At 36.9% G+C, this 1063433-nt stretch overlaps 1 long non-coding RNA gene and 2 pseudogenes across 3 annotated transcripts; all 3 read left to right on the top strand.

The window, feature by feature from the left end:
* Nucleotides 1-392530: 392530 nt before the first annotated feature.
* LOC309620717 (ferritin heavy chain pseudogene) lies at nt 392531-893670 on the top strand (annotated as a pseudogene). Its single transcript, XR_014249902.1, has 2 exons — nt 392531-399185; nt 861794-893670. The product of XR_014249902.1 is annotated as a ferritin heavy chain pseudogene (transcript).
* On the top strand, nt 508378-517857 carry LOC309620776 (heat shock factor-binding protein 1 pseudogene; annotated as a pseudogene). The gene is made up of 2 exons (XR_014249903.1): nt 508378-509335; nt 509645-517857. The product of XR_014249903.1 is annotated as a heat shock factor-binding protein 1 pseudogene (transcript).
* Nucleotides 893671-900693: 7023 nt separating the features above from the next.
* LOC309620841 lies at nt 900694-943131 on the top strand. The gene is made up of 2 exons (XR_014239689.1): nt 900694-905598; nt 930201-943131. It is a non-coding gene; the product is annotated as an uncharacterized lncRNA (long non-coding RNA).
* The last annotated feature ends 120302 nt before the right edge of the window (nt 943132-1063433 follow it).

The following is a 1063433-nucleotide window of genomic DNA, read 5'->3' as shown; positions in this document are numbered from 1 at the left end:
CAGACTATATTCATTGTTGAAAATTTGGAAGAGAGATAAAAATATGAAAATGAAAATCACCCGTTTGTTATTATTTTCATCTATAACTAGACTTCCTCCTTGCCTCCTTTGCCCCTCTTTCTCCACCCCCTCCACACACACACACACACACACACACACACACACACACACACACACACACACACACGTACGAGCAACAATGGACTAGGCTATGTTGTGATAACAAACAACCCCAAATCTCAGTGGCTTTATACAATAAAAGCTTTTTATATCCAATACATGTGGGCAAGGATCCTCTGCACATCATAGTTATTTAGAGACAAGGCTGATAGAAGACCCTTTCAACATGTGCTTCCATGGTTTTCAAGGCAGAAAAAGGGGCATGTGGCAAATTGATCACTGGCTCTCAAATGTTCCACTCGCATTTCACTTGTCCCGTTGCGTCACATGCCATGCCTCAAATCAAAGGGATTGGGAACCACAGTCATACCATGTGCCTTAAAGGAGAGCATGAAAATATTTATGAATAACCTTAATGATTTATATATACATATATATATCCCATCACTCTACATACTTTAAAAAAAAATTTATTTATTTATTTGGCTGCACCGGGTCTTAGTTGCAGCATGCGGGCTCTTGGTTGTGCACGCGGGATCTAGTTCCCTGACCAGGGATCGAACCCGGGCCCCCTGCATTGGGAGCGCAGAGTCTCAACCACTGGACCACCAAGGAAGTCCTCTACATACTGTTTTGCAACCAGCTTTTTAGCTCAATATATTTAAAAATTAGCATATTTAAACATTTTCCCATGCTATTAAGTCTTCTCATATAATGTGCTCTTTAATAGCTGCATATATAGGTATACAACAATTTAATCAATCCCTTATTATTGGCTATTTAAGCTGTTTCCAATATTTCACTATGGTAAATTATGCTGCAGTGAAGCCCAATTATTGCCACGTGGCTTGTGGGATCTTAGTTCCCCGACCAAAGATTGAACCCGGGTCCTTGGCAGTGAAAGCTTGGAGTCCTAACCACTGGACCACCAGGGAATTCCCACAATTAACGTGTATCTTTGTTCTCATTCATGATTCTTTCTACAGGATAAATTCCTAGATATAATGTTTCAGAGTCAAAAGACATGCAAAACGTTAAGTCTTTGGGTATTTATTGTTAAATTTTCCTCCAGAAAAGTTTTATCAATTTATGTTCCTATAAGCAATGTGCAAGAGTGTACATTTCCCTGGCTCTCACCAATTCTGGCTATTATCCATTTTTTTTTAACATTTGCTAATTTTCTCAATCAAAAAATCACGTTGATTTTATTTATGATTTTTCATGGATTGATGGTGAGATTGAGCATTTTCATATGCTTTTTGGCCATTCTTATTTTGTGAGTTGCCTATTTGTGTCTTCTGCACTTGTTTTTGGGGTGACACACCAATGTCAACACTTCCCTCCTGCACAGCCCCTACTCATAGACATACTCCTTTTCCCTCTTTCCTTCTGAGCTTAAAATGCTTAATAGTAACTAAGGCAACAAAACATGCTAGGTGGTTGGACTCCAAAATAGTAGCAGTAATCATCCTGAAACCTTCAACAATAGCTTTTATTAACTGTGTGTAGTCTAAACAATATTGTATTGTACATTCTGAGTGTCTATCAGGGATTCGGAGACATTTTTCCTGAGTGATTTTCTAGGCATATGGAGTCTCTATCTTGAGGGCAGGGCTGTTACATTCTATGTGAATGGCACCACCTGGAGTTGTGCAATGTGCTTGCCTGATGGTCTGAGGACATGGGTTCTGTTCCTAACTACTAGTTCTGATTCTAATACTGTCATTTTCTACTTCCTTTCCCCTCCTTCACATCAATTCTAACCATCAAGCAAATAATATTTTTCACCGTAAAGGACATTATATGTTACTATGGGTAAATGACTGCTTATTCTTTTTTTTTTTAATTTCCTTCTGGGTTTATATATTTACTTTCACTTAACAAAAGCAAATGACTGCTTATTCTTAAGAAAAAAATAGTAGCACAATAATTGATTCAAGTAAAGTCTGACACCAAACCTCAATATGTAAAATGGGTGAAGGTAAAGATGCTCTGATTGGAGCAGTTGTGTGTTTTTTACTTGGCCCTCTCATCATGCTCCCTGCACAATTCAAGATTTCCATGGAATACAGTTTGAAAACTATTGGTCTAATGGAATGGGCACTGGCCCTGGAATGAGGAGTGGAACTAACTGGATTTAGGACCTTGATATGTTGCTTAATGTCTCTGAGCCTTACTTTCTGAATCTATAAAATGGGGAAAATATAAAACTGATAGTTGCATATTGAGTACTTTGTATAAAATCACCCTACTGGATATTAGGGAGGATTCAAATATAAAAGATATTCCTTGTCCTTAAGAGGTTTATAATTCACTTAATACCCACTCTACTGACCATCTAAGATGCCAATGAGATCACAATAAACATATTGCTATTGTCAAAACAGCAGGTGCAAAAAAGAATGACAATGTAAAAATGTTTGGAAGAAGTGAAAAATCATAGAAATGAAAAATAATATTATACACACTTCTGAGTGCATCAGAAGGTCAGAGATTCCTTAAAGTTTGAATGAGGCTGTTTTACAGAGCTTGATCCAGTCAATTGAGAAGTGTTAGCTGCCATCTTGTCTCCTGCCCACTTCCCCAGAGCTTACCAGTATTTCAAAGAGTTATGAGAAGTGTTGCCCATTTGGAAACTACTGTCAAGTCCTGAGACCTGGCATGAAACCCACCCACTGGGAGAGGGTAGTCGCTGAGGAAATTTTCCAGGATTCAGAGGCCGGGTTTTGCTTGGAGGTACAACTATCTCAATAGGATTCAAGCAACAGTCAACACCAGGGTATATGTTATGTCAGTGTAATAGAAAGGTAGGGCGCAACACATGGTGGTAGGTCTTGAAACCAAATCCAGCCTCTGTATCCCAACAGCGAATTAAATTTCGGAGACAGAGTTTTGGGTGAAGTAAAAAAGAATAGCTTTATTGCTTTGCCAGGCAAAGGGGGCCACAGTGGGCTAATGTCCTCAAAACTATGTGTCCCGACCTGGAGGGGGTAGTGGGGAGTTTTATAGTAATGGTTCAAAGAGTGTGTGATCAGCTCATGGACATTCTTCTGATGGGTTGGTGGTGAGGTAATCGGGAGCCAGCATCATCAACCTTCTGGTTCCAACCGGTCTGGGGGTCTCCGTGCTTGTGGGCAACATACAGTTAACTTCTCCCACCTGGTGGGAGTTTCAGTATCTGCAAAACAGCTCAAAGATATTGTTATGTGTATCCCTTGAGGGGTAAACAGGACCCTGCCCCAAGGCTGTACTATTGTTTCTTGACTATTCCTCCCTTGTCTCCACATCCCCTCCCTTCCCTAATTAGCATCTGTTTGAGCCTGCCCATTGGAACTCAGGGAAGGTCATGGAGGCTGAATGAAGCCTATGTCCTGTAATCAAGAAGTGGGGGACACAGAAAGGTTTTTGTGCCCAGGAACCCCACAGGGTCCTGCTCGGTATTAGTCTCCGAGCTCAGCAAGCAGGCAGGTGAATTTGGGAGATATGTCTCTTGGTAGCAGAATCCTAACCAATGGGTGAAGATCCAGGGGAGGGAACTGAGCCTAGCAGGAGTATTGGGGCCCTAGTCAGGAGAACCTGTAAGAATTAAGAAGTAGGAATCAGGTCAGAAGCCCAGGTAGTTGGAAGAGACCTTTGGGTTCTTAGGGTCTTTCAGGCTATAAATTTACACAAGCTGAACGGAATGCAAGAAGAATTTTTTTTCTACCGTGATACTTCTGAGGTGGTAGCCAAAGTGGAGAGAGAATACAGGGGGCATGGTTGCTAGAGGAACTCCCTAGAAAGAAACTCTTTCAACCCCCCCTCCCCCCAAGGATATCTCTTTGGGAAGAATTTAAAGTGCATTTTATTGTTACATTTCCTCTGCTCAGTGAAACAAGATACAATGTATTAGGGGAAGGGGATTTATGACTCAAAATGTGTCCCAGTTACTAAAGCTGTTGTTACTTTTAACAATAAAGAGCAATCGAATTCTTTAGACTGTGATTATGATAATGCTGCATTGTTTTCTGTCTGATCAAGAGCGATTAAGGCAAAAGCTTTCCAAATTGACAACCCTTTTTGCTTTCACAGTGCAGGGCAGAGGATGAATTACCATGGGCTAGAATTGAGTTGGAGAAACTAGTCAGGTTAGAGAATATTGTAGCAATCCAAGTGAGATGCTGGTAATTTGCCAGAGAGTAATGGCCATGGATCAATGAAAATAGATAGCCTGGAGATATATTTTGGTTATAAAATCAACAGAACTTGGCGATGGGTTATATATGTGTGTAGTGTGGGAAAGGTGTATGGTGGGAAAACGACATGAGAGAGAGGGAGGTGCCACAGATAAATCCTGGGCTTCTGACTCACATACCTGGATGCACGATGGTGCCATTAACTAGCAAAGGGGACACTGAAAGCAATTAGGTTTGGGGATAGGAAACTCTTAGTTCAGTTTTGGACATACTGAATTTGCAGTGCTTTTGAGTCTTTAAAAGGGAATGATGAGTGGGAAGTCTGAAGTTCAAAATAGAGGTCTATGCTAGAGACATAAATTAGGTGAGTCATTTATGAGTCACACTATACACATTATTCTGTCATTTTTTTTCATCTTTAATATGTCCTGTACATCTTCAATTCAATATATATAGATTAATCTCATTTAATAGCCATATAATATTCTATAGTATGTACAAATGTACTATGATTTATTCAACCATTTTCTTATCAAATGGACAGTTAGATTGGCTCCAGTAGTTTTTAAAGTATTGTAAATGCTGCAATAAACAAACTTACACATATATCTTGATTTACTAGGGCTTTTATGTCTGGTGGATAAATTCTCAGAAGTGGGATTGCTGGATGAAAAGCTACGTACATTTTAATTTTATTAAATATTTCCAGGTTGGCAGTATAGAACGGTGGTTGAGAGCTTGAGTTCCAGAATAAGTGTCAGGTTTCAAATCTTGACTCCACCACTTACTAGCTTTATAACCATGGACAAGTTAGTTAATCTCCTCTGCCTTCCTCAGTTTCCTCTTCTGTAATTAGGAAGTACCTATCTCATAGGGCTGTTGTGAGGATTAAATGACATAGTAGGTTTATGTAAACAGCTTAGAAATTTTGAGACACACAATGAACTCAATAAATGTTATTTGTTGTTATTATTTTAAAAACCTGTAATTTATTTATAGTTCCACCCACAGTGTTGGAGAATACCTATTTCCCTCACAAACTCAACAGCACAGTATATTATCAATTAAAAAAAAATGTTGCTATGACTTCAAGTTCTGATCGTGACAGAGTAGCTGGTATCAGGCTACTCTCCTGCCATGAATGACTCTAAAAACTTGAAAATAATATACAAAACAACTATTTACAGGCATTTGACAGCAATCAAAGGAGGACTGCAATCCTTAAGAGAGAGAGAGGAAGTATATGATTCAAGCCCAACATTTACCTAGGTGTTCTCCCTGGGTATATTTCCCAGGGTGGCAGAACCCAAGCAGAGAGTGGTCGTCTCACTGGGCAGAAGAGGCTGGAATTATATCTAGTTTGGACCTACTAAAGTGGTTGGAATTTGTGAGCAGTTGCCAGAGAGATTGGAGCCATGGAGAGGAAACCCCAGAAGGCTGCATGTTGTCATAATAATTCCTAGCATGTGCCAGGCAATGGGTTTTTGCTTTAATTTAATTCTCACAAAAAACCTATGAACAAGGTTTATTAGAAGTAGGTTTATTGTTATCCCTATTTTACTGACTTATATATATTATTATCCCTTTTTATTGACAAAGGAAAAATGGAGGTACAGAGAGGTTAAGTAATTTACCCAAGTCACATAGCTCATAGTGGTGAGCTTGGATTTGAATCCAGGCAGCTCCTATACCATACTGCCTTTCTGAAGAGCAGGTACTGGCCTAAGTGCCTTACATATATTAACTCATAAAGGAACTATCATTATCACTCCCCCTTCAAAGGTAACTTCCATCTAGAAATTGCTGGAGCTGAGATTCAAACCCAGGTAGTTAGGTTCTAATGTTTTTGCTCTTAAACACCACATCACCTCTATTCTTTTATTCTTTGGAGTTTTCATCTGGAATGCTTGCAGAATTTAATATCTTTTAATTATTATTTGTTGACATGATTATATGGATTTTCTTTTTAATTTTTTAATACAAATTATGTTGTTAGATTTCCTAAAGTCTTTCATAAACTGCTGGAGTTTTTGGTGCCTTATTTAGAATTTTTACATTTGTATGGTAAATGATTTTTATTTTTTGTATGTTTATAATGTTCTGTATTTAAGTTATAAAACTTTGTAAAATAAATTGGGAAGTTTTGCATCTTTTATACACATCCCATTTTTTTTAATGTTCTTTTTTTCCTTTTTTTATTGTGGTAAAATACACATACAATTTATCATTTTAACCATTTTTAAAAAACTTTTTATTGGGGTATAGTTGATTTACAATGTTGTGTTAGCTTCAGGTGTATAGCAAAGTGAATCAGTTATACATACACATATTGCCACTCGTTTTTAGATTCTTTTCCCATGTAGGCCATTACAGAGTACTGAGTAGAGTTCCCTGTGCTATACAGTAGGTCCTTATTAGTTATCTATTTTATATATAGTAGTGTGTATATGTCAATCCCACTCTTCCAATTTATCCCTCCCCCCCTTACCCCCTGGTAACCATAAGTTTGTTTTCTTTTTCCTTTTTTTTTTTTTTGAAGTTGTAAAGATCTCTTTTATTTGTGAGATGGGCTCTATTTTTTTGGTCTCCTGCAACATCTTCAGGGACTCCCTTTTTTCATTTCGTTTTCAGATGAAATGATGGCAGGTAGCACAAGGTCTTTGTTCAGAGTCCTTATATAAGTTGGTTTTCTATATCTATAGGTTTATTGTGAGAACTGTTTTCTATATCTATTTATGTTTTGTAGATAAGTTCATTTGTACCCTTTTTTTAGATTCCACATGTAAGCGATATCTCATGATATTTGTCTTTCTGTGTCTGACTTACTTCACTCAGTATGACAATCTCTAGGTCCATCCATGTTGCTTCAAATGGCATTATTTTGTTCTTTTTTATGGCTGAGTAATATTCCATTATATATATGTGCCACATCTTCTTTATCCATTCCTCTGTCTACGGACATTTAGGTTGCTTCCATGTCCTGGCTATTGTAAATAGTGCTGCAGTGAACATTAGGATGCATGTATCTTTTCGAATTATGGTTTTCTCAGGATATATGCCCAGGAGAGGGATTGCTGGATCATATGGTAGCTCTATTTTTAGTTTTCTAAGGAACCTCCATACTGTTCTCCATAGTGGCTGTTCCAGTTTACATTCCTACCAACAGTGTGGGAGGGTTCCCTTTTCTCCACACCCTCTCCAGCATTTATTGTTTGTAAGTTTTTTTTTTAAATAAATTTATTTATTTATTTATTTATTTTTGGCTGCATTGGGCCTTCATTGCTGCATGCAGGCTTTCTCTAGTTGCGGCGAGTGGGGGCTACACTTCATTGTGGTGCGTGGGCTTCTCATTGTGGTGGCTTCTCTTGTTTGCGGAGCACAGGCTCTAGGCACGGGCTTCAGTCGTTGTAGCACATGGGCTCAGTAGTTATGGCTCACGGGCTCTAGAGCACAGGCTCAATAGTTGTGGCACACGGGCTTAGTTGCTCTGCAGCATGTGGGATCTTCCCAGACCAGGACTCGAACCCGTGTCCCCTGCACTGGCAGGCAGATTCTCAACCACTGTGCCACCAGGGAAGTCCCTATAGGTTTTTTGATGATGCCCATTCTGACTGGTGTGAGGTGATACCTCATTGTAGTTTTGATCTGCATTTCTCTAATAATTAGTGCATCTTTTCATGTGCTTTTTAGCCATCTGTATGTCTTCTTGGGAGAAATGTTTATTTAGATCTTCTGCCCATTTTTTCATTGGGTTGTTTGTTTTTTTGGTATTGAGCTACATTAGCTGTTTGTATATTTTGGAGATTAATCCCTTGTCAGTTGCTTCATTTGCAAATATTTTCTCCCATTCTGAGGGTTGTCTTTTCTTTTTGTTTATGGTTTCCTTTGCTGTGAAAAAGCTTTTGAGTTTCATTAGGTCCCATTTGTTTATTTTTGTTTTTATTTTCATTACTCTAGGAGGTGGAGCTAAAAAGATCTTGCTGCAATTTATGTCAAAGAGTGTTCTGCCTATGTTTTCCTCTAAGAGTTTTATAGTATCTGGCCTTACATTTACGTCTTTAATCCATTTCGAGTTTATTTTTGTGTATGGTGTTAGGGAGTGTTCTTTTTTTTAATTAATTAATTAATTTATTTATTTTTGGCTGCATTGGGTCTTTGGTGCTACGCACAGGCTTTCTCTAGTTGCAGTGAGCGGGGCTGCTCTTCGTTGTGGTACATGGGCTTCTCATTGCGGTGGCTTCTCTTGTTGCAGAGCACAGGCTCTAGGTGCGTGGGCTTCAGTAGTTGCGGCATGTGGGCTCAGGAGTTGTGGCTCGTGGGCTCTAGAGTGCAGGCTCAGTAGTTGTGGCGCACGGGCTTTGTTGCTCCATAGCATGTGGGATCTTCCAGGACCAGGGCTCGAACCCATGTCCCCTGCATTGGCAGGCAGATTCTTAACCACTGCACCACCAGGGAAGTCCCAAGGAGTGTGCTAATTTCATTCTTTTACATGTAGCTGTCCAGTTTTCCCAGCACCACTTATTGAAGAGACTATCTTTTCTCCATTATATATTCTTGCCTCCTTTGTCATAGATTAGGTGACCATAGGTGCGTGGATTTATCTCTGGAGTTTCTATCCTGTTCCATTGATCTATGTTTCTGTTTTTGTGCCAGTACCATACTGTCTTGATTACTGTAGCTTTGTAGTATAGTCTGAAGTCAGGGAGCCTGATTCCTCCAGTTCCATCTTTCTTTCTCAAGATTGCTTTGGCTATTCGTGGTCTTTTGTGTTTCCATACAATTTGTAAAATGTTTTGTTCTAATTCTGTGAAAAATACATTCATACCATTGTGCAACCATGACCACCATCCTTCTCCAGAACTCTTCATCTTGCAAAACTGAAAATTTGTATTCATTTAACAATAACTCTCCATTCACCTCCTCTAGCCCCTGGCCACTACTATTCCACTGTCTGGGTGTGTGTATTTGACTACTCTATGTACCTCATAAAAATGGACTTATACAGTATTTGTCTTTATGACTGGCTTACTTCACTTAGCATAATGTCCTCAACATTAATCTGTGTTGCAGCATGTGTCAGAATTTCCTTCCTTTTTAAGCCTAAATAACGTTCCACTGCATATTTATACTTCATTTTCTTTATCCACTTGTCTGTTGGTAGATACTTGGGTTGTTTCTACTTTTTGGCTATTGTTAATAATGTTGCTGTGAACATGGTTTAGAAATATCTCTTCAAAACCCTGCCTTCAATTCTTTTTGGGTGTATACCCAGAAGTGGATTTGCTGGATCATATGGTAATTCTATTTTTAATTTTTTGAGGAACAACCATACTTCTGTCCACGGTGGCTGTACCATTTTCTATTCCCATCAGTAGTGCACAAGGTTTCCAATCTCTCCACATCCTCACCAACACTTGTTATTTTCTGGTTTTTTAAAAAATTTTTTATAGAAGCCATATCTTTTCATGTGCTTATTGACTGACCATTCTTGTATCTTCTTGGGAGAAATCTATTCAAGTACTTTTCAAGTACTTTGATCATGTTTGAATAGGGCTGGGTTTTTTTGTTTGTCTGTTTGTTTGTTTGTTTGTTCTACTGTTGAGTTTTAGGAGTTCTCTATATATTCTGAATATTAATTCCTTATTAGACACATGATTTACAAATATTTTCTCCCATTTTGTAGGTTGCCTTTTTACTCTGCTGATAGTTTCCTTTGATGCACAAAAATGTTTAATTTTTATGAAATCTAGTTTGTCTATTTTTGCTTTTGTTGCCTGTGCTTTTGGTATCATATCCAAGAAATCACTGCCAAATCCAGTGTCATGAAGCTTTTTCCCCATGTTTTCTCCTAAGAGTTTTGTTTTAGCTCTTACATTTAGGTCATTGATCCATTTTGAAATAATTTTTATATACGGTGTTAAGAGTCCAATTTCATCCATCTTGCACATAGATATCCAGTTTTCCTAGCACCGTTTGTTGAAAAAACTGTCCTTTCCCCATTGAATGGTCTTGGAATCCTTGCCAAAAAATTATTTGACCATATATGTAAAGGTTTATTTCTAGGTGCTCTATTCTATTTCATTGGTTTATACATCTGTCTTTATTCCAATACCATATTGTTTGAATTACCATAGATTTGTAGTTAGTTTTGAAATCAGGAAATGTGAGTCTTCAAGCTTTGTCCAGGTACCTTGAGATTCCATGTAAATTTTAGGGTGGATTTTTCTATTTCTGCAAAAAATATCGTTGGGATTTTGATAGGGATTGCATTGAATCTGTAGATCACTTTGGGTAGTATTGAAATCTTCACAATATTAATTATTCCAATACATGAACATGGGATATCTTTCCATTTATTTATGTCTTCTTTAATTTCTTTCAGCAATGTTTTGTAGTTTTCATTATACAAGTCTTTCACCTCCTTGGTTAAGTTAATTTCTAAGTATTATTTGATGCTATTTTAAATGGAATTGTTTTTTTAATTTCCTTTTCAGAGTGTTCACTGGTAGTGTATAGTTATGCAACTGATTTTTGTGTGTCGACTTTGAATCTGGCAACTTTGCTAAATTCATTTAGTATTGAATAGTTCTAATAGTTTCTTTGTGTGTGGGGGTGTGTGTGTGTGTATAATCTGTAGGATTTTCTACATATATGATCACATCATTTGCAAACATATAATTTTACTTTTTCCTTTCTAATTTGGATGCCTTTTATTTCTTTTTCTAATAAGAAATAATAGTCTAATTAGACTAGTAGCCTAATAATTTCTGATAGCTTAATTGCTCTGTCTAGAACTTCCAGTACTATGTTGAATAGAAGTGGTGAACGTGTGCATTCTTGCCTTATTCCTGATCTTAGAAGAAAAACTTTCAGTCTTTCACAATTGAGTATGATGTTTTCTGTGAGTTTTTCATATATGGCTTTTATTATGTTGAGGTAGTTTCCTTCCATTCCTAGTTTGCCCATAGCTTTTAATATAAAGTAAAAAGTACTTTTTTGTGGAGATATATTTTGGTTAAGTCATGATTTCTATTTTAATTTCTTCTTTAAAATCCAAACATTTATCACTTTCCAGATGGCCAAGATATTGTTATATTTTGTTATTGATTTCTAATTTTTTGTACTATTGTTAGGTAATATGGCTTTTTAAAACTTTATGAATATATTAAAGCTCCTTTGTGTCAAGGACATCATTGATTTTTATAAATTTTCCATAGCCATAAGAGGAAAGTGTATATTCTTTCTTCGAAGGGGACAGAAAATTTTGATTGAATGACTCCCATCCTCCATTTTTTCCTTTTTGCTTTGTCATATTCTGAAAGACATCTATTAATATTCTTCACTATATGTAGTTTTACTGCTTTCTCTTTCTAATTCTGGGAGCTTTTGCTATTATATTGTTTGGTGAATAAATATTTGTGACAGCTATATCTTCTTAGTATCTTTTACCATTATACCAGCTTTCAGTCCTTGCTCAAATGTTACCTTTCTAGATAGACTTCTAAAAGGCACTGCTCACCACTCTTTTGTATACATTTCATCTTCCCTTATTTTGAGTTCTTTTATTTGCTATAATTTTCATTTGGAAATATTCTTTCTTTGAGTAATTTACTTATAAAGAGTACATGAGTGGTATGCTTTCTGAACCCACTCATGTTCACAAATTTTTTTTTACTCTCACATATGAATATTACTTTAAATCATTTTTCTGTATATACTTCTTTCAGTGTTGAAGAAGAGAAATTTCATGCTAGTCTAATTCTCCATTATAAACAACCTGTTTTATCTATCTGGATATCTATAAGATTTTCCTTTTTTTGTAGCTTGGCTCTTTCAATAGGCTTTCTATGTGTGCTTCTTTTTTCATTAGTGGTTCTTGAAATTTGGGATCACTTTTAATCTGAAAACTAAAGTTTTTCTAGTTTAGGGAAGTTTTCTTATATTGTTTCTTTGATTATTGATTTCCATCTATTTTTTTCTCTTCCTGTACAGCTATTGTTTAGTTATTAGTTTTCTGGACCTGCTCTCAATATAGCTTATCTTTTTATTGATAAATCCCATTTCAATGTATTTTTCTCTATGTTTAAAAATATTTAAAAAATATTTTTATTTGATCTTCCAGTTTTCAGCATTGGCCATTCTATTTGCCATTTTCACTACTGAATTTTTAAATTGTGAAAAAATGTTTTTGGTTCCCCCTTTTTTGCATCTCTTTGTGTTTCTTGGGGTTCTCGCTGTTATCATTTTAAGTTTTCCTCTTTCCCTTACAATTAGTTCTGCCCGAATAACAGTCATGCATTCTGGTTGTTCAGCTTAGTTGTTCCCTCAAGTTACTGAGTCTCCTTAGCCAGACTGTGAATTTTCAATGTGTGCTTATTGGGTGGGTTCATTCAGTACACATGTAGTTCAGGTTGTTAGGGGTTTCTCTGGCAATAATGAACTGGAAGGTATTTGAAGATAGAGTAAGGATTTTTATTCCAGTATTCCCTTAGCAAGTCAAAGAAAAAATGGAACCTCTCTATGGTGTGTGTGTGTGCATGTGTATGTGGCCCTTCTGTTCTCAGTCTTCCTTAGCTGCAAGTAGAAAAGTGCATGAGGGAATTCCCTGGTGGTCCAGTGGTTAGGACTCTGCGCTTTCACTGCCAAGGGCCTGGGTTCAATCCCTGGTCAGGGAAATAGGATCCCACAAGCCATGAGGCACAGCCAAAAAAACCCCACAAAAAACCAAAAAACCAAAAATCAGTGCATGAAATGGGAACAGTGGAGCTATTGGCCTCCAAGGATGCCTGGGGTCAGCCTGCATAATGAATTCTCTTCATTGGACTACTCTGGAAAGTGGAAGAACTGGTCAATAACATTCACTTCCTCCTCAACCCCTCCTTTATTATTCTGAAAAATGACATCATGCACTTGTTATGTTTTCTGGAGACGTGGCATTCTCTTATCCAGTTAAAATTCTCCCTAGGTTTTTTCACCATCAAACCACACTTATTTAAGCTAAGTAGCCCTCAAACATGACTAGGTATTAGAATCACCTTGGGGCATTAAGAAAAATCCTATCTGCCTCTCTCCCCTCTCCCAGGACAATTGGATCAGAAGTTTTGGTGGTAGAACCTAGGCACTTGGGCTACCATATTCCAAACTGTTTACTGCATAGTTTCTTCTGCTAGATATCTTGTTTATTACTCTACCCTCAGGTAAGAGGTCACTAAGGGTTTGCTAAATGAATCAATTAATGCAATGTAATTTTAAAAAATTATAATAATTACTCATTTGAATATGTAGTAATTGCACATTATATAAAACCCTAAAGCCCCAAAATATATACAGCAAGTCTCCCTCCCGGCCCTGTTTCTTAGTCATCCAGTTCCTCTCCCTAGTGGAAACCACTGTTGCTACTTTCTTGTATATTCTTGCAGAGACATTCTATGCATATTTGAGCATATAGTACCAAGCAGTCTCCCGTTAATGGACCTTTAGATGGTTTCAATCTGTTGCTATTACAAACAGTGCTGCAATGAATAAATACTTTCCCTACTTAAATCTCTTCGTGTGTGTGTATCGGTATGATTCCTAGAAATGAAGTTATTAGATCAAAAAATATGAAATGTTCTTCTATTCCTGGTATTAGCCTCACTTAGTTATGATAGTTTATTCTTTTATAGGATTCTATCTAATGATATTTAATTTAGGGTTTTTGCATAACTTTTACATAGCCATTCATAAATGAGACCCATGTGTCTTTTACCCCAATTTCCTGTGTTTTTAAAATTTATTATTAGATAAAATTTTGGTAAGGATTGATAAAGTATTAATGCGTTACCTTCTTATAAGTAACATATTTGTATACAAACCAAAGCTTTCTGGAAAATGGTGTTCTAATTCAGTATTATACCTAATACTTTTTGTTTTGCATTTGAATCACTTGTAGAACTTTAAAAAAATACAGGCCTTGCTCGAGAACAAGGGTCAGCAAACTGTGGCCTGTGGGCCAGATCCAAGTTGCCACCTGTTTTTGTAAATAAAAGTTTATTAGAAAATGGACACACTCTTTCATTTATATATAGTTAATGGTTGCTTTCACACTACAATGCAGAATTGGGAAGTTGTGACAGAGTCCATATATGGCCAGGAAATCCTAACACATTTACTATCTGGACATTTACAGAACAAGTGTGCTGACCCTTGCTCTACCCCCGTGGAATCAAAGTCTGGTACTGAGGGCTTGGTGTATATATGATGAAAAAAAATCCATCAAAGCTGATCTTTATTTGCACCAGAGTTTGAGAACCAATATTTTAACACAAAGTTAAGTAACTAGATGATTTTCATTTTCTTCCTATGCCAGAGTTTCCTTCCTATCTCCTTGTCTACCTTGTCCTGCCCTTGAACCTCCAACCCTTTGGTTGGGGCTCTATGAATTTCTACCAGCTCTCCCTGCCATTATGTTCTTCTTACCAGCCCTTAAACCAATGAGTAAATGTTTATAGAATAAATGACTTGCCCATCCTATTTTGACTACTCCTATAGCCTGTATTTTGTTGCACATATGCTTACAGGTATACAGGCACGAATCTCAGTCTATAAACTCATGTGTACAAGAAAGTATCTTTTCTAATAAATTTAAATTCAAAATCTTTATTCCAACAGAGTTTGGAAACTTAATTGTAGTTAGTTTGGGGACTTCACCCTTCTTTCCTTTGACTTGTGTCTAAGTTATTGAGGGGTAGGTGGGGAACTCAAATAGTGCCAAGATATTGGGAGGTGATCTATTATATCTTCAATATCATCTGCCCATGTAGGTAGCTGCCAAGATGCCCATGGCCCCATCTGAGTCTACATCAATGGTCCATAGACATCACCAGAAAAGATGATCCTTGCTCTTATCTTCATGGCTCCATTAGGTTGACCTTTTTTTTTTTTTTTTTTTTTTTTGCTACTTCCATGTCACTCCTGTGCTCACAGAAATCACTTAGCTCTTCTTGCACCATAATGAGGTGTAGTAAAGCTCTTTGAGGCTGTCTAGGTCCCCTTTTGCCTAGATACATTTAAGAGCCATTTGTCCCTGTGTATCTTATACACAGAGGCTATATCTGAAAGTGGGGCCTGAATTCCCTATCTCTTGGAAACAAAAAAATCTTTGTGGCTTTTTATTTCTGGCCCACTCTCTTGGAACACTTGACATCTATATTCTCGTTGCTTCCTCTCCATCATTTCTTAGTTCTCTCATCTTAGGAAATATTTTCCTGGTCTGGTGGGGGATGGTTCAGGTAATTTTTGCTTTCTCACAATAATTATTTGTCTATGTTGTGAGCCCTTTGCTAGATTTTTGAAACTCAAATGCCAAGATGAGATGTCTTTTGCTCCCCACTGCTTCATGCTGTTTCTGCTGTCTGCCAAAGCAAATGAGCACAGAACTGTTTAGCTGCTCGGTGAGGGGAGGGGCAAGAAGAAAAAGGAACTCTCAAGAAGAAATGGTTGATATCTTAAAAATATCCTGCCCCAAAGGTACATCACTATCACTTAATGACCATGAATTAGCATGCAAGTGCCTTGTCATTGTTTTCTCCTTTATAGTATGTTCCTTTGACTCTTACAGTTAAGTCCCTGAAGAACCTAAAGAGGGGACTTCCCTGGTGGTGCAGTGGTTAAGACTCCGCACTCCCAATGCAGGGGACCTGGGTTTGATCCCTGATCAGACATGCCACAACTAAGGAGCCTGTGAGCCACAACTAAGGAGCCCGCCTGCTGAAACTAAGACCCAGTGCAACCAATAAATATTTTAAAATATTTAAAGAAAAGAACCTAAAGAACTCTCTTTCAACTTATCAAGAGCTATTTATTAAACACCTATTCTAGGCTTAGCCATGCTCCCTTGAAGTGACTCAGGCAGTGAATAAATGTGAAATCCCATTTATTTGCTTCTGTGGCTTTCTTAGATACTTATTTTTCTTGGAATGGTCAACGATCATAAAAGGTTGAGTCTCTGGTGGGTGGAAATGTAAATCTGGGTAAGCAGTAGAAGACAAATCAACTGTCCAAAAATAAATAGAAAAGTTAAAAAAATTCACAGCTATTCCTTCAGGTTCCTAGGTTAAGTATCCCATAGAGACAGTAGGTGAGGTTTATATCTTACTTTCAAAATCTAATGTGCTGTATTTCATATTGTATTAGTCTATTTTGTTTATATGCAAAATGTGGTGAGTTAAGGACTGGATAGAAAAGTCTCGCCTCCAGAATTCATGTTTGTTTTTCCTTCTTCCTGAGGCCAGAGCTTTTTGCATTGGTTTGATGTACTGTAGTTACTTGGGGTTTAATCTTGTATAATAATTAACTTCAATTGATCCACTGCACTGTGTTAGCAAAGTGCCTGAGCCTATTAAATCCGACTAGGAATCCTCCATTGCTTTCCTAATTTCCAGCATCATTATGCTGCCGGGAAAGCTGATTAATGTAAAGGCATCCCGAACTGGGGCTTTTGCCTGGTGAAATTTGGAAGAAGATGCACACTATTCCATTTTACAATATTGCATCTAATAAATACCAGCATAAAAGATCACCATTCTTAGGGGAGCCTTGGATCTATGAGTATGGTTTCTATTCTTCTTTACAACAGAACTCTTCTGTTAAAGAGGGAAGCAAGAATCATCAGAGCTTCTTAATGGGGGCACATATGGTTGATTTAAAAACAAGTAGAAAAATGGAGCATTACCGAAAGTGTGCCATGCTCAATAGGCTTCTGGAAAAGAAAACAAAAGGCTGCCAATGAGAAAGAGAGGACAAGAGGAAGAAACTACAAAAAAAAATAGGTTGAGATAGACGAAAATGAAGCTGTTAAACTGAATATTCACAGCAGACATTTTCAGCCTTTGAGGAAATTTTAAATAAAACATCCAAATTGATCTCTTGAAAAGCTCTGGGTAGGGGGTTTCTAGTGAATAATCCATTTGGAAAACTTTACTGAGACTCTACTGTATGTCAGGGTAGACAAAGAAGATTAAGACTTGGTCCTTGTCTTTGAGGATCTTACACTTTCTTTTAAATAGTCTGCCTTGATTGCCTTGGTGAAGTGAAATCCCATTTCATTTTTCCTCATGTTCTTGGAAATGTTTTAGTTCCAGTCTGCTTTCCTGCCTTAGCAAGTAGAATCTAGTGAACATCTTTACTTTTACAGATTCACAGGCTCATCATCTCAAGAATCAGTGATCACTCTGCAAGAATGGATGGAACAGATGTTGCGCATGAGGCTGAGTATCTACCAAGACCAAGACACTCCCTGGAAGGTAATTAAAAATGAAATGAGCCAGCACAAGGGAGATCAGCTCGGTGCTTTGTGTCCACCTAGAGGGGTGGGATAGGGAGGGTGGGAGGGAGACGCAAGAGGGAAGAGATATGGGAACATATGTATATGTATAGCTGATTCACTTTGTTATATGGCAGAAACTAACACACCATTGTAAAGCAATTAGACTCCAATAAAGATGTTAAAGAAATGAAATGAGCTTATTTTTTGGTTTGTTTTGCCTCATTATCTTAAAAGTTGTATGCAAAAAAGAATTCTGCTTAATTAAGGGTTTTGGTTAGTTTGATTTCAAATAGATTTTTCACTGTAAATGATTACATCACTCTCAATTTTATCATCAGAAGGAGATACAGTGAGATTATCTTGATGATTTAATTAAAGTTATTAAGAATATCAGAGGTAGTAAAAGTACCAAAACTTGGACTCCTTAGGAATACATCATTTTCTAACCAATGGATTGCAATCCCATTGATGTTTTCTTTGTTTTTTATCGTGGTGCAATTGGAATCCAAAGGAAATAGAGGCCGCTGAAGTCTGCAATTGTCGGGGAAAGTTCTATGGACAAGGTGGGATTTGAGTTAGGCATTATGGGGAGGTAGATATTCTACTGTGGAGAAAAAGAGGAAGGGTATTTCCAGTTGAGGGAATAGCATGAGCAAAACTGTTGAGGTGGTAGTAAGCATGACAGATAAGGAGGATAATAATGAAACACATTTCCTCATATGGGCAAATAAATTTTGGCTGAGAGTGGGGTGAAAATGAAAGTATTTGATAAAAATTTGAATACTGAGCTTGAGGAGTCTTTCTGAATTTGAACCATTTAGGATGTAAACCCAGGTATTATAAAATTGAACAGAAAGACTGATTAAGAACTAAAGTATTATGGAGAAATCTATAGCAATCATTAGTTGGATATTATAAAAATTAACAACGTTTTTAGGCTTTTGCCCCATTGTCTGTTGCCACATATAGACTAAACTGATTCTTTCAGAACAATTAATTGAATGAGGTTGATGATAGCCAGGGACGCCAGACAATGCTACATCATAGACAAGCTAGAAAAATTCTTTTAAAGTTTTTGTAGAACTTGAAAGCTGCCAAAAATAATTTGGGAAAATGTACTCATAATACAATTTATACAAATGATTTTATGGTAAAGAAGCAGTATTAGGTAATCAGTGAGTGGAATAGGATTTGGAGTTAAAGTTTGGGTTCTGGCTTTACCACTAATTGGCTCTCTGTGACATTAGGTGAGTCATTTAAGTTCTCTGAGTTTTAGTTTCCTTATCTCTAAAATGAGGATAATGGTACTTATTATCATGTTGTAAGAAATAAATGAAAACAATGTGTCTTATGAACTTTAAAGAGCTACTCAAGAATAAATAACGCTGATGATGAATTACCACCAAGTAATTATAGGGAATTATAACCTGAATAATGAAACCATCTAAAATATGTCATAATTATATAGGTTTGGACATGAAGCATATGAGGAGGGTCTCAGTAGAAGACTGTCAGAAGGTAGATAGCAGTAAAGTATGATTTGGAAGTAGGACTGGGTCTAGTGGGCACTGAACCTACTGGACCTGGCCCCAGAAAGTGGTGGCCAGTAGCCTAAGTAGAATATTCCAGGAGAGGTGATGAAATCCTGTTTAGTCTCAGTAGCTACCCATACCAAAAGGCATGATAGGAGAAGTGGAAATTGGAACCCTCATGCATTTCTTGTGGAAATGTAAAATTGTGCAGCCACTTTGGAAAACAGTTTGATAGTTCCTCAAAATATTAAACAAAGAGTTACCATATGACCCAGCAGTTCTACCCTTAGGTATAGATCTAAGAAAAATGAAAACATATGTCCACTCAAAAACTTATACTCAACTATATACAGCAGCATTATTATTTTTTTTAATTTATTTATTTTGACGGTGTTGGGTCTTCGTTTCTGTGAGAGGGCTTTCTTCAGTTGCGGCAAGCGGGGGCCACTCTTCATCGCGGTGCGTGGGCCTCTCACTATTGTGGCCTCTCTTGTTGCGGAGCACAGGCTCCAGACGCGCAGGCTCAGTAGTTGTGGCTCACGGGCGTAGTTGCTCTGCGGCATGTGGGATCTTCCCAGACCAGGGCTCGAACCCGTGTCCCCTGCATTAGCAGGCAGATTCTCAGCCACTGCACCACCAGGGAAGCCCAGCATTATTTATAATAGCCCCAAAGTCATTTAATTTCCCTGAGCCAAAGTGGAACCAACCCAAATGTTCATCAAATGATAAATGAAGGAATAAAATATGGTATATCTATACAATGGACTATTACTTGTCAATAAAAAGGAATGAAGTTCTGGTACGTGCTATAACACATATGAACCTTAAAAACATTATGCTAAATGAAAGAAGACAGACACAAAACACTGCATATTGCTTTATTCCATTTATGTAAAATGTCCAGAATAGGCAAGTCAATACAGACAGAAAATGGATTAGTGGTTGCCAGGGGCTGAGGGTAGGGGGAAGTGGAGAGTGAATGCCAAGGGGAATGGATTTTCTTTTTGGGGTCATGAGAATGTTCTGGAATTAGGTGATGGTGATGGTTGCACAAGTTTGTGAATACACTATAAACCACTGTTTTGTACACTTTAAAAGGGTGAATATTATGGCACATGAATTATACCTCAATTTACAAAATAAACAATAGTAAAAGATCAATATAGAGCTTAACCAAAACCAAATATTACCAAAATAGAGTGAACTTGCAATATACAAGAATAAATGTAAAATTTCTCCTCCCAAATTAATTTTTATAATTTTATTTTGTACATTTGGTAGTCAAGTAAAATGTTTGACATTGCAGTGTAGGAATAATAATTTCTTGGTACTGTCTGATGCTAGATTACCCCTGGGGTCATGCTACTGCACATTGGTGATCCTAAATAGATAATCATTTAAAACTGAGGTTTATGGAAGAGCAAGATAGTCATAGGGTAACACATCTTTGTCTAATACTTTCTTTATTCTTATTCTGTATTCCTTATTCTGTCTGGATCAAAATAATTTATCATGGAGGTTTTGCATGTGATTTGGGAGTTTTTCTCCTCATGAAATTTTGAGATGGCAAAATTGACATTCTGTTTTTAATTCTTTCTCATAAGATATGCATAATGCCTAAATTATGATTTTTTTCTCGGAATAAATGAAATTAAATAACTGTAAATCAAATAGAGGTTTTCAATATTTTATTTAGCTAGCATACCAAATAATTTTATAAAGATTAAAATATAATAAAATATAATATCCATTATTCACTTTTTATAATGACTTATAATTATTATATCATTATTTGCCTTTATAAATATTTATAAACATTTTGTGGCTCAAAAATATATTCTTCCTAAATTTATCTGACTAGGGTACTCTTTTAATATTTGTATTAATTGTCCTGTTTCCCAGTTGATTTAACCATTTGGAAGTCTTTAATATATTTCTTTTGTATGTAAGAAGAATAGTTTCTATAATCTTCACTAATTATTATAACATTCTATTATTGCAACAATACACATATATTTACACTTCAACTGGTTCATGAGAATTTCAATATATAAAGCACAAAGATTTTTACTCCAGGTTTCATCAAGAATGCACACCTATTTTGCAAGTGAATACAGATATTGACAATAAATCCAAATGGTGTGCTTTGTTTCTATTGCTGATATTGGTGTGCCAATTAGAGGTGATGGTAACTTCATGGACTCATGGTTAATGATCTTACACAAGTTCAAGGATGCTAAATATAATGTTGAAGTATGTAGTTGGCTATTTGGCCTTGTGAAGGCTGGGGTTGAAGCTTTAGCAAATAGAATTTGCCTGAATATTGAGACTGAGGCTGGACTTTGCTGCACTTCTAATATCTAGGTTCTTGAGTCTCATCCCAGCTATACTGAATGCTAGGTTTTAGGTGGTAGGCTAAATACCTCATACCTCTGCCCTTTGTATGGTAGGAATTCCCAATTTGTTTATAGGACTGGTTCTCAGTAGAGGTGGGGTAGGTATCCTCCTTGCTTCCATTTCTTCTTTTTCCTTTAGACATCCCAGATTCTTTACATGGCATGCCATCCTAATCTACTAACTGCCACCCTCCTTGTTATCCTCCAAACCAGTCACTTCTTTTACTTTAATAAACATTGTAATACTTAACCCACTTTCTTCCTCTCCCTCCCTAACACTAATAACATTTTTGGTGATTTCAACATTCACATAGAAGACTCATCCAATACTCTGGCTCTTCAGTTCCTTGACCTGCTCATCACCAATGATCTTTTTCTTATCCTGCCTGATCAACCCTATCTCAGGGTCATCTCCTTGAACTGCCCTTACCAAAAACTGAACCATTTCCAAAATCTTGTTTTTAATTATCAAGTCATTTCCTTGCACACCTATTCAACTCTTGCCCATCTCTCACTCAGCTGTCCTTTGCTTGCAAAACACAAACCCTGTTAATATCCTGTTCTCTGCCTATTCCAGGCCTGCACACAAGCAGCCAGACACTACTGGGAAAAATACACATTCTGTGCATGGCAGAAAAATGGCCCCTCAAAGATAGCCATGCCCTAATCCCAGTAACCTGTGAACGTTACATGGCAAAAGGGCTTTGCAGTTGTGATTATGGTTACAGATCCTGGGTGGGGAAATTAACCTGGATTATCCAGGTGTGCCCAATCTAATTCCATGCATGCTTAAACGTAGAGAACACTTCGCAGCTGTGGTTAGAGAGAGACGCAACCATGGAAGAAGGGGAGAGAGATGCAACATAAGAGGGGGTCCTGCCATTGCTTGATTTGAAGATGGAAGAAGAGGGCCATGAACCAAAGAGTGTGGGTGGCCCAAGGAATGCTGGAAAAGGTAAGGAAATGGATTCTCTCCTAGAGCCTCCAGAAAGGAAGGCAGCCTGCTCATATCTTAACTTTAGCCCAGAGAGACCCACGCTAGACTTCTGACTTACAGAGCTGTGAGATAAACTTGTGTTGTTTTCAACCGTTAAGTTCGTGGTAATTTGTTACAGCATCAATAGAAAACTAATCCACATGCTAACGGGTTTCATTTTAAATTCATATCCTCAAATTTCAAACTTAGCAACTGCCTGGGCATTCTATTGTACTATCTTCACACATTTGACTTTCTGCTCTTTGAAACAGTCATTTCATTCATTTTCTTCTGCTGAAACTTCTGAAACACTCCACCCCCATCAAAAATACATTGTTATATGGGAGTTCCCTCACCTTTCTACTATTAAATCTATCTAACTTGAATATTCTTTGTTTCTATCAAAGGCAATCCCTCCACTTTTGCTCTGTATCTGATCTGCTCTTGACTTCTCAAGGACTTTCACCTGATATTGTCTTCTCTCTGTTCTGTATCCTCAATTCTCCTTTAATCGTGGAATATTCCCTCTGTCTATATAAACATGTTCCTGTATTTCCTGTGATTTCACATCTCTCCCTCTCGATACCACCCCATTTTTTCTGATCCCCTTCATTTACAAAACTTTTTTTAAAAGATTTTTTCATAGTTGTTGTCTCTATTTCCTCATGACCCATTCTCTCTCTTCATCCTACCACAATCGAGCTTCTGACTTTAATATTGTAACGACTTTTCTGTTTCCAAATCCAGTGGCCATTTTTTAATCCTCATTTTAATAGACCTCTCATAAACATCTGGCACGATTGACCACTACCTTATTCTTGAAACCACTTCTTTTTTTGGTTTCTAGGACACCATATTTCCTTCATAACTAGTGGCTGCTTTGCTAACTCCTTTCCTCTGCCCTATTTCTAAATGTAGAAATGCCCCCAGGACCCAGTCCTGGCCCACCTTTTTTTCTCTATACTCTCTAAGTGATTTTATCTAGCCTTATGATTTTCAGTACTGTCTATATGCCAATGACCCCCAAATCTGTATCTCCAACGATCCCCAAATTTGCATCTCCAACCCTGACTTCTCTAAATTCAAGATTTGTAACTTAACTTTGAAATCTCCATCTTAATATCTAATAGACATCTCAAACTTCACATATTCAAAATAGTTATTTATCAAGAAAGGGGTGGACTTGCTATGAGCCATCCATAATTTCCCACCCATTGAAATATATTTGCAAGACTCTTGTCCTGGTTAAGAGCTCTAGTCTGTGACTGAAGAGCCAATTTCATAAAGAATCCTTGATTTTTCTTAGTCTCATTAATATTGTGGGTTAAAGCTCTTTTGATTGCTAATTCAAGTAAAGGGAGGATGATTTAAGGGATAAAGGAAGGTGTCACTCAAATCCAAATAAAGAAAATGAAATATAGCCAGGCTTCACTGGAGCTGGTAACTAAACTAAAATACCATCCACAAAGGAGGATTCTTTCTCAGGCATGGATTTTCTCTCATTATTTCTCTGCCTCTCTCTGTGAATCTGCTCTATTCTCTCCTCTCTTCTGGCATCTTCTGCTTACTCATCTTACTAATGACTTTGGTTGGTCCCACCAACCAAATCTCTCTAATGGCCAGAGGTGGAATTCCTATCAAAAAATAATGTAGTGATATACCTGTAGATATTTAATAACTAGCTCTTTGGGTGGGGGAGAGGGAAAATGTCCTGATCTGTCACATTTGCCAATTTATGAGGTTTGAATATTCCCACCATGGCTGATTTCAAGTTACCAATATGACATGAATGAGCTTGCAAAATTCCTGAAAATTTAACATTGGTCTTTTACAAATGGATATGGATTGACCCTAGTACATTACTACTTAAAGAGCTTAAGCTCCATGGCTCCTCACTTGCATGAGTCCCTTCCAAGGCCTTGTGCCTAGTTTTAAATTTCATGGTCTTTTTCTTCAAGTTCTTCTGCCCTGCCCCAATGGTATAAGCTCTACGCTGCACAAAACCTAGATCTGCCTTGTTAATGACCTTTAAGCTCGGTTCCTATAGCTAACTTGCAATTTCCCACCGTGACATTGTTTTGAAAACTACCAAGAAAAGAAATTATTGGCTTAGCTCACCTCTTTTAGGGCTGATCTCTTTATGCCAGGCCGTGCCATAGGTCAGTTATAGGTCTGTGGCTGAACTGCCCTGGTTTAGGTGTCCATCTCTAAACAACTGTAGCTAGGAAGGTGAAATCATGTGTTTCGCTGTCAACTTAACAAGAGTCGTGGGGGGGCCAGTTTCCCTTAGAAGAATCTGTCAGCGGAACATGTTTTACCTAGAAATGTCAAACTTCCTGAGTGTCCTGGTCACCAACGCAAATAAGACCTCTAGCACAATAAAGCACAGTCTGTCTTTTTTATAATAGTTGAAAGCCAGAATGATCAGCCTGCCTTCTAAGTAAAAAACCATGAGGAGAATCTTCTAATCTAGAGACTAGTCACTTAATTACTTTCTGATCTAGACTACTCCAAGAGTTATTGAAATAAATAAGCAGATAGTGATACAAGATTTACAGTGTTGATCAAAATTAACAAATGACCACATGGGAATTCCGAGTGGTGATGGTAGACATGTGAGCTTCTATATAAACTGAGTCTCATTGTATTTGTATTACCCAACTCATGGGATGGGTCAGCAGAAATGAAGACAGATGGTAAGTGATTAACCTTGAGGATTCTTTTATGCCATTACCACTATGATGAGCTCCTCTCTGTAAGGGAGCCCTTTTCACCAGAACATTTCCACTTCCAACTGTCAATAATTTATAATATGCAAATTCCTGAGTTGCCCCAAATCCTCTGAAAAAAGATTCTTGTGGAGTGGGCAGGGGGATGGTCAGGAACCTGTCTTTTTAGCACAGCCCTGGAAGCTATATTTTATTAAACAGTTCTGATGCACACTGAAGTTTGAGAACACTGTGCCAGACTGTCTGGTACTGTTCACCACTGCATCTCCAGCACCTAGAATAAGTCTTGACGTTGAGGAAACACTTACTAAAGATGGTTGAAAGATTGAATAAATATGTCCCTTGGGGTCTGAGAATTTTGTCACCTTACATCTTCTTTAGAAATTACAGGGAAGAGGACATGGAGATATGTACTACATGCTTTTTGATTACTGGAAACACTAGTCTGTTTTGAATGGTATCTAGGACATATATATAGAAAACATAATCATTTTTATTTACTTCCTTCATCCAGGTAATCATCTAAATCTCTGCCTTATTCAGCCCATTTAGCTCTGTACGCTGCCTTGCTCAAGGGATTAGCTCTAATTGCTCTCACCATAAGGGTGACACTTCTCAACTTGTCCTTGTCATCAGGGGTGATAGCCAAAATATTTAACAGCTAATACAGCACAGGCACCAACCAATCAGGATAGATTCTGGCCGTGAACCACTGGTAGGGCCATACCAGTGCATAATGGCTGAAGATCAGCCTTGACCATTAGCCTTGTGTAGAAGACTGTGCTCCTAGGCATTGGGCTTTATGGGTGATCTATATAAGGGTGAGGCTTCCTGGGTTGGGTCATAGCTCAGATTATCCTGTGAGGCCAGAATAATGGCCTCTTAAAGATATCCATACCCTATTCCCTGAAACCTGTAAATGTTACCTAAGATGGCAAAAAGGATTTTGCAGATGTGATTAGGAATCTTGAATTGAGGAGACTATCCTGAATTATGTGGGTAGACCCAACATAATCAAAAGAATTCTAATAAGACAAAGAGGGAGGTATAGAGTCTGAGTCAAAAAAAGATGTGATGATGGAAGGAGAGGAGAGAAGAGGAGAGAGTTGAAGGTGATATGCTGCTGGAAGATGGAAGAAGGGGCTGTGAGCCAAGGACCAAAATTGGTTCTCTAGAAGCTGGAAAAGCCAAGCAAGCAGATTCTCTCCTGGGGCAGCCCTGTTGACACATTGATTTCAGAACGTCTGACCTCCAGATTTATAAGATGATAAATTTGTGTTGTTTTAAGCCAGGAAATTTGTAGTGATTTAATACAGCAGCAATAGAAAACTAATACACCCTGTAGGTATGATTTTCATAGTCCAATTCAAGTTTGTAAAGATGTGATTCTCCTCCCCCAATACTGTTTGAAGCTCACGTTCTGTTCAGTCTCAGAAAAGTTTTTTTTTTGGCCGCACCGTGCGGCATGTGGGATCTTAGTTCCCCGACCAGGGATCCAACCTGGGGCCCCCTGCAGTGGAAGCTTGGAGTCCTAACCACTGGACTGTTAGGGAAGTACCAGTCTCAGAAATCTTAACGTTGACAGTCAAGGTACTTTTAGTCAAATTTGTGATAGTATTTTTTTTTCAAGTAAAAAATCAGTACAAATCAAGGTTTTCCTCTTCTCCCTTCTTATTCTATGGGGTAGTATCTAAGTACCAAAGTGGAAGGCAGGGTATTTTGTCTGTGTTCCTTCTCTGCTTTCTTTTGGTGTCTGAGGAGGGGAATTTAGCTCCTATTACATTTGGGCTGTTGGTCTTTATCCATGCTGCAGTGTTTCCTAATGTCCACAGTTCTACCAGACCTACACATTGCCTGATTGACATGGAATTCATTGTCACTGTTTCCTTGTTAAAATTATGAGGCCTTACACATCTCTCAGCCATTTGTAGCCTTCTTGAAGGCACAGATAACTTTGGCATATCTTCCCATCACCCTCTGGGGTCTTAGGAGAGTTGGAAGACTTTCTGGTCCTCTCTATCTAGATGTGTCTGGTCACCATTTTTGCAAGGCTTGCTGCCTTCTTGAGCTTCCACAGGTCTCTGCTCTCAATATCCCCCAAATATTTCTGGGGTTTCCATCACCCCTCTTCCCAGAAATTAGTCTCAATTCTCTTCCCTTCCTCAGCCAATCTAACTTAATTTCATTTTGGATGTGGAAAATAGGCTCTTCTTTTATCATAAATTCTTCCCAACACTCTTGTTTGTAAGATAACCTTTGTGCTCTAAGTCTCTGCACTAAGTCTTTAAACTTTTGAAACTCAAAACCTTTTTCTCTCTCAAGAATCTTGGGTTTTGTAATCCAAAGCTTTATCTATTCAGACAAGGGCTCTGCCAAGGGTTTCAGAGGTCTAATTCCAAAATAAACTCCAAAAATGTGACTGTTTGTTTTATGCATTGGGCCCTTGCCCGAGGTAATAAGTCTCAGCCTCAAGGTCTGATTTTAATGGGAAATGTTGAGGGGTAATGAGGGGTAAAAAAGAGTGAAAACCCATCTGTTAATACTTCAAGATATTATGCCTCTACATTTTCCTCCGTAGTAAATCATTGCATTTGGACTCCTGGTATTTCCCTCACTGCTTCCCCCCACACACACCAAGTTATACAAGGCCATTGTAAGACTAACTGAAGCTCTGCGGAGGCTCTGCCTTTGGTTGTGGCAGAATTCAGAGGGGAACTAAGTCTCCGACCAGAATCTGTGCATCCAGAATAAATAGCTCCCATTTGTAAAGATTCAGAATTCATAGGGCTAGTTATTAGGATGAGGTCCAAAAATGAAGGTGGTAAATTTTTAGCCCCTGAGCTAAAAAAAGCAGCTGGCTTAAGTACAATTGAGAAAAAGTTAGGAAGAATACAAGATCAATCTGAACAGGGTTTCTCCTGCCTTTTAATACTCTCCTCATGCCCATCGCATGCATAACACACGTGCACATACAAAACAAGACATTTCAAGCAGGGAATGATAAGAGCAGAGGGTTTTGGAGAGGTAGGAAGAGGATGAGACATGTATTTGGAGGTCCTTGTAATCTTCCCCCAATCCTGTTGGGTCAAATCTGAAGAATGGTAAAACATGATGGAAGTTCCACTTAAAGTTTGAGGAAATCAAAGGAGGAAGGATTTAAGCTTTACATCCTGGGTGGGGACCAGTGATCTGGGAAGCCTGGTTGAGCAATCTACTTCCTTTCAATCCAATGCAGCAGTCTTATAGTAGAGCTGTACTGTGTGGCAGGCTAGGCAAGAAAAGGTCAAAGATAAGTCTCCACTACTCTCCCCACCTGCCAACCCTCAACCCCTAAGTTTTCTGAATCCTCCAGGGACACAGGAGACCGTATGAAAAGGTCCTGTGGTTCCCTGAATTGAATGGGGAAGTTATCTGAGGGAAAGTGATCCAATGTGTTTCTAAGATACTTTTATCCAGGATGAGAGGATTCTGTGTATGATATGAACAGTCTCTGCCATGGGTTGGGATGTGTAATACCTCTCACTGGCTTATCAGCACAGGAGAGCCAAGTGGGAGCTAAATATCCATTTAAAAAGCAATTTCCATTTGTGGTGGGTTGATGCAGTAATGACTTCTAACTTATCCATGACTTTCTGTTTCTATACTCTTTGACTTGGCCAATGAGGCAACATAAAATGTGATGTCAAGTAGACACTTGAAGGAGTGCTTACACATTGGGGTATGCCTTCTCTTGCTTCTGTTGGAACTCCTGATCACTCTGTGATCAGGTTGTTGGATTATGAAAGACATGTGGTCCAGTTACCCTCTCATCCCATCTGCCAGCCAGCTAATCTCCAGACTTGTGAATGAAGTCCTTGACTGCCAGCTGACTGTAGATGCGTGAATAAGTCCAGCCCAAATTGCTTACCCACAAGGGTTGTGAGCTAAATAAATGGTTGTTATTTTAAGCTAGTAAGTTTTTTTTTAACATCTTTATTAGAGTATAATTGCTTTACAATGGTGTGTTAGTTTCTGCTGTATAACAAAGTGAATCAGCTATACATATACATATATCCCCATATCTCCTCCCTCTTGCGTCTCCCTCCCACCCTCCCTATCCCACCCCTCTAGGTGGTCACAAAGCACGGAGCTGATCTCCCTGTGCTATGCGGCTGTTAAGCTAGTAAGTTTTGAGGTAGCTTGTTAAACAGCAAACGTTAACTGATACAGAGTTCAGGGGACTATTATGCAGCACGTGTACCCAGGAACAGATGGGATGAGTTATATCTGGAGCAGTAAGGAAGCAAGTCCAACACAGTGGCCTTCCCTGTAGCTGCCGCCTCACTCCCAAACATACCCAGAGCTGATCATTCATCCTGGGGAAGGAATGAAACAGAGGAAAAAATCATGATTATGACTGAGGATACAACTTGAACTGACTGAGAAATTACTGAACTTACCTGGACATAAATTTTCTGCATTAGGCAGAATGGTGGCTCAGAGAAGGATATTTGTTTTTAAAGCATGTCTGAGCCTGTGACCAGGGAAATCCATGCTTGCTATACCTAGTATTTCTGTATTAATGCCCTAGATTGAACCTGATGTATCTGAATGATTAAGCCTAGAGCCATGCATTATACTCATGTACAAATATGAAGACTTGAGTAAAAATCAGTTTTGACTTACTTTCCAAGGCGCAGGAAAGGGGTTGCCTTGCTGTGAGTTGGAGAAACATGACAAAATATGGACACCTGTAATTGGTTCTCATTATTCTTTTAGTTTTGCTATACTGAAGGGCAAGATAGAAAGGAAAAATATAACCTTTTCTATAGGTGAAATGTATTAATATTTTAACACCTAACATTAGGTGAATACTTAACACTGTACATTGCTTCATTTAGTCCTTGCAATAACCTAGGTGGTAAGAGATATTTTTCCCACTTCATAGGTGAAGAAACTGAGATGCAGATTAAATTACTTAAGTTCATGCAGTGAATAAAATGGCTGAAATCCAGAACTACCTGACTCCAAAGAATCTGATTTCATTTTGGCAAAACATTGCTTCTTAAATGCATGGTAGCATTTTGAAATTTATAGCTAGCAATGATTTTCCGTGCAAGAGAAACAAGTATTGTGAAGGACTGGAGAGAAAAATTAAGTGCTGAAGGACCAGTTACAATTTCATTGGGGACTCGGGACATTAGGCAGAACAAAGTTGAGAGAGGGACCACTTTGTTGCTTTTGGATGGATGATCTTCCTCAAGGGGCTTCCCATAGACTAAAGATGATGGCAGTGATTCCTATTGAACTTGGCTTGGGGAAGGAAAAGCCAAGTTTTTCTCTTTAAAGTAGTAGTGCTTTGCAATGAATTATCCTGGTAATAGCTTTCTTGTAAAGAAAATAAAGAAGATATATAATCAGAGAAAGCACAACTGGTCGTCAGGCTTCCCTCAATATCCAGGTAAGTACTGATTCCGAGCATTTGGAATTGATACGTTTGATAAAATGTGTCCTGTTTGTGATTTTCTGCATAGGATCACTAATTTTAAAAATGCGATATTTGCAGGCAAAGAGGATTCTCATCTGAAATAACTTGCTGTGTATCATAGTCATTACAGCTCTCAATCACCACTCCCAGGTTCCAGCAGAGGCTTGAGAAGTTAGAAGGCTCTTTGCTTTCTATCCATTCTATCTTAGGGTATCGTCAGCATGGCACCAGGATTTGGCAGAGCTGTTTGACTCGGTGCTCTTCTGATATTCTTGCCGTCTGTACTTTGCCTTGCAGCAATGACCATTTTGGCCATTAGGTCATTGGAGCTCCAAGTGCACCGACTGCTGCAAAACCTGAATCCATCCTTGAATGCCAATCAAAATGTAGTCACCCAATGGACTGGCTACACTTGACCTCCAGTTTTTTTCTACCAAAGTAAAATGTGTTCGTTAGGAAATGTCTTTCCTGGAGGCAGGAAACAAAATGATTAGGATGAATGTATGGTATGAAAGCAATCTTTAGACTAAAAAGAGATCATGTATGTGGAAGTACCTAGATAGGGGGCACTTACCAAACATTTGTTGCCTTCCCTTTTCACTTTCATTTTCAAATGAATGAATATGATGTGGGAAAAAATAAGGGTACATTTTTCTATGACAAATGGAGCTATTTTGAAGATTGTCAGTTAACAAACTAGTTTTTAAACTTTTTTTCAATGGAATCTCATAATTTTGCGAAATGTGTGCACTTTGATTAGGCTAGAGGTTGTCAACAGTCATAAAAACCACTTTCAATATCTTTTTTCAAGTACATTCGATTTTCTTGTTTAATACTAGACAAAATGCATGATTCTGTATGAGATACTGCATCCTTTTAGAATATAATTTCTGAAATCTTAGAAATTTCATTTTCATTCCAGACAACCAAGTTGTCAGTTCCTCGTTGCTAAGGAAACCATTGTGTATAAATCATCAGTAAATACAGTAGATGGTAGTTAGACTCTTGTTCAGTGGGAGCAAGTGCCTCTCTCCTTTGAGATTAGAAAATTACTACCTTTTGATTGGAAAGAAAAAGTCATGTGGGTTTAGGCTATTTCTTTAGAGAAACACACCTGCAGGACTCTCATTTTTTTCTTTCTATTTTAGTCATGGATGAATAGGCCGGGGACCTAGGGCTAGGTTTTACAGAGAACTGGTAGACAAGCGACACTGTCTTTCTCCTGCCCAGCAGATGTCCCATTCCTAATACTGAGAAGCAGAGATTCTTTGCCAGTGTCTCTCAAATTGATCCTTTCTTTTCCACCTCTATCACTCTGATCCACCCCTAATCATCTTGAACTGAGACTTTACAGTAACCTCCAAATTGGCCACCCTAGTCCAGACTCTTCTTCCTATATTTCTTCCTTCACACTATGTGTCAGATTAATTTCTGAGCCAGACTGCTTGTGTTCAAATCCCAGCTCTGCAACTTACAAATTGTGTGACCTTTGGGCAAATTGCTTAACCTCTCTGTCTCAATTTCTTCCTCTGTAAAATGGAGATAGTAATAATATCTATCTCATAAGGTTGTTGGGATGAATAAATAAGTTAATTCATGTAAAGCCCTTATTACAATGTCTGACACATAATAAGCACTCAGTAAAAGTTAGCTCTTACTAGTTTCCCTAGAACATCACTTTCCTTTCCAGTATTTTCTCTTCCCAGTTCAAATACTTCAATGATTCTCTATCGTACTGCTTGCACTGACATTTAGAGCCTTCTCTGAATCTCAGTATATAGTAATATATAATGCAATAAATGGCAATATATAGTTAATTCTTACATTTCCAAGTGCACCTAAGTAGCCCTGGGAGGTGGCAGTGTGTAGTGGCAAGAATGCTGTAGTGGTGGTAATTCACCGTTGAGGCTGAATTTCAGCTCAATTGCCGTATAATCTTAAGCTATTTGGTCTTCAGTTTCTGCTTCTATAAAATTTAAATAAGAAGTGCTAATCTCATGGGAGTTCTTTTGAGAATTAAACAAGAAAACCTTTACAGAAGCACCTAGCATAGTACCTCCTATAGCAGGTGCTTAACAAACAATGTTTTCTTCCCCCATTCCCTCACCTCCTCTTCAGTCATGCTGATTGTTATGGGCTGAACTGTGTCCCCTCCCCCATATTTATATGGTGAAGCCCTAATCTCCAGTACCTCAGAATATGACTATATTTGGAGATAGTGCCCTTAAAGAGGGAATTAAGTGAAAATGAGGCTGTTAGGGTGGGTACTAATCCAATCTGACTGTTCTTATAAGAAGAGGAAATTTGGACACATGGAGAAAAACCAGGGATGTGCACACACACAGGAAAGACCAAGTGAGGACACAGAGAGAAGGCAGCTATCTGTAAGCCAAGGAGAGGAGTTCGGAAGAAACTAAACTTGCTGACACCTTGATCTTGATCTTCCAGCCTACAGAACTGTGGGAATATAACTATCTGTTGTTTAAGCCACCCAGTCTGTGGTATTTTGTTATGGCAGCCCTAGCAAACCAATACTCATCTACACATTATTTCTCCATTGTCTGTAAATCGCAACCTTATCTCCAGCTCAGTAAGCAGACTATGAAAGATGGGACCAGATATACTACCCCCTGTGAGAAGTCATTCACATGGCTCCTTTTGAGAACTTCCCCATGGATCACCACCATGCTTTATGCCAAAATATCCTATCATCCCAGCCATAACTGATTGGGCCTTACCCAAACTCGGTCATCCAGACAGGTCAGTGATCTGTTGGTGGCTCAGCATAAGAGCTCTCCTACAAGTGGTGCTTGAAACTCAGTAGTGACAGTCCAGCCCGTTTAGACTCTCTGTGTTGTGTCACATGTACGAAAAACACAGAGTATCAGTAGATGGTAGAGTGGGCAAGAAACTAGAGACACACAGGATGTTAGAATAATCAGAAGCTACAAATAAGCAGGGACATAGTTGACAGAGAGACTATCAAGTCATTTTAGGAGAGTAGGAACATGGAAAGATGCAAGTAGAGAGGAAAGCAGAGACAAGGTGAAAGTAGTTGAAGATGTAAAGTCTGATTAGAGTTGAAAGTAATAGATGCCTACTTGTCTGGTTACTTAGATTTTTTAGACTTGCTATTCAATTACTAAGACTGCACATCCTAAAAGATATTTCAGGTTCACACAAAGCTGTGGGGCTGCTGAGACCATTTTCTATATTTCCTACTTACCCATGTAGTCTTACACTGTACAGTTACTTCTCTTCTCTCTGAAGTAATCCGATTGAGCCTTTGTTCCTTGAACTTAAAGGGACTAACTGATACACTTGGAAAATCATCACCTCTTCTCTTTGCTTTTCTAAGTCCTGCCCTTCCCTTGTGACCTAACTCAAGTCCTACTGTTCCAACAAAGCCCACTTCAGCTGCTTCAGGATTGAACAATTCCTATAACACTTATTGGCTTAACTGTGTATTTGGCCCTTAGTAGTTAATTTTAAATATTTATTTCTGCATTAAAGAACCCATGGAAGCATCCCTCGCTTATGGGCTCCTGAATCATTGGATATATTTGAATGTTCTTAAGCTCTGTAGATTCATAAATATGGAATTTAGAGTTATGCTAATGAACAGTAGTCTCCATATTATTCAAATTAGTGCGGTAAGATTGTGTCAGCCCAACCTTACATCCGGTCTTCCTTGTTATCAAGAGAGGTCCTGATAGAGCTTTATTTGGCACCTAACCTTCTAGTGTCTTAACAACTGTGGCACTCAGAAGAGGCCTGATGTCACATGAATTGTATCAAGGCACCAGATTTATCAGCAAGGTCATTCTCTGAAGACCAAAAGGTCAGCATTATGCCCTGGGTTGATTCTATTGTGTGTCTTTAATAAGCAGTCATCAAAAATCTAGTCCATTTCCCCCATGCTGTCCATTGGAATGGGCCTCCCCTGGGGTGGCATGAGGGCACACGGACAACTGTGAGTGCCTGGCTGTCTAGAGTAATAAAGGTGATGGCCACGGCTAGCTCCTTGGCTACTGTCAAAAAATTACAACTTGCTCTTCTGTGAATTAAACCCTGGAGGATTCAACTAGCTGTCCTAGTAATGACCTAATGAGCAAAGGTGTTTCTAAGCTAATGTCTGACCCTTTCTATTCCCTGCCCTTTAGATGTATTAGTGTCCAAAGGTTTGGATGAATTTGCTTGAAAATGTCTGGAGTAGCTATTCTGAGAGGGTGAAGGCCTTCATGCAACATTTGAAGCAAGTAGGAGATGTGCTATTACCACATTGAGGAAGACAGCCCAGATATTTCCTGAGCACTAAAATAAGAATGGATTTGTCTTGGAATGACTTTACTCTAAGCTCAGGACCCTTCCTCTACTGTCCCTTGTTGTCGCAGATCCTTAGATGTTGATTAGCTTCACTAAATGCCTTTGGGAAAGTGTTCCACAAACCAGGAAATGTTGAATTGCCACCTACTCTGGATAAATTGAAGGCATCAAAAGCCAGCAGAACCTCTGGAGTAGGAGATGGGGCCATGTTGCAGTCCAGTTAATAGCCTCCCAGGACATATTTTGTGCCAACATATTGGGCCTTTGTTTCCTTTATCATGATCATTGGTTAATTGCGCAGGTGGAATCAAAACAGAAGACCATTGAGAGCTAGAACAAGTAAGTTGTTTTGGCAAAAAAGAGGAGAAGAGGAAGAGAGGGATAGAGACCAGATACTGAATACCTTCTCTGTACCAGGTAGTCTATTTGATGCTTTATCTCCTATAACAAAAACCCCTGTGGGGTAAGTACTACCCAACTGGTCAGGATGAGGAAACTGAAGCACAGAAGGGTAAAAGGATTTGTTCAGGGTTGCACAGCTTATAAAAGTGGCAGAGCTGCGATCGGAAACAATATTTGTTTTACTCCAGAGCTGACATTTTAAACTACAAAGGCATTATGTCTTAATATATTTTCATGTTACTATTAGGCCTTAAATGCTCACTAACCCACTTGATTGATTTATCAGATTAGCTAGCATTCATCTTGCGTGGACCTGAGTTAATGGTACACAGGGCAAAGGAGTTTTAAAGGGTGGTTAAAAGAAGCAAAGCATAGTCCAAAGCAAGGATCTGAACCTCATCTATCTAACTGGTACACTGGGAAGTTAGGACTATTTCAATAAGGGACTTCTGCAGGGGTAACAGGAATAACCTTAACAGATCACCATCTACTGGAAGATTTTGAAGCCTTACCTGGTAGGTCTCCAAGTTACTTGACACTGTCATTCCCTACTCTTCCATCAAAACTTGCTCTGACAAGATCAGTTAGTTATATCTTAGTGTTTTGTGCTGACAAGTTTCAAACATGGCAAGGATACTAAGTAGTTGTAACACTTAGATTCATTATATTGTATGTATTGTATTTATTATTTTATTTTATTTTATTTTACTGTCTTCACAAAGGCAATTCTGATGCATGGCAGGGCTAACTGGTTGGGAATTGAATAATCCATGTAGACAATGACTATATTTACTAGAGTCAACCTTTGGCTAACCCCAAGGACAAATCTTTGTAAGTCCTTACTGACATTGTCTACCTAGCCTGCTGATTTAAGCCTTTTGTTGACAGAAAGAAGATCATTATTTATTCTAGCTCAGCAGGAATACAAACAGTTCTCTCCTCTCCCCTTACCCACGGCTCCTTTTGCCTTCAGGCTGACTTCCTTATTACATATTAGATTTATAAAATAAAGCTTATGTCAACTGGCCACAGAACCTTAGCATTATTAGAAACTTTAGAAATCATTGGCTAACACCATCATTTATGCACAGATTGAAAACTGAAACCAAGAAGAATGATGAGACGTGCACAAAGTTATTCAGTGAGTTAGTTAGTTAAAGCTAAAATTAAAAATCCTCTGGTCTCTAATCCAATGCTGATATTCTATGAATGTCTACTTGTTCTTCTTTTTTTAAAATTCGCAAGTCATGGTAGAAACTTTATTTCTCCCACCTTTATTATTATTAATGATATTATTATTTATAAAATACCTTCAGCTTTTAAAACCAAATGTCTTCAATTAGTTTTGATCTTTGTTTCCTTAGTGTAACTTCCCTGACTTTGGGAATTTATCCCTCAGCTGGAGAGCTGGAGGCTAGAAGGAGAGGCATGGAGAGGAAGAACAAATAGTTTTAAAAGGTTCTCTGTTGCTGCAAATTGCATTTCCTTCACCGATAGTTTCTGCAGTCCCCATTCCTCTATGTCTAGCTTAAATGTCAATGGCAGCTCAAAATCTCACAGTTTTCGAGTCCCTTAGGACGGAATTTCCTAAGTGGCAGCATAGGCAACTGAGACACAAATTCCCTTTCATGATCAGCATCTCAAATTACAAATAATGCATGAGGCTTAAATATTCCCTGTGTCTCAATCTTTGCATTTTTATTTTCTGGAAAGGCTAGCAAAGGTTTTCCAAAATTCCTTTGCTGAAATATTCATGCCTGGTCTATTAGGCTGAAGGACACATTCATAAGACAGAGACCTCTCTAACATAAACAGGAGGCTTTGGGCCCAGCTGGTGTTTGACACTGGGGATATTTATCTTCAGTTAGCCTTTTGTTGAGGGACTTTCTTCCATCACAAAAGCCCCCTTGTAGTATTCACCAGTAGAATTCATTAACTCCTTTGGATCTGGACCAATGCTATTACAAACTGATATCTTAAGAGAAATCAATTTATCGGGCCATATCAGACATCAAAATCAGGCAAGAAGATAGCTTATTTGGTAAAATAGGACACAGGTCTGGTCTGAAAGTGAAAACTCTGAAATGACCGTATGGGAAGAAATAGTTTTATTCCTTTCAAAGGGAATGCTAAAAATTAGCACAGATGAAAATATAAGCAAAATTTTTCTGCTTCACCTAGTTTTATCTTAGAAACAAAGGGCTCTTTTTTTTTTTTTTGGTAAGTAAGAAGTGGATTTATTTAGAGAGAAACACATTCCGCAGACAAGAGTGTGGGCCATCTCAGAAGGTGAGAAAGGCACCAGGGTATGGGGTTGTCAGTTTTTATAGGAGTGGGTAATTTCATAGGCTAATGAGTGGGAGGAGCATTACAGCTATTTTAGGAAAGGGTGGGGATTTCCAGGAATTGGGCCACTGCCCACTTTTTAATATTTATTTATTTATTTATTTATTTATTTATTTATCTATGGCTGTGTTGGGTCTTCGTTTCTGTGCGAGGGCTTCCTCTAGTTGCGGCAAGCGGGGGCCACTCTTCATCGCGGTGCGCGGGCCTCTCACTGTCGCGGCCTCTCCCGTTGCAGAGCACAAGCTCCAGACGCGCAGGCTCAGTAGTTATGGCTCACGGGCCTAGCCTCTCCGCGGCATGTGGGATCTTCCCAGACCAGGGCTCGAACCCATGTTCCCTGCATTGGCAGGCGGATTCTTAACCACTGCGCCACCAGGGAAGCCCCAAAGGGCTCTTAATATGCAAAAAGTATTTAGTCCTGGGTGGACCCAGGCATTTTTTTAAATTGAATTTCTTGAGTCTTTGGAACTAAGGAGAGAAATGAGCACGTATTGAGTGCTGCTTTGTACTGGGCACTACGTCCGGCACTTTACATATACTCTCTAATTAAATTATCTCAACAACACAGGGAGGTCGGTACTATTGTTCATACTTTATAGAAAGGGAAATGAGTGTGCCAGTTCTGGACCTGTTTGCCCTCAGGTCCATTCCTTGCCTTTCACTTTCCCTGCCAACCCCTGCAGACTATATTTCTCAGGCTCCTGTGATAACTAGCTTCTGGATGTGTTCACCCAAAGGGAGATGCAAGTAAGGGGTTGAAGAGCAGGAGGAAAGAAGAAGCCAGGATTTTTATCACCCTTCTCCACTCTCCAGCCTGAAGGAGCACCTTTAGAAGTGGCTGCCTTTCCTCTGTGGCTCCAGCTCCCATCAGATAGGCCCACTGTGGTTCTAGCTTCTTCTGGGGGACACTGTGGTCCCTGGCCTCTGGAAACACCGTCTCCTCTCCTTGCCTCTCCAGTCCTAAGAGTGGTCCTGGCCTCCTGCTGTTGCTAATCTCTGGGTTGCCTTCCTTTCGTCTATTTGGCTTCTCAGCTCCTCAATCAACTGCGTAATGCATTTCTTATCTTAAATACCCTCTATTTCAAAGACTATATCTAAAATGGTTTTTGATTTCCTGGTTGGGCCCTGACTGATATACTGAGGCTTTACCCCAAATCATGTGGCTAGGAGGTGATTAAGACTCAAAAGTGTATACTCTTTCCTCTTGGTTTGCAAATATCACAGATTTATGACCTCTCTGTCTCTCTTCTCTGTCTCTCTAAGACTTTAAAAGTCTTTGGAGGAAGAAATATTTTTAAAATATTTACTCAACGAAATCATATTTCCACTTCCTCAATTGTCTCCATCCGTACTTTACTAGAATCCAAATTGACAAGAGTTTGTTCTACTATCTTCTAGCTAGCCATTCATTTTACACATTGAGGTTTTTAAAAGGCCTTCATTATATAGTTCGCCCTTTGCTAGCCCAATGGAAACATTTTCTTTAGGTTTCTTAATTCATCAATGTCATCCCACTCTACCCTTAGTCAGAACACTATTCCCTTTCTATTTTTCCAATTTCATTTCTTCTAGTTATGTCAAATCCAGTGCAGCACATTTTTTTGAGGCCTGGACCTCTGCAAAGGGAAAAGTGCCCAAGGTCATGCTGTCAGTCGAGATCTGAACTTCCTTCAAGTCAGTGAGAGAGATGGGAATGGAGGAGAGAAGGGTAGATGCAGGGAGGGAGAGAAGAAGGGGAGAGGGTGGGGGACAGGGAGAGAGAGAAAGGAGAAGGAGGAAGAAGAGAGAAAAGGCAGTGAAGAGTAAAAGGTGGAAGTCACAAGGAAGGAGGGAGAGAATAATAAATTTAATGGATTAAGGCAAATGTTTTGTTGAGTTTTTCAGGTCATATTTAAGAATATGGGGACTTGTAATGATGGAACATGAAGGTAATAATTGTCATTTTTCCTTCATTACCAAAAGTTGTCATTTTTTCCCCCATGGAACTGAGACCATTTTCTAAACAAAGACACCACCTTGTGTAAATGATAGATCTTGCTTTAAAAGAACTTGCCATTATTAAAGAACAAATCAGCAGAAAGCCAACTAGGCCTTCATTCTGGGAATGTCATTGAGATTGGCTTGATTTGTTCAAATTCTTTTTGTCTAAGTTTATGGAAATTAAGTACCACCTCCCTCACTCCCTGTCCATAGTTAGGACATACTTTATTTGGGGGCTGATATTTGGGGTGGGGACAGTGAAGTGTGAAAGTTTCATAAGGCACCTGACTCAGCTGGATACCGCTAGTCTTAGGTTGGAGGCTGTCATTCTCTGTGACTAACACTTGACGTGGCAGAAGCTTGGTTTAAAATATAGCACAAACCCTTTTTCAGTTGGTTTGGAGATATATTACTGACTTTTCCTATAAACAGGCAGCAGGTGAATTGACTGAAATAGCATTTTTAGTGATAGCTTAGTAGAGGGAGCCCTCAAGCCTAAGGAGGGGGCTTTGGGAAGTCTGTCAACACCTCTTTCCTCTACTGGCTGGCACCTGGACCAGAAAGGGTGGGAAGTCAATGACCTTTTTCTTGAATGCCCTCTCCACTTTCAGTGACTCTTTCTTCCTCTCTATCTTCTTTATCCACCCTTCCCAAAGCACATACATCCTCTCCCTCTCTCTCTCTCTCTCTCTCTCTCTCTCTCTCTTCTTGTCCAGAACCCCAGGGACCTCAGGGCACCCTTCCCAGGAAGTAAACAAGATTCTCTTTCCTCATCATGATGTTTAGGTGCTGGACCTTTTCCCTCAGGGATGTCTAGTTTGAGATCTAAAATTGTATTTTAGAAATGTCTATGAGTGTCTTAATGCTGTCCCTTTCTTAGGCATTTGGCATTTGATAGGGGTCTTCAGTTCATAAAGGCAAAGGAGTGGGGAAGCTGGTGATTTGGAGGTCTTGCAGGGAGTTTTGTTTGTCTCTTGTTTTTTCTTTTCAAATTCTTCTTAAATCAAGTCTGCCTTAGGGCTTTGGGGATGGTACAAAAGTCTCTTTCTCACCAGTCCAATGTCTGACATTGCCAGAAGAGTTGAAATCTGTACCCAAACCGAAGCCAGTGTTAGAAAAACCTCATCACTTTTATCAGCAAAAGCGCTTGCTTTGCTCTTTTCTTTGGTGAAGCTTTGGAATGTCAGTAATCTAACGTTAAAATGTGGGAGGGATTCTCAATTAGTGAAGTTAGTGACTATCACTATTTAAACTGCATCTTAGAAACTCAACTCTGAGTCAGTCAATCTCATTGTCTGACATGTCCCCATTAGTGACATTCCTTTGGGCTAAAGCAGAAGAATTTACTAGGTAATATATTCGCTGTATACTGATCACTAAAGCATTGCCATTGCAAAGTGTGTTGGGGGCGAGGGGATTGGACCCATGAGGCAGTTTCAATCCATTGAATGCCCCAGCTCAGGGCACAGTGGGGCTGGTGGGCACTGGAAACCTGAGAGAAGGAGTGCTGGAAGGAGAAGGCTGATTCAAGATGAAAGGGAGTGGCGAGGGCTGACCTTGTCTGGGGGAGAAGCCACAGAGGGAACCGATACCGTATTTGAGTCATTCTGTATTCCACCACAGGAGTCCGTTTGATTTCCTAACCGTTGAACAATCCTTAACTTGTTCTCACTTATTCAGGCTAAGATTTTTTTTTTCTTCTTATGTGGGGTGAATAATTCAGAGAGACAACTGCTTTGACCATTTCTGTTTCTTGAATTTGACTGTCTTTCTCCTTCAAATTGTTTGAAATTACCTATTTCCCCATAATGTGTGTCATTCCAAATTCCTCTTTTCTAGGCAAATCATGCATTTGTCCTGAGGCTTTTGGGGTTATTTTCCTGCAAGCTAACATAGCCTGGTTGATTTCTACAGAGGGAATGGTAACTGGAAGAAAGGAATATTCTGGATATATTAGCTTTGCTACTGTTCAACGTGGATCAAATTCTGAAAGTTATTCGGACTGGTCTGCCAATCCATAGGGAATCCTAGTGTCTCTTCTTAATCCTCATTACTGTACCCACCTCTGGAAGGAAGACAGTTTATTTTCTCATTTGGAGAGAAGGGGATGAAGAAGCCATTCAGAAAGCAAGTGCCGAAGAGCTATAAATATTGATATGATAGCTTAATTTCTCAGAGCATCTTGGTTTTGAGTTTCAGTCCATACTCTGGCAAGTATATTTATAAACATTAATTTTAGATGTAGGTGTAAGGCAATGAGCAACAACTTTCCAGAGGTATTCTTTCCTAGTCCCTTCTACCTGCAGTATGCCTGTAATACAGTTGTCTACCTGTCAGAAGTGTTTCTTTGTAGGTTGGGTCTAGGGTGAGGAGAGTTAACTCCTACACATAAAGCAGCCTAATAAATTTTGTGCTTATTTCAATCTATGTTTACCCAGACCCCATCCTTCTTCAGCAACGCTGGAGGGAACTGAGGCAGCTTAATAGTTTCAAAAGTTGGCACTGTGATTAAATTCCTGTTCTGTACTAGCAAGGACATAGGACTTTGAGGTAGAAGACCTGTGTTTAACTTCTAGCTCTGTTGCTTATTAACCATGTGATGTTTAGGTGAGCTATTCAGCCTTTCTCCACCTACTCCTCATTTTTCAAATAGGAATAATAACACTTGTCTTGTACCACTTCTGGGAAGATTAAATGAGCCAACATTAAAAGCTTAATACAGTGCCTGAAACACAGTAGGGCCTCAACAAATGTTTGCCAGATTAATTCCTTTCTGGAACACAAACAATGAAAGTCGACCAATCTTGTGATGCTAAGAGACCCCAGTCCCTTGGGATATGTTCCCAATTTATGCAAATTCAGCCTCAGCACAACTGGACTGTCATTTACTTCACTTAGCTGTACCTCATATTCCTGTGGATCTCCTTTGAGCCATTTATCCTCCCTTAACTTCTTTCTACATTACAGACTCTTTGACTTTGTGGAATAGCTGTGTGCATATATACTGTTTATTGGCCACTCGAACAGCAAGGTAACTAATTGGCTAGCAAGAATTTGGTACCACACTGATGTTTTGTAAGACAGTTTTCTATACTTTCCTATAGCTTAGGCTAAATAATATACTATTAGCCTTCCAGATGTGAGGAATAAGGAAATTAAGTGCTAGAGTCCAAGCCCCTTTTGATTGGCCCCATTAGAATAGGCAGCAAGTATTCCTGCCCTCCGTTCTTTTGGTCTATTGTTTGTTGTGTGTCCTCTGTGCTTACCCACTAGCAAGTGTGTCTCCTCTGTCATCATTTTTTAGGGTGGGAAGCATAGGAATTTCCATTCCATTCCAGGTGTTCTAAGGATTTTCTCTTCACTTTCTTTTGAGTTCTGAATCTATACTTTGGAGCTGGGTGACCTTGACTAACTGCTTGAATTTTAAGCCTCTGTTTTCCCATCTGCAAGATCTGGCTAATATTAAGTACCTGGCAGGACTATTGTGAGGATTGTTAAAAAGTAATTTAAAAACTTAATGCACTAGAGGGGCTTCCCTGGTGGCACAGTTGTTAAGAATCCACCTGCCAATGCAGGGGACACAGGTTTGAGCCCTGGTCTGGGAAGATCCCACATGCCGCGGAGCAACTAAGCCCGTGCACCACAACTACTGAGCCTGCGCTCTAGAGCCCACATGCCACAACAAGAGAAGCCACCACAATGAGAAGCCCACACACTGCAATGAAGAGTAGCCCCCACTCGCCACAACTAGAGAAAGCCCACGCACAACGAAGACCCAATGCAGTCAAAAATAAAATAAAATAAAATAAATAAATTTTAAAAAAACTTAATGCACTAGAAAACACTGTACGAACATGATACTAGGAGAGAATTGAAGAAAAACTTGGAGATGAGTTGTGATAGGCAAGTTTCAAGACTGGTGAGGGTGGATAGATCTTAGAGCCCCTTGTGTTCCTCTTCTGGGCGTCTTCCCATCTTCTCTTCTCTTCTCTTTTCTTCTCTTCTCTTCCCTTCTTCATTTTTCTTTCTCTTTCTCTCTCTTTCTATTTCTGTTTCTCTCTCTCTCTCTCTTTTTCTCACACCTAAGAGTTGTCCGTGTTGGGGAATATGGGCAGGGTTGGATAGAGGTGAAGGAGAACTGAACCATGCTCACTCAACTCTCACTGCCATCCTGTATCTCTGGCAAGCTTGCCATCCCAGCCCCAAACTGATCCCTTAGTCCTCCAATTTGTCCATGTCATAATCCCCAGAACCTGTGAATGTTATATTATAGGGGCTTTGCAAATTTGATTCAGTTAAGGGTCTCAAGATGGGAAGATTACCCTGGATTATTTGGGTGGGCCCAATGTAAACACCAAGATTTTATAAGAGAGATGCAGGAGGAGTCAGAGGTAGACAGAAGGCAATATGAAGATAGAAGTAGAGACTTGGAGATGCTGTGCTGCTAGCTTTGAAGTTGGAAGATGGGACCACAAGCCAAGGCATGTAAGGAATGCAGCTCTAGAAGCTGGAAAAGGCAAGGAAACAGATTCTTCCTAGAATCTCTGGAGGGAGGAAAGCCCTGTTGCCACCTTGGTTTCAGCCCAGTGATACCCATTTCTGACTTTTGCCTTCCAGAATTGTAAGTTAATAAATTTGTGTTGTTTTAAGCCACTAAGTTGTAGTATTTTGTTATAGCAATTGGAAAGTAATGCACTAGGAGTAGTGATCAAACAGTATTTAGAGATTCTAGGGTTGACTACTTAAAATGCTCTCCACATCTTTAACTCCACCTGGCTTGATAACTACTGCCCAGGACCAGGTGCACCTGGAGTGATCAACCATCCCAGTTTACACTGAAAGTCCTACCTTCCACAAAATCCCTCAATGCCATGCAAACAGGGACAGTTGGTCACCCTGCATTTTCCCAGTTTTCCAGACTTTTATTAGTCTTGGTTATGGTGCTGTGTCTCTAAGACCTCTTCTGTTGTGTATGTTCTTAATTTGTTACCCACTTTTTAGCTCCAGTGCAAGCACTAACTCAGCTTGACATAGGTGGCTTCTGTTAATACTTCCAACACTGGTCCTGGACTTATCCTGAATCACTTATCTTTGCTTCATGTTCTGAACGGATGTTACAGCTGTTTCTCTGACCATATATCCTCCAATTCCCATGCTCCCTGGTTTCAGTCTTTCTGTTGCCCAGTGTTGCTCTGGGTTTGAAAGACCTTGTTTTGCTGTGGAACATCTATTAATTTGTCTGCAAAGTTGTGTCACTCTTGCTTGGACGTTGTTTTTTTTTTAGTTAAAAAAATTTTTTTTTATTGGAGTAGAGTTGATTTACAATGTTGTGTTAGTTTCAGGTGTACAGCAAAGTGAATCAGCTATACATATACATATAACCACTCTTTTTTAGATTCTTTTCCCATATAGGCCGTTACAGACTATTGAGTAGAGTTCCCTGTGCTATACATTATGTTCTTATTAGCTATCTCTTTTATATATAGTAGTGTGTATACGTCAATCCCACTCTCCCAATTTATCTCTCCCCACCCCGGTAGCCATAAGTTTATTTTCTACATCTGTAATTCTATTTCTGTTTTGTAGATAAGTTCATTCGTATCCTTTTTTTAGATTCCACATATATTGCTTGGACTTTGAGGCAATGGAAGTAATCTTGAATCATTGCCCTTCAAATGTCACATCCTGAGCCTGGCAGTGTGGGGCATGTTGAACCCTCATGAACAGTGCCTCAGTTCAACATTACCCCTCATCCTGAAAGGTTCCTGCTTTATGGGGATCTAATATACAAATAGACAAACATAATCAGGGTGAAAATTATTTGCATAACACAAGAGATTCTCAACTTTACAAAAGGTTTAACTTCATGGTTTACTTAAATAGCAAGTCTCCATAGTGGATTTAAAATGATTTGATTTTCTAAAGAGAAATTTATAGTTTTCAAGGACATTTATGGTGATAAATTCTAGAAGCTTGCATCAACTCTGTACATGTTATGACTAAATGAATGTATGATATTTGAATTCTCTTTATTGAGTTGATGACGCATTTCTGAACTTAAAAAGCGCTGTGTTCCAAGGAAATAAGGCATTTTGTAGAGATCTCACCTATTCTTACACCCCTCTGAGAGGTAGGTTGCCATCATCCCAGTCATCAACATGGACCTGATGCTAATTGGTAATCTTTGCATCCCTCTTTTCTTCTCTGTTTCTTACTCCCCCACCCCTTTCATCAGCAGGAAGGGGACAGTTCATTTTGACGCTAGGATGCATCCCTGACAGAGGCTTTCAGCAGTTCCAGACCAATATTCTCTTACTCATCCTCAGTTCCCTTTATTGCCAGGCTAGCCCTGACCTTTCCCTTCCATTTTGATAATTGGCCAGCTGTTTTATTCTGATAGCCAGTCCTTACTTTGTATCTTGGTTCTGATTAATGTCTTGTTTCCTGTGCTGGAGACCTTATCTTGGTAGGCTGCCCAACATTCTCATCCCCCTAGGGCTGACCCTGATCTTGATTTTGTCAGCACTACTGTCCCTCCCACCACATTGTGAAGACTCCCTGAATTCCAGCCTGGTGTCTGGGTCCTGCTAGCTGCTAACATGTCAACAGAAAGCCAGCTTCAAGGAATATCTAATTATCAGCTTGTCTTAGGTTTTCTGTTGCTGCTTTCCATTTTAAAAATCTGAGGAAGAACTGTCTCACTCACCTCAATTTTCTAAGTAAAGTTCAATAGGTGAGAAATTGAATAAATGATGAATGAATAAGTGAATTAATAAATGAAATACTAATCAGGAGACAGCTATCACTTTGGTATTGGGCCCACTTTGGTATTGGTATTGATACCAACTGATTATCTGGACTACTGCCCATTACCGATTGCCCATCCTTTAGATAGCCTGCTCTGCCTGCCATATTGGATTTCCCCCTATAACCAGCACCTGGGTATATCCCCTGAAGTCTCTGCCCAACCGTAACATGAAGATTCATTACCAGATCTTGGTTTTACCCATCCCTTGTCCTTAAGCTGTTTATGTTCTACTGGGGCATTCAAGACAAATGTAAATCAACACAGAGAGATGTGATTAAATGGTGAGGAATTTCTGGATTCATTTGAGAAGACTATGGACGTTAGTCCCCAAAGGATTCATTCATTAATTCGTAAATATTTTTGGAGCATGTGTGAATTTGTCAGGGTCCCATAGAAAGGAGAGAATATACATATATTAGGATAATTTGAGGAGGGTTTATTTGCAAAGGGACTAACTAAAAAGATATGGATGTTGTATATGGAACGATAAGGGCTAGTTCGCAACGTGGGTTTAATAGTTGAAGAAGAGCTACTGCAAGCTGAGGGGGAGAAGTGTATATTGCAACCTGAAGGAGAGAGTGGAGTAGAGGAAGCCATGCTGAGAGAAACAATGACCTTCTGTTGAGGGACACAACCAGGTCAAGATGACCCTGCAGGGAGGGAGCCAGGGGAATCAATGTTGTCCCCTTGCTCCTTGTACTCTTCCAATTTCCTACTGAAGCTCTTCTTTAGCTGAGCCTCTACTGAAAGCCAGAGGGCAAGGAGGCCCTCCTATGGCAGAGAGCAGGGTGGAGAAGTATAGAGAGTGGCTCTGGAGGGGTAAGAAGAAAATATCTAATACAACTTGCTCAGTTGGATAACTTTGAGCTGAGTGCTGAGAGGCTTTTGGGAGGCATTGAGTCTTCATTGGAATGTTAAATCAATTATGTGACAGGAAAGTAGATACATTAATATTGTTTTGTAGAGAGTTTTAATTAACTCAAAATAATACACATACATGAATAAGATAATTCAAGACCACAGCTTCTCTAACACACTTTCAAGCCCAGTACCCTTTTTATTAGTTTAAGGTTCTCCTGATGTGCAGATTCCTTCTCTGAATCTCCTCTGAGGCCCAAATGTGAGTGAAACTTTTGATTTAGTCCCTTTGCCTGACTTTCTGTAGCTGCTAGAGACAAGTAAGTGTCCCAGCCCTCAATGGTTCCTACCTTGACCTTCCCCTCTAAAAGCTGGTGATTGGTTCATACCAGTCTTTCTGGTGTTGCATGACATCTGGGAAGTGACTCTGGCCTGTATGGACATTTAATAATAATATGCTCATTAGTTTCCTTAGGAGATATGGTTCATTCATTCCTTTTTTTCTGCTTACTATGTGTTAAGATATAGGGAGGCAATTAGCAATGAAAATCAATAGCAATAGGAGAATGGAGCCCTCTGGAATGGAATGACTGGGGTTTAGTTAGAAGGTTCTATGATTGCCCTGAGGTCTACAGAAGGAATGAGACTGCTACAAAGCCTGTATGCAGAGGAAACCAACAACAAAAAGTAGCCAACATCAGGGCCTGGTAAAATAAAATACTGGACTAATAGATAATGTGTTGGATGTTGGATGTTGGCTGACTCTACAATGGGAAGTTGTGGCAACTGTGCAAACCAGAGAGCACCCATCCATCTAAGAGCATTCACAAACACAATTTAGAAAAATACTGTGCAAGACAAACACGTCTGAGGGCAGCATCTGGTCTTCATTTTATCAGGTCTACGTTTTATGACTGTTGAATTCTGCCTAACTGATAACTGTGAGGGTGATTAGTGGCCAAGTTTAGGAATTGGGGAAATGTGGTAAGATGGCTATACTGTGGATAGCTGAAAGGTGGGGAGGGGTCATTAATATTCATTTGAAGAAAGACTCAGGAAAATTTTCTCAGAGAAGACATCTGGCATGTTATCAGGGGATTCTGGTGCTACCCTGGGGCCAGCCTATAGTTGCTTGCTTACTGCTGGTCTTCTGGGAAGTTTATTGATGAATAAATATATCCTTCTCTCACTGACTCTCACATGGGAGAGATTTGTGGTCCACTGGGCCTAACCAAGCAGGAGATAGCTTAAGCTATTTTCATGACTATTATTTTTAAAATCCATATAAATTCTCAGAGAATATAATTTGTGAGTTAGGTATTAGTATTACTTTAAAATTTAGTGCAATATTTATTCTTCTAAGCTGCCTTTATGTTAGTAAATCATTATAAGATTAGCATTAATCTGACAGTAATATATTGAGCCATCCAATTCTCTATTAATTCTGTTAGGCCAAATTTTCCACCTCATTCTTTAATATGCTCTCTTTGATGACCAAATGTATAGCTACCCACCCACCCTTACTCCCACAATACAGCTGTGGGGTGTAATCTATTCTGAAAACCCTTGGAATTGTTTTGCAGTAATAGCAGTTTAAGGAATATGAATACAGAAGAAACCAGTATAGGATTGTCAGAATTTAGAACTGGGGCTGACCAAGAGAGACTTAGATGCTGAGTAAAGCCAAATACTGGGGTCTGGCAGATACCATAAGTCAATGCAGAAATTGAATCAAGTCCAGAAAGGCCAACTTAAGCCATGGGGTAGTAGGCAAGGTCCACAGTCTAAGGGGCGTCTATATAAATGGTTGGATGTGTCAATCCTGAGACAGGTGGCACTCTGCTATCTCAAAGCATCTGTGAAACCATATTGCTATTCTGCTGGTGATTGTGTAGTCAAAGATCTATAGATCAAAGGCAGAGGTACTGAGATCATTAGGTATTTTTCACACCTGGTTTCCTACCATATGTCTTAGATGATACCATGTACAACCCAGAATAAAAACCTGGCTATCAAATAACCTATCTTTCCTATAAGACAGTTATTCCGAAATGGACCTGGGATAGCTGTAAATGCAGATGTAAATTGGCTGATGTTGATGTCTTCCCAGAAATGAAGGAAGTTTACCAAATTTAGGCAGTGACATTGAGTGTGCTTCTTATAGGCATTCCAGAACATAATTCTTGGAAATTATCCAGTTGTCATGGCATCTTGCCATTGGTTCTGAAGGAATGGCCAGCATTGAAAGTTCCTGTATATTTTAATAGTTTTCCAGGGGAATGGAAATAAACTTACATATTCTCAGGTTTTATTTTTCCACTGAATTCAGCTGTTTTAATTCTTTTCACTTAGTTTAATCACACAGATTTGATTTTCTTATTTACTTTGTACAAGTATGGAAGGAAGAATAGAATCCTAATGTTTATTTAGCGTTTAGAAGTGCTAGGCATTGTACTGTTTACCTACATCATTGCCTCAGCAACCTAGGTGGGTATGAATGGTTATCTTCACTATAGAAATAAGGCAACTGAGGCTCAGAGAGGTTAAGTAACTTGTCTAAAGTCACACAGCTAGTAAATGGCCGAGCCAATATTAGAATGCAATTGTGTCTGTCTCAAAGGTCCACATTCTTTTGTCATGAGATGCATCCTTGAGCAGATTTGGTTATATGCAGACAATTTAAATCCCACGTAATGACAATAGAAGTGCAACTCATTTTTTATACATGCAATAGACACATGATAAATGTTTGTTGCATTAGTGAAAAGCTGAATACTTGAAAAGACAGTGGTTTAACTGTAATGCTCACATTTGACTTCTTTTGTGTAGAACTATGAGTAAAATAAAACCTTTCTGAATTTTAGTGTGAGATTTCACCTCCTGGATTTTAATTATTGTATTTTTCATTACCCAATGGTGCTTCTGCATTTTAATAATCATCAGCTTTCAGTAACTAATACCAGTCTGTATCAGTAATAAGCTTTGCTTTATGAATGAATTAATGAATGTATCAGCCATCTTTTCCCCAAAGGAGATGTTAATGACATTTCCTGAAATCCAATGAGGCTAGTCCGTCTTCAACACGTAAAATTTAAATCTGCGATTTTAATCTGGAGATTGTGCATTTAATTTCACTCTGCGGGGAACCCCAGTGTTGCTTTATTGTTATTTTCTTAGTTGTTTCTTTTGAATCTCAAGATTCAAGTAATGCTTTGGAAAATATGAGAAGCTAAATGCCACATTTACAATTGTTTTTGAAAGGTTTAACCTTTATTAAAGTAACTGGGTAAATACAATTCAAAAGGGTTTACTTCTCTTGTAAATTAAATAGTATGTTTGTAGACTGAAAGGTCAATTTTCCAGCAGAGTCTGATTTTCAAAAACTATCACTTTTTGTCTATGATAAATCAAGAGAGCTAATTTGTTTTACACGTGTGATACATAAGCCATAATATTGTTTGTCTGATTTCAAGCTCAGTTACTTGTGGCATGAGAGCACTTTTTATGATGAAGTATAAATGTTGGCTTCTGAAGACAAATGTGAAAGAACTTTGGATTGAAGTATTTGGCTTCCTACACTCAAAGAACTGAATTCATCTTCTGAGATTTGTAACCCAATCATGTTCTACATGTCACTTTAGGTCTATTGAGTCATTTCATACCTTGGTACAGACAATGTTATTTCTTCCTCTTTTCATTAGAGAGAAAAATCACCTTTTCCTTTTCATTATCCAAAAAATTCACTAAAAATTATAACCCACTTTAAAAATTCACACACGTATGCAGGCATACAGAGCACGAGTCCTCCTTCTGGTTGCAGATATTTGTTTTGGCTAGGGAGTCAGTGTTAAAATCCTGTTACTTAAAGAAGAAATGCATGAAGGAAATCATGGTTTGAGACTGCTGTCTTTGAGAAGAGCCTGCCCAGAGAAGATTTAATTAAGAGGTGGAGTCTTAGGCCTGATTGATTCTTTGGGTTTTAAGGGTTTTGGCTGGTTTTACACAAATGAACAGGTAGCCATCTCTAAAATGATGGAACTACATGAATAATAATGGCAGAAACTAAATGTTAAGTAAATGCCAAATACAAAGAATAGTAAACACTTGTCCCATCAAGGGTATTTGAACAATTGTTTCTCTTAATATGCTTTATTTTTTGTCAGTATAGGAGTTCAGCTTAGTTATGTGATTGGCTTTGTGCTCTGGACTGGGAGTTCAGAGAAAATACGAATAAGGCACCAGCTGTCCCTTCTTTTTCCTTTCTTCTTAATTCAGTTTTTGTGGCCACAGAAGCTTTTTCTTTTCCTCCCTCCCTTCCCTCCCTCCTTCCCTCTTTTCTTCCTTCCTTCCTTCCCCCCTCCATTTCTCTCTCTCTCCTTTCTTTCTCTTTTTCTCTTTCTTTCTTTCTTTCTTTCTTTCTTTCTTTCTTTCTTTCTTTCTTTCTTTCTTTCTTTCTTTCTTTCCTTCCTTCCTTCCTTCCTTCCTTCCTTCCTTCTTTCTTTCTTTCTTTCTTTCTTTTTCTTTCATCAGCAAAATGTGTGAAAACTTCTGTTCTAGAAGCTTAGGTTGGGAGATTGTTGGCATTTTTTTTTCCAGTGTTTCACACTCACATGCTTACCTTGAGCACAGATAAGTATGTGGCAAGTTCTTATCCAAGCCCTACAGATAACTAAAAGTCAGAGGTGTGACAAATCATTTTACCTCTCTGAACTTGTATTAGATTAGCTTCTTATTTTTTACCGTTCTTACCTTCCCTTTTTGGTCCAAGATATTTGGCTTAGGCTCCTTGTAATTTAGCCAAATAATATGTTTGTAGCAACAGCAATGGATTTAATTTAATTCAACCAAATACTGCTTAATTTTACAAAAGCACTCTGCTTGGCCCTGTGGGCAGTACAACGAGTAAGAGCCAATCCTTTCCTTTGGGTTCTTACAGTATTGGCGGGGGGAAGATAATTATACAAGTAATTATAATAAAATAGGATATGAGAAATGCCACAACAGAAGAATGAACAAAACGCTATAGTGATTTGAAGGAGGGGAGAGAGCACATGTAACTGGAAACATCTGAAAAGGTTTCCCAGAGGTTGTGGCACTTGAGATGAGCTTTGGAGAATAGGTATGATTTAATAAGCAGAAACGCACAGAAGGTCTTCTAAGCAGAAGGCCTAAGAACAAACACCTGTGATGGAAACACACAGGGGCTGTTTGTCTGCAATGCAGGGTTCCTGTAGGGGGTGGTGGGAGATAAGACTGGAAAGAGAATTTGGAATCATATGAGGAGGGATTTGCATGTCACGCTGAGGCATTTGTATGTATATTCTGTAGGCAGTGTTGAGATGGCACTAAAGATTTCAAAAACATTTGTTTATTTATTTACTTATTTCACAGGGAGTGACATGATTTTGCAGGTAAAATAATCTAGCAGTTTGTGTAGACTGGACTGAAAGGGGAAAGCCAATATGAAATAACTAATAAAACCCTTTCCCTCTGATTATAGCAGCAATGCAAGCTCATTATAGAAACTTCAGAGCATAAAGAGAAGCACAAAGAAAAAAAAGTCACCGGCAATTTCAATCACTTAGTCTTACCCATTACTTACGTTTTTTTAAAATAAATTTTATTTATTTTTTTATTTTTGGCTGTGTTGGGTCTTCGTTGCTGCGTGCGGGCTTTCTCTAGTTGTGGAGAGCGGGGGCTGCTCTCTGTTGCGGTGCGCGGGCTTCTCATTGCGGTGGCTTCTCTTGCTGTGGAGCACGAGCTCTAGGTGTGCGGGCTTCAGTAGTTGTGGCACGTGGGCTCAGTAGTTGTGGTTCGTGGGCTCTAGAGCGCAGGTTCAGTAGTTGTGGCACACAGGCTTAGTTGCTCTGTGGCGTGTGGGATCTTCCCGGACCAGGGCTCGAACCTGTGTCCCCTGCATTGGCAGGAGGATTCTTAACCACTGCGCCACCAGCGAAGTCCCCCCATTATTTACATTTTAGTGTATCTATTGTCAGCCCCCACTGCACAACAAAATGAATCAGCCATACATATACAGATATCCCTTCCCATTTAGGTTACCACAGTGCATTAGGTAGGGTTCCCTGAGCTACATGGCATGTTCCCATTAGGTGTCAATTTTATACATAGTATCAATAATGTATATGTGTCATTCCCAGTCTCCCAATTCCTCCCTATAATTTTTATAAGTCAATTCAACATGCTACTCTGTCCTATTTCTTTCCATAGTTAGTTCACTAATATTTTGAAAATATTAGTATAATATCAATATATAACTTTATTTCTGTCCCAACTTTTCAAGAATTCTAAGTTAGTGTATTCCAAATTAATGATGATTTTTCAGTATTAGCAAGTTTATTTAGGAAGAGGTTTTCATCACTCTTTGTGTTTTTTTTTCTAATTGTCACTGGATTGATATTTCTTGTTGGTTTCCCTCTATTGTTAATGCTTCAGTTATTTGGAGGGACTATTCTGCTATTCCAACTGAATTTTAAAACCTTGGACACAATGGCACAATTTTTTTAAAAATGCACTTATTTGCCAAAAAAATGTATCTGTTAAGGGTCCCAGAGCCTTCAGTATTATGGATATCCTGTTTCTTTTTTTTTCAATGAGATTTGTTTTCTAATGTTTTATTATTTGATCAAAGGGTTACAAAAAGTCACTTCACCATCCCTCTTTTGGTCCTTAATCTCTTAAATTCATTTTTAGTGCCCTCCCCCTTACACGTCATGACAATGTCTCAGTTGTATACATTAGTGTCTTATCTGTCATGGACTTTCAAATAATGTGATATTTCAGTGCTGCTTTCTCAGTTTAGCCTGTCAGCAGCCTTCCCCAGACCCCCATCTGCTTTATAGCCCTGTATTTCATAACCAGGATGTGGCTCCACCAGGCTCTTGTGGATGATAGTATAAACTGTGTTGTAATGGCTCATAGGATTAGATAGAGGCTATTATACATCCAGCCTGGATTGCTAATATCTAAAATTAGGCATGGATTTTGTAAACTGTAATGAAATGGAAAGAAATGACTTTCAGATGTATTGCGGGTCTGTGCTATGCAATCACAATCCTAATGCATTAGGGAACCTTGTCATTCTCCCCCCTCATGATTAAATGCTGTACCCTTCCTTAACTAGACTATTGAGTTGTGTGTGTAAATCTTGGTGTCCCTTAAGTATTACTAATGCCATAAAGCTGGGATGCTCTAATTACCAACATTTCTCCCTTCTTGAATTGTTTGCCCTTTCTGGGTTGTCTCTGTGGCTTCAGTACATTAGTGGCTAACCCAATCTCAGGCCTATGGCCTTTCCCCCCTCTTATAGTGTGTTTTTGTTTAAAGAGGTGGTAAGAATGCATTTAGAACATTTCCCTTAAGTGACAGCATTGAGAAAATTGAGTCATTTCTGCTCAAAAGGTCTCTGAAAGAGTCTGTAAATTGTTATACAGGATAACCCTTTATACAGGATTGAAAGAAAGTACAAAACTTGTCCGAACATAGAAATGTATAAACATAGAAAGCATATAAATTAATGATTGATTACTATCCCATAAGAGGAATTTTCATTTTGCAAAGAGACTTACCACAAGGTTCTTAAAATGGGGAGCACTTCTTAGGGCATGTAAGTTTTTATTGACAGAGTATTGCCTATTTAGCCACCACTGTGGACATAAGCTAAGAGAAAGTTAGTATACGCATTGCTGCCTGTGGAAGATCTACATGCACGAGTCATCTTGTTTCTGAAATTGGAATATAAGCCAATAGGAAAAATAGCAAGTCATTACATTTCTATTTCTTGAGCGCTTACTATGTTCCAGGCACTTTACACATGTTATCTCATCTAAATATCACATCAACTCTCTGAATTGTAAACTAGCTTTACAGATAAACAGACCAAAGCTTGCTCAGTGTTGTATAGTAAGTAAGTGGTGAAACTGATTCAAATTCATTTCTGTCTTCAAGGATTGTACTCTTTATACATTATAAGCTAATGGCACTGATTTAGAAAATGTCCATGTATGTGCATTTTTTCTAGACTCAGGAAAAAATACTGTACAGTAAAGGACACATGCATGGATAAATCTGGTTTGAAATCCTTGAACATCATCCAGCAGATAGTCTAAGATTCTTTCCCTTGCTGTTCATTCAGTATGGACTCCAAGGACTTCCTTTAATAGGAAGGTACATCTGCTTTGACAGGGATCTTCAAAAAAAAAAAAAAAAAGACATTCCAAAGGCAAACAGAGAAGGTTTCTGAATTTGTCTCTGACTGGGATGATCTAGGTTGGAGTTCCCTTCCATTAGGGTGACTGATTGTATCATGTATAACTTCAGGTTTTGAGGTTTCTGTTTTTTTTTTTTTTTTTTGCTTCTTCCAGTTTTATTGAGATATTTGACATACAGCACTGTGTAAGTTTAAGGTATACAGCATAATGATTTGATTTAAGTATATCATGATGTGATTATCACGATAAGTTTAGTGAACATTTATCATCTCATATGGGTACAAAATTTAAAAAATAGAAAAACAATTTTTTCCTTGTGATGAGAACTCTTAGGATTTACTGTCTTAACAACTTTCATATAAAACACACAGCAGTGCTAATTATACTTATCATGTTGTACATCACACCCCTAGTACTTATCTCGTAACCGTACGTTTGTACCTTTTGACCACCTTCATCCGATTCCTACTCCTCTGACCCCCACCTCTGGTAACTGCAAATCTGACCTCCTTTTCTATGAGTCTGGTTTTTTTGTTTGTTTTTAAAATATAATTGACCTACAACACTATGTTAGTTCCTGTTATACAACACAGTGATTTGATATTTCAAACTGATCACCGTGATAAGTCTAGTTACAATATGTCACCATACAAAGGTATTACATAGTTATTGACTATATTCCCCATACTGTACATTTCATACCTTTTACTCATTTATTTTATTTTATTTTATTTATTGGGGTATAGTTGTTTTATTTTGCAACCGGAAGTTTGTACCTCTTAATATCCCTCATCTATTTCTTTCCGGTTTTGAGATTTTTTGGCAAGTCCGATTAAGGTGCACTTATTAAGACAGTGTGGTATGGTAAAAGGAACATGGACATTGGTGTTAAGCAAGACTAGGTTCTAATTCCTTTACGAGTCATTGGCTATAAAACCTTGGTGAAATCACTTAACCACTCTGGGCCTCAGTTTCCTCAACTGTTCACCATTTTCTATTAAAAAAACAATGTCAAATTTCCATAGGTGGAATCACTTCCCCTCTGCTTTCACTTCCAGTCATAGAGTTTCAGCCAATCCTACCCCTAGTCACATGGATGGGTTCTTGGATGGATACATAATCAGATTAACGAGAGTCGAGTCCCTGCCTCAAGCTCTGCCTGAAGTTAGCAAGATTCACCCTTGAGGTTTTCATTGATATGAATCATAAGTCCCCCATCCCCTTTTAAAAATGTCTCTCTTTTTTTTTTTAAAAAAAAATACCAGTTTGAGTTAGCTTTTCTATCCATTGAAATCAAGATAGTCCTAATTGTTATACAGCCTACTGAGGCTGTGACTGTGAAGATTAAGTGAAATATTGTTTGAAAAAATGCTTAGTACAGAACCTAACACTTAAGAGTCTATGAAAGTTATCCTTTCTCTTCCTTCAATAGTATCCCTGGACCAAAGAGGAGCCTACTGTTTAATTCCAGTGATATCATTTATGTCTGTGTGACTTAGCAGACCTTTGCACAGGAAGAGATGAGGGTCATTCAGCAGTTATCAGCACCTGAGCTCTACCACTTTCTCTCCCTAATCTTTGTACACGGGCTATAGACCATTTCAATGAATTCTCATGCCCAAGTGCTGAAGAGGACCTTTATTTCTCTTTATACAGAAGCTGCATAAACAGAGGTCCACTTTAAGTCCTGGACATTGATGAAATGATTGATGGCTTATATGTACCAGGATCAGCTAAGTGTAGCTTAGCTCCTGATCACTGCTAGTGAGCTTCTGTAGTCAGACTTGGGTAATTCTATTCTTTATTCGTTTTTAATTTTCAATGTTTTTATATAAAATATTATTATTTTTGGACCATAAGTTAATTGGACTGGTATGACGAGTGGAAGCAGATCATGTCTCTTCTTTACTTAAACCCCTTTAGTTTACCACTACTTTCAGAATAAAATTCAAGCATCTTACTATTACATATCAAGCCCTTCCTAAACTGACTTCTGTCTACTTCTCAAGCTTTATACTTTGCTATTTTCCAGTACAAACCACATGCTTCAGCCAGGCCAAACCACTGGCAATTCCTTGAGCGTCTCTGGCTTTCACACGAGCTATTTCTCCTGCCTGGAATGACTTTTTCTCACCCTTTTCATCCTGCTAACTCCCATGTGCCATTTAAAACAACTCAAGCTACAGTGTCTCTGTGCAATTTTTTAAAATTAATTAATTAATTTATTTATTTTTGGGCTGCGTTGGGTTTTCATTGCTGGGCGCGGGCTTTCTCTAGTTGCAGCAAGTCTGGGCTACTTTTCGTTGTGGTGGGTGCGCAGGCTTCTTTTTGCGGTGGCTTCTCTTGTCGCGGAGCACGGGCTCTAGGCGCGCGGGCTTCAGTAGTTGTGGTGCACGGGCTTAGTTGCTCTGTGGCATGTGGGATCTTCCTGGACCAGGGCTCGAACCCGTGTCCCCTGAGTTGGCAGGCGGATTCTTAACCACTGCGCCACCAGGGAAGTCCTCTGTGCAAGTCTTAATGGCACACTTTTTCCCCATCTGATTTAGATGCACCCTGCACTTACCCCCATCAGCCTGTAGTACCATCATGTCTGACTTATTTCTCTGTCCCCTTCTCTAGAACATGAACTCCTTTGAGGGCTGGGACCACATCTTATTCATTTGTGTTCCTAGCACCTAGTATAGTACCCAGAACAGAGTAGGTATTCAAAATATGTTTAATGCTGCAGCATCATTCAATTTGTAGTAAATAGCAGAATTCTGATGATTGTGCTATAACCCCTCATGGATAGAAATGTTGTTTTATGTTAATATAAAAGTGAGTGACTTGGGGAGGGTGGGAGGGAGGGAGATGCAAGAGGGAAGAGATATGGGAACATATGTATATGTATAACTGATTCACTTTGTTATAAAGCAGAAACTAACACACCATTGTAAAGCAATTATGCTTCAATAAAGATGTTTAAAAAAAAGTGAGTGACTATTATATAGTAAGAAAAATAGGATATTTTAGATGATCTTGAAAAAAAATCTGAGTTGAGATCTTGCTTTGTTTAAAGAAGATATGGTAATTTCAAGACAGAATGGTATCAGTACAGGGATAGTCAGATTGATCAAGGAGAATAATAAAAAGCCAAGAAAGCAGATTATGTAAGAATTTAGTATTTCTTAAAGCTTGCATTAAGAATGCTTATTCAGCAAATGATATTGGGACAATTCACTAACCACTTAGGAAAAAAAGTTTCATAATACACACCAAGGAGCTGCAGGTGGGTTAAAGATCTAAGTGTAAACATTGAATGGTAACATTTTAAAGACAGTATAGATTGAAGTTAAGAATGCCTGAATTCAAACTCTGACTCCATCAGATACTAGCTCTGTGACCTTGGCCAAGTCACCTAATCTCTTCATGCCTTAGGTTCCTCATCTATAAAATGGGGATAATAAAAGTCCTCACTTGGTAGGGTTATTGTGAGGATTAAGTGAGTTAATGCATGTAAAGCAATTAGAAGAGTCTCTGGCACATAGTAAACACTATACAAATGTTGTATATTGTTATTGCTAGAAAAAAACACAGGCAAATAATTATAGCATCTTGCAGTGAGGAAAGGCTGCCAAGGGATAATAAACAGTAAAGGCACACTTGAAAAAGGATAGATAATATCAATATATTTGATTACATAGAAAATAACTTTCCCTCAGTACCTGCTCCAACTTCACTCATTCTCAGGGCTTAATTTATACGTTCTTCCCTCAGAGGGACCTTCCTCAATATTCCAGTTTAAATCATGTGTCCTCCCCCATTTTTCTTTCTCATAGTACCCTATTTTTTGCCTGCAAAGTATTCAGCACAATAAATCATTATATATGTGTGTTTGTTTATATGTTTAATGCTCCCCTAGACACCTCCCTCTAGAAAACTCTAAGTTCCATGAGATAAGGAACCATATTTGTTTTTTCATCATTTTTTTAAGCTAATATCAGGCATAGTGTGTGGTACATAATAAACACTTTATACATTTTGCCGAATTATTGAATTTAATTTAGTAAAATCCTGATTCATGAGTATGCTCAAGGTTGTGTGCCAGAAAGTTCTGATTGATCATACATTTTCCTAGAGAGCTTTTCTTTTTCTTTTTCTTTTTTTTAATTAATTTTTGTTGGAGTAGAGTTGATTTACAATGTTGTGTTAGTTTCTGCTGTACAGCAAAGTGAATCAGTTATACATACACATATATCCACTCTTTTTTAGATTCTTTTTCCATATAGGTCATTACAGACTACTGAGTAGAGTTCCCTGTGCTATACAGTAGGTCCTTATTAGTTATCTATTTTATATATAGTAGTGTGTATATGCCAATCCTAATCTCCCAATTTATCCCTCCCCTCCGTTTCCCCCTTGGTAACCATAAGTTTGTTTTCTACATCTGTGACTCTATTTCTGTTTTGTAAATAAGTTCATTTGTACCATTTTTTTCAGATTCCACATATAAGCAATATTATATGATATTTGTCTTTGTCTGACTTGAGGCAGTATAGTGTAGTGGTAAAGAGTGTAGACAGTAGAGCCAGGTATCTTGAGTTCAAAGCTGGGTTTTGCCCTTTAATAGCTGTATAGCCTTTAGGCATATTACTTCACTCACCCTCAGTTTCCTCATCTATTGATATAAATTGGGGCTAATATTAATGACTTATATCCAGGTCTAGGGATGAACATGGAGGAAGAGAAGGAAAACTGTGTAAGGGGTAGACCTTAATGTCTCTTCAACTCAGAAAATATGCTAGAGCTTATTTTCTTTTTAAACTAAGTCCTGGATTTCTGTTTGTTTTACTCTGAGTGGTATTGCATTAAAGATTAAATGACCAAATGAATGAATGTACGGTTTGGATCCAATAAAACGTCTCATTGATCCTCTTTAAAAAAAAAAATTGGCTAATTTTACCTCTTTATGTTTTCAGATAAACATTATAATCATTCTGTCACAAGTTCCAAACAGAATTTTATTGAAAATTTTGATTTGGAATTTTCCAAATTCCAAAAATTTGATTGGAGTTTTCTTCAGCTTATAGGCTTAATTTGAGAATGAATTGACATCTATATACTATTGAGTCTTTCCATTCAGGAATATGGTATGGATCGCCATTTAATAAAATCTTCTTTTAAGTCACTTAATAATTTTTTAAAGTTGTTTTAAACATTCATTCTGCAAGTTTTACAAAATTTAATGCTATTGTTAATCATATATTTTTTAATAGTGTCTAACTCATCGTTTTGTATTTGTATATAAGGAAGATGCAGATTTTTAAGTAATCATACCGAGCTATCTTACTTTATTATTAGTTCTAATAAAATTTTGGTTGATTTTCCGGGTAAGCAGTAATATCTATAATAAATAAAACTTTTTTTCTTATTTTCTAATACTTCTCTCTCTCTCATTGCAATATCTAGAATTTCTGGAAAGAATATTAAATGATAGTAGTAATATTGTCCATATTGCCTTCATCCTTATTGTTATCGTAATACTTCTAGAGTTTTATGGTCAAGTATATTATTTTTTATCATGTTAAGATAATATATGCATAGTCCTTATTTACTAGGAGTTGCTTTTATTTAGGAATGGATGTTGAATTTCTATCAAATTTTTTTTCCTCTTTGACCTATTGATGGGATAAAATACATTTATCACACATCAGTAAAATGGCACATTATCGATATGAAGTATATGGATATAAATCGTTGATGAATTCTTGGGAAAAGGGAAACTTGGTAATAATTACAACTCTTTTGTAACATTCTTTTAAATACAATTAGTACTTAGTAGTTTTGCATTTATGATGATAAATGAGTTTGGTCTGTCAGTTTTCTTTTCTTGTGTTTTCATTTGACAATCATTTGTTGAGTGTCTATTTTATTTCAGACACTATGCTAGGCATGGGGTGCTTTTTTTTTTTTTTTTCTTTTTTACTTTTCAAGCCACAGACCTCTCATATGTGTTAAGGGAATGTGAAAATACCACATAGTGTTAGGATTATTTTAAGTTTATAAAGTGAGTTAGAACATTTTATATCCTTTTCAATGATGTGTAACAATTTAAAGAACATAGGAATTATCTACACTTTGGATGTATGACATAACATACCTGTAAAATCACCAAGTGTTTTTCTTTTAAGTAAATGTTTAACCTTTTACCTACATTTTTCTTTTTTCTTTTTTTGCTGTAATTAATTTGGGGGGTTATTCTTACATAAAAATTTGGTAGGTCACATTTTACTTGAAAATAAGCTATATGTGAGGTTTATTATGATAATGCAGATCCTGCCATATGGAAGGGAACATTAGGAGTGGGGAAGAACACTCCCTTTCCCAATAATATTGTTCCCTTTTCCTTCTTTCTTTTTAAGTTTTGTTCACATTTTCTGTATTTCCTACAACACAGTTTTAAAATAAAGAAAACTAAAAGACTATTTAAAAATTTAAATAATGACTCAAAATAATATTGACGAAATCAGATATTTTATTCATTCAACCAGATGATAAACTTTGAGAGTACTGGCTAGCAAGATAACTCTAAATACAGCAGCAATTAGATTCATCTGAGAGAAAAAAAATGAATACAGAAAAAGATTCTGTGAAGATTATGCCATGCATTCTGATTTGATAAATGGAAACCCTGAACATTTGACATTTATTATGACTTTTCAAGGGAGAAAAGGGCCAAATAACATGCCTTTGAGGAAAATAGTAACTCAGGAGAAAACATGTCATTTTCAGCTTGAGCTAGAGAGACTGTCATGGCAAAACCTGCTTTTTTAAGTCCTCGAAAGTCCTTGCTGTTTAGCCAACAAGACTAAACAAGGTGTGAGGACTCGGTTGGTGTGTTTTGTTACCAATAGTCATCCTATAGAGTGAAGCATTCAGCTTGGATAATGACATATTGATCATGGAGCAAAGGAAGAGGATCAGAGGACTTGGAGAATTGTAATGTACTTTGCATGTATTTTCTCACATAAGCTATATACCCACGCAGCCTTATGAATCAAGTACTATTATGGTTGTTTCTTTAAAATGAGAAAATAAAATTTCAAAAGGTCAAGTAACTTGCTCAAGATCAGACAGTTAGAAATTGGCAGAGTCAGGTCTTGAACCTAGGTTGTCTGACTTCAGATTTTAAGCACATTAACCTCCAGGTTTCCCTTGGTATGAAGAGGGATCAGGGTAATGTGAATGGACATTGCTAATGTGGCCCCATCTATCTGGCATATTTTCTCTGCATATTTTTGCAGCCCCAAATTAATGTATGGAGGGTATTTCCTCCCTTCTCTAACAGGGTAGATCTTTCCAGTAACTTCTTCCTTCCTCCCCATTGGCAACTGCCACACTGGCAGAATATAGCCAGCTGTAAAGTTCTACCAGCAGAAGCCAAAAGAGGATTTAGCTGGCGGAGCAGTTGTTAGGGAGTATCAGGAGAGACAAATAAATGGTTTTCAAAAATGCCACCAATATTCTGTCCTCTGAGCAGCTGTTTAGAGCATTCACTGCTGGCCATAGCCCTCTGGAGACCCCTGCTCCAAAATGAGGGGACCTTACCCAGGGTAATTAGTGCTTCGTACAATCATTGCAAAATCCACACCAGCTATTGATATTGATGAAGTTGTGACTTGCTTTATAAATATGAACAGAATATGAGAAATTACTAGACATATGGCTAGAATCCACAGTTTGATAGAGGGTGATTAAGCTGAACAATCAGCACATTTGGCCCCGCTAAAACAGAGTTAGCGTAGGAAACAGGAAATAACTTGGAGAAAATTACAATCTAGTTTCTTAATGACATTTGAGAGGTTATTGCATCAATAAAATAAGAGCAAGCTGCCATGGCAAAGAGGAATTGCAGAATAAAACTTACCTTCTCTGGTCTTCCACCTACCCTCTGCTAAACTTGATCTTAGTAACTTATTTGTATTCTTCCTAGCACTTACTAAATTTTGCAACATTTTTTATTTTTCTGTTTACTTTCCCTCTACCTCCATCCCTGTATTCTATTGAAATACATTTCTTGTTTGAAAAAATTTATTTATTTAAAATTTTTTTTTGGCCGTGCCGCATGGCTTGTGGGATCTTAGTCCCCTGACCAGGGATTGAACCGGGCCCCTGGCAGTGAAAGTGCCTAGTCCTAACCACTGGACCGCCAGGGAATTCCCTGAAATACATTTCTATGAGAACAATGATAATATCGGTTTTATTCATAATAACTTTTTTATCCTCATCCCAATTTTATATTGTATAGTGCTTGATATGAAGTAGAAATCAGTAAATATTTGCTGGATGAATTAGAATTAAAAAAAAACATTACTAATATAAAATAAACACAGTGACTCAACAAAGGCAGCAAATAGAAGAAAAGACACTGCTGAAACCCGAAGTACCGAAGTATAGTACCCACCTAACAACTCTCCCCATAAAATTAGGATGGGGAGAAAACAGAACAGAAAAGGTAGTCTTGGAAATTATGGGTTTTAAACAACTCATCAGTTTGTGAGGAGATAATAGATAATGTTTGTGTTGCTATTGATAAAGAGATGTAGGTTAAAATGAGTGTTTTGAAATAAAAAGGGAAACTCAGAAGACATGAAACAAAAGTTTATATGGATTTATATTGTCGGGTACATGAAAATGAAAGCTTCTATATGACTAAAATTATACAGCAAACAAAAGTAAAAATAGAACAATTGAAACCTGGGAAAACATAATTGTAACATATAAGACAGACAAAGGGCTAATTTCCAAAAAGTATTTATGAATCAGTAAGAAAATGATGAACAACCAAATACAAAAATGCATAGAAGATACAAAGAGGCAGTTTACAAAAGAAAAGAAATAAAAACGACCAATAAATATATGTTATAATTCTCAACATTATACATAACCAAAGAAATAAACAAAATCAAGACAATGAGATTTCATTTATCAGATCAGCAAAAACTAAAATATTAGCTAAAACCTAGTGTTGGTAAAGATGTTGGAAAATGAACAATTTTTTCATTGTCGATTAGAGTGTAAATTTATGCAAACTTTCTGGAAAATTACAATATCTTTAACAAACTACTTATAGATTTTGATTCAACAAATCGATTTTTAGCAAAATTTTAAGAAATGTTCTCATAAATGTTAGCCTAGATGTTCATTGTAACAGTTGTGTGCATGTGTGTATGTGTGTGTGCTTGTGCATGTGTGTCAGCACATGATAACAAAAAAGTAAAAACAGCCAAAGTGTCCACTATCAGAGAACTGGTTAAATTAGCTGTGATTGATTGATATAGTAAAATACTATGTATTGTTGAAAGAATTAGGTAGCTCCGGAAGTGAACATATAGAAGAGTTCTGAAATATATTACTAATTTAAAAATGCAAGCAAGGTTTAGTATTACCTCATAAAGTATGTGTAAATAAATACGCATGTGGGCATATAGGTTTTTTTTTGTTGAAGGAATCACAAGAAATTGTAGTTAACCAGGTACAAGATTGAAAGAGAGAGGCTTTCAATACTCATTTTATGCCATTTAAAACTATATGATTTTCAAAACTTAGCATGTATTGCTTTTGTTTTTAAAATATTCATATGAGTTACTGGGATTTCCCTGGTGGTCCAGTGGTTAAGACTCCGCACTTCCAATGCAGGAGGCATGGGTCAGATCCCTGGTCTGGGAACTAAGATCCCACATGCCACATGGTGTGGCCAAAAAAAAATATTCATATGAGTTATTAAGGTGGGGGAGATTCTGAGATTCTTTTTATTGTTGTTTTCTTTTTATTTCTCTGCATTTAAAAATGTTACATAAAAAAATAAGAGAAGTTATTAGTAAAGTGGACCTATAGTAAAGCATTTCTAAATAACTAGAGAGGTACAGAAGCACAAAGTACACTTGATCAATTCAGCAAAGTCAGGAATACATAAAAAATATGCAATTATAATAGGAAATTTTAACATCTGACTTGAAACTTGGTAGTTCAAGTAAATAAAAAATAGCTGTACTTTAGCCATAGATAATTTACAATTTAACATATAACAGGTCACAAAGAATAAATGGAGGGACACCTTCATATTCCTTGGGAGGAATTAGATGGAAAGACTCAATATTTGCAAAATGTCAATTATCCTCATATAATTCCAAATGAATTTCAAATAAAACACTTCAAAGATTTTGGGGAAATTTGACAAATTTGTATCGTAGTTTATCTTGAAAAAGACAATAGGGAAAAAAAAACCTACTTGTGGGGGTGGGGAATTGTCCTACCAAATAAAGTAATTAAAGTGTGAAACTGGCATAGGAAAAACCAGGTATATCAATGCAATTGAATAGAAGGTCCAGAAACTAATAAATATCTATCTATCTAATAGCATACAGATCTAGTATATATTCATGCATTTCGAAAGACTGGATTATTTTGTAAAGGATTTGGGGACAATTAGATGGCAATGTATTAAAAAATTATATATCTATTGACAGTTCACAAAAAAATATTCCAGAAGGATTAAATATTTAAATAATGGTATTAGAAAAAAATGTAAATGAATGTTTACATAATCTTGAAGGTTGATAAAGATTTTCTATGCATGAAATCAAGGCTGGGGGAAAAATGAAAAATGATTTGAATCATTATTGAAACACACACACACACATACACATACACTCCTCCCTACATACATCTTTTTTGTATCAAAGGCCAGCATCATAATGCTGAAAGGGAAACAAATTAGGAAAACTATTCATAATATTTATGACAGATAAAAGGTAATATTCTTAATATATTAAAAAATTATTGCAACTCATGTCAGGCAGAACACTTTCAGTTACAAGAGATAGAAATCAACTCAAATAGAAAAAAAGAAGGAAAAATGAGCAAAAGAAAGAAACAAGAAATTCAGGCCAGTAATCATAGGAAAAGATACTCAGTCTCACCAATAAAAGACAATACAGTGGTTTAAAAGGATTAGGGTAATTTACAGATGCTAATGCGGACGTATGTCCATGTTGTTAAGAGAAAAAAAATTGATGAAGGTATGAATAGTATGTTTCCATTTGTGTGAAGCAACAAATATACAAATAAATATATTTATTATACATACAGAAGTCTAGAAAGATATACTATTAACCTGCCTTGTCCAAAATGGTAGCCACAAGCCACACTGGCCATTGAGCAACTTGTGGGCTAGTCAGAATTGAGATGTGCTGTAAGTGTAAAGTATATTCTAGATTTTGAAGATTCAATACAAAAAGGTATGTAAAATATTTCATTAATAATTGTATATTGATTACATGTTGAAATGGTAATATTTTGGACATATGGGATTAAGTATCAATAAAATATTATTAAATTTACTTTCCTCTTTTTAAAATTGTTTTTGTTTTGTTTTTACATTTCAATGTGGCTACTAGAAAATTTTTAAATTATAATTTAAAATTATATATGATGATGAAGCAGTTGTAAGATGTTTTCTCTAATGACCTATGACAGGAAATCTACGTATTTTCTTAAAAAGGAGAGGCAAATTAATTGTTTCTCAGTTTTAAGTATTGAACACTGGGGTGGGAGAGGGAGCGAGAGCATATCGTTTTGTGACTCCTTTCTTTGTTTCATGAACCTTATGTGACTGTATGCCTTGCTGGTGTGGAAGGGGGAACTGAGTAATGGAGAGCTTAGCAGGAGAAAAGCAACTGCAGCATCTAGTTTACACCCCTTCTCAACATCTGTCCTCATAGACAAGAGTTCTCAAGAGTGGGTGAGACTCCTGTGCTCTAAAAGGTAGGGAAATATGACAGAACAGCTACTGATTAGAGGGTTGGCTGGTAGGGTTGGCATTTGAAGGCAGAAATAGTTTTTACTGTTAACCTAAGAGTTTTGTAAGGGTCCAGCCTACTCAAAATGAAGAAGGTAGTAGATTTGTCTCTAGAACACTTAGCTTCCTATTTATGTACCTTTTCTCCAACCTTGTACCCTGTTCTTCATCCTCCTAAATCCTAGGTATCTCATATTCTCCTGATCTCATTTTATTACCTTGATACTAGAGCACAATTGCTGATAAATTCATTCTCTAAGTTGCAAATGACTGATTACATAATTACCCCCTCCATAATAAAAAAAAAAAGACCATAAGACAGAGGTATAAATCCACAGTAGTAGAATTTTAGGTAGCACTGATTGTATGGAGTGAGTTTCTTGAGGAAGGGACCCAACCTGGTACTCCACTCTACTTAAAAAAGCTCCAAATCCTACTCCTTGTGTAGCCATCTAATCACAGGCCTGAGCTTGTTCTTGCTTTCTTAAATATGTGTTTGTTATGATAATTAGGAAAAGTGCAAAAGTGTAAAAATTAGGTGCTCATTAGCCTTGATGTGACAGCCTCCCAGGGGGCCTAGCAAAGGAAGATCTCTGGAAAAGCAGCCTCTTTCCTTAGGGGTAAAGGGGTTAGGAGATCAAAGACAAACAAACCTGTGAAAGTGATGCAGAGGACCAAAGCAGTTGTTAGGGAGTTAGAAGAAAATTGCACGCAGTCTGTTGCCACTGTTTTGAATGGTAGTCAAGATTTATCAGAGATGTTTAATCTTAGCACAAAAGAGAAGAAGAGTAGTTTAAAAATAAACCAGAAATTTAGAAAAAAAGCTGGTGAATCTAGTTTAATCTCAGGCATAAAGGCACAAATTTTCCAAGTTGGATAGCAGGAAAGGGCTGAGAGTACTGGGAGAGAAGCTTGAACATTACCATCTATGAATTTTTAGGTCTGACTGCTTGTCATTATCATTTCCAAAGGGCTCATATTAGGCTGGATGGTGGAGTGGGTAGGTAGTTCATACAAATGAAATAGAAAACCTATTTCATACCCACTATTAGGGTTTAATTTATGTAGGAAAATTCTTTTCTCTTTCCCCTGTCCTCACTCCAAACACCTATAGAAAAATAGTTACAAAATGAATTGTAGCAGAGTAAGATCAGTTCAGAAAGGCTTTCTACTGAGAGGAAGTATCCTTTGTGAGTGATATTGACATACAGCATGGCAGTGATTTCCAAAGGAAATGTGCGTCAGAATCATTTGGAGTGCTTTAAAAAAATACGAATACTTGGGTTCCACTTCAGAGGTTATGATTCAGTGGTCTGGAGTGGAGTCTGGGAACATGGATTTTTAACAAACTTCCCAATTGATTTGGAAACACAGCCAAGTTAGAGGAACACTGATTTGAGGAAGATGAGAAAGTACGTGATAGAAGGATGACTCCCTCAAGGAAATAAGAAAACTGAGGGCAGAGAAACATGGAGAGAAGAACCATTTATTCATTTGGCAAACGTTCGCTGAATGCTTACTGGCTAGAGCCAAGAATGGTACAGATTTGGCCCCATCCTTAAAAGAAGATACCAGTCTATACCAGTGGTTCTAGGCCCTCATTGTGGGTCAAGTCACTGGGGGGACATTTCACACGCAAGATGTCAGTCCCTTCCCCCAGCATTTTTATTTCAGTTGGTGACTGGGGGGCCCAGTCACCAGTGGTTTTCAAAGTTGTCCAGGTGACTTTAAAGTGCAACCAGGGTTGAGGCAGTTAGACAAGTAGACATGCTATTATAATTCAGGGTCTCTAAGAGGCTGAGCATCTTCCAGGTTTTGAGGTACCTTGTATATTAAAAAAAATGAAGAAATGCCAAAACAGGATTTAACATGTTGATTTAAATTTAACAAATTTTTACATACACAAAGAATACAATGTAATATAATTAAGCTATTCATAAGATAATTACACAGAATTTCTAAATTTATTATTTCATAGTATACCACAGGCAGTATAGTCTGGTAATTAGATACTATTTAAAGTTGCATGAAGAATTTCGTTTTCTCCATTTCTGCAGTCTATGTCTGTGACTACACATCATCTCAAACGAGGTCCCGCCGGGTAGAGTGAACACCGAAGGACAGTTGACCCGGCTTTTGAGGGGCAAGAAAGCCTTCTTAGAATTAGTGCCGACTCTCTTTCTGTGCATGTTTGCTTATTACATGGCTATGGAATTGTTGTATTGTCAAATTGTAATGGGCAAACTTTTACAAGACGACTCTGCCGTGTGAGGGAGGAAGCAACTGCATGGGTCAGCAGAGATGCCCCTTAGGTGATGCTGATGGGAGTCCGGAAGGTAGATCCATCTGGGCTCAGGGATGCCAGTCTCTGCAGCCTTCCTGTCAGCTTGGAATTAGATCATGGCCCTCAGGCTGGAACTCACAGGATTGTGTGTGGGTGAGGCAGGTTTGGAAAAGCTTTAGTTTGAGGATATTTGCTGTTTTTTGGATTTGGTTTTAATTCCTAAATGAGGTGACGCACTCCCCCTGGGGACCAGGATTGGTTCTTAAACAGAATGAAAGTAGTAAAACTTTAGGGAGGAGCAAAAACTCAGTAGGAATGGTTTGGGGTCTATAAGAACAGTTATCCATTACCCACTAGAGATTTTCTTCCAGAACTTCTCCTCTGCTCACTAGAAAATGGTTTGCTTGTTTCTGGGGGCAAATCCTTAAAGAAGGCAAAAGACTTGGTTTGCCTGGAGCACAGAGTCCATTTTGGGAAATATGATAAGACATGGGGCTGAAGGAAGTTGAAGCACTTGGAGTATCCTGAGTTTATTGTCGAAGTTTGCTTTTGAGATGACTGGTAACATGGTAATCCTATGCAAGCCCAACAGACTGGAATGCCTGAAGATTAGTAGGCTTTGCCTAAAGCCAGCTGTATTTATCCCTACCCTGAACTTTCAACCCACGAACAGGCAAAGCCTAGACTGACTTATGCTGCCCTATGTCCTTGGACCCAGCACATTTGGCATGAGTGCTGAGCACATACAACTCTGTGAAATCGCAGCCCTTCTTTCCTCCTGTGATCCTCCACTGGATTTTTCTCTCAGTTTTCTATTTAGTACTATAGTTCCTTGCTGGGACTGGAGCCTTGCCCTGATTTTCAGCCTTCTTTCATGGGCCCCTGACTCTCTCCCTGATTCTTGACACCCCTTCCCTTGAACTTAGTTTTCTCATCTGTAAAACAGGGTTATGTAAAATAGGGATAATGAAAACAGATTTTATATAGGCTTCTTATGATGATTAAAATAAATGTAAAGCGCTGGCATGGAGTAGATGTAGAACAATGGTAGGTGCTTTCATTGTTATTATAATTGTTATTAATACTACTTAAATTTGTACTTTTACCTCCCAGTCACTTAGTGGGGTCTTGGTTCCTAATACACTGATCATCCAGTCCTAAGATGTAACTTTTGGTGCCTATTCTTTCCCCACCCATGGGGCCCAGGAGATGGATATTGGATCACATAAACCCTGAACTGGTCAGGCCCCTTTGGATACTATTTATTAGACCTCTTGTGTTAGTTTCTTATGGCTGCTATACCAAATGCCACCAACTTCATGACTTTAAACAGCACAGATTTATTATCTTAGAGTTCTGGAGGTCATAAGTTTGAAATGGGTCTCTCTGGGCTAAAATCAAAGTGTGAGCAAGGCTGTATTCCTTTTGGAGGCTCTAGGGGAGCACCAATTCCCTTGCCTTTTCCAGTTTCCAGAGGTTGCCTGCATGTTTTGGCTCATGAACACCTTCCATCTTCAAAACCAGCCGTCACATTACTGCAACCTCTGCTGGCATCATCACATCTCCTATGACTCTGACTCTCCCGCCTCCCTCTCACTTATGAGGACCCTTGTGATTACATTGGGTCCATCCAGATAATTCAGGATAATTTCCTCATCTCAGGTGCCTATTAACATGTGAAGTAACATATTCACAGTTATATACTGGGTATTAGGACTCAGAAATCTTTGGGCACCATTATTCTGCCTATCATACTGCCTCAATCAAAATTCACATCCCAGTGACTGAATCAAATGGATATGGAAAGCCAGATCTATGTAAAGGTGTTTTGGAATCTTGGCCTTCTGGAGAAATCTTTACTACAACCATTTGTAGCTCAAAGCCATAGGGATCATCTGCTTCACCTGGCCTGGTTCTATATTCACATGATACTCATATTCTCCTCCAGGCCTTTGCTCACACCTTGAATTCACTGTGTGTTCCTCTCTGCCAATTCAGATTCTACCCATCCCCCATGCTTTAGCTCCAGGCCTGGCTTCTACAAGGAGTCTTCCCTTTATACTCTTCTTTACAGTAACCATCAACCCTGTACATCTTCTTACCTGACATTTTACTTCTTCTGACTCTCTGCTGCCTACTTTTGGGGGGTACATGGAAGACAGACTGGCATTCCCAGAAAGTGGGCATTTCAACCGTCATTTTGAAGTAAGGAAGAGAAAGAGTAGGAGACTATTTTGCCTATAAGTCCCTAAGCATCTTTAACAGCAGAGAAGCTGCCAAATCTAGTCCATTGCTTCAAATCTGATAATCTTCTGAGGCTGAGCATTTGCTCTTGGTTACTATAACTACGGGTTTGTAGGCGGACATTAGAACACAAAAAGATGTGAGTCTTTTGGCTAGTTTAATGAAATCTGGAAATGAAATCTCCCTGAAAGCCAGACCTTAGGACTAATCATGTCAACTGTTTATAATAATTATGCCAGTCTATACCCAGGGTGGGCATCAAAACAACTGAAATTTGTTAGAAGGTGTCTGTCAAAACAGTTGCTTGACTAAACTAACAAGTAAGTTCAGAGTTCCGTCAAGGAGTCTAGAAGTGTCACCTTCTAAATTAATGACTGCCTGATAAATGTCTGATAAATAATTATCAAGTTATATGATAGTATATCTTTAAAAAATATTGAATTTGTTGTTGATTCATCTGCCAGAAATCTCCTGGAGATGTGTCAAGTATCTGTAAGTATTTCTGAACATGCCATAGACAAATTGAATCAAGCCAGACCCAAAGGCAAACATCTACGAGCAGTGGTGGAAACAGCAAACATCTGGATTAAAATGGAAAAAAAAAAATAATGAAGCATCCAAATCTTCTCGATACCACCATGTACAAGTATCTAAATGATTGCTTGGCTTTTCTACTATTCTTCTGGATTTCCCTTGGCTCAGAGATACAGTTTAGGTATCAAAATAGGGGGTGGGCTACATGCGCCAGGTCATCTTCTGGTTCTCTGGATTACTTCTAAATGCCTGGCTTTTGGGGCTCAAATAAGGCAAAGTAAAACCCATTCCAGCAAGGATGAAAATATAACAATGGGAGTTAAATTAATGTATGCAAGAGACTGATTAAAAATATGCTGAGGCATATGCTTCATTGATTCTATTTCTAATTTTTTGTGCACCAGTTTCAGCAGTAAACAAATTTTTACAGGGAGCTTAATGTATCAGTGTTAAAAAAATTCTCTTCTTGGCCAGTTGCCATTTGAGTGGCACTCAATGTGCATCATAGGTAATATTTTCATTTGAGAATATTAATATTTTATAAAAGAAGGTTTTAGATAAAGACACACTGTAGCCTTTCTGCTCTTTGGATTGAATTGTCACTTATATTTATGCTCCCTTTTTCATCACTTTTCTTAGAATTGTTGAGTCTTAGGCTGTATCCACATATCACCGAAAGTATTGAAAAGCAAGAAATCCAGTCTCTAAACCGGGATTTATTTTGGTTGGTGTGTTGAAACAAATACACCAGTTTGACAAAGAAAGCAGCCAAATCAGATGGAACAATTAGGCATTCGCTGTGAACATAAAACCCCAAAGAAAGACATGCCAATTTTACTATCCTCAAAATATAGCTCAAATATAGTCATTTCTATTCCACTCCGCTGCTACCACCCTATTTTAAACCTCTTTCACCTGGACTACTGTAATAGTCTCCCGTTTCCTCTCGTGCTCAATGCAAGACAGGCTGGCATTAGATACTGTGAAACTAGGGATCAGGGCAAGGTCCAGGAAGTATAAATTTTAAGTCTACATGGCTGACTGAGAGTCCGGGAACTCTGTGGGTTAGTTGTAGGAGCCAAGCTTAAAAGGTTGCTGTAGTAGCATTCTATGGAAACTGTCTGAGTAGCAGCCAGGAGAGGTCTAAGGTCATATAAGTAGTCATACCTGTCTTAAAGTTTCTGTAATCCTTTATGCCAGAGCAGCTACACCTCATGGCTGCACCCCTGTTTCTCCTGGCTGACCCCTGTGGGTTTCTCTTGCTGGTTTCTGATGGGGTTCCCTCATTACCAGTCTCCTAAATAACAACATTCTTGATAAACACTTAGCACAGGGCCTGTTACAGAGGAAGTGTGCAGTAAATATTAGCTATAAAATATTATAATAGGAACATAATATACATATTATGTAAATGGTATAAATATTACCTATAGAAATATTATCTGTACATTGTCTTTTCTGGCTAGATAAAGAAGCCCAGGGAGGCATGTGAATGCTCTGGGGCCCAGACCATCAACGTCATTGATTGCTGTCACCCTCTGAGGGCTGATCAGAGAATCTAAAACTGGCTGTATTTCCTTTAGAGCAGAGTGTAGTGAGAATATTCTGGAAATATGAAGTTTGTATTTATAGAGTCCTGGTTAATCAATATTTTACTGGGTATCACTAAAAGCACTGAAAAAAAAAATCTAGCACCCATCTTGTCTCCTGCAAAGTGTTCGGTTCATATTTAATGTAGAAATTTCAACATTTTTTTTCTCCCCCAAACCATTCTTCTGAAATGTGTCTCCAGTTCTCTCCTGCCTAGATTATTAGGAGGCGTTGAATTGTATGGTATTTGAGCGTGTTTCTGAAGGTAACTTCTCTCATCTGCAGTATCAGCATAGGCTCCTTGGAAACAGAGGTTTATTATTGTCATTATTAAATTAAACTCCTTTTCTGGAGTAAAAGGCATTTATCAAGGGTTCTGATTTGTTTTTATTCCTTTTTGAATTTTGGTGAGCATGTTAGTAATCGCTTTACAGTGATGTTATAACAAATCACTCAGGCCCTGGACAAGGGGAGAGCAATAAAAAAGGTAAAGGAGAGAATTTTTTCCATGGCTTTATTTGGAGTTGATTTTGCTAAGAGCGATAGTTGCAGGAATATCAGCTTTTCTGCCCTGTGGCTATTGTAGAATGACTATAATTTTTTTTAGAATGACTATAATTTAAAGTAGAATCCAGAATCTTAGAGCCAACTCCCTCATTTTAAGGATGGAGAATCCTAGACCCAGAGAGGTGAAGTTGCTTGGTCATGGTCACACAGTGGATGAGATTCCAGAGATCCACAGAATATCAGTTTGAAGGGAATTCAGAGGTTATGTTGTTTTTTCCTATACATCCTGCTGACTTCTTTGTTCATTGGAATATACAGCCCTAAAAATGAATGTGGATTCTTACTTTACTGTAGATAGAATAACATCAAATAATTAGTTCAGGTCAATGAGAGAGTCAACACTAGGCTAGGTGTACACTGTAATAACACAATCAGCCAAACAGGAATAATTTCTTCAACAACATTTTTTTTGGTCTGTGCTGCTCAAATATCATTGAGTTGAATGGACAGTTTTGTTTTGCTTTAGTTCATACTGGTTTTACTAAATTGACTTTTATAAAAATCAGATGGCCCAAATCAGCTGTTGAAATAACCCTAGTTTGTTTGTTTGTTTGTTTCTTTGTTTTTGTTTTGTTTTTTGGCTTGGCTGAGGTTTCTGCTTTTGGAATTCAACACAAGTGTATCTCATTATGGAATAAATAATAATGGTAGTTAGAAAAATAATAATGGCTACCATTTATTGAAGATTTTCAACATATCAGGCACTGTGATAAATAGATACTTTACATGTTCCTTCACTCTTCCCAACAACTTTCAGGAGGTAGGTTTTTTACTAAATGCATTTTGTACACAAAGAAGAGAAAGCTCAGTGATGTTGAATAACTTGCCTAATGCAAAACGTTTAGTAGCAGAACTGGGATTTGAATCCAGGGCTGTCTGATGCCAAAGCCCATGTACTCTACACCACCATGCTGATGACAAAATCATTAAGAAATAAAAATATGAATAAAATAAAAATTAATATAAAGTGCCAGTCACAAAAGGTGGAACTCATGGAGAGCCTCACATTTACCAAATACCTTCCCCTTATTATCTCATATAATCCTCCCAGCAGCCCTATGAAGTAGGCATTGATATTACCCCTATTTTATATATGAGGAAACTGAGCCATCTTATTTAAACTTTTTGAACCTCAGGCTTGCACACACATGAGGGGCAGAGAGAGAAGTGGAAGAGTGGGGATTTAAATACCTCATCTTCAAATCCTATGCTCTTTCCATCATCCCAAACAGTATTATTACCAAGAACTTACATTTAGATAGGACAATTGTAAATATAATGCTGTTTTCCAAGCATTAGGGATACTATCTGAGCATTCTATTGTAAATCTGTTTGAAAAACAATTAAAATAGATTTTGTTTTTCTTTTTTAACTTTTTTTGGGAAGCAAATAACCACGCACTTTTAAGTTGGTCTTTGGAATGAATTGAAATATTTTGTGTATTGCCTTAGTTTAATCAGGGCACATCTGTGATATCAAATGGTTTCTCATTTGATGTTAGAGAGCATTGAATCTTTAACAGGAGACTAAAACTGCTAAACAGTATTACTTCTGGTTTGTCTCAGTCACACTGTAGCAATATATCAAATGAGAGGCAACTCAGCTCAGTTTAGCCAAAGATTGAAACCCTATTACCAGAAGCAGATGAGTGTTGTAACATCTGAGTATAAAATAATCAGGTCTTGCAGGAGTGTTGGCTTCTCTTATAAAGACGGGTGCCACAGCCTTCTGTGTAGGTGTGACAACAGCACCTGACTGATCAGTAATATTTGAGAAAGCAAATTTGTGTGTTGGGTTATGTGGTGGAGAGCAGTTATCATGGACTGGGGTTCATTTATTGCCTGAATGTTCATGAAAGAATTTTTCTAGTTTGATCCATCTCTTTGCTGACCACTGATACCGCTGATAAAGCGGGAAATGAAAGTTCTGAATTGCTCTTGGGGCATTGGAGAAAAGAGCAAATGCACAGAATTTTTGCTTGGATTTCTTTTGCTAATTGTAGAGTAACTGGAAGTTTGATTTTCTTGGTTTGGTCCAGCCTGAGGGCCCTGTAAGGGTGGTTTGATTTGTCCCAGTGATATTTGTTTTCACCTGTTAATCTGATAAATTAATTTAAAAATCCACTAATTCATTCAAGAGATGTTTATTGGGCACCTAATATGTGCTAGCCACTCTTCTAGGCACTGCAGCTACAATAGTGAACAGAATATATTGTGACCTAATTGATGTCAGGACTCTATGTAGCAGAAGAGACATACAAACAGATGGTATTTATAGTAGTGTGGTAACTACTATAATGGGGGAAGTACAAAGTGCTCTGGGAAATCAGAGGGACACAGAATACAGAATCTAAGGTTCAGGGAAGGCTTCCTGGAGGAGATCAATTTTAAGAGGAAATTTGAGAGTAAGTAAAAATTAGCCAAGAAGTTGGTAGAGTAGGGAATAGATAGGCAGATGAAAGGCAGGGAGGGGAGAAAGACAGAAAGTATCAACAGTTCAATATAACTGGGGCATAGAGTGCAATGAGGGAGTGGTAACATACATGGTAGAAGAGATAAACTGGGGAAGATCATAAAACACCTTGTAAATTATGTTCAAAAGTTTGAACTTTACCCTAAGGGAAATGGGAAACCACTGAAGAGTTTTTAGTATTTGGTTTGGAACTATCACCTGATGGTTTTGGAGCGTTATAGTGGAGTGTGGGACAATTTTGTGCTTCCAAAGAAGACATTGCACTTACCATTTACTCCCATGTTCCTTGCCTATCCCATATCTCATTGTCTTTCTTGCAATCAAAGGAATGTCTGGTTGCAAAGACTATCACAATTATGATGCCCAGAGGAACCATTTTTGCTCTAAGCATCATTGGTATACTAGTGTTAGTATCCTAATTGCCTCATATAGATCCAATCTTCTCTCACTCTATTTCTCAGCAGTGGTTTCTCTGCAACTGCTGGTCTGTTGCTGTGCTCTGAAGTTGTTCCTTTTCATATCCATTCTTTTGATGATGTTATATAATTCATCTTGAAATGCCATCCCTTTTCCTCTTTGCCAATTCAAATCTTACCCATCCTTCAGGGCACAGCTCTAGTCTCACCTTCTCTGGGAAGCCTTTCCTGATCACTGCTGCCTCATTGATCCTTTTATTCTCTAATTTCCTGAAGCATTTTGATTCTCCCTCCTGTCCCCCATCAAAAAATTATCTAGCACTTTGGGACTTCCCTGGTGGCGCAGTGGTTATGAATCTGCCTGCCAATGCAGGGGACACGGGTTTGATCCCTGGGCCGGGAAGATCCCACATGCCACGGAGCAACTAAGCCCGTGTACCACAAGTACTGAGCCTGTGCTCTAGAGCCCGCGAGCCACAACAACTGAAGCCCACGTGCCTAGAGCCCATGCTCTGCAACAAGAGAAGCCACCGCAATGAGAAGCATGTGCACCACAATGAAGAGTAGCCCCCGCTCGCCGCAACTAGAGAAAGCCCGCGCGCAGCAACGAAGACCCAACACAGCCAAAAATAAATAAATTAATTTAAAAAAATTATCTAGCATTTCTTTATGTACCCTTTTGTGTTGTCTCTCCTTTAGTGGTTCCCAAAATGTGCTGATGATCAGAATTACTGGAAGAGGTGGTTAAAAATACAGACTTCTCATCAACACCACCAGAGATTTTGATTCAGTAAGTTGGTAGTGGGCCTAGGAATCTGAATTTTTATAAGAGCCCAAAATAATTCTGGCAGTTAACTGCTCTACATGTTTCATGTAGACTAGTCTTTCCTCTGGATCTAGATGGAAGTTCCTTGAGAGCAGGGCTCATCTTCAAACTCCTTTGTACTTCCCCCTCCTCTGCCAATCTTTCCAGGAGCTGACAGTAAATACTGGGTTGGCCAAAAAGTTTGTTGGGTTTTCTGTAAGATGTTAATTATGGAAAAACCTGAAAGAACTTTTTGGCCAACCCAATACTTGTTGACGTGATTCCCTCATCTCATTATTTATTCTGTTATTTCTTGATATTCAGTTATAATTTACTCTCTCATCTCTAGATGTAAGAATATAGTGTACATAAATATAAATATTCCAGCAATTTGCATAAGTGTGTATGTGTGTTGTTTGGAGTTGGGGTGACCAAAATTCAATCTCAAAGAGTTCTCAAGCCTTCTTGCCAAAATATATGAGACCATACCTCCCTCACCAGTTTCCCTTTCATTTTGCATAATTTCCAGTAATATTGCAATCATCATTATCCACCTATCCAAAGAATGCTGTGAAATGCCCTTTATATTGGGAGTTTCTTTTTAATGTATTGGGAGTTTCTTTTTAATGTATTGGGAGTTTCTTTTTAATGTATTGGGAGTTTCTTTTTAATGTATTGGGAGTTTCTTTTTAATGTATTGGGAGTTTCTTTTTAATGTATTGGGAGTTTCTTTTTAATGTATTGGGAATTTCTTTTTAATGTATTGGGTTGGCCAAAAAGTTCATTCGGGTTTTTCCGTAACATCTTACGAAAAACCCTAACGAACTTTTTGGTCAACCCAATAATTTAGGAAGAGAAACAGGTAGTCTTTTTTTTTTTTTTAACATCTTTATTGGAGTATAATTGCTTTACAATGCTGTGTTAGTTTCTGCTTTATAACAAAGTGAATCAGTTATACATAGACATATGTTCCCATATCTCTTCTCTCTTGCATATCCCTCCCTCCCACCCTCCCTATCCTACCCCTCTAGGTGGTCACAAAGCACAGAGCTGATCTCCCTGGGCTATGCGGTTGCTTCCCACTAGCTATCTATTTTACGTTTGGTAGTGTATATATGTCCATGCCACTCTCTCACTTTGTCACATCTTACCCTTCCCCCTCCCCATATCCTCAAGTCCATTCTCTAGTAGGTCTGTGTCTTTATTCCCGTCTTGCCCTAGGTTCTTCATGACCTTTTTTTTTTCCTTAGATTCCATATATATGTGTTAGCATACTGTATTTGTTTTTCTCTTTCTGACTTACTTCACTCTGTATGACAGACTCTAACTCCATCCACCTCACTACAAATAACTCAATTTCATTTCTTTTTATGGCTGAGAAACAGGTAGTCTTTGAAGGGAGTTATGTTGTTATAACCCAGGAGGGTTTTCCAAGTGTGAGTTGTCACAAATAAGAATCTCCAAGATTGAAATATGAAACCTGCTGCTTTGTTGCTGAAGATGGTAGGTGTGTGTAACATCAAATGCATCTATCTGAATACTCCTGGAACATCAAACTAAGCCTTTTGAAGATATATCCTTTTTGTGACCAATATTTGTGCATGGAAATTGTGCTTTAGGCTTTTATGAATACTAGGATCTCAGAGTTAAAAGATTTTTAGAGGTTTCTCTCTCTCTCTCACATCTATGTATGTATGTATGCATGCATGTGAGTATCGATGTATCAATTATTATATGTATTGCAGAAGGAGAACGTATCTGTAAAGAAGCAACAAAAACCCCAGTTTTAAAAATGAATTAAAACACATACACACAAAACCACAGTACACAAAGTGGTGAGACTTAGGTTTTGAAATAGAGACTCAATCATTCTAACTGGCTAACTCACTGTATTCTAGCTCAGATGTTTGGCTGGTTACAGTGATGACCTTGGTTTTTCATGAGGTTCTGGATTTTCTCACTCTCCTCTGATGATTTTTTGATAAGTGGCTTGAAGGTGATGGTGCAAGGGCAAGTGCATGTGGGGATATGTGCACATGCACATGTGCCTGTATGTTAGAATGTATTTGAAGAGAGTGGCTGCATAGCCATCCGTGCTAGCAGATGTTTGATGGGCTGGATAAAGGAAATTTCTTGCATCAAATGATGAGTCCTAGCAGAGTTACAGGTATGCAAAATTTTGAACAAAGAGTGGAAACTTTGGCACAATCTATCTCTGATATATGTGCCACAGATATCAGTAGCTTAAACCACACTATTTTTCTCCCCTTCATTATTTTTCTTATTTTTTTATTGCACAAATAACATATGAATGCATACTTATAACAAGTCATCAAAGACTATAGAAATATACAGTAACTGATGAAAGCCCACTTTCAACCCCTCTCCAAATCCCACTCCCCTCTATAAAATAAACATTTTAAGCTAGTGTTTATATTTCCCATTATGTTTTTTGTGAATTTCCAAATACAGGGAAAGGAAGAGGTCAATCCTTTCCAGTTCAACATGTCATGATGTTTGCTTTTGGAATCTGTACCTAGGCTTCTGGAATGAGAAATCCTTTCCCTTTTGTGAGGTTTGTGTGTGTGTGCGTGTCTTTGTGTGTACTCACCTGTGTGTACTTGTGCCTTTTGGGTGAATGTGTGCCTAATAATTTTTTTTAAAAGATGCTTTTACATGCATTTTCCAAACATGTGTTAATTGATGAAGTTAAGTCTTTATGGGGTGGGGGCAGGAATAGGAAGGTTGTTTCTATTTGACTTGTAGTCACTATACACAATCATCTTATAGTCCAGTGGGTTTTATGGCAAGTTCCTGTTGTATTTTGACTTCCCTGGGGATGAAACTTTTAAACAAGATTCCAGAAATCCCAGGGCTACCCTTTGCTCTTCAGGGTCTGTTCAGTGGTTACAGGGTGATCTTTTGAGAGAGAGGCAGTCATCACAACTACAGGTTCATTATAATTTTCTTTTTACCATCCTTGGGCTGAATACCGACTTAGAGTTTTTCCTTTAACAATAGTAGTATATACTTCAAAGCCCCCCTGAAGGTTCTTTTGCGAATATCAATGCAATATGGTGAAATGAAAGTCTCATTGGTTTGACAAGTGTGTTGGTGACTCAATTCATCATGAAATCCATTCTACTTGCAAGAATGTATTTGCCTAAGTAGGGAAGTTTCTAAGTAGTTAGTAGTTAAAAATGGTTGTGTCACTGCTGCCTCTTTTGAAATTAAAATAATTTAAAATGCCAATTGAGTCATGGCAAAGAGCTTTGTGTCTGCCAAATCATCATAAATAACTCTATAAATGGGCGATGGATTAAGAAGCTCAGAAAAAGATCTAAAAAAAGGAAACTAATGAAAATCATGGTTTGTGTTGCAAGAACAAGGAAGCCTGGGGTGGGGAATAATGGCAGTTTGCTTGCATCTAAGTAGATTCTCATATTGAAAAAGTTTGTCCTTGGCGTGGGCTGACATGATTAGTGTACAAGACTAAAGTTATGGCTAAGGAATTCTTTTGCAACTGGGCCAGTCAGCCAAACCATTTGTTTTTTTTTTTGTTTTGTCCATTGTCTATTCCTACTATAGACACACCATCTGGCAAACGTAAGTTATCAGTCACTCACATGGAGGTCCAGGCAAGAGATTCTCTGTACTCAGTTCAAATCCATGTCTACACACAAATATAAATTCCACCATCGTTCTGAATCTTTACTCTTTGCCAGGCGTTTTGCTGGATCCTTGAAAGTATGAAATGCATATGAAATGGGTTCTAGTTCCAAGGATGTGTGTAAGTATGCGTCTGTATGTGCATGTGTATGCACATGGCTGAACTCATAGGTAGGCTCACTAGTGATTGTGACATAAACAGTGTTAGAATATGTTGGAATCTCTATAGAGGTTGGTAAAAAAGGCCAAGAGAATGACTACACCTGGTGATGCTGGGATGGCTTTGCAAGGCTAGGTCTTAAACGATGAGTAGAGAAGGGGGGAAAATTGGGGAAAAAGCAGGTGTGAAGGTGGACAGGGCTGAAAGTACCTGGCATGTCTGAAGGTACCTGGTATGTGGAAGGTATTCAGGGCGTTGGGAGTGAAGTATTTTCGGCCAGGTTTAGGCGAATGGCGGGAGATGAGGCTGTAGAAGTAGGAAGGAGCAAGATTGTGAAGTACATTATATGTTGTAAGAAGGACTACATCCTGAAATATGTTGGGAGCCACAGAAGATTTTTTTTAAGTTAGAGGAGTTATGGTGCATCATTAGTGCCATTTGCTGATATAACAGTAATATATGTTTCAAAATAAAGCTTTTGTTTCAGCCAATAAAAACTTTAAGTGGGGTCAACATTGCCCACAATTTGTCTTCCATTTACTGCTTATTAAACAGAAGGGTTAATTTCAGTTGTTGCTTCTGACACAGATGTTTGCTGTAAGCCTGTTAGAACTTCCAAGAATTTGGGCTTCATTTCCACGATTACTGCAATAGGAAAAGGCTGCTCACAAACGTTTTCCTAGAACCCTTGGACCTTTGGGAAACTAGGATTTTTCACAGTGGTTGCTTTGAATCCTCTCTTTTTTCTCTCTCCATGAGAATAAAAGCAGATAATAATAATAAAAATAAATATTCCAATGTTCTTTCCATCTTTGTACCTCTTCTCTTTTGCATTTTTAATCCTGGCAAGAGAAGATTTTATAAATGATAAAAGGACTTGATTAATACTAATAAAACTTCCTTCAAAATCTTGTGACTAACCACAGAGATTTCACTTATTGTCTCCCTGATCAAAGTTATTGACATAGTCTGTGAACTAAAGGAAAGGACTGTGTTTGCATATTGGCTTGAAATAGTTGTCAATAGATCGTTTATAAAAAACATGCAATCTGGCTGGTACTCTGAGGCTGTGGGTAACCGATCTTAAATCAGCAGGATGCCTACCAAGCAGAAAAGGCAAGAATCTACAGCACTTCATGATGCTGTAGTTTCAGATATTAGAGCTAAAGCCATCAGCAAATCTGGAATTCTCTTGCAAGAGAACCCTAGGCTTGATGGAAAATATTATGTTACAGCCAGACTAATTTCATGGTGGCTTATGATACCCATTAGAACTTAGGTTTGGAAAGGGTCATGACCCAAATCAATTACTTGAGATTGTCTCATTAATGGTAATCATGTGAAATTTCCCAGGATTTAGATGCCTTAGAAGGTTCACATCATCACACTTCCATCACTTACAGCAGTGGAGGGTGTTTAGAAGCCCTATAGCAGTCTCTATTAAATGATACATTAGTAAGAGCTGATGGTGAGAGTTTTCCATGTGAAGAGCTTTTAGTGAGTCTATGTGAGTGTTCAAAGCCTCGGACGTGTCTTAGCAGCTGATTCAAGATTAGCTCAGGTGGGTGTGGAGCTACAGATGCTCAGGGCTCTGAGAGCCAAGATTTTTCTGAATCAAAGCTGGAAATCAGCACAATGTCTCCCCACTCTTTACATGTTCTGCAAAGAGAAGAAATGTGCAGATCTATTCTGGTCACTCAGTCTCATTGAATATTTATGGAAGTTCTGAAGTGAGTGAAATATTCCCAGATATCTCTTGAAGCTGAAACAGGCAGTTTGGAAATAGATAACCAGCAGTACTGGGTTTGTCTGTGTAGGGCAGCATACGTTTTAAAAAATCACACAGGAATTGTCAAATGTGCCATGTCTTGGTGATTTACCATAAAATTAGTGAATTCTTCTGAAATCCAACAGATTAGGAGGAAAGAAAAGCAAAGCAAAATTAAAAAGAAAAGAGATATTTTAAAACAACTGTTGTCAGTACTTAATGATGGAAATACTTGATTTAGTTGACCAAGAAGATAGAAGTTTCTGTTTTAGTCCAACTCGTCATTTTGTACCATGCCATATATTTGGTTTTCCCTAAATTATTTCCACTAAATTTAGGACTCTTTTAATAAAGGATCTCTTGATTGCAAAGAAAAGAAATCCACTCAAGAAAGTTCAAGTGAGGAGGATTTGTTATAAGAAAACTAGAACCAGTGTCACAGACCTAGGAAGCAGAGCACACTCACAACTCTTGGAAAGTGGAGTTGGGAAGGTGCTAAGCCAAGCCATTCTCTTTTTCTCAGGGACTGTGGAAGATTAATTGCATTCTGACTCTAATTAATGGTCTTCCTATATCCTCATCCAGTGCCCTGTAACTTTGAAGCCCACTCCCACTCTGACTCTGGGCCTCAGCCATTTGACTTACTTTGGCCAATGGGATATTAGTATACCTGATGTAAGCAGAGACTTGAAAAGTTTGCATACAATTCCTGTCTTACTCCTCTGGCTTTGCCGAGAGAACGTGCCCAGGATAGCCTGTGGGAAAATGATATACATGGAGCAGAGCCAAGTCAGCTCAATTGTCTCAGCTGAAGCTCTAAATATGTGAGAAAGTCCAGTTAATATTACCAAAGCTACCTAACCAATGCACAGTTGGCCACAGATGTATGAGTGATAACATGGAGCCTAGGTCAGATCAAAAGAATTGCCTAGCCAACACAGAGACTCAAGAGCAAAAATAGATGTTTATTGTTGTATGCTACTAATATTTTCTGGTTATTTATTATACAACAATACTGTGGCAAATAGATAATGGAAACAAGGGCTAAATTGTCTTTCATTTCTGCTTCTCCCTTCCCCCTCCCCCCGCCACCCAGTCCCCAGCTTGTATACTTCCCAGTATCACTGCCAGACCTTTGTCTGCCTAACCTACAAGTCCAGTGCACATCGCCAATTACCATCTTTGTGTCTCTCGGTTCAAATTCTTGCCATAGGGAAAACTCTGATTAGTCTATGGAAAGCCATTGAGTTGGTTTGTTTGGGGCCAGGAGTCCACCCAGTCCAGTCAGCCATGGTTGAGGTGGTGGTAATGGTGAAAGGAGAACAATGTCACATGGGCTGGGGGGGATTCAGAGGTGGTGGTTCTTCTCAGAAGGGGACTGTGGCCAGAAAACCACTGTAATTTATATCTCTAATTGAAGGGCGAGCCTAAAAAGTAGCAAGATACACAGCAAATTTGCTTTGTGGATCAGTACACCATCTTGAAATAAAATGCTAACTAATAAATTCTTTCAAATGTGCCAATAATAATACTCATAGCATACATTAATGAGTCCACAGTGATGAACACTGTGATAAATATCTTATTTAATCTTCATTACAATGTTATGAGTGTGAGACTGTTATTATCATTCTTATTTTATAGGCGGGAACTGTGGCTTAGTTAGGTTGCCCTCTGCCATACAACTAGAGAAAGGTAGATTTAGAAGTAGAATCTAGATTAAGCTGAATCCAGAGCCCATGAACTTTATCCTTCTGCCTTTACCATTTACATAATGACTGGGAGAGTAAAACTGTGTAAATTGATACCTAATGTGAAGCTTACCAGGTGCCTAGTTGGGAAAGTGGAGGTCAATTAACCTATGTATGACTGAGAAGGTGATTAGGAGATAGTGCTGTTGTGTATAAGATTGTTTCTTGATTGCTTCTTTCCTTAGAGATCTACTCAACCCTCATGGGGGATTTATGACAGCTTCCATTTTCTGTGCTCAGACTTCACTATTCAGTAGGAAGGTAGACTTTCACTTAATTTCCCTGTTTTCAGCCTTATGCCTCACCTCCATCTTCCATGATGTCAGGTGTTACCATATTCAAAGTCTCTCAGGTTCAATATCTTTAAACAGTAAACCTCTGGTCTCCTTTGGGAGGAAGTGTGGTGAATTGGCTGCTCAAGGTAGAGGTTTGGGACATAAAGGTCTCAGTAGAGAGACTTTGAATCAATCTCACTGTTTCCTGTGCTGTGCAACATCCTTGTCTTCTGTGGTACCTGGTGCCTCCAAGACATGTCATTTCCTTTGTTCTGCAGGGTAAACTGATTTTTCTCTAAGAAATATCATCTCCCTATGTAGGTTCTTAGATTGTAACATCCTCTACTCTGCTAAATTAATTACCTCATCTTCATCTCCTTTAAATCTTCAAAAATTGTATTAAGATCTTTAGTCCACTGTTTCTTTTATTTGTTGTCCTTGTGAATGTATCTATTTTGAAAGTCTGTTTACCATAATTATAGTTCGGTTTTTAGAGGAGAAGAGACCAATATGTGATTAATCAACTATGTTTCAGAAATTATTTCCCTCCTACCATGAGCTTTTAAATAGAAACCTTTTCATTTGGGTTGTTCCAAGCTTTATCTGAAAATTTTATCAGCAATATTAGTTAATATTAAAGTCTAGCATCACTTCCTTATGAAACATCCAAACTAATAAACCAAATACTTAATAAATTCTGGTCCTAAGTGCAGTGATAAGATTTTTTCCACTGCATAAATTTTAATTTGGTAGTACTCTAATTTTAATAGTACTCTCACTTCCAAATTTTCCTCATATAGGGCTAATATTGTTTGTGAAATAGTTGTTCATCTCATTTTCTTCCGAGTCAGAGGAATACCCCTGGATCTTCACCTTAGGAAAAAGTAAAGGACAGTGCTGGGTTAAGGAGTTGACATTTAAACACCAGATCTTCTGATGTGTTGCTAATTCCTATCACCAATATCATCTCTAGTTCATGATTTGAGATTCATCTAGGTTACTTTGGCCTTATGTGCTTTTGTAGTTTGTATATTGCTATGAGTCGATAACATTTTGAAAGAGTGATTAGTATTGGTTTCCCAGAAATCTATAAGAATGTTGCTTCTAACAATAGCACACTCAGATAACTGGCATTGGAAATGTTTAGTTCTGCCTAGGAACAAAGCTCTCAAGAATGACTGCCATGGTTTTTAAGGGTTGGTATACGCACTCCAGTCTATAGAGGTCTTTTTGGCAAGAATCAACCTACTCCTATTGTTGCTTAAGAACAAGATAGTCCTGAGCAAGGCCTCGTGTTTGTAGCCCCCATGCCAATTATGAGAAAACTAATTAAATATCCATAGAAGTTGTAGGCATGTAGGCATTTAAAATATTATTGTATTATTATAGCTATTTATGGAAAACTCTCAAAAATATACATATATAGAGAGAGAGACCTCCTCCAAATCTCTATAAATTAACAGATGGAATTCTTGCCAAATTCCCTGAAATTTTTAGGGGGTCAGATCATATGGCATTAAATTAGTGCTTTGATAAAAAATTGAACAAGTGGCTCACTTGGCCAGATACATTTCCCCATAAAAGTTGTATCTCATTGAGGGGAATTTTCTAGATCAAAACCAACTTATTGACTTTTAGTAAATTACTCCATCCATTCAACAGATATGTCTTAAAATCCTACCCTATCCTAGACACTTGGTTAGGTCATTATAAGCTCAAAGAACTTATAGCTTAGTGTGGGTGTATTAGATGTGCACTTGTATAGATACAAAACAATGCAGTATAGGATAGATGCCAGGTGAGCAATATAAATGACGTGTCAGGGAAGAGAGCCTGACTACTTCAGGAAGGGGTAATCAGGTAAGATATTCTATTTGAGCTAGACCCTAGAGTTTAGTTAGCAAAGGGGAAAAGCACCTAAGAAGAGAGAATGCCATAATCAAAGTCATAGAAACAAGAAGGCACAAGGCACAAGAAACAAGAAGGCACAAGGTAAACATTAAGTAGGAATTTTTGATTGGAGCTTATGGTTCATATTGGGGATTAATGAAAATAAGATTAAAAAGGTAATCCAGGCTATCCTATAGAGAACTTAAAAGCCAAGTAAAGTAGTTTGTCCTTGGTAGAGAGATATATAAAGTCCTTGGTAGAGAGATATATAAAGTTTGAATGGAGTTATAGTAAGATTAAACAAGTGGACATTTGCTGGATGATCAAGGGAGAAGATTCTAGAGGCAGGCAGTTTCACTAGGAGTCTGAAGCAATCTGGCCATGAGAGGATTGGGGCCTAAACTACAGACATGACATTGAGAATGCCAAGGAAGAAAATGCAAAAAGAAAAATTATACATAAATAGCCAACTTACAGAGTGAGGCAACTGACTGGATATTGGGAGAGAAAAGTCATGAAAAATCCACAATCACTGGGGTTTTAAGTCTAGGTGACAAATGGTACTCGCAACAGAAATAAGAAATCATTAGGTTGGTGGAAGATATAATGAGTTTAATTTGTTTAGTTTGAGGTTTCTGCAGAATCCAGGTAGAGCTGTCCAGTAGATTAGGCAGATATACAATTTTAAAGCTTGGGGAAATGGTTGGACTTAGAAATAAAGATGATACTAATCTTCATAAAAGTGATAACTAAGCCAAGGGAATGGGAAAACTCTTCAAGAAAGAGAGTATACAGAGAGAGATGAACCAAAACTTGGGAAAGGGAAACAGCCAAGGAGACAGAGAAGGAATAGTAATCCAGGTAAGAGTAAAACCAAGAGAATGAACAAGGCAGTGAAGGAGCAAGTGGTTGGTTGAGAGTGCCAAATGCAGAAGAGGAGCAAGTTTTCTAGTTGTTCTGGGATGGAGGATTGATCTGTTACAAACTAGTCCATAATAGCTAGAAGTGGAAGTCTTTTTCTTTTGACTATTGCGAAGTACTTCCTCCTAGGAGTGTGTAGTTTGTACTTAAAAATAAGTTCGTTATGACTGTAAAATAATGCATGCTTTTCGTAAAAATTTGAAAAAATCTAACAGTATAAATGATTTAAATAAAAATTTCCTATAATGCTAACATCAACATATGTGCACTTGCCAGCATTTTTCATGAAGCAGCCACGAGAACACAATTTTCTCAATTATCTGTTTTTATCACTAAAATCGTTTGATTACTTCTTCATGTTTATTTTTGTAGACACTATTTTCATGACAGAATAATATTCCTTTTAGAGCTGTATCAAAATGTATTACCTCATTCATAGACATCGAAATCTTCCCCTTATGAAATAATACTTTCTATCAAATTTATTTGTTGCATTTTGGTTTATATATTTACTGATAAGTTTACTAGGTTAAAGTTAGGAGCATCGGGGGAACCTTCAAGATGGCGGAAGAGTAAGACGCGGAGATCACCTTCCTTCCCACAAATACATCAGAAATACATCTACATGTGGAACAACTCCTACAGAACACCTACTGAACGCTGGCAGAAGACCTCAGACCTCTCAAAAGGCAAGAAACTCCCCACGTACCTGGGTAGGGCAAAAGAAAAAAGAAAAAACAGAGACAAAAGAATGGGGACGGGACCTGCACCAGTGGGAGGGAGCTGTGAAGGAGGAAAGGCTTCCACACACTAGGAAGCCCCTTTGCGGACGGAGACTGTGGGTGGCAGAGGGAGGGAGCTTCGGAGCCACGGAGGAGAGCACAGCCACAAGGGTGCGGAGGGCAAAGCGGAGAGATTCCCACACAGAGGAGCGGTGCCGACCAGCACTCACCAGCCCGAGAGGCTTGTCTGCTCACCCGCCAGGGCGGGCGGGGGCTGGGAGCTGAGGCTCGGGCTTCGGAGGTCAGATCGCAGGGAGAGGACTGGGGTTGGCGGCGTGAACACAGCCTGAAGGGGGCTAGTGCGCCACAGCTAGCCGGGAGGGAGTCCGGGAAAAAGTCTGGAGCTGCCTAAGGGGCAAGAGACCATTGTTTCGCAGTACGCGAGGAGAGGGGATTTACAGCACCGCCTAAACGAGCTCCAGAGACGGGCGCGAGCCACAGCTATCAGTGCGGACCCCAGAGACGGGCATGAGATGCTAAGGCTGCTGCTGCCGCCACCAAGAAGCCTGTGTGCAAGCACAGGTCACTCTCCACACCGCCCCTCCCAGGAGGCTGTGCAGCCCGCCACTGGGAGGGTCCCGTGATCCAGGGGCAACATCTCCAGGAGAACACACGGCACGCCTCACCTCAGGCTGGTGCAACATCACGCCGGCCTCTGCCACCGCAGGCTCACCACGCATCCGTACACCACCCTCCCCCCGCCTGAGTGAGCCAGAACCACCGAATCAGCTGCTCCTTTAACCCCGTCCTGTCTGAGCGAAGAACAGACGCCCTCAGGCAACCTACAGGCAGAGGCAAGGCAAAATCCAAAGCTGAACCCCAGGAGCTGTGCAAACAAAGAGAAAGGGAAATCTCTCCCAGCAGCCTCAGGAGCAGTGGGTTAAAGCTCCACAATCAACTTGATGTACCTGCATCTGTGGAATACCTGAATAGACAAGAGCTCATCCCAAAATTGAGGTGGTGGACTTTGGGAGCAGCAATATATATATATTTTTCCTTTTTCTCTTTTTTCCGTGTGGCTGACAGGGTCTTGGTGTTCCGGCCGGGTGTCAGGCCTGTGCCTCTGAGGTGGGAGAGCCGAGTTCAGGACATTGGTCCACCAGAGACCTCCCGGCTCCACATAATACCAAAGGGCAAAAGCTCTCCCAGAGATCTCCATCTCAACGCTAAGACCCAGCTTCACTCAACGACCAGCAAGGTCCAGTGCTGGACACCCTATGCCAAACAACTAGCAAGACAGGAACACAACCCCATCCATTAGCAGAGAGGCTTCCTAAAATCATAATAAGATCACAGACACCCCAAAACACACCACCGGACGTGGTCCTGCCCACGAGAAAGACAAGATCCAGCCTCATCCACCAGAACATAGGCACCAGCCCCCTCCACCAGGAAGCCTACATAACCCACTGAACCAACCATACCCACTGGGGAAAGACACCAAAGACAATGGGAACAAAGAACCAGCAGCCAGCGAAAAGGAGACCCCAAACACAGTAAGTTAAGCAAAATGAAAAGACAGAGAAACACACAGCAGATGAAGGAGCAAGGTAAAAACCCACCAGACCAAACAAATGAAGAGGAAATAGGCAGTTTACCTGAAAAAGAATTCAGAGTAATGATAGTAAAGATGATCCAGAATCTTGGAAATAGAATAGAGAAAATACAAGAAATGTTTAACAAGGACCTAGAAGAACTAAAGAACAAACAAACAGTGATGAACAACACAATAAATGAAATTAAAAATTCTCTAGAAGGAATCAATAGCAGAATAACTGAGGCAGAAGAATGGATAAGTGACCTGGAAGATAAAATATTGGAAATAACTACTGCAGAGTAGAATAAGGAAAAAAGAATGAAAAGAATTGAGGACAGTCTCAGAGACCTCTGGGACAACATTAAACGCACCAACATTCGAATTATAGGGGTCTCAGAAGAAGAAGAGAAAAAGAAAGGGACTGAGAAAATATTTGAAGAGATTATAGTTGAAAACTTCCGTAATATGGGAAAGGAAATAGTTAATCAAGTCCAGGAAGCACAGAGAGTCCCATACAGGATAAACCAAGGAGAAACATGCCAAGATACATATTAATCAAGCTATCAAAAATTAGATACAAAGAAAAAATACTAAAAGCAGCAAGGGAAAAACAACAAATAACATACAAGGGAATCTCCATAAGGTTAACAGCTGATCTTGCAGCAGAAAATCTGCAAGCTGGAAGGGAATGGCAGGACATATTTAAAGTGATGAAAGGGAAAAACGTACAACCAAGATTACTCTACCCAGCAAGGATCTCATTCAGATTCGATGGAGAAATTAAAACCTTTATGGACAAGCAAAAGCTAAGAGAATTCAGCACCGCCAAACCAGCGTTACAACAAACGCTAAAGAACTTCGCTAGGCAGGAAACACAACACGAGGAAAAGACCTACAATAACAAACCTAAAACAATTAAGAAAATGGTAAAAGGAACATACATATCGATAATTACCTTAAATGTAAAAGGATTAAATGCTCCCACCAAAATACATAGACTGGCTGAATGGATACAAAAACAAGACCCATATATATCCTGTCTACAAGAGACCCACTTCAGACCTAGGGACACATACAGACTGAAAGTGAGGAGATGGAAAAAGATATTCCATGCAAATGGAAATCAAAAGAAAGCTGGAGTAGCAATTCTCATATCAGAAAAATAGACTTTAAAGACTATTGCAAGAGACAAAGAAGGACACTACATAATGATCAATGGATCAATCCAAGAAGAAGATAAAACAGTTGTAAGTATTTATGCACCCAGTATAGGACCACCTCAGTACATAAGGCAAATGCTAACAGCCATTAAAGGGGAAATCAACAGTAACACAATCATAGTAGGGGACGCTAACACTCCACTTTCACCAATGGACAGATCATCCAAAATGAAAATAAATAAGGAAACACACACCTTAAATGATACATTAGACAAGATGCATTTAATTGATATTTATAGGACATTCCATCCAAAAACAACAGAATACACTTTCTTCTCAAGTGCTCATGGAACATTCTCCAGGATGGATCATATCTTGGGTCACAAATCAAGCCTTGGGAAATTTAAGAAAATTGAAATCGTATCAAGTATCTTTTCCGACCACAACGCTATGAGACTAGATATCAATTACAGGATGAAATCTGTAAAAAATACAAACACATGGAGGTTAAACAATACACTACTTAATAACCAAGAAATCACTGAAAAAATCAAAGAGGAAATAAAAAAATACCTAGAAACAAATGACAATGAAAACACGACGACCCAAAACCTATGGGATGCAGCAAAAGCAGTTCTAAGAGGGAAGTTTATAGCAATACAATCCTACTTCAAGAAAGAACAAACATCTCAAATAAACAACCTAACCTTACACCTAAAGCAATTAGAGAAAGAACTAAAAAACCCCGAAGTTAGCAGAAGGAAAGAAATCATAAAGAGAAGATCAGAAATAAATGAAAAACAAATGAAGGAAATGATAGCAAAGATCAGTAAAACTAAAAGCTGGTTCTTTGAGAAGATAAACAAAATTGATAAACCATTAGCCAGACTCATCAAGAAAAAAAGGGAGAAGACTCAAATCAATAGAATTAGAAATGAAAAAGGAGAAGTATCAACTGACACTGCAGAGATACAAAAGATCATGAGAGATTACTACAGGCAACCACATGCCAATACAATGGACAACCTGGAAGAAATGGACAAATTCTTCGAAATGCACAACTTCTGAGATTGAACCAGGAAGAAATAGAAAATATAAACAGACCAATCACAAGCACTGAAATTGAGACTGTGATTAAAAATCTTCCAACAAACAAAAGCCTAGGACCAGATAGCTTCACAGGTGAATTCTATCAAACATTTAGAGAAGAGCTAACACCTATCCTTCTCAAATTCTTCCAGAATATAGCAGAGGGAGGAACATTCCCATACACATGCTACGAGGCCACCATGACCCCGATACCAAAACCAGACAAAGATGTCACAAAGAAAGAAAACTACAGGCCAATATCACTAATGAACATAGATGCAAATACCCTCACCAAAATACTAGTAAACAGAGTCCAACAGCACATTAAAAGAATCATACACCATGATCAAGTCGAGTTTATCACAGGAATGCAAGTATTCTTCAATATAGGCAAATCAATCAATGTGATACACCATTATTAACAAAATTGAAGGATAAAAACCATATGATCATCTCAATAGATGCAGAAAAAGCTTTTGACAAAATTCAACACCCATTTATGATTAAAAACCCTCCAGAAAGTAGGCATAGAGGGAACTTACCTCAACATAATAAAGGCCATATATGACAAACCCACAGCCAACATCGATCTCAGTGGTGAAAAACTGAAACCATTTCCACTAAGATCAGGAAAAAGACAAGGTTGCCCACTCTTACCACTATTATTCAACATAGTTTTGGAAGTCCTAGCAATCAGAGAAGAAAAAGAATGAAAAGGAATCCAAATTGGAAAAGAAGTAAAGCTGTCACTGTTTGCAGATGACATGATACTATACACAGAGAATCCTAAAGACGCTACCAGAAAACTACTAGAGCTAATCAATGTATTTGGTAAAGTAGCAGGATACAAAATTGATGCACAAAATCTCTTCCATTCCTATACACTAATGATGAAAAATCTGAAAGATAAATTAAGGAAACACTCCCATTTACCACTGAAACAAAAAGAATAAAGTACCTAGGAATAAACCTACCTAAGGAGGCAAAAGACCTGTATGCAGAAAACTATAAGACACTGAGGAAAGAAATTAAAGATGATACAAACAGATGGAGAGATATACCATGTTCTTGGATTGGAAGAATCAACATTGTGAAAATGACTATGCTACCCAAAGCAATCTACAGATTCAGTGCAATCCCTATCAAACTACCACTGGCATTTTTCACAGAAGTAGAACCAAAAATTGCACAATTTGTTTGAAACACAAAAGACCCCAAATAGCCAAACTAATCTTGAGAAAGAAAAATGGAGCTGGAGTAATCAGGCTCCCTGACTTCAGACCAAACTGCAAAGCTACAGGAATCAGGACAGTGTGGTACTGGCACAAAAACAGAAATATAGATCAATGGAACAGGATGGAAAGCCCAGAGAGAAACCCACGCACACATGGTCACCTTATTTTTGATAAAGGAGGCAAGAATATACAATGGAGAAAAGACAGCTTCTTTAATAAGTGGTGCTGGGAAAACTGGACAGCTACATGTAAAAGAATGAAATTAGAACACTCCCTAACAGCATACACAAAAATAAACTCAAAATGGATTAAAGACCTAAATGTAAGGCCAGACACTGTAAAACTCTTAGAGGAAAACATAGGCAGAACACTCTATGACATAAATCACAGCAAGATCCTTTTTGACCCACCTCTTAGAGAAATGGAAATAAAAACAAAAATAAAATAGTGTGTGTGTGTGAAAAAAAAATAAACAAATGTGTCCTAATGAAACTTAAAAGGTGTTGCACAGCAAAGGAAACCATAAACAAGACAAAAAGACAACCCTCAGAATGGGAGAAAATATTTGCAAAAGAAGCAACTGACAAAGGATTAATCTCCCAAATTTACAAGCAGCTCATGCAGCTCAATATCGAAAAAACAAACAACCCAATCCAAAAATGGGCAGAAGACCTAAATAGACATTTCTCAAAGCAGTTATACAGATGGCCAACAAACACATGCAAGAATGCTCAACATCACTAATCATTAGAGAAATGGAAATCAAAACTACAATGAGGTATCACCTCACACCAGTCAGAATGGCCATCATCAAAAAATCTACAAACAGTAAATGCTGGAGAGGGTGTGGAGAAAAGGGAACCCTCTTGCACTGTTGGTGGGAGTGTAAATTGGTACAGCCACTCTGGAGAACAGTATGGAGGTCCTTTAAAACTAACAATAGAACTACCATACGACCCAGCAATCCCACTACTGGGCATATACCCTGAGAAAACTATAATTCAAAAAGAGTCATGTACCACAGTGTTCATTGCAGCTCTATTTACAATAGCCAGGACATGGAAGCAACCTAAGTGTCCATTCACAGATGAATGGATAAAGAAGATGTGGCACATATATACAATGGAATATTACTCAGCCATCAAAAGAAACGAAATTGTGTTATTTGTAGTGAGGTGGATGGACCTAGAGTCTGTCATACAGAGTGAAGTAAGTCAGAAAGGGAAAAATAAATACCATATGCTAACACATATATATGGAATCTAATTTAAAAAATGGTGTTGAAGAACCTAGAGGCAGGACAGGAATAAAGACACAGATGTAGAGAATGGACTTGAGGACATGGGGAGGGGGAAGGGTAAGCTGAGATGAAGTGAGAGAGTGCATGGACTTATATATACTACCAAATGTACAATAGATAGCTAGTGGGAAGCAGCCACATAGCACAGGGAGATCAGCTCAGCTCGCTGCTTTGTGACCACCTAGAGGGGTGGGATAGGGAGGGTGGGAGGGAGACACAAGAGGGAGGAGATATGGGGATATATGTATATGTATAGCTGATTTACTTTGTTATAAAGCAGAAACTAACACACCATTGTAAAGTTGTTATACTCCAATAAAGATGTTAAAAAAAATCATATGAGGCAAGAATAACGTCTCAATAAAGAAAAAAATTTTGATTAAAAAAACACAAAAAACTTTAGGAGCATCATTTTAAAGTCTTTTGATACATTTACCAAATGACTTTCCCTAAAAGTTATTGCAGTTTGCTTTTTCCTTTGTAGATAGGATATTCCATAATTAATGAGCAAAGTGACTCCTGCATTAACTGAAGGTTGTCTTTATCTCTCTATCTCCCTGGGCTACCATTTTCTCACAAAACATTTGAACGAGAATAATTAAGAAATATTACCAATCAGTGCACATGGCAGTTGTGTGTAACTTAATGTAGAATGATTTAGGTGGTCCTGCACCACTCATGTTTTTCAATCATAAATTATAGACAACTAACCTAATAAAAATCCCATACATATTCCTATCGAATGCTAAGGTCATTAACTAGTCTGCACCTGAAAAGGTCTGTAAACCCTTTCAGTGTGGATGATAAAAGATATTTAAATTCACTTAACAAGAGCCAGTAAAATTGCCCCAGTCATATCTATCTTTTGTACATTTTTGTTTGCTCATCTCTAGGTTTTCCATTCTCCAGAATCAGCTTCTCATGCTTGACGCATATAAAACTTTGATAATACATTATATGATTAAAATATTAATTTTAACATTAAAAAGAATGCCATCTTTTGTATAGAAAGAGGAAGTAATAAATATCCATATACCTTTTAAAATATGCAGAAACACTCTGGAAGGATACACAAGTACTTACTAAGAGTAGTTATCTGGAATATGGGTGAAATGGTTTCTGGGTGGATGATGGATGGAGTGGGAGGGACTTTTGAGCCATGTCAATATCTTACTTATTCAAAAAACTAAATTAAAAAAAACAAGATCATGACTTTATGACTTTCAAAAAAGCAAAGAAACGTTAAAAGAATGCCTATTGCAGTATCATTTTTATGAACAAAAAATTGGGAAAACCTAAATATTCATTAAGTAGAGGAGGAATAATAAAATTATAATGTAGTCAAAGAATTAATAAGATTTGGTAACCACTTGAATGGAAGATATGACTACCAGATTTCTAGCTTCAGTGGGTGCTGTTGCCATTAGCTAAGAAAGGGAGTAGAGGAGGTGTGGTTGTGATTTCAGTTTTTTTTCAGTTCAGTGGACATGTGTAGGAGGTGTTTGTGGAACATCTAAGTAGATATGTCCAGTAGGCATTTGAATATATGAGCCTGGGACTCAGAAGAGGTTTCAGGATTGAATTTATAGATGTGTGAACCATCAGCATAAAAGTGATAGTTATAGCCACACACATGGGGTGATATTGAGGGAGAGAAGAGGGATTGAAGACATGTTTTATTACCGAAGAAATTACTTCCATGGAGCAAGGAAAATAATCAATATTATTTGGTAAAATCGTGCATGATTTATAAGGTCACTAGCATTTTTAATGTTCTTACTTATTACTATTTTATTTCTTAGGTGTTTTGTGTATTTTCATTATTCTGGGTTTAATATAAAGACAGTGATTTGTGATTAGTTGGTGCTGGATGAGGGTAATACTATACTTTCTTGGGGTCAGAGATCAAGATTTTAAAAGATTTAGCACTTGTAAATGCTAACTGTAAAACCATAGTATCTTTGGGTGATTGGGCCAGTTATTCTAAAGGCAGGCTTCGTTCAAGGCAAAGGAAAAGACATGGGAAAAAAAGGGAACAGACATTTTATCGTGCACCATCAATGTGTCAGAAACCATGTTAGGTGTTTTATATATATTACCCTATTTAATTGTAACAATAGATCTATAATGCTAGTATTTTATCCACAGTTTACAGATGATATAACAGACTCAAAGAGGTTAACTGACTTACCCAAAGTCACTTTTGAAGAAATGTATAACAAACCTAGTGTTTTCTCTGCCCTGGTGTACATAAGAGTCAACTGTGGAACTTTAAAAAAATACACACTCCAGGGCTCCCTAGGAGATTTTGATTTAGTAGCTTCTTGATGTGGCCCTGGGCAGTGCAATTTTACAGTGCTCCACGGGTGATTCTGTTGTGCAGTTGGGGTGGTGGTTAAGAGCTCTGGATTCAGACAGACTCTGGTATGAATCTTGGCTCCAGTTACTGGTATTGGGATCTTGGGCTAATTAATCTCTCTAAACCTCAGTATGTATTCATTGGTTAAATGAAGATTATAGTAGACCTGCCTGTGTCAATGTTGTAGAGATTCAAAACATGTGTGCTGAATACTCTCTCATTTCCCCTCCAAATTCCTGCTCTTCCTTGCTCTGTGTCCTGAGAGGCTGGCTTGTAGTGCCTTCATCAGGGGGCTCCCTTGCTTTCTAGCTTCTGGTTGGTTTAGCCAGCCAGGAAGTCAGAGGTCAGGAGGAGAGTATGTGTATTTATTCCCTCAGTTTCCTCTGCGATTTGTCATGAGTTGGCAGTGGCTGTGTTCTTCTACCTAAAGTCACAGTTCCTGTCAGATGGTCCTCTCCTAGAGCTACAGATACAACCCTAATATTTTCTGGATCCCAGTAAATGCCCTCTCCTCCATGTCTCTTCAGCAAAGGTGGTAAAGGATTTGTGGCTATTGTTATCTCAGAAGCACCTCATCATCCTTTAACCTTGATCACCCTTTTGCAAATAGTCTCTTCATTAAACTCTTAATTATCTCATTTGAGTGTGCCATCTGTTTCCTACTTGGACCCTGACAGGTACTACATACAAAGTGCTTAGCACAGTTCCCAGCACATATTAGATTCTAAATAAATGTTTATCATTAGAGGAAAAAGTCCTATGTAATACATTCTTCAAATGTATGTATGCATTTTGTTATTTCATTTGGAGTTTATGCTTCATTTAGTCCTTAATTTCAGTAAAATTTTGTTTAAACAGAATTCAGGTAACAAAGGCCCTCAGTTAAGCAGATAGTCATTCTCTTTTTTTTTCGTGCTACATTTTACTTTACAGAAAAGGAGATGAATGATTGGAAGATAAACTTATACTTAGGATTTTGTAAAAAGAGGTGCAACTTGTAGAATGTTCTAGAATGAGTGTACATTCAACCAGTGTGAAATATTCCTGGGATTGCATCCTGGCTCTACCTCTACTAAATCACTTAATTTCTCCTAATTCGTACGGTTGCTGTGAGAATCCAATGAGACAAAGTATGTAAAGTGCTTACCACAACCCCTGAAACAAGATACAAATGATCCCTTTCTTTTACTCTCTTAGGCTTTATACTAGGCTTTGGCAGATTGATGGCCCTGAGTCCCTACAAGGTAAGCAGTTATCATTCACATGTTCCAAGCGGTTTCTAGACTGGATTTCTTCAGGCAGGAAAGTGGGCAGCATGTTTTAAAAAGATTTTCAACAATATGCAGAGCCCAAAGTAGGTTTTGGTTATTAGTTTCTGAAAAACCTAAAAATTCTAATAAGAGGATTCCCAAGTTTTTTCAGAATTTTTTCTAAAACAGCTTTGTTTTGTTATTACTACTTAAGCTAATTGATAAACTCCAAGCTCATATATGTATATATATTTTTGCTTAGAATAGCAAAAATTTCAGATATGCCAGCCCTGTGTTCTTCATTGTACTAAACTCTCCCATTAAACAACAAGAATTAGGAGGTTGCTGAGGTCTGATGAAATGGAGATAGGGTCATAACTAGCAAATAACATCACGTATTTTGAATTTTTGTTTCCATTCCACCTACCAGTTACAGGACATTAATTAAAGGCTATTTTAAAGAGAGAGAGCTCTGTCTCTCTTTAGGGAATACATGTTAAAATATGAAAACTCTATTTTATGCCATTGTTTTATGTAAAGGATAGAAATAAAATGGTATCATAAAGTAATATGTGATTTATTCTCCAAATATGATTCTTTCTTTGTACTATATAAAATGAAGCTCAAAGACACTGACCAACGGGCAATGATGGTGATTTTAATTATTTATTTATTTTTCATATTCTTTTCCATTATAGTTTATTATAAGATATTGATTATTGTTCCCTATGCTATACAGTAGGACCTTGTTATCTCTTTTATATATGTTAGTTTGTATCTGCTAATCCCAAACTCCTAATTTATCCCTCCCCTCCCCCTTTCCCCTTTGGTAACCATAAGTTTGTTTTCTATGTCTGTGAGTTTTTCTGTTTTGTAAATAAGTTCATTTGTATTATATTTTAGATTCCACATACAAGTGATATCATATGATATTTGTCTTTCTGTTTCTGAGTTAATTTACTTAGTATAATAAGCTCTAGGTCCATCCATGTTGCTGCAAATGGCACTATTTCATTCTTTTTTATGGCTGAATAATATTCCAGTGTGTGTGTGTGTGTATGTGTGTGTGTGTATACCACATCTTTATCCATTCATCTGTTGATGAACATTTAGTTTGCTTCCATACCTTTCCAATTGTAAATAGTGCTGCTATGAACATTGGGGTGCATGTGTCTTTTCGAATTATGGTTTTCTCTGGATATATGCCCAGGAGTGGGATTGCTGGATCATACAGTAATTTTATTTTTAGTTTTTTAAGGATCCTCCATACTGTTCTCCATAGTAGCTGCACCAATTTGCATTTCCACCAACAGTGTGGGAGACTTTCCTATTTTCCACACCCTCTCCAGAATTTATTATTTGTAGACTTTTTGATGATGACCCTTCTGACCCATGTGAGGTGATACCTCATTGTAATTTTGATTTGCACTTATCTAATAGTTAGAGATGTTGAGCATCTTTTCATTTGTCTATTGGCCATCTGTATGTCTTCTTTGGAGAAATGTCTATTTAGGTCTTCTGCACATTTTTTGATTGGGTTGTTTGTTTTTTTGTTATTGAGTTGTATGAGCTGTTTGTATATCTTGGAAATTAAGCCCTTGTCCATTGCATTGTTTGTGAATATTTTCTCCCAGTCCATAGGTTGTCTTTTCATTTTGTTTATGGTTTCCTTTGCTGTGCAAAAGCTTATAAGTTTGATTAGGTCCCATTTGTTTATTTTGCTTTTATTTCTATTGCTTTGGGAGACTGAACCAAGAAAACATTGCTACGATTCATGTCAGAGAATGTTTTGCCTATGTTCTCTTCTAGGAGTTTTATGGTGTCATGTCTTATACTTAAGTCTTTAAGCTGTTTCGAATTTATTTTTGTTTATGGTGTGAGGGTGCATTCTAACTTCATTGATTTACATGCGGCTGTCCACCTTTCTCAACACCACTTGCTGAAGAGACTGTCTTTTCTCCATTGTATATTCTTGCCTCCATTGTTGAAGATTAATTGACCATAGGTGTGTGGGTTTATTTCTGGCTCTCTATTCTGTTCCATTGATCTATATGTCTGTTTTTGTGCCAATACCATGCTGTTTTGATTACCGTAGCTTTGCAGTATTGTCTGAAGACTGGGAGGGTTATGCCTCCAGCTTTGTTCTTTTTCCTCAGAATTGCTTTGGCGATTCTGGGTCTTTTATGGGTCCACATAAATTTTAGGATTATTTGTTCTAGTTCTGTGAAAAATGTCATGGATAATTTGATAGGGATCACATTAAATCTGTAGAGTGCTTTGGGTAGTATGGCCATTTTAACAGTATTAATTCTTCCAATACAAGAGCATGGGGTATCTACTTTTTTTTTTTATAGAAGCCTCATTACATTATGTTGTATAACTATAGGACATCAACCTTTTTTGATGACTCCAGTCTAAAGAATAGGTCAAATTGTTAGGATGCGTAAATGAGCAAAGCTGACAGTTATAGGCAGTCAGTATTTCTTCCTCTCTAAAATTTTGTATCAGAGTAATTGTTAGTCCTGTAAAATCTGATTTATGGTTTTACATACAAACTGCATGAATTAAGGACAGTTATTTACTTTACAAATTAAAAGGATTATTCATTTTACAAAGTGTTTCAACAACAAAAAAATTCCTCTAAGTCCCTATCTTTCCAAATGCATTTAGGTGTTTGTTAAGGGATTCACTGCTGGAAGTCAAGCTAAAAACCAAAGTGTTGGGAGCCACTAACATTTGAAAGTCCTTCAGAAGAGATTGTGCAGACCAATGAGAAACAGAATTGAATTGACAAAAGTCCCATTCATTTATGCATTTTTGGTAGCACAAGTCTATACATAGACCCTGTCTTCTCTCTTGAGCACAGGATTAGAGTCCAAGGCTCTACCTTCCTCTTCTCTAAACCTGGGTCAGGTTGGTGATTCTGGAGGATCAATCCCTTCATGGCTTATATTCCTGTTTACCTGAATATTCTATCTCCCTTTTAGGCAATTCACATTGCACAATTCCATATTAAGGATTCCACTATGTTCTGCTAAAAAGAAACCTCTTTAACCTTGCTGAGCCTAGCAGTTTCCAAACTTATTTTAGCACATGATCTCTTTTTTTTTTCATTAATACCTTGTTCATCAATGGTAGTTCTGCAAATAGTTGTGATTTTGGTGTGCTTGTGAGAGGAGGTGAGCACAGGGTCTTTTTACTCTGCCATCTTGCACAATTCCCCCCTCACTGTAATACCTTTAAACACCTTAAAGGATTTAAAAGTGGTCCGAAGAGCTCCTGGTATGCTCCTTTCCAACAATGCCACTGAATTTTGTATAGGAGGCCTTTATGAATTCTATAAAATTTATTTTAAAAAGCCCCTGAGGACTTCTGTATTTAAACTAGTCTTTCAAAGCTCCAAAGACTCTTGATAAGACCACTTCATCCTTCCAGAACTGGATTTAAGGGGGGCTCCAGTTTCCTTGTGCTGCATGAAAGCCCACCCCTCTCAAGGTGGCAACATTACCCACTGCAGGACTAAGGGTGATATATATTGTTTCTTGTGCTTAATGTAATAGCCTCCCTCAACACTGTCAGCCTCAATACTAGAAATTCCACAGGAGACCATCCCCTAGAAAAAAGCTATAATTAGATCAAATTACCTACCTTCCCATAAGAGACTTGCTATAGACTGAATATTTGTATCCCCCACCAAAATCATATGTTAAAACCTAATCCCCAATGTGATAGTATGTGGAGGTGGAGCCTTTTGGAGGTGATTAGATCATAAGGTTGAAGCCCTCGTGAAAGGAACGAGTGTCCTTATAAAAAAGACCCACAGACCTCCCTTGCCCTTTCTGCCATGTGAGGACACAGCAAGAAGATGGCTATCTGTGAACTGGGAAACAGGTCCTCACCAGATGCCACATCTGCCGGTGCCTTGATCTTAGACTTCCCATCCTGCAGAACTGTGAGAAATTAATGTTTTTTAAACTACTCAGCCCATGATATTCTGTCATAGCAACTCAGAAGGACTACAACAAGACCCAATCCCAGGACTAATCACTTCATACCTTGTGAATTCGTTTACCTCAGTCGCTCCCAGAAAGCCAAAGCCCAGGTAATACCACATTTCACAGATTCCCTTAATCTGACCCTATATCCCACTCCTCCCTGATCCCCTCAACCATCTTAATGCATTACTTGCATATCATGGTCTGCTAGGAGCAACATCCCGAATGTTTACAACTGTGTCTATGAACACTCTTTTCATTTTTGTCCTAAAGGAAACCTGGCTTTCCTTGAAGGTATTACTTGCCTTGAACCCCTTGCAAGTAGCTGATTTTCTTTTTTTCTCACACACCCCACCCCACATTCCTCAGGTTTCTCCTCCCTCCTTTTTCAAAAACCTAATTTCTGTTGAATCTCCAGCCATCAGATCAACTATTAACAACCCTTCCGAGTTGGGTTCTAATGAGTGTCCTCCTGCCCGGTGTCATTTGAGCCAGTAGAACAAGACTGAGGTCAGTTCAGAAACAAAGGAAAGATTTATTCTCTGATGAAAGAACGGACCAGGTGCGAGCTTGCACTCAAGCGCACATGCTCCCCTCCCCCAGGCTGTGGGCGGGGCTGCTTTATAGGGTTCTCCTGGGGTGGGGGAGGGGCGGGGTGGAGTCCTTGTAAGGCTGAGGCAGCTGTGCTGCATTTGGCTCCAGATCACGGTGTGGGCGCGGCGTCTCTGCGCTTGGCCCGCCGCCGCCATCTTGAACTGAGGTGTCCGGGCAGCCATTCCACACTAGGGACTCTGCTGTGAAGTGCCCGGTGCGAGGCCTCCCCACGTGGCACCCTGTGAGCAAGTGAAACAAGACTAAGCACAGAGGAAGAGAAAAGAAAAAAGGTCAGATTTTATTTTATTACCCACATTCTACTGTTATTCCCCAGGAATTGTTAGTGGGCTTTGCCAGTGACAAATCCCTCCTCTGCCTTTTGTCCTGCTCCTCATTCTTGAGGGGCACCGAGGGGCGCAGATCCTCTTCCGTAACTGCTTCTTGCTGATTTGGGGCATCGTCATAACCCCTGTTAGAGGAGCAGGACTTCTCCCAGCTGCCTTGAGGTATGTTTGGTTGCCGCCAGGCCTCAGCCCTAATTGTTCATATCCTTGAGCAGACACCATTTATCTAACCTTTTGGAGACAAAGTACACCAGACAATTTAAGGTCCGTGGCCCAAATATTAGCAAGAGAATGGTGGTCACATGTCAAGTTTTCCTAAAAACGAAGGTATCTCAGTCTTTTGTATGCTAACACGTATATATGGAATCTAAGGAAAAAAAAAAAAGGTCATGAAGAACCTAGGGGAGGGACAGGAATAACGACGCAGATGTAGAGAATGGACTTGAGGACACGTGGAGGGGGAAGGGTAAGGTGGGACGAAGTGAGAGAGTGGCATGGACATATATACACTACCAAATGTAAAATAGATAGCTAGTGGGAAGCAGCCGCATAGCACAGGGAGATCAGCTCGGTGCTTTGTGACCTCCTAGAGGGGTGGGATAGGGAGGGTGGGAGGGAGGGAGACGCAAGAGGGAAGAGATATGGGAACATATGTATATGTATAACTGATTCACTTTGTTATAAAGCAGAAACTAACACACCATTGTAAGGCAATTATACTTCAATAAAGATGTTAAAAATAATTACAGTGTGGCAGGGATGCTATCGTTGCTCACAGTTCCTTTCTGCAGTACTTCAAGCTCTAGTGCCTTAGCTGGTTACAGAAATAAATCTTTAATATTATTATGGCATTCATATTATTTCTTGTAGAGGTACCTGAAGCTTACCCTTTGCCCAATGATGCAACATTTATTGGAACTCTCAAACCTATACCTATGTTTCTTTCTTTGAAATGAACCAAAAATTCAACAGTATCAAATGTTGACAGCATGGAGCTCAAATCCATCTTCTGTTTTGAACTGTTGTCCTGTCTTGTTTACAGAGTAATTTGTGGCTTGTTACCTGTCAGTCCCAGGCTTGTAGATTGAGTCATAAATTAATGGAAGAGTTACTAAGTCTAGGCTAATGGTAAAGGGTATATATATATATATATATATATATATATATATATATACACACACACACACACACACACACATATCTCAAATATTTTTACTAGATTATTTGTTTCAAATGAAATTTTCTGTGAAACAATATTAAAAAGAGATAAAAATGGAGTTGTGCTTGTTAAAGCTCTTGTTGGTGGGGGTCCCAGAGCCATGTACCCTGAGTCTTCCCCTTATTCTGTAGTGGTCTTGGAGTAACTCTGTAGAACCCCCAAGACTTCTAGTAGTTTGAAAATCACAAGAGTATAGGATTAGTACAAGGCACACAACACTCCAGGTAGGGCTCAGAAACTTATGGTTTAAGAATGGAGCTGGGGGAGAAAATAGTGGGAATACTCTGGAATGGAAACATTTAAGTATTAAGGGAAAGCATGGACATGACTAGGAGTCAGATTCATACAGGCAATTAAATCATAGCTTCCCACAGAGAGGGAAGGTTAAGGTAAGTGGAACCTTCCAGACCAGGCAAACAGAGAGGACAGACATGCTGGAAAGGAGAAAAAGGCAAGTCATTGGAAGGTTAGAAACCAGAAGATTCCCCAAGAGCTAGGAACAGATAGAAAAGTAAGGAGAGGGGAGGGAGGGAGGGAGACAGACAGACGGAGAGAGAGAGAGGGATGCCGATCTCGGGTTGAGAACTTACGTAAATAAATAAGGGGTAGACTACATGAAAGAAATATCCTGCTGGGAAGGATGTTAAATGACTGAGGGTATAAAAAACAAGCTGACCTATTATTTATGAACTTAGAATGCACAATGGTGCCTATTAAAATGTCAAGTTCTACAAGGATCTGGGGAAAATTTGCCTTTAGAGGAAAACTGTTTTCTGTGAGGGACCAGTCAGGATAGGGTTAAATAAATAAAATATGCTGAGAAGAGTCTAATGTGGAGAGGAACCATCTGGCAAAATCTCCACTATGCCCACACTGCCTTCTTTCTCAGTGCCCTTCCCTAGGGGCCTTGCAACAGCTGTGTTGAGATACTAGACCCAGAGTTTTCACATTCATATCAAAAGTGAAACCCAAAATGTCTGCACTGCTGCTGATTAGAGAGAGCGTTTGAGTGGTTCAATATTGAAAAGATTTGTGGCACATTGGACTCCTTTGCTTTGAAACACCCAACTTGTTATGAGTTTGTTTCCCAATGCTACTTGGCTCAGCTTTTATTTTCAAATCTTTTTGCTTTACTGCTGTATTGTTTCTACTGGTGATAAATACAGAATTTCAAGGAAATGCTTGAAATGCTTTTAGACATTCTGTTGAGCCAGTATTTCAGTGCTGCATAGAGTGTTGAAAAGAGAAAAGGCTTTAGGGTCAGTGAGGCTTGTGTGCAAATCTGTCACTTAAATGGGCAAACTGCTTAACCTCTCCAACCCCAGTTTCATCATCTGTAAAATAGGAGTCGTCATAGTTATCTCACATGGTTGCTGTGAACAATAATGATGCACAGAAGGTAAAGCGCTCAATATGGTACCTGACGCATAGACTTTCCCCTATAAATATTAGTTGTTATTATTATTGTTATTATTATTCACTTCTCCTAGTGGAAACATAAGCTTCCTAACTTGATGCACAGATTGTGTGTGTGTGTGTGTGTGTGTGTGTGTATGTGTGTGAAAAATACATGCATGTCTTTGGTTAGTGATAGTCATCTGATTATTGTGACAGAATTTAATTTATCCCTGAGTGATCTAAAATGCAAATACTATACATGTGTATCACCATCACCTAGAATTGTTCTTAGAACATGTTTTCTCATGGTTTGTACTTTCCAAACTTCTAGAGACCTTGGGGATTATATTGATTTACTAGAAAGCCATTATGGGTAAGGGAAGGCAAGTGGGAGGCTCAGGGGGCATGGTTCAGGGACCCTCACTGCTACCTCTGTTTCAGTCAGAGAACTCCATTTTTTTTTTTTTTTTTTTTACCAAAAAAGCATAGAATCCAAGGGAAGAAAGTATTTCAAGGAGTAGGGAGTGATCAACCATTTCAAATCTTAGGAGCATTCAAATAGCCTTCAAGGAAAACGTGGAGGTTTAAAAGTTTATTGGCCTTTGCAGAGAAGGTAGGAATCCTAAGCAGTGGTGATTTTATAGCTATGATTCAGAGTGTTGGGGCAGCAGCCCAAGGGTCTGACCAATGGGATGTCATGAAACCATCTATCAGGAGCCGTAGATAGGATCAAAAAATCAGAGATGGAGGAATAGCCATCCTAGCTCCTGGGACCCTATTCTCCATGAGGATCAAGGCCTTTTACTTTATCTCATTTACCCATAGAAGGAAATTAAACCCTATGGAGTTTCTACAAGGTGTTAGTTAAAAAATCGAGTATAATGTTGTGCCACAGCAACTAGAGGATTAGGCACAGTGGTGTAAAATCAGTGGCTGGTAAATTAGATGGGTCAGTGATCAAGCAAGTTCTTGGACAGCAGCTAAATCACGCTACTGCAAGCCAGGGCTGGAAAGTAGCTAGGGCCGAGGAGGTTATCAAAGGCAGTGATCAAGAAGTGAAATTATCAAAGTGAGACAAAAGGGACCAAATTCTTGGACAAAGGGGAAAGTCAACCAAAGAGCTGCCCAGTGGAGAGTAGGGGTAGAGATCAAAGAATTAGGTTGGATTTCACCATCCCTGAGAACCTCTGTAATTCTGACATGTTATCATTCTGTCTAGTGAACACACTATGAAGCATTGCCTTTGAAAATTTTTTCTTAGATGTGACCATGCCTTCAAGGATCATGTAGTTCATGGGAAAGAATAGGATAGGATCTAAGCAACAAATTAGGAGATTTATAGAGCTTGCCTTCCAGGCATCCAATGCTCCTTTCCCCAAATCTGCTGTCAAATGGAAAGAATCTTACACACTTTGCCATAATGTCTGCTATGTTACTCCAGGAGGATCTGATCTGACATTTTAACTTTCAAATGACAAAATTTCTAGGCTCAGTGATAGGTCAGTGACCTTTTTTCAATACTTTAATTACACACACCATGTTTGCTGGTGTTTCTCAAAGGGTGGCCTACTGACCAACTGTATTGAACTCACTTGAAGGGCCATATTTAAAACGTGGATTAACAGACACTCTACCAAATTAGCTGATTCAGAATATTTGAGGGCAAGACCTGGGAATCTGCATTTTAACATACCTACCAGGTAATATGTATCCACAAGTTTGAAAACTACTGACATGTGAAGTCATCCACTCAGCTTTTTCATTGAGGCTAGTCTTGAGATGAGATGTGATAAACAAGAGCAGCTTAAATAGATTCCTTCCCTAGAGTGGATAGTATACATGTGTGACATATTAAATATAGTTTATTTAACCCACAGTGAGTGTAGGTTTACTGCTATTGGATGACACCCTTGTTTCTGGTTGCTTTTAAACAATTTTCACATATTTCTGAATCCCATTTTTACTTTTGTTTAAATATGTTCTGAGTGCAGAACATATTTAAGTGTGGTGGGATTTTTTAAAGAACTGTTTTTAGTGGATCTAAGATTCATTAACCATAGCTCCTGTGAGCACAGACAGAATACCAGTTTCACCTTATTTTCATGTACCATGCAATGAGGGATAAACTGAGGGAAATGCACTCCAAATTTCTTTTCTTCCATAATTATGTTATCTGAAGTTTGGGGAGATATCTGGAAGAAAGCACTAAACTTAGGGGAAAAGGCATTTAAATCATATCCAAGTACTAAATAATGAAAACATTGACCTCTCGATGGCTAGGATTGATCTTACAATGGTGGGGAAGAACAAAAACTGCCATTATCATGAAGGTGATTTAGGGATAGAAGTCTGACCTTTCTTCATTCTGCGAAAGTTACATTATTAAAGACTCGGTAAATTATGACACTGCTGAAGTGAAATATTATTATTATGTTCCATAGGGATTTTTCTCTAAAGAAAATTCTTGATCCTTTAATTTGCTTCTTCATGAAGTCTAATAGACAGGCTAACAAAAAAGTACAGACATTATGAAATGCTAAACCTAGGCAGAGAAAATAAAATGTTTCTAGAAAAACAAACACTGCCCCCCACCTCCTCGTCAGCAAAGACCCATTTTACTTTGGTTCTATCCTTAGAAATATGACTAAGCCTCCCAATCCCAAAAGCTGCTAGGGTGGGAGTTGGAGGGACTGTGAGAGGTTAGGCTATTGTTTTGAAAAGGTATGCTGGCAGATTACCCAGTCAACAGTTACTTACTGAATGCCTTTAGTATGCCCAATATTGTGGTTAATGCTATATTAAGATCACCTCAGTTTATTCCTTTCTGCATTTTTTTTCTTGAAACAGAAGAAATAATGCAGACATTAGCTTCGCCTATGAGTCACCTGAATCGTGCGTTTGATGGGTTCAACAATTCAGTCAAATTTGACTTTTGGCATTTATTAGAATTACCTCTGCTCCTTTCCAGTCACTGACTTCAGTTAGTTGAAATCAATCAGTCAGCATTCTGAATTTGGTCAGCCTGATTTGTACATGTAGACATAGCCTTTGGTGTTCAAAAAAGTAACGCTTAACAAAATATCCCAAGCTACCCAGCTTCAGTTGAATAGCTTGAGTCACTCTCAACAAGTCAAATTGGAAACAGGAAGAAATCTTGCCTTGGGTCATTCAACTCAAGGATTGAACTCCCAGGCAATATCAACCCTGATAAAATATGAGGCTAGATAAAACACGGTGAAAGAGGATCATTTTGAGGACTGATCAAGTGTCGGAAGGCACTCTTTATTGTCATTGAGATTTCAAGGCAGAACAGAGGCTAATAGTCTCTTTGGTGGTTATCTTGGGGTAGGTGTGACTTCAGGGTCATAGATAAATAAAGATGATTACCATCTGTATACCCAGACACCATACAGTCCCTCCACTCTGCAAATTCCCGATATGCCCATCCAACAAGATTTTATTACAAGTCAATAAATAAGAGGGAAAGAGAGTGATTGTAGCTGACGCTCTGAGGCAGAAGGAAAGGAACACAGCTGCATTTAATTGTGTCCTGACTGTTGTGTTTGACTTCAGGTTTGCATCCAGTTAATCATAATTTGTTTCTCAAGCAAGTTTTAGGTCTCCCTTCATAACTGACTCTTCAATCTACCTTCTCAAATGGCCTTTCAGTGCTTAACGAGCTTACAACAGTGGTCTCCTGTGAGATAATAGCAATAAAGTTAAAAGGAGGGAATCATGAATCACAAGCTTTGTTCACGGGCCATGGTTTTTCCCAGGTGTTAGCCTTAAGCTGCTAATTAATGGTCACCTCATCAATCAGCTAGGTAGATAGACACTTGCCTGCTTGCTCAGCCCAGAGGAGGACCTAGCCTAGTGCATCTGTAGTCCTCTGCCACTTTGGGTTAATATCAATCTAACTACCATGCCTGCCTCTTTATTTATTCTGATGGAATAAGTAGGAGAAATGATAAAATATGAATATAGGATGGTGAAAATGAGGTACAGAAAAGAAGAATAAGGCTGTCCACTGTCAGGTTCAAGGTTATGGTTGGTAGTTAAGATAGGAATACTTGGAGAGCTTGGCAACTTGTGTGAATATGGCAATGAGTCTGTGAAAACATAGACCATTGAAAACACATGGCCTATTATCTTGGAACACTTGGTCCTTAAGAATATAATCCTAAAAGAAAAAAAAAATAAAGGAGTGTGGCATAATGTCTTCAGCACTATATTTTCAACTCAGATCTTGCCCACTACTGCTGGAAATCCCAGAGGGTAGTGGCCCAGTTAGCAGTGGCCTTCTTCTAGTGGGGATAATAAAGTGAGGAAGTAATTATTATGCTCTCATTGTAGACCTAGAACTGTGTTATACACAGTAGGGATCTGGGGAATAAAATAATAATAAAGGCAAGATTCTTCCTCACAATTAGCTTCCAGTGTAATAGGGGGGGGTGCCTTATATCCATACAGAACAATGCACAAATCATTGATTCTTAGAAACTTAAGGGACCTTAAAAAGCATTTAATTCAACCTACATTCTGATGCTTGAATACTCCTTAACCGTATCAGTCAAGAGGTTGCTTGATATCTGTTTGAATACTCAGTAGTAACAGGGATCTAATTAATTCTGGAGGTCATCTACTTGGTATTCAGACAGCTGACTTTTAGAATGTAGTTGCTTGTGTAGGGCTCAACTCTGCTTTCCTGGAGTAGCCACCAAGTTCTTTTCCTTAAGATCACTCATCACAAGTATACTTCTTCTTCCACATGATATTGAAAATTAGCAGCTCTGCATCAGGGAAACTTCTCTTATTATTTTTCAAAGTACATAACTTGTTCCTTCAACAATTCTAAGACAATGAATAAGCAAACACAAAAATTTGTGACACAGTCATTAATATAGGAGTTCAGAGGAAGGAGAGTTGAATTGATCTGGGTTGTCAAGAAAAATGAGGAGGTGGTACTTGAATTATTTGTTTACTTGTTTATTTTCTGTTTCTCCAACTAGAATGTAAGCTGCATGAGGACAAAAACTCTGTCTTATCTATCATTGTGTTTCCAGAACCTAAAATTGTACTTTATAAGTAGTAGGAGTTCGATAAAAATGGCATGATTTAGAGAAAATTACCCAAGGAATGTTTCTTTGGCCTATCTTACCAGAAGATAAACCATAACTTTGAAACCACTGTGTGAAAAGATACTTACTGGGATAGGCTTCCTGCATATAGTGAGTAACTGACGTAAGTACAACAGCTGAAATAGCCAAAGTCCCCTGGAAAGTGGACACTGACTTATACAGTCTATAAACTAATGGCTGGAAAGTTTGCCAAGAGGTCTTATCTGCTGGGAGTCTCCAAGTGAGAATAAACAAAGCATTTATTATAGTTTTGGTATTAATTTCATTTTTTGTAGATTCTTACTGACTGGAAATTACAAAGGGATAAGAGCAAAAGATAGGGAGATCAGAGTTTGTTGCTTTAGCCACCCTACCAAACTTTGCCCCCCACCGAGCTTCCCACTTCTTTTTAAGGGTAGTGTCATGTTGTTCAGCCAAAGATCGCCTGGAACACACCTGTAATGGAGTAAGTTGGGTTTAATACTCCTGGCAAGTAGGGAGAACACAAACCATGGAGAACCATGGGGGTGTCTCAGTGAGAGAGCATTAGAAAGGACTTATTATAGGATTTGGGCTTTGGTTAGGTGATTTGGGGGAGGGTCCAAGGAAGCAAGGATTCTCTCTGGTGGGTGCTGTCAGGAAGTGGGGACAGTTCTTTCAGTGGGTATCTCAATAAATCTTATCTACAGGGAGGACAGATTAGAGTGAGGCTAAAGCTGTAATTGGTAAAGAAGCAGTGGTCACTTATATTAGCCAGGAGAGAAAGATATTAAGTATTTTGTGATTTGGGAAATACTCTTTTTTTTGTTGTTTTTAGATACAATTTATGAACTTTTTTCTCTTTACTGTGGTCACAGAGTGACCTTGTCTAATCTTGGCATTCTGTGAGGTTGTTTATACCCAGCAGGAGAACAGCATGGCCTAGCCATGAGCACCAGGCCAGGTTCTAACAACACTTAAGCCTAAGTGTCAGACCTGTTCCTGGAAATCAGGGCTGTTTTTTCTTAGCAGCAAAAGCATGATGGAAACAGGAGGTGGCTTCTGTCAATATAATGGTGATGTTTCCTCTTCTCCAAATTAACCGTTCACCAGGCACTGACACTGTACTCAACTAAGGGAGGATCTTGCCCAGATGATTTTGCCAATGTAAATTATTGATGGATTTTTGCTTTTCATGAGGTCAGTAGATACCCACAGGTGCTACTACAATATTTTGCCACAGTCTCTCTGGGGTCTCCAAGATGATTTTGAAGTGCATTCACAGAATTGCATTGCTCAATGTGGTCACTCTGTCCCTATTCACTATCCCAATTTTTGCTCTTCTTCTCAATCATTTTTGAATGAAAAAGATACAAATACTTTCCACTCAGCATACTGGGGTCCCTCTCACTAAGCACAAACTAATTGCTGCACTTACCTACACAGCCTCCGCTGCTGCAGTTATAAAGACTATTAGTGCTTGCTGAGAATTCATGCTACGTAATCGATTAGGCTATGTTCTACCTTTAGGTTCATTTAGGGACATCCTCCCCTTTGTTGCAGATAATTAATATCATTTGACCACCTGCAAAACATTCTAAACTGGCCAGTAAAAAGGCAGAAAGAACAATTAATTTTTACTTGTGGTAGGTCTTCTGGGTAGGATTTGCTGCATCTTGTACAGTGCTGGTGTTTGGACAATGATTAATTAAAGAGAACAGAAAATAGATCCGGTGGAACAACCTCCTCCTGCTTCCCTAATGTTCCATGGTTTTAGGAGGTTTGGACAATTTTACTGTGTGCCCCTCCCATCATGAATGAGTTTCCAAAGCTAGGACTCTGTATTAACCATGGGAGTCTTTTGGTTCTTAGGCACAAAGACTGAGATGTTTACATAAAGACCTCACAAACATAACTGAGCCTTAGGGAAATCTGTGACAGTGGAGAGAAGATGGATGAAGTGACAGGGTTGTTGGAAGATGCAGACTGGGTCTAGGAAATAAGAGTTGATTTGCATGTGAGTGGCCAGATTGATTCCATTGGAGCCCCCAAATAGCAAACCGTTTCTCAGTCTTTACCTTTCACCAGACCATAGTAATGAACCATAGGAAATGTTATTGACTGAATTGCTTGGTCATTTTTGATCTACCTAGTCATACAATCAAAACAGGTTCAGAAAAAATGATAAAATAGTACACATCTTTGATTCCTTCCCACTTGTCCTTTGGGTGCTGTTTCCATGTTTTGTGTATCTCTTCCCTGTTGCTGAGTGCCCCCAGTTGCCCCTAAGATGCATCAGGACCAACAACTCCCACACACATGCACATTGTAGCTGTTCTCAGAACCTAGATATTCTGTCTTCAAATTTTCCTTTTCCATTTCCCATTTACAAAGGGACCTCTTTTAAAACACTTGAAAACTTGTACAAACTAATTTATGTCAATACTGATAAGGAGTTACTGTGTTTGCCTTCCATGGGTATTTGCATTTTAGTGCATGTGACCCACTTTGCTTTATCCCAAAAGAATAACTCTAATGGTGAAATTTCAGGAATTCTGTTAGGTTAGAGATGGGGAATATCTTTAGTTTGAGGGGCATCCTGATATTCCATATACCAAAGCATTTAGACTGTCATAGACTCCAGCTATAAGTGAAGCCAACTCATATCATGTAAATAAAACCTTTAAGGAGACAGTATCATGGGACTCCCTTAAAAGTCAGCCAGCAGAGAAACAATCAGGGAGAGTGATGGTTAATTTATGTGTCAACTTGATTGGGCCATGGAATAGCCAGACATTTGGCCAAACATTATTCTGGGTGTCTCTGTGAAGGTCTGGATGTGATTAACATTTGAATGGGTAGACTAAGTAAAGCAGATTGCCCTCCCTGATGTGGGTTAGCCTCATCTAATCAACTGAAGATCTGAATACTACATAAAGGCTGGGTAAGAGGAACTCCTCTAGGCTGACTACTTGAGCTGGGACATTGGTCTTTTCCAGCCTATGAACTCAGGTGAAACACTGGCCATTCTTCAGTCTAGAGCCTGCCAGCTTTTAGACTGGAACTTCTGTCATTGGCTCTCCTGGTTCTCAGGCCTTTGGACTCAGACTGGAACTACACATTGGCTCTTCTGGATCCCCAGCTTATTGACTGTAGATCTTGGGATTTCTCAGCCTCCATAACTGCATGAGTGTGTGTGCATGTGTGTGTGTGTGTGTATAAAATATAATTTTACAATATTCTGTTTCTCTTGAGAATCCTATTGGTTCACGGTTTCTGTTTGGTTCTGTTTCTCTTGAGAACCTTATCTAATACAGAGAGTTTACTCTTTTCTGAAAAATAGTAAGATTGTGTGTAATTAGAAGAATTCAGTAAAAATATTTTTTTCAGGTTTTCCTACCTGCCATAGTTATTTCAACTTCAGATTGAATAGACTAATCAACTTAGGCAAATACTGATTTGGTCAAATTGCTGACTGGTTGTAGTGCAACAACCAAGTAGTTCAGGCAAGCTAGTCATTATAATCAAACCACTATTCATCTTAGTTCTTTTTTTTTAAATTAATCATTTATTAATTTATTTATTTTTGGCTGCGTTGGGTCTTTGTTGCTGCGTGCGGGCTTTCTGTAGTTGCGGCGAGCGGGGGCTACTCTTCATTGTGGTGCGTGGGCTTCTCACTGAGGTGGCTTCTCCTTGCGGAGCACAGGCTGTAGGCGTGCGGGCTTCAGTAGTTGTGGCTTGTGGGCTCTAGAGCGCAGGCTCAGTAGTTCTGGCACACGGGCTTAGTTGCTGCGCGGCATGTGGGATCTTCCTGGACCAGGGCTCGAACCCATGTCCCCTGCATTGGCAGGTGGATTCTCAACCACTGCGCCACCAGGGAAGTCCCTTCATCTTAGTTCTTATTAACTAACTCAAACCTTCTTCAGCTGGTCAAGACAGTTGAAACCAGCCAAAGAAGTAGTTTGAATTAATGTATCCTAGGTAGGAGCTATATAAGCTAGTTAAGAGATATAACAAAACTTCACCGGGGGAACAAAAAGGTAATCTTTGACTGACATGACTGCAAATCAAGCAAAGAAGTCACAATGGTTTGTCAATCTACACCCAAGTTTTATCCAGCCCTGGTTAAGTTTAATCCATCCTTCATTTTGATTCATTTTGAATTATTTGATCATTTTGTCTGAATTAACCAATCAATCTCATAGTTTCATAAAGAAACACACTTAGAATGGGCTACATTTTTCAGCTCTACTTAACGAGGGACCATGGACATAGGTAGCACACGAATAAGGGGGCCTATGAACCTCTAAGATGGTCAAGGGAAACTGTTACATGATTGAACTAAATGGCTATTACAAAACTCTTTAGTAGGGATTATTACTAACTATTACATGATGAACTAAATGAAAGAACCAGATCACAATAAACTTGTTAGTTTCTTGAAACTACCTTGATCTGTTTCCTTCAGCTGTCCATACTAGAAAAGACCCTGCTGAATAGAATCAACTCAGGAAAATGGTATTACACAGTCAGGCTGGTTTGTTGGTCATCCCTCACTGCCAGTATAAAACCAAATATTCAAAGCAACGTATCAGAAAAAGTAATAAAAGAGAAAAATGGTTACAACTTCCTACCTGATCTCAAAAGATTTTATTCATAAGAAAAGAATCCCATATCCTGAAGAAACATTAATTCAATTCATGTTCTACTCCTTTGAGGATTACAGTATAAATTCTTTCCCCATTGCCTGGCTCCTGCCCTGAATAAATTTCAAAGATTTTTTCTTCCTCAAAGAAAAGCAAATTAAGATTTTTGCTTCTCCCTCAAAAGCTGACCATGTCACAGCAGACCAGAATTGTGTCAGAATATAACTTGAATACTATAGGTAGGCTGCAAAAAACCAAACCAAAACAAAAACACCAACTTTTTTCCCCAAGGTTTTGGGGTTAGGTAAATAAAAGCTATTTGAAGCATAATATAATCAAGAAACAATTCAGAGGCAGAGTGTGCAAATTCAGTCCTGCAGTTTTCTACTTTGAGAATTCCTATGGTTAATGCTTAAACCCAGGCTAATATCTTCCTGCCATCCTGCATTCTGTCCACCTGTATCTGGAAGGAAGAACAGTATACTACACTATAGTGCCTTATTTTTCAAACTGTGGGTCACATAATGAGTTGTGAAATTTAGTAGGAAAAGATTCACTTTTTTTTCCCCTTTCCCTTTTTCTTTCTTTCTTTCTTTTTCTTTCTTTCTTTCTTTCTTTCTTTCTTTCTTTCTTTCTTTCTTTCTTTCTTTCTTTCTTTCTTTCTTTCTTTCTTTCTTTCTCTCTCTCTCTCTCTCTCTTTCTTCCTTTCTTTCTTTTCTTTCTTTCTTTCTCTCTCTCTCCTTCTTTTTCTTTTGAAACAGAATAGAGTAGAAAATATTAGAGTGCATTGCTCACAGTAATGGTATTATTTTATGAAATTTTTATGTCAGTTATGTGATCATAGTCTGTGTGTGTGTGTGTGTGTGTGTGTGTGTGTGTGTTTATACTGGGTCATATGTAAAATATATTTCTTACTGAGGCTTGTGGTCAAAAAATTTGAAAGATACAGCTCTAATGGAAGAAACATGAATTTTACAGTCACGCAAATCTGGATTCCAGAAGTGTACCCAGGGTTGGAAGCAGGAGGAAGATTGGTAGGAGTGATTCTCCCATGCAGGAAGAGAAATTATTTAGAATTAAATCATTCTAAATTATTAGAATTGCTAGCTCATATTAATAATAAAAAAGAACTACTAAAGTCAGTCTTATTATTCTTTTAAAGTTCTTTCCTGATGATGTACTTCCTTATTACCCATACTCAGGATACAGTGCCCAATACATGGTAGGTGCACAACGAATATTTTTGAGTAAATAAACCCAAGATTCCTTTGGGCTTTTTACCAGTCATGCCATAATTTGGGCTCATATTGACATTGTGGTCAACATAGACTTCCATTCTTCTTTTTGTGTGTGTGTGTGAATCTCTGGAAAGTCTCCTTTCAGTTTGCCTTTGTTCACTTGATTTTTTTAATATACAGTTGACCCTTGAGCAACGAGGGAGTTAGGAGCACCGACCCTCTGAGCAGTCGAAAATCTGCATATAACTTATAGTTGGCCTTCCCATACATGGTTCCTCTATACCTGTGATTCTACCATATCCACAGTTCTCCATCCATGGATTCAGCCAATAGTAGATCATGTAGTACTGTATTATTTATTGAGAAAAATCCATATATAAGTAGACCCATGCAGTTTAAACCCATGTTGTTCAAGGGTCAACTGTACATCAGAATCTCCTTTAGTTTGGCTCTGTTGATTTGGGATACTTGTTGTATCCTATTGAATAAATTGAATCTTAATTCTGTTTTACCTTTCTTTCCCTGTTTAATGAACCGGGGACAGAAAGTAAAACAAAATAAAAGTGAAGAATTATCAATTAAAAAATTCCAACTAGAGGAACAACAACAAGATGCCCTTCATACCTTTATCTGAACTTGACTCAAAACTATCAAACCAAATAAAATCAAATAATGTGCTGCAAAACTCATATGCATTATAAACCGAATATTCAGACATTATGCATTTAGTTCATTCAGTATGGATTGATAATTCTGTTGGTTGCCTATATGGTAGATTCTCAAGGATTTGAGATGGCACCTTTTGCCCTATCTGGTTGTCCCCCAAATGTGCACCTTCAGTTAAAAAGGACATGCCTGACTTAGCACAGAGTTAACTTTGCTACTAATCAATCACCCCTAAGCACTATTGATGGGGACTGAAAGGGCAAAAACATGGTATGTACATCACAGAGTGAATCAGGAAGTGGCTGACTTAGGAGACAATTGCTGAGAATACTGAAATTTAAGAGTAAACTGTTTTCTAAATACTAAGATTCTGATGTCATATAATTCAGAACTCATACAGCATTCTCTTGTAGATAAGATTATCTTCTAAGCTTGTCGATTTGTGTTCTCTTCAGTCTTTCAGTTTAAAATACCCTAAAGGCCATTGTTCATTCTCCTTTTTTCCTTCCCATCTGACCTGAGGAAAGAGTTCTCTCTTTCTTTGGAGTCAGTCAGAACTAGGTTCAAATTCTGCCTCTGCTTCTTACTTGCTCATTTTGCTCAACAGTAAAATATCATGTATTTAGTACTCCAAAATGTTTCCTATCTATTTTTTTCATCTTCTCTCACAATATCTTTCAAACTTGTTCCTTTCTTTCCATTGCTACTGCTACCATTTATCACCTCATACTCAAAATACTGAAATAAGTTCCTAGATCAATGGGATTTTAACCTTTTTACTGTCTCAACATACTGGGGATATGACAGGCTCCTATCAGCTTATCAGTAAAGTGGTTCCCTATTGTAGTGATCATCATCTGGACATTTATTGGGGGAAAGGAATTTATCAGATTCTAAAGGAGAAAGAGCAAATGAACAAACAAACAACAAGCCCCCAGAAATTCTAATTCACTCCTACAGGCAGTTGCCCACATCTTATATTGAGAATCATTGTCAACTTTCCTGACTAGAAGATTCCCCAAAATTTTGGTCCTATCTACATATAACAACAGCTATACATATAACATTAGCTAATAACAACTGACACTCATACAGAACTTTACAGTATTAAAACTCTTTCATATATACGGTCTCACTTAATTCCCCAATAACACACCATATGGTAGGTATTGTTATCCCTATTCCACTGATGAGAAAGTCGGCTCAGAAGAGTTATATAAGCTGACCTAGATAGTATGTGGCAAAGTAGAATTCAAACCTAGGTAAGTCTGGCCACGGAATACATAGCCTGGGTCCTGGTAGCTGTTGGCACTCTCTGGTTCCCAATACTTGCCTCCATCTCTGGTCTTTGGCTTCTGGGCTCTCTAGTTTGATTAATACCTTTAGTTAACACATTTACTTCTCAGATTGCATTGGTTGATCTGGGGTCCTTATCTGGCATGGCTCTAGTTTCTGTTCAGGTCCCTGTATCATGCCACTGCTGCATAAGGCCTATGTCAGACTGTTCCTTCAGACTAGGAGTGGCCTTGTTCCTCTCCTCTCCCATTACTTCAAGTCCTCAATCCTTCAAGGCCTTGCTAGAGTCTTAGTCTCCATGAAGCCTTCTCTGAACAATTCAACTCAGTTTCACTCCCTTAAGCATTTGTTTGTACTGAATAAGTGAGCATTTTATCATGAATGTCTTTTCTAGTAATTGTTTCATGGGAGTTCATTGTCTATTCACTAGAGTGTAGATTCTTTGTTGCTAAGCACTGTGTCTTATACATTATTCTACTCATAATGTCTGATACAGTGGTAGAGACTCATACATACTTATGGATTGAGTGATTCCAAATGGGACAACATTGATGAAACTAAAATGAACATGACCACCTCTTGAATACATGGTCTGAAATGCTTCTCAAACATGAGAACCTCCATGGGAATCTTAAGGATTTTAGAACCTGTCCAGATATTCTTTTTTGGGCTGCGTTCATTGCATGCCATGTTGACAGACTTTGAGATGATGTCTTGCTGCTGGAGCAGAGCCCAAGGAGGGCTGACTTTATGATACAATAAATGTCATTTTCCAATTTTTCTACGACTTTTTTAGAAACTTGTATTGAGAACATCTTGGAGCCTTTCTAATCTCCAAGATTATCTGGAAACCATTTGCACCCATTCTCCTCAATTCTATGCTGCTGCTTACACTCTCAGTGCTTATCACAGTGGGAGACACATAGCAGGCACTTCATAAAATTTTGGTGAATTATTTTTTAATATTTACTTCTTTTGCTATATGAGGCAGTATAGGAGAGTGGCTAAGAGCGTACTCTGGAGTATAGGTTGAGTTCAAGCATCAGTTTTAGCACTTATTAATCCTATGACCTTAAGAAAGTCACTTTACCATTCTGTATCTCAGTTTCCTCACCTATAAAATGGGAATAGCAATAATAACTACACCCCAGGGTTTTTGTGTCTATTAGCTACAATAAATCTATATAATAAAATTCATATCCAGTGCCTGGAACATAGCAAGTTTTTCTTGATATTAGCATTTTCCTTTTCTCTGCAGCCAATATCTCTGTCTTATTTCACTGATTGTCCGTTTCTTCTGCAAAATGGGACCAGTGTTTATATATGGTACCTTCTAATTGTGTCTCAGGCAGCCCGTCTCTCATTGAGATATTTCCTCAGTGTGCTGACTCCTTAATATCTGTAATTACTATAGAATTAACTGCTGAAATGCACCCTCATATAGTAGTGTGAATGTGCAGCTGAAAGTTGGGCCATTAAGAAAACAGTACGGAAAAAGTAATAAAGTTGAATCGATTTGCATTATTCATGCATCATTCTTAATGTCTTTAAACAGTTCCGTTTATTGGGTTTAGTAAACTCAGAGCAAGGTTGATACGTTGCCTGGATATTTTAGTGATTTTCCAACTTTAAACTAACTGTTCTCTAAATCTTCCTCTGCAGCTGCTAGTTGAAGCCAGTCTAATATATTCATTGATGGGTATCAGACTAAATCATTTTCCTGACTGAAGAACCCAAAAAGAGTCTTATATTAAAAAAACAGATTTTCCTTTTTTTTTTTTGAGTGAGGCATTTGAGTGATAGACACTATATATGTATTCACGCTGCACCTTCCCTCCCAATTTTGAAGAGTTAATATGATACTTTTCCCTTACTTCTCCTTCACTCAATAGAAATCTGAGTCATTCTATATGCTGGAAGGCAAAAAAGTGTACTTTAGCCATTGTTTACACCTCCTCAGTTGCTCTGACAAACCCTATTGTGGCAATGCTGGTGAAAGATGATACTATAGACTGTAACTTCTGGCTTCATGAAAAAAGAATAAAGGGATTTCACCCTATAATTATATTTTACCATTGAGTGTTAAAATTCCTGTTAGAATGGGATAGGGGATGAGACTAGATAATGCAAGTAAACATGGGGCTGCATAGCGTAATTGGTAAGCTCATGTACTTTGGAGCCAATATGCCTGGAGAAACCCTGGCTCTGCCATTTCCTGTGTTGCCTTTGCAAGTTACTTAACCTCTTTGTGCCTCAGTTTCTACATCTGTAAATGAGTTAGTAAATGTAAAGCATTTGCAGGAGTACGTGGCACGTAGTGAGTGTTCAGTAGTTAGATCTATTATCACTCATGGGTAACATATGAAGCTTTGTTGATGACAGAGAGTTGTATCTAGAGAACTTCTAAGGAAACTTCTGGCAAGGTCTTGGTTCGCAGCTGGTGCTGAATTAGAATTTACCTATAGGCAAAATCTGGTTGCACTCTACCTATGCAATTGGAGAATCCAATTTCTTAATAGAATGTGATGGTTAAGATGAGCCTGAAGAAGATTATTTCCCTCTGGCTATAGTTGTCATATGTTGACTTTGGAAACACACTCTGAAAATCTCACTGTAACTGTAAATATAAACGATAGCACAGCACAGTGGAAAGGGCATGGATTTGACTTCCATTTCTAGAAATATCATATACTAGATAATCCGGAAACTCTCACCCCACTCCTAGCTACAAAACACCAGAAATGCTGGCTAAAATTAACTTACTCACTTGCCAAATATTATTGAACACCTTTCCTATGTACCAGGTAGTGTTCTAAGTGCTGTGGAAGTGAACCAAACAGACACAAGTTCCTGACCTTGTGGAGTTTACATTTTGATGAATAGAACAAACATAGTTTTCAAGGTGTAGTTGAGTTTTCAAGACAGAAATACATTTCCAGGGGTTAAACACAAAGAGGAAACTGTAAACTAGAGTGATATCCATGGGTTAGCACTGGTTTCCCTGGGTATGTTGGAAGTTTGGGTATTGGTAACCAAGGTCTGTGTTTTAACACCCATGCATAGTGTCAGAGTTGAGACTGAGACCTCCATGTAAAACTAGGTCTATTAAAGTATTTTACGTGCAGTGAAAGCATGTACTAGGAAAACTCTTCTCCTTAGCAGAAGATGTCAAGGGAGTTTGTCTGTCTCAGGCAAAGAAAAATGTTTTGGCAGAGAAAAATGTCTTTTCTGAGAATTTGTAATCATGGGCTTGCCCTTAGGTGGCCTTGGAATTTGAATTTAAACCCTTTGCATAGTCCAGAAATATAAGGCAAAAAACAATAATACGAGGTGCTGGCATTTGCTGCGAGATGTTCTACGTGAGAAATTCTACCCTCATATCCAAATTCCAGCCTGCAGGAGTAAGGACAGGGAGATAAGGCTGTCAAATCCTCTGTGATGGCTAGAGCTGCCACAGACATTTTGAATCCTGAGGTAGAAGCCCAAAGTTGAGAATTACAGAACAACAAGGTAGATTTGTATCTGGGTTTTTGATAATCATGGAGTTACCGTACTGGCCCTTAATGTCCTACATTAATGTAAGAGAGAAATATGCTTCTATTTTGTTTACACTTTTTTGTTATTTGCAGCTAATTCTAATACTAATTAATAAAAATAGTGTGAATAAAACAAAGGCATTTTCAAATAAACAGGAACTTAGAGGTTACTTTTAAGAGACTATCACTGCAAGAACTACTAAAGGATATACTTCAGGAAGAAGGAAATTGAACTGAGAAGGAAGGAATAAGATGCAAAGCAGATTTTTGAGCAAATAAGTTGGTGTATGTGTAAGTAAATCAAAAGCAGCATTGATGACATAAAACAATTATAATAGTCCTGAAAGAGTATGGATTTTAGAGTTGGAGACAAGGGATCAAATCCAAGCTTGACCATTTACTTTTTGTGGGACCAAAGACAAATTACTTGACCTCTTTGTGCCTCAGTTTCTTCATCTGTAAATTGGAAAAATTATAATAATATCTATATAACATAGTTACTTAAATATTGGAAATAATTTATGTAAGACTCTTGACATGGTGCTCAATGCATGCACTTAAACTATGGAAAATTATAATATGAACAATCATAGAGACTCAACAAAATATTTGCTAGTAAGCACAATGATATTGGAGATGGCTGGTACTTTGCCTGGGTGATGCCATTTGACTGTCTCCCAAAATATCTCACAGGGTAGTATTTAGTAAACTGGGTCTTGTATTTGGTCTGAGACCTAGCCATCAGCCTGTTTGCTTGAACATCTGGTGTTGTCAGCATATTGAGAATGAATCCATCACTCAGAGGCAGATACATACTAACTATTCTCACAAGAGTAGTGCATAAAACTAGGACGTCAGTGTATTAATGAATGATGAACAACATGATTGTTACAGACCAAAATTCTTGTTTTGGCATGACCAGAAATTCTCTGCCTTCAGGACAATTTACATGGGAAGCCAAATCACAATCACAGTACCAACATATTAAATCACAATGAGAAATTTTACAGGAACTGGAATCTATAAAGTCTTTATGGCCCACAAATGGATACGGGAAATCAAATAAAAATTGTGAGACCTTTAGCAAGTCACCTAAACATGAAGTGATGACCTTTGAATCAGGTCAAGGTGAGTTAGATGAAATGAATATTTAATGACATACAACTAAGATAGACTGACATATCTCAAGTAAAGGGAGATCTTGTCAATGGGAATAACATACTTGATTTCAACTTTCTCTATTCATTATCATAACAGAGATGGAGAGTCTTGCTAATGCAATCAGAATGCAAAACCCTTTGTCTAAGGTATTTTATCCCCTGGACAGTGTTTGGATGGGCACTGTCAAAGGTCAAATTTGTTCGATTATCATATTTCCTATTCTGTCTGTTCAATTCCCCTTCTTGTGGACAACTTATTCCTCTATATTAAAAAAGTTAATCAGGTTAAGGTCTAATTCTACTGGCCTGTAAAAATTCAGTTTCTTAAAAATGATTTTGTCTATTATTATTCTAATTCATTAAGTGTTTTCTTATTAATTCTGAAGGCAATCTTTATTGCCCTCATTTCCAAGTTCTTGTGTATGTATGTGAAGGGTGAAGTCTCTCATTGTAGGCTCCTATACGAAGTCTGTATTGCTGATCCACCACTGATTATTCAATTAAGATGCATTTTGGCTTAGCCTCATAAACTGTGGAAAATACAGGTGGCACATATGTTGTTCTTCCAGTAGTGGGGAATGGATTTGCACTGAGTCATCCACACATTTGTTGACAAATTTCTAGTGGCTCAGTTGCTAGGTGTGCATGGTACTTCAGCATCTCAGACTAGTGGGGAAACAGAAGAAGCTTGGGATGTGGCAGTGCCAAGGCCTAAGATGAATGACCCACCTGTAGAACTGCACTCTGGGAGGGGACCCAAGGTCCAAAGTGATCTGGTGCAGTGGAATTTGGCTCCACTGGTGGTCAGCAGAAATACCTAAGGGTGATCTCATTGGTGGAACTTGACAATAGTACAGGAGTTAGTGACACCTAGAGTCAGGAGGCTGGGTTCTAGTTTGAAGCATCTTTCAGGTTTGAAGCATGTCTCCAGGCTGTAGCTGAAAGTACAGAGACAAAATTCAGTCCCTAAGTAAAAAAAGTTGGCAATTGTTCAACAGGGAATCAGGATCCCAGTTACATGGGGCTGAGGTTCACATGGTGTCTGCAAGGTATTATTTAGCACCTACCTGCCCACCCCCAGGAGCAGAGATAGACTAGGTGACTTGAAGGTAACACTTTAAACTTATATGCCATGGTCTTCCTGAGAGTTTAGAGCATAGAGTGAAGGAAGGGGGTTGAGTGTCCCTTTATTCAGCTGCTTCTGATAAGATGAACTCCTTGATATAAATGGAGTTATGGGGAGAACATTGCTACTTTCTGAGAGTATTTTAAAGAAGTTTTTTTGAGACTAAAATAATTTGTAATGGGATTCAAAAAGCATGGATGAGCTTCAGATGACAGTGAGAAGAACAATGTTATATATAATCTGGTAACTTCTCTCATTAGAGATGTTCGGCTTCTGTGATGAGAGGAAATATAGGTTTGCGAGGCCTAAAAGGTTGTGTATGTCTGGAGTTGGTTTAGGGAGCTGTTATCTCCATGGCTACGAGAGTATACAGCAGCAGAAGGCTAATAGTAAAAGGATAGTCTGAGATTTTTTGCTCTTCAAATATATTTTTTGAAATGAATCTAAATTGATCAAAAGCATTTTTGAACAGAATCCTTTTTCAGATATTGACTTTGATTGCTATTTCCCTTTATTTAAAAATCTTGAGTTCAACTATCAGTTCTGTTTTTATGACTACTAAATCATATTTCTAACCTCCCTCTACTTGTTTTAAATCCCCCAAATATCTCTACTCTTCACTGGACATCTCCACTTGGATATCATATGGTACCCTCAAATTTGACAGATATAAAAATGAACTCACTATCTTCCTCCTTTTCCTTGCTGTGTTTCCCATTTTTGTATATTATATCAATGATTCACAGTCTCAGACCATCAGAGTTTAATAGTTTTCCTTAAGTTACATAGCTGACAAATGGCAGAGCTAGAACCAGAATCCCTATCTTCTGATTTCAAATCCTGAGTGTTGTAGTGGATCGGACCAGATGTCAGATGATCAAACCCCTGAGTCTGACAAGCAAGGCCCTTCACACTTCAGCCCTTAACCTACCTTTCCAGTATCACCTCCCACCACTTCCTCTCATGTTCTCTTTGTTTAACCTTTTAGTTTAACAATTTTTAAGTGGAATTTTTCCATTTCCATGCCTTTGTTCACACTGTTCACTTCCCATGGTATGTCTTCCCTCATGCCCACGTCCAATATTGTTTGATCTTCATAGACCGGCACAAAAATAATCCTCTACCAACCCTTCTCTAATTCATCTTGGTTAGAAGTGCCCACTCCCTCCAGTGAATGTCCATAGCAGTTTATCTATATGTCACTCATGATGTTTATTACTTTTTACCTTGTATTGTTTACCTTGTATTGTTAATTCATCATTTATGGAACACCCATTATGTGCCATTTTTATTTGAAATGTGGGGACACCTCAGTGAACAAGTTGACCAATGCCACTGGCTTTATGGTATTCACTGTCTAGGCAGGGAAGAAAGACAAGTTAGAAAACAATGGCCATAGAGTCTAGAGTCACGGAGTCATAAAGAGCAGGTGCTATTGGACGCTAGAGAAGGGTGTCTTACCAGGACTTGGAATGGTAGGGACAATCAGGAAAGGCCTCTTGGAGGACATAATGCTGTAGCTTCTTTAGGGCAGAGTCCTTGCTTGATCAATGTTCTCCTGCAGAACCCTCCGGTCCTGGGCTATGTGCTGAGGAGTCTCTCTATGACATTGTTGTAGTTCCTTTTGGGGGCTACTCCCTTATTTTAATATAGTCAGTTACACTTCATTCTTTTCCTGATATTGGGAGTGCAGTTATAATTAAAACTTGACAGTGCATGTCTAATGATAGATTAAAAATCTGAATTAACGTCTTGCCTAAATAGGTTTTCTGCTTTCACGTGTGTCCTAGTCTTAAATGGCAATGCAGATGACCAGACGCTCACTGCAAACAATTCATATAATAGATGTCTTACAGAGCAGCCTGTTTCCCTTCATAGCACTTATCATGGTTTGTGATTATGACTGTGTATAATTATCTCATAGATATACATCTCCCACACAAGATCAAAAACTCCATGAAGGAAGTTATTATTTCTGTTTTGTTCAGGTTTGTATCCCCAGGGTCTAGCAGAGTGCATGGCACTGAGTAGCTACTCAATAAATATATGTTGAATGAATGAGTGAATTGCCTAAATAGCCAAAATTTGATATAATTTCTTACCATTTACTTTGAAGGATTTGTTTTATTGCTCTGCATTGGAACAAAAAATGATGAGTGATGGGGAAATATATTATGGGTGCTCTTTTTTTTATAAGGGAGAAACATTGTTTTGCCATAAAAAGATAAAAGAGGTACAGATATACATGTGTATTTATAGTCTCCTAATAGGTCTCCCTGCTTCTACTCCTGCCCCTCTAGTCTATTCTCAGCACAGCAGCCAGAGCAATCCTTTTAAAACTGTAAACTAAATCACGTTTCTTACTTCTTAAAGCCCTTGATATACTCAGGGTGAAACCAACCTCCTTACCATGACCTATAGAACCCTCCATAAGCCTGCCCCTTCCTACCTCTCTTCCTTTTGCTCATTCTACTCCAGCCACATTGGCTTTGTTTCTGACCCTTGCACCTGCCACATTATTTTCCTTCTGAGAACCTTAATACTTGCTCTTCCTTCTACCTAGAATGCTCTTCCCCTGGATATTTTGTATGATTTGCTCCCTCCTCAAAGAGCCCTTCTCTGGCCACCTTATCTAAAGTAAACCTCATCACCTCTGCCACTATATCCTGTTGCCTAGTTACATTTTTAATAGCAATTATCATTATCTGAAATAATCTTATTTGTTTACTTTTGAAGGGTCAGTCTCCTCTACTGTAATATATGCTCCATGAGGGTAGAGATTTTTGTCTGTTTTGCTCATTGTTGTATTTTTAGCACTTAGAGTCTGTAATAGAGTACACACTCATTAAGTATATATTGAATTAATGGTTATTTTATTATTATCTACATCAAAAGACTGTACGCTTTTAGCAGCAGGAACCACACCTACTTTCCTTTACCATTTTATCCCCAGTGCCTTGGAAGGTGCTTAGGACATAGTAGATGATACTCAGTAAGCATGTGTTGAATTGAACATAGTTATACCCGTAAATAATAAGGATTAAATGAACTCCCAGTTTCTTTTTAACACTGCTGAGCCCTTTCTGAAATGATAAGCTCTCCAGAGAACCCCCAGAAATTTAAACAAATTTTGTTTACGAATCTTTAATCTCTAACTAATGTGCAAAATATGATTAATTCTTTCTTCCTCCCCAACTTTGGCATCCTGTTCAATTTCTCCAACCTAAAACTAGTCATTTACCTTTCCATGCCCATTGACACTCTCCTAATAAAGGCCCTCATTGTCTTTTGTTTGGACTTTACAGAAACCTAACATTTCTCCCTACTTTCTGTCTTTCTCATCTCCTAGCCATCCAACATACAGGATGACAGATTAAGCTTCTGAGAGTTCATATTTGATCACACCTTTTCTTCATTCAAAAAACTCTCCAACCCTATGTTAAATACCATCTCTACCTTTGCTGTCTTTCCTAAAGGAGACTTAAGACAAGTACTCAAATAAATGACCTTCATGGTAGGTAAACTAAGATGAGCTGAGTCTCACACCAAAATAAATCACAAATATCTGTGGAATGCAAAGCTCCCTGAGGGCAGGGAATGTATCTATCTAGTTCTCCATTAACTGCCCAATTCCTAACAAAGTTTTTGGCATAGTAGATACTAAATAAAAATGTGATAAATACTGAATGACCTAGAGAAGAGGAAGATCATATTCCATCTCATATGCTTCTCAAAGACAAGAATTTCTTTTAAAATTTATGCTCATGTCCCTCATAGCCCTACATAGTAGACGCTCAAGAACTGTTAAATTTAATGGAAAACATAGTGTCCTATAAGCAGTGTCATTACTTGAATACTGATTATCTTTGAACTCAGTTTGTACTGGGCCAGTGTCATTAACAAGATGTAGGCCTGAGGCAAAATGATGTATTGCTATTTTACTGACAGATTCAGCGAGAATGGAGTTAAAAAAGGCCAAACTGAGGGCTTCCTGGAGTCAATTAAAATCTCCACATAAAGAAGATTGACTGGAAAATACTCAAAGGCCAAATAAAATTCTCAGGAAGATGATCAGTCCAATGAAACACTACTTTTTTTACTGTTTATCACCAGTGAATCATTTCAATCAGTTGTTTGTGAAGGGCGTTGGAACAGCTTCGCCTTGTGGCTTCTGAACCCTGTAACTTGGTTCACTGTTGTGAAACAATGAAGTAACAAAAAGAGTCCCATTGTGGAGGAGGTAAAACCTTAAATTTTGTTGACATTGGTGTTATTTGATGCCCTTCTTCAGTTGTCTCTTTTTGTTTCCTGTACTGGCGCACAGGACTTTTGTACTTATTCTTCTGTGATACTCCATGCTAGGCAGCAGACCCTTCATGATCAGGGCCTTTCCTCATATGCTTTCCAAATCCAAACTCACATAGTTCCAGGTCCTTAGAATTCAATGTGGAAAAAAAGTAAGTCAAAGGTATTAAGTGGTTGTTTTTGGCTTCAAGTATGACATACTTGCATTCTAATGGGTTTCTAAAAGCAAAGATTTTACCCAACAGAAAACTGTAATCAGAGGAGTCTCAAGTGCTAAGGCAGGCTAGGACACTTCAGAGTGCCCCATCTGACCCTGAGTGCCCTGAGGACCAAATGCAGTTATATTAGCCAAGACTCTCAGGGGAAGAATCGACATGTTCACTTGTTGGGTTCTCTGGGGATATCTTTAAAGCACTTGGAACTCATCAAAGACAAGTACTATTACTTGGAGCTAGAGGAGGTAGCTTGAAAGCAATAAAGTAGAAATACCACTTTATCCACCAGGTGGTAAACATATGGAACCCATTGCCTTAGGAAATGAGGCAGGCTGAAAATAGAAAAAGGGTCAAGAAGGGCTGAGAAAAAAAAATTGAATTCTAGATCCAAGGAAAAGCTATATATGTAGTGGGCCTAGTCCTCACTTTCTTAAAGGGATGCCATAGGTGACATCTTATAAAGTTACTATTTGACTGGATGATAGAACCAAGAATGGCATTTCTTATATTTGCATCTTAATTCTTTTGGAAGCTTCATTCCTTTGCTTTGTCTCCCCTTTACAATCTACCCTCTTTTTTTTTCTCTTTACTTCTTCCCCTTCCAAATCCAGAGTTGTTTCAAATATTATCTCTTTCCATCAGTCTCAGAATTCTGAGCACCTAGAGCAGCACTGTCCAATATGGTAGCCAGTAGATACACATGGCTACTTAAATTTAATTTTAATTAACTTAAATTAAATGGAACTAATATTTTAGTTCCTCAGTTGCACTAGAAAAATTTCAAATGCTCGATGGTCCCATGTGGCTAGTGGCTAAGCTATTACAGTTCAGATAAGGGATATTTCCATTATTACAGAAACTTCCATCAGATAATATTGAACTGCATTTCCAGTCTCCTCTCTCCAAAAGGCCTAGACATTAATAAATTTGACAACAGAAACATCTTATAATATATACTATAACAGGCACTGCACTCAGCTCTTTACATATATAATCTCATTTAATACCTTCAACATTCTTATGAGCTAGATACAATTATCATCTTCATTTTATAGATGAGGAAGCCAAGTCTCAGAGAGGTTAAATAACTTGTCCAAAGAAACATAGCTAGTAATTGGCAGAGCTTGGTCTGGAAACCGAGCCTGATTTTAAAGAGCATGCTTTTAACCACTTAACTAGACTGTCTCTCATCACTTTCTCATTCTTCCTTCAAGTTCACCTTATTATCATCCTTCGAATGACAAGGAGGAAATGACATTGCTTGTGCAAAAACCCTGGCATCCATCATGTTGTGAGCCCCACAGATTCAACTTGAGCATCCCCTTTCTCTTACCTACTACTCAGCTGTCTCTTCTTACTCACTCCTCTACCTCTCCTTTCCTATCCTGAAAGATGCATATTGTAAGAAATGATGGGCATTACTGATTTATTTCTTAAAGCAAACCACACAAACATTGCTCTAGGTTCAACTGCTTTTCCTGCAGAACCCTCTATGAGCAAAGGTTTGAGAGAAGACAGAATAGAAGTCCTCCTGATAACAGTTTCAGTGTTTGAGAAAAGAAAATATGGTTATTTTGTAAGAATACAAGAACTCTAACCTCCTTCCTCCCAACTCTATGATCTACTCAGTATCCTGTCTAAAACTAGAGCAAAAATGTCTGTATTTGTCCACATCATCTGTCTGCCTGTATTCATCTATATATCTCTATTCTCAGTACATCCTCAAACATTCGTAATACTGCAAAATGGCTATTTCACTCACAGATTTATCTCAAGTGTTTCCTAAACTGGTGTCCTATGGGATACTATTATGCAAGATGTTAAAATGTATTCTATAGGGATAAAAGTCTTCAGTAATCAAATGTGCTTGGGAACTACTGGATTAAAAATTCTAAGCAGATTTCTTTAAGGTGGGACTTCTCAAAGTCTTGATGTAAATTGAGTTAGGCCACTTTTCCTGCTCAAAATCGTTTAATCCCTACCACAGTTCACAAGGCCCTACATGGGCTGGCCCTGCCTTCCTTTTCAGCATCATCTGGTAACCTTGACCTTAACAGTCTGCTGCAGCCACATTGGCTTCTTTGCTGTTTCTTTCTTTCTTTTGTTTTTTAAAATATCTTTATTGGAGTATAATTGCTTTACAATGTTGTATTATTTCTGCTGTATAACAAAGTAAATCAGTTATATGTATACATATAATCCCATATCCCCTCCCTCTTGCGTCTCCCTCCCACCCTCCCTATCCCACCCCTCTAGGTCCTTGAAAAGCACCGAACTGATCTCCATGTGCTATGCAGCTGCTTCACACTAGCTATCTATTTTACATCTGGTAGTGTATATATGTCAATGCTACTCTCTCACTTCGTCCCAGCTTCCCATTCCCCCCCATGTCCTCAAGTCCGTTCTCTACATCTGGGTCTTTATTAACCCTGCCACTAGTTTCATTAGTACCATTTTTTTTAGATTCCATATATATGCATTAGCACACGGTATTTCTTTTTCTCTTTCTGGCTTACTTCACTCTGTATGGCAGACTCTAGGTCCATCCACCTCACTACAAATAACTCAGTTTCGTTTCTTTTTATGACCCAGTAACATTCTATTGTATATATGTGCCACATTTTCTTTATCCATTCATCTGTCGTTGGACACTTAGGTTGCTTTCATGTCCTGGCTATTGTAAATAGAGCTGCAATGAACACTGTGGTACATGACTCTTTGAATTAAGGTTTTCTCAGGGTATATGCCCAGTAGTGGGATTGCTGGGTTGTATGGTAGTTCTATTTTTAGTTTTGTAAGGAACCTCCATACTGTCCTCCATAGTGGCTGTAACAATTTACATTCCCACCAACAGTGCAAGAGGGTTCCCTTTTCTCCACACCCTCTCCAGCATTTGTTGTTTGTAGATTTTCTGATGATGCCCATTCTGACTGGTGTGAGGTGATACCTCATTGTAGTTTTGATTTGCATTTCTCTAATAGTTAGTGATGTTGAGCAGCTTTTCATGTGCTTCTTGGCCATCTGTATGTCTTCTTTGGAGAAATGTCTATTTAGGTCTTCTGCCCATTTTTGGATTGGGTTGTTTTTTTTTGATATTGAGCTGCATCATGAGCTGCTTGTACATTTTGGAGATTAATCCTTTGTCAGTTGCTTCATTTGCAAATATTTTCTCCCATTCTGAGGGTTGTTTTTTGGTCTTATTTATGGTTTCCTTTGCTGTGCAAAAGCTTTTAAGTTTCATTAGGTCCCATTTGTTTATTTTTGTTTTTATTTCCATTTCTCTAGGAGGTGACACAAAAAGGATCTTGCTGTGATTTATGTCATGGAGTGTTCTGCCTATGTTTTCCTCTAAGAGTTTGATAGTGTCTGGCCTTACATTTAGGTCTTTAATCCATTTTGACTTTATTTTTGTGTATGGTGTTACGGAATGTTCTAATTTCATTCTTTTACATGTAGCTGTTCAATTTTCCCAGCACCAGTTATTAAAAAGGCTGTCTTTTCTCCATTGTGTATTCTTGCCTCCTTTGTCAAAGATATGGTGACCATATGTGCGTGGGTTTATCTCTGGGTTTTCTATCCTGTTCCACTGATCTATATTTCTGTTTTTGTGCCAGTACCATACTGTCTTGATTACTGTAGCTTTGTAGTATAGTCTGAAGTCAGGGAGCCTGATTCCTCCAGCTCCGTTTTTCTTTCTCAAGTTTGCTTTGGCTATTTGGGGTCTTTTGTGTTTCCATACAAACTGAGAAATTTTTTTCTAGTTCTGTGAAAAATGCCATTGGTAGTTTGATAGGGATTGCATTGAATCTGTAGATTGCTTTGGGTAGTATAGTCATTTTCACAATGTTGATTCTTCCAATCCAAGAGCATGGTATATCTCTCCATCTGTTTGTATCATCTTTAATTTCTTTCATCAGTGTGCTATAGTTTTCTGCATACAGGTCTTTGGTCTCCTTATGAAGGTTTATTCCTAGGTATTTTATTCTTTTTGTTGCAATGGTAAATGGGATTTTTTCCTTAAGTTCTCTTTCAGATTTTTCATTGTTAGTGTATAGGAATGCAAGAGATTTCTGTGCATTAATTTTGCATCCTGCTACTTTACCAAGTTCATTGATTAGCTCTAGTAGTTTTCTGGTAGCACCTTTAGGATTCTCTATGTATAGTATCATGTCATCTGCAAACAGTGACAGTTTTACTCCTTTTCCAACTTGGATTCCTTTTATATCTTTTTCTTCTCTGATTGCTGTGGCTAAAACCTCCAAAACAATGTTGGATAGTAGTGGTGAGAATGGGCAACGTTGTCTTGCTCCTGATCTTAGAGGAAATGGTTTCAGTTTTTCACCATTGAGAACAATGTTGGCTGTGGGTCTGTTGTATAGGACCTTTATTATGTTGAGGTAGGTTCCCTCTATGCCCAATTTCTGGAAAGTTTCTATCATAAATGGGTGTTGAATTTTGTCAAAAGCTTTCTCTGCATCTATTGAGATTATCATATAGTTTTTATCTTTCAGTTTGTTAATATGGTGTATCACATTGCTTGATTTGCATATATTGAAGAATTCTTGCATTCCTGGGATAAACCCCACTTGATCATGGTGTATGAGCCTTTTAATGTGTTGTTGGATTCTGTTTGCTAGTATTTTGTTTAGGATGTTTGCATCTATGTTCATCAGTGATACTGGCCTGTAGTTTTCTTTCTTTGTGACGTCTTTGTCTGGTTTTGGTATCAGGGTGATGGTGGCCTCATAGAATGAGTTTGGGAGTGTTCCTTCTTCTGCTATATTTTGGCAGAGTTTGAGAAGGGTAGGTGTTAGCTCTTCTCTAAATGTTTGATAGAATTCACCTGTGAAGCCATCTGGTCCTGGGTTTTTGTTTGTTAGAAGATTTTTAATCACAGTTTCAATTTTATTACTTGTGTTTGGTCTGTTCATATTTTCTCCTTCTGCCTGGTTCAGTCTTGGAAGGTTGTACTTTTCGAAGAATTTGTCCGTTTCTTCCAGGTTGTCAATTTTATTGGCATATAGTTTCTTGTAGTAATCTCTCATGATCCTTTGTATCTCTGCAGTGTCAGTTGATACTTCTTTTTCATTTCTAATTCTATTGATTTGAGTCTTCTCCCTTTTTTTCTTGATGAGCCTGCCTAATGGTTTATCAATTTTCTTTCTCTTCTCAAAGAACCAGCTTTTAGTTGTATTGATCTTTGCTATTGTTTTCTTCACTTCTTTGTCATTGATTTCTGATCTGCTCTTAATGATTTCTTTCCTTCTGCTAACTTTGGGTTTTTTTTGTTCTTTCTCTAATTGCTTTAGGTGTAAGGTTAGGTTGTTTATTTGAGATGTTTGTTGTTTCTTGAGGTAGGATTGTATTGCTATAAACTTCCCTCTTAGAACTGCTTTTGCTGCATCCCATAGGTTTTGGGTCATCGTGTTTTCAATGTCATTTGTTTCTAGGTATTTTTTTATTTACTCTTTGATTTTTTCAGTGATTTCTTGGTTATTAAGTAGTGTATTGTTTAGCCTCCATGTGTTTGTATTTTTTACAGATTTCATCCTGTAATTGATATCTAGTCTCATAGCGTTGTGGTCAGAAAAGATACTTGATACGATTTCAATTTTCTTAAATTTCCCAAGGCTTGATTTGTGACCCAAGATATGATCTATCCTGGAGAATGTTCCATGAGCACTTGAGAAGAAAGTATATTCTGTTGTTTTTGGATGGAATGTCCTATAAATATCAATTAAGTCCATCTTGTTTAATGTATCATTTAAAGCATGTGTTTCCTTATTTATTTTCATTTTGGATGATCTGTCCCTTGGTGAAATTGAGGTGTTAAAGTCCCCTACTATGACTGTGTTAGTGCTGATTTCTCCTTTTATGGCTGTTAGCATTTGCCTTCTGTATTGAGGTGCTCCTATGTTGGGTGCATAAATATTTACAATTGTTATATCTTCTTTTTGGATATATCCCTTGATCATTATGTAGTGTCCTTCTTTGTCTCTTGTAATAGTCTAATTTAAAGTCTATTTTGTTTGGTAAGACAATTGCTACTCTAGCTTTTTTTCTGATTTACATTTGCATGGAATATCTTTTTCCATCCCCTCACTTTCAGTCTGTATGTGTCCCTAGGTCTGAAGTGGGTCTCTTGTAGACAGCATATATATGGGTCTTATTTTTGTATCCATTCAGCCAGTCTGTGTCTTTTGCTTGGAGCATTTATTCCATTTACATTTAGGGTAATTAATGATATGTATGTTCCTATTACCATTTTCTTAATTGTTTTGAGTTTGTTATTGGAGGTCTTTTCCTTCTCCACTATTTTATCTTCCAGGTCACTTATCCGTTCTTCTGCCTTAGTTATTCTGCTATTGATTCCTTCTAGAGAATTTTTAATTTCATTTATTGTGTTGTTCATCAGTGTTTGTTTGCTCTTTAGTTCTTCTAGTTCCTTGTTAAACATTTCTTGTATTTTCTTCATTCTGTTCCCAAGATTTTGGATCATCTTACTATCATCACTCTGAATTCTTTTTCAGATAGACTGCCTATTTCTTCTTCATTTGTTTGGTCTGGTGGGTTTTACCTTGCTCCTTCATCTGCTGTGTGTTTTTCTGTCTTCTCATTTTGCTTAACTTACTGTTTTTGGGGTCTTCTTTTCACAGACTGCTGGTTCGTAGTTCCCGTTGTTTTTGGTGTCTGCCCCCAGTGGCTAAGGTTTGTTCAGTGGATTGTGTAGGCTTCCTGGTGGAGGGGACTAGTGCCTGTGTTCTGGTGGATGAGGCTTGATCTTGTCTTTCTGGTGGCAGGACCGTGTCTGGTGGTGTGTTTTAGGGTGTCTGTGACCTTCTTATGATTTTAGGCAGCCTTTCTGCTAATGGGTGGGGTTGTGTTCCTGTCTTGCTAGTTGTTTGGCATAGGGTGTCCAGCACTGTATTTTGCTGGTCGCTAAGTGCAGCTGGGTCTTAGCACTGAGATGGAGATATCTGGGAGAGCTCTCAACATTTGATATTACGTGGAGCTGGGAGGTCTCTGGTGGACCAATGTTTTGAAGTCGGCTCTCCCACCTCAGAGGCGCAGGCCTGACACCCCACCAGACACCAAGACCCTGTCAGCCACACGGCTCAGACGAAAAGGGAGAAAAAAAGAAAGAAAGAAAGAATAAAATAAAATAAGTTATTAAAATAAAAAGTAAAAAAATTATTAAAAATTTTAAAAATCAAAAAGTAATTAAAAAAAGAAAAGAAAAAAAAAAGGACAGACATAACCCTAGGACAAATGGTAAAAGCAAAGCTATACAGACAAAATCACACAAAGAAGCACACACATACACACTCTGAAAAAGAGAAAAAGGAAAAAAAATATATATATCTACATATTAAAAAAAAAAGGAAGAGAGCAACCAAATCAATAAACAAATATACCGATGATCATAAACTCTAAATACTAAACTAAGGTAAACATAAAACCAGAGACAAATTAGATGCAGAAAGCGAACCCCAAGTCTTCAGTTGCTCCCCAAATCCACCGCCTCAATTTTGGGATAATTCATTGTCTATTCAGGTATTCCAGAGATGCAGGGTACATCAAGTTGATTGTGGAGATTTAATCCGCTGCTCCTGAGGCTGCTGGGAGAGATTTCCCGGTCTCTTCTTTGTTCGCACAGCTCCCGGGGTTCAGCTTTGGATTTGGACCCACCTCTGCGTGTAGGTCGCCTGAGGTTGTCTGTTCTTTGCTCATACAGGATGGGGTTAAAGGAGCAGCTGATTAGGGTGCTCTGGCTCACTCAGGCTGGGGAGAGGGAGGGATACGGAATACAGGGCGAGCCTGCGGCGGCAGAGGCCGGTGTGACGTTGCAGCAGCCTGAGGCATGCTGTGTGTTCGCCCAGGGAAGTTGTCCCTGGATCACGGGACCCTCATAGTGGCGGGCTGCACAGGCTCCTGGGAGGGGAGGTGTGGATAGTGACCTGTGATTGCACACAGGCTTCTTGATGGCTGCAGCAGCAGCCTTAGCATTTCATTCCCGTCTCTGGGGTCCGCGCTGATAGCCGAGACTTGCGCCCGTCTCTGGAGCTCGTTTAGGTGGTGCTCTGAATCCCCTCTCCTTGCGCACCCTGAAACAGTGGTCTCTTGCTCTTAGGCAGGTCCAGACTTTTTCCCGGACTCCCTCCTGGCTTGCTGTGGTGCACTAGCCCCCTTCAGGCTGTGTTCATGCAGCCAACCCCAGTCCTCTCCCTGGGATCTGACCTCCGAAGCCCAAGCCTCAGCTCCCAGCCCCCACCCACCCTGGCGGGTGAGCAGACAAGCCTCTCAGGCTCTTGAGTGCTGGTCGGCACTGATCCTCTGTGCGGGAATCTCTCCACTTTGCCCTCTGCACTCCTGTTGCTGCGTTCTCCTCCGTGGCTCCAAAGCTTCCCCCCCACCTACCCCCCATCTCTGCCAGTGAAGGGGCTTCCTAGTGTGTGGAAACCTTTCCTCCTTCAGAGCTCCCTCCCACTGGTGCAGGTCCCATCCCTATTCTTTTATCTCTGTTTTTTCTTTTTTCTTTTGCCCTACCCAGGTACGTGGGGAGTTTCTTGCCTTTTGAGAAGTGTGAGGTCTTCTGCCAACGTTCAGTAGGCGTTCTGTAGGAGTTGTTCCACATGTAGATGTATTTCTGATGTATTTGTGTGGAGGAAGGTGATCTCCATGTCTTACTCCTCCGCCATCTTGAAGGTCTGAGAATCTAGTCTTTATTTTAAAGTTTATTTTGTCTCATATGAGTATTGGTACTCCAGCTTTCTTTTGATTTCCATTTGCATGGAATATCTTTTTCCATCCCCTTACCTTCAGTCTGTATGCGTCCCTATGTCTGAAGTGGGTCTCTTGTAGACAGCATATATACGGGTCTTGTTTTTGTATCCATTCTGCCAGTCTATGTCTTTTGATTGGAGCATTTATTCCATTTACATTAGTGTAATTATCGATATGTATGTTCCTATTACCATTTTCTGAATTGTGTTGGGTTTGTTATTGTAGGTCTTTTCCTTCTCTTGTGTTTCCTGCCTAGAGAAGTTCCTTTAGCATTTGTTGTAAAGCTGGTTTGGTGGTGCTGAATTCTCTTAACTTTTGCTTGTCTGTAAAGTTTTTAATTTCTCTGTTGAATCTGAATGAGATCCTTGTTGGGTAGAGTAATCTTGGTTGTAGGTTTTTCCCTTTCATCACTTTAAATATGTCCTGCCATTCCCTTCTGTCTTGCAGAGTTTCTGCTGAAAGATCAGCTGTTAACCTTATGGCGTTTCCCTTATATGTTTTTTGTTGCTCTTCCCTTTCAGCTTTTAATATTTTTTCTTTGAATTTAATTTTTGATAGTTGGATTAATATGTTTCTTGGCGTGATTCTCCTTGGATTTATCCTGTATGAGACTCTGTGCTTCCTGGACTTGATTGACTGTTTCCTTTCCCATATTAGGGAAGTTTTCAAGTATAATCTCATCAAATATTTTCTCAGTCTCTTTCTTTTTCTCTTCTTCTTCTGGGACCCCTGTTATTCGAATGTTGGTGCATTTAATGTTGCCCCAGAGGTCTCTGATACTGTCCTCAATTCTTTTCATTCTTTTTTCTTTATTCTACTCTGCTGTAGTTATTTCCACTATTTTATCTTCCAGGTCACTTATCCATTCGTCTGCCTCAGTTATTCTGCTATTGGTTCCTTCTAGAGTTTTTAAATTTCATTTATTGTGTTGTTCATCATTGTTTGTTTGCTCTTTAGTTCTAGGTCCTTGTTAAATGTTTCTTTTATTTTCTCCATTGTATTTCTGAGATTTTGGATCATCTTTACTATCATTACTTTGAATTCTTTTTCAGGTAGACTGCCTGTTTCCTCTTCATTTGTTTGGTCTGGTGAATTTTTACCTTTCTCCTTCATCTATTTCATATTTCTCTGTTTCTCATTTTTTTAACGTACTGCATTTGGGGTCTTCTTTTCACAGGCTGCAGGTTCGTAGTTCCCATTATTTGTGGTGTCTGCCCCCAGTGGGTGAGGTTGCTTCAGTGGCTTGTGTAGGCTTCCTGGTGGAGGGGACTGGTCCTGTGTTCTGGTGGTTGGGGCTGTATCTTGTTCTTCTGGTGGTCAGGGCTGCGTCCAGTGGTGTGTTTTGGGGTGCCTGTGTACTTAGTATGACTGTAGGCAGCCTCTCTGCTAATGGGTGGGGTGTGTTCCTGTCTTGCTGGTTGTTTGGCATGGGGTGTCCAGCACTGGAGCTTGCAGACCGTTGGGTGGAGCTGGGTCTTAGTGTTGAGATGGAGATCTCTGGGAGAGCTCTCGCCAATTGATATTATGTGGGCCCAGGAGGTTTCTGGTGGTCTGGTGTCCTGGACTCGGCCCTCCCACCTTGGAGACTCAGGTCCGACAGCCAGCCAGAGCACCAAGAGCCTGCCAGCCCCACAGCTGAGAAGAAAAGGAAGACAGAAAACAAAAACAAAAGCAAAAAGAAGATGAACAGACAGAACCCTAGGACAAATGGTAAGAGCAAACCTAAACACAAAATCACACAAAGAAGCATACACATACATACTCACAAAAAGAGAAAAAAGAAAAAAGTATATATACATATAAGAAAAAGAAAGAGAACAACCAAACCTATAAACAAATCTTCCAATAATAAAAAGCAGTAAATACGAAACTAAGATAAACATAAAACCGGAAACAAATTAGATGCAGACAGCAAACCCCAAGTCTACAGTTGCTCCCAAAGTCCACCACCTCAATTGTGGAAACATTCGTTGTCTATTGAGGTATTCTTCAGATGCAGCATTTATCAAGTTGATTGTGGGGATTTAATCCACTGCTCCTCAGGCTGCTGGGAGAGATTTCCCTTTCTCTTCTTTGTTTGCACAGCTCCTGGGGTTCAGCTTTGGTTTTGGCCCCGCCTCTGCATGTAGGCTGCCCTCAGGATCTGTTCCCCACCCAGACAGGAGGGGGTTAAAGCAGCAGTTGATTAGGGCTCTCTTGCTGACTCAGGCCGGGGGGAGGCAGGGGGTACTGTAGTCATAATTGGAATGCGGGGCCAGCCTGAGGTGGCAGAGGCCGGCGTGACATTGCAATAGCCTGAGGTGTGCCATGTGTTCTCCTGGGGAGTTTGTCCCTGGATCTCGGGATCTTGGAAGTGATGTGCTGCGCAGGGCTCCTGGGGGTGTTGTGGATAATGAGTTGCACTCACACACATGATTCTTGGGGGCAACGGCAGTAGCATTAGTGGTTCATGCCCATCTCTGGGTTCCAGGCTGATAGCCGCAGCTCGTGCCCATCTCTGGAGCTCACTTAGGCAGTGCTCTGCCTTCTGTGGGCACACTGGGAAGGAATCCCCTCTCCTCACACACCCCAAAACAAAGGTCTCTTGCCTCTCCAGCAGGTCCAGACATTTTCCTGGACTCCCTCCTGGCTAGCTGTGGTGCACTAGCCCCCTTCAGGCTGTGTTTACACAGCCAACCCCAGTCCTCTCCCTGGGATCTGAACTCTGAAGCCCGAGCCTCAGCTCCCAGCCCCTGCCCGCCCCAGCGGGTGAGCAGACAAGCCTCTCAGGCTCTTGAGTGCTGGTCGGCACTGATCCTCTGTGTGGGAGTCTCTCCACTTTGCCCTCTGCACTCCTGTTGCTGCGTTCTCCTCTGTAGCTCCAAAGCTTCCCCCCTACCTAACCCCTGTCTCCGCCAGTGAAGGGGCTTCCTAGTGTGTGGAATCTTTACCTTCTTCACACCTCCCTCCCAGAGGTGCGGGTCCCATCCTTATTCTTTTGTCTCTGTTTTTTCTTTTTTCTTTTGCCCTACCCAGGTATGTGGGGATTTTCTTGTCTTTTGAGAAGTCTGAAGTCTTCTGCCAGCATTCAGTAGGTGTTCTGTAGGAGTTTTCCACGTGTAGATGTGTTTTTGATGTATTTATGGGGAGGAAGGTGATCTCCATGTCTTACTCCTCCTCCATCTTGAAGGTCTCACCTTGCTGTTTCTTGAACACACTAAACTCTTTCTAGTCTCAGGGAATTTCCAGTATTCACCATTCTCTATTCCTAACTCTTCCCCTTGCTATTCCAATGGAACAGCCATAAACTTCAGATCAAATATCACCTCCTTGGAGAGCCCTTCCCCCATGGTTCTATCTAAGGTAGGTCCATCACATCTTCCTGCCATGTTCCATCTCATCCCTCTGTTTTATTAAATTCAAAGCATGTATTATTATATAAGATTATCTCATTTATTTATTCATTGAGCTGTATATTTTCTGTCTCTCTGGTATGTTAGCTCCATTAGGGGAGGGACCATATCTGCCTTATTCACCATTCTATATCCAGATCCTGCAAGAGTACCTGAAACACAGTGGGTGCTCAATAAACATTTGCCTGATTGAAATTGTGAATAATGTTTGAAATTGTAAATATTTGAAAAATTAAAATTGATTGAAATTGTAAATAATATTCACTTATATAGAAAATATGTTATAAAAATTTCCCAAAACTAGTTTGAGAATTCAACTTCCTCCTCCCAAACACACTTTAAAAAATTAACTCTGTTTTCATGTTCCATAGTACACAGGTTGAAAAATGATGATCTAAAATTTTTTGAGGATTTAGTTTTACAATTTTGGGGGTTAATAATTTCCCATAAAATTGATAAGAACTTGAACAGTTTGGGCCAAAATGCTGCCACAGTGCATATCCAAGAATAAATGCCAGCAATTTATTTCCTTCTTTCCCACTTTTCCATGCCCCACCCAATTAAGTGCTCAAAGTTTCTCCACAGAAAGTTAGCAGAAATATAAAAAGAAAAGCAATAAAAGAGACAGCAATAAATAGCTTTTTCTGGGGGCGATCTGGTAACAGACCCTATTAGGGACGAGGAAATAAAAACAGAAGGGTCATTCTACTTTCTTAAAATGTCAGTGCAATGAAACAGCATTGCAGAGCATCCCTACCTGCAGGCACGTAAGAGGAGACTGTAACTAACAGGAAGAGGAAGCCAGCACACCAACAGTTTTAATTTCATCTTGTGAACAGAAGGTGGCTAGACAGATGCGTGGTCCAATGTGATAATTACCAGTGTCTGCTTGGAATATAAACTTTCTTGTATTCTGCTTCATTTTCTTTCTCAGTGAATGGGTTTAAAGAGCCATTTTAGTTAGGCTTTCTGCCTTTCTGCCAAGGACACTCATTAAATATTTAATGAAATTCTGGAAGTTGACTTTTAATTATGATATGCAAGCAGGCTGTGTAATCATAGGTCAGAGAAACACCATATTAATCAAATGAGAGGGGTCTCTAACTGAATGCAATTACAAAAGTAATGGTAATCTGATTGTTTTAAAAGGAGGGGTTCAGATTCTAGAAATTTTATTCCAGTGCTGTTGACATCAATCCTTAGTGGAAATCTCTAGTGGATTCATAAAGAAATCAATTGCAAATGCTAAGAAAAGGCAATAGTGATCATGAGGGCTCTCAGTATGGCTTCACTGAGGGTTAAGTTATGCCTAGTTAATTCCATTTCATTTGTTCAACAGCAAGAAGAGGAATATCACAGTGATGGTATGTGGGCTCTAGCACTAGACTTCAGGTTTAAAATCATAGCTCTACCACTTATTAGCTGTGGGTTCTCAGGCATTTGACATTATCTCTCAGTTCCCCAGTTTTCTGATCTATAAAATCAAAATAGAAGTAGCATTTATTTCACAGGATTGTTGTGAGGGTAAGACATGTTTATACATGTAAAATTTTTGGAACAGTATCTAAGGACATTAGAGCAGTATCTAGTAATTGATCAATAAGCATTAGCTACTATTATTTGAATGCCTGGAATGCGAGCTCTATGGAAATCATGTTAGGGGATTCCATACATAGTTGAATAATTCTAATGCAAACATGCTAATGAATTTATGTGAATCAGAAAGGAAATTTCTAATGGTGTTCTGCTCATCATTTTTATCAACGAAATGACTGAATTTATTGACAGCATGCCTATTAACTGTAGATATTAAAGTTTTTATAGTCTAGAAGGATGGGGTGAAAATGATAATAGCTCATTTAATATGTATAAATTTCAAGTCCTAACTCTTGGGTTTACAATCATCTGTACAAATTCAGGGTGGGGAAGATGTGGTCCAACAGGAGTTTTAATGTGTAAATCCTGGAGGATTATTTGACGCTATGCTCAATATGAATGAACACTGATCAGCCATGCTAATGGAGCCTCAGTCTACATTGATAAATATGTATTATACACAATAAGAGAGGTATATTGGCCCAGTCAGTTCTTTGGTAACATTTAGTTCTGATGTTATATTTTAAGAAGCATTTTGACCACTGGACAACATTTTTTGAGGGTAGGAACTGTGTTTCAGTCATTGTTATATCTCCAATACGTAGCACAGTACTTAGAATGTAGTAGGTGTTCAAGAAATGTTTGAGGAATAAAAATAAATGATGAAATATAGTGCATCCATAAAATATGACCAAGATGATGAAGAGGCCATAAAGCTATGTGATATAAGGAATGGTTGAAAACACTGAAGCTATCATGCCTGGGGGTACATGGTAAGCTATCTTCAGATATTGTTATGTAGAATAAGTATTAGACTTATTCTGTGCAGTCTGAAGTTAGTTTTAGAACAGATGCCAACTAAATCTGATAACATTTACATGGCATTTTATAGTTTATTGAGCACTTTATCATACATTATCTCATATGATTTTTATTTTTGCACCAACCATATGAGGTAGTTACTGCAGGAATTTTACCCCGATATATAATATTAGAAAGTAGTAATAGCTAATACTTACTTTGTACTTACTATATGCCAACCCTTTTGCACATATGAACTCATTTACATTTCACCACATGAGTTGGTTATTTTTATTTTCAGGTACACCTTACAGATGACTAATCTGAGGCCTAGAGGGGTTAAGTAACATGTCCATCATCACACATCTAGGAACTCGTTGAGCCAATTTTTGATTCCCCTCAATCTGGGCTCCAGTCCATACTCTTAACTGTTACACTGCACTGAATTTCACATTAGCACTTTCTACAGAAAAGGAAACTGAGCTGAAGATAGATCAAGTGATTTGCTTAAGATCACCCAGCTAAAAAGTGGCAGTCGGGATCTAAATTCTGACTTAAGATCTAGTGCTGTTTCCACTACCCAAAGATGATCCTCATGTTGAACGAAATTTAGACTTTTGTAGAGCCATTCAACAACGTGAGCAAGTGTTGAGGCTGGAGACCTACCTGTGAGACAAGCTGTGGAGGGGATGCCTACATGCAGTGTAAAAGGCACCTCAGTGATCTTTAAGGTTTATTCCAACTCAAGATTTTATCAGTCTATGAGTAAAATATTTCAGGAAGAGCAGAGGAAGTCAGCCAAGGAGGAGAACAAGATGATGAGGGAAGGTCACCACCACAAGAAAGTGATTCTCATAGTGTAGTACTCAGAATATCTGTGTCAGAATAATCTAAGGCATTTGTCCCTTTGCAGATTTCCAGGCTTCTCCTCAGATTTACTGAATCTATTTCTGGGGTAGGACAAAAATACCAAGTGACTCTTGTTGAGATGGATCTTGAGAACCACTCATTTAGAGTTGACCAGGGCCAGATTAGCAAGTCTTCAAAGTCATGGTAAGGATAAAAAACGAACAAATGTGTTTAAGGAAAGGAGTAATATGAAAAGATTTTCTAATTAGGGAGTTTGCTCTAGCTATAATGAGAAGGATGGGCAAGAGAAAAGTGAAAATGGAGGTGGGAGGAACAGAGAGGTGTCTATTTTAGTAATCTAGGCAAGATATATTTCCAATTCCAGAATAGTAGCTATAGATGGGTTTTGATAGTCTCAGATTGGTAATATAGCCCCGGACTCTAAAATCCTTGGTTCCTGCCCTCTCAGTGATCCCTCATTCTTGCAGGGTTCTATATCAAGGAAGCTATGTGCAAAGAACAGTAACCAAATGGGAATCTAATTACTACTTCATTGATAGCTGGCTAGTACTCAGTAATCCTTGCAAAAAAACTGAATGGGATGATGGGGTTTAAGCTGGGGGCTTAATGGAGTCTCTTACTCACCCCCACTCCCTAATCCTAATCTTAGGACCTGTGTACTTAGATATGCCTGCTTGGGACAGGTGGTAAGTGGAGAGTGAGTAGGGATGAGAGAGAGAGAAGCCAGATCTCAAGAAAGGCTCTGAATCCATTGAGCCAACCAGCTACATGGAGTGGTACAGAAAGAAGACAAAAAGAATGCCAAGTTTGTTCCTGAGGCAGGAATGTAAGAAAGAGGAAGATATGGAAGAAGAGAATGATTAAATCTGCACCAACAGTTTAGATCCTTCCTAGAAGTATAAGTGAAAGAGTGCCACGAATGGGTTCTGGAACAATAACTATATCCACTGTTCAAATGTAACATGACCTATGTTTCAAGCTTTGACCAATAAGCATATTAAGTCCTCTTCCCTTGTGAAGGTGCTATTAAGGGGATAGACAGAGGGAAAAGTTTGGAGAGAAAGGTGGAATTTCCCTCTGCAATACTCAAAACAAGGAAGCTTTTGTTATATAGTGATAGTATATTCTCTAGCTCCTGGCCATGGTTCTAGCAGGAGGGATCAGGAAGAAAGCAGGGAGATAATTTGGAGGATGTGGATGGATGCTTTTGAGCCAGTATCTCACTGGAGAAAAAAAGAAGTCTGTCTATTGAGTTCCTCAAGAAGCATTTCAAATCTTTATGCTGGGGAACAAGAATAAGCTAGTAGCTATGCTGTATGACCTATTCAACCAGAGTTCTGCAATCCTTTTTCTAACCAAATTCAACCGCTGTGAAGAAATCAGGATGCAGGTCCGAGTCCCTCAGTGACATTACAAAAAATGTCCCTCTCTGTTCCCTTTCCTCTTTACCATTTGTTGATTAAAACATTTGTTCATGTTCCTTTTGTGAACTTGGCTGCAGTGGTTTGGAGCTGCATCCCAGTCCAAACCACTATCCAAATTCCACCCACAAGTTTTCTTTCTTGAGAGAATATTCTTCACAGGCACGAGCCTGGGAATCAATGCAGCCTAATCAGCTTGTCATCCCTTAGTGCCACATATTCTTGTCTTTGACAAGCATTCATTCTGAGGGGCATCCTGTAAAGCTCATGATGCCATCTTCATCGAGCTCATGCTTATAAGAAGAAAATAAGGGGCTATAGAAAACTTATTTTTAAATTGAATTTAAGTAGTTTTGCCACACTTTAAATGTCAGACGGAACTGTTCCACAAAATCTGCCAAGTCTATGCAGGCGGCTGTTTTCAATAGGACTGTTCATGCCCTATTGTACTAATCTTTTTTTAAACACACACCTTGCTGGAAAAGGCCAAGAACACCCACACAGGAAGTGGGCACTGTTACTTTTTTCTTGCTCCAACTGGATGAATAGGCTCTTATTCCATTTGGTGTGTTGTACTGTGAAGCGTCTCCCAATCGTTTTCTTTCCTTGATGGACATTGAGCCTTCCTGGGACACAGCAGGCAACAGTCCCTGTACTCTCCCACATGGCCATCTACTCCTCCAGCCATCTGCCCATCTATCTGCCTCCTCTTGATCACCCTCCCCTCTTCTCTCACATAGATTGGATCTTCAATTCAAGAATGATCAAGAGTTACAACAGTGGATGAGTGTGGGAATGGTCTGGTGTACTAGAACTCCATTTTTTTCCAATTATGAATGCTAAAAATCTTTCTATTATGTACACTTTTTCACCTTAGCAAAGTACAGTCTGGTTACCAACAGCGAAGTGATCTTCAATAATTTGTAAAAAGTCCTTAGGATAGCATATGTCCTTTAGTAAGGCAATATGTTGGTTCGTTTAGAACTTTTCAGAATCCAGAGTCAAATGATCTAGATCCTGCCTCCTCCACTTACAAGCTATGTAATCCCCCCAAAGTTCCATAACTTCTGTGAGACTCAGTTTTCTCATCTGTAAAATGGAGCTAATAAGACCTATTTCACTGTGCTTTTGCGAGAATGAAATGACATTATCTGTCAAGTGCCTGTATACAGTTTTTAGTAACTATAAGTGTTCAATGAAATATTAGTTGCAAGTGACATTATTTATTATTTAATGTTATTATCTTTCAAGCCCTGTGTCATCATCCTGCCAGTCAGTGCTTACTGACTCTGCATCTATAATCTAAGATAAGCAACAAATATTTTGGGCATTCTACCTCTGTATAAAAGGTTATCTGGGAGAATAGAGAGAAGGTTGACATATTCCTAGACCTAAATGAGCTTTCAGTGTACTTGGCTAGATAAGATATTTGCACCTACGATAAAACTAATAATATTAAAGTACCAGTCATGCGATATAGTTGCAGTAAGATATTAGAGCTCAGAGAAAGTGGATATCCCTGTGGACTTGGCTGGTGGTTGAGCTATGAGTTATGACTTTAAAAATGAAAAAGGATAATAATGATGATGATATATCCTATTTGTTGGAGCCCTAATATGGGCTAGGTGCCTTTCATGCATTATCTCATTTAACCCACATAATATTCCTATAAGGTAGGCAACATTATCATCCTCATTTTTCAGGTTAGGGAACTGAGGTTTAGAGAAACTAAGAAACTTTGCCTAAAGGCATATGACTGTTAAATGGCAAAGCCAGGATCTGAATCCTTGGCTGGTCATACTCCAGAACTCGTTCTCCTTTCAATATACCAGGCTTCCTCCTGTCATTAAAGAGAAGCAGTTTGAGACCATCAGGCAGGGGAGATGACGCAAGCAAAGGCACGTAAGAACTGATGTTCAGGGACCAATGAAGGGGACATCTGGCTGGTATGGAGGATTTATGTGTAGGAAGAAACAGAGAAGACCCTGGAAAGTTAAACTGGAGCCTGATTGTGAAGGGCCATGTAAGCCAGATTAAGGAGATCAGTCTCTGAATTCCAGACACCAAGGAAAGGAAATGGGAATCAGTTTGCATGGTGTTAAGACATCCCCTGTGAGTGATCTCTGACTGAATTTTTAATCTGGGCTTTGGTTTTGTTTCTTCCCTTTTCTTATAAAGGGAATGATATTAATAATGCCTTTTGTTTAAAGTTTTCAGGTAGATTTTGTTTATTTAGGGGTCCTCTGGGAAAGTGTGTACATGTGGGAAGCAAGAGAGATTGAGACAGTTCAATATGCCTTGACCTACCCAGGGTATTTTTGTAACGCACCAAGCGTCCTTATACCCAGTCTGGGAGTTGGTGGTCTATGTCTCTCACTCTATGTTGGTGAGATGAAGAAAATATCACCATGGAAAAGATTTTGATTTCTTTTGATTAGCCAAGAACCACAAGATCTTCTCTAGCATAGTGTTTAAAAACTGGGGAAAATGCCACATACGTAACATAAGCAGTTCCTAACTTGCAAATGAGTTGACTTCCACGAATTCATTTATCAAGAAATTTTTCATAATTTGGAATACACTGCGCCTTGGAAACAATGCCAAATAAAAATGGTGCTTGATTTTTCTCTACAGTGGAGATGATGGAATACTTATGATTCTTTTGGGTAATTTTATGTTCCATAGGAACTAGATAGCTGGCAGTAATTATACTTTCAAAAGTCTAAAAGGGGAACCAGTCAGAAGATGTCAGTCTGGAAAATTGGTAAAGTTGTACACATTTCCATGCAGTATACTATTGTCCATTTATTTTTTCAAAGAAAATTAAGACTTTCAGAGAAACTCTTGGTTTTCTAAGGATACGTCCAAATATTTAGAGGTATGTAGCTTAAAAACAGCTTCATCATCACATTGGTGATGAGATGCCTTTTTAGAGAATTTCTTTCTAGCTTATAAACATTCTATGAGGACTTGCCCTTTGCAAAAGTGGAGCAGGAGGGCACCTGTAGTATAACTTGAAGGGTACCACTATTATTTCATTATATAATGATAATAATTCCACTATTCTGTCAGAGTGCCAGAAATTCTACCGCTATTAACTTTGTGCTCTGGCATTTTTTTCAGTAACTAAAGTGGGAATCCTTCTGTATAGAGTTATTCATCAAGGTATTCCCAATGATCAACAACTCAGCATGAGTTAGTTTATCAGGTAGAGCATGCTGAGGGCACTGGCCAGGAAACAGGTAAATTTGATGGTAGATACAGGGAATTGGAAATAATATTTTCAAGTTTGATATAAAGCCTAGACAGAACAGGCTTGGGTGAGGTTTTAACAAGGAGTCTCTGCCTAAAGGCATCAGTTTCCTGATAGAGGCAGATAATTTGCTCAAGGTGAAAGAGGATAGTTTATACAATATGGAATAGGTGGCAGCAAGATAGAGGATGGCTAGGAGGGACCAGAACTTGTAGTTTGGTCAGATAAAATGGAATCAGCAAAAAGTTGCAGCTTGGAGCAACAAACTAAGGAATATCAGGTTGACTTTGCTGATAGGCAAGCTTAGTTAACCAAAGGCAGCAGTGTCAGACAGCTAAGCAGCTCAGAAGTCAGTAATTGTTAGGCTAGCTAAGACAGGAAGGAAGAGTTAAGGAGATCCATGTAGGCCCAGAGTCCAAACTGGAAATATTGGAAACAATAAGCTAGAAGCACTGAAGTAAGTGCTTACCTTAGGGGAGAACCCACACCACTTTGTTCTTTTTGCCAGTGAGTGTAACCTTGTTTCCGCAAGTATTAATTGCATGTAATAAAAACTTGGAGACTTGTGGGTACCCCTGCTTCTATGTGAGGCAGGGAAAAAGTGTCATCAGCCTTGTCTATTCCAAATTCCACACATAACCTGCTGCTATCTGCCTATATTCATATCTTAGAGGAACTAACTTGGGTCTCAGGCAAAAAAATCCCCTTATGCCAGGCAAGATTCGTTAGGGAAGTTTCCCTGAAGCTGAGTCAAGAGGTGTCTTTTGAAGGATGAAACAGAAAAGGTGACAAGTTAAGGAAGGAACAGTCTAGTTTTATAGCACTTTTTAAAGGCCTGTCTGGCAAAAACTAGAAGTAAGGGCACGAACGAAACTAATGAAGATCATAGAAGTGCAAGTAAAATCTTAATGTAGCTTGTATTATTAGATTTGGTGTCTGATTTTCAGTACAAGGATTTCTTCTGAATTCAGTGGTGCAGGATACTCTAGTACCTGAAGGCAACAAGCCAGACTAATGATCTATTGGGAGAGCTGATGTGGAGCTTCCTGCCTTTGGATGATGTAAAAGACTGTGCTAGACAGCTTCTAAGATGGCCCCCAAAGATCCCCAACTCTTGGTATTCATGTCCTGTGTAATCCTCTCCCTCTCAGTATGAACTGAAATTATTGACTCTCTTCTAACAAAAAGAACATGACAGGGGTAAAGGGATGTCACTTCCTAGACTGGGTTATAAAAAGATGCTAACTTCTGTCTTGGGAGTGTCCTCTCTCTATCTCTCTGTTTACTCACTCTGAGGGAAGCCAGCTGCCATGTTGTGAGTTGCCCTGTGGGAGAGGCCCAGGATGGAACTGAGGTAGACATCCAGTGATGACTTGAGCCATCTGACCAATAGCTTGTGAGAAACTGAATCTTGCCGACAACAACACGAGTGAGCTCAGAAGTAGATCCTCCCTCAGTTGAGCCTTCAGATGAGGTTGCAACCCTAGCTGACAGTTTGACTGTGACCTCATAAAAGACCTTGAGCCAGAGGCACCTAGCTAAGCTATGTACAAATTCCTGACTTACAGAAACTGTGAGATAATAAATATTTATTATTTTAAGCTCCTGAATTTTGGGGTAATTTTTTTTTTTTTTTTTTTTTTTTTTTGCTGCGTTGGTTCTTCATTGCTGTGCATGGGCTTTCTCTAGTTGAGAGCAGGGGGTACTCTTCATTGCAGTGCATGGGCTTCTCATTGTGCTGGCTTCTCTTGTTGTGGAGCACAGGCTCTAGGCATGCAGGCTTCAGTAGTTGTGGTGTGCGGATTCAGTAGTTGTGGCTTGCGGGCTCTAGAGTGCAGCCTCAGTAGTTGTGGCGCATGGGCTTAGTTGCTCCATGGCATGTGGGATCTTCCCGGACCAGGGCTCAAACTCATGTCCCCTGCATTGACAGGCGGATTCTTAATCACTGCACCACGAGGGAAGTCCCTGGGGTAATTATTAATACAGTAAAAGATAACTAATAAAGAGACAACTTCCCATGTTTTTGCCTATTCTATGGGTAGGCACACTAAAATTTATTATTTGATGTTCTGGTTATCCTCTGCTTTGTGATTAGGGAATTTGCCCTGATCAATTTTTAGAGGATATTAAACTGTACTAATCCTCTAGAGTTTCTGGAGCCTTTTGGGGCTCTCCCAGTCATCCCCAGGAGGTGTCCTGATAAGTAAGAAGGAAGTCTTGTTTGAGTACAGTAGTATAGTGTGGTATGTTCAAATTCTGGCTCTGCCATTTATTAACAATGTAACCTTGGATGAGTTACTCTGTGTTGCTATGTCTCAGTTTCCTCATCTATAAAATAAGAATAATAATAATAACTACTTCATTGGGTTAATATAAGACTAATAAGTGGTTAAAAGAGTACCTGGCATAAAATAAGTGTCACATAAGTATTGACTACATAAAATACCCTTGTCTATCTATTTTCACTCTCTCACACCCACGAACCCATTAGACTAGGAGCTGATTGAGAGCAAGATGATGTCTTATTCTTTCCTATAACCCCAATACCTAGCACAGGATCTGACACAGAGTAGGCGCTCACAAAATGAGACTTGATTTGAACTAATGATGGAATGGTGTCTCTTAGTACACAGTACCATAAGTACTGAAATGATGGTCAGAACACATCATTTGTCTTTTCTCTAACTCTGTTTTGGGCCTATTTGGCTTTAAAATACCACTTACTGAGCATAAGATCTTCCCAGTGAATTATGCAGACGTGGCTGTGTTTGTGCGTGAGCAGTTTGTTCCAGTTTGGAGCCCAGTCAGAACTCCCAGGGTGCCTGCTTAGGTGCTCAGCTCAGCTTGGGCCCCCAACAGCCACGGCTGAAGGTTCTGTAATTGGTTGTATATAGCTCACATTTGGTGAGCCTATACTCTGGCCTAATGTTTTCCTCATATTACCTTTCTAATTCTCAAAGCAATCCTGTAGCAATTATTTTCATTTTACAGATGAAGGAACTAAGTTTCAGAAAAGTTACCTGATGTTCTCAAGGTCAGAGATCAGAGATTTGAACCTAAGTGTTCTGACTTCAAAGCTTATTCCATGGAGTCAGAAGACTTGGCCTTTCTATTTCTTAATGCCTCTTTATAAGAGCCATTGACCTCATAAATCGTGCCTAACTAGGACAGGGTCCAGTAATGGTAGCTACTTAATCCAGAGTATAAATGACAGATCCAGTACCTTTAGGGACTGTTCTAGAAATTTAATTGATTCTGGAAGTGGGTCAGGAGCCAAGGACCCTAAGCAAGTAGAGACATGGCCCTATAAAAATAATTAACTGACTTAGTGGGTTAACAATGGCTCCTTCGAATCTAAGGCTGGGCAGTCACTGGTTCTACTCACACTAGTTCAGAAGTCAGGCCAGAGCAATGATATTGAATCCCAACTCTGCCTTCTACTAGCTGTGTGACTGTGGACAAGTTACATAACATCTCTGATCTTCATATTTACCATCTATAAAATGATGGTAATATTAACTACCTTACGCTGTTGTTGTCAGGATTACATAAGATAAACAATGCATACAAAATGCTCATCACAATGCTTGGCATTAAGGAATGACTTGGTAAATGATAGCAATAATAATAACAAGTATATAATAATAATAAGCTATTAATATTCTAATATAATAAGTACACAGACCCTTGAAGTACTATGAGATTTCTCAGGATCAAGCAATGAAAAAAAAATGGACTTAGACATTTTAGAGGAAGCAGGGGATGGGATATTTGGTTTGGAGTCAGTCTACTTGCATCCGATCCCTTACGCTTAGTAGCCATTGTGACCTTGAGCAACTTGCTTAACTGCTTTGAATCTCATTATTCATCTGTCACAATGGTCTATCAGTCAGTGTTCTCCAGAGAAACAGAACCAGTAGGATATATATATTTCAAGGAATCGGTTCACTTGACTGTGGGGGCTGGCACGTCGGAAATCTGTAGAACAGGCTGGAGATTTAGGCAGGAGATGATGCTGCAGTCTTGAGGCGGAATTTTTTCTTCTCTGGAAAAAGTCAGTTTTGCTTTTAAGGTCTTCCAACTGATTGGATGAGGCGCGAACCTCCTTTACTTAAACTGACTGTTAATGTTAGCCACATCTACAAAATACCTTTACAGTAACACCTAGATTAGTGTTTGATTGAAGAACTGGATACTGTAGTCTAGTCAGGTTGACACATAAAACTAACCATCACAAGTGAGTAATATGAGAATCTGTCTCATAGTTTTGTTGAAAGGTTTCAGTGAAATAATCCATGTAGAGAATTCTGCACAGTGCTTTGCTGCATAACAAGCATTCAGAACAGTATTACAATAGTACAGCTTCCTTACTCAGGGCTACTGAAGGAAAGGACACTCATCTGTGCTGTGGGAGTGAGGGTGGCATCTTGAATTTCTGTGGGCCTATCTAAGGTCTCATGGGTTGGTGTCTCTGGTTATGAGGGCAAGTTCGCTTCTAGTTTCCTGGCTAAAGAAGCACCACTGCAGCGTTTTCATCAGTCTCCGGGCACAGAACAGGTACCAATCCTGAAGTGTCGAGAACTGGCCTGAGGCTGCACTGGCCTCAGCTAATCCAGCCTCAGCTAATGACACAGTTAACTGGCTGGGCTGGGAGAGAGCAGCAGAAGTGGATGGGTTCTATAAACCTAAGCAGCAGTAAGGTCGGCAGAGGCAGACTTGGGGATTCTGGTGTGCTAATCAGCAGAGGCAGCGACCTTTGACAACCTTCCTGAAGCTATCTCCCTGGTCTGAGCCACTGTTCCCTCTCACCTGGACTAGAGCGATCATCTCCTTACTGGCCTCCTGGCTTCTCCCCGTGCCCCGTTCAATCTATTATTCACAAAAGAGCCAGAGTGGTGCTGTTAACATATGTCACCTCCGATCACTTCTCTGCTCAAAACCCCATGACTTCCCATCTCACTTTTAGCAAAATCCGAAGTCTTCACAATGGACTATGATTGGGTCTCTAGCTCCTTATCTCATGCCTTTGCTATTCCCCACTTAGTTCACACCATTTCAGCCACAGCAGCCACCTTGCTGTTCCTCAGATACATTAAGCACACACACATATAAGAAGGGTCCAGTTATTGGAGCAAAAAATAAGACAGAACTTGATCATAAAGAACAAAACCAAAAAACCAGTTTTATGTCAGAGGAGGATCTGCAGCAAGGGATACTGATTATGAGTTTCTTAAATTCTCCTTGGCTAGGGTTCTGATTGATTCCAGAGGTTGGAACAGCATTGAGGCTGAAGCATGGGACTAAGTGATCCCAGCAGAGAGGATTGGAAGTCTTTGTGGACAAGGAGTTGGGTTAGTGGTTATGTTGGTCAATTCACATCTTACCCAGTTAGTCTGAGAATTGAGGCATCTTCCACAGGGTGTCCATTTCCTATTTCAGATTGTGTGCTTTAATCTGGGTCCTTAGAATGCAGAGACGGTCTAGAGTATGAGAAGGTCTGTACCTGAGAAAAGTTTATTTTCAGAGTCATTCTCTCCCCCTCCCACCCACCCAGGTCCCATTAGCCTTTTGGATGTGCATTAGAACTAGCATACCCTTAAGTACCAGAGTTTTTTTGCTGACTTTTATAATTATGGCAATGGTGACCCAAACAGTGAAAAAAATAGTCCATTCATTTTGGTAATACATATATGGTGAATTTGTGCTGACGCTGTGGGTAGTCAGCAACTTTATGGCTTCCTGGAAAGGTAGCCTCATTTGGTGATGGGAAATTCCTTTTTCAGATAAAGGACAGCGTGCTATGAAGGTAGTTTGCATCACTACCCATCAAACCATGGCTCTCTGACCTAACCATGTCATTCAGTAGTGTGATATATTTGGGTGTGGGTCCTAACCTCTGGAAACACTATTATAAGAGGATACTTGTATGCTTTGGGCGGAAATGGGCTTCCCATGGCCTCTTCTGTTATTTATGGGCTTTCAGTAGAAGAGGTGAGGATGTTGTTGTGATGTTTTATGAGGCTGGTTAGCTTTATAGTGTGAGAAACTTGAGCTATGCTTTTGGGACCAAAATAATACCCTCGCTTCCTCCTGCCAACCCACACCAGAGGAAAAATGGAAGGAAGGAAGGGAGGGAGGAAGGAAAGGAAGGGAGGAAGGGAAGGGAGGAAGGGAAAAGAAGGAAGGGAAAGGAAGGAAGGAAGGGAAGGAAGGAAGGAATTACTACCCCCAAACCAAACAGAAATTTGTGCCTGTGTTTTGGCCAGAAAGAGAGGATTGTTTCAGCAGAAATGATAATCCCATTACGAAGATAACTGGGAAACTGGCAGCAAAGATCTGGAGAGCAAAGAAATCATCCAGTCGAGACCAAGTAGAATAAGGACCCAAATAGGAAGGAGAGGGAGAGAGATCCTTCCATAGAGCTTCAGTGAGCCTACTAACCACTGACCATGTTAATCTGGTCATTCAACTTGAAGAGCCCCAATAGGCATGGGGCTCTGTCTTTATTGCTACCACCAGATGCTAAAGTTGAACAAACCTTGTCCCAGTTGAAAGACTCTTAGGATTTTATCTCACTTTGGGGATTTTAGATTGGGATAATAACTTTTATACCATTTCCTTTGACATTCATGGAACTCAATTATGTTAAAAGTCAAGGGTTTCCTGACTGGCTCTCTCAGGCTATGAGCAGCATTGTTAACAGACTGTTTTCCCTGGCTCCCTTGACTTGTGACTGGGTAGCTCACTGGCCAAGATGGTGAGTCCAGTGCAAGGTAAGCTGGGATGAAAAGTTGGAAGCTCTTCGGGGCTGAATTTAATACCAACCAAGTAATTCTCGGAGTTCCTTTTCAGATTCCTTACATATAACTAGAACCCTGAGAAGTCCAGAACTCATACTACAAATGGCCCTACTCGGTTCAATTAAAAATTAGAGTTGTAATTCTAAAAGCTTGTTCAGGTTAATTCCTTTATTTTATAGATGTGAAAGCTAAGGTTCAAAGAGAAAGAATGATTTATCTACGATCACCTAACTGGATGTCTCCTGATTCCAAGTGCAGTGCTCAGTATAGTACATCTCAGAAAATGAAATTCTAAGGTCTATACTTGGAAGTTACATTCGGAGACCATTGTATAGGGTAGAGGAACCTGTTCTCTTGGAGCTCTTCTGGCTGAGAGTGAAAGGATTGCTATAGCTCAACCACCATAATACTTTGCCTGGTGATTTGGCCTCCTGGGCATTTGCCTAACCAAATTTAGAGAGTCTTCTACTCTGGAAAATTCTAGGTGCTTCCCTGTGAATGTTTCTGTTTATAGTTGGTGAATTATGAATTGGTATTTAAATTCTGGTACTGACCCCATGTTGTGTGACAGAGTAAGGTGAAGAAATGGGATTCTCTAGAGTGGTTTATAGCGGCTGAGGTAAGATTGAATTAAGAACTAGGAAGGTTAATTTGCTTGAACTGAAGCAAAGGAAAATACATTCCTTATATTGATTGTAGAAAAGATGGTAAACTTGGTCCTGTCCTCCAGGTAGGAAAATTGTGAACATAAATAAGTAGGATCTAATAACCATTTGTTACTTAGGTCTCCTCTATCAACAGGGTACTGAGCTCCTCAGAAATATTCCAACCATATGTAGTTGCTCAATGTGGCTCTGTTGTCCTGACTGCAAACCTTTAGTTGGAATTTGGACTAGACCACTGTTTTCAAAAGTGGTTAATCTTTGGAATCACTGGGCAGAGGTGGGGTGGGGTGTCCTTATTTAATTAAATCTAGAATTGGAATGCTTTTTAGCATACTGATTCTTAGGCCCTACCTCCAGGGATTCAGTAGGTGATGGGCATGGCCTGGAAATCTGTATATTAAACAGCTTTCCACGTGATTCTGATGATTATCTAGACCTGGGAAGTGTTGGAGCAAGCTGTTTCTCTTTTTGTCCAGCTCTGTCTGTAAAACGCTCCTCTGTGAAAAACCCATGGGATGACAGACATGCTCTGCTTAAGAAAGCCAAGGCCTGCAGATGCATAGGGAGGGATAATTGACATAGCCAGAAGAATTCTTGGTTTAAGGGGAAGGACTCACAGTGGCAGACCATTAAATAAGAGGCTTTCCTACTGTTTTTAATTCTTTATTTACAGAATTACATATAACTAGTTGACAGATAAACTAGAGGAGGAGGCAGAGAGATTTGTAACTCGTGTTAGAGGATCTAGGAGATGTGAACATAAAACATTCCTGAAGTGATATTAAACCCAAGGAGAAAACAGCATTTGCTTGATAAAAATTTGATTCTCTCACGCTCATCCCCTGGATATTTTCACAAGCATGTTGATTTGGCTAAGTGAGATTTCACCTATGCTAAGCTGAACCCAGACACAAGTTGGAACATGTCTGGGAGGCAAAGCATCTGACTTTGTATTCAAAGTCAGATGTATGTATTTCCATAATTATCCACTCCCTTAACCATTTCTCTTTAGCCTTCATGTAACTTGTGACAAAATAGGCATTCAAGTGCTGCTGAAATTCCCAATTACCAACTGTGTAGAGTTGTACAGTAATAAATCACCGGGGAGAGCCTGCTTTTAATTTGAGATGTGTGAACTGCTTTGAGAGAGTGCCACTATAAGAAGTACTGTTACACCAAGCTGAGGTCCTTGAGGTAAAAGTCAGCAGGAGCCAGCATATCCTGGTCTCCACATGCTAGTTTGAACTGCTTCAATTTGCCTGTTCACCATATTTTTTTCCGTAGGTTTTCACAAACCCAGGTCCTGGGGCCTCAGGATTGGTAACCCCTGCTGGGGTAGGTACCCTACTCCTTTCTGCCTTCCTGGCCATGCCAGCTCCATAGTAACCCTCCCTTCTCAGTGAGAAGCCTAGTTCCTTCAGTCCCTTCCTTAGTAGCTATAGGAGAGAGAAACACGTCTCAAGCGTTAATCAAGATAGCAGTAGTGCTTAACATGATACCCAGGACTGCTTCCTTTACAAAATAAGAATTAGAGGTGATGGCTCTTTATGGTGGCACTTCAGATTCTATGGTAGTGGGCTGGGGAGATATCCTTTGGGATGAAGTTGCCTTTTTAAAATAACATTTAATAATAAACTTTAATTTTAGAATAGTTTTAGATATACAAAAAAGTTACAAGAATATTACAGAGCGTCCCTGTACTCTGCACCATATTGTTAAATGGTATATTTAAAGGATTCAAAAGTAAATTAATTATTTGTATAGTTGGATTATAGATACCATCTTTGCAACTGTTTTCTATTAGGTTCATATTTGCTCTATTTCCTTTTACCCTCTTTTTCTGCCTTCTCTGGTTTTAATTGAATATTTTATGTGGTTTCATTTTATCTCCTTTCCTAGCATATCATTTATACTTTTTTAAAACATTTAAAATTATATTAATTATTTATTAGTAATTATCAGCCGGGGCCACGAGGAGATCTTTTTCATATCCTCACTGTGAGAATCTGGTAAATTCCTGGAGTGAAAGCCCACAAAGTGTGAGGAGCATTCCTAAGACTGCAGCCCCCATGAGTTTCTCACTTTCAATGTAGTTTACACTTAGCCTTCAGAAATTTGTCAAAATAATCATTTAAGTGTCCCTACAAGCTTATGGATTTCAGTGGGTTTTGTTCCAGGTGAGCAAATTTAAGGATTATGTCACTCTGGATGTGACCGTCTCTCTAGGTTTTGGGGTGGTTTATGCTCTGCGACTTCAGCTCTGTCATGGGTCAAAGAAAGGTTAATGATTTTTTTTTGTCCAGCTTTTTATTATTTCAAGGACAGGAGTGACAATTTCCAAGCTCTTTGCATGACCCGAAACTGGAACCCAAAGCTTGCCTTTTTATGCCCCAAACCATAGCCTCAACCTACCCCCTCACTGCACTACTTCTGCTAACTTTGAGTAGAGCTGATTCTGATGATCATATCTCTATGTGTAGAAATCAATTTAGGCCCGTAATAAAATGAAAATGAAAGATAGGCACAGTGTCTAGTAGAACATTAATTGGCTCATTAACTGTAAGTACATCATTTTATTTTCATTAGCCAGGATCAGGTTAAGAATGGGTAGAGTCCTAGACTCAACCTTTTAGTGACGACTATATGCTTTTTTTTTTTTTTTTGCAATTATTATAAGTAAATAGCTACCAAAAGGGGGAGGTAGTGAAACATATGTTTTCTCTAGGATGATTGCTGAAACATATGTGAGTGGACATAACAGTGGTCATTGAACTTCACTGGTAGATGTGGGTTAGGGGCTGGCCTGGGGAAGGTAGATTTTCAGGACAAGATGTTCCCCTTTATGCTATGGGGTTTCACCCTGTATGGGGTCATCAATGCTTTTGAAAATCTGATAAAAGTTAAGGACCTTTTTTTTCCAGAAAAATGTACATTCTTGTATCATTTTGTACACCAGTCCATATTCTCTAGATAGAATCTTCCTTTAGATTTTGGTTATTTGAAGAACTAATAATGGCCTATGTCATCTTTAACCCACTTAGATGCCCTGTAGAGCAACCTCTCATATTTCTCCTACTTCCACTGACCAGGAACCTTAGCCTTCCTGCTCAAAAAACTTCTGTCTAGGTCAGAGATTGGCAAAATTTGGCTGGCCAATTTTTTTTTTGGTAAATAAAGTTTTATTGGAATACTGCCACACTTGTTTTTTTATAGTGTCTATGGCTGCTTTTTTCCTTATGATTACAGAGTTGAGTAGGCATGGAAAAACCAAAATATTTACTATTTGCTCCTTTACGGGAAAAGTTTGCTGACCCTGTTCTAGATGAAAAAGTCCAGAAAAGTACAGCTGATAAAAGAGTTAACGTATAAAAGAGTTACCCTGCCCAGAGATGTTTACATTTTAACAGGGATCAAAATGCTTTTCAATAGAATGGATTGAATCTTAAGGATACAATTTTGTTTCCAATTTTATGTTTCTGTGAGAAAATGCCTAAAATCAGATCACTTACATGTGTGGTCAGCCGTGCTAGTAAACAGAAAAGACTTTATCTCACCAATTCTTGTAATTCAAGAATTCCCAACCGACACCAAACAGGTTCACACAAAAATTTACAGTAAATTTTATCTTTTGGTATTATCCTGGGCTGCCTTTCCTCCCCACACCCCGAAGCCAGTGCTCTCAAAAAGCATCCCAGATTTCAGAAAAAGAGAAGCTCTATCTGATGCTCTTCTCCTTAGGGTCTCAATATGGTACCTTCCTAATACAAATACTAGTCTTCTAGTGCTCTTTGCTTAGAAGACCAGAGTAAGTAGCTGTAAACAGCTTTTTCTGCAAACATTAATGTTCAGTGGGCCAGCAGAGGAACAAACATAGAGTTCACACAATGGCATTTCTCTGCAGTTTAAAATTTACACAAGCTACTCACTAGTTTGAAAGGCCGAAGAAGCCAGTTGTGCTAATATCTACATGAAGGTCTATCAGGGAAGAGCCTCTGACAGAGAATGCTCTGAATGCAGGGTCCAGGTGGCCAGCCAATGGTGCTGAGCATTGAGGCTTATTTGTCCTATTTGTCCTCTTCAGGGTTTCAGGCCAGTCTCGTTCAGGATTGGTTCTTACCTTGAGGGAGAGACATATAAAGACAAATTATGGTTGTTCTTTTGTTCTTTGTGCTACTTTTTTTTCTAGGTTCTCCTATTTGTTCTCTTGTACCTTCACCTCACCCTACTTCAACCTTTGCTTATTTCCTGTGAACTCACTGTGTACTGTTTGCCTGGCCATTTTCCCAAATATTTTTGTCCCTTTTGTATGGAGATAACATGCTGTGGTAGAAGGACTTTGGATTCAGAGAGAACTAAGCTCAGTTTTATGGCATACTAGCTGGTGTCACCAAGGCAGGTGAATCTCAGTTTCTTTATCTGTACCATGGGACTACAAGACTGTATGTTTCATAAGGTTATTAAGAGGATTACTTGACGTAATTTGTATAAAACTCCTAGCATAGCACCTGATAAATTGTAGACACTCAGTAACACCAGTCCTCTTCCCTTTTGCCTCATTCTTCTCAGTGGAGACTATTTCTGTGACTTACCTCACCTCTGATTCCTCTTTGCCCAGGCCCTTGTGATTTATAGATGCCCTGCCTCCCTGGGTTCACAGTCTTGCTATCCTTTGTTTCTTGATCTGATGGAGCACACCAACTGACCTTTATTGGATGGCTCACCATAATTCTCAGGGACTTGGAAAGCCTGTACCCAATAACACCCCCTCCAGTCATTTAGAAGTGTGGTAGAACAATTATGGGGTGATTTGCACGTAAATGGTGCTGTGTTTTATTTAGCCATGACAGAAAAGAATGTGTAAACAACAGCGTCTGCATGAATATGCATGTTGCTTAATGACACAATTATTTAATTTGCTCCTTTGCCAAGACTCACCTCACCGATGGTTCTAGGAAGGCCCCAGAAATTACACTAAAATCATCGAATACTCATTCTTTTCTTGCCAACTCACTTAGTCTTTCAAGATTTGTTAGGGCATATATAAACAAATAGAGCTACCTCACATTGATTCAGATTCTTCTTTTAAGTAAACAGTTGAAGAGCTCAACTATTCCAAATACTTTGTCCTGGAAATCAGAAACACCCATAATGTAGCCTTGTGTTACATGTCTTATGTGAATTCCTCTCCCTACAATTCTTGTCCCTCTCTCTACCCCCTTGCCCCACGTATACCATTGACCTAGGCTCCAGTTTTCACTGCCCTTTCTTACTTTGTTCCATGTTAGATGGAATTGTTGATCATAATTCTTTACTCCGTTGTAGTGATGTCATACATTCACATCCTTGCAAGGACTTAGAACTTTGACCCTGACAGGTCACCTGGGGATGATTATTTTACTGTTTCTCTTGATGGCCAAAGGAAAGTGGAAGGGCTCTTTGCTTTCCTCAACACTCCACCAAAAATCTTTTTATTGTTCTCTGTCTTTCCTGAACTATCCATTAGTAGTTAGTAAATCTTCTAACTTGAGACAGTAAAAGACTTAAAATGCATGCATGCTATATGGTGGGGAGAACACATAAACATAGCGCTCATTATCATCTGAAGTGACAGAAGTTAATCAGATGGACTTTGAATTCAGTAGGAATTTAACTAAGCATATTTTATGTGCCAGGCACTGAACTAGGTGTTTTCCAGTTGCTTTATTACTTCCTTGAATCCTTATAAGGACTCTGTAAGATAAATTTTATTATTTTTCCCATCTTACATATGAAGCAACTGAAACCCAGAGAGGTTCAAGTTATGTGCTGAAAGTCACAGCTACTTAGTAGTACATCTATGACTGAATGCCAAGCTAAGGAAAGAAGCAAGTCCTTGAAAGGAGATTTAGTGTGGAAATGGGAGACACCCTGAAAATATACTTCCTATATTGCCACACAGTGTCAGGTCTTTCTTTTCCTTTTCTCCCTCAACTTTTGGATTTTATAAGAATTTATATCTTATTTTCTTTCCCTATTGCTTAGCCCCAGGGTAGAGGGAATTCAAATGGTGGTCATATTTTCCAAGCAGTTGTTGAGAAAGGGCCATTCTAGTACGCTGACCTGCCTCCTGTCTCTCTTTTACCTTTACTGTATATCTCTGTAGCTCTGTGAGGAGTGGAACAACTCCCATATGGGAAACCATTGAGAACTACGTCAGTGTAGACTCATCAGGTTTGGCTACTTTTCCAGGAACCTGGGATGGTACTTGGTGTTCTTCTGTATCAGATCTTTCCAGAGAAAAGTCACTCCCAAGGCTGAGTGTGATCGCCTAGTTTCCAAACTGCTCAGAGTAGAGCTCTGCAACAGTCCACCATTTCCTACCCTTTGTAGACTTTGAGCAGTGAGTAGAGACTATTTTAGTGCAAAATGTAGTCTGGGCCCTAGCCCTAAAATAGCCATTTTGGGGGAACTTAAGTCTTGAAAGTACTCTCAAGGTGAAAATTTTGAGGGCTTCATTGTCTTTCACAATTTAGGACCTATGGAATCAGGCCCAAGCCATAACATTTTTCCTTCCCCCAAGCTACAGACCTGAACCAAACTATGAACTTGGTAACTAAAATAAAACATGGTATTCTCTTTAAGACTAAGTTTTACCTCAAAATTGTTTTATACTACAAATAATTTTAAAAAATCTAAGTGCTTTTCAGGATACACTTTATCAACCATTTTTTAAAGTACCAGTTTGGTTCTACTCTCGTGTTCTTCCAACTGAATCTGGGCTGAATGTGAATTGCATGTGCCTCAAAGATCTGCTTCAGCAGAGTGAGATTCTCCTCCTCCTCATCAGTATCATCATCACCACCACCACCACCACCACCACCATTTAACAGAAGTGGAAAGGTAACTGATATTTATTGAAAATCTATGATGCATCAAGAGTTGTGTTAGATACTTTATATACATCATTTCTAATTCTGTATACATGATGTACATTATGTCTAACTCTCAAGATAAACCTGTGAAGTGGAAACTCTTATTCTCATCTAACAAATGAGGAAACTGAAGCTCATAAAAATTAAATATTTTGCCCAAGATCACCTAATTACTAAGTGACAGAGCTGGGGATTTTTAAAAAACAGCATTATGGAGGTACAATTTGCATATTATAAAATGTATGATGTACACATTTAAGCCTACAATTCAATAATTGTTAGTAAGTGTGCAGAATCGTGCATATATTACTACAATCCAACTTGAGAACATTTTCGTCACTCTAAAAAGATCCCTCAAACCCATCTGAAGTCATTCCCCATTCCCACCCACTACTAAGCAACTGCTGATCTACTTTCTGTCTCTATAGAGAAAAGAAAATAATAAAGATTAGATCAGATGTAAATGAACTGGATAATAAAAAACAGTAGAAAGAATCAACAAGCCTCAAAGTTGGTTCTTTAAAAAGATAAACAAAATTGAAAAAAACTTTAGCTAGATTTACCAATAAAAAATAGAGAGGTACTCACATTACTATATCAGGAAAGAAAGTGGGGTCATTATAACTGATCTTGCAGAAATAAAAATGATTATAAGACAATACTAGGACCAATTGTATGCCAACAAATCAGATAACCTTGATGAAATGGAAAAATTTCTTATGACACACAAACTACCAAAACTGACACAAGAAGTAGAAATCTGAATAGCACTATAACAAGTAAAGAGATTGAGTTGGTAATCAAAAACCTCCCAACCATAACAACAACAACAAAACCCAGGACTGGATGGCTTTATTGCTGAATACCACCAAATGTTTAAAGAGTTAACATCAATCATTCACAGACTCTCCAAAAATATAGAAGAGGAAGGAACACTTTCTACCTAATTCTATGAGGCCAGTATTATTCTTATACCAAATCCAGACAAAGATATTATGAGAAAAGAAAACTATAGACCAATATCTCTTCTGAATATGAATGTACAAATTCTCAACAAAATACTAGAAAACTAAATCTAGCAACAAATTAAAATGATTATATACCAAATGGACTTTATATATATACCAAATGACTTTATATATACCAAATGGATTATATACCAAATGACCAAATGGACTTTATCCTAAGTCTCTATACTAAGAGTGCAAAGCTTGTTCAACTTTTAAAGTTCAATCAATGTAATGCACCATATTGACAGAATGAAGGAAAAACACAACATGATTATCTCATTAGATGCAGAAAAATCATTTGACAAAATCCAATACCCTTTGATAATAAAAACACTCAATAAACTAGGAATAGAAGGGAGCTTCCTCAAAATGATAAAAGGAATCTATGAAATACCCACAATTAACATTATACTTAGTGGTGAAAGACTGAAAGCCTTCCCCTTAATTTCTGCTTGCACCACTTCTGTTCAACATTGTACTGGAAGTTCTAGCCAGGGTAGTTAGGCAAGAAAGAGAAATAAAAGGCACCTGAATCAGAAAAGAAGAAGTAAAACTATGTCTGTTTGCAGTTGATATGATCTTTTATATAGAAAATCCTAATGAAACTACAAAAAACTCTTAGAGTTAATAAGTTCAGCTTGGTTGCGTCTAAAAGAATAAAATACTAGGAATAACTTTAATGAAAGATGTGCAAGATTTAAATACCAAAAACTACAAAACATTGTTGAAAAAAATTAAATGGAAAGACATCAATGTTCATGGATAGGAAGATGGCAACACTCTCCAAATTTATCTATGGATTCAGTGTAATCCCTGTTAAATTTCCTACTGCCTTTTTTTGTGCATAAATTGGCAAGCTTATCCTAAAATTCATATGAAATTACAAGGGACACAAAATTGTACGAACAATCAGAAAAAAAGAACAAAGTGAGAGGATTCACATTTCTCAATTTCAATAATTAATACAGTAATCAAAACTCTGGGCTTCCCTGGTGGCGCAGTGGTTGAGAATCTGCCTGTCAATGCAGGGGACACGGGTTCGAGCCCTGGTCTGGGAAGATCCCACATGCCACGGAGCAACTAGGCCCGTGAGCTAAAATTACTGAGCCTGTGCGTCTGGAGCCTGTGCTCCGCAACAAGAGAGGCCACGATAATGAGAGGCCCGCGCACCGCGATGAAGAGGGGCCCCCACTTGCCACAACTAGAGAAAGCCCTCGCACAGAAAATGAAGACCCAACACAGCCATAAATAAATAAATAAACAAACAAACAAACAAATAAATAAAATAAAATAAAAAACAAAAAAAAACTCTGTGGCCCTGGCATAAGGATAAATATAGAGATTAATGGAATAGAATTGAGAATTCAGAAATAAACCCATACATTGATGGTCAGTTGATCTTTGACAAGAGCTCCAAACCATTCAAGGGAGAAAGAATATTCTTTCCAATAAATGATCCTTGGACAACTGGATATCCATATACAAAAGAATGAATTTAGAATCCTATATCATGCCATGTAAAAATTAACTCAAACTGGATCAAAGATCTAAGTGTAAGAGCTAAATTTAAAAAGGCCTTGGAAAGAAATATAGGTATAAATCTCCACGACCTTTTATTAGTCAACATTTTCTTAAATATGGCACCAAAAGCACAAGCAACTAAAGAGAAACATAAATATGACTTCACCAAAACTGAAAAAAAACCCACATTTGTACATCAAAGGACAGTATCAAGATAGTGAAAAGATGACTGAGAGAATGAAAATCATATATCTGATAAGGGTGTAGTATCCAGAATATATAAAGAACTCAACAAAAAGACAAATGATCCGATTTAAAAATGGGGAAAACAATTGAATAAATGAAGGTATACAAACTGCCAACAAGCCCATAAAAAGATGCTTAACATCATTAGTCATCAGGGTAATGTAAATAAAAACCACAATGAGATATGAATTCACACTAACTAAGATGGCTAGAATTAAAAAAAAAAAAAAGGAAAATAATTTTTGGTGAGAATGTGGAGAGATTGGAACCCTCACACACGGCTGGTGGAAATGTAAAATAGTGAGGGCATTGTGGAAAAGTAAGATAGTGAGGGTACTGTGGAAAACAGTATAGCAGTTCCTCAAGATGTTAAACATAAAATTGCCATGCGGCCCAGTAATTCTGCTCCTAGGCATACACTTAGGTAATTGAAAACATATGTTCAAACAAAAACCTGTACATGAATGTTCATAGCAGAATTATTCATAATAACTCAAAGTATAAATGATCCAAATGTTTATACATCTAATGCATTTGATGGACAATTATTCAGCCATAAAAGAATGAAGTCCTAATACATGCTACAACATTAATGAACCTTTGAAAACATGCTGAGTAAAAGAAGCCAGACACAAAAGGTCACATATTATATGTGCTATGGTCTGAATGTCTGTGTCCCCCTAAAATTCATGTGCTGAAATCCTAACCTCCAAAGATGATGCCATTAGGAGTTGGGGCCTTTGGGAGATGCTTAAATCATGAGGGTGGAGCTCTTCTGAATAGAGCTAATGCTTTATAAGAGGCTCCAGAGGGATCCCTGGTCCCTTCCACCATGTGAGGACATAGCCAGAGGTGCTGGCTATGAGCCAGGAAGAGGGATCTCACCAGAATGCGACCATGCTTGCACCTTGATCTTGGACTTTCCAGTCCCAAGAACCATGAGAAGTAAATGTTTGTTGTTTATAAGCCAGCCAGTCTGTTGTACTTTGTTATAGCAGCTCAAATGGACTAAGGCAGTATGATTCCATTTATACATAATATTCAGAATGGATAAATCCATAGAGACAGAAAGCAGGTTAGTGGTTACTAGAGTTTGAGGGAGTGGGGAATTAAAAGTGAGAGCTTAATGGGCACAAAGTTTCTTTATAGGGTGATGAAAATGGTCTGGAATTGGATATTGGTTATGATTGCACAGGATTTTGAATATACTAAACACACTGTATTGTACACTTTAAAATGGTTAAAATGATGAATTTTGTTATGTGAATTTTATCTCAAAATTAAAAATCTTTAAAAAACCCCTTTGGTTTTGGAAACTCCAACCCATTACCCTAGGAACAAGTTCAGCCTGTAGCAGGGAGAGGTTCTGCTAACTATGATGGGGGCTACATGGAGGGAGTTTTTAGTTTACATTACAAGTGCTAGTGGGCCATAAGGAGAGTGAGATGCAGTAGCTCTTGGAATGACCGCATTGTGGCAATCTGTGATTAACTGGTTGTGAAGCCCTACAAGTTGCCCTGTAATCTCAGTCTATTATAATCCTTACCTGACTGAATAGCTATCACAGTTCTCACCCACTGTCTTAGGGCTGCTATAACAAAGTACCATAGACTGGGTGGCTTATAAACAAGAGCAATTTATTTCTCACAGTTCTGGAGGCTGGAAGTCAGAGATCAGAGTGCCGGCATGGTCGAGTTTGGTGAGGACCCTCTTCTAGGTTGCAGACTTCTGACTTATTGTATCAGAGAGCAGAGAGCAGAGGGAGGAAACAAACTTTACTGTGACTCTTAGAAGGACATTAATCCCATCCATGAGGGCTTCACACCTTCATGAGTTCATCTAATCCTAATTACCTCCCAAAGGCCCCACCTCCTAATACCATCACATTGTGGGGTAGGGTTTCAATATGTAAATTTGGGGGGACAGGTTAAGTCCTTAAGACCCACTTATGAATAACTCCACTCTAAGGGAAATACTTACACCTGAATTATTTTGAGTTAAGGTATCTCTATGGACACTTAGATTTATTCAATCTAGTCACCAAATATTGGGTTGGCCAAAAAGTTCCTTTGGTTTTTAAGTAAAAATAAAAGACACATTTTTCATTTTCACCAAGAACTTTATTGAACAACGTATTCACCCTTTTGTTCCACTACTTGCTGCCATTTTTCAGGCAACTTCATAATTCCATCTTCCCAAAACTTTTTATCTTTTTGAGCAAAGAACCGTTCCAGGTGCCTTTTACAGTCTTCCAGGGAATTGAATTTTTTTCCATTAAGAGAATTTTGTAAAGACTGAAATAAATGGAAATCTGAAGGTGCAATGTCTGGTGAATATGGCGGATGAATCAGAACTTCCCAGCCAAGCTATAACAGTTTTTGCCTGGTCATCAAAGAAACATGCGGTCTTGCATTATCCTGATGGAAGATTATGCCTTTTCTGTTGACTAATTCCGGACGCTTTTTGTGAGTGCTGCTTTCAGTTGGTCTAATTGGGAGCAGTACTTGTTGGAGTTAATCGCTTGTGTTCCAGAAGGGGCTCATAATAGAGGACTCCTTTCCAATCCCACCATATACATAACATCACCTTCTTTGGATGAAGACCGGCCTTTGGTGTGGTTGGTGGTGGTTCGTTTCACTTGCCCCACAATCTCTTCCGTTCCACATTATTGTACAGTACCCACTTTTCATCACCCGTCACAACTGTTTTAGAAATGGAATGTTTTTGTTATGTTTAAGTAGAGAATCACATGCAGAAATATGGTCAAGAAGGTTTTTTTCACTTAATTTATGTGTAGTCCAAACATTAAAGCCATTCACATAACCAAGGTGGTGAAAATGATTTTCAGTGCTTGATTTGGATATTTTGAGTATGTCGGCTATCTCCTGTGTGGTATCACATTGATTGTTGTCAATTAATGTCTCGATTTGATCGCTGACAACTTCAACTGGTCTACCTGACCCTGGAGCATCATCCAGCGAGAAATCTCCAGCACGAACCTTCACAAACCACTTTTGACATGTTTGATCAGTCACAGCACCTTCTCCATACACTGCACAAATCTTTTTGTGCGCTTCAGTTGCGTTTTTACCTTTCTTGAAATAATAAAGCATAATATGCCAAAAATGTTGCTTTTCTTCTTCTGTCTTCAATATTAAAATGGCTACACAAAAAATTCTCCAATTCTGCTAAGTTTTTTTAAAATGCACGCTGATATGACAGCTGTCACAATACAATCTAACAAAATTGTTTCGAATGAAGTTGACAACTAAACGCTACCACAGCCATCTTATGGAAAAACCCGAATGAACCTTTTGGCCAACCCACTACTTATCAAGTATCTCATGCTATTTGTTGAGCATTAATTGTGTGTTTGACCACTGTACCTACACATTATATACTTTATATTAACTCAGTCCATTTAACAAACCCATTAAATAGATTTTAATGTTCCCATTTTACAGATGGGGAGACTACAGTGGAGAGGGGTTGAATAACTTGCCTAAGGCCACCCAGTTGCTGTGTGGCAGATCTGGGATATTAACTTAGATCTGTATACACCCATATCCCCTGCTCTTTAACACTATAATATAATGGAAGTTAACTTGGGCTGGGGGAGTGGGGTGTGTGAGGATTGGAGAGAAAGAAGTCTAGCATGAATTCTGGCTGTTATTTCAGACCAACTGATTGAATTTCTCACATTTCAGACAATTGTTTAGGCTTAATGAAGACAGGGACTCAAATAACCTATTTCTCCCTCTTTCAGTGTTACAAAAATAAAGTCTTTATCCTTTATCATTTTCACAAATTCACTGTGCAGTCAATTGGGCCTGTTGAAATCTTATAATATTGTTGGGATGGTGTTAGGCATTTACAGTATGTGTTCCAGTTTATTTGTTAGCTTTGAAAACCTGTTGATCGTGCATTAAATTGAGGTGGATCTATAGCTTCTGACTTAAAAAAGGGACATATTATAAATGCAGCTGTTGACAAGATGACAGGATTTTACGCTTTTACAATGAAAAATATCTACACATTCTGTGTAACATCCAGTAGTTAAATGTCTGGCAAGTGTCATTAAACAAAATTAACATACTTAATGAAACCATCATTTCTCTTATTCTCTTTTCAAAATTCTAAAATATATCTAACTTACTATTTATTCTGTAATAAAGCATTGTATTTGCTGTTCTGCAAATAAATATGAATGCAGACAGATAAATTAGGATTAGATTATTTAACTGCCTATATATAGTGTTAACTGCATTTTTTTTAACCATATAAACCTTAATCCATGTCACCTCTTTCAAGACCCATACCAGAACATGCCTTCTCTTATGTAACTTCCCTTACTAAACTGCCACGCTCAGAACATACTTTTCACACCTATCATGCCATTTATAGAGTGGTATATTGCTTAAACTTATTAATACTGTTTTTAAATGATCTTTCTGGCTGTTTCAGGAATATCCATTTTCTCTCTAACTCACAAGCTCTGCATGTCATTGACATTCTTTTTTAATAATCACAGAATGTTTAAGGATAGTTCTCTACACATAGTGGGTGGTCAATAAATATTCCTGGAATTGCAGTCTGCATTTCCAAGTTGCTAAGCTCATTTAATGTTAAACTATTAAAGGCCATGGTGTCTGGAAATTTTGAGCATAAATCCACTGGTACCTGAGAAGTCTGGGAATTGTTTTTGTTACTGGGAAAGAAATAACAGTTCTTTATTTTTCCCCAAGTGATTGGACAAGTACTTTCAGCACAGCCTTTCTAGCCTAAAAAGAGGCAAATCTCCTCTCCCCAGGAGAGGACCCTCTACCAGGATATTTCTCACATCTTTTTTGTGGAAGGCCTTAATTCTTCTTTGTAGCTTTTTTTGGACTTATGCAAAAAGGAATGTATTTCAGGAGAGAAATCTCAAAAAGTAATACCTAGTTTATCTGGCATCTTTTATCCTGAGACTGCTCCAGGTTGAGTTCGGTCCTCATTATCTGTAGAAAGGGGAGAGGGGTTCCACTTCTGGCACACGAGTGAGGAGCTCTTTGGACCTGCTCCTCAGAGGAACTGGTGGAAATTATTTTTTTTAAATTTAAGGATTCTGGAAATTGTCCTAAGAGCATACTGCAAATGAAGAAACATGTTCTAAAATGTACTGTGGTGATGGTTGCACCACTCTGAATATACTGAAAACCATTGAATGGTACACCTTTAGAAAAGTGAATTGAATTGCATGTGAATTATATGTCAATAAAGTCTTAAAAAATTAAGAAAGAAGGAAACCAAACTTCATATTCTGTCTCCCAGAGTGACCCAGAGTAGTATTAGTGAAACAAAGGAGAAATGTAAAAGTTATCTATTGCTGTATAAGAAATTTCCCCAAACTTAGCTGCTTAAAGCAACAAAGATTTCTTAACTCTCAGATTCTGTGGGGCAGGAATCCTGGGCACAGCTTGGCTGGGTGCTTCTCAATCCAGGCCTCTTATGAGGTTACAGCCAAGTCATTGGTCAAAGCAGTAGTAGTCATAGCAAGTCTTAGCTTGAACTGGAGAATTTGCTTCTAATCTCACTCACATAGCTGTGGACTGGACTGAGAAGATCAGCTTCCATCTCATTCATGTGGTGGCTGACAGGCTTTGGTTCCTCATTACATGGATCTGAGTGTGCTCCAAACATGGCAACTGATGATGATGATGATGATGATGAGAGGGAGAGGGAGGGAGAGAGAGAGAAGAGAGAGAGAGCAAGAGAGACTGAGAGAGACACGAGGGTGAGCTTACTAGAGAGTGTTCAAGATGGAAGCCATAGTCTTTTTGTAGCCTACTTTTGAAAGTAGAATCCCATGACCTCGGCGATATTCTACTGATTACAAAGAGCCAAACATTTCACCCACACTCAAGGGCAGGGAATCACATAAGGGTGTGAATACCAGGAGGTGGGGATTACTGGGGGCCATCTCAGAGGCTGCCTGCCACAGAGAGGATTTCCCAGGCTATAGATATTCTGTCTTTTCTGACTATGTTTGTGGAGGATAATACATTTGTAGAAAAAAAAAAAAGAGAGAGTAAATGTGTGATATGACTGGGATTGCACAGGAAGCTATGGTAGCATTGAGGAGGTACTTTAATCTAGTGCTGGGAGGGACCTTCATATGTAGTCAAAGAATGTCTTCGAAGATGTGATATCTGATGTTTGTTTTGAGGTGAAGAGTTACTCTGGCTAGAAAATGTGGTACAAGAGGGAGAAAGGCATAGAGACACTATATCTTTAAGAACTGCAGGCAGTTGTGTAAAATTGGAAAGGAGGGTGTGTGTGTGTGTATTCAGGAGGATAAATATGTGAAAGGCTGGATCCTGAAGGTCTGTGTATGGAGTTGGGATTTTTAAATTGAAGACACTTGGGAGTCATGTTCTAAAAAGGGAAGTCATTTGGTTCTTATGGGAGCAGAGCAGAGTCAAAATCTGTTGATCATGCATTAAATTAAAGGGAATCTATAACTTCTGACTTTGAAAAAGGAAGAAATATAGACAGGAATTTCTAATAACTATTCTTTAAACATAGCCCATATAGTCCTACATTTGTACCACTGCTTACTCTTTCTACTGCCTTCCTTGCCTCCCCCCACCACCTCCCCTTGCCTCTTCCAAATACCCTGTTTTCAGAGACCAACTTAAGGAACACCTACCTCCAGGAGCACTTGTGTCATTTTAGCCCATAAGATTACCTTCCCCTGAACTTCACAGCACTTGAACACTATACTTCTTCTTTTATCCTTTAAATAGATAACCTGATACATTTAGTTATTTCATGTACATTTATCCATTTTATGAATACCTACTGAGATATCTATTATGTACATAGCATTATATAAAATGCTTCAATTAAATCCAGATGTATATAATATGGAACGAGGTCCCTGGCCTCAAAGAAGTCACGGTCTGGGCATGAACTACCCACACTGGATTACCAGAAGTGCATACTAAAATACCTGTTCTATGGCCCACCCAAGACTCATTGAATAAAACTCTCTGAGAATAAGGTGACCAAATCTAGATTTTAATGCCTACTGTGATTCTAAAGAACACTAAGTTGGGAACTAACGGTCTGGTGAACGAGACAGGAATATACATAAATAATTCCAACACAAGGTAGAATGCGCTAAGTGTGCACCACATGAAACCAGTGCAAAACCCTTTTGGGAGTTGAGATCACTTGTAGCTGGGCAGTTGAGAAATATTTCATGGAAAAAGTAGTATTTTAATTGTCATATCTGAGGGACAGTCACTGATATATCTTCTCTTATTTGTTCATTTATTTTGATTCCCTTGTTTTTGACATATAAGTCTTGGCTTTATTTGAGGATGCTGCCCCTTTAACAGGAATAGCAAACACGGATTTTGTGTTTCCATGAGAAGCTTTTTCAAATTGGTCTTAAGATCTTGATTCTCCATTTGCTAGTCTCTTCTGCCACAGCTTTTTAAATCCAGACTTGAAAAACCCAAACTGCACTTAATTCTTCATCCACTTATATATGCAGTTCACATTCACATTGTGCTTGTGGGAGGATGAGAGCTATATAAATCCAAGGTATTATTATTATTACGTTCTCTCACTGCTGTTCCCTTTTAGCCCTTTATTCTAGGTTTTCAACTTGACTTAGTTTGAATTCTGCTTAATCTTACCTTCAATTTAATTCTATTTTAATAAAGCTGTCTATAAATAATAATAACAATGAAAACTTTTATAAGAAGCAAGTCAGATCTGTTTACTGCAGACCTCAGTAGAAGAAGACCAATTTTCCCCAAGGAGGGTCCTGAAGACACTCAAATTCAACATCTCCATTTAGGTACATGTCTGCTGGGTGAATTTTTTGAAGTTCATAGGGTTGATTAGTGCTAGAAATCTGTTTTTCCTTTGCAGATATTCATACAGAGCTCTTTTACTGAAGCACAGAGGTACTGCTAATGAAGAGCAGTGCAATTCCTTTCAAGAGATTGTGTTGCCTTTGGCATCTCTTAGTAGGCATGTATCACCATCTTCTGATACTAAATCCTGTATCAATCAATGTCCATTCAGAAGAGGTACATAGAGTGATTCGGGGAATTAAAAGCTTTCATAACCATTGGAAAGACCATTGCTTTCATAACCATTGGTAAAGAATGTCAGGAGACAGCTTTCAGGAAACATGGATGTGTGGGGATCCCAGGAAAGCCCCCACCAGTGCTATCAGCTGCTTGCTCACAATGGACATGACCTCAACTGCCTGCATCGTACTAGAAGCACAAGCCTGCTGTATTGAGAAAAGTGGACAGAGCAAGCTTATTTCTTATTTCTGTCTCTGCCTTTTCCATTATCCTCTGTTGGCACAGATGTAGACACTTTTTTTGTTTTTGTACCCTTAGGATGGCATACATTTTAAAATATGTGGACACATGCTCTAAAATGTAAAACATTTTTCACTTAGTAAATTATGAGCATATTCCTACCACTAAATATGATGCACTATGATTTTAATGGCTGTATGGCAGTCTTTCATGTGGATATACCATAATTTATTAACCACTATATTATTTACAACAACAGGAGGATAGTGCAAGAGCTCAGACTGTAGAGGTACACTGTATCTGAATCCTGGATTTGATGCTCACTGGCTTTGTGATTTTGGCAAGTCACTTAACTTCTCTAACCCCCATATTCTTCAATTGTAAAATGGAATTGAAAATATTAACACCCAGTTGGGTTGTCAAGGAAATGTGTCTGTCATATTAAGAATTCTCAATAAATGTTGAGTATTATTACTATTATTATAACATAACAAGAATATCTCATTATTTCATTTTTATAAATTCTTAGTGATTGCACTGCTGGGTCAAAGGTATGTGATTTTTTTTGCATTTTTTATTTTTTGTAGGGAGTGGGTGGGTACATATAACAAATTTATTTTCAGAAATATTGGGCAGTTTATTTTCCTACCAATAGTTCTGTAATTACCTATTTCACTAAACCCTCACAATTATAGGCTATTATAATTTCAACCATTGTGATACGGCTTTTCAACTGTCAAATCGGTCTTGTTTTAATTTGTGTTTTGTTTTATGTGTTTCTACTTTATGAATTGTTTTTTCATTTCCATTTCCCATGTGTTTATTGGTGTACAGTACTCCTTCTCACTAATTGGTCTTTGTCCATCTCAAGATTATATCTTTGCCTCTTGCTTCTTTTCCATTTGTTCCACCTCTTCTTTAGGTATGGCAATTATCTCTATGTTTGCCATCCTTTATATAGAGCAACTTTAATTTATTCTTCTTTTTACATTTCCATTTACCCTGCAATATAGAGAAACTCTGCTTATCATGGTACTTATCCACCTTACTGAGTGCCACTTAATGAACTACTGAAATGTATGTGCATTTTTACTTGTATGCTTTCCTCACTGGGCTCTGCTCTGGGCATTGCAGGGGCCATCTTATCTTGTCTGCTGTTGTATCTCCCGTACTCAGAACGTAGCCATCATCTTTTAAAACTTTTCAGTGGACCAAGCTAAAATAATATATCATGATTTTACTATCATATTTCAGTTCAAATTTATGAGTTTTACTTAACTGCTTTTAATTATATGCTTCGTTCTATCCTATATGAAAAGCTTGGGTCCTTATTACACTAATATAATTGCTTCTTTGGTATTTATACTTTCAAAACAATATAAATATATTACTAATAAAGTGATTACTGAAACCAACTGATACTATTACTAACAAAGTGATTACTGAGAGCAATTTGAGAATCCTCTGCAGATTAAACAAAAATTTTATCCTTAGAGCACATCCCACTAGGGATGTACAAACTGCAGATCTTACTTGACCTATGATGGGGGTTACATCCTGATAAGCCCCTCATAAGTTGAAAACATCATAAGCTGAATATGCATTTAGCCTATTTTAATGTGCCCAGAACACTTCCATTAGGCTACGGTTAGGCAAAATCATTTAACACAAAGCCTATTTTATAATAAGTTATGGAAATATCTCATGTAATTTATTGAATACTGTGCTGAAAGTGAAAAACAGACTGGGTGTGTGGGTACAGACTTGCTGTAAGTGTATCAGTTGTTTACCCTCATGATCACATGGCTGATTGGGAGCTGCAGCTAGCCCAACATTACGAGAGAGTATTATACTGCATATTGCTAGCCTGGGAAAAGATCCAAATTCAAAATTTGAAGTACAGTTTCTACTGAATGCATATTGCTTTAGCACCACCAAAAAGTTGAAAAATCATAATTTGAACCACTGTTGAGTCGGGGACTATCTGCACTGTGTTTTAAAGTCTCTTGAAATAATTATTTTTGTAGTTGTGCCAACAATTTGATAAATAATTAACTTTGTTTCATTTTTTTTTAACAATTGCTTTTTAAATTTAATTTTGTTTTATAGTTATGTAGAACATTTACATTGTTCCAAAGTAAAAACAAAAACAAGGTACATTAAAAGAAATCTAGCTTCTCTCCCTTTCCCTTTCTTGCTAGTCAGGAAAGTATCTCTATCTAGTTTTAGCTTTTTTTTTTTCTTTGCATAGGTCTATGGAAATAACATAAAATGATGTTCAAGAGTAGATTCTTTATTAAATGCCAAAGCAAAATCTTACAGTATCATTAAAAAATCTGTTACAGGATTATTTGCTTCCTTAACGTTCTTTGGCTGAACCAATTTCCTTTTAAAATCTAATTGTTCTGTCTTTTAATTAATCTGCAATGAGTCAAGTTTAAATTTCCTTGAATTTTATTCTGTACAAAGCAGATACTATTTTAAATTAACTTCTGTTTCCTATAGCAAATCTTTTTCAAAAGTATGCTCCTCTTCCACCACTTGCTTCACTTTCTCCCTCTTCCTTTTTGTGCTATAGCAGAATTTCATTGACCTTGTGTTGGTTTCAAGTCCACTTCATTCATTTTTGAATGAGGAGGATTTATCTCATCTTAGTATATGTCACTCAAACATGTGGGTAAATTCCTCTTGCATTCTCTCTTTAGCTGTGTGCTATTTTAATGATCTTATCCTAACTTAACCTGAGTGGCTAACATTTATAAGTTTAAATTAGCACTGTGATACAATCGGCAGAAATCTATGGTAAGGGAACTGAGATTATTGATAATGCCATTAGGCAGACTTGTTTGATCATTTCACTTGGGATTTGTGAAGGGGCATTTTAATGCCTTTGTGCAAGTCATGTCCTTACTTTAAAGGCACTCTGTAAACTTTTTGCTGGCAAATCTTTAGGTGAAGCTAACTAATCAATGTTTGAGTAATCACCTGTGCTCTTTGAGACTGACTTTGACTCTTTTTCCATAATTACCATCAGAACACTTTTCTGAAGCATCTGATTGCTCATGATTCTATACTAGATGGTTGAAAATGAAATGACTGCTGCCATATATTTAAATGGTTAAATACTAAATTTTATTGAATGAGTAAAACTGTTAGACACATTAGGCCTCAAAGTGGTAATACAGGACTCTGATTGACCAAGTTCTTGTATTTCTGATCTCTGACTAATAGTCATTTTCTCTGAAAAGCCCTTCCTGAACTTACCCCATTCAAATCAAAGTATTCCCCCTGTTATATACTCTGTAGTACTCCTTAACAGCAGTCAGAGTTGGTAGTTATCTATATGATGATAATTTCTTTAATGTCTGTGTTGTTCACTAGACTTTAAATGCCAACAGAATTAGAATTCTGTTTTGTCTATTTTATTCTCTAATCTAGGGCCCAGTGCCTAGAACAGTCCTGACACTCAGTATATACTATTTTAAAAAATAGATGAATACAAGATAAAAATATTAAATCTCATTCTACAGACAAATTAGAAGAGTAAAGGGACATATGTGAGGTGGAAGGGTTGGATTTGAGCTAGAGAGGAAGGGAGGTTGTAATAGTGGGTAAACCACCAGATTAAGAGTCAGAAGCCTTCTGGTCTTGACCCTGCTGCTTAGCAGCTATGCGACTTTATTAAAAACACCTTCCCTCTCTGATCCTACTTTATACATTTATACAATGAATAGGGAAAATTAAATAATATAAAATTTTCTTATAATTCTAGTCATCCATGATTTTCTTATCTTCTGTTTCTTCATCTCTAAAGTAATAATAGTACCTATCTCATAGAGTTATTGTGAATTTTAAATAAGATAATGTGTATTATTTGTTTTCCTTCTACCCCTTATTCACTAAGCAGTTTTCCAAACTCCTTGGATCCTCTTTGCATTACTGCAGCAGTTTTATCTTTGGATAGCTCCAACACATCATCAGATTTCCCCAGAAACTTCTAGAACAGTGTCTGTCAGATATGCACTCATTTGCGGCATTCCCCATTCTTTAGTAAGCTCTAACAGTATGTAGGAGCATCACACAGGGAGAAACAAATGCCCTTATTAAATATGCCCTTCCGTTAGTTTGAATATGAATTGTTATCCAGCATTGGTCTAATTCTGAATGGTGCTTTCTAATCTCTAAAGTGGTTTTTTTTTCTTTCTCCATTTAGTATAGATGCACTTGTTTCCCTTCATGGTCCAGATGTATTTCATTGGCTACTAAGTTATTTTTCCAAGTTACATAAAAATGCCTCTTTTTTTTCCCATTAAGGCAACAAATTTTCCTATTTTCATATTGTGAGGTGCTAGGTATTTTAGAGTATTTAGCTGATGAATGTCTGTCTTTTTTTTTTTAAACACCTTTATTGGAGTAAAATTGCTGTATAGTGTGTTAGTTTCTGCTTTATAACAAAGTGAATCAGCTATACATATACATATATCCCCATATCTCCTCCCTCTTGTGTCTCCCTCCCAGCCTCCCTATCCCACCGATCTAGGTGGACACAAAGCACCGAGCTGATCTCCCTGTGCTATGTGGCTGCTTCCCACTAGCTATCTGTTTTACATTTGGTAGTGTATATATGTCCATGCCACTCTCTCACTTTGTCCCAGCTTACCCTTCCCCCTCCCCGTGTCCTCAAGTCCATTCTCTACATCTGTGTCTTTATTCCTGTCCTGCCCCTAGGTTCATCAGAACCATTTTAATTTTTTTTAGATCCCATATATATGTGTTAGCATACGGTATTTGTTTTTTTCTTTCTGACATACTTCACTCTGTATGACAGTCTCTAGGTCCATCCACCTCACTAGAAATAACTCAATTTCGTTTCTTTTTATGGCTGAGTAATATTCCATTTTACATATGTGCCACATTTTCTTTATCCATTCATCTGTCGATGGATGCTTAGGTTGCTTCCATGTCCTGGCTATTGTAAATAGAGCTGCAATGAACATTGTGGTACATGACTCTTCTTGAATTATGGTTTTCTTAGGGTATATGCCCAGTAGTGGGATTGCTGGATCGTATGGTAGTTCTATTTTTAGTTTTTTCAGGAACCTCCATACTGTTCTCCATAGTGACTGTAACAATTTACATTCCCACCAACGGTGCAAGAGGGTTCCCTTTTCTCCACACCCTCTCCAGCATTTATTGTTTGTAGATTTTTTGATGATGGCCATTCTGACTGCTGTGAGGTGATACCTCATTGTGGTTTTGATTTGTATTTCTCTAATGATTAGTGATGTTGAGCATCCTATCATGTGTTTGTTGGCAATCTGTATATCTTCTTTGGAGAAATGTCTATTCAGGTCTTCTGCCCATTTTTGGATTGGGTTGTTTGTAGTTTTGATATTGAGCTGCATGAGCTGCTTGTAAATTTGGGAGATTAATCCTTTGTCTGTTGCTTCGTTTGCAAATATTTCCTCCCATTCTGAGGGTTGTCTTTTCATCTTGTTTATGGTTTCCTTTGCTGTGCAAAAGCTTTTCAGTTTGATTAGGTCCCATTTGTTTATTTTTGTTTTTATTTCCATTTGTCTAGGCGGTGGGTCAAAAAGGGTCTTGCTGTGATTTATGTCATAGAGTGTTATGCCTATGTTTTCCTCTAAGAGTTTTATAGTGTCTGGCCTTACATTTAGGTCTTTAATCCATTTTGAGTTTATTTTTGTGTATGGTGTTAAGGAGTGTTCAAATTCATTCTATTACATGTAGAGGTCCAGTTTTCCCAGCACCAATTATTGAAGAGGCTGTCGTTTTTCAATTGTATATTCTTGCCTCCTTTATCAAAACTAAGGTGACTATATGTGCATGGGTTTATCTCTGGGCTTTCTCTCCTATTCCATTGATCTATATTTCTGTTTTTGTTCCAGTACCATACTGTCTTGATTACTGTAGCTTTGTAGTATAGTCTGAAGGCTGGGAGCCTGAGTCCTCCAGCTCCGTTTTACTTTCTCAAGATTGCTTTGACTATTTGGGGTCTTTTGTGTTCCCATACAAATTGTGCAATTTTTTGTTCTAATTCTGTGAAAAATGGCATTGGTAGTTTGATAGGGATTGCACTGAATTTGTAGATTGCTTTGGGTAGTACAGTCATTTTCACAATACTGATTCTTCCAATCCAAGAACATGGTATATCTCTCCATCTGTTTGTATCATCTTTAATTTCTTTCATCAGTGTCTTATAGTTTTCTGCATACAGGTCTTTTGTCTCCTTAGGTAGGTTTATTCCTTGGTATTTTATTCTTTTTGTTGCAGTGGTAAATGGGAGTGTTTCCTGAATTTCACTTTCAGACTTTTCATCATTAGTGTATAGGAATGCAAGAGATTTCTGTGCATTAATTTTGTATCCTGCTACTCTACCAAATTCATTGATTAGTTCTAGTAGTTTTCTGGTAGCATCTTTAGGATTCTCTACGTATAGTATCATGTCATCTGCAAACAGTGACAGCTTTACTTCTTCTTTTCCGATTTGGATTCCTTTTATTTCTTTTTCTTCTCTGATTGCTGTGGCTAAAACCTCCAAAACTATGTTGAATAATAGTGGTGAGAGTGGACAACCTTGTCTTGTTCCTGATCTTAGAGGAAATGGTTTCAGTTTTTCACCATTGGGAATGATGTTGGCTGTGGGTTTGTCATATATAGCCTTTATTATGTTGAGGTAGGTTCCCTCTATGCCCACTTTCTGGAGGGTTTTTATCATAAATGGGTGTTGAATTTTGTCAAAATCTTTTTCTGCGTCTATTGATATGATCATTTGGTTTTTATCCTTCAGTTTGTTAATATGGTGTATCACATTGATTGATTTCCATATATTGACGAATCCTTGCATTCCTGGGATAAACTCGACTTGATCATAGTGTATGATCCTTTTAATGTGCTGTTGGATTCTGTTTGCTGGTATTTTGTTGAGGATTTTTGCATTTTTGTTCATCAGAGATACTGGTCTGTAGTTTTCTTTTTTTGTGACATCTTTGTCTGGTTTTGGTATCAGGGTGTTGGTGGCCTCGTAGAATGAGTTTGAGAGTGTTCCTCCCTCTGCTATATTTTGGAAGAGTTTGAGAAGGGTAGGTGTTAGCCCTTCTCTAATTATTTGATAGAATTTGCCTGTGAAGCCATCTGGTCCTGGGCTTTTGTTTGTTGGAAGATTTTTAATCACAGTTTCAATTTCAGTGCTTGTGATTGGTCTGTTTATATTTTCTATTTCTTCCTGGTTCAGTCTCAGAACATTGTGCGTTTCTAAGAATTTGTCCATTTCTTCCAGGTTGTCCATTTTATTGGCATACAGTTGCTTGTAGTAATCTCTCATGATCCTTTATATTTCTGCCGTGTCAGTTGTTACTTCTCCTTTTTCATTTCTAATTCTGTTGATTTGAGTCTTCTCCCTCTTTTTCTTGATGAGTCTGGCTAATGGTTTATTAATTGTGTTTCTCTTCTCAAAGAACCAGCTTTTAGTTGTATTGATCTTTGCTATTGTTTCCTTCAGTTCTTTGTCATTTATTTCTGATATGATCTTTATGATTTCTTTCCATCTGCTAACTTTGGGGTTTTTTTTTTGTTCTTCTTTCTCTAATTGCTTTAGGTGTAAGGATAGGTTGCTTATTTGAGATATTTCTTGTTGCTTCAGTTAGGATTGTATTGCTGTAAACGTCCCTCTTAGAACAACTTTTGCCGCATCCCATAGGTTTTGGGTTGTCGTGTTTTCATTGTCATTTGTTTCTAGGTATTTTTTAATTTCCTATTTGAGTTCTTCAGTGATCTCTTGGTTATTTAGTAGTGTATTGTTTAGTCTCCATGTGTGTTTTACAAGTTTTTCCTGTGATTGATATCTAGTCTCATAGCGTTGTGATCAGAAAAGATACCTGATATGATTTCAATTTTCTTAAATTTACCAGTGCTTGATTTGTGACCCAAGATATGGTCTATCCTGGAGAATGTTCCATGAGCACTTGAGAAGAAGGTATATTTTGTTGTTTTGGGGTGGAATGTCCTATAAATATCAATTAAGTCCATCTTGTTTAATGTATCATTTAAAGCTTGTGTTTCCCTATTTATTTTCATTTTGGATGATCTGTCCATTGGTGGAAGTGGGGTGTTTAAGTCCCCTACTATGATTGTGTTACTGTCGATTTCCCCCTTTATGGCTGTTAGCATTTGCCTTATGTACTGAGGTGCTCCTATGTTGGGTGCATAAATCTTTACAATTGTTATATCTTCTTCTTGGCTTGATCCCTTGATCATTATGTAGTGTGCTTCTTTGTCTCCTGTAATAGTCTTTATTTTAAAGTCTATGTTGTCTGATATGAGAATTGCTACTCCAGCTTTCTTTTGATTTCCATTTCATGGAACATCTTTTTCCATCCCCTCACTTTCAGTCTGTATGTGTCCCTAGGTCTGAATTGGGTCTCTTCTAGGCAGCATGTGTACGGGTCTTGTTTTTTTATCCATTCAGCCAGTCTATGTCTTTTGGTTGGGGCATTTAATCCTTTTACACTTAAGGTAGTTATCAATATGTATGTTCCTATTACCATTTTCTTAATTGTTTTCATTTGTTTTTCTAGGTGTTTTCCTTCTCTTGTGTTTCCTGCCTAGAGAAGTTCCTTTAGCATTTGTTGTAGAGCTGGTTTGGTGGTACTGAATTCTCTTAGCTTTTGCTTGTCTGCAAAGATTTTAATTTCTCTCACAAATCTGAATGAGATCCTTGCTGGGTAGAGTGATCTTGGTTGTAGGTTTTCCCCTTTCATCACTTTAAATATGTCCTGCCTCTCCCTTCTGGTTTGCAGAGTTTCTGCTGAAAGATCAGCTGTTAAGCTTATGGGGATTCCCTTGTATGTTATTTGTTGCTTTTCCCTTCCTGCTTTTAGTATTTTTTCTTTGTATTTAATATGTGGTAGTTTGATTAATGTGTGTCTTGGCCTGTTTTTCCTTGGATTTATCATGTGTGGGACTGCGCTTCCTGGAGTTGATTGAGTATTTCCTTTCCCATATTAGGGAAGTTTTCAACTATAATCTCTTCAAATATTTTCTCAGTCCCTTTTTTTTTTCTCTTCTTCTTCTGGGTCCCCTGTAACTCGAATGTTGGTGCATTTTATGTTGTCTCAGAGGTCTCTGAGTCTGTCCTCAGTTCTTTTCATTCTTTTTTCTTTATTCTGCTGTGCAGTAGTTATTTCCACCATTTTATCTTCCAGGTCACTTATCCGTTCTTTTGCCTCAGTTATCCTGCTATTGATTCCTTCTAGAGAATTTTAAATTTCATTTATTGTGTTGTTCATCATTGTTTGTTTGCTCTTTCGTTCTTCTAGGTCCTTGTCAAACATTTCTTGTATTTTCTTCATTCTATTTCCAAGATGTTGGATCATCTTTACTATCATTACTCTGAATTCTTTTTCTGGTAGACTGTCTATTTCCTCTTCATTTGTTTGGTCTAGTGGGTTTTTACGTTGCTCCTTCATCTGCTGTGTATTTCTGTGTCTTCTCATTTTGCTTAACTTAATGTGTTTGGGGTCTCCTTTTCGCAGACTACAGGTTCATAGTTCCTGTTGTTTTTGGTGTTTGCTCCCTATGGGTAAGGCTGGCTCATTGGGTTTTGTAGGCTTCCTGGTGGAGGGGACTGGAGCCTGTGTTCTGGTGTTGTCTTTCTGGTGTGCAGGACCGCATCCAGTGGTGTGTTTTGGGGTGTCTGTGATCTTATTATGATTTTAGGCAGCCTCTCTTCTAATGGGTGGGGTTGTGTTTCAGTCTTACTAGTTGTTTGGCATAGGGTGTCCAGCACTGTAGCTTGCTGGTCTTTGAGTGGAGCTGGGTCTTAGCGTTGAGATGGAGATCTTTGGGAGCGCTTTTGCCGTTTAATATTACATGGAGCTGGGAAGTCTTTGGTGGTTCAATGTCCTGAACTCTGCTCTCCCATCTCAGAGGCTCAGGCCTGACACCCAGCCGGAGCACCAAGACCCTGTCAGCCACACGGCTCAGAAGAAAATGGAGAAAAAAATGAAAGAAGAAAGAAAATAAATAAATAAATAAAGTTATTAAAATAAAAAAATTATTAAAAATAAAAAAATAAAAAAGTAATAAAAAAAAAGAAAGAAGAGAGCAACCACACCAAAAAACTAATCCACCAATGATAACAAGCACTAAAATATATACAAAAAAAAAAGAAAAAAAACGGACAGACAGAACCCTGGGACAAATGGTAAAAGCAAAGCTATACAAACAAAATCACATAAAGAAGCATACACATACACACTCACAAAAAGAGAAAAAGGAAAAAATATATATAAAAAGAAGAGAGCAACCAAACCAATAAGCATATCTACCAACGATAACAAGCTCTAAATACTAAACTAAGATAAACATAAAACTAGAAATAAATTAGATGCAGAAAGCAAACCCCAAGTCTACAGTTGCTCCTACAGTCCACCGCCTCAATTTTGGGATGATTTGTTGTCTATTCAGATATTCCACAGATGCAGGGTACATCAAGTTGATTGTGGAGATTTAATCCACTGCTCCTGAGGCTGCTAGGAGGAATTTCCCTTTCTCTTCTTTGTCCGCATAGCTCCTGGGGTTCAGCTTTGCATTTGGCCCTGCCTCTGCATGTAGGTCATCCTCTGGCCTCTGTTCTTTGCCCAGACAGGAGGTGGTTAAAGGAGCAGCTGATTCGGGGGCTCTGGCTCACTCAGGCCGGAGGGAGGGAGGAGTACGGAGTGTGGGGCGAGCCTGCGGCGGCAGAGGCCGGCATGACGTTGCACCAGCCTGAGACGGGCCATGCGTTCTCCCGGGGGAAGTTGTCCCTGGATCCTGGGACCCTGGCAGTGGCGGGCGGCACAGGCTCCTGGGAGGGGGGGTGTGGATACTGACCTGTGCTTGCACACAAGCTTCTTGGTGGCGGCAGCAGCAGCCTTAGTGTCTCATGCCCGTCTCTGGGGTCTGCGCTGATAGCCGTGGCTCACACTCGTCTCTGGAGCTCGTTTAGTCAGTGCTCTGCCTTCTGCGGGCAGACAGGAGAGGAATAACTTCTCCTCGTGCAATCCAAAACAATGGTCTCTTGCCTCTTTGGCAGCTCCAGACTTTTTCCCAGACTCCCTCCCAGCTAGCTGTGGTGCACTAGCCCCCTTCAGGCTGTGTTCATGCCGCCAACCCCAGTCCTCTCCCTGGGATCCGACCAAAGCCTGAGCCTCAGCTCCCAGCCCCCGCCCGCCCCGGCGGGTAAGCAGACAAGCCTCTCGGGCTGGTGAGTGCTGGTCAGCGCCGAGCCTCTGTGCGGGAATCTCTCCGCTTTGCCCTTCGCACCCCTGTTGCTGCGCTCTCCTCCATGGCTCCGAAGCTCCCCCCTTCGCCACCCGAAGTCTCCGCCCGCGAAGGGGCTTCCTAGGGTGTGGAAACCTTTCCTCCTTCACAGCTCCCTCCCAGTGGTGCGGGTCCCATCCCTATTCTTTTGTCTCTGTTTTTTCTTTTTTCTTTTGCCCTACCCGTGTACATGGGGAATTTCTTGCCTTTTGGGAAGACTGAGGTCTTCTGCCAGCATTCAGTAGGTGTTCTGTAGGAGTTATTCCACATGTAGATGTATTTCTGATGTATTTGTGGGGAGGAAGGTGATCTCCACATCTTACTCCTCCGCCATCTTGAAGTGGACCACAAAAGCCTGTCTTCTGCAGGCAGGAAAACAAGAAATGCCAGAGGTATAGAGCATCTGTTCCCGTGGCTTTCTTGCTGAACTTCCGTATTAGAAAGAACATTGTCTAAGAGAGCCGTATCCTCACAGCTCTCTTTAGGTCTGGTAGAACAGCACTGAGGGTGTTTCCTTGGGCTCAAAGCCACCAGATATGAGGGAAGCAGCTACAGTGGGGATAGACTATAAGGAGAATGGAACCATCCTTACCTGAGCCCCACCATTGCAGGGATTGAACCTAAAGATCATGTGTTCATTCAACGGGGTATAATAAACCCCTGTTTGGTGCCAAGAACTATCCTAAGGCAATATGTTAGTGGAAATTCAAAAGAAGTAGAAGAAAAATGAGCACCTAATCTGAGGAAACTCCCGACATCTCCAAGAAACTATGATATTGGAATCAACGGCTAGGTTGTGGGAGTTGTATAGCAAGCACCAGCAGAGGCCAAGAGGAGGGAAAATAAGTGCAAATTGGTGTTGGCAGGGACAGCTTCATTATGAATTCAGGTGGAGGGGGTATGGTTAGAAGGAACAAGCACATGGTATGCAAGGAAACAATTACTGCATACAGCTTTGTTAAAATAAGCTGTTTTGTTTCAATATGATTTTAAACATTCTTAAGAAAAAATGGAATTCTGGCTCCTTTTAAGACAGGTAAAACTATAATAGATTGTTGAAGACTGCAAAGTCTCTGGTAGGAAGGGCAATGAACTCTTCAAAAGAAAATAAATCATTGGTTAAAAAAGGAGAGGCCCTGGGGAAGGGCTGGACTAAAGTGGATGAATTGGCATTTTATACAATTGTGGTTTGTCTAGTAACCTTCTTTCTGGATTGGAATAACAACAAAAAAGAATCATTTAGAAAGAAATGTGGTATGTGACTGTCTTTTGGATCTTTGAAGATGCACTGAAGAGTGAATTGAAGCGTTAAGACCATTTGATGCCCTCTCACTAAGAGGAGCAGGAAATTAGCTCACTAGCTCACATGTATCATGCATTTACCATGTGCCAAGCACTGTGCTGGGTGCCTTGTATACAACATCTCATTTAAAGTTCTCAATAATCCTGAGGGGATAGCCTTCCTATTGGACCTCTGCTGTCAGATCCAAGGTACTGCCATTCAGCTGCAGATCTGCAGGCTCAGTATCTGGGGAGAATCATTCTTAGTGGGCTTGGCATTGCAAATCAGACCTACAGAAGTATAGCACATTTGCAATGTATGTTCAGGCTGAGGGACATTGAGAGGGGAGGTTATAAAGGTAAAATGGCACACACTAAGGAGTGCGAAGTGTATGCGTTTCAGTTATATCTTTTCTCTTTTTCCTGGTGTTAAAGAATCGACTGTGTATTTGACCGGAGTCAATAAGCACAGTTGGCATATTAGGACTCATCGTAATTAGTTTATTTTTTTCAGGGAGGAGAAAGCTTTATTTCCCCATATTTGATTCTGTACGTTTGGGCAAAGGATTGGGAAGTAGAGGATGAGGCTATGAAGCTCTTGAAGGTCTAGCTGAAAGCATTTCTAAATTGTTCTGCCAACATTCATTCTTTTATTCGTTTATGCTCTCATTTAATAAATATTAGCCAAGCACCTATCATGTGCCAGGCATTATGTAAGTTGCTGTGTTTATGACGAAGTTCAAGACACAGTTCCTGACTCAAAGGATCTCAGAGGTTAATAACAATACAGTAGGGTAGGTACTTAAATGAGATAAGCGAAAGCAGGGCTAGGCGAAAGAAGAGGGGCTCAACTCAGTCTCAGGGTTTATTGGCATCTCAACCTTAAAAATAATAATCCTAATAATGAGAAAATATGAGCTCAATTTAATTTTCTGTCATACCCAACTTCCTTTCTCAGCACTCCATCTCTCCAGGCAATATGATTGGAAAGTCTAAGATATTTCAAGAGCAAGGGCACTTGTCGGCACTTATGTGCCAGAGGGTCAGTTAGTAGCAGCAGAGGGAAGACCTTTAAGAAGGCTAAGTGCTGCATGTGCAAAGATAATGTTAAAAGAATTCTGCTCAGATATCTCATCTTCAGAGATCAATGCCCAAGAGTAGCCGAAAAGAATATTAAGTCCTAGAGGTAACTTCCTATGGATGACAGATGTAGCAGCAGATTGCATCCTGCTGGAAAAACAGGCACTGGCTAGTTGGTAGAGAGAACTTTTAAGATTTGGGATATCGTTTTGGCATACTGCATAGGACATGCAGTTTGGGCCTCAAGTGCTTTCTCTGTATTGTACGTCTTGTGATAGTAATGGTAATATAAGTCCTAATTCAAATATTTTAGTTAAGGAAAGGAAGGAAATCAACATGTATCAATTGCCGACTGTGAAGTAGGCACTGTGCTGTTTTCACATGTGAACAGAGTAATCCTGGGAGGTGGGAATCAATGGTCAGATTTTTACAGATAAGAGCATGAGGCTCAGAGAGGTTAAGTATCCTACTCAGGGTCACACAGCTACTAGGTGACAGAGCCAAGATTCAAATTAAGCTCCAAATTCCAACTGGCAGCAATAAACTCATATTCAAATACAAGCAAATGTGTTTGGAGGGTGGACACATTTACATGAAGAAAATGTTTGACTTCATTCTTCTGCCTTTCTTGGCTCTGAAGAAGTTGTGTTCTGGGTAACAGCTTGTGGGTTCTTAGGGTTAATCACTGTATTACACAGCCATAAATTCCCTTTGCAGAGAGCTGTCTCAGTGGATTTGCCACTCTTGTCAATCTCTTCTAGGCACTAGCTAATCAGGTCATGAACACAGTAGCCGAGACCAGAGCCAAACAGAAACTTGTCAAACTGTTTTGACTGTCTTAACGTGACTGAAGCACATTCGCAGTGAAAACATTTAGAGACTGTTCGCAGCTGTCGGAGTACCAGTTCAGTGTGGTTTCCAACCCTCCTACTCCCATTCCCACACCTACACTTCCAGCGTGTTTTGGGGCTGTTGTAGAGAGGCCGTGTTACTGGAGTGGAAAAGGTTTTAAGGAAAAGGCTCTGCATAAAAGTGACTCACTGACAGCCAATTAGGAGGCTTCTGCTGGGAGTCTGCCCTGGACTGACAGCAGAGCTGCAAATCCAGAGTAACTTGGCTGAAACATTCCCCAAATGGCCCTCAAAATAAGCTTTTGGGGGAAAGAGGTCCAAACCGTGATATGTAGAAAGGTTGACTGGTTGGTTTTTGTTTTGTTTTAAGTAGAAAAGAAAGAGCAGTGAAAAGGGATTTCTTGATTTCTTGCCTCTTCTCCATCATTCTCTTTCCAGACAGAATATTTATTTGCTCTTGTATAAAGAGAGACTACTGCTGCATGATGCCTCCACATACATGCACAGACTTATTTAGAGCTTCTTCATACGGTGACAGATTAATACCCACTTTAAACAAATGCTCATTTTATGGAATTAGTTACAGCCACAATGACTTCTGATTAAGGTTGATTGTCTTCTGTATCTTATAAATCCTATTCTTATGACATTCATCCTGGTCATCATGCTACACTAGGAGTAGAGCAAGATATTTGGGGGAAGCCAAGTGACTCTTTCAGAATAATCGTTTAGTTTTAATAATAGAAATACCACTGGTGGTAGTGGTGGTGGTGGTGGTAGTGATGTTGATGATGATGGTGATGCCCTTAACTCTACTAGCACCAGTATAATTCAGGCTGGCATTGCTTTTGAGAAGTTCCTTTAGAGAAGGAACTCCATAGCAATGTTTCTCCATTATTTTCTTGTCATGGCATACAGAATGATATTATTTTTCACATGGAGTAAAAGGAAAGGACTTCTCACTGCCACAGCTGAAAAGTCCAGGGCTCTGGCTGCCCCAGGCCCCTCCTGGTCCGCTGAGTGTTGGAGATGGTCAGTATCTCAACACACCTGTAACCCCTGCACACAAGTTGAAAAAGCTCTTTGATCTAGACAACAGCTAACAAAGGTCATTCTCTTGATTCTGACCCACATAGTAGTTTTCCTGGGCAGTCCAAATATCCATGTATCTTAAAATCTCTTAGAGCTAATCTTTAATAAGTTGAAAATGTCTTCAATTTACTAAGTCTAGCTAAAGTGGCTTTGCCTTTTTTCCCATTAAGTTCTATGTTTATTGGCCTCTTGAAGGTCTTTGAGAACCTATGTAAGTAATTTGCTATTCTAATTACACAGAAATCATGCCACAAGCTCCCCATTCTGTCAGAAGGGTGAACTGTCTAAGTTGTTCTCCCAGGAACAGCATAGGTTTCCCCTGATCCATCTATTCTCTCTCTCTCTCTCTCTAAGGGAGTCATAAGACACTGAGTGGGATTGGGAGTCCAGTCTGTTATAACAAAAAAAATCAGCTAATCTTTGCTCATGTGTCTCCTCTGGCAAAAGCTTCTGTTTTCTTTTTCTCGATCCTGGAAATAGGTACTCTAAATTTAGGCCCCATCTCTTCCAAGAAACTTTCTCTAAGCTCTACTGTACTACGTATGCACTATCATAGCGTTTATCACACCATGCAGTAGCCAACTTTGGACTTATTTATACCATATACCAACTCAAAATGAGAATGCAGTGAGTGTCCCTCGTATGTCAGGAGCTTTATGCATATTATGTCACATAACCCCCCGCCCCAAACAAGATGAGATGGGTGTACTAGCTCCATCTTACAGGATGCTTAGGACAAGGGGTATTAAGTGATTTGCCAAACGGAAGTGGCCAAACCAAGGTTTCAACTCCAGCTCTGGTAGACTCTAAATGTGTTGTTTTTATCCGCTGAACCTCAGTACTTTTTCTAAATTGTCCATTCCTAAATGATCTATTGGTATAAAGCAGACCCTTTTAACAGGTAAGGTATTGCCATACATTTTTGTTTGGTATTTTGGGGCCAATGACATTTCTGGGGCTCTATGATTTTTAGAAGCTGCTTAGAGTGTGGCCACTCTATGACTACAGCATTATCAAATGAGATCAGCTCATGCCAGTACTTCTGAAAAATGAGATACCATAAATGGTGTTACCCAGAGACTCAAAAAAGAAAAGACACATACAGCCAACTTCAAGCTAGAGCTCTAAACTATTATTACTTTAAACTGTTATTAACAGAATATTTCCATTGCCATCTCTCCTTGGGAGACTGTTTTAAGCACAACATTCAGGATGTGTTATTGAAACATGGGTAACAGTTTTGAAAAACTACCTGCTGTTATCACTGTTATTATGCTGGGAATTATTAATGCTTACCATAATGGTATCACTTTAAATTTGATGGGTGAATTAATGATGGTAAGCCCATGATGACAGGCTGCCCACTGTGCTTTATATACAGATATTGTTAATACATTTGTCTAAGGCTGTAGTGAGCTAGGCCCTTGGAACCCCAAGGTTATCTCAACTGATGGCTTCTCCAAATTGTCAAATTATGTAGCTGACTTACTTGCTGGTTATAGGCTGCTAATAGTGAGGTAGAGGTTTATGGGTTCACTCCCCTGCCCAGGCCATTCACTGGGCTGGGTTCTGGAGCTCAGGTAGGTTTCTAAAGTCTATTCACCCAGAGAGCACATGGGGCTCCATGGGTTTCCTTGATGAGAAGGATTGCAGAGATCATGGAGGTTCAGAGTATGTAAGGCCCAGTTCCACTAAAACCTGCACGCACACACACACACACACACACACACACACACACACACACACACACACACACACACACACAACTCTTCCTGAGTTCATACCATACGTAAAGCTCTATGTTTGATTCTGTGGGCAAGTTATAGATAAAAACATGTAGTATCTTCCTTATCCTCAAATAGTTTACAATCCAGTCCATGAGAAGATCTAAATACTTATAAGTTGGACTATGGAAAGCTCCATAACAAAGGTAAAAAATAGGTACTATTGGATTATAAGGAAAAGAGAGAGAAATTTTCACTGAGGACTTTTAAGATGGCTGTGTGGTTGAGGTGGAATTTTAGGGAAGCTTAAAGGATGAGAGCGCGTTTGAACCATGGATGTCTCTGAAGAAAGGGGGACTTGTGCAGGACAGTCCAAGCAGAGAGAATAACTTAAACGTATAAAATTCTGTGGTAAAGTTAGGTCAGCTTTGGGAAATGCCAAGGGGAATAATATTGTTAAGTATAGAATGGGATTGAATTGGTAAAGGACTTTGAAGACAAGATTGCTGAGTTAAGATGTTTGAAATGTTAAGTTTGTCACTGTTGAGTCCATGCCTTCTCCGAGAACTAGGAGTGGCTTTATTAGGTTTATGAAACTGGGGCCAGCTGAAGGATGGAGTAGAGTAGTCTGAGGATGGAATTAGTGAGGCTTATGTGATAATTACTCTTCTAGTTTGAACAAGAAATAATAAGGGCTACAGATGAAAGAGATTACTAGAGTTTCAAGCTCTGGTGGCTTAGGAGAGTGGTAAGGCCATTAATTTAAAACAAGAAACATAGGAGGAACATAGGAAGTATTGGTTTAAGGAGGAGGAAAGGAGAGATTGCCAAGCTTGATATCCAGCAAGAAATAGAGATTAAGGACTCAAGCTCAGTTGAGATTAAGGTCAGAGTCATAAATCTGGGGCTCATTCACACAGAATGAGCTCTTGTAGCTACAGGAGTAGATGTGATTGCCCAGCAAGAGTGGGCTCAGTGGGAAGTGGAGCGTGCCAGGACTAAAACATTGGCAAGTACCTGTTGAAGGGGTTGGCAGAGAGGAGCTTCTAGTATAAGAGATATGTCTCTATGAAGCAGCAGCAACAGAATGCAATTTTACAGTGAACAAGAGGGGAGAAATTTAAGACAGGAGCGGTCAATAATGAAAAAAATGTAGCAGACACGGCAAGTAGGATGAAACTTGAGAAAACAACATTAGAATTGACATTTTGGAAGTTATAGGTGACCTTTTAAAGAGTAGTTTTAGTACAGTGGTAAGCCTATAACTGGAATCCCAGTGAAGGAAGAGAAAATAGGATAAAGGGGGATGCAATAGCATAAGATAGCCTGTTGCTAGGAATACACTCCCTATCTCCTTTAGTCCTCACAACAATCCCGGGAGATGTGTAGTAGGATTCCCATTTTTTTCAGAGGAAGAAAATGAATCCCACAGATAACATTTGTTGAACATCCCCTCTGTGCCAGGCACTGCACTAAGCATTTTACATAGTTTATCACAATTGGTTCTCAGAACACCCCTTGAGATAGATACTATTAGTATCTCTTTACAGATGAAAAACTGAGATTTAGAGAGTTTGGGTATTTGTTTTAAAAAAAAAAACCCAGTTTTTTCTAGTGCCAGGGCCTAATCTAAGATAACACGATAGTTTGATTCAGCTACAGGTATTCTTGTGAACTTAGCATGGTACTTTTTCAGAACAACCAAAATATACTAGGGCCAGGAGTACAGATCCATGAGACAGGGTTAAGTTTTTCAAGGAATACGCAGTCTAGTCTGATTAGGATTTTGGTGCCTAGACATAGGAAAATACAGTAGCTCTTGAGTTATCAGCACTTTATCTTGGGACAAAAATCAAGAAAGACTTTTATACTTTTATAGTTTACCCAGGTGATTAAGAGCACATACATCAGGTCTACACTGTTTGGGTACAAATCCCAGTTCCAGTACTTCCTAGCTGAATGACCTTGGGTTGGATATTGAACCTCTCTATGTCTCAATTTCTTCAGCTGTTAAATAGGGATAATTATAGCACCTAACTCATAGGATAATTGTGAGGGCTAAATGAATCAATAAATATAAAATCACTTAGAACAGTGCCTGGCACAGAGCAAGTGCTAATTAAGTGTTATGGACATTTTGTGGGTCTATGGGGTCCTGCTTTCTAGCTTCTTAGAATGCTTCAGTCAGACCACTTCTGGGTCTCTTCCTCTAAGAAAGGAGAATGAATTTTTCAGTCCTAATTTCATTTGTATATTCATTAATTTATTGAACAAACACCCATTGAGTACCTATTTTGTACCAGCCACTATGTTAGGCACTGCAAATGTAAGAGTGAAATGACAAGTATGGTCCCTTCTCTTATGGATCTCACAGTTTTGATGGAAGAGACAAGCAGGTAACTAAACAATTACAATACAGTGAGGGTCAGTGTTATGGTAGGGGAAGCACAGGGCTCTGTGAAAGCACACAAGATGGTCAACCAACCTGGGCTTGGGTGGTGAGGGAAGATTTCCCTGAAGAGGTGATATCTAAACTGAGATCTGACCTCCAGGTTCTTCTCAGTGACAACAAGGTTGCTGCTAACTGCTATTCTTTGATCCTCTGGGATTGACTCCATAATGTCATTATTTCCTCTCACCCAGTTTTCCTTGTAGTTGCTGAGTCCAGAGAAGTCCTGTGCATTGAAAAGAGGGTTCAGACATTGCCTATGGCCTCACAGCCAGTTCCACCTTGGCCTTTACCCTTCATTAGAAGACGTTAGGGAAATTTTCTGTGGAAGGATCCTGAACTCAGAGATATATTCCTTAGCTCTCATGACACGAAACCAGACTGGGCAGTGAATCAAGACTTGTGTGCCACGACCTTGTCCTGAGGGAGGCACCATCTATAATGGGCAATGGAACCTCAGCTCAGTCACAATGATTAAAGATTCCTTTGACGTTTTCTTGGCAAAACTCACATCAGCAAATTGCATCCTCTCTGTCTAGCCTGCATATAGTGGCTTGGAATGGGAAACTGTTTTCCTTGTCTAGTTCATGATATTTAAAATTCCTACCATCAGCCATAAGAGGCCTTGGACTAGTGGGGTAAGATCAGGATTTGAATCTTAGGTCAGGCTCTTACTATCAGGCCTTGGGCAGGTCACTGATTTTCGCTGTGGTTCAGTTTCCTTGTTGCTAATTGCAAATAATAACACTCCTCATATCAGAGTACTGTTGTAGAATTAAAAGGAGATAACATCTTTGTGCCTGGAACACATTGGTACTCAATAAATGACAGCTTACTTTCTACTCTCTTTTGGGTCATTGATGATGGCCATGTTACTGTACAAGTATGTTACATACTACAGTGAACATGTTGTCATTTTCAGCCACAGACACATTAGCTCATGGTAGATGTTCAATTAATACTTGTTATTTTCTTACTAACGTTGCTTTAATTGATCAGATTTTCTGACAAAGAGAAGAGGGTTGGAACATAAGGCAGAAGAGGTACCAGTCTTGGCAACTCTGAACCTTCCCTTCTATTTTAAACCCCACTATATAATGTCTAGCAAATCTTAAGTGCTCAGTACATATTTATTGAACTAATGAATGAATGACTGAATGAATAAATGAATGAGTCAGAGTTGACAGGCAAGCTGTGATGAGAATGGGAGCTGGCTAGAGCATGAAGTGGTGACTAGTGATGGTTTGGCTATACTCAGTGAGAGACATCAAATCACTGGGAGCTGCAAGTGCAGAAGGAGCAGTAGAACTTACCAAAGATGAATGTCATGTGCTTCACCATTTTCTCCTGAGACTGGCTGAAATGGGAAGTAGGAGCTTGAAATGATCCATTTGTGTCCCCAAGTGGACCCCAGCTACTCCAGCTGACTGACCTGGGACCACATTGTAAATTCCTTTTTCAGTATTATAAGAACTGAACTAAGAGGTAATATTGGGGCAGAGTCAAGATGGCATACTAGGAGGAGGCAGAATTCGCGTCTCCTCACAACTAGGGTACCTACCAGGCACTGGTGAGGGACCGCGGATAAGTAAGGGGACAGCAGAAACCCCCAGCAACCATTGTTTCAATTATAGTTTTATTTTTCCTAATATATTTTTTATCTTTCTAATATTATTTTGTTTTTTATTCTTTGATATTATACTGCTCCCATCGCTTCTCGGCCTTTTGGCTAAGATCAAGTGATATTATACTGCTCCTTTTTTTCTTTCTTTCTTCCTTTTTTTTTTTTTTTTTTTTTTTACTGTGCCACGAAGCTTGCAGGATCTTGGTTCCCAGGCTGGAGGTTGGGACCGAGTTCCTGAGGTGGGAGCTCTGAGTCCAAACCGCTGGACTAACAGAGAACCTCAGACCCCAGGGAATATCAGTCGGAGTGAGGCCTCCTGGATGCCGTCATCTCAGCACCAAGACCCAGCTCTAACTAACTGCCTGCAAACTCCAGTGCTGGACATCTCAGGCCAAACAACCAGTAAGACAGGAATACAGCACCACCCATCAAAAAAAAAATGAAACAACAAAAAAATATGTTACAGACGAAGGAGCATGGTAAAAACCTACAAGAGCAAATAAATGAAGATGAAATTGGCAAGCTACCTGAAAAAGAATTAAGAGTAATGATAGTAAATATGATCCAAAATTTCAAAAACAGAATGGAGAAAATACAAGAAACATTTAACAAGGATCTAGAAGAACTAAAGAGCAAACAAACAGTGATGAACAATACAGGTACTGAAATTCAAAATACTTTAGAAGGAATCAATAACAGAATAACTGAGGGAGAAGAACGGATAAGTGAGCTGGAAGATAAAATGGTGGAAATAACTGCCAGGGAGCAGAATAAAGAAAAGAGAATGAAAAGAATTGAGGACAGTCTCAGAGACCTCTGGGAAAACATTAAACGCATCAACATTCGAATTATAGGGGTCCCAGAAGAAGAAGAGAGAAAGAAAGGGTCTGAGAAAATATTTGAAGAGATTATAGTCGAAAACTTCCCTAACATGCAAAAGGAAACAGTCGATCAAGTTCAGGAAGCACAGAGAGTACCATACAGGATAAACCCAAAGAGAAACACGCTGAGACACATATTAATCAAACTATCAAAAATTAAGTACAAAGAAAAAGTATTAAAAGCAGCAAGGGAAAAGCAACAAATAACACACAAGGGAATCCCCATAAGGTTAACAACTGATTTTTCAGCAAAAACTCTGCAAGCCAGAAGGGAGTGACAGGACATATTTAAAGTGGTGAAAGGGAAAAACCTACAAGATTACTCTACCCAGCAAGGATCTCATTCAGTGAAGAAATTAAAACCTTCACAGGTAAGCAAAAGTTAAAGAGAATTCAGCACCACCAAACCAGCTCTACAACAAATGCTAAAGGAACTGCTCTAGGCAGGAAACACAAGAGAAGGAAAAGACCTACAAAAACAAATCCAACACAATTAAGACAATGATAATAGGAGCATACATATCGATAATTACCTTAAATGTAAATGGATTATATGCTCCACCCAAAAGATATAGACTAGCTGAATGGATATAACAACAAGACCCATATATATGCTGTCTACAAGAGACCCACTTCAGACCTAGGGACACATACAGACTGAAAGTGAGGGGATGGAAAAAGATATTCCATGCAAATGGAAATCAAAAGAAAGCTGGAGTAGCAATTCTCATATCAGACAAAATAGACTTTAAAATAAAGACTATTACAAGTGACAAAGAAGGACATTACGTAATGATCAAGGGATCAATCCAAGAAGAAGATAAAACAATTGTAAATATTTATGCACCCAACGTAGGAGCACCTCAATACATAAGGCAAATACTAACAGCCATAAAAGGGGAAATCGACAGTAACACAATCATAGTAGGGGACTTTAACACCCCACTTTCACCAATGGACAGATCATCCAAAATGAAAATAAATAAGGAAACACAAGCTTTAAATGACACATTAAACAAGATGGACTTAATTCATATTTATAGGACATTCCACCCAAAAACAACAAAATACACATTCTTCTCAAGTGCTCATTTGACATTCTCCAGGATAGACCATATCTTGGGTCACAAATTTACAAAGCCTTGGTAAATTTAAGAAAATTGAAATCATATCAAGTATCTTTTTTGACCACAATGCTATGAGACTAGATATCAATCACAGGAAAAAAACTGTAAAAACTACAAACACACAGAGGCTAAACAATACACTACCAAATAACCAAGAGATCACTGAAGAAATCAAATAGGAAATTAAAAAATACCTAGAAACAAACGACAATGAAAACACGATGACCCAAAACCTTTGGGATGCAGCAAAAACAGTTCTAAGAGGGAAGATTATAGCAATACAATCCTACCTCAAGAAACAAGAAAAATCTCAAATAAACAACCTAACCGTACACCTAAAGCAATTAGAGAAAGAAGAACAAAAAACCCCAAAGTTAGCAGAAGGAAAGAAATCATAAAGATCATATCAGAAATAAATGAAAAAGAACTGAAGAAAACAGTAGCAAAGATAAATACAAGTAAAAGCTGGGTCTTTGAGAAGATAAAGGAAACTGATAAGCCATTAGCCAGACTCATCAAGAAAAATAGGGAGAAGACTCAAAACAACAGAATTAGAAATGAAAAAGGAGAAGTAACAAACGACACTGCAGAAATACAAAGGATCATGAGAGATTACTACAAGCAACTATATGCCAAAAAAATGGACAACCTGAAGAACGGGCAAATTCTTAGAAAAGCACAACCTTCCGAGACTGACCCAGGAAGAAATAGAAAATATAAACAGACCAATCATAGGCACTGAAATTGAAACTGTGATTAAAACTCTTCCAACAAACAAAAGCCCAGGACCAGATGGCTTCACAGGCGAATTCTATCAAATATTTAGAGAAGAGCTAACACCTACCCTTCTCAAACTCTTCCAAAATATAGCAGAGGAAGGAACACTCCCAAACTCATTCTATGAGGCAACCATCACCCTGATACCAAAACCAGACAAAGACGTCACAAAAAAAGAAAACTACAGGCCAATATCTCTGATGAACATAGATGTAAAAATCCTCAGCAAAATACTAGCAAACAGGGGCTTCCCTGGTGGCGCAGTGGTTGAGAATCTGCCTGCCAATGCAGGGGACACGGGTTCGAGCCCTGGTCTGGGAAGATCCCACATGCCGCGGAACAACTGGGCCCGTGAGCCACAATTACTGAGCCTGCGCGTCTGGAGCCTGTGCTCCGCAACAAGAGAGGCCGCGATAGAGACCCATGCACCGCAATGAAGAGTGGCCCCCGCTTGCCACAACTAGAGAAAGCCCTCGCACAGAAACGAAGACCCAACACAGCCATAAATAAAATAAATAAACATAGAACAAAAACCTGTTAAAAAAAATCCCTGTCTGCAAAAGAAAAAAAAAAATACTAGCAAACAGAATCCAACAGCACATTAAAAGGATCATACACCACGATCAACTCGAGTTTATCCCAGGAATGCAAGGTTTCTTCAATATACGCAAATCAATCAGTGTGATACACCATATTAACAAATTGAAGGATAAAAACCAAATGATCATCTCAATAGATGCAGAAAAAGCTTTTGACAAAATTCAACACCCATTTATGATAAAAACTCTCCAGAAAGTAGGCACAGAGGGAACCTACCTCAACATAATAAAGGCCATATATGACAAACCCAGAGCCAGCATCATTCTCAGTGGTGAAAAACTGAAGCCATTTCCTCTAAGATCAGGAACAAGACAAGGTTGCCCATGCTCACTGCTATTTTTCAACATAGTTTTGGAAGTTTTAGCCACAGCAATCAGAGAAGAAAAAGAAATAAAAGGAATCCAAATTGGAAAAGAAGAAGTAAAACTCACTGTTTGCAGATGACATGATACTATATCTAGAGAATCCTAAAGATGCTACCAGAAAACTCCTAGAGCTAATTAATGAATTTGGTAAAGTAGCAGGATACAAAATTAATGCACAGAAATCTCTTGCATTCCTATACACTAATAATGAAAAATCTAAAGAGAAATTAAGGAAACACTCCCATTTACCACTGCAACAAAAAGAATAAAATACCTAAGAATAAACCTACCTAAGGAGACAAAAGACCTGTATGCAGAAAACTGTCAGACACTGATGAAAGAAATTAAAGATGATACCAACAGATGGAGAGATATACCATGTTCTTGGATTGGAAGAATCAACATTGTGAAAATGACTATACTACCCAAAGCAATCTGCAGATTCAATGCAATCCCTATCAAACTACCAATGCATTTTTCACAGAACTAGAACAAAAAATTGCACAATTTGTATGGAAATGCAAAAGACCCCAAATAGCCAAAGCAATATTGAGAAAGAAAAACGGAGCTGGAAGTATCAGGCTCTTGGCCTTCAGACTATACTACAAAGCTACAGTAATCAAGAAAGTATGGTACTGGCACAAAAAGCAGAAATATAGATCAATGGAACAGGATAGAAAGTCCAGAGATGAACCCATGCACATATGGTCACCTTGTCTTTGATAAAGGAGGCAAGAGTATACAATGGGGAAAAGACAGCCTCTTCAATAATTGGTGCTGGGAAAACTGGACAGCTACATGTAAAAGAATGAAATTAGAACACTTCCTAACACCATACACAAAAATAAACTCAAAATGGATTAAAAACCTAAATGTAAGTCCAGAGAGTATAAAACTCTTAGAGGAAAATATAGGCAGAACCCTCTATGACATAAATCACAGCAAGATCCTTTTTGACCCACCTCCTAGACAAATGGAAATAAAAACAAAAATAAACAAATGGGACCTAATCAAACTGAAAAGCTTTTGCACAGCAAAGGAAACCATAAACAAGACGAAAAGACAATCCTCAGAATGGCAGAAAATATTTGCAAATGAAGCAACTGACAAAGGATTAATCTCCACAATATACAAGCAGCTCATGGAGCTCAATATCAAAAAAACAAACAACCCAATCCAAAAATGGGCAGAAGACCTAAATAGACATTTCTCCAAAGAAGGTATACAGATTGCCAACAAACACATGAAAAGATGCTCAACATCACTAATCATTAGAGAAATGCAAATGAAAACTACAATGAGGTATCACCTCACACCAGTCAGAATGGCCATCATCAAAATATCTACAAACAATAAATGCTGGAGAGGGTGTGGAGAAAAGGGAACCCTCTTGCACTGTTGGTGGGAATGTAAATTGATACAGCTACTATGGAGAACAGTATGGAGGTTCCTTAAAAAACTAAAAATAGAACTACCATACGACTCAGAAATGCCACTACTGGGCATATACCCTGAGGAAACCATAATTCAAAAAGAGTCATGTACCACAGTGTTCACTGCAGCGCTATTTACAATAGCCAGGACATGGAAGCAACCTGAGTGTCCATAGACAGGTGAATGGATAAAGAAGATGTGGCACATATATACAATGCAATATTATTCAGCCATAAAAAGAAACTAAATTAAGTTATTTGTAGTGAGGTGGATGGACCTAGAGTCTGTCATACAGAATGAAGTAAGTCAGAAAGAGAAAAACAAATACCGTATGCTAACACATATATATGGAATCTACAAAAAAAAATGGTCCTGAAGAACTTAGGGGCAGGACAGGAATAAAGATGCAGATGTAGAGAATGGACTTGAGGACACAGGGAGGGGGAAGTGTAAGCTGGGATGAAGTGAGAGAGTGGCATTGACATATATACACTACCAAATGTAAAATAGATAGCTAGTGGGTAGCAGCTGCATAGCACGGAGATCAGCTCTGTGCTTTGCGACCACCTAGAGGGGTGGGATAGAGAGGGTGGGAGGGAGACACAAGAGGGAGGGGATATGGGGATATATGTATACGTATAGCTGATTCACTTTGTTATACAGCAGAAACTAACACACCATTGTAAATCAATTATCCTCCAATAAGGATGTTAAAAAATAAAAGAGGTAATATTTATGCAGCAAAGGAATAACTTTCTGAGGAAGAAAAAAGAACTTTTGAAAAATATGCAGTTGAAACCCTCTTACACTGCTGGTGGGCAGTGCTGGTCATGGTACACTAACTCTTGAAAACAATTTGTCATTGTTTGGTAAAGCTGCAGATGTGCATATAGCCTTCAACCAAAATCCATGCCTAAGGGTACACCCTACAGAAACTTCTGAACATGGGTGTTAGGAACCATGCTCACAGCAGCATAGTTTGTAATAACAAAAGTTAGAAACAGAATGTGCATCTGTGGAGAAAAGGTTATAAATTTGTGGTATATGAATACAACAGAGTACATACAGAAGTACAAATGATTCAGGTAGAGCTATGCACATCTACATGGATGAATCTCACAAACCACAATGCCGAATGAATAAAAGAATAGAATTTATGGAAAAATACATTGTGATACCATAAAACACAAAACAATATTATATGTTGTTTATGGATATATTTGTATAAAGAATAGTATAAAACATGCATGGAAATAGCAAACACCAAATTTATGATACTGTTTACTTCTGGGGAGGGAGGGAGGGAATAGGAGCCAGAAGAGATGTGCTGCACGGATGGATTCATTTACATCTGTGATATTTTATTTCATAAACTGAGTGTTGGATAGGAGAGTGTTTGAATTATTTGCTATGTCTCTTGCAGTTCTTAAATTAAGGAAACATAAAATTTTAAACTGTAGACCCAGGACGTTTGCTGGCAATCTGTGAACTAGTATTTCTGTGCATGACCTGTTTTCATTGTGGTCCGTGCTTTCAAAATACCAAGCAAAAGTGGGAGGTCCTACTGACCCTGGAATATTTTACAGTGCACACAACAAGGAGCTTTTGTGATGAGATCTGAAGCAGAAAAATAGTTTCATATTGAGCAAGATTATTTTGGACAGCAAGGACTCCAATTGTCCAACCCATTTTTAAATCGACTGTGCATGGTTCTAAGTATATTTCTGTTGCATTTGATTTGTGGTCATATGGAAATTGACCTGTTTTCTTTTCTCACTGACAGTGAATATGAGAATAAGTGAACAATTTGTGAAATTAAATTTTCATCTAACTGGTTTCCATCAAGCAAGGCACCTCTTGTACCAGGATAAAATTGATTTCTGAGAAAAGTGAAGCTTATTTGGGATATTTCAACATTGTCTTAGCACCCCCAGTTCTTCTGAGAATTAAGTGCACTATGGAACAGGACAGAGTCCCATTCCTGAGGATCTAGGGGTACATAGATCTGTATCTTAAGGCAGCTTTGTGAATGCTGAGAAGATCTTAGTGCACTTGGCTTAGAGGACTCATTCTCTCGTATAACAATATAAAGGGGGCCCCTTTTTAATTCCATAAGAAATTCATATAAAGCATTTGTAACTATGTCTATGCTTGGCTTTTGGTCTATTGATCACATTCGCTGAACACCTAATGTTTGCAGCTGCCATTAGTAATTTATTATAATTAGTTCCACCAAAGCAGCTTTCCATCATTAGAAATAACTTGCACATGAACATGGCCTAGATAAATATCTAAATTGCCTTCCAATTAAAATACACATTATGCATATTATGTCATTGGAGACTTTTTTCCTTAGTTATTCATATAATAAATCATTAGAAAAATTCCTGTAGCACTGAGGTGGAACCTGGTGATTAATTACCTATTGACAATGAAAGATGCAAACGAGAGGAAGTGATGGGGTCTTTTGCCCTTGGAAGATTTTTCTGGTCATTCTAGTTACTCTGGATTAGATTGGACATTTGGAATCGATTTTGAGCTCCATTAGAGAGGGCGACTGCTAATCTGAAGGCTGGTCTTATATCACACTCATTTTATTTTCCTAGCTTACACAATGTTGTCAAATGTCTGACTTGATGAGCCCAAGTAACATGGTCATTAGTTCTTCCATTCTCAAATAGAACCAAATCTATAGATGCTTTGACACTTTGGAGCATAGTTTTCGGTGGAATGAGAATAATTATTTTTCCTTAGTACTGATAACTTAGTGTGTGGGTTTGTGGGTGTGTGTATGGGTAAGCGTGTTCATCAGTTTTACTCCTGATGTTATTGGCACAACCAAATTTATTTGCAAAGGAATCATTGTGGAAGCCAGTAGATTAGTGACATACGGTCATTGAAATAACTTTCTAGAAGACTAGAAAGAACAAGAGAGGGCCTGAGAATCTTGTGGAAAGTTTTCTTGTTGAACCCCAACCCTGCAGAATGTAAGCTCCTTGAGGTTATAGATTTGTTTTATTCACTACTGTATCTCCTGTTCCTAGTAGACTACACACAGGAGGTGCTCAATAAATATTTGCTAAATGAATGAAGGAATGAGGAATGCAGAAAAATGACCAAATGAACAGACTTAGCTGAATGGTTTTGGGTCCGATAGATCCAGCATTCTCATTTACAAATGTGTGGGATGTACCTAATTGCATATAGTTCTGGGATGAACACTTATAATCCTTATAAGTGGGACTACAAAACCAACTAGGACTTTAGAGGGCCAGTGAGGGAAGGAAATAATCCAGAGGGAACATGATCAGGGCTGTGGAACTAAACCAGTTTAGCAATAGCTTCTGAAGGAGTGAGCTAGCAGTTAATATCATAGTGTCCACAGTAGCGTAGCAAGTTCAGGCCTAACTAGCATATATTTCCAAGGGAGATGGTGGTCTAATATGATTATATGGTATGTGGGTGCTCACTAGCAGAAGTTTCCAAACAGTAGTTAGCTCTGTATGGAGAAATGTGGTAGCACGGTGGTTCTATAAGGTCCACTTGATTGAAAGCAAAGAATGAAAATCATGTCCCTATCAGTAAAGGGTAATCATGGAGTCAGAGATTCAGGCTCTAGAGCCACTAGAGAAGCTTAGTGCTGTCTGGAAACAGAGGCAGAATCCCAGTTATGTATATCAGCTAAACCTAGCAGGAAGTTGAGGCTCATGGAGTATGTGGTAATACTGGGGTGGTGTCAGGCTTAGGAAAGATGAAATAATTCAGTTATCTCCACTGGGAGTCAGGCTGAAGGACCTGATGGACTCCAGTTTTAAAGGTCTTCAGCCTGTACAGCAGGGAGGCATGGAGAAAGCAGAGGCTGAAAGGTCTTATAGGCAGAAAATCATTTAAAAATAGTCTCTGCCTCCTGAGGAAATGTTCCAACACCAGCATTCATTTCATAAAGGGGAAAGGATAAATAATAAGAGTAGCAGCAATAGAAACAATAATAGTAACAACACAACAACAACAGTAGTAGCAGCATCTGTTTCCATTTAATGAGTAATTATCATGTTCCAGGCCTGTACTAGACACTTTACATATATTATCTCATTTAACTCTTACAACTATTCTATGAGATAGATCCCAACATTGTCCTCATTTTAGCAGGTCAGAGAGATTAAGCAACATGCCCAGATTCACTTAGTAGGGAATGATGGAGCTGGGATTTGAACCCAGACAGTCTGATTCCTAAACCTATATTTGCTATTAATATTCATACATATAATGTATTATCATATATATAATGCTGAATAAATACTTTGAGAAATTACTAAATTTACATAAGAACAAAAGGAAGTGGATTTCAGGTGGTGCTTCAACAAACATGTATTGTGCACCTACTATGTATGAGGCATTGTGTAGTGTGCTGGGCATACAGCAATGAACAAGACATGCACAATTGCTGTCCTCACAGAGCTTACAGTCTAGCATGGGGCCCTGCGGGTAGTTTGGGGTTACTCTTGACAAACCAGAATTTAAAGAAGTCAACTTCCAGGTTGAATTATTCATCTTTTAGATGCTTTGGAAAACTCTCTACAGAATGGACGAAACTGTTCTATGGAAGGGCAAAGTAGCATAGGGTTCAAGCGCATGGACCCTGGGGCTAGACTGAGTTCAAAGCATTGTCTGTTAGGGTCTTGACAAGAAATCAAAAGTTACTCTAGATCTTTCCACTAAAGGGAATTTAATATAAAGGATTGGTTAAGTGAGTAATAGATTTGTTGAGAAATCAAACATGGGATTGTGAGTCCACCAAGAGATTAGTAGCTACAGGAAGCTGCTTCCACTTCTAGGGCTAGATGGGCAATGGGAAGAGGTGGTGTTACCAGAACCTTGAAGCCAGGCTGTCTGGTTGAAGCTAAAACCCAGGCAGAGGCTGCCCAGGTAGACCTGGGGCTGTGGAGGGAGAGCTGTCTACGTGTATTTGGAGAAAACACAGCTGCTTCCAGAGATACTACAGGAAGAAGGGGGAAAAAGAGACAGAGAGACTGACTTTTCACCAACTCCTTCCCTACAATTTTCTTTCTAGCTATCAGTGCCTCCCATTGACCAAACCTATGCAGAAGCCAGAGGACAGGGGAACCTGGGGATGTTGTTGCCTGTGATGAACAGCATAGCAGGGGAAGGGAAGGAGAGAAGTGAATTTGAAGCAGTTAATGGCTACAAAAGCCATGCTCCATCATTTATTAACTGTGATTATGGGTAAATATCCCCGTCCCTCAGTTTCTCTACCTATAAAGTTGGGATTTCGAAATAGTGTCTCTCCATAGGGCATTTGTGAGAAGTAAATAAGTTGATAGATGTGAAGTGTTTGGAACAGCTTTTGGCAAAGAGTAAGCCCAGTAGAACTTACTATAATAAGATATAATAAGGTACCGATAAGACCTACTACTGTTAATTTTATCATATACAATATTATACAACATTGTGTTTAATAAAGGCCTCAGTTATGGGAGCTCATAGTTCAACTGTCTCAGCTAACTATAAATGAATGAGTCTGACTGTTCCGATCCAAGTCATCCCTCCATAAAAGCCATTCTCATAAACCTAAGCAATGTTCAGGCTGTAGTTTAAGGAAGCTCATGAATCACTTGATAAGCCCAGCCCCTGCCAGCACACTCAGCAAGGAGCACTCAACATAACCTGCTATGTTGAGTTAGAATGGCTTCATCAGATGAAAGTAAGAAGCATAAGAAAACATTATTTTCAATTTACCCCACAAACAGCTGCCCTCTGGCCTTTTTGACAAATATATACATTAGTCCGTAATACTCCTTGAAAATTGCCATCTTCAAAGTTCTGGAATCAGAAATGAAAGCTGGTGGTAAAAGGGAGAATGCAAATAACATGGATAGGAGCAAAAACAGTAATTCATAGAAATGAGAGAGTTCACGTGGTTTATAGATACCTAAATTATAGCAGATCATTTAAGAGTAAAAAGGACATAAAATGTTCAATCAATGAAGGCAGCTATTAGATTAATGTGTCCTTCTGCATAAAAACGGAGAAACATATCAGGTGGCATATGAATGACAAGAAGAGGGAAAGAAAACTCCAGGCGACAGAGTACTGTTTAATGCTTTAATGCTGTGTGGGACCCAGTGCTTCTGTTGCTTTTTGGCACTGGCAGGGAGACAGATTGGTAGCAGTCTAGTAGGTATTTTATATCTCTAAGTTTCCTTGTGGTGAGCCCATTGGATTACTAAACTTGGAGAAAATTCCAATATCTTTGAAATAAACAATTGTTCATCAGGAACTGGCAGGTAGATTTCTGCAAATGCATTTTAAAATGTTTGCTCTTTGCTGTGAGTGAAGATAAATTCTGGCATTGGTGAAGATGTTGGATATTTTTGTTTGTCTTCGCAATTGGGTGGCATTGGTAAGGGCAGCACTTTGCTGACAACGTAAGCAGGAGTGCTGGGCCAATCATCCTATCAAGTTAAGCCTTTGGCTCTACTTTGGCATTCCTGATTTGGATATTTCAGACTGAGACTTTTGAGGGCATGAATTATGCAGGTAAAAGACCCAGGCTCTACATCACTTTGCATGTTCAAACTTGACTCTGTTTATTAGATTGTATTTTGCATATCACTCTTTCGTAGACTAGACTGTGGGCATCATGAGAGTAGGGACAGATCTGCCCTTTTTACTGTTATATCCCTAGTGTTCAGGTAGTGCCTGATAAATGCTAGGCTCCTGGGAATTATTTGTTGGATGAACGAATGAAAGTTTTTGGTTGACTAGTAGACATTTCTGTAGTGGCTAGTGAGAAACAACTTGAAAAATCTGTCAGACAATTTTCAAGGATATTGTTGCCTCAGAAGGTAGGCAAATATAATATTCCTGGTGGGAGGCTGACTTCAGAGAATTCTCATTGTTTCTAGGCATTTTTGTTATATAACAATGTCAGAATAGTACTGCTTTGGTTGATGTGACTATGCTGATGGCTACTTCCTCAGGTTTTCTTGAGTGGAACTTCTCACTTCAGCATTGTTAAGAGCCAAGTTGGATCAAGAGTTAGGCAATAGTATCTACCGCTTAGTGCTTTACCATATGTGATCTTTGAAATTGACAGTTAACAAATCGGGAGTTGTGGTTCATGCCTTTTGGAGGCCAATGAAATTCTATATTGGTTTAGTGTAGCTTTCCAAAGTGTATTGTATAGAGCATTAGTTACATAAGATACTTTATAAGAGTGAGAAAAAAGTTCTATGGTCAAATAACATTGTGCGAGGCTGTATAGTATTGGCCTGTCTTGGAAATTCATGACATACATTAATTAGCATAGTAAAAGTTCTGAGAAGTTATATAGTAAAGTAACCTACTTATTTTTAACTCTGAGTTTCTCAAATTGAGTTAAGCACAGAAGCCTTTCCCCCCTTATTAACATTCCCACAAGATTATTATTCCATTGAACAGACATTAGGGAAATTTAGTAGAATAAAAAGAGGAATGACGGACCTATCAAAAGAATTGAGTTCCTCCCTGGCTCTCCTACATAATAGCTATGTGACATGGGTGTGAATTCCCATTTTCAAAAGGGGATTATACCACATGTCTTCAGGGCTAAGACGGAAGTTTTGTTTTCATACATTAAAGTTTTTGAAATCAGAAGAAGTATTATGATCCATCTAACATGACATTTATTTTTTTCTGAGAAAAGTTGTAATTAAATTGGTAGTTCATCTTATAATTTATGGCATCTTAGAGACAAGGAAATATGGCAAAACCTCCCTGCCAACTTCTCAGGGTTATTGTAAAAAGCAAATGCATCAATCGATAAGAAAGCAGCATGTACAAATCCATAATAACGGATTATTATTTTGCCTGGTTTGTCTGGAATAAATGCGAGGGGCAAACTACCAGGATAACCATGCCTTTTAATATCATTTCCTCAGATGGACAGAAACACACCAAATCTATGTATTATAAATGATTTATTTTCATTTTCATTTGGTTGCTTGACTTTATTTAAATGATAGCTCTGCTTTATGTACATAGTCACAGCCTAAATTACAAAACAAAAATAAAACAATTTTTAATGTTCAGTAACAGTTTCTGGCAAAACAAATAAGTTGAAAATGTGTTATAACTTTATTTGCTGTTAAGAGGAGTTTGGAATGAAGTGGGTGCTTCTTGGAACCCAGCAGAGGAATTAATTTCTCAGCAAGCATTTACCGAACTAATGTAACCACTTCTGCGTTAAGAGCTGTGAAAAATACAGTTAGTAGACACTAAGTGGATGTTTTTAGAATGACTTTTGGTTAGACTCTCTGATAGGTACTGACTGTAATATGGATGAATGAAGGCAGATCACTACCCTGGAGCAGCTCATAGATTAATGAAGAATACAAATGGGTAACCAGATTAGTGTCACATTATAAGTATTTACAAAGCATGGTTGAGGGACCAAAGAAATGGTTACTGTGAACTAACTCAGCTTTGTGGAGTTTGATGGGACTTGAAGCTTCACAAGATGAGGGAATATGGACTGAGTACTGAAGGATCAGTAAGAGTTTGGCAGAAAGCACGGAAAATGGTTAAGGCATTAAATAATCACATGTGCAGAAGCACAGTTGGATGAAATTGCATGTGTGCCCCATGATCTCTGCAAAATGGGTTTATCTGGTATGAACATTTCATGGAGTCATAACAAAAGATGAGCCTGGAAATGAGCCTGGTGACTGTGAAGGGCCATTGTATGCCATGGCAACATTTTTGGCCTGTACAGTGGAGGTGATGGGGAGTCATTAGAGGGTTTTGAGTTGGTGACTAACAAGATCAGTTCTGTATTTTTTAAAAATTCCTCTGCTCGCAGCCTGGAGCATGGATTAAAAGGCAGAAAGACTATTTAGGAGGCTGTTGTAATAATCTGGTCAAGAGATGATAGTGGGGCTGGAAAGATAAGGACACATTTGAGAGATGATTCTAAGGTAGAAGCTGTAGAATTTAGAAATTAAGCAGACATGGATGGGATAGAGGGAGAGGGAATAATCAAAGAGTAAAGTCTGTGCTTTTGAGCTTCAGAGATTGAGTAGATGGTGATGTCATAATTTATAGTAGCAAATTTAGAAGGAAGAATGTGCTTAGAGAAAAGATAATTACTTTAGTGTCAGTGTTATTGTCAATAGTCAGTAGGACATATGGAAAAAAGATAATATTTCTGCCTGCCTAGAGCCTATTATTTGTTTAGTATGACAGAATTTCACATATCCTTCAAGTGGCTTCTGTTGTAGAGTAGTCATGAAGTCTCCACTGAGCCTGAGGAGAGAATTCCGGAGGCTTCAGAGAAGGCTTAATTAAAGAGGTGACATTAAAGGTGGATCTGGAAGAATGATTAAGAATTCATAAGGTTCATAACATAGATTCATAAAAAAAAAGCCATTCTGTGCAGGGGAAACAGCATGAACAAAAGCAGAGAGCTGTGAAAGATCATAGAATGTCTGGGAATTGTAAGAACTTCAAAATAGCTGAAGTGTGTGTGGTGAAAATGGTGGGAGAAGAGATTTAAAATTAAGTTTTCACCAGTACCAAAGTCAAAGAGTTTACACTTTACTCTGTAGGAACCAATGGACGTTTAAAGCAGAAGAGTAGCATCCACAAATCTGTATATGTGTAATTGGCGATGAGGCGTTGAGTTCAAAAGAGATCAGAAGGGAAGTCTATGATTCCCTTTGTGGTATCAGGTTAAGGCTGTGCACCTTAATGACTTCTAATTAAGGTCTTCCATTAATCCTGTGTCCCAAGAGATTTGTCTCCATTGGGAATGTTCTTGCTCTTACTTGAGTTTGCCAGCCATTTTTCTTATACACAGAAAACAGCTTCTGCCTCTGCAATGTGACATCAAGCAGGCTTGAATTGATTTTGCTTAGCTCAGCATGCCACACATTGAGATTTCTCTTGGAAAAATTATCACTGTGAGTCCCAGACTGTGTCTGATAGTGCTTTATATTTTATTAAAGAAAATAGTTATAATAAACTCCAGTGAGTGCCTGGTAGATATTAAATATCTGGTCTAAAAGGCAGTTGGGAATCTATTCAACCCATCTGGCTATTTCAAGGTAGAAAAATTATGCTCCGTGTGTGTGTGTATGTGTGTGTATACAGAGTAATAGGTTATTTCTTCCATGTAGAGTTATATTTTGAAGGCTATTTCCCTTAATGCAGTATTTCTTCAACTATAATCCTTGTTCAAAATGTAGATTCATGATCCCCATCCCAAACCTACTGAATCAAAATGTGTAGGTTTAGAGCCCAATGATATGCATCTTAAAAAGGTCTCCATGTATTTCTAATGCTATTTAAAGTTTGAGAACCACTAAAATATAGAATCTACAGACTCATAAGGTCATGCAGGAATATTTAATTTATAGATCTCCCAGACTCTACACTGCATGGAGTTACTATTAAACACAACAAAATAGGCTTCCTTCAAAATAACCCTTGGCATTCTGAGGCAGGAGAACCACACAGTGAATTAGAAAGAGGACTCTAGGTGCCAGATGTTAGAGTGGTCATTAGGACAATGAGACAAACTAAAAGTAATAATCAAGCCTTTATTTACTTAATGTGATATTGCAAGCAAGAGGCAAAAAGTGGAGCCAACTCTCTAGTGTACCATTTCCCCCCATGGAATGGCACCGGGCAAGGGTCAGATGCATGCAGTGCAGATGAGGATAATAATTTTACTGCTGAGAAGCCCGGAACAAAAGTCTCCTTCCTCTTTATGACCTATGGGCTGGAGATAGGGAGAGGCAGAAGGGCTAGGAGTGAAAAGGTAATGAGACAAAGCGAAGTGCTTCAGCCAAGACCCCTAATAAGCAGATCTCAGTGGAGATGTGAGAATATGCCTCAACTGAAGTTCCCTACGAGAAGGCCTCCAAATGGAGATGCTCGGGCTAGGAATGCAAATATGTATATGAGCATGGTTGGCCCAAAGTGGGCAGCCTGAGTCTGTGACTGTAACTGTCTCTGGAAAATTGCAATGCAGTGACTATGCACCAAGTCTAGTATGGGGAGAGCAGCTTCTCCCCATGAGGCCTGCCAAAGCCTTGTGGTTGCCTATGGCCAGGCCTGAAAAATCAATACAGGATTTTAGTTTGGAGTTGAACTCCTCAAGGATTTGACTGGGAACCAGGAGATCAGAATTCTACGCCCAATTTTGCCAGTTATTCACTGGGTGAGGTCAACTTTTCTTTTTGGGCCTCTGTTTCCTCATTTATCAAAATAAGGAGGCTCTACTTTAATATCCTCATGCTCAGCCTATAAGGGTCCTTTCGTCTCTGATATTTGTAGTTTCACTGCTGAGAGAAGGTGATTGATGTCCAAGGGTGACAGTACCTGGATTACTCCTCCTGCCACAAGATCCGCTCTCATGAAAACTGGGGAAAATAGTTAATGCCCACTAGGCAGCCTCTTAGTGCTCATCCTGAGAATAGTAGCATCTTCCTCATCTTAGAAAACTAGAGAGGCTTTTGAACAGCTTTTTGCTTCCTGGGGATTCTCTTTAGCAAATACTAGGTAAAGGTCAAAGGCAGTAGCAGCTCTATTAAAGGTGACTCTTGGCAAGAGGCTTCTCACTCCCATCTGGCTTACTAGGCTCTATCATTTGTGATCTGAAGGCACAAGGCCAATTTGTTATGGTGGGAGGGGCTGGTAGAACATGACAAAAGCATCTATAGTTGGGGAGTTATATTTAATAGGTCTTTTCAGCAGCACATTTGAGATGGTTTTAGCAACATGAGGTGTGAGCATATAGATGATTAACTGCCCTAGAGCAGGTCTGTGGCTCATACTACCTTGGATCCCCAGCCCGGAGAACATAGTATGTGGGGAAATATGTCTTGTTATAATTTGTATTGTGATTATCAATAGCCAATGATTAGAGAATACTTATTCCAGTTTAGGCACTTAAAATATATGCTCTTTTTAAATTTAATCCTCACAAGCCACCCTATGAGAGAAACACTATTATTAGCCACATTTTACAAATGAGAAAACTGGGTCTCACAGAGACTACATGGCCTACTCAGGGTTATATAGCTAATAATTGGCTGAGTCAGGATTTGAATGTAATGTGCCTGACTTCGGAAACTATATTCTTAGCCACTATTCTATGCTACCTCTCTTTTTGTCAGGTTAATTCAACCAGGGCTGGCCACATCCTTGGGTGAAGTAGATCAATACCAAGGTGGTATGATTTGAGGATTGTTAAAATATTCTGCCAAGTCAACCTTTCTATGTTGGACTTTAAAGGTGGATTCATATATAGTTTGACAAAAATGTGTAATACTCCAGAGAAACAAATCGCCAAGGCCAATGCGCCTGTACATTTATTAATATACCCGTTTCCCATCAAAGATCTATGCTTATTGTATGGTGCATGCTCAATGAGACAGTCTTAATAGGCCGAGAATGTAAAATTCAGAGAGGAATTTGAAATCCAACCATTGAAAGACCTTAATAACACCCAAGGGTACAGTACTAGAAGAGTTGGCTACTTTTGTTTTAGAAAGATATTAATGGTAATTTGTCATATAAATGAATGTGATTGTCAGGATCAAGAATCTGTACTCCTGGGTGTTGAGTGTTGCTGGGGAGAACGGCCCTTTGTGGATATATGTATGCCACGGTACAGGAGGGGACTAGGTAAATTTTTACTTTCTCCAATCTGTGTCTCTTTGTTTGTGTCTATTCTCAGTCATAATAAAGGAAACTAGGGTAGCTTAAACAACTTTCTGCCTGCGGGCTAAGTCATGATATCTTTGGAATTTTATTGTTAAAATGTCAGTATCTTTTGAGAGAGACGTCAGGTGCCATCAGTTCCTTAGTTGTAGTTTATCCACTGATGTGAAGTCTAAGGAAGCTCCAGTTATATAATTTTATTCAAGGGTTAGATCTGAAAAGTGACCCTTTTGAATGTGTGTTCTGGAAGGTGGTGGGATGGCAGAAGTGCAGGCAAAGTTAATACTTGGGTTCTGGGTAACTGAGGGAGACGGCACTTCCACCTCCTGTGGGAGAGGCAGAGGCAGGCAAGAGGGTCAAAGTGACTTTACCTCCCTTTAATCCACAGCCCGACTCTGAGCACTTCCACCTTGACAGGGACAAAGTTTCTGAGCAGTCAATTGATGTTGTTTTTTTAGTATCGATTATTTCCCTCCTGAGCTCATTGATTCTTGCATCCTAAACAGTGAGACAAGTGGCCATAACTGAATGCTCAGGAGCCTGAACAAAGTTCAAAGAAAGTACACTAAATAAACCTAAAACCTTGTAGTGAAAAGAGAAAATGCTTTGGAATGTCTTTCTAACTTCAGAAACACACAGTAGCATTTTGCTCACACTGGGAATTAATTGGTTGATGAATTCATTTTACAAAAGATTCTATCCAGGTGTACTTAAATAAGACCTCTGGCAATTCAGAAATATGAATGCTTCCAGAAAATTGAAAGGCACCGTGGTGCAGTGGAAAGAGCATGGGCTTTGGAAACAGACAGCCTTGGGCAAGTTATTTAACTTCTTGGTGCCTCAGTTTCACTTTTTCATCTGCAAAATGAGGAGAACAGCACTTGCCCTGCTTCGTAGAGTTATTGTGAGGCTTCAGTATGATAAAATATGTAAAGAGCCTAATATAGTTCCTGGCATATAGTAGATGCTTGAAAATGCTACTTCCATTCTTCCCCCTGGGTGGAAGATCTATGTTGGGGTAGGAAAGGGAGTCTAAACTATAGAAAGACAGAAGCCATAGCTCATGAAAATAAATCCTACTGAAGATAAAGCAGCACTGAAAGCATGATGCAATTCTGTAGACAAAGTTCATACAATCTCTACAAATGGTTTGTGCACAGTGTCTCAGGGAGCAAACTTATAGCAGTGCCTGGAAGAAAGAGAGAGCCATCAAAAGATGATGGCAGCATGGGACACCCAATACAGTTGGCATTGGCACTCTTGTCACTATCAATATGGCAGGAAGTCCTTCAGCACACTCCTACTATATCAGAACCATCCCTGTTTACAAAGAAAGTGACTGCTTACTTGGGCAAGATTTTCAATGTGGGCTGTCAATAGCAATCAGGGAAAAATCCCCATTCAAATGCCAGCATATCATTGTAGTTATTCAAACAGACAAAAATAAGCAGTCTTTAGTGTTGGAGAAGATGTGGGGAAAATGCACTTGTATACACTGCTGGTGGGAATGAAAATAGGTACAACCCTTTGGAAGATGATTTGGTAGTTTCTATAAAATTTTGAAATGGGCCTTTACATCAGCCCAGCAATTCTGCTTCTATGTATATATCCTAGAGAAATACCCCCATGGGCATTGGGAGACATATTCAAAGGATGGTTATTGTAGATTTAGTTGTAATAGCCTGACTGCTCATCTGTTGGGAAATGGTTACACATTATAGCACATTCATGTGATGAAATATTATGCAGCCCTTTAAAAATGAGATGTATTGCATGCAGGGATATGTAAGTATTCCTGATTCATTGTTGAGATTTAAAAGCAAGTTTCAGTGCAGTGTTTATAGCACAATATCAAATTAATTTTGTAAAAATTTAGAGGTGGTGTATACCTATATTTGTATAGAAAAACATCTGGAAAGATAAGAGTTGCCCCTGGGGAATTGGGATGGGAGTGCTCTTGGTTTGGGGGGAGTCTTGAAATGTCACTTTCTCTGTTTACTTCTTAGATGTCTGCGTTGTTTGAAATTCTTTAGAGGAACATGTTTCAATCTTTCAAATAAATCATAAAATAAAACAAATGTATGTGACAGATTGGCTCAGTCACTTCTAGCCTTTGCTTGGTTTGCATTTCCTCAGAATTTTCAAATAATAATAATAATAATGATAATGATAGTAGCTAACATTTGTTAAGTGCTTACTATGTGCCAGGCAATGATCTAAGTGCTTTACCTATATTAACACATAAAATCTGCACAAGATCCTTATAAGGTTGTCTTAGTCTGTTTGGGCTGCTGTAATAAAAGTACAACATACTAGGTGGTTTATAAACAGTAGAAATTTATTTCTCACAGTTCTGGAGGCTGAGAAGTCCAAGAGCAAGGCACCAGCAGATTCAGTGTCTAGTGAGGGCCTGCTTCCTGGTTCATAGACGGCTATCTCCTTGCTGTGTCCTCATATGGTGGAAGCGGTGAGGAGGCTCTCTAGGGTGTCTTTTATAAGGGCACTGATCCTATCCATGAGGGCTCCACCCTCATGACCTAATCACCTCCCAAAGGCCCCACCTCCTAATACCATCACAGTGGGGGTTAGGATTTTAACGTATGAATTTTGGGGAAGGTGACATAAACATTTAGTCTTATAACAGAGGTAGAAATTATTATCATCCCCATCTTACAGATCAGGAAACTGTGGCTCAGGAAGATTAGAAAACTTGTTAAATCTCCTACATCTTGTGATTAATGGAGCTGGGATTTGAAGTCAGAGAGACTTGCTTTAGAGCCAGCCTGCTTAAGAACTCCATAGTGTCACTCAGATGAAAGAGGTAAATGACATAATCTGTGCTCTCAAAGGGTTTAGAGACTGACTGGGGAGATGCACACTCTCTACCTCTCTTTCTCTGTTCTTTTTTTTTTTTTTGTCTCTTATCTCTCACACACAGATACATACACACATACACATTCAGAAATACACATGAAAAAATATAATACAAATGAGTGCTACAGAGAATGAATGCTACAGGAGGTATCTAGGAGAAAGAGTGTTCATTGTAGGCTCAAGGACTCAGACCAGTGCTTAGAGTTGGACCTATAGCTCATCTTCTCACCTGATTCTTCTGTGGCCAAGAATATATTTAGTGGGGCAGTTGGTAGGGGTACTTTAACAACTTACGGCTAAAGAATAAAACAAAGCCTAGAAACCAATTCAGACCCTAGTGTATATGTTACTCCCCAGCGTTGGGCTTGGGCACTGCAGCAGCCATGAACCCAACTATGGTAACTAAAGTGGTTCTGTTGGCCTAGGCTACAGGAGAGCCATTGTAGGCATTCTGTGCCTCAGCCTCATCTCTCTCTTTAATATGGAGTAAGTCCAATCTAAAGTTATATGAAACCACAACTGGAAGGGCCTTTCTATGCTCTCTCTTCACTTTTTTTTAATAGATGAGAAACTGAAACCCAGAAAACTTAATTAACTTGATCAAGGTCACACTGCTATTTTGGTCGCCAAAATAATGCATATATGGTAGGATGTTACTTTCCTTTAAAGTAAAATACATCACCCAGCTAAAGGAGTCCCTCTGCCTGCCTTGTGATTTAGGTAAAGGATTTAGGGGCTTTAATATAGGATTTGCTTTCTTCCTCCCTCTCTCTCTCTAAACACACACGTACACCCACACGTACACGTACAACAATTTCACTTCCTGATGCTTTTTGTTTGTGTTTGTCTCTATTGATTACCACTTACCCTCCACATGAAGTATTGGAGGAATTTGGTCAGCTTTTTTCCTCCCTGAATATGGGTGGAGAGGGAAAAATGTTTGATCTGCCCAGACATGACTTTTCAAAGGGTATAATTCTCATGGCCAGAGGATGAATGATGGGACTCCTAATAGAATCTTGAGAACAGGCCCCAGTTTTCAGGGATGGCATTTCACGTGCTTGCTTGGAGGATGAGTTAGTACCTCGGTGACATGATCAATTATATGGGGCCAAGGTTAGGATTATGTAACAGACCTGCCTGCGGGAGAAACCTTATAAAACGGAGGGGTGGAAAAAATGTGCTGTGCAACTGCATAATAATCTTGTGAAAAACAAAATGCCTTATTCATTTTAATAAAAACACTGGGAAAAAACGATGAGTCTTCACTCTGTGTAATCAATTGCAGGGCTTCATAATAAAAGCGAAGCTGCTTTTTCCCCCAAAAGAAGCACAAAATCAGTCTTCAAAAGCAACATATTTTATTGCACCTATTCTTGGCTCTTCTGCTCCCCAATTTATAAATGGGTATTTTTTTCCCAAGTTAGGCGGAGATGGGTAGGGAAGAGCGGGACTCATAGGTATCTATAGCTTTCTGAGCTACGTGTCATGGGGCTGTTTTCAAAGTCCTTCCCAATTCAATAGTAACATTAATTAATTTTAGGGTTAATTTGGGGGTTTAGTCATGCGCAGTAGAAGCACACAAAAGGGTGTGTCAGAGAAGAGCCTTAATTCAACTCTGCTCTAGATAAGATCTGACACTTGACAATATAGCTGGATCCATGCTTGTTTCTAGGACCAACCAGGGTCATCATTCCTTAATTCTCTGCTGGGATATTTCATACCAGCCTGCACATAAAATCTGGTGCTTAGATTTCCTTTCCCATCCCCATCCAAACAATACTTTGTTTCTTCTTCTCCTTTCATGCTGAAATGAACATCTGCTTTTAGCCTAGTTCCTCTGATTCTAAAGATCTTAAAAGGTAATTTCTCCCAGGAACCATTTCTTAGCACTTCCCTATAACTCCCTGCCTTTCCATATAGACTTAGATACTTCTCTTCAGTGTTACCTTAATACACACACACACACACACACACACACACACACACACACACACACACACACACACACACACACACACACACACACACCCTTGCTTTACCTATCATTGTCTACTTGCGTGGCTTTCTTATCCCACTCATAGAACGCTCAAAGATAGAGATCAGGTATACTTTGGATCTGTATCTGTATCAGGCAGCAGTGTGGTTGGCACAGAGTATGGGCTCAGTCAGTGATTCTGGAATCAAAATAAATTCTGTGGCTTACCTGATATCGTGCGATGAGAGGGAGCAGTGATGAATTAATCTGATAAATATCCATAATAGAATAGATTTCAAGAACAAGCAGTTTTTGAAGAGCCTAAAAACAGGAAATATGGAGGCTGTGAGTTGCAGCAGCACTGCAAACAGGGACACAGAGCTTGAATTTGTGACCTAGACATGTTCGCCTTCAGTTTGTGTCCTTGGTGCTAACCACTGCCAGGGTTATTTCCTCAGGGAGATGTCTTCATTGAGTCATATGTATAACCTATTTCCCCAAGTTGAATTGGATTTCATGGGTAGTTTACCTAGTCCAGGGACTCTCAGTAACATTCAGGGAACACTCTGTGCCCATAGGGAACACCAAGGTACACCTGTCTCAACTGATACAGCTGCTCATTTGCCAAGCAGGGAGGCAGGTGGTTCTAGGCCAGGACACACTGGCGTTATTATGGAGAAATAAATAGTTTTGTTTCAGTAGACACTCCACTAGTCACGGTGATGTTAAAGAATGAGAACTTTTCTAAGAGGAAGAATGCTAGTGCAATGGAGAGAAGGGATAGGAGTGTGTGTGTGGGGGGGGGGAGAGAAACTACTTGATCCCTATAATTTAGACTCATGTCTAAAAATAAGAGCAAACGTTTACAGTGTTTATGCCAAGCATTCTGCTCAGCACCTTACAATGAGCATCTTACTGAATTTTCATAACCTTTTGAGGTAGTACTATTATGGACCCTATTTTATGTATGAAAATAGTAAGGCTTGGGTAAGTGAAATAATTTGCCAAATGTCATAGAATTGATAAGTGGCACAGCTGGGAATTTAAACTTCATGTGTTTGATTCCAAAGCTCATGTTCTTCCCTCTAATTAAATGTACAATTTACGTGCAGTAAAAGATACAGATCTGAAGGATACAGCTGGGTGGTATTTTACCTATGTGTATACTTACATGACCATCACCCAGGTCAAGATATAGAACACTTCCGTCATCTCAGAAAGTTCTTTTATGCCCTTTTCAAGTCCACACCAGCCCCCGCACCAAAGGTAACCACTACTCTGACTTCTATCACCATAGATCTGTGATTCTTAAAGTGTGGGCCCAGGACTAACAGCTTCAGCGTCACCTGGGAACGTGTTAGAAATGCAAAGCCTTAGCCGCCTCCCCAGACCAGCTGAATCAGAAACCCCAATTTTAACAAGCTTTCCAGGTGATTTTGTTGCATGACCAAGTTTGAGAATTGCTGCATGGAGCAGGCTTTCGTGTTTTAGAAATTCATGTATATAAAAATAGAGTTATATAGTATGTATTCTTTTGCGTCTGGCATTTTTTGTCTTAGCAAAATATCTGTGAAATTTATTCATATTGTTGTATGTATCAGTAATTCTTTCATTTTAAATTGCTGATTGGTATTCCATTGTATGAATATAGTGTTCTCTCTTTGATAGGTTGTTAGTAGAGTTAAGGGAAGTTTATTATATTTGTCTAAGACAAATTTGTGGAATCACAAAAATTAAGGAGCAACTTAAGCAAGAGTAAAGCAGGTTGTTGTATCATATGATACAATTTCAGAAAAGCAATGCTGTTCTCCCAACCAGATCTCTTACTTGCTTCCTAATGTTGGGAACTTATTTAATAGGAAGCTAAGACTTTTATTCCACAATAAACAGTAATACTCAAAAGGCACGTGTATGCTCCAACAGTAAAAGAAAAAAGAAAAAAGACAGACTAAAAGTCATACTGAAGTGCTAATGATCTATCCTTTCTTTCCAGTAGAGTTAAGGGCATAGGTGCCAACTATATAGCATGTATGCTATCACTTACTGATCTAAACTCATGACAGTCGTTACTAATCAATTACGCTACTTTTAAATGTTGATTCCCAATGCAATCTCAGGATCCTTCTCAACAAATTATCCCAGACAGCAACTATCAATCCATCATGCCTGGCATGCCATCTCTGGCTGAATTCAAGAGTGTGTGTGTGTGTGTGTGTGTGTGTGTGTGTGTGTGTGTGTGAGAGAGAGAGAGAGAGAGAGAGACACAGAGAGAGAGAGGAGAGAGAGGGAGAGAGAGAGAGAGAGAGAGGTTATAATAGTGTTTAGAACTAAAGAGCGGAAGAAGACACCATGGAGGGGATGTATGGTTCAGGAAGGAGAACCAAAGTCATATTTTCTTTTCTGTGATGTGTTCTCATTAGAACATTAGAAAGCCTATTAGGTGGCCAGGATATAGTAAATTCTTAGCTAACAATTTTTGGGAAATCAGCGTAACACCAAACAATTACAACAGCAACTACTACTACTACTTTTACTGAGAGCTATGTACTGGGCCTTGCGGTAAGTGATTTATGTGCGTTGTCTCATTTAATTCTCAGAACCTTGCTAGACCATTATTATTGTCTCCATTTTAGACGTTAAATTGAGGCTTAGAGACACGCCCAAGTTCCAGGAGATCTGACTCCATATCCCATGTTCTTTGGAAACCACTACTCCATATTGATGCTGAGATAATTAGATTTAAGGCTACTTAGAACCCCTTTTCTTCCCAACTCCTGTTAAAAATGTCTGTGTCCACTTTCCTGCCTTAATAAGAAGATAGTAATCATCATTAAAGATCTCAGGATCATCATCCTTACCATCAGGGGTTACATTTATAACTAGAGCCATCAGTGGCACAGGTATAGGAGATTAGAAGATTAGGTATATGAGATACACCTCCACCCTGGTTTCTGCTCCCTCTCTTTAGTTCTAAACACTGTTATGATTACACACATACACGTGTGTGCACACAGAAATTAGGGCATTCCTTAGAAATTAACTTTTAAACTACAGGTAAATGAATAAAATTATTCATTTATCAGGCATGTACCATTTGCTAGACTTTAAGTTCCATGAGGGCAAGGACCGTTCTTGTTCACTGCTATATTCCCATTATCATGCACCTGAGAAAGGAGGTGTTCAATAAATATTTGTTGAATGAATGTAGGGATGAATGAATAAATGCATGCACAAATGCTAGGCATTGTACTGAGCTCTGGGATATGAGCATGGCTTCTAATTTTGGTCACTTGCCTCAAAGGGAGACGTTAGTACAGTGATCTCATTAGTTAGATAAAAGTTATATGCTTCTGATTAATCGACTTCTGGAATTTCCATACATAACATGTAAGGAAAATACAAAGTTTGGTCTTCTCAGGTCATATCTATTTTTTCCCAATAACTTAATGGTTAAGACTGTATTTCCAACAGACAGAAGCTTGCTTCTTTAAAAAATAAAGCTGAATATATTGGTACTGGCAGAGGTATGTAAGCATTGTATCCACAGTGATTTCTACATTGGATGCTACATTTTAAAAAATGCAAAATAATGAAAGAAGGAACAGAATTCCGCACTATCCTTTGCACAGTTAAAATGCATTATATAGTAAGGTAGCCTTTTTCAAAAATAAATCAGTGTTGGTTCAGTATTGAGCTAAATGCTTCAGTGATTTTTGTAAAATTGAAAGTAGCATATTCCTAATCTAGTGAAAGCGAACATTCAAAAATGTCTCATTCTTTTTTTCTGAAATTATGCACAGGACCTGGGACAATGGCAAGCAACTTACCCAAGCATATTTCCGTGGCAGCTCAGATATCCTGTCTCTCTGTCTCGCACCAAAGCTGTACAAATGGCACACTTGCAGAGTTGGAGAGGTGCTCATGTCACCTCGGCATCAAATGCAATTGGATTCTGTTGAGCAGGAGCCAGAAGGCTTGCGTTATCCATAAGAACAGTGCCAGCCAGTCATTCAGTTGGAACCACCTCTTAGGCACAGATGGGTGAAGGAGGCCGTTTTCCCTTAAAGGGTAAAAGGAATAATGACCATCTTTCTTGCCATCACTTTCAGCCCCAAAGTGAGGAAGGTCAAAAATATTAATACAAACTTCTCTTTTGGGCCCATATAGCCATTCTAGGACCATGTTCTAAGAAATGTTTCCAGTGACAGGAATCAAGGGCTTGTATTCCAGAGTGATACTGTGCGATTTGGAAGAGGAATTCAGGTTTTTGGTTTTGGTTTTGTTTTTGCCATTTTATGGGCAGTGGCTGCTATGGTGCCAAGCTATGGAGATATTTAGTGATACAGCCCTAAATACGATTTTTTTGGAGGATGATGACAATCGACTTAATTCTTTTCACCAAATCTAGATTTATTAGTTTCTTAATGCTGTAATAAAATACCACAAACTTAGAGGCTTAAAGCAACACAAATGTATTCTTTTACTTTCTGGATGTAAGAATTCTTCAAGTCAAGGTGTCTATAGGGCTATGTTCTTTTTGCAGGTTCTAGGGGAGAATCCATTTCCTTCTCTTTTCCAGCTTCTAGAGGCCACCCACATTCCAGGGCTTATGCCACTCTTCTCCATCTTCAAAGCATATCTCTTTGACCTCTGCTTTCATCATTATATCTCTTTTTTCTGCCTTTGACCCTCTTGCTTCCCTCTTATAAGGACCCTTATAATTACATTGGGCCCACCCAAATAATGCAGGTTAATCTCTCCGTCTCAAGATCTTCAACTTAATTACATCTGAAAAATCCCTTTTTCCATGTAAGGTAACACATCCATAGGTTCTAGGGATTAGGATACGGATATCTTTAGGAGACCATTATTCTGTCTACCCTACCAGTCTAGCTGTAATGATAGCAATGCTTTACATCCTTGGTTAGGGTACCTAAGATCATGAGGCCAGTATTGCTTGTCTGATGATCATTAATGCCATACTGATGATTATAGATTATATAATATAATCCTAATAACAATTGTATGAGGTAAACATTATTATAATCTCATTTTGAAGATGTAGTAGTGCTCATGGAAGTTAATAAACTTGCCCAAGTTCATATAGCTAAGAAGTGGTAAAGCCAGGACTCAAATTCAGGTATATCTTACTCTAAAGCCCATGAAATTTCTAGTTTCCCACTCTGCCTCTTTAGTTTTGCTAAGTTTACTTGCCTCATTTCCTGGCCACTGTATGTACCTAAACCTTGACCAGAAATGTCACAGCTGGGTGCCTTTGGCCACATGTAGCTAGATCTGGGCAAATTCATCACTACTACTGCAAGTGCAACTCAGTTTAACTCCAGAAACCTTTATTAAGCATCAACGTATGCCCCCACCCTGTGCAAAGTCCATGCCTCACTGATGGCAATGACTCATCAGGGCCATATTGATTTAGACTGCAGCCATATCATTTCATGGTTATCGCTCAGGATAAAAGGGAGCAGGTACCTCAAACAGTTCACTGAAAAGGTCATGCCTTGCCAGTGGGAAATGGCCAAGTTTCCCAAGTTCCTTTAACTTGGAAATCCATCTACCTCTAAGAGATAAGAGATGATTTTCTGTATTTCTTTTAACCATTCAAAAGATAGTCCCTGAGATAAGCAGTGTCCCTGGGCCTATGGTGGTGGAAGGACGATTGTGGACTATAGAAGGCTGGTTAATCCAGAAGTAGCATGACTATATTTGAAATGTCCCTTCTTACCTTTCCTTTAATAGTATGTGACTTCATCTTTTCAGGTACAGTGGAAGGTCAAACCCAAAGCTGATAGTCATGGTGACGTTAATCTGATGGTTTTACTGGCCAATAAATACTTTATTCTTTTAGAGGCCCTGGACCCTGGTTCTTTTTTTTTTTTTTTTCCTTTTTTTCCTTTTTTTTTTCCTTTTTGGCCATGCCACGCAGCTTGCAGGATCTTAGTTCCCTGACCAGGGCTCAAACCCGGGCCCCCAGCAGTGGAAGCACAGAGTCCTAACTACTGGCCCGCCAGGGAATTCCCCCAACCCCGGTTCTTTAAGCATCCCATCTCAGTTTCCCTGAAACCCCTTTCCCCATTTCATACACCAAATCACCCAGTTGCTGTATCTATTCTCTAAACTCAAACTGATTGCTCCTGTGTCCCATTCCCCAATGGGGCTCTATTCCTTATAGATTTGATAATAACTGTGTACCAAGATATTAAATATGTAGCTTTGTTATTATTCCCAAATAATAACTTTCACTGTTGAGAGAGGGAGGCGGGAGGGGGGAGAGAGGGACGGGGTGGAGAGAGAGAAATAGAGGGGGATAGAGAGGAGGAGGAAGTGGGAGAAAGAGAGAGGGGGAGAGAGAGAGAGCGTGTTAGAGTTTCAAAGTTCTCACTCTTGGAAAATTTTTTCCATTTCCTGCCAAATCCGATTTTCTTCTGGAATTCATGTCATAGTCTCTTCATCTTCCAAGTACCACGCAGCCTCAAGAACTATTTCTCTCCCCATTCATTAAAAGCTACTTGGTCCTATTGATTCTTTGGTTCAGTTTTACAGTTTTTAAAACTTTAATATATGTCAGGCACTGTACTAGGTTCTAGAGAAACAAAAAAATCTGACAAACCCCATAACCAGAAGGAGTTTTTAGGTTAAGAAGAAATAGACATGTTAACAGAACCTTTTGGTGTACTATAGTATGGACAAATGCACATAAAGCTCTGGGAAAACAGAATTCTTGAAGAGCTAACTCTTCCTTTTTGATGGACGAATAGAAGTTAATTGGGAAAAATAATTGAGAGGTTTCATTTCCTCAGTAATCTTTAGCTTGCCTACTGCCCCACCCTGGTCCAGACCTAGGTCAACTCAATCTCAGACTGTTTCATTAAAACAGTCTCCCAGCCAGTCTTCATGTTTCCTCTCTGGTGTCCTAACTGCCTTGCTATCCACTGGCTCTTGTCCATCTTACACCTGCTAACAGATTAATCTTTATAAAATATTTATTTGCAAAAACCATTCTCTCTCTCCCTACCACCTCTCCCAGCTCTGAAATCTTCATTGACTTTCTACTGTTTTCAAGATAAAACCTTGGGCTCTTCATCTGGTATTCAGTGCTCTCCACATTCCAGTCCTCATCTATGGGCCTGTCCCCATCACCTATAATTTCTGACACATAACCTACTCCCTACTCAAATTAAATGTGTGTGTAATTTCTCAAGCTTCCAGACATGTTCTAACCTCTATATTTTGATCACATAGATCTTGTTCACAATGCCTTCCTCTAATACCAGGGCAGATCTAAGCCCTAGTTTCCCTTCAAAAACTAGCTCAAGCCCCATACCCTCTATAGAACTTACCTGGTCCACCCCATCCATCTGTGATCACTGCTTTATCCAATAGACTTCTGTCATTTAGCATTTAGCATATACAGTCTTCTACTGTACTTACTTTTCATGAACAATTCCAGTCTCTCTCTCTTGGTAGTAATCCCCTTAAGACAGAGACTATACCTTGCATCCCTTAGTATCTCCAGTGTTCGAATAGCTCAGAAGATTTTTATGATGATGGTAATGAGTCAGCTGTGTGGTACATATAGGTGATATATGTGGAAAAGAACTCTTGAAATTCCTCATTTCACACCATTTAAGGAGGGACACTCAAATTGCTTACATGAAGGGCCAAGGTAAAAGCTTTCTTGGGGATAAATTAAGCCAGAGGTACAAACCCACATGCTTGCAGGGGCGAGGGAGGGAACATAATCAGGCTGGAGATAAGCCCATATTTATTTATTTATTTAACAAATATTTACACAGTGCTTTCTGCGTGGGCATTATTTTAAGTGCTTTACAAGTATGAACTCATTTAATTCTTACTACAACCCTACTATTACTATTCCCATTTTAGAGATGAGACAACCAAGGCACAGAGAGGTTAAGTCATTTTTCCCAAGGTCACATAACTAGTAAGTGACAGATCTTGAATTTCAACTCAAGTACTCTGATTCTCTGTGTTTCTATTCTTAACCATTGCATGATGTTGATTTTCCAAAAAGGGACCAGTGTGATCAGTGGTGAGCTGGAGTGAATATAATGAACCAAAAGACATTTAAATTTATTTTAAAGAAAATTGTGAGCCAGAGGGCTTCCCTGGTGGCGCAGTGGTTGAGAATCTGCCTGCCAGTGCAGGGGACACGGGTTTGAGCCCTGGTCTGGGAAGATCCCACTTGCCACGGAGCAACTGGGCCCGTGAGCCACAATTACTGAGCCTGCGCGTCTGGAGCCTGTGCTCCGCAACAAGAGAGGCTGCGATGGTGAGAGGCCTGCGCACCGCGGTGAAGAGTGGTCCCCACTTGCCGCAACTAGAGAAAGCCCTCGCACAGAAACGAAGACCCAACACAGTCATAAATAAATAAATAAAAGAACGTGAATTTCTTTAAAAAAAAAAAATTGTGAGCCAGAATAAACACGCCTGTGGGCTAGGTCAACCAGAGTGTTAAGAGTTTGCAACTCCCGGATTGAGTCCAACAATGACAGGATAAAGTTTATTATTTGTAATGTCACATATATTCCAGGACAGCAAGAAGCATCCCTGATTATGTCCTCTTTACCTTGACATCAGCTCATATGCCTGTTATGGGGATTTGTCAAAGAAAAGGAAATATCAGCATTTGCTGTCATCACTTTATACGTTTAGGTTTGCAGATTCAACTTGCAAGAGATTTATGAACCTCTCAAAGGAACTAATGGCTCCTCTGCATTTGCTCCCATAGCATTTTGTTTATTCCTTTACCAAGTTGTTTATCAAATGTCACTCTTTCTCCTATTGGAAATGAAGAATTTTCCACTTTTTCTTAGCACGAAAGATTTTTCTCTCTCTCTCTCTCTCCAGACACTTACTTGTAGATTTTAACAGCTTCTAACAGTTTTAATGTGTGTTGATTTAAAATATATTTAGCAAGTCATTATCAGTTTCTAACTTTTACAATTTCTAACAACAGGACACTGTCTTTTCTAGTGCCCCTAGATATAAAGTCAGACTTCTACCAGCCCAGGACTTTCAAAAGTAACATAAAGTAATCTACATCTTTGAAAATGTTGATAGCTTTATTTTAATGTTTATTTTGTTCATGTTTGAAAGAATAAATGCAAATATGCAGTGTATTTGGAAAATTCTAGAAAGTTTAAAGAAATAGCAAGTAGAAAATTTCACAGTCACAAATTCAAATGTACAAGAATACAACGTTCTTGATTTCTCTACGACTGAAATTCACCTAGCTTTTAACTTGCATTTCAACTTTCTGCAGTAAACTTAGTCCTACGATATAAGATATCTTAACTATTTCTGATTTTAAACTTAGTCCTTTATGAGTCTCCTCACTCAACTCTTCCTTCTTCCCTTCTTCTGAATTGTAATTTCCTTTGGGTGTGAGTGTCAGCCCTCTATTCTTATCGCCTTCCACTGAGTTGTATATAGCTTGTCTAGACTGGTCTTATGTATCAGCTTATCTGCATTCAGTGCTGATGTGCTTACTTGTGTAATTCCCTTGATATGGGGAAATGCACAGTAATGGTTTGGAGGTAGGATGAGTAGGGGAATGGGAAGCCTGGCAGTAATCTCAGACTGACTGAACTCCCTTTACAGCTCATATAGATAAGCTGAGTTGCTGAGACTCAGTCAAGTTCACGAGCTTCCGACTTTGGCTGTCCCATCTGCATCTTGTTTCTCAGTTCCTTGTCACCGTGCCATGAAGACACCCTGGCAGACATACCATTTCTCAATTTTTAGTCACTTTCCTTGCTCAATTAGACACATAGAAACTTTCATATTTCTTAAACATACCTTGGAAGCCAAGGGAGATTCAGGAGGAAATGGCAATATATCAAGTTCCTCTCTTCCTAAACATGCTACCCTTTCTACTCCAAGACAGCCACTCTCTGGTCACCTGGGGCAGTCGCGAAGTGGGGTGCATTTAGAATTCTCAGATCTATCTGAATTTTTTTTTTAAATCTTCACCCAAACTTCTCTCCCAGTACAGAAAGTATTCTTCTCTCCTCTTTTTGTGGTTGGGAAATGGCTCCGATGTCATTACACATTCTCCTCTACTAGATGGTTCATGATATAAACCCTGGGTCCTCCAGTCTTCACTCTTGATGTGAAAAGGCAAGTTTTTAGAATTTTAAAATATTATTTTTTTCCTCTCAGGTGCCTCACTCTAGCAAATCAAAGTTTCTTTGGCTTTTAGAGTCTCCTCCTAGCTATGGACTTTACAGTTTTATTTTGAAACTCAAATGTAAAAAAAAAAATTGGCTCATTATGCTGGGTCATTTTTTGTCTTCCCATCCCTGGGACAATAAGCTTCAATGCTGGTATCTAATTTTAATTGTGGAATATACTGTAGGACAAAAAGGAATTATCAAGAAGGAAAACAAGCATCGATTAATATTTTAAAACACTGTTCTCCATAAGGAAATAAAAATCACTTGTAATTCCAAATCTCAGGAAAACATTGATAATATTTTAGTGCCTTTCCTCTTGTTCTTTTTCTATGCATACACATATGCATAGGAAAATATGTAATATATATTTATGTGTATATGTGCTCTACGGTAGGCTCCTTATTTGGGGGCTCATGTGGTATCTTTAGACATTTTCTGCCAAGCTGGTGATCAAGGATAAATTTTCTGGCTGAGTTATTGCCTTTTTGGCATATCTCCCCAAAGCCCCATAGACATTCCTTGTCTTCTTTTGGGGATGAGAGTAAACATTCCCTTCCTGATAGCAGTTATTACCTTGTGACCCACACAAGTGAATGTCATGGAAATTTGGCAGAAGAGTTCAAGCTATAATTTGCTCAAGGCCTCTGGTGATTAATCCAAACTATACAGGGGGTAGTGGTAGACAGTACACGTTATATTGGTTGATGAGCCCTTGATTTTTTTCTCTCGTGTCCTGCCTACGTACTGAGGTTGTGTTGACCCCACTTTCAGGTTGTTCTGGGAGGGTTTTTCCACTAGCCATGTGAAAGGGGATACCTTCTCTTTTCCTCTTCTCCTCAAGTCCATCTGTCCTTTTAACTTCGTTCCTTCCTCCTGAATCCCCACTTCTCCATTTCTTCTGGGTCTGTTATCCTTCTGTTAGGTATTTGCAAGTCCCAGGTCAACGTCAATCTCTCTCTCTCTCTCTCTCTCTCTCTCTCTCTCTCTCTCTCTCTCTCTCTCTCTCTGTATATTGTTTGTCTCCAACATGGGTTGTCAGTTAAAGCTGTTCTGCCAGGTAGAGGGAGAGCGGTGAGCTCTGAGTCCTAAAACTGGAGGAGGGAATGGGGGCGGAAGAATGTCAGGGTGATCCTCCACTCTGGTTTGTAGTCTGCTACTTGATATTTTTATATTCTTGGGAAGAGCAAAATAAAAAATAAAAAAAGCACATCTCACACAGGGAAAATTTCTTTCCTTCCCAAATCCTTCGTTGGGTCTACATAGGAGAGGAGTTGCTCCTTTGCCTACATAACTATGGTCTTTTTATAATAAAAGCCATTTGTCCCTTTCTCAACTTGGGTTACATTGCAAACCTTTTTTCTATTAACTTGACACTGAATGGCATCATTGTTATCCTTTTTTTTTTTCTTATGATCATATAGTAAGCATTTTCTTATGGGATTATTTTTAAAAACATATTCTTAAAATATCAGCATATTACTCCATTATGTTTAGGCACCATAATGTGTTTAATTATTACTGTAATGTTTAATAGTAGGTTGTGTCTATATTTCAGTATTATAAAATTTATAAACTGCAATGTTAAGTTCTGTGCACATGTCTAACTATAACCTAGGGTGGTGTCCTTAGAAGTAGAATTAGAAGCCAAAAGCTACAACTTAGTTTCTTTTAAATGTTTTAAATTGAAAAGTAATTGTGATTTTAAATTATAAAAGTAATAAAAACCAGGTACTTAAAAAGAAAGTATATAAAATAGAAACTGTAAGTCATTTCTGTCATCTCATCCCTTAGAGATCATAATTTTTATCAGGTTAATGTCTTTTTTTAGTATGAACAATTAATGCTCTTTTTATTATTGTCTATCGCTATCCCCAAAGATCAACCATTTTAAAATCTCACTAGCAGTTGATAAAAGGGATAGTTTCACTGTATATTCATCAACCTTAAGTATTCTGTGTATTAATATTGTTCACATTTAATGAACAAATGGATTTTGAGAGTGTTTTTTACATTAATAATACTAAATATATATATTTATCATATACACATACATATTACAAACATGTTCTCTACTTTGTAATTAAACTTTTGAAGTGCTTTATTATATAGAGTTTTTATATTTTTATGTAGTCACATTTATCAACCTTTTCCTTTATGATTTATTTTTTCTTTTAAATTTAAAAGGCTTTCCCGTCTCCCGTGAGTAGGTAAATATTCACATATATTTTCTCATCATCATTTAAAGTTTAAATTTTCTTATTACACTTTTTTTAAAATTAATTTTTATTGGAGTATAGTTGCTTTACAATGTTGTGTTAGTTTCTGCTGTACAGCAAAGTGAATATACATATACATATATCCACCTCTTTTTTAGATTTCCTTCCCATTTAGGTCACCACAGAGCATTGAGTAGAGTTCCCTCTGCTGTACAGTAGGTTCTCATTTAAATTTTCTTAATGTACTTTAAATTATGATGTATTTCAAACATAAGAAAATTATATAAATTTAATATAACAAGCACCAGTGAATCAACCACTCATATTTAACAGATGCTAACATTTTGCCATATTCACTCAAGTTTTTTTTTGTAAAGAAAAACAGTTACAGCTATAGCTAAAGACCCTCCTTCATCCCTTTCCCACCCACCTCTGCTGAAATTTGTGCATATAATTGACCTGCATGCTTTTATATTTTCTACATTTATTTACAGCCACGTGCACTATGAAATATTGTTTTGTGGGCTTTAAAATTTTACCTGAATAGAATCTTTTCCAACTGGCTTTCATCATTCAACATTATTTTTCTAGGATTTACCCAGGTAGATGCCTATATTTCTAGTTTATACATTTTTACTACTTTATCACATACAATTGCATAAAATTGGAGTTCTTTTTGTAAATTTCCTGTTCATACCATTTGTGCATTTTTTATTGCATTGTTGGTCTTTTAAAAATTATGGATTTGTTCAGATTCTTTATATATTCTTGACCCAGATCCTTTGTGTGTTATGCATATAGCAAATATCTGTTCCAAATCTAACTTGTCTTTTAAGTTTATGATGTTTTATGACATACACAGGTTTTTAATTTTAATGTACCATCTTTATCAACTATTGACTTTATGGCTTGTGTTATTTTATATTTTGTTCAAAAAGTAGTAATGTAATTTAGTGATGTGAAAATACTTTCCATGCCCTAAAAATTTTTTAGTTTGTATTTTCAAATTTAGATACTTGATTTACATGGAATTATTTTTCTATATGATGTGGGTAGCGTCTTCATTGTCTTATTCCAAATAAATAGCAAACTGTCACAGCACCATTTTTTTTAATAGTGCATTCTGCTCACACTGAGCAGTAATGCAACCTCTGTCATACATCAAGTTGCCACATAAGTATCAGTCTTTTCTAGGCTTTCTATTCTGCTCCACTATTTTGTCTATACCTGATTCAACAACCACTGTGTTAATTACTATAGCTTTATGATGATTCTTGATACCTGGTAGGAAAAGTTCTCTCTCTTTTTTTAATCATTCTTTGACATTTTCTTGATTTTCTTTTAGGCCTTTGTTGTCTTCAAAGGTATTTCAGGATCAGCTTGTCCATTTCTGTGAAATATCCTTTTGGAACTTAAATTGGAATTCCATTGAATTTATTGATTAACGTGGAAACAATTGTGACCTTTAAAATATTTTCTCTCTATTAACAAGCATGGTACAACTCTCTCTATAGGATTTCTTTAACAGCATTGTCATCTGTGAATACCATTTGAGGTTCTTCATGATCAATCTGAAGACTTTTATTTTCCTTGTCTTTTTGTACCGGATAAGAGCTCTAGTATATGCTTAATAGAAGCAGCATAGTGTCATTCTTATCATTTTCTCAACTTTAAAAGGAATACTATATTTTGAATATTTTACCAGTAAGTAATATGTCTGCTGTTGGTTTGGGGTTGATAGATTTATCAGGTTAAGGAAGATCCCATATATTTGTAGTTTGCTAAAAGCTGTTTCACTCTTGAGAGGGCTTTGCATTTTCTAAAAAAAATTCTGTATCCACATTATATGATTTTCCCCTTTAATCTGTTAAAATGATGATTTATAGTAATAGATTTTCTCGTTAAAAGATCTTTTATTCCTGGGGTAAGCCACACATTGTCATCAGGTACTTTTTAATGCATGTTTATTTGGTTTGCTAATATTTTATTTAAATATTTTGCATCTATATTATAAATGAGATTGAGATTTTTTTCTAGTACTGTCCAAGTTAAGTTTATATTTGCCTCAGACAGTGACTTGGTGAGCTTTACTTATTTATTATTTTATTCAGTAGTTCAGTGATTCCCAGATGCACATTTGGATTACTTGGGGAATTTCTGTTTTTTGTTTTTTGTACGTTTATAAAATAATGATACTCAGGATTTTTTTGCCCATACCAAATAAATCAACATCTCTGGAGGTGGATCCAGGCATCAGTATTTTAAAATGCTCCCCAGGTGATTATAATGTGAAGCCAAATTTGAGAACCAAAGCTCTAGAACAATTTGTATATGATATAATTTATCTGTTCTTTGAGGGCATCAGAAAGAAAATATTTGTTCTGTGAAATTTAGGTAGGAATTGTCTATGAAATTGTTTGGCCTGATGATTTTGTGTGTAGATTTAAATTTTTTTATTCAGTTTCTTTACTGGTTATATAGATATATTCAAGTTTTTCCCTCTTATTTCTTAAGTCAGTTTGGTAATTATTTTTCAGAAAATTCATTTTTTATGCTTTCAAATTTATTGGCATAAAGTTGGCCTTGGAATTTCCATCTGAATTTTTAGTCTCCAATGTATCTCGAATTATATCCCTGCTTCTCATTCCTTATATTTTTAACATGCCTTTTCTTTCTCTTTTGTTTTAATGATTATATTTGCTATGTGGTTTCCATATTTTACTAGTCTTTCCAAAAGATGAGCCTTTGGTTTGTTTCTTTATTTTCTAATTCATTAATTTCTCTCTGTATCATTAATTTAGTCTTTCTAATTTCCTTAGGTTTATTCTTCTTTTTCTAACTTCTTGAGATTTTAAATACTTAATCTTTTCTAATGCCTATGTATCTGGCTATAAATTTATTAGGTATGTACTGCTGTAGCTGCATCCCCTGAGTTATTATTTTTTTTAACATCTTTATTGGAGTATAATTGCTTTACAATGGTGTGTTAGTTTCTGCTTTATAACAAAGTGAATCAGCTATACATACACATATATCCCCATATCTCCTCCCTCTTGCGTCTCCCTCCAACCCTCCCTATCCCACCCCTCTAGGTGGTCACAAAGCACCGAGCTGATCTCCCTGTGCTATGCGGCTGCTTCCCACTAGCTATCTATTTTACATTTGGTAGTGTATATATGTCCATGCCACTCTCTCACTTCGTCCCAGCTTACCCTTCCCCCTCCTCGTGTCCTCAAGTCCATTCTCTATGTCTGTGTCTTTATTCCTGTCCTACCCCTAGGTTCTTCAGAACCATTTTCTTAAAAATTCCATATATATGTTATTCACAGTGCTTTGTTTTTCAACTTTAAATCTTTTCAAATTTCTATTATGATATTTTCTTTGAACCTTCGTATGTTCAAATATTCATTCAATATATTCAAATTATAGATGGGGGTTGGCTTTTTTTTTGATGCTTTCTATTTGTATTGCATTGGGGTCATAGAACCTGTTCTGTGCGAGGCCTTTGTTTTTTTGTTTGTATATTACCCATATAAACTTGAAAAGACTTTATATTTTCTGATTGCTTTGTGTGGGGTATTACATGTCAGTTAGACCAATCGTTAACTGTGTAGTTCAATTTTTTTCTAGCCTTACTATTTTTGTCTTCTTGATCTATAGTTACTGAGAGAAGTATAATAAAATCTCCCATTATAATTGTGGATTTGTCAATTTTTTCTTTATGTATATTTTTGTGTGTGTGGCTGCATTGGGTCTTTGTTGCTGTGCCCGGCTTTCTCTAGTTGTGGTGAGCGGGGGCTACTCTTTATTGTGGTGCACGGGCTTCTGATTGTGGTGGCTTCTCTTGCTGTGGAGCACGGGCTCTAGGTGCATGGGCTTCAGTAGTTGTGGCTCACAGGCTCTAGAGTGCAGGCTCAGTAGTTGTGGTGCAACTACTTTTTTTTTTTTTTAGGTCCTTGTTGTTAAAATTTTATTAAATTTAAATCTGGATCTTCTGGATGGATACCATGATAAATGCACACTCTTTTAGAGGTGTAATTCCTAAGTATGTTAGAGGGAAACTATATTTTAACATTGTTAAATCTGAGGCATGTGGGATCTTCCCGGACCAGGGATCAAACCCGTGTCCCCTGCATTGGCAGGCGGATTCTTAACCACTGCACCACCAGGGAAGTCCCTCTTTATGTATTTTTGAATCTATGTTTTTAGGTTCATGAAATTTAGTGATTATTATATCTTCTAGTGAATTGCACATTTTCTTATTGCATAACTAATCCTCTTATCGCTAGTAATGCTGTTTACTTTAAAGTTAACTTTTCTTATATACACATAGCTGACCCAGCTTTGATTTTGTATCATGTATTTTTATCCATACTTTGATGTTCAGTCATTTTATTGCCAAAGGTTTTGGGCAGGTCTCTTGTAAATTGCATATAGCTGGCTTAAAAAATTATTTTATGAGTATCTGTCTTTCAACCTGATAGCTTAATCAATTTATATTTGTTGTAATTATTGATATACTTGAATTTATGTCTGTCATTTTATTTTATGCTTTCCATTTACCTTGCTTTTTTAATTTGCTCTTTTTCCCTTCATGAATTTTACTGCATTGCTTAAATTTTCTTTATTCTCGGGGATTTTGGATGATCAGCTTGTGAACCTATTGCCTACTTCCTTGCTCTGTCACCTGTTCCTTTCTTCTTTGAGAGTGCAGCCATGCATTTAAAAAATTCTTCTTTTATTTTGTCATTGAAATTGGTGCATGATTTTGCTAGAAGTGGATGTCTGTAAATTAATATTTTGAATCCATCTGTAATTATTCTTGGTGGGAGGTACAAACTAAGAAACTTTTTTTTCCCAAATTACCAACCAACTCACTATTGGTTGTTCCAGCATCATCACTGAAGAATTCCTCCTTTCCTCATTGATTTGAAACGGCATTTTATCATATACTTCATTCTTCTACAGATTAGTGTGCATTTCTGAGATATTTATTATGTCAAATAGGTATGTATGTCTGTCCTTGTATTTATATCTTATTTTTCTAATGATTGTAGTGTTAAAATACATTTTAATGCCAGGTAATTTAACAGCCTTTTCATTATCCTTCCTTTGCACAATGTTATTTACTATTTTTATGTTTATTTTTCCATATGAATTTTGAAATCTCTTTGCAAACTTCAAAGAAAAATATATTTCAAGTTTTGTTGTGGGGTAATTAATGTCTTTTTAAGTCACCTTATCATTTGTGAATATATTCTTTCATGTACTTCAGTAAGGTCATACATGTTTGTTACATATATTTGGCATTCTTGTTTACTACTAAGCATTTTGGGTTCCTATTTTCTAGATTAAAAAATACGTCAAAGTAAGACAGTCACATAGCAAAACACATTAATAGTACAAAAATATGTACAATGAGAAGTGTATCTTCTTCACATGCCATTTCTCTAGTCCCCCAGTATGACTTTAGAATGCATTTTTCTTCCTTACAAATAATGGGACATCTTACTAATAGTGGCTTAAATACGCAGGGGCTTGCTCATTCTATGCAGTAAGAACTTGAACAGTAGGTATTCTGGAACTAGTGTGACTCAGAGAAGCCATCAGGGACCAAGGCTTCTTTTATTTTTATATCCAACTGCCTATAGCATGTAGACATTCATCTTCATGCTTGTCAACTCATGATATTAAACCTCCAGTCTCAAGTTCATGTTCCAGGCAGGATCAAAGAGAAAAGGGCATGGCAGCCAGCTAAGTCTGTCCCTTAAAAAAAAAAAAAGAAAAACTTTCCTGGAAGCACCATCTAGCAACTCTTACTTATATCTAGTTGGCCAGAATTAGGTCCATATGTCTAGCCAAGACTGAAGGGAAGTCTGGGAAAGTGAATACTCTTAGCTGGATACATTGTTTCCCCAAATAAAAGTGGACTTTTGCTCGTAGAAAAGAAATGGAGGACAGATATTGATAGGCAGCTAGCAGTGCTTGCCTCCTCCTGTCACCTGCCACTGTTAACAGTTTTTGGGTTTTGTTCATTAATTTTCCTCTATGTATATAAGCCCATATATTTGTGTTCTATAGTTCCAATCATTGTTTAACTCGAATTGCTCATGACTACTCTATTTCCTGAGTTCTTACATGTTGAAAATGGTTCTGTTACCTTTATATTTAAAAGACAGCTTGCATGGGCATAATATTCTTGAGTCACATTCTCTTTCCCTGAGGATTCTCTCAATATTGTTCTACTGTATTTTAGCAGGAAGCTTGAGACCAGCCTCAGTTCTTATTTCCATTTATAAGTTATTATTTAGCATGGATGTCTATAGGATTCTTTCTTTGATTTTAAAGTTAGGTGATTTTTCATAACTAAATTATCAAGTGGGTTGGACTTTATGAATAATATAATAATCAATTTTATTTATCTTTCACCACCATCTTCAGGCACGCTTTGTTGGATATTTCTTTCTTCCCCTTGAGTGACATATTGGGTAGATATCATAGCTTTTTGGTCACTTTCAGGCATTAATAAAACATCTTTTTATGTATCAAAAAACTCAATCTGAGCTAAATAAAAACTTTTATTTTACATTCAATTTAAAACTCAATTTCTACCCCCAGCTCAGACTCTGACCAGGCTTGGAAATTTGGATTGGAAAAGGGGTCACTTTAAACCTTTTGGATGGGGCAGACAGAAGGGATGAAAGGTTTAAATCAATCTCCACACTCATTAAATGCCAGTAGCCCCTCACCCCCACCCAGTTATTGTGATACTCTAAAACACCCTCACACATTTACGTGCGTCCTCTGACAGTGAGTATTTTCAACATTTGGCAATATCTGGAGACATTTTTATTATCCCAACTGGGGAAGCCAAGGATGCTAATAAACATCCTAGAGTGCACAGGAATTATGTGGTCCAAAATATCAGTAGTGCTGAGGTTGAGGAAACCTGCCCTAGGGAGTGGAGGATTGTACCACACCCAACTGAGAATCCCTGGAAGACTAATTGGCTAGCAATGAAGCCTGTGTGTTATAGGTTTTCTGTGTAATTATACTGCAGAGCTGACTGCCAATAACATTTTCCCCCCAACCCCACCTGTGTCTGTGCATTCCCTCATTTAGCCCTTATTCCTCTGCCATTCCACAGGTTTAAGAGAGCTCAGGGACACATCAGCTATCTTTAAGAGATTATTGGCCTGGACTGTAAGGACGTATATCCCTTTTTATAGAACCCTCCATGTTACCAAAGATCTATTTTGACTTGTGTTCTACTCTTGGTTTTCTCATTCAACCAGCTCACATTTTCTCTGCACTGGACAACCTTATTCATAGATTGTGACTTGAGGCTATGTTTGTATTTTACTTTTATTGAGAATGTAATTTTTTTCTTTTTCATTCTCCTCATTATTTTCAGCTGGTTTCATAGGAGAGCATCAGACAGTCACCTTTGCTTTGACATCTATAACCTGAAGTTATTTATACCTAATTGTTAAAATTTTTTCTTTACTATTTGAAATGAATCTTTTCACAGTCTACTTTCTAAATGGCTATTTCTGGTAGAAAAAATATTTACTTTATATATTTAATTTGAAACTAGTTATATTATTAAACCATCTTAAGGGTTCTATTAATTTTTCAGTGGAATCTCACTATTTTTCTAGGTAGGCAGTGAGCAAATACTGAGAATTTTGTCACCTCTTTTCCAACTATTAAAATCCTTGTATCTTTTATTGTGTCTTCTTGAGTTGGCCAAAATTTTTAGAGGTATATTAAATAATTGGGGCAATAAAGGACATCCTTTTCTTAACACTAAGAATTCCACTAATGTTTTATTATTATTTGTTCACTCACTCATTCCTTCATTAATTATTTTTAATTACCTACCATATAATAGCATTTTAATAGCTGCTGTGCATACAGTGATGAACAAAAAAGTAGTCCCTGCCTTCATGGAGGGAACAGTCTTAAGGAGATACAATGTTAAACAAACCATTACACTAATTTATAGTAACAAATTCTGAGGAGATCTAATTTAAAGCAGATGTCAGGAAAATCTACTCTGAATAAGAAACATTTAAGCTGAGTCTTAAAGAATAAGTAGGAGTTAGTTAGAAAAAAAAGCATTCCAAACAGAAGGAATGGTATGCACCAAGGCCTTGAGATATGTTATTTGAAGAGCTGAAAGAAAGGTAGTTAAGGCTGGTTCTTCCTGGATAGGAAAGAGGCCTGGCCAGAGATTTGTCTGGAGAGGTTATTAGTGGTTGGTAGTTCAGAGCCTTGTTAAGGCTTTTGTATTCTCTTTTTAGTTAATGAGAAACAGGTAGTACTATTTACAGTGATGGGGAACATTGGCAAAGAGGTATAGATTTCTTTTGGCGGGGTAGGAAGATTGAGTCCAGTTCTAGACATGTTGAGTTCAAGACACCTTTGAGAAGTCAAATGCCAAGTAACATGTAAATATTCTGTACACATTTGGAGCCCAGAAGATAGGTTATAACAACAGAAAAAAAGAACCTGAGAAGGAAGAGCCACAAAGTTGGAAGGAAAACTAGGGAGTTTCAAATGTAGAGAGTGGTCAATTCAGTCAAATATTGATGCCAAAATGTCAAGTAAGATGAGAACTGAAGAGCATCTACTAGATTTAGCAACATGGAAGTCAGTAGGGACTACTTAAGCAAGAGAGATTTCAGCACAGCGATGAGGATTGAAGCCATGGAAAAGTGAATGGGAAGTGAGGAAGCGGAGTGAGTGTACAGATAGCTCTTTGGGGAAACTCGACTTTGTTGAGAATAGACAGAGATCAATAACAGAAAAAAAAATGGGATCAAGAAAGAATTTTATTATAGATGTGAGTAAATAAAGCACCTTTGAACACTGATTATAAAGGTCCTGTAGAGAGGTGGCAAGAAATGGGAAGCAGAGTCCATGCAAAGGAGCTAGTCTTTGTTAGCCTGAGGGCTATTTTTCCATAATTAATCCAGTGCCTTAAACTGTCCAACTGCACTACCATGTTCCATTATAATTAAAGGGGAAGAAGACAAACACAGATGCAAGACTGGGTAATGCCTGTCTCAAGGCTATTTTCTATATGAGATGTGAGGCAAGATCATCCTCGTCTAAGAGAGAAAGATTAGCAGTGGGAGAATGTGCATTCAGTGAGTTAGAAAGAAAAAAATAAAAACTAGTCCTTGCAGAAAAGAGAGAGAAACTTATTAGAGAAGCATAGTAAGACATTTGCCGTGTTTAATGCCAAATTAGTTTATCGTAAATTTATAAGCAATGCCCAATTTTCTTGGCTCTGGAATTTTCTCTCTTTCAGTCGTAATCACAGATTGTGGGAGTGGTATGCTTCACCCAGTGTTGTATTTTACTGGTGGTGTAAGAGAAAAAGGGAAAGAAAAGAACATTGACAGAATTTTCAAAAGGCTGATCATAATGCTGAACCATCAGCTATATCATGAATAGGGAGAAAGTGAAGTAGGAGGGGAGGGGGGGGAGAGAGAGAGAGAGAGAAAGAAAGAAAATGAAGGGGTAAGGACTTCCCTGGTGGCGCAGTGGTTAAGAATCCGCCTGCCAATGCAGGGGACACGTGTTTGATCCCTGGTCCAGGAAGTTCCCACATGCCACGGAGGAACTAAGCCTGTGCACCACAACTACTGAGCCTGCGCTCTAGAGCCCATGCACCACAACTACTGAAGCCTGCGAGCCACAACTACTGAGCCCATGCACCGCAACTACTGATGCCCACGTGCCTAGAGCCCATGCTCCACAACAAGAGAAGCCATGGCAATGAGAAGTCTGTGCACCGCAACAAAGAGTAGCCCCCGCTCGCCGCAACTAGAGAAAGCCTGCGCACAGCAACTAAGATCCAACACAGCCAAAAAAAGAAAAGAAAGGAAAAAGGAAAATGAAGGGGTCAGTGGAGACCTTAATGAAATATTTCAGCAAGCTATGTGAATAAGTGAACTGGAAGAACAGGAAGTTGTGTTGGATAGTGGGATGTCTGAATTAGTGATTTCAAGGAAGAGGCAGATTCTTATGACGAGATAGGTCTAAAATGTGACTGGGAATGGTGGCTGAGATAGAATGGGGATATATTTCTTGTTCTCTAGCAAAGGGAAAGTAGGATCTCCCAAACTGTCCTTTTATGGTGGTGAAAGATGCCTGTGGCAATTTGCATTGTGCCTACCAGTCATTTTACACTTGCTTTAAGTGGGTGGCAGCAAGTACTTGGTTCCTTGGTTCCTGGACCAGGTACCTTCTGCAGGGTACTTCAGATTACTCAGAAGCTTGCCCCAATTTATAATTTTCTATGAAAACCTTGACATGATGAGTCATCTGCCTGATTTTCCACTTTGGGTCCTTTGAAGTCTGTGTTCCAAATCTTTCTGTTCCTTCCTGTCTTCTTGATTTTTTCTTCCCTGAATTGGCCTGTTTTGCAAAAACTGAAAAACGGAGGCAAAAATTCTTGTTATTTTTTAAAATCTATCACGACATTAAAATTCCAGTATTAAAAATGGTTCCTGCAGAATTTCCAGGAGTTCATTTTCTTCCTTTGCTTAGCATAAACCAAACCCACTGCAGACTGGTGGGCGTTCTGGCAACAAAGTATAGGATTAGGCATTCAGAGACATTTCTCTGAGCCAGCAAAGCAAGTCACAGATCTTGAACTCTTATCTTGTTTCACAAGCAGACAGTGCCAATGCCCTGGCCTACCATTTCATTAATTTTATTAATTTTCCCTTGAGGCTAAAACTTGTTTCCCCAATTGAGGCCATAGTAAAGCTCTTGCCCACTTCTTCCTGAAAGTATCCTTAAAAAAAGATGGCAGGAAGACTCAGGGTGGATGATTCTGGATGCCTTAGCTTCGGTAAGCCCCAAGTCATGTCTCTAGCCCAATCTACTCTCTTCCCCTGTGATTCTGGCCACATACAGGGAAAACCGTGTCTCCTCTCTGACCTTTCTGATACTTTAACTTTCACCTACTACATTTATGTATACAGTTGTCACCTTTATGCAGTCATTCCCATATCATCCTTAAATGGCTAGTTTAGTTGGTTTCATGTCAAACCAATTTTTCTATCTCACCTGGAATTTGCTCAAGGCCAGGGTCTATGTTGTCTATATTTTGTATCCCCTATGCAATACAAACTGGAGGCAAACTGAATAGGACCCTCATTATCTCACTTTCTTATAAATGTGCCCTCCACTTTGAGAAGAAAGAATCAAATTATTAGAAAACTAATTCACATCAGAGATTTAGGCAAGCTGAAAAATATAGAGCCCTCCATACTCTGTTTCAGGCTCAGTTCACAGTAAGCCCAATTTGACACCATGTTCCTTCCCCTTTGTGCTCTGAGCAATAGTAGTTGATGGAGAATGTAGTCAGGTTCTCACTTGGGAAACTATTAACTTTGGCTTCATACTGGCCCTTTGCTTAACCATTTGTGCTATCCAGTTACACTAGCCTCGGCCTTAAAAACAGAGAAGAAGCTTCTGGGTTTCATGATGCATAAGCTAGAAAATTCTGTAGCTATACACAACAGCCCTATCCTTCTCCCTTGCAACTTTTTTGAAGACTGTTATAATGCACAGAGTAAATGATACCATCAATTCAAAGCTTGTCCACATAGAGGACAGGGACTGTTGGCCTCATCTATCCATTCCCTGCAGATCACCTAGATGGAGTTTCATAAATTCACTTTACTTCAGCCAATATTTATTGAGTACTTACTGGATGCCAGATACAGTTTTAAGGCTTTGGACACAAGAATGAATAATAAAAGCAAGATTCTTGCCCTCACTAAGCTCATAGACTAATAAGGGAGATAGGTAAGCAAGCAATTACAATGCAGTATGGTAAGTACTTCTTAGGGACACAGGAGACAGGCATTTATCTAGTCAGGGAGAGGCGGTGGGTCATGGAAGTCTTTCAGGAAGAAATTTTATAAACTCTATGAATCTGTCCCAACCTAATTAAGTCTTCACCAATAAAACTGTGTGACTTTAAGGAAGTCATGTAACCTCTCTGTGTCAGTTTTCTCACCTGTAAAACTAGGCTAATAATACCCTCTCTGAATGAATCAAGTGAAAAAAGTGATATAAAAGTGCTTTGGAAAGTTAATGCCAATTTGTTTTCTGTTACTACTAAAAGTAATTACCTGGACTGTTAGGAACATAATGAATGCATATCTCAGGTTCTGTAGTCAGATATTTATGAACTCAAGGCCTGGTTCTGCCAATATGTGACTTTGGGCAAGTTACTTAATCTCTCTAAGCCTCATTTTTATTATTTATAAAATTGGGACCTCATAGGATTTTTGTGAAGATTAAATGAAATAATGTGTGTGAGTTGTCATATATTAATCATTCAATGACTGTTGGATAATATTGATGATGATGAGGCCTATGATGGTGATGATGATGATATAAAGTAATAAGTGTAGTGCTTGGCACATAGAAGTTATTATAATTATTAATTGAGGTGGGGTCCTGGATATTATTGATACTTTGGTATCTTTATTCTGTCTGTGGCCAGAGGCTACATCCTTAACCCCAGCTGTCTATAATGTATTACTTTCTCATAGCCAATAAGGGGACAGGAATCCTCTAAGACTTTGCCTTTCTTATTCTCTTATTATACTTGCTAAGCAATTGCTAACATTCTCATAGCTTCTGTTGTCATTTTTCTGTGTATTAGTGATAAATTTTCATCTTTAACTCCTATTTCTCTGCCTATGTCAGTGGTTCCTATTCATTACAATCACCTAGAGAGCTTATAAAACTCTCAATGCCAAGGTTGTACCCAATACTAATTAAATAATAATAACCAAACATCATTATTTTTTTAAAGCTGCCCCAAGTAATTCCAATGTGCAACAAAGTTTGGGAACCACTGACCTAGGTCCAGGTCCACACTTACAACTTTCTATTAGAAATCTGGATGGCTCATTAACTCTGCAAACTCAGTTTGTCCAAGAGTCAACCCATTATCTGCTGCCTTTCCCAATCTGCTGTTTGTTCCAAATTCCATATTTCTATATGTTACGCAGGCCTCAAATTTATGAGTTATCAATGAGTTGCACAACTATTATAGATTATATTTCTCATACAGAAATCATTTTGATCTCTCCCTTTCTACTCCCACTATTTATTACCAGGCTCACTTAGGGCTCTGTTACATATCACTTAAGTAATCACAAGATATTAGAATCACAAATTTTATAACATTTAGGTTATAAAAGTTAGCGCATAAGACGAACACTTGAAAACTCTGTTAGGAACACATCACTTTGGAAACTGATATCATGTTATAATCCAGTGCAGCCAACAGTTGCTCTAGGATTGAAATGGCTCACTTCTCTTTTGAGCACTAAAGTAGTTGGCTTGAGTTTAGGAGCAATGTTACACCAAAACAAAATGCATATATTTTAATTATAGAATCACATTCAGCATGGTGAGATGCTCACAATGAGAGTCCCACAAGAACTGAGAGACCCGCTGAGGAAAGAGCTTATTCATGCTCCCAACTCATGATCACTCCAGGGTATAAATTTCTTGAGTAAAATGGTGGACAAAATATACAGTGTTTTAAAAATATTATTTTCCTATTTCTACTGAATGTATGTAATTTAATATCTATAGGTTAAAGGTAAGTGTGTGTGTGTGCACGTGTGTCTGTGTGTGTGATGTGCCTCCACTTTAGTTTACAGTAATTCCCCTCCACACACACACACACACACACACACACACGCACACACGCAGTCACACACACACACACATTTCTTCTCACTTCTAATCCATTATTCATGCTGCTGCCAGTTTAACCTTCCTAAAGCACAGTGTTATCATATCACTTTCCAGTACAAAAAATCATCAGTGATTCCTCATAACCTACTGAATTAAGTCAAAATTCCTCAGTCTGTCATTCAAGGCCCTCTGGGATCTGGCTGCAAGTCTGCCTTTGTAGACTTATCAACTACTACTGCCCTTCATGGATCATATGCCCCAGCCAACCTAAAGTATTTACTTTCATTTTGCCACCTTGATACTTCTGCTCATGCTATTTATTCCCTTTGCCTAAAATATTTTACCACCATCCCATCTAGACCCGACGAAATACCATTTTTCCTTCAAGACCTAGTTTGAATGGAAATTTGGAAATTTTTCTAAGTTCTTCCTGTTGCCTCAATATATATAAGTTGAATTGTCTTTTTCTGGAGAACTATGAGTATATCCTCTTCATATGACTCTGTATTACTGACTATGCCTAGAACTGTGCATCACACATAATAGACATCCAGTGAATAAATAAGAAATTAAAGCATTATAATTAAGCAAAAATAACTTCATGATTCCTCCTCCTCTCTCTTCCTGACCCCTGCCACTTATTCATTATACAGTTCTCTCAGTGTTATTTTAACAACCATGTTAGTAGTTCCTTTATGAGATGACTCAGATTTTTAGAATAAACGGAAACTCAAAGCACAGCAATTATATGAAGCATGGGGGATGGGGGTGGGGTGGGAGAGAAACTAATTAAAGTTAATTTAATTACAGAATAAGAGAGAACATGACTTAAATGCCACCGTTAGGCCCAAATGTGCTGAATCATTTTGAAGGAAATCTAAGCCTTGAACGGACGTTCTTGCTTTACCTTGCCGGGTAAGGAAGAATGTCATGGTCATGCTCATGTAGGTAAAGGACTGTAATAAATGGGCCAATTTACTCCTGAGAGTAAGTGGGAGAAAAAAGAAATGCATCCTGACATATTCATCTTCCAGTTTGGGACTCTGGGATGCTTTTGCATGCCATTTTCAAATGTGCATTGATATTTCTTCACCCAAACTGCCCCAAGCACCAAAACTGCTGGGACAGGGTGTAATATCCAGCTACCTAGGAAGATTCCAGATGCTTTGATGGAAGTTAAATGCTCAATGAATGTCCTATCTCTGTCTCATTAGTAGAATTTGCTACATTGGTGTCAGTGCTGAGTAGAAGTAGAAAAATCAAAAACAGGTCTGAGAGAGACGGGTAAACAAAACCTGGCCTATGAAGAACAAGTAAGTTCAGGGGATTTATCAGAGTCATATACCGCAATAGGAAAAAGAAACCATCCTGGTTGAGTTGGCAAAGTCCATGGGTAAATACACAGGTGTTATAAAGAGATGAATTCAAGACCAGGAGTTTGAGAGTTGGGCTTTTCTGGTGTGAGTACATCTCCAGAAAGCCTTGAAGGCATGGCTCTCAATCCTTGGAAGTGTTTTTCCTCAATAGAGGGAAAAAGGAGAATAATGTGAAGGAAATCAGTGGGGTAATTAACTATAGCATTTCTATACATTGGAGTGTCTTTGAACAGCTTGAATCTTGGCTAATAGAGATGTGCTAGATGTTCTAATGTGGGAAGTGGCTTTAAAAAGGCATAGCTCAGCTGCATCGCACGGGGCGATCAGCTCGGTGCTTTGTGACCACCTAGAGGGGTGGGATAGGGAGGGTGGGAGGGAGATGCAAGAGGGAGGGGATATGGTGATATATGTATACATATAGCTGATTCACTTTGTTATACAGCAGAAACTAACACAACATTGTAAAGCAATTATACTCCAATAAAGATGTTAAAAAATAAAATAAAATTCTAGATTTTACCTGCTGGAAAAAAAAAAGGCATAGCTATCATGATGTCAAAAAAAAAAAACAGAGTTTTTTGATAGCTAGACAAATGAACCAGTGTTGGAATGGTTTTCTTTATTACTGTATTGAAGTGCTGGCATTGGGTGCAAGTAATTAAGTAGAACAACAGAGCAGTTTTTATGAGTCAATCTATAGCTTGACTGAGGCTGGTTATCGTAATTGTTAGAGTATTATGATAATTAGGTTCACAATATATATCCAGTCTCCACATAAACTTTACTTTTACTCTGGTCACGGATTTCAGCCCTACTCTTGACGAGCCTCTGGACAAATATATTGATGATGATAATGAAGAATAGTTAGACAACATGAGATGTTTCACTATGGCACATTCTTACAACTTCAGAAATATCTTAAGATATGTGATTTACAGATGACAGAGCCTATATTAGTCAGGATAGGCTAAGTATGTTGCAGTAACAAGCAAGATTCCAAATATCAGTGGCTTAATGCAACCAAAGTTTATTTACTGTTTACACAGAGTCCACTGTGGGTCCTAGATGACTCCTAAAGGTAGCTGTCCCTCATATGATGACTTTGCAGTCCAAAGTGCTTTGGTCTTTTAGCCTTACCATCTCAAGGCCTTCTTCATGGTGCTGAGGCAGGGAAGGAGAGGTGCTGAAGGATTGCACATGAGTTTTTTATTGCCTCAGAACAGAAGTGATAGGTTATTACTGCTCATATTTTATTTTCACATGGCTGCACCCTATTGAATAAAAGTGGAGGAATGCAGTCTTTCCCTTCTCTGCTCAAAAAGGAAAGATAAGTAGATATTGGTGAACAGTAGTGTAGTCAACACTTGCATTGCCCCATTTAACATCCCCAGAGCACGGCTGTAGTGGACAGTTCATCCCATCTCAAAGACTCCTTAGAGCCTCTCTACTTGTGCACCTCAGCACTATCTCCAAATTGTTAGAAGGCTGCTCAAGCCACACAAAGGTGCAGCCTGGGAGGGTGATGGGATTAAAGTGCTTGAGGCTAACCCTCAACAAATGGAAGATAGGAGGTAAGTGGATAAATGTTCCAACCATCCAATATTTCAGCGGGAAAATTCTGAGGTGCTTTCTAAATGATTTCTCACAAGGTCTCCAGGGGGATTGAACCCCAGTTGTAGACAAGGTAACCAATTCAGTAGCACACACTTTATTGGCTTCTCTCCCTTCTCTATGACCCCACTTACTTGTCCTTTTTAGGATCACTTCCCGTATCAGCTATCTGTACCCGTGTTCTTGTTTCAGACTCCCCTATCAGGAGAACCCAAACTAAGACAACGAAAAATGTCTGTCACAGAGCCAGCACTTCACAGAATGGACTGGGAGCCAGGAGACTTGTGTTCCATGCCAAGTCCACTATTCGCTAACTTCATGACCTTGGGCGTGTCAATTCTTATGACAGCCTCAGGTTTCTTTTCATCTTTCAGATGAATTATTTAGACTGGCAAATCTGTAATACCATTTCCAAATCTGATGCCCATAATTCTGTGATTAAACTCTGGCTCTGTTAAGGGTTATTAAAACAATCATGGAGATCAGTGGTTCTTCATCATCAAAGAAGAGAAAAAAGGAAATTACTTTAAATACTAGCCAGAGGGTTTCCAATTAGATCCAAGAAAAATCTGCTTGAATATAGAATTCTTTATTGGTAATTTTTTTTAAACATCTTTATTGGAGTATAATTGCTTTACAGTGTTATGTTAGGTTCTGCTGTATAACAAAGTGAATCAGCTATATGTATACGTATATCCCCATATGCCCTCCCTCTTGCGTCTCCCTCCCACCCTCCCTATCCCACCCCTCTAGGTGGTCACAAAGCACTGAGCTGATCTCCCTGTGCTATGCGGCTGCTACTCACTAGCTGTTTTACATTTGGTAGTGTATATATGTCCATGCCACTCTCTCACTTCGTCCCAGCTTACCCTTCCCCTCCCTGTGTCCTCAAGTCCATTCTCTACATCTGCGTCTTTATTCCTGTCCTGCCCCTAGGTTCTTCAGAACCATTTTTTTTTTAGATTCCATATATATGTGTTAGCATACGGTATTTGTTTTTCTCTTTCTGACTTACTTCACTCTGTATGACAGACTCTAGGTCCATCCACCTCAATACAACTAACTCAATTTCGTTTCTTTTTATGGCTGAGTAATATTCCATTGTGGGGTTTAGGCCCAGTGCGGTTAGAGGGGGTCTCAGAGCGAATCTCTGAGTGTAGAGGTGGGGCCCTGGGTGGGGGTGTAGGGGTGGGGCTTGGGCTCTGCAGGGCAGGAGGGAGGCTCCGAGGGCAGAGGATTAGGCCTGGGAGTCCAACAGGCTTCCCGGTGCCTAAGTGGACAGGGAAAGCGCTGGTCCCCTTCCCTTCCATTCCTTCGTGCCCCTCCCCCACCATCTCCCCCAGGGTCTCCCCCGTCCCCACTGCACCCCTAATCGTGGGTGGGTCCCGCTGGGTGTAAGAACTCCTGCCCTCCCCCAGCCACCCCTCAGGGGTGCCAGTCCTGGAGGTCTGACCTTTATTTTTGCTCCCCCTTCCCTCCCTCCCACTCCCTCAGGACCCACGTGGCTGGAGGGTGCCTAGGTGGGCAGAGGATCAGGCCCAGGATCTCAGCAGGTTCCTGGGGGTCCAAGTGGGCAGGGGAAACCTGGCCATGCTCCCTTTTGATCCTCTGCCCTCCCAGTAGTCCTCCAGTTTCCCCCTTTGGGTGTGGGATCCCTTTCCCTCCCCCAGCAGCCCCTCAGGGGCACCAGTCCCATCCTGCCTCTGCTTCTCCTTCCCCTTCACTCCCCCCATGCCCCACGTCCTACCTGGTCACTGGGGGTTACTCCCGTCCACTTAGGTGTCCAAGGTCCCCCACCAGTGCCTGGTAGGTGCCCTTGTTGTGAGGAGACGTGAATTCTGTGTCCTCCTAGTTCGCCACCTTGACTCCGCCCCTTTATTGGTAGTTTTTAAGATCAAGATTACTAAATATATCTGGAGTAGTTTCTAACTAGGTGACTCTTATATGATCTCCTACTTTTGATTCTATAAAGCCATTGTGGTTGTGGTGAAAATCATTCACTGGAAGATTTGATGATTTGGTTGCCCCATAATGGCCTCTCTATTCCCATTTTTTGAGGAAATCAAAGGGGGCAAATATCCATAAATAAACTTATATCAAGGACTTGGTTGAAATGGCAATTTTCCAGGGGATATTCACACTTAGCTACTACTCCTATAGTAATAAAATTAGCTAACATTCAGTAAACACTATATGCCAGATATTCAGCTAAACTTAATATGAATTATTTAATGTTTACAAAGATAAATGAAGTTAACACTGATATAAAATATATTTTACTGGTGAGGAAACTGAAGCCGAGATGGGTTAAGTTTATCTTCTCAGGATCACATAGCTAGTGAGTGGCATAGCTAGGACTGAAACTCAAGTGTGTCTGAATTTATTGCTTGAATATATTGCTACACCATCTTGCCAATCTAGAGTAATGATTGATGCTCCCAGGATAAAATTTGAGGTCCTACACAAGCATCATCATCAACAACAACAACAAACAAACAAAGAAAAAAACAATCATTTTTTAATTTGCTACTTATTAAGGCAGGAATGTGCGCCTATGAATTTAGAAAAGTCTTTACCATACTTAGGAGAAATGAGGGCAATTTCTGTTCCCTATCCGTAGCCTTCTGACTATTTGTAGGATCACTCTACTGATATGACTGTACTTCAAAATCCTAATGGCTCAGGGTTAACCTTGGAAAAATTTCCAAAACTTTCAGGAAAACATTCTTCAAGTTCATACAATGATTTAGTCTTTCAATAAATATACATTTATGTTCAGGTAAAGTTCTCAGTCCTATCCATTTGTTTCCATAAATACTGAAAAGTAAAAGGATTATTCTTTGCATATCTAAAAAAATCTAAAAATATAAATGAACAAAGAAAACTAAGTTTGTTGAGTACATTTGCTTCCATGGTTTCACACCTTTCAACTGTAGAATGGGCTGATGTTCGTATCTTCTTTGGATCGTATATTCTGGAAAGAAGGAAACGTGCTGAACAGGTAGTCTGAGGAAAGAGTGGTTGGATGAAGTTAAAGAGAAGCCTACCTTCTCTGATCGCACAGAGATCTATATGCATAAAAAAAACACCTTTTTATGAGTTCGTCCTGAAGGATGTATGAATGTCTCATTTCTAAATCAGAAGCAGGCTAGTTGTGTGTGCCTTTGTTTTGAAGATTGTTGAGAAGGCATTGAATTTTGAGTTTGTTTAGAGTTCACAAGAGACAGTTGGTTAAGATGCTTGTGCAAATACTTTGAATAGTGTAAATTTATGTGTATAAATGTTAGCCAGGGCTATACCCTCTGTTGGTAACAACAATTTTCCCTCTCTTTTGGCATATTATGTGCGTTAAGAAAAGTCCCAGATTTTGGTGGAATGAAAAATGTCCCTTCAACTTTTAAAGAGCCTCTCCTTTATAGAAGTATTGAAGCAGAAGCACAGAAGAAAGAAAAAAAAAAGCGTGGCAAAGACAGGCACCTTTCATGGCCAGTAAAATTGGAACCTTTTATCTTTTTATGGTCAATTTACATTTAAATGGAGAGACCCTTTAGTGCTGATGGAGGTGATGGGGGAAATGGTGTCTGCATCATGAATAATAAAAATCAGGGGGAAATGTCAGTTTTTCAGCCTACTAGCACATTTTGTTGCTATGACAACAGAATGCAAAGTGTTCTCTTAAAGGGAAACATGACAATTTGTTAGGGATTAAAGCAAAACTCACTCAACATAATATATTTAAATATAATCTTAGATTCATAAATACCAAGGACATACTAAAAAAGACTTAGAGTGCTCTGATTTTTGAGGAGATGTAATTATGAGAAGAGTCATGCTGAGGATAGTGAGGAGAAGCATTAAGATGAAACTTTTCTGTCTCTCCAATTCCTCTTAGAACCCACAGAACCACAACCATTAGTAGGCCCATCTGGTGTGGAGCCAGAAATTGGCACCAAATGGAGGTAGATCCTTTTAGTTCTCAGACATTTAAGCAGGCTGTGTCTTAGCATTCTCACTGCATACATAATCTTTTATCTGAGCCCATGTTAATTATTTTTTAAACCATTAAACCTGGCTTGAACTCAGCTAAACCAAAAATTAAAATTTTCCATGTTGCAAAGTGGCACCTGCCTACCTATTAAAAGAGGTAACACTGAGAGATGGTTATAGAGATTCCCCATTTAAAATTCTGTAAATGTAGGAAATAAGAATTTCCCAGTGGTGGAGAATATATTCTATTGATTTATATTAGCCCAGGTGAGGTTCAGATGTTTGATCTTATCAGTATCAGCTCAAAATTGTCCTTGGAGAGCTTTTGCTTTCATACCCAGATAAGATGGTTGTAGCCCATGGCAGATATCACTTAATTGATCATGGCACTCTTTTATGCCAAGCCTGGAAGCAGTTTTCACCATCCTTCTCAACACAGTGCTCTAGGCAACCAGCAGCCACTATCTATTTTGGGGAATTAGCACAAGAGATGAAATCAATTTGCTAACTCTGCTTGATCCTATGAAATAACTATCACTCCTGTATCTCATTCTGGGTTTGGGTATGAAAAAAGTCAGCTCTAGTCTTTCTTCTTCCTGTAAGTTTCCCTGATTATTCCAGTCCACACTCATTTCTTCTTCCTTGGAAAATCTTTTTACCTTTATAGTTAGTGTCAAATATTTCAGCCCTTAGTTATGCCATGGATCTTAATTCTCTCCCCAAATACGTATTTGAGAGGCTTTTCCAAGAGACAGTTATGACATAGCTTTTATCAACACTGTAATTTATGCCTCCTTCTACATTGGCCATGGAATTAGAGAGTCAAAATTACTTGTCTGATTTTCTATCCATAGCTATAGAGGTTGCTAGCTATTAGAGAATGGAAAAAATAAGGGACCAAGGGAGGCATTTTTTGTTTGTTTTGTTGATTTTTTAATTTGGCTCAGTACCTATGGTTAAATTGAGAGGTAGGTAAAATTTTTCTTTGGTGTCCTACAACAACCCATTATCCCATTCCCATATGTGGGACCCCATTTATCTTATCACAGAAGAAAAGTATCTGATAAATTGTGATAAGGGATTTCATATGTTACTCTTCTGGAAGTATTTTTATTCCTAAATGGATATCTAGAGAGGGTAATACTTAACCCAAAGACTATATCTCCAGTGGAAGAATTCCAGGCAGTATGATTTTTTTGGGAATGTAACCAAGAAGATATTTGGAGGCAGGATGGCTCAAATCATGACATTTGAATAACCATCTACTCTAACTATACATAAGGCTAATATTGGCAAGTGAATGGTGACTACACTCATTCATTTTAGTCCACATTGGCGTAATGCCATCAGCAGCCCCTGTGGCTTGGCCACCTGCATTTGGTTATTGAGTGCTGCTGTCTTATGGTGAACCAATGGGAAAGTTGCTGTTAAATTGTCACTGGTCACATTAAAATAGCCATGGAAACAAATTCACTATCCCAATCTGCAGCTAGCCATCACGTTAGTCTAGAAAAATAAAACTGTATGTTGGGTGATCAGACCTATGTGCTGCTTCCTTGGTATTTCTTCAAGTGCAGTCAATCCTAAGCAAAATTACAAAGTAGTTTGTAAGAGGGAGCTTTAGAGTCCCTGAAATCTTCCATTTTAAGAGACATCTCCTTGGCTCCCAGGGGCTCAAACACTTGCCCCTCTTTCTTAGCAAACCTGTTTCTCTCTCTTCCTTTACCCTGGTTGTTGATCAGTGAAACAACGCAGAAGAGTATTTATCAAGCCAGTGTTCTGTGGAACAAATTTGGTAAAGTGAGTTCCTGTGGAAAGACACACTTAGGAAACCTATGTTTCCACTGTGCATCTTGGAACTTTGCTGTGCATATTAACATATTAAAAGCTTTTTATTCAGTACTTCGTCATTACTCATGATGGCCAATGGTGGTAAAGACAGGTTTTCACAAATTGGCATAGGGTGGGCGGTTCAGTATACGTCAGTGGACTTGCTTAATAAACTATACTTAAATGTCAGTGGTATGATCTTTCAGTTAGCAAGTTACCAAGCTTTTCATCAAGGAGCTAAATTACTATTACTATTAATAGTAATAGTAATTTACTGTGATACTAAATTACTATTTATTCATAACTAAAATGATTCAATGCTAATAATAATCTTTTGCTCCCTGTCATTCATTATTTGGTAACTGTATTGGACTCTTACTGTATTTGTGTTTTAATGTGATTATATGTCACCATTTGAAAAACAATTTGTTATTCAGACTTGGTTAAAAATACCAGGAGACTGTCATAGATGCCAAATATTCTTTATTCAGGACAATGTAACATCACTGATGATCTGTGATAAGGTTAAATTTATTTATTTATTTACTTATTTTTGGCTGCGTTGGGTCTTCGTTGCTGCGCACAGGCTTTCTCTAGTTGTGGCGAGCGGGGGCTACTCTTCGTTGCTGTGCATGGGCTTCTCATTGCGGTGGCTTCTCTTGTTGCTGAGCATGGGCTCTAGGCGCACAGGCTTCAGTAGTTGTGGCTTGCGAGCTGTAGTGTGCAGGCTCAGTAGTTGTGGCGCATGGGCTTAGTTGCTCCGCAGCGTGTGGGATCTTCCCAGACCAGGAATCGAACCCGTGTCTCCTGCATTGGCAGGCAGATTCTTAACCACTGTGCCACCAGGGAAGTCCCGGTTAAATATTTTTTGATGATATATATTTTATTTACAAAATATTATGCACTGCTGGTATTACCATATGAAAAGAAATAAAGTCAATTGATAATTGCCTCATAAAAATGTAAATGAAAGCTTGGGAAAGTTTAACAGGGAAGAAATCTGTTTAACTCAGCATCTTGCCAAACTAATTTAACCCTTTTGTCAGATAACAATCCTTAAAAACAATCCCTCAGTAATAATGATCTATGGACCACAATTTGGAGAATTTTGGCTCACATAGTGTTCTCTTTAAGGTCTTTTTTTCCTTTTACCTGGTATATAGCGTTTAAAGACAAGGATACATTCATAATGGTAGATTTTTAGCACTCCTCCAGGGGTTGAAGTGATATTCTTCTCTTTTATCTTTTTAAAAATGTATTCTTTTTTAATCATCAAAACTTTCCCAATGACCATAAATCTTGCATAATATAATCCTACAGTGTGTGAGGAATAGCATGATATAATGAAACTTATACAGGCTTTGGAATTAGACAGACCTGCTTTTAAATCTAACTAATTCACTAATTAGTTATGTCACCTTTGCATCTCAGTCAAACCATTGTCCAGTGCAGGGGCTGAAGTTAGTTCTTACCCAAGAAGTAGTATAGAACTGGAAAGAACTGTGTTTTGTGTGCTGCAGTAGTTCAAATGTTGTAAATTGTATGTTGTAATTAAATGAATATCAAAATATATAAAAATGAGGTTGTTTATGCAACCTCATTTTCTTTACCTGTGAAATGGGAGTAATACCAATAACACAGGTTTGCTTTGAGGATTAAATGATATAATACATATAAAGCCCTTGGCACAGTGAGTATTTTAATTCTCTCCCTCTCTCTTCCCATCTTCATCGCATGAGTAATTTTAAGCCTTTCTGCAAGTATGCTGTAGGAAAGGAGTAGTCCATAAACTCTCTGTGTTTTCACTAACACATTGTTAATTCTTAAAAGGAAGTTTTACCTTTTTGCAGAACTAAAGGAGCAGAATTTTGCATGAGTTGTCATTTGTATTTAAAAAGCCATCTTTTTTTTGTACTATTAGATTCCAAGCCTCAAAAACCAGTAAGTTGTTATGACCTTGCCAGCAATAGCTCAAGCTCTTGCTATTAAATGTGGGATGCCTCACATACCATTCCAAAATATTGGCTTTAGCAACGAGTGAATTATTAAACGTCAAATTGTTATTTCCTGTGACAGTTTCCAAATGGACTGGGTCTGCACTAACAAGTAGTGAAATGTGCCTCCAGCCGCCTCGCAGCTGTGGAAGAAACGGATTGCAGCTCCAGTGGACTCATTTTACCTGGCAGCCGAGCACTGGAAGGCTCGCCCATCTGTCAACACACATTTCTCTTCCAATCTCCTTGAGTCCCTTCTTGAATTCTTTCTTGTTTAAACAGAAAATCAAGAGCTATTCAAAGTAGTGGCTTTTTATAAGGACATTTCAAGTACAGTCAGCTCCAGATAGTGTACTTATGTGGTGTCCATGTTGTGGATTAAAATCATTTGACTCTATTCTCTTAACTTGCTAGCATTCTCTTTCCTGTTTCACCCATCAAATGAGTATATTGAAAAACAACAGACTCATTAATTAAATTAGTTATAAATCAAACAGCCTCTAATATCTCTAAGCAAAGAAAAAGCCGATTAGAAAGTACTTTAGCCTAGGTTTGTTAATTTTTAAAAAAATTTATTTATTTATTTATTTATTTATTTATTTATCTATGGCTGTGTTGGGTCTTCGTTTCTGTGCGAGGGCTTTCTCCAGTTGCGGCAAGCGGGGGCCACTCTTCATCGCGGTGCGCAGGCCTCTCACTATCGTGGCCTCTCTTGTTGCGGAGCACAGGCTCCAGACGCGCAGGCTCAGTAATTGTGGCTCACGGGCCCAGTTGCTCCGCGTCATGTGGGATCCTCCCAGACCAGGGCTCGAACCCGTGTCTCCTGCATTGGCAGGCAGATTCTCAACCGCTGTGCCACCAAGGAAGCCCCTAGCCTAGGTTTTGTTTGTACTTCAAATGTAAAGGAAAATAATTTCTCAGATCAAGTTAAATTCTTTATTATATGTGTTGATAAGAAAGTTTTACTGGGGCATAGGTCCTCCCTCAGTAACATTATCACTTACTCATGGCTTTCAAATGGCATGAATAAAGGCTGACACCTCATTAAATATAAGCAAATGATTGTCCAGAATATTCTTTTTAATTGGGACCACCTAGGATGAAATTGTCAGTTGTTCACTGTTATAAATGTTAGCCCCGTAAAATTCACTGTATCTGTAGGCAGAAATATTTCATTGGTGATCAGTGAAATATATCCTTCTTAATGCACTCTTCCGACTATTTCTGAGTAAGAAGTGAGCTAGGGGATTTAGTTCAAGCATCATTTGGTGCTGATGTACCATTGTGCAGATTTTAAAATTACTTCAACTGGTGGGGTAGAGGTGTTCAGCTTACTCAACATCATTGCAGCTTCTCAGCTATCATCCAAGAACCTGCGGGAAAGAAAGAGAGAAAGATAGAAAGAAAAGGAGGAGGAAAATCAGTGGCTAAGAGATTGTATTGTGCGTTGGCTTACTAAGGTTTTGAGTCCTAAAAGCATGTTCAAAGTTATACCACTTTGCAGAAGAAGCCCAGAGAAAGAAAACACATATGAATGCTGTTAATCATCCTAAATGTTAAAAGGGTGAGGGAGCAAAGTTATTTTGTCAATGTATTTGTCTATCATTCTCTATTATCAACAATGTCCGTGTAGATGGTTTCTTACTTTCTTTCAGTAACTTTTATTTCTATTGAAGTATGGTTGATTTACAATGTTGTGTTAACTACTGCTGTACAGCAAAGTGATTCAGTTATACATATATATATATATACATACATATATATATATATATATATATATATATATATATACACATTCTTTTTTAATATTCTTTTCCATTATGGTTTATCATAGGATATTGAATATAGTTCTCTATGCTATAGAGTAGGACCTTGTTGTTTATCCATTCTATGTATAATAGCTTATATCTGCTAACCCCAACCTCCCACTCCATCCCTCCCCTACCCCACTCCCCCTTGGCAACTACCAGTCTGTTCTCTATGTCCGTGATTCTGTTTCTGTTTCATAGCTAGGTTCACTTGTGTCATATTTTAGATTCCACATATAAGTGATATCATATGATATTTGTCTTTCTCTTTCTGACTTACTTCACTTAGTATGTTAATCTCTAGTTGCATCCATGTTGCTGCAGATGGCATTTTTTCATTCTTTTATATGGCTGAGTAGTATTCCATTGTATATATGTACCACATCATTTTTTTTTTTTACCTTGGGTCTAGCACCTTAGAACACTCGGCCATCCTGACAGCCCTATACCACATCTTCTTTTTCCATTCATCTGTTGATGGACATATAGATTGTTTCTGTGTCTTGGCTATTGTGAATAGTGCTGCTATGAACATAGGGTTGCATGTATCTTTTTGAATTATAGTTTTGTCCAGATATATGCCCAGGAGTGGGATTGCTGGATCATATAGTAATTCTATTTTTAGTTTTCTGAGGAACCTCCATACTGTTTTCCACAGTGGCTGCACCAACTTACATTCCCAACAGTGTGGCAGGGTTCCCTTTCTCCACATCCTCTCCAGCATTTGTTATTTGTAGACTTTTTAATGATGGCCATTCTGACTGGTGTGAAGTAGTACTTCACTGTAGTTTTGATTTGCATTTCTCTAATAATTAGTGATGTTGAGCATCTTTTCATGTGCCTTTTGGCCATCTGTATGTCTTCTTTGGAGAAATGTCTATTTAGGTCTTCTGTCCATATTTGGATAGGGTTGTTAGTTTTTTTGTTATTGAGTTGTATGAGCTGTTTGTATATTTTGGAAATTAAGCCCTGTCGGTTGCATCGTTTGCAGATATTTTCTCCCATTCTGTAGGTTGTCTTTTTGTTTTGTATGGTGGATGACTATTAGCAGCAGGTGCTTTTGGAAACATTCAAATGTATAGATGCCTACTTTTGTAGGCTCAAGAGATACTTGGATACTTCTCATTTATTTTCATCACTCATCTTTCTTTCTTTAGCTACATCTAGTCATTGGCCTTGCAGTTAACAAAGCGTATAATAAATATTAAGGAAAGCAAGCTATTACTTCTAGTTTTGCTAGCTGGCATGACTGAGAATACTCACAAGGACCTACAGGTCCTAAAATCACAATAAATGCAAAAATAAATGGGGCTTTACAGAGGCTGCATACATCTCCATCTAAATCTTGAATGATGTCAGCAAAAGTAGTAGAGTGAGGATCTCCAAAAATTCTCTCCTCCATAAAATCAATAGGAACACTGACAAAAATTGTCTAAATCAACTTTTATTAAATTCTGGGAATTAATCAAAGGCATGCAGTAATTCAGGGAGCATCTACTCAAGAAAATGGCTGAATCCACACAAGAACAATGAGCTTTGTGGCATTTATTTTGTCCTATTTCCATCCCATCCTTTCCAATTCTGTGGTAGCCTTGAAAACCAATGACTTGCAATCACAGTGAAAACTACCAGCTTAGTTGCCAGTGGAGGTAGCCTAATAGGATTAGATCTTCTCCAAAGCCTCATTTCCAAAGAATTGATATTATTTCATTTGTATGGAGGTTCCTTGGAAGACAGCACTCACAAGGCTGACTTTATGATCTGACTCAGACTCAGACCTCCCCCAATGAAAACACGCTATTACCCAGTCATGTTTATGGAAAATAATCAGAAGCAATATTTGAACATCATGGCTGGCTGAGGCAGTAGGTAACAGTTGGATCAAACAATAGGCTAATCAAAAAGCTTAAAAGAAAAAACTGAGAAATGAGATCTCTCATAGGAGACTTTGAAAACCTCTGACATATTCTTGGGAATCCAGAAGTTCACAGGCATGTGTAGGGTTGTCAACATGCCTAGGAAAGAAGTGAGAAGGCCTGAATCTCTCACCCCTGGCTAATCTCGAGGCTCCACATAAGCAGGAAGTGAAGACTAAGGTGAAATTATATGGCTGAGTGTTGAAAATGAGGTCAAATATGCACACAGAGTCCCTCAGTAAAGACGAAGAGACATATTAGTTCCAGGCTTTTAAGGAAATCTCTGTATAATCATTATTTGACCACTTAGATAACCAGGCAGAAATATCAATAGCCACATATGACAAAGAATATAGAACTTACAGAACTAATTCAGAAAATTCAAAATAAAATAACAACAGAACAGCTACAACAGCAAAACCCTTGGGAAGGGACAGAATCTAATTGTCAGTGTTGCCACATTATAATATTCAAAATGTCCAGTTTTCAACAAAAAATTACAAGACATGCAAAGAAACAAGAAAGAATAGCCTGTACACAGGGAGGAAAGCAGTCAATAGAAACTGTACCAAATCTTGGAATTACTACACAAAGACTTTAAATCAGCAATTTAAAATATGTTCAAAGTATTACAAGAAATAATGTTTAAAGGATGAAGGAAAATATGAGAACAATGTCTCACCAAATAGAGAATACCAATAAGAAGATATAAATTAGGAAAAAAGAGAACCTATGGGATTTTTAGAGTTGAAAAATAACAAAAGCAGAAATAAAAATTCACTATAGAAGCTCAACAGCATATTTGAGAAGACAGAACAAGCAGAAAAGTTGAGATAGGGCCATTGAAATTATCCAGTCTGAGGAATAGAAAGAAATAAGAATGAATAAAAATAAACAGTGCATAAGTGACCTGTGGGAAACCATAAAGTATACTAACATATGCATAATGTAAGTTCAAATGGAAATGAGAGAATGAAAAGGGTAGAAAGAATATTTGAAGGAAAAATGGCTGAAAACTTCCCAAATGTGACGAAAAACATTAATCTATGCATCCAAGGAGCTCAGTGACCTTACAGAAGAATAAACTCAGAGATACACACCTAGACACAGCATAAACATACTGTCAAAAGACAAAGAGAGAATCTTGACAGTATCAAGAGAGAAGCAAGCCATTCCATAAAGAGGCCCCTCAATAAAATTAACAGCTAATTTCTCATTATAAACCATGTACACCAGGAGGCAATGGGATGATATATTTTCAAAGGGCTCAAAGAAAGAAAACTGTAACCAAGAGTTTTATGTTCAGCAAAACTATAATTCAAAAATAAAGAAGAATTTAAGACATTCTTGGGTAAACAAAAGTGAGAGACTGTGGCTAGAAAACCTACTATAAGAAATTCTACAGTAAGTCCTTCAGGCTGAAATAAAACAGCACTAGAGGGTAACTCAAATCTACATGAATAAAGATCACCAGTACAGGTAACTACTGGGTGGGTCAAAAGGTTCGTTCAGTTTTTTCCATAAGATGGCTCTAGTAGCACTTAGTTGTCTTTAACTTCATTCAAAACAATTTTGTTAGATTGTATGTGACAGCTGTCATATCAGCGTGCATTTAAAAAAAGACTTATCAAAATTGCTGAATTTTTGTGTAGCTATTTTAATATTGAAGGTGGAAGAAAAAAAGCAACATTTCCGTCATATTATGCTTTATTATTTCAACAAAGGTAAAAACACAACTGAAATGCGCAAAAAGATTTGTGCAGTATTTAGAGAAGGTGCTGTGACTGATTGAACATGTCGAAGGTGGTTTGCACAGGGAGATCATCTTGGTGCTTTGTGTCCACCTAGAGGGGTGGGATAGGGAGGTTGGGAGGGAGAAGCAAGAAGGAAGATATATGGGGATATATGTATATGTATAGCTGATTCACTTTGTTATACAGCAGAAACTAACACACCATTGTAAAGCAATTAAACTCCAATAAAGATGTTAAAAAAAAATGGTTTGCAAAGTTTCGTACTGGAGATTTCTCGCTGGATGATGCTCCACGGTCAGGTAGACCAGTTGAAGTTGATAGTGATCAAATTGAGACATTTATTGAGAACAACCAACGTGATACCACACAGGAGATAGCCGACGTACTCAAAATATCCAAATCAAGTGTTGAAAATCTTTTGTACCAGCTTGGTTATGTGAATCGCTTTGATGTTTGTGTTCCACATAAGTTAAACGAAAAAAACCTTCTTGACCTTATTTCCGCATGCAATTCTCTACTGAAACGTAATGAAAATGTTCCATTTTTTTAAAAAAATCGTGACAGACGATGAAAAGTGGATACTGTACAGTAATGTGGAATGGAAGTGATCGTGGGGCAAATGAAATGAACCACCATCAACCACACCAAAGGCTGGTCTTCATCCAAAGAAGGTGATGTGTATATGGCAGGATTGGGAGTCCTCTATTATAAGCTCCTTCCAGAAAGCCAAATGATTAATTCCAACAAGTACTGCTCCCAATTAGACCAAATGGAAAGCAGCACTTGACAAAAAGCGTCCAGAATCAGTCAACAGAAAACTTTGTATACAATTGATATTAAGTTGGTATTAATCTGAACTAGGTTGGTATTATTAACATGCTAATTATAATCCCTAGGGCAACCACTAAGAAAGAAAACAAAAATGTATATAATTGAAGAAGGAAATTAAAATGGCACACTAGAAAATATCTATTCCTCAAAAAAGATGATAATTATAGAGGAAGAGAGAAATAAAAGATAATAAATAAAATATAAGACTTATAGACAACAAGTAGCAAAATGGCAGATGTAAATGCTAACTCATCAGTACATCATACTCATTACACGAGTATGGATTAAAACTTCAATTGAGAGGCAGACATTGGCAGAATGGGCAAAAAACATGATTCAACTATATGCTGTCTATGAAAGATGCACTTTAGATTAAAAAACACAAACAAATTAAAGTAAAAGAATGGAAGAAGATATACCAGGCAAACATTAACCAGAAGACAGCTGGAGTGACTATATTAATATGGACAAAATGGACTTGAGAAAAAAAGCTGTTAATAGAGACAAAGGAGAATATTTTAGAATGATAAAAGTATCAATCCATCAATAAGATATAACAATTATAAACATGTGTGCACCTAACAGCAAAGCTCCCAAATACACAAAACAAACCAGACAGAACTGAAGGGAGAAATAGATTATTTATAATAGTTGGGGACTTCAGTGCCCCACTTTCAATAATTGATAGAACAACTAGGCAGAAGATCAAAAGCAAATAGCAGACTTGTACAGCACAATGAACCAAGCAGATCTAAACAGACATCTAAAGATCACTCTACCTAACAAGAACAGAATTTACATTCTTTTCAAGTGCACATGGAACATTCTTTTTTTTTATTATTTCTTGCTTTTCTTTTTCTTTTTTTTTGGGGGGGGCATGCTGCATGGCTTGTGGGATCCTAGTTCCCTGACCAGGGACCAAACCCAGGCCCTCGGCAGCGAAAGCGTGGAGTCCCAACCACTGGACTGCCAGGGAATTCCCCTGCACATGGAACATTCTTGAAGACAGACCACATGTTAGGCTATAAAACAAGTCTCAGTATATTTATAAGGAATTAAATCATTTGAGCCATGTTCTTCAAAAACAATGGAATGAAATTAGAAATCAACAAAAGAAGTAAATTTGGTAAATTCACAAATGTGTGTAAATTTTTAAAAAACACACTCATAAATAACCAAGGGTTAAAGAAGAAATCACAGTAAAAATAGGGCAACACTTTGAAATGAATGAAAATGATAACACAGCATACCAAAACCTATGGGATGTGATTAAAGCAGTGCTCATAGGACAATTTATAGCTGTAAACACATATATTAAAAAAAGAAAAAAGATATCAAATTAATAGCATAGTTTTACAATTTAAGGAACTAAAAACATGAGCAAAATAAACTCAAAGAACGCAAAAGGAAGGAAATTATAAAGACTATAGCAGAAATAAGTAGAGAATAGAAAAAACAATAGAGAAATTAGCAACACTGAAAGTGCCTTTGTTTGAAAGGATCAACAATATTGACAAAACTTTAGCAACACTGATAAAGAATAAAAAAGAGAAGACTTGAACAACTAAAATCAAAAATGAAAGAGGGACATTACTGTGGAACTTACAGAAAAAGTTAAAAAGTGATATAAAGGAATACGATGAAAATTTGTATAATAACAAATTAAATAACCTAGACGAAATTGACAAATTCCTAGAAAGATTCAAATTACTGAACCTGATGCAAGAATAAATAGAAAATTCTAATAAGCCTATAACAAGAGATTGAATAAGTAATTAAAGAACTTACTATGAAGAAAATCTCAGGATCAGATGAATTTACATATGAATTCTACCAAACATTTAAAGAACTAATATAGTAAGTCCCCTACATACGAACGAGTTCCATTCCGAGAGTGTGTTTGTAAGTCCAATTTGTTCATAAGTCCAACAAAGTTAGCCTAGGTGCCCAACTAACACAATTGGCTATATAGTACTCTACTGTAATAGGTTTATAATACTTTCCACACAAATAATACATAAAAAACAAACACAAAAAACAAAGAAAACATTTTAAATCTTACAGTACAGTATCTTGAAAAGTACAGTAGTACAGTATAACAGCTGGCATACAGGGGCTGGCATCGAGTGAACAGGCAAGAAGAGTTACTGACTGGAGGAGGGAGAGGAGGTGGGAGATGGTAGAGCTGAAGGATCATCAGCAATAGGAGATGGAGGGCAAGCTGCAATTTCACTCACTCCTGACATTGATGGCACAGGTTCTGGTTCCTTGCTGGAACCGGATGCACGTTCGCAAATTTGAAAGTTCGCAACTTGAAGGTTTGTATGTAGGGGACTTATTGTACCAGTTTTCTCAAACTCTTTTTTAAAAAAGAAGTGGATGAAACAGTTCCTAACTCATTCTATGAGACCAATATTACCATGATATTAAAGCCAGATAAAGGCATCACAGGAAAGCTACAGACCAATATCATTTATGAATATAAATGCAAAAATCTTCAACACAGTAGTAGCAAACTGAATAAAGCAACATATAGACTGGATTAAAAACCATGACGACCACAGTGGGCAGGTCTTCTAGCTACAAACACCCTCAGCTTCAGTTTATCTGGGAATATCATAATTTCTCCTTTATTTTTGATGGATAGTTTTGCTAGATATAGAATTCTTGATTTTTAGGGTTTTTTTCTTTCAACACTTTAAATATGTCACCCCATTGTCTTATGACCTCCATAGTTTTTTTAAAGTTAGAAATTGGAGAGGAGAGGAGAAGAGAGAAGAGAAGAGTAAAAGAATAGAAGAGAAGAGAGGAAGGAAAGGGAAGGGAAGGGAAGAAAAGGAAAAGAAAGGGAAGGGAAGGGAAAAGAAAAAAAATACATAGTCTTTGTGGATTGGTTCTGTGTTGAGGCACTCCTTCATTGCTTAGCGAGGTCATTTATATTGATGCTTTAGCCTTCACTTTCTGGTTTCACTTAGCTGAAAGATCAATTCGTAGTGAAAGCATAGGTTCTTATCAGGTCTTTTCTCAACATGCATCTTGTCCTGGCTATGCATCTGGCTTTCTAGATTCCCTGGTATATGTAAGAGGTTTTCAAAGCCCTTTTTCTCCAAAGTATCTCCTTCAGGTTTTATTCCCAGGCTTTCTGTGTCTCTACTATTTACCCCAACTCTAATATTTTGCCTCAGGTCTTCATAGAGTGAAAATGAAATAAAATGTATTTTATTTGCTTATGTTGCTAAATGACCATTTTCAGGGCTCTCTGTCAGTTTCCATAGTATTGCAAAGTTGTAGGAAAGGAAGAAACCTGGGGAAAAGAAAAATTGTGAAGAAGGTAATAACTCTTGATGATTACTTTCAGTGAAAGTGGCAGTGGCTTGTCCTTTTGCCCTTCAAAGGTTTTGAGAACTACCCTCTGCTGAGCCTCTTTTCTACACTGAGAAAGTTCTGAGTTAGACAAAGCAAAGACAAGTGCCTTGCATCAGTCCTTCAGGAGTCCCCAGACAGGCCAAAGCATAAGAACACAGTCCTTTTAGGGCAAGGTCTACTCTGCTCTCTCCAGAACCAGGGACACATACTGGGAAGTTGGAATGCTGTCTTCAGGACTGCTGTGAAACTGGAAAGGAGTGTGGAGTGAGGATATGTTAAAAAGCCACAGTGCTCTCCTACTACGTTTAAGTCATCTTTTTCTTGATCCAGCATTTGCTTGGTTGCTGTAAACCTTTAACTACTTTCAAGAGTTTTCATGGAAATTCATTTTGAAAGCTCTTTTGCTTATTTTTACTGTTTCTGGAGAAGGATAAGCCCTTGGAGTTCCCTACTCTTTATTTTCACTGATTCATGAAGTTTATTTTGTAATCAAAAGAGAAGAAATGGCTGTTGCCACCAACAATGTAATACTTTCCTTATCCATGTGGTGTAGTAAAAGGAGTGAAGCAGGAAAGAAGACAAAATACTCTTCTGGTGATCATACCACATGAAAATAGAAAAAAAAGGGGAATAGTATTCCCTTTGAACACTGGGGAATATAGAATATATTTTAGTGAAAATTTCATCAATAGGCTCCTAGCTCTTCTCTTCTACCCAAAATGCCAACCTCTATTATTAGGTGTTTGATAGCAAGGTGTTGACAGTCCTCTGTTCTGAAGAAAGATAATTCTGATGATCTTTATGATGAACAAATAAGAAACTTGTGAACCAGAGAGGATTAGTGGGTCACTCAAGGCTGCAGAGTTAAGAAAATACAGATATATGAATTTTTTTATGTCGTTTTTTTTTTAAAAACATCTTTATTGGAGTATAATTGCTTTACAATGGTATGTTAGTTTCTGCTTTATAACAGAGTGAATCAGCTATACTTATACATATATCCCCATATCTCCTCCTTCTTGTGTCTCCCTCCCTCCCACCCTCCCTATCCCACCCCTCTAGGTGGACACAAAGCACCGAGCTGATCTCCCTGTGCTATGCGGCTGCTTCCCACTAGCTATCTATTTTACATTTGGTAGTGTATATATGTCCATGCCACTCTCTCACTTTGTCCCAGCTTACCCTTCCCCCTCCCCGTGTCCTCAAGTCCATTCTCTAGTAGGTCTGCGTCTTTATTCCCGTCCTGCCCCTAGGTTCTTCATGACCTTTTTTTTTTTTCCCTTAGATTCCATATATATGTGTTAGCATATGGTATTTTTTTTTTCTATTTCTGACTTACTTCACTCTGTATGACAGACTCTAGGTCCATCCACCTCACTACAAATAACTCAATTTCGTTTCTTTTTATGGCTGAGTAATATTCCATTGTATATATGTGTCACATCTTCTTTATCCATTCATCTGTCGATGGACACTTAGGTTGCTTCCATGTCCTGGCTATTGTAAATAGAGCTGCAGTGAACATTGTGGTACATGACTCTTTTTGAATTATGGTTTTCTCAGGGTATATGCCCAGTAGTGGGATTGCTGGGTCGTATGGTAGTTCTATTTTTAGCTTTTTAAGGAACCTCCATACTGTACTCCATAGTGGCTGTATCAATTTTCATTCCCACCAACAGTGCAAGAGGGTTCCCTTTTCTCCACACCCTCTCCAGCATTTATTGTTTCTAGGTTTTTTGATGATGGCCATTCTGACCGGTGTGAGATGATATCTCATTGTAGTTTTGATTTGCATTTCTCTAATGATTAATGATGTTGAGCATTCTTTCATGTGTTTGTTGGCAATCTGTATATCTTCTTTGGAGAAATGTCTATTTAGGTCTTCTGCCCATTTTTGGATTGGGTTGTTTGTTTTTTTGATATTGAGCTGCATGAGCTGCTTGTAAATTTTGGAGATTAATCCTTTGTCAGTTGCTTCATTTGCAAATATTTTCTCCCATTCTGAGGGTTGTCTTTTGGTCTTGTTTATGGTTTCCTTTGCTGTGCAAAAGCTTTTAAGTTTCATTAGGTCCCATTTGTTTATTTTTGTTTTTATTTCCATTTCTCTAGGAGGTGGTAGATATATGAACCTAATTCAGGCTTCTGACCCTAAGAAATGTCACTGTAGTATATTGCCGTAATGATTTTTTTTTTTAGAATGTTAGACATTTAGTCATTCACTTATGGGCTTAAAAAGAATAATTATTTCCTGTTGACTTCAGAAACTGAATAAAAGAATGAAAAATTGATAAATTTGGATATTGTATGACCTTGTTGAAGACATAAGACAAATTTGAGCATGAGCTGTAACTGTCGTGGATGCTGGTAATTGCGTACCCTGAATCTGCAATCATTTTACCTTGCTTAAGGTATCTGCATTTTTATTCATCATCCTTTCCCCTTGATGTACTTTGCGGGGAAGTTGACCACCAGGTTTAGGAGTAGCTTAGCATATTTCATTATCCTGGCTTGGCCTAGTCATTGGTTCTGGGCCAATGTGGGCTATTCAGGATGAATCTCAATATTCTGTCTTGAAATACTAAGCAGAAACACTTTTTCTCTTGAGTGGCACTGTATATGAACTTAAAGTCTCCACTAGTACAGCAGTATTTCACCCATGATGGAAAACAGCTTTAGCATCACACTGAGACTGCGGAGAGGCAGAAGGAAATCAGATGCCTCACAACATTACTGATACACCAAACCAGACAATCCTTTTGTCTCTGCCTTTCCTCTGAACGTACAGATCCATTAGCCAATAAATCCTTTCAATGGTCTAAGGCAGCTTGGGTTTTCAGTTGCTTATAACAGAATGCATAAACTGATGGAGAAATTTCCAGAAAATAAAGGGGGAAATTGATCATTTTTGTATGTAGGACTGAAAATTTGAAACATACTACTTGGTTATATAGTCTGTTTAAAGCCAAACCACTTGCAACCTGAGGATCCATATGATTTTTCATGCCACAGAACACCTGTCTAACATCCAGTGCATCTTTACTGAAGTTTCTCAGAATATTCTAAAGAGAGTTTCCATTTATAACACTCAGTTAAACCTGAAAAAGTCCTCTCCAGCTGTCTACACACACACACACACAGACACACACACACGCAAACCATTCATCTCAGCAAGGCAGGTGACCATAAACCCCTTCACCTTGCTTCATGAATACCTCAAGTTTTTTCTTAGGAGATGCTCACTTTAGTCTTTTCCCTAATATCTCCCCTGATTTCCTACTTTTCTCTTCCAAAAGAAGTTCTCAACTCATTTAATCAATTTGATAAATTAATCAATCTGGTTTTAGTTCTTTCATTCATTCATTAACTTGATCTGTACCGCAATGGCCTAGGAGTATAGCTAACAAAAAAGTAATCCTCCTTAAGTGAAAGAAGCCTTGAATATTTCTTTGTCATTCTCCTTCTCTGTTATACTCATATTTATAATATGCAAGAATTTTATAACTTTAGGTCTAAAAGGGGCCTTAAATCTTGACAAATTAATTCTAGCTTGCTGATTGGTTTGTCTTCATAGAGTGAGAATGAAATAAGGGGCCACAATAAACAATTAAAGGCTATCTACTTTTATTTGTTTGAGCTACTAAATGACCATTTCCAGGGATCCTTTTGTCATTTTCTGTGGTATTAGAAGGTTGTGGGAAATGAGCAAAGCTGATGAAAAGAAAAATTATATAGTAGGTGATAATGTTTGATGACTATTCCTCTTTCAGTAATTTTTAGACCCTACTCCTAATACCATCTTTCGTCTTCCCTTCATCAGCATATGTCTGGTGCTCTCATTTTACCCCAGAAATAGAGGACTCAAAGATAGCACTCTACTGAGATTAGGATTCTAAATTTTTTACTCAAGCCTGAAAGTAGCAGAGCTACATTAAGCTACAATTCAAAAGAATAAATCCTTGATTAATTGGTTAACCAATAGTACTTTCAATATTGAATATAATTTCAAGTTATATGGCTTTATCTGAATCAAATGCTAGTTGAGGTCTATGTTCTTCAAGATCTAGGAAAAGGAGGAATGACACCAGCACAGTGGTGGACTAGGAGGTGCCATTCCTTCATTTTCCCACAGAAATGTTAAAGGAAACAAAATAAAGGAAAGAAACCACCAAAGATGGATAAAATAACTTTATAGGAGCTCTAGAAAGCAGTCAAAGTCTACAGCAACAGAAGAAAGGGAATAATGAAGAATAGAGTCAAAATAGAGAATAAAAAATAGAGAACGCAACAAAGAGTTGATTCTTTGAAAAGATTGGCAAAACTGAAAATCTTTAACAAATTATTTTTAGATAGATACTTAACAGATTATTTTTCAAAATAAAAAAAAATTTAGCTAGATTGACTAAGAAAAAAGAGAGAACTCATTACTAAATTTAGAAATTAAAGTAGGGGCATTACTACTGATTCTACAAAAATAAAAAGGATGAGAAGTACTATGAACAGTTGTATTCCAACAAATTGGATAACTTTGATGAAACGGACAATTCTTAGAAACACATAATGTATGAAGACTGAATTATGAAGAAATAAAAAATCTGAATATACCTATAACTAATAAGGAGATTGAGTCAGTAGTCAGAACCTCCAAACAAAGTAATGCCTTCGACCAGATGGATTCATTAGTGAATTCTACCAAAAATCTAAGGAATAATTATATATATATTTCTGAAACTCTTCCAAACAATTGAAGAGGTGAGGAGAATTTCTCACTCATTCTATGAGGCTAACGTTATCCTGATTACCAAAACCAGAGAGAGATACTACAAGAAAAGTACAGACTGCTTATTATCCCTTTGAACACTGATGGAAGAATCCTCAACAAACTACTACTAAACTAAATTCAGCAGCATACTAAGAAGATTATACAGCAAAACAAGTAAGATATATTCCTAGAATGCAAGGTTGGTTCAATGTATGAAAATCAGTCAATATAACATTAACAGAATGAAGAAAAATCATTTTGAGCAACCTAAGTGTTCATTAATGGATGAATAGATAAACAAAATGTGGTATATACATACAATGGAATATTATTTAGCCTTAAAAAGAAAGGAAATTATGATACATGCTACAACATGGATGAGCCTTGAAGACATTATGCTAAGTGAAATAAGACAGTCATGAAAGGGCAAACATTGTATGATTTCTCTTATGTGAGGTACTTAGAGTAGTCAAATTATAGATGCAGAAAATATAATGATTGTTGCTTGGAGAGGGGGAAGAGGAAATGGGGGTGATAGTTTTTAATAGGTATGGAGTTTCTGTTTGGGAAGATGAACATTTTTTGGAGATTGGTGGTGTTGATGGTTGCACAACAATGTGAATGTATTTAATGTCTCTGAAGTGTACACTTAAAATGATTAAAATGGTAAATTTTATGTTATGTGTATTTACCATGGTAAAAAAAAAAAGGGATGAAATTCTGTTATATGCTACAACACGGATGGATGTGGAATACATTTTGCTGAGTGAAATAAGCCAGACACAAAAGGACAAATATTGTATGGTTCCACTTATATGAGGTACCTAGATTAGTAAAATTCAGAGACAGAAGGTAGAGTAGAGGTTACCAGGGCCTGGGTGGAGGGAGGATGGAAAGTTATTGTTTAATAGGTATGAAGTTTCAGTCCGGAATATTCAAAATGTTCTGGAGATGGATTGTGATAATGGTTCCACAGCAATGTGAATGTACTTAATTCCACTGAACTGCACACTCAAAAATGGTTAAAATGATAAATTACATGTTATTTATATTTTACCACAATAAAAAAATATCTAGGCAAGGTTAGTTCCATCTGCCATCTGAGATTTCTCAATTAAAGGAAAAGTCTCTAACTGGTGCTGTGTGGCCCACCCTTGGATCAGAACCTGTAGTAAGAGGAAAGGGAAATTGTGATTGACGCAGCCTGGTTCACAGACCACCCCTGTAGCCATGTGAAGTGAGGTGGGATAATGTGACTAAATCAGAAGTACCACAAGAAATTAGGAAGAGGCAATTCCTCCAAAGTAAGGTAAGGTTAGGCTACAAGAATCAGAGAAGAGATGCTTGGATAGAAAAAAAATAGCAGTTTCTCTGTTTTTTTTCTGCCTCTGATTTCTGGCTTCTGTCTAGATTTTGTTCTCTACTCTATATCTTGCATTTCTTTCTTAAGCCAGTTCCATGCTGGCTCAGATTTGAAGCTCAGTTCCTTTTCTTTGATTTCCATAGAGAGAACACTCGTATAGGGTCTTTGTCGGAAAATTTTCTGAAGGATTGTAGGGATGAAGGGACATCTCATTTCAGCAATGCAAGGGATTTTAAATTGAATTACTGATAACCCTTCTTTTTTAAAATTAATTAATTTAATTTTGGCTGCGTTGGGTCTTCGTTGCTGCACGTGGGCTTTCTCTAGTTGTGGCGAGCGGGGGCTACTCTTTGTTGCGGTGCACGGGCTTCTCATTGCGGTGGCTTCTCTTGTTGCAGAGCACAGGCTCTAGGCATGCGGGCTTTAGTAGTTGTGGCACGTGGGCTCAGTAGTTGTGGCTCGTGGGCTCTAGAGCACAGGCTCAGTAGTTGTGGTGCACGAGCTTAGTTGCTCCGAGGCATGTGGGATCTTCCTGGACCCGTGTCCCCTGCATTGGCCGGCAGTAACCCTTTTCCTAAAGAATTCCTCAGCTATTTCAAATAAGCTCAGGCTTCAGCCTCCCACCTTGTTTCTTGTTCCTTCTACTTCCTCTGTTCTCTTTAGACTGTTCACCTTTTCCTCCCAAGAGTAAATATATAGACAATACTTCCCATTGTCTGATTCAGAGCAATTTAGCACTCTTTTTTTCTAAATTGAAATATAGTTTAGATTCTTTTTCAGATTCTTTTCCATTATAGGTTACTACAAGATATTGGATATAGTTCCCTGTGCTATACAGTAAGTCCGTGTTTATTTTATACATAGTATAGAACTCTTCTTATACTGTCACTAGGTGCAGGCCTATTTCAGGTTTATCCTTTCATACCCAAATGGCCTTTTCAAGTTATTCTGCCTCTGGCTTAGATTCAATATTTTTTAAAAACTGTTACACTTATTAATATAGTAATTTGTAAACACTTAATATGGTGATTAGTAAATGCTTTTCCTTGCTATGAAAAAATGTTTTATCTATTATAGAAAAAATGATTATTGGGCAGAAGATTATAATATAATCTGTGATACATTTGTCTTTTCCCCAGCCATGGGCAGGCTTACTCCTTACTTCTCTATGGGAAGCCCATGAATTTCTCTGGTACCAATCTCTGCCTGTTAACATCTTACTAAATAGCATGCCTAGTAGCCACAGAGAAATTGCCTCAAAAGTTTTAGATCTATAAAACCAAACGTATAAAAGGACAACAAGTATTAGAAATTCTGTGAGGGCCTCTGAAATACTCAAAAGCTGCATTGCTATTACATTCCTAGAATCCTGCACTTTAGCTTCTGGGGGTATACATCTCAGCTTATATTCTTGGAATTGGCTAATGTCCAAATGTAATCAGAAGAGTAACTGAGCATACCTATCTTCATCATTCTGTACCCAGATAAAACGGCTTGTCTGAATTAGTACCTGTTAGCTCATCACACAAGCATAGATTAGACTCAGAATATTACAGCTCAAGAGGACATTAGGGATTATCCAATACAACAGTCTTCAATTTTATCTGAGGAAACTGAGGCCCAGAGAATTTCAGTGCCTCCTTATTCATTCTCTTCATACTGAATTGGATCTAAATTCTAGGTCTCCTGACTCTTGGTCTATTGCTTTTCTAGTTACAGCTAAGAGACTGCTTCCTCTAAAGCTCGTTTTGCCCAGAGCCCTGACTCAAACATTTTAGTTGTCTTAGGACATTTTTTTTTTCACTGTTGCAACCAACACATTTTTAAGGGTAATAAAATATTTTTTTTACATCAGTGGAACCCAAATACACTATGAAAATGTTAACAGTATTAAACTCAGTCATTCTGCTATTTTGTCTTTAAGTAAGTAGGAAAGCCTGTGGGAGCAACTTGCTGTAATAAAGGTTAATCGCTGAGAGCTTAAGGGTGCTTATTCTTATTTGGTGGGCGATTAAAGATGCTCAAGGTTAATAGCTCTGTTTTCAAAGCCAGTAATTCTGTTTATAGGAAGCTTCCCTTGTGGCATTGGCCACACCTATCAGTTCCAGCCTCTAGCCAATAGGATAGCAAATTTAGGAACATAACCCTAAGGGGATTTAGGAGTGAAGATGACTATCTTAACTATGGTTGTAACTTTAATTTTCTTTAAGAACAGTTTGGTCATCTTCAAAGTACTCCATTCTTTCCTTCTTTTACAACCAAATTGTTTTGGTTTTGTCATATAGATGCAACCCCAAATGGTACTTTTTCTAAGGCCCATAAAACTGATAAATTAAGTTTATCACTTAGTTTCGAGGCTAGTTGCTGGTTTTAAAAACTATTTGGTTAGGCATTTCAAAGATTAGTACAGTCAAAACTGATTTGCCATTATGGGACATTAGCTAGACATTAGCTAGTGACTAAGCCATGTTCAATATATAAAGACCTTAAATAAATATTCAAATTGGAGGGGCCTTAGAGATTCTTTACTCATTTTAAAGCTGGTGAACTGGAGGAATCTGGAGAGATTGAAATACCTGCCCATATTCACCCACCCCAACTAAGGACTTGGTCTTTTGATGTCTGGCAACCATTTAGCTATGGTTAGCCCACAGCTATTTTCTGAGCCAAATATTACAATTTCAATTTAACATGTGTATAAAATTTTTTTCTAGGAGAAGGCCAGTAAGCTAGGCTTGTATTTATTTGATAAGCTTGTGTTTTTAAAGGCTGCAAAGCAGAAAATGACTTAAAACTGAAAATAAATACCATTAATATGAGAAATGTAAGAAATTTACCCATGTACTAGAATCAGCTATCCTTCTCATCAAATCCCAATTGATTTGTTATTCCTTACTAATGAATTAATCTTTGTTAAATCCTTCTATAGAAATCAGACATTAATAACTTCACAGATTATTATACGGGTGGATATAGAAATTGTTTACACTACTCATTGACAAATTTGAAAATTTTGTCGCTGAAAGTAGTTTGGGAGTATGTGCGCAATTGTCATTTATCTCTTTTTGTCAATAATAACTTGTTTGCACAGTAAATGAAACTTGAGTCCAAAGATTGATTTAAAATCACTCAGTGGGGAAATTCATTCCCACATTCCAATTCTCTCCTTTTAATTCTCTTACCTTGTTGTGTCTTGTAAAAGAAAAAGAGAGAAAATATATTGCATTCCTAGTGCAACATTTTGGTAATATGTTTAATTAATGAAAACAGATTTGTCATTTTATTCTGATTATGTGGAAGGTTTAAGCAACATGAGATTTATGTAAAGCATGTAATTGGTGGCATGACCCAGAGAGGTCTGTTAGAAAATGCTGTCAGTGGCTCTTGGCAGGATGCTTCATGGCAAGCTCAGTGTTCTCTCAGTATACGGATGTGTATGAGCATTTCCAGTAGGCTGAAGCCATAACTCACAGGTATGCTTTCACACTAATCCTTATAATTAAGTAGGAAATTATAACAGAAAAACCCAAGTGCTACTTAGAAACCAAACCCATTAGTTTTTGGTTAATCGTGATGAAATAATGATCACTGTGAGCAGTTTCCCATTTCCTAATCTCAGCAGTCTTGCTCAGTCCTCAGATTTGTTCATGAAGGAATAATTATCACCACTTATAGCCCAGTCAAGAATCAAAAACCGTTAATAGCCTAAGATTTCAAACTACTGAATTTTTCCTCCTTTGGTCGCCTGATTGTTTGACTTGCACTTGACTCAAACTCATTCTAGTCTCTAAAAAGCTCATTGAGAAAAGGTATCTTTCTATACTTTGAAAATCAATCATAGGGAAAATCAAAATGGGGGAAGGGTACTCTTTTCTGCTACAAATATGATTCTGGCTACTACTTCTAGACAGTTTAATGTCATGCTTATTTAAAAACACAGGAGTGTGATTAGGTCCCATTTGTTTCTTTTTGCTTTCGTTTCCCTTGCCTGAGGAGGCAGAACCAAAAAAAAAAAAAAATTAGTAAGACCAATGTCAAAGAGTGTACTGCCTATGTTATCTTCTATGAGTTTTATGGTTTCAGGTCTTATATTTAGGTCTTTAATACATTTTGAGTTTAATTTTGTGTATGGTGTGAGAAAATGTTCTTGTTTCATTCTTTTGTAAGTAGCTGTCCAGTTTTCCCAACACCACTTATTGACCTGAAGCTTTAGCACAGCAAAAGAAACCATCAACAAAACAAAAAAGCAACCTACTGAATGGGAGAAGATATTTGCAAATGACATGTCTGATAAGGGGTTAATATCCAAAATATATAAAGAACTCAGTGAATGGAACATAAAGAGAACTGTATTTTGGCTCAACAGAGAAAAAATACCAGATGATTACAGATGAGAACAGGAATGGGAATACTTCTTGAAGTGGCAGGCTTTCTGCCACTGGAGGTATTGAAGAGTCTGGAGGCTTTGTTGGTCCCATTTTAGGTATGCTATAGAGGACAAAATACCTACATTTGGAAAGAAGCTGGACTAGATGACTTTTATGGTTTTTCTTAACTGTAGGATTCTAGATTTAAAATCTCACTTTTTGGCTCTGCCCAAATTCACATCAAAAATTACTATCCAACAGGTTCCAGGTCATATTGGTTTAGGAGGTATGATTCTGAAAGGGTGCCCCCTGATTCCTACCCTTATTAGGTTTACATTTTGTAGGTAATTTCTATGTTTTAATCTAAAAGCAAGACTGAGATGCAGAATTCCATCCATCGTAGCAGGCTGTTGGAAGTCGTATTTTGGACAGGTCTTCCCTGCAGCACCTGAAAAATTTATGTCCCCTGGACCAGAAATTCAAGAATCTTAAATTCTCTGTCTTTTATATAAAACTTCCTTCGGTCCAAAATTTGATACAAAATGAATCAGTGAAATATAGTGAATATATGTTTGGGTGTTGAGCAATGGATTAAGTAAAAGTAAATCATAAATTAGGAACAGTGAACAATAAAAAGAATTTACCTTTTATCCTTTTGAAGTGTCTCAAAATGGTTGATGTATACAGTAATTAAATATACATTGGAGGAAACTCTTATTTCACTAATGCCCCATCAGATCTTCTATTTGAATTATAGTCTAATCGTATGTAGGAAGTAACCTTGAGTTTCTCTGAGAACTCTCATTAAAAAACAAACAAACAAAATAATTGGCTCTAACTAGCCATTTTAGCTTACAGGTAGCTCCTGCAATCTCAGTGTTCAATAGAGAATTAAAACTTTTATGAAACTTCTTCAGGGAATCTGAGGATCTTCATCTGTAAACCAAGGAGTAAAACAGACATCCTCATGGTGGTTATGGGGGCCAGGAAGATTATATCATTTAGTATAGCAGCCTGGGTTTAACTGCTTCTCTATTTTTCTTGTTAATAATGCTCTTGTTGTTATTTTTCATTTCCTATTTTTGTTATAAACTGGTGTAGAAAAACAATTCTCAATTATTAGAAAAATCAACAAATTATAATGATAAATGACATTTGACATTGGGCTTTAGCAATGGAAATAATGTATAATGGTGGGGACTCAGGTGGAATGGAGAGCTCACATTCCATTTAAAAGTGGCAGCTACTATTCAGCAAGCAGGAATATGAGTACAGTGATGCTAGGTCTTCCAAATTTTCAAGAGAACTAGAAACCCAGATTTTCATATGACACCTCCTGATTTTAAAATACTGGCAACTAATACAAAATATTTTTAAAACACTCTATGGGCCAAACAGAATCCATCTGTAGGTCAGTTTTGCTTCAAGATTTCTTTAGGTATTCTGCATGAGTATACCAGAACAAGTTTGAAGGCATATATTGGAAACATATCAAAAAGCTTGCAAGCAAGCCATACCACTTATAATCCCTAGTGGCTGGTCTTGCTTCTGTCCAGTCCCTAGGCCTGAGACTTGTTGGAATGCTCACCTGTTCTTGAAAAAAAAAAAAAAAGAAAGGGCACATTTTTTGAAAAGGGAAAAGAAGGCCTGGGGAAACTTCTATTCACTAATACTTGTCACTACGGTAATTGCTATTTTTTGAGCATATATTGTGGCCAGGGCACCTTTCAGACATTATTTATTCCTCACAGGAACTTTACAGTGTAAATATTATAGTTTCCATTTGTTGTGGTACACTACAGATACAGGGTAGAACTTCACTCAAAATTTTGTCCAGATGTAGAGACTGATAATGACACACATACACACCAAGAGGTTATTAAAAGGTTTATTAGTTACATAATGGGGTCTCTGGGGACAGCAAGGCAGGCTTCCCAAGCTGGTTTGAAAATCACTTGAGAGAATACAGGAAGGAGACTGGTTTGGGATTTTTATTGTGGTTAGGGCTGGGCTTGTGTGAGGGTTTCTACTCATGGGCAGGGGCTTGCATGGTTTGAATCTTCCATGGGCATCAAAGGAGGGAGCACCTTGGCTTTTTTTATTAGCTTTTCTAGATGTTGGACAGAAGAGGAAGAGGGAAGGGTGAGGCTTAAAAGCTGTCCACACTCAAACATCAAAAAAAATGGAGTCAGATTCTTTACTAAAATATTTTATAGATGAGGACCCATAGACTCAGAGAGTTGATGGCTTTGTCCAATATTGTATGGTAGAGTAAGGATTCAATCTCAGGTCTAGTTCCAAAGTCACTACTTCCTCTTGCTACAGAACTGGCATACTGACTTAAAATGTAAATAATTAGTTGCTTACACTTAAGGTTAAGATTTCACACACAAAGAAATTAGATCTGAATTCCCACATATATAACTAGCTAGAGCTGAACAGGGGCTGCCCCTTAGATGGCACGTGTACTCTCTAGTTCACCCCAGTCCTCACTACTCCTTATTGTCTCTTGACACTGAAGCAGAATATCACTTGAAATTTATAATCACATTTGTGTCATGGCTTTTCAGAAGTTTAACTGTGATGTGTTTTGCCATGGATTCCTTTGGATTTATTTTGTTTCAGATTCATTTAGCTTCTTGAATCTGAAGGTTTATGATTTTGCCAAATTCAGGAAGTTTCCAGCCATTATTTCTTCAGATAATCTTTTAAATCCACTCTTTCCTTTCCTTCTAGAACTCTGATAATAGGAACTTTGAATCTTTTGTCATTGTTTGTCAGATCCCTGAAGATCTGTTCATTTTTTTTCTAATCTACTTTCTCTCTGTTGTTCGGATTGGGTACATTCTGACTATAAGTTCAATGATTTTATCCTGGATCATCTTCACTCTACTATTGAGCTGATCCAATGAGTTTTTATTTCAGTTATTGTATTTTTCCTTCTTTTGTATGATTTCCATTAAAAATTCTATTTCTTTGGTGAAACTTTTTTATTTTTCTATTTGTTTCAAAAAATTTTGTTATTGCTTGTTGAAGCATTTTTTATGATGGCTGCTTTAAAATCCTTGCCAGATAATTCCATCATCTGGTTCATCTTGGTATTGTCATTAGTTCATTTTCTTTTCTCACTCAGCTTGTGATTTCCCTGGTTCTTGGTATGAGGGGTCATTTTCTATTGTATCCTGGACATTTTGACTATTACGTTATAAGACCCTGGGTGCTATTTTAATCTTTTATTGTAGCAGGCAGTCGCTCTGTTTAGGTTTAGCACACAGGTCCTAGCCTACTTTTGTGCGCTGTAGTTCCAATGACAATTTAATTTTCTGAGACTTTGTAATGCAGTTTTGGTTTGTTCGGTCTCATGTCACTGGGACTCACACTGATCCTTGCTGATACTGCCTGAGAGGGCAGAAAGTGCCTGTCTAGGTGGGTGAAGGGAGTCTCCACCCCTTCCCTCCAGAACTTCCCTGGTGGGTACACCTGGTGGATGGTAGTCTCAGGCCCAGCAGGGACAGGGACTGCTTCATAGGCTAGGTCACCTGTTATAGTGGGATTTCCGCTGCCAGTGCCACCCAGCTGTCCAGTGTTTTTCCATGGTAGAAGGAGTTCTCTGGTCCACTGGGACAAAGACTACTTCTAGATGGATGTTGTTGTTGCAGGATTCCCCCTGTTAGTGCTGCCAAGCTTCCTGGTATCTCTGTGTAGGAGAGGGGAGTATCTGGCCCAGTAGGATAGGATAGTGCTTCCCCTGGATGCTTGTCAGTGGGGCTCCTGATCTAGCCCCCTTGCTGCTGCCAATGGAAGTGCCTGTTGTTATTAGGACCACTGTTCCATCCAGGGGAGGAATAAGCCTACTTGAACCACTTGCTGTTTCTAGCTCGGGGGGTGGAGGATGCTGGGCCTTGATTACCCTCTTGTGTGGAATGATGTCTCCAGACACTCTGTTGCTATTTGTTTCTTCAGTCTTGGTGTTCCTAACCAGTCTGCCTTCCTCTTTCTACATTTCAGATTTCTCCTTGGGTTCCATATTACATTGTTTCCAGGGTTTATAGTTGTGCTTAAAATCTTGTTTCCAGGGTATATAGTTGGAAGACAGGGAGAAATGAGTCTATGCCATCTTGTCTGGACTGCACAATGCTTTTCTTACATCTGATCTACTTTAAATATATGTTAACCTTCCTAGTACCTATGGTCATTCTAACTTTTATCCTCTGTACTAAATTCTATCCAAAAGACAAAAATCTGTACATCAGAGTGCTTCCTATGCTGAGGAGCATATCTTCCCAACTCTACCTTCTCCAGCCTAATCCAGATATTGGTTCTGTAATTTCCTTGAGAACAGAGCTTTTTCTTAAAAACAATGCCTTCTATCACTGGTGATATGGTACTGTGCTATGTAGCAGAGTATTTCCAAAAATTTAGAATTTCTGTGTGAAGCAGTGTTTGGGATTTTCTCCCTACCCTTTTTTTCTTAGTCAATTGTATCCATAAACAACCTCAAGAAAATTTCTTCTTCCCATTCCCCTAAAAAGCCTACAGCCAGAAAATGTCCTGAAAATCCTTTGCCAGAAAACCACAGATAAAACCCACTAACTTTCCCTTACATCCTATGAATTTTTCCAAGCCTCCTCTCAAATATTTATTCCCCAAAAGTCCCACTATGATCTGGATCCAGCCTGCATTTCCAGCTTCATTGATCACCAATGCCCGCCCCCCTTATATATTCAGTTACTCAAATCCATCATGCTCCCCCTACTTGCCTCCAGGTCTACATATATGCTGTTCTCTTTGTAACATTTTCCTCTCACTAAACCACTTCACCTAAAAAATGATTTATTCTTCATATCACAGCTTAGGTCAGTTCCTCTGTCAAGTCTTCTCTGACCCTTTCTTCCACCCAAGATGTCAGGTACACCTGTTATGTACCCGTTATCTCAGCTCTGTACTGTCCTTTTTTTGTCTCACACCCATTTTTAAATTTTTAAAATTTTATTTAATTTCAAATCTAGAGAAAAGTTGCAATGATTCATACTTTACTCGTATTGACCAATTAATTTACATTTTGCTCTGTTTAATTTACCATTCCCCCCCCATATTTGAGATTGCGTTGCAGACATTGTTCTCCTTTACCCATAAATGCTTTAGTATATATTTCTTAAGAACAACACATTATTTTACATAACCGCAGTATAATTATAAGAATCAGGAAATTTAATTTTGATAAAATTCTATTATCTAATTCAGAGTCCATAATCAAGTTTTGTCAATAATTTAAATAATGTCTTTGTAGTTATTTTTCCCAGTCCAGGATCCATTCCAAGATCACACATTGCATTTAGTTGTCATATCTCTTTAAACTGCTTTAATTTGGAACAGTTCCTCAGTCCTTGTCTTTCTTGACCTTGACATTTTTTAAGAGTACAGGCCAGTTACATTGTATAATGTTCATCTATTTGGGTTTGCTGATGTTTTCTCATGATTAGATTCCAGTTATACATATGTAATGGTTGCTACTTTCATGTCCCATAGTATTCCTAGGACGAATTTACTCATCACCTCTTTTAAGAACCAACCATGTCTCCTTTATTGTTGAAAGCCCCCCACCCCTCTATTTAAAACAGTGGCCTGTTACCAACATCCAGCCTGCAAAGAGTCAGTGCTAGGTCCCTGGAAATTCTCTGTGTCCAATCCTTTCTGACTTCTTTGTCCTGTACTGGAAGGATGAATGTGTATGAAGGAACGTTCATTGAGAATCTACTGTGAATCTTCACATCAGCCAGGTGAAGTAGGGATTATTGTCGAATTTTACATGCAAGAAAGTGAAGATTTTAGAGCTGGAACAGGTATTTAAAGCCAAGTCTTTATTTAAGCATTCAATTCCTTTCAGCAGAGGTTGGATCCCTGTAAACATCTCTTATAATCTCGAGTCACATGAGTGTAACAGAACTCATTCCACCTCCCTCTCCTCTGCCTCCTCACAACCCAGGGGGCACCACTATAAATTTAGACCTTCATATATGCACCTCAGAAATGTTGTAAAGTTGCTGCTTTGTGCTTATGGCTCCATTTGCAGAAAAACAAAAACAAAAACAAAAACAAAAACAAAAACAAAAAAACGTGGTTTTAAAGTAGAGATTATGGTTCCACGGCTCATTCTCAAAGAAGGCACTAGTTAGCTTGAGAAGGTATTAGGTAGGTAGCACATTTTATACATTCAATGGATTCTGTCTCTGAACAATCAACTGTTCTTGTGTTTCTTAAATTTTTGACTTCATAGAGAAGCTGAACATAGAGTTTAGCACTGGCTTCGGTCAAAGAGATGGTAGACACCCAGAGTCAGGGAAGTCCTCTGCTTTAATAAAACCCAAATGGATACCAGTTCACTTTAAGAGGAGGTCAAAAGACAATAAAAGACCAATCAAGCAACTTGGTAAAGACCTTTCTTAAGAGGTTACAGTGGGCATTGTGACTAGGGTCACTCTGGTTGGCAGCCATTATTATTATTAATATTATCATTTATTACTTTTTTGGAAACTCAAACGTAACAATATATTCTCTTAGTAAAGTAAAAAATGTTTGAAAGTCATTTTACAAATAATGAAACTGAGGCCCAGGGTAGTCAAGTGACTTTCCAAAGGCTACTTATGAAACTTAGGATTTAGTCTTAACTAAGACTTAAACTGGACTCTTGCCATTTAGAACCCTTCATATATCCCTCCTCATTAGATTACAATATTTTGGAAATGCCACCCTGGGCCATGCTCTTTCTAAAAAGGGGAAAACATTGTCTATGCTGCCATCTATTTGGCAAGTTCTGGATGTCCCTTGACCATCCTAATCTCTCCCCTTAGTAGTAAAATACATGTTGAAATAATATGGTTCTGTCAAGCAGGGATGATGCTATTTTTATTTCGCATGTCCCACTCTAGTGAAAAGTATACTTATTCTACATTGTGAAATTTGGAATTACTCTAATTTTTCATCCATCTTTCTTGTAAACTTTGAAGATCATTTCCCCCATATGCAATGTCGTGCTTAGCATTGCATGTGGAAATGACACATAAGTATGTATCACCTTGAGTCAGATCAGATTTGAACCATAATCTCTGATGTTCTTTAACAGATTATCGCTGGTGAACATTCCTTCCTTCCTTCTTTTCTGCTTCCACTGTGCTGTCTACCATGATCAGGTTCCCATCTGCTATTTATGTACCTGGCCTAATTGCCTAGGTTCTCAAGAGAGCAGCCTACTGTAAATCCCAACAAAATGTATCCATGCTTTTAAATATTTATTTATTTATTTATTTATTTTTACAGCTAGATTGTTGTTAACATTCTGTTTTATGTTTAATTTAAATCTACTGCTCTTGGTTTCAAAAAGTGAAGTTTTCCCTGCACAGAGCAAAGTCCTGATTTTTCTACTTTAGATATCCACAAATAATTCTGGTGATTTCAATTTTTTAAATTTTAATTATTTTGTAAGAAAACATAGAGTGTTAGTGTTTGAAGAACATTTGGGATTATATAACTTAGTCTCAAAATTTATAGATGATACAACTGAGACCCAGAGAAATAAAGTGATTTTCCAAATATCGCATTTAGTGCCAAAGATGTCTAAATAAATGTCAACCCGTCATGTCCAACAGCATCTTATGGGGCCTGCATATGCAGTCCACTAACAGAAAGGAAGTGAAATTACTACTAGATAACCGCAAATACAAAATGGCAGCTGGAGAATGGTGAACATTCCTTTTCTCTTCCCAGCTGGTCAACTTTTACGTCTATATGAGTACTGAGAGTGGCTTGTCGCTCTAGTTTCCCTCCCTTTTTTCTGTCCCTCTGCCTTTTACATCCAGGTCAAGAATAGGAAGTACATCACTCACTACTTCATTATGGGATGGCCCCTCTGTGGGTAGTGTGGGAAGTGTTTGGGTCTCTCAGATTCTTCCCAGTGGAGCATCGACAAAACAAGTAAATCCCTATCTTACTAATACAGCTTTCTTTTCACACGGGAAAGCCCCAATGCTTTATTATATATTAAAAGGCTCTTTTCAATATCTCTATATAGTACTATGGAATTATTTCCATGACGCAATGTTAAAGCAAGGTGGAGAAAAATTCATATATTTTAAAAATGAGACAATCAGGGATATCTGAACACTGGTAGACTATCTGATAAAATTATTTATTTCTTTAGATGTGATAATACCGTTGTAGTTATATTTTTAAAAAAGATTGTATTTTTGGAGATGCATGATGAAATATTTACTGATTAAATTATCTGATGTCTGGGATTTGCCACAGAATAATCCAGGGCATGGTTTGGGGGAAGTGGGCAGAGTAAAGGTTAAATGAGATTGTCCACGAATTGCTAATTGTTGAAAGTGGGTGATGAGTACATGGAGGTTTGTTATATTATTCTATTTTCATAATGTTTAATATTTTCCATAATAAGAAGCTGAAGAACTCCTATTAGGATGCTTAATGGAAAAAGGCAGGAACTCTCATTCCTTGAGTACTCAGGGCTTAGAGAGGGATAAGTAAAGAGGATGACAGGAATCCCATTCTGCTGTATCATAAATACTTCTTTTTATTTATTTATCTATTAATTTTTTAATGGAGATGTAATGACATATAACATATTAGTTTCAGGTGTACAACATGATTCAATGTTTGTTTATATTATAAAATGATCACCACAATAAGTTTAGTTAACATTCATCACCACACAGTTTTTTTTTTCTTATGATGAGAACTTTAAGATCTACTCTCTTAGCAACTGTCAAATATACAATACAGTATTATTAACTATAGTTGCCATTCTGTACATTACACTCACATGACTTATTTATTTTGTAACTGGAGGTTTGTACCTTTTGACCCCCTTTACCCATTTTGCCCCCCACCCCTCTGGCAACCACCAATCTGTTCTCTGTTGTCTATGACCTTGGTTTTTTTTGTTGTTGTTTATTTAGATTCCACATATAAGTCAGATCATAGAGTATTTGTCTTTCTCTGCCTTATTTCACTTACCACAATGCTCTCAAGGTCCACCTATGTTGTCAAAAATCCCACACTTTTTCAATCAGAGTTTTTTTACATTGACTTCTGCCTCCCCTTACCTGCATGAGCTGAGCCTCATCCAGTGAGGCTATGAGCCCTCTTTTATTATTTCTCCTGGAATGAAAACAATCAGCCTTCCTACCCCCAGATCATCTCTGGACTCTATTTATATGTGACTTAACAAATGTCTCCAAAATTACCCATCTAAATATTACTGTCTACCATGCTTTCTACCAGTGTTTCCTCTCTGATCCCTTCATGGTTCTCACCACCAGATATACTGATGCTCTTCCTAGAGTAAGAAGAGAGCCTATGTTTGCTCCCTACCCTCAGAATGGGGCATTGCTCCACTTCCTCACGATCATCTCTAGCCTATTTTATCCACAATGTCAAAATAATAATAGCTTATATTTACTGAGTGCTTATTATGTACCTAAACTTTAAGTGCTTTAGAAATATTATCATTTAACATTTATAATAACTCACTGAAATAGGCACTATTATTATTTCCATTTTATACACAAGGAAACAGACTCAGAGAAATCAAGTAACTGGTTCAAGGCCATATAATTGGTAAGTGTCAGAGCTAGGATTTGAATACAAGAGTCTGTACTATATATTGCCTCCCATTTTTTTGCAGGCTTTGTTATCAGTGAGGGCCTAGCCCTAAGATGCACAGAGCAAACAATACTATTTTCAGTTTTTGAATAAGGTGGTGATTTTCCCTGTTAGCCATATAGAATAGTAGGCCTAATCAAGAGTCTCCAGGTCAGGAGAGGTATTTTTAAGCTTCCAAAGTGCTTAGTGTAGTTCATATAAAATTTCTGGCACATTGTGTCTACTAATAAATGGCAACTATGATTACTATTGGTTTTTTTAAATAATAATGATGATGATAGAAAAGTACTGAATGCAATGGACAACTGATAAAATAAAAGGTATTATTTGATACAGCTTCAGAAAAGGTGAGCTGAGAAACCAAAGCCTGACTACAATGTGTAGGGTTTTTTTTTTTTTATCAGTTGATTTTCATTGAGACTGAGAGGTGCAGCAAGATAGATGGTGCTTATGCTGCTCTGGGAGTCTCTCTAAACAGAAATGCTTAGCATTCAGCAGTGAGAAGTCCCAGGTGTCAGGGTCACTGGGTCCTGTGCTACAAATGGCTGGCTTAATGCGGCTTCACAAGTATTCTTGATGGACCCACTCTGAAATGACAGTAAATATGCTCTGTGGCATCAATTGCTTTGCCTGAATTTAGTCAACTCTTCCCTTCAATGGACTGAATTTCATGAAAAATTAAGAAAAGATTTTTGGGGCATACATAGTGACAAATAACCACCTTTTCTGCTTTTCTCTTTTCTGTTGGTTTTAGCAAACTTTTATTAAGTGCTTCTTCTGTGCCAGGTCTCATTCTGTGGAGCTACCAATATGGCACTGGGGCTGTAGCCGGCATAAACAATAAAAGCTCCCAATCTGTCTCAAGTTGCCTAGGACCTGAAATTCCCACTATTAAGATTAATCAGTTGAGTTTAATTAACACTTATTGACAGTCAGTTGTATATAAGACTCTATGGTAAATGCTGAAGGATGATGAGACTATGACATCGCTCTGTCTTCATGGAGTTCGCAGTCTGGTGGAGGATGCATACATGTGCAATTAGGGACATTACAGCATGCCCATCACTCTACTCATGATGTGTGCTAAGTGTGGTGGTGCAAGAGGAGGAGTCCAAGTCACTCTGCCTGGGAAAGTTAAAGGAAAGAAACATCACATTTGAGAAGGAATATGAAAGATAAGTGAATATGTATTAGTTAGGTAGAAATAACAAAGAGGGAAGAGTAGAGGAAACAGAATTAGAAAAGGCATGTGGAGTTTAATTCAATAAATAGCTCTGTCTGAGTGTGAAGGGCATTTTATGGCATGCCAAGGAGTGAAATTATCAGAAGGAAGGGGTTGGGAGAGTTTGAATATTTATTGAGTGCTGCTTATGTGTCAGGCACTGTGCTGAATGTTTTACACATATTTTGTCCTAACAACAATATGGGACAGAAATTATTGCCACCTCACATGTTGATGACTGTGAGTTGCTCACCAAATATTCATATATGCCTCTATATCATCTAGCCTGTCTTTCAATAGATTTGGGCCATGAGACTGGGTTTTGGCTAATGAGATATGGGCTAAAAATATGTAAGCTACTTCCTGTACTAATGGGATCCTTCAGTCCTCTCTTTCCCTTCTATGTCACCTTGGAGGCCATGTGTTCCAGATGATATTACCTACAAGATAGAGGAAGATATTCTCATCTGTCTTGTGTGTGATGTGAGTAAGAAATAAACTTTTATTATGTTCAGTCTCTAATATTAGAGGGTTAAAATTTTATCATAGCATAGGCCATTCCACGGGTCACCAAGCTATAGCCGGTGGGTCAAAAATGGCCTGCCACCTGTTTTTGTAAATAAAGTTTGATTGGAACACAGTCACACCCAAACATTTACATATTGACCCTATGACTACTTTCATGCTACAACTGCAGAGTTGAATAGTTATTACAGTGACCGTATGGCCTGCAAAGCCTAAAATATTTGCCACCTGGCCCTTTACAAAAACAAAACAAACAAAAAATTTTGCTGACCTCTGTCCTATTTTACAAAAAAGGAAAGGGAAAAACATTAGTCAGTAGTGTTGTTGGCATTTGAACCTAGTTCTGGTTTAGATGCTATACCCCGTTTTTTGCTTTTATTGCCACTGGTTCTTTAACCTCCATTTGGTTCTGTACTTCAGTTATTACAGTTCTCCTGTCCATCTACCCACACCACACACCAAATGGATTGACAACCCCTTCTGGAAACACTTTTCTGGCTAATATTCGCATGTTTTTGAGGAATAACTTACATTATTTGTCCCCTCATACCTAAATTCTCCCACCTTACCTTATCCCTGAGGGACTGGCAATGAGAAAAGGAAGAATCAAGCATAACTCCAAGGATTTAGCTTTTGCAACTGAATGGAAGAAGGATAAATAGGTTGAGAGCTGATGTAGGGATGGGGTAAGGGACTGGAATGGGAGTGAAATTTAATACCAAACCTGTAAAGTGTAAGGTTTCCCTGGGAAAATCCAGGTGAAGATGTTCTACAGACAGGTAGATGGATGGGTGTGAAGATCAGGAAAGAGGTCTGGGGTGGAGATAAAATAGAATGGATATTGAGTCGTCTATCCTTTTTCTCTTAAATCTTATTATAATTAGTGTTAGAGCTATAAGATGGCTCACCAAGGTCAGGGCTCAATCCAAACCAGCTTTGTGTTCATTCTGTGATTATATAAAAACAGAGTTAATGGGCACAGCCGGGATAATATCTGTGACCTTGACCTTTTAAGCAACAGACATATTTCTCCCTATAACATAGCACACCATGTCTTTATGGCAGGACCAGAGTGTTTCATGTTTCGAGGTCATATGAGACTCTATTTGGGACTAGGGAGCTTCCTCTCAGAATGATAACCAAAGCCTTTACTGTTTCATCCAAGATTTCATAGGAACTAGTAGCAGCCTCCGTATCTCAAGGCCATAGTTTTCTCTGAGAGAAACAATGGTATGAATTATTCAGTGTGCCACAGGAAGGCCATAAATTATTCGAGCATTGCACAGTTTAACAGTAATTGAATCTAGGATTGCTAATGCAGTAGAGTGAATGATCCTCAAGATATGCAAAAATGGAACTTCCCTCCCTCCTCCCAGGAGAGGGGCTGTGGGCCAAGTACCTGAGTTCAAACTTACTCATGTGAAAAATATTTGATCTTCTCACTACCCTCTTCAGAAAAGCCTCATCTAAGAAATCAAGAACATCAGTAACAAAAAAATCAAACCAAATATTAAGAATCCAACAACAATGACAACAAGTGAAATGTGTTTTTTTCTTCATAGTTTGCTCCTTCTCATGGCACTTCCACACTGTAATTCATTGCAAATAGGTAATCTGAGGAAAAATACATACGTAATATATTGACCCGTTCAGAGGCCTCTCCTTTTAAAACCCATGTATTGCACCAGAATCCGCTTCATAGGTATGAGTCCTGTGCTGTCAAACAGGGCTCTATGCTCAGAAGAATCCCAGTGTTGGCTTAGTGCTTTGCTGTCGCTGTCTTGAAATTTTTAATAATTTTTGAACAAGGGTCTCACATTTTAATTTTGCACTGGGAACCTGAAAGTTATGTAGCTGGTTTTGTCTTATACCTGACTTTGGTTTCCTACCATCTGGCCTTAGCCATATCCAAGGCCTTTAAATATACTCAGGCCAAAAGTGCTGTGAAGATGCTTGAAGAAATTTTGTGCTTCAGTATGTATGGTAATAAGTGGGGTGTTCCTGTTAGTATGTTCACAAGTAGATATTTGGACTGTTTCTGCATCCTCCAGTTTTGAGTTGTGACAAGATGACACTTGGCTAATTTCTAAGATTTTGACAGGAATAGTGGCAAAGGAAGGGTTTTCTAAACCTGGATATCCATATGCGGATGGGTGCTTAGTCCCTCTCAGTAATATAGACCACAAAAAGGTCCATTCTGCATAGATGGCTGATACCCGTTGAAGTTGTTTGAGGAAACACTGCTGAGTGTGTCTTCTTACCTTTAGTCTCTTTTGGACCTCCCTTAGTGATTCCTCTATCTCTCTCCCCCCTGCAGGCACTATTAGCTACTATGTAGGAAGGTTTACGGTTAAGAATGCTTTTCACTCCTCTATATTATCTGCCTCTTTAGGCAGCATGGCCACCTTTGCTAGAATTCAAGACAATGTGTTGCTTCATCCAGGGCTCTCTGCATCTGAAATCTTCTCTCAGTCAGGAGGAAAGAGTATTATTGTCTGATGCATGGTTAAGGAGGTAGGGGTAGTGGGCTTTCTAGAGTGCCCTTTAAAACAAAATGGCTCTGGATTTGCCTGCCGAATCCATGAAAGACCATTCTCTATTATTTCAGCCTTCAGATATTTGTGTACATTTATGATTCTTTCTAGACCATCCAAGCCATATACCCCAAAAGCCTAGCACCATCCGGGCCCTAAAGGGACTTTGTTTGTCACTGAATTTTCTCTACCCTTATCTCCTTTTCTGGATCCACTTTTCTTTTTTTCTCTTAGTGACCTTTTGTAAACTTCTTCTGATGTCATGGAGAGTGAAAATCTAGATATGGGACGAGCTAATGGTGTAGATATTCGCTGTGACTTGGCAAACTTTCTCCTTGTCGGTTGGTGACTCAGGCAGGAGGGATGGGAAATGTGCTGTCAGTGGCAGAAATGCTCCCTGAAATAAGGCATTAGTTTGAATCCCAATTTAAAATGAAAAAGGATGGAGAGGAGGAGGCCCATCCATACCCCCATCTTTATTCACCTGGTTAATGACTCAGGCTGTTCATTAGGCATCAAAGAAGCAAACTTTATCGTTTCCGCACCTTCAAAAACTGAAATTTAGCCTGCATTCATATTACACCAACATGCTCCAAAGCCTCTTTAACTGAAAGTATGTGATGGGATCTAATGTAACATTTATCTTGCTGCAATTGACGTGAGAGGAAGAGGTGAGGGGTTTAAGGAATATTTTATTTAAAGACAGAGTTGAAGAGTCTGTAGGAGTGATTGCCAGCTTGTCAGTTGACTCATTGATGCCTGGAGAGAACTTTTTGTCATTAGTCAGTCTGAATCCCAATATGGCCCAGGACAATATAGTGAAGGCTTTGTCCCTCCTCCATCCCCACACCCTCTCTCCCTGGCAGTTATTATCTCCATTAACAAATAAAAATTAGTGCTCAACATCTATTGGAAACATTCACTACAAAATTGATATTAACAGACATGTCTTTCCATCCTACATACAAGTAAAGTATTTGTGTTTGCAGGAATTAGCGGTATTATGGATACAAAATGTTGGCATTCAAAAAGAAGCCACCAGAAGTGTGGGGAAAGCATCCTGTTTAGCTTACTGGGTTTGGCAATGCATAGCCCACCGTCTTGCGAAAAATAATTTTGTACACCAGCTTAGTTTCTTTTGGTGGGGGGAGGAGATATTCTACTTATTTCCGAGGGAGGTACTAGGCGGGCCTGCTGCGATCATCTGCAATATTGAAAGGATTTGGGGAAATCCTCTCAGATTAACTTTCTCCTCATTGCCCCAGCTATTGTGAAAGGATATGGCATCATTGTATATTAGAGCACGGTAATTGCTTAGTTGGATTTGGGCAGGGCAAGAGGAACATGAGGGGCTAGTGCATGCATGGGGACAACCTATATTGTTTCTGTCATGGGCCTCTAAAACAGATCCTGTCTTCTTAGAAGCAGAAATTTATATAACAGCCAGTCTCTATGAATATCTCTGTGATGATCAGAAGCTCCCTACCATACTTACTTACTTCTTGAAGTAAGAATTGGAAAAAACTCATATTAGGCCATTCATTCTCTGGGTCATGTACAAAGATTGAAAACAGTCCCGGTTTGGTTGATTTGTAAGTTCTGTCACCCTCTAGGCCAGGATTCTCCTTGTTTCCTGTTTCCCAACTCCTATCAGTTTCTTCATGTTTGCTCACCATGGATTAAAATTTTTAAAGTTTTTACTTTGAAAAAATTATAGATTCACAGGAATTTGCAAAAATTTGACAGAGGCCACATGTACCCTTCACGCAGTTTCCCCCAACTGTGGATCGATCTTGTCCTGCTTTTAATTACATTTATTTGATACAAGGCCTCTTGACTGTCTCATTCCCCCAGTACATCCTGCACAGTGCATTTTGGAGCACTTATATGACACAGGGCATTCTAAGATATGAGTATATAAATAATTGACTAATATTGGGTTGGCCAAAAACTTTGTTCGGGTTTTTCCGTAAGATGTTACAGAAAAACCCGAAGGAACTTTTTGGCCAAGCCCATATTTCATTAATACTACCCACTATGTATCTTTAAGTCATCTTATTATGATTTCCTTTCACAAAGAGAGAGCAATAAATGAAGCAAATAACACACAAAAATATAAGAACTATCTCAAGGGTGAGCATTTTCAAGGATGACTGTGCTCCATAAAAGACTGACTTATGTACCATGTGAGTGGCTTACATGTCAATGTGACTGTTATCCATGGCATAACTGAAATAATTTTTGAAAATCAGGATGATTCAGACTCTTAAAGTAGTAAATCCTATCGGTGTACCCTCTCATTGTTACGTAATACAAGATTCATTTCCTTGGTGACCGCTTTAGTGTTCTCAGATTTCTCATTTATGTTTGTGCATCTCTGCTCTAATTCCATACTGTGGAGCTTGACCATCAAGACCATTCTTCCTATTTCCTTTAATGAGTTTCTGACTAACCACCACTCCACACTCTCAGTCCTTGTTTTTACAGATTAAATAGGATGTTTCCTATTAATCAGTCCTTGTGAGCAGACTCTTTCTTGGTCAACTTAGATATATTTCTCTAGGCTTACTCAAACCAATTAATAACCACTCCTTCTTCCAGAAATAAATAGATGTATTATACATTTGCTCCTTGGCTCCAAATCTGTGGGTGGAGAAATGTTTCTGAATATGAGCAGAAGAGCATGGGGGTGCATGTATATGTGCTTGGGGAGGTAGTTATGGTGATAGGGGACTTAATTTGTGTCACCATTTAAATAAAATATGTTGGTTCCTCAGGGGAAAATTTAAAAAATAGAAAAATTGATTTGGATTTTTTGCTATTCTGCTGAAAAATATGCCATTTCATTGGAATTATGCAATACTTCTTTAAAAAATTTCACTGTACATATTTAATTTTCACTCATGTATTTGAAGGTATGCATATATTTGTGTTCATGACAAATTTAGGAGTCTTTCCATGAGTGCACACACATACATGGGTGAGTCAGTCATTTAGTGGTAGGCATTACTTCCTGTGATTCCATAATATAAAATAACTGAGGAGATTGGGCAGGAATATGCAAAAGAATATTTTTTTCTTGAATTTTACCATAGACATGCCTGCAAAATAAAACATAATAGGGCAAACACTCTTTTCTATTTCATTGAGATTTGAGGCTTATTTAGACTTTGAAGCTTCTTAATGAAATAAAAAGAATGGAAATAAGGAAGAAAAGAAGAGTTCATTAATGAGGATGGCTAGACAAGAAATGTCAAGATCTTTCTCCAGTAATTAACTTCCATTTACTAACAAATGTTCCTGAGATATCTCCATCCATCTCTGCAGTTTTCACGGTTGAGAATGTAAGGGAGATTCCCTTCACATTTAACCTGCAGCGGTATTTGTCCTGTGAATAGCTATCTTCTCATCAAGAATGAAAAATAATAAATTTGAGGCCTGGGGTTGCAATTTGGAAACCACTCTTTTCCAATAGGGTAAATGAGGCTTGTTTTGGTTCTCTTGAAGTCTTAACAAGCTACCTTCCTGCTCCCTCACATCCCACCAAGCCTCTAGCCCTCAGATGTAATCACTATCTCCCACATTGATTCTCTCTTTCTTTTCTTTCTCTTTTCTCTCCTTTCTAGTCTGCTGACTATGGCTTATAAGAGTAATGTGACTAACTACAAACATCTTTTAATTCCTTTTGTGTCCCCAAAGAACTAGTTGTGTCCTGGGGCAAAAATCACATCAGGAAGACTCTGGTGAGACTTCCTAGAAGAAAAGTATAGAATTCTGTTTAGGGCTCTGTACCAATATATGGCAGATCCTTAACTTACTGGAAAATTGGTTAACCAGTTTCAGTCATAATGCTATTGAGACTAATGTCATGGAATTATAGATATTCTTAAACTCTAAGAGACCTAGAGACTAAACAACCACCATATCATAGACTTTCAGAGTGAGAAAGGATCTTACATGTCTTCTAGTTCATATTACCCAATTGATGTTTGAATTCATCTGTAACCTCTCTGCCAAGAGGTTACCAAGCTCCTGCTTAAACACCTTTAGTGATAAGGAACTCACTACCTCATGAAGTTGTCTATACTTTCTTTGGATATCTCTTGCTTATACTTATAAAATTTTGCTTACACTGATCTAAAATGTGTTCTGTAGATTCCATTTGTTATTTCTAGTTCTACCCTCTTGAGGATACGCAGAACACTGTTCTGTCATCTTCGTGATAGTCCTTCAACTACTATTCAATGAAAATTTCCATCTTTTCCTTGAGTCATCTCTTCTTTAGGTTCTATGTTTCTTATATGACATTGTTTATGTCTCTACTACACTTGTGGTTTTTCCCTTTTAAAAGCATGGGGCCTGGTATTCCATTCTATATAACGGGGAAGGTAAAGATACCATCTAAATTGGAAAGGTTAAGAAAATAAACTTTAGTATACACAGTTATATCTAAAAATAAAAATGTGGCTAGCAGGGTTTTGGGGGTTGTGGTGGTAGGAGGTGAGTAGGGAGGATGTGGGGGAGTAGAATGAACTAATTATTTACTGGTAGAGAGCTACTATATTATTTTAAAAGTTTATAAATCCAGATATATATATATATATATATATATATATACACACACACACACACACACAGAGATATTTCATGTTATGGTGATAACCAGCAGGAAACCCCCAAAGAGAAATTATTAAAATAGTACTGCTGTGAAACTGAGACTAGGAGTGAAGAGACAGAAAGAGTTCTTTTTTCCCTTTGTGCTCTTCTGTATTGCTTAAATTTTTATTACTATGAGCATATACAGTTCCGTGATGCCTTATGTGTAATTCAGAATCCAAAAAACTCTGAGAAAAGTTTTTTCATATCATTTAGCCATTAAGCCTGACTTAATCTGAAAAATTTGGTAATTATTCAGCAAAATCTGAACTGATGTAAAGCTGTTTATAATCTTCATTAGTGCAATGTAGTTTGTATATTCATTGATTTTGCTTCAGAATTATTACTGTGTTTGATTAGCACACCCACTGGGTGTGCTAAATAGTATACAGTGTATGGCACTGTATTATCTTTCTATATCCTAAATTTTTTTGGATTTTTGAAACATATCTGTCCTTCAGTGTTTTAGATATGGTATTGTGAGCCTATAATATTTTATTATAATACGAACAAAGAATGATAGAGCTCAGAAACTGTACATAATGCTTCAGCGTGCTCTGATCACAGCAGAACCCAGTCAGTCACCTCCCCCAGTCTAGATATCATACTTTTATGAATGCAGCCTAAGAATAATTACTTTACTTGTTTTGGCGTTTGTACCACATCTACTGATTCATTCTGAATTTATTGTTTATTAAATCCTGAAGGCTCCTTTATAAGAGCTACTGTTGCTAAGCCATATTCTAAGGAGTAATGTAGAAGATGAATGTGTATTCACTAAAGGATTTTTACAAATAACAAGCTCCGTGGTGCATTTAAATATCATTCAATATACCAAGATATGATATGCAAACAAGTTTTCAATAACATGGTTACTGCACTGTTACCACCTTAATATAGTGCATTATGCAGAATACACTATCAAATTAAATATACTTTATTTTGAATCCTGTATCTGGTACTTCCTAGGGAAGTGACCTTGGGAAAGTAATTTAACCACTCTGAGCTCATTTTCTTCATCTATAAAATGGGCTTTATAATATTAACTATAACAAAGAGTTGCTCTATATTCTTGGCCTTCAGTAGATGCACAATAAAGGTAGGTATTACTATTGTCCTATATAGTAATAACAACATAAAATAGTGGTTCCCAGGACTTCCCTGGTGGTCCAGTGGTTAAGACTCCGTGTTTCCAATGCAAGGGGTGCAGGTTCGATCCCTGGTTGGGGAACTAAGATCCCATATGTTGTGCAGCGTGGCCAAAAAAAAAAAATTAGTGGTTCCCAAACTTTGTTGCACATTAGAATCATATGGGAAGCTTTTAAAATTCCTGATGCCCAAGTTCTATCCCATATCAATTAAATCACAATAGCTGGAGGTGGGAGCCAGGTGATTCCAATGTGCAGCAGAGTTTGGGAATCACTGACCTAAAGTAAAAAACCTTTAGAGTTGTCACCAGAAGATAGATTTGTTGTTGCCATACTAATTTAATTGGCACCTGAGATTACTAGTCTCTCTTAATAGCTTTCCCAATCCCAGCACAGTAAGATTTTGTTTGTTGTGTAATTATCTACATATTTTTTGGAAATCCATTTGGTCCCAAGAAGCTGATCCTTGCAAAAATGGTGAGCTCATTTTCATTATAAAGGGGATCTCATATTAAGTTTCTTCACATATTTTGTAATTTTTTTGGAAAACTGGGTATTTTAGGCAATTTATTATAGTAAGTCTGAAAAATCACTCCCCTCCCCCATTTTGGGTTCTTGTGTTTGTTGTTGTTTTATTCTTTATGTGTTTAGTGACTTCGATAGACCATTTGAATGAAGTCTAATTTCCCAGGAATATGAAGCCTTTGATGTTGTTTCTCAGAAGGTGTAGCATTGAGCATGCATGTATTTACCCCTTCTTTATCCATGGCAACCACTAATATATTTTCCATTTCTGTAATTTGTTCATATAAGAATGAAATCACACAATATATAGCCTTTTGGGATTGGCATCCCCACCCCCCTCAGCATGACTCTCTTAAAAGTGATCCAGGTTAATGTGTGTATCCACAGTTCACTGCTTTTTAATGCAGAGCATTATTCTGAATATACCACAGTTTGTGTTAACAGTAACCAATTGGATGTCGTTTGAGTTATTTCCAGTTTGAGGCTATTATGAATAAAGATGCTATAAACATTTGTATACAGGTTTTCTGCATGAACATAAGCCATCTTTTTTCTGGGATAAATACCCAGGAGTATAATTGGTAGATTGTATGTTAGTTGCATGCTGAGATTTTTAAGAAACTGAAAAAGCTATTTTTTCAGAGTGAACATGGCATTCTACATTTCCACCAACAATGGATCCAGTTTCTCTATACCCTTGCCAGCATTTGGTGTTGTAACTATTTTTAAATTTTATCCATTCTTTATAGGTGTGTAGTGATCATGTTGTTTTAATTTGCATTTCCCTGTTGGCTAATGATGTTGAACATCTTTTAATGTGCTTATTTGCTATGTGTATGTATATATCCTCTTCAGTAAAATGTCTGTTCATGCTTTTTGTTCATTTTCTAATTGGATTTTTTTTTTTTTACTGTTGACTTTTGAGAGTTCTTTATATAATTTTGATACTAGTCCTTTGTCTGATATATGGTTTGCTAATACACTCTCCAAGTCTGTAGCTTGTATTTTTATTCCCTTAACAGAATTTTTCACAGGACAAAAGTTTTAAATTTTGATGAAATACAGTTTGTCAACTTTCCCTTTTATGGATTATGCTCTTGGTGACAAATCTAAGAACTCATTGCCTAGCACTAGATCCTTAAGATTTTCTCCTTTTTTTCCAAAATTTTTAATAGTTTTATATTTTAAACTTGAGTTGTGATCCATTTTGGGTTGATTTTTGTGTAAGGTGTGAGACATGTCTAGATTTATTTATTTATGCCTCTGGATGTTCAATTATTCCAGCACCTTTTGTTGAAGAGCTTAACTTTCCTCCATTGAAGTGCTTTTGCACTTTTGTCAAAAATTAGTTGGACATATTTGTTTGAATATATTTCTGGGTCTATTTGTATTCTACTGATCTATGTCCCTATCTCTCTGTCAATATCACAGAGTCTTGATTACTGTAGCTACAGTATAAGTCTTGAGATCAGATAGACTGATTCCTCACACTCTATTCTTTTTCAAAATTTCTTTTAGGTATTCTAGTTATTTTGACTTTCCATATAAAGTTTAGAATTATCTTGTCTGTATTTACAAAAATTCTTACTGGAATTTTGATAAGAATGGCATCAAACCTATTTATCAATTTGAGAAGAACTGACATCTTTACTATGTTGAGTCTTCTAATCCATGAACACAACTTTTCTCTTCATTTATTTAGCTATTCTTTTATTGCTTTCATCAGCGTTGTGTAGTTTTCAGCATACAAGTCCTGTAGATATTTTGTTAGATTTACACCTAAGTATTTCTCATTTTAGAGCAATTATAAATGATACTGTATTTTTATTTTTTATTTATTTTATTTTATTTACTTACTTTTATGGCTGCGTCAGCTCTTAGTTGCAGCATGTGGGATCTTTCATTGTGGCACGTGGGCTCTTCGTTGCGGCACTTGGGCTTCTCTCTAGTTGTGGTGCGCGGGCTCCAGAGCACATGGGCTCTGTAGTTTGCAGAACGTGGGCTCTCTAGTTGAGGCACGCGAGCTCAGTAGTTGTGGCACACGGGCTTAGTTGTCCCATGACATGTGGGATCTTAGTTCCCTGACCAGGGATTGAACTCGTGTCCCCTTGCATTGGAAGGTGGATTCTTTACCACTGGACCACCAGGGGGGTCCCTGGTATTGTATTTTTAATTTTGGTGTCTACATGTTTATTGCTAGTATATTGAAATAAAATTAATTTCAGTAGGTTGATCTTGAATCTCCAGCCTTACTGAACTCACTTATTAAGTCTAGGAGTATTTTTAAAATAGATTCATTGGGGTTTTCTATCTAGGTAATCATGTCATCTGTAAATAGGCATAGTTTTATTTCTTCTTTTCTGATCTGTATGCCTTTTATTTCCTTCTCTTGCCTTGCTGCATGTCTACAAGTTCCAGCACTGTGTTGAATAACAGTGATGAGAGTTTATAGCCTTACTTTGTTCCCAGTCTTAGGAGGAAAGTATTCAGTCATTTACCATTAAGCATAATGTTAGCTGTAGGTTTTTCATAGATGTTCTTTATCAAGTTGAGGAAGTTTTATCTCTATTCCTATTTTGCTGAGAGGTTTTTTTAATCATGAATGTACATTGAATTTTGTCATATGCTTTTTCCGCATTGATTGATATGATCATATGGTTTTTCTTCTTTATGCTGTTAACATGGTGGATTAGATTGATTGACTTTGAACATTGAACCAGTCTTGCACCACTGGTTGCATCCGTGGTCTCTGATGAGAAATCTTCTGTCATTTGAATTGTTTATTCCTTACAGGTAAGGTGTCATTATTCTCTGGCTTTTTTCCAGATTTTTTCTTAGTTTTTGTTTTCAAAATTCTAATATGATCTGTCTTGGTGTACATGTCCTTGGGTTTATCCTAACTGTTGTCTGCTCAACTTCTTACATCTGCGGGTTTTTGTCTCTTGCTAAATTTGTCAGGTTTTCAGCCATTATTTTTTGAATACTTTTTAAACTTCCTCCTCCTCTTCTTCTTACGGGAATGCTAGGTCTTTTTTTTTTTTTTAATACTTTCCCAGGTCTCTGAGGCTCTGTTCATTTTTTCTTTTTAATACTTTGTTGTTCAGGTTGGGTGCTTTCTGTTATTCTAGTTTCCAGTTCACTCATTCTTTCCTTTGTCTCCTCCATTTGCTATTGAGCCCATCTACTGAGCTTTTTATTTCAGTTATTTCATTTTCCAGTTCTAAAATTTCTATTAGGTTCTTCTTTATATTTTGTATTTTTTACTGATACTTTCTATTTCTTTACTGAGACTCTCCATTTAAAAAAAAAATTTTTTTTGGAGTATAGTTGATTTACAACATAGTGTTAGTTTCAGATGTACAGAAAAGTGAATCAGTTATACATATATCCACTCTTTTTTTGTATTCTTTTTCCATACAGGTCATTACAGAGTATTGAGTAGACTCTCCATTTTTTCATCTGTTTCAAACATATTTGTAATTGTTTGAGAAAGCATTTTTATTAGGGCTGCTTTAGAGTCTTTGTCAGAGAATTCTAGCATTTCTGTCATTTCAATATTGATATCTATTAATTATCTTTTTTCATTTATCTCAATATTCCTGGTTCTTGGTATTATGGATAGTTTTTATTGAAATATGGATATTTGAGACTCCAATATTATTTAAATTTTCTTTTCCTTTTTTAAAAGGCATTAATAGCTGAACTTTATGAAATCCTGAGGTCTAGAAATTCCAAACTATTTTATTTTATTTATTTAAAAAAATTTTTTTTTGAAGTATAGTTGATTTACAATGTTGTGCCAATCTCAAAGTGACTCAGTTATACACATATAGACATTCTTTTTTTATATTCTTTTGCTTTAGTCAGATAGTTTTGATACTGCTCTGGCATGGGACAAGTGGGTACCACCTTATTATTGTTAAGTGAAGTTACAAGTCTAGATTCCCCATTTGATTTCTCTTGAAACTCAAGGAGGGGAATCTCCCTTGGTTTTCGACTAACACCATGGAGTGGGCTCATTATTAGTGGTGGGGATGAAAGTCCAGGCTCCCTACTTGACCTTCTCTGATACCACCCCAGCAGGTTATACTCTTATTACATCTGAGCAAGGGTGGAAATCTAGGCTTCCCACTCAAATTTTGCTGATGTCAGTAGAGGTGGGGCCACAGTGTACTCTGTGGTATTTGACTGGAGTAGAGTAGTTATTGACTAGTAGTTTTCCATCTAGGCTGCTCCTTTCTTGGTCCTTTGGCTAGAGAGAGGAGGTTTTTGGTGGAGAGGGATGATACTTTTTTATTTGTGCCTGTTAGTGTTATGTATTGCCAGCTTCTTCAACTCCAACTCAGGATATATGAATCAAAAATAATATCCAGGGAACTCAACAGCATTTTTAAACTTGTGTTCTGAGATAACTAGCTGATCTGCCTTCTTTACTCCACCTTTTATAGACTTCTTGTGCTTTTTAAATATATAATAAATATCCAAGATTTTTAGTTGTACAACAAGGGAAAGTTTAATCCATACTTCTGGACATGGAATTGGCTCAGCAATTTTGCTTCTAGGTATTTGCTCAAGATAAATGAAAACATGTCTACAGAGAGACTTATGCATGAATCTTCACAGCAGCCTTATTCATTAAAGGCAAAAAGTTGGAACCTACCAAATGTCCATCAGTGGGAAGGAATAAATTGTGATACATTCATAATATTGAACATTATTTAAAAATTAAAAGATCTGCCTGGCAATATCAAGTGTGAAAAAAGTGCAGGGAAAGAGGGACATTTAGATATACTGGTGGAAATATAAATTGTTATAATTGCTTGGGAAACAAATGGAATAAAGTTAAATTTGAGTAACATTTAAAACATGCATTTTCACTTCTAGATGCCCTAGAAAGTCTCTTGTAAATGTATACAAGGATATGTGTACAAGGATGCTTAATATAGCACTTCTTGTAACAGGCAGAAATTTGGAAAAAATTAAAATATCCATCAATAGGGGATTAGATGAACCATGCCATATTGGGTAATAATATCTAATTATTTTATGAATTGAAGTAAAAAAGCAGATCATTGAGCGAAAAAGTTGCAGAGTTATATATGCAAATTATACTAGTTGTATAAATTTTAAATCATACAAAACAATTCTAAACTAGTTTTATGGACACAAACATATGTAATACATGTATAAAGTCTTGCATGAAAAAAATACACCTGAAATTTACATAAGTGACTGCCTTTTGTCTGAGAGGAGCAGTATAAAGGAACACAAACATGAAGGATCTCTTCTTTTTTTTTTTTTTTAAACATCTTTATTGGAGTATAATTGCTTTACAATGGTGTGTTAGTTGCTGCTGTATAACAAAGTGAATCAGCTATATGTATACATATATCCCCATATCTCCTCCCTCTTGTGTCTCCCTCCCACCCTCCCTACCCACCCCTCTAGGTGGTCACAAAGCACTGAGCTGATCTCCCTGTGCTATGAGGCTGCTATCTATTTTATATTTGGTGGTGTATATATGTCCAGGTTTTAGATTCATAGACATTTTCTATATTATTTTCTGTAATCTGTTTTTACTTTTCATAATTAAAAAGAGAATAAGTTAGAAAATTATAGCTAGACATGGCTTTCCAAAAAGAGGAAGACATATTTCCAAAAATGAGGCATACTTGGGAAACTGTAAGGAGTTTGTTAATGGTGGATGAAAGGCACATAAGCCTTGAGTCAGAGATAAAGGGCAGATCATGAAGGGCTTTGTATGTCGTGCTAAGGGACATGAAGATTTTTCTTGAAGGCAATGGGGAACCAATGAAGGCTTTGAAGAATCAGTATTACATGAATTCATTCATGTAGCAAGTCCATATGTAAGTACTATGGTGTTAAGGATGTGGAAAGGGAAGGGACTCAAAGAGAAGAGGCAACACAATCTATTTTCACAAATAACAGTAAATGCTAAAAGTAATGTCTGTTTGGGATGCAGACTCTGTGAGGGCAGGAAACCTGTCGTTTCCTTAATATGTGCCCCAGAGCAGAACATTCATGTGAATGAATAGATACTCAGTAGTTATACTGGCTGGCTGCTGGGACAGTTTGTGGTTGGGCTCTTATTATGGTAAATTCTATTTCAGAGACATGATTTTCTTAATGGTAGGTTTAGATCTCTGTAGTGCAAACTATGTGCTACGTCTGGATTTTTTCTGTGTGTGTGTGCTGTCTGACAGCCTGAATGTCCTCCTGCTTGACTGGATTTATTATGATCAACTTATTATAATCAATTATGAGTTATGATCAATTTAGTTAAAAAGACAATTTCTTACAAGATCAGGCAGATCACTTGTTAGATTAAATGAATTTATATTTTGACAAATATTTGAGCCAAATTGCCAGTCACAGTAGTCTGTCTTGGTAGCATGAATGGAAGCAAAGATTCACTGGGTAAACACAAAGAAAGAAAGTTTTGTTTTACTCATATCTGGAAAGATGTAGAAGTTTATCTCTGGGAGATAGGGGCCAAACAATTCCAAATCCCACTCTGTTCTCATTCATATTACATTTTCTCTACATAACTCTAAGATTTTTAAACTTATCCTTAAAATAGAAGAAAATCAGGCACAACACTCTTTGACATAAATTATAGCAATATTTTTTTGGATCTGTCTCCTAAGGCAAAGAAATAAAAGCAAACATAAACAAATGGGACCTAATTAAACTTAAAAGCTTCTGCACAGCAAAGGAAACCATTGACAAAATGAAAAGACAGCCTACGGAATGGGAGAAAATATTTCAAATGATACAACAAATAAGGGGTTAATATCCAAGATTTGTAAACAGTTCATACAACTCAATATCCAGAAAACCCCAAAGATCCCAACCCAATTTAAAAATGGACAGAAGACCTGAATAGACATTTTTCCAAAGAAGACATACAAATGGCCAACAGGCAGATGAAAAAATGCTCAGCATCACCAATTATTAGAGAAATGAAAATCAAAACCACAATGAGATATCACCTCACACCTGTCAAAATGACTGTCAACAAAATGTCTACAAATAACAATGTTGGCAAGGATGTGGAGAAAAGGGAACCCTCGTACAATGTTGGGATTGTAAATTGGTGCAGCCACTATGGAAAACAGTATGAGGGTTCCTCAAAAAACTAAAAATAGAACTACTATATGATCTATCAATTCCACTGCTGGGTATATATTTGAAGAAAATGAAAACACTAATTCAAAAATATACATGCACCCCAGTGTTCATAGCAGCATTATTTATAGTAGCCACGATATGGAAGCAACCTAAGGGCCCACCAACAGATGAATGGATAAAGAAGATGTGTTTTATATATATATATATATATATATATATATATATATATATATATATATGTGTGTGTGTGTGTGTGTGTGTATATACACACACACACACATGCACGCACACACACAATGGAATATGACTTAGCTATAAAAAAGAACAAAATTCTGCCATTTGCAACAATGTGGATGGACCTAGAGAACATTATGCTTAGTGAAATAAGTCAAAGACAAAACTCTTATGTTATCACTTATACGTGGAATTTTAAAAATAAACAATGTATATATAAAAATAGAAACAGACTCATAGATATAGAGAACAAATGAATGGTTACCAGTGGGGAGAGGGAAGGGGGGAGGGGCAAGATAGGGGTATGGGATTAAGAAACACAAACTACTCTTTACATTTTTAAAAAATAAGCAACAAGGATATATCATATAGCACAGGGAATTAGAGTCATTATTTTATAATAACTATTTTTATGTATTTATTTTTTTACAGTAGGTCCTTGTTGGTTACCTATTTTAAATATAGCAGTGTGTAAATAGAGCTGCAATGAACATTTTGGTACATGATTCTTTTTGAATTATGGTTTTCTCAGGGTATATTTACAATAGCCAGGACATGGAAGCAACCTAAGTGTCCATCATTGGATGAATGGATAAAGAAGATGTGGCACATATATACAATGGAATATTACTCAGCCATAAAAAGAAACGAAATTGAGTTATTTGTAGTGAGGTGGATGGCCCTAGAGTCTGTCATACAGAGTGAAGTAAGTCAGAAAGAGAAAAACAAATACAGTATGCTAACACATATATATGGAATCTAAGGGGAAAAAAAAAAGGTCATGAAGAACCCAGTGGCAAGACAGGAATAAAGACACAGACCTACTAGAGAATGGACTTGAGGATATGGGGAGGGGGAAGGGGAAGCTGGGACAAAGTTAGAGAGTGGCATGGACATATATACACTACCAAACATAAAATAGATAGCTAGTGGGAAGCAACCGCATAGCACAGGGAGATCAACTTGGTGCTTTGTGACCACCTGGAGAGGTGGGATGGGGAGGGTGGGAGGGAGGGAGATGCAAGAGGGAAGAGATATGGGAACATATGTATATGTATAACTGATTCACTTTTTTATAAAGCAGAAACTAACTATTGTAAAGCAATTATACTCCAATAAAGATGTTAAAATAAATAAATAAATAAATAAATAAATAAATATAGCAGTGTGTACATGTCAATCCCAAACTCCCAATTTATCCCCCAGCCCCACCCTTCCCCACCCCCCACCCCCAGTAACCATAAGTTCATTCTCTGTCAGTTGATCTGAAGGTTGTGGGTTATTGTTAATCTGTAATAACTTTAAATGGAGTATAATCTATAAAAATATTGAATCACTGTGTTGTACACCTGAAACTAATATAGTATTGTAAGTCAACTATACTTCAATTTTAAAAAATGAGAAAAATTTAAAAAATAAATTTAGGCATGATGTTTTAAAAACAGAAGAAAATCTCACTCAGTGAAAATTATAACTGAATTTTACATATGTATGGAGTGGGTATGGGCTAGGTTATACCCTGATAAGTTTCTAATAATGTTTGGAAACTGATTAGTTTATTTCTACTGTCAGATGATCAATTAATGTTTGTTGAATTTTGGGCTAGACTCTAAAATTTAGCATGTGAAATCTGAGACACAGTCCCTGTTCCTGCCACTTAACTTCTTGATATATTTAAAATCAGGATAATAGTTCACAATTTGCAAAGTTATTGTGTAATTTAATTTACATACATGTATGTGTGCATGTGTAGTATGTATACATATACACAGATATACACATGTATATATGTGTATGTATGTTTATAATATGTTTTATATATGCGTGTGTGTGTATATATATATATATATATATATATATATATATATATATATATATTTGCCTGGTACATTGGAGTCATCTAACTAATGTTTAATCTTTTCTCCTTCCCACCCTCAATGAGAACTTGGCAGATGCTTGAGGAGATAAAAGTGAAACAACCAAACAGATGATTTCTCTGTGCAGAGAAACTTTTAAAATACAGATTAAAATTTTAAAAGTCACAATTCACCCATTCAGATATAGTTATTTTAATGATTTAGTATGTCTCTTCCAAATTAAACAAAATGCATGTGTCTGTGTATGTGGGATAGATCATACTGTGCATACTATTTTATTGCCTGCTTTGTTTTACTTAATTATCTATTGTTCATACCTTTCCATATTATTAAATATTCTTTCTCAATGGATAAATCATTTCCCATTCCTTCATAGAGCTTTTGCATAGTGTCTTATATTCCATTGTTTGACAGTATGAATACACTTTTCTCAGTTTTTAACATTCCCTTTATGTAACTACCATTCATTTTGCTTTTGATTTACTAAATGAACTTTCCCAAGGAAGAAAAAAATTTCTACTGTGACCATGTCCTTCTTTAATACTGAATCTCAGTATTGGAGACATTTTATGTAGATATATTGCATTTAACTTGTGGAGTGACTCTGGCAGCATTCAGGAAGTTAGTATTTAATATTTATTATACATACAGAGTATTTAATACTAATAAATAATATCTATTGTTGAGTATCTGCAATATGCCAGGTAGTGCTTTACTAAGTGCTTTACATAGATTTAATCCTCGTAACAAATAGTATACATACTATTTGTATACCTATTTTAAAGGTGAGGAAACTGAGGTCATGAAGTTAAATAACTTACCCAAGGTCACATAGCTGGTAAGCGATGTGTAAGTGAGGATTCTAATGTTGGCCACCTGTGGTCTTAACTACTGCACTATCGGATGCTGCTGAACTCGGGGATGAGGAAGTCAGAAAACAGGTAGGCAACTGAGAGCTGAGTGATTCCACAGTTCCTTCATTTTCCTCCTCCTTCAGAGCAACACACATCCCACATTTCAGCGCTTGCCATGTTGCAATGATGTTCTCAAGTAGTAGTAAAATCTAGGTGAATTTCTAATTCTAATGTAGTGGTCTAATTGCAATGTTTGTGTGCGTGTCTGTATTTGGTCCCTCTCAGCTCTGATATTCTTTGATTCAAATGGAGGGTTTGTAAATCATTTCTCCACAAGCTCCTAATGTCAAAGTTGTTTACTTTTTACATACAATTGTTTTGTCATGAAACAGTTCCTACAGCTGCAACTTAAGTAATTTTGCTCTTGCCTCTCAGCTGACTACTGTCGCCCCCGAGTCTTCTCTTTCAGTCAATAATCTGTGAATGAATACTTCAATTTACTGGGGGAGATCACTGTTTAAAGTTATCCTATGGTTAATCTTTTTGTCAAGACAGAATCCAGTAATGAGAATAATTACTCCCAAATTGATGTTTTGAAATTTGGATTTTTTGGTATATTATTGTCTTAAAGCAGGCCCATCTGCAGCCTGTTTTAAAGGTCCAGCTGTCAACCACGGAAAAGACAAAGGCAAGCTGGAAATGGAGGTGAATTCATTTGGGCCTGAGTGTTTCCACCAGGGAATAAACAGCGCATGTTGGCACTCCTTTAGACACATCATTAAAGGGAAAGTATATTTATGAATATTCTTCTGGCACTTGAGAAAGATAGAATTGTGTTGACTCCCAAAGTGAGTCTGAAATCAGCTCTCTCATAGTAAAGGCAATGGTTTTGTTTTGAGTATAAAATATTTTTTCTAAGATGCCTTTTGCTTTCCAGATCTACAAGAAAGAAGGCATGAATCCTCTACGTAGGATGAAACAGAGGGTAAATAATATATCTCAGCACCCATTCTCTCCAGGTCATTGTATTTGGCTACTTTTTATAGCAGCTGGCTCAAGTAGGCCTCATTATCATCAGGCTAGTTAGGCGAATTGCCCAAGGTCACAGAATTAGTAAGTGACCAAGATAGAACTGTACATAGAAGAGAATCAGAGAGTGCATTTTAACAATACTAGCGTTACCAAACCATGTTCATTTTGCGTGACACGCAGCAAGCGAAAGTACTGAAACACTGAGGTTTGCAGCAAAGAGGGTTTATTCACAAAGCAGCCAAGCATGAAGACGAGAGAAAAATCTCAAATCTACCTCTCAGAAGAGGCTGGAGGTATTTATGGGATAAGGAATAAAGAAACAGGGCGGTGGTCTGAGGCGTGGGGAGCGTGGGGAAAGATGATTGGAAAAAGTGCGGTAAACCATGCTTCTGCGCAGGTGCAACTAAGCTACAGCTCTCTGCACGTTCAAAGGGTCACCATGCAGAAACTCGCACATGCCCAGTTGGAGGGTTGGTAGTCCTATCCAGTCTTAACCGGCTCAGCTCTAACTAGATGCAGGTGACTCCAAGCTCCTGAAAAACAACTCAGGCAAACATCTTATTGTTTAGGCTACGTGCTGCTTGGAAGACACGCAAGTCTTTTATGGCAACAGTTAAAACGACCTAGATTAATGACGGCAGGTTATAGGTGAAATTGATTTAACTAATGATTACCCACAGTTTCACTAGCAAACAACTATTGAGAGCTAACCATGGACTAGATACTGTGGTAGCATTTCAGAAAAGACAAAAACCAGGTGATGAATATAGGTTGAAAACTAAGCTTAAATAATAGAATATATGCAATGGCTGAGAATCCCCGCGCTCCCATAATAGTGATAAAAGCTAAAATCAATTTTGCACTAAGAACCAGGTCCTGAATAAAGTATTTTATATTCATTATCTCATTTAATCTTCACAGCAGTACTTTGAAGGAGCTTACAGTCTAGTGGGAGAAGCAGATAATAATCAAATAATCTCATAAATAAATTAAAATCGCAACTGTGACAAGTCTTAAAAATGGCTACAAGAAGGTATAATTGTATATTTAGAGGGATTGCCCTAGTCATGAAGATCAAGGAAGACTTCCCTGAGGGAGTGAGTGGGAGTTGGGAACTAGCGTGTGCAAAAGCTTGTAGGGGAGGGAGTATGGGGCTTTTGGAAAGCTGTGAAAGTAGGCCAGTGTGGTGGGAGCAGGAAGAATAAGCATGAGCATGGCGGACGTGGAGGTTGGAAAGTTAAGGAAGGGCCAGATTATGTGGTAAGTATGTTAAGGATTTGGGGCCATGAGAGGCCAGTGAAATATTTTAAAGAGGAGGATCACCTGTTCAAATGTGTGTTTTGAAGCAATCATTCTGGCTGATTGGTAAATAAGAGGAGTAAGAGAGTGGGTACATGGAGACCAGTTAGGAGATGATTATATTCAATCAGGTGAAAGGTGATCGTGACAGCTTAGACCAACTGGTTATGGTAGACCTGGAATGAATTTGATTGATTCAGGGGAAGTTTAATTGGTTATAAAGGACAGGACTTGGTGATACATTAAATTTGTGGAATAAATGTCAATAATTACTCTGTTATGAACTATACCGTGTCCCCCAAATTCATAGGTTGAAGCCCTAACCCCCAACGTGAGCATATTTGAAGGTAAGGCTCCTTTAAGGAGTTAATTAAGGTTAAATGAAGTCATAAGGGTGGGGTCCTGATCCAATAGGATTGGTCTCATAAGAAGAGGTGGAGCTACCAGGGATGTGTGTGCACAGAGGGACAACCAGACAAGGACACAGAGAGGAGGTAGCCATCTGCAAGGCAAGGTAAGAGGCTTCAGGAGAAACCCAAGCTGCTAGCACTTTGATCTCAGACTTCTAGCCTCCAGAACTGTGAGATATAAATATCTATTATTTAAGCCACCCAGCCTGTAGTACTTTGTTATGGCAGCCTGAGCTGACTAATACTCCTAGGTTTCTGGTTTGATCAACTTGTTAGTTACATGATGGTAGCAATTACAGTTGACCCTTGAACAACACAGGGATTAGGGGCACCAACCCTCTGTACAGCCGAAAACCCGTGTATAATTTGTAGTCGACCCTCTGTATACGCAGTTCCTCCACATCCGTGGTTTCGCACCGCCGATTCAACCAACACCAGATCGTGTAGTACTGTAGCATTTATTGAAAACAATTCCACATATAAGTGGGCCTGTGCATTTCAAACCCGTGTTGTTCATGGGTCAACTGTACTAAGATGGCACATGCCAGAAGAGGTCCAGGTTCATAGAAAAGATGAAGCAATTGAGATACAAGAATTTAAAATAATTTACCCATGTTTCCCAAATCAAAGCCTGACTGATTCCAAACTCCATGTTCTTAACCAATATTCTAGTATAGGGTAAGTAGGGCAGAAAAGAATTCAGTCTACTATGAGCCCTAGAAATTATAATCTTAATTTTTAAAAGCAAGTTTCCAGTTTAATTATAACGCAAAAGAAAAGGTATCTGGGCGAGTAAGTGCTGCTGCTTTTGGTATCACTGCCGTAGAAACATGGGCTTGCCTGGCTTCAGAAAGCATAGCCCAGAAGCTGAACTCGATTGCGTTTTTTATGGAAGTGGGGGAACCTGCCTTCTGCTTGATGATCTTCTTAGCAGGGCTGCTAACCATCGTTAACATGCTTGTGACCTCCTTTGAAGCATTCTTAACCCCTGAAGGCTGTACTCCAGAAACACAGCTGCTACATATTATGAACTAGATTGACCCGAAGCCCAACCAAGTACGGGAGAAGCTGTAGCTAATACTGTATAATATAGAGCAGCTCTGTTAGGCTTGAACACTTCCTACTTTTTCAACCCTCTCCCCTTCTCCTCCTCCCCCTCCCAAGTGGGGAAAACAGAGCCCAGGGCATCCAGCAGCTATTTCATGCTCGTGTATGAGAGGAGAAATAAGGGGGCAGATAACTGACAAGAAATAGAGACAAGGAGGCCTGGTTACCTTATAAGGCAACTAAGTACATTCAAATGACACCAAAAATATTTTTAAGGAAAATTTTGATATTTGATATTTTTTAAAAAGCATTGAATTAGTTAGTCATCAAGACGAAATCAGAACTTTGTTGGCCTTACTTATGCTTATTTAATGATTTAGTATTTTTTAGTTGGAATTGCATGGAAGAGAAAGCAGCATAATCCTTCCAGTGCTTAGGGCTTTTAAAAGATTTACTATAGCTCTGTAAAGCAGTCATGAGGCAGGAGAGAAAGCACTGAAGAGGGCCTTCAGAGAATGAGGCGATTTTTCCATGTAGACCCTGTACCTAGGTGAAAGATGTCACCATTTATTACCTGCCCATTTATCTAGCTTCCACTGTCACCACCACCTAAACATTCATGGCTAATTTTTCACATTTGTCTCTTCGTGGTTTCACTGTGTGAAGAGTTTTGTCTGGGTGGTCTGTTTATGTTCAGACCCTTGAGGACCTTTACCTTTATTGAAGAGCTTTGCTTTTGCTCTTTATGAGCTTGGCTTTTGGTTTCTTATTCACAATTCTCTCTCTTTATATTTTCAAACTTTGCTATCTTGGCTACTAGGTTTGCCCCTCATTTTCAAATTATTGTTGACTTTCTTGTCTCTAGCTGTCTTCTTCTTAGACTTGCCCAGTTTTGGTGGAACATTGGCTTAAGCCAATTATTACTAGACCACCATCAATTACTTGCATCTGGGTATACATGGATTTTTTTTTAAAGAAACAGTGGAACACAGAACAGACATTTATTGATTGGAAGGAATTTAGGAGGAATTTAGGAGGAATTTATTGGGAATAAAGTTCTAGGTATGGCAGCCAGAAGGCAGGAAGACACTGAAAGTCAGACTAGTTGCCTAGTGAAGGGATATACTTTTCTCTTTTTCTCTGTCACTTTGTATTCATTCCTTTCTTACCATTTGAAAGTTCCTAATTATAGTCACTCTTTTTTTAAACTTAAAATTTTCTAGTGGATGTCTTTTATTTTTTATTTTTTTACCAAAATATGGTTTTAATTATAATGACCCCTTTGTGATTTTCTTTTTTTTAAATTAATTTTTATTGGAGTATGGTTGCTTTACAATGTTGTGTTACCCTCCACTGCACAACAAAATGAATCAGCTATACACATACAGATATCCCCTCCCTTTTGGACTTCCCTCCCATTTAGGTTACCACAGTGCACCTGTGCTATACAGCATGTTCCCATCAGTTGTCCATTTTATACATAGTATCAATAATATATATGTGTCAATCCCAGTCTCCCAATTCCTCCCACCCCACCCCCTTCCCCCTTGGTATCCATACATTTGTTCTCTACGTCTGTGTCTCTATTTCTGCTTCACAACTAAGATCATCTGTACCATTTTTCTAGATTCCACATACATGCGTTATTATATGATATTTGCTTTTCTCTTTCTGACTTACTTCACCCTGTATGACACTCTCTAGGTCCATTCACGTCTCTACAAATAACTCAATTTCATTCCTTTTTATGGCTGAGTAATATTCCACTATATATATGTACCACATCTTCTTTATCCATTCCTCTGTCGATAGACATTTAGGTTGCTTCCATGTCCTGGCTATTGTTATAGTCACTCTTTAAATTGTATTAGTCATTGTGATTTGGCCACTCATGCTTGCTTCCGGGACTATTTTGTGTATCTGGGCAGAGTGTCTCTGTCTCTCTCTCACACACACACGTCGTACATAGAGTGTTATCTGTTTCAAAACAGTCAACCTGTAGAGGAGAAAATATTTGACATTGGGATGTCTGACTTTCCCTCTTTGTGTCCCAGTATCTCTGGTGCCTGGACCTCTCAAGCCAGCTCTTCCATACCAGGTTCTTTATTTCCTGGGCTGTGCCCAAACTTTAACACTTCTATTTTATTTTTATTCTACAACAAAATACCCTGCCCTCTCTATGGCCTAGTCTTGCCTGCCAGTAGATGGTAGAAGCTAACCTGATACTATCACCAATGTCAATGACGGTGGCTAATGAGAACTTTCTGTGTTCTGTTGTGCATGAACCATAGTTACATTTTGTTATAAGATCTCCACTGCTTTCATGGGAAAAAAGTGACTTTAATGGTGGCAATTCCATGAATATGGGTTTTGGCTGCTGTTACAAGCCATCTCCGAAACTGCCTAGGTGTAACGTTTGCCCAACTAGAGATATTGTTATAAATTCTGAAGTGCCTGGAAACACAACTTTGAGGAGAAGAGAGAAATAAAATGTATGACTCATCTGTTGGTACCATCTCTAAGTTACAAAGTGTTCAAATCTCCTCATGCTTGTGCCTCATCATGTAGAAAGATGGCAGATTTATTGAGAGATTCCTGGTATAAAATGGAAAGAAAAAATACACAAAATGCCTGACACACAGGCTGCCATATCCCATTTTCACACCAGCAGTAGAGAATGCTTATCGGTCATGATATTCTTTACCATTGAACCCAGGCAGGGCCTCAGAATTCTAACACTATACAACAGACAGCCAGTATCAATAGAACAGGGTTGGCCCCTGGGATGAAACCTATGCCATTTCTAGTTAGGATGGTCTCTGAGAGCTCTTCTGCTGTTCCCTAATAATTGCTTTTCATTTCGGGGTTGGAACTCATGAACATCATTTTACAACCGAAGAAGGCAAAGACATGAAAAAAGAAGAGAACCTCTTTAGGGATGCAGAGAAAATGAATGAGAGACCCCAGTAGTACTTTTTGCATAAAACAAGCAGGCAGCTTCCTGAGTTGTGGGTTGTGTTTACCATAAGTACACATGATTACTGTAATTAGCATCACTCCTTTGAGTTGAGACACAGAAGACCCTAGGAAAAGAGAAATATGTTTTGGAGATGGTAGAGGTGGAGTGATGGTTGGTATTGCCCATCAGATTAGCCCTCTGAGGCAAAGAACGGAAAAGAGAAGGAATGGTTTGGAACATGAGGTAATTGGGAAAGGAAGGCGAGAGAAAGGCTCACAATGAGCGGCCAAGGACAGTGTGAGATTATGCAACATTTTAGAGATGGCGGGTTGGGGCAAAGGAAGCAGGCATGCACAGCGAGGTGTTCTCAACCAAAGACAATCTTCTTTATACACCTGGCCATCCTTTCTCCTTGTACTTATGAGTGAATGGGAAAGAGTTCTTTAGTGGCTATGCTCCCTTGTTGGATAGAAAATAAGGAGGCTTAGAATACTATTTACTAGGGTTACATTGGCTGACAGGGTATTTTATTAGCCCTAAACCATGAGCCCTTTCATTTCACAGCTTCAGTAAATCCTAGCCCCCACCCCAAGGAGGTTTGCGTCCACATGAATTGGGGCAGAAAGAATGGGAAAGTAGCTGTGCTTGTACACTTTTCACAAAGAGAGCCAGACATGGGTGTCAGGGTCCATTTACATCTCAAGAACATGTCACCAAAGGAAGTAAATGTAATCACTGTAATTTAAAGAGGGTCTAATTAACACATTTGTTAGATAACTACGGTGACTTTACAATTACATCCTAATTAATGAATAATATCCTGTGTATTCATAGGGAGAATGTGACCGAAATTAAGTTGCTAATAAAAAAAAGGCCTCCAATTGCACCTGAATCTTGCCAATAAACAAACAGCCTGCCTGTACACCAGGGTAAAGCTACTGTGGTTTTTAGCTCATATCTTCTTATTAAATGTCTTCCTCTAAGCCTGGAGAATAATACATATTTTCATACTAACCCCATGCCAAGACAACTATATTATGTGTGTGTTATTAACAGTGCTTACTATGGCAGTTTAAATAACTATACCTACATTAAAATATAAGGAAATCAGAAACTTTACACCCATAAAGGCCATAATTGGGTTTCCTTTAAAAACTAATATTGTCTGGTATCTGAATGTACTTGTTATTTGAGGATGGACTATTTTTATTATGATTGTCTACTGGGAAATGACCCATTTTTTTCAGTTAAAGTACAGAAGTGAATGCGAATAAATGTATCAAGAGACTGCAATTCATTTGAGGAGTATAATTCATTCAAGTGATTGCCTATTTTGGGAAAGAAGGATAATCTTGAAGAAGGGTTAATTTTTATAGAACCCGTAGTAGTAACACATTCAAAGTTTCTGTCCCTGAAGTGTCAAAATAAATTTCAGAGTCTCTGAAATATTTTATAGACTCCTAATGAGCACAGTACCATGTCTATGTATTACATAATGCAGAGGGAAAAGCAGAGACCAGTGCTTTTATTCCCATTTTCTAGAAGAAGCAGCTGAGGAACAAAGAAAGTAAAGGAATTATTGGAGAAGCACAGGAAACCAGCATAACAGCCAAGATTTAATACCGTAGGCCCGTCAACAGATGGGGAGTAAGAATGAATAGAGAAGTAAAGGGGAAAGAGATGAGCGTGGTAGTCCCTCCTTCTTTTCCTCCTCCCTCCACCTCAAATTACTATGCTGACTCTCATTCCTCTAAGATTGAAATTGTAGAGGAAAGCACACACAAGGAACCAAAAAGGACTTACTTGACTAGTGCTGATGTCATCTGATATGAATGCCTTCTGTGTATGACTGATATCCAAAGTGCTAATTCTTCTACTCCTTGGGTACATTTGTGGGTTTCTCTGATATTCTCCAACTGGGGAGGTCCAGTTATAGTTTTTTCAGGATACATCCAGCATCCCAACTGAGGTCACCTTACACCTGGTAGGGAGCCTTCTTTAGTATTATCCTTTTACAGTATTGCTCACAGCTGGTTACTTTTTGTGGGGTTCACATATGGCCCACAAGAAAATGCAACTTTTCCCTGCTATTGGTGAAAATGCAGATCACTCTCAATGTGGTACTTTCTCTTTGTACTCTACCAAGACTCTCTAGCCACTATATTTTTATTTAATTTAATTTATTTATTTGGTTGCACTGGGTCTTAGTTGCGGCAGGCAGGCTCCTTAGTTGTGGCACACAGGCTCTTTATTTGTGGCATGCGAACTCTTAGTTGTGGCACACAGGCTCTTTATTTGTGGCATGAGAACTCTTAGTTGCGGCACGAGGGGTCTTTGTTGCCACGTGTGGGATCTTTAGTTGTGGCATATGGGATCTAGTTCCCTGACCAGGGATCGAACCCGGGCCCCCTGCATTGAGAGCATGGAGTCTTATCCACTGCACTACCAGGGAAGTCCCTCTAGCCACAATGTTTTGACTTTTAGATATTTTCTAGGCCCACGTCAGACAACACTCAAATTCAAGGTGATACACGTTAAGCTCATGATTGTGCCTTACCATAATTTGGCTTGAGATGGTGTCAGGGAAGGGAGGATAGAGCACCACCCTCTCCTCCATAATGTAAAAATTTTTAAATTGTTACCTTTGGTTCAAAGATTATGTTTAAAAATAAAATTTAGTTGGAAAGAGTAATAGATCAAATTGTCAGCCATTAACACTTTAGTGAGAATAAGAAAAAAAAAAAGAGGACTCTTGGGCCTCTGTAAATGTCCTGAATAAATGGGCCAAAAGGCCTATTTGTTGAGGGAAAAGTGTGGGAAAAGGACAGAGTCCAGAGTGCAGGAAGGGAGGCCTTGGGGAAGGGGATAGTAGTGAAGGGATAAAGAAGAACAGAAGCAGAGAAATAATCATAATTTTCAGTTTTGCCTGAGAGTTTCCTAACAAGAATTTCTCTTTTAAAAATATGTTATTTTTTGAATAGGTATTACAAAGCATGCTGCTATAAGTATCCTTTTCCATAGTTAATTGTGTAAATGGGTGAGCATCTCTATAGGATACATATTTATAAATTGATTTGGTGGGTCAAAATATATGTGTGTGAAGATTAATTTTATGTGTCAACCTGACTGGGCCAAGGGATGCCCAGATATCTGGTTAAACACTATTTCTAGGTATGTCTGTGAGGTTGTTTACAGGAAAGATTAGCATTTGAATTGGCATAAAGCATATTACCCTCCCCAATGTGGGTGGGCATCATCCAATCCATTGAGGGCCCGAATAGAAAAAAAAAGTTGGAGGGTTGAATTCTCTATCTCTGCCTGGCTAATTGAACTGAGACCTAGGTCTTCTCCTGCTCTTTTACTGGGAACTTCACCATCAGTGCTCCGGGTTCTCAAGTCTTTGGACTTGGACTGGATTGATACCACCAGCTTTCCTGGTTTCCGGGATCTCCAGCTTACAGATGGCAGATCATGGGATTTCTCAACCTCCACAATAGCATGAGCCAATTTGTTAGAATGAATCTCGTTTGTGTGTGTGTGTGTGTAGTCTCCTATTGGTCTCTTTCTCTAGAGAATCCTGACTAATGCAGTGTGTATTTGTAATTTTTGTGGTTATAGCTGACTTGCCCTTCATAGGTGGTTGCACCAATTTACACTGCCACCAGCAATGTATAAGTGTTTTCCCAAACCCTTACCAGCATAGTATATCATAAGACTTCATTTATTTCATGTATTTAAAAGCTCTTTGTATTTTCATTTCTGTGAAATGTTTATTCATATATTTTTATCACTCTCTTTTAGGTTATTATTAATTTCCTTACTGATGTTTAGGGATTCTTTATATAATAAGGAAATTAGTACTTTAATTTTGATATGAATTATAAATGTTTTCCCAGTTTGTTGTCATTTGAGTTTATTTTTAACTCATATTTTTGAATTTTATTTAGTTGTATCCATCAGTTTTTTCAAATTTGGACTTTTAAACTATGTCTTCTGGGTTTTTTGCCAACCTCAGGCCTTTACTACTCTATGGTTTAACAGTCCCCCCATGGTTTTTTGCCTAATGATTTTATTACTTAATTTCATAAATTTAAATCTTTAATCCACTTGGAATTTATTTATTTTTTTTAATTTATTTATTTATTTTTGGCTGTGTTGGGTCTTCGTTGCTGCTCACGGGCTTTCTCTAGTTGCGGCGAGTGGGGGCTACTCTTCATTGCGGTGCGTGGGCTTCTCATTGCGGTGGCTTCTCTTGTGGAGCACGGGCTCTAGGCACGCGGGCTTCAGTAGTTGCAGCGCATGGGCACTAGAGTGCAGGCTCAGTAGTTGTGGCGCACGGGCTTAGTTGTTCCGCAGCATGTGGGATCTTTCCTGGACCAGGGCTCGAACCTGTGTCTCCTGCAATGGCAGGTGGATTCTTAACCACTGTGCCACCAGGGAAGTCCCTGGAATTTAGTTTTTGATGGGATATGAAGTAGGGATCCAACTTTAACTTATTTCCAGATGGCTACCCAGTTGTTTCAACACCATTTGTTGAATCTTTTCTCTACTTGTTTGGAAAAATTTCTCTTTATTCTATCCAACAATCTTTCTACATATATGTTAACAAGCAATTACTTAGCTGAGCCACTGCTACCATTGCCTTTTTTTCATTATTAGCAGAATACCTATTTTACATAAAAGACTGCACAGGGGCTGGGAAGGCCTTTGTAATAGCAAAGAATGATGAAGAAAGATGGGATCTTAGAGTTCATCTAGTCTAACTCCATTTCCAGATGGGGAAACTGAGTTACAAAAAAGAGAACTTTCTTTAGGTTAAACAGTTGTTACTTACCTAATACTGGTGTTGGTAATTTGTCCTCACATATATTAAGATGATTCATTTTACTTAAAGGTTCTAATCTCTACAGAAACCCCAAACTCTAAATCAGGCTTAGAAGGGACAATCTGAGTTTGTAATGGAATGAATTTCCACACATAAATGAAATCACCAGCTGAAAGTGATCAAGGCAAAATCATGTTCTCAATGAAAGGAGAAAATCTTTGAGAAAGATTACAAAAAAGTAGCTACATTTGGAGAATACATATTATCTGTGTATATATGGACATCTTTCTCAACTACTTACCTATTCCACACTCCAGATTATATAGCTGTTCCAGGTATATAGGCCTGAAGGGAAAACAAGAACTTTAAAAAAAAATGAGTTTGACTGTCTTAGTGTGATTTGAAAAAAGAAAGCAAAGCAATAACAAAAACAAGTAAACAAAATAAATGATAGTGGCATTGAACTAAATCAGAAGTGTATGTCTTTATTCAACAAATATTTGAGTACCTACTATGTGCCCAACAATAGTTTAGACTCTGGGGATATAGCAGCTAACCAGAGAGAGAATGTCCTTTGTTCTTTAGCAGGCAGAAAAAAATATGTTAATGGATTTAATAGGAAAAAGGAAGGAGCTACTTTAGATTGAGTGGTCAGAGTAGGTTTATATGAGAAGGTGATATTTAATCTTGGACTGGAATGGCAACAAGGAACCAGCTCTGTGAAAATATGAGGCGGAAGATTACAGACAGTGGGAAGGAAATGTGCAAAGGCTATACAGTTGTAATATGCATGGGCATTTGAAAATGTAAAGAAGGCCATTGTAGTTGCAGTGTAGTGAATGAAGGGGGAGTGTTACAGAATGAGGTTAAAGAAGTAGGCAGAAATTAGGTCTGTAGGCCTTAAGTAATATGAAGTTTCTTTTTATTCTATGTACAATGGCAGCTGGAAGCCATTGGCGCGTTTTGAATAGAAGAGTGCTATGTGAATTGAATTTTTAAAATATTACTTTTTATTCTATAGAGATTAGAATATAGGGAGCGAAACATGGAAACAGAGAGAACATTTAGGATTCAGTTGCAGTAGTCCAAGTGAGAAATGATGGTGGCTTGGACTGGATGGTAGACATCAAGACAAACGGTCAGACTCAATTTATCTTCTGGAGTAGAGTAGGCAGGACTTGGTGATGAGTTAAATGGTGAGGGAAATCAATAATAAAGTCTAGGCTTTGCTTGAGGTAATGATGCCACTTCACTTATATAGGGAATACTGAATATTGGGGGTTTGTTTTTGGAAGGAAGGGGAATCAAGTGTTCAGTTTTGGAAATGTTAAATTTTAAGTGTCTATTAGAAAGCTATAATTAGATTTGAACACAAATCACTGACCATATCTCCCTCATCCCTTAGACTCTTTGAAGCATTTTTGAACTGCCATGTAAGCATTACTTTCAGTAAGTATCATTCTTGCATACTCAAAATCTTGGATTTTCAAAAGAAACAAAGTTCAATATCTGGAAATTTGACATGCTTTTTTATAATATGACTATGATTTTATAAGGACAAATTCAGATCTTATAAGGGACATGGATTTGTCAAATGGAAAAGAGATTTATTAATGTGAGCGAGTAATAACTATTGTATCTATGTAAACTTAACTTTGGTGCTGGGATTGCTTTTAACTCTTCAGTGTTTAGAAGCCTCTACTCACAACCATCCACTAACCAACTAACACTTCCCCCTCCTTATCAAAAAACATCAATATACATTTGCAACTAAAAACTCTTGAGTTGGTATTGATTTAGCAAAAAGGCTATCTAATAGTTCTTATAAATTACCCAGTGTGTCCACAAATAAGGCCTAGTAGTCTTATATCATGTGTAGATAATAGTGGCAATAGGTAATCTCTAAGGCCATACCCTTTATAATCATAAATACTTCCACCATCTTTGCTTACTGGTCTTTCAGTGTGAAACCCACTACTTTTTTTTCTTTTTGCTCCCTATGCTCTCTGTGGGACCATTCGTAAAGCCTTACATGTTCCAGTTATTATCTTCTGTAAGTCTTCCCAAAAATTCTGAAAGCCTTGGATTATCTAATTATCCAAAATGCACTTTCTTTAGTCAAAATAGCATACAGGGTGGAGAAAAAAAAGTAGGTCCTAGCCTCTGTGGGTGACTAGTTAGAGAAGAATAGGAAATAAATAAGCTAATACCGTGGGTGGATTTTAAGCATAGTATTCCATTGGATGCTATATTGTAGGGTTTTATTTTTTGTTATTTTTTTCCTTTAATTAGTTTGAAGCCACATTAGAAGATGTTTTAAATCCATGTTGTAACCCATCTACTGATAATCTTACTAATAGCCTAAGGGAGTGCATCTGGCTCACTTTTCAAATCTAAATCTCCTTAAATAGTGCAGCTTTCTCAAAATCTATCATGACTCTCCAGAGAAGATCCAGAGAAATACATGGAGACACCCCACATCTGCCAAGGCTGAGGCACCTCACTTCGTAAGCTTTGGAAAGTACAGTAGACACACCCACCTTTCAGTGAGAAAACTTTCAGGCCATGTGTTCCCTCAGACTACAGGCAAGGGGAAACTCTCTGAGAGCTATATCGAGAAAGGTTCAAGAATGGAACTATTAACAAGCAGGTGACACGTGTCTGCAAATAAAAGTTGATCATTTCACATTTGGTTTTGGCTTGTGAGGGATATAATTGGGGATTAAAAATAAACATACTGGAACATACATCCTGATCAGAAACATTCATATGCACAGCTGGAAACAGACACTGCAATTTGAAAGTATAATTAAGATTTACCATCTCTATTTATAGAGTACAAGCATAGCAAATTCATTGTCTTTAAATGTGAAGGTTCAGAAAGTGTTAGGGGGAGAAGAAATATTAACTATGAGTAAAATGGCATACAGCACATCAAACACTCATTTCTGAATTTAGGGTTAAAGAAAGCAACATAGAGGGAACTGAAGAGTGAATGAAAATCACACACACACAGGGAAAAAATAATATTCCCATGACAGCCAAGAAAATACTCCTTAATCCTCTAAGACAACTATTGTTTCCTTGAGTTAAGTAAACATGTCTGCTAAGATACAGAGCATTAATGGGTAGGTATTTAAGACAAAACAGCTGTGGAAATGGAGCAGACAATGTTTTCCTGCAAGTGAATGATTTGCAATGGTAATGAAGCCCCTTTTCCCTGACAAACCACATAACTTAATAATCAAATACACATGGACAGGCCAATTGGAGTTGTTGATAGTAAAATCCTTGCAAATGAACACATTGCTGCTCTACAGGAGAGTTAAAAATATTTTAATTTCATATTCTTAAGCCCTTTACTGTAATATTAATAATCAGTTAAAGTAAATTTAACTGGTTCACTGAATCAATTTACATTTCAAAATGTAGAAATTGTATGGCTGAGCTTCGTGGATCAAATATCATTGGGATTAGATTTTGGAACATCCCTGGAGGGGACAGTGCTATGATTTCTTATGTTTTGTGTATGGTTTATAATACTTTTTTATTCTGTCGGTAGGCTGGCCTTGTAGTCAGATTGTATAGTCAGTTCATAAAAACTAGAGGAAAAAAATCAATTACAGAGGTATTTCAGAGTGCTAGACTAGAGCTTTTTTGCTTGTTTCTTTTGACAAATGGATTTTAGAGCCTAGTCCTCTTCCAGGGTGAGGTCCTGATCTTTGAATTTTCCTGTAAAGAAGGTAGTTACTTGTGTTTAGGTTTATGGGAAATGCTAAACAATGTATATCTCCCTCCCACACCTTTGATGGCACAGGGCTTTAGCTCAAAGACCGTTCCTAGTTTTGGGAACACTACAGAGGCTTTATTTGAAAGCGTCCTTTTCCACACCCACATAAGCATTGTTTCAAGACTGGTATGAAAAAGAAACTATTGATATAGTCATTTACAGTTAAATACATTCTTAGAGTCTTTCATAATTTGGATACTTTAAGATAATTTGCTTAATTGATGTTCAGTGTTTGCCTCCTGAATACAGTGGCATTATGGGAAATGGAGTATGGCAGAGTTCTGTTGGTTGCATTTACTTCTGATGCATTAAGATCATGTGTGTGAGGTGTTAGTGAGGGTGAAGGGTCGATGCTGACAGAGGCTGCACAGTACCTGACTTTAGGATGCAACTAAGCTGGAAGCCTGTGGTTGCCTCCAAGAAGATTCCACTCAATAATCCCCAAGAATGTGTATATATCTTACGTGTTACCTTATATGGACAAATGGACTTTGCCATAGTTAACTTATCAATCAGTTGATTTTAAAATAGGGAGATTATCCTGAATTATCTGGGAGTAAGTGGAATGGGACAGTGTAATCACATGAGCCCTTAAAAGCAGAGGAAGAAGGCAGAAAGGGAAGTCAGAAATATATGAAGCATAAGAAGTTTTCTACACACTGCACCACTGCTGGCTTTGAAGATGAAAGGAGCCACGGGCCAGGGAGTATGGATGGACAAACTGAGAACAACCCCCAGCTGAGAACCAGTAAGGAAATCAGAACTCAGTCCTATAGCTGCATAGAACTGAGTTCTGCCAACAATCTGGAAGATTCTGGAAGTAGATTCCCCTCTAGAGCCTCTAGAAAAGTCACTGGCCAACACCTTGATTTTGGCCTTGGAGACCCTATGCAAAATACCCAACCAAGCCTACCTGGCCTCTTGTCCTAGAGAACAGTGAGGTAATAAACGGTTGTTGTTTTAAGCCACGTTTGTGGTACTTTGTTATAGCAGTGTAAAAAACTAACACAAGGCCCTAAGTTGATGCTAGTAACATACAGACTGCTTATTAATAGTCATAGAATCTACCTGTATCTTACTCTTTTCTTTTGTCTGATATCTGGCAAACCCACTCCATGAGTCCCAAACAGAGAATTCTTGCTCCCCTTGATACTTGATGATCATTTATATGGACACCTGTTACCTTGCCACCCCACTTCTCCACTACCTCTGCACCACATACTGCAGTTACTTAGCAGAGTCTGCTCCCACCCTCTGTTTCTGCTCATCAGTCTGGACCATAATAAATAAAACTGCTTTCCCATACAATTTAGACTAACATCTAGAATGTAATAAAAATATTCTAGTCCATTTTTTCTTTTGTTTTTAATCTTTTTATTTTGAAATGTTTTAGGTTTATAGAAAAGTTGAAATGATAGTATCATTAAAGAATCTTTTAAAATGGATTTTGAAGGCTGATTAGGAGTTTGAGGACTGGGATCCCTTACACTCATATCACATAACTATTGAATAGTGGTATCAATAAGTTTTAAGCTGGCCTAGGCATAGCTGGATGGAAAAGCTATTTCACATCCCTAAATCAGGATATGTTGCAATAGCAGTGGCAATCTCACTGCACTCTGTCATCTAGTGAGAAAGAGCATTAAAGAATGGATCATGGATGGGAAATAAAATACTCAAATTGTTTAAAATTTAAATTAAAAGGTAAAACATACACAGAATATAAGTATACAGATTAATTCTCTTTATGTTTCTGGAAAATCTCTTTATAGAAGGCATATAAACTGTTTGCTCATGTTTCTTTAATATTTTTCCAGCTGCCATTTCATAATGTACAAGTTTCCATCATCTTAGCACACTGACAATTTGAACTAAATTTCATTTGGTTGGATATGGAGATGGTAATGTGGAATAAAGGAAAACAGAGGTCAGACTTAGGTATTTCTAGACTAACAATACACATTGGACTCTTTTTTTTTTTTTTTAAATTCCAGGAGCAACTCTGCTTCCTCTGGAAACTTCCTTGCAGGCAGAGGCAAAAAAGCATTGGCCATGGTCTCTCAATGGGAACATTTCTCCTCATCTTCATGATTCAGAGTAGGGCTGTAAAGTTGGCCAAAAAAATGGGTTTGGCTCTGGCATGGGGAAAGGAAAGCAAAAGGCTGGGGCATGGATGTGGAAAGGCAGTGGAGGAAGTGTGGTGGCAAGTTTTCAATTTATACTAGAGAAGAGATTAGCTATGTCCTTGAAAAGAGTTGGCTGCTGAGTCAGCCAGAAAGATGTGTTTGACTTTTAATCTGGTGGTTTTCATTAAAAAGCTGTCTTGGCTAAAAGTGAACTTGACTAATGTCCAGAAATAGGGGACAACTACTAACAAATTTAGGGTCAATTAGGGTCCTGTTTATAGTTCTTTTGTGTAGAATAACTATTTCTATAGACTTTACTTATATACTATCTACCTTCTTCAGGTCTATTATTCTGTGAAAATATTGATTAAGGTTAGATGTTCCTCAGGAAATGGAAGTATGCAATTCACTTGTGTTAGTAAAATCCATACTTTTAAAAATGATAGTCATGACTAGCTGTAATAAAGGAAAGGGTGCATAAATTCAAACGAACATATCATTACACTTGGTAATAGAAATGTAAACAGGACCCCAATGAGTGCATCTCTTAATAACTTTGTCTTCCTTATTGATTCTTTCTCAAGTCCTACCTTGATCTAGAATAGCTACGCATCTAGATATACCAGATTGCAAATGCTCAGACTGACTGACTTCTTTCCTCAAATTTGAAAGCAGTTCACTCACCTAGTCTCTTTAATCTCCCTACTTGTTAACTCAGCTTAACCAATTGGGATCTATGGGTGAGGAAGGAGAAATTTGAAGATCAAAAAATAAACAGAACCCTCTTCTTTGTCTGAATTGTACTTTAAATAGAAGTGCATTGGAGGCTATTAGGGAGGGCTGCTAGAGTGGTTTAAGAAAGATTTGGCTGTATGACAAGAGCTACAATTGAGCAGACTTAAAATTTGACTGTCTTCTTCTCTCCTGGAGGTGCTTTAGAATAGCACATCATTATTTTGTGTGAATTTTCAGAGATTCTCAAATGTGCTAGAGGTAATCCTAAGTACCTCAGCAAGTCAGCTATCCAATTTCTAGGGCTCTAGAATTTTCAGAAGTACTTAGGTTTCCTTGATGCTGCATTCCTGAGTCACTTCCTTGCTCTGACACCTTCTCTATTGTAGATCTATTTAGTATAGATAACTTTGCAGTTTTCTGTCTGGCTACAACCATGATGTCACAAATCAGCCTACACGTCTAGAATGCAAGGAGGGAGAACTGGACCTTGAACTCCAGTGGACAAAAAAGAAATGTAAATGAAATAACTTCCTCAGTGGTAATAGTGCTGATGGAAAAACAGATGAAATAGTAACAAAACAAAACAAAAACAGAAGCAGATTGTCCATAAGCTGTGTTTAAATAGTGCCCTCTGCCCCTGTGTGATGCTGGGTGTTTTTCCCCCTAATATCTACTAGATACAGATGTGCAGTTATCACCAGCAGTGCAAACATTGGGAGAGTGTCAGGTCAATAGGGGGAGAAACGGAAAATGCTATGTAATAAAAAGGTGAAAGGAAGGTCTATATGAATTTATTTTAAAAAAGCAGGGTAGAGCAAAGAAGAAATCAACATTTCACATAGTGCTATGGAAATTAAAATATTGAGATTAGAGTAAGTTTTTATAGGTTGGGAAATCAATATATACCTAGGGTAAAAAGCACAGGCAAAACCAGTGTACCTTGAAACAACTAGACAAAGTGCCAGAGACTAGAGCCTTTGAAAGGACTGGCCTGAGGCCAAGCCATGTTTGAGCTGGTTTCTTTTGTTCTCCTTCCTTCTTGAACTTTCTTGTCCTCTGTCTAATCCTCGGAGGCCCTCTCTCTTACTGATGACAGCTAGCTAATCTAGTAAACAAATTCATAATGACAGATTAAAGATGTAGTAAAAAGAATTTAGGCTTTGGTGTCAGACAGACCTGGGCTCAGATCACAGTTCTGCCTTTCTCTTAGTCTATTTCTTAGATGTGTGGTCTTGGTAACTTTCTTTAAATATCTTAGTTGGTGTGGGTTTTTTTTTTTTCTCAGCTTTTTAAAAAATTGAAGTATACTTGGTTTACAATGTTGTGTTTATTTCTAGTGTACAACAAAGTGATTGATATATATATATATACTTTTTCATATTCTTTTTCATTATGGTTTATTACACGTTATTGAATATAGTTCCCTGTGCTACACTGCAGGTCCTTGCTATTTTTCTATTTTATATATAGTAGTTTGTATCTGCTAATCCCAAACTCCTAATTTATCCCTCCCCCACCCCCTTTCCCCTTTGGTAATCATAAGTTTGTTTTCTATGTCTGAGTCTGTTTCTGTTTTGTAAATAAGTCCATTTACATCATATTTTAGGTTTTACATATAAGTGATATCACATGGTATTTGTTTTCCTCTGTCTGACTGACTTCACTTAGTGCGATAATCTCTAGGTCCATCCATGTTGCTGCAAATGGCATTATTTCATTCTTTTTTTTATGGCTGAGTAATATTCTATTGTGTATATATACACCACATCTTCTTTATCCATTCCTCTGTTGATGGACATTTAGGTTTTTTCCATGTCTTGGCTATTGTAAATTGTGCTGCTATAAATATTGGGGTGCATGTATCTTTCCGAATTAGAGTTTTCTCCAGATATATGCCCAGGAGTGGGATTTTAGGATCATATGGTAGCTCTATTTTTAGTTTTTTAAGGAACCTCCATGCTGTTCTCCATAGTGGCTGCACCAATTTACATTCCCACCGATAGTGTAGGAGGGTTCCCTTTTTTCCATACCCTCTTGAGCATTTATTATTTGTAGACTTTTTAATGATGGCCATTCTGACCAGTGTGAGGTGGTACATCACTGTAATTTTGATTTGCATTTCGCTAATAATTAACGATGTTGAACATCTTTTCATGTGCCTGTTGGCCATCTGTATGTCTTCTTTGGAGAAATGTCTATTTAGGTCTTCTGCCCATTTTTTGATTGAGTTGTTTGGTTGTTTTGTTTTGTTATTGAGTTGTATGAGTTGTTTGTATATTTTGGAAATTAAGCCCTTGTCCATCATATTGTTTGCAAATATTTTCTCCTGGTCTGTAGGTTGTCTTTTGTTTTTGATGGTTTCCTTTGCTGTGCAAAAGCTTATATGTTTGATTAGGTCCCATTTGTTTATTTTTGCTTTTATTTCTATTGCCTTGGGAGATTGACCTAAGGAAACATTGCTATGATTTATGTCAGGGAATGTTTTGCCTTTGTACTCTTCTAGGAGTTTTATGGTGTCATGTCTTATATTTTATAAGTCTTTAAGCAATTTTGAGTTTATCTTTGTGTATGGTGAGAGGGTGTGTTCTAACTTCCTTGATTTACATGTGGCTGTCCAGCTTTCCCAACACCACTTGCTGAAGAGACTGTCTTTTCTCCATTGTATAATGTTGTCTCCTTTGTGGAAGATTAATTGACCGTAGGTGTGTGGGTTTATTTCTGGGGTCTCTATTCTGTTCCATTGATCCATATGTCTGTTTTTGTGCCAATACCATGCTGTATTGATTACTGTAGCTTTGTAGTATTGTCTGAAGTCTGGGAGGGTTGTGCCTCCAGCTTTGTATTACACTTTCTCCTCAGGATTGCTTTTGCAATTCTGGGTCTTTCATGGTTCCATATAAATTTTAGGACAATTTGTTCTAGTTCTGTGAAAAATGTCATGGGTAATTTGATAGGGATCACATTAAATCTGTAGATTGCTTTGGGTAGTATGGCCATTTTAACAATATTGATTCTTCACATCCAGGAGCACAGTATATCTTTCCATTTATTTGTGTCATCTTCCTGCCCCAGCCATGGAAACACCAGTAACGCACTTGGATATCCCGCAGACACCGAGTTTACAGAGCCTCCTGCAGTGTATAAATTCTCAGATCACACAGCGGCTGGGACATGGCTCAGCTTTTAATCCTGCTTCTGAAGTCATGCAGCCCCTGGGGATCAGCAGGGATTTCAGCCCCACCTCCGTGTGTGGGCAACACTCTAGTGCTTGCAGGCTCCCAGAGCTCTTAGAGGTTGAACTGTGCTTGCTGTGAGCAGGCTGAGAATGAGGCTGCTATGGCAGGCCCTGCCCCTTCCTTCAAATGCACATCTTAACAATGAGGCTTCAATGGCAGACCCTTCCTGCACACCCCCGGTTGTGGCTTGGACCACACTCCAGCCCCTTCAGGCTGTCTCCACACTTCCAACCCCAGTCCTCTCCCAGGCTCTGTCCTCTGAAGCCAGAGTTTCAGCACCCAGCCCCTGCATGCACCAGCGGATGCTCATCTTGGGCTGGGGAGCACAGGGGTTTGGCCAGGACCCTCTGTACTGGTCTCTCTCTGTTTTGCCTGCTGCAATCCAGCTGCTGCACTCTCCTCGGAGCCTCTGAATCTCCCTTTCTGTCCTGGCTGATCTCCCAGCCAGTGAAGGGGGTTCCCTGGGTGAGGGAACCTTTCCTTTTTCACAGCTCCCTCCCAGGGGCACAGGTCCCATCCCTCTTCCTGTTTTTTTTTTTTTCATCCTACCTGGTTACGTGATGATCTTTCTTGAATTTTTGTCATATGAGACCTTCTGCTAGTGTTCAGTAGGTATTCTGTGAGTAGTGTTCCACGTGTAGATGTATTTTTGATGTAGTTGTGGGAGGAGGTGAGCTCCACGTCCTCCTATTCTGCCATCTTGATCTCAATTGATATGTTTTTTAAAATGGGAATAATCATGTTCACCACATTGCATTGCTCTTAAGGTGAAAGTAATGTCTATAAAGCACCTAGAAGAATACTGTGGATATAATAGGTGCTTAATAAATGGAGCAGCATTTTTGCACTCAGTACATTCTTCTTCTAAAGATTATAGTTATAATTTCATATGAATCTTTAATTCATTATAACAAAGAAATATCAAGTAGATTTCAAGGGCTAGGGATGAGCCTTTTATGTCATTATCATTCCTAACATTTGTTAAGTTTGTACAATGTGTTGGGTTTCTTATTAAGGGCTATAATAAACAATTTCATTTAATCCTCACAACAACCCTGTGAGCTAGATACTACTACTGTTTCCATTTTATGCAAGAGGAAACTAAGGCACAAAGAGGTTATAAGTAATTTGGCCAAGCTCACAGAGCTATAAAGTTGAAGAGCCAAGGCTCTAATATTCTACTCAAATATGGTGATTGTAAGAGACTCTATGCTACTTATACAGACTCTCCTGCAAAAGGTCACCAAGGTACTGTTTACATTGGGAAATGACTACTGTACTCCTGCTCAGATGATCCAGCCAACAAATTGAGATGTCAGGGGTTAAAGCCCATAATGATAAAAATATCTACCATTTCTATGTGCCAGGCACCATGCTATGCACTCTATATACATGATCATATTTAATACTTACAGAAATTGTGTAGTGTGATGTTAATCTCATTACCATTTTGCAGATGAAGCCACAGAGGCATAGAGAAGTCAAATAACTTGCTCAGGATTTCGGGGTTAAAAAGTTGTAGCACTATGATGCAAACCCTACTAGGCTGTGTCAAGGATTGTGCATCTTTCCCATGCATGCCCGTGCAGGCAAGAACAGTGCTGCTCACTCCTCCTCTGAGCACTACTGGCTCAGCTAGGAAGTTCAAATCCAATTTTCAAGGCCATTTTCCATAATGGTCAACTTGTACTAATTAGTGGGGGTATTCTGTTTTTTTTTTTTTAATCAGTCATCAATTTTAAACACATCAGTGTATACATGTCAATCCCAATCGCCCAATTCAGCACACCACCATCCCCACCCCACCGTGATTTTTCCCCCTTGGTGTCCATACGTTTGTTCTCTACATCTGTGTCTCAGGGCAGAAGTTGAGAAGTTGGGGGTATTCTCTTAAAAGCAGCACTTTGACAGTAACGGCTTTAATGTTTCTAAAGGTAGAAAGGATGCTGCTGGTTAATTTCACTGAGAACCAACTATAATGTGAGTCCATCCCTAATGATAATAAAATATCTAGTACAATGGTTTACAGGGAAAGATTTGGGTTCTACATTTCTGTTTGAGTTTGGAAATTTGTTTATTGAAGTTTTGAATGGAATTTTAAGTAACTATAATAAACATATACACAAATTCAGAGTTATTCATCTCATGAGTTCATATCCTTCATAGGGACTGAAGCAGAACACGATGCTTGAAACTGTGTTAGGCATTAAGAATTCAATTATGAGAAGGATAGGTTGTGTCTGACACTCACAGAGCTTGCTGGTTGGCAATAAGACCTATCTGATTCTACTCCTTATTCACTCATTCATTAGCCATTTATTGAGCATGTGCTATGTGCCAGGCATTGTGTTAGGCACTGTGGATAAAAACAAATAACAATTAATGTGTATTGAGCACTTACTAGGTACCTAGCACCGTTTTAAGTACATTACATGTATTAACTCATAATCATCCCAGCAACCATTCGAGATAGCTATTTTATTATTATCTCATTTTATAAATGAGAAAACTGAGACACTGACAGGTCAATTAATCTGCCCAAGGTCAAAGTGGTGGAGCCAGGCAGTTATTTCAGAGTTTGCACTGATAGCTACTACGTTAAACTGCTTATAATAGTGAATGAAAAACATTCCCTGCCTTTAAGGAGCTCATAGTCCAGCAAAATAGACTAAAAATTTAAATCAAGCAGTTGCAATACATTGTGATATGGAATTTACAGGATGTCATGAGAATATATTATAGGGCTACCTAACATAATCTAGAGAGTTCTGAACATCTAAGCTGAGACTTGAAGGATGAGTATTAACTATCAAGGTAAAGGGAGAAATAGGATGAGTGTGTAGGTGGGGAGGGCATGGAGAGGTGGATGCTCACTGGGAAGAGTGTTTCAAGCAGAGAGACCAATGTATGCAAGCAGAAGTTTTAACATATTTAGTGTTGTTGGGGAAAGGTATTAGTTGAGGCTGGAAAATCAGTCAGGTTTTAGATCATGCAGGTTTATTTAGGTCATATTAAGAAATTCGGACTTTATCCAAATCCAAAATGCAATATGAGTCCACTGAACAATTTAAGATTTAAGCAAGGGAGTGACAGTAATCTATATTTTTTTGTGGTTGCATTTTTAAATGATTGCTCCAGTAATAGTGTGGAGAATGGAATGGTGGGGCAGGAAGGCCTGTTAGACAGTTGTTTTCACAAATCGATAGCTGAATATATGATGCATACCTGAAGAGTTCTCATTTCCTTCTTGGAAATTTTCTGTGATGATAGTTACCCAAACTTTCTGGTTCCTGTGGCCCTGACTTTTCCTATCCCCCAAAGTGCTGCAACCAGCATGATAGATATATTTTTGGCTGACGATCTATTATTAGTCATTGCTTCAGAAGGGAAGAATAATAAGTCAGTTCATCTTTGTGGTTATTTCTATTTATGTTTTTAATTTAGAAAAAATGCTAATTAAATAAAAAATACCTTATGTTTGGTTAAGTATGACACAGCTACACACTTTTGGGGGGGTATTAGTCTCATTATACAGATAAAGTTCCTGAGGTACAACTGAGTGTGAAACAGCTTAGTATAAGACAGAGCTAGTACTCAAGTCTTGTTATCTCCTTCTATCCCACTGCCTCTAGATAAGATGTTGTGTGTTGATTACATTTGTTCGCAGATGAAAATGATGAATAAGCCAAAGGCATTTCTTGGAAAGGCAAAATATAGAATTCGTATAACTGTGTAAGATAATTGCTTGATTTCCATATCCCAGGCCAAATATTGTACCTTGAATAAATATACAGTTGAACAATAGCACCTTTCATATGTCCCCAAAAGGTATCTGGAACTTCTAGAATCTAGATAAGAATAAGTGAAAAAATGAAATTGTGTTGCATTAAATCTACTTGGCTGAATAGAGGTCTATAGAGACCTTAACCACTGTTGACAGCACTTCAGGTATTCTTACCAAGTTGTTGAAGGCTCTATGCTGAAGGAGGGTTTTGCCATGAGTAGAATAACCTACTGGCTGGGAAGAATTTATACCTGAACTCAAGCTATGCCAGAGTTTACCGTCATTAGTGGAACACATAGACACACACAGACATACTTTACAACTTAAACTTGCTCCCTCTTAGTATTAACAGTAAAACATCTGAGAAAAAGAAGGAAAATTTAAGTGAGGGAATATGGTGTATTCCTTTTGACCTAAGAATTCAGAGAGTAGAGACAACTAGTCTAAAGTTTGTTACTCACCCACAGACTTACTAAGCATGGCCTTGGCAATTAATTGTGTCTGCCAAGTGGCATTGCTGAAGCTGCATGGGGATGAGGTCTCCTTTAAGGACCAGTGGACTCACCCATGCTAGTTTGAGTCTAAACAAAGCTTTGTGTCATCTATGCCCTCAGCAACTTAACAGCACTACACCAGCTGTCAGAAGAGCAGTGACAAAGATATAGAAGTAGACTGTTCTTGCCAAGAATAATCAGTTTAACTGTGGGTTAATATGTTCCCTGTACAACTCTTCTTTATCCCCCTTTATGTCCCACAAAGTTAAGAGCTTAGCACTTTTTTTTTCTGAGGTATGTGTAGGAAGCAACAGGGTATAATGGGAAGAGCATAGGATAGCACATAGTCCCGCCTGTGCTGTGTGTATGTGTCATTTGGAACTCACTCAACCTTTCAGAGCCCCAGTTTCCAGTTTTCTTACATGTGAAATGGGAATAATAATTATTGCTCCATGGAGATATGGAGATATTTGTGAAAGCACTTTGCAAATGCTAAGTAACTACTGTCACTTAGATTCTCTGGGACTCAGTTTCCCCATCTGGAAACTGAATGTGTTGGAAAAGGTGACTTCTCTAAATGTACTTACAACTCTAACATGTGATCATCCTAAATATCATAAAGTTACTCTGTTTTATAAAAATATTTACTCAAATTATTTAACACTCAAGAAAGTGATAATATGTGCTGATGGCCCATAGCTCTAGGGCAAAGCAGACCACAAGTAGAGAGAGAGTGATCAAATCTCTGGAAGTAGATGCAGACAAGTGACTTACAGATTTCAGCACAATAGAGATAGAGGTAATGAAAGTGAGAACAATTAAAGAAAGCAGAGAATCTCCTCCCTCCCAAGAATTTGCTATAAAAACAAATCAGGTGCATCTCAGGAAGAAAGGAAGGAAAAAAAATCCCTGCAATGCCAAGGAGATAATAGTTATTTATCAGCCTCTACTATAGTAACAAGCTCAAATAGCTGGCAGGATATTGAATAGAAGTCAGTGGAGATGGATTCTGCCAGGCCAAGGGACCCTGGGGACAGAGCTTTCAGCCACAACCTGAGTAGCACAATAATGCAGCTATGTGATGGATAACAACTCCAGTGACATGGGAATTAGCTGTTTTAAGGCACCTTGGTGAGTGGCTGGAGGATTCATATCTGCCATGGAAACAGTCAACTGGCACTGTTGGGGGATGGTTTCTTCCCTTGCCATTTGCCACAAGGATCTGTGGATAGTGGAGGAAGATCTGCTCAATTCCAATCAAAAGAAATGAAGAGAGCAGTGAGGTAAAATGCACCCATTTAACTCATATTTATTGTGAACCTCCTATGTGCTTGTGCTTGGTGCTGGGAGTATAGCACTGAAAAAGCATCCTCTTCTCATGGAGTTTACTTTCTAGTTTGTGTAACATAACAAAATAAGTAGTAAGTAAAATATATAGTACATTAGTTGGTGATAAGTGATATGGAGCAAAATAAATCAGAGAGTATGTGTAGAGTGAGTTGGGGTGTTTACATTTTTACCTAGGGTGGTGAGGATTGACCTAACTGAGAAGGATGCATTTGAGTAAAGACCTAAAGGAGCTGAGGAGATTAACTGTTCTGATATCTTGGGAATGAAATTTAGGCAATGAGAATAGGAAGCACCAAGGGGCTTGAAGTAGGAGTGTGGCTGGTATGTTCAGGGAACAGTGAGGAGGTCAATGTGGTTGTAAAAGAGCAGGCAAGGCAGGCAATATAGGAAAAAAGATCAAAGGTCAGATTAAGTAGCCTTATAGGCCATTGTGAGGATATTGGCCTTTAACATGGATGAGATGATAGGGTACTGGAGGTTTCTAAGCAAGGGAGTGATACTATATAATTTATATTTTAAGAGGATCACCCTGTTGTGTGATGAATAAACTAAAGGGAAGTAAAAGAGGAAGCTGTGAGACCAATTAGGAACATACTGCTATAAGCCAGGTGAGAGATGATGATTTTGAAACTAAGGTAGTAGTGATGGAGGTGGTGAGAAGTGCTTGAATTGTGGATATATTTTGAAGGCAGAAACATAAGAATTTTCCAACAAATTTAATGTGAGGCTGTTAAGAAAGAGATGGGTCAAGGAGAAATCCAAAGGTTTTGGCCTTGTGAGTAGAAGGATGCAGTGGCCAACAACTGAGATGGGGAAGTGTGTAAGGAACAAGTTTGGGGGGATGACCATGGGTTCAGTTTTGGACATATTAAGTATTAAATTCAAATAGAGATGTCAGGTAAACAATTGTTTATATAGGTATAATTTTAGGGGAGAGGTCTAGGCTAGAGATGTAAACTTACGAATCATTAGCATATAGTCTGGATGAGATCATCAAAGGAGAAAAATATATATAGAAAAGATAAGAGATGCATGGACTAGTGCTTGGGGCAGTGTAACATTAAGAGGTCAGAAAAACAAAGCACATATTAGTTAGTAAACATTAGTTGTTCTAGCAAGCAATTGTTAAATGTCTTAAGAAAACAGATGTTTATATCTTTCTTAAGTAAATTCCAGAAGGAGTGCTACTGATGGAGGGAGGGCACTTTTCTGCAGTGACCTAACTCATGTTTCCACTATCCTTAATTACCTGGCTTCCCAGGTGATCACAATTACAGCATTAAATGTCATCATGTTTCATCAGGCTGGTAGAAGAAGAATGAATTTGGAGGACTGTGAGTGGGAGAACTTTATGGGCCAGGTTTGAAATATGAACACATAAGTTGTACTCCCTTTCCATTAGCAGTCACGTGGCTACAATGAACTGGGTGTTGGGGGGGGGCTGGGAAATGTACTGGAAGTGTGTGCCAAGGAAGTAAAGGAAATGTGTTTAATAAACATCTAGCCAGTCTCTGCCACAAGGAAAAACTAGCAAAGGGAACTGAAGATGAGTGGTCAGTGAAGTAGGAGAATGTGGTGTCAGAAATGAAGTAAAAAACAATTTTTTACAGAACAATTTTACAGAAAATTATTTACAAGAACAATTTTAATAAGCACATTAAAAGATGCTCAACATCGCTAATTATCAGAGAAATGAAAATCAAAACTACACTGAGGTACCACCTCACACCAGTCAGAATGGCCATCATTAAAAAGTCCAGAAACAAATACTGGAGAGGGTGTGGAGAGAAGGGAACCCTCCTACACTGGTGCTGGGAATGTAAATTGGTGCAGCCACTATGGAGAACAGTATGGAGGTTCCTTAAAAAACTAGAATAGAGTTACCATATGATCCTGAAATCCCACTCCTGGGCATATATCTGGAGCAAACTCTAATTCCAAAAGATACACGCACCCCAATGTTCATAGCAGCACTATTTACAATAGGCAAAACATGGAAGCAACTTAAATGCCCATCGACAGACGAATAGATAAAAAAGATGTGGTATGTGGTATACACATACATATGTATGTGTGTATACACACACACACACACCTACACACACACACACACTGGAATATTACTCAGCCATAAAAAAGAATGAAATAATGCCATTTGCAGCAACATGGATGGACCTAGAGATTATCACACTAAGTGAAGTCAGTCAGACAGAGGAAAACAAATATCATGTGATATCACTTATATGTAGAATCTAAAATATGATAGAAATGGACTTATTTACAAAACAGAAACAGACTCTGACATAGAAAACAAACATGGTTACCAAAGGGGAAAGGGAGGGGAGGGATAAATTAGGAGTTTGGTATTAGCAGATACTATATATAAAATAGATAAATAGCAAGGACCTACTGTATAGCACAGGGAACTATATTCAATATCTTGTAATAACCCATAATGAAAAAAAATATATATATATATAACTGAATCACTCTGCTGTACACCAGAAAGAAACACAACATTGTAAATCAACTATACTTCAATAAAACAAACAAACAGGTTTTTTTTCCTGAAAGAGGTGAATGATGGATTGTATTTAGTAAGGCATAGGTCAATGGGAACCTTATCAATAAGCATTTTTGACACAGTAAGGATGGAGAAAGTCCAACTGGACTAGATTCTGGAGAGAATGAAAGGAGAGTGATTAGAAACAGTGTGTATGCACAATTATTTTGCAAAGTCTCTTAGTACTTTCAACCAGCAATGCCCGTTTGCATCTTCGAATTGTACATCAGTATCTATACTGAAGAAAGATAGTAGAGATGAAGATTGGAAACAGTTTTCTTGGCTCCACCTGGACAAGATGGTGTCCAGTTAGACCTTCAAGTATGAATTAAAACTAGTGCCAGGAGAGTAATGTCACCAAGATGGCAGAATAGAAGACCCCAGCCTCTATCATTGGAGTTCTAGAAAAAGAGAGGAACAAAGAAATTATTTAAAGAAATAATGGCTGAGAACCTCCCAAAACTAGGGAGAGATTTGAGCATCTAAGTTTGTGAAGCTAATAAGTCACCACAAAATTTCAATCCAAAATGATCTTCTCCAAGACGCATCATAATAAAACTATGTAAAATCAAAGACAAAGAGAATTATAAAAGCAGCAAGAGAAAAGAAATTCTCTTATACAAGGGAACCCCCATAAGGTTATCAGTAGATTTCTCAGCAGAGACCTTGCAGACCAGGAGAGAATGGGATGATCTGTTCAAAGTGCTGAAAGAAAGAAACTGCCAACCAAGAATGCTTTACCCAGCAAAGTTGTCCTTCAGAAATGAAGGTGACATAAAGATTTTCCCAAACAGAAACTGAGGGAGTTTATCACCACTAGGCCTGCCTTAAAAGAAATGCTGAAAGTAGTTCTTTAGGCTGAAACTAAAGGACACTAACTAGTAACATAAAAACATATGAAAATAAGCAACACACTAGTAAAGGCAAATATATAGTCAGATTCAGAATAATCTAATATGGTGGTCTGTTATCCAATTAACTATTGTAAAGGTTGAAGGACAAAAGTATCAGAAATAGCTATAGCTATAATAATTTGTTAATGGATATGCAATATAAAAAGATGCAAGTTGTGATATCAAAAATATAAAAGTGTGAGGGGAGAATAAAAGGGTAGACTTTTGTATGCAATAAAAGTTAAGCTGTTATTTGGTAAAAAGAGACTGTTATATTTATGAGATGTTTCAAAATCAGCATCAGGGTAACCACAAAACAAAAGTCTATAGTAGATGCACACAAGATAGAGTAGAATCAAAGTGTACCACTATAGGAAATCATCAAATCACAAAGGGAGACAGCAAGAGAGGAAGAAAGGAACAAAAGAATTACAAAATAGACAGAAAACAATTAACAACATTGCAACAGTAAGTTCTTGCCTAGCAATAATTACTTTAAATGTAAATGGATTATATTTTCCATTCGAAAACCATGAAGTGCCTTAATGGATTAAAAAAACAGGACCCTACTATATGCTGCCTATAAGAGACTCACTTTAGCTTCAAGGACCCATACAGGGCAAACTAAGGAATGGAGGAAATAGGGAAAAACAGTTTAAGATTTTACTGAAAATCACAATAATGAGAGGTAATCATCTAAGGACAGTGTGAAGAGTCAAGCAAACCACAGTGTACTCAGTAACTGCAGTGGAAGACAGTGGATGTGGAGCTTTAGCGTCAAAGTTACAAACTGCTTGCTTTTGCTCCCATAAATGACTAGGCCCAGAAGCCACTTTACAGAGCCTAAAAACCATATCGAGAAATAATTTAGAATATTTCCTTAAATCCAAACAAGAATCAAGGTTTAGTTAAGAAACATATCAATGTAGCTTATTTTAATAAGACTGACAAATTGCCTTGTACATATATTTTCTATTTCTTTTAATCTTGCTCCAGTCATATATTTCCTTAAGGATTATGAAAACTAGGTATCAAATTGTGTTATTTTTTTTATATAATAGGGCAATGATTTATCTTTCACACCTCTCACTTATGCACCCCTAAGGAAAGTGAAAGGGTAGACTGCATTACCCTGTCAGAAATTATCACTACCCGCTAGCAGAAGCTACCCAAATTTTAGTCATCGATATTAAGAGGATAAAATAGTCTCTAGAGAAGAGGTAGCAAATATTTGATACTTGTAGTTCCACTTCCCTTTTCCTTCAACCATGGACAGGATAAATTAATCATGGGATTCTTTCTGGCTGAGCCTGGAAATAGCCTTAGAATTCTTAGCAGTAATGCACATGGCCACCACAAAACAATTGAAATTGGCAGATGAAAAGAAATCTATATGCTATACCAGCTCTTGAAGGTGTTCTTTGTGAAAACTGGCCTATGACAAACTTCACAGAAGTTATTTCTGTTTGAAACTAAAGGGAGCAATACATGTCTTCTAAAGGTTCCAATTTCAAAGACATTTGGACATGATGGATAACTAGAAGAAGGTTTGTGATTAGTGTGTTTAGTGGTACCACTTATCTTAACATCCTCTTCTAATTCATTGGTAAATATATTTCATTTCAGAATAGAATTCCACATGTATTGCAAGAACAGAGCTAAAATATTACACAGTAGAAACGTGTTATTCAAAATGTTCTAAAAATGTTTCTTTAAATGAATATCAATAAATAGTTCTTGTTTCCTTTTTACTTTACTTACAACAATTATTGATCAAATTCTGGTTACTACCATGGAACACTTAAAGAATTAAAGAAGATAACCACTGCCTGTAATATTTTTTTTTGTTATCATTTGTAACCCTCAAGGTTTTAGTGCTTTCTTACAAACTCCTTACTATTTACATAATTTAACTCAGGGATTCAACGAAAAAGCCAACATAGCATGCAGCATAGTTTCCCATTTTTTTTAAACATATATCCACTCTTTTTATTTATTTATTTTAATTTTTATTTTTTGGCCGCACTGTGCGGCACGCAGGATCTTAGTTCCTCAACCAGGAATTGAACCCGTGCCCCCTGCGTTGGAAGCACAGAGTCTTAACCAGTGGACCACCAGAGAAGTCCCTATCCACTCTTTCTTAGATTCTTTTCCCATATATGTCATTACAGAGTATTGAGTAGAGTTCCCTGTACTATACAGCAGGTTCTTATTAGTTATCTATTTTATATATAGTAGTGTGTATATGCCAATCCCAATCTCCTAATTTATCCCTCCCCCCCTTTCCCCCTTGGTAACCATAAGTTTGTCCTGATTGGCATCATTTGCAGTTCACACCCTCCATTTAGTAGCTCATTAGCTTTCTAGAAAACCAGTTCCATCTTCTCTGGATAATGTAATGGAGTACATTGGACAGCTAAGACTTTGTTTTTGCTTCTTTTCTGTTTTTGTACTATTTACAAACAATATTTTATCTTTGCAAACTCATTTTAATTAGTTTTGCTTCAGATAGAACTTTTTTTTCCATCAAATGTAGCCCAAAGCAACATTGGTCAGTCATGGTTTAAACTCCTAAACTCTTTTTCTTTCCACCCCTCATGTTCTTCACTCCCCTCAGTCCTCATCCTGTCACACATTCTTTCCTACTCCAGGTATTGTGTGTTCCCATATTGTCCTCCGGATACCTAGGCTCTTTGACTCGTGCTCTTTATTCAAAGCTGACCTGCCTCTCCCCATTTTGATGCACTTTTTCCCATTAAAATGAATCTGTCCAATGGCCCATTCTTTAAGATAGTGCTAGGATACTGAAGCTAACTGGTTATATCGATTAATAATATGGAGTTACTCTCTTCCACGTGGCTCTCCTCTAATGACTAAACAAAATAGGGATACATAAGGTCTTAACTCAGACTGGTGGAAGTGGGCAAGGAGCTTTGCAGTACTACTTCTATGATTCCAGTTAAGAGTGGACCTATGTCATGTCTGTGGAGAAAACTTTGGTAGAACATGGTGATTACCAAACTTGAATATGCCTTGGTATAATTAATGCAAAGTTTCCATAAAGAAATTACTAGGAATGTTGTATGATATGGAGAAGAGAACACCGGACTGGGAGTTAGAAGATCTGGGTACAGATCTCGTTCAGGCTGTGCCACTTACTAGCCATCACACCCAGGAACTTGGTTTCTTCATCTGCATTCCTCAGGCAGCTGTTAAAAGCTTAAACTGAGATAATGTACATAAAATCACTTTGGACACTGTCGAGGGCAGGATCAATAAATATGTAATTATTATTGTGTGCAACAGTCATTTTATGACCCCCAATGTTTTATATAAAGCTCCAGATACAAATAAATTCACATCTTCTTCCTAGAGTTTATGGGTGGCTTGTCTGGATTAGATAATTTCTTGCCTGTTTTCTTCCTTAAGAAGACTGATACAAGTATTATGTTCAATAAGGTGACAGCTTGATATGAGGATTTGAAATTTATGGCCAAGATCCAGTGCTTTATGTGGCTGTTTGTGTTCCAACTCCCAGGATATTCAACAGCTCTCTGGTATACTGAGCTTCAGATAAGCACTAAAATCACATGGGGCCAGTCTGCTGGGCAGGCCTCAGTGTACAGAACATTCCCACCACTTGTGCCCTTTTCCATGACAGCTCATCAGCATTCAGAGTCATTTGTTGAAACTGAATGGTGTCCTGCTTGGAATCCCATCACTTACTAGCCTGATATTCAGTAGGCAGGGAGAGACTTTCCTGGATAGTGGCATATATACAGTGTCAATTATTCCCATAAAACAGGTTTAGAAAGAAGAGAGAAAGGGCAAGTAAATTCAGGTTCAGATTGGAACTAAAAAGGCAGTATTTCATGGTAGCTAAGTTAATGGGCTTTGGGAGTCAGCCATACTTGTGTTGTTGAACCCAAGTTCATGTGCTAGATGCACAGTGAGGCCAAACAAACCAAAATGTTGGAGTTTGAAACAGAGAAAGGTTTATTGCAAGGGCCGTGCAAGGTGAATGGGCAGCTCGTACTCAAAAGACCCAAATTCCCTGATGGCTTTCAGGGAAGAGTTTTTATAGGCAAAATTTGGGGGGAGGGCTGCAGGGTGTGTGACCTTCCACAGATTGTTGGCAGTGAGGTAACAGGGTGGTATTCCAGGAATCTCGATCATCAATCTTCTGGTTCCAACCAGTCTGGGGTCCACATGCATGTGCTCAGCCTGAAGTTGCCATCCTCCACCTGGGTGGGGGGCTTAGTTCCTGTATAAGAACTCAGAGATACGTATCAGATTGTTACGTATATCACTTGAGGAGGAACCAGGACCCTGCACTATTGTTTCTTTATGCATTCTCTCACTCCCCTGATTAGTAACTGTTCGAATCTGCCCTTTAGAACTCAGAGAAGGTCTAGGAGGCTGAAGGCCTTTTACCTACAAACAAGAAGCGGGGACACAGAAAGGCTCTTGTGCCTGGGAGGGCCCCACAGGGTCCTACTAAGTTTCAGGTCCCCCCCCTCTTTTCTTTGGTACTTCTCAATCTTGAGGTGAGCAGTCATTGAACAAGAAAGGGAATAACATTTTGGGTAGAGAGGTTAATATAAACTCGGCAGAGGAACTTGCTTTTGAAGCCAAATTCGGCCTCTCTATCCTAACAGTGAATTAAATCTCGAATAAAGTTTTGGGTGAAGTAAAAAAGAATAGCTTTATCACTTTGCCAGGTAAAGGGGGCCACAGCAGGCTAATGCCCTCAAAACTGTGTGTCCCGACCTGGAGGGGGTAGTGGGGAGTTTTATAGTAATGGTTCAAAGAGGACGTGATCAGCTCATGGACATTCTTCTGATGGGTTGGTGGTTAGGTAATCGGGAGTCAGCATCATCAACCTTCTGGTTTCAACAGGTCTGGGGTCTCCGTGCTTGTGGGCAGCATACAGTTAACTTCTCCCACCTGGTAGGGGTGTCAATATCTGCAAAACAGCTCAAAGATATTGTTATGTGTTCCCCTTGAGGGGGAACCAGGACCCTGCCCCAAGGCTGCACTATTGTTTCTCTTGACTGCTCCTCTCTTGTTTCCACATCCCCTCCCTTCCCTAATTAGCAACTCTTTTGAACCTGCTCATTGGGACTCAGGGAAGGTCATGGAGGCTGAATGAAGCCTATTTCCTGTAATCAAGAAACAGGGGACACAGAAAGGCTTTTGTGCCCAGGAACCCCACAGGGTCCTGCTTGGTATCAGTTTTAGGCGGACTCGGTTTCATCACTTGGATTTTAATGAATTCTGGCTGTGCTACAACTAGCGACCTTGTACAAATTACTTAACCTCTCAGGTTTCTCATCCAGAAGGGAGATAACTAACAGTATCTTCCTAGTTATATTTCTGTATGTGTAAGAATTAAGCGAGACAATGAATGCAATGTACTTAGCATAGTGCCTGTCACATAAATATATGTGGCATTTTTAAGTACCTATTCAATCATTAATATGTTCAACAAGTATTTATTGTGTGTCTACTGTATGCCAGACTTTGTGTTAAGCATTAAGATACATTAGTGAAGAAAAATCAAAGCAAATTAAAACAAAACAAAAACACTGAACTCTCTGGCCTTATGGCACTTGCATTCTAGTGGGGGAGGCAGAAAGATGGTAAGAAGTGAAATGGAGAACAATACAGCAGGATAAGGGAGAGCTAGAGACTGAAGGGGTGGGTGAATATTACTATTTTTATAGAGATCAAAAAAGACCTCTCTAAGCGGCGTTTGAATAGAAATCCTTGTGAAGTAAGCACATGTCTGGAGGAAGAGCACTCCAGACAGGGGAAACAACAAATGAAAAGGTCCTGAGAAGCCAATGTGTTTGGTGTAGTTCAAGGAACAGCACAGAAGCCATTGTGACTGGAGCAGTGATTGAGATGGAGAGTAGCAGGGGATGAGTCAGAGAGGTAACAGGGAAGGAGGTTATGTGATAGCCTTTAACTGCCACTGGGATGAGTTAGAGAGTTTTAAGTAGGAACACAAGATAATCTGACTTACATTTTAACAGAATCACTGACCATTTTTTGAGAATAGATTATAAAGGCAAGAGTGGAAGCAAAGAGATCAGTTAAGAGGCTACTGCAATAACTCTTTTATGAGGCAATAGTGGCTTCAGCCAGAGTGGTAGCAGTGGAGGTGTTAGGAAGTGACCAAATTCTATAGAGCAGAACACATGGTCTGATTTGGTCAAGAGCTTAACTATCATGTAAAAGGCAGCATTCTACGTGTGGTCTAGCCCAACTCATTAGAATTTTCTGCAGTGGGGTTTGTGGCCAAAGTCCCAGCAAACACGACTTTACCTTCCATTGTCACTGTTCCTTGTTGCATGTGACTATTTTAGGGAGGGGTTGGCAGTGGTCTGGGTTAAAGCTCTGATCATCTAAGGTTCCTTAACTGTAACATCATTAAGTAGAACACTGAGTGCCAACATAATTTCTAGCTGGTAGCACTCTTCTCTCTCGTCCAGGCTCCAAAGTATTGCCCTCTCTGCCTCATTTTTCTCCTACCAGGTTTGTCTTACCTATCCCTTTTCTAACATGAAACAAAGTGGTAAGTGGGAGTCAAACTGAGTGAGAGGTGGTTCTTAGTGGAAAATTGACATTGGGCAAGTCAGTCTCCCTCTATGGATTCAAATTTCTTATCTGTAAAAGGAGTGGGTTGAATTTATGAGCATTAAGATCTCTTCCAGCTCTCAAGTTTTATGATTCATTCAATGATTCACTTATAATCAGATCCTCAACAACATGTTGTGTGTGTATATATATTTAACATTTTAATATTTATTATCTCATCTTTAAATCATTTCAGAATTTCATAGGTGAAGACAAAAGTTCTATGGAGATTTTAAGCAACTTTCCCAAGGTCACCTATTGAGGTACTGAAAGAGTTGGTTCCAGGTACAAGTTTTTCCATGGCACCTCAAAGAGGCACCAGTCCAATTATTTTTAAGCACTTGATTACCATTCACTGCTTTTCTGATGCACTTTATTAGAAGATGGAGATCTTTTTCTTAAAATGTGAATGAGTGGCAGCAAGCCATGGCAAGCAATATATGAAATATTGTGTTTATGCCACAGTCTTTCTTAGCTAATTTAGGTAGAAAATGCCCTCACTCAAATAATTCATCTGCAGTTTTCCTGAACACTGGCACACCATTGCTCCCAAATCAGGGCCACCTTTAGTACATTTGAAACCTGAGCTCTTTTCTTCCTTTCTACAATTGCTAACCCTCAGCAGTTTTTATAGCTCTTCCAGATGGAAATCAGAATTAAATATTAATGCAAGTGGTATTATTTTCAGCCTGACTATGGCCCAAAGGCTGTGTCAATGGCTGACAGGGGGCTAGAAGATGTTCTATCACTGGTTATGACCTGCTGATTGCTAATTAAATGTAAAAGTTGGAGAGTAAACACATACTTTAAACACCTATGCCCAAATGGGGCTCTACTCTGTCTCATGGGATATATTTAAGCTCTGTATGTGAGATACTACATTTTTACTAAAAGCAGCTGTCTTTTTAGGTAATTAATCCAATGTGTAACTGAGAAAGCAGCTAATTGGATCAGTGTAACTCTAAGGTAGAGCCAAGCTGGCATTATGAGTGGTCTACTTTTTAATATCAGTCTATATTAGCATAGGGGTAATAAATATGTCTGGTTAAGTTCTCATTTATGAGGTCCTGCTTTCTTGTTATCAGGACTTAAAGTAGAGAAAGAAAGAAGGTGGTGTAGCTGAAATTCGGCCTCCATACACCAGTACAGAATTGAATCTCGGAGACAGAGTTTTAGGTGAAGTAGAAAAGAATAGCTTTATTGCTTTGCCAGGCAAGGGGGGCCACAGCAGGCTTATGCCCTCAAAACTGTGTGTCCCAAGCTGGGAGGGGGGGTTGTGAGAGTTTTATAGTCAGGGCTGTTGATAAGAATCAGTGTGCCTGCAGGGTCTGCATTCCTCTAATCCAGGGAACATCCTGTTGTTCTTGAGGTTATCAAACTGTGGCCTTCTCTCTAGAAAGAAGAATGCTTAATCAAGTAGTTAACATCTTCCATTTGGTGGGGGTTTTAGTTCTGCAGAAGAACTCAAAGATATTATGTATATCCCTTGAAGAGGAACAAGAACCCTGCCCCAAGGCTGCACTATTGTTTCTTGATTGTTCTTCCCCTCCCTGATTAGCAACTGTTTGAACCTGCCCTTTGGATCTCAGGGAAGGTCATGGAGGCTGAATGAAGCCTATTTCTTGCAAACAAGAAATGGGGGACACAGAAAGACTTTTGTGCTCAGGAGCCCCACAAGGGCCTGCTTGGTTTCAGTGGCACAAACAGAGGGGGGGGGGGACATACCATTGGGAGGAATGAGTTCTACTCTAAAGACAGGAGCCTGTGTATTCCGAAGTCCAAAGATAAACAGGATTTCCCATTATTCAATCCTGGTTAGTATTCATTGTACCTGACCTGGACCTGAAGTCCCTAATTCTGTTCTCATTCCCTTAGTGACTAGCTCCTGCCTAGAAATCACTGATGCTAATATGGAGGCCCTTTCAGCTAACATAATGCTGTGAACCCAATTTTAATGCATCGTCCTATCTAAAATCATTCAGTGAATACAGACAGTTTTAGAGAGAGTGCAAACTCTAGCATGGTCCACAAGGCCTTTTCTAACTTGACTCCTGTTTACCTTTCCATCCTCATCTGTCATTATTACATTACATCATGCCTTTCCTTAGCTGTGCTGAACTACTTTCAGCTCCTCAATGAACCATGTGCTCTAATACATCTGAGCCTTTACACTTTTCCTCTGGTAGGGATGTCTCTCCCAACTTTCTCCACTCTACCTGCTTACTTACCCTTTAAAATATAGCTTAGATGTCACTTCCCCCAAGAAGCCTTCCCTGAGTGTCTCCTACTGAACTAGGGGCCTTGACTCTGCATTCTCATAGGGCTTATTTCTCTATTATGATTTTTAATAATCTTTTTACTTGCTTTACTTCAGAGTTATTATGTCAGCTCCTCAAGGGGAAGAGACAAGGTTTGTTCATCTCTGAATCTTCATACCCTATGAGTAATTCCTATCATATGGTTTGTTCTCAATAAACTTCTTAATGGATGATTGACTGAATATTGCATCTATGGCTCTACATGCATGACAGGATGGAGATTTCAGGCACTGTGATAGAATAGTGAGGGCAGTCTTTGAGTCATTGTTTTTACATTCCTTTTGAATGTAGTTTGATTTAAGTAGATCAAATCATTTGGGTGGTTAGACAGCCTTGCTGTTGCGTGGCCACATTAGACATTTATAATATCTGGAACTAAATAAATAACAACAATAGTGATAAAATCGGTCACTCCAGACTTGGGGTTTTTTTTAATGTTGTTTTACTCTAAGTGCTGGGTCTGATGCCCCTGCTATCCTATTGTATTCAGCCATCATTCCCCTCATTTGACAAAGGAAAGAAGAGTTCTGGAACCATTTGGTAATTGGGATAATTTGTGCTACCTCCAGTTACAGGGGCTGTGCCTCCCCTCACCATCTCCTTATCCTCACCTTCCATGATACAAAATATCCATTTAAAGGATAGGTATAAATTAAGCAAAAATCCATGAATGTCCTGAAAGCCAGATCATTGGTGTCTAATTGATCAAATACTCAAATGCTGAACTGATTATCCTGGTTTGGCTAAGTCTTCCTGATGCCAAATCTCCTGATTTGGAATCTGAGCAATGACTTAGCTTATGCTGCAACTCTTTCGGGGGTGACAATACTAAAAAAAATGTCCTTATATCACTGACATTTTTGGTTAAAAGTGCATCTTACCCAGGTCCTTGTGACAAATTGTCAGCCAGTGCCCCAAAAGTGGCCTCAATAGACAGAGATGCTGTGAGCTGCTTCAAGTAACAGGAAGTGCTGACAGGAGGAAACAATCAGGTGTCATTTCATGCCTATAGCCTAGATGATTTCCCTCTTATTTCAGTTCCAATTACATAGAGGATCACTGTTGGCTGCATTGTGTATTCACCCAAAATCTTCTCTGAAACTTTAAGGTAGCTTGGAATGTGGGTGAAACCAGTCAGAATCAGGCCCTAGGAAGTGTATAAAAGGCAGCATGGCAGAGTGAAAAGAGAACTGGGCCGGAGAGTCAAGAAAGCTAAGTTAAAGTCTGTGCTCATAACTTTCTATTTGTGTTACCTTAAACTAATTACTAAATCTCTTCTCAGTCTTCCCATCTTTTTGTAATGAACATCATAAAAGTTGCTTTCTACGTCTTGCAGCTGTAAGATTCAAAATCAAAGTGAAATAATGTATATGAAATGGAATTTTTTCCCAAAAAACATAATCATAAAACACTGTACAAAGGTACTCTGACTTATGGAATAATAAAACACTTCCTATTGGTCTCAAACAACCCACAAGCCCAGTTCCACTTTAATCCACAGTCAGTTGATTTAAAACAGTCTGGCTATCAGCCCAGAGTGGAAATGAAAAGATCAGACCAGAAGTTTATGCTGGGCTTTCCCCTACACCGTTTTTATGAGACTGATTTCTCTAAGGAGGACTTAATCCCAAAAAGGTGAGGTTGGTTAATTTTCCTCTGTCAGGTCTCTCCTTCCTCCCCTCACTGTGTTTGTTTCCCCACTAGGCACTTATCCTGGGTGTATCCCAGAAAAAAAAAAATTCATAAGAATTATGCATTCTTTCTGGTCCACAAAAATAATTTATACTGGTTTATCATTTTTATCCCCAAATTATCAATCAAGACAGAGCTATATATATATTTTTTTTTCTCAGTTAATGGCAATATGGGAATGGTCTCCCTCAAATCCATCTTCTTTCATTCTGTGGCATTTTAACTATAAAGCTAATATTTTAAATTTCTGTTTGCAAAGCTCAGAGTTCAATCTGCCAGATGTAGTCCCCTGCAAGGTACAATTCCTCATTGACCAGCACCCACATAATGTACTCCACAAGGCTCCAAAGGCAGCTTCCTGTCACGTCTGAACTGCTTTAGAAGTAGTCTGCTAGACTGCTAGGCACTATAGTAATAAAAAAACCTCTCTTTCCCCCACCCCCTCCCACCTTAAGGTCACTCTGCATACTGCTCAGTCTCACCTCAGCAGTGGGTGGGGCCACTCCCGAAGGGTCTTATTCATCTCCCTTGCCTCAGGTATTCAGCAGACCCACTCTGTAGTATCTAAGCTCCTGCTGGCCCTGGAGGAATCCAACAGAGTTTCTGCTTTCTCAGGGATCATGTTATAAACGAGGTAGCGTTCTAGAGGCCAGCAAGCTGTTTTGTTTGTCCTCACAATATAGTCCACAGTGTGTTTTTTAAATAAACTTTTTATTTATTTGTATTTATTTATTTATTTAAACATCTTTATTGGAGTATAATTGCTTTACAATGTTGTGTTAGTTTCTGCTGTATAACAAAGTGAATCAGCTATATGTATAAATATATCCCCATGTCCCCTCCCTCTTACGTCTCCCTCCCACCATGCCTATCCCACCCCTCTGGGTGGACACAAAGCACCGAGCTGATCTCCCTGTGCTATGCAGCTGCTTCCCACAAGCTATCTATTTTACGTTTGGTAGTGTATATATGTCCATACCACTCTCTCACTTTGTCCCAGCTTACCCTTCTTCCCCCTCCCCATGTCCTCAAGTCCATTCTCTACATCTGTGTCTATTCCTGTCCTGCCCCTAGGTTCTTCATGACCATTTTTTCTTTTTTTTTTAGATTCCATATATATGTGTTAGCATACGGTATTTGTTTTTCTCTTTCTGACTTACTTCACTCTGTATGACAGACTCTAGGTCCATCCACCTCACTACAAATAACACAATTTCGTTTCTTTTTATGGCTGAGTAATATTCCATCATATGTATGTGCCACATCTTCTTTATCCGTTCATGTGTCAGTGGACACTTAGGTTGCCTCCATGTCCTGGATATTGTTAAGAGTGCTGCAATGAACATTGTGGTCCATGACTCTTTTCGAATTATGGTTTGCTCAAGGTATATGCCCAGTAGTGGGATTTCTGGGTGATACTGTAGTTCTATTTTTACTTTTTTAAGGAACCTCCATACTGTTCTCCATAGTGGCTGTATCAATTTACATTCCCACCAACAGTGCAAGAGTGTTCCCTTTTCTCCACACCCTCTCCAGCATTTGTTGTTTGTAGATATTTTGATGATGGCCATTCTGACCGGTGTGAGGTGATACCTCATTGTAGTTTTGATTTGCATTTCTCTAATAATTAGCGATGTTGAACATCCTTTTGTGTGTTTGTTGGCAATCTGGATAATCTCTTTGGAGAAATGTGTATTTAGGTCTTCTGCCCATTTTTGGATTGGGTTGTTTGTTTTTTTGATATTGAGCTGCATGAGCTGCTTGTATGTTTTGGAGATTAATCCTTTGTCAGTTGCTTCGTTGGCAAATATTTTCTCCCATTCTGAGGGTTGTCTTTTGTCTTGTTTATGGTTTCCTTTGCTGTGCAAAAGCTTTGAAGTTTCATTAGGTCCCATTTGTTTATTTTTGTTTTTATTTCCATTACTCTAGGAGGTGGATCAAAAAAGATCTTGCTGTGATTTATGTCAAAGAGTGTTCTTCCTATGTTTTCCTCTAAGAGTTTTATAGTGTCCGGTCTTACATTTAGGTCTCGAATCCATTTTAAGTTTATTTTTGTGTATGGTGTTAGGGAGTATTCTAATTTCATTCTTTTACATGTAACTGTCCAGTTTTCCCAGCACCACTTATTGAAGAGACTGTCTTTTCTCCATTGTATATCTTTGCCTCCTTTGTCATAGATTAGTTGACCATAGTTGCGTGGGTTTATCTCTGGGCTTTCTATCTTGTTCCATTGATCTATGTTTCTGTTTTTGTGCCAGTACCATGTTGTCTTGATTACTGTAGCTTTGTAGTATAGTCTGAAGTTAGGGAGTCTGATTCCTCCAGCTCCGTTTTTTTCCCTCAAGACTGCTTTGGCTATTTGGGGTCTTTTGTGTCTCCATACAAATTTTAAGATGATTTGTTCTAGTTCCGTAAAAAATGCCATTGGTAATTTTATAGGGATTGCATTGAATCTGTAGATTGCTTTGGGTAGTAGAGTCATTTTCACAATATTGATTCTTCCAATCCAAGAACATGGTATATCTCTCCATCTGTTTGTATCATCTTTAATTTCTTTCATCAGCATCTTATAGTTTTCTGCATACAGGTCTTTTGCCTCCTTAGGTAGGTTTATTCCTAGGTATTTTATTCTTTTTGTTGCAGTGGTAAATGGGAGTGTTTCCTTAATTTCTCTTTCAGATTTTTCATCATTAGTGTATAGGAATGCAAGAGATGTCTGAGCATTAATTTTGTATCCTGCTACTTTACCAAATTCATTGATTAGCTCTAGTAGTTTCTGGTAGCATCTTTAGGATTTTCTATGTATAGTATCATGTCATCTGCAAACAGTGACAGTTTTACTTCTTCTTTTCCAATTTGGATTCCTTTTATTTCTTTTTCTTCTCTGATTGCTGTGGTGAAAAATTCCAAAACTATGTTGCATAATAGCAGTGAGAGTGGAGATCCTTGTCTTGTTCCTGATCTTAGAGGAAATGGTTTCAGTTTTTCACCATTGAGAATGATTTTGGCTGTGAGTTTGTCATATATGGCCTTTATTATGTTGAGGTAAGTTCCCTCTATGCCCACTTTCCTGAGTGTTTTTATCATAAATGGGTGTTGAATTTTGTCGAAAGCTTTTTCTGCATCTATTGAGATGATCGTATGGTTTTTCTCCTTCAGTTTGTTAATATGGTTTATCACATTGACTGATTTGCATATATTGAACAATCCTTGCATTCCTGGGATAAACCCCACTTGATCATGATGCGTGATCCTTTTAATGTGCTGTTGGATTCTGTTTGCTAGTATTTTGTTGAGGATGTTTGCATCTATGTTCATCAGTGATATTGGCCTGTAGTTTTCTTTTTTTGTGACATCTTTGTCTGGTTTTGGTATCAGGGTGATGTTGGCCTCATAGAATGAGTTTGGGAGTGTTCTTCCCTCTGTTATATTTTGGAAGAGTTTGAGAAGGATATGTGTTAGCTCTTCTCTAAATGTTTGATGGAATTCACCTGTGAAGCCATCTGGTTCTGGGCTTTTACTTGTTGGAAGATTTTTAATCACAATCTCAATTTCAGTGCTTGTGATTGGTCTGTTCATATTTTCTAGTTCTTCCTGGTTCAGTCTCGGAAGGTTGTGCTTTACTAAGAATTTGTCCATTTCTTCCAGGTTGTCCATTTTATTGGCATATATTTGCTTGTAGTAATCTCTCATGATCCTTTGTATTTCTGCAGTGTCAGTTGTTACTTCTCCTTTTTCATTTCTAATTCTATTGATGTGAGTCTTCTCCCTTTTTTTCTTGATGAGTCTGGCTAATGGTTTATAAACTTTGTTTATCTTCTCAAAGAACCACGTTTATTTTTTATTGATCTTTGCTATTGTTTCCTTCATTTCTTTTTCATTTATTTCTGATCTGGTCTTTATGTTTTCTTTCCTTCTGCGAACTTTGGGGGTTTTTTGTTCTTCTTTCTCTAATTGCTGTAGGTGTAAGTTTAGGTTGTTTATTTGAGATGTTTCTTGTTTCTTGAGGTAGGATTGTATTTCTGTAAACTTCCCGCTTAGAACGGCTTTTGCTGCATCCCATAGGTTTTGGGTCGTCGTGTTTTCATTGTCATTTATTTCTAGGTATTTTTTGATTTCCTCTTTGATTTCTTCAGTAATCTCTTGGTCATTTAGTAGTGTATTATTTAGCCTCCATGTGTTTGTATTTTTTACAGTTTTTTTCCTGTAATTGTTATCTAGTCCCATATTGTTGTGGTTGGAAGATATACTTCATATGATTTCAATTTTCTTAAATTTATCAAGGCTTGATTTGTGACCCAAGATATGGTCTATCCTGGAGAATGTTCCACAAGCACTTGAGAAGAAAGTGTATTGTGTTGTTTTTGGAGGGAATGTTCTCTTTGGAACATTGGTATAATGTTCAAAAACATTATTAACAAATTATAATTTGGTATAAATATCAGTTAAGTCCATCTTGTTTAATGTGTCATCTAAAGCTTGTGTTTCATTATTTGTTTTCATTTTGGGTGATCTGTCCATTGGTCAAAGTGGGGTTAAACTTTTTATTTTAGAATAGCTTTCAACTTACAGAAAAGTTGTAAATATAGTACAGAGAGTTCTCATATATCCCATGCCCAATATCCCTTATTGTTAACATCTTATATTAGTATAGTACATTTATCATAACTACTGAACCAATGTGGATGCATTATTATTAACTAAAGTCCTTACTTTGTTCAAGATTTCTTCATTTTTATCTAATGTCCCTTTTGTCATCGCAGGCTCCTGTACAGGATCCCACATTACATTTAAGCATCATGTCTCCTTAAGCTCTTCTTGGTTGTGACAGTTTCTCAGACTTTCCTTGTTTTTGATGACTTTGACGGTTTTGAGGAATATTGGTCAGGTATTTTGTAGAATTTCCTTAATTGGGATTTGTGCAGTGTTCTTCTTATTGTTAAATTGAGGTTATGTGTTTTGGGGACAAAAACCAGAGAGGTAAGTTGCCATTCTTATCAGATCATATCAAGGGTACATGATTTATGACTGCTGATGTCAAGCTTGATCATCTGGCTGAAGTAGTATTTGTCATCTTTCTACAGTGTAAAGTTCTTCGCCTTCCTCTGCCCTTTTCCATGCTATACTCTTTGGAAGGCAGTCATTATGTACAACCCACACTTGAGGAGTGGGGAATTATGTTCTGTATGCTTGGGAAAGTGTATCTACATAAATCTTTTTATATTTTGCCTAGAAGTTTTGTCTAGTCTCCCCACTTATTTGCTTATTCAATCATATATATTAGTATAGACTCATGGATATCTATTCTATACTTTGAGTTATAATCCAATACTTATTTTTATCAAATATTTATTTTGTTGCTCAAGTTGTTTCAACTTTAGCCATTGGAAGCTGCTACAGGTGGCTGTGTCCCTTTGACACACTACCATCATTATGGGAATATTATCATCATCTTCATCCTCCTCCTCATCATCATCGTCCTTCTCATCATTCCCTTTCTAGCACTAAAATATGCTCCAGGCTCGTTTTTTGTATTTCCTGCCCCAGTCCTGTAATCAGTCATTTGTCCAAGGAGCTTTAGTTCTTTTTATTATAGAATGGTATTAAAAATTATAGACTTAGTATACAAAGAAATGATACCAGACCATATATAAAAATGGAACTCTGACCTCTAGCAACCAACCCCCCCAAAACAACCCGTTATCTACAGTAACCAGCCCAGAAGCCAGCCTATCCAAAAGTTAGACTTGTGGGAAGTCAGACCACTATTTCTAGAAACCAGCTCAGGAAGGCAAACAGTAGCCCCTGTAACAATTGGCCGAAAATGGCCAGGACTTGATTAATAACTGATTTTATTAATGAAAAGTCCCTAATTTTTGTCCCTGCTTCCAACTTAGAACTGTCCAGAGAGAGCCAACTATGGCTATGCACACTTAACTAATCACATAGGGTATTTTACTTCTAGTTAGCCTGCCTACATGTAGCTTCCCCATGACAACAGCCTCCAATCAGGGCATAGCTGAAGCTTTCCCTTTTTTCTCATTTAAAGCTTTGCTATTCCTATGCCTGCCTTTGAGTCTGTGCCAAAATGCAAGTGATGGGCCTGACTCCCCAGCACGCTCTCAGTAAATAACCTCTGCCAATTCTCATTTGGTTGGTCTTTACTTATTTCCACAGAAACCAAAATCTTGATGCTAGCTATGCTCATTGCTGGAGTTCATTGCTTATAGGTCCTCTTTGCTAACATTGCAAGGAAATAAATGTGTGTATACTGTGCTGTATATATACACATGACTATAAATATTTCTAGGTATATTCATCTTTATCTGTATTAAACTAAATGTGATTTCATATTGACATGTCTAACTCTAATCTATTACCACATACATCATTCTAGCCTCCTCCTATTGCTTATTTGTAAACTTTTGCAACAGTGAAAAACCTTGTTCTTGCTATCCACCATCCATTTACTTAATCGTTCAATCTAAGTATATATGTATAACACTATCAGAATTGCTAGTCTTTACTCACATGGGACAAAACTTTACTAAGTAGAATACAGTGGTTATGTACAGTTCCCTTTGCTTTTAGTCTTACAGACTTAACTCGTTTTCAAAGTTACTTAGGTCAGCACTTTTTCCCCTACTGCCTTCAGTGGGGTTGTCATATTTGTAATACAATTTGTAATACAGTTTGTGATACAGTTAGATTCTCTTATCATAGTGTGCATTCCTTCCTTGTATCCCTACCCTCTTAATTTATTTTTTAATTTTGTATACATTAAGGTTTACACTTTGTGTTGTAAAGTTCTATGGGTTTTGACAAATGCACAGTGTCATGTATCTACCATTAAAATACCATTCAGAATAGTTTCACTGTCTTAAAAGGTACCCTGTGCTTCAACTATTTGACTCTCACTCCTGCATAAACCCCTGATGACCACCAATTTGTTTACTGTCCAGAATGTCATGTAAATGAAGTTATACAGTATGAAGCCTTTTCAGACAGGCTTCTTTCACTTGGCAATATGCATTTAAGGTTCGTTCATATTGTTCTGTGGATTGATAGCACATTTCTGCTTATCACTAAATAGTATTCCATTGTATGGATATACCACAGTTTGCTTATTCATTCACCTGTTGAAGTACATCTTGGTTTCTGTCAGAATTTAATTATTAATAAACCTGCTATAAACATTCATGTAGAGGTTTTCTCTAGACATAAGTTTTCAAATCAGTTGGTAAATACCTAGGAATATGAGTACCGGATCAGATGGTAAGTTTATGTTTAGCTTTGTAGAAAACTGCCAAGCTTTTTCCAGTCCCTTGGCAAACACTGTCAAGTGTTTTCCAAAGTCACTGTATTACTCAGCATTCTCATCAGCAATAGATGAGAGTTTCCTGGTGTTACTCCCTGGATTACATAGGATGTGCAAATTTATATAATTTGCAAATTATATAGCAAAAGGGAGATTATCTGGATGTGCCTAATCTAATCACATGATCTCTTCCTTTAAAAGCAGAGTCTTCTCAGGCTGGTAGCCAAAGAGGAAGCCAGAGAGTTTCCAAGTACATATTGCTGCTGGCTTTGAAATGGAGGGGAGCATGTGAGAGAATCAGAGAGAGCTGGGAGTCACCCCATCCGAGTCTTCAAGGAAATGGGAACTTAGTCCACAACCACAAGGGACTGAAAAATGAGCTTGGAGGTGAGTTTTTTCCCATACACCTTAGATAAGAGCCCATTCTGTCCAATACATCTTGATTTCAGCCTTGTGAGACCCAGAATAGAGAACCTAGTCAAGTCTGCCTGAACCTCCGACCTACAGAACTGGGCTATAAAATGAAGGTTGTTTTAAGCCTGTAAATTTGTGGTAATTTATAACACAACAATAGAAAACTAATACAGCAAGTTGTCATTGGATGGCCCTGTTTAATAAATAAGGGACTGACTCATGAGCAAGGAGTGTAATGGTACCAAATTCTGAAAAACAAAGATGAAAGCAATATTAGCCATGGCTAATTTGACTCCAGCCTTGCCTCCTTCTAAGCAGGAAGCAAAGTTTGGCTACCTAAATTTTGGTTGGTTGCTGGCATTTGATTCTCTCACACTCACTAACCTACCTTCTTTTCCTTTCTGCTAGTCACACATAATCAGTGTAACACATTGATTTATTCCCTAAGAGAGAGATATATTTACATGCCATATATAGCTTATTGTAGGATTTTTTATCCCAGAGTGACAAGGTTGGGGAGGGAATCCAAAGCCGTCCCTCCCAGTAAAGAGAGCACTGTGGAGAGGAAGAAACAAATGAACAACCCCTGAAACATCGCAATATGTGGATAGCCATCTATTGCATTTATTCTAGTCCTGCCAAGTTGGCAAAGTCAAAGAAAACCATTTCCCCTGGCTGGCATCACTAAACCAGTTTGAGCTCCTAAAATCAAATGAGAAGAAAGGCACAGAGAGCCAGAATGAGCCATTCAAACAAACTAAGCTGATTCTGACAGGTTCCCTGGTAACAAATCCAACTATGGTTATAAATGGGTCACTATAGCCTCCAGCTGTATTTTCTGTTACGTAATCTTCCTGGAAAAGAGGATTAAACCATATTTAAGATAAACATTTGCTTTTCTATAGCGAATTTAGCACTGTTGTTTAAAGTGCTTTGGAACTGAATTGTGCAGGTGCTAAAATTCTAATTGCCTGTTTTTCCTGACATTCATCTTAGAATTGCTCAAAGAAAGATAGTATCTTTGACTCTTTCACATAAAATATAATGACCACAGTGAAAGGAATGGAATGGATAGGAAAGAATCACAAGTAAAATGAAGGCCCTTTAAAAGTCATGTACTCAAGCCATCTATTGGTGAGGAGGATACATCATTTCTCACATGAGTCCACTTTAGTTTGCTGATGATTTGGCCAAAAAACTTGTACCTGGTTTATAGTAATAGAAATAGAAAGCAAGAACATCTACTTATGTGGGAGACCAAAAATCCAGTGTTTCAGTTGAAGGTATAGATTTGGGGTTATCTATATAGTTGCAAAACCTGGATGTTTTTAGGGAAATAAAATTTTTATGAGTCAGCCAGGACACTAAAAATGCTTGATTCTGACTTCACATTGTGTTAGACTCAGACAGTGTTGTAATCTGTAGAAACTGTATATGTGTCTCTTATTTTATTTATTTTAGTACCTGCGTAATTGCTTAATTAACCTATGGCCTAAGGCCAAGGAAAAGTACAAGCAACTACTCAGAAGGATGAGTGTCTTCATAATCCTCAGGGCCCTGCTATTAGTTGGAATAATTGGTGAGTTTAGTCAAGACTTTTAAATTGACTTGACAGAGTTGCTCTGCCATTGTTTGGATCATTAAAATATCCACTGACATGCCCCTTCTTTGATTATATTCTCAAGCTGCTTGGGCTGTTGTATACAAAAATGACATGAGTTACAAAAATGACAGATCGACTTTGGAAAATCAGAGGCCTGAGATAATAGAAAATACTTCCATTTGTGATAGTGTTGTTCCTTTAACACCTACTTACATGAAAGGGAGTGGGAAATGGAGCAGAAGACTGTCCCTTCAGAACCTGATGGAAAGGATCATGCTCCCACTAGCATCCACCTTGAAGGGAAAAATTGAGTTTCAGCATCTCTAGCATAAGTAAGACAGAGAAGAGGGCTATAATTCAATTCAACAAGTAGAAGCTTTACTCTCCTACCTAGGTGCTGTGTTGGTTATAAGAGCCAAACACTGCCCTCAAGGTGTTTACGGTCTTTTTGGAGATATGACATGAATTTAAAAGATAGAAATAAAGAACACAAATCTCTATATAGTCAAGTGCCACAGTGTGTGGTCACTACTTTGGGGTGGTCTGGAAAGACAGAGGACAACGTGATCAAGAGTGGGAACACTTTAAAGCTGAGCTGAAGTTTTAGATAAGTTATGAAACAGAGCCAGATTTGGAAGTTTATGTGTTCTCCAATATAATAGACATTGGCTATCTGATTTTACTCCAACTATTTAGAAGTGGTTCACATTTCTGGGCAGGTTTCTGTATTATTGAGGATGTTTATGGCACAAGTAACAGAAAAACAGGCTAACAGTGGCTTCAACCATAAGAACATTTAGTGTTCTCTAAAGGGGAAATCTGGAGGAAGTTGATGCTAGAATTAAGTCAACAGAATGATGATGTCAGGGCACTGGATATACATCTCTGTAATTCTTTTTTGTCCTTCCCTTGTGGTCACTAGGTGACTGAAATAGCTCTAAGCAGCATGTCCTTATATGAGAGTGTTCAAAGCAGACAGGAACACAGGAAAACAAAAGGCTGGATTTTGTAAAAGCTAAAATATGCCCAGTGCCAGGAGATGAACCATGATAGAGCTAAGCTTGCTGAGAGATTCTAGGGGAGGAAAATCTTTTCTAGAAGCTCCCAGCAGAATTTCTTTTGTATTGTATTAGCCAGCATTGCATCATATGTCCCCGACTAGTCCATTCACTGGGAAAGGGGAACTGGATTGCCATAACTGGCTTAGACCTATCATGATTTATTTCCTGGGCCTAGGAACATTTTAGCAAACAAAATATTTCCGAAGGAAGTGGAGTAAATGGCTATGGGGTAAATAAAAAAACAATATCTGCCACAGCCCTGGAGCTGAATCTCATATTGGACATGCTTTGCACCAGAATCTAATAGATGCTATTTTTGGTCCCCTCTCTCTGTCTCTCTCCCCTTTTTCCTCTCCTTCTCCTACTTCTTCCTTTTCTCTTCTACTTTTATACCCATGCATACAAACACGATCATAAACATGTCACCTTTAAACGCATTGAAAACTTGTATTTAAATAAGGCACCAAGGGAGTGGGGCAGCACGAATTCATTTTTTGCTTGGCTCCCTCCCATATACCTTTGTATGTCAGATAGTATTCACATTTTATGAAATTGCCCAATTAGAATCTCCTGTCATTCACTAATTTCGACCTGAGATCCTTTAAAATGAAATATATTGAGTAGTGGTAACAACTTCTAATCAATCATGAATCAAATGCAGACAGATGGAGTTATTCTTCCTAACCATGGATCCCCAATCTTCATTTTATCCCCATCAAATATTAGGGCAGCAGTTACTAAAACATTGTGACTTAATATTTTAACCACTGAGAAAGCAGTGTGATTTAGGTTTACTGTGGGTATCAAACTACAAAAGAAGTCACATTAAATCATATTTTAAGGCATCAGGCTATAAATTATTTTTTCTTCCTGAAGAGCTTTGTTCCCAGAGAAGCTAAATGCTCAGACAAAATAAATGTAAATAAACAGCCAGAATCAACACAAAGCGGTTTAGACAAAATGCTTTTCTTGAGTTGGGAGGGTGAGGACGGGTGAAACACTAGAGTGCACATTATGACCTAATGTTTTATTCATGAAGCATTCTCAGCTCAAACTTCTGAGACATGTAGAGATACTGTACTTTCTATACCATAACCTCATTTACTGAAGATGTAAATGTGGATTCCTATAACATTTCTGGCCTTTTTAACTACTGGCTTTGTTTTGGTGACATTATAAGTAGATGCTTTCCTCTTTAAGTTAGGAAAACTTTACCATTCACACTGATTTCTGTATTAACTTGCAAGACAAAATTTTCTGCTGGAACACTAAATTTAGCTTAACACATATATTTAAATCTATTGACCCAGATTTTTCCTTTGGTTTGTTTAATTGCAGATCCTTAAGCAACTGTCTCTTTTATTTTAGAGTAATAATTTTGATATTTAAATCATAGAGTATTAGAGTTAGAAGGGACCTTACAGATCACCTAGTTCATTTCCTTTATTTTTCAGATGCGAAAAAAAAACTGAGTCTGAAGGAGGTTAAGTGACTTGCCTAGTGTCACACAATTAATTACTGGCAGAGTTAGGGTCTGTAAACCAGCATGTCTGACTTCAAAGTCCATAATTTTTATGCCATATGTGATGCCTCATCTACAGTAACTTTTAGCATCATATTAAAGTAGTATTAAATACATTGGCATCACATAACCCTGTTAAGATCTTGCCTTCCCTAGCCCTGATTAGATACCGGAAATAAATACATCCAGTTGAGCTTTCAGCCAGCCCAGAGAAACAGAGACCATATAGCATAATAATTATGAATATGGGCACTGGAATAAAGCCAGATCAGGGTTCAAATTCTGGCTCTGCAACCTACTTACTACATATAAGAGCAAGTTGCTTAACCTTTCTGGGTCTCTCTTTCCTTGTCTATAAAATGGGAATAAAATTCTCTTCATAGGATTGTTGCTTGAAGAAGTAAATACACATAGAACATTTGGAGTCTGGAAAGCTCCCAATAGGTGCTAATTCATTACTTTTTATCTCATTTGCTGAGCCAAACATAGTCAGAACAGCAGGTTCTGCTCTGATTAGGGTTCAGTCACAAGACCAGTAAGTCTGGTCTAGAATCAGTTTTGCTGCCAAAGAAGTGGTAATAAGGAATGTTTGCAACTTGTTTTTCTTTTCTATTCTTTTTTTATTTTTTCTTTTAATTGTCTTAAATGTAATATTACCTCTTTTCTTCTATTTTTCCTCTTTTTAAAAATTGGAAAGAAAATGAATATTAGATATTTATTAGGAGAAGAAATCAGACTTATAGTAGGTACTGGAGAATGATAATCTGAATATGAATAATTGAGGATACCAGGGGGGTGTAAGTCTTTATATGTTTAGAGCATCTGTGAAAAATGCTGTGGGAAATATAAAAGACGTATCAAATATAAAATTGCCTTCTAGAACCTTTAACTCATGCCAGAAAGACCAGAATTGTGTGTGTGTGTGTGTGTGTGTGTGTGTGTGTGTGTGTGTGTATAAAGCATTACCACCAGTGACATACATACATCTTTTTAAAAAATGAAAAACACTTGACTTAGTGACTGATTTACACTATCATATCTATCAACTCAGAAGAAATTAAGACCAGTGTGTGAATGTGTGCTAGAACCAGCAGAAGAGGCTTAATTAGTGAGGTAGAAGTTGAGCTGGGTGTTGAAAGATGAGTAGAACTTGAAGAGGCAGGGAAGAGGAGGGAGTGCATTTCTGGGGGAGGAAATAGCATAAGTAGCATCACGGAGAAGAGAATTTATAGTGTACATTGGCAGCAGTGAGGAAAGGAGTGGGAGAGAAGTAGGATGAAGATAAATTATTAATGGAGCTGCAAGGTTCCCAGTGCCTTTACCTGGGGAGAGGTGAACAGAGTCTAGTCTAGTCCACATTACTAGGGCAGGAAGACAGGCAAAGATAAAATGCTCTGCCTAGTGGAAAGATTATATAGTTGTCCAAAACTCTTCCTGGGCTCTGATTCTAGCATAGACAACAGTGAGTGGTCAGGGTTACAAAGGTTTGCTGTACAGGACAAAAGATACACACTTCAACACTGTAGTTTCCAACATTTACAATGTTATTCAGTATTTTTGCTTCCAGAGTAAAAAAGGGAGAAAATGTACCTTCGCAAATTCCCACTGAAAAGTAGGTTCTGGTCCAGCCTGAAGGGAAAAGTGGTCCTTGAAGCTGAGAGCCTCACTGACTATCTATGATACAGTTCTTTATTTCCAGCTTTACTGAGATATAATTGACATATAACATTGTGTAAATTTAAGGTGTATGATGTGACGATTTGATACATGTATATTTTGTGAAATGGTTACCACAATAAGGTCAGTTAACACATCCTTCTTCGGGATGCTTTCAAAGATGGAGGAGGGGATCTATTTGTGTTGTGGAGAGTGTAAGGATGCAACCTGGAAGATCCACGGTTGATATTATTTGCTGCCACCTCTACTCCTTTCAGACTGTGTAACAGAGCTGTTGTCAACAGAGATGCTGCATAGTGGCAATGACCCAGGACAGTGGTTGGGTTGATACAATCCCTACAATTCTACCATGGGTTTATTGTAGCCTTCTCTCCTTTCACATACAAATAAGGAAAGCTAATTAGCCATTTAATGTACCAGTTTGCTACTTTGGGGGTAAAAATAAATCAAGTCAATAAGTGTTTTTTTATCAGTTAAGCACCAGCAATCCAGAATTTCTTACAAAACATCTTCGGAAGGAAACACTTCCACCTGGCCAGGAGTAATAATTTACTGCTTGCACCAGTGAGTCCTTGCTGAAAGTATGTAAGGACCTCATGGCAAAGCCAGACCCTCACCTCTTTATCAGGCTCCCCTTTCCGTGTTTGGACTGGTGGTGCCCCAGATTTAGTACCTGTTCCCCACTCTGACCTCTGTTGTCAGAACAGCTGTATGTGATTTCTTGGTTCCCATGGTCCTGACACTGGCATATTTCTCACAGTTCTGCCACTGCCAGTGGTAACACCATCCTCTCTTAACATTTGCAGAGTGATTAACATGTGTCAGTCACAGTGCTAAGTTCTTTATGAGCATTATAAAGTTTAATTCTCACAGAAACACTGTGGGATGGATACTGATAGTATGCCCCCACTTTTTTTTTTAACAGATGAGAAAACTGATGCATAGAGAAGGTAACAACCTTGCCCAAAGTTAAACAGTGAGTGTAAGAGTATACATTCTGCTCTAGGCAGTTTGGTTCTAGAGACCACACTAACAACTACCGTGAAGAAACTGGCAGCTTAAGGAAGTTCTGGATACATTTCAGAGCTTCTAGAAGAGAGTAGTAAAAGAACTTCTCTGGTGAGTTAACCAGAGTCCTACCAAGAATAGACCAGATTAGATTTTTAGGCACATTTCTGTGAATTTTTGCAACAGCTCACATTATACTAGTTTTTTAAAAATGTCAGCCAGCGACTTAGGGACTGTAGTCAGGAGGGGCTGGAGAAGGATGAATTGGATAGAGGATGGAGGGAGCTGTTCCTCACTCTGCCCAGAGGGAAATGGTTGTTCCAACAATAATGGGCAAATGGAGGTTGTTCAAAACAAGTGCATTCCACATTCTTTTCCCTTAGGACTAATGTAATATTGACTGATTGCTTCAAATTCATCATTTGGTGAGTCAATAATATTGACTGATCTGTGGCTGGGTGCAACACATTATGCTAAGTAATGTGGGGCGACATAAAGATATCAAGAATGCAAATTTGCTCTCCTGGGGCTGCTAGTAAAGAGCATGAATTGGGGACAACACACAGGTTGAAGACAATAGAGCACATACTAGGACATAAGCACATAACAAAAAGTCATTGTAGGTGTAGGACAAAGATTCTGAAGGTTCTGCATCAAGATGGCTCAGAATCACCAACACCTACCTTGCAGTGAGTCGTTTTGAACTTTTGTCAGTATTCTCAGGAGAAGGTTTGGGGCATGGCCTTTGAATGCTCACTGAGTGATATCCATAAAGCAAAGTTTCTCAAATTTGACTGTGCACTAGACTAACTTGTTGAACTATTGGCACATACAAAATTCCAGTTTCCTACTCAGATCTACTGGATTGAAATTTTTCAGGTATTTGGGGCCTGAAAATCTCTATTCTTAACAAGAATTATCTAGAGAAAAATAATGCTAATACTGCTTGTCTTAGTCTGTTCGGAGTGCTATAACAAAACCACCATAGACTAGGTAGTTTAAACAACAAATATTTATTTCTCACAGTTCTGGACGCTGGGAAGTCCAAGATCAAGGTGCTGGCAGGTTCAGTGTCTGGTGAGAGTCTGCTTCCTGGTTCATAGATGCTGTTTTCTCACTGTGTCCTCACATGGAGGAACGGACCAGAGAGCTCTCTGGGTCTCTTTTATAAGGCCACTAATCCCATTCATGAGGGCTCCACCCTCATGACCTAATCACCTCCCAAAGCCCCCACCTCCTAAAATACCATCACACTGGGGATAAGAATTTCAACATATGAATTTTGTGAGGACACAAACATTCAGTTTGTGACACTGTTGATTTCATTTACAACAGGGCAATGTCATGGGGAATCAAATGAGATATAAAATGTGAAATTGACAAACTATAGTTACATTTATTTAAAGTCTTCTGTGTGCCAGGCATAATGCTGGATGCTTTAATTGTATTATTCAGTTACTCTCTATAGCATTCATGTGAGTTTCAGCTGTAGCTTCTTCATCCAAGCTATGTAGTTTTGAAGAATATATACCAAAATGTTAACACTGGCTACCTTCAGGTGATGAGATATGGATAATCTTCATTTTCTTCCTTATACTTTATGCATTCTACCCCCTTTTTCTTTTTTTAAAATAAATTTATTTATTTATTTGTGGCTGTGTTGGGTCTTCGTTGCTGTGCATGGGGCTTCTCTAGTTGTGTCGAGTGGGGGCTACTCTTCGTTGCAGTGCACGGGCTTCTCATTGCAGTGGCTTCTCTTGTTGTGGAACATGGGCTCTAGGCATGTGGGCTTCAGTAGTTGTGGCTCGCAGGCTCTAGAGCACAGGCTCAGTAGTTGTGGCACACGGGCTTAGTTGCTCCATGGCATGTGGGATTTTCCCAGACCAGGGCTCGAACCCGTCTCCCCTGCATTGGCAGGCGGATTCTTTTTTTTTTTTTTAAATATTTATTTATTTATTGAATTTATGGCTGTGTTGGGTCCTAATTTCTGTGCGAGGGCCTTCTCTAGTTGTGGCAAGCGGGGGCCACTTTTCATCGCGGTGCGCGGGCCTCTCACTATCGTGGCCTCTCTTGTTGCGGAGCACAGGCTCCAGACGCGCAGGCTCAGCAACTGCAGCTCATGGGCCCAGTTGCTCTGCGGCATGCGGGATCCTCCCAGACCAGGGCTCGAACCCGCGCCCCCTGCATTGGCAGGCAGACTCTCAACCACTGCGCCACCAGGGAAGTCCCCACCCCCTTTTTCTTTTGCAAAGATCATGTGTTACTTTTTTAATCAGAAAAATTTCCAAATCCATAAAAATTATTACAAATTTTTCAACTAAACCTGGGCAGTCCACATTCATAGTACTAGCAAATCTGTAAAATGTTATTTGAGCAAAGTGTTCTGAGATTAAGAAATAGTTGAAGATGATTGGGCTAGATATTAAACACCCCTATCAAAATGTTGCCATGTAGCATTCCTCCATTTTCATGGAAATGTCCTCCATTTTCTTAGAGGATCGCAGAGAATGAAATCTGGATAGAAATGTTTGTAAGGGAAGAAAGAAATTAGGAAAATTCAAGAGTATGGGACATACTTAGTTCCAACACTGTACCACAGCAAGGAACCCAGTTATTATGAGGACATTATTAAGGTCTTTGGCACACCACAAGGGAGGGTGAATATATGGAAGCAAAGATGGGGGACTCTGCAATCACAGTTTTGCTCTAGACTGGCTGGATTTGGTACACCCCAAACTCAAAAGTATTAACATGAGGTGGTCACCAGCTGGGTATATACTCTAAATGTGAAGATGCTCTAAATCCTGCCAGAAGTCTATAATGCATCCACAATCCATCATACCATTTGAAGATTCGGCACTTGTCCTATGTATGCCACTTTACTTCCTTCAGAGCATGGTAATTCAATAGTGGCATCATTAACATAAGTAGAAGCAGCAGCCAGTAAAGTGCCTTGATTATTATCAACATAATGGGTCACATATCCTGAATGACACTTATGTAAGTCTACTTTCCTGCTTTCTGTCCTCATCCCTATTCTTGCTTAAGAGGACAGATTTTTATCTGTTTTCTGCTTCCTTTCAGCTGCTCTTCTAAATCACCATGGAAATGAGTGAATGGTCAAAACCAAATGCAAACTAAGGTGGTTAATGATTCAAAAAGCCATCTGAAAGGAGACTAGCTCAAGCCCTAGTTTACTTTTAAATCGTAGTTTAAGAAAATAATTAAAATCAGGAGGAGGAAAAATATACTTAAAGAATGTACCCCAAAAGAGGCCAAAGGAGAGGCTAAAATGTGCTTAGTATTTGTTTTATTTGTATTATACAGTTCAGTTCTTCAGATGAAAGCTGCAGCCTCTGTGTGATACCCCCAAAATACTTGAAATTCAGAGTCCCCTTTTCTTGAGAACCCATGGAAATACTGTACACATTTGTTTTGGCCACCCACTGGCCACTCAGTATTCATTTACCTTTTATAATAGCAGTTTGTTTTCCATTTGGAAAATTACCTGCCTCTCATTGTATGCAGTATGGATCAAGTAGTCAATGGAAGTATTGTGCCCTCAGAATAAGAATTCTGAGGAATATTGGGGAAAGAAATGACTAAGAGAACAAAAGGACTGATTGAAATTTGTGGGATGAGATTCAGATTTATATTACTTTGAATATCAGAAGAGATGCAACTTATTTTGTACTCCAAATTGGATGATACAGGGTATATTTGTAACCAGGAACAAAAAAGAATGGAAAGAAATATACCAATTTTTAGTGCTTATCTCTGGGCATGAGATTATTGATATTTAGCATTTTCTTCTTTATAAAAGGGATGCATGCTTATTATGTTATATTTAAAATCATATAAAACACTCCAATATATGTGTTTAAAAATACCTCAGTACATGTGCTGTCCTAGTTTGGGAAGTCAAACAAGGCTTTGTCTGGTAAGATGGCACACTTCATCCCACAGTCATCACCCCAAGCAACCTGAAGACTTCAAGAATAGGTTCCCTTTCTTCTTTCAGGACAATGAATTAATCATTGTTCCTACCACCTAAGATTTGAAATTTTCAGCACATATAATTCATGTGAATGTACAATCCAGCATATATACCTCGTGAGAAATTTAGATATATTCTGAGCCAAATCCCAAGAAAGATGTTATAATTCTCAGTTTTCTTAGTGCAAGTATATGGCCTCTTCCATTGTCTTTGCCTCTGTCAATCTGAGTCTGGGCCCAGGAATCTTTTTTTTTCCCCCTCTCTCTCATCTTTTCTGCCCTTGTCTTGGATCTTTGTTTCTGGCAGCATGTACCCCAGAACAGTTTATTCTGTTACTTCTATGGTCTTTCTTGCCTGATCAGATTTATAAAAAGTTTTCTTAGATCTTTACAACTCTGTCTCCTGTTGTAAGCAGCCCACACAATCCAACTGATAACTCATTCTCTATGCATCTGCAGCATATGTCTTTTGCACAGGCTGGTGCAAACCACAGGACTGGTTTGCATGTTAATGACAGCATCATTTTCTCCCTAAGATTTCATGGCCCTTTCTCACGAATTTCAATATAATTAAGACCATATTTTAATTGCAATATATTGGAGACTGAAGTTATCCAGGGTCACTCCGTAGTTCACAATCACTCCTGGGAGTCCGGTGGGAAGAAGAAAATCTATTTTTGAACTGCTCTTTTTTGCAAATTGATAAAGCTTAGAATATAAGTACTTGAATTGTGATTTTTTCCCCTGGAAACATAGATCAGCAATGAGTAGAAATGTTATATATGGCAAGAATCAAAATCTGGGAGGTTTTTACTTGAGTTATTGATACAGAGTAAATCTTACCCAGATACAAAGTAGTGATTCCACACATGTATATTTTACTTTTAACTTCTATATTTGTCTGGGGTCTCTGAGACGAAGGGACTTAATCTACCTCCTCTGTAATATCTACCTTTAAGACTCTTGGCTATACTAATCTTAGTCTTTTCTGACATCTTTTATCACTTTCAGTCTATTTCAAATAATCAGTACCTAAATGAGGACTGTACTGCATTACTCTTAATGTGTTTCATGTCTCTCTAAATAGATTTTAAGCCTTGGAAGGAAGAATTGGCCTGAGTCTTTCAATCTAGGTTCTAATCTCAACTTGACCACTATTCACAGGGAATACCACAGTGGGCATGACAGATAACATATCTGATTTCATGGACCTTACATCTAGTAGAAAGGAAAAGAAACACACAGTAAGCAGTTTAATAAGCAAGATAATTTCAGTAAGTTATGAGTGCTATGAAGAAAAGAAAAGGGATTATGCTAGAGATTGATTTGTGGAGAGTACAAAGGCCCTGTAGTGGTCTGTATAATAAATATGTATAGAGCATAGTGTGGGGGGCGGGGGGAGAGAAGTTAGAGAGGTAGGCAAGGGCAGATCATGAAGACCTTTCTTTTGTACATTGTTAAGAATTTGAATTTCATTACACTGTTTTAAGCAAGGATGTGGCTTGATGTGTTTCAAGAATATGACTCTGACTGCTGTGTAAGAAAGAATATAAAGGAGCAGAAGTAGAATTGAGGAAGCCTGCTATGGGGTATTGAATGCCTATATCCTAAATGAGAAGTGATGGTGGCTTGGATTAGGATTGCAGAAGTTGAGACAGAGAAGAGTGGTTAAATTTTGGATATATGTATTTTGGGGGGAGACTTTTAAGGATTTTCTGATGGATTTTATTTGGTGGTGATTATGGCCTGAAGAGTTCAAAACAAGACATGATTGAAAGATGTATTTCTATGTTTATACTGTAAAATTCTGAATGATAAATTTAATATGACCAGAAAAGAAATTATTGCTCACATTTCTCTGCATACTCTGGGCAAGACTTGCATTTGTGGTCATCATCAAAAGAGCACAGTAACAACTTTAAAGAGTCAGTATAAACCAGTATTCACAAGAGGCAGGATGGATGATGTAGTGTTACGAGTAATGGCGTAATCAGCATTGAATAAATGGCATTAGGAAACTGCAGAGGCAAGAGATCTATATTATTTTATAATAAACTGGTTGTGAAGAGCCATGTTATTGTGAATAATACCGGTATTGTTTTTTTCATGGTGAAAGATATAAAATTAGCTAGAAATGGCCCATTTAACAATAAAATACACAAAAAGGTTGTTTCGGGACTTGAGCAGAAAGAAATAGTGCCTGGGCCTGACTTAACGTTCTTCATGTGCATTTTTTTGTATAGTAAACTAATACAAAAGTATCCCTTCTCTATCCATGATTCTAAATATTTTTTATCCAGTATTCTAAATCTTCATCAATAAACCGCTGTACTTCATATGGGCCCACTGATTTTATAATATGTTTTAAAATTAAGTTGTTTATACAGTCAGGGGCCCCACAAAAAACATTTACCCAGGCTGCCCACCCCACAACCAAGGAATGGCCCTGGTTCTGTTTATCCAGGCACCCAAGTCATATTTCTTTCCTCATACTAAGAATCCACATTTCGTCTCTCACACACATATACACATGGTAATTTTCTTTTAATCTAACATCATCAACAGAGGTATTCTAAAAATGTTAATTTTCAAAAAACCTTAAAGTTGCCTCTTTAAGAACTGAAATGTAGCAAAGCAGCAAGTAATAAATTATATTTTATGTAAATTCATATCCAAGGTGATAAAATCAACATAATATAAAAAATTTTGCTTGATGACTGAAGAAACAGATCAATATGACTATCAAACATCAGGCCATGTAACACATTATCATGTCCTTGGTATTTATCGATGTATGTCATCCATACTCCAAAGAGCCCCAAATTTCAGTGTTTTAAATTGCTTGGGTATAGTCTTAGGAGTTTTATCCTCTCGCTTATTATAAGAATGTATGTCGGGACTTCCTTGGTGGTCCAGTGGTTAAGAATCCGCCTGCCAATGCAGGGGACACGGGTTTGATCCCTGGTCCAGGAAGATCCCACATGCCGCAGAGCAGCTAAGCTTGTGCGCCACAAATACTGAGCCTGTACTCTAGAACCCGTGAGCCACAACTACTGAGCCTGTGAGCCACAGCTACTGAAGCCTGCACACCTAGAGCCCGTGCTCCGCCACAAGAAAAGCCACTGCAATGAGAAGCCTGTGCACTGCAACGAAGAGTAGCCCCCGCTTGCCGCAACTAGAGAAAGCCCGGGTGCAGCAACGAAGACCCAGTGCAGCCAATAAATAAATAAATAAATAATTGAATTAATTAATTAAAAATATATAGCCTTGTTTAATAGTCAAAAAATTGAAAAGTAAAAAAAAAAAAAGAATGTATGTCATTTTTCATTGTGGTATGTCAGCCTGAAATGGCAACTTTCTTTACTTGCTTGTAGCTTCTGATTTTCTGCCTCTAATCTTCTATAGATTGGAGAATGAGATACATTTATTTTCTTGTATACAAAGATACATAGATATATGAATCTGAGCAAAGGATGAAATAGTTCTTCTATGGGACAAAATACTTGGGCTTTATTTAATTCCTGGGATTTATGTGAACTACCTCAGGTTTAATTTTTTGTTTGTCTATTTCTAGTTTCCAGGTTGAAGTTGCTGGAAGTCTAATATTCTTGTGTGTGTTGGGACTAGGTTTTATATTTTGTATACCTCTATCTTATTATTTTATAAACACCAGATTTGACTTAATATCCTTAACCAGAGGGAAATAATTATTAAATTCATTAATTAAGGGCATGTTTACACCTCTGATGTTGACATTCTTCCTGTTTGTAGGAACCTGTGGTCCCCTTTGTTCATTGGTTTTTAGTGTTCGTCAATAAAAGAAAAACAGTACTTGGATTTTGCCAATGTATATGAACTGCATAACCTAGCAGGGTCCCAACCCAAGTCAATAGTTTAATTGAATGAAAGGTTCTCTGGAAGGCTCATGGTTTTATGTAAAAGCAATAGAATTTTCAACATATCTATTTAATGTGTTTACTAATAGCAATTAATTATTTTACAGTGAAGCTCAGTTGGTTTTTTGTAGTGCAAACTTTTACCTTGCTTCCCTGGGTCTTCCTCCTTACTAAACTCTCAAGAGTCATGAAGAATGCCTATGATTTTGGCTTTCTTAATCTACTGGTACTATGCAACAGTACCACAACAATCCTCTAACATCCTTTAAAATAGTAATGAAACTTCTCTTTTTCCTTTGAAAAATTTGAATTCAGGATGGGCTCAATCTACCCTCTGGACTCTCACCTGTGTCCCTTGTTCTATGAGTTATTCACTGTGACAGATATAACTGAACTACAAATCTTTGAGAAATAGCAGCAGTCTTATCTTTCTTTAACTTCCTTTCCTTGATAAAAATGACCTTAGTAACCTTTCTAGCCTATAGGAGAATACCTATCAAAGGAGGCCCTAGGAGTCTTTTAAGCTTTCAGGTCAGCCGTATGCTTTTGAAGAAAGGAAATCTGTTAGGATTCAGGAGACCTGGATGATTCTTTGTGTTTCCTTGGTAGCTCATTTCTTGACCTTGAATAAGTCACTGAAGGCCTCACTAGGCTTCAAATTCCTCACTTATAAAAATAGGTATAGCTCCTGATTACTGTTTGCTCTCCAATTTTATCTCCCTAATAATGTTGAAATTTACTCATTCGAAGAATCTCTCCTTTGGCTCATGGCCTATTTATTATATGGTGGAGTTGGAATAATGAAAATGAGAGGACTTCCTAGAGGTAAAGAAGGAGGGTACCAACAGCACAGCTTGAATACCACATGACTGAATGATTATTCCCCACCAAAATTCATATGTTGAAACCTAATCCCCAGTGTGATGGTATTAGGAGATGGGACATTTGGAAGGTGATTAAACCATGAGAATGGGATTAGTGCCTTATAAAAGAGACCCCAGAGAGCTCCCTCACCCCTTCTGCCATGTGAGAACATAGCAAGAAGATGCCGTCTGTGAACCGGGAAGCAGGCTCTCACCACACAGCAAATCTGCCAGTGCCATGATCTTGGACTTCCCAGCCTACAGAACTGTGAGAAATAAGTTTATGTTGTTTATAAGCCCCCCGTCTGGTATCTTTGTTGTAGCAGCCCAAAATGAACTAAGACACCACAGATGCATACGTAGCCGTCCTTCACATCTAAGCCTATGTTGCAGAGCTTGAGGGGTTACCAGACAAGACATGCAGTGGCTGCTTTGGACATTCCTATCAAATACAAGTCCCTCAGCTTGTTGAACATGATTGCTGCCCTGCTTAGAGCTAACTCACTCGCTCGCTCTCTTGCTCTCTCACACTCGTCCCTCCCTCTTTCTCTTTCTCTCCCAATCTCAGTCTCTCACTGCCTAGGCAGGATAAATAACCCTTGAGTTCAGGGAAGGTTGGGGAAGATGGGACATGTGTTGATTCTACATGTAAGAGACAATGATTCCTTCTGGCCTTTCACCAAGAGTGTCACCAGCTAAGTCTCTGTTATGGACTGTTTGTGTGCCCCCAAAATTCATATGGTGAAGCCATAACCACCAATGTGATGATATTGGGGGTGGGGCCTTTGGGGAGGTGATCACGTTTAGATGAGGTCATGAGGGTGGTACCCCATAATGGAATAGGTGTCTTTATAAGAAGAGAAAGACATCAGAGCTCCCTCTATCCACATGCATGTACCAAGGAAAGACCATGTGAGCACACAGTGAGGAGATGGCTGTCTGCAAGTCAAGAAGAGGGCTCTCACCAGAACTAGACTGTGCTAGTACCCTGATCTCAGACTTCCAGCCTCTAGAATTGTGGGAAAATAAATGTCTGTCATTTAAGCTACCCAGTAATTGTATTTTGTTATAGTAGCCCAAGCTAACACAATCTAAAACAAAAATCCATGAAAATGGGTAAAATTGTCTCTGAGTTACATTGTTTCACCTATCACTGGAAATGTCCAAGTCTCACTATTTGATTTTTTTAAATAAAAAAATCCACTTTAGCCAGTCACGTATGCATATGATCTAAAAGCCTCAGCACTTCAGCCTTGTGCTGAGGAAAATGTATGGCTTAAATCAATTCCTGTGATGGTCAGAAAGGCAAGACGAGGGAAATGTAACAATTTGGAGAGGAAATAAAAGCCTCCATGGTACTGTATGTATGTGCTGTGAGCTTTTCACTGAAATTCCCCTTTCTTTTTGCCTACTATTTAATGCAAATAAATAACTCCCTTCTTTCAAATGTCCCCTCCTCCTACACCCCCATTCTGCCTCATTCCCAAAGGCCCCCTGCAGTTTATAGAGGTGGTGTCATCTGCTTTAAAACATCTGAGTAACTTGCCCTTTTGCTGAATAAATTTGTTCACCATTTAGATCCCATGGCTCTCACAACCTTAGTCATAATGCTTACTTTGTTAGTAATCTTTATTAATATTTCATCAGTCATCTTCTTTCCAAAGGGATGAGGTTTGCACTTTTCCTGCCATGCTGGGAGGGAATGATAGAGGTGGAAAAGCTTACTGATTTACAAAAAGATTGCAAACTATTATTCTCCTAGTAATTTTAAAGTGCACACGCTGCATACTACTTTCTGATATAATCATATCCCTGCCTGTTGAGCTTGACATGCATGAAATCCATAATCGGAGCTGGTTTTCTAAAGAGGGAAATCACTTCTTAGAGGAGAAGTAAGGGAGGCAATGGAGTCATCCTTTAAAAAATTCTATTCAGATATCCATTTGACTAAAATAAGCATAGACTTAGGTCAGGCATACTTCTTCAGGCTCCGTCTTATATCCACTTCACTTCTACCTTTCCACTTTTAATTACAGACTTTGATGTCTAGGACTACTCAAAAGTTTCTCATCTATTCAAATTTCAAATCTTACTTTCTAATTATTATAGTTCCTTCTCAAAACTCTTTTTTCCCAACTCACATCATTTTGGGTTTGGTCTTATGCCACTTTGTACACTAAGAGTTTTTGACGTGCCAATTCCGCCAAGCTACAAACCATATCTTAAAAATCTAGAATGACCATACATCTCAGTTTTCTCAGGACAGCTCTTGTTTACCACTTGTTATTCCATTATAACTTAACAGTGACCCCTTTTTCCCTCAAAAGTGTTCTGGTTTCAACCATAAATTATATGGTCACTTTATCAACATCCCATAGATTGCTGTACCTTACAATCTGTAGGTTAGGTAGGAAGCTAAGTGCTCAATATGTATTTGTTAAAGGTAATCAACCTGCTTCTTGCCTTGTAATTATATTACCGTTATTTATTGCCTATGTTATCTCTGAGGCTAATGTGTCATAGCCTTTATATATATTACCACTTCAATTCCAGCATCTCTGGTGAGGAGTCTTATCAACAGATGTCCAATGTGGAACTTGGTTCAAGCAGAAACTGACTACGTGTTTGATAACTGAGGTAAAGTTAGATCTCAGCCTTATTTTCAATCCTGAATTGAAATATAGGAAGCTGCCAGCTACCTATCTTCATTAAGGAAAACAATCATGGATAAGACAAAGCACATTATTCAAAACCATACAGTATTATAAATTATTTTGTTTGAAGATTTCCTTTCTACCCATCATATTTAATCTGATACTGATGTTATTTTCCTTTCCCTGAGTTCACACATACCGTTCCACTCAATAATCATTGCACATGGCAATGTCAAGTAAAAGTGCTGGGGTCTTGAGAGAAGGAAGCAAACTAGATTTCTTCTCAACACAGAGCTTAAGTACACTCTAGTTAGTCCCTGAACTCCCTCAATATTCAAGGCTGTACTTGGATAGGACCTGCAGCCAATCAGAAGTGCTTGGAAGCCTATGAAAGAACATTTGCCCATCTACCCCTCCTGTCAGGCATACGGTGAAACCATTTCTGAGAGGTGAGGCATCCTATTGTCACTAGTTGTCCAATCCCTTAGAAGCTTCTCAGTACCAAACAATTTTCAATTTGTTTAGCAATGCACTCTAAGCCCCTCTTCCCCTAGAGTCAGCTCTCAACTTATCTTTCCAGTCTTATCTCTCAGTACACTCCTTTCAGCAATTCACTTCAGCTATGCAACACTACTCATGGTTATTAAATATGCTTTCGACTTCTTTACAGTCCTGTGTGAGTGTGTGTGTGTGTATGTATGTGTGTGTGCGTGTGTGCGTGCGTGCGTGCGTGCGTGCGTGCTCGCTCTTCTCCCTCTCCTAGAATATCTTCCTCTCCTGTTCTCCTATCTTTCCTTATGTGAATCCTAAATATCTTTTTTTAGGCTTAATTCAAATACCATTTCCTTTATATTCTTTCTTTCCAAAAACAATACTTCCCTCCTCTGATCTCCCAAAACACCTTAATTTCCCCTTTTATGGTTTTCATCACCTTGTACCCTGTATTATTTATTTGTACATGAATCTTTTTTTAAATTGAAATATAGTTGACTAGAAATATTATCTTTTTTTATTGGAGTATAATTGCTTTACAATGTTGTGTTAGTTTCTGCTGTACAACAAAGTGAATCAGCTATATGTATACATATGTCCTCTCCCTCTTGGACCTCCCTCCCACCCCCGCTCATCCCACCCATCTAGGTCATCACAGAGCACTGAGCTGAATTCCCTGTTCTATAAGCAGGTTCCCATTAGCTATTTTACACATGGTAGTGTATATATGTCAATCCTAATCTCCCAATTCATCCCACCTTCCCCTTCCCCGCCGTCTTACAATATCATCTTAGCTTCAGGTGTATAGTAGAGTGATTTGATATTTTTATAGATTATGCACCATAGGAAGTTGTTACAATATTATTGACTGTGTTCCCTGTGCTGTACATTACATCTCTGTGACTTATGTATTTACAACTGGTAGTTTGTACCTCTTAATCTCCTTCACTTATTTTGCGTATTCCCCCGCCCTCCTCCCTTCTGGCAACCACTAGCCTGTTCTCCACATCTGTGAGTCCTTTTCTGTTTTGTTATATGTGTTCATTTATTTTGTTTTTTAGATTCTATGTAGTCAGTTCCATTAAAAGTTATTACAAAATAATGGCTATAATTCCCTGTGCTGTACAATATATCCTTGTTCCTTATCTGTTTTATGTATAGTAGTTTGTATATCTTAATCCCATACCCCTATTTTGTCCCTCCCTGCTTTCCTCTACCCTCTGGTGACCACTAGTTTGTTTTTCATGCCTGTGAGTCGATGTCTGTTTTGCTATATACGTTCATTGGTATTAGTTTTTTAGATTCCACATATAAATGATATCATACAGTATTTATCTTTCTCTGACTTATTTCACTTAGGATAATACCTTCCAGGTCCATCCGTGTGTTGCAAATGGCAAGATTTCATTCTTTTTATGGCTGAATAATATTCCATTTTACATATATATATATATATATATATATATATATACACACACACACACACACACACACATATGCATATATATATACACACACACATATATACATACATATCACATCTTTCTTTTTTTCCCACATCTTCTTTATATATTCATCTGTCATTGGACACTTAGGTTGTCTCCATATCTTGGTTATTGTAAATAATGCTCCAGTGAACATTGGGGTGCATATATCTTTTCGGATTAGTGTCTTCATTTTCTTTGGATAAATACCCAGGAGTGGTATTGCTGTATAGTGTGGTAATTCTATTTTTAATTTCTTGAGGACTCTCCATGCTGTTTTCCATAACAAGTTGCATTCCCAGCAACAGTGCACAAACGTTTCTTTTTCTCTACATCCTTACAATGTTGGTGAAGCTGCAAAGTACTTAAGTGCAGGGATAACATCTTTGTACCATCTTTAGGGTCTAGATGGCAAATATTAGGAACTTAGTTAATGATTAATGAATGGATTAATGTGTCCAATTTAGCCTAGTCAGGATATCAGAGCTCCTGTTTTCACAATGCTGGACTTGGCTACATCCAGCCATCCTGTGATTGCCCAGGTATCCATTGGTATTCAGTAATGCTCTTAGGTAGTTCAAGTGAAATGACTCAAAATGACCATGTCATCTGGGCTACACATTGACAAAACAGACATAGTTCTGATCTGAGCACAGAAGTTTTATGCCAAATTGACAAATAACTCAAATTCTCATTGCTAGAACCCTTGTTTTGCTTTATATTCTCTAATGCCATTAGATTGAATGCCTTTCAAAAAGTATAATTACACATATTTTATCATAATAAAAAAGTTTGAATGACATTTAATTCTTAAATCATAATGACATTTTCTCTCTATGAATTATGAGAGCAATGATGGCCTTTGATACCATGGTGATGCTATTGTACTTTGAATTTTGTCTATAATTCATATTTTCCATCATGTATAGAGCACTGTTAATATCATATGAACAGTATCATAATAAATATCTCTTATACTAATTGAAATACCATTATCTGAATGACTCTCCAGAGCTTTTCATTATAAAATTTAAAAACATTTTTAATATAATTTTTTGCTGTTTTGGAAACTCTTTCATAGTATCAGTGTACATATTTTTCATCATATGAACATTACAATTCTTAGCCTAAAAGCAGATTTAAATGCTATATAAGTAAGTCAAATTTGAATTTTTCATGTTTTGGATGATAGTAAATGGTATAGAAAAGTATGTTTTCCTGAGTGAAGGTAATCAGATAATCTTAGAGTAGGAGAATCTCAAGGTTGAAATAAAAAACTTGGGTTATCCAATCTACCTTGCCACTTAAAGCAAAAACCTTTCTATAGTGATCCTGATAGGTGACTATATAGTTTCTGTCTCAGGTTGAGACAAATTTGTTTCTCTAACTTAGAGAACTTTGTAGTGAAATTTGTTTCTCTAACTTTAGTTTCAATTCTATCTTGTTTTTGTTTTTGTTTTTGTTTTCAGGAGACAGAAACTGCCTCTGTCTAAGACAGTCTTCATATATTTGAAAATGAATTTCCCTCTTAGTTTTGTCCTGATTGACATCCTTGGATCTTTTAACCATTTTACGTACCAAAAAAAAAAAAAAAAGATCAAATCCTAACTACTCTGGTAAATGTCTTCTGAGTGCTTTCTAGTTTGTCAATACTCTTTAAAATACAGTATTCAGAACCAAATGCAGTGTAATCTTTGTTGACCAGCCATTACAGAAAGGTGTCAGACTTTTGCTAGCATGAATAGGATACTAAGTTTCTGTTAATGTAGGTGCGTGGATAATAGTTCACATTGGTAATTCTTTTATATCAATCTTATGTCAATTAAAACTTACCTTTTTCTCATGAGTCCCTATCCAGTTTGATTTGCTTTGGGCTGTTATTAGAAAGTTGCTTTTCCTAGATATCTAAAAACTGTGTAAGCAATGCATGCTACTCAATGTAGCTTGTAAAATGTAGAGCATATACAAAGGAAAACATGTAATCCAAATATATATATATATATTTAATTTAATTTTTATTTTATATTGGAGTATAGTTGATTTACAGTGTTGTGTTAATTTCAGGTGTATAGCAAAGTGATTCAATTATACATATACATAAATCCATTCTTTTTCAGATTCTTTTCCCATATAGGTTATTACAGAATAATGAGTAGAGTTCCCTGTGCTATACAGTAGGTCCTTGTTGATTATCTATTTTATATACAGTAGTGTGTATATGTTCATCCCAAACTCCTAATTTATCCCTCCTCACCACCTTTCCCCTTTGTAACTTAAATTTGATTTCTAAGTCTGAGTCTTTTTCTGTTTTGTAAATAAGTTCTTTTGTATCATTTTTCTAGATTCCACATATAAGTGATATCATATGATATTTGTCTTTGTCTGACTTACTTCACTTAGTAGGATAATCTCTCAGTCCATCCATGTTGCTGCAAATGGCACTATTTCATTTTTTTTTATGGCTGAGTAATATTCCATTGTAAAAATATACCACATTTTCTTAAGCCGCTCATCTGTTGATGGACATTTAGGTTGCTTCCATGTCTTGGCTATTGTAAACAGTGCTGCAATGAACATTGGGGTGCATGTATCCTTTTGGATATATGTACTACCTCATCTTCATCCATTCCTCTGTTGATTGACATTTCGGTTGCTTCCATGTCTTGGCTATTGCAAATAGTGCTGCAATGAACATTAGGGTGCATGTATCTTTTCGAATTATGGTTTTCTCCAGATATATGCACAGGAGTGGGATTTCTGGATCATATGGTAGTCCTATTTTTAGTTTTTTAAGGAATCTCCATACTGTTCTCCATAGTGGTTGTACCAATTTACATTCCCACCAACAGTGTAGGAGGGTTCCCTTTTCTCCACACCCTCTCCAGCATTTATTGTTTATAGACTTTTTGATGATGGCCATTCTGACTGGTGTGAGGTGATACCTTATTGTAGTTTTGATTTGCATTTCTCTAATAATTAGCGATGTTGAGCATCTTTTCATTTGCTTTTTGGCCATCTGTATGTCTTCTTTGGAGAAATGTCTGTTTAGATCTTCTGCCCAATTTTTGATTGGGTTGTTTGTTTTTTTGATATTGAGCTGCACGAGCAGTTTGTATATTTTGGTGATTAATCCCTCGTTGGTCACTTCGTTTGTAAATATTTTCTCCCATTCGATGGGTTGTCTTTTCATTTTCTTTATGGTTTCCTTTGCTGTGCAAAAGCTTTTTAGTTTAATTAGGTCCCATTTGTTTATTTTTGTTTTTATTTTCATTACTCTAGGAGGTGGATCCAAAAAGATATTGCTGCAGTTTATGTCAAAGAGTGTTCTGCCTTTGTTTTCCTCTAAGGGTTTTATAGTATCCAGCCTTACATTTAGGTCTTTGATCCATTTTGAGTTTATTTTTGTGTATGGTGTTAGAGAATGTTCTAATTTCATTCTTTTACATGTGGCTATCCAGTTTTCCCAGCACCACTTATTAAAGAAACTGTTTTTTCTCCATTATATATTCTTGCCTCCTTTATCATAGGTTAATTGACCATAGGTGCGTGGGTATACAATATGTTATATTATTATATATATATATATATATATATATATATATATATATATATATATAATAATTGTTGATATTTTGGTGTATTACCTTCCACTTTTGATATTTAGATAATGGAAGTTTTACTATATTGCTATGGTCTGAATTTTTGTGTCCCCCCAAAAATTTACATGTTGACATCCTAATGCCCAATGTGATGGTATTAGGAGATGGGGCCTTTGGGAGGTTCTTAGGTCATAAGTGTAGAGACCTCATAAATGGGATTAATGTTCTTATGTAAGAGACTCCAGAGAGACCCCTCACCCTTTTTCCCATGTGAGGATACAATGAGAAGTCTGAAGCCTGGAAGCAGGCCCTCATCTGACCATGCTGGCACCCTGATTTTGGAATTCCAACCTCTAGAACTATGAGCAATAAATGTATGTTGTTTAAATGCTACTCAGTCTGTGTATTTTGTCATAGAAGCCTGAAAGGACTAAGACATGTATGAATATTTCTATATTCTGAATTTTTTACTTAACATTATGTTAAAGAATGTTTCCATGCCCTTAAAATACTTCAAAAGTGGTAATCATATGTCCTTTACTGGCAATAATTTGTATTTGCCATCGAGTAGCGTTTAGTAATTTCCCTTTTGATAGATTTTATTTTATTTTATTTTATTTATTTATTTTTTAACATCTTTATTGGAGTACAATTGCTTTACAATGGTGTGTTAGTTTCTGCTTTATAACAAAGTGAATCAGTTATACATATACATATATCCCCATATCTCTTCCCTCTTGCGTCTCCCTCCCTCCCACCCTCCCTATCCCACCCTTCTAGGTGGTCACAAAGCACTGAGCTGATCTCCCTGTGCTATGCGGCTGCTTCGCACTAGCTATCTATTTTACATTTGGTAGTGTATATATGTCCATGCCACTCTCTCACTTCGTCCCAGCTTACCCTTCCCCCTCCCGATATCCTCGAGTCCATTCTCTAGTAGGTCTGCGTCTTTATTTCCGTCTTGCCCCTAGGTTCTTCATGACCTTTTTTTTTTTTTTTTTTAGATTCCACATATATGTGTTAGCATATGGTATTTGTTTCTTTCTTTCTGACTTACTTCACTCTGTATGACAGACTCTAACTCCATCCACCTCACTACAAATAGCTCCATTTCGTTTCTTTTTATGGCTGAGTAATATTCCACTGTATATATGTGCCACATCTTCTTTATCCATTCATCTGTCGATGGACACTTAGGTTGCTTCCATGTCCTGGCTATTGTAAATAGAGCTGCAATGAACACTGTGGTACATGACACTTTTTGAATTATGGTTTTCTCAGGGTATATGCCCAGTAGTGGGATTGCTGGGTCGTATGGTAGTTCTATTTTTAGTTTTTTAAGGAAACTCCATACTGTTCTCCATAGTGGCTGTATCAATTTACATCCCCACCAACAGTGCAAGAGGGTTCCCTTTTCTCCACACCCTCTCCAGCATTTATTGTTTCTAGATTTTTTGATGATGGCCATTCTGACCGGTGTGAGATGATATCTCATTGTAGTTTTGATTTGCATTTCTCTAATGATTAATGATGTTGAGCATGCTTTCATGTGTTTGTTGGCAATCTGTATATCTTCTTTGGAGAAATGTCTGTTTAGGGCTTCTGTCCATTTTTGGATTGGGCTGTTTGTTTTTTTGATATTGAGCTGCATGAGCTGCTTGTAAATTTTGGAAATTAATCCTTTGTCAGTTGCTTCATTTGCAAATATTTTCTCCCATTCTGAGGGTTGTCTTTTCATCTTGTTTATGGTTTCCTTTGCTGTGCAAAAGCTTTGAAGTTTCATTAGGTCCCATTTGTTTATTTTTGTTTTTATTTCCATTTCTCTAGGAGGTGGGTCAAAAAGGATCTTGCTGTGATTTATGTCATAGTGTGTTCTGCCTATGTTTTCCTCTAAGTTTGATAGTGTCTGGCCTTACATTTAGGTCTTTAATCCATTTTGAGTTTATTTTTGTGTATGCTGTTAGGGAGTGTTCTAATTTCATACTTTTACATGTAGCTGTCCAGTTTTCCCAGCACCACTTATTGAAGAGGCTGTCTTTTCTCCACTGTATATGCTTGCCTCCTTTATCAAAGATAAGGTGACCATATGTGCGTGGGTTTATCTCTGGGCTTTCTATCTTGTTCCATTGATCTATATTTCTGTTTTTGTGCCAGTACCATACTGTCTTGATTACTGTAGCTTTGATAGATTTTATATTTTCAATTTTTCTGTTTTAAATGTTAAATAATGCTGACACTGAGACACTTAGGTAATATGCTGGGGCAATGTATCAATATTATCTATTTGAAAAAAGTGCTATTATACCTTCATCTCACAGAACAGAACAAAATAAATTCCATAAGAATTAAAGAGTTATATATAGTAACATCTATAATAAAATATAAGGCAGTTTTTACCTGATGGGAAAAAACTTATATAAGAAAGCACAAAGGAAAAATCACACAACATTGTAAAGCAATTATACTCCAATAAAGATGAAAAAAAATTTAAAAATTTAAAAAATGATGATGTGTGACAGCAGCAAGAATACTTTTGTATGTGACTATATAACCTGTCAAAGAATTTACATCAGGCCTTTCTGAAGTGCTGTCATTCTCATTCACAGTAAAGGCCCTCAAGCCCCTCACTGTCCCACAATATAGACTGTCACCCAGTCAACACAAATTTCAAAAAAAAAAGAAAAATCAATACACTTGATAACACAAAAGTTAGAAATTCTGAATGTCAAAACAACATCACATCTGAAAATAAATAGTATATGGCATTTTGTGAAAAAAAATTTAATGATGATTGATATTCATAATGTATAAAGCAGCCATACAAGTAAATAATAAAAATGTTAAAATTCTAGTGGTATAATGTGGAAGAAACAAGAGATAATTTGTAAATAAATAAATAAATAAATAAAGTTCGCTAACAGCCATAATATAAAGTGTTTTTTCTTACTAGTAATAAAGCAATATTAAGACAGAAATCAGATATTTTTACTGTATATGAACTTGTACAACCTCTCTGAGGATTTATTTTGTAATATATATCAAATGCCTCAAAAACACACCTTTTAATATAATAATTTCTAAATAATATCTAAATTGCTAACACTAAGAGAAAGTGTAAATAAAATTATGGCATGCAATAGGAGTCCTCAAAACACAGTTTTAATGATTGTCTATTTAATGTAATGGGGAGATGCTAACAATCAATGCTATTTGAGAAAAACAGAATATAAGATTTTATATACATATAATTACAGTTTTGTTAAAAAAAACATTTATAGTAATGAAATAAAAGGCAGTACATCAGCATGTTAACATTGGTTGTCTCTACATGGAATGTTTGTCTATGATATTTAATTGTTCCTCTGTACCTTTCAACATTCCTTAAATCTGTTGTTTAAAAATTAGAATGACAATTGTTTGCATATTTTCAAAGCATTGTAATTAAACATTTTTATACATACAATTTTTCCTAATTCTGATTGTGTTCAGGAGAGACTCCTAAAAGTAGATTGGAGTATAATGTAATAACTACATCAGTCTCTGTCAAATAGCACTATTTGGGTTGTGGCTGAACATTTTAACATGTCTGGGGAATTTTTGGATCTCATATATCATTCAGTGTATGATAAGATTCTATCTTTGGATCATCTGGGAGTTTGATTAGCATAATAAACAAAAACCCCATGTAATCACTGTTTAAAAAGAAGTTTGACCAAGACAGTTTAGAGGATGTAGTTTCAACCTCAGAGCCCAGTGGGCAGGCCATGAGGGGCTATGGAATTTTTGTTTATGTCAATAAAAATGGGAAGATTTACTCTTGCCATGAGATGAAACATCATGGACAAGACTAACTAGTTCCGATCATCAAACACCCACATATTAAGGATCCTATTATCTGTTCCATCTAGTGGTGGGCACAGGAAACCTCACTACAGCATTTTAGGAACTTAGAATCTGGCTGTGGAGTTATGACTCATGTTCAGGAATCATTTAGAAAAGTTTGTCCTAACTCTGGGTGATTATCCAAATCACCCAGATAAATACTTTAAAATACAGATTTCAGGTTTCTCTGCCTAATGATCATTGTTCAGTGTGCTTGAGGTAGAGTCCAGACATCTGTATTTTTTAAAAGTTTCTTCAATGACCCTGATTACCAGCCAGGTTTGGCAATCAGTGAACTAGACAACTTAAGCAATTGAGTAAACTAGAAATAGCGTGAAGAAGAGATACGAGCAAAAGTATAATCAGGGTGAGATGGAAATAGTTAAGGAAGGCTTATTGTAAGAAATGAATCAGGAAGCAAATTTGCCAAAGTGGTTTATTTACCATTTTCACTGTGTATTATACCTGGACTTTTTCAGGAGGCATTTGAGTTTCCATATAACTGTAACTATAAATATGAATAAATATATATATAACCAACTGCCATAGGTTACATAGTTCCTTAACTTAAGATAAACCAAATTGCAATAAAAATTCCAGGCCATAAAAAGGAAGAGGAAGCAATCATTTTCTTATAACTAATACAATTCCTCATTTTCATTTTTTATATTCATTTATTTAATAAATATCTCAGCCTACTATACACCAAACTCCCACTGTTTTATGTGCTTGGGACAAACCAGTAGACAAATCAGGCAAAGATCTCTACCCTCATGATGCTCATTCTAGAGAGGGAGACGAACAAGAATAAACAAAACTAGTAAGTTATTTAATATGTTAGAAGACGACAAGTACCTGGAGTGTGTGGAAAGGAGGAGTCAGTATTAAACAGGGTGGTCAGGGTAGGCCTCCTTGAGAAGGTAAAATTTGAGTGAAGATTTGAGGAAGTAAACAAGCCAGGTAACTTGGAAAACAATCTTCTAGGCAGAGAATATAGCCAATGCAAAAGCCCTAAAATGGCAGTGTACTTAGTGTGTTTGAGGAATATAGCGAGGTGGCCAGTGTGGCTGAGATAAAGTAAGTGATGGAGTAGGAGATGAAGTCAGAGAGGTAATGGAGATGTCAGATTGCGTAAGTCCTTTCAGGCCACTGTAAGGACATTGGCTTTTATTTTAAGTGAAATCTGGAGCTCCACTCCCAGTCCCTGGCAGACACTAATTTGATTTCTGACTCGAAAGTTTCACCTTTTCCAGAATGGAACTGTGTGTGTGTGCGTTTGTCTGTATGTATATAAATATAGGTATATATATATAAAACTATATATAGTTATAGTTATATAGAAATATATATACTTAGTTATATATATAATTTTGTGTCTAGCTTCTTATAATTAGAATAATGCTTTTGAGGTTCTTCTGTGCCATTGTGTGTATTAGTAGTTCATTCTTCTTTATTTCTAAATAGTTCTCATTGTGTAACTATGTCACAGTTTTTCTTTAGCCAATTACCCATTGATGAATATTTGGATTGTTTCCAGGTTTTGGTTATTATGAGGCTATTATGAAGCTGCTATGAACATTTGTGTAAAGGTGGTTGTGTTAGACATATGTTTTCATTTCTCTAGGGTAAATTACTAGGATTGAAGCAGCAGGGTCATATGATAAGTATATGTTTAATTTTAGAAGAAAGTACCAAAATATTTTCTAAAATGTCTGTATAATTTCCATCCTCACCAGCAGTGTGTGAGAGCTCAATTTGTTCTTCATCCCTGTCAGCACTTGATTATTTACAGTTTTTAAAAATTAGATAATCTATTAAGTGTGTAATAGTTTTAATTTACTTTTCTCTAATGGTTTGTGATATTGACCATCTTTTCATATGTTTTTACACCATCTTTATCTCTTCTTTCATGAATCATCTGTTCAAATTTTGCTCATTTTAAATTCCGTCATTTGCCTCATTATTATTGAGTTGTAGGTGTCCTTTTTATATTCTGGATACAAGTCCTTTATCTGATATGTATTTGGAAAATATTTTCTCCTTGTCTGCGGCTTACCTTTCAATTTTTATGAAGTTGTCTTTTGAAATGCAGCACTTTTTGATTCTAATTTATCAATTTTCCTTTTATAGTTTGTATTTCTTGTGCATTATCTATGAAATATTTATATAGTCAAGATCAGAAATATTTTTGTATGGTTTCTTTTAGAAGATGTATAGTTTTATGTTTTTTTGACATCTTTATTGGAGTACAATTGCTTTACAATGGTGTGTTAGTTTCTGCTGTATAACAAAGTGAATCAGCTATACATATATAGTTTTATGTTTTATATTTAGGTTATAATATATTTTTATTTTATTTATTTATTTATTTTTGGCCATGTTGGGTATTAGTTGCGGCACACAGGATCTTTGTTGAGGCATGTGGGATCTTTTTCGTTATGGCATGCAGCCTGCTTGGGTTTCTCTCTAGTTGTGGCATGCAGGTTTTTCTCTTCTAGTTGTGGCGCATAGGGCTCCAGGGCGCATGGGCTCTGTAGTTGTGGTGTGTGGGCTCTCTTGTTGAGGTGTGCGAGCTCAAAAGTTGTGGTACGCGGGCTTAGCTGCCCCGTGGCATGTGGGATCTTAGTTTCCCAACCAGGGGTCGAACTGCATCCCCTGCATTGGAAGGCGGATTATTTACCACTGGACCACCAGGGAAGTCCCTATTTTTATTTAATTTTTGTAGATATTGTAATCAAGGTTATATATTATTAATTAATTAATTAATTAATTTATGCATAAATTTTCCAGTGCCATTTTTTAGTTATATCTGAGATATACATTTTAAAGTAATAACTAGAATTATGACTTATAACATTATACCAGAACATATAAGATTTTTAGAAATTTCATGTAATGTCTGAAACATTTATATTAATATATTTCCATACAAATAACCCAATGAAACTTTAGTATTAGTTGTTTTGTTTGTTTGTTTTTTTATACTGCAGGTTCTTATTAGTCATCAGTTTTATACACATCAGTGTATACATGTCAATCCCAATCGCCCAATTCAGCACACCACCATCCCCACCCCACCGCCGTTTTCCTCCCTTGGTGTCCATATGTCTGTTCTCTACGTCTGTGTCTCAACTTCTGCCCTGCAAACCGGTTCATCTGTACCATTTTTCTAGGTTCCACATACATGCGTTAATGTACGATATTTGTTTTTCTCTTTCTGACTTACTTCACTCTGTATGACAGTCTCTAGATCCATCCACATCTCAACAAATGACTCAATTTAGTTCCTTTTTATGGCTGAGTAATATTCCATTGTATATATGTACCACATCTTCTTTATCCATTCGTCTGTCGATGGGCATTTAGGTTGCTTCCATGACCCGGCTATTGTAAATAGTACTGCAATGAACATTGGGGTGCATGTGTCTTTTTGAATTATGGTTTTCTCTGGGTATACGCCCAGTAGTGGGATGGCTGGATCATATGGTAAATCTATTTTTAGTTTTTTAAGGAACCTCCATACTGTTCTCCATAGTGGCTGTATCAATTTACATTCCCACCAACAGTGCAAGAGGGTTCCCTTTTCTCCACACCCTCTCCAGCATTTGTTGTTTGTAGATTTTCTGATGATTCCCATTCTAACTGGTGTGAGGTGATACCTCATTGTAGTTTTGATTTGCATTTCTGTAATAGTTAGTGATGTTGAGCATCTTTTCATGTGCTTCTTGGCCATCTGTATGTCTTCTTTGGAGAAATGTCTATTTAGGTCTTCTGCCCATTTTTGGATTGGGTTGTTTGTTTCTTTAATATTGAGCTGAATGAGCTGTTTATATATTTTGGAGATTAATCCTTTGTCCGTTGATTCGTTTGCAAATATTTTCTCCCATTCTGAGGGTTGTCTTTTTGTCTTGTTTATGGTTTCCTTTGCTGTGCAAAAGCTTTGAAGTTTCATTAGGTCCCATTTGTTTATTTTTGTTTTCATTTCCATTACTCTAGGAGGTGGATCAAAAAAGATCTTGCTGTGATATATGTCAAAGAGTGTTCTTCCTATGTTTTCCTCTAAGGGTTTTATAGTGTCCGGTCTTACATTTAGCTCTCGAATCCATTTTGAGTTTATTTTTGTGTATAGTGTTAGGGAGTGTTCTAATTTCATTCTTTTACGTGTAGCTGTCCAGTTTTCCCAGCACCACTTATTGAAGAGACTGTCTTTTCTCCATTGTATATCTTTGTCTCCTTTTTCATAAATTAGTTGACCATAGGTGCATGGGTTTATCTCTGGGCTTTCTATCTTGTTCCATTGATCTACGTTTCTGTTTTTGTGCCAGTACCATATTATCTTGATTACTGTAGCTTTGTAGTATAGTCTGAAGTCAGGGAGTCTGATTCCTCCAGCTCCATTTTTTTCCCTCAAGACTGCTTTGGCTATTCAGGGTCTTTTGTGTCTCCATACAAATTTTAAGATGATTTGTTCTAGCTCCATAAAAAATGGCATTGGTAATTTGATAGGGATTGCATTGAATCTGTAGATTGCTTTGGGTAGTACAGTCATTTTCACAATATTGATTCTTCCAATCCAAGAACATGGTATATCTCTCAATCTGTTGGTATCATCTTTAATTTCTTTCATCAGTTTCTTATAGTTTTCTGCATACAGGTCTTTTGTCTCCCTAGGTAGGTTTATTCCTAGATATTTTATTCATTTTGTTGCAGTGGTAAATGGGAGTGTTTCCTTAATTTCTCTTTCAGATTTTTCATCATTAGTGTATAGGAATGAAAGAGATTTTTGTGCATTAATTTTGTATCCTGCAACTTTACCAAATTCATTGATTAGCTCTAGTAGTTTTCTGGTGGCATTTTTAGGATTCTCTATGTATAGCATCATGTCATCTGCAAAGAGTGACAGTTTTACTTCTTCTTTTCCAATTTGTATTCCTTTTATTTCTTTTTCTTCTCTGATTGCCATGGCTAGGACTTCCAAAACTATGTTGAATAATAGTGGTGAGAGTGGACATCCTGTCTTGTTCCTGATCTTAGAGGAAATGCTTTCAGTTTTTCACCATTGAGAATGATGTTTGCTGTGGGTTTGTCGTATATGGCCTTTATTATGTTGGGGTAGATTCCCTCTATGCCCACTTTCTGGAGAGTTTTTATCATAAACCGGTGTTGAATTTTGTCAAAAGCTTTTTCTGCATCTATTGAGATGATCATATGGTTTTTATTCTTCAGTTTGTTAACATGGTGTAACACATTGATTGATTTGCGTATACTGAAGAATCCTTGCATCCCTGGGATAAATCCCACTTGATCTTGGTGTATGATCCTTTTAATGTGTTGTTGGATTCTGTTTGCTAGTATTTTGTTGAGGATTTTTGCATCTATATTCATCAGTGATATTGGTCTGTAATTTCAATTTTTTGTGACATCTTTGTCTGGTTTTGGTATCACGGTGATGGTGGCCTCATAGAATGAGTTTGGGAGTGTTCCTTCCTCTGAAATTTTTTGGAGGAATTTGAGAAAGATGGGTGTTAGCTTTTCTCTAAATGTTTGATAGAATTCACTTGTGAAGCCATCTCGTCCTGGACTTTTGTTTGTTGGAAGATTTTTAATCACAGTTTCAACTTCATTACTTGTGATTGGTCTGTTCATATTTTCTGTTTCTTCCTGGTTCAGTCTTGGAAGGTTATACCTTTCTAAGAATTTGTCCATTTCTTCCAGGTTGTCCAGTTTATTGGCATAGAGTTGCTTGTAGTAGTCTCTTAGGATGCTTTGTATTTCTGCGGTGTCTGTTGTAACTTCTCTGTTTTCATTTCTAATTTTATTCATTTGAGTCCTCTCCCTCTTTTTCTTGATGAGTCTGGCTAATGGTTTCTCAATTTTGTTTATCTTCTCAAAGAACCAGCTTTTAGTTTTATTGATCTTTGCTATTGTTTTCTTTGTTTCTATTTCATTTATTTCTGCTCTGATCTTTATGATTTCTTTCCTTCTTCTAACTTTGGGTTTTGTTTGTTCTTCTTTCTCTAGTTCCTTTAGGTGTAAAGTTAGATTGTTTACTTGAGATTATTCTTATTTCTTGTGGTAGGCTTGTATAGCTATAAACTTCCCTCTTAGAACTGCTTTTGCTGCATCCCATAGGTTTTGGATCGTTGTGTTTTCATTGTCATTTGTCTCTATGTATTTTTTGATTTCCTCTTTGATATCTTCAGTGATCTCTTGGTTATTTAGAAACATATTGTTTAGCCTCCATGTGTTTGTGTTTTTACGTTTTTTTCCCTGCAATACATTTCTAATCTCATAGCGTTGTGGTCAGAAAAGATTCTTGATATAATTTGAATTTTCTTAAATTTACTGATGCTTGATTTGTGACCCAAGATGTGATCTATCCTGGAGAATGTTCCATGCACACTTGAGAAGAAAGTGTAATCTGCTGTTTTTGGATGGAATGTCCTATAAATATCAATTAAATCTATCTGGTCTATTGTGTCATTTAAAGCTTCTGTTTCCTTATTTATTTTCATTTTGGATGATCTGTCCATTGGTGTACGTGGTGTGTTGAAGTCCCCCACTATTATTGTGTTACTGTCGGTTTCCTCTTTTATAGCTGTTAGCAGTTGCCTTATATATTGAGGTGCTCCTATGTTGGGTGCATATATATTTATAATTGTCATATCTTCTTCTTGGTTTGATCCCTTGATCATTATGTAGTGTCCTTCTTTGTCTCTTGTAACGTTCTTTATTTTAAAGTCTATTTTATCTGATATGAGTATAGCTACTCCAGCTTTCTTTTGATTTCCATTTGCATGGAATATCTTTTTCCAGCCCCTCACTTTCAGTCTGTATGTGTCCCTAGGTCTGAAGTGGGTCTTTTGTAGACAGCATATATATGGGTCTTGTTTTTGTATCCATTCAGCAAACCTGTGTCTTTTCGTTGGAGCATTTAATCCATTCACGTTTAAGGTGATTATCGATATGTATGTTCCTATGACCATTTTCTTAATTGTTTTGGGTTTGTTTTTGTAGGTCCTTTTCTTCTCTTGTGTTTCCCACTTAGAGAAGTTCCTTTAGCATTTGTTGTAGAGCTGGTTTGGTGCTGCTGAATTCTCTTAGCTTTTGCCTGTCTGTAAAGCTTTTGATTTCTCCATCAAATCTAAATGGGATACTTGCTGGGTAGAGTAATCTTGGTTGTAGGTTCTTCCCTTTCATCACTTTAAGTATATCATGCCACTCCCTTCTGGCTTGTAGAGTTTCTGCTGAGAAATCAGCTGTTAACCTTATGGGAGTTCCCTTGTATGTTATTTGTCATTTTTCCCTTGCTGCTTTCAATAATTTTTCTTTGTCTTTAATTTTTGCCAATTTGATTACTATGTGTCTCGGTGTGTTTCTCCTTGGGTTTATCCTGTATGTGACTCGCTGCGCTTCCTGGACTTGGGTGGCTATTTCCTTTCCCATATTAGGGAAGTTTTCGACTATATTCTTTTCAAATATTTTCTCTCGTCCTTTCTGTCTCTCTTCTCCTTCTGGGACCCCTATAATGCGAATGTTGTTGTGTTTAATGTTGTCCCAGAGGTCTCTTAGGCTGTCTTCATTTGTTTTCATTCTTTTTTCTTTAGTGTGTTCCACAGCAGTGAATTCCACCATTCTGTCTTCCAGGTCACTTATCCGTTCTTCTGCCTCAGTTATTCTGCTATTGATTCCTTCTAGTGTAGTTTTCATTTCAGTTATTGTATTGTTCATGTCTGTTTGTTTGTTCTTTAATTCTTCTAGGTCTTTGTTAAACATTTCTTGCATCTTCTCGATCTTTGCCTCCATTCTTATTCCGAGGCCCTGGATCATCTTCACTATCATTATTCTGAATTCTTTTTGTGGAAGGTTACCTATCTCCACTTCATTTAGTTTTTTTTCTGGGGTTTTATCTTGTTCCTTCATCTGGTACATAGCCCTCTGCCTTTTCATCTTGTCTATCTTTCTGTGAATGTGGTTTTTGTTCCACAGGCTGCAGGATTGTAGTTTTTCTTGCTTCTGCTGTCTGCCCTCTGGGGGTTGAGGCTATCTAAGAGGCTTGATGGGAGGCTCTGGTGGTGGGTAGAGTCCAGTGCCATTTTTAAAAAAGACTATCCTTTCTCCAGTGAATTGTCTTGGCACATGTGTCAAAAAATCAATTGAAAATATACATGTATGGGTCTATTTCTAGATTTTCTATTCTGTTCTATAGATCTATATGTCTATACTTATATCAGTGTCACATGGACTTAACTATAGACTTGTAAGTCTTGAAATTAAGTTGTAAGAGTTCTTGAATTAGTTCTTTTTAAAAGTTATTTGGGCTGTTACAGGTTCTTTGATTTTCCCTATAAAGTTTGTAGTTAGTGTCATAACTTTTTATGGAAAAAAGCCTATTGGAATTTTGATTGGGAATACTTTGATTCTATAGACCTTTTGAGAAGAATTGACATATTTTTTTTCTAATCTATGACTTCAGTATATAGCTCCACTTGCATAGGGCTTTCTAAATTTATCACAGAAATATTTTGGACCTTTTAGCATACAAACACTGCACTTATTTTGTTAGAGTATTTATGAGTATTTATTTATTCACAAGTATTTCATAGTTTGATACCATTATAAATGGGTGTTGTTTTCTTCATTTTAATTTGCAACTTTCATTGCTGGTATAGAGAATTTCAGTTGATTTTGGTATATTGACCTTGCATCCTATGAGGTTCAAAATCTTTCCTCTCAGATATGATAGCTTTTATTGGAAGACTCTTTGTAATTTTCTAAATAGACAGTCATGTCATCTGAGAATAAAGGCAGTTTAATTTCATCTTTTCATTTCTAGATACCTTTTATATTATTTTTTTTCTGCCTGATTGCACGGGCTAGGACCTTCAGTATCATGACAAGTACAAGTGATGAGAGTGAACATCCTTGTCTTGTTTCTGATCTGAAGGGGAAAACATTCAGTCTTTTTCCATGAAGTTCAAGGTAGGCTGTTGATATTTCATACATACCTTTTTTCACGTTGAGGAAATTTCTATACATTCCTAGTTTACTGAGAATTTTTGAATAGATGTTCAATTTTATCAAATGTTTTTTCTACATCTATTGAAATTCTCATGTATACTTTTTATTTTTGCTTGTTGATATTCTGAATCATGTTGGTTGATTTTCCAATGTTGAAACAACCTGGTATTCCTGTAATACATCCTACTTGGTCATTTCTATATACAGGCCTACCTTGGCGATATTGCAGGTTTGATTTCAGACAACTGCAATAAAGCTAATATCACAATAACGCAACTCACACAACTTTTTTGGTTTTCCAGTGCATATAAAAGTTATGTTTATACTATACTGTACTCTATTAAGTGTGCAATAGCAGTATGTCTTAAAAAACAATATACATACCTTAATTTTAAAATATTTTGTTGCTAAAAATGCTAACCATTATCTGAGCCTTCAGCAAGTCATAATCTTTTTGCTGGTGGAGGGTCTTGCCTCGATGTTGATGGCTGCTGACTGATCAGGGTGGTGGTATCTGAAGGTTGGGGTGTCTGTGGTAATTTCTTAAAATAAAACAACAATGAAGTTTGCCATATCAGCTTATTCTTCCTTTCATGAACATTTCATCTGTAGCACATGGTGCTGTTTAATTGCATTTTACACATAGTAGAACTTCTTTTAAAATTAGAGTCAGTCCTCTCAAATCTTGCTGCTGCTTTATCAACTAAGTTTATGTAATATTCTAAATCCTTTTTTATCATTTCAACAGTCTTCACTACGAGTGGATTCCATCTCAAGAAACCACTTTCTTTGCTCATTCATAAGAAGCAACTCCTCATCCATTCAAGTATTATCATGAGATTGCAGCAATTCAGTTACATCTTTAAGCTCCAGTTCTAATACTAGTTCTCTTTCTATTTTTACCACATCTGCAGTGAGTTCCTTCACTGAAGTCTTGAAGCCCTCAAACTCATCCATGAGTGTTGGAGTCAACTTCTTCCAAACTCCTGTGAATGTTGATATTTTGTATTCTTCCATGAATCATGAATGTTCTTAATGGCATCTAGAATGGTGAATCCCTTCCAGAAGGTATTCAATTTACTTTTCCCAGATCCATCAGAGGAATCACTATCTAAGGCAACTATAGCCTCACAAAATGTATTACTTAAATAATAAGATTTGATGACTCCTTGATCCATGGGCTGCAGAATGGATATTGTGTTAGCAGGCATGAAGACAACACTAATCTTATTGTACATCTCCATCAGAGCTCTTGGATGACACGTGCACTGTCAATGAGCAGGGATATTCTGAAAGAAATCTTTGTTTCTGAGCAGCAAGTCTCAATGGTGGGCTTAAAATATTCAGTAAACCATGTTGTAAATAGATGTGTCATCATCAGGGCTTTGTTGTTCCTTTTATAGAGAACAGGCAGAGTCAACTTAGCATAATTCTTAAGGGCTCTAGGATTTTCAGAATGGTAAATGAGCATTAGCTTCATCTTCAAACCACCAGCTGCATTAGCCCCTAACAAGAGAGTCAGCCTGTCCTTTGAAGCTTTGAAGCCAGACATCGACTTATCCTCTATAGCTATGACAGTCCTAGCTGGAATCTTCTTCCCATAGAAGACTGTTTTGCCTACATTGAAAATCTGTTGTTTAGTGTACCCACCTTCATTACTTAGCTAGTTGGTCTGGATGACTTGCTGCAGTTTCTACATCAGCACTTGCTGCTTCACCTTGCACTTTTATGTTATGGAGATGGCTTCTTTCCTTAAACCTTATGAACCAACCTCTGCTGACTTGAAACTTTCTTCTACAGCTTCCTCATCTTTCTCAGCTTTCATAGGATTGAAGAAAGTTAGGGCCTTGCTCTGGATTGAGCTTAAGGGAATGTTGTGGCTGGTTTGATTTTCTATCCCGACCATTAAAACTTCTTATACCATATCAGCAATATGGCTGTTCTGCTTTCTTATCACTAACGTGTTCATTGGAATAGCACTTTTAATTTCCATCAAGAATTTTCCTTTGCACTCCCAACTTGGCTAACTGGTGCAAGAGGCCTAGCTCTTGACCTATCTCACCTTTTGACATGCTTTCTGACTAAGCTTAATCACTTCCAGCTTTTAATTTAAACTGAGAATTGTGCAACTCTTTCTTTCACTTGAACACTTAGAGGCCATTATAACATTACTAATAGGCCTAATTTCAATATTGTTGTGTCTCAGGGGATAGGGAAGCCCAAGGAGAGAGAGAGAGAGATGGGGGAACAGCCTGTCGTCAGAGCAGACAGAATACACACAACATTTATCGATTAAGTTTTCTCTCTTATATCGGCACAGTTTGTGGTACCCCAAAACAATTATAGTATTAACATCAAAGGTCACTGATCACAGATCACCACAACAAATATAATAATAATGAAAAACTTTGAAATATTGCGAGAATTACCAAAATGTGAAACAGAGACATGAAGTGAGCAAATGCTGATAGACTTGCTCAAGGCAGGGTTGCCACAAACCTTCAATTTGTAAAATATGGAGTATCCATGAAGTACAATAAAGTGAAGTGCAGTAAAACAAGGTATGACTGTAAATGATATGACCTCTTGGTCATATATAAGAAAGCATTATGCTTCATATATATTGCTGGAATTGATTTGCTAATATATTGTTAAGGATTTTTTTGTGTCAAAGTTCATAAGGGATGTTGGTCTCTAGCTACCTTTTCTTGTAATATCTTTGTCACATTTGATATCAGAGTAATTTTGGCCTCATAAAATGATTTGGAAATGTTCCTCCTTCTCTATTTTATAAAATAATTATTTTAATGCTGATGTTAGTTTTTCCTCAAATGTCTAATAGAATTTGCCAATGAAATCATTTAGGCCTGGACTTTTGTCTGTGCAAAAGATTTTAACTAAAAATTTGATTTGTTTACTAAATATGTTTGTTCAGGTAATCAATTTCTTCTTCAATGACTTTTGGTAATTTGTGACTTACAAGGATTATTTCCATCTTATTAAATTATTAAATTCATTGGCATATAATTTTTCTTCATATTTACTTATTATGCTTTTAATTCCTGGAGCATGTGTAGTGATGTCTGCTATTTCTTTTCTGATATTGGTAATTTGTCTTTACTCTTTCTTTTGCCTACATCAGTTTGATTAGAGGTATACCTTTATCTTTTAGAATAATCACCATTTAGTTTCATTGATTCTATTTTAAATTTTATTGATATCTGCCCTTACCTTCCTTAATTTCTTCATTCAACATGCCTTGTGTTGAATTGTTCTTCTTTTCCTAGTTTCTTAAGGGAGAATATTAGCTTATTTATTTTAGGCCTTTCTTCTTTACTAACACAAGCATTTAATTCTGTAAGTTTCATTTTCAGCACTGCTTCTGCTGTGTCGCACAAATTTTGATATGTTGTGATTTTGTTTCCATTTAATTTCAAATACATTCTAGCATCTCTTGTGTTTCCATTTTGACCATGGGTTATTTTATCTTTGTCATTCTTTCTAGAGGTTTGTCAATTTCACTAATCTTTTCAAAGAACCAGCTCTTTGCCTTGTTGGCTTTCTCTATTGCTTTCTTCTTTTTAATTTCATTGATTCTACTCTTTATTATTTCCTTCATTCTGATTGCTTTGATATTATTTTGATCCTCTTTTTCTAGGTTCTTTGGGTGGGATTATGTTACTATACTATTTATTTGAGATGTTTTCTTTTTTTCCTAATGTATGAATTTAGTGCTATAAAATTTCCTCTCAGCCTTGCTTCAGCTGTTCCCCACAAAATTTGCTTTGTTGTATATTATATTCATTTAGTTCAATGTAGTTACTCTTTACTTTCCTTGAGACTTCCTTTTTGACCCTTGGATTACTTAGAAGTGTGTAGTTTAGTTTCCAAGTGTTTGGCAGTTTTCCAGCTATCTTCCCCATATTTTCATCCTGCCAAATAGAAAATCTGTACCCATTAAGCAATAACTATCTGTTCCCTGCCCCCTTCCCCCTAGCTCCTGGTAAACTCAAATCTACTTTCTGTCTCTATGAATTTGCTGATCCTAGACATTTCATGAAAGTGGAATCATACAATATTTTTCCTTTTGTGTCTAATTGCATTTAGCATAATGTTTTCAAGGTTCAACCATGTTATAGCTTGTATCAGAACTTCATTCCTTTTTGTGGCCGAATAATATTCCATTGTATGTAAATACCACATTTTTGTTTATCCATTCATCTGCATGTTTGGATTCTTTCTACCTTTTGCTATTGTGAATAGTGCTGCAGTGCACATTAGCATACAAATATCATTTTGATTCCCTGTTTGAATTCTTTTGGGTATATACTTAGGAATGGAAATGCTGGCTCATATGATAATTCTGTTTAACTTTTTGATGTACCGACAAACTGCTTCATAGTTTGTTTGTTTGTTTTTTTTAACATACACATTAGTAATACATAAGGGTTCCAATTTCTCCACTTCCTCACCAGCACTTGTTATTTTGTTTGCTTTTTACTATAGCCATCCTATTAGGTGTGTTGTGGTATCTCATTGTGTTTTTCATTTGCATTTACCTAATGACTAATGATGTTGTGCAGCTTTTCATGTGCTTGTTGTCCATATGGATATCTTTTTTGGAGAAATGTCTATTCAAGTCCTTTGACCATTTTTTAATTGCGTTGTTTGCCATTTTGTTGTTGAGTTGCAAGAGTTCTTTATGTATTCTCAATATCAAACATCAAATTTAGGATTTTCAAATATTTTCTTCCATTTTATAGGTTGTATTTTCACTTTCTCAGTAATGTCCTTTGATGCACAAAAGTTTTACATTTTTATGAAGTCTAATTTATCTATTTTGTTACTCATGCTTTTAGTGTCATAGTTAAGAATTCAAGGTCATGAAGATTTACTCCTATGTTTCCTCTAAGAGTTCTATGGTTTAGGTCTTATATTTATGAATTTGGCCCATCTTGAGTTAATTTTTATATATTGTGTGAGGTAGGGGTCCAACTTTACTTTTTTGCTTGTGGAAATCCAGTTGTCCTAGCACCATGTGTTGAAAAGACTATTCTTTCTCCATTGGATGGACTTGGCACACTTATCAAAACTCAACTGGCCATGGGTATAAGGGGGTTATTTATTGACTCTCCATGGCTTGTATCCTTATGCTAGCACAACACCATTTTGATTACTGCAGCTTTGTAATAAATTTTAAAATCAGGAAGTTTGAGTCCTCCAGTATTTTTCTTTTTGCAAATTGTTCTGGTTATTTGGACCCCTTGTAATTCTGTATAAATTTTAGGATTACCTTTTACTTTTCTGGAAAAAAAAATCTGTTAGAATTTTGATAGGGAGAGTGTTCAATCTGTAGATCAATTGGGGTAGTGTTGAAATCTTAACAATGTTAAGTTTTCCAATCCAAGAGCACAGGATATCTTCCATCTAATTAGGTCTTCTTTAATTTCTTTTAGCCGTGTTTCATAGTTTCAGCATACATATCTTTCACCTTTTTGGTTAAATTTGTTCCTAAGTATTATATTCTTTTAGATGCTATAGTAAATGAAATTGCTTTCTTAATTACATCTTAAGATTGTTCACTGATAGTGTATAGAAACAAATCTGATTTTGGGGTGTTGATTTTGGAACTTGCAAATTTGCACTTAGTTTATTAGATCTAGTGTTGATTATTTGGGGTTTTCTATATTAAGGACCACGTCATCTGGGCATATAGTTTTACTTCTTCCTTTCTACCTTTTATTATTATTTTCCTTGTCTCTTTTTTTTTTAACATCTTTATTGGAGTATAATTGCTTTATAATGGTGTGCTAGTTTCTGCTGTATAACAAAGTGAATCAGCTATACATATACATATATCCCCATATCCATCTCCCTCCCACCCTCCCTATCCCACCCCTCTGGGTGGTCACAAAGCACCGAGCTGATCTCCCTGTGCTATGTGGCTGCTTCCCACTAGCTATCTATTTTACATTTGGTAGTGTACATATGTCCATGCCACTCTTTCACTTCATCCCAGATTACCCTTCCCCCTCCCCTTGTCCTCAAGTCCATTCTCTATGTCTGCATCTTTATTCCTGTCCTGCCCGTAGGTTCTTCAGAACCAATTTTTTTTTTTTACATTCCATATATATGTGTTAGAATACGGTATTTGTTTTTCTCTTTCTGACTAACTTCACTCTGTATGACAGTCTCAAGGTCCATCCGCCTCACTACAAATAACTCAACTTCGTTTCTTTTTATGGCTGAGTAATATTCCATTGGATATATGTGCTACATCTTTATCCATTCTTCTGTCGATGGACACTTAGGTTGCTTCCATATCCTGGCTATTGTAAATACAGCTGCAATGAACACTGTGGTACATGACTCTTTTTGAATTATGGTTTTCTCAGGGTATATGCCCAGTAGTGGGATTGCTGGGTCATATGATAGTTCTATTTTTAGTGTTTTGAGGAACCTCCATACTGTTCTCCATAGTGGCTGTATCAATTTACATTCCCACCAACAGTGCAAGAGGGTTCCCTTTCTCCACACCCTCTCCAGCATTTGTTGTTGGTAGATTTTCTGATGATGCCCATTCTGACCGGTGTGAGGTGATACCTCATTGTAGTTTTGGTTTGCATTTCTCTAATGATTAATGATGCTGAGCATCCTTTCATGTGTTTGTTGGCAATCTGTATACCTTCTTTAGAGAAATGTCTATTTAGGTCTTCTGCCCATTTTTGGATTGGGTTTTTTGTTTTTTTGATATTGAGCTGCATGAGCTGTTTGTATACTTTGGAGATTAATCACTTGTTGGTCGCTTCATTTGCAAATATTTTCTCGCATTCTGTGGGTTGTCTTTTCATTTTGTTTATGGTTTCCTTTGCTGTGCAAAAGCTTTTCAGTTTAATTAGGGCCATTTTGTTTATTTTTGTTTTTATTTTCATTCAGAGGTGGATCAAAAAAGATATTGCTGTGATTTATGTCATAGAGTGTTCTGCCTATGTTTTCCTCTAAGAGTTTTATAGTATCTGGTCTTACATTTAGGTCTTTAATCCATTTTGAGTTTATTTTTATGTATGATGTTAAAGAATGTTCCAATTTCATTCTTTTGCGTGTAGCTGTCCAGTTTTCCCAGCACCACTTATTGAAGAGACTGTCTTTTGTCCATTATACATTCTTTCCTCCTTTGTTGTAAATTAATTGACCAAAGGTGTGTGGGTTTATTTCTGGGCTTTCTATCCTGTTCCATTGATCTATATTTCTATTTTTGTGTCAGTAATATACTGTTTTGACTACTGTAGCTTTGTAGTATAGTCTGAAGTCAGGGAGCCTGATTCCTCCAGTTCTGTTTTTGTTTCTCAGGATTGCTTCTGCTATTCAGGGACTTTTATGTTTCCATACAAATTAAAAATTTTTTTGTTCTAGTTCTGTGAAAAATGCCATTGGTAATTTGATAAGGATTGCATTGAATCTATAGATTGCCTTGGGTAGTATATTCATTTTGACAATATTGATTCTTCCAATCCAAGAACATAGAATATCTTTCCATCTGGAATATCTTTCCATCTGTTTGTGTTATTTTCCATTTCTTTCATCAGTGTCTTCTAGTTTTCAGAGTACAGGTCTTTTGTCTCCTTAGGTAGTTTTATTCCTAGGTATTTTATTCTTTTTGATGCGATAGTAAATGGGATAGTAACGATGATCCAAGATCTCGGAAAAAGAATGGAGGCACAGACCAAGAAGATACAAGAAATATTTAACAAAGACCTAGAAGACTTAAAGAACACAGAAACAGAGATGAACAATACAATACCTGAAATGAAAAATACACTAGAAGAAATCAGTAGCACAATAAATGAGGCAGAAGAATGAAGAAGTGATTTGGCAGGCAGATTGGTGGAAATCACTGCTGTGGAACTGAATAAAGGAAAAAGAATGAAAATAAATGAGGAGAGTCTAACAGACCTCTGGGACAACATTAAATGCACCAACAGTCACATCATAGGGGTCCTAGAAGGAGAAGAGAGAGAGAAAGGGTCTGAGAAGATATTTGAAGAGATAATAGCTGAGAACTTCCCTAATATGGGAAAGGAAACACTCAGTCAAGTTCAGGAATCACAGAGAGTCCCATACAGGATAAACCCAAGGGGGAAGACGCCAATAGACATATTAAATTGACAAAAATTAAAGAGAAAATATTAAAAGCAACAAGCAGAAAGCAACAAATAATGTACAAGGGAATCCCCATAATGATATCAGCTGATTTTTCAGCAGAAACTCTGCAGGCCAGTAGGGAGTGGCACGATATATTTAAAGTGATGAAAGGGAAAAACCTACAACCCAGAATACTCTACCCAACAAGGCTCTCATTCAGGTTTGAGGGAGAAATCAAAAGCTTTACAGACAAGCAAAAGTAAGAGAATTCAGTGCCACCAAACCAGCTTTACAACAAATGCTAAAGGAACTTCTCTAGGGGAAAAAGAAAAGGCCACAACTAGAAACAAGAAAATTATGAATGGGAAAGGTCACTGGTAAAAGCAAACAGACAGTAAAGTGAGGAAATCATCCACACATAAATATGATATCAAAACCAGCAATTGTGAGAAGAGGAGGGAACATCTTCGCTTTATAACAATCAAGTTTGAATTGATACCAGCTTTGATTCAATAGTATACATCTACTCTTTTACACCTCCTTACCTCCCTTTATGTTGTTATTGTCACAAATTACATTTTTATACCTTGCATGCTTAGTAGCATAGCTTTATAATTGTTGTTTTGTGCATTTGACTTTGAAATCATGCAGGAAAAAATAAACAGTACCAACCAAATATGCAGTATTACTAGCTTTTATATTTAACTGTCCAGCTACCTTTACTATTGTATTTTTTCATATGTCTTTGTGTTAATGTCTAATGTCCTTTCATATAAGCCTGGAGATATCTTTTTAGCATTTTTAGAGCACGTCCGCTAGTGACAAACTCCTCAGCTTTAGTTTATCTGAGAATCTCTGAATTTCTATTTTATTTGTGAATGATAGATTTTTAAAAATAACTTGTCTGATAGTTGCAACTTTTATGTCACCTTTGAATCACATTCTACTGTTTGCATTATTTCTTGACAAAAGGTTGGGTTTTTTCTAGTTATGGACATTGTATTTAGGAACAGTAAAGAATGATACAAATATCATTTATTCCCAGAAATGGACATGTCTTTCCTTCTCTTAAGCTGTTTGTGTGGGGTGTATAGGGGAACAGCTCTGTGCTAGTGCCCTGATGACCTTGCACTTTCTCACATAGGCCACATAGCCAAGATTTAACTGCAGCTGCTCTAGTTCTGTGCCAAATGCTCTGTGATTCTTCTGAAACATGATAGCAAAAGAAACTTGTAAGTAACTGCTACTAGGTCATTTCCCACTTGCCTCCCTATCTTCCTAGGAGGCTGTCATGAGACTGTTTCTCATTGCCTCCCAGGTTCTGATGAGGTATTAAGCTTTCTGTTTTGCCCTCTTCATGGTAGAGCTACAGGATATAAGACTAATTAGGTTTACTGTGGCACAGGCTATATCTTGCCATTTGTGTTGCAGCCATCTGAATTTTTGTGTCATTATTGTCCTGTGGGACAAGGAAAACAGGGAGTTGGCACCTTTGGCTGCTCTTGCAGTTGTTGCATGTAAGTAATAAATTATCTGAATCTAACAAGGGTCATTGTTTCTTTACTGGAAAAATAAATTTTCTTGATAGGATGTTAGGTCAGTATAGTCAGGAATTGAGCTTGGTTTGGTTTACTTATTGCTATCTTTACCTTCAGCAAACCGTAAGCATTAAATAGCAGTGTACTGCTTTTACCTTGTGTTAAGAGTGAGGACTGGACTTCTGGAGGGTTTTCCTCAGTGTTTGTACTCCACCCTCTATTCCAAAGAAAGGATCTCTCTCCAAGCACTTTTCGCTCCACCAATGAAAGGAAACAGGAAGTCTTCTGTTGCTTGTTAGTCAATTCTAGGCTTGTCATAGGGACAGGGGTTTCTCTGGGTTCTCCAGGTCTAGCCTCAGTCTTTAGCATGACCTGTGCATCTGGACTTTAGGGGTCCGTGTTTCTCAGCATTGCTTCCCCACCTCATTTGTCAGCTAAACTCTGCCTTGTATCTGTGGAAGGTTTTGAGTAGGAAAGAATTTCTTCCCCTCTGTCTTATATTGGTATAAGATCCTGGATCCGAGAGTGTTCCCTGTCCCTCCCTCAGGAGCATAGAGTTTTTGTTTGTTCCTTTTCCCGGAAATAGCATATCTTTTCTTGTGTTCTTGAAGTAGGAATGTTTCCTACCCTTCCCCAGAGAAAGAGTGGTTAGTGTCTACCTTTCTCCCAAAGCAATTGATCTTTGCTTGAACCCTGGGAACAGGAGTGGTTCTCTGCCCCTCCCAAGTGGCTTAGGGATTTTGCTTCATATAAGAGAAGGTCCATGGAAGGAGATGCTGTTTTATGTGGTCCCTGAATGGAATCCAGTTATCTCCTGTATGCCTGTACCACAGAGAGAATATTCTCTCAGTCTCCTGCCTTAAGACCTCAGCTCTCTGATGGGCTCAAGAAACATCATTAGGGACTTCCCTGGTGGCACAGTGGTTAGGAATCTGCCTGCCAATGCAAGGGACACAGGTTTGAGCCCTGGTCCAGGAGGATCCCACATGCCACAGAGCAGCTAAGCCTGTGTGCCACAACTGCTGAGCCTGCACTCTAGAGGCCGCGAGTCACAACTATTGAGCCCACGTGCCACAACTACTGAAGCCCACGTGCCTAGAGCCCATGCTCCACAACAGGAGAAGCCACCGCAATGAGAAGCCTGTGCACCGCAACGAGGAGTAGCCCCTGCTCACCTCAACTAGAGAAAGCCCATGTGTAGCAACGAAGACCCAACACAGCCAAAAATAAATAAATAAATTGTTAAAAAAAACAATGCTTGGTGTCAGTCTATTTATCTCTTGTAAAAATAAGATACAGTGTGTGTGTGTGGAAAAAAAGTAAGTAAAAAAAAAGTTATAAAGAAACATTATTGTTTTGTAATTATTCAGCCTTTCCTCAGTATTGTTCTCTTGAGGTTTTTTCTTGTTGTTGTTTTGTTTTGTTTTTTGCACACTAAGCACAAGTGAAGCCTCCATTGGAGAGCTTTGCACAGAGGGGTGACATGATCTGAATTACATTTTAAAAAGACAACTCTGGCTGCTATGTTGAGTATAAGTTAAAGCAGATTAAAGTTGGAAGCAGGGGACACTGTTAAGATACTGTAACATTACTCTTATTTGTCTCAGATCTTATTAGTCAGTATACAAAGAGAAATCTGATGAATGACATAGTTCAGATTATGAGACAAGAGATTATATAACAATCTTTCAAAAATATGGATTATTGTGCTGTTAAGCTTTAAAAGAACCCTCATGTGGGACCCAATATGAAGATGAATGAATAATAAAATAAGCGATGTCTTTGGGGGACATTTTAATAGTAAATGTAGAAGGATCTTCATATTATTATATTTTTAAAATAACCCTTGATAAAGGTTGTGTTCATAACATTAAAATTAATCTCAGTGAAGGTGATTGTGTAGGAGCAAAGTTTGTATAGTTACCATGTTTCTGTTTCAAGTTTTTTCCATAATTCATCTTAGAGTACTGTTTCAGCTATTTTGCTTTCACTTAGAAGTAAAAACAACAATAAGAACAGCAAGTTCTCAATGGTTTAAAATTGAGGACATGGGGGGGAAGTCAAGATGGCGGTGTGGGAAGACGTGGAGTTAGTGTCTCCCTACAACTAAGGCATCTGCCGGCCACTGGTGGGGGACTCTGACCCCCAAGGAGACAGGAGGAACCCGAAAGTGAACCGGTAGGATGTAGGGGGACTGAAGGGGGAGGAGAAGTGGAGGCCAGACAGGATCAGTGCCCCTGAGGCCAGGGAGATCAGGAGAGGCAGGCGGGAGGGATTCTCCAGGAAGAGCAGGAGAGGAGCGGAGGGCAATCGCCTGGCTCACTCGGGCAGGGGAGCCTGCTGAGCTACCAAGCTGCTTCCCCCGCATCCAGGCCTCATGGGTCCTGGGGTCATAGGAGGGAGGCTGGGGAGGTCAGTAGTGGCAGGAGGGAGGGGCCATCCAGAAGAGTGGGAGAGGAGTCGAGGGCAATTGCCCTGCCCACTGGGGCCCGGGCAGCCTGCTGAGATCCCAGGCGGATCCCCTTCCCTCCAAGCCCCCTCCAGGCTGTATGAGTCCTGGGGCAATAGGAGGGAGCCTGGGGAGATCAGGAGAGGCAGGCGAGAGTGGCCCTGTAGGAGAAGCAGGAGAGGAGATGAGGGCATTTGCCCCGCCCACTCGGGCACCAGAGCCTGCTGAGTTCCCAGGCTGGTCCCCTGCCCTCTAAGACACCCCTTCCCCCACCCTCTCCCCCACTAGCCACATTGATCCTGGGGGCATAGGAGGGAGGCTGAGGAGATCAGGAGAGGCAGGTGGGAGGGGCCCTCCCAGACCCCAGACCGGAGGAGCAGGAGAGGAGAGGAGGGTGTTTGCCCTTCCCACTTGAGTCCAGGAAGCCTGCTAGGCTCCCAGGTGAGGTCTCCTACCCTCTGAGACCAGTGTGGGGGGGCATGCCTGAGCCCCTTCTGTTCCTTGAGCCTAAGGCCCACCCCCCACAGTCCCCAGGCCCTTTTGCAGCCCTGTGGGTCCCGAGCATTGGCCCCTCCCACCACCCAAATCTCACCCTTGCTTAGGCCCTGCTCTCCACAGCCAAGGCCTTCCCCCCTTTTCTTTTCTTTTTTTCCTTTCCCTCCTCCTCTTTTTTTACTATTGTGGTACTGATGTACCTTCTGGTTGCTGATTCATCTATATTTTTATTTTTAGATTCTTTCTAACATATCTGTTAGTTTCCTAGTCTAATTTTATTTTTTACTTTGTTATTTTTCTCTTTTTTTTGCCACCCAACATGGCTTGCAGGATCTTGATTCATGAGCCTGGGGTTGGGGGGAAGCTCCGGCGGTGGGAGCTCCAAGTCCAAACAACTGGACTAACAGAGAACCTCAGACCCCAGGGAATATTCATAGGAGTGAGGTCTCACAGAGTTCCTCATCTCAGCACCAAGACCCAGCTCTACCCAGTAGCCTACAAACTCCAGTGTTGGAAGCCTCAGGCCAAACAACCAGTAAAACAGGAACACAATCCCACTCATTAAAAAAAAAATGAGATGGCAAAAAAATATGTCACAGATGAAGCAGAAAGGTAAAAACCTACAAGACCAAATAAATGAAGAGGAAATAGGCAATCTACCTGAAAAGAATTCAGAGTAATGATAGTAAATGTGATCCATAATCTCGGAAATATAATGCAAGCATGGACTGAGAAAATAAAAGAAATGTTTAACAAAGATCTAGAAGAAATAAAGAACAAACAGAGATGAACAATACAATAACTGAGATGAAAAATACACTAGAAGGAATCAGTAACAGGGTAACAGAGGCAGAAGAACGAATAAGTGAGCTGGAAGACAAAATGGTGGAAATAACTGCCAAAAAGCAGAATAAAGTGAAAAGAATTAAAAGAATTGAAGACAATCTCAGAGACCTCTGGGACAACACTAAAGACACCAACATTCGAATTATAGGTGTCCCAGAATAAGAGAAAAAGAAAGGGTCTGAGAAAATATTTGAAGAGATTATAGTGGAAAACTTCCCTAACACGGGAAAGGAAATAGTCACCCAAGTCTAGGAAGCATAGAGAGTCCCATACAGGATAAACCCTAGGAAAAACACACCAAGACTCATATTAACCAAACTAACAAAAATTAAATTCAAAGAAAAAATATTAAAAGCAGCAAGGGAAAAACAAAAAATAATATACAAAGGAATCCCCATAAGGTTATCAGCTGATTTTTCAGTGGAAACTCTGCATGCCAGAAGGGAGTGGCAGGATATACTTAAAGTGATGAAAGAGATAAATCTACAACCAAGATTACTCTACCCAGCAAGGATCTCATTTAGATTCTATGGAGAAGTCAAAAGTTTTTCAGACAAACAAAAGCTAAGAGAATTCAGCACCACCAAACCAGCTTTACAACAAATCTTAAAGAAACTTCTCTAAGCAGGAAGCACAAGAGAAGAAGAAGACCCACAAAAACAAACCCAAAACAATTAAGAAAACGGTAATGGGAACATGCATATCGATAATAACCTTGAATGTAAATGGATTAAATGCCCCAACCAAAAGACACAGACTGGCTGAATGGATACAAAAACAAGACCCATATATATATGCTGTCTACAAGAGACCCAATTCAGACCTAGGGACACATACAAACTGAAAGTGAAGGGATGGAAAAAGATATTCCATGCAAATGGAAATCAAAAGAAAGCTGGAGTAGCAATACTCATATCAGATAAAGTAGACTTCAAAATAAAGATGGTTACAAGAGATAAGGAGGGACACTACATAATGATCAAAGGAACAATTCAAGAAGAAGATATAACAATTATAAATGTTTATGCACCCAACATAGGAGCACCCCAATACATAAGGCAAATGCTAACAACCATGAAAGGAGAAATCGACAGTAACACAATAACAGTAGGGTACTATAACACCCCACTTACACCAATGGACAGATCATCCAAACAGAAAATAAATAAGGAAACACAAGCTTTAAATGACACAACAGAACAGATCTAATAGATATTTATAGAACATTCTGCCCAAAAGTGGCAGAATAAACTTTCTTCTCAAGTGCACATGGAACATTCCCCAGGATAGATCACTTCTTGGGTCACAAATCAAGCCTCAGAAAATTTAAGAAAATTGAAATCATACCAAGCATCTTTTCTGACCACAATGCTGTGAGATTGGAAATCAATTACAGGAAAAATAACTGTAAAAAACACAAATGTATGGAGGCTAAACAGTGCACTACTAACTAACCAAGAGATAACTGAAGAAATCAAAGAAGAAATTTAAAAATACATAGAAACAAATGACAATGAAAACAAGATGACCCAAAACCTATGGGACGCAGCAAAAGCAGTTCTAAGAGGGAAGTTTATAGCAATACAATCCTACATCAAGAACCAAGGAAAATCTCAAATGAACGATCTAACCCTACACTTAAAACAACTAGAGAAAGAAGAACAAAGAAAACCCAAAGTCAGTAGAAGGAAAGGAATCATAAAGAACAGAGCAGAAATAAATGAAATAGAAATGAAGCAAACGGTAGCAAAGACCAATAAAACTAAAATCTGGTTCTTTGAAAAGATAAACAAAATTGATAAACCCTTAGCCAGACTCATCAAGAAAAACAGGGAGAGGATGCAAATCAATAAAATTAGAAATGAAAAAGGAGAAATCACAACGGACACTGCAGAAATACAAAGGATTATAAGAGACTACTACAACTACATGCCAATAAAATGGACAATCACGAAGAAATGGACAAATTCTTGGAAAAGTACAATTTTCCAAGACTGAACCAGGAAGAATACAGACTTATCACAAGTAATGATATTGAAACCATACTTAAAAATCTACCAACAAACAAAAGTCCAGGACCAGATGGCTTCACAAGCGAATTCTATCAAACATTTAGAGAAGAGCTAACACCGATCCTTCTCAAACTCTTCCAAAATATAGCAGAGGGAGGAACACTCCCAAATTCATTCTACAAAGCCACCATCACCCTGATACCAAAACCAGAAAAAGATATCCCAAAAAAAGAAAATTATAGACCAATATCACTGATGAACATAGATGCAAAAATCCTGAACAAAATACTAGCAAACAGAATCCAACAGCACATTAAAAGGATCATGCACCATGATCAAGTGGGATTTATCTCAGGGATGCAAGGATTCTTCAATATACACAAATTAATCAATGTGATACACTACATTAACAAATTAAGTAATAAAGACTATATGATCATCTCAATAGATGTAGAAAAAGTTTTTGACAAAATTCAACACCAATTTATGATAAAAACTCTCCAGAAAATGGGCATAGAGGGAACCTACCACAACATAATGAAGGCCATATATGACAAACCACAGTGAGCATCATACTCAATGGTGAAAATCTGAAAGCATTTCCACTAGGACCAGGAACAAGACAAGGATGTTCACTCTTGCCACTTTTATTCAACATAGTTTTGGAAGTCCTAGCCACAGCAAACAGAGAAGAAAAAGAAATAAAAGGAATACAAATTGGAAAAGAAGAAGTAAAACATCACTGTTTGCAGATGACATCATACTATACATAGAAAACCCTAAAGATGCCACCAGAAAAGTACTAGAACTAATCAATGAATTTGGTAAGGTTGCAGGATACAAAATTAATGCACAGAAATCTCTTGCATTCCTATACACCAACAATGAAAAATCAGAAAGAGAAATTAAGGAAACACTCCCATTTACCATTGCAACAAAAAGAATAAAATACCCAGGAATACACCTGCCTAAGGAGGCAAAAGACTTCTACTCAGAAAACTATAAAACACTTATGAAAGAAATCAAAGATGACATAAACAGATGGAGAAATATACCATGTTCTTGGACTGGAAGAATCAATATTGTGATAATGACTATACTACCCAAAGCAATCTACAGATTCAATGCAATCCCTATCAAATCTCTACCAATGGCATTCTTCACAGAATTAGAACAAAAATTCTTACAATTCGTATGGAAACACAAAAGGCCCCGAATCACCAAAGCAATCTTGAGAACGAAAAACGGAGTTGGAGGAATCAGGCTCGCTGACTTCAAACTATACCACAAAGCTACAGTAATCAAGACAGTATGGTACTGGCACAAAAACAGAAATATAGATCAATGGTACAGGATAGAATGCACAGAGATAAACCCACACACATATGGGCACCTAATTTACAACAAAGGAGGCAAGCACATACAATGGAGAAAAGACAGCCTCTTCAATAAGTGGTGCTGGGAAAACTGGACAGCTACATGTAAAAGAATGAAATTAGAACACTACCTAACACCATACATAAAAATAAACTCCAAATGGATTAAAGACTTAAATGTAAGACCAGACACTATAAAACTTTTAGAGGAAAACATAGGAAAAACACTCTTTGACATAAACCACAGCAAGATCTTTTTTGACCCACCTCCTAGAGTAACAGAAATAAAAACAAAAATAAACAAATGGGACTTAATTAAACTTAAACGTTTTCGCATAGCAAAGGAAACCATAAACAAGACAAAAAGGCAACCCTCAGAATGGGAGAAGATATTTGCAAATTAAACAACAGACAAAGGATTAATCTCCAAAATATACAGACAGCTCATCGAGCTCAATATCAAAAAAAACCAAAAAACAATCCATTTAAAAAATGGGCAGAAGAGCTAAATAGACATTTCACCAAGGAAGACATACAGATGGCCAAGAGGCACATGAAAAGATGCTCAACATCACTAATTATTAGAGAAATGCAAATCAAAACTACAATGAGGTATCACGTTATGCTGGTCAGAATGGCCATTATCAAAAAAGCTAGAAGCAATAAATGCTGGAAAGGGTGTGGTGAAAAGGGAACCCTCCTACACTGTTGGCGGGAATGTGAATTGATACAACCACTACAGAAAACAGTATGGAGGTTCCTTAAAAAACTAAAAATAGAACTACCATATGACCCAGCAATCCCACTGCTGGGTATATACCCTGAGAAAACCGTAATTCAAAAATAGTCATGTACCACAATATTCATTGCAGCACTATTTACAATATCCAGGACATGGAACCAACTTAGATGTCCATCAACAGATGAATGGATGAAGATGTGGCACATATATACAATGGAATATTACTCAGCCATAAAAAGAAATGAAATTGATTTATTTGTAGTGAGGTGGATGGACCTAGAGTCTGTCATACAGTGTTAAGTAAGTCAGAAAGAGAAAAACAAATACTGTATGCTAACGCATATATATGGAATCTAAAAAAAAAAACAAAAATGGTACTGATGAACCTAGTTGCAGGGCAGGAATAAAGAGGTAGACATAGAGAACGGACTTGATGACCTGGGGTGGGAGGGCGGAGCTTGGGTGAAGTTAGAGTAGCATTAACATATATACACTACTGAATAGAAAATAGTTGGCTGGTTGGAAGCAGCAGCATAGCACAGGGAGATCGGCTCAGTGCTTTGCGATGACCTAGAGGGGTGGGATAGGGAGAATGGGAGGGAGGCTCAAGAGGGTGGGTATATGGGGACATGTGTATGCATATGGCTGATTCGCTTTGTTGTGCAACAGAAACTAACATGGTATTGTGAAGCAATTATACTCCAATAAAGATCTATTAAACAAGTAAATAAATAAAAATGAAGACACATTATTTGCACATATCTTATATTCTTGAGGTAGGTTATGCTTCAGGCAAGGACTGATCTAGCAGGTCAACAACAAAGGGCTATCTCTTTTATTTCTGACTCTCTACTTTTCATTCCATGATGTCACCTTCATTCTAAAACTGACTCATTCTGTATCTAAAGATGGCTGCCTGTAGCTCCTCAGTTTATAAGCTTCTTTGTTCATATTTAGTGTGTGAGAGAGAACTTCTTTTTATGTATCTTCATTGAAGTGAGAGGAAATTTTCTTTTTCAGAAACCCTCAGCAAGTGTTTCTTCAAATATAAATAGTTCAATTTTTTCATATGTTCATCTCTGGGCCAAAAATATTATCTCTAGAGGGAGAGGATACACTAATTGGCTTAAGTCAATTAAGGTCCTCTTGGAGATATATCTGGAAGTGGAGTCAATCCCACCCAAATCTTGTGACAGAAATTCAAGTCCTGTTAGGATGGGAGAATGAAAGCAAGGGAGCAAATAATGAATGACCACTACAAGTCTGTAGAGGAAAGGAGGGACTAAGTAGTACCTCTCTATAACTTTCCTGAAAATTACTTCTCTCAACTGGATGGCACATAATTTGGAGGTCATACTTTAAAAAATGAGAGGTGGAAGGCTATTATTCTATATTGCTGATTGGAAATAGATTCATTTACTTTAGAGACTAAAGGAGCATGTAAGAGCATTGACTTTCTTATGACATATAAAAGTCTATGTGAAAATTTCCCCTTCTAGATGGAAGAGCACCAGATCTCCCTGTAGAGAAATAATTCCCAATAGCCATACCATGTACAGACTAACCATTATATTTAGGCAAAAAATGTTCTAAATATGTGAACTGCTTGCAAAGTATGGGTCAAGATGAGAAGTAGTAGTAAGGTATATATGAGGAAGGAGGAGGGGTGAAGAGTGCAGTGGGAAAGTAAAGAAAATGATTATTGATATACTTGGGAAATGTGGGGAAAAAATGATGATTTAAAAGCAGGCTCACATCTGTGAATCTTCCTTTTTTGTATTAATATTTCATTCCATCTTGTCATATCTTTTTGAATGGCAGAACCTCAAAATAGATAAATGGAAATAATCAACTGTGCTCAATTCAAACAACTGAACAGATGAAATATCCTTATTACCCACAATAAGATTAATTTGCTAGTGTCTTAGGTCAGAGAAGGATTGACTTTTTAAAATTATATACATAATACACATATGAATGGATTTGTTTTTCATAGAAAATACAGCTATGTTCTTTCTTTTTCTTTTCTTATTATTTTTCTTCTTTTTTTCTTCTTCTTTTTTTCCTGGGAGGGGGTTGAAGTTAAAAACTTCTGGAACCTATATCCTAGAGCCATTTGCTGGCTTCTAGGAATCAAAATGGAAAATTAAATAGGAGAAAAAGCAAAAGCATCTGGGATCCCTCCATTTTATAAATTCCATGGAAAAGAAATCAGGGAGAAATAGTTTATGTAGTGGAAAAGCAATTAAAGGCTTAGTCCCATCATATACCCCATTCCACACTCTATAATTCAGCTTGGCAAATAGAATTTATCATGGACTTGTCATTTTCAGAAACTACTTGGCCCGCAACAAAGCTGCTATCACATATAGGCAGAATAAGAACTGAATACGAAGAGTGGCAGGAAATCTTTCCACTAACCTTCCCAAGTCCCCCAATCCACACATCAATGTATGAAATACCATCTTTAGAGATTTTATAAATGCACAATTTACATCGCAAATTCAGGCATGATATAGTTATTTCAGATTAGTGAGTGATACCAGGTCCTTTTCCTTTTTGTTCCTGAAACAAGAGCCTAGTGGAAAGGAAATTTTTATTTGGCGAGAGGAATGTATTTTAGGGCTAGTGGGGAGAAGAAAGGAAGGGGGAAAACAATCTCAGTTTGAGGACCTGCCACATGCATCGACTGCCAATGTCTTGCTTTTGAGGACCTCATCTCTCTAATTGTTCACTCAGACTTGCCTACTGATGTTTTCTATCTTTTCCACAACTTCTATTCACCCTCTTTCCAAGGTACCCACCTTTTCTCTTGCCTTCTTACATGACAACAGGAACTAGGTACAGATACTTTCTTGCAGCCAGTACCAATGGGTCTGATTTTTAGGAAATCCCAAATACCAGCATTCAAGCTGGCAAAAGAAAGAATTTGAGGACACAGATTTTTTTTCATATAACCCTTGAATTTGAAGCCTAAGATTTCTTCTATTAGAAACTCCTTTGCTGCGTTTAAGTTTACAAAACATTAAGTGCTTGAAGTCGTGGCACAGAACAGCATGACAAGCCTTCAGAAATGATGATAAGAATATTAGAATAAGATGAAAAGAGTAGAGAATTGTGCACCCAGCTTCTCAAGGTAATTAATATCAGAGCTCTCTCATCAATAGGGGGTCTAATGGAATCTGAACCCAAAATAACCTGGAAAGGACAGAAAGAAGAAACCTCTCCTTTTTCTAGCCTGATGCTTTTTTCAGCCAGATTGCTTTCTAGGTTATAGTCATTAGCACCCACGAATCCCTTCACCACTGTCCTAATCCCAAGGGCCCCAAACTAAGATGTATTTTGTAAATGAGGCTTGTGTCTATGGTCTCCTGGATATTTTATGTTCTTTAAATATGTATCTATTAAATAGACATTAATTTGTGGCCAAGACACTGAAGTTAAGCTGTTGGCTGCTTCCTGTAATCTAGCTGCTTCCTGAGCTAGAGAGAATTTGGTGTCTGTTTCAAAGTAGAGGGTAGGGGAGACATTTGCAAACCCTAAAGAATCGCTGCCTTGGGAATTCTTTCATGGGCTCAGGCAAATGATTAGCATGTATCTGAAGTCCCTTCCCCCGTGGAGCTCCAAGTTTTCATCTGAATATAGCAGGTCAATTTCTTACTAATAAATGTATACCTACATGCAATACTTTTGATAATCTTCCTTCCTGCCTAGACTCAAATAATGTCATTTTACATTTTGGTTGATTTTCTATAGACCAGAAGAAAATTGAAATGCTTTGCCTCTTATTTTCAAAGCACTTCCATTTCATATTACACTTTAAATCTTCTCGTTCTTTTCTCCCCCTCCAACAACCTTTTTTGTTAAGGAACTCTCTTTCTTTGAGCTCTCCCTTTACCCCATTCCCCTCTTCCTTCTTCAACAGAAAGCTAAATGAAGATATTTTAAAATGCTCTCTAAAGAGGCAGGAAATGGGTTATCATGGAATGAGGGAATTAATCCAGAGTCGAGCAGTCTGGCATTCGAAATCCATGTTGTATTCTACAGCAGGCAATATTATTTAAATCAAATTGTTATCTAAAATAGCATGAAAATATAATGCAAAAAAATTGTACCATGAAAAAACTTGAAATTGCCTTTCCAAAGACATAAGAGCATTTTATTTTCTATAACGTAACACTGATTGGCCGCCATAATAGCTCCGGAAGCTAAGCAATTAGAACACTCTGGGCTAATGTTCTTGGGTCTGGGTAACTGAAATAGAGGAGAAAAAAATATAGTTATCTTTTAAAACAGCTTAAATATCTGAGATTCCTGAAATGTCAAAAGATTATTGACTTAGTAAAAACTTCTCAAGACTTAATATTTAGGCATTCTACAACCAAATAATTGAATGCATATTGTCACTATTAGAGCTATTCCTTAAAAACATGTTTAAAAGCTGTGTATGAATTTTTAAAAGCATGCATTAGAAATATTGATGTTTTAGAGTGTCAGAATGAACCTGAATGCTGTCATTTAAATTCAAGGCAAATCCTCCCAACCACTATATTAAGTGATTTTCTCATTTAGAGAGCGGAAGGCACTGGAGGGTAAGGCACTTCAAACCAGCTGATTTTATTTTTAGCTCTTAAGGAAGTCTAGCCACCAGGACTCCCATCTTCATTTACAGATAGCCTCCACTTTGTCTCCTTTTAGAAAGAGTACCATAGAAAACAGTATTCATGTGGCCTCGCAAACTTTTTGCTGAGCAGGAATACTAGGGAAATATGCTCAATAACACAGAAGTAATAGATCTGGCAATTAGCCAGACCAGACAACCTTGAGGGGTTAGGGATATGGTGGGGCAGAGGTGAGGGGTAGGTTTTTCCTTCCACCTCCCATCCTCCTTACAGAAAGTGAAAAGGTAAGTCAACAAATATAAGCATCTGCCTAAGCATAGGGTTAGGAATAGAATCTATGATCCTTTCAGGGGAAACATGGAGACCATCATTTCTCGCCTCCTAATTTTTCAGGTGGGAAAACTGACATCTAGAGAGAGAAAGTAACTTGTCCAAGGTTTCCCAACTAGTTAACATCAGAAACAGGGCTAGGATTTAAGTCTCTGCACATCCCCTCCAAGGCTCACAGCCTGATCCAGAGCCTTTTGGATCCTATAAATGGGACTCAATCCTGCCTATGTAAAGATGCAGCTCCTGGGAGTGAAAAATTGCCCAACCAGTCCAAAATAGATATTGCCTTTCTTCTGCTGTGGTTCACATTCTTTGCGGTTTTGCATTGGGTCACCAAAGCTATCTCTTGGGTCTCAAAGGCTGAGCCATTAAAGTACATCTGTTTTCTGTGGAAAGACCACCTTCAGTGTCAAGAACCCTGGAATGGCAGTGGGAATGATGCTGACCTAGGCAACATATATTTCTAATGGAGTGTAAAGTGGAAAAATCAGGTTAACTGCTTGTGGATGAATCCATTTGCCTGTTAAGATAGCAAAATGGGCATTCACCCTTATGGAGGACATGTAATAAAGTGTTAAGTGGAAAAGTTTTTCCCAAGTTGCTGTCACAGTCCCTGCACGCTCAAAATGAGTACTTTAAATACAGCAACAATATGGCACTATTGTACGGTAAAAATCATCTTAGTAGGAGATGCAAGCCCTATTTTAAAATACACCCTAAATAGTCCATTTACTCCAACAAATGGCAGCTGATTGGGCTGTGCTGTAATTGGGTACAGCATTGAAGAGCTGCTTTGCCTATTATTTAAATTTCCAGTGAAGAAATAGCTAGTTCCTTCATCTCTACTCGACTCATTTTTCTTTCAGGACCACAGATGTGTCTTGGCCATAGCACAGTTCCAGAGAAGGAAATAAGTGAGGGAGCTTAGGAAACGCAGCTCTGCTGCAGCACAATTCGCAGTCATGACAACCAAGCCGCCTCTGCAAATGGTTTAGGCCCATCTTCTCTCCAGGCATCTGCTTAGCAGCTCAAGGAACTTAGCTGACAGCAGGGATAATTTGCAGACTACAGCCCTGCTCTGTCAGGCTAGGAGAACACCCCCTTCCTTCCCATTCTCCTTGCCCAGGTGGCCGTTGCGGGTGGCCTGAGGTAGGATGTATGCAAATTTAATCAAGCCAACAACTGTATTTGAGCACCTGTTCAGTGTCTGGCTTTGTATTGGACTTTGCGGGAGACTATAATCCTATAATTCCATGGGGGAAAGTTAGAAGGGAAAAATTGTAATACAATTCAAATAGCATGTACTATTTTTCTCTGTTATATTTCACAGGCATCAGAGATTAAATATATCCAAAATGATCTTCCTACCCAAACCTACTCCTCCTCCTGTTGCCTTCATGTATGAAGAAATGAACTTGCCATCCAGCTACTTTCCCAAAGGGGAAACCTAGACGGGACCTTTGCCTTGTCCCCTTTTCTCATCTCCGACATCCAACCTCCTTACTATGGAGTTTCAGTTGATTCTACATCCTAAATATCACTTAAATATATCCCCTCCCTTCCATTCCTACTAGCACAATTTCAGGCATTATTCATTTTTCAACAATAATATGCGAATATCCTCCAGAGACTTTCCCTGCTACTGTTCTTCTCTCTCCAGTTCACTTTTCTCACTGCTTCCAAACTGAGCTTTATATAAAACATGATCTAAATTTGATCTCATCATTTCTCTACTTGAAATCCTTCAGCTATGGCCTATAACTTTCAGAGAAAATATAACCTTTGAGCATGGTATGTAAGTCACACTGTGATCTGGCTTCTGCCTATCTCATTCAAATATCAATCATGTTTCATCTATTATTATAAATCTTGCCTACCAAAAGAGGTCTCTAATCAAGTTAATGTAGACTCTAAAAGTAACAAAATATATATTTGAAAATATTCTGTATTTTGGGGTATTTAGTGATACAGATAGGTCTTCCTTTCTGAATTCCTGAATACTGTTTATTTCCTAAATTAGCGTAAACAATGGTGGGACTTGATTCAGTAATTAATGTTCACCAGGGAATCCATTGCCGTGTGCTCCAGGACCCTTTAGGCTGTTGAAATCTTGTTTCATAGAAACAGGCCTACATCCTCAGGTGTGTCTGTGATTTATACCTGCTGTTTCTTGAGCTTTTGTTCTTGCTAAGCATCACTGTGGCTGAGAAGAATAATGGGGGTTTAGAGGATAAATATGTTATAAAATATTAACTAGATAACTTTTAATCATGTCTTCTTATAAAGATTCAGTTGTGCATCCTCAGCTTGAATTACCTAGAAGTAACAGAATCTGGTAGGCCCAAAAGATTATTGGCACCTGAGGATGTTGATGAGTAAGATGTGTCCTCCTAGAGGAGAGAATTCTAGAAACTCAGCTAGATGACTTCACAGAGGTTACTTGTCTGGACCTTCTATTCTCAATCTCCCTTGCCCCTGGCCTCATCATGGTACATTTTCCCTGTGGTAGACTGAATATATTGGCAATGTATTTACTTCAAAATATATTAATTGAAGACCTACTCTGTTCTAGGCTTTGGGCTAAAAACTGTGGATATAATGGTAAGCCAAAGAGTCATGGCAATTATATTCTGGTGTGTGTGGATGGGAGGTGGGGTGGAGCAGGTGTTAATCAAATTTTCACACAAGTAAATGTGAAGTGTTTTTTTTTTTTGCTTTAAAATTAATCAAGAAAACTGGTTACTTGTTTATTTTGTTACAACAGCAATGAAAAGTCCCCATCTACCACCCTTTATAATTGTAAAGATTAAACTGCAGTTGGAATCAGTATATTCATCATAATGTGAAGTTTTAATAGTGACAAGTGACATGTGCTTCAAAATAAATTATCAATAGCAGAGAATGCTGCTTAAATAGAGTAGTCAGGGAAATCTCTGAGATGTCATATAAACTGGGACCAGTTAGATTAAAAAGAGCTAGTAATGCAAAGAGTTGAGAGATGAACATGCCAGTCATATCGGAGAGAATGTACAAGTCCCTGAAGTACATTGGATGATTGTTGTTCTAAGAACAGAGGAGTTTTTAATGTGTCTGGAGCCTGGCAAGTAGGAGGGTGAGAGGCTGAGTAAGTGTAGTAAGTGGGAGAGGTGAGATTAATTTGGGGAGGTAAATAAGGGCCAGAACATGCAGGGACCTAAAGATGAAGATGAGAAGTTTAGGTTTCATTGTAATAGAAATGACAGTCTTCGAATGATTTTAATCATGAGAGGACAATGATGTAAGTTCAAAAAATATCACTGACTATGGGGGGATGGTGCAAATGGAGCAGTGAGACCAGTTTGGAGGCTATCCCAGATGAAAGAACTAGTGCCCTAGATTAGGATGATAGTGATGGGGGAGGAGAGCAATGGCTGAATTCTGGATATATTTTGGAGTAAAATCCCCTTGACTTACTAATGGACTAGTTGTTGGGTGGTAATCTATGTCATCCAGATTTCTGGTATCAGCAATTGCATAGTAGTGGCATTTTCTGAAATGGGGAAGACTGGGGTAGGGACAGGTTGTGGGGAGGTAGAAATCAAAAGTGCTGCTTTGAACTTGTTTCTATTAGATAATCCAGGAAGATGCTCTAACTGTGGTTAATGCTGTGAGAATGTTACTGGGCCCTTTCCAGATTCTTGGACAGTAATACCATGGAAATGAATATCGCTTCCCCAAGACTCTTAGGCAAGCAAAGCTTTGTATTAAAAGAGATAGCTTGTGCACAAGGGAGAAGGCAGAAAAAAAAGTGCCAGCTCCCCAGTAGAAGGGGCAAGTTGCTTTTACAACAAAAGGGAGGGTTTGCCTCATGATCACTGATAATTTCCAGAAATTGTCAAACTTCTTTGATCAACAGCAGGTGGTCCATGGTGGCTGTCAGGAAGTGCTTCTGTGAGAGGAAAAGAATGCATGAGAACTTTCCGCAAGAAAGCACAGGAACAGGTGAGGTTAAAATTTAGAGTTGAGCTTCTTGTCTTGTGGCAACTAGGCATACTCATTAGTGTAACAGAGATAAAGTTAATTTTTTTTATTCCTGCAAGCCTGGTTTTTGTCTCTGGGACTCAGGCCCCCAGGGCCTTTGTTTTTTTTTAGCTTGCGAGGCCTGTTTTGCCCAAGGTTGTTCCCTGGTCCTTTTCCAAAATGGCTGTGCTATTGTCTTCCTGTCTCAAGAAGAATGGACTATAGGAGACCAAGAGAAATAATAGTTCAAGTAGGAAACTGTGATAGTAGCTTAAGTAAGAGGGAATGTTTGGCTTGGATTAGTGTAGCTCAGTAATAGATTTGAAAATAACTTTAATTTGAGAGTAAAGTTTGAAAGTCACTTTAATTTCCTATGTCTTTTATTGTTGGTACCATCCCCAGTGGCAATCAGGTATTTGACTTGAGGCCTGTGAGTTCCCTTGCCTTTTCCCCCTTTTGTGTATGGACAGGAAACCTTGGTAATTTGACTTGGTGACTGGGTGCTATCAGGGATCATTGATATGTATCCATAGTAGTATCTCAGTGTTGAAAAGTCCCTGCACAGTTATCTAGTCAAACCTTCCAGCAGATACCATCCTTTATGAATCCCCAAATTCCTAGCTTAAAACAAAATAAGGTGTATATCTAGAAAAACATAGTTTTCAAGATGAATCAAGCTGGTGAGAAAAGCAGCATCCAGGGGGAAAAAGACACCTAACACGTCAAGTTCCAAGAAAGCAGTTGAGTCAGAAAGTTTTCTGCATTGACCTTTATGAGACTTAAGTGAAAAATGCTTATTGAATGTTACTGTGTGACTTGATATCCCGTTCTTGAAGAGTGGATTGGAATCCATCTCCCAGAACCAGGGAGATCAGGACTTTTCTAACTTACTAGTCTTCCTCCAGATCCCTAGCTATAAACAGAAAGCTAGAGTCATCGAAGGAATTGGAAAAATTGTTTAAAAGATAAAAAATTTTATCTCTAAGCAACTTTAAGAAATCATCAGGACCAGTTTACTTATGTTAGGTAGGTAGATAGGCACAGAGGCAGCCTGGTGATGTGAAAAGAATAAGGACTTTGGAGTCCAGCAGACCCAAGTGGAATCCTGAGTCCATCACTTATTAGCTCTGTATCCTTAGGCAAATTACTTAATGTTTCTAAGCCTCAGTTTCTTTGTGAAACTGGAGTTGTGAATGTCACATTGTTCATGAGTGTCACATTAAAAATATTTAACATACGCAAAGCACTTATTATATGATAAATGCTCAATAAACAGTGGCTATAATGTTCACAGAATAGATTTTGAAATAACACCTTTATTGAGATATATTTCAGATACCTACAACTCACTTACTTGAAGTATACAATTCAATGGTTTCTAATATCACAGAATAGAATAGATGTTAAATCAGACAATAGTAGCAATTAGAGCATGAAAAACTGGACTAGATGAGTGTTTTTGAATGAATGTGTGATCAACACTTCACTGGGGACACAAAGCAGGCACTCAAGTACTAGTGGATAAAATTAGGTTGACCTGAAAATCTCTGTGACCATGCAAGTGTTTATCTGAGTTTTTTTTAACCAAAAGTGTCACCTGCATCTGTCCATTCAAAAGTAATATATTCAAAAAGAATATGGGGACGTAAATGACACAGAATTGGTAAGTGGTTTTATGGCATTGCTTTTCTGAATCTACACACATATGTTTCTGAAAACTTGTGGCCTCCTTTACACACATACATCATATACAAAAGTCTGGCTTCTTATGTTGTGTATTTCCTTTTGTTCTTACGATGACTTTGATACTTACACAACCTTAAGAAAAATGAATCTGGATGATCTTTTCCCTGAATCTTTATGCAAACTACCATTTTTGGATAAAATAAAAGCAGCATGGGGAAAAACAAAGGTGAAGGGAGAGAAAGAGTGAAATATAGTACTAACATATGTGACCAACTGATACCTGCTAAGAAAAATGTGGCCCAGTGGTTTTCTAAGAGATAATAGACTATGTGAAGAGATGAGCATATATGAGAATTTCCCAAGCCCAACTTCTTAATCTCACAGCAGATTATTTTAGCTCATTATATGAGACTTTTTATTTTGTGAGATGATCTTATAGGTGAACTACATGTGTTTGCGTATGTGAGTGTTAGGAAAAACCACCTGGCCTGATTTTTTTGCAAAGTCAATTTCCAGACTACATATCGGCTATTTTGTCACCAGCTAGACTGCACTTTGTTTGATACTAAAGGTCTTGGAAAGGCAAATGAATATATTTCAAGTTGATAATGTTGCCTTTCCACAATTTTCTTATTAGTTCCAGTGCCAATTGTGAATCGTCTCATCAAGCTTTTGGACTTTAACAGCCCAATTTTAGTACTTGTTCACACTTCAGTACTCAAGTGTCACCAGTTACATTATTACATTGCATGTTTATTAAACTATATTTTACATCACACTGAGTAATTCTCTTACGGAAACGTCCTCTGAATATTTTTAAATCTTTGATTTGAGCTTCAGAATTTTGATCAGTAGATGAGCAATAATCTCTCTTTTCTGTTTATGAGAATTTAAATATCAGAAATTGCAGGATGCATTAGCAAGCAACAGCCCCTATTCAGTAGTGACCATTTTATCCATTATCACCACAGGTGTTTTATTTCATTTTACATATTATTTCATTATAAATACATCATGTATGTTTCATTATATAGCACACTTACCATACCTTATTTCTGAAGGAAAGTTGTCAGCTGTATTATTCATTCAGATAAACACTGGAAAATACTGTTAGATAGCCAGATATTTTGCCTACCTGGCATCTAACATCTACTTAAGTAGAAATATCAGGATACAGAAAAACCTCAGCTAGACTGCATAAAAAGGGTGCTTCTGGTTAATTGAATATTCTAGTGATCTGGGGGTTAGAAATAAGAACAAAAATGTGTTTATTTTACTCTTTTTTTAGTGGATATTTTTCTGAAGTATCAAAGTCTATTTTATTCTGTTAGTAAGTAAAGTCTAGTAACCACTAAATCTTTGTTTGTTGACTAAGGATCTTGCAGGACAAGAGGATCATTTTCTAGAAATTTTTGCTTAAAGCATACAACATGAGCTTTAATTTTACAATGTGCCTCTTTCTCCTAAGAGAAGAGACATTTACATAAGGGCTTCAGTTAGTAGAGTTCTGATTAACTGAAATATTACTGTAATTAAATATATTGTTCAACTATATGGGTTAAGAGTGTAGACTCTTAACTAAGCTCAATTCCTTGATCTGCTTCAACCTAGTAATGTGATGTTGTGTATCTATCTTAACCCCTGTGACCCTCATTTTCTGTTTTCTCTTCTGTCGAATGAGAATGGTAACAGTACCCAGTGCAGAAAGTTGTTGTGGGAATCAAATGGATCATTACATGTATAGTGCTTAGGCTAGTATGGGTAGATAGTAAGTGGTCAAATAATTTTAGTTGTAATTATTGTTCCAGCTGTTTGCCATGGTATGGGCTTAAACATAGTTATAGGGTTGGAAGAGTGGCTGAAGGATCCTTTTATCTACTCTTTTTTTTGCTAATTTTTAGAAAAGTCCCTTAAGACTTTTCATACTATTCCGTATGGTATCTCCTGAAATTGCTAGTGAACAGAAAAATCTTCCTTCCTTCCTTCCTCCCTCCCTCCCTCCCTTCCTTCCTTCCTTCCTTCCTTCCTTCCTTCCTTCCTTCCTTCCTTCCTCCAGATGAAGTGAAAGATAAACTCTTAAGGACTAGAACACCTGTATGTGTCGGGAAACTCAGTATTAGGCTCAGGAAAAGTCATTTCTTTGCAGTAGAAATAGTACAGCAAATACATTTCTATTCAAGCATAATAATGTTTAGGTCTGGACTGTACTAATAGTAGAAAAAGAGGTGTTTGGGGTGAAGGGTTATAGGGCAAGAAACAGGACCTTGAGCCTGAGACATGTGCAGAGATCAAAGCCAGCTTTGAGCATAGGTAGAATGAACATATGTCTAAATAGAGTAAGTCTAAAGTAGAAAAAAAAATGTTCTCATCTATGTCCCCACCCCTCTAACTTCATATATTATAAAAAATCTGCCATAATGTTTTATTTTCCCACTCTATAATTCTGAACAAGAATTTCATTCTCTGGGAAAAGTTATTTAAATATCAGGCACTTGTTTACTAATCTATGTCACTCACAGAGTCCAGAAGAGATGAAGCACTGGATGGGAAAATTTCCCTGAGGGTGGGGGGTGGAAATTAGCACTTGTTGACTGTTTACTATGGCTCAGGACTTTGTGGGTCTCAACTCATGAACTTCACATACAACCCTAGAAATAGGTATTATTATCTCTATAATGAAGACACTGAGACTCAGAGAAATCAAGTAAATTGCCATTAAGTATCAGAGAAGAGATCTGAACCTAAGATAATCTGAGATTTTTCCATGTCTGAATTTGGGAGGAAATGTCTAAGAACATTGCAGGTGGGGAAATGAAGCAAATAATGAGTGGAGATAAACCCAAGGAGGAAAATATGTCTTCCAGTTTTACATCCATAGCTCCAGTACCATTAGAATTAGTTTATGGTTGTCTTTCAACATGACATATGTAAGAAAGAGGAGACACAGTATCAGAGAGTCTAGTCTGTTCAAATAACATTCATTGAATTTGTACTGTGTACCAGTCAATGTGCTTGAGGCTAAGAATAAAAAGATAAAACACAACCAGTTCCTACCTTCAAGGGGGTTACTTTCTGATATGACAGAATATTGCTTTGTAAAAACGTGGTTCTCAAATTGGATGCATGCAGCAACATTGCAAAGGGAACATAAAATCAAAGGAGAAGCATAGGAAATTATTTTGAACATCAATTTTACCCAGTGGCAAATAATTTAAAATATGTTAATTCTTATAATGAAATGACATAAAATGGAATAGTATGCACCATTTACACGAAGTTTTTAAAGCGTTATTGAAGTAAACTGCACATATTAAAAGTTCACAATTCCATAAGTTTTCACATATGTATACAACTGTGAAACTATTACCACAGTCAAGATGATGATTATACCCAGCACTCCAAAAGTTTTATTGTGCCTCTTCTATCCTTCACTTCCCTCCTCAGGCAAAAATTGAACTTCTTTCTATTACTATAGATAAATTTGCATTTTCTAGAATTCTACATAAATGAGTATGTACTCTTTTTGCCTGGCTGTTTTCACTCAGCAAATTTATTTTGAGATTCATCAGTGTTATTATGTGTATCAGTAGTTCACTTCTTTTTATTAATGAGTAGTATTCCACTCTATGGATATACCAAAAATTCATCCAATCACCTGTTGATGGACATTTGGGTTGTTTCCAGTCTATGGCTATTACACACAAAGCTACCATGAACATTCATTTACAAATGTTTGCATGGATACACACTCTAGTTTCTCTTGGGTAGTACCTAGGAGTAAAATGATTAAATCATATGATAGGAGTATGTTTAACTTTTTAGAAAACTGTCAAACAAAGTGGTTGTACCATTTTACAAAGTTATCAGCAGTATGTGAGAATTCTAGCTCCTTCACATAACTATCAACACTTGGTATGGGTATACTTTAAAAATTTTTGCTATTCTAATAAGTGTGTATTAGAATCTCACTGTAGAGGGGCGGAGTCAAGATGGTGGTGTGGAAAGATGCCGAGTTAGCATCTCCCCACAACTAGAGCGCCTGCCGGCTGCTGGTGGGGCACCCTGACGCCCAAGGAGACAGGAGGAACCCCCAAGAGAACTGGTAGGACGTGGGGGGACTGAGGGGGGAGGAGAAGTGGAGGCCACGCAGGATCGGCGCCCCTGAGGTAAGGGAGATCAGGAGAGACAGGTGGGAGGGGCCCTCCGGGAGGAGCGGGGGAGGAGCGGAGGGCGTTTGCCCTGCCCACTCGGGCCCTGGGAGCTTGCTGAGCTCCCAGGCTGGTCCCCTGCCCTCCGAGGCCCCCCTCTCCCCCTGGCCACATTGGTCCTGGGGGCATAGGAGAGAGGCTGGGGAGATCAGGAGAGGCAGGTGGGAGGGGCCATCCTGGACAAGCTGGAGAGGAGCGGAGGGTGTTTGCCCCACCCACTCGAGCCCAGGAAACCTGCTGGGCTCCCAGATGAGGTCCCCCGCTCTCTGAGACCAGGGGTGGGGGGCATGCCTGGGCCCCTTCTGTTCTGTTGAGCCTAAGCCCCACCCCCCCCACAGCCCCCAGGGCCTTTTCCAGCCCTGTGGGTCCTGAGCATTGGCCCTGCCCACCACCAAACCTCGCCCCTGCTTAGGCCCTGCCTTCCACAGCCAAAGCCTTTCCTCCCTCCTATTTATTTTCCTTTTTTTCTTTTCTTTTCCCTGCTCCTCTTTTTTACTATTGTGGTAGGGTTGTACCTTATGGTTGTTGATTCATCTATATTTTTATCTTTATATTCTTTCTAAAATCTGTTAGTTTCCTGGGCTAATTTTATTTTTTACTTTGTTATTGTTCTCTCTTTTTTTTTTTTTTGCCACCCCACGCAGCTTGAGGGATCTTGGTTCATGAACTGGGGGTCAGGCCAAATCTCCTGCAGTGGGAGCTCTGATTCTGAACCCACAGCAAGCATCATACTCAATGGTGAAAAACTGAAAGAATTTCCACTAAGATCAGGAACAAGACAAGGAGGTCCACTCTCGCCTCTCTTATTCAACATAGTTTTAGAAGTCCTAGCCACGGCAATCAGAGAAGAAAAAGAAATAAAAGGAATACAAATTGGAAAAGAAGAAGTAAAACTGTCACTGTTTGCAGATGACATGATGCTATACATAGAAAATCCTGAAGATGCCACCAGAAAACTACTAGAGCTAATCAATGAATTTGGTAAGGTTGCAGGATACAAAATGAATACACAGAAATTTCTGGCATTCCTATACACCAACAACGAAAAATCAGAAAGAGAATTTAAGGAAACAATCCCATTTACCATCGCAACAAAAAGGATAAAATACCTAGGAATAAACCTGCCTAAGGAGGTGAAAGACTTGTACTCAGAAAACTATAAAACACTGATGAAAGAAATGAAAGATGACATAAACAGATGGAGAAATATACCATGTTCTTGGATTGGAAGAATCATTATTGTGAAAATGACTATACTACCCAAAGCAATCTACAGATTCAATACAATCCCTATCAAACTACCAATGGCATTCTTCACAGAATTAGAACAAAAAATTTTACAATTTGTATGGAGACACAAAAGACCCCGAATAGCCAAAGCAATCTTGAGAAAGAAATACAGAGTTGGAGGAATCAAGCTCGCCTACTTCAAACTATACCACAAAGCTACAGTAATCAAGACAGTCTGGTACTGGCACAAAAACAGAAATATAGATCAGTGGTACAGGATAAAATGCACAGAGATAAACCCACACACATACAGTCACCTAATTTATGACAAAGGAGGCAAGCACATACAATGGAGAAAAGACAGCCTCTTCAGTAAGTGGTGCTGGGAAAACTGGACAGCTACATATAAAAGAATGAAATTAGAACACTACCTAACAAACACCATACACAAAAATAAACTCCAAATGGATTATAGACCTAAATGTAAGACCAAACGCTATAAAACTCTTAGAGCAAAACACTCTTTGACATAAACCACAGCAAGATCTTTTACGACCCACCTCCTAGAGTAACAGAAATAAAAAATATAAACAAATGGGACTTAATTAAACTTAAAAGCTTTTGCACAGCAAAGGAAACCATAAATAAGACAAAAAGACAACCCTCAGAATGGGAGAAAATATTTGCAAATGAAACAACAGACCCTGAGAAAACCATAATTCAAAAAGAGACATGTACCACAGTGTGCATTGCAGCACTATTTACAATAGCCAGGCTATGGAACCAACGTAAATGTCCATCAACAGATGAATGGATAAAGAAGATGTGGCACATATATACAATGGAATATTACTCAGCCGTCAAAAGAAACGAAATTGAGTTATTTGCAGTGAGGTGGATGGACTGAGAGTCTGTCATACAGAGTGAAGTAAGTCAGAAAGAGAAAAACAAATACCGTATGCTAACGCGTATATATATGGAATCTAAAAAAAAATGGTACTGAACCTAGTTGCAGGGCAGGAATAAAGTTGTAGACATAGAGAATGGACTTGAGGACATGGGGTTGGAGCAGGAAGCTGGGACGAAGTAGAGTAGCTTGAAATATATACACTACTGTCAGTTGTATGTGATGATGTTAGCCTGTGTGAGTCTTTACAGTTCAGCTTTCATGTCTTTGCTAAATGATCTTGAAACATGAGTGATGTTACATTACACTATGTGTCTTAAAACAATGACATTTTTATTCATTAAATCTTTAAATGGTTTTATATGACTGTGTTTGCAACCTGGGTCTGAAAATTTGGAAATTTTATAATTTGAAGTAATAGCAATAATGTAATGACCAAACACTCTGGCCGACCCTGAAACAACTTTCAGATCAAATTGAAACCATGTTCAAATTGAAGTATCTAAAAATCTAGAGATTAGTTAATGTTCACAGTTCTTTCATATATATTTCTTTGATGCATCACTGATGGATCCAGTTTCTCTTACACAAATAACCTAGTAGAGTAAAAGAGGATGAAGGGAAAAACCTTGACATCTGCATTTACTTCTAGGTCACTGAATAAGAAAAATTCCATTTAATTCCATTTTGCAGATTTAATTTTCACTTTAAGATGCAAGGTTTAATCTTTTTTTTTCTTTTAAAATTTTATTTATTTATTTTTGGCTGTGTTGGGTCTTCGTTTCTGTGCGAGGGCTTTCTCTAGTTGTGGCAAGCAGGGGCCACTCTTCATCGCGGTGCACGGGCCTCTCACTATCGCGGCCTCTCTTGTTGCGGAGCACAGGCTCCAGACGCACAGGCTCAGTAATTGTGGCTCACGGGCCCAGTTGCTCCACGGCATGTGGGATCCTCCCAGACCAGGGCTCGAACCCGTGTCCCCTGCATTGACAGGCGGACTCTCAACCACTGCGCCACCAGGGAAGCCCTGCAAGGTTTAATCTTAAATCGCCTTCCCACTTCAATTCATGTGCCTCTGTGGTCTCTCTCTCTCTTTTTTTTTTTTTGCTAATTCTACCTCAAACTCTTTGTTCCAGTCTGACTGCTTTTCTGTCAGTTCCTTGGACACATTATGCTCACTTGTGCCTCAGGGCCTTCTGCTCCTCAGGGAGGCCTTCCCTGGCCTCAATACTGAGTTAGAACCACCGTAGCACCTTTACTTCCTATTTGCAATATTCTCCACACCTGTTTTATTTATTTAGTGTCTGTCTTCTCCACTAAAGTCTGTGAGGGCAGAACTTATGTTTAACTTGTTCACCACTGTATCCTCAGTACTTGGCCTACAGTTACTAAGTTTCTGGTAGGGCTTTCAGGAAGTCCTTCTAGGTTAACCCCTTCAGACACTTAGCATTTGTATCAGTGCTTTCCCTAGGAGTTATATATGGTACACATTATACGAATTTCCATTTGCTTATAATTGGCCCTGTAGACATCACATTTTTGCCCTAAGAATTATTTTATCTTCCCAACTAGATTGGGGGATCATTGATAGGTAGAATAAAGTCTACTTCCACATCACCCATCTTGGCTAGAACTGTACTCTGACTCTGTTGAAAATAAGTACTGTTGTATAAAGATACCCATAAGCATGGACACAGTAATCCCCTCTTATCCATCGTCAGTAGATGCTTGAAACCTTGAATGGTATTGAACCCTATATATACTGTTTTTTTCTATGATACTTATGATAAAATTTAATTTATAAATTAAACACAGTAAGAAATGAACAATATAATAAAATAGGTCAGTTATAATAATATACTGTAATAAAAGTTATGTGAATGTTGTCTCTCTCTCTCAAAATATCTTACTGTATATGCTTAACGTCTTTTCCACGTTAACAAAACACTTATCACGCATGGTGGCCATTACTTTGGCAGTTTGTAGTGTGACAGCAAAACTAGCATGAATTTATTTTCCTTCTTCACAATTTCATGGATAGAAGATTTGTTCTTACTGCAGATCTTAGCAACCTCAGGATACAATTTTTTTTCTTTCCTTATTAAGTCAAGAACTTTCACCATTTCACTTAAAGGAAGCACTTTATGGCTTTTCTTTGGCATATCCGAATTGCCAGCATCACTCCTCTTGAGCTTTGAGGCCATTATTAAGTAAAATATGGGTTACTTGAGCACAAGCACTGTGATACCATGACAGTTGATCTTATAACGGAGATGGCTACTACTAAATGACTAGCGGGCAGGATACACTGGACAAAGGGATAATTCACGTCCAGGCAAGATGGAGCAGAAAAGCATGAGATTTCATCACACTACACAGAATGGCATACAATTTAAAACTTATGAATTGTTTATTTCTAGAATTTTCCATTTAATATTTTTGGACCATGGTTGCCTGCAGGTAACTGAAATGACAGAAAGCAAAACCGTGGATTAGGGGGGACTATTATACTTCCAGATATGGAGATAGTCATCTTATTTTCTTGTCCAAGCTGAGCTGAGTCTTGTTCTGGATTGAAGTAGGCTTGATTATTTTTCCTGCACCAAGTACATCAAGCATTCAAATTACAAGGCAGAGTAAATATGTTTAATTTTAAGAAACTAACCGGAATTTTATTTATAACATATATATGTAGGCACATGTTAACTTCTTTCAAAATTATTCCTGCTTATAAACACTTGAAATGATGAGAGGTAAATTGGTTTTACATCTGTTGCTTCACAACCATATAGAACATTGTAATCATTGCATTTGTTTGCTTCTGAACTATCAGAAATCAGACTTATACAAACTCCATAGGGTGATGTTTAAAAATGCATTTAGCATCTTATTAAAATTCAGGCATCTGTTAACCTTACTTTGCTACAGATACACTAACACATACACACACACCCACACATATATACAGACAAAGACACATACTAATATATTAATCTTGTTTGTCGTGGCCCTGTTGGAATAACAATTCCTAAAAAATAGAGTATAGAGTTAATAGACAAACGTTTAGTTTATGGTACTCTAATTTCAGGTAAATATTAAGCATAAAACATAAACCCTTTCTCACCAACACCGTATTAGGACTCAGCCTAGAACTACAGTGCCAAACCTGGCAATTTTTACATAGTAGGTACCTGGTAGTGTTTTCTTTAATTTATGAAATTAGTAGTGCTGTACTGGCCATGAAAAATTGTCTACTATTTCAGCATAGTAATCTGGGTGTGGAATTTTTATGATCATTTGTGTAGCAATAAATTGGATTAACTGTATAGAGATATTATACACTTGTTTTAGATAAGAAGATTTTTCTCTGCCACAATTTTTCTCACTTTCTTCTGGTTATTTGGTTACTTCTGGAAATTACTTTAAATATGAAAATCAGATATAGTTTTGTTTTTTTTAACATCTTTATTGGAGTATAATTGCTTTACAATGGTGTGTTAGTTTCTGCTTTATAGCAAAGTGAATCAGCTATACATAAACATATATCCCCATATCTCCATCCTCTTGCGTCTCCCTCCCACCCTCCCTATCCCACCCCTCTAGGTGGTCACAAAGCACCGAGCTGATCTCCCTGTGCTATGAGGCTGCCTCCCACTAGCTATCAATTTTACATTTGGTAGTGTATATAAGTCCATGCCACTCTCTCACTGCGTCTCAGCTTACCCTTTCCTCTCCCTGTGTCCTCAAGTCCATTCTCTACGTCTGCATCTTTATTCCTGTCCTGCCCCTAGGTCCTTCAGAAACTTTTTTTTTTTAGATTCCATATATATATGTTAGCATATGGTATTTATTTTTCTCTTTCTCACTTACTTCACTCTGTATGACAGTCTCTAGGTCCATCCACCTTACTACAAACAACTCCATTTTGTTTCATTTTATAGCTGAGTAATATTCCACTGTATATATGTGCCACAACTTCTTTATCCATTCATCTGTCGATGGACACTTAGGTTGCTTGCATGTCCTGGCTATTGCAAACAGAGCTGCAATGAACATTGTGGTACATGACTCCTTTTGAATTATGGTTTTCTCAGGGTATATGCCCAGTAGTAGGATTGCTGGGTCATATGGTAGTTCTACTTTTAGATTTTTAAGGAACATTGACACTGTTCTCCATAGTGCCTGTATCAATTTACATTCCCACCAACAGTGCAAGAGGGTTCCCTTTTCTCCAAACCCTCTACAGCATTTGTTGTTTCTAGATTTTTTTGATGATGGCCATTCTGACAGGTGTGAGGTGATACCTCATTGTAGTTTTGATTTGCATTTCTCTAATGATTAATGATGTTGAGCATTCATTCATATGTTTGTTGGCAATCTGTATAACTTCTTTGGAGAAATGTGTATTTAGGTCTTCTGCCCATTTTTGGATTGGGTTGTTTGTTTTTTTGATACTGAGCAGCATGAGCTGCTTGTAAATTTGGGAGATTAATCCTTTGCCAGTGCTTCATTTGCAAATATTTTCTCCCATTCTGAGGGTTGTCTTTTGGTCTTGTTTATGGTTTCCTTTGCTGTGCAAAAGCTTTGAAGTTTCATTAGGTCCCATTTGTTTATTTTTGTTTTTATTTCCATTTCTTTAGGAGGTGGGTCAAAAAGGATCTTGCTGTGATTTATGTCATAGAGTGTTCTGCCTATGTTTTCCTCTAAGAGTTTTATACTGTCTGGTCTTACATTTAGGTCTTCAATCCATTTTGAGTTTATTTTTGTGTATGGTGTTAGGGAGTGTTCTAATTTCATTCTTTTACATGTAGCTGTCCAGTTTTCCTAGCACCCCTTATTGAAGAGGCTGTCTTTTCTCCATTGTGTATTCTTGCATCCTTTATCAAAGATAAGGTGACCATATGTGCGTGGGTTTATCTCTGGGCTTTCTATCCTGTTCCATTGATCTATATTTCTGTTTCTGTGCCAGTACCATACTGTCCTGATTACTGCAGCATTGTAATGTAGTCTAAAGTCCAGAAGCCTGATTCCTCCAGCTCCGTTTTTCTTTCTCAAGATTGCTTTGACTATTCGGGGTCTTTTGTGTTTTCACACAGATTGTGCAATTTTTTGTTCTAGTTCTGAGAAAAATGCCATTGGTTCTTTAAAAAGGATTGCACTGAATCTGTAGATTGCTTTGGGTAGTATAGTCATTTTCACAATGTTGATTCTTCCAATCCAAGAACATGGTATATCTCTCCATCTGTTTGTATCATCTTTAATTTCTTTTATCAGTGGCTTGTAGTTTTCTGCATACAGGTCTTTTGTCTCCTTAGGTAGGTTTATTCCTAGGTATTTTATTCTTTTTGTTGCAATGGTAAATGGGAGTGTTTCCTTAATTTCTTTTTCAGATTTTTCATCATTAGTGTATAGGAATGCAAGAGATTTCTGTGTATTAATTTTGTATCCTGCTACTTTACCAAATTAATTGATTAGCTCTAGTAGTTTTCTAATAGCATTTTTAGGATTCTCTGTGTATAGTATCATGTCATCTGCAAACAGTGACAGCTTTACTCCTTTCCTATTTGGATTCTTTTATTTCTTTGTCTTCTCTGTTTGCTGTGGCTAACACTTCCAAAACTATGTTGAATAAGAGTGGTGCGGGTGGACAACCTTCTCTTGTTTCTGATCTTAGAGGGAACGGTTTCAGTTTTTCACCACTGAGAACAATATTGGCCATGGGTTTGTCATATATGGCCTTCAATATACTGAGGTAAGTTCCTTCTTTGCCTACTTTCTGGAGGGTTTTTATCATAAATGGGTGTTGAATTTTGTCAGAAGCTTTTTCTGCATCTATTGAGATGATCATATGGTTTTTATTCTTCAGTTTGTTTATATGGTGTTTCGCATTGATTGATTTGCATATATTGAAGAATCCTTGCATTCCTGGGATAAACCCCACTTGATCATGATGTATGATCCTTTTAATGTGCTGTTGGATTCTGTTTGCCAGTATGTTGTTGAGGATTTTTGCATCTATGTTCATCAGTGATATTGGCCTGTAGTTTTCTTTCTTTGTGACATCTTTGTCTGGTTTTGGTATTAGGGTGATGGTGGCCTTGTAGAATAAGTTTTTGAGTGTTTCTCCCTCTGCTATATTTGGAAGAGTTTGAAAAGAGTAGGTGTTAGCTCTTCTGTAAATATTTGATATAATTCACTTGTGAAGCCATCTGGTCCTGGGCTTTTTTTTGTTGGAAGGTTTTTAATCACAATCTCAATTTCAGTGCTTGGGATTGGTCTGTTTATATTTTCTATTTCTTCCTGGTTCAGTCTCAGAAGGTTGTGCTTTTCCAAGAATATGTCCGTTTCTTCCAGGTTGTCCACTTTATTGGCATATAGTTGCTTGTAGTAATCTCTCATGATCCTTTGTATTTCTGCAGTGTCAGTTGATACGTCTTTTTCATTTCTAATTCTATTGATTTGAGTCTTCTCCCTTTTTTTCTTGATGAGTCTGACTAATGGTTTATCAATTTTGTTTATCTTCTCAGAGAACCAGCTTTTAGTTTTATTGATCTTTGCTGTTGTTTCCTTCGTTTCTTTTTCATTTATTTCTGATCTGATCTTTATGATTTCTTTCCTTCTGCTAACTTTGGGGTTCTTTTGTTCTTGTTTCCCTAATTGCTTTAGGTGTAAGGTTAGGTTGTTTATTTGAGGTGTTTCTTGTTTCTTAAGGTAGGATATTATTGCTATAAACTTCCGTCTAGGACTGCTTTTGCTGCATCCTATAGGTTTTGGGTCGTCGTGTTTTCATTTTCATTTGTTTCTAAGTAGTTTTTAATTTCCTCTTTGATTTCTTCAGTGATCTCTTGGTTATTAAGTAGTGTATTTTTTTACAGATTTTTTCCTGTAATTGATATCTAGTCTCATAGCGTTGTGATCAGAAAATATACTTGATACGACTTCAATTTTCTTAAATTTCCCAAGGCTTCATTTGTGACCCAAGATATGATCTATCCTGGAGAATGTTCCATGAGCACTTGAGAAGAAAGTGTATTCTGTTGTTTTTGGATGGAATGTCCTTAAATACCAATTAAGTCCATCTTCTTTAATGTATTTTTTAAAGCTTGTGTTTCCTTATTTATTTTCATTTTGGATGATCTGTCCATTGGTGAAAGTGGGGTGTTAAAGTCCCCTACTATGATTGTGTTACTGTCGTTTTCCCCTTTTTTGGCTGTTAGCATTTGCCTTATGTATTGAGGTGCTGCTATGTTGGGTGCATAAATATTTATAACTGTTGTATCTTCTTCTTGCATTTTTCCCTTGTTCATTATGTAGTGTCCTTCTTTGTCTCTTGTAATAGTCTTTTTTTTAAAGTCTGTTTTGTCTGATATGAAAATTGCTACTCCAGCTTTCTTTCGATTTCCATTTGCATGGAATATCGTTTTCCATCCTCTCACTTTCAGTCCATATGTGTCCCTAGGTCTGAAGTGGGTCTCTTGTAGACAGCATATATGTGGGTCTTGTTTTTGTATCCATTAAACCTGTCTGTGTCTTTTGGTGGGAGCATTTAATCCATTTACATTTAAGGTAATTATCGATATGTATGTTCTTATTACCATTTTCTTAATTGTTTTGGGTTTGTTATTGTAGGTCTTTTCCTTCTCTTGTGTTTCCTGCCTAAAGAAGTTCCTTTAGCATTTGTTGTAAGGCTGGTTTGGTGGTGCTGAATTCTCTTTTCTTTTTCTTGTCTCTAAGGGTTTTAATTTCTCTGTCGAATCTGAATGAGATCCTTGCTGGGTAGAGTAATCTTGGTTGTAGGTTTTTCCCTTTCATCACTTTAAATATGTCTTGCTACTCCCTTCTGGCTTGCAGAGTTTCTGCTGAAAGATCAGCTGTTAACCTTATGGGGATTCCCTTGTGTGTTATTTGTTGTTTTTCCCTTGCTGCTTTTAATATTTTTTCTTTATATTTAATTTTTGACAGTTTGATTAATATGTGTCTTGGCATGTTTCTCCTTGGATTTATCCTGTATGGCACTCTCTGTGCTTCCTGGACTTGATTGACTATTTCCTGTCACATATTAGGGAAGTTTTCAAATATAATCTCTTCAAATATTTTCTCAGTCCCTTTCATTTTTTCTTCTTCTGGGACCCCTGTAATTCAAATGTTGGTGTGCTTAATGTTGTCCCAGATGTCTGAGACTGTCCTCAATTCTTTTCATTCTTTTTTCTTTATTCTGCTCTGAAGTAGTTATTTCCACTATTTTATCTTCCAGGTCACTTATCCATTCTTCTGCCTCAGTTATTCTGCTGTTGATTCCTTCTACAGAAGTTTTAGTTTCATTTATTGTGTTGTTCATCATTGTTTCTTTGCTCTTTAGTTCTTCCCGGTCCTTGTTAAACGTTTCTTGTATGTTCTCCATTCTACTTCCACGATTTTGAATCATCTTTACTATCATTACTCTGAATTCTTTTTCAGGTATACTGCCTATTTCCTCCTCATTTGTTTGGTTTGGTGGGTTTTTACCTTTCTCCTTCATCTGCTGTGTGTTTTTCTGTCTCCTCATTTTGCTTAACTTAGTGTGTTTGGGGTCTCCTTTTTGCAGGCTGCTGGTTCATAGTTCCCATTGTTTTTGGTGTCTGCCCCCAGTTGGTAAAGATGGTTCAGTGAGTTGTGTAGGCTTCCTGGTGGAGGGGACTAGTGCCCGTGTTCTGGTGGATGAGGCTGGATCTTGTCTTTCTGGTGGGCAGGTCCACGTCTGGTGGTGTGTTTTGGGGTGTCTGTGACCTTATTATGATTTTAGGCAGCCTCTCTGCTAATGGGTGGGGTTGTGTTCCTCTCTTGCTAGTTGTTTGCCATAGGGTGTCCAGCACTGTGGCTTGCTGGTTATTGAGTGGAGCTGCGTCGTAGCATTGAGATGGAGATATCTGGGAGAGCTTTTGCCATTTGATATTACATGGAGCCAGGAGGTCTCTGGTGGACCAATGTCCTGAACTTGGCTCTCCCACCTCAGAGGCACAGGCCTGACACCCCACCAGAGCACCAAGACCCTGTCAGCCTCACGGCTCAGAAGAAAAGGGAGAAAAAAATAAAGCAAGAAGAAAATAAAATAAAAAGAAATAAAGTTATTAAAATAAACAATACAAAATTATTAAAAATTAAAAAATTAAAAAGTAATAAAAAAAAAGAAAAAAGAAAGAAAGAAGAGAGCAACCAAACCAAAGAACAAATCCACCAATGATAACAAGCGCTAAAAACTATACAAAAAAAAAAAAAACAGAACAGACAGAACCCTAGGACAAATGGTAAAAGCAAAGGTATACAGACAAAATCACACAAAGAAGCATACACATACACACTCACAAAAAGAGAAAAAGTAAAGAAAATATAGATCTGTAAATAAAAAGAAAAAAGGAAGAGAGCAACCAAATCAATAAACAAATCTACCAATGGTCATAAACTCAAAATAGTAAACTAAGATAAACATAAAACCAGAAACCAGTCAGTCACATACAGCAAACCCCAAGTCTAAAGTTGCTCCCAAAGTCCACTGCCTCAATTTTGGGATGATTCATTGTCTATTCAGGTATACCACAGATGCAGGGTACATCAAGTTGATTGCGGAGATTTAATCTTCTGCTCCTGAGGCTGCTGGGAGAAATTTCCATTTTTTTCTTTGTTCGCACAGCTCCTGGGGTCAGCTTTGGATTTGGCCCCGTCTCTGTGTGTAGGTCGCCTGAGGGCATCTGTTCCCGCCCAGACAGGACGGGGTTAAAGGAGCCGCTGATTAGGGGGCTCTGGCTCACTCAGGCCGGGGGGAGGGAGTTGTACGGAATGCGGGGCAAGCCTGCAGCAGCAGAGGCCAGCATGATGTTGCCACAGTGTGAGGTGCACCGTGTGTTCTCCCGCGGAAATTGTCCCTGCATCACGGGACTCTGGCAGTGGCGGGCTGCACAGGCTCTCGGGAGGGGAGGTGTGGGTAATGACCTCTGCTTCCATACAGGCTTTTTGGTGGCTGCAGCAGCAGCCTTAGCATTTCATGCCCATCTCAGGTGTCCGCGCTGATAGCCGTGGCTCGTGCCTGTCTCTGGAGCTCATTTAGGCGGTGCTCTGAATCCCCTCTCCTCGTGCACCCTTAAACAATGGTCTCTTGCCTCTTAGGCAGCTCCATACTTTTTCCCGGACTCCTTCCAGGTAACTGTAGCGCACTAGCCCCCTTCATGCTGTGTTCACGCAGCCAACCCCAGTCCTCTCCCTGGGATCCGACCCCCAAAGCCAGATCCTCAGCTCCCAGCCCCCACCCGTCCCAGTGGGTGAGCAGACAAGCCTCTCAGGCTGGTGAGTGCTGGTCAGCAGTGATCCTCTGTGTGGGAATCTCTCCACTTTGCCCTCTGCACCCCTGTTGCTGAGCTCTCCTTCGTGGCTCCGAAGCTTCCCCCCCACCACCCCCCATCTCTGCCAGTGAAGGGGCTTCCTAGTGTGTGGAAACTTTTCCTCCTTCACAGGTCCCTCCCTGAGGTGCAGGTCCTGTCCCTATTCTTTTGTCTCTTTTTTCTTTTTTCTTTTGCCCTACCCAGGTACGTGGGGAGTTTCTTGCCTTTGGGGAAATTTGAGGTCTTCTGCCAGCGTTCAGTAGGTGTTCTATAGGAATTGTTCCTCATGTAGATGTATTTCTGATGTATTTGTTGGGAGGAAGGTGATCTCCACGTCTTACTTCTCCGCCATCTTGAAGGTCTTCCCCAGATATAGTTTTAAGTCTTTGTCATATGACTATAACTTCTCAAGTATCTAAGGAATTATGCTTTTCTATTGTTCTTTTCATTTGCCGTAGATGTAGAATATTGCTCTGTGAAGAACAGGCTTTCACTAAAGCAATGGCTCTTTAACTGTACTGTGCATAAACATGATCTGGGGTGTGGTTCAAGAATCTGCATTTTATGAATTTGCTACCTCAGGTGATTTTGGTGTGGGTGTCCAACAGGACATCCTTTTCAGAAATATTGCAATGAAATATGTTGCCTAGCTGATGATAGAGGTAGTCAGTTAGACAATGGCATGGCAGGCCTACAAAATATAGGATTTTTATAAATAACAAGTTAAGGTGTGTTTCAAGGTAGAAAAATTCATCCTAGTGAAGACAGGTGGAACCAGATAGGAAAGGGAATGTTTGAGCACTTACTCTGTTGTCAACAAATTTTCCCCAATAGTAGAACAATTATCTGTTAATGATACTTCAGCAATGGTGGTACATAAAAATAAGGGGTGGCTTCCCTGGTGGTGCAGTGGTTGAGAATCCGCCTGCCAATGCAGGGGACATGGGTTCGAGCCCTGGTCTGGGAAGATCCCACATGCCACGGAGCAACTGGGCCCGTGAGCCACAACTACTGAGCCTGTGCATCTGGAGCCTGTGCTCCGCAATAAGAGAGGCCGCGATAGTGAGAGGCCCGCACACCGCGATGAAGAGTGGCCCCCGCTCGCCGCAACTAGAGAAAGCCCTTGCACAGAAACGAAGACCCAACACAACCAAAAATAAATAAATAAATAAATAAATAAATTTATTTAAAAAAAAAAAAAAATAAGGGGGAAAAAAATCTTTAAAGTGTAAAATGGTTCTTGCTTTCATGCTAGAGCAAAGCTCTATGGGATAAGTCAAGACTCACTGAGGACGGGACTTCCCCAATGGCACAGTGGTTAAGAATCTGCCTGCCAATGCAGGGGACACGGGTTCGAGCCCTGGTCCAGGAAGATCCCACATGCTGCGGAGCAACTAAGCCCGTGTGCCACAACTACTTAGCCTGCACTCTAGGTCCTGCAAGCCATAACTACTGAGCCCACACACCACAGCTACTGAAGCCCATGCACCCTAGAGCACATATGCTGCAACTACTGAGCCCACACACTGCAAGTTCTGAACCCACGTGCTGCAACTACTGAAGCATGCGCACCTAGAGCCTGTGCTCCGCAACAAGAGAAGCCATCACAATGAGAAGCCCATGCACTGGAACAAAGAATAGCCCCCACTTGCCACAACTAGAGGAAGCCCACGTGCAGCAACGAAGACCCAATGCAGCCAAAAATAAATAAATAAATAACTCTATTAAAAAAAAGAAAAAGACCCACTAAGGAGACTTCTTCCCTAAAATTTTCCATATGGGCTGGATTTGTTTGTTCCAGACCACTTAACCAAGTTTATGGACTTAAGAAGATACCCAAGAGCTGCGTCTAGGAGTTTTGCAAAGTTTCAACTTGGTTTCTTAAATGGTGGTGGGGATGAGGAGGGAAGGGAACTCTGGTTGCCACCCAGTCTTTGTGTGCCTTATCTATTAATTCCAAGATGTACTTCCTCATTGGTTAGTCATAGAAGTATGCATTCATTTGGCTTGAATTGTATCTGAGCTGAAAAAAATCTGTTTAAGAATTTGGTCAACCACTTTAACAATGGGATATAGGATCTGTGATATGCTGGGTAACATTTTAAAGCAGATTTTAGGCACAAATATGATGGGGCAACACATTTATCCAATGACATAGAACAACATCAGGAATTTGGTTAAAGAACTCTTTTCAAAGTGACATTAGAAAAACTTGTGTTAGTAGGCAAGGAAATTCTTGAATTGAACTGTGGTTCTATAGTGCCCAAACCAACAACTGAAGATTATAATATTCATTTGAACTATGTTATTTTGGTAACTTGTAAGCATCATCCTTCCTCTCCCACTCCCCTCCTGGCTCTGGCATGGGGATGGGATGTACAGGGTCACTCTTTATTGCAATACATGAAATCATTAGTTGTAAATCCCCCAGAGAAGAAAGAATTCAGGAGGCCTGTGTTCTCATCCATGCTCTACCACTTCTAGGTCAGTGTGGCCTGTCACTTTACCTACTAGGCTTCAGTTTCCTCATCTATCAAATGTGGATAATTCCTGCTTTACCTTTTCACAACACTTTATTTATAATTATTGTATATCAATTATCTCTATAGGTGTGTTCACAACAGTTCTGTGATGTAGATCGGAGTCCTCACCCCAGAAAGGAAATATTGCAAGAAAAGGCAGAGTAGGCTTAATATGTCTTGCATTTAGACATGAATCTACATCATACTATCATGCAACTTATACTACAGTTTATACTGTAGGCATGGGGATAAGAGAACTATTGTCAGAGAGGAAGAAATCTTGTTTAAGATATTGTGGTAACTCAGAGATACCATTTGGGATCTTTTTCACCATAAAATGTGTCAGTAAAAGATGTGTTCCTTCTTCAGGAGCAATTTCTTGAAATAAAACAGGGAGGACTATCCAGCTGAATGAGAAAGTTGTTGTTATTAGGCTCTAGAGCTGCTCCTTCCAACATGGTAGCCACTAGCCACTAGCCACGTGTGACTACTTAAAATTAAATAAAATTTAAAATTCAGTCCCTCTATCAAACTAGCCATGTTTCCAGTGCTCAATAAACCACATGTAGCTAATGCCTACCATATTGGACAACACAGAAATAAAACATTTTTTAAAATTTTATTTATTTTTAGTTGTGTTGGGTCTTCATTGCTGCATGGGGGCTTTCTCTAGTTGTGGCGAGTGGGAGCTACTCTTCGTTGCGGTGCGCAGGCTTCTCATTGTGGTGGCTTCTCTTGCTGCAGAGCACAGGCTCTAGGTGCACGGGCTTCAGTAGTTGCAGCATGTGGGCTCAGTAGTTGTGGCACATGGGCTTATTTGCTCCACCGCATGTGGGATCTTCTCGGACCAGGGCTCGAACCCATGTCCCCTGCATTGGCAGGCAGATTCTTAACCATTGCACCACCAGAGAAGCCCAAGAAATAAAACATTTTTGTAATCACAGAAAGTTCTAGGGTAGCATTGCTGTGGAGTAATAGCTAACCAAGAGAAATGATTGGAACAAAACATTTATCCTAATAGTTGTTGTTTTCCTTTGGGAAATATAAATTCTCAAAGTTTACATCTTTAAATATTCCTTCTTTTCCTTCCCCCCATCTTATCAACATATGACTTCACCCTCACCCTGTTACTATCTTGTCCTAGACCTTTGATAGAATTAGCAAATGTTGCAGAAACACAAGCAATTCATGAAAGGGAAGGAAACCCAAACCATTTATTATGCTTCTTTAATCCTCAAAGAAAAATTCAACTGAAGAAGATCATTGTTTTGCCTATTTTTTTAATCTAGAGGAATTAACTAGAAGGCTGGAGGAGTGGATTTTTCCGACTCTTGCCCTCTGCCTCCTCATCTAGCAAATGAATGACATAACCTCTAAAATCCTTGCTGCTATGATTTTTTTTTAAAATTTCACTATGTTTAATTTTTTTTGTATTAAGACTTTACTTTTTTAGAGCAGTTTTAGATTCACAGCATCCTGTCCCCACACATGCATAGCCTCCCTCATTATCAACATCCACCACCAGAGTGGTACATTTATTACAGTTGATTATTCTACATGGGCACATAATCACCTAAAGTCTATAGTTTACATTATGGTTCACTCTTGGTGGTGTACATACTGTGGGTTTGGAGAAATGTATAATGACATGTATCCATCATTATGGTTTCATTACACTGCCCTGAGAATCCTCTGTGCTCCATCTGTTCATTTCTCCCCTCCTTTCATCCCAGGCAAACACCTATCTTTTTACTGTCTCCATAATTTTGCCTTTTCCAGAATGTAATATATTGACTAGTTGGAATCATAGAGTATGTAGCCTTTTCAGATTGGCCTCTTTCACTTAGTAACATGCATTTAAATTTCTTCCATTTATTTTATGGCTTGATAGATCATTTCTTTTTAGTACTGAATAATATTCCATTGTCTGGATGTACCAAATTTCATTCATTTACCTACTGAAAGACATCTTGGTTGCTACCAGGTTTTGACAATTATGAATAAAGTTGCTATAAACATCTGTGTTCAGATTTTTGTGTGGAAATAAGTTTTCAACTCCTTTGGGTAAATACCAAGGAGTGTGATTCTTGGATCATATAGTAGGAGTATGTCTAGTTTTGTAATAAACCATCAAAATGTCTTACAAAGTGGCTATACTATTATGCATTCCTGCCAGTGAGGAATGAGAGTTCCTATTGCTCCACATCCTCACCAACATTTGGTGTTGTCAGTGTTCTAGATTTTGGCCATTCTAATAGGTATATAGTGGTATCTTGTTGTTTTAATTTGCATCTCCCTGATGGCATATAATGTGAAGCATCTTCTCATATGCTTACTTGCCATCTTTATACCTTCTCTGATAGAGTCTTTTAAAGTCTTTGGCTGATTTTAAGTGGAGTTGTTTATTTTCTTATTGTTGAGTGATTAGGTCTCAGTGTTTTCATGAGCCTGTATCTCTGGACTGTGAACTTCAGAAGTGTTTCTTGTTTTTTCTACCTTCTCAGGTGGACAGGATGACTAGATCAGGCTAGAGTTGGATATTTCACTTCTCCCACAGAATTCCCTTCCCCCCAGGTCAGTTAAGTTCTGATAATACCCTAGCAGGTTAGGTTCTGGTTAACTAGTTTCTCCTGAGGGCAGGCCTTGTTAAGAAGAACAAAGGTGCTCTGGCTTATTTCAAAATGGTTCCTTTTATTGCTCCCCTTGCCAGATGCATGAGGGGATTTTTCTCCAGTATTTACTGTGGATACCTGGTTGAGCTCCTAGAGATAAATATCAAAATATTGTGGGGGCCCCCATATGACTGGGTTCCCCTGGAGTTTTTAACACTCAGAGTTGTTCACACTGAGCTCCGTCAGTTCAACAATTACAGCTCAGGCTTTTCTACCCTGGCACTGGTTCCCACTGGTGTTTCTGCTAATGAATCTCTGCTCAGGTAAGGGACAACACCCTTTATTCCCCAGTCTGTCTCTCCAGTCTTGGGGGCAGCAGTTTCCCCTCTGTACTCTCCTCTTTTACAAATCCAAGAATTGTTGATTTTTCAGTTGGTTCAGCTTTTTACTTGTTGTTGGGGTGGGGCGACATCTTCTAAGCTCCTTACATGCAAAACCAGCTTTTATTATGACTTGACTTTTCCTTTTTCTGATTAGTAATGCAGTTGAGTATCTTTTCATATTTTAATTGACCAGTTTTGTTTTTGATTTATGTTTGTGTCCATTTTTCTATTTAAAAAATTATTTTGTAAGTGTTAATCTGGATACTAATTTTTTTTCGGTGATACAGATTGCAAATACATCTGTCCAGTTGTGGCACATTTTTCCTTCTTAATTTTTGTCGTGTCTTTTGATGAGCACCATAGTGTTAATGTTAATGGAGTCAGATTCACCAAACATTTTCTTTAGTTTTGTTGTAGCTTTAGTTAATGAAATCCTTTCCTACTCTACAATTGTAAAGATATTTTCCTATTTTGCCATGTAAAAATTTTAAAGTTTTTGACTTTTACACTTAATTTTTAAATCCATTTAGAACAGATTTTTCTGTGAAATGTGAAGTAGGAATCCATTTTCATTTTTTAAAAATATGGATACCAATTTCCAGGGCACCAACTATTGAATAGTTCATATTTTGCTCACACATCTCAATGCTAAATCTGTCATATATCAAATTTCCTTATAAGCTTTGGTCTAATTTGGGGCTCTTTCTTCACTTCTACTGGTTTATTTGTCTATTTTTGCACCAAAGAAGACATGATATCTGTTAGGGAAGTCTCTACAGTTCGTTCATTTGTTAATTTATTTATTTATTTTTGAAGTGTAGTTGATTTACAATATTATATTAGTTTCAGGTGTACAGCATAGTGATTCAGCATTTTTACAGGTTATATTCCATTAAAAGTCATTAAAAAATAATCACATAATGGCTGATAATTCCCTCTGCTTTACAGTATATCCTTGTTGCTTATCTATTTTATGTATAGTAGTTTGTGTCTCTTAATCCAATACCCCTGTCTTGCCTGTCTCCCCTTCCCTCTACCCACTGCTAACCACTAGTTTGTTTTCTGTATCTGGGAGTCTGTGTCTGATTTGCTACATACCTTCGTTGGTATTATTTTTAGATTCCACATATAAGTGATATCATACAGTATTTGTCTTTCTCTGTCAGACTTGTTTCACTACTCATAATATTCTCTAGGTCCATCCATATTTCTGCAAATGGCAGAATTTCATTCTTTTTTATGGCTCAGTAATAGTCCATTGTGTGTGTGTATATGTTTACATATACACATATATGTGTGTGTGTGTATATGTGTGTGTGTGTGTGTGTATATATATATATATATATATATATATATATATATGGCACTTCTTTATCCATTCATCTGTTCATAGGCACTTAGATTGCTTCCATATGTTGGGTGTTGTAAGTAGTGCTGCTATGAACATTGGATTGTATATATCTTTTTGAATTAGTGTTTTCATTTTTCCAGATAAATACCCAGGAGTGGAATTGCTGTATCATAGGGTAGTTCTATTTTTAGGTTTTTGAGGACCCTCCATACTGTTTTCCATTCCCAACAACAGTGTAAATGTTTCCCTTTCCTCAACATCCTCGCCAATATCTGTTATTTGTAGACTTTTTGATGATAGCCATTCTGACCAGTGTTAGGTGACACCCCACTTTGGTTTTGATTTGCATTTCTCTAATAATTAATGATGTTGAGCATCTTTTCATGTGGCTGTTAGCCATCTGTATGTCTTCTTTAGAAAAATGTCTATTCAGGTCTTCTGCCCATTTTCTGATTGGGTTGTTTTTTTGATATTGAGTTGTATGAGCTGTTTATATATTTTTGATATTAATCCCTTGTCAGTCTCATCATTTGCAAATATTTTCTCTCATTCTGTAGGTTGTCTTTTTGTTTTGTTTATGGTTTCCTTTGCTGTGCAAAATCTTTTAAATCTGATTGGGTACTGTTTGTTCATTGTTGCTTTTATTTCTTTTGGCTTGGGAGACTGATCCAAGAAAATATTGCTACAATTTATCTCAAAGAGCGTTCTGTCTACATTCTCTTCTAGGAGTTTTATGGTTTCAGGTCTTACATTTAGGTCTTTAAACCATTTTGTGTTTATTTTTGTATATGGTGTGAGGGAATGTTCTAATCTCATTGTTTTATATGTGGCTGTCCAGTTTTCCCAGCACCACTTGTTGAAGAGACTATCTTTTCTCCATTGTATATTCTTGCCTATTTTGTTGCAGATTAATTGACCACAGACGCATGGGTTTATTTCTGGACTTTCTATTCTGTTCCATTGATCTATGTGTCTGTTTTTGTACCAGTAATATTCTGTTTTGATTACTGTAGCATTATAGAATAGTCTGAAGTCTGGGAGTTTTATACTTCCAGCTTTCTTCTTTCTCTCAAGATTGCTTTGGCAATTTGGGGTCTTTTGTGGTTCCATATGAATTTTAGGATTATTTGTTCTAGTTATGTGAAAAGTGTCATGTATATTATGATAGGGATTGCATTAAATTTGTAGATTGCTTTGGGTATTATGGCAATTTTATATGGCCATTTTAACAATATTAATTCTTCCAATCAAAGAACATGGGATATCTTTCCATTTCTTTGAATCATGTTCAATTTTCTTCATCAGTGTTTCATAGTTTTCAAAAGATAGGTCTTTCGCTTCCTTGGTTAAGTTTATACCTAGGTATTTTATTCTTTTTGATGCTTTCTCTTTCTGAAATTTTATTTTTAGGGTATAGAAAAATGAGATTTCTATACATTAATTTTGTGTCCTGAGAACTTGCTGAATTCATTCATTAGTTCTAATAGTTTTTGGATGGAGACTTTAGGGTTTTCTATATAAAGTATCATGTCATCTGCAAATAGTGAAAGTTTTACCTCTTTCCTTCAATTTTGGATACCTTTTATTTATTTTTCTTATCTGATCACTATGGCTAGGACTTCCTATACTATGTTAAATAGAAGTGGCAAGAGGGCGTTTCCTTGTCTTCTTCCTAAATTTAGAGAAAAGGCTTTCAGCTTTTCACAGTTGAGTATGATGTTGACTGTGGGTTCGTCATAAACAGCCTTTATTATGTTGAGATATGTCCCCCTATACCCACTTTGATGAGAATTTTTATCATGAATCGCTGTTGAATTTTGTCAAATGCTTTTTCTGCATCTATTTAGATGATCATGTGAATTTTATTGTTCCCTTATTTAATGTGGTGTATCACATTGATTGATTTGGAATGTCAAACCATCCTTGTGACTCTGGAATACATCCACCTTCATCATGGTCTGTGATCCTTTTTATATATTGTTGGATTTGGTTTCCTACTATTTTGTTGAGAATTTTTACATCTGTATTCATCAAAGATATTGGCCTGTCATTTTCCTTTTTTTTTTGGAGTGTCTTTGTCTGGTTATGGTATCAGGATAATGGTATCAGGTGGCCTTATAGAATGAACTTAGGAACGTTCCATCCTCTTCAATTTTTTAAAATAGTTTGAGAAGGATATGTATTAATTCTTCCTTATATGTTTTATAGAATTCCCCTGTGAAGCCATCTAGTCCTGGACTTTTATTTGCTAGGACTTTTTTTTTTTTTTAACAAGTTCAATTTCACGTCTACCGATCAGTCTATTAAAATTGTCTGTTTCTTCTTGATTCAGTCTTGGTAGGTTGTATGTTTCTAGAAGTTAGTCCATTTCTTCTAGGTTGTCCAATTTGTTGACATAAAACTGTTCATAGTTTTCTCTTATGATTTTTTTGTATCTCTGTGGTATTGGTAGTTATCTCTCCTCTTTCATTTCTTATTTTGCTTATTTGGGTTCTCTCTGTTTTCTTCTTGATGAGCCTGGCTAAAGGTTTATCAATTTTGTTTATCTTTTCAAAAAAAAAATAGCTCTTGGTTTCATTGATCTTTCCTACTGTTTTTTTATCTCTATTTTATTTATTTCCTCTCTGATCTATATTATTTCCTTCCTTCTGCTGACTTTGAGCTTTCCTTGTTCCTCTTTTCCTAATTCTTTTAGGTGGTAGGTTTGGTTGTCTATTTGAGATTTTTCTTGTTTCTTGAGGAAGGCCTATATTGTTATAAACTTCACTCTTAGAACTGCTTTTACCACACCCCTAGATTTTAGAGGGCTATGTTTCCATTTTCCTTTGTCTGGAGGTATTTCCTGATTTGCTCTTTGATTTCATCATTGACTTTTTTTTTTTTAAACAACAAAAACAATCTTTATTTATCTTAAAATTTTATTTATTTTTGGCTGCATTGGGTCTTCATTGCTGCGTGCAGGCTTTCTCTAGTTGCGGTGAGTGGGGGCTACTCTTCATTGTGGTGCACGGGCTTCTCATTGTGATGGCTTCTCTTGTTGCAGAGCATGGGCTCTAGGCATGCAGGCTTCAGTAGCAGCACACAGGCTCAGTAGTTGCAGCACACGGGCCCTAGAGTGTGCGAGCTTCAGTAGTTGCGGCACATGGCCTCAGTAGTTGGGGTGTGTGGGCTGGTGGTGCACAGGCTCAGTAATTGTGGCTTGTGGGCTCTAGAACACAGGCTCAGTAGTTGTGGTGCAAGGGCTTAGTTGCTCTGTGGCATGTGGGATCTTCCCAGACCAGGGATCGAACCCATGTCCCCTGCATTGGCAGGCAGAGTCTTAACCACTGCACCACCAGAGAAGTCCATAATTGCTTTTTTAGTAGCACATTGTTTAGTTTGCATGTGTTTGTGCTTTTCCCAGTTTTCTTTCTGTAGTTGATTTCTAGTTTTATACTGTTGTGGTCAGAAAAAATGCTTGGTATAATTTCTACCTTCTTAAATTTGTTGAGGCTTATTTTGTGGACTACTGTGTGACCTGCCCTGGAGAATGCTCCATGTGCACTTAGAAAGAATGTGTATTCTGTTGTTTTTTGATGTCATGACCTGTATATACCTATTAGGTTCATTTGGTCTATTGTGTCATTTAAGACCACTGTTGCCTTATTGACTTTCTGTCTGGATGTTCTGTCCTTTGATGTAGTGGAGTGTTAAAGTCCCCTACTATTATTGTATTATTGTCAATTTCTCCCTTTATGTCTGTTAGTATTTGCTTTATATTTTAGCTGCTCCTGTATTGGTTACATATATGTTAAGAAGTGTAATATACTCTCGTTGTATTGATCCCTTTATCATTATATAATGTCCATCTTTGTCTTTTGTTATAGTCTTTGTTTTAAAGTTTATTTTGTTTGATATGAGCATTGCTACTCCTGCTTTTTTTTTAAAATAAATCTGTTTATTTATTTATTTTTTGGCTGTGTTGCATCTTCGTTTCTGTGTGCGGGCTTTCTCTAGTTGCAGCAAGTGGGGGCTACTCTTCATTGCAGTGCATGGGCTTCTCATTGCAGTGGCTTCTCTTGTTGTGTTGTGGAGCACCAGCTCTCAGCACGTGGGCTTCAGTAGTTGTGGCACGCAGGCTCAGTAGTTGTGCCTCATGGACTCTAGAGCACAGGCTCAGTAGTTGTGGCACACGGGCTTAGTTGCTCCACAGCATGTGGGATCTTCCCAGACCAGGGCTTGAACCCGTGTCCCCTGCATTGGCAGGCAGATTCTTAACCACTCTGCCACCAGGGAAGTCCCTACTCCCACTTTCTTGTCATTTCTATTTACATGAAATATCTTTTTCCATCCCCTTACTTTCAGTCTGTGTGTGTCTTAGCTCTGAAGTGAGTCTCTTGTGGACGGCACATAGATGGGTCTTGGTTTTTTATCCAATTAACTATCTTATACCTTTTGATTGGAGCATTTAGTTTATTGACATTTAAAGTAATTATTGATAGGTATATACTTATTGCCATTTTATTGTTTTCTGGTTGTTTTTGTAGTTCTTCTGTTTATTTCCTCTTCGTTCTTTCCTCCCTTGCAGTTTGATGGTTTTCTTTAGCATTATGCTTGTGTTCCTTTCTTTTTAGTTTGTGTGTATCTATTGTAGGTTTTTGATTTGTGGTTACCATGGGGTTCATATATTTTGCCATATAATTATATCTACACATTTTAAACTGATAGCCATTTAAGTTCAAACACATTCTAAAAGATCTTCATTTTTTACTCCCCTTCCCCACAATTTGTGTTTTTGATGTTATATTTTACATCTTCATGTTTATCTCTTAACTGTTGTAGTTATAGTTGCTTTTACAATTTGTCTTTTAATCTTTGTAGTTGCTTATTTAAGAGGTTGATCCTCAGTCCTTACTATATATTTGCCTTTTCTAGTGGGATTTTTCCCTTTCCTATAAATTCTTACTTCCTTTCCACTTAGAGAAGATCTTTTAACATTTCCTTTAGGGTAGGTTTAGTATTGATCAACTGTCTTAGTTTTTGCTTCTCTGAGAAGTTCTTTACCTGTCCTTTGATTCTAAATGATAGTCTTGCTCTGTAGAGTATCCAAGGTTGCACATTTTCTCTTTCAGCACTTTGCATATATCATGCCACTCACTTCTGGCCTGCAAAGTTTCTGCAGAAAAATCAGCTGATAACCTTATGGGGGTTCCCTTGTATGTGGCTCTTTGTTTTTCTCTTGCTGCCTTTACAATTCTCCCTTTATCTTTTTTTTTTTGCCATTTTCATTATGATATGTCTTTTTGTGGGTCTGTTTGGGTTCATCTTGTTTGGGACCCTCTCTACTTTTTGTACCTGGATATCTGTTTCCTTCTTCATGTTTAGGAAGTTTTCAGTCATAATTCCTCAAATACATTTTCAATCCCCTTCTTTCTCTCTCTCGTCCTTCTGAGACCCATATAATGTGAATGTTGTTATGATTATTGTTGTTCTAGAGATCTCTTAAACTGTTCTCATTTCTTAAATTTGTTTTTCTTGTTGCTGTTCTGATTAGGTGAATTCCATTATTCTGTCTTCCAGATCACTTACATATTCTTCTGTATCATTTAGTCTTCTATTCATTCCTTCGTGTGTGTGTGTGTGTGTGTTTTTCACTTATTGAATTCTTCACTTCTGATTGGATCTTTTTTATATTCTAGTTCCCTGTAAAAATTTTCACTGTGTTCATCTATTTCCTAATTCAGTTAACATTCTTATTACTAATGTTTTGAATACTTAGTCTGGTAAGTTATTTGCTTCATTATTTATTTTTTCAAGGTTTTTCTCTTGCTCTTTCATTTGAGACCAATTCCTCTGCCTTTTCATTTGCTTAACTTTCTATGCTTCTTTGAATTTAGGTGAAACAGTTACCTTTTGTGGTCTTGAAGGGTCTCTGTCATGTGGGTGTGTTTCTATACAGACTGAGTTTTTTCCAGTGCCTTTAATGGGAGATCCAGATTTGATGTAAATACAAGTCATGTCTTTTCTCAGGGTGTGCTGGCAAGTATCACCATGTCAGGGGGTAAGGCTGGAGATGAAAGGGTAGAGCTGTTGTCAGGTGTGAGGTGGGACTTCCCCTTTGTTCAGTGATTGTCACCACTCAACTGGGGGCTGGGTCTGATCCCAAGTTGCTGGAGCAGAAGCCCTGAGGGTCAGACTCAAGCTGGCTGTCTTCCCTTTAAGTGTGTGTTTTACCCTCTCCCCACACCAGGACCCTTGCCCCAGAGAAGGGGAGTGCTGAAGCAAGGGTGCTCCATGTGGTCTCTCAGCTCATGTCAGGTGCAGACAGATGTCTGAGCTGTCTGTCATGCACTATCTTGCAGTCTCCAGCATTTGTTTCCCTCGCTACACTCAGATGCAGCTTCAGGTGCAAGTCCCCTTTGTTCCTCACAGCCAATCACTGCACCCAGCCTCCACTACCCCCAACCTGTTGTGGAGCCACACCACAGGGCAGCTGGGGTCTGCATGGACTCTCAGCATATGTTGGGGTGTGAGTTGTGGTGAAGCAGCCGTCAGAGTTGTAAGATGCTCCTGAGGTGCTGCTTGAGTAAGTGCCAACAGTGGCTGCCAATGCCCCAGCCAGCTCCACCCCAAGACTGTGTTGCCTCTGCGTTCCACAGCCAAGTTTCACACTGGTTATGGCAGCCCTAGATTCAGTGCTGCACTGTGAACTGGAATAAGCAGGGCTAGAGTGTTTCCTCAGCTTGGTTGAGGCAGTCACAAAAAACCTGGCAGCATCTAGAGCAGACCTCTGTCTACCCTGCCTCAGGGGTTACCCAGCACACACATGCTCCTCATGAGCTGAGTCCAGGCTTCCCACAGCTTCCTGTTAGTCCCAGTGGCCCAGCCAGCCAAGGGGGCTTGTCTCCCCTGTGTAGGACCTCAGGACTGAGGTGCCCAATCTGTGGCTCTCACCATTCCCTCTCCAGGGTAGGTCTCTACCCATGTATTCTCCCTTTTCCTCTGAGTCCCCTCCCAGCGGCATACATCCCAACCTGATTGCTTTTATTCCCTACCTACCAGATAATGTGTAGATCTTTCTTACAGCCCTTGTTCTGCCAGTTTCCAGTTAGTTTTCAATGAAAATTGTTCCACTTTTAGATATATTTTTATGTGTTTGTGAGGGGAGGCAAGTTCCATGTCCTCCCTCTCCACCATCTTTTTTTTTTAACATCTTTATTGGAGTATAATTGCTTTACAATGGTGTGTTAGTTTCTGCTTTATAACAAAGTGAATCAGTTATACGTATACATATGTTCCCATATCTCTTCCCTCTTGCGTCTCCCTCCCTCCCACCCTCCCTATCCCACCCCTCTAGGTGGTCAGCCATAAAAAGAAATGAAATTGAGTTATTTGTAGTGAGGTGGATGGACCTAGAGTCTGTCATACAGAGTGAAGTAAGTCAGAAAGAGAAAAACGAATACCGTATGCTAACACATATATATGGAATCTAAGGAAAAAAAAAAAGGTCATGAAGAACCTAGGGGCAAGACGGGAATAAAGACACACACCTACTAGAGAATAGACTTGATATGGGGAGGGGGAAGGGTAAGCTGTGACACAGTGAGAGAGTGGCATGGACATATATACACTACCAAAAGTAAAATAGATAGCTAGTGGGAAGCAGCCGCCTAGCACAGGGAGATCAGCTCGGTGCTTTGTGCCCACCATCTTGATCAGTCTCTGCTGCTATGATGCTTAACATATGAAGCTCAATGACTATTATATGGGGAGGGCAAAGAACTATTATTTACTGAGTAAGAGGTAGAACTAATGATTTCTGAGAATTCTTCCAACTCTAAGATTCCAAGAGGAACTTCTATTTTTTCCCATCATTTAAATTCTGTTTTGGGATCTTTGTGTCTATTGAATCTGATTTTTTTAACCTAAAAATTAAAAGTAAACAATTCCAAGTTGCAATTTTGGGAATATAGTCAAATAATTTCTGAAGCCTGCTCTTTAAAGAATGAATGATGATGGCTTTTATGGCCACAGATTTTAATTTGAACTGTAAAAAAATAAAAGGAACTATTAGAGAAAGAGAGAGAGAGGGTGAGGGAAACCAAAAGGAGTTTATATGAGAATTCATAATAAATGCATGTTAAATCTAAGGCTGTGTCTCCATAAACACAATTGTTGGAGATGTTACAGCAAGGGATAGGAGAATGGGGAGGATAAAACCAATGATCACAATAGTGAGGTTGAAAGCTTTAGAAATGGCCTCTGAGCAGAGCATCCACCTGAAAATAGGAGCATTTAACTGGCACTTAGGATGAAGAACATGTCATATTACACTTCTCATGACAGGGAATAATAAAGATGATATAACATTTAAAAAATTCCCAAGTAGTGGTGTAGGGGCTGAATTTATGATCAAGCAACCCATGAAGGCTGCTTGGAAAATCTTCCTTATACTACTATATCTACAAGCATCTCCAATAGAGTGGAAATAGTACTAACTATGGGGCAAAGAACCTAGATTCCGTACACAGTTTTGCCACTAACTAAATGATCGACCTTGGTCTGGTCACCTCCCTTCTTTGGACTAATTTAGCCCATATGTAAAAGGATGGTTTTCAATTTATGGACCAGATGATCTTTAAAATTCCTTCTACCATTATCATTATTTGTTGAGCAACACCATGACAATAATGTCAATAGCTGCCATCTGTTGCATGCTTACTATATATTATGCACTGTTCCAAATGGCTTAATATGAATTTAGTGCTCATTTAGTGCTCACAACAACAACACAGTGAGATAGGAGCTGTTTTAACCACTATTGTTTTGGCAAAAATCTGAGAGTTCAGAGATATTAGATAACTTGTCCAAATTTACCAGCTGAAAGAGCCAGGATTTCAACTCCAAGCTGTATGATTGCATAGATCATGTTTTTAAGCAGTACATTGGCTTTCCCAGTTAGTATGTGCCCGTAATGTAAACTCCATTACATAGTACATACTGAATCCATAAGGAAAATACCATTTGTTTGTATTTTCTCCTTATTTATGGAGTCGCTCCAAAACCTTCCAAAACTTTAAGGGTCTTTGATATCACAATTACTGTTTACTATTTTCTTTCTTTGGTGGAAGGCACTGTGCTAGGTACTTTACATTAATTTTCATTCTCACACAACCCTATGAAATTGGGACTATTACTATCCCCCTTCTATAGATGAAAAAACTGAAGCACCACATTTGGTGATCTAATTGAGTTCACACAGATGAGGACTGATAGGTAAATTCGAACCCAGCTTTACCTGAATTCAAACAAAACTCCTTTCTACTGCTTTCAGATTCTATATTCTCAGACTTGAATGTAGGGATTGAAAGAGAAGAATCTCTCCAAGACATACATGCATGTACACACACACACACATACACACCAACATATGCCTCATGCAGCTATTTGGAGGATGTCAAGATGCTTGAAATTCTAAAACATTTGGCACTGAAGCCAACAGGAAATGAGGATGGATGGGAAAAACCATATTTTGGATCATTGAGTGGGTTTATGTTGCCCCCACAGCACTGTGTACTCTTTAATATGGTTGTTTTTCTGTTTGCAAAGCTATAGAACAGTTGGTGCATATTTGCCTAACTTTGGCTTCTCATGAAGAATTAATAATTTCTGTGAATGTCTGTCAGTTGAAATCAAGTCTTGTTCCCACCTAGTGGGAGAACCTAGCACGTCAAACACTTAGGGAACATAGACAAAAAAGTACAAGGAAATATCAAGTACCTTTAGGTTATATTGGGAAAAGAATAGAGTCCTAGTAAGAAATGAGGCACATTAGTACTAGTAAGAGGACTAACAAGTTTTAGTAAGAATAGAGTCCTAAAAATAGTGTTAGTAAGAAATGAGAGACTCCAACAACTTCCCTACAAAGGAACTACATAATCTTAAAATGCAGTTGAACTCCTGAGATGTTTCTTTGAGATAAAATTATCTACTTTAGACAGAACAGAGGTACTAGGGTAATGAGGGATGCATTAGATACATTTCTATTAATTGAATCCTATTTTCTCACAAATATATATACAAAACTAATTATTTGTTTATCTGAAGGCAACATGGAATATATCTCTATATTTATATCTATATATGTCAATAAACTGACTAAAAATCTTGATTTAAGGAAGTAGTGACATTTTTCATCAAGATTTTGGCGCTCCAGTGATTTTGTACTGCATTTTATCAATTATGAATTTTTGATCAACCTAAATACCCTCACCTGCTTTTCCCCAGACTGTTAGAATTCCTCGATTGTCTGATATCAAATGTAGTTTGCAGAGGCTTCCATCAACTAGAAGTATACATAATGTCTCCTAGTCCAATGACCACATTCACCTTCACAAGTAGACTTTTCACCTCTCTTATGACAGTTGTTCTGCTATAGAGTCCATAATTTTGTGTAATAACCAAGTATACTCCTTTATCATGGTTGCAAGCCCAAGTTGCAACTATGCTTGCTTTCAATAAAGGATCTCATACTTTAGAGCCCTATCCCTAAGAATTAGGTTGTATTAAGGCAAAATTAGCATAAGACAAAGAAATGCAAATATGAGGTGTTTTGGAGGCTTGCTTCATTGTAGAGGGCCTTAGAGCATATTGACCTATGAAGGCAGGTACCTACTCCTTGGATATGTAAAGCTGGCCCTTCCTTATAGATCAGTAACTAAATCCTTTTGCAAAATTATGGTTGATAGTAGAAAGTTGGTTGGCAGAAGGAGGGGCAGACATTTTAAATCCAAAACTAAATCCTGCCAGATTTTATATAGTGAAAAATTAGTCGGGTTCATAGACCCTTAAAGCTGAAAGGGACATTTAGAACCAGTTTAATTTTTTCCTTTATAGGTGATGAAAATGAAGGTCATAAAGGAGAAATGACTTGACCAAGGCCACACAGCTCATTAGTGGTAGAACTGGGAATTAAATGAGGTTGCCACTGTACAGACCAGATATACTAAATTTCAAATTACTGATATACTAAATTTCAAACTACAGTTGAAATATCAAGTATACTTACAGATTGGGAAGATGTACCAACCACAGAAACGTCACATTGTTGACTTTAAGAAAAATTCCATGGGCCAGAGGCCACTGAGACTTTTTCTGTACTGTATTCACAGAGAACGAATTAAATTGCAGTAGAAGTGATTTAAGTGGTAGGTTTTCATTTCACAGTTGATCACAGCAAAGGCAAAGACCGTTTGGTGCCTTTTTCAATGTCTGCCAAACAGTTAGTTCGTGTCTCAAATACTGATTCTTTCATTGATGTGCACAAAGAACTTAGCCCCCAAGGAAGCCTGTGGAATTGGTTGAATGCCAGAGATGGTTTATTTCTTTGGTGAAATGGACCTGTTCTTATACTTTTAAATATCATTTGATTTCATTTTTCTTTCCAAAATCAGTTTGTTCCTAATGGATGAACTGATAAAGCTTGGGTTTTAATTTTGTTCCTGTTCTCTATATAGTCTCTTTTTAAAAATTCTTTTGCATGTAAATACTTAATTCCTAAACACCAATTTAAGAAATACATTTAAAATTGCCTAAAATTAGTGAACTGAGAAATTTCTAGATGGGATAGAATTGAAGAAAAATAGTGTTATAAAAAGAGTTGTCCTTTGATTTCCCTCTTTTCTAATCTCAAGCATGAAAACATCAGTAAAAAGTCAATCTGAACAAGATCTCCATTAAAACCTTGGACCTTAGCTCTCTCTGATCTGATCTTCTCCAAAACACTGTAAATAGTTTCAGTTGAAAATACACTCATGCAGAGAAGAGGAACTGCAGAGACACAACAACTAGGGATATAAAAAGAAACAGGTTACTCATCTTAGGAGTATGACCATTCAGATGCATTTTAGACATTAAATTTTTGAGACCCTGTTTGATAAATACCTCTTAAAGTCTGAATAATTCCCCAAATTTATTTTTAAATCCTCTCACAATTAGAAACTTGAATTACATGAAATGGAAGTTTACTTTAGGGAATCCATAGGTAAGTGCAGTCTGATTTTAGTTCATGGAACGTCAATAATATATAGCCTTTTGCTCTAATGTAAACAGTTTCATCAAGTTTAAAATAAAGAAATTCACAGTTTCATACTTCACTTTTAAAATACCAACAAAAACAAAGCTCAGGCTGAGAATAGAGCAAATCATCTCTACAGTTCATGCTGGATTGGGTTTTAGAGTTGGTTCAAAATTCCTTATTCTTAACAATTAGCTTATTATCTTATGCAATTAAGGGTTCCAGAATAGAACAGTGCTCACATATATAAGGTAGGCTTGTAATCCCTACCATCCTCATGCAGTGGTTTGATAGCTGGTCCCCGTTCCCAAGAAGTCAATGGGGAGCCCAGAAACTATCATGTCTGTACATTAGCAGATCACAAAAGTGGCTTAAGTGAAAACATAGAGACCAGCTTCCCACTGAAGTGGGCACAGAGCTAACTTACTCAGTCTAAAGAGAGAAATTAGGCTAAACAAAACCAAATAAGATTGCATTGGACTTAAAAACCTACAAACAGCGCCATCCCTTGCTAATATTCTTGACTATCCTTCTGTTTCATATTGAAGCATTTGGTTTAACTACAGAACAGTATACCATTTGCGAATACAGCCTTAAGAACACTTTTGCTCTGTCCAGCCTTGTAAAGAGGAGAATTCAGGCAATCATCTAGATTATTTATGATATAAAATAGACCTTTTTGCCTTAAATATTGAAATAGTCAAGGTCAGTACCATTCACCTAATTTTTCTGTAGAAGTTGCTGGCGTAGAAATAAAGTCTTATATAGTAAAGAGTTTATAAAACCATCAGTTTCAATCAAAAGCTTTTATGATCTATTCAAGACAATTTTAAAGAATATCCTTCCTATAAAAACACCTGCAATGCACTTTGGAGATTAATGTTAGAAAGTAGAGATTTCAGGAAATCCCAGATGCAATATGAGGTGATTCAATGTGTGTCAGCAAGGCAAAATGGAAAATCTAGATTTTAAAAGAGGTATTGATGCCATAGATTACTACATTTAAGGCAAGAATACAATTATAGCACCCATTCATTTAAGGAAAATTTTAATTCAAATGCTTCACCCAAACTTGTCTGCACTCCTCCTCTCCTTCTTGAAATTACATTTATGAGCTTTGGACTTGAATCTCAGATCAGTTTGCTTTTCATTTCCTAACATATGGTAAGCATTCAAGAAATGTTTGTTGACCTGAAGTGCAATTTAAGGAAATTTTCAAACAATTTTATATGTGAAATGAATGAGGCTTTAGGAATTTAATTGTTGTGTATAAGTCAAATATGTTGATGCATTTATATCTGCACAGCAATTGCAAATAACTACTCAATCCAACAAATGAAAATTAACCAGCAAGGCCTTGACAGCTCCAAGGATATAGACATCAATAATATGTTTCAACATGTTAGCACTAACCCATTTTAAGCCAGTCCAATCTAAATTGTAGGAAAAACAAGTTAGGGTGTTCATAATTACTGTAGAAGGCTATTCTCTGACTTCAGATGAGCAGGAACAAAGACAATCTTTCATGCAGAGTGGACAGCTAATTATGACTGAAATAATCCACAGAGCTACACTTGCACCACTAATATATGAGTAATTGCTCTCAGAAAAAGTTTTGATAGCAGATAGACATACATAAAGGTACCCACTGCCTGTAGGTTGAAATGGTTGAGAGAGTAGTGCATGAACCTAGCTGTGTTAGTATATATTAAGTCTGGCAACATATAGTAGAAACCTAAAACAGAGTGGCTTAAGTATGACACAGAGTTATTTATCATGGAGAAAAAGTGATGAGGTTGGTAGTTAAGGACTGGTACAGCAGTTCCATGGTTATCAAAGACCCAGACTAGTCTAGCTATTTGATATTTGATTCCTATGTTATGGCCTTCATCATTATGGTTCAGGATAGCTACTGGTGCTCTAGTCATCATCTAAAGGTTTAAAGCAGCAGGATGAAGGAAGAAAGGAAGAGAACCATGTGCCCCATTGCTTATAAAGAGATCTCTGGAAGTACCACATAACACTTCCATTTACCCTTCACTGGTGAGAACTTAGTCCTATGCCACCTTCAAGTGTGAGAAAGGCTGGAAAATATAGTCTTTTAAGTGGATGTCAGTGTGTCCCTCTAAAAATCAATGTTATGTTAATTTCAATGGAATAGGAGAATGCATAATTAATTGGTAGATAATTAGAAATCTCTAAGATGCCTACTTTGGGGACAATGGACAATTTAAAGAACAATGAACAAGTTAAAGTTTTCAGGTAGGAACCAATTAGTTCTTTTTAAAAAAATATTCCTCAGAGCATCAACGGGTTTAATAGTTTGGCATCTTTTGCTGATCACAAGATATATCTATATCTCCTATTGACAACACATCTATTAATAGTCTTCCTGTTTCCAAGAGAGTGAAATATCACATTGCTTAGGGAGAGTTGAATACATGTCACTATTTCCAGCAGGGAAGAGTTCTGAATAAAGTGGGCTGGTGTCTTGACTCCTGATGTCACCATAAGTGTTTCTTAACAATTTTACATATCTGTCCACCCTAGAGCATGATTCCTGAGGATAATACAGCTTATTTCCAGAATAGTTTCTATATATGTATAAATTATTGGAAAAATAAGCATCTTCTCTAAGTAAGAGAAATGATTATCCCAGCTAAAGGGAGGGAAAGTTGAGAAAATAGTGACTATATAACATAGAGCTGTTTTCCAAATAACTGCCTTCTGCTTCTCTTTACATTTTTCCTCCTCAGCATTTCTTCTTTGTCACAGCCACTTTCTCCAGGCTTCTGCAGGGCTTGGCCCTTTCTATTTTAATGCTAAGAGAAACAAGAGCAGTGGAGTGCAATACATGGCATGTTTGGAAAGGTGGTAAATATTTAATAGATGATATGGTAAATAATGTATATAATTTAGCAAGAAACAATGTAAATATTTCATGGACTGCAGTGCAGCTGTTAGGTTGGAATTAAACCTGGAGTCTGGAGAAAAGCAGTAGTTCAAAATGTCCTTTTCTGATAAGAGCACTTGCTGTCTCTAGTCTACAACCTAGAATGAGTGCTTGGCACTTAAGGTATAGCTACGTCTTTGATACTCTCTAATAGTGACAAGGAAGGGTGATGTGGATAATTCAAAATAGTGAGTAATCCAAATTGGAGTGAAATTTTGGATTTTTGAAAAGTGGCTTTCTTTCCTAATTTCATTATTCTTAGGATAATGTTAAAAAGTTCTTATCCTCTCATGGACTCATGGACTAGAGAAAGCTGTCCCATGAAGAAGGATTTTCCTCATATAATTAATTCACTGTTAGAAAATACAGGGGTAGCTGTGCAGTCCTTTCTTCTCTCTGAACTCCCTTGGGAATCAAACAGTCCCTATGGGGAACTCATGTACCTCTCTGATCTGCTTTGAAAATGGAGGAAGAACTAAGCAGAATCCAGGAGTAGGGCTATCACAAGGTCCAAGTTGAAAATATAGTTGTTTACATATTTTCAGTCTTCTGCTGGATATAGGTTATGTCCACAGCACTGTAATAGATGTGATAGAAAATATAAACTCTATATAAGAAATGTCTTCTTAACTAAGAAAGTTACAATTGGAGAGATGTCAATGCATCAGAAAAAAGTCAATAAAGAGTCCACCAAAGAACTGTTAAAACTAATAAATGAATTCAGTAAAATTACAGGTTACAAAATCAATATACAGAAATCTGTTGCATTGCTATACACTAACAATGAACTATCAAAAAGGAAATTAAGAAAACAATCCTATTTACAATTGCATCAAAAAGAATAAAATTTCTAGGGATAAACTTAACCAAGGAGGTAAAAGACCTATACACTGAAAACCATAAGACGTTGATGAAAGAAATTGAAGAAGACACAAATAAATGGAAAGATAGTCTGTGCTCATGGATTAGAAGGATTAATGTTAAAATGTCCATGCTACCCCAAAAATATGCACATTCAATACAATCCGTATCAAAATTCCAATGGCATTTTTCACAGAAATAGAACAAACAATTTTAGGATTGTTTTTATGGAACCACAAAAGTCCCCAAATAGCCAAAGCCATCTTGAGAAAGAAGAACAAAGCTGCAGGTATTACTAGTCCTGACTTCTGTATAACACGAAGCTATACTACTCAAAACAGTATGGAACTGGCACTGAAAAAAGACACATAGATCAATGGAACAGAATAGGAAACCCCCAACTCCACTCATATATGGTCAATTAATTTATGACAAAGGAACAAAGAATATACAATGGGAAAAGGAGAGTGTCTTCAGTAAATGGTGTTGGGAAAACTGGACAGCCACATGCAAAAGAATGAAACTGGACCACTACTTTATACCATACACAAAAATTAACTCAAAATGGATTAAAGACTCGAATGTAAGACCTGATACCATAAAACTCCTAGGGGAAAACATAGGCCTCAAGATTCTTAACATCAGTCTTGGCAATGATTATATTTTGGATTTGACACTAAAAACAAAGGCAACAAAAGCAAACATGAACAAGTGGGACTGCATCAAACCAAAGAGCTTCTGTACAGCAAAGGAAACCATTGACAAAATGAAAAGGCAGCCTAATGAATGAGAGAAAATATTTGTAAATCACGTATCTGATAAGGGGTTAATATTCAAAATGTATAAAGAACTCATACAACTCAATAGCAAGAAGACAAACATCCTGATTAAAAATGGGCAGTGGATGTGAATACACATTTTTCCAAAGAAGACATAGAGATGGCCAACAGATACATGAAAAGATGCTCGACATCACTAATCAGGGAAATGCAAATCAAAGCCACAATGGGATATTACTTCACACCTGTTAGAATGGCAGTTTTCAAAAAGACAAGAAATAACGTGTTGATGAGGATATGGAGAAAAGGGAAGCCTTGTGCACTGTTGTGGGCTTGTAAATTGGTGTAGCCACTATGGAAAATAGTTTTGGGGGGTCCTCAAAAATTAAAAATAGAACTACTGTATGATCCAGCAATTCCACTTCTAGGTAATTACCTGAAGAAAATGAAAGCACTAACTTGAAAACATATATGCACCCCCATGTTCAGTGCAGCATTATTTACAGTAGCCAAGATATGGAAACAACCTAAGTGTCCTAGGTGAGGTCCTAGAAGTGGGATTGATAGTTTGAATGATACACACATGTATATTTTTGATAGATAGAATGTGGAGCCATATGTATGAGTGCTTACTTCCCCACAGCATCACTAAGAGAATGAGTTGTCACACATTTTTACTTTTTTTTAATTTTAGAAGAGTTTTCTACTTACAGAAAAAAAATTTAAAGATAGTACACAGAATTCCCATCAACTCCACATCCAGTTTCCCTGATTATTAACATCTCACTTATGATCAATTTCTTACAATTAATGAACAATATTGAAACATTATTATTAACTAATGTCCATATTTTATTCAAATGTCATTAGTTTTTACCTAACGTCTATTTTACTATTCCAGGATCCCACCCATGATAATACAGTACATTTAGTCATCATGCCATTCAGGCTCCTCTAGACTGTGACAGTTTCTCAGACTTTGCTTGTTTTTGATGATCTTGACAGTTTTGAAGAGTACTGGTCAAATATTTTATAGATTTTACCTCTGTTGGGATTTTCTGATACTTTTCTCCTGCTTAGATTGGGGTTATAGTATTTGGGCAGGAAGACCACAGAGGTAAAGTGCCTTCTTATCACATCATATCAATAGCAATACTATCAACATGATTTATGACTATTGATATTGAACTTGATCACCTGGCTGAGGTAGTGTTTATCAGTTTTCTCTACTATAAAGTTACTCTTTTTTCTCCTTTTCCATACTGTATTGTTTAGAAGCCTGTAACTATGCATAGATCACACTTAAGGAGTGGGGAGTTATGCTTCAGTTCCTTAAAGGCAAAGTATCTGCATAAATTACTCAAACTTCTGCACATGAGATTTTTCTGTTTTCCCTTATTTATTTATTTATTTATTTATTTGCTCTCTATATATTTTTCAATTTTCTTGAAATATAGTTGATTTACAATGTTGTGTTAATTTCTGCTATACAGCAAAGTGATTCAATTATACATATACATATTCTTTTTCATATTCTTTTCCATTATGGTTTGTCACAGGATACTGAATATAGTTCCCTGTGCTATACAGTAGGACCTTGTTGTTTATCCATACTATATATAATAGTTTGCATCTGCTAATCCCAAACTCCCACTCCATCCCTCCCCACCCCCCTCCCCCTTGGCACCATCAGTCTGTTCTCTGTATCTGTGAGTCTGTTTCTCTTTCATAGATATGTTCATTTCTGTTGTATTTTAAATTCCATATATAAGTGATATCACATGGTATTTGTCTTTCTCTTTCTGACTTACTTCGCTTGGTACGATAATCTCTAGGTACATCCACGTTGCTGCAAATGGCATTATTTCATTCTTTTTTATGGCTGAGTAATATTCCATTGTATGTATGTATGTGTGCATATATATATATGTATATGTCTATCTATCTATCTATCTATCTATATATATATATACCATATCTTCTTTATCCATTCATCTGTTGATGGACATTTAGGTTGTTTCCATGTCTTGGCTTTCTAATACTGCTGCTATGAACATTGGGGTGCATGTATCTTTTTGAATTTTAGTTTTGTCTGGATATATGCCCAGGAGTGGGATTGCTGGATCATATAGCAACTCTATTTTTAGTTTTTTGAGGAACCTCCATACTGTTTTCCATAGTGGCTGCACCAGTTTACATTCCCACCAACAGCGTAGGAAGGTTCCCTTTTCTCCACACCCCCTCCAGCATTTGTTCTTTGTAGACATTTTAGTGATGGCCATTCTGACTGGTATGAGATTGTACCTCATTGCAGTTTTGATTTGCATTTCTCTAATAATTAGCAATGATGTATTTGCTCTATATTTATAATGGTATAGACTTGTGGATATTTGTTTTGTACTTTGGGTTATATTCTAATACTACCTTATTTTATTGCTCAAATTTTTCCAGTTTTGGCCATAAGGTGGTCTTTCAGTTGGCTCCTAGGTATGTCCTTTTGGCATAGTCTCATACATATGTATGTATGTGTATATGTATTTATTTTAACATTTCCTTACTTTCTGGCACACTTTTCCACACTCATCTGTTATATTCACTGCCCTAGTCCTAGAATCAGCCATTTCTCTAAGGACCCCTGCTTCTTTTTATTGGGGAGTGGTATTAGAAACCAAGATCTGGATGCTAGGTATGCTCCTTGCTACTAGGCCCTCTTGGTGGACAGAGCTAGAAGATATATGTACGTATACTAGTACACATAGATACACCTATTTATCTATATCATCCATCTATCCATCTATAGTTATACTAAGCTAAACATAAGTTTATACTAATGGCACCAACTCTAATTCATTGTCACATAGATCATACTAGTCTCCCATTGCTTATCTGTAGCTTCCCACTGCAACAGTGGGAAATTTATTTCCCACCATTCATCATCTACTTACTGAACTGATTACAGTACATGAATATTACTATCAGAATTGTTAACCTGTACTCCCATGGGAAATAACTTTAGCAACTAGAATGTAGTGCTTGTGTACAGTGTTTATGTACACTTTCTTTTTCTTTTAGTCTTGCCTAAAATACATCCCACTTGTTCATGGTATATAATTATCTTCATTCATTATTGGATTCTATTGGCTAGTATTTGTTGAGGAGTTTTGTAACTCTGATCATAGCAGATGTTAGCCTATAGTTTTCCTTTCTTATTATGTGTTTAGTCTGGTTTTAGTATTAAAGTAATACCTCATAGAAAATTATGAAATGTTCTCATTGCTTCTGTCTTCTACAAGATATTGTGACGAATTGATATCATTTCCTCCTTAAGTATTTGGTAGTGTTACTGAACAGAACTTGGACCACTCAACTGCTGCACAGCAAAGCCAATCTACTGACACGGGTTGTGGTGAAGGAAAGTATAGCATTTATTTGCAAGGCACCAAGCAAGAAGGAGGGGCATGCTCAAAAGACTCAAATTCCCTGATGGCTTTCAGGGAACCGTTTTTAAAGGAAACATTTGGGATGACTGCAAGGTCATTTGGGATGGCTGTAAGGTGCATGACTTCTTCTGATAGGTTGGTGGTGAGGTAACAGGGTGGTGTTTCAGGAATCTTAATCGTCAACCTTCTGGTTACAAGCAGTCTGGGATCTACATGCTTTTGGTCAGCATTTAGTCATAATCCTCCACCTAGGCAGGGGTCTTAGTTTATGCATTACAACTCAAGGATATGTGTCAGATTGTTATGTATGTTGCTTGAGGAGGAACTAGGACTCTGTTTTATTGCTGAATCTTGTTTAAGCTATCATTACCTTTCTTGCTTAACTGCTTTTCCTTTTCTTCTACATTCCCTTACTTCCCAAATTAGCAACTGCTTGAGTCTTCTCTTTGGAACTCAGGGAAGGCCTAGGAGACTAAAACCTTTTTCTACAAACAAGAAATGTGGAACACACAGGGGCTTTTGTGCCCAGGATGGCTCTGCAGGGTCATGCTCAGTTTCAGTAGTATTCACCAGTGAAGCTATCTGGGCTTGGTACTTTCTCCTTTGGGAAGTTATTAATTATTGGTTCAATTTCCTTAATAGATATAAGCTTGGCAGATGGTATATTTCTCCTTATATGAGTTTTGACACTTTGTATCTTTTTATAAATTGAAGTATAGTTGATTTACAATATTGTGTTAGTTTCAGGTATACAGAAAAGTGATTCATTTACATATGTATATTTTTTTCAGATTATTCTCTATTATAGGTTATTACAAGATATTGAATATAGTTCCCTGTGCTATATAATAAATCATTGTTGCTTATCTATTTTGTGTTTAGTAGTTTGTACCTGTTAATCCCAGACTCCTAATTTATCCACCCCCTACTCTCTTTCCACTTTGGTACCATAAGTTTGTTTTCTATGTTTGTGAGTCCATTTCTGTTTCATATATAGATTCATTTGTATTATTTTTTAGATTCCACATATAAGTGATATCATATAATATTTGTCTTACTCTGACTTACTTCACTAAGTATAATATTCTCTAGATCCATCCATGTTGCTGCAGATAGCAATATTTCATTTTTTTTATGGCTGAGTAATATTCCATTGTATATATATGCCACATCTTCTTTATTCATCTGTTGATGGACATTTAGGTTGCTCCCATGTCTTGGTTATTGTAAATAGTGCTGCTATGAACACTGGGGTACATGTATCTTTTCAAATTAGAGTTTTCATCTTTTCCAGATATATACCTAGGAGTGGGATTGTTGGGTCATACGGTAGCTCTATTTTTAGTTTTTAAAAGAGCCTCCATACCATTCTACATAATGGTTGTACCAACTGACATTCCCACCAACAGTGTAGGAGGGTTCCCTTTTCTCCACACCCTCTCCAGCATTTATTATTTGTATACTTTTTGATGATAGTCATTCTGACTGGAGTGAGGTGATACCTCATTGTGGTTTTGATTTGCATTTCTCTGATAATTAGTGATGTTGAGCATCTTTTCATATGCCTTTTGGCCATCTGTATGTCTTCTTTGGAGAAATGTCTATATAGGTTTTCTGCCCAGTTTTTGATTGGGTTGTTTTTTTGACATTGAGTTGTATGAGCTGTTTGTATATTTTTAATATTAACCCCTTGTCAGTTGCATCATTTGCTAATATTTTCTTCCATTCCATAGGTTGTCTTTTTGTTTTGTTGATGGTTTCCTTTGCTGTGCAAAAATCTTTTAAATTTGATTAGGTCCCATTTGTTTATTTTTGCTTTTATTTCTTTTGCCTTGGGAGACTGACCTAAGAAAATCTTGCTACAATTTATATCAGAGAATGTTTTTCCTATGTTCTCTTCTAGGACTTTTATGGTGTCATGTCTTATATTTAGGTATTGAAACCATTTTGAGTTTATTTTTGTAAATGGTGTGAGGCAGTGTTCTAATTTCATTGATTTACATGTAGCTGTTCAGCTTTCCCAGCACCAGTTATTGAAGAGACTGTCTTTTCTCCATTGTATATTCTTGCCCCTTTTGTCATAGATTAATTGACTGTAGGTGTTTGTGTGATACTTTGTTATCTTTTAAGGAATTCATCCATTTCATCTGAATGATCGAATTTATGGTCATGGAGTTATTCATAGTATTCATAGTATTTCTTTATTATCCTTTTAAAGTCATGGGATCAATAGTGATGACCTCTAATTCATCTTTTAAATTGGTAACTATATCTATTCCTTTTTATTCTTAGTTAGCTTGGCTAGAATTTTATCAATTTTATTGATTTTTTTTTAAACTGGATTTGGTTTCATTCTTTTTTTTATTTTCCTATTTTCAATTTCATTGATTTCTGCTCTAATTTTTATAATTTTATTTTTCTACTTTCTTTGGGTTTAAATTGCTTTTATTCTCTAGTTTTCTAAGGTGGAATGTTAGGTTTTTGAGTTTAGATATTTTTATTTTCTAATATATTCTTTGAATGCTACAAATTTTCCTCTAAGCCCTGTTGGTGTGGTGGTAAGGTGTTGGAGAGGGACAATCTTCTGTACTTTTTTGATTCATTCTCAGTGTTTTATTGAGCAGTTGTCTCTTCACAAGTGTTTTTTCAGTGGTATTGCTTCCCCCTACATTGCCCTTTGGTGAGACAGGAAGGCTAGAGGGGGCTGGAATGAGGAATGCCCTTCTGCCAACTGGGATAAGGCTCTTAGAAAATCTTTTCCCTAGGAAAGCAGGTCTTTCTTGTGGAGAACACTGTGGGAGTATTTCAGGCTGATCCCTGTTCCCCTCTCCCAGCTAGAGCCAGGAGAGGATCTCTTCAGGATCTTCACTCTGAGAACCGGGGTTGGGGGGAGGGAGAGTGCATTCCCTAGAGGTTAAATACATTAATTTGTAGGGGTTCCATAAGACTGTGCTCTCAGGAGATTCTCACTCTCTTGCTACTTCTTTTTCAGCATCTAGAACTGTGTGGGTCCATTTATATGCAGTTTTTTTCAATAAATACATACTACAGTACTATACAATTCACATTGTTGACTTGGCAGATGCAGAACTGCAGATACAGAGTGCCAGCCAACTGTAAAGTTATTTACAGATCTTTGACTGTGCACTGGGTTGGCACCCCTTAACCCCCCACATTGTTTAAGGGTCAATTGTAATACTTTCCCAAATAAATTCCTTGTATTTGCTTCATGTTCACTTTAGTCTTATGTTTGTGGGAAGGATGCATTAATCTTCTGAAAGCTTAGGGGGGTTATAGAGTATAGTCATAAAGAACTCCAGCTTTGGAGTCAAACACACCTGGTTTGAGTTCAGCCTTTCCTCTCATAGATATGTGATGCTATAGAAGTTACTTTATCTCTCGTAGCTTTCATTACATTATATTCTAAATGGTAATGTTGGGGAGGAAGAAATTTTCCTCTACCCTTCTAGGTTCTTCTGGCTGGTCTAAGAATTAAATTGACATAAGACAGTTAACAGGAGAAAATCACACAGAAGGTTAATAACATGAATACATGGGAGAGACCCAGGAAAACTGATAACTCACCAAAATGGCTGAAACCCTTACCTTAAATACCATCTTCAGCTAAAGACAAAAGAACAAAAGAAGATATTCTGGGTAGTGGATTGGGACCACAAAGGGGAGGAAGGCAGTTCACATGGAGATGGAAAAGCAAATGTCTGGTAAACAAATGTTTGCTGGGCCACACAGAGAAGTGGCCTCTGATCTCTAGGCCCTGTTGCCGCCTACCACACTTGGCCCATATTCTTTGCTGATATCTCTGGTGATAGCTGTATTCCAGGAATAGGCCCTCTATCTAAAATTCTTTTAGGCAGTTAGGGGAAAGGTCAAAGTTTATTCCTGGCTCTTTTGGGCCTTGATTATTTTCAGCTCAAAATAATCCACATGCCAAAGAGACATTTTGAGGTGCCTAGTTTTGGTCCCTTAGAGTAATAACAATATTTACTCACAGATTGTTTTATTGATATAAAAGGTAATGTAATTAATAACTTAGCACAATCCTGAACCTATATTAAGCCTTTTCCTCAAGAATATTCAATAAATAATGTCTAAACTCTTTATCCTGATGTTCAAGATTCTTTTTTCCCATCATCCCTCATATAACCACATTATGCTCCACTCAAATTGAACTATTCATCATTTCCTAAGGCTTAAAACTATGTCATTTCTATTTTTTATATCCTTTGTCCCACCTTGGATATCTTCAACCTATAATCTCCAAACGTTGAAATACTGTTCATTCTTCAAAATCTGGGTCAAATGCCACACTCCTTATTAACACTCCTCTGATTATGTGGTTTGAAAGTCATAGTTTATCATTAAAAATCTATAGCACATCTATAGCACATTTCCTGCTTTTGATTAAATATGAGAAAATTTGACAGAATCCATAAGAAACTAAATGCTTCATTTTAATATGTACTTTTACATGAAAGTAGTAAAGGCTCAATAAACATCTTCCTATGAATAGAATCAATATCATCTAAAGATCTAGTTATACCTCTTTGACTAGTCTGTAGGGATCTAGAATCGTTGCCTTATTCATTTTTTTGGCTTAAGTTACAGAATATGTAAATAAACAACAAATTTTCCTCAGAAGAGCTCTAGGTAATAGTGAATGTGGCATAGAAAAGGGATACTTTTATAGAAAACATGAAAGATCAAAAACATAAGGAGTTGTGCGAGAAGTTTTTGAAGACTGGAATGAGAAATCCTAGACAGACATGAGTTACTGTGTACCAAGAGGGAAGACATGAGTGCCCATCAAAAAGTTAGAGTTATACTGAAATGTAAATTTTGAAACTTCAGCAGAGGCTCACTACCAGACAGAATAAAGGATTTATAAGTTCTGTTTTTAGTGATAAGAGTGATATAACCAGTAAGATTCCAAGTGCCATTAAATCGTACAGATAACCCATATATATGAGATTTTTCAGAAAATTTAAGTATTCTCCTTCAGACTTGCTTTGGAAGCTTCTATTGAGTGAGCACCATTTTCTTTCTTTCAATGATCTAGGGAGGGCTTGGTCACATACAGGCTCAGTCACAGCTGTCATTTATACATTTTTATTTATCCCATCCCCCCCACCCGTGTATATGGCAAATTCTAGCTTTTGATGACAGAAAGGACCAGTTGAGAGAATGTATTTGACTCAGTTAAGTCATCTCTTCAATTGGGAAACTGAGCATACTACAGATAGCACTTTAGTAACATTTTTAGCTACATGGAAACTTGTCTTAAGTAACTTGTTTCTTCAAACAGAAAGATGAGAGAGAAGGAATTCATGAATAACGGTGTTCCCAAATCATAGGCAGTTTGAATAAATCTTTTTATTCATATTTTGCCCTTAGAGAACATACTAGTTTTAAAAGAACCCAACCTGATTTATACCAGCTTGAATACAAAATTCAGCAGCAGTTACATATCATACATTCTCAAGAGATCTCAGTACTAAGTTGATTACAAACAGCTGCAACATTCAATTGCCATTGAAATGTTATTCAAAGGACAATTAAACTCAAAGTGTCCATATGTAGACCTTTGTTCTATATCTCTTGCACAACTCACAGGCTGATACTGACTGACCTTCAAGCCATGTGTGCCAGGTACTTTAATCACAGTACTCAAAATGTTGGGAAGTCATTGACTAGGTTAAGTACCATTAAGATTTTGTTAGGACCTATTAGAGGGAGAAGAGGAATTTGAGTTTAGTTCTTAGAGATGTCGGTTGTAGTGTGAGCGGTGTAAAAATAGCAGTTATATAAGCACAGTCTTGAGTCCAAAGGGCATTTTTCCCAAACAAAACTTAGTAGATAATGATTAATCTAGCCATGCATGCTACATTTGTTAATGCAGACACTAATGTTCAGTGGTATGAAAATTTTTAATGAGAATAGTCTTCTCTGTAGAACATAGTCCTTGATGAAAGGAATGTAAAGTGTATATTCTCTTTGGTCTGTTTGCAAGGAGGTACTCCCACTTTCCTGGAAGACTTCTCAGGAAAGACTTCCCGGGAAAGTGGGAATACGTCTCCTCTTAGAATATGAACATGGGCTTGAACAGTCACATGGTGCTTACCCATAGACTTATCCTTTTCCATCTGAGTGATATGTGGCAGGTCACTAACCATTTTGCTTTCAAACTAGAGGAGGTGTTAGATATTTTAGTGCTAGTGATCAATATGTATCCAGTAGTAACTAAGAACAAGCTTGTAATATTCTATAAATAAATAAATATCCAAACTCAATAATAGCAACCTTCAATAAGAGCTAGGAAAGAAGCAGAGCCTTTTTGTCAGAGAATAATGAGGGGACATTGTTTTAAATGGTCATGAAGGGGCTCTGTGTAGAGGTGACATATAAACTGAGACCTGGATGACAAGAAGCAGTCCTGCAAATAACTTGTTAAAAAAAACTTTGAAGGAAGATTGTAGAGCTAGCGCAGAAGCCCTGAGGTAGTTTTCTCTTAGGAACTAAAAGAAGGCCATTGTATATAGGACATAATGAATGAGGGAGGGAGTGGTGCTAAGTAAAACTGGAGAGTTAAGGGCAAAGTCATTCAGGGTTTGTATGTCATGGTAAGGAGTTTAAATTTTATTCTTAGTGAACTTGAAAACCATTGAAGGTTTACATTGTTATACTAAAAAAGATCACTCTGGCTACTTTGTATACAAAGTAAACAAATGGATTGTTATGGACTGGTGGGAATAGAAATGGGAGACCAATTTGAAGTCTATCATGGCAAGCCAGATAAGAGATGAGCCTGTACCAAAGTGTGACAGCGGGTATGGAGAAAAGTAGATGTATTCAGAAATATTTTAGAGGTTGTATCACCAGGATTTTCTGGTGGTTTATATGTATGTACATGTATGTGTATGTATGTGTGTAGAATATGAGAAAAAGGATAGAAACAAAGATGACTCCAAATTTTCTGATTTGAGAAAGTAATTGAACACTACTGTTGTTTTCTGAGATGAGTAAGTCTGGGAAAGGAACAAGTTTGGGGGGAAATCAAAAGTTTAGTGTTAACATCCTCTGTTTGAGATATCTGTGAGACATATAATAGATATTAAAATACAATACTATGTATGTGTATTGAACCCAGGAGAAATGTGTAGGTTTGGAGATATATATTTATGAACTAATCTCCATATAATTAGTAATTGATACTGTGTAAATTATTGAAAACATCTAGAGAGAGTGTAGATAGGAAAGAGAAGAAAACCCAGAATCGTATCTTAAGGAACTGACATGATAGAGGTCTATCAGAGAAGGAGGAGCCAAAACAGAGGAGTAGCTAGTGAGATAGTAGAAAATCAGGCATATATGTGGTGAAAACTAAGGGAGTTTCCTTAAGAAGGAAGAAGGAAGGAATGGTAAAATTTGTTGTAAGAAGGAAGGAATGGTAAAATTTGTTGAATGCTGCTGAGAGGTTAAGATGAATACAGAACAATGTTTATTGCTTTGAGCAGCATAAAAGCCTTTAGTTACCTTGATAAGGGCATTTTCGGTGAAATGATGGAGGTGGAAATCAGCTGGAAACAGGTTAAAGAGTAAATAAAGAACATCTGGTTAAAAAGCCGCCACAAGTTTATTCTGTGATATAGCCTTTCTTCATCAAACAAATAGCAAAGATAACATGCAAAAAGTGAAATAAAAAACATAGTTGTGGGCTTCCCTGGTGGCACAGTGGTTGAGAATCTGCCTGCCAATGCAGGGGACATGGGTTCGAGCCCTGGTCTGGGAAAATCCCACATGCCGCGGAGTAACTAAGCCCAGGAGCCACAATTACTGAGCCTGCGCGTCTGGAGCCTGTGCTCCTCAACAAGAGAGGCTGCGATAGAGAGAGGCCCGCGCACCGCGATGAAGAGTGGCCCCCGCTTGCCACAACTAGAGAAAGCCCTCGCACAGAAACGAAGACCCAACACAGCCATAAATAAATAAATAAATAAAGAAAGAAAGAAAGAAAGAAAGAAAGCATGACACAAATTAAGCAACGTGAATACCATCAAGCTTTCATCATCATAAAAAAATATTAAAAAAAAAAACATAGTTGTGCTTGACAGTAAAATAAATATCCTCATGAGCAGAAATGGAATGGAGACACAAAGTAGAATGAGGCTAAATCCACAGACCTATGAGAGCTGGGCTCCTGCAGGATAATGAAAAAATTAAGTCCTGCAGTTGAGAAATGTATACCACAGCCAGTCATACCGCCTGTAGCCAAGAGCTGAAGTGGGGTCCCTCACACTTGAAAAGATGCTAAGAAGCTTATTGTTGACATTCTACCTGGGAATACTGCTTTATAAGAAGCTGTGGGTCTAGGGAGTGGATAAAGACCAGGAAGTGAACCAAGATCTCCATTGGTATATTTATGGAATTTGAAATATTTTCAATATCACTGCAAGACTGGGAATTTTAAAAGATTATAAGAATGGTTCTGCATTGAAGGTCTGGTGGGCATGTGGAGGCATGAGATGTGTAACAAGAGAGAGAGGGATATAGAAAGGGAAAAACATAAATAACCTCTCATTCAAAATGAGTGTGTGTAAAAATAAGTCACAAATCACATGAAATAACCTAATGAAATCAATTTTATTAAATATTCAAAATAATAGAACATATTGGTTGCATGCTCAAAGAGATAATATAGACATATCAATTGAAAAAGAAAAATAACTGATAATCAAAACAGAAATGAAACTAAAATAGGTAGTAATGAAAAATAGAAATCTTGATAATAAATATAATTATTGAAATAAAACAAAGCTAATTAGGTGGTTTAAACTGGTAGACTGGCTACAGTTGTGAAATCTAATTAGGTAGGTTAAACTGTAGATTGGATACAGTGACTTGGAAGAGAATACTGAAGAATTCATTCAGAATGCTGTTCAAAAAGACAAAGGGAAAAATATGAAAATATACATAAAATACATGTAGGTTAGATTGAGAGATCTCAACATATGTCTAAGAGAAGTTCAGAAAAAAATACAGTGTAAAGTAGTATTTGAAAATATAATAGTGAAAATTTTCCCAGAAATGAAGAAAAATATGAGTGTCCTTCAATTACTAAGTATCATAATTTAAGATGAACTGGTACCTAGAAGTATTGCAGTAAGACTGAAGAAAGACCATTAAGTGAAGGCTTAAAAAACTAACAGAAAGAAAATATAGATTAATTCCATACTCAGCTAAACTAACATACAAGCATGAAGGCAAAATAAAAACTTTTTCAGATATTCAGCCCTACATCACTTAAAATGACATACTGAAACAAAATCCCTTATAAAAGGTGAATATTAATAAATGAATGAAAAATATAGTTAGTAAATACTAACTAAAATAAAGCTCATGAAGCAATATGCACATCACAAAGAGTAGAATGCAAGGAAATAAGCATTAATAGAAGAGACACTATATTAAGAGGAACAATCAACCTTATATATATTTATGACTTTAGATTTTGGAGTTTTGGATACAACACCAAAAGCACAAGCAGCAAAATAAAAGAAATAGGTAATTTGAACTTCATCAAAATAAAAACCTTTCTGCATCAAAGAACATTATCAAGAAAGTGAAAAAACATCATATAGAATGGGAGAAAATATTTGCAAATCGTATATCAGATAAGGGCCTAGAATCCAGAATACAGAAGAAACTCTTATAATTCAGTAACAAAAAAATAGTAAAACAACCCCAATTTTAAAATGGGCAAAGACTGGAATAGGCATTTCTCCAAAGAAGATATACAGATGTCCAATAAGCACATGGAAAGATTCCTAACATCATTAGACAGAGAAATGCAAATCAAAACTACAATGAGATTCCACTTCATACCCACTAGGATGGCTATAACTAAAAAATGGAAAATAACAAGTGTTGGTGAAAATGTGAAGAAAACGAAACTCTCCTACATTGCTGATGGGAATATAAAATGATTCAGCCACTGTGGAAATTAGCTTGACAGTTCATTTAGCAGTTAAACATAGAGATATCATCTGACCCAAGAATTCCATTCTCAGATATATATACAAAAGAATTGAAAACAGGTATTCAAACAAAAACTTGTACATGAATGTATATAGTACCATTATTCACAATAGCCAAAAGGTGGAAACAACCCAATGTCTATTAGTGGATGAATGGATAAACTAAATGTGGTATATGCATACAAAGGACAATTATTCAGTCAAAAAAGGATTGAAGTACTGATGCATGTTACAATGTGGATGAACCTCCAAAACTTTATGCTAAGTGAAAGAAGCCAGATAGAAAAGACCACATATTGTATGATTCCATTTATATAAAACATCCAGAATAGGTAAATTCATAGATTCAGAAAACAGACTAACATTTGTCAGGGACTTGGGGGAGGAGAGTGACTGCTTAATAGGTACAAGGTTTCCTTTTAGGTGATAAAAATGTTTTGGAACTAGATAGTTCTGATAGTTGTATAACGTTTGGGTGTATTAAATGCTACTAAATTGTATACTTTTAAATGATTAATTTTATGTTATGGAATTTTACCTCATTACAAAACAAAAAAGGAGACAAAATTTTCAGGAAAAATTGACAAACCCATAGTCAAAGTAGGATATTTTAACATATTTTTGCCCTAAAATTGATTGATCAAGGAGACAAAATATTAATAAGGATATAGGATATTTGAGCAACAAAATTATCAGTCTTGAATTAATGGATATTTATAGAATCATTCACCCAATAAAGGCAGAATATGCATTCTTTCTGAGCACATGGGACATTTATAAAGATTGATGACTTACTAGGTTGCAAATAATTCCTGACACTTCCAAAATCAATATGAAGACCACCTTCTCTGAGAAAAATACAATGACAGTAGAAGTTAACTACAAAAAGATAGTTTAAAACTTCATATATTTGGACACTCAAAATTATACTCCTATATAACTCATAGTTTAAAGAGGAAAACACTTAGAAATGACAGAATATTGAGAAACAAATGGCATTGAAAGTACTACCTACCAAAACTTGTGGGCTTCAGATAAAGAGGCACTTAGAGGTATATATACAACTTTTAATGCATTTATTTAAACAAAGGATGAAAATTAATAAAGTTTTAATGTAAAGATATCATATCTTCATTTATTTCTTTGAATGTCCTGAATATATTTATTTCGAAAATTCTTCCAAATTGTTCTATTAGTTTTATTGATTCAACAATGAATTAATATTCTTTTTTGTGTGGGGGAGGCCTCAATCATCTTCATGAATTTTAAAATTTTGAATTGCAATCTCTCTTTCATAATTATCTTTCTCTCTCTCAACCCCCCATTCCCGCCCCCAGCCACCCCATCCCCTCTATCCTCAACCCTGTTTATTTAGAAAATTTCCAATTGTCTTTATGTGCTTTTATGGACTACAGTCTAGAAACAGGTCATATATTGGTAGTACAGGGCTCCTGCCCTATGATGATATTGGGGAGATCACAAAGAATAGTCAAAGTTATACATGTGTCTTCCCTATCCCTAAGTACTCAACATTTAATAAATTATAGTCCTAGGGCTTCCCTGGTGGTCCAGTGTTTAGGACTGCACGCTTCCACTGCAAGGGGTGCTGGTTTGATCCCTGGTCGGGGAACTAAGATCCCGCATGCCCGCAGCCAAAAAAAAATAATAATAATAAAATAAAATAAAATAAATTATAGTCCTAGGCATCAGTCCATATGAGCATTTTTCACTTATATTAACAAGCAGGACAGCCCCAACATGGCCCCAAGTTTCAAGTAGGTAGGCTATTTCCATCCTAATTTGTGCTAAAACACTTATTCTATGGCATTCACAGGAGCCAACCAATTGTCCCCGCTGCTTTTGAACCCAAACCCCAGAAGTCCTGTAGTTTCAGTCTGACACCAATTTGCATTTCTATTCCATTTATTGTCCACAGAAAGATTAATCTTGTTTTTGATGTCAACTACAGTTGAATTTTTCTCTTTTTATATTCTAACTCTTATTGCTCTAGGTTCAACTAGAGAGGAAATGTTCAAAGTGTGGACTTTCTAGAGCTATGTTGATTGTACCTCAGTCCATTTTTACATATATAAAATATGCAACAAATTAGCAATGACAACTTAATTTTTCTCTTTGCAAGTGGGGAGACAGACAGGTAAAGTAATTACAAAAACTCCACTATTCTATCCCCATATTTATATGCAGTATATATTTATTGAATCGTTACTTTGCACCTAGTGCTGCATTAGATGTTTTAGGAAGCAGAGTAATATAACTGACATGACTCTGCCCTAAAAAGAGTTTATAGTTGAATAAAGACTGAAACAGGAATAAATCTGTCACAATTTCTATCCTCTTGGTTACAGAGTTTATGGTTATTGTTCTAAGGTGGCCCAAGGAAGAAGGGATCTAATACATTTCCCTCATACCATTCACCTGTAAAAAAAAAAAAAAAAAAGTCCTCTTGGCAGTGGCCCTTCTGAAAATTTGATCAGAAAAAAGTAATTTCAATTATTTAAATATTATTTAGTTGTAACAAGTAACATTATCACAAGGAAAATATATTTTAGTCATATGAAGGCAGAGATGACAGTTTTCAAATACATTAAGTGTAAACATTTAGGACACATGTTGGGCACTTGTCTGAAGCCATCAACAAGTTTTTTGTTACTTGTAATCAGTAATTGGAAGTTTGTAAGTTTGAAGGGTAAAAATAGCATAACTGTCACAGAGCAAACTAAGTAGAATCTGGACTGAAACTAAAGTTGGAAATTACTTCTTTTTAAAAACATTTTTGAGTTAGAAATGGCTTTACCTTTTCATGTTTAAAAAACGCAATACCAATTACTTCACAACCTTGTAGGGCAAAATCTAGTGTTGTCATTTTCTTCTTTGCAATAGTTAATAGGCCAATAATTTAATACCACTATTCTATCTTAAAAAGAAGTTTTGCCTGACTCCCAAACACAAGCTTTGACTCTCTTTTCTAGAATCAGATTATTTAGGTTAAAACCATTGCTCTATCACTTAACTAGCTGTGTGACCTTATGAAGATTACTTAATCCATTTAGGTTTATTTTTCCTCATTTGTAAAAGAAGAATAATAAGAGTACCTTTCTCAGACAGTTGTTGTGAAGATGAAATATAAAGTACTTAGCACAGTGTCTGGAAAGGGCTGAGAACTCAGTAAATATTAACAGTAATTGTTATTATTGTTAATTTATGCATGTAAATCTATCATTTTCCAAAATACTAAGCTCTTTTAGGGAAAGAATATTGTCTCCTATTTTGTTTGTTTTCCTTCAGTACCAAGTAACAAAATACATAACATTATTATAACAGTGGCCTTAGACAAGATTAAGTGCTGCAAAATACATTACCTTACATGAAAATTACAGCAATTCTGTGAGGGCAGGTTATAATATCCCTGTAATAAAGGGTAGAAACAGTGTGGTGCTTTCCAAGAATTTGGAAATCAGGTTGCCCTCTGAGAGATATGATAAGAAAAAAACACATTATGGACCGGAGAATAAAAATGAAGTCACCTTACAGAAACGTTGGTTCCGAGGACCGAGCAAGACTTAAAGAAAGGTATTAACCATAGTAAACATTTGCCTTTTGTGGACAGAGCACATCAGGCTGTCTTACTTCAGTGCCACCAAATATTCAAATCATCCAACTAATCACACATTCTCAAACAGGCTTCTGATTAGATTTTTACTCCCTTAATAGTGTGCCTCTAGAAAGATAATTCACTGAACATGCTCAGGCTCATATAAACATCTGGTTCCATTAACAATTCTAGGTATAAAATAACGATGCCGATGTGTTAAGTTGCCATCAGTCTTTTGAGAATTTCATAGTATCAGTAAGTCTTGGGCAATGAGCTGATTCAGTTTATTTACTTGTCCTCTTCTGAGATTTCCTCCTGGTAATTCCTTTAACTTTTCCTGTGCTGTTTCCTTCCAATTTCTATAATATTCACACGATAAAGTTGTGACCCTAAGAGCTTTTGATTCTTCAAGAAACCACAGATAATTAATAGTAGAACTCAAATTAGAATCCAGTTGACTCTCAATTCTGAGTTATTTGGAGGATGAATCAAAGAGGAACAATTGAATATATTTTATTCAGTTCTCCATGTCTAGGTTATATATAAGTCTAGGGTTTTGGTGCCCAATTTTAGATACTATCTTGACACATTCTAAACCCCTTCAGTCTCTCAAATATGTATTGCTATTGATGAAATGAACTTGAATTGATTAGGTGACTTGCCCAGTACACACAGAATTAATAGTAGATTAGGAATTAGAATCCAGACCACCAGACTCTCACAATTTGAACACTTTTCTTTGTACTATGAGGTACCACTTCAGAAATCTTAGGATGACACTCTCACTAGATAGGATAACTACACTTTGAAATCATGTGGCTTATTTTGGGGGTTATTTGGATGCATACTAATCTAATACAGGATATCTTCCGACCCTGAATGAAATCATGGAAAGGTGGACAACTAAAGTACTGCCTATAGAAGTCTGCAGGAAAGGTCTACAGCAAAGGAATTCAGTGATTAAAGGGGAGTAAGAAGAGGAAGGAGCACTGGAAAGAAAAACAATAGACAAGGGAGCAAAAGTTTTTAATAAAATTTATAATTAGAGTTGCCTACATTTATTAAGTGCTAAGTTCTTCCCATGAATGCATGAATAAGTACTTACTTGTTTTTATAATCACAATATTCTTATTATTATATAAATCATTCATAAAAAGGAGTGCAAGGATTGTATACAGGAGAGCCAAATGATGAGACTTCTTCAGTTTGGAAAGACTGAGTGAGATTCAAATGTCTGATTAAAATCTGTAGAATCAAGACAAAGTGCTAGAACTAGAGGGTTCTTTTGCTTAGAAAGAGGTACATTTAGGGCAAAGCAGGAAATCTTACTTTACAAAAGATGTACACTTATGCAAGTTATTTCAAAAGTGATTCAAATTGAAATAACATTGAGATAATGCCTGAACTACTCACCTCATAGGTTATTATAAGTGAGCATGTGTTTTTAGTACTCTGCAGGTAATAAACTGCTGCACATGTAAAAGGGATGGCACATATGTGGCATTCCCCTTTCTTGTGATAGGCACGCCTTCCTATTGAGCTGAGGTCAAGCTTCACAATCCTTCGCACCCTGGTATTACAAGCAGCCGCAATATCATGTGAGGGAACTTGTTCTATTATTAATTTATACAATGAATTCTTCCAAGGCAAGGAGTATGTCTTAGTTTTGCCTGAAACATGGTTCTCAAATCATTTGCTCAATGAAAATATTTGGGATAAATATCAAGGAAATTATTTGAATGAATCTTAAAGAAAATCTCTTCAATCTCTATATTCTTGCCCACCATTCTGTAGATACCTTTTCTTTCTTCATAAAGAAAATTGAGGCAAATGACAATGAAGTTATACAATTTCCTGATCCCATATCCTATAAGTTTATTTATAGCTGTACCTGCCATCAAATCATTCCCTCCAATCTCAGAAGAAGAGGTGATCTTTCTGTTTATTGCCTCTTCCTTTGGTCTTGTTTTTATCCCTTCCTATCTTCTCCATAATAGTAATCTTAATCCTTCAGTTATTTTCTCTGCCTCATGTGTTTACAACCTCTTCCTTTTCATTTACGCTCTTTCCAAAATTTAACTCTGCTCAAAGTCTCCCATTAAAACAAAACACATTAAAAGCTCAAGCCTTTCCCAATATTTTGCCTGCACTAGTTACTGCTGTCTCACCTCTTCATAACCAATATCCTCATAAGAATATTGTACACTCTGCTTTCTTCAAGTGGGATTGATAAATGGGTTCCAAGAGTTACATGGACCCCTTGAAATGGAGAAAATTTTTTATGTGTATGTGTGCATATGCATCTTTCTGGCAAGAAGGTCCATAGCCTTCATGAAATTGTCAAGGGCTCTCATTTATTCTTCATCCTACTGCAATCAGGCTTTTGCTTGCACTCAGGTTTCTGCCCCTCTCATGCCACTGAAACTTTCATCACAAAGGTCACCGGAGACCCATAATTGACTTACTCCTTTCAATTGTTATCTTATTTGAGCTTGTGGCAGCTTTTTACTCTATTCAACACTTCGCTGTTTTTGAAACACTATCCACTTGTATTTTCAAATGAACTTTTCCCTCCTGTTTCTCCTGATATTATTATAACTCCGTCTCAGTCTATTTTTCAGGTTCATGTTTTTGGTGCTTATTTGTAGCTGACCCTTCTTGGGTTACCTGTAAGACAGACACATGCCATTTTCCTGACTATTTCCCCTCATTCATAGCCCCACCTGCACCCCCTTGTCAAAGCGTGTCATCCCACAGCCCCTGATAAATGAGGATCAGGGTTGACATATGGGTAAATTTAAGCCAATTAAAACCTCTTTTCTTGAGAATTAATAGCTTTTCAAATCATAGTTAACATGTATAGAGAATAGTGCACACATCGCAAGTGTTTACTTGATGAATTTTCACATTCATGTAACAGAACATTAGCAACAACTCAAAAGGTGTCTTTTTACCCACTGCCAGTCACAATTCCTTGCCACCCCTCCAAAGACAAATGCCATTTCAATTTCTAACATTATAGATTGGTTTTATCTATTTTTGAATTTTCTATAACTAAATAAATATCTCTTTGGTGTTTGCCCTGTTTCACTTAGTAGTATGTCTGTGAGATTCCATGTTGTTCTGTAACTGAACTTCTTTAATTTTCATTGATGCAGTGTTATCTACTATATGATAAATATGCCAAAACGTTTCCATTCTACTGTTGACATTTGGGTTGCTTCCAGTTTGGAGCTATCATGAAGAATGTTTCTCTGGACATTCTGTACATATCTATTTGTGCACATATATACACAATTCAATTTTATACACATTTAGGAGTATAATTATGGGGCTATCAGATAAGTATATGTTCAGTTTTAAGAGATGTCGCTGAAGAGTTTTCCAAAGTGGATGTATCAGTTTGCTTTCCTACCAGCATTATAGGAGAATTTTGGTTGCTCCACACCATTACTAATACTTTATATTGTCCGATGTTTTCATTTTAGCCTTTCCTCTGTAAGCCTAATAGGATATCATTATGGTTTTAAATTTCCCTGATTATAAAGTAAATTAATCTCACTTTCATTTGTTTATCCTTCTACACAAGTCTGTTGCTCATTTTTTTATTGACTTGTTCATCTTTTTTCGTGAAGACTTGTAGGAATTCTTTTAATGTTATAGATATGAGTTCTTTGTTGATTATACGTATTACAACTGTCTTCTCCCATTGTGCGGTTTGACTTTTCCCTTTCTTTATGGTGCATTTTGGTTAATGTAAGTCCTCAATTTTAATATAGTCCAATTAATCAAGTTTTTATTTTAGAGATATTCATGTCCTCTTTATGAGCCCTTTCCTTATTCCCAAATCATGAAGATATTCTCCTATGACAACTGTTAGAAATTCAATTATTTTACCTTAATAAAATAATCTGCAATCAACCTGGGGTTGAGTTTTACATGTAATATGAAGTAAGAGTCATTTATTATTTTCACATGGCTATCCAATGATCTGGTACCATTTATTCCAAAGATCATCATTTCCCCATGATCTTTTATGCCACCTTTGTCATTAAACAAGTGCCCTTATATGTGAAGGATTATTTCTGGATTTCTCTCCTGTTCCATTTGTCTATTTAATATCCTGGTGCTTACACCACAGTGTCTGACTACAAGTTTATAATGAGTCTTAACATTTCGTAATGTGATTCCACCATCTTTATTCTTCTTTATGATTTTCTGCCTATTTTGCCCTTTGCATTTCTGTAAATAATTGAGAATGAGAGTGTCAAATTCCACAAGAATCCTACTGGAGTTTTTATAAAGAAAACATTGAAACTATACATAAATTTTAGGAGAATCAGCAACTTGACAATATTGAGTATTCAAATCCATGAATATAATTTGTCCCTCCACTTACTGTTGTTTTTAAATTTTTCCCTCAGTAATGTTTTAGAGTTTTCTGTGCAGAGGTCTTTCTAATTTTTTATTGGACTTATTCTTAGTTATTTGGTGCCTCGATGTTATCATAAATGGTATTGTTTTAAAATTGTTATTTTCTTATTACATGTTGCTATTATATAGAAACACAATTGATTTTTCTTGTGTTGATTATGTATCTTAAAGACCTTGTCAAATTCACCTATTAAATCTGATACTTATCTGTTGATTTCTTCAGTTTTTCTACGTATGTACTCCTGTTTTCTGCAAATAATGTTAGTTTTATTTCTTCCCATTTCAGTCTCTACAGCTTTTGTTTTTCAATGCCTTACTGCACTGGCTAAGAACTTTAGCACAATTTTAAATGGAGGTGTTTATACTTGGTTTTCTTGTGTCATTACTGATCTCAACAGGAAAACTTTGAATATTTCAAAATTAAGTGTGATGTTTGTGTAACTTTCTGTAAATATCCTTTATCAGATTAAGACAGTTCCCTACTATTTCACTTTGCTGATGGACATTACTAAACATTGGATATTATCAGTTACTTTTTGAATACATCTTTCGAGATACATTTTTGACTTCGGTTTATGTGGGAAGTGACTTTGATTCATTTAAAAATTTGTTTTTTAATTTTTATTATTATTTTTTTACAGTATGTCCTTGTTGGCTATCTGTTTTAAATATAGCAGTGTGTACATGTCAATCCCAAACTCCCAATATAACCCTCCCCCCACCCTTCCCCCCCTGTAACCATAAGTTCATCCTCTAAGTCTGTGAGTCTGTTTCTGTTTCATAAATAAGTTCATTTGTATCCTTTTTTTAAATATTTATTTATTTATCTGGCTGCATTGGGTCTTAGTTGTGGCACATGGGATCTTCATTGCGGCATGTGGGATCTCTCCAGTTATGGCGCACGGGCTCTAGTGCGCACGAGCTCAGTAGTTGCAGCTCACGGGCTTAGCTGTCCCATGGCATGTGGGATCTTAGTTCACTGACCAGGCATCGAACCCGCATCCCCTGCATTGGAAGGTGGATTCTTAATCACTGGACCTCCAGGGAAGCCCCATTTGTATAATTTTTTTAGATTCCACATATAAGCAATATCATATGATATTTGTCTTTCTCTGTCTGACTTACTTCACTTAGTATGATAATCTCCAGCTCCATCCATGTTGCTGCAAATGGCATTATTTCATTCTTTTTAATGGCTGAGTAATATTCCATTGTATGTATATACCATATCTTCTTTATCTATTCATCTGTTGGTGGGAATGTAAATTGGTGCAGCCACTATGGAGAACAGTATGGAGGTTCCTTAAAAAACTAAAAATAGAGCTATCATATGATCCAGCAATCCCACTCCTGGTCATATATCTGGAGAAAAACATGATTTGAAAGGATACATGAACCCCGGTGTTCATTGAAGCACTGTTTACAATACCCAAATGAATGTTTGATTCATTTTGGATGTTAAACTAACCTTATATTAATATTTCTGTAATAGATCCAAATAGATGATATATTACCCTTTTTATATATCACTAGATTCAGTTTGGTAATATTTTGTGGTTTTGCACACATGCAGACAAGAAAGGTAAGCTTGTAATTTTATTTTCCTATGATATCATTTTCATATTCTAGTAGCAAAGTTAAACTGGCCTCCTAAAATGAAGTGAGTAGTATCCCCTCTTTTTCTCTTCTAAGAGTTTATATAATATTGGTTTTAATTTTACCTTAAATGTTTAATAGAATTCACTAGTGAAATTCTGTGAGCCTAGAATTGTTTTCATAAGAAGGTCTTAAAATCTGGATTCATTGTCTTTATTTTAGGTGTATGTCTATTCAGAACATTTATTTATTCTTGTGTCAGTTTCTTTCAATGGTGTTTTCCCAGGAATTTGTCTCTTTCATTTACATTTACCAATTTTAGGTATAATCTAGGACAGTGATTTTAAGGAAAAATGGGAAACCAAGACAAGTAAAAATGTAAAGCAATACTGTTTAATGTGTTATGATGATGGTCATCACTTCTAAACAAACCATCAAGAGGCACAGAAAATTGTCAACAAACTTGTTCACTTATGCAGGACATTTCTAGAAGTGTTTCAAGGAGAAATTGCAGCTTAAAGTATTGTATGGAGTGGAAGAAGGAGAAAAATTTATCTGCTCAGACCCTCTCAATTCCTATTGTTCAAGGGCTTTGTATGTAGAGGAAAAACCTGCACTTTGTAACTACATCATCTGACCCTTGTGCAGTAAGCTAGATCCTCTGTTGAAAAGGCATATTTCATCCAAAATATGGAAGTGGAGAGTATTTCAACACAGTCAGTATTCCAGCCCAGAGGGACACAAAATGATGCTGTTGAGAGACTGACAAGGTGCCCAAGGTTTGTGCTCAGCACTTTAGTATATTCTGATAATATTTGTCTTTCAATTGGAGTATGTATTTCACTTAAATTTAATGTAATTACTACTGTATTTGGGTTTATTTACTTTATTACTATTGGTTTTCTAATGATAAAAATAATTATTTTGAATTAATCATTTCATTGTTTCACTTTACTCCTTTATTAGACTGCAAGTTATACATTCTTTTCCTGTTCTTTTGATGGTACCCAGGAGATTACAGTATGCATCCTTAGCTTACTTTAGTGTAATATAAATTAGTATATTTACCACTTTCTGGACCATGAAAGGATTTTAGAGCACTATAAATCAGTTTTCCTTTTCCTCTTGTGCTATTTGGTGTACTTTAATACATATATATCATATATAACATAATATATATCATATGATCATTTATATTTACCCACATATTTACTCTTTTCTTTGCTCTTTATTACTTCTTGTTTCTCAACACTTCCATATAGGATTAATTTGTTTTTTCTGCTTAAAGAACTCACTTTAACCTTTCCTTTAGTGCAGGTCTGCTGATAAGTTCTCTCAGTTTTATTAGTCTGAAAATATCTTTAATTTGTCTTCATTCATGAAGGATATTTTCCCCAGGTGTGGAATTCTGGGTTGGAAGTTATTTTCTTTAGTCAGTTTGAAGATAACTTCTATTGTTTCTGTTGAGCATTCAGCTATCATTTAAAAAATATTTTAAAATATTTTATTATTTATTTTGATTTTTTTCACTTTATTTCAATTTATTTTACTGCTCTTTTAGTTTCTTTGAATGAAAGCCTAAATATTTATTTCATATAAAGCAATATATATGTATACATTTAGAAATGAAAAGGAATAGTGAAATCACAATCAATATAACAAAATAGAGGAGAAGGAAAAAAAAGAAAACAAATAAAAAAATAAATGTATCTATACCTATCTATTCTTCCATCTGTGTATCTATATATCTATGAACCATCTATATCAATAATTGCCCTTTAGAAGACTTGGACACAGACTGAACTTCCAAAAATAAAATATAGCTATGTGATGATGAAAAGAAACACAACTAAATCCAAAAAGGTGAAAATGACTGACATTTCAGAAATAAGAACACACAGGCCAAGAAAACAGTAACAATAAATCAGATCTCACCATGTTAATATGAAGCAAACTAGAATTTAAGATATATTTAAGGAGGAAAGAGACCTACTTTATATTGATAAACAGTATACCAGGTCTGTGTAATAGTCATGATTTCTATACATCTTTTAACAAAACTTTAAAGTATAGAAAGGAAAAAACAATAGAAATAAAAAAAATGGACAAATCCACACTTGAATTATAAGCCAGTATATAGAGTTATTTGAATATTGTAACTAACAAACTTCTTTTAAAATATATATAAACTGTATGCTCAACAGAAAAACAAATATTCTATTCAAATACTTGATACACTTCCAAAACTTTTCCATGTAATTTGGCCACAAGACTTTGCAACATTTTTGCTCCAAAGCAGAAGTCACACAGGACACATTTGTGAACCATGATGCAGTAAAATTAGAAATGAAGAACCCAAACCAATCTACACATTAGGGATTTTTAAAAAATCTACACTCTCGTTTCTAAATAAGTTTCATGTTAAAGATGCATGCAAACTAAATTTACTATGTAGAAGTAAACAACAGTGAAAACACAACCTATCAAAACTGTGGGGAAATGTTGGCTCTCCTGACTGCTCTCACTGATACACACCAAGTCACTACTAACAGTTTGAGAAATTTTTTAGCTGTTATTTCTTCAAATACTGCTTGTGCTTCATCTCTCTTTAATCTTTGTGTGATGTCAGTTACATAAATGATTGGTTTTTTGCTCTTTTTCATGTGTATTTCAGCTCTTTTCTGTTTTCCATGCTTTTGTTCTCCATGTTTCAGTCTATATATTTTCTTATGTGCTATCTTCAAGTTAATCTAATTATCTCTTCAGCTGTGTTGAATCAGTTAAACCTGTTCATTGAGATTTAATTTCAGTTATTGTATTTTTTTCAGTTTTAAATTTCCTATTCTAGTATTTTTCATGTTTGTAGTTCTCTGCCAATAATCTCAATCTTCTTACTTAATTTCTTGGATATATTAATCAAATTTAATTTAAAACAGTGGTTGGCAAACTTATTGTAAAGGACATATACTAAGTATTTTCAGCTTTGATGGACATATGATCTCTGTTGCAATTACTTAACTGTGCCATTTTAGCATGAAAATGACTACAGACACTATGTAAACAAATGAGCATGGTTATTTTCCAATAAAAGTTATTTACAAAATCAGGCAGCAGGCTGGATTTGTTCTATAGGCCATAGTGTGTGGAGACATATTTTAAAGCCTGTCCCTGATAACTTCAGTATCATATCTGGATCATCTATCAGTCTGTTTCTATTGTTTGTTTTTTTCTATTGCATTTGGTCATTTTATTATCATGTTTAGACCTTGTTATTTTGATAGATAATCTGACACTGTATGTAATAGTTTGTGGAGGTACTTTGGGGTTTTGCTTGATATTATCTTTCACAAGAAATGATTTATTCTTGCTTCTCACAGGGATTTGAGGGTAGATCAGCTTAATCCAATCAGGGATGGAGGTGATTAAAAGTTAGATTCTAGTCTTTGTGAACATTGGCCTTTGTTGTAGGTTATCCTTTATACCTAAGGTGTAATTTATCAGCATCTCATTTGAAAGCCTGCAGTGTTTTCTATGTTTCCTCCTCTTTGGTAATCCCTGGACTCCAGTGCTTCTCCTGCAACCCCAAGACATACCTGAAATGTCTGGTCAGCTTCTCAATTGATTAGTTGCCATTTTCAAATCAGCAAATCAGTAGAAAAGCAGATGCAAGTGGTGGACTCTCCTCTATGGACTTTCTTTCTGTCTAGAATCTTAGTTCCACAAGTTATTGCTGCCTTGGTATCTCTTCAGCATTGGTATCTCTCCAGTGTGTTCAAAAAAATATTTCTATGTGTAAATATATGTGTATGTGTGTTTTGTCTGTCAATCACAGCAGGAGGTTTGATCTGAAACAAGCCAATGAGGCGTTGCCTTAAGTTGAAACTTGAGTTTTTGCTGGATACTTGAATTTGGAAGTGATCCAAGTCCAGTATTGGGGTATTGTATATGTTTCATGTGTGTGTGTGAAAGCAGAAAATTCAGGAGATACTAATGAAGCCATTAGCATTCAGAGAGACAGGAGACTGCAGTCTTGGAGAGCAGAGAAAGAAACCCTAGTACCTAATAGGTTTCCAGTTATCATCCCTTATGATGTTTGGCTAAGATTTTAGTCCTTAGTTCTGCATTATCACTGTATCCTTATAACAAAAACCTCTCCTATCTTGTTGACTTTGGGAGGGATCCTGCCTTTGCAAGCAAATTGCCACTAATGTGTTTCCCCTGAAATGTTGGATTTTGGCAGGGTTTCATTCTTACCACACTTTTTTTTCTTTATCCAAATGTTCTTCCTGAGTATTCACTCCCATGGCGTCAGTTGCCACCCATATGCTTATGACTAATAAGTCTCTATATTGAGCCAAGGCTTATATCCTAAGCTTCAACTGCCTATTGCTTTTCTCCCTCTGGATGCTCCACAGTTACCTCAAACTCATCACATCTAAAGTCTTGTCATCCTCTCTTTTGCTCTGTCTATAATGAACAACTCACAGATGACTGAACATAGCATACTTTTTCAATAACCTATGCCTTTGCTCATATTGCTTCCTCTACCTATAATATGCTACCTTTCACTTTTCTTCATGTTCTACTGAAGTCATTCAACATGCATCTTCCAGATCAGTTCTTCTATGTTGACTTTCTGTTATACCTCATCCCATACCATAGAATTTATATCATCTCCGTTCCATTTTGTTCTCTATCAAGCTATTCTTAACACTTTATTACACTTACATGGTTATATTTGCAGAAGATGCCCTGGATTGACTAGAACTGAGATATGCTTATGTCATGTATATGGAGTTAAATAACATATTTATCTTTTTATTTACTTTCACTGAATTGCATAAACCATGTATGGCTGTTTAGACATATATGGGCATGTTAAGTTGAATTAGAACTGAGATGAGAAGGGTGAAAATAGTCAAATTCCAGGAAAAAATATTGACCCCAAGTGATAGAATTCTCACATGACTCAACAACAGACTCTGATTTTCAAATGTGAGTAGTAGTTCTGGACACAGTTGAAGCCTTTTACCTAAACCTACCAGAAATAGAATTATGGCTCTTACCCAAACCTACCATGATCCTGACATCTGGTGTGTGCAGGCCTTGGAAAGAAATGGGTATTTAAAATTTAAAAAGACAAAACCCCTTGAACCCAAGATATTGATATTATGCTATCATGCCTACTATGAGAATATAGCCTTGAAGGAAGTCGGGTGAAGTTATCTTTTTACATACTTTTGGTGCAAGAGTAGCAGACCTATGCAAGATAGGGGCATTAGCTTGAATGACATATCAGTGAATGTTTAACACAATGCAAGGAGCAGTGGTTCAGCATAGCTTAGAGCAAATTATCAGGTCTGAAATAGCCTGAGAGGAGTAGTGGGATTTATAATTTAGAATATATCGGTGGCAAGAGCACAAGCATTGGCCAGGACTGACTTGGGTGCCCAAATAGACCCTCCCTTGGATTTTTCTGAGATACTAGAGAACAGACAGAATTTAAGAGTGGTAAATAATGTCCTAAAATTAAACAAGGATGATGGTAGTAAGATAACACATTGCATTGATTTTGTTGACCTTTGTACTCATGAGCTGAGGAATTATTGTAATTTTAAGGTTACAAATATAATATTCCTCTTCCAAATAGTCATTTGCTTGAGGACATGGAACATGTCTCATTCAATTTTGCATTATCCATGCCTAATATGGTTTCTGTTACATAGAACATGCTAACAATGATTGAATGAAAAATGAATGAATGAATGTTGGAGTGTTGAATGAATTACAGGGTGGATAAAACACAGGGCTGATACAAGAGGTATATTTGCTATGTATGGGTGTATAAACTTATCCTGTTCCCACATCATAGGCTTCCCAAAAGAAATCACAGAAACATGAAAACAATTTCAAAAAGAGGAAGAGAATTTATAGTGAGAGCCACCTAGGACATGCCATCTCACAGCCTTTTGTATGCCAGGGAAGGAGAGAAAACAGGACACATGGATTGGCTATATGCTCACACACCAGCAACTGTCAAAGAGACAACTTGAGCTATTTGCAAAGTAAATTCTGTAGTTACTGATGACAGTTGTTTGTCTTTGTTGCTTAAAAATACCATTTCCAAACCTAAAATGTCTTCATCGTGCCTGAGGGTGCCACATTATTGATGACTGTGACTTTCTCTTCTTTCACAAATCATCTCATTCTGTAATTAAAAAAAAAATTAAACTAAAACATTTCAATCAAGTACATCAACTTGTATGAAGCTACTTCAAGGACTTAACAGTGATATTAAATAACATAGCTTGATTCTTTCACAAGAGCTTTATTTCAACCAGAAAGCATATTACAGGTCCCAAAGGAGGGTCAAGATACAATAAATATGCTTCTTCCATCAAGCTGATTTTCCTGCTTCCCAATTTCCACAGAGGATTAACACCAAGCCCTTTCATACCAGAATACTAGTGTTTCAGTTGACAATTTGGGTCACTTATTTATGTATAGTTCATTCACAGCATAGCTCTTCAGCTCTGCCTCCCAACCTCCAAAACACACATATGAAGCTTTAATTAAAACTGATGCATATGTACATCTGTGTAATTCCTGCATTAGACTGTGAGCAAAGTGAGGGCAAGGATTATCTTATTAGACTGTCACCATGATGCTGAGCATAGTGACTGCTGTATTATGAGTGTTAAAAAGATGTTTTTTAAAAAGTGTTATAAGTTGGGAAACAGTTAAAGGATCTTGGGTTTTGGAGCAACACAGTCCTGAATTCAAATCCTAAATTTACCACTTTCTATATATTTTATTTTATGTGTGTCATTAAAAATTCTTAGGTATCAGATTCTTACTGAAATAAAGAAAGGCATTTCACATTCTCCCAACTCAATTGCAAAATGTATATTATGAATGTAAAGCAACTAGAATGCACCCTGGAAAATACATTGTAATTATTGATCATCTACTATCCTTATTAACTAGGAGTTAAGAAAGGTCAGGGTGAACTTGAGTGGTCTAGAAATACTTCATTGAGAAGGGAATTTTATTATTGAATAAAGGCAGAACAAAAATTTATCAAGCTAAAAAATCAGAAAAAAATGTTTAAAGAATGATGGGAATAATTTCCACTTAAAAAATCTAATATATTTATTACCTTTTTCTTAAGAAAATATGTATAACAACAAGTGTGTTTATCACTTCATGATGGGCTAAGCAAATTATAAAAGTAGTGGTTCTTACACCAGAGAAATTACAAACTTGTGTACACAGTGAACACATAGAATGACTAAATAGAAAAATGAGACAATATATGATTAACTGTGAAAACTTGTTAAAACAACAAATTGAGAAAAGATAAGATCAGGATTGGCTAGGGTGGTAAGGAAAATGCTTCATAAATGTGGCTGGACTTAAACCATAATTGTAGGGTGGGTTTAAATAGGAAGAAAAAAAGAATAGTGTGTTCTAGGCAGATGAAACAATAATGAATAAAAGAAAAGCTTCTCCAATTTGCACAGTTACTCTTGAGCCACTAATGGCAAATTGCCTTCCTAGAAACAAAATATTCAGACTGAGAAGCAATAGAAGATATGGTTGATAAGTAAGATGATGCTTTCCTATAATCTCAATCAAGGATATAAATGTATAATGAATTCTGACCTAGCTTAGAGACAGCTAAAAAGAGAAAAGAGGAATCAATTAGGATCAATAGTAGACAGCAGAAAGTCATGAGATAGGGATTGGACAAATAACTGGGTAGAAGGAAAAGTAACATAGTGGATTGTGAAGTACCAATAGGTTTGCTGAGAAGGAATCAGAATGGAATAATGGTGAGGTTAATTTCATGTGAGATTAAATATATAATAATTGGTTGAAATTTTAAACAATTACATAAATCTAAGAGTTTAAAACAAAATATTATAAAAGAGATGTTTCTTATTGTGATGAAATAAGATCTCCTTAGTAGTTTTGTAGAATTCCTTGGACTTAAATGATACCCATGTCAAATATTTCTTCTAATCAACTTTTAAGTAGTTTTGGACCCCAAATGTTGTCTTCACTCTTAAAATCTCTCTTGAGCTATCAGCCCACCTTTCCCATTGCCTGCTGTACATTTCCATATAAATATCTACTGGAAGCCAATTTAACATGTAAAAACTGACCTCATAATTTTCTCTCCCAAATGTCCTCAGCTACTTTCCTATCCCGATAACACTGATAGTGACATCCTTGTTTTCTCACATTTGAATTATTAGAGAAACCTGAGCATTTGAGGAAGCAGTTGCCTCTTCCAGCTTTTCCAGACTCATTTCAGCAGGGAAAGACCTTCACGAGTCAGCACAGCTGACTCTGGATGGGTGGGCCAGCTGGTAGCCTCTGTGGACAGGAGGGGCTTGCTGTCTGGTACTTTCAGAGGGGAAGGTTCATGTTCTGAGGTTGGGAGGGGTCATTGGGTGGGCTCTTTAGCTGGGTGGTGCCACTAATTATATTCCACGGTTGGGCAGGGCTGCAGGCTGTGCTCCCTGGCCAGGTAGGGCCATTGGCCGGACTGCATTCAGGTTGGGCTTCAGGGTTGGCTCCACCACTGCAGGGGATCTCAAGCTGTGCTTCACAGTTGGAGGGGGCCTCAGCCTGTGTTTCATGGTCAGGTGCTGCTGCAGGCAGTGTTCCACAGCTGGTTGGGACTGCAGGCTGGGCTCCATTGATTGGGCAGGCCACTGGCTATGCTGCACACTTGGGCTAGATTGTTGGCTGGGCTCCCTGTTCAGCTGGGGCCAGAGGCTATGCTCACATTTGAGCAGAGGTACTGGTTTACTCAGGCAGGGCCATATTATGGGCTCTGTGGCTGGGCCACACTGCTGGGTACCCAAGCCAGGAAGAACTGCTGATCACCATGCCCCTTAGCCAAATGGAACCACTGGCTTAGCACTGTGAGTGAGCTGGGCTCTCTGGTCTGGTGCTGCTACCATCAGGAACCTGGTCTGCCAAGATCCCTGCACTGGTCGCTTGAGCCCTGACCCTTTCTTTATTTCTCGCTGACCCCTGGCAGTCTAGTCCTGCTGATTACCCTAGTATTCCCTGTGATGTGAGACAGAATTGGCCTCCTAAGAAGCTCCCCGGAAAACTGGAGAAGCTGTATGTCTGCCTCAGGCTCTCTTTTCCCCACTGGTAAAACCATAGTCCCAGGGGAACCTTCTCTGTGTGGCTCTGTGTTGGCCTGGGGAAGGGGTGACATGGTCAAAGTGAAACTGCTCCTCTTATCCTTCGAATGCAGCTTTTCTTGTTTTTGTTGTTGTTGTTGTTGTTTGTTTGGTTTTGGTTTTTTGGTGTGTGGTCAAGGGGATGATTCACCTTCACCCCTGGGTTCTGGGATTTTCACAAAGGTGTTCTTATCTGTGGAAAGTTGCTAGTCTTTCTGTGAGGGGGAATAATGCCAAGGACCTCCTATTCTGCCATCTTGCTGACATCACTCCAGAAGGATTTTGGTAGAAATTGGCAACTAGAGTCAAAAAATTATAGAGAAATAAAAAAGAACTTAAAATAGCAAAAAAATTTTTGAAAAATAATAAAGCTGGAGGACTCCCGCTAATTACTTCAAAAAGTTACTCTAAAGTAAAGTAATTGAGACAGTGTGGTATTGGTGTAAGAATAGATATATAGCTTAATGGAAAAAACAGAGAGTTCCACAATAGACCTACACATTGTACAGCCAATTGATTTGCAACAAATAAAATTCAGTGAGGTAAGGGATAGTCTTCAACAAATGGTGCTGGAATATTTGGATATTCATTGCATAACCATGAACCTTGATCATTACTTCGTACACATACAAATATACAAAGATTAACACAAAAAGGATCACGTGAGAAGGCAAAAAAATTTTAAGCCTTCTTGAAAAAACATAGGAGAAAATCTTTGTGAGTTGAGATTAAGTGAAGATTTCTGAGAAGACACAAAAAGCAATTACAAAAGAAAATAATTATAAATTGGACTTCATCAAAACTAAAAACTTCTGCCCTTTGAAAGATGTTAAGGAAATGAAAATACAAGCCACAGGGAGAAAATAGTTGCAAAACATCTGATAAAAGATTTATATTCAGAAGATATAAGGAATTCACTTTATATGACACACGACAATTTTTAAAAACAGCAAAATATTTGAACAGACGCTTCACCAAAGAAGATAGAAGAATGTCAAATAAGCACATAAAAACATGCTTATCATTATTAGTCATTAGGAAATTTTAAACTGAAAAGACAATGAGATACCTCTATACTTATTGTGCTTTCATATATCTTCTTTTGAGAAATGTCTGTTCAAGACTGTTATCCATTTACTGTCTTTTTATTATTTAATTGTAGGACTTTTTATATATTCTGGATAAAGTCTTTGTGAGATACATGCATGGCACATATTTTATAACACTATCATGACTATACATTTTCATAATGATATTTTTATAAGCAAAAGTTTGGTGAAATCCAATTTATCATATATTTTATGGTTAGTCCTTTTTGCTAACCCCAAGGCAATAAAGGTATTCTCTTATGTTATCTCCTAAAAGCTTTCTACTTTTAGATGTTATATTTAGATTCATAAACCAACTTTATTTAAATTTTGTATTAGTATGAGAAATGGGTCAATTTTCCACATATACAATTGTTCCAGTGCCATATATTGTTTTGTTTTATTAATCAAGTTGTCTATCCTTTTGCCAATATCACTCTGTTTTGATTACTGTATTTTTATAAGTTTTGAAGTTCCAAACCTTATACTTCTTTAAGAGTTTCGGCAATTCTGTTTTTTGCATTTTCATATACATTTTAGAATCAGTTTTTAAAATATAGTTTGCTGACATTATGATGGACATCTTATTTTACATCTACAGATTGATTTGTAGAGAATGACAGCTTAAAAATATTAAATCTTCCAATCTATGAGCATGATTTAGCTCTTAATTTATGTCAAATCTCCTATAATTTGCGTCAGTGGTGCTTCCTACTTTTCAGTACAGAGGTCTTGCATGTCTTTCACTTTATTTAGTACTAAATATTTCATGCTTTTGATTCTATTGAAAACTGTATTTTTATTATCTCATTTTCCAGTCGTTTGAAATATTACCAATATTTCTCTTTTTTCTTAGATTATTTTTACTGTTATTACAAAAGTACATTCAGAGTTATTTTATAAATGGTAAGTGAATAGTAAACTTTATGAGTAGTTGAATGTCTGAAAATGGCTTTATTTCTCATGGTTAATTTATGATTCAGTATAATTTTGCTAAAGATGTTGAAGGCATGCTATAATATCTGCTGCAATCCATTTTTACCCATATGGGAATCATATGCTAGTCTAATTATTGTTTCTTTGCAGTAGAACATGTTTTTCTCCTTAAGAAATTTTTAGGATTTCTTTGTACTTAGTCTACTGTAATTACTGTAAAAAACACAAACAATATTGTGTTTAGGTATGTTTTTATTTTTCATGCATACTTCTTGGCACTCAATGGGCCTTTTCAACTTGAAGGCACATGTCTTCCTTCAGGTCTGGTAATTTTTCTTTATTTCTTTAGAATTTCATCCTTTCTATTTTTATTAACCTTCTGTGACTCCTTTACTAGATACTGGACCTCCTGACATGATTCTAAGTATATATTTTCTTTATTCTCATATTCTCTATCTCTTTGTAAACTTTCATTTTTATTCTGGGAAATACCCTTGACTCCATCTTTCATACACCCTTTTTAATATTTGATACCATATATTTAAGTTCAAAGTATTCTGAGTTATTCCTTGATTCTTTCTTACCATACCATATTAAGTTATATGTGCAATATCTTCTTGAAACTTACAGTATTTATAATTGTGTGTGTGTATTTTTTGACAACTTCACGTATTTTCATTTTCCCTGGGGTCAATAATTTCATTTGTTTACTTTGGTTCTCTTTTGTGCCACTAGATTTTTTTCAAACATCTAGTTATTTCTTTGTTGTCAATTTGTATTTAGGAATAAAGGAACAGGTTTTCTTACATAAGTAGCTGGATGGGTTTCCTTTTGCATTTGTGAAGTCTACTTTTGCCTATCAGATTTCTGCAATGGAAAAGCTAAGGCTGAGCTCTTTGAATATCAGCAGATCACATCAACTGACAGGATTCATTTTACTGTGTGTATATATATGAATCTAGCAGGCAGAACACACATACCTCAAACACCAATGCTAGGACAAGGAAGGTTGCTTCTCTGGGTTGTCAACACCAATGCTAGGAGCTCTAGTTTCCACAGGCGGAAATTATTTATAGATTAAATCTCCAGTTATATTCTGAGTGTTTGTACATGACATACAAAGGAAATTGTGGCATAAGTTAATTCACACTGATTTTCTTTTTTTTCTTAATTAAACTAGTGGTGTTTTTTTTAACTTTTTATTTTATATTGGAGTCTAGTTGATTAACAATGCTGTGTTAGTTTCAGCTGTACAGCAAAGTGATTCAGTTATACACATACATGTATCTATTCTTTTTCAAATTCTTTTCCCATTTAGGTTTTTATATAATATTGAGCAGAGTTCTCTGTGCTATACAGTAGGTCCTTGTTGGTTATCCATTTAAAATATAGCAGTGTGTGCATGTCAGTCCCAAACTCCCTAAGTATCCCACACTGATTTTCTGTAGATAAAACTTCACTCATTTACCATTACTTATGGCCCCTAGCTACTCTTTCTTAATCTTCACAGTACTGAGTTTAATTTCAGACCAGGTATGTGGTTTTGCCTCCAAGGAATAAACAATTCCACCTCTACTTTTGTCTTACCCTTTGTCAGTTTCTGGGTTAGACACTTACTCTGATATGGTCTAAATGATTTAATTATATTTTAAATATTTTGAAATTCATTAAGATATTCTGTCCAATGATATCTAAAAATATCAAGAGAGCTCATACATATTTTCATTAACAATCATTATTTCCCCTCTAATTTCAATGAGTCTTCAGCAAAAAAAAAAAAGAGATAAATATATGTGCTCAGTCCACCAACTTGTACCAGTAGCCTACATGTAAATTATATCATACAGTATTTGTCCCTCTCTGACTGGCGTATTACACTTAGTATAATGTCCTCCAGGTCACAAATGCCAGAATTTCCTTCTTTTTAAAGTCTGAAGAATATTCAGTTGTGTTTATGTGTTTGTGTGTGCGTATGCATGTGCGTGTGTGTGTGTGTGTATCACATTTTCTTTATCCATTCATCTGTCAACAGACATTTAGTTTGTTTCCATATCTTGGCTATTCTGAACAATGCTGCAATGAACATGGGAGTACAGACATCTCTTTGAGAAAGTAATTTCTTTTCCTTTGGATATATACCCAGGAGTGGGATTGCTGGATCATATGGTAGTTCTATCTTTAATTATTTGAGGAACCTCCATACTGTTTTCCATAACTGCTGTACCAATATACATTTACACCAACATTCCCAAGGGTTCTCTTTTCTTCACATCCTCACCAACATTTGTTATCTCTTTTTTTTTGATAATAGACACCCTAACAGGTGTGTGGTGCTATCTCGTGGTTTTGACTTTCATATCCCTAATGATTAGTGATGTTGAGAATTTCTTTTCATATACCTATTGGCCATTTGTATGTCTTCTTTGGAAAAATACCTATCCAGGTCCTTTGCCCATTTTTAAATTGGGTTATTTGTGGTTTTGCTATTGGATTGTAAGTGTTCCTTACATTTTTTGAACATTAACCCCTTATGAGATATACAGTTCGCAAATACTTTCTCTAATTTCATAGGCTGCCTTTTCATTTTGTTGATAGTTTACTTTGTTATGCCAAAACACTTGTTTATTTTTCCTTTTGTTGCCTTTGTTTTCAGTGTCAAATCCAAATAATCATTGCCAAGAGCAATGCCAAAGAGCTTTTCCCCTGTGTTTTCTTCTAGGAATTTTATGGTTTCAGGTTTTATGCTTAAGTCTTTAATCCATTTTTAGTTGATTTTTGTGTACAGTATAAGATAGAGGTCAAAGGCCAATATTTTTGGTACTATTCTTAGTTTCTTTCTTTGTATTTTTTTTTTTTTACCTGTAGTGACACATTTAATTCTCATGACAGTCCTATGAGGTAGCTACTATTATCACCATTTTATGTATGGGTAAACTAAGGCACAGAGAGGTCAAATAGCTTTCCCAAGGACTCATGGCTAAACTGTAGTGATAGAATTTGAAACTCATGCAATCTGATTATAGATGCTTGATTCTATAGATTCTGGATATAACTACTATAAGATATACCTAAGAAAAATTAAATGGGCAAAGGATATAAACAGCTAATTCACTGAACTATATTAAAAGTATATAAAGTATAAATGTATTTGTTCAATCTTTTCAGTAATCATATAATTGCAAATTAAAGCATCAATAGTACAACATTTTGCCTCTGAAATTATGATGGATTAATGGATTAATAAATGGTAATAATACTAGTGGAAATGAGCACTTTCATATGCTGCTTATAAAAGTAAAAATTATTACAATCTTTCTGAAAATAAGTTTTGAACATATTCTGAGCCCTCATACATGTACCCATTGAAACATTTTTTTTCTAGGAATCTTGCCTACCTTTTAAAAATAGGAAAATGTTTATATATAAAATATTAATGGTAGCACAATCATAATAATTGAAAATAATTCAAAATACCAAAATATCATTCATTTATTCATTCATAAATTTAGTCACAATTATTTGTTCATCAGCCACAACACACCAGACACTGTCTGAGACCCTGGGAATATAGTAGAAATGAGACACACAAAATCATTTCTCTCAAAGACTTTACATTTTATTGGAGGGAGACAGGCAATAAATTAAAAAAAAAAAAAGAAAGAAAAAAAAAAAGAAAAAAGCAAACCAAGTACTGATAAGTACTATAATGAAGAAAAACATGATGAGTTGATGGAGAGAAACTGGGGACTACTTTAGATAGTTAGGTGATGGCATTTAAACTGAGATCTGAGGGAAAGAGTTTTCTAGATTGAAGTAAAACTCCAAGACAGAAAAAGACTTAGCATATTTGAACAATAGAAAGACACCTAGTTCTATGCAATCAACTAAAAAGAGGAAGACTTACATAGGACCTTGTAGAACCTCTAAGGAATTTGAACTTTATTCTAAATGTGTTGAGAAGCTATTGAAAGATCTTGAAAAGAATATAACATAAACTGATTACATTTTAAAAGCTCACTTTTGCTGCTTCTTGGAGAATGGATTATAGTGAACAAAATAAGAAGCAGAGTAATTATTTTGAAATCTTATTACAGTGGTCTAGATGAAAATTAATGCCTTAGACCAGGGCACTAATGCAGACTAATGGAAGTGAACAGATTCCAGATATATTTTGGAGGTAGAAGTTAGGAAGTGAGTAGCCAACTTTGTTGAATGGTGCTTATAGGTCGAGAAAGTTGAAGCAGAGCAGACTATTGTATTTGGCAACATTGGAGGTCACTAGTGGTCTTGACAACAGACGTACCTTGGTAGGGGTGATAGCCTGGTTGAGGAAAAAATGCTAGATGAGAGAGAAAAATGGTTAAGTGCATTGTGGTACCTTCATAGGCTGCAGATATTTAACGTGGTAAATATTTTCAAAGACTATTTAACACGGTGAGTATTTTCAAAGAGTATTTAATGATTTTTGATCATGCTCAAAATAAACTTTTAAGAAAAAAGCAGGATTCAGTAGTGTAAATAGAACGTAATTTTGCAAATAAATAAATAGCATAATGGTTCCATGATGTTTAAGAAAATATTTTAAAAAACACTATTATAAATTTTCCATAAAATGCACGTGTTATTATGAACAGACAGTATAGTAGCTATATTGGGATAAAAATACTGGCTTCTGGTAGTTTAATCCAATAGATAATATAAATTTTATTCCCCAACCAATTATATACAGTGGCTATTCAAGGCTGCTTGGGATTTGAACAAAAAATGAAATTTTTGGCAACAACAAACTTGTGAATGCCAAAAGTATACATTATATATCTAAATTGTTCAAATCTTCTTTTGTGTCTTTGGGATATTTTTCTTCCAAAAATTCTTCCATACTTCTTCTTGGTATATGTACTTCATATTTTGTGTTACTACTATGAATAAGACATTTACTTTTTTAAAAACATTTTATTTTATATTGGAATATAGTTGATTAACAATGTTGTGTTAGTTTTAGGTTTACAACAAAGTGATTCAGTTATACACATACATATATCTATTGTTTTCAAATTCTTTTCCCATTTAGGTTATTATAGAATACTGAGCAGAGTTCCGTGGGCTATAGACTAGGTCCTTTTGGTTACCAATTTTATTTTATTTAAAAAAAATTTTTTTAATCAGAGAGCTTATCTTGTCATCTCTTTTTTTTTAACATCTTTATTGGAGTATAATTGTTTTACAATGATGTGCTAGTTTCTGCTGTATAACAAAGTGAATCAGCTATACATATACACATATCCCCATATCTCCTCCCTCTTGCGTCTCACTCCCACCATCCCTATCCCACCCTCTAGGTGGACACAAAGCACCAAGCTGATCTCCCTGTGTTATGCATCTGCTTCCCACTAGCTATCTATTTTACATTTGGTAGTGTATATATGTCCATGGCAGTCTTTCAGTTCGTCCCAGCTTACCCTTCCCACTCCCCATGTCCTCAAGTCCATTCTCTGTCTGCGTCTTTATCACTGTCCTGCCCCTAGGTTCTTCAGAACCTTTCTTTTTTCTATATTCCATATATATTTGTTAGCATACAGTATTAGTTTTTATACTTTTGACTTACTTCACTCTGTATGACAGTCTCTAGGTCCATCCACCTCACTACAAATAACTCAAGTTCACTTCTTTTTATGGCTGAGTAATATTCCATTGTGTATATGTGCCATATCTTCTTTATCCATTCATCTGTCGATAGACACTTCGGTTGCTTCCATGTCCTGGCTATTGTAAATAGTGCTGCAATGAACATTGTGGTACATGACTCTTTTTGAATTATGGTTTAATCAGGGTATATGTCCAGTAGTGGGATTTCTGGGTCATTTGGTACTTCTATTTTTAGTTTTATAAGGAAACTCCATACTGTTCTCCATAGTGGCTGTATCAATTTATATTCCCACCAACAGTGCAAGAGGGTTCCCTTTTCTCCACACCCTCTCCAGCATTTATTGTTTGTAGATGTTTTGATGATGGCCATTCTGACCAGTGTGAGGTGATACCTCATTGTAGTTTTGATTTGCATTTCTCTAATGATTAATGATGTTGAGTATCTTTTCATGTGTTTGTTGTCAATATGTATATCTTCTTTGGAAAATTTTCTATTTAGGTTTTCTCCCCATTTTTGGATTGGGTTGGTTCTTTTTTTTTTTTTTGATATTGAGCTGCATGAGCTGCCTGTATATTTTGGAGATGAATCCTTTGTCAGTTGCTTCATTTGCAAATATTTTCTCCCATTCTGAGGGTTGTCTTTTCATCTTGTTTATGGCTTCCTTTGCTGTGCAAAAGCTTTTAAGTTTCATTAGGTCCCATTTGTTTATTTTTGTTTTTATTTCCATTTCTCTAGGAGGTGGGTCAAAAAGGATCTTGCAGTGATTTATGTCATAGAGTGTTCTGCCTATGTTTTCCTCTAAGAGATTTATAGGTCTTTATAGATTTTAGGTCTTTAATCCATTTTGAGTTTATTTTCGTGTATGGTGTTAGGGAGTGTTCTAATTTCATTCTTTTACATGTAGCTGTCCAGTTTTCCCAGCACCACTTATTGAAGAGGCTGTCTTTTCTCCGTTGTATATTCTTGCCTCCTTTATAAAAGATAAGGTGGCCATATGTGCGTGGGTTTATCTCTGGGCTTTCTATCCTGTTCCATTGATCTATATTTCTGTTTTTGTGCCAGTACCATACTGTCTTGATGACTGTAGCTTTGGAGTATAGTTTGAAGTCAGAGAGCCTAATTCCTCCAGCTCTGTTTTTCTTTCTCAAGATTGCTTTGGCTATTTGGGGTCTTCTGTGTTTCTATACAAATTGTGAAATTTTTTGTTCTATTTCTGTGAAAAATGCCATTAGTAGTTTGATAGGGATTGCATTGAATCTGTAGATTGCTTTGGGTAGTATAGTCATTTTCACAATGTTGATTCTTCCAATCCAAGAACATGGTATATCTCTCCATCTGTTTGTATCATCTTTAATTTCTTTCATCAGTGTCTTAGAGTTTTCTGCATACAGGTCTTTTGTCTCCTTAGGTAGGTTTATTCCTAGGTATTTTATTCTTTTCGTTGCAGTGATAAATGGGAGTGTTTCCTTAATTTCTCTTTCAGACTTTTCATCATTAGTGTGTAGGAATGCAACAGATTTCCGTGCATTAATTTTGTATCCTGCCACTCTACCAAATTCATTGATTAGCTCTAGTAACATCTTTAGGATTCTCTATGTATAGTATCATGTCGTCTGCAAACAGTGACACTTTTACTTCTTCTCTTCCAATTTGGATTCCTTTTATTTCTTCTTTTTCTCAGAGTGCTGTGGCTAAAACTTCCAAAAGTATGTTGAATAATAGTGGTGAAAGTGGACAACCTTGTCTTGTTCCTAATCTTAGTGGAAACGGTTTCAGTTTTTCACCATTGAAAACGATGTTGGCTGGGGGTTTGTCATACATGGCCTTTATTATGTTTAGGTAAGTTCCCTCTATGCCTACTTTCTGGAGGGTTTTTATCATACATCGGTGTTGAATTTTGTCAAAAGCTTTTTCTTCATGTATTGAGATGATCATATAGTTTTTATCCTTCAGTTTGTTAATATGGATTATCACATTGATTGATTTGTGTACATTGAAGAATCCTTGCATTCCTGGGGTAAACCCCACTTGATCATGGTGTATGATCCTTTTAATGAGCTGTCGGATTCTGTTTGCTAGTGTTTTGTTGAGGACTTTTGCATCTATGTTCATCAGTTATATTGGCCTGTAGTTTCCTTTTTTTGTGACATCTTTGTCTGGTTTTGATATCAGGGTGATGGTGGCCTCATAGAATGAGGTTGGGAGTGTTCCTCCCTCTGCTATATTTTGGAAGATTTTCAGAAGGATAGGTGTTAGCTCTTTTCTAAATGTTTGATAGAATTCGCCTGTGAAGCCATCTGGTCCTGGGCTTTTGTTTGTTGGAAGATTTTTAATCACAGTTTGAATTTCAGTGCTTGTGATTGGTCTGTTTATATATTCTGTTTCTTCCTGGTTCAGTCTCAGAAGGTTGTGCTTTTGTAAGAATTTGCCCATTTCTTCCAGGTCGTCCATTTTATTGGCATATAGCTGCTCGTAGTAATCTCTCATGATCCTTTGTATTTATGCAGTGTCAGTTGTTACTTCTCCTTTTTCATTTCTAATTCTGTTGATGTGCGTCTTCTCCCTTTTTTCCTTGATGAGTCTGGCTAATGGTTTATCAATTTTGTTTATCTTCTCAAAGAACCAGCTTTTAGTTGTATTGATCTTTGCTGTCATTTCCTTCATTTCTTTTTCATTTATTTCTGATCTGATCTTTATGATTTCTTTCCTTCTGCTAACTTTGGGGTTTTTTGGTTCTTCTTTCTCTCACTGCTTTAGGTGTAAGGTTAGGTTGTTTATTTGAGATGTTTCTTGTTTCTTGAGGTAGGCTTGTATTGCTATAAACTTCACTCCTAGAAATGCTTTTGCTGCATCCCATAGGTTTGGGTCGTTGTGTTTTCATTGTTATTTGTTTCTAGGCATTCTTTGATTTCCTCTTTGATTTCTTCAGTGATCTCTTGGTTATTTAGTAGTGTATCGTTTAGCCTCCATGTGTTTGTATTTTTTACAGATTTTTTCCTGTAATTGATATCTAGTCTCATAGCATTGTGGTCGGAAAAGATGCTTGATATGATTTCAATTTTCTTAAATTTACCAAGGCTTGATATGTGACCCAAGATATGATCTATCCTGGAGAATGTTCCATGAGCACTTGAGAAGAAAGTATATTCTGTTGTTTTTGGATGGAATGTCATATAAATATCAATTAAGTCCATCTTGTTTAATGTGTCATTTAAAGCTTGTGTTTCCTTATTTATTTTCATTTTGGGTGATCTGTCCGTTGGTTAAAGTGGGGTGTTAAAGTCCCCTACTATGATTGTGTTACTATCGATTTCCCCTTTTATGGCTCTTAGCATTTGCCTTATGTAATGAGGTGCTCCTATGTTGGGTGCATAAATATCTACAATTCTTATATCTTCTTCTTGGATTGATCCCTTGATCATTATGTAGTGTCCTTTTTTGTCTCTTATAATTGTCTTTATGTTAAAGTCTATTTCATCTGGTATGAGAATTGCTACTCTAGCTTTCTTTTGATTTCCTTTTGCATGGAATATCTTTTCCATCCCCTCACTTTCTGTCTGTATGTGTCCGTAGGTCTGAAGTGGGTCTCTGGTAGACAGCATATATATGGGTCTTGTTTTTGTATCCATTCTGCCAGTCTATGTCTTTTGGTGGGAGCATTTAATTCATTTACATTTAAGGTAATTATCATTGTGTATGTTTCTATTATCATTTTCTTAGTTGTTTTGGGTTTGTTTTTGTATTTCTTTTCCTTCTCTTGTGTTTCCCACTTAGAGAAGTTCCTTTAGCATTTTTTGTAGAGCTGGTTTGGTTGTGCTGAATTCTCTTAGCGTTTGCTTGTCTCTAAAGGTTTTAATTTCTCCGTCAAATCTGAATGAGATCCTTGCTGGGCAGAGTAATCTTGGTTGTAAGTTTTTCCCTTTCATCACTTTAAATATGTCCTGCTTCTCCCTTCTGGCTTGCAGAGTTTCTGCTGAAAGATCAGCTGTTAACCTTATGGGGATTCCCTTGTATATTATTTGTTGCTTTTCCCTTGCTCCTTTTAATATTTTTCCTTTGATATTAATTTTTGATTGTTTGATTAATATGTGTCTTGGCATGTTTCTTCTTGGATTTATCGTAGATGGGACTCTCTGCACTTCCTGGACTTGATTGACTATTTCCTTTCCCATGTAACATAAATTTTCAACTATAATCTCTTCACGTATTTTCTCAGTCCCTTTTTTCTCTCTTCTTCTTCTGGGACTCCTATAATTCGAATGTTGGTGCGTTTATTTTTGTCCCAGATGTCTCTGAGACTATCCTCAATTCTTTTCATTTTTTTTTCTTTATTCTGCTCTGCAGTTGTTATTTCTACTATTTTATCTTCCAGGTCACTTATCCATTCTTCTGCCTCAGTTATTCTGCTATCGATTCCTTCTAGAGAATTTTTTATTTCGTTTATTGTGTTCCTCATCGTTTGTTTGCTCTTTAATTCTTCCAGGTCCTTGTTAAACATTCCTTGTATTTTCTCAATTGTATTTCCAAGATTTTGGATCATCTTTACTATCATTACTCTGAATTCTTTTTCAAATAGACTGCCTATTTCCTCTTCATTTATTTGGTCTGGTGGGTTTTTACCTTGCTCCTTCACCTGCTGCGTATTTCTCTGTCTTTTCATTTTGCTTAACTTAGTGTGTTTGGGGTCTCCTTTTCGCAGGCTGCTGGTTCATAGTTCCCATTGTTTTTGGTATCTGCCCCCAGTGGGTAAAGTTGGTTCAGTGTGTTGTGTAGACTTCCTGGTGGAGGGGACTGGTGCCTGTGTTCTGGTGGATGAGGCTAGATCTTGTCTTTCTGGTGGGCAGGACCACGTCCGGTGGTGTGTTTTGGGTTGTCTGCGAACTTATTATGATTTTAGGCAGCCTCTCTTCTAATGGGTTGGTTTGTGTTCCTGTCTTGCTAATTGTTTGGCATAGGGTGTCCAGCACTGTAGCTTCCTGATCGTTGAGTAGAGCTGGGTCTTAGTGTTGAGATGGAGATCTCTGGGAGAGCTTTTGCCATTTGGTATTACGTTGGGCCTGGAGTTCTCTGGTAGACCAATATGGTGAAGTCATATCTCCCACCTAAGAGGCTCAGGCCTGACACCCCGCTGGAGCACCAAGAACCTGTCAGCCACACTGCTCAGAAGAAAAGGGAGAAAAACTAAATAAATAAATAAAGTAAAATATTATAAAATAAAGTTATTAAAATAAAGAGTTAAAAAATATTCTTAAAAATAAAAAAATTAAAAAGTAATAAAAAAGGAAGAAACTAGAGAGCAACCAAACCAAAAAACAAATCCATCAATGATAACAAGCACTAAAAATTATACTAAAAAAAAAAGAAAAAAATTGACAGAGAGAACCGTAGGAGAAATGGTAAAAGCATAGCTATACAGACAGAATCACACAAAGAAGCATACCCATACACACTCACAAAAAGAGAAAAAGGAGGAAATTATATATATCTATATATAAACAAAATAAGGAAGGGAGCAACCAAATCAAGAAACAAATATACCAATGATAGTAAACTCTAAATACTAAGATAAACATAAGACCAAAAACAAATTAGATGCAGAAAGCAAACCCCAAGTCTACAGCTGCTCACAAAGTCCACTGCCTCAATTTTGGGATAATTTGTTGTCTATTCAGGTATTCCACAGATGCAGGGTACATCAAGTTAACTGTGGAGATTTAATCCGCTGCTCCTGAGGCTGCACAGAGAAATTTCCCTTTCTCTTCTTTGTTTGCAGAGCTACTGGGGTTCAGCTTTGGATTTGGCCCCGCCTCTGCATGTAGGTCACCCTCTGACATCTGTTCTTCATCCAGACAGGAGGGGGTTAAAGGAGTGGCTGATTAGGGGGCTCTGGCTCACTCAGGCTGGGGGTGAGGGAGGAGTACGGAATGTGGGGCAAGCCTGTGGCGGCAGAGGCCGTCATGACATTGCAGCAGCCTGAAGCACGCCTTGTGTTCTCCTGGGGAAGTTGTCCCTGGATCATGGGACCCTGGCAGTGGTGGGCTGCACAGGCTCCCAGGAGGGGAGGTGTAGATAGTGAACTGTCCTTGCACACAGGCTTCTTGGTAGCTGCAACAGCAGCCTTAGCATTTCATGCCCGTCTCTGGTGCCTGTGCTGATAGCCGCAGCTCATGCCCGTCTCTGGAGCTCGTTAAGGCGGTGCTCTGAATCCCCTCTCCTCGTGCACCCTGAAACAATGGTCTCTTGCCTCTTAGGTAGGTCCAGACTTTTTCCTGGACTCCCTTCCGGCTAGATGTGGCGCACTAGCCCCCTTCAGGCTGTGTTCACACAGCCAACCCCAGTCCTCTCCCTGGGGTCTGACCTCTGAAGCCTGAGCTTCAGCTCCCAGCCCCCACCCGCCCCAGCGGGTGAGCAGACAAGTCCCTCAGGCTGGTGAGTGCTGGTCAGCACCAATCCTCTGTGTGGGAATCTCTCTGCTTTGCCCTCTGCACCCTGTTGCTGCACTCTCCTCTGTGACTCTAAAGTGTCCCCCCTGTCCACCCCCTGTCTCCACCAGTGAAGGGGCTTCCTCGTGTGTGGACATGTTTCCTCCTTCACAGCTCCCTCCCAGAGATGCAGGTCCCATTCTTATTCTTTTTTCTCTGTTTTTCCTTTTTTCTTTTGCCCTACCCAGGTACCTAGGGAGTTTCTTGACTTTTGGGATGTCTGAGGTCTTCTGCCAGCGTTCAGTAGGTGTTCTGTAGGAGTTGTTCCACATGTAGATGTATTTTTGATGTATTTGTGGGGAGAAAGGTGATCTCCACGTGTTATTCCTCCACCATCTTGAAGGTCCCCTGATTATCTGTTTTAAATATAGCAGTGTGTACACGTCAATCGTAAACTCCCAATCTATCCCTCCCCTCCAGCCTTCCCCCTGAGTAACCATAAATTCGTTCTCTATGTCTGTGATTCTTTCTGTTTTGTAAATAAGTTCATTTGTATCAATTTTTTTAGATTCTGATTGTAAGTGATATCATATGATATTTGTCTTTTTCTGTTTGACTTACTTCGCTTAGTATGAAAATCTCCAGGTCCATCCATGTTGCTGCAAATGGTATTATTTCATTCTTTTTGAATGGCTGAGGAATATTCCATTGTATATAGGTACCACATCTTCTTTATCCATTCATCTGTTAGGGGACATATGGAGGTTCCTTAAAAGACAAAAAATAGAGCTACCATTTGATCCAGCAATCCCACTCCTGGGCATATATCTGGAGAAAAACTTGGTTCAAAAGTATACAGGCACCCCAATGTTCACTGCAGCACTGTTTATAATAGCCAAGCTATGGAAGCAACCTAAAAGACATTTACTTTTAATTAAGTCCAGCTTGTCAGATATTTCTTTCAAAGATCATATCTTTGGTATTATGTCAGAAACTCACCATCAACCTTCAGGTCATCTAAAGTTTCTCCTATGTTTTATTTTTCCAGGAGTTTTATAGTTTTGCATTATACTTTTTTTTTTTTAAATTAATTAATTTATTTATTTTTGGCTGTGTTGGGTCTTCATTTCTGTGCGAGGGCTTTCTCTAGTTGCGGCGAGTGGGGGCCACTCTTCATTGTGGTGCGCGGGCCTCTCACCGTCACGGCCCCTCCTGCTGCGGAGCACAGGCTCTAGACGCGCAGGCTCAGCAGTTGTGGCTCACGGGCCCAGTTGCTCCACGGCATGTGGGATCCTCCCAGACCAGGGCTCGAACCCGTGTCCCCCTCATTGGCAGGCAGACTCTCAACCACTGCGCCACCAGGGAAGGCCCTGCATTATACTTTTATGTCTGTGATCCATTGAGTTAATATTTGTGAAGGTAGTAAGGTCTGTGTCTAGATTCTTTTTTGCATTTGGATGCTCAGTTGTTCCAGCACCATTTGCTGAAAAGACTTTTTTCTCAATAAAACTGGGAGAAAAAATACTTTTTCCATTGTAATATCTTTGTTCCTTTGTCAAATATCAGTTGACTATACATATGTTGGTCTATTTCTGAGCTCTCTATTCAGTTCCATTAATCTACTTCTCTATTCTTTCATCAACACCACACTCTCTTGATTACTGTAGCTTTATAATAAGTTTTGAAGTCAGGTAGTGTCATTCTTCCAACTCTGTTCTCCTTCAATATTGTGGTGACTGTTCTGAGTCTTTTGCCTCTCTATATCAACTTTAGAATCAGTTTGTCAGTATCAACAAAATAACTTGCCAGTATCGTTACTGGGATTGTATTGAATCAATAGATCAAGTTGGGAAAAACTGACATCTTGACACTACTGAGCCTTCCTGTCCCTGAACATGGAATATCTCTGCATTTATTTATTCTTTGGTTTATTTCATCAGAGTTTTATAGTTTTCTTCATATAGATCTTATATATCTTTCATTAGTTTTATACTTAAGTATTTCATTTTTGGGGTGAGAGGCTAACGTAAATGGTATGGTGTTTTAATTTCAAATTCCACCATTGCTGGTATTTAGGGAAACAATTGACTTTTGTATCCTGCAACTTTGCTATATTGTTTATTAGTTCCAGGAGGTTTTTTTGCCTTTCTACATACACAGTCACGTCATCTGTAAACAAGGACAGTTTTATTTTTTCCTATCAAATCTGTATACTTTTAATTTCCTTTACTTATCTTATTGTATTAGCTAAGCTTCCAGTATGAAGTTGAAAACACGTGGTAAGAGAGGACATCTTTGCCTTGTTCCTGATCTTAGTGAGAAAGATTCAAGTTTCACACCATTAAGTATGTCGTCAGCTATGGATTTTTGTAGATATTTTTATCAATTTGAGGAAGTTCCCCTCTATTCATAGTTTACTGAGAATTTTTATCTTGAGTGGATATTGGATTTTGTCAAATGTTTTTCTGCATCCATTGATATGAGCATGTAATTTTTCTTTAGACTGTTAATGTGATGGATTTACAGTAATTGATTTTCAAATGTTGAACCAACTTGAATGCCTGGGATAAATCCCACTTAGTCTTGATGTATAATTTTTTTATACATTGTTGGATTTGATGTGCTAATTTTTTAATGACTTTTCCATCTACGTTCTTGAGAGATTCTGGCCTGTAGTTTTCTTTTCTTATAATGTCTTTTTCTGGTTTTGGTATGGGGCTAATCTTGGCCTCATAGAATGAGTTAGGAAGTATTCTCTCTGCTTCCATCTTCTGGAAAAGAATGTATAGAATTGGTATAATTTCTTCCCTGAATGTTTGGTAGAATTCACCAGTGAACACATCTGGGCCTGGTCCTTTCTGTTTTGGAAAGTAATTAATTATTGATTCAATTTATTTAATAGAGGTCTGTTCAGATTGTGTATTTCTTTTTGTGTGAGGTTTGGCAGATTGTGTCTTTGAGGAAATCAGTCCCTTTCACCTAGCTTACCAAATTTGTGGACACAGACTTGTTCATAATATTCCTTTATTATCCTTTAAATGTCATGGGATGTGTAGTGATATCTCCTCTTTCATTTCTGATATTACTAATTTGTGTCCTATCTCTTTTTTTCTTAGTTAGCTTTGCTAGAGGCTTTTTTATTTCATTGATCTTTCTGAAGAACTCATTTTTTATTTCATTGGTTTTTCTCTATTGATTTCCTATTTTCAATTTCATTGATTTCTGCTCTCATTTTTATAATTATTTTCTGTTTGATTTTTTGCTCTTCTTTTTCTAGATTTCTAAGGTGGAAACTAAGATAATTCATTTTAAATCTTTCTTCTTTTCTAATATATGCATTCAATGCTATATATGTCCCTCTAAGCACTACTTTCAGTGTATCTCACAAATTTGGATAAGTTCTGTTTCTATTTTTACTTAGTTCAAACTATTTTTTAAATTCTCTTAAAATGTCTTCTTTGACTCATATGTTATTTAGACGTGTTTCGTTTAAGCTCCAAGTATTTGGGGATTTCCCAACTATCTTTCTATTATTAATTTCCTTAATCATTGGTATGAGAGCAGACTTTGTATGACTTCTATTCTTTTAAATATGCTAAGGTACGTTTAATGGCCCATAATGTGGTCTATCATGGTGAATGTTCCTATGAGTTTGAGAAAAATATGTATTCTGCTGTTGTTAGATAAAGTAGTCTGTAGATGCCAATTATATCCAGTTGATTGATGGTGTTTTTTAATTCAACTATGTCCTTACAAATATTCTGCCTGCTGCATCTTTCCATTTCTGATAGAGGGATGTGCAGTTTCCAACTATAATAGAGGATTAATTTATTTCTTACAGTTCTATAAATTTTTGCTTCAAGTATTTTGATGCTCTGCTATTATGCACATACACATTAAAGGATTGTTATGGCTTCTTGGAGAACTGACTCCTTTATCATTATGCAATGTCCCTCTTTATTCCTAATAACTTTGCTTCCTCTGTCTGAAATTAACATAGCTACTCCCACTTTCTTTCAATTAGTATTAGCATAGTACATCTTTCTCCATTCATTTACTATTAATCTGTATGCGTTTTTATATTTAAAGTGGGTTTCTTGTAGACAACATATAGTTGGGTCTTTTTTTTTTTTCATCTTCTCTAATGATCTATCTCCTATGGATATATTTAGACTCGATGTTCAGAGTGAAGTAGTGTGAGTGCCTTAGAATAACAATCCTAATTCTTCCCTTCCATCCCTTGTATCATTGCTGTCATTTATTTCACTTCATATATAGTGTATAAGCATATACCTTAAGCATACATAATTAAATACATTGTTGTTATTATTTTGAACAAACTGTCATCTGTCAGATCAATTATGAATGAAAAAAACAAAATGTTTTAATTTTACCTTCACTTATTTCCTTCTCTGATGCTCTTCCTTTCTTAATGTATGCCCAAGTTTCAGACCTATATCATTTTGTTTTCTCTAAAAAATTTTTTTGAACATTTCTTGCAAGGCAGATGTACTGGCAACAAATTCTCTCAATTTTTGCTTGAGAATGTCTTGATTTCTGTTTGACTTTTGAAGGATAATTTCATGTGGTACAGAATTCTAGGTCAGTGTTGTTTTTTTTCTCTCAACACTTTCAATATTTTACTCCAGTCTCTTCTTACTTGCATGGTTTCTGTGTAAAAGTCAGATATAATTCTTATCTATGATCCTTTATAGGTTTTTTTCCCGTGGCTTCTTTCAGGATTTTTTCTTTGCCTTTGATTTTCTGAAGTTTAAACATGCCTTGATGTAGTTTTATAAACATTTTTTCCTGCTTGATGTTTTTTGAGTTTCCTGGATCTATGGTTTGGTGTCTGACATTAAATTCAGGAAATTCTCAGTCATTGTTTCAAATATTTCTTCTGTTTCTTTTTCTCTTTCTTCTCCTTCTGGTATTCCCATTACATGTGTGTTACACCTTTTTTAGTCAACCCAAAATTATTAGATATTCTGTTTTGTTTCTTTCAGTATTTTTCCTCCTTGCTTTTCAGTTTTTGAGTTTTCTATTGAGATATTCTCAAGCTCAGAGATTATTTCCTCAGCAGCTATGTCCAGTCTACTAATAAGCCCATCAAAGGCATTCTTCATTTCTGTTATAGTGGGTTTTTGTCTCTACCATCTCTTTTTTGGTTCTTAGAATTACCATCACTCTAATTACTTTACCCATTTATCCTTGCATGTTGTGCATTTTATTCATTAGAGCCCTCAGCATATTAATCATAGCCCTGTTATATCTGATTTTAGTCCCAATGCTTGCTCTGTCCTTTAAAAGTGTGTTTTTTGCCTTTTAGTGTGGTTTGTAATTTTTTTCTTGATATCTGGACATGTACTAGATTAAAAGGAACTGCCATAAATAGCCTTTACTATTGTGGTGGTACGGTGTGCAGGGAGGGGAAGTTCTATAGTCCTATGATTAGGTCTCAGTCTTTTAGTGAGCCTGTTCCTCTGCACTGTAAATATCAAACATGCTTCTCAGTTTTCTCCCTTTCTCTTAGTTGAGACAGGATGGCTGGAAAATGCAGGAGCTGAGTATTTCCCTTCCCCCATGTAGAAGGCTAGAGGTGGCTCGAGTTGGGTATTTCCCTTCCCCTAGGTCAATTAAGTTAGGTTAAAACCCCAGTAAGTTAAGTTCTGGTTATATTGTTTCTGCTGAGGACAGAACTTGTTTAGGAAGCCAGAATGCTGTGTTGTGTTTTAAAATGGATCCTTTTCCCCTCTCCCTCACAGAAGCCTGAGGGGATGTTTTCACTGATATTTGCTGTGAGAACCTGGTTAAGCTCCTGGAGTTAGAACTCATAAAAGTGTGCTCCTCCTCCAATGACTGGATTTTCTTGGAGCTTTTATTTCTCAGACTTGCCTACACTGGGCCTCCAGCAATTTTTCAATTATGGTTCATGTTTTCCTACCCCAGCACTGGTTCCCACAGGGATTTCTGCTTGTGGGTTTTGCACTGGTGAGTGTGATTCTCTGGGTTTGCCTGTTGTCTCTCCAATTTTGGGTGCCATGGTTTGTCCTGTGACCTTACTTCACTTATGGATCTAAGAGGAGTTGTTGATTTTTCAATTTGTTCAGCTTTTTACTTGTTAGGAGGAATTGGGCTACTTGCAAGCTCCTTATATGTCAAAATTGAAACCAGATATCTTATTGATTTTTCTTGTACATTTATTGCAGTACTGAATAGTGAGCATAGAAGACTTCCTTTTCTTGTTGTCTTAACTCATTTTATAATTGTGGAAAAAACAGTTTTTTAAGAGCAAAGAATACAGAAACGATTAGAATAATAAAGCAATAAAAATAAATCAAAAGAGGGCTTCCCTGGTGGTGCAGTGGTTAGGAATCCGCCTGCTAATGCAGGGGACATGGGTTTGAGCCCTGGTCCAGGAAGATCCCACATGCCACGGAGCAACTAAGCCCATGCACCACAACTACTGAGCCTGTACTCTAGAGCCTATGAGCCACAACTATTGAAGCCCGCATGCCTAGAGCCCATGCTCCACAACAAGAGAAGCCACCACAATCAAGAGTAGCCCCTGCTCGCCGTAACTAGAGAAAGCCCGTGCCCAGCAACAAAGACCCAACTCAGCCATAAATAAATAAGTAAATAAGTAAATAAATAAATAAAATTTTAAAAAATAAATAGATCAAAAGAAAGGAAGGAAAAATGAAAAAAATTAATGAAACAATGTGTCCCTTCCATGCATTCACATGTTCATGTAGCTAGAATGTACATGTGGGGAAATGGTAAGAAAAGAGACATTTATTTTCATTAAAAAAGAATGTATTTTAAAAAATCTTAAATTCTTTTAATATGCTTGAAAGGATGAATTATGAGTGGAATATCTTTTTTAAACTTAGGTTAAAATATTAGTCAGCCTTGCACAGGAAAGCAGTGGGACAAAAGCTTGCAGTAACTTTTGTTGCTGTTGTTTTAATTTTACCCTAGTGATAAACAGGTAAAAATGTAAATGGACATTCATGGCAGTCCTGTCACAAATGTGAATAATAAGCAGTTCATCTAAATTGAGAAATAAATTTTATGGATGAAGTTTTTCATGTAAGAAAGTATACTTTAACTTACTAAATATTTATTGACTGATTGGCCTCCAGCTCTAAGACTGCCCCCTTACTAACTTTGAAACTTCAAACAAGTTAGTTTATCTCTCTGAGAATCATTTACTTCAACTTTGAAGTAAGGGGATTAGTTTTTATTATCACTTCCCTTTTAATGTTTATTGAGAATCGACTATGTGGCAAACTGTGTGCTCGAAGCCATTGCACAAATCATTTCATTTAATCTTCACTGTAACTCAGTGAGGTAGTGATTATTATCATCCTCATTTTACAAGTAAGGCAACAGATATTTTGTAGTTAAGTACTTTAACTTCTCCAAATTTTTATCTAAAAGACTGTTAGTAAACAACTCTACAACTTTCTTTGAATAAATAAACTAAAAAGATGTTAGAGTTTGTGCTCAAACCAGTCCTATCACACTACTAGAGTATATGGTTCTTGCTACTGTAACATGCTGTTCTAGCTGATTTATCAATTTTACCATTTCCAATAGGTAAACAATATTGGTGAAAATGTTACCTAGATTTAATATTCAATGATTTTAAGCTCATTGCCAATTAAACTTTCACTTTCCCCTTGTGTAGTCTTTCCAGGCAGAGATCACTGAAGCAAAAGACAAAGAGAATGTTCCCTCAGTGAAAATCTTTAATAATTCACTTCAAAATAAATCCCCAATTGTTGGAAAATCAGAATTTATGGAAGGAGACCCTTTGGAGAACTGAGAATTTTTTTGCAGATGATCTGAAATTAACTAGGTGTTAAATAAAAAGGGGAAATCTGTTTAAAACATGTATCCCTGTGGCAACACAGTAGCAAGGTAATAGAAGAAAAGTCATTGTTATTCTCAGCTTCAGGCTTGGCAGATGACTAAAAGCAATCTGGATTGTAGAAGCAAATCAGTGTCTTAGCAGGATAATTTTTTCTATAACTATCAAGGCTGTAAACTGCCTACTAGTTTCTAGATTCTGTGTTTGATATAAGAGAACTTGGGAACAGTTCCAGCTTGCAGTCTGATTAAGGAAACGAGATTTATACACATGGTAAAGCTAAAGAATAAATGAAGGCAGTTTGTAGGGATTTCCCGATTGGGTATCACTCATCATGGGGAATATAAGTACACAGAAAAAGCAAGAGATTCTTATGGCATTTTGTAGCTGGAGCTTTTACATACAAGGTGAAATATGAGTTAGGTATTGCTTGGAGGACAGAAGTGGACTATTTAGTTAAGTAATAATCAGACAACAAAGCTTTTGTGAAGCAGTTTGTACATATAATCTAAGAGGTTTGTTTAGTACAAGTTTGTTGCCAGAGGCATCTATACTCATAAAGATTTTAGAGTTTCCAAAAGTATTTCAAAATCAGGACAATTATTGACTGCCCTTTGTCCCTCAAGATGATTGTTGATAGGTGCTATGGTGCTGATTGGATAAGCACAGCTTGAAGCTCCCTTATCCAGTTGGACTGGGTCCTCTGTGGGGGATATATGACTCTTACATTGCTAAATTTGATAAAAGATATAAATTAAAACAGACAAGAGGCTCAATGAGCTCCAAGTAGTATAAATTCTGAGATCACACTGAAACACATTAGTCAAATTTTCAAAAGCAAAACACAAAGAGAAGATTTTGAAAGCATCAAGAAAGAAGTGACTCATCGTGTACAAGGTATCTTTAGTAAAATAATGGTGACTTCTCTTTAGAAAACATGAAGGCCAGAAGGCAGTGAGATGATATATTAAAAGTGTTATAGGAAAAAAAAACAACTGCTCAACCCAAAATTCAATATCTGGCAAAACTACCATTGAAAAATGAAGCAGAAATTAAGACATTCCCAGATAAAAACTAAAGAGTTTGTCATTAATATATTTGCCCTAATGAAATGCTAAAGGGAGTTCTCCAGGCCAAAATGAAAAAAAAACACTATAGGTCTGCACGGCCAAACGGAAGTGTAGGTGACCGTCTGAGACAGCACCGCCAAGCTGGGAACCGGGGAGATGGCAGAGCCAGAACCCAAGACCGTGCAAGATCTCACCTTGGTGGTGCAGACACTCCTGCAACAGATGCAAGATAAACTTCAGATCACGTCCGACCAGATCATTGGAAGAATTGATGACATGAGCAGTCGCATTGATGACCTAGAGAAAAACATCACAGACCTCATGACACAGGCCGGGGTGGAAAAGCTGGACGGGGAAAACAAGATCCCTGCCACACAGAAGAGTTGAAGGTTGCTCATCTGCACTGGAATCTGGAACACCCTTTTTACAAGCCAAGAGAAGACAGATGGCTTTTTGTAACTAACTACTATGTGTAGACAGGTTTTATATTATAAAGTGTGCATTCTTCTTACCACATACTATAGAGTTAGTTTATAGAGTGATTTCCCTCCCCTGCCTCCCATGTTTCCTGAACATGGTAAATTCACGTCTTGGACCTTGGTCAGTTGTGCTATTAAACACTAAAACTTTGGCAGTTCCTGCATACAAAAAAAAAAAAAAACCACTATAAAGTAATGCAAATACACAGGACAAGATAAAGAACAGTGTTAAAGGTAGCCACACAATTAAATATGAAAGCCAGTAGTATTGCATATTTTTTGTAATTCCTCTTTGTATTTTCCTAAATGAGTTAAAAGACAAAGGCATAAAACAATAAAGATATGTTAATGTACATACAATGTATAAAGATATAATTTATGACAAAAACAACGTAAAGGAGGGATAGAGGTGTAAAGGAGCAGAGTTATTGTATACTATTGAATCAAAATTGGCATCAATTAAAAACTTAAAGGTAAGATGTTAACTGTAACACCCAAGAAAATTACTAAGGAAAAAATATTAAATATATGGAAAAATAGTAGAGGAAATCAAAATGGTACAATAAGAAACAGTGATTAATAATAAAAGAAGGTAATGAAGGAATTGAGGAACTAAAAATGTACATGATATATAGAAAAGAAATAAGAAAATGGCAAAAGTCCTTCCTTACTGATAATTACTTTACATGTAAAAGGATTAAACTCTCTAATTAAAAGCAGAGATTGTTAGAATGGATGAAAAGAATGATTCAACTATATGCTGTCTACAGGAGACTCATTTTAGACCCAGAGACACAAATGGAAAATGGGTAGGATGGATAATGAAATGAAAATGAAAGGATGGATAAAATATATGCCATGCACATAGTAACCAAAAGTGAGCTGAGGTAGGTATACTAATATCAGACAAAAATACTTTAACCCAAAAACTGCTACAAGAAAAAAAGGATATTACATATTGATAAAAGTTTCAACCCTTCAAGAAAATACATTTGTAAACATATATGTACCAAAGAACAGATACCCAAAAGTTTAAAGCAAATAATTGACAGATGTGAAGGGACAAATACAGTCTATAATGATAGTTGGAAACATTAACACCCCATTTTTAATAATGGTTAGAATAACTAAACAGAGCTTTAGTTAATAATTAGAATATCCAGATAACAATATAAAAATTAGGCCAAAAAAACATATACAGAGAACACCACCCAACAGCAAGATACACATATTCTCAAATGTACGTGGAATGTTTTCCAGGATAGATCCTCTGTTAGGCAATACAACAAGTCTCAGTATAATTAAAATATTGAAGTCATTCAACATTATTATCTGACCATGAGGAAATGAAACTAGAAATCAATAACAGAAAGATGGCTGGATGTTCACAAATATATGGAAATTAAGTAATATACTCTTTAAACCACCAATGGGTCAAGAAGAATTTACAAGTGAAATCAAAAAATACTTTGAGACAGGCTTGCCTCAGAGGACTCAAGCTCTAGGTCTGCTTCAATGCCAGGTTGGCACCTACTAACCCAGTGTCTAGGCCCACTCTTGCAGACCCAGGCTCTAGGCCTTCTCCCATAGACTCAGGCTCCAGACCAACCCCTGTAGATCATGGAATCAGACTGATCCTCATGGACACAGGTTCCAGGACCCATGGTCCAGGTCCACACCTGTGGAACCAGGCTCCAGGCCCACCCTATCAGACCCAGGTTCCAGACCAATCCAAGTAGATCATAGAAATAGGCTGACCCCCATGGGCCTAGGCTCCAAGACCCAGGAACGAGGCTTGCTGCTGCAAACCTGAGTGCCAGGCTGGCTCTTGAGGATCCAGGCACCTGGCCTGTCCACACACAGATTCCAGCAGAAGGCCTACCCATGGACCATTCCAGCCAGCCTACCCAGAATGTCTGGCTAGGCTGACTGGTGAAAGGATTTTCCTGCCAAAGCCAGTCCATAAAGAATGGAAAACATGCCTACTTCTTCAAATGTGCAATACCACCAATGCAAGTACAAGGATCACAGAGAATCAGGGAACCATGAAACCATCAAAGGAAAAAAATTAAGCACCAGTAACTGACTCTAAAGAAATGGAAATCTAAGAACTGCCTGAAAAAGAATTCAAGATAATTATCTTGAAGAAGCTCAGTGAGTTACAAGAAACAGAGTTAGAAAACAGAATCAGGAAAACAGTACATAAACAAAATGAGAAGTTCAAGAAAGAAATTATTAAAAAGAACCAAATAAATTTTGAAGCTGATGAACATAATGACAAAACTGAAAAATTCAATAGAGAGCTTCAAAGCAGACACAGTCAAACGGAAGAAAGAATCAGCAAGCTCAAAGCCACATCATTTGGAATTATTCAGTCAGAGGAAGAAATAGAAAAAAAATGAGAATCAACATATGCAATATAGGAGTTGCTGAAGGAGCAGAAAAAGAGAAAGGGGCAGAAAGCTTATTTTTAAAAATGACAGAAAACTTTCCAAATCTGGGGAGAGAAATGAACATCCCAATCCAAGATCCCCAAAGGACCCCAGCTAGGCTGGACATAACGAGCTCTTCAACGAGACACATAATGAAATTGTCAAAAGACAAAGACAGAGAGGATTTTGAAAACAACAAGAAAAAAGGGACGCATCACATACAAGGGGACCTTCATAAGGTTATGAGTGATTTCACAGCAGAAACCTTGCGGGCTGGGACAGAATGGGATGATATATTCAAAATACTGAAAGGAAAAAAGATTACTATACCCAGCAAAAATGTCCTACCAAAATGAGGAAACATAAAGACATCCCCAAATAAACAAAAGCTCAGGGAGTTCATCACCACTAGACCTGCCCTGCAAGAAATGCTAAATGGAGTTCAAGTTGAAATCAAAGGACACTCATAAGCTACATGAAAACATATGAAAGTATAAAACTTACTGTAAAGGTAATTATATAGTCAAATTCAGAGTACTCTAAACTGGAATATTGGTACATAAATTACTTTTAACTCTAGTATAAAAAAGACAAAAGTATTAAAAATTCTGCCTGGCCCAGTCAGCTGTAGAAGCTCTGTATTGAATTCTTCAGTTAGTCATTGTATTCTTTAGCTCCAAAATTTCTGTTTGATTCCTGTTTATGCTTTCCATTTCTGTGTTTAACTTGTTATTTTGTTCTTGTATTGTTTTCCTGATTTCATTAAATTATTTATTTCTGTTCTTTTGTAGCTCTCTGAGTATCTTTAGAACAATTATTTTGAATTCTTTGTTAGGCAATTCCTGTATCTCTGTTTCTTTGGACCAGTTACTAAAAGTTGACTGGGTTCCTTTGGTGGTGTCATGTTTCCCTGATTCTTTGTGATTCTTTCATAGCTTTGTGTAGATGTAGGCCCATTTGAAGAAGCAGTCTCCCCTTCCAATCATTATGGATTGACTTTGGTAAGGAAAGACATTCACCTGCAGTTGAGGTACACTAGACCATGCTGTGACTCCAGGTTTAATGGCACAGGGTACCAAGTGCAGGTATAACCTCTCCAGGACCAGAGGAGCATGATGTCTTAGTTCAGTGTGTTAGTGTGCACAATATCAACAACCGAGTGGTCTTGGTAAGTGCTGCAGGAGGTATTCAGTGATTGCCACCAGATGCATCAGCCAGCAACCAGGGCAGACAGCAGCGAAGTCTGGAGCCAGTGGTATGCACACAGTTGGCTGGGGAGTCAGCTGCAGATGTCTGTGTAGTGGCAGGTACCAGTTACAGAGACACACATCGTAGTGGAAGCCAGGGCCAACTGTGGATGAACTGGCAGCTGCAGGGGCCCTGGCCGTCAGCATGCACCCTTGTGGCTGCAGGGTCTTGCCATAGGTGTGTGCACAGCAGTGCAAGCTGGTTACAGGAGTTGGGCCAGCAGGGTGCAGGTATACAGCTGAAGTGGCTAGTTGCAAGCAAGCCCAGTAGAGCAGGTCAGTGACAGGAGACAGGGGTTTGAGCCGGGCCCACAAGGAGTTTTGTGGCCCTGGCTATCAGCATGCACGCCTGGGGCTGCAGGGTCTCCCCATGGGCACATGCATGGCAGTGGAGGCAAACAAAGTTAATCAGGCTGGGGTTGTGCAGGTGCATAACTTGAGGAGCTAGCTACAGGTGAGCCCAGTGGTGCAGGCCAGTGAAGGAAGTAGGGTTGAATCTGGCCCCCAAAGCAACCGTGTGCGCCTTGGTTGTCCATGTGCGCTACTTGCCATGGGCACACATAAGGCACATAAGGCAATGGAGGCCAGTGAGGGGAGTCAGGCCTGAGATGTTCAGGTGCACAACTACAGGAGACAGCTGCAAGTGAGCCCAGAGATGTAAGACAGTTACAGGAGACAGAGCCAGACCCACAAGCAGCTGTGGGGGCCCTGGCTTCTGGTATGCACTATGGTGGCTGCAGGGTCTTGCCACAGGCACAGAACAGTGGAAGCTGGTGTCTGGAGTTGGGCTGGGGGCATACAGGTACACAGCTGGAGGGGCTACCTGCTGGTGAGTCTAGTGGTGTAGGCCAGTAACAGGATGCCCTTTTTTGGCCGCAGGATCTCATCACAGTACACATTAAGCAGTGGAGGTTGGTGATGGGCATCAAGCTGCTGGTGTGCAGTTTCACAGCTGGCCCAAGGACAGACATTTTGGTGGGGGGCATCTGTATGGGTCTAGGCTGGCATCTTGAACTCATAGAGCTGGAGAGGTCTGGCTAGCTGTTGGTGCATATCTTGCTTTCTGGTGTGGAGGAGGGAGTAGGAAAGGACTCAGGTGGCTGGCAGCTGAGAACACAAATACCTGTGGGGTGAAAACTAGTGAAATTTGCAGGGGTTCTGTGGTGGTTGTGTTGGCCGTTTCTTCAATGGAGAAAGCTGCTGGGATCCTCTGCAGTGCAGGTCACTGGGAATAGCAGTCAGTCCCACTGCATGGCTGATACTGGTATCCTCTGCTCTGCTTCCTTATTCCTAGCCATCTCTATATATCTCAGCTTTGCTGGTCTCTGGGTGGGGTGAAACTGAAGGAAGTCCTTCGTGTGATGCCCCAGTTGGCTGGGAAGCTGGCCATTCACTCTGCTCTCCCTTTCCTGGTGAGGGGAGCTGTTTCTATATGGAGAGTTCACTACTGGTGCTGAGCAGTGTTGGTCTGAGGGATGGGATGAGGCAGACAAAATGAAGCTGTTCTTCCTTCCCTTTTTGTACAGTTAATTCTCAGGTGTTCCCCCCTCTCCACAGTCTTGCAGAAGTTGCTTAGGTGGACTCCTGAGCTCTCGCAGAGCTGTTTTTCTTCATGGATAGCTGTCTAATTGTTGATCTTTGTGAGGGATATGGAGGCTGGGGTCTCCTGCTCTTCCATTTTGGGGAAATCACTCTTCAGCTTTCTATTCCTTTGGATTGGATCATTTAACTCATTTTAATTGAATGTTATTATTAATGTTTGAACATACATTTACCATTTCATATTTTATTTCTATATATCTCATGTCTTTTTGTTCCACTGTTCCTCCTTTTCATTTTTCATTGCATTAAGTGAATTTTTTCTAGTATAACATTTTAATTCCTTTAATAATTTTTTCAGTATTTCAAAATGTGTTTTCTTTGTGGTTACTCTAGGACTTACATATGTGTTAACATCAGAATCTACTTCACATTTATATTAACCTAATTCCATTGATACATGGAAAGTTTACCCCTATATACCTTTATTCACCTTTTACCCTTCTATTGTGCTGTTATTGTTATACATGTTACATCCATATATGTTAAAAGCTAAAATATTATTGTTTTATTCTAAATGTATATGTATTTATGTATTTTAAAGAATGTGAGAAAGGAGAGCAAGTATATATTTATAGACTTTATTATATTTACCTTATTTTCAATTGTTTTTTAATCAAAATTTTTATTGTGGCAAAGAACACATGACATAATACTTACCATTTTAATTTTTAAGTATACTGTTCAGTCGCATTATGAATATTCACATTCTTGTGAAAAAAAAATCTCCAGAACTTTTTAACTTGTAAATCTAAAAATCTATATGCATTAAACAGCATTTCGTTTTTTTTCACCCTTTCTCCAGCTCCTGGGAACCACTATTCTACTTTTTGATTCTATGAATTTGACTATATTGGATACCTCATATGAGTAAAATTATATAGTATTTGTCTTTTTGTGACTGGCTTATTTCACTTAACAAAATTTCCTCAAGGTTCATCCATGTAATAGTATGCAACAAGATATCCTTCATTTCTAAAGCTGAGTAATATTCTACTGCATATGTATACAATGTTTGTTTTTCCATTCATCTTTTAATGGACATTTGGGTTGGTCCTGCCTCTTTACTATTGGGAATACTATCTTGAATAGAAGTGGCAAGGGTGGGCATCACTGCCTTGTTCCTGGTCTTAGAGGAAAAGCCTTTAGTCTTTCACTATTGAGTATGAAGTTTGCTATGGACTTTTCATAAATGGCCTTTATTATGTTAAGGTAGTTTATGTCTTTTCCTAATTTGTTCAGTGTTTTTACTGTGAAAGTGTGTTGAATTATTTCAAATGCTTTTTCTGCCTCAATTGAGATGATCATGGTGTTTTTGCCCTTTGTTTTCTTAATGTGGTGTATTACATTGATTTTCATATGTTGAACCATCCTTGCATTTCAAAATAAATCCCATTTGATCATGGTGCATAATCTTTTTAATGTGCTATGCAATTTGGTTTGCCAGTGTTCTGTTGAGGATTTTTGCGTCAAAATTCATCAGGGCTATTGGTCTGCAGTTTCACACTACTGTAGTATCTTTGTCTGGTTTTGATATGCTATATATATATAAATATATATATTTATATATATTTATATATATATTTATGTATATATATAGTAGTGTCTTTGGCTGGCTGGTCTCATAGAATGAGTTAGGAAGTGTTCCTTCTTCAACTTTTGGGAAGAGTTTCAGGAAGATTGGTGTAAATTACTGTCTACATGTTTAGTACAATTCGCCATTGGCACATTCTGGTGCTGGGCTTTCCTTTTTAGGGAGGCTTTTGATTAGTAATTCAAAGTAGCTACTCATTGTTGATCTGTTCAGATTTTTTATTTCTTTCCGATTCAGTCTTGTTGTATATTTCTATGAATTTATCCACTTTTTTCTGGGCTATCCAGTTTGTTGGCATACATTTGTTCATAGTATTCTTATAATCCTTTTTTATTTCTGCAGCATCAGTTGTTCCCCCTTTCATTTCTCATTTTGCTCTCAGTCTTCTCTCCTTTTTTTGTTTATCTAAATTTTGTCAATTTTTTTCACCTTTTCAAAAAACCTACTCTTATTTTTGTTGATTTTTATCTATTGTTTTTTTTCTATGCTCTATTTCATTTGTCTCTCCTCTAATATTTATTATTTACCTCCTTCTGCTAGCTTTTGGTTTAGTTTCTTCTTTTTCTGGTTTCTTGCAATGTGAATTTACTTGTTCATTTGAGATCTTTCTCCTGTTTTAATGCACAAACTTACACCGCTAAGCATTCTTAGCACTGCTTTCACTGCAACTGACAAGTTTTGGAATGTTGTGTTTTCATTTTCATTTTTCTCAAAATATTTTCTAATTTCTCTTTTGACTTCTTCTTTGAGCTATTGGAATTTTAAGAGTGTACTATTTAATTTCCACATAATTGTGGATTTTCCAGTTTTCTTTGATCTGTGGACTTAATCATCCCCCCTCTGATTCATATGTTGAAGCCCTTACCCCCAAAGTGATAGTATTTAGAAATGGGGCCTTTGGGAGATAATTAGGTTTAGATTAGTTCATGAGGGTGAGACCCTCATGATGGGATCAGTGCCCTTATAAGAGATAACAGGAAGCTTGCTCTCCCTTTCTCTCTGCCATGTGGGGACACAGAGTAGATGGCCATCCTGGTAAAAGCCAGGATGAGAGCTCTCATTAGAACCTGACCTTGCTGGCACTCTGATCTTGGACATCCACCCTCCAGAACTGTGAGAAAATAAATTTCTCTTTTTAAAGCCACACTGTCTATAGCATTTGTTGTAGCAGCCAAACTAACTAACACAGATTTTGATACCAAGAGTGGAGTGCTGCTGTAATATACCTAAACACATGGAAGCAGCTTTGGAACTGGGTAATGGGTAGAGGATGGAAGAGATTTGAAGTCCGTGCTAGAAATATGGACATTAAGGGTGATTCTGGTAAGGTATTAGATGGAAATGAGGACAGTGTTATTGGAGATTTGAAGAAAGGTGATCCTTGTTATTAAGTGGCAAATAATTTGGCTTAACTGTGTTCTAGTGTTTGTGGAGGATAGAATTTGCAAGCATTGAAACTAGATATTTAGCTGAGGAGATTTTTAAGCAAAGCATTGAAGGATCAGCTTGATTCCTCCTGAATGTTTATAGTAAAATGCAAAAGGAGAAAGATGAATTGAAGAAGGAATTGGTAAGAAAAAGGAACCAGAACTTGAAGATCTGGAAAATTTTCAGCCTATTCATATTGCAAAAAATGAGAAATCATGTTCTGGAGAGAACACCAAAGGTTAGGCTGGACTATCACTCAATAAAGAGCTTATGGAATCATATGAACAGAAACACTGCCAGTTTGAACTGCAGGAGATGGAGATGGAATAAAATGAAGGAAGGTGTCAGTCTTCTTGGATTGGAGAGGATGGAGCAATAGAGCTATTCACCTGTGTACATACACTAATTTTCAAGAAGAGAGAAAAATAACCCTGAAGATGATTCAGGGATCATCAGTGCCACTGCTTCAGTTTGAACAGGCTAGAAAGGATGGCCTCCACCTTGAGCCTTAGGAGTGAGACTGCCAGGCAGAGTCAGGAAGGCAGGACCACCCAGTGGAGACTTGATGGCAGGACTACCCAACAAGACACTAGTCTGGCAGCACTTTAGAGTGTGAGACCCCTTCCTAGAGCTGTGAGGAGATGCTGCCACCCCAGTGGACTTGGAAGGTGGGACATCAAGCCAAAGAGGATTATTCCTGAGCTTTACAATCTAATGGAATTTAGTTTGCTAGGTTTTGACCTTGCTTAGCATCCATCACACATTTCTTCCAAATTCTCCCTTTTGGGATAGGAATGTTTACATAGGTTGTCCCTCCATTGTATTTTGGAAGCACACAATCTGTCTGATTTCACAGGTTCATAGCTGAAGAGGAATATTGCCTCAGGATAAATCATACCTTAAGTCTTATCCATATCTGGTTTGATGATACTTAGGTGATACTTTGACTTCAGACTTTAGAGTTGATGCTGGAAAAATTTAAGGGTTCTTTGGGCTTTGGGGATGGAATATGAAAAGTGTTCCTGGACCTAATTTCAACATGTCTGTATGGAGGTTTCCCTACACCAACAAACAATTCTCAGGTGCCAACAGGGTGTCTGAGAAATCAAGTTAATTCTGACACTATCTACCCAGAGATAGAATCAGATTCCACAGGTAAAGGACTAAGTCCTACAAGACCACCCTCCACTGTAGATGCCAGTCTCCAGCCCAGATTGGTACCTGAGCTTCTAACCAACCAGCTACAGAGGTTCCCACAACCCCCTCTTTGAGTTCAATTAATTTGCTAGAAGGGCTCACAGAATTTAGGAAAACCCATTTACTCACCAGATTGCCAACTTATTATAAAAGCATAATAAAGGACATGAATCAACAGCCAGATGACCAGCTGCATAGAGTGAGGTCCTGAACAGAGGAGCTCTGCCCTTATGGAGCTTCGGGTCTGGCATGTGATATGCAGAAGTGTTCTGCTCCCCTCACACTGAAGCTCTCTGAATGGGGCCAAAAGGTTATCCTTTGGGGTTTTTATGGAGGCTTCATTACATAGTCATGACTGAATAAATTATTGGCCAATGGCGACTGATTCAACCTCAAGGTCTTCTCCCCTCCTGGAAAATCAGGAGGTGGGACTGAAAGTTCTAACCTTCTAATCACATGATTGGTTCTCCTGGCAACCAACCCCCATCCTTAGGTGGGGTCTAAAAGTCACCTCATTAACATAACAAAAGACACACTTACGGTTCTCATCACTTAAGAAATTCCAAGGGTTTTAGAAGCTCTATGCCAGAAACAGGGATAAAGACCAAAAATATATTTCTTATTATAAATCACAATATCAGAGAATGAAGACATTTTGCATGCAAGAAGGTCATGGTTTTTGTGGGCCAGGGTTGGAATACTATGGACTAAATACTGTCTCCCCCAAATTTGTATATGAAGCCCTAACCCCCAATGTGTTGGTATTTGGAGATGTGGCCTTTGGGAAATCATTAGATGTATTATAGGTAAGATCATGAAAGTGGGTTATTCATGGTGGGATTAATGCCATTCTAGTAAGAGACAACAGAGAGCTTTTTCTCTCTCTCTTTCTGTCTTGTGAGGACTCAACCACAGAGTCCATCTATGAGCCAGGAAGAGGGTCCTGACCAGAACCTTCAAGGCTGGCACCCTGATCTCAGAATTCCAGCCTCCAGAACTGTGATAGAATGAATTTCTGTTGTTAGTATATAATATTTGTTATGAGACCCCTAATATGCCTTGTGCTACTGATTTCTAGTTTCATTCCATTGTGATTATAAAAGATACTTTCATCGATTTCAGTCATCTTGAATTTGTTAAGACTTGTTTTTTTGCCTAACATGCTGTCTATCTTGGAGAATATTCCATGTGCAATTGAGAAGAATGTTTAAATTCTGTTTTATTTCTCTCTGTGGATTCATATTATCATGTATTATCATTTCCTTACTCCAATATAACTTTGTTCTTACCTATCTCCTTTGTGCTGTTATTGTCAAAGATATTATATCCCTATAAATTATGGCTCAATAATGCAATTATATACAAATTGTTTTATACAATTAATTTTTAAATTAGTTGAGACAAGGAAGGAGAGGGATATATATAATTATATTGTCTTTTTTCCCAAAATAATTACCTATAATGACACTCAATTTTTTCAAATGGATTTGAACTGTTGTCTGATGTTTCTTTCAGCCTGAAGTGGGTTTGCCAGCAAAAAAAAAAAACTGTCAATTTTTGCTTATCTAGGATCAACTTTACCTCCTCTTCATTTTTGAAAGATGGTTTTGCTAAATATATGATTCCTGGTTGACAGTTTATTTTTCTCTTAGCACGCTGCATGTCATCTCACTGCCTTCTGGGCCCCCATTTTTTTTAAATCGAAAGTTAGCTGTTAATATTTTGTGCTTCCCTAGTATGTAAAGTGTCTTTTTTTCCCCTGCTGCTTCCAAGATTTTTCTCTTTGTTACAGCCTTTGTTTTAAAGTCTTTTTTGTCTTATATGAGTATTGCTACTTCTGCTTTCTTGTCATTTCCATTTACATGAAATCTTTTTCCATCACCTCACTTTCAGTCTGTGTCTTTAGCTCTGAAGTGAGTCTCTTGTAGGCAGCAGATAGAAATGTCTTGTTTTTTTTTTTTTATCCAGTCAGCCACCATATGTCTTTTGATTGGAACATTTAGCCCATTGACGTTTAAAATAATTCTTGATAGGTATGCACTTATTGCCACTTTATGACTTGTTTTCTGGTTGTTTCTCTAGTTCTTCTCTGTTTGTTTCTTCATTTTGTTTTTTCTTTTGTGGTTTGATGATTTTCTTTTATAGTATGCTTGTGTTTGTTTCTTTTTAGTTTTTGTGTATCTATTGTAGGTTTTTGGTGTGTGGTTACCATGAGTTCATATATGTTGATCCAAAATTACATCTACTTGTTTTAAACTAGTAGTCATTTAAATTCAAATACATAAGATCTACGTTTTTTACTCCCCTCCCCCACATTTTGTGTTTTTGATGTCATATTTTACATCTTCAAGCTTATCCCTTCACTGTTTATTTTAGTAATAGTTCCTTTTACAATTTTTTGTCTTTCAATCTTTGTATCGACTTATGTGGTTGATCCTTAGTCCTTACTATACATTTGCTTTTCCTAGTGGGATTTTCTCTTTCCTAAAGATTCTCACTTCTTGTTCATTTAGAGAAGATCCTTCAACATTTCTCTTAGGGTAGGCTTAGTATTGATGAATTCTTTTAGTTTTTGCTTCTCTGAGAAGTTCTTTCTATTTTTATTCTAAATGATAATCTTGCTGGGTAGAGAATCCTAGGTTGCAGGTTTTTCCCTTTTAGTACTTTGAATATACCATGTCACTCCCTTTTGGCCTGCAAAGTTTCTGCAGAAAAATCAGTTGATAGCCTTATGGAGGTTCCCTTGTATATGACTCTTTGTATTTCTCTTGCTGCCTTTCCAATTCTCTCTTTAACTTTTGCCATTTTCATTTTGTCTTGGTGTGGGTCTGTTTGGGTTCATCTTGTTTGGGACCCTCTATGCTTCTGTTTCTTTCTTCATGTATGGGAAGTCTGTAACCTTAATTTCCTCAAATACATTTTTTTAACCCCTTCTCTCTTCTTCTTCTGTATCCCTATAATGTGAACATTGGTATGCCAAATGTTATCCCCCAAATCTCTTAAATTGTTTTCATTTTTTAAAATTTGTTTTTATTTTTGCTTCTGATTGGGTGATTTCCATTATTCTATCTTCCAGATCACTTATGTGTTCTTCTGTATCACTTAGTCTGCTATTCTTGCCTTCTAGTTTGTTTTATATTTCAGCTATTGAATTTTTCCTTTCTAATTGGGTCTTTTTTGTATTTTATAGTTCCTTGTTAAGGTATTCACTGTGTACATCAAGGAAAATGACAACACAATAAGTGTATATCACTTATACGTGGAATCTGAAAAATAGTACAAATAAATGTATATAGCAAAACAGAAACAGACCCATAACTAGTGGTTACCAGTGAGGAGAAGCATGAGGGGAGAGGCCTGTTTGGGGTAGGGTATTAAGAGATACAAACTACTATATATAAAATAGATAAGCAACAAGGATATATTATATAGCACAGGGAGTTATAGCCATTATTTTTAAATAACTTTTAATGGAGTATAAACTGTAAAAAATACTGAATCACTATACTGTACACCTGCAACTAATGTAATATTGTAAATCAGCTATACTTCAATAAAAACGCCAATATTTTCTCTTTATCTTTACATATCTTGATAATGATTTGTCTGAGTGTGGATATCTTTGCTTTTATCCTGCTTATAATTTGTTGAGCTTCTTGGATGTATACATTTTAAAAGCAAATTTAGTAAATTTTTAACCATTATTTCTTCATGTATTTTTCTTCCACTTTCTCTTCTTCTGTGTCTGGTAATCCTCTTACACATATCTTCATGTGTTTAATGGCATTCTACATTTTTTCTGAGGTTCTGTTCATTTTCCTTTATTTTTTCTCTCCTTCAGATTGTTTAGTTTCTACTTATGTCTTCAAGTTCACCAATGTATACTTAATTCAGCTTAAATCTACTGTTGAGTCTCTCTATTGACTTTTAAGTACTGTACATTTCAACTCCATAATTTTCATTTGGTTCTTTATATAATTTCTGTATCTTTATTGATATTCTCTATTTGATGAAACATTGTCATTATACCTTCCTTTTTTCTTAAAGCACGAGTTCCTTTAGTTATGTGAATATATTTATAATGGCAACTTTGATATTATATGTTGTCATACATTTGGGCCCTCTCACAGGCAGTTTTTGTTGCCTGAGTATGATCTGTGTATGAGTCACACTTTCCTGTTTCTTTGTATTTCTCATAACTTTTATTGAAAATTGGGCTTTTTAGATAATATATTGTAGCAACAACTCTGGATACTGATCCCACTCATGTACCTCCAGAAGCTTGCTAATTTTGTTGTTTTCTTGTTTGTTTATTCAGTGACACACTTCAGGAAAGTCTATTTCTTCTGCAGTGTGCAGCCTCTTATGTCACTCCTCAGAGAGCTTATGGGCATATGCACAGTTATGCTGACCTCTCCTCCCTCCTCCAGGGATGACTTGAGTTTTTGCATGGCTCTCTTTGACTCTCTTTCCCTGATCTCCCTGTTAACTTTCTAGCTGGTTTGTCTCTATTGGTATCACACTCATCTCTTAACTGCCACTAATTATAACAAATTGCTGCTTTTTTGGATAGTGCTCTGGTACACAATTATTCCACAGTCTGATCCAATTTAATCTAGGCCCCTTCACAGATAGTCTTTAAGGCCAATCTTTGAGGCTTGTTTTGGACTCTTCTTATCTTTCTCATTCCCTGGTTCTCTCTGGTAAAATTATAGTTGGTTTGCTGTTTTGCTTGTTGTTTGCACACAGTTCTCAGTTGCCTCTTAACTGCTCAGAACCAAAATCTCCATTATTTTCAACCTTGTCATTTGGCTTGAAGTTCTGCACTCTCTGTTACAAATACTGTCAGTTGTTGTGACCCTCTGTGTTCTTAAAGCCTGCCTCTCTCACTGGGTACAATCTCTGTACCAGTACTCCATGGCTGGGGGCAAGAACAGTGATCTGCTTCTTTTGGAGTGATACCTTTTATCTTTGACTGGGGCACTGGGTAAAGATAATAGACCTTGGTCTTCTTAACTTGCTTCTCCTGGTGTGAAATCAATGTTCTACAAGTGAGCTGGGCACAGGTAATTGGGGACCAGTTTTCTCAGCCTGCCATAACTAGAGTGCAACTTCTACTCTATGAGTGGTAGCTGGTTAGAGAAAAGGAGCTGAAACCTCTCAGCTGCACTTGCTCAGAAAAACAGATTCTGCAAAATAGAACTTTGAGAAATCAGGAATACTGGCAGCCGGCCCCTCCAAGGGAGATACCATACTCCTAGATTGGGAACTGAGGGGCAGGTAGAGAGCTCTTTGTTTTACCTTGCACTCATCTGTTTGAGAGCTTCCATTACACTGTTCTGGGGGAATAGGGAGGGAGGGTGTAGGTATTAGCTGAAATGCAACAGACTTTCAGTGTTCTTACAGAAATTTAGTAGAATTTCTTGAATGAATGTTTTTGTCAAATATAGAAACTATAAGTCAAATAAGTTAACTGTATGCTCTTAGGGCAATTTTAAGAGATTAAAAATTTTTCTTTTTATAATTTTCACCAGTTATGTTTTATTCACTAGGCATAGGGTAAAAATATCTCCTCATGCCACCATTCCAGAAGTACACTCTTCTCAATGTTATTTTAAGTTGTGTTTTCCTCATAGTGAGAAATATTATTTTTCATATGTTTTACCACCATTTTTATCTCTGTGACTTGCCCATTCATATTTCTTCTTCTCTCATCTATAGACTTGTTTATCCCTTTTACTTTATTTGTAAAATTTATTTATTATTATATGAAACAAATATTTTTATCTGCAAATATTTTTCTCTGAATTTGCCATTTATTTTTACCTATGGATTTTTTAGAATAATAATTTTTTAATTTGCATATAGAAAGCACTGTCAGAACTTTCCTTTGTGTTTCTTGCTTTTGTGTCTCAAGAAGTCCTTCTCTAACCTGTTCATGATTTTTAAAATCAGTGTTGTTTCTGTATTTATTTCTAGCCCTAACTTATTATTTCAAGTCTACTTTTGCTCATTTGGAATGTATGCATGTATTTGCTTTTTCCTCCTCTAAATTTATAGCCAGTAGCCCCAGCAATAGTTACTGACAAGTTCCTTTGTACCTTTACAATATACTCACTTTCCATACATATGTTGGTCTGTTTCTGGAATGTCTAGTTTGTTCTATTGACCTATAGCTCCTTATCTGTAAGTCATTATTACATCATTCTCTTTAATAAGTTAACATAGTCTGTTTTCACAGGGAATTACTTCCTTCTTACTTCTCTTCCTCCTTCTTTGCTATTCTCATTCAAATTATCTTTCACATACATTTAATAAGCTGTTTACAATGTTGTGTCTTCCTAACCAGAATCATGGTACATGTTTTCATTTATTCTGGTCTAAGTTAAAATTCCAAATATATTTTATATATTTGTTGTAATTGGAAATGGGATCATTTTCACGATATTTTCTAAATGGTTACTGATATTATAAAGCAATACTATTAATTTTTGTATGTAGATTTTGTATTTGGATAACTACTTGATCTCCTTATTAGTCTAACGTTTTTTTCAGTTCATTTACTTGAATGTTCTAAAGAAACAGTCATATTGATTATAAATAATTATCATTTTATGTTTCTAATATTCATAAATTTTAGCCTATATAATAAGTCAAGAAAAATATATAGATTATAAATATGCTTGAACTATCTTCGGTTATTAAGATTTTATCAATTTTATAGTATGAGATGGTGGCTATAACTCTTGTTATATAATCAGACAGAATGTTAAAACACAGAGAATTCTGTGTTTTAATAAGGTTCACCTATAAGACAATCTGGAACTGCTATATATTTAGTGGTAAATCTTTTTTTTTGAATTTTATTTTATTTTATTTTTTTATATAGCAGGTCCTTATTAGATATCAGTTTTATGCATATTCGTGTATATATGTCAATCCCAATCCCCAATTCATCCCACCACCACACCCTCCACTGCTTTCCCCCCTTGGGGTCCATACGTTTGTTCTCTAAATCTTTTTCTCTATTTCTGCCTTCCAAACCGGTTCATCGGTACCATTTTGCTAGATTCCACATATATGTGTTAACATACGATATTAGTTTTTCTCTTTCTGACTTACTTCACTCTGTATGACAATCTCTAGGTCCATCCACGTCTCTACAAATGACCCAATTTCGTTCCTTTTTATGGCTGAGTAATATTCCATCGTATATATGTATGACATCTACTTTACCCATCCGTATGTCGATGGGCATTTAGGTTGGTTCCATGACCTGGCTATTGTAAATAGTGCTGCAGTGAACACTGGGCTGCATGTGTCTTTTTGAATTATGGTTTTCTCGGGGTATATGCCCAGTAGTGGGATTGCTGGGTCGTATGGTAATTCTATTTTTAGTTTTTTAAGGAAAATCTATACTGTTCTCCATAGTGGCTGTATCAATTTATATTCCCACCAACATTGCAAGAGGGTTCCCTTTCCTCCACACCCTCTCCAGCACTTGTTGTTTGTAGATTTTCTGATGATGCCCATTATAACTGGTGTGAGGTGATACCTCATCGTAGTTGTGATTTGCATTTCTCTAATAACTAGTGATGTTGAGTAGCTTTTCATGTGTCTCTTGGACATCTGTATGTCTTCTTTGGAGAAATGTCTATTTAGGTCTTCTACCCATTTTTTAATTGGGTTGTTTGTTTTTTTAATATTGAGATGCATGAGCTGTTTATATATCTTGGAGATTAATCCTTTGTCCATTGATTTGTTTGCAAATATTTTCTCCCATTCTGAGGGTTGTCTTTTGGTCTTGTTTATAGTTTCCTTTGCTCTGCAAAAGCTTTTAAGTTTCATTAGGTCCCATTTGTTTATTTTTGTTTTTATTTCCATTACTCTAGGGGGCAGGGCAAAAAAGATATTGCTGTGATTTATGTCAAAGAGTGCTCTTCCTATGTTTTCCTCTAAGAGTTTTATAGTATCTTCTCTTACATTTATGTCTTTAATCCATTTTCAGTTTATTTTTGTGTATGGTGTTAGAGAGTGTTCTAATTTCATTCTTTTACATGTAGCTGTCCAGTTTTCCCAGCACCACTTATTGAACAGAGTATCTTTCCTCCATTGTATATCCTTGCCTCCTTTGTCATAGATTAGTTGACCATAGGTGCATGGGTTTTTATCTGGACTTTCTATCCTATTCCATTGATCTATAGTTCCGATTTTGTACCAGTACCATCTTGTGTTGATTACTGTAGCTTTGTAGTATAGTCTGAAGTCAGGGAGTCTGATTCCTCCAGCTCTGTTTTTCTTTCTCAAGATTGCTTTGGCTATTCGGGGTCTTTTGTGTCTCTGTACAAATTTTGATATTTTTTGTTCTAGCTCTGTAAAAAATGACATTGGTAGTTTGATAGGGATTGCATTGAATCTGTAGATTGCTTTGGGTAGTAGAGTCATTTTCACAATATTGATTCTTCCAATCCAAGAACGTGGTATATCTCTCCATATGTTTGTGTCATCTGTGATTTCTTTCATATGTGTCTTATAGTTTTCTGAGCACAGGTCTTTTACCTCCTTAGGTAGGTTTATTCCTAGGTATTTTATTCATTATGTTGCAATGGTGACTGGGATTGTGTCCTTAATTTCCCTTTCTGATCCTTCATTGTTAGTGTATAGGAATGCAAGAGATTTCTGTGCATAAATTTTGTAACCTGCAACTTTACCAAATTCATTGATTAGCTCAAGTAGTTTTCTGGTGGCATCTGTAGGATTATCTATGTATAGTATCATGTCATCTAAAAGCGTGACAATTTTACTTCTTCTTTTCCAATTTGTATTCCTTTTATTTCTTTTTCTTCTCTGATTGCCGTGGCTAGGACCTACAAAACTATGTTGAATAATAGTGGTGAGAGTGAACATCCTTGTCTTGTTCCTGATCTTAGAGGGAATGCTTTCAGTTTTTCACCATTGAGAATGATTTTGCTGTGGGTTTGTCATACATAGCCTTTATTTTGCTGAGGTAGGTTCCCTCTATGCCCACTTTCAGGAGAGTTTTTATCATAAATGGGTGTTGAATTTGGTCAAAAGTTTTTTCTGCATCTATTGAGATGATCATATGGTTTTTATTCTTTGTTTGTTAATATGGTGTATCACATTGATTGATTTGAGTGTATTGAAGAATCCTTGCATCCCTGGGATAAATCCCACTTGATCATGGTGTATGATCCTTTTAATGTGTTGTTGGATTCTGTTTGCTAGTATTCTGTTGAGGATTTTTGCATCTATATTCATCAGTGATATTGGTCTGTAGTTTTCTTTTTTTATAGGATCTTTGTCTGGTTTTGGTATTAGGGTGATTGTGGCCTTGTAGAATGAGTTTGGGAGTGTTCCTTCCTCTTCAAATTTTTGGAAGAGTTTGAGAAGGATGGGTATTAGCTCTTCTCTAAGTGTGTGATAGAATTCAACTGTGAAGCTATCTGGACCAGGACTTTTGTTTGTTGGACAATTTTTAATCACAATTTAAATTTTATTACTTGTGATTGGTCTGTTCATATTTTCTATTTCTTCCTGGTTCAGTCTTGGAAGATTATACCTTTCTAAGAATTTGTCCATTTTTTCCAGGTTTTCCATTTTGTTGGCATGGAGTTGCTTGTAGTAGTCTCTTATGATGCTTTGTATTTCTGCGGTGTCTGTTGTAACTTCTTCTTTTTCATGTCTAATTTTATTGAATTGAGTCCTCTGCCTAATTTTCTTGATGAGTCTGGTAAAGGTTTATCAGTTCTGTTTATCTTCTCAAAGAACCAGCTTTTAGTTTTATTGATCTTTGCTATTGTTTTCTTTGTTTCTATTTCATTTATTTCTGCTCTGATCTTTATGATTTCTTTCCTTCTGCTAACTTTGGGTTTTGTTTGTTCTTGTTTCTCTAGTTCCTTTAGGTGCAAGGGTAGATTGTTTATTTGAGATTTTTCTTGTTTCTTGAGGTAGGCTTGTATTTCTGTAAACTTCCCTCTTAGAACTGCTTTTGCTGCATCCCATAGGTGTTGGATCATCATGTTTTCATTGTCATTTGTCTCTATGTATTTTTTGATTTCCTCTTTGATTTCTTCAGTGATCTCTTGGTTATTTAGTAATGTATTGTTTAGCCTCCAAGTGTTTGTGTTTTTTACATTTTTTCCCTGTAATTGATTTCTAATCTCATAGAGTTGGGGTCAGAAAAGTTGCTTGATATGATTTCAATTTTCTTAAATTTACCTAGGCTTGATTTGTGACCCAAGATGTGATCTATCCTGGAGAATGTTCCATGTGCACTTGAGAAGAAAGTGTAATCTGCTGTTTTGGGATGGAATGTCCTATAAATATCACTTAAATCTATCTGGTCTATTGTGTCATTTAAAGCTTGTGTTTCCTTATTAATCTTTCCCTGGATAATCTGTCCATTGGTGTAAGTGAGGTGTCAAAGTCCCCCACTAGTACTGTGTTACTGTCGTTTTCCTCTTTTATAGCTGTTTGCATTTGCCTTATGTATTGAGGTGCTCCTATGTTGGGTGCATATATATTCATAATTGTTATATCTTCCTCTTGGATTGATCCCGTGATCAATGTGTTGTGTACTTCCTTGTCTCTTGTAACATTCTTTATTTTAAGTCTATTTTATCTCATATGAGGGTTGCTACTCTAGCTTTGTTTTGATTTCCATTTGCTTGGAATATCTTTTTCCATCCCCTCACTTTCAGTCTGTATGTGTCCCTAGGTCTGAAGTGGGTCTCTTGTAGACAGCATATATATGGGTCTTGTTTTTGTATCCATTCAGGAAGCCTGTGTCTTTTGGTTGGAGCAATTAGTCCATTCATATTTAAGGTAATTATCGATATGTATGTTCCTATGACCATTTTCTTAATTGTTTTGGGTTTGTTTTTGTAGGTCCTTTCTTCTCTTGTGTTTCCCACTTACAGAAGTTCCTTTAGCATTTGTTGTAGAGCTCTTTTGGTGGTGCTGAATTCTCTTAGCTTTTGCTTGTTTGTAAAGCTTTTGATTGTTTGTAAAGGTTTTGATTTCTCCATCAAATCTAAATGAGATCCTTGCCGGGTAGAGTAATCTTGGTTGTAGGTTCTTCCCTTTCATCCCTTTAAATATATCATGCCACTCCCTTCTGGCTTGTAGAGTTTCTGCTGATAAATCAGCTGTTAACCTTATGGGAGTTCCCTTTTATGTTATTTGTTGTTTTTCCCTTGTTGCTTTTAATAATTTGTCTTTAATTTTTGTCAATTTGATTACTATGTGTCTCTGCATGTTTGTCCTTGGGTTTATCCTGCCTGGGACTCTCTGTGCTTCCTGGACTTGGGTGGCTATTTCCTTTCCCATGTTAGGGAAGCTGTTGACTATAATCTCTTCAAATATTTTCTCAGTTCTTTCTCTCTCTCTTCTCCTTCTGAGACCCCTGTAATGTGGATGTTGGTGCATTTAATGTTTTCCCAGAGGTCTCTTAGGCTGTCTTCATTTCTTTTTACTCTTTTTTCTTTATTCTGTTCCAAGGCAGAGATTTACAGCATTCTGTCTTCCAGGTCACTTATCTGTTCTTCTGCCTCAGTTATTCTGCTATTGATTCCTTCTAGTGTATTTTTCATTTCAGTTATTGTATTGTTCATCTCTGTTTGTTTGTTCTTTAATTCTTCTAGGTCTTTCTCAGACATTTCTTGCATCTTCTCGATCTTTGCCTCCATTCTTTTTCCAAGGTCCTGGGTCATCTTCACTATCATATTCTGAATTATTTTTCTGGAAGGTTACCTATCTCCACTTCATTTAGTTGTTTTTCTGGGATTTTATCTTGTTCCTTCATCTGGTACATAGCCCTCTGCCTTTTCATCTTGTCTATCTTTCTGTGAATGTGGTTTTTGTTCCACAGGCTGCAGGATTGTAGTTCTTCTTGCTTCTGCTTTCTGCCCTCTGGTGGATGAGGCTATCTAAGAGGCTTGTGCAAGCTTCCTGATGGGAAGTACTGGTGGTGGGTAGAGCCAGTGGTAAATCTTTGACTGAATTACTTCTGTGTTCTATTTTCTGTCTTCCTTTGTGCATGTGTGTGTTTGTGTGTGTATCTCTGTATAAACTTTTTAAATTTTTTTTTTGCCAATGGTAATGGATATGTAAGGATATTGACAGCAACATTGGAATATCAGAGAAATTGAAAGTGCTATACATTGATCAATGGGAAACTAGCTAAATTAATTATATTGCATATACACAATAAAATACCATGAAGAAAGCAAACACATATATAGTCTTTGGTTGAACCATATACCATTCTAAGTGCTCTACATTACATATACTATCTCACATAATTTCCCAACAATACTACTACTATCCCATTTTACATATGAGATAAGAAGTTAAGTATCATGCCCAAGATGACACATATATAGGTATATATTTTTTCTATGTCATAATATTGACATTCAGTCCAGTAGTCCTCCACTGTTACTGCTCCTTTACTTTGCAGTGAAAATTGATTTGTATATTTTTAGCCTCTGAGTCCTTGTGGGATTCTTTTTTTTAATTCAAACAGAAAGTCACAAAAATTATAATCATACTCATCAGTTCACTCAGTCCCGTGTAATTAATTTTTTTTCATCTTGATCTTTTGTTAGCACTTTTATGAATTCATCAGTTTTCCATTAGAGTTCTGAAAATCCTTATTCATTCCGTTCAGCAGTATAGTCAATTACCAGAAACCTGTACTTGTCAGAATGTTTTCCATGAATTCCTTGAAGATAAAACCCTTTTATAGGAACATTTTTACAAAAGCATCAGAGTACACCCAGAACTGTCTGTAAATGACAAAAGACGTAAAAATGACCACGTTTAAAGATTTGATGAAAGTTCATAATAATGCAATTGACAAGGAAATTTAGTTATTTCTGAGATATACATTTTAAAGTAATAACTAGAATTATGACTTATAACATTATACCAGAACATATAAGATTTTTAGAAATTTCATGTAATCTCTGAAACATTTATATTAACATATTTCCATACAAATAACCCAAAGAAAGTTTAGTATTAGTTGTTTTTTTGTTTGTTTGTTTTTTTATACTGCAGGTTATTAGTCATCAACTTATTAGTCATCAATTTTATACACATCAGTGTATACATGTCAATACCAAACGCCCAATTCAGCACACCACCATACCCACCCCACCGTGGTTTTCCCCCCTTGGTGTCCATACGTTTGTTCTCTACATCTGTGTCTCAACTTCCGCCCTGCAAACCGGTTCATCTGTACCATTTTTCTAGGTTCCAAATACATGCGTTAATATATGATATTTGTTTTTCTCTTTCTGACTTCACTCTGTATGACAGTCTTTAGATCCATCCACGTCTCAACAAAAGACTAAATTTCGTTCTTTTTTATGGCTGAGTAATATTCCATTGTATATATGTACCACCACTTCTTTATCCATTCATCTGTCAATGGGCATTTAGGTTGCTTCCATGACCTGGCTATTGAAAATAGTGCTGCAATGAACATTGCGGTGCGTGTGTCTTTTTGAATTATGTTTTTCTCTGGGTATATGCCCAGTAGTGGGACTGCTGGATCATATGGGAATTCTATTTTTACTCTTTTAAGGAACCTCCATATTGTTCTCCATAATGGCTGTATCAATTTACATTCCCACCAACAGTGCAAGAGGGTTCCCTTTTCTCCACACCCTCTCCAGCATTTGTTGTTTGTAGATTGTCTGATGATGCCCATTCTAACTGGTGTGAGGTGATACCTCATTGTAGTTTTGATTTGCATTTCTCTAATAGTTAGCGATGTTGAGCATCTTTTCATGTGCTTCTTGGCCATCTGTATGTCTTCTTTGGAGAAATGTCTGTTTAGGTCTTCTGCCCATTTTTGGATTGGGTTGTTTGTTTTTTTAATATTGAGCTGCATGAGCTGTTTATATATTTTGGAGATTAATCCTTTGTCCGTTGATTCGTTTGCAAATATTTTCTCCCATTCTGAGGGTTGTCTTTTCGTCTGGTTTATGGTTTCCATTGCTGTGCAAAAGCTTTGAAGTTTCATTAGGTCCCATTTATTTTTGTTTTTATTTCCATTACTCTAGGAGGTGGGTCAAAAAAGATCTTGCTGTGATTTATGCCAGAGTGTTCTGCCTAGGTTTTCCTCTAAGAGTTTTACAGTGTCCGATCTTATATTTAGGTCTCGAATCCATTTTGAGTTTATTTTTGTGTGTGGTGATAGGGAGTGTTCTAATTTCATTCTTTTACATGTAGCTGTCCAGTTTTCCCAGCACCACTTATTGAAGAGACTGTCTTTTCTCCATTGTATATCTTTGCCTCCTTTGTCATAGATTAGTTGACCTTAGGTGCGTGGGTTTATCTCTGGGCTTTCTATCTTGTTCCATTGATCTATGTTTCTGTTTTTGTGCCAGTACCATATTGTCTTGATTACTGTAGCTTTGTAGTATAGTCTGAAGTCAGGGAGTCTGATTCCTCCAGCTCCGTTTTTTTCCCTCAAGACTGCTTTGGCTATTCGGGGTCTTTTGTGTCTCCATACAAATTTTAAGATGATTTGTTCTAGTTCCGTAAAAAATTCCACTGGTAATTTAATAGGGATTGCATTGAATCTGTAGATTGCTTTGGGTAGGATAGTCATTTTCACAATATTGAGTCTTCCAATCCAAGAACATGGTATATATCTCTCCACCTGTTGGTATTATCTTTAATTTGTTTCATCAGTGTCTTATAGTTTTCTGCATACAGGTCTTTTGTCTCCCTAGGTAGGTTTATTCCTAGGTATTTTATTCTTTTTGTTGCAGTGGTAAATGGGAGTGTTTCCATAATTTCTCTTTCAGATTTTTCATCATTAGTGTATAGGAATGCAAGAGATTTCTGTGCATTAATTTTGTATCCTGCAGCTTTACCAAATTCATTGATTAGCTCTAGTAGTTTTCTGGTGGCATTTTTAGGATTCTCTATGTATAGTATCATGTCATCTGTAAAGAGTGATAGTTTTACTTCTTCTTTTCCAATTTGTATTCCTGTTATTTCTTTTCCTTCTCTGATTGCCGTGTCTAGGACTTCCAAAACTATGTTGAATAATAGTGGTGAGAGTGGACATCCTTGTCTCGTTCCTGATCTTAAAGGAAATGCTTTCAGTTTTTCAGCATTGAGAATGACGTTTGCTGTGGGTTTGTCGTATATGGCCTTTATTATGTTGAGGTAGGTTCCCTCTATGCCCACTTTCTGGAGACTTTTTATCAGAAATGGGTATTGAATTTCGTCAAAAACTTTTTCTGCATCTATTGAGATGATCATATGGTTTTTATTCTTCAATTTGTTAGTATGGTGTATCACATTGATTGATTTGCGTATATTGAAGAATCCTTGCATCCCTGGGATAAATCCCACTTGATCATGGTGTATGATCCTTTTAATGTGTTGTTGGATTCTGTTTGCTAGTATTTTGTTGAGGATTTTTGCATCTATATTCATCAGTGATATTGGTCTGTAATTTTCTTTTTTTGTAGTATCTTTGTCTGGTTTTGGTATCAGGGTGATGGTGGCCTCATAGAAGGAGTTTGGGAGTGTTCCTTCTGCAATTTTTTGGAAAAGTTTGAGAAGGATGGGTGTTAGCTCTTCTCTAAATGTTTGATAGAATTCACCTGTGAAGCCATCTGGTCCTGGACTTTTCTTTGTTGGAAGATTTTAATCACAGTTTCAATGTCATTACTTGTGATTGGTCTGTTCATATTTTCTGTTTCTTCCTGGTTCAGTCTTGGAAGGTTATACCTTTCTAAGAATTTGTCCATTTCTTCCAGGTTGTCCACTTTATTGGCATAGAGTTGCTTGTAGTAGTCTCTTAGGATGCTTTGTATTTCTGCGGTGTCTGTTGTAACTTCTCCTTTTTCATTTCTAATTTTATTGATTTGAGTCCTCTCCCTCTTTTTCTTGATGAGTCTGGCTGATGGTTTATCCATTTTGTTTATCTTCTCAAAGAACCAGCTTTTAGTTTTATTGATCTTTGCTATTGTTTTTCTTGTTTCTATTTCATTTATTTCTGCTCTGATCTTTATGATTTCTTTCCTTCTGCTAAATTTCAGCTCTGTTTGTTCTTCTTTCTCTAGTTCCTTTAGGTGTAAGTTTAGATTTTTTACTTGAGATTTTTCTTGTTTCTTGAGATAGTCTTGTATAGCTATAAACTTCCCTCTGAGAACTTCCTTTGCTGCATCCCATAGGTTTTGGATCATCGTGTTTTCATTGTCATTTGTCTCTAGGTATTTTTTGATTTCTTCAGTGTTCTCTTGGTTATTTAGTAACGTATTGTTTAGCATCCATGTTTTTGTGTTTTTTTCCCTGTAATTCATTTCTAATCTCATAGCGTTGTGGTGAGAAAAGATGCTTGATATGATGTCAATTTTCTTAAATTTACTGAGTCTTGATTTTTGACCCAAGATGTGATCTATCCTGGAGAATGTTCTGTGCACACTTGAGAAGAAAATGTAATCTGCTGTTTTTGTATGGAATGTCCTATAAATATCAGTTGAATCTATCTGGTCTATTGTGTCATTTAAAGCTTCTGTTTCCTTATTTATTTTCACTTTGGATGATCTGTCCATTGGTGTAAGTGAGGTGTTAAACTCCCCCACTATTATTTTGTTACTGTTGATTTTCTCTTTTATAGCTGTTAGCAGTTGCCTTATGTATTGAGGTGCTCCTATGTTGGGTGCATATATATTTATAATTGTTATAGCTTCTTCTTGGATTGATCCCTTGATCATTATGTAGTGTCCTTCCTTGTCTCTTGTAACATTCCTTATTTTAAACTCTATTTTATCTGATATGAGTATAGCTACTCCAGCTTTCTTTTGATTTCCATTTGCATGGAATATCTTTTTCCATCCCCTCACTTTCAGTCTGTATGTGTCCCTAGGTCTGAAGTGGGTCACTTGTAGACAGCATATATATGGGTCTTGTTTTTATATCCATTCAGCAAACCTGTGTCTTTTGGTTGGAGCATTTAATCCATTCACGTTTAAGGTAATTATCAATATGTATGTTCCTGTGACCATTTTCTTAATTGTTTTGGGTTTGTTTTTGTAGGTGCTTTTCTTCTCTTGTATTTCCCACTTAGAGAAGTTCCTTTAGCAGTTGTTGTAGAGCTGGTTTGGTGGTGCTGAATTCTCTTAGCTCTTGCTTGTCTGTGAAGCTTTTGATTTCTCCATCGAATCTGAATGAGATCCTTGCCAGGTAGAGTAATCTTCATTGTAGGTTCTTCCCTTTCATCACTTTAAGTATATCATGCCACTCCCTTCTGGCTTGTAGAGTTTCTGCTGAGAAATCAGCTGTTAACCTTATGGGAGTTCCCTCGTATGTTATTTTTCATTTTTGCCTTGCTGCTTTCAATAATTTTTCTTTGTCTTTAATTTTTGCCAATTTGATTACTATGTGTCTTGGCGTGTTTCTCCTTGGGTTTATCCTGTATGGGACTCACTGCGCTTCCTGGACTTAGGTGGCTATTTCCTTTCCCATGTTAGGGAAGTTTTCGTCTATAATCTCTTCAAATATTTTATCTCGTCCTTTCTCTCTCTCTTCTCCTTCTGGGACCCCTATAATGCGAATGTTGTTGCGTTTAATGTTGTCCCAGAGGTCTCTTAGGCTGTCTTCATTTCTTTTCATTCTTTTTTCTTTAGTCTGTTCCACAGCAGTGAATTCCACCATTCTGTCTTCCAGGTCACTTATCCGTTCTTCTGCCTCAGTTATTCTGCTATTGATTCCTTCTAGTGTAGTTTTCATTTCAGTTATTGTATTGTTCATCTCTGTTTGTTTGTTCTTTAATTCTTCTAGGTCTTTGTTAAACATTTCTTGCATCTTCTCAATCTTTGCCTCCATTCTTTTTCCGAGGTCCTGGATCATCTTCGCTATCATTATTCTGAATTCTTTTTCTGGAGGGTTGCCTGTCTCCACTTCATTTAGTTGTTTTTCTGGGGTTTTATCTTGTTCCTTCATCTGGTACATAGCCCTCTGCCTTTTCATCTTGTCTATCTTTCTGTGAATGTGGTTTTTGTTCCACAGGCTGCAGGACTGTAGTTCTTCTTGCTTCTGCTCTCCACCCTCTGGTGAATGAGGCTCTCTAAGAGGCTTGACGGGAGGGACTACTTGTGGATAGAGCTGACTGTTGCTCTGGTGTGCAGAGCTCAGTAAAACTTTAATCCACTTGACTGCTGATGGGTGGGGCTGGGTTCCCTCCCTGTTGGTTGTTTGGCCTGAGGCAACCCAACACTGGAGCCTACCTGGGCTCTTTGCTGGGGCTAATGGCAAACTGTGGGAGGGCTCACACCAAGGAGTACTTCCCAGAACTTCTCCTGCCAGTGTGCCAGTGTCCTTGTCCCCATGTGAGCCACAGCCACCCTCCGCCTCTGCAGGAGACCCTCCAACACTAGCAGGTAGGTCTGATTCAGTCTCCCCTGGGGTCACTGCTCCTTCCCCTGGGTCCTGATGCACACACTACTTTGTGTGTGCCCTCCAAGAGTGGAGTGTTTGTTTCCCCCAGTCCTGTCAAAGTCCTGCAATCAATTCCCACTAGGCTTCGAAGTCTGATTCTCTAGGAATTCCTCCTCCCATTGCCAGACCCCCAGGTTGGGAAGCCTGACGTGGGGCTCAGAACCTTCACTCCAGTGGGTGGACTTCTGTGGTATAAGTTTTCTCCAGTCTGTGAGTCACCCACCCACCAGTTATGGGATTTGATTGTACTGTGACTGTGCCCCTCCTACCATCTCATTGTGGCTTCTCCTTTGTCTTTGGATGTGGGGTATCTTTTTTGATGAGTTCCAGTGTCTTCCTGTCGATGATTGTTCAGCAGCTAGTTGTGATTCTGGTGTTCTCGGAAGAGGGAGTGAGAGCATGTCCTTCTACTCCGCCATCTTGGTTCTCTGTCCTACTTCTTTAAATTTTTAAACTCAAATTTATTGGTATAAATTGTGTATAACATTATCATTTTTAATGTATTCTATACATATGTTTATATTTCCCTTCTGGTCCCTAATATTAATTTTATCTTCTATCTACTTTTCTTAGAGCTTTATCTCTTTATTGGACCTTTAATAACAGCTTATGGTACATAGAATTATTATAGTATCCAGCAGTTCCACTACTTGGTATATATTCCAGAGAACTGAAGGCAGGAACTCAAACAGTTAGTTTTAAAACTGTGTTCATAACAGTATTATTCACAATAGCCAAAAGTTAGAAGCAACCCAAATGTCCATTGATGGATGAATATATAAACAAAATATGGTATATACATACAATAGAATATTATTTAGCCTTAAATAGGAAGAAAATTCTGATACATGCTACAATATGGATGAACGTTAAAGACATTGTGCTAAGTGAAATGAGCCATTCACAAAAGGATAGATGTTTTATGATTCCATATATATTCCTTTTATATGAGGTATCCAGAGTAGTCAAATTCATAGAGACAAAGAATGGTGGTTGTCAGGGTCTAGGGGAGGAGGGAATGAGGAGTTGTGGTTTAATGGATACAGAGTTTCAGTTTGGGAAGAAGAAAAATTCTGGAGATGGATGGTGGTGATGGTTGTATAAAACTGTGAATGTACTTAATGCCACTGAAGTATACATTGATTATGAATACTATGCATTTTGGTTGTTTGCTATTTCATCTTTTTCCATATTTATTGTTACCCTTCAATTTGTAATGGTTTATTTTGTTGTTCTTTTTCTACCTACTTTAAATGGATGCTTTTGTCATTTCTTCATCTATTTTCAGTGTTTCTTCTTTTCTAATAAATTAATTCATGGCTATTGGTTTTCCTTTGAGTATAGTTTTACTGTCTCAGATTTTACTCTTATTTGAATAAAAAATAATTCAATATATTATTCTGTAATAGATAACATACAACTAGATACTGTGATAAATAAATCTCAATATTTCCTTAGACACAACAGAACTTTTTTTTACTTATCTGACTGTCCAATGTGGGTTGATATTCCTAGGTGTCAGGTGGCCTTCTTCTATGACTTAGTCCTAAAATTCAGTGTTACATATTGCTGTTGTGTTGCACTTCTGTGAACGGTTGTAGCAACAATGTGAACAGTTTCTCCAGAAGTTTTGTACAATATGGTCCTAATTCAACATGTATTTCTTGAGCACCTGTCACGTGAAGAGAAAACAGTCTACACTCTGAATACCTGAAGGTGAAACTCCACAGCCTCTGCCTTCATTTATTGAAAAGCATGTACCTGATTCTCTGTCTTTTGAATTTTGGAAGTCAATATGGCTTTAAGCATGCTATGTCATATCTTTACATGAGTCTCAGTTACTTCATGTGAAAAGTAAGGATAGTAATAATACTTACCCTAGCGTTTTAGGAACACTTAGCTCAAGGCCTGCCTCAATATGTGTTTATTATTGTTTTAGTTACTGTATATAGTAATGTTTGTATAAGCATATTATCCACTGAAAATTCCATTTCTAATTTGTCAAGAAAGATTTATAACTAGTTACTATTTTTAGATACTCAATAGTGTATTCACGTTAATCAAAGTTACCCAATCTTTAACTAATAGGTAAATTTCTATTTTTAAAAATCTGAGGTCACTTGGGATTAAATCCCAAGCCTAGTTCATAAGGATACATTCTTCCTGAGAGAATCAAAAACTAGAAATTAGGTAATGGAAGGTAAGTAAGAAGAAATGTCCACTCAGTCACTTGCAACTGAAAAACCAATCAAGTGAAGGTCTTTTCTGCTGTCTCTGCTCAATTAAGATGCAGGATGAGAGGGAGGGAGAGCCTGATGACAAGACCATCAAAGTAAAAGAGAAGCAAGCAAAGGATCTGGGTAAGAGATCTGACAAAAACAAATATTACAAAGTTTCTTTTGCAAGAAAACTTGGAAACTCATTTTCTAGCTGGGAAGAGTTCTGGTTCTACATTTATTGCCCTGCTTTAAGACAGGCAATTTTAGCTTTATTCTTAGGGAAGATATTTTGGTGGAAGTCCATTAAGCACTGTCATGTATTTGTTTTCACTCTACTGGCATTGTGTATTTTCTCTTTGCTCCCTTACAAGATCCCCTCAGGATTCCTGTTGCTTTAGTTATTAACGGCATATTGTCATTTGAAGTTTCTTTACTTCAAAATTCAATATATTTGGCCCTTAACTCACATTATTTTTATACAAAAGATATTTCTATAATCTAAGTGAAGTGAACAATTAAAGGAAATTCAAGTCCTGAATCACATTCATACCATCTAAACTCTTAAGGGGCAAATCTGTGTCTTGGATAGGACCAGCTACTTAATTTGTGGGTGCCAGTACAAAATGAAAATGCAGAATCCTTTATTAAAGTTAGGAATTTCACAATGGTGACATCAGAGAATTAAACTAATTATGGAGTCCTTCTGATATCATGATACTGTATGACACAGGTTGCCCACCCATGAAGCCATCCTTTATCATGGATGTTCTTTAGTGAACTCTGCATTTGCTTTCAATACTATGAGCCTGTGTAGTTGCGTGCCCTCTCTCTCCCTCTCCTTCCCTCCCTCCCTTTCTCTCTCTCTCTCTCCCTCCCTCCCTCCCTTCTTCCTGGATTTCTCATGTTGCATAGGACACCACAGTGCACAGGCTTATGCTAAAATTGTTCTGTGGTAGAGGTGGCCAATCGTTCCCCCAAATGTACCATCTTTTTTCCCTTAATAAGACAAACTTTGGTCATTAGCTGGGCATATGGTCATCTGGAAAATAATGACACATTTCAGTCTCTCTTGCTGTCAAGTATGGTCATATGATTAATTTCTGGCCAATAGGATATAAACAGAAGTGTTACATGTGATTTTTAAGAAGTATCCTTTCAGGGACGGGGCAGATCCTTCCTCAGTTCCTTACTCCTTTCTATTGACTAGAATGTGAATGGAATGGCTAGAGCTGAGACAACTTTATTGCACATATATCATAGAGTGTTTAGCCATTCTTTAATTGATGAACATTGAAATTTTCCCTAAATACTTCACTATTGTGAACAATGGTGAAATAAGCATTTTTGAACCTATATTCTTTGTACTTACCTTTGTCTTGGCTAGACACTGAGAAATATAATTCCTAAGTGGTAGAATATGTATATTTTTATGTAAAATTTGTCTTTAAAGGTGATGTATCAAGTTATGTTCCCATCAACAGTTTATTCATTTGAAAAAAATATGAATTTTTATGATATTTCAGGTACTATGTATGCTAAAGAGAAGATTGAGATGTTTTGTTTATGATTAAATTTTTATTTGAAAAGGGAAACTAAATAATAAGCAAATCAATATATAATTAGCATTATATTAAGTAGCAATAAATACTGATATAATATGGATAGCAGTGGTGGGGATTAACATTATATAAAGTGTTTAGATAAGACCTAGTTTAGGAAATGACATTTGGGCCAGAGACCAAATAAGAAGAAGAAAGATATTATTCCAGGCAAAGGAAACAGAAGATGCAAAGACCCTGAGATTGGGACAAGCTTGGCTTGTTCTAGAAAGAGAAAATCCAGTGTATTTGAAGCATAATGTGCAAGGATAAGGGTAGTATAAGATGAAGTTGGAAAAGTAGACAGGCTAGAGATCCCATAGGGCCTTGAAAACCATGATAAAGAGTTTGAATTTTTTTCCTAAATGAAACAAAGTCATTCAAATATTTTAAGGAAAGGGAGTGATAATCATGTGTTTTTAAAAATGATTACTTTGGACCCTGAATAGAGAATGACTTGTTGAGAGATAAGAGAAGAAAATAGGATATCTGTCTGTAGGATGTTATGTAGCCTACACCCAGGTAAGATATGTTCGTAATTTAGCCTAGGGTTGATGTAATGAAGACGAGGAGAAGTGGGCAAATTTGGACAATCTTAAGGGTATAGTATAGACAGCTTTTTTGTTTGTTTGTTTTTTAGCCATGTCTTGCGGCTTGTGGGATCCTACTTCCCCAACCAGGGGTCAAACCTGGGCCCTCAGCAGTGAAAGCATGGAGTCCCAACCACTGGACCACCAGGGAATTCCCTAGACAGGTTTTAGAAATGGGTCAGATATCATAATCTGTTTCTTCTACTTTTGCTAATGTTTTATATGATCAAGTTATATAATTTTTGCCAATCAATGGATTAAAAATGGTATCTCTTGACGTGGAAAGTTCATTTCCCTGATTACTAATGAAGCTGAGCATTCTTTTATTAACCATTTTCATCCTTTATAAATGCACACTTTCTATTGTGTTATTTGCATGTCTCCTTAGTTTGTAGTTTCTAATGATTTCTCGATAAGAATATTTGTTCATTACACATTTCAAGTATTTTCTTCAGCTCTATCAGTTGTCTTTTTAAACTTTCCTTGTGGTATCTTTTTTTAAAAAATCTTAAATTTAATGTAGTTAAATTCATCAGTCTTTACTTTGACTCTTAATTTTTGCATCTTACTTAAAAATACTTTCCCTAATTAAAGGACATAAATATATCATATACATTTTAATTCATTTTATGAATTTTTAAATATTTGAGTCTTTAATCTATTTGGAATTTAAGTTTTTGAATACTTTGTCCTAGGAATAAATATAATTTTTCCCATATGGATAGTTATTTGTCCCAGTACCATTCTGTTGATTTTAAAGGCACCTTTATTACATACTCAACTTTCACGTATTTTGACAAGCAAACGTCTATTACTGACCTCTTTTTTGCTTGATCAATAAACTTGACAAGTCCTGTACCAATAGCAAAATGTTTTAATTAAAATAAGTTTATAATGTACTTTCATACCTGATAGTGTAGTGACTAAGCAGGTTCTGGAGGTAATTGATTGTATTTGAATCTGAATTTTCTATTACTCACTGTATGCATTGGGAAATTTATTTAATTTTTCCTATGCCTCAGCTTTTTCAAGTGTAAAGTGGAGATAATAGAACTTCCCTCCTAGGGTTGCTATGAGGATTCAATTAGCTTTTCAGAAACAGATAAATATTTAGCTATAACCTAATAAAGCAACATTATTAAGATGATCAGAAGAACAGTTTGATGCTCTAAATTGGAAAGGAACAAGTAAAGTTATCTCTGTCAATGACATGATCTTATATGTAGAATATCCTAAAGACTTCATGCATGTACACACACACGACTAATAAATTAATTCAGTAAAGTTGCAGGATATACAAAATCAACACATAAAAATCAGTTGCATTTCTATACACCAGAAATGAACTATCTGAAAAGAAAATTAAGAAAACAATCAAATTTACAGTAGCATAAAAAGGAATAAAATACTTAGGAGAAAATTTAACCAAGGAAATGAAAGACTTGTACACCAACAACCATAAAACACAAACGAAAGAAATTAAAGCAGACACAAATAAATGGAAAGACACCACATGTTCATGGATTAGAAGAATTAATATTATTAAAATGCCCATACTACCCAAAGTGATCTACAGATTCAGTGCAATCCCTATCAAAATTCCAATGGCACTTTTTACAGAAGTAGAAAAAAAATTCTAAAATTCATATGAAACCACAGAAGACTTTAAATAGTCAAAGCAATTTTGAGCAAGAAAACAAAGTTGAAGGCATCACACTTCCTGATCTTAAAATATATTACAAAGCTACAGTAATCAAACCAGTATGGTACTGGCATTAAAAACGGACATAAGGACCAATTTAATTGAATGGAGAGCCCAGATATAAACCTACCTATGTACAGTAAACTGATCTTTGACAAAGGGCCAAGAATACACAACGTGGAAAAGATAGTCTTTTCAATAAATTGTGTTGGGAAAACTGTATATCCACATGCAAAAGAATGGAATTGGCACTTATCTTACACCATACACAGAAAATAACTCAACATAGATTAAAGATTTAAACATAAGACCTGAAACTATAAAACTACTAGAAGAAAACAGGGAAAAAGAGTCTTGACATTGGTCTTGGCAATAATTTCTTGGATATGACACCAAAAACATAAGCAACAAAAGGAAAAGTAAAGTGGAACTACTTCGAACTGAAGAGCTTCTGCACAGACAAAAAAAAAAAAAGTAAAAAAAAAAAAAAAGGCAACCTACAGAATGGGAGAACATATTTGCAAACCACATATCTGAAAAAGGGTTAATATTCAAAATATATAAGGAATTCATACAAATCAATAGCAATAATAACAATAATAATAACCCGATAAAATATAGGCAAAGGAACTGAATAGACATTTCTCCAAAGAAGACATCCAAATGGCCAGCAGGTGTATGAAAAGACAGGCAGCATCACTAATCATCAGGGAACTGCAAATCAAAGCCACAATGAGATATCATCTCATATCAATTAACATGGCTAAACAAAAGGTGACAAAATTTTATCAATAGAATAAAAGATAACAAGTGTTGGTAAGGATGCAGGGAAAAGGGAACACTTGTACACTGTTGACAGGGATGCAAAATGGTGCAGATGCTATGGAAAACAGTATGGAAGTTCCTCAAAAAATAAACTACCATATAATCCAGCAATATCATTTCTGTGTCTATATCCAAAGGAATTGAAATTAGGATCAACATTATTCACAACAGTCAAGACGTTGAAGCAACCTAAATGTCCATTGATGGATGAATGGATAAAGAAAAGTGATATAAATATTATTCAGTCTTATAAAGAAAGGAAATCCTGACATTTGTGGCAACACAGATGAACCTGGAGGACATTATGCTAAGTGAAATAAGCCAGACACAGAATTACAAATACTATATGATACCACTTATATGAGGAATCTAAAATAGCCATACTCATTGAAACAGAGAGTAGAACGGTGGTTGTCAGGTTGTGGGGGGAGGAAGATATAGAGAGGTATTAGTCACAGGTTACAAAACTTCTGTTATGTACGATGAACAAGTCTGAGAGATCTGCTATACAGCATAGTTCCTATAGTTAAAAATACTATATTGTATACTTAAACATTTGCTAAGAAAATAGATCTTACATTATGTGTTCTTATCACAAAAATAATAATAAATGAACAGGGTGGGAGGAAACTTTTGAAGGTGGTATATATCCTTATGGTATAGACTGTGGTGACGGTTTCATGAATGTATATTTATCTCCAAACTCATCAAGTTGTATACATCAAATATGTACAAGTTTGTGTATGTCAATCATACCATAATAAATTGGTTTTTTTAAAAAAAGAACAGATTGAGTTCCATAAGCATGCAACAGATTTAGGAAAAACTCAGAATGAGTTTGAAAATTTATCCATATTGAAGCAGTTTGCAGGCCTGTGAAAACCAGAAGCTGATGCAAACATATAGGAGCAATTCTATTTTTACTCTTTCTTTATACTCAATATTCAGAGAGAAAGCATGGTTAGATGATGTTTTATAGGTAGAGAATTATACCAGGAAATCCAGTTTCCAGCCAAAGCACTGTCCCTAATTAGTTGTGTGACTTGAAGAAAGCTATTTAATTTCCTTGTCACTTAGTTTACCCATTTGGCTAGTGGGCATAAAATGACTATTTTCTTTGTAATTGGGTTGTTGTAAAGATAAAGAAGCTTATAGGTGTGAATTCCTGTCACAAAGCATTAAAACTTTAAACAAATGTATATCACTTTACTATTAGCATAAGATGACAAAAATTTAAATTCTTTTGCTCTGTGTAATCAGAGGTCTGTGATCATTAACAATCCATAGCAATTGTGTTTCCCACATACTTGAAGGTCATAGAGAATCCAGCAGTTATGAAAGTGGAATAGAAAACTCTTATATCCTTTATGGTGGTTCACTTTTGGTTCAGAGCACCTAAAAGCTGGACAGCATGCAGCCCCTCAGCTGCAAAGTATAAAAGTCCTCCACTAGCTCAGGAAGAGTTTATCACTATCTTTGGTCACTTTTCTCATTTACTATCAATTATGCTCATATTTCAAGAAGGTAAATAGTTAGAGGTTTAAAAAAGGAGTTCTTCAACTCTGTAGTGTTGGAACTGCTATTTGAGTACATACTGATCTGACACATTCTCAGCAGGCACCAATAGTCAGAAAATCTGGGCTCTGTTCACAGCCATCATTTAGTTTAGCTGAATCACATAGAGCCAAAATCAAAACAAAACAAAACAAAAACAAAAACACCACACTAGGTGGCAGTTTCTTTGCATTTCTCATCTTTACAACCAGATGTACTAGTGTTGTGTGAATATGGACAAACTATTGCCATTGTTCTGTGCACAAATATGGATCCATTATTTTAATGTTATACCAACAGATAAAATAAGCACAACAAATAACTTTGAAACTTATATTCAGTTCAATGAACACTTCTTGAGTGCTTCATATTGCCAGACACCATGCTAGGCCCTTGAGAAGCAAAGAAAAATAGTAGTTTTTTACCTTTGAAGAAATTCCATTTAGTAAATTCACATCATTGTGATGAATATAATGATAAAGGTGTTTTCTTCACCTATAATACAGAAAATTAGTGAATTCCTGATATCCAATGCAAGCATTATAATAGACTCCAGTTATTTTTCTTTCCATAAATCAATCATCTGTTCTGCCACTCAGGCTCAAATCTTGAGTGTCATCTTTGGCAAAGATCAATTATGTTGCTATTTGACCTTTAGTTCATCACTTCTGATTGATGCATAGTACTATTCTGTAGTACGTACCCACTAAATTTTACTTATTTCCCCAAATAATGGAAACCTAAGTTGCCACTTACTTCCACAAGGAGTGCGGTGATGTGTATCTTTACATGAGACCTTTTATGGGTCTGTGCATATATTACTCTTGGATATTAATCTGGGAGCGGGATTGAGTAATAAACTTTGTGTATGCTTATGTTTACTAATTCAATTTACTCAACAGAATATTGGTATCAGTCTATATCCCACAAGTTGGGTGGGTATGAGGTTTCATATGTTTTTCATTTTTGCTAATATTTGGTTTTCTCAGACTTTCTGATATTTATCCATTATTATTGGTGTACTTTAAAAACAGTGTACATTGCTGTTTTAATTTGTAATTGTCTAGTGACAAATAGAGTTGAAATCAACTTTTACATGTCTGTTAACCATTTTAATTCCCCTTTTATGATTTGCCTACTTATAGCCTTTCCCAAATTATTTGTTGTATAATCCAAATATTTACTGTTGATTTGCAAGTGATTATTGTATATCTCAGACATACAATAATACCTTGTGAGCTTTTAACATCGAAAATTTATCTTCCAAATTTTTTAATAGAACTTATTTTTAGATCTGTTTTGGTTCACAGCAGTACTGGGCAAAAGGTACAGGGATTTCCCATATACCCCCTGCCACCACAAATGCATAACCTCCCCTATTATCAGCATCCCCCACCAGAGTGGTACCTTTGTTATTACTGATGAACGTACATTGACAAATCGTCACCCAAAGTCAATAGTTTATGTTAGGGTTCACTCTTGGTATTGTGCATTATATGGGTTCAGACAAATGTATAATGACATGTATCCACCATATAGTATCATACAGGGTAGTTTCACTGCCCTAAGAATCCTTTGTGCTCCACCTATTCATCGCTTACTCCCAGGTAACCTTTGGCAACCATAGATCTTTCTATTGTCTCCATAGTTTTTGCCTTTTCCAGAATGAATCATACAGTATGTAGCCTTTTAAGATTGGCTTCTTTCACTTAGTAATGTGTATTTAAGTTTCCTCTACATTTTTCATGGCTTGATAGATCATTTCTTTTTAGCATTTAACAATATTCCAAGTTTTGGCAATTATGAATAAAACTGCTATAGATATTCATGTGCAGAGTTTTGGGTGGACCTAAGTTTTCAGCTCCTTTGGGTAGATACCAAGGAGCATGATTGACAGATGGTATGGTAAGAGTATGTTAGTTTTGTAAGAAACCACCAAACTCTTCCAAAGTGGCTGTGCCATTTCACATTCCCACCAGCAATGAATGAGAGTTCCTGTTGCTCCACATCCTCAAAAAATTTTGATGTTGTCGGTGTTCTGGATTTTAGTCGTTCTAATAGGTGTGGTAGCTCATTGTTGTTTTAATTTGCATTTTCTTGATGACAAATGATGTGGAGCATCTTTTCATATGCTTATTTGCCATCTGTATATCTTCTTTAACGAGGTGTCTACTAAGGTCTTTGGCCCATTTATTAATCAGGTTGTTTTCTTATCATCGAGTTTTAAGAGTTCTTTCTGTATTTTGGATGAGTCCTTTGTCAATGTATCTTTGCAAATATTTCCTCCCAGTCTGTGAACTAACTTTTCATTCTCTTGACAGTGTCTTTTATAGAGCAGAAATTTTAAATTTCAGTAGTCCAGCTTATCAGTTGTTCATAGAGTATAACTTGGTGTTGTATGTAAAAGTCATCATCAAATCTAAGGTCATCTAGAGTTTCTCCTATGTTATATTCTAGAAGTTTTATAGTTTTGCATTTTACATTTAGGTCTGTTATCCATTTTGAGTTAATATTTGTGAAAGATGTAAAGTCTATGTCTAGGTTCCTTTTTTGCGTGTGGCTGTCCAGTTATTTCAGCATCATTTATTGAAAAGACTATCTTTTCTCCAGTGTAATGCCTTTGCTCCTTTCTCGAGATCAATTGACTATATTTATATGGGTCTATTTCTGGGCTCTATTCTGTGCATTGATCTATATGTCTATTCTTTCACCAATACCACACTGTCTTTTTTTTTAACTGAAATATAGTTGATTTACAATATTGTGTTAGTTTCAGCTGTACAGCATAGTGTTTCAGTATTTTTGGAGAGTATACTCCGTTATAGTTTATTACAAGATATTGGGTATAATTCCCTGTGCTTTACAGTAAATTCTTGTTGTGTATATATTTTATGTATAGTAGTTTGCATCTGTTAATCCTATACCCCTGATTTGTCCCCTTCCCTCTCCTCTTTGGTAACCTCAAGTTTGTTTTCTATATCTATGAGTCTGCCATGTCTTGATTACTGTAGCTTTATAGTAAGTCTTGAAGTCAGGTAGTGTCATTCTTCCAACTTTGTTTTTCTCCTTCAATATTGTGTTGGCTATTCTGGGTCTTTTGCCATTCAATGTAAACTTTAGAATCAGTTTGTCAATATCCAAAAAATAATTAGCTGTTATTTTCATTGGGGTTGCATTGAATCTGTATACCAAGGTGAAAAGAACTGATATCTTGATAATTATTGAGTCTTCTTATCCATGAACATAGAATATTTCTCTGTTTTTATAGTTCTTTGATTCTTTCATTAGAGTTTTATAGTTTTCCTAATATAGGTCGTATATATTTTTTAGACTTATACTTAAGTATTTAATTTTTTTGGATGCTAACATAAATGGTATTATTTTTTAAATTTCAAATTCCACTTGTTCACTGCTGGTATAAAGGAAATCAATTGACTGTTGTATATTAACCTTGTGTCATGTAACCTGCATAAGGTTGCTTGTTAGTTCTAGTAGGTTTTTTTGTCTGTTCTCTTAGATATTCCACATAGACTATCATGTCATCTGTAAACAAAGACAGTTTTATTTCTTCCTTTACAATTAGGATATCTCTATTTCCTTTCTTTTTTATTGCATTAGCTAGGAGTTGGATTTAATTTGTTCTTCTTTTTTTAGTTATCCTAAAGTAGAAGATTAGATGAGTGATTTTCAATCTTTCTTCTTTTCTAATACATTCACTTAATGCTAAAAATTTCCCACTAAGCACTGCTTTTGCTGCACCTAACAAACTTTGATATGTTGTGTTTTCTAATTTCATTTAGTTCAAAATATTTTAAAATTTGTCTTGAGATTCCTTCTTTGACTCACATGCTATTTCTAAGTGTGTTGTTTAATCTCCAGGTGTTTGGGGGTTTGCCAGCTATCCTTCTGTTACTGAATTTCCCCAATTTTTCATCTATTAACTTCCTCCAAGGGGTTCTTCACTAAAAGAAATCTTTAAATTTTATGTGGTCAAATAGATTACTATTTTGCTTTATGATATCTGCATTTTGTATCTTGAAGAAGTCAATCCTAATTTAAAGACAAAAATATACATTTCTAAAATGTTTCTGCTCCCTTTTATACTTTTTCTTTTCACAATTAGAACTTGAATACATTTGGAATGTCACCTTTGTATATAGTTTGTTATTTTCCTGTGACTTTTTTTTTACAACTTTATTGAATTATAATGGGCATAAGGTCAACTGCACATGTTTAAATTGTGTCTATCTAACTATCTATCTATCTATCATCTATTATCTATATAAACATCCCTTTTTATTTCACCACAATCATGATAGTCAACTTATTCATGAACCCTGAAAGTTTCTTTGGATTCCTTTGCAATTCCTATCTCCTACACTTCCCCATTTCTCACCTTCTCAGACAAACACTCATATGCTTTCTGTCACTATAGATTAGTTTGCATTTTGCAGAATTTTATATAAATGAAATCATATATTTTATACCATTTTTGGTCTGGCTTCCTTAGTGTAATTTTTTTGTGATTTATCCATACTCTTGCATGTATCACTAGTTCATTCCTTTTTATTGTGAAATATTATTCCTTTATATGATATCTTTTATATGTTCCATTTTATGTTTATCCATATACCTGTTTGTTCATTTTTATCCATTCAAGAACATATGATTATTATAAATAAAGCTGCTATGAGCATTTGCACACAGGTTTTCATATGGACACGTGCTTCATTTGGAATATATGTCTTATGTAAATGCCTTGGAGTGGAATGCTTAGATAATATGGTAGGTGTATGTTTAACTTTTTAAGAAACCCCCTAAATGTTTTCCAAGGTGGCTGCCATTTACTTTCCCATGAACCGTATATGAGAGCTCTGTTTGTTCTGCATCCTGTCTAACAGTTGGTATGGTCAGTCTTTTCAATTTTAGCTATTTTAATAGGTGTTTACAGGTATCACACTGTAGTTTTAGTTTGCATTTCTTAATGACTAGTGATAGTCATTAGGACTATCATGTGCTTATTTTGTAATCCAGATATCTTCTTTTGAGAAGAATCTGTTCTAATCTTTTGTCCCTTTATTTATTGAGTTGTGGTTTTCTTAATAAGTTTTGAGAGGTATTTATATATTCTGCATATTAACTATGATATGCAAATATTTTCTCTCAGTCTGGGGGTATAGGTATATTTTCTGGAACAAGACTTTAAAATTTTAATGAATTCCAATTTATCAATTTGTTTTTTATAACTTGTGCTTTAGATATCATGTCTAAGAAATCTTTACCTAACTAAAGACCACACATTTTTTTCTATAATTTTTCTAAAAACATTATAAATTTTTACATTTAGATCTGTGATTCATTTTTAGTTAATTTTTATATATGGTGTGGGTTATGGATAGAAGTTTATTTTTGCATATAGTTATCCAGTTGTTCCAGCAGCATTTGTTGAAATGACTCTTCTTCCACTGAATTGTCTTTGTATCTTTGTCAAAAATTAATTCAATATATGTGTGTGAGTCTCCTTCTGTCTTTCTACTCTGTCCCACTGATCCCCTTGTCGATATTTAAATATCACACTACATTTGTCACTGTAGCTTTATAATGTCTTTAAATGAGGTTGTGTTATTCCTCAAACTTTTTCTTTTTCACAACTCTTTTTTCACAATTCTAGTTCCTTGCATTTCTGTATACATTTTAGAATCAGCTTGCCATTTTTTACGATAAAAGCCTGTTGATATTTTGTGTGGGATTGTGATGAACCTATAGATAGATTTGGAGAGAATTAACATCTTAACAATATTGAGTCTTCCAAACTGTAAACAAGGTGTATATCTCCATTTATTTAGGCATTCTTTAATTTATCTCAACAATGTTTTTCACTTTTCTTTGTACATGTATTTCACATCTTTTGTCTGAGTCATCACCAAATATTTATTTTTTGATGCAACTGTAAATGGTATATTTTAAATTTCAATAGCCAAAATTTGTATAGAAAAACAAATAATTTTTGTATATGACCTTTTATCCTTCAGCCTTGCTAAGCTCACTTATTAGTTCCAATAGCTTTTCTGTAAATTCTATTAGATTTTCTACATAAGTGACCATGTCATCTACAAATAAAGACAGTTTTATTTTCTTTTGCAAGCTGGATGACATTTATTTCTTTTTCATGCTTGATTGCACTGTCTAGAACCTCCATTACAATGTTAAATAGAAGTGGTGAGAGCATGTATCCTTGTATTATTCCTGATCTTAGGGGGAAAACATTCTATCTTTCACCATTAACTATGAGGTTAGATGAAAGTTTTTCATAAAGGGCCCTTATCAGGTTGAGAAAGTTCCCTTCTATTCCTAGTTTGCTGTAAGTTTTTGTCTGGAATGGCTATTATATTCTGTCCAGTGTTTTTTTCTGCATCTATTGAAAATGATTATACAGGGTTTTTTGTTTATTAATGTGTTGAATTACTTTGATTTACATTTGAGTGTTAAACCAACCCAACATTCTTGCAATAAACTCCCATTTGTTCAGGATGTATTACCCTTTTTATATATTGCTGTGTAGATATCTGGTTGACAATTTTATTCCTTTAGCCCTTTTGAATATGTCATTTCACTGTGTTCTGGCATTCATTGTTTCTGATGAGGTCACAGTAAGTCATGAAACCTAGCAACTTTGCTCTCATAGAGAGCTTTGGTAGAACTCCTGAGCCAACTGAGCTATGGGAGGAATATAGGAGAAGGCCTGGGCAAGAATGATACATATTTCCACTCACAGTTCTTATCCAAGCTTTGGTATTTTTTCTTGCATAAACACTTCTCAATTTGTTTTATGCTTTTGTTGACTTACAGAGCTCAGCAGTGGTTGTTTCCCATGATTTTATCCAGTTTAATTGATGCTTTTTGTGGGGAGAATTTATCAAGCTTTTAGTCCACCATATTGGAAATACTGCCTCCTTACCGACTATTTTTCTTTCTTGCAATGATGACAGGGAAGCTAATTGTCTGCCAAAGGATATGTGGGAGAGAAAAAAAGGACAGACATTAAAAAGCAAAACTAAACAAAACTTCTATCTTCTACCCATGGTTCCAGCCTCAACTATTATAAGCTACTTCTCCTCTCCCCACCACCCGTTCCCAACTTAGGACACAGTTAACTTCTATCATGCTACAGAATTCTCACAGGTGGTATTAATTTAACAGATTTATTAAGCCACCCCTGGCATTTTGGGGTTTTGTTTGTTGATTGGTTTTGGAATTTCTATGTTTGATTCATGGTATAAAGCCAGCAATTGATGGTAGTTTACTATTCTGTCAGGAATCTGATTCTTTGCTATTTTCTTATTGCCTCGAGCCTAATACAAGCTTCATTATCATCTTCCTGGATGATTATACCTATATTCCATTCAATTTTCATGGTTTCTATTTCTGCTACTTCAATCTACATTAACTACTGCCAGAAATTGCTCATGCCAGAATCCTTCTTTGCAGATGTCATTGTGGGGGAAAGTTTTGAAAGGAGGAGACTTAAATTTCTGGTGGATTATTTTAAGTCCCTTATGATGTAGTGATCGTTGCAGGAAAACTTACCTTGGCTAATTATTTCCGCCTGTTTTGTTCTACAGACTAGGCATTATTACATCCATTTAATATCTTAATTTTCATCTCAAGGAATAAAGGAACCAGGAGAAATTTTGTATTCTGTGTTACAGAAGTTGCTAGATAGGATTTATGTACTTGTTTCCCAAATTTTGCAAAGGAATGGGGTATACATAGCATTATTAAGGGGATGATTAGTAAGGCTGTAGATCAAAATATCCTCTCTTTCCGGGCTTCTGCCAAACACTAATATGAGATCCCTGAGGATAAATATATTCTTATTAGGAGAAAAGACTTGCTCCTAACACCTTTCCTGATAGCAGTTTCTCCTAACTCTCTACACACTGACTTCTGCTTATTTCATAGAACACATTTTGTGTTTTTCCAACCTAGGGACTTTACAGATATACCCTTGGCCTGGAACACACTTCATCCTTCTTTACAGCACAGAGAGTTGACACTGATACTCTCTTATTTGTCTTCAGTGCAATGCAGTTAATGAATTATGAAAAAAACCCCACAAATCTGCAAGCTAAAGATAATACTAATAATGCAAACATAACTGAAACACAGAAAATGACAATTTTCCTATGGCTAACAGAACCTCTCCATCAGCCAGTTATGTGATAAAAAATAATAAAGACCTAATCAGCTCTTATAAGTCATCCAAAATATTTGAAATTGTCAGCAAGATTTTAAAAAAATGAATGTATATCTACTACTGTTAATGATAACCTTGTCCTAAATGTAATAATGTAGATGTCCTAAATGTATATTAGTTAATGTTAGTAGGAAGATATCACATTTAGGAAGACATTTAAAAACTAAGCAAATGGACTTCCCTGGTGGTGCAGTGGTTAAGAATCCACCTGCCATTGCAGGGGACACGGGTTTGAGCCCTGGTCCGGGAAGATCCCACATGCTGCAAAACAACTAAGCCTGTGTGCCACAACTACTGAGCCTGTGCTCTAGAGCTCGTGAGCCACAACTGCTGAGCCCGTGTGCCACAACTACTAAAGCTCATGAGTCTAGAGCCCATGCTCCACAACAAGAGAAGCCACCACAGTGAGAAGCCCGCACACCGCAATGAAGAGTAGCCCCTGCTTGCCACAGCTAGAGAAAGCCCATGTGCAGCAACGAAGACCCAACACAGCCATAAATAAATAAGTAAATAAATAAATAAATAAGTCACCCAATAAAAAGCAAAAGTCACTTCCAGAAGAGAGACTTTTGCTGTTAAAGAAAAAAAAAAAACTAAGCAGAGCACAGACATAATACTATAGTTTTTTCAGCTAATTTTCATGTGATATTTAATTTAGTAGTCTATAATATATCTCAAACAAACCAAAATAATACTTAAATAGACAAAATGGTGGCAATGTTGCTCCAAATAATTGAGATACTATAGTTAGATGATATTAACAACAAAACAACATTTTACTACAAATAACTCTATTAAAAGAATCAAAGATCTATTATGAACAACTATTCGCCAATATATTTGAAAGAATATGACAACTTTTATTGGAAATATATATGTTCCTAAAATTGATTTTAAAATAAACAAGTAGAAAATGTAATTAATAATAAAATACCTTTTATAATAATGTAACAGAATATAGAGTATCTGGAAAAAAATCCAACAAAAGGGTGTGTATGATTTCTAAAGGAAACATTATTAAATCGTCTTAAGAATAGTTTTAATAACCCAAATGTTAGGATTTATGAGTAGAAAGATATACTATGCTTACATAGGAAATGTATTAGTATAGTAAACATGTCATATTCCCCTAAAATTGAACTACATATTCAGTGCATTTGAATAAAAATACCAGCAGTCTTTGTTCCTTAGAATTTGATAAAATGACCCTAAAATTTCTAAGTAAGAATAATGGGTTAAGAAGACAAGGAAGGGGCACTTGCTTTACCAGACATCAGAACCTAATATGAAACTATTGTAATTAAGAATGTGTGGTATTTGGTATAGGTAAAGAAAGTAGAATAGGGTAGAGAACTTGGAAATGGATTTATGTACTTTATACAATTATAATATATGATGTAGGTAAAAAGAAAATCTCACAAAATTTAATACAGCACAACAATCTTTTTATAAAATTTAAAACAACTAAAATTGCATAATATTCCATATGTATGTATGTATGTCTATAGTGCTTTTTTTTACAACAAAATCCTTGGTACAATCTAGAATCTTTTTTTGTTTTTTTTTTTAAATTTATTTTTATTTATTTTTGGCTGTGTTGGGTCTTCGTTTCTGTGCGAGGGCTTTCTCTAGTTGCGGCAAGCGGGGGCTACTTTTCAGCGTGGTGCGCGGGCCTCTCACTATCGCGGCCTCTCTTGTTGCGGAGCACAGGCTCCAGACGCGCAGGCTCAGTAGTTGTGGTGCACGGGCCTAGTTGCTCCGCGGCATGTGGGATCTTCCCAGACCAGGCCTCGAACCCGTGTCCCCTGCATTGGCAGGCAGATTCTCAACCACTGCACCACCAGGGAAGCCCCTATAGTGCTTTTATGGAATACACATACAGACATACAGTCACACACACACGTGCGTATGCAAATACATATACACACGGAGAGCCCTTGCTTTGCAAGGATCTGATATGCTTACATTTTGGTTACTCACAGTTTAAATAACACCAGCTCTAAATGACAATTTAGATTTGTTACTGTGTTATATTAACTATGAGTAATTGCATAAAGTGCAAACTTTGCTGCTAGCTCTTCATCCCACAGATCACTATGTAAATAAGATGCACATTATGATCAGTTATTAATCATGCCATATCTTTCAATGTTTTTTGTTGACTGGTCACTATGTATCTGTTATTCATTTCATGCACAGACAGCAAAATGTGTAGTTGTGCTACCTCCTGTCTCCCAATGATAAACCCATGTAACATTTTATAAAAATGGATAATCCAAAAAGGGAATTGACCAACAGAGGTGAGTATACAGCAAAGAAACAAAAGTGATAAAACTGGAAGTTAAATTGAATGTGATTAGAAGATTTGAAAATGGTGACTGCAGTGTCAGGAAGTAAGACATCCTGGCAGGAAGAAAGAGCAAGTAATAGGCATGCAGTTTGGCAGAAACTAATTTAATATTTCACATAATACAGAGATTTCTCATATATTCCTACTCTTCAAAGAAACTAGAAAAAATGTGTAATACATGGTAGATGTTTAGCTCAATAAATAGTTATTAATGCAAACATTGTGGACTACTGCAAAAATTTTTCTCACTGATTCTTTCTACTCAATTCACACTATTCTCTAGAGTTTCATTCAACTTTCCACAAATATTTATTAAGCTCTTCCTATGTCAGGCACCATTCTAGGAATTATGTTATATGCAAAGATAAAAGCAAACAAAGAAAACCTTTGACCTCATGGAGATCATACTCTAGTGGGAATAAACAAATAATAAATGATCTAAATAAGTAAATGGTATCGTATACCATAAGGTGATAAGTGCCATGGGGAAAATATTCAAGACGGAAGAAAGAACAATAGTATTGAAGGATGGAGTGAAATTTCAAATAGTTGTTTAGGGCTTATATTACTTAAGTGATTTTTGAATGAAGGGGGTGAGAGAAAAACTCATGTAGATATCAATGGGAAGAGCATTCCAGGGAGAGGAAAGAGCAACTGCAAAGGCCCTGAGGTGGGAATGTGTGTGGCATGTTCTAGGAACAGCAAGGAGGCCAATGTATATGGGGAAGAGAAAATGGGGGAGGAGGGATAGTTACCAATTAGGTTAGAAAAGTAAAAGAGACCCAGATTGTTTAGGACTTTGCAGTTCATTGAAAGGACTTTGACTTTTATTCTAAGTAAGATGGGAAGTGTCAGGGAGGAAGAAGTTTTCCTCTACCCTTCTAAGTTCTTCTGGCTGGTCTAGGAATTAAGCTGACATAAGACAGGTTAACAGGAGAAAATCACACAAAAGGTTAATAACATGGATACATGGGAGAGACCCAGGAAAACTGATAATTCATCAACATGGCTAAAACCCTCACCCTAAATACCATCTTCATCTAAAAACAAAAGAGGATGTTGGGGGATGGGGTTTAGGACTTCAAAGGGGAGGAAGGCAATTCACATGGAGATGGAAAAGCAAATGTTTGGTAAACAAATGTTTGCTGGGCCATACAGAGACAATGGGACAGAGAGAGGAATTTTAACAAACAGACTTTGCTAGGTTCATCCCCATTTACCATACCTAGTTCATAGTATAGTTATCTATGGTGGTAACCCTTCCTGGAACAGGTCCTCTATCTACATTCATTTAGGCAGTTAGTGGGGGAAGGTCAAAGATTCTTCCTGAGTTGTTTGGGCCTTAAAAATTATCAGCCTAAATTAATCATCATGCCAAAGAGACACATTTTGGGGTGGTGAATTTTGCTCCCCTGTAGAAGTCAGTGGTCAGATTTGAGCAAAAGAGTAACATGATCTGAATATTTTAACCCAGTTGCTCTGGCTTCTATGTTGAGAAAAAATCTGGTTGTGAAAGGCTGGGGGAAAGTGGAAGCAGGGACACAAGTTAATAGGCTATTTTAATAATCCAGGAAATACATGATGGTGAACTTGGTAGCAGTGAAAGAGAGTAAGAAGTGTTCAGATTGTGGATATAATTTTAAGATAGAACTTTTAGATGGTTTCCTGACAGGATGTGGGGCATGAGAGAAAAAGTGATACAAACATAACTTCAAGGATTCTAGCCTTGTATATCTGGAAGGATGGAGTTAACTGAGATAGGGAAAGACTGTAAGAAACAAATTTGGAGTTGGGGAAGATCAGGGGCTCAGTTTTGGGATCTAGAACACAAATCTAATCATGTCACATCACAGATAAAACCCTTCTTTGATTCTAGAATAAAATTTAAACACCTCAGTACAGCGTACAAAGTTCTGAATGATGTGAATCTAGTCTACATTTTTGGGCTCCATCATTCACCATTAGCTTATAAAATCATTTGCAACTTCCCTAGTAACATAGTGTTTTACACACTATTTGCCCTCATTGGAGTGAATTTTCTCCCCTCTTCTACATTTTTAAGTTGTAGATAAAACATAATACCCTCTGTGAAACTTTCCCCACTTCCCTCAGGCAAAGCTAATCAATTTCTCTTCCCTGCCCCTATAACATTGTGATCTTATGTTTATCATAGCACATGTTTCATTATTTGGGTCTCTCATTAAACTGTGAGCTTCATGAGGACAAGAGCATGACTTATTCACATCTGTACCCTCCAGATCTTAGCACAAAAATGTAAGATAGCTGCCCCCAAAATATTTGTTTAATGTTGAATGAGGATATAAATGAATGGTAAAGCACTCTTGAAGATTATTTGGAATCATATTTTCAAGTGATTATTATAAATCAAAAATTTATATATTTGGTAGTGTATATATGTCAATGCTACTCTCTCATCCCAGCTTACCCTTCCCCCTCCAAGTGTCCTCAAGTCCATTCTCTACATCTGCATCTTTATTCCTGTCCTGCCCCTAGGTTTGCTATGAAGCCGAGCAAGAGATGCAGTTTAAATAGAATAACCATCTAGAATTGAACAACACATTTTAAAGGTATGTGAAAAAAATTATGAAAAGCTTTCAATATCATCTCTTTCTGGGAAAATTTCTTATAAGTTGAGGGTATAACTTGTACCTATTATAGTTAGTATTACAAGAAAAAGAACAGGTTTCTGATTCTGCTTCAAAGAGAGATTTTCCCCCAAGTTCCCAAAATCATGAAGCAAAATTTTGATCAACTAAAAATTAAATATCATTTTGCCTTCAGCTTTCCACAAGATGTTTATGAATTAGTCCTCATCTTTATAAGTGAATGAATTGTTCCATGAAATCTAAAGGTCTGTGTGTTTGGATTCATGCCAGAGACATTCTGCAAGCTGATGGCTCATTGTGACAGGGAGGCTAACATTTGTTGATGCCAGATATATATATATATATATATTTTTTTAATTTTTATTTATTTATTTATTTATTTATGGCTGTGTTGGGTCTTAGTTTCTGTGCGAGGGCTTTCTCTAGTTGTAGCAAGTGGGGGCCACTCTTCATCGCGGTGCGCGGGCCTCTCACTATCGCGGCCTCTCTTGTTGCTGAGCACAGGCTCCAGACGCGCAGGCTCAGTAACTGTGGCTCACGGGCCTAGTTGCTCCGTGGCATGTGGGATCTTCCCAGACCAGGGCTCGAACCCGTGTCCCCTGCATTGGCAGGCGGATTCTCAACCACTGCGCCACCAGGGAAGCCCAATGCCAGATATATTAAAGTGAAGATGCTTAAATATTCCCAGGCTTGAATCTATGTGTCACATTTAATGGCTCAGTATAAATTCCTGTATATATTTCTTACTTTTAGCTTATTTAGGAATTTTATGGGGTGAATTGTGTCCCCCCCACCAATTCATATGTTGAAGTTCTAACCCCCAGTACTTTAGAATGTGACTGTATTTAGAGATAGCACCTTTAAAGGGGTAATTAAGATTAAATAAGGTTATTAGGGTGGCCTCTAATCCAATATAATTGGTCTCCTTATGAGAAGAGGAGATTAGAACATAGACATGCACAAAGGGAAGACCCCATGTGAAGGCAAAGGGAAAAGACAGCCATCTACAAATCAAGAAGAGAGGCCTCAGGATTAAACCACACTGATGACATTTCAATCTTGGACTGTCAGAAAATAAATTTCTGTTCTTTCAGATATCCAGTCTTAGAAAACTAATATAGGGAGATTGATTCTAACTCAAGTCTAAATCAGAGATAATGTAGATAGTTGCATGTTTTCATTAAATTTTGATGCAGATAGACATTTTGGAGACATAGTAGTAACTGATACATCTACTATTTGGGAGGATTGAACCTTAGGCTTTTGCTGCTTCAGTTCACAGTTGTATACATTTTCATAGTAATTAAATGGAACTGGGCATTTGTGACAGTGAATGGCAAACTTTAATGTACATCAGAATCACCTGGAAGATGTTAAAAGTATGGATTCTAAGGTACACTTTAAGTCTGGGATGGTACTCAGACTTCTACATTTTAACAAACTTACCAGTTAGATGCTGGTGGTCCAAGGATTAAAATCATGGTTAGAGAAACACTGATCTAGGGTTTTACTGAAATAAAAAGCATAAAAAAGTTGAAAAATATGTCATAATTTATAAGGCTGTTCCATTGTAACAATGAAATACGGATTCTGCTCGTAGAGAGAGCCAATTGTTAGTACTTCTCAATTTTCAGTGATGTCACACTGGTATCTTGAAATTGGCCATAGTGGCTATATTTACACATCAGAAATAGGAAAATGATACAGTTCAGGGCTCTTTTTCCACCACAGAACTGGTTTCTAGCACAATATTGGAAATAGGCAGTGGCTATCTTTTGAGTCAGTGTTACCCGGTTTTGTCCCTAAACTCTATGTGCCCAAGGTCTTTGAAGTAGGCTGGCCTCTTCCCTGAATTATTGGAAGGGATGGAGAATGCAGTGGGTCCCTTGCTAGGGAGTTCTGTATAAATTATTGGTATGTGTTTTGTGAGGCTATGGATAGAATTATTGGGGCCACCTGATGAGCAGCAAGGTAAATTGCATGGGTTCAGGTTATCTAATGGAGGAGAAAGACAAAAATAGTATGCCAGGATTCTAAGCTAGGGAGGCTGATACAAGGAAACTTTTAAGACAGTGGAAGCCAGTGCTGATACCATGAAATGAAGAACATTGATGCTGCTGAAGATTTTTTTATCTAGCAGAAAAAGGAATGTCCTAAAGAAGGGTGGTTAAACAATAATACACCCACCCTGATGTGGCACATATATACAATGGAATATTACTCAGCCATAAAAAGAAATGAAATTGAGTTACTTGTAATGAGGTGGATGGACCTAGAGTCTGTCATACAGAGTGAAGTAAGTCAGAAAGAGAAAAACAAATACCATATGCTAACACATATATATGGAATCTAAAAAAAAAAAAAAAGGTTTTGAAGAACCTAAAGGCAGGACAGGAATAAAGACACAGACGTAGAGAATGGACTTGAGGACACGGAGAGGGGGAAGAGTAAGCTGGGATGAAGTGAGAGAGTAGCACTGACATATATACACTACCAAATGTAAAACAGATAGCTAGTGGGAAGCAGCCACATAGCACAGAGAGATCAGCTCGGTGCTTTATGACCACCTAGAGGGGTGGGATAGGGAGGGTGAGAGGGAGACACAAGAGGGAGGGGATATGGGGATATATGTATACATATAGCTGATTCACTTTGTTATACAGCAGAAACTAACACAACGTTGTAAAGCAATTATATTCCAATAAATGTTTAAAAAAATAAAAAATAAATAAATAAAAATAAAACCTTATCTGAGTTCAGTGGAAAAGACTAGCATGATCAATGAATGGTGTTGCCATTGTGCTAGAAGGATCTCTGCTGCAATACAATTTTTTCTTTTACCTTTTACCTACAGAACTTGAGTAAGATATTTTATTACCAGTAAAGAGATATTGAGGGCCAGATTGCTTCAGTTTCTTTTGATTTCTACCTGGATTCCTAAATACAAAGTCTCACTGTATTTTATATTTCCTGATAAGAAGTGGAAGACTTAACTGAACCCCACACTGATATCACTTCTCCTCTCTCAGGTCAAGAGCCTCTCCTCATATCATACATGAGCATTCCTACTGCTGTCCTTTCCCTAATTCATTTAGCAAATATTTGAGTGTCATGTGTCAAAAGTCTAGGTAACAGGAATACAGTCTTGAAAAAAACTATGCCTTTGTGGAACTTTTAGTGGGGGAAGGAAGATAATTCACAAAATAAATAAGCCAAAATAAAAAAGTATTTTAGATAGTGGTAAGTGCTAAGCAGGAAAAATTAAACCTAGTTTATGATAAGGGAAATTAAATTGTCAGAGTGGTTTCAAATTTTAGATAGAGTAACCACAGTGGTCCTCATTAAGAAAATGACTTTGGAGTAAAGATCTGGAGAAAATGTGGGCACTAGTCACGTACCTATATATTTGGGGGAAGAACATTCCAGCACAGAGAACAGCAAGTGCAATGGCTATGAAGTGAGAGGATGCCTGGGGTATTTGTGGCACAGCAAGGATCCCAATATGACTGAATGTGAATAAGAGAATAGTAAAAAACAAAATCAGAGAGCTAATGGAGCCAGATCATGTGGGGATTTATAATCTTAGTAAGGAATTTGGCTTTTACTCTGGGTGACATGAGTGAGATGGAAATCCATTGGACAATTCTGAGCAGAGAAGTAAAATGATCTTACTTATGTTTTAACAACATTACTTTGATTTTGTGTTGAGAATAGATAGCGGGAGGTCAAGGTCAGAAGCAGGAAGACCAATTAGGAGGCTATTATAAATGAAGGAAGTGATGATGGTTGCTTGAATCAAGCTCATGGCTATGTCAGTGGCAAGAGGTCATTATAAGCTGGGACAAAGTGAGAGAGTGGCATGGACATATATACACTACCAAACGTAAAATAGATAGCTAGTGGGAAGCAGCCGCATAGCACAGGGAGATCAGCTCGGTGCTTTGTGACCACCTAGAGGGGTGGGATAGGGAGGGTGGGAGGGAGGGAGACGCAAGAGGGAAGAGATATGGGGACATATGTATATGTATAACTGATTCACCTTATTATAAAGCAGAAACTAAGACAACATTGTAAAGCAATTATACTCCAATAAAGATGTTTAAAAAAAAAATTCTAGATCTATTTAGTGGGTAGAACCGAAAGGATTTTCAGGCACTTTGGATGTATAATGTGAGAGAAAGAGAAAAGGAGGACACTAAGGGTTTTGATCTGGAATAAAACCAAACATGTAACAATGGAATTATCATTAATATACACATCCCAAATTTCTGGACTGTTATGTCAAAAGCACAAATATTAACACAGCACTACAGATAGCCAGCTCTCAATCATTTGAAGATGGCACGTGAATTGAAACTTATTTCCACTCCTAAATGTTCTTTGAGTATATTACGGGTACCTTATCAGATCTTATTTAACAGCCTAGAAACAGAAACTGGATTAAAGCTCAACCACTCCTCATTTGGTATGGAGAGGAAAAGTGTTACATTTGGGTTGCCCCTATTTGGATTATTTCCTAATTTACATTACTTTTCATTCTGTGCATGTCCAAATGTGAAATCCTGTTTTGTCTTATATTTTTAAAAATTTATTTTTGTTATTTAAAAGTTATATTCAAACAAAAACTCAGCAGTTCAACTGGGCAGCCAAAACTTGTGATGTGCCAGAACCAGCTCAGATTACAAGTTTTTTCTTACCATTATTTAATCCGTTATTTTTGATTTAAGGTGGTCTGCACTGTTGATCGCCAGATATTTATAAGTTCAAGAACTTTAATTGTGAAAATTCCATGTACGTTAAAGCCATGCCCCCAAAATAGTAGGTTCTAGATTCAAGTAATTTTAAACAGGTTTTTTTTTTCCTATGTGAGTAAGTGAATATAGTTGGAAATCATGCAGAATGTAAAGCAATTATTTGCTGTGTGGGTCTGTCCCATACATTGTAGGACATCTCGATTTCCTAACCTCTATCAACTAAGTACATCATGAAACCCCCATCAGTGTAACAACCTAAATACACCCCCTACACATTTCCCAAATGCCCACTAAGTATGGTATGGCCCTCATTAAGAACCACCGTTGGAAGACAGCTTCCTGTTCCTCACCTATACCTACAGTCACACAACTTGCAGGAAAACAGGTTTGTTTTACTACTTAGAAAGGGAGCCAGACCTCTTTTGTGATCGTTATTAGGTGGGTACAATCATCATGTTTAAAAACATTTTAAAGGCTTGTTAGTAGATGGCCCTAGGTCTCAATTAATGTTTAATTTCTGATTTTAGAATCCTTTATTCTTTCATATTTAAGCATAATTGCCTTTCTAGGGAATTACTAACCCTCCGCCAATAGTTGTGGTCTCATGCTTGTCATCTCCTGTTCTGCGATGGGAGTTACTTATATGATGTGTAATTGAGTGGCACAACTGTTTGGGAATTTTTATGTAAGGAGTAACGTGTCGAGTTGACAACTGAAAAGGCAAAAGGAGCCGAATAATTTTTTCCCATTGCCACACAAATAAGAAATATTTCTGAAATACTAGAAAACATGAGAAAAGCAAGTTATAAACAAAGTGTCAGGGACCTTCATATTGGTAGATTCTAAAGCTAACTCTTTAGACAACACCAAAGTAACAATACTAAAAATCCTGTGATTTTTCTTTGTAAAATGTACAGAGAAGAAATAGGCAATTCCCTTACATAGGAGCTCAAAAAGTGTATGGCCTGGGACTCAATAGTTGGCAAGGGTGAAAGCTTTCAAGAGTTCTAGGTTCTCTATTGTTACACACAAAATATTGAGTCCTTTAGCACATTTATTATTAGGTTAATCTTAGCATTTTGTTGTTATCATGATAAGATGCTCTTTACTACATTTTCTAAGTGGCTATTGTTGACAAATAAAGATGCTAGTGTTTTTTTTATATAAAAAAAAGAGTTCTAGGTTCTCTGTCATAGGTAGATAAGTCAGAGGCAAAACAGATGGCTATAGATGAGAAATTTAAGAGCTAGTATATATATCTATACTATCTGCCTGCTGGCCAGAAAGAACATAAACTAGCTGCCCAACAGTGAAAACTGTTGTCATGATAATTTAGACATATACATTTAGATGTCCTAAATTAGACTCAGATGAGCACTCCTATTTATACCTATTAACATCATCCATTCATTTCTCAAAGATTTAGTGAATGACATTCATCATACACTGGGTAGGTGCTCATTATACCCTGAAATGGCCCCTTTTAGCAAAAATGCATCCAGGCAAAGGTATGACAAGAAATCTCATCAATTTCTTGATAGAATATGATGTAAGGGAAAGAGTTTAGTTTACACAATTCTTGTACCTTCATAGGCACTTAGATAAAATAATCCACTTAACAGGGATACCTGGGCTGTGACCATCAATCCAAGTTTTTTATTTTAATACATTCAACCATTTATTCATTTGGTAAATATTTGCTAAGCATGTACTGAATATTAGACACTATCTCAAGCATTTGGGCAATATCAGTGAAAAAAATAAAAGATCTCTCCCATTGTAGAGCTTAATTACAGTGGAGGGAGAGAAACGATTGTAAAAGATAGTGAAAAAGTCATATAATTATGGCTTTGTTATGAGGTTTTAAGTAATGTGGAAAAGGGAATATTTCAAAAGGAAGTAGAGTGGGATGATCAGAGGTGCTGGGAATGAGGAAGCATATTTGAATATTAGGTATTTGTGAGGAGAAGAAGTGAGAGTGATGAAAGGCTATGTTTTGGTTTGAGATTCCTAGCATACTCTAGATAGGATTCATGTAGAGGGCTTTTATCCCTCTCTCCTTAGACTTTTTCTTTCCATTGAGGTATAGCACAGATATACAAATAGTTACACCATTTTAACCTCTCTCTTCTCTAAGGCAGTTCTTACATCATATGCCTCTCTAGACAGGTCTAATTCTCAGCCCAGAAGTCAAAAGTTAGAAATCTTATTTTAGTGCTTTATTTGTTCCTAATTCTAGGAATACCATGACTTTACTCAGGAATTCATTAGTTAGCATTTACTTATTTATAAGATATGCTCCCACCTAAAACAAAAAGTCACACATGTGATCAGACAAATTGAAGGCTCAAAATTGACATCTATGTGTGTGGGGTAAGAAAGTTACCCATATTACAAAGTTAAGACAATTCTTAACAATGTAACAATAAAAATTCATGATGGGAGAAATGACATTTTCTTTTCACAAATGGACTGTATAAATATGGGTCATAAGAGATTTGGGACATACACCATTCTAGTCAAAATTACCTGACTTTACCTTTATATGGAAATGAAACTAAAAAAAGCAGTCATCAAAGTGATTATCTGAGGAAAAGAATTAACTAAGAAGCACTTCTCGAATGGCAGAGTAAGGCCCTCTGAAAAATTGCTCCTCAATAAGAGTAAAGCTAACACTGGCAAAAATTGTCAAAATCAACTTTTGCAGAAGTCTTGTAAATTAACCGAAGGCTTGCAACAATCCAAGGGGCTTTTATTCAAGAAAAGTGGCTGAATCTCAGTGAGATTAGTGAGCTTTGAGGCATTTTTACTTGCCTATTATTCCCCCTGCCCCCACACTTTTCTCTTTAATCTGTAACAGCCCTGAAAACTAACACCCTTACAACTCTCAAAGCTGTGAAAATCAGAAGAGGGCAAAATGGATTTAGAACTTCCCCAGAGGCCCATTCTCAGAGAACTGCCACTATTTGACCTGCCTGGAAGATCCCAGAAAAGCTCCATTCTCAAGGTTTCAGTTTCTTTGACCTGACTCAGATCCAACTCTGTGAACAGCGCTAATGCATTTGCTGAAAACAATCAGTTGCAATTGTTTGGCAACCTAGCTGCTTGCGGTGTGATACCAGTTGGTCTAATGGAAACCTGACCACAAAATTAAATGCAACAACTGGGGAATTCGATTTCTATAGGGGACTTATAAAGGTTTCAACAGATTTCAGGGATTATTTAAAAGGCCGTGCATATGATAAGGGCTGTGTATCAGGCTAAGAAAAATCCGAGAAGGTCCTAATCTCTCACCTCTGGCTGACCTTGAGGCTCTATACAAACATGAAGTAAAGGCTCAATCAGTTTTATAAATGGCTTGCCAGGCAATTAAGTTGTGTGCCACAACACTCAGAGCCCATTGGCAAAGGTTGAGAAATCTATTAGCTCAAGGCACTTAAGGAAATCTCTGCCCAATCAATAGCTAACCTCCTAAGAGACTTCAGTGGCCACACATCACAAAGAATACTTTGCAGAATTAGTCAAGGAAAGTGACTAAGTGGTAACAGCAACAACAAAAATCATAAACAAAGAGCCGTGTGGGGGATTTGATTTCCATAGTTGCTCTATTATATTATTTTAACTTTACATTAAAAAATTATGAGATGAGAAGTAACAACTGACACTGCAGAAATACAAAGAATCGTGAGAGGTTACTACAAGCAACTATATGCCAATAAAATGGACAATCTGGAAGAAATGGACAAGTTCTTAGAAAAGCACAACATTCCAAGACTGAACCAGGAAGAAATAGTAAATGTAAACAGACCTATCACAAGCACTGAAATTGAAACTGTGATTAAAAATCTTCCAACAAACTAAAGTCCAGGACCAGATGGCTTCACAGGTGAATTCTATCAAACATTTAGAGAAGAGCTAACACCTATCCTTCTCAAACTTTTCCAAAATATAGCAGAGGGAGGAACACTCCCAAACTCATTCTACGAGGCCACCATCACTTGGATACCAAAACCAGACAAGGATGTCACAAAAAAAGAAAACTACAGGCCAATATCACTGATGATCATAGATGCAAAAATCCTCAACAAAATACTAGCAAGCAGAATCCAACAGCACATTAAAAGGATCATACACCATGATCAAGTGGGATTTATCCCAGGAATGCAAGGATTTGTCAATATGTGCAAATCAATCAATGTGTTACACCATATTAACAAATTGAAGGAGAAAAACCATATGATCATCTCAATAAATGCAGAAAAAGCTTTCGACAAAATTCAACACCCATTTATGATAAAAACCCTCCAGAGAGTAGGCATAGAGGGAACTTAACTCAACATAATAAAAGCCATATATGACAAACCCACAGCCAACATCATTCGCAATGGTGAAAAACTGAAACCATTTCCACTAAGACCAGGAAAAAGACAAGATTGCCCACTCTCACCACTATTATTCAACATAGTTTTCGAAGTTTTAGCCACAGCAATCAGAGAAGAAAAAGAAATAAAAGGAATTCAAATCAGAAAAGAAGAAGTAAAGCTGTCACTGTTTGCAGATGACATGATACTGTACATAGAGAACCCTAAAGATGCTACCAGAAAACTACTAGGACTAATCAATGAATTTGGTAAAGTAGCAGGATACAAAATTAATGAACAGAAATCTCTTGCGTTCCTGTACACTAATGATGAAAAATGTGAAAGAGAAATTAAGGAAACACTCCCATTTACCATTGCAACAAAAAGAATAAAATACCTAGGAATAAACCTACCTAGGAGACAAAAGACCTGTATGCAGAAAACTGTAAGACACTGATGAAAGAAATTAAAGATGATACAAACAGATGGAGCGATATACCATGTTCTTGGATTGGAAGAATCAATATTGTGAAAATGAGTATACTACCCAAAGCAATCTATAGATTCAGTGCAATCCCTATCAAACTACCAATGGCATTTTTCTCAGAACTAGAACAAAAAATTTCATAATCTGTATGGAAACACAGAAGACCCCAAATAGCCAAAGCAATCTTGAGAACAAAAAACAGAGCTGGAGGAATAAGGCACCCTGACTTCAGACTATACTACAAAGCTACAGTAATCAAGACAGTATGGTACTGGCACAAAAACAGAAATATAGATCAATGGAACAGGATAGAAAGCCCAGAGATAAACCCACGCACATATGGTCACCTTATTTTTGATAAAGGAGGCAAGAATATATAGTGGAGAAAAGACAGCCTCTTCAATAAGTGGTGCTGGGAATACTGGACAGCTACATGTAAAAGAATGAAATTAGAACACTCCCTAACACCATACACAAAAATAAACTCAAAATGGATTAAAGACCTAAATGTAAGGCCAGACACTATCAAACTCTTAGAGGAAAACATAGGCAGGACACTCTATGACATAAATCACAGCAAGATCCTTTTTGACCCACCTCCTAGAGAAATGGAAATAAAAACAAAAATAAACAAATGGGACCTAATGAAACTTAAAAGCTTTTGCACAGCAAAGGAAACCATAAAAAAGATGAAAAGACAACCCTTAGAATGGAAGAAAATATTTGCAAATGAAGCAACTGACAAAGGATTAATCTCCAAAATATACAGGCAGCTCATGCAGCTCAATATCAAAAAAACAAACAACCCAATCCAAAAATGGGCAGAAGACCTAAATAGACATTTCTCCAAAGAAGCTATACAGATTGCCAACAAACACATGAAAGGATGCTCAACATCACTAATCATTAGAGAAAAGCAAATCAAAACTACAATGAGGTATCACCTCATACCAGTCAGAATGGCCATCAAAAAATCTACAAACCATAAATGCTGGAGAGGGTGTGGAGAAAATGGAACCCTCTTGCACTGTTGGTGGGAATGTAAATTGATATAGCCACTATGGAGAGCAGTATGGAGGTTCCTCAAAAAACTACAAATAGAACTACCATATGACCCAGCAATCCCACTACTGGGCATATACCCTGAGAAAACCATAATTCAAAAAGAGTCATGTACCACAATGTTCATTGCAGCTCTATTTACAATAGGCAGGACATGGAAGCAACCTCAGTGTCCACTGACACTTGAATGGATAAAGAAGATGTGGCACATATATATAATGGAATATTACTCAGCCATAAAAAGAAACGAAATTGAGTTATTTGTAGTGAGGTGGATGGACCTAGAGACTGTCATACAGAGTGAAGTAAGTCAGAAAGTGAAAAACAAATACCGTATGCTAACACATATATATGAAATCTAAAAAAAAAAAAAAAAGTATCTCTGAAGAACCTAGGGACAAGACAGGAATAAAGACGCAGTTGTAGAGAATGGACTTGAGGACATGGGGAGGGGGAAGGGTAAGTGGGGATGAAGTGAGAGAGTGGCATGGACATATATACACTACCAAATGTAAAATAGATAGCTAATGGGAAGCAGCTGCATAGCACAGGGAGATCATCTCAGTGCTTTGTGTACACCTAGAGGGGTGGGATAGGGAGGGTGGGAGGGAGACGCAAGAGGGAGGGATATGGGGATATATGTATACATATCGCTGATTCACTTTGTTTTACAGCAAAAACTAACCATTGTAAAGCAATTACACTCCAATAAAGATGTTTAAAAAAATTAAAAATAAATTAGATGTACAAAGAAATAGAAAAGTGTTGTATATACACAGGAAAAAAAGCAATTAGCAAAAACTGTCCCTTTGCAAGCTCACCTACAAAAACATTAAATCAACAATTATACATATAATTCAAATAATTAAATGAAACCATATTTAAAGAATTACAAGAAGGTATGGAAACATGTGTTACCAAATAGAGAATATCACTAAAGAGAAATTTTTAAGAATCTAATACTAATTCTGAATTTGAAAACAGTATTAACTATAATGAAAAATTCATAAAAGGGGCTCCATAGCAGATTTAAGCAGGCAGAAGAATTGGTGAACTTGAATATATTTCAGTTTAGTTTATCCTGTCTGGGGAAGAACAACAACAAAGAAGAACAAAAAAATGAACAAAGCTTTAGATATTTATGAAACACAACCAAGCATACCAACATAGACATAATGGGAATCCACTAGATGATAGAGAAAGGGGCATGTTACACAATGAATTGTGTTACCCCGAAAGGATATGCTGAAGTCCTAATCCTCAGCACCTCATAATATGACCTTATTTAGAGATAGTACCTTTGTAGAAGTAATCAAATTAAAATTAGGGTGGGCTCTAATTTTACATGACTGGTGTCCTTTTAAAATGGGGAAATTTGGACATAGAGACACAGAAAGGATTATGTGAAGAGACATAGGGGGAATTCTGTGTGAATTCAGAGGTAGAGAATGGAATTATGCTGCCATGAGCCATGAAATGTCTGAGGCTACCAGAATCTGGAAGAGACAAGGAAGAATCCTTGTCCTACAGCTTTCATAGCATGACCCTGCTGACACCTTGATTTCAGACGTTTAGCCTCCAAAACTGTGAGGCACTAAATTTCTGTTGTTTTAAGCTATCCAATCTGTGATACTTTGTTACTATAGTCCTAGTGAAGTAATACAGAGCACAAAGATTATTTGTAGAAATAATGTCTGAAACTTCTCAGATGTGCTGAGAGACATGAATCTACACATCAAAGAATCTGAATAAATTCCAAGAATTACAATTCAAAGAGATCCACACCTAGACACATCATAAAGTGTCAAAAGCCAAAAACAAAAAAAGAATATTGAAAGCAGCAAGAAAGTAGTGATTCATCACGCATAGGGGATCCTCAATAAAATTAACAACTGACTTCTTTTTTTTTTTTATTTTTTAAATTATTAGCACCTTTAATTATTATTTATTTATTTATTTATTTTTTTGTTTGTGTTGGGTCTTCGTCTCTTTGCGAGGGCTTCCTCCAGCTGCGGCAAGTGGGGGCCACTCTTCATTGCGGTGCGCGGGCCTCTCACTATCGTGGCCTCTCCTGTTGCGGAGCACAGGCTCCAGACGCGCAGGCTCAGTAATTGTGGCTCACGGGCCCAGTTGCTCCGCGGCATGTGGGATCTTCCCAGACCAGGGCTCGAACCCGTGTGCCCTGCATTAGCAGGCAGATTCTCAACCACTGCGCCACCAGGGAAGCCCAACAACTGACTTCTTATTAGAAACTATGGAGGCCAAAAATCACTGGGATGACATACTAAAACCACTGAAATAAAAAAGAATGTCAACCAAGAATTCTATATCCAAATAAGTATACTTTAAAAATGAAAGAGAAAATATATTCTCAGATCAACAAAGAATGAATTTGCTTTTAGTAGGTCTGCCCTATAAGAATTATTGAAGGGAAGCCTTCAGAGTGAAAATAAAGGACACTAGAAATAACTCAAATTCACTCAAAGAAATAAAGACCACTGGCAAAGGTAACTATTGATACATAGGTGAATATGAAATGTATTACCACCTGTAATTCTTTCCTTATTCTGATTTAAAAGATAACTGCATAAAGCAAAAATTATAAAAGTGTTTTGATGGGCTTATAATATAAAAAGATGTCATTTGTATGACTATAATAGCACCAGGATTGGGGAAGGAAGATTGCTAAATTGGAGCAATTTTTTGTATGCAATTGAAATAAAATTGGTATTAATCTGATGTAAATATGTTAATTGTAATCCTTAGAGCAACCACTATGAAGATGAACTGGAAAACAATAAAGAAAACCAGAATGGAATGAAAATGGTATAGAAAGAAAATATATTTAACACAAAAAAGACAGTTACAGATTAATAGAAAAACAAAAAAGCCTCAGACATATATAAAAGAAGTAAATAGCAGATATAAATGCTAGCATAGCATGAATTCTCTTTTCACTCTCCCTTCTTCCTCCCTCTCTTCTTCACACACACTCACACACACATTTACATACACCTAATGAGAGTGCCATTATTTGATTTATAAACAAGGAAGGGTAGAGGAAAGAACAATGTATGAAGCTTAGTTACAAGGTAAAAATCAGAACATTATATTCTGACTGGTGAATTGGTATATCAGTAATGAATAGAGACTTCATTTAAGACTGTATTACATTTTTCTTTTACCATAGAGATAATTTTAATTTACTTAAACAGGCCTGATTTGAGCCCCATAAATGTACCAAATCAATCCCATCTCTTTAAGGGAGGTCTCATAGGAACAGATTCTGAATTATAGTTTACAATTTATGTAAAATGCACCTTATATCTCAAAATTCAGCTGCAAGGTGTAGTCAGAGCACACTCAGTTTAATTTGGGGTGTGGGTAAGTTTCTGTAGAGGCATTATGAATTCACAGATTACTACCCATTCTAATGAATCTCCCATTTCAGTGCAAAGTGTTGCTCTTCATGGCTAATGAAGTGGAAAGCTGACACTATTTGTGGCAGAATAGCATTCTCCAATTTGTTATCTCAGGGGGAAAAGCCATTTTTTGCTAATGTTGAAAATGTTTCCCACGAAGTGACAGCAATTAGGGATATTTTTGGCCAGTGTAATAAGCAAGTAAACCAATCCATAAAACTAGGCTGTGGTATGAACATGTAGGTCAGTCTTTCCACTTGATTTTGATTAACACTGTCATCAAAGACATAGAAATCACACTTTCCATCAAAGTCATGGTTATTCTGTGCCACTCAAATTCTACTGAATAAAAGAGACCTTTTGTGTGACTTCATTGTGGACTTAGAGGAACCCAAAGGAGACACTTCTGAGATATTACCACAATTGACTAGATTTTACTTTAGAATAAAACATATATGTCACCTAGAACTTAAGATCACATAAGCATGTTCTCTTAGTCACAGTGTCAACAACAGTCTGGTCATATGGAACTCTATCAATGAATCCATAGATATTCAGGCCTGAAGATAAAGTAGTCTGAATTATTCTCATGATATTATTATTAGCACCATTATCATTAAGCAAGGAACACAACTTCTGCCTATGTCCTTGAAACATGTAATACTCAACTTTGTCTATACACACACACACACACACACACACACACACACACACACACACACACAGAGCAATGGAGGGTATGCCCAAAGGACATAGGAGCCACCTGAAAGAGTGTCCAATGGCCAAACTATCATAAAATAAATATTGGGTAAAAATTAAAATAAGCATCAGATTATAAGTCAAGGTATAAAATAAATATGTCTATACAGATGTAAATAAATGATTTAAGAAGTAAACAAATGGAGACAATAGACAAATCTGTGCAGAAGAATTCCAAATAATTTATGTAGATACTGTGCTCTCAAGGAAGTGGACTTTAACTCCCCAACCCTTGAATGTCACTTAGTGATTTGCTTTCAAAGAGTAGAGTATGGAAAGCAGGGGAAAAGAGTAACTTTACAGTGGAGGATATGACAAACACTACCTCAGCCAGATGATGAAGGTTAACCTGAAGATAGCATGTACTCTTGATATTATTTGGTGAGAATGGCACTTTAACTTCTGTGGTCTTTTCCTCAAAAGCCCATGCTTCAAAATCTTGTAAGTTCCTTCTCTTTCTGACAATTCAAACACTATTTTTTTAATGTTTGTGTAGCAACACCATCTTGTTCAGCAGTCGACATTGTCAGCTTTTTTAGATTTTAACCATTCTAGTAGGTATGTAGTGATACCCCAGTTGTTTTAATTTGCAATTTTCTAATAACAAATGATATTGAGCTTCTTTTCATATGCTTATATGCCATCTGTATACTTTGTTTGATGAACTGTCTGTTAAGATCTTTTTGCCACTTTTAGTTTGTTATTTTAATAGTTTTTGTACATTTTAGATACAAATCCTTCATCTATGTGATTTGTAAATAATTTCTCCCAGTTGGTAACTTTTCTTTCTCTTGTCAGTGTCTTTGGCAGATAAAAAGGTTTAATTTAAATACAGTTAAACTTATTTTTTTCTGTCATATATTGTTTTTGTTGTACCTAAAACTCATCACCAACCTGAACATCACAAAGATTTTCTCGTATATTTTATCCTAGAAATGTTATAGCTTTGCATTTTATCAATACATTTATGTATATGATCCATTTTGAGTGAATTACTGTGGAAGGTGTAACCTTTGTATCTAGTTTTATTTATTTATGATTAAATATCATATTAGCTGTAGGGTTTTTGTAGATGTACTTTATCAGGTTGAGGAAATTTTTTCTGTAGTTTATTCAGAGTTAGTTTTTGTAGAGTTTTACCATGAATTCCCATATTATTTTGAAATAAATCTAAGATATTATATTATTGAATCTGTACAAAGTAATAACTTTAACAATCATAACCATAACATAACCCATTATCACACCTAAAGTTAACAATAATTTCTTAGTATCATCAAATATACAGGCAATTTTCAAACTTCAAATTGTCTTATAAATATCATATTTTTGACAGTTTGTTTAAATTAGGATCTGAACGAATCCTCACATTGTGATTACATGATATACCTTTTAAGCCTCTTAATTTCTGTTTTTTCCCTAATAATTCTTCCAATTTCCTTTAAAATTATTTAAGAAACCAATTTATTTGTCCTATAGATCTTTCACTTTCTGAATTTTGTTAATTGTATCCCCATGGCAACATTTAGGTTTTAATCAGTTCCGTATTTCATGTAAATTGTACTAGATCTCAAAACTATCAGATTCAGATTAATTTTTTTGAAGATTATTTTAAGAGGTGTTTGTGTGTTTGCCACCAGAAGGCAAATAATTTGTCTTTTTGAATTGTTAGCAGATCATGACTAGACCCATTCATTCATTAAGAGTTGCAATATGGTGATTTTCTAATTCTATCATTCCTTCTTTATTCCTTAACTTGAATACTACTCTAAAGATAAAATTTCCTTCACCCATATTATTGTCACCCACAGAAATAAGTCAGACCTCTAACCCAAAAATTTGTTTAGATGACAAGACTGATGATGCCACAAATATACTTAGAGGGTATGAAAGGTTATTTCTCACATAAGGCTTTCTGGGGAGAACATAGTATGTTATGCTCCCAAGAAGAACTAAGCATTGATTGACGGGCAGAAAAAGGAGTTTGGCTTGGGGTTTCATTGTAGTTAGAGGGTGGGGCTGGTATGTGGGTTCTTGCACATGGACAGAGGTTTGTGTGGTTTGAACGTCTCACTGGCACAAAAGGAGGGAGCTCCCATGGTTTTTTTTAACTTGCCCAGATATGGTACCGAAAGGAAAGGGAGGGGTAGGGATTAAAAGATGTGTGGGGTTACATGATATTCTGGGGAGGAGTTTTTTCTGCTCTGGTCATGTTTACATGTAAAAGTTTCTTCAAAGAGTCTCGCATCAGTATTATCATGGTTAGGGCCTCCTCCAATGCAAACGTTGCTTTAAAATTTTATTTATTTGTTTGTTTATTATTGAATACAGTAGAATTTTTTTTAGAGCAGTTTAAGATTCACAGCAAAACTGAGTAGAAGGTAAAGAGATTTCCAATATATCCCCTTCCCCCACATATGCATAATCTCTCTCATTATCAACATACCCTACCAAAGTGGCACATTTGTTAGAATTGATAAACCTACATTGATACATCATTATCACTCAGAGTCCATAATTTACATTAGGGTCTACTCTTAGTGTTCTGCATTCTATAGGTTTGGAGAATGGCATTTATTCCCCATTAGAGTATCAAACAGAACAGTTTCATTGCCCTAAAAATCCTCTGCTCTCTTGACTTTTCATACTTCCCTCCCCTCTAATCCCTGGCAACCACTGATCTTTTTACTGTCTCCATAGTTTTGCTTTTTCTATAATGTCATATAGTTGGAATCATACAGTATATAAACTTTTCAGATTGACTTCTTTCACTTAGTAATATGCATTTAATTTTCCTCCATGTCTTCTCAAGGCTGAATAGCTCATTTATTTTTAGTGCTGGATAATATTCCATTGTCTAGATATATCACATTTATGTATCCATTAACCTACTAAGGGACATGTAGTTTGCTTCCAAGTTTTGGCAATTATGAATAAACCTGCTATAAATATCCAGGTGTGTTGACATGTTTTCAATTCCTTTGGTTAAATACCAGAGAGAATGATTGGTAGATCATGTGGTAAGAGTATGTTTAGTTTTATAAGAAACTCCCAAACTGCCTTCCAAAGTGAGTACCAGTTTAAATTTCCATCAGCAATGAATGAGAGTTCCTGTTGCTCCCAATCTTCATGAGCATTTTCTGTTGTCAGTTTTCTGGCATTTTAGCCATTCTGATAGGTGTGTAGTGGTATCTCATTGTTGTTTTAATTTGCATTTCCCTTTTGACATATGATGTAGAGCATCTTTTCATATGGTTGTCATCTGTGTATCTTAATTGGGGAGGTGTCTGTCAAGGCCTTTGGCTCATTATTTAATCAGGTTGTTCATTTTCTTATTGTTGAGTTTTTAATACTGTATACTTTGGATAACAGTCCTTTATCAGCTATGTATTTGCAAATATTTTATCCAGTCTGTGCATCCACTTTTCATTCTCTTGACATTGTCTTTTGCAGGGCATAGATTTTTAATTTTAACTAAGTGCAAGTTAATCAATTATTTATTTCATGGATTGTTTATTGGGGGGTTATACTAAAGAAGTCATTAAAAAACTAAGGTCATCTTGATTTATTTTCTAGGGGTTTCATAATTTGGGGTTTTACATTTAGGTATATAATCAATTTTGAGTTCATTTTTATGAGAGGTTTAAGGTCTGTATCCAGACTCTTTTTTTTTTTTTTTTTTTGCATGTGGATATCCAGTTTTCTCAGCACCATTTATTGAAAAAAAAAAAGAAAAACTATTTTTGCTCCATTGTATTGCCTTTGATCCTTTGTCAAAGATCGGTTGACTATACTTATGGGGGTCTATTTCTTGGCTCTCTATTCTGTTCCACTGATCTATTTGTCTATTCTCTCACCAGTACTATGCGGTCTTGAATATTGTAGCTTTATAGTAAGTCTTGAAGTTGGGTAGTGTCAGTACACCAACTTTGTTTTTCTCTTTGAAAATTATGTTGATTATTCTGGACCTTTTGTCTTTCCATATAAACTTTAGAATTCATTTGTTGATATCCACAAAATAACTTGCTCGGATTTGGGTTGGGATTGCATTGAATGTATAGATCAAGTTGGGAAGAAATGACATCTTTACTATATTGAGTCTTCCTATCCATGAACATGGAATATCTCTCCATTTATTTTGTTCTTTGATTTCATTTATAAGAGTTTTGTTGTTTTCCTCATATAGTTCTTGTACATATTTTGTTAGATTTACACCTAAGTATTTTAATTTTTTTGTGATAATATAAATGGTATTGTGTTTTTAATTTCAAATTCCACTTATTCATTGCTGGTATATAGGAAAGTGTCTTAATCCATAGAACTGCTGTAACAAGATACCACAGAGTTGGTGGCTTATAAAAAACAGAAATTCATTTCTCATAGCTCTGGATACTGGAAGTCTAACATCAGGGTGCCAGCATGGTCGTATGAGGGACCTCTTCTGGGTTGCAAAGTTCTTGTTGTAGCCTTACATGGCAGAAGAGACAAGCAAGCTCTCTGGAGCCTCAGTTTTAAGGCACTAATCCCACTGATGAAGGTTCTGTTCTTATGACCTCATCACCTCCAAAAGGCCCCACCTCCTAATACCGTTACCTTAAGGGTTAGAATTTGAATTTGTGAGTTTTGGGAGAACACCAACATTCAGACAATAGCAGAAAGTGATTAACTTTTGTATATTAACCTTGTATTCTGTAACCTTGCTATAATTGCTTATTAGTTTCAGGATTTTTTGTCAATTCTTTAGAATTTTCTACATAAAAAATCATGTCACCTCTAAAGACAGTATTATTTCTTCTTTCCCAATTTTTATACCTTTTATTTTTTCTTCTTGTCTTATTGTATTAGCTGGGACTTCCAGAATGATGTTGAAAAGAAGTGGTGAGAGGAGACATTCTTGCCTTTTTCCTGATATTAGTGGGAAAGAAAAAAAGAGTTTCTCACCATTGTGTTCTGAAAGCAGATATTGCCATGATTTCTATTCTTTTATATTTGTTAAGGTGTGTTTTGTGGCCCAGAATGTGTTATATCTTGGTGAATATTCCATTGAGCTTGAGAAGAACAAGCTATTGCTGTTGGATGAAGTAGCCTACAGATGTCAATTAGATCCAGTTGATTGATGGTGCTGTTGAGTTCAACTATGGCCTTACCGATTTTCTTCCTGATGGATCTCTCCTTTTCTGATAGAGGAGTGCTGAATTCTCCAAATGTAATAGTGGATTCATTTATTTCTCCTTGTAGTTCAATCAGTGTTTGCCTCCTATATTTAGATTCTCTGTTTTTAAGTGCATATATGTTAAAGATTATTTACATTATCTTGGTGAACTGACCCCTTTATCATTATGCAATGCCTCTCTTTATCCCTGAAATTTTCCTTGCTCTGAAGTCTGCTCTATCTTACATTAATATAGCTACTTCTGCTTTCTTTTGATTAGTGTCATCATGGTATATCTTTATCTATTTAATTTTACTCTATATGTATCTTTATATTTAAAGTGGGTTTCTTGTAGACATCGTATAATTGGGTCTTATTTTTTACCCACTCTAATGGTCACTTTGATTTCAGTGGTTTGTTTAGACCATTGATGTTAAATGTGATTATTTCCATATTTGGGATAATATCTACCATAATTGTTACTTTTCTCTATTTGTTGACCTTGTTCTTTGTTCCTATTTTTGTCTTACATTCTTTTTCTTCTTTTTATGGTTTTAACTGAGTATTTTATATTAATCCATTTTTCCCCTTTCTTAATATATCATTTGTAGTTTGTTTTTTTTTTTACTTACTTTAGAAGATTGTCTTTTCACTCTTGATTATTTCCTTTACTGTGCAGAAGCTTTTTAGCTTGATGCAATCCCACTTGTCTATTTTTGCTTTTGTTGCCTGCGCATTTGGGGTCAGGTTCAAGGAAATCATTGCCCAGACCAATGTCAAAAAGCTTTTCCCCCTATGTTTTCTTTTATTAGTTTTATGGCTTCAGGTCTTAAATTTAAGTCTTTAATCCATTTGAGTTGATTTTTGTGTATGATGTGAGATAATGGTCCAGTTTCACAATTCTCCATTTGGTTATCCAGTTTTCCCAGCACCATTTATTGAACAGACTATCCTTTGCCCAAGAATACAATTGTGTATTCTTGCCCCATCTAGTCAAAGATCAGTTGCCCATAAATGAGTGGGTTTATTTTGGGGCTCTAAATTCTGTTCCTTTGGTCTATATGGGGTTTTTTTTTTGTTTTTTTTGACAGAGCCATATTGTTTTGGTTACTGCAGCTTTATATTTTAAAATCAGGAAATGTGATGCCTCCTGTTTTGCTTTTCTTGATCAAGAGTGCTTTGGCTATTTGTGGTCTTCTGTAGTTACATATGAATTTTAGGATTGTTTTTTCTATTTATGTAAAAAATGCCATTGTGACTTTGATGGGGATTGCATAAGAATATGTAGATTGCTTTGGGTAGTATGGCATCTTAACAATATTAATTCTTCTAATCCACGAACATGGGATATTTTTCCTTCCTTTTTTATCTTCTTTAATTTCTTTCATCTATGTTTTATAATTTTCAGTGTACAGATATTTCACCTCCTTGGATAAATTTATTCCTATTTTGTTGTTTTTGATGCTGTTGTAAATGGTCTATTACCAAGGACACCTATCAGTTTAGTTTTCAGCATGGCTTCTGCTGGGTCCTTGGGTGAGTGTCTGGGTAGGCATGACTGCCTCTGAACCATGGTAGAACAGGGCTGGAGCCAGGTCATGGGGCTGCTTAGGGACCACAGTCTGTCTGAGGTCAGCAGGGCTGCTATTGGGGGTGCCTAAGGGTGTGGCCTCTGTCAGGTCCCTTGGTCTGGTCCTTGGCTGGGCAAGACTGCCTTGGGACAGTGGTAGAATAGAGCTGGAGCCAGGTTATGGGACTGCTTCGGGGATCACATTTGAATCCAAGGTGGGCAGGCTTGTTACCAGGGCCTGGTTCCTCCCATGTCCCTTGGTGGAAGGAGCTGGTGGCAGGACCATGGACAAGTTGTACTGGATCTGAGAGTGCAGAGTGGATGGAGTTGCTTCTGGTCTGCAGCTGGAAACATGGTTGATGAGTCTACCACTGTTGCACAGGCCTGCCTTCTCAAAGAAGCCCTCCTCAGTCTTGGGTTCTACTGGGGTTTTGCAACCTCCTACCTGGATCCCAAAGCTCCCACACAGGGACTTTTGTCCATGGGTGACTGTCAAGTATTTCCTTCTGTGGGAGGATGTGGACTGGGGATCTCCTCTTCCACCATCTTGCTCACCTCACTCAATTCTTTCCCTCTTGATTTGCAATGCCTTTACCGCTTATGCCAATAATACTGTCTTAGTCCATTTGGGCCGCTATAACAAAATACCATAGACTGGATGGCTCATAAACAACCAATGTTTATTTCTCACAGTTCTGGAGACTGGGAAGTCCAAGATCAAGGTGCCAGCAGATTTGATGTCTGGTGAGAGCTTGCTTCCTTGTTCATAGACAGCCATCTTCTCTCTGTGTCCTCATATAACAGAAGGGGCAAGGGAGCTCTCTGGGGTTTCTTATAAAGGCATTAATCCCTTTTATGAGGGCTCTACCCTCATGATCTAATCAACTCCCAAAGGCCCCACTGTCTTATACCATCACGTTGGGCATTAGGTTTCAGGATATGAATTTGGGGGACGGGGTGGACACAAACCTTCAGTCTATAGCAACCACACTGAGTTAATTATTCTAATTTTATAATAGTTTTTAAAAGCCTATCAAGCTAGTTCTGTCTCTTCAAAGAATATTTTTTAACACATTGAACATCCACAGAATTTGCAAATAAATTTATGAAGCCCACAAAATATTCTCTTGGGATTTTGATTGAGATTGGCATTGACATTGTATCTAGAGATTTATTTTGTTATTATTTACATCCCAATCTATAAATATGGTATAACACTCAATTTATTTAGGTTTATCTTAATATCTCTCAATAAAGTTTTTTCTAATTTTATCCATAAAAGCCTTACATAGCCTTTAGGAGGTTTATTCCTAGGTATTAAAATTTACTGTAGCATCAAAATATCTATCTCTTAAAATTTTCATTTTCCAGTGAGTTTTGCTGGGATATAGAAAACAACTGATATTTAGATACTGATTTTAATTCAAGCAATCTTGATAAACACTTATTAATTCTAGTATTTATCTCTAGATTCGTTTATAGTTCCTACGTAAGCAATTATCAATTGCTAATAATGACAGTTTTACTTATTTCTTTTATCAATCCTTACCATTTTATTTTTCTTGCCTTATTCTGTTGGCTAAAGACTAGCAGTAAAATGTAGAATAGAAAAGGTGATTATTTGGACTTTATAGAACTATATCTAAAATAGAGAAAGGTTTGTTTTTTGTGGAGAAATCATGTATCATCTGTAGTCACAAGAAGAAAAAACTTATATATATATTTTTTCTGCTTGGCAAACCTAGCTTCATGTGACAGCTGCTACTGTCTGACCAGTGATAATAAAATCTGTTGTATATCCCTTCTCCTGCCATCTATTTTTGTGCTCCTTTGGATATGTTAGGGAAGGAGAAAAAGCAGCTTTGCAGGAGGACATATGTTCACTAAACTGTGGCCAATCAATTTGGATAATCTCTAGTGTGAATTTTCACCCTAGGCAGACAAGTTTTTCACCACAATCCAAGCTCTGCTTTCTGTAGAAATAAATCAGTATTCTCAGAGTTTACAGAAGTCTAGTATACATTTCTAACTTTTAAACAGCAAAAGATTAGTTTAATATGGGTAATACTGCATGTAAGTAATATTAAATGTTATGAAGAGGTTATTTATTGGTTACTTATATATGTGTATGTGTGTGTGTGTGTGTGTGTGTGTGTTTGTGTGTGTGTGTGTGTGTGTGTGTGTGTATACACACACACACACATATATAAGCAATAGCCTAACAGACAATCAAATGGTTGAAAAGCATACAAAATGTGTTCAACGACTAAGCCTTTTTTTTCCCTGAATGACAAAACATAGTTTTGTTTTTCCTAACTAAATTTTAAAAAGTTTTTTTTTAAGTATGGTAAATCTGTTCAGATGAAGTAGTTGGGAAGAAGCATTGTTAAGTTTTGAAGAAGACATGGGGAATAAAGCTTATGTTTTAAAATTGTTTTCTTACTTCTTTTTGCCCTCCCCTCTTGACTATTCCCTTGTTTACCCTAATGGCTCCCCTTCTTCTACGACGAGGGAACCTTCATGTGGGAACATGTTTACTATGGCAGTGATGGTAAATTACCTGCATAAGAAAGTTTGCTACCCCCTCCTGTATCCATATCAGATACAAATTAATCATGATAGCCTTTACTAATGAACAATGACACAGCTGAAGATTATTTTTCAGCATGGAACTCCAGGTGGTCGATCAATTGAATCTGCATTGGATATGGAATGTATGTATGATGGCATAATACAGAACATAACTCGTGGAGTTGAGATACCTTTTTGGCCATAAGGTAAGAACTTGCTGTTTCTTCCATATAGGTCTGACCTGTTGCCTCTAGGCCATTATGCCTAAAAAATACAAACTATTAATTTTTAACCACTAGAATCCTGAGGTTAGTAAATTCAAATTATACTAATGATCATATATACCCAACTGCATTACATATGTTTTAGAAAAAGGTGAAATACAGAAGCTTTCTAAATTTTGAGGGGAAACTAATGTAATTTCGGTGTATATTAGTTTTTATCACAATGCTTTTATAGATTGTTAACAATTCTCAGTGAAAGATTTCCAGGGGATATTAGAATAATAAGTGAACAGAATTTTCTATGTGTTCATCTTCTATACAGCTGGAAGCAGGTGTCTCACTTTCTGATTCAGCGCTAAGTGGGGCAGGAGGAGGGACTGGAAAAAACTTTACTCCTCGGGCTTCAGAGAAATTTCTAATGGCTGCAATGAGTAATAGAGAAAACCATAACTATTTCTGAATACTTTGCCTTTAAGATGATGTTTTGGTAAATAATTAGCCTGTAATGGCCTTGATAATTTCTGACATCTGTTACCTCAAATCTGCTGATTTTACTTTTTAAAATAGCAAAGAGTATTCTTGAAACGTTGCAGAATTGAATGCAGAGATACTTCAAGTACTGATTTGGAAAGAGACTTGGTATATCTTTCCCAGTATTTTATTTTTAAATTTATTTATTTTATTTATTTATTTTTGGCTGTGTTGAGTCTTCGTTGCTGCGTGTGGGCTTTCTCTAGTTGTGGCAAGCGGGGGCTACTCTTCCTTGTGGTGCACGGGCTTCTCATTGTGGTGGCTTCTCTTGTTGTGGAGCACGGGCTCTAGGCATACAGATTCTTAACCGCTGCGCCACCAGAGAAACCCTCTTTCCCAGTATTTTAAAATGCAATGATCTACCATAATCAGAAAAAGGAACCAAACCGCAATATGCAGAGGTTAGCAATTGTCTATAAAATATCTTCTCATTTTATTTCATATTTAAGAGAGAATATATAACATGGTGCCTGCCAAAGATTGTGGGAAGAAAAATTATCACATCAGAGAGTTCTCTATTGTAAGAACTTAGCTACTAAGTTAATTAATTAATAATTGAAACCCATGCTTTTCATCTATAGGAAAGAAACGTGAATTTTTATTTATTTACTTACTTATTTATTTATGGCTGCATTGGGTCTCCGTTGCTGTGCACAGGCTTTCTCCAGTTGCAGCAAGCGGGGACTACTCTTTGTTGTGGTGTGTGGGCTTCTCATTGCGGTGGCCTCTCTTGTTGCCGAGCACAGCCGCTAGGCACGCGGACTTCAGTAGTTGTGGCACGTGGGCTCAGCTGTTGTGGCTCGCAGGTTCTAGAGTGTAGGCTCAGTAGTTGTGGCACACGGGCTTAGTTGCTCCACAGCATGTGGGATTTTCCCGGACCAGGGTATGAACCCATGTCCCCTGCATTGCCAGGCAGATTCTTAACTACTGTGCCACCAGGGAAGTCCATTTTTTTTATTTTTAAATTGAGAGTCTTCATGGGAAATATCATGAAGTTTAGAGACTGGTTAACTAAAATTCTGAAACCAAACTTTTTCAAAAGATTGGCTGCTATGCATTTTGATTGTGAATGAGTTTACTGCACACAACACTGGTTTAGTACTAACTTGATGCATTTTATATTTATCATTTAGTGCACATACCTTGAAATAACTAAATGGAATGACTGTCATTTCTTGAGAATGTTGTTAGAAAACCTTTATAAATCATAGCTTTGGAATATTCTTAGTTTATATCATATACCCATCAAAAATCATAAAGCAAAATACAGTACCAGTTGAATTAGATATGCAATTTACATTAGTTAATGTTTTCAAAGCATTCTTTTTTGCTCCTTTGGGGTTGAACTTGTACTGATAAATTAAGGTTGTCTGAATCAAATATATAAGAATAGACTACCCTAAAGCCAATAACTTTTAAAACATTATAATTGCCCACTACCAGTGCATTCTAAATACAAAAAGGCAATGTTATGAATGTTTGGAATGCTAAATGAATTGCATCAATCAGATATATCAGGTTTTATGGAAAGCTTTCAATAAATGGCAATGTTGCAATGGCATAAATAGGGTGCAAAAGAAGTATAGTGCATCCACTACATATATTTTTATTTTGAGGGTTTTTGTTTGGCAAGAACAATGACCACTATTTAGTTAAATTAATTTAGAAACAATATTTAAGACTCTTAAATTAACCGTGTATGTGTCTTTCAAGATTTTTTTGCTCCCAGACTCGTAAAAGTATTCTTATCCACTGTTTTGTGACATCTGTTATTTCTTTTTTAAAAATGCTTTATTTATTTATTTTTAAATATATTTAATTAATTAATTTATTTGGCTGCACCAGGTCTTATTGCAGCATGTGGGATCTTCGTTGCAGCATGCAAACTTTTAGTTGCAGCATGTGGAATCTAGTTCCCTGACCAGGGATTGAACCCGGGCCCACTGCATTGGGAGCATGGAATCTTAGCCACTGGACCACCAGGGAAGTCCTGACATTTGTTATTTCTTATCTACTATTTTGTGACCCATACTGAAACATTTTCAGGGGACCCATTTCAGAGGATGTTTGACTATTCCTCCACATGGTATCTGCCACCAGGTGAACTGTGGAGGCTTACATTACAGAATACAAGCCAGATGATTAAGCTCTTTTCCCAGAGTAAAAATTAAGGGTTGATGTTAAAATCCAAGCTTACATTTAAATACAATTTTTCCTTGAAAATTAATACAAAATGTGATGCCAATAATGAAAATAATACAATCAAGTTAAATGACATCCCCAATATTTTTACTGTTATTTTTTGTGTGTAAACGTAACATTTGAAGATATTTTTAGGAAATATGTAAATTTGCCCTCTTACTATTTTATGGTTTAATTTTTTATCACTAGCAAAATTTTTATTTACAGTCAACTTTTCCATTTGTGGTACGCTTGAACTATTTCCAGTTCTACTGCTTCTAACACTGATTTAGAACCTAAAACCTCTAGTTCGGGGGTCTCCAACCCCTGGGCCGTGGACTGGTACCAGTCCGCAGCCTGTTAGGAACCAGGCCGCACAGCAGGAGGTGAGCAAGCAAAGCTTCATCTACCGCTCCCCATCGCTCGCATTACTACCTGAACCATTCCCACCCCGCCAACCCTGGTCCATGGAAAAATTGTCTTCCACAAAACCAGTCCCTGGTGCCAAAAAGGTTGGGGACCACTGCTCTAGTTTCAGCCACTTCCAAAGTATAGTGGTCTTTATTTATATTATCAGAGAGAAGATATTAACCTTCAGCTGTTAAGTTTAATTTCTTACCCAATTCATTAAAAGATGGGAACCCCATTTATGCCTTCCTATACACTGGATGAACTTATAAAATCTTTCTTTACTGGTGATATTTACTATGTATTTGTGATATTGTCCATTTTCCCTTTTACTAAAGGACATTCCAGAACCTTCACAACTTGTGTTTTCCTGATATAAACTGATTCTATGTAGCTATTCCTATAGAAGGCAACTCTTTTGTATTACAATTGCAAATTTTATTATTTATTCTTTTACATTTTTAAAAATTGAAGTATAGTTGATATACAATATTATATTAGTTTTAGGTGTACAGCATAGTAAATCAGTATTTTTACAGATTATACTCCATTAAAAGTTACTACAATATAAAGGCTATAATTTCCTGTGCTATACAATCTACTCTTGTTCCTTATCTATTTTATACATAGTCGTTTGTATCTCTTAATCATTTACCTGTATCTTATCCCTCCCCTCTTCCCTCTCCCTATGGGTAAACACTAGTTTGTTTTCTGTATCTGTGAGTCTGCTTCTGTTTTGCTATATACATTTCTTTTTCTTTTTTAGATTCTACATATACCTGATATCATATAGTATTTGTCTTTCCCTGTCCGACTTGTTTCATGAAGCATAATGTTCTCTAGGTTCATCTATGTTGTTGCAAATGGCAGAATTTCATCTTTTATAGCTGATTAATATTCCATTGTGTATATGTACATTTAAAAAATTATTTTTCTCTCCTTTATTTTGTTAATGAGGTATGTCACATTGATTTATTATTTTTTTAAGTTATTTCTGAGATATACATTTTAAAGTAATAACTAGAATTATGACTTATAACATTATACAAGAACATATAAGATTTTTAGAAATTTCATGTAATGTCTGAAAAATTTATATTAACATATTTCCATACAAATAACCCAAAGAAAGTTTAGTATTAGTTGGTTTGTTTGTTTGTTTGTTTGTTTATACTGCAGGTTCTTATTAGTCATCAATTTTATACACATCAGTGTATACATGTCAATCCCAATCGCCCAATTCAGCACACCACCATCCCCACCCCACCGCAGTTTTCCCCCCTTGGTGTCCATACGTCTGTTCTCTACATCTGTGTGTCAACTTCTGCCTGCAAACCGGCTCATCTGTACCATTTTTCTGTGTTCCACATACAGGAGTTAATAAAAGATATTTGTTTTTCTCTTTCTGACTTACTTCACTCTGTATGACAGTCTCTAGATCTGTCCACGTCACAACAAATGACTCAATTTCGTTCCTTTTCATGGATGAGTTATATTCCATTGTACATATGTACCACAACTTCTTTATCCATTCATCTGTCAATGGGCATTTAGGTTGCTTCCATGACCTGGCTATTGTAAATAGTGCCACAATGAACATTGGGGTGCATGTGTCTTGTTGAATTATGGGTTTCTCTGGGTATATGCCCAGTAGTGGGATTGCTGGGTCATATGGTAATTCTATTTTCATTTTTTTAAGGAACCTCCATATTGTTCTCTGTAGTGGCTGTATCAATTTACATTCCCACCAACAGTGCAAGAGGGTTCCCTTTTCTCCACACCCTCGCCAGCATTTGTTGTTTGTAGATTTTCTGATGATGCCCATTCTAACTGGTGTGAGGTGATACCTCATTGTAGTTTTGATTTGCATTTCTCTAATAGTTAGTGATGTTGAGCAGCTTTTCATGTGCTTCTTGACCATCTGTATGTCTTCTCATACAGAGAAGAGAATGTCTCTTCTCATAAAGAGAAGAGAAACGTCTATTTAGGTCTTCTGCCCATTTTTGGATTGGGTTGTTTGTTTGTTTAATATTGAGCTGCATGAGCTGTTTATATATTTTGGAGATGAATCCTTTGTCAGTTGCTTCATTTGCAAATATTTTCTCCAATTCTGAGGGTTGTCTTTTTGTCTTGTTTATGGTTTCCTTTGCTGTGCAAAAGCTTTGAAGTTTCATTAGGTCCCATTTGTTTATTTTTGTTTTTATTTCCATTACTCTAGGAGGTGGATCAAAAAAGATCTTGCTGTGATTTATGTCAAAGAGTGTTCTGCCTAGGTTTTCCTCTCAGAGTTTTATAGTGTCTGGTCTTACATTTAGGTCTCAAATCCATTTTGAGTTTATTTTTGTGTATGGTGTTAGGGAGTGTTCTAATTTCATTCTTTTACATGTAGCTGTCCAGTTTTCCCAGCACCACTTATTGAAGAGACTGTCTTTTCTCCATGGTATATCTTTGCCTCCTTTTTCATAGATTAGTTGACCATAGGTGCATGGGTTTATCTCTGGGCTTTCTATCTTGTTCCATTGATCTACGTTTCTGTTTTTGTGCCAGTACCATACTGTCTTGATTACTGTAGCTTTGTAGTATAGTCTGAAGTCAGGGAGTCTGATTCCTCCAGCTCCATTTTTTTCCCTCAAGACTGCTTTGGCTATTCGGGGTCTTTTGTGTCTCCATACAAATTTTAAGATGATTTGTTCTAGTTCCATAAAAAATGCCATTGGTAATTTGATAGGGATTGCATTGAATCTGTAGATTGCTTTGGGTAGTATAGTCATTTTCACAATATTGATTCTTCCAATCCAAGAACATGGTATATCTCTCCATCTGTTGGTGTCATCTTTAATTTCTTTCATCAGTATCTTATACTTGTCTGCATACAGGTCTTTTGTCTCCCTAGGTAGGTTTATTCCTAGGTATTTTATTCTTTTTGTTGCAATAGTAAATGGGAGTGATCCCATAATTTCTCTTTCAGATTTTTCATTATTAGTGTATAGGAATGCAAGAGATTTCTGTGCATTAATTTTGTATCCTGCAACTTTACCAAATTCGTTGATTAGCTCTAGTAGTTTTCTGGTGGCATCTTTAGGATTCTCTATGTATAGTATCATGTCATCTGCAAACAGTGACAGTTTAACTTCTTCTTTACCAATTTGTATTCCTTTTATTTCTTTTTCTTCTCTGATTGCCGTGGCTAGGACTTCCAAAACTACGTTGAATAACAGTGGTGAGAGTGGACATCCTTGTCTCGTTCCTGATCTTAGAGGAAATGCTTTCAGTTTTTCACCATTGAGAATGATGTTTGCTGTGGGTTTGTCGTATATGGCCTTTATTATGTTGAGGTAGGTTCCCTCTATGCCCACTTTCTGGAGACTTTTTATCATAAATTGGTGTTGAATTTGTCAAAAGCTTTTTCTGCATCTGATGAGATGATCATATGGTTTTTATTCTTCAGTTTGTTAATATGGTGTATCACATTGTTTGACTTGCATATATTGAAGAATCCCTGCATCCCTGGGATAAATCCCACTTGATCGTGGTGTATGATCCTTTTAATGTGTTGTTGGACTGTTTGCTAGTATTTTGTTGAGGATTTTTGCATCTATATTCATCAGTGATATTGGTCTGTAATTTTCTTTTTTTGTAGTATCTTTGTCTGGTTTTGGTATCAGGGTGATGGTGGCCTCATAGAAGGAGTTTGGGAGTGTTCCTTCTTCTGCAATTTTTTGGAAAAGTTTGAGAAGGATGGGTGTTAGCTCTTCTCTAAATGTTTGATAGAATTCACCTGTGAAGCCATCTGGTCCTGGACTTTTGTTTGTTGGAAGATTTTAATCACAGTTTCAATTTCATTACTTGTGATTGGTCTGTTCATATTTTCTGTTTCTTCCTGGTTCAGTCTTGGAAGGTTATACCTTTCTAAGAATTTGTCCATTTCTTCCAGGTTGTCCACTTTATTGGCATAGAGTTGCTTGTAGTAGTCTCTTAGGATGCTTTGTATTTCTGTGGTGTCTGTTGTAACTTCTCCTTTTTCATTTCTAATTTTATTGATTTGAGTCCTCTCCCTCTTTTTCTTGATGAGTCTGGCTAATGGTTTATCCATTTTGTTTATCTTCTCAAAGAACCAGCTTTTAGTTTTATTGATCTTTGCTATTGTTTTTTTTGTTTCTATTTCATTTATTTCTGCTCTGATCGTTATGATTTCTTTCCTTCTGCTAACTTTGGGTTTTGTTTGTTCTTCTTTCTGTAGTTCCTTTAGGTGTATGGTTAGATTGTTTACCTGAGATTTTTCTTGTTTCTTGAGGTAGTCTTGTATAGCTATAAACTTCCCTCTGAGAACTTCCTTTGCTGCATCCCATAGGTTTTGGATCATCATGTTTTCATTGTCATTTGTCTCTAGGTATTTTTTGATTTCCTCTTTGATTTCTTCAGTGATCTCTTGGTTATTTAGTAACGTATTGTTTAGCCTCCATCTGTTTGTGTTTTTTACTTTTTTTCCCTGTAATTGATTTCTAACCTCATAGCGTTGTGGTCAGAAAACATGCTTGATATGATTTCAAGTTTCTTAAATTTACTGAGGCTTGATTTGTGACCCAAGATGTGATCTATCCTGGAGAGTGTTCTGTGCGCACTTGAGAAGAAAGTATAATCTGCTGTTTTTGGATGGAATTTCCTATAAATATCAATTAAATCTATCTGGTATATTGTGTCATTTAAAGTTTCTGTTTCCTTATTTATTTTCATTTTGGATGATCTGTCCATTGGTGTAAGTGAGGTGTTAAACTCCCCCACTATTATTGTTTTACTGTCGATATCCTCTTTTATAGCTGTTAGCAGTTGCCTTATGTATTGAGGTGCTCCTACGTTGGGTGCATATATATTTATAATTGTTATATCTTCCTCTTGGATTGAGCCCTTAATCATTATGGAGTGTCCTTCCTTGTTTCTTGTAACATTCTTTATTTTAAAGTCTATTTTATCTGATATGAGTATAGCTACTCCCACTTTCTTTTGATTTCCATTTGCATGGAATATCTTTTTCCATCCCCTCACTTTCAGTCTGTATGTGTCCCTAGGTCTGAAGTGGGTCTCTTGTAGACAGCATATATATGGGTCTTGTTTTTGTATCCATTCAGCAAGCCTGTGTCTTTTGGTTGGAGCATTTAATCCATTCACGTTTAAGGTAATCATCGATATGTATGTTCCTATGACCATTTTCTTAATTGTTTTGGCTTGTTTTTGTAGGTCCTTTTCTTCTCTTGTGTTTCCCACTTAGAGAAGTTCCTTTAGCATTTGTTGTAGAGCTGGTTTGGTGGTGCTGAATTCTCTTAGCTTTTGCTTCTCTGTAAAGCTTTTGATTTCTCCATCGAATTTGAATGAGATCCTTGCCGGGTAGAGTAATCTTGGTTGTAGGTTCTTCCCTTTCATCACTTTAAGAATATCATGCCACTCCCTTCTGGCTTGTAGAGTTTCTGCTGAGAAATCAGCTGTTAACCTTATGGGAGTTCCCTTTTATGTTATTTTTCATTTTTGCCTTGCTGCTTTCAATAATTTTTCTTTGTCTTTAATTTTTGCCAATTTGATTACTATGTGTCTCGGCGTGTTTCTCCTTGGGTTTATCCTGTATGGGACTCGCTGTGCTTCCTGGACTTGGGTGGCTATTTCCTTTCCCATGTTAGGGAAGTTTTCGACTATAATCTCTTCAAATATTTTCTCTGGTCCTTTCTCTCTCTCTTCTCCTTCTGGGACCCCTATAATGCGAATGTTGTTGTGTTTAATATTGTCCCAGAGGTCTCTTAGGCTGTCTTCATTTCTTTTTGTTCTTTTTTCTTTGGTCTGTTCCGCAGCAGTGAATTCCACCATTCTGTCTTCTAGGTCACTTATCCGTTCTTCTGCCTCAGTTATTCTGCTATTGATTCCTTCTAGTGTACTTTTCATTTCAGTTATTGTATTGTTCATCTCTGTCTGTTTGTTCTTTAATTCTTCTAGGTCTTTGTTAAACATTTCTTGCATCTTCTCGATCTGTGCCTCCATTCTTTTTCTGAGGTCCTGGATCATCTTCACTATCATTATTCTGAATTCTTTTTCTGGAAGGTTGCCTATCTCCACTTCATTTAGTTGTTTCTCTGGGGTTTTATCTTGTTCCTTCATCTGGTACATAGCCCTCTGCCTTTTCATCTTGTCTATCTTTCTGTGAATGTGGTTTTTGTTCCACAGGCTGCAGGATTGTAGTTCTTCTTGCTTCTGCTGTCTGCCCTCTGGTGGTTGAGGCTATCTAAGAGGCTTGATGGGAGGGACTGGTGGTGGGTAGAGCTGACTGTTGCTCTGGTGGGCAGAGCTCAGTAAAACTTTAATCCACTTGACTGTTGATGGGTGCGGCTGGGTTCCCTCCTTGTTGGTTGTTTGGCCTGCAGCAACCCAACACTGGAGCCTACCTGGGCTCTTTGCTGAGGCTAGTGACAGACTGTGGGAGGGCTCACGCCAAGGAGTACTTCCCAGAACTTCTGCTGCCAGTGTCCTTGTCCCCACGGTGAAACAGAGCCACCCACTGCCTCTGCAGGAGACCCTCCAACACTAGCAGGTAGGTCTGGTTCAGTCTCCCCTGGGGTCACTGCTCCTTCCCCTGGGTCCCGATGCACACACTACTTTGTGTGTGCCCTCCAAGAGTGGAGTCTCTGTTTCCCCCAGTCTGTCAAAGTCCTGCAGTCAATTCCCACTAGGCTTCAATGTCTGATTCTCTAGGAATTCCTCTTCCCATTGCCGGACCCCCAGGTTGGTAAGCCTGACGCGGGGCTCAAGACCTTCACTCCAGTGGGTGGACCTCTGTGGTATAAGTGTTCGCCAGTCTGTGAGTCACCCACCCACCATATATGGGATTTGATTTTATTGTGATTGTGCCCTTCCTACCATCTCATTGTGGCCTCTCCTTTGTCTTTGGATGTGGGGTATCTTTTTTGGTGACTTCCAGTGTCTTCCTGTCAATGATTGTCCAGCAGCTAGTAGTGATTCTGGTGTTCTCGCAAGAGGGAGTGAGAGCACGTCCTTCTACTCCGCCATCTTGGTTCCTCCTCCTGATTTATTTTTAAATGTTAAAGTGACTGTGCATTCTTAGAAAAACCACAACTTGATATTTTATTTGTTTAATGAATAATTCTTTTTGTTACTATTTCGATTACAATATTTTTTTTAAATTGAAGTACAGCGTGTTTACAATATTGCGTTAGCTTCAAATGTATGGCATAGTTATTCTTTTTTGCTGATTATATTCCATTATAGGTTATTAAAAGTTATTGAATATAATTCCCTGTGCTATACAGTAATTCATATTTGCTTATCTATTTTATATATAGTAGTTTGCATCTGTTAATCCCATACTCCTAATTTGCCCTCCCCCATCCCCTTCCCCTTTGACAACCATAAGTTTCTTTTCTATGTCTATGAGTCTGTTTCTGTTTTGTACATAGATTCATTTGTATTGATTTTTTTAGATTCCACAGGTAAGTTATATCATATAATATTTCTTTCCCTGACTTATTTCATTAACCATAATATTCTCTAGGTCAATCCATGTGGCTGCAAATGGCAATATTTCATTCTTTTTTATGATTAATATTCCATTGTGTATATATATATATATATACACACACACACACACACACACCACATCTTCTTAACCCAGTCATCTGTTGATGGGCACTTGGGTTGCTTCCATGTCTTGGCTATTGTAAATAGTGCCGCTATGAACTATGGGGTGCATGTAACTTTTCAAATTAAAGTTTTTGTCTTTTCCAAATATATACCCAGGAATTGGATTGCTGGATCATATGGTAACTGTAGTTTTTTAAGGAATCTCCATATTATTTTCCATAGTGTCTGGACCAACTGACATTCCCACCAACAGTGTAGGAGGGTTTCCTTTTCTACCCACCATCTCCAGCATTTATTATTTGTAGACTTTTTGATGATAGGCATTCTAACCTGTGTGTGATATCTCATTGTTTTGATATTCATTTTTCTGATAATTAGAGATGCTGAGCATCTTTTCATGTGCTTCTCTGGAAAAATGTCTATTCAGGTCTTCTGCCCATTTTTTGATTGGGATATTTGTTTTTATGATATTGAGCGTATGAGCTACTTATATAGCTTGGGTATTATCCCCTTGCCATTCACATCATTTGCAAATATTTTCTCCCATTCTGTAGGGTGTCTTTTCAATTTATTAATGGTTTATTTTGCTGTGCAAAAGCTTTTAAGTTTAATTAGGTTCCATTTGTTTATTTTTGCTTTTATTTCTATTTCCTTGGGAGACTGATGTAAGAAAATATTGCTATGATTTATGTTAAGGAATGTTTGCCTATGTACTCTTCTAGGCGTTTTATGATGTCAGGTCTTAAATTTAGGTCTTTAAAACATTTTGAGTTTATTTTCATATATGGTGTGAGGGAATGTTTTAATTTCATTGTTTTACATGTAGCTCTCCAGCTTTCCCAGCATTACTTATTGAAGATACTGTCTTTTCTCCATTGTATATTTTTTCCTCTTTTGTGGTAGATTGTGATCATAAGTGTGTGGGTTTATTTATGAACTCTCTAATCTGTTCCACTGATCTCTGTGTCTGATTTTGTGCAAGTAACATGCTTTTGTTTTTTAAAAGAAACAAAGCTGCATTTTATTTTTTATTTTATATTGGAGTATAGTTGATTTACAATGTTGTGTTAGTTTCAGGTGTACAGCAAAGCGATTCAGTTATACATATACATATATCCATTCTTTTTCAGATTATTTTCGCATATAGGTTATTATAGAATATTGAGTAGAGTTCCCTGTGTTACACAGTCAGTTCTTGTTGATTATCTACTGTATATATAGTATTGAGTATATGTTCATCCCAAACTCCTAATTTATCCCTACCCCCCTCCCATGGTTCCCCATAACCATAAGTTTGTTTTTGAAGGCTGTGAGTCTGTTTCTGTTTTGTAAATAAGTTCGTTTGTATCATTTTTTTAAAAAGATTGCACATATAAGTGATATCATGCAATATTTGTCTTTCTCTGTCTTACTTCACTTAGTGTGATAATCTCTAGGTCCATCCATGTTGCTTCAAATGGCATTATTTCATTCTTTTTTATGGCTGAGTTATATTCCATTGTATATATGTACCACATTTTCTTTATCCATTCCTCTGTCCATGGACATTTATGTTGCTTCCAAGTCTTGGCTATTGTAAATAGTACTGCAGTGAACATTGGGGTGCATGTATCTTTTCAAATTATGGTTTTCTCCAGATATATGCCCAGGAGTGAGATTGCTGGATCATATGGTAGTTCTATTTTTAGTTTTTTAAGGAACCTCCATACTGTTCTCCATAGTGGCTGTACCAATTTACATTCCCACCAACAGTGCAAGAGGGTTCCCTTTTCTCTGCACCCTCTCCAGCATTTGTTGTTCGTAGACTTTTTGATGATGGCCATTTTGACTGGTGTGAGGAGATACCTCATTGTAGTTTTGATTTGCATTTCTCTAATAATTAGTGATGTTGAGCATCTTTTCATGTGCTTTTTGGCCATCTGTAGATGGGTAGATTGCCTATATCCACTTCACTTAGTAGTTCTTCTCAGGTTTTATCTTATTCCTTCATCTGGAACATTTCTCTGCCATCTCATTTTGTGTAACTTTCTGTTTCCAGTCTCCATTTCACAGGTTGCAGGATTGTAGTTCCTCTTGCTTCAGTGTCTGCCTCCTGGTGGGTGAGGCTGATCGAAGAGGCTTTTGCAGGCTTTCTGGTGGGAGGGACTGGTGCCTGTCCTCTGGTGGGTGGTTCTGAGTCTTGTCCCTCTGGTGGGCAGGGCTGTGTCAAGGGGTTTGTTTAGAGGTGGCTGTGGGCTCAGGAAGTCTATAGGCAGCCTGTCTGCTGATGGGTGGGGCTATGTTCCCACCCTGTTGGTTGTCTGGCCTGAGGCTCCCAGCACTGGAGCTTACAGGCTGTTGGGTGGGGCCAAGACTTAGTGTCAAAATGGCCACTCCAGGAGAGCTCATGCCAATGAGTACTCCTCAGTAACTCTGCCACCAGTGTCCTTGTCCCCAGAGTGAGCCACAGCCACCCCCCACCTCCTCAGAAAGCCCTCCAAGACCATTAGGTAGGTCTGGCCCAGGCTCCTATGAAGTCACTGCTTTTTGTTCCAGTGCACATGAGACCTTATGTGAGCCCTCCACGATTGGAGTTTCTGTTTCCCCTAGTCCTGTGGTGTTCTTGTGATCAAACCCTGCTGGCCTTCAAAGCCAAATGCTCTGATGGCTCCTCCTGATGCCAAACCCGCAGACTGGGGAGCCTGATGTGGGGCTCAGAACTTTCACACCTGTGGGAGAACCTCTGTGATAGTTATTTTACAGTTTGTGGGTCACCCACCTAGTGGGTATGGGATTTGATTGTATCATGAATGTGCCCCTCCTACCATCTCACTGGGGCTTCTTCTTCGTCCTTGGATGCAGGATATCTGTTTTGGTAGGTTCCAGTCTTTTTGGTCAATGGTTGTTCAGCAGTTATTTGTGATTTTGGTGTTTTCGTGAGAGGGGGTGAGCTGAAGTCCTTCTACGCCATCATCTTGTCTCCACCTCCCAAAGTAGATTACAGGTTTATTGCCCAAGGATATAACTCAGGAACTGCCAGATGGAAGAGATGCATAGAGAAAAGTATGTGGGCTGGGACATGAAGCTTCCATGCTCTTTCCAGGTGTGCCACTCTCCCCAAATCTCCAACCAGTATTATGCTGTTTTGATCACTGTAGCTTTGTAGTCTAGGAGGGTGATACTTTGTTTTTTTTCCTCAAGATTATTTTGGCTATTATTTGGGATCTTTTGTGGTTACACATGAATTTTCAGATTATTTGTTCTAGTTCTGTGAAAAATGTCATGGGTATTTTTGATAGAGATTGCATTAAATCTGTATATTGCTTTGGGTTGTATGGCCTTTTTAAAAATACTTATTTTTCCAATCCAAGACCACAGGATATCTTTTTATTTCTTTCTATCATCTTCAGTATCCTTCATCAATGTTTTAAAGTTTTCACAATATAGGTCTTTCATCTCCTTGGTTAAGTTTATACCTAGGTATTTCATTTTTTTGATGTGATTTTTAAATGGGATTTTTTAATGTTCTCTTTGTGATACTTCATTATTAGTGTATAGAAAAGCAACAGATTTCTGTGTACTGATCTTGTATCCTGCAACTTTGCTGAATTTATTAGTAGTACTAATAGTTTTTTGGTCTAAACTTTAGGTTTTTCTATATAAAGTACCATGTCATCTGCAAATAGTGAAAATTGTTCCATTTATGTCTGTTAGTATTTGCTTCATTTATTTAGGTGCTCCTGTATTGAGTGCATATATGTTAACAAGTATAATATCCTTTTCTTATATTGATCTCTTTATCATTGTATAATGCCCTTCTTTGTCTTTCTTTATGGCCTTTGTTTTAAACTCTGTTTTGCCTGATCTGAGTATTGCTACCCTGCTTTCTTGTCATTTTCGTTTGAATGAAATATCGTATTCCATTGCCTTTCAGCCTGTGTGTATCTTTAGCTCTGAAGTGAGTCTCTTGTAGGCAGCATATTGAAGGGTCTTGTTTTTTTAATCCAATTAGCCACCCTATATCTTTTGATTGGAGCATTTAGTCCATTGACCTTTAATTATTGATGGGTATGTACTTATTGCCATTTTATTACTTGTTTTCCAGTTGGTTTTGTAGTTCATTTCTTCTTTTTGTTTCTACTATTGTGGTTTGGTAATTTTCTTTGTAGTATGCTTGTGTTCCTTTCTTTTTAGTTTTTGTGTATCTATTGTAGGTTTTTGATATGTGGTTACCATGAGGTTCATGTATTTGGCCCTATAACTGTATCTGCTTTTTTTAAACTGGTAGTCAGTTCAATTCAAACACATTCTAAAAGATCTGTATTTTTCAGTTCCCCACATTTTGTGTTTTTGATGTCATATTATACATCTTCATTCTTATCCCTTAAATGTTTATTGTAGTTGCTTTTTCAATATTTTTGTCTTTGTACTGGTTTATTTATGTGGTTGATGATCAGAACTTTATATTTGCCTTTCCTAGTGGGAGTTCCCCTTTCCTATAGCTTCTTATGTCTTTTTCACTTAGAGAAGAGCATTTAATATTTCTTTAAGTGTCAGTTTAGTATTGATGAATTCTTTTAGTTTTTGCTTGTCTGAGAAATTCTTTACCTCTCCTTCTATTATAAATGGTAATTGTCATGCTAGACTATCCTAGGTTGCAGGCTTTTCCCTTTCAGGACTTTGACTGTGTCATGCTGTTCCATTCTGGCCAGCAAAGTTACTGCAGAGAGATCAGCTGATAGCCTTATGGGGATTCCCTTGTATATGAAAATTTCAGCCATAATTTATTCAAATACATTTTCAATCCCCCTTTCTCTCTCTTCTCCTTCTAGGTCCCCTATAATGCGAATGTTTGTATGCTTAATGTTATTCCAGAGAGAGATCTCTTATACTACTTTCATTTTTTAAATTTGCTTTCCTTTTTGCTGTTCTAATTGTGTGATTTCGATTATTATTCTATCTTCCACATCACTTTTGCATTCTTCTGTATGACTTAGTCTGCTAATCATTCCTTCTAGTATGTGTTTTTTTAAATTTCAGCTATTGAAGTCTTCATTTCTGATTCTTTTCTGTTCCTTGTAAAAGTTCTGTGTTCATTTATTCTTTTCCCTAATTCACTTAACATTCTTATTACCAATGCTTTGAATTCTCTATCTGAATCATTTATTTGTTTCATTATTTTTTCTTCTCATTATTTGGTCTTCTCTTGCTCCTTCAACTGAGATATTTCCTCTGTCTTTTCATTTTGCTTAACTTTCTCTGCCTCTGTGAGTTTAGGTGAACCATTACCTATTGTGGTCTTGAAGAGGTATTCTTATGTAGGAGTGTCCCTATACAGACTGTGTGTGTCCAATGCCTTTGGTAGGAGAGCTGGATTTGATGGGAATACAAGTCATGTCTTTCCTTGTGGTATGCTGGCAGCTATTACCTTGGTAGGGTAGAAATGAGGGGTGCTAGAACTAGAGCCTTTGTGTGAAGCTGGACTGCCCTTCTCAGTGGCTGTCACCACCATATTAGGGGTGGGGCCTGATCCCAAGTTGCTGGAGCAGAAGCCCTGAGGGTCAGGGGAAACTGGCTCTGTTCCCTTTGAGTGTGTGTTTTCCCCTTTTCCTAAACCAGGAGGCTTGCCCCAGGTACATGAAGTCTTGAACAAGTGGGGCCTGTGTGGGCTCTCAGCTTACATCAGCAACAGAGGTCCAAGTTGCCTCTGATGTGCTGCCTATGCAGACACCAGTATTTTTTTCCCTTGCTCTGCTCAGAAGCAGCCATGGGTGCAAGTCCCCTTCATCCCTCACAGCTGGTCACTGCCTCCAGCATCTGCCACCCTATTGTGTAACCATACTGCAGAATTCATAAGGCCTGTGTGGACTCTTGGCATGTATTGGGAGGTAAGCTGTGGTGGAGTGTCCACTGTCAGAGCTCTGGGGTGCTTCTAATGCACTGCTTGAGTAAGGGCCAATAATGGCCACTGTCATCCCACTCGGGCTCAACCCTGTGACCAAGTTACCTCTTATTCCTAGGTTGAGTCTTCTCTCAGGTCACAGTCACACCAGATCCAGTGCTGTGCTGTGACAAGGCATGAGCAGGGCCAGGGTGATCACTCAGCTCAGGCTGGGGCACACACCGAGGAGGTCATGGAAAACCTGGCAGCTACTAGAGCAGGCTTCTCTCCTCCCTTCCTCACATGCAAGCCAGCATCTGTGCCCTCCTCCCGAGCAGAGTCCAGGCTTCCCAGGACCCTCCTGTTAGTACTGGTGGGGGTGGGGGGGAGGGCTAGTCTCCCCCATGTAGGACCCCAGGACTGGGGCATCAAATCTGTGCCTCTCACCAACTCACTTCCCAGGGGAGGTATCCACCCCATATTCTCCCTTTTCCTGAGTTCCCTCCCAGGGGCATAGGTCCTGACACGATCACTTTTCTTACCTTCCTACCAGATTACGTGTGTATCTTTCTTACTGCCTTGGTTGTACAGGAGTCCTTCTGCCAGTTGCTTTTCAGTGAGAACTGTTCCACATGTAGATGTATTTTGATGTGTCTGTTGGGAGAGGTGAGCCCAATGTCCTTTACTCCATCTTAATCCTTCTTCCCAACTTAAAGTTTTCAAATATACTTTTGCCTAAAAGAATGCAAATATAGGGTATGTCTTTTCATACTTTTCCCTTTACTGTGGTACTCATATTCTACATTTATGTTAAAGTAGCATTCATTTAGTAGATCCACATGATTCCATGTATTTATGTTATCCTATCCTAGTTTTAGAAATCTTACTTCCCAGGGCATTAACTTATTTAGAAATATATTGAATGTTTATGAAGAATATCCAAAAATTCCACAGCAATATGGGCAACATGCTATTAGAGTTTTGCATTTTTAATAACAGCATAACATGAATAACACCCTAGACAAAAAAGTATAATCTGGGTATAGGAAAAGTCCCCAAATTCGTTAAATAGCAGCCTGGAATATTGGAAGGAATGTTAAGATTTGGAGTTAGATAGATTTATACCTTGGATTTACTTCCTACTAGCTGAGTAACAAGTACTAGCAAGCCAATTAATTTTCTGAACCTTTATCATTTATTAAATAGGGATAATAGTGCTAACAAACAAACAGAAATGTGGTGATTCAACTCCAGAAAAATAACTTATGTAGAGGTTCTGGTATACTGTTGGAATTAAACAATAATTTTCTTTCCATTTGTATCTTTCCCTTCAATTAAATGAACACTTATTAATCCTTAATTAAATTCTAAACCTTATTAGTTGCTAAGAATTTGTTAACTTACATTGCCTAGAAAAAATTTTGGTACAAAACTCATCATTAACTACATTGAAAGGGGCTTAAATGCTGAGATAATAGGTGGTACCTATGCTATGTGCCAAGTATTTGAAATTTCCTAGACTATCTTTGAATTTCTAAGTGATCCTAATAACTATTATTATCCCCATTTTATAGATGAGGAAATTGAGGTTACATTAGTTTAGGAAAGGGTACTACTGTGGTATCCATATGGAGATAAAACCTTCTGTAATATGTTAGTCCTCAGACTGACCTGGCCTGTATGTTAGCTAAAAATTTCAATAGTCCCCTATATTCAACAATGCGGTTTGAGGCTCAGTTATCACTGTTTCCTTAGTATTTGACATTTGGAAATCCAAATCAGGACTTTCAAGTTTCTGCATAAATTCTGTTTGGCAGCTAGCTCTTTATCAACACCCTGAGCTACCCCAGATGTTCATATATACTCTGGATATCCAGAATTAGGCAATCATGCAGTCTTTAAAAATGCCATAGTTCCCAGATTAAACTGTCATTCAACCAGGCATTGCAAGGAGCCAGGTAAATTTCTTGTTTAAAAGGTAATATATGAAATTAGTGTTTTCCAAAGGGTATTCTCAACAACACAAGTCTTGAGAAATGTTCAATGAAAAACAAGCAAGTAAATAAACAAAACACAAACCATAAAAATGAAAACAAAATCGTTAATTGGTCACATAAAATTGAGACAAGATGTGTACTGTATCATCCTCTTGGAGATTCATAGTTGCTCATTAGTGTATTAAGACTCTGACTCTTTTTGAGAGGGGATCAAGATGGGAGAGGAGTAGGATGTGGAGCTCACTGCCTCCCACAAATACATCTACAAGTGGAATGATTTGCAGAGACCATCTACTGCTTGCTGGCAGATGACCTCAGACTTTCAAAAAAGCAAGAAAACCTCCAAGTAATTGGGTAGGACAAATGAAAAAGAAAAAGGAATCAGGACAGGACCTGTGCCACAAAGAGGGAGCTGTGAAGGAGGAAATGTTCCTGAACCCTGTGAAGTCCCCTCACTGGCGGAGAGATCAGCCTGGACAGAGCCAGATCAGCTTCAGAGGAGAGTGACCTGCACAGACGGTACCTCCACCCTGTGCTCCCCAGCCTCAGATGCTCATCCTCCAGTGCGGACAAAGACCTGGTGCTGAAGCTCGGGCTTCAGAGGTCAGACCCAGGGAGAGGACTGGGGTTGGCTGCACAGAGATAGCCTGAAGAGGCTGGCGTGTGGCAACTGAGGGTGTACTCAGAAGAAGCCTGGGCCTGCCACAGAGGTAAGGTGCCATTGTTAGGGGGACATGAGGAGAGGGGCGGGACCACCATAGGAGCTTCCTTCTCTGTGTGCACTCTCAGGCAACAACACCCCCTACACAAGCTTTGGGGGTGGGCACGAGCTGCCACCACCAACCAGGGCTCTAGTGGTGGGCATGGGTTGCCACAACTGCTGAGTCCCACGAGCAGGCACCAATTGCTGTCCTTGCTGTCTCAGGAGTATGCAGACTGCTGCTGCCCCTATGAGATGCATGAGCAGGCACCAAGCACTGCCCCCACTGTCCCAGAAATGTGCAGGCTGCTGTGGCCATTGCCACCACTATGAGAACTGCAAGCAGGCACCAATCAATCACTACCCACACCATCTGGGGTGAGTGCATGGGCCACAAGAAGACACCAATCGCCATCAATGCTGCTAAGAGACCCAGGAGCAGGCGTCAATCATTTCCCCTGCCATCTGGGGAAAGTGTACGGGCCGCCACACCTGCACACCCTCATATCAAGGGGGCAATCACTAGCATATGCTGAGAAAAGAAAGAGGCAACAAGCATCCAAACTAAAAGCAGGCCCTCAATTCCAGACAAAATAGCAGAGTAGAAGGTCTTGAGCTCATCCCCTCTCATGAAAACGCCAAAAATCACAACTAACTAACTGCTGAACAACCAATGACAAAAAAGACTGGACCCTACCAAAAAAGAAAGACATTTTACATCCAAAGACAAAGAGCCATAATGAGATGGTGGTAGGGGCACTTTTGTGATACAATCACATCCCATACATCATGGGTGGGTGACCCACAAACTGGAAAATATATCACAGACGTTCTCCCACAGAAGTCGGAGTTCTAAGCCCCACATCAGGCTCCCCAGCCTAAGGGTCTGGCATCAGGAGGAGGAGCCCCCAGAGCATTTGGCTTTGAAGGCCAGCAGGGCTTGAGTGGAGAAGCTCCACAGGACTGGGGGAAACAGAGACTCCACTCTGGAGGGTGCACACAAGGTTTCATGTGCACTGGGACCCAGCGCAAAGAAGTGACTCCATGGGAGCCTGGGCTAAACCTACTGGTGGGTTTTGAAAGGTCTCCTGTGGAGGCAGGGGTTGGCTGTGGCTCACAGCTGTGGGGTTAAAGACACTGGTGGTGGCTCCAGGGAATATTGATTGGCATGAGCTCTCCTGGAGGTCACCATTTTGGCACCAAGACATGGGCCTACCCAACAGCCTTCAGGTTCCAGTGCTGGGACACCTCAGGCCAAACAACCAGCTGGCTTGGAATGCAGCCCCACCCATCAACAGACAGGATGCCTAAAGTTGAACAGAGCTCACAGCCACCTGTAAACACACCTCTTGACATGACCCTGCCCACCAGAGGGACAAGACCCAGCTCCATCCACCAGTGGGCAGGCACCAGTCCATCCCATCAGGAAGCCTGCACAAGCCTCTGGCCTGACCTCACCCACCAGAAGTCAGACATTAGAAGCAAGAGGAAGTACATTCCTGCAGCCTGCAGAAAGGACAAACACAAAGTTCGACAAAATGAGATGGCAAAAAAATATGGTCCAGACGAAGGAACAAGAAAATACTGAGAAGAACAACTAAGTGAAGTGGAAATAGGCAATCTACCTGAAAAAGAATTCAGAGTAATGATAGTAAAGATAATCCAAGATCTCAGAAAAAGAATGGAAGCACAGACCAAGAAGATAAAAGAAATGTTTAACAAAGAGGTAGAAGACTTAAAGAACAAACAGAGATGAGCAATAAAATAACTGAAATGAAAAATACACTAGAAGGAATCAATAACAGAATAAATGAGGCAGAATAGCAGATAAGTGACCTGGATGACAAAGTGGTGGAAATCACTGCCATGGAACAGAATAAAGAAAAAAGAATGAAAAGCAATGAGGACAGTTTAACAGACCTCTGGGGCAACATTAAATATACCAACATTTGCATTAGGTTTTCTCAGAAGGAGAACAGAGAGAGAGAAAGGGCCTGAGAAGATATCTGAAGAGATTATAGCCGAAAACTTTCCTAACATAGGAAAGGAAACACTCACTCAAGTCCAGCAAGCACAGAGAATCCCATACAGGATAAACCCTAGGAGGAACATGCCAAGACACATAGCAATCAAAATTTAAAAAATTAAAGACAAAGAAAAAATATTGAAAACAACAAATAACATACAAGGGAATTCTCATAAGGATATCAGCTGATTTTTCAGCAGAAACTCTGCATGTCAGAAGGGCATGGCATGACATATTTAAAGTGATGAATGGGGAAAACCTACAACCAAGAATACTCTACCCAGCAAGGCTCTTATTTAGATTCAACAGAAAAATCAAAAGCTTTACGGACAAGCAAAAGCTAAGAGAATTCAGCGCCACAAAAACCATCTTTACAACAAATGATAAAATAACTCCTCTAGGCGGAAAACAAAAGGACACAAGGAGAAACAAGAAAATTACAAATGGGAAAGCTCACTGGTAAAGGCAAACGTAGAAAAAAGGTAGGAAATTATCCACACACATATATGATGTCAAAACCAGCAATTGTGAGAATAGGAGAGTACAAACGCCAGATATTGGAAATGCATTTGAAATTAAGAGACCAGCAACTTAAAACAATCTTGTGTGTGTGTGTGTGTGTGTATATATATATATCTATATCTCAAAACCTCATGGGAACCACAAACCAAAAATCTACAATAGATACACATACAAAAACCAGAAAGCAATCCAAACACAACTCTAAAGATAGTCATCAAAGCACAAGAAAAAAGAGGAAGGTAAGAAAAAGACCAATAAAAACAAGTCCAAAACAAATGGCAATAGGAACATACATATCGATAATTACCTTAAATGTAAATGGATTAAATGCTCCAACAAAAATACATACATTGGCTGAATGGATACAAAAAGAAGACCCATATAAATGCTGTCTGTCTGCAAGAGACACCCACTTCAGATCTAGGAACACATACAGACTGAAAGTGAGTGGATGGAAAAAGGTATTGCACGCAAATGGAAATCAAAAGAAAGCAGGAGTAACAATACTCATATCAGACAAAATACAGTTTAAAATAAAGACTGTTGCAAGAGACAATGAAGGATGCTACATACCGATGAAGGGATCAATCCAAGAAGAAGGTATAACAATTGTAAATATATATGCACCCAATATAGGAGCAACTCAGTACATAAGGCAAATGCTAACGGCCATAAAAGAAGAAATCAACAGTAAAATAATAATAGTGGGGGACTTTAACACCACACTTACATCAATGGACAGATCATCCAGGCAGAAAATAAATAAGGACACAGAGGTCTTAAATGACACATTAGACCAGATGGACGTAATTGATATTTATAGAGCATTCCATCCCAAAGCAGCAGAATACACATTCTTCTCAAGTGCACATGGAACATTCTCCAGGATAGATCACATGTTGAGTCACAAAGCAAGCCTCAGTAAATTTAAGAAAATTGAAATCATATCAAGCACCTTTTCCAACCACATCACTACAAAATTAGAAATCAATTACAAGAAAAAAACACAAATACATGGAGGCTAAACAATCTGTTACTAAACAACCAATGGATCACTGAAGAAATCAAGAGGAAATTAAAAAATACCTAGAGAAAAATGACAATGAAAGCAAGACAATCAAAAACCTATGGGATGCAGCCAAATCAGTTCTTAGAGGGAAGTTTATAGCAATATAATCTTACCTCAGGAAAGAAAAAAAATCCCAAATAACCCAACCTTACACCTAAAACAACTAGAGAAAGAAGAACAAACACAACCCAAAGTTAGTTAGAAGAAGGAAAGAAATCATAAAGGTCAGAGCAGAAATAAAGGAAATAGAGACAAAGAACACAATAGAAAAGAGCAATGAAACTAAAAGTTGTTTCTTTGAAAAGATAAACCAAATTGATAAACCTCTAGCCAGACTCATCAAGAAAAAGAGGGAGAGGGCTCAAATCAATAAAATTAGAAATGAAAAGGAAGTTAAAACAGACACCACAGAAATACAAAGGATCATAAGAGACTACTTTAAGCAACTATATGCCAATAAAATGGACAACTTAGAAGAAATGGACAAATTCTTAGAAAAGTACAACCTTCCAAGACTGAACCAGGAAGAAAGAGAAAATATGAACTTGAAATTGAAACTGATTTTAAAACTTCCAACAAAAAAAAGTCCAGGACCAGATGGCTTCACAGGTGAATTCTATCAAACATTTAGAGAAGAGTTAACACTATCCATTCAAAACTCTTCCAAAAAATTGCAAAGGAACACTCCCAAACTCATTCTACGAGGCCACCATCACCCTGATACCAAAACCAGAAAAATATACCACAAAAAAAGGAAATTACAGGCCAATATTAATGATGAACAAAGATGCAAAATCCTCAACACAATACTAGCAAACCAAATCCAAAAACACATTGAAAGGATTATACACCATGATCAAGTAGGATTTATCCCAGGGATGCAGAGATTCTTCAATATCTGCAAGTCAATCAGTGTGATACACCACGTTAACAAACTGAAGAATAAAAACCATATGATCATCTCAGTAGATACATAAAAAGTTTTTGACAAAATTCAACACCTATTTATGATAAAAAACTCTCTGGAAAGTGGGCATAGAGGGAACCTACCTCAACATAATAAAGACCATATATGACAAACCCACAACTAACATCATTCTCAATGGTGAAAAGCTGAAAGCATTTCATATAAGATCAGCAACAAGACAAGGTTGTCCACTTTTATTCAACATAGTTTTGGAAGGCCAAGCCATGGCAATCACACAAGAAAAAGAAATAAAAGGAATCCAAATTGGAAAAGAAGGAGTTAAACTGTCACTGTTTGCAGATGACATGATAGATACTATACATAGAAAATCCTAAAGATACTGCCAGAAAACTACTACAGTTTATCAATGAATTCAGTAAATTTGCAGGATATAAAATTAATAAACAGAAATCTCTTGCATTCCTATACACTAACAACAATGAAAGATCAGAAAAAAATGAAAGAATCTCATTTACCATCACATCGAAAAGAATAAAATACCTAGGAATAAACCTATCTAAGGAGGCAAAAAGACCTGTACTCAGAAAACTATAAGATGATGATGAAAGGAATCAAAGATGACACAAACAGATGGAAAGATATATACCATGTTATTGGATTGGAAGAATCAGTATTGTGAAAATGACTATACTACCAAATTAAATAGCCCTACTACCCAAAACAATCTATAGATTCAATGCAATCCCTATCAGATTAACAATGGCATTTTTTACAGAACTAGAACAAAAAATCTTAAAATTTGTATGGAGACACAAAAGACCCTAAACAGCCAAAGCAATCTTGAGGGAAATAAATGGAACTGGAGGAATCAGGCTCCCTGATTTCGGACAATACTACAAAGCTACAGTCATGAAAACAGTATGGCACTTTCACAAAAAACAGAAATATAGATCAATGGAACAGGAGAGAAAGTCCAGAGATAAACCCATGAACATATGGTCAACTAATCTATTACAAAGGAGGCAAGAACATACAATGGAGAAAAGACAGACAGTCTCTTCAATAAGTGGTGCTGGGAAAATTGGACAGCTCCATCTAAAAAATGAAAATAGAACATTCTCTAATGCACTATACACAACAATAAACTCAAAATGGATCAAAGACCTAAATGTAAAGCTGGATACTATAAAACTCTTAGAGGAAAACATAGGCAGAGTACTCTCTGACATAAATTGCCACAATATCTTTTTGGATCCACCTCCTAAAGTAATGAAAAGAAAAACAAAAATAAACAAATGGGACATAATTAAACTAAAAATCTTTTGTACAGCAAAGGAAACCATGAAGTAATCAAAAAGACAACCACAGAATGGGAGAAAATGTTTGCAAATGAAGTGACCGGCAGAGAGTAGTCTCCAAATATACAAACGACTCATGCAGCGCTATATCAAAAAACAAGCCAATCAAAAAATGAGCAGAAGATCTACGTAGACATTTCTTCAAAAAAGACATACAGATGGCCAAAAAGCACATGAAAAGATGCTCAACAATTATTAGAGGAATACAAATCAAAATTACAATGAGGTATCATCTCACACCAGTCAGAATGGCCATCATCAAAAAGTCTAAAAACAGTAAATACTGGAGAGGGTGTGGAGAAAAGGGAACCCTCCTACACTGTTGGTGGGAATGTAAATTGGTACAACTGCTATGGAGAACAGTATGGGGTTTCCTTAAAAAGCTACAAATAGAACTACCATATATCCAGCAATTCCACTCCTGGGCATATATCTAGAGAAAACCATGATTTGAAAAGATTCATGTGCCCCAATGTTCACTGCAGCACTATTTACAATAGCCAAGACATGGAAGCAACCTAAATGTCCATTGACAGCAGACTGGATAAAGAAGATGTGGTACATGTATACAATGGAATATTACTCAGCCATAAAAAAGAATGAAATAATGCCATTTGAAGCAACATGGATGGATCTAGAGATTATCATACTAAGTGAAGTAAGTCAAAGACAAATATTACATGGTATCACTTATATGTGGAATCTAAAAAAAATGATACAAAAGAACTTATTTACAAAACAGAAACAGACTCACAGACTTCAAAAACAAACTTATGGTTTCCAAAGGGGAAACGTGGTGGGGAGGGATAAATTAGGAGTTTGGGATGAATATATGCACACTACTATATACAATAGATAATCAACAAGGACCGTCTGTATAGTACAGGGAACTCTACTCAATATTTTGCAATAGCCTATATGGGAAAAGAATCTGAAAAAGAATGAATATACGTATATATATAACTGAATCGCTTTGCTGTACACCAGAAACTAACACATTGTTAATCAACTATACTCCAATATAAAATTAAAAATTAAAAAAAGACTTTTTGAGTCTTTTAAGTTAAACAAATTATAGATTTTTTTTTAAAGCCTAGAGTTCCCCAGCCTGAGTTGACCATGTTTGTCATGGAACCCTGTGTGTGTGTTTGTGTGTGCATGCATGTGTGTATGTGTATGTGTGTGTGTGTGTTTTAAAAATATGTGTCAAGGTTATTCTTGTGCTCCTCATCTATTTTTAGTTTTAAAATCCTTTACAGACTTCTGGAATAGTGGGAGTGCTTGGAGCTCAGAGAACCTTCTCTTCCAGAGAAACATCTGTTAAACTGATCAAAATTAGCAAAGACAAACTTAAAATCTCTGGAGCTTGCTCAAAGGGCTTACAGCCAATTGAGAAGCATTTCTTCAAAAAAATCTACAGGAACTTGGTAATAAGAATGGGAGGCAGTGGCATTCTAGCTAAGGACTGCACCCATGCTCTCAAAGCTCTGTGTTGTTGAAAAACTGTTTCAGCAGGCTTGTCAGCTAAATGTAAGTTCCCATCTCCTCTAGATCCATGGGGTAGAAGAGCTATTCTCAGTTATTTCAGCAGCTGATGGTCATTGCCAGATCCCATTTGTTACAGCCCTATGCTATAGATGACATATATCTAGTGGGTGCCAGCAGTCAAGCAGCACCCTTTACCCCACCCTCAATTTCTGCTACACAGGGAGTGTCTGGACATGGCAGCTGGTGAAGTGTGCAGTTCCCCTTTCCCACACAGCACAGTGTTGTGGAAGACCTGCTCTAGTGGGCTTGGCAGTGGAGTGGAAGCTCTCATGTACCCCAGGTTCCTGGAATATAAGAACTAATCTGGGGAGATTCATTACCTGGTGAACATCAGTACATCCTATAATTTGATCCCAGATCTGAGCTGAGGAAAATCCATATGGGTGGTGGCAACAGTCAGCTGGTGGCACTAGTTCTTGTTCCCACCCACCATAGTTCCTGCTCCATAACACAGAGTTCTGCCTGGGGGAGGGTAGGATCAGGCCTTAAAAACTTGAACACCCTGCCCTTGACAATGATCCAACTTTAACTAGATCAGACTGTGGACTAACATATGCCCCAGGGTGTTGTCAAAAGCAATAGATAAATAAACTAGCAATTAGCGGAAACTAACAGCTGGGTGTGATACCAATATATGTAGGTCAGACATAAACAGGGATATCAGGGAAAGAGCCAGTCAAAGAAGGCCTGGCTAAAACCATAGTCATCAGTGGTAGTTAGGAAGACTTGAGTGTATGCCCAAGGCTGTATGCGCTGATGAAGAACACCAGAGTTTGTACACTGTGTGGGAAATATATTTCATTGAATTTTTTAATCCAAGTCATTAGAAAAACAAACAAGGAAAAGAGCAACGTAAGAAAAATAATAAAAGCCATTTTCAACAAACCCACAGCCAACATAATGCTCAACTGTGAAAAGCTGAAAGTCTTCCCACTAAATTCAGGAACAAGACAAGGAAGCCCACTCTCACCTCTTCTATTCAACATAGTATTGGAAGTCCTAGCCACAGCAATCAGACAAGAAAAAGAAATAAAAGTTATCCAAATTGGAAGGGAAGAGGTAAAACTGTCACTATTTGCAGATGACATGATACTCTATATAGAGAACCCTAAAGTCTCCATACAAAAACTATTATAATTTACAAAATGAATTCAGCAAGATAAGATACAAGATTAATATACAGAAATCTGTTGCATTTCTTTATACTAACAATGAAATAACAGAAAGAGAAAGGAAAATAAATCCCATTTAAAGCCATATCAAAAAAATAAAATAAAATACATACAAATAAAATGAACCAAGGAGGTGAAAGTCCTATACACTGAAAACTATAAAACATTAATGAAGGAAATTGAACATGATTGAAAGAAATGGAAAGATACACACTACTCTCACATTGGATGAATTAATATTAATTAAATAGCCCTACTACCCAAAACAATCTACAGATTTAATGCAATCTCTATCAAAATATCCATGACATTTTCCACAGAACTAGAACAAATAATCCTAAAATTTATATGCAAGCAGAGAAGACCCAGACTTGCCAAAGAAATCCATAGGAAAAATAACAAAGCTGGAGGCAGAACCTTTCCAGACCTCAGACTGTTCTACAAAGCTACAGCAATCAAAACAGTGTGGTACTGGCACAAAAGCAGACATATGGATCAATGGAACAGAATAGATAACCCAGAAATAAACCCATGCACTTATGATCAATTAATCTACAACAAAGGAGACAACAATATACAATGGAGAAAAGACAGTGATGTTGGGAAAGGTGGACAGCTACATGTACATCAATGAAGTTCAAACAAACACTCTCTCATACCATCTACAAACACAAACTCAAAATGGTTTAAAGACCTAAATATATGACAAGACACCATAAAACTCCTAGAAAAGAAGATAGGCCAAACATTCTCTGACATAAATCATAGCAATATTTTCTTAGATCAGTCTCCCAAGGCAAAAGAAATAAAAACAAAAGTAAACAAATGGGATGTAATCAAATTTAAAAGCTTTTGCACAGCAAAGGAAACCATCAACAAAACGAAGTAACAACCTATGGAATGGGAGAGAATATTTGCATATGATGCAACTGGCAAGGGATTAATATCCAAAATATACAAACAGCTCATACAACTTAATATTGAAACAACAAACAATCCAATCAAAAATGGGCCGAAGACCTGAATAGACATTTTCCCCAAGAAGACATACAGATGGCCAACAGGAACAGGAAAAGGTGCTCAACATTGCTAATTATTAGAGAAATGCAAAACAAATACAATGAGGAATCACCTCATACCGGTTAGTATGGCTATCATCAAAAAGTCTACAAATAATAATGTTGGAGAGGGTGTGGAGGAAACGGTACCCTCCTACACTGTTGGTGGCAATGTCAATGGGTGCAGCTACTGTGGAAAAGAGTATAGAGGTTCCTTAAAAATCTAAAAATAGAGCTACCATAGGATCCAGCAATCCCACTCCTGGGTATATATCTGGAAAAGATGAAAACTTTAGTTTGAAAAGACACATGCATCCCAATGTTCATAGCAGCACTATTTACAATAGCCAAGACATGGAAACAATCCATGTGCCCATCAATAGATAATTCGCTTATGAAGATATGGCATATATAAATATATATACACACAATGAAATATTAGGCATAAAAAAGAATGAAATGCTGCCATTTGCAGCAACATGGATAGACTAGAGAATATTATACTTAGTGAAGTAAGTCAGACAAAGACAAATATTTATATATCATCACTTATACATGGAATCTAAAAAATAATACAAATGAATCTTACATACAAAACAAAAACAGACTCAGAGACATAGAAAATAAACTTATGGTTACCAAAGGCGTAAGGGAGGGAGGGATAAATTAGGAGCATGGGATTAACAGATACAAACTACTATACATAAAATAGATAAGCAACAAGGGTTTACTTTATAGCACAGAGAACAATATTCAATATCTTGTAATAACCTATAATGGAAAATAATCTGAAAAATATATATATATTTGAGTCACATTACTGTACACCTGAAACTAACACAATATTGTAAATCAACTATACTTCAATAAAAAAAGATGACAATACTCCCCCAAATTGATCTACATATTTAACACAATTCCTATCAAAATATCACCTGTTTTATTTGGGGGGGGCAGAAATTGACATACTAATTTTAAATTCATATGGGACCTAGATAAGTCTAAACATCTTAAAAGAAATCAAAATGAAAAAAATAGAAAATTTTATAGATTCACACTTCCTAATTTCAAAACTTGTTACAAATATAGAGTAATCAAGGGAGTGTGGTCCTGGTATGAGTATAGATAGGTAGATCAATGCCACAGAATTGAGAGTCCAGAAATAAACCCTTACATTCAAGGTCAGTTATTGGCAACTGGGTGTCATGATATTTCAAAGGAAAAATAATATTCTTTTTAAGAAATGATACTGGGAAAACTGGATATCCACATGCAAAAGAATGAAGTTGGAGTCTTTCCTTACACTATAAAACAATTAACTCAAAATGGATTATAGAATTAGATTTGAGTGCTAAAACTATGAAACATGAAGAAGAAAATATAGGAGTAAATCTTCATGATCTTGTATTAGGCAATAGTTTCTTAGATATGACACAAAAAGCACAAGCCACAAAAAAAAATAAATTGAACTATAACAAGTGAAAAACATTTCTGCTGTAAATAATACCATTAAGAAAATGAAAATACAAGTCACAGAATGAGAAAAAATATTTTCAAGTAATATATCTGAATAAGGACTTCTACCCAGAACATATATGAAATGTTTACAACTCAACAATGAAAAGATAAATAGCCTACTTTTTAAAAGGGCAAATGATCGGATAAACATTTCTCCAAAGAGAAATAAGTGGCCAATGAGAACATGAAAAGATACTTAATAACACTAATCATTATAGAAATGCAAATCAAAACCACAATGAGGGGCTCTCGGTGGGAACAATGGCAGGCGTCTTGAGCAGGCCCGCGAGCGGTCTCACAGATGGCATGACTTCAGCACCCGGAGCATGTTGCCAGGCACCACCAGATGAGCTGAGTGGCTGACAAGGTCTTGGTGCTCCAGCTGGGTGTCAGGCCTGAGTCTCTTACATGGGAGAGCCAAGTTCAGGACATTGGTCCACCAGAGAACTCCTGGTCAACGAGAGCTCTCCCAGAGATCTCCGTCTCAACACTAAGATCCAGCTCCACTCAACAACCAGCAAGCTCCAGTGCTGGACACCCCATGCCAAACATCTAGCAAGAGAGGAACACAATCCCACCCATTAGCAGAGAGGTTGCCTAAAATCATAATAAGTTCATAGACACCCAAAAAAACACCACCGGATGCAGTCCTGCCCACCAGAAAGACAAGATCCAGCCTCATCCACCGAATACAGGCACCAGTATGCTCTGCCAGGAAGCCTAGACAACCCACTGAACAAACGTTACCCACTGGGGGCAGACACAAAAACAACAGGAACTACGAGCATGTAGCCTGTGAAAAGGAGACCCCAAACACAGGAAATTAAGCAAAATGAGAAAACAGAGAAATACACAGCAGATGAAGGAGCAAGGTAAAAACCCACCAGACCAAACAAATGAAGAGGAAATAGGCAGTTTACCTGAAAAAGAATTCAGAGTAATGATAGTAAAGATGATCCAAAAGCTTGGAAATAGAATGAAGAAAATACAAGAAACATTTAACAAGGACCTAGGAGAAATAAAGAGGAAACAAACAATGATGAACAACACAATAAATGAAATTAAAAATTCTCTAGAAGGAATCAATAGCAGAATAACTGAGGCAGAAGAACGGATAAGTGACCTGGAAGATAAAATAGTGGAAATAACTACCACAGAGCAGAATAAAGAAAAAAGAATGAAAAGAATAGAGGACAGCCTCAGAGACCTCTGGGACAACATTAAACGCACCAACATTCGAATTATCGGGGTCCCAGAAGAAGAAGAGAAAAAGAAAGGGACTGAGAAAATATTTGAAGAGATTATAGTTGAAAACTTCCCTAACATGGGAAAGGAAATAGTCAATCAAGTCCAGGAAGTGCAGAGAGTCTGATACAGGATAAATCCAAGGAGAAACATGCCAAGACACATAGTAATCAAATTGGCAAAAATTAAAGACAAAGAAAAACTATTGAAAGCAGCAAGGGAAAAACGACAAATAATATACAAGGGAACTCCTATAAGGATAACAGCTGATTTCTCAGCAGAAACTCTACAAGCCAGAAGGGAATGGCATGACATATTTAAAGTGATGAAAGGGAAGAACCTACAACCAATATTACTCTACCCGGCAAGGATCTCATTCAGATTCAATGGAGAAATCAAAAGCTTTACAGACAAACAAAGCTAAGAGAATTCAGCACCACCAAACCAGCTTTACAACGAATGCTAAAGGAACTTCTCTAGGCAGGAAACACAAGAGAAGGAAAAGACCTACAATAACAAACCCAAAATAATTAAGAAAATGGTAATAGGAACATATATATTGATAATTACCTTAAATGTAAATGGATTAAATGCTCCAACCAAAAGACAGACTGGCTGAATGGAGACAAAAACAAGACCCATATATATGCTGTCTACAAGAGACCCACTTCAGACCTAGGGACACATACAGACTGAAAGTGAGGGGATGGAAAAATATACTCCACACAAATGGAAATCAAATGAAAGCTAGAGTAGCAATCTCATATCAGACAAAATAGACTTTGAAATAACGACTATTACAAGAGACAAAGAAGGACACTATATAATGATTAAGGGATCAATCCAAGAAGAAGATATAACAAATGTAAATATTTATGCACCCAAAACAGGAGCACCTCTATACATGAGGCAAATGTTAACAGCCATAAAATGGGAAATCCGCAGTAACCCAATAATAGTAGGGGACTTTAACACCCCACTTTCACCAATGGACAGATCATCCAAAATGAAAATAAATAAGGAAACACAAGCTTTAAATGACACATTAAACAAGATGGACTTAATTGATATTTATAGGACATTCCATCCAAAAACAACGGAATACGCTTTCTTCTCAACTGCTCATGGAACATTCTCCAGAATAGACCATATCTTGGGTCACAAATCAAGCCTCTGTAAATTTAACAAAATTGAAATAGTATCAAGTATCTTTTCTGACAACAACACTATGAGACTAGATATCAATTACAGGAAAAAAACTGTAAAAAATATACACATGGGGCTTCCCTGGTGGCGCAGTGGTAGAGAATCTGCCTGCCAATGCAGGGGACATGGGTTCGAGCCCTGGTCTGGGAAGATCCCACATGCCGCGGAGCAACTAGGCCCGTGAGCCACAACTACTGAGCCTGCGCGTCTGGAGCCTGTGCTCTGCAATAAGAGAGGCCGCGATAGTGAGAGGCCCACACACCGCGATGAAGAGTGGCCCCCGCTTGCCACAGCTAGAGAAAGCCCTCGCACAGAAACGAAGACCCAACACAGCCAAAAATAAATAAATACATAATTTTTTAAAAAAGAATTAAAAAAAAATACACATGGAGGCTAAACAATACACTACGAAATAACCAAGAGACCACTGAAGAAATTGAAAAGGAAATCAAAAAATGCCTAGAAACAAATGACAAAGAAAACACGATGACCCAAAACCTGTGGGATGCAGAAAAAGCAGTTCTAAGGGAAAGTTATAGCAATACAATCCTACCTCAAGAAATAAGAAAAAGCTCAAATAAAGCAATTACACCTAAAGCAATTAGAGAAAGAAGAACAAAAATTTTACAAAGTTAGTAGAAGGAAAGAAATCATAAAGATCAGATCAGAAATAAATGAAAAAGAAATGAAGGAAACAATAGCAAATATCAGTAAAACTAAAAGCTGGTTCGTTGAGAACATAAACAAAAATGATAAACCATTAGCCCAACACATTAAGAAAAAAAGGGAGAAGACAACAGAATTAGAAATGAAAAAGGAGAAGTAACAACTGACACTGCAGAAATACAAAGCATCATGAGAGATTACTACAAGCAACTCTATGCCAATAAAATGGACAACCTGGAAGACATGGACAAATTGTTAGAAAAGCACAAACTTCTGAGACTGAAGCAGAAAGAAATAGAAAATATGAACACACCAATCACAAGCACTGAAATTGAAACTGTGATTAAAATCTTCCAACAAACAAAAGCCCAGGACCAGATGGCTTCACAGGCGAATTCTATCAAACATTTAGAGAAGAGCTAACACCTATCCTTCTCAAACTCTCCCAAAATATAGCAGAGGAAGGAACACTCCCAAACTCATTCTACAAGGCCACCATCACCCTGATACCAAAACCAGACAAAGATGTCACAAAAAGAAAAGTACAGGCCAATATCACTGATGAACATAGATGCAAATATTCTCAACAAAATACTAGCAAACAGAATCCAACAGCACATTAAAAGGATCATACACCACGATCAAGTGGGGTTTATCCCAGGAATGCAAGGATTCTTCAATATACGCAAATCAATCAATGTGATACACCATATTAACAAATTGAAGGAGAAAAACCATATGATCATCTCAATAGATGCAGAGAAAGCTTTCGACAAAATTCAACACCCATTTATGATAAAAGCCCTCCAGAAAGTAGGCATAGAGGGAACTTACCTCAACATAATAAAGGCCATATATGACAAACCCACAGCCAACATCGTTTTCAATGCTGAAAAAATGAAACCATTTCCACTAAGATCAGGAACAAGACAAGGTTGCCCATTCTCACCGCTATTATTCAACACAGTTTTGGAAGTTTTAGCCACAGCAATCAGAGAAGAAAAAGAAATAAAAGGAATCCAAATTGGAAAAGAAGAAGTAAAGCTGCCACTGTTTGCACATGACATGATACTATACATAGAGAGTCCTAAAGATGCTACCAGAAACGTACTAGGAATAATCAATGAATCTGGTAAAGTAGCAGGATACAAAATTAATGCACGGAAATCTCTTGTGCTCCTATACAGTAATGAGGAAAAATCTGAAAGTGAAATTAAGAAAACACTCCCATTTACCATTGCAACAAAAAGAATAAAATATCTAGGAATAAACCTACCTAAGGAGACATAAGACCTGTATGCCGAAAACTATAAGACACTGATGAAAGAAATTAAAGATTATACAAACAGACAGAGAGAAATACCATGTTCTTGGATTGGAAGAATCAACAGTGTGAAAATGACTATACTACCTAAAGCAATCTACAGATTCAATGCAATCCCTGTCAAACTACCAATGACATTTTTCACAGAACTAGAACAAAAAATTTCACAATTTGTATGGAAACACAAAAGACCCCGAATAGCCAAAGCTATCTTGAGAAAGAAAAATGGAGCTGGAGGAATCAGGCTTCCTGACTTCAGATGATACTACAAAGCTACAGTAATCAAGACAGTATGGTACTAGCACAAAAACAGAAATATAGATCAATGGAACAGGATAGAAAGCCCAGAAAAAACCCACACACATATGGTCACCTTATCTTTGATAAAGGAGGCAAGAATATACAATGGAGAAAAGACAGCCTCTTCAATAAGTGGTGCTGGGAATACTGGACAGCTGCATGTAAAAGAATGAAATTAGAACACTTTGTAACACCATACACAAAAATAAACTCAAAATGGATTAAACAGTTGAATGTAAGGCTAGACACTATAAAACTCTTAGAGGAAAACATAGGCAGAACACTCTATGACATAAATCACAGCAAGATCCTTTTTGACCCACCTCCTAGAGAAATGGAAATAAAAACAAAAATAAACAAATGGGACCTAATGAAACTTAAAAGCTTTTGCACAGCAAAGGAAACCATAAAAAAGATGAAAAGACAACCCTTAGAATGGAAGAAAATATTTGCAAATGAAGCAACTGACAAAGGATTAACCTCCAAAATATACAGGCAGCTCATGCAGCTCAATATCAAAAAAACAAACAACCCAATCCAAAAATGGGCAGAAGACCTAAATAGACATTTCTCCAAAGAAGCTATACAGATTGCCAACAAACACATGAAAGGATGCTCAACATCACTAATCATTAGAGAAAAGCAAATCAAAACTACAAATTGTGAAATTTTTTGTTCTAGTTCTGTGAAAAATGCCAGTGGTAGTTTGATAGGGATTGCATTGAATCTGTAGATTGCTTTGGGTAGTAGAGTCATTTTCACAATGTTGATACCGTATGCTAACACATATATATGGAATCTAAGAAAAAAAAAAAGGTCATGAAGAACCTAGGGGTAAGACGGGAATAAAGACAGAGACCTACTAGAGCATGGACTTGAGGATATGGGGAGGGGGAAGGGTAAGCTGTGACAAAGTGAGAGAGTGGCATGGACATATATACACTACCAAACGTAAAATAGATAGCTAGTGGGAAGCAGCCGCATAGCACAGGGAGATCAGCTCGGTGGTTTGTGACCACCTAGAGGGGTGGGATACGGAGGGTGGGAGGGAGACACAAGAGGGAGGGGATATGGTGATAAATGTATACATACAGCTGATTCACTTTCTTATGCAGTAGAGACTAACACACCATTGTAAAGCAATTATACTCCAATAAAGATGTTTAAAAAAAAACACAACGAGGTACCAATCCATATTCACTAGGATGGTTGCAATAAAATAGACACTAAGAAGTGTTGGTTGGGATGTGAAGAAAAACATATTAATTGTTAGTGGGACTGTAAAATGGTTTGTCTGTATAACCCAGCAATTTAGCTCCTTGGTATATGAAAACATACACAAACAAAACTTGTATGCAAATATTTACAGCATTATTATTCATAATATCCAAAACGTGAAAACCACCTAAAATGTGATCTAAACATATAACGGATTATTATTTGGCAATAAAAATATATGAAGTAGTGATACATGTTACAACTTGGCTGAACGTTGAAAACAATTTGCTATATGAAAGAAGTGAATCACAAAAGACCAATATTGTATGATTCCATTTATATAAAATAGAATTAACAGATAATTCTATAGAGGTATTCAGTATATTACTGTTTGCCTCAGGCTGAGAGGGATGTGGGGTAGAATGGGGAATATCTGGTAATGTGTATGGGGTTTCTCTTTGGGGTGATGACAAACTTCTGAAGTTAGATATGATTAGGGTTGTTCAACTCTGTGTTTATATTTAAAGCTATTGAATTGTAAAATTTAAATGAGTGCATTTTATGGTATATGAATTATATCTCAATAAAGCTGTTTTTTAAAAGAGCCATTACTACAATCTTTAGTTAAAATCATTTTAGTAGTTCGTAACTGATCAAGTAGTGCATTAATTTTGGTCATAAAATGCACATCAAGCATTGTTATGGAATTCAATTATCTATGATACATACAGGACTTAATATGTCTTCTATTTGGAAACAAGATCAAGGGAGATAAAAAAAATTCTAAAATGTTTGATTAATTATTTTAGTTTCTTACCACTATTGTGATTTAATCTAAAACATTTTCATTCATTCTAAAACTTGGCACCATAATTGGATTATCTTTCCTTCTATATAGATAGCCAAGTTGGTTCTACATGGTTTTGAGTGAAGTACATCTATGATCTCTCTTAGCACAGTCATAACTCTTTCTTACACGTTACAAAACATAAATTGGACTACATTAAAATGAAAAATATTTGCTGTAAACAATACTACTGGACTCAGACTACCTTCATTACTTCAGGAGTTATCTTACCAGGAGATGAACAAAAATGCCAATGATTTATTTGTCCTTTGATTTTGGGTTTCTCCAGCCATCTGATCTTGTGGTGAATCCAGAACAAGACTTTCTGAGGTTTTTAATGTGTCTGAAATTTTCTAGTTGGAATCCCTCCAGTATGATAACCAGGAGTTTTGTTAAAAAGTATAATCCTGGGTTCCATAACAGACCCATTAAATCAGCATCTGCAGTGGTAGAGCTCAATAATTACATATTTTTAAAAACCCTTAGGTAATTCTGTTGTTTACTAATATTTAAGTAGAATGAATTTAGGTTAATTCACATACGCTATTTCAGATTTCTCTGGTGACTTATTCGAGAGAAACTGCATAAGACTTTTCATCTATCTAGCTTGAAATCATAGATCTCTCTAGTAATCTTCAACTTACCTTTATAAAGGGGCAGGAATATCATCCTTCCCCCTTTCAACAATTTTAATTATTGTTTTATAATTTTATGGCCTTTAGTTTGCTAGTAAATTTCCATACTTTTGTTTTCCTCCAAAAGGCACATTTTTTCCCATTGGTCTTTAATGTTTAACTTATTGTATTATTGGCATATTATACTCTGAAAGTTTCTCTTCCTTCTGGTAAATTGTAGTCTTTTTGCATGTTTCTCATCTTCAACTTACTCATTTCAACGGCCATTTTCAGTATGCAAAAATATGTTTCAATTGTTTTTGAACCTTTGATTTTTGTTTTCACTTGTCCAATAGTGAGAAGTCTCCCTAACTAAATTCTGGTATCTGGAAACAAGTTGACATTTGGTATCAATATTAATATGATAGTATAGTGTAGTATATACAAACCATATATGTATAAATAATGCTATATATACAATTGTGTATCTATTTATAGATAAATATATAGTGTCATTTTCAGTTAATATATATTAATCTTAAAATTTTTAAATCATGGTATATAAATCACAGAGGATAGTTTGAATAATAAATCATGTCTGACACCTCTAAGAAGTTATATGAATCATGACTATAATAAGCTCTACATTATTATCAAATTGATACTTAAAATAATTTACCTTAAAATTATATATAATATTTTTATATATACATAATTATCTATATATATCTGATTCTACAATTTAGTATTATGTTCTAGTATGGATAGTCTAGTTAATGAGTTAAAAGGACCCCCCCCTTTTCTCCCATGTATAATTCTGAATTATAAAACACGAAATAATCCCTACGAGATCTCTCTATATGTAAATGACAGAAGTAATAAAACTTCTCATCTAAATTATTAGCAATGATTATCCACATGCTTCTTAATTATTCCCTTTAGGGTTGCATTAAATCTTCCCAGTACCTCACTGTGGGAATTAAGCTATAGTCTGGAATTGCTTAATTTCAACTGTATTTCTAGCACATTTGAAAGGAAATTTGTGCCCTTGTTAACACTACTGGTAAATTTCCCAATAAAGGATTATGCCCAGCAAATCCTTGCCTAACACTGGCGTATCCTAAAGGCATAGAAAAGGAATCTAGTATTTCAAGCAAGCAATGGATGCTACTTATCCATGGGTGAAAAGTTTATAGGGGCTCTTTTTTATGGTATCTGCTCTTTCTTATTGTATGACATGTCTAGAAACACAATAGTCGTCAATGACTGTCATTTCCATACTAGGCAAAGCTTATCAAATCTTTCTTTGACTATGTTGATCTTAGAAGACTTTTACTATCTCAGTGACAATCTTACCCTTGGTGAATGGCCCCAAAAGCCCAGGTCAGGTGACTTCTGGACATCCACTAGGATTTATATGCTTGTGTGTCTCAGAGCAGGCCCTGTTTTAGACAAAGTCTCAGTAGTTCTCCTTTGTGTGCATGACTCCTAGCACTCCTAATGATGTTTTTCGAGCAGTAATTTTTTATGTCCATGTTTCCCTGGAGCTTCTATAACTATGTAATAGCAGGCTTTTTGCAGGGCTTCTCCAGGTTGTTCTACTCTACTCTCCCAGACAAACTGGTAACCCCTGTGAAAGTTATTAACTGGTAGTTCTTGCCATAACATCAATCAGAGTCCCTTAGGGAAGCATGATTGTGTAACATTGCAGCAACATGCCCTTAGCTTCTCTAAACTACTCCAGGCCTTAGAGACTGTGAATCTTCTCCCACTCCCTTCCCACATCTTTTCTCAAGGTACAGTTATCAAGCCTCACTAAGGATTATTTCCTGAGGTAGATCAGATAACAGCTCTCTCCCTGAAGTTCTTATGTCCAGATAGCTTGGCAAGGTACCTAATTTTTCTCAGAAATAACCCCGTTTTCCATAGTATTACATTGACACAAAGGCTAATAATTTTAATCCTGGAAAAATATTAATCTTACAAAAAATTTTAATTTAATTTAAAAGCTCCATTCAGTAAAATAAGCAATGGCACTGCTGATTAAACAGCCCCTTTTCTTTCATCATCTCTTGAAAAATTTTTCATGTACACCAATGTATATTTTTGGTTTTCAAGTTTAAGCAACAGTAACTATATTTACCTCTAATATGTTACATCTCAATTATCTGGGACCAAGACAACCAGAATATTAATCTATCAGTGAAGAGTTTTTGGATATTTACTAGAGAGAGAAATATCCCTGCTATAAACTAGTTTTCTTATTATTTGGCTGAGTTAAAATCAAGGAAAACAAAGAAACAACAACAAAACTTTCAGATTATACTCAGGTCAGTACTTCTTTCAGGAATTCACTCCAAAAGTGAATCCTCCAAATCTAATACTAGAAGATGACTGTTAATATTAATATGATTGTCCCAATTATCAAGGCAGCATTAAATGATATTCATTAGAATCTACTTGCTATGAGGAAAATTTGTTTAGATAATTGAGAAACAAATAATGAAGCATAAAAATTATGGTTAAACCCACAAGTTCTGTTAACTAGAACAATTCAGTTGTTAACATTTGCATTTCTTGAAATATGACTATCTCTTAAAAATCAGACATAACTTCATTTGCCTTACTAGAGGGAAGCATAAGACTTTTCTTTAAATTTTGTTGAAGTAGAGGTATCTTATTTTCACAGTAATAAATAGAGAGAGGTGAGCTGTGAGTGGGAGGAGGGGTGACCCAGAAAAGACACAAGCCAAAATAGTTTGAGAAGCATACCTCCCTTTGTCTAAGGGTATAGACATCTACCTAGGTCAGTTGAGAAATTTCTTAAATGCAATAGCAAAATTTCATGATTTCAGCTTTGTTCTATGGAGAGTATATTTCCTGTTTCTTTAGATTCCCCTGAAAAAACTGAATACATTTCAGTAGAATAGACAGTTGAAATGCTCTATTTATTTGACCTTTAAAATATTTTCAACTGTGAACAGCTGGCCACTCTGCCCCTTTCCCAGAGGCTGCTTAGGCTGTAAACAGGAGGCAAAGTAGAATTGCAGCCAATCTAATTATGGAATATTGAAAAGGTCACAGCATTGCCCTGGGCTATGAAATAGTAAGATCTTCATTTAAAAGAATGCCAAATGTCCTAGCCAGTAAATGGAAGAGCAGTAGCTTATATTTCTTATAGAATTAGTATTTGGAAACTATCTCCCATACATAAATTTCTGTACCAAACATGTTACAGTGTTATTCAAAAATTGTTCAGAAAGGCAATTGTAATATGGATTGTGCTAGCATCTTCTTACATTAAAGACAATGTATCTTATGTATAACACAGTGTGTCAGTTAGGTCTTAATCAGAGATACAGAATCACTATGAGTGTTACAAAATAAGCGGTTTACTATAGAGATTAGTTCTTATGAAATTGTAAAAACAGAAAAATGTCTATGTTGCCTCTGTATCTGGTGGTATGTGTAAAGTTGCTACAGTCAGTGGGGCCAATAGTTGGGAAAAAGGCTGAATGTCCAAAAGAGGAGAGTATCAATGAACTGGAATCCATGAGAACAAAATGGAGTCCATGAGGACAAATTAGAATTTATAAGGACAAACTGAAACCCATGTTTGTCCCTATCACCTCTGTCCTCAACAACACGGGTGACCTGAAGAATGAGTTGATGTCCTTGCCATGGAGCTACATACATGCTTGGGTCAGGACTTGGAGAAGTTCAAGGTGGAGATCTGGTGGACACTGGAGAGCTGTGGGTCCAGCTGTAGCCCCATGCTGACTAGGTGACTCACTCCTACCTTACAAATTTTGTCCAAATTACTCTGTGTTAAACTCAAATCCAGAACTATATAGGGTTCGAGTTTAGCTAGGTTGACACAATAGAAAACCACCATACCCCATCAGCACAGGAATCTTCTAAGGTGGCTGAGAAGTGTTCAAGAACCATGTGCTATGTTGTGTAATATGACAGATTTGGGAGTTCCATATGGATGTCTCTGGCATTATCTAGATTCTGTCCTCTCATTCATACATAGGACAACCAAGAGCTAGATATATTCTATTTGGAAGGGAAATTTGAAAGGTTTTCTATAGGGAAGTTAAAAAATTGAAATATTAAAAAGATATGTCTCAATGCTGAAGATAGCTTAAAAAAAAAAAAAAGAACCAAATTGCAAAGTCAGGTTAAATCTACTCATTTTGACTGCTGCATCCTGTAAGAACCCCCATGGTGAATTTTATGCTAATAGATAACCATGGGGCTTGCATGTGATGAAAAACATATTTAGCAGAGGAAACAGACATATCTGGAGCAGATTCCCTGAGGGAAAATTTGAGCTATTTGATTGGAAATCACCAGTGACCAATCGACTTGTCATTCAGTTGAATTTCTGAACAGAATTTTTGGATTGAACCTGAAGTGATCTTCCAAAATCATTTAAGAAATTTAGCGTTTTAATTTCAGCAAATTGTTCATATTCCAAAGCCAACTGAGGAGACTCTTTTAGGACTGGCTCAGTTGTTTTATTTCATAAATGATATTTGTGTACAATTTAGTAAACAGCATGCACTTCTAATGATATCAGAGATGTTACAAAAAGTGCACATGAACTTTATCCACTATATTAAATAACTCCAGCAATAATATGGTCCCTTTCTGGTAAGTACCATGGGAATGGGTTAGAAAGATTGGTCTGGCTTATTTCCCTTCAGTCATTTTCATGTGATTTTGAACTTTCCAACCACGTTCATAAAAAAAGTAAAATAGATCATAGCCCATAGCAACCCAGTGGGTAATCAATTCATTAAAATTAATTACACTGGACTGAATAGAAATGACTTGAGGAAAGTAGGCTGCAGTTGCTTTGATTTCAATGCCCACAGAAACCATCTGACAACTATTGGAGTAACTACAGTATAGACTTCTCCAGCAAACTCCAGAGCGCCCTTCCCTGTCACACTAATTCTTTAACCCCAGATTCTGACATCACTTGGAGATCTATTTGTGTTTCAGAAATCAATCATTTTTGTCTGTTATTTGCTGTCTTTATTTTAAATATTTGACTTAGATTAATGGACATGTGACAGGCTTGTCCTTCATGCTTAGCATCTCATGACCAGGCTACATAACCTTTAGTGTGTACCATATTATTATTGTAAAAAATAAATAAAATCACTTTATTCTGTTATAGGTCCTAGAACGTTCATGGTTTATGCGTGTAGACATATATTCTCTGAAGAGATATGAGTAGCCTTAATCATGCTCTCTAATAAGAAGTAATGGATAGAACCCACCTAAGATATGGTTTATCTTTAGAATGAATATATATGTATATGTGTGTATGTATATGTGTGTGTATTCTTTTTTTTTCAGTGATGAGTATTATTTTTATTTATCTTTTATTTTTTAACTCTTTTTTAAAAATACATCTTTATTGGAGTATAATTGCTTTACAATGTTGTGTTAGTTTCTGCTGTATAACAAAGTGAATCGGCTATATGCACATATATATCCCCTTCCTTTTGAGCCTCCCTCCCACCCTCCATATCCCACCCCTCTAGGTCATCACAAATCACTGAGCTGATCTCCCTGTGCTATGCAGCAGCTTCCCACTAGCTATCTATTTTACATTTGGTAGTGTATATATGTCAATACTACTCTCTCACTATGTCCCAGACTCCCCTTCCCCCCATGTCCTCAAGTCCATTCTCAATGTTTGCATTTTTATTCCTGCCCTACCACTAGGTTCATCAGTACCCGTTTTTCTAGATTCCATATATATGCATTAGCATAAGGTATTTGTTTTTCTCTTTCTGACTTACTTCACTCTGTATGACAGACTCTAGGCCCATCCACCTCACTACAAATAACTCAATTTCATTCCTTTTTATGGCTGAGTAATATTCCATTGTATGTATGTGCCACATCTTCTTTATCCATTCATCTGTCGATAGATATTTAGGTTGTTTCCATGTCCTGGCTATTGTAAATAGTGCTGCAATGAACACTCAAAATGGATTAAAAACCTAAACGTAAGGCCAGACACTATAAAACTCTTTGAGGAAAACATAGGCAGAATACTCTATGACAGTGTTCACAGCAAGATCCTTTTTGACCCACCTCCTAGAGTAATGGAAATAAAAACAAAAATAAACAAATGGCACTTAATGAAGCTTAAAAGCTTTTGCACAGCAAAGGAAACCATAAACAATACAAAAAGACAACCCTCAGAATGGGAAAATATATTTGCAAACAAAGCAACTGACAAAGGATTAATCTCCAAAATATACAAGTAGCTCATGCAGCTCAATATCAAAAAAACAAACAACCCGATCCAAAAATGGGCAGAAGACCTAAATAGACATTTCTCCAAAGAAGACATACAGATGGCCAACAAACACATGAAAAGATGCTCAACATCACTAATCATTACAGAAATGTAAATTAAAACCACAATGAAGTATCATCACCTCACACCAGTCAGAATGGCCATCATCAATAAATCTACAAACAATAAATGCTGGAGAGGGTGTGGAGAAAAGGGAACCCTCCTGCACCATTGGTGGGAATGTAAATTGATACAGCCACTATGGAGAACAGTATGGAGATTCCTTAAAACAGTAAAAATAGAATTACCATATGGCCCAGCAATCCCACTACTGGGCACATACCCCGAGAAAACCATAATTCGAAAAGATACATGTACCACGATGTTCAGTGTATCTGTATTCTTTCTGCCTTTCTCTATATCCGGATTTAGGATTTAGGTTGATACTATTTCCCTGTGTACCACTTTCTCAAGCCGTCCAGTTTTGAAAAATTGCCTGAAAACATTGACAATTACTGTGAACTTTTGAGAAGGATGGGCATTTTCTCTGAAAACTTCCATTTGTTCACCACCAAATACAGACTATTCAATACAGACTATGCAAATACAGACTATCCACAGAGCCTATATGCAAAGTCTAAGAGAGTTGGCTGCTTTCTTTCAAATGCCCAATTTTCAACAACAAAATCACAAGGCATACAAAGAAATAAGAAATCATAGTCCATTCAAAAGGAAGAAAATAAAATTGGCAAAAAGTGTACGTGAGGAGGCAAAGACATCAGAATTAACAGACAAAGACTTTAAAATGTCTGTTTTAAATATACTCAAAGGGCTAAAAAAAGAAGGAAAAAGAATTTCAAAAGAAATCAGGAAAATGATATATAAAAAATGAGAATAACTACAAAGTGATAGAAATCATAAAAAGGGACAAAACAAATTATAGAGATAAAAAATATAATAACTGAATTGAAAAATTCAATAGAGAGGTTTAACAGGTAGATTTTGGCAAACAGAACACAGAGTCATTGACCTTGAACACAGGACAATTGAAATTATCATGTCTGAGGAGCAGAATGATAAAAAGTAAAGAAGAATGACAGATCCTGAAGGACATTTGGGATACCATCAAGAGGACCACTGTATGCATTAAGGAAGTCCCAGAAGAGAAAGTGAAAGGAAGAGAGAATTTATTTCAAAAACTATTGGCCAAAAACTTTCCGAATTTGGGGAAAGATATAAATTTACAAATCCAAGAAGCTCAATAAAATATAAACATGATAAATCGAAAATTAGTCACACCAAGACACATTATAATGGAACTGTCAAAAGCAAAAGATGAAGAGAGAATCTTGAAAGCAGAAGAGATAAATGATTTGTCACATACAAGGAATTCTCAATAAGATTATCAGCTGAGATTCATTTTGTTGTGCAATGGAGGCTAACACAACATTGTAAAGCAACCATACTCCAATAAAAATTAATTAAAAAAAAGAAACAAAAACAAACAAAAAAGATTATCAGCATAAGCCAGAAGGCAGTAGGAGAATATATTTAAAGTGCTGGAAGAAGAAAAAACTGTAAACAAAGAATTCTATATCCAGCAAAAATGTCCTTCAAAAATGAGAGAGAAATCAAGACGTTCCCAGATAAACAAAAGCAAAAGGAATCCATTACCTCTAGGTGTGCCCTATAGAAAGTGCTTAAGGGAATCCTTCAAGTTGAAATGAATGGACAGTAGACAGTAACTCAAAGCCATATAAAGATATAAATATCTCTGGCAAGGTTAAATACACAGACAAATATAAAAAACAAAACAAGACAAATATAAAACAAAAATATAAAACAAAAAAAAGTATTATTGTTTTAGTCTTTAAGTTCAATTTTGATTTTCTACAGGATTTAAGAGACAGAAGCATAAAAATAATTATAACCTATGATAATGAATACACAATGCATAAAGATGCAATTTGTGACATCATTTACATAAAGTGATGAGGAGAGAGCTGTAGAATTTTATATGCAACTGAAGTTAAGCTGGTATCAATTCAAATTATGTTGTTACAACTTTAAGTTGTTATATGTAATTCCTCATGGTAACCATAAAGAAAATATCTATAGAATGTACTCAAAAGAAAATTATAAGGGAATCTAAATGTCTCACTACAAAATAAATACACATAACAAAGGGGTAATAGAAGAAATAAAGACCACCAACAACAAAAACTATAAGACATAGAAAACAAATAAAATCGTAAAAGTAAGTTGTTCTTTATCAGTATTTACTTTACTTTAAATATAAGGGGATTACCAACTCCATAATCAAAAGTTATAGATTGACAAAATGGATAAAAAACAAAAACCATGATCCAATTATATGGGGTCTACAAGATAATCACTTTCAATATAAAGACACAAATAAGTAGAAAGTGAAAGGATGGAAAAAGATATTCCATGCAAATAACAGCCAAAAGAGGGCAGGTATACTGACATCAGACAAAATATACTGCATATCAAAACTGTTACAAGAGATAAAAAGGACCTAGTATATTGAAAAAACGTTCAATTAACCAAGAAGATATAACAATTATGAACATATATACACCAAACATCAGCACTCCAAAATATATGACATGCACACTGATATAATTAAAGTGAGAAAAGGGATTTCTACAACAGTAGTTTCAGACTCTAACACCTCACTTTTATTAAAAGATAAAACATCCAGATAGATGATCAATAAGGAAATAGGAGAGCTGAAAATGCCATAAACCAATTGTACCTAACAGACATATACAGAACACTCCACAAGACAACAGTGCAATACACATTTTTCTCAATTACACATGGAACATTCTCTAGGATAGACCATATGTTAGGTCATAAAACAAGTCAATACGTTTAAAAAGATTGAAATCATACAAATATCTTTTCCAATCACAATGGGATGAAACTAGAAATCAATAACAAAAGGAAAACTGAAAAATTCACAAATATGTGGAAATTAAACACACTTAAACAACAACACTTAAGTAACCAATGGGTCAAAAAAGAAATCACAAGGGAAATTAGAAAATACTTTGAGACAAATGAAAACAAAAACACAACATAATAAAATGCATGTAATGCAGCATATGTAATAAGAGGGAACTTTATAGCTGTAAACGCTTATATTAAAAAAGAAGAGAGATCTCAAAAAAGTAATCCAACTTTACACCTTAAGGAACTAGAAAAAGAAGAACTAAACCCAAAGTTAGAAAAGAAGAAAATAATAAAAGAAGGGATCTGGGGCTTCAAGATGGCAGAGGAGTGAGACGTGGAGATCACCTTCCTCCCCATAAACACATCAAAAATACATCTACAAGTGGAACAATTCCTACAGAACACCTACTGAATGCTGGCAGAAGACCTCAGACTTCCCAAAAGGCAAGAAACTCCCTGCGTACCTGGGTAGGGCAAAAGAAAAAAGAAAAAACAGAGACAAAAGAATAGGGAAGGGACCTGCACTTCTGGAAGGGAGCTGTGAAGGAGGAAAAGTTTCCACACACTAGGAAGCCCCTTCACTGGCGGAGATGGGGCGTTGGGTGGGTGGGGGGGAAGCTTCGGAGCCATGGAGGAGAGCACAGAAACAGGGGTGCGGAGGGCAAAGTGGAGAGATTCCTACGCAGAGGATCGGTGCTGACCAGCACTCACCAACCTGAGAGACTTGTCTGCTCACCCACCAGGGCAGGTGGGGGCTGGGAGCTGAGGCTCAGGCTTCGGAGGTCAGATCCCAGGGAGAGGACTGGGGTTGGCTGCGTGAACACAGCCTGAAGGGGGCTAGTGCACCACAGCTAGCCTGGAAGGAGTCTGGGAAAAAGTCTGGACCTGCCTAAGAGGCAAGGGACCACTGTTTCGGGGTGCATGAGGAGAGGGGATTCAGAGCACTGCCTAAACGAGCTCCAGAGATGGACACGAGCCACAGCTATCAGCTCGGACCCCAGAGATGGGCATGAAACGCTAACGCTGCTGCTGCAGCCACCAATAATCCTATGTGCAAGCACAGGTCACTATCCACATCCCCCTGGGAGCCTGTGCAGCCTGCCACTGCCAGGGTCCCGTGATACAGGGACAACTTCCCCAGGAGAACAGACGGCGCACCTAAGGCTGTTGCAACGTCACGCCAGCCTCTGCTGCCATAGGGTCACCCCATATTCCAATTATAACTACTGTACCCCTCCCTCCTCCTGGCCTGAGTGAGCCAGATCCCCCTAATCAGCTGCTGCTTTAACCCCGTTCTGTCTGGGTGGAAACAGATGCGTGAGTGTGACCTACACCCAGAGGTGGGGCCAAAACCAAAGTTGAACCCCAGGAGCTGTGCGAACAAAGAGAAAGAAAAATTCCTCCATGCAGTCTCAGGAGCAGTGGATTAAATCCGCACAATTAACTTAATGTACCCTGCATCTGTGGAATACCTGAATAGACAACAAATCACCCCAAAATTGAGGCAGTGAATTTTGGGAGCAACTGTAGACTTTGGGTTTGCTGTCTGTGACTGATTTGTTTCTGATTTTTATGTTTATCTTAGTGTAGATACAGCACTTTTTATCATTGGTGGATTTGTTTATTGATTTGGTTGCTCTCTTCTTTTTTTTATTATTATTTTTTAATTTTTATATTTTAAAAATGTATTTTTATTTATTATTAAAAATTTTTTTTTTCTTTTTTTTTTTCTCCCTTTTCTTCTGAGCCGTGTGGCTGATAGGGTCTTGGTGCTCCAGCCTGGCTTCAGGACTGAGCCTCTGAGATGGGAGAGCCAAGTTCAGGACACTGGACCACCAGAGACTTCCTGGCTCCACGTAATATCAATTGGTGAGAGCTCTCCCAGAGATCTCCATCTCAATGCTAAGACCCAGCTCCACCCAATGGCCAAAAGTTCCAGTGCTGGATGCCCCAAACAACTAGCAAGACAGGAACACAACCCCAAGCATTAGCAGAGAGGCTGCCTAAAATCATACTAAGTTCATAGACACCCCAAAACACACCACCAGACGCGGCCCTGCCCACTAGAAAGACAAGATCCAGCCCCACCCACCAGAACACAGGCACCAGTGCCCTCTACCAGGAAGCCCATACAAGCCACTGAACCAACCTCACCCATTGGGGGCAGACACCAAAAACAACGGGAACTACGAACCTGCAGCCTGAGAAAAGGAAACCCCAAACACAGCAAGTTAAACAAAATGAGAAGACAGAGAAATATGCAGCAGATGAAAGAGCAAGGTAAAAATGCACAAGACCAAATCAATCTTGAGAAAGAAAAATGGAGCTGGAGGAATAAGGCTCCCTGACTTCAGACTATACTACAAAGCTATAGTATTCAAGACAGTATGGTACTGGCACAAAAACAGAAATATAGAACAATGGAACAGGATAGAAAGCCCAGAGGTAAACCCATGCACGTATAGTCACCTTATCTTTGATAAAGGAGGCAAGAATATACAACAGAGAAAAGACAGCCTCTTCAATAACTGGTGCTGGGAATACTGGACAGCTACATGTAAAAGAATGAAATTAGGACACTCCCTAACACTATACACAAAAATAAACTCAAAATGGATTAAAGACCTAAATGTAAGGCCAGACATTGTAAAACTACTAGAGGAAAACATAGGCAGAACACTCTATGACATAAATCACAGCAAGATCCTTTTTGACCCACCTCCTAGAGAAATGGAAATAAAAACAAAAATAAACAAATGGGACCTAATGAAACTTAAAAGCTTTTGCACAGCAAAGGAAACCATAAACAAGATGAAAAGCAACCCTCAGAATGGGAGAAAACATTTGCAAATGAAGCAACTGACAAAGGATTCATCTCCAAAATATACAGGCAGCTCATGCAGCTCAATATCAAAAAAAAAAAAACCAACCCAATCCAAAAATGGGCAGAAAACCTAAATAGACAGTTCTCCAAAGAAGATATACAGATTGACAACAAACACATGAAAGGATGCTCAACATCATTAATCATTAGAGAAATGCAAATCAAAACTACAATGAGGTATCACCTCACACTGGTCAGAATGACCATCAGCAAAACATCTACAAACAATAAATGCTGGAGAGGGTCTGGAGAAAAGGGAACCCTCTTGCACTGTTGGTGGGAATGTAAATTGATACAGCCACTATGGAGAACAGTATGGAGGTTCTTAAAAAACTAAAAATAGAATTACCATATGACCCAGCAATCACACTACTGGGCATCTACCCTGAGTAAACCATAATTCAAAAAGAGTCATGTACCAAAATGTTCATTGCAGCTCTATTTACAATAGCCAGGACATGGAAGCAACCTAAGTGTCCATCAACAGATGAATGGATAAAGAAGATGTGGCACATATATACAATGGAATATTACTCAGCCATAAAAAAGAAACGAAATTGAGTTATTTGTGGTGAGGTGGATGGACCTAGAGTCTGTCATACAGAGTGAAGTAAGTCAGAAAGAGAAAAACAAATACCGTATGCTAACACATATATATGGAATCTAAGGGGAAAAAAAAAAAGGTCATGAAGAACCTAGTGGTAGGATGGGAATAAAGATACAGACCTACTAGAGAATGGACTTGAGGATATGGGGAGGGGGAAGGGTAAGCTGGGACAAAGTGAGAGAGTGGCATGGACATATATACACTACCAAACGTAAAATAGATAGCTAGTGGGAAGCAGCCGCATAGCACAGGGATATCAGCTCGGTGCTTTGTGACCACCTAGAGGGGTGGGATAGGGAGGGAGATGCAAGAGGGAAGAGATATGGGAACATATGTATGTGTATAACTGATTCACTTTGTTATAAAGCAGAAACTAACACACCATTGTAAAGCAATTATACTCCAATAAAGATGTTAAAAAAAAAAAAAAAGAGTCCAGGGCTATTCCTATTGAATTCATATGTTTTAGTTAAACCAGTGATGTTGGATCCAGTTGAAAAGGCTTGTGCGATTACTCCAACCACTAAGGCCAAACTCAATGTAAATTTAATAACTGCCAATGACATAAAGTCTGAGAATGCAGGTATTGACAGTCCCATTTGATTGAAAGTGAATTTTTAGACAGTCCCAAATGTGCTGTAAAAAATAATCTGTGCTAAGATGATACTGATAGCATTTATGTTCTGGTCCACATACCCAGCGAGGCATAGTCAAAGAAATTCATTTGACAGTTCCAATTGTTGTCTTTCTCAATACGGGTTGACTCAATAGCTGGCTATGAATATGTTAAAATTTTCCTCAATGTAAGGATTATATAACTTACATGTATATAAAGTCCAAGTCACTGTGTACACGATATTTGGGTAATAAAACAATAATTTTACTGTATTATATTTGCCTTAGCATATAATAGAAACTTTAAGGATGAAAACGTATATTGGTGCTAATATCTATTAAAATTTTGGAAAGAAAAAAGAACGTTTACTTCTGAAAACACTAGGGTGTGCATGATTTGAAAACGGAAAACAGAAGAAAATAGTTTTAACCTGCATATAAGGTGCAATGCCAAACAGTGGGAAAGTTGGTATGGTAGAGTTTTTAACGTAAGGTGCATGGACCTCTAGGGAGACCATGGGTGATAAAAGTATTTTTCTCAAAAACTTTCCAGTGTAGTATATATACATTCATACATATTTATATTTATATATTTTAGGTACTTTTAACCAAAACAATGGGATTATACTATATACATTGTTATATAAACTTAATTTTTCACATGTATTTTAGGCATCTTTCTATATAAATGTATAAAAATAGACGTAATAGTTTTTAATGGCCCCATGGCATTAAATGGATGCACCACAATTTAACTAACTCCCTAAGGATGAGCATATAGGTTGTTTCTGTTTTTTTCACAATTATAGCCACCATTAGAACATAGAATTTCTACATCTAAACCTATATTTATAATTCCAAAAGGAAAATTTCCTACGTGTTGACTGTCTGTATTAAAAGATATATCTATTTTACAAACTTTTGATAATTATTGCTGAATTAACCTCCAGAAAGACTGTGCCAATATAAAACCTCACAGCTACTCTATCAGGTATCTTATTTCTCCACATCCTCCTCTCCCCTAGGTATTATCATTCTTTTACATTTTTCCTAATCTGATACGTAAAATAAATGTTTTAATTTGGAGTCCATTGATTCCAAATGGTTTAGAACTCACTAGTGAATATGAACTCTGGAAATTCAGACTATTCCCAATCCGGCCTTTTCTCCCTGTTACTTTGCAAGCGAACTTAACATTTTGTTGTTGCTTTTCCAGAAGAAGGAAGATTGGTGGCTTTAGGACTTTTTGATTCTTTACTTTAGATTCGCCCCCATTTGAATGTGTTTATCTTGCTTATAGAAGATTCATAGTCTCTATCTTTAAGTACCAGTCCTACCACATGTTCAGTAATGCCAGCTTCTATCCTCAACATTTTGATTTCTGGCAGAATCTGAATATAGTATTGGTCTCTGTGTATGTAGAGTTGATATGAAGCCTGGTATATAGTTACAATTTGCCCCCAAAGAATTAGTTTTATTGGAAAAGAATATTTACTATTAGAGTCTGGAAGGGGCAGAGGATAATTGTAATTCTCCTGCATAAATGAAATTCCTAGGATAATAGACTTCAGGGGCTGAACTACTCACAGAAAAGACCAGTGTGGTACTCCTGGGAAATTGCATGTCACTGAGTTTATGGAATGAGGTGGAATTTAATGGAAAGAGCTTGAAGTAGGAAGAAACTTTATGTGGAATCATGGTAATGGTAATGGTAACAAAACTTGTTTCACAATATACGGTAGACCTCACTTATCCACAGTTTCACGTTCAATGTTTTCAGTTACCTATGGTCAACCTCAGTCTGAAAGTATTAACTAGAAAATTCCAGAAATAAACAATTTATAAGTTTTAAATTATGAGCCATTCTGAATGGCATGATAAAAGCGCTCACTGTCCTACTCCCCCACATGGGATCCCCAACCATCAACATTATCCGCTCCCAACATCCAACCATCGACATCATCAAGACGTGATGATCCAAGATCACCTGAAGCAGATGATCCTTCTTTTGACGTGTCAGTCATAGCATAACGCTATGTCACAATGCCTACGTCATTCACCTCACTTCATCTCATCACATATGCATTTTATCATCTCATATCATCACAACAAGAAGGGTGAGTACAGTACAATGAGAAATTTTGCGAGCGAGAGACCACATTCACATAACTTTTATTATAGTATATTGTTATAAGTGTTCTATTTTATTATTAGTTATTAATCTCTTAACTGTGCTTAGTTTATAAATTAAACTTTATAATAGATATTTACGTATAGGAAAAAACATAGCATATATAGGGTATTATCCTCGGTTTCAGGCATCCACTGAGGGTCTTGGAATGTATCACACATGGATAAGGGGGGACTACCGTATGCATTGTATTGTGGTCCAGATTGTTAATATAGCCCCTTGCTTTAGGTGGTGGAGGTACTTGGCACCTATTGGACTGTTCTCAGCCTGTGCGCCTCTGATGTTAAATTGGGTTATGAAAAAAAAGTATTTTCAACATGGTCAAGAAAATATGAGCCCTGTGATTCAGTTACTGCTAAGTTTCCATAGGTATGGTTTCAAAACCTCATTTACCCTCTGTTGTAGAAGGGGATGGGATACAAATAATATGAAAACTCTGCTCTGGATGAGTTTGCAATTCACTTGGAGAGACAGGCCTAGCATAGAGGACACAACTGGAGGGTAATTCTGTGAAAGCTGGCTAAGTTTCTGTCACGATTGATTCTGGCAGGTAGAATCCTACTAAAACCCCTGTTGCTGGGACTTGTTTTTGGCCTTCTCCTGTCACTTGCAGCAGTCAAACATGGCAGTAGATTCTAGACAAGGCCAAATAAGCCTCAGAAATCTTCAATGGTTGCACTAATTAGAATGAGAAAAGTATTATTTTCTAGAAGACATCAAATATGAAATCTGATTGCCAGCCACCTTTGCAAAAACCCCATAATTTCTGAAAAGAAGCCACCTTCAGTGATCTACTAGAACATGCATCTTTCCTAAAGGTTATCTCATAATCATTTCATCAATTTGCCATGTAGGCCCTGCCTGCTATCAAAAGAGAATGATTCCCCGAAATGCATAAGCACAGTGCCTTTGAAGCCACCCTTGTGAAGTAAAAAATGGCTGCCTTTAGAATAAGACAGACTTGTTTTTATGCCTCATTTCTGCTTCTTACTACTTAGGCAAGTTTGAATAGTGGTTAAGAGGATAAAACTAGAGACAAGCAGCCTGATTTCAAATTTCAGCTTTGCCACTATTTGCATAACCTTGAGCAAGTTACTAAACCTCTTTTTAACTCAGTCACTTTATCTGTAAAGTGTGAATAACAATAATTCCTACGTATAAGGTAGTTATTAGAAGTAAATGAGCTTCCATATGTAAAACACTTAGAAGAATGTCTAGTAACATGTAAACACTGTGTATATTTTGGCAATGTTGATAATAATGATGATGACTATGATGATGATGATGGGACCAGGGATAATTTACAACTTAGAGCTACTGTTTCCTCATCTGAAAAGCTACAGACAGTGCTCCTGATTTCCCAGAATTACTGCAGGGGTTAACAGATAAGGCTATAAAGGATTTGTTATATAGTATCAACTAAATAAATGTGTTCCCACCACCCTACCCCAGCCATTCTTTCCTTTGTCTATGGAAAAATGGGAATGGCAGATTCAGAAATTGAGAGCCTGGCTTGTTTTTCTTTTAACATCATTGAGCCTACAAGCATAAGCATGGTCTTTGAGTACCTGTACAAGGTTAACTTGATATTTGACATATCCAGCAAAGTTTTTATGCTACCTCAGTTTGATAATGTAACATTCATTAGAGATATTCCAAAACCATTATAACTGTTACTCCTTGATGGAGTAATTTTGGGTGCATCACAAACACTGAGTCATTCCTCTTATCATGGAAGGGGTGTTCCTTAGAAAAGCCATCTGACTGGCTATCAAATAGGCCCATCCAATCAGACTGACAGACGAAAACTTCCCCTGATTCATTCTTCTGAAAGTTAACACCACTGCAAAATCTTCTAGCAATCAATAAACATTCACTGAATTCCTTCTTCACATCTATCACTTTGTGATAGACATGAAAACATGTTGTCCAAATCCCCCTTCAAGGAAGGATTTGTTTGTTGACCTAGCTGCTAGAAGTGTACTCAACCCCTTCATGGACTGTCCAATGTCATACCCTTTTAGGGGAAGCCCATATAATGACCTTTTTGAGGTGAGGGTTATAATATCCTGGCAATTTAGGCTAAATGAGGGCCATTATAGTTCTAGAGTTCCCTGTCGGGGTGGCTGAGGCTCTTAGACCTGCAATGTATCTCAATCTTTTCCTCTAATCAGTTCTACTTCTTTTTCCTCCCTTCCACAGGCTTTGATCCCAAGGGCACTTCCTAACAAACATCCAGCCCACTAAACTCCAACTAAGCATTTTGCTTCTCAGAGAATTCAACCTGAAACATACTTTAGCTTGCCAGGTACTGTCTGGAGGGTCTATGTATTTTTGTGTTCCTGCCCTCCAGGAACTTAGACTCTCACTATGGTTATAAGACAAGTCCACACAAAATAGCACCTCTCAACTTAACACTTAATTTGTCTCAGCACACACACAAAAAGAGATTGGTCACTCTAAATCAATTAAGTAAGAGACAGCTTCAAGAATGTACTAGGGCTTGAGCAGGATCTTAATGATAAATTAAATTTAGATTAGTAAAAGGAAATTGGGAGAACATCATATGTGAGAGAAACAGCATGAACAAATGCGTGACCATGGGAAGGATCACGGTATATTCAGTGAACTATAAGGAAATCTGTCTGACTGGTTCAGACTTCTATTTGGGAAGCTGTGAGAGATATTTTTAGGTAAGTAAGAGGAGGTCAGATTTTGGAGGGTTTTGAAAGCTGACCAATGTTTCTTAGACTGGATAAAGTATTACATGCCTATTACCTTTCACAATTTACCATTTGCAAGACACGTCTTTTTTTTCCTTCTCTTGTTTAAACTGGTTTTCTCTGAACCAGCCATTCTTTACTTCCTCCTTCCGGTTACTTCAGGGAGAGGTTCAAGAATATCCTCTCTGACTTTCAAAGAAAGGAAAGCTAAGCAATTCAAACTAGGTTCAAAATCATTGCCTGGACAACGTGAGATACTGAAAAAGTTACCAAATCATGTTGGTCATCTTATCCAACCATCTAAGATGCACACATTGACAGTGAAATAGAGGACTGATATTTAGGGCTCAGAGTTTGAGAATCTTTGCTTTGTGTATCATCCAATCTGAGTCTAAAAATCTTTGGTTAGAAGCATTCTTTAGATCACTGGTTCTCAACCAGGGGTGACGTCCCTCCAACCTCCCAGGGGACATTTGGCATATTCTGGAGGCATGTTTGGTTGTTAACCACTGGAGGGAATCCTATTGACATCTAGTGGGTAGAGGCCACGGGTCCTGCTAAACATCCTGTAATGCACAGGACAGCCCCCACAACAAAGAACTATCTGGCCAAAAATGTCAGTAGTGCTAAGGTTGAGAAACCTGGCTTTAGTCTACTTCCATCCTCGACATATATGAATGTTCACATCCTGAAGCATGAAATTGTACCTTTATCCTTTTCCAAGTAATAGTAACACTTCAGAACTTCCATGACCCTATATGAAACAATCTTTATTAAAAGTTCCAGACTGTTCTATCCAATATAGCAGACACTGGCCATATGTGGCTATTAAACACTTGAAATATAGTTGATCCAAATTGTAAGTGCAAAATGTTCACCAGATTTCAAAAATTTACTATTAAAAAAGAATGTAAAATATATCACTAATAATTTTAAGTGCTTCTTGTTAAAATTATTACATGTTAAAATATTTGAATATATTGGGTTAAATAAAGTATATTATTAAATTCATTTTATTCATTTATATTCAGTTTTTAAGTATGCCTATTCAAAAATCTAAAATTACATATATGGCTTGCATTATATTTCTATTGGAAAATGCTGATCTGCATGACTCCTCATCTTTATCGGTCCCCATTTAGGCTCCTAAGAGATCCAGATCCTCGTGCCAATCATTTAGCACACCTAGAATCTACTGGAAATCCTGTTCTATTTAATCCCCTAGAGCTGCTGTTTCAAAAACTCAGCCTACCGATTACCTGAAGAATATGACACATTGTTATACAATTATTCTCCTGTATCAGAATTGTCCATATCCTATCATAGTGTCTCAGTGATGAACTACTGTTTCCAGAGTACTCTTCCTACAAATACTATGAAAAATTGCCTATAGGAGTTTCTCAAAGAAGAAAGCTGTGGTTCTACCTTGGTAGGAGAAGCATAAAACTCTGGATACTGTTGATAGTGACAGAAGGCCATGATTAAAGAGACATAAGGAAATATGAAGATTAATGAGGAAAATAGCAAAAACCTGGTCTTTCTAAAGAAGGGGTTTCAAGGTGATGACCTTTTCTTCACTTTTCCCTGAGAAAAGAGATGCTTGGCTTCATGAAATGGAAGCTTCACTGGACTGAGAGTTAGATGCCTGAATTCTAGTGGTGTGTCTGTCATGTACTAACTGTGTGACCTTGGGTGAACCACTTAACTTCCCTAACCATCAATTAACATATCTGTAAAATGAGAGGGAAAAACCTCAAAGATTGTTGTTCCAATCATATGAGAAATTGCACATAAAATACTTTTGAAACATAAAGTTATACACATATAAACGTATAAGGGTTATTATTAGATCCCTTCTAAATGCACTGAATGTGCAGAGTGTATTTGAAAATATGTACACCAAAGTTAATAAAATATAAGAATATTGTAGTTCCAAAAATTTACAGCTGACATCACTTCAACATCATATCTACATAAAATGAACTGACTTAAAAGCTGTTATCTATTTTCAATGAAACAGTGGCTATACACTGGTTGTTTTCCAAATAACTAGTTATTTGCTTTCAATAGTGTTTTGAAATGATGGAAAAACACCATTTATGCCTAAGTATTTGGCTCCCAACTAGGATCACCTCTCACCATGTTGACAGTATTACAATAGTAGCCTTGTATTTGGAACAACTATGCTCCATGGCTGTGGTTAAAAGAGACATGCTTTTACACTCAATACATTTCAAGGCAAAAAGGAGTCTCTGTTCAACTGTTGAGCATATTTACTTGTTAAAGTACAATAATTAAATAGGAAACAAACTACAGCACAATTTAAAGACATATAAGGATTTGTGTATTTCATTAAACCTTTGAGAAGAGTTAAAGAGACATCACCATCCATTTACTCTTTTCTCAGGGTCAAAAAATAGCTCATTTTCATATTTAAACTTAAACTTCTCTGACTATATACGAAGCACTGATGATAACAACTTGACATGAAGTCAGCAGAGGGGTCTTTTACTTTTTTTTTTTTTTTGGTGGGGTGGCGTAACTCTTTCACAAACCAGAAGGCTTATTTTATCTGCTTGGTTATCTACTCACCTAAATTGAGAGGACATAACCTTATTTCTGAGCCTTCTGCTGTTACCTTTTTGACTCATTCAAGATTGCCTACAATTTTCCTTAAGGGTAAAAGTAGACTTTACCAAGTAGAAGATATAAGTGAACAAAAAAATGTCTATTCAATGAATGAATGAATTTATGACTACTCTGTTATTTCTTTCCTGTTGCTTTGCTTAAGAAATTTTTCATTAATTTGGAACTCCTTTTCTTTGGGGCTCTACTTTTCCCATATCTGTGTCTTGGTAGCATAAAGAAGAGACTGGTGATTATGGTCCCTGGTATACCTGCATATGAGAAACATGAATATTTTAGAACTGCTCTAAGAGCAGTAATTTTCCCTGTTTATCAGTATTCTCCTGATAGGTGTTTAATGATTACATTGTATCAAATTGTTCTTAACATCTATCACTCAGAGAGCAAAGGTATTTGATAACCTGGGACCCACTGCTTATTGTTAAAGAACTTGCAGCTACAAATTCATGCTGTACCAGGACATCATTTAAAACCACATTTAAAAAAATACATTATTTTCAAGCAGAGTTATTTCTCAACAGTTGGTATCTTAGTCTGCTTGGGCTGCCATAACAAAATATTATAGACTGGGCAGTTTAAACAACAGAAATTTATTTTCTCACAGTTCTAGAGGCTCAGGTCCAAAATCAGAGTACCGGCATGGTTGTTTTCCACCTGCCTTGTAGACTGCTGTTTTCTCACTGTCCTCACACGGCAGGGAGAAAGATAGCTCTGGTGTCTCTTTCTCTTCTTATAAGGGCACTAATCTCATCATGAGGGTCCTACTCTCATGACCTCATCTAAACCTAATTACCTCCCAAAGGCTCCCTCTCCAAATAACACCATCACGGCAGGGGTGGGGGAACGGTTAGGGTTTCAGTATATGGATTGGGGGCAGGGGCACAATTCAGTCCACAGCAGTTAGTAAAAACTAAAGTGTCTCCTGATACTTTGAAACTGTAGCAGAACATATACTACAAACCTGGTGCTGTTTAAAAGAAAGTTACTTCAATGACTCACTATTGTTTACAGTATAGAGTTCCAATTTCTTATCCTCAATACACATATCCCCAATCTGTTCTCCTATTAGTCTCCTTCGTAAACTCTGCCATCAAGGTAGCAGATTCTCCTCACTGACCCCTAAATACAGTCCATACCATTTTTCTAGCCCTAGTTCCATGCATTTGTTCATTCAATTTCCTTAAAGTGGTCTCCCTAATCCTTTCTCCCTGTAATAATCATTATCAAGAATTTTGATACCAAATAATTGCATTGAGCAAATGGCAGGCACAGAGTTGGTTTTAGTTAAGTACTTAACATGGATTATCCCTAATCCTTGCAACAACCCAATGAGGCAGATACTATTAGGATCCCTATTTCACAGATGAGAAACCTGAGACTATAAATGTTAAGTTGTTCGAAGTCCCACCACTATATACTACATAATGGCAGAGCTTGAATTCAAACCCAGTTTTATCCTGCTACAAGAACTAAGTTTTAACGCTTGTATTATGCTTCCTGGAGTCAGAATTCTCAAAACAATTTTGTTTTCATAATGTGATTAATTACAGATAGTGAATGGTTCCAGACAACCATTTCCACTGATGATGATTCAGTGACTTTATTATTCTTTAAGAACTGGAAAACATTAGGTATTAACTGTATGGACAAAGCATATCTAAAGGGAAACATCCACCACAAACAAAATTTATCCAACAGGCATTTCATGACCAGATAGTTTCCTTTTTTAAAATAGAATATTGTTGCAAGTTGATGGAAATATTGATAGCTTCTCAGACCTTCTTAAAGAAAGCTTCTCGGCAGCAAACATTAGCCATTTGTTTTAAAAAAATTACAATTCCCATGACCTATTTGATATCATTTAATTTTAGACAATGCGAAGTGGATGGGAGTGAAATGTTTGCATTAGCACTGACTGCTTGGGAGTCACATATGTCTCATTCTCAATCAAGATACTGAATGTACAACATGGACCCAAGTGCAGAGTGACTACAATGTACATAGACCTCTTTCAAGCATGATGCTATTTAAAGCCATACTACAACACCAAGTGAAATATTCTGCACCACAACACAGTAACCATCTCTACGCAGGACAGGCACAGACTCCTCACCAAATAATACATTTACTTAAATTAATGAATGAATGTTATGAATGCCTACTATATGCTGTCACCATTGGGGAAAAGCAGTGAACAAAAGATTGTGATTAGAGAGCTATCAGTATAGAAGAAAAGACAAAATGTAAACATGTAATTCAAATTACAGAGATTAAAATTAAGTTGTGTAATTAAAATTACACAATTCTGTGTCTGTCTCTAACAGGAAGACCTGATACAGTCTGGGGATTCATGATTTCGTTCTTTAAGAAGTGATGCTTGGGACTTTCCTAGTGGTGTAGTGGTTAAGAATCTGCCTGCCAATGCAGGGGACACGGGTTCGATCCCTGGTCCAGGAAGATCCCACATGCCGCGGAGCAACTAAGCCTGTGCGCCACAACTACTGAGGCTGCGCTCTAGAGCCCGTGAGCCACAACGACTGACCGCGTTCCACAACTGCTGAAGCCCGCGTGCCTAGAGCTGGTGCTCCGCAACAAGAGAAGCCACCGTAATGAGAAGCCCACGTACTGCAACAAAGACTAGCCCCTGCTCGCTGCAACTAGAGAAAGCCCACGCGCAGCAACAAAGACCCAATGCAGCCAAAAATAAATAAAATAAATAAATTAAAACAAACAAAAAAGAAGTGATGCTTGAGCTGAAACCTGAAGGATGAATAGGAGCTGGTCAGATATAGAGATGAAGGAGACTCACAGAGAAGGGGAACATTTCAGACAGAGGAAATAGCGGGTGTTAAAGGCCCAGGAGAGGGTTTGGCACATTCTAAGAACTGAGAAAAGCCTAGAATGGCTAGAACACAAATAGTACAATTGAGTCAAGCATGAGTGGAGCTTGTAAGGATAAATTTGTGATAGTTCCTTCAGAGACCTGTAGACCACGTTTTCTATTTTATGATAAAAGGGGAGGCCACTGAATTCCCTCTTAACCCATAAGAGAAAACTATTATATCCAGCTCCTTTCTTTCATTCCATGGGTGTGCACTGAAAATTGTTTAGGTCCTATATGTTTTATTGAAAATAGAGATTTACAATGTGGTTGTTGTCCTCAAGATGCATACAGTCTAGTTTGAAGAAAGAAAACAAGATTTTAGACAAGTTTTTTAATACTTTTAGCCTCAGTTTACTCATCTGCAGACAAGAAATAATAATGCCAATTTCACAATAAGCACTCAGGAGAAACTGAAAGTGTTGTTATGCACCAAAGGTTAAGCACAGTTTCTTAATAACTTTGTATACACAAATCCCTCTGAATATTGGATGACTGAGTTCACCAGAATGATGGGTGGGTGGGGTGCAAGGGTGGAATTCTAAACTACAAATTCCTTGGTAAAGATTTTTCCAACCCTCAAAACTGCCTTTGTCCCACCACTATACTTACCTCTCTTGTAGCACAAATCACACTGCATCACTATTATTAGTCTGCATTTATTGCTGCTGTGAATAACTTGAGGGTAGTTATATCCTATTCATCTCTGTCTCCAGAATCTATCACAGTAACAATTCAATAAATATTTATTCACTGAATGAAGATCCACACACATCAATCAGTTATTAAAGGACAGTGAGTTAATACCTAAAGTGCTATGTTGTGTATTTAAAAAGACTGCAAGTAATAGAATATCAGAAAAATAAAAGTAGTAATGGTAGGCTACAGTTGTTAAAGAAGGCCTTGTGGAGGTGTTGGGATTTGAAATAAATGTTTAAATCATGACAGGTTGTGGAAAAATAGATCTTCATAGGTAGAGAGAGAAGCATGTTAGCTATGTCAATGCTTTGGGAATGTTTAAGTAGGTAAGTAACAAAAATTTGAAATGTTCAGGTCAAGCTATATTAGGGAGGATGGGGAAATATCATTTTTAGGTATCTGTTACATCCCATGGACTGTAACAGACTTTTTACGTACATTTGTATCACTTAACTTTTGCTGTATAGCAATCTATCTCAAAACCTGGTGACTTAAAACGAAAAATGTATTTAGTTCATGACTTTGCAAGTTGGGAATTTGGGCTGGGCTCATCTGGACAGTTCTTCTGATGATCTTGGCTGGGTTCATTCATACATCTGCTGTTAGCTTCTGGGAGTTGGCTTCTTGTCAACTGCAGCTATGTGGGTGGATGGATCATGTGTTTCTCATCATCCAGCAGGCTAGCTTAGGCTTTTTACACTTGGTGGTTGGGTTCCAAAAGGAGAAGGAGAGGGTAATATTCAATGCACAAACACTTTTAAAGCCTCTGCTTGCAACATGTTTGCTAATGTTTAATTGACCAGTTTATCACATGGCCAATTTCAGATTAAGAAGTAGAGAATTAGACTCAACTTTTGATGGAAAGAGCTGCAAAGTCACATTGAAAAATGGCATGCATGCAGGGATGGGAAGAATTATTGAGGCCCTTTTAAAACAATCTATATCAACATTATCTCTAATATTCAAAATAATCATGGAGGTAGATATGCATATTTTCATTTGAGAGAAGCAGAAAATGAACTTCAGAAAGTTTGAATGACTTGCAAACATTACACATTACCAGAGCATGGATTAGAGCCCAGCTTTGTCTAACTCCAAATCCTGTGTTATTTCTACTGTATGAGGCATTGTCCTGGAGAATCATTAGTTTCCAGTTGTTGAGAGCTATTGCAAATCCTTGATTTTGGTGATAACATGGTAAAAGCATTGTTCCTTGAAGATGGCTCCATGTGTTGGAGGGAATGGAGTAAGACAAGACTGGAGGGAAATTTCTCTGTGTTGTGGTAACCATAACCATGCATAGGATTTCAGACATGGACCCAAGCAATCTTCTAGTACCCAGGGAACACAGCTAAATGCTCAGGAACCTACCTACAGCTATTTTCTACCTTCATAGCAGAAAAAGCCTTAGTATGTTTCCACAGTGAATAATTCTCCTCTTTAAAGCTGCTTGATGGAGGCAGGTTCAGAAACTCAAGTTCTTATAGTTCTCAAGTCTTTGTGTTGCCATAAATAATAAAATAAAAACCACCATAAATAATAAAAATTAGAACTTCATTAAAAGGAATTTATTTTATTTACAGGCATGCAACCCACTCTAAAATATGCTGAATAAGAAATACTTCCTACATCTTCTGTTTGAAATTGAACAAAATGTCAATTTCTTTCAGTGAACAAAGTTGTCCTATTGCAAAATACACTTATATAGGAGAATTAAGTTTAATATCCAATTGTTCCCTGAAGACACCTTTTCATAAATGAGCACATTGCTTATTGCATCTCAGTACTTCTTCTGAATAAATCATGAAGTGTAAATATCTCATAATTCCATAAAATGAATAGTTACTTCCCTAGTGGATTGAGTTTTCAAAAGGATTTGTGGAAAATAGCCATCGATCTTCATTCCCTTCTGTTTCCCCTTTGTAGCCAACATTTCCTATTTCAGGAAATGATTTTGTTCCTAAGCATAGAACTTTTTGTTGTCAGTTGCTTTCCCACCCTGTTTCTTTGAGGTAATGGCTCAGCTCCTATCACTGTCTACCACACATACTCTAATTATAAAACCCACACATAATTCATAGAGGTTTTAATTCATTTTATTTTCAGAGGAGCTAATCTCAGTCTCCATCCAACATATCTCAGAGAGTTATTCACAGTCAAGGGTAGACAAATGCAAAGCACTGCAAGAGTAGGAGTAGGATTAGTTTAGTCCCTATTCCACAGTTTCATAGTTATATGTCCTTGAAGAAGATATCACCCTATAGGGCTTTATGTATCTATTTGTGAAATGGGAATAACAACAACAACAATAATAAAACTACCGGAAAAGGTTAAACTGGATATCTCAGAGACAGAGAAAGAGATATACTCTGAGTCCTTTGAATCCATTCTGATCATCAATAAGAAACCAAAGCAGTTTCCCAAGAAATAGTACTGTCAGCAGTATCAAACAGTTTTAGAAGGGAGTGTTTCCTGAGTATCGAAGACTGAATATTTCAGAGGTAAATACTGGTAAACGTAACTTCTATTCGTCCTAGGAAAGCCTAGGACTCTGAAAAGATACATCTTAAAAGGATGGTATTAGCCTTTTGACACTTGACCTTATATTCTGCCAGTTGCAGAATCAATCAATGAGGTTAGGAAGATGCTCATGGCTGGGATTCCTAGGGCCTGGATTCTAGTCCTGTCTCCACTTCCTGCCTAGGTGATCTTGGGTTAATTTCTTCCTTCTATGAAGCTCAGTTTTATCATCTATAAAGTTAGAAGACAAAATTTTATTGTATGAGTGTGATTTCCTAAGCAGGATGTTGCCTGCCATTGCAAAAGCATTGGCAGCATAATTATACCTTTTCAAGCTAAATTAGCTCCAAGCTTTCCCTTCCACAGTGTGACATGGTCAATATGCAGGTCAGATTATTACCGTGTCAGCTCTCAGTGAAGTGGGTGATTTCTATTTATTGTCATTTTCACCCTCTCTTCAAGTGTCCTAACACAAACCTGACATTTTTCCTCTGGGTGCCATTTGAAATGACCCAGTATCCATAGCCTGCCCATTCTGACCAGGGCCTTTATGTGTACTTTCCCCCACCCCAAAGCCTTTCAAGGTAGCCACTGGCCTGTCCCACTCATTCCAGAGCTACATAGCTCTACTCAAAGTTTACTTAAGCTGCCAGTTCCTCAAAAGGCGGGGATAGATTAATGAGCTGGTGGGAGTGAGGACCCTACTCTGGATGAAAGAGTTATGTGCAATATGTCCTGTCCCTAATCCTAAATGTGGATAAAAATTGGGGGAGTAGAAAATAGATATGAAAATGCTAATGAATAATTAAATAGTGTGCATCTTTATTATGGTCTTGAGAGCAATAAAATATTTTCACTTTTATGGTCAATAATTAACCAAAATGCTAAATAATGATTACGATGATGATGATGAGTATGATGAATTCTCATATCCAGAAAGAAAAGTCCATCTGATCCAAAGTACTGGGTGTTTCAGGTTTGCTGAAACCCAAATGATTTATTTCGGTTATAAAAAGGTTACTAATCCATAAAATTTTGTTAAACAGCTTTGACTGATAAAACTTGGCACAGCATGATGATGATGTGTGCCTTGGTTTAAAATGCTCATTTTTATTTTTCCTTTTTATTCGTAAACAACCAAACTGAGTCTCCTGCCTTCAGAGCATATGACTTCTGGTAAGCTCTGAGTATTCTGGAAAATTGATTTTTCCTGGGCACATTGCTGCTAGTGCCTCATGCTGATGAATGACCCCGCTAGTGAAACACAATTTCTTCTAAATCAACAAATAGTTGTTATAAAGGCTCTAAGTCTTACTCTATTCCTGCAACAAAAGCTTCCACCTCCTGCTCATTAATCCTTGTAAGTGAGAGTCAAACAATGGGGAAAATTCCAATAAACTCTCTTCTTTTCTTAACTATTTTCTAGTTATTTCCTAAAATTCTGAGGAGGGGGCTCAATTCTGAGGAAAGAATGGTGAGATTTAATGTGGGTCAGGATATTTCTTAGGGGACAGGATCATTCAAGTGCCAGTAGAAATGTCCTCTCATTAGGATATGTCATTCATAAGCTTGTTAAATTGTGTTTGATGAAGGAAGGGAGGGAAAATATGGGGGAGGGAAGGAGCAAGGAAAAAAGGAAGGAAAGGGGGAAGATTAATGTTCAGGGAGCATCTTGTGATTGTTGGCTTGGATCTGCATAAAGACGAGTCATTCTTGTTGGATTCAAAGGACAAAAGCGTTTCTTTGCAGTGTGTTCTTTCTTGGCTGTGACCATACCAGTTTTTCACTGTTTTGAGATTATATTAAAGGAGAATCATTATTATTATTATTATTATTATTATTATTATTATTATTATTATTATTATTATTATTATTATTATTATATCAGTCCTAGGCCAAATGACAGAAACAATTAGAGATCATGGGGAAATTGTTGAAATTAGAAACCCCCAAACCTAGTGTCTTAGTCTATTCAGGCTGCTATAACAAAGTACTAAAGACTGGGTGGCTTATAAACAACAGACATTTACTTCTCATTGTTCTGGAGGCTAAAAATCTGAGATAGGGTGCCAGCATGGTTGAGTCCTGATGAAAGCCTTCTTCCCAGCTGCAGACTGCTGACTTCTTGTAACCTCACATGACAGAGAGCAGAAAGGGGGAGGAAGCCCTCTTCTGACTTTTACAAGGGCACAAATTCAGTAGTGAGGCTTCCAACCTCATGATCTTATCTAATCCTAATTAACTCCCAAAGGCTCCACCTCCTAATATCATCACACTGGGGGAGAGGGTTTCATCATATGACATTTGGAGAGGGGATACAAATATTCAGCCCACAACATTCCACCACTGGCGCCCCCCCAAATTCATGTCCTTCTCACATGCAAAATATTCCATCCCATAGCCCCCAAAGTTAACTTGGTCCAGCATCAACTCTAAAGTCTAAAGTTCAAGGTCTCATCTAAATAACATCTAAATCAGATATAGATGGGCCTTTGGTACAATTCATCCTGAGGCAATATTCTTCCCCAGATGTGAACATGTGAAACCAAACAAGTTATACAAAACGAAACCAAAATACAATGGTGGGACAGGCATAGAATAAATATTTCCATTCCAAAGGGAGAAATAGGAAAGAAGAAAGGGGTCACAGGTCCCCAGCAAGTTCAAAACCTAGGCAAACTTCATGAGATCTTAAGGTACAAAGATAATCCTCTTTGGCTCCATAGTCTGCCCTCCAGGCCCACCTTTGGACCCACTGGGATAGCAGTCCTGCCCCCACAACTTTGCCAGGCAGGGGTTATGCTACAGGGCTCTGCTGGACCACCTCACCCCTAGCCTGTTGAAAGCAAAGCAATGGTCCCGTCTTTTCAAACTGAGGAGGCAGCCCTGATGATCTCTGAATCACCTTCTGGCTCATTCTTTCCTCGTCTTAAAGAATAGTATACTTTTGCAGCCAAATAACTCCTGTCTTATAAAATCCAAGAAGTCCAAAGCTGTTCCTCCTTCCTTCCCATCTTCTCCCACTTCACTTCAAACTGGCAGTTTTCTTACTGGGTGACTGATTAAGACTATGGCTCACACCCCTACTAATCTCCTTGCCAAAGGGGCCTTCAGTCCCCCCCTTAGTATTCTCATCCAAAAATGTTTTCCCATTTTTTGCAACATGGGTAGGCTGAGAATTTTCTAAATCTTTAAGTTCTAGTTACATTTTGCTTAACAATTCTATCTTTAAATCATTTCTCTCTTCTCACATTTTACTATTAGCATTCAAGAGGAGAAAGCTGTATCTTCAACACTTTGCTTAGAAATCTTTTCAGTTAAATATCCAATTTCATTGCTCGCAAGTTCTACCTTCCACAAAACACTAGTACATGAACACAATGCAGCCAAGTTCTTTGCCGCTTTATAATAAGGATCAGCTTTCCTCTAGTTTCCAATGTTTCTCATTTCCATCTCAGAACTCATCATAATGGCCTTTATCATCCATATTTCTACCAACATTCTGTTCATAATTACATATTCTCTAAGAAGATGGAAGCTTTCTCTATAGCGCTCCTCCTTTCTTTCTGAGCTCTCACCAGAATCGCCTTTTAAATTCCCTTCATGGCTATATTGGCTTCTTTTAGGATGTACTTCATATAAACAACAGAAATTTATTTCTCACAGTTCTCACAGGCTTAAAGTCTGCAATTCAGGTGCCAGCATGGTCAAATTCTGGTTAGAACCTTCTGCTAAGTTACAGTCAACCGACTTCTCACTGTATCTTCACATGGCCGAGAGCAGAGAGGGGGAGTGAGCTCTCTTAAGATTCCTTTTTTTATTGGAATATAGTTGCTTTACCATGTTGTATTAGTTTCTGCTGTACAGCAAAGTGAATCAGCTATATGTATACATATATCCCCTCCTTTTTGGATTTCCTTCCTGTTTAGGTCACCACAGAGCATTGGAGATTCTTAAAAGGGCACAAATTCCATTCATGAAGGGTCCACCCTCATGACCTCATCCAATCCTAATTACCACCCAAAGACCCCATCCCCTAATACCATCATATTGGGAGATGGGGTTTCACCATATGAGTTTTGGAGGGACACAAACATTCAGTCTACTATACCAAACCACCACCATCTCTTGCTGGAGTTAATGTGGTAGTCTCCTAATTGGTCTCCTTACTCTCACCCTTGTCCTCGTACCTAAAACCTATTCTTAACAGAGTAGCATGAGAAACCCTGTTATAATATAAATCAGATTATGCTCTCCCCTGTTCAAAGCACTACACTGGCTGATTGTCAAACATGAATAAAATCAATAGTCCTTTAGTATCTGTCCAGTTTCACCTCTTTAACCCTACTTCTTTTCATTCTTTTCTTCCTCAGTAGGCATCAGTCACATTTCTCTTGTTGCATATTTCCCCTCAGTGCATTTGCATGTAATCTTTCCTCAGATAAAGGCAGCATCCATACTTGCACTTGATTCAAGCCTCTGTTCAACTGTCACTTCCTTGGAGAGGCCTTTCTGACCACTCTATCTAAAGTTGTACCTCCTTCACTCTCCATTCTCTAAGTATCCGTTTTTTTTTTTTTTTTAAAGAAGATAGAATTTATTAGAGGGAAGGGTCACTGCCAGAACAGTGGGCTGACTTCCTATTCTGAACATTTGCTATTAGTCAGTTTTTATAGCCAGAGAACAAAGGAATGGTCTGAGGTGAAAATTTCATTTTCTAAATATCCTTTTGTTTTTCTTCTAGCACTCATTAATATGTAACAGGCACATATAACATAACATAACAACATATGCATTCAATACATAGTTACTGAGTATTGGTTGAATGGATAGTACAAAAAAATAGCATACAAAAAAATGAAGCAGAAGAGTGAAATAGTGAACTAAAGGGCCAACTTGCAGAATTTTACCAGAAGAGAGTATAAAGGGATAAAGAGATGCCATATCAAAGAAAGATTTGTAAAACAAATCTATAAGTTTCAATATCTTGCAAATCAAAGTTCCAGATAGAGGAAATAGAAGGAGTGGAGTAAAATAATAGTTTTAGGAAAATAATTAGATAATTAGAATTTTCCACAAATGAAGAAAGACTTGAATGCTTGAAAGAACACTGAATATCCTTCAGGACATGTCAAAAAAATATAACAAATAATAAGCCCACACAGAGATACATTGTGATGCTATTTCAGAAATGTTAAATACCTAGGAATAAATCTAAGCAGAAGAATGACAAATCTTTAAAAACTACAGAAATTTACTAAATAACATCAATGGATACCTGCATATACTGAGAGCTTCTACCATGGTCTTGCAAAGAAATATTCACATTTTATCATTTCTATTCCTCTGCTTAATTTGGATTTAATTTTCTCTTTTCTTTTAGTTTCCTAAGGTAGAAGCTTAGATTATTATTTTTAAATCTTTCTTTTTATCTAATATATGCATTCAATGCTATAAACTCCCCTCTATGCACTGCTTTTGCTGGATCCAACAAATTTTGAAAAGTTGTATCTTAATTTTCATTTAGTTAAAAATATTTTTTAAACTTCTCTTGAGACCTTGTCTTTGATCCAAGTGTTATTCAGATGCTTGTTGTTTAATCTGCAAATATTTTGGGATTTCCCGGCTATTTTAATGCTATTGATTTCTAATTTAATTCCATGTGGTTTTAGAGCATACATTGCATAATTTCTATTATTTTAAATCTGTTAAGGTGTGTTTTATGGCCAAGAATATGTTATATCTTGGTGAATATTCCATATGAGCTAGAGAAGAATGTGTTTTCTTCTGCTGTTGAATGAAGTAGTCTAGAGATATCAATTAGATCCAGTTTACTGATGGCTGTTCAGTTCAACTATGTCCTTACTAATTTTCTGCTTGTTGAATCTGTCAACTTACTGGTAGAGGGGTGTTAAAACATCCAATTGTAATAGTGAATTCTCCTATTTCTCCTTAAAGTTTTATTAGTTTTTGTCTAACATATTTTTGCCACTGTGTTGTTAGATGGATATGCATTAAGGATTGTTATATCTTCTTGGAGAATTGACTCCTTTATCATTATGTAATGCCTCTCTTTATCCCTGATAATTTTCTTTCCAGCTTTATTGAAATATAATTGACATATAACCTTGTGTAAGTTTAAGGTGTACACGTGTTGATTTGATACACTTATATATTGTAATATGATTACCACCATAGCCTTAGCTAATACCTCCATCACGTCACATAATTATCATTTCTTTTTTTGTGGTGAGAACATTTAAGATCCACTCTCTTAGCAACTTTCAAGTATATAATAGAGTACTGTTAACCATAATCACAATACTGTGCATTAGATCCACAGAAATTAATCTTGTAACTACAAGTTTGTACCCTTTGACCAATATCTCCCTCATTTCCTCCACTCCCCCAGCCCCTCATGGCCACCATTCTACTCTGTTTCTATTGTTAGGCTTTTATAGATTTCATATGTAAGGGATATCATACAATATTTGTCCTTCTCTATCTGAATTATTACACTTAGCATAATACCCTCCAAGTCCATCCATGTTGTCACAAAAGGTAGGATTTCCTTCTTTATTGTGGCTGAATAGTATTCCATTGCATGTGTGTGTACATATATATCCACATATTATATATATATATATATATATATACACATATATATTATATATATCTAGTACATTTTCTTTATCCATTCATCCATTGAAAGGGACTTAGGTTGTTACCATATCTTGGCTATTGTGAATAATGCTGCAATAAATGTGGGAGAGCAGATATCTCTTCAAAGTCCTGATTTCATTTCCTTTGGATATATACCCATAAGTAGGACTGCTGGATCATATGGTAGTTCTATCTTTATTTTTTTGAGAAACCCTCATACTGTTTTCTATAGTGGCTGTACTAATTTACATTCCTACCAACAGTGTACAAAGGTTCCCTTTTCTCCACATTCTCACTACCACTTTTTAGCTCTTGTCTTTTTGAGGATAGCCATTCTAAAGGTGTGAAGTGATATCTCATTGTGGTTTTAATTTGAATTTGCCTGGTGCTTAGTGATGTTGAACATATTTTCATGTACCTAATGGCTATTTATATGTCTTTGGAAAAATGTTTATTCACTTCTTCTGTCCATTTTTTTAATTGGATTTTTTTTTTGCTATTTTGTTGTATGGGTTCTTATCAGATATATGGTTTGCAGTTATTTTCTCCCACTCTGTAGGTTGCCTTCTCATTTTGTTTTTTGTTTTGCCATGCAGAAGCTTTTTAATTTGATGTATGTAGTTCAACTTATTTATTTTTACCTTTGTTGCTTACGCTTTTGGTATCATATCTAAAAAAGCATTACCCAGACCAATGTCAAGGAACTTTTCCCACATGTTTTCTTCTAGGGCTATTATGATTTCAAGACTTATAGTAAGTTTAATCCATTTTGAGTTAGTTAGTTTTTGTGAGTGGTGTAAGATAGGGGTCCAGTTTCATTTTTCTGGATGTGGTTATCTAGTTTTCCCAACACTATTTATTGAAGAGACTATCCTTTCCCAATTGAGTGTTCTTGGCTTCCTTGGCAAATATTAGTTGATCTCATATATGCAGGGTGGGAGAGTTATTTCTCAGATCTTGATTCTGTTATAGTGGTCTGTATGTCTGTTTTTATGCCAGTACCATACTGTTTTTATTACTATTGCTTTGTAGTCTAGTGTGAAATCAGGAAGTGTGATGCTTCCAGCTTTGTTCTTTTTCAGGACTGCTTTGGCTATTTGGGGTCTTGTGTGGTTCCATACAAATTTTAGGATTGTTTTTTCTATCTCTGTGAAAAATGCCACTGGAATTTGTTAGGGATTGCATTGAATTTATAGATGGCTTTGCATAGTATGGACATTTTAACAATATTAATACTTCCAATCCATGAACATGGGATTCCTTTCCATCTGTGTCTTCTTTGATTTCTTTCATCAGAGTTACTCATGAGGCTGCAATCAAGCTGCAACTGGGCATGTAGTCATCTGGGGAAGGAGGGTTGGCTTCCAAGTTCATTGACATAGTTGTTGGAAGGCCTCAGTTCCTCCCTCACCTTTTAGGTCTCTCTATAGGTTTCTTAAGTGTCCTCATAACATGGCAGCTGGCTTCCCCCAGAACATTCTTTAGCGTAGAATATTTTTCAGAGTACATGTTTTTTTCTTCTATAATAATATATATGGCATATATAAATTCCTTTGGAGAATGAAGAATGTTACAACCAGATAACAAATAATGGAATCTGTCTCATAAAAAAATGAATACAGCCTGTCAGGTATTAAGTTTTTTATTTAACACTTGTTGCATGCTAAGGCTAAGATGATGATGTATTGTGGGGAAATATAGTTTATTGTACACAGTTTGTTGCCTCCCCAACCCCTTTTTACTCCTCTCCCAATTGTGTAGCACCATGCACTCTAGGTAGGATTTAATTTAGGTGGGATCCATGGGTGAAACCTAATTGGCCAAAGGCAATTATTTCAGTCACAGGGATTGATTCAGGGAAAGGCATCTGAATTAAGTTAATACATTCAAGGAGAATATCATGGATATTTGATCAGTGTTTAGGAGAGACTATAGAAAACACTCCTTGAACTCTCCTACACCTAGAAACTCATTATGAGTTGAATGGTACAATCAAAATCTAGAGGACAGTTTTTGGTAGTTTCCTCTGGACTCTGTGTGAGGTAATAAGCTGTTTGCAGTAAGGCTTTTTAATAGTGCAATGTGTTACCCTCCTTCCACTCTTAAGGGTTTGAGAAGTTGCACATCTCTTTCCATCGGTTTTATATGATACTTACAAATTTAGCTAATTAATTGCTCTGCTTTGTACATTATCTTGCTCAGCTCCATAAAATGTGGTCATAGAATGCTAATTGTGACCAAATCAAGGAGGAGGAGGACCCTAGAATATGCGTGAAATAAGCTTTTAAGGACTGATGTGGCTATATTTGTGACAGGAAGGTGAAGAGGCAATATTTCCAATTCAAATTTGAATGAAACTTGCTGGGAAATCAGCTGCTCACTGGTGTCTTTGCAGATCTACACTGCTTATTTAGTGTGGCATCAGGAAACTCATCCTCCAAAACAATGGAAAAATAAGAACTGATGGCCCTCTCAACAAGAACAACAACAAAAAAAACTGAAGGAAGCTAAAAATTGAGTTATCAGCCACTTACCAAAGTAATGAGTTCATATCACTCTGGAGGCCTTTCTTATTTGGATATTTAGGAACACATGCATACTATTTCCAGATTGAAGTTGGAGATTTTACACTCAAATATTTTCCTGTTACTGTTGAGTGGCTAAGAACTAACTGGCATCTAACCATCTGTTTTGGCTTTATTATATCAGTATTATTCTTCTCATATCACTATTTATTAATGTTTCCACTGAATTATGAAAGCTTATTTGGCATGTTATCATAGCAACAATTATGAACACCCTATTCCCTCCAAACAAAGACTCATAAGGATGGGGAAAATGTTGATTACAAACAAAAAAAAGAAGCTTGATTTTCTAAAGATACAATGATGTTATTTCCATTGAGGACATATGGAAATGCCACCTACCTTAAATTGATAGTTTAATAAGTACCTACCAAGCTAGTAAGCAATTAGAGAGAAATTAATAACATTCCACTAGGGCAAAACATATTTTTCTGTGATAATTTCTGTTGTATCAAGATCTGAAGGAGGTCTTAGGTAACACTTGTGGACCATGATTAACTTGGTGATATTGGAACAACCATTGCACTACATGTTCTCTTAGTATTGCTTCTTTCAACAAACCTGACTACTAGACTCAACCTTGATCTGGGAATTGCATGGTGTCCATGCCTAAATAACACCATTCACCCTGATTTCCTACTTTATATCTTCTAGAAGAAGCTGCCATCTAGTATACCACTAGAGAAATACTAAGGATTACCACATTACCATAGGTCCTCTTAAAAACAGCCTGGTTACCCCAAACTATTCTGTGAACAAGTAGACATTTTTAAGAAGCTGTCTTGATAGCTTAAGATGAATTTTTACCAACCAGAGATTAATTACCCTAGGATGAATGCCTAAATGGATCAACAGGGTTAGATATCAAGAGTGAGCAGTGAGAGGAACCAAGATGGCGGAGTAGAAGGACGTGCTCTCACTCCCTCTTGCGAGAACACCAGAATCACAACTAGCTGCTGGACAATCATTGACAGGAAGACACTGGACGTCACCAAAAAAGATACCCCACATCCAAAGACAAAGGAGAAGCCACAATGAGATGGTAGGAGGGGGGCAATCAGAGTAAAATCAATTCCCATAACTGGTGGGTGGGTGACTCACAGACTGGCGAACACTTATACCACAGAAGTCCACCCACTGGAGTGAAGGTTCTGAGCCCCACGTCAGGCTTCCCAACCTGGGGGTCCGGCAACGGGAGGAGGAATTCCTAGAGAATCAGACTTTGAAGCCTAGTGGGAATTGATTGCAGGACTTCAACAGGACTGGGGGAAACAGAGACCCCACTCTTGGAGGGCACACACAAAATAGTGTGCGCATCAGGACCCAGGGGAAGGAGCAGTGACCCAGGGGGAGACTGAACCAGACCTACCTGCTAGTGTTGGAAGGTCTCCTGCAGAGGCAGGGGGTGGCTCTGTTTCACCATGGGGACAAGGACACTGGCAGCAGAAGTTCTGGGAAGTACTCCTTGGCGTGAGCCCTCCCAGAGTCTGTCATTAGCCCCACCAAAGAGCCCAGGTAGGCTCCAGTGTTGGGTTGCCTCAGGCAAAACAACCAACAGGGAGGGAACCCAGCCCCACCCATCAATAGTCAAGTGGATTAAAGTTTTACAGAGCTCTGACCACCACAGCAACAGTCAGCTCTACCCACCACCAGAGCCTCCCATCAAGCCTCTTAGATAGCCTCAACCACCAGAGGGCAGACAGCAGAAGCAAGAAAAACTACAGTCCTGCAGCCTGTGGAACAAAAACCACATTCACAGAAAGATAGACAAGATGAAAAGGCAGAGGGCTATGTACCAGATGAAGGAACAAGATAAAACCCCAGAAAAACAACTAAATGAAGTGGAGATAGGCAACCTTCCAGAAAAAGAATTCAGAATAATGATAGTGAAGATGATCCAGGGCCTCAGAATAAGAATGGAGGCAAAGATCAAGAAGATGCAAGAAATGTTTAACAAAGACCTAGGAGAATTAAAGAACAAACAAACAGAGATGAACAATACAATAACTGAAATGAAAACTACACTAGAGGGAATCAATAGCAGAATAACTGAGGCAGAAGAACAGATAAGTGACCTGGAAGACAGAATGGTGGAAATCACTGCTGCGGAACAGACTAAAGAAAAAACAATGAAAAGAAATGAAGACAGCCTAAGAGACCTCTGGGACAACATTAAACGCAACAACATTCACATTATAGGGGTCTCAGAAGGAGAAGAGAGAGAGAAAGGACCAGAGAAAATATTTGAAGAGATTATAGTCGAAAACTTCCCTAACATGGGAAAGGAAATAGCCACCCAAGTCCAGGAAGCACAGAGAGTCCCATACAGGATAAACCCAAGGAGAAACACGCCGAGACACATAGTAATCAAATTGGCAAAAATTAAAGACAAAGAAAAATTATTGAAAGCAGTAAGGGAAAAACGACAAATAACATACAAGGGAACTCCCATAAGGTTAACAGCTGATTTCTCAGCAGAAACTCTACAAGCCAGAAGGGAGTGGCATGATATACTTAAAGTGATGAAAGGGAAGAACCTACAACCAAGATTACTCTACCCGGCAAGGATCTCATTTAGATTTGATGGAGAAGTCAAAGGCTTTACAGACAAGCAAAAGCTAAGAGAATTCAGCACCACCAAACCAGCTCTACAACAAATGCTAAAGGAACTTCTCTAAGTGGGAAACACAAGAGAAGAAAAGGACCTACAAAAACAAGCCAAAACAATTAAGAAAATGGTCATAGGAACATACACATCGATAATTACCTTAAACGTGAGTGGATTAAATGCTCCAACCAAAAGACACAGGTTTGCTGAATGGATACAAAATCAAGACCCATATATATGCTGTCTACAAGAGACCCACTTGAGACCTAGGGACACATACAGACTGAAAGTGAGGGGCTGGAAAAAGATATTCCATGCAAATGGAAATCAAAAGAAAGCTGGAGTAGCTATACTCATATCAGATAAAAGAGACTTTAAAATAAAGAATGTTACAAGAGACAAGGAAGGACACTACAGAATGATCAAGGGATCAATCCAAGAAGAAGATATAACAATTTTAAATATATATGCACCCAACATAGGAGCACCTCAATACAAAAGGCAACTGTTAACATCTATAAAAGAGGAAATAACACAATAATAGTGGGGGACTTTAACACCTCACTTACACCAGTGGACAGATAATCCAAAATAAAAATAAATAAGGAAACAGAATCTTTAAATGACACAATAGACCAGATAGATTTAATTGATATTTATAGGACATTCCATCCAAAAACAGCAGATTACACTTTCTTCTCAAATGCGCATAGAACATTCTCCAGGATAGATCAAATCTTGGGTCACAAGTCAAGCCTCAGTAAACTTAAGAAAATTGAAATCATATCAAGCATCTTTTCTGACCACAACGCTATGAGATTAGAAATGAATTACAGGGAAAAACACGTAAAAAACACAAACACATGGAGGCTAAACAATACGTTACTAAATAACCAAGAGATCACTGAAGAAATCAAGGAGGAAATCAAAAAATACCTAGAGACAAATGACAATGAAAATACGATGATCCAAAACCTATGAGATGCAGCAAAAGCAGTTCTCAGAGGGAAGTTTATAGCTATACAAGCCTACCTAAAGAAACAAGAAAAATCTCAAGTAAACAATCTAACCTTACACCTAAAGGAACTAGAGAAAGAAGAAAAAACAAAACCCAAAGTTAGCAGAAGGAAAGAAATCATAATGATGAGAGTGGAAATAAATGAAATAGAAACAAAAAAACAATAGCAAAGATCAATAAAACTAAAAGCTGGTTCTTTGAGAAGATAAACAAAACTGATAAGCCATTAGCCATACTCATCAAGAAAAAGAGGGAGAGGACTCAAATCAATAAAATTAGAAATGGAAGAGGAGAAGTTATAACAGACACTGCAGAAATACAAAGCATCCTAAGAAACTACTACAAGCAACTCTATGCCAATAAAATGGACAACCTGGAAGAAATGGACAAATTCTTACAAAGGTATAACCTTCCAAGACTGAACCAGGAAGAAACAGAAAATATGAACAGACCAATCACAAGTAGTGAAATTGAAACTGTGGTTAAAAATCTTCCAACAAACAAAAATCCAGGACCAGATGGTTTCACAGGTGAATTCTATCAAACATTTAGAGAAGAGCTAACACCCATCCTTCTCAAACTCTTCCAAAAAATTGCAGACGAAGGAACACTCCCAAACTCATTCTACGAGGCCACCATCACCTGATACCAAAACCAGACAAAGATACTACAAAAAAAGAAAATTACAGACCAATATCACTGATGAATATAGATATAAAAATTGTCAACAAAATACTAGCAAACAGAATCCAACAACACATTAAAAGGATCATATACCACGATCAAGTGGGATTTATCCCAGGGATGCAAGGATTCTTCAATATACTCAAATCAATGAATGTGATACACCATATTAACAAACTGAAGAATAAAAACCATATGATCATCTCAATAGATGCAGAAAAAGCTTTTGACAAAATTCAACACCCATTTATGATAAAAACTCTCCAGAAAGTGGGCATAGAGGGAACCTACCTCAACATAATAAAGGCCATATATGACAAACCCACAGCAAACATCATTCTCAATGGTGAAAAACTGAAAGCATTTCCTCTAAGATCAGGAATGAGACAAGGATGTCCACTCTCACCACTATTATTCAACATAGTTTTGGACGTCCTAGCCACGGCAGTCAGAGAAGAAAAAGAAATAAAAGGAATACAAATTGGAAAAGAAGAAGTAAAACTGTCACTGTTTGCAGATGACATGATACTATACATAGAGAATCCTAAAAATGCCACCAGAAAACTACTAGAGCTAATCAATGAATTTGGTAAAGTTGCAGGATACAAAATTAATGCACAGAAATCTCTTGCATTCCTATACAGTAATGATGAAAAATCTGAAAGAGAAATTATGGAAACACTCCCATTTACCATTGCAACAAAAAGAATAAAATACCTAGGAATAAACCTACCTAGGGAGACAAAAGACCTGTATGCAGAAAACTATAAGACACTGATGAAAGAAATTAAAGATGATACCAACAGATGGAGAGATATACCATGTTCTTGGATTGGAATAATCAATATTGTGAAAATGACTGTACTACCCAAAGCAATCTACAGATTTAATGCAATCCCTATAAAATTACCAATGGCATTTTTTATGGAACTAGAACAAATCATCTTAAAATTTGTATGGAAACACAAAAGACCCCGAATAGCCAAAGCAGTCTTGAGGGAAAAAAACGGAGCTGGAGGAATCAGACTCCCTGACTTCAGATTATACTACAAAGCTACAGTAATCAAGACAATATGGCACTGGCACAAAAACAGAAACATAGATCAATGGAACAAGATAGAAAGCCCAGAGATAAACCCACGCACCTACGGTCAACTAATCTATGACAAAGGAGGCAAAGATATACAATGGAGAAAAGACAGTCTCTTCAATAAGTGGTGCTGGGAAAACTGGACAGCTACATGTAAAAGAATGAAATTAGAACACTCCCTAACACCATATACAAAAATAAACTCAAAATGGATTTGAGACCTAAATGTAAGACCGGACACTATAAAACTCTTAGAGGAAAACATAGGAAGAACACTCTTTGACATAAATCACAGCAAGATCTTTTTTGATCCACCTCCTAGAGTAATGGAAATAAAAACAAAAATAAACAAATGGGACCTAATGAAACTTCAAAGCTTTTGCACAGCAAAGGAAACCATAAACAAGACGAAAAGACAACCCTCAGAATGGGAGAAAATATTTGCAAACGAATCAACGGACAAAGGATTAAGCTCCTAAATATATAAACAGCTCATTCAGCTCAATGTTAAAGAAACAAACTACCCAATCCAAAAATGGGCAGAAGACCTAAATAGACATTTCTCCAAAGAAGACATACAGATGGCCAAGAAGCACATGAAAAGATGCTCAACATCACTATTTATTAGAGAAATGCAAATCAAAACTACGATGAGGTATCACCTCACACCAGTTAGAATGGGCATCATCAGAAAATCTACAAACAACAAATGCTGGAGAGGGTGTGGAGAAAAGGGAACACTCTTGCACTGTTGGTGGGAATGTAAATTGATACAGCCACTACGGAGAACAATATGGAGGTTCCTTAAAAAACTGAAAATAGAATTACCATATGACCCAGCAATCCCACTACTGGGCATATACCCAGAGAAAACCATAATTCAAAAAGACCCATGCACCCCAATGTTCATTGCAGCACTATTTACAATAGCCAGGACATGGAAACAACCAAAGTGTCCATCATCGGATGAATGGATAAAGAAGATGTGGTACATATATACAATGGAATATTACTCAGCCATAAAAAGAAACGAAATTGAGTCACTTGTTGAGACATGGATGGATCTAGAGACTGTCATACAAAGTGAAGTAAGTCAGAAAGAGAAAAAGAAATATCGTATATTAACGCATGTATGTGGAACCTAGAAAAATGGTACAGATGAACCGGTTTGCAGGGCAGAAGTTGAGAAACAGATGTAGAGAACAAACCTATGGACACCAAGGGGGGAAAACTGTGGTGGGGTGGGGATGGTGGTGTGCTGAATTGCGCGATTGGGATTGACATGTATACAGTGATGTGTATAAAATTGATGACTGATTATTAAAAAAAAAAAAGGAGTGAGCGGCAAAGTTTTAGCTTCAAGGTGAAAATTTGATTAGTTCATTTAGTAAGCACTATGGTGTGAACCATTTCTTTGTGTCATTCATTCCACAGATGGAACTATAGAATTCTAGAAGGGTTAGTGCAACTGATCACTCCCATGAAAAATACCCATTAGGTCAGGAGACATACCCTCAAAAATGGTTTTTACTATGAGAAAACTATCCAAGAAAAAATAACACATAAATACATTTTTTTCTTTTACTCCTTAGCACAGAAGCATTTGTCTGATCAAAGGGGGAAAAGTACACAGTAGAAATGAGAGAGAAAGCAGGTAAGTCTGGATAAAGGGAAAGTAGAAACATCTCAAATCAAGGAAGGGGATAACTGCATTGTGTAGCATGTACTGATTTCTGTTTTCAAGCTCTCAACATGATGTCACTGAACAAGGAGTTGGGAAGAGATGCATGGCTGCACACCCTTATATAGTATTTCCACTGCATAGATGCAAGAGCTGTACATGACCTCAAGAGCATAGATCACAGTAAAAATATTACAAGATAATTATAAAGTTATAAATTTTGAGTATTTATTTTCTTTGTTTTAATATAATTTATTTAATTATACATTTACATAATTTATATTTTAAAATAATAACTGTTTTATGCTTGGTTTGTAAAATACTGAAAATTTAATAATAGGCTCTCCTAAACCCATACAAGAGAGTTCTAGCAAACCACTGGTTGCAGTAAATAGAGCAGGACTAGTGAAATTTTTAAAACACAGTTATTATATTTGAGGAAATAGGTAAACTCCCTTAGCAAGACCATTTTCTTCATTCTCAATATTGGGTAGCTCATCCTCAATTTTGGAAGGAGAGCTTCAGGGGAAAATGTAAAATATGAATTAGACTATCCAAATGGGAAGTCTGTTTTGACATACCATTTGGGAATTGGTAACTCAATGTTTTCTTAGAGATTAACATCTAGAATATTAATCTCACAAAAGGTTGAAGAAATCCCAAGGTCTGTTCTGGGGCATAATTCACAAAACATAATAAGAAAACAAGAGTGTAAATCAGTGGTTTGAATAGTTTTAAAAATATTTTTCTGTTGATAAAAGAACAACAACAATGTGCTTGGAAACTTTTCATTTCTTTATCTTTTAAGTTTCAAAGCACATGCACAGGCGTGGGTGAGGAGCCTGGAACCGTACCTGTCAGGGTTCCGCAGAACTACTCAAATAGATAGGTAAGAACGTTAGAAAAGTTCTATATAAGGAGGCCTCTTAAAGCTTGCTTAACATAGCTTGTGGCTGACGGGAGTCAAACACCACATATCCAGAAGTATTAAAGACACAGTTATAGCTCATAATTTATTATCCACATGCACATAAACATATTGCTCTTGTCACAGAACATTTACCTGCAGTAAGTCTAGCAGTGGAAAAGAGATAACACTTGCTTAATCAGTAGGCTGATGTTTTGCAGACAAACTGCTCCATAATTCTGACAACAGTTTCACACATATATGTGGGTCAGTGAGTATACACCCTCACCCCATACGAAGTACTTGCAGTAACTAGATCATAGATTTGGAATTAGTGGACTACACCATCTTCCCATAATAGGCACTTTAACCAATCGAGGCAACCTTTCTCACTTACTTCAAGACCACCCCAAGATCTTGCTCAACACAGTTGTTAGGGCAGCTACAGAAAATCAGAATTGGCATCCCAGCTGAAACCCATGTATTCTCTATGGACCAGGAAATCTTTCAGGTCACATTCAGCTATAATGTCTTAGCTCAGCACAAATGTCAACCTCATCTTTTCAATTCTTACTGCTATTATTTTCCTCTCTCTTTCCGAGCCTGCATTACTTAAAGAAACAAGCAAACAAATACAAATATTTGAATCTCTGAATATTTACAGGGAAGAAAATAAAAGAAACTAAATTCATTAATTTCCCAGCAGAACATACAGAACATTTTATATGGTGCTAAGGGCTACTTAAGATTAATAGTTGGAGAAAAAAAAAATTGGAATCACTTCCTCTACTTGCTTCCCCTAGTCTGCAAAAAAGAATAGGGTACATTCATTTCATTCATGGTGGTAGAGTTCCTAAATTGAAAAATAACAGAAGGCCAGATGCCAAGGACTTATTGCACACTTATAGAAAAAATTTTAGGAATGCCCTATGCATGGGTGATTATAAATTGGCTATGGGATTTAATTAAGTGGTTTTCATTTCATCATCTAAACAACTGGGCTTTGGGATTAGCAGTTGCTGTCTGTTCACATCAGTAACTGGCAGTGATTCTTCTAATCATATGAGGACATATTATTGTGCATATATTGTGCATTGCAAGATGGCGCTCCCAATAAAAAGTGACAAGAGGTTTCTGAACTCAGCATCTGTCACCCAAAACGCATGGATATCCAGAATACATATACAATTTATTTATAAAATATCTTCATTCCAAGGAGACCTTATTTACTTATTTATTTTTGAGAAACTACTAAAATCTAAAGCAACCAACCAACCAGACTTTACTTTCTCAATATCCCAAGGGCGTTTTTGGAAAACAACCATTCTTTAATCATCATACAGTATTTTTTGACTACGTAGCTATGTCCACATAACAACTGAAATATTTTAGAAGCAGAATAAAAATTACAGAGTCAGTGTTTAGCTGAAGTAGTCCATTTACATAGGATTCTCACCTAACATTTCTCTGAAATTTTCCTCTTCTCAATGTTTATTGTTGCATCTTACTATTTTCTGGCATCTGTGTATATGCTATCAATATACATTTTACCAAAATGGTAGTACTGATTTATAGATTGGATACAAAATATAAACACGATATAACTAGCTAGCTGGCATTTGACAGAAAGATTTGCTTAATATATTTGAGAAGTATTTTCCATGGAACATCAGCCCTTAATATTGTTGTTCATTTTACAAATATTTAAAGCGCCTAATAGGTGCCAGGCAAGGCACTGGATATGGGGATGTAGCAATGAACAACAGACATAATCTCTGCTCTTGCAGAAGTTTCAAGGTCATGTGGGGAACAGATGATGTATAATATAGACGTCTTGTGTAGATACAGAATTCATGTTGGCATATTTAAGCCTCTAAGAAGTTCTACAATAAGAAACAAGCAAACAACAACAACAATGATAAAACCTGTTGCTTAACTGGTTGTTTCTCAAGCCAATTCAAATGAAACAAGTGGTCTGAAGAACCCACACTAGGGCAACTGCATGAAAAAAAAATGGAGTCAGGTAAAAAGACCAAGAAATTCAATCTAGTTTTAGTATTAAGTATACTTTATTCTTTGAAAAATGTAAAAGATGCCAGATTCTATAATAATCAGAACGTCTGAAATTATGGACAGCAGTTTATTCTGTACGTACATGGACATAAGCTACAAGAGGAAGCTACTATCAGCTATCAGCTATGAGCTCCAGGAATCACTAAGGCCTGAAACATGTTGTATAACAATACAAATTCTGTGCAAAGGCCTTTAGCTGGACTGTCCTTGCTGGAGGGCTTGATAGATCTCCTCCCCCAACTGGTAGCCAAACACAATCTTGGTGTCCCTTTTCTGCAGTGGTTAATTATATTTTTAACCCTTGACCATAAATAGGCAAATAGTAGTGAGGGAATTTTTTGTAACCCACAAATGTCCTAATGCCCTGGCTGGAAATCAATCTTATGTAAACTGAATGTCCCCAGGCCTCATAAGCATAACGGTGCAAATGAAGTCACATTGACATTTATGCCCAAATTAGACTGACTCATTGCTTCCACTTGGTTATGTGGTCCATCCCATGGAGGATTTCTTGAGGTTTCTGGGACGGCATTGGGACTCAATTTTTTTTTTTTTTTGGCAAATCAGTCAGGGTCAATGTTCACTCCACAACTGTTGACATTCCTGGCTTCCCCTGCACACACAGTTACTTCAGCACACTCATGCCTCACTGCTGTCTGTAGCCAGTGCTGTCTTTCCAGCTGAACTGAACTTTTCAATTCCAAGAATGTGCTATGCTTCTCTCAGCTTTAGGCCTTGTCAACTTGCTACTTCCTCAATCTGAAATATATTTTATTCGAATCTCATGTCAAGTGTAACTTATTGGAGGAAGCATTATTTGACTATAAATGAGAGTTAGGGGCCCCTCCTATGTGCTCATGTAGCATACTGTACTTACTCATATTGTAGCACTTATCACATTGTTTTAATAATCTGTTGGAAGAGAAGTAGGTAAACAGCAAGAACCTTATGGAGAAAGAGAAAGTCTTTTTTTATCTGTGTGCCTTGAGACTTGACATAGGGCCTTGCACATAACAGGACTTTTTTATAGGAGGGTTTGTAGCTGTCCTTATGCCATTCAACAGATATTCTAGTTATAACTAGGCTATAGGTGGGCCAATCTTGATTATCAGTTTTCAAACTGAAGTTATACATACCAACTCTCTTTCCTTATTTCTCATATTTAAAACATCACTGTATAACCTACCCCAGGCAATTTTGTGATAGAGAATGATCTATTGACTTATTCTATTCCTTTAGGCACTCAGAGTCCTCATTCTGAGCTTTGACTGCCTGAAGCCTCCCACAGTTTTACCAGGTCATCCTAGACATTGCTTTACACTCTGGATTTTCCTTTCCTGTCATTTGTTTTCTGTCCTCAGTCTTATTTCCTTAGAACCCTGCTTTCTGCTAAGTTGCTACTGACTCAATCAAAGTCCTTATAAAAGCACATTTTGGGACTTCCCTGGTGGTGCAGTGGTTAAGACTCCACCTGCCAATGCAGGGGACACGGGTTCAAGCCCTGGTCTGGGAAGATCCCACATGCCGCGGAGCAACTAAGCCCGTGCACCACAACTACTGAGCCTGCGCTCTAGAGCCCATGAGCCACAAGTACTGAACCCGCAAACCATAACTACTGAGCCCGTGTGCCACAACTACTGAAGCCCATGCACCCCACACACACACACACAAAAAGCATATTTTAATTAACTTGTGGGAGGAAGAAATTTTTAATATTCATGATTAAGGAGGGCATATGTCCAACTTTTTTTCTTTTTACATCTGGTGATAAGAAACGAACAGACTAGGGTAATAGTCTGTACCAGGCCTTGCAGTGGTCAACATATCACACTTCACAGTGGCTAGCTACACCACTTTAATGTCAAATAACTCTCATTCTGACCCTGGGGCAAATGATAAGACCCTCAAACTAAGTTATATAGGTGGTACACAGGCATCCCTCTAGAAATCAAGCCTCCTTGCCCCCAACCCAGCCCTCATTACTGCTCCTTACTTCTTCCATACACAGTATCACTAGCAATCAAAGAGCCAGGGTCTCTGCATAACTTAAAGCAAATGAGGCTTCTGATTGTGAGGTACTCAGCTGTGGTTGGTGTGAGAGGATTACTCCCCTGTTTCAATGACTAACGTACTGAACTATGCTTGATGAAGAATGCAGGGTGAAAAAGAAAAGGAAATGGTGGGAGACAGAATCTTTGCAGAAAATGAGCTAGTGCAACTGAATAAAAAACATCATATCACAGGAGGAACATTAGGCATGAGAGCTGAGAGCAAGACAGGTAGAAGGTGAGAAGGAGGAAGAAACTGAGACAGAGAGAGGAAGACAGAGTGAGAGGAGGAGAGGGAGAGGAGTGGGAGGAGCAGAGAGAGAGAGGGAGGGAGGGGAGGGAGAGGGAGAGAGAGAAATTGAAAACCATGAATAATCAATTAGAAAAAAAAATGAAGGGCTGGCATTATGCCAAGATCACTAACTATATAGAATAGCCAAGAGGACTTCAAACTACACCCTGTGAACCAAATCTGGCCAGCTGTCTGCTTTTGCAAATAACATTTTATCAGAATAAACCAGAGTGAATGCTTTACATATTGCCTATGGCTGTTTTAGCGCTACAATGGTAAAGTAGAGTAGTTGTGCCAGTGGTCTTGTAGCCCACTACATAAAATATTTAGCCTAAAATATTTACTCTTTGGTGCTTTAAGAAACATTTTGCTGCATTCAGGAAAAGAAAATTGGAAAAATAGTTCATTTTCTCCAGTGATGGGGATTGAGTCCCAGCAGCAGGCCCATGGTCTCCACTTCGGGCACTTCACAACCTAAAAGAGAGGAACATGCAATCCTCGTGCTCTGAGAGTGGGGAAGAGGTGGTGTGTTGAAAGCCCTTTAAAGCGATTTAGCAGTCTAACCTACGTAAAGAATCTGCAAATCTGTGCTAAATTGTTTCTGGTGGCAGTTCAGATAATGGTGAGTCCTCTGCTGATGAAGCCCCTGCATGTATACTTTTCAGAAGGCAACCTCCACTTCAGCCTTTCCAGAAAGACTATGCCATACATTCTGAACTCTTCCCACTGACAAGGTCTCTTTCAATTTTGATGACCTTGAAGAGACAGACTATGGGTTATATAAAAGTACATTTAAAAAAATATTTCTAAAAGTTAATGGCCATTTGGGTTTATTTAGATGTGAAAAAAATATTACTAACTCTATCTTGGTTTTACAGAGTTCTGATGTCTCATGATTTTAAGTATTTTGCTCCTGGTGGATACAACAGGGTTTTGTGTGTTTGTGTGTGTGTTTGTGTTTGTGTGTGTGTGTGTGTGTGTGTGTGTGTGTGTGTGTATGTGTGTTTCACCATTTATACCTGTTTGGAGGTCATTGATGGATTTGGATGTTTTGAATATCTTTTTGTCTTCCTTGCTAGTTCAGAATTTTTCTCCTTATCTATTAAAATCTTATCCTTTTAGCAAAGAAAAAATTCAAGCATCCTGCTTTACCAAAGTTGCCACAAATGTATAAATGAATGACTAGAAATTTAGAGAAGTCAAGAAAGATAATGTTCATATTTAAGCACCACTTAAGTACTGTTAGTCAACTAACCATAAAAAGGAAGTACTAGAGACCTTCAAGATGGTGAAAGAGTAAGACGTGGAGATCACCTTCCTCCCCACGAATACATGAGAAATACATCTACATGTGAAACAACTCCTACAGAACACCTACTGAACTCTGGCAGAAGACCTCAGACCCCCCAAAAGGCAAGAAACTCCCCATGTATCTGGGTACGGCAAAAGAAAAAAGAAAAAACAGAGACAAAAGAAGGGATGGTACCTGCACCACTGGGAGGGAGCTGTGAAGGAGGAAAAGTTTCCACACACTAGGAAGCCCCTTCACTGGTGGAGACAGGGGGTAGCGGGGAGAAGCTTCGGAGCCACGGAGGAGAGTGCAGCAACAGGGGTGCAGAGGGCAAAGTGGAGATATTCCCGCACAGAGGATCCGTGCGACCAGCACTCACCAGCCTGAGAAGCTTGTCTGCTCACCAGCCGGGGCGGGTGGGGGCTGGGAGCTGAGGCTCGGGCTTCTGAGGTCAGATCCCAGGGAGAGGACTGGGGTTGGCTGCATGAACACAGCCTGAAGGGGGCTAGTGCGCCACAGCTAGCTGCGAGGGAGTCCGGGAAAATGTCTGGAACTGCCTAAGAGGCAAGAGACCATTGTTTCAGGGTGCGTGAGGAGAGGAGATTCAGAGCACCGTCTAAACGAGCTCCAGAGAAGGGCACGGGCCGCGGCTACCACTGTGGACCCCAGAGATGGGCATGAAACGCTAAGGCTGCTGCTGCAGCCACCAAGAAGCCTGTGTGCAAGCAAAGGTCACTATCCACATCTCGCCTCCTGTGAGCCTGCACGGCCCGCCACTGCCAGGATCCCGTGATCCACGGACAACTTCTCCGGGAGAAAACACAGCGCACCTCAGGCTGTTGTAATGTTATGCCAGCCTCTGTCGCCACAGGCTCACCCCGCATTCCGTACCCCTCCTTCCTCCCGGCCTGAGTGAGCCAGAGCCCCTTAATCAGCTGCTACTTAATCCCGTCCTGTCTGGGCGAAGAACAGATGCCCTCAGGTGACTACACACAGAGGCGGGGCCAAATCCAAAGCTGAACTCCAGGAGCTGTGCGAACAAAGAAGAGAAAGGGAAATCTCTCCCAGCAGCCTCAGGAGCAGTGGATTAAATCTCCAGAATCAACTTGATGTACCCTGCATCTGTGGAATACCTGAATAGACAATGAATCATCCCAAAATTGAGGTGGTGGACTTTGGGAGCAATGATATATATTTTTTTCATTTTTCTCTCTTTCTGAGTGTGTATGTGTATGCTACTTCTTTGTGTGATTTTGTCTGTATAGCTTTGCTTTTACCATTTGTCGTAGGGTTGTTTGTCCAGTTTTATTTTGTTTTTTTTCTTGTATACTTTTTAGTGCATGTAATCATTGGTGAATCTGTTTTTATGGTTTGGTTGCTCTCTTCTATCTTTCTTTATTTTTTTTCTTTTTTTAATTATTACTTTTTCTTTTTTTCTTTTTAATAATTAATATTTTTATTTTAATAACTTTATTTTTTTTGATTGTTTGTTTCTTTCTTTTTTCTCCCATTTCTTCTGAGCTGTGTGGCTGACAGGGACTAGGTGCTCCATCTGGGTGTCAGGCCTCAGCCTCTGAGGTGGGAGAGTTCAGGACATTGGTCCACCAGAGACCTCCCAGCTCCACGTAATATCAAATGGTGAAAGCTCTCGCAGAGATCTCCATCTCAACGCTAAGACCCAGCTCCACTCAATGACCAGAAAGCTACAGTGCTGGACACCCTATGCCAAACAACTAGCAAGACAGGAAGAAAACCCCACCCATTAGGAGAGAGGCTGCCTAAAATCAAAATAAGATCACAGACACCCCAAAACACACCACCAGATGTGGTCCTGCTCACCAGAAAGACAAGATCCAGCCTCATCCACCAGAACATGGGCACTAGTCCCCTCCACCAGAAAGCCTACACAACTCACTGAACCAACCTTAGCCACTGGGGGCAGACACCAAAACCAACGGGAACTACAAAACTGCAGCCTGTGAAAAGGAGACCCCAAACACAGTAAGTTAAGCAAAATGAGAAGACAGAGAAACACACAGCAGATGAAGGAGCAAGGTAAAAACCCACCAGACCAAACAAATGAAGAGGAAAGAGGCAGTCTACCTGAAAAAGAATTCAGAGTAATGAATGTAAAGATGATCCAAAATCGTGGAAATAGAATGGAGAAAATATAAGAAACGTTTAACAAGGACCTAGAAGAACTAAAGAGCACACAAACAATGATGAACAACACAATAAATGAAATAAAAAATTCTCTAAAAGGAATCGATAGCAGAATAACTGAGGCAGATAAATGGATAAGTGACCTGGAAGATAAAAGTAGTGGAAATAACTACTGCAGAGCAGAATAAAGAAAAAAGAATGAAAATAATTGAGGACAGTCTCAGAGATCTCTGGGACAACATTAAACAAACCAACATTTGAATTATAGGAGTCCCAGAAGAAGAAGAGAAAAAGAAGGGGACTGAGAAAGTATTTGAAGAGATTATAGTTGAAAACTTCCCTAATATGGGAAAGTAAAGAGTTAATCAAGGCCAGGAAGTGCAGAGATTCCCATACAGGATAAATCCGAGGAGAAACACGCCAAGACACATATTAATCAAACTATCAAAAATTAAATACAAAGAAAAATATTAAAAGCAGCAAGGGAAAAACAACAAATAACATACAAGGAAATCCCCATAAGGTTAACAGCTGATCTTTCAGCAGAAACTCTTCTAGCCAGAAGGGAGTGGCAGGACTTATTTAAAGTGATGAACGGGAAAAACCGACAACCAAGATTACTCTACCTAGCAAGGATCTCATGCAGATTCAACAGAGAAATTAAAACCTTTACAGACAAGCAAAATCTAAGAGAATTCAGCACCACCAAACCAGCTTTACAACAAATGCTAAAGGAACTTCTCGAGGCAAGAAACACAAGAGAAGGGAAAGACCTACAAAAACAAATCAAAAACAATTAAGAAAATGGTAATAGGAACATACATGTCGATAATTACCTTAAATGTAAATGGATTAAATGCTCCAACCAAAAGACACAGACTGGCTGAATGTATAGAAAAACAAGAACCGAATATACGCTATCTACAAGAGACCCACTTCAGAACTAGGGACACACACAGACTGAAAGTGAGGGGATGGAAAAAGATATTCCATGCAAATGGAAATCAAAAGAAAGCTGGAGTAGCAATTCTCATATCAGACAAAATAGACTTTAAAATAAAGACTATTACAAGAGACAAAGAAGGACACTACATAACGATCAAGGGATCAATCCAAGAAGAAGATATAACAATTGTAAATTTTTATGCACCTAACGTAGAAGCACCCCAATACATAAGGCAAATGCTAACAGCCATAAAAGGGGAAACTGACAGTAACACAGTCACAGTAGGGGAGTTTAACACCCCACTTTCACCAATGGACAGATCATCCAAAATGAAAATAAATAAGGAAACACAACCTTTAAATGACTGATTAAATAAGATGGACTTAACTGATATTTATAGGACATTCCATCCAAAAACAACAGAATACACTTTCTTCTCAAGTGCTCATGGAACATTCTCCAGGATAGATCATATCTTGAGTCACAAAACAAGCCTTGGTAAATTTAAGAAAATTGAAATCGTATCAAGTATCTTTCCTGACCACAACGCCATGAGACTACATATAAATTACAGGAAAAAATCTTTAAAAAATACAAACACATAGAGGCTAAACATTACATTACTTAATAACCAAGAGATCACTGAAGAAATCAAAGAGGAAATAAAAAAATACCTAGAAAAAAATTACAATGAAAACATGATGACCCAAAACCTATGGGATGGAACAAAAACAGTTCTAAGAGGGAAGTTTATAGCAATACAATCCTACATCAAGAAACAAGAAACACCTCAAATAAACAACCTAAACTTACAGCTAAAGCAATTAAAGAAAGAACAAAAATCTCCAAAGTTAGCAGAAGGAAAGAAATCATAAAGATCAGATTAGAAATAAATGAAAAGGAAATGAAGGAAATAATAGCAAAGATCAATAAAACTAAAAGCTGGTCTTTGAGAAGATAAACAAAATTGATAAACCATTAGCCAGACTATCAAGAAAAAAAGGGAGAAGAGTCAAATCAATAGAATCAGAAATAAAAAAGGAGAAGTAAGAACTGACACTGCAGAAATACAAAGGATCATGAGAGATTACTACAAGCAACTCTATGCCAATTAAATGGACAACCTGGAAGAAATGGACAAATTCTTAGAAAAGCACAACCTTCCGAGACTGAACCATGGAGAAATAGAAAATATAAACAGACCAGTCACAAGCACTGAAATTGAAACTGTGATTAAAAATCTTCCAACAAACAAAAGCCCAGGACCAGATGGCTTCACAGGCAAATTCTATCAAACATTTAGAGAAAAGCTAACACCTATCATTCTCAAACTCTTCCAAAATATAGCAGAGAGAGGAACATTCCCAAACTTATGCTACAAGGCCACCATCACCCAGATACCAAAACTAAAGATGTCACAAAAAGAAAAGTACACGCCAATATAACTGATGAACATAGATGCAAATATTCTCAACAAAATACTAGCAAACAGAATCCAACAGCATATTAAAAGGATCATACACCATGATCAAGTGGATTTATCCCAAGAATGCAAGCATTCTTCAATATACACAAATCAATCAATGTGATACACCTTATTAACAAATTGAAAATAAGAACCATAGGATCATCTCAATAGATGCAGAAAAAGGTTTCGAGAAAATTCAACACCCATTTATGATAAAAAGTCTCCAGAAAGTGGGCATACAGGGAACATACCTCAACATAATAAAGGCCATATATGACAAACCCACAGCCAACATCATTCTCAATGGTGAAAAATTGAAACCATTCTCCCTAAGATGAGGAACAAGACAAGGTTGCCCACTCTCACCAGTATTATTCCACATAGTTTTGGAAGTTTAGCCACAGCAATCAGAGAAGAAAAAGAAATAAAAGAATCCAAATCAGAAAAGAAGAAATTAATCTGTCACTGTTTGCAGATGACATGATACTACATGTAAAGAATCCTAAAAATGCTACCAGAAAACTACTAGGACTAATCAATGAATTTGGTAAAGTAGCAGGATATAAAATTAATGCACAGAAATCTCTTGCATTCCCATACACTAATGATGAAAACTGTGAAAAAGAAATTAAGAAAACACTCCCATTTACCACTGCAACAAAAAGAATACAATATCTAGGAATAAACCTACCTAAGGAGACAAAAGTTCTGTATGCAGAAAATTATAAGACACTGATGAAAGAAATTAAAGATGATACAAATAGATGGAGAGATAAACCATGTTCCTGGATTGGAAGAATCAACATTGTGAAAATGACTATACTACCCAAAGCAATCTACGGATTGAATGCAAATCCTATCAAATTACCAATGACATTTTTCACAGAACTAGAACAAAAAATTTCATAATTTCTATGGAAACAGAGAAGACCCCGAATAGCCAAAGCAATCTTGAGAAAAAACATTGGAGCTGGTGGAATCAGGCTCCCGGACTTCAGACTATAGTACAAAGCTACAATAATGAAGACAGTATGGTACTGGTACGAAAACAGAAATATAGATCAATGGAACAGGATAGAAAGCCCAGAGATAAACCCACGCACATATGGTCACCTTATCTTTGATAAAGGAGGCAAGCATATACAGTGGAGAAAAGACAGCCTCTTCAATAAGTGGTGCTGGGAAAACTGGACAGCTACATGTAAAAGACTGAAATTAGAACACTCCCTAACACCATACACACAAATAAACTCAAAATGGATTAAAGACCTAAATGTAAGGCCAGACACTATCAAACTCTTAGAGGAAAACATAGGCAGGACACTCTATGACATAAATCACAGCAAGATCCTTTTTGACCCACCTCCTAGAGAAATGGAAATAAAAACAAAAATAAACAAATGGGACCTAATGAAACTTCAAAGCTTTTGCACAGCAAAGGAAACCATAAACAAGACGAAAAGACAACCCTCAGAATGCGAGAAAATATTTGCAAATGAAGCAACTGACAAAGGATTAATCTCCAAAATTTACAATCAGCTCATGCAGCTCAATATCAAAAAAACAAACAACCCAATCCAATAATGGGCAGAAGACCTAAATAGACTTTTCTCCAAAGAAGATACACAGGTTGCCAACAAACACATGAAAGGATGCTCAACATCACTAATCATTAGAGAAATGCAAATCAAAACTACAATGAGGTATCACCTCACAGAAGTCAGAATGGTCATCATCAAAAAATTTACAAACAATAGTGCTGGAGAGGGTGTGAAGAAAAGGGAACCCTGTTGCACTGTTGGTAGGAATGTTAATTCATACAGCCACTATGGAGAACGGAATGGAGATTCCTTAAAAATCTAAAAATAGAACTACCATATGACACAGCAATCCCACTACTGTGCATATACCCTGAGGAAACCATAATTCAAAAAGAGTCATGTACCACAATGTTCATTGCATCTCTATTTACAATAGCCAGGACATGGAAGCAACCTAAGTGCCCATTGACAGATGAATGTATAAAGAAGATGTGGCGGGGGGGGGGTCTGGGCAAGATGGCGGAAGAGTAAGATGCAGAGATCACCTTCCTTCCCACATATACATTAGAAATACATGTACACGTGGAACTGCTCCTACAGAACACCCACTGAATGCTGGCAGAAGACGTCAGACCTCCCAAAAGGCAAGAAACTCCCCACGTACTTGGGTAGGGCAAAAGAAAAAAGAAATAACAGAGACAAAAGAATAGGGACGGGACCTGCACCAGTGGGAGGGAGCTGTGAAGGAGGAAAGGTTTCCACACACTAGGAAGCCCCTTCACAGGCGGAGACTGCGAGGGGCAGAGGGGGGAAGCTTCAGAGCCATGGAGGAGAGCACAGCCACAGGGGTGTGGAGGGCAAAGCGGAGAGATTCCCACACAGAGGATCGGTGCCCACCAGCACTCACCAGCCCAAGAGGCTTGTCTGCTCACCCGCCGGGGCGAGCGGGGGCTGGGAGCTGAGGCTCGGGCTTCGGTCGGATAGCAGGGAGAGGACTGAGGTTGGCTGCGTGAACACAGCCTAAAGGGGGCTAGTGCGCCACAGGTAGCCGGGAGGGAGTCAGGGAAAAAGTCTGCAGCTGCCGAAGAGGCAAGAGACTTTTTCTTGCCTCTTTGTTTCGCGGTCCGCAAGGAGAGGGGATTTAGAGCACCACCTAAACGAGCTCCAGAGATGGGCGTGAGCCACGGCTATCAGCGCGGACCCCAGAGATGGGTATGAGACGCTAAGGCTGCTGCTGCCGCCACCAAGAAGCCTGTGTGCGACCACAGGTCACTATCCACACCTCCCCTCCCGGGAGCCTGTGCAGCCCACCACTGCCAGGGTCCCGTGATCCAGGGACAACTTTCCCGGGAGAAAGCACGGCGCACCTCAGGCTGCTGCAATGTCACGCTGGCCTCTGCCGCCGCAGGCTTGCCCCGCATCCGTACCCTTCCCTCCCTCCCCGCCTGAGAGAGCCAGAGACCCCGAAGCAGCGGCTCCTTTAACCCCGTCCTATGTGAGCAAAGAACAGATGCCCTCAGGCGACCTACCTGCAGAGGTGGGTCCAAATCCAAAGCTGAACCCCGGGAGCAGTACAAACAAAGAAAACAAAGGGAAATTTCTCCCAGCAGCCTCAGAAGCAGCGGATTGAAGCTCCACAACTTGATGTACCTGCATCTGTTGAATACCTGAATAGACAACAAATCATACCAAATTCAGGAGGTGGACTTTGGGAGCAGGATATATTAAGATTTTGTCTGTATAACTTTGTTTTCACCATTTGTCCTAGGGTTCGATCTGTCCTTTTTTTTTTTTTTTTTTTTTTTACTTAAAAAATTTTTTTTTCTTAGTAAATGTTTTCTTAATAATTTTTTCCTTATTTTCTATTTTTAAAAATTAAAAAAAATTTTTTTCTTAATAAGCTTTATCATATTTTTTATTTTAAAAAATTAAAAAATTTTTTCTTTTTTAATAAATTTTTTTCTTAATAATTTTTTTCTTATTTTTTATTACAAAAATTAATAAATTTATTTTTAAAAATTTAAAAAAATTTTTTTCTTAATAAATTTTTTCTTAATTTTTTTTATTTTTTATTATAATAGCTTTATTTTATTTTATTTTATTTTATCCTCTTTCTTTCTTTCTTTCTTTCTATTTTTTCTCCCGTTTATTCTGAGCCGTGTGGATGAAAGGCTCTTGGTGCTACAGCCAGGCATCAGGGCTGTGCCTCTGAGGTGGGAGAGCCAACTTCAGCACACTGGTCCACAAGAGGCCTCCCAGCTCCATGTAATAACAAACGGCGAAAATCTCTCAGAGATCTCCATCTCAACATCAAGACCCAGCTTCACTCAACAACCAGCAAGCTACAGTGCTGGACACCCTATGCCAAACAACCAGCAAGACAGGAACAGAGCCCCATCCATTAGCAGAGAGGCTGCCTAAAATCATAATAAGGCCACAGACACCCCAAAACACACCACCAGACATGGACATGCCCACCAGAAAGACAAGATCCAGCCTCATCCACCAGAACACAGGCACTAATCCCGTCCACCAGGAAGCCTACACAACCCACTGAACGAACCTTAGCCACTGGGGACAGACACCAAAAACAACGGGAACTACGAACCTGCAGCCTGTGAAAAGGAGACCCTAAACACAGTAAGATAAGCAAAATGAGAAGACAAAAAAACACACAGCAGGTGAAGGAGCAGGGTCAAAACACACCAGACCTAACAAATGAAGAGGAAATAGGCAGTCTACCTGAAAAAGATTTCAGAATAATGATAGTAAAGATGATCCAAAATCTTGGAAATAGAATAGACAAAATGCAAGAAACATTTAACAAGGACGTAGAAGAACTAAAGAGGAACCAAGCAATGATGAAAAACACAATAAATGAAATTAAAAATACTCTAGAAGGGATCAATAGCAGAATAACTGAGGCAGAAGAACGGATAAGTGACCTGGAAGATAAAATAGTGGAAATAACTACTGCAGATCAGAATAAAGAAAAAATAATGAAAAGAACTGAGGACAGTCTCAGAGACCTCTGGGACAACATTAAATGCACCAACATTCGAATTATCGGGGACCCAGAAGAAGAAGAGAAAAAGAAAGGGACTGAGAAAATATTTGAAGAGATTATAGTTGAAAACTTCCCTAATATGGGAAAGGAAATAGTTAATCAAGTCCTGGAAGCACAGAGAGTCCCATACAGGATAAATCCAAGGAGAAACACGCCAAGACACATATTAATCAAACTATCAAAAATTAAATATAAAGAAAACATATTAAAAGCAGCAAGGGAAAAACAACAAATAACACACAAAGGAATCCCCATAAGGTTAACAGCTGATCTTTCAGCAGAAACTCTGCAAGCCAGAAGGGAGTGGTGGGATATACTTAAAGTGATGAAGGAGAAAAACCTACAACCAAGATTACTCTACCCAGCAAGGATCTCATTCAGATTTGATGGAGAAATTAAAACCTTTACAGACAAGCAAAAGCTGAGAGAGTTCAGCACCACAAAACCAGCTTTACAACAAATGCTAAAGTAACTTCTCTACGCAAGAAACCCACGAGAAGGAAAACACCTACAATAACAAACCCAAAACATTTAAGAAAATGGGAGTAGGAACATACATATTGATATTTACCTTAAATGTAAAAGGATTAAATGCTCCAACCAAAAGACACAGACTGGCTGAATGTATAGAAAAACAAGAACCGAATATACGCTATCTACAAGAGACCCACTTCAGAACTAGGGACACACACAGACTGAAAGTGAGAGGATGGAAAAAGATATTCCATGCAAATGGAAATCAAAAGAAAGCTGGAGTAGCAATTCTCATATCAGACAAAATAGACTTTAAAATAAAGACTATTACAAGAGACAAAGAAGGACACTATATAATGATCAAGGGATCAATTCAAGAAGAAGGTATAACAATTGTAAATATTTATGCACCCAACATAGGAGCACCACAATATATAAAGCAAATACTAACAGCCATAAAAGGGGAAATCGACCGTAACACAATAATAGTAGGGGACTTTAACACCCCACTTTCACCAATGGACAGATGATCCAAAATGAAAATTAATAAGGAAACACAAGCTTTAAATGATACATTAAACAAGATGGACTTAATTGATATTTATAGGACATTCCACCCAAAAACAACAGAATACACATTTTTCTCATGTGCTCATGGAACATTGTCCAGAATAGAGCATATCTTGGGTCACAAATCAAGCCTTGGTAAATTTAAGAAAATTGAAATCGTATCAAGTATCTTTTCTGACCACAACGCTATGAGACTAGATATCAATTACAGGAAAAGATCTGTAAAAAATACAAACACATGGAGGCTACACAATACAGTAGTTAATAACGGAGTGATCACTGAAGAAATCAAAGGGGAAATCAAAAAACACCTAGAAAGAAATGACAATGGAGACACGACAACCCAAAACCTATGGGATGCAGCAAAAGCAGTTCTAAGAGGGAAGTTTATAGCAATACAAGCCTACATCAAGAAACAGAAAAGATGTTGAATAAACAACCTAACCTTGCACATAAAGCAATTAGAGAAAGAACAAAAAAACCCCAAAGCTATCAGAAGGAAAGAAATCACAAAGATCAGATCAGAAATAAATGAAAAAGAAATGGCGACAATAGCAAAGATCAATAAAACTAAAAGCTGGTTCTTTGAGAAGATAAAATTGATAAACCATTAGCCAGACTCATCAAGAGAATAAGGGAGAAGACTCAAATCAATAGAATTAGAAATGGAAAAGGAGAAGTAACCACTGACACTGCAGAAATACAAAGGATCATGAGAGATTACTACAAGCAACTCTATGCCAATAAAATGGACAACCTGGAAGAAATGGACAAACTCTTAGAAATGCACAACCTGCCAAGACTGAACCAGGAAGAAATAGAAAATATGAACAGACCAATCACAAGCACTGAAATTGAAACTGTGATTAAAAACCTTCCAACAAACAAAAGCCCAGGACCAAATGGCTTCACAGACGAATTCTATCAAATATTTAGAGAAGAGCTAACACCTATCCTTCTCAAACTCTTCCAAAATATTGCAGAGGGAGGAACACTCCCCAACTCATTCTACGAGGCCACCATCACCCTGATACCAAAACCAGACAAAGATGTCACAAAGAAAGAAAACTACAGGCCAATATCACTGATGAACATAGATGCAAAACTCCTCAACAAAATACTAGCAAACAGAATCCAACAGCACATTAAAAGGATCATACACCATGACCAAGTGGGGTTTATTCCAGGAATGCAAGGATTCTTCAATATACGCAAATCAACGTGATACATCATATTAACAAATTGAAGGAGAAAAACCATATGATCATCTCAATAGATGCAGAGAAAGTTTTTGACAAAATTCAACACCCATTTATGATAAAAGCCCTGCAGAAAGAAGGCATAGAGGGAACTTTCCTCAACAGAATAAAGGCCATATATGACAAACCCACAGCCAACATCGTCCTCAATGGTGAAAAAGTGAAACCATTTCCACTAAGATTAGGAACAAGACAAGGTCGCCCACTCTCACCACTAGTATTCAACATAGTTTTGGAAGTGTTAGCCACAGCAATCAGAGAAGACAAAGAAATAAAAGGAATCCAAATCGGAAAAGAAGAAGTAAAGCTGTCACTATTTGCAGATGACATGATACTATACATAGAGAATCCTAAAGATGCTACCAGAAAACTATTAGAGCTAATCAATGAATTTGGTAAAGTAGCAGGATACAAAATTAATGCACAGAAATCTCTTGCATTCCTATACACTAATGATGAAAAATCTGAAAGTGAAATTAAGAAAACACTCCTGTTTACCATTGCAACAAAAAGAATAAAATATCTAGGAATAAACCTACCTAAGGAGACAAAAGTTCTGTATGCAGAAAATTATAAGACACTGATGAAAGAAATTAAAGATGATACAAATAGATGGAGAGATATACCATGTTCCTGGATTGGAAGAATCAACATTGTGAAAATGACTCTACTACCCAAAGCAATCTACAGATTCAATGCAATCCCTATCAAACTACCACTGGCATTTTTCACAGAACTAGAACAAAAAATTTCACAATTTGTATGGAAACACAAAAGACCCCGAATAGCCAAAGCAATCTTGAGAACGAAAAATGGAGCTGGAGGAATCAGGCTCCCTGACTTCAGACTATATTACAAAGCTACAGTAATCAAGACAGTTTGGTACTGGCACAAAAAGAGAAACATAAATCAATGGAACAGGATAGAAAGCCCAGAGATAAACCCACGCACATATGGTCACCTTATCTTTGATAAAGGAGGCAAGCATATACAGTGGAGAAAAGACAGCCTCTTCAATAAGTGGTGCTGGGAAAACTGGACAGCTACATGTAAAAGAATGAAATTAGAACACTCCCTAACACCATACACACAAATAAACTCAAAATGGATTAAAGACCTAAATGTAAGGCCAGACACTATCAAACTCTTAGAGGAAAACATAGGCAGGACACTCTATGACATAAATCACAGCAAGATCCTTTTTGACCCACCTCCTAGAGAAATGGAAATAAAAATAAAAATAAACAAATGGGACCTAATGAAACTTAAAAGCTTTTGCACAGCAAAGGGAACCATAAACAAGACGAAAAGACAACCCTCAGAATGCGAGAAAATATTTGCAAATGAAGCAACTGACAAAGGATTCATCTCCAAAATTTACAAGCAGCTCATGCAGCTCAATATCAAAAAAACAAACAACCCAATCCAAAAATGGACAGAAGACCTAAATAGACATTTCTCCAAAGATATACAGATTGCCAACAAACACATGAGAGGATGCTCAACATCACTAATCATTAGAGAAATCAAAACTACAATGAGGTATCACCTCACACCAGTCAGAATGGGCATCATCAGAAAATCTACAAACAACAAATGCTGGAGACGGTGTGGAGAAAAGGGAACACTCTTGCACTGTTGGTGGGAATGTAAATTGATACAGCCACTATGGAGAACAGTATGGAGGTTCCTTAAAAAACTAAAAACAGAACTACCATACAACCCCGCAATCCCACTACTGGGCATATACCCTGAGAAAACCATAATTCAAAAAGAGTCATGTACCACAATGTTCATTGCAGCTCTATTTACAATAGCCAGGACATGGAAACAACCTGCGTGTCCATCAACAGATGAATGGATAAAGAAGATGTGGCACATATATACAATGGAATATTACTCAGCCATAAAAAGAAATGAAATTGAGTTATTTGTAGTGAGGTGGATGGACCTAGAGTCTGTCATACAGAGTGAAGTAAGTCAGAAAGAGAAAAACAAATACCGTATGCTAACACATATATATGGAATCTAAAAATAAAAAACAAAAACATGGTCATGAAGAACCTAGGGGCAGGACAGGAATAAAGATGCAGAGGTAGAGAATGGAGTTGAGGACACGGGGAGGGGGAAGGGTAAGCTGGGACGAAGTGAGCGAGTGGCATGGACATATATACACTACCAAATGTAAAATAGAAGCTAGTGGGAAGCAGCTGCATAGCACAGGGAGATCAGTTTGGTGCTTTGTGACCACCTAGAGGGGTGGGATAGGGAGGGTGGGAGGGAGATGTAAGAGGGAGCGGATATGGGGATATATGTATACATATAGCTGATTCACTTTGTTATACAGCAGAAACTAACACAACAATGTAAAGCAATTATACTCCAATAAAGATGTTAAAAAATAAATGAATAAATAAAAACAATCTACCACATAAAGAGTTCAAAATATTGGTAATAGAAACGTTAACTGAATGAGGAAACAGCATTGATGTACACAGTGAACATTTTAACAAGGAATTAGAAAATATGAAAAAGACCCAATCAGAAATGAAGAAATCAATAGCTGAAATGAGAAACACACTAGAAGGAATGAGTAGCAGACTAAGTAATACAGAAAAATGCATAAGTGATTTGGAAGAGAGAACAATGGAAATCATCCAATTAGAAGGGCAGAAAGAAAAACAAGTTTTAAAAAATGAAAGCAATTTAAGAGATCTCTGATATAACATTAAGTGTTCCAACATTCACGTTATAGGGGTTCCAGAAGAAGGGGGAGAAGGGGATTGAAAATGTTTTTGAAGAAATCATGGCTGACTACTTTCCAAACCTAAAGAAGGAAACAGATATGTAGGTACAGGAAGCACAGAGGGTCCCAAATAAGCTGAACGAACCCAAACAGACCCACACCAAGACATATCATAATTAAAAGGAAAAAGTAAAAATAAAGAGAATTCTAAAGGCTGCAAAAGAAAAACAAGAAATAAGAAAAATCTCAAATAAACAACCTAACCTTCAATCTGAAGGAATTAGAAAGGAAAGAAAAAATAAAGCCCAAAGTCAGCAAAAGGAAAGAAATAATAAAGTTCAGAAAGGAAATAAATAAAATAGAGATTTAAAAAAAACACACAACAGAAAAGATCAAAGAAACCAAGATTGGGATTTTTTAAAAAGATAAACAAAATTGAAAATCCTTTAGCCGGGCTCACCAAGAAGTAAAGAGACAGGACACAAATTTTAAAAAAAGAAAGAAAGAAAAAAGGAGAAATAACAATCCATGACACAGATATACAAAAAAATAATAAGAGAATACTATGAACAGTTACACGCCAACAAATCTGACAACATAGAAAAAATGGACAAATTTCAAGAAGCATACAACCTGCAAAACCCAGATCAAGAAGAAACAGACAATTTGAACAGACTGATCACTAGTAACAATGAAAATGAATTTGCAACTTAAAAAGAAAAACTACCAGCAAACAAAATTCCAGGACTGGACAGCTTCACATAGGAATTCTGCAAAATATTTAAAAAAGAACGAATACCTATCCTTCTCAAACTATTCTAAAAAATTGAAGAGGACAGAACACTGCCAAATTCATTCTACAAAGCCAACATTACCTTGATACCAAAACCAGACAACGACACCACAAAAAAGGAAATTACAGGCCAATAGCTTTGATGAATATACATGTAAAAATCCTCAACAAAATATTAGCAAACCAAATCCAACAATATATAAAAAGATCATACACCCTGATCAAGTGGGATTTATTCCAGGGACACAAGGATGGTTCAACATTCACAAATTAATGTGATACACCATATTAACAAAAGGAATGATAAATTCACTTGATCATCTCAATAGATGCAGAAAAAGCATGTGACAAAATTCAACATCTATTCATGATAAAAACCTCTCATCAAAGTGGGTATAGAGAGAAAATATCTCAACATAATAAAGGCCTTTTATGACAAACCCACAGCTAACATCATTCTCAATGGTGAAAAGCTGAAAGCCTTTCCTCTAAATTTAGGAACAAGACAAAGATGCCTACTCTTGTCACTTCTATTTAGCATAGTATTTGAAGTCCTAGCCACAACAATTAGAAAAGAAAAAGAAATAAAAGGAATCCAAATTGGAAGGAAAAAAGGAAAACTGTCACTATTTGCAGATTACATATACTTTATATAGAAAAAACAAAACTCTCCACTCAGAAACTATTAGAAGTAATACATGAATTAAGCAAAGTTACAGGATACAACATTAATATACAGAAAGCTGTTGTTTTCTATAATAGTTAATCACTATCAGAAACAGAAAGTTTAAAAAATCCCATTTAAAATCTCATAACAAAATAAAATAGATAGGAATAAAGTAAACCAAGGAAGTGAAAGAACTATACTCTGAAAACTATAAAACACTGATGAAGGAAACTGAAGATGATACAAAGGAAGAAAATATATCTCGTGCTCTTGGATTGGAAAAAATAATGTAGTTAAAATGGCTGGAGAGGGTGTGGAGAAAAGGGAACCCTCTTGCACTGTTGGTGGGAATGTAAATTGATTCAGCTACTATGGAGAACAGTATGGAGGTTCCTTAAAAAACTAAAAATAGAACTACCACACGACCCAGCAATCCCACTACTGGGCATATACCCTGAGAAAACCATAACTCAAAAAGAGTCATGTACCAAAATGTTCATTGCAACTCTATTTACAATAGCCAGGACATGGAAGCAACCTAAGTGTCCATCGACAGATGAATGGATAAAGAAGATGTGGCACATATATACAATGGAATATTACTCAGCCATAAAAAGAAACGAAATTGAGTTATTTGTAGTGAGGTGGATGGACCTAGAGTCTGTCATACAGAGTGAAGTAAGTCAGAAAGAGAAAAACAAATACCATATGCTAACACATATATATGGAATCTCAGAAAAAAAAAAAGGCCATACTACCCAAAGCAATCCATAGATTTAATGCAATCCATAGATTTAACGCAATCCCTATCAAAACACCCATGACGTTTTTCACAGAACTAGGACAAATAATTGTAAAATTCATATGGATTCAAAAAAGATGCTGAATTGCCCAAGGAATTTTGAGAAAAAAGAACAAAGCTGAAGGTATCACCCGCCCAGACTTCAGACTATACTACAAAGCTACAGTAATCAAAACAGCTTATTAGCACAAAAACGGACACCTAGATCAATGGAACCAAATAGAGTCCAGAAATAAACCCACATACCTATGGTCACTTAATCTGCAACAAAGGAGGCAAGAGTACACAATGGAGAAAAGATAGTCTCTTCAACAAGTGGTGCTGGGAAAACTGGACAGCCACATGTAAAAGAATGAAATGAGAACACTCCCTCACACCATACACAAAAATAAATTCAAAATTGTTTAAAGACCTAAATGTTAAGACCTGAAACTATAAAACTCCTAGAAGAGAACATAGGCAGAACACTCTTTGATATAAACTGTAACAATATTTTCTTGGATCAGTCACCCAAGACAAAAGAAATAAAAGCAAAAATAAATAAATGGGACCTAATTAAACTTATAAGCTTTTTCACAGCAAAGGAAAACACCATCAAAATGAAAAGACAACCTACAGAATGAGAGAAAATATTTGCAAATGATGCAACCAACAAGGGATTACTTTCCAAAATATACAAACAGCTCATACAACTCAATAACAAAAAATCAAACAACCCAATCAAAAAGTGGGCAGAAGACCTAAATAGACACTTCTCCAAAGAAAACATACAGATAGCTAATAGGCACATGAAATGATGCTCAATATCCCTAATTTTCAGAGAAATGCAAACCAAAACAACAATGAGATGTATCATCTCACACCTGTCAAAATGGCTAACATTAAAAAGTCTACAAATAAGAACTGTTGGTGAGGATGTGGAGAAATGGGAACCCTTGTACACTGTTGGTGGGAATTTAAATTGGTGCAGCCACTATGGAAAACAGTATGGAAAGTCCTCAAAAAATGAAAAGTAGTACTACTATGTAATCCAGCAATTCTGCTCCTGGATATATATACAGAAAATACGAAAACACTAACTCAAAAAGATAATGCACCACAATGATCATAGCAGCACTATTTACAATAGCAATGATATGGAAGCAACCAAAGTGCCTATCAATAGATGAATGTATAAAGAAGATGTGGTATATATACAATGGAATATTACTCAGTCATAAAAAGGAATAAAACTCTGCCATTTGCAGCAAGGTGGATAGACCTAGAGAATACTATGCTTAGTCAAGTAAGTCAGACAGAGAAAGACAAATACTGTTTGATATCACATATACGTGGAATCTAAGAAAATAATACAAAGGAATTAATATGCAAAACAGAAACAGACTCACAAATATAGAAAACAAACAAGTGGTTACCAAAGGGGAGAGGGAATGGGGGAGGGGCCAATTAGGGGTATGGGATTAAGAGATATAAACCAGTATGTACAAACTAGATAAACAACAAGTATATATTGTATAGCACAGTGACTTATAGCCATTATCTTGTAATAAATTTTAATGGAGTATAATCTGCAAAAATTCTGAATCACAATGCTGCACACCTGAAACTAATAATAGTGTAAATCAACTATACTTCAATTTAAAAAATCAAATCAAATTTTAAAAGATTTTTAATTAACATTAAAAAGAAATGACTATATATTTCCTTTATTGAGGTTCCAATTACTTATTTTTTATGTACATCTGTTTGATTCATAATTGCATGCTTTTATTTAATAACTTAATTTTTTGTTTTTGTATTTTATTTCCTCCTTTATGTCTTAGATCTGGGAGTTAGCAAACTTTTTTTTTTTTGTAAAGGACCAAATAATAAATATGTGAGGCTTAAAGGGATATGTTCTCTACTGCAAATATTTAACTCTACCTTTATAATGTGAAAGCAATTATATATAATAGGTAAAAAATTTTGGTTATGTCTCAATTAAAACTTTATTTGAAGGCACCAAAATTTGAAATTCATATAAGTGTCACAAAATATTATTTTTATTTTGATTTTTTTTCAAACATTTAAAAATGTACAAATCATCTTTAGTTTGCTGGCTGTATAAAACATATAGTGAGTTATAGTTTAACCCATCTTAGATGATATTAAACATATTACTTGGTATAATTTGAATTTGCTCAATTATTTGAACTTTGTTTTCTGTAAATTTATTTCTCAACTTTTGAGTAGTTGTATTTCTTTCTTAGTGTTATCTGTTCTCCTATATTTTGACATTTTATTTAGAAGGCTCATCTTGAGTGGAATATTTTTTTTCTTTTTCCCTCCCTCAGAGTGGCATCTTACAGTAGTGACTTGGGACTCATGAAGTTATGGTGATACACAAGGTATAACAATTCCAATATGTGTCAAACAGTTTTCATCTGACTTTTCAGATTCTCTTAGCCTCATTTGTCTTCAGGGTCTTTGGCCATTCATTCTAGTCCAAGCTGCCAGTGAGTAACCAACTTCAAATGAGAACTGCCTGAATATTCCTCACCTCATTAGGCACTAGATCCTTCATTTTCTTTGCTTAGGATTCTTGACACAGAAACATATTAGCACATGCTCCACCAAAGTGTTGGAATTAAAACCTCAGGGGTAAAACTTTAACCAATAGGAGATAGAAGCTGGCATGTAATTTTTTTCACTTTCTCCCCAAGATGAATTTTCCTAAGAAGCAATTATTTGGTCTCCTGCAAGAAGGTTCTGTATGATTGAGAAACTGGTTGAATTTAGTATCAAGTGGTGGCAGGCTTGGTACCTCACTCTGACACAGATATACCTCTTTTTATTGTGCTTCACTTTATTGAACTTTACAGTTATTGTGTTTTTTACAAATTGAAGGTTTGTGGCTACGCTGTGTCAAGCAAGTCTATTGGCACCATTTTTCCAACAGTATGTGCTCACTTTGTGGTATCTCCATGTCACATTTTGGAACTCTCACAATATATCAATTTTTTTATGATTATTGTATTTGTTATGGTGATCTGTGATCTTTAATGTTACTACTATGACTTGCTGAAGGCTCAGATAACGGTTAGCAGTTTTTAGCAATAAAATATTTTTAAAATTAAGGTATGTACATTGTTTATTAGACATAATGCTATTACACACTTGATAGACTATAATGTAGTATAAATATAACTTTTATATGCACTGGGAAACCAAAAAATTTGAGTGACTCACTTTATTGCAATATTTTCTTGCAGTGGTATAGAACCCAACCTGCAACATCTCCAGTTATGCTGCATTGAATTTTACTTTTTTTCTACCTTCTAGTCTTATTTTTCTTTTACTTCTGCTCCTAAGATTGTACTCCCTAATTTAAAAAAATTAGCACTCTGCCTGACGATGTCTTCTGTGGAATCCAGGGTAAGACACAGTCACTAAGCTTGTAGTTGGCTAGTTCAGGTCCTTTTTTCTGTGACTTTTCCTACTTACACCCACCACTCCAGTTATTAAACTTTATAAAAGCTACTGCCCAGTGGCTTTTATAACAGTAACAGAACAACAGTACAGAATTTTTTTCGGGTTCTTTTCATCATAGGGAGAATACCACTTCAGGTCCCTGATTTCACTCAATGAAACTTTCTGTAGTCCTACCAGTAATATTTTTGTCCTCCATGGTAATCGATCTCTGGGCCACTTCTACTTGCTTCCAGTTGCAAAGCTCAGTAGACCATAATTTTAGCCTTAGCTTACAACTGTGTATTTATTTTCAATTTCTGATCCACAGGAATGGTTGGCTTGTTTTTAAGCATAATTTTTGTTTAAAAAATCATCTTTCATTGCTGCATTTACAGATTAGAGAATCTATGACTGTCCTGAAAATATCTTGCTGAATGAAAATTACTAGAGACATCTGTGTGCCCAAAATATTGACAAAGCTTATAATTTTCTCATGATTGATAAGGTAAAGATTCTAATAAATTTATCATTTTGAATAATTTTTAAGTTACAAATTCTCTGAACACAATAAGCTTCTATAATTTTTTGGCTGGATGTCTACAGATAGCTGCCTATCTCTTCCTGAATTCTGACTATTTCTTCATTAAGGACTTATTTTTAAGTTGAAAAGGCTTTGCTGAAGTAAACGTCCCCCACTAATAACTTTATCTCCATGAATGGTTGGCCTGAGTGATGACACGGTGTGGTTTGCTGAATGATGGCTCCCCAAAGATGTCCATATCCTAATCCCCAGAACCTGTGAATAAGTTACCTTACATGGCAAAAGAAACTTTACAGATGTGATGAAGTATCTTGACATGGGGAAGTTATCCTGAATTATCCTGATGGTCTCAATGTGATCACAAGGGTCTTTATAAAAGGGAGGTAGGAAGATTAAAGTCAGAGTAGAAGATGTGATAACAGAATCTAGAGATTGGAGTGACACGAGGGATATACCATAAGCCAGGGAACACGCTATAGAAGATGCAAAAGGCAAGGAAATAGATTCTCCCTTCAGAGCCTTGAAGGCTATGATCTTGGTTGGGAGAATGAATCAGCTCTATTCATACCTTGGTTTTTACCTGTAAGATTCATTTAAGGTATCTGACCTCCAGAACTATAAGAATAAATGTGTGTTGTTTAAAATCATTAAGTTTGCACTAATTTCTTACAGCCACAATAGGAAACTAATACATATGGCTATACTGATGCCATATATTTTCTTCATTCAAAGATCCACAAATCTATAAATTTATTGTTTGAAAGTTAGATACAGGATACGTAAAAGGGCACCTCAAGACATACCAAGGGTTGCACATTTAAAGGCCATATTTAATATGATAAATGGCAATCAACACTAAGCTTTACATTTGGTGATACAACAAAAAGTGATGAAGATGGTGGAAGAATGGAGAGTGCATGCCTCTTAAAGGCTATTACTCAGTCCCAGCCAAATATTGGTATGCACAAATGCAGGCCCAATGTACCAGATCTTATATTTTTCTTGTTCAAAAAAGCCATTTATGTGGACTGTTATGTGAAATTTCCTGTTTTTAAATGTGTATAAATAAATAAAAATTAAAACACTGTATAGACTAACACAGTATGGACGAAGCAAAACGCATATGTAACCAGCTGTTTTGTTTGCTATGGCCAGTCTGCAATCTCCATATTAGGCCTTGGGAACTCTGGGTCAGGAAAAGATCACGATACTTAACAAGGCTTGCTTTGGGTAAACAAACTATTCTGTCTATCACCACTTTGCAATCAATTTTTTTTCAGTAGATTAAAGATGGGGATGGTGAATTTCAATGTTCAATGATAAAAACAATCTAATCAGTTACATCATTTTACTATTTAACAAGTGACTTGTAAAATCCTCAAACTTTTAAAACCACATCCTTTGGTTGAATAGAGTGTGCCAGAGAAAACCACACATTCTGTGTAACCAAGGAGCCACAGACATTTTAGAAAGGCCACGTAGTATTCTGATTCACATAATTCCCCACAGAAAAGAATCCTGTGAAACTTCAGAACACAAGGAACTGAAGAGTAAGCCTCCTGGGGAGGGAGGGGGGGGGGAGGAGAAGAGCTAATTGGTGATGGCACCACAGCAGGTGTTCTCCCTCAAGGCCAATGCTGACACTGCTCATATATTCAGAGACAACCTCATGTGCTCCTTGGCAAGCTTACACAGACTCCTTTCTATAAACAAGTCAAGTGTCTACATCTGTAACAAACAAATCCATGCTTTAAAGAGTACTTCACAGCCTAAAGGGCCCTAGTAACAAAGCCAGAATAAAACTTTGTCAAGTTGGTAACACTCATTTTGTGCCAAGTAGGCTTAAAAGCTCAGGTGTGGTCAGATATCAGGAAAGATGAAAATGAGTCAGAGGCATTAAAAGAGGAATCTTTGCAGCTACTGAGTTTCATAAACAGAAACTAAGAAATACTTTTGATGGTTGAATATTAAGTATTGGATGGTTGCTCTCTGGCAGGGTCGGAAAGTGCAAACTGCCAGCCTAGGGAATCACAGCACATGTTCTTGCCATCTGCTGACAGTCTGAAAGTATGGATATGCTCCATAACTTCCCTTCTTCAAGTGAAAATTACTGAAAATTACTTCAGTATCTATGGCTGAAGCATAGAAAGGACTAGTATTTAAAAGGGGAAGTATTAACACAACAGTGTAAATCAACTATACTTCAATTAAAAAAATAAATAAATAAAAGAGGAAGTACAAGTTTTTTCCTCATTTTGGTAGGGCCTCATTCACTTGCAATTCATATTTTTCTCACGATAACTTAAGCTCACAGAAGTAAATCCTTTGTGTTCCCCCGGAACTACTAGCTACGATATTGTTGGAAAGAGGCAAATCCTGGAGGTTAATGTTAGAGTCATGGAGTCCTTCATTTGTAACTGTTATTTCTGAGTGAGAGGCTATGGCTGTATTTAAAATGCCCTCAAAATATTATAGAAGTGCTCAACCAAAAGTTACAGGGTAAGGACATTGATTAGGGGATTGAATCAGTCATCTAGCAAACTATATGTAAACCCTGTACTACGTGATATGAGAGAAATTGTTTTAAAACAACAGAAATGGTTTTGAATGTAGACTCTTCAAGTCTGGGACAAACAACAACAACAGGTATAATCACCATTTATTACTTATAATGTTGAAGCATTTATTAGGAACACTACATACATAATCCCATTTAATCACTGGAGTGACCCTACCAGACAGGTATCATCATGTCCCTTTTAAAAATATTGAATTTGACACTCACAATGAATTAGTGATTTACCCAAAGTTATACAGTTAGTGAATTGCAGAGCTTGATTCAAACCTATGTTTTTCTAATCACTTAGTCCAATGGATAACTGTCCAGTTGTTTTCTGTGGGGGAATGAGTGCCAGGATCTCCTACTCTACCATCCTGTTGAAATCACTCTGGAACTATTTTCTAAAAGGTATTCTCTCATAAGCTAAAATGGAACTATGTACTCAAAGGGAAAGAAACGTCTTCAATAATTTGTGGAACAATTTATTAAAACATTACCAAGCAAGACACACAGCTCTAAATCTAGAGCATAGAGATCTTTTGATTTCCATCTTAGCTGGAAATCTCCTGATATAAAGAAGCAAATTGAAGATAATATAGTTGGATGGGTGGGGTCAGCCCTTTGATACCATTCTGGCTGTAGATCCAATTCTTTCAGGAACTAAAAACAACTTTCCTTGTTTACAAATAGAGTCTTTACAGGAACAGAAATGTGGCTCTAGAAACAATTCAAAGCCTACCTGTCTTTCTTACCAATCCCCAAACCTCCTCTATTAATCTCAAAATGCTCACAGATATTGTAAAAGATCAGCACATTTGAAAAAGAACTGGCCTGCACTTAAGGAAAAAGGGATAAACTAAATTACCCTAGATTTCTGATAATACACAAATATGCCCCAAAACTCCTTCTTGGAGAAGAGTTACATCCTTTCTCTTGCCTTTGAGATGTATAATTTCTACCCTGTCTTCTCTGGGACCCAAGAGTCATCTCTTTCAAATGCAAACTTAAAGGAGATGACTCACTAGAAGGGGGAAAATGGAGTGATTTGGAAACAAACTGGGCAAATGAAAAATCTTAAAAGTTTTCTCCACAAATTTTAGTAAAAAGTTTTAGCCATCTTGGTGGGTAACCTTAACTTATTCCATCTTCCAGAAACACAATTTGTATTCCAGCTATTCTTTTATAAACTAGTGAGTTTTGTATTATTATACCTGACACATGGCTAAAAGTTTTAAATGAAAGATACAAGACCTCTGTTTGTACATATCTGTAGATTTTTTGTATGTGTATGTATGTACCAACCAAAAATTGGCACTTGCTCTCTGCCTCTACAAGGATTAAGTCACTAACCACTGCAGCTGCTGACCTTCAACACAGGCTGAAAGGAGTTCAGGTGTAAAACTGATGTAATACTAGAATTTGGTCTTCTCTTTGTTAAAAGGACAAAGTTTTTTGAATTACTGTACACAATTTTTCTTTATTTGTTGAGTAATTCATTTAGGAGACAAAGATTTTGTTCTTACCAAAATAATTTCCTGCGTTTCATGTTGTCATTATCAGGTCTTTGATTACTTAAGAAACTGAGTCTTCTCTATTAAAAAAAATTAAGTTCCTCTTACAACTATGTAAACTTATATTTGCCTTTGAAATCTTTTGATCATCACTTTGATTAAATGGATAACTTAGTATTTTTTCACCGTAACCTGTGGTCATATTGAATCAAGTGTTTTAAACCTTGTGACATTTTAGACAACGTCCCAAAACCAAATTCTAAATGAAGTCTTTTTGATCTTGAACTAACTTTGGGATTTTCCAGAAGGTTCCTGGGTAATCTCAAAAGAATTTGTTCTCTCTCCTTATGAAAAGAGAGCTATTAAACTAGTTAAGCTTATTTGATATGTTAAATGCACAGGAATGTTTTCAAATAAAAAGTGATGCTAAACCTTCTTTAGGTTATATTTGTATGATTCTAAGTGTATTAATATGTGCTCCAGGAATTGTGTAAAATTTGTATAAATTTGTCCTTATTATTCATATAATCAGTCATAATTTCAAATATTACCTTTAAATGTTGTATATCATGGAAATAACCAGATTTTCTTGTTAATTTCATTATAATTAACTCTCACCAGATCTTTATCCATGGCCATTTTTAACTCTTTTGTCATCCACAAACAGTTGTTTTATTCTAATGCTTTCCTGAAAGCTATTGCCATCAACTACAGACAAAAGTGCTCATCCTCAAAAAGAATGGATGGGAAAGGCTCTGACAAGTAGAGGATTTGGATAGCATTAACATCATACCACTGAACTGGGTAAGAACTTCCAATACTCTAACGGAGAAACTGATTCATAAAACGGCAAACTCAAGATCAAGCAAAACAGAAATTAATTAAATTGGATTCAATGGATCAATGAGGATAATTATAATTTTTATGACTTTTTGTTTGAAACATTATTGACAAATGTTTTGATTTCTAAATTTAAAGAAACTCTTTTTCTCTTTTTTCTTAAGCGATCTATAACTTACAAATATTTGGTAAATGATACCTTTGTAAATAGAACTGAAATTTTTTTCTTCCCACCTGATCCCTTTAGAATGCAGAAACTCTTATTTAGCACTCTTATTTTCATATAAATGTCATTATTTGCATAAATTTAATAAGAATCTGTTCTCCTTACAATAGGAACACAATTGGAAATGTCCATTTTATTAAGACCTTGACTGGAATGTCATATTTGAGAACATGCATTGAGTCAGATACAACCAGATTGTTTTGAGAAACTACAGTTTACTTCCCGGAGCCAATAAAGTCACTTGGGAAAAAAATGGCCTGTTACCTGTCTTACAGGCTTCACGGCCTTATAGTATAGTAAGAAAGAACAATTCCTGACAGTCCCAGTAACCTGAGGATATTTTGGAGACCTTGAGAAGGGAAGAATTCATGCAAATCTATAGGTAGCGCAGGTGAAGTTTGATGGTAAGTCCTTGGCTTAACCTCCTAGACATGAGAGATTTTTAAAAGCTCAATCTGATATTTCTTTTTAAATGTTCTAGCAAAGTAGACTTAAAGATGACCTATATGGTCAATCACTATTCTTGCTGTAGTTATTTAAATAATCAAGCCAAGTTTCATGATACTGCAAACAAACAAATTAGTCTAACTGTGATTATCTTTGGTAAAAATGGGGGTTACTGTTGACAGAAAAACTATGTTTCAATAGAAAAGTATAGAAAACTATAGTGCACCCTTATGGATATCAAAATCTAGTCCTATTAATTGTCTTTGAGGTTTATTTTCCCTCTGTAAACTGGACTGGTACCTGAATTCTTCTAGTTTCCTCCAATAATATCAGGCTACAATGCTCCAAACTAATATCTCAAATTTTCTTCCACTCTTCTGACTTGGAGTCACTATAAACTAAAACTGCCCTTTCCCCCAAGCCCTGCAAGCTGAAGCTGGATAACTTGATAAAAACTTCAGAGAAATCACCACAACAGCTAATGTATGGAAACCTTCATACATGCTGCTGTAACAAACCACTCAGAAAGTTCACTGGAATACTGATATTACCATCAAAGACATTCAAACTGCAAAGGATGCTTTGAGCTCAAATCTAGAAATCTTCTCGATTGACTGCTTTTCAGATTCAGAAATAAGTTTCCAACTATTAACCTTTTTCTTTTTATCAATAGAAATGCCTCTTATTAAATACATGATTGCTCACACCACATAGATGCCTAACTTTAGTGGCAGTGCACCTGCAACATCATCTCCTGAAATCAGACACAACTGTTTAACTGAACTCACTATTCTCAAGAATGAGAAACTAGTTCAATGATATACCGAGCAATCTACCAACTCACTTTCTGGACTATGACACTTGTTAAGGATACTTCAAAGTCAGGGAATGTAAGGGTGGCAGAATATACCACTCCAGAACATGCCTCCTTAGAATAAGGATCATTTTAAGGTTAATATTTTGAGAAACAGCAGACACAGGAGAAGCTCTAAAAACAGAGGAGAATTCACTCTTTTGTAAGGGAAATGAACAATTATAATAGAAGTCTCCACCTGTAAGGATATCAACCTCTCTGTGCCTGGGAGAGAGAAGAATGACTAAATCACAAGATATTCTTATCAATGGAGAAGAAACTGATTTAAATTTGCATGACAAACTTTATTTTTGTTTACCATAGTTTTCCTGTTCATTCCATAATTTGCATCCCCACATCCAAAAACAGCTTAAGATATTTAAACCTGAATTCTAAGCCATCTCTTATGCAGTTTATCATTTTTCCCTGGGTATCTCCCACGTATACATGAGATATACATGCTTTTAAAACTTGTTTAAGTATGTAAGTAAATAAACAGTTCCATTTACAATAACATTAAAATAATGAAATATTTTGGAATAAACTTAACAAAGGAAGAATAAGACTTATAGAATAAAAACTATAAAATGTAGTTGAAATATATTAAAGAAGACTTAAATAAATGGAAAGAAACACTATGTTAATGATTTGAAAACTTAGTATTGTTACCATGGAAATATTCTCCCAAATTGTGCCACAGATTCAAGGCAACCTCAATCAATATCACAACTGGATTTTTTAAAAATATAATTTTTAAAGGATACACTCCATTTACAGTTATTACAAAATATTGGCTATATTCCCTGTGTTGTACAACACATCCTTGTAGCCTATCTTATACCCAATAGTTTGTACCTCCCATATCCCCAACCCTATAATGCTCCTCCACCCTCTACTGGTAGCCATGAGTTTGTTCTCTATATGTGTGATTTGGATTCTTTTTGGTTATATTCACTAGTTTGCTATATATTTTAGATTCCAAATATAAGTGATAACATACAGTATTTGTCTTTCTCTATCTGACTTATTTCACTAAGCATAATAAATATTATTTGTAATTATATATTAATAATTATTTATTTGTTTATTTCCTGGAATAATATCCATTAATATCCATTATGTTGGCATATGTTTAGGTAACATTTGTTGAGTGCATGATTATGATCTTCATCAGGGAGAGAACTGTGCTTTAGAAAAATTAACCCTGAATAATTCCAGCATTTTCCAAATATTTTTTCTGCTCTTTTAGTTGCTATAAAGACCAACATTCCACTTGGGAAAATGATACAGTTATCTATCTACATAGTACTATATGAGATCCATTAAGGGCTCAGCTCTTCTTGTACCAGGGCCTAATATCAGAGAGCCTTGATATTAGGGCCTTGAAATAATATGCATTTAACTAATAACATTAGTGGTAAGCTTTTAATAAATGAGAGCTACTACTCTGTGCTATGTATTAGTTAAGTGCTTTACATCCATTATTCCATTTGTCCTCTTAGTGCTCATTTTACTAAGTTAATTTGGTTTTGGAATTTTTCTTCATGATTCTCATTTCATAAATAAGGAAACTGAGGCTCAGAGAGGACTAATACATTGCCAAAAGTCACATAGTCAGTAAGTGAACAGGTGCATAACCAACATGCTAAGTAACATTTTAACTTGTTAATGTATACCAAAATGTGTACTAAACATGATAGTTCAACTCATTACCAAATCAACATCAACACTCACCCTACAGAGAGTTTGGCTTTGACAAAGAAGACCCAGTTATATTTTGATGAGGAAGAGGAGCAGAGAATGATTAATAGTGTGAGGTGCTGCAGGATAAGGCCTTAATAGAGTAGGGCATTAAGTATAACCGATGAGAACAAGGTCTTAGCATGGGTAGAATTTTGAAACTGTACACAAGCTACCCACTCTATTTAAGAATTACTGCAAGCAATAATAGATGTTATATTAAGAGATACTACTGATGGAAATGTGTCATACGTATTAATAGTGTGAACATAGAAAATGAAATGGCCGAGAAAGGAGATGAGGAGCACTCAAAGAGGTCTGCAGGGAGGGATCTGGCAAATAAACTTTGAAGACTTCTTAGTTCACACTGCAGCTGACTCAGGTGCCACAGTACCAGCATCAAGAGGCTTTGGTTGGGATGGTAAAACGGAATCAGTTAACAGAATAAATTCTGGCTTCAGTTTGACCTTGTGTAGGGCTTACTTTCAAAAACCTGAAGAGAGTCAGCTCAAACATATCAACCCCTGGAGCTGCCAGGACCTCCTTTACTCTTTCCTCATATACTTCTTGTCACTTTTATCTTTTAGAAGTCTACTTTCAACTCATGGTACACCTTATTCATCTATCTCAGACCTACATAGCCACTGGAAGAATTAAAAATTCGGGAGACCAAACTACTAGTTGATTTTGTTCTTTGAAATGGCTTTTTTTCCTCCATGGAATTGAGAGCTAGTACACAGGCTTGTCTCTTGATCCAAATCAGGTGTTTTCTACATAGCCATTCCACCAAAGTCTCCAAACATTCCAGGCTGAGGCTCAGAAGAAACTAAAAGAAAAATTCTATTCACGTACATAAAAAATCTAAGGCATTAGTACTTCCATGGCAGTTACTACTAGTAACAGTGCACTGTTTACCACCAGAAGCTTCCCACTATTTTGGCGTATCTCCCTCTACTCTCTTCCCCTGTTATTTCTATCTCAAGTCTCTGTCATTATTCCTCTTCTTTAATGTACTATTAAATGACTTATAAGCATCACATACATATTTCTTAACCCCACTGATGGTTCTCAGGGCTGGATAGCTTGTTGGAGCTCAAGATTATACATTTTACTCCCAAAGGAATACTAGTTTCATTACTATTCTTGAATTGGTCAGTGATTTTAAGGTGCTCCTTAGACTTGGATAAAGAAAGGAGTGGCTTCAGGGATGATGGTTGTGGGGAGAGAAAAGCATTGGAGAAACATTTAGCACTGAACCTCAGGCTTCTCACATACTCTTCAACAAAGTGACTTTAGTTTTATCTATTTTATATACTATGCTCCCTTGTGATATGGAGCGTTCAGTGGGACTTTAGATATTTTAGTTAACTGGAAAAGCACCATTGCAAGCCTGGCAGCAGTATTCTTTTCCAGAAGGGAGAATGTCAATTCACCTCTGGGGCAGGCTCTTTGTTTACTTATTTATTTTTTAACATCTTTATTGAAGTATCATTGCTTTACAATGTTGTGTTAGTTTCTGCTGTATAACAAGGTGAATCAGTTATATGTATACTGGAGAAAAGACAGCCTCTTCAATAAGTGGTGCTGGGAAAACTGGACAGCTACATGTAAAAGAATGAAATTAAAACACTTCCTAACACCGTACACAAAAATAATCCCAAAATGGATTAAAGACCTAAATGTAAGGCCAGACACTATAAAACTCTTAGAGGAAAACATAGGCAGAACACTCTATGGGGCAGGCTCTTTGGAAAAAGCCTTTTAAACAAAAACAAAAGCAAAAACAAAATTTCCCTTGGTTTTAATTATAGTTCTGAATAAAATATTTTCCAACTGAAGATGTATGTTAACATTTTATTTTCAGAATTTATCAAATCTAAATTTATCATAAGGATCTGTTTTCTAGTTTTACTTTAAAGAAATACAATTTTTCCAAAGTGTATATGAAAAGAAGTTTCTTCACATTCCATATTACAATTGGCTGTTCACTCTTCTGTGTGACTCATATTTTAGAGTTACTCTAAGATAGAAATTAGCAAGGCCACTGTGCATAATTTTGGAAATGGAAATCAGTATCTAAAGTTAGTCCAGGCTAATATCTATTCAACTTTCGCTATGACATTCTTTTTAATTTTTTATTGCGTTATGATTACATTCAGTATATACACAACTATTAAGAGTACACTTTGATTAGCTTTGACAAATGTCTACACCTGAATCCAATACCTCAATCAAGATGTAGAGCATTGCCATCACCCTAAAATGTCTCTTGTCCTTTTCTGATCTATCCCCCTGCACCTCCCAGAGGCAATCACTTTTATGATTTCCATCTCTATAGCCTTGTTTCTCCTATGGTAGCAATTCAAAAATGGAATTGTGCAGTGAGTACTATTTGGGATCTGGCTTCTTTAACTGAGTATATTTATAAGATTCATCCATGTTGTTGCAGGCATCTATAGTTCTCTCCTTTTGGTTGTTGAATAGTTGTCCATTACTGATGTATCAAAATTTTTAATTCATTCTCTTACTGATGGATAGGTAGATAATTTTCAACATATTTCTATCATGACTAAAGCTACTATAAACATTTTTATATAAATCTTTGTGTGGACATATGTTTTCATGTTTCTTGGGAAAATATCTATTAGAGGAATTGCTGCATCATAAGGTAGGTAGTTATGTGTTTAGTCATAGCAATTGCACCATTTTACACTCCCATGTAAATATATGAGAGATATGGTAGCTCTACACCCTCTTCAACATTGGGTGTTGTTAGTCTTTTGAATTTGAGTCATTCTAGTGTATATACTGATATCTCATCGTGGATGTAACTTGAATTTTCCAAATGATTAATGGCATTTGTATATCTTCTCATGTTTTGATTGGTCATTACCATTTCCACTTCTGTGAAGTATCTGTCCAAGCCTTTTGCCCATTTTAAAAATTGGTTTTATTTTACTGTTTATATATTTTATTTTATTTTATTTAAATACTCACGTGCACACACTCAGAGAGAGGGAGGGGAGGGGGAGAGACATTTAAAAATTCTATCTATTTAAAATGCAAATCAAAACCACAATGAGATCACCTCACACCTGTCAGAATGGTTAACATCAAAAAGAACACAACAAATGCTGGAAAGGGTGTGAATTAAAGGGAACCCTTGTATACTGTTGGTGGAAATGTAAATTGATGCAGCCACTGTGGAAAACATTATGGAGGTTCCTCAAAAACCTAAAAATAGAACTACCATATGATCCAGCAATTCCACTCCTGGATATATCCCCCCAAAATTGAAAACACTAACTCAAAAAGATACATGCATCCCGATGTTCATAGCAGCATTATTTATAACAGCCAATATACAGAAGCATCCCAAGTGTCCATCAACAGATGAAAGGATAAAGAAGAAAGATATGGTACACACACGTACACACACACACACACACACACACACACACACACACACACACACACAATGGCATATTACTCAGCCATAAAAAAGAATGAAATTCTACCATGTGCAACAATGTGGATGGAAATATCATGCTTAGAGAAATGTCAGAGAAAAGCAAATACTATATGTTATCACTTATATATGGATTCTAAAAAATAATACAAATGAGTATATATACAAAACAGAAACAGACTCACAGACATAGAAAACAAGCTAACAAACTAGTGGATACCAGTGGGAAGAGGGAAGGGAGGAGGGCCAAGACAGGGGTATGGGATAAAGAGATACGAACTACTGTGTATAAAATAGATAAGCAACAAGGATATACTATATAGAACAGGGAAATGTAGCCATTATTTTGTAATAACTTTAAATGGAATGTAATCTATAAAAATATTGAATCACTATGGTACACAACTGAAACTAATATGATACTGTAAATCAACTATACTCCAATAAAAATATTCACTGGATAGGAAGGTGTTTGCTTGAGCTTTCTGTTACTTCCTTTGAAAGGATACAACTCACTGATTTTTTTAACTTGTAATTTCCCTTCTGAGTTGGGGTACCTTTGATGAGCTTACAGAGTAACATGCTGTGCATTTTGTTCTTTAGCTGCTTCTTGTCTTTTCCAAGGTCCTACTTAAACAGAATCATTGCAGCAAACTTATCAAAAAGCCACTCATCTGAGAAAGCACACACTATTCTTGCGTGTGCTGACACAGTCAGCAGAGTTATAGCCAAAAATTCCCACCAAGCTTCAAATATACAACACTAGGAGAAATGGCACTGGTTTTCACATTCTTCCAACATCTTGAAGAATCTCTCCTCTGATCCTGACCTTTAAATACCAAATTTTCCAATTCTCCAGTTATTATTTCTTCTTGAAATTATGTGGTAAATATTGTTTCTTAGAAACAAAATTGTATTTTCACCTTTACCAAGGAAAGTTATTTTGGTTTCTTAAAATGATTTTGTGTAGTCTAAAGAGAAGCCCATTTGGGAATGTAAGGCAGGAGTGGGATGATCCCAGTAGGAACTGAGCAATCCTCTCAAGTAAACCTGCTATCTGCACTGAAGAACTGACAGTATATTCATGGATTGAAAAATGGGCCACAAGCACCCAAGGGTACCAATATGTATATGTAAATAAACACAAAGATAGACCAATAAAATGTACTACAGAGAGAAGTCACAGGAGTTTAGTGGGGCAAACGGTAAAAGGCTTCATGGAAGGGATAAGTTTACTGCCAGGTTTTGTGAGATGTAAAGTATGTGAATTGCTAACATGGTCCTTCCTGGATTCCCCTCCACTAAGTGATATATGAAATATTTAGGATACTTCTGAGGAGAGAATAGGAGAACCAAGCTAGATGTCTGCTAGCAGAGCATGAAGAAAATGAACAGGAATGGTGATGGCCTTATCTGTAAGAGGCAGAATCAATCACCAAAACTTGATATTACAAATCTAAGAAGGTATGGATCAAACTTCATTTAATTCAGGTAGCTGTCAACATCTGAAAGGTCTAATATGAAAGAGATGGGGCTAGATTCATTAATTCAACAAATGTTTATGAAGCACTTACTATAAACAAGGTAGCTTTCTGGGTTCTGGGAATATGTCAGTGAAGCATACAGATAAAAGTCGTTGCCCGCCTAAAACTCATATTCTAGTGTGGGGAGAGAGAAAATAAACATAAGTACATTATAGAAGGTGATAAAAGTTATGGAGAAAAATAAGCAGGAAGTCATCACAGAGAAAATGGCATTTTAGTAAAGTCTTGAAGGAGATGTGGGCTAGATGCAACATTAAGATTTCTGACAGTGATAGACCTTAGCATCTGGTGAAAAATAGGTTGCTATATAGCAGTAATTGATTAAAGGAATTGATGAATGAGAAAAAGTTTTTGTAATCTCCAGGAGAAGTCTAGAGAATTGGGAATTCATTGGGCAACAATTAGTGCCTGTCCACTTGAGGGAAAAGTAAAAACAGGTGTCAATACCGAAAAGCAAAAGTGAAGTAAGCAAACTGGCTATGGTCATCTTCATCAAGGTAATAGATTCAATAAATGACAACGTGGCTCTCAGGACTCTGTTCAGCTCTATGCCCTTGCTTAAGAGGTGTTAGGCATCTGAGGACTATATCCAGATCCTACTTGCTAGTTTGGAGGAAACATCTTAATAGCTTATGGAGCAGTCTTGAATGACAGACAAGCAGAAAGAAAGGCATACTGATTTCTGTACTCATGTCCTCAGAGTTCTTTTTAGCAGCTTCTTGCTTATTCATCAGATTCAGACAGGTGTATGTGAAGCAAAAAGCCAGCTCTCTTCCATGTTCTGCTTTTAAGAAGAGAATTGGACCAAGTACATGCATGTCTTCAATACCAATCATCTGACACTACTTCGTCCTGGATCAAAGAAAACATTTTAAGCCTTTTCTCTTTTTTTCTTTCTTCCTAACTATACTAATGTCACTTGCTGCATTAAAAGTGTTACTTGAGATGAATTGCAAATATTATGCTAATTCTTCCATTATCTTTTAAAATCGTCAATAGCATTAACATATTTGGAGGCCTTAATTTGTATATGTTTCCCCATTTAGTTTAACCAATAAAATTAACTCAAGTAATAATTTTACATGCATTTACTATAAAAATGGAACATATATGAGAGTTATTCAAGTAGAATATGGATAGTGATAAAGAAACCAGACCAGCAAGGAAAAAGCTCCAATATGGAGAAGAGATTTGGATAACAGGTTTCGCTTGTGCAGTCTGTCTGCCTAAATTCCATAATCTAGCACAAATCCTATGATTCTTGTCCTTCCTATGCTCCTTGGTCACTCTCGTTCCAGAGGCATGGGAACCTAACAGAGAAGGAAAAACTATAGAGGAAGGATGTATATGTGTGTGTGGTGGTGAGGGGTTGGGGGGGGCAGACAAGGATGGTGATAAAAGAAAGTAACTAGGCATCAGGCAGATTTTCTTTATCTAGATTAGCAGCAAAAATGCAGATATTTGATATGAATATCTTCTATTGTCCCCATTAGTCCTTTTGTTACAATCCTCTAAACACAGGTGAGCCACTGTCCTACATCATCATCATCATCATAATCATCATCAATAACAGTGTGATTGAATAAAAAGGGGAATAACCACTACCCATCATAACCAAGCTGGACAGTCTTATTAAATTTAATTTACAAATTATTTCAACATACAGCAAAGGAATAATTTAATGAGGAGAATGTATTAATCACAAAGAGATTGAATCTTTGAAAACATGGTGGAGCAGGATAAATTGCCTTCTATTGCTGAAGAAGATGGTTCCTATAGAATAATGGAGGTCAAATATTAGAGAGGAGTAGCAATGTTATGATATATCCACAGTCATTTTTGGATTCTTTGTGATTCAATCTTTTCAATCTCTTTGTGATTAATACATTCTCCTCATGAAATTACTCCTTCACTGTATGTTGAAATAATCTGTAAATTAAATTTAACAAGACGATCTGATGTAAAATAGTTAGCTAGTGGGAAGCAGCAGTATAGCACAGGGAGATCAGTTCAGTGCTTTGCGATGCCCTAGAGGGGTGGGATAGACAGGGTGGGAGGGAGGCTCAAGAGGGAGGGGATATGGGGATATATGTATGCATATGGCTGATTCACTTTGTTGTACAAAAGAAACTAGCACAGTATTGTGAAGCAATTATACTCTAATAAAGATCTATTAAAAAACAAAAACAAAAAACAATAAACAAAACCAAAAATGAGTTTGAAAAATATTAGTTCCTTTTATGTTAACTCATATTTTCTCACAACGGATCACTATATTTGGGGCCACCTGACTCACTCATTTATTAAACATATATGTGCTGATTGTCTACCCTATGAGAAAACATTAGTCTACATGCTGGACATACAACAGTGATCAATACAGACACAATTCCTGTTCTTATGAATTCTACCTTCTAACAAGGGAGATAAAAAAAGAAACAAGGGAGCTTCAAGATGGTGGGAGCGTAAGACGCGGAGATCACCTTCCTCTCCACAAATCCATCAGAAATACATCTACATGTGGAACAACTCCTACAGAACATCTACTGAACACTGGCAAAAGACCTCAGACCTCCCAAAAGGCAAGAAACTTCCCATGTACCTGGGTAGGGCAAAAGAAAACAGAAAAAACAGAGACAAAAGAATAGGGATGGGACCTGCACCAGTGGGAGGGAGCTGTGAAGAGGAAAGGTTTCCACACACTAGGAAGCCCCTTCGCGGGCGGAGACTGCGGGAGGCGGAGGGGGGAGCTTTGGAGCCGTGGAGTAGAGCACAGCAACAGGGGTGCGGAGGGCAAAGCGGAGAGATTCCCGCACAGAGGATCGGTGCCGACCAGCACTCACCAGCCCGAGAGGCTTCTCTACTCACCCACCGGGTGGGCGGGAACTGGCTCCAGCTTCGGAGGTCAGACCCCAGGGAGAGGACTGGGGTTGGCTGCGTGAACACAGACTGAAGGGGGCTAGTGCGCCACAGCTAGCTGGGAGGGAGTCCAGGAAAAGGTCTGGAGCTGCCGAACAGGCAAGAGACTTTTTCTTGTCTCTTTGTTTCCTGGTGCGCGAGGAGAAAGGATTCAGAGCGCCACTTAAAGGAGCTCCAGAGATGAGCGCGAGCCGTGGCTATCAGTGCGGACCCCAGAGACGGGCATGAGACGCTAAGGCTGCTGCTGCCGCCACCAACAAGCCTGTGTGCAAGCACAGGTCACTCTCCACACCGCCCCTCCCGGGAGCCTGTGCAGCCCGCCACTGCCAGGGTCCCGTGATCCAAGGACAACTTCCCCGGGAGAACGCGCGGCGCGCCTCAGGCTGCTGCAACGTCATGCCAGCTTCTGCCGCCGCAGGCTTGCCCGGCATCCATACCCTTCCCTCCCCCCAGCCTGAGTGAGCCAGAGCCCCCTAATCAGCTGCTCCTTTAACCCCGTCCTGTCTGAGCAAAGACGAGACACCCTCAGGCAACCTACACGCAGAGGCGGGTCCAAATCCAAAGCTGAACCCTGAGAGCTGTGCGAACAAAGAAGGGAAAGGGAAATCTCTCCCAGCAGCCTCAGGAGCAGTGGATTAAATCTCCACAATCAACTTGATATACCCTGCATCTGTGGAATACCTGAATAGACAATGAATCATCCCAAATTGAGGAGGTGGACTTTGGGAGCAACGATATATATATATATTTTCCCTTTTTCTCTTTTTGTGAGTGTGTATGTGTATGCTTCTGTGTGTGATTTTGTCTGTATAGCTTTGCTTTTACCATTTGCCCTACAGTTCTGTCTGTCCGTTTTTTGTTTTTTTGTTTTTTTACTTAAAAAAAAATTTTCCTTAATAATTATTTTTTATTTTAATAACTTTATTTTATTTTACTTTATATTATTTTGTTTTATCTTCTTTCATTCTATTTTTTTCTCGCTTGTATTCTGAGCTGTGAGGATGTAAGGCTCTTGGTGCTCCAGCCAGGCATCAGGGCTGTGCCTCTGAGGTGGGAGAGCCAAGTTCAGGACACTGGTCCACAAGAGACCTCCCAGCTCCACGTAATATCAAACAGTGAAAATCTCCCAGAGATCTCCATCTCAACGCCAAGACCCAGCTCCACTCAACGACCAGCAAGCTACAGTGCAGGACACCCTATGCCAAACAACTAGCAAGACAGGAACACAGCCCCATCCATTAGCAGAGAGGCTGCCTAAAATCATAATATGGTCAGAGACACCCCAAAACACACCACCAGACGTGGACCTGCCCACCAGAAAGACAAGATCCAGCCTCATCCACCAGAGCACAGGCACTAGTCCCCTCCCCCAGGAACCCTACACAACCCACTAAACCAACCTTAGCCACTGGGGACAGACACCAAAAACAACAGGAACTACGCACCTGCAGCCTGCGAAAAGGATACCTCAAACACAGTAAGATAAGCAAAATGAGAAGACAGAAAAACACACAGCAGATGAAGGAGCAAGGCAAACACCCACCAGACCTAACAAATGAAGAGGAATGAGGCAGTCTACCTGAAAAAGAATTCAGAATAATGATAGTAAAGATGATCCAAAATCTTGGAAACAGAATAGAGAAAATTCAAGAAACGTTTAACAAGGACCTAAAAGAACTAAAGAGCAAACAAAAAGTGATGAACAACACAATAAATGAAATTAAAAATTCTTTAGAAGGGATCAATAGCAGAATAGCTGAGGCAGAAGAACGGATAAGTGACTTGGAAGATAAAATAGTGGAAATAACTACTGCAGAGCAGAATAAAGAAAAAAGAATGAAAAGAATTGAGGACAGTCTCAGAGACCTCTGGGACAACATTAAACGCACCAACATTCGAATTATAGGGGTCTCAGAAGAAGAAGAGAAAAAGAAAGGGACTCAGAAAATATTTGAAGAGATTATAGTTGAAAACTTACCTAATATGGGAAAGGAAATAGTTAATCAAGTCCTGGAAGCACAGAGAGTCCCATACAGGATAAATCCAAGGAGAAACATGCCAAGACACATACTTATCAAACTATCAAAAATTAAATACAAACAAAAAATATTAAAAGCAGCAAAAGGGAAAAACTACAAATAACACACAAGGGAATCCCCATAAGGTTAACAGCTGATCTTTCAGCAAAAACTCTGCAAGCCAGAAGGGTGTGGCAGGATATATTTAAAGTGATGAAGGAGAAAAACTTACAACCAGGATTACTCTACCCAGCAAGACCTCATTCAGATTTGATGGAGAAATTAAAATCTTTACAGACAAGCAAAAGCTAAGAGAATTCAGCACCACCAAACCAGCTTTACAGCAAATGCTAAAGGAAATTCTCTAGGCAGGAAACACAAGAGAAGGAAAAGACCTACAATAACAAACCCAAAACAATTAAGAAAATGGTAAAAGGAACATACATATCGATAATTACCTTAAATGTAAATGGATTAAGTGCTCCAACCAAAAGACATAGACTGGCTGAATGGATATGAAACCAAGAACCGTGTATATGCTGTATACAAGAGACCCACTTCAGAACTAGGGACACACACAGACTGAAAGTGAGGGGATGGAAAAAGATATTCCATGCAAATGGAAATCAAAAGAAAGCTGGAGTAGCACTTCTCATATCAGACAAAATAGACTTTAAAATAAAGACTATTACAAGAGACAAAGAAAGACACTACATAATGATCAAGGGATCGAGACAAGAAGAAGCTATAACAACTGTAAATATTTATGCACCCAACATAGGAGCACCACAATACATAAGGCAAATGCTAACAGCCATAAAAGGGGAAATCGACAGTAACACAATCATAGTAGGGGACTTTAACACCCCACTTTCACCAATGGACAGATGATCCAAAATGAAAATAAATAAGGAAACACAAGCTTTAAATGATACATTAAACAAGATGGACTTAATTGATATTTATAGGACATTCCATCCAAAAACAACAGAATACACATTCTTCTCAAGTGCTCATGGAACATTCTCCAGGATAGATCATATCTTGGGTCGCAAATCAAGCCGTGGTAAATTTAAGAAAATTGAAATCGTATCAACTATCTTTTCCGACCGCAACGCTATGAGACTAGATATCAATTACAGGAAAAAATCTGTAAAAAATACAAACACATGGAGGCTAAATGATACACTACTTAATAACCAAGAGATCACTGAAGAAATCAAAGAGGAAATCAAAAAATACCTAGAAACAAATGACAATGAAAACACGACGACCCAAAACCTATGGGATGCAGCAAAAGCAGTTCTAAGAGGGAAGTTTATAGCAATACAATCCTACCTTAAGAAACAAGAAACATCTCAAATAAACAACCTAACCTTACACCTAAAGCAATTAGAGAAAGAAGAGCAAAAAAATCCCAAAGTTAGCAGAAGGAAAGAAATCATAAAGATCAGATCAGAAATAAATGAAAAAGAAATGAAGGAAACGACAGCAAAGAGCAATAAAACTAAAAGCTGGTTCTTTGAGAAGATAAACAAAATTGGTAAACCATTAGCCAGACTCATCAAGAAAAAAGGGGAGAAGACTCAAATCAACAGAATTAGAAATGAAAAAGGAGAAGTAACAACTGACACTGCAGAAATACAAAGGATCATGAGAGATTACTACAAGCAACTCTATGCCAATAAAATGGACAACCTGGAAGAAATGGACAAATTCTGAGAAATGCACAACCTTCCAAGACTAAACCAGGAAGAAATAGAAAATATGAACAGACCAATCACTAGCACTGAAATTGAAACTGTGATTAAAAATCATCCCACAAGGGCTTCCCTGGTGGCGCAGTAATTGAGAATCTGCCTGCTAATGCAGGGGACACGGGTTCGAGCCCTGGTCTGGGAGGATCCCACATGCCGCAGAGCAAGTAGGCCCGTGAGCCATAACCACTGAGCCTGCGCGTCTGGAGCTTGCGCTCTGCAACAAGAGAGGCCGTGACAGTGAGAGGTCCACGCACCGCGATGAAGAGTGGCCCCCGCTCGCCGCAACTAGAGAAAGCCCACGCACAGAAACGGATACCCTACACAGCCAAAAATAAATAAATTAAAAAAAAAATCTTCCAACAAACAAAAGCCCAGGATCAGATGGCTTCACAGGCGAATTCTATCAAACATTTAGAGAAGAGCTAACACCTATCCTTCTCAAACTCTTCCAAAATATTGCAGAGGGAGGAACACTCCCCAACTCATTCTACGAGGCCACCATCACCCTGATACCAAAACCAGACAAAGATACTACAAAAAAAGAAAACTACAGACCAATATCACTGATGAACATGGATGCAAAAATCCTCAACAAAATACTAGCAAACAGAATCCAACAGCACATTAAAAGGATCATACACCATGATCAAGTGGGGTTTATTCCAGGAATGCAAGGATTCTTCAATATACGCAAATCAATCAATGTGATCCACCATATTAACAAATTGAAGGAGAAAAACCATATGATCATCTCAATCGATGCAGAGAAAGCTTTCGAAAAAATTCAACACCCATTTATGATAAAAACCCTCCAGAAAGTAGGCACAGAGGGAACTTTCCTCAACAGAATAAAGGCTATATATGACAAACCCACAGCCAACATCATCCTCAATGGTGAAAAACTGAAACCATTTCCACTAAGATCAGGAACAAGACAAGGTTGCCCACTCTCACCACTATTATTCAACATAATTTTGGAAGTTTTAGCCACAGCAATCAGAGAAGACAAAGAAATAAAAGGAATCCAAATCGGAAAAGAAGAAGTAAAGCTGTCACTGTTTGCAGATGACATGATACTATACATAGAGAATCCTAAAGATACTACCAGGAAACTACTAGAGCTAATCAATGAATTTGGTAAAGTAGCAGAATACAAAATTAATGCACAGAAATCTCTTGCATTCCTATACAGTAATGATGAAAAGTGTGAAAGTGAAATTAAGAAAATACTCCCATTACCATTGCAACAAAAAGAGTAAAATATCTAGTAATAAACCTACCTAAGGAGACTAAAGACCTGCATGCAGAAAATTATGACACTGATGAAAGAAATTAAAGATGATACAAATAGATGGAGACATATACCATGTTCTTGGATTAGAAGAATAAACATTGTGAAAATGACTCTACTACCCAAAGCAAACTACAGATTCAATGCAAACCCTATCAAACTACCAATGGCATTTTTCACAGAACTAGAACAAAATATTTCACAATTTGTATGGAAACACAAAAGATCCCGAATAGCCAAAGCAATCTTGAGAAAGAAAAACGGAGCTGGAGGAATCAGGCTCCCTGACTTCAGACTATACTAAAAAGCTACAATAATGAAGACAGTATGGTACTGGCACAAAAACAGAAATATAGATCAATGGAACAGGATAGAAAGCCCAGAGATAAACGCATGCACATATGGTCCCCTTATCTTTGATAAAGGAGGCAAGAATATACAGTGGAGAAAAGACAGCCTCTTCAATAAGTGGTGCTGGGAAAACTGGACAGTTACATGTAAAAGAATGAAATTAGAACACTCCCTAACACCATACACAAAAACAAACTCAAAGTGGATTAAAGACCTAAATGTAAGGCCAGACACTATCAAACTCTTAGAGGAAAACATAGGCAGAACACTCTATGACATAAATCACAGCAAGACCCTTTTTGACCCACTTCCTAGAGAAACGGAAATAAAAACAAAAATAAACAAATGGGACCTAATGAAACTTAAAAGCTTTTGCACAGCAAAGGAAACCATAAACAAGACCAAGAGACAACCCTCAGAATGGGAGAAAATATTTGCAAATGAAGCAACTGACAAAGGATTAATCTCCAAAATTTACAAGCAGCTCATGCAGCTCAAATCAAAAATACAAACAACCCAATCCAAAAATGGGCAGAAGACCTAAATAGACATTTCTCCAAAGAAGATATACAGATTGCCAACAAAAACATGAAAGAATGCTCAACATCATTAATCATTAGAGAAATGCAAATCAAAACTCCAATGAGATATCATCTCACACCGGTCAGAATGGGCATCATCAAAAAATCTACAAACAATAATTGCTGGACAGGGTGTGGAGAAAGGGAACCCTCTTGCACTGTTGGTGGGAATGTAAATTTATACAGCCACTATGGAGAACATCATGGAGGTTCCTTAAAAAACTAAAAATAGAACTACCATACGACACAGCAATCCCACTACTGGGCATATACCCTGAGAAAACTATAATTCAAAAAGAGACATGTACCAAAATGATCATTGCAGCTCTATTTACAATAGCCAGGACATGGAAGCAACCTAAGTGTCCATCAACAGATGAATGGATAAAGAAGATGTGACACATATATACAGTGGACTATTACTCAGCCATAAAAAGAAACGAAATTGAGTTATTTGTAGTGAGGTGGATGGACCTAGAGTCTGTCATATAGAGTGAAGTAAGTGAGAAAGAAAAAAACAAATACCGTATGCTAACACATATCTACGGAATCTAAGAAAAAAAAAGTTCATGAAGAACCTAGGGGCAAGACGGGAGTAAAGACACAGACCTACTAGAGAATGGACTTGAGGATATGGGGAGGGGGAAGGGTAAGCTGGGACGAAGTGAGAGAGTGGCATGGACATATATACACTACCAAACGTAAAATAGATAGCTAGTGGGAAGCAGCCGCATAGCACAGGGAGATCAGCTCGGTGCTTTGTGACCACCTAGAGGGGTGGGATAGGGAGGGTGGGAGGGAGGGAGACGCAAGAGGGAAGAGATATGGGAACATATGTATATGTATAACCGATTCACTTTGTTATAAAGCAGAAACTAACACACCATTGTAAAGCAATTATACTCCAATAAAGGTGCTTAAAAAAAAAGTAACAAGTTTTACACACACAAAGACATGTATAAAGGGGATGATAATAATAGTAACTAGCATATCTTGAACACTGTATGCCAGACACTTGCTAAACGCTTAACATTCATTATCTCATTTATTCAGTCCTCATAAATAACTCTTCAAAGGGCATGTTATTCATCCCTATTTTACAGATGAAGAAATTGATGTTCAGAGAGGCAAAGTAATCTGCCCAAAGTTTCACAGCATGTGGCAGAGTTAGCATTCTAATCTTTAACTTTGTAACTATGAAGTCTAAACTAATAAGCATGATTCCAGGATTTGTTCAAATCATTTTCCTGCCTCACTGAAGATGGGGGTCAGATAAAGTTTTTCCTTCTTAGGCAAACTGTGTCTTTTTGTTGTGCGTTTTTCCACATGCTTAAAATATATTGTTTAGCAGCTCTGTCTACCTGGGCTGTAGGAAAGTTGTGGTAGCTTATAGATCAATGCTAACAATTTGTAATGGGCAGATGGTAGCAGTTGTGTGTTGCAATCAAAATAAGGTTTCCTGGGCTTTAGCAAAAAGAAAACATCAATGCATGAGTGAAGTCTAATGAAAAGCCCTGGACTGGAATTCGGGCGCTTGAGTTATAAACCTAACTTGGTTACTTATAGCCTATGGACATTGAGCAAGTCACTTCAACCTTGCTTGAAATTCAGTTTCTATACATGTTCCATGTCTCTAAAGAGTTATTACCCTGAAAAATACAAAGAATAGACTAGACAGCTTTTTTCCCTTATGATCTTTGTTTGTCAATCACATAAAAGAACTTAGAAAGACTATGCTTTGCCTTCCACTCCAGTTATGTTTATTTCTAAGAAGCAGCTTGTTCTTTCCCTACATTTTCCTTTCAGCTGTTTCTGGGTATGCCCGGGGATGAAGTGACAGTGAGGTGAGGCAAAATTCAACCATTTCTGCACATTGATGAGCTGACAGATGGAATATACCTGGGCATTTCTTTCTTCAATTCTCACCCCAGGGGAATACTTCTTGAGTTACACTTTTGGAAATGGGGATTTGGTGAATCTCAGGGCAGGCCAAATATTGAGCCAATGGTAGCTGGTAGTGCTCCAGAACAAGGTAGGGATTTGGGGTCTGGCCCATTATGGATGTTTATTAGCTGACATCTGTTCAGCTGTCATTTCCTGATTGTTTCATTTTCATTCATTGACATTGTTGCTAGCCTTAATGCAGGAACCCATTACAAACTAGGTAAAGTCTCTGATGAAATGAATGGGAAAGCATTTAGATCACGACTTTCAGAAATAAGAAATGATTCTTATTATTTATCATGTGTCTTAGAAAAGAAAAACAAGCTGACATATGTCAAACAAAATGAAAGGCTAGAGAACAGAAAGGCCTCCACAGCTGGCAATGAAGTAATGAGGTTGCTTCCTAAAGAAGAGGAAAAACTAACCCCTGAAACTAATGGAGGAAGAGGTTAAAATTTTACATCCTCTAGTTCAAAGGATGGAAATCAATTTCTGTTTACACAAGAGAAACAGAAGAATCTATTTTTTCCAAGAACAACTCTCATTGCAAGAAAAGTTACAAAAAGTTACAAAGTTACAAGGTGGAGATTTTCACAAAGAACTTGCATACAGAATAGACCAGGGATTCATGGATCACAGAATTATAGACATTGCATCTGGTCAAATCCACCTACTTCATTTCACACATAAGGACAATAATCCCCCCAAAAGTGAAGGGGCTTGTCCTGAAGTGCACAGCCACTAAGTGAGAAAGTCAGGCCAAAAATCCCAAGTGATTTCTAGTTTAGTCTTCTTTCCACTTTACCTTAATGCTTTGTTTTCCCTACTGAAAGGCATGGAAAGAGGAAGGGGGAATTATATTTTCCCTTGTAGATCCTCATATGTCTGGTTTTATTCCTCTTAGAAAAAGTGATCCAATTCAAGTTCACCAAATTGCAAAGATGGTAAAGGGAGGTCACAAAAGATTCAATTGCTGAATGTGACTCATTTCATATGGAAGGTATATCTTACTCAGAGGACTGCCTGTCCTTGAAGGCAATCACTGTTGTGCTTTCTTGCTTTCACTGCTTTTCTTATCTTACTACCATAACATGAAATATTTAAGTACAGCGAATTTATATAAATGAGTAAATTAACTAGTTTCATATATATATATATATATATATATTTTTTTTTTGGCTTTGTTGGGTCTTCATTGCTGCGCACGGGCTTTCTCTAGTTGCGGCGAGCAGGGGCTACTCTTCACTGCAGTGTGCAGGCTCCTCAGGCTCCTCATTGCGGTGGCTTCTCTTGTTGCGGAGCACGGGCTCTAGGCGTGCGGGCTTCAGTAGTTGTGGCACGCGGGCTTAGTTGCTCCGCGGCATGTGGGATATTCCCGGGCCAGGGCTCGAACCATGTCCCCTGCATTGGCAGATGGATTCTTAACCACTGTGCCACCAGGAAGTCCCTATAATTTTGTATACATTTTGCAAATATAAAATGTGAGATAGGGGTGATTTTTTCAGAGAAATCCTATTACAGTATTAGTAATTCTTGCATTCTTAAAGGTTGGACATGTGTTAAAATTATATATAAATTAATGTTTTGGCTAACATTTAATATGGTTCAGTTTATATACACTAATGTATACTCAAATAATTTATTACTATTTACCTTTATTATATTTCCTTTTGAATTCTTATTATTTTGTTAAATCCCCAAATAACAAAAGTGGATCAATGGTGCAAAACCTGTATATCAAAACACGAAGTAAAGGTAAAGATAGTGATATAAATGTTACAGCTCAGAACAATCACAAATGCAAATCATGGTTATATATATATGTAAATATATATGTATATATAATTAGATTATATATTTGATAGTATATGATAGTAGCATATGACTTTGCAAGTGTGATGATGATTTTAATGAAATAGGCAAAAATGATGGGGTGGCTGCAGATGAATTTGCTCAATTGGCATACCTCAGCAGTTACCCATTACCACAAATTTCTTATATATAAGCTATCATTTCAGGGATATATAACCTATAATTTCAAGGATAAGATATCTGGCTTTCTTTTTATGTTGAAGATAAAATGGCAGAATTGTATAAGAATATTCAGCTGTGATGAAAACAGCTTGATTACCAAGAGTTTGACTCTTTTGGAACAATTGGTAATATTCTTTACTCATCAGAGAAAAAAATAAATGACCTTTCTTTGGGCATATTACTGAAAGAAACCAGAGAATAGACTGACAATCCATTTATATCTATAAGGCAGTGTGAACATGCACCCATCCAACTTTTGCATATGATATGCTCATGAACTTAGCTATTGCCAAGTGCTGAAAGCATTCTTAAATGAGAAATATCTTTTTAATAATTTTGGGGTCTAAGTTGGACACAAATAATTACCAACATTTGATGGAGTCATGACACAATTATACTTCATAAGGAATAGCAGCAAGAAAGTTAAAACTTTTAAACTTCATAAAATTAAAGTCTAAGAAAAGATGACTCAATATAAAACCTGACCTATTGGTCAAGCTATAACTGAGCAGGCTACAGATGCATATGTGAAAGTTTGCAAACAATAAATTAATTTTAAATATTATTTTTTAATTTTAAAATCATAATTACTTTTTACACTTACCTAAAAGTGATAGTCCTGTGTGTAGCAAATGCCCTGCAACTGTTGTCTATGCCTAAATTTCAGCAAACACAAGGATAGATAAATCTCTTATTCAAACTCACTGAGTTGATTCTTTTCTCTCACTCTTTCTAGGTCTATCTCAGTAAGTTTTACTTTATTTCTTTTGCCTCTTTCTGTTTCTTCCATGTTAAAATCCTGCTTCTCTTGAATCAGTCTTCCTGGATCCTTCCCCTTTTACTCTAAATTAGGACACCTTGAATCATCTAATGCCAATTTTCTATTCTAGTTTCAAACTTTCTTCAATTCAAACTTATATACTCTCTGTACATATGGGCATAACATCCTGTTGAACATGAGGTATCTAACATAAATGTACACACCAATGGATTCAATGATATATTGCAGGCCTTTTTTTTTTTTTAAAGCTCTCTCTACCACATCACTTTAGCTAATTTTGAGTTCAACATGGTGTGTGTTCAAGTAATGGTGTTGACTATCATATAACAAATACTTTGGGCTATCAAATTTAGGTAATCCTGGATGAAAAACATGACAGGTTCAAGCTTCATGTGGGTCAGTTAACTTCACACAGAGAAAACCTATTTCTCTGCCTTATATTATACCCCTACGCTACATCAGCAGTCTCACTAATGCCCGAAATTTTACTCCCCCACCTTATCTTACTACAGACATGAGTTTATACACCTATAAAAATAGCATTATATTAGGTAAAATGGGATTTCACCCAGCTTTCTACTCTCATACAGTTTTCCTCATACTACTCATTTTCTCTCTGCCCATTTGACTCCCAGCTCGTTTCAGTATAAACTCTAGGATGACTGTTAAGCAATAAACCAATCCTGCTACATTCCTCACACCTTCTTAAAGTAACTAGAACCAAGCTTTCCCACAAAACACCTAAGATCTATTCCAGTGGATGTTCTACCTTCATCTCTCTCTTTGACACTGCATAATGTTCACCACTCTTTCTTAATAGTGTTGCTCTCTTAGTTTCCATGGTAACACTTCTTTTCTTGTAGGACATAGAGTATCTAACATAAAAGTACATACCAAGACAGTTCGTGATTATAAAAGTACATACCAAGACAGTTCATGATCACAGCTACATCTTTTATTACCTTATTATTCCTCCTCCACCCTTACTATGCCTAGCACTGTGTTAACATGCTGTTTGCTCATGGAAATGCCACTGACTAATTGACTAGAGTACTCACACTTTAACCATTGCTTTTGGCCAGAGTTCCCTCCTTGGCTTTTTTCCCTTCTCGCTCCTCACTTTCTTCCTCAACCATTTCATTCATCCCTTAGAATTCTATTATCACCTATACACTGATGATTCTGAGAGCTTCATCTCCAATCTAGCCAACTTCCCAAAAATACATTTTTACAGCATACTATGTAACAACAATTTCAGTATGCCCCATACCTAACTCAAGTTCAACATGTTTAAAACTAAATTCATAATCATTTCCTCCATCCGCAATTAGCTTAATTGGCTCCTCCTGTATTTATAATCATGATGAATGTACCAACACCTACTCAGAATCCATGTAAGAATCTAATGTTTATCCTACATTCCTCTCTCTTTTATCACCTAAAGCCAGTGGATCACTAACTTTAGTCAGCTCAACATCATAAAAACCTTGGTTGCTGGCCCCATCCATATGTTCCACCCCCAGAGCCCCCTATTAATTTCTCACCTTGACTATTACAACAGTTTTCCTCTGAATTATATGGCTATAGGAACTTCCATTTTAAATCTATTTCTGTCACTGCTTCTAGAGACAGTGATCTTTCTAGCACATTTTTCTGACCAAGTTACTACTTTACTTATAATTGTTCAATGGCTTCCCATTATCTACAAGACAAAGTTTAAAGTCTTTAGCATGGTAAAGTAAGTCCTTCATGATGTGCTGCCTGCCTACGTGTTTGGCTTCATCTACCAGCACTCACCACACACCACACACCACACACCATTCAGATACAGAGCACCTATGTTCTGTACCTGAATACTCACGGTCAGAACTGTATGCTTTAGAGTTGTACACTCAAACAATTACTTTGGGACAAGCATCACAGTTGCCTTGGGGCAGAACTAGAGTGGCAGAAGCTCATCATATTCTCTAACTTCTTATATCCTGGAAAACCTATTATCACTGAGGAGTCACTTATACCACAGCAGCAACACTAAGAAAGGTGGTAATAAGTAAAATATTTATTAAGTTCACTCACTAACTGAAGCTTTGCAAGTGACATGAAAGAAGGTTTATGCAGGCTCCTTAGTTTCATGGGAGCACTAGCATATAGCTGAATAAGATGTCATTTCAGGCTCTGACCATTGGTCTGGAGTCAGAAAAAAAATAGGTTAAAACCTTTCTTCTGTCTCTTGACTTCTTTGAATTTGTTTCCACATTAGTAAAATGAGAATAATAATAACTAGTTGGTGAGTTGTTTGGAGAATTCAGTGAGATAAATTATCTCGTATAGTGCCTGGAACATAATAGGTACATTTAATTATGGCTATTATATAATAATAGTGTTGACAAATTAGAGATGTCATGATTTTGGAGGACAAAATAGCTCATTTTTCACATAAGAGGAAAGTGTATTTTTTAATAATAAATGCTCTGGGTCTTTATAAGCTATCAATTAACGAATACATATTGATATGTGTCAGGATCTAAGTTGTGAGGGGTGGTTACAGAACAATAAACACATGTATGTTTTATACCTCTTTTTTCCTACCTTTTAGAGACCTATGTTATAGTTGGGGAGAGAAGATGAACACCTGACGCAAAGCTCCCATGAACACATAGAGGAAGCACTAGTTCCAGGTTCCCAACTCAGCAGTTCTTATGCTCACAACTTTGTTGTGCACACAGTTCCAGGGTGGAACCAATTGAAAGTAAAATATTTTTCTCAATTTCTGGCTACTTGCCCCAACCAATGAGTAGAAAGGCTCTGGGCAAATGTCCTGAATGATTCGTATAGACTGATAATAGATTATAATTGTATTTGTAATGAATATCCTTTTGCTGAGCAACATGGGGATATAAAGCTGACAGGGAAGAAAGCACAGTGAGTTCACCACACAAAAACAAAAACAGAGGAATTAATTGTGAGAGAGAATGTCTCTTTCAAATTTCTGTAGACCCTTCCCAAACAGTAGAAGTAGTGGAACATTGCTGCTAAATAATCATAAAATATTGCTAATAATCTTGGCAAGGATGGTCTTCACTTTTAAGCACAAAGTTTCCACATTCAAGAGAAAGGGGCCAAGTACTTTGGGAAACTAAAAAAAAATATCAAGGAACAAAGCTCATGTGGTCGCTATTGCCCTCAGCCTTACAGAACTTCCTCAGGAGTTGCATTTGACCATTTGTTCCCCTAACCAGCCCAGCTGCTCTCACCAGGATACTGTTCTGTCCTAGGAAACTGCCTGGTGTGTATTCTATTTTAGAAGTACACTTATCATTGCTCTTGAATTGCCATTTTTGCCTTTGGAAACGCTCACAGGAACTAGCATTCAGAAGGTGGAAAGATTTTTGAAAGCTAGAAAATTTCCCAGTAGGAGTTCCAATTCTCAGAAAGCCATTAAAGAACACAGGCTGGGTCACAGCTAATACAACAACAAAGCTGAAAATATCACTCAAACCATAATAATGAGTTAACAGTATTATTATAAGATGACAAAGAGTAATTATTAACAATATTTGCTGTCATGCATCGCTTCCTACCTTTTGCTAATGCTTTACATTGATTTTCTCAATTACTATTCACAGCATTTATATTCTGTATAAATGTAGGAACTGAAGCTCAGGGAGGTTAGGTAATTTGCTCATGGTTACCCAATTAATAAGTTGGCCAAGATGGGATTCGAACCCAAGTGTCTGTTTCTCCCACCACCCCAATTCATTTGAGTCCCTTCCAGTAATGGAGCCTAACCCTTAAAACAAGCATAAATGTGATGGACCCTCAAAGTAAGTAAGCTGAGTTCTGCATTTATATGGTGAAGAAAGCAGTTTTTTCTGACATTTTATATCTGCTATATTTTATCTAGACATCTTTTGCTTTCGGGGTTTCAAGAGAAAATGGTGCAAAGTTACAGAATCCTGAGAAGATATTAATAATTGATTTGTGCCTGCTATATGTCAAGTACTTTACATATATTACTTCTTTTTTTCAGGACAGTCCTTCAAGTTATTAGTATCATTGTCATTTAACATATGAGAAAACTAAAGCTCATAAAAATGGTTATAGAGCTAGAACCTGAGTTCCTATATTCCAAAGAGTCTTAACACCTACTTTGGTGTTTTAGTAATTGGAGGCATTTTGGTGCTGATGCCCTCTTCCCCAGCCATCTCCTCTTCTGAAGCATAATGTCATAAATAAATTTTTAATTAAAATTAAATAGGATAAAAGACTATTTTGTAAAACTCTTTTCAGAATTATTAGAGTAAAGGCAGAATAATGAAATCCTCCCTTTGGTCAGACTTTGGGTGTGCCAAATTTAATTTTTATCAAATGAACCAAATCAAACAAATATTTTAATATTTTAAAAGTATCAAGCCATACTTGGCTTTATTTGCCAATAGCTGGCTTACTGAATTGTACCCATATCAGATACAGTAGCTCAGAAAAAGGAGGGTTCTTCATTATCTATGGGCATCAATTGCCAAAGGATACAGATTTCTCCTTCCATCCCTCCCTTGATTATACACTAACTTGTTTCTATCTGTTATTTATTGCCACAATAATGCTGTGTAACAAATCACCCCAAAACTCAGGGGCTTTAAAGTACTAAGCCTTTATTTAGGTCAGGAGTCTGTGGGTTGAGAATTTAAGCTGTACTCAGATGGATGGTTCTTTTGGTCTTTGGTGGGCTTACTCACATGTCTGGTGGTTGGTGATTGATAGTTGGGTCATAGGGGTGTCAGGGATACATGTCTTTCATCATGCAGCAGTCGAAACTATGCATGTCATCATGTTAAAGGGAGAGTAGCAAGAAAAGAGGCAGGAACAGGCAAGCACTTTTTAAAGCCCTTGCTTGCATTAAATTTTCTGCTTTCCAATTAGCCAAAGAAAGTCACAAGGCCAAGCCCAGCGTCTACAAAGATCAATGATATGGGGAGGCTTGATATAGATGGCGATTAGTGCAATCCATATATCATATTCCACTCTTATAATAATTATTCACAACATTCCTACATGCAAAATATGCTTTCCTCCAATGCAGGATCTCAAAAGTCTCATTCAGTCATATCATCAGGCCTAGAATCCAGTATCTCATGATCGATGATCAGGTGCTGATAAGGCTCCTCTGATGAGGATCCAAAGACCAAGGAATTAAAATGAAAATTTACTGGCCACCCACATACCCAACATTCAGTGATGATAGAGGGACTGGATACAAAAATACTCTATTTCAGAAAGGGAAAAAAAATGTGGGAAGCAGCTAGCCCTGGTATACATATATAGCATTTCCCACTGGACAAATGTAGCCAGAACCCTACAAAGTAGGGGTGGGCAATGTTTCTTAACTATGTCCCATTACGATTCATGAGAATGACTCACCTGTCCATTGATTTCCATGGCTTTTAACTTTATTCTCTGAAATACTATTCTTTTTCCATTCTGCTTGGTCACTTCTGAAGAGGGCATTTATAAATATAATTTCTGAGCAACATTTTTTCCTGCCTCCTGCTCACAGAATATTGAAGGCCCAGTGCTTTTCTGAGTTTTATACAATCTCATTCTCTTTTAATCCAGGCTGGTTGCACTTTTGCCCATACAACTCCCTTAAAACTTTTTGGGCTTCATATAAATATTGTTCAAGTCCACTCCATTGGCAAAAGCCACAGTTATAACTTTTTTTGAGATAGGCCTCTTTGTCTAAATTTTATTAGTGTTTCTTCAGACATGTCAGGCTGTTGCAAGGCAACACCCTTAAGATTTCTAGAAATACTTTTGTCTAGTTGAGAGGGTCTACTTAGAAATTCCTTAATTCTATCAATATCTTAACACAGTCTTACAAAACTGTTTTGGTCTTTAGTATTAAGACCACATGTTTCTGGCAGCTCCCTGGATTTAATCTGTTACTAGCACGAGAGGCTAGAGATGAGAAAAAAATTTTTTTTCTAATCCAGTGAGTTCTGTTAGTCTCTAAATTTTACTTAAAAACTGTCCAGTTCTTTAACTCATCTCTTTCTTGTTGTATCTTATTATGCATAGCTTGTAAGAGCCAGGTGACATTTTCAACGTTCTGTCTGGCAATATCTTAACTCAAGTATAAATGCTAATTTGTTATATTTTCTATATTCTAAGTTACCACATTTTACCAAATGTTTCACTCGATAACATGGTTTGCCATTTATCCAGGCTGCTACAGCAGCTTCCTCACCATTTTTCAGCCTCCATTCTTTCAACACTGTTTTTCCAGTCTCTACCCACTGCCTTTCCCAAAGCCAATGACACATGTTTTAGATTTTTATTATAATAGTTCTAAGAACAAATTTCTCTGTTTATTATCTATTGCTACAATAATGCTATATAACAAAACAAATTCAACTCAGGGATTTAAATCACTAAGCATTTGTTAGCTCACAAGTCTGTGGGTTAGTGATTTAGAATGAACTTATCTGGGCCATTCTTCTAGTCTGAGCTGAGCTTCCTCACATGTTTGGAGGTTGGCTGGCTGTCAACCAGGGTAATAGCCATTACTGGGCCAGCCGTGTGTTCCACATCATCCAGCAGTCTATCCTGGGAATTTTATCATGGTGAAGGCAAAGAAAAAAGAAAAGTGGAAACACCAAGTACTTTTTCAAGCTACTGACTGCATCAAATTTTCTAATGTTTCATTGGCCAAAACAAGTTTCATGGTCAACTCAAGTCAATATGAGAAGACACTGCCAAATGATGTTGACACAAGGAGACATGAAAAATCAGGGCCATTAATTCAATCAATCTAAAGCACATTATATAATTGTCTCAAATGTGTGAACACTTTTTCATCCCAATAAGATGACAGACATCTCCAAGAAAAGGAATTGCTATGCCTTTTTTGTTTTCTCTAAGAATTGCTAAGAAAACACATATTTTGTGAAATAGAAGATATGGAAAATAGAGTAATAGTTCAAAGACATGTGGATTTAGATGAGGATTTTCAATATCCAATGTCTACAGGAGTCTGAAATGTAGTGTAATTAATGAAGCCAGTGGGGACAGGAAAAAATGGGCTGTGGCAGGGATTATGGTGAACTGTAAAGCCCCATATAAAAGCAGCAGCTACTATTCACTTCCAACAGATCATAGTCCTAAATATGGGCAAAGTGTTGCCAGATACTACAATTTTTCAAAACAACCCGGAAATTCAGATTTTTTTTTGATGTGAAATCTCCTGCTTTTTATTATTGGTAACTAATTCAATGAAAAATAAAAACTAAAACATTGAGTAGACCATTACTAGATGGTTTCACAAAAAAATGTCCACAACTGCAAGCTGGATCTGGGCCATAGGTTGCCAGTTTGTAACCTGTGCTTTAGATCTTTGTAGATAGATGGTTCTTAACTTTTGTCCAGCTTTACTGAAATATAATTAACACATAAAATTGTAAGATATTTAAAGTGTACAATGCAATGATTGGATATATGTAAACATTGTGAAATGATTCCTCCCATTGAGTTAGTTAACACATCCATCACCTCACATATTTATCTTTTTCTGTGTGTTGAGAACATTTGAGTTCTACTCTCTTAGCAAATTTAAATTATACAAAAGAGTTATCAACTATAATCACCACGTTATACTTTAGATCCTCAGGCCTTATTCATCTTATAACTAAAAGTTGATACCCTTTTACCAATCTTTCCCTATTTTCCCCACTCCCAGCCCCTGTCAACCACTTTTCTACTCTTTTTTCCCTATGATTTTGACTTTTTTTTCCTTTTTCTTTTTTTTTTTCAGATTCCACATACAGGTGGTACCATGTGGTATTTGTCTCTGTCTGGCTGGCTTATTTCACTTAGCATAATGCTCTCCAGGTTCACATTTTCTTTATCCATTCATCTGTCAATGGGCACTTAAGTTGTTTCCATAACTTGGCTATTTGTGAATAATGTTGCTATGAACATGGGAGTATAGATGATAGATGGTTTTTAATTTCAAATTCAATACATCACAAATAAATCTAGTCTGGATGTGAGTTGGAAATTAGCACATAATTCAGTACTTTCTACCTTTCAATGATATTACATTTGCATCTAGATTTTTTTTTTTTTGCTTTCATGATGACCATGCAAATAAACAGTTTATAAAGGTTCAACCCAGTCAAAGCCCAATTCAAACTGGTATAGGCTTAATGAGAATCTGGCATAAGACCTGATTTTTCTTTCTAGTATTTCCCATACATGTTGGTATCCATGGAAATCTAGGGTTTTCCCTAAATATGCATACATACAATGCATTGAAAGAAGTTATTAAAGTAAAGGCTAAGCTTGATGCTGAAGACACAAATTAGGAAGTTCAGTCAAAGTAACTCTACTAGTAGCACCAAATATCTAGCTAAAAGTAGTCAGTGTTTCATTGAAACTCTTAGATTTATTTTCCCCAGTATTATGAGGAAATAAAAAGACTGTGAAGATAGTAGAGACATAGGAGGGTTAGTAAAAATGGCTTGAAGAAATGTAAATTCCACTGCTTAGATAGATTTAGCCATTTCATACTATGGTATACTAAAAAAAAAGATAATTTACACATCAATTGTCAGATTTGGACTAAAAAATAATAAGGTCCTTTTGGCAATCCACTGGACAAGTGTCTTGGATAATACGAAATTCTGTTCCATGTTGAGTTGTATTGTGTCTACTTCTGGGCACTGCATTTGAAAAGAGCAGCACTACACTAGAGTATATTCAGAGCGGAGTGACCAGGATAATTAAAACTAAAAGACTTATTATCCCAGTTTGCTGGGGATTGAGGGAGTTCACAGGATGCAGGGTTTTCAGTGCTAAAACTAGGAAAACAAACCAAGTTGGTCACCCTAGGGAGACCTTGAATCCATGCTGTAGAAAGAAATGCTAAGGGTTTCAGTACATTTACCTGAGAGAAGGCATGATAAATTCTTCTGTGTATACTTAAAGACCACTATTATTTTCTTCTATATAGCCCCAAGAGGTTACAAGGATCAATAGGTAAAGTTACAGATTTTGGTTCAGTAAAAGAAAAAACTATTTACAGTCATACCAGCCTAAAGATGAAATGAGATACATCAAGAAGTAGATGTTGATGAAAATTCTCAAGTAATGGGAAGCCTTTGATGTAAAGATATATCAGGAATGTTGCAAAGAGGATTCAAATTTTTGGAGGAGGAGAAGGGGTTTGGATTATATGGCCTTTACGGTTCCTTCCAGTTCTGTTTACAACCTCCATGATTCTATTATGATTATAGGATATTTTAAGTAAGACAACCAATATAAGTTTGAAAATTTTACATTCATTATCAAAAAAGTAATGGAAGAATTCTGAAAGAGCAAAATAAGGAGAACCATAGGGCAGGAGAGAAAACAAAATTAATCTGAGGTTAGTGTAACAAGTGATGTAAGCTGTCAAGTCACTTGAAGCAGGCAGCCTCAGATAAGAGATCAGCCATGGATGAAGAAAGACCATTTTAGAAGAGAATGAGAAACAGTCACTGAGGATGGTAAAGTAATTCAAGCATTAAATTAATTCTTATATGTTTACCAAAGGGATGACGAAAAATATGCCTACTCCTCTGTGTCTCAAGAAAAGTGTTTAAGTCACCAGGGTAACTGAAATGCCAAGTATCTAGACAAGATCGGTGCCAAGTATTAACCCTAAGTTCGCCTGCACCAAATTTCTGTATCATCTAAGAGAGAAACTTTAAGCCTGTCCTTGACTTCTTGCATTTGGGTTAAGTAGCACCAGGAACTGGCAAAATGGAAGTCAGAGTCATGCCCAAAGTACTTCCATCTGTTTGAGACCAACCAGTTTTAGTGCCCACAGGGCAGAAGAGCCCTTCACAAGATTGAATGAAAAAGAATTGGCTGAACTCCAGATCCTGAGGCACTAATACAAACCTGAATTTCATTTCAGAACCCTGCTTTCATAACACAGTCTACCTGAATTTGCTAATTTGCAAAACTTTCCCACCCCTATTTTCTTACCTATATTAAGGATGAGTTTTGTCTTCAAAATAATCGAGGCATGAGAGTAAATTGCAGTGGGATCCAAATAAAGTTACAGAAACAGAATCACAGTTAAACTTATTGGATTCTCACTGAATGCATAGTTTTGTACTAATTATTGCGGGGCTGCAAAGAAAAAATAGCTGTTTCCTCTGACTTCAATGAACTTACAGTTCCTGGGGCAAGACAGGACAAAATATTTCAATTTGACAAATGTTACTTGAGCACTCACTAATGGGGTTCAGTACTTTCACACACTTGTCTTAGAGTGGATATTGTCCACATTTTACAAGTGAAGCAATATGAATTGCCCATAGGGTAACCATATGTACCTTTTTGCCCTGGCCAGTCCCAGTTTACGTATGTTGTTTTGGTGTAATTTTTAACAGCATTCTTTTTCACTCTCCAAATTTCCTCAGTTTTGATTATCAATTATATGGTCACCTCACAGTAGTAGATGGCAGACCTGAGATGAAAATAATGGTCTGCTATTTCCTGTGCTCTTTTGAACGTGGTCTTAAATTGGATATTCTGTGGTGAGAATATGACAGACATGAATTGCTATCTTCTGAAAGTCCATTGCTAACACTACCACTTCCACACGATTACTCATTCATCCTTATGTAAGCACTCTTGTCCCTTTGTGGCCTGATACCTGGTCGATCATCCTCATCTGTTCTTTCCTACCTGTATCACAGCTACTACCACACATTTTCAACTTAGGACTGTAGAAACTCAATATTTTCATTGATCATGAATCCAAAACCCTGGCCTTAGGCTTTCTTGACTCCTTAAAATCACAATCAATTGACATGTGACACCTATTCCCATGACCATTTATTGGATACCAAATGATTATCAGGAACTATGCCACCTCTTAAAAACTAAAACTCCAATACCACACGTAAACCAAAACTTCCTTTTATTCCAGCTTTTCTACCATCATTCCTGCCTAACCAACTTCCTTCAGTCTCATTTATAGTTACTGATTGTTAACCCCCATGTTTTCTGCCAGATAATCAAACTATTTCTGGCTTCACTTTCCTTTTTACTCAGCCTGGACTCCATGAAAATCTCATCTATTCCTATGATTTTTATTTTTTTTCTATTCAAAAAACATGAAAACAGAGTCATATATTTGTAGCCATAGCACTTCACATAAAAACCTGGGTTATAACGGGTACTCAACAAATGTATGTTGAATAAAGAAATTCTAACGGGGGTATTACCTGTTCTACGTTAAATTTTCTCCTTTGAATTTTCATAATGGAGTTATAAATAGCATATCTGAAAGGGCTAGGTGGTATATCACTGGTCTAATGAGGCTGTAGTAATTAGTCAAATCCTCAGGTGAACCAGGCTTGCTTTGAACTACTACATGAAAATAAAATAATATCCTAATCTGTGATCAGCTATGCCACTTACTATTACTTTTATGATTAGATTTTATAATATTAGTAAGTGTAAATCTCTTTATTCCCTCCTAGGTACTTAGCAACTTATTTTAATTGTTGGCCAGTAGGTATGCAGTGGCTCCCAGCCTTTGGGCTTATGCCCTAAATAGCAGGATGTCCTATAGGAATAGTCAGTTTATAGGCACAGTTAGCATTACACATTGCATATGAGAAGTGCTCCAGAATTCACTGATGAATAAGCATATTTTCTCACTCATATATGCACAGAAAAAATTAAAATGTAATTATATAAAAAGAGCCAAATGGAAACATTTTAAAAATTGTGTTTTTAAAAAGTATGTACCATTCATCAACCAATATTTTCAAAATATAAACACTTTCATACAATGAAATACCTTATTTGTAAACAGTTGACTATTTTAAATAACTGTAATATAAGTAGGGCTTTGTGAAATTTATTTTTTTACTCACCCTGAAATTTTCTTGAATTCCAGGTTTGTTTGTAGTTATGCAACACCTATACAGCTTTACTTCATTAGTCTTTGGTAGACTTATGTTTCTGATGGTGGCAGACCAGGTACTTTCAGACCAATCCATCTACTGAGGACACCAAAAATAATCTGAATAAAACATAAAAATAAAAATTTTATATAAAATAATATAATGTAATATAAATTACATACAAAGAGTATATATTCTATATAACATGTGTGTATATATATATTTCTTCATAATTATTATATACTATAAAAACTATAAATTGTAGTTCAGGAGTAACAAAAAAGAGGATTCCTGTTAAACATCTGAAGTTTTCAGTTGGGAATTTGAAGGTCTAGATTCCACTACTACACTACTAGAATAGACAAATCATTACAAAGACACTCAAACCTTCATGGATTAAGGAAATCTGGAATTGCTAATGCCTTCACCCAACTATTTGCCAGAATGAAAATTAAATCATCTCTGGAGGAAGAGAACATCATCTAGAACATCAAATTTATCTAAAATCTTATACACAATTCTTTGGCCTTGAATAAAATATACCCAACCTTGCACAAATAAAGGATGTGAGAAATTAAAGAAAAAATACACACTACAAATAGACAAACAGGAGATTCATATGTTGAAGTTATCGTACAAGGGCTATAGAATAATTCTGACTATTATAGTTGAAGAATTTCAAAAAAATAACAAAACTTGTCAGAAAGCTAGAAACTAAAATTTAAGAACCATATGGGACTTCCCTGATGGTCCAGTGGTTAAGACTCCGTGCTCCCACTGCAGGGGGCACCAATCCCTGGTCAGGGAACTAAGATCCCGCATGTCATGCAGTATGGCCAAAAAATCCAAAAAAACCAAAAATTCCCCACAAAAACCATATAGAAATTCTAGAATTTAGAGATACACTAATTGAAAAACTCAAAAAAAATTATTTTTTCTCTACTTTGCACAGTAGACAAAACTGAAGAAAGACATAGTTAATTGTAGGTTAGTCAGAAAAATGTTCATCCCAAAGCACAGAGAAACAAAAAGAAATGAATGTGAGTAAAGGCTTAACACATCAGGCCTGGATCTTGGAAATTATAGAGCTGTGTAAATATTGTGTCTATATCTGCCTTGTTCACTATGTGAGAATGCACTTGGATTGGAAGAGATGTGAGCTGGCATTTGGGACTTGGGCCTACATGAATAGAATGATATTCAGCAGTTAAAAACAAAGGCAATAATGTCTTTGTGTCAAAGGGATTTACACACATCTTGGCACTTATCTTTGGAAGCTGTAAATGCCCTAGGTGCATGACAGACCAACCAATTCTGTATATACTTGCATATCTCTTGGGCTCCCTGATAGGGTGAAGGTGCTATATCTACTGGATTTTTTGTTTTTTAACCTGTATCCACAATTATGTTGGTACAAATGGAAATACAGAAAATACACAATCAAAATATTGAATATGATGGAATAATCATATATATGGTTGCTTATACATGTATATATTATTATATGATATGAATAATATGATATATAATAATATATAACATATATATGATATATATACCCAATATATATAATAATACATATATAAATATAACTATATATGTTATATATGTTGTATACATATATTTGCTATATATATTATATATATATATATATATATATATATATATATATATATAAAAATGCATGATTAGAGAGGAGAAAGACAATTGGTCAGAAGTAATACTGAAGAAGTAATGTCTGAAAATATTCCAAACTGATAAAAGACATTAAGCCACAGATTCAAGAACCACTATAAATGCCAGGAATAAGAATACAATTAAGACAACACCTAGACATGTCATAAGAGAATTACTAATAACCAAAGACAAAGGAAAAATATTAAATCCAGCCAGAAAAAAAGCCATATTAGCATCAAAGGAGCAACAATATGGATAACTTGTCAACAGAAACAGTGTAATGAGATTTTCAAAGTTCTAAAAGAAATTAGTTAACATATACTTCTATAAATAGCAAGAAGGGACTTCAAAATGAAGGTACCAGAAGTCTATTTCTGACTTAGATGTAGGTATCAGACAACCCCTTTCACCAAGAAAAATTATAATGCTATTTAAAAATAAAAAGAGTGATTTGAAGGCATAAAAGCACACCCAAGGTAGCCAAGACTTGAGTCAAGCTCACACAGAGAACGGAGACAAATTGGAGTATGTATATAAAACACAGAGAGCTGTTCAAAGATATCAGAGTATACCCAAGGCAGCCAGACTTGATATATCAAGGTCAAGTGAGAATGAAGGCACACTGAAGTAAACCCTAAAACTGTGGCTCTTTTCCCTTTTAAGGCATTCTACAATTCTTGCAAGGAGCATGAAGGCTAACAGAAAGCAGATTTCTTGAGCTTGCAGTAGTCTCACTGGGCTTAGAAAACAAATGTTAGCATTTAGGGCTACAGAAAAAGCCATAATCTAAGGGCCAATATTGCAGAGAAAAGGGAACCACAGCAAAGTGAGTCTAACATTCTACACACAATTTTCCCTTGAAGCAGTTTTATAAGTTCCAAGCTTTACTTGTATGGAGTATTATTCTGAGAAACCAAACTAAAAGTAGCTGTAAGAGGTGAAAAGGCTAAGCAGAGATTCCAGCAGTGTCATGGCACTAAGGAGACAAAAAATAGACGTTAGAGCCTACAAAGGAAGAAGCACCCTGGTAAATGATCAAGGCTTTCTGGTAAGACTATGAAAGGGATGTGTCCCAGAGAAAGGACAAAATGTAAATACACCAGCCTCAATAGGATCAAGGCAATTTGGCCATACTCTATCTTCCTGTAAGAAGGAAAGTATATTCTCTCTAAAGGAAAATAATGAGATCCAGAGTCTCTAAATTTTTCTTGCATAATAACTAGTAATCAGTATAAAATTAACAGGCATGGCATGAAACAGGACCAACCGACTTAAATCCAAGAGAAAAGGCAGTCAATAGAAACAGACCCAATGGTGATCCAGATATTGAAGTTATAAGACACACACTTATAAAGAACTATGATGAATATTTTCAAGAATATAGGCAAGGGATTGATTCAAGAAGAAGATATAACAATTGTAAATAATTATGCACCCAATATAGGAGCACCTCAATACATAAGGCAAATACTAATAGCCATAAAAGGGGAAATCGACAGCAACACAATCATAGTAGGGGACTTTAACACCCCACTTTCACCAATGGACAGATCATCCAAAATGAAAATAAATAAGGAAACACAAGCTTTAAATGATACATTAAACAAGATGGACTTAATTGATATTTATAGGACATTCCACTCAAAAACAACAGAATACACATTCTTCTCAAGTGCTCAGGGAATATTCTCCAGGATAGATCATATCTTGGGTCACAAATCAAGCCTTGGTAAATTTAAGAAAATTGAAATCATATCAAGTATCTTTCCCGACCACAATGATATGAGACTAGATATCAATTACAGGAAAAGATCTGTAAAAAATACAAACACATGGAGGCTACACAATACCCTACTTAATAACGAAGTGATCACTGAAGAAATCAAAGGGGAAATCAAAAAATACCTAGAAACAAATGACAATGGAGACATGACGACCCAAAACCTATGGGATGCAGCAAAAGCAGTTCTAAGAGGGAAGTTTATAGCAATACAAGCCTACCTCAAGAAACAGGAAGCATCTCAAATAAACAACATAACCTTGCACCTAAAGCAATTAGAGAAAGAAGAACAAAAAATCCCCAAAGTTAGCAGAAGGAAAGAAATCATGAAGATCACATCAGAAATAAATGAAAAAGAAATGAAGGAAACAATAGCAAAGATCAATAAAACTAAAAGTGGGTTCTTTGAGAAGATAAACAAAATTGATAAACCATTATCCAGACTCATCAAGAAAAAAAGAGAGAAGACTCAAATCAATAGAATTAGAAATGAAAAAGGAGAAGTAACAACTGACACTGCAGAAATACAAACGATCATGAGAGATTACTGCAAGCAACTCTATGCCAATAAAATGGACAACCTGGAAGAAATGGACAAACTCTTAGAAATGCACAACCTGCTGAGACTAAACCAGAAAGAAATAGAAAATATGAACAGACCAATCACAAGCACTGAAATTGAAACTGTGATTAAAAATTTTCCAACAAACAAAAGCCCAGGACCAGATGGCTTCACAGGCGAATTCTATCAAACATTTAGAGAAGAGCTAACACCTATCCTTCTCAAACTCTTCCAAAATATTGCAGAGGGAGGAACACTCCCCAACTCATTCTACGAGGCCACCATCACCCTGATACCAAACCAGACAAAGATGTCACAAAGAAAGAAAACTATAGGCCAATATCACTGATGAACAGAGATGCAAAAATCCTCAACAAAATACTAGCAAACAGAATCCAACAGCACATTAAAAGGATCATACACCATGATCAAGTGGGGTTTATTCCAGGAATGCAAGGATTCTTCAATATACGCAAATCAATCAACGTGATACACCATATTAACAAATCGAAGGAGAAAAACCATATGATCATCTCAATCGATGCAGAGAAAGCTTTCGAAAAAATTCAACACCGATTTAGGATAAAAGCCCTGCAGAAAGTAGGCATAGAAGGAACTTTCCTCAACATAATAAATAAACATAATATGACAAACCCACAGCCAACATCATCCTCAATGATGAAAAACTAAAACCATTTCCACTAAGACCAGGAACAAGACAAGGTTGCTCACTCTCAACACTATTATTCAACATAGTTTTGGAAGTTTTAGCCACAGCAATCAGAGAAGAAAAAGAAATAAAAGGAATCCAAATCGGAAAAGAAGAAGTAAAGCTATCACTGTTTGCAGATGACATGATTCTATACATAGAGAATCCTAAAGATGCTACCAGAAAACTACTAGAGCTAATCAATGAATTTGGTAAAGTAGCAGGATACAAAACTAATGCACAGAAATCTCTTGCATTCCTATACACTAATGATGAAAAATCTGAAAGTGAAATTAAGAAAACACTCCCATTTACCACTGCAACAAAAAGAATAAAAGATCTAGGAATAAACCTACTTAAGGAGACAAAAGACCTGTATGCAGAAAATTATAAGACACTGATGAAAGAAATTAAAGATGATACAAATAGATGGAGAGATATACCATGTTCCTGGATTGGAAGAATCAACATTGTGAAAATGACTCTACTACCCAAAGCAATCTACAGATTCAATGCAATCCCTATCAAACTACCACTGGCATTTTTCACAGAACTAGAACAAAACATTTCACAATTTGTATGGAAACACAAAAGACCTCGAATAGCCAAAGCAGTCTTGAGAACGAAAAATGGAGCTGTAGGAATCAGGCTCCCTGACTTCAGACTATACTACGAAGCTACAGTAATCAAGACAGTATGGTACTGGCACAAAAACAGAAATATAGGTCAATGGAACAGGATAGAAAGCCCAGAGATAAACCCACGCACATATGGTCACCTTATCTTTGATAAAGGAGGCAAGCATATACAGTGGAGAAAAGACAGCCTCTTCAATAAGGGGTGCTGGGAATACTGGACAGCTACATGTAAAAGAATGAAATTAGAACACTCCTTAACACCACACACAAAAATAAACTCAAAATGGATTAAAGATCTAAATGTAAGGCCAGACACTATCAAACTCTTAGAGGAAAACATAGGCAGAACACTCTATGACATAAATCACAGCAAGACCCTTTTTGACCCACCTCCTAGAGAAATGGAAATAAAAACAAAAATAAACAAATGGGACCTAATGAAACTTAAAAGCTTTTGCACAGCAAAGGAAACCATAAACAAGACCAAAAGACAACCCTCAGAATGCGAGAAAATATTTGCAAATGAAGCAACTGACAAAGGATTAATCTCCAAGATTTACAAGCAGCTCATGCAGCTCAATATCAAAAAAACAAACAACCCAATCCAAAAATGGGCAGAAGACCTAAATAGACATTTTTCCAAAGAAGATATACAGATTGCCAACAAACACATGAAAGAATGCTCAACATCATTAATCATTAGAGAAATGCAAATCAAAACTACAATGAGATAGCATCTCACACCGGTCAGAATGGCCATCATCAAAATATCTAGAAACAATAAATGCTGGAGAGGGTGTGGAGAAAAGGGAACCCTCTTGCACTGTTGGTGGGAATGTAAATTGATACAGCCACTATGGAGAACAGTATGGAGGTTCCTTAAAAAACTAAAAGTAGAACTACCATACGAGCCAGCAATCCCACTACTGGGCATATACCCTGAGAAAACCATAATTCAAAAAGAGTCATGTACCAAAATGTTCATTGCAGCTCTATTTACAATAGCCAGGACATGGAAGCAACCTAAGTGTCCATCATCAGATGAATGGATAAAGAAGATGTGGCATATATATATACAATGGAATATTACTCAGCCATAAAAAGAAATGAAATGGAGTTATTTTTAGTGAGGTGGATGGAGTTAGAGTCTGTCATACAGAGTGAAGTAAGTCAGAAAGAGAAAAACAAATACAGTATGCTAACACATATATATGGAATCTGAGGGGGAAAAAAAAGGTCATGCAGAACCTAGTGGCAAAACGGGAATAAAGACACAGACCTACTAGAGAATTGACTTGAAGATATGGGGAGGGGGAAGGGTAAGATGTGACAAAGTGAGTGAGTGGCATGGACATATATACACTACCAAACGTAAAATAGATAGCTAGTGGGAAGCAACCGCATAGCACAGGGATATCAGCTCTGTGCTTTGTGACCACCTAGAGGGGTGGGATAGGGAGGGTGGGAGGGAGGGAGATGCAAGAGGGAAGAGATATGGGAATATATGTATATGTATAACTGATTCACTTTGTTATAAAGCAGAAACTAATACACCATTGTAAAGCAATTATACTCCAGTAAAGATGTTTAAAAAAAAAAAAGCTACAGATTAAGGATTAAAAAATATATATATAGGCAAAAATATAGAAAATTTCACAGAAATAAATAATAAAAATAATCAAATTGAAATCTTAGAAATATAAATTAAAATGAATTAACAATTAAAAATTTTAAGTAACCCAAATTAATAATTTGATAGATAGGTTTAACAGTGAATAATCATACAGAATATAGTAGATGAATAGTGAACTTGAAGGTAGGTCAGTAGAAAATGTACAGAATGAAGCATAGAGAGAGAAAGAAAAATATAAAAAGTCTATTATATGTGTAAATGGAATCTGAAAAGATAGAAAATGGATCAGAAGAATATTTGGAACAATATCAGCCAGTACTTTTCCAAAAGTGATGAACACCATCAACTATAGATAAAATAATATCTATGAATCACAAGCCATGTGTACATATGTGTTGTGTGTGTGTGTGTGTGTGTAGTGTGTGTGTGTGTGTAGTGTGTGTGTAGTGTGTGTGTATGTATATATATATCCACACAAAGCACATCATGGTAAAGCTTCTGAAAATCAACGACAAAAAAGATAATGCTAAAATCAGACAAAGGAATTTTTAAAGTTCCATTACCTTCCAAAAAGCACTAATACAGCTAATAGCTAATTTTTCTTACAGAAAAGACTAAAGGAAGAATAAAATAGGAGTTCTTTAAAGGACTGAAAGCAAATAATGCAAACTCACGATACAATTTATAGTGAAAATATCTTTATATATGCAGGCAAAATAAAACATCTTCAGACAAAGAAAAGCTAAAATAATGAATTACTATCAAATTTGCACTAAAACATACTAAAAAGGAAATGTTTATGAGAGGAAAATGATCTAAGGTAGAAGTACAGTAATGCAGAAAAGAATGAACTCCAGAAAGGGTAAATTTAAATGGATATTGAGCATTTAAAGCAATTATAATGCTAAATTGTATGGTTTTAAATATGTGTAGAATCAAAATTTTTGGCAACATATCACAAAATGTAGGAGGAGTGTGAATAGAGGTAAAATATTAAAAGGTCCTTGCATGTTTGGGAAGTAATAAAAGCACTAATTTAAATCACATTTTAATGAGACAAGGAGGCATGTTGCAGTCTCTAGGGCAACCATTAAATGATACGAAGTATTTATTACTAACAGGGCAATAAAGGAAATAATAGAATTTTTAAAATATTTGATTAATTCAAAAGAGTCCAAAAAAGGAGAAAGAGAGAAACAACCAAGATAGGCCAAAAAGAAAGTACATGGTAAATTGGTAGATATAAACCCACATACATTGGTAACTACATTAGATATAAATGACTAAAGACTCCAAATAAAGGACAAATATTGTCACTCTAAAAATGAAAATAAAACTCAAATAACATGCTGCTTACCAGAGACATACCTTAAATATAAGGAAATATAAAACATGAAAGTAAAGAGTCAAAAAAATACACCATGCATACAACTAACCCAAAGGAAGGTAAGTTAAGAAAATAAGAGGACACTGCTCAGAATGTCCATCATTAAAATGTCTACAAATAACAAATGCTGGAGAGGGTGTGGAGAAAAGGGAACCCTCCTGCACTGTTGTTAGGAATGTAAATTGGTACATCCACTATAGAGAACAGTATCGAGGTTCCTCAAAATCTAAAAATAGAGTTGTCATATGATCCAGGAATCCCACTTCTGGGCATATATCCAGACAAAAGTATAATTTGAAAAGATATCAATACATGCACCCCTATGTTCATAGCAGCACTATTTACAATAACCAAGACATGGAAACAACTTACATGTCCATCAACAGATGAATGGATAAAGATGTGATATACACACACACACACACACACACACACACACACATATATGTATACAAACACACATACTATGGAATATTATGGAATATTACTCAGCCATACAAAAGAATGAAATAATGCTATTTGTAGCAACATGGATGGACCTAGAGATTATCATACTAAGTGAAGTCAGAAAGAGAAAAACAAATATGACAAATATTTGAGACAAATACTTTAGATTCCACAAATCACTTATATGTGGAATCTAAAATGTGACACAAATGCACTTATCTATGAAACAGAAACAGACTCACAGACATAGAGAACAGACTTGTGGTTGCCAAGGGGGAGTGGGGTGGGGGAGGGATGGATTGAGAGTTTGAGATTAGCAGATGCAAACTATTATATATAGAACAGATAAACAACAAGGTCCTACTGTATAGCACAGGGAACTGTACTCAATATCCTGTGATAAACCATAATGGAAAAGAATATGAAAAAGAACATATGTATGTATAACTGAATCACTTTGCTATACAGCAGAAATTAACATAACATTGCAAATCAATTATACTTCAGTAAAATTTTTAAAAAAAGAAAATAAGAGGGTAAGAGATAAAGAGACAAACTTAATAATGATAAAATGTCAACTCAACAGGAAGGGATAATTCTAAATTTGCATGCACCCAATAATATAGGTTAAAAATATATAAAGCACACATTGGCAGAAGGGAAAGAATGTACAGACCTGCAATCAGATTAGGAGACATTAACACACCTGTCTCACTAAATAATAAAACAACTGAATAAAAAATTAGTGAGGATATAGAAGATATAAATAAATTGTCTTAGTTTGGAGAAGCAGATTTGGAGACAAGGATTTAAATGCTAGTTATTGGGAGGTCCAGGGAATACTGGTAGTGGACTGGGGAATTGTTAAAGGAAAGAAGAGCCAACTACTGCTATGTGCTGCTGTGGACACTGGAGCTTATTCTTGTCAGTCATCTTTGAGACAAAGTTAAAAGAAACGAACAAACACTTCCTCTGTATTATCCCACCCAAGGAGTAATAGACCTAGATAATTTATACACATACACCTACTCCCAAGAGTCATCAGTTACAGGGCTACTCTCTAGGGGACTAAGTTCTCTAGCACTTTTGGTCTACAATGTACACATGGCCAGCATGACCTTCCACCTTTCTGGAAAAGCCCTCAGTCATAGAGTTGTAAGTCGTGGGCAATATGAAGTAAGTCAAAGCACATGGTAGCGTCCTAAGGTATGAGTGAGGCACTGACAGCATCTGCTACAACAATTAACAAAAATGACCCAACTGACATTTATAGAACACTGCACATTATAGAAAAACTGTAGTATACACATTATTTCCAAGTGCACATGGAAATGTGTCAAAATAAACCATATACTGGGCCATAAAACAAGTCTCAACAAATTTTAAATGATTAAAATCATACTGAATATGTTCATTGACCATAGTGAAATTAAACTAGAAATTAAACTAGAATTTAATAACAAAATGATATCCAGGGAAATACACAAATGTTCATATACTAAATACTATACTTCTAAATAACCCACAGTTCCACTTTTAAGAAAAACTGATGTTGTCCGATGTGGCAGGGAAGGCCACCCTGAGGTAGAAAAATGTATGACAAGACATAGGAATCTGAGAAGAAGGGTATGTTCCATACAGAGGGAATAATATGTCTGAAGGTTATAGAAATCAGGGAAGGCTTCTTGGAGGAGGCATCTTGAAATGGGCCTTAAAAGATTACTAAAATTTGGCTGGGCAGAGGGAAAAAGAAGAAAGGACATTGCATGCAGAAAGAACAATATGAGTAAAATTAGGAATGAACACAACATGTTGGGGTCAGTGAACTTTAATGAAATCTAGATTCTTTGCTGGGTAGCCATGGGAAATAAAGTTGGAGAAATAGGATGGGATCAGATAATGGTATGCAAAGCAAAGATTTTAGCTATGGTGCAATACAAAAGAGGTGCATGTGTATATACTTATGTAGGAAGCTTCCATTATAAGGGAAGCTTCAGTAGAATATTTAAAAACCTAAATTTAATTCACAGAGATATTAAAAGCCACTGAGTAAATATATCCCTTTAACAGCACATGTAAAAGTGGTCCACCTTCTGTTCCAGGGAAAGCGTTCTTCTGTTTAGTATATATTGTAAGAGCAGGTTGCTATCAAGCTCAATATTATTTAGTAAGAGATTGTTACAGTAGAACAATCTAATTCAGCCCATTCTTGGTCTTCCAGCAGTCCAGCAGTAATGGACTGCTTCAGTTAAATGAATATTGTGTACATTTGTCATGCAAATACAGAGGGTTTAGCAACATTTACAAAATCTGAGTACAACTCAAGTCACTTAATACAGATTAAGAATTCAAAATCTGGGGAGGAGAGAAGATGGCGGAAGAGTAAGACGCGGAGATCACCTTCCTTCCCACAGATACAGTAGAAATACATCTACACGTGGAACTGCTCCTACAGAACACCCACTGAACGCTGGCAGAAAACGTCAGACCTCCCAAAAGGCAAGAAACTCCCCCCGTACTTGGGTAGGGCAAAAGAAAAAAGAAATAACAGAGACAAAAGAATAGGGACGGCACCTGCACCAGTGGGAGGGAGCTGTGAAGGAGGAAAGATTTCCACGCACTAGGAGCCCCTTCGCGGGCAGAGACTGCGGGTGGCAGAGGGGGGAAGCTTCGGAGCCACGGAGGAGAGCGCAGCCACAGGGGTGCGGAGGGCAAAGCGGAGAGATTCCCGCACTTCCCGCACGGAGGCTCGGCGCTGACCAGCACTCACCAGCCCGAGAGGCTTGTCTGCTCAGCCGCCGGGGCGGGCGGGGCTGGGAGCTGAGGCTCGGGCTTCGGTCGCAGGGAGAGGACTGGGGCTGGCTGCGTGAACACAGCCTGAAGGGGTTAGTGCACCACAGCTAGCCGGGAGGGAGTCCGGGAAAAAGTCTGCAGCTGCCGAAGAGGCAAGAGACTTTTTCTTCCCTGTTTCCTGGTGCGCGAGGAGAGGGGATTCAGAGCGCCGCCTAAACGAACTTCAGAGACGGGCGCGAGCCGCAGCTAACAGCGCAGATCCCATAGCAACAGGGGCGCAGAGGGAAAAACGGAGAGACTCCCGCACAGAGGCTCAGCGCCGAGCAGCGCTCACAAGCCCGAGAGGCTTGTCTACTCCCCCGCCGGGGCGGGCGGGGCTGGGAGCGGAGGCTCGGGCTTTGGTCGGATCGCAGGGAGAGGACTGGGGTTGGCGGCGTGAACACAGCCTGAAGGGGTTAGCGCACCACAGCTGGCTGGGAGGGAGACCGGGAAAAAGTCTGCAGCTGCCGAAGAGGCAAGAGACTTTTTCTTGCCTCTTTGTTTCGCGGCGCGCAAGGAGAGGGGATTCAGAGCGCCGCCTAAACGAACTCCAGAAACTGGCACGAGCCGCGGCTATCAGCGCGGACCCCAGAGACGGGCGTGAGACGCTGGGGCTGCTGCTGCCACCTCCAAGAAGCCTGTGTGCGAGCACAGGTCACTCTCCACACCGCCCCTCCCGGGAGCCCGTGCAGCCCGCCACTGCCAGCGTCCCGTGATCCAGGGACAACATCCCCCGGGAGAACGCACTGCGCGCCTCAGGCTGCTGCAACGTCACGCCGGCCTCTGACGCCGCAGGCTCGCCCCGCCTCCTCTGTACCCCTCCCTCCCCGCGGCCTGGGTGAGCCAGAGCCCCCGAAGCAGCTGCTCCTTTAACCCCGTCCTGTCTGGGCGGGGAACAGACGCCCTCAGGCGACCTACACGCAGAGGCGGGTCCAAATCCAAAGCTGATCCCCAGGAGCTGTGCGAACAGAGAAGAGGAGGGGAAATCTGTCCCAGCAGCCTCAGAAGAAGCGGATTAAAACTCCACAAACAACTTGATGTGCCTGCATCTGTTGAATACCTGAATAGACAACGAATCATCCCAAATTCAGGAGGTGGACTTTGGGAGCAGGATATATTAATTTTTCCCCTTTTCCTTTTTTTTTTGTGAGTGTATATGTATATGCTTCTGGGGTAGATTGTGTCTGTATAGCTTTGCTTTACAATAGCTTTATTTTACTTCACTATATTATAGCTTCTTTCTTTCTTTTCTTTCTTTCTTTCTTTCTTTCTTTCTTTCTTTCTTTCTTTCTTTCTTTCTTTCTTTCCTTCCTTCCTTCCTTCCTCCTTCCTTCCTTCCTTTCTTTCTTTCTTTCTATTTTTTCTCCCTTTTACTCTGAGCCGTGTGGACGAAAGGCTCTTGGTGCTTCAGCCAGGCATCAGGGCCGTACCTCGGAGGTGGGAGAGCCAACTTCAGGACACTGGTCCACAAGAGACCTCCCAGCTCCACGTAATACCAAACGGCAAAAATCTCTCAGAGATCTCCATCTCAACATCAAGACCCAGCATCACTCAATGACCAGCAAGCTACAGTGCTGAACACCCTATGCCAAACAACTAGCAAGACAGGAACACAGCCTCATCCATTAGCAGAGAGGCTGCCTAAAATCATAATAAGGCCACAGACACCCCAAAATACACCACCAGACGTGGACGTGCCCACCAGAAAGACAAGATCCAGCCTCATCCACCAGAGCTTAGGCACTAGTTCCCTCCACCAGGAAGCCTACACAACCCACTGAACCAACCTTAGCCACTGGGGACAGATACCAAAAACAACGGGAACTACAAACCTGCAACCTGTGATAAGGAGACCCCAAACACAGTAAGATAAGCAAAATGAGACGACAGAAAAACACACAGCAGATGAAGGAGCAGGGTCAAAACACACTAGACTTAACAAATGAAGAGGAAATAGGTAGTCTACCTGAAAAAGAATTCAGAATAATGATAGTAAGGATGATCCAAAATCTTGGAAATAGAATAGACAAAATGCAAGAAACATTTAACAAGGACGTAGAAGAACTAAAGAGGAATCAAGCAATGATGAAAAACACAATAAATGAAATTAAAAATACTCTAGATGGGATCAATAGCAGAATAACTGAGGCAGAAGAAAGGATAAGTGACCTGGAAGATAAAATGGTGGAAATAACTACTGCAGAGCAGGATAAAGAAAAAAGAATGAAAAGAACTGAGGACAGTCTCAGAGACCTCTGGGACAGCATTAAACGCACCAACATTCGAATTATAGGGGTCCCAGAAGAAGAAGAGAAAAAGAAAGGGACTGAGAAAATATTTGAAGAGATTATAGTTGAAAACTTCCCTAATATGGGAAAGGAAATAGTTAATCAAGTCCTGGAAGCACAGAGAGTCCCATACAGGATAAACCCAAGGAGAAACACGCCAAGACACATATTAATCAAACTGTCAAAAATTAAATATAAGGAAAACATATTAAAGGCAGCAAGGGAAAAAAACCAAATAACACACAAGGGAATCCCCATAAGGTTAACATCTGATCTTTCAGCAGAAACTCTGCAAGCCAGAAGGGAGTGGCAGGATATACTTAAAGTGATGAAGGAGAAGAACCTACAACCAAGATTACTCTACCCAGCAAGGATCTCATTCAAATGTGATGGAGAAATTAAAACCTTTACAGACAAGCAAAAGCTGAGAGAGTTCAGCACTACCAAACCAGCTTTACAACAAATGCTAAAGGAACTTCTCTAGGCAAGAAACACAAGAGAAGGAAAACACCTACAATAACAAACCCAAAACATTTAAGAAAATGGGAATAGGAACATACATATCGATAATTACCTTGAATGTAAATGGATTAAATGCTCCCACCAAAAGACACAGGCTGGCTGAATGGATACAAAAACAAGACCCATATATATGCTGTCTACAAGAGACCCACTTCAGACCTAGAGACACATACAGACTGAAAGTGAGGGGATGGAAAAAGATATTCCATGCAAATGGAAATCAAAAGAAAGCTGGAGTAGCAATTCTCATATCAGACAAAATAGACTTTAAAATAAAGACTATTACAAGAGACAAAGAAGGACACTATATAATGATCAAGGGATCGATCCAAGAGGAAGGTATAACAATTGTAAATATTTATGCACCCAACATAGGAGCACCTCAATACATAAGGCAAGTACTAACAGCCATAAAAGGGGAAATGGACAGCAACACAATCATAGTAGGGGACTTTAACACCCCACTTTCACCAATGGACAGATCATCCAAAATGAAAATAAATAAGGAAACACAAGCTTTAAATGATACATTAAACAAGATGGACTTAATTGATATTTATAGGACATTCCACCCAAAAACAACAGAATACACCTTTTTCTCAAGTGCTCATGGAACATTCTCCAGGATAGATCATATCTTGGGTCACAAATCAAACCTTGGTAAATTTAAGAAAATTGAAATCGTATCAAGTATCTTTTCCGACCACAACGCTATGAGACTAGATATCAATTACAGGAAAAGATCTGTAAAATATACAAACACATGGAGGCTACACAATACATTACTTAATAATGAAGTGATTACTGAAGAAATCAAAGGGGAAATCAAAAAATACCTAGAAATAAATGACAATGGATATACGACGACCCAAAACCTATGGGACGCAGCAAAAGCAGTGCTAAGAGGGAATTTTATAGCAATACAAGCCTACCTCAAGAAACAGGAAACATCTCGAATAAACAACCTAACCTTGCACCTAAAGCAATTAGAGAAAGAAGAACAAAAAAACCCCAAAGCCAGCAGAAGGAAAGAAATTATAAAGATCAGGTCAGAAATAAATGAAAAAGAAATGAAGGAAACAATAGCAAAAATCAATAAAACTAAAAGCTGGTTCTTTGAGAAGATAAACAAAATTGATAAACCATTAGCCAGACTCATCAAGAGAAAAAGGGAGAAGACTCAGATCAATAGAATTAGAAATGAAAAAGGAGAAATAACCACTGACACTGCAGAAATACAAAGGATCATGAGAGATTACTACAAGCAACTCTATGCCAATAAAATGGACAACCTGGAAGAAATGGACAGATTCTTAGAAATGCACAAACTGCCGAGACTGAACCAGGAAGAAATAGAAAATATGAACAGACCAATCACAAGCACTGAAATTGAAACTGTGATTAAAAACCTTCCAACAAACAAAAGCCCAGGACCAGATGGCTTCACAGGTGAATTCTATCAAACATTTAGAGAAGAGCTAACACCTATCCTTCTCAAACTCTTCCAAAATATTGCAGAGGGAGGAACACTCCCAAACTCATTCTACGAGGCCACCATCACCCTGATACCAAAACCAGACAAAGATGTCACAAAGAAAGAAAACTACAGGCCAATATCACTGATGAACATAGATGCAAAAATCCTCAACAAAATACTAGCAAACAGAATCCAACAGCACATTAAAAGGATCATACACCATGACCAAGTGGGGTTTATTCCAGGAATGCAAGGATTCTTCAATATACGCAAATCAATCAACGTGATACACCATATTAACAAATCGAAGGAGAAAAACCATATGATCATCTCAATCGATGCAGAGAAAGCTTTCGACAAAATTCAACACCCATTGATGATAAAAGCCCTGCAGAAAGTAGGCATAGAGGGAACTTTCCTCAACATAATAAAGACCATATATGACAAACCCACAGCCAACATTGTCCTCAATGGTGAAAAACTGAAACCATTTCCACTAAGATCAGGAACAAGACAAGGTTGCCCACTCTCACCACTATTATTCAACATAGTTTTGGAAGTCCTAGCCACAGCAATCAGAGAAGACAAAGAAATAAAAGGAATCCAAATCGGAAAAGAAGAAGTAAAGCTGTCACTATTTGCAGATGACATGATACTATACATAGAGAATCCTAAAGAGGCTACCAGAAAACTCCTAGAGCTAATCAATGAATTTGGTAAAGTAGCAGGATACAAAATTAATGCACAGAAATCGCTTGCATTTCTATACACTAATGACGAAAAATCTGAAAGTGAAATTAAGAAAACACTCCCGTTTACCATTGCAACAAAAAGAATAAGATATCTAGGAATAAACCTACCTAAGGAGACAAAAGACCTGTATGCAGAAAATTATAAGACACTGATGAAAGAAATTAAAGATGATACAAATAGATGGAGAGATATACCATGTTCCTGGATTGGAAGAATCAACATTGTGAAAATGACTCTACTACCCAAAGCAATCTACAGATTCAATGCAATTCCTATCAAACTACCACTGGCATTTTTCACAGAACTAGAACAAAAAATTTCACAATTTGTATGGAAACACAAAAGACCCCGAATAGCCAAAGCAATCTTGAGAACGAAAAATGGAGCTGGGGGAATCAGGCTCCCTGACTTCAGACTATACTACAAAGCTTCAGTAATCAAGACAGTTTGGTACTGGCACAAAAACAGAAATATAGACCAATGGAACAGGATAGAAAGCCCAGAGATAAACCCACACACATATGGTCACCTTATCTTTGATAAAGGACGCAAGCATATACAGTGGAGAAAAGACAGCCTCTTCAATAAGTGGTGCTGGGAAAATTGGACAGGTACATGTAAAAGTATGAAATTAGAACACTCCCTGACACCATGCACAAAAATAAACTCCAAATGGATTAAAGACCTAAGTGTAAGGCCAGACACTATCAAACTCTTAGAGGAAAACATAGGCAGAACACTCTATGACATACATCACAGCAAGATTCTTTTTGACCCAGCTCCCAGAGAAATGGAAATAAGAACACAGATAAACAAATGGGACCTAATGAAACTTAAAAGCTTTTGCACAGCAAAGGAAACCATAAACAAGACCAAAAGACAACCCTTAGAATGGGAGAAAATATTTGCAAATGAAGCAACTGACGAAGAATTCAAAATCTATGTGCTTAAATTAACCTTTCAGTTCATTTCAGTTTATCTTTCTTTGATGATTCAGAAAGCTCTTTAGGATCTTACAGGGTCATCTATAGAAACATTTTCTTATGTGTTCAGAAATGCTGAGCCTGGAAGTGTCCAGTCGGGGGTGCTGAAGAAAATAATTTATTGTAAGGTGATACTCTAAACCAGTATGGGAAAAAAGTATAATGGGGTATTGGGAAAACTTTGAAGAACATCCTGCCAACAGCTGCACAGATTTGGAAAAGGAGAATGTCTCCTGTGCTGGGCATGGATGTAGGACTGTGTATTCCTCATTACAGTGCCCAAGGAAGATACTGCTTCAGTCCTAAGTCATAGTAGGTACATTCTATAGCTCTGTTTATTCACAATGATTGCCTCTACGTCCCTAGTCTAGCCTCTCAGAGTGCACCATCCCTGGAGTCTGTTCCCTTAGGTTTCAGATCTCCAGAGTTCTGAAGGTGGAAGAATTAAGGTAGGACACCATAGCAGGAATCCAGAGGGACAAGGAGGCATTACATTATATGTAGGATGGTATGGAGAACTCAGAATATAGAGACAAAATAGATTCTACTGTTAAAACAATTTTGAGGTCCAGAGAGTGTTGGGGAGAGAACTAACATGAGTAAGATTGAATCTTCACAAACAATTATTATTCATATATTATGTTTGTGAAATTATCCCCATTTTACAGACAGGGAAACTTGAAGTTCACTGAGATTAGCTAAACTAATGTACGTAATCTATCCATACTCACACAGCTAATAAGTCTTTGAATCAGTATTTAAACTCAGATTTGTCTGATTCTGAAACTGCTCGCTCTTCACCATTCTACACACTCTCACATTCATTTTGGCAATAGGTCAGGAAAGTAAAGAGGAAAATAATAATCGCTAATATGTTGAGTGCTGTGTGTCAGGTAGGGAACCAGGCACTTCCCACACATTATCTCATCTTAAAGTTTTAGAAACTGAGGTCCAGAGAGCTTAGATAACATGTCTAAAGTCACATACTAAATGAGGGAAACCAGAATTTGAACCTAGACTCTGATTTCAGAGTCTACTTTCTTAAGAACTGTGCTATATTTGACTAGAAGCAGACCATATATATCCCAACCTGATTTTTGCCACTCATAGTCAGAATGCCCAGAGTTCTTCATTCAACTAGGATGTAAATACCCAATTAGGAAGTTGAATTCATATTTTAAATTTGTTGTATTGGTTTTGCCCCAAACAATCTGTTAGAAGATATTGCAGTACCTAGCAAAGAGGAGTAGAGAGAATTTTGTTCATGGATAATGCTACTTGGGAAAGGGCTATCTCCTGCATTACCTAGTGCCTGTTTTTAAGGGGCAATATCTGGTTCAGAGCTGAGAGTAATATAGAGATTCAATTATGTCAATTTATGCCATATGGCCCCAGACAAACTCACCAGCTTCTTCTGAACTGGTTCATCTTCTGTAACCTTCCCTAGAATGTGCTTTCATTCCTCATGGAGCTCCACTCTAACCAAACAATTCCATATCCTTTCCTCTCCTTCAGGAAAGAAAGGCAGTAGTAAATTGCATATATTTGTTCTCAAGCTTGTGATATACCTGAGGGGTTTCAAGTATTGCTTGGTTCTCTAGAAATCCAATTCACAAAAAAATGAGATAAAAAAGATCAAATCCCTTGCTATATTAATGTAGTACCATGTTACCTGTAATTACACTAGCTGTAGAAAGGACAGGGTTTCAAATGGTACCAATAGATTAACGACTCCTCCTACTCACACACTACTCATCTATAATACTGGTGTCAGAAGGGAAGAAAGGCCTGACAGCTGTGTTCTAAGTGCGCTATTTCCCATTAGACCCTTCCACTAAGGAATTCTTCCTTAGGGGATACCCTCTAACCTGAGGAGTGTCTAAAACACGTACTAGGTGATAAGGCAAGGCACCCTGCCTCTGATCAATAGCTCTCTAGATGCAGGAGTGAATAAACCATGGCCTGTGGGCCAAATCCAGACTGTTGTCTGTTTTTGTAAATAAAGTTTTATTGGAACACAGCCACACTTATTCATTTAGGTGTTGTCTATGACTGCTTTGCCATTACAACAGCAGAACTGAGTACTTGTACCAGAGAACAAACACATAGCCCACAAAGCTGAAAACGTTTACTATCTGGTTCTTTACAGAAAAAGTTTGTAACCCTGGTCTATGGCAACAGTTGACTTGGAAACTGTCAATGAACACAAAATCAACCCATACAAACAAATGCCCCTCAGGTACCTTCTGCTGCCCTCTATTATCCTGTTGTTCTCTCTCCAGCTTCACTGAAGATCCCAGAAGGAAAATGCCCTATAAAAAGTAATGTAGAGCTCTTTAGGGAACTTATGATTTCAGTAAATGGAAAAAAGGATAGAGTGGGATAAAACCTTCAGAATACCGAACACTTAAAGTGGTAGGGCTGAACTAAAAAGAGGGCAAATTTAGGAGGGTGTAAGTTAGCATGAAGGTACTTAGGACCTCGGGAGAGAGGATTTTTTTTGAGCATGACAGTTTCCTAGTGCCTATTTATTTTTATATTCTTTACTACAAACTTCCTAACTCATACACAGCAAATAGGAAGTAAATTATTCTTCTCTAGTCCCTATACTCATTCATTCATTCAAAGTTTTGAGCCAGGTACTAGACTGGATGCTGAGAATGTAACAGTGAATAATCAGGGCTTGTTTCCTCTTCTCATGGGGCCTACAGTTTAGTGGGGAAAAGAAGAATTAAAGATATGCTCGCAGAATTCATAATTCTGATAAGTACCACAAAGGAAAGCTATAGGATGCTCTAAGACTATATAACAAGAAGTCCAAATCTAGATTGGAGAGGTGGGGATAGTGTTACAATAAAAGCAACATTGATAAAGAACATTTAAGCTAAGACCTGAAGGGTGGATAGCAGTTTATATGAACAGCTCTTTCTCCTATTTCTATTCTTGCCTGGGGTAGGAACTTGGCATCTTCAAAGACTTGAAAGAAAACCATATTCCTTAGCAAGAGTGAAAGAAATAGAACATTAGGTTGAATATATAGTTAGAGTTCAACTCACACTGGACATTGAATGCTCTAGAATTTTATTGCAATTACAATGAAACACAATTTATAAGCAATGGGGCATGATGATTCCACTTACAGTTTTGTTCCATCACTCCAGGAAGAAGGTAGGGAATAGATGAAAAGAGTGGGAGGTAATAGTTTTCATGGACAAAGTTTTAGGGGGCTCTTGGAATAGTTTCTGACTCTCCTCACTTTTATTCATCTTTTCTCCTTTTCCATCCTCCCTACTTTTCTGCTTACTCTTTTTCCTTGCCTTCCTCTCCTCCACTCTAAATGGTCCATTGCCCTTGGATTTCAGCTCTCAAGTTTATGCTATTAGTTTTACTGCTTAGCAATCAAATCAGCTCTTGTTGAAGGCCTGGGAAGCCAGACATCACTTAAAGTGTCGGAACATAGATTGTGTGCCAGGTTGAGGTTTGTCTGTAGGGCAACTTGTGTTTGGAAGTTGGAAAACATTTGTACTATAGATCTTGGCTCAGTGGGTGCCCAATGCTTGTTTACTCATCAATTACAGTGAACTCTGTCTTGACATACGAATAAAACAACACAAAGGTCCATCTCAAGGTCAAAAGATGAAGCCTCTGTGTATGTGTGTGTGTGTGTGTATGTGCACGTGTGTACATGTGCACACCCTGGCCCTCCCTCTTATTTCCAACTAAATTGTAACACTCAATCCCTTGCCCATCATTGAACACCCATATCTTGGGCTCTCTGACTTTCTCTTCCCCTACTTCTTCTTTTCTTCCTCCTTGTTTTTTTTTTATTTCATTTCATAGCATTTTTCTAATCGAGGAACAAGAAGTTTTCTCTCCAGCTAAAGAACTGTGTCATCAGCAAGCAGATTGAAAAAACATCTTTTGGTATAAGGGTCCTTCCAAGCACAGCTGCAACCTCAGCATATTCACAACTGACTGCTTAGGCTACATGGAAGCCTTGTCTGTTGCAAACATTTACAAGTATAGACTAAAAGACCACAGCCTACTGTGATTCAATTATAGCTGCCCATATACCGTATACTCCATACATCAGTGCTGCCCATCACCATAAAGTATAGCCATTAGAGCTCTTATGTCACAGTATCCATAACTTGAATAATATTGTGATGGAAATTTCCATTTAACAAAGATTTCCAAGCCTTGAGTGATGGCCCATTTATTTCAAGCAATTTACATTTATATAACCTTCATTTTCTGCCACCTAGAAACCAAAAGCCAGGGTAACAGTGAACCGTCTATTAGGATTAAGCTTTCTACATTTTGGTCTTCAGGTTTCTTACTTTATCAGACCTCCTTCTTCTTCTCTCCTCTGCTGCCTGGTGATAAGTCCCATGCTCACAGTTAGAAGGAAATGAATATACAACCACAGAACAGCCTCTGCCTTGTCCTGGAGTTTCTGAGAGATATCCATCGAGGTAGTCAATTTCCAGCTGAGATATCCAGGTGCCCCTCAAGGCAACAGAGCACTCATTTGCTCTGAGTAACTTGATATATCGCTTTCCTTACCCCACCTGTGTTCTGGTCTAGCTTGGACCTGGAGCTGCTGTTGACTCTACCTCCATGTCCATGGCATGGCCATCACCACTTTCAGAAATGAAGCCTACTCTATTCTCTTCTTTGGTGTTGCTTGTCGATTTCAGTTTCAATCTAGTTTCCTTCTTGGCTACAAGCTTCCTACAGGTGTTACATATTTCCATCAGCCTCTGGCCCCTTTACTCTTCCACAAATGCAGTTAATTCTTTTTAAGATTGGTATCTCCTTAAAGGGTGAGGCAGCATATCATAGTCAATTAGAGCAGTGCTTCTAATTGCTTCTAATGTGCATAAGTATCACCTGGAGATCTTCTTAACATGCAGATTTTAATACAGTAGGTCTGGGTGGGGCCTGAGAGTCTGCATTTCTAATACGCTCATAGATAATGCTGATGATCCTGGTCTGCAGGAAGATTAATACCTAACATACAGAGTTGTGTATTAAGTAAACCAACCAAGTGAAAGTGCCTAGTAAGAATGAAGGGAATCAACATATTTGAGTCCTTACTTTGAAAACTACTATGAGATTTTCATACGTGATCTAATTTAAACCTCATAAGAACATCATTAGGAAGCTACTATTAGCCTCATTTTCATGATAAAGACACAAGGTTAATACCTTGCCCAAGGTTCCAAATGTGTCTGACACAACGTTCAGGTTCTTAACCATCACATTATACTACTTCTACACTTATTAAGAAAATAGGCCAAAGGAATAAGGACTTGGCAAGTTAAAGCTATTCGTTTTGATCTAAGATATAGCCATATAATCAGGGATGATCATGAGAAGTTAGATAGTTACCCTGAATTTGGTGTACAGGCACTTGATTATCAAAAAATTGGTTGGACAAGAGTGAAGATTGTCTCAATAACTAAGACTCTATGATGCTGTATTTGGTAATGGTTACATTTCAGGTGACAAATATTTATCACTATTCTGGATTGAGAATGGGCACAAGAAGCCAAATGGGGTTCAAATAATTAGCTTTATCCATAGTAAATCTAGATTTGAAAACTGGATTTGATTTGAAAGCTAAAATTGGGCTTCCTACTCCCTCATCGCCCCGAATTTTAAGATAATGCACTCCACTAAAGGGCAGGCATGATTTATCAAGCCAGGTAAATAAATCATAAAAGAGTAGAATAGTAGTTGGCAGCCACTAGAACTGATCTGCTTATCCCATAAAGACTGCAAGCACATATGAAATTCACCTTGTCTGAGTACAGAGGTCCAAGAGAGATAGGAGAGAGGAGAGAGAGAGATTGAGGTAAGCCTGCATTGTCTTTTCAATACATTTATTCTGTATTCTGGTTAAAACAAAGTTCTTGGGAAGGAGTGTGTAGGATTTAGAAGATAAACTGGAAATATTCTCTCCAAAATAACTCTCCATATCCCCCTTACTACACAAAAGAGAAGCAGAAGTCCCCTTATATAAAGTCCTAGGCAGGAATCATGGGACAGGTAAAAAAGTATCCTCTCTCCAGGTAATGATAAACATGTATTTTCTTGATTTGACAGCATGGAGTAGAGGTTAAACTTCTAGGCTCTACTTAAGTTGCAGGGGCTTAATTATGGCTTTGCTAATTACTCTGTAACATTAACAAAGTCACTTAATGTCTCTGTAGGTCAATTTGGCAACATCTAAAATGGTAATAAAAGGAAAGGATTTTGGGGAGATAGTGGAAACAGCAGCATACCTTTTGAATCTCCCTGAATCCTACAATAAAAGCAGACAGAACAACTAGATATCAAAATTAAAAACTCATGAGCAACACAGGTGATAAGATACCCTCACAACCTCAAAATACCAGCAGATGAGCAGGACAGATATCAACATGCAGAACTAGCATGATATCAGGGAACGTGTAGAATAAAGTAGAGGGAAGAAACAGGGCATCTCACGGACCTTAGAACAGAAAAGCCCCAACATAGCCTAAAATGGTTTACTGGAAATACAGCAGAGTAAATTGAGAATAGCAACTGAAACTGGATGTGGAATAGAAGAAAGGAGATAAGCAGAAGAGGTTAAGTAAAAACCCTGTAGCCCTGAATTGGAATTGGAAGTATACATATGAACTCATGAGGTTTCTTTCCTCCTTCCCTCCCTCCCCCCCTTCCTTCCTTCCTTCCTTTCTTTCCCCCTCCTTTCCTCCCTCTCTTCCTTCTTTCTTTCTACCTAGCCATCTATCTTCGCCATCTCTACACATGGGAAAGGCCTAGAAACACTGGCCAAACAAATAGTAACACACAAATTGTGGACTTGAAATACTGTGTTCTATCAAAAGACATTAGGGCATCTTAGAGAAATAGCTGATTCTAGGTCAGCCATGTTTTATCATACAAGATAATATACATGCTATCAAAAACTATTAGGGTCATGTTAAAAGAACTCATGGGCCAGTTTGAAAGGGACCTTATTGAACAAATACAGGAAAGTCTGAGATTCAGAAAGGACTACATTAGGGGAGTAATGTCAGCAAAATGGCACAGTAGGCAGATCCAAGCTTTCATTTCACCAAAGAAACATCACAAAATAACCAGAAATTGTCAGAACCAAATTTGTCAGAACTCTGGAAAACAGTCAAAGCATTAGAGCCATCAAGTAAACACTGAATCAAGAAAAAAGGCAACTTTGATACAATAGGAAAGCTTACGGAATTTTTACTAGCCCTTGACCCACTACCTTCCCAGCATGGTGGCAGTCTTAAAGATGGAAATCTGAATTCCTAGTGTAGGATCCTGGTCCCTGGATGCAAAGGGAGCAGAATAGGCCTTATTCACAAATTATTGTGTATGTCTGTTCTAACTCATTTGGAGGATACCTGAAGGACAAAGGAAAAGCAATTAGCTCTGTTTCAAATAACTCAGAAGTCAGGCTAGAAAAGTGGTAGGCTTTGCTCAAAAATGCTACAAGCTGAAATAACAGCCCACAGATGCCTGGGGACAAAATATAAAATAGTCCACCTAAGGCCCAGGAGACAAAACTGTGGAGTTTCTTTGGGGAATTAGTACACTCAAAAGGACATGTATATACAGGGAAATTTAGAAAGCTGTATGCATGCTCAGTAAAGACTGAAGAAGATAAAGCTTTCAACTAAGGCTGATCCCCAAGCTCAGTTCAAGCCTGGCTAAGTGTGGAAGGAATGTCCCTGCACAGAGCAAATCTGCAAGAACTAGAAGAAGTATTTGTGTTTTGAGGATTTTTTGTATGTTTTTTGTTCTTTATATTTTTTAGCTCCTGGCATTCAAGAAAATCTCTGTCAAAATATTAACTGAACACATCCTAAGGAAGAGAGACTTCAATGACCACACAAAACAATGAATATAGTACATAAAAATAGTTGAGAAAGTCATTAAACAAAATAACTACTGTAGCCTTCAATAATGACAACAACAAAAAGCAAACCCTAGGGAAGGGAGAGAATCTGATTTCAAGAGTTATCACACTATAATATTGAAATTTCCCATTTTCAACAATTAAAAAATATCAAAAGGTGTACAAAGAAATAGGAAAGTATGGCCCATTCAGAGAAACAAAATAAAGTGATAGAAACCATACCTGAGGAAGTCCAGACATAAGACTTACTAGAAAAAGACTTTAAAACAACTATCTTAAATATGCTCAAAGAGATAACTAATAAGGACCTAGTGTATAGCACAGGGAACTCTACTCAATACTCTGTAATGACCTATATGGGAAAAGAATCTAAAAAACAGTAGATATATGTATACGTATAACAGATTCACTTTGCTGTACAGCAGAAGGTAACACAACATTGTAAATCAACTCTACTCCAATAAAAATTTTAAAAAATAAATAAAATGGCAATTCTACATCAATGTTTTTATGTCATAGAGCTGTCGGACATTCTGGAACACACTTGACTGTTTGGAATGATACTGCATTTGTATCCAGTTATTATTGCTTTGAAATGATTGCAGCAATCACACAAAATGAAATACAAAGTATTATTTACACTTGAAAAAAATATGCTCAAAGAACAAAATAAATAAAACATGGACAAAGAACTAAAGGAAATGAGGAAAGCAATATATGAGCAAAATGAGAGCATCTATAAAGGAACAGAAGTTACAAAATGAATCAAACAGAAATTCTGGAGTAGAGAAGTACAATGACTGCAATGAAAAATTCACTAGAGGGGCTCAAGAGCAGATTTGAGCAGGCAGAAAAAAGAATCAGAGAACTTGAAGATAGGACAATTGAAATTATAGAATCTGAGGAGGGGAATGATAAAAGAATGAAGAGAAATGAACCAAACCTAAAAGACCTGTGGAACACCATCAAACAGAACAACATACACATCATGTGAGTCCCAGAAGAAGAAAGAAAGAAAAGGGAAGAAAGAACATATGAAGAAATAATGGCCAAAAACTTCCCAAATTTCATGAGAGATATGAATCTATAAATCCAAGAATGTCAATGGACTTCACATAGGATAAACTCAGAGACCCAGACCAATATATTATAATCAAACTGTTGAACACCAAAGAAAAGAGAGAATCTTGAAAGCAGCAAGAGAAAAGTGACTCATCACACACAAGGGATTCTCAGTAAGAGAACAGTGTATTTCATATATGAACTATAAAGGCTAGAAGTCAGAGGATAACATATTTAATGTATTGAAAGAAAAAAAAATGTCAACCAAGGATTATATATCTCACAAAATTGTCCTTCAAAAATGAGGAAGAACTTAAGATATATCAAGATAAACAAAAGCTGGGGGAATTTCCTACTACTAGACATGCTATACAAGAAGGTATACAAGGGATACCTTCAGGTTGAAGAGATACTATACAGTAACTCAAAGCTGTATGAAGAAATAGAGCTAGGGTAAGGTAAAAACATAGGTAAACACAAAAGCCAGTACTTTTGTATTTGGGGGTTATAATTTCACTTATTATATCCTAGAGGATTTAAAGACAAAGGCATAAAATAATTATAAATCTATATTATTGGGCATATAACATATAAAGATGTAACTTGTGACAACATAAAGTGGGAGAAGATGAAGCTATATAGGAACAAACTCCTTCTATGCTTCTGAAGGCAGGTTAGTATCAATTCAAACTAGATTACTAAAATTTAGGATGTTCAACATAAATCCCATTAGTAACCACAAAGAAAGTATGATAAAAAAATATACACAAAAGGATACAAGAAGAGAATAAAAAGAGTAAACAACAACCAACATATCAACTAAACACAAAAGCAATAAGGGAGGATATGAGTGACAAACAAAAAAGAATGAGACATGCAGAAAATAAATAGTAAAATGGCAGAAGTAAGTCTATTCTTACCAGTAATTGCTCTAAATGTAAACAGCTTAAACTATTTTTTTTAAAAAAGGCAAAGGTTAGCAGAATGAAAAAAAAAAAAACATGATCCAACTATATGCTATCTACAAGAGACCCAAAGACACAAATATCTTGAAAGTGGAAGAATGAAAAAAGACTTTCTATGCAAATAGTAACCTAAAGAGAGCTAGGGTGCCTATACAAACATCAGACAAATAGACGTCAAGTCCATAACTGTTACAAGAGAAAAAAGGACATTATATATTTATAAAAGACTCACTTCATTGATAAGATATAACAATTATAAAAATATATGGTTAATAAACAATGATAAACCAAACAAGAGCCCCAAATGAAGCAAATATTTAAAAAATAGAAGAGAGAAATAGATAGTTCTAAAATAATAGTTGGAGGCTCCAATACACCACAAATAATAATGGACAGAATGACTAGACAGATTAGTAAGGGAATAGAGGACTTGAAAACCAATATAAACCCATGACACATAATAATCACATGTAAAACATTCTACCCAACAGCAGCAGAATACACATTCTTCTCAAGTGCACATAAAACATTCTATAGGATAGACCCTATGGTAAGTTACAAAGCAAGTTTCAATAAATTTAAAAGATGGAAATCATACAAAGTATCTTTTCTGACCACAGTGTAATGAAAACAGGTCAATAACGAAGGAAAACTGGAAAATTCACAGATATATGGAAAATAACACATACCTAAACAATGATCAAAGAAGAAATCACAAGGGGTATTTGATCATACTAAGAGCCAAATAAACATGAGAACATAATATATCAACAGTTATGGGAGAGACCTTCAAGATGGCAGAGGAGTAAGATGTGGAGATCACCTTCCTCCCCACAAATACATCAGAAATACATCTACCTGTGGAACAACTCCTACAGAACACCTACTGAACACTGGCAGAAGACCTCAGACTTTCCAAAAGGCAAGAAATCCCCCACGTACCTGTGTAGGTCAAAAGAAAAAAGAAAAAACACAGAGAAAAGAATAGGGACAGGACCTGCACCTCTGGGAGGGAGCTGTGAAGGAAGAAAAGTTTCCACACACTAGGAAGCCCCTTCACTGGTGGAGATGGGGAGTGGCAGGGGGGAAGCTTCAGAGCCATGGAGGAGAGTGCAGCAACAGGGGTGCAGAGGGCAAAGTGGAGAGATTCCTGCAAAGAGGATCCCTGCCGACCAGCACTCACCAGCCTGAGAGGCTTGTTGTTCACCCGCCGGGTTGGGTGGGGGCTGGGAGCTGAGGCTTGGGCTTCAGAGGTCAGATCCCAGGGAGAGGACTGGGGTTGGCTGCGTGAACACAGTCTGAAGGGGGCTAGTGCGCCACAGCTAGCCAGGAGGCAGTCCGGGAAAATGTCTGGACCTGCCTAAGAGGCAAGAGACCATTGTTTCAGGGTGCGCGAGGAGACGGGATTTAGAGCACTGCCTAAATGAGCTCCAGAGAAGGGCGCAAGCTGCAGCTATCAGTGCAGACACCAGAGATGGGCATGAAATGCTAAGGCTGCTGCTGCAGCCACCAAGAAGCCTGTGTGCAAGCACAGGTCACTATCCACACCTCCCCTCCTGGGAGCCTGTGCAGCCCTCCACTGCCGGGGTCCCGTGATCCAGGGACAACTTCCCTGGGAGAACACACAGCAGGCCTCAGGCAGTTGCAAGGTCACGAGGGCCTCTGCCATCACAGGCTCACCAGGCATTCCGTAACCAGCCCTCCCCCCGGCCTGAGTGAGCCAGAGCCCCCTAATCAGCTGCTATTTTAACCCCTTCCTGTCTGGGAGGGAACAGAAGCCCTCAGGCAACCTATACGCAGAGGTGGGGCCAATCCAAAACTGAATCCCAGGAGCAGTGCAAACAAAGAAGAGAAAGGGAAATTTCTCCCAGCAGACTCAGGAGCAGAGGATTAAATCTCCACAATCAACTTGATGTACCCTGCATCTGTGTAATATCTGAATAGACAATAAGCCATCCCAAAATTGAGGCAGAGGACTTTGGGAGAACCTGTAGAGTTGGGGTTTGCTGTATGTGACTGACTGATTTCTGGTTTTACATTTATATTAGTTTAGTATTTAGAGCTTATTATCACTGGTAGATTTGTTTATTGATTTGGTTGCTCTCTTCCTTTTTTTAAATATATATATATATATATTTTTTTCCTTTTTCTCTTTTTGTGAGTGTGTATGTGTATGCTTCCTTGTGTGATTTTGTCTGTATAGCTTTGCTTTTACCATTTGCCCTAGGGTTCTGTCTAACCGTTTTATTTTATTTTTTTCATAATATAGTTTTTAGCACTTGTTATCACTGGTGGATTTGTTTTTTGGTTTGGCTGCTCTCTTCTTTCTTTCTTTTTGCTTTTTTAATTACTTTTTAATTTTTAAAATTTTATTTTTACTATTTTTTAATTTTTTATTTTAGTAAGTTTATTTCTTTTTATTTCTTTCTCTCTTTTTTTCTACCTTTTCTTCTGAGCCGTGTGGCTGACAGGGTCTTGGTGCTCCAGAGGGGTGTCACGCCTGTGCCTCTGAGGTGGGAGAGCCGAGTTCAGAACATTGGTCCACCAAAGATCTCCCAGCTCTATGTAATATCAAACGGCAAAAGCTGTCCCAGATATCTCCATCTCAACGCTAAGAACCAGCTCCACTCAACAACCAGCAAGCTACAGTGCTGGACACCCTGTGCCAAACAACCAGCAAGACAGGAACACAACCCCACCCATTAGAAGAGAGGCTGCCTAAAATCATAATAAGTTCACAGACACCCCAAAACACACCACCAGATGCGGACCTGCCCACCAGAAAGACAAGATCCAGCCTCATCCACCAGAACACAGGCACTAGTCCCCTTCACCAGGAAGCCTACACAACTCACTGAACCAACCTTAGCCACTGGCAGCAGACACCAAAAACAACGGGAACTATGAACATGCAGCCTGCGAAACGGAGACCCCAAACATAGTAAGTTAAGGAAAATGAGAAGACAGAGAAACACACAGCAGATGAAGGAGCAAGGTAAAAACCCACCAGACCTAACAAGTGTAGAGGAAATAGGCAGTCTACCTGAAAAAGTATTCAGAATAACGAAAGTAAAGATGATCCAAAATCTTGGAAATAGAATGGAGAAAATACAAGAAATGTTTAACAAGGACCTAGAAGAACTAAAGAGCAAACAAACAATGATGAACAACACAATAAATGAAATTTAAAATTGTGTAGAAGGAATCAATTGTAGAATAACTGAGGCAGAAAAACGGATAAGTGACCTGGAAGATAGAAGAGTGGAAATAACTACTGCAGAGCAGAATAAAGAAAAAAGAATGAAAAGAATTGAGGACAGCCTCAGAGACCTCTGGGAGAACATTAAATGCATCAACATTCAAATTATAGGAGTCCCAGAAGAAGAACAGAAAAAGAAAGGGACTGAGAAAATATTTGAAGAGATTATTCTTGAAAACTTCCCTAATATGGGAAAGGAAACAGTCAATCAAGTCGAGGAAGAGCAGAGAGTCCCATACAGGATTAATCCAAAGAGAAACATGTCAAGATACATATTAATCAAACTATCAAAAACTAAATACAAAGAAAAAATATTAAAAGCAGCAAGGGAAAAACAACAAATAATATACAAGGGAATCCCCATAACGTTAACAACTGATCTTTCAGCAGAAACTCTGCAAGCCAGAGGGAGTGGCAAGACATTTAAAGAGATGAAAAGGAAAAACCTACAACCAAGATCACTCTACCCAGTTAGGATCTCATTCAGATTTGATGGAGAAATTAAAATATTTACAGACAAGCAAAAGCTAAGAAAATTCAGCACCACCATCCAGCTTGGCAACAAATGTTACAAGGAACCTCTCTAGGCAGGAAACACAAGAGAACGAAAATACCTACAATAACAAACCCCAAAGAATTAAGAAAATAGTAATAGGAACATACATATCGATAATTACCTTAAATGTAAATGGATTAAATGCTCCAACCAAAAGATGGAGACTGGCTGAATGGATACAAAAACAAGGCCCGTATATATGCTGTCTACAAGAGACCCACTTCAGACCTAGGGACACACACAGACTAAAAGTGAGGGGATGGAAAAAGATATTCCATGCAAATGGAAATCAAAAGAAAGCTGGAGTAGCAATTCTCATACCAGACAAAATAGACTGTAAAATAAAGACTGTTACAAGGGACAAAGAAGGACACTACATAATGATCAAGGGATCGATCCAAGAAGAAGATATAGCAATTGTAAGAATTTATGCACCCAACATAGGAGCATCTCAATACACAAGGAAAATGCTAACAGCCATAGAAGGGGAAACTGACAGTAACACAATCATAGTAGGGGACATTAACACCCCATTTTCACCAATGGATAGATCATCCAAAATGAAAATAAATAAGGAAACACAAGCTTTAAATAATACATTAAACGAGACGGACTTAATTGGTATTTATAGGACATTCCATCCAAAAACAACAGAATACACTTTCTACTCAAGTGCTCATGGAACATTCTCGAGGATAGATCATATCTTGGGTCATAAATCAAGCCTTGGTAAATTTAAGAAAATTGAAATCATATCAAGTATCTTTTCCGACCACAACACTATGAGACTAGATATCAATTACAGGAAAAAATCTGTAAAAAATACAAACGCGTGGAGACTAAGCAATACACTACTAAATAATCCAGAGATCACTGAGGAAATCAAGCAGGAAATAAAAAAATACCTAGATTCAAATGACAATGAAAACACGATGACTCAAAACCTATGGGATGCAGCAAAAGCAGTTCTAAGAGGGAAGTTTATAGCAATACAATCCTATCTCAAGAAACGAGAAACATCTCAAATAAACAACCTAACCTTACACCTAAAGAAATTAGAGAAAGAAGAACAAAAAACCCTAAAGTTAGCAGAAGGAAAGAAATCATAAAGATCAGATCAGAAATAAATGAAAAAGAAATGAAGGAAACAATAGCAAAGATCAATAAAACTAAAAGCTGGTTCTTTGAGAAGATAAACAAAATTGATAAACCATTAGCCAGACTCATCAAGAGAAAAAGGGAGAAGACTCAAATCAATAGAATTAGAAATGGAAAAGGAGAAGTAACAACTGACACAGCAGAAATACAAAGGATCATGAGAGACTACTACAAGCAACTATATGCCAATAAAATGGACAACCTGAAAGAAATGGACAAATTCTTAGAAAAGCACAACCTTCTGAGACTGAACCAGGAGGAAATAGAAAATATAAACACACCAATCATAAGCACTGAAATTGAGACTGTGATTAAAAATCTTCCAACAAACAAAAGCCCAGGACCAGACAGATTCGCAGGTGAATTCTATCAAACATTCAGAGAATAGCTAACACCTATCCTTCTCAAACTCTTCCAAAATATAGCAGAGGGAGGAACACTCCCAATCTCATTCTATGAGGCCACCATCACCCTGATACCAAAACCAGAGAAAGATGTCACAAAGAAAGAAAACTACAGGCCAAAATCACTGATGAACATAGATGCAAAAATCCTCAACAAAACACTAGGAAACAGAATTCAACAGCACATTAAAAGGATCATACACTATATCAAGTGGGGTTTATCGCAGGAATGCAAGGATTCTTCAATATATGCAAATCAATCAATGTGATACACCATATTAACAAATTGAAAGAGAAAAACCATATAAACGTCGCAATTGATGCAGAAAAAGCTTTTGACAAACTTCAACACCCATTTATGATAAAAACCCTCCAGAAAGTAGGCATACAGGGAACTTACTCAACATAAGAAAGGCCACATATGACAAACCCACAGCCAACATCTTTTATTTATTTATTCATTTATTTATTTATTTATTTATGGCTGCATTGGGTCTTCATTGTTGCCTGCAGTCTTTCTCTAAAGATGTTACTAGAGCCAATCAATGAATTTGGTAGAGTGGCAGGATACAATTTAATGCACAGAAATCTCTTGCATTCCTACACACTAATGATGAAAAATCAGAAAGAGAAATTAAGGAAACACTCCCATTTATCACTGCAACAAAAAGAATAAAATACCTAGGAATAAACCTACCTAAGGAGACAAAAGATCTGTATGCAGAAAACTCTAAGACACTGATGAAGGAAATTAAACATGATACAAACAGATGGAGAGATATACCATGTTCTTGTATTGAAAGAATCAACATTGTGAAAATGACTACAGTACCCCAAGCAATCTACAGATTCAATGCAATCCCTATCAAACTACCAATGGCATTTTTCACAGAAATAGAAAAAAAAATTTAACCATTTTTATGGAAACAGAAAAGACCCCGAATAGCCAAAGAAATCTTGAGAAATAAAAATGGAGCTGGAGGAATCAGGCTTCCTGACTTCAGTCTATACTACAAATGTACAGTCATCAAGACAGTATGGCACTGGCACAAAAAAAGAAATATAGATCAGTGGAACAGGATAGAAAGCCCAAAGATAAACCCACACACATATGGTCACCTTACCTTTGATAAAGGATGCAAGAATACACAATGGAGAAAAGACAGCCTCTTCAATAAGGGGTGCTGGGAAAACTGGACAGCTACATGTAAAAGAATGAAATTAGAACACTCCCTAACACCATACACAAAAATAAACTCAAAATGGATTAAAGACCTAAATGTAAGGCCAGACACTATAAAAAAAAGTCTTAGAGAAAAACCTAGGGAGAACACCGTATGACATACATCACAGCAAGATCCTTTTCGACCCACCTCCTAGAGAAATGGAAATAAATCCAAAAATAAACAAATGGGACCTAATGAAACTTCAAAGCTTTTGCACAGCAAGGGAAACCATAAACAAGACATAAAAACACCCCTCAGAATGGGAGAACATATTTGCAAATGAAGCAACTGACAAAGGATTAATCTCCAAAGTTTACAAGCAGCTCATGCAGCTCAATATCAAAAAAACAAACAACCCAATCCCAAAATGGGCAGAAAACCTAAACAGACACTTCTCCAAAGAAGATATACAGATTGCCAACAAACACATGAAAGAATGCTCATCATTAATCATTAGAGAAATGCAAATCAAAACTACAATGAGGGAGGAGGAGAGAAGATGGCGGAAGAGTAAGACGCGGAGATCACCTTCCTTCCCACAGATACAGTAGAAATACATCTACACGTGGAACTGCTCCTACAGAACACCCACTGAACGCTGGCAGAAAACGTCAGACCTCCCAAAAGGCAAGAAACTCCCCCCGTACTTGGGTAGGGCAAAAGAAAAAAGAAATAACAGAGACAAAAGAATAGGGACGGCACCTGCACCAGTGGGAGGGAGCTGTGAAGGAGGAAAGATTTCCACGCACTAGGAAGCCCCTTTGCGGGCAGAGACGGCGGGTGGCAGAGGGGGGAAGCTTCGGAGCCACGGAGGAGAGCGCAGCCACAGGGGTGTGGAGGGCAAAGCAGAGAGATTCCCGCACTTGCCGCATGGAGGCTCAGCGCTGACCAGCACTCACCAGCCCGAGAGGCTTGTCTGCTCAGCCGCCAGGGCGGGCGGGGCTGGGAGCTGAGGCTCGGGCTTCGGTCGGATCGCAGGGAGAGGACTGGGGTTGGCGGCGTGAACACAGCCTGAAGGGGTTAGTGCACCACAGCTAGCCAGGAGGGAGTCCAGGAAAAAGTCTGCAGCTGCCGAAGAGGCAAGAGACTTTTTCTTGCCTCTTTGTTTCGCGGCGCGCAAGGAGAGGGGATTCAGAGTGCCGCCTAAACGAACTCCAGAGACTGGCGCGAGCCGCGGCGATCAGCGCGGACCCCAGAGACGGGCGTGAGACGCTGGGGCTGCTGCTGCCGCCTCCAAAAAGCCTGTGTGCGAGCACAGGTCACTCTCCACACCGCCCCTCCGGGAGCCCGTGCAGCCCGCCACTGCCAGCGTCCCGTGATCCAGGGACAACTTCCCGGGAGAACGCACTGCGCACCTCAGGCTGGTGCAACGTCACGCCGGCCTCTGACGCCGCAGGCTCGCCCCGCCTCCTCTGTACCCCTCCCTCCCCGCGGCCTGGGTGAGCCAGAGCCCCCGAAGCAGCTGCTCCTTTAACCCCGTCCTGTCTGGGCGGGGAACAGACGCCCTCAGGCGACCTACACGCAGAGGCGGGTCCAAATCCAAAGCTGATCCCCAGGAGCTGTGCGAACAGAGACGAGGAGGGGAAATCTCTCCCAGCAGCCTCAGAAGCAGCGGATTAAAACTCCACAAACAACTTGATGTGCCTGCATCTGTTGAATACCTGAATAGACAACGAATCATCCCAAATTCAGGAGGTGGACTTTGGGAGCAGGATTTATTAATTTTTCCCCTTTTCCTTTTTTTTTGTGAGTGTATATGTATATGCTTCTGGGGGAGATTTTGTCTGTATAGCTTTGCTTTATAATAGCTTTATTTTACTTCACTATATTATAGCCTCTTTCTTTCTTCCTTTCTTTCTATTTTTTCTCCCTTTAACTCTGAGCCGTGTGGACGAAAGGCTCTTGGTGCTTCAGCCAGGCATCAGGGCCGTACCTCGGAGGTGGGAGAGCCAACTTCAGGACACTGGTCCACAAGAGACCTCCCAGCTCCACGTAATACCAAACGGCAAAAATCTCTCAGAGATCTCCATCTCAACATCAAGACCCAGCATCACTCAATGACCAGCAAGCTACAGTGCTGGACACCCTATGCCAAACAACTAGCAAGACAGGAACACAGCCCCATCCATTAGCAGAGAGGCTGCCTAAAATCATAATAAGGCCACAGACACCCCAAAATACACCACCAGACGTGGACGTGCCCACCAGAAAGACAAGATCCAGCCTCATCCACCAGAGCTCAGGCACTAGTTCCCTCCACCAGGAAGCCTACACAACCCACTGAACCAACCTTAGCCACTGGGGACAGATACCAAAAACAATGGGAACTACGAACCTGCAACCTGTGATAAGGAGACCCCAAACACAGTAAGATAAGCAAAATGAGACGACAGAAAAACACACAGCAGATGAAGGAGCAGGGTCAAAACACACTAGACTTAACAAATGAAGAGGAAATAGGTAGTCTACCTGAAAAAGAATTCAGAATAATGATAGTAAGGATGATCCAAAATCTTGGAAATAGAATAGACAAAATGCAAGAAACATTTAACAAGGACGTAGAAGAACTAAAGAGGAACCAAGCAATGATGAAAAACACAATAAATGAAATTAAAAATACTCTAGATGGGATCAATAGCAGAATAACTGAGGCAGAAGAAAGGATAAGTGACCTGGAAGATAAAATGGTGGAAATAACTACTGCAGAGCAGGATAAAGAAAAAAGAATGAAAAGAACTGAGGACAGTCTCAGAGACCTCTGGGAGAACATTAAACGCACCAACATTCGAATTATTGGGGTCCCAGAAGAAGAAGAGAAAAAGAAAGGGACTGAGAAAATATTTGAAGAGATTATAGTTGAAAACTTCCCTAATATGGGAAAGGAAATAGTTAATCAAGTCCTGGAAGCACAGAGAGTCCCATACAGGATAAACCCAAGGAGAAACACGCCAAGACACATATTAATCAAACTGTCAAAAATTAAATATAAGGAAAACATATTAAAGGCAGCAAGGGAAAAACAACAAATAACACACAAGGGAATCCCCATAAGGTTAACATCTGATCTTTCAGCAGAAACTCTGCAAGCCAGAAGGGAGTGGCAGGATATACTTAAAGTGATGAAGGAGAAAAACCTACAACCAAGATTACTCTACCCAGCAAGGATCTCATTCAGATGTGATGGAAAAATTAAAACCTTTACAGACAAGCAAAAGCTGAGAGAGTTCAGCACCACCAAACCAGCTTTACAACAAATGCTAAAGGAACTTCTCTAGGCAAGAAGCACAAGAGAAGGAAAACACCTACAATAACAAACCCAAAACATTTAAGAAAATGGGAATAGGAACATACATATCGATAATTACCTTGAATGTAAATGGATTAAATGCTCCCACCAAAAGACACAGGCTGGCTGAATGGATACAAAAACAAGACCCATATATATGCTGTCTACAAGAGACCCACTTCAGACCTAGAGACACATACAGACTGAAAGTGAGGGGATGGAAAAGATATTCCATGCAAATGGAAATCAAAAGAAATCTGGAGTAGCAATTCTCATATCAGACAAAATAGACTTTAAAATAAAGACTATTACAAGAGACAAAGAAGGACACTATATAATGATCAAGGGATCGATCCGAGAGGAAGGTATAACAATTGTAAATATTTATGCACCCAACATAGGAGCACCTCAATACATAAGGCAAATACTAACAGCCATAAAAGGGGAAATGGACAGCAACACAATCATAGTAGGGGACTTTAACACCCCACTTTCACCAATGGACAGATCATCCAAAATGAAAATAAATAAGGAAACACAAGCTTTAAATGATACATTAAACAAGATGAACTTAATTGATATTTATAGGACATTCCACCCAAAAACAACAGAATACACATTTTTCTCAAGTGCTCATGGAACATTCTCCAGGATAGATCATATCTTGGGTCACAAATCAAGCCTTGGTAAATTTAAGAAAATTGAAATCGTATCAAGTATCTTTTCGACCACAACGCTATGAGACTAGATATCAATTACAGGAAAAGATCTGTAAAAAATACAAACACATGGAGGCTACACAATACACTACTTAATAACGAAGTGATCACTGAAGAAATCAAAGGGGAAATCAAAAAATACCTAGAAACAAATGACAATGGAGATACGACAACCCAAAACCTATGGGACGCAGCAAAAGCAGTGCTAAGAGGGAAGTTTATAGCAATACAAGCCTACCTCAAGAAACAGGAAACATCTCGAATAAAGAACCTAACCTTGCACCTAAAGCAATTAGAGAAAGAAGAACAAAAAAACCCCAAAGCTAGCAGAAGGAAAGAAATTATAAAGATCAGGTCAGAAATAAATGAAAAAGAAATGAAGGAAACAATAGCAAAAATCAATGAAACTAAAAGCTGGTTCTTTGAGAAGATAAACAAAATTGATAAACCATTAGCCAGACTCATCAAGAGAAAAAGGGAGAAGACTCAAATCAATAGAATTAGAAATGAAAAAGGAGAAGTAACCACTGACACCGCAGAAATACAAAAGATAATGAGAGATTACTACAAGCAACTCTATGCCAATAAAATGGACAACCTGGAAGAAATGGACAGATTCTTAGAAATGCACAAACTGCCGAGACTGAACCAGGAAGAAATAGAAAATATGAACAGACCAATCACAAGCACTGAAATTGAAACTGTGATTAAAAACCTTCCAACAAACAAAAGCCCAGGACCAGATGGCTTCACAGGTGAATTCTATCAAACATTTAGAGAAGAGCTAACACCTATCCTTCTCAAACTCTTCCAAAATATGGCAGAGGGAGGAACACTCCCAAACTCATTCTACGAGGCCACCATCACCCTGATACCAAAACCAGACAAAGATGTCACAAAGAAAGAAAACTACAGGCCAATATCACTGATGAACATAGACGCAAAAATCCTCAACAAAATACTAGCAAACAGAATCCAACAGCACATTAAAAGGATCATACACCATGATCAAGTGGGGTTTATCCCAGGAATGCAAGGATTCTTCAATATACGCAAATCAATCAATGTGATACACCATATTAACAAATTGAAGGAGAAAAACCATATGATCATCTCAATAGACGCAGAGAAAGCTTTCGACAAAATTCAACACCCATTTATGATAAAAGCCCTGCAGAAAGTAGGCATAGAGGGAACTTTCCTCAACATAATAAAGGCCATATATGACAAACCCACAGCCAACATTGTCCTCAATGGTGAAAAACTGAAACCATTTCCACTAAGATCAGGAACAAGACAAGGTTGCCCACTCTCACCACTATTATTCAACATAGTTTTGGAAGTGTTAGCCACAGCAATCAGAGAAGACAAAGAAATAAAAGGAATCCAAATCGGAAAAGAAGAAGTAAAGCTGTCACTATTTGCAGATGACATGATACTATACATAGAGAATCCTAAAGATGCTACCAGAAAACTCCTAGAGCTAATCAATGAATTTGGTAAAGTAGCAGGATACAAAATTAATGCACAGAAATCTCTTGCATTTCTATACACTAATGACGAAAAATCTGAAAGTGAAATTAAGAAAACACTCCCATTTACCATTGCAACAAAAAGAATAAAATATCTAGGAATAAACCTACCTAAGGAGACAAAAGACCTGTATGCAGAAAATTATAAGACACTGATGAAAGAAATTAAAGATGATACAAATAGATGGAGAGATATACCATGTTCCTGGATTGGAAGAATCAACATTGTGAAAATGACTCTTCTACCCAAAGCAATCTACAGATTCAACGCAATCCCTATCAAACTACCACTGGCATTTTTCACAGAACTAGAACAAAAAATTTCACAATTTGTATGGAAACACAAAAGACCCCAAATAGCCAAAGCAATCTTGAGAATGAAAAATGGAGCTGGGGGAATCAGGCTCCCTGACTTCAGACTATATTACAAAGCTACAGTAATCAAGACAGTTTGGTACTGGCACAAAAACAGAAATATAGATCAATGGAACAGGATAGAAAGCCCAGAGATAAACCCACACACATATGGTCACCTTATCTTTGATAAAGGAGGCAAGCATATACAGTGGAGAAAAGACAGCCTCTTCAATAAGTGGTGCTGGGAAAATTGGACAGATACATGTAAAAGTATGAAATTAGAACACTCCCTGACACCATGCACAAAAATAAACTCAAAATGGATTAAAGACCTAAGTGTAAGGGCAGACACTATCAAACTCTTAGAGGAAAACATAGGCAGAACACTCTATGACATACATCACAGCAAGATTCTTTTTGACCCAGCTCCCAGAGAAATGGAAATAAGAACACAAATAAACAAATGGGACTTAATGAAACTTAAAAGCTTTTGCACAGCAAAGGAAACCATAAACAAGACCAAAAGACAACCATCAGAATGGGAGAAAATATTTGCAAATGAAGCAACTGACAAAGGATTAATCTCCAAGATTTACAAGCAGCTCATGCAGCTCAATAACAAAAAAACGAACAACCCAATCCAAAAATGGGCAGAAGACCTAAATAGACATTTCTCCAAAGAAGATATACAGATGGCCTACAGACACATGAAAGAATGCTCAACATCATTAATCATTAGAGAAATGCAAATCAAAACTACAATGAGATATCATCTCACACCGGTCAGAATGGCCATCATCAAAAAATCTAGAAACAATAAATGCTGGAGAGGGTGTGGAGGAAAGGGAACCCTCTTGCACTGTTGGTGGGAATGTAAATTGATACAGCCACTATGGAGAACAGTATGGAGGTTCCTTAAAGAACTACAAATAGAACTACCATACGACCCAGCAATCCCACTACTGGGCATATACCCTGAGAAAACCATAGGTCAAAAAGAGTCATGTACCAAAATGTTCATTGCAGCTCTATTTACAATAGCCAGGACATGGAAGCAACCTAAATGTCCATCGACAGATGAATGGATAAAGAAGATGTGGCACATATATACAATGGAATATTACTCAGCCATAAAAAGAAATGAAATGGAGGTATTTGTAATGAGGTGGATGGAGTTAGAGTGTGTCATACAGAGTGAAGTAAGTCAGAAAGAGAAAAACAAATACAGTATGCTAACACATATATACGGAATCTAAGGGAAAAAAAAAAAAAAGGCCATGAAGAACCGAGTGGCAAGACGGGAATAAAGACACAGACCTACTAGAGAATGGACTTGAGGATATGGGGAGGGGGTGGGGTGAGATGTGACAGGGTAAGAGAGTGTCATGGACATATATACACTACCAAATGTAAAATAGATAACTAGTGGGAAGCAGCCGCATAGCACAGGGAGATCAGCTCGGTGCTTTGTGACCACCTAGAGGGGTGGGATGGGGAGGGTGGGAGGGAGGGAGATGCAAGAGGGAAGATAAATGGGAACATATTGTATATGTATAACTGATTCACTTTGTTATAAAGCAGAAGCTAACACACCATTGTAAGGCAATTATACTTCAATAAAGATGTTTAAAAAAATTAATTAAAAAAAAAAAACTACAATGAGGTTATCACTTCACACCAGTCTGAATGGCCATCATCTAAAAATCTACAAACAATAAATTCTGGAGAGGGTACGGAGAAAAGGGAACCCTCTTGCACTGTTGGTGGGAATGTAAATTGATACACACATGATGGAGAACAGTATGGAGGTTCCTTAAAAAACAAATATAGAACTACCATACGACCCAGAAATCCCACTAATGGGCATATACCCTGAGAAAACCATAATTCAAAAAGAGTCATGTACCACAATGTTCACTGCAGCTCTATTTACAATAGCCAGGACATGGAAGCAACCTAAGTGTCCATCGACAGATGAACGGATAAAGAAGATGTGGCACATATATACAATGGAATATTACTCAGCCGTAAAAGGAAATGAAATTGAGTTATTTGTAGTGAGGTGGATGGACCTAGAGTCTGTCATACAGAGTGAAGTAAGTCAGAAAGAGAAAAACAAATACCGTATGGTAACACATATATATGGAATCTAAAAAAATCGTTCTGAAGAACCTAGGGGCAGGACAGGAATAGACACAGATGTAGAGAATGGACTTGAGGACACGGGGAGGGGGACAGGTAAGCTGGGACGAAGTGAGAGATTTGCATGGACTTATATATGCTACCAAATGTAAAATAGATAGGTAGTGGGATGTAGCCGCATAGCACAGGTGGATTAGCTTTGTGCTTTGTGACCACCTAGAGGGGTGGGATAGGGAGGGTGGGAGGGAGATGCAAGAGTGAGGAGATATGGGGATATATGTATATGTATATCTGATTCACCTTATAAAGCAGAAACTAACACACCTTTGTAAAGCAGTTATACTCCAATAAAGTAGTTAAAAAAGAATTATGGGATGCAGCAAGGGCAGTGTTCAGAGGGAAATTCATAGCTGTAAATGTCTTCATGAAAAAAGAAGATCTAAGATAGATAAAATTAACTTTATACCTTAAGGAACTAGAAAAATTAGAGTAGTTTAAAACTAAAGCTAGCAGAAGGAAGAGAATAATAAAGACTGCTGTAGAAATAAATAAAATAGGGAATAGAAAAATATAGATTGTTTTAAAAGTTGGTTCTTTGAAAGATCAACAAAATTGACAAACCTTCAGCTAGACTAACAAAGACAAAAGGGAGATGACACATATAACTAAAATCACATGTGAAAGTAGAAGGAACATTATTTACAACCATACAAAATAAAAAGGATTGTAAGAAAAATACTATGAACAATTGTACACCAAAATTAGATATCCTGGATGAAATGGACATATTTCTAAAAACACAAAAATTACCTACACTGACTCAAGAAGAAGTAGAAAAACTCACAGTTCTTTAACAAGTAAAGTGATAAGTCAGTAATCAAACATATCTCAGCAAAGAAAAGAACTGGACCAGATGGCTTCACATGTAATTCTCACCAAATATTTAAAGAAGAAATAACCCAATTCTTCTCAAACTCTTCCAAAATGTAAAAGAGAAGGAACCAATAGCTTATTCATTTTATGAGACCAAAGCCAGAATAAGACATCACAACAAAAGAAAATTACAGACCAATATTCCTTATGAATATAGAAGCAAAAATTCTTAACAAAATACTAGCAAACTGATTCCAACAGTATAGTTAAATGATTGCACACCATTATGAAGTGGTATTTCTCACAGGAAGAAAAGGGTGGTTCAACATAAGGAAATCAATGTAGTATACTACATTATAGAATGAGGAAAAAAACACATTATTTTTTCAATTGATGAAAAAAAGACATTTGACACAAAGCAACACTCTGTCAGGATAAAAACATACATATAACTAGAAAGTAGATAGTGATGATGGTTACACAACACCGTGAATATAATGCCACTGAATTGAATTGTACACTTAAAAATGTTTAAAATTGCAAATCCTATGTGAAATATATATATATTTAAAATTTCAAAAAGATACAATGGATTGAAATCTATTAAATATGTCAAATCCATGAGTACATAATGATATTAACCAATAAATGATTTGTTCACCTTTGGAAGTTAACCTTTCTTTATACTGAACTGGGTAAATAAAAGGAAAGATAATGCATTTATCCTGCCTCTTCTATGTAAATTTTACCCCTCAGTCAATTAGTAGATGAGAAGATACATCTGTTTGTAAGTATACTATCTATAAGTAATAATAAAAGTAGAATTTTTACCATTTTCAATCCCTAATTAATTACTTGATCTACGCATTGAACAGTAACAGCTGCTAACATCACAAAAAGAGATAGAACCAAACAATTATGTGTCTCATGATTAAAGAACACAACTCTGACTGTAGTTCACTAAAGAGAACAAATTTGAGTCTGCTGCAGGCTTCAGATCCCCCTGCCAATTTGCAGGAAATACTAGGACAGAGGAACATGCTTAATTACACCATGAGCATGCAACATGTTCTTTGGGTTCTTTGTCAGATAAATATTAATAAAGCAAACAGTTGGAAGGGGAATCTGTAGATTAAAATAAAATTTTTAAATATAACAAGTTTCATAAAAATAGACAAAAACTGTAAATAAATACAAGGAAAGGATAACTATAAAACCAAGATAGAAGTTATTTTAGAGGGGAAAGGGTGAGGTTTTTGACTTGACAGGGAAAATGGAAGGGCTTCAGGGTGGCAGGTACAATTTCTGTTTCTTGACCTGAGCTGGGTACACATGTGTTTACCTTATAGTAACTCCTCATGCTATATATTTGTTCAGAGTGTTTTCATAATCTATGTTTTATTTTACAATAAGAACATTAAAAATTAATTAATTAAGGAGAGAAGTGCATTCACAAAATGTTTAAAATGGCAAAATTAGTAGTACCTTAAATGGAAGATTGTAAGAGTTAAGTGAAAAGTACACACGAAGCACTTAGACGTGCCTGGTATGTCTAAAGTTCTTACTATCAGGGCATGTTTTATTTCTGATCCTAAAATTAATGTATAAATCTACACAGTTATAATACCAATTCAAACACATTTGTTAACTCACCCTTACGACAACCATAGAGGTGATGTATTCATTCTTTGTTTCAGGGATGTAACTAGCCATTGCCCTAATATGTTAAAGTGTCTGTTTTGGAATAATAATGGTGAATTGGAAAATTAATTCAATTATGAGGCAACTGATTTTGAGTAAGGTACTTTGCCATTTACAAGCTGTGCAAAATTTTGTGTGCAAGAAATAAACTTCTATTTGGTTAAGTCCTGAGTTTGGGGAGGGCTTATTAATATTATAGCACAGGGGTCCCCAACCCCCGTGCCATGGACCAGTAATGGTCTGTGGCCTGTTAGGACCCGGGCCGCACAGCAGGAGGCGAGTGGTGGGTGAGCAAGCGAAGCTTCATCTATATTGACAGCCACTCCCCCTCGCTCGCATTACCACCTGAGCTCTGCTTCCTGTAAGCATTATGGTGAGTTGTATAATTATTTCATTATATATTACAATGTAATAATAATAGAAATAAAGTGCACAATAAATGTAATGCGCCTGGATCATCCCGAAACCATACCCCACCCCCAGTCCGTGGAAAAATTGTCCTCCACAGAACCGGTCCCTGGTGCCAAAAAGGTTGGGGACTGCTGTTACAGCAGCTAGAATTATCTTAACTAAGACATTTGGGTAAATTATTTAACATCTTTGTGTGTTTCGATTTACTCCTCTGTAAAATGGTTAGTAGTCTCTCCCTCAAAGGGTTGTTGTGAGGATTAAAAGAGTTCATCTTTACAAGCGTTTTGAACAATACTGGGCACCTAAGGCTCTGTTATTAATGACTTTCTGGCTGCTTTTGTCAGAGCTGGCTCAAGCGCTGAGGACACTGCTGATCCTGATGTTAGTGGAAAATTCTCAGTACTGCAGCTGACTGGGCTTGGGGCAGGCAAAGACTGGTACACATGGGCTTTTGGTTATCTTTTTATATTGCTTAGTTTATCCCTGTGCTGACCACACATTCAAAACACCTCAAACCTTTTCTTTCCCTGCTCCACTCCTTAATCATGTATGCTGCTTGGTAATTTATTGGCATCTCTTTTCACTTAAACACAGGGGTCCTGTCATATACAAAGTAGCTCCTCCTAGAAGCAATTCAGAAGTTAATAATTCCAATAATATTAACCTGAGAGAATGCACTGTTTGACTGAGGCTGTGTGGCTATTCCCTAAGTGTCACTTGCTGCTTGCGATATGCTGGGAACGATGCCTTGTTATAACTTGGCCTGCTTTCTACTCTTTCTTTGTGGTCCCTCGGGTAAAATAGGTAATACCTCAAAGTAATTAATTATGGTTAAAATGAAGAGCTGTATTTTCCCAGCCTGAACTCCTAGAGAATGCGAATATGAGGACATTGTCCTCTCTGGACAAACTTGCTTATGTTTATACATTTTTAAAACTGCTTATCCCTGAAGAAAAGAAATTAAGTCTCACAGCTATGGATTGGAGAGTCATGAGGCCTTTCCATTTTGAAAACAAAGGCTAAGAGGAGTGGCTAGAAGTAAATGCCCCAACTTCTCTTACCACTGCAGTTTTTCAGAGGGCAGGACTAATATCCACCTTAATAGCCATCTGAGCAGACTCTTGCTGTGTAGGGTAATGTTCTAAGGGTCCAAAATGTGACCTTTAGAATAGGCCCTGTCTTGTAAGTGGCTAGAAACATAGGTCACAGGCATAAAATGAGAGTTCTAATCTGGTCTTCCCCATTACTAGCTATGTATTCTTGGGCAGGCCACTCACAATTCTCAGTCTAAAACAGCCCCACAGACATGTAATGAATACCAACTGTGGAAGGCATTATGCCAGGTATTCCAGTGACAAAGATAAATAAGACATGGTCCTTTTCTTTCTCTTATACAAAGAAGAAAACTGAAGCCATTGGACTATGGCATCTCTAAGGCTCTTTCCAATCCAAAAAACTCTTCATTGACCATGTCCTATGTTTCATGTATTTTAATTATTATAAGCTTCAAATTTAGTATTTAGGGGTTACAGCAGTTTGGGTGGGTTTTCTTATTATTCCCAATGATCCGACACTTCTGAAATGTAATGGGAAAGGCAGCAGAGTTAGCCATTTCCCAAATTTGGGCTCCTGTAGGCACCTCTCCTGCCCTGCACTGTTTCAGCTGAGATACAGGACGAGTGGTTCAAAATCAGAAAGGTCATCTTCTATCTTAATATGAACACTGTTGTTATTAGGGTTTGCTATCTTCTTAAAACCTGTGGAACTATTCTAAGCAAGGACTATTACTAAGGTGACAGTTGGAGATATGCCAGGCAGAAGAATAGGTTAAACTGTGGTGAAATATTCCTGAATTAGGTGCTTCAATGTACAAAAATGTATACTACACCAACCTGCACAGGAAAATAGAGGAGAGAGCATATGCTCTGGACTCTGAGAGGAGAAAGAAGAAAGACAAAAAAGAGGCAGGTTCTAAAGGAGGAAGCCAACTTGACTTTTGAGATTACTTGATGGGAAATTAAACAGTACTTGTGAAAGGCAAGAAGACACAAGCTTAGCTAGTGACTAGTTTCACTCCATCTGTCTTAATTGAGTAGGTCTCCTTCCCATGGAAGGCTCCAAAGGGCATCCTAAACACCCCAAGAGTTGATATCACAGTAACCTAAGGTAGGATGGCAGAATAGCACCTCAGAGATAAACATGGAGATGGAATGGTGTTTGTTCATCTCTTAAATGGAAAATCATATTAATACTACCTACTTCACAGACTGATGTGAGAATGAAATAAATTCATATATGAAAGCGTACCTGATACCCAATAAGCACTATAATTGTTCGTGTAACAACAATTTAAAAAAAAAGGGAAAAGGAATCCTACCAGTTGAAGACTGAATCAGGCCATTTTTTCCATGGCTTTCTTCTCAAAAGTGATTTCAAACATATTTGTAATACACATTTGCATATTCATGTACACATGAAGACTACAGTACGGCTGAGTTGGTGGGAGTTTAGGTGCACATGTGTATACATGGGCAGGGAGGGGGCTATGTATAGGAGGGAATATGTATGTACTTGGTACAAAATCACATTGTACTTGGACATGATTGAATACTACATGGCACAATTTTGCTTATTCTGCTTTAACAGAGCTCTTCTTTTTTTGCAAACTCTTTACCTGAGTGTCCAGCTGCCATCTATATTCTACCACCTTGATTACTATTCCTAATACTCTTTGCAATATCCTAATATCCTTATCATTTTATGTAACCTTAAAGTATTTGCTATAAAAGAGACTGCCTGCACTATTCCCTATGTACTAAATTTTTAAACCTCCTAAAAGTGGATGGCTTCCTGGTTGATTTTTCTCACCAGTACAATGTCCTGAAGATAACCTCTTTCTACTGTGCTGGCTGACACATAGCAAAGAGAGACTTTAATACCTTATCTTGCCAGCTAATCTGATTCTGCATCAGGCTTAAAGTTACCTTCTCTGTTTATCAGGACTTCAAATGGGATCAAGATATAAATCTAATAAGCATTTCCACCATCTTGGAATTGATATATGACAATGAAACCCTAGGTCAAAATGAAAATCAAGGCAGTCATGACAACTATATAGGAGTTAGCTTCCTTACCCTTCCTTACCATAGTCCTCCCCACTTGTACAAAGATATGTCAAAGTTCTACCAACCCAGGAAAGCATCCCCATATTCCTTCAGATTGTTTTTAGGAGACTGAAAATAAGGATCCAATTTTTTTAACTTGGTCATTACTGATTGATTAAATCTTCTTCACATTTCCCTTTTAAATAATGTAGCTACATTGTAACAGAGGGCACCAATGTGTTTGTTAACATCAGAGTAATCCCTTCAAGACTCATGGCATCATGATGAATTCTTAGGATTTCTTACAACTCTCTCAGGTCACTACACTTAGGATCAGATGTGTTTAGGTGGAATAATGGTAGTCAGATTTGGTGATAGGACCCTAAAGGTGAGTTTGAAGCATTTCCAGAGATTGTTTTGTTCACACAAAGACCTGCCATTCAAAGAAAAATGCATCCCAGTGTACAAAAGATCAAGATAAGTTTAGATTAGAAATCCTATAAGAATAATTCCAACAAATTTATATATATATAAATATATATATAAATTGGGGTGGCCAAAAAGTTCATTCCAGTGTCTTACCAAAAAACTCAAATGAAATTGTTTGGCCAACCCAATACTTATATAAATGTGTAAAGTGTGTCAACCAAGACACACTGCACTCAATCAATGATTCTGCCATATTAAAGGTAAGAATTGGGAAAGATAATATGAATCATTCTCCTTCTATATATTTCTTCCTTTTTCCCTCCTCTCCTTTCTTCCTCCCTTCTGCCTTTATTAAACATTTACTGAGCACTTGCTATGTGCCAGGCACTGTGCTAGCTGCTATCTACAGGGGATACAATGAAGAGTAATTTATAATCCCTGCATTCAAAGAGGTCACAGTCTATTGTCTACACACCTCCTCAGCATCGCTATTAACTGATTGTTAGGCAAGTGTATTATAGCAGTAAGCACTGGTTGGTAAGAGGGCACGGATAAGTGACACATAACCCAAATTTAAAAGACAACTTAAAAAGCACAAAACGATCTGATATCTTTTGTCTCTCTGTAAAGTCAAACCATCACTCATAGCTGAAGTACTGATTTCAGCTCAACATAGTCAAGAACTTTCTCCTGCTCAGTTTTCTGAAAATAGAATGGGCTATAAGTATAGAGTGATTCTCTATCACTTTGAATAGTCAAATATAAGTGTGTGTTTGTTTGCTTAGAGCCTAAACAAGGTGGAGACTGGATGACATGATGTCTAATGCCCTTTCAAACTCAATAAAATGACTATATTTAAATAAAATAACAGATCCCATTCTATCTCCCCCCTGCCCCGTCCAGTTTGAGCACTGCATATCGCTTTGGGTCAGGGTCCATTGAACAAATAGTAGCATCATCCTCCATGTCAAGAAGTCTACAGTGCCGTTAGGCTCCTTCTCCTCCAATGTGTTCAGTTCCAAAGCTTAAAATATACCAAATGTCTCTGTGATTTTTTTTGGGGGGGGGTTGTTCTTATACCCTAAATTTGATATCTGGCAATGATTCTGGGGATTTGGAAGAGAATTAAACTATTTTGAAAACAAATAAGAGTCATACAAAATCACTATAAAATTTATTATTTTAAACCCTGACAAGAACCTTTTAGGGAAAATAAACTCCTTGACGTAACATTACTACTTCTGCATTTGCTTCATTTGAAATGCAGAAAAAATTTTCAGTTGAATCAAAACTACATTTGTCTGCTGTTGCAAGCATACAGTTATGTATTTTTCTTTGCTGTGGATTGTTGTTGTTTATTTCTTTTTGGCAGCTTTTTCTTAATGTAACATCTAGTCAAGGGAATGCTTTTCCTGCAGACTTTATGCCATTTTTTCCAAGGATAATAAAATAAGAAAAAGAAAAAAAAAAGATTCTATATTCACTAAGCACACAGAAATATAACCTTTCACCCACAGATACCACAAGATTTGCATGTGTGCACACGTGCACACACACACACACGTGCATGGAGAGAAAAACAGTTTAAATGTTTTGAAAACAGATATTTAACATCTAGTTTTAAAATCTGGATATTGCTCCCAAGCTTTGGTCCTCATTACACTATTATTTCCTTTACAGACTTCTCCCTTAGTGATATCATCCACTTTTACCATTTCAACCATTACTCCCCTATATGTGTCTTTTCTACAAATCATCTCTACCTGACTTCTGCAGTCTCTACCCTGATGTCTCAATAGCATATCAAAAATAAGTTCAAATGTAGGACTCCTCCCTCTCCTCTAAGTCTCCCTTATTTCTACTACTGTAAAGGAAAACTGCTTTCCTACTCACTCAAGTTGTAAACATTTGATCTCTTGCCCTTCATTTTGGTCGTTCACATGTAGCCAGTCATTTCATGATGTTGACTCTCTTCACCATGGCTATCATCTTCCTTCTCTTGCTCATGGTTTCTACTCTGTTTTAGAGATTTATCATCTTTAGCCTGAAGTATGGCAAGAAGCTCCTAAATGGGCTCTATCCAAACTCTCCCTTTCAAACCTACTTCACAAAACACTACCAGACAAATTCTACTGAAAATAATATTTGCACACATCATATTTTCTTGAAAACCTTCAATGGCACTCCCAATTATTTTAAGAACAGTGTCTGAAACCTATAACCCAGAAATCAAGTTCCCACAAATTGAGGCTCAGCTATTATTCTTTTAAATTACTCTTTTACATTAATCAAAGAGGCATATTGTTTACCATCCCTTATCACACTATAAGAGGAGACTGAAATAGGATAAAGAAATAAAAATATTATGCAGTAAACAAGAATATAGGATTTTCAGGCTAGGTCAGTGCCTCTCTGCCTATGTCTTTGCTTATATCATTCTTTCCACCTGCAAAACCATCATTGATCCTTTCCTTGCTCTGCGTATGCCTACCCATCCAAGTGCTCATGTCCACAGTGATCACTCTATTTGGTCTTCTGTAGTGCTATCTTCTGTGTTACTTGCAATTAGCATCCTCTGCTTTATATTGAAATGATCTCTCTCGGGGTATCATTTCACTCCCCATTTAGATTGTCAGCTAACTAAGGTTAGGAAAAGGACTGGCACTTCTTTGGTAGCCCTTGTGAACACTAGCCAAGTACTCAACACGTGCTGGTGTTTGATTATGGAGTATTTACCAAAATTTTGTCTTTGTCTGGTTTAGGGTAAAATTCTTGATTGGATTCAATTCTTTATTTTACTGATGCCAGTTTCTGTGTCTGTGTATAGACCTAGCCCAAATTAGCCTGCTATTCCTATATATTATAACCTTCAGGGCCATATACCTAGCATTTCTCTGCAGATTGAGTTTCAAACTGTGACAGTTTTCTTTTAAGCACATCAGTCAAAATTCTGGTTCAGAGTTATTTAAAGTGGTTTGTATTTTATGGTCCTATGAAGGCTTCACATTGCAACTGCTGAGTTTTAAAAACACAGAAACTAGAAAGAGGGTACAAGGAACTGCCATCTGTCCCTATAAACAATTATCGGCTGGCCATCTGCCCTTATACTGGGTAATGATTTTAATGCTGGTAATATCTGACTGAAATTCTCTCTCTCCATGGAGCCAAAGAAAGGGAACCCATTAAAAAGTGCTGATCCTTCTAGTTGTTGTTTGTGACTGTTTTCACCCATATAAGAGACTATCATTTAATTTGTATCTCTATGCTTTTCACTATGTATTGAAAAGTTATTCTTCATGACCCATCTATAAACACTGCATCTTTGCAAGCAAATAGGTGCTTCTTCCTACAAATTACCAGAAAGAGTTAGTATAACTGTAGAATATCATTTAAACCCATTCAAAATGAATCGAAGTGTTGAACATATTATAAAAGAGAGCTAATAGTAAAGGGATTAACAATTAACCTCAGGCTCAAGCCAAGCAGAATACAAAAACTCATAGCCAAATGAAAACCAGTTCTTCTGCCTTTCAAAATCAACTCTGCGGAAGTCCACAAACCACTGTAATCCTTCTAATGGATTCACTGCTTTGTTTATTTTTCTGTGATCAAAATTAAGGTAAATTAGCATTTGAGTGATAATGAATTATTCTTTGAATTCGGGCAGAAGCCATCCAGTCATTTAAGGCAGGGCATAGCTATTTGACAACGTATAGATTTCTACATATGTGACTTAACATATGAAATAGAGGTCTTGCTTGTGGTATTAACTATAAGTCATGGTTCACTCAACTCAGATTCCTTTTTTATACGCAGTTGTTCTAAAAGATATGTGGTAGTTTGTAGCCTTTATCAATAATATAAATCTCAAGGTTAGGAATATTACCAAAATGGGCAATGTGTATTTTCAGCTAGTACCATTTCTTGAGAGACATGCATTAATTAAGTTTCAACCCATAACACCCTATACTTACTTATTTGTCCTGAAATTACTTGTTATTCAAGTGTAGACTCAATTTTTTAATAAAATAGGTTTCAATAAATTTGCTGTTTCATACATTTAATGTGAGATAGAAATCTTGCCAACATGTTTCATGTCTAAACTAGTTTTAATAATTTATACTTAAAGAATTCAATTATGTTCTTCAATTTTTTTGCCTTGCCTTTAGTTAGTTATTATATTCTTTTCTTCTTTTCTCTAAAAAGCATGGCTTCTCAGAAATCTTGCTTAAGTAATGGGAGATTAGCTCCTACAATATTGGCTAGCCCACTGAAACTAGCTAGGAAATTTTCAGCTAGTTGATAGAGGTATGAAAAAAGTAATTCTCAGACACTGCATAATTTTGAGCTTTGGTTGCTCTAGGATGTGAGAACTTATGCTGCAAATTTTGGATCTGGATCTACAAATAAGCATCACTCCCATAGAAGCTTCAGGGGCTGAGAGTTTTAAGGGCTGTTAAAACCCTAAGGAGAATGCATGCTCCTCTATAAACCGGCCAGCTTCTTTGACTTGGCAAATGATGCTAGACAATGTATAAAATAAAACTGAAATTTAGAGCTAAGAGCTATTAATGAAGTGGAGTTTTATTTATAATTTTAGTAAACAAATTTTTAAAAAACTCAATGATAAGTCTTCTTACAGAAAAAATGAAAATGAAACACATTTTTATTATTGTTGCTTTAAAATGTATATGACTTTCTTTTTTCTCCTGTACCTGACAATTTTAAATACATGAGTTGTGCTAATTATAATAATCACATGTTGTTTAAGAATAAAAGGAAAGCATAAATCTCCACGTCATTCAAACTTTCATTTGAAATCTTTACTTTCTATTTTTTTCTAAATCTTCTCTGAGAATAACAAATTTATTTGTGATCATCTTGACACTTCAGGTGTGAAAAAGACATTAATAAGGCAGATATTACTGTCACTGCCCCACTACGAGTATGAAAAGATAATGAGTGAATCTGCTAAAAGAAAAAAAAAGGGGGGGAAGAGAAAAGAAAATCTATAGGTGGCAATTTATTCACCAATGTCAATTGATGACTCATTCCCACTAGCTAATTCTGCAGCCTGCCAAGGAACTTTGCTGGAGAAAGGATTCCTTCTGGGCTTGGTTACTGCAGTGCGTTTTTGCTTGCTGGTGTTAGATTCCTGCAGCTGTTGCTTTTTCATGCAGAGGGGCTTCCTCTATAAAAGCTGAGATGCTACTGCAGTAGCAATATGTATTAGATACTCAGAAAGTCCTTGGTAGAACAGTGAAAAAAGTGAAATAAACGCCTCAGAGTCAGGTTGACCTGAGTTCTTGTACTAGATCTTTTGCAAATTAGATGTGTGAGCCTTACTAAGTCATTCGTCCCTTCTAAATAATCACTCTCCTCACCTGTAAACTAAAAGATGTGGATTCAAGTACATCATTCCTACTACTTCTCTTTATGACACTAGGATTATCTTCTCTGTTCCTTGGGCTCAAATACTTTCAATCTTCATCTCTTTTTGACTCATTCCTTCTCTACTCATTTTTATATTCTTCCTTATGTTCTGAGGAAACAATATATAATAGACATATGAATAAAGAATTCTCTAGTTGTGAAAAATTAAGACAAAGGAAGAGAGAAGAGTAATGCCATAGAAGCTCTGTGAAGGACAGTATTTTGAGGAATATAGGGATTTACAGAGGTCAAATATATATGAAAATTTTTTGCTATTTCTATGTAAGGCCATCCTGAATAGAGCCTGTGCTATTTTCTGGAAACAAGGGACAATTCAATTTCTCCTCTCACAGCCTATATGTTTAACATTCAAAATCAGTATTGAGTGACTACACTACTGCTAGATAGGTAATTTCTTCTTTTCAAAAATGATTTGGTATTGGTGACAACAAGAAAGAACAATAAAAGAATAAACAGTGATACAGCAGTTTTTGTCTTTTTTCTATATTTCTATTTCCATTTGCTTGAGCATAAACCATGCTTTTGACATAATGCCAAATCCACTGCTCACATTTAAAAATTTATCATCACACTGATTTCATATATGCTAAAAAGCAAATCCAGACTAATTTCAGTCCTATCAATAAATTGATCAGTGTGTCAAAAAAGAACAAAACAAATGCCCACTGGAGCTGACAGACATTACTAAGGTTAAGTCATATAAACCATTCAATTTTATCGTGCATCAATTCTAAATACCAGCATTTATATTCATTAAATGGAGGATTCCTCTTAAGATATTTAAAGAAATCTAACTATTTTTTCTTTGGCATAGGTACTCTTGCTTAATAACTGATGGATTTGAGACTTAAAAGATTTTCAGGCATAACCACCAAATATAAGTACTATGCTAGCCTCAGGCCTTTCTTTAAAAACAGAACCAATGTCTATACAAAACATCCGAGTACTTAACACAATATGCAATCTCATGTATTACTAGCAATCTATGTTTTGCCTACCCAGCAATTATTCTCTTCTTATTTCTTGTTACCCATTCCCAATTTTTTCAGCTACTGGGTGGCCAAATGCTTCAGGGATTGCCCTCTCCACTCTCAAGGGGGTACACTGTGATTAGTCTAAGCCAATCAAGGTAATCCTATTTCTCTTCTCAGAGAAATGTAAGGGTAGGTGTTCTGGGCTAGGTTTACTTACAAAAAAGGATTTGCAAAACAAATATGTGAGAATGCGATGCCTGGATCACAAAATACTACAACCATTTTGCAAATACCAGTAACCAAATTGCTAAGGATGGCAGAACAGAAGGAATGAACTTGGGTTCTTACTGACATTATAAAGTCTCTTAATTAACAAATCCTTGGCAGCTCATAGCTTCATATTTCTTAAGTGAGATAGTAAAATGTCCTTACTGTTTTAGCTGCTTACAGTATTTTTTATAAATGCAGCTACAAGCATCCTGATAAATATATTTAAGTAAAAGAAGATATCAAATAAACAAATAGAATATATTATAGCCTCTGCTCTCAAAATGATACATTTCTACTTGAAAGTTTGGGAATCTTGCTTTCTTTCCTATTATAGCATATAAAGGACACTAAAAATTTCTAATTCACTTATTTATGTTGATAGTTCCAAATAGAGATATCTGCATTGTGTTTGACGCTGAAGCATCTGTTAACTTTTAACCAAATTTTAATTATTTGCTTGAATGTTTTTTCTATACCATCCCACATATTCAGCATTATTGAATTTTATATGCAATTTTTACTAAAATGACCAGCTATTTTGGAGTTCTGTATAATTTATCATAGAGACACAGCTCCAAAGTACTTTGTATCATCTTATATTTAATTCGCAGAAACTAAAAACAGTAATATATTATGTCACCAGATAAGAACATCATGAGTTATGAACAGAGAGTGCCAGGTTCCTCAAATGACAGCTCAAGACATCCACCTAATTTTTTTCATGGGGATTAGGTGTGGGTTTCACTCTCAGCCAAGGGCCTCAGTTAGATCATTCTATATTCCCCAGTAGGAGGGATTCTCAGAAATTAGACCCAGATTGTCAACTGACTTAAAGACATCCTGGCTCAGAACTCTGGAATCTCCCTTTGATACTCTTTTCTCCACCTCTTCATTGGACAAGTCTCAAATCTAGTCAGTCTTCAAGTTCATTTTTTCATAGATTATTTGCTGAACACCGTGCTGGATGCTGGGTTTTTAGTAGTGTACAAGATACACAAAATTCCGGTCTCCTTAAGTTTACAGACTAGTGCTGTCATCCTGTCTCTAGTGTTATACTCTCTACCATCATTCTAGTATAGACACTTTTGTGCCCTCCATACAGTCTCTTGATTAACCAATATATTACAGAAACTTGGAGAAGGTTTTGACAGACAATACAGGGTAGAGTTTAGAATTTTTTAAAAGATGAATTTACCAGCAAATCTCTTGATCACAGCTTCAAGACTCTTTAAAATTTCACCCAATTCTACATGTCCAAAATGTTTTTTCCAACACCATCCTACACAAGCCATGGCATTAGTCAGGCTGGGCTATTTGTTATTCTCAGAATTGGCCACAGGCATTTGTGATATCCTGAATTGTAACTCAAACTGGCTTTACCATAGAAATAAATCACACTGGCAGTTAGGTATTGGTGAAATATTGCTCTAAGTAGATATATTGAGTATATTGTTGGTTAAATCTTTAAAATTTAAACACCAAGCACTTAGAACATTGGAACTCAGAACTCATTTTGCCATAGAAACAAACCATTCCATTATAAATGAAATTCTGGAGCACAAGTAATTTGTAAGTTAGGTATTAAATGCTTGTGCATGCAAAATGTCACCATTTTGATCTTTGAAAAAGTTAAATATCACTATTTCTACTTTGACTATATTTTTGTAAAAGTACATGTTACCACTAAGCCTGGGAAAATGCTCAATAGTGTTCTGGAACAGTCTACCATGAGCTTGTTTTATTATGCTTTGCCTCTTCCTTTCAAAGCTTAAAATTCTCTCAAACTTAGTTAACTAACATATTCTATTAAATGCTCTCTAATTAATTAGAATTTTACTATCTTTGCAAGGCCAAGATTAAACTGATTTATTCAGAAGGAAGAAACTTTGCTATCAATGAATGTTACAACCATTTCCCACTCAGCTATTTTGATAAAATGCTTCCATACTTGTTCCTTTCATATGCTGTATTTCTTTGCCATAGTTTTAATTTCTGAGCAGAGAATAATTTAGGGTATTTGAATAAAGAAGAAGTACTCACCTCTGGGTAACAGAAAAGGGGAAATGGTTTTGCTACAAGGGCACCTTTTTCAAAAAATTGACCTAAAAGCTCTTTCTGACCTTAATAAAGTTCAAGTCATGGAAAACTCCAAGGATATGAAACACAACTCTCTGTGAACGTTTAAATATAAAAGTTGTTATATGGAGAGTGGGAATCTTCCTAGTCATCTCTATTCATTAGTTCCCCAGAAAGACATATGAAATCCCCAACCTGGTTTTGCTTGATAAAGGCAGCAGATTCATTCATACTGAGTAATCCCATCTGGAAACTACCTTTGCCTCCAGTCCCAATCCTCCCGCTAGCATCCTGCAGAAGAGTTTCTAGCTCTCATGCACTTGGAGTTTGTCCTTACATTCCCACCCCTCCCCCACTAAAGACTCAAATAAGCACCAGGAAGCACTTATGTAAATAGCAACTCGTCAGATTCCATCCTGAAACAGAATTCTTATGATTCCAAATCCATTCTCCTGCCCACTTCCTAACATATGTCTTTAAATTCACTTATCTGAGAGCACCATGAGTAAGCATGCTGTTTCACAGATAAACTTGTGTAAGAGGATTAAGAAATCTTCATATTTTGTCTCAGAGCAGTTAAAAGTAACAGGGAAGATTTGCCTCAATTCTTCAAATAAATTCGCTTTTTGCCTCTTTACCAATTCATGTCAACAATAGTTAAATAATGTTTATTTTATTTATATCATTGTATTTTATCCCATTTCATATAATTTCCTTAATGCATAGCTCAGAATAAGGACATTTTAATAAGTTCTCTCTTTATTCACTAAGAGAGAGCCTCATTATAAATTTCCAATTTCTTCCTGAACCAATAACTTTCACTAAACTCAGAGATGGGTTGTAGGCTATTTTCATGTGACACCACTTCAACTGGCCAAAATTAGAAAAAAAAAAACAATAAATTCACCGATTGCTTTATACATACAATACCCCAGTAAATCAGATAGAAAATAATGAGTGACATGAATCTCTGTGTTTTAGGAAACAGATATGTGAGAAATGTGAGATGACTGATTGGAAGCAGGTGAAAGTTTGGAGGAATGGTTTGAAAAAAGCAAAAGGAATACCTACTTTTCCAACCAATCTGCCGAGTAACAGTTTATTTAAATTTGTAAAAATTTTATTGTGGTTAAGAACACATAACATGAGATCTACCCTCTTACTAGATTTTAAAGTACACAACATAGTATAATTATCTAACTGAGATTCTTAATTAAAGAAACATACTACAGTGAGTGAGGGGAACTGTGAACATATCATCCACCTATGTCATAAGGATGGGGTAGGTATGTGAATCTATGTAGAGACTTTTGAATAGGTCTACTGATTGTGGTGGGTAGACATCTAAATGATGAAAGTTCTTAAACCATATTTTAAGTCTCATCTTTCACTGGAGTCAAAAGTGTTGGATTTTAGTTACAGGTCTGGCACTTACCAGAAAAAATATATTACTTGTTAGTGTGTTAAAAAATTATTTATTGGTAAATTCTATACTTATAATGAAAAGTGTTTGTGGAAGAGCGTTATTTAATCTGGCCATCAACGCAGTTTCATTGTATGTTTATTGTAATTTTAATTCATCGATGAACTCAAGTCAATAAGAATGCAGTAAGTTCCTATTATGTACAAATATGTACAGAGTACTGAGGGTGAGTGAAAGAAAATGCATAGAGATGGCAAGACATAGTTTTTGCCCTCCAGGAGCTCACAGTCTATTGGAAGAGACATTCAACTCATTGTTACAGAAAGCAGAATGAAAGAAATGCTGTAAACGAGAATACGAAACATGATATGGAATTAACGTCTTTTTTTATGGTAGAGTTATCTATGTATATCTTATTAAGCCCATTCAGAACTACATTTTACACCCTTTGAGGCCAAAAGATGGGTATTATACTTATTTTGGATTTCCAACAGTGCATTTCACATAACGGGCTGTTAATAAATATCCATTGAATTGTAAACTGCACTCTAATTGTGTGCTCTTGAAAACACCATAGAAGGCTGTTTTGCTCTTTATAGGGATGCTACAATCTGTGGTGTAACTTAAATTTTCTGAGTTTGTTTATTTGAGTGTGCAGAAAAATATACAAGTAAATATATTAACTTTTCAAATCTTGTTTAAGAAATAATTAGAAAAAAAAAAGAAATAATTAGGAAGGAAATCAACAGTAAGTTATAAAGTCAACTGCCACCATCCAATTTTGAACCAGTCACTTTCCCTATCTTGACCTCAGTTTTTCCACTTGGGTCCTTCCATATCCAGCAATATGTGATTCCCTCCCTTGACTGCAAGTTTTTCTCAAGCTACTTCCTCATTTCTTTGCTTCTCAGCAACTTTTCTCGAAACTGGGCTAATATTCACTATTTTCTTAAAATAGTAGCTAGTATTCTTCACCTCCCAGTCTTTCACCAAACCCACTTCGGTTGAGGTTTTCTTCCCACCATTCCACTGAATCTACTCTTGTCAAGGTGAAACAATGACCTACGTTTTATGAAAACCAATGGCTACCTCTCTGTCCTCATCTTCTATACCTCTCAGCAGCATTAAACAGTTGATCACTATCTCGTCCTTGAAAGTCAGTCTTCATTTGTTCTCCATGACACCTCACTCTTGGCTTCCTTCCTAGTTCTCCAGCTTCTCCTCAGATTCCTTTCCTTGTTCTGCCTCCTCTAATTGAGTGCCCTGCATTCATTCCTAGAATGCTGGCTCATTTATGTCTATACTTTCATACTATGTGATTTCAACAAACCCAATGGCTCTAAATAGCACTACATACCAAGGACTCTTCTTTTTATATCTTCATTTCTGAACACCATACTTTTACATAAAACTTCGTGCTTGACATCTCTAGTTTATGGCTAATAGGCCACTGCAAGTTAATTTGTCCAAAACAGAAGCCTAACCCAGGGCAATTCTCTCAAGGCTGCATTATCTTTCTCCTCACTGTTCACCTCCACAGTGTTGATGACTAACTTACTATAATATTCTTTTACAAACTGAAAATTTTGAAAGTGGAATTTACCATAAAATAACTTTCTAAGCATACTGCCAAGAAACTCATTTTTTTCCTAGTAAGTAACAGATCCGTTTTCAGCTGTGAAATTTCCATTTTTTTCATAGTTTATAATTCTCTGCTGAGAACTACTCTCTTCCCATTCATTTTAAGAGTATTCACCTTTTCCTCATGGAGCATGCTTATAATAGCTGCTTTGAAGGCTTTATTTTATAATTCCATCATCTGGGTCATTTTAGGATTAGCATCTGTTTTCTTTTCCCTTCAGAACTGGCCACCTTGTCCTGGCTGTTTATCGCAAGTGATTTGGGACTATAACTTAGATTTTGAATATTATGTTGTAAGACTCTGGGTCCTGTTAAAGATTTCTGGAGACTCTTGATTTTGGTTTTGTTTTTGTTTTAGCTGGCAATCAAGCTGGTTATGTTTACATTGTAAGTTGTTTCTCATTTTATGTAGGCAATGGTTCCAATGTCTGTTTGGTTTTCAAAGCCTTTGTTATACACTTCAGATCTATCCTGCACATGAACATCTCAGTGGTTAGTCTGGAACTTGGGTGGCACTGTGTATTGCAGTTCCATCCTTAAAGGCTTTGTTATGTTTCTCTGGGTCTGTTCTATGTATGCATAGGGGAACATTGGGGATGTGCCTCGGACTTGATTAATTCATACACAGAATTTGGACACCCCTATTTTAGTTCTATCTTCTTCAAGATACCTCCTCCCGGGATTCCCAGAGAATCAGACTTGGAAGGCTAGCGGGATTTGACTGCAGATCTTTGACAGGACTGGGGGGAAAAAGAGACTTCACTCTTGGAGGGCACACACAAAGTAGTAGTGCACATCAAGACCCGGGGGAAGGAGCAGTGACCCCATAGGATCCTGAATCAGACCTACAAGCTAGAGTTGGAGGGTCTCCAGCAGAGGCAGGGGGTGGTTGTGGCTCACCACGGGGACAAGGAAACTGGCAGCAGAAGCTCTGGGAAGTACTCACTGGCATAAGCCCTCCTGGAGTCTGCCATTAGCCCCACGAAAGAGCCTGTAGGCTCCAGTGCTGGGTCGCCTGAGGCCAAAAAACCAAAAGAGAAGGAACTCAGCCCCACCCAACAGCAGACAAGTGTAATATAGTTTTACTGAGCTCTGACCACCAGAGAAACACCCAGCTCTAGCCACCACCAGTCCCTCCCATCAGGAACCTTGCACAAGCCTCTTAGATGACTCATCCACCAGAGGGCAGACAGCAGAAGCAAGAAGAACTACAATCCTGCAGCCTGTGGAATGAAAACCACATTCACAGAAAGACAGACAAAATGAAAAGGCAGAGGACTATGCACCACATGAAGGAACAAGATAAAATCTCAAAAAAACAACTAAATGAAGTAGAGATAGGGAACCTTCCAGAAAGGATTCAGAATAATGATACTCAAGATGATCCAGGATCTCAGAAAAAGAATGGAGGCAAAGATCGAGAAGATGAAAGAAATGTTTAACAAAGACCTAGAAGGATTAAAGAACAAACACCTAGAAGAATTAAAGAACAAACAAATAGAGATGAACAATACAATAACTAAAATGAAAAATACACTAGAAGGAATCAATAGCAGAATAACTGAGGCAGAAGAATGGATAAGTGACCTGGAAGACTGGATGGTGGAAATCACTGCTGTGGAACAGAATAAAGAAAAAAGAATGAAAAGAAATTAAGACAGCCTAAGAGACCTCTGGGACAACATTAAATGCACCAACATTCGCATTATAGGGGTCCCAGAAGAAGAAGAAGAGAGAGAGAAAGGACCCAAGAATATATTTGAAGAGATTATAGTCGAAAACTTCCCTAACACGGGAAAGGAAATAGCCACCCAAGTCCAGGAAGCACAGTGAGTCCCATATAGGATAAACCCAAGGAGAAACACGCCGAGACACATAGTAATCAAATTGGCAAAGATTAAAGACAAAGAAAAATTATTGAAAGCAGTGAGGGAAAAATGACAAATAACATACAAGGGAACTCCCATAAGGTTAACAGCTGATTTCTCAGCAGAAACTCTACAAGCCAGAAGGGAGTGGCATGATATACTTAAAGTGATGAAAGGGAAGAACCTACAACCAAGATTACTCTACCCAGCAAGGATCTCATTCAGATTCGATGGAGAAATCAAAACCTTTACAGACAAGCAAAAGCTAAGAGAATTCAGCACCACCAAACCAGCTCTACAACAAATGCTAAAGGAATGTCTCTAAGTGGGAAACACAAGAAAGGATAATGACCTATAAAAACAAACCCAAAACAATTAAGAAAATGGCAATAGGAACATATACATCAATAATTACCTTAAATGCGAATGGATTAAATGCTCCAACCAAAAGACACAGGCTCGCTGAATGGATACAAAAACAAGACCCATATATATGCTGTCTACAAGAGACCCACTTCAGACCTAGAGACACATACAGACTGAAAGTGAGGGGATGGAAAAAGATATTCCATGCAAATGGAAATCAAAAGAAAGCTGGAGTAGCAATCCTGATATCAGATAAAATAGACTGTAAAATAAAGACTGTTACAAGAGACATGGAAGGACACAACATAATGATCAAGTGATCAATCCAAGACGAAGATATAACAATTATAAACATATATGCACCCAACCTGGAGCACCTCAATACATAAGGCAAATGCTTACAGCTACAAAGGAGAAAATCAACAGTAACACAATAATAGTGGGGGACTTTAACACCTCACTTACACCAATGGACAGATCATGCAGACAGAAAATTAATAAGGAAACACAAGCTTTAAGTGACACAATAGGCCAGATAGATTTAATTGATATTTATAGGACATTCCATCTGAAAACAGCAAGTTACACTTTCTTCTCAAGTGCACATGGAACATTCTCCAGGATAGATCACATCTTGAGTCACAAATCACGGCTCAGTAAGTTTAAGAAAATTGAAATCATATGAAGCATCTTTTCTGACCACATGCTATGAGATTAGAAATCAATTACAGGGGAAAAAAATGTAAAAAACACAAACACAGGGAGGTTAAGCAATATGTTACTAAATAACCAAGAGATCACTGAAGATATCAAAGAGGAAATCAAAACATACCTAGAGACAAATGACAATGAAAACACTACAATCCAAAACGTATGGGATGCAGCAAAAGCAGTTCTAAGAGGGAAGTTTATAGCAATACAATCCTACCTCAAGAAACGAAGAAATCTCAAATAAACAATCTAACCTTATAACTAAAGGAACTAGAGAAAGAAGAACAAACAAAACCCAAAGTTAGCAGAAGGAAAGAAATCATAAAGATCACAGCAGAAGGAACTGAAATAGAAGCAAAGAAAACAATAGCAAAGTTTAATAAAACTAAAAGCTGGTTCTTTGAGAAGATAAACAAAATTGATAAACCTTTAGCCAGACTCATCAAGAAAAAGAGGGAGAGGACTCAAATCAATAAAATTAGAAATGAAAAAGGAGAAGTTACAATGGACACAGCAGAAATACAAAGATTCATAAGAGACTACTACAAGCAACTCTATGCCAATAAAATGGACAACCTGGAAGAAATGGACAAATTCTTAGAAAGGTATAACCTTCCAAGACTGAACCAGGAAGAAACAGAAAATATGAACAGACCAATCACAAGTAATGAAATGGAAACTGTGATTAAAAATCTTCCAACAAACAAAAGTCCAGGTCCAGATGGCTTCACAGATGAATTCTATCAAACATTGAGAGAAGAGCTAACACCCATCCTTCTCAAACTCTTCCAAAAAACTGCAGAGGAAGGAACACTCCCAAACTCATTCTATGAGGCCACCATCACCATGATACCAAAACCAGACAAAGATACTACAAAAAAAGAAAATTACACACCAATATGACTGATGAATATAGAAGATACAAAAATCTTCAACAAAATACTAGCAAACAGAATCCAACAACACATTAAAAGGATCATACACCATGATCAATTGGGATTTATCCCATGATGCAAGGATTCTTCAAATCAATCAATGTGATTCATAAATAAGTCAATGTGATTCACCATATCAATCAATCAATGTGATTCACCATATTAACAATCAACGTGATACACCATATTAACAATCAATGTGATTTACCATATTAACAATCAATGCGATACACCATATTAACAAATTGAAGAATAAAAACCATATGATCATCTCAATAGATGCAGAGAAAGCATTTGACAAAATTCAACACCCATTTATGATAAAAACCCTCCAGAAAGTAGGCATAGAGGGAACTTACCTCAATATAATAAAGGCCATATATGACAAACCCACAGACAACATCGTTCTCATGGCGAAAAACAAAAACTATTTCCTCTAAAATCAGGAACAAGACAAAGATGCCCACTCTCACCACTATTATTCAACATAGTTTTGGAAGTTTTAGCCACAGCAATCAAAGAAAAAGCAATAAATAGAATCCAAATTGGAAAAGAAGAAGTATAGCTGTCACTGTTTGCAGATGACATGATACTAGACATAGAGAATCCTAAAGATGCCACCAGAAAACTACTAGAGTTAATCAATGAAATTGGTAAAGTAGCAGGATACAAAATTAATGCACAGAAATCTCTTGCATTCCTATACACTAACAACGAAAAATCTGAAAGAGAAATTAAGGAAACACTCCCATTTACCACTGAAACAAAAAGAATAAAATACCTAGGAATAAACCTACCTAAGGAGACAAAGGACCTGTATGCAGAAAACAATATGACACTGATGAAAGAAATTAAAGATGATACCAACAGATGGAGAGATATACCATGTACTTGGACTGCAAGGATCAATATTGTGAAAATGACTATACTACCCAAAACAATCTACAGATTCAATGCAATCCCTATCAAGCTACCAAGGGCATTTTTCACAGAACTAGAGCCAAAAATTTCACAATTTGTATGGAGACACAAAAGACCCCAAATAGCCAAAGCAATCTTGAGAAAGAAAAATGGAGCTGGAGGAATCAGGCTTCCTGACTTCAGACTATACTACAAAGCTACAGTCATCAAGACAGTATGGTACTGGCACAAAAACAGAAATATAGATCAATGGAACAAGATAGAAAGCCTCGAGATTAACTCACACACCTATGGTCAACTAATCTATGACAAAGGAGGCAAGGATATACAATGGAGAAAAGAGTCTCTTCAATAAGTGGTGCTGGGAAAGCTGGACCGCTACATGTAAAAGAATGAGATTAGAACACTCCCTAACACCATACACAAAAATAAACTCAAAATGGATTAAGGACCTAATTGTAAGACTGGACACTACAAAACTCTTAGAGGAAAACATAGGTAGAACACTCTGACACAAATCACAGCAAGATCTTTTTTGACCCACCTCTTAGAGTAATGAAAATAAAAACAAAAATAAACAAATGGGACCTAATGAAACTTAAAAGCTTTTGTACAGCAAAGGAAACCATAAACAAGACAAAAAAGACAACCCTCAGAATGGGAGAAAATATTTGCAAACCAAGCAACCGACAAAGGATTAATCTCCAAAATATACAAACAGCTCATGCAGCTCACTATCAAAAAAAAACAAACAACCCAATCAAAAAATGGGTGGAAGAGCTAAATAGACATTTTTCCAAAGAAAACATAAAGATGGCCAACAAACACATGAAAAGATGCTCAACATCACTTATTATTAGAGAACTACAAATCAAAACTACAATGAGGTATCACCTCACACCGGTCAGATTGGCTATCATCAAAAAATCTACCAACAATAAATGCTGGAGAGGGTGTGGAGAAAAGGGAACCCTCTTGCACTGTTGATGGGAATGTAAATTGGTACAGCCATTATGGAAAACGGTATGGAGGTTCCTCGAAAAACTAAAAATAGAGCTACCATATGACCCAGCAATCCCACTACTGGGCATATACCCTGAGAAAATCATAATTCAAAAAGAGTCATGTACCCCAATGTCCATAGCAGCAGTATTTACTATAGCCAGGACATGGAAGCACCCTAAATGTCCATCAACAGAGGAATGGATGAAGAAGATGTGGTACATATATACAATGGAGTATTACTCAGCCATAAAAAGGAACGAAATTGGGTCATTTGTAGAGATACGGATGGACCTCGAGAGTGTCATACAGAGTGAAATAAGTCAAACGAGAAAAACAAATAGTGTATATTAATGCATATATGTGGAATCTAGAAAAGTGGTATAGACGATCTTATTTGCCAAGCAGAGATAGAGACACAGAGGTAGAGAACAAATGTATGGATACCAAGGGGGAAAGGGGTGGGGTGGGAGGAATTGGGAGATTGGGATTGCCACATATGCATTATTGATGTTATGTATAAAATAGACAACTGATGAGAACATACTGTATAGCACAGGGAACTCTACTTAATGCACTGTGGTGTCCTAAATGGGAGGGAAATCCAAAAGGGAGGACATATATGTTTATATATGGCTGATTCATTCTGCTGTGCAGTAGAAGCTAACACAACATTGTAAAGCGACTACACTCCAATAAAAATTAATTTTAAAAGAAGTACATATTAATTAAAGATGGTAATGAATCTGTACTGCTCATTTTGGTGATGTGGAGAAAGTCAGTGTATAAGTAAAATTTTTATGAGGCTGAATATAAGCAAATTGAAATTATTTCCATAATCTTTCAAATGTGGAAAAAATTTAGTTTTACTTTTGGTAGTTTTATAATCTGTTTCGTGCCACTTTCTGTATTGTTACATACATCTTTTCCTTTAGGAGATAATAAGTCATTGATACCAAGTATTTAAAGTTTCATCATATGTGCTTTTATAGTGGTAGAAAGTGGTAATTGTCATGGGCTCAGCATTTATTTAATTTTACATAATAATTTAACAATGAGCAATTTATGCACTGTGAGTTGCTCAATTATTCAAAATGTGATATCTCAGTTTTCATTCACTGGCATCCCACTCTCTTGTTCAGAAGTAGAATAAAGAGCTCTGAATTGTTATCAATTCATACCTGGGTCCCAGTGTCAAATGTGCTCTTAACCCCATGGTAGGCCTTAGACCAGTTTGTTCCTTAGTATTCCAATCTATAAGACAAAGATTTGTAAAATCATTCTTCATAGAAATCTCAAAGCTCAGTAAAACTTACAAATTATGTTTACATTAGGAGAGCAAGCAGGCAGAAATCCAGATTCCCAACCCATGTTTCAAGTAATCTATATTGCACATTATCACTGTATGTATGAAAAGGGTTACTGGTGAAATAAATGTTTTTGAAAACCAGCCATCTAAATGTTCCTTTCTACTTCTGTAATTCCTATTGCAAATATTTAATAAACAAATTAGTGTACAGCTCCATGCAGACACATATTTTAGACACAAAATAGAAGGAAAGCAAAATGTTCCTGGTGCCCTCTCTCCAAAGATTGGGTTGGCCAAAAAGTTTGCTCGGGTTTTTTATGTTATGGAAAAGCCAGAATGAACTTTTTGGCCAGCCCAATAAAACAGAAAAATGATTGTGCTTGAAATTCACAAACCATAATCTTGGACCTTCTCTTAGGTGATGTGCTAAGTAAGACTGTTGATAGAGGGAGGCACGTATGCAATTACCAGTGGCCTCTTCAACACAAATAGAGACTACTCAGAATCTCAACTGTCTCCTCACATAGTCTGGGCAGGTAATCATGAGAAACACACTGTTGACAGAAACATAAATTAAGTGAGCCATTTTGCACTGGTTTGCATTCTAGCAAAGGTGAACTTACAAAGTGCATCTTGGTTCAGAATACTTATAAGAATTCCAATGTTTAATACTTTCTGGACTGGATCAAAGAAGTTATTGGAAGGCCAGAATAGCCAGTCCATAGAAAGAGATCTGGCAAATATCTGTCTGTAGAATGAGGTAATTTCATCCACATACTGTGGTAAATATTCAGATAGAGTACACAGTCTTTAGAGATTTCTTACTTGCCATATCACCTTATCAAAATAAAATCTAGTGGACAAAAAAGAAGGGAAGTAAAATGGTACAAATGAAAAACTACTAAATTGGGTTCAATTCTTGGCTGTCTACCAAATGATTGTCTTAGGCAAGTGATTTTCTGTCTCTGGGCCTCAGTTCCCTCATCTGCAAAATCTCCAAATCCCTTCCCATATCTAATACATCTACAGTCCAAGAAAGGAAAAGGACTTGAGTGTGTGCTACTAAGTCTCTCCATCTTGCTATCTACAAACAAACACAATATTTATCAGAACTAAAAGCCTGATTGTAAAATAATCTTCTTCATATGTTAAATAGCCTGTGGGAAAACACCTCACTGTGGGCACAACCCCACAAATCAAATTCTATGTTCTCATTACAACTCAGAGACAGTTACATAGAAGTATTTGATAAGTAGCCAACCCTGATCTTTGCTCAATATTCCCAAAATCTGCTATAGGAAGGAGAAATGTATGCCAAGTAGTTCAGAAAGATCTGTACATAATACAAATATTCAGGGATTTTGTTTAAGATTTTACAAAGCCTTGGTCCACCTCAGTATGATTTCTAAGTTCAGAGAAACCTTCAGCAATCTTAAAGGTGCCAAACATTCTGGTTCACAAATGATGTTTTAGCCTACTTTTGATTTGCCTAAATTTTCCACAAAATTGGGAAATAGAAAAAATATATCATTCTTACTTAGATAACATATTATTCTGCTTTATGGAGCTACAATTTCTTTTTTCTCACCAAACCAAACTAGAAAAGTTACATGTGGGGGAGAGGGTGTTTTTAAATTCTAAATGTGTTGAAAATAAAGGTGTTCAGAAATACTGTTAGATTGAGATATATAGCCCAGTGATAAGGAGAACAAAGGCCAGTGATCTGAATCTCTTTACCAGGTCACCAAGTTATTAAATGCACAAAAGAGACAATGAAACTATGGTTACCTTAGTGAAACTTAATTTTCACACTGAGCAAACATGTCATCTATTCATGTGTGCAGCCAACAGGAGGGAAAATCAGTACGGTGTCAGATTTGGGGAGATGGTGGTCACCTATATAGTCATCTTTAATGGGATGATGGGGCAAACACACTTGTTTTTAAATCAACTCCATTGATTTAAGGGCACTGGGAACATTATTTACTTCTGATGAATTCAAGACTGTGTACCATGGAAACTTTATACAATCAGCTCATTGTTAGAATTTCTACTAGGATACAAATGTGCTTCATCACACAATTACGAAGATGCGTGAGGTTGTAGAAAACTACTTGTAAAACTCAAATCATGCTTTGAATTATAAACTTTTGTGCTTCTGTTTGTTTTCAGTGAGGAGCTTTGGTGATCCTGTGCAATAAGTAACAAGTTCCATTCCCAGGAATAAGGACGGGGAGGATAGACGGTGGAGAATGATACTCATCCACGAGAAAAGGCCAAAAGGAAGTACATGTATGCCTAGCACCTATGATGGTCAGGTCCTTATGTTTTTAGATCTCAATTTAACTGGATTTTTTTAAGGCACATGTGACTCTACGTCTCCTATGGTCCCAAGAACCTGCCGTATTGGAGCTATATATATTGGAGATACTGGTGTACCGGCTCTAAGAGAAATTTGTCTAAACTAACTTCAATCTGTCCTGCTCTCTCCCAGAAATGAGTAGGAAGAGTGACCCAGAGAAATTTGAATATAGCTGACTTCATTTGGAATGAGCATACCAGAAGGAGACAGGACTTGGAAACCGATCTATCCATTGAGACTTGCAGGACACTGAATAGTAGGCTCTGAGAGGATAGAATAGACACAGATGCAGAGTAGGGGAGGAAGCCTAATTCCACAAGTAGAACTCGTTTAAATGGCAGTTAAAAATGTAAATGGTGTCCCAGGCAAGCAGTGAGCATGGGAAGAGGGAAACAAACATAAGGTGATGGGGTCCTGCCTAGAGCAGGGCCAAATACAGTTAGTGGGAATCCAGGGATAGATGGTACGTGTAGGTTAGAGCAGGCAAGCCAGCATACAAACAGACATAAGGGAAATATCTTTTGGGCTTCAGCATCCCAGCCACTGTGCTAGGCTTAAGATAAGACTCAAGTACCAGAGAATGTAAACTGGAAGAGCAAAGCATAGTACAGTCCTAGGGCAAAGGTGAGCAAACATTTTCTCTAATGGGCCAGACAGTACATACTTTAGGCTTTCCAGGCCATATGGTTTCTGTTGCAACTACTCAATTGTGCTTTTTGTGGCATTAAAGCAGTCATAGACAATACATAAATGAATGGGCAGAGTTGTGTTCCCCAAAAGAACTTTATTCAAAAAAGGAGTTGACCACTAGAGGTCTTGGAAGTGCTTGGCGGGTTATACAACAGGAACTTAAAAATAAGAAGATAAGGCTCTGAAACCAAACTGGAGAATGGTGGGAGTAGCTGTTTCAGAAACAAGGCCTAGTTATTGTAAGTGTGGCATGAGATCAAGGCTGGCACAGCAAGAAGGGCAATATGATTGTCCCAGAATGTTTGCCTGTAGCTATGGAAACTCCTCTGTCCTGTGGTCAGATGAGTTCCAGAGTTTGGGGCAATGCTGGGCCTGCAGTTCTGCAGAGCCATGAGTCACAGCAACTGACAAGGAAGAAGCAAACACTTTGAGCCAGACAAGGTCTGCTAGAAAGAGCCTGAGATAGCTCTCTGAATTCTTCAATTTGCTCTTTGTCCAGATTTTGCCTAGTGCCAATATAGCCACATTTATAAGTTTGTCCCTTAGGAAAGCACAGTGTAACTGCTGGAAATGCTAAAAGGACTAAAATTGTAGAAATACTGAATCCAAATCCTGGGATCTACTTTTTTAATCACAAGTCTTGCACTGTAAAATGAGGATAATATTAATCCTGAGACCAATCTTTCCCATAGTGCTCTCATGAGGAATCAGTGAAAATCAGAGATGAGAACATTCTTTGTAAACTATGAAGTGCTCTCCATAGCCTGGTTATGATGATCCAATTTATGATAAACACTACTCTGGTTTAGTCATGAATTGCTCTCATCTCCACATTCTTCTTAAATAACAAATGTCTAAGCTGTCACTAAGCTAAACTGTAATATGCAATTAGACAACAAGGAGGTAGTTTGATAAACTCATCCTAAAGAGTAAGTTGTCACTCTTACTAATTCAGTCACTTCAAATACAAGCTAAGTGAGTAGAGGGTCCTGCCCAGTATTATACAGTTGGCCCAGTTACAGCCAGTTGGTCATTTTCCTGGCATATTTGTGTGTAGCAATAAGGGTGTGTATAGCAGTAAATAATGTAACACAAGTAAGTAAAATTAATTAATAAAAGGAAATAAAAATGAGGAGAATTTAACCTAGACTCAGGATAGTAAAGAAATTATAACTGACAGAGACCTTTCTTTCAAGGAAATATCCCACTCTATATATCCAAATTAAACTTTCTCCTAAACTTAAATTTGGAGAAGAGTTGTCTGTGTTTTCTGTCTGATGTCACTTCATGACAAGGGGACCACCCCTGTTTCATCCTGATCTTGAAATGATGTCAAATGGGAGATTATGGTCAGTTACGATATAACGTTAAGACCTTCTCTCCCACTCTGCCAGCCCCCAGCGTTGCAGAAATCATGAGAAATATCTGTTTCTATTCCTCCTCCATGGCTGCAATCTCCATGCCCTCTGGCTGTCGAGGCAGGTGTTGAAACACAGAGGCAGTGGTTGCTGCCTTGAGTGGCCAGCTCTCTCCAGGACCTGAGCAATCATAAAGGCAGTCTGGGACCAGTGAATTAAAGCCATCCGTCAGGCTCGCTGCACCACACTGAGCAACTGCTTCTGCTGACAACAGTGAGAATAGAGCTCTCACAGGGGGAACGGAAATGCAAGAATTGGAGATTTAAAATGAGGAAGCATTTCAGGAAACAGACCAGCAAAGAGGAGAACCATTATTCTATCAGATTCTGAAGCCACACTCAGGCTTACCTAGAGACACAGCCTCATTTGTCAGCGAAAGCATTGCTAGCCTACCAGATTACAGGGAGAAAAAAAGTTGAGAGCTTTTTATGTTTCAGGGAAACATGAAAGAACTAAGCAGGGCATCTTTGTTCCGCCCAGTACTAAACAGGCCCGCTTTAATTACCAAAAACAGCGATCTTGTCCACATACTTGCTCTGCTGTTTAACCTGTAATCCCAGGTGCCGAAGCCTCTCCATTTGTCAGCCAGTTCCACTTTTATGGAACCAAGCTTGTGATCTCTTTATTTCCCAACTCAGTTGATCTCTGTACATTTGTTATTTCATTATAAGGAGACTCAAAATGATAATCCTAGGAAATTAATTAATACAAAGCCATATGGATGTTTAGCTACAATGCATTGCTTTGCAAGCCCTGCTTCTGTCCCATCTAGTAAACTGAATCTGATACATCTTCATAGCCTGTAGGAAAAGAATGGATCATGCCTTTCCAGATGCTAAATCAGTTGCACTTTCCCGCTTCCGTACGTGTCTGTCAGACTTCCAGGAAAGCTTCATCTCTAAATGGTTATGACTGTAAACTCCTTTCTATGGAAGGACACTATACCTACTCCATACTGCCGCTCCACTCAAACCCAATTCTTCTTTTTTTTAAAATTTATTTATTTTTGGCTGCGTTGGGTCTTCGTTGCTGCGCGCGGGCTTTCTCTAGTTGCGGCAAGCGGGGGCTATTCTTCCTTGCAGTGCGCGGGCTTCTCATTGCGGTGGCTTCTCTTGTTGCGGAGCATGGGCTCTAGGCACACAGGCTTCAGTAGTTGTGGCATGCGGGCTCAGTAGTTGTGGTGCACGGGCTTCGTTGCTTCTTGGCATGTGGGATCTTCCCAGACCAGGGCTCGAACCCGTGTCCCCTGCATTGGCAGGTGGATTCTTAACCACTGCGCCATCACGGAAGCCCTCAAACCCAATTCTGAAGGTACTTATAGCAAACAAAACTTAGGTATAAGAAGTTGTTCATGAAATATGTTAAGAAGCAGAATTAACAGACCACCCTAATTAAAAATATCTTATGCCATGCCCCCATTAATGATGTATTATGATGCTGCTTTGAGATCTCATTCATTCATCCACAGAAGTTCATGGAGCAAATCCTCTGTAAGTTTTGGGTCACCCACTGTGCTAGATGCTGGGGATACAATACCATGGAGGAGAAGGACAAGTAAATCAATGTTTCAGCTGTGTCATAAGTGCTCCAAGAGATGAGCACAGAGTGCTGTGGGAACACAGAGGAAAGGGACATGTAGCATGAGAGCAAGAGTGAGAAAGCAAGCACTGACTTGGCAGAAAGTGCGGGCTGGAGATACTAAATACCAGGTTTTCCTGCTTCAGAATTCAATGAGGGCCAATATTGGCAGAAATTATGCTATCCAAAAATCACTCATTTCAGGCTGCTAAATTTCTGCATAGGTTTTATAGACTAGATTGGAGTTTTCTGATAGAACAGTCTCCAGATATAGAAATGGTTTTTATCTGTACTTTCCAATATGGTAACATGAAGATATTTGAGCACCTGAAATATGACTAGTTCTGAGGAACTGAATTTCTAATTTTTCTTAATTGTAATTAAATTTAAATATACATTGTCACATATTACACAGCACAAGTCTAGATAGTGTGTGTTAAGATAGGGAAAGTGAATGGTACTGGATCCTCAATAGTCAATTATACTTGCCATTACAAAAGCTAAAGCCATTCTTTTCTGGTTTTACTGCCACTACCAAATTTAGGGCCCTCATCACGTTACATCTAAACTTCTGAGTTCATTGAATTGATACTACTGTCATCATTTTCTTCTTCCCCTAATCTATCATATCACTACCAGATTACTTTCTAAAATGGGAAATTATATAGAAAATGGGAGACCACTGAAGGTTATAGACGAGTAAATGGAAATATCAAAATCCAAAATCTTGTTTATAGGATTCAAAGACTTCTTAATCTGATCCAATGTGGTTTTTCAACATTATTTCCCATTATACCACTCATGCATCCTAAGCTCCAACGTAATGCATCCTAACCTCAAACCTAATGGGATCTCTCACTATATTCCAAATATACCCAGCATTTTACTGTTCTGAAACACTTAAGTTGTCTACTGTTGCTGTAATGTTCTTTATCATCTCTGACTTCTGAAATTCTCAAAGCCAAACATAAATGACACCTTCTCCAATTAGGCCTTCCCAGGTTTCCCTCATCCAGCTGAAGTTAATTTCTTACTAATCTGTGTTATATATCCTATAGGAGTACAAACACAAAAAATCAATAGTTTAAGTTTCAGCCCAGAAAAGTACAGATACTAACATTGATCCCCTGAAGCTGATGTATGGACCTCAGGCTATAAATCTCTAAACGAAGCAATTTTATTTCAGCTATTAAATTTCATTGGGTTTTACAATATTTTAGGCTTATTCCTATAATGCACATGTAAATTAAAAAGGATTCTGTAGCTAAATACATTTTAGAAACCCTTCATAGAAAAAAAAAATCAATCTTGGAAGTCCCAACATGCAGGACTGTAGAATGTCTCAGAACCTTTGACAGATCAATGGAATTCATTTAATCCAGACATTTTAAAACTTGAGTAACCATGGAACTTTATTTTGTACAGTCTATCTATTAACATTTTATGGCACACTATGGTATAATGGAATATAGTTTAGGAAACAGTTATAAAATGGAGACTCATTTGAAAATATTTCTGAAAATAATTGACATTTAGGCTTAGAGTTACATTTTAAGCATTGCTGTATTACATTAAGTGACTGGAAACACTTGCAAGACAAAGCAATTAATGTGTACCTACTCTAGCCCATGCTCTGTGCTAAATGTTAGGGGAAGTATGGAATAGGATGAGTTGTGAGTATGGAGAAAAAATGAGATATGGTTAAAGCTGGATGTCAAAATCTGATCCCTCTAGATTCTGGATGTCTACAAATTTCCCTGTTTTCCAAAAACAATGAATTACTGGAAAAATATGACACATACTGCAATTAAATGTTGAAAAAAAACCCAGAATGTTGGTTTAGTACAGTGTTGTGTTAGTTTTTGGGATGGTTGTTTTTTTCTGACACTGTTCTTATTATGATTATATGGTTGAAAGGACATAATTGGGAGGAAGGGATTGAAGAATCTGTAAGTTAGTACTGTGAAAACAGAAGGGGATACTGACATGGCATGAAGGAGAGCAGGGATGAGATAATCATACCGCTGAGAGTTACAAAGTCTCAGTGTGTGTGAAGCATCTGATGGCTCTAAAATGTGATTATCTTCTGGTAACCACACCACCTGGAATTGCCTAATTGCTATTCTCCAAGTCTCAAAGAAAAAAAATTTGTATGCAAAGACAAGTTGGCAGGGCAGTTTGGAAAGCATGATGGCTCTACTTGAACAGTAGTCAGAGCTGAGCCATGCAATTTGGAACGGAAGCCTCAGTGTTGAATAAACACAATAAACACACAGGTTATTTATTGTTCCAATGTTTCATAAATATTATTTATTTTGGAAGGGGAGCATAATGGCAGAGTAATAGGGAGCAATTAGCACTGCTAGCAAAATAAAATGGAGCCTTCCTGAGAAGGGCTGGTAAGGAAGGGTACAGCTACATTGTAGCATTTAAGTTTAAATTTCAATCAAAGGGAATAAGGAATCAGTCATGTGAGAGCAATTCATCACTAATGCCCAGCCACCTCTTGGAAACTGTCCATTTTAAAAGATATGTCAGGACTTCCCTGATGGTGCAGTGGTTAAGAATCTGCCTGCCAATGCAGGGGACACGGGTTTGATCCATGGTCTAGGAAGATCCCACATGCCGTGGAGCAACTAGGCCTGCGTGCCACAACTACTGAGTCTGAGCTCTAAAGCCTGCGAGCCGCAACTACTGAGCCAATGTGCCATAACTACTTAAGCCTGCGTGCCTAGAACCCATGCTCCACAACAAGAGAAGCCACCACAATGAGAAACACATGCACCGCAACAAAGAGTAGCCCCCGCTCGCAACTAGAAAAAGCCCCGTGGGCAGCAATAAAGACCCAAGGCAGGAAAAAATAAAATAAGTAAAATAAAATAAATACATTAAAAAATAAAAAATAAAGGATATGTCAATCCCTTGTCAGTTGCTTCGTTTGCAAGTATCTTCTCCCATTCTGAGGGTTGTACATAGATGGACCTAGAGATTGTCATACTGAGGGAAGTAAGTCAGACAGAGAAAGACAAATATCATATGATATTGCTAATATGTGGAATCTAAAAGGATGGCACAAATGCACTTATGTACAAAACAGAAATAGAGTCACAGATGTAGAAAACAAACATATGGTTACCAGTGGGGAAAGGGGTGGGGAGAGATAAATTGGAGATTGGGATTAACATATACACACTACTATATATAAAACAGATAACTAACAAGGACCTACTGTACAGCACAGGGAACTCTACTCAATTATCTGTAACAACCTATATGGGAATAGAATCTAAAAAAGAGTGGATATATGTATATGTATAACTGATTCACTTTGCTGTACACCTGAAGCTAACACAACATTGTAAATCAACTATACTCCAAAAAAATTTTTTTTAAAAAGAGAGAGATGAACCAAGATGGCAGTGTAGAAGGACATGCTCTCGTTCCCTCTTGCGAGAACAGCAGAATCACAACTAGCTACTGGACAATCATTGACAGGAAGACACTGGAACTCACCAAAAAAGATACCCCACATCCAAAGACAAAGGAGACGCCACAATGAGACGGTAGGAGGGGCGCAATCACAGTAAAATCAAATCCCATAACTGGTGGGTGGGCGACCCACAGACCGGAGAACACTTATACCACAGAAGTCCATGCACTGGAGTGAAGGTTCTGAGTCCCACGTCAGACTTCCCAAACTGGGGGTCCGGCAAGGGGAGGAAGAATTCCTAGAGAATCAGACTTTGAAGCCTAGTGGAATTGATTGTAGGACTTCGACAGGACTGGGGGAAACAGAGACTCGACACTTGGAGGGCACATACAAAGTAGTGTGCGCATCGGGACCCAGGAGCAGTGACTCCAGGGGAGACTGAACCAGACCTACCTGCAAGTGTTGGAGGGTCTCCTGCAGAGGCGGGGGTGGGGGAGGGCTGTGACTCACCTTGGGGACAAGGACACTGGCAGCAGAAGTTCTGGGAAGTACTCCTTGGCATGAGCCCTCCCAGAGTCTGTCATTAGCCCCACCAAAGAGCCCAGGTAGGCTCCAGTGTTGGGGTGCCTCAGGCCAAACAACCAACAAAGAGGGAATACAACCCCACACATCAACAGTCAAGTGGATTAAAGTTTTACTGAGCTCCGCCCACCAGAGAAACACAGAGCTCTAGCCACCACCAGTCCCGCCCATTAAGCCTCTTAGGTAGCCTCATCCACCAGAGGGCAGACAGCAGAAGCAAGAGGAACTACAATCCTGCAGCCTGTGGAACAAAAACCACATTCACAAAAAGACAGACAAGATGAAAAGGCAGACGGCTATGTACCAGATGAAGGAACAAGATAAAACCCCAGAAAAACAACTAAATGAAGTGAAGGTAGGCAACCTTCCAGAAAAAGAATTCAGAATAATGATAGTGATGATGATCCAGGACCTCGGAAAAGGAATGGGGGAAAAGATCGAGAAGATGCAAGAAATGTTTAACAAAGACCTAGAAGAATTAAAGAACAAACAAACAGAGATGAACAATACAATAATTGAAAAGAAAACTACACTAGAAGGAATCAATAGCAGAATAACTGAGGTAGAAGAATGGATAAGTGACCAGGAAGACAGAATGGTGGAATTCACTGCTGCGGAAGAGAATAAAGAAATAATAATGAAAAGAAATGAAGACAGCCTAAGTGACCTCTGGGACAACATTAAATGCAACAACATTCGCATTATAGGGGTCCCAGAAGGAGAAGAGAGAGAGAAAGGCCCAGAGAAAATATTTGAAGAGATTATAGTCAACAACTTCCCTAACATGAGAAAGGAAATAGCCACCCAAGTCCAGGAAGCACAGAGAGTCCCAGGCAGGATAAACCCAAGGAGAAACACGCCGAGACACGTAGTGATCAAAGTGGCAAAAATTAAAGACAAAGAAAAATTATTGAAAGCAGCAAGGCAAAAATGAAAAATAACATACAAGGGAACTCCCATAAGGTTAACAGCTGATTTCTCAGCAGAAACTCTACAAGCCAGAAGGGAGTGGTATGATATACTTAAAGTGATGAAAGGGAAGAACCTACAACCAAGATTACTCTACCCAGCAAGGATCTCATTCAGATTTGATGGAGAAATCAAAAGCTTTACAGACAAGCAAAAGCTAAGAGAATTCAGCACCACCAAACCAGCTCTACAATAAATGCTAAAGGAACTTCTCTAAGTGGGAAACACAAGAGAAGAAAAGGATCTACAAAAACAAAACCAAAACAATTAAGAAATTGGTCATAGGAACATACATATTGATAATTACCTTAAACGTGAATGGATTAAATGCTCCAACCAAAAGACACAGGCTTGCTGAATGGATACAAAAACAAGACCCATATATATATACTGTCTACAAGAGACCCACTTTAGACCTAGGGACACATACAGACTGAAAGTGAGGGGATGGAAAAAGATATTCCATGTAAATGGAAATCAAAAGAAAGCTGGAGTAGCTATACTCATATCAGATAAAATAGACTTTAAAATAAAGAATGTTACAAGAGACAAGGAAGGACACTACAGAATGATCAAGGGATCAATCCAAGAAGAAGATATAACAATTATAAATATATATGCACCCAACATGGGAGCACCTCAATACATAAGGCAACTGCTAACAGCTATAAAAGAGGAAATTGACAGTAACACAATAATAGTGGGAGACATTAACACCTCACTTACACCAATGGACAGATCATCCAAAATGAAAATAAATAAGTAAACAGAATCTTTAAATGACAAAATAGACCAGATAGATTTAATTGATATTATAGGACATTCCATGCAAAAACATCAGATTAAACATCCTTCTCAAGTGCGCACGGAACATTCTCCAGGATAGATCACATCTTGGGTCACATATCGAGTCTCAGTAAATTTAAGAAAATTGAAATCATATCAAGCATCTTTTCTGACCACAACGCTATGAGATTAGAAATGTATTGCAGGGAAAAAAACGTAAAAACACAAACACATGGAGGCTAAACAATATGTTTCTAAATAACCAAGAGATCACTGAAGAAATCAAAGAGGAAATCAAAAAATACCTAGAGACAAATGACAATGAAAACACGACGATCCAAAACCTATGGGATGCAGCAAAAGCAGTTCTAAGAGGGAAGTTTATAGCTATACAAGCCTACCTCAAGAAACAAGAAAAATCTCAAGTAAACAATCTAACCTTACACCTAAAGGAACTACAGAAAGAAGAACAAACAAAACCCAAAGTTAGCAGAAGGAAAGAAATCATAAAGATCAGAGCAGAAATAAATGAAATACAAACAAAGAAAACAATAGCAAAGATCAATAAAACTAAAAGCTGGTTCTTTGAGAAGATAAACAAAATTGATAAACCATTAGCCAGACTCATCAAGAAAAAGAGGGAGAGGACTCAAATCAGTAAAATTAGAAATGAAAAAGGAGAAGTTACAACAGACACCACAGAAATACAAAGCATCCTAAGAGACTACTACAAGCAACTCTATGCCAATAAAATGGACAACCTGGGAGAAATGGACAAATTCTTAGAAAGGTATAACCTTCCAAGACTAAACCAGGAAGAAACAGAAAATATGAACAGACCAATCACAAGTAATGAAATTGAAACTGTGATTAAAAATCTTCCAACAAACAAAAGTCCAGGACCAGATGGCTTCACAGGTGAATTCTATTAAACATTTAGAGAAGAGCTAACACCCATCCTTCTCAAACTCTTCCAAAAATTTGCAAAGGAAGGAACACTCCCAAACTCATTCTATGAGGCCACCATCACCCTGATACCAAAACCAAAGATACTGCAAAAGAAGAAAATTACAGACCAATATCACTGATGAATATAGATGCAAAAACCCACAACAAAATACTAGCAAAAGAATCCAACAAAACATTAATAGGATCATACACCATGATCAAGTGGGATTTATCCCAGAGATGCAAGGATTCTTCAATATACGCAAATCAATCAATGTGATACACCATATTAACAAATTGAAGAATAAAAACCATATGATCATCTCAATAGATGCAGAAAAAGCTTCTGACAAAATTCAACACCCATTTATGATAAAAAGTCTCCAGAAAGTGGGCATAGAGGGAACCTACCTCAACATTATAAAGGCCATATATGACAAAACCACAGCAAACATCATTCTCAATGGTGAAAAACTGAAAGCATTTCCTCTAAGATCAGGAACGAGAAAAGGATGTCCACTCTCACCAGTATTATTCAACATAGTTTTGGAAGTCCTAGCCACGGCAATCAGAGAAGGAAAAGAAATAAAAGGAATACAAATTGGAAAAGAAGAAGTAAAACTGTCACTGTTTGCTGATGACATAATACTATACATAGAGAATCCTAAAAATATCACCAGAAAACTACTAGAGCTAATCAATGAATTTGGTAAAGTTGCAGGATACAAAATTAATGCACAGAAATCTCTTGCATTCCTATACACTAATGATGAAAAATCTGAAAGAGAAATTATGGAAACACTCCCATTTACCATTGCAACAAAAAGAATAAAATACCTAAGAGTAAACCTACCAAAGTAGACAAAAGACCTGTATGCAGAAAACTATAAGACACTGATGAAAGAAATTAAAGATGATACCAACAGATGGAGAGATATACCATGTTCTTGGATTGGAAGAATCAATACTGTGAAAATGACTCTACTACCCAAAGCAATCTACAGAGTCAATGCAATCCCTATCAAATTACCAATGGCATTTTTTATGGAACTAGAACAAATCATCTTAACATTTGTATGGAGACACAAAAGACCCCGAATAGCCAAAGCATTCTTGAGGGAAAAAAACGGAGCTGGAGGAATCAGACTCCCTGACTTCAGACTATACTACAAAGCTACAGTAATCAAGACAATATGGTACTGGCACAAAAACAGAAACATAGATCAATGGAACAAGATAGAAAGCCCAGAGATAAACCCACGCACCTATGGTCAACTAATCTATGACAAAGGAGGCAAAGATATACAGTGGAGAAAAGACAGTCTCTTCAATAAGTGGTGCTGGGAAAACTGGACAGCTACATGTAAAAGAATGAAATTAGAACACTCCCTAACACCATACACAAAAAGAAACTCAAAATGGATTCGAGACCTAAGTGTAAGACCAGACACTATAAAACTCTTAGAGGCAAACATAGGAAGAACACTCTTTGACATAAATCACAGCAAGATCTTTTTTGATCCACCTCCTAGAGTAATGGAAATAAAAACAAAAATAAACAAATGGGTCCTAATGAAATTTCAAAGCTTTTGCACAGCAAAGGAAACCATAAACAAGACAAAAAGACAACCCTCAGAATGGGAGAAAATATTTGCAAACGAATCAACGGACAAAGGATTAATCTCCAACATATATATACAGCTCATGCAGCTCAATATTAAAGAAACAACCCAATCCAAAAATGGGCAGAAGACCTAAATAGACATTTCTCCAAAGAAGACATACAGATGGCCAAGAAGCACATGAAAAGATGCTCAACATCACTAACTATTAGAGAAATGCAAATCAAAACTACAATGAGGTATCACCTCACACCAGTTAGAATGGGCATCATCAGAAAATCTACAAACAACAAATGCTGGAGAGGGTGTGGAGAAAAGGGAACCCTCTTGCACTGTTGGTGGGAATGTAAATTGATACAGCCACTATGGAGAACAATATGGAGGTTCCTTAAAAAACTGAAAATAGAATTACCATATGACCCAGCAATCCCACTACTGGGCATATACCCAGAGAAAACCGTAATTCAAAAAGGCACATGCACCCCAATGTTCATTGCAGCACTACTTACAATAGCCAGGTCATGGAAGCAACCTAAATGCCCATCGACAGACAAATGGATAAAGAGGTTGTGGTACATATATACAATGGAATATTACTTTGCCATAAAAAGGAACGAAATTGAGTCATTTGTTGAAACGTGGATGGATCTAGAGACTGTCATTCAGAGTGAAGTAAGTCAGAAAGAGAAAACCAAATATCGTATATTAACGCATGTATGTGGAACCTATAAAAATGGTACAGATGAATCAGTTTGCAGAGCAGAACTTGAGACACAGATGTAGAGAACAAACGTATGGACACCAAGGGGGGAAAATCACGGTGGGGTGGAGATGGTGGTGTGGTGAATTGGGCGATTGGGATTGACATGTATACACTAATGTGTATAAAATTGATGACTAATAAGAGCCTGGAGTATAAAGAAACATACAAAGAAACAAAAAAACAACTAATACTAAACTTTCTTTGGGTTATTTGTATGGAAATATGTTAATATAAATGTTTCAGACATTACATGAAATATCTAAAAATCTTATATGTTTTGGTATAATGTTATAAATCATAGTTCTAGTTATTACTTTAAAATGTATATCTCAGAAATAACTAAAAAATATATATTAAAAAAAAATAAAACATAGGTCAAGTTTATATTTCCAGAAAGTTTCCTTGGTTCACATTTCTCTTACTGTAAAATATAAACAAGTCTTCTTCCATGTAGAAGTAGTTAACAGAGGTAGATTTGGATTGAGTAGAGATTAAAATTTTTTAGACAAGACTAATGGCTCAAAAATATGTTTTACTGATGGCATCTTATTTTAGAAACACAATCTTTGTACCTTTTTTTATTCTGAATGTATAAGTTAGCCAAGCAATGAAGCAGCCTTGGGTACCATAATACTAGGACTGTGCTTATGTCACTAAAAATGGAGCAAGTGGTCTTTGAATAATTACCAAATATTATAATTTACCAGAGATGGTCACTTAGTTATTTGTCGAGAAATTTGTTTCATTTCAAAACCTTTTGGGGCTTTCATAAAGGCATTTGGGAGACTCATGAGCAGACTGACCTCCTTGGGGCAGAGAGATATCTGATGAGTGTTGAGACTAAGGAATAACTTTCAAAGTGAAGATAGAATGGATAGTGCATAATGAAAATAGCTAAACTACGCTATGGATTTGGCATAAGGTTAACAGTTGACGACGCCTAAAGGAAATATGCACATTTTGAGGGAGAAGGAACTATTCTAATTATAATACCCAGGTAGCTTTTTATATACACATTCGCTTATATGTCGATGTGTATGAATTGTTACCTCATGGAACCCCATACTATTATAATTTATAGATAAATATTTGAGATCTTTTAAGGTTAAGTCAAGACTATGATGCTTGTAGAATAAAAAATTAAATGTAGCAGAGTTTTAATATTACCTTTTAGATTATATCATGAACTTCAAGAATGCTCTAAAGCCTGAGATTTCTACAGACTTCCTTTCAGATCCCACCTTTGAAGAAAAGTTCAGCAGTGTGATAACTGTTGCCCAGGATCACACTTGAAAACCTATAAGAATATGGCAGTATTTACTTTTTTCAAAAGGAGCTTAGAATTTGTCACAATAACAAGTTATTAAATTTATCTTGTTCAAAAAATTATTATAATTACACAGGACTAAGCTTAAAACTTCAGCCAAGAGACTACAGCAATAGCAGTCGACCTTCTCCTAGTTTCCATGGAAATAACATTAAAGAAAATAAGTGTATCTATTTTTTAATGGGCTTCTGATTCTACAAGGCTATTAAAAACTATAAAACTAGATAATAAATTTAATGACTGAAAGAGGAAACATGACATTGTTTTCTCTAGGGCAGCAGTTCACAGAAGGAGGGGTTATTTTCCCTCCTTCCCCCAGGACATTTAACACTGTCTGGAGACACTTTTGGTTGTCACAACTAGGAGTAGGTAGTGTTCGCCACTGGCATCTAAATAGTTAGAACCAGGGATATTGCTAAACGTCTTACAATGCACAGTACAGTCCTCCCCTGATGATGCTCCCTTGCCAAAAAAGTATCTAGTACAAAATGTTGAGAGTGACCAGGTTGAGAGACCCTGGTTTAGAAGTTTCTGTATTACTTTTACTTCTTCATAACTAACAGTATATTTAAAATATTGTAATTTTACTGGGATAGATTTTTATAATGAGGAAAATAATAAAAAATAGTGGCAATTTTTTCATGATAAAATAGTAATACAATAGAATGAGAGAATATTATGAATAATGGTATGCAAATAAATTTGAAAATTTGGATGAAAGATGGAAAAAACAGTGGCCAATATTCAGACTTAAAAATTTAGATAATACGTTCATATAATTGTTTTGCCTGTTTACTAGATATGTGACCTTAATTAGGTTACAGAACCTCTCTATGTCTTTGTTTCCTCTTTAAAAAAGGATTTTGTGAGAAATAGGACATTATGCATATGAAAGGACTTAGCATAGTGCTTGATAAATATAAAACATTGTGCATTTTGTGAAGAAATGAAATAAATATTTATTAATTTATTTCTAAAACAAACACCATTTTATTTAAAGGTTATGTCACACCAGCTGAAAAAGAAAGCAAGTTAGGCAATTTAATGCTAATTTTTTTTGACACCTTAGGGGAGATCTTTGGAGATACATAACTGTGATCATAGCAAAGGTCAAGTGCTTTCTAGTCATCAGTTGTATGAACTGTGGCATTTCTTATTAACAATGAAGAAAATGCCCCTTTTCATAGTAAAGCTGCCTATATACAGGCCACAATTCAAACTGAAGGATTCGAACAGATTTTTGCCTCCATCTATAACGTAACAAGAAAGGTAAGCTAAAGAACAAGACACTATTTGATAGATGAGCTCATCTGTAGTTTGAAAACTAGTTGTTTAGGATCAAACCATAAGTGGAGCATTCTCAGGCAGAGGTACTTTTAGTTACATAGAGAGTGCTTGAGATTCATCATCATATTCCCACATAATTCATTCCCCTTAGAGTATACTGGGAATTGATCAACAGCTGTGGGCAAACTCATTGTGGCAGGATTCTCTAAACAGCAGATCAAACTATTTTTGCCAGTTTTATTGCCTACTCTTTCATTCCTGTGCTTTTGTATTATGGAAACCTCCATCTTCAGAGCCAATGTTCTGGGCTTTCTATCCACCACTGAACTACAAATTCATCAATAATTCAGTTGCGAAGCATTTTGCTGCTATCATGTAAACAACACTTTGGGTAACTGTGGCCCGTGTCTTCTAGTTTGTTTTGTATAATGTCACTAATACGGCTTAACAAGTGATAGAAAAAGAAAAAAACTATGTCAGCCAAGCAATCTGATAATTTTCACACAATGGGGTGATATTTTTAATTTAATTACTTGAGTCAAATGATTCTTCCTGTTTTACTCTGAGTCTAGTTGAAAAAGAGATATGCGGCTCCAGCTTGGTTAGACAGATGTGATGACATTAACAAACTATTTTAGAAAATTTCTTCACAGAAAATTTTCTATGCCCAATCTACTCCTCATTTCATTGGAGACATCTAAGTGATAACTCCAAAACTTACTGGGATAGAAAGAAAAGCAATGTCAATACTTCTTTGGTCATTAAAATAAAACATGCTTTGATAAAAATTTCCTTTACACAGGGTAAATGTCACTGCTCATATATGTCTTCTTTGGCCTAAATTTTCATGACTATAATGTAACTGGCTATCTGGAATTACACCAAACTGTACTAGACTCACTTTAAACCATAGGAATTGAAGACTATGTATAGTCTGTGGCTTATCTTGATCATCCTCTATGACTGCATAAAACCTCAGACCACAAGGAAAAAGGACCATTACATTGACAACTCCAGCTTTGAACAAATTTCGTTTGGGAGATTTCTTTTTTTTTTTTTCCTTAACATCTTTATTGGAGTATAATTGCTTTACAGTGGTGTGTTAGTTTCCGCTTTCTAACAGAGTGAACCAGCTATACATATACATATATACCCATATCTCCTCCCTGTTGCGTCTCCCTACCACCCTCCCTATCCCACCCCTCTAGGTGGTCACAAAGCACTGAGCTGATCTCCTTGTGTTATGTGGCTGCTTCCCACTAGCTATCTATTTTACATTTGGTAGTGTATATATGTCCATGCCACTCTCTCACTTAGTCCCAGCTTAAACTTCCCCTCCCCGTGTCCTCAAGACCATTCTCTACGTCGGCGTCTTTATTCCTGTCCTGCCCCTAGGTTCTTCATAACCAATTTTTGTTTTTTAGATTCCATATATATGGTAGCATACGGTATTTGTTTTTCTCATTCTGACTTACTTCACTCTGTATGACAGAATCTAGGTCCATCCACCTCACTACAAATAACTCAATTTCGTTTCTTTTTCTGGCTGAGTAATATTCCATTGTATATATGTGCCACATCTTCTTCTTCTTTTTTTTTTTTAATCTTCTTTATCCATTCATCTGTCAATGGACACTTAGGTTGCTTCCATGTCCTGGCTATTGTAAATAGAGCTGCAATGAACATTGTGATACATGACCCTTTTTGAATTATGGTTTAATCAGGGTATATGCCCAGTAGTGGGATTGCTGGGTTGTATGATACTTCTACTTTTAGTTTAAGGAACCTCCATACTGTTCTCCATAGTGTCTGTATCAATTTACATACCCACCAACAGTGCAAGAGGGTTCCCTTTTCTCCACACCCTCTCCAGCATTTATTGTCGGTAGATTTTCTGATGATGGCCATTCTGACTGGTGTGAGATGCTATCTCATTGTAGTTTTGATTTGCATTTCTCTAATGATTAATGATGTTGAGCATCCTTTCACGTGTTTGTTTGCAATCTGTATATGTTCTCTGGAGAAATGTCTATTTAGGTCTTCTGCCCATTTTTGGATTGGGTTGTTTGTTTTTTTGATATTGAGCTGCATGAGCTGCTTATAAATTTGGAGATTAATCCTTTGTCAGTTGCTTCATTTGCAAATATTTTCTCCCATTCTGAGGGTTGTCTTTCCGTCTTGTTTGTGGTTTCCTTTGCTGTGCAAAAGCTTTTAAGTTTCATTAGGTCCCATTTGTTTATTTTTGGTTTTATTTCCATTTCTGTAGGAGGTGGGTCAAAAAGGAACTTGCTGTGATTTATGTCATAGAGTGTTCTGCCTATGTTTTCCTCTAAGAGTTTTATAGTGTCTGGCCTTACATTTAGATCTTTAATCCATTTTGAGTTTATTTTTCTATATGGTGTTAGGGAGTGTTCTAATTTCATTCTTTTACATGTAGCTGTCCAGTTTTCCCAGCACCACTTTTTGAAGAGGCTGTCTTTTCTCCACTGTATATTCTTGCCTCCTTTATAAAACATAAGGTGACCATATGTGTGTGGGTTTATCTCTGGGCTTTCTACCCTGTTCCATTGATCTATATTTCTGTTTTTGTGCCAGACCATATTGCCTTGATGACTGTAGCTTTGTAGTATAGTCTGAAATCCAGGAGCCTGATTCCACCAGCTCCGTTTTTCTTTCTCAAGATCACTTTGGATATTCGGGGTCTTTTGTGTTTCCATACAAATTGTGCAATTTTTTGTTCTAGTTCTGTGAAAAATGCCATTGGTAGTTTGATAGGGATTGCAATGAATCTGTAGATTGCTTTGGGTAGTATGGTCATTTTCACAATGTTGATCCTTCCAGTCCAAGTACATGGTATATCTCTCCATCTGTTTGTATCATCTTCAGTTACTTTCATCAGTGTCTTACAGTATTCTGCATACAGGTCTTTTGTCTCCTTAGGTAGGTTGATTCCTAGATATGTTATTCTTTTTGTTGCAATGGCAATGGGAGTGTGTCCTTAATTTCTTTTTCACATTTATCATCATTAGCATATAGGAATGCAAGAGATTTCTGTGCATTAATTTTGTCTCCTGATACTACACCGAATTCATTGATTAGCTCTAGTAGTTTTCTCGTAGCATCTTTAGGATTCTCTCAACATAGTATCATGTCATCTGCAAACAGTGACAGCTTTACTTCTTCTTTTCCGATTTGGATTCCTTTTATTTATTTTTATCCTCTGATTGCTGTGGCTAAAACTTCCAAAACTATGTTGAATAACAGTGGTGAGAGTGGGCAACCTTGTCTTGTTCCTGATCTGAGTGGAAATGGTTTCAGTTCTTCACCACTGAGAACGATGTTGGCTCTGGGTTTGTCATATATGGCCTTTATTATGTTGAGGTAAGTTCCCTCTATGCCTACTTTCTGGAGGGTTTTTATTATAAATGGGTGTTGAATTTTCTCAAAAGCATTTTCTGCATCTATTGAGATGATCATATGGTTTTTCTCCTTCAATTTGTTAATATGGTTAATCACATTGATTGATTTGCATATAGTGAAGAGTCCTTGCAATCCTAGGATAAACTCCATTTGATCATGGTGTATGATCCCTTTAATATGCTGTTGGATTCTGTTTGCTAGTATTTTGTTGAGGATTTTTGCATCTATGTTCATCGGTGATATTGGCCTGTAGTTTTCTTTTTTTGTGACATCTTTGCCTGGTTTTGGTATCAGGGTGATGGTGGCCTCGTAGAATGAGTTTCAGAGTGTTCCTCCCTCTGCTATATTTTGGAAGAGTTTGAGAAGGATAGGTGTTAGTTCTTCTCTAAATGTTTGATAGAATTCGCCTGTGAAGCCATCTGGTCCTGGGCTTTTGTTTGTTGGAAGATTTTTAATCACAGTCTCAATTTCAGTGCTTGTGATTAGTCTGTTTATATTTTCTATTTCTTCCTGGTTCATTCTCGGAAGGTTGTGTTTCTCTAAGAATTTGTCCATTTCTTCCAGGTTGTCCATTTTATTGACATATAGTTGCTTGTAGTAATCTCTCATGATCCTTTGTATTTCTGCAGTGTCAGTTGTTACTTCTCCTTTTTCATTTCTAATTCTGTTGTCTTCTCCCTTTTTTTCTTCATGTGTTGGGCTAATGGTTTTTCAATTTTGTTTATCTTCTCAAAGAACCAGCTTTCAGTTTTATTGATCTTTGCTATTTTTTCCTTCATTTCTTTTTCATTTATTTCTGTTCTGATCTTTATGATTGCTTTCCTTCTTCTAAAGTTGGGTTTTTTTGTTCTTCCTTCTCTAATTGCTTTAGTTGTTAGGTTAGGTTGTTTATTTGAGATGTTACTTGTTTCTGGAGATAGGATTGTATTGCTATAAACTTCCCTCTTAGAACTGCTTTTGATGCATCCCATAGGTTTTGGGTCATCATGTTTCCATTATCATGTGTTTCTACGTATTTTTTGATTTCCGCTTTGATTTCTTCAGTGATCTCTGGATATTAAGTAGTTTATTGTGTAGCCTCTATGTGTTTGTAGTTTTCACAGACTTTTTCCTGTAATTGATATCTAATTTCATAGCGTTAAGGGTCGGAAAAGATACTTGATATAATTTCAATTTTCTTAAATTTACAAAAGGCTTGATTTGTGACCCAGGATATGATCTATCCTGGAGAATGTTCCATGAGCACTTGAGAAGAAATTGTATTCTGTTGTTTTTGGATGGAATGTCCTATAAATATTAAGTCCATCTTGTTTAACGTATCATTTAAAGCTTGTGTTTCCTTATTTATTTTCATTTTGGATGATCCGTCCATTGGTGAAAGTGGAGTGTTACAGTCCCCTAATATGATTTTATTCCTTTTTGATTTCCCCTTTTATGGCTATTAGCATTCGCCTTATGTATTATGGTGCTCCTATGTTGGGTGCATAAATATTAACAATTGTTATATCTTCTTCTTGGATTGATCCCTTGATCATTATGTAGTGTCCTTCTTTGTCTCTTGTAATGGTCTTTATTTTAAAGTCTATTTTTTCTGATATGAGAATTGCTACTCCAGCTTCCTTTTGATTTCCATTTGCATGGAATATCTTTTTCCATCCCCTCACTTTCAGTCTGTATGTGTCCCTAGGTCTGAAGTGCGTCTCTTGTAGACAGCATATAGACAGGTCATGTTTTTGTATCCATACAGCCAGTTTCTGTCTTTTGGTTGGAGCATTTAATCCGTTTGCATTTAAGGTAATTATCGATATGTATGATACTATTACCATTTTCTTAATTGTTTTGTGTTTGTTATTGTAGTTCTTTTCCTTCTCTTGTGTTTCCTGCCTAGAGAAGTTCCTTTAGCATTTGTTGCAAAGCTGGATGGTGGTGCTGAATTCTCTTAGCTTTTGCTTGTCTGTAAAGGTTTTAATTTCTCTGTCGAATCTGAATGAGTTTCTTGCTGGGTAGAGTAATCTTGGTTGTAGGTCTTTCCCTTTCATCACTTTAAATATGTCTTGCCACGCCCTTCCAGCTTGCAGAGTTTCTGCTGAAAGATCAGTTGTTAACCTTATGCAGATTCCCTTGTATGTTATTTGTTGCTTTTCCCTTGCTGCTTTTAATATTTTTTCTTTGCATTTAATTTTTGATAGTTTGATTAATATGTGTCTTGGCATGTTTCTCCTTGCATTTATCCTGTATGGGACTCTCTGCACTTCATGGAATTAACTATTTCCTTTCCCATATTAGGTTAGTTTTCAACTATAATCTCTTCAAGTGTTTTCTCAGTCCCTTTCTTTTTCTCTTCTTCTTCTGGGACCCCTATAATTTGAATGTTGCTTCATTTAATGTTGTCACAGAGGTCTCTGAGACTGTCCTCGATTCTTTTCATTCTTTTTTCTTTATTCTGCTCTGTGGTAGTTATTTCTACTATTTTATCTTCCAGGTCACTTATTTCTTCTTCTGCCTCAGTTATTCTGCTATTGATTCCTTCTAGAGAATTTTTAATTTCATTTATTGTGTTGTTCATCTTTGTTTCTTTTCTCTTTAGTTCTTCTAGGTCCTTGTTAAACTTTTCTTGTATTTTCTCCATTCTATTTCCAAGACTTTGGATCATCTTTACTATCATTACTCTGAATTCTTTTTCAGGTAGACTGCCTATTTCTTCTTCATTTGTTTGGTCTGGTGGGTTTTTACCTTGCTCCTTCATCTGCTGTGTGTCTCCCTGTCTTCTCATTTTGCTTAACTTACTGTGTTTGGGGTCTCCTTTTTGCAGGCTGCTGGTTCGTAATTCCTCTTGTTTTTGGTGTCTGCCCCCAGTGGCTTAGGTTGGTTCAGTGGGCTGTGTAGGCTTCCTATTGGAGGGGACTAGTGCCTGTGTTCTGGTGGACGATGTTGGATCTTGTCTTTCTGGTGTGTAGGTCCGCATCTGGTGGTGTGTTTTTGGGTGTCTGTGACCTTAATATGATTTTATGCAGCCTCTCTGCTAATGGGCGGGTTTGTTTTCCTGTCTGGCTAGTTGTTTGGCATAGGGTGTCCAGCACTGTAGATTGCTGGTCGTTGAGTGGAGCTGGGTCTTAGCGCTGAGATGGAGATCTCTGGGAGAGCTTTTGCTGTTAGATATTACATGGAGCTGGGAGGTCTCTGGTGGACCAGTGTCCCAAACTCGGCTCTCCCACCTCAGAGACACAGGTCTGACACCCAGTCGCAGCCCCAAGACCCTGTCAGCCACAGAGCTCAGACGAAAAGTGAAAAAAAAGAAACAAACAAAAAAATAAAATAGTTATTAAAATAAAAATAAAAAATAATTATTAAAAATAAAGTATTTAAAAAGTATTAAAAAGAAGAAAAAAGAAAAAAAAGAAAGAAAGAAAGAGAAAAGAGGGCAACCAAACCAAAAAACAAATCCACCAATGATAACAAGTGCTAAGAACTATACTTAAAAAAAAAAAAAACAGACAGACAGAATCTAGGACAAGTGCTAAAAGCAAAGCTATACAGACAAAATCACACAAAGCATACACATACATACTCACAAAAAGAGAAAAAGGAAAAAAATATATATATCTTTGCTCCCAAAGTCCACCGCCTCATTTTTGGGATGGTTCATTGTCTCTTCATGTATTCCAGAGATGCAGGGTAAATCAAGTTGATTGTGGAGATTTAATCTGCTGCTCCTGAGGCTGCTGGGAGAAAATTCTCTTTCTCTTCTTTGTTCACACAGTTCTTGCAGTTCAGCTTTGGATTTGGACCCACCTCTGCGTTTAGGTTGCCTGAGGGCATCTGTTCTTCACCCAGACAGGATGCGGTTAAAGAAGCAGCTGATTAGGGGGCTCTGGCTCACTCAGGCCAGGGGGAGGGAGGGGTACAGAATGTTCGCTGAGCCTGTGGCGGCAGAGGCCAGCGTGACATTGAAACAGTGTGAGGTGCGCCGTGTGTTCTCTGGAGGAAGTTGTCCGTGGATCACAGGACCCTGGTAGTGGCAGGTTGCACAGGCTCCTGGGAGGGGAGGTGTGGACAGTGACCTGTGCTTGCACACAGGCTTCTTGGTGGCTGCAGCAGCAGTCTTAGCATTTCATGCCCGTCTCTGGTGTCCGTGCTGATAGCCACGACTCACGCCCATCTCTGGAGTTCGTTTAGGCGGTGTTCTGAAACCCCTCTCCTCGTGCACCCTGATACAATGGTCTCTTGCCTCTTCGGCAGGTCCAGACTTTTTCCCAGACTCCCTCCCGGCTAGCTGTGGCACACTAGCCCCCTTCAGGCTGTGTTCACACAGCTAACCCCAGTCCTCTCCCTGGGATCTGATCTCCGAAGCCCAGGCCTCAGCTCCCAGCCCCCACCCACCCCGGCGGGTGAGCAGACAAGTGCCTTAGGCTGGTGAGTGATGGTCGCACGGATCCTCTGTGTGGGAATCTCTCTGCTTTGCCCTCTGCACTCCTGTTGCTGTGCTCTCCTCCATGGCTCTGAAGCTTCCCCCTCCCACCCCCTGTTTCCACCAGTGAAGGGGCTTCCTGGTGTGTGGAAACTTTTCTTCCTTCACAGCTCCCTCCCAGAGGTGCAGGTGCCATCCCTATTCTTTAGTCTCTGTTTTTCCTTTTTTCTTTTGCCCTACCCAGGCACGAGGGGAGTTTCTTGCCTTTTGGGAAGTCTGTGGTCTTCTGCCAGCATTCAGTAGGTGTTCTGTAGGAGTTGTTCCACATGTAGATGTATTTGTGATGTATTTGCGGTGAGGAAGCTCATCTCCAAGTCTTACTCTTCTGTCATCTTGAAGTTCTCCCCTACGTTTGGGATATTTCTGAATAGGAGTAGTTATGTGTGTCTTGGGCATATGAGTTCAAGCTCCTATGACCCAAAATATTCTTCCTGTGTTTGTTTTTACAACCACCTGATATCATAAACCCTTTATAATTTTTATTTTCCAATGCATTTTGAGGTGATCTTGTCGACTTGGACATATTGATCTATGGTAACTTTGTGGTCAACGTCTTGCTTGTTTTAAGCAATACAGAGAAGATTTTGGAGAAATTCCAATATAAATAATAGAAATAATACCTTCTAGCACTGACTCTCTCTCCTCAGGCCATATGTTCTCTCATGTTTAAAAGCAAATTACTTTACACTAAGCCACTGCCTGCAATTACAGCTTAGAGAATGACTGCATTGTATTCTCCTTTGACATGCCACTAAATACTATGTATTATTATTTTCAAATCAGTGAACAAATGCAAAATTTCTATGCATCAATGACTTTTAGTTGAGAAAGAACACACCTAAAAATAAAGCTTGTGCCAATGGATAAATTTTGGCAAGTCTCTGAATCAAAAGAATAGTGACAGGAGTGATTGGAGGATGGAAGGAAATAATTAAAGTTATTTTTAGACTTTTATATATGTATTATATAAATCAACCTATTTAATATAAGTTTTGAAATCATATGAGAACCTAAACTTGGTTCTATGGTAAGTAGCTTTCCTCTTATATAATCTTTTATTTTTTTTCTATTGTAATGTCAAATTAACTAGGAAACCAAAATTATTACATAGCCAAGCTTTACATATTCAATGGATAATTGATTGCATCTGATTCAAACTCAGTTCAATAATCATTTCCTCCTGTTATTTAACATATCTGTACTGTACCACTGGAATGTGAACAGTACAGGAGGGACAGCTTTGCTTTTTCCTGTAAGTTGCAGAGGAATTCATATAACAGATGGGAAGTGTTTATTTTAAAAATTAAAGGATCTTATTTTTCAATGTAACAATATATAAATTAACTTTATAAATCCCCCACTATGAACAATTAGTATTTTGGTATAATGAGACAGCAATTCTTAAAATATATAACAGATTTTATTAAACTTTTTTGTTGACTGAAAATTGCAGTAGGGTGTATTTCAGCCATTTAAGAATGGTTAATTTTAGAGATGATATAAAAGCAGTGCTTCTGGATTTCAGTAAGAGTACAAAAATTGAAGGAAAGTTCAACGCTATGCTCAGAAGCATTGTGTTATTTGACCAGAGGATTAGCAGCATCTAGCTAAGCATTGCAAAACCCAGGGAACCATTTAAATTCTCTACAGTGGAGAGACAAAGCCATAATTAGGAAGAGATGACAGAACCATTACACACACACACACACACACACACACACACAATAAAGATGGGACCAGGGGGCTTCCCTGGTGGCACAGTGGTTAAGAATCCACCTGCAGGGGAAACGGGTTCAAGCCCTGGTCTGGGAAGATCCCACATGCCGTGGAGCAACTAAGCCCATGTGCCACATCTACTGAGCCTGCGTTCTAGAGCCCACGAGCCACAACTACTGAAGCCCGTGCACCACAACAAGAGGAGCCACTGCAATAAGAAGTCTGTGCACCACAACAAAGAGTAGCCCCTGCTCACCGCAAATAGAGAAAGCCTGCACACAGCAACTAAGACCCAACACAGCCAAAAATAAATAACTAAAATAAATTTTAAAAAAACCTTTCAAAATAAAAAATAAAATAATGAGACCAGGGATCAGAATGCTATCATCATGAGAATTTTGGTTTATGAAAATATCAAAACCAGACCAAATGTCCTGGAAATCTCTCTTCAATGCATGTATCACACTGTCCTACTTGGAGTAACTTTCTTCAGAGTAGAAGTTCTCTGAGGGCAAAAGTCATGGTTTTGCTTGGATAGCATGATGTAATTCAAAGTACAGATAATACACCTTTAAAAGAATTTAAACTCAGAAATGTGTTAGAGCTAGTTCAAATCAGGTCATGAGAATTTAATGGTAAATTTTCTGGAAATTTGTGAACATATTCCCATTACTTAAAATCAAATTATATAGGACTTACATTAGCAAAATGGCAGAGTAGACAGCTCCAAGCTCTCATCCTCCACAGCAAGACCAAAATACAAGCACCATCAGAGCCAACTTTGTCATAATCCTGGAAAAGAGTTAAAGGTTTACAGTAATCAAACAAACACTGAATCAAGAAAAAAGCAACTTAACAATGGTAGGAAGTCTTTGTAGCATGTTACTTGCTCCTCCCCATCCCTCCCTGGCTTGACAGTAGTCTTGAAGATGACAGCCTGCATTCCCAGTGTGGCATCCTCTCTCAAGTTACAGAAGGAACAGATCAGGCCTTACTCATAAATTATTGTTTATGTTGGCTTTGACCTGTCTAGGGGCTATGTGAAGTACTGATACTAGGCATTTGTCTCTGTTTCACCAAACTCAGAACTAACAGGCCAGAACACTGGCAGTCATTTCTTGAAAGCTTTGCAAGGTGAACAAAGAACCCTCAGAAGCCTGCAAAGAAAGATTAAAGCTGAGACATATAACAGACCACCTAAAGTCTGGAAGGAAAAGCTAGGGAGAATTTCTTTGAAAAATTAGGTCATTCAAAAATACCCATGTTGGGCTTCCCTGGTGGCGCAGTGGTTGAGAATCTGCCTGCCAATGCAGGGGACACGGGTTCGAGCCCTGGTCTGGGAGGATCCCACATGCCGCGGAGCGACTAGGCCCGTGAGCCACAATTGCTGAGCCTGCGCGTCTGGAGCCTGTGCTCCACAACAAGAGAGGCCGCGATGGTGAGAGGCCCGTGCACCGCGATGATGAGAGGCCCCCACTTGCCACAACTGGGGAAAGCCCTCGCACAGAAACGAAGACCCAACACAGCCATAAATAAAAAAAAAATACCCATGTTTATTGGGAAATTTAGAAAGCCACAAGCAAGAACAGGGTAAGACATGCATACATTAAAAACTTAGAAGACCCTAGACTTTTACCTCAGGCTAACCCCTAGGCTCAGCACAAGCCTGAATAACTATTAGAGAACTCAAAGTGACAGTCTGCAAAGAATGAGTGAGGTGTTTTTTTTTTCTCTTTTTAGCTCCATAGGAAATTTCTATGACTACTAGATGAACACAACCAAGATGAACAGACACTTCAGTAATCACACACAAAAAGGAATACTGACTTTTCAAAAATAATCTTGAAAAGTTATTAATCAATTAGACTACTACAATCTTCAACAATTAAAGAACACAGTGAACCTGAGGGGTGGGAAAGAATTTGATTTTCAGAATTACCATATTATAATATTCAAATGTCCAGTTTTCAACAAAAAAATAACAAGGCAAACAAAGAATCAAGAACACATAGCCAATTCAACAGAACAAAATAAACTGACAGAAACCATCCCTGAGGAAACCTACACACTGGAATTACTAGAAAAAGATTTTATAAAAACTGTTTTAAATATGCCCAAATAGTCAAATGAAAAGAAAAAACTAAATGAAATCAGGAAAATGATGTAAAAACAAAATGGGAAAATCAGTAGATATTCAAATTATAAAAGTAACCAAACAAATTCTCGAGCTGAAAAGTACAATGACTGAAGTGAAAAAAAAATACTAGAGGTGTTTACAGCATATTTAATCAGGCAGAAGAAAGAATCAGCAATCTTGAAGACAGGGCAGTTGAAATTACTGTGTCTGAGGAGCAGAAAGAGAAAAAATGAAGTAAAGTGAAAAGAGCCTAAAAGAACAATGGAACATCATCAAATGGAACAACATATGCATTATAGGAGTCCCAGAAGGAGAAGAGAGAGAGAAAAAGGAGCAGAAAAAATATTTGAAAGTGTAATGGATGAAAAATTTCCAAATGTGATGAAAGACATATATCTATATATCTAAGAAGCTCAGCAAACTCCAAGTAAGATAAACTCAGGGATCCACAAAGAGAAACAATATCATATTGCCAAAAGGGAAAAACATAATCCATGTTGAAAAGACAACTTACAGAACGGGAGAAAATATTTTCAAAGCATGTATCTTATAAGGGTTTAATATCTAGAATATATAAAGAACTCCTACAACTCCACAACAAAACACAACACAATTAAAAAATGGACAAAGGACTTGGATACTTCTCCAAAGGAGATACACAAATGGCCAATAAGCATATAAAAAGATTCTTAACAGCCTTAGACACTAGGCAAATGCAATTCAAAACCACAATGATACAACATTTATCACACACTATGATGGCTATGATAAAAAAAAAAAACCAGGAAATAACAAGTGTTGACAAGGATACCTAAAAATTGGAATCCTCATGTACTGCTGGTTGGAATACAAAATGTTTCAACCACTGTGGAAAAGAATTTGGCACTTCCTCAAAAAACTTAAACATATACTTACAATAAGACCTAGCAGTTCCACTCCTAGGTATATACCCAAAAGAACTGAAAACAGGGATTCAGGTACCTGTACGCCAATGTTCATTGCAGCATTGTTTACAATAGCCAAAATATGAAAACAATCCAAATGTTCATCAACAGATGAATGGATATACATACATTGTTATATACATACACTGGAATATTATCTGGCCATAAAAAGGAATGAACTTTTGATATATGCTACAGTCTGGATAAACTCAAAAATAATACACTATGTGAAATAAACCAGATACAAAAGGAAAATATTGTATGATTCCACCTATTTTAAATATCTAGAGCAGGCAAACTAATCAAGACAGAAATTATAATAGAGGTTATCAGGAGCTGGAGGAGGGGGAATGTGGAATTATTGCTTAATGGGTACAAAAAGTTTCTCTTTGAGTTGATGAAAAAGCTTTGGAAACTTTTTCAGATAGTGGTGATGGTTATAACAACACTGTAAATGTAATTAATGTTAGTGAATCGCACACTTAAAGTGATTACAATGGTAAATTCCATGTCATTCATATATATTATATAATTTTAACAAAATTAAAATGCATATATTTTAATAATATATATATAATTTTAAATTCACAAATGATAAAAACCACTTATTTATATGAACTTACAATTTAATTTATATTAAAAATAAAGGTAAAACCTAGCTTTAGCGCCAATATATAGAGCTTAGAAGTTGTGATCTCATCCTTACAAAAATAAGCTGAAAATCTTAAAATCTTGGACTTTCAACTGAAATGGCAGAAGAAACCTCTATCCAGATATCTGGAGAGTCAGGCAAACCCAGAAAGTCACAAACAAGATATGCTTGCTTGACACAGAAGCTGCTGGAGCCAAAACTGGTAGGAACACTTAAATGGTAATTTTTACAAACTGTTGGAAATTGAGAGTTGACTGATGTGTGAGTGAGAAACTCCCAGGGGCCACAGTTCAAGGAGGAGCCCCACAGTTTCATTGGTTTTATTTCCAGTAGTCCTACTAGGTTCTCACGGTGAAATTCCAGAAAGATCCCCTCATGATTCTGGCATGGAGAGGGGAAGATTAATCATTATGAAATACATCCAGAGCCTTCTCTGTAACAAATGCCTATTCTCAGGGAAAATGACTTTACCAGAACCTTTTCCCAGTTGGGGAAAGCACATTCCTCCTGCCCTAGCTCTCTGTAACTTTCCTGTGTTATCTAAAAGGGAGAAAGCAATACCAGTGAAGAAACACTCGTGAAAGTTTGAAAGTTTGAGTCCAGAGACACGGGCCTACAAATTACTGACGTTTACAAAACACTTCCCTTCTCTCACAGTTTACCACCACACCAACAGGGCTCCAGTGTAATAATAGGGGATTGCTGATGAAAGATTGCAAACAGACTCTCTGTGAGTAAGAGTACTTGGGGAATTCCAAAATAAACAAGGGAGACCAAAACAAGAACACTAGAGGAATTTGAAGCCTTAGGCACATAGAGCTACAAAAAACATTAAACATAAAATGTTAAAAAGTCCAATAATTAGCCAGATTAACATAAATTTTCATACTAAAGTATATTCCTATTGATACAACATGTTCAGGTTTCAACAAGAAAACTGAAAGGCATTCCAAAAAGCAAGAAAAAATATAGTCTGAAAAGATAAAGTAAGCATCAAACTAGGCTCAGATATGACACAGATGATTAAATTATCAGATAGGGAACTTAATGATGATAAATATGTTAAAGACACTAAAGGAAAAAGTAGACCGCATGCAGGAACAGGTAAGTAATGTAAGCAGAAGACAGAAACTCTAGGAAAGAAACACAATAAAATGCTAGAAATCAAACGCTGTATCAGAAATGAAGAATTCCTTTGATGAGCTAGTCTGTAAACTGGACATAGTTGAGGATGGAATCAGTGAGCTTGAATATAGGTCAATAGACACTTCCCAAGCTAAAATAAGAAGAGTAAAAAGAATTTAAAAAAGAACAGAACATCCAAGATCAGTGGGATAAGTTTTTAAATGTGTAACATATGTGTACTTGGAATAAAATAAGGAAAAGAAAAAATAGAGAAAGGAAATACTTGAAGTAATAAAAACTGATCATTTTCTAAAATTGATGAGAAACACCAAACCACAGATCCAGAAGTTCAGAAAAAAACAAGTAGAATAAAGACCAACATATTGTATATTATATTCAAACTGCACAAAACCAAAGACAAAATCATGCAAGAAGTCACAGCAGGGGATGGGGACAATAACTATAGAGGAACAAGGATAGGAATTACAACTGACCTCTCTTCAGACACCACTCAAGCAAGGAGTAAGTGGCATGAAATACTTAAAGTGTTGAAAGAAAAAAAAAACAAAAAAACATACCAACCTAGAATTCTATGTCCAGTGAAATTATCCTTTAAATGTTAAGGAGAAATAAAGACTGTCTCAGACAAGCAAAAACTGAGTGACCTGTGAGTAATACACTTCTCTATTTCAATTTCTCTTATGGACTATTGTTGAACTGCAGCTCATCATCTGGCACTCTGTGATCCACTTAACAAACATTAATAAAGTCATAACATGTGGTGAATTTTTTAAGGTGATGAATCTATTCTGTATGATACTGTAATGAGAGGAGGCCAGAATCATTTACATGTAATAGATTACAGTAGGAGACATTGGTATGAATTTAGGCTTAGCTTAATATATAAACAGATGGTTACATACAGAAATCTTATAGATTCATAATAGTGTAATCAGTACACAGGTGTATACTAGTACACAGTGTGTAATTAGTACACAGATAACTAAATGCACTTGTATTTCCTCGCTCTATCAGCTGAGAGGACCTAGATATCACAACAGTAGTGAGCACAACTAGCACCCAAATTTTAATTTCTTATACTATTCTCCACCAGTGGAACCAGGACTCCTTAGAGAAACGGCTGACTCTAGGACTAGGACAGGAGATACTCATGATAAATCTGGAATATCTTGTGTGCTAGAAAGTTAGAAAGTGCTAAACAAAAACAAACAAACAAATAAAAAGCCTACCATGATGTGAATATGTTAAAGGGAATCAGGAATCAACTGAAAGAGCTCAGTTGGCCAAGCTGGAACAATTTGAGCAACAAAATATAACAAGTAGTATAGAATTATAACCCAAATATAAAATAAATATACATGAGTCCATATTTATATAAACCAAGGATTGAACAAATAAACTGGAGAGAAGAGATAAATCTCCCATGTGGAAGAATTTCAAATAATTTTTATAGTTATGCTCCCATCCTCTTTAAGTGTGGGCTACACATAGTGACTTACTTCTAAAGAGTACAGTGTAGAAAAGGGGAAAAAGAGTAATTTTACAGTGGAGAAAACTGACAAACACTACCTCAGCCTGGAGATCAAGGTGAACATCAACAGTAATAAGTCATACTGATTGTATAATTCCCTGGATATTATGTGGTAAAATAGTACCTTATCCCTGTGGTCCTAACAGAAACAAATGACCCTAGTCTAACCAGGAGAAAAAAAATCAAAAGATACAAATTAGGGGATATTCTTGATTCTCCTCACTTAGTAAATTATTTTTTATTCTCTTTGAATGCCAGTGGAATTATTTACATTTGTAGTCCAACAAATTCATCAGGTTTTGACATATAGGGGTCATCCTTGTTTAATTTTTCCTCGTATATGGTAAGACATCTCAGTCTACAGATTCAAGACTTCCTTTATTTCAGTTGTTTTTTCTTGGTGGTGAAGTTATTTATGGTTACTAATTTATAGTACTGTCTCAATTTTTATGAAAATTTATTAATATATACTGTTTACAAACATATTTCATTTACAATGACTAAATAAATATTCTCATGGAGCTCATATAACAATTTTTTGTAGACCAAATTGATAAACAAGTAACTTTATTACATATCAGAATGTAAGTATTACAAGAAAATTACAAAGCTCTATCAAAGTTCAAAACAGAGGATTATTGCTGAGAAGTTGCTTAGCCAAACTAAAATATATATATAATATTCAAATGAATCCTGTGGTAAATTTTGTAAAGAAAAGAGAAAAAAATCCTTTGTCTGATGGGAACCATTATCTCATAGATTGTTAGAAAATTTATGATTTTGAATGCTAGGCCTTTTCCAATATGAAGATAGGAGCAATACCCACTCCTCTTTAAAAGGCCCAGGTATAGCCTTAATCCTCTGCTATAATCACCCTACATTACCCACAATGTGAAGTACTACCTGGTTCCTGTTCTGGTCTCATGGAGCTTAACTCTGTGGGCATATAATGACTGGCAAATATATTTATATGCCTCCTTTCCTGGTCCCTGAGTCACCTGATCTGAAACTGCCCCTACCTGTATCTTTATGCCTGGCTTAAACCATAGTTCCTAACTCAACTCTGTACCTTCTGCCCAGGTTACAGTTGTGAATCCTGATAACAATCATGAATTATTGTAACTAATTTCTTCTTGGTTGCAACCTCAGTATACTGTGACCACTGCCACCCCCACTGAACCCCAATTCTCTCTTCTGTCCCCCTCTGTCTTTCACACACACACACACACACCCTCTCTACACATAATTCACATCTAAATCTGTTGACCATAGCCAGTTTCAGTTTCTGAAAGCCAAACCAAGACCATCTACTCAGAATCCCAGTCTTGATTATGTTTTCTAGATACCTTGGCCTCTATTCCACCACGAAAACTAAACATAATTATTTCCCACTCTCTTGAAAGCAACCTGTCAGCCCTATGCTCTACCTTGGTTGGTAGAGCATAATCTCCAGATGATTTTAACATTGTTTATCTCTTACTAAGTATATGTACTCATTTAAAAATTATTTTAAAGTTATTATGAACCTTAAAGCAGTGAGCCCTATCTCTAATCCATTATTTACAATACAATAGCCTTTATGCAATTTTTATTTGAAGCAAAGAGATCTTGGATGATCTGTATGTGTGCTTTGGAAGGCAGAAATAAATATCCATTCTTTATTCTGTACTTCTACAGAATTCTCTGTCTTTGCCATCTGTGTTTTGGAAATATGCAGTTTTCTCTGCTTGTGTTTTATTTCTGATAAATAAGATAATTGGGAAATAACCCTAGAGAGCTATCCCTGTCAGTCTCTTTGTTCTTTAAGAAGGAGATGAAGTTGGGGGCTAGTTCTCATACGGTCTTATCCTTCTCCTCTGGTCTCTATACATGTCTGTACAGGTGAGCCACCTTTGCTATTAAAATTTTGGATCCAAGATTCAACCTTTTCAACTGGAGATTCGGAAGTTCAGAGCAAATTAAGATGTAGTTTTGTTTAGTAAATAAATAAAGTATAATGAAAAATAGCTATGTTTGCATTTCTTACTTGGGATAATTGGGATTAAATGGTTTTCTCAACTGTTAACAGATATTAAAATCATATATATATATATATATATATATATATATATATATATATACACACACACACACACACACATATATACATATATAATTTATTTATTTAACTGTTGCTACATATTGTTTATTACTAGAACACTGTGCCTATAATAGTCCCCCAGAAAAAAAATATATATTGCACCTCACACCAGGTTAGATTAATTTATATAAAGTTCAACACATATTTTGTGTACTTGCAAATTCTGAGCAAATTTGAAGTTAATATAAATTTGAATTTATATATAAAATATAATATATTTTTTCAATTCTTCCAACAACCCTAAGAATTGGTATCAAGTCACTTCCATATGACAGTAAGCAGCAAGGTCTGCATGAAAGGAATGTGTTCCTAGATGTAGTAAAATTTATTGCTGTTTGGTGATGGGGAGACAATGGACGAATTATGAAGTGAGGTATAAAATAGGTGAGATTAGGTAGTTCAAGAAGAAAACTAACAATGCTTTAAAACCCATGCAAACATGATCTAGTCTCTCTGAATTTTCACACTGGACTTCTCTCCAACTTAGACCTTTGCTTCTGAGGCTTAGAGTACTGACTACTCTCCAAGTAAGATCTTTCTTATATTGATCCTCCCAATCTATACCTCCCTCTGAAATCTCCCTCCTCTATATAGGTAGGTCAATTTCTTATTCATCTTCCCTGACCACAATAGGACTGTAGATGTAGCAGCAATAAAAGTAAGCAGGATGGATATTATATCCCCATCTCACTGAGTTTATTATTTATTATTAATTATTATTCTAATTTAAAGAGCTATTTAAAGAATATTCAAAATATGAGGCCTCTTCTCATTCTACAATAAGTAATCTATTTCAGAGAGTGAATTATATCTTCAAATAAAGAATTTTCTAGAAACTTCTTACTATATTAATTGACTTTGAACATTATATTATCTGTCACTTTGGATATATTATCAAAATAGCTGTTGGTCACGCATTCTACATAGTCAGTGCTCTGATAACTATTCATTCATTCAAAAATATGGAAATATTTATGAGAAAATAGTAATGAATAAAGCAGATATGGTCCTGGCCTTCATGGAGCTTGTAGTCTGGCAGGGAAAAAGCAGAAACTGTAGTTGCATTAGCATAAACCAAATGATAAGGATCATTAAAGGGAACATTTGTCATGAACTGCCTGTACCCCAGGAGTTCCAATCCTCCCGCAGTTCCTTGACGGAAATAGATTGCCTTTATCTTTCCCCAGTATGACTGCAGGTGGCATTTAACCACCTCACTAACCATCTGCTTAACAAGATTTCTATCAATTTCATGTTGACAAAGACCCAACACTTACTTGACTGGGCTAATTGTTTCTTGATATCTCAGGCAGGCTCTCAGCCTGCCATACCTTAGCAGGTATTTCTAGTCTCTAGCTTCTACCCTTACTGATATAGCTTTATTACTCTAATCTAAGCCCTAGGTCTGACACTGAAGGTACACTGGTCTGAAGGATCACAGAGAGATCACAGATCAGGCAAATATTCAACAAAAGTTTTAAAAGGGGTGAGGATGGAGACTTCTGTTTCCAGTAGTATGGTAGATTAGATCATTTGGAAGACAATTCTACTATAAAACGATTTTATCTTAGAAAGAAGATACTTAGTAAAATATCACAGGATTTACAAGATGTAGGTAGATCTCCAAAAACCTAACAATTTACCCTGCTTTGAAAAAGGTAAAAATCACAAGAATAAATCTGAGCTGGGGGTGATCAGTTAGCAAGAAGGGGGAAACTGGATTACCATGATGGAAAATGCCAATAGAAGCACTGCTATTGTGACACTAAACCTTGATGTAGCAAAAGGTGGAGAAGCTGAAATTTAAGACATCTAGATTAATTTAGGAATCTCAAGGAAGAATAAAGTACTTATTTCTACCTCACACCTGGCTGAAGTAGACACAGATTCTGTTTAGAGGAAAATGTCCAAAATTTAGAAACTGAAGGACTCCCAACATATTGAAACCAAGTAGACAAAAATTCAAAATCAAAGATCAACAAGACCATGAGGAGGTAAACCACCATAATAGAGAATAAGCAGAAACTATAAACAACAGATTTAGATACAGAATATGTAAGAAACATTTAAAGAAGTAAAGATTGGGGTCACAAAGATGATCAAGCAATAAGAAATTATCAGGAATGACCAGACATATCTGACAAAGAAACAAATGGGACTCATAGAAATTTGGTTGAAATTATATAAATATACAATTAAATATGTTTTATATATATACTTATTTAAACAAAAATATATTTAGATACTTACAAATATATTTTAAGATACTGTATATATATATATACATGTATCAGAAATATAATCATGTATATAATTTCAACAGCCCATTGAAATTATGTACAGACAGAATTTGTTGTATGAGTATAGAAATTATTATATAATGTCAGTTTTTTAAAGAGTATATTGCTTAATTTCCAAATATTTGGGGATTTTTCAAATTTGTTTCTGTTATTGATTTCTTATTTAATTCTGTTATGGTAAGAGAACTTAATTTGTGTGATTTTAATTTTTCACAGAGCAGGCAAGCTGGTTAAAAAAAAAATTCTATCAGCTTTTGTTTCACTGGAAAAGTTTCATTTCACCTTCATTTTTGAAAAGTATATGATTCTTGGCTGACTTTTTTCCTTCCATATTTTAACAATTTCAATCCGCTATCTTTCTGTTTTCTAAGTGTCTCATGAGAAGTAGGTTAAAATTTTTTTGTTGTTTCTCTATATTGAGTTTCCTTTCCCTACCTGCCTTCCCCAAAATTTATTTTTACCTTTGTTATTGAGCAGTTTGATTATAAATTCTGTTTGTTGTTGTTGTAGCACATGCATTGCTTCTATCTTTCTGCTAAAATTCCACATCTCTTCATGCATGCTGTCCACATTTACCACTCAATCCTTTTACATATAACAGTAGTTGTTTTATTTTTTCAGCTTTATTGAGGTATAACTGACATATAAAACTGTACATATTTAAGATGCACAATATGTTTTGATATACACATACATTGTGAAATGATTACTACAATCAAGCTAAGTGACATATCTATCATATGGTAGTTATTTTCAAATTCTTGCCTGATAGTTCCAAATTCTGGCTCATCTGAGTCTGTTTCTATATATTGCTTTATCTCATAAAAATGAATGTTTTTTTCCTGAATTTGCTATGTGTCTTTTAGTTGAGTACCAGAATTACTATCTAGAAAAACAACAAAGACTGAGTCAAGTGGTACTTGTTGCCACAAATGGTTACACTTCTTTTGCCTGGCCACTAGTTGAGGGAGTTGAGTAAATGTAGCCAGTAATTGAGTTGGGTTGTTGTATTGCTACATTCAGTATAACGCAGTCTTCCATTTTATTCTCCATGGTAAGCAGTGGTTACTCTGTACTTAGTGTGAGGCTTGGTTACTGAGGAGTAGTAATATTTAGCATTCCTGCTCAGCTTTCAGCAATGCCTTCCCACTTGTGTCATAAGAGAGGTCTTCCTATGCACTCTTGCCACACCCAGAGTGTCCTTGTTTGTTATTTGGTGCTAGGCTTGTAGAGCTGGCAAAAGAGATTCTCAGTTTTTCTTGTCAAAACTCATGTTTTAGGCAGGACCTGTACACTTTGCCTTTGTGGATAAGGTCTAATCATGCCTATCCCTCTCACCTTGTGTGAGCAAACTCTGACCTGCAGCTGGGTAAGGTCTTTTATGAGAGACATTTTTATGTCCCTCCCCCACTGGCAGATGACTTTTGCTTTTACCCCCTGCTCCAGAAGCAGAGAATCTTTGTCTGCATTGTGCAGGCTAGAGAGGTTTCCCTACCCTTTCTCAAAGGGTAGATGGGACTTTCCTGTGCCCTTCCCCCAAAATGTGGGGTTATACCTGAACCCTGTGTCAGAAGAGTTGTGGTTCTACCCCTCATTCAGAAGAATTGAATCTTTGCCTGAGTATTGGGGGAAAGACAGTTTGTTTTTTCCTCCCCCAGTGGTTTAAGGCAATTTTTTCACACAAGAGAAGGATTCAAGAAAGAGTATAGGGTTTTTACTGGCCTGGCATTGGAGACTGTACCCCTGCACCAACAATTACTCTCACTCTTGTCTTCTGCCCAGCCCCCAACCTTTCTTGTGAGTAACCAGTGGAGGTCCATGTAGAAGACTGTTAAGTCAATCTCATTTCCCTTGTGTAGGGGGCTCCAGGTTATTCCAAACTGATATGTTAGTCCACACTCAACCATTTAGAATTTGTTACAATTACAGCTGTTTTATTCTTAAGCACATCTATGCCAGCTTCCTCTTCCTCCCATGAAATAGTTTATGTTTCTTGCCACAAGACTCTTGAGACAGTCTTGTCATTTTGGGGAAATAAGATTTTTGCATTTGTCTTGTGAGTTCAGTTCTCCGGTGGTGTCAAGAAGAGTTATGATTTTATAGATTATTTGGCATTTTTTCATTATGAAAATGGGGACAAAATTCTCTTACAGAAATAATAACACTACATTGTGTGGTTTAAAAATATGTAAATGAAATATATATGACAACAATTGCACAGATAACAAGGGATGAAATGTAATTATATTATTGCAAGGTTTTTATATTTTACCATGAAGTGAAACAATATTAACTTTAAGTATACTATAAGTAAAGAATGTATATTTTAATTTTTTAAGCAGCAACTTTAAAATTAAGGCAAAGATGTGTGCCTAAATGGTCACAAGAAGAATTAAAATGGAATACTAAAAAATATTTTTAAAATCCAAAGTAAAGATTGTAAAGAAAGACAAGAAGAACACTGACATACAGGACAAATAAAAAAGTAGCAAAACAGTAAACTGAATCCAACCATACAGGTAATTAGATTAAATGCCAGTAGTTTAAACATTCCATTTAAAAGGCAGATATTGCCAGTCTGGATAAAAAAGACTAAATATATGCTGTCTACAAGAAATTCACGTTAAATACAAGAAAAGAAAAAAAAAAAAGAAAGCTAATGAATGTGAGAATCAAAGATAAGAAAGGTCGAAGGGTTATACTAATAGCAGATAAAGAATACCTCAAGACAAGAGCACTTCCTCAGAGATATTTCATAATAAGAAAACCCGTCACTTCATGAAGAAACAAATATAACCATAGTTTAAATGTGCCTAATAATGCATAAAAAACTGACAAAAATCAGCAGAAACAGATAAAATCCATCATCATACCTCAAAATTATAGCACTCCTCTCTCAGTTATTGACAGTAAAACTACATATTCACCTAGCTTTCATATATTAAACACTAATCCCAAAACTACATGAAACAAATTCTTTTCAAGTGAACATGTAATGTTTAATATCATAGACCATACACTGGGCCGTAAAACAAGTCTCAATCAATTTCAACTTTTATAATTTTTCAGGCTATGTTCTCTGACTCAAGGAAACTAAGTTAGAAACCAGCGTCAATAAACAATATCTAGAAATTTCACAATTATTTGGAAATTAAACAACATACTTCTAAATAACCCATGAGTAAAGCTAAAACAGTGTTTAGGTGAAAAGCTATGCTTTAAATGCTTAGATTAGAAAACAACAATTACCTTAAGTAAATGGTGTAAGTTTTTACCTTACACAACTACAAAAAGAACAAATTGAGCCCAAAGTACAAGAAAGAACATAAAAAAGATAAGAGCAGAAATCAATGACATAGAAAATGGACAAAGAAGAAAATCAATTAAAGCACAGTTGGCCCTTTTAAAAGATCCATAAAATTGATGCAATCTTAGATAGAAAAGAACAATGAATGAAGCACCAAATTTCCAGTATCAGGGAAAAAAAAGAGGGACTATTAGTGCAAATCATTTAAGCTTTAAAATTATGAATGGTATTATTAACAATTGTATGCCAATAAATTCAAATATTTAGATAAATTGGACAAAATCCTTTAAAGACACAAATTATCAAATGGACCCAAGCAGAAATAGAAAACTGAATAACCCTTTACTTATTAAAAGCATTAAATCATCAGTTAAGTATCTACCAACAAAGAAAACAAGACCTCGATGTTTTCACATGAATTGTATCCAACATGTATATAAGAAATAATTCCAATCCTACAAAACTATTTTAGAAAATAGGGGAGGAAATACTTCCTGACTCATTTTATGAGGATTACATACTCTATTTTTTTTTTTTTTACTACATCGCTGGTTTATTATAAATGGATATAACTCAGGAATAAACAAATGGATGAGAAGCAGAGGGCAAGGTATGGAGAATGGGGGGGCAGAATTTCCAAGCCCTCTGTGAGTGCCCCACTCTTCTAGCACCTCTACATGTTCAAGAATCCAGAAGCCCTCCAAATCCCATCTTTTTGGTTTTTATAGAGGCTTCATTATACAAGCAAGATTGATTAACTCATTGACCATTGGTGACTGATTCAACCTCTAGCCCTTCTCTCCTCCCTGGAAATCAGTGGGTGGGATTGATAGTTCCCACCGTCTAATCAAGGTTGGTTCCTGTGACAACTAGCCCCCCTCCTTAGGTGCTTTCCAAAAGAGACAATATAATCTTGATCTCAAAATCAGAAAAATACATTACAAGAAAAGATAACAAATGATCGACTGAGCTCTGACCACCACAGCAACAGTCAGCTCTACCCACCACCAGAGCCTCCCATCAAGCCTCTTAGATAGCCTCAACTACCAGAGGGCAGACAGCAGAAGCAAGAAAAACTATAATCCTGCAGCCTGTGGAACAAAAACCACAATCACAGAAAGACAGACAAGATGAAAAGGCAGAGGGCTATATACCAGATGAAGGAACAAGATAAAACCCCAGAAAAACAACTAAATGAAGTGGAGATAGGCAACCTTCCAGAAAAAGAATTCAGCATAATGATGGTGAAGATGATCCAGGACCTCAGAATAAGAATGGAGGCAAAGATCGAGAAGATGCAAGAAATGTTTAACAAAGACTTAGAAGAATTAAAAAACAAACAAACAGAGATGAACGATACAATGACTGAAATGAAGACTACACTAGAGGGAACCAAGAGCAGAATAACTGAGGCAGAAGAACAGATAAGTGACCTGGAAGACAGAATGGTGGAATTCACTGCTGCAGAACAGACTAAAGAAAAAAGAATGAAAAGAAATGGAGACAGCCTAAGAGACCTCTGGGACAACATTAAATGCAACAACATTCACATTATAGGGGTCCCAGGAGGAGAAGAGAGAGAGAAAGGACCAGAGAAAATATTTCAAGAGATTATAGTTGAAAACTTCCCTAACACGGGAAAGGAAATAGCCACCCAAGTCCAGGAAGCACAGAGAGTCCCATACAGGATAAACCCAAGGAGAAACATGCCGAGACACGTAGTAATCAAATTGGCAAAAATTAAAGACAAAGAAAAATTATTGAAAGCAGCAAGGCAAAAATGACAAATAACATACAAGGGAACTCCCATAAGGTTAACAGCTGATTTCTCAGCAGAAACTCTACAAGCCAGAAGGGAGTGGCATGATATTCTTAAAGTGATGAAAGGGAAGAACCTACAACCAAGATTACTCTACCCGGCAAGGATCTCATTCAGATTTGATGGAGAAATCAAAAGCTTTACAGACAAGCAAAAGCTAACAGAATTCAGCACCACCAAACCAGCTCTACAACAAATGCTAAAGGAACTTCTTTAAGTGGGAAACACAAGACAAGAAAAGGACCTACAAAAACAAACCCAAAACAATTAAGAAAATCGTAATAGGAACATACATATCGATAATTACCTTAAATGTGAATGGATTAAATGCTCCAACCAAAAGACACAGGCTTGCTGAATGGATACAAAGACAAGACCCATATATATGCTGTCTACAAGAGACCCACTTCAGACCTAGGGACACATACAGACTGAAAGTGAGGGGATGGAAAAAGATATTCCATGCAAATGGAAATCAAAAGAAAGCTGGAGAAGCTATACTCATATCAGATAAAATAGACTTTAAAATAAAGAATGTTACAAGAGACAAGGAAGGACACTACAGAATGATCAAGGGATCAATCCAAGAAGAAGATATAACAATTATAAATATATATGCACCCAACATAGGAGCACCTCAATACATAAAGCAACTGCTAACATCTATAAAAGAGGAAATTGACAGTAACACAATAATAGTGGGGAACTTTAACACCTCACTTACACCAATGGACAGATCATCCAAAATGAAAATAAATAAGGAAACAGAAGCTTTAAATGACACAATAGACCAGATAGATTTAATTGATATTTATAGGACATTCCATACAAAAACAGCAGATTACAGTTTCTTCTCAAGTGCGCACGGAACATTCTCCAGGATAGATCACATCTTGGGTCACAAATCAAGCATCAGTAAATTTAAGAAAATTGACATCATATCAAGCATCTTTTCTGACCACAACGCTATGAGATTAGAAATGAATTACAGGGAAAAAAACGTAAAAAACACAAACACATGGAGGCTAAACAATACGTTACTAAATAACCAAGAGATCACTGAAGATATCAAAGAGGAAATTAAAAAATACCTAGAGACAAATGACAATGAAAACACGACGATCCAAAACCTATGGGATGCAGCAAAAGCAGTTCTAAGAGGGAAGTTTATAGCTATACAAGCCTACCTCAAGAAACAAGAAAAATCTCAAGTAAACAATCTAACCTTACACCTAAAGGAACTACAGAAAGAAGAACAAACAAAACCCAAAGTTAGCAGAAGGAAAGAAATCATAAAGATCAGAGAAGAAATAAATGAAATACAAACAAAGAAAACAATAGCAAAGATCAATAAAACTAAAAGCTGGTTCTTTGAGAAGATAAACAAAATTGATAAGCCATTAGCCAGACTCATCAAGAAAAAGAGGGAGAGGACTCAAATCAATAAAATTAGAAATGAAAAAGGAGAAGTTACAACAGACACTGCAGAAATACAAAGCATCCTAAGAGACAACTACAAGCAACTCTATGCCAATAAAATGGACAACCTGGAAGAAATGGACAAATTCTTAGAAAGGTATAACCTTCCAAGACTGAACCAGGAAGAAAGAGAAAATATGAACAGACCAATCACAAGTAATGAAATTGAAACTGTGATTAAAAATCGTCCAACAAACAAAAGTCCAGGACCAGATGGCTTCACAGGTGAATTCTATTAAACATTTAGAGAAGAGCTAACACCCATCCTTCTCAAACTCTTCCAAAAAATTGGAGAGGAAGGAACACTCCCAAACTCATTCTATGAGGCCACCATCACCCTGATACCAAAACCAGACAAAGATACTACAAAAAAAGAAAATTACAGACCAATATCACTGATGAATATAGATGCAAAAATCCTCAACAAAATACTAGCAAAGAGAATCCAACAACATATTAAAAGGATCATACACCACGATCAAGTGGGATTTATCCCAGGGATGCAAGGATTCTTCAATATATGCAAATCAATCAATGTGATACACCATATTAACAAATTGAAGAATAAAAACCATATGATCATCTCAATAGATGCAGAAAAAGCTTTTGACAAAATTCAACACCCATTTATGATAAAAAGTCTCCAGAAAGTGGGCATAGAGGGAACCTACCTCAACATAATAAAGGCCATATACGACAAACCCATGGCAAACATCATTCTCAATGGTGAAAAACTGAAAGCATTTCCTCTAAGATCAGGAACGAGAAAAGGATGTCCACTCTCACCAGTATTATTCAACATAGTTTTGGAAGTCCTAGCCACGGCAATCAGAGAAGGAAAAGAAATAAAAGGAATACAAATTGGAAAAGAAGAAGTAAAACTGTCACTGTTTGCAGATGACATGATATTATACATAGGGAATCCTAAAGATGCCAGCAGAAAACTTCTAGAGCTAATGAATGAATTTGGTAAAGTTGCAGGATACAAAGTTAATGCACAGAAATCTCTTGCATTCCTATACACTAATGATGAAAAATCTGAAAGAGAAACTATGGAAACACTCCCATTTACCATTGCAACAAAAAGAATAAAATACCTAGGAATAAACCTACCTAGGGAGACAAAAGAACGGTATGCAGAAAACTATAAGACACTGATGAAAGAAATTAAAGATGATACCAACAGATGGAGGGATATACCATGTTCTTGGATTGGAAGAATCAATATTGTGAAAATGACTATACTACCCAAAGCAATCTACAGAGTCAATGCAATCCCTATCAAATTACCAATGCCATTTTTTACGGAACTAGAAGAAATCATCTTAAAATTTGTATGGAGACACAAAAGACCCCGAATAGCCAAAGCAGTCTTGAGGGAAAAAAACGGAGCCGGAGGAATCAGACTCCCTGACTTCAGACTATACTACAGAGCTACAGTAATCAAGACAATATGGTACTGGCACAAAAACAGAAACACAGATCAATGGAACAAGATAGAAAGCCCAGAGATAAACCCACGCGCCTATGGTCAACTAATCTATGACAAAGGAGGCAAAGATATACAATGGAGAAAAGACAGTGTCTTCAATAAGTGCTGCTGGGAAAACTGGACAGCTACATGTAAAAGAATGAAGTTAGAACACTCCCTAACACCATACACAAAAAGAAACTCAAAATGGATTCGAGACCTAAATGTAAGACCGTACACTATAAAACTCTTAGAGGCAAACATAGGAAGAACACTCTGACATAAATCACAGCAAGATCTTTTTTGATCCACCTCCTAGAGTAATGGAAATAAAAACAAAAATAAACAAATGGGACCCAATGAAACTTCAAAGCTTTTGCACAGCAAAGGAAACCATAAACAAGACAAAAAGACAACCCTCAGAATGGGAGAAAATATTTGCAAACGAATCAACGGAGAAAGGATTAAGCTCCAAAATATATAAACAGCTCATTCAGCTCAATATTAAAGAAACAAACAACCCAATCCAAAAATGGGCAGAAGACCTAAATAGACATTTCTCCAAAGAAGACATACAGATGGCCAAGAAGCACATGAAAAGATGCTCAACATCACTAATTATTAGAGAAATGCAAATCAAAACTACAATAAGGTATCAACTCACACCAGTTAGAATGGGCATCATCAGAAAATCTACAAACAACAAATGCTGGAGAGGGTGTGGAGTAAAGGGAACCTTCTTGCACTGTTGGTGGGAATGTAAATTGATACAGCCACTATGGAGAACAGTATGGAGGTTCATTCAAAAACTAAAAATAGATTTACCATATGATCCAGTAATCCCACTACTGGGCATATACCCAGAGAAAACCATAATTCAAAAAGACACATGCACCCCAATGTTCATTGCAGCACTATTTACAATAGCCAGGTCATGGAAGCAACCTAAATGCCCATCGACAGACGAATGGATAAAGAAGTGGTGGTACATATATACAATGGAATATTACTTTGCCATAAAAAGGAACGAAATTGAGTCATTTGTTGAGATGTGGATGGATCTAGAGACTGTCATACAGAGTGAAGTAAGTCAAAAAGAGAAAAACAAATATCGTATATTAACGCATGTATGTGGAAACTAGAAAAATGGTACAGATGAGCCGGTTTGCAGGGCAGAAGTTGAGATACAGATGTAGAGAACAGACATATGGACACCAAGGGGGGAAATCTGCGGTGGGGTGGGCATGGTGGTGTGCTGAATTGGGCGATTGGGATTGACATGTATACACTGATGTGTATAAAATTGATGACTAATAAGAACCTGCAGTATAAAAAAACAAACAAAGAAAACAACTAATACTAAACTTTCATTGGGTTACTTGTATGGAAATATGTTAATATAAATGTTTAAGACATTATGTGATCTTTCTAAAAATTTTATATGTTCTGGTATAATGTTATAAGTCATAATTCTAGTTATTACTTTAAAATGTATATCTCAGAGATAACTAAATTTCCTTGTCAATTGCACTATTATGAACTTTCATCAAATCTTTAACTGTGGTCATTTTTAAGTCTTTTGTCATTTACAGACAGTTCTGGGTGTACTCTGATGCTTTTGCAAGTATGTTCCTACAAAAGGGTTTCATCTTCAAGGAATTCATAGAAAAGACTCTGACAAGTACAAGTTTCTGGTAACTGTATTGCTGAACTGAATGAATAAGCATTTTCAGAACTCTAAAGAAAAACTGATGAACTCATAAAAGTGCTAACAAAAGATCAAGATAAAAAAAATAAATAATTAAATGGGACTGAGTGAACTGATGAGGATGATTATAATTTTTGTGTCTTTCTGTTTGAATTAAAAAAAAAATCCCACAAGGACTCAGAGGCAAAGAATATACAAATCAATTTTCACCACAAAGTAAAGGAGCTGTTACAGTGGAGCATTACTGGACTTAATGTCAATATTATGACATAGTATGAGTGTGTTTCTTTTTTGGTAATTGCAATCATTGTTGCTTTTGTTGTGGTCATCCATTTACAATGCTTGGTGTCAGTCTACTTATCTCTTGTAAAAATAAAATACAGTGTGTGTGTGTGGAAAAAAAAAAGTAACAAGGTAATGATATTGTGTGGATATCAAGGGTTCTCAGAGAACCAAGAATAAATGCTGCAATCCTACCATACTAGTCAACTTTTCCCTGAGGAGAAAAAAACATTTGGAATGCCTCTAGGAACCTGATATATATAATAAAGACATTATTTTAGGACAAAAAGAAAACAAATGATCAATATCTTCATGAACTATGACAAAAAATACTTAACAAAGCATTAATAAATTGAATCTAGTAATATGCCAAAAGGATTATACAACATTACTAGGTTGAGTTTCCTCAAAGAATTCAAGGTTGGTTTCACATTTGAAAATCTATCCATGTCATTCACCACACTAACAGAATGAACGATAAAACCATATGATCATCTCAATATATGCAGGAAAATTATTTGACAAAATTTGACAGTCATCCATGATAAAAAAAACTCTCAGCAAACTAGGAATATAATGGAAATTATTTAATCTGAAAAAAGTATCAATGAAAATCCTAGAGCTAACATAATGATAATAAAATTTTGAATGCTTCCCCTTTAAGATCCAGAAAAGGACTATGATCCTCCTGCTCTAACCATTTCTACTGAACACTGTACTGGATATCCAAGTCATTGCAATAAGACAATAGAAATAAAAGGCCTAAATATTGAAAAGGAAAACAAAAATGTTCTTTTAGTGGAACAAAATATGACTCTCTATGTAATAAGTTCCTAAACAAATTAAAAGCTACTGTTATAAGTTAATTTAACAAGATTCAAAAATATAAGGTTAATACAAAACATAAATTCTATTTCTGCATACTATCAGCAAACAAAATGAAATTAAAATTCTATTTTGAATAATGTAAAATATTTAAGAGTAAAAATCAAAATATATCCAACACATCTACTCTGAAACCTGACTCTAAATTATATGTAGAAATACAAAAGTGTTACAATGGCCAAAACAATATTGAAAGATAAGTACACACTTTGAGGACAAACTGCTTGAATTTAAGTTTATGTTCCAACAACACTAATTAAGACAGTGTGGTTGTGGCACAAAGATAAATAGGTCAGTGGATCAAAATAGAGTCTGATTGAGAATAGAGCAGAATAGAGCAGACTGTTTCAAAATAATATCCATCATAATTCCATCAGGATTATATTTTTTATACGAGATGAAACTTTACTAAAGAGATATGCAAAAATATCTCCCTAAAAAGATTTGTACAAGAATATTCATAGAGGTTTTATCCAAAATAGCTAGAAATGAGACAAAATCCAAATATACTTCAACAGGAGATTGGAAAAACAAATTGTAACATTCATATAGTGGAATACTACTTGGCAATACATAGGAAAAATGTTGATACATAAATGGGGAAGAATCTCCCTGCTAACATGCTGAGCAGAAATAGACACAAAGAGTTCATAGTATAGCATTCATTTTATTTAAAACTATAGATTAGGTAAAATTAATCCAAGGTAAAAAAAAAATAAGAACAAGATTTCCTCTGGAGTAGATTAACTGCAAAGGGATATGAAGAAACTTTCTGGAGCATATATCAATCTCATCAAAATGAACTTTAAGAATGAGAACATTTCACTGTATGGTAATTTTATCTATTAAATGGGTATAAAAAATACTGAATTGCAATCTACAGATTCAAAGGAATCTGTACCAAAATACCAAGGGCATTTTTCATAGAACTAGAAAAAATAATGTCAAAATTTGTATGAAATCACAAAAGACCCTGAATAGCCAAAACAATCTTGAGAAAGAAGAACAGAGCTGGAGGATTCACCCTCCCTGACTTCAGACTACAGTAAAAAGCTACAGTCATCAAAACAGTATGGTACTGGCAAAAAAACACACACATAGATCAATGGAAGAGGACAGAGCATCCAGAAATAAACCCATGCACTTATGGTGAAATAATATATGACAAAAGAGGCAAGAATATACAATGGAGAAAAGACAGCCTCTTCAATAACTGGTACTGGAAAAACTGGACAGCTACTTGTAAAAGAATGAAATTAAAACATTCTCTAACACCATTTACAAAAATAAACTCAAAATGGATTAAAGACCTAAATGCAAGACCAGATACCATAAAACTCCTAGAAGAAAACATAGGCAGAACACACTTTGACATAAATCATAGCAATATTTTTTATATCTGTCCCATAAAGCAAAGGAAATACAAGCAAAAATAAACAAATGGGACCTAATTAAACTTCAAAGCTTTTGCACAGGAAAAGAAACCATCAATAAAAAGACAACCTAATGAAAGGGAGAAAATATTTGCAAATGATATGACCAATAAGGGGTTAATATCCAATATATATATAAACAGCTCATACAAGTTAATATCAAAAAACCCACAAACAACCCAATTAAAAAATGAGAAGAAGAACTGAACAGACGTTTTTCCAAAGAGGAAATGCAGATGGCCAATAGGCAAATGAAAAGATGCTCAAAATTGCTAATCATCAGGGAAATGCAAAACAAAAGCACAATGAGATATCACCTCACACATGTCAGAATGGCTATCATCAAAAAGAACACAAATAACAAACGTTGGCCAGGATGTGGAGAAAAGGGAATCCTTGTACACTGTTGGTGGGAACGTAAATTGGTGCAGCCACTGTGGAAAACAGTATGAAGGCTTCTCAAAAAAACTAAAACTAGAACTATCATATGACCCAGCAACTCCACTCCTGGATATATAGCTGAGAAAAACAAAAACACTAATTCAAAAACATACATGCACCCCGATGTTCATAAAAGCATTATTTATAATTGCCAAGATGTGAAACCAACCTAAGTGTCCATCAACAGATGAATGGATAAAAACGTGGTGTGTGTGTGTGTGTGTGTGTGTGTGTGTGTGTGTGTGTGTGTGTGTGTATACACATGATAGAATAATACTCAGCCATAAAAAAGAATGAAATTTTGTCATTTGCAGCAACATGGATGGACTTGGAGGGTATTATGCTAAGTGAAATAAGTCAGACAGAGAAAGACAAATAACTGTATGATATCACTTATATGTGGAATCCAAAAAATACAACAAACTAGTGAATATAACAAAAAAGGAAACCCACAGATGTAGAGAACAAACTTGTAGTTACTAGTGTGGAAAGGAAAGGGGGAGGGGCAATATAGAGGTAGGGTATTAAGAGGTACAAACTATTAGGCATAAAATAAGCTACAAGGATATATTGTACCACATGGGGAACAGAGCAAATATTTTATAATAACTATAAATAATAACTATAACTATAAATAACTATAATAACTATAAATAACTGTAATAACTATAGATGGAGTAGACCCTTTGAATCAGTATATTGTATACCTGTAACTTATGTAAGATTGTACGGCAACTATAATTCAATTAAAAATTTAATTTAAAAAAAGAAATATTGAATTCTAAGTTAATAGATTTTCTTTCTGAAGCGTTATGGATTCACAAATCTGAAACTACCTCTGTGTATACTTGCTTAAGTAAATGCATAAATAATGAGAGTTATTTTTACCACTGTTGGAAAAGAGAGTTAAACATATGAATCAGAAAAGACTAGCGTATACCCTTCAGTATTGAAATTTCAGGTATCAATGTAATCTCAAATTTTAATCTGCTGCATTGAAAATTAAGAGATAGTGGAACAGCTTCTACAGATGGTAATGCAAGAATCACATACTCAGATATTCATTTACAGCATAGAAAGAGTAGAAAGATTTTACCTGCATCATTCCATCCCCCTTGCCAGTACAACTCAATGCCAAGAGGAATCCCCTCCACCATGGCTTCCCCTGTATAAGAAGAAAAGAGAGAAGAAAAGAGAGAAGACTCAAAATATCAGAAACAAATATGAGACATTCTAATGAATGTTTCAGAAATAAAGATTATCTTAAGGGACTATTATAAACAATTATATATCAACAAATTGGATAACCTGGGAAAAAATAAACTTCTAGAAACATACAACCTACTAAAACAGAATCAAGAAGAAATAGGAAGCCTAACCAGACCAATAACAAATAAGGAGATTGAATCAGTAGTCAAAAACCTCCCAACAAAGAAAAGTCCAGGACCAGAGGACTTCATGGGTAAATTCTATCAAACATTCTTAAACTCTTCCAAAAAACAAAAGGGGGGACATATAGAAACATTTAAGAAGGCCAGCATCACAGTGATAGCAAAGCTATACAAAGACACTAAAGAAAAGAAAAGCACAGGCTCATATCCTGGATGAACATAAATGCAAATATCCTCAATAAAACATTATCAAACCAAATTCAACTGTACGTTAAAAGGATTATACACTATGGCCAAGTGGGATCTATCCCTGGGATGCAAGTATGGCTCAACATACACAAATCAAGAGGGTAGTAATAAATTAGAGCAGTGTGTCAGAGGTCCCCAAGATCACTCCCAGTTTGATGACTTGCTAGGAGGACTAAGAGGTCTTAGTATATAATGTCACCCATCACTATGTTTTATTACAGTGAAAGAATATAAAGCAAAATTACCAAAGGGAAAAGTCAAAGAGGGCAAAGTCCAAAGAAAACCAGGCACAAGCCCTCTCCCTTTGGGGTCACACAAAACATTCTTAAATCTCCTACCAATGAGTTGTGAAAATACAAATGAAATGTTGTCTATAAATAAGCTCATTAGAGACCTAGTTCCCAGAATTTTATTGGGGGCTGATCATATTAGGCACTGTCTGCCTATCATGTGTCAAAACTGCATACTCCCAGAAGGAAGGCAGGATAAGCCACATTATTCATACAAACAGTGTAGGCACAGTGAGCCACTCTTACTGGTTAGAATGATGGGAACCTTCCCTAAATCCAAGTTCTCAGATGCTAGTGAAGACCAACCTTGTAAGCAGGACTTACAAAGGACAGCAGTCAAGCCGGGTCTATCAGTGCTTTCTACGTGAGCAGGGAGTTTAAGATTTAATTTATGCATTTTTGTATTATTCCACTCATTACAATGAGTTCAGTTGGCCTTTGAATTTAAAATATTCATTAGTAAATAGGAAATATAGTTCAATTTGAAAACATAATACATATATTCACCTTACCACCTTCTCAAAATTCTATTAAAATAGAAGAATAATAACACTAAGAAAGAAAGTACATCTCCAGCAGACAAAAAAGAGACTTTTAAAATTATAAAAAAGACAGAACAGATTAATAATGAAAACAAAAAGAGCTGAAGAACTTTCAGTCTCACTGAGAGAAAGAAGGGACCCCACAAATATTACTCCGAGCAGAAACTGTGTATAACTATAAGAACAATCACAACAGGAATTGAAAGGAACATGGGTACTTTTCCCATGTAATTAAAGGTCAGTAAAAAAATTTCATTCCCTCTTTCTTAAAGTGGCTGTTTTCAGTGTTTTGACCACAGGATAAAAACACAAGTAGGGTACTCTAAAATATGACAATTTACATAGGAATAAGCGTAGTGCTTTAATTTCCTGTCAACCATCACAAAGGACACAGATTCCCTAAATTCAGAAGCCCAGGAAAAACTAAACTCTAAAGGAATCCTAGTAACTACAATATGCCCCTCAACAACTATCCAAGCCAAGGGTAACCTGTTAATTCAAACCTGCATTCATGAAAAGAGAAAAGGTGAATTATTTATGTCTAAAGAAAGTGGCCAATCTGAATCAATCTTAACCATTATATGTAAATATGGATATACAATCAAGAATCAACTAGTGAAGAAAACCAACATGATGTAACTGAAAGCATCAAAATTCTGCAAAGTGAACACATGAGGTAATCTTATAATTAATATTTTATATTTTCCTATTAATTCTAACATTGAAGTTGCACCCTCATTGCTGCATCCTCATCCTCTACTTTTTATAATGCTATACTTTCTCGAATCTCTCAGAGGCAGTCATTTTTAATGTCCATGAACTTTATTGAAATTAGAAGTTAATATTTTGGCTAAATAACAGAATGACCCAAGCTGAAGATATAATTAATAAACATAAGATTAAATTCAGATATTTTCCAGGAGTGCAGTGAAAACGTATAAAAAGATGAGAAGAAATATAACTGAGATACATAAAATGGGTGCAATAGTTCCAATATCCTTTTAACAGGGATCAAAAAAAATAGACTACAGACAATGAAGAGTAGGAGGGAAATAAATAGTGTAAAATATCTCTGAATAGAAGAATGAACTAAGTGTCTTTATGGAAAGTCCAAAAGGGAATTGTTTTAAGTTTAAAAATCTGAAACAATTGGGTGAAACTTCTGAACCACAAATATTCAATTTTTTTAACTTCAGAAAGAAAATATAAAAGCAATCCCTAAAACAAGAATCAGACTAGAGAACAGAGAAATATCTCCATAGTTCTTTGGGAAATTTATTTTGATATTATAAACATCATACCTAGACAAAGAATTTTGTCAGTAAATGACAGAACATGCAAAAATAAGGCTAGAGAAGATTTGAAAAACAAAACTAACATATACATATGGTCATGTATAGATTACTGTGTGTAACAGCAGCAGAATATACATTCTTTTTTTGAAATGCAAAATAGGTTTTGTTTTTCTTTTAACATCTTTATTGCAGTATAATTGATTTACAATGGTGTGTTAGTTTCTGCTGTATAAAAAAGTGAATCAGCAATACATATACATTTATCCCCATTTCTCCTCCCTCTTGCATCTCCATCCCACCCTCCCTATCCCACCCCTCTAGGTGGTCACAAAGCACTGAGCTGATCTCCCTGTGCCATGTGGCTGCTTCCCACTAGCTATCTATTTTACATTTGGTACTGTATATATGTCCATGCCACTCTCTCACTTTGTCCCAGCTTACCCTTCCCCCTCCCCATGTCCTCAAGTCCATTCTCTAGTAAGTCTGGGTCTTTATTCCCGTCTTGCCCCTAGGTTCTTCATGACCTTTTTTTTTTCTTAGATTCCATATATATGTGTTAGCATACGGTATTTGTTTTTCTCTTTCTGACTTAATTCACTCTGTATGACAGACTCTAGGTCCATCCACCACACTACAAATAACACAATTTCGTTTCTTTTTATGGCTGAGTAATATTCCATTGTATATATGTGCCACCTCTTCTTTATCCATTCATCTGTCGATGGACACTTAGGTTGCTTCCATGTCCTGGCTATTATAAATAGTGCTGCAATGAACACTGTGGTACATGACTCTTTGAATTATGGTTTTCTCAGGGTATATGCTCAGTAGTAGGATTGCTGGGTCATATGGTAGTTCTATTTTTAGGTTTTTAAGGAACCTCCATACTGTTCTCCATAGTGGCTGTATCAATTATACATTCCCACCAACAGTGCAAGAGGGTTCCCTTTTTTCCACACCCTCTCCAGCATTTATTGTTTGTAGATATTTTGATGGTGGCCATTCTGACTGGTGTGAGGTGATACCTCATTGTAGTTTTGATTTGCATTTCTCTAATGATTAGTGATGTTGAGCAGCCTTTCATCTGTTTGTTGGCAATCTGTATATCTTCTTTAGAGAAATGTCTATTCAGGTCTTCTGCCCATTTTTGGATTGGGTTGTTTGTTTTTTTAATATTGAGCTGCATGAGCTGCTTGTATATTTTGGAGATTAATCCTTTGTCAGTTGCTTCATATGCAAATACTTTCTCCCATTCTGAGGGTTGGCTTTATGTCTTGTGTATAGTTTCCTTTGCTGTGCAAAAGCTTTCAAGTTTCATTAGGTTCCATTTGTTTATTTTTGTTTTTATTTCCATTACTCTAGGAGGTGGGTCAAAAAGGATCTTGCTGTGATTTATGTCATAGAGTGTTCTGCCTATGTTTTCCTCTAAGACTTTTATAGTGTCTAGCCTTACATTTAGATCTTTAATCCATTTTGAGTTTATTTTTGTGTATAGTGTTAGGGAGTGTTCTAATTTCATTCTTTTACCTGTAGCTGTCCAGTTTCCCCAGCAAAACTTACTGAAGAGGCTGTCTTTTCTCCATTGTATATTCTTGCCTCCTTTATGAAAGATAAGGTAACCATATGTGTGTGGGTTTATATCTGGGCTTTCTATCCTGTTCCATTGATCTATATCTCTGTTTTTGTGCCAGTACCATACTGTCTTGATTACTGTAGCTTTGTAGTATAGTCTGAAGTCAGGGAGCCTTATTCCTCCAGCTCCGTTTTTCTTTCTCAAGATTGCTTTGGCTATTCGGGGTCTTTTGTGTTTCCATACAAATTGTGCAATTTTTTGTTCTAGTTCTGTGAAAAATGCCATTGTTAGTCTGACAGGGATTGCACTGAATATGTAGATTGCTTTGGGTAGTATAGTCATTTTCACAATGTTGCTTCTTCCAATCCAAGAACATGGTATATCTCTCCATCTGTTGGTATCATCTTTAATTTCTTTCATCAGTGTCACAGTTTTCTGCATACAGGTCTTTTGTCTCCTTAGGTAGGTTTATTCCTAGGTATTCTATTCTTTTTGTTGCAGTGGTAAATGGGAGTGTTTCCTTAATTTCTCTTTCAGATTTTTAATCATTAGTGTATAGGAATGCAAAAGTTTTCTGTGCATTAATTATGTATCCTGCTACTTTACCAAATTCATTGACTGGCTCTAGTAGCTTTCTGGTAGCATCTTTAGGATTCTGGTAGCATCTAGTAATTTTCTGGTAGCATCTTTAGGAATGCAAGAGATTTCTGTGCATTAATTTTGTACCTGCTACTTTACCAAGTTCACTGACTAGCTCTAGTAGTTTTCTGGTAGCATGTTAAGGATTCTCTATGTATAGTATCATGTCATCTGCAAACAGTGACAGCTTTACTTTCTTCTTTTCCAGTTTGGATTCCTTTTATTTCTTTTTCTTCTCTGATTGTTGTGGCTAAAACTTCCAAAACTAGGTTGAATAATAGTGGTGAGAGTGGACAACCTTGTCTTGTTCCTGATCTTAGAGGAAATGGTTTTAGCTTTTCACCATTGAGAATGATGTTGGCTGTGAGTTTGTCATATATGGCCTTTATTACGTTGAGGTAAGTTCCCTCTATGCCTACTTTCTGGAGGGTTTTTATCATAAATGGGTGTTGAATTTTGTTGAAACCTTTTCCTTCATCTGTTGAGATTATCATATGGTTTTTATCTTTCAATTTGTTAATATGGTGTATCACATTGATTGATTTGCATATATTGAAGAATCCTTGCATTCCTGGGATAAACCCCACTGATCATGGTGTATGATCCCTTTAATGTGCTGTTGGATTCTGTTTGCTAGTAGTTTGTTGAGGACTTTTGCATCTATGTTCATTGGTGATATTGGCCTGTAGTTTTCTTTTTTTTTTGTGACAACTTTGTCTGGTTTTGGTATCAGGGTGATGATGGCCTTGCCAAATGAGTTTGGGAGTGTTCCTCCCTCTGCTATATTTTGGAAGAGTTTGAGAAGGATAGGTGTTAGCTCTTCTCTAAATGTTTGATAGAATTCACCTGTGAAGCCATCTGGTCCTGGACTTTTGCTTGTTGGAATATTTTTAACCACAGTTTCAATTTCAGTGCCTGTGATTGGTGTGTCTATATTTTCTATTTCTTCGTGGTTCAGTCTCAGAAGGTTGTGCTTTTCTCAGAATTTGACCATTTCTTCCAGGTTGTCCATTTTATTGGCATAGAGTTGCTTGTAGTAATCTCTCATGATCCTTTGTATTTCTGCAGTGTCAGTTGTTACTTCTCCTTTTTCATTTCCAATTCTATTGATTTGAGTCTTCTCCCTTTTTTTAGTAATGCGTCTGGATAATGGTTTATCAATTTTGTTTATCTTCTCAAAGAACCAGCTTTTAGTTTTATTGATCTTTGCTACTGTTTCCTTCATTTATTTCTTATCTGATCTTTATGATTTCTTTCTTTCTGCTAACTTTGGAGTTTTTTTGTTCTTCTCTCTCTAATTGTTTTAGGTGTAAGGTTAGGTTGTTTATTTGAGATTTTTCTTTTTTCTTGAGGTAGGATTGTATTGCTAAAAACTTCCCTCATAGAACTGCTTTTGCTGCATCCCATAGGTTTTCAGTCATCAAGTTTTCATTGTCATTTATTTCTAGGTACATTTTCATTTCCTCTTTGATTTCTTCAGTGATCTCTTGGTTACTTAGTAGCGTATTGTTTAGCCTTCATGTGTTTTTATTTCTTACAGATTTTTTTCCTGTAACTGATATCTAGTCTCATAGCATTGTGGTCAGAAAAGATACTTGATACTATTTCAATTTTCTTAAACTGCCACTGAAGCCCCATTGTTAACATGCATGCTCTAAGGGTGGGGCCTACTGGAGCAGCCTCATTTTCAGCATGGTCACAGTGGGTGTGGAGTTCTGGGAGCACATAAGCACCTGCAGGTTGCCCACATGCAGAGGTGGGCTGAAATCCAAGCCAATCCCCAGGAGCCCCAAGACTTCAGAAGCAGTCACTGTGTGATCAGTGGATTTATGCACCACAGGTGGCTTTGTAAACTCACTGCCTGCAGGACATCTGAGACGATTACTGGTGCTCCCATGCCTGGGGCAGGTCTGGCGATAGCAAGCTATAGGCTCTGCAAGCGCACACATGTAGAGATAGGGCTTGGGTCTGGGCTGACTTGGTAGCTCCAAGGGCAGGTCCAAGTGTGGGACTATGGTGGTCCTGGTGCCTGACCTCAGTGGTTCTGTGCCAACAGATATGCGTTAAGGGCTTTGTGAACACAGCACGTGTGGGACACCTGGGCCAACTGCCTGAATTTCCAAGGTTGAGGCAGGGCTGAGGGCAGTGCCAAAACAGTGTAGTTGGTGAGCCTGCACAGCAGGTGACAGGTGATACCACAGAGCACACTTCCTAGTGGACAGCTCCTGTGGAGGAATACTCAGTGGCTCCTCTCCCAGTGGGAGTGCTCCAGTTCCTCCTACCTCACACCACAGTTCAGAAACAGATCTGGGGGCATCTACTGCAAAAACTGGGGAGCAGACCCTGTACCCAACAGGACTGTGACAACCACAGAGCAAAGAGGAGGCCTGCTCAACATCCAGTGCAGGCTCTGGTCACCACAACACCAGTCACACCCCCTACAAAGGGGATAACAGCCTACACACACTGAGAGAAAATGTGGCAGGCATCCATACTAAAAACAGCCCTTGCACCAAAAATATGAGACTCATGCAGCCTACATGGGGATGTTCCCACATAAGAACCCTCCAAGACTATAGTAGATAACTGTTTCTCTTAAACTCATAGAGTCAGAGAAATATAAGTAAAACTAAGAAGCAAAGGAAGCACTTCCAATTAAAAGATCAAGAGGACTACTCTGAAAGTACAAACAATGAAACAGACCTCTCCAGTCTACTAGACCTCAAATTCAAAAAGGAGGTAATGAAAATACTGAAGGAATTAAGAAAAGCTACCAATAGAAATGCAGATGACTGTAAAAAAGGAACTAGAAACTATGAAGAAATCAGGGTAGCAACAGACATACCAGACAAAATAGACTTTAAAACAAAGGCCATAAAGAAAGATAAAGAAGGATACTACATAATGATACAAGGATCAATATAAGAAGAGGATATTATATTCATTAACATATATGCACCCAATATAGTAGCACCTAAATACATAAAACAAATACTAACAGACATAAAGGGAGAAATTAACAGGAAAACAAAAATAGTAGGAGACTTTAAAAACCCACTCACATCAATGGACAGATCTTCCAGACAAAAAATCAAGAAGGCAACAGATATCCTAAATGATACAATAGAACAGTTAGACTTAATTGATATTTTTAGTACATCACATCCAAAAAAAATAGAATACACATTCTTTTCAAGTGCACATGGAACATTCTCTAGGACTGCCTACATACAAAACAAACCTCAACAAATTTAGGAGGATAGAAGTCAATTTAAGCATCTTTTCTGACCACAATATGAAAATAGAAATCAACCACAGAAAGAAAAACAAGAAAAAAATGATTACATGGAGACTAAACAACATGCTACTAAAAAACCAATGGGGCAACGATGAAATCAAAGAGGAAATTAAAAAATACCTTGAGACAAATGACAATGAAAACACAACCATACAAGATCTATGGGATGCAGCAATAGCATTCCTAAGAGGGAAGTCCCCAGTGATACAGGCCTTCCTCAAAGAAACAAGAAAAATCTCAAATAAACAACCTACCACCCCCAAAAATTAGAAAAAGAACAAACAAAACCTAAAGTCACCAGAAGGAAAGAAATGATAAAGATCAGAGAGGAAAGAAATGAAATAGGGATTAAAAAAATAGAAAAAAAATAGAAAAATATCAATAAAATCAAGAGCTAGTTCTTTGAAAGGGTAAACAAAATTGACAAACCTCTGTCCAGGCTCACCAAGAAGAAAAGATAAAGGACCCAAATAAACAAAATAAGAAATGAAAGAGGAGAAATAACAACTGATACCACAGAAATATTACAAAAACCCATAAGAGAATACTATGAACAATTATATGCCAACATTGGACAACCTAGAAGAAATGGACAAGTTTCTAGAGACATACAGCTCACCAAAAGTGAATCAAGAATAAATAGATAATTTGAACAGATCAATCACTAGAAGTGAAATAGAATCTGTAATAAGAAAAACTCCCTGCAAACAAAAGTCCAGAACAAGATGGCTTCACTGGGGAATTCTACCAAACATACAAAGAACTTATACTGATCCTTCTCAAATTCCTCCTAAGGATTGAATAGGAGGGAACACTTCCAAAGTCATTCTATGAAGCCACCATCACCCTGATACCAAAACCAGACAAAGACACTACCTAAAAAGAAAACTACAGGCCAATATCTTTGATGAATATAGATACAAAAGTTCTCAACAAAATATTAGCAAACTGAATGCAACAACACATAAAAAAAGATCATACACCACGATCAAGTTGGATTCATCCCATGGTCACAAGTATGGTTCAACATATGCAAAACAATTAATGTGATATACCACATCAACAAAAGAAAAGACAAAAACCACATAATCATTTCAATAGATGCAGAAAAAGTTTTTGATAAAATTAGACATCCATTCATGATAAAAACTCTTAACAAAGTGGGTATAGAGGGAACATATCTCAGCATAATAAAAGCTATTTATGATAAACCAACAGTCAACATAAAACTCAACAGTGAAAATCTGAAAGACTTCACAGTAAAATCTGGAAACAAGGATGCTCATTCTCACCACTTCTACTCAACATAGTATTGGAAGTCCTAGCCACAGCAATCAGACAAGAAAAAGAAATAAAAGGTATCCAAAGAGGAAGAGAAGAGGTAAAATTGTCATTATATGCAGATAACATTATACAATATATAGAAAACCCTAAAGACTCTACACAAAACTACTAGAACTGATAAACAAATTCAGCAAGGTAGCAGGATACAAGATTAAAATACAGAAATCTGTTGTGTTTCTTTACACTAAAAATAAAATATCAGAAAGGAAAAGTAAAAAAAAAAAAATCCCTTTTAAAATCTTATCAGGAAAAAAAAAAAGATACTTAGGAATAAACCTGACCAAGGAGGTGAAAGACTTATATGCTGAGAATTATAAAACATTGAGGAAGGAAACTGAAGATGATTCAAAGAAATGGAAAGATATCCAATGCTTTTGGATTGGAAGAATTAATATTGTCAAAATGGTATTACTACCAAAAGCAATCTACAGATTTAATGCAGTCCCTATCAAAATACCCATGACATTTTTCACAGAACTAGAACAAACAACCCTAAAACTTATATGGTACCATGAAAGACCTAGAATTGCCAATGAACCCTGAGGAAAAAGAACAAAGTAGGAGCCATAACCCTCCCAAACTTCAGACAATACTACAAAGCTACAGTAATCAAAACAGAATGGTACTGGCACAAAAACAGACATATGGATCAATGGAATAGAAGAGAGAGCCCAGAAATAAACCCACGAACCTACAGTCAGTCTTCAACAAAGGAGGCAAGAATATACAATAGAGAAAAGACAGTCTCTTCAGCAAATGGTGTTGGGAAAGCTGGACAGCCACATGTAAGTCAATGAAGTTAGAACACTCCCTCACACCTTACACAAAAATAAACTCAAAATGGATTAAAGACTTAAATATAAGACATGATAACATAAAACTCCTAGAAGAGAGCACAGGAAAAACATTCTCTGACATAAATTGTACCAATGTTTTCTTAGGTCAGTCTCCCAAGGCAACAGAAATAAAAGCAAAAATAAACAAATGGGACCTAATCAAACTTATAAGCTTTTTCACAGCAAAGGAAACCATCAACCAAACAAAAAGACAACCTACAGACCAGGATAAAGTATTTGCAAACAATGCGACTGACAAGGGCTTAAATTCCAAAACATGAAAACAGCTCGTACAAGTAAGTAACAAAAAAACCAAACAACCTAATCATATAATGGACAGAAGATCCAAATAGACATTTCTCCAAAGAAGACACACAGATGGCCAATATGCACATGAAAAGATGCTCAACATCGCTAATTATTAAAGAAATGCAAATCAAACCTGCAATGAAGTACCACCTCACACTGGTCAGAATGGCCATCATTAAACAGTCTACAAATAACAAATGCTGGAGAGGCTGTGGAGAAAAGGGAACCCTCTTATACTGTTAGAGGGAATGTAAATTGGTGCAGCCACTATGGAAAACAGTATGCAGACTCCTCAAAAAACTAAAAATAGAGTTGTCGTATGATCCAGCAATCCCACTCCTGGGCATATATCTGGAGAAAACTATAATTCGAAAAGATACATGCACTCCTATGTTCATAGCAACACTATTTACAACAGGCAAACATGAAAGCAACCTAAATGTTCATTGACAGATAAATGGGTAAAGAAGATGTGGTACATATATACAATGGAACACTACTTAGCCATAAAAGAATGAAATAATGCTATTTGCAGCAACATGGATGGACCTAGAAATTATTATACTAAATGAAGTAATAAGTCAGAAAGACAAATATCATATGATACCACTTATATGTGGATGGAATCTAAAATACTACACAAATGAACTTATTTATGAAACAGAAACAGACTCACAGACATAGAAAATAAACTTAAGGTTACCAAAGGGGAAAAGGGATGGGGGAGGGATAAATTAGGAGTTTGGGATTAGTAGATACAGTCTACTATATATAAAATAGACAAAAAACAAGGTCCTACTATATAGCACAGGGAACTATATTCAATATCCTGTAATAAACCATAATGGAAAAGAATATGAAAAAGAATATATATATATATATGAAATTGAATATATATATAAAACTGAATCACTTTACCGTACACCAGAAACTAACACAACATTGTAAATCAACTATACTTCACTAAAAAAATAAATTAAAAATAGCTTAAAAATGTACTTATTTTAAAGTAAAATAATCAGACAGCATGGTATTTGGACATGTATGGGTAAATAAATCACTCAGAATGAAAATAAAAATCCTAGAAACTGAGTAACCTATGTATGGACAATTGATGTACAAAAGAAATGGCCTTGAAGAAAAGCAAGAAAGGATGAACTTTACAAAAAGTCATGTGGTGACAACTGATGAATCATATGAAACAGGACTTTTACTGCATCTCATATGCAAAGATCAATTCCAGGTTGACATCAGCAAAAATGGCAGAATAAAGGATCCCCAATTCTACCATGCATAAAAGCAAGAAAAAACAGGCAAAAACTGTCAGAATCAACTTTTTTTTAGATTCTGGCAACTTACCAAGGCTTGCAACAATCTGGAGAATGTACTTGCTCAAAAAAAGAAAAAAAAGAAAAGAACGATTCTCAGTAAGAACTGAGAATTTTGTGGCATTTAACTTACCCCATTCCCATACCCAGCTCCCTTTCTCCATGGTAGCCATGAAAATAACAGACCACTGGACCACTTTCTTGGCACCAAAGGCAAAAGAACAGACCTTATTCACATAGAGTTGTAATTAATTATTTGTTCTGACCTGTCTAGTATCTCCCTGGAAAACTGGCTCAAACGTTAGCTTTTATGTTAGTAACTTGCAGGTTTAGTGTTAAAGCAGCTTACAAATTGGGGGCAGCATTTCCTGCAAACCTTGCAGGCTAAAACAATCTTAGGTTCCTGCCACCTGAGATGACAGGTGTTGTGTAACAGCTGTGGAAAACAATAGACTAACCAAAAAGTTTGGGAGGTTTTATGGAATGAATTGTGTCCCCTCAAAATTCATATGTTGAAACCCTAACCCAGAATCTTAGAATATGACCATATTTGGAGATGTGTGCACACAGAGAAAAGGCCATGTGAGAGAGGCCTCAGGAGAAATCAAACCTGCCAACACCTTGCTCTAGAACTTGAAGTCTCTAGAACTGTGAGAAAATAAATTTCTGTGGTTTCAGCCACACAGTCTGTGATATTTTGTTATGGTAGCCCTAGCAACTAACACAGGAGGAACGTCCCTAAAACTTTGGAAAGTTGCAAAATATTCCTGGGATCTAGAAGGGAATCTAGAAGGTCTATAATTTTCCAATGTCACATTTTATGATAACATTTATATGAAATGTGCAGAATAGGCAAATCCACAGAGACTGAAAGTAGAATAGTGATTGTCAGGGGATGGGAGTGATGGGTGATTGACATTAACTCCTAATGACTATGGTTTCATTATGGGGTAGTGGAAAGTTCTGGAATTAGACAGTGGTGAGGGCTATACAACATAGTAAATATATTATAATCCACTTAGGTGTACACTTTAAAAATGCTGAATTATATGCTATATAAAATATATCCCAAATTTTACAAATGCTATAAAAATCAATTCCAGGCAGAAAAAATGACTAACGCATGAAAGGGGAAACTATACATTTTTAGAAGATGCATAAGACAATATTTTTATGATTTCATCTTGAGGGAAAGATGTGTTAAACTAGATGAAAACTGCCATATGCATGAAGGAAATACTGATAAACTCAATTACATTAAACTTAATCTCTCTTCGTCTAAAGACACAAAACTGTGAGAAGGTAAAAGAAAGTAAGGAGAGGATGTTTGCAACATGTATATTTAACTAAGTATATGTATATAATACATACCAACAAACAAAAATTACAAGAAGCCATTAAGAAAATCTCCAAATACCAGTTTTTAAAAATGGGCCATAAATTTTACTATACTTTACAAAAGAGGATATACCAATTACCACTAAACATGTAAACATACCTTTAACTTCATTAGTAAATCAGACAAATTCAAATTAAAATCTCAACGAAACATTATTGCACACATACCAGATTGGCAATTACTAAAACCTCTGATGACACCAATTGTTGGTAGAATTGTGAACCAAAGGAGAATCTCATGAATGACTGGTAGATTGTAAGTTGTTCAACTATGTTGGAAAAAATATTAGCATTATCTACTCATTTAAATAACACTTGACTTGTAATATAGCAATATCCCATCTAAGTATATAAAGCAGAATGAATCTTGTACATGCTTGCTAGTAGATATGAAAAATATTTGCAGCAGCAGTGTTTGTAATGATTTTCAATTGGAAAAAACTTCAAATGTCTATCAATAGTAGAATGAACAAACTTGGAGATATTCATACAATAAAATAGTATACGGCAAAACAAATGAAATAACTACAGCTATATTTAATGATGTTAGATTGTCACAATGTTGAGCAATAAATAAAAAAGAAAGTAATACAGTAGTGTGCTCACTTTGCATCACACTCAAAATCAAGGAAAAATAATATATTTATAGACATGTTCATATAAGTAGTAAAATTATAAAGAAAAGCAAGGTAATAATTATCATAAAAGTCAAAATATTTAGAATGGGGGAAAGGATAGACACATGAGGGATTTCTGAGATACTAAAAATGATCTATTTTTTTCACTTTGGTTGTTACAAATTACACATACTTCATAATTATTCTTTGCATTGTTTTATGTACTATTATTTATGTAAAATACATATCAAAATAAAAATAGATAGATATAGATAGATAGATAGATGATAGATAGATAGATAGGTAGATAGATGATATAGATGATGCTAGAACAATTTTCCAGATGGGGAAAATAAGTTTTTATTCCTTCCTCACAACATATGCAAAAATTCAATTGTATTAGATATAGTAAATACTTAGATTTGAGAGGCTAGGAAAGGCTTTCTTATATAAGAAACATATATTACAAATGTTTAAGGAAAGCAATAATAAAAATAATACTTGAAAGTTTTGACCCTTTCTTGCTGTCTTACTATCTCCAATTTTCTTTTACAATCAATTTATTTTTGATAAGGTAATACATTTTTATGATTCTCTCTCTCTCACCTACTTTCTTGTAGATCTTTGTCTGGCTTTAGTGTCAGGGTAGTGAGGGACTCATTAAATGAGTCTGGAAGTGTTCCCTCCTCGTCAATTTTGTGGAAAAGCTTGAGAAAGACTGGTATTTTTTCCTAAGAATTCACTAGTGAAGCCATCTGACTCTGCGCTTTTCTTTGTTGGGAGGTTTTTAATGACTGATTCAATCTCCATATTAGATATAGGTCTGTTCAGACTTTTGTCATGTTTTAGTCTTGGTAGGTTGTATGTTTCCAGGAATTTACTCATCTTTTCTAGACTATTCAGCTTGTTGGTATATAATTGTCCATAGTAGTGTCCTTATGATTCTTTGTATTTCTGTGGCATAAGTTGTAATGTCTCTCATTTCTGATACTGATTGTTCTCTCTTTTTCTTAGTCTATCCAAGGGTTTTTTCGCTTTTTAAAAAATCTTTTCAAAAAACAGTTCTGAGTTTCACTGGCTTTTTCTATTGTTTTTCCATTTTCTATTTTGTTTATTTCTGTCTTTGTTTTTTTAATTCCTTCTGCTAACTTTGGGCTTTTTCTTTTTCTAAATCCTTGAGGTATGAAGTTAGATTTTTTGAGATCTTTCTTCTTTTATAATGTAGACTTTTCTAACTATGAACATTCCTCTTAGTACTCTTTTTCTCAATTTCATATATTTTGGTATGTTGTGTTTTTATTTTTGTCTCGAGGTATTTACTAGTTTCCTCTGATTCTTTTTTGACCCAATTGTTGTTCAAGAGTGTATGGTTTAATTTCCACATATTTGTGAATTTTTCAGTTTTCCTTCTGCTACTGATTTCTATTTTCATTCCACTGTGATCAGAAATGATACTTGGTATGATTTTAATCTTAAATTTGTTAAGACTTGCTTCATGATCTAACATGTGATCTATCCTGGAGAAAGATCCATTCTCAGTTGAGAAGAATGTGTATTGTGGTGTATTGTGGTATTGAGTGGAAAGTTGTAGAAACTTTGTTTGTTACATTTGTTCTATAGTGTTATTGAAGTCCTCTGTTTGCTTACTGATCTTCTGTCTGTATATTCCGTCCCTTCTTGAAAGTGTGGTATTGAAATCTCTTACTCTTACTGTATTGCTATCTATTTCTTCCTTCAGTTCTACCAGTGTATGCTCTGATACTGAGTGCAAATATCTTCCTGGTGGATTGACCCTTTATCATTATATAATATCCTTCTTTGTTTCTTGTGAGAATTTGTAATTTAAAATCTATTTTGCCTGATAAAATCAGCCAACCCTGCTCTCTACTGTTTACCAGTGACATGGAATATTATCTCTTTTCATCCTTACACTTTCTGCCTATATGTGTCCTTAAATCTAAAGTGATTTTCTTAGTACGATAGTTTCTAGGTCCATCCAAGTTGCTGCAGATGGCAATATTTCAATATTTCATCCTTTTTCACAGGGTACTATATTCAGTATCTCGTAATAACCTATAATGAAAAATAATATGAAATATACATATATGTATTTAACTGAATAGAACTGAATCACTTTGCTGTACACCTGAAACTAACACAATACTGTGAATCAACTATACTTCAATTAAAAAAAATAGTGATTTTCTTGTAGATGGCATATAGTTAGTCCAGCTTTTTATCCCTTCAGCCATTCTATGTCTTCTAATTGGAGAATTTAATCTATTTACATTTAAATTATTATTCTTAGGAAAGTATTTACTATTGCCATTCATTGTTTTCTGTTAGTCTTTTAATTCTTTTGTCTGTTTTTTCCCCTTCATCTTGCTTTGTGTTTTTTTGATATTTTAAATTGATATACTTTCATTCCTTTCTCTTTTTCTTTTGCGTAATTTCTATAGGTATTTTTTGGTTACTTTGGGGTTATGTAATACATATAATTATATAATATTATTATATTTTATAAGAATATGATATCTTATAGCAGTCTTTTTTTAAGCTGATAACTAGAGTTCAACTATGCTCTACACTTTAACTTCTCCCCTCTCCAGTCCATGTTATCATTGTCAGAATTTACTATCTCCAGAAGTCAGCTTTCTCCTGCCATGACAGGCACCATACAACCTCTAGGTTTCCTCTTACTTCCCGCAAGAGAAAGCATCTAACGTGGAGAGACTCTACGTCTCAAGCCTGACATTCAAGCATTTGCAAACTTGTGGAGGATTTTGATAATGCTGCTAGAGTTTGCTTACTGCCTAAGGATCCTTGGGTTTGGAAAGAATTTAAATGAAACTTTTCACCGTGTTTTTTTTTTTTTTTAAATCTTTCAGAGTGGGTGTCATATGAATACACGTCACAATTTACAGGTATTCATATTGTGTATCCTTTAACACATTTTTAGGTATAGTTTTTAAAAATACTTTTGTCTTTAACTTTTATACTAGAATTAAAAAGTGATTTACCCACTACCTCATTGTCCATCTTTATAAGAGCTATTTCTAATTTTCTATAAGGAAAATCACATAACTGTTTCATTAGGGTTGGTTTCTGGAGATTTCTCTGTTTCCTTTGTTTGGAACATCTTTATCTGATTACTCATTTTCATAGGTTCTCTGTGTTGGTGTCTATGCATTTGACAAAGCAGACACCTCTTTCAGTCTTCACTGACTTGCCTCATACAGAAGAAGACCCCTGCCAATCAGCCCGGCCAGAGATTTGGGGGACCTCTACCAACTCTTTCCCTCCCCAGGGAAAAGCAGGCATCTGTGGCTTTTGTCCACTCCCTCCATGCTGAGCCCAGGAGGTAGGGGTAGCTATGGCATCTACCAGCCCAAGCTGCTACCTCCATTCTTCACCAGGTGGCTAGACTGTGCTAGATCTATCAGAGCTTCAAGACTAGTGAGATCGATGTTAGTTCTTTGGTCAGCCCTGGAAAAGTGGGGGCACTGGACATACAGATCAACTCTTTTCCTTCTCAGGGGCAAGCTGAAAACTGGGATTTTTTATCCATTAGCACTGTGTTGATCATGGGAGAGAAACAATGGCATCCACACACGAGCTGCCACTGGCCCATCAGAACTTCAGAACTGGTGAAACAGATGCTATTTCTTTTTTTTTATTTTTATTTTTCTTTAATTGAAGTATACTTGATATACAATGTTGTGCCAATCTCTGCTGTATGGCAAAGTGACTCAGTTATACACATACAGACACTCTATCCTTTATATTCTTTTCCATTATGGTTTATGACAGGATATTGAATATAGTTCCCTGTGCTATACAGTACAGATGCCATTCCTTTGTGCAGCCCTGGAGAGGATGGATTGCTGGATGCATGGGTCAACTCTTTCCTTCCCAAGGGGGAAGCTGAGAGCTGAGATTTTTTTGTCTGCTCACTGTGTAGAGCAGGAGATAAGATCAATGGCATTCTACCATCCCAATGTGCACTTCTATTCTCCCTGTGGTGGCTAGATTGTGCCAGATTCGTCAGAGCTCCAAAACAGAAGGCAGTCATCTGAGAAACCCCCTTGGAAAAGGCAGGGTCCCGATGCATGAAGCTACACTTTCCCTCCCTGGTATGAAGGTTGCACAATAATGATAGTTAATTACACACCCAGACAATTTTACTGGTGAATACCATCAAACATTTAAGGAAGAAATAACACCAATCTCGCACAAACATTTTTAGAAAATAACAGAAATAAGAACATGTCACAACTGATTGTATGAGACAATGTGATCTTGATACAAAAGCCTGACAAGGGCATTATAAGAAAATTAATTTATAGTTCAAAACTACTCAGGAGCATAGCATCAAAATTCCTTAAGAAAACATTATGAATTGAATCCATCAATATTTAAGAAAAAGGAAAATAGATTATAATAAAGTGGGTTTATCTCAGGAATGTGAGGTTGGTTTAAAATTCTAAAATCCATCTAAATCACCACAAATCTATTTAAAAAATAAGAAGCAAAAATAATGATCTCAATAGATATAGAAAAGAATTTTTTTTAAAGAAATTCAACACTAAATCATAATAACTAATTTCAGCACACTGTAAGTAGGAGGGAACTCCCTCAGTCTGCTAAAATGCTTCTAGCAAAGATCTATAGCTAACATCAAGCTTACTGTTATGATATTGAAGTTTCCACCTAAAATAGGGAAAAGTCAGGGATGTCTGCTTCATTACTTCTAATCAACATTAGAAGTAGGTCTTAACCAATCAATAAGACAAAAGAGTAAATAAATACATAAATATTGGATAAGAAGTAAAACTATTGTTATTTTCAGAGAGTATGATTATATGTTAGAAAAAATCTACAGGAATCCATTAATAAAAATATTAGAACTCTAACTCACATAAGTTAAAATATAAAAAAGCAATTGCATTAACATATACTAGCAACAAAATATTGAGAATTTTAATTCTGAAATATCATTAAAGTGGCATGAAAATATTAAAGAGTTAGGAATAATTTAATGAAAATTCCCAAGAGCTCATGACTGAAAACCCCATGACATAGATAAGGAATATTAAAGAATGGTTAAATAAATGGAGGGATTATTTATGTTCATTAATTGAGAGAACATTGCTATGATACTGAAGAAACTGACAGTCTGATTCTACAATTTATGCTACAGAAGAGCTAGTATTAGTTTTCAAAAGGATAGTGATATTGTGTGACATTTAGTACCAGATATCAAGACTTACAAAGAAGCTTCATTAACTAAGACAGAATGGTATTAATATATGGATAGATGAATCAATAAACGGAATAAAATAGGGAATTCAGAATGAGACCTAAGCTTATACGGTCATTTGACTTTCCACAAATATATTTCTACAATTTAATGGGGAAAAGAAAGTCTGTCTTATCAACAAATGATACTGGGACAACTGGATATGATTATGGGGAAAAAATGAACTTGGATGCTATCTTACTCCACACACAAAATTTCATTTCAGGATGATCATGGACATAAGTGTAAAAACTTTATATACCTGCTGGAATAAAACAAAGAAGAATATCTTTGCAATCTATGAATATGAAATAAAAACTTTCTCAGCAGGGAAAGCTGAGAGAATTTGTCCCAAATGGACATACAATATAATAACTGATAAAAGAAGTTCATCAGACTGTAGAGAAATTATATATGACAGAAAATTGGGTCTGCAGTAAAGACAAAGTAAACACCTGTACTGTACTGTACTGATTCAGTTAATAAATGGTCCAACACTAGAATCAAAAGGCAGAGATTATCAGACTAGATTTAAAAGCAAGATTAAACTCTATGGTGTTGAGTAGAAACAATTTAATAAAAAAGGCACAGAGTGACAGTAAACAGTTAAGGAAAGTTATAAAAATTGAATATGAATCATATTAAAGTGGATGTAAAAAGCTATATTAAGTAAAAATTGACAGACTAAAATAGAAAAATCAGCACTCATAGAGAATAAACATCCCTCTCCCAGTACCTGATAAAAAACGTAGAAAAAAAAATCAGTGAAGATACAGGAGATTTGAAAACCATCAACTTGATCTAGCTGACATTTAAAAAATGCTATACCGGCCACAGTCATCGCGGAGAGTCACCGAGGTTTCCTGCTTCAACACTGCTTGGACGGAACCCCGCGCTGGTCCCCTGCTCCGGCCGGCCACTCAGAGCCAGCCCTCGCCACCACCTCACAGCGCCCTCCGACCGCCTCTCCTCAGCCGCCGGCCATGACGACTGCATCCCCCTCGCAGGTGTGCCAGAACTAGCACCAACACTCGGAGGCTGCCATCAGCCGCCAGATCAACCTGGAGCTCTACGCCTCCTACGTCTACCTATCCATGTCATACTATTTTGACCGTGATGATGTGGCTTTGAAGAACTTTGCCAAATACTTTCTTCACCAGTCTCGTGAGGAAAGGGAACATGCTGAGAAACTGATGAAGCTGCAGAACCACCGGGCTGGCCGAATCTTCCTTCAGGATATCAAGAAACCAGACTGTGATGACTGGGAGAATGGGCTGAATGCAATGGAATGTGTGCTACACTTGGAAAAAAGTGTGAATCAGTCACTATTGGAACTGCACAAATTGGCCACTGACAAAAATGACCCCCATTTGTGTGACTTCATTGAGACTATTTACCTGAACGAGCAGGTGAAATCCATCAAAGAATTGCGTGACCATGTAACCAACTTACGCAAGATGGGGGCCCCCAAATCTGGCATGGCAGAGTATCTCTTTGACAAGCACACCCTGGGAAACAGTGATAATGAGAGCTAAGCCTTAGGCTGGCTTCCCACAGCCACAAGGGTGACTTCCCTGGTCACCAAGGCAGTGCATGCATGTTGGGGTTACCTTTACCTTTTCTATAAGTTGTACCGAAACATCTACAAGTTCTTTCCTTAGTACCATTCCTTCAAATAGAGTAATTTGTTACCCCTCTCCCCAAAATAAGAATGCTATACCAACAAGTGCAGCATATATGTACAAGTACAGGGAACATTTACCAAGGTAGAAGGTATGCTGAGCCATAAGACCAAATCCTCAACAAATTTAAAAGAATTGAAACCATACAGTAATGGTGTATTAGTTTCCTAGGCCTGCCATAACAAAGTACCACAAACTGGGGAGTTTAAAACAATAGAAATTTATTGTTTCAGTTCTGGAGGCAAGAAGTCTGAAACCAATGTGTCACCAGAGCCAATATCGCTCTAAAACCTGTAGTGGAATCCTTCCTTGCATTTTCTTAGCTTCTGGTGGTTTGTCAGCAATCTTTGACATTCTTTGGCCTGTTCAGGCATCACTCTGATTTTCTGCCTTCACATGACTGTTTCCCTGTGCCTATCTTCACATGGCTGCCTTCTTATATGGACACCAGTCGTATAGGATTAAGGGTTCACCTGACTCCAATATGACCTTATCTTAACTAATTACATCTACATTGATTCTGCTTCCAAATAAGGTCACATTCTGAGGTACTGGGGGTTAGGACACCAGCATATCTTTTTTTTCGGGTGGGAACATATCTCAACCCATACCAAATAGTATGGAGAGATTCCCTCAATTTTGGAATTGTATTCCCTCAATTTTGGAACATGTATTAATAATCCATGGGTCAAAGAAGAAATCACAAGAAAAAATAGTGAATATTGTGAGCTGAACACCTACCATATATATCAATAATGGATATCCAAGTATCAAATTTTGTGGTATGTATCCAAAGCAATGCTTAGAATTTTATAAATATAAATAACTGCTAGAAAAAAGATTTAAAAATTAATGACCTAAGCTTGTACCGTAAGAGCACTAGTAAAAGAGCAAATTAAACCTAAAATAATAGAAGGTAAATAATAAAAATAAGATCATAAATCAAGAAATAGGAAACAGATAACAATAGATAATAAAGTTAAGATATGGGGTTTTTGGGGAAAAAATAATAAAAATTGTAGATACTAACCAGACTAAGAAAAAAAGATATACATATTGCCTAGAGCACTAATTAAAAAGGGAATATCACTAAACATACTAAAAGGACTACAGACATTAAAAGGGTAATAAAATAATATTATAAATCTGTTTATATCATTAAATTCAACAACCTAGCTAACTGGAGATATTTATTGAAAACCATGAATTACCCAAACTGACAGATGAAGAAATAAAAATTTAGAAAAACACTTTTCATTAAGGCAATTCAATTCATAATCAGAAACCACCTAAGAAAAGCAGAAAATAAAATGGAGAGAGCAAGATCAGGAGAGAGAAATAGAAAGAGAAGAGAAGAGGGAGGGAAAAAAAGAGAAAGAAAGAACGTAAGGATGAATGGGTGGGAAGGAGGAAAGAAGGCAGGGAGGAAGGAGGGAAGGAAGAAAATCTCCAGGCACAGTTTAATTAATTAATTAATTAATCAAATATTTAAGCAATAAATAATGCCATATCTAAAATAAACTGTTTTCATAAATAGAAGTGGAGGAAACCCTTCCTAAATCAGCTAGCCAGGACATTAAAACCCTGATACCAAAAACTGACAAAAACATTACGGAAAAATAAAATTTATACCAATATCCCTCATAAATATAGATGCAAATTCCCTTTCAAAATATCAGTAGATAATTTAAAGTAATGTACAAAAAGAATAATACACCATTACTTGTTGGGGTTTATCCCAGAAAAGCAAAGTTGGTTTGCCATTTGACAAAAATTCATTTTAATCTACCATATTAACAGAATGAAATATGTATATATAAATATGTATACCTTCATAAGGCATTAGCATTATCTCCTAAAGTTGACAATAGACATATATATGAGCCAGAAATTCCCATCCTACGTATATACTAAAGAGAGTTTGTGTATTTTCAAGTACTGTTCACAATATCGACAAACTGGAAAAAAACCAAATGCTCATAAACAATAATGTAGATGAATTAACTGTGGTACAGTAAAATGCAATATTATACAGTAGTCAAAACAAATGAACTAGCAACATATAAAAACATGAAAGAATTTTGTGATAAAATGTTGAGGACAAATGAGTCTCCAAAGATTGCATACAGCATGATATACTTCTTTTATGAAATAAAACAGATCTTAAAAATATTTACTGTTTCAGAAGTTATAAGCAAACCAAAAGAGACTCCTGGTTTCAACTCTGACATGTAAACAGCTAGGAGATAGCTATTTCCATCATTACAGAAAGAAAACTGCTGAACAAACTGAAAATTAAGGACTCTTCTTAGACCCATCAGAGAATTGTGATCAAGGGTGGCAAACTGCCACCCTTGAAATCTGGAGAGATAGGTGAATAGAGAATCACAGCTGAAACCTGGAAACAAAAATTCCTAGGAACACTTAAGTTGTAATTTTGACAAATTGCTTGAGGTTGAGTATACTAGCATGAGGGAGAATGCCTAAGAGCTGTGTTTTGGCATGTGTGTCGGGGGTACACTTTCATGGATTTTGCCTTCAGGAGCCCAATGAGATCCTCACAGTGAAAAGCTTGGAAGGATCCTCTACTGGCTCTGAAATGGGAAAAGGAAACATAACCATTTTGAAATATGCCAAGACTGTTCTCCAAAACAAAGGGAACTTTGCAGGAGAAAAGGCTTTACCAGAGCCTTATTACACCCTAGGGAGAAGAGCATTTATCCAATCCTACTCCCTCCCCCACCCCAAATCCTTCCTGTATTACCTAAGAGGAGAAATTAAGGCTAAGAAACATTGATGAAAGTCACAGCTCAGAGACATGGGCCCACTAAACGACTGAGATTTAATCATAAATTGAAAGAAACTTCTCTTCTCCCATACCTTGCGACCATACCAAGAGGGACTGGTGTAACAGTGGCTTACAGCGAAAAGAGCTGCATAACAAAGACTTTATCCAAGTAGGAGTAATTAAGGAATTCTAAAGTCATTAAAGGAGACACAACAAGGTCATACAAGGACCTTACAAAGTTCCCTTTGTTTTGGACAACAGTTATGGCATATTTCGAAATGGTTGCTATTTACCAAAAAACACAATTTAAATAAAAGTAATCAGGTTCAAGGTAAAACAATGAAAACATTCAGTATGAAAATACTAAGAGGAAAGCTACCTTAACAGGACTGTTACTAAATCAAGCGACTTTAAGGCAAGCAACATTTCCAGTGATAACGAGGGAGATTTCATAAAATGACAAAATGGTCAATCCTTCAGGAATATATCACAATTATAAATCTATGCACATATTTATATAACTGAAATATATATATAAAAATTTACAGAATTATAAGAGGTAAAAGGGGAAATCAAGTATAATGAGAGAATCAAAATAGAAGATAACTTCCATAGAAATAAAAATATATCAGAGATTATAATAACAATAATAAAATAGCCCTTAGTGGCATTGAATCACATACATAACAATAAAGATCTGAATTAGCAAACTTTAGTTACTGTATCAGAGAATCCTCTCAAAATACAGAATTAAAGGAAAACCATAGAAATTATGATAGCCAAGATACTGATCAGTGCCCTCAAGTGCTAATGTGGCTATAAATCACCATGTGATCTTGTTAAAAATGCACATTTTGATTGAGTAAATATGCGGTAGGGCCTGCGATTCTGAATTTCTCATTGGTTCCCAAGAGATGCAGAAGTTACTGATCAGCAGACCTTACTTTAAATAGCAAGGATACAGAGAGAAAATATGGAAGAACATCTTTATTCTCACATACACACACACACACACACACACACACACACACACACACACACACAGCATTTATACAACAGGAGTTCCATAGGAAAACGTGGAGTCCTGGAGGAGTAAAAAGCAGTCAAGTGCACAACAGAAGAAGGCACTTATTTTGAGGTGAAAGCGTTTACTGAAGACTGGGAAGAATTGTTTGTGTGTGATATTTTCTAAAAACATCATAGTAAATATCTGAACTAAAATAGTAAGGAAAAAATAGCAAAAAGATTTAAACACATTTTTGGAACCAGAAATCAAATAAGAGCTTGGACACACCTTTAACAATTTGGGGACCTGGCAAGAGTATAAGACTTCTAAGTCAAGCTAAAAATCTGTTACATAAAACATATATATTGTCCTGCCTTGAAAAAAGTTAAAAGCCTGGTTGACTGTTTTTATATGACAATTTTGGAAGAATACTAAAAATTGTTAATTATTAATGTATAACGATTTTCTATTGATTAGTCAGTGATATTTGGTTGAGTAATAAAATATAGATATATATAATTCATATTTATGAATATTCATTCCATACAATTTATTTTTCCTTTTCTTTAATGTTGTTAAAATAAAGATTTTCATATTAATGCAATAAAAGATTAAAATGTAAAAGGTGATCATGTTCCAAATATACAAATTTTGAGTTTATGTTGATAAAATTAAATTACTATAAAATATTAAAACAGTTATGTTCACATATGCTTTCAGTTACTTTATATAATATTCAAACTTTAAAAATTAAAAGCCAAATATAATATACCTTAATTATTGAATTTCAAAATTTTAGCTAAAATTTTAAATACAGCTGAAATGTATAGTATTTTTTGAAAATTTACTCAAATCTTATCAATATGATTATAAATATAAAGATATTCAAAATCCTACCTTTTAATGCCCACCTACTTTCCAACATAAAGAGCTATATATGTACATTTAAAAGGAATATGAATTGTTAAATGTAGCAAAATATTTCTCAGCTGCATTTTGTACTGGTTATAAAAACCATGTGTGTCTCTCCAGAAACAATATTGGAACATAAAGAAAAGGAAGGAAAGGGATGCCTGTCACTACTGTGAAATAATACTTCCTTAAGCAAGAATCTATGGGATTTATATCATCTGAGAGAAAAGATATTGAACAAGTTAATTAATTTGTGTTTTCTGTTACATAAGGCATTTAAATGTTTCTCACATCCTGAAGCAGTATCCTGAACCAGTATCCAACACATGAAACTCCTTAGTATTTGGATACATTTGGGCACAGGGCAAGAGGTGGGAAAATGTTTTCTCCTGGATCCAAACAATATTCGTCACAAGACAGCTTGCTTAGGGTTGCAGGTCTGAGTGGAAGATGCTAAGGGACAGAAGTTGCTATATGTTCTTTAATAAGTTTAATTTTTGTGTGTGTGTATAATTGGGATCATCTAAAGCATGGAGCTCAGGACAGGTTACTCTCTTGCCCTGTTATAAATGTGGTACCGAATACGTGAATATGGTACCTAGAAAAGAAGTACAAGCTGATATTCATGGGAAAAGCCCAGTGAGGATCTATTCTTGAAGTAAGTATTTACAGGGGGATATAGAGGTGTTAATTTGAATGATTACCAAAAACTTGTGCCAAGTCTCTGCCATCATCCCATCCTGTCCAACTCTTCCACACAGAGAGATGGTGAAAAGTGAGGCCAGAAGGGTATTAATTTTAATGACCATCTATGGAATCCTGATCGGTCTCTGTCTTCATCCCATCCTTCCCTACTCCTCCATACAGAGAGATGAGATGGGAAGGCCATTTCCCTGTCTCCTGCTCCATGTTCAAAACACTCACATACACACGCATGCACGAGCACGCACACATATATACACACACACCACTCCAAAACTAGAGTGCTTAACTCTATGTGTAGTTAGGCCTTCAAATATTGAATTTGACGCTTAAATTAAAGCATTCCACAGTCTGGAATTTGGCGATTCCCAAGACAAACATTCTAACTCTTCATATAGGCATCTTAAAATGAAGCTTGCCATTCAAAATGTCCAGCCTAGTCTCCAGAAACAAAGCTTCCATTAGGCTTCCCAATCAGGTGAGAAACCTATCAGGAAACACACCTGCCTATACAATAGCAAAGAAAACCAATTTCAACTTATCTACAGTAATCAACCAAATACTTCATTCTGAAGTATAGCAACAGGTAACAAAAATTTAACATATACGATAAAAATCAACAGAATAAGACAGTAAGTTTAAAAACAACAAGCAGAATATTGAGCCCAGAATAAATATAGTTCAAGAAAGAGAAGAGATATTTTAAGATAATCTAATTAGTATTCTCAGAGAAATATGAGTACATCATAGATTGCTGGTAGGAATGTAAAATGGTACGGTCACTCTGGAATACAGTTTGACAATTTCTTGAGTAACTAAACATGCAATTACCATACACCAGCAATTACACTCCAAAGAAATGAAAAATTATATTCATACAAATACCTGTACATGAATGTTTATACTAGCTTTAATATTAATAGCCCCAAACTGAAAACAATGCAGATATCCTTCAACGGATGATTGGTTAAACAAACTGTGGTACATCCATACCATGAAATACTAATTAGCAATAAAAAGCAATGAGCTAATGATACATGCAATAACCTGTATGAATATCCAGAGAATTATGCTGAGTGAACAAAGCCAAATACACACTATATAAATGCTATATTTATATAAGATTTATATGAAATTCTTGAAGCTACAAAATAATAGAAATGGAAAACAGATTGACAGTCAACGGAGATTAAGGAAAGGGCGGGGTGGGAGGGAAATAGGCATGACTATAAAAGGGCAACACGAAGGATCCTTCTGGTGATAGAAATGTTCTATATCTTGACTGTATCAATTGTCATATCTCTGTTGTGATATTATAGATTTGCAAGATATTATCACCGAGAGAAATTGGGTAAGGTGTATACAGGATCTGTATTCTTTCTTAAAACTGGATGTGAATTTAACTTTCTCAAAATGAAAAACTTAACTAAAAAATGAAATTGAATGTTGTAAAAAAGCATCAGAAAACAAAACATGACTGTTATATGAAAGTAAATCAATAGAATTACTGGGGAAAAAATGCTGAAGAAATACATGTATGTAGAGAGAAAGGAAAAGAGAAAGAAAATGTGAAAGAAATGATGGCAACATAGGGATTCAATCTCATAGAGACAATATTTTACTATTAGAAATTAAAAAGAGTAAATAGAGGAAATGAAGAAGACAAAATTATTAAAGAAGTAGTATAAGTAAATTCCCAAAAGTTGAAACTCATGAATCTTTAGAATAAAAGGAAAATGTTTGGTCTTCCTAGTTGAAACTTTAATGTCTATCAATAAATTTTACCATTTTCTTTGTATAGGTCTTTCACATTTCTGGTTAAGTTTATTCCAAAATAAAATTAAAGCTCTTGTCTACTTTAATATGTATCTTTATTTTTCTGTTTGCAATATATCATTTGGATATTGCTGATATATTAGAACACTGCTTCTAATCTAGTAGTAATTATTTGATAATCAGATCAAATCATTTGAAAGCATCCTCAGTTTTGTATCAATTTCCAATATTTATCTCTCTTTCTTTGTCTTAATGCATTGGTTAGGTCTTCTAGTAAAATAATAAATAATAGCACCAATGGTGTTATTCCTGATTTGGGATGAATTATTAATATTCTACCATTAAGTATGACTTTTGCTGTAGGTTTGGTACATTTATCTAATGATGTTTTTTCTTCTTTCTTAATTTGCTATGAATTTTTAATATGCATAAGGATGATAGTTCAAATATTTACTGTTAGCTATTGAATTTATTTCATTTTATATTATTTTTATAATCTAAATCAATATATTTTGATTAAAATGGATTTTCATTCCATACACAAAACATTACACAGGTCTGCACAGAAGACTGATTGTGAATTTTAAATAGCATGATAAATTTAGATTGTGTTTAGAAAATGGTAAAACTATCATTTTAAATTTAACATACATATATAAAATAAAAAGGGAAGCTAGTACAGCAATATTAATAGATCCTAAATATTTTGATTACACTGGAAGTTCTAGTCATAGTAAGGCATCTACAAATGTTTGACACAAGATAATATTTTCTACTCCAATCCAGATTTCTTTATTTACCATTTAATAAAGGATAGGCTGGAAATGACTGACAGGTGTGCCATACTGTCAAGGAAATTACGAGTTTGCAAATTCAGCATTTATTTATTTTAAGTAACCATACATAAGAAACTCTTAAGTTGTAGCCACGTTGTTTCAGTATTCTGAATCCATGCCTCCCACTGTTTCTACTTTGTTACATAGATTTTCTCAGTCTTCTTCCCCAATATACACGTCTTTTGGTGTCAAGAAAGTTGTTTGTTTCATATGACCTAACAATTCAATCAAGTGATTTTTAAGTGAAAAAAGGGAAGTTTCCCCTCCCCTCACCCTCTTGGGAAGGGGAAGTCAGAAACTTAATTTAGACAGGAAAATAGGATCAGCTCTGCTACCAGTGAGTCTCATAATCTTTAAAACCCTTTTAAAAAAAAACCCTTTTGTATTTTTTCAAATTTTCACACATATCTTCCCTTTTTTGTTAAAGCACAAATGGTTGTTGACTATGCAGATTATGCAGAGGAACTTCAGTGAAATGCTACTTCATCAGGAAGAACTGTGGATCAAGTAGGCCCACAAAGTTATCATAAATAATGATATTTACATAGGCAGTACATATAAAAATGTAGAAAGTGAGGCAGGAGGTAGATGCCCCTCCCCCCCCAGGGTAAGCAATTGAAGATTCATTCCCTGTGGACCAATACTCCAAGATGACAATAGCAGGACAATTGAGAGAGGAGGCTGGGCCCTGCCCAGATACAGGATAAGAGACCACATATTTCTCATTCTCAATGTCAAGGAAATCTTCCCAACTAGAAAGCTCCTTAAGGTCAAAAAGGGAGGGGGCGCCACCCCATAGTAAGTGATGCCAACTACCCATAGCCTCTTCGGTAGAATCCATCTTGGCTGAGAGATGCACGCGCACATGGGAGGATCCTGAGATATACCAAATACAGACTCTGAACCAGGCAAATCAAAATGATTGGTCAAAGGAAACCTGGAAGAAATGCCCCATTATAAGTGATTTAAACTACCATGAGGGTGCAACTCTCTCTCTGAGTCTGCCCGTGTGTCTATCCACATGTACCGTACTCTTTTCTTCTCCTAATAGACACTTGTTTCACTACTTTACGTCTTTGTGGGAATTCTTTTCTGCAAAGCCGAAGGGCCAGGGCCTTGTCACTGGCTACTTGTTCCTGGTGGTCTAGTGGCTAGGATTCGGTGCTCTCACTGCCTTGACCTGACCTCAATCTCTGGCCGGGAACCAAAACCCTGCTTCAAGCTGCTACAGGCCGAGGCCACCCATGATCAGAAAGTATGAGAAAAAATAAGATTTTAGGAGAGCCTTCTGAAAGACAAATTAGAATAACAATTCACGATGTCACATTCCTCTTTTCATGCTTTGTTAAAAAGCCTAAATTTATATTTGCTTCATGTTCCTTTCAGGAAGATGAATAAGTTATGCAAAACGAAGTACACCAATATTTAAATTATACAGAAAAGCTTAGGTTTGAAAATAATTTGACAAGGAGATAAGCAAGAGGGTCCAATTAAACAAACCCTTTGGCAAATTACTATTTCTTTTACCAACTCAATTTCTGTCATAATCTATAGAAAAAAAAATCCCTGACCAGCTAGGTGTTTCTATTTTAATTTTAAAAAGCAATATTTATTAATAACACTCCATAGCTAACCATTTTAAGCTCCTATCAAACTCAGGCAAGAAATTATTAAATTCATAAATGTGCTTTCATTGCATTTTAATGGAAATGAAATTAGATCTGTCTTATCAGAGGTGGGACTAGTCAACACTAAAAGAAGCAGAAGTACTGCCAAATAGTCAATTTACATAAATAAATTTGCCTCCTTTACAAATCAGGAAGGCTTTTCATGAGAGCTTGAAAAGCAACATCACTCCCCAAGCTGACTTTGAATTGATGGACTAGTGGTAAGTCTGATAAGATTTAACCAAAACTTTTCCTCTTTTTTTCTCCACACTAGGTAAATTTTAAGCATTGCTCTTCCAATGATACCTATCTAAATGTTAATACTGTACATCCTTTCCATACTATTATTGCATTCCTAGGGAAGAAATGCATATCCTGTACACAGCAATTTTGTTCAATTTGAAATAACAGATATTCTGAAATACTTAGTCCTGAATAATTCATTTATGCAATCTACAAAATGATGATTGCATAGCTTGCTTTTAAAGGATTTTACTAACTTTCATTGAATGATACTATATAAATTGACTAGATGATGTAGCAAATCTAATTGTCCAGGAATGTACACTAAGGGGACCTCTTCGGTTTTTCTGTAAAAATACTAACTCACTGAATCATACAAAGAATTGTTCTTCAAGTTAGAATAAATTTTTGAAGGTCACCTAGGCCAAATTCCTACCAGATTAAAATAACAAATTTCTTCCATAGCATAACTACCAAGAGGCTATTTATTATTCACTGGAATGTCTTTAGTAACAGTATATCCCTGTGTGGTGTTGGCTCCTGATCAGGTGTTCACAGTTGCCCACGTCTTACCCTCTACATTGTCTTGACCAAATTTTTGTCAGGTTTTTCTCTTCACTAAAGGTCCCTGAACTCTGCTTGTCCTCAAACCTAAGCAAGCACTGAAAAGCCAAAAATATCCCCTTATCAGCTTATCCCGAGAATCAGCTGACCCTCTCTATAAACGAAAAGCCTTTTTGCTTGCTTTTGAGACACTTGCACATTTCTGAGATCTGAGTGCTTTCCCTACTGCAACAGTCTTTCTTCTCAGTAAAGCCTCTCCTTATCTAAGTCTGGATTTGTTTTTATATGACATTCCTATTAAAAAAATATGTGAAAGCCCAAAACTTGGTACTTTAAATAATTTATTTGCCTCTGAACTCATTTTTTTAACACTGTGCTATCTATATTTCCTTTCCACTTTCTCTCTTCCTTCTATTTTCCCTTCCATTATATAAAGTCATGGACTTAAACTCTAATATTCTTACAGATACAAAATTCTAACTCACTGGTCCCTTGGGTCAACCTCATGGCTATTCATGACATTTCACCTGAAATATTGCTTTTCACGTCTTATCCGTTATGTGTACTTCCAAAAGAAGCAGTTTCCTAAAGTATGTTTCATCAAGCAGCATTACTTTGCTAAGTAGCCACTAATACCTATTCATTGTCTACTAAATGCCCATATTCTTTAACTTGAAATTTAAGTTCTTCCAACAGTGGAGCAGGAGAATAGTTCCCAGTGTAACTTAAATGTTGTGGTATTTAAATATACAGGAACACTTTAGATGTGTGCATACGTAAAGATAAAATTGTGCAACAACAAGACAACTATGATTCATTTAGCTTGAATGTACCAAAAAAGTAAATTAAGCTAGGTCTCTGCCATGTAGGTAAACTAGAACTGATGGCTTTGGCTCAAATGCATTGCTACAATGACTTTATAATTATGACTATAGAAATAAATTTAGTTAAATATTATCTAATAATTGTTTGTTGCTTTACTACCATATATCCAGCTCCATGGTAGGCACTATGGAGAAGAAAAAGAGAACTCTGAAACCTACATCTTACATTTTCACATACTATACACAATCTCAGAGTCAGAAAAATTCCTAATGCAAATATGAAAAATAAACATTATAAAGGTAATTTTAGGACATCTGCTTCTGGCCATGATGGACAAGCTAGGATAGATCAACCTTACTTCCAAGAATCGACAGAAAAGCTGGATAAAATATTTTTAAAGCATTTTTTTAAATGTGGAATACTATAGCTTGATTGTAATGGTAGTTACATGGATGTACACATGGGATACAATGGCATAGAACTATACACGCATATTGTACTAATGTCAATATCCTTATTTTGATATTATGTTAAAACTATATAAAATGCAACTATTGGAGGAAACTGGGATGAAGGGTACACTGTACCTCTCTGTACTATTTTGTCACTTCTGGTGAAACTATGATTTATTTTAAAACAAAAAGTTTTTTGTTAAAAAATGTTTGAAGGCATCAGAAAGTTACAAATAAAGGCAGGACTTGAGGGGTCAAGACCCCAGAGAGAAGTGAAACACAGAGAGATGAGTCTGACATTTGGTACTGCACTTCCTCTACAGGCATTTACAAATTCATGACTGATAGCCAGAAAGCTAAGAATTTGAGCATAGCTCTCAGCATTCTCTTGGAGCTGAGAAGATAGAAATTGGAGTTTAGGACTGATCAAAGTGGTCGGCCCTCATAAAATAATTTAGTTTTCAGGTAGATCATCTTTACAGGGTTGTAAGGATGAACCAAAAATAGATCAGCTTTTGTAAAGACTGAAACTCAGCCTCTATAATCAGCCCAAACTCTGGCTGAATTAAAGTGATCTCCCCCTAGCTTAGAGGCCAGATGCAAAAGCCTTAAAATATCTCTATATTTCTATATATAATATCTGACATTGAATTTTTAAAAATTAACAGGCATACCATGTCTCAAGATCAAATAATCTAAAATCAAGAAGAAAAATGAACAACAAAAAGATACCCACAGGGGATCCAGGTTGTCAGAAATAGCCTTTACGATAATAATGATCTATATAATACTTAGGGAAAACTTAATAAAAAATATATAAAGCATATATAAGGGAAACCATAAGCATCTACAAGAAAAATCTCAAATAAACAACCTAACCTTACATCTAAAGGAACAAGAAAATGAACAAACAAAATCCAAAGTTAGTAGAATGAGAGAAATCATAAAGAACAGAGCAGAAAGAAATGAAACAGAGGCCAAAAAAAAGAGAATAGAAAAGATCAATGAAACTAAGTGCTGGTTCTTTGAAAAGATAAATGAAATTAATAAACCTTTAGTTAAACGCATCAAGAAAAACAGAGGGAGAACCCAAGTAAATAAAATAAGATATGAAACAGGAGAAATTACAATTGACACCATAGAAATACAAAGGATCATAAGAGATTACTACAAATAATTATACACCAATAAAATGGACAACCTAGAAGAAATCAATAAATTGCTAGAAATGTACCATCCCCTAAGACTGAATTTGGAAGAAATAGAAAATATGAACTTATTGCCAGTAATTAAATTGAGTCAGTAATAAAAAAAAATCTCCCCCAAGACATAAGTCCAGACCCCATGGGCTTCATAGATAAATTCTACCAAGCATTTAAAGAAGAATTAAAACATATATTTTTCACACTATCCCCCAAAATTGAAGAGGGATGAATGCTTCCAAACTCATTCTACAAGGCCATCATCACCCTAATAACAAAACCAGACAAAAATATCACAAAAAATTACAGGCCAATATCACTGATGAACATAGATGTAAAAATCCTCAACAAAATATTAGCAAACTGAGTTCAACAATATATTAAAAGGATCAAACACCATGATCAAGGGGTATTTATCCCAGGAAAGCAATGGACATTTCAATATCCACAAAGCAATCAACATATCATACCACATTAACAAATTAAAGAATTAAAATCATATGATCATCTCAACAGATGCAGAAAAAAGTTTTGGACAAAATTCAACATTCATTTATGATTAAAAAACTCTCAAAAAAGTGAGTAAAGAGGGAACACAACTCAACATAATAAAGGTCATATATGACAAGTCCACAGAAAAATCATATTCAATGGTGAACAGCTGAAAGTATGTCCTCTAAGATCAGGACCAAGACAAGGATGCCCACTCTCACCACTTTTATTCAACATAGTATTGGAAGTCATATCCATAGCAGTCAGATAAGAAAAAAGAGATAAAAGGCATCCAAATTGGAAATGAAGAAGTAAAACTATCACTGCTTGCAGACAACATGATATTATATACAGAAAATCCTAAAGATGCCACTAAAAAACTATTAGAACTAATAAATGAATTCAGCAAAGTTGCAGGATACAAAATTAATATATAGAAATCTGTTGTGTTTCTATACACTAAGAACAAACTATCGGAAAGACAAATTTAGAAAATAATCCCAAATCAAAAAGAATAAAAGTAAAAGACTTATATTCAGAAAACTATAAAACATTGATGAAAGAAATAGAAGATGACACAAATGGAAAAATATATTGTGCTCATGGACTGGAAGAACTAACATTATTAAAATGACCATACTACTCAAGGCAATCTACAGATTCAATGCAATCTCCATCAAAACACCAATGACATTTTTTCACAGAACTAGAACAAATAATTCTAAAATACATTGGAAAACACAAAATACCCCAAACAGTGAACACAATCATGAGGAAGAACAAAGCTGGAGGTATCACACTCCCTGATTCCAAACTATACTACAAAGGTACAGTAATCAAAACAGTATGGGACTGGCACAAAAACAGACACATAGGTCAATGGAACACAACAGAGAGCTCTGAAATGAACCCATGTTTATATGGTCAGTTAACCTATGATAAAGGAGGCAAGAATATACAATGGGGAAGAGATAGGGTCTTCAATTAATGGTGTTAAGAAAAGTGGACAGTTACATGGAAAAGAATCAAAATGGACTACTTTCTCATAGTGTATACAAAAATAAACTCAAAATAGATTAAACACTTCAATGTTAAGACTTGAAAGCATAAAACTCCTAGAAGAAAACATAGGTAGTACGCTCTTTGACATGGATGTTAACAACATTCTTTTGGGTATGTTTCCTCAGGCAAGAGAAACAAAAGCAAAAATAAACAAATGGGACTACAGCAAATTAAAAAGCTTCCGCACAGAAAAAGAAACTATCAACAAAAAGAAAGACAGCCTACTGAACAGGAAAAGATATTTGCAAACAATATATCTGATAACAAGTTAATATAGAAAATATACAAAAACTCATAAAATTTAACATTGAAAAACCCAATTAAAAATGGGTAGAGGCCCTGAATAGACATTTTTCCAAAGAAGACATACATATGACCAAGAGACACATGAAAAGAATGCTCAACATCACTAATCATCAGGGAAATGAAAATCAAAACCCCAAGGAGATACCACCTCATACCTGTCAGAATGTCTGTCATCAAAGAGACAACAAATAGTAAGTATTGCCAATTATGTGGAGAAAAGGGAACCTTGGTGCACTGTGGGTGAGAATGTAAATTGGTGTAGCCACTACAGAAAACGGTATGAAGGTTCCTCAAAAAATTAAAATAAAACTGCCATATGATCCACCAATTTCACTTTGGTGAAAATATTTTGGGTATTTACCCAAAGAAAACAAAAACACTAATTCTGTGACACATATGCACACCAATTTTCATTGCAGCATTATTCACAATAGCCAAGACATGGAAACAACCTAAGTATACATGAATAGATGAATGGATAAAAAAGACATGGTATGTATATACACACACACAAAATATTATTTATAGCTGAATATTTATTATTCAGCTATAAATTATTCAGCTATAAATTATGATTCAGCTATAAATTATAAATTATTCAGCTATAAAAATAATGAAATCTTGCTATTTGCAACAACATGGATGGATTTAGAGGGTATTATGCTAAGTGAAATAAGTCAGAGAAAGATAAATGCCACATGATCTCACATTTGGCAACTAAAAAACAAAACAAGCAAACAAAACAAAACAGACTCATAGATACAGAGAAATATGGGTGATTGACAGAGGGGAGGGCATGGGGGAGTGTCAATAGGTAAAGGGAATTAAGAGGTATAAACCTTTAGTTATATGAGAAATAGGTCATAGGGATATAATACAGCACAAGGAATGTGATCAATAATATTGTAGTATCTTTGCATTGGGACAGATCGTTACTAGATTTATTGTGGTGATAATTTCCTAATGTATGCAAATGTCAAATCATGTAGTACACCTGAAACTAACATAATATTGTATGTCAACTTTATTTCAATAAATAAACAAAGTTTACATTTTGAAAAAAAAATACTGGACCTTATCAAAATTAAAAGCTTTTGCTCTTTTGAAGACATTATTATGAAAATAAAAAGAGCACAGACTTGGAGATAATTAACATAATACATAAATTTGACAAAGAGGTTGTATACAGAATATATATAGAATTCAATTCAATAATTAAAAGACATACTTTTAATTTAAAAGTAGGCAATACATCTTCTTAGAAAGTAACAGAAGATATAGCAATGGCTGAAAAAACACAAAAAGGTGTTCAGCATCATTAGTCATTTGGAAATTGAAAATTAAACCATGAAAGGTAGCACTCTGCACTCATTAGAATAAAATTAAAATGAATGACGATTTCAAGTGTGGGTGAAGATGCAGAGCAGCTTGAGGTCTTATATGTTGCTGATGTAAGTGTAAAATGGTAAAAATCACTTTGGGAAACAGATTTTGCAATTTTTTATACAAGTTAAATATAGACCTAACCTATTAATCACTCTTAGTTATTTTCCAAAGGTAAATAAAAAAGTAATATCTACAGAAAGACTTATTCAGGAATTTCATAGCTTCTCTATTTAGAAGAGGTTCTCTATTTAGAACTAAAATCTGGAAAAATACAAACATCTGTTAAGAAGAGATTGTATGAACTATGATATATCCATACAATGGAAAAGTACTCAGTACAAAAATTACAAACTATTTGAACACGCAACTGTATGGATGATAACAAAAGAATATTTTGGGTTAAGGAAGCTAGAAACAAAAGAGTACTTACTGTACAATCCCATGCATATGAATTTCTACAGTAGATAAAATTAAGTTGCTGTGATACACACCAGAATGCTGGTTACTTTGGTGGGTGGTTATCTTGCAAAGGGGTGTGAGGTAACTTTCCTGAGTGATGGAAATGTTCTACCTCTTAACTAGTGTTACATAGGTGTGTATATTTGTTAAAGCCTTCGAACTGTGTGTTTAATTTTTTGCATTTAATCATATGTAAATTACATCTAAAAAGTAGTTTCTAAAATGAAGTAAAAATAACAACTTTCTAAGACCAAAAAAAATGAGAAAATTCACTATCAGTAGACCAGCATTAAAGGGAATATTAAGGGAGGAGTTCACACAGAATAAAACTGATTTTTGATGGTAACAAGGAATTGCAAGAAAGAATGAAAAATAAAAAGTAAATGTGGAGTTAAAATCTAAATTCATATTGTATAAATGAAACAATAATAATGATATTCTGTGGGGTACAAAATACTTGGAGATTTTGAAGAATTCAAATGTGTGACAAAGAGCACAGAATGCAAGAAGGTGCTAAATGGAGTTAACCTATTCTAATGGTTTTTAATTGTCAATAAAGTTGAAACATTCTACTTTATATTGCACTTACTAAGCTAAGAATGCATCTTGTAATTGTTACAATAGCAATTAAAAAATAGTAAAAGAATGTATAACTATTGCTCAAAAATCAATCCAATTTGGGATGAATAAAAAGTTCTGGAGATTGATAATGGTGAAGGCTGCACAATAATGTGTATGTACTTAATGGTACTGAATCATACACTTAAAAATGGTTAAAATGGAAAATTTTATGTTATGTATTTTTTACGACAATTAAAAATTCAATCCATGTAATTACATAATTTCTCACATCGACAGAACAAAGGAGAAAATCATATGATCCTTTCATTGGATGCAGCAAAACGTTTAATAAAAGCCAACATTCTCACATAATAATAATAATAATAATAATAATAAAACTGTTAGCAAACTAGAAAAAACAGGGATATTGCTAAATTTGACAGTTTGTTTCTGGAAAAAGCAGAGTGGAACAGTAGAAAAGGAAAAATTAATGGTGCTGGGTCAATCGTATACCCATATATTTAAAAAAATTAAGAATCATGACTCATACCTCACAGCATACACAAAATTAAATTCCAAGTGGATTGTAGATTGCAACATAAAGAGGTAAAGGAGTACGCCTTTTAAAAGATAACCCAATTTGCTAAAAGATAATCATGAGAATATATTCATGATCTTGGGGTAGGAGAAGATGCCATAAGCACTAACCATAAAGAAGAGAGTTGATAAATTGGACAACAAAATTAAAAAATGATTTCATAAAACAAATCTCCATGAAAAGAATGAAAAGTCAAGCCTTTTCAGCATTGGGAGAAAATAACTGCAACCTATTACATACAACAATATGGATGAATCTTAAATATAATATTGAGCAAATGAAACCAGACACAAAAGAGTGCATTGTGTGATAACATGTATATCAAATTCAAAAATATAAAAGCCTTATCTTAGATTATACAAGTTGGAAGAGTGATTACTTTGGGGTAGAGGATCTGTTGGCTGGGATGAAGTGTCTAAGATGCTGGCAATTTTCTATATATTGGTCCAGGTGATGTTTATCTGGGCATATTCACTTTGTAAAACTTCATTGATTGGTACACTCACCCCATCATGATTTTCTATGTGTAAATTATATTGAATATAAAAGTTAGTTCTTGCCAGCTAATTTATATAGTCACTTTGTACTAAACACAGTATGCCTCTATTTTTTTAGTTTACATTTTAAATCAGAATGACTAAAATCTTGGTCTCCCAAATTAAATTTTGTTGAAAGATGCTGGAAAAACATTGCCAATACAAAAATGGAATTATAAGAAAATGTATAAACTAGAGAATAATGCAAAGCCAACTGTGCTTCTTAGTGAATACCAGAGGGAAAATGAAATCTATCATGTTATGAGAGAACTGAATGTCCAGGAAAAAGGTGCAAAAGTGCTGCAAAATATGAGCTGGATACCTAGTATCTAAAGATATTCAGATATATATAATATTTAGATATACCCTATTTATTTATATCTAGATACATTTAGGTAAACCTAGATATTAGATATGCCATATCTAAAGATATGTGTACTCATGACTGGTAATCTAAATTAATGATGATGATGTTCTATCCCTTCAGAAGGAAAAATGTATTATTCCTGATACCCAGCTAAAAATGTTCAGGGATAAAAATACTTGGATATATCAAAAACAAAAACAAAAACAAAACAAAACTAGAGCACAATATTATTACACTAGTAAAGGTTGTGAGGAGATAAAGATGATACTACATTTGAATAATAGAAGACAACTTCCTGTAAAAAATAGAAAGGTAATGAAGTCTTCATATAATGGTAGAAATTGGGAAAATGAAGATGGTGGGAAAAGTATGGAGAACTTTGGGATCAGAGAAAAGAAAGAAATGTGCAAAGAACAATGTGAAAAGAAAATGTGGATAGAATATTAATGCCAAGAATTTTACTGAGAAAGAGTGCAATGATAATGCTACATTGAGTGTAGCAGGTTGGAGAGAGAAGTAGTTCTTATATTTTATTATGGCACACAAAATCTGTAATGCTTATTTAAATAGAGTTCCAAGCTCCCTCCAAAATACTCTTATTCAGTAGGATTGGGGCAGGTCAATAGTTCTACATGTTTAACAAGAACCCCAGGCAATTTTGCTACAAATGGCCATGGGTATGAAATTTTGGAAAATACTGCCTTAGTATAAGGGACACCGAGAATGGGTCTCAGGGCAGGTTCAGTGTTGAATTGTATTCAATATCGGGATAATAGTTTTATTCATTTTGTACTGCAGTGAGGGTTTATAGACTTCATCATATTACTGTAGCATCAAAAAAGTTGTCACAAATCACTGTTGTAAAGATTGGTACTTTAAAGACTTGAAAATAGACTTCCAGTTTTACTCTAGTCCTTAAAAGAAAAAGGCTGAGCAAACTGAAAATCAATAATTTTACCTGGACCCAGCAGAAAACTGAGGTTGCAGGGCAAACTGTCATGCCAAAATTATTATGAACAATTCTATGTCCATCAATTTGATAACAGATGAAATAGACCAATTCCTTGAAAGACATAAACCAACAAAACTAACACAAGAAGAAACAGATAAATAGGCCTATATCTACTTATAACAACTGAATCAATAACTAATAACCTTCCAAAAGAGAAAACACCAAGCCCATAAGGTTTTCTACCAAAACTTAATGAAAAAAAGATACCAATTCTTTACAATTGCTTCCAGAAAATAGAAGCAGAGGGAACATTTCCTCACTCATTTTATGAGGTTTGCATTACCCTATCACTAAAACTAGACTAAAGCTATTACGGGAAAGGAAAACTACCAAGCAATATGTCTCATGAACACTGGTGCAAGACACCTTAATTAAACATTAGCAAATCAGGGCTTCCCTGGTGGTGCAGTGGTTGAGAATCTGCCTGCCAGTGCAGGGGACATGGGTTCGAGCCCTGGTCCGGGAATATCCCACATGCCACGGAGCAACTAAGCCCGTGTGCCACAACTACTGAGCCCGTGTACCACAACTCCTGAAGCCCGTGTGCCTAGAGCCCATGCTCCACAACAAGAGAAGCCACCACAATGAGAAGCCTGCACACCGCAACAAGGAGTGGCCCCCACTCGCCACACCAGAGGAAAGCCCGCGTGCAGCAACAAAGACCCAACGCAGCCAAAAATAAAATTAAAATTAAAAAAAAGAATTAGCAAATCAAATCCAACAACATATAAAAAGAATGATACACCATAACCAAAGGAGATTTATTCCAGATATGCAAGACTCATTCAACATTTGAAAATTGATCAATACAACCGGTAACAATAGGCTAAAGAAGATGTCCAAATAGAATTAGAGGCAAAGGAGAAGTAAATATAAAGATTAGTTTTTTTTTAACATCTTTATTGGAGTATAATTCCTTTACATTGTTGTGTTAGTTTCTGCTGTATAACAAAGTGAATCAGCTATACGTATACATATAACCCCATATCCCCTCCTTCTTGCATCTCCCTCCCACCCTCCCTATCCCACCCTTCTAGGTGGACACAAAGCACTGAGCTGTGGTCTTCTGCCAGCATTCAGTAGGTGTTCTGTAGGAGTTGTTCCACATGTAGATGTATTTTTGATGTATTTGTGGGGAGGAAGGTGATCTCCACGTCTTACTCCTCTGCCATCTTGAAGGTCCTTCTAAAGATTAGTTTTTAAATGATAGTGAGGAAGCAGGGATTTTGAAGAATACAGTCTCAGGGAAAAACTGTTTTAGATCTGCTGTTTTTGAGTGAAAATATTTTACATTTTTTTATTCTTCAGATTTGGTTTTAACATTTACTACACAATAACTATGGAAAAATAAACTACCATATTTAAATAGCTAGAAAGAGCTATTTTGAAAAGTTCAAAATTTACCTTTGAAAGAATAAATGTTGACATTTCACACAATTATATTTCCTCGTTTGCTTGCTCTTGTAGAAAGATATTAGACTGAATGAAAATGGTAACCGCCAATTCCTACAAATTGATTTATAGATTTATTTGTTTACCCTCTGACTCCCAACGTTACTTGGATATTTTCACCAGAGATTGTGTTAAACAGATCTCACATGCCAAAAACACATACAGAGTAAGATTTGTTGTGTATAAGTTACACATAATGAATATACTGAAAGGAATTAAGACCAAATGATAATATAATAACAGAGGTTTTTCTGGGAGGTGGTGTTGACTATAATATGCATGTAAGAATTTTCTTTAACCTTTACCTAATAATTTAGAAGAAAACAAAACTAGGAATAAGAACATAAAAATAATTCATAATTCCACCAAATATTTCTTTTCTTTACATTTATATATTTCAGCCTTACTCAATGTAAAGACATACAAGAAAATTGATAATATACTGCTTATTCGTGGTATCTTATTTATTTTAAATAAACTATTTTTAAAATTTATTTTTATTGAGGTAATATTGGTTTAGAGCATTGTATAAGCTTCATATGTACTACATTTCTACATCTGTATACCCTACAGTATGCTCCCCACCAAAAATTTCACTCTCTGTCCCCCACCAACCCCTACCCCTTCCCCTCTGGTAACCACTACTCTTTCTTTTCTCCGTAATTAGACTATTTCTAAAGAGCAGTTTTAGGTTTACCAACAAAAACTGAGTGAAAAGTACAGAGTTCCCATGGATCCCCTCAACCTCCCCAGACAGTTACCCCTATTAACATTTTGCTTACATGGTATATTTGTTACAACTGATGAGCCAATATTGATGCATTATTTTAAACTAAGGTCCATAGTTTACTTTAGGGTTCGCTCTTTGTCTTGTACATTTTGTGAGTTTTAAAAAATGTATAATGACATGTAACCACCATTACAGTATCATACAGAATAGCTTCACTGCCCTAAAAATCCCCTCTGCTCTATCCATTCATCTGCAGGTTGTTTTTAAAGTGATCATGAATTTCTTTAAACATACCTAAATTAGAGATGATCATAATAAATCAAATGGCACCAAGACTCAACAATTATTAAGAATATCCCTCAGTGTCTTTATCACCTGAATTTTAAATTTTCTTTTGCTTAAGTATTTAAAAATGAATCCCAGGTGTCCTGTGATTTTTACACCTGCATATTTTAGTATTAGCTTGTTTTTTCTCTGCTTACCATTAATTGCAAGTATTTCCTCAAGCCTAAAATATTTTTAAGTATGCATTTTAATAGCTGTAAAGGATTCCATGTGGGTATGTACCATGCTTTATTGAATCATTCTTTTATTGTTGGGCACTTGAGGTATTTCGAAAATTTTAGTTTTACTGAAAAAGAAAAACTGCAAAGAACAGTACTCAATGTAAGTCTTTATTCCTAGGAAATACAGATGTAGGTCAATTTCTCTGAGTTGAATTACTAGTTTAAAGAGTACAAATATTGTTAAGGCTCGATACATAATTGCAATCTGCTTTCCAGAAAGGCATTGATTTACATTTGTATGGCAATGTGTAAGAAAGAGTGCTGAAGTGCAGTACTTAAAATGTATATTTCGTCAACTCTTTAGTGTATGACTGTAACAGCAACTTTGTTTCAGGATGTAATCTCAGAGAAATTTACCTCCACTGATCAGAACGCAAGTGATCAGAATCTTTATAAATGATATCTTGCTTTTTACATTTGAGAAAGTCAAATGCAAAGAAAAGATATTCAAATGAATAATTGTGTTTTTTAAAAAATCAATATTGAGGAGTGATATCAGCAAGAGGAAAGAATAGGAAGCCCTGGACCCTCTTTCCCTGGAGAGACACACCCATTCAACAATGATGTATGGATTAGTTCTCTTTGTGAAAAATCCAGAAACTAATTGAGAGGCTCCAGCACCCTAGATTAGCGTGAAACCAGTGACACCGAAGCCTGTAGAAAAATCTAAGACATCCTCTTGCCATAATCCCACCCCTCACCCATTCTGTGAATTGTCTTTGCACTTTCTTGTGTCCTTAAGCACAGACATTTTTAATCTTGCTGATGTACCTATTTTTTCTTTTGTTCTTTGTGCTTTTGATATCATTTCTAAGAAATAGAGGCCATGCTGTTTTATGCGTATGTTTTCTCCTAAGACTTCTAGAGTGTTTTCTCTGACATTTAGGTCTTTGATGCATTTTGAATTAATTTTAAAATATGGTATGAAGTAGGAGTCCAGATTCATTTATTTACATGTGGATATCCAATTGTCCCTGTACTATCTGTTCAAAAGAGTCTTCTTTCCCCTGTTTAGAAGTTTTCAAAGCATAAACTTTTAGTTAAATTTATTCCTAAGTTGTTGTTTTTTTGATGCTATTATAAGTGTAACTGTCAATAATATTTTTGGTTTGTTCATTGCAAATATAGGGAAATATAATTGATTTTTGTACATTGATCTTGTATCCTGTAACCTTGCTGAATTAGTTTATTAGTTCTAGATGGAGGTAGTTTTACTTCTTCCTTTCCAATCTGGATGCATCTTATTTCATATCCTGTCTAATTGCCTGGCTAACACCTCAAGTACAACGTTGAATAGAAGTGGTGAGAACAGAAATCCCTGTCTTGTTCCTGATCTCACAGGATAGCATCTAGTCTTTCACCATTCAGTATGTTAGCTGTGGATGTTTTTTGTTAGATGCCCTTTATCAGATTGAGGAAGATCCTCTGCATTCCTAGTTTGTTTGTTTTTTAATCTCTGGGGATATTAAATTTTCTCAAAAGCTTTTTCTACAACTATCGAAATGATAATGAGGATTCTGTCATTTATTATATTGATATTTTGTATTTCATTTATTTGTGGATTCCTGGGATAAATAACACTTGGTCATGGTGTATAATGCTTTCTATGTATTACTGGATCCAGCTTGCTAGTATTTTGTTGAGGATTTTGCATCTATATGCATAAGGAATAATGGGCTGGAGATCTCTCTTCTCATGATTTCATTATCTGGATTTGGTATCAGGGTAATGCTGGCTTTATAGAATGAGTTGGAAAATGTTCCTTTATCTTTGGGTTTTTTTTGGAAGAATTTGTGGATAATTGGTATTCTTTAAATGCTTGGCAAAATTCACCAGTGAAGCCACCCTAGCCTGGGATTTTATTTTTTTTTCCGTTATTAATTTAATCTCTCCACTAATAATAGTTTGCTAGGGCTGCTGTAGCAAAGTGCTACACACAGGGTACCCTAAACAATAAACATTTATTTTCTCACAATTCTGGAGGCTAGAAGTTTGAGATTACTGTTGACAGGTTGGTTCCTCCTGAGGGTCATGAGCAAGAATCTGTTCCATGTCTCTCCTCTAGTTTCTGGTGGTTTACTGTCAATCTTTGGTGCATCTTGGCTTATAGAAGCATCACCCCAATTTCTGCCTTCATCTTCACATAATGTTACCCTGTATGTATGTCTGAGTACAAATTTCTCATATTTGTAAGGACACCAGTCATATGACCTCATCTTAATTATATCTGCAAAGATCCTATTTCCAAATGAGGTCACATTCTAAGGCACTGGAGGTTAGGATTTTCACATATGAATTTTGGGAAGGGGAAGCTTGATTCAATTCATGATACTTGTTTTTGGTCTCCTCAGATTTTTTATTTCTTCTTGAGTCTGTTTTGGTTTTTATGTGTTTCTAGAAATTTTTCCGTTTCACTGAAGTTAATGTGTTGACATGGAGTTATTTATAGTATTTCCTTCCAATCATTTCTTTCTGTGATGTCAGTAGTAATATACCTTTTTCATTACTTATTTTAATAAATTGAGTCTTCTCTTTTTTCTTGGTCAGTCTAACTAAAGGGTTATCCATTTTTCTCTTTTCCTGGTATCTTAAGATGGAAGGTTAGGTTGTTGTTTTGAGATTTCTTTTTTACTGTAGGCATTTACAGCTATAAGTTTCCCTCTAAGTGCAGCTTTAGCTACATTCCTTAAATTTTGGTATGTTTTATCTCCATTTTCATTTGTTCCAAAGTATCTTCTAATTTTTGTATGATTTCTCCTCTGACCCTTTGGTTATTCGGGAGTATGTTATTTAACTTCCACTATTTGGGAATTACATAAATTTATTTCTGTTATTAATTTCTAATTTTACTCCATTGTGATAGAATATCATATCTTTTATGATTTCCATCTCTTTAAATCTATTCAGGCTTGTTTCATGGGATAGCATATGGTTTATCTTAGAGAATGTTCCATGTACACTTGGGAAGAATTCTGCTCTTGTTTGGTAGAATGTTCTATAGACGTCTATTGGCCCTAATTTGTGTATAGTGTTGTTCAAGTCTTCTATTTCCTTATTATCTTCTGCCTAGCTGTTCTATTATGTTTGTTTTATAGGAATACCAAGTAATTTTTTAAATGAATACCAAAAATCATGTATTAAAAGAAAACCTCTAGGGACTTCCCTGGTGGTCCAGTGGTTAAGAATCCGCCTTCCAATGCAGGGGACGTGGGTTTGATCCCTGGTTGGGGAACTGAGATTCCACATGCCGTGGGGCAACTAAGCCTGTGTGCTACAACTACTGAGCCCACGTGCTCTGGAGCCCATGCGCCACAACTAGAGAGAAGCCCACGCACTGCAATGAAGATTCTGCATGCCGCAACTAAGACCCAACACAGCCAACTAAAAAAAAAAAAAAAAAAAGAAAACCTCTAGAGTTTTCAGATGATTTTATTATACACCAAATAGTATTCATAAGCTCCTTTGCTAGTCAGTTAAAGTTGGAGGTGATAATTTCATGCAGACAGGGACTCATGGAGTTAATATTGGGTTGTAGATTTGGTAAGGCTCAGTTTACAACTGGTTTATCCTGTGGGTATGTTGTAGTTCACCAGAAGTTCCCAATGTAAATCTGCTGCGTTGTTCATTGGAGTCCCTCTTGTTGATGGGTCATGAGCTATAATCTTTTAATTTTCAGCACTGCAAGATTTTGGAAATTTTGTTTTTCACATATTTTTGACTTAGCTTTTTAGTCTACTACCCACCATAGGTTCAGAATATAGCCAATATTTTCAGAGGACTCCAGACATCTGTGGCCCTAAAGTCTCCTATTTTGTTGCTCCATTGCATACTACTCCCAAGAGTTCTGCTGGCTTCAGTCTCCCGATCTCTTCTCAGCTTTCTACTTCTTAACCTCTTCCCTAATTTGAAATCAGCAAATGCTACTACGGGAAAAATGACTGAATGACTGCATATCTTCAGCTTACCTTTACGTGTTTCAGCCTTGTACAGAATCTTATCCCCTGTTCTTTTATGCCTTTAAGCAGATTTGAAAAAAAATTTAGCTGGCATTTCCACTAGTTCTCAGAGGGACACAAATCACTTCATCCTATGCATAAGCAGACACTAATTGGGAAAAGGTTTCCATTAGATATTCAAATGAATTATGACATCAAACCCATTAATAGACAGAGAATTATTCAGATTTTCCATGTCCTCTTGTTTCATTTATTCACATGTATTTCTAAAGAAACTTTCTCCTTTCATCTAGTTAAAAAATTTATTTTTGTAAAGTTGTTCAAATTACCCTGCTAATGTCTTTATAATAATCCATAGGATCTAAAGTGATGCCCATTTTTCATTCCAGGTCCTGGTTATTTCTGTCCTGCCTTTTTTTTTTTTTTTCCTTGATTGGTCTTGACAGAGTGAAAAAAAAATCAAACATGTTGTAAATGAGCCAACATTTGGCTTTATTTATTCTCTATTGTATATTTGCTTCATATTTTATTATGTCTCTCTTGAATTTGATCATTTCCTTCCTTCTACTTCAATCTTAAATGATCTTTTCTGTTATCTTGTTCTAAATTTACTATGAAATAAATGTTAAAATCTCCACTTAGGACTATGGATTAATCTATTCCTTTAGTTCTGTTAGTCTTTGCTTAGTATATTTTGAGATTATTTCATTAGGTTTATACAAAGTTAGAATGTATATATATATTCCTGGTATTTTGAGACTCTATCCTTATGAAATAACTATCTCTAGTAATGCTTCTACTTTTATGTTCTATTTTTGTCATATGAGTACAGCTAGAACAGTTTTCTTTTTGTTGATATCATAACCCTTTTTCATATTTTGCCCTTCAATCTATTTATGTCATTTTATTTAGAGGGCATCTCTAGTTTTTTATCCAGACTGACTTTGTTTTTAATTAGGAAATTAAGCTATTTAATGGAATGACTGATATATTTGGCTTAAAATCTACCATTGTACAATGTGCTTGCTCTTTGTCCCACCTCTCTATGTTAACTAATTTTCTTTTTACCTGACCTTTTTCTATTGTGTTTTATCATACCATTTTACCCCTCTTTTAACTTATTATTTGCACATTCTTTCAGGTCTATATTAATGTTTATCCTAAAGACTACAACATGAAGCCTCGATTTAAAATCCAATATTATTACTTTTATTAAATTTCAAATACTAAAAAGACATCAGGCTACTTTAAACTCACTTATCACTTTCTGGGTTTTGTATATTTTATTTTCATATATATATAAGGAAACATCATTGTTGCTGCTGCTGCTTCTGATGTTCTGTAGTTTTATACTGACAACAATTCATTTATATTTACCTTTTTACATCTTGCATCTCCAAACTGCAACGTGGAATAATTTTCCATCAGCCTAAATACTAGTTTTTAATTTTAGGGCAGGCTTACTAATGATAAATTCTCTCATTTTGGTTTTCTAAAAATGTATTTAATTCACCTTAATACATGAGGGATAAGTTCATTATTAAATTTTAAATTTGCATTTATTTTATTTTTACATTAAAAATATTATTCCCTGTCTTCTTGTTGGTTTTTGTTGATGTTGAGAAGTAAGCTGTTAGTTATATTGTTGTTCTTAATGATATTGTGTCATTTCTTTCTTGAGAGTCTTTAAAGATTTTCTCCTTGCATTTTATTTTCAGCAGTCTTACTATGATGTGCCTTGGTTTGAAGTTTTTTGTATATATACGTCTTGGGTTTTATAGTGATTCTTTTTTAAATTTTATTTATTTATTTTTCTTTATTTTTTTGGCTGTGTCAGGTCTTCGTTGCAGCATGTGGGCTTCTCTCTAGTTGTGGTGCGCAGGCTCCAGGGCGTGTGGGCTCTGTAGTTTGCAACACGTGGGCTCTCTTGTTGAGGAACGCGAGCTCAGTAGCTGTGGCGGGCAGGCTTACTTGCCCCTCGGCATGTGGGATCTAGTTCCCCAACCAGGGATCGAACCCATGCCCCCTGCATTGGAAGGCGGATTCTTTACCACTGGACCACCAGGGAAGTCCCTATCGTGCTTCTTATGTTTGTGGATTGAGGTCCTCTGACAGTTTTGGAAAATTCTAAATCACCAACAATCATTCTTCATATATTTCTTCTTCCTCATTATCTCTACTGTCTCCTTATGAAACACTGATTACACTGGCAAGAATATACAGTGAAAAGGACATACTTCATTCATAATATTAATAGAAATAATACCTTAGTCACTTATTCCAAGTGTGGAAGAACTCTTGATTTTTGTTGCTCTATGAACACTTTCATTCTAATAATTTGTATGTTGATTTCATAGGGGTTCCTATATGTAAATGGTCAAATTATCTATATAAAATGAAAGTTATTGTTCTTTTCTTCCAATCCAGGTATTTATATTTTTCCCATTGTAATGTGACAGGATTCCCTGTGTTAACCAGTGATGGAAGTAACAAGCATTTTTGCCTTGCACCTTACCTTAAAGGGAAAGTATATGAATTCTCTCCCATTAAATATATTTGCCTTAGGCTTTTGGTCAAAAACCTAAAACTTACCAAAAATGTTCTCATCTATTCATATTTGCACGTGGATTTTAATAATAAACATTTACTGAACTTTCTGAACAATTTTCTGTTTATACAGAGAAAATGTGTAGTTTATGTACTCTAGTCAAAAGCACAAATCATACTGTTAATTTTTAACATTGTTACACTTACATTACTAGGATGAGACTTTTAGCAAATAAAACAACTAGATATCAGAATAACAAATTAAAATTGTGTGTGTGCATGTGATTGAGAAAGAGAGAGGATAGAAAGAGATCATGGATACTCCATGTACAACTTCATGCATTTTCTGAGAATTTAAAATATAATGTAGCTTTTGGTTTCCCACTACATTTAATCAACGAACCATGTATTTGGTACTGTTTTCTGGAGTTTTCCACAAAGTGCTTGCTATCTTTCAGAGAGCTATATGAATGCCATTTTCAGACTTTTTCCACTGGTGATGAAATTGTCAAATAAACGTGCACTTTAGCTAGTTGTTAGAAAAAATGAAGTCCTTGTAGCATTCAGAAGGAGTGTGGAGAGCAGGGGGATATATACATCCCAAAGTAGGGAAGTCTCTGTTAGTTGAAAGCTGGCTCATACTTGAAAATATTTGCCTTCTGAAAATAACACCAGTGAAGTATTACCTTTGCATTAAAAAAGAACATTTCGTTTATTTATTTCTTCTTCTCATACCTTTCTTTCATTTCTCTCAATCACTGTGCATTTCAATAGTCCATGATGTCTTATTTTTAAGAAATAAAGGTTGTACAAAATTACCACTATGCCCTCCAGGTATTACAAACCATAAAATTTCAGCAAAGACAATTGTGAGTGGTCCCATAATCCACGGGCTAAAGCCCATGGTAATACAGTGTATCAAATTGTAGCCGGCTCACTTCACAAAGGCACATTTCTAGGGCTTCTAATAACTGAACTAAACAAGAATACCTCTTTAATTATGCAGAAGATGTAAAGACAATGCTAGAGAGAAAAAAGGTAAAAGTATGAAGAAAATATCAGATATTTAATAAGACAGCAGTCAGAACAGAAAGATTAATTCAGACTTCCTGATATAGATGAAGCAGAAGAGGCAGCCACCTACAATAGAACAAATTAAGAATAGTTCCAAGGACTTGTCTGCCTCCAAACGTTGGATAGACTGATCTGTTATGATACTTAAAATCCATAATGTTAAGGTTATTTCTTTTAGTTAAGACATTGACTTCCCAGAAAGGCTTAAGAAAATGTATTTTTGCTTTGCGGGATGGATCAACCTGTTGGCACAAATTGGTCCTTCAGCTGAGCTGTTACCACTCAAGTAGGGGAGGTACTTGGTAAACTTGGAATTGAGATATAAAAATTCCTTTTATGTACTGCTTTGATCCTTCTGTGCTGTGTGATCACATTCAAGTTTCTCACACTCAGCCCATAAGGGATAGCACCCTTTCTTGTAGTCAAATATTGATAGACCATGCCCCATTCAAAGATTACCTGTCATATGCTCATGCTCTCAGAACTTTGCTAAGTGCTAGCCATTTTATTCCCTTAGTATAAATTTTCTAAAATTTTTTCATTTCAAGTAACTTCAGATTTTCAAAAATAGTACAAAACATCTCATATCCTTCACCCAGGTTCCCCTAATATTAATATCTTATATTATCATGGTGCAATTGTCAAAAACAAGAAAGTAACATTTGTATTACATCATTAACTAAATTATAGACCTTATTAGAATTTCATCAATTTTTCCACTAATACCATTTTTTTGTTCCACATTGTATTTAGTATTCTCTTTTGTCTCTTTTAGTCCATAACAGGTCCTCAGTGTTTCCTTGTCTTTAATGAATTTGAGAATATTGAAAATCACTAGTCTGTTATTTTATAGAATACCCTTAATTTGGATTTGTCTGCTGTTTTCCCATGATGGGAGTGAGGTTATGGATTTGGGGGAAAAAAAACACCAAAGCACAGAAATGATGTGTCCTTTTCAGTGTGTTGTATCAACAACAACAACAACAACAACATCTACTAATTGTGCTGCAGGATTTGGTGCTTAACTCAAAACAAGTCCTTTAATTAAACAGTGTAATGAGATAAAACCTTTAAATGTGAATCAGCACACAAATAGACACTTTTCCTTATCTTGTTCTTTTTATATTGGGTTGAAAAATTAACATTTGGATTTCTAATAATTCTAATTCTGCCCCTGCTTTCTGCTTTTAATAGCCCATGTGATTGATTACATACTGCTCTCCCAGATAATCCAGAATAATCTCCCTATTTCAAGGTCAATTGATTAGTAACTTGAATTACATTTCCACATTCCTTTTGTCATGAAATGTAACATTATTACAGGAGTGACACCAGGGGACACAGATCATGGAAACCATAATTCTGCCTACAATGGAAGACTCAATATCTTACAGTGTCAATTCTTCTCAAATTGATGTGAGATCCAATATAACCCTCCAAAAAATTCTCACAGGTTGTTTCTTAGAAATTGACAAGTTGATTCTAAACTTTACATGGAAATACAAAAGACCTAGAATAGAGATTATAATTTTGAAATAGAAGAAAAAAGCTGGAAAGCTTACACTACCTGACTAAGGCATACTATAAAGCTACAGTAAAGAAAAAAATGTGGCATCAACATAAAAACAGACATATAGATTGATAGAACAGAATTGAGAATTCAAAAATAGATACATACATATGTGGTCAACTGCTTTTTTAAAATGGTGCTGAGGTAATTCAATGGGGAAAGAAAGGCTTTCCAACAAATTGTGCTTAAACAAATGGATATCCATATGCAAACAATAAAAATAAAATAACCTTCACTTTACTTCATACTATACAAAAAATTGATTTGAAATGGAACATAGACCTAAAGGTAAAGCTAAAATTATAAAACTTCTAATAGAAAATATAAGAGAAAATTTGTTGTGGCTTTGGGCTAAGTGAAGATTGTAAAACAAAGAATATACAAATTGGAACAGATCAAAAGTAAAAACTTCTGATCTTTGTAAGACTTTCAAGAATAAAGAGGCAAAGAGATTAAGAAAACACTTCTGTAGAAATTTTCATCTGATCAAGGTTTTGTAGACAGAATATATACCAAAAAACTCCTAGGAGTTTTGAGATGTCTCTACATATGGAAAGCTGAAAATGTACATAGAGATCATCTCTGCTTAGACTAAGCACAAAAATAAGTGATCTAAATTACAGATGGTCCAAGTAAGACATGGGAAAACACCAGTTATTCAGAAGAAGAGGGGATGTGACTGCAAAATAATAGCAATCTCTTACATGTATGCTGTACTTATAATGTACAAAGTAGTTTTCTTAATTTTATCTTGTTTCATAATCTTAATGACCCTGTAGTGAGGAAATTAAAGCTAAAAGGAGTGACTTTCGTAGGTTTAAACAACTAGCAAATGGCAAAGTTAGATTTCATCTCTTCAGCTGTTCAAATTAAATAGAATTTGGACTGTGGGAGTTGTTCCATAAATGTGTTAAGTGCTTGGGACTTAAACCCACGGCTTCTAACTCCTAACCCTCTATACTGCCACGTCGCCACTTTGTCCTGCTGCTTCTATATGTTTGTATAAGAGCAAATGCAAAGTTTAAGTTGAGGCCAGAGTCATACACATTAAAGTAAAAAAAGAGTGAGAAAATAAACTTTAAATTTTTCACCAAATTGTGAAATATCAGCAAAATACATGTGTTGTAAATAGGTATGGAAATTTTGTTATGGTTCTTCCATTCATGAAGATATTAAGAGAAACTATAGTGTTCACATACATGCTTATCTTTGGGTCATTAACAACAAGGAGCATAACCAAGTCCTACTTATGTTCTATCAGGCAATAACTGGTAGTGGATACATTACGGTTATAATAAAAAATGATGTATCTCCTGTCTTTTGTCCTAATTTTTAGAAATGGATTGAGTCTTCCAAACTATACATAGGTATAACATGCTCTATCTAACAAGTTTCTTGAATTGAAGGATAAACATTTCCGTATTGGTCAACATCATGGTCTATCCAGTCTATGCAGAATTCTTTTTAACAAATATACCACAGGATATTTTGGGAGATGTGTGACATTTGCCCTCTATGACATGGTCAAAAAAGTTGGTAATTAATAAGTGTAAGAAAAAAAATATTAGAAATTGTCCAACATCTCTAATAATCAAATAAATGCAATTCTTAAGAATTAGATATAGTGTTTTGCCTATTACATTGGCAATTTTAAAAATTAATAATGCCAAGTGTTATTGGATTGCTTATCTCTTATTTGTGTGGCTTTGGGCTATGTGAAAATTGTAAAATAAAGACTATACAAATTGGAATACATCAAAATTAAAAACTCCTGATCTCTGAAAGACTTTCAAGAATAAAGAGGCAGATTGAGAAAAAAAAAATTGCAAAATATTTTATCTGATCAAGGTTTTGTATACAGAATATATACCAAAAAACTCTTATAACTCAATAATAAGACAGAAACACTGATTTCAGAAAGTCTCTATGTGAGGAGACTTCCCTGGATTAATACTATTGGACTATTGCCTTACCCCTTACTTGCTACTCTGAGGAATGAGGTACCTGGCTGAAAAGTAAGAGCTATTGGTATATATTTCTTCATTGTGTGGTTCTAATATATTAAAAAATAATAAGCATTGGGGGTTTGCTCTATTTTTTCTTCCCACTTTTCTCTAGACCTGAGGTAGTAATACAGTTCCTCTTGGTATCCATGGGGGCTGGTTCCAGGATCTCCTCATATACCAAAATCCAGGGATGCTCAAGAATATGCAGGACACAGTCAAAAATCACCCACCATATCAAGTACCAGAAAAAGCACAACATGAATGAGAAAAAACAATCAACTAATACTAAGATGCTAACACTAAGATGAATCAGATATTGAAATTCTGTCACAAGTATTTTAAAGCAGACACCATAAACTGCTTAACAGGCAATTACAAATTCTCTCAAAATAAAATCTCAGCAAAGAAACAGATGTTATTAAAAGGAATCAAATAAAATTATAGAACTGAAAAACGTAACAGCCTTATTTGTAATCACCAAAAACTGGAAGCAACTAAAATGCCCTTTGAGAGGTGAATGGATAAGCAAACTGTATATATCCTTACAATGGAATCTTATTCAGCAGTACAAAAAATGACCCATTAAGTCATGAAATGACATGGATAAACCTTAAATACATATTATTAAGGGAAAGAAGCCAGACTGAAACGACTACATACAGTATAATCACATCATATTTTGGAAAAGGCAAAAGTATATACAACTCAAAAAGATCAATGGCGGCCAGGAGTTCAGGTAAAGGGGAGGGTTGAATAGATGAACCACAAGGGATTTCTTAGGGTAGTGAAACTATTCTGACTAATACCCTAATGGTAGATATAAGACATTGAGCATATGTCAAAGCTCACTGAACTTCACAGCACAGAGAGTGAACCATTGTGATTGTCCAAGCAGCCCATTTTATTTTTACTGGTTCCCAGTAGTTGAGGGTGTGCCAAGACCTGTCAGTGTCCCAAAGGGGAGGATCTCAGTCAGCACCTAGATTCAGGCTGATTGAACACCAGATGCTCAGGGAGTGGTTTTTTTTTTTTTTTTTTTAATTATTTATTTATTTATTTATTTATGGCTGTGTTGGGTCTTCGTTTCTGTACGAGGGCTTTTCTCTAGTTGCGGCGAGTGGGGGCCACTCTTCATCGCGGTGCGCCGGCGGCCTCTCACTATCCCGGCCTCTCTTGTTGCGGAGCACAGGCTCCAGATGCGCAGGCTCAGTAATTGTGGCTCACGGGCCTAGTTGCTCCGCGGCATGTGGGATCTTCCCAGACCAGGGCTTGAACCCGTGTCGCCTGCATTGGCAGGCAGATTCTCAACCACTGCGCCACCAGGGAAGCCCAGGGAGTGGTTTTTAAAGTCTGCAAATATATACAGTACTGTGGGACTGCAAGCTTAAGTCCCATTGGCCATGAGAGACAGGCGATCTAGAGGTGTCCCCTGTGCAGCAGTCACAAAAATTGGGGGACCAGATGAGTGTACAAGCTCCTTTCTGAGAGATACCAGCAAGCTGAAGTGAGACAAGGGGAGAGTGCAAAGATGACGTCCACTGGCCTCCGTCCCTTGAGAGAACATCAGTAGGCCCTTAGATGTGTGACAAACAAGATGCCTGGCCCTCAGGCCAAAGCTCCAGGACAAGCAAATAGGCCTTTTTCACAGAAGGACTTGGGGTGGGTTTCAGTCTCTGTCTGTGCAGTGCCCTGAGGGTGGTAGCCATCCAAGAACTGACTCTCTGATTGTTACAGTCCTGTGGGACTGCAAGCCCCCCTGGCCTCCAGAGCCAAGTGATTAAGGGCATCATTTCAGCAGCAGCCACAAAAACTGGCGCACCAGATACATGCAAAAGCTCCCCTCTGCGAAATACTGGTGCTCTGGAACCTGGCAGAGGAAGAGCACGAAGATAGCACCCTCCCTTCTAGGCCTCTGGAAACACAATTACAGTCAGTCCTTAAACGTGTGTTTAATTAGAAGCCTGCCCCTCAGGCCACAGCTATAATCTAATAGGCCTCTTTCAGCAAAAAGCCTGGGCTCATTGGACAGTCACCTCTTGCTGTGCCCTGGGGTAGTAGCCCTTTAAGAACTTTTTTTTCTCTGCTGGTTACAGTCCCTTGGGGCCAGTGAGCATAAGCCTTGTCGGCCACCAGAGCTAGGCAGTCTAGAGGAGCCTCCTGGGTGGCAACCACAAAAATTGGGGCATGAGAAGAGGGTACAAGTTCCTTTCTGGGAGATACAGGTAAGCTGGAGTGAGGCAGAGAGAGCAAAGATGGCACCTGCCAACCTCCCTTCCCAGAGAATAACCTAGCAGACACCTGGATGTGCGTTAATTAGATGACTTCCCCTCAGGCTGACACTTTAAGATAATCAAATAAGCCTTTTTCAGGAAAAGTCTGGCTGCCTCTGCACTGGTCCCTGGGACCAGTGAGTCTGAGCAGGAAAGCCCTTTAAGAGCGCTTTCTCAGTTTGCTATACCCTGTGGGTCTTGTGGATGCAAGGCCCACTGGTTTTCAAAGCTAAGTGCTTTGGGAACTCATCTCTCAGGTGCAGGTCCTAAAAGTTGGGGTTCCCAATGTGAGGTTCAAACTCTTTGCTTCTCAGGGAGAAGATCCAGGTTTTGAGTTTCCTCCTGGCTGTGGGTCACCATGCCAGGGGTAAGGTTTATGGTGAGATTGTACCCCAGCCCCTCCTACCTGCTTTGATGTGTCTCTTTTTTTCTCATTTGCCCAATGTGTACCTGCTAGTTTTAGGATTTTTATCAGGAAAATTTTTCCATATATAGTTGTTGATGTGGTGAGTCTGTGAGTGGAGGTAAGTTCAGGATCTTCCTAGGTCACCATCTTGAACCAGAACCCTTATCCATTGCTATTATTTTTTTAACTTTCTGGCAATCTTCTCCCAGTGGATAGTGAGCAGTTTCGAGGAAAGAATGAGAAATATTTACAAAGGATCTATGGAAAAGTGCTGAAAGTCTTCCATGCTTGGCTTCTTCAATATGACTTTAAGAAGACATGGTCTTTTAGGCACAAGCACATGTGCGTCAAAAGAAATAAAAAAAGATGGAATTGAAAAGCAGAGAAAAAAACAAAGATAACAGAAAACAATACAAAGAGATACAAATTGTAGTCTCGATGGCTAAAAAAACACCTAAATATGCAATATAGAGGCAAATCTAATACTGTCTCTTTTACCCTGCATTCTGCAAAATTATGAACGAGGATAAAAAATGAAGTATAAATGAGTAAATGAGCACAGACAATGGAGATCAAAACTATAAAGTTTAGGTGTTCCAAAGAGGGAACAAGAACATTTGAAAGGAAGAACCAAATACTGGGAATAAAATGTTCTGGACCTAAAAAAAAAAAAAAAAAAAAAAAAACATGCTTAAGAATAGAAAGAAAAATATTAACTTGTTTTGGGTAAATTAAAGAAAATAGACCTGTACACAGATAACAAACTAGTAAAATGTGAATTTGAATATGGACAAAACATCTTTATGTATTCAAGGAAACAAAATCAAGTTTTTGTTTTGTCAAAACTCTTCCAGATTTGCCAACCTGATTTTTGTTCCTTTCTCAAGATAGTGGTATAAGAAGAGAGTTCCAAACCATTACCCCTGACCCTACTATGTTGCCTAAAAACAGACACAAATTAGCTAAAATATGCAAAACCCTGCTCTGGAAATTGGGCAAAGATGCCCTTCAAATGACACAAACTACAAGAAATTTTTCTCTGAAATAGGCAAAGTAGGCCTGACTGAAAGAAGATATGAAATTTCATCTATTCAAATCCTTTCTCTGGAAAAACAGTGTGGAATCACAAGAACTGTGTTGATCCTAGAAAAACACCACAAATACCCCTAATATTAAGACATGAGGATTGGTATTTTAGAAGTTGGAAAATGTACTCCTGGAACCTTCTTAGCCTTGCAGAAACTTATCAGAAGCAGCTACTCCCAAGTACTTTAAAGGCAAGTATGGCCAAAACAAATAGAAATCTTTGGTATCTCCCTAGCATAGTTGTTTCTTGATATGGTGGACATATTCCCTAAGAGGTAGAACTATTTCTACTTGTTTTCTGTTTTGTTTGTTTGTCTGTTTTATATTGTTCAACTCCCCCCACCAATTTTTAATTATGAAAAATTTCAAACGTTCAGAAAATTTTTAAAGATTTTACAGACAACAATCATATATCCGCCTGGATTCTACAGTTACCATTTTACTCTAACTTCTTTCAATTTTCATTATTAAGGTACACTTTAAATATAGTAAAATTCACCCATTTTGGTGTATAGTTGTACCAGCTTTCTCAAACACCTGCAATTGTATAACTACCACAACAATCAAGATATAGAATATTGCTTTTACCTCCCAAATTCCCCCATACTCCTTTGTATTCAATCCCTCTCCCACCCTCAGATTCTGGCAACGATTGATCTATTGTCTATCCCTAGGGTTACCAGATTTAGCAAAGAAAAATACACACTTGGGGAATACTTATACTATTATGTCATTGTTTTTCTGAAACTCAGATATAACTGATATCCTGTATTTTATCCAGCAGCGTATCTGTATGTATAGTTTTGGTGCCCTACTTAAAATTATGTTACCAATCCCATGTCATATATTTTATCCTGTGTTTTCTTTTAAAACTTTCATGTTTTTTTTCATTTTACAATTAGGGCTATGATACATTTTGAGTTAATCTTTGGTTTTTGTATAAGGTACAAGGCATATGTTGAGTTTCCTTTATTCTCTTTTGAATTTTCAATTGTTTCAGCACATTTTCTTGAAAATATTATACTTTCTCCATTTAATTACCTTTGCACCTTCATCAGAAATCAAATGGCCATACCTGTGTGAGTCTACTTCTGATTTCTCTATTTTGTTTCATTGATTTGTGTGTCTCTTGGTATGTGCCAATACCACATTGATTACTTTAGCTTTATGGAAAATCTTGCAATCGGGTATTGTTCAGAACAGTTTTGGCTATTCTAGTAACTTTGCCTTTCCATATGAATTATAGAATTAGTTTTCAATTTCTAAACAAAGATCTTGCTGGGATTCTGAATGGCATTTATTTGACTCTATGAATCAACTTGGGAATTGTTAACATCTCCACCACAGTGAGTCTTCAAAATCCATGAACAAGGCATGTCTCTCCATTTATTTAGGTCTTTAAAACCATTTCTAAATATATCAGGGTTTTCTCTGGCATTGGGGGCAGTAGCACCAGGAATAAAAATAGACAATGAATTATAATGTCTCTGAAGTGGAAGTCAGGCTGAGGAGAAAACTAGATGCAGAAAGTAGATTTCTGAAATAAAATCTATAAAAAAGTAAAATTACTGTACCAGGGCTGCTCACTGCAATAGCATCTTACCATTACCTCAGGTTACTGAATCACCAGACTGATAACAGAAACTTATTTTAATCAACTTTCAAATTAAAGATGTGAGCAAAGGATTCTGTGAGTATCTTAGAGACTAAAGAGACAATGTAAAGAGAATCCACCCACACTTTTGGACAAATATCAGGCCACATTCAAGTTTGCAACAGAAAGAACTAACAAGTGAGCCAAAAGATTTTTCAGAATAATATAAAGAAAGAAAAGTAACACTAAAGAGATAAAGAAGAACATAGTTTGTTAAACTGATTGCTAAAATAAGAGGAAATTTTAGCCAGCATCTGCGTTGTGCTCACAGAAACAAATTCTATAGAGGAGATGAAAGCTATGTTGATGAAATAAAATATAATAATAACGGATATAGGTAGTATAATGAAAAAAGTGTAGAGGGAAATGAACAGTATAACATATTTCAGAAAAGCATTACAAGCAAGGATAATTATTACAAAATATATTATTTATATGCAGAGTGCCTAAAACAGCTTTCTGGGATTGAACAGAAGAACAAGGCAGAAAATAAAGACAATAAATGATAAGAGAGGCGATAGCATACAAGACAGATTATTAAGAACAAATTCACAGACAACTATGTTCAAAAAGAAGAGACTTGAAATATATAAAAGAAGTAAATAATTAAAATTTAAAATGAAGAAAGATCTGAAATTGCAGATAGAAAGGGGTAACATACAAATAAATAGGAGTATTGAAGGGAGACAAGAGGAAATGCAGAAGGCTAGTGCTATTTTGTAGATGTTTGTTAAGAGTGTGTTAATATGTGGATCAACTCTAGAAGAATTAGAGTTATGGATTCTGTTTCTGAACAAATAATGGGTAAGTCAAACTTAAAGATAAATTTGATCATCCAACATAGAAGAAGGAATAGAATAAAACAATGAAAGAGAAAACACAAAGTAAGATGGCAGGAATAAAGTCAACTATATCAGTAATCACATAAATTTTAATTGGTTAAAATTATCTATTGCAAGACAGAGATCCTCAAAATGGATTTGTTTAAAGTTCAAGCATGACTGTTCATAAGAGTGGCACCTTAATAAGATGGCAAAAAAGGTAGAAAATAAATGACTAAAAATTTTTACATCAAGTAAATGTTAAAATAAAAGCAGGTGTAGACAAAATATGTTTCATTACAGAAAGCATTAAGTGGGACAAAGTAAGATACTGTATATTGGTAAAGAAAAATCAACTAAAATATATAAAAGCCATGAACATTAATTTACATATCCAACATCTTTTTGTTAAAGTAAAGCAAATATTGACTGAGTCTCAAAGGAGAATTTGTAAAATATGCAGTAATAGGAGATTTGAGCAGATCTTTCTCAGAAACCAATAAGTCAAATAAGAAGGTTTAGGAGAGAGGAGAAGATGGCGGAAGAGTAAGACGCGGAGATCACCTTCTTCCCCACAGATACAACAGAAATACATCTACACATGGAACTGCTCCTATAGAACACCCACTGAACGCTGGCAGAAGACGTCAGACCTCCCAAGAGGCAAGAAACTCCACACGTACCTGGGTAGGGCAAAACAAAAAAGAAACAACAGAGACAAAAGAATAGGGACGGGACCTGCACCAGTGGGAAGGAGCTGTGAAGGAGGAAAGGTTTCCACATACTAGGAAGCCCCTTCGCGGGAGGAGACTGCGGGTGGCAGAGGGGGGAAGCTTCGGAGCCATGGAGGAGAGCGCAGCCACAGGGGTGCAGAGGGCAAAGCGGAGAGATTCCCGCACAGAGGAGCGGTGCCGACCAGCACTCACCAGCCCGAGAGGCTTGTCTGCTCACCTGCTGGGGCGGGTGGGGGCTGGGAGCTGAGGCTCCAGCTTCGGTAGGATTGCAGGGAGAGGACTGGGGTTGGCTGCGTGCACACAGCCTGAAGGGGGCTAGTGCACCACAGCTAGCCGGGAGGGAGTCCGGGAAAATGTCTGGAGCTGCCGAACAGGCAAGAGACTTTTTCTTGCCTCTTTGTTTCCTGGTGCGCGAGGAGAGGGGATACAGAGCGCCGCCTAAACGAGCTCCAGAGACTGGCGCGAGCCGCGGCTATCAGCGCGGACCCCAGAGACGGGCGTGAGATGCTAAGGCTGCTGCTGACACCACCAAGAAGCCTGTGTGCAAGCACAGGTCACTATCCACACCTCCCCTCCCGGGAGCCTGTGCAGCCCGCCACAGCCAGGCTCCCGTGATCCGGGGACAACTTCCCCGGGAGAACGCACGGCGCGCCTCGGGCTGCTGCAACGTCACGACGCCTCTGACGCCGCAGGCTCGCCCCGCCTCCTCCGTACCCCTCCCTCCCCCCGGCCTGAGTGAGCCAGAGCCCCCGAAGCAGCTGCTCCTTTAACCCCGGCCTATGTGAGCCAAGAACAGACGCCCTGAGGCGACCTACACGCAGAGGCGGGGCCAAATCAAAAGTTGAACCCCGGGAGCTGTATGAACAAAGAAGAGAAAGGGAAATCTCTCCCAGCAGCCTCAGAAGCAGCAGATTAAAGCTCCACAAACAACTTGATGTACCTGCATCTGTTGAATACCTGAATAGACAACGAATCATCCCAAATTGAGGAGGTGGAATTTGGGAGCAGGATATATTATTTTTTTCCCCTTTTCCTCTTTTTGTGAGTGTGTATGTGTATGATTCTGTGTGAGATTTTGTCTGTATAGCTTTGTTTTCACCATTTTTCCTAGGGTTCTGTCCGTCCGTTTTTTTTTCTTTTTTTTTTAATTAAAAATTTTTTTTTCTTAATAATTATTTTTTATTTTAATAACTTTATTTTATTTTATTTTACCCTCTTTCTTTCTATTTTTTCTCCCTTATATTCTGAGCCGTGTTGATGAAAGGCTCTTGGTGCTCCAGCCAGGCATCAGGGCTGTGCCTCTGAGGTGGGAGAACCAACTTCAGGACACTGGTCCACAAGAGACCTCCCAGCTCCACATAATACCAAATGGCGAAAATCTCCCAGAGATCTCAACACCAAGACCCAGCTTCACTCAACGACCAGCAAGCTACAGTGCTGGACACCCTATGCCAAACAACTAGCAAGACAGGAACACAGCCCCATCCATTAGCACAGAGGCTGCCTAAAATCATAATAAGGCCACAGACACCCCAAAACACACCACCAGACGTGGACATGCCCACCAGAAAGACAAGATCAAGCCTAAACAACCAGAACACAGGCACTAGTCCCCTCCACCAGGAAGCCTACACAACCAACTGAACCAACCTTAGCCACTGGGGACAGACACCAAAAACAACGGGAACTACGAAACTGCACCCTGTGAAAAGGAGACCCCAAACACAGTAAGATAAGCAAAATGAGAAGACAGAAAAACAAACACACAGCAGATGAAGGAGCAAGGTAAAAACACACCAAACCTAACAAATGAAGAGGAAATAGGCAGTCTACCTGAAAAAGAATTCAGAATAATGATAGTAAGGATGATCCAAAATCTTGGAAATAGAATTGACAAAATGCAAGAAACATTTAACAAGGACGTAGAAGAACTAAAGAGGAACCAAGCAACGATGAACAACACAATAAATGAAATTAAAAATACTCTAGAAGGGATCAATAGCAGAATAACTGAGGCAGAAGAACGGATAAGTGACCTGGAGGATAAAATAGTGGAAATAACTACTGCAGAGCAGAATAAAGAAAAAAGAATGAAAAGAACTGAGGACAGTCTGAGAGACCTCTGGGACAACACTAAACACACCAACATTCGAATTATAGGGGTCCCAGAAGAAGAAGAGAAAAAGAAAGGGACTGAGAAAATATTTGAAGAGATTATAGTTGAAAACTTCCCTAATATGGGAAAGGAAATAGTTAATCAAGTCCTGGAAGCACAGAGAGTCCCATACAGGAGAAATCCAAGGAGAAACACGCCAAGACACATATTAATCAAACTGTCAAAAATTAAATATAAAGAAAACATATTAAAAGCAGCAAGGGAAAAATAACAAATAACACACAAGGGAATCCCCATAAGGTTAACAGCTGATCTTTCAGCAGAAACTCTCCAAGCCAGAAGGGAGTGGCAGGACATATTTAAAGTGATGAAGGATAAAAACCTACAACCAAGATTACTCTACCCAGCAAGGATCTCATTCAGATTTGATGGAGAAATTAAAACCTTCACAGACAAGCAAAAGCTGAGAGAGTTCAGCACAACCAAAGCAGCTTTACAACAAATGCTAAAGGAACTTCTCTAGGCAAGAAACACAAGAGAAGGAAAACACCTACAATAACAAACCGAAAACATTTAAGAAAATGGGAATAGGAACATACATATCGATAATTACCTTAAATGTAAATGGATTAAATGCTCCCACCAAAAGACACAGACTGGCTGAATGGATACAAAAATAAGACCCGTATATATGCTGTCTACAAGAGACCCACTTCAGACCTAGGGACACATACAGACTGAAAGTGAGGGGATGGAAAAAGATATTCCATGCAAATGGAAATCAAAAGAAAGCTGGAGCAGCAATTCTCATATCAGACAAAATAGACTTTAAAATAAAGACTATTACAAGAGACAAAAAAGGACATTATATAATGATCAATGGATCGATCCAAGAAGAAGCTATAACAATTGTAAATATTTATGCACCCAACACAGGAACACCTCAATACATAAGGCAAATACTAACAGCCAAAAAAGGGGAAATTGACAGTAACACAATCATAGTAGTGGACTTTAACACCCCACTTTCACCAATGGACAGATCATCCAAAATGAAAATAAATAAGGAAACACAAGCTTTAAATGATACATTAAACAAGATGGACTTAGTTGATATTTATAGGACATTCCACCCAAAAACAACAGAATACACATTTTTCTTAAGTGCTCATGGAATGTTCTCCAGGATAGATCATATCTTGGGTCACAAATCAAGCCTTCGTAAATTTAAGAAAATTGAAATCGTATCAAGTATCTTTTCTGACCACAACGCTATGAGACTAGATATCAATTACAGGATAAGATCTGAAAAAAATACAAACACATGGAGGCTAAACAATAAACTACTTAATAACGAAGTGATCACTGAAGAAATCAAAGGGGAAGTCAAATAATACCTAGAAACAAATGACAATGGAGACACAACGACCCAAAACCTATGGGATGCAGCAAAAGCAGTTCAAAGAGGGAAGTTTATAGCAATACAAGCCTACCTCAAGAAACAAGAAACATCTCAAATAAACAACCTAACCTTGCACCTAGAGCAAATAGAGAAAGAAGAACAAAAAAACCCCAAAGTTAGCAGAAGGAAAGAAATCATAAAGATCAGATCAGAAATAAATGAAAAAGAAATGAAGGAAACGATAGATAGCAAAGATCAATAAAACTAAAAGCTGGTTCTTTGAGAAGATAAACAAAATTGATAAACCATTAGCCAGACTCATCAAGAAAAAAAGGGGGAAGACTCAAATCAGTAGAATTAGAAATGAAAAAGGAGAAGTAACAACTGATACTGCAGAAATACAAAGGATCATGAGAGATTACTACAAGCAACTCTATGCCAATAAAATGGACAACCTGGAAGAAATGGACAGATTCTTAGAAATGCACAAACTGCCAAGACTGAACCAGGAAGAAATAGAAAATATGAACAGACCAATCACAAGCACTGAAATTGAAACTGTGATTAAAAATCTTCCAACAAACAAAAGCCCAGGACCAGATGGCTTCACAGGCGAATTCTATCAAACATTTAGAGAAGAGCTAACACCTATCCTTCTCAAACTCTTCCAAAATATTGCAGAGGGAAGAACACTCCCAAATTCATTCTATGAGGCCACCATCACCCTGATACCAAAACCAGGCAAAGATGTCACAAAGAAAGAAAACTACAGGCCAATATCACTGATGAACACAGATGCAAAAATCCTCAACAAAATACTAGCAAACAGATCCAACAGCACATTAAAAGGATCATACACCATGATCAAGTGGGGTTTATTCCAGGAATTCAAGGATTCTTCAATATACGCAAATCATTCAATGTGATACACCATATTAACAAATTGAAGGAGAAAAACCATATGATCATCTCAATCGATGCAGAGAAAGCTTTTGACAAAATTGAACACCCATTTATGATAAAAGCCCTGCAGAAAGTAGGCATAGAGGGAACTTTCCTCAACATAATAAAGGCCATATATGACAAACCCACAGCCAACATTGTCCTCAATGGTGAAAAACTGAAACCATTTCCACTAAGATCAGGAACAAGACAAGGTTGCCCACTCTCACCACTATTATTCAACATAGTTTTGGAAATTTTAGACACAGCAATCAGAGAAGAAAAAGAAATAAAATTAATCTAAATTGGAAAAGAAGAAGTAAAGCTGTCACTGTTTGCAGATGACATGATACTATACATAGAGAATCCTAAAGATGCTACCAGAAAACTACTAGAGCTAATCAACGAATTTGGTAAAGTAGCAGGATACAAAATTAATGCACAGAAATCTCTTGCATTCCTGTACACTAATGATGAAAAATCTGAAAGTGATATTAAGAAAACACTCCCAGTTACCACTGCAACAAAAAGAATAAAATATCTAGGAATAAACCTACCTAAGGAGACAAAAGACCTGTATGCAGAAAATTATAAGACACTGATGAAAGAAATTAAAGATGATACAAATAGATGGAGAGATATACCATGTTCTTGGATTGGAAGAATCAATATTGTGAAAATGACTCTACTACCCAAAGCAATCTACAGATTTACTGCAATCCCTATCAAAGTACCACTGGCATTTTTCACAGAACTAGAACAAAAAATTTCACAATTTGTATGGAAACACAGAAGACCCCAAATAGCCAAAGCAATCTTGAGAACGAAAACTGGAGCTGGAGGAATCAGGCTCCCTGACTTCAGACTATACTACAAAGCTATAGTAATCAAGACAGTATGGTACTGGCACAGAAACAGAAATATAGATCAATGGAACAGGATAGAAAGCCCAGAGATAAACCCACACACATATGGTCACCTTATCTTTGATAAAGGAGGCAAGAATATACAGTGGAGAAAAGACAGCCTCTTCAATAAGGGGTGCTGTGAAAACTGGACAGGTACATGTACAAGTATGAAATTAGAACACTCCCTGACACCATACACAAAAATAAACTCAAAATGGATTAAAGGCCTAAATGTAAGGCCAGACACTATCAAACTCTTAGAGGAAAACATAGGCAGAACACTCTATGACAAAAATCACAGCAAGATCCTTTTTGATCCAGCTCCTAGAGAAATGGAAATAAAAACAACAATAAACAAATGGGACCTAATGAAACTTCAAAGCTTTTGCACAGCAAAGGAAACCATAAACAAGACCAAAAGACAACCTTCAGAATGGGAGAAAATATTTGCAAATGAAGCAACTGACAAAGGATTAATCTCCAAAATTTACAAGCAGCTCATGCAGCTCAATATCAAAAAAACAAACAACCCAGTCCAAAAATGGGCAGAAGACCTAAATAGACATTTTTCCAAAGAAGATATACAGATTGCCAACAAACACATGAAAGAATGTTCAACATCATTAATCATTAGAGAAATGTTAATCAAAACTACAATGAGATATTATCTCACACCGGTCAGAATTGCCATCATCAAAAAATCTAGAAACAATAAACGCTGGAGAGGGTGTGGAGAAAAGGGAACACTCTTGCACTGTTGGTGGGAATGTAAATTGATACAGACACTATGGAGAACAGTGTGAAGGTTCCTTAAAAAACTAAAAATAGAACTGCCATACGACCCAGTAATCCCACTACTGGCATATACTCTGAGAAAACCATAATTCAAAAAGAGTCATGTATCAAAATGTTCATTGCAGCTCTACTCACAGTAGCCAGGACATGGAAGCAACCTAAGTGTCCATCGACAGATGAATGGATAAAGAAAATGTGGCACATATATACAATGGAATATTACTCAACCATAAAAAGAAACGAAATTGAGTTATTTGTAGTGAGGTGGATGGACCTAGAGTCTGTTATACAGAGTGAAGTAAGTCAGAAAGAGAAAAAGAAATACTGTATGCTAACACATATATATGGAATATAAGAAAAAAAAAAAGGTCATGAAGAACCTAGGGGCAAGATGGGAATAAAGACACAGACCTACTAGAGAATGGACTTGAGGATATGGGGAGGGGGAAGGGTAAGCTGTGACAAAGTGAGAGAGTGGCATGGACATATATACACTACCAAACGTAAAATAGATAGCTAGTGGGAAGCAGCCGCATAGCAGAGGGAGATCAGCTCAGTGCTTTGTGACCACCTAGAGGGATGGGATAGGGAGGGTGGGAGGGAGGGAGATGCAAGAGGGAAGAGATATGGGAACATATGTATATGCATAACTGATTCACTTCGTTATAAAGCAGAAACTAACACACCATTGTAAAGCAATTATACTCCAATAAAGATGTTAAGAAAAAAACAACTTAGAAAAAAGAGAAGACTATAAACCCCTTTTAGCTAGTTAACATAATCCTGATGCCAAAATTAGACAAGAAGAACATTAAATACAATTATTAATCAAACTCAGGTATAAGCATAAAAGCAAATATCCTTAACAAAATATTAGCAAATTGAATTCAGGAAGGATTTGAAATAATAAAGTAGAAATAAGTCAGATATAGGGACTTCCCTGGTGGCACAGTGGCTAAGACTCCATGCTCCCAGTGCAAGGGGCCTGGGTTCAATCCCTGGTCAGGGAACTAGATCCCACATGCATGCTTCAACTAAGAGTTCTCATGCCACTACTAAGGAATCCTGGAGTTTCAACTAAGGAGCCCACCTGCTGCAACTAAGACCTAGTGCAACCAAATAAATAAATAAATAAAGTTAAGAAAAAAGAAATAAGTCAGATGTATCTTAGGATGGCACATAGTTTTGATAATCTATCTCTGTAGTCCACTTCTTTAATTTAAAGGAAAAATATTAACATCTCACTGACAAAAAAAAAAGGACTTGATGAAATTCAATGCACCATCATTATAAAAATGTCTAGCAAAATAAAGATAAAGGAAAAACTTCCTTAACTTAACTAAAGGTAACTCCAAAAAAAAAAAAAAACACATGAAAAAGATGATATTTCTGGTAAAACTTTTGAAGAATTTTTAATAAAGTCTTGAGTAAATTAAAGATAGTATAACTTCTACTATTAAGCATTTTAATGATGGTCCTAGCCAACACAATAAGCAAACAGAAATAAATAGGAAGTGTAATGATTAGAGAAGAATAGGTAAAACCCCACAATTTGAAAATGTTATTTATCTTGTTAGTTTTCTGGGAAGACATGTTATTACAAATAAAAGTTGCCAAATAGCAGAAATAAAAATCTCACTGGAAAGGCTCAATAATAGGGTGGGAATAACAGATGATAAAATCAGTGAACTTGAGGACAGATCAATAGAATTCAGCCAATCTAAATAATAGAGAAAAAAACGCAGAAGAAAACATGAATAGAGCCTCAGTGATCTGTGAAAAAAAATATGTATCATCAGAGTGCCAGAAGGAGAGGAGAAAGAAAGCAGAACTAAAGAAATATTCAAATAAATAACGGCTTAAAACTTTCCAAATTTGATGGAAAACAAGAACTTACAGGTTCATAAAGCGGAGTAAATATCAAATACCAATAGAATACATCCAAAGAGATCCCTGCCAAGAAACATCACAATTAAAATTCTGAAAACTAAATCAAAGAAAAACATTTTGAAAGCAGCCAGAGAGAAACAACACATGAACTATAGGAAAACACCAATTCAAATGACAGCACATTTCTCATTTGAGACCATGGAGGCCAGAAGGAAGCTACAAAAATTATTTCAAGTGCTGAAAGGAAAGAACAGTCCACCACCTTGGGAAACTGAGGGAATATAAAAGCATTCCAACATTAGAGAAAACAAAAAGAATGTCACTAGTAGATCTATCCGTTTTTATTACCAGGTTTATTGAGATATAATTGACAAAATTGTATACATTTGAAGTATACAATGTGATGATTTGACATTCTTTGTGAAATGATTACTACAATCAGGTTAATTAACACATCCATCACCTCACATAGTTACCTTTTTTTGTATGTTAGATGAAAATGTTTAATGTCTACTCTCTTAGGAAATTTTAAGTACACAACACAGTATTATTAACTATAGTCACCATGCTGTACATTAGATCCTCAGAGATCTTTCACTTCATAAATGAAGGCTTGTAACCTTTGACCAGCATCTCCTCATCCTCTCCACCCTCCAGCCCCTAGGAGCCACAATTATGCTTTCTGTTTAGTAGATCTATTGTTAGAGAGTTAGCTATAGGAAGTTCTTTAAACAGAAAAGTAATGATAAAAGAAAGAAACTTGGGGCATCAGGTAAAAAGAAGAGACAACAGAAAGAGAAGAAATATGGGTACACACATCAGTAGGACTCCTATGCAACAGGGGAGATAAAAACAAGGACATACAAGCAAATTTAACCCGCTGATACTTACACATAGAGAGAATAGTAAACAGTAAACACAACTTAACTCCCAGCCAGATAAATATCAAACCATTAAACACAGTCTGCACCCCTGGGGCTGCTAGGAAAGAAAAAGGGGTAGACACCTTCCCGTGGCCCAGCATAACTCTGCGAAATCTGGAGAAGGTGCAGAACTGAGGCTTCTCATATAGGAGGGAGGGAGGAGGGGAGTATGGCTCTAACATCTCTAGACTTTTAATGTGCTCTCCAAGGGGCTGGTTTCTAGTCCCCTGCCCCAAGAGTGCTGAAAGAATCAGCATAGTCCAGATACCTGTGGCAGCTAGAAACAGAGAAAAATGGGCAGGAGGGTCCATGCAGCCAGCAAGGCTCTGTGGGATTGGGAAAAGTACATAACTGAAGCTGCTAGTCTAAGAATCTAGTAAGAATTAGTAAGTAAGACCTAGACTACATACTGGCAGATAAAACTTTAACATATTTTGGGGGAGGAAACAATTCAACCCACAAGAGTCTATCTTCTGCCCCCTACCCCCAATTCTTGTTTTTCCCACGTGCAAAATACATACATTCACTTCATCCCAACACCCCTAAATGCCTTAACTCATTCTAGGATTAACTCTAAGGCCAAAATCTCATCTAAATATCAACTCAATAGGTCTTATTCTTTTTTTAAAAATTTGTTTTATTAAAGCATAGTTGAGGGACTTCCGTGGTGGTCCAGTGGTTAAGAATCCACCTTCCAATGCAGGGGACGTGGGTTCAATCCCTGGTTGGGGAACTAAGATCCCACATGCCATGGGGCAACTAAGACCACATGCTGCAACTACTCAGCCCGTGCGTGCTAGAGCACCACAACTAGAGAGCCCGTGTGCCACGGCTAGAGAGAAGCCCGCGTACCGCAACAAAGAGTCTGCATGTGGCAATGAAAGATTCCACATGCTGCAATGAAGATCCCGCCAGCGTGCCGCGACTAAGACCCGAGGCAGCCAAATGAAAAAATAAAATAAAATAAAATAAAATAAAACATAAAGTATAGTTGATTTACAATGTTATATTAATTTCTGCTATACAGTAAAGTCATTCCGTTTTATATATATATATGTGTGTGTGTGTATATATATGTATATATATATATATATACATATACATACATTCTTTTTCATATTCTTTTCCATTAGGGTTTATCACTGGATATTGTATATAGGTCCCTGTGCTATACAGTAGGACCTTGTTGTTTATCCATTCTATATGTAACAGTTTGCATCTGTTAATCCCAAACTCCGAATCCATCCTTCCCCTACTCCCTCTCCCTTGGCCACCACAAGTCTGTTCTCTATGTCTGTGAGTCTGTTTCTGTTTTGTAGATAAGTTCATTTGTGTCATATTTTGTATTCCACATATAAGTGATATCATATGCTGTTTGTCTTTCTCTTTCTGACTTATTTCACTTAGTATGATAATCTCTAGGTCCATCCATGTTGCTGCAAATGGCATTATTTCATTATTTTTTGTGGCTGTCAACTCAATAGGTCTTATATCTTGTCTTCTAAATCATCTAATCAGGTATGGGTAATACTCTGGATATGGCTGATCTTCAGACAAAACTCCTCTCCACCTGTGGACATGTGAAACTAGAAAGTGTTTCCAAAATACAATGGTGGGGCAGGCATAGGATAGACATACCCATTCCCAAAGGGAGAAATTGGAAGGAATAAAGGGGTCATGAGTCCTATACAAGTGCAAACACAGCAGGGAAAATTCCATTATATTTCAAGGCCCATGAATAATCCTCTATGGCTTAATATTCCATCCTCTAGGCTTACAGATGTCCCATTGGCCCCATCGGCTACTGAGCCAACGTTAGAGTCATTCATTACTTAACTTGAAGGATAACACATGTTGGTAGCCAAGTAACTTTTTTTGCCCATAGAATTCCAGAAGTTCAACAGCCTTCCTTCATTTCATCCTTTCTTTCTCCCTGGCAGTCCAAGCTGGAAGTGTTTTTGCTAGTATAACATCCTCAAAAACATTGTAGTCTTCCGTTTCTTCAAGGGGAACAATGCTATTACACATGAGGATTCTCTACAGATCCTTCCTGGATAACCCCATCTCTAGTCTTGGCTTCTGCTGAGATATTTGATTGGATCCATGAGTTACATCCTTAATCTCTCCAGCAGAAGGTTGCCCAGCTACAGATTTGGTGTTCTCTACAGAGCATGTCTTAGCATCTTTTTCAATATGAATAGGCAGATACTTTTCCAAATCAAGTTCTAGTTCCTTTTTTCTTCAAATTTTCTCTTTTCTCTCACATTTCACTCTGAGAAGCAGGAAAGCAGACTCTATATTCCACATTTTTCTTGGGAATCTCAAGTAAATACTCAAGTTCATCACTTACAAGTTCTACTTTCTATCCAACAGAAGAACATGATTCAGCCATTCTTTCTGCCATTTTATAACGTGGATTCCCTTTCCTCCAGTGGCCAATAACATGTTTCTCATTTTCATCTGAGAACTTACCAGAAGCATCTTTAACCTCCATATTTCCAACAACAGTCTCTTCAAGGTAGCCTAGGCTTTTTCTATCATGTGCCACCAAATTTTTCAAGCCCCTATCCATTACCCAAATCCAAAGCCACTTCTATATTTTTAGGTATTTGTTACAGCAGCACTATACTTCTTGATACCAAAATCTATATTAATTTCCTATGACTGCCATAAAAATTTAGCAAAATAGGGTGGCTTAGAACAACAAATATTGATCCTATCATTGTTTTGGAGGCTAGAAGTTTTAAATCAAGGAGTCAGCAGGGTGATACTCCCTCCAAAGTCTCTAGGAAAGATACCTCCCTTGCGTCTTCTAGCTTCTGGTGGTTGCTAGAAATCAATCTTTGGCATTTCTTGGTTTGTGGTAGCATAACTCCAATCTCTGCCTCCATCTTCCCATGGCTATTTTCCTGCATCTCAGTGTCCAAATATCCCTCTCCTTTCTCTTATAATGGCAGCAGTGACTGTAAGAATGTCTACCTTAATCCAGTATGTTTTCATCTTATTTTGATTACATCTGCAAAGACCCTATTTCCAATAAGTTCTGGGGGCTAAGAATTCAATATATAATTTTAGGAGACATAATTCAATCCATAACAAAGGTGGATTCAAATTTTATTTAATGGAAATTATGTGACATTTTCAAAAACACCTCTGTTTGTAGAATAAGACATATTATAGGAACTAAAAGTTATGCTGCTGACTTTCATATGAAACAGTAAGTCAAAATTATAGAGTATTTACAAAAAATGCACAATTATATCACTAAATATCAAAATTTATAGAGTTCGGTTACAGTTATACTCAAGTGAAATTCATACCCTCAAATATATTTTTATTAAATAAGCAAGAATGAAAATAATTAAACTGGACATTCAAATGGAAAAGTTAGAAAGAAAACAAAAAAAATGTAAGGAAAATAGGAGGAAGGAAATGACAGAAGAAAGCAGAAATTAATGAGTTAGAAAACAGAAATAATTTTCTGAATTATTTACTTGAAAAGACCAATGCAAACAGGTTTCATGTATATGTATGGCCTTGTGCTCAAAATAGCTCCACCTTGGTTTAAAGCTCTGCTGTTGCTGTCTTGAAGTTCTTAATAATTATACCTTTCAACTTGGGTATTATGAATGAAACTCCATGAGACAATGGAGCACATACATGAGCAAAGGAGACTGGTGCAGTATGCATGCTCCCTGCTGTTCCTTACCACATCATGTGCATATAGCATTTGTGGGTGTTCCATGAGCATAGAATTTCAGTAGACTCATGATATGTGGCAGTTCAGCAAGACACTGAGTACAAGGTAGGTGTGTTTTATCTGTTAAGTAAGTAAGCAAGGAAGCTGACAGCTCCCAAAGACCAAAACTTAACTCCAAATGCAGAAAAAAGACAATGACATTTTAAAAAACTGGAACAAACAAGGAATCTTACCATATCCTGTCTTACTTATTTTATATCCCTAATTAGCCAACTACTTACATTGAAAATAATTTTTTTCAAAAAAGTAAAGGAAACTAAAATTTCTTTTCTGTTCAGTCCTTCTCACTCAACAATAAGCCAGAGTATCTATAGAATGTGCACATATCAATAAGTAAAACAAAAAACAGTTTAGTTACTTTTGTGCAGCATTTTCACAATTGTGGTAATGAAATTCATATGCATGCATGAACTAAAACAAATTGTATAATTTCTGTGATTTCATATATGATTTAAATGCTCTTATATTTGCATTTAAACCTGGCATTGCACAATACAACAATGAACAGTAAAATTTATGTTAGTAGCTTAAGATTTTAACTCTTTACACAGAATGATATTAAACTACAAATTAAAAAAAAAGACACCATGACAAATGAAAAAGGGACTTGTTTCTGTGTCCATGATCAAACACAAGAGAGGATGGGGTGAAGTGCAAAGCTCCACATGTAATAATTAAATAAAAATATACATACTGAACCTTGGAAATTATAGGCTCCCTTTGTTACCCTGCTTCCAGAATTTCAGCAGCCAGGCTTATACATACTAGGCAGGTAATTAGATAATTTATCCACAGAAAAATGGAAGGACTTTAGAGAAAAGGCATTTGTGAGTTCTCCCAATGAAAGAGCTGGATTACTGTACAGTCACTGTAATTTAAAGTTTGCTATTTGAAAGCCCTGTTCACACACACAGAGCTTCTAAGCAGTTCTTTTATGTTTCCTTCCTAAATGTAAACCAACAGTGAAAGATAATGAGATGTTCAGGAAACTCTCCAACATGAAATAGCCCCCTAAAAAACAAGAGAAAAGGAAGCAAGATGAAAACAGAAAATACAAGAAACAGATAAAACTTCAAAAATGGCAATAATTAATATCTTCGGAGAACATACTTTGTCTTTGAAATAAGAACAGAATGTTACAAAAAGGGGAAGAATCAGGAAAAAATAGAGTCCTTGGAATTTAAAAATAAGCTCACAATTTCTGAAAGAAGAAACACTGGAAGTTAAAACCAAGGAAATTTCCTAGAAATTTAAGTAATATTGACAGCAATAAGAAAATCAGACAATGGGAGAGAAGAGATTTTTTAACTGAAGGATTAATTCAGGAATTGATAAAATAACCTGAAATTTAAAAATAAGGAAATAGAAAAGAGAAAATTATCAAAGGAATAAAATGGAAAAGTTTCACAGAATTTAAGGATATGAGTCTCCTAATAGAAAGAAGCAACAAAGTATCAACAAAATGACTGGGAAAAAGCCTACACCAAAGCACATTATTGTGAAATTTCAGAACACTGGAAATAAAAGAGATGATCCTAAAAGGACTGGGAAATAGAATAGCATCAAAGTTCTCAAGCATAACACCGGAAGCTAGAAGAAAATGAAGCAATGCCTTTAAAATTCTGAGAGAATATCATTCCTCTAAACCAAATTTCTGAACAGTGTAAGGAGATTTTTCAAACATGAAATGGCTCAAAAATTTATAATACATTCTGCATATGTCCTTTCACAGAAGACTACTGGTAAATTTGCTCCAACAAAATGGGTGAGTAAACCAGACAGTCATGAGATTTAGAAAACACGGAGTACAACATAGGAGACGAATGAAAGTACTCCTGGGATGACAAATCTTCAGTATACCCAGAAAGCAATCATTGTGGAATGGAGAAGAATGGAGGGATTAAGGAAAAAAAGGTCTCCAGGGAAAAAATAGAAATGCTAGATTAAACAATGCATTTGACTGTTTAGAAAATAATACTGATGGGCATTTCACATTTGTATTGCAATAATTAATAAGAATTTGCTAATGAGAAAACAAGATAATTATTAAATGTATGAAAATTCAGAAGTATAAAAAAGAAACATTCATAGATGGCTTATCAGTTAATGATATAAACAGTCATAATAATATAAACACTGAAATTTTATTAAAATTATAACTATATTTGAAAGACGGAAGAAGAAAAAGTTTGAATTGTATTATAGAGTTTAAATGTTCCTATGCCGTAACTGGAAATAAAAGCATAATTTCTAAAAATCACTAAATAAATAATGGCATGAGCATATTCCTTTGAAACATAGAGGTAACACTAGAAGAAACACCTTAAATAGTTTAAAGTTGTTCTATCTGAGGAACAGGGCTAAGGGATGGGGACATTTCCATCAGGATACTGTTGTTATCCACTAAATGCCCTTAGTAAATGTGACTTAAAAAACTTATGCACATATATATTATCCTGATAAAATAAATTTTATTTAATAAAATTAGAAGAGAAGAATAAAAATTCCCTACTCTGTTCTAATAAAAAAAATTACAACTGATACAATGGACAATTCTACCAGGAAGTATCAATATATATGACCAAGTTAACTAAGGAAAAAGTGTAAAAGTATATCAAAAACCATGAAAGAAATCTGAAAAAGTTTTTAAAGAATTACCTCCAAGAGTGACACTATATTCCAATTGTGTTATGCAGGTTCTTTCAAACCTCAAAGTAAGAGACACTCTTATTTTCTTCAAAATGTTTCAGAGTATAGGACCAAAAGGTCGAAATCCTGGAATTATTTTTTATCAAGCTGTTATATCTGATATACATTGTCACAAAAAGAATGAAAATACTGATAAATTTCACTAATAAGTATAACATGAAACCTCAAATATCTAACAAAACAAGTCCAGTCATATGTTAACTAAAAATCATATATTATGACCAAACTGATTTTATCACAGGAAATGACAGATGAGTTATAAATAGAAATTCTTTAACCTACTCTGCATATTGTTTTACTTTAATAAAGAACCAAATGATTTTTGACAGTTGCTAAAGGGCGTTTATTTGATAAACTTCAACACCAATTTCTGACCAAAAAAACCCACTCTTAGTAAAGTGAAAACTTGGAGGAAACTTCTTTAACTTGTTAATAATGTATAAGTGATATTAGTAGTTATTTGTCATGCTTAATGGTGAAACAGAAGAGCAGGTATATAAAATTAGGACATGTATTGCCATTTCCTAGTCCATATTCATGAAATTAATGAATTCAACTATAAAAGTCCTCTTTACAGTTGAATTGAAACAGACCTAAAAACCTTTCTAAATCCAATACTCTAGGTAGACATAAACAGTATATAACATTTGCCACATGAGATTTCATCTATCAGGGCACTAAAAGCATGGCTATCAAATCTGACACCAAAAATATTGCCTGTATAACACAACTGTTATTTAACATGAGATGAATTAACCTATACAAAATAACAATAAAATATAAAACTGTAAGGATTAATCACAGTAAATATACAAGTTCAATTTAAATATTAGAAGAGTTTATTGGGAGAAATGAAAACAAACTGGATAAACTGACACATGTTATTTTCTAGGAAAGAAAAACCCAATATTGCAAAGATTATATATTATTCAAATTTCCAAAGGGATTGTGAGGAGTTGGAGAGCCTTGATAAGATAATTCTAATTTCCATCTATAGCAGACAAGACATATATTTTAAAAAAACATTGAAAAAAACAGTAATGAAATGAGACATATTGATCAACATTACCTATAAAAGTGAAATAATTAAGAGTATAGTACTCTTATTAGAAAAGAGCTTTTGAGCACACACAAAAAATAGACAGCTTAGGAACATGAATCTATATTTGATTGATTAAACTGGCATTTTAATTCATTGGGAAAACATAACAATATTTTAGGTTTTGAGGCCACATAGTCTGTGTTACAACCACTCAACTCTGCCATTGTAGAGCAAAAGTAGCCATAGATAATATATCAACAAACGAGTGGTACAGTGTTCCAATAAAATTTTATGTACAAAAAGAGTCAGCAGGAACCAAGGGGAGTGAAAATTTCAGACTAGTGAATTCCAAGAACCCATCACTCCTAAGAAGCACTGAAAAAATCTGCCAAAACTGTCAGAATCAACTTTGTTTAAACTCTGAAAAATAGTAAAAGATTTATAGCAACAGAGTGAATGCCAAATTAAGAAAAAGGCAATCAAATACTCAACTGTGAAAAGCTGAAAGCCTTCCTGCTATATTCAAGAACAAGACAAGGATGCCCACTCTCACCACTTCTATTCAATGTAGTATTGGAAGTTGTAGCCACAGCAATCAGACAAGAAAAAGAAGAGGTAAAAGGCAAAAGAGTCATACAATCTGAAGAGAGACATTAGTATGTCATACTGAGTGGAGTAAGTCAGAGAAAGATAAATATCATATGATATCGCTTATATGTGGAATCTAAAAAAAATGGTACAAATGAACTTATTTACAAAACTGAGATGGAGTCACAGATTTAGGAAACAAGCTTATGGTTACCAGAGGGGAAAGGCTGGGAGGGATAAATTGGGAGATTGGGATTGACATATACACACTACTATATATAAAATAGATAACTAATAAGAACCTACTGTATAGCACAGGGAACTAGTCTCAATACTCTGTAATGACCTATACGGGAAAAGAATCTAAAAAAGAGTGAAAAAAAATAAACATTGTTCTCTATCTATGTATGAATAAAGTTTTTTTAAAAATCATTTAAAAAATTGTTTTAAATTTAAAAAAAAAGGGAAGAAAAAGAAGAGGTATGCAGATTTGAAGGGAAGAGGTAAAACTGTCACTATTTGCAGATGACATGATACTCTATATAGAGAACCCTAAAGTCTCCACACAAAAACTATTAGAACTAATAAATGAATTCAGCAAGGTAGCAGGATACAAGATTAATACATAGAAATCTGTTTCATTTCTTTATACTAATAATGAAATATCAGAAAGTTAAAAAAAATCCCATTTAAAATTGCATCAAAAAAGTGCCTAGGAATAAACTTAACCAAGGAGGTGAAAGACATATATGATGAAAACTATAAAACATTTATAAAGGAAACTGAAGATGATTCAAAGAAATAGAAAGATACCCTGGGCTCTTGAATTGGAAGAATTAATATTGTTAAAATGGCCATACAACCCAAAGAAATTTATAGATTTAATGCAATTCCTATCAAACTATCCATGATATTTTTTCACAGAACTAGAACAAACAATCCTAATATTTATAAGGAAACACAAAAAAACCCCGGAATTGCAAAGAAATCCTGAGGAAAAAGAACAACAATGGAGGCATTACCCTTCCAGACTTCAGACTATAGTACAAAGCTACATTCATCTAAACAGCATGGTATTGGCACAAAAATAAACATATAGATCAGTGGAAGAGAATAGAGAGCCTAGAGATAAACCCACATACCTACTGTCAATCTATGACAAAGGAGGCAAGAATATAAAATGGGCAAAAGACAGTCTTTTCAACAAGTGGTGTTGGGAAAGCTGGACAGCTACATGTAAATCAATGAAATTAGAACACTCCCTCACATCACATAAAAAAATAAACTCAAAATGGCTTAAAGACCTAAATATAATACAGGACACCATAAAACTCCTAGAAGAGAACATAGGCAAAACATTCTCTGACATAAATTGTAGCAATATTTTCTTAGATCAATCTCCCAAAACAAAAGAAATAAAAGCATAAATAAACAAATGGGACCTAATCAAAATTAAAAGCTTTTGCATAGCAAAGGAAACCATCAACAAAATGAAAAGACAAGCTACAGAATGGGAGAAAATATTTGCAAATGATGCAACTGACAAGGGGTTAATATCCAAAATATAGAAACAGCTCATACAACTTAATATTGAAAAAACAAACAACCCAGCCAAAAAATGGGCAGAAGACCTATATAGACATTTATCCAAAGAAGATACACAGATGGCCAACAGGTACATGACAAGATGCTCAACATCACTAATCATTAGAGAAAGGCAAATCAAAACCACAATGAGGTATCACCTCACACCGGTCAGACTGGCCATCATCAAAATGTCTACAAATAATAAATTCTGGGGAGGGTGTGGAGAAAAGGGAACCCTCCTACACTGTTGGTGGGAATGTAAATTGGTACAGTCACTATGGAAAACAGTATGGAGGTTCCTTAAAAAAATAAAAACAGAGCTATCGTATGATCCAGCAATCCCACTCCTGGGTATATATCTGGAAAAAATGAAAACTCTAATTGGGAAAGATACATGCACCCCAATGTTCACAGCAGCACTATTTACAATAGCCAAGACATGGAAACAACCCAAATGCCCATCAACAAACAACGGGTTTAAGATGTGGTACATATATACAATGGAATATTACTCAGCCATAAAAAAGAATGAAACATTGCCATTTGCAGCAACATGGATGGACGTAGAGAACAGTATGTTTAGTAAAGTAAGTCAGACAAAGACAAATACTATATGATATCACTTATATGTGGAATCTAAAAACTGATATAAATGAATCTACATACAAAACAGAAACAGACTCACAGATATAGAAAACAAGCTTATGGTTACCAAAGGGGAGAGGAAAGGGGGAGGGACAAATTAAGAGTAATGGATTAACAGATACAAACTACTATACACCAAATAGATAAGCAACAAATAGTTACTATATAGGACAGGGAATTATATCGAATATTTAATAACCTATAATGAAATACAATCAGAAAAATATAACTGAATCACTATGGTATACACGTGAAACTAATATAGTATTATAAATCAACTATACTTCAATTAAAGAAAGTAAAAATAAAAAGGCAATTGAAACACAGTAGGGAGAGTTTTATAATGTTTTAACTTTTCTTGCCTTATCCCCCTCCCCATATTGCAACTGTCTTAAAGAAACAGCTAATGTTCCCAGTGTGAGTTCTTGGTTCTGGAATAGAGCAGATCTTGTTCTCAAAACTGAGTTTATTTTGATCTATTTTGGGCTATGTGAGGGGTTCAATTAAACACAAAAGGAGGCTGTAATAAAAGAATTGGAAAAAAGGTATAAGAAACACAGAAAAAAGACTAGCGAACTAGCAGAAGTAAGTCCTTTCTTATCAATAGTTACTGATGCAATTACCCCAATCAAAAGGCAGAGATTGGCAGAATGAATAAAAAGTGTGATCCATCTACATGTTGTTGACAAGAGACTTGTTTTAGATCCAAAGAAACAAATAGTTTGAAAGCAAAAGGATAGAAAAAGATATCACGTAATTGTAACCAACAGACAGCTGGGGTGACTATACTAAACTATTACAGTAGACAAAGGACGATATTATACATTGATAAAAGGGTCAATCCTTCAAAAAGATATAACAATTATTAACTTATACACACCTAACATAGAGCCTCAAAATATAGGAAGCAAACATTGTCAGAAGTGAAGAGAGAAATAGACAGTTTAACAAGTGCAGCTGGACACTTCAATAACCCACTTTCAATACTGGATAGAACAACTAAAAGAACATAATGAGTATATAGAAGACTTGGCACGATATATACCAACTAGACATATCAGACATATACAGAACACTTCACCCAACAGAAGACACATTCTTCTTAAGTGCACATGAAACAGTCTTCAAGATAAACCATTCTAGGTCACAAAACAATCATCAATATTTTTAAAAAGATTAAAATCACACAAAGTATCTTTTCTGGCAATGATGGAACTAAACTAGAAATCAATAAGAAAAAGGAAAACTAAGAATTTAAAAAATGTGTGGAAATAAACACGACACAATTAATAGATCAAAGAAAAAATAACAAAGGAAATTAGAAAATACATTTTGATGAATGAAAATGAAAACAGAACATAACAAAACTCATGGGATGAAGAAAAAGCAGTGCTCAAAGGGAAATTTATAGCTTCAACTGGCTACATTAAATAAAGACCTCAAATCAATAACCTACATTTACATTTTAAAAACTAGAAAAAGAAAAGCAAACTAAAGACAAAGCTATCAGAAGAAAAGAAATAACAGACTAGAGTGGAGAAAAATGAAATTAAGAATACATACAACCTACAAAAATATAGAATCACTATGTTTTACCTCTGAAACTAAAAGATTATAAATCAACTATAATTCATTGAAAAAGAAATAGAGAATATAAAATCAATAGAGAAAAAAAAAGTTGGCTCTTTGAGAAGACCAACAAAACTGACATATCTTTAGGTAGACTGACCAAGCAAATAACATAAAACATTTAAACTACTAAAATAATTAATGAGTTTGGCCACTGCTACCAACCCTTCAGAAATAAAAATGATTTTGAGAAAATGTTATGAAAAACTGCATGCTAGCAAATCTAGTTGAAAGAGACAAATTGGTAGAAACACACAAACTACCAAAACTTAACTGAGAAGAAATAGAAATCTGAATACACCTATAAGAAGTTAAAGAGACTGAATCAGTAAAGTCTCTAAACAAAGAAAAGCCCAGGACCATATGTCCTCAACTGATGAATCTACCAAAAATTTAAAGAATACTAATCCTCCTCAAAAATCTTTAAAAAAATAGAATAAAAAGAAGCACTTCCTAAATCATTCTACATGAGGCCAGGATAACCCGGACACCAGAGCTACACAAAGACATCATAAGAAAAGATTATGACAGGCCCATATCCCTTAGGAATACAGATGTAAAAATCCTCAACAAAATGGCATCAAACCAAATCCAGCAACACAGTAAAAGGATTATTATGATCAAGTGGGATTTATCTCAGAAATGCAAGGATGTTTCAATAGACAAAAATCAATTAATGTAAGATACCACGTTAATAGAATAAGGGGAAAAACATATCTCAATTGATACAGAAAAATCATTTGCCAAAATTCAACACTCCTTCATGATAAAACACTCAACAAACTAGGAATAGAAGAGAACTTCTTAAATATTCTAATAAACCTACCTAAGTAGACAAAAGAACTGTATGCAGAAAACTATAAGACACTGATGAAAGAAATTAAAGATGATACAAACAGACGGAGAGATATACCATGTTCTTGGATTGGAAGAATCAACATTGTGAAAATGATTATACTACCCAAAGAAATCTACAGATTCAATGCAATCCCTATCAAACTACCAACGGCATTTTTCACAGAACTAGAACAAAAAATTTCACCATTTGTATGGAAACACAAAAGACCCTGAATAGCCAAAGCAATCTTGAGAAAGAAAAACGGAGCTGGAGGAAATAGGGTCCCAGACTTCAGACTATACTACAAAGCTACAGTCATCAAGACAGTATGGTACTGGCATCAAAACAGAAATATAGATCAATGGAACAGGATAGAAAGCCCAGAGATAAACCCACGCACATATGGTCACCTTACCTTTGATAAAGGAGGCAAGAATATACAATGGAGAAAAGACAGCCTCTTCAACAATTGGTGCTGGGAACAGTGGACAGCTACTTGTAAAAGAATGAAATTAGAACACTCTCTAACACCATACACAAAAATAAACTCAAAATGGATTAAACATTTAAATGAAAGGCCAGAGACTATAAAAGTCTTAGAGGAAAACATAGGCCGAACACTCCATGGCATAAATCACAACAAGATCCTTTTGACTCACCTCCTAGAGAAATGGAAATAAAAACAAACATAGACAAATGGGACCTAATGAGACTTAAAAGCTTTTGCACAGCAAAGGAAATCATAAACAAGACCAAAAGACAACCCTCAGAATGGGAGAAAATATTTGCAAACAAAGCAAACGACAAAGGATTAATCTCCAAAATATATAAAGAGCTCATGCAGCTCAATATTGAAAAAACAAACAACCCAGTCCAAAAATGGGCAGAAGACCTAAATAGACATTTCTCCAAAGAACATATACAGATTGCCAACAAACACATGAAAGGATGCTCAACATCACTAATCATTAGAGAAATGCAAATCAAAACTACAATGAGGTATCACTTCACACCAGTCAGAATGGCCATCATCAAAATATCTACAAACAATAAATGCTGGAGACGGTGTGGAGAAAAGGGAACCCTCTTGTACTGTTGGTGGGAATGTAAATTGATACAGACACAATGGAGAACAGTATGGAGGTTCCTTAAAAAACTAAAAATAGAACTATCATACAACCCAGCAATCCCACTACTGGGCATATACCCTGAGAAAACCATAATTCAAAAAGAGTCATGTACCACATAGTTCATTGCAGCTCTATTCACAATAGCCAGGACATGGAAGCAACCTAAGTGTCCATCGACAGATGAATGGATAAAGAAGATGTGGCACATATATACAATGGAATATTACTCAGCCATAAAAAGAATCAAAATTGAGTTATTTGTAGTGAGGTGGATGGACCTAGAGTCTGTCATACAGAGTGAAGTAAGTCAGAAAGAGAAAAACAAATACCGTATGCTAACACATATATATGGAAACTAAAAAAAAAAAAAAAGGTTCTGAAAAACCTAGGGGCAGGACAGGAATAAAGATGCAGATGTAGAGAATGGACTTGAGGACACGGGGAGAGGGAAGGGTAAGCTGGGATGAAGTGAGAGAGTGGCATGGACATATATAAACTACCAAATGTAAAATAGATAGCTAGTGGGAAGCAGCCACATAGCACAGGGAGATCAGCTCGGTGCTCTGTGACCACCTAGAGGGGTGGGATAGGGAGGCTGGGAGGGAGACACAAGAGGGAGGAGATATGGGGATATATGTATATGTATAGCTGACTCACTTTGTTATAGAGCAGAAACTAACACACCATTGTAAAGCAATTATACTCCAATAAAGATGTTAAAATTTTTTTTTAATAAAAAATAAATATTATAAAGGGCACCTGTGGAAAAACCCACAGTTAACATAACACTCAAAGGTGAAAGGCTGAAATCTTTCCCCTTAAGATCAGGAAAATGACAATGATGAACACTTTTGTCATTTGTATTTAATACTGTATTGGAAGTTCTAGGCAGAAAAATTAGGCAAGAAAAGGAAATAAAATTCATCCAAAGTGGAAATGAAGGAAGCAAATCTATATTTCCAGGTGACCTGATCTTATATATATAAAATACACACGCACACACACACACACACACACACACAACTACTAGGGCTAATAAATGAATGCAGCCAAGTTGCAGGGTTCAAGATTAATATACAAAATCAGTTGTAGATGTATACACTAGTAATGAACAATCTGAAAAGGAAAGTCTGAAAAATAATTCCATTTTCAATGGCATCATAAATATAGTATTGTAAAGAAAGATTGCTTAATAGGTGTTCAGTTCCTTTTTGGAGTTATGAAAAAGTTCTGAGACTAGAGACAGATGATGGTTGCACATTATTGTGACCATAATTAATGCTACTGAATTGCATATTTTAAAATGGTTAAAATTGTAAACTTTGTTATGTGTATTTTACCACAATAAAAAGATGTCAGTACATGTCAAGTGTAAATATCAGCCATCACTGTCCACAGGATGAGCACTTTTTCAAAGGAAATAAAATGGAAAAAATAAGTTTTTGAAATTTTGGGTGTTTTTCTGCTTCTCAAGCATTTAAGAGAATGGGATACTTAGACTTTGATTTTAGTCAAATGTTTAGAGATATGTTAATGTTTCAAACAATTAATGCTTTTGTACATTTAATTTGCTAAATACACAATTAATCAAAATTAGGCAGCAGGTCAGATGCAGCCTATTAGCCATACTAAGTTGAACCCTGATTAATGACATATGCCTGACCTATCTTCAGGAAACAATAAAACTTTATTGAAAAACATGGAATATGTAGACTATTAATATATTCAAGCATAGGGAGCTTTATTAATTTGAAAATTTCAATTTTTTCCCTAAAGGTGACAACTTAGTGAAGGTCACATAGCTAAAAAAGTGTGGATCTAGGATCAAACTGACAATGCATAAATGTAATTCAATTTTTTAAAAACCCTAAAGAATGTAATTAAGGCCTGGGCAAATATCAGATATTAAAATATAAATATATAATGATAAAAGCTATTATAATTTAAGAACTTCAGTTTCAAACAATATGGAAAACTAAAAAGTCTCACATTATTTAAAAGCAAATAAAATTCTGGATAAGATATTGAAATGATTTATATTAACATAGTTGAGATTATAAGGAGGTATACTTTCCAATGTATAAAAGGAGAGAGTAATATGAAAAGAAAAGTTGATTTTAAAAATCGTCTACTGAGTAAATCCAAGGCATTAAATGCTGTGGGAATTATAAAATTGGAAAATCAACATTTTGCAACCCCTAATAAAAATCACAATTGGGCAATAATCATCATTAGGAATTTTATAATAAAAGGATCAGAATGTCATCACCTGAACTCATGAATAAATCTTAGTACACTAGTAAAAGTGAGACACTCAGATATGTGCCTCTTGATGTGATACAGTATATAAGATAAGGCATTGACCAAATGTAGACTATGGACCATTCTACAGGATAAATAAGCTAGTTTCATCAACAAATACATAGCAACAAATGGGAAGAGGATCTGATTTGGTTCAATTTAAAAGAGATCTAAAGAGACATAAGACAATAAAAATCATTTTCAGTGAATAGACCTTGCATAGATCCTGATGAAAACAAGTTAACTGTAAAACAACAAAAAGGTAAACAATTAGGAAAATTTGGATATGAACATGGGTTTAGATAGTATTAAGGAATTAGTGTTAACTTTGTTGTCATTTTGTCTATGTGAAAGAAAAACTTGCCCTTTCTTGTTTTTTGTTTGAAGATATATACTGAAGTACTTGGGTGGTGGGGATAAATGACATCTGAGATTTGCTTAAAAATACTCTAGCAAAAAATGGCAGATGGGAGATAGACAAAATAAGTACAGCAAAATGTTATTTGTTGTTAAAGGTGTGTGATGTTACCTAGGGATTTGTCAGACTCTGCTTTTGTGTATATGTGAAAAATTTTCTCATAAAAAAACACTTATGTAAAAATAAATACATAAGAGGAGGAAATGAAAGCAAAAATAACAAACTCTTTATTTTTAAAGTACTCGGCAAGTTTGCAATAAAAAATAATGTTCCTCGAAAGGAAAAATACAGTTAGATATCAGATAATACACTACTAAAGAGAAAAGTCATGAACTAGAGAATAATTGAACGAAATGAAACAAAAGGCAACACAGAGACAAGGGGTCATGGGAATGTGAGAGAGATGTGGAAGACTGAGACAATCCAAAAGGCAATGCAAAAGAACAAAAGAGAAAAAATGAGGGAAAGGAAATAATAAAAGTGATATTGTTTGAGAATCACTGAAAATTAAAGCCTCAAATATGTTTATCAAAATGATTCTAGGGGCTTCCCTGGTGGCACAGTGGTTGAGAATCTGCCTGCTAATGCAGGGGACACGGGTTCGAGCCCTGGTCTGGGAAGATCCCACAAGCCGCGGAGCAACTAGGCCCGTGAGCCACAACTACTGAGCCTGCGTGTCTGGAGCCTGTGCTCCGCAACAAGAGAGGCCGCGATAGTGAAGAGGCCCGCGCACCGCGATGAAGAGTGGCCCCCACTTGCCGCAACTAGAGAAAGCCCTCGCACAGAAACGAAGACTCAACACAGCCAAAAATAAATATATATAAAAAAAATATATTAAAAAAAATGATTCTAACTGCAATTTAAGAAAAATCTAAATCTATCCCTCACACATCATAGAACTTCAGAACATCAAACACAAAGAAAATATTTTTGAATGCAAACAAAAATCAAAGATTTAGTTCCACCAAGAAATAACAATAAAACTGAGAGTATACACACACACACACACACACACACACACACACACACTAGCACTAGGCAAAGATATGCTATTGCCAATGTGCTGAAAAAAAAAGTAATTCCCAGCCTAGAATTTTGTAACTTGTTAAATTACTGATCAAGAACAAAGACAACATAGAAATCTTTTCTAATGGAACCAAAAATTAAAGGAAGAATACTGAATTGAGAACATAATAATGGAATATAAGACTTGTAAAAAAATAAACAGGTGAGTAAATTAAGAGCTCTGGTTAATTTTGAGAGTATACTACTAAAACACAGGGATTTCTAATGATTGAAGGTAAACAATAAAATATCAGGATAGTACTTAGCAAAAGAAAGCAGATGTAGCTATGTTAATATCAATAAAATAGATTTTCAGGGAAAAGGCAATATTAAAGGTAAAGATGATCAATGTAGAATAAAAGAGAAAAAATTCCAAAGGTGATGTAAACATTACAAACTTGTATTCCACTAATAACAGAGACTCAGAACATGTAATGTGAAAATTAAATAAACTTTAAAAAGAAATTGGTAAATATACAATCATTGTGGGAGAGTCTAACACTCTCAGGTTTGATAGATTAAAAAATAAAAGAAAGAATAAAATATAGAACTGACATGCCAAATTTAGTGAAGGCGTATTATTCTTAAGCAGATAAGGAACATTTTAGTAATTGTTTACATTCTAGCCAAGGTCTGTTCAATAGAACTTGCTGCCATGAGGGAAATAGTGTTCTGTTCAATTCAGTAGCTACTATCCAAATGTGGCTCTAGAGCACTTATAAAATGGCCAGTGCAACTGATTAACTGAATTTTAAATTTTATTTAATTTGATTTAATGCAAATTTAAATAGCAGCATTTAACTTTACTTTTCATTTAAATTTAAATTTAAATAGCATAATGTGGACAGCAGAGTTCATCACCACAACTAAAAATACAGCAAATAGCAAAGAATGGATATGAAACAGATGACATTTTCTAACTAGGGTAAAACTATGCTAGCAATCAATAACAAAAAGATAATTTATAAAGCCCATATTTAGAAATATAAAGTGATATTTATAAATGAAATCAGTTGAAGGATGAAGCATAAAGGGAATTACAATCCAGTTTGAAATTAATAATAGAAAATACACATCAAATTTTGAATTCTGAGCTTTATCAGCATTGGATGAAAAGTTTATGACATAAGGGATTATATTACCAAAAAATGAGGATTAAATATTAATGTGTTAAGCCTAAAGGCCAATAAGTTAGAAGTGGAACAACAGAGAACAATGAAAAGAAGTAGAAAGAAGTAAATAATATTGGTGAAATGAGCAATAAATATAATAAGTAAAAGGACAAAACAATACAAAAAACAATCTCATTCTTTGTAAAGAGTAACAGATAAAAATATGTTAATAATTATCAACAAAAAAGAGAGAAGTGTGTACTTAAATAATAGTAGAAATAAAAATGAGACATATATAAACACAGCAGAAATCTTAAAAAATATGGTAATATTTTAAGCATTTTTATTTCATTTGAAAACTTAGACAAAAAGTTTTTAATTCCTAGAAAAAGTTGGCATATCAAAATATAGTCAAGAGAAAACAGAAAATCTGAACTTAATTATAACTAATAAAATTTTGACCCCACTTGTCATCCCGCCTACAAACCCAGATATCCAGTTGGCCCAACCGTGAACTCTACCATCATCTGGGCCACTTGTGGACTCTGCCAATTGACCCTCCCACAAACTGTCACAGCCAGGCCACGCACACCACCATAACTGATTATATATATAAAATCCTAAAGACTCAACCATCTGTTGGAATTAATCAACAAATCCAATAAATTTGTAGGATATAAAATCAGCACACAGAAACCAATTATATTTCTCTAATAATGAAATAAGTGTAAAACAAACAAAAGAAAACTAACCCATTCACAGTAGCATCAAAAAAACAAAATAAAGACTTAGGAATAAATTTAACCAAGGAAGTGAAAGACCCATATACTGAAAATTAGAAAGAAAGTGAAAAAGCAGCAAACAAGTGGAAAAACATTCTGTGTTCATGGGCCAAAAGAATTAATATTGTTAAATGCCCTATTACCCAAAGCCATCTATAGATTTAATGCAAACCCTGTAAAAATGCCAATGACATTTTTCACAGAAATAGAAAAAAGAATACTAAAATTTGTATGGAACCACAAAAGATCCTGAATAGCCAAAGCAATCCTATGAAAGACGAACAAAACTGAAATCACATCCTGATTTCAAACTACACTATAAAGCTATAGTAATCAAATAGCACTGTACTGGCATAAAAATAGACACACAGACCAATGCAACAGACTTGAGAGCACAGAAATAAACCTACCCATATATAGGCAACTAATATTTTACAAGGGAGCCAAGAATAATCAATGGAAAAATTACAGTCTCTTCAATAAATTATGCAAGGAAAACTGGATAACTACATGCAGAAAAATGAAATTAGACCCCTACCATATACCACTCACAAAAATTAACATAAAATAAAGACTTAAACATAAGACCTGAAACCATTAAACTCTTGGGGAAAAAGCTCCTTGATACTGGCCTTGACAACAATGTTTTGGATATTACACAAAAGCACAATCAAGAAAAACATAAATCAGCAAGTGCTAATATATCAAAATAAAAGGCTTCTGCACATCAAAGGAAACTATCGACAAAATGAAAAGGCAACCAACAGAATGGGAGAAAATATTTGCAAACCATATGTCTGATAAGAGGTTAATATCCAAAATATATAAAGAACTCTTCCAACTCAATAACAAAAAACCCCACAAACAATCCAATTAAAAAATGGGCAGAGGAACTAAATAGATATTTTTCCAAAGAAGACATAGAAATGGCCAACAGGTACATGAAAACATGTTCAACAATGTGAATCATTAGGGAAATGCAAGTCAAAACCACAGTGAGATATTTCCTCACTTCCGTTTGAATGACAATCATCTAAAAGAAAAGAGATAAAAAGTGTTGGAAAGAATGTAGAGAAAAGGGAACTCTTGTGCACTGTTGGTGGGAATGTAAACAGGTGTAGCCACTATTGAAAACAGTATGGAGATTCTTCAAAAAACTAAAAATAGAACTACCATATGATCCAGCAATACCACTTCTGGGTATTTATCCAAAGGAAATAACAGGATATCAAAAAGATATCTGCACCCCCATGTGTATTACAGCATTATTTTCAACAACCAAGATATGGAAACAATCTAAGTGCCCATTAATGAATGAATGGATAAAGAAGATGTGGCATATATATACAATGGAATATTAGTCAGCCATGAGAAAGAAGGAAATTCCAACATTCATGACAACATGCGTGGACCTTTAGGGCAATAAGATAAGTGAGATAAGTCAGAAAGAGAAAGACAAATACTGTATGATACAACTTTGATGTGAAATCTAAATTAGCCAAACTTGTAAAATGGAAAAAAGAATAGTGGTTACCAGGAATTGTGGGGTGGAGAGATGTTATCAAAGGATAGAAACTTGCAGTTAGAAAATGAATACGTTCTGGGGACCTATTGCACAGCATTTTTATTATAGTTTAAAATACTGTATTATATACTTGAAAGTTGCTGAGAGAGTAGATCTTAAATGTTCTAAACACAGTAAAGAAATAAATATGTGACATGATAGAGATGTTAACTAATACTATAGTGGTTATCATACTGAACTATGTAAGTGTAAAACACTAATTCAAAAAGATATGTATATCCCAATGTTCAGAGCAGCACTATTTACAATAGCCAAGACATGGAAACAACCTAAATAAATGTCCACCGACAGATGAATGAATAAAGAAAAAGTGGTATATATACACAATGGAATATTACTCACCATACAAAAGAATGAAATAATGCCATTTGCAGCAACATGGATGGACCTAGAGATTATTATACTAAGTGAAGTAAGCCAGACAAAGACAAATATGATATTGCTTATATGTGGTATCTAAAAAAAGGACACAGATAAACATATTTACAAAACAGAAATAGACTCATAGACACAGTAAACAAACTTATGATTACCAAAGGGGAAAGGGAGGGGGAGGGATAAATTAGGAGTTTGGGATTAACATATACATACTACTAAATAAAAAACAGATAACCAACAAGGACCTACTATATAGCACAGGTAACCTTACTCAGTATCTTATAATAATCTATAAGGGAAAAGAATCTGAAAAAGAAAAAAGTATATATATATATATTTTCAGGTATACAGCAAAATGATTCAGTTTTATATATATTAAGTATATATATAAATATATAAAAATATATAAATATATATTATATATATATAAATATATAAAATATATATAAAACTGAATCACTTTGCTGTATACCTGAAACTAACACAACATTGTAAATGAACTATACTTCAATAAAATACAGAATAAAATAAAATAAAATAACTATAATTTAATAAGAGGCTGGATATAAGATCCACCTACCAAAGCCAAATGCATATCTGTACACTACCGACAAACAATTAGCAAAGCACAGTTTAAGATAAGATATAATGTATAGGCGGCTTCCCTGGTGGCGCAGTGGTTGAGAGTCTGCCTGCCAATACAGGGGACACGGGTTCGAGCCCTGGTCTGGGAAGATCCCACATGCTGCAGAGCAACTGGGCCCATGAGCCATAATTACTGAGCCTGCGAGTCTGGAGCCTGTGCTCCGCAACAAGAAGGCCGCGATAGTGAGAGGCCCGCGCACCGCGATGAACAGTGGCCCCCGCTTGCCGCAACTAGAGAAAGCCCTCGCACAGAAACAAAGACCCAACACAGCCATAAATAAATAAATAAATAAATAAATAAATAAATAAACTGCAATCTCTAAAAAAAAAAAAAATAATAATAATGTATATTAGTCACAAAACTATGAAGTACCTAAAAGTAAATCTAACAAATTGTGCAAGATGTGTGAATAAGAAATTATAAAGTTTTATTGAATGACATTAAAGAAGATCCAAATAAAAGGAGACAGAAAACTTACCATAATAAAGATATCAATTATCCTAAATTAACTTACATATTTACTTAAATTCCAATTATAATACCAAGTGGGTTGTTTGAAGAGCTTGATAGGCTGGTTAGAAAAATTTACATGGTAAAGTATAGATCTAAGACTAATCAACTTCTTCTGGAGAAAAATATTGTAGAGAAATGTGTTTTGCTGGATATCAGGATACATTGTGAAGATATAATAATAAAGCAGAGTGAGGGTGGCATAGGTATAGAGAAACTAATCAGTGGAATATAAGAGATATCTCAGAAACAAACTTGCATTAAAAGTATTTTTGTTATATTAAGAAGATGACATAGCAGATCAGTAGGAAAAAATTGCAGTTCGATTAATGGAAGTGTGAAAAAATAGTTATCCCTAAACACGAAATCAATTCCAGTTAGACTTAAATGTCAGAGGAAAAACTATAGAAATCTTAGTAGAAAATACAGGTGAAAATATTTCTGTACTCAGGATGTTGAAGGATAGTTTATACAAATTATAAAAAGTGCTAACTCTCAGAGAAATGATTGATAAAATTTATTATACTAAAATTAAGAATTTTTGGTCAGCAAAGAACAACTTAAAGAAAGAAAAAAATACAAGGCCTGAAACTAGGAAAAAATATTTACAATAATTACAATATACATAGCCAAAAGGGACCATCAGGAAAATATATGATTACTACAAACAACAAACAAAAGACAACCAAACTATTTTTCAAATGCAAAAGATATAAAGAGGAATTCCACAGAGGAAGAAATGTATACATTGATAAATATATGAAGAGATGAATGACCTTATTACCACTGATGAAAATACAAACCAAAATCACAATAAGAAGCCATTTTATATGCATTCAATTTACAAAAACTAAGGTTTCTTACAATATCCAGTATGGATCAACAGGATCTCTTATATGTTGCCAGTGGAAATGTAAAGCTGAAATCCCTTTAGAAAAGAGTATGGGATGAAAAGGCAATTCCAAGTAGATTGCATACAGCATGCCATCTTTTTCATAATATTCAAAAATGACTAAAACTAAACATTTTATTTAGACATAGAAATATGTAGAATAATTTTAACAAACAAGAGATTAATGACCACAATATTCAAGATAGTACTTACTTTGGGTACGGTGGCAGAAAGTGAGAAAAGTGGAGGAGCATGAGGACAGATGTAAGTATTGTCAATTTTCTATTTTTCCGTTTGGGTGGGTTTAAAAGATTTGATTTAATTTTAAATGACTGGATGACTAACTGAATGAATAGAACCATGCATTCACACTGAAGATGGTGTGCCCTGAGGTCTATTTTTAAAACGTGGTATGGGTATTGATAATGTAGTGTCACAAAGGGTTGGATTGACAAAAGTAGATTCACATGAATCATGCATACTACTCAACAGCAAACTTTACTGACTGGCAAAGAACACAAACACAAAGCAAGCACAAAGGCAGCAATATCTGTCTCTGAAAGGGCTCCATAGTACTAGGCATAATTTCCACAACATTCCCTTTTTCAACAGTGAGATACATCTTGTTTCAAAGTAACAAATGTATGTTAACTATGTTTATGGTACATGTTAACTTCCCAGGTTTTACACTCCATTTGTTACATAAACAAGGAGCCTCTGTGACTATCTTCCATTCTTCAGCTATCAGCATCCTGTAAATCTATAAATTTCATTTTTTTTTAACAATAAGCAATCTTAAAAGACCAGGTATTGGGCTTCCCTGGTGGCGCAGTGGGTAAGAATCCGCCTGCCAATGCAGGGGAGACGGGTTCGAGCCCTGGTCCGGGAAGATACCACATGCTGCAAAGCAACTAAGGCCGTGCGCCACAACTACTGAGCCTGCACTCTAGAGCCCGCGAGCCACAACTACTGAGCCCGCGTGCCACAGCTACTGAAGCCCACACACCTAGAGCTCGTGCTCTGCAACAAGAGAAGCCACGACAGTGAGAAGCCTGTGCAGTGCAACGAAGAGTAGCCCCCGCTCGCCACAACTAGAGAAAGCCCGCGTGCAGCAACGAGGACCCAACACAGCCAAAAAAAAAAAAAGACCAGGTATGTCCTATTGAAGAGTTCTTAGATAAGAATTTTTTAAGTTATCTTTCTGTTAGTAAATTCCATAAGCATGTTTATAAGTACGTTTGGTGGAGGTAAACATTATCCTCTTGAGAAGGGAAGACAGAGTTACGGACATCCTGTTAATTTTTCCCTTCCCTGACAGAAATATTTCTGTAGGATAGACTGGGATAATAATTAGGGTAGGGATCGGGGTGAGAGACAGTGGGGAGAGGAATCAGAAAGGCTTTATAGAGAAGGTGACAAAATGGGGAGAAGTCACAGAGGTGTGGAGGTTTATGACATGTTACAGAAATTATGATTTCCTCATTAGAAAATGGTAGGACATGAGGGTGAATTAGGTTTGCTATGATTATGAATGATCCCAAACTCTTGGTGGCTTACACTACTCATTATTTATCCATATTATCAGTCAGCATGAAAACATGCCACTCTCATAGCAAAAGAGAACAAAGCAAGAGAACTGGAGAGATTAAGGAATAGGTGTTTAAAGTTCTGCTTGAAAGTATCACAATGCTGTTTCCATTTATATCTCATTGGCCAACTAAGCCACATAGTCAAAGCTCACAATGGGGTATCATATTTGTCTCATAGGGTGGCATTATACCACATAGCAAGGGGGAGGGATGCATAATGTTTTACAAAAGATAGGGGAGCAAGTGATTGGAAACAATAATACAATTTACCACTAAGGTAATGCTACAAAGTAAAGCTAAACAGGAATGCAGTTGTAAAATCTTTAGTGCTATGCCATTTATGTGACATTACAGGGTTTGAATATTATCTTATAAGCAATTTAGTTAAGAAGGCTGGATTGGACTTTAGAAATATTCCTTTTGCAACTGTGTAGAGGATGACTTGAAGAGGAGGTATGTGCTACAAGTAGAGATACTGATTTAAAAACTATTAACCTAGGCAATTGTAGTAGAGATTGATAGGTGAAAAGAGATATAAGAGATATTAGGGAGGGGTAGCTATAATCTATGAGGTCTAACGACCAACTGGTTTAACGAGCAAAAGATAATGATTTGAAGACAAAAACTCCAAGATTTCTGAGGTATATGTCATGTTGGATGGTGAAGCCATTTGATAAAGCAGGAAATAGATTTAGGTGGAAAAATACAAGGTCACTTTTTGCTATGTCTATAGGATATCTGGGAAAAGTTGTCAACTAGACAGATACGATCCTGACCTTAGGAAAAATGTTTGGTTTGCAGATATTTATTTTGGATATAGCCATATAGGTAGTTATTCAGTTTATGTGACTGAATTAGACTGGCCTCTGCTTTTCTCCCCTTATATACATCCCCTATGCAGAGGAGAGAATACATAGTAACATCAATATGGAGAGAGCAAACAAAAAAGAAAATCTCATAAAAGCAACTGAGGAATGAAACTGTTAAAGAGTAGAAAAACTGGGTACAGTAATGTCATAGAAACCAAAGAAGGAAAATTTTCAAGGATGCGGTGAGAAGTAACATAAAATGTTGCAAAGAGGTTACACAAGACAAGGACTTTTAAGTGTCCATTGGATTGGTGACCTTTTCCAGTTTCAGTGAAGTGTAAGAACAGAAACCAGGATGTGGCATGTTGAGGAATATGGGTTGGTAGTAAGTGAAAAGAAGGTGCATCTCAGAAAAAGAAAAGCACATAGGGCAAGAGCTAGGAAGAGTGGGTTTTTTTTGCTGTTGTTTGTTTGTTTTTTTAAGTTAGGAGAGACTACAGTATATATTATAGGCTCTGGGAAACTCAATAGAGCGGAGAAGGTTGAAAACACAGGAGAAAGAGAGGATGACACACTGGAGAAAGTCCAAAGAGAGACGGGAGGGAATCAGATAAAGAACACAGATGGAGGAATTACCAACCATTAAAAAAAAAAAAAAAGGATTGACTTGGTTGCTCCATGCTGTTTTAAAAGTATATTATACCAGAGGCATTCAAACTTTTTCTGTAAAGGGACACATAGTAAATACTTTAGACTTTGGGGCCATACAGTCTCTGTTGCAACTCCTCAGCTCTGCCATTGTAGAGCAAAAGCAGTCATAGACAATATATACATAAATGGGTGTGCTTTTTTATTTACAAAAACAAATGACTGTCCATAGTTTGCTGGCCCCTATACTGTACTACCAAATCTCTCCAAGAAATTAGAAGCAAATGTCTCTAGGGCCACAGATTTGTAATACAGGAAACAGAGCCCAGAGATCCTGATCTCAAAAACAAACTGCATATACATTTTTAATCATAAAGTCATGTGTATATTATGTTAAAACAACTGGTTAATTCAGGTAACTTAAGTCAATAAGTTAAATCATGCAGTTTAAAGGAGAATGTATCCATTTATTTCTCACAGAGGAGGCTTTCTTCCTGCTGACATAAACTTGTTTCCCTTAGAATGAGTAATCGAGAAGTTAAAATCCTTCCCAACAATTATTAAGCACTCTATCTTTCATAAATAAATAAGTTTAGTTTTGAATCTTAATGGAAAGTGTCAGAACTTTGACTAAAAAACCCTGACTTCTAATTAAATCAGCATGTTTGCCAATTCTGAGTAGTGCATCAACTCTCACCTTGATTACAAAGCTTTGGTAATGGCCATTTCCAAAAAAGTCACAGGAAGTACAAAGGCTATGTCTGCCCCCAGTAGACCTTACATACATATTTGTTGCTCTGATATGGAGCGGTCCTCTTATGGGGTATAAGAGACCAATTTTCTTACCATGTCACAGGTGTGACAAGGTTCATTTGAACACTGCTTACTGACACCTTAAAGTGTTTGGATTTGCTTGTGAAAGCTGCAGGACCTCTCAGCAACAAAGAGATCACACTTTTAAATCTATTAGAATTAAGCACCTATTTTGGACTTAGTCCAAAGGGAAAAATAATGTACCATTACAAAGTATTCTTCTAAATATTCAAAAATCCAAAAAGAATTTTACTTTCCAGCTTCCAAATCAATTTGCCAATGATTTCGTTAAAACTGGGTTTGTATTAAATGCTTAAAAACAAGTTCCTCTCCACTTAGGGGAGATTTCTGAATTCCTCTGCTCTGCGGACTAAATCCATTCCATATTAACATTTACTTTGCATTTGTTTGCCAAGTCTGGAATACTCTGTACCACACTACTGCGCACTCTGAATTAAATAATCTCCAAATTCTTTTCTACATCTGACATTGTGATTATGTGATTCTATCTCCAGTCTTTTAAAAACTGATAAGAAAAGTGATATTCAGAGACAGTCAGCTAGTGCCTTAAACTATGATCTAAATTCAGGAGTCCTTGCAGCTTGGATTTGTAAAGCAGAGTTCTATGAGCTCAGATACTGTTATTTTTGCCAGCATATTTGCTCACTATATTTTCTTAGTCCCCCACCTATCTGGCACAGTACTCAGGCACAACATAGGTAGAAAATTCACTACTTGTAATAGACAAATGAGAATCACAATATCTTACATAGACTTACCATGTATCTCTTATCATCATCATAACAATTCCCTGAAAGAAGTGACATAAAATCACAGATCCTACCAGAAATAGACCTTCTAAGTCATTTATAATCCAGTCTCTTCATAATACAGTTGAGGAAATTGAGACGTAGGGAAGGGATGTGACTTGCTGAAGTGCTATTTTCATTTTCTCACACTCCCTCTTCTACATGTAGAAAATATAGGAAACACAGGAGATTACCTTTCTTTGTTGTCAGATTTTAAACTGTTATCAATGTAGGGCCTAGTTTTCTTCACAGGGATTGAAAATCGATTTTTTAATTAAAAAAACAAGTAAATGATAAATACATGCAAAAGAAAGAATTTATGGTCAAACTGTTAATGGACTAGATCAATGTTTTTCATTTGTGGATAGCAACCTATTATTAGGTTTTAAAATCAAGTGTGTGGGTCACAAGCAGATTTGTAATAGAATAGGATATAATAGAAAATAGCAGAGAGACTCACATTAAATGTTTCATGAAATTTTTGTTTGTTACATATACATTTATGTATGTGTGCACTGTTGTAAACTGTATCGCTCACCATGCGCCAGGTAAAAACTATTTGAAAATCACCAGACTACCTGACATCAAGGAGATGCAGAGATTCTCCAGCTCTATACAGCAAAAGAGGATGAATTGCTATGAGAGCCAAGAAAGAAACTTTCATGCTACAGTTGTCACCGGAGTGGAAGTTTTTGATCTAGCCTCTATTGAAGGAGAGTTCTGTCTGGTCTTGTACTTCTTTGGCAGAGCATTCAAATAATGCTCAGCCATCCCCCACCTCACAAACCCCTGCAACTAGCGCCCTTGTAAGTATACAGAATGATGTCACCACTGCTCTAATAGGCAGCTCAGCTCTACTTGACAAGTTTCAAGGAAAGAGCTGACAAAAGCAAGATGCCTTCCCAGCTGCTGGGAAGAAGCAGCACCCAAGGAACAGAAGCAAATATTGTGCCGGGCAATGTGGCCTAGCCTTCTGGTGATGGCAAAGAACATGAGAGGTGAGCCATTCAATCAAAGGGGAGATGACATCCCCAGGAGCACAAAAAAACCCTGAGGGGAAAAAGGCAGAGATGCCATCTACTTGTTTCAACCCTGCTACAGTGATTTACAAAAACGTTTTCAGTTTCTCCTCATGGAATATATGTGTGATTTTCACCCTGATCCCCCCATTTTAACTGTAAAATTTCTGCAAAAGCCTAGAGATATGGAGAAAAATAAAAGCAATCTTCCCAAAAGATTGGGAAGATACTTAAGATTCACTTGCAGGAATTCTTAGCAGATGTAAAACTGATAGAGTAACTTCGGTAAATTTTGCTGTGAGTGCTCACAAATTCTACATCAATCACGCAGAGATCTCTTGTCTGAGAGACTTTCAAGAAACTGCAGCTGACACCAGAGATTACTGAACTTAAATAGCCCATCTTAATATTAAATTTTCTTCTCTAGTTTATATTATCCCTCATCTACAATTCCATGGGAGGAGAGGGGTGGATATTGTGTCTACTAAAATCTCCCCTCCCAATCCCAGCATGCAGCAAATGGAAAGGCAATTTCTTCCATACAAAAAATGAGGATGGATATTAGGGTCAGATGCAAATTCAGAGATGCAAATATAGGAAGAATAAGAGATCATAATAAGCCAGACTCTTGGCTGGGACATAACCTGAGTTCATCTTACTGCACTCTCACTTAGTACTGTTAGGCAGGGAGGAGGGCAGAAGTTAGTTAGCAATGAGGAAAAACCCTTGACTGAGCAACCTAAGGCAGTCTCAGTCATAGAAATGTCAAATGGCCCTCTCTACTCTGCTTCCTACTGCTCTTAGTCAGCCTCTCTGCTTCGTGGGCCTTATTCTTTCCTTTCAGGTTTCATTAATGAGTAACACAGACTGTTCCAGAGTCATGAGATATTCATCTCCACATAAAATTTTTCAGCTAGGGAATATTTCTGTTATCAATTTATGTGCCTTCTCACTCACTTTGGAAAGTACAGGTTTTTGGAAGTATCAAAGGACATTTTCCATTTTTCTCAATTCAAGTTTAATTATTCTCCTACTATTTCTGCAATACTTGGGAGGATATGTTAGTTTTATAAAATAATTCCAGCTGAGAAAAAAAATTTGGACATAGACTCCAAAATATGTATTCCAAAGGTTTCATTTAAAAGTTCTCTATCATACTTTAACAATCTCTTCATTGCTTTAACTCAATACTGAATATATAACACTATACAAAAGTAAACATTGTGAACTGTATCTCTCCTACCAAAATCTTAAAATTCATGTTCCCTAGATCCAATGTTCTCTTACTGTAGTTCCCTCACCGTCCATGGCAGAGATACTTTCCCTCCCCTCCCAACTCCTTCAAGGTGACTTGGAACTCAGTCTGACAAAGATCTACTCCAAAAGCATAAGTACCCTGGACTTAACAGAAATGTGTCTCCATGTTCTATAGATTTTTATTAGTTCTAACAAGGATTTAGATATATATTTTTTATGGTGGTTAAAATTGTGATGATTTTAGTGCTAAAACCAAGGAGTGGTAGGGAAGAGGTGGTTAAAGTACTTCAAAATCTCCATCACTGCATTCTCAAGCTATCTCAAATAAGTACGTAGACTAGGTAAAAATCGTGTACATTCTATGTAAATGCAGCTATAAGACAAGCCCTTTAGTCTACCTTCCAACCAGATGACCGCCTCTTAAGCCACCCCCCCCCCACCCAGATAGTAAGTCTGGAAAACCCATGTGTTTAGGCAGGAACTTTCTAGGTTCTCAGTACATTTCTGGGGTGGAGAAGGACACCAGAATAGATGGAATGGAGGCTGGGAACCTCACTGATGAGGGTTGCTCAGACACTTTCATTCGATCCATGGTCCAGTGCTAAAGGGCTTAGCAAGAGCATACGTACTTGAGGCAAGTGTTGTAGCCAGACAAACCAAGGCAAAAAGAGATTATGTAACTAACTGCATGTATATTGTAAGGTTCTTTCCCACAGTATTTTTGTCTATTCCTGGAAGATGTCTGCAGGAAAATGAACTCTGGAGGGTGGGCAACAATGGAGTCTGGTACAAAGGTGATTACTTTCTTATGTATTTTAAAATTCTATTTGGTAGAGGAATTCTGTCATTTTATGTATGTAACCAAACTAAGTTCTTATAATAAGACTACTGCTAAGGTAGAAATATGTTAATTTATATATGGAGTGTGAGATTGCTTGATTAAATCAAAACTCTTCATTCCTGAAAAGATCTAGGGAATACTTTCTTGAGATCTGAGTGCAGTATACAGTCTGAAGGCTGAAGGATAGATAGGACAGAAAGGTTATTATACTTCACATATATTCAATGAATATCTGCAAAGGGCATTCTACGAGCAAGGCACTGTGCTACCTATCATAGAAGTTTTTGCTACCAAGTTAAGATTTGGCATCAGTTGCAAAGTTAGCTTCAGACAGGGATGAAGTTAGGATATACGGTTATAAGAAATATGCCCCCAAGTAAATGATGTATTTTCTCCATATGTATCTAAAGAAGTGACATTCACTTCAGACTAGTCATATCAAAGGTAATTTACTTATTACAACAGCACAGCTACTGCTCAAAAATACATTTGTAAAGCTTTCTTGATATTTCTAGACATTTTAGCTTCTTTTTATATATCCTTAATTGTAACACAATCGTAACAAATCTTCACTCTTTAAAAATGAATTCCATTGCTGAAAAAAATACAGAATCATAGAAAACCATAATTTGGTAAAGGAAATGGATCATGAATCTGAATAACATCAGTTTTGGTCAAAAACATTTCAAAGAAGACATTCTATGAGCCAGAGAATCATCATACTGAAGAATCCAATCACAAAACTAAAAATTCTTCCAAATTTTTACACCAGAAGATTGATAGGATGCTTGACCTCATTAAACAAAATTTTAATTGATCTAACATTGGTTTATGACATATGTTTCTAATATACATTATACTTCAACTTCTCTATACACTATAGCAGGCTCACCACCAAACATTTAGTTTCCATCCATCACCATACAGTTGACCTCATTTATTCATTTCACCCTCACCACTCCCACCCCATGCCATGTCTCCTCTGGTAACCACTACTCTTTTCTGTATATCTACATTGTTTTTTGTTTGGTATTGTTTGTTCATTTATTTTGTGGGTTTTATGGTTTGTTTTTTGTATTCCACATATGAGTGAAATCAACAAATTTTGGTGAAATACTGCCATTGATGTGACGTTAAAACAAGTTTAAAGTTCTTCATGTTGAGTTGTGGTTCATGTTGACTTGTGGTTCAGCCATGAAAAATTCCTTGAGTAATGTAAGACTTGGCCACCTTACACACTTGCATTATTTTCAGGTCATTCTGAAGACATGTTACAGAATCTATTTTTTCCCCAATTAATGTTGTCTAGCTTCACTTAAAATTAGTAGAACTCATATCAAATGTTGAATATCTGTTGTTTCTATGCATTTCTTTTATATGTGTCCTTCTCTTCACAGAAACCTTCATAATGTTTCTGGCTTCTTTCATGGTGAGAGTCACCTGCTTCTTTATCTGATTGTAACTCCTTGGCCTCATTCTCACAATTAATTACCTTCAGGAATAAGCTAAAACTTGATGTCTCATCAGGACTATCTTCTCTGATTTCTGTAAACCTGGTGATATTTAAATCTCCTTATTCAGAGACTTAAAATATATAACATTTAATCCAGAAATTCTATTTTGATAATATATTTTAAGGAATTCATCTCAAATGCAGACCATATTCTATCCTCAAAGATGTCCAACACAGTGTTTAAAATAGGCTTCTTTGGTTGTAAGTTTTAGAAACTCAACTAAAATTAGCTTTAAAAATGAGTAGTCTGTTAGTTCATCGATCCAAAGGGGTATTGAACAACCAAGCTGTGGAAAGGACAGGGGAACAACTTTGCCTCAGGAGCAACTGGACCAAGAATTCAAATGCTGTCCTTCAGGTCTATTTTCTCTGAATATCTGTTACACTGTCTTTCTCCACAAATCAGTTCTTGCCATATGATCCTATTTGCAGCTGCCAATAACTGCCAAGGCTTTTAACTTATACTTTTACTTTTAGCTATAAGAGGGAGAATGTTCTCTGGGGTTATAAATTCAAAACCTCTATGGAAGAAAATGATTAGCCAAGCTTGAGCCAAGCCAACCTTTCAACTATGGCCCAGACGGTAAGGACATGAAAGAATATGACAGAACCTTTGGTAATAAGGTGGCTAGAGTAGGGGTAGGTAGGAGTAGTTCCCAGAAGAAGGTGAGGTATACTGCACAGGACCATAATAGGTAACTGGTAAAAGTGCAAACACTGTAAACAACTCTAATGCCCTAAAATCCTTGATTTGTTAAATAAATTAGGATACATATATTCAGTGGAATCTCTGACACCATTAAAAATAATGTTTTAAAAAACTTTAACAATGTGAATGCCTTCAATTTTTATAAATTCAAAAATAAATAGCAGGATGCAGAAATGCATATAGAAGATTATCTTAGTTATATAAAACAACTCAGGAAAACTTGTAAGAGTATGTAAAATACTAACATATATAACTACTGGTATTCTTTCTTGTTCCTTTATGCATATTTCTAACTTCCAACTTTCCAAAACTTCTTAGATTTATTACTTTTACAAAACAAAAACAAAAAATGCCACTAAATAAAACCCTTTTACACTTGACATTATCCATCCCCATAAGCTTCTTTTAAAGTAGTAAATTCTCATCTTGACATTTAACTGCACACACAATTTGATAACACTAGTTACTCAAAATAATGGTCATTCATTTTTTAAACTTGTCATGGAACAATATGCATTTCTAGTTATCACAGCTGACAGCACAACCCAGGATGAATGACTTAAAACACTGCTGTAGTGTGATGGAATCTGTCACAATAAGTACATGCAATATGTAAATGCATTCTTCCTTTCTCCACAAGTCCCAAATTAAATTCCATAACAGTGGATTATTTGTGCTTTGTGTCTTAGCATTTACTTTTAAATTTTCTGTAAAGAATAATGTGTTTTGATATATATTTCTAAGTTGCTTATATTTAACTTTCTTAATAAAGAGATTTACTTATAATAAAAACCATGCTCATGAAATGACAACCACATGACAATAGGGGAAGAGGAATAAATGAATGAGAGAGGCGCTTTTCATTTTACAATATGGTTCATAATAGAATTCCATTAAATTATCATCTCTGATATATTTGAAAATTATTTTTATTTAGGAAAAATGCATATTATATTTTATAAAATGCACACAATTTTATGAAATGAAGTCCACCAGTGTATAGGAAGTAAGATATCAAGAATCACAGTATTATTGCCCTATAAGTTAGAAGTTAAAATTGTCCTACTATCTTATTAGCTAGATCTCATCTATGGAGGCAAGAAGATCAGAGAAGAGATAGATTGCAAACATATGTTCAATGCCAAACATGTGTTATGGTCAAATTCTCATTTAATCCTCACAAGAGTTCTATGAAATACATACTACTGTATTGACTTTACAGATAAGAAAACAAAAACTCAGAAAAGTTGAATAATTTTTCCAAGTTCAAAAAGCTAGAAAATGGCAGATCTGGGATTCAAACTTGGAAATTTCTAATTTAATACCCATAAGATTTCCACTATATTAGTTGTTCAGATGCAGAAACCAAGGATCAGGTATGAGCAATACTACACAGAAATTAATAAAGGAGGAACAATACAATACCATGTTTATAACTTTGATTTAGAGTTTTCAAGGGCGTATGAATCTATAATCTCACATGTGTTCCATTTGCCTAGGTGTGGTATACAGAGAGTCCTCACCCTGACTTAAAAATAAGCAGTCCATGTGCCATGTGTGATTTTCCCTCTATTAACCCTGGCCCATGCAAAGCTGCTCCCTACTCAGTAACAGCACCACACATTCACTACGTTGCCCAAGCTGGAAATTTGTGTAATCTTTGTTCATCGTAATTTCTTCACCTATATAAATTCCTAGAAAGTTATTCTGTCTCCACCATCAAAATACCTCTTGAATCTGTCTTTTTATTTCCATTTCCACTGCCACAACATTAGCCCAAGGCACTAATCATTATCACTTTCCAAGACTATTAAAACTATCTCCTTAGGTGTTTCCCACTTCCACTCTTACTCCTACAATCTATTCCTGCTACAGCTCAAAGAATATCTTTCAAAAGTATTAATAATTTTGATATACAGTTGACCCTTGAACAACATGCATTTGAACTGCAGGGGTCCACTTACACACATTTTTTTCAATAAATATACAGTCAGCCCTCAGTATCCTTGGTTTCCGGATCTGCAGATTCAACCAAAGAGGATTATGTACTATGTTTACAATCTAAGGTTGGTTGAATCTGCAGATGTGAAGGGCTGACTATGGGACTTGAGCATCTGTGGATTTTGGTACCTGTGGTGCATACTGGAACCAGTCTCTGACCCATACCAAGAGACAACTGCATTTACTGTTGACCCTTGAACAACACAGGTTTGAACTTTGCAGGTCCACCTATACATCGATTTTTAAAAAAATAACTATACAGTTGGCCCTCTATATTGATGGGTTTCACAACCACAGATAGATATTTCCATCCCCACTTGGTTGAATCTGCAGATGCAAAACCTACAGATACAAAGGGCCAATTATACTATATATTTTACCTAAGGGACTTGAGCATCTGCAGATTTTGGTATATGTGGGGGGCTCCTGGAACCAATCCCTAATGGATACTGAAGGATGACTGTAAGGAAAGCCTTGAAAAAAAAATGAGAGATTTACTCTGGTCATAAGACACAGCAACACAGAAATGTTGATTATCCATATATTAATATATAAACAATGCAATTCTAATAAAATTCAAGCAATATTTTATTAGAAGGCTGTTACCTGATCTAAAGTTTACACGAAATAAGAAAAGTCTACAAGTAAGAAAACTTACAAAAAGAATACCTAAAAGGAGGGTGGGAATTTTACCGTCATAGGTATTAAGAAATCATAAAGACAATGTGATAAAAACAATTTTTTTAGGAACTGAAATACCAACAGAACAGAGGTGGTATACCAAATCAATGAGAAAAACTATTTAGTAAATGGCTTGGTAAAACAGGTTTACTCTATGGAGAAGTTATAATAAAGGTTGATCTATACTCCATGAGGTTAAAAAAGAACATCTCTAAATGGATGAAATAACTACTAGAGAAAAAGACAAAACTATAAAGCTAAAAAAAATTATAGGAGAGTATCTCTGTGATCTTGACACTGGATTAAGACTTCTTAAACAAGATTTTAAAAAGCACACACAATGATAGACGACTAGAAGAAAAGATTTTCCACAACTAGGAAAGTTCCACAACTAAGAAAGGATTTTCCACAAGGAAAGTAGGAGGGGCAGAAATGCAATATAGTCAAAACTCACACCCCTAGGTAGTCAAACCACAAATGGAAGATAATCACAATTGCAGAGATTTCCCCCAGGGAGCAAAGGGTCAAAGCCCCACATTGGACTCCCCAGACCCAGCGCCCTGTACTGGGAAGATGAGCCCCAAGAACATCTGGCTTTATAGGCCAGAGGGGATTTCATATGGGAGAGCTTGAAGGTTGCTGGAAACAGAGACTCCACTCTTAAAGGGTGCACATAAAATCTCACACACTCCAAGATCCAGTGCAGAGACAGTAACTTTTAAAAATCCTGGGTCAGACCCATTTGCTGATCTTGGAGAAGCCTCCCAGAGAGAAGATTACTGGGACTTCCCCTGGGGACATAGAGGTTGGCAGCAGCCTTTTTATGGGAGTTTGTTCTACCACGAGGACACTGGTGCCAGGAAGCACCATTTTGCAGTCCTCCTGTAGACTATGAGCTTTGAGAACCAGCCCCACCCACCAGCTGGTCGGCATCAATCCCAGGACACACCAGGCTGAGCAGCTAGGCATATGGGGACCCAGGCTCAGCCAATTGGGGGCTGGCATCCACCTCAGGCTCCCCAGAAAGAAAACCCATGAACCGCCACTGCCCACCAGCCTGGAGACCCTCCAGGACCATTATAATGCTAATGAAGGTTAAAAAACAACAGTAGTAAAATTACGTATATCCACAATAAGTCATTAAAGGATACACAAAACAAAAAGATGTGTAATATGATGTCAAAAACATTAAACATGGGGTGGGGGAGTAAAAATGCAGGGTTGTTGGAATGATTTTTAACTTAAGGGATCATCAACTTAAAATAATCATATACATATGAGATACACACACACACACACACACACACACACACATATATATATATATAAAATACTTATTACTATATATAGCCCTCATGGTAACCACAAAACAAGTTTCAAATAGATACACACACATACAAAAGAAAGAAATCCAAACATAACACACAGTGGAAGAGAGCTAAAGAAGAAAGGAACAAAAACAACAACAAAACTACAAAAACACTTCGAAACAATTAACAAAATGGAAATAAGTGCATGCCTATAAATAATTATTTTAAATGTAAATGAACTAAATGCTCCAATCAAAAGACAGAGAATGATAAATGAATAAAAAGAAAACCAAAACAACAAGACCCATCTATATGCTGCCTACATGAGACTCACTTGAGATCTAAAGACAAAGACTGAAACTGAGGGAAAAAAAAAAGTACTTCAAGCAAATGGAAAGAAGAATAAAGCTGGGGTAGCAATACTTTTGCCAGACAAAATAGACTTTAAAACAAAGACTATAAAAAGAGACAAAGAAAGTCATTACATAATGATAAAGGGATCAATCCAACTAAAAGATATAACAATTTTAAATATGTATGCATCCAATAAAGGAGCACCTAAATACATAAAGCAAATATTAACAAACGTAAAGAAAGAGCCTGACAGTAACACAATAATAGCAGGGGACTTTAATGTCTCACTTACATCAATGGACAGGTCATCTAGAAAGAAAATCAACAAGGAAACACTGGCCTTAAACAACACATTAGATTAGATGGACTTAACAGATATATATTCAAAGAATATATATTTAAAGAATCATAAGAGATTACTAGGAAAAAATATATGCCAATGAAATGGACAACTTAGAGAAATGGATATATTCCTATAAATGTACAATCTCCCAAGACTGAACCAGGAAGAAATAGAAAATATGAATAGACCAATGACCAGTAATGAAATTGAATCAGTAGTAAAAATAACTCTAAACAAACAAAACTCCAGGACCATATGGCTTCTTAGATAATTTCTATCAAACACCTTAAAAAAAATGCATTCTCAAACTATTCCAACAAATTGAAGAGAAAGGAACACTTCAGAACTCATGCTATGAGGCCAGCATGACCCTGATACCAAAACCAGATAATTACACCACAAAACAAAGAAAATTATAGGCCAATATCACTGATGAACATAGATGCAAATATCCTCAACAAAATATTAGTAAATTGAATCCAACAATACATTAAAAAGACCATACACCATGATCAAGTGGGATTTGTCCTTGGGATGCAAGAATGGTTCCATATCAACAAATAAATCAGTGTGATACACCACATTAACAAATTGAAGAATCAAAATCATATGTCCATCTCAAAAGATGCAAAACAGCTTTTGACAAAATTTAACATCCATTTATGACAAAAACTCCCCACAAAGTAGGTAAAGAGGGAACCTATTTCAACTATTATAAAGGCTATATATGACAAACCTACAATCAACATCATACTCAATGGTGAAAAGCTGAAATAATTTCTTTTAAAATCAGGAACAAGACAAGGATGCCCAATCTCCCTACTTTCATTCAACATAGTATTGGAAGCCCTAGCCACACCAATCAGATAAGAAAAAGAAATTAAAAAATCCAAATTAGGGACTTCCCTGGTGGTCCAGTGGTTAAGAATCCGCCTTCCAATGCAGGAGACACGGGTTCGATCCCTGGTCAGGGCACTAAGATCCCACATGCCACAGGGCAACTAAGCCCACATGCTGCAACCTAGAGAACCTGCACACCACAACTAGAGAGCCCACGCACCACAACTACTGAGCCCACGTGCTCTGGAGCCCATGCACCACAACTAGACAGAAGCCCGTGCACCACAACCAGACAGAAGCCCGCACAGCGCAACAGCCCTTGCGCCACAATGAAAGATCTCGCATGCCACAACTAAGACCCAACTCAGCCAAAAATAAATAAATAGATAGTAAAAAAAAAAAAAAACACAAAAAACAGAGATCCAAATTGGAAAGGAAGAAGTAAAGCTGTCACTGTTTGCAGATGACATGTTACTGTATACACAAAAATTCTAAAGATGCCACCAAAAAACTACTGGAAATCATCAATGAATTCAGTAAAGTTGCAGGATACAAAATCATTGTAAAGAAATCTGTTGCAGTTTTATACACTGACAACAAACTATCAGAAAGAGAAATTAAGAAAACTATCCTACTTAGAATCACATTAAAAAGAATAAAATATCCAGAAATATAACTAAGGAAATAAAAGACCTATACTAGAAAAACGATGACACCGATGAAAGAAATTAAAGGTGATAGAAACAAATGGAAAGAAACAGTATGTTCATGGATTGGAAGAATTACTGTTGCTAAAATGACCATACTACTCAAGGCAATCTACAGATTCAATGCAGTCCCTATCAAAATACTGGCATTTTTCAGAGGACTAGAGCAAATAATTCTAAAATTTATAGGGAAACACAAAAGACCTCAAATAGCCTAAACAATCTTGATATGGAAGTACAAAGCTGGAGGTATCATGAGCCCTGATTTCAAACTATACTACAAAGCTACAATAATCAAAACGGTATGGCACTATCACAAAAACAGACACACAGATTAATGGAACAGAATACAGGGCTCAGAAATAAACCCACATGTATATGGTCAATTAATTTCTGAAAAAGAGTCAAGAATATATAATGGGGAAAAGTCCAACTATTCAATAAATGGTGTTTGGCTGGGAAAACTGGGCAGCTATATGTAAATGAATCAAACTGGACTACTTTCTCATAACATATACAAAAATAATCTCAAAATGGATTAAAGACCTCAATGTAAGACTGGAAACCATAAAATGCTTAGGAAAACAAAAAAAAAGAAACAGGCATACAGTCTTTGACATTGGCCTTAGCAATATATATATATATTTTGGATCTGTCTCCTCAGGCTAGGGAAAAAAAAAAAGCAAATATAAACAAATGTGACTACATCAAACTGAAAAGCTTTTGCACACTGAAAGAAACTGTCAACAAAATGAAAAGGCTCACACTCAATGGGAGAAGATATTTGCAAATGCTGTATCTGATAAGGGGTTAATATTCAAAATATACAAAGAACTCGTACAAATCAACAACAAAAAAATCCGATTAAAAAAATGAGCAGAGGATCTAAATAGACATTTTCCAAAGAAGACATACGGATGGCCAACAGGTGCATAAAAATGTGCTCAACAACACTAATCATCAGGGTAATGCAAATCAAAAGCACAGTGAGATACTACCTTACACCTATCAGAATGGCTATTATCAAAAAGACAAGAAACAAGTGTTCGTGAGGATCATGAGAAAAGGAAACACTCGTGTACTGTTATGGGAATGTAAATTAGTAAAGCCACTATAGTAAACAGTATGGAGGTTCCTTAAAAATTTTAAATAGAACAAACATATCATCGAGCAATTCCACTTCTTGGTATTTATCAAAAGAAAACTAAAACACTGATTCAAAAAGATATGTATACTGTTATATTCATTGTAGCACTATTTACAGTAGCCCAGATATGAAAGCAACCCTAAGTGTCCATTGATAGATGAATGGATAAAGAAAATGTGATATATATGTATGTGTATATATATATATGTATATGTGTGTATATATATGTGTATATATATACATACACACACACACAATATAATATTACTCAGCCATTAAAAAAAAAGAATGAAATCTTATCTTTGCTGTAACATGAACGGACCTAGAGGGTATTATGCTAAGTTTAATAAGTCAGATGGAGAAAGACAAATACTACATAATTTCACTTATATGTGGAATCTAAAAAGGAAAACAAATGAATAAACATAACAAAACAGAAAGAGAGTCATAGATACAGAGAAAAAAAAGGTGAATGTCAGAGGGGAGAGGGGTATGGGGATGAGTGAAAGAGGTGACGGGAATTAAGAGGTACAACCTTCCAGTTACAAATAAATGAGTCATAGGGATGAAATGTAGAGAGTGGGGAACGTAATCAATAGTAATGTAATATCCTCATATGGTGACAAATAGTAACTAGTTTTATCATAGTGATCATTTTGTAATATATAGAAATATTAAATCAATATGTTGTGCACCACAAACTAAATAGGGTTATAGGTCAATTATACTTCAACAAACAAACTCATAGAAAAAGCAATCGGATTTGTGGTGACCAGAGGAAGGTTGTGGGGGCAGGGGGAATTGGATGAAGGTGGTCAAAAGGTACAAATTTCCAGTTAGAGTATAAATAAGTGCTAGGGATGTAATGTACAACATGATTAATATAGTTAGTGCTGTTGCATATTACATATGAAAGTTAAGAGAGTAAATCCTAAGTGTTCTCACCACAAGGAAGAAATATTTTTCTCTTTTTATTTTCTATCTATATGAGATGATGGATGTTCACTAAACTTACTGTGCTAATAATCTCATGATGTATGTAAGTCAAATCATTATGCTGTACAACTAAACTTATACAGGTGGTATGTCAATTATATCTCAATAAAACTGGAAGAAAAATAAATAATTAAAAAAATAAGGACAAAAAAAGGCAAATCAAAATCACAATGAGATATCACCTCACACCTGTTATAATGGCTATCATCAAAAAGATAAGAGATAAAAAGTGGTGATGAGGATGTGGAGAAAAGGGGATCCTCGTGTACTGTTGGTGGGAATGTAAATTGGTGCTGCCACTATAGAAAACAACATGGAAGTTCCTCAAAAAATTAAAAATAGAACTACCATATGACCCAGCAGTCTCACTTTTCAGTATATATCCAAAAGAAATGAAAATGGGATCTTAAAGGGATATCTGCAATCCCATGTTTATTGCAGTATTGTTCACTATAACCAAGACATGGAAACAACCTAAGTGACCATCAACGGATGAATGGATAAAAAAGATATGATACACACACACACACACACACACACACACACACACACACACACAGAGGAATCTTATTCAGCCACAAGCAAGAAGGAAATCCTGCAGTTTGAGAAGACATGGATGGCACCTGAGCACATTATGCTAAGTGAAGTAAGCCACATGCAGAAAGACAAATACTGCATGCTATCACTTATATGTGGAATCTTAAAAAAAAGAAAAAAAATCAAACTCATAGAAACGAGCAGAAACATGATTGTCAGAGTCTCGGGGGTAGGAGGAAAAGGGAGAGGTTGGTAAAAGGGTATAATCTTTCAGCTATGAATTGAATAATGTCTGAGGATCTAATGTATAACATGGAGACTATAGTTGAAAACACTGTATTGTATAATTGAAATTTGCTAAGAGAGTAGAATTTAAATGTTCTCACCTACATACAAAAATATGTGAGGTGATGGATGTGTTAAGTAGATGGGAGGAATTCTTTCACAATGTATGTGTACATCAAATAATCATGATGTACACTTTAAATACCTTACCATTTTGTCAATTGTACCTTAATAAAGCTGGAAATGCAAAACAAATAAACAACAGATCGTCTCATTAATTTGGAGGCACTATTAAGGAATTTCTAAATATGAGGATATGGGCTGCGGTGATATTTACCTATAGTATTTACTTAAAAAGAAAGTGATTTGTAGGTAAGTAGTACATTCAAAATTCCTGGAAGGTGAGGAAGGATATTCCTTTAAGAGTCACTGTATTTCATCTATTATACCAAACATAAAAATTATTCTATAGTTTACTTCATTAGTTTCAGCTGCTTTCTTCCTCCACCAAATTATCCTGATTGTTAGTGAAAAACAAAATTTTATAATGCACGACTATAAACTGATGAAGAGAAACAAAAGGAAATCATCCCTTTGCAAGGGGCTGAATCTCGTCGTGTTCCATGACAGGATTTAATGAAAGGCTAAATTAATGAGGACTCCACTGACTAACTAAATCCTAAACTTCCATCATGATCAAGGTCATGAGGAAATTCAAGGTGACGACACTCTGCTAATTTCCAGAAATAACTAAGAATGTTCAGAGGCTCCACAGCCTGAGGAAGAGGGTGACATTTAGAATTTAGCATTTCTTCAATAAAAACCCTAAAGAAATTCAAATGTTATCCAAAACATTCATTACATATAACTTGGTTCTTCCCTTCAAGTCATTATTCTAAGTTTGCATGCCTTAAGATGACTGGAAAATCTGGTCCTTTCAGTTCAGAATGTAAGAAAATGAGTAAAGATTAGGGGATAAAACAGAAATGGAAAATATTTCACTTAAATGTTTTTGAATGAGACTATAAGCAAATGAAATAGAAGTAACCAACAAACATATTTAAATCCATTTTTAAACAGTATCTATTCAACAAAAAAGGAATGATTAAACAATGCCTACTCACCCCCACAAAAACCCCACAGCACCAAATGCAGTTCTTTAAGTCTTAATTTTTATTATGGGCAAATGAGTAGATAAATGAATGCACTGAACTATTAAGCCAATTCATCCACTAGTAGAAAAGTAAGTTTGTGGGTCAGTTTTCAGATTCATTTATATGAAACCAAACAACTAATCTGAATGATTCTTTCCCTTATCAGCCAAAAATATACCCTGAATCTCAAATTATTTTTCAATGTTTTGATTGAAATATTTGACTCCTTTGTTGCAGTCTTCTAGTGAACCTATATCACTAAATTAGTGGTCTTCAAACCAGAGTACACATAAGCCTGGTGGTACCCTGATATTTTCCAAGGGATATAAAATGGGAGATTTTTTTTTAAAGACTCAATTTCTAGATACTCGACTGCCATAAGATCTCTTCCCTAAAAATGAAGTACCTGAGCATGTGTCTGTAGTTATCCTCCACATACTTTATAAAGAAAGCCATATTTCTCATGTATCACAAATCTTAACTATGCCAGATGTAAAGATCTCCAGGCTGACAAACAAAGTAACAATTTCAAATGTTGCTTTTAAAGCCTCCTTTAAAAAAGGCCCAATAACCCCACAATAGGTTTTATACATATTTGTGTTAGTAATGAATCATTGGATAGAAAAAGGGAATGTTGACCTCTGTGGGATGAAAATGAAATATACTAAAGAGTAGGACAGAAAATGAAATATATTAAAGAGTGGGTCAATGGGAATAATAACTTTTGTTTAATGAATTTCCCTCCTCAACTTCTCAAGAATTTTCAATGTATTGCTTCTAAAGGAGAGCCCTAGAAAAGCAGGAACAATAAGAAATATTAAAGGTGGCAGTTCCTTTTTATATCCAGGTAACAAACACATGCAAAGCTTTGTTAACTATTTTATAATTAAAATATTTAAGACTTACAAGAGCATCATAGGAAATACCAATCTGCTATAAAGCATGCTTTTCCTACATTTTCACCATTCTCATTAATAAAAGCCTAGTGATTACTCCCATAACTCTGTCTCAGGTTGTTTCTAAATGTTGCATTTACTCTTGACAGAATATCTTTAGCAAACTGAACGTATCAAAAAATGTAGCATTTTATATTTTAAACACTTATTAAGACTGAGGAAAAACAATCTCAATTGGTTGAAAGTTATTCAACACTGCAAATCTGTACCCAGTTTTTAAACGTTGGCAACAGTCTTGTGTTTGCTGTCTTTCTCAATGAATATGCTACTCATTTATTCATTCTTATCATGTATTTAATTAGATTTAAATGAAATTTTATTGTAAGTTCTCTGTAAATTCAAAACACTAACAATGATCAACATTAATTGTTTTGTAAGCTGCACACTTATTAGTGTAAACTGCACCCTTACCTCTGTTTACATTGCTGTAAATTTCCATTGGATCCTCTTTCTTTCTATTCATAAATATTATAAATCCATAGGCACATGAGCTAATCAAGATAAAAATTCCTATCACCTCATTAATAGAGGCATTTTCAACAAAAATTTTACTTTATATGTTTAATAATTATTTACTAACAGTAATATACTTACATTCATAGAGCAATTGCATAATAATTCTAACTGTGAAGATAACTCTAAAAATTAAGCATTTAGAATCTTACGCTCATGGGAATTATTTAAAATACTATTTACACAAGGAGAGGAATGGGGTTGGCTGCGTGAACACAACATGAAGAGGGCTAGAGCGCCAAAGCTTAATGTGAGGAAGTCCGGGAAAAAGTCTGGACCTGCCTAAGAGTCAAGAGACCATTGTTTCAGGGTGCGTGAGGAGAGGGGATTCAGAGCACTGCGTAAATGAGCTCCAGAGACAGGCGTGAGCCGCGGCTATCAGCGCGGACCCCAGAGACGGGCATGAAACGCTAAGGCTGCTGCTACAGACACCAAGAAGCCTGTGTGCAAGCACAGGTCACTATCCATACTTCCCCTCCCGGGAGCCTGTGCAGCCCGCCACAGCCAGGGTCCCGTGATCTAGGGACAACTTCCCCGGAAGAACACATAGCGCACCTCAGGCTGGTGCAACGTCATGCTGGCCTCTGCCGCTGCAGGCTCGCCCTGCATTACATACCCCTCCCTCCCCCCGGCCCGAGTGGGTCAGAGCCCCATAATCAGCTGCTACTTTAACCCCGTCCTGTCTGAGCAAAGAACAGCCACCCTCAGGCAACCTACATGCAAAGGTGGGGTCAAATCAAAAGCTGAACCCCTGGAGCTGTGCAAACAAAGAAGGGAAAGGGAAATTCCTCACAGCAGCCTCATGAGCAGTGGATTAAATCTTCACAATCAACTTCATGTACCCCAGAATACCTGAATAGACAACAAATAATCCCAAAATTGAGGCGGTGGACTTTGGGAGCAACTGTAGACTTGGGGTTTGCTTTCTGTATCTAATTTGTTTCTGGTTTTATGTTTATCTTAGTTTAGTATTTAGATCTTACTATCACTGGTAGATTTCTTCACTGAATTGGTTGCTCTCTTCCTTTTGTTTATATATATATATTTTTTTTTCATTTTTCTCTTTTTTGTGAGTGTGTATGTGTATGCGTCTTTGTGATTCTGCCTGTATACATTTGCTTTTACCATTTGTCCCAGGGTTCTGCCTGTCCGTCTTTTTTTTTTTTTTTTAGTATAGTTTTTAGCACTTGTTATCACTGGTGGGGTTGTTTATTGGTTTGGTTGCTCTCATCTTTCTTTCTCTCTTTTTTTTTTAATTTTTAATTTTTTAATTTTTAATAATATTTTTAAAATTTTTTAGTTAAATAACTTTATTTATTTTGCTTTCTTTCTCCTTTTTCCTTTATCTTCTGAGCCGTGTGGCTGACAGGGTCTTGGTGCTCCAGCTGCATGTCAGGCCTGAGCCTCTTAGGTGGGAGAGCCGAGTTCAGAATATTGGACCAACAGAGACCTCCCAGCCCCACGTAATATCAAACAGCGAGAGTTCTCCCAGAGATCTCCATCTCAACGCTAAGACCCAGCTCCACTCAACAACCAGCAAGCTACAGTGTTGGACACCCCATACCAAACAACTAGAAAGATAGGAACACAACCCTACCCATTAGCAGAAAGGCTGCCTAAAATCATAATAAGTTCACAGACACCCCAAAACACACCACTGAATGTGGTCCTGCCTACCAGAAAGACAGGATCCAGCCTCAGGCACCAGAACACAGGCACCAGTCCCCTCCACAAGGAAGCCTACAAAACCCACTGAACCAACCTTAGCCACTGGGGGCAGATGCCAAAAACAATGGGAACTAAGAACCTGCAGCTGGTGAAAAGGAAACCCCAAACACAGTAAGTTAAGCAAAATGAGAAGAGAGAGAAATACACAGCACATGAAGAAGCAATGTAAAAACCCACCAGACCAAACAAATGAAGAGGAAATAGGCAGTCTACCTGAAAAAGAATTCAGAGTAATGATAGTAAAGATGATCCAAAATCTTGGAAAATCCACAATCTTGGAAAATCTTGGAAATAGAATGGTGAAAATAAAAGAAATGTTTAAGAAGGACCCAGAAGAACTAAAGAACAAACAAACAGTGATGAACAACACAGCAAATGAAATTAAAAATTCTCTAGAAAGAATCAACAGCAGAATAAACTGAGGCAGAAGAACGGATAAGTGACCTGGAAGATAAAAAGGCAGAAGAATGGATAACTGAACTGGAAATAACTACCACAGAGCAGAATAAAGAAAAAAGAATGAAAAGAATTGAGGACAATCTCAGAGACCTCTGGGACAACATTAAACATTATAAGGGTCCAGGAAGAAGAAGAGAAAATGAAAGGGTCTGAGAAAATATTTGAAGAGATTATAGTTGAAAACTTCCCTAATATGGGAAAGGAAATAGTCAATCAAGTCCAGGAAGCACAGAGAGCTGCATACAGGATAAATCGAAGGAGAAATATGCCAAGACATATATTAATCAAAATATCAAAAGTTAAATACAAACAAAAAATATTAAAAGCAGAAGGGAAAAGCAACAAATAACATACAAGGGAATCTCCATAAAGTTAACAGCTGATCTTTCAGCAGAAACTCTGCAAGCCAGAAGGGAGTGGCAGGATATACTTAAAGTGATGAAGGAGAAAAACCTACAACCAAGATTACTCTACCCAGCAAGGATCTCATTCAGATTCGACAGAGAAAACCTTTACAGACAAGTAAAAGCTAAGAGAATTCAGCACCACTAAACCAGCTTTACAACAAATGCTAAAGGAACTTCTCTAGGCAGGAAACACAAGAGAAGGAAAAGAGCTACAATAACAAACCCAAAACAATTAAAATGGTAATAGGAACATACACACCGATAATTACCTTAAATGTAAACAGATTAAATGCTCCCACCAAAAGACATAGACTGGCTGAAAGGATATAAAAAGAAGACACATATATATGCTGACTACAAGAGACCCACTTCAGACTTAGGGACACATACAGACTGAAAGTGAGGGGATGGAAAAAGATATTCCATGCAAATGGAAATCAAAAGAAAGCTGGATTAGCAATTCTCATATCAGACAAAATAGATTTTAAAATAAAGACTATTACAAGAGACAAAGAAGGACACTACATAATGATCAAGGGATCAATCCAAGAAGAAGATATAAAAATTGTAAATATTTATGCATCCAACATAGGAGCACCTTAATACATAAGGCAAATGCTAACAGCCATAAAAGGGGAAATCGACAGTAACACAATCATAGTAGGGGAGTTTAACACCCCACTTTCACCAAAGGACAAATCATCCAAAATGAAAATAAATAAGGAAACACAAGCTTTAAATGATACATTAAACAAGAGGGACTTAATTGATATTAATAGGACATTCCATCCAAAAACAACAGAATACACTTTCTTTCCAAGTGCTCATGGAACATTCTCCAGGATAGATCATATCTTGGGTCACAAATAACACCTTGGTAAATTTAAGAAAATTGAAATCATAGCAAGTATCTTTACCGACCACAACTCTATGAGACTAGATATCAATTACAGGAAAAAAACTCTACAAAATACAAGACATGTAGGCTAAAAAATACTCTACTTAATGACCAAGAGATCACTGAAGAAATCAAAGAGGAAATCAAAAAATACCTAGAAGCAAATGACAATGAAAACACGATGACCCAAAACCTATGGGAGGCAGCAAAAGTACTTCTAAGAGGGAAGTTTATAGTAATACAATCCTACCTCAAGAAACAAGAAACATCTCAAATAAACAACCTAACCTTACACCCAAAGAAATTAGAAAAATAAGAACAAAAAAACCCACCAAAGTTAGCAGAAGTTAAGAAATCACAAAGATCAGATCACAAATAAACGAAAAAGAAATGAAGGGAATGATAGCAAAGATCAATAGAACTACAAGCTGGTTCTTTGAGAAGAAAAACAAAATTGATAAACCATGACCCAGACTCATCAAGAAAAAAAGGGAGAAGACTCAAATCAATAGAATTAGAAATGAAAAAGGAGAAGTAACAATTGACACTGCAGAAATATGAAGGATCATGAGAGATAACTAGAAGCAACTATATGCCAATAAAATGCACAGCCTGGAAGAAATGGACAAATTCGTAGAAAAGCACAACCTTTTGAGACTGAACGAGGAAGAAACAGAATATATAAACAGACCAATCAGAAGCACTGAAATTGAAATTGTGATTAAATCTTCCAACAAACAGAAGCTGAGGACCAGATGGCTTCACAGGCGAATTCTATCAAACATTTAGAGAAAAGCTAACACCCATCCTTCCCAAATTCTTCGAAAATATAGCAGAGGGAGGAACGCTCCCAAACACATTCTTTGAGGCCACCATCACCCTGATACCAAAACCAGACAAAGATGTCACAAAAAAAGAAAACTACAGGCCAATATCACTGATGAACATAGATGCAAAAATCCTAAACAAAGTACTAGCAAACAGAATCCAACAGCACATTAAAAGGATCATACACCATGATCAAGTGGGGTTTATTCCAGGAATGCAAGGATTCTTCAATATACACAAATCAATCAACGTGATACACCACATTAACAAATTGAAGGAGAAAAACCATATGATCATCTCAATCGATGCAGAGAAAACTTTCGACAAACTTCAACACCAATTAATGATGAAAACCCTGCAGAAAGTAGGCATAGAGGGAACTTTCCTCAACTTAATAAAGGCCATATACAACAAACCCACAGCAAACATAATTCTCAATGGTGAAAAACTGAAATCATTTCCACTAAGATCAGGAATAAGACAAGGTTGCCCACTCTCACCACTATTATTTAACATAGTTTTGGAAGTTTTAGCCACAGCAATCAGAGAAGAAAGAGAAATAAAAGGAATCCAAATCGGAAAAGAAGAAGTAAAGCTTTCACTGTTTGCAGATAACATGATACTCTACACAGAGAATCCTAAAGATGCTACCAGAAAACTACTAGAGCTAATCAATGAATTTGGTAAAGTAGCAGGATACAAAATTAATGCACAGAAATCTCTTGCATTCCTATACACTAATGATGAAAAATCTGAAAGTGAAATTAAGAAAACACTCCCATTTACCACTGCAACAAAAAGAATAAAATATCTAGGAATAAACCTACCTAAGGAGACAAAAGACCTGTATGCAGAAAATTATAAGACACTGATGAAAGAAATTAAAGATGATACAAATAGATGGAGAGATATACCATGTTCTTGGATTGGAAGAATCAACATTGTGAAAATGACTCTACTACCCAAAGCAATCTACAGATTCAATGCAATCCCTATCAAACTACCACTGGCATTTTTCACAGAACTAGAACAAAAAAATTCACAATTTGTATGGAAACACAAAAGACCCCCGAATAGCCAAAGCAATCCTGAGAACGAAAAATGGAGCTGGAGGAATCAGGCTCACTGACTTTTAGAGTATACTACAAAGCTACAGTAATCAAGACAGTATGGTACTGGCACAAAAACAGAAACATAGATCAATGGAACAGGATAGAAAGCCCAGAGATAAACCCACGCACATATGGTCACCTTATCTTTGATAAAGGAGGCAAGAATATACAGTGGAGAAAAGACAGCCTCTTCAATAAGTGGTGCTGGGAAGACTGGACAGGTACATGTAAAAGTATGAAATTAGAACATTCCCTAACACCACATACAAAAATAAACTCAAAATGGATAAAAGACCTAAATGTAAGGCCAGACACTATCAAACTCTTAGAGGAAAACATAGGCAGGACACTCTACGACATAAATCACAGCAAGATCCTTTTTGACCCACCTCCTAAAGAAATGAAAATAAAAACAAAAATAAACAAATGGGACCTAATGAAACTTAAAAGCTTTTGCACAGCAAAGGAAACCATAAACGAGACAAAAAGACAACCCTCAGAATGGGAGAAAATCTTTGCAAATGAAGCAACTGACAAAGGATTAATCTCCAAGATTTACAAGCAGCTCATGCAGCTCAATAACAAAAAAACAAACAACCCAATCCAAAAGTGGGCAGAAGACCTAAATAGACATTTTTCCAAAGAAGATATACAGATTGCCAACAAACACATGAAAGAATGCTCAACATCATTAATCATTAGAGAAATGCAAATCAAAACTACAATGAGGTATCACCTCACACCGGTCAGAATGGCCATCATCAGAAAATCTGCAAACAATAAATGCTGGAGAGGGTGTGGAGAAAAGGGAACCCTCTTGCACTGTTGGTGGGAATGTAAATTGATACAGCCACTATGGAGAACATCATGGAGGTTCCTTAAAAAACTAAAAATAGAACTACCATACGACCCAGCAATCCCACTACTTGGCATATACCCTGAGAAAACCGTAATTCAAAAAGAGTCATGTACCAAAATATTCATTGCAGCTCTATTTACAATAGCCAGGACATGGAAGCAACCTAAGTGTCCATCATCGGATGAATGGATAAAGAAGATGTGGCACATATATACAATGGAATATTACTCAGCCATAAAAAGAAACGAAATTGAGATATTTGTAGCGAGGTGGATGGACCTAGAGTCTGTCATACAGAGTGAAGTAAATCAGAAAGAGAAAAACAAATACCGTATGCTAACACATATATATGGAATCTAAGAAAAAAAAAAGGCATGAAGAACCTAGGTGTAAGACGGGAATAAAGACACAGACCTACTAGAGAATGGACTTGAGAATATGGGAAGGGGGAAGGGTAAGCTGTGACAAAGTTAGAGAGTGGCATGGGTATATATACACTACCAAACGTAAAATAGATAGCTTGTAGGAAGCAGCCGCATAGCACAGGGAGATCAGCTCGGTGCTCTGTGACTACCTAGAAGGGTGGGATAGGGAGGGTGGGAGGGAGGGAGGGAGGGAGATGCAAGTAGGAAGAGATATGGGAACATATGTATATGTATAACTGATTCACTTTGTTATAAAGCAGAAACTAACACACCATTGTAAAGCAATTATACTCCAATAAAGATGTTAAAAAAAATGGTGATGTAAAAGTTTTATTTCAAAATATCAATAATTCCAATGTTTTGAAATCATAGCTACTGTAAACTGCACTTGATTAAAATTTTAGCTATCAAAAGTATCTTTTCTTTGGTATGGTAGTATACTTCCTCTACAATGTTAGGTCTCATAATATTTGGGAAAAATAATTCAAATAGAGTTCTTCATGGTTTAGAATTTTGGGGCTCTGGACTAATAACAAACATATTGCAAGTATCATACGGTTACAGAGATTCCTCCCACTTTCACATATGTATTTGCAGTAAGAACATCTCTGTGTTTTCTAAACAATTAGCAAATGAAGTCTATCAAATCCTATTATATTGCCTTGAAATGACTGATATGCCAACTCAGAAACAGAAAGACATGGACTTGTCTCTTTCTCTCTTCCACTGAATGACTGAAGCATGTAATGAACAACATCAAACTCGACCTTATACCTGGCTTAATCTGTATTTCATGTAATTTTTTTCTTCATTAATTGTTCTGTTGTTTCATGTCATTTCAAGTCAAAATGATTAAATAATTCAGCCCTCTCAGACTAAATGTGGGAAAATCAGAGATTGAGTGAAAGAGAGAGACTTGCTCAAGTCATATAAGTCACTAAATTTATCAACTTTCTATTATGTGTCAGGCACTGCCTTAGTGTGATAGGCTAAACAAATCATCCTCCAAAGGTATATTCACTTCTTAATCCTCAGAACCTGTAAATATTATCTTTTATGTAAAATAGAGAGAATTACCTTATATGGCAAAGAATGTAATTTAAGCATCTTGAGAGGAGGAGTTTTATCCTGGATTATCTGGCATGTATGTATGTAATGGTATATATGATTACAAGAGAGAAGCAGAAGAAGTTTTGAGAGATAGACACACATAGAGGAAAAAGCAATGTGAAGAGGGAAGCAGAGACTGGATTTAAGCAACCACAGGCCAAGGCTCACCAAAGAATGCTGGGCAACCATCAGAAATAGGTAGAAGCAAGGGAGGATTCTTTCCCAGAGCCTCCAGAGAGAGTGCACTCCTACAGACACTTTGATTTCAGACTTCTGGCCTCCAGAATTGTGAAAGAATAAATTTCTGCTGTTTTAAGCCACCAAGTTTATTGTAATTTGTTACAGTAGCCTGAGGAAATGAATACACCTAGGTATAAAATGATGAACAAGATCCCTGACTTCATGAAGTTTAGTCTCTCAATAAATAAAGTTAGTGGCACTAGAATAAGTTAGGCTAAAATACTTTTCATTGCATGAAAACCTCTCAAAAGACAATTTCCATAAGATATATTCTTTTGCCACATTTTGTGGATGTATATGTAAGCCACTGTTAATTACATATTCCTAGATGTCTAGGTTGAGAAGTAGGGTATGTCAGGAATGTTTAATGCCAGGCTTGCTACTTCCTGCAGCTCCAATGTTGATAGGGCCTACTAAAAGTTTTCCTTGCAGTAGTTAACACAGAATATATGGCCTGCAATTCATTTATATTTCATATGTAATTAGTAACTGGCAAGTAAAAACAAATTAGGTACTTGATAAACATGAACAATTATATTTTTGAAGCAGTTGAATTTATGTTCAAAAGAAGGGACACTTTTATGAATTTGTAATCGAGGATGTAAAATTGGAAAGACAACAGAATTGAGCAGACTTAATTTGGAGATGGTAACAAATTCACACATTACCAAGGCCCTCGGCTTCCATGTGGTGCATGTACTGCCCTGATAAATGTCGCTCTTGGCAAAGCATCATATAAAAATGAGTCTAAAGATCTTTCTTCTCTTGCTGTCATCCTTTATTAATCCTCTGAGGAATTAGTGGTTGTAAAATAAAGATCTGCATGAGTACAGATAAGACTCCTGTTTCCTACCTGATCTATTTTAAAACACATGTGGGAAGATGCTTCCAAATCTTGCCATTTCCTTTACAAATTGGCACACAGGTATGGCATACAGCTGTGGTCATTACTAGACTTGTGACCTTTTTTCAGAATGGACAGGCAACATGCTCACAGAAGTTATGACACTAGGCATGCCCCCCCAAAAAACATGGTTGAATTTCTGCAAAGCAATAGTATAAACACGTGTGTGCTTGACAAAATAGGTAAGCAGGTGAATTTTAAAGTCATCACTGTCAATCAAGAAATATGTATTAAGCACTGACTACGTGGTCAGCACTGTTCTAGGTACGATGGAAATAGTAGTACATACAAGAGGCAATTATTAACTTCGTAGAAGCTTACATTCTAGTGAACTGCAACAGAAAATTAATAAAATAAAATAGGGAAAAGGGATGGAGAGTACCAGAGATGCAAGTGATTTGCAATTGTACATAAAGTAATTTGGTAGGCTTCATGGGGAAGGAGACTTTGAGAAAAAAAGTAAAAAAAAAAAAATGAGGGAGCAAAACCCATAGATATTGGCAGAAAGAACACACCAAGAAGAGGGAACAAAGAGTGCAAAGGCCCTGAGGTCTAGGCAGGTCTGGTATGTCTGAAGAACAGAAAAGGGACAGTATTGCTGGAGGCAAACGAATGATAAGGGGATAGTAGGAGATAGGGTTAGAGAAGCAATGAGATCCAAGTGGGGAGTTGGAGGCAGGAGACAACCAGACAGGTAGGGTCTTATAAAGATGATTGAAAGGACTCTGGATTTTAGTCTGAGTGATAGAGAAAGTCATTGGAAGAACTGAGCAGAAAAGTGATATGATTTAACTTATATTTTAAAACGATCACTCTGGCAGTCATGATGTCTGATTGGAAATTAGGACAGAGAAGGGAGGTCTTTTAGAAAGCTATTGGATTAATGCAAATGAAGAGTAATGGTAGCCTGAACCAGGGTGTCTTTACTGACCATTATGAATCTGAGGTAAGCATAGGTGTACTGGGCTACAGTGGGTGAGTACAGGTATGTCAAGGGAGATTCAATTGGGGCTAGTGTGATCATGTAACCTAGTTAACCAGATAGTCCCTTATTAAAATCTGTTTTATGGGTGTAATTACAAAGTGCCCTATTCCCCTCTCAAAAGTACCCTGGATTGGATGATAAATTATATAGTCATCCTAGTTATAGCTAAAGGCATGTGGAAATAAATTTTGCTGAAATCTAGGACTTGGCCTTAGATACATTTGTATGGTGAGTTGGAGATGACACATCTTGATTTGCTTTGATATCAAGCATATATTACTTGTAATAAGCTTTTGATTTTCATCAGAATAAATAATATATATTCATTTTCTAAATTATGAAAAATAATAAGAGAAACTGCCACAATCCTATGTTCAAGATAAAACACTGATAAATATTATGTACATAAAAACTGGATTTACCTGTTTATATACTTCTTTTAAAATACCATGTCTTAATAAATGAGATATCCATATAAATCCTGTCATTATACAGTAGCAGCTAACATTTACTGAATGGTTACTTTATAACAGGAAATATTCTAAGCATTAAACATATTAATTCATGCACTCCTCATAATCACTTGATTCAGCAGGTATTATTATTGCCGTATTTTACACAAGGAAACTGAAGCACTGAGCAATTTACTAAACTTGCCAGAGATAACACATATTTAAGTAAAGGAGCTAGGATTCAAACCCATATAGTTATGGTACAGGCCCTGTGTTCTTAACAGCTATGCTATACTGGTTCTCTAGTGTCACAAGACAGAAGAAGCAATCACTATCACTCCCATCCAGTGGAAACCAGTTTAGGTGTATCCTCCTCACTACCACGCCTTTATCTATAATCACACAAGCAATTACACTTTCAACCTCTTTAAAAGATGCTGACTTTTTAGTTCATTTGTTTAAATAAGCAAACAAACCCCCTCCTGTGGTAAACATCCCAATCTCTCATGCCTTTCTCTGTAATATTACAAACATATACCAAAAAAATGCTTTTAGGTTTTCTATTCCTTATGTGAATATGTTAGCTCATATCCATTGTTCTTCAACATTTTTTCCACAGAACAATACATCATGGAAACCCTTCTAGGCCAACGGAAATAGAATCTAAATTTTTCTCTTTAAAATCTAGAATGACTACACCATAGTTTAGTCATCCATTCCCTTACAAAAGAAAAATATTTATAATTCATTTTAATTAAAACAATGATGCATTATGCATCTTACCTACATTTTAGGTAGGATAGATTTCTAATAGTTAAAATAATTCTGGATCCACAACCCACAGAATGGGAGAAAATATTTGCAAATGAAGCAACTGACAAGGGATTAATCTCCAAAATATACAAAGAGTTCATGCAGCTCAATATTAAAAAAAAAACAACCCAATCAAAAAATGGGCAGAAGATCTAAATAGACATTTCACCAAACAAGACATACAGATGGTCAAAAAGCACATGAAAAGATGCTCAACATCACTAATTACTAGAGAAATGCAGATCAAAACTACAATGAGGTATCACCTTACACTGGTCAGAATGGTCATCATCAAAAAATCTATAAACAATAAATGCTGGAGAGGGTGTGGATAAAAGGGAACCGTCCTACACTGTTGGTGGGAATGTGAATTGGTACAGCCACTATGGAGAACAGTAAGGAGATTCCTTAAAAAAGTAAATATGGAACTACCATATGATCCAGCAATCCCACTCCTAGGCATATACCTGGAGAAAACCATAATTCAAAAAGATACATGCACCCCAATGTTCATTGCAGCACTATTTAGAATAGCCAAGACATGGAAGCAACCTAAATACCCATCAACAGAGGAGTAAATAAAGAAGATATGGTACGTATATACAATGGAATATTACTCAGCCATAAAAAAGAACAAAATAATGTTATTTGCAGCAACATGGATGGACCTAGAGATTGTCATACTGAGTGAAGTCAGACAGAGAAAGACAAATATCATATGATATTGCTTATATGTGGAATCTAAAAAATAATGGTACAAATGAACTTATTTACAAAACAGAAATAGAGTTACAGATGTAGAAAACAAACTTATGGTTACTAGTGGGGCGAAAGGAGTAGGGGAGGGATAAATTGGGAAATTGGGACTGACATATACACACTACTATATATAAAATAGGTAACTAATAAGGACCTATTGTATAGCACAGTGAACTCTACTCAATACTCCATAATGACCTATATGGGAAAAGTATCTAAAGAAGAGTGGATATATGTATATGTATAACTGATTCACTTTACTGTACACCTGAAACTAACATAACATTGTAAATCAACTATCCTCCAATAAAAAGTTTAAAAACTTTTTATACTCATATGCAAAAAAATTACTTTACCAAAAAATTATAGCAATTTACACTCCCAGGAATCTGCTTGATAACGCCCATTTCCTCAGAACTTGTTAAAACTCGATATCGTTTTTTATATTATTTTTTTTCTAAACTCATGGGTGAAAGTAGTATCATAATATTTATTTAATTTGCAATTATTTGAAGTTCAGGTTTTTTGAGCTGGCTACAGTGTTTCTAATACTTATAGTCTGGTTGACTGGTGTATCACATTTACATATGCCACTGTAAATCTTGAGTTCATACTTTCACTCATTTGATGATTATTAGTGGATAAGAAAGAGGAGGGTTACTTAGGAGAAAGAGACAATATGTAGAAAGCTATTTGCATAAGCCAGGACAGAAGTGTTTGGACAAAGGGAATGGGAATGGAGTAAAGGTAACAAATAAAAAAGGGATCTAGGAGGTAGAATGCATAAAAGTTACTGAAGAATTGTTGATCTGGTTACAGGAGACACCATGGAAAATGATGGCAACCCAAATTTAGAGTGGCCCAAAGAAATATGACTAGGCTGTTACCGTAACTTACAAGACAGCGTCTGCCACTGTTGCATTTAGATGGTAAACATATCTTCATTTTCCTTCAATGGGAATAATTAAGAGGTAAGAAACTAAACTGCAATCTCATGACTTAATATTTTAAAATATTATCTTGCTAAAATGATAAAAAAGGAACAATTCAGAAGAATTAGTGATGATTCTATATAAATAATAATCTTATTTTAATAGCACTTAAATTGTAACTGAGGAAGACACAAGAATCCTCGAAACTTTAAATCCAGTTAATGACAAAAACAAACATTACATACAATGCAAACTGATGCCTAAAATTCAGTCCAGTACATGACATGCTCTCAATGATTTCTCATACTTAGAAATGTTACACTTTGCTTTGCCTCTCATTAAATCCTTGGTATTGTTTATAAAAACCTTATCATTTTCTATGAAAATTGGCTGGATGAATAAAAAACGTTAAAATTGCATATGCCTCTTGCACTGAGGAGAAAACTCCCAGTTTGGGCTTTTCTCACAGATATGTCTAAGCTGACCTCTGCTCCCAGCAGGTAAACTGCCAGAGGGAGAAGGAAGTTTTAGTTCAAAGAAGACCCTGTTGTGTGAATACAATTTTTGTTTTTGAATTTACATTCAGTAAAATTCACTTTTTTCCTATACAGTTCTGCAAGTTCTGACATATACATAGAGTCATGTAAACATCTCCATGATGCAGATACAAAACAGGTCCTTATTCCCTTGTGCAATACTTTTGTATTAAAAATTTACCCTTACCTCAATTCCTGGCAACAATCTGTTCTCTATCCCTGTTTCATCTTTTCTATAATGACATGTAAATGGAATCATACAATACGTAAACTATTCATTCCGGTTTCTATAGCTTAGGATAATGTATTTGAGATCCATCCATGTTGTTCTGTGTATCAATAGTTCAATCCTTTTTATTACTGAGCAGTATTCCCTTGTATGCTTGTGCCACAGTTTATTCACCCCCACTTGAGAGACATTTGGGTTGTTTCCAGTTTGGGACTACTATCAATAAAACTGCAATAAACATTCATGTACAGATTTCTGTATGAACATAAGTTTTCATTTCTCTGGCGGGGGGGAATACCCAGGTGTCAGATTGTTGGGTCATATGTTAAGTGCATGTTTAACTTTACAACAAACTTCCAATATGTTCTCCAGACTAGCTGTACTACCGTTTTGTATTCCTACCAGTAATATAGGAGAGTTCCAGTAGCACTGGGTCCTTGCCAATACTTACCATTGTCAGTTTTGTTTGTTTTTAGGATATAAGGTTTTCAGATGTCTTATCTCAAATATTCCTCTCTTCCTTTTGATAATATATCTTAGCAGAGTGAAAATGTGCTCTCAAATGTATGATGTGACTTTGACCACTAAAAGCAAACCAAAGAATTTTCTCCAGAAATTCCCTTTCAAGATAAAACATTTGAAAATAAAAGCAGAATAAATAGATGAAAATGGTGGGATCAATGCACTGGTAAGAAGGCAGATTGAATACAAGTGTCTAGTTGCCCCTTTCCTCACCCCACTAACCATGAAAATCATGAGCAAGGTAACACTTTCTGCTCTAATTATTAGTATTAATGTTTCTAGTACTTCCACCAAAAACATCATTCAGAAAATAGAACAAAGTAAAAGTTATAAATATTTTAGAAATAAAGAAGCAAGATTGTAGTTATTTGCATACGATATGATTATCTATCTGAAAAACCCAATAGATTCAAATGTAAATCTATTAGAGAAAACAGGAGTTCAGTATGGTAAACTGTTTGGGAAAAAATTACAAAACTAATAGCTTTCCTGTATTCTGACAGTAAACCAATGAAAAACATTGTGGAACAAAATGATAACCCAAAGGAGCAGCAAAAAGCTCATAAAAAACCAACAAAATCACAGCCTCTACATAAAAATGCTAAAACCATATTTTGGAACTTTATAACCTTGGAAAAACATCAGGCAAACATGATAACCACTACACTATGGAAACACGTTATAAGCTTGGAAAAATAAAAGGCAATATTTACTCTTGGATTGAGGCGATCAAGTAGTAAATTTCAGATCCGTATATTTTTCTATTGAAATCGCTATGGAATATAATTTGGAATTTAACAAAGAGGGTCTAAAGTTGATATTTACTCTTTTATAATATTTTACAATTCATAATATCTACTAGGAAAATGCTCCTTCTTATTACTGTGCTTGGAAGCATATCCCTGCCTATTCTTAAAAAAAAAAAAAAAAGACAATAAGAAGAGTAGAAAATGACTTGTCCTGCCAGACATCAAAGTTTATTACTTAGTGACATTATTTGAAACAAAATGGTATTGGGATGACATAACAGAATAGAATAAGGTCTTTAAATAAACCTAAGGATATAAGGGAGTTTATACATGCTAAATGTGACATCTCAAATCAACAAAGAAAAATAAATTTATTCAATAAATTATATTGATGGAAAAAAAGCAGTCATGTAGTAACAAACCAAAAATATTGCTTCTATCATAATTATCAAAACAACCTATAAGTGGTTCTAAGTTTTAAATATAAAATAAATCGTAAAAGCACTAGAAAAAATTTAGGTTATAATTTTTATAGATGGTTTGAGAGACTCATTGCTAAATATGAAAAATATTAAAATCAGAAATAAAATGGTAATAATTGATAAATTGGACTAAATAAAAATGTTAAAATACGTAGCTAAAACAACAAATACATATATATACAAACAAACACACATATATAAAATATAGCTAACAAATTAGGAAAACTTGCAGTGTATATGTGAAAAAACAAGCTTTATCACTAAGACAAATATAAATATTATTATTTTAGTAAATATGGCAATATACAAAAGAAGAAATACAAGTGGGGAATAAATACATTAAAAAGTAAAAGACACCAGCTGTAATTTTTTAAAAAATTGTTTTTGCATATAAGAATGACAGAGATTAAAAAGGATGCCAAAACTCCAGGTAGGGAAGAGTGTGCAAAAGAGGTCACTTACTGTTGGCAAATTTTAAAACCTGTATCCCTTTGACCAACCAATTTTATTCATATGGCTTTATCCTAAGGAGATAGACTAATGTTCCCAGCATTATCCTGGTCACTGAGTTTTTTTTTTTCTTAGAAAATAGGGTGCATTATAAAGTTGGGCCAAAGTCACTGTGCCCCTTTCCTGTGACATTTGCATTTCCAAAATCAGTGACAAGTAATATGAGATTAAAATGCACTGGGATCAAGGCTCTTTCTTAAAAAACCCTTCCTCCCTTAACCTCTTAGGGGAAATTCTGCTTTTTTACTCAAATAAAGCAAGGGTTATTCACAATGGGTTCCCTCCAGAGACAGACATTATAATTAAATATCACCATGGTCTCACAGTGTCTGGTCTGGGGAAAGTATAAATAAACAACCAGATTCAGAATAAATGTCCCCCCTCTTTTCCATTCAAATCTGTAGAGATTGTTCTAATAAGTGTTTGAGAATTAAAACTAGGTGAAACCATTTGGCTATTCCTTGACTTTTGTGATCTAAAATCCTCATTTCATTGTAGCTAAAAGAGTATCTGTCCACAGAGTTGTCATCATCCACCTACCTATCTACTTACTAGTCCTCTGAATTCAAACAGACTTTCTACATGGCCTGAAAAATACCCCAAAATACTGTGTATCTCCTTAGGATAAATTCCCATAAATGAAAATAGTGATTTAAAGGGGACCTTAATTTTTAAACTATCCTTATAAAGAAAAAACTTGTCAAGTGACTAGGTGGACAAAATATTTTAGCTATAAAGAAATAAAAATCAGCCTGTCTTCAAACTTTTCTAACAGTTAATTTCATAATAAACTTGAAGGAGTGTCTATCTTATATCTTGTTTAATCAACTTTCATGTGTGATGGCAAGTGGAAGACCATCTTAGATATCAAGATGTCTAAAGACATACTATTCATGAATTTTTTTAAAAGAAATGTTTGAATGTATATTGCAACTGACAAAGAGATTAGCAAAATAAAGATTCCAAAAATAGTATAGTAAAGGTAAATAATAAAGACTGGTGAGCACTGAAATTAGTTAAAATTGAGACAATTTTAAGTAACTTTTACAAATGCAATCATTAGGATAATGATTAAAATGTTAATTTTAAAATATTCTCAAAAATGAACATGCACAACCACATATGTATGTATGTGTATAGATTTAGATATGATAGGTAAATGGAATAGCAAATATTTAAATAGAAATGTTGACTATAATGATAACAAGAGGTTGAAGAAAGAAACAGAATTAAAAGTGTTCTAGATAGTCTATCTCAAATATGGGGCATTCACATTAAACTATTTTATTTTTGACTCAGAAGTTAAAGAATGCTTTTGAACAACATAAAGGATACTATTATGAGACTATAAAACATGATCCTCTAAATCACTGGAAGACACAAAAATGAAGTCTCTATACTGAAAGTTAGAAAACCAAGGAAAAGCATGTATTTTTTTAAAGAAAGCATATAAAACAAATTGGCAGAAGTTAATCAATCATATCAGCTATTAAAACAAGTGTGAATAAGTTAACCTCCTGTACTGAGATTGGAAAGACAGATAGGTAGATATGTGTGTGTGTGTGTGTGTGTGTGTGTGTGTGTGTGTGTGTGTGTGTGGCATTGATTTGAAAAATAATTTGTGAAAGAAAAATTTTTAAAAAGGTGAACATAGAAATGCAACACAAATGAAAACAAAAGGAAAGCAGGGGTTGCAAAATATCAACTGAAGTAAAATTCAAAACATAAAGCACTGAATGGGAAAAAAAAGTTCATTTTATATTGATAAAACATAAGATCCTTAGTATAGTAAATAATTTATTTAATTATTAAATAATTATCAGGCAAAATATAAATAACTGGTTTATTGAACCCACCAAACTCTGAGAGATATGGATAACAAATTTTTTTCTTCCAGTCACTGCCTTCAGTCACGCCCTGTTGAACCTGTCTTTTCAATCCATTTAATGACATTTCTGGTAGCTTCCACAGTTGGTCATTTTCAGTGATTATTAGACAGCACATATTCCAATTAAAAACTCTAAACTCATTTCCTCCCTCCCCTCCGGATCTTACTTGACCTTCAGACCAAGGAACCTGCAGAGGGGAGGAGGTATGGTCTTTTGTTCTTGTAACCCCCTCCCTCTCTTCTAGTTCTAGCTTTTCTGGGATGTAAAGCCTGAGAAAAGGAAATAGGAGAAATAGCAGGGGTTCTTTCACATAATTGGCTACCTAGATGATATTTTTTTTTCTCCAAATGCTTCCCTAGTAAACACTGCCTGACAATTAACATTTTCTGTTAGACAGGTGCTCAAAAGAGAGAGAAGCAGAGAGTGTGTGTGTCAAGCTCTCTTACAGGGCACATTATCAGTTTTGTAGGGAGTTCCACAGAAAGTCCTTCCTAATATGCAATTTTTTAACAGTTGGACTTGTCCTCTTCCACTTTCAACCCCAGATCTAATCCCCAAAAATATATTTCATAGACTTTGCTGCTGGGGTCCTGTAATCTGGTGGTTATCCCTTTTGAACTATGGCTCAAGGTCAACTAATTTCTTCAACGTCCCCTTGATCCAGGGAAATCCATTTCCTTGCCACATCAAACACAGGGAATTCAAGGTGCTGTCCCCACTACTTGGCCTGACATTTTTCCCCTATTCCCTTTTTCTCCATGCTTACGTAAGTACAATATCACTAGATAAGCAAGTGTCCAAATGGGAATGAGATATTAATATACTTTGCATGTGGGTACAATCAATCGCCACAAATAATCCTTGGGAACCTCCCTTCAGTGGCTTGGGGGTGGGAGAAGCACTTCCCCCTTTCCTTATGGAAAAGACAGGGAAAAGTTACGGCACACCTCAACAGGCTAATGGCTCAGTACTCCAAAAACAAAATCTGCCCATTGCACAAACAACTTTTTATATTATATTTATATATTTATATTCCAGGAAAGGAAAGCAGCAGAATCCAGTGGTGATGACCATAGATAGCAAAGCCAGATTGATTGCTTCTTAATCAGTCTTGCAGGGAGTGTCTGGCCCCTGACTTCTGTGGCTTTATTTAAGAATGTGGAGTACTTGACATATTTCTGTCCTCAGCTTTGGAACCTAACTCTCCAAGTTCAGGGAAATATGAAGTCCCATACAGTATTCTATTATATAGACATAAAAGAAAAAAGAAATGTAGATGTAATGGTTATCAATAAAAGGAAAATACCTAGAAAATAAATAGTGGTTCTTTTAACTTTTCTCCATTTTTATTAACTGAATTGACAAAACTTAATTTAGAATAATAAAGATCTAAATATTGCAATTAATATTGATTTAAGAGTAATCTATGGACTATTCTAAGAAACTAAGATTATACTATATTACTGGGCCCATAGGTTTTTAAATTGATCTTATATCAAGCCACAAATAAAAGCTAAAAAAATTCCACAAAGTATTCATTATACAGGTTCCAATAATATCTCTAGTTCAATGAAACAAAATTAATAACTAGGGGATAAAAACAGTAACAACAACAAAACATTAAAACCACATGAAAAAAATGTTAAATTACCCTTAATAACATTTAGGTAAAAACAAGAATCAAAACTTCAGTTACAAACCAAACTGAAATTATTGATTTCAGTCTTGGTCCACAGAGTTTATACTTCAATTAAACTTTTGGCCTCCACACTTAACAGTGACAGAAACTATAAAGAACAAAAGTCAGCATACTATGGTCTACAGGTAAATTCTGGTCCACCACATTTCTTTTTAGTAAATAAAGTTTTATGAGAACATAGCCACCTCCACTCATTTTTGCTTTTTCCATGGCCACTTTCATGCTAATCGCAGTTGAGTAGTTATGACAGAGACCATTTGACCTGAAAAGCCTAAAATATTCACTATCCGGCCCTTATGGGATAAATTTGTGAGCCCTGATAGAGGAAACAAAAAAGGATAAATTCATGATCAAAACAAGATAAACATTTTCATGGGCCATATATATATACATAACATGCATTAACTTGAAGGAAAAAACAGTAAAAACGGTAGCAACTTCCCATTATATTCAGTAAATGCCAAAAGACAATGGAACAACGACTTTAAAATGCTACAAGAAAGAAAAAAATGCCTGTCATCTTAGATATATATGCTGAAAATACATCCTTCAAAAATGAAGTTGGGGCAGCCACTTTGGAAAACAGTCTGGCAGTTCCTCAAAAAAAGTTAAAGATAGAGTTATCAATTGACTTGGCAATTACACTCCTAGGTATATACCCAATAGAAATGGGAAAATGTCCACAAAAAAACTTGTAAACCAGTGTTCTTAGCAGAATTATTCACAAAACCCAAAGGTTAAAACATCCCAAATGTCCATTCACTGATAAGTGGATAAAAAAAATGTAGGATAACCATATGCTGGAATACTAGTTGACCATAAAAAAGAATGCAGTACTGATACATGGTACAACATGGATGAACCTTGAAAATATTATGCTAAGTGAAAGAATTCAGACCAAAAAAACACATATTATATGATTCCATCAATATGAAATGTCTAGAACAGGCAAATTTATAGAGATGAAGTAGATTAGTGGTTGCCAGAGGGATGGGGTGAGGCTGAAATGAGGAGTGACCACTAATGGGTATGGAGTTCCTTTTTGGGTCAATGGAAGCATTCTGTAATGAGACAGTGGCAATGACTGTACAACTCTGTGAATATATTAAAAGCCACGTAATTGTACACTTTAAAGGAATAAATCTTAGGTATGTGAATTATATGTCAATAAAGATGTTACCAAAAAAATTAAGATGGGGACTTCTGTCTTCATTTAGAGCACAGAAAACTGGAAAGATCATTGCTTCCACACTAATAATGATGAAAGGCCAAATAACCTTCAAAATCATAAGTTTTCCTGAGTTCACTAAGAGACTTGAATTCACAAAGCAAGCCATCAAGTAAATAAAATTCCAAAGAGTGACAAGCCCTGCCAAAGAGGGATGGGATACATGAACTGTCTCACCTTTAACAGAGCATGGGAAAAAGAAGTAGCCAACATACAGGCAGTTAAGAAGAAATCAGTTCCTAAAGGCCAATTGTGGACTACACTTTTTAATAGCAGGGATCCTTGAACACAAGAGTAGTTGTAGAGCATACTACTGAATTTTTTATGTTCATCCTTACACATGTTCACACTGTTTGAATATTCATAATGAAAAATGTTTTCTTTTGATTATAAAACAAATACAATGGAAGTTATTGGTTTATTGAAGAGGGAGGGTGAGAATCTTCAAAAGATATGAATAGGAAAATCACAGAAGAGAAAGCTGGATGCCCTCTAAACACAAATAGTGTATAACCACAATTAGTAAAGGAGATGCAAAATACAAAGATAATGAAATATTGTTTCATATCTGTACAGTAACAAAATATTTGTATAAACTCTCTGTACCATTTGTTGGTAAGGATGTGAGAAAATAGGGAAGGGAACTCTCATACTCTTCTGACAATGGTATAAATTGTTATTACCACATTCTGGAAAACACTTTTGAAGTTGAACGTGGTTATACCTAAGGAAGCTTCAAATTCACATCTAGAAATATACCCTAGAGAAATTCTTATACAAGTATACATGGGGTAAAATAAGGGTGTACATTTGAGAAATAAGAGCATCAATCAATAAACTGGGGTAGAACAAACAACCCAATCCAAAAATGGGCAGAAGACCTAAATAGACATTTCTCAAAGAAGATGTACAGATTGCCAACCAACACATGAAAGGATGCTCAACATCACTAATCATTAGAGAAATGCAAATCAAAACTACAATGAGGTATCACCTCACACCAGTCAGAATGGCCATCATCAAAAAATCTGCAAACAATAAATGCTGGAGAGGGTGTGGAGAAAAGGGAACCCTCTTGCACTGTTGGTGGGAATGTAAATTGATACAGCCACTATGGAGAACAGTATGGAGGTTCCTTAAAAAATTAAAAATAGAACTACCGTACGACCCAGCAATCCCACTACTGGGCATATACCCTGAGAAAACCATAATTCAGAAAGAGTCATGTACCCCAATGCTCACTGCAGCTCTATTTACAATAGCCAGGACATGGAAGCAACCTAAGTGTCCATCAACAGATGAATGGATAAAGAAGATGTGGCACATATATACAATGGAATATTACTCAGCCATAAAAAGAAACAAAATTGAGTTATCTGTAGTAAGGTGGATGGACCTAGAGTCTGTCATACAGAGTGAAGTGAGTGAGAAAAAGAAAAACAAATACCATATGCTAACACATATATATGGAATCTAAAAAAAAAAAAAAAGAAGGTTCTGAAAAACCTAGGGGCAGGACAGGAATAAAGATGCAGACGTAGAGAATGGACTTGAGGACACGGGGAGGGGGAAGGGTAAGCTGGGACGAAGTGAGAGAGTGACATGGACATATACACACTACCAACTGTAAAATAGATAGCTAGTGGGAAGCAGCTGCATAGCACAGGGAGATCAGCTCTGTGCTTTGTGACCACCTGAAGGGGTGGGATAGGGAGGGTGGGAGAGAGATGCAAGAGGGAGGAGATATGGGGATATATGTATATGTATAGCTGATTCACTTTGTTATACAGCAGAAACTAACACACCATTGTAAAGCAATTATACTCCAATAAAGATGTTTAAAAAAAATGAATTAGAGAGACAACTCTCAAAAACATAAGATAAAATGAAAAAAAGCAAGCTACTGAATCATATCTATAGAATGATAAAAATTATATAAAGTTATAGAAACCTATAAAAGAATTATATATTGCACATGGATAAATACATAGTAAATGTATGAAACCATGCATGTGAAAGGTGAACATGAAGGTCATACTAAAGGGAGGAATAGAGGGAGATTAACTTTAGGCAGGGGTAAACGGGGGGCTTCATTTGACCTCTACAGTGTAATTTCTTTAAAAAGTTTTAATTGAAGCAAGTATGGAATAATGATAAAATGTTACAAACTGTTGTGTTTGCTACTGTATTCTTTTTGAGACTGTCCATGTATTTGAAATACTTAATACTAAAATTTAAATGAATATAATTACAACAAAAATTCTAAACTCATGAGATTTGGCCCAAATCTGGTTGCAAATGAAAAAATTTAATTTTCAATGTCTCCAATATAAAATTAAAAAGATGAAAAAAAAATTTCAACTCAAGAAAATAGAAAATAATCAATAAAATCACTCCTTGGGGAGTAAGAGAAAAATTAATAAAAATAATTAGAGAAATTCTTAAATTAGAAATTAGAAAAATATGGCAACATTGATAAACATATGCAAGTTTTTTTCTCTAAAAAGGGGGAAAATTTAGCATTCATAATAAAGAAAAAAAAACATAAAGAAAGCAGATCACAGCAAAGAACATTAAGAATTAGAGGTGATAAAAAAATAAAGTAAAAGTTAAAAAGTAAATTACATGCTAATAAATTAATAAACTTGGAAAGTAGGTGATTTTCTAACCAAATAAAACTAACTTAAATAGATTCAATTTAATTAAGAAAGCTCAATATACTAATATCAGTTGATGTAGTTATATGTTATAGCACAGTCTCCATACTAGTTGCCAGAATTGATTTAAATTAATTTAATCCATCCCTTTACTTTTAAACTACTTCAGAAATTACAACATTTCAGAAAAGTCTATTTTGCAAAGCTAGCAGAACCCTGAGCCCAACACCTAAGAAAGAGAGCCCAAAATACAACAACTAGTCTCAACTATAAATAGAATTAATCAAATCATAAATATGAAGGAAATTACTGTAACTGAGTTGGATTTTTTCCCAGGACTGTGAGAATAATTTGATATTTTAAAATTAAATACATATTTTACCATAGCAATTGAAGTAATTGAAGATAAGCCAAAAACTCAAAGTACGTAGTTTCCTCAACAGGTACAGAACAAATATTTGATAAAACTTGATATTCATTGCTAGTGAAAAAATATTAATAACCTAAGCAGAAAAACATACTTAACACAATAAACAGTCCTTGTCTCAGACCAACAATAAATATTGAACATAACAGTGAAATAAATGTATCAGAATTATCTGAGAATCTTTTTACCATGACGATTCCTGAGCTTCAGCAATTCTAATTAAGGAATTTGCATCTGTAAAAATTTCTCTGATTATTCTAAGGCAGAGTGTGGAACACACAGTGAGGAACACTACATTACAGGTTCCATTAAAGTGAATAATAAGAGTATGCCAGCTATTACCACAATTATTCAGCATTTTCTGAAAAATCCTGTCAAAGTATTATGAAAAAATGTAAATAAAATATCCAAAGGTAGAAATAATTTTAGATATAATAATCTTATTCAGAGAAAAAGAGAACATATGAAAATTTATCAGAAATAATCAAAGCATCACTGGACCAAAATGTCAGAGTGATGATACAGTAAAACTTCCCATTTCTCTCCATACAGACAGGAATTACAGATAAATGTTCCTAAAAAGTAAAAAAAGACATGTCTGAAAATAAGGACAAGACATTCTGAAGACTAGAAATTACTGCATAAATTTTTTAAAAAGTAATGCAAAATAATGTATGATTTTTAAAAATTGAGGAAACTTCCCAAGGGAAAAGTAGAAACAAAGACATGTGGCATATACATGGCTGGAGTGGGATTAAGGGTTACGGACTCAAAACCCTTAGGTACATGGAGGTCAATACTGTGCACACTGGACATGATGAGGAAAACTACTGGACTGCTTACCATGAACAGCTCTACTCACTAGCCCAGACTCTCAACTACAAATGAACAATTTGACTTTTACAAAGAACAAGAGTTATTTCTACCAAGTAAACAGTGTATACAGGTCCAGTATTCAAGACAAAAAAACTGAGCAAAATGTCAATGCAAAGTCAACTTCAAAGTTATAACTACTAGGCAGAGACTAGGGAAATGAAGATATGATATTATGGGGTCATTAACATTTTCTAAGGAACACCCTGAAGAAACTGACAATGGAAGATAAGCTTAGAAACACAGATTTAAAACTATGTAATAAAGGATTGGAACCAAGATGGCAGAGTAGAAGGACGTGGTCTCACTCCCTCTGGTGAGAACACCAGGATCACAACTAGCTGCCAGACAATCACTGACAGGAGGACACTGGAACTCACTAAAAAAGATACCCCACGTTCAATGACAAAGGAGAGGCCACAGTGAGACGGTACGAGGGGCACAATCACAGTAAAATCAAGTCCCATAACTGCTGGGTGGGTGATTCACAGACTGGAGAACACTTACCCCACAGAAGTTCACCCACTGCAGTGAAGTTTCTGAGCCCCACGTCATGCTTCCCAACCTGGGGGTCCAGCAACAGGAGGAGGAATTCCAAGAGAATCAGACTTTGAAGGCTACTGGGATTTGATTGCAGGACTTCAACAGAACTGGGGGAAACAGAGACTCCACTTTTGGAAGGCACACACAAAGTGGTGTGTGCACTGGGACCCAGGGGAAAGAGCAGTGACCCCAGGGGAGACTGAACCAGATCTACCTGCTACTGTTGAAGGGTCTCCTGCGGAGGTGGGGGGTGGCTGTGGCTCACCATAGGGACAAGGACACTGGCAGCAGAAGTTCTGGGAAGTACTCCTTGGCGTGAGCCCTCCCAGAGTCTATCATTAGCCCCACCAAAGAGCCCAGGTAGGCTCCAGTGTTGGGTTGCCTCAGGCAAAACAACCAACAGGGAGGGAACCCAGCCCCACCCATCAGCAGTCAAGTGCATTAAAGTTTAACTGAGCTCCACCCACCAGAGCAACAGCCAGCTCTACCCACCACCAGTCTCTCCCATCAGGAAGCTTGCACAAGCCTCTTAGATAGCCTCATACACCAGACGGCAGACAGCAGAAGCAAGAAGAACTACAATGCTGCAGCCTGTGGAACAAAAACCACACTCACAGAAAGATAGACAAGATGAAAAGGCAGAGGGCTATGTATCAGATGAAGGAACAAGATAAAACCCCAGAAAAACAACTAAATGAAGTGGAGATACTCAACCTTCCAGAAAAAGAATTCAGAATAATGATAGTGAAGATGATCCAGGGCCTTGGAAAAAAAATGGAGGCAAAGATCGAGAAGATGCAAGAAATGTTTAACAAAGACCTAGAATAATTAAAGAAGAAACAAACAGAGATGAACAATACAATAACTGAAATGAAAACTACACTAGAAGGAATCAATAGCAGAATAACTGAGGCAGAAGAACAGATAAGTGACCTGGAAGACAGAATGGTGGAATTCACTGCTACGGAACAGACTAAAGAAAAAAGAATGAAAAGAAATGAAGACAGCCTAAGAGACCTCTGGGACAACATTAAATGCAACAACAGTCACATTATAGGGGTCCCAGAAGGAGAAGAGAGACAGAAAGGACCAGAGAAAATATTTCAAGTGATTATAGTCGAAAACTTCCCAAACATGGGAAAGGAAATAGCCACTGAAGTCCAGGAAGTGCAGAGAGTCCCATACAAGATAAACCCAAGGAGAAACACGCTGAGACACATAGTAATCAAATTGGCAAAAATTAAAGACAAAGAAAAATTATTAAAAGCAGGAAGGGAGGGGCTTCCCTGGTGACGCAGTGGTTGGGGGTCTGCCTGCCAATGCGGGGGACACGGGTTCGAGCCCTTGTCTGGGAGGATCCCGCATGCCGCGGAGCGACTGGGCCCGTGAGCCACAACTGCTGAGCCTGTGCGTCTGGAGCCTGTGCTCCGCAACGGGAGAGGCCGCGGTGGTGAGAGGCCCGTGCACCGCGATGAAGAGTGGCCCCCGCTCGCCGCGACTGGAGAGAGCCCTCGCGCAGAAGCGAAGACCCAGCACAGCCAAAAATAAATAAATTAATTAATTAAAAAAAAAAAAAAAAAGCAGGAAGGGAAAAATGACAAATAACATACAAAGGAACTCCCATAAGGTTAACAGCTGATTTCTCAGCAGAAACTCTACAAGCCAGAAGGGAGTAGCATGATATACTTAAAGTGATGAAAGGGAAGAACCTACAACCAAGATTACCCTACCCAGCAAGGATCTCATTGAGATTCAATGGAGAAATCAAAAGCTTTACAGACAAGCAAAAACTAAGAGAATTCAGCACCACCAAACCAGCTCTACAACAAATGCTAAAGGAACTTCTCTAACTGGGAAAAACAAGAGAAGAAAAGGACCTACAAAAACAAACCCAAAACAATTAAGAAAATGGTCATAGGAACATACATATCGATAATTACCCTAAACGTGAATGGAATAAATGCTCCAATCAAAAGACACAGGCTTGCTGAATGGATAAAAAAACAAGACCCATATATATGCTGTCTACTAGAGACCCACTTCAGACCTAGGGACACATTCAGACTGAAAGTGAGGGGATGGAAAAAGATATTCCATGCAAATGGAAATCAAAAGAAAGCTGCAGTAGCAATACTCATATCAGATAAAATAGACTTTAAAATAAAGAATGTTACAAGAGACAAGGAGGGACACTACGTAATGATCAGGGGATCAATCCAAGAAGATATGGCAATTATAAATATATATGCACCCAACATAGGAGCACCTCAATACATAAGGCAACTGCTAACAGCTATAAAAGGGGAAATCGACAGCAACACAATAATAGTAGGGGACTTTAACACCTCACTTACACCAAAGGACAGATCATCCAAAATGAAAATAAATAAGGAAACAGAAGCTTTAAACGACACAATAGACCACATAGATTTAATTGATATTTATAGGACATTCCATCCAAAAACAGCAGATTACACTTTCTTCTCAAGTGCACACGGAACATTCTCCATGATAGATCACATCTTGGGTCACAAATCAAGCCTCAGTAAATTTAAGAAAATAGAAACATATCAGGAATCTTTTCTGACCACAATGCTATGAGATTAGAAATGAATTACAGGGAAACAAACGTAAAAAACACAAACACATGGTGGCTAAAGAATACGTTACTAAATAACCAAGAGATCACTGAAGAAGTCAAAGAGGAAATCAGAAAATACCTAGAGACAAATGACGATGAAAACACGATGATCCAAAACCTATGGGATGCAGCAAAAGCAGTTCTAAGAGGGAAGTTTATAGCTATACAAGCCTACCTCAAGAAACAAGAAAATCTCAAATAAACAATCTAATGGTACACCTAAAGGAACTAGAGAAAGAAGAACAAACAAAACCCAAAGTTAGCAGAAGGAAATAAATCATAAAGATCAGAGCAGAAATAAATGAAATAGGGCTTCCCTGGTGGCATAGTGGTTGAGAATCTGCCTGCCAATGCAGGGGACACGGGTTCGAGCCCTGGTCTGGGAAGATCCCATATGCCGCAGAGCAACTGGGCCCGTGAGCCACAACTACTAAGCCTGCGCGTCTGGAGCCTGTGCTCCGCAACAAGAGAGGCCGCGACAATGAAAGGCCCGTGCACCACGATGAAGAGTGGCCCCCACTTGCCGCAACTAGAGAAAGCCCTTGCACAGAAACGAAGACCCAACACAGCCAAATTAAATAAATAAATTAATTAATTAATTTTAAAAAATAAATAAATGAAATAGAAACAAATAAGCAAAGATCAATAAAACTAAAAGCTGGTTCTTTGAGAAGATGAACAAAATTGATAAACCATTAGCCAGACTCATCAAGAAAAAGAGGGAGAGGACTGAAATCAATAAAATTAGAAATGAAAAAGGAGAAGTTACAACAGACACTGCAGAAATACAAAGAATCCTAAAAGACTACTACAAGCAACTCTATGCCAATAAAATGGACAACCTGGAAGAAATGGATAAATCCTCAGAAAGGTATAACCTTCCAAGATTGAACCAGGAAGAAATAGAAAATATGAACAGACCAATCACAAGCAATGGAATTGAAACTGTGACTAAAAATCTTCTAAGAAACAAAAGCCCAGGACCAGATGGTTTCACAGGTGAATTCTATCAAACATTTAGAGAAGAGCTAACACCCATTTTTCTCAAATTCTTCCAAAAAATTTCAGAGGAAGGAACACTCCCAAACTCATTTTATGAGGCCATCATCACCCTGATAACAAAACCAGACAAAGATACTACAAAAAAAGAAAATTACAGGCCAATATCAGTGATGAACATAGATACAAAAATCCTCAACAAAATACTAGCAAACAGAATCCAACAACACATTAAAAGGATCATACACCATGATCAAGTGGGATTTATCCCAGGGATGCAAGTATTCTTCAATATATGCAAATCAATCAATGTGATACACCATATTAACAAACTGAAGAATAAAAACCACATGATCATCTCAATAGATGCAGAAAAAGCTTTTGACAATATTCAACACCCATTTATGATAAAAACTCTCCAGAAAGTGGGCATAGAGGGAACCTACCTCCACATAATAAAGGCCATATACAACAAACCCACAGCAAACATAATTCTCAATGGTGAAAAACTGAAAGCATTTCCTCTAAGATCAGGAACAAGACAAGGATGTCCACTCTCACCACTATTATTCAACATAGTTTTGGAAGTCCTAGCCACAGCAGTCAGAGAACAAAAAGAAATAAAAGGAATACAAATTGGAAAAGAAGAATTAAAACTGTCACGCTTTGTAGATGACATGATACTATACATAGAGAATCCTAAAGATGCCAGCAGAAAACTATTAGAGCTAATCAATGCATTTGGTAAAGTTGCAGGATACAAAACTAATGCACAGAAATCTCTTGCATTCCTATACAGTAATGATAAAAATCTGAAAGAGAAATTAAGGAAACACTCCCATTTACCACTGCAACAAAAAGAATCAAATACCTAGGAATAAACCTACCCAGGGAGACAAAAGACCTGTATGCAGAAAACTATAAGACACTGATGAAAGAAATTAAAGATGATACCAACAGATGGAGAGATATACCATGTTCCTGGATTGGAAGAATCAATATTGTGAAAATGACTATACTACCTAAAGCAATCTACAGATTCAATGCAATCCCTATCAAATTACCAATGGCATTTTTATGGAACTAGAACAAAAACTCTTAAAATTTGTATGGAGACACAAAAGACCCAGAATAGCCAAAGCAGGCTTGAGGGAAAAAACGTAGCTGGAGGAACCAGACTTCCTGATTTCAGACTATACTATAAAGCTACAGTAATCAAGACAATATGGTACTGGCACAAAAACAGAAACACAGATCAATGGAACAAGAGAGAAATCCCAGAGATAAACCCACGCACCTATGGTCAACTAATCTACGACAAAGAAGGCAAGGATATACAATGGAGAAAAAAGACAGTCTCTTCAATAAGTGGTGCTGGGAAAACTGGACAGCTACATGTAAAAGAATGAAATTAGAATACTCCCTAACACCATACACAAAAATAAACTCAAAATGGATTCGAGACCTAAATGTAAGTCCGGACACTATAAAACTCTTAGAGGAAAACATAGGAAGAACACTCTTTGACATAAATCACAGCAAGATGTTTTTTGATCCACCTCCTAGAGTAATGGAATTAAAAACAAAAATAAACAAATCGACCTAATGAAACTTCAAAGCTTTTGCACAGTAAAGGAAACCATAAACAAGATGAAAAGACAACCCTGAGAATGGGAAAAAAATATCTGCAAATGAATCAACGGACAAAGGATTAATCTCCAAAATATATAAAAAGCTCATGCAGCTCAATATTAAAAAAACAAACAACCCAATCCAAAAATGGGCAGAAGACCTAAATAGACATTTCTCCAAAGAAGACATACAGATGGCCAAGAAGCACATGAAAAGATGCTCAACAGCACTAATTATTAGAGAAATGCAAATCAAAACTACACTGAGGTATCACCTCACACCTGTTAGAATGGGCATCATCAGAAAATCTACAAACAACAAATGCTGGAGAGGGTGTGGAGAAAAGGGAACCCTCTTGCACTGTTGGTGGGAATGTAAATTGATACAGCCACTATGGAGAACAGTATGGAGGTTCCTTAAAAAACTAAAAATAGAATTACCATATGACCCAGCAATCCCACTACTGGGCATATACCCAGAGAAAACCATAATACAAAAAGACACATGCACCCCAATGTTCATTGCAGCAGTATTAACGATAGCCGGGTCATGGAAGCAACCTAAATGCCTATCAACAGATGAATGGATAAAGAAGATATGGTACATATATACAATGGAATATGACTCAGCCATAAAAAGGAACGAAATTGGGTCATTTGTTGAAACGTGGATGGATCTAGAGACTGTCATTCAGAGTGAAGTAAGTCAGAAGGAGAAAAACAAATATCGTATATTAACACATATATGTGGAACCTAGAAAAAGGGTACAGATGAACTGGTTTGCAGGGCAGAAATTGAGACACAGATGTAGAGAACAAATGTATGGACACCAAGCAGGAAAGCAGCAGGTGGGTGGGGGTGGTGGTGTGATGAAATGGGTGATATGGATTGACATGTATACATTGATGTGTATAAAATTGATGACTAATAAGAATCTGCTGTATAAAAATATATATATATATGTTATTCAAGTCATCCAATGATGGAATGACCCAGTTGATTGTATGACTGATTTGACCAATAACAGAGTGATGGGAGTAACAAAAGAAAAAAAAAAGTATGTAATAAAAACCAGCACTAATAAGACAAAAGAACCAGGAAATTAGAGAATGTATAAGAATGCAGAGACATGATTATAAAATTAAGAATATTTATTCTAAAGTCCTATTCAAATAGTTCTAAGAATTTAAAAATGAATTATATCCTTGAAACAAGTATTGGGTTTATAAAACAAACTAACAAATATATATAGAATAAATTTGAACCTTTTAAAATAAGAATATTTAGATAAGTGAAAAATTAGCACACTCAATTTTGCTGAAACTAGAAATGTCAAAGAAATAATGAGTAAGTTGATGGATCCTAAAGAATTAAAACACACAAATGGAGGACGCTGTACGTAGTTAGGTCATAGTATGTATAGGACCTGTTACCCTATGACAGAGAAAGGATGCAGATATATAATATTTTTATTAATGCAGTTTGGTATAAGGGATTTCCTATTGCTTTTATTAGATATCACCCTTACTATTATATTGTAGTTTCATATTCTTCAACACGCCTGAAGTTCTCAGAGTAGAGTTTAAAAATGCAAAGTTACTTTAGAATATTTTAGGCTTTAAGTTTGTTCCTGCTTCCAGGACTGGCTCTTAAGGAGAGAAGAGCCTTGCAACTCAAAGTGTGGCCTGAGGACCAGCAGCACTGGCAAGACCTGGAAGTCTGTTAGAGATGCAGAATTTCAGGCCACACACAAGACCCGCTGGATGAGAATATGCATTTTTAAGGGATTCCCAAGTAATTGTTATAACATTAAAGTTCAGGACCACTGGCCTGTAAAGGGCAAAACAGTAAAAGTTTAAGGTCTGTGGGCCACTCTGTCATTGGTGCAACTATTTGATTCTGCCATTGTAGTGAAAAAGGAGTCAGAGACAATATATAAACAAATGAGTGTGGCTGTGTTACATGAAAATTTATTTACAAAGTAAGTGGTGGGGCACTTCTGGCTCTGGCTAAGATGGAGTAGTCCCAATATTCCTTCCACATACTAGACATAATACAAAAACAAACATAGATTCTGAAAGAGGAAAAGAAGAATCCAGACTGGCTTAAGAGCCATACAGCTAGAGGAACAACATGGTAGCAGGTTCTAAGGATTTCCTTCTTGCCTCCCATATATCACAGATGGGGTGCTGGAAAAGCCTATAACACAGAAGCACCAATATGTACAAATAATTCTGCTTCTTCTCGCCAAAGGAAAGGAAAAATTGGTGGCTTAACACAAGAGAAAAGGTCCACAATAGGTGATAATATCCACAATTCTCCAGCCAAATACAAAAGAAAATCTGTACCTCTACCTTGTAGAGTCAGCAGGGCTGACAGTGGGAGAGAATAAAAGAACAAAATGAAGGTAAGATTTTTATACTTTGCTTGAACTGTTAAAATGTTGGTGCCAATAAACTGGGATAAGTTACAAATATATAATGTAATACCTAGAACAACTACTAAAAAATTATATATATAAAGAGATATACTTAAAACTTTATACATAAATCTAAACAGTATTATTAAAAAATATTCAAGTAACCCATGTAAGATGTGAAAAGAACAGGAACAAAAAACATAGCAAATTAAAACAAAATGGCAATTGTAAACCTAATACATTAATAGCTATATTAATGTAAATGGTCTAAACACACAAATTAAAAGAGAACTTTGCAGAACAGATACATATTCAAAAAAATCTCACATGATGTATCTATGTGTTATTTAGAAGAAAGTCCCTTTAACTATAATAATATAGGTATTTTGGAAGTAAAAGGCATACCATGTGTATTAGTCAGGATTCTCCAGAGAAACCAAACTGATAGAGGGGGGAGAGAGAAGGAGGGAAGGAGGGAGGGAGGGAGGGAGGGAGGAAGGGAGATTAAGTGAGATTTATTTTGATGAATTGCTCATATGATTATAGGTGCTGGCAAGTCTGAAATCTGCAGAAGAGGTCAACAGGCTGGAAATTCCAGCAGGAGTTGACATTGTAGTCTTGAGACTGAAGGCATTCTAGAGGAAAAATTCCTTCTTCTTCTGGGGACCTCAGGTTTTTCTCTTAAGGACTTCAACTAACTGGATGAGGCCCACACACATTATGGAAGGTAAACTGCTTTACTCAGAGTCTATTGATTTAAATGTTAATTGCATATAAATACCTTCACTACACCATCTAGACTGATATTTGACCAAACAACTGGGTAACACAGCCCAGTCAAGTTAACACATAAAACTACAACTGGGTAACACAGCCCAGTCAAGTTAACACATAAAACTAACCGTAACACCATGCAAATATAATCAAAGGAAAACAGAAGTGGCTATATGAATATCAGATAAAATAGATTTCAGATTAAAGAAAATTAGCAGTGACATTATGATTATATAATAATAAGAGTCAATCCACCAATATGACATAGACATACTAAGTGTATATGTACTAAACAACAGAGCTTCAAAATACATGAAGTAAAAGCTGATATAAAACTGAAAGGAAAAATAGACATATACACAATTAACCATTGGAGATTTCAACACTCCTTTATCATTAATCAAAGAACTACTACAGGGTATCAGCTATGATACAGATGAACTTATTATCATCAAGCAAGAAGATCTAATCAACATATATAGAAACACACCAACACCAACAACAAAATACACATCTTTTGTGTTACCCATAGAACATTAACCAATATAGTCCGTATTCTAGCCATAAAAATCTCAGCAAATTTAAAAGAGGCAAAATCATAATGTGTTCACCAAATGGCAAAGTATCAAGATAGCAATCAATAAAACATAATAGGAAAGTTTCAAAATACTTGGAAACTCAATGACACACTTCTAAGGAACCCAGAGACCAAGAGGAAGTCTCAAGGAAAATAAAAGAAAATACATAATATGAAAATTTGTGGGACACAGCTAAAGCAGTACTGAGAAGGAAATTTAGAGCACCTAAACTCTTACATGAGAGAAGAGAAAGATCTCAAACTGATAAGCTAAGCCCTCACCCAAATAAACCCAAAGGAAGCAGAAGGAAGGAAATCATAAAAACCAGAAATCAATAACATTTAAAACAGGAAAATAGAGAAAAATTATTAAAACAAAAAGCTGGGTCTTTAAAAACTCGATAAAATAAATAAATCTCTACCAAGACTGACAAGGAATCAAAGAAGACAAAAATCATGAATATCACAAATGAAAGAGGATACATCACTGTAGAACTCACACATTTAAAGGTAATACTATGAACAATTCTATGTACATACATTTGATGACTAAGATGAAATAGACCATATGCAAGAAAGCACAAACTACCAAAATTCACATAATATTAAATTAATTGAGTAACCCTTTGGCTATTAAAGAAATTGCATTCAAAATCTCCTGAAAAAGAAACCTCCAGACTGATATGGCTTCACTGGAGAATTGAACCAAACATTTAAAGAAGAATTAACACAATTTCTACAGAATCTCTTCTGGAAAACTGAAAAGAATGGAACACTTCATAATTCATTTAATGGGGTTAGTATTATCCTGATAGCAAAATGACACAAAGAGAGGTCAAATAAACAAAACTATAGACTGAACATAGACCCAAAAATACTCAGTAAAATATTAAAACAGAATCTAGTAATATATAGAAATAACTATATACCTTGACTGTGGGTTTTCTCCAAAGTAACAAGGTTAGGTCAATATTTGAAAATCAATCGATGTAAGCTATGATATTAACAGGCAAAAGAAAAAATATCACATGAACATTTCAACAATGCTGCAGAAAAAACATTTGACAATTTCTAACACCCACTGATTAAGAAAACTCAGCAAACCAGGAACAGAGGTAAAATTCCTCAAACTCACAAGCATCTACCCAACAACAACAACAACAAACCTATAGCTACCATTACATTTATTGTAAAAAAAAAATGAGTGCTTTCTTCTCCTTAAGATCAGAAACAAGGCAAAGACGCCTGCTCTCACCACTCTTATTTGATCTAGTGCTGGAAATCCATGCCATTGAATAAATTTAAAAAAAGAAATAAAAAGCATTATGATTATAAAGGAAGAAATAAAACTGTTGCTCTTTGCAGATCCTAGAACTAATACGTACATTTAGCAAAGTCATAAGATTCATGATCAACACTCAAAAATTAACAGCAATTGTAAATACTACCATGAGCAATACAATCAATGAGCAAAATACAATATTTATAATTATTTTTAAGTGACTCACATAGCAACAGAAAACATGCAAAGGACTTGTATGATTAAAATTATAGAGTGTTGATAAAATAAATCAAAGAAAATCTAAATAAATGGAGAGATATACCACATTCACGTACTGAAAGATTTGACATTAATAAAAATGTCAATCTGTTCCAAGGTTGAACTATATAGCTTTGATGCAAATCCTTTTAAAATCCCACCAAATTACTCATAGATATAGATAAGATTATTTTAAAGTTTATATCAAAAATCAAAGGACTTAGAATAGCTTAAAACAATTTTAATAAAGAATAATGTGAAACAACCAAGGGTCAAAGAAGAAATCACAAGGAAATTAGAAAATATTTTGAGATGAATGAAAACGAAAATGCAACATACCAAAAAGTATGGGGTACAGCTAAAGTGGTGACAGTATTGTGAATGTACGAAATGCTACCAAATGTTCCCTTCAAAATGGTTAGTTTTATGTTGTGTGAATTTCACTGAATGTTTTTTAGAAAAGAACAAAGTGGAGGGAATCACTCTTCCCAATATTAAGCCTACTATTCAGCTACAGTAATGAAGACAGAGTAATGTTAGCAAAGGGATTAACACATATTTCAGTGGAACAGAATAGAGAAAACAGAAACAGAACCACAAAACAAATGATGATGAAGCAACTGAACACCACAGACAAAATAAATAATCTTGACCTAAACCTCACATCTCTTACAACATGTTTACACCTAAACATGGATCATGGACTTAAACATTAAAATTATAAAATTTTAAGAAAAACTCATAGGAGAAAATCTTTGAGATCCAGAGTTATACAGAGTTCTTAGACTTGACACTAAAAGCATGCTCTACAAAAGCAAAATTTATTGAACTGGTCTTCATCAAAATTAAAAACTGTGAAAGGTCATGTGAAGAATATGAAGAGAAAAGCTACCAGCTGGGAGAAGATATTTACAAACTACATATCCAACAAAAATCTAGTACCCAGGCTATATAAAGGTTTCTCAAAACTCAATACCTTAAAAAAGTCCATTTAGAAACTGGGCAAAAGACAGACATCTAACCTAAAATAATACAATATATGGATGGCAAATAAGTACATGAAAAGATGTTTAACATCATCGGTCACTACAGAAATACAAATTAAATCTACAGTGTGATATAACCAACACCCTTATCACAATGGCTGAAATGCTTTAAAGTGACACCACCAGATGCGTCCAAAGATGTGGAGAAACTGAGCCCTCATGAATTTCCGGAGGGAAAATAAAATATGTATAGCAACTCTGGAAAACAGTTTGGCAAGTCCTTTAAAAACTAGACTTGCCAACTGCATACAACCCAGCAATTACGTTCCTGTGCATTTATCCCAGAGAAATGAAAACTTCTGTTCACACACCAATGTTTATAACAGCTTTGCCTGTAACAACCAAAAAGTGAAAACAATCCATATGTCCTTCACCAGGTAAGTAGATAAATAAGCTAAGGTACAGCCACACCATGGAATACTACTCAACAATAAAAAAGACATGAAATATTGATACATGCCAAACCCTGGATGAGTCTCCAAAGAATTATGCTGAATAAAAGGCAAACTCCAAAGGTTACTTAACTTATGATTCCATTTATGTAACATTCTTGAAATGACAAAAGTATGGAAATGAAGAAGTAATTAATAATTAGGGATTGTGATATGAAGGGGTAAAATGTAAAGAGAGGGATGTGACTAAAGGGTTAGGCTTTACAATGAGTTATAAAAGTATCTTTGTGGTCATGGAGCAGTTCCCCAGCTTGGTTGTAGTGATGTTACACAAATCTACACATGTGACAAAAGTGACTAGAACCACATATTTTCTTAAAAGTACCATTGAAAAATAAATCAGTGGTCCATATTTGGCTTGCAAGCCATAGTTTACTGACCCACAGCCCAGAGCATTAGAGGGCCATGGTCCATATTCCATGGACGAGGTGGTGAAAGTTTAGTTATGCATATTATAATCCCTAAGGCAACTACTAAAAATTATAAGGAGATATAGCCAAAAAACAATAGACAGATTAAAATGGAATACTAAAAATTCTTTAAATAATCCAAAAGAAGGCAAGAAAATGGGAATAGAGAAATCAAAACATGAGGAAGATGGAAACTACTAAAGAAAAAGGGAAAAATCACCAAAATGATAAAACAATCATGAAGAGACCTGAAAGACAAATAAATGTATAAAGGATGCTTGATCTAACTAAAAATCATGGAAATCAAGATTAAAACCACACAAATACATCATTTCCTAGTCATTTAACTGGCAAAAATCTTACAGTTTGTCAACATTAAGTGTTGGTGAAAAAGTGGAACAGTAACCTTCATATACTGCTGCCAAATGTGTAAACTGGTGCCTCTCATGTTGAGAAGCAATTATGTTGTAAAGTGAAGATGTGCATATCCTAATGACATAGCAATTGCACTCCTAGAGAAACTTTTCAAAGATATAAACAAGGAGTCACATGTAAGGATATAATTATATCATATCATTGTTCATGATATCATTATATCAATATTCATTATACCATTGTTTAAATAAAAATAGGAAATACACACAATAATATATTTTTTATCTGTAATAGTAAGGTTTAGTTTTCTAGTTAAAAGTCCTAAGTGCTACCATCGTAATTATGGATCAGTTATTAAATAATGTACTTAAGTGCTATTGTAGATGTTTTCATTTCCATTATATGTTTTCTGTTAAGGAAGTACAAACCATAACATTGGGCTTTCTTTTTTTATTGAAGTATACTTGATATACAATATTATACTAGCTTCAGGTGTACAGCATAGTGATTCAATATTTTTATAGATTATACTCCATTTAAAGTTATTTCAAAATAATGGCTATATTTCCCTGTGCTGTACAATATATCCTTATTGCTTATTTATTTTATACATAGTATGTGGAATCTAAAAAATAAAACAAATGAATGTATGTAACAAAACAGAAACAGACTCACAGATATAGAAAACAAACTAGTGGATACCAGTGGAGAGAGGGGGGGGAAGAGGAGCAAAATAGGGGTAGAGGATTAAGAGATACAAACTACTATGCATAAAATGGACTTTCTTTTTAATTCATAAATGTACTTAATTAGAATTGAAGTTGTTGAACAAATCAATTATCCTTCTTCATTCATTTTAAATATAGAAACTTTCTAAAAATAAAAGAGAGAGAAATCTTCTGTTGGTTACCTATTATATTCCAGGTACCGTGCTAGGAGTCGAAGATACAGAATTAATAGAAAAGTGAGACACCTGTAGGATACTAATATAAAAGTCCGGACAATAATGAAATCCTTAATTAAAGTATTGGCACTGGGATCTTTAAAAAAAGTTTCCACTCAAAAAAAAAAAAGTTTCCACTCAAGAGATGAGATGGAAGCAAAAATGACAGTACCTGACAATGGGTTGGATGTTGAGACTGAAAGAAAATGAGTCTATGATAACTCCCAAGTTTCTTTACTGGATGGTTGGGTGGATGGTGGTACTGCTAAGTGAGTTAAAGAATACAAGGAAGACACAGTTTTGAGGATAAAGATGGCTAAGTACAATTGGGATATAATTACTTTCATGTGCCTATGAGACATCTTCGTAGAAAGGTATATTTACATAACACATCTCTCCTTTATAGTTCATATTGTTCTATTCTTGCCTAGACTTATTTTTGTTACTTTTTCTTTCTACATAATGCGATTTTAATCAATCCTCGCCTTCAGTTTCCCCTTCTCTGATCTTTCCAGTTCTTCTTTCTTCAATTACAGCAATCAGAATTTCCTACCATATCCCAGGCGTGGATGTACCATGGTTCAGTGCAATTGGACACGTGTTCTCTGTCGTTTTCAATTGTCTTCCAATTACACCAGAATTTCATTAGTCTTTCTTACTAATGAGTCTTTCTAGGATATAACGCTTAGAAATACAAATATATTCTAGGAGAAAGCTTAAAAAACTCAATGAATCTAAAGAGATTATAGATGTCCACAACACAGGGTCAAATTGATCGATCTCTGTATAAAGTTGTATTTCTCTGAATTAAGCTATATACTAGTTACATATTACTGGAAAAGCTAACTCTAGATGATTTAGATAATGATTTAAGCTCCCAAGATTAATGCAGAAAAGACTTAATAATGAGTCACACTATTGGGTGTAGTTGCTGATCATTTCTTTATCTTTACCTTCCCTTGTTCAAGATAAAATTTCAAGATCTAACCAAATCGATAACTTTGAAACTGTGGTTGGAATTGTTTATCTTTTGAGTGGAACTGACATTTAACAAGGCATGACAGCACACCTCCAGGTGAAGGTATCTTGGTGCCAAACAGCCAAAGCCAATATAGTAAACACAGTTCCACATAGTAATTGTGACAATTCCAAACAAGAACGTTCATGAATATCAGTTACTTATGCCTAGGATCTTAAATTATATAATTCAGTCAAGCTTTCCATAACTGGAATTGGTCTTTTGATCTCAGCCTGGTTTCTTATGTCTATGTTATTGATTAGAACATAGAAGAGTTGAAAGATGTGATTTCCTCCCTCCTATACCACCCACTTCCAAAACACAAACATACAGCCCCTAATAGTATCATTTCAAGCCAACTCCACTAACCTAAATTACCAAAGCTATGCTCCTTAGCAGAACACTGTAACTGGGTTTACTCTTCTAACCATAAAATTTGTCACATAAAGTGAACCTCATGATTATATAATCTAGCTAATAATGATAACCACAATTTCATTTATTAACAATCAATACTTATTAAACACATTATCTACCAGGTTCTGTTCTTAGTGCTTATTATATATTAACTCCTTTAATCTCCAAGTGATCCTATGAGGTATATTATCACTATTATCAGCATTTTAGAGATTAGTAGATGAGACAGAAATTGAATAACTTGCCCAAGGTCACAGAGTTGGTAATTACCAGAGCTCAGATTCAACTCCCAGGCCAGTTTGACTCCAAAGACTATAGCATTAACTACTGTTCTATTCTATTATTAAATGTCCAGTGTAGGAATTCACCCCAGCTCTGTCTTACTCCAGACCTTATTTTTAATCTAATATGCTATGTTGCCCCACCAGTCTGATATGTTGCCCCTAAAAATGATACTAAATAATAAGTTACAAAAACTTAGTAACAACCTCAAAGTTTACCATCCTACTTCAAGTGTCCTAGTTTATCCTACATATTGAAATAAGACTTGAATGCTTACTTCAGATTCTGCTTATGACCTAAAATGAGTGAATGAATGAGGCCTCTCTGAACGTATCTAACTAAATCAGTGTTGCCTAAACTTAACTTCATCATGATACATGTAAATGCTGCTCGTAGCCAGAGTGTCACCACCATAGGGGCTTTGACTATGTCAGGCCACACCCGGCCACCTAAAGGCTCAGAGAATCAATATACCAGGCTCACCTGTAACCCTTTCATAAAACATTGGTTGCCAACCTCTTGTCTAAACCTTCCTTAAGCCTTTTTGTATCTTTGAGCTTCACTAGCATTTAGGTAATATGTTTTCATATTTTGATGTATACTTAAAATAGCTGCTTAAAAGGCAGGGGAACTGTAGTGTGGAGGATGGGAAAAGGGAAGAGTATACAAAAAGAGTCTGTTCTATTTTATTACACAAAATGCTTTCCTCTGCAGATATATGACAGTTCACTCTCTATCCTGCAAGGTAAGAAATAAAAGTTATAAATCTAAAACATTAATGCATCCATACTATATTTCAAGAAGCATGTAGAACAAAACTCCTTTCTGGGACTGACGTGGAAAATGACAGAGGATGGCATGAAGGGTCATACCCACTATAATGGCTTTCACATCACACAAAGGGAAATGCACAATGAGTTGTCCTTCATGCTTGAAAAACTGGTATTATTAACTCACCATTAGAAAGGGTATGCTCCTAAAAAAGTTTTCTGTATAGTTTATAAATGAAATCATAATTTAAATATGCTAGCAGAACTTAAACTCTGTTTTAAAACCATAGCAAATAAAAGTATTCAATGCATAAAAAATAACTGTTTAAAACACTAGCCCTGAGATTGACATTTGATTGAACTGCAAAAAGACAACTTAAAATAATTTTCAAAACTTTTTAAACCATAATTCTCTAAATCAGTAATGATCGATCCATGCCTAATTGGGACTTTTAGAATATACCATGTGGTTCAAGAACAAAGTGTGAAGATAAATATCATTTCTCAATTTTTTATTGATAATAAAATTTGAAGACCCCAAAATAGAGAGAAATCTAACATTAGAGTGCTTTTACAACAATGTTGGAAGAAGATGGATTAGGAGGAGAGAAGCCTAGCTCTTCTGCTTAATTAGTTCTGTAATATTAGAGGAAATTATTTACCTCATTTGAATCTCTATCTCTTCATCTATAAAATTAGATATAAGGACTTCCACTTCCAAGAAAAATTTCCTATTCCTCCTGCAAAGTACAACTAACAATCCTAAACATTATATACATAAAAAAACATAAGAAACATTTTATTTATTTATATATATATATATATATATATATATATGTATGTTTATATATATAAACATAAGAAAACTCTGAAAAGTGGAGAGTGGAGAGTAGAAGGAAGACCAGCCAGAAACCTCAAGACTCAAGAAACAACACAACAGTGAGTTCTCTGGGCTTTCTTTTTTTCATATGTTGCACACTGGAAGCTAAAGAAGCCAGAAACCTGGAAATGCCAAGGAGTGCAGAAAAAAAATCCTGTTCTATCTTGCCATAGGACCATGAAAGAGGCAGCCTATTGAGACAAGAAACTTTTAGGAAATAAGGGCTTGAATCTAGCCTGACACCATGGAACAAACTGGGATCTCAGCACTACCAGGGTGTAACAGAGCATCCCCAGATTCCCAGTAGATGAATCTTTTCTTTACTCAGAAAATGCTGAGTAAAGATCCAGGACTTTCAACCGCACCAGAAAGTAACAAGCACTCCCCAACTGCAGTGATACTTTCCCCATCCCACTGCTAGAAAGGTGTCAGAGGAAGCCAGCTAAAACAGAAGATTCAAATAAGACTCTGAGTCTCACAGTATAATATACAGATTGTCAAGCTCTCAATAGAAAATTATGAAATATATGAAGAAACAGGAGAATCTTAAACTGAATGAAAAAACCAATCAATAGATACCAACACCAAGATGACAAAATGTCAGTTTCTGACAAAGAAACTAAAGTGGCCATAATACTTCAACAAGCAATAATGTACATGCTTTAAACAAATGAAAAAAAGAAGAATGGCTTATCAAAGAAATCGAATTTATTCAGAAAAATACAATAACTAAAATTTTAAAACCTCAGTGGATGGACCCAAGAGTTAAATGAAGGGCATGGAGAAAAGAATCAATGAACTGAATGACAGAAAACTAGAAATCATCCAACCAGAACAACAGAAAGAAAACAGACTGAAAAAAAAATAGCAAAGCCTCAGGATTGTGGGATTATAACAAAAGGTCTAACATTCATGTCATTGTGGCCCCAGAAGGAGAAGGGGAAGAAAGTGGAGCTTAAAACGTATTCAGAGATAAGTTTTTGGTCTGGAAACTTCCCTAATTTGGCAAAAAAAAAAAAAAAAAGCCACAAAACATGAAACTACAGATCTAAGAACCTAAGAGGTGTACAAACATGATAAACTCCAAGAAATTAACACTAAAACACATCATAATCAAGACTCTAAAAACTGAGGGAAAAACCTTAAAAGCAGCCAGAGACAAACAACCCATTACTTATAGGAGAAAGACAAAATGACAGTGGATTTACCAACAGAAAACATGGAGTCCACAAGGAATTGGCACAACATTTTTCAAGTGCTAAAATAAAAGAACCATAACCCAAAATCCTATATCCAGCAAAAATAGCTTTCAGGAATAAGAGGAAATCAAGGCATTCTCACATGAAGGAAAATGAAGAGTTTGTCACCGACAGACTTATACTAAAAGAATGGCTAGAGGAAGTTCCCTAACAAAGGGGGAGTGATAAAAAGAATAACACAGTATGTAAAAATATGAGTGAATCCAGTAGACTTTTCTTCTCCTCTTGGGTTTTTTAAATCATATTGGATGGTTGAAATAAAAATTATAATATTGTATGATGCTGTCATAGATAGTGATTCCTCTAATGGATCTGGGGAGAGTCAAATGAAAATCTTCTAGAAAGGATGCACCATTCTAGATGCCATTAAGAACATTTGTGATTCATGGGAAGAGGTCAAAATATCAACATTCACAGGAGTTTGGAAGAAGTTGATTCCAGTCCTCATGGATGACTTTGAGGGCTTCAAGACTTTAGTGAAGAAACTCACTGCAGATGTGGTGAAAATAGCAAGAGAATTAGACTTAGAACTGGAGACTGATGATGTGCCTGAATTGCTGCAACCTCCTGATAAAACTTGAAAGAATGAGGATAAGCAAAAAGGTGGTTTCTTGAGACAGAATCTACTCCTGGTGAAGATTACTGAAATAACAAGGGTTTAGAATATTACATAAACTTAGTTGATAAAGCAGCCGCAGGGTTTGAGAAGACTGACTCCACTTTAGAAGAGGTTTTACAGTGGGTAAAATGCTATGAAACAGCATTGCATGCTACAGAGGAATCCTTCGTGAAGGGAAGAGTCAATGTGGCAAACCTCACTGTTGTCTTATTTTAAGAAACTGCCACAGCCATTCCAACCTTCAGCAAGCATCCACCCTGATCATTCAGCAGCCATCAACATCAAGGCAACACCCTCCACTGGTAAAGATTATAACTAGCTGAAGTTTCAGATGATAGGTAGCATTTTTTAGCAATAAAGTATTTTTAATTAAGGGATATACACTGTTTTTTTTAGACGTAATACTACTGCACACTTAAGAGACTATAGTATACTGTAAACATAACTTTTATATGCACTGGAAAACCAAAATATTAGTGTGACATTATTGCAACATTCCCTTTATTGTGGTGATCTGGAACAAAATCTCTGATATATACCTGTGTACATATTTCCAGGTGTGTTGTACCCTGCCTCCACCTGTAACTACCAGCTCAAGCCTCATCTTTTCCAAGAAATATTACTTAATACTTAATTCCTTTCCCTTTCTCTACTATCCTATATCCATTTTGTTCTATTTCCTTCTTGTCTTCCCACCAACTAGATTATAATCTTAGATATAAGGACTGTGTCATTACTTCTGTGTCTTCCACATTTTCATGAAGATATAAAAGCTAGACATGTTTAGTCGGAGAAGGTATAGAGATGGAGAACACATTGTCTGGCATGCTCTACCTACCTAATGGATAGGCCCATGGACTTGAAAACCTCTATTAGGTTACTGGATTGCATCTTGGGAATTATACAATATCTTTTCTTGAATTCATTGTTTATTGCTTTATCATGAAGATAAAACTTTGGAGAAAATGAGCATTTTCAAACAGCAGCCAGTGAAAATATTATAGGCTTTGGAGTAAGAGAGACTTGGGAATAAAACTGAACTGCTGCCAATTAGTTACATGATCTTAAGCAAGTTATTTAACTTCTTTGTGCCTGAGTTTATCTTATATAAAATGTGGATTATGATAGCACCTATTCTACTGGATGCCTGTGAAAATTAATTGAAATATATGTACAATGTCTTTCATAATGCCTACCAGTCAATAATCAATAGCTTAGCGTTCAATAAATGGCAGCCATTATTATCTATTCACCTAATAACCACTGAGCACTCACTATATGACAGCCCTGTGGTAAGCACTAAGTATATAGAGATAAACAAGATACATTCTCTGCCTTTTAGCAGCTCAGATAATACTTCCTAGTGAGCTTGAAATCAGGTCTTTGCCTAGAGTTCTCCCATTTGAGGTTAAACATCTAGAGCCAAATTTTTGTTCAATAAACTCACCAGGTTCTTTTAAACACAATTTACTGTTAAGCTAGGTATACCCCATCCTTTACTTACAAAATTGAATATTTTAAGTGAATTATACAATTTTATATTATCTTTGCTGAATTGCATCTGGGTACTTTTAGCCCATAATTTCAATTTATCTTTTAAATACTTTGATCTTTAGATTAAATGTATTGTTTAATACCACCAATAAAAATTTATCGTCTACCTTTTGTATTTATTCAAGTTACTTAAAATTCTGAATTGGACAGGAACATCCAGCTCTATCTCTAAGTCAATGCTTAATTAAAATTCAATACTCGTATAGTGTAGTTGTCCATCTGCAAGTCCTTCAAAATACAGAATTTATCTCTGTATCTATCATAGCATTTATCACAACACCTTGTGCCTAAAGAATTCAAAAAATATTTACTGAAAAAATGTATACATATATTAATAAAAATGATAATTTTAAACCATAGCACAATTAGTTATGCAAAAAAATCGTACAAGAAAAACTGTTAACTAAATGGCACAGGCAATAAATCTAAAGGAATTTGGGAAAAGAAACATCAAGAGGTTCAGGGAAAGTTTTACAAAGAAAGTAGGATTTTAGTTGAGAATTTTCTGGTAGAAAGTAGGACTAAAAATTGGGTTGTTTTAGATCGCAGGGAATATTAAATACTGACTAAGGTGTTTAGACTTTATATTTTAAACAATGGAGAGGCACTGAAGGTTTTTTGAGAAGGGAAAGTCACATAGTCAATTTTTTACCTTAAGAAGACATGAACATCACTGGGTAGAATGAATTGACAATGATTTTTAAGCAATTATTTATTAGGTACTTTCACATGAATTATATGATTTAATTCTAACAAAGACATAAGATAGGAATTATTATTTCCATTTTATAAATAAGAAAACAGCCTCAGAGAGGGTATATGGTTTACCCTAGGCCACAAAACTAGTGCAAGTATTATTATTTCTGTATCCCCAGTGCCTAGCATATTATCTAGTATATTATAGGCTGATGATAATATTTGTTGAATACCTAATTACTCATATAATCCTTCATTCCTAAGAAAATGGTTTTTTTTTCAACCTATTGTGTTGGAATTGCAAAGTATAGTCTTAGATGATAATGATGCCAGGTATAATCAGCATCATTATTTATACAGTAAGTTTACTTTTTCAAAGAAAGTTTCTATGATCTAATTTCATCCTCAAATGTGTTCCATGACTGCAGGTATTATTATTTCCACTTTATAAATGGGGAAACTGAGATCCAAGTCATTTATCTTAGGGCTCATGCCTTGCTTATGGAATAGCTGGTACTACTGATTAACGCTGGCGGGACCAAGTATAACAGTATAAACAGTGGGTATGTGTAATTTAGACTTTTTCAAGACAAAATTATTCTTGTGTGTCTGGCATGGAGAGAGCTAAAAACCATACTTCCCATAATACAACATCAGATTTTCTTCTCTGTGTAAGCTAATTTTATATAAATAAATATACATCTCACATAGGTAAAATCTCCTTATAGAGAATTACAAAGAACTGTTGAAAATACCTTTGTTGGGATGCTATCCATTTTACTTAATCCTTACTCTTGAAATAACTCAGCCAGTTTAGAAAGAACAAGAATAATTTAGTTAAGATTGGCTTAATCAGATTTGACTTTTATAGTGATTTTGGGATGAGTACACAACCAAATCTCCTTCTGGTCCTATCCACAGGTTTTCTATAGCACAAGGCCAAGGCATAATTCAACTACTGCACAGTAAAAGCTAAGTATTAGGGTGTAAACCTCCAAGTAGAGGTTCACAAATATATCACAAAGTGAAGCTGAGTATTTGGAAGATAATAGGAGGAAACCAACTTAATCAAAGGCATCAGATCCTAACCATCTCCCATTAATTACATCATCCTTAAACTCCTGAGAAAACTTTCCTTCCACATGCTCAGCCACCATTTACCATATCTTAGTGACAAATGGAGATGCTGTAGTGTAATGTGGTAGTAGCACATTAGAGTCAACTTTCTAGAAAACTTAAGGATACTTACAGTGTTCTTTCCAGAACAAAAATTGTTTCATTACAAATATATATTCTAAAATATGAGTGGCATGTGCACCAAGTTTATTCCCAATGCCTTTCGAAAATTAGAAGCAAAGCTTATCTATGTCTTAGTTTGCAAAGTATTAAATCATCTAAGGCTATTGAAATAAGCAATTTTATCCATTTTTTTTCATTCACATATTTATTTATTGATTCCTAGTAGTGTGACTTTTGATATTCTAACTGGTTAATAGTCAATTTAATTAATTCAATTTTTACTTGAATTAAATTGATTGATAACCCCTGATTAATCAAACACTAACTAGATGTTACCATGAAGTTATTTTGCTGATGTAATTAAAGTCCCTATTCAGTTGACTTTAAGAGAGATTATCTTAGATAATTTGAGGGGGTCTGTCTGAGTGTTATGGAAAAGCTTAAAAGCAGAATTGAGGTTTCACCAGGGAGAAAAGAAATTCCACCTAGGAACAACAGCTTCAGTCCATGCCATGGGTTCAAACCTTCCCATAATCTTCCCTTCCTGACTACCCATCCTAGGGATTCAGGACTGGCTTGTTCCCAAAATAGTGTAAGCCAATTCTTTGTAATCTCACTCTTCTGTGTTCGCTCTCTCTCTCTCTCTCTCTCTCTCTATATATATATATATATATATATAAAATGGTTAATTGTAATTTTATCTGTCAATTTGGCTAGGCTATAATACCACTGATCTAAGTGTTGCTGTGAAAGTATTTTATAGATGTGGTTAACATCTACAATCAGTTGAGTTTACGTAAAGGAGATTACCATCCATAATGTGGGTGAGCCTCATCCTATTAGCTGAAGGTCTTAAGAGCAAAAATGAGGTTTCCAGAGAAGAAATTAAGAAGTATGTGTGAGAGATATAGATACAGATACAGATCTCACATACTTTTCTTATTATTATTATATAGTTACATATATTACTTATATTATATATAATATGTTATATATATATAGTATAGGCATATCTCTTATTGGATCATTTACAAATAGATACAAGACATTTCACTGTGTTCTCCAGAAGAAACAGACATAGATAGGAGCTTACCATCTAGTCAAAAAATAAGAAAAGAAGAAATAATGAATATGCAATAGAAAGTAATAATAAAACTATAAAAGAGGTAAAGGTAAAATGATTTGGAAGTTCAATGGGGAGAAGTGATGGACAAACTGAAAAACCCAAGAAGGGTTGAACCCAATGATTTATCAATTTATATCTGATTTTACTTAGAGTACATTTAAGACATATAAAAGTTGTTTTGTTTCAGTTCTAAACTTACACAAAGTATATCACTTCCATTTTTAAATCTTTTTCACTGTGAACTCTTAAAAAATGGCTGTGCTTCACGGCTTTACAGATTGATATATAAACATATGATAGATATAGATAACCTATGATAGGTTGATTGATTAAGCAGAATTCAGCAAATAAGTATAGCTTTTTATGGTGTTTAACTTATGGTACAGTTTAGTTCGATAGCTGACTTATAAATCCGTTGTCCTGAGGGCAAAATATACATTCTATTCCTTTGGTTGGCATCATATAGAAACAATTTAGAATAAGAGGGATGATGATTAGATAGAATGTCTCTAAGGACACGGAATTTTTTTTTAATTTAATATTTTACCATGCCACATACAGCAACATGTATGCATTGGAGACCCTTAATGAACACAAATAAAATATGACTGTGGCAATTACTCTTCATTTCTGGGACAAATCAAAATTTTGTAACTTAGCTCAAACTTGATATTACTAATAATTTCGTAGTCAATCTTATTTGGTAGAACAAATCATAGCTGTTATAATAATTAAACAAATATATGTCCTGGCCACAGTTCCCCATTTGTTTTAGCCTGTAGTACACCCTGTTCCTCCTCTCATAATTTCTCTCTTATTGTTCATTTCCTTTCATTTTCACTTTAAATCTACAACACCACAAAAGCAAGTTGTTTTCCACTGATGATGCTAAGATAAGTAAGGCACAGTCATCAATGAATCTTACAATCTTTCTGAAAATGAGAAAAGCATTCAATTAAATTGAACAGAGAGAATTCCCCACCTGGTCAAAAATTTAATACCAAACAGGCTCCTAGGTAAACAAAGTTAGGGTTTTAGCTAGAGAAAAAAGCTCTCTCCGTGCAACATGAACACAGGGTTAATGTTGGCTCTCCTTGTATAGGGGGAGTCCATATGGCAATAACACAACATATACACATAATAAGTTTAGGTTGAGTAAATTGTACCAAATGTCTCCCTGTTTATTTTGTTCAGGTCCATTTTAAAATGTATTATGTTATCTCCCAGATGAAATAAATACGAAGCTCCAACTGCAGGGTTATAAGTTCTCTTCTACCTACTGCAAGGCTGTCTCAGCAGGAAACACTGTTCCTTGGGAGCAGGTACTATGACACATTTATAATCAGAGTTCTACTAATTAATCCCCCTGGAATGGTATACCTGAGAGAAGCAAATGCATCCTTTCATTAAAATCCAAGTCCCTTCCATAAAAACCAGTAATTTCCATTTTCATTTACAGAAAAGATGATGAGAATTCACCAAGTTGGCTCCTAGTGTGGTATTCAAGGAGTAAGTGTGAAGGTCAGAAAACAAATTAACACAAACCTCAATCAGATATTGAAGAGCTTAATACTGACAAGTGTAGGAGTAGATTAGTTATTTCTTAATTCCAGCTGAATAAAACCATTTAATTGAAATGAGACAATTCACTGAGTTAACAGTTTAACTGCATCAGCATGAGGCTTAATAATATTTTATTTCTTTTACCAAAAATCAACAATGGAAATAGTATAGAAACCGCTTTTCACTACCGTCGGTAACTAACATTATATCTGTATCCCATGGTTGTAATAACCAGGAAATGTGTGATTTATTGCTCTTGGATTAGAGACCTGTTTTCAACACAATTCAGTTAATGTGATAAGCATTTGTGCAACAGTAATGTGGTTACAAGAAATGCTATATGATAAAGTACAAAAAGATACAGTGGACAGTATCTAAAACTACGAGAATCTTCCTGCAGTAGAAAGTAGGGAAGAGTAACCCTTTGCAAATTACCTCCAATTCCATCTCCAAATTTCTCTAAAGTGACTCTCCAATGTGAACATTTTCTCTCAAGATTATTTCAGTTAATGAAATCATTTATCTATACAGACTTTGCCTAAAGCTCATAAAGTTGTAGTATACCAACCCAACTAAGGCATAACCAAGCAAAATAACTTGTGAAATCTGAATCAAAATCAGATCACTGAGAGGAGAAATGTCAAATCCACTATTTGGTCTTTGACTGAAAAAATGCCTGCATGAATTCTAGACTGTTATGCAGCTATTAAAAGTGTGTATTTTGGGCTTCCCTGGTGGCATAGTGGTTGAGAGTCTGCCTGCCAATGCAGGGGACACAGGTTCGAGCCCTGGTCTGGGAGGATCCCACATGCCACGGAGCAAATGGGCCCGTGAGCCACAACTACTGACCCTGTGCGTCTGGAGCCTGTGCTCTGCAACAAGAGAGGCCACGATAGTGAGAGGCCCGCGCACCGCGATGAGGAGTGGCCCCCGCTTGCCGCAACTAGAGAAAGCCCTCGCACAGAAACGAAGACCCAACACAGCCAAAAATAAACAAATAAACAAATAAATAAATAAAAATAAAATAAAAAATAATCAGGTACTTATTAAAAAAAAGTGTGTATTTTATAAGAAACATGGTTAAGAGTTATGCCACTTTAAATTCAAAGCAAAAAACAGAACAATATGCACAACAAATTGCAATTATGTGAAAACGTGTGTGCAAGTGGATAAGGACAAGAAAGGAATACATGAGGACAAAACTAGCTGCTCTGTTAGGATTATATAATTATGGAATTTTTCTCTTTCAAAGACCCCTTTAATACTGTTGATACATCAACTTCTTCACTAAAATCAAATGAACAGAAAATCCAAACAAAAAACCAACCTAGCCAACAAAGAAAAATTTTAGCTCATGGCTCAGTAAAATTTTCATTTCAAGCACTATGCTTTAATATCACAAAAATTGTGTTACAGAATGTATAGGTCAAATTAAAAACTCTTGTTATGGTTGGGTCCTCTCCTCTTCCTATCCAAGAACTTTCTCAGAATATTTGAAAAAAAAAAGGCAGAACCATTAGACAGTGTGATCCATTAGCAGGACTTCTATTATAGGAAAGATTTTACTTTAAAACAATAGAATTGCTCACTTGAACATATCCTCAGGGTCTTACTGATCTTTGTATTCTTAGTTTAGGCCTGGCATATATCAGTTGCTCAATAAAGGTTTCTAGAATAGAAAAATGATTATTATTGTATCTGAGCACAAACTTTTCTGCTACAGTCTTTGTACAGTAGCAATTATGAATAAGATTTATTGAAGATTCCAGAATAATTACACAGTCCATTATTGAAAACATAATATTCAGTGATTTTTATAAAATTGGTCTACTGAATCAGAAGCCCTAGATGGTTTATTTTAAAACTTTCCAAATATTTAATAAGCTTAGAAAAAATTTTAAAAATACATATTGTGTATGTTAACTGACTTTTCAGGACACTAAAATGAGAGGGATGAGCCAGTAATGTATTCTGCAAAGAATGTACTTCCAAGACGTTTGATAATAATAAACATCATGAGAGCAACGTTAAATACTATTTTTCTTGCATTTCATTACTATTCTTTCATAAACATAGGCAGAAGCACATGTGCACACACACACACTCTTATGAGCAGTAGTGTAACCATGCATTTAGTAGAGGCAACGTGTTGAAATAGCAACTAATGATGAGAGATAATGGGTATGAACTTTTTGTCCAAGATAATTTCCTAGGAAATCAACCAGGTATCTGACAAATGCTGTACATCGATCTTTCCATTTTTCGAACACAACCCATTGATCTGGCATCACAGGAATTTCTGAATCTTTAGAAGAGAGTTCATCCTAACTTGCCTTCTCTAATGTTTATGAGAAGAAAAACTTTTCTCACTATCTTGAAGAAAATCTGGGCTAAACTATGCATCGCTGCTCTAAGCTGATTTAACATATAGGGTTATAATTTTATAACACTTCTACAGCATATAGTAAATTTATTTCATATAAATCAAAGAATAAAGGTTAGGAAATTCCCACTCTGGATTACATTATTATTACCTTAACATAGAAAAAAGTAATTTGCAGGTTAGCCCTATTAGACTTTGTATACAGGCAGAGGAAAAGTGAAGGTGAGATAAAGTTGAGTTATTTAACTCATTACTGACTGGGGGATTTTTGCAGAAACTAATGCCTGTGGCCAGCGATTTCTTACGTAAATGAATATTGAAACATCTCTGGTCAATAACGTTCAGGTAACAAAAGACATATTAATACGTCTCTGGTCAATAATGTGTTAAAACAAGGAGCTACACTGCCCACACCAGCAGTGCTAACAGTGATACAGCAGGACATTACATCCCCCTTCCCCACCCGATGGCAGCAGAACTCCGCTATCCCTGCAAAGGGGGTGCCAACAAGGCTAGTGTTTCCTGGCCCCCCACTCAGCAGCAGCAGAAGATTCAAGTCTTGTATTTCCCAGCCATTCACACAGCAACAAAAGGCAACCAAAATCTCCTGTCTCCCAGCCCTATACTCATGAGAACAAGACGGTCTAGGCTTGATGTCTCCCATCTAACTACTCAACAGTAGAAGAAAACCAGGCTTGATGTCTCCTGACTCCAAATCTAGTGGCAGAGGGTGACTTAGAAAGAACATTTATCAACCCCTCCACCCAATAACAAAAGGTAGCCCAGGCAAGTGCCACCCCCCAGCAAAAGTGGCAGAGACTGACCAGGAAGCTTACTGGCACCAGGCAACTCAGAAAGCAGAATGGGAGAAATGCTCTCTGTCCCACAAACCCAGTGTTACTCATACCCCTAGTGGCACACCAAGAGGCCTAAGGAACCCCTTCTGCCCACATGGGATAACCAGCAGGGAATGAGGCATAAGAAAAATGCTTCATCCAGCGATTATAAATTATCTTGAAGCAAACGAAAAAAATATAAAATCTCAGCAAAGAAACAGAAGCATGGAAAACAACCAAATGGAATTATCAAATGGAATTATCAAAAATTATCTTTTCCAAATGGAAAAGACAAAAAAATGCAACAAAACCTTACTGAATGGTCTCAATACAGGAATGGAGAAGACAGAGAAAAGAATCAATAAACTTCAGGACATATAATTAGAATTCACACAAATTGAAAACCAGAAAATATACTAAGAAAAAAAGAACAGGGCCTTGGAGACCTATGAGACAATAACAAAAGACCTAATATTTGTATCATCGGATAAGGAAAAGAGAGTGGTACTGAAAAAGCAGTTAAAGCCTTAAAAATGGCTGTAGAAAGTTCTCCAAAAAGAAAGAAAATGAAAGTAAAAGAAGGTGTGGAACTTCAGAAAGGAAAAGGAGAAAAAAACGAATGAATAAAATAGAGATAAATATAGCTTGTGAGTTTCTTAAATCATATTTGATGTGGTACTCAATGCTTTTATATTTGTATATTTTAATACCTATAGCAACCATGAAGAAAACTATAGGGTGAAATAGTTTTAAAAAACTATAAATAAATCAAGATTTAAAAAAATATCCAAATCACCCACAGGAAAAAAAGAGCAACAGAGAAACAAGAAACAGAGGGGAAAAAACAGTAAACAAATATTAAAATGGTAGACTTACACATAACATATCAATAATTAACTTATATGTAAATGGCATAAGTACACAAAAGACAGAGATTAGCAGAGTGGATAAAAACCCATACACAATTATACGCTATTTACACAAAATTCACTTCAAACTAAAAGGTTGAGTATAAAGGAATGGAAAATATAGATAACTCAAACATCAAAGTAAGTGGGAGTAGCTATGTTAATATCAGCTAAAGTACATTTCAGAGCAAAAAAAATTATTAGGGGTGAAGAGGGACATTCATTACATAATAATAAAAGGATAAATCCATCAAAAATATATAGGATCCTAAATGTGTATGTATCAAACAACAGAGTTGCAAAATATGTGAAGCAAAAACTGATTGAGCTGTACAGAGAAATAGATAAATTCACAATTATACTTAAGAAATTCAACACCTCAGTTTCACCAATTAATAAACTACTAAAAACAAAATCAGCAAAGATATAAAAAACTGAACAATACCATCAACCAACAGCACCTAATTAACATTTATAGAACACCCCCACACTAAAGTAAGATAGATATTATCAATATTTCCAAGCACCCACTGAACATTCACTGAGATATACCATACACTGAGTCACAAAGCAAATCTCAATAAAATTATATAAAATATGTTTTCTGAACATAATGGAATCAAACTAGAAATCAATAACAGAAAGAAAACAATGTCTTTTAAAGACAAGCATTTAAAAATTAAACAATATACTTCCAATAACCATCAGTCAAAGAGGAACTCTCAAACTAAATTTCAAAAAGTACCAGAACTTAATGAAAATGAACATACAATATATCAAAATTTGTAGTATACAGTTAAAGCAGTGCCGAGAGGGAATTTTATAGTACTAAATGCAAACAATAGAAAAGAGAAAAGGTCTCAAATAAATATGCTTAGTTCCTTCAAGATGCTAGAAGAAGGAAAAGCAAAATAAACCTGAAAAAAACATAAGGGAATAATAAAGAGAATAAATCAATAAAATTAAAAATAGAGAAAATAAAGGAAACAAAAAGTTGAATCGTTGTCGCTTCGTTGTTGGCATTTTAAATAATAACGTAAAATATTCTCTACAAAATTAAGATTTGATTATGCACTATATTAAAAGTAAATGTAGGGACTTCGTTGGTGACACAGTGGATAAGAATCTGCCTGCCAATGGAGGGGACACGGGTTCAAGCCCTGGTCCGGGAAGATTCCACATGCCGCGGAGCAACTAAGCCCATGCACCAAAACTACTGAGCCTGTGCTCTAGAGCCCTCAAGCCACAACTACTGAAGCCCATGCACCTAGAGCCCATGCTCTGCAACAAGAGAAGACACTGCAATGAGAAGCCTGCACACCGCAACCAAGAGTAGCCCCTACTCACCGCAACTAGAGAAAGCCCGTGTGCAGCAATGAAGACCCAATGCAGCCAAAAATAAATAAATTAATTAATTTTTTAAAAACGTAAATGTAGATGCAGTTATCAGTTAAACTGATAAACTGCAAAGCCCAAATTATTTCATTGACTTTGAACGTTAGAAGACTTAGAGATTTTCCATATCAGAAGTCCTTAACTGGTCTATACAGAAAAATCTGTGGTGGGCTTTTAGAATATGACTACCCAAATTCCTAACTACTCACATCTCCTTCTTGCCCAATAATTTGTAAATATGGTACTGAAGCTTTATAATTTTGAAGAACAACTGGATATGTTAAACACCCAAGGGGAGATTTTTCTTCATATACTTATAAATATATACTATATATATATATATATATATATATATATATATATATATATGTTTTAAAAAATCTAAAACTCTAAATCTACATTTTAGAGACATGGGACAGTTGAGTAGGGGAGATGTTTTTCATTAAGGCAGGATAGGCACCTTCTCAAAATAAGCAGAGGACAATATCACATTTATTACACCTATAGGTGAGGATAACTATAATCTCTGGAAAAGAACATAAACCAGAATTTGGAAAGGAAGGAGACTCCAGAATCCATCTGGGGTACAGTGTGTACAATAGATCAAATAAACTATTTGTCAAGTTCCTAAACTGGAGAATAATAGTGTAATTTTTTTAATGTATTTGTTTAATGTTAGCATGCTTTCCACTAAATAAAAAACAAATTTTGAAGGTCTTGGGTATGAACTAGAAAAACATGTATGAGATGTATAATTTAAGATTCAACATAGTAAAGATGACAATTCTCCCTAAATTGGTCTATAGATTTAATGCAATTCCTATCAAAATTCCAACAAGCATTTTTGTAGATATAGACAAGCTTATTCTAAAATGTATATGGAAACGCAAAGGACTTATAGTACCTAAAACAAATTTGATAAAGATGAAGTGGGAAAAATCACTCTTCCAATGTAAAGGCTTACATAGCAACAATAAAAAAAAAAGAGTTTGGTACTGGTGAGAAGACGGATATGTAGAAGATCAATGTAACAGAACCCAAAAACAGATCAAGACAAATATGTTCAACTTATTTTTTACAAAGGTGCAAAAGCAACTCAAGAGAGGAAGGAAAGAATGTTCAACAGCTGGTGCTGGAGCTTTTGGACATCTATAGCTCAAGAAAACCAACTCTTACCTAAAACCTCATACATATTTACAAAACAATTCAAAGTGGATCATGGATGCTAATGTAAAAATGCAAAACTATAAAACTTTTGGGGAAAAAAATAGAGGGAATATTTCAGGATTTAGGGCTAGGCAAAGAATTCTTAGACTTGAAGCCAAGAACATTATCCATAAAAGGAACAGTTGATAAAATGGACATCATCAAAAAAATTTTTTAATGCTCTGCAAAAGATCCTGTGAAGAGGATGAAAAGACAAGTAACTGACTTACAGAAAATATTTGCAAACTTCATATCTGACAAAGCCCTAGATGTGGAATACGTAAAGAATTCTCAACACTCAACGGTAAAAACTGAAACAATTCAGTTTGAAAATGAGCAAAAGACATGAACAGACATTTCACTGAAGATATATAGATGGCAATTATGCACAAAAAAGATGTTCAAAATCATTAGCCTTTAAGAAAATGTAAATTAAAACAACAATAAGACAAGACCACATACCTATCAGAATGATTAAAATTTTAAAATAGTGAAAACACCAAATACTGGCAAGCACACAGGTAAATTTGATCAATAATAAGTCATTTGTGGCAATATAAAATAGCACAGCCATTTTGGTAATGAGTACAGCAGTTTCTTGCAAAACTAAACATGGGCATACCATATGACCCAACAATTGGATTCTTGGGCACTTATCTCGAAAAGTTTCTGTTCACACAAAACCTGTAAGTAAATTTTTATACTAGAATTATAATAGCCAAAAACTTAAAACAACCTAATTTCCTTCAATAGGTGAATGTTTAAACATACTGTAGCATATTTGTACCAAGAAATACTACTCAGCAACAAACAGGTAAAACTATTGATACATGGGCCAACCTTGATGAATTTCAAAGGGAATCATGCTGAGTGAAAAAGCTAATCTCCATCCCCAGGTATATATCGAAAGAAAATGAAAACATTAATTCGAAAAGATTCATACACCACAGTGTTCACAGCAGCGTTATTTACAGTAACCAAGATATGGAAGCAACCTAACCGTCCACTGACAGATGAATGGATAAAGAAGATGTGGTGTGTGTTTATATATATATATGTGTGTATATATATATATATATATACACACACACATATATATATATATATATATATATACACACACACACACATATACAATGGAATACCACTCAGCCATAAAAAAATGAAATTTTATGCCATTTCCAACAGCATGGATGAAACTTGAAACTGGAGGGTATTATGATTAGTAAATTAAGCCAGAGAGAGACAAATACTGCATGTTATCACTTATATGTGGATTCTAAAAATAAAACAAATGAATGAATACTAAAAAAAAAAAAAAAAACAGAAACAGACTCACATGCATAGAAAACAAATTAGTGGTTACCAGTAAGGAGAGGGAAGGGGTAGGGGCAAGATAGGGGTAGGGGATCAAGAGGTACAAACTAAAATGTATAAAATAAATAAGCTACAAGGATATATTGTAGAGCACAGGGAAATATAGCCATAATTTTATAATAACTTTAAGTGGAATATAATCTAAAGAAATATTGAATCACTCTGTTGTACACCTGAAACTAATATAATATTGTAAATAAACTATACTTCCATAAAAAAAAGAAAAAAGCTGATCTCAAAAGGTAACATATTGTATGATTCCATTTGTAAAACATACTTGAAATGACAAAATTTTAGCTATGGATAACAGACTAGTGATTGCTAGGGCTTAGAGAGAAAGGAGAAAAAGCATGGGAGTAGATACAGCTTTATAGAACAAGGAATACTTGTGGTGATAGAACAGTTCTGTGTTTTGATGATGTTGATTGTTACACAAAACTACACGTATGATAAAACTGCATAGTACCATACACACTCATACATGAAAATGAGTGTTTTTTTGTTTTTATAAGTGATGAAATCTAAATAAGCTCTGTGGATTGTACTAATGTCTATTTCCTGGTCTTGATATAAATAATTTGGTAAGCCCTTAATATTGGGGAGGCTGGGTGAAGGGTTCACAGGAACTTTCTAAACATTTCTGCAACATTCTGTAAATCTATAATTATTTCAAAATAAATATTTAAACAATATATAAAGTCAGATAATTGCAAGGTATTGAAGGAGCTCTTATAATCTAGGAAGGAGCAACAAGCAACAGCAAAGATAAACTTTGGAGGTAGCAAATAGCTGAAATGGCATATAAGAAGAATAAACACACAACAAAATTTCTGATATTAATCATAATGAGTTTACTATACTCTTCAACAGGAAAGGGGATTAAATTCTTCTAAAATGCTTCCTGCCTAAAAATTTTCAGCTAAGTTTATCGGAGTAATATATATGTAATTGTTCCACTTTTAATTAAGTCAATAGCAAAATACAATTTGCTTTTAATTTTTTAACAAAATAAAAAGATGTAAAATATGATGTCAAAAACATAAAGCATGGGGGGAGTAAAAAAATAGAGCACAGAGAACTCTACTCAGTGCTCTGTGGTGACCTAAATGGGAAGGAAAAAAGAGAGGATATATGTATACATATAACTGGTTCACTTTGCTCTACAGCAGAAACTAACATGACATTGTAAAGCAACTATACTCCAATAAAAATTAATTTTAAAAAATGTGGAGCCTTTAGAATGAGTCTGAATTTAAGTTACCACCAGCTTAAACCAAATATATATATATATATATATATATATATATATATATATATATATATATATATACACACACACACACACACCTCATGGTAATAAAAAAAACAAAATACCTACAATAAATACACAAAAAATAAACAGGAAGAACCAAAACATAACACTAAAGAAAATCATCAAACCACAAGGGAAGAAACTAAGAAGAAGAAGAGAGGAACAGAGAAGAACTACAAAAACAACAAGAAAACAAGTAACAAGATGGAAATAAGTACATGCCTATCATTTTAAATGTAAATGGACTAATTCTACAGTCAGAAGATATGGGGGTGACAGAATGGATAAATAAACAAGACCCATATGTATGCTGCTTATAGGAGACTCTCTTCAGACCTAAAGACACAAATAGACTAAACATGAGGGGATGGAAAAAGATATTCCATGCAAACAGAAACCAAAAGAAAGCTGAGGTAGCAATATTCATAACAAAAAAAAAATAGACTTTAAAACAAAGACTATAACGAAAGATAAAGATGGGCAGTACATAATAATAAAGGAGACAGACAATCCAAAAGAATATAACATTTATAATTACATCTACCCAACAGAGGAGCACCTAAATATATAAATAAATTGCAACAGAAATAAAAAGAGAAATTGACAGTAATATAAAAATAATAGAAGACTTTAATAACTGACCTATGTCAATGAATAGAACACCCAGACAGAAAATCAATAAAAAAGTATTGGCTGTAAACAACACATTGGATCAGATGAGCCTAACAGATATCTATAGAACATTCCATTCAGAAACAGAATATACATTCAAGTACACTTGGAACATTCTCCAGGATGGATCACATGCTAGGCTACACAACAAGTCTCAATAAATTTTAAGACACTGAAATCACATCAAGCATGTTTTCTGACCAGAATAGTATGAAAACAGAAATAAATTATAGGAAAAAAACACAAACATGTAGAGACAAAAGAACATGCTACTAAAAAAACAATGGGCCAATGAAGAAGACAAAGAGGAGCTAAAAAAACCTTCAGATGAATGAAAATAGAAAAACAATTTTCCAAAATCTTTGGGACACAGTAAAAGCAGTTCTAAGAGGGGAGTTCATAGTGATACAGAACTAGCTCAAGAAACAAGAAAAATCTCAAATAAACAAACTTTACATCTAAAGAATTAGAAAAAGAAGAACATGCACAGCACCAAAGTTAGAAGAAATAGATAAGTTTAATAAAACTAAGAACTGGCTCTTTGAAAAAAATAAACAAAATGGGCAAAACTTTAAGCAGGCTCAACAAGAAAGAGAGAGGGCCCAAATATATAAAATTAGAAATGAAAGAAAAGAATTTACCAAAACAAAAATCACAGAACTACCTACTACTAAGAGACTACTACAATTATATGCCAAAAAGTTAGACAACTTAGAAGAAATGAATAAATTCCTAGAACCATACGTTCTTCCAAGACTGAATCAGGAAGATATAGAAAATCTGAACAGACCAATTACTAGTAAGGAAATTGAATGAATAATCAAAAGCAATCCCACTACTGGGCATATACTCTGAGAAAATCATAATTCAAAAAGAGTCATGTACCAAAATGTTCATTGCAGCTCTATTTACAATAGCCAGGACATGGAAGCAACCTAAGTGTTCATCATCGGATGAATGGATAAAGAAGATGTGGCACATATATACAATGGAATATTACTCAGCCATAAAAAGAAACGAAATGGATGTATTTGTAGTGAGGTGGATGGAGTTAGAGTCTGTCATACAGAGTGAAGTAAGTCAGAAAGAGAAAAACAAATACAGTATGCTAACACATGTATATGGAATCTAAGGGAAAAAAAAAAGGTCATGAAGAACCTAGTGGCAAGATGGGAATAAAGACACAGACCTACTAGAGGACGGACTTGAGGATATGGGGAGGGGGAAGGGTAAGCTGTGACAAAGTGAGAGAGTGGCAGGGACATATATACACTACCAAACGTAAAATAGATAGCTAGTGGGAAGCAACCACATAGCACAGGGAGATCAGCTCGGTGCTTTGTGACCACCTAGAGGGGTGGGATAAGGAGGGTGGGAGGGAGGGAGATGCAAGAGGGAAGAGATATGGGAACATATGTATATGTATAACTGATTCACTTTGTCATAAAGCAGAAACTAACACACCATTGTAAAGCAATTATACTCCAATAAAGATGTTAAAAAAAAAAAAAAAAACTCAAGAGGAGAGAATACTTCCAAACCCATTGTACAAGGCCAAGATTACCCTAAACCAAAACCAGACAAAGACACTACCAAAAACAATAAACATTTACAGGCCAATATCCCAAATGAACATGGATGCAAAACTCTTCAACAAAATACTAGCAAACCAAATTCAATACATTAAAAAAAATCATACATCACAATCAAGTGGGATTTATCACATGAACACAATATCAGTCAACTTGATACACCATATTAACAAAACAAAGGGCAAAAATCACATGATCATCTCAATAGATACAGAAAAAGCATTTGACAGAATTCAACATCCATTCATAATAAAATCTCTCAACTAAGTGGGTATAGTGATCATACCTCAACATAGTAAAGGTCATGTACTACAAACTCATAGCTAATATCATACTCAATGGTGAAAAGATGAAAGCCTTCCCTCTAAGATCAAGAACAAGACAAGGATGCCCACTCTCACCACTTTTATTCAATATAGTATTGGAAGTCCTAGCCACAATAGTAAGACAAGAAAAAGAAATAAAAAGCACCCAAATAGGAAAGAAAGAAGTAAAATTGCCATAATTTGTAGATGACATGATACTACATATAGAAAACCCTAAGGAATCCACAAAAAAACCTATTAAAACTAATAAATGAATTCAGTAAATTTTCAGGATACAAGATTAATATATAGAAATCTGTCAGATTTCTAAACATTAAAAATGAACTATCTGAAAGAGAAATTAAGAAAACAATGCAAATTACAATAGCATGGAAAACAATAAAATACCTTGGAATAACTTTCAACAAGGAGATGAAAGACTTGTACTCTGAAAACTAGAAAGTTTATGAAAGGAAACTGAAGATGATACAAGTAAATGGAAAGATATCTCATGTTCATGGATTGGAAAAATTAATATTGTTAAAATGTCCATACTACCCAAAACAATCTACAGATTTAATGCAATCCCTATCAAGATACCCATAACGTTTTCACATATTTAGAACAAATAAGCCTAAAATTTTTATGAAACCACAAAAAACTCTGAATAGCCAAAGCAATCTTGAGAAAGACAATAAAGCTGGATGTATCATGCTCCCTGACTTCAAACTACACTACAAAGCTACAGGTAATCAAAACAGTGCGGTATTGGTACAAAAACAGACATATAGATCAATAGAACAGAACAGAACCCACATATATATGTCAATTAATCTATGACAGAGGAGGCAGGAATATACAATGGGGAAAAGACAGTCTCTCCAATAAATGGTGCTGGGAAAACTGAATAGCTACACATAAAAGAATGAAATGAGACCATTTTCTTACACCAAGTATAAAAATAAACTCAAATCAATTAAATGTGAAATGTAAGACCCGTAACCATGAAACTGCTAGAAGAAACCATAGGCAGTAAGCTCTTTGACATCAGTTTTTGCCATATATTTTTGGACCTGTCTCCTCAGCCAAAGACAACAAAAGTAATAATAAACAAATGCAATCACTTCAAACTAAAAAGCTTTTGCACAGCAAAATAAACCATCAAAAAAAAAAAAAAAACCCAAAAAGGCAACTTACTGAATGGGAGAGGATATTTGCAAATGGTATGTCAGATAAGGGGCTAATATTCAAAATATATAAAGCATTCATACAATTCAATATCAAAAAAGTAAACAATCTAATTTTAAAATGGGTAGAGGACATGAATAGACATTTTTCCAAAGAAGACCTACATAAGGCCAACAGGCACATTGAAAGATGCTCAACATCACTAATCATCAGGGAAATGCAAATTAAACCCATAATGAGATATCACCTCTAACCAGTCAGAATGGCTATTATCAAAAAGACAACAAATAAGTGTTGGCAAGGATATGGAGAAAAGGGAATCCTTGTACACTGTTGGTGGGAATGTAAATTGGTGCAGTCACTATGGAAAACAGTATGAGGGATCCTCAAAAAACTAAAAATTGAACAACCATATGGTCCAGAAGTTCTATCCCTAGGAATATACCTGAATAAAATGAAAACACTAATTTGAAAAAATACATGCACACCAATGTTCGTAGCAGTCTAATAGCCAAGATATGGAAGCAACTTAAGTGTCCATTGATAGATGAATAAAGAAGATGTGGTATATATATACAATGAAATATTACTCAGGCAAAAAAAGAATGAAATCTTGCCACTTGTGACAACATGGATGTACCTAGAGGGTAAAATGCCAAGTCAAGTAAGTCAGAAAGAGAAAGACAAATACTGTATATTTTCATTTATATGTGGAATCTGCAAACTAAACAAATGAACAAATATAACAAAATAGAAAGAAACTCATAGAGAACAAACTAGTACTCGCCAGAGGGGAGGGCGATGGGGATGTGTAAAATAGGTAAAGGGGATTAAGATGTACAAACTACCAGTTATAAAATAAATAAGTCCTGAGGATATAATATACAGCACAAGGAAAATAGTCAATAATTTGCAATAATTTTGTATGGTGTGTAATGTACAAAAATATTGAACCACTACATAAGTCAACTATACTTGGATTAAAAAAAATATTAACACCAATCCTCCTCCTCAAACTCTTCTAAAATAACTAGGGGACGGGGGAACACTTCCAAACTCATTCTACGGGACAAGCATTACTTTGATATGAAAGCCTGGTAAAGATACCACAAGAAAAGAAAACTATAGACCAATATTGCTGATGAATATATCTGCAAAAATTCTCAACAAAATAGTAAGCAAATTCAAGTTTACACTAAAAGGATTATACACCATGATCAAGTAGGATTTATCCCTGGGAGTGGGGATGGTTCAACATTTGCCAATCAATAAATGTAATACATGAATAAAGTGAAAAATAAAAATCACATGATCATCTCAATAAGTGGAAAAAAAACATTTTACAAAATGCAACATCCTTTAGTGATAAAACCTTTAACAGACTAAGTACAAAAGGAATATACCTCAACAAAATAAAGGCCATATATCACAAACCCACAGCTAACATTGTATTGAATGGAGAGAAACTAAAAGTGTTTCCCCTAAGGTCAGGAACAAGGCAAGGATGCCCACTCTCACTACTCCTGTTTAATAATAGTACTGTAAGTCCTAGCTAGAGCAATTAGGCAAGACAAAGAAATGAAAGTCATTCAGATAAGAAAGGAAGAAGTAAAACTGTTGTTATTTGCTGATGATATGATCTTGTTTTTTAAAATCCCAAAGAATCAGTCAAAAAATCTGTTAGAATTCATGAATGATTTCAGTAAAATGGCAGGATACAAAATCAACATACAGAAATCAAGTGCATTCCTTTACACTAATGATGAAGCATCTGAAAAATAAAGAAAACCATCCCATTCACAGAATCAAAAACTATACTTAGGAATAAATTTAACAAAGGAAGTGAAAGTTGTGTACAATGAAAACTACAAAACTTTACTGAAAGTGAAGATGACACAAATAGAAGGACATCCTGTGTTCATGGATCAGAAGAATTAATATTGTTAAAATGGACATACTACCCAAAGATACTTACAGATTCAACACACTGCCCATCAAAATACCAAAGACATTCTTCACAGAAATAGAAGAAACAATCCTAAAATTTGTGTGGAACCATGAAAGACCCCAAAGAGCCAAATCAGTCCTGAGAAAAAAGAGCAAAGTTGGAGGCATCATGCTTCCCAATTTCAAACTATGCTTCCAAGCCATAGTAATAAAAACAGTACAGTACTGGCACAAAAATTGACACATCAACCAATGGGACATAACAGAAAGCCCAGAATTAAACCCTGGCATAAATGGTCAACTAATAATTGATATGGAAGTCAAGAACACCCAATGGGGCAAGGATAGCCTCTTCAACAGAAGGTGCTGGGAAAACTGGAAAAACACATGTAGAACAATGAATTGAACCCCTATATCACACCACTCATAGAAATTAACTCAAAGTGGATCAAAGACTCAAACATGAAATCTGATACCATAAAACTCCTAGAATAAAACATAGGGAAGACGCTCACTGATATTGGTCTTGGCAATAATTTGGGGGGCATAATGTCAAAAGCACAAAAAAAAAGCAAAAATCAACAAATGGGACTAAATCAAACTCAACAGCTTCTGCATAGAAAAAGAAACAAAACCAAAAGACAACCTACAGGATGGGAGGAAATTTCTGCAAACCAGTTATCAGATAAGGGGTTAATATCCAAAATATATAAAGAACTCATACAAAACAATAACAAAAAAATCCAATTAAAAATTAGAGAAACAGAATAGGTATTTTTCCAAGGAAGACATCCAAGTGTCCAACAGGTATGTGAAAAAATGGTCAACATCACTAATCACCAGGGAAATGAAAATCAAAACCACAATGAGATATCATCTCACATCTGTTAGAATGGCTATCATCAAGAAGACAAGAGATAACAGGTGCTGGTGAGGTTGGGATGAAAATAGAACACTTATATATTGTTTATGGGAATACAAATCGGTCCAACCATTATGGAAAACAAAATGAAGTTTCCTCCAAAAGTTAAAAATAGATCTACCATGCAATGCAGCAATTCTACTTCCAGGTATATACACAAAGGAAATGAAAATAGGATTTTGATGAGATATATACACTCCCATGTTTATTGTGGCATAATTCATAATAGCCAAGTTATGGAAACAACCCAAACACTCATCAGTGGATGAATGGATAAAGAAGATGTGGTACATATACACAATGGAATACTGTTCAGCCAAGAGAAAGGAAGATATCCTTCCATTTGTGACAAACATGGATGGACCTTGAGCACATAATTCTAAGTGGGTTAAGTCAGACAGAGAAAGACAAGTGCCATATGATATTACTTATATGTGGAATCTAAAAAAGTTAAACCTGTAAAAAACAGAGTAAAATGGTTACCAGGGAACGTGGGTAGGAAATAAGAGAGAGGGTAAAAACTTGTAATGAGTAGTAAATAAACCATAGCTAATTCACAGTACAATGAACACAGACAATAATATTATACTATAATTATGTAATGTGATAATTATCACTACAAGGGAATCATATTACAATATATAAGTATATCAAAGTAATGCACTGTACATCTTAAACTTATACAATGTTACATGCCAAATTTATTCAATAAAATGCTTATTAAATAATAATCGCTTCAATTCTCTTCATTTCATTTTGTAGATACAGAAAAACTTTAGTGATCTTACCTTAGGTGACTGACAGCTTTAACTACATAAAAATGAAAAGAAAGATACCTTAGCTTTATCTTAGCAAACCAATTCAAATCAGCATGTGTTTCAGCATGTGTTTGGGGTATTCTAAATTCCAGAGATAAGGCTGGATTATGATGAACTGCTAGAGTGGCTGCAGCAAGAAAAGGATGAATGAAACCAATAGCAGAGTTCAAAATGCAGTTCTTAACTGCTTTGAGAAGAATTGTAGAGCATTTTAAGCAGGCACAAAGAAAGAGAAGAAATATCTTTTAACAGAAGTTTTATTTGGCTATCCAAGAAATACTTCTGTCTCTGGAGGAATACATTCATTTTCTCTGTTTAATTATGTGAATTTCACGTACGCATATGTATGCTTTTGTTATGCCAAATGGCATGGGGTGTTTTTAGTGCTTATTTTCTTCTATCTCTCTCTTTTTACATTAGGAATTACATATCCTGGACAATATATTATTTTGTGGCAAAATACATACCTATAGGCAAAGCAGGAGGTAGCATTTAAGCACTGTTGCTATGGATAGAATCTTGAGGCCAGTAATATTTTCTAATTAGAAGTTGGCTCTGTGTCATCCTTTTCAAATCCATTATGGTTTTAAATGCTAAACTGTGATTGGCTTTTCAAATATTGCTTTGATAATGGCTATTAGGAAAAAGTGGAAATAAATGTCCCCTGGGCATCCCTACCTGGATTGTTCTCAGGCAATTCAAAACAAGAATATCCTATACAGAACTCCATCATTTATACCACCAATACTCCTTCTGTATCCCCTATTTTGATAAATCGCTCCAAATTTCTTGCAGACCCCAAATTAGATAAAGTTAGTTCATTGATTCTCCACCATGAGAGCATATTAGAATAACCTAGAAAGTTTGTTTTTAATCAATAGGCTTTGTTTTCCTAAGAATAGTTTTAAGTTTATAGAAAAAATTGATAGGAAAGTACAGAGTTTCCACATCCTCCCTTTCCCCATGTACAGTTTCCTTTAACATTCACATCTTCTATCAGTATGGTACAATTGTTACAACTGTTAAAAAGAAAGAACAGGCCCACAATGGACTCACTTATGCTAAGATCCACCAAGACTTAATACCTAAACTCACTGCAGTTTCAGCCTCTCCCAGGAGTGGAATTTTAAACCAAAATCAGTCTGGAATTTCCTGGTCAACACCAGTAAGGTAATCTGCCTAAAATCCCCTATATTCCCCTAAAGAAAGGTGACCTTGCTTGCAACAATACTCTCTTTTAACTTCCTTGCCCCACCCTTTTTCTGCCTATAAAAACTTTTCATTTTGTACAACTCCTCAGAGTGCCTTTCTACTTGCTAGATGAGATACTGCTGGGTTCAAGAATTGCTGATTAAAACCAATTAAATATTTAAATTTACTCGGTTGAATTTTAGTTCTTTAACACAACTGGTAAAACAATATTGACACATTATTAACTAAATTCCATAGTTTACATCAGGATTCATTCTTTGTGTTACACATTCTATGAGTTTTAAAAGATGTATCATGACATATTTCCATCACTACTGTATCATGCAGAATAGTTTCAGAGCCCAAAAATTCCTCTCTGCTCCACCTATTCATCCATCCCTTACTACCTCAGAACCCCTGGCAACCACTGATCTTTTTACTGTCACAACAGTTTTGCCTAGTCCACAAAGTCATAGAGTTGGAATCACAACATATATAGCCTTTTCAGGTTGGCTTCTTTAACTTAGCAATATGCTTCTAATATTTCTCCATGTGTTTTCATGGCTTGATAGCTAATTCATTTTAACCTCTGAATAATATTCCATTGTCTGATGGACCAGTTTGCTTATCCATTCACCTACTGAAGGATATCTTAATTGCTTTTGTGTTTTGGCAATTGTGATAAAGATGCTATAAATACTCATGCACAGATTTTTGCACAGACATAAGTTTTCAGGTTATGTGGGTATATAACAAGGAGCAGGACTACTAAATTATATGGTAAGAGTATGCCAAATTCTGTAAGAAACTGCCAAACTGTCTTCCAATGTGGCTATACCATTTTTCATTCCCACCAGCAATGAATAAATGTTCTTGTTGCTCCACATTCTCATCATTTGTTGCCAGTGTTTTGAAATGTAGCCATTCAAATAGGTGTGTAGTAGTATTTCATTGTTGTTTTAATTTGCAATTACCTAATGGCATATGATGTTAAGCATCTTTTCACATGATTCTTTGCCATCTGCATATCTTCTTCAATGAGGTGTCTCTTCAGATGTTTGGTCAACTTTTAAATAGGACTGCTTTCTTTTTGTTGAATTTTATGAGTTCTTTGTATATTTTGGATATTGGTACTTTATAAGATATGTATTTTGCAAAGATTTTCTCCCAGCCTGTGGTTTATCTTTTAATTATCTTAAAAGTGTCTTTCACAGAGCAGAAGTTTTTAATTTCACTGAAATTCAACTAACAATTTTTTCTTTCATGGGTCATGCTTTTGGTGTTGTATCTAAAAGATCATCACCAAAACCAAGGCCCAGTATTGTTCTGTTTTTTAATGGTGATGTCCAGGCCCCATATAAGAATCTACAGAGGTGGCCTAGGTAATAGCATTTTCAAAGCCCATCCCTGCCCCTGTGATTCTCATGTGCAGCTATGGTGAGAAACTACTACTAAGACAGTAGCCTTAGATTCATTTTAGGTTATCACAGTTCTTAAAGCTTAAGAGCTCCTGGTTTATAGAGACCTTTCTCAACCTGTTGATGAAAACTGCCTGTTGCTTCTTCATTCCAAAGTACAAAGGTGTCCCAGATACATGAATAAATAACTCATAAAGCCTTTGATGAGACTTCAGTGCAAGATTTTTCTTTTCTTTTTTTATAGATTTATTTATATTTATATTTTATAGATTTATTTATTTTATTTATTTATTTTTTGGTTGCATTGGGTCTTCGTTGCTGCTCACAGGCTTTCTCTAGTTGTGGTGAGTGGGGGCTATTCTTCATTGCCATGCGTGGGCTTCTTATTGCGGTGGCTTCTCTCGTTGCGGAGCACGGGCTCTAGGCACGCGGTTGCAGTAGTTGTGGCACACAGGCTCAGTAGTTGTGGCTCGCGGGCTCTAGAGTGCAGGTTCAGTAGTTGTGGCACACGGGCTTAGTTGCTCCATGGCATGTGGGATCTTCCCGGACCAGGGCTCAAACCCATGTCCCCTGCATTGGCAGGCGGACTCCTAACCACTGTGCCACTAGGGAAGCCCAGTTTTTTCTTTTAATAGAGCATAGCAACATTTCAATGTAAGAATTATGTTGTCAAACTTTAGCAAGATCTAAAAGATGTTTCCATACTTATAAGAAGAACATCAGTATTAAAAATAATTACATATTGCCATGTTCCACTGAAATATTTTGGGCCACAAGCTAGCAAAGCACCATATTTCTTTCAAAAGTGTTTCCATGGTGTCCTTTTGCTTCATTAAAAAGCACCACAAACTACCATATCCTGGTACCACCATGTTCTATTTATTCTACCTCTCACTGACTTTTCCACGTTTCTCTCTCTCCAATGCTTTTACTATTACTGCCATAATTCAGACCCTCACCATCTTCCAAAAGATTTATCACCTGCCTTCATGAAACACTTCAGTTGGATTCCCACCATATATAGATTAAAGGACAATTTACTTAGCAAGACATGGAGGACTCTGTAAGCCGCATCTGTTAGTCCAAAAGTAAACCAAATCTGTCTCAAAACACAGTGTTTAGTCCACAGAAATGATGAGGAATATGAAAGCTAAATTGATCAGATCTGAGATGATTGTGCTATTCTTCAACTTCCCCCCACTGTTCCTTCCTAAACATGACACACCTCCTTCAAGCATTTATCCTAGCTCATCTTCCAAAATGCTTCAACTTCAGCAGTCTCTCCCTTCTCTGAAATCTAATTGTACTAAGAGCCATTTTACAATACAGTTTACTATTTATTGGTTTTTGATAATCTTATCAAGATAAATTAGTGCTACTGACCAAAACTGTATGCTTATTGAGGGCAGGAATCCTGTTTTTTGTTACAGGCATTCCTTGGAGATATTTGGGGTTCAGTGCCAGACCACCACAATAAAGCAAATATCACAATAAAGTTAGTCACATGAATTTTTTGGTTTTCCAGTGCATATAAATGTTTACACTATACTGTAGTCTATTAAGTGTGCAATATTACATCTAAAAAACCAATGCACACACGGTACTTTAAAAATACTGTATTGCTAAAAAAAAAAAAAGCTAACCATCATCAGAGCCTTCAGCAAATCGTAATCTGTTTGCTTCAATGCTGATGGCCGCTGACTGATCAGGGTGGTTGTTGCTGAAAGCTGGGGTGGCTGTGGCAATTTCTTAAAATAAAACAACAATGAAGTTTACCACATGGATTGACTCTTCCTTTCAGGAACAATTTCTTTCTTTCATGAACAATATCATGCTGTTTGATAGCATTTCACCCACAGTAGAACTGCTTTCAAAATTGGAGTCAATCCTCTCAAACCCTGCTGCTACTTTATCAACTAAGTTTATATAATATTCTAAATCCTTTGTTATTATTTCAACAATCTTCACAGCATCTTCACCAGGAGTAGATTCTATCTAAAGAAACCACTTTATTTACACATTCATAAGAAGCAACTCCTCTTCTGTTAAAGTATTATCCTGAGATTGCAGCAATTCAGTGACATCTTCAGGCTCCCCTTCTAATTCTAGTTCTCTTGCTATTTCCACCACATCTGCAGTGACTTCCTTTACTGAAGTCTTGAACCCCTCAAAGTCATCCATGAGAGTTGGAATCAATTTCTTCCCAACTCCTGGGAATGTTGCATTTTGACCTCTTCCCATGAATCACGAACGTTCTTAATGGCATCTAGAATGGCAAATCCTTTCCAGAAGGTTTTTATTTGACTTTGCCCAGATCCATCAGAGGAATCACTATCTATGACAGCTACAGTCTTACAAAATACATTTCTTAAATCATAAGACCTGAAAGTCGCAGGATGGATATTGTGTTAGCAAGCATGAAAACAAAATTAATCTTGTTGTATGTCTCCAACAGAGCTCTTGGGTGACCAGGTAAATTGTCAATGAGCACTAATATTTTGAAAGAAATCTTTTTTTCTGAGTAATAGATCTCAACAGTGGGCTTAAAAATATTCAGTCAACGATGTTGTAAACAGATGTGCTGTCATCCAGACTCTGTTGTTTCATAGAGCACAGGCAGATGAGATTTAGAATAATTCTGAAGGGCCCTAGGATTTTCAGCATGGTAAATGAGCATTGGCTTCAACTTCAAGTCACTAGCTGCATTAGCCCCTCACAAGAGAGTCAGCCTGTGCTTTGAAGCTTTGAAGCCAGGCCTTGACTTCTCCTGTCTAGTTATAAAAGTCCTAGATGGGAGACTTCCCTGGTGGTCCAGTGGTAAATTGCATTCCAATGCAGGGGACACGGGTTCGATCCCTGGTCGGAGAACTAAGATCCCACACGCTGCCGGGCAACTAAGCCCGCGCGCCACAACTACTGTGCTTGCTTGCCTCAGCGAGAGAGCCTGCGTGCTGCAAACTACAGAGCCCATGTGCTCTGGAGCCCGCGCGGCACAACTAGAGAGAAGCCCGTGCTCTGCAACGAAGAGCCTGCGTGCCGCAGCTACGACCCAACACAGCCAAAAAATAAATGAAGAAAAAAAAAAGTCCTAGATGGCATCTTCTTCAATAGAAGGCTGTTTTGTCTAAATTGAAAATCTGTTTTTTAGCATAGCTACCTTCATTAATTATCTTAACTAGTTCTTCTAGATAACTTGCTGCAGCTTCTACATCAGCACTTGCTGCTTCTCCTTGTACTTTTATGTGATGGAAATGGCTTCTTTCCTTAAGCCTCATGAACCAACCTCTGCTAGCTCAAACTTTTCTTCTGCAGCTTCCTCATCTTTCTCAGCCTTCATAAAATTGAAGAGTTAGGGCCTTGCTCTGGATTAGGCTTTAGCCTAAGGGAATTTTGTGACTGATTTGATCTTCTACCCAGACCATTAAAACTTTCTCCATATCAACAATAAGGCTGCTTCACTTTCTTATCATTCATGTGTTCACTGGAGCAGCATTTTAAATTTCCATCAAAAACTTTTCCTTTGCATTCGTAACTTGGCTAACTATTTCACTCAAGAGGCCTAGCTTTCAGCCTATCACAGCTTTTGACATGCCTTCCCCACTAAGCTCAATCATTTCTAGTTTTTGATTTAAAGTGAGAGATTTGCAACTCATACTTTCACTTGAACACTTAGAGGCCACTGTAAGGTTACTAACTGACCTAATTTCAACATTGTAACTCAGGGAATAGGGAGGCCTGAGGAGAGGGGGAGAGACAGGGGAGTTTATGGTCAGTGGTGCTGTAAGAACACAAAAACATTAAGTTCACCATCTCATATGAGTGTGGTTTGTGGCACTCCAAAACAATTTCAACAGTAACATCAAAGATCACTGATCACAGATCACCATAGCAAAAATATATAGTAATGAAAATGTCTGAGATATTGTGAGAATTCAAAATGTGATACAGAGACACAAAGTGAGCAAATGCTGTTGGGAAAATGGAGCCTATAGACTTGCTTGACTCAGGGTTGTCACAAGCCTTCAATATGTAAAAATCGCAGTATCTGCAAAGCACAACAAAGATAAGAGCTATAAAATGAGGTAGGCCTGTATTTGGCATGTCCAACATCACCTAGCATCAGTCTAGTTATACAGTAGGTGCTCAGAAATTTTATTAATTACTATTTAGACAATTCCAGAACTCTTCAATATCGATCAGTCCATTAATATGCAATTTGCCTATACAACTGCATTAATATTTATATACTACTAAACATTATTGATTGTCCATGTGCCAGGAACTCTGCTATGTACTAGAAATACAAAGAATAAGATAGAGTCCCTGCCCCTAAGGAGCTTAAAATCTATGGGGGGAAATGTGCTTTTAAAACGATTATATTACAGGTTGTTAAGTGCTCTCTTAAGCACAGGCTCCTATGGCCACAACGAAGAAGACCAACTAACTGAATTTGGGGTTGTGGAGTAGAGAAGCCTTCTTAGAGGAGATGACATCTAAACTGGGTTGAGTTATAAAGAAGCATAGAATTCACTTTTAGGTATTTCCCCAACAGAAATGAGTGCACATATACATCAAGAGACATATATAAGAATGCTCATAGCAGCTTAATTTGTAGTAATTTCAAAGTGGAAACTACTGAAATGTCCATAAGCAGTATCATGAATTTTTAAATGGTTGCAAATTCATACGATGGAATACTAAATAGCAATGAGAATGTGTGAACTACTGCTACATGCAACAATATGGATAAATCTCACAAACATAATGTTGAGCAAAAGAAGCAAGTTATAAAGTTATTTCTATATATATATATTACATTTATATCAAATTAAAAAAACAGCCAAAATAATCTATGATGATGATGATGATGATTAGGTTTGGACAGAAGGAAATAGTTTGAGGGATCATGAAGAGATTTTATGGGTTACTGTAAAGAGAATTTAGTTATGTTCTCTTTTTTCATCTGGGCAGTGGTTACATGAATGTATTCATGGATATAAAAAAAACATGAGAATAAGAAATATGGTACAGGTGCGAAACAACAATCAGTTAAATTTTACTGAAACTCAAAGTTCCAGGCATAAAATTTCAAGAGGTAAAGCTGGAGGAATCATAGAGGGACTTAAAACCATTAAACAGAAATTGAGCTTTATCCTGAAGAGAATTTGGAAGTGATGAACTATTTTAAGTAGAAAGGGGATAAAATACTTTTAGTTTTTAAAGATATATCTGCATGCTCTAAGGAAAAGAGTTTGGAAGGGATGAAGAATGACAGCAGGAAGACAAAAAAGATGGCTATTAGAGTAGCATGGGTGAGAAATAAAGTTATATCAAGGTTGTAGTAAAGATGGAGAAAAGTGGACATATTCTGGATGTTTTGAAGGTAGTGCTGAAAAAATTGGGGTATTATTTAGATTTGATACCTGAAGATAGAGAGAGAAATTAAAAATGATTTTTAGGTTTCTGGATTAGTTTATGTGAATTCACTTCATGTAATGGATAGTGTTTTAGCCATAGGTGTTTGTTTTGGATTTTAAATCCGAATAGCGAGAGACCAGAGCTACATAATGCCAGCATCTGTCTGCCCCAACCCTGTATCTTTAGGCTAGCCTGGTCACTTTCTGTCCCCCAACACACACTATAGTAAGTTATAGACACCTCATTATCTCACTTTTATCCATACTACTCTCTTGCTGTATCCTAGATATGGCCTTGATCCTGACTGTGGACTTTGTCCCTCTTTCCAGCCAGCCCTGCCCTAACCCTTTATTGCCTGATCTTGGTTAAGTCAGCTCTTCACATTCTTTTGGTACAGCATTTCCCAAACTGTGATTTGTAAAGAAGCAGAATCAGAATCACCAGGGAAACTAAGTGATAATACAGATTCTGAGACCATTTCCATCACAGCTACCTTAAACATAAAAATTAGGATGTGTCTGTTTTGCAAGGATATTGCCATGAATGGAATTAGGTCCCCTACAAATTCGTGTTGGTGTCCTAACCCCCGATGTGATGGTATTTGAAAATGGGGCCCTCTGGAGGTAATTATATTTAGATAAGGTCATGACAGGGGGATGGGGAGGTCTCATAATGGGACTAGTACCCTTATAAGAAGAGGAAGAGATACCAGATCTCTCTCTCTGTCATGTGATAACACAGCAAGAAGTTGACTGTCTACAGCACGAAGAGAGCTCTCACCAGAATATGACCATGCTAGCACCCTGATCTAGGAATACCAAATTTCAAAGTTTGAGAAAATAAATCTCTGTTGTTTAAGCCACCCAGTCTACTGAATTTTGTTATGGCAGCCACAGCTGACTAATACAGATATAGAACCCAAAGGCAACAAATGTAGCTGGCCTACATAATGGAATGACACCAGGAACTAGAAGGCTGACAGGAGCTCTAATTATTCTCTTCCTACCTCTGGAGCTACATGAGCTGTTGTCTCCCCTTCTCTCTGTGATGTTGCATCAGTCTTCTCTCTTTCTCTGAAGATTGATTTTCTCAAGTTTTCCATAAACATGGTCCTAACACGGTTAACCCAGAATGGCAACCTCAGTTCCTGAGTCTAGATCTTCTCAGTTCCAGGGGCCAGAAGAGACTAACTAGAATTGTTGTGATCCAATTCCAAATTCGTAGCATGGACAATATGAATTGTTCTCCCTGGATCAGGTATCTGCCCCTAGTTCAATTAACTGTGGCCAAAGGAGAAAGTCATATAACCCACTGCTCACCCAGTAGGCTGTATAGAGTAGGCTCTCTAAGAAGTAAGTGTATGTACTGGATCATATGTCCTACCAGTTGCAAGAGATGTGAGTCCTCTGAGGTATTATAAACGTAATACTCCAGGAAGTGATCTGTCTTTGTAGATTTTGACTATTTTTATCAGCACACGTCTACTTGTTTGTTATTCTTTTCTCTTCTTCAAATTATTAACAACATAAGTCTACTGTGTTTCACTTCTTCCTCTTTTTCATTTTCTACCTGTTTTTAGTTTTCTTTCCCCCTCTCTTCCTCCTCCACCACCACATTTTCCTCTTCCTCCATCTCTTCTTTTTCTTTTTCTCTTTCTGTCTCTCTCTCGCTTTCTCTTCTCCTCCTCTCCTCCCTATCCTTCCCTCCCCCTATTGTTTTTAGAAGCCAGTAGTGCATTAATCCTTACAAAGAATACCTCTATTATCAGAAACGCTGATTTAATGGAATATGATACTGAGATTGACATTGCCAAGTTTAATAACCAAATCATCTATAACAAGATGTATTTAAAGTCAAATTGGCTGTTATTCATGCTATTTGAAAATATGAATAGCATTAAGTACACTTTTCTGAAGTGTTTCATTGTTTCCTCTTGGATAGATAATTGCCACAGTACCAAGCTGTAGCTGAGGCTTCTTAGAGATCTCAGTCTTTAAATTCATTCCAGGATGCCTTTCTCTCTGAAAAGAGAGAATGCCAGGGGAAATTATAATACAGAGGAAGAAAGGGAATGAAAAGCTGTGGTGCATAAATAATGATGAGGCCCCTGGGATTTTCAGCTCATAGAAACTGGGCAAGGTTACACAAAGGCAAATCTATTGGCAGTCCAGTCACACACTGCCCCACTCATTAGAAATGCACTTAAAGGCCAGATTATTTGTCTAGTGCTACCTACACTGATATCCTTTGAAAGAATGCTACCCACATTGATGTCCTTTGCCAACGGAATTTTACAAAAGGCTGCACTTTGGAAATTACAGAATAAAGTCATAACCCCAGTACCTCAGTACACTGATGAGACTTCAGTTACTTGGTGGTTGCCAAGCAGCTAGACATTTGGTTACCTATGGTAATAACCATCAGTAAAGAGCTACTGCTTTCTCCTCTTTGATAAGAGTTTGTTCAAATAAAACAAATAAAAGAGAAAAATAAACCTTTAAAGAAACAAGATGTTAAAAAACTATTACATTTCATCCTATCATAGGAAAATATATATATTCCTTAATCCAACAATCCCTGATATATTTTCCTCCATAGAAAACAAAGACCAATTTGGTCAAAGCAATGATTAATTCTTGATTATTAAAATTTTCTGAGTTCAATTCATTTAAGCAAGTATTTATACAGTACTTACTTCATACAAACATTGAATTAGGCCCAGTGGGGGACAAGTATATATGATATGGCCTCTACATCTTAGAACTTAAAATCTAGCAGGAAAAAGCAGACATGTAGATGAGTGTATATTGCAGTTACTTAGATGTAGCAGAATGTGCACAATCAAGTAAAAGAGAAGTACAGAGAAAACAGCCTTCTACCAGGAGATGGGTTTGAGTGGGTCCTTGAGAGAAGATTTAAGATGTTAAAAAAAATTTCCAGGCGTAGGTGGGAAGTGAATGGACGAGAAAAGAAATGAGAACCAGAACTGGGATGATATGCTAATTAGAATATAAAAGAGGAGATGGATGAAATATTGGAAGGGAAAAATAGGTTAGATTTTGTGAATGATTGAAATGTTTACGAAAGGCAGGAAAGATGAGAAAATGGTATTAAGAATGACTATAATTTTAATGTGTGCTGACTGGACAGATGGTGAAATCATAAGAGAGAAAACCTATGAGATTAAGAACACAGGTTTGGAGAAGTAATGATATATTAGACTTTATACATATTAAGGCTGAACTACACAAATTTAGTCATAAAAGTCATATACATACAAATCAGTTGAAAATGCATGTCCACAATTAAATATAAGAGTGATTTTTAGACATGTGAGCATTAAATAAGGGGAAGAGTTGAATTCAATAAAATATACACACCATGAAGGTAAAAAGGACAGAGTACATGACAGTTTTGGATAGAGGTCTTGGGGACAAAAGCCTTATGAAGTATATCAAGAGAGAGTTGCCTATGAAGAATATGAAAATAAAAAGTGAGAGAGTTAAGAGAAGAATCTAAAGAGGACTATGCCAGACACAAAATAGACGAGTTCTAAAAAGAAGGTAGTTAACAGTATCATCCCTGTTCTCATAAGACTATTAATAGAATACTTTAAAAAATCCTGAACTTATATCTCATGACATATTTGTTATCTAGCAGAGGAAACATCACTTAATCAAATTAATAATTTCATATCAAGTAAACAACACAATTTCTCCTTTTAAATGATTGTTACAATCTCATAATGCTGCTATATCAAAAAATCTGTATTGTCCTCTGAAAAGATTTATTTATATATATGTATACACACATACATACACACATATAGAAACATATTTAAGCATAGGTGGCAAGTGAATGAATGAGAAAAAATTATACTATATGTGTAATTATACATATAAAAATTATACATATATATGTGTATTTAAAATAGAGAGATCCCTAGTTCTGTCTACATTAATCTAAGAGTAAAGGTTATCATAAGTGTACCCAACTCAGCTTCATTGGAACTTTCTTCCCTCTCAGTATTAACAGTGACTATGCCTAATACCTGGGTGTAAATCATCTCCAAATGAGGCCCAATCTTTCCTCTCTATCTCTCTGCAAAGTCCAGTGGCTAACAGCTTCACCGGAAGCCAAACAGCAACCTCTATATAGTATTCTTGTATCTCAGATGCTATCACACTGCCTACTCTAGCTTGAAAGGAGAGATACACTATGGCTACTTTTTACACCTTCATATTGGACAGTCACTGTACAGTCATTTAAACCACTATAAATGGTTCATTGTGGAAGGACAGGCTGTGAATGAATTATTCACTGAAGCACCTAGCCAATGTATTCAGAGTAGACCCTGGAAGAACTCTTTGCTTAAAAGGGTTTCTGTTCAAAAAATGGTTTGAAAAGAAATACCAACCTAGATATATTCCAGAATGCCATCGTGGTTTATTTAAAGCCTTACTAAAAATTGAAGACTTCCTTACTAGATCTCTTTGAATGACATAAAAAATGGATTACTATTCCTAACACAGATTCTGTGTGGCATAGGGATCACAGCAGGAAAGAACATGTAGAAAATATCTTAAGTATCTTCTGTTTACCCCTCAAATACATATGTTTATTACCTACTCAGCTGGCAGATTGTGCTTTGTTTATAGGATATCAAGGGCTTTATATTAATAACAAATATATTTAAAACACATAATCAGGTTTAAACTTCAGAACACCTTCAGAGTTAACCCCAGGGAGCTAAGCTAAATCAACTGCTTTCATAGAAAAGTCCTCTGGCTAGGCTCAAAGGGTGATTTAAATTAACATGTTGCTATATATAGAATCTAAAAAAAAAAAAAGTGGTTCTGAGGAACCTGGGGCAGGACAGGAATAAAGACACAGACGTAGAGAATGGACTTGAGGACACGGGGAGGGGAAAGGGTAAGCTACGACGGAGAGAGTGGCATGGACATATATACACCACCAAATGAAAAATAGATGGCTAGTGGGAAGCAGCTGCATAGCACAGGGAGATCAGCTCGGTGCTGTGTGACCACCTAGAGGGGTGGGATAGGGAGGGTGGGGGGGAGGCGCAGGAGGGAGGGGATGTGGGGATGTATGTTTATGTATGGCAGGTTCGCTTTGTTGTGCAGCGGAGACTAACGCACCATTGTGGAGCAGTTGTACTCCAGTAAAGATGTTAAAAAAAAAAAAATTAACGTGTTGCTTTTGAAACTGATCTGTACATGGGGAAATAATTTATGGACTTCCTACATGTTATTCCTTACTTCCAAAATGATACCACATTCATCTTTAGCTCTGAAAAAGATAACAAGGAAATTTTATCAGATGAACAAAGTATATTTCATAGCAAAGTTCATACAAAACCAAGATCTATCTAAATCCCCATTTGGAACAGATATGTAACTGGTTAGAGGGGCGTCTTGCTGCCAAAGACATTTGAGAAGGTTTGTTTTCCCCAAATATCACAAATTACAGATTTTTTTCACCATATTCTAACTCAGTATTTCCATAGCTCTGTTCCCAAAGCAATGCAAATTGTAGCCAGGATTCTAAAATATTCAAAGACTTTTATCTGCAAGAAGGCTAGGAGGTATGGTTAGGAAGAATTGTTGAGGATGTAGCACCATGATACAGTTTTCAATATTCATGTATTCAGAGTGCAACAGTCCTTGTTCCAGTCCCTTGGTTTTGAGTAAGAAGTTAAATGATACCAATTTATTTTAGAGTTCTCTTTTCCCTTGAGATAATCACTAGTAGTCCACTTTGGTCTTTGAGTCAGAAAGTGATACATTTCATAGAATGAAGAAAAAAATCCAAAATATAAAGAATTCATAAAACTCTTGTGAGAAAGTAGACTTTGAGTAGGTAAAGGCAAGCTAACTGACTTGTTGAACAGAGAGCATTCTGGTGCTGCTTCAAAATCATTCTACTTATGGAACATACCTATTGAGGCTGCTTATCCTACTCAGATCACTCCTTTGCTTTGTGTGGATGAACATCTAATTTTTAACTATATTCATTTGCACTCACTTGTTGAGTAAGGACTGCACCTTCTGCTTATTCACAGATAACCCACTTATTCCATAATGCCTAAGTGTTCTTTGTAACTTTCAGTATGATCTGCACAGAGCAGACATTCAATAAATGTTTATGCTTAATAACATAATCGACATAAACAAAGTGAGTAGTCAATAAATACTGTTGATTGACTAGTCTTGTTATTCCAAGCATTTTTCTAAATATCATTTAGGAGAGTTATTTTTCAAATCAGTGATTTATTTGATATCATTCATCATGTTTAAGTAATGGAAAGTAGAATGGCATATTAATTTATTTTGAAATAAGCCTCCCAGCTTATCACATTCAAGAATCTCTCCCAAATGACTGTTGCTGACCCTAGTATCAGCTAGCATCATTTTCAGTGAAACCCTCTCTTGTCCAAATTCACTGTATTCTCTCCTTTCAAACCTCATCATCTTCTAAATTTTGTTATGAGCTGAACTCGTTCAACTTCACCTGTGCATGAACGGAGGATAAATAGGTACTGTGCACAAAAAATATTTCATGTCCTGCATGACAGAATTTTTTTAAATTAATTAATTAATTAATATATGTTTGGCCGGGTTGGGTCTTCGTTGCAGTGCACAGGCTTCTCATTGCGGTGGTTTCTCTTGTTGAGGAGCATGTGCTCTAGGCACGCGGGCTTCAGTAGTTGTGGCACTTGGGCTCAGTAGTTGTGGCTCATGGGCTCTAGAGCACAGGCTCAGTAGTTGTGGCGCATAGGCTTAGTTGCTCCGCACATGTGGGATCTTCCCAGACCAGGGCTGGAACCTGTGTCCACTGCACTGGCAGGCAGATTCTCAACCACTGCACCACCAGAGAAGTCTGCATGACATGAATTTAATATGATAAATGAGTTTCTGTGAGAAAAAATTTCTATGTAATAAAGGCCAATTTTAATTTAGAGGGAATATACCTTTAAATTAGTTAAATCAAGAGAGAGTTGCCAGACATAAATAATTTGGTATTGGTGCATATAACTATCAGTAGTCTACTGCAATATTCTGAATAAATAACTTTATAGAAAGTATACCTGAACTGAATAGTTCATGCCTAATAGAACGAATTTTACAAAATTGTAATAAAATACCATCTATTTACTTCTGAAATAGTCTCTCCTTAGAAATTGGTATCATCAATCTCTGACACCAATCCCAGCTGTCACTACCCATCAGAATATGGAGTAGCTTAAGTGTCTGTTGTACACACAAACACCAAAGTGGTTCTCACAGTTAATGCCCTCTTTGATTGATTTTAACGTGTATTTTCTCTAAATTAAGGTTGGCCTATTTTACCTAGGATAATTCTGTTCTTCACAGAAACTGTCATTTCTCTCACAAAGCCACTGTCAATCTTCTAATTCTTTCCATAGACTCCCTCAGACTGCCCCCTACAGCTCACAAAGCGAATAAGCATTCTAAAATGGTAAGACCATCCAATGATCTTACTCATATTTTTCTTACTCTCATTTAAACATAGTCAAAAAAAGTGTGTTCCAGAAAAAAATATTACAAATTTACAAGATGTTGAACAAATGTGGGTTCTGAAAACGATCCTTTATTACCAAGATGTTTAAGAGAATATAAATCCCAAGATCCCCAGAAGCCTCCTTTAAAACTAGACCTATCTTCTTAGGTAAATGTGCTTCCAGTGGGCCCTGTTCCCAGAAAGAACTCAGATGGCATGTGATCTATCAATCGTCAACGCACTAAAAAGCACCTGGTAATCAGTCTACTCCAGGATAAGGTGCAGCAAACATACGTGAATCTCTCCTTATGCATTTAAATTGCTTCTAAAAGGCTTCCTCCTTTTGTCCCTCCACATTTTCCTAATTATTTTAATTGCCTGAGCAATTATCATTTGTCAGCTCAGAAATTAAAGGGAAACAATGATAAATCCCAGACTTTGGGTATTTATTCTTGGCACTAACAACTTTTTGCTTATTACCTCAATTTGAATGGCAATATTTTAATTTGGGTGAGAGTTATCTTTAATTCAACAGGTAACTAAAATCTTTTATGCTTTCCCTAAAATGATGCCTCTCAGGTGAGGTGGCCTACATGTAGAAAAAGCACATTGAAAATTTTCCTTTCATATAAAAGCACAGAGGCATAGGTGCACATTTCTTTTCAGAGTTTGCATGGGAGGTAGATGGAGTGGAGGAAAAATATGTAAACCAAAAAATAAAATATAAATACATGGGAGACTTCCACTTTTAGTTATGGTTTAGACAGTCACAAAAGAATATCTTTCCCATCCTAAAAATGAGAAGTTGCAAAAGCTATAATAATCATGTTTTTAAAACATTAGTGGACTGAGGATACAAAGAAAACCGAATAATCTAAATTACATAAAGTCATGAGTCCTTCTTAGGAGAGAAGAAGCAACTGATTTATTCTCTGAGCAAAGCAGGAGCAACAACAAACTTGTCATAGACTGAAGAAAAGATAAACCAACCAATATATTAACTTTTAACCACCATACGTGGGCTGGAATGGTGGAGTAGAATCTTGCAAATCCCTAGTCACAGTGCAATCTGCATCACTTTGCTGATCTTTTCCTATGGAACTTTCACTAAGTGTACAGTGGTAGCATACCAAAGCCTGGTGACAGGGTAGGAGTGCTAAGAGAGACTTCAAAGGTGAACAGGGCCCTAATTGAGTTAATGACATGAACACACCAAAGGTTGAGACACTAAACCAAATATGAGATCTTGAGATATACGAGGCTTCACCAAGTGTAAGAAATGACCCACCAAAGGCCAGGGGGCACAGTAAAAGGATGGCGATACAGAAACCTAGGCTTACAAAGCCAGAAGTAAAACTATACAGCAAACAGAATTACCCCAACACTTAAAATGCTGGTATTTGAGCTATACAGCAGAAAGAAACCATCTGTGATTTGGAAATTTGACCGCTGGCTTCTAAGGCATGGAGAGATCACCAGAATCTTACCAGCGTGCTGGTAACAAACTCTGAATAAGGGAAATTCCTGACCCCAACTTTAAAATATTTGGCACCACTGATGAAGTAATGAACTGACATTAACTGTATCTGCAACAAAGTCCAGATCCAGAAAGTCTTCCCTGATAAGAGGAGAATGAGATCAGAATTCAGGGAGACTGAGACATCTAAAAATTTAGGGGAAGAATACCAAATAGAAGGTAAAACCCAGAAAATACACTCTAGAAATCTGCACAGCAGTCCCCTTGCACCTTTAGATAAACTCTAAGCTGAATGAACATAGGATGAAATTTCCAAGGTCAGGCAAAGAACAAATATCAGCAAAGAATAACTACTCAGCAATCACAGTAGAAAGATCTCATTGAACACCCAAAGCGTCCAGTATGGACATAAGGAGGTCACAACATAGGCATAGAACTAAATTGGTACTATTAAATACTGCACTAGAGCCACACTATGAAAGCTTTAAAAAAGATTCACAAGGATATAACTGATTCATAAATATCTTCACTGCTTGTCAGAACAAAGTTCATCACGTTTTATAGAGAGACATGTATAAACAGACACACAACAAAATGATATTCACAATATCCAGGATACAATAAAATTTAATAGACATGTGAAAAAGCAGGAAATTGGTTGCCAGGGGCTAGAGGGAGGGGGAAATGGGAAATTGTTGCTCAATGGGTATAAAATTTCAGTTACACAGCAGGAATAAGTTCCAGAGATCTGCTAAACAACTTAGTACCTATAGTTAATAATACAGTATTGTGCACTTTAAAGTATGTTAAAAGGATAGATCTCATGTTGTCTTCTTACCACATGCAAAACACACACACATACAGAACACAAGGAAATTTCTGAAGGTGATGAATATGTCTAGTACCTTGACTGTGGTTATGGTACTATTGGTATATGCATATGCCCAAACTCAACAAGATGTATGCATTAAATGTATGCAATTTTTTATATTATATCTCAATAAAGCTTAAAAAGTAAATATAAACGTGTAAGTATAAGCATGCGTTACCTGTGACTGCCTAACAAATAACCACAATCTTTGTTGCTAAAAACAACAGAAATTTCTTAAAGCTCTTGAGGCTAGAAGTCCAAAATCAAAATACTAGCAGGTCCTCCTTCTTCAGGCTCTCAGAAGTATCCTTCCATGTTTCTTCCAGCTTCTGGTGTCTGTTGGATTTCCTCGGCTTTCTTGGCTGCATCATTCCAACCTCTGTCTCTGTGGTCACAATGCCTCCTACCCTTCATGTGTCATAAACCTTCTACTGCCTTTATCTTATAAGGACACTGGCCACTGGATGTAGTATCACATGGATAATCCAAGATAACCACATACTGATTTCTTCAATTACATTAGCAAAGATACTTTTATCCAAATAAGATAACTTTCACAGGTTCTGGGTGGACATATCTTTTTAAGGGCCACCAGTCAACCCACTCTAGCACCTAACAACAGAAAACCAAAATATATGAAGCAAAACCGACAAATTTGAAGAGGAAAATGGACAGTTCAACAATAGTAGATGGGGACTCCAATCCTCCAACTTTCAAAAATGAATAGAACAACAAGGTATAGTATCATCAAGGAAATCACATGACTATAAACCAACTAGATCTAACAACTATTTACAGAAAACTGCACCCAACAACAGCAAAACACACATTTTTTCTTGAGTATCCATGGGATGTTCCTCCAGGATAGATGATGTCTTCAGCCAAAAGGCAAACATCAACAAATTTAAAAGACTTGAAATCATACAAATACAGTAGATGAAATTAGAAATCATTAGGAATCAAGGAGAATCAAGGAAATTTAGGAAATCCTCAAATATGTAGAAATTAAACACACTATTTACTAGAAGAGTCAAATAATAAATCAGAAAGGGAATTAGAAAATATTTTGAGATGAATGAAAATGAAAATTAAAAAATTATAAAATGCAGTTAAAGTAGAGCTTATAGAGGAATTTACAGATGTCATCTGTATATTAAAAATATCTCAAAACAATAACCTAATCTTCCACCTTAAAAAAAAACTAAAACACACTAAATTCAATACATGCAGTACATGCAAATAAATAATAAGGGCTATAATGGCAATAAAAAATAAATTAGAGAATAGAAGTATAGAAAAAATATTTCTAAAAGATGGTTCTTGAAAAGATCAACAATATTAACAAACCTATGGCTAAACGGACCAAGGAAAAAAAAGATTCAAATAACTAAAATCAGGAATAAAAGAGGGGACACCACTACTGATCTTATAGAAATAAAAATAATTATAAGGGAATACTACGAACAATTGTATTTCAACAAATTAGATAACCTAGATGAAATGAAGAAATTTCTAGAAAGATACAACCTACCAAAAGTGACTTGAGAATAAATAGAAAACCTGCATAGACCTATAACAAGAACAACAAAAAAATCAGTAATTTAAAAATATTCCACAAACTGTAAAAATTTTTGTTCTAAATCTGTGAAAAATGCTATTGGTCATTTGATGGGGATTGCATTGAATCTGTCAAATACTTTGGGTAGTATAGTCATTTTGACAATATTGATTCTTCCAATCCAAGAACATGGTATATCTCTCCATCTGACTGTGTTATTTTTTATTTTTTCAACAGTAATCTACAGATTCTATGCAATCCCTATCAAATGACCAATAGCATTTTTCACAGAATTAGAACAAAAAATTTTTCAATTTGTATGGCAACACAAAAGACCATGAGTAGCGAAAGCAATCTTGAGAAAGAAAAACGGAGCTGGAGGAATCAGGTTCCCTGACTTCAGACTATACTCCAAAGCTACAGTAATCAAAACAGTATGGTACTGGCACAAAAACAGAAATACAGATCAATGGAACAGGATAGAAAGTCCAGAGATAAACCCATGCACCTATGGTCACCTAATCTATGACAAAGGAGGCAAGGATATACAATGGAGAAAAGACAGTCTCTTCAATAAGTGGTGCTGGGAAAACTGGACAGCTACATGTAAAAGAATGAAATTAGAACACTCCCTAACACCATACACAAATATAAACTCAAAATGGATTAAAGACCTAAAATGCAATGCTGGATACTATAAAACTCTTAGAGGAAAACATAGGAAGAACACTCTCTGACATAAATCGCAGCAAGATCTTTTTTGATCCACCTCCTAGAGTAATGAAAAAAAAAACAAAAAAATGGGACCTAATTCAACTTTAAAACTTTTGCACAGCAAAGGAAACCATAAATAAAACGAAAAGACAACCCACAGAATTGAAGAAAGTATTTGCAAACAAAGCGACCAACAAGGGATTAATCTCCAAAATATACAAACAGCTCATGCAGCTCAATATCAAAAAAACAAACAACCGAATCAAAAAATGGGCAGAATACTGAAATAGACAATTCTCCAAGAAGACATACAGATGGCCAAGAGGCATATGAAAAGATGCTCAACATCACTATTATTAGAGAAATGCAAGTCAAAACTACTATGATGTATCACCTCACACCAATCAGAGTGGCCATCATCAAAAAATCTACAAACAATAAATGCTGGAGAGGGTGCGGAGAAAAGGGAACCCTTCTGCACTCTTGGTGGGAATGTAAACTAGTACAGTCACTATGGAGAATGGTATGGAGGTTCCTTAAAAAACTAAAAATAGAGCTACCATATGATCCAGCAATCCCACTCCTGGGCATATATCCAGAGAAAACTATAATTCGAAAAGATACATGCACCCCAATGTTCACTGCAGCACTATTTACAATAGCCGAAACATGGAAGCAACCTAGATGCCCCTCGATGGATTAATGGATAAAGAAAATGTGGTATATATATACAATGGAATATTACTGAGTCATAAAAAAGAATGAAATAATGCCATTTGCAACTACATGGATGGACCTAGAGATTGTCATATTGAGTGAAGTAAGTCAGACAGAGAAAGACAAATATCATATGATATCGCTTATATATGGAATCTAAAAAAATGGTACAAATGAACTTATTTACAAAACAGAAATAGAGTCACAG

Source organism: Balaenoptera borealis (assembly GCF_965194805.1).
Source record: "Balaenoptera borealis genome assembly, chromosome: X".
Classification (NCBI taxonomy): Eukaryota; Metazoa; Chordata; class Mammalia; order Artiodactyla; family Balaenopteridae; genus Balaenoptera; species Balaenoptera borealis.
Note: the sequence above shows the minus strand (reverse complement) of the source record. Positions and strands in the feature narration are given on the sequence as shown.